The 1,050,775-nt window shown below is 38.1% G+C and overlaps 2 protein-coding genes, 2 non-coding genes and 2 pseudogenes across 17 annotated transcripts; 5 read left to right on the forward strand and 1 right to left on the reverse strand.

Moving 5' to 3' along the window:
- Positions 1–25,460: 25,460 nt before the first annotated feature.
- Trpm3 (transient receptor potential cation channel subfamily M member 3) lies at positions 25,461–853,240 on the forward strand. Of its 13 annotated transcripts, none has more exons than XM_027940095.3 (27): positions 332,790–332,966; positions 566,248–566,327; positions 567,651–567,855; positions 582,048–582,261; positions 585,727–585,851; positions 600,015–600,186; positions 634,347–634,521; positions 655,565–655,688; positions 715,044–715,116; positions 755,811–755,911; positions 757,405–757,539; positions 759,906–759,956; positions 768,788–768,823; positions 768,975–769,115; positions 771,483–771,512; positions 772,274–772,563; positions 773,631–773,859; positions 775,875–776,042; positions 781,340–781,480; positions 787,521–787,649; positions 792,642–792,893; positions 799,993–800,167; positions 842,929–843,079; positions 843,187–843,386; positions 846,561–846,693; positions 851,266–851,549; positions 853,218–853,240. In XM_027940095.3, the coding sequence occupies exons 1-27, from the start codon at positions 332,790–332,792 to the stop codon at positions 853,238–853,240; spliced, it is 4,014 nt and encodes a 1,337-aa protein (XP_027795896.2). The 13 variants fall into 13 exon arrangements, with proteins under 13 accessions (XP_027795881.2, XP_027795885.2, XP_027795886.2 ...); XM_027940074.3 differs by lacking the exon at positions 853,218–853,240 and adding an exon at positions 613,593–613,667 and having other exon boundaries at positions 851,266–852,718; XM_027940080.3 differs by lacking the exons at positions 332,790–332,966; positions 853,218–853,240 and adding an exon at positions 25,461–25,643 and having other exon boundaries at positions 851,266–852,718.
- Positions 798,456–798,527, forward strand: Trnav-cac (transfer RNA valine (anticodon CAC)). Its single transcript has one exon. It is a non-coding gene; the product is annotated as a tRNA-Val (tRNA).
- Positions 805,261–805,354, reverse strand: LOC114096613 (U6 spliceosomal RNA; annotated as a pseudogene).
- Positions 853,241–883,680: 30,440 nt separating the features above from the next.
- LOC114096557 (xaa-Pro aminopeptidase 1 pseudogene) lies at positions 883,681–886,140 on the forward strand (annotated as a pseudogene).
- A 106,924-nt stretch (positions 886,141–993,064) lies between these two features.
- Klf9 (KLF transcription factor 9) lies at positions 993,065–1,020,289 on the forward strand. 2 transcript variants are annotated; one of them, XM_071600581.1, is made up of 3 exons: positions 993,065–993,569; positions 1,013,410–1,013,524; positions 1,016,847–1,016,932. In XM_071600581.1, the coding sequence occupies exons 1-2, from the start codon at positions 993,065–993,067 to the stop codon at positions 1,013,505–1,013,507; spliced, it is 603 nt and encodes a 200-aa protein (XP_071456682.1). In that variant the 3' UTR covers positions 1,013,508–1,013,524; positions 1,016,847–1,016,932. The 2 variants fall into 2 exon arrangements, with proteins under 2 accessions (XP_071456682.1, XP_027795955.1); XM_027940154.2 differs by lacking the exon at positions 1,013,410–1,013,524 and having other exon boundaries at positions 1,016,847–1,020,289.
- A 16,941-nt stretch (positions 1,020,290–1,037,230) lies between these two features.
- On the forward strand, positions 1,037,231–1,037,303 carry Trnat-ugu (transfer RNA threonine (anticodon UGU)). Its single transcript has one exon. It is a non-coding gene; the product is annotated as a tRNA-Thr (tRNA).
- Positions 1,037,304–1,050,775: the final 13,472 nt, after the last annotated feature.

Consider the following 1,050,775-nt stretch of genomic DNA (forward strand, 5'->3'; position numbering starts at 1 on the left):
AAGTGTGCATGCTGCTTGATGCATTTTTGTGTATGTGTATGTACATGTATTTTATGTCTGTGCATGTGAGGATGTGTGTAGATATAATCAGCTGGGGAGCTATTGCAATGGCACAAGAGACATAACAACAGTAACAGTGTAAGTCAGGAAATCCATCTTTCATTAAGTTTGTGATTGTCATAATGTCATTAGTAAGAAGCCATATGAATTTAGAAATGTTGATGACATAATTTTTCTAATTAATTTGGAGTTTTCTGGATCCTTAATCAGTAGCCTGTCTATATCTTGAGTTGTTGAGTAGATGTTTCATTTATTTTGTCAGTGTTTCATAGGGAGAGCATTTCAAGACATTTTGTAAATAAAATGAATTATAAATTCTAAAATTTGTTATTTTGAAACCTTTTAAAATATTGGACAGGAGGATTTTTAAATTTAATCTCTTTGATGTAAACAATGAAATTCTACTTAAACAAAATGTGTATTTATTAGCCACAGTACAATAGAAGCTGCCCACACTGGAGAATTCTTTTTTTAGAAAAGCAGTCATCTGGGAAGTGTTTAACTGTGAAGGCTTAGAAAGTAAGTAGAGGCAAGGAAAAGCCATTTGTGGCTAATGCACAGGAAGGATGGATGAAACAATTTAGCTTGATACTTCCGGGAGTGATTGTCTTCAAACTCAGAGCTGAATTCACATACTGTATACAGAAAAGTCTAACTATGGACTTGCAAACATTGTTCTTTTTAAATTTTAAACTTAAATATTACTTTTGAAAGTAACAGTTTAGAAAATGAGCCTTCAAAATGTCCAATCAAGGAAGTATTTAATAACGTCTTATTGAGCTAAGAATGATTGGCAGGCAGTGCTCCTAGCCTCCTTCTGCACTCTGATGTGGATTAGGAGAGCTGGAAAAAAATTGGCTTATGAAAAAAATTCATTTTATCAAATAAATGGACTTGGTAAGATATTTCTCCCTTCCAATACTTGAATAAACAGATGAGTTATGTTGTTTCTATCCTTTTTTCAGAGGTATGGTCTGGTATTAATAAATACGTTCCAGTTTTCAGAAAATATATGAAGACTTCCAACTGTCTACCAGGCACTAAATTAAAAACTAGGGATACAAGATATAGGCTCTGGTCACAAGAAGCTGATATTTTGGCAACAGAGGTATTTTCTTCATGACATTCCTTGTAATTGAGCTATTTGCGTGTTGATCTATTTACAGAAAGTATTCAATAAATAAATGGATAAAATAGCAAATAATAAATAAATTACATATAATCTAGGTTGCCAGACTTTACTTCCCCTTTCCCTCTGCACTCAAATGGTCCATTTTCCATGCAAAGGGAATGTTGAGGAAGGGATTTTTTTTCACATAAAATAAATTTTATTTAATCCTCACAATAAATGTGACTATTTAAACATCACCAGGCTATAAAGTTCAGACAAGTTAAGTATTTTATCACTTGAATTATAGATTAAATCTATGGGTTTGAATTTTAACAACAGAGGGATTGGCAGAGTGCACATGGAAACATAGTCATTATCCCACTTTAGTATGTCTTTTCTCAGTTGTCTTCTCCCCAACTGCACCTTCTTCTTTGGGTAGCTAATTCATTTCACTTTTCAAACTATCTTTCCAGGAAAGCACCTTTAATTTTGTAGACATGGAAAACAATTAATTATTCTCCCAGTGGTTCTTACATTTTATTACTTAATTCTCATGATGAAAAAGTCAATTTATAACTTGTTGAAAGCATTTATCTTTCAGCAGTTAGATTGGAGATCCTTCTCTATATCCATCTGATGAGACTGTGTGAGCGCTGTCTTTGGTGTTCACAGATGGGGTTCCTGTGAATATACATTCATAATCGATACCTTCTTTCATTCCTTTGACAATTGAATGGTTAACATGATCTATAAAGTACTTGGAGCTGTGAGACAAGATGGAGCTATGAAGGGACAGAGATTGTGATTCAGAAGTAAAAGTGATCTAGTAAATGAAATGGAAATGATGAAGTTAGTCGATGAAAAACAAGAGTGGAGCAGGTAGAAACATAGCCACTATGGGGAGAGTCACTTGAATGCCTTGAAAGGACAGATGGACCATCCGTGCGAATGGAATAGTGTGCCAAATTTACAACTTGATGTTGGAAAATATTTTAAAGCTCTAAGTGGAGTGGAAGTGGGAATAAGAAGCAAGGGAATGCCAAGACCCTGTGCTCTTTTCTCATTGTGCCTTTGTACTTCACAACTCCAGGCTCGACTTCCTGTGGCCAATTCTCTTCTTCATGACATCCTCTCAGTTTGGGCTTATAGGCATTCTTCTTCTTCTCTTTCTCTTTCTCTTTCTTCTTCTCCTTCTCCTTCTCCTTCTTCTGTCCCCATTTGCAGAATACGGATTTCGTGAGAGTAAGAATGGCCCACCTCATCTGTTTGCAGCGGTTGGCTAAGTTTGTGAGGTGTCTGTATCTTGGTCTTATCTATCATCCATGGATGGCTGCCCAAAGCTGGGCTATAGAAAACCTGTTTCCTTTCTAAGGAAAGTGGGATGTTGTAGACACCAACACTGAAAATCTAGAACATCAAGGAGTTGTTAGAATATAAGAAGAGCTAACTTCTTTGAGTGTTTGCCATATGCACATATTTCTATGTGCACTTTAAATTTATCTTACACTTATAACAACTAGGGAACTGAAGTGTGGAGATGTTCAGTAATTTGCCCTGTTGACTCAGATAGCAAGTGGCAGGCAGAGTTGAGATTTGAACTCAAAAGCGGCTGGTTCTCAAACCTATGCACTCAACCATGATGTTCTAATGGTCAGATTTAAATTTTGTTTTCTTCTTTAATATAGGTGTATGTGCCTGGGCAAGTAATCAGTCACTTTAAATTTCAGGTTTTCCATATACCCAATGAAGATAATACCTGCCTTCATATTCTTCATATTATATAAGACCTTCTTAAGATTAAGTAAGAATATATTTGAATATTCATTTTGACCTATAGAGCAAGGTATATATATTTAAAACAACATTGTTCATAATAATAATAATAAAAGAACCAAGAAGTTTTGTTGAGTTGTAAACTTTTCGATAATTTCTTTAAAAATCATATATTTCTCCCCTCACGTTCCCATGATGAAGTAGTTTTAGTAATCTTTTACACTTGAACATGGCAATCTTTTTTTTTTTCTCTTGAGGCTGATCAAATAACTGCTGTATCATCCAAGAAATGATAATAATACTGAAAAAGGGCAAATGTCCAGGATCTACATCTATTTTCTCTTTTCCTTCTCCCACCCATGATTATTTGTGGGATAGATAAATTTGTAACACGCTTTAAAAGCTTTGGATGAAAGGTGTTATAAGCAATTTAATAACAGCATGTTCTGTTGCATTGTTTTTTTTCTTGAGACATTCAACAACATATTGTACAAAGTACTTTTAACTTACTTCTTATCTCCTTAGTTATATGTTCCTTTGATTTTTCCACACTCAGATTTGCACAACATACATTTAAACAAAGCCTCTAAAGAATAAATTATTTCTTAATTTTTTTCTCATCTATGAGTCTTTGAAAAACCCCCACAGTTTTGCAGAAGTAGGAACACCAATGTGTTAAAAGGAGATAATTGGGAATGGAGACACTTTTTCTCCTTCCAGGTTTCTCTATTAAAGTAGCAAGCACATTAAATGCCAATACAGTATTAGCCCCAAGAACCCATTAGCTTGCTATGGGATATCTGGAGCTCCATGGTAACAATTATTTGCAGAATTCACAAGACTTACTTTTGGAATTAAAAGATGCTTATCTCTTTTTAGGAAAAATAGCATGCATAGCTACAGAGAATAGGAGAAGATTTAAACCAGACTATGTTTTTCAAGAACAGACTTTATCCATAATTAATCCTTTCCTGTGGATGTATTTATGTCCCTTCTTATATCTCTCATCTTCTTTTATACTGGAAAATGATAGGCTTGTGTGCTGCAGTCTGCTGGAGGATTGTGTATGGTTATAAGTTTGGGAATACCTTACATTTCACCCCATAAAGTTAATTATGTCCTCAGAGTACACATAAAAATAAAATTTCCTTTATTTGTTTACTCTTGGAGTGAGATCATTGGGTCAACTACTTGTCTTCATTTTAATTAGATTGATGATCATATCCTCCCCCTATTCTCCGTAATGCTCTCCTTATGTCATTGTGCCCAGAGCAACCACCTGTTTTTATAAACACAAGCAAGAGTCAGGTGTAGTCACTTACAGAGGTAGTACACAGGTCAGAGGTTACATCATCTTCTGGCAGCCTTGGCAGAAATGGTTATTACAGACATATATAGAAGGAGTCTTGGGGAATACAGAGTATTTAGGTAGATGTGAAATGAATAGTATCATCATCACTTCTTCCTAGTCAAAAAATCAATAAAAGCAAAAAACGTTGTCAAACTTATTGACCAATAATAACTTTTCTTTCACGTCTAATTGTGGTCCTAGAGTTTTTCTCTGATGGTTCCCCACAGCTGATGCCAAAATCTACTTAAAATACAGTTCATGAGCCTGTATTTTAATTTTTATATGCCAAGGTTAAGGACTGAATTTAGAACTAGTTACAGCGATTGGTGTCTGTTTCATGTAAACATCATTTCCTCCTCTGACAGGAGAGATCACCTAAGATTGTACTTTCAGGGATCATTCACTTGGGTACTGCTTTATTTTCAGGGTTTGGGGATTCTTCATTAAAATGCAGATTCCCCAGATAGTAAATACTGGAAGCCATTATTTCTTAGCTAATAGAAATTCAAAACATTAAGTTACCTGGATGAAGATTATTTTACTTTATTATTAAAACAGCTAATTAAGTGTGAACTAAAAAACTGAAAATGGGCTTCTGGTTCTGGATCAAGATGAACTAGAACTACTTTGCCCTATTCTTTCTGTAAAGTAAGGATTTTAAATAAAAGACAAATACAGGGAGACTGTGAAATGTGGAAAGAGGGTAGACAAGCTTTGGAGCTCCAGACATGAAGGGTTTCTTTTTGCCTGGTATATCCGACACAGTGTGCTAGAGAGGCACGCTGCCCACATGCTAATGAGAAGACAAGATAGTCAAAACTTGCTGATTCTCGTCAAATGATCAGAAAAGGAGCAACACAGCAATATCAAGAACTGTTAGACAATGACCACTTTAATGCTTCTTCCACCCATGTCAGCATGGCAGACCAACTAAATCTAGTGGGTGTCCACAGAACACTCCATTCCAACACCAGTCGAAGACACATTCTCCTATAGTGTACCTGACATTCTTCAGGACAGACCAGGCACTAGACCATGGAAGAGTATTTAATCATCCTTTAAGAGGATTCAGATAATGCAAAGTATTTTCTTTGAATGAAAGTTAAATATCAGAAATAGAAAGAAATTTTGAAAATTTACAAATATTTGTAATGCAATAGTACATTAATAACCATGGAGTAAACCATGAGAGAAGTTAGAAATTACTTTGAGATGAATGGAAATAAATACAAAATAAGCACAAACTTATGGGATGCAGATAAAACAATGCTTCAGGGAAATTTTGTGGCTATAAACACCTACATTAAAAAAAATAAACCCTCAAATCAATAATCTGATTTTCACCTTAATACTCTAGAACAAGAAGAGCAAACACACACCTAAAACAAGCAGAAGGAAGAAAGCAATAAATTAATAAATATTGAAGTAGAGATTAATGAAACAGAAAAGCAATGAAAAAATACATGAAATCACAAGTTGATTAGTTGGTAGGGTGGCCAACAATGGCAAAATTTTAGCTATAATAACCAAGGAGAGAGAGGAGAGAGAAAGACACACACACACACACACACACACACACACACACACACAGACTGAAATTACTAAAGTCAGGAATGAAAGAATATCTTTTACAGAAATAAAAGTTATATAAGTGAATACTATGTACAAAAATTCTAAAAATTAGGTAACTCAAATAACATAGATAAATTCCCACAAAGACAAAGACTATTGAAACTGAGAAGACACTGAAAACCTGAACACATGTATAATGTATAACATGTAAAGAGAATAAATAAATTCACCAGTGAAACCATCTGAACCAAGAAAAGACCAAGTTCAGATGATTTCACTGGTGAATTCTACCGTGTTTTTAAATAATACTAATTTTAAAATTAAAATTATTATTGTTTAAATGTATTTTTTAAATTTCAAGTTAAATTTTATTATTTAAATATTAGTACTATTTAAATTTTATTTTTTAAATTTAAAATTTTAAATTGGAATTAATGCTAATTTTAAAAGAATCTATTCCAAAAAGAGAAGAGGAGGGAACGTTTCCAACTCATTCTTTGAGGCCTGTAAGATCTTGATACCAAAACCATACATAAATGCCATAAGAACAGAAAATCACAAATAGCTTCTATAAATATGAAGGATAAGAAAATTCTCAATAAAATACCAGCAAACTTAATCCAGAAGTCATAAAAAAGGGGTGTACATTGCACACAACTGGGAAATCCCTGGAATGCAAGACTTGTTCAATTAATGCAATACACTGAAATTCAATTAATATAATATACCAAATCAATGGGACAACGTTTTAAAAGCAAATGGCCATTTCAACAGATGCAGTAAAAACATTTGACAAAGTTCAATGCCATTTTTTAAAAATTAAAAGTATGTCACAAGCTAGTAACAGGTAAAGGCTGAACCTGATCAAGGATCTATGAAAAACCCAGTGCTAATATGATACCTGATGTTAAAACACTGGATTCTTTCCCCTAAAGATCAGGAAAAACAGAAGTTTGTCGCCTCTTCCAGTTCTAGTCAACAATGTACTTACTGGAGGTTCTAAGCAGAGCAATTAGGACTCATCAGCTATATGATTTGTTAATATTTTTCTTCCATTGTATTGATCATCTTTTTATTTTTGGTGGTATTTCTTAAAGCACAAAAAGCTTAATGATGATGAAACAATATATTTTCTTGACTTGTGTTTTTGTTATCATATATTTAAAAATTACCTAATATGAAGTCATAATATTTACCTTTATGGTTTCATCTTAAGAGTTTTATAGATTTAGCTTTTACATTTAGGTTGCTGATGCACTTTGAGTTATTTTTGTATAGGTCATGAGAAGGGTTCAAACTTCGTTATTTTGCACATGGATATAGTTTTTTCTAGTATAATTTGTTGAAAAGATAATTCTTTCCCCCATTGAATTTTCTTGATTACTCTTTGAAGAATCAGTTGATTGCAAATACAAAGGTTTATTTCTAGATTCACATTCTATTGTTCTGTCTTTTCTTATGTTGGTACCAGACTCTCTTGATTTCTGCCACTTTGTGATAGGTTTTCACTTCAGGGAGTGTAAGTCTTCCAACTTTGTTCTCTTTTTCAAGATTGATTTTGACTATGTAGGATCTCTTGCTTGAATTTTAGGGTTACATTTTCCATTTTATAAAATAAAAATGAAGCCATTAGGATTTTGATGTTAATCTGATCTTTGAGAGTTGTTGCTATCCTAACAATATTAGGGCTAACAATAAAAACTGTGAAATTTCTTTCTACTTATTTAGATCTTTAATTTCTTTCAAAATGTTTTATAGTTTTTAGTGTACAAGTTTTCAGTGTCCTTGGCTAAATTTATTCCTAAGTATTTTATTCTTTTTCATGCTATTTTTAAATCACAAGCTTCAGAAAACTGAAGACAAAGAAAAAACTTGAAAACAAAGAGAGAAAAACAAGACATTTGGAAAGACAATTCAAATAGCCTTAGATTTGTCATCAGAAACCATGGGAGGCATAAATGGGACAACACTTTCAAGGGCTGAAAGAAAAGAACCCTCAACCCCAAGTCCTGAATCCCGCAAAAGTGTCAGGAATGAGGTGAAAAATAAAGGCATAATGGGACATGGGAAAATGAAAAGGCTATTCACCAGCAGATTCATCCTGAAAAATGAATGGCTAAAGGGACGTTTTTGAACGAGAAAGATATCTTGGAACATGAGAAAGGAAGAAAGAATATTGGAGAGAGAGAAAATATGGATTAACACAATAAAGATTTTCTCAGAAGTTTTTCAAATGTGTTTGATGTTCCAAGCAAAAAAGTGTTAGTGTTGCCTAATATAGATCTCAGTGCATGGGAAGGAAATATTTAGGGCAATTATATTATAAATAGAAGATGGTAAAGAGTGTAAATGGATACCAGTTTTTACTCTGATAAAGTGCCAACATCAGTAGGCATTTTTGTGGTTCTGGAATAGTTCCGTATGTTGATTTTTATGCTGGTTATTGGGATTTACATTTTGCAAAATGGCATAGAATGTTACAATACAATTATTAATCTTCCTTTTTTGATATTTATATAGTACAGTTATTCAGATGTCACCATTGGGAGAAAATGGTGAAAGGGTACATGAGCCCATTCAATAGAATATTTGCAAATGTTATTAATCTACAATTATTTAAAAATAAATTTTAAAAAGTAATAATTCAATGACTAAGAGAAGCCCCCAGGATATGTGCATATGTGTGTGTGTGTAAAAGAGAGAAAGACAGAGGTATGTGTGTGTGTGTGTGTGTGTGTGTGTGTGTGTGTGTGTGTTGAATATAAGAGTGTGGAATGGAAAAGAGGCAGATAGAGAAGACAAATTTACTTTTCTTCTCAGCCTGGCTTGTGGCAGTCCTCATACATGCCATGTGGGGTTTTATCTTCCCATAATTAATTTCTCTCATTTTTATGTCATCCTCTTCCAAGAACTCCTGCATGCTAACCTGTAAAGCTGCTGTTGTTAGTAAGGTGAATCTAAACCTCTCCTTGGATCCATCTCAGCTCCAGGACTGCCCTCCATCCTCCATGTCAGAGAGCATGCTCCACTCTTGTCACTTTCTTTCCCACTCAAGTGAGTTTTAATGTTTACTTGCATTCTTCATGACTTAATCCATTATGGGACAGGCTGAGAATAAAAGCAGGCATTTGCTAAGTACAACCTAAGTGCAAGGTAGAGTAAATCTGGAGAAGAGAAGACTAAATAAGATATTTGAGAGTGTGAAATAATTAAAAATGTATTATCATGTATTTTAATACTTCCTTTGCAGCAGTATTAAACAGAAGAGAATAAACTCAAAATATATAATAAAATAATCTTACCAAACAGAAAAGCTAATTATAGTTGAAGCAGACAGAAGTTGGGGTCTCTTGCTGAGAAAAGGAAAAATAAAAGCAATGGTTAGGATAGTAAGAAAAACAATTCCACTTATAATGAAAAACAATTCCACTTATAAATAAGCAGCACAAAAAAAAACCATGGATAAAAAGTTCAGGTTAATTTTATTCCTTAGAAGACAGGCTATCTGAGAAAACCCAATAACTGGTAAAGCTCATCACATTCAATAAATATCCACCTGTTATGATGAATGACAAATGCTTCCTCGAGTTCCACACCTTTGAACAAAGTGGCAGATTGATACATCTGAGGGGGAGCAAGTGGGCGTGAAGATTAAAAAATAGCAAGTGTCAGGGATTTGCATTGCACTTCTCTTAATAAGTACATAGAGCTAGGATGCAGGGAGGGAATTGAACATCATATTAGATTAAATGGTTGTCTATCAAGAACTCCATGAATAAATCCAAGAGGTACTTCATACATGTTCCTGACTCCAAAAAGATGCTGATGAAAGGAGTTTCAAGTTTTCATCTTTTCATTTTCTATTTTTCATGGGCAAGGTAACAGTATTTATTAGATCTTGGAATTTCACCACGGCAACAAATAAGCAATATTTGTAGTATGCCCTCATTTAGAAGAATATAATAATCTGTTTTAGGATTATGACACCAGAAAGCAGTACAATTTAGGGGTCCTGGAATTTTTTAGGGAAATAAAGAGCCAGGGCCAATGTTCTTCTCTACTCTAGTATCAGAATGTTAAGAAAGTTCCACTAAAATAAATCTTAAAATGAAAAGAAGCAAAAAATGGACCATACACAAACCAATATGGACCTCACCATATTGGTTTGTGTATGGTGGAGGCAGGGCAATTATCAGCTGAAAGTATGACAAGAACCCTTGTTATTTTAAACAACGATCATTGGTGGGTAGAGCTGCCACCTCCCTACCAACTGCCTCCATGACTCACTGCCCATCTTCCATAGCCCTGGGGAGGAGGGCTGGGGGTGGTGGGGTGATAGACCTTATGTAATATTTTGTTGCTAGTTGAAAATTTGGTTAAGAATCTGGCTGGTGGGGAGTATCTCCTGCAGCACTGAAATGTTTGATGACATTATCCTTGATTACGACAAAACCAAATGGTGCATAAAAGGCGTTACCATATTTTGCAAGTAGTAGAGATTTATATAGATAAATGCATCATCATTATCATCATTCATAATCCCCAGAAACATCACTACATTGTATTAGAAGTCAGAAATGAAGAACTGGGTGACTTTTATCCATGAAATACCAAATATCTATATATCTATATGTTTATAGATATATAGATAGATAGTATTTGCCATAAAACTCTTTATATATGTATATTTGTATCATCCCAACCTCACAAGCTATTGGGAGGATCTAAAATTGATTAAGTAAAAAGGGAAACAATATACAAGTACCAAACATTATTATTGTAAATGTGTGTTGGTCATATCGTTTTTCAATTATTTGTTCTATGAATCATTCTCACTATCAGTGAAGGTTTTTTACATGTAATGAATAGCTCACATTTTGGGGTGCAATAAAGATTAACTATGATTTTTCTATGCTCCATCTAATAAGGTAATCTTAATTAAAACAAAACTAAAATATAAGTATTATATATTAGTAAGTTAAGAGTAGGCATTTAAAAAGTTATATTTAATAACAGAAACTTCCGTATTTTTCTAAAAGAAATAACAAACCCTCTTTTTGTTTTCAGGAATAGTAGCATCACTTATACTCGAAATATTTTTCAATAAATTCTTTTGCTATACTGAGAATATGAATGTTAAAAAGAACAAAACACTACATTTTTCACAAAGTATAGGCTAGATTGTTTTGAGAAAAGATAGTGGGGGTTTTAAAAAATTTTTTTGAAGTAAATGTAGATATTCAGGAATTGCAAAATAATGTCCCTTGCACCCCCGTTCCATAGCCTTCCCAATATTACCATTGTGTGAAACTATAGCATAATATCAAAGCCATGAAACTGCATTGGTATAACATGAAGCTTATTCAGATTTCATCAGGTATACATGAACTTTTGTTTGTGTGTGTCACACAAAATACATGGAATCCAATTTATGAAGATAAAAATGGAAGTCTATATTTGGGGCAGAAGTTTCTGTAGCTTTGCATGTTCTCTTTCCCACTAACCTCTCTTTGCACTTACAAAGAACCCTAAGACAATAAGGAGACCTAGAGACTTTCAAATTACTGTGTCTGAGTGAATTCATATTATTCTCTTTTAGAGATGTCCTCAAACAATGTTTCTTGTAACCCAATATCTCAGAGAATTTGCTGAAGAGCTCCTTTTGTTGTTGTTGGGGGTGGGGAAAATATTGTTGTCTTCTAAATGATATTAATTTGTTCTTTACTCTTATCTCTGTTTCAAGGAGAAGCTTGGCTAGGGATATTTCTTTTCTTTGGGGAACTTTATAGGCCCCTGAGAAGGAACTTCCTGTCATCAAGGGGTGTTCTCCTTTGTTAAAAGAGCCAAAGCTCACTGAGGAGAGGGTGTCCCAGTGGAAGGGAAGCTATGAATGCTTTGGCGGGGGATGGGGGGGAGAGAGAGAGAGAGAAAGGGGGAGAGAGAGAGGGGGGGGGTCTAGAACTCAAGGCCATGGCTTTCTGAAACAGTGGGGACCTGAGCATCCAATCATGGCAGAGCCTCAAGAAGGTGGCCAGCTTTCAAGGAAATGAATTCACCAACTCTGCAACCCAGGCTTCCAAACCTGGACAAAGAACATGAGCTTGGGATGAGCAACAAAGCAGAAGGTTTCAAGAGATGTCATCATGCTTAGATTTTAGTGCAATCCAGGGAGGTGAAGTCACAGTAGAATTTCCTGGTGGATGCTTGTTTGGCATGGAGTTCGTCATCTGTCAGTTCCAGAGCCATTTGCTACTTATTTTCTTGATTATCTCTATGACATATCCTTCGTAGGTGGAACATTAAATACCCCACTGAAACAGTGAAAAATCCTTATTCCTTAAATAGAAAGGAATCATGTGGTGGTGGTTTAAAGTCTCTGGAATCAGAGAAGTTGAGGACTGAGTCCTAGCTCTGACATTCACTTGAGGTGTGATAAAGGGTAAATCTTTTGATCTCTTGTGCCTCAGTTTCCTCTTCTGTAATATGAGGATAATTATTGCACCTATATCATAGGGTTACTGGACGCTTAAATCAGTTAATAGAGATAACACTTGAAATAGTGGTTCTTTAAGTATTAGCTATTATATTAAGTATCACTTTTATGTAGTCATTAAAGGGTTGAGAATAGTTCCTATTTCATAGCACATGTATATATATATATATATATATATATATATATATATATATATATATATATATATAAACATATATATAAAACATACATATGTTTTTTATTTACATTTTATTTACATATTTCACTAAGAGGAGATGTCTCCTCTGACTCAGGAATAGGTTTAAAGACAGTTTTCCCTTGGCAAAATTAGCTTTATTGGAAGAAGGCACTGAAAGGTTTTGATTCTACACTGTCCTTTAGTGTACAGAAGACTTACCCTGTGTTCAGTGTAGCATAACATGTTCCTTCTAGGCTGAGAAACTGAAGTAAAATCACTGCTAAACAAAATAAGTTCACTTAAGAAATCACTGCTGAACAAAATAAAAAAGTGTTAGGGAATACCATCCTTTTAACCCAGTGTTCTGCATAAAGTTAAGCAACAATACCCTTTCCCTAAAGTGTGACATTTTGCTATTAAAAAAAATAAGAACTACATGAATCAAGAACCCCAGGAGAAGTGAACATTTTTCTTTTAAGATGTCAATGTGATTCATTCCATTCTTTTTTGGGGGGCTGGGAGGCTAACGGGGATTGAACTCAGGGGAATTCAACCACTGAGCCACATACTCAGCCCTATTTTGTATTTTTTTTTTTAATTTAGAGACAGGGTCTCACTGAGTTGCTTAGCACCTTGCTTTTGCTGAGGCTGGCTTTGAACTTGTGATCCTCCTGTCTCAGCCTCCCAAACTGCTGGGATTATAGGTGTGCGCCATTGCACCAGGTTCCATTCTTTTCTTCACTGAAGCAGGAAACTGCAGGCCCTAATAGGTAGAGTTTAGGTCCTTCCAGGGAGGAATGTGGCTCCTCATTTTCCTGTCTTCACATCCTAAGCATTTGGGGCATGCACAGGGCCTGAATGTTCTCAGCTACAAGGCTTCAAAGGAGCCTGCCAAAGACGACAGACTGACTTTGTTAAATCATTACTTCAAATGTTGAACAAGTGCTTCAATGTTCTAATAGCTCTAATAGTTCTAATATGCTGAAGCCATTCTCTTTCAACATTCTATTCCTTTCAAAGTTAAATATATAGGAGTTTTAAATCTTTTGTTCTGATAAAACCTCAAAATATATAATATTAAAAAACTTCTATCTAACTGGACATAGTAGTGCACACCTGTAATTATAGTACTTGGGAGACTGAGGCTGGAGGATTGCAAGTTCAAGTCCAGCCTCAACAACTTAGCATGACTCTGATTCAAAATAAAAAATACAAAGAGCTGGAGATGTAACTCAGTGGTAGAGTGACCCTGGGTTCAATTCCCAATATCACCAAAGCAACAAAAGACCCAAACCCAAATCCAAACCCATACAACACCCCCACCTCATACCTAAATCCACCAACCTATACCTTTAAATGTTAGTATTTTTTTTTCTTATAACACTGTTGAAATTGTGTGTCAAACATTCAGTGATTTTTTTTTTTCATCTTTCAAACTTTGTGTTACAGCTCTTTTGTGTTTGGATTTCTGTGGTTACTTTTCTAATAATGTCAAACCACCTTTTCATTTGCTATTAATTGTGTGTGTGCATGTGTGTTTTTTGTGTGTCTCTGCTCTGTATTATTTCCTTCACTTTATTTTCAAAGCCACAGTATTATGATACTAACAGTATCATTGAAAAATCTCTTTTAAGAAGCAGGATGCAGGGAGCAAATTTGTGACCACTAAGCCATTGTGGTATCTATTGTATTGTGGCTTATTAGAAAAAGATGCTTTAGATCTTATGAATCCTGATTCAACAGATTTTTTCAGGCCACAAATAATAAGCAAATACATTTCTTGCTAAAATAAAAGAAATCTTTTTAAAGGGACAAGACTTGTTTCTTTTTGTAGAAAGCATAGGAAAATAACACAACAAAATGATTAAGAGTCAGTTCCAAACAAGTTATAACAAAACAACATAGAACTTTGGAAACAGTACACCTACAATAAGTAATTGCACCAAGCTCTACACAAATGGCACTGTAGGGCAGATAAGTAAAGTTATTTATTCCAAATCACACAGCTAGTAAGGAGTGGAGTCTCAACCTAGAATCTAGCTGACCCCCAAATCATGCTCTCTATACTAATTTTTCCCCACCAGAGACAGAAATTCCTTTTCAAGAGAGGGAAGATATGAAGGTCAAACTGTTTTTGGTCTCTCTGGAGCTCAACTTTAGCTACAAGTACAGCATGTCCTTCTTGAAAAAATAAATGTGGTAGTCAAGGGAAAGATCAGGAAGGGAACCTCTGTCAGTTTCAAAAGGTAATCTTATGAAAGAAAACCTCCTCAACTGCCGTGCTGGATCACTTAGGGCTATTGTAATGGCGGGAGTGTTTTCTTCAGAGACTTCTTGAATGTGCAGAAAATTGTAAATATACCTTTGTTAACACAGATTGGCACAATATATTTTTTTTATTAGAAATTATAAAACTATCCTCAATTATCTTTTACAGTGAGTAAAAAGCTTTAAGTGCCAGGTATTTTTTCTAGGGGAGAATTAAAGTGCCATATGATATGTCTGTGGTGGGAAGAAGTGGTAGACCACTTGACATCCAGAGAAGAGCGCTGAGTATTAGATCACAGTGATGCCACGGGATCCTGGAGACAGGCATACTAAGGAAGAGCTTACCAGCTTCCTCTCACCCATCAGCTTGTGTGCACCTCCAGTCACCACCTTCTCCAAAGGCAGGGCAAATCTAGAGTGTCCTTAACTGCAGGAGTCCTGACAGTGAGAGAATTAACACGGCAGAGCTGAAAGGTCTTTTAGGCTTCTGGCTGGTGCAGAGTAGGGGTCAAAGCGATGGATCTACTCTGGTAAGACCTAGAATACCTCTAGGTATTCAGGAATTCCTGGGGCTTCCTTGGCTCTTGCTTCCCCATGGGTTGTTCAATCTGGTCTCAACCTTATAATATCTTGAAACAGAATTAGCTTTTAAAGAGATAAAAGGTAAATTGAAAGTTGTTTGTGTCATTTATTGGCTAACATTGAGATTGGAACACATACACATTCTCAAACACACTGATTTGCACATATTTGAATATAATCCTTCCCAACAGCAAAGTATTTCTGTCTTATTAAGATCACTGTTTCTGCACATAAAAGTTACATAAAGGTTTAGAGGTGAACTCTAGAGCCAGGAGGCATTTTAGAGTAAAGGGAATTCAATATACATGGAAAACAATAGGGGAAATACTGAAGGAAATGATTGACTTTTAAAAAGGAGATTTTTTTTTATAATTCTTTAAGAAAGCCAAAGATTCTAGTTTTGAGGCTATTTGTTCATATTACAAATGGAAAAGATGGAAAAGGAAAGTTCTCTTCAATTTCTTGCCCGCCGCCCCCATAGAGGCTTAAGAAACTAAAATAGAGAGGAAGAGACTGGGAGGCTTAACTAATTTTCTTTTTCTCTTGAAGGTAATATAAATTGTGCTTGGGTAATATTTTCATTAAATCACTGAAAAATGCACCACTACACTTAGTACAAAGCCCTTTGTAAACAGAGGACGTCTCAGAGGTGACTCCACACTTAGAAATAATCACTTACTCTGTCACATTAATATGAAATTGAGAGAAGGCAGATGCTACTGAGAAAGAATAAGTAAATATTTGATAGCTAGTTTGATAAATAGAATTAAATAACACTCTTGTGCACCTATCCTTTTTTTAAAAAAAATAAGCAGATGCATAAAATAAAGATTCAGAATATTTTGGAATTTTGATTTCATTCCAAAGTAATAAATCAGACCAAATAATGTAAAGGAAGAAAAATGATGAAAGATCAAATGACGAAAAGAAACAGTGGAAACAGGAGTTTAAAATTAGGGTCAGATTCTATGATTCTTATATAAACATTCACTGAGCCAAACGTTCAGATGCTGGTCATTTGTAATCCTGCTGAAATTTAGGGAGAATTTATAATGATTTAAGCATAAAACTCATATTGAGACCCTTGTGCCTCAAATTAAAAAAAAAGGAAGAAAAAGAGAACTCTGTCATGCTTTCAGAGGATACTGATATGAAGATAAAGTATCCTGAGGAAATAAAGAATGCAACACCAACCGTTGGGCCCCTTGGCTCATTGTATACACACAGTGCAGAAAAGTCTTAAGGTCTCTTGGACCTCTTTCTAATTTCTATCTCAGCAACACTGTGGGCCTCTATGATTCTGCCAAGCTGGATGATTTCCATGAAGACAAGTGGTACAAGAATGAGCTCCCAAGGGCCGAAAGTTCTAATGGGGTCCCTGTTACAAACTACTTTGTGCAGAGCCAGGAGTTGTCTCTCAGCTGTAGACAGACACCTTTGTCATTCTCTAGGGATGATTCAGTAATGAATGATCTCTCCCACAAATCACTTAGGGCAAATTCTTTCACCTAGGGTCTTGGGCTTTCTACGTGCAAAAGTCTGGAAGCATGTATAGCTATGCTTTTCTTCCGGGTGAGAACTCACCGCCCCCACAGGTTTGTAAACTATTAATGGACAACCTCCCCGCCCCAAACATTTAAGTAAAAGAAACATTTATTTGTGTATCCTTTTGGAAAGGAAGAATTTAGGAAGACCATGGCTTTCCCATTTACCTTTCTCATTTTGGATATGTTCCTATTTTAACCAGCTTGGCATTCTTTTATCTTGTGTTCACCATCCTGATGAGTTTTGTTTCCCTGTTACTGATCTGAACATAAAACACTGCTGACCTCTTCATTGTCATTGTATACATCATACATTTCAGGAAGTCAGATGAGCTTTCTTTTTAACTCAACAACTGGCAGAACTCTGCATCATCTGGTACAATGTGTTCTGTGGCAGCCCAACTTAATATAAACCGTTATTTAACCCCAAGTGTCAGAGCAGGCATTGGAATCTCTATGAAATGTTCCAAGCCTCCACTCATCAGACAAAGATAATTTCAGTGAAATACAACACGTGGATGATAATAGCATCTCTCATTTTTTAGCATATTGTTGGTTTTGCTTCTTTGTGGAAGTCAGAGGAGACATGTGAAGCACTTGGGTATTTTAGTTAGCTTGTGAGCCTCAGCTTTCAGATCCTTTTAGGTTCCAATTATGATATTGTAAGAGTTGGGGAAATGAATTTTGAAAGTACATTGAAGATGAAAAGGTAACTAAGCTGCTACTTCTTGTTTAACTAATTGCTTTCACTTCATTCACCTTTATACTCTAGAGGGGAAAATGCACAAATTTGTTCTGTTTTGAGCAGAAAAAAATGCTTAATAGGATTCTAATTAAATGCTCAGATTCAGTTGCACTTAATTTTTTTTTCAGAGCAAATGGAAATTGTGACTCTAAGAAATATGTGAATTTTGCATGGTAACGTCTATGTTTCCTTTTCATATTGTTTTGTAATGGACCAAATGTCATTACTCTTTGTTTTTCCATGCAAAATAAGTGTAAAAAAGGAGAGTTATAAATTTTAGGTTCACAAGATCATTTAGTGCAGTTACATTTAGGAGAATTAGACATGTCTGAGCACTGTACCCGACTGCTTCAGATAGTGCTGCAAATTTTTCTTGACCGGTATGGTACTTTGAGAAATTCATACTTCCTTAAAAATGAAAAAAGAGGAAAACCTAATGACTTCTCTAATGCCTCTAAGACTGTGTGAGTTTTCAAGATAACCTTTGATGTTTTCATGCCCCTTATACAATAAAACTGAAGCAATTGGACTTTAGCAAAAATGATTGCCTCATGTTCTAGGGTCACAACTCAAGATCAGGAAAGAAACAGTAGTTTACCTTCAGAAACCTCCAGACTCTGAATTCTGCACCCCTTTTTGCCCCTTCTGTGTTGTGTATCCTTCTCTATCAATCTCCTGCAATTCTTACTACACATCCAAAAATTCCAGCCACAGACAATGATAAAATTCAGAAGACTGGTCATCGTAGAAGGAGTTGTGTTCTTTTTTATTGTTATTTTGTTTTGGTGTAGTTTTGTACCAGGGAGTGAACCCAGGGGTGCTTAGGCATTGAGCCGCATCCCCAGCCCTTTTTAATATTTTTTATTTAGAGACAGAGTCTCACTGAGTTGCTTAAGGCCTCATTAAATTGCTGAAGCTGACTTTGAACTAATGATTCTCCTGCCTCAGCCTTCTGAGCCGCTGGGATTATAGGTGTGCACCACCGTGCCTGGCTAGGAGTTGTGTTTTCTAAGAAGTGTAAGTGATGAAATGCAAAGGTGGAAGTTCATGCGTCTGTGATGTTGGATGTTTGAGAAAAAATGTAACTTTACTAGAAGGATAGTATCCCATACCTCTGACTGGAAATAAGGCCAGCTCTCCTGATATAGCTAAATTCTCTACAGGCTGAAAAGTTGGTTAAGCTGAAACACCTTATTGATGTAAGGATAGTCTTTTCTCTGAATAAGTTTCTAGTAATTATATCTGGCTTATCTTTTTTGTATAAACCGTAACTATCATGTAGGATCTATAATTTCCAGGGTTTTTTAAAATACGTATTTTAAAGATAACTGCAGAAGACTTTGAGAGAATCAACTTATATGTTTTCTCTACTTTCCTTTCCTTCCCTTCACAACTGTCTTGTCCACAACATGTTATACCTGCATATTTTTTAAAATTTGGAGAAGGATGACTTCTTTCTCTCCAAAACATTTAATTTGATTTTCATAGAAATGATAGCATTTATTCTTATCTTGCATTGATTTTAAACATATTTAGTTAAATTGAATAATTATAATAAATACTAATGTAAATAGGCTTGGAAAGAAACACAGCAGACACCTAGAAAATATATAATGCAACTTGGAGGCAGAAAAGTGTGGGTGCATCAGAGAACTGTTGATTAGTTATTAATGTTCCAGTATCAGGAAGAAGAGAAATCTGTTCCTCATGCCAGCTGGGTGGAGGTCGAGTAAGAGGCTTTCTTCATTCTATTAAAGCTTTGGCTCAGCGCGTGGGGTTCCAGGGAGGGAGTTCTTTATGGCACTTTTCCAAATGGGCTTTTTTCCTATAATCTCAGAGGAGTCTCTCTCCAGTATTTCTAAGTTTTTCCCAAATGTTTCTAAAGTGCAGGAAGCAGCAAAGGCAATACACACTGCATAGACTATCTATCTTTTAGTTTGAGTGACTTGTTTTTCTACAATACATACTTAAAATTTAATAATATAGTGTAATATAATAACATATTGCATTATTAATATATAAACACAAGTTACCTACAAAATGTTATGTTATAGTGATATAAAAGTATAGTATATAAAAGTGTATAAAGATGGATACACCATAGGCAAAAGAGAACTTGGAAGCTAAATATCTGGGGTTCAATGCTCAGACTTTTAAACATTAGCTGGGAGAACACAGAAAAGTCAGGTAACCACACTCAGCCCATTTCCTCTTGGAAAGAGGCAGGTAATAATATATATCTTAAGAGGTAACACATAAAATTATTTTGGCATTTTTAAATGTCATGGTTATATAAGAACACATGCATGGTGATATAATACATCCTTGGTTATGAAAAATATAATGAGCAATTTATATAAAATGACTCTAACATAAGGAATCATATTTAGGTACATCTTTCTTCCTTCTTTCCTGATAAACTTTTTATTGAGGTGAAACATGCATACAAAAAGTACATGTTTTATAGCTGTGTATCTCTATAAATTCTCCAAAAGGAATACACCCTTGCCACCAGGAACCAGGTCAAGAAGCAGCACACTATTGGCACTTGAACAGCCCTGAAGGCTATCTTACTGGGATAACAAGCCTCCTTACTTCTAATAGCTTGTTTTTGTCCAATTTCAACTTCACATTAATGAAATTATATGATATGCCTTCTTTTGTGTCTGTCTTTTGCTCAGTGTTGTTCTACCACCATGGCCTTGATGTACCAGTAGTTGAGTCTTTCTCATTACTGGGTAGTATTCCACTGTTTCAACATAATCATCAGTTGTTTATTTTGCTGATGATGAACAATTCTGTAGCTCCTTCTTTGAGACTTTTACAAATAGAGCTGCTGCAAACATTCCTAAAGTTTTTTTTATTAATCATGTGTATGCATTTCTGTTGGGTATATAGACTGGAATAGAATTGCTGGGTCACAGCTTTAGTAGATAGTCCCAAACAATTTTCCAAAGTGGTTGCTTCAGTATACATACACCTACCAGCAGTGTACAATAATTTCAGTTGCTCCACATTTCAGATGACAGTATTTCCTGTTTGCTTAAATTTTATGCCTGCATACATTTTCCATTCTGATAAACTTGTTTATCTACTTTGACATTATTTAACAATCTAGGGAAATTTTGGCAACTTATATCCTCCTTTCATCCCTTTTCTATTCCCTTTCCTTCCTACAATTTTAATGGTCATATTATTTTTAATTCTGTCATTATTAAATTTTAGAGTTCTTATACTGTTAACGTTAGCAATTATATTTTAATCTCGAAATAAAATTTTAGAAAACTATTTACCTACAGATTTATAAAGAGTAAAAACTTTATATACATATACATTTATGCAAATACATTAATGAAAAACAAAGGTTTGTTCTAAAAATTCTTACTATCATTCTGTGATTTAAAGAGTAGAAAGCCTGGATACCTGAAGGATTTGGTTTGTACCATGTTGATGCTTGGCCTATAGACAAGGAGGGAAGGAGGGAAGGAGGGTGCACAGTTGGGTAGCCAGGCTCTCTGGCTTGCAGTGCCTTCTGCTGTCAGGACTTTAGGATGAATGTAGCCATTGGCAGGCTTGACAGAAGGTATGGCAGGGGAGATAGGAGATTGTTTTTCCCATGAAAGAGGATATTTTTGGGAACTATTACTCAGAGAATTTCATCCACATAGATGACCAATTTACATAAACCAGGATAACCCTACTGTTCCTTTTCTTGATTAATAGTCATAGGCTTTGGGTGATTTTTTTGCCTGACTTACAGGGGTAATCGTTTCAACTCTCACACTTTTGGGGCTTGTATGAAACTCAGCCCTCAGGTCTGCTGAAGAGAATCTAATCATGACTAAATACAAATCCTACATCCTGTCTTCCGCTTCCTGGGTATTGACTAATCCCACTTCACAGAGAGTCTAGTCAGAGTGATTAAGCTTTCAGTGAACTCACAAAACAATTGCCCCAAGTTCATTGAACACCATTTTCAAGTTTCTCTTAGTATGGGAGAATGCTGACTCTGACTGGTCCTGATGTATGGAAGGACATGACAGAAGGAACCAAGCATTGTTTGTCTAGGAGAAGAAAAATTATAGGGGATGAATAAAGACCATCTTCAAATACTTGATGATTATTATGAAGAAGAGAACATATGTTAAAATGTCTCCAGGATTTAAAATAAGGATAGAAAGCAAGGATTTCAGCTTAATTTATAAGGATGGGCTTCCTAATACTTAAACCTATTTAATAAAGAAATGTTCTGCTTATGAGAAAGAAAATACTTAATGCTGAAGGCTGAATGTTTAGGCAGAGGATGAATGATAGCTTGTCAGATTTTTAAAGTTAGACCTCTTCACATCCATCTCACTCCAAGATGCTGTGAATCAATATACTATATTACAATCCATCTGAAATGTCATCTATTACAAAAAGCATCCTGATTTCAGAGGTTAAAATGTGAAAAAAATGAAAGTATTAAAATTGATGAACTATGGTTCACAGTCTCTTATTTTATCAGGAGTGTTTTGGGATCCAACACAGCTTGGTAGTTTTCATCATTTCTCAATGTTTTCCCTCTCCCTCACATCTTCCTGGTCTATTTAGTCCCTGGGTATGCCTATGGGATTACATGTCCTGGAAATAACCAAGGAAAAGATATTGCCTATTAGCTCTTGCAACAAAGTGCAAGACCATGTGACCTAGAGAAAATGGGGTTTGGAGGGTTTCCTCTGATTATAGACTCATCAACAGGCTAGTATAACCATGAAGGCCTCAGATTGGAGAGTGCCTGGGCTAATGGAGGACTGTTAGCATTTGATATTTGCTTGAGTTTCTTAAAAAAATACTTTTTAAAGTTTATTTTCCAGAATCCTTAAAAATGTTATATTTTATTGACACACATATAAAATGTCTACATTAACATTTCATTTTATATAAAAGATCAATCATTTAAGAGCCTTAATATTATGTAATTAATTTGCTATTTCTTTAACATCTAGGAATGAGGACATGTCATACTTCCCATTTGATTTTAAAATTTATTAACCTTCAGTTTTAATCTCAGTGATTCTTTTCTAGTAAAGCTAAACTGCTCTGGAGAATGGAAACAGTTTCTAGCCTTGATGCCAGTATTTCAATCCTGGGGATTTCATCATGTTCTTAGCTTTGACACTGCCATTCTCTGCTAACTTCATAAGAAATATCATAGACTTTCAACCTAGCTTTCCAGTTCCTGTCCATTAGGATCTCTGGAAAGACAAATGAACATCAGAAGGGGAAAAGGCCCATTTTTGCTTGTCTAGAATCATATATAATGTAGCTTCTTTGTACAGTTCCCAGGCACTTTTGCTACTTGTCAAGCGAAAAAAGAAATGCAGAGATCATCTTCAAACAAGCCTTTAAAAACAGTGTTCTATGATAAGGGCAATTGAAAGCTCATTTTTAGACCAAACAGCTAAAAAAAATGCCATATGCAATCACTACTCATCATTAAATTTTTCTAAGTACATTTAAAAAAACTCACCAGCTGCTCTGAGTGCTCATTGACATGCTGGTAAGGTCTTTTATGAAAGCTACCCTTGATGGCAGGGTCATTTTTCTCTTAACGGGCTGATATGGGGAAACCAGGGTCTTGTGGCTCCATGAGGTGAGTGTTCTTGGATGATGTGCCTTGATACATCTGAGAAGACTCCTTCTTAGCTCCTTTTCAGGGATGTTATCACTTACATCTAAAGGGTAAACTTTTGAGTTATCCAGGTTAGCACACAGGATTTTCATCTCTATGTCTCTTTGTAAGCAATTAAAGGAAAAACCAAATATTTACTTTGCCTTAATTTGTGGACTTTCATTCTACTCCCAATTGCAATTTAGTTCTCATAACTGTATAATTTATAAACTCAGCATAATTATTTTGTCTTATTTGAAATTTATACCGAATTATTGTATTTCTATGAAATGTCATTAATAATTTCAAATTGATGAATTTAGCTAGGGAGCAAGAAAATAGAAAATGGACCCTGTGGCTATCCCATTAAATGTCACCGATGCTTCAAACATTATGCAGTCTCATTGGTTTAATATGGATATGTGATTTATGGACACAAAGGGTTGTTGAAAAAGTTAAGATATATGCATCCTAAGTCTTTTTGCTTAAACTGACAGGATTATTACTAATGCAGCAGTTCACATAGGTGCACACCTGTGGGATTTTAGAACTCTGTATTCCATTCTCATAAACAGGCCAATTCCAAAACCTCTGCTTAATCAGACTGACCATCTGACAGTGATTTTCATAACTTGTACCACAACACCAACATTTTCTTCAGTATTTCTCACCCTCTTCCCTCCTCTTTCACCCCCCCTCCCCTTTCCCCCTGGGAGGACCAGGCAGCATTCAAATAGGAGGGAGAATGCTTGATTTAGGAAAGAAATGAAATTTTATCTGTTATTATTGCAACAGATAAGCAACAAGTCAGCCTTTTTCAACTAGGAGAGGTTTTAGGCCTCACCCCCTTTAATAATAAGTAAGGACATTGTTTCAGCTTTTGTAATGCAAAAGCATTACAAAATTTGTGATGCCCCCCAACTGCCCTCTCCATCTGATCAAGGCATTCCTTAACATGAGGACAGCTCAGCCTGATAAAATAATCGACACAAGCCTTTGGAGACTGCCTGACTTTCTCCTAATGAGCAGACGGCAAATACATGAAAGGATGACAAGGTGGAGTTGACAAAGAATATACAGCACACTGTAATACTACCACAAATCCATTTCCAATCATCCTCAACTGCTGTACCCAATCTCTTTCCAGGAGCGAAAGGGTAAACTGAATACCCACTCCTACCCCTGAAGAGAAAAATGAGTTGATGCCTCAGCACTAACCTCTTCCCTTCCAAGAACCCTCCTCTGCTCCTCCCCCACAGGCCCTTGGGGCTTAATTGTGGATGGAGGAGAGGAGGGGCTTTTTGTTTGTTTTACTTGATTTTTGCAGTTCTGGGGCCTGGAGTTTGCCAGGCAAAAGCTCCACCACGGAGTTAATCCTTAGCCCTTTGGGGAGCTTTTAAATATCCTGATTCCCAGGCCAGAGTCAGGCCAATTAAATTAGATTCTCTAAGGAATATCAGCATTTAAAAACATTTATAATGAAAAACTACTCAGGTAACTTCCTTGTGTAGCCAAGTCTGAGGCCCAGTGGGCTAATCTGAACAAGCGCGAGAAAGAATTAGCGTGGCATCTGACAAGGAGATGAGCTGGACTCTCCCCACGGATACTTAGAAGACAGTTGTTGAAAGGAAAAGAAAGGGAAGAGCAAAGGAAAGAGGACAAAGTTGCACGCTTGCTGTCTTTGTCTAAGACTACTGGAGTCTCCACCCACGCAGTGTGTGTGCCCGGGTTTCTGCCCGCAGCTCTGAAAAGGGCAAGGTTGGTCGCCAGCCCTGGGGGACTGGGCGGGGTGGGGCGACTGCGTGAAGCCACCCGGTGGTGCATCCATAGCCCCAGGCGTGGGCCGTGGGTCCCCCAGGGAAGGCTGCGGCTGCGGAGTGTGAGTGATTTGGGGGCGCAAAAGGAAGCTGGCTTGGGCGCAGGTGGCGCTCGCAGCCCCAGCCCACAGTTTAGCCAATCGCGGGCGCAAGCGCAGCCTGCTGGCGGCGGCGGTAACCCAGCGCTTGGCTCTGGCAGGAGCCAGCAGAGGCAAAGGCGGCGCCAACCGAGAGCTGAGCGCAGGCTGGAGACATAGGCGGCAAAGAGCGCAGGGCGCTGGGCCGTTTCCCCGAGGAGAGAGGCCAAGTTAGCATGGGGAAGAAGTGGAAGGATGCAGCCGAAATGGAGCGGGGATGCTCGGACCGCGAGGACAGCGCGGAGAACCGCAGGCGCAGCCGGAGCGCCAGCCGGGGCAGGTTTGCCGAGTCGTGGAAAAGGTTAAGTTCCAAGCAGGGGTCCACCAAGCGCTCGGGACTGCCTTCGCAGCAGACGCCGGTGAGTGGCGGGGGACAAGCCCACGTATTCTCTTTCCTTTCTCCCTCTGCGCGCGACTCGAGCCCTTTCCATGGTGCTGAACTTGCCTCCTTAGGCGGTCGAACCAGGAACTTGTGGAGCCGCTTCTGATGAAACAAGTGTTGGGGGCTGTGAGGAGGGGCAAGAAGGAGCGCCTTCCCTCCCTTTAGCCAGGGGAGTCCCCTGACGTCTCTGCAAAAATGGAAAACATGTTTGAGAGGAGAAGGGCTCGCTGTCAGATCATTAGAGTTTTGTAATTAACAGAGCGTGTGAGATGTTGTCGAGTGCATTGTTGTGACTCATGTGTACGTCCTCGAGGGTCTGTGCCCCATGTTTGAAGGTACTTGGCATCAGCTGAATGAGGGCGGAATAGGAAGGGCATGCCATATTTTTATTCAACACTTGCTCTTTCTATCTCATTCTCCCACTATTTTAATGGGTGCGTTTAATTGTTTGCAGAAGTCATTTGCATGCAGAGAATAGCAAGAATAACCCAGGTGCTTATAATCCTACTGTTCAACATATACCGCATTCACAAAACAGTTTTCCCATGTGTCAAATCCTCTTCAATGTCTAATTGGTGCAATAAAAGCACTCAAGTGAAATTAATATCGGCATCTTGTGTGTAGAGAAGTATTTGCATTTTTAGTATTTAAATATTATCTGTTTCCCTGTAGTAGAGGGAGAGAACTCTGTTCTAGAAGAGAGTTGCATAGCACTCCTGTTGCTCATGGCGAAGGAGGGTATACCACTTTCAACTTCTGAAACATCATTTTGAATATCAGCTTATGTATCTGTACTTAATTTTTTTTACATCTACAGGGACTGATGCAGATATTGCATAGTGAAGAGAATTTGAATTAATTTAAAGAATGGTTGATACATAGCATTGTATACTATAGTATGAGCAATGTAACCCTGTTATGTTTTTGAGGGGTGGTTATTGAAGGATTACAAATCTCTAAAATGTAGGTTGTTTAAACATTACTTCCAGAGAATAAATATAAACACAATTTTAGCATATTGCTTTTGTTTGCTTGCTTGTTTACAAAAACTAGTAGCAGAAAATGTAAAGTTTGGGGATTTTTTTCTCAAATATCTAATATCTCTTGCGGGCAGCTTTTTCATCTAAATATGGATTCAGTATACTTAAAATGTATTATTTTTATTTCAGGCATAGAAATATTGTTTATTTAGAAAGGCAGACTTGAGAATGTCTAGAGAGGAGACTATTGATATGAAGATAGGGTTTTCAAAAATAATTTCATAGAAAATATAAAATTTAAGATACTTTTAGAATCAATTATGTGAATTAAGAATTAATTTTATCCCCTTTTATATAAAAGTCCAAGTGTTATTCTAAGGAACTTCTCATGCTGCTTCTTTGATTCTGTTCAACAGGTGTGTGAATAGTCTATATGAGAAACATATTCAGTTTTCATATAACTATGTTATAAGTTAGACTAAATAGCTTGCAGATTTCTTACCTAAAATATTAAGTGTGAGAGGGCATAAGAGGATGCCATGACAACCAGATACATCTGGAAAGTAGCTGTCTTCCTGCTTTCTTAGGGTGACGACAGTGCTGTATTACTCTAGAGTGTTTGTTAAGTGAAACATTACTAATTCAGCTAAGAACCAGTTATGACAAAATCCTGTTCTTATTCTCATATTGCATGGCAAGTTTGGTTAGGATTTTGTTCTAAAAATAAAAAACACATCTCCTACCTGTGATTTTAATGACCCATGTCTAAACAAGAATAACAATAACAATGAAAACAACAAGAAAAACCTGAAGATAATTAGGTTTTATAAATCTTACACCTGGGATCATAGTTTTTAGCCAAGATTTGATTCCTTTAGTTGTTAACAAAACTTTTGACTTCATTAGTAAACATCCAGTCTATTTTTGCAAACAAGAGGGAGGGAATAATGATGGCAGCAGACAAGTTCATAAAAGTTATTAATTAATCTTCAAGGTAACAATTTTTCTCCCACTTAAGGTGAGCTGGTGTTTTTTCAACTTTATTTGTATTTTGTGTCAGGAAAATAGATTAAACTCTAGAGATTAAAGCTTTTTATGTAAATAATATTGCTTTTCATTTGTTATTATGGATGAATAAGATATTCTGTGATGTAGCTGGGCATCTTTTTCATTGTGTGTTATACTCAGAAATACTGTGACTTCCCTTCTGATAAAAATCACTTGAAGAAAAATCTTCTTCTTCCCTTTAAAAGCAAAATAGATAAATGTGGGGAAATTTGGTTAAAAATAAAACATGGGGGCTTTGTTACATCTTTCTCATTTCTTTCAAGAACATACAATGAGTATGTAGTAGTTTTATTAAAGCAGTCTTTGTTTCTATCTTCTGTGCTTTAAGTAGAGTCTAGAAATCACTTCCATTTAAAGTTATTCCCAGGGAATGGCAAAGCCCATGACACTTTACCCAAACTGAATAATTGCATTATTTTTCATTCTCACAAAGAACAAGCATACATGAGGGTAAATGGAAGATATTTACTTCAGCAATGAGAGTTCTGTCACAATCTTGGCTGCTCAGAGGACTGTTTTCTATGATTTGAGTCATTAGCGTTTTGAATGTGAAATATAGGAGAGGTTTGACTCAACTTTGGTTAGATTTCCTACTTACTTAGGTCTAGATAACTAGGGGTTTTCTTAGAGTTTGAGTGGCTCCCTGATTTTGATGGCCATATTAGAATCAGAAGTTCCATTCCTGGCAATCTCTTTGGTGTGTAGAGTGTGGTCTTCTGTTTTTTTCAGGGAGTATGGTAGGCCTGGCGTAGGACAATGTGTGCCATCCCTGGCCAGAGCTCTCTGGGATCTGCTTCTATTCTGGCAGAAGGAGCACTAGCTGGAGAAGGGGCAGTAGCTGTTTTGAGTCCTCACGGTGGCATTTAAAAGGTGTGTTTTCAAGTCGGGGCCACAATTGTGGGAATTCCCAACAAATCAATCCTTGTTGATTTGAAAATATTTTTGCAAGTCACTTTTCTTTCTTCTTTTTAGGGTTCATGGAATCCTAATGGAAGTTTTATGAATTTATATTGCTTTGGTAGGCAAATTATACCCCAATCAAAAAATTCTAATAGGTGAGGTAGAATTGAATAATATTCCTTCCTTGGAAACTGTTCATCTCTAAGATTGGTCAGAGATTGTTTTAAAATCTAGAAAGTATTTTAAAATAAACAAATGAATTTTATGTCAAATTTATTAGAACAGTATGAAAGCTAAATATCTGAATTTTGGATTACAAATTAAGTTTCTGGATATTAGTGTTTTAAATAATGTTTTGTCGAGTTTGTCAATAGGCATAAAAATAATTTAAAACTTCTTTCTGTAAGATCTCAATTTCATATTTTTCCTTTAAGTATTGTGTTTGTCATTCCTATTTTTGATTTTAGCTGCACAGAAATGCGTGGAGAACTATTGAAGGTAATTCAGCAAGTGCTGTCTAGTGTTACAAATACCAAATGCTCATTCAGAATTATGTGTTTTTAATTTTAAAAGGTGATTTCCTCTAGACTCACAACTATTTCAAGACTTGTTTTCAAATAGATGCAAATTTAATTTAATCTCTGAGGAAGTTTTGTATAAGAAGAAAAGAAGAAACAGTTCCAAAGGAGTGAAGTGATAGAGTATCTGTAATTAGACTTGTTTTTCGACCTTAGCTAGCATGCTTGCTTCCACTAATGCTATAATTACCCTGATCAGCAGGTGCCAACCGTAGACTGTCACACCTTGTGCAGGCAAGTGGGCAACTAAGAGCATATAGAAGCAGCAGTGAGTATATAAAATCAGCAGTGCTCCACAGTAGGCAGGTCCATCTCAGCTGGTTACCAGATCTACTCTTCCCTCACTGTTTGAGATGCTGTGTGTGCAGGGGAGAACCCATGAATAAGCCTCATTCCATTTGTGACATGGAATGGACCTAGTACATGACTTCCAGTTCTTCCTGCAAAAAGGTGGATACCTCAGGATCTGAAAATGAATAAGAAAAAGCTGATTTTAACTCAGGGCTAAAGTCAGAAAAACTCTTGTCAGCTCAGTGCCTGCTTGAGGTTTGTGTGGATGGAAGGTTCCATGGTGACTGTGGTAGAACCAAGTGCAACTTGGTGAGAATAATCCTTTTTTCCCCCTTTCGGTGTCTAACATGCTATTGCAGTGTCATTCAACCCTTAATAGTTTGTTCTTGATATACAAAGGGCTTCCCTGGTGAAAGCAGAACGAATCTCCTACAGTGCTAGTCCATTACTGAGTAAACCATTTCTTGACAGGTTGATTTTTGTCTCACTGTGCTGAAAAAAATTAAGAAAAGAACAATATTGTATTGCTCAGGAATACTGTTGTATTTTCTTGTTATCATGATTTTTTTTATGAAGAAGTAAACATTTTCTGATAATGGTCCATTGTGTTTAAGCATTTCTGAAATATCTTTCTAATAAATTAATTTAATAACTAATAGGGTTTTTTCCCTTAACATTACCATAGCAAAAAAAATTAGTTTAATTAATTTAATTTCATCTTCAATTTGAGGTTCACGACTCTATTAGGAAACATATATTTCAAGCATTTTATATTTGGGGAATAAAATATATTTGCATGGCAATAGTTTTAAATTGGTTTCAAATTATTCCAAAATATATTAGAACAGTTCCTCCTGCCGTTATTTATTGAGATCTTTAAAAACAATCAAATCATTAAAAATATAAATAGCAAAAAATAATAATAATATTCATTTGATTAGACCAGCTGTGATGGTCTCTGTGTTCATTTTACTTTTTGTTTCTTTCATTTGCAAAACCAAAGGAGATCTGGTAGAGCAAAAATGAAAGAATTAGAGAAAATGTTTATAGAAACTTATTCTAACATTTGTTGAGCACTTAAAAAATGTTAGGCACCATGGTAGGTATTAGACAGCTTCCCTAGTAGAACTGAGAAGTTAACTATGGAGGAAAGCTTAAGTAAAACAACAAGACAGAGATTTCTGATGCTAGGTTTTATAAGTCAGATACCTGGAGCAAACTTTAAAGTAGTCAATGCTTCTTTAAAGGTAGTGATGGGATATTTTGAGCAAAGCTTCCTAGACATGATGCCTGATTCTCAGAAGATGAGGAAGAAAAAGTTTCTTGGATCTGGCAATTTAGAGAGAAAGCATTGATAGGTTTTGGAGAGTCATTTGAAATGAGTCACCAAGGCAGATGCCTGAATACAGTGGAGGGGAGGCAAAATAGAGGGGAAAGAGAGGTAACAACAGTAAGAGCAGACACTTATGCAGTGCTTGCTGTGTGCCACACACCTACCTAAGTACATACCATGTGTAATTGTCTATTTCCTGCATTCCCATTAGGACTTCCATTATTTATTACATTAGAATGTAAGTTCCCCAGAGATTTTTTTGTTTTGTTCACTAATACAACCAAGAGCCTTGAACAGTACCTGTCACAAAGTAAGCACTCAAATAAATTAATCTATTAATAAGTACGTTAATAAAAGTAATACTATCCAATTCATATAAGGTGGATTTCAGACTCTAGTCTATTAAGGAAAAAAATAGAGGTGGACATATCTTGTTTTGTAAGCTAAGAGAGATTTGAACATTTTGATTGGCTAAGAGGACTTTTGTGTGTGTGTGTGTGTGTGTGTGTGTGTGTGTGTGTGTGGTACTTGGGATTGAACCTAGGGGCACTTACCACTGAGGCACATCCCCAGCCTGGGAAAGAAGAACTTATTGGAGAAGAAATTTTAGATAAGTAGAAGAGATAATTTCAGTGAAAAATTAGTCATTCAGCTTAGGGGAGGTGTCATTCGTTTTATGGGAGAGTTGAAGACCTACTTTTTCTTGTCTTATATTCAGTTTTGCCTTATCTCTTTGTCTTCATACACTTGCCTGGTGGAAGTTGGACCTGATTATTGATTCTTTTGCAGGTTTTACTTAGTAATATTTAGCTAATGTTAATGTTAGTGTATTAATTTTCAAGTTGTCATGCAAGAAAATATGTATTTTTATGGTTTTCCTTGTCAATAATTTAGAGATTGCTGAAATATCATTTTATGTCTTTCTATGACCTCTTCAAATATACCAAGGGATTTGGGAAATTACCTAAACTTCAGTAAGATCTCTTGATTTGTATCTATACTGTTCCACAAAGTCATATGTTAGCATTCTTTTATTTGTGCAGTGCTGAGGAATCAAGACGTAAAGCCTCATGCATGCCTGGCAAGTGATCTACCACTGACGAACAACTCAGAACTCCCCACCCTCAGGTGATAAAAATCTCAGTCTCCAAAGCAGCATGTCCACAATGGATTAATTAATTAATTAAATTGATTAATCCATTTGATGAATTAATAATTTGAATGGACTACTGAGAGGTGGTGGTTCAAACTGTAGGCAAGTGGGACATGACTGAAGGAGTCTGGTCAATAGGGGTCTGCACTTGGGGACTATATGTTGTCCCTGACCTCTTCCTTGCACACACATTCTGTTTCCTGGCTGCCTTGAGTTTAAAAACTTTCATCTTCAATAGCCTTCTACCATTATGTTCTGCCTTACCTCAGGCCCAAAACAATGGAACTAGCTGTCCATGCAATGAAACTTCTGAAATTGTGAAGCAAAATAAATCTTTTTCCCAGCTAAATTATTTGTGTTAGGCACTTTGGTCATAGGGATGAAAAACTAACCCAGAATAATTTGGATGTCTCACCATTTCTATTAGAACAGTCCTTCTTCCTTACCTACTGAATTTAATATTCACTCAGGATTCTTTTCTTGTAAAGGAAACATATTTATAGCAGTTTATTTTTTATTTAAAGCTTAAATAGTCTCCAATATACAAATATTATAGACAATATTATGAAGAGGGTTGTCATAATCTTGACATATATTAAATAAAGGTTTATAATTTGTTGTCTTTTCTTCATATCTTTTAAAAAGAAAGAAAACATTATAAATATAGCTAAGCAATCTCCCTTCCATTCTCTTGATATTTTTCCTTAAAGGTAAGAAATACTCTCAAATCAAAGTTCATTCTCAAACAATTAAAAATATACATATTTATGTATTATTACATAATGATGTACTCATAAAGATATGTAACTATTGTGACTATGTGTGGTTAAAATGAATTGTGTTGTATAGTATGCATTATTCATAATTTTTCAATTCAACATTATGCTTTTTGAGGTATATTGAGGGATTATATATATAGATGCAGCATATTTTCCAAAGTATGTTTATACTACATATAGTTTATTCCCTTAGGGACAAAATTTATTTTAATTAATTAATTAATTAATTTTGCCATTACAGACCATATATTCAGTGAACATAATTTTTTGCTTGTCTCTTTGTTCCTTAACTTGCAAATACTTTTGAAAGCGTTTAAACTCAGGAACTGATGTTGTTATTTTGAAGACACAAAGATGGGGAGGTTTCTCCTTCTTTAGACTTTTTTTTTTCCTTTAACAGTAAGCTTGTCTAGACCTAATCTCTAAATTGAGACAACATTTTTCAAGGGGATAAAAGGCAGCAGTGCTAGTCTGCCAATGTAAGACTCTATAAACATTCGAATTAGACAGCATCAATTTGCATTCTGACTCTGTTCATTCATTGGTTTTGCAACTTAATATTTCTGTGTCTTAGGTCTTTCATCATAAAATGAGGATGGAAATGCCTGCCCCCAAGATGAAGTATGAATGATACATATATCATATGCATAGCTAGTTCAGTCTGGTCTGAGCTACTCATTAAATGAAAGCAGTTACCTAAGTAACTCTTAGAGTTAACTGGAGATATTATGACAAGTATCTAAAGCAGCAGCTGCCCTGGTTTGACAGGGAAATACTGTTTACAATATTTATTTTTTCTGAAATTAGAAATTTGTTGGGTAAAGCCAAAAGGAAATACAAGGCTAATGATTGCATGGGACTTGTGGTTTTGAAAGTGCTTTAAAAAAATAAAATCAGCTTGTCTTTTCAAAGGTATTGCTTTCCATAGCAAATCTTGTTATTTGAAATCCCTATTCTTATATGTTTTTACTGAAGGTAAATTTATTGACATTTTTGGAACTAAAATGTGAAATTCATATATATTGAGATACAGCATACCTTTTGCTTTTGGCATTTTATTATTGGTTTCTTTATGCTTTGAGATAAATCATCGTTATAAAATTATTCTCTTTTGAAGCTGAAATCCTTTGAGAAAGAATGCCCTTTAAAATATGTATATTATGGAAAATTTCAAACATATGCAAAAGTAGAGGAAATAGAATAATAAGCCTATAACTAGCTTCAATTTATATTCCAATTTTTTATTTCTTCCCTCCAGATTTGCAAGATAATCTCAGGTATTATATCACTTTATCTAAAAACATTTGAAAGATGAGGGCTCTGTATTTTTTATTTATTTGGTTAATAGAGATTGAACACAGGGACTTGCACATGCTAAGAAGAAGATCTACCACTGAGCTACATCCCTATACCCCTAAGGGTCCCTTAATAAATAAAACAAAAGTGTAACACTATTTTGAAATTAAAATAAATTAATTTCTTAATGCCCATACAAATAGGAAGTTAGGATTACATTTTTGATTATTTCATAATTTGTTTTTTTGCCCTCAGTTTGTTTGAATAAAAATTCAGCTTTAAATGGCATATTGTAATGGTCCTTTTTAATCTATAGCTTTCCTATTTCAATCTTTTTTTCTTTGAAAATTATTTGTCAGAGAAAATATGTTTATCCTGTAGAGTTTCTCCCGTTATATAATTTGTTAATACACCCCAGAGGTGTCATCTTACATGTTCCTCTGTTCGTTGTATTTCCCATGAACTGGGAGTTTAACCAGGGACCTTGATCAGTTTTGATTTGTTTGGCAAGAATAGTTCACAGGCATCTGGTTGCCTCTTATTTTGTGGGTTAGCTACCATTGATTATTGCTTAGAGCAGGAGTTGGCAAGCTTTTTCTGTAAAGGGCTAAAGAGTAAATATTTAAAGTTTTATGTGCCATCAGGTCTCTTACAACTACTCAGTTCTGCTGTCATAGAGCAAAAGCAGCCATAGACATTCTGGAAATAAACGGGCACCATGGTGTTCTAATAAAGCATCATTTGTAAATACTGAAATTTGAATTTCATATAGGTTTTACATGCCACAAAATATTCTTCTTCTTTTGATTTTTCTCAACATTATTCACTAAGACATCACTCAGACCTCCTAGGCAAAGAAAAGCCAACAGTGAACAGAATGGCTCTTGGCTGAAGTTTGCTGATTCCTGACCAGTATGAATTATTTCACCAGGGGACTGCAAAATGATGATACAAAGAATTACATTACTATAGACCTTTCCTTTTTTCAATTATTAGCTTTAGAAAACAGGAACTCTCCTCATGAACTATTTGCTTATACCGAGTTACAATTCAGACAGTAAACTCAAGATAAATCCTTGGGAGATGGTTTTTATAAAGTAGAACTCAGCTGTGTGGTAGCGTTGGCATGTTAGTGTACTGTCAGACCTTAGATTTTAATTAGGTCATTGTGTTCATTCCACTGGCAGAAAATATTTGGCCATTTAATTGTGGAGGTCAGTTAAAAATCTCATTAAGAAATGGAATATGTAAAAACACATTGTCAAATTATTTCTGTATTAAAGTGTTGGCTTTCAGAATTAAAAAAAAATGCTGGGCACTGTGTGAATTTTCTGCTGCTGCCATGAAATTAGTATAAACTTAGTGGCAAAAAGCAACATGAATTTATTATCTTACAGCTTTGTAGTTTACAAATCTGATATGGTTTTCCCTGGACTAGAAGTGAAGGAGCCAGCAGGGCTGCTTTCCTTTCTGTAGTGTCTGGGTGAAAATCCATCAACTTGCCTTATCCAGCTTCTAGAATCCACCTATATCCCTTGGTCCCTTCTAGCCTTCATCACATTGCTTTTTTCTGACTCTTTCTTCTGCCTCTCTCAAACACATTTAAGGACCATCCTGATTGCATTGAGTCCACCCGAATAAGCCAGAATAATTTATTTTAAAGTCAGATTGTTAGGAACCTTAACTCCACATACATCCCTAATTCCCCTTTGCTACGCAGAATAACATATCTACAGGTTTTGGAGATGGGAAGGTGACCCTCTTGGGAGGCCTCTATTCTGCCTGCACAGGAATTAGAATATTACTGTTTGGTTTGTTAACTCTACCAGACGAGGTTATGAAGTTGGCAGTGAAAGATCCTTTATTTATTATAATTCTGGGGCCTGGGAAGTCCATGATCAAGGCACCTCTGGGTTCAAAGACTGGTGGGACCCTCCTCTTAGGCAGCCATGTTTGTGCTGTAAACTCTCATGGTTTCGTGTGAGGGGTGAGGGATCTCTCTGGGTTCTCTTATAATAGCACCAAACATCCTCTCTGAGGTGCCTTAAACTCCATGATGAATACTCATCTCTTTGTGATGAGGTTTTGAGGGCAGACAACACAACAAAATAATGAGAACTCATTGCACCCTCTTGTTTTCTGAGTATTGGATTCATAGCTGCAGAAGTGGAAACTTTCCTTGCTAGTGGACACTTAGTAAACGTGGATATACAAATGTTTTGTTTTGACTTGCATTTTCACAACCAACCACTATGTACAAGGTAAAGCCTCAAACATTACAGGAGAAAAAAATGTGAAAAAGATTTCTGAAATATTTCTTTGTTATATAGAGAGGGAAAATTTTGTATAGAACATGAGATAATATATTAGATAGCAATATATATATATTTACTATATTATTCATATTATAAATATACTAAACTTATATTAATTATATTATTAGCCTGCTTAAATGTTGGTAAAACTGGCCCACCAATTGATTAGACTCATGAATAAAGGATGTATTTTTCAATTTTTGATTAATTGAATCAAAACTATACAGATGAAATAACATTTTTGATGTTTTCATTTAATATTTTATACATAGATGTTGCAAAATACAATTTTTACCATTTTGTAAAGCTTTTAAAATTAGTTCTAATCACTTAAACATGACAGCAGAAAGCTTTTCAATTCATTGTACACAAATGGAGCACAACTTTTCATTTCTCTGGTTGTACATGATGTAGAGTCACACCGCATGTGTAGTCATACATGTACCTAGGGTAATGATGTTTGTCTCATTCCACCATCTTTCCTACCCAGTGCCCCCTCCCCTTTACTCCCTCCCCTTGGCCTAATCAGAGTTCCTACATTCTCTCCAACCCCCACCATTATGGATCAGCATCCACTTACCAGAGAGAACATTTGGCCTTTGGTTTTTGGGGATTGGCTTACTTCACTTAGCATGTTATTCTCCAACTCCATCCATTTACTTGCAAATGCCATAGTTTTATTCTATTTTAGTGCTGAGTAATATTCCATTGTGTACATATACCACAGTTGCTTTACCCATTCATCTGTGGAAGGGCATCTAGGTTGCTTCCACAGTTGAGCTACTATTGTGAATTTAGCTGCTATAAACATTGATGAGGCTGCATTACTATAGTATGCTGTTTTTAAGTCCTTTGGGTTTAGACTGAGGAGTGGAGTAACTGGTTCAAATGGTATTTCCATTCCAAGTTTTCTAAGGAATCTCCATACCGTTCTTCAGAGTGGTTGTACCAATTTGCAGTCCCACCAGCAATGTATGAGTGTGTTTTTTCCTCCACAGCCTTGCCAACACTTATTGTTATTTGTAATCTTGCTAACTGCCATTCTGACCGGTGTGAGATGAAATCTTAGAATAGTTTTGATTTGCATTTCTATAATTACTAAAAATGTTGAACTTTTTTTATATATTTGTTGGTTGATTGTATATCATCTTCTGAGAAGTGTCTGTTCAGCTCTTAGCCCATTTATTGTTTGAGTTGTTTTTTTTGGTTGTTGTTAAGTTTTTTGAGTTCTTTACATATCCTGGAGATTAGTGCTCTATCTGACATGCCTGTGGCAAGAATTTGCTCCCAAGATGTCTGCTCTCTCTTCACTTCATTGATCATTTCTTTGGCTGAGAACAAGCTTTTTAGTTGGAGTCCATCCCATTTACTGATTATTGATTTTATTTCTTGCACTTTAGGAGTCTTGTTAAGGAAGTTGGAGCCTGATCTGACGTGATGAAGATTTGGGCCTACTTTTTCCTCTATCAGGTGCAGGGTTTCTGGTCTAATTCCTAGGACTTCAATCCACTTTGAGTTGAGTTTTGTGCATGGTGAGATACAGGGGTTTAGTTTCATTTTGCTACATGTGAATTTCCAGTTTCCCCAGCACCATTTGTTGAAGAGGCTATCTTTTCTCCAATGTATGTTTTTGGTGCCTCTGTCTAATATGAGACAACTGTATCTATGTGGGTTTGTCTCTGTGTCTTCTATTCTGTACCATTGGTCTATGTGTCTATTTTGGTGCGGATACCAAGCCATTTTTGTTACTATAGCTTTGTAGTACAGGTTAAGGTCTGATATTGTGATGCATTCTGCTTTACTCTTCTTGCCAAGGAATGCTTTGTCTATTTTGGGTCTCTTATTTTTCCAGATGAATTTCACAATTGCTTTTTCTATTTCTATAGGGAATGATGTTGGGATTTTAATTGAAATTGCATTGAATCTGTATAGTGCTTTGGGAAATATAGCCATTTTGACAATATTAATTCTGCCTATTCAAGAGCTTGAGGGATCTTTTCATCCTCTAAGGACTTCTGCTATTTCTTTCTTTAGTTTCTGTAGTTTTCATTGTAGAGGTCTTTCACCTCTTTTATTAAGTTGATTCCCAAGTTTTTTTTTTTTTTTGAGGCTATTGTGCATGGAGTAGTTTTCCTAATTTCTCTTGCACAGGATTCATCACTGATGTATAGAAATGCATTTGATTTATGGATATTGATTTTATATCCTGCTACATTGCTGAATTAATTTATTAATTCTAGAAGTTTTCTGGATCCTCTAAGTATAGAATCATGTCATCAGGATACTATATCTTTGAAACAATAGTTGATAATAATCTTCTAGGCTAATAATAGTTTGAGTTCTTCTTTTCCTATTTGTATCCCTTTAATTTTTTTCATCTTTCTAATTGCTCTGGCTAGAGTTTTGAAGACTATATTCCATAGAATTGGTTTAAAAAAGGGGCATTCCTGTCATGTTCCAGTTTTTAGAGGGAATGCTTCCAATTTTTCTCCATTTAGAATGATGTTTGTCTTGGGTTTAGAATAGTTTTTACAATGTTGAGGTATGTTTCTACCATCCCTAGTTTTTCTAGTGTTTTGAACATGAAATGGTGCTGTATTTTGTCAAATGCTTTCTCTGCATCAATTGATATAATCATATGGTTCTTATCTTTAACTCTATTGATGTGTTGAACTATGTTTATTAATTTCTGTATGTTGAACCAACCCGGCATCCCTGGAATGAACACCACTTGATCATGGTGTACTATTTTTTAATATGTTTTTATATGCAATTTGCATACAAAAGTAGGCCCAAATCTTCATCACGTCAGATTAGGCTCCAGCTTCCTTAAAGACTCTTAAAGTACAAGAAATAATTGTATAAATTTCATTGAGAATTTTTGAATCAATGTTCATCAGGGATAATGGTCTGAAATTTTCTTCCCTTGATGTGTCTCTGCCTGGTTTTTGTATCAGGTTGATGCTAGCTTCACAGAAGGAGTTTGCAAGGGTTCCCTCCTTTTCTATTTCATGGAATAACTTAAGGAGTATTGGTATTAATTCTTCTTTGTAGGTCTTGTAGAACTCAGCTGTGAACCCATCTGGTCCTGGGCTTTTCTTAGTTGGTAGGCTTTTGGTGGCATCTTCTATTTCCTTGCTTGAAATTGATCTGTTTAAATTGTGTATGTCCTCCTGACTCAGTTTGGGTTGGTCATATGCCTTTAGAAATTTGTTGGTGTCTTCTAGGTTTTCTATTTTACTGGAGTATACATTTTCAAAGTAGTTTCTAATTGTCTCTTGTATTTCAATAGTGACTATTATATTATTTCCCTTTTCATCATGAATTTTAGTAATTTGAGTTTTCTTTCTCTTTTTCATTAGGGTGGCTAAGGGTTTGTCAATTTTATTTATTTTTTCATAAAACCAGCCTTTTGTTTTTTTTCCTTCTTAGTAAATGAAAATAACCCTAAACTGGGAATCTTGAATCAGAAGTACTTTTTAAAAAGAGCTCTTACCATTTTTGCCTAGTATATACTGACAAATAAAAATCACAACAATAGATACTTATTATAAATCACTGTTAATAGGAAAGAAAGAAGGGTGAAAAGTTAGCACTCAACAAGGACCTGGCAATGGATTGTTTTCAATGCTCATGTCAAATAAGGTGAGAAGTTGAGACTCTCCTTCTTTTAAAAATTGTGCCATTTTAAGGAAGTGTGGTTTTGTGAAGAAGTTTAGAAAACTGAGGCCCTGTACACAGAAACTACCCTAAATAAAACTGAAGAAATATTTACCCCAAAGGAAGTATATCTTTGAAACAGTAGTTGATAATAATTTTCTAGGGTAGCAGACTGTGATTGCCTCAACCACACAGGCAGTGAAAACCACTGAGCTATAAACTTCAGAAAGTAGGTTGTTCTCCCCAGAGTGTCTGTCATGGTGTTTTAGTCTGGGATTTTATTATAAAACACCATAGGCTGGGCAGTTTATGAACTGTAAGAAATAAATGTCCTTCTGGCTGGAAAGTCCCAGATCAGGGTACTTGTAGATTTGGTGGCAGGTGAGGGAAACGTTATAGGCAGAAGTGTTTTCACTGTAACCACCCTCACAGGGTTTCATGAGGGTGGGGATTCCTTTGAATTCTCCTCCGTAAGGGCATCAGTCCTATTTATAAGGGCTTCCCAATCATGACCTCATCACCTTCCAGAGGCCACACTTCTAAAGACTCTTACATTGGGGGTTAGCTTTCAACATACAGATTTTTAGGAAACACCCCATAGCACATGGATATTCTGATGAATTTTAGGAAAGTTCCAAAGTTCCTGTAGTCTCCTGATTGGGAAAGCAAAGAATTAGGTGGTGGTAGGAACCCTGATCTGGAGCTGCTGTTGTCCTGTTGAAAGTCAGGAAGAGAGAGAATACCCCCTGTCTATAGCATTTGTAGCACACATGCTTGTATGTGTATCTACAACAGTCATTTGTGCATTTGGGGAACAATTTGAAATGGAAATTTTGGTACTTGTTCAGAATTAGGGAAAAATAAACTAAAGTATTTGTAAATACAAAGCTGATAAATGTTCTATGCAGGTGGTTATTCATGAAGGCTCAGAAATTCTGCAGTTGGTAATTACAAAGAAGGACCAGAAAAGGGTGGAGAAGGAACTAGAGAAAGCTAAAAACTGGATTCAGAGCAAGGTCACAGAACCAAGTTGAAGACAGGATTTGGACCTGGGCTCAAGACAGAAACATGTCCCTTTATCATTCCTGGGTAGGGGTTTTGCTGTAGCTATAGGGATCGATGATGATGATGATGATGATGATGATGATGATGATGATATCTTCTATATGATTGAATTTAAGGAAATTAGTGAGTAGACTATATTCATTGATTCATCATATTTTTCTCTGTCTCTTTTTTCTTGTTCTTCATTTTTATTTTTTCTCAGTGCTAGAGATGGAATCCAGGGTCTAATAGAAGATGCTGGGCAAGGGCTCTACCACTGAGATATTATACAGCCCAGCACTGTATTTCTTATATTGTGTTGTGGTATGTACAAAGCCTTTTGTGAAGCTCTTCAAGATTTACTGAGAGCAAGTAGTAGAATTGTTCCAAACATTTGTTGTCTTCAACCCATTACCCAGTTTCAGAGTAAGATCTATTCCCTTTGCTCTGGCCTCATATGGCAGTCATCTCTCCATGTAAAGACACATTTCAAACAAAAAGATAAGCTTTACAATCACTTTCCTTTATTTTAAATTACTGGCAGTCATTTTGTGAGAAAAATATGAGCTTTTAAGCATATAAAAGTGTTTGACACCCCAGCTCTAAATGAAATTAGTTTTTCTTAAAAGATAAGCAATGATGATTCAAATTACTAGGACCTGGGACAATGTGGGAATGATTTGGATTACAGGTACTAAAAGAACCCATTATTTAAAAGAATCATCAAGTTATTGGATGTAACTATAGAATGCAGTGGTAACAGTAACTAAAACAAGAGCTTAATTCATGTTATTTAGAGCAAACACTCCAAATGAATAGACTATGAAAAATAAATGCAGAAGGAACCAAAGAGAAGCAATGGTTCAGTCCTACTTTTGTTCCATTATCCATTAAATGCAGTTTGGGGAAGTAGAACATTCTGCAATCATCCTGCATCTTGTGTAACTGGTGCCTTTTGGTGCCCTGATGGAGACAGACAACTGAGCTAGTAGGATTATATCACAGTCCTTCACTGATCTGAGCAGTGAGGTAATTCACTGGGTATTATATTACAACATAGTTTGTGAATCATACATATTGTAGAAACCTGAGCATTATTTCTTTTTGGGGGAAATATTTGATTATCAAACAAAATCATATGTAGTCAGAATATCATCTAGTCCTTTGATTTAGGAGCTCCTTCAGAAAAGAGTGTATTTTCATTGTCAGAGTATCCCCAAATCTTGCTTAATGCCTGACATGTTGTGGAAACTCAGTGACTGTGTGTGAAGTGACAGAGGACAGTGAAAGTGCTCTGAACTTAGGTGTTTCATGTCCTGGACAGAGGGGATTGGGGTGGGGATGAACATAATTCTGGCATTTCTAAATACATGGCACTTTCAATAATCTCTTGTGTTATCTTGACATCATTCTGTTAAGGTTTTATTTGGATGTCCAAAACAGATGAAGAAACTAAATTTCAGAGAAGTGAAGTCAGTTCTTACCAAAGTCAACTCAGAAATGATAGCCGAGATATTCAAATGTAATCACCGTTTAATTTTTTGTTTGTTTGTTTGTTTCAGTACTCTGTTGACTTGTGAGTTAGGGCCAAGATGTTTAGAAAAACACCAAGTTTATGTGCATCTTTTCTCTCAGAAAGATGATTTGCACTTGAAGGTGCTTAAGGGTTACTATAGATAGTGAGACCAAGTCAAGGCATTATTTAATAATGAAAGCAATGAAAATATATTGTTAGCAATCTTGTGAATTACTGATGATACTTCGTTATTATTATTAGGTGAGAATAGGGCAATTTAATTTGAGTTGTGTGAATTATTTTAAAAATCACTTTTAGTATGGAATCACTTTTCAAATTTTAAATTGTATTGCTTATTTAACACTGGTTATTTCTTTGTGATGTTAATAACAAACTAAAAAACTTTAAATTTATCAAGTGAAACTTAATACAAAACTCTTGTTAAATAGATTGTTTTTGTGTGAAATATCTACTATTAAAAATGTGACAAACAAGAGACAATTATGAACCTTCACTACTTTAATTGGAGAAAGTAATCACTTTGGTTTGTCTCCAGGTTAAAATAGAGTCAGGCCAATAATCTGTATCTTCAGTATCTTCAATTATATCAAATGAAATTTGGTGTCCATAACAATGACCCTCAACCAATAAACTATGCTCAGTCATAAGATGAAGCTGGATTTATGTTTCATGTTTTTTACTAAGGAGAGAAACTGCATTAAGATCAGAGAGAAAGATGTTCAACAGCAGTGGGTTAAAGAAAATAAGTTGATAAACTAGAAAAATCATTTACTCAAAAGAATTCCATTTCACAAGCATTCTTATTTAATCTCACTCAGTGTTCTTATAAAAAGTATATTTTTACATCTTCATAACAAAGTATTTAAAAAATCTAACTAAAATGTGATGATTTTTACTGTTAACCTAAATAGTGACCATAAAATGGAAGAGTTACTATTCATTCTTCTCCAGTCTCTGGGACCCTGATTGTGGGGTGTCATTGGTGGTAGGGATATAGGAAAAGCAAAACATACCCACCCTCTTCTTTTCTGATGAGAAGAGGGAGAAAATGAACATTTGCTGTGTGTTCGGAATTTTCTTTTTCACGTTTTCCTTTTATATTTACAAAGATTTCACTATTTTATATAATGTCTTGTTCTGTGTGCACAACAAACTGGCTAACAATTACCATTTCAATTTTATTGAATTCCAACCCTGTGGAGTTTATATTCCAGTATGGACTGGCTAAATATACACAGGCTAGTAAATAAGTCCATAATGAACCGTCTAGTGATTATGTGTGTCATGAGGAAGCATAAAGCAAGGCACATAACTAGGGAATGAGGGGGGTCACCATCTTAGCTGGAGGGAAAGGCTCTTTGGTTCTGTTGAGCTGATGCCAGAATGAAGCATAGGAACAAACCACGGAGACACCAACCCGGAGGAAGTGCAGTCAAGGCAGAGACCACAGTAGGCACAAGTGCCCTGTGGTATAGGAGCATTTGGTAAGTTTGAGGAATGGAAGAAAGCCCAAAAGGGGCTGGGGATGTGGCCGTGTGGTAGAGTGCTTGCCTAGCATGCATGAGGCACTGGGTTCCATCCTAAGAACCACATAAATGTAAAATAAAGATATTGTGTCCACTGAAAACCAATAAGATAAAAAAAAAAAAAGACTGGAGCAGAGTGAGCAGAGGGAAGGGAGATATAGGTTTATCTGAAACCAAAACTATGTGCTCAATGCTCCTCTATAACTGGAGGAGCAGTGTAGCAACTAGAGAATAATACAGGGCATCAAAAACAACCCTAGGTTTTGCAATATAGACTGTAAGTATTGTAGAAATCAAGAACAGAATCACAGAATGTTTTGTTGGAGGCAGGATAACATGGTTCAGGATTCTATAATCTGTGTCTTTGCAGAATCAAACTGCAAAGAGCAGATTGAAAAGAACATGTGACAGGATTTCTAATTATATTACACCTATTGAAGTCCATGTGTCAGAAACTCTACTGTGGTATTTATGTATATGGAATCATTTATTCTTTTTAGCAATCTCTTTGTATCCATTTTATACACAAGGAAACTCAGAGAGGTATTAAGTTGCTCAATGTCATATATATATATATATATATATTTTTTTTGGTTTGAAACCAGGCTGCCTGGTTTCACATTCTGTACTCTAGTATAGAGAGCCAGGTGCAGTGGTGCATGCCTATAATCCTAGTAGCTCAGGTTGCTAAGGCAGGAGGATCACCAGTTCAAAACCAGCCTCAGTAAAAGCCAGGTGCTAAGCAACTCAGTGAAACCCCATCTCTAAACAAGATACAAAAATAAGCCTGGGGACATGGCTCAGTGGTCAAGTGCCCCTGAGTTCAATTCCTAGTACCCACCCTCAAAAAACAAAAGTATAGAGAATTGAAGAAAAGGTAGAGCATTTTTAATTTTTACTCAGAAATTTTCTGAAATATGGAGCAAAGTTTGACAAATGAGCTCTCAGGAAAGATATTTACTCTTATTTCTCTGAAGAATATAAAAGGAAGACATGGAGGAATGAGTTGAGAAGGATAGTAGAAATACACCTTTTGAGGCTGAGGCAAAAAGATCACAAATTTGAGACCAGCCTCAGCAACTTTTTTTTTTTTCTCAAAATAAAAAAAAAAATAAATAGGACTGGAGATGTGGTTTAGTGATAAAGCACCCCTGGGTTCAATCCCCATACCAACCAACCAACAAACAAAACCCACAAAATCAACAAACAAACAAACAAAACCCCCCAAAGCACTTTTAGTCAAAGTCTTTTCTCATGTCAGTTTACTTCTGGCCAATACCCAGAAGGAAAAAAGGAACTGATAAATGAGGTACAGTGTAATGCAAACATTGGTTCCTTTATAAAGGGTTCTTTAAATCTGTTTTGAAAGGATCTTTCTATTTAAAGGAAGCCAAGCAGTCAATTCTTGCAACTTGGGACAACTTGATAAGTATAAGGTATTCAGTATGTGCTCAAAGATTAAAAGGAGTCAGGTGTGAGTATAAATTTGTCTGTTATTGTTATCAGTAGATTTTTCGTTTGTGTTTTTCATTAATAGAAGCTTTTAGGCTAGTATCACTTGCAAATTGGCTGACGAAACATGCCAAAAACATCATAACAAGTATGTGTGGATCAAATTTGTCAAGCTCTGTAGAGATTCATCAGAGATACATATGTGTGTACGCGCGCGCGCACACACACACACAACAGTAAAAAAAAAAACTACAACAAATACACTGGTCCAATAATTCTTGATGAAATTTTTGATGAAATGATTTCAAATAGTCATTTCATTGGAGAACGCGGCTCCCAAACCTTATGGGTTCTTTGAATCACCTGGGGACTGCTTAAAAATGCAGAATCCTTGGATGAACCATGCCATACCTGCGGACTTTCTATCTCTATGGCAGAGTTGGAAAACTGGAGTTCCGTAAGATCCCCAGGTGACTTAGCTGATAACCCGAATCTGAATATATTTTAATGAGTGTTATCTATCATGGTGGTTCTCAATATTAGCAATTTTCAGAATCATCTGGAGGGCTTGTTAAAACACAGGTTGCTGGGCTCCACCCTCTGGACTTTCTAAATAAATAAACTTGAGGACTGGTCTGAGAATTTGCATTTTTAACAAGTTCCTAGGGGATGCTGGGGCGTCACGCTTTGAAAACCACTGACTTATAAGAACTTCTGCATGAGAATTGGGGTAGGGGGGGCTACAGGACAGATGAATATCACCACTTTCACTAACAACCATCTGGAGGACTCCAGGGTATTGGATAGAATCACTGACTACCGAAGAAAAAATTACAATAAGACAATGTTATTTCTCTAAGGTATAATTAATCAATTTAGTTATTTGTGTTTTTAGTGGGTTTGTGAATAATGGGCTAACCAGGGGCAATACCACATTATATAAACCTTTTGTTGGGTATCTATGAACTTTTAAAATAATGTAGTTTCATGGGAAAGGAAAAAAATGGAGGTGGGGAGGTAATCTTTTATTCAAGGATGAGAACAGATTTAATGACAGGAATAAAAAGAAGATAGCAGGCATTTCTCAAGACAGAGAAAAAGAAACACTGAATTACCTCTGGGATTAGGTCTGGAAATGTTTTTTTTTTCCTTAACATTTTGGTGAATGCTTTGCAACTGTGAATATGGTGGTAAATCACTTAGAGTACTTAGATCCTAAATTCTTGCAAGAAAGAGAATGCCAGGCTGATAGTAATAAACTTTAAAGCTCTTCATAATAAAACCTGTGAAATAGCTACATAATTTGTGGGGCCCAGAGCAAAATGAAAATGCAAAGCCCCACATTGAGGCAGTAACAATTTAAAGATGGCAGCAACAAAACAAAGTATGAGGACTCTTTGCACCTAAAAGGTCTCAATGCCCATGATCCCTCCCTGAGTGTAATCAAAGCAGCTTTGAGCCGCATGCCTGTAACCTCAGCAGCTCAGGAGGCTGAGGCAGGAGGATTGCTAGTTCAAAGCCAATCTCAGCAATTTAGCAAGCCCCTAAGGAACTCAGTGAGACCTTGTCTCTAAATAAAATACAAAAAAAAAAAAAAAAAAAGAGTTGGGGATGTGGCTCAGTGGTTAAATACTCCTGGATTCACTCCCCAGTACCAAAACAAAACAAACAAACAAAAAAACAACTTGGAACGATCTGGAGTTTGAGCCAAGTGTTGTGGTGCCCACCTGTAATCCCAGCAGCCTGGGAAGCTGAGGCAGGAGGATCATGAATTCAAAGCTAGCCTCAGCAATTTAGCAAGATCCTTTATCAAAATAAAAAAGGGATGGGAATGCGGCTCAGTGATTAAGTGCCCCTGGGTTCAATCCCTGGTACCAAAAAGGAAAGATTTGGAGTTCGAGCTAGTTTTGAATTTCAAGCTAGTATTGAATTTCATCCCTGACATTCTGCATCATCCTGAGAAACCTACTTTACCTCATTTCTTCTCTTGGTATGTACAGTTTGAAGAATAATTCTTATTCTCATTGAGGAAAAGGAAGTTAGAAAATATGTGAACATCATAATAGTAGAGAATGACATGGCAGATAATAATTTTTAAAAAAGCAACTTTAAAAACCCTAAAAGAAGAAAGGGCTAATAGGACTGGAGAGATTGTCGATTTTCTCACTATGGGTAGCATTTCTTATATTCTTATACAGTCGACTAAACCATTAAACACATTATTGTTTCATGCCTATAATGTGCCAAGCAGTGTTCTAGACACTGTGGTCACGGCCAGCCTTGTGCAGATCAGTCCAGTAAATGAATAGATGAAAATATAATTGTGAAGAACCGGCAGAGGGGTATGATTTCAGTGGTAGGCTAGAGAAAACCTCTCTGAAGAGTTGACATTGAAGCTGTTACAATGGTAGAGGAAAAACTAGTTATAGGAAGCATATTTAGGGTGGAGAGAACTGCAAGTGCAGAAGAATCTTAAGCAGGAAAGGCATTCACCTGTTTGAGAAACTGAATGAAGACAGTAGGCTGGAGCCAGAGTATGAGGTGGACAGAGGTAGCAGATGAATTTAAGGAGAAACACAGGGCCAGATGATGTGGCCTTCTGTAAAATCTGTTTTCAGACCGAATCCCAGAAGTACTTTTGGAGGTGAAATAGGAAGTCTGGATTTTATTCTAAGCATGACTGGAATCAGTTGAAGAATTTTCAGTGGGAGAATTGATGTGAGCTGAGGAATACTGTGAACCTCTCTAGATACTTTGTGGAGAATAGTTGGAAGAGGAGAAAAGAAGAGATTGTTGTGGAGGGAGAAAAACTGGTGCACACAATGAAGGCCGGGACCAGATTGGTGACTGTAGAGATGGGAAGAAATTGAATGATTTTCCTAATGTGTTTCGGTAACAGGGACAATTGGGTTTGCAGTTAGGGTGCCTGCGAATGTTGAGAGACAGGTGAATTGAGAATGATCAGAAGTTTCTGGCATGGGCAGCTGAGTAGATTGGAATATTCGCAGAAATCATGAAGATCTGGGGACAAACTGACCTTGGAGGAAAGTCAAAAGCCCAATATGAAACAGGTTGATTTTAAAATAATAATATCAAGTTTGTTATTTGAATCTATGTGGTTGGAGCCCTAAGAGATGTCAGAGTTATCTATATTTTTCTATAAACTAGGAGTGAGTGAGACTAATTACGATGATGTTACACAAAGAGATACTGAAGGGGTCTAGGAAAGAACTCTGTTGACCTCTTCCATAGAGGGGCCATCCAAGGAAACAGAACAACTAGAAACATGTACAGGTAATTGTCACACAGGTCAAGAGAGGAGAGACTTTCTGGAAAGAAAAAGTTAGCAAGAGTTAAATGCTACTGAGATAAAAGGGATGAAGATATTAGGAAACCCATTCATTTGGCAATTTGGATTGTTTGTGAAATTTTCAAGAGCAATTACTTGATAGCAATGGGGACACAGGCCAGATTGGAGTAGGCTGAAAAATGAATGAGAGGTGCAGGAGTGAAGATGATGACCGCATTCAACCTATTGAGAATGTACCAGAGAACAGAACATGAGCTGGGTAGCTGGGAGGGCATATGCAGTCAAAGTACTGTTTTTCTTTGCAGCTAATACCAGGGTATGCTTGTGTGCTGAAAGAATATCATAGGGAGAGAATGATGGTGGAAGAGAGATGGAAACTTACAAAATGCAAACTCTTAGAAGGGCAGAGCAGATGGGTCCTGTATAAAACAAAATTACACAAAAAGCAAAATGACTCACTGAAAAGAGAGAACCAGGGTAAACTTATCATTGCCAATAATGCTTGAAACGAACTACATCCTACCTTATCATATTGCTTATCCTTAAATTTTACCTGCCCTGTTTCTTTGATTTTTAACTTGCCAGAGACAGAGAAATAATCTGATTATACACACATAACTGCTGATATCTAGCACAGTGTGTTGGCCATGTGTGTGGTCAATATGAGTATATCAAAATGTTGTCATGAGAAAAAGGAATTTGAATCCAGATCTATTTTTAAAAGTTGGTAGAAAAAATACCATATAATTGTTTGCCATAGGATACCAAAATATGAATATATATGAATATAAATGCAAATCGACACCTGAGATTGTTGGATTTTTGTATAAGGCAATAAAGAAATGGTATTCACAGAAGACCAACTGAGTTGAATTCTCTGTAGGGAACTTTGATTTTTTGCAATGCTGAAGGTAGTTTATAAGGCATCTTTAAAAATCTGAACAACATGAGCTTTGGGTAGAAACCAAAAGCAGACGCTGGAATGTTGGAAAGCTATGGAGCTGTGCTTGCTTCAGTTAGGAGCAGTCAAGGTCTAGAAGCTGGGGTAGCTTGATTTTATTGAGCCACTTTAATCAAGTCATCACTGACATGGTAGAGCTGTTGCCCGATTGGGAGGAAAGCAGATGAAGAAAGTAGGTTAGTTACACCAAGGCTTGGTTGGCATTTTAATGATTTTATCTTCATTAAGAAAATATTGCTTCTCTGTGGGTTATGAAATTAGGAGCTGTTATGAAATTAGGAAGAAATAAACTGTTAGAAATAGCAGAGATTTTCTTAAATAGATTAGACAACTATTACCTCACTATTGTGTTAGTATCCTCAATTGCCCTTCTAAATTTCTTGAAATGTATATACTTCTTAAATTTCATAGCCTTCAAAAAGCATACTGTTTTGTTTTTATTTCTAGAAGAGCATAGATAATGTTTTCTACCCACAAAGATTCAGTAATGAGTATAAAATATTGAGAAAACAAACTTAAACTGCTTTCATGGTACCAGGGTTTAGTTCTTTAGTTTTGCAGAAAATAGTGACAGTAAATTACTCTCAGAAAACAAAGGAATGGTTGCTCAGAAAGCCAGCTTTCTTCATTGCTTAAATGGAATGTTCGCATCTCTTGTTATGCAGGTCACATGATGACATGGTCTCAAAAAGAATGGACCTTGAAAACAAAAATGGTAAAATTTGACTTTTCTTAAAGAGCAGTTCATTAAAAAAAAAATAATCCTGTTTATGGATTTTCCGGCCTTCAGTGGTTCTTTCCTGTTTATTTCCTAAAATGTTTTCGGTTTAAATTTGTCTTTCAAAATCAAACTCTGCTACAAACCTGAGAAGTGATTTAATGTTAGTGAAAGCAACTTACTGCAGGAAATGGAGTTTCTCTCCAGGTTTTTTCTTTTCTTTTTTTGCTTTGGGAGATGAACAATGTTAGACTGAAATGAAAGTGCTGGGAACTGAACAAAACTCTTAATCATGAGCTCACAGACGATGGTCATAGAATACATTTTTCAGTTTACTGGGCTGATGTTTGGACCTAGCAGGTTTCGCTTTGTAGATTCTGCATCTCAATGTGGTAATGAGCGTCTGAGGCTCTTAAAGGTCACCTATCTTCCTGATAAAAAGTTTAGAAATTATTCTTACATTACCACTGAGCAAAATGGGATCTGATTAGAACATGTACTTATTTTAAAAGTTCAGAGATACTGGAAAATATAAAATCATGTGTTTTAATTATCAGCCAAATAATTTTTAAAGACTGTTTCTAAGAAACCAAGCCTAGCACTATGACTTGGGTCAGCTGATGTGTCTCATTTGGAGTCCTTTTTAATTTCACTGATCCTAGAAATGCTTTTAGCTCATTTGGAAGTCTTTTGATGTTACTACTAGAAACATCTGTCAAGTTCCCTTATCTGTGAAGGATAAGGGGGCAAGGATTTTCAAACTATTTAGTAAAACCTCAGGTTTTTATAAAATCTGTTTTGGGATTTAGGAAATTAGGCTTGTGGTCAAGGGGTCACAACCCTTTGCTACCTGGCCCTAACCCAGCAGCACATAAAGATTGAAAGGTCTCAAAGGGATGATCCCTTGAGTCAAAGGAGAAAACCATTGTCCTAAATAAAACATCCAGATAGTATTGCTTGCTGTATCTATTTATAACTAAGTAAATAATTCTCACATTTTCTTTGGCATGTTCAACACTAATTACTTTTATATATATTAGAATGTTAGCATAGTCATATTATTGTACCTTATTATTTGCTGTTGTAGGGAAGGAAAAGTAATTTTCTCTTTCCCCTTTTAAGTTCTTATCTGAGACTGCCGTAGCAAAAGACAGGTAAATAAGAGAACACATAGAAGTTTATTGACACATATTTCACACATACATGGGAGAAAACTCAATGAGTAACTGTGAAGAGCCTGCTTTAGAACTTTTATATTGCATGTTCAACAAAGAACAGTATATTTTTAGAAAAATGATAAGACTAGGGAAAAGCACCTTGACTCTCCAGGATGGCAAATTTCACATATGGGGGAACTAATGGTAGACAGAGGCTGGGTACGTAAGACAACTTCAGCAGAGTCAATGTCACATTCCCACACTCAGCATTTTCCTTGTCACCCCCCTCCACACCAGCCTTTCCATCCACAACACCACCTCTTGTGCTGTCTCTGATCCTTTATTCTCTCCTGTGCTGTGTTACTCTTGATAAGGAGAGTGGCTAATGCTAATGAGAGCTGAAATATGAAAACCATGACTCATTTCTTAGAATGAGGCATAGCAGAAAATTCTTAATGTAAATGTAAAGTCAAATGGACAGTGACTGGTTGCCTATTAATAACATATTCATAGTTTGATTTAAAAGAATCAGATTTTTTTAAGATTTCACTGAATAAGTGTCAGAAGCTTTAATGTTCAGAACATCAGAATTATATCTGAAATATGTATCTCAATCAAGGTAAGAGCATAGTTATTATCCTGACATTAATATAGAATATAAATCATTAGTTTCCAATATTATGGGAAGGAAATAAGATGAATTGGGATGCTTTATATCAGAACATTTGGTAAAAGTGTATTTCAAATTTTTAACTGAAAAATGTGCTGAAATATGAACACCAAGAAAGTCATATTTTTGAATGATGCATACATTGTGATATGTACCTGTTTACAATTTTTATTGCAAATGTTTTGGGTTTTCTGTGTTGCCATTAACACCTTATGAAGGTTACATTAAAAGAATCCAAGATTTGTGGCCCATAGAAATTAACTGAGTTGATACCTAATTTTTCATCTTGCTTAGGAATACATTACCTCAGAACTCCATTCCTCAGGCAAAGAGGTAACTATTGATTTGCAAATAAAGCGACTAGAAAATGATATCTTCTAAATATTTGAATAAATTTCTCATTCCTCAAACATTTGAGCAGCCATTTGTTTTCTTGGTTCTTTTGTGGGGGGAACATGTCTCTTATGTGAAGAAAATGATCTTTGGAAAAAAACACATTATTCACACATTACTACTACGATAATTGTGCTGCATTAAATCCTAACTCTGAAGCTTTTTCTGTTTACTGGTCCTGTAAGTTATTTCAGGAGAGAAATTGTTCTAGAAATTAGATGCTATATTAGAGTGAACAAAACCCATAAAGGCTCCAAATTTTCACATCTTATGATGGCTTTTCAGTTTTATGTCCTCATATTTGCATACTGTTTTTCTACTTCCCCTTGAAAGTCATAGCATTGTTAAGTTCATGTGTTGAGGGCCTTATGGCTTTCAAAGCACTGTTTGTGTGTGTGTAACTCAGTGGAGTTTGATAGATCCTGATATTTAGTTTCCCCGAGGTCATGTGGAGACTGATTATTTTCTGACTGCTCAGGACCTTTCCCCTCTCTGACAATACACTAATACTCTTCCCCTGATAGTCTCTCAGGGCTGTCATGTGGTACCCCAGATATCTAGTCATGGAGGCAGTGATCAGACCCTAAGCATGGGCATTAGAGGCCCGCTCCCAGGAGACTGCGAGAGGTCAGTTCCACTCCATAGAGATCTGCTGAACTTCCAGCTTCTTATGTTCAGAGTTCCTTCTTGTCTTTCCCAGGTTCTTGAACCTCTTGGAGATGATGTGATATCCTCTTAGAAGATCCCCTTTTGTTGTAGTTTGCCAGGATTTTTCTGTTCCTTGCCGTCCCAAAACAAGACATTGCTATTGTCAGTGTGGTAGAAATTGGTGCCTGGACCCAGAATTCCCAGGGCTCATTACGGTCCATCAGACAGCTAACAAATATTGATTGGTTCTTTAAAAATGCACAATTAAAGCTGAATTATAAGCAACAGTTGCTCATCTTGTTTCAGAAAATGGTTTCCCTATTTTTTCCTTTAAAAAGTCTTTCCCATGTCCTTCTTTTAATCTTCTTAAAACTTAAAGAACCAAGTTGAATTTTTTTTCCATTGGGTGTTTTCTACTGACAGATGACAAAGAGGAATGGTTCATCAAGGACATAATCATTTGTTTTAGGAGAATAAACAGCTTTTGTGGAAGGCAGAAGTGGTTAGATAAAAATGCACTGAAATTGTTTGACATTTGGCTTACAGAATGATCATGTCTCATGTTATAAAGTCATTTTCTTAGAAAATAGTATTTCCAGTTTAGAAGTTTATGTGAAATAATAAAGCCCAGGATAATATACTCTCATATTTCCATCTTGCTGGTACTTTACTTTTTTTTTACATCCTCCTCAGGTATCTGTTTTTAATAATTCTTTTTTGCTATATCCTAGTCCATTAAATTAGATTAGGGCACTGATTTCACAGGATTATGACATAAGATTTTGAAATACCAACAGAAATTCATTCAGCTACTATTGGGGTAGGCACTGGGCTGGGATATGGGTAGTTATTTTTTATTTAATATTTATTTATTTATTTTTAGTTTTCAGTGGACACATCATCTTTATTTTATTTGTATGTAGTGCTGAGGATCGAACCCAGCGCCTCGCGCATGCCAGGCGAGCGTGCTACCGCTTGAGCCACATTCCCAGCCCGGTAGTTATTTTTTAACACAATGGATGGTCATTGTTCCCCCAAAAGATTTGAGTTGGAACTTCATAAAAAATATATGGTTAATAAGCACATGAAAACTGATCAGTATCATTAGTACCAGAAAGAAATGCAAATTAAAACAATAATTATATAATTATACTAGGCTCCCAATAGCTTGACTAAAATTAAAAAGATGAAACATGTCAATATTGGCAAGTTATGGAGAGACTGAAATTTAGATATGTTGGTTGTGAGACTAAACATGTACAATACTTCAGAACATGTAAGAAAACAGCCTGAAAGTTTTCCATAAAATTATTCATACACTTACCTTATGGCCTTGTGATGTCAAATAAAATTTTATGACACAAAGGCTATCATGTGAAAGTTCATAACTGCTTTATTTGTAAGAGCCCCAAACTAGAAATAACCCAAATGTCCATTAATATATAAATAATAAATTGTGGTATCAATATATAATGAAATAATCAGCAGTTAAAAGTAATTAAATACTGATATGCAACTACATGTTTAAATCTTTTTTTTTAAAGTTTGGCATTAAACCCAGGAACTTGCATATGCTAGGCAAGTGCTCTATCACTGAGCTACAACCCCAGACTCTACATGGTTAAATCTTAAAAATATGCTGAGAGGGAAAATATAAAAGTACTTAATTAATGATTTTATTTATATGAAACTCCAGAAAAGAGCAGTTTAATCTAGAGTGACAGTAGGTAAATGATTACATATGGCTGGGGGTGGGGGTTAAATGTTCTGGTAGGGAGCAAAAACAACCTTTTGGGTGCAATAGCAGTACTCTATGTCTTGTAGTCCTTTCAAAAATGTATAATTTAGTTAAAGCTCTTTGATTTGTACATTAAAAATCACATCTTATTCTATATAAGTTATACCTCAATAAAATTACAAAAATCATAGGTGGACACTGTCCTTTCCACACTTTGAACCTTATCTTAAATGTGATTGCAATTAAAATGGCAACATCATGGTGCACTGACCAGTTATATTTTTAATGAGTAAGGTTCTGTTTAAAATACATCTATAAACATTAATTTGTATTTATCAACAATGATGTAGGATGAAGAAATTATTCAGGAAGCCAGTTATATTTTTCTACTTATAATAAGAAGTATTTAAATTGTGGAACAAGAGTTAGACAACCCTCGTGTTTTTAAATAACTTGTGCTGTGAGTTTTGGGGGGAATGTTAAAACAGCAAAAATCCTCTTACATGATAAAGTTGTTTGTATTGGTTGACAATTTATCAAATATAAAAAGCCGTTTTAAATATTTTTAAATATTTTGTTTAATACTTGATTGCCGCAGTCCGGCTGCAGCAAAATAACGGGGTGGGGGGGTGTGACGAACAACTTGTGTAGATTGATACAGCAGGAGTGGAAGCCGTTTATTGCAGGACAGGAGCGGTATTTATACATTCCACACAGCTTATCTAATTAGCATAAACTAGATACATCAGTCAACCAATAAGGAATCTCCCCACTTAATGGCTCGCTTTTGTTACTTCTCAAACCACTCCCTCTGGCATTTTACCAGGCACCATCCAGACTTGTTTATGAACTCTAACATTCCCCTGGCAAAATGCCAGGTGTTATTTTGACTTGTTTACAGACTCTAACACTTGATTATGAGTCTAGTAAAATTTGTAGGAAAAAAAAAATCACACTAATGTATTAACTTTTCTCCTGCTTTCTTAAATACCTGCTCTAAATTGGTAAATCTTTTTCATTGATCTACAACTTTTAACAGTTGCCAGATAGATCCTGAAAAATCCCTTGATTCTGTAGGTAGGTAAAATGGACATGTCTATTTTCTCCCCTTTAATGAAATAAAGGACTTTCAGGAGCTGGGAGTATAACTAAGTGGTAGAGCAATTGCCTAGCATGCACGAGGCCCTTAGTTTGATCCTCTGTATCCCACACTTCCATATTAAGCATTCATTTATTGAGAGGGAAAATTCTCAGCCTTATTGTCCACTAATGGAAAGTAAAAAATTCTTTGAAATATTACAAGATTATTTTAAGGTTATTTTATTTATTTATATATGACAGCATAATGCATCACAATTCTTATTACACATAGGGAGAACAATTTTTCATATCTCTGATTGTATACAAAGTATAAGACCTCAAACAATAATAGGAATTCACTGTTTTCTACCACCCATTTTTTTTTTTTTCAGAGTAGGTTTATGGGAAATAGTATGCTCGGATTTTCTTCCCCAGTTCTTTTGTAATGCTATTTTATTCTTAGTGTTTACATTTTATAAAAATCTTTACATGTTGAATCTAGAGAGGCCATTAGTGATGGAGACCTCCTTGCTAAGATTTTCTTGAATTCCCTCTAAGAGGCTGCAGAGAGAACTCTCACTGAAGCAGCAACAGAAGGGAGGTGAAGTATTTTGTAAGCTGGAATTAATCTGTTTTCGAAATTAAGAATTTAATGGCTGATACAGCAGCCAAGGGTTAGAGATTCTTGAAAAGTCTGTAATTATTTTTAGCTCTGAAACTTGAGGTTTTATTTCCTTAATAGCATATTTAGTATCACCCTAATTGATTTATTTATGATATATGAAAAAGTTTTTTAAAGGTTATTTTTACTAGGACTAGATAAATAGAAAAATATATTTGAAGATATATGTGAAGCTAATCATGCCTATATTGTGGTCCTGTTGGCTAATGTAACAAAGGACCACAAACTGGGTGGTTTAACAAAAGAAATCTATTTTCTAACAGTTCTGGAGGCCAGAAGTCTGAAATTACCACCACAGGCTGAAATACTGTTATCAGGAGGGCAACATTCTCCCCAGAGGCTGTTGGACATTTCTGCATCTTCTCATTTCTGGTTGAGCACTGGTGTTCTTGGCTTGTAGCCACATCAGTGGCTACGAGGACATCATATTGCATTTGAGGCCCACCCAAATAATCTGAGATAATCTTCCTATCCCAAGATCTTTAATTTAGTTATATCTGCAAAGATCTTTTTTCTCCAAATAAGATATTATTTCTAGGTTCCATGGATTAGGACCTCATATCTTTGGAGGCTCTTAGTCAAGTTACAGTAATGACCAAAAGATGAGCCTTGCTGTTTTAATGGCATTGCTCTTTTTCTCATCAAAAGAAATGGTCTTGGGGGCTGGGGATGTGGCTCAAGCGGTAGCGCACTCACCTGGCATGCATGTGGCCTGGGTTTGATCCTCAGCACCACATACAAATAAAGATGTTGTGTCCACTGAAAACTAAAAAATAAATATTAAAAATTTCTCTCTCTCTCAAAAAAAAAAAAAAGAAAGAAATGGTCTTTCATACACATTTTGTACTTGAAATATATTTATTCAGAAAAGGCTGGGTAAGGATATTGAATAAGTCAGTGTCTGTTGTCATTCATAATAATTATAAGAGTTGTGTTTTTTCTACTTTGTGTTAGTATCTTGTCTGTCTCATAAGATAGTAAAGATTTTAAACACAAGACCTATATGCCTTGTTATGCCATATGCAACCTGAGAATTTACCTGATGGTACCAACTTAAAATATTGTTAAACTGTTGTTAACCAATGTATCAATTCTATGTTATATTTATGACTCAATGCAATGATCATATACAGATCATAGGACAGAATAGGCCTTTTAACAGTACTTAGTCAAGAAAATAATATTTCTTTTTATTTCAAGCTGGTTCATTACATCTTCCACTTCTGTTTTTCCCTTTGTGAAAAGAAGTAGAGGTAATCAATGAATAAGCTATTAAGAGTGGCAACATCAAGTCTATTTTATAACATCAAATTATAACAACCTATTGCTATGATGAACTGATTCTTGTAATAAGGCATTGATGTAGCCGAAATAAGATCCATCATATTAAAATTTCATTTCCATGGTCTCACTTAGATGCTGGCTTATGCCCTGTAATGGTATCATTTTTTCCCATCTTTATAGTCTCTTTCAGCTTTGTAGACCACAGAACATGCAGCTGGCATGTGACCGGTTAGAGCTTCCATATACATTACAAAGGATGACAATACAATGGTGCAAATTAAATTTTATTTTTACACAACACAGTTAAAAGGTTATGGTTTGTTCTAGCTTTGTGAATATTACAAAGTAAAAGGTCGCACTTGGAAAGCCATTTTAGATTAATGTCAGTGGATATGGTTTGAGCCCATCAGAAAGATGCTCAGTGTCTGTTTTATACTGCTATAATGGCATATCTGAGACTAGGTAATATGTAGGCAAAAGAAAATTATTTCTCAGTGTTGAAGGCTAGGAAGCCTATGATCAAGTCATTGACGGGCTAGGGCTCTATTTGCTTCTAACAAGGTACTCTGAGCACTGAGGAGAAGAATGTCCTCACTTGGAAATAGAACATGGTAGGTGAGCACACTACTGCAAGCCCTGTTATAAGGGCATTATCCATTCGTAGGGGTAAAGCCCTCACAACCTAGATATCCCAAACCATAACTGCTAAGACTGTGCAGTGCTTATTAAGTTTCCAACATGAATTTTAGAGGAGCCATCAGACCATAGCCCTCAGCAAGTTCATTTCTCCATTGAACACATACCAAGATTCTCTATGAAAGATTTGTTAAAGGTGTAGTTTGGGGGACCTGAATGCCTATGTATAAATCCCATTATCACCGTATACTAATTTTATGATCTTGGAAAAATTGGTTAATTTCAGCTTGCAAAGTACTTTTTAACTTATTGAAAAGAGACAATTATAAAAATTGTCTCCTAACTTTGAAGTTATATTATGTGAAGTATATAAGCACTTAGGACTGCATATATTCACTGCTCAATAAATGTGGGTTGTTAATGACTTTTGAACTCTGAGCTGAATATAGAACATGAAAACCAAATAGGAGAAAATAGCCAGTTTGACATATTTAAGCCATGTCTTCCATACAAATTAATAAGTAGATCATATTCAGTGCCCCTACTCAACAAAAACTTTTCCTTCAATGTGGATCAGAGCTTCTTTGGAATCCCCAAACTGATCCTTGAATCCCCTATCTTGGCCCTAACCATTGCTCTAAACCTTTACCCCTTAACTCCACATTCTGTTTCTAGAGTTCATTCCTTGATTCCTGAAGCAATACCACTTTTTGTACTTTCTAAGGGTACTCAGCGTCCCCAAAGAAAGTTCCCCAATCCACTTGAAATTACAGATGTGGTCCATGAAGGTGGTGACACAGATGACATTACTACAACAAAGCAAAGTGGTGATGCTATGTTGATTTCAAGTCACTCTAAAGCTCTGGAGAAGTTTTAGTCAGATTTTTCCATGGATAGAATTTTCATTTCTTTATTAAAAGGACTGATTTGCTTTTACTGTGTGGTGTATTTTTCACTGGGTGAGCTGGAAGGTGTGACCCAGTTGACTACTGAGGCTGGCCAAGGTTATTCAAGTAAGCCCTCACATGTGGCCTTCCCTTGAAGGGTTCTCCTTCCCAACATTTTTCATGTTCCCTTTACTCCTTAAGGATGATCTTTGTTAGTTATCGTTTCTCTTTTCTGTAGATTGTATTTCTAAAGAGAGAGACTGTATTGTGTTTCTTTTTTGCATTGTTCTTCATTCATGTCTTTATTCTTTCATTCAATAAATATGTATTAAGCACTCCCTATAGCTAGGTACTATTCTAGGCAAGAGATGGAACGCTAAAAATGTAGGGTTGGATCTTTTCATTTGTCAACTTTTTATAGTTTAAAAAGACCGCTATATTCAATGAAGAAAGGCTTTGTCTTTCTTGTTTTTGTTCTATTGCCTTTGACTCTTTCTGTACTTAGATGTGAAACAATGAAGAATAGGTACATAGATGCTTTCTTAGCCTTTGGCATCCGTAAAATAGTTCTGTTTTGAATATGTATTAGTTGTCATCTGCCAAATATTAATTACTATTCTTTGAAGCAGCCTGGGTGCAGAGGATAAAGACAAATAGAACTGATAATTTTTACACAGCACCGTGAAAAAAGAGAACCACCAGGAGGAGATGAAATTCATAAAATGACATTTTGTTATAAAGCAATGATAATAGAACTCAATATGTAAAACAAACAAAAATTGTTCCAACAGGGCTCTGAATTTACAGTGATGAAAGCTTTGTCTTTTCATGTTACTAAACGAAAAGGCATAGATCTATTTGCACAACATTTAATGAAAGGAAAATCATCCACATGTATGGTTGGAGTTTCAGGGTAAGATCTCATTTCCATGCAAGGAATACTTGGCAATTGCCAATTAGTGTCTAAATACCTTTGGGAATTAGAAGATATGGGCAGTTGTTTTTATCTCTACCCGATCTAACACAATGTTTAATGATCACTTGTGCTCTTTCTTAAATTCCTCATTTTTTGGATGTTGTATATTCCATTATATATGCACAGTAACTAAGAAGGTACAGAAGTTTAACGGTCTTAGGATAAAGTTGTTTTATATGATGGTAGAATCTATGAAGACAGACAAGTAGTAATTATCACTTAACAGTTGACAAATATCTGCTGATAATTAGTATGAGACAAATAGACAAGATGTTGTGAAGTCAAATCAGACAGAATCCATGACTTAAAGGTATCCCACAGAGTTTAGATGTGACACATGTGAGTTACAGTAAAATACAGGAATACTAAATGTGGACAGTAGCCAAGTACTGCAAGAGCTGGAGAGATCATGGACCAAATGCTTTCTGAATAAGTTAAAGAGGACAGAACAAAGGACAGTGGGATATTTGTTTTATCCAGAGCATTCCCTTCTCCCGCACCCCCAGGTATTGAACAGCCAAGCATATCCCAGGCAGAGAGGATAGCTTGTGCAAAACCCAAGCTGTACAAAAGAAGCTGATTTGTGGAAAAGCAGAGGTGATGGTTAGAGGAGGGCTAGGTAGTGATAATTCTTGTGTGAAGCTGACTTCATTCTCTGTGCAACAGGGACCAGTGGAGGTTGGAAATAGACTAGTGACATCACATTAATGTACCATCAGCCAATTTGGAGAATGGGGCGGAGGAGTGGAAAGGAAAGGAGGCAGGAAAAATAATCAGCAATTGATAGACCCTGGCCATCTCTTAGTTGGACTAATGTTATCTGACCTGAGGCAGAAGGACAAGATCGGGGAGGAGAGACTTAAGATACGTAAGGTAGGTTTGAACAAATTTGAGTAACGGAGTTGTAGGAGAGAGAAGATGAGTAAGACAAAGACATATTAGATGATTTCAAGTCTAAAAAGTTATGGTATGTTGTTCAAGTGGAGATGCATCTCATCAAAATTTCTTTTTTGTTTTTTTAAGCTGAAGTTATTTCCTGATGAAAATGTTTATGGAATAATTACTGAACACCTGCTTATTTCTTTTGTGTTGGACAGTTCTCCCCGAAGTCAATTAAGGCACCTATCATTGAGCTACTACTTTGTGTTAGGCATCATGCTAAGGACTTAGATGTTTTTACCATTTTCACAATTATGGATGTGTGTCACAGCCCTGTGTAGTGTATAGATGAGGAGGCCCCCGCTCTGAGTCACTGTTTCCTGTATAACATGCTGAACTTGTAATAGGTTTCATTAGTAGGACAAAATTGGACATTTCTGATTCTAAAACTCATCTTTTTTTTTAATCCTACTAGCTTGTTCTTCATCTGTTTTTCAGAATTTTATATATACTGTGTTTTCAGGATTTTGAAAGGAGAAATATTCCTAATTGGCTATTAGAAAGTGCCAGCTTGTTGATGTCCTCTGAATTACTTAAATTTGATTCCTGTGGATCCTTAATTCCCCTTAGGGAGATGCACGTGTTTTTATCTTGCAGTAATCTGTGGGGTTCCAAGGTCCTAGTTCTTTTGATGGCATCTCCGGAGGACTGTTGATAATAACATGTTTGCCTTGAAAATGGGAGACAGCCTGGGAATCACACTGCCTGGGTTCAGCCCCCTCCTTTGTCATCATTGGCTATGTAACCTCTTCTTAATTCTCTGTGCATTTGTTTGCTCATTCATTAAATAAAGGTTATTGTTTTCAGAACTGTGGGGAAGTGTAAATAAGATAATGTGAGATAATAGTTAGCATAACAATACCTGGAATAAACAGTCAACATTCAAAATGGTAATCACTGAGATTTTTTTCAACCACCTAAGTGTGGAGTACTTTGAAATCTGGTCTTTCGTTATCTTCCCAGCTGAATTCATACCCACTTTGGACCACAAGTAACTCCCAGAAAAAACAAACAACAACAACAACAACAACAAAAAAAACAACTTTTATTTTTTTCTATCTTTGCTTGTATTTCTGCAGCTGAGATGGGCAAACCCTATGTTTAAATCCTCTGTGGCCCCTTTCCCTTTAAAAAAAGGGCCTTTCTTCAAAGGGCCAGACAGTAACTGCATTCTGTGATGAGGTCCACATGGCGTAGACTGTACTTAAAGAAATAATCGTGCTGGGTTCCAATACAAACTTAATTACAAAGACAAATGTCTGGCTGGATTGACCTGTAGGCATAGTTTGCCAACCTTTTTTTTCTAAAATGTTTTCTTGAAGTTCTGGGTCAAACTTCTAGGTGAGTCTACCTACAAGGTGAGTCTTTACAGTCTTTACCTGTAACGGAGCACTCTACACTCATGAAATGATTTATGTCCTTCTTTCACAAGACAGAACTTTGAGAACAGGGACTGCATCTTTTTTTTTTAATCTCTTTCTAATTTTTTTTTTAATGGTGGAGAAGGTTTGTTAATATTTTTTGAGTGGATGGATGAATTTCATTAACAGAATTCTGCACCCTGGCTCTGTGATTCATTTTTTTTTTTAAACAATCTGGTTTAAGCTGATAAGATTAGTGGAAGGTTCAAATTGAGGCCAAATCAGCATGGATTGTGGTTGAGAAAGGTGTGGCCTCCCTGCCATACAGATAACACAAATTAGGCCTATACACTCTTTTAAGTTTGCTTAAAATAATTACTGTCCCTACCAAAGAGAGCAACTTTCAGTGGTCATTAAATTGAAATAATTCAATATGAACTATTATTTTATTTCTTAAGATAGGATAAGTTGGTTAAGTGTGATTTTTTTTTTTTAAATCTAGTGTTCTGGGGGTAATAGTTTGGAAAAGGATGTTGATAAATATAGGTTTGGAAACACCTGCCAGTATATCATTGAGACAACAGGAGAAATATAGATTTTTGGTACTTCTATGACAAGACCTTTGTGCAACCTCTGGATAGTTGAGTAGAAAGGAAGTTGAGAGACAAGCTCTAGCAGAACTTGAAGAATAGGTCTGGAAGACACAGAAAATCATCTGACAGAAATGGATCAAATTTGACTCCTTTTCTCCAATTTCAGATTATTATACTTACTGTACTTCTTAATATCCACTATTAAAACATACCATCTTTTTATATTTTGCACAATTCACAATAGCTAAACTATGGAACCAACCTAGGTACCCATCAATAGATGAATGGATAAAGAAAATGTTTTGTATACACAATAGAAAATTACTCAGTCATAAAGATGAATGCCTGTATGACATTAACTGGTAAATGGATGGATCTGGAGACTGTCATGCTAAGTGAAATGAGCCAATTCCCAAACAAAACCAAAGGTGGAATGTTTTCTCTGATAACTGGATACTAATGCATAACAAGAGGTAGGGGAGGGGATAATAGAAGTTCAATGGGTTAGACAAAAGGTAATGGAGGGGTGCTAGAAATAGGAAAGACAGTGAAAATAATCTGACATATTTTCCTATGTACATATATGAATATACCACAGTGAATCTCTACATGTACATCCACAAGACTGGGATCCTAATTAGAATAAGATATACTCCTTGTTTGTATAAATGTCAAAATAGACTCTACTATCACGTACTAGGAAGAACAAATAATTTAAAAAATTGTCTTGATAAATAAAAATGAATTAGATATGTAAAATAGTTTGCTTTTCAATTTATTTTTGACATAAGAAAGCAGTAAAGTGCTAGGCTAGTGAACTTGCATGCTGATCCTAATTTGTGATAAATAATTGACAATTTGCCTGTATACTCATTTCCTTCTTCCTTTCAACCTTGCTGGCTGAAAGTTGTCAGAAACAGAGTTGCTATGAAGACCAACTATCACCTTAGCACCTACACCCTGGGCATGTGTGGTGTGCTTTTTAGAACTCTCCTCAATAACTTGTGAGTGATTTGTTAACTTTTTGGAATTTCAATCTTTGCCTGAATTTGAAGGCTGTTCAGCTGGATAAATCATTTATGTTGAAAGAATTCCTAAATTTTTCAATAGTCCATCATTAGGTTTGAGGACTGACTTTACTTTGACATAGCCTTGGAAATCTTCGAGTCTAGTATCTTTTGGAAGGAGAGGTACTTTGTCTTTCTCTCTGTCACTGCTCAAGTTCAGCTCTTCTGTGCCTGAGCCTCATGATTTGCCTCACATCTCCAGTTACTTCTCCAACCACCTTGCATATGAAGTTTCTTAAAATGCCACTTTCAGAATATCACTTTTTTTTTCCTGAACATGCAGTGAATCCTCATATTTCTCATCAACAGAAAACTTCCAAATTGACTTTAGACTTATAAAACCTAACCCTGTTCTGTCTATATGGAGATTACTGGCCATATCCTTCATTCTTAATCAGCATTTGATTGATTTTATTAATGATGTTTAGAATGTCTTTCTTTGTTGTACTTTGAGTATCTATACTCAAAGTTACTTATTTCATTTTATAAAAGCCTCTGGATTCTGAAATTTGCTTAAAATAAGAATTAGTAAAATGTATTGCCTAATGCTTAAAAGTAGGACCAAACCATTTTCTTTTTGCATAATATTAATATTTTAAAGGAAATTGTAATTCTTTACCAGACATGGTAAACTGTGACAGCTCCTTGGTTTTAAGAATTAGCAATGATTTAAAAAAAAATTAGTTCTGAAAAATTAAAGTGTAAAAAATTAAAGATTAAAAATATTTTCTGTTCATCTCAAAGTATTTTAACTATGATTTCTCTTTTATCTCCTATGCGACCCTTTTTTCACCCAGTTAAGGAGAGAACAGGGTTTCAACACTGAAGAAAAGTAAGTAGGGAATAAGTAGCAAAAATCTCCAGATCATCCTAGTGAATATCAAAGTAAATTTTGTGTATAATATAAAAATATCTCAATTTGTGTTTTTTTTTTATTAGATTCAAATACTTGTTGTTAGCCCCAGAAAGAAAACTTCTAGTATCCATAAAATAAACATCAGCATATGTCCCAAACCAGAGTTAGATTTATACGATTCTGTCATCTAACTTGATCTTCCTCATGATAACTACATAGCACTGTAGTCAGTTTTAAAAAGGACATTAGTGGTTATCCAACACAAATTGAGGCTCTGTGTGTGTGTGTGTGTGTGTGTGTAATTATATCCTGTCCAGGAAAAACAATAAATCGTGTTCAATAAAAAAAAAATTACTGGAAAATAGAAGAAAGTATAGGGATTTAAATTAACATCTATTTCCTACTTATTCTAAGATAACCTGTTCTCATTTCAAAGATGTCTTTGTAGTTTTTTATTTGTCTATGATAGTACATTATGTAATTTAACTGTACTTACTGTAACCATATAAAACCTAGTTTTTTATGTAGATCTTTCCACTTGGACTCTAAGCTCCCTGAAGTAAGGATTTGTTATGTTACTCTACATTTTGCTTCTTAGTGTCTTGGATATTTTCTGTTTTGTGCTGGGCATCAACAAGAACAATCAACTGTGCTTATTTGGCTTTATTATATTACATCTTACAATTTACTATTAGTTCAAACAAAACATCCCCCTAATTTTTCACCATTTGGTTCTGCCATGTTTTTCCCAACAATTCTATTCTTGAACAAAAATCTTTTATTATATATTTTATTGGTTTTAAGAAAAATAACTATTATGAGTTTAGGATTAATGGGGCAAAAGTGATAGCTAAAACTATTACAGTGATTCATAAACTCAACAGCTAAAACAAAGTGATTTATAGACTCAGTGTTATTAATCATTGTAATAACATTGTGGGAGAAACAGTAGTGTGTGAACCCTATTCTATATTTGAAGGGAAATGTAAAAAGTTGTTATTTGCTCATGGTAATGGGCTGACAAAGATGGAACCGGTACCGGAACTGGACTTTTCACTATTTACCTAACATTTTTCCTTGACACTGTTCTAGCTTAAAACAAAGAAAAAACCCTTTCAAGGAGCAATTTTTGAATTTTTAGGATAAAGGAGAAACTAAAACTACATAGGAATGGCGGGTTTAATTAAACTGATGTCATGTGCAGCTTATCATGGAACAACCAATGATGATCAGATTATTAGTGCTTGTACTACTATTTTTTCTGTTATGAAAAATACCTGATGCTGGCTACTGTATTAAGAAAAGAGATTTAGCTCAGTTTTGGAGGTTGAATGTCAAGATTGGGCAGCCCCATTTTTCACTCTTGAGGTCCTCATTGGCAATGGCCTATCACAATGGTAGGAGGTGGTATGAAAGATGATATGAAGAGAAAAGGAATTAAGAGACATTCAGGAACCAGCATCACTCTTTTTATAATATGTAGCTCTTTCCAGAACTAAATAGTGTCCCTGGAAAACTGTTAATACCTTGAGGGCTGTACCCTCAATGACCTAATTACTTTGTAGTAGGTCCCAATTTTTAAAAGTCCCTACACCTCCATACAAGCTTCCAGCACATGAATCACTAAGGGACACAACTGAAACCATAGGAGTGCTATGCTAGTGCCTGATACAGGCTAGGGATCAAGGCACAGTTGCTCAGTAAATGCATGACACAACTTAAATAGAGTAACCTGGTTAAAGTTGCTAGGACAACACATGCTGTGGTGGAAAACTCAAAACATTTGGATGAGAGTTTGACTTGGAAAGGAGTCTATTAGACAAGGCTCAGATCTGCATTTCAAAGCAATTTCTGTCAACTAAGATTTTCTCTATGAATCCAATGAGGTTTGAACTTGCTCAGTAATTCTGGAATATATAATATAGATTCTCCATCTTTCCCTTTCTCAGTCATTCTCTTTATGGTAGAAGAATGAGACTTCTGCATAAATGTGTTGTAACGTTAGACTCATGAGAGTTTAGGTCACCACATTTCAAATTTCATTTTCTCATCTGTAATTGGATTTCAAGCTCCTCTGACTTAGGTGATTAGAGTATTAGTGCCAGAGTTTAAATTCTTTGTCATTATTTCTGCTTTGAAAAGAATGTATATAAAGAAAGCCATGCAAGGGGAAAATGCCCAAATGTTCCCTTGGTGAGGTTTGCATTATTTAAGGTTTAATCCCATGAACACTCTGTCACTGTGGTGTTGTATTTAATATTTGCAGACCTTAGGGTGTCAAGAATCAGATATTTGGATATGGTTTCAGACTCTTGGATTTCAGACATTATATTCTTGAGGGTGAAAATGAAAAGACAAGTGTGATTCTACTTTAAGGCATTGGGAAACAGGTATTAGAATAGTATTAAAAGCTGGAGGGTCATGGTTTTATCCTGATTGCCAGCTGTGCCATTTTAATTTAATTTAATTTAGGTATTTTTTTAGTTGTAGATCGACACAATACCTTTATTTTATTTGCTTTCATGTGGTGCTGAGGATCGAACCCAGTGCCTCACATGTGCAAGGCAAGCACTCTAACACTGAGCCACAACCCCAGCCCTGTATCATTTTTTATTTAGAATTATCTACACTAATGTTCCTAAATTAATTCTTTGTGTAGAAATATGTTATCTTTATTTGTGACATGAGACTTTTTTTCCCAATTTCACAAATTATCATATTTAGGTATAATGATAAACATTGCCCCCTCTCCAAAGAAATGTTTGCGTATAGTTTCCTTCAACTATATATAAGGTTCAGGTATGTTATTAAAAAGGTTGACTTTAATTATCCAGTCTTGGTTCTTGGAAGCTTCATTCTCCTGAAAAGGTACTCCCATGTTCGAAATTTCTCCATTGAGAGTGTAATAATATGACTTGTATCTAAAGCTGTGGTCTTCTGATTTTAAAATATTCTTTTCCATTGTCACTATCACTTAAAATAAGAACTAAAAGTTTCTGAAAGCTGTAATTCCTTTGTAGTCTTTAAAACCAAACTGTGTCACTCTCTGTATCCTTAAAAGTGGTTTGTTAAATAAAGATGTGCTTTGATAATTATTACTAATGTATAACCCTTTGTACATCAAGAATGTTTTTGAACAATATTTCTTAAAAGCAAAGTTTGTAAACTTGAATATAGAAAACACATATCTCTGAATAAACTGTGATTACTTCTAAATGTTGCAAGCCAGGGTGTAGGACACAATTTAAAAAATGGCTTGTCACCTGCATGTTTAAATCCTTTTAGTAGTCCCAGTAGTTTTTTCCATTGGTTATGGAATTAAAACTGAATTGCCAAATCCTTCAAAGTCGATCTCTCATTTTCCTGGTCTCAGTTTTCTCTGCCTTTTTTAGATGGCTTTCTTCAACAGTGGCTTTCCTTGACTTTTGTCCCCACTCTTCCCTAATGCATTTCCCAAATTCACATCCTGTGGAAACTCTCCTGATTCCAGAACATCAACTTCTAAAATTTTAGATTTTGTAACTCCATGTCTTACCTTTCTGATGAGAGGGGGGTATTTTCCACTTTAACCATGCTTTTTCTATAGCATGCAATTTCTTCCTTGTTCCTTGTTTGGCTTCAAACCTCTATCTCCCTGACCCTGTCATTGTAGCCTCATAAAATTAACTTCAGTGCTTTATTTTCATGCGTGGTAAAATTTTACTTTCTTATTAACTTGATGGAAAACTACTAAATGATAGACCTTAGGTCAGTTTTAATTGATACGAAGCTTGCCCAGCACAGTTACTTGTACCAGTCAGTGCTTTTGATTATGATGATAAAGAATTAACTAGGCTGGAATTTAAGACCTTAGTCAACATTTGGGTGTCTAATCAAAATATTGATGTAAATGTCTATTAATTTGTTAATAGCTACAAAAAATATAAAGGAAAATGTTTTATTGATGTTTGGTCCTTCACTTTTGCACCAATTCTTCTTGAGTACAATGCTGCTGGTATCTGTTACACCACTGAAATGATCCCAGGGCATCTTGGCATGTGATTATTTCTTTCAAAACGCATTCTCTCCAGAAAGTGAGGTGGTTTTGTGATATCTGACCTTTCCCAATATAATCTATTGATTGATTCAGGTAGTCTTTAGAATTTCCTAGGGGAAATTTCCTAGTATTGATTGTTGTAGATGCTTCAGGAGCCCACAGTTGAAGAAGGCAAAGGATGTACATATAAAGCTGCTAATTTTTTTTTTTTTTTAGAAAAAAATCACATAATTAAGTACTGAATTGTGCACAATGGATTTCTATACAGATAAAGGATGTGCCAAAGTGTTTTGGGGGGAGATTCATGGAGGAGATGGATTTGGACTTGAGCCCTCTAGTAAAGGAGGACACAATGGGAAGAGCACTGGTAAGGCTCAGTGATTCTCAGTAGAGGTGCTCTTGGCAATGTGGTAGTAAAGGACTTCATTATGAGGGTTTGCTCTGGGCATTACAGAATGTTTAGTATCCCTGGTCTCATAGACAGCAGTATCTCCTGATTGAAGTAGGGATCAAATCCCACACAGTTCTAAAATATTTGCACTGCCCTTGGTTAAGAGCCATATTTGGACATGCTACCCACCTGTGAGTAGTCCTGGTTTAGTAAGAATGATTGAGTCAATTGTGATATTTTTCGTTTATCAGTTCTATGAATTTTTTTTTTCAGTGCTGGAAATCAAACCCAGGCCTTGCACATTGTGGGAAAGTGCTCCACTACTGAGCTTCCCAGGAAGAGTGAATTATGCTACATAGTAGGAAGTGAAGCATTTATTGATAATGTAACATGTTGTAGAAGAATACATTGACATGAGTGCTTTAAAAGGATAGGTTGGATTTTTCACTGAAAATTATTTCTCAATCTGAGTTTTTCAGTTAAGCAGGAGAAACTTTATTGTGGATTAATGGGGAAAAAAAATCTTGGAAAAAGCCAGATCATATGTCATTAGAAAGACTGGGCTGTGTGAGGACAGCATTAGGCACCAATAAAATACAACATTCAAATTGGTGAGTTTCCAGAAAAATATGAGAATGGCCCATTTTTGGCTGACCAGTATACCCAGATGGAAAAAATATTGCACAACTAGTCTTGGAAACCTGTAGTCTCCATGTATATTTATAAATTATATACAATTATACTATTAATCCAATATATGCTCATTTATGACAATTTGGAGAACACCAAATATTTTGAAAAAGTAACAAAAATTACCTCAACAATGTGGGGCTCTTTTATTGTAATATATTTTCTATGATTGAAATCATGCTGAGCCAATTGAGCTTCCTACTTTTTTCATTTAAAATTATAAAAATATTTTACAATTATATTGAAAATTCTTTATTTATAATGCATCAATTAAATATTAAGTAAGGATGATTGAGACAATTGTGATATTTTTCATTTATCAGTTCTATGATTTTTTTTCCCATTCTGGGCAAGTGCTCCACTACTGAGCTCTACCTACAGCTTTCTGTGAAACATCTTATGTTAAATCAACCCAAATGCATTGGCATTACTAATTTTCTCTTTCAGTAGTGGTTCCTAATCTCTTGTATTCCGGCATCTCTTTCTGCTTCTCAGAAAAAGGCAGATATGCATATATACATAATTTTTTTTCAGTCTCCAGACCTCCTGAAGACTATCTATAGATCTCTTAAAGAAATATAGATCCTGGAGTATGAATTCCAATTATTCAGCTAGAATTTTCTTTTAGATATGGGGAAAGTTAGGGGAGGAATTAATGGTAGAATTGAGATGTCTGTCATTTGTTGGTCTCTACGCAACTTGATGATTGGCATGCTGGGTGGTGTACTGCTGCCAACTATTTGACACCCTGAGGCCATCTTTAGAGTTTGTTTATTCCGGGCCATTGTACCAGAACCTTTTTATTGATGGAATTGCTGTGTGGCTTTGGAAGGGTATGAATTGTCATGATCTGGTGATAATTCTCTCTGTGGACTCTGCTGGCTTGGTGCTCAATTAAAAAGTATCCAAAGATTTCCTCTAATGTTCTCTTATCTTTTAGTTATTTTCATCCTTGTAATTGATATTCTACCCCCAAAGTGAAGCTTTACCAGACACTCTTAAATAGCACTTACCAGCATTTCCCTTTTCTTTTCATGCCTGTCATTATCTCATCTATTTTATACTTTTGAGCCTAGGTTAGGAAATCTCCTGGGACATGAGAAAAAAAAAACAAATGTTGTGTTCACAATATATGGTGCTTCTCATATCATACTATGCCATTCAAAGTCCGTTGAAACACTATAATCATTCTCAAACTTCAATTCTGTGCATTTTCTTGACTGTTTAATTGCAATGGAAACTGGAGGCTATTATGCTAAGTGAAATAAGCCGGTCCCCCAAAAACCAAAGGTCAAATGTTCTCTCTGATATGTGGATGCTAACGAGTGTGTGTGTGTGTGTGTGTGTGTGTGTGTGTGTGTGTGTGTAGGATAGTAAATTGGATTAGATGAAGGGGAATGAAGAACAGGGAGGAGGATGGGATTAGGAAAGACAGTAGAATGAATTGGATGTAAATTTTCTTTGTTCATATATGAATAAACTACAGGTGAAACTCCACATATAATAGATCTAAAATTCAATTCACGTTTTTTCACTTTTTTTTTTAACTTTCTTGGTGTGAATTAGTCTCTCTTTTTATTCTACATTACTCCAGTCTCCCCAGATTTAAAGCCACCCAGTCATATCTTCTTCTCAGTAGTCAGTTAGAACCCTGGTATCTAATTCTTCTTAGAAAACAAATAAGCTATGATTCATTTATTCTCTTAATTTATATTGCTGTAGGGCAGTAACTTATGACTTAGATTTGTTTTCTTTCTGTATTTTTCCATATTCCCACCAAATAACCTTCTAAAACATTATTTGGATCACATTACACATATACTCTAAAACGTTTAATGATTCTTCATTTGCTGGAGAGTAAAGTGCTCTCAGTTGAATAAGATTCAACTAACCTATTTCAAATGCCATTCTCCATGCTCTAGAGGGTACAAGCATGATTTAGATGTGGGCTATTAAACTCACGGCTTAGTAGGAAAATCAGGGTGCACATAGTTAACTACAGTGTGAAATAGTAGGTCCTGTAAGTTTTGAGAGAGACACAGAAAGTTCTTTTGAATATGAGAGGACAGAGTGACAATAATTCCTTCTGAATAAAAAATATTAGGAAGGCTTGGTGGAAGATACAACTTTAAAAAACCCCATCTCAAAACAAACAAACAAAAAATAACAACAGCAACAACAACAACAAAAAACCCCCCAGAATTTAGATGATGGAAGAAATGGGGCAATTGATTTTGAAAGTAGAGAGGTTAATATGGAAAAGACCCATACAGAGTTGAGACTCATTTGGGCAACATTAAATTGTCCAGTTCAAACTTGGTAGTGTTATGTTCAGGGACATTCATACATGCCTAGCTTGCTTTCTGGGACTTGTATCTCTCCTAGCCATTTTGGCCTATGCATCCCATCTGATGGGGCCTTGGTCTCTTTCTCCATGCCTTTTCTTTGCTTTTCTACTAGTAGCCTCTCAATTTTCACTCTAACCAAAGTTCATAGATGTAAATCTGATGTTCCAATTCAGAAGATTTTTTTTATAGTACAGTGTTTGTTTTTGAAATTAAATTTCAGTACCTGAATGTGGGGCATACACCCTCTAGTTGACCACTTTCCTTCTAACTTCTGTTATTAGACTATTTTAATTAGCTTTTCTTTGTAGTTCCTACCCAAGCCTTGTCAACATTTGAATTTGCAATCCCTGTGAGTTGATTCTAATTCAGTTGCATCTTTATTTTTTAAGTTTTCATTGGTATATCATAATTATACAGAAGAGTAGGTTTCATAGTGACATATTTGTACATGAACACAACATAATTTGATCAATTTCAATCTAGTTCCTCCCTTTTTTCTTTTTTTTTTATTGTTGGTTGTTCAAAACATTACATAGTTCTTGATATATCATCTTTCACACTTTGCTTCAAGTGGGTTATGAACTCCCATTTTTAGCCCATATACAGATTGCAGAATCACATCAATTACACATCCATTGATTTACATATTGCCATACTAGTGACTGTCATGTTCTGCTACCTTTCCTATCCTCTACTATCCCCCCTCCCCTCCCCTCCCCACCCCTCTTCTCTCTCTACCCCCTCTACTGACCTTCATTTCTCCCCCTTGTATTATTTTTCCCTTTCCCCTCATTTCCTCTTGTATGTTCTTTTGTATAACCCTGAGGGTCTCCTTCCATTTCCATGCAATTTCCCTTTTCTCTCCCTTTCCCTCCCACCTCTCATCTCTGTTTAATGTTAATCTTCTTCTCATGCTCTTCGACCCTACTCTGTTCTTAGTTACTCTCCTTATATCAAAGAAGACATTTGGCATTTGTTTTTTAGGGATTGGCTAGCTTCACTTAGCATAATCTGCTCTGGTGCCATCCATTTCCCTGTAAATTCTATGATTTTGTCATTTTTTAATGCAGAGTAATACTCCATTGTGTATAAATGCCACATTTTTTTAAACCATTCGTCTATTGAAGGGCATCTGGGTTGGTTCCACAGTCTTGCTATTGTGAATTGAGCTGCTATGAACATGGATGTAGCAGTGTCCCTGTAGCATGCTCTTTTTAGGTCTTTAGGGAATAGACCAAGAAGGGGAATAGCTGGGTCAAATGGTGGCTCCATTCCTAGCTTTCCAAGAAATCTCCATACTGCTTTCCAAATTGGCTGCACCAATTTGCAGTCCCACCAGCAATGTACAAGTGTACCCTTTTCCCCACATCCTCGCCAGCACTTGTTGTTGTTTGACTTCATAATGGCTGCCAATCTTACTGGAGTGAGATGGTATCTTAGGGTGGTTTTGATTTGCATTTCTCTGACTGCTAGAGATGGTGAGCATTTTTTCAAGTACTTGTTGATTGATTGTATGTCCTCCTCTGAGAAGTGTCTGTTCAGGTCCTTGGCCCATTTGTTGATTGGGTTGTTTGTTATCTTATTGTCTAATTTTTGGAGTTCTTTGTATACTCTGGATATTAGGGCTCTATCTGAAGTGTGAGGAGTAAAGATTTGTTCCCAGGATGTAGGCTCTCTATTTACCTCTCTTATTGTTTCTTTAGCTGAGAAAAAACTTTTTAGTTTAAGTAAGTCCCATTTGTTGATTCTAGTTATTAACTTTTGTGCTATGGGTGTCCTATTGAGGAATTTGGAGCCCGACCCCACAGTATGCAGATCGTAGCCAACTTTTTCTTCTATCAGACGGCGTGTCTCTGATTTGATATCAAGCTCCTTGATCCATTTTGAATTAACTTTTGTGCGTGGCGAGAGAAAGGGATTCAGTTTCATTTTGTTGCATATGGATTTCCAGTTTTCCCAGCACCATTTGTTGAAGATGCTATCTTTCCTCCATTGCATGCTTTTAGCCCCTTTATCAAATATAAGATAGTTGTAGTTTTGTGGATTGGTTTCTGTGTCCTCTATTCTGTACCATTGGTCCACCCGCCTGTTTTGGTACCAGTACCATGCTGTTTTTGTTACTATTGCTCTGTAGTATAGTTTGAAGTCTGGTATCGCTATACCGCCTGATTCACACTTCCTGCTTAGCATTGTTTTTGCTATTCTGGGTCTTTTATTTTTCCATATGAATTTCATGATTGCTTTCTCTATTTCTACAAGAAATGCCGTTGGGATTTTGATTGGCATTGCATTAAACCTATAGAGAACTTTTGGTAATATCGCCATTTTGATGATGTTAGTTCTGCCTATCCATGAATAGGGTATATTTTTCCATCCTCTAAGATCTTCTTCTATTTCTCTCTTTAGGGTTCTGTAGTTTTCATTGTATAAGTCTTTCACCTCTTTTGTTAGGTTGATTCCCAAGTATTTTATTTTTTTTTAAGATATTGTGAATGGAGTGGTTGTCCTCATTTCCATTTCAGAGGATTTGTCGCTGATATACAGAAATGCCTTTGATTTATGCGTGTTGATTTTATATCCTGCCACTTTGCTGAATTCATTTATTAGCTCTAATAGTTTCTTTGTAGAGCCTTTTGGGTCTGCTAGGTATAGAATCATATCATCTGCAAATAGTGATAATTTAAGTTCTTCTTTTCCTATTTTTATGCCTTTAATTTCTTTCGTCTGTCTAATTGCTCTGGCCAGTGTTTCGAGAACTATGTTGAATAGAAGTGGTGAGAGAGGGCATCCCTGTCTTGTTCCAGATTTTAGAGGGAATGCCTTCAGTTTTTCTCCATTCAGAATGATGCTAGCCTGAGGCTTAGCATAGATTGCTTTTACAATATTGAGGTATGTTCCTGTTATCCCTAGTTTTTCTAGAGTTTTGAACATAAAGGGATGCTGTACTTTGTCGAATGCTTTTTCCGCATCTATTGAGATGATCATATGGTTCTTATTTTTAAGTCTATTGATGTGGTGAATAACATTTATCGATTTCCGTATATTGAACCAGCCTTGCATCCCAGGGATGAATCCTACTTGATCATGGTGCACAATTTTTTTGATATGTTTTTGTATCCGATTCGCCAGAATTTTATTGAGGATTTTTGCATCTAGGTTCATTAGAGATATTGGTCTGAAGTTTTCTTTCTTTGAAGTGTCTTTGTCTGGTTTAGGTATCAGGGTGATGTTGGCCTCGTAGAATGAATTTGGAAGTTCTCCCTCTTTTTCTATTTCCTGAAGTAGCTTGAAAAGTATTGGTGTTAGTTCCTCTTTAAAGGTTTTGTAAAACTCTGCTGTATACCCATCCAGTCCTGGGCTTTTCTTAGTTGGTAGTCTTTTGATGGTTTCTTCTATTTCCTCGATTGATATTGGTCTGTTTAGGTTGTCTATATCCTCCTGACTCAATCTGGGCAGATCATATGACTTCAGAAATTTATCGATGCCTTCACTATCTTCTAATTTATTGGAGTATAAGGATTCAAAATAATTTTTTATTATCTTCTGTATTTCTGAAGTGTCTGTTGTGATATTGCCTTTTTCATCCCGTATGCTAGTAATTTGAGTTCTCTCTCTTCTTCTCTTCGCTAGCATGGCTAAGGGTCTGTCAATTTTGTTTATTTTTTCAAAGAACCAACTTTTAGTTTTGTCAATTTTTTCAATTGTTTCTTTTGTTTCAATTTCATTAATTTCAGCTCTGATTTTAATTATTTCTTGCCTTCTACTTCGTTTGCTGTTGTTTTGCTCTTCTTTTTCTAGGATTTTGAGATGAAGTATGAGATCATTTATTTGTTGGTTTTTTCTTTTTTTAAGGAATGAACTCCAAGCAATGAATTTTCCTCTTAGAACTGCTTTCAATGTGTCCCATAGATTCCGATATGTTGTGTCTGTGTTTTCATTAATCTCTAAGAATTTTTTAATTTCCTCCTTGATGTCTTCTATAACCCACTGATCATTCAGTAACCTATTGTTCATTCTCCAAGTGATGTATGCTTTTTCCTTCCTTCTTTTATCGTTGATTTTCAGTTTCATTCCATTATGATCAGATAGGATGCATGGTATTGTCTCTACTCCTTTATATTGTCTAAGAGTTGCCCTGTGACATAATATATGATCTATTTTTGAGAAGGATCCATGTGCTGCTGAGAAAAAAGTGTAACTGCTTGATGTTGGGTGGTATATTCTATATATGTCAATTAAGTCTAGGTTATTAATAGTGTTATTGAGTTCTATAGTTTCCTTATTCAACTTTTGTTTGGAAGATCTGTCCAGTGGCGAGAGAGGTGTGTTGAAGTCTCCCATGATTATTGTATGGTGGTCTATTAGACTCTTGAACTTGAGAAGAGTTTATTTGATGAACGTAGCTGCACCATTGTTTGGGGCATATATATTTATGATTGTTATGTCTTGTTGGTGTATGGTTCCTTTAAGCAGTATGTAGTGTCCCTCTTTATCCCTTTTGATTAACTTTGGCTTGAAATCTATTTTATTTGATATGAGTATGGACACTCCTGCTTGTTTCCGAAGTCCATATGAGTGATATGATTTTTCCCAACCTTTCACCTTCAGCCTATGTATGTCTTTTCCTATCAAATGCGTCTCCTGTAGGCAGCATATTGTTGGGTCTTGTTTTGAGATCCATTCTACTAGCCTGTGTCTCTTAATTGGTGAGTTTAAGCCATTAACATTTAGGGTTATTATTGAGATATGGGTTGTTGTTCCAGCCATATTTGTTTATTTATGTTACTAAACATGGTTTGTTTTCCTCTTTGATTATTCCACCCCCCTTTACTGTCCTACCTCCCACTGTTGGTTTTCATTGTTATTTTCCATTTCCTCTTCCTGTAATGTTTTGCCGAGGATGTTTTGAAGAGATGGTTTTCTAGCTGCATATTCTTTTAACTTTTGTTTGTCTTGGAAGGTTTTAATTTCATCTTCCATCCTGAAGCTTAATTTCGCTGGATACACAATTCTTGGTTGGAACCCATTTTCTTTCAGTGTTTGAAATATGTTATTCCAGGATCTTCTAGCTTTCAGAGTCTGTGTTGAAAGATCAGCTGTTATCCTGATTGGCTTGCCCCTAAATGTAATCTGCTTCCTTTCTCTTGTAGCTTTTAAAATTCTCTCCTTATTCTGTATGTTGGGCATCTTCATTATAATGTGTCTAGGTGTGGATCTCTTATGATTTTGCACATTCGGCGTCCTGTAGGCTTCTAGAATTTGGGATTCTGTCTCATTCTTCAAGTCTGGGAAGTTTTCTCGTATTATTTCATTGAATAAATTGCTCATTTCTTTGGTATGGAGTTCTATACCTTCCTGTATCCCAATGACTCTTAAGTTTGGTCTCTTAATGTTATCCCATATTTCTTGGATGTTCTGCTCATGGTTTCTTAACAGTCTTGCTGAGCTGTCTATGTTCTTTTCAAGTTGAAATACTTTGTCTTCATTGTCTGATGTTCTATCTTCTAAGTGTTCTACTCTGCTGGTAGTACTCTCAATTGAGTTTTTAAGTTGGTTTATTGCTTCCTGCATTTCTAGGATTTCTGTTTGTTTGTTTTTTATAACCTCTATCTCCCTGTATAGTTGATCCTTTGCTTCCTGGATTTGTTTGTGTAATTCCTTGTCGAAGTGATCTTTCATTGTTTGATTTTGCTGTCTAATTTCTTCCTTGATACTCCAGATCATCTGAAGCATATATATCCTGAATTCTTTATCTGACATTCCATCTGCTGCAGCTGTTACCTCTTCTAAAGTTGAGCTGACCTGCATTGCTTGTAGTCCTTTCTTTCCTTGTCTTTTCATACTGCTTGCGTTTCTTTCTTCTTGGTGAAACTGTTGTGTTTTTGAAATTTTTTCCCCCCCTATATATTTATATTGCTCTTGTATAGTTGAAAAGTCTCCCTTGCAGGTGCGGGCGGGGGCTCTGCTCTGCCCCTCCTCCAATTGGTGTGAGGTGTCTACCACGCCCGCGGACCCCTGGGCCTGATCCGCCGTTCTGTTGCATGTCTGCCTACCTTGCAGGTGGGGGCGAAGGCTCTGCCCTGCCCCTCCTACCACACCCGGGGACCGCTAGGCCTGATCTGCAGGTTGGTCGCAGGTCTGCCCCCCTTGCGGGCACGGGTGTCAGTTCCGCTCCGCCCCCACTCCAATTGGGGTCACTTGACCACCACACAGGCGGGCCGCTGGGCCTGATCTGGGCGCGGGCGAAGGCTCTGCTCTGCCCCTACTCCAGTTGGGGTGAAGTGTGTACCACGCTGGCTGGCCGCTGGGCCTGATCCGCCGGTCTGTTGCAGGTCTGCTTACCTTGCCGGTGCGGGCGGTGGCTCTGCCCTGCCCCTCCTACCACGCCTGCAGACCGCTGGGCCTGATCTGCAGGTTGGTCGCAGGTCTGCCTACCTTGCGGGCGCGGGCGGCAGCCCCGCTCCTCCCCTCTGGCTCGACGACAAAGCGAGAGAGACTCGGGTATCTGTGACTCACCCTCCCTACCAGGGGACCAACTGTTTCCGTCGCCGCTGGCACCGATGAAGTTTTCTCCTCGGCCGCTCTCCAATGACATCAGATCTCTGCCATGCTGGCATCCCCTCTTCAATGGCTGAGTCCCATTTTCTTCTCTTCCAATAGGCGGAGCTGTGCCCTCTGAGCCAAGCTTCTGCCCTCTATGTGCTGACAGAAATCCCTGTAAGGTGGCTCCTGGGAGTCTCTCAATCCTGTTAGTCCAGAGCCCTTTCACTTATCCGGCCCCTCCCCCTGTTCCTCCTCCCAGCCAGCCAGCCAGGTCCTGTTCACCAGAGGCAGTTCCCCAAGGATCTGATTACACTTGCAGCCCCACCGCGTGTCCTATATCCCGAATGATGAACACCCTCTCTGTCATTCATCTAAGCCCCAGTGCTGTGGTGGGGTGATCTGGGAACCAACAGTTTAATTTTTCCGGACCCCTTTGGTGGGCACGCCCCCAGAAACTGGCGGCTAAGATCTTGGGTGTCGCCGCTGGTGTTAAGGGGAGGTGGGGATCTGGAATCCCCTCTGCTTCCCTACAGACACGCCCCCGGTGGTTTCCTGGCTGCTTGTATCTGGAGGGGGTGGGAGTCACACACCTGCTAATGTGGATTCCGCTGGGAAGGAATTCTGTCGGCAGAACTCTGGTGATGTCACCACTCTGCTATGGCGGGCCCCAGGCTCCTTGCCGGAGTGTCCGAAGGGAGGGGTGGGACTGGTCTGTCTCTGGTTGGTTTCAGCTCCCGGTTTGCTATTTCATGAAGGCTTGGCTAGAGACCTCTTCCTAGAGTCCCTGCACCGCTCCTGCTGCGCTGCGCCTCGGAGGCTATCCGCCCTGACGCGGGGGCCGCGTGCAGGCAGCCGACAGTCGCCGAGTCGCGCGGGCAGCGGCTGGCGGGTCTGGACCTCTGCGCAGACTGTCACCTCCAAAAATCCTACCGATTCCCGGCCGATCTCTCTTTAGTGGAATTTTGCTAGGAGTTTCTCAGCAGGTCGAATCTAAGCGTATCCATGCGTCTCTCTGACCCCGTTGTTGAGGAGGTACTGAAAGTGCTGCCTCCCCTCTCGCGCCATGTTGGATCTCCCCCTTTTTTCTTTTCCTAATTCTTTTCCTCTACCCCAATACACTTTTTTTCTTTCTAGCCTTAACATCTGAGAGGAAGCATACAACCTTTTACTTTGAGTCAGGCTTATTTATTTAACAGTATGCTCTCTATTTCCATGCATTGTCTTGAAAATTACATATATTTTTGTTTTTTATGCCTGAACAAAACTATTTTTTTTTGTGTGTGTGTGCATGCACGTGTGCACCTGTATGTGTGTATCCCACATCTTTTTTAAAATTCATCCACTGATGGACACTTAGGCTGGTTCTGTGACTTGGCTATTATGAAATGTGCTATTGTAGCTCTACAGTATGCTGACCTTAATTCTTTAAAGAATGAAGCTATACCACTGAATGATATAACTGAATTATATGTAGGTTTCATTCCTAGTCTTTTGAGGAACCTTTGTATTTATTTCCAGTGTCTGTAGTAATTTACTTTCCTACCAACAGTGTGTCAGAATTTCTTTTACTCTACATCCTCCCTAGCAATTATTGCTGTTGTATTCTTGATGATTACCAACCTAACTGGAATAAGATGAAATCTCAGTGTTTTGATTTCCATTTTCCTGATGGCTAGAGATGTTGAACATTTTTTCATATAATTGTTGACCAATGGTGTTACTTCATCTTAGAAATGTCTGCTTAGTTCATTTGCTCATTTATTGGGTGAATTATTTATTTTGTTTTGTGGGGTGTTTTTTTAGTGTTGATTTTTTTTAGTTCTTTATATATTCTAGATATTAATCCTCTGTTGGAAGGGTAGCTGGCAAAATTTTTCTCCCATTCTGTAGGTTCTCTCCTCATCCTCTTTCCTTTACTATACAGAAGCTTTTCATTTGATGCCATCCCATTTATTGGATCTGGGTATTATTTCCTAAGCTATAGGAATTCTACTGAGGAAGCTTTTGCCTATGCCTATATGTTGCAGTGTTTATCCTATGCTTTTTTCCTAGCAGTTGCAAAGTTTCTGGTCTTATTCTTAGGCCTTTCATTAATTTTGAGTTGACTTTTGTGCAGAGTGAGATAGGATCTAGTTTCAGCCTTTACAGATAGATATCCAGTTTCCCCAGCACCATTTGTTGAAAAGACTGTCTTTCTCCAGTGTAAGTTTTTTTGGGTCACTTTTGTCAAGAATCAGATAACTGTAGCTGTATGGGTTTGTCTCTATTTTCTCTTCCATTTCATTGATCTACAAGTCTATTTTTATAATTGAAGTTCTGATTGTGATGCCTCCAGATTTACTCTCCTTGCTTAGAATTATTCTGGTTTTTATGGGTCTTCTGTCATAAAGTTTTAGGATTTTTTAATGTAATTTTGAGAAGAATATCATTAGTATTTTTATGGGGGAATGCATTGAATCTATATCTCAATTTGGTATTATGGCTATTTTAACAATATTCTGCCTATCAAAAAATGAACATGGATATCTTTCCATCTTGTATCTTTTTTGATTTTTTTTCAGTGTTTTGTAATTTTCCTTGTATAGATCTATTGTATTTTGGTTAGGTTTATACTTAAGTATTTTATTTTTTGAAGCTATTTTGAATGGAATTGTTTTTTATTTCTTAGCGTATTTAGTATTTGCAAAGAAACGCTACAGATTTTTTCTATGTTGATTTTTTTTTTTTACCCTGCTACTTTGCTGAATTTGTTTATCAGCTCTAAAAGTTTTAGGATCCTCTTATTACAGGATGATATCGTCTGCAAACAAGGACAATTTGACTTTTACTTTTGTATCCCTTTTTCTTCTCTTTCCTAATTTCTCTGGCTAATATTTCAAAGATTGAATAGGAATGACAAGAGTGGACATCCTTGTCTTGATCCTGATTTTAGAGAAAATGCTTTGTTTTTCTCAATTCAGTATGATGTTGGTTTTCTGTTTGTCACAAATGGCCTTTATAATGTTAAGGAAAGTTCCTTCTGTCTCTTGTTTTTTCAAGGGTTTTTATCATGAGTAGGTGTTGAATTTTGTCAAAGGCTTTTTCATGCATCTATTGTGATGATCATGTGATTTTTGTCCTCAATCCTTTTTATATGTCATATTAGGTTTATTGATTTTCATTTGTTGAATCATCCTTACCTCTATGAAATGAATTCAATTTGATCAAGATGTAAAATCTTAATGGTTGTTGAATTTCATTTGCTAATATTAAGTGTTTTTACATTTATGCTCATCAAGGATATTCATCTGTAGTTTTCTTTCCTTGAATTGTCCTTATCTGGTTTTGGTATGAAGTTGATACTGGCTTCATAGAATGAATTTGGAAGTGTTCTCTCCCTTTCTATTTTATGGAATAACTTGAGGAGCAGTGGCATTGGTTCTTTAAAGTTCTGATAGAATTCAGCTCAGAATTCATCTGATCCTGGGGTTTTCTTTGTTGGCAGGCTGTTTATCACTGCTTTAGTCTCATTACTTGTTATTGATCTGTTTAGGTTTTCTACATCCTCTTGGTTCAATGTTAGTACCTAATATGTGTCCAGAAATTAAATCTTATCTTGAGTCCCCCTGCCACCCATTGCCACTTTAGTAGATGGAAGTGACTTCTGTCTTGTCTTGAAGTTCTTCTCCAATCATTCTGGTTTTCTGCCTTCAGTTGGAAATCCTTTATGGCTTGAAATGTCTCTATATTGAGCAATTAAATTCCTTAAATGTTTTAACTACTATACCTGTCTCTTCAGCAAGATAAAGGAGCTACACACAATTAATAACCTTTGATGCTCTAAGAAATTTCTTATGCTCTGCATAAGTGCAGCAGATATTAAATTGAGCTGTATTAAGAAAAAAAATCCCTACCATTTTGGTTTGTCCATTGATTTAATGTCAGCAGTTTTAAATGGTTTGACATAATAGTTAAAGAATTCTTTTTCCAATTTGGAAAACTATGCAACCTCCCCAAATGATTTTTTTAAAAAATTCTGTGGCTTAGTGTTAACTTATTTAGCATCCTTCACATGAAAAATTCAAATAATAATTAATATAGATTGATTATTATCTGTAAAATAGAATTTGAAAGTCATTTTAATCTGAGTGTATGAATAATAAACATTATATAACTATAATTAGAGAGAATATTTTTTTGAGAAAAGATAGGATCTTAGAAAAATCTATTTTACCAATAAACTTTTTTCCCAAGACAGAGAGAAATAGAAAATTATAGATGCTCGAGTGTCATTGTATAGTCAGCTATCTGAACTTGAGTTCTAAGTCTAGATAAGTCACTTCATCTTTTTAGTTTGCTTCTTGTATAAAATAGAAATAATGGCAATATTCTTCTTGCAGGTCTGTTGAGTGGATCAAATGATAAAACTCATATGAAGACCCCAAAGATGGCGCTTAGTACATAAAAGACACTCATGTTCATTTCCTTCCTCTTCATTATTCAGGCAAAAGTGCTCTTATGGGGAATTTAGTGACAAATGAGGGTAATTTGCAATCAAGGCTATATAGAGAGAAGTTCATGTTCTTTATACATGTTCTATTCCTTTGGATCTGCCTAATAACTATCTCTGGCCTTGTGTCTCAACACCCTTTGCCTCTTCATTCTGTTGCTGCTCCTTTTATTCTAGCTAACTTCAAGTGTTCTCTTAATCTTTGCTTGAGCTTTAATTTCCCCTGCACTCACTAGGACAAATATCTTGAAAGTATTGGGTAATACTTTCTCCCTTAGAGCATTTGTAACAATTGCAATGTAAAAGTCATTATGTAGTTTAATGCTTCATATCTCCTCCTTTGCTGGATTTAAAACTCCAATATGCAGATCATGATGATTTTATTCACAACTGCATCTGCAGAACCAAGCCTAGAACCTGGACCATAGAAATGAAGTGTTTAATAAGCATTTTCACAATCAGTAACTGACTAACAGATTTAATTAGTGAATTTCTAGATAGAGATCTAGAGTGGTGGATCTATTAAATCATCACAAGGTAATTTCCCTCTGCCCTATCTAGAGTTTGTCTATTTCTCACATGCTCCCCATCCCTACCCAACTATGAATCAGGCTCCTTATCAGAGAAAACATTAGGCATTTGGTTTTTTGGGACTGGCTAACTTCACTTAGCGTGATCTTCTCTAATGTCATTCATTTACCTGCAAATGCCATGATTTTATTCTCTTTTATTGCTGAGTAATATTCTATTGTGTATATATGCCACATTTTTTTTAAATTTAAATTTTTATTTTTTATTTTTCAGCGGACACAACATCTTTGTTTGTACATGGTGCTGAGGATCGAACCCGTGCCACACGCATGCCAGGCGAGCGCGCTACCGCTTGAGCCACATCCCCAGCCCAATATGCCACATTTTTAATCCATTCATCTACTGAAGGGCATCTAGTTCACAGTTTAGCTATTGTGAATTCTGCTGCTTCAAACATTGATGTGGCTGTGTCCCTGTAGTATGTTGTTTTTAAGTCCTTTGGGTATAGAACCGAGGAGAGGGATAGCTGGGTCAAATGGTGGTTCCATTTCCAGTTTTCCAAGGAATCTCCATACTGCTTTCCATATTGGTTGTACCAATTTGCAGTCCCACCAGCAATGTATGAGTGTACCTTTTTCCCCACACCCTCGCCAACACTTATTGTGATTTGTCTTCATAATAGCTGCCATTCTGACTGGAGTGAGATGATATCTTAGTTTTGATTTGCATTTCTCTAATTGCTAGAGAGGATGAAAATTTTTTTCATATATTTATTTATTGATTGTATATCCTCATCTGACAAGTATCTTTTCAGGTCCTTGGCCCATTTATTGATTGGGTTATTTGTGTTTTTAGTGTTTAGCTTTTTGAGTTCTTTATATACCCTAGAGATTAGTGCTCTGATGTGTGAGGGGTAAAAATTTGCTCTTAAGATGTAGGCTCTCTGTTCACCTCACAGATTATTTCTTTTGCTGAGGAGAAACTTTTTAGTTTGAATCCATCCCATTTATTGATTCTTGATTTTAATTCTTGCACTAAAGAGTCTTATTAAGGAAGTTGGGGCCTAATCTGACATAATGAACATTAGGGCTTACTTTTTCTTCTATTAGACACAGGGTCTCTGGTTTAATTACTAGATCCTTGATCCACTTTGAGTTGAGTTTTGTGCATGGTGAGAGATAACCTTTATGATGTTGAGATATGTTAAACTGCTATCTAAGCTAAGCCCCATGCCAACATCATTCTAAATGGAGAAAAATTGAAAGCATTTCCTCTAATCTGGAACAAGACAGGGATGCCCTCTTTCACCACTTCTACTTGACATAGTTCTTGAAACACTGGCCAGAGCAATTCGACAGATGAAAGAAATTAAAGGGATACACACAGGAAAAGAACTTAAATTAGCACTATTTGCTGATGATATGATTCTATACCTAGAAGACCCCCCAAAAAAAATTCCACCAGAAAACTTTTAGAATTAGTAAATGAATTCAGCAAAGTAGCAGGATATAAAATCAACACCCATAAATCAAAGGCATTTCTGTATATTAGTGACAAATCCTCTGAAAGGGAAATGAGGAAAACTACCTTATTCACAATAGCCTTAAAAAAATACTTGGGAGTCCATGAAAGAGGTGAAAGATCTATACACTGAAAACTACAGATGCTAAAGAAAGAAATAAAAGAAGAACTTAGAAGATGGAAAGATCTACCTTGCTCTTGGATAGGCAGAATTAATGTTATCAAAATGACCATTCTACCAAAAGCACTATACAGATTTAATGCAATTATGATCAAAACCCCAATGGCATTCCTCATAGAAATAGAAAAAGCAGTCATGAAGTTCATCTGGAAAAATAGCAGGAAGAGTGAACAGGTGGCATCACTATACCAGACCTTAAACTATACTACAGACCAATAGTAACAAAACAGCATGGTATTGGCACCAAAACAGACTGGTAGACCAATGGTACAGAAGAGAGGACACAGAGACTAACCCACAAAATTACAATTATCTTATATTAGACAAAGGTGCCAAAAACATACATTGGAGAAAAGATAGCCATTTCAAAAATGGTGCTAGGAAAACTGGAAATCTATATGCAACAAAATGAAAGTAACTTTCAGAGCCAAGTTCCACTGTTGACTCACATGAACAAAGTCATAACTTCAGTTGTTATGTTGATTTTATTTTTTCCCTTGTAGATGTGCATAACAAACTCGACACAATTAAGTTATTCTTCCTCTCCCCTGGACTTCCTCTTTTCTTTCTTTAAATGAATGAATTCCTAGTAGCTTTTGCCTTAAGCTTTGTTTTGTGAGATGGATCTATTGGCATTCCTCATAGAAATAGAATCTATTGATATCTGTATCTCTCTATATATATCAATATCTATGCTTGTATCTACATTTGAAGATGCATATAGATATGTATGGGTGTATGTATTTGAATATACATTTATATATTTATGTGTTTTTTCAATTTCATTTTGTCCAAAATGTTTTGTGATTTCTATATGGGTTAATTTTAGATGGAGATGAGACCTTCTCCTATTATCATATATCACTTTGTGCTTTTTTCTTTTCTATAAGAAGTTATTGCTTTGCTATAATTGTTACAGCAGGATCTGATACTTTTCTGATGGTCAGACCTATTCACATTAGTTTACATCCCCAGATTTCTCATTTGGGTTTCTGAAAAACAGTGGACTCTGGTGATCCCTGGGCTCTAGACTGCAAATGTGCGTTTCCTCACATCATTAGGGTAATCTCTCCTGGGATGTGAAAGCCACATTAGGGAAATTGAAGACAAAATTTTTTGTTGTTAGGATTTAAATAACTTCTCTCTGAAGCTAAAGTCTCCCTTGGCTGATATATGTAGAGCTGTTTAAAAATTTAGAAGCCAGTAAATTGTTCTTGTAGGCCCTAACATAGTATATCAACTATTCTCCAGGCTGAAGTAGGTAGACATATAGGAACATGAATTAATTCTGCTTCACCATTAATGACTTGCATTTTTCTTAGGGGATTTTTCCATGCTGTTATTGACTTGACTTTGTGCCTTCCATATTATGAGTCTGAGTTAATACTGCAAATTCCATGCACGTACTCAAAGGCTCTGTCTCAGAAATTTTATGAAGGATCGTCGTAAAATTTTCACTTTTCAATTTTAAGTGCTTCTCATAGTCTGAGTTTAATTCAGCTCCCTCAGACAAAAGTGATTAGATAGTCAGATTTTGTAGTTAAAAAAAAAAGAAATGATGCTTTTTGACTTTTTATTCTCTTAAACTTTTGTGCCTATATGTGTTTACATGTGACATGGTGAAAAGAAGCCTGAAAGGTGAGCCCAAAGATTTCCCTGGTTCATCAAGTAACCAGTGGCTCCTCTTTTTCTTTAACTATATACAGTGGGAGCTGCCAAGATCTTCCTGACAGTAGAACACAAACCCCAGACTAACAAGCCTTTGATTATTGTGGTTTCTTTGAAGACAGGAAAAGAACCCTTTAACTTCTTAGAAACAGAGCTGCCCAAAGAATATTATTTGGCAATGGAAAAGTTATTGGAGAATGTAGATGAATATACATTTTGATGTGGAAATATATTTTCAACATATCTTTGAGTGAAGAAACATGTTATAACATAATCTGTCCAGTATGATCTTTTATCCAAAGAGAGGAATTAATACCTGTACATCTGTGTGCCAGTCTTTTTTTTAAAAGACTTTTTAAGTTGGAGATGAGCACAATACCTTTAATTTTATTTATTTATGTAGTTCTGAGGATCAAACCCAGTGCCTAACACATGTGAGACAACTCTACCACTGAGCCACAACCTCAAACCTGTGTGTGCCAGTCTTAGTGTGTGTATATATGTGTGTGTGTGTGTGTGTGTGTGTGTGTTAATGAATATGTATTTTGATGCTAACAGTGGTCACCTCTGGAAATGGTACTTTGGTTTCTGATGTTTGTGGAAAAAAATTGTTAAGGCCTAATCTGAATCATTTCACTTCTCACATTAATGTTATACACATTTAAATAAGAAGTAATATTTAATCAAAACAATGAAGAACATTATTTTAAAAGAATGGTACTTTTTTCTTTCTCTCACTTGCCAACTACACTGAAAGTAAAGTATATAGATATCAGGTATTTGAGATATTGTGGCATTAACTTTCCTTTTTCCATGATGTTGTGTGTGTGTGTGTGTGTGTCTCTCTCTCTCTCTCTCTCGTATTGCATTTCAAGAAATCTCTTCATAGACTCAATTTATAGATGCAAAATGCCATTTTAATTTATATTAAAATGTGATATTTAGGGTCCTGTCACTTTTGACCATCTGTGCATCTGCCCACATGAGCTCCTTCCCTGAGAGATAGCCTACAGATAATTCCCTGCTATCAAAGTATAAATCAGCTTCTGATATCTGGTTTTATTAGACCACAAGGATTTAGAATTCAGAAATCATGATGTTTGACAGCCTGTAGCTCTGGTGTTCTGAGTCTGCTGAGGAAACTTCTTGCTTGCTTACATTCCATCCATAATGGAAAAAGCATTGCCCTCCTATGCAATCCGAATTTCAAGTCAGGTCTGATTTGTCTCCTTATAAACTCATAGATCATTGAGCTATTTTTTTTTTGGTAGGAAAAAATATGAGAACTTTATTTTTACCAATTTCATCTGAAATTTAGCATTTCTTATAATGACACAATAACCACATAGTATTAGCGTTACATAAAAAGGAATTGAAGATGTTTTCATATGACAGACTTTTGCATACCTCTTGAGATATTCATGTTCATCATTATCGTAAAAGACTGTCTAATACTATACCTACTGCCAGGTCTAATATTTTTAAATATTTAAAATTAATTTTAATAGATTTTGTTTTCCTTTATAACTATGTATTTCATTTTATTCATATTTTTTTAAAATTTTTTATTAGTTGCTCAAAACATTACAATGATCTTGACATATCGTACATTTGATTCAAATGGGGTACATAATCTTATTTTTCCACGTGTACAGATTGCAGGATCACATTGGTTATACAGCCACGTTTATACATAGGGCCATACTAGTGTCTATTGTATTGTGCTGCCCTTCTTATCCCCCTGCCCCTCCCCTCCCCTCCCCTCCCATCACCTGTTGAATTGCAGTTTCTTTCCTGAAAAAATTCGACCCAACTTCCACTGCTGTGTTGAAGAACTTCACCGTGTGCTGAGTGGGTGCTGTCTATAGGAGAAGCAGCACATCAGCACGTCTCCCAGCATCCTGACTGTCACTCAGCGTTTGCTCTCTGTGCCAATGGAAGGTCACATACTAGGAAAGGATAAATGTTTGTATTTGTGTATATGTCTGTCAGCCAGCTACATGATAAACTCAGACTTAAACTAATTTTTATATAACATTGTCATTTTCTTCAATAATTTTATAGTATTTTCCCTGGCTTAATATTAAAATTACTTGCTATGAATTTACATTTTGAGGTCTGATCCTTGGATTAACATACAGGCCAAATATATAATGGCTGATCTAGTAGTACTAATACACTAAATAATATTATATGGTCTTATTTTTCTTGGCATTACCAGTATGGAAATTAACGAATGTTAGTTATATACATACCCCCAACGTTCAGCTGACAATCAGACGTATCAATACCTTAGTATTGCACAGATACTACAAGGCCAACTTTTCTATATTTATTATCATCAATTCTCTTACCTTAGAATGTGTTCCCTTCCTGTATTCTTAGAGAATAGCATGCCACTTTTCACCTATTTTCTCAACTAACTCAGAAATCTTGGACTCATTCTTAATTCCATTTTTTTTCATTGGTTGGTATGGTATGGAATTTGGAATCACTATTTCTTGATGATTTTATGCCTAAATATATTAAGTATATCTGGGTGCAGTGGTGCATGCCTGTCATCATAGCATCTTGGAAGGCTGAGGCCGGATGATGGGAAGTTTGAGGACAGCCTCAGCAACTTAGTGAGACCCTCAGTAATTTAGTGAGACCCAGTCTCAAAATTTTAAAAAATTAAAAAAAATTAAAAATTGCCTGGAGGTAGCTCAGTGGTACCAATACCAAAAAATAAATAAAAAAATTAAGAATCATTTAAAAATAACAGATAATTTGAGTGTCAATGTAGTTAGTGACAGATACATTTTTATTTTAGATGAGGGCTAATTTTTAAAATGAATGAATGTTATGGTCTGCTTGTAATATAATTGGGAATGGTAGGGGCTCTGCTCATCTCAATGCGTGTATATATCCTGCAGGTGGGTTTGAGAATAGTTCTAGCCCTTCATTTTTATAATTTCTCTCCTATGGTCTGCTTGTAATATGATTAGAAGCTGACGAGTAGGTGTATGGAAGTTTCATCTGATTGTTTTTAGGTCCTCCAATATTTTATGAGAGGTTAGACATGTGGATCTTTGTGTCAATTTAAGATTTTTAAAAGTAAACTTCTATTTCAGATTAAGAAATGCCAGGCCAATCAAGTTCTGTACATCAGATTTACCCTGTGGAGTATTAGTTTTTGATTGGGGCATGTACAAGTTTCATGTACATTTAAACTTTCCTTTTTATAAGTACTTGTTAAAGAAATAACTTAATTACCACTCAGAAATTCATTTTCTAGATTAATGTTTTGAGAATACTGAAGAGACAAATGTAATATTCTACCTCATATTCTGGGAGTATTTTCTGGAACCTCAAGAACAAACCTCTGTAATCCAGATTTAGGGCTCCCCATGTGCTGCTCCAAGCTTTAGAACTTTATCTTTCCCTTTATCAAGTATAACTTTTCTTTTCATTCCTCAAATGATATTTAGTGTAACTGTCTCCATTGAGTTATCTCAAAAGTTATCTCAACATTTTTCTTTGAATAATATACTTTTATTTATTTATTTTAGTTTTATTGATTTTTTTTCAAATACACAACAGCAGAATACATTACCAAAGACAACATTTTATAATATTCAACAAACTTAAATTCCATTACATTAAGTAAATTTTTTTCTTTTATTTGAAAGATTTTGCTTAATTGAAAAATGACTTAAACCCTAACTTATGACTTGATTCTTTTAAAATGACATTAGAAATCTTTGATTTTTAAACTCTTGAGTACCTAAACAATTTTAAGGATCACCTGGGATTCTATTAAAATAAATCATTCCTAATATTGTGTTCGTTGCATAGAATTTGATGGAACAAAATAAACTGCTACATTTAGGTACAAGGCACAAAGAATTTTGTTTTGTTTTCTGACAGTACCTAAAAGCCCTAAGATTGTGAAGGGCTAGGAAAATCATAGCTGAAATTTCAGTGGTATCTATGGGAGCATCAAGGAATAGAAAGGCTACTGACTGGCAGTTTCCATGGCAACAACGGAATTTTCAGGCTAGAAAGATGTGTAGGTTACACCATCAAATGTGCCAGAGATTGGTCTCCATGACGACAGCAGTGTGAATGGGGAAATGTATGCTCATGAGATTTTGTTTTATAAGCCTATTGGGTTATTTTAGAAGAAAATCCTTGCCAAATCAATATCTTTTCAATTACGTTTTACTTTCTATTTTTTCTAAACACATAGTCAAAATAAGAGATTCCATTTGTTCTGCTCTTTTAGAGAAAGTAAGATTCCTTAATATTTGTTTTACAAAAGAGGTCATTGATTTGCAAATAACTCCTTTGACAGAATTTTTGAAATAAAAAAAACCTCAAAGAATGCAGATTTTTTCAAATATATTGACTTTGAAATTTAAACATTTATTTCAGGGAGCAGCACCTCCAAATATAAAAACAACTATGGTGTTATTTAAACTTCCTAATATTTCTGAAGATAAAGCAACTATTGGAATGCATAAAATATCGAAGCCTACTTCTGTTGCATCAGGAAGACAGGGTTATTATAGCATTCATAGAATAGAATACTTTAAACTAATACGCAAGTTCTTCTTATGTTTCAGTTTGTTATAGCTTTGTTGTTGTCTTTTGAAAACCCTAACTTAAATGTAAGGAAATGGATTTGACTTATAGTTTGTTGCCTCCATATTTAATGATGTATAGATGATATTAGTGAAAGATCTACTCAACCCCATAAATAAATAAACACTGGCCTTTTGCCTAGGGGTTAAAACACTTAGCGAACACATTGGTTTTGTTTCATGGGCAGATGCTTGTGTAATCTTCTTCTTCTTTTTTTTTTTTTTTTTGATCTGCTTTGTAAGTTTGATTTGATTTTGCTAGTGAGGGAATGTTAAATTTAGAAAACTGAGTAGAGTTAGGAAAAGCAAAGAAGGCTGGTCAGAGCTAGTACTGGCTAGGAGCAGTTAGACCTCCTTGGTCAGAAGGGGCATTGGGAAAGAGGCCATCCAAGAACTTAGAGTAGCTATGGGAAAAGGCCCCCTGACAGGAGCTGCCACCTTTCATTGAGGAGCCCAGAAACTAACTTGGAGCCGTCATAGAAGAGCTGAGAGCAAACCATTCTCTGCCCTCTTGGTCTCCTGAGCCATAGGACAAAGACACAAATAGGGGGAATCCATAGAGATCAGTCCTGAAGGGCACAGAGAAGGAAAAGAAGGGTGGGAAAAGAATCTGGAAAAGCAAACACAACATATGCAGCACACCAGAAATGACATTTATTTCAAAGTATCAAGAATGAAAAGTCACACATATACACATCTGCATAAATGTGTGTGTTTGTAAATCAGTATGAGTTAAGAGTAACATAAATATTGACAAACATTAGAGAAAATAATTTCTTTTATATGCTACCAAAAATAAAAGCAAAATTGAATGTTACACATGTGGGATATTAATTAAAATATTTTTAAAGTAATGAGTTCCATTTCTAATTATATAACATTTATCCAGTGTCCACTTAACACTAATACTGTTTGGGGCTTATATCAAGTAAAGTAAATAATAATGCCCCTTTTCACAATCCTAGAAAAGATTACCAAAATAGTAGTGGATATTATTTTAATGTCTATTCTTTGTCTTCAGAAAAGATATTATGGATTATGTCTTGGTGAATGGTCCGTGAGTATAATACCCTGTCTCCTTACCCAAGTAAGGGTAAGAAGTACAAAAGATGAAGAACGTGCAGAGAATATTTAGTAATCCCCTGGTCCAGAACTAAAGGCATCCCAACATTAGAGAAAGCAATGTAGTATAGTGAATTCATGGGCTCTGAGATAGACGTACATTCAAATATTAATTTTCTTGTTTGTTGAGCAAATTTAACTTTTGAGCCTTGGTTTGCATACCTGTGAGCATAATTAATAGTGGCTTTGTCATTATGTTTCTAGTACACGTACACTGCTAGCAATACACAGCTACATTTAATACATTTAATACATGGTAGCTAGCAATAAGAATGATTTCATGCTGATTTTCAATCCAACCAGATACCTTTTTACCTTTGAACTCGACAGTTGTCTGGAGTTCCACTTCATCCTTTCTGGAAAGCATTAAGTGACCCAAAGGCCTTACCCAGTCATTGAAATGACCACATCCTGACTTGACCTTTTATGGGGAGCCTTATTTCCCTCTTCACTTTGGTCCACAGGCTGTACCACCCGCTATCTTCTACCTCTGTGATTTCTATTATATTCATTCTTCATCTGGGATAAATATTCTTTTGTTTGTTCTCCCAATCTGAATGTCTCTAGTTTTTAATATTTAATTCTAATATTGCTTCTTGCGCCCCCCCCCCCCCCCCCCGCAAAAAAAAATCTTTCCTCTCCTGTAGCACTTCATCTGGCTCTTGTAGGTTCTGTCATATATAATGTAACTGCTTATGCTGCATGGGGGCATTTGGTGTCATTCTTTTTGGGTGAAGCTTAAGGGCAGTGATGATGACCTATATTAAGTCCATAGTTGGCCTTTACCTCACTCACTCTGCTCATCTCAATGTGTGTATAATATCCTTCTGCTGGGTTTGAGAGTAGTTCTAGCCCTTCATTTTTATACCTTCTCTCCTTTATTACCTGGCTAAGCTGCAAACTTCTTCCATGTTAAATTGTGAACACTTCTGGGTCAGGATGCTGAGCGCTTCTGAGGTCTTGGTCAAAGGTCATGAGACCACTCTTTCCCTGCCTAGATCCTAAGTTGCCAAATAGGTTTTATTTATGATGTAGTGCGTGAATGATTTAGAAACTAAAGAGAAGGCTCAAAGGAAATGAACCTTTTAAGTAAAGTCACTTTTATTTAATAAGATCATATTAAATAATAACCAGATGTTAGCCATACCTCTGGACTCTGCTGATAGTTTCTGTCCCGGGAAGACCTGTGTACCTCAGGAAGAGTGGACCTGAGTTAGTTACTGCTTCTCCAGGACCAGGATAACCTATCACCCTCATTAGTCAGTGACATGATTAGCCAAAATGAGAACAAATTTACATTTTCCCATCCTCAATCATGGTACTTGAGACTTGGGTTAACTCATGCTCTAATTGGCAATATTACAAATTCACAAGCATGAGTGATTTCTTAGAACACAGGGAGAGATTTAAAGCATTTGTGAATCATTTTTGTTTCCTCTTTGTTGTGTACATTGTACACATTCTATTTTGGTCCATGACTTGCTATATCAAGCTCCAAAGAATATCAGTGATATTTTAGCAGCCTATCATTTCCTTGGAGGAATTTCCTAAGGCAAATAGCTCAGAAGACTGCTGCACATCAAAGAAAAACTAGGGTTCTTTCTAATATGGGGGATGCTCAACCCTAATAATTTGAAATTATTTCTTGATTGGCAAGTACATATATACTGTCAGAAAGAGATTGATAGAATCTGCCTTGCATTGCCTTAGCTTAAAATTAGACAAAAATAGAACCAGGGATCAAGGAATGAACACATGGCAAGGCAAAGAGGTTAACAAGAGAACTTTAGACATATCTGGGATTACTGGAATCTACTGTAGAAGTGAATGACGTGCTGACCCTGTGGCTTCTCTTGATACATTTTATAAGAACAGTACCAGAAGATAGACTGTTTGAGTTCCTTCCCTGTTAGATTTTAAAGTCATTAGGGTCAGGGCATGTTCGATTTCTACTAAAAACATAATCTCATGGCCTTTCAATAAAGTCTGACCAAATATTTCCTTGGATTTAAAAAGTGAACTCTGGAAAAGAAAAAACATTCTGTAGGTAGTGATTTACAACCACGAGTATCTGAGAATCATCTGCAAAGCTGTTGCATCACCCAGCATTCACACCAAGTCAATTAGCTTATTTTAGACATTTTTTTACAAATATCCCCAAGTGATTCAAATTTGGTGTCAAAATGAAGTCGTTGTTCTGATAGTGGCATCAACATTTATCTCTTAACATAATGAAAACCCAAAGGATGTCAGAAAGATGTCTGTTTTGTCTCAACAATCAAAAAATATTGAGAAACAGAGTTTTGGTATTCCCAAAATCATATAAATTGCTTATTATATATTTAATATTCAGTGCATCCAAGTTTAATAGAACACATATCAATCAATAATAATGTAAGCTGAAGGATAGTACAAATACTATTTTTAAAACTTTTTTTTTTAATGAGGTGATATTGACTGGTGGAAAAAGATTCCATGATATGTAATTGTTGAATAAGCTTCTTAAAAAGGAGGTTGAAAAAGATGAAGAAGAAACAAACTATCTTGCAAAGTGTGATAGAAATATAGAAATGGAAGAATATTGTAGCATGAGAGATTGAGAGAGAGAATGTGCTATTTGGGGAATTTCTTCAGAATAAATTTCAAATGATAGACTCTTTGGATTTACTATATGATTTGAATTATGTAGAATCAAATATCCATTTAGTAGATTTGTAAAATTAACAAAGTCATAGGCACTAAATAGCTTTCCCGTAAATGCTGATTTAATTATAATTGGACATTGGATTAATAACTGAAAAGGAGTTGCCATTTATGTGCACTGAGTGTGAGTATGGGTAAGGGACAACATGCCCAAATAACAAAACAGACCACTTGTATATTCTACATATACTAAATTTCCAGGGAACAGTTGTGGTATTACTATATTATGTGTAGTTTGGAGGAGAGTTGGTTTGGAGGAAGGAAAGGGAGGAATGAAAGCTTACAGAAACCTTTTGTATCAATTAATTTTTAAAATTGTATTTTAATTAACCTAATAATTTAGTATCTTTTAAAAATGCAACAGTACATTGTTTAACATAAGTAGAGACACTAGGTTAAATTTAACTGGTTCTCAAAGATTAAGGATTTTATTAAATGTTAAAGGCTGAGCAACAATTCAATTCATACTTCTTATTTTTGCTTGTTTATTTTTTGGGGAAGGGTAAAATGGGGGATCAAACACAAGTCCTTCTACCTGATAGGCATGTGTTCTATCTGGGATACTCTGCAAACCCTCAATCCATCATATTTTTAATACTGAAGTCCTGATGCCCACATTGGGAGGATGATAGAGCTTGGGATCTGATCTCCTTGTGTGGATAGAACTTAGGGTTTTGTTTTTTAAAATTTAATGTAGAATAGAATTTGCATTTATTGGTCCTTAGAAAACCTTATTGGTGAAAAAAAAAGATACAATATTCAACCTACTGCTTCATGTGTTATTAAATTACACTATTTCATTCATTTTGAACATCCATCCATATTGAACAACTTACTGATCATTGTCTTATATGGTTACTTTCCAAAGACCTTGCAGGGAAATAACGTGGAACAATTTCTAGAAAGAAGAATATGTTCTATGGGGAGTGGCAAAGAACACTCTGTAGCCAGCCAGTCATAAAATCAAGCAGCTTTTGTCTTTGGGCTGACTTTCTTTGACTGTAATTATCTTTGCTAGTTGGCTATTGTGGGCGGGGATGATAGTCAGTGGTAACCCTCTTCACTGTACAATTACTGTTGGACACTGAGCAGATGGTAAATACAATTTCTAAAAGCATAATTTAAAATAGATGTTCCCATTACAGGTGTTTTTGGTGAGAGAATTGAGCAGATAAATGCCAGTTAGTTGATTGACTATATTGAAGGTTTGTGAAAGCAGTGAGAATTAATGTATGCTTTCATAAGGCTGAGCAGCCATTATTTTGTTCTAGAAAAATTGATATCATCTAAAGTATTATTCCAAGTAACGATCTTCAGTATTTTGTATCTACATAAGACCTACTCAAACAATGCACATCTATCCTGTCATGTGTTCTAGAGAGATAATTAAGCTTTGATATTTTTCTAATATCACAAATTTGCCTCTTAATATTTTGTGCTTACCTAAATTTCAAATGAGATTAAGTATCATACAACAAGGAAACAGAAACATCCTACTTCCGGTCAAGATAACAATAGTTATAATATATTGCGTCGTAGATATTTATATCTAAAATACAGACAATACTGACTTTTTGGCTGCTTAATTTGTGAATTTTTAGTATTTACATCTTCAAATTCATAGCACTTAGCAATTCTAATTTTAAAGATAATTTAAAGTGCAGTGACAGAGATAAAAATAAATTTCATGATTATTGCTAGACCTTTAAAGGAGAAGATAGAAATCTAATTATATCACTGTGTTTCAGAGATAATTGTACACATTGTGTATTGAATGGAATCATATAGATGTGTGTGTGTGTGTGTGTATATGTAATATGGAATAGGCATTGTATATTCATAATATGGTTAATATAATTTATAATTATTCAATAATATATGTTTTAATGGTATGTAATGTAAAGGCTGGGCTTACTTGGGTTCTAGACAAACAAATCTATTTTTTACTTAGCAAATATAATTAACTAAGAAGTTTCACTTAAGTGATTGAAGACATTAACTCAGAAGATATTCTTAAAATTATATTCTAATATCTTGATAATTTAGGTGATAATATAGAAACATGCCAAAAGACTTCAAAGGGCATCAAAGTGAAGTATCTGAAAATGCGAAGAAAAACTAAGTGGGATTCTTTGTCTCATCAAACCTGGGTCTTCTGTGACTATCAATTTAATAGCACTTTTCTTTTGTCAGAACCAGGAAAATTATGCCAAACTCTCCATTCCCTTGGAATGGCTCTAACAATAGCATTATCAGATGAAGAGTATTAATATGTGTGTTACACTTGAATAAAATCTTGGACTAATCATACTTAGAAGAAAATAAGGTATCAAAGACAAACACTTTAAGATTAAAAAGCTCTGGGCATGGTGATTTATTAAATGACTTGCTCAGAGTGAATTGGTTCTGAGTAAGGGTTGTATTATTTGGCTATCAAATACAAGCAATTTAATGAGACCAATTATGATATTTCATATTAAGCCTACACTTGAGATTTGGTTTAAAGAAACATAAATGTGAACCTCCATATGGCTGATCCTTTCTTAAAATGATTCAAATGATTGCTCTTGAAAAAGGTTGAAGGATAATTTCTTAAGGGATTTTAAATGCCCATATATTCCAGATTTGGTATAGTGATCTGTTATCAAAGAATCTTTGGCTAATGTACATTGTTAATGGTCATTTATGTTGAAACTTTTTATCCATATAATGCAATTTAGTGTAGTGGCAGGAACTAACAATTTGGCTTCTCCAAAAACGTTATTTGTATAGTTTTGCCATTTATCAAATTTTGGTTTTTGTAAATTCTTTAAGAACGTTTCTCATTTGGAAAGTACTATAGTAACACTTGCATATCTAGCTATATAAAAATTGATATCTATGATTAGCATCTTAGTACATTTTTCATAGCCTTTTGACTTCTATGTTTTCTTCTTTGAGATAATTTAAAGTGAAGTGACAGAGATAAAAATAAATTTCATGATTAATACAAAAAACTTCACCAACAAATACACGAAAAAATGCACCATCGCTAGCAATCAGAGAAATGCAAATTAAAACTACTCTAAGATACCATCTCACTCCAGTAAGAATGGAAGCCATTATGAAGTCAAACAACAACAAGTGCTGGCGAGGATGTGGGGAAAAAGGTACACTCATACATTGCTGGTGGGACTGCAAATTGGAAAGCAGTGTGAAGATTCCTTGGAAAACTGGGAATGTAACCACCATTTGACGCAGCTATTCATCTTCTTGGTTTATACTCAAAAGACCTAAAATCAGCATACTACAGGGACACAGCCACATCAATGTTTATAGCAGCACAATTCACAATAGCTAGACTGTGGAGCCAACCTAGATGCCCTTCAATGGATGAATGGATAAAAAAAATGTGGCATTTATACACAATGGAATATTACTCAGCACTAAAAAATAACAAGATCATGGCATTTTCAGGGAAATGGATGGCATTAGAGCAGATTATGCTAAGTGAAGTTAGCCAATCCCCAAAAAACAAATGCTGAATGTCTTCTCTGATATAAGGGAGGTGACTCAAAAAGGGGGAGGGAGGAAGAGTATGAGAAGAAAATTACCTCTAGATAGGGAAGAGAGGTGGAAGGGAAAGGGAGGGAGAATGGGAATTTCATGGAAGAAGGAAGAAGACCCCCTTCGTTATACAGAATACAGGTATGACTATGTGAGGGAAAAAAAAAAGAAGAAGTGGGTCACATTAGATTGGGTAGAGAGAAGTGATGGGAGGGGAGAGGAGGGAAGAGGGGAATGGAAGGACAGCTGAATAAAATACACATTATTATTGCTGTGGGTATATACGTGACTGCATGACCAATGTGATTCTGCAACCTGTACACTCAGAAAAAAAAGAGAAATTATATCCCATCTGATTCAAATGTATGATATGTCAAGATCAAAATAAATAAATAAACAAATAAAATTTTTAAAAATTCAAAATTTAAATATTAGGAAGAAATACAAGCATTTTACTTTTATGTAAATTTTTAAAATTTGTGATGGCAGAATACATTACAATTCTTATTACATATATACAGCACAAATTTTCATATCTCTGGTTGTATACATAGTGTATTCACACCAATTCGTGTCTTCTTACATGTACAAGCATTTTACTTTTAATTCATGCTTTCAAGAAGAGAAACACAATCTCCAAATTTTCTGTTCCCTTAATGTGCTATTGTAGAATTCAGTATAAATTGTATTATGTAATCTGATGTAAAGAACCTAGATGTATACATTTTATTTGGAGAAAAGGAATTATGATTCTAATGAGCAAGATGATGATGATGATACAATATCCAGTAATTAGAAACTCTTACTGTGTCTAGACACTGCTGTTAGTTCGGTATACTTTTTCTATCCAATCCTAACAACTGCACAAAATAAAATACTTACATTTTCATTGTAGTAACTAGAAAAGAAAGAGGGTAAGACATCATTTTAAACATGCTATGAATATAGAACTTTTAGAAAATTATCTGAATTATTTATATATTTACTGGGAATGATGAAACACAATGAAATAGATTTAAAATAAAATCCTATTAAGAAATATGTAAATTACTTGCAAGGGGAAAAGTGTTATTAGAGTTGTAAAGAGTTGGCCTTAAAAATTGTAAAGCTGCATCATGATTCAATCTCCCTTACTCTTAAATGAAAATGATGAAATATACATGTCCTTTTCTCAAATCCTTCTAGCTTAACTCAGAAGAATTTGGACTATCACTCCTAACCCCTCACCACTGATATTAAAAATTATAGTCTATGTGCTTGGAGAAGATATTGAAAATGAGTCTGCTTGGAGAATGAGATTCTAGTTCTGTCAGGGAATTTCTATTTGCATGGTTTGATTTTTTTCCCCTAAAGAAATATTTTATTGCAGTATGGTATATATACAAAAAAGTATACACATTATAAATGTAGAAGATAATTACTCAAACCCCTTTATAACCATGGGATTTATGACCATTGCCTGCAACTCAGAAACCCACTCTAGCCTCCTCCCAGCCGCTGCCTACCTAGAAATGAAGCTATAGCTTTTTCATTTTCTCAAGTTTTGATTTATTAAATATGTAGTCTATTTCATTTATGTTGAGTGTACCGATATAGTTTTTCAAAAGCTTGTATTTATACAATATCCTTTTTTGATTTCCTGGTATTAGATTAGTATTTCCTTCTTTTCCCCTTTTAACCAGCATTGTTAGGAAGTAATTTTATTCTCAGGTAAACAATTTCATTGATAATTTCTCTGATTATATACTTCTGTTGCATTCATCTCTGTTCTGTTCTAGTTTTCATTGCCTTTTTCTTCCTAGTTTTTTGAGGGCTTAATTTGTGGGTCTTTAAATTCTTAAGATAGTTTATTGATTTTTATTTTTAAAATTTTTAAAAGATAGTCTTAAATACATATGTTGCAAAAAAGAATATCTCTTCTAAGCGGGGATTTTTAAGTATCCTACATATTTTGGTATGTCTTATGTTTTACATTCAATTCACTTTTTTTTCCAATTTCCTTTTTTGATCTGTATTATCTTGAGGATTTTTTTCTATTTGTTACAAATGAAACATTAAATAAAAGGAATTATTTAACAAATAGAAAATCTCAAATAAACAACACATAAATGAAAAACGAAATCACAAAGGAAAATTTTATTAGTTCAATAGCTCTTTGCTGGTGGTTTTGCTAGTTTGCCAGTTAGTTGGTTAGCCAGATAATGAATGCTTGCTACAGCTATTTAATACAATCTAATTGTAGCCAGAGAATGTTCGTCTATACAACCATACTTATAATCAATCATATGCTTACCCATCTTGTTTTTTTTTTAATTTCTAAAGTCCATTATTATAGGTTATGTATTTTTCTGTTAAGGATCATAAGGATTAGTTTTTTTCATAAACCTAACCAAAACATTTCTTTGTTCTCACGCCTAAGTTTACTAAAACTCTTGCATACAATTGTTTTAAGGCCAGAGATACATATAAAACAAAAGTATTATTTATAAGTAATACTACATGTTAAATCTTATTCTATCTTGATTTATTAGTTATTCTAAAATCTTCATAATCCATACATACATAATAAAAGATAAAGTGTGTTTTAGCCTGACCTTAAAATGGGTGATTATTTGGAGCTCTTGTAGGGGTGTTAAATATAATTTATAGGTGATGAGAAGGGAATTTTTCCCATGTTTTGAGGTTTAGAAAGACACAGGTAAAATTAATAGATATGCAGTCTAAAAACTGCTATTTAAGTTTTACTAATAAAGTGAAACTTTGACCCCAAAAGGCAAAAATAATGTTACATTGAATTCTCTTGAAGAGCAATATGATAGTAATTCATGATTCATAATTCCATATTTCTACACATTAAAAGATGGTTTAATATTTTTTTAATATTTACTTTTTTTAGGTGTAGATGGACACAACACAATACCTTTATTTTTATGTGGTGCTGAGGATTGAACCCGGGTCCTGCCCGTGCTAGGCGAGTGCTCTACCCCTGAGCCACAATCCCAGCCCGGTTTAATAATTTTTAAATGCAGTAAAATTAACCTTCCATTTTAAATAAGAAAAATTTCATTAATTAAAGGCAATCCAAATTTTTGACTCAATCTGATGTCATTGTATATTTTCACATAAAACAGATAATGTCTATAATGAAGATCAACTACATTGTTAGGCAGAAAAATTGTTTACTTTGTGATGAAAAAAGAAATCACAAAGGAAAATTTTATTAATTCAATAGCTCTTTGCTGGTGTTTTTGCTAGTTTACCAGTGTGTCCTGGAGTTTTCTGAAGAACATTCTCAAATCACATATTGTTTGTACCCTATTACAAACATTGCTACACTACAATGTAGAATATGGTTACATCTTTAGCACATATACTTATTCAGAGGTATCATGAAATAATGTAAAATAATGTAAACATACAGCCTGTGTACTTTAAACTACATTCTTAATCCAACTAGCTCACTTTTCTGCACTTTCCTAGGGTAAAGCGATCAGAATTTAAAAATTGCTACATGTTGGTAGCAATTTATATACTCATAAAACTATGTGATATATTTTATACTTTCTTTTGAGGAATTTGTGAATATTCTTTTTTTTAAAGAGAGAGAGAGAAGAGAGAGAGAGAGAGAACTTTTTAACATTTATTTTTCAGTTTTCAGTGGACACAACATCTTTATTTTATTTTATGTGGTACTGAGGATCGAACCCAGTGCCCCATGCATGCCAGGTGAGCGTGTTACCGCTTGAGCCACATCCCCAGCCCCATTGTGAATATTCTTAAAGCAATGCTCTAGGTATTTGGGATAATAAAATATTTGACTTTTAAAGTTACCACTCAAATAAATGAAATCCCTTAATTTAAAAAAATGGGATTAATGTTTATTTGTGCTTCAATACCACACTGAATCTGTTTTTAGAATTTCTGAAATTATGTCTTTATTGTTTTTCCTCAGCTTGAAATTATAAATGCAACTTTTGGATACAGTTTGTTGAAGGCACTTACCAATATGGCAGTACGGTGGTGCTGGTGAAGGGAGGCGGGAAGGGAATAATCTGAAAGAATGAGATTTCATGAAAAAAATGAAGTCTTCAGTGAAGTAGAACTCTTTGGCCTGGAATAGGTATTTATGACATCTAGGCTACTTGACTACTCTGTTACTGCTGTCTTTTCCAAAGCACTTCTCAGGTATGAACAGCAACTATGACCATATCCTATTGTCCCATGATGGGTTGTTTGTTACTGTTGAAATGGCTTCAGTCAGTGAGCAAATTGAACTTGTGATTGTTAAGCCTCTTTGAGTTTTACATTTTCTTTCCTTCTAAGATCCTAGAATTTAAAAGACTAAAAAAGTATTCTGTCTTGACAATCTTATTCCCCCACTTTAAATGGACCATGGATTGTTGGTAAACATTACCTAAGTTTAAAATATGAAAATTAAACTATATATAGTTTAGATTATTATTGTCTGGCTACTACTAGATTGTATTAAGTGGGTGCTGCAAATAGGCATTATCTGTCAAGCTAGCAAATCAACCAGTAAACTTAGCTATTGAATTGAGCGTTTTTTTTTTTCTTTTCAAGCAAGAAAGGAAAGGAAAGAGAAGAAAAGTGAGATAGTTGGATCAAGCATATAATTTAAAGTACACAGGCTGTATATTTACATTATTTCATGATACCTCTGAATGAGTATATGTGCTAAAGATGTGACCATATTCTACATTGCAGTGTAGCAATGTTTGTAGTAGGGTCAAAACAATATGTGATTTGATGAAAGTTATTCAGAAAACTCCAGGACATAGAACAACTTATGGCTTCATTGAGAGTGTTAGAAAATCCTGATTTCTATTTCTAAATTTAATAGAACAAGTCATAGCATAAATAATGGTAAACACAATCATATATTATTTTTTAATGTGGGACCCTTGCCAAAAAAAAAAAAATTCTGCCTTCTTTCCTACTTTTTGTTAGCTCAGAGTCAGCTTATGAATATTCAGGAGCTTTGCATAGAGTAGAACCTCTTATTTCATTGCAGGTGCATTTGTTCATTCAACATTTTAAAGCACATCATTATGTGCTAGCCCTTCTGCTTCCTGCTGGGCAAAGAGGATTGAACAAGGTAGACTTGATCCTTGTTCTTGGGGTACTTTCCATTTACTAGGTAGGGCCCTGCCCTCCTCCCTCAGTTCAAACAAAGAAGAAATCCATTGGCAGAACTTTTTCCCCTTTAGTTCTTGGGAGAAATTTCTTTGCTGTCACTAGGATTCATATGGAGGTTCAGGCCTGGAGTTTGGCAGGTTGCCAGGGAATTTTCCAATCACTCAGGTTTGTTAGCAAAAGGGTCTGTGTGGCAGTAGTTCCCTTAAGCTAATGGATCAACTCTGCAGCTGTCAAACAAGTAATCAGATGGTCCAAATCAGTTTCTGCAATTTTGCTCACAATCAGAGGAAATAGCACCATTGGTAACCTCATCACAATTTACTGGAGAAAGAATTTATTTTAAGGTCACTGTAGTACCTCTAAAATCATGGTTCTTTCCCAAAGATTTAGGTGCAACCCTTGTTACTGACACTTCTTCAGTCAATAAACCTAAATACATATTTTGTGTGTATGTGTGTGTATAGATACATGAATGTATATTATCTTACAAAGAGGCTAAGATAGCAAGTTGAGAGACCAACTATAGAAACATTTGTAGTAAGAGTAAGTATCTACCAGGAAGATAGATGTTGCTTTTTTGGTAACTATCTTAAGAGTAATTGAACATTTCCCCATGGGCAGTGCACACACTAGCTGCATTTGTTCCCCAGGGGAGGCCATCACTTCCCTATGGAATTTCTGGCAATACTTTAACATCATGGGAAAATTGCCGATTTTCATGCCTTATCCTCTTGGATTTACAGAGCACTTTTGCTTCTTATTAGATGGTGTTGGTAAGTTTGGAACTGAACTAGATATTTTTGAATGAGAAAATAGGTTTTTAAAAATGGGTTTGAAGAAGTGAACCCATAACTAGAACTTAGGGGCTTTTTCCCCCTTCCTGTAACTATTTAAAATATTATATGCTGCACAGCTTTATTCCTAATCAAAAGAAAAATTTTAAAAAGCTGCACAAAATGTTATTTACAAACTTGCCATTTAGTGGTGAATTTCAGCACACTGAACTTTAGCAAATGTGCATTTCCAGATTTATAAATTGGATATAGTAATAAAATATTCCTCCTCAAGTTCTTCTGAGGATTAGTGGCTTTGTCCCACTCATCTGGGATAGAGGTATACTGCAGGGTGATCAGCTGTTCTTATGCAAGCCTTCCCCAAACACTGTGTATGCGTGGACTCTTTGATTATTCATATATAGTCTTCTCAAAATGTGCTCGTAGCCTGGGGGAAGGCATTGCCAATTTCTTCAGATTTTTCCAAGTATTATTTTAAGGAATAAAATTGGATTTTAAGATTGCATTGAATGTTTTTTCTCAGAGTGATTTTGTTTTGTTGATTTTCTTGCTGAAATAAGACAGTTCTAAAAGAACTAAGATTCCTTATTAATTCTATCCATCATATAAAAGTTAGGGCCTCTGTCTGACACTTTTAAAGCAGTCAATTAAACAGAATCATTTGCCCTATGAAGATTTTCAATTTCTTTCTGTTGGTAGAAACTCATCTATAATACATCCATTTGAATTAATAATGATCTTTTAAAAGTTATGAATGTATGAATTCACCACTACCAAATTATTTCTATTAGAGATTAATCTGCATTGAAATTAATGAATTCATTTAGGGTAGACCTCTCATGTAATAACAAAAATTTAAACATAAAAAAAAAAATCTTCTCATGACCCATTGCCCTATGAAACAAATAATTAGGAGAATGCTCTCTTGGAGAGATGTGGTAAGACAGTAATTCTTAAGATACAAAGACAGTTTTATAAAACTGTACAAGGTAAGTCCTAAGCAAACTGGTTATGCAGATAGCTTAGGTATGGAGATGATGGTTCTCTCTCTGCACCACCTGAACGCTCTGTACTTGTGCAGTAAGACCCCAGCTTAGGCGGAGGGGCTGAGAGCCCAACATGCTCCCCAGCAAGTCAGCCAACATGTGTCTCAAGCCTCGTGTACCTCTGAGCTCGGCTCCCCAGGGCCATCACAAAGTTCCATTCCCTCATGCTCTCTAATTCCATTTTTGCCCTGTTCCAAGGAAACCATACAGGATAAAGCCAGCCTATGACAAGGTGTTAGGGTGTTCTACAGGTAACAACAGGCTTGTATTATAATATTCATCCTTAATGATAAAGAAATGAACTCAAGATTTATATGACAACTTATATTTTGGAGCGCTTATTATGGGCTAAGTGACTGTCCTATTAGACCCTTAAGATCAATCTTTGCAAAGTTCCTTTAAGAGACTTCTCCTCATTTTAGTCACATTTCATGTCATGTGTAACCTCAGACGTTCCTGTTTAACGTGGTGCCCATCCATTATCTCCATTTCTGTCCATTTTATTTCATATCACTTATCACACTAACGTCATATAAAAGATGTGCATATTTTCTGCTATATCATTTAATTGGTAGCCTTATAGAAAAATAAGCTTCATTTTATGTGCCAGTGTGCCCCCAGTCTTAGAAAATAGGTGCAACATACTTATGTGTTGAATGAAGTGGGGTATTTCCACAGTTAAGGAAGCTGAGATCAGAAATGAAGTGATGAGTTCAGACCACCTGGGTAGAAAATATGGAAGTGGATGAGAAATGAGAATCCATGGTTACTTAGCTTCAACTCTATTTCTTAGGGAACTTTTCCCAGCCCCACTATAACAAAGAGACCCTAATCAAAGAGATGGCTTGTAACATAGCTCTTTAAGCGACAGTTTTTGTGAAGTCACTCATACCCTTTAGGACTCCTAAAATCATACTCTACAGGTTGCTATCTGTATAGTTACTCCAATTAGGTTGCTCTTTGGGAAATTTTCAGGCTCTAAGAGAAAGCAATATCTTGAATGAAATCACCTTACAGGGAGAATTATTATACAGTGAGAGAAACACTATGAAGATCAGTCCAATATGTGACCTGACTACTGAAAAAGAGAATTCTTTTTTTTTGGTGGGGGAAGGGTACCAGGGATTGAACTCAGGGCCACTCAACCACTAAGCCACATCCCCAACCCTATTTTTTTTTAATTTTTTATTTATTTTAATTAGTTATACATGACAGTAGAATGCACTTATATACTTTGATATACGTAGATGGGATATAATTTCTCATTCTTTTTTTTTTTTTAAAGAGAGAGAGAGAGAGAGAGAGAGAATTTAATATTTATTTTTTTTTAGTTTTCGGCGGACACAACATCTTTGTTTGTATGTGGTGCTGAGGATTGAACCCGGGCAGCACGCATGCCAGGCGAGCGCACTACCGCTTGAGCCACATTCCCAGCCCAATTTCTCATTCTTTGAGTATACATATTGTAGAATCACATTGGTCATACAGTCACATACATACATAAAGTAAAAATGTCTGTTTCATTCTACTATATTTCTTATCCCCACATCCCCTGCCTTCCCCTCCTTTCATTTCCCTCTACCTAATCTAAGGTAACGCTATTCTTTTTTTTTTTTTTTGCATTACAATTCTTATTATACATATATACCACAATTTTTGTATCTATTTGTATATAAAGTATGTTAACACCCAATTCAAGTCTTCATACATGTACTTTGTATAATGATGTCCATCACATTCCACCATCCTTGCTAATCCCCTGCCCCTTCCCTTGCCCTCCCATCCCTCTTTCCTATCTAGAATTCATCTATTCCTCCCATGCTCTGCCTCCCAATCCCACTATGAGTCAACCTCCTTATATCAGAGAAAATATTCGGTATTTGTATTTTACTTAGAGACAGGGTCTCACTGAGTTGCTTAGTGCCTCATTTTGCTGAGGCTGGCTTTGAACTCGTGATCATCTTGCCTTCCCAGTAGCTGGGATTACAGGCATGCACCACCATTGCTGGCTGAAAAATAATTCTTAATTGTAATCTTCATACAGAGCCTGAGTCATCTTAGTAGGAAAACAACTCACCAAAAGCACACGGTTACATAATTTAATATAAAAAAGCCATTCGTTATAAACCAGTGGCAGTGGGTAGGTAAATTCCATTTGCTCATTTATTCTCTAGGGTCGCAGAATGGTGAAGGAAGTGGGGACTTTGCCTGTCATCTCCCTTGAGCTAAAGGAGAAATGAGTTCTGCTCTTAAGTCCCTTGTTAGCTTATTTCCTTCTGTACCTTTCTTTTTCCTCTTTCTCCTTTCTGACTTGGTGTCAATAATACCGGGTCTTTTGTCCATGGTTCTACATTGTTAAAATGAGCAGATTCTAGTGAGAAACAAGATTGTATCTTATTATTTTATTTTACTTTCTTCAAAAAATAGATTTTCCCCCCCTAGGCAAATGCTTATGAACATTCCTGTGATTATTCAGTTTAAAGGGATGTATTCTTGTGTCTGAGTAAATCTTTAGTGATTCCCATTTACTGCTTTGCTTAATTGTGGACTTCTCTGTCATCATGGGTCAGTAATTTCCCAGGATGATAAAAGATATTTTATTTAATGAGACATACTACTTTCAAGCGGTTAGATACAAATATTCTTTTATTGTTTTGTCTCATGGGATTCCTACCACCTCTACCTCCTAGGGTTGAAGATTTTAAAATAACTTTCTGTCTTAGCTTAGCTCTGAACTTCATGTTAAACTCTTAAGAGGATTTATAATCCTTTAAGTTATTTGGAATGACCGTTTGGGTTCTGAGATAAGCAAACAAATTAGCCAACCTTCTTCTAATGACTCTTCCTGACACTGCTAAAGGCAGATGTGTTAAGGTAATCTGCTCAGCACACACACATTTTACCCTGACCAATTAGTGGTTGAAAATGTCCAGGATCCCATTTAATTAGGCATACACAAACAGTGACTGCATATGTCTTGTGTTATCTTTGAAAGTGTCCCTAAATGGTTCAAGAATTAGTTTCCAATATATTTTTTTTAACTGATACATCCTAAGAGCAATGAATAAATGTGTTAAGACTGCCCCGAGAATGACATGTTTTTGGTTTGGTTTTGGTTCTGTAAATGTGAGCCCGACTCATTTTTTATTGTTGTCATAGCCCATATATTTTGCTTTCCTTTTTTCCTTTTTAAGCATAATTTCTCATTATGAGACAGCTCTAAATCAAATTTCTAGTCTTACTATTCCTTCTGGTTGTTATTAAGAAAATAGCTTTCAAAAACCAAATGACCTTAAATGCCTTAAGTTTAAACCTTAAGTTTAGTATTTTCCATCTATCTTATAAATATTTTTGTACGGTTATTATGTGCTAGGCCTGGGGACACAGTAGGGTCTAAGCTAGGATCAGGTCTATCTTTACAGAATTTGTAAGCCAGTGGGGTAGCAGACATCAGCAGAAAACAGAAATCTAAAGGGATGTGCTCTGGCCTATGGAAATATGTACCTGAGCCTTCTTGGCCAGAAGGGAGAGAAATTCTCAGAGGGAGTGCAATGTTAAACTGAGATTAGATGGGTGAGAACAAGTTAGCCTAATTTTCTTTTTTTTTTTTTTTTTACAAACCATATATGTATGGGACTGTGAGCTTCTAGTTCTGGCAGATGCATTTGTTGTGGATGACTAGGGACAGAAAGCTTTTTGAAAAAAAAAAAACAACTTGTTGAGTTGAAAATAAAACTTAATATATAGTTCAAACATGTGGAGCAGTATGGTGGCATGTCATTGGAATGCAGCTGGAATGATCGGGGATTGGGTTTAAATGTCATCCCTGCTGTTTAAGACCTGTGTGCCCTTGGACGTAGGATTTAACTATGATGTCTTCAGTCTCCTCTATCAAGATTTCCTTGTAGATTGAAAGACATATAAACTAACCTGTCTAAATGGTATCATTATGTTACTGATTCAGGACTCTTAAAACAGTATCTGAAAGCCATCCATCACATTATTATGTGACACATTAACAGTCCCCTGAGCAAGTTAGCCTACTGAATGACATTTGAAGTGAGTGATAGATTTTACTCCCTTATTGATGACATAGCATGGGGATACCTTTTCAAAACCAGACTACCCCAAGCCAGGAAAGGTGGTGGTGATCATTGAAATTTAATGAAACTAGCAGTGAATCCAAATGAAGTTAATTTTACAATGTGAATTTTATATATTCTTTATGAACTCAAGAGCCTACCTTTTTCTTTTTCTTTTTGAATGCTCCTCTATCGCTATGATTTTTCCATAGTATACCTTTATAGTTCTATGTTTTATTTATTTTATAAAAACAAAGTTGGTGGAACTGAGCATTTTTAACAACTTCATATTCTATGGAAAACACTTCTATGGAAAATCATATTTAAGCAACATGTGTATGGAAAGCAATCACTGTGAAGGTTGGAAATGCAGATCTCAGTTACTCTATGTTCTGGTTCTACCACATACTAACCTGGTAATACCTCCTAGCCTCTATTTTCCCATCTCTACAATGGGAATAATAATAGCTTCACCACAGAAATTTCATGTCAATTACAATAATATAAAACTCTAATACATGATAAGAATAGGGCAATGGCTCAGTTAAAGGCAAATATCTCAATTTGGCTTGGGGGAAAAAGGTACAACTCTATGTCTGTTGGCAGATGGACTACTTATTTGACTATATAGATAGGACTTGAGAGTAACAATTGTATTTCCACACCAGGAAATGATGGCAGACTAGTTGTTATTAATCTGAAAATAAGAGTTTCTTGGAAATAATAGCAAGTGTCTTCTTTTTTTGCTGGCCATCAATATTAATATGCTTTTAACTATTCAATAGTAATTTTGGGGGTTCCACTGGAGCAAATATGAAGAAATTTTGCCTTATGAAAATTGTATCCAAAGGCTCTTTCAGTACTAGTAGAGGTAGAAAAATGAGAACAGTGTTTCTGATTTTTCAACCTTAGCAAGGTTTCTTATTTTCCAAGACTTGATCTGGAAATGATTTTGCTTTTTATTTGCTTGTTTTAAATGAAAGATTCATTCTTTGGTCTTAAGTAATCCCAATGAAATGCCACTGGGATTTTCCAAGCCCATGCCCACTAAGCTTAATTCCATAGTAATTATTTTAATTTTTTTATCCTTAAAAGTTTTAAACTAAATTACATGTAGTAATTAGAGCTGTATCTGTGTTCTTAAGTATCTTATTAGTGGCTACAGATACTGTTTAATTTGAAACTTTAGATCTAATTCATTACGATAGAAGAAAATGTATTTAATTAAAAGTTAATAAGTCTAGTTATCTATTTTGTTCAAAAGCTTTACCTGTAGTCATAGAGACAGGAATAATGTTAAATACAGGAGATCTTTCTGATGATAGGTAGTTTGAAACTTTAATTCCAATTCTCGTATATTTTAGAGAGCAAAGTACACTGGCTTCCTTGTTGAAATTTGCTCAACCAGGCAACAATATGAGCATGTGGGGATGGTTACCTAGGAAATAGTTAAGGAGTTAGAGCTTTTCTTGTGTTCACTAACAGCTTCTGGTATCACAACCCTCCTTGCTATTCTGAAGGTCAGCATCCTTACTGTTCATAGGCTTTGCTCTCCCAGAAATCAGTATCCTTGGGTCTATGTTACTAATTGCTATAAGCGCACCCCATCTTGGTGCATTGGTTTTATAACTAACTATTCCTGAATAAGAAAAATTTAAACTTCTGCAATGAGAGATGTTCAAGCCATGTGTACAGACTTTGATGGGGGAGTGAGGAACCTTGTCTAAAATTAATTCAGTACCCCATATAGTTGAGTGTGGCCTTCTAAGGCCTCATCTGTGGGCATGATGAAAGCAGCAGAGAGGGAGTTACCTAAAAATCAGTGATTCAGGCTCCATCCCATTGTGGCATTAAGTGATGGGTGATCTTAAAGTAAATCACCTCCTTGTTGAACCATGTTTCTGTAACCTGCAGAATGAAGAGGCTCTGACTTGAGCATTCTATGATTCTATAATCTGTTTCATTTCTTTTTACACTCTTTCTTCCACTGGACTGCAAGTTTTTTTTTTAAGGACAAGATTTTATTTTTCAAATATATTTAATACTGGTTACGGAAAAATGACTAAAACCTCTAACTCTATAATAAATACAGTTTAATTAGCATCAGCTTTTAGTGCAAGTGTCTAGGCTCTAAAAGAGTAATTTCATATGGAATAATACATAGACACTAGAAACAATGAAAGACATTTTTTATGTGCCAGAAGTTTCTCCATTGCTGTGACAATGCTACAGGGAGATCACCAGTAAACAGTCAAGTCACAAAAGGGAGCTTGTATATGAACACAGATGCAAGAGAACACACCCTGCCTCTTCCAGCCAGCTGGCCATACCTGAAGCCCTCCTATGTAAAATTCCTTTAGCTACTATGACCTATTCAAGAGCATTGGCTGTAGTCAGTCAGGAGGACAAAGCATGAACCAAATATGTGTCATCAAACAATTCCATCTTGGGAACCAATTATTCCAGTTCCTTTCTCTTTATTTTTTATTTTGCCCACACATGTTCATTTAATTTTCCTAAAGCTCTCTGATTGAGAGTTAAATTTTATTCTTATGCTATGATCTTTCAATAATTAGAATGCACTTACTAAAATAATATAGATGGGTTAGTGGAGTAGACCAAACAGATGGAGGAGGGAAAGCAGGAGAGGGAGAAGGAAAGTACAGGGGAATGAGATTAATTATGTGGATGTACAGATATGGCATAATGATTCCCACTATGTATATTTATAATGCTTCAATAAAACAATCATAGAGACATTTAATGTACCGATACATTAATTTTTGGAATTGAATATCATTTCAGAAAAAGACAGTTAAGATTTGTTAATGTCTTATTTTTAAGAGTATGAAAAATTTCTAATATACAAAAAGAGAATAATACAAACCACTCTATGTATATTATTTAGCTTCCATAATTCAATACTCTGGCAACCTTTCTTGACTATTTTTCTGGAGAATTTTAATGCAAACTACACCATATAATTTATAAAAAAATATTACCTTGATGGTATAGTGCTGTGCTCTGGCTAATAAACTTCATAAAAATTCAGGTTACTCTACAGAGAACTACTAATAGGTTGTTTTATCTGAATCCAAAGAGATGATGCTATGCAACCAGTCAGAGAACTACTAATAGGTTGTTTTATCTGAATCCAAAGAGATGATGCTATGCAACCAGTCTGTAAGAGTTAGTGTGTGATATCATTTTATGTGTGAATCATCTACTTGATTGTAAACCCATGAGAGCAGCACTTTTTAGATTAATTCACTTCATATCTGTGCTATTTTTAATTTAGAGATTAAAATAATTTGGAAATTGAATCTTTGTTACCATTTTAATCTCAACTGTAGGATGTCACCCAGTGCCTTATAATCAAGTATGATTTATTTTAAGCCAATTTCAGTGAAATTAATATATCCTTCTGAAATTATTAATACTTTATTGTTTAGTTCTCATGATCTTTGTGCTTAGAATGACATTATGAATGTTGTAATTTTGTCATTAGTGATTCTATCAGCTCATTAACTGAGTTAATTAGTGAAATAGTAAAATGATTTGTCTAAGTTTGAATAATTGCACTTGGTTGAGTTAGAATGGAACTCCAGACTCCTAGGACAGGTCATTTCCCATCATCTCACACTGCTTTCTAATATCCAAGAGAAACTTAGAAATTAAATGGATACCTTGAGGTCCCACAACTGGGAAGTAAAGATTAGGATGCTAATGAATGAAAAAGCTAAAAATAATAATCAGTAACACTTATTGTAGCTGGATGTCAGCCACTTTCCCATCAACACTCTTCATTCTTTTGCCTTCATGTAATTTTTTTTAATTCTTACCAAGTGCCAGGTATTCTCTTTGCTGCTGGGATAATAAACAATAAGCAATTATTTGCTAGCAATAAGGAAAAACCCAAATTCCCACTATCATGCACCAATCTTAGAGTATGTTTTCTATAAATCATCCCGTTCTTTGAATCTACTCTGCCACTTCATGAATAGCTACTCTTGCTATTGTCATTTTGTGATTGGGGAAATTGATTCACAGAACATTTAAGTTTCTTAAACCCAAGGACACATAGGTAGGAGGTGACACCCAAAATTTGAACCCAAATGGTCTGGTTTAATAAACCATATCAGACACAATGCTATTCTGTTTCAATATCAAACTCCAAAGTTTTATATTAACCACACTGCTATGCTGTGTTTCTTGTTGAAGTTCTTGATTTCATTATTAAAGTGAAACCACAAATCTCAAAACACATTATGTAGCCATATGGTTTAGCCCATTTCCAGGGAACTTCTGACAGAGCAGCTTTGTTCCTTTCCATTGTTCTTTGAGCTGCTCAGTTGATGGGTCCTAAGACATCCAATACAAAAAAAAAAAAAAAAATTAGAGGGAAATAAATGGATTTTTGGATTTTTAAATCGTATCACAAGCAAATGTAGGCACTTTGACTTTCATTTTTTAAAAAATAGCTTTCATATGGGAGGAAAAGGTAGGCTATAGGACACAGTTGAACATATCCCTTGTGCCAAATGAGCAAGATTACATTAGGATGTAACATATATAGGCAGCAGCCATCGAAATTGATTAGAGCAGGCAGAAATTGACAACATGGAAATTTGCAAGTTGCATTTAACAACAAACATGTTCTCTTCAAACATTCCATAGAAAACATGCTGACTGACCAGATGTTTGAGTTTAAATGCAAAACAAAGGTATGCAGAAATCTAAAGTTAGATTCATTTTTCCTTTTAAAGGCTTCATGTACAGTGAGCATCATTTCTCTCCTTAGTTGTTAGCTATGACATCTGAGTGTTATGGATATTATAAAATTGGGTCTCAAAGACCCTAAATTGCAAAGTCTTCTATGAAAAAATTCATCTGCAGAACAGCCATGAAAAGCTCCAAAATGAATTGAAGACAGTAAGACATTGTAGGCATTTGTGTTATGACTGAAATCTACCATGATGCTTAATTGTTAGCCCTACCTCAGACCATTCTGGCACTCTTGCTTGATATTCAGGAAGTATCACCTGTGTGACCACTCATTATTCTGAGTCCTGAAAATAGTGACGTTTTTAACTTAAAGTGAAGCTCCAAGAACATTTAAAAATTTTTGGAAACAAGAACCCAAGAAATATGGGAATAATATGAGCTATGAGTGGTTAACCATAATATTTGTCGTGAACAATTAAACTAAAAACTCATGTAGTAGATTAAAATTATTGGTGTTTTAGAATAATAAAGGGCAGCATGAGTCCTAAGGTATCCATTTAAATTATGTTTAAGATTAATTTGGGATTAAGTCAACTTGAAGCATTTGTATAGGCATATTTAAAATTTTTCTGTCAGTGTTTCAGTAACTTCCATTCAAAATTTCCTTTTGTTCAAATGGCTTTCTCCTAAGTAAGTTTTAAGATTTAGCTTATTTTTAATTGACACATAATCATACATATTTAAAGAGTACAAAGGGATTTTTTTTCAACACATGTAAACATTGTATCATTATGTAATGATCAAATCAGGGTAATAAGCATGTCCACTACCTTAATCATTAACTTGTGAGGAGAACATTCAAAACATTTTCTTGCAGGTATTTTGAAACATATGTGACATTGTGAGCTAGTGACCCTATGCAATAGAACAGAGTTTTTCCTGCCTCATCTAACTATAACTTTGCACCTGTTGACCAGATTCTCACTCCTTCCTCCCGACTCCACTTGTACTAGCCACCATTCAACTCTGTGCTTCTGTGAGGTCTACTTATAAATTCCACATCTGAAAGAGATCATGCAGTATTTATTCCCCCATCTCACTCCAAATAGCAAAATTCTATCATTTGCAATAACATGAATGAATCTGGAAAACATTACATTAAGAAAAATTTCCTTTCTTCATGGATGCAACCATACTTGATCATCTCAAATATGGTATTAAAAAAACCCTAAATTCCTCCTTTAATTTAAAAATACTTTACTCTTCACTAAATGGGTTGGGCTAATTCTAACAGATTCACTGTCTCACATTCAAGCCCCAAGCCTCTTCTTTTATATATTGATTACTATCCCCTAATTATCTTTGGATGCAATAGTTACTCAATCCCAAATCCTAGTTCTTAATCCTTACATACATGATAACTAGCTTTTGTTTCAAGAAATCCAGTGGGGTCCCATAGAATCAAAAGATGTATGATTGAATTATTGACTCTATTTGAATTTATTTTGATGTTTTAAAAGCCATATATTATTTTTAGGAAAATTTAGGCCATGAGGAATTGTGGTAGCTCACAGAAAGTTTGGCAATTATATGTTTGGTGATAGCATCTATGTATTGCAATGTATGATATCCAGATATTATGGTAGCTTGCAGAAAGTTTGGCAATTATATGTTTGGCGATAGCATCTATGTATTGCAATGTATGATATCCAGATATTATGGTAGCTCGCAGAAAGTTTGGCAATTATATGTTTGGTGATAGCATCTATGTATTGCAATGTATGATATCAATATATGATATAAAGCTATATCGTTGGAACTACAAGTTTTATTTCTCTGTGTTAAGGTACTTTGTGGTAGAATATAGATGCACATCTCAGCTTTAAAACTTCTGCACACTCCTCTTACCTTGTCATGTTTGTTATTCTTTCTTGGTATTTTGGTTTACACCCTATTTCATATTCCTTCTTTTCTTTTCAGCACCTTTCATATCCAGGGCTTAAAATGTGGCAAATCTTATTAGAGGACTTGTCAATATATAATAAAGCACTTAGACTTAGGCCCATTTAATTTGAAGAAAATGGGAAGCTTGAGCAAATAGATATCCTTGATTTTGGAGATTATATCCTAACTAACCAGTAGGGTAGACTGTTAGTTGTTTTTCCTGTATTGGGGATTGTATTCATCCAGTTGTATATCTTACTTAGCACTGGCTGAAAAATAACACTAATTTTTCAATAGCTTTTCTAAAGATTATAAGTCTGTGATTTTGAAATTGATGTAGAATCAACAGATCCATGTGGCAATTGAGCCTATAACCTTGCTTCATTAAAAGCTACCAATGAGTGGATTGTTTACAGAGAAAGCCAATAAAGAAAAGGGAAAACAACAAGCCACTACTGAGAATGATAATGTTTAATAACAAAGGAAGTTGTTATTCTGGTAGTTTTTAATCTTTCAGACTATTTTATCAAAAACGAGATTTGAACCCCAACTTCCAAATTTATTGACAGGTTTGTTATATTTTCTAGTTAGTAAGTAGGTTCCTTTGAGGAAATGTTGTGTTCTTTTACAGAGAAAAAAAATTTATATAGTAAAAAATTTACTCCCATTATATTCTCATTTCTTCACTTTCTGTATTCCCCAAGGTCATGGTTGCATTAAAAACTGGGATGAAAATATGGAGTGAGTATAATCTAGACCATTTTGACAAGCTGTAATTTGTATGAAACATAAAATATCATCTTTCAAATTGCTTTGTAAGTGCTTTTGGAACCACTAGCCTTTATAACAGATGCATGGGAAAAATTGTACAACTGACCAGTTTTTTGGCTCTGAATTGTCTCTGTATGACTAAGGGGAAAAAAGTGGGAATAAAAAAAGGGTGCATTTCTTTTGAAGATATCCTATCACTTGGTTATGAGGCAGAGTAGGTATGCCCACTTAGGGCATAGCTGCAGTGAACAGAAGGAATGAGTTGTATTGCAGAGAAGGCCTGTAAATTTTGGTGTGTGACATGACTGCAGACAGTGTTCTCAATTCCTGCAAAACATCTGGCTAATGCATACTGTTGTTAATTAGATGCTGGACCAGAAATTGTTGATGGAGATGAATTGATGCCAATGTGAGAGGACAGTAGTGTTATCTTTGTGCTCAGGAGGATGGTTGTGAATTTAGTACAGTACAACATCTCTGCTTATCCTTGAGCTTTGGTTCCTTGTCAAATTACACAACTCTCACCGTTTGAAACAGTGTCACTTGAAGAATGTTGAATGTGATTTTTAGGAATCATTATCATTTTGGTTGGATGAAAAATGACATGAAATTGTGTCTTCACACAGTTCCTTTTGCATCTTTAGAAATAACACACTACACAAGAAATATTGATTCTGCAAGAGGTAAAACTTGAAATGTTTAAAGATAGGTCAAGGAGATAAACTGTAACTGAGTTGTATGTTCATTTTTTAGAATTTTTTTCCCAGAGTGAACATACATGGTACTGGGAGAGACCCTCAGTGCCAGGTTTGCAGTAGAGTGGGGTCTCTCAGTTATATGCTGCTGTCCTTTTTCACTGTTTTGTTTTTCATGGATCTCATCAAACTAATATCATGGCTTGGCAAGAGCTGCCTTGGGAAAGTTTTCCTTTTCCCACTTACTCTAATTATGTTGTGGTTTCTGATTTCTTTACTGATCTCTTTGTTTGAGGTTCAGAGATGAGATACAAAAGAAGCTAAAAAGATTCATAACTAAATATGGATAATACAAAGAAAATGGTAGAACTCTCCAAATTTTGTGCTATTACATCAGAAGTTATAGTGTTCATAATAAATAATAATTGCTAGCATTGATTGAAATTTACTGGGTGCCAGACACCAACCTAAGTGGTTTCCATAAATTCTCATTTAATTTCTACAGCAACCTAATGGAATTATTACCCTTATTTTATAGTCATGAGAAGTTCATGACAACTAAGTCATGAAGACTTAGCCAAGTGAAATAACATGTCCATATATGTGGGAAAAAGCTGAGATTTGAATTCGAGCTCATCCTCCTAACCACTTCTCTATTTTGCCATCCCATAATACAGAGACACTAACTTAAAAAGTTTTCAAAGACTTCACACAGAAATGGTTCAGTTCAAAACACAGGCCACAGTCAATGTATCCGTTTCCATTGGCTAAATGTCATCACTGTGTAGGCTTGATTGTACCCACTGGTTATTCCCTGAAATTTCACGATTTGGATTTTTCTTCAGGAATGAGAATATAATTAAGTCTAATAAGCCACTAGGTAGAAGATTTTTTTCTTGAACTGTGGTTTTTCTAAGTGCAGTAGTTCAGATCATTTGGACCTTAATATAAATTTTAGTTGTCTATTAAAAAATCTTAAATTTTATCACTATATTGTATACTTTTAGAGAATATCACAGCAACATAGCCTTAGGGGAGAGGGAATAATATCTTTGCTTTACCAAGGTAAAAAAATCTAAATATCAGTGTTTTTGTAATACCAGAGGTTTCAATCTAGATCATACAGTATATCCACATCCATTGCAGTTTATTAGAGATCCAAGCCAGAGGTAGGTCTCCCATTGGAAGTCAAATGCTCTTGCCTACAATGATTCCATGTGTTTCTTACAGTTTTCTTATATTGGAGAGAGATAGTCACATGGTCCCAAAATACTACAAGGGGATCATTTTGGTTTCAATGGGTTACCTTAACAAATGATCCCAAACTAGGTAACTTCAAACATCAAAAACTTAATCTCTCAGATTGAGTTATCAATCTGACATCCAGCTGTTGCTAAGTTTGGGTCCTTCTAGAAGTCTGAGTGAGAATCTACTCTTACTTTCCGGTGGTGGCTGCCAATCCATGGCATTTCTTGGCTATAGAAACATCCCTCCAATCTCTGCCTCTGTCCTACATGGTCTCCTTTGTGTGAGTCTAGTTCCAAATTTCTCTCTTTTAAGGAAATTAGGCATTGGGTTAAACTCTTCATTTTAATTTAATTTTAATTAAACTCTTCATTTTAATTTACACACTTGCAAAGACCCCTTTGCCAAACCTGTTCACATTAGCAGGAATTAGGGGTTAGGAATTAGTCACATCTCTTTAGACAACACAATTAAACCAATACTGGGGACCACAGAGTACAATTGTACCATGAGATTGGAAGGTAGAAACATAGAAATAGATGACAAAGGCTTCAATGACTGCTACATTCTATTGAAATTTGAAACTGAGACACATCTGAAAAGAAGTAGTTAGGAGTTTAAGAAAGATTAGCAGCTCAAAGAATTAAGACAGACATGACAATGAATAAAAAACAAATAGTTTAGCCTGAATAGCAGAGATACCATTTGGGAAAACAGCCACAAAGGATATTTGTGGTTTCAGTGAATCTTATTTCTACTTGTTTCTTATTAACTTATTTCTACTACATCATGGCAAAATGAAACAGGATTTTGGAGAACTTAGGGACAGAAATAGAAACTAAGGCCCTTTATTCAATGGGAGAATTTTATATGGGATACAATTATCCTCTTGGTGGGAATTGCAACAGATGATAAGTTAGAAATAAGTAGGATAAGATATTTTAGTTACAGGGACTTATTAAGATTGATGATATAGTGTTATAAAGAATATATGTACTATAAGTTGATGGTTAAAAAAAAGGATGAATTGAAAAGTTAATATGCCTTTTTTGGTTAACTATTACTCAGGTATCTTTTGAAATAAAATTTCTTTGTTTTAAAAGGCTGTTTAAGGACAAATAATTATATTTGGATAAAATGAGCTGTGGAAAATGCCTGGTTATAAATGTCTCATAGGTTAAGAAGCAAGCCTCATCAGAACCTTGTTTAAAGTATCCACAGTGAGCTTAGAATTATGAATTTAATATCAAGGATGGCTCTGGATCCATAAATCAAAGCAAAGAACATCACAAGAACGTGGCATACCTAATGCATATGTAGGTCATTGAAATGCGGGGAGTATGGATATTGTCTGCCAACTGGCAAGATACAGGAATTGACAGGGTACGTCTGCAAACAACATTTATCAAGGGCCCTCTCTGGTTGCAGGACAAGTTGTTGTCTCATAGCAAGACTTCTGCATGGCCTATTACAACTTGGCTATGTTCTTCTCCATTGCCTGTACCCCGGAGTGAGGGATAGCAGGTACTGTTGGTGAGAACTTACATGCATCACAATCACAAATGTCAGCAAAAAGTGAAAAAACATTTTAGAATTGGAGATAGTAAAAGAAGAACTGTAGCTACTGCAGGTGATAAGTGGCCCTTGAGGAAGTCATAAGTTATTGCAGATGAAAGGTCAGGAGTTATAGAAAGACAGAACAGCTGGGTTTGGGGCCAGTTTTGTCATCAACCCTCTGTTGTTTAGGTAGATCATTCTTTTTATTTTTTTATTTTTAACATTGAACCTGGTATTTTCTAAGTTTCTTTCTAGCTGGAAACTACCATTTTGAGAGCATTTGCAACTTTGTATTCATCAATACCATGTGGTTGATGATTCATATGGATGGGCAGTCCTCAACATCGAAGAGAGCTTTATTTCATAAAACTGTTAAATGTTTATAAAGAAGTCGCTTGATTTTGAGTTTAGAATTACATATGGTGGATCATTATAAAAATAATATAAGTATTTATCAAGTATAATAATAAAGACATATTTCAGCAGATACATTATGCAAATTGCTCTGTTTACTCTTCAAACAATCCTGGGGGAGAAAGAGAACCACATGTGGTTGAAATAACTTGCCAAAGGCAACATGACCAGTGGTGAGATAGCCTCGTGGGCCTTTGCCCTTAATCCTGGCTTTCTTAATGCTTGCCATGGAGAAATGTGGACAGTAGGTGGGAAGGAAAAGCTAGGGCACAGCAATGACTTTGCACCTCTCTCAAATTTAGGTACTTACTCATTTACTCATAGTTATTGTGCGCTTGCTGAATGTCACATACAGTTCCAGACTCTAAGACATAGCTTATCACAAGAAGCCCAGGTCCTGCCTTCACAGGGTTTTCAGTATGTCAGAACACAGGAAGTTAAACAGCATCTAAAATACAGTGTGAAACATGCTGAGATAAGCAGGAGTAGTAAGAACACCTGTGGGTGATGGAGAGGAGTGGGGCATCTTAGAGGTAGCATTTGAGCTGTAAATTGAAGGATGAACGTGAAAGGAGTGGGAGAAGAAAGGAAAGTATTTCTAGTAGACGGAACAAGTGCTAAGAACCTAGAGCCAGGTTTATGCTTAGGACTCGTGTCTATCTGGATGCTTAAGCATCAGTGGAGATTCTGCTTTGGGTGGTAACCGATGAGCATGATATTCACACTATGAACAAAGTGGTTTGGATGCCAGGCTGATTTGATTCCAGGAGACCTGTAAGGAGTCAGGTAGTCCTGAGGCCCAGCTTGGAAGTTCCATTGGAAGGGGTCAGGAAAGGGACCTTTGTAGGTAGGAAAGATTATGACCTCCACGGGGGCTCTCTGCTCTGGGGGAGATTTGGATGTTGTCTGAGGCAAAGTCTAGATATTCTGTAAACAGTCTAGAAGCACATGGGTCATATGAGAGCCCACAAGTTGGAGGAGACATGACAGGACATATTTCCTTGTTTTTTGAAGAAAAAAAATATTTTAGAAAGTGTTTAACTCTCAAGGACTAGTGACCAGCTTGCATCTCAGGATGAGTAATGCTCAATTAAATGCCTTCGTCCACATGTGAACATGAGATCAACTGCCTGTTAATGTTGTGACACCATTTGTAAGTATTTTTCATGAATTTCATAGGTCAAATACTATGATAGCATACCCTATTTTTACCAGTAAATCACCTCAAAAGAATATAATCAGGAAATATAAATTTTACTTGTCTCAGTGATAGCTCTATGCTATTTTCAGGTTTTTCTAAAGATAAAAAAATCCATTGTTCATTACAGTGAATATCTGAAGTCATTGTGTATGTAGAGTTGCTTTGGATGTACTTATATGAGATATTTTAAAGGAGGTTTCCTTTTCAAAAACCTTACAACTGTTTACTGTGTTTTGGAATTTTCTAATATATAAAATGGTAAAATGAATAATGTGCATCTGTATGTACACTATTCACCGTAAATACTTCTAATTCAATTTCTCCTTCCTTTTCATTGCTCCCTTTCTATAATCTTTATTATTGAACTTGATATTTTTCTGTGTAAGTGTATAACACTAAAAATATATTGTAATTTTGTATTGTTAAAATATCAAATTACAGCTTCCTGTATGTATCTTTCACAAGCTTTTTCTTGTTCAACATTTTATTTTAAATATCTATCTATCTATCTGTACACACACATATAAATCACTTCACTTTCACTGAATTCTAGTATTTTCCTGTCTAAAATTGCATGATTTATTCTTTCTCCTAAGATAGATTTTTATATTAGAAACAACCTAAATGTCAAGTTTTTACTTAAATATATATTAGTCTTTGTCATTTATAGTTACCTTCTTCATCTTCACTGATTATCTTATAGAACCATCGTTTCAGAAAGGAAAAGGAAAACAAAGACAACTTAGCAACATGTTGGTCCAATTACAGCTCAAACACTGTGTATCTAATCTAATTATCGGCACTAAGAGTGACTTTTTCTAAGTGGAGACAACTGGTTAGTCATAATAAATCCAAATCAAATTCTGATTGTATTCCATTATCCGGAATTTCCTAGTTCCAGTGATCTTATATAAAGTTGCCAAGTAAATTGGCTACAGGAAAAATAGTTTCATATTAACTTTAGGCCTGCTCAGCACAATCATCTTTCAAAGCATTACTTATTGAACTAAACGATCACCCAATCAGATCCTGTCACACGCTTGGCCTTTTCAACCTTGAATTCTGAATCAAAACAAACAAAAATCCCTTTAGTCATTCTTAATTTCTAGGAAATTTTAGAGATGTTTGCTTTATGTTTATGGGGTTAGTTAGCATTATGACCTGATCATGAGTATGTACATAAAATCATTCCATCCCAATGTATCTTCCTCATCAGTTATCATTGAAGTTTCAGATGTTCTCACCAGAAGACACATCCTTTGTGCTGATTAAAGACAATGCTTATTAAATTTAGGGGATGACATAAATCTTGACAAATGATTTGAAGTTAGATGACGAGAGTGGGTGCCTTCATACGACAAAAGATGGAAGAAAAAAACCCCCACAAATCAGCAAAATAAATTGAACTAGAATGAATGGAAAAATTCAAAATTTAATGGAAAAGCATTGAACTGGGTCAACTATATTTGACAAGTTTTCATGTGAAAAATGTGTGAGGAAAAATGTGATGACAATCTTAATGTGAGCCAGCAGTTTAATAATTGTCAAATTAAGAATGCAAACTTAAGGCCCCATAAATATTTTTATATGTAAGTAAAATCTCAGTCAAAGGAAGTGGTATTCACCCTACTATATTCAGGGACTCATCAGACAATACCTGGAAATTTGTTTGTAGTTCTAGAATTTATACTGTTCTTTTTTAATACTGGAACTTTCCTAAAGAGATCCAGTGGCCACAGTATTGAAAAGTTTGGAAATGGAGCCATTGAAGTTTTGCAAAACTAATTTTCTTGCAATCACCCACAATCCTCATGTTATGATTGATCAGCAATTGACATAGAATAATTTCACAAGTTGAATGGAAGCAGTGCTTAAACTCTCACTTTCCTTTTCTTAGACTACATAAGCTATTTGTTCATTTGTATTCATATCTCATGATAATTTCTCCAGATAGGGCAAGTCATAAACAGGAAGATGAAAAACAAACTCAATTTGATATGTTCTACAGTCTATTGATAGACAGTAGATAATTATGAGTACCAGAGAGTAAATTTTGTAGCTTCCATGCAGGATATTTTCAAGGTTCATATATGTATGTGCTATACAGTATGAATGTTGTATATATATATGGTGATGGTTCCGCACTTCCCAGTCTATCACTTTCCTTCTTTCAGAGGCAAATAGAGGAATGGAGTAGTGGGTAATTTGTGTGAGGGGAGTTGAACGGGTCCTAATTCTGTAGCAATATAGGAATCATGTAGGAGAGACATTCCACAACATTGATAGATAGCTACCCTCCAAACACATTCTCCCATTAGTCAAAAGAAGACATTTAAATGAATTTTTATTGGAATCATGCTTAAATGAACCTATGAAAGAACATTAACTTTAAATATAGGTTTTGATTTATATTGTTTTGTTTCTGGAAAATTCACAAAGTTAATATACTATAGTCAAGTAGAATATCTTAGGATTTAAAAAGCCAGGTTCCATTAAAGAAGATCATTTTCCAAACACCATGCTGAAATCTCCTTGGTGGAATTTCTCTTCCTTGGCATTCTTGGCTGTGAGTTGCTCCATGAGCCGGACTCTGCTCAGTTCTGGGGAAGCCTTAGAAATCTGTATTTCCATGGTGTTTTAAGGTAGATTTCTCCTTTCTCTCTACCAGTCAACCCTTACTCTATTGAGACTTCAACACAGTATAAAGTCCTAGTATTGAAGACATGCTTTTTAAATTTTTCTCAGTCAGAAATATTGGTAGGAGTTTTATCTGTATTCTCAGAGAGGTAATTTCAGAGCCATATAATACTGATCTAAGATAACTTTCTGGATTTACATAATTTCTATCTCTAATTTTCTAATCTGCAGCACTGTTAGAGAAGCCAATCTTCTAAGAAAATAAGTACTTTTCTGAAGTATCTAATATATCTGATGTTCTCAAATATATTATGCACATGAAGTCTGGGAAGCTGGGATTGAAAGCATAGGATATTTTAGCTGTTTCAATTGTCCATGTTGGTTAACCTAACTATTCTTCAATAGCTTTATTTAGCAAAAATCACAAAAACAGATTTAGTAGCCATTCTAGGAATGGCTACCTTTCTTATCTGTCAAAAATAATTGTTTTCGGAAAAGTCAACAATCAAACTATCAAAGTGAATAACTGAAGAATTTTTGAAATAGTCTCTCTGTAAAAATGGAAAAGGTAACATTTTTCTTTCTGAATTATTTGGAGAATTAAATGAATTATGTTCCTGAAGTGCTTAGCACAGTTACAACTACCTGAGAATATATAGACAAGTAATATAGATAAGGGGTTGGTCTCAATAATAATAGAATAATAGAAGACGTGAAAGTTAAGATGAGGGACAAAGGGCATCTCTATCTTGGCATCTGGATTGAAAAAGAATCAAAGGGAGATGATCACAAAAAGAAAAAAAAAGTCAAATAGACATGACATATGGCAATAATTTCCTAATAAGCCATACAACTTTTTTCTGTGTAACCTCTGAATAATCATTAAAATTGGAGTCAGTTATTAGCCACCATTGCTCACTAAAGTGTGTTTGTGTAATTCTTAAATTCTTAACCATAAAGGCAATTAAAAAGTAAAAATTAAAAAGTAATTCTTCCTTTAAAACCTATAACTGGAAACTCTGTAAATAATTATAGCCAGTGACAAATTTTATTTTTCTAAATAATTGTTTTAATATAATTGTTCTAAATAATTTTATTTTTCTAAATAATTGTTCTAATAATAATTCTAAATAATTTCTATGAAATAAAATACCCATTAAACTCATTACACTCATTTATTTTAACATTTTCCTCAACCGAAGGAGAGCCTACTACTGTGTATGTGTATGTGTCCTTTTGAACTTTTCAAGAAATGAGAAATCAAGTCACATATCTTTAAATTTAACCTATTAAAATATAACATTTATTTTTAATTTTTAGCCTAATTAATTTCTTTTAAAAGTCATGTTAAGCTGTAGTTTAGTTTATTGTCTAGTGTATAAAAATTAAGCTATTTAATCCAAAATATATTTTATGGATTTAAGACTATATAGCCATTGTATCCATAAAAAAATTTAAAACCTTTTAAATTCCACCATTCTCTCCTATTCCTGATAATAGTGCACTTCAGTAGTGCTAAGTAAATTAACTTTAAAAAAAATGAAGAGACCTAAGTAAAAGCCATGGACAAAGACCTTCTAATGCCCAGGCAGAAAACAAAAGATGAAAGTGCCAACTCTCTGGAAGAAAAAAATGCAGATGCTTACAGGGCTTTCATGAGAAAAAAGAATTCCAAGGAGCGTTACAAGAGCAACTGACACTAACTGAATGCCTATTTTATATCAGACATTTGTACATCCATCATGGTAAACCTTAATAGCAATGTTCTATGCTTGCATGGCCATACAACTTATTGTCCAAGTGGGGATATCATTTAATCACCAACATGGTAAACCAGGTGTGATATTGAACAATGGGAATTCATTGGAGCTGTCTTGTGAAAAGCAGAATATAAAGTTATCACACATTACTTCCTTTTTCTTTATAGGGACTTCCCATTCTCCCACACATTTTTAGGGATTTGCTTAATAACCAGGCTTCCCAATATGTCAGAAATGTCAATTTCCCACATTGGTGTTTGCTCATGGTTTGTGCCACAGTTCTTTGCCAAGTGATGGGAGCAAAGTTATATCCTAATCATCCATGCACAGATAATTAGAAAACAGATTCTGTATCTTGACAGCACCCTCCCCACAGTTGCAGTTCTCCTAAAGCAGACAGGTACCCTACCCCAACTCTGATCCCTTGTGCATACAGCTGGTAGTTCTCCCTTTGGTTCTTTTTCAATCCAGATGCCAAGATGGAGATGCCCTTTGTCCCTCATCTTAACTTTCGTGTCTTGTAATATTCTATTATTATTGAGACCAACCCCTTTTTCCTGTGATCTCTTCTCTGCTTCCTTTGGCTTATTTTTTTTTTTAAGAGAGAGAGAGAAAAAATTTTTTAATATTTATTTTTAGTTTTCGGTGGACACAACATCTTTATTTTATTTTTATGGGGTGCTGAGGATCGAACCCAGTGCCCCGTAGTGCCAGGTGAGCGCGCTACCGCTTGAGCCACATCCCCAGCCCTCCTTTGGCTTATATCCAGTGACTCCTCTCCTTCCCAGAATGTTCTTCTTCTTAGATTTTTTTTTTCTTATGTTCTTCTAATTCACAATGGCTGATAGTGACACTGGTTCCTTCACAGAGTTTGAGCTCCCTGTGGGTAATCAGATGTGGGTTTAGTATGCAGCTGATGGAAGCTAATTAGGCCCTATGCTAGATTTTGTGCTTATTTTGTTGTATTTCTTAAAGTTATCTCATAAAAAGGTAGAAGCAGCAGGCACTTCTGTTCTTAGTAAAAATTTCTAGATCCATAGAGCTGGAGATGCAAGAAGTATAGTACAAAAAAGGCATAACAAGAAGAGTTGACATTTGTTTTTTAAATTAAAAAAAAATGGTCTTTAATTTGCATGTAATAAAATGTACTGATTTTATGTCTGGAGATCAATTTTTGCTTTATGTATGAATAATTGATTCCCTTTTATTGATGAATAATAGTCCATTGTATGAGCATCATAATTTGTGTATCTATTGGTAGACTTTATTTTTTCCAATTTGAGGATATTATGAACAAAACTGCTATGAATGTTCTTGTGCAACTCTTTTTAAGGAAATATACTTTAATTTCTTTTGGGAATATAGTCAAATTATTCAGTTAAGTTTTAATAAGCAAATGTTTTAAGAAAAATGCACTGAACAATTCTCCAAAGTCTATTGATCAAGTTGAGTTCCAATTGCTTTTGTCAACTTTTTAGTGTGAACCATTCTTGTGAGTGTGTGATGCACTGCATGGTTTTAATTTGCATTTCCCTAATATCTAGTAATTTTCAGCATCTTTTATATAGTTTTAATATATTCATATATCTTCTTTTGGAATGTTTATCCCAATATTGCCATTTTTAAAACTTGTGTGTTCATTTTCTTGTTCTTGAATCACAGGAGTCCTTTATATATTCTGGTTATAAATCATTTGTCAGTTTATTGATGGCGAATATTCTCTCTCAGTCTATGGCATGCATTTACACTTTCTTTAGTAGTTTTTGTCATGAACAACAGTTCTTAATTTTGATTAAGCCTTTAGGCAGTGTATTTTGCATCCTGTGAAATCTTTCAATCACATGGTGATGGTATTCTTCTAAAAGCTTTATATTTTTAGCTTTTTTATTTCTCTACTAATATAGCTACTGTTTTCCCTTGCAATTAATAAGCAACTTGTGAAAGATGTGTAAAGGTCATGTACCTATTCTATATTTCATCCATTTTTATGGTCTGTTTATTTCTTGCCCCAATTAATTTTTTCTTTAGTAGTTTAAGAATGGAAGATTTCCAAATCTATTTATCAGTTATTATGTGTAAGAAGAATCCATTCACTCTATTTAATCAACATGTAACAATAGATTTCTGTTTTATTCAATAGATCATAATAACTGTCCCAGGTATGATCAGTGAGTGAAAAATTCATGCTGAGTCTTCATTCCTTTTGAAATACCTCCATCAATTTTTGCAACATCTTTTTTCCTCTCTGGAATAAAAAATGGCACAAACAGGGTGCCATGGCTCAGACCTATGGTAGAAGTACCTTGGGAGGTTGAGGCAGGAGGATTACAAGTTCAAGGCCAGACTCAGCAATTTAGCAAGGCTGTGTCTCAAAATACAACAATAAAAAGGGCTGGGGATATGGCTCAGTGGTTAAGTACCCCTGAGTTCAATCTCTATCAAAAAGAAAAACATGGCACAAGCTCTTCTATTTCCCCTACCTCATCATTGGAATATTTCATTTCTTCAAAGATTCCTGGGTCCTTGGTCCCCTCTAAAGGGAAATGCCGTGTTAGGAAACTAATTTCTGGATGTCAAGTGAGCTCATTGCCACTGGGATAGTATTAATTGGACGCCTATTCTAGTGAACAGAGCAGGAATACGAATCTCATCAGGTTCTTCTGTACTTTCCTCCATTCCATATCTGTATCTTCCTTCTTACATGTGAACATCATACAAATATTTATTCTTAAATTGCCAATTGAATTTTGACTTTGTTTATGGTATGTTTTAATATAGAAGAGATGCAGAATTAGTAGAATGTTCATATATCCTTTTCTCAGTTTCCATTTAAATTAACATGTTATGGAAACATATAAAAACTACCAAGACTAAGAAATGTTCATTGGTGTATACTAGTAATTAAACTGTAGGTTTAATTCAGATTTTACTGTTTTTTTTTTCAATAGTTTCACTTTTATCTTCTAAGATCCAACCTAGGATTTCACATTGTATTTGATCATAAGGTCTCCCTCATCTTCTCCAATCTGATAGTTCAATGCTTTTCCTAACCTTGGCAAGTTTGAAGGGTACTAGCCTCTTCTTTTGTGGAATGTTTCTCAATTTGAGATCATCTGATACTTTCTAGTGAGTAGTTTGAGGTTGTGCATTATTTTATAAAACACAACAGAGGTGATGTGCTCTTCTCAATGAAATATCATGGAGTACATGATGATTCTGGTTACTAGCAGTGTTAACTTTGATTTGGTTAAGTTGGTATCTGCCAAGTTTCTCCACATTGAAGTTATCATTTTTCCTGTTGTAATTAGTAAGGAGCCCTAGTTCATTTTGTTAGAAAGTGGTCATTAGAAATAAATATCTGGTTGCTAAGTGTGTTTGATTGCTCCTGAGTTACCACTGCCTTTAGTTCCTTCCAACTTGGGTGTAACCAACTCACGCTCTCACAGACTACTCATCTCTGTATATATGTGTGTATAACAAAACCATGAGTCCATGGTGTTACCTCCCACTCTAGCCCAAAGCTTCTGGGTTTATTCTACTCTTCCCCATTTCTTTAGGTGTTATTTCTTTTTCTGCAATGATAAATCTGGCTCTCATTATCTATAATGTGTTTATATATTTCTTCAACCCTAGCATATGTGTGTGTATATGTATACAATATATGTGTGTACACATAATTAGTTTCAGAAACACTAAACTGTAACATTGGTTTACCAACCAAGAATGGTGTTGTCTTTAGCTTTATAATGTTCATTAAACAGTTTCAAAGATGCTTTAGTCACTTTTATTCCCTACTTTCTTCTGTGTGATTATGTGATTCATTTATAATTCAGTTAAATTAGTTTGACAGTCTGAATTCCATCTTTCTCTACAGCCTGTTTTTGTTTTAATTTATATATACAAAAAATCTTTGTGGTGTATAGTTGTGTAAGGCTGTGTAGGATGCCCTCTATCTGATATCAGTTCGTGTAGGACAGACCCATTACACAGAATGCATCCTGACATCGTTTTAAAGTCAGTGTCCTGACCTATCACTCCACCTCTGGCAACCAAAGCTCTCTTGTCTAACCCTATAACTTTGCTTTTTCAAGGTATCAGATAAATGAAATTATATAATATTTATACTTTTGAATCTAGTATCTTTCACTTAACACAACTGGTTAAAATTCATTTTTGTTACTATGAATCAATATTTTTTTATTGGTTGCTCAAAACATTACAATGATCTTGACATATATCATACATTTGATTCAAATGGGGTATGAATTCTTATTTTTCCCATATGTACAGACTGCAATCAATATTTTGTTACTTCTTATTGTTGAGTAATATTTCACGTTATGGATGTACCAGCTTGTCCTTGGCTAAAGGATTTCTGGGTAGTTTCCAATTTTTGATTTTTGAGTAAGTTTGCTATTAAAAATTTAGGTGGAGGGGAGGGGGTATGGGGGCATGAAGGATAGCAGAGTGAATCAGATATTATTTCCCTATGCACATATTTGACTGCATGACTGGTGGGATTCTACATCATATATAACCAGAAGAATGAGAAATTATACTCCATTTATGTAGGATTGTTAAAGTGCATTCAACTGTCATGTATAAGTATTTAGAATAAATAAAAAATTTAAAAAATGTATGTACAGATTTATGATGATAAATTTTCATTTTTCTTAGGTCAAAACCTAGAGCTGACATTGCTGTTTTGTATGATAGGTTTCTCTTTCAAAAAGAAACTGCCAAACCATTTCCAAGACTAGCCTTGCCATTTTGCATTCACATCATCAGTTTTGCATTTACTTCATTTTCTTGTCAGCATCTCCTCCTCCTCCTCCTCTTCTTTCTCCTCTTCCTCTTTTCCCCCCTCTTCCTCTTTTTCCTCCTCCTCCTCCTCTTCCCCTCTCCTTCCTCCTCCTCCCCTTCCTCCTCCTCACCTTCCTCCTCCTCCCCTTCCTCTTCCTCCTCCCCTTCCTCCTCCTCCCCTTCCTTTTCCTCCCCTTCCTCTTCCTCCTCTCCTTCCTCCTCCTCCCCTTCCTCCTCCTCCCCTTCCTTCTCCTCCCCTTTCTCCTCCTCCCTTTCCTCCTCCTCCCCTTCTTCCTCCTCCTCCTTCCTCTTTCTCCTCTTCCTCCTCCTCCTCTTCCTCCTACTCTTCCAACTCCATCTTTTCCTTTGACCATAATAATAGAGATAGACTGTTAACTCCTTTGCCAATTTTTAAATTCATGTATTTTTGTACTGACTTTGAGTATTCTGTATATATTTTGGACATATGTTCTTTTTCAGAAATATGATTAGCAATTATTTACTTTCAGTGTATGGACAGTCTTTTCATTCTGTTAATGTGGTATTTTGTTCACACTAAATATTTTATCTGCACATAATCAGTTACTATAGATAATTTTATTGAATATAGATTTGGTATCATATTTGAAAGGCATATCCTGCATTGAAATTACAAAAGAATTCACTTTTTTTCTTTCTAGTGTTTGCATAATTTCATTTTAAAAATTTGTATCTCATGCATTTTGAGTTTATTCTAGTATATTGCATGATGAGTTGATCTAATATTATCTTTTCCCCAGATGGCTGTACAATTATCCCCACACTATTTGAGTGTATCTTTTCCCGAGCAATTTGAGGTATCACCTTTATCATATGTTAAATTTCCATAAGTTGTTGGATCTATTTTGGGGCTTCTTTCCATTTCTATTGGTTTGTCTACTCATATCAGTATAATTTTGTATTATATTTAAGGGGGCTTTGTAGTTAGGTATCGAGTAGGGGTATATTTCCTACATAGTTTTTGTTTCTTCATTATTTTTCTAGCTATTCTTGCCTATTTTTCATTTGAATATAGTATCAACTTGTCTAGATCTGTAAAAACTATTTTGTGATCACACTAAGTTAGTAAGATAACTTCAAAGAGGTCCTACATTTTGATATTTGAGACTTTAAAAACAATAAGGGATAGTTTTAATTTATGCAAGTCTATTCATATATTTTAAAGGTATTATAATTTCATAAGTATTTTGAAGTTGTCTAAGTTTATTTTTATTTAGTTGTTATTGTGTATTGTTTTTTCATTTTAGTCTTTTAACATTCTTTAAAGAATTTTGATCTTGCATAACAACCTTAAATTTACTATCTTGGCTAGTTCTTTTATATGCGAGTTAGTTTTATTAATTCTCTAAGCATTTCTAGATCTGCACTGTCATGCTATCTACAAGTAGGAATAGCTTTCTTCCTTTCTCATGTATAAGTGTATTATTGGCTAATCCCTGCAGTTCAATGTTAAGTAGTATTGTAATACCTGCGTTTTTCTTGGCCTTGGAAGGAATGTCAGTAATTTCTCCTCTGAAGGTAAGATTTTAATGGAGACTGAGGGTGTGTGTGTGTGTGTGTGTGTGTGTGTGTGTGTGTGTATGTCTGTATGTATTCATCTATTTCTATCAAGAATTTTTGTTAAAAATGTTTATGGCAGCCGAGTTATGGAACCAGTGTAGGTGTCCATCAGCTGATAAGTGGTTAAAGAAAATGTGGTATATATACTCAATGGGGTTTTACTCACCCTTAAAAAAGAATGAAATTATGTCATTTGTAGGAAAATGGATGAAACGTTAGAATATTATGTTAAGTGAATGTTATGTTATGTGAATGTTATGTTAAGTGAAATAAATCAAACTCAGAAAGTCATTGGTAATGTTTTCTCTCATATGTAGAAATAGAGAGGAAAATGGAAAATAAAGGTGGGGGAGGCCTTTCATGCAAAGCAAAGGGAGATCAATAGAGTAGAGGACAAAGACCAGAGGGGAGGAAAGAGGGGAGAAAAAGGGGAAATTTGGGGGAATTATATTAGCCAAATGATATTGTTATATTGTGTACATGTATGAATATGTAACAACAAATCACACTATTATGTACAATATAATGCACAAATTTAAAAAATGAAAGAAAAATAAAGGGGATTCATGAAAATTAAAAGGAGAATAGTGGAGTAGAGGAAGGTGATTAAGGGATTAGGAATGAAGGATGGGTGAGGGAAGTAAGAGTGGAATGGAATTGACCAACTTATGCTATATGCATGTGTGAATACATCACAATGAGTTCTAATTTTATGTATAACTATGACCTACCAATTTAAAAAGTAATAAATAAATGGAAGGAAGACCAGTAGAGTAGAGGAAAGGGATTAGGGAGAGGAAGCAGGGGAGGGAAATGGGAAAGTACTGGGATTGAGAATGAGCAAACTTCATGTTATACCAAAATAAATCCCATTATTATGTGTAACTATAAGGCACTAATAAAAACATAAATAAAAGGTATTGAATTTTTGTCAAGAGCTAATAAAACCCACTAAGTGTTTTATTTCAGATATTTTTATCCATCTTAGATTTTCCATTAGTTTATTTTATAGTTTTAATCTCTTATGAAACCATGAAATCCCCATCTCTCTCACCACCCCCACTTTTTAAAAATTTTTTTTGAAACTAGGGATCAAGCCAGGGGATGTTGCTTAGGTCCTCAATTATTTGTAGAGGCTGGACTTGAATTTGCAGTCCTCCTGAGTTAGCCTCCCAAGCCACGGGAAAAATGTCCATCTCTTTATTCACACATTCACATTTACTAATAGTTTAACATTGATCATCTAATCATCTGTTTTTTTAATATTTTATAAATTCTTAAATATGTCTTATAACTGGGTCTATTCATACTGATCTTTTGGGGGGCCATCAGTTGTATTTTCATGTTTCTTTATTAATATTCTAGATATTATGGTTGACACACTAAGGAGACTGTGTTCTATCATTTCCCTCTCAAGGGTGTTGAGTGTTGATTTAACCAACAGTTGACTTGCTGGCAGATCACTTTGACCTGGAGGCTTGGATTCAGATTTTTGTTGGAGTGTTCCTAAATCAGGTTTGCCCTTAGTCTGATGGCATGGGCTATGATTAAATAGAAACTGAATGGAATGACTGAGGTATTTACCAAGCTTCTTTGAATTTGTAGGCAGCTGCTGAAGTTTCTGGTTAGCCCTTTTAGCATTCCATCTTTTTTTTCCCCCCAAAAGCTACTTGGAGTCTTAAGTACAATTAAAGTGTACAATAAGGAGTCATTTAAACATTTTGAGAGAAGATTGTGCAGATTTGGGGGGCTCCCCAGTTTCCTATCTTTCAGCCTAGATTTATGTAGTTTCTGGAGACCTCAGACCTCAGACTTTTGAGCTCTCAGTCCATTGCCATTTTCTGTATGAGTTCTAGGCCTTCATTTGCGAAGAATGGGTGGTGCTTTCAGAGGAATGGCTGTAGGCATAGGAAAAAATTTTTTATTGTGCATTATAATTATACACAATAGTGGATTTATCATTAAATATTCATATATGTTTACAACCTAACAGTAAAATTGGGTCAATTCATTCCCTAGTACATTGGTTTTCTCTTCAGTCCTCCCTCACCCACTCTTCTTCCTCTGCTCTACTGGAACATGGAGATCTTCCACAGTGTCATATTCTTCTTCCAAGGGATGGATCTTTTCACTTCCTGTTTACTGTGGGGCAGTCTCCAATTTCTCCAAACACATGAAAAATATATATATTTTAAAATTTTATGTTATTATGTTATTGTCAAGAAGTTGAGTCTGGTACAAATACTCTTCTGTTACTTGAATCCAGAAAGCCAGAATTAGTACTAATTTCAGGGGGATTATTTCTGTAGTGCCTGTTCTTTCCTTTTTACCACTGTCCTAACGACTCTGATTGGCACTTTCTAGGTATGAGAAATGATTTTTATTATTGTCAGGTTATCTTTCAAAGCTAGGTTGCCATGAAATATCTGGTCTTCTTGGAGTGTGTTAATAAACCAGTGGTTTTTCTGTTTTAAATGAATTGATTGGTAGTTGGTGAAATAATAAGTTTGGATATTTCCTTCTGGACTGATTAGTGACCCCATGGTCACTTTTTTGACTTTAATGAACTTGTCTGATGCTCCTGCACACTTTCTATGCAGAGTTGCATGCAAAAGAGCATAAATCTCTTCTGAATTCTAAAAATGCCTAAAGATTAACATTTTTAGTATTGCAGCTCAAAATCAGTTTCTACATGCTAGATTCTGATAGATTTTACCTGATATTAGATCCTACCAGTCAATCCTTACATTAACAAAATTTATTCAAAAAATTAGAAAAAATATGATGATCATACAGAAAAGAACTCATTTACAACATGCTAATTTGCTTATTCTTTCAAATAATACACAGTTTGCTCAGAGGCAAAACAGCAGACATTTATTTCTTATATTATTTTGAATGGAAAAATGGTGAGCCTAATTTTGGCAAGTGTCTTCAGAATTATATCATGAAGAGATCCTTTCATCTGTAGCATCATGAGTCACACAATAGGAAGATTACAAAGGCATGTTTTATTTTTAGAGTACTCCATATATAAAAATTTAACTACTAGCTGTTAAGTTTAAGCATTATGAAGCATTATCTCCTTAATGTTGGTTTTGTAGAAGTGTCTGATATTTTGAAATATAATCATAAAAAATTGATTGTCAAACTTCTGCCCAGGGTTTCAGAGGAGGGTCCTAGTTTACTGCAATCTGTTATAATTAGCAAACCTTGTCCAGGAGAGCTGACCCCAGGTCCCCACAGTGATGACCACATCTCAGGTTTACAAACTTACTAATCAACTTTCCTATCATTGAAGTTGGTTATATTTGCTTTTATCCATAATTTTTTGGTTATCCATTATGTCCTTCCTATTAACTCTTAGCTCTCCATTCCATTATGCCAGTTAAAATTTGAATGATGAGTTTATTTTTTGGTAATGTGCATAAAATTTTATCATTATCAATAATTGATATCTTATTTTAAATAATGTTCTAAAGAACTCAGTATTATTTTGTGAGCATATAATAAGCTAATAATAGAGTAAACTGTTGGAAAGAAAATGGGATAGTGGGTAGGGTGTTAGCTGGTAAAGTCTTGAAACACTCTCATTTCTTGTAAAGATATAAAGGAAGTAATATTTAAGATAATTAAAGAAATAAAATTAAAGAATATCTAATCAGATTTGGTAACTGGAAGAAATGGCTGTGGTGGAATGGTGCAGGAGGAGGTAATTTGGGGAGAAAGATGGCTGTTGAATAAGAAATAGGATAGTGAAGAGAAAATACAATTTGGGATAAAGGATTATAGTTCAGGGACGTAGTCAAGGATAGAAAGGCCTATTTGGGATTCATTCTCATAGAAGTGATGGATGAAATGTTGAGAGTGGGTTAGACAGGATTAGCCATCATCTGTAATACAGCAGATGATGTTATGGTAATTCTGTGGCACAAATTTATAGAAACATTTTGTCTTAAAATGTTTTAGTATGACTTATATCCCTGAGTGCATTTCTGTATTAGCAATTGGCCTTTTTCTCCTAGCAGTTTGCAACTCATGTATATTAACCATAGTATAGTCTTTCAAATTTAAAAAGAGAAAAAAAATAATCCCTTGAGTTTTCTCCAGTGCTTGCTTATTACCATTCTTTGGAAACACACGAGCAGAAGGTTAAGCAGGTTTAATGTGAGCACTTTGATTGATTCAAGGTGTCTGGTGCATTGCTCAGTTATTTATTTTTTTGGCTCTAATTTTATTAATGATTGTCATACTTGCAACAGGAATTTCTGACCTTTCAATATACTATCTCTGTTGACATTTATGCTTCATCAGTAGCAGGAAAAGTAGTTTTCTTTTTTGTTTTAGAGGATTTTCCTCACTCCATGTGTTTATTAATGAATGCTCACTTTTGATCATCATCTCTGGCATGGCCCTTGGTAGTGTATCTCTCGAAAAATGGGATTTTTCTATTCTTTTAGCTTTCAGATTTGTTATATGCTGCTGTGCTACATATTTATCTATTAATAAATTGGTTTCTACTTTAAAGATATAGGCGATTTCATACACTTAAATCTAGATTTGAGCCTGCTCTTAAAAAATTGGAAAATCGGTTGACACTCTATTACGTAGCTACTATTAAAAACAACTGTCATTTTTATCTCAGTTTTTATGGATCAGAAATCCAAGTTGAGAGTAGTTAGGCCCTCTAGCTCCAAGTAGCTTTTCAGAAAGCTTCACTCATGGCCTGTGCTGTAGTTGAGGTCATCTAAGACTCTGCTGGGAGAGGGATCATTTCAGCCCACTCCCTTGGTTATTGGAAGGTTCACTTTCTAAGGGAATATGGGCCAGAGTCCACCCTTGGGTCCTTCTCAGGTGGACCTCTCCATAGGGCAGTTCCTTACAAGAAAGTTTGATTCATCAGAGCAAAAATGAGAAGAGCTAGGGAAAATTCTTCCAGGACAGAAGTCATAGTCTTGACATTGTGTTAATTTTGCTGTGTATTTTCACCGGAAGCAAGTTACTAGGTCCAGCCCATGCGGAAGGGGAGAGGGTTATCTAAGTCAGCTTCATCCAGTCCCCTTAAAAGACTTGTGTTCCCTGCTGCTAAATGCAATTGAGTTTGCAATCTCTGTTTAATATCATCATAATTATCTTTATCTTATTTTTTGTAGAAATATTTGATCCATAATTCCAAATGCTTCCACACTCCTCCCGAAGGATACATAACTACCACATGGAATCAGCATATTAGACCTGAAAGGCACCAGATTTAATACAGATCAGTTGTTAAACATATACCTCTTGGTTTTTTGGAAGTTCTCTAGGAATTCTCCAAAGTTTGATACAAGTTTTATTACAATAAAATTAAACTTTAAAAAAAATTTTTAAGAATATCTACTAGAATATGTTACGTAAAAGTCATTGAACTTAAATTCCAACAAAGCTTAATTTGTGCTTTTCTAAGTGAAGTTTCTACTTTTCACATAATTTTTAAGTTCTTCTAAATGTGCTATTAGAAGGTTGTAGCCCTGCATTAGCCTTTTTAGAAGGAAAAATTTAACATTGTACATGAGTTCTCAGTGGTGTGAAGCAAGATCTTCATGGACTTAATGCAAGTAAAATGATATATATGAGTATATTGGTAAAGAAGCAGATGTAACTCTACTTTTCTCTGTCCCCTGATTTCATGTTTTGTAGTTGATCAGAATAAAATATATTCTCATTGACTTATTCTATGAGTAATTCCTAGAAAATGTGAATATATTTACTAATAAAATACCAGTTTTAGTTTGATTGCCATATCGGGTAAGCTTTTTATGAAAGCAAGGATTTTGCTGCTAATATAAACATTAAAAATCACTTATCTGGATGAGAATTCCTTTGGATTAAAAAATGTTAGCAAAATATCTCTCTAAATAAACTTTATTATTCTTAACTTTTATTTTAATTGACTATTTTATGGCTTTTAGTTTTCTCTTCCTTATAATAATTATAAATATCTAAAACAAAAACTGAGATACAACAAGATTCTTTTTTTATTATTAGTTGTTCAAAACATTACATAGCTCTTGGCATATCATATTTCATACATTTGATTCAAATGGGTTATGAACTCCCATTTTTACCCCGTATACAGATTGCAGAATCACATCGGTTACACATCCACGTTTTTACATACTGCTATACTAGTGTCTGTTGTATTCTGCTGCCCTTCCTATCCTCTACTATCCCCCCTCCCCTCCCATCCCCTCCCATCTTCTCTCTCTACCCCGTCTACTGTAGTTCATTTCTCTCCCTTGTATTTTTACCTTTCCCCTCACTTCCTCTTATATGTAATTTTGTATAACGATGGGAGTCTCCTTCCATTTCCATGCAATTTCCCTTCTCTCTCCCTTTCCCTCCCACCTCTAGTCCCTGTTTAATGTTAATCTCCTTCTCATGCTCTTCCTCCCTGCTCTGTTCTTAGTTGCTCTCCTTATATCAAAGAAGACATTTGGCATTTGTTTTTAGGGATTGGCTAGCTTCACTTAGCATAATCTGATCTAGTGCCATCCATTTCCCTGCAAATGCCATGATTTTGTCATTTTTTAGTGCTGAGTAATACTCCATTGTGTTTAAATGCCACATTTTTTTTTATCCATTCATCTATTGAAGGGCATCTAGGTTGGTTCCACAGTCTAGCTATTGTGAATTGTGCTGCTATGAACATCGATGTAGCAGTATCCCTATAGTACGCTCTTTTAAGGTCTTTAGGGAATAGTCCGAGAAGGGGAATAGCTGGGTCAAATGGTGGTTCCATTCCCAGCTTTCCAAGGAATCTCCATACTGCTTTCCAAATTGGCCACACAAATTTGCAGTCCCACCAGCAATGTACAAGTGTGCCCTTTTCCTCACATCCTCGCCAGCACTTGTTGTTGTTTGACTTCATAATGGCTGCCAATCTTACTGGAGTGAGATGGTATCTTAGGGTGGTTTTGATTTGCATTTCTCTGACTGCTAGAGATGGTGAGCATTTTTTCATGTATTTGTTGATTGTTTGTATGTCCTCCTCTGAGAAGTGTCTGTTCAGGTCCTTGGCCCATTTATTGATTGGGTTATTTGTTTTCTTATTGTTTAATTTTTTTAATTCTTTGTATACTCTGGATATTAGGGCTCTATCTGAAGTGTGAGGAGTAAAAATTTGTTCCCAGGATGTAGGCTCCCTCTTTACCTCTCTTATTGTTTCTCTTGCTGACAAAAACTTTTTAGTTTGAGTAAGTCCCATTTGTTGATTCTTGTTTTTAACTCTTGTGCTATGGGTGTCCTATTAAGGAATTTGGAGCCTGACCCCACAGTATGTAGGAACCAACTTTTTCTTCTATCAGATGCAGAGTCTCTGTTTTGATATCAAGCTCCTTGATCCATTTTGAGTTAACTTTTGTGCATGGTGAGAGATACGGGATGAAAAAGGCAATATCACAACAGACACTACAGAAATACAGAAGATAATTAGAAATTATTTTGAAATCCTATATTCCAATAAAATAGAAGATAGTGAAGATATCGATAAATTTCTTAAGTCATATGATTTGCCCAGATTGAGTCAGAAAGATACACACAATTTAAACAGACCAATAACAAAGGAGGAAATAGAAGAAGCCATCAAAAGACTACCTACCAAGAAAAGCCCTGGACCGGATGGGTATACAGTGGAGTTTTACAAAACCTTTAAAAAAGAATTAATACCAATAATTTTCAAGTTATTTCAGGAAATAGAAAAAGAGGGAGCTCTTCCAAATTCATTTTATGAGGCCAACATCACCCTGATCCCGAAACCAGACAAAGACACTTCAAAGAAAGAAAACTACAGACCAATATCTCTAATGAACCTAGATGCAAAAATCCTCAATAAAATTCTGGCAAATTGGATACAAAAACATATCAAAAAAATTGTGTACCATGATCAAGTAGGATTCATCCCTGGGATGCAAGGCTGGTTCAATATACGGAAATCAATAAATGTTATTCACAACATCAATAGACTTAAAGATAAGAACCATATGATCATCTCGATAGACGCAGAAAAAGCATTCGACAAATCACAGCATCACTTTATGTTCAAAACACTAGAAAAACTAGGGATAACAAGAACTTAACCTCAACATTGTGAAAGCTATCTATGCTAAGCCTCAGGCTAGCATCATTCTAAATGGAGAAAAACTGGAGGAATTCCCTCTAAAATCTGGAAAAAGACAGGGATGCCCTCTCTCACCACTTCTATTCAATATAGTTCTCGAAATACTGGCCAGAGCAATTAGATAGACGAAAGAAATTAAAGGCATAAAAATAGGAAAAGAAGAACTTAAATTGTCACTATTTGCGGATGACATGATTCTATACCTAACAGACCCAAAAGGGTCTACAAAGAAACTACTAGAGCTAATAAATGAATTCAGCAAAGTGGCAGGATATAAAATCAACACGCATTAATCAAAGGAATTCCTGTATATCGGTAACAAATCTTCTGAAATGGAAATGAGGACAACCACCCCATTCACAATATCCTCAAAAAAAAAATACTTGGGAATCAACCTAACAAAAGAGGTGAAAGATTTATACAATGAAAACTACAGAACCCTAAAGAGAGAAATAGAAGAAGATCTTAGAAGATGGAAAAATATACCCTGTTCATGGATAGGCAGAACTAACATCATCAAAATGGTGATATTACCAAAAGTTCTCTATAGGTTTAATGCAATGCCAATCAAAATCCCAACGGCATTTCTTGTAGAAATAGAGAAAGCAATCATGAAATTCATATGGAAAAATAAAAGACCCAGAATAGCAAAAGCAATTCTAAGCAGGAAGAGTTTATCAGGCGGTATAGCGATACCAGACTTCAAACTATACTACAGAGCAATAGTAACAAAAACAGCATGGTACTGGTACCAAAACAGGTGGGTAGACCAATGGTACAGAATAGAGGACACAGAGACAAATCCACAAAATTACTACTATCTTATATTTGATAAAGGGGCTAAAAGCATGCAATGGAGGAAGGATAGCATCTTCAACAAATGGTGCTGGGAAAACTGGAAATCCATATGCAACAACAAGATTCTGAAGTGTCTTTTTAAATAACTCAAGATTGTAATATGCCTGTGATTTTTGTAGTAAAGGGGTTATCAGTTTTCCAGATATATTGATTAAGCTCTTTGGTCAGTATATTCAATTAACCATAATTTTCTATTCTCTGATTTCACTATGTTATAGAGAATTTAATTTATAAACACTATTTATGCACAATAACATGTAAATGTTAATTTATACACTACAAATAGTAAAAAAATATGTTAAATAAAGTGATGTATGAAAACCTTACTTAGTAAGAACTGGTAATTCTCTTCTTATGTCTATGTAGAATGTAGAATATAGTAGAAAATTGTGGCAGCTATATGTAGTAACTGTTAGGAAATAAAATACTACTTAGCATTGAGACTATTGGGAAAAATTTGTATGTAGCTATTTTATCTGAATAATAATGAAAATTTTCTTATGCTTTTTAATATTATTAAGAGTTTATTTCAAACTAACTTTCTTTGTTTCTGTCATATAATATTTTTCACAAGAAGCTTTTTAAACCAATCTAGGATTATTTTTATTGGGTTGTAATTAATACATATTGAGGATTATGAAGTATTATTTTAAGTGTTATTGATATTCTATAAAATCAAATGATATAAAATTATATAGTTGTTTTGAAGTTCTAACTTGTCCTGCTAAAGATAATCAGTTTTTTTTTCCTGAGTCCCAGGCTAATCCCTTTAGAAAAATGGAGAGTTACCTGGGCCAGGTCAGTGCTTCCATGAGCTCTGGCCACACCTGTAGCTAAGGAAAACCCTACCTGGAAAGACCGCAGACCCTTCTGACTCTGAAATTTTTGCAGCCTCTGCCTCCCATTGTCTGAATCTTCCTCAGTCCTCTGGTGTCCTTGATCCCACTCTGTTGCTGCCTCCTACTCAAGATTCCTGGGTCTCACAGGCTAGGTACTGCGCCCTTCCAGGGAGCCTTACTCACAACACTTCAGTGTGAAGTGTGTCCCCAACAGTGCATTGTGGGAAGTCTGCACAGCTGCACGGTGACATCCTTTAGCCTCTTAGGCTGTACCAGTTGTTGGGATGGATGGCTTGCATGACTCTCCCCCTTCCCTTCCCCACATCTTTGTCTCCTGTACAACCTTTAAAACATACCTTATTCTTAACCTTCAAAATACCCTCCAGCTGTTTCTCTGAGAAGGAGAAATCAAAGTTATTGTTTCTTTCTATGTTATTATAATGAAAATTGAATCCTTGCTGTTAGCAAAATAATAAATTCTAACATTTTAGAGATTCTGTATTAGTAGCATAATAACTAGTAGGTGACTGGCATTCAATAAATGATACTCATTATCCTTCATTTAGGTGAATAGTATAAGATTCTGAATATTAGTAATACCATTAATGTATGAATCTATATAAGGATTCTAAGAATGTTTTTCTCTTATTAAAGTAAGGCCCCATATGAACAAAATGTTTTTGTTAGCCTAATTGGGTTACTGTGTGTTCTTGAAAGTAATTAAACTGTGTAACCTTAAAAAAATGGCACTTGGTTTTGCATGAATTCATACTGCAGCTTCGGCTCTGGGTAGTCAAGCCAAGTTGAACCTTTCGTACGTGTCATCTCATTGACACAAGAGCTGCCTGCAAGAAGGCTGCAGCAGGCCTGTGCCTAAGGAGGATGATTTTTAGGTGCTATGCTGGGAACATGCTGCAGCTGCTACCAGACTGTGATGTCTAGTGGGTTGGCTTCCTCTATTGTCTTGCTAAATTTGGTCCCTTTTTCCTTCTTGCTCATTTTTCCTTGTCTGCCAACTTACATCCCACAATTCTTTCAAATTAAAACTCAGAAGATGATGCTTCCAAGAAATTTTCTACAGTTATTTGAACACTGGTTCATGAGTACTTAAATTGGAGTAATTTAATGCTCTCTGCACAGGAATAATCTTTTATTTTTATTTATTTATTTTTTTATTTATATACAACAGTGGAATGCATTATAATTCTTTCTTTTAATAGAATTTAGGAACTTCTTATGTTATAAGAAGATGGTATCCCCAAGTTCTGGGGCCATGCACATATTTTTTACTCAGGAGAAAAATACAGGAAGAATATAGAACACAACTCAGGAATCTAGAAATTCTTGGTTTGATGTAAGAAATTAAAGGCACATATTGATTTATGTTTATGGCTGCAGGTTATTTTGATCATCCATGGCACTTGTTTTCAACTCTTCTTTTAAACACATCTCCATTTACCTAATTTTATTCAGATCTCTTATAAATCAAAGTTCCTTTAATTCCTTTAGTTGGCTCCTTTGAGACACTTTCTGAATCCCTGATGCTCAGCTACATGACTTTGAAGTAATCTGTTTTAGTCACTTTTTTTGACTGCTGTGACTAAAAGATCTGACCAGAACAAATATAGAGGAGGAAAAGTTTGAGGGCTCATGGTTTCAGAGGTCTTAGTCCATAGAAGGCTGGCTCCATTCCTTGAGGCTTGACATGAGGCTGAACATTATGATGGAAGAGGGTGGCAGAAGAAAGCAGCTCACATCACAGTGACCAGGAGGCAGAGAGAGACAGTCCACCCTCCAGATACAAATATATATACCAAGGTCATGCCCCAATTCCCACCTCCTCCAACCACACCCTACCACTTTATTTAATCTTATCTGGGATTAACTCACTGATTAGGCTAAGGCTATAACCCAATCATGTTTCCTTCAAATCTTCTTGCATTGTCTCACATTTCAGCTTTCACCACATCTAAACCATAAGGTAATCCATATGCAATACTTCTTGATCAATTATAATATTTAAGAATTATTGGATAATTAAAACTATTTTATTCTGACCATACTGAATGTTTGGAGTCGTATTAGACGGCGTACGAAACACAGAAAATTATAAGATCACTTCTCTCCCGGTGCTAGTTTCAGAGATAAACAAAATGAGAGTAAACTATCAAGGCAGCTGGTAATTAAGTAGTGCTGCATTGCTGTTCTGGGGGTTGTTGCTGTTAGTGTTTGTGTGTGCTGCAAAGTTAACAAATATTAGCTAACATTGATTCAATACAGTAGTGTCCCCCTTGCCACAAGGATACATTGTAAATCCTTAATGGATGCCTGAAACCACAGATATGACCCCTATATATACTATGCTTTCTTTTTTCCCATTCAAGCAAACCTAAGATTAAGTTTGTATGTTGGGCACAATAAGAAATTAACAGCAATAACTAGTGACAAAATAGAACAATTATAAAATATACTGTAATAAGTTATATGAAAGTGGTCTCACTCTCTATCCAACTATATTATTGCACTATACTACCCAGTTTACTGCAGGCAACTGAAACCACAAATAAGGGGGACTATGTTAGCGAGCATTTTTCCAGCCTCATCCCACTTTATCCTCACAACAGCTCCGTTGTATTTTATACAAAAAAGAAACTAAAACTGAGAGGTCAGAGTCCTCACCCATAAATACCAGGGCTGAGTTTTGAATTGCATTAAGTTCATATTCTTGATTATTACATTGCATTGGGATTCAGAGTTGTCCAGATGTGCTTATGGAAGCTCTTAGCCTCTGGGACATGGTTATAGAGATGTACTTCCTTCTGTGATAGCATCAACGGTAGCTGTTAAAATACAAATGAAGCCTGTAATGCTACACAAGATATAATAATAACAAATTGTCTCATCTTTTGTATTTTGAAAGCTGCTTCATATGCATTACTGTTGATATGAATTGATTATAAGCTATAGTGTTACATGTATTGCTATTCCCATCAGAAAGGATGAGGAAACTCATGAAAAGGTAGTAGTCCTGTAGCTTAGGAATAATGACTTGTTCTAGACTACAGGGCTAGAGATATACATCTGGGAATAGAACTCAGTATTCCAATCACCTTTCCATCAACTTTATTTCCTCAGAATTGGAAGACATTGTAAAAAAAATGGATATTCTTCTGTGCTGAATATATTTAAATAGCAATTTTTAAATCTGTAATAATTACCCAGGCTTGTCAGAGGAGTATTGAATGAGAATTTAATTACTTATATGTGGAAAGTTAATTCATATTTGTTTTACTTTTTTTGTGATTTTTTAAATATTCTTAGAATTAAGTTTTATCCCCTTAATTGTTTAATCATATTCTGCTCCAATAGCTATTTGTGGACTTATTCAAACCTGTTTGCAGGACACCTGGTGTCAGTCCCTTAGAAATAGTGACAGGCAACCTCTAGATTGTTGTGGTCAATTAGTTCTAGGGTGTTAGCTAAGTAATTAAAAACATTCTTCTCCTTGACTTTAGATTTCAGAGAGACCATACGTCAGTCATTATACCCCCAGCCAGAAGAGAAGGGAGAGGGAGAGGAAATAATCAGAAAGAAACATGAGGTGGTGTAGCAGAACATCTTGGGGACTAACCTGGCCAGGTTGGGCTCCCAGGGAAGTGGCAGAGATGAAAGAGAAATCAGAATGTAGACAGGGATTTGGGGACCCTTTGACTTCTTCACTCTAGTCATTTTAGCATTTTTTCCCTTTGAAAAGTGATCTACCACTTCTTTGGCTAATGCCGTCTGTAATCATTTCCTCTCTTTGATACCAGAGGGCAGTTCATCTCCCAAATGAATCCAACCTACGCACTTCCAGGGCAGTCAAACTGGCTATTTGAAGGGCTGCCGTTGCTGTTGTACTATTTCAGGTTAAGTGCCACACCTGGCTGGCACACATGAAACCATCCCTCTTACATCCTTTTGGGAAGCAGTGGAAGTATGATGATTAATACATCACAGCATTTTTAAACATTGATAGACCCTCTCAGGGAGATGTTAGCAGGCACAGATTGCTTCTGAAGCAAAGTGACTTCTGAAGGCAATTCAGAGGATGTTGCATGGATGAAAGGGGGTTGAGGAACCTGAGAACAGTGTGTGTTTTGTTCTTGGTACACAGAATTAAAAACCACACTATATTACTTAAACCTTTTGAAACACTGGTTCATTCACTGTACGTTTGGGGGGGTTGACAACTAATGAATAATTTGTATTGCATTGTTGCATCTCTTCAGAGTGCTAATCTCATGTAGCACATTTACCCAGTGAAGTTCATCTCAGTGCCTTCATGTGACATACAGCACATATAATCCTTTCATGCATACCTAGAAAGTCGCTGCCTCTTGTCTCAAGGGATGATGACCTGTGGAGACAAAGGGTATATGGTGTGGCCAATCAGTCAATCTGCTCCAGTTTAATGGTTCTTAGACATTCTCAGAAAGACAAGCATATTAAATCACAAGAACAAAGGCATTGGACAGTTGCCCATTGCTCTCCATTGCTAGCCTCATTTTAATGATTTCTTGGTCCTTATAAGATGAAAACAGAATTCTAATTTGATATCAAATCTGTAGAACCCCATAACGAAAGCTAAGATATTATGCCTCAATACAATAAGAAGGCAGATACTATGGTCCAAGGAAAATGGAGAATAACTCCAAACAGCAGATCCTATCACCTAGTCCAGGTTGGATCGTATAGTCTATAACTAAGGCATTTTCGGTAAGACTGGAGGTTGTGAAAACAGTGCACATGGTTGGCCAGTATGTCCAGAGACACAGTCCTGATGTGATCTTGACAGTTGAAGTCATTACTGGGAACAATCAGTAGGAATAGAGCTTGGGAGCTGCACAGGAACACTGCCTTGTTTCTCATCTGCTGGGTTCTAGAAGGTCATGAGAAGGGACTCTCATTTATTGCTAGAACCTCAGAGTTACTAAGGGTGGGAAAGGTGTTTCTGGACTTGGGGAAGCTCCAGCTGGTTTCTCTCTTTCTGTTCATCTACCTTTCACAAAAGGATGTACCTGGGCTTCTTTGCAAACCCACTAGGAACACTAAATGGCAACATCCACGAAGGCAAAGTTTGCATTATAAAAATAGCAATCACCTACTTCCTCACCTTTATTATAACTCATGCTGAAGCAGTCTCTTGCTTTTTATGAATGTGACTCATTCAACCAACATAAACAGCACACTAGTGCTGAGTCAGGCAAGTTATTGGGTGTTACAGATTCAAAGGTAAATAAAATACACATTCTCTGCCCCTCAAGAGGTTCTAATCTGCAAATTAACCTTGTAATACCAAAGCATCTGATAAATATTGTTAATTTTCTGGTCACCTGAGAAAAACCTTCATTTCCTTATCTAAAAGTGGAAATAATACATACAGTAGTTTCCTGGCTCTTCTAGAGGTCTTCTGTCTCCTGATTCCTTCTGAGCTACTATCAATAAATGTCATGATTCTTAGGATTGTAAACTATTTTGTTGGATATAAAATAGCAGCATATTGTCAATTGAAACTGTATATGTTCTTCCCCACAGTTAGCAAACACCTGACCCACAATCTGAGGTCATTAGACTCAATGCCTGTATTTTAAATCTTTCAAACCTAGGAAGTCAAGCTGTTTTCTAACATGGACAAATGTTGAACTGGAGGAAATAAATAACATCAGATATGTTGTAATGTCTATGACATTTATAGAATTGATTTTTTAGATGGAATTCATGCTGTGGTGAAAATATCTTCTAAAAGATAGTCTAGATTCCTCTCAAATGTGCAACAAATGTGTGAAATCTCTAGGTGGATCCAGTTATGTTAGTTATTAAAATGTTACAAGAATAGAGAAATCAAACCTCAACAGAAAAATCATTATCAAATTACTGTTTTCATTTAATAAAGTATAACAAATCCAGCATCATTGTGTGTGCGTGTGTGTGTGTGTGTGTGTGTGTGTATTTTGCCAGGGAATAGGGTTAGCATCTTTGAGAAGAAAGGAGGGAATCTGCATGTTTGAAGATCTGGATACTTAGTTATTGCCCTTACTCTTTCTAAGAAATTCTTTCATTGTATAACAAATTATTTACCTATTAGGTTAGAGGATGTCTTTAAAATGTAATCTGCTTGTCTTCTCTCTGGACAAAAGGGGATTTTATAACTTACAGTCTCTGTCCCTTGACTTGATATTTGGTCTCCCTGAGCCTCACTTTTCTCACAAGAATATGGGGTAACACTTTCTTCACAAGGTTTTTGTGAGAATTTAATAAGCATGTGTGAAACTCACAAATAAACCAGCAGCCTTCATAGATGTCACATGATAATTACAAGCTGGTGCTTGAAAAACATGAGCACATTTTATCACTTACCACATTGCCTCAAAATGTAGAACATGGCTACTGTTGACATGAGACTTGTTCCACAGTCATGTGGAGACCTGTTTTGTTTTTATACTAGAGAAAGTCTGTTTTTCTGGTTTTGTTTGGGAGGGGGACCCACAACCTGAATTTTGTATCACTTAAAAGACCTATGTTTTCTAAGATTCTTCATTTTTACCCTAAGTATTGCCTCCTTAATTCTTCCTAATTATGATTCCTTTCCTAATTATAATTTTCTTAAATATATACATATATATATGTATGTATGTATGTATGTGTGTATATATATATATATATATATATATATATATATATATATATATATATATATAGTATGTAGATCTATCCTTGCATATAAATATAAGGAGGTAGATGTGTATATACAAATATATAAACAGTAATTGTATTGCATGCATAGGTAAATTATACAGCTTATGGTTTTCTATCTATAGATTGATTAGAAACTCACACCAAATGAGCACATTCTGACACTCCCTTTATTTAAGGTATCCAATAAATGTAATCCATGAGAAAGAGAAAGTTTGGTTTTGTGCATGACAACGAGCATTGGGAATAAAGTGTAGAGCCTTTATAGGTCAGGTCAGGGCTCTATTGGTCTGCAGTCAGGGCAGCTTTGGTGTGATGGAGACAACCGAGGCCAGGTTAAGCCAAGGGATTTGGTGTGAGCCCCCAGTATTCAATTTCACTGTCATCCAAGATCAGGAAGCAAAGTACAACAGGGTCTTCTAGAGTTCTGGGTAGAAAACCAAGAATGAGGTCCCTTTGTTCCTCTCTTGTAGTATGCATGCTTTCCTTCATGTTATCTTCTCTCTGATTTTGACATGTCAGCTTCGTTTTATTAATTGGCTTCTTTTGCTTGGTCATACGTTGGATATGACTTAGCCAAATCATTTCTTGGTCCCTCAGATTATATGGTGGCCTTTCATTTCAATGACAATGTCCAACTGACTGGGGTCTCTTTGTTTTGGTTCAAATTCTCAAGATATTTACACTCAATGTTTGTTGTTTTGGGATCAATTATGCATTCCTGATTAACTGCTTTGGATGGGAAAGGTGCAGACATTAACCATGTCTAATATGTTATCCTTACTGACTTGGTTAATATTCAAATCAATTTCCTCTGCCTGGGAAATATATATATATGTGTGAGTATTTTTGTATATATACATATATATGTATACACACATACATAATTATTCATTCATCACAACCTTCAAAGGATAATGTGAAGAAGAAGTAAAATTATTTGTGTGAGATTATTGAGTTATAGAGTTCAACTAGAAGAAAGTGCTACTCTAGGGGACAGTGGTTCCTAAGTTGAAGCATTTACCAACTTATGTAATTGACACTAAAGCCTTTTCCCTTTAAATTTAATCTAACTCATTTTAAAGACTTTAATCCAAATCCTGCTGCAAGGCATAAAGGATAAAGGTGTTTTTGAAGAACCGAGACTGTACTGTTTAAATGGTAGACTATGAGAACAGCACAAATTAGTGTGAGAGACTAAAGGGAAAGAATAGAGCTATTTTGTGTTCCCAAATGTTGATATATTTGCTATATTGCCCAATCATGACATTTACATTTAGTGTGGAGGACAAAAAAGACTTGGAAATATTGCAAAAAGGTGAACAAAAGTAGCTAATTTTTATCAGCAAACATACTTTCTAGCTGAAGTATTAACTTTGAATTAACTGTTACTTGAACTAACTACTTTCTATCAAGTCAGTGCACTAAATTTAATGCTTTGCCTTGAAAAAAAATAAATCAGTGTTATCTAGGGAGAATTGCTTAAATGTGCAGCACATCATTCTGAAAATAAATCTAAATTTAGAGATAAGGTACATAAAATAAACTAGTCAATGTGATACTTATTCATGAAATTCTAGGCTAAATCTTTAATACAGTTTATATTTTGATGGTCTCCATTGACACTCTGAAATATAAATTGGAAAAGGCCAACCAACTCAGCCTTGTTCCCGAAGTGGTGTTCATGACACAGGATTTGACATTTTCCTTGCAACCATCTTACTTACACAGAAATGCTGGTAGAATCTATCTTGGCTGTTACCTAAGGCAATGAGACTTTGCTGAAGAGTCCTTTCTAGACTAATATATCAGGTTAGATTGTTAGGTGCATATGAAGATGCTAAATAACTTAGGGTAATTTACTGAAATCCTACAAGAAATATTTTGAATAATAATTATTTCTTTTGAACAACAATATTTAATGATATTTTACCAATATGATTAGATTAACTACTTGGGTGGTTTGTCTGTTAATAAATTTTCTGGGAAAAATTTACAGGCTAATGTTTACTTAATACATCAGTGAGGTCTCTCTTGACATCTAAGATGGCTATGATCAAATAGAAAGCTTACTTTAGTGATCTAAAATCTTTTGGGATGTAAGACCACTACTAAACATGTGATGGAATTTCAAATATTAAAATGTATTGCAGACTTCTGTTGCTTATTATAACAAAAAATATCCAAGTCATTCATACAACCAAAAATCTTGATGAAAGCTTCCATGAGTCCAAGCTTCTGCTTCAAGCAGTAGGCTATTTTATCTAGAACTTTTTCTTGACATTTAGATTTTCTACTTCTGTTTGTCTTCTACAAAGCTTTGATTTACATATTAATCTATTAATCTCTTTTCTGCCACCTCATTTTTTTTCCTTCTGTGATATCTTCTAGTTGAATTCTTTTGAACTTTTTCTTATTATTCATGTCTTCGTAAGAGCAGTGTGAGTACCTTGAACATAGGGACAATTTCCCATACGTTGTATATGCTAAAAATTGCTCATAAAATTAATGTACACGTAGAAGCTGTTCCATAAATGTTTACTGAATGGTGACTTTTCTCTTTATAGATAATAGTACCAGTTTATACCCCTTAGCAGCTCAGAAACACTTTTCATCTCCTGCATCTAGTCACTCATGTCTATTAGGAGGCTCTTTCCACAGAAGCTATTGTTATTTCTTCAGTGAAAAAAAAATAATAAATTTTACATATTCTTAGCAAGTATATACAATTGTAAATGTTATTTTGTTTCTTCCCTCTTATGGTATAGTGAGTGAGAATTATGAGTCTCGTGTGAGGTGAAAATGATATTTAAGTATACTCCAAATTTCATGTTGCTATTATATTCTATTTGATTTGTACTAAGTGGTTTAAGCCAGGGAGATACATAATCTTTTGTTTGTTTTTGTTTTGCCTATACAATAGTCTCTTATTTATTGATTGGTACATAACTTTTTTGGGGGATTGAACTCAGGGGCACTTGACCACTGAGCCACATCCTCAGCCTTATTTTGTATTTTATTTAGAGACAAGGTCTCGGTGAGTTGCTTAGCACCTCGATTTTGCTGAGGCTGGCTTTGAACTCATGGTCCTCCTGCCTCAGCCTCCTGAGCTGCTGGGATCATAGGTATGTGCCACTGTGCTGAAGATATATAACCTTCTCACATGTAAAAACAGAGAGGCAAAGACTGGAGGTGAGATCGGTTTTGAAGCAATTGGTATCATCTAGGCAAGAGATGACAATGTCTGGGTCCAGTTTAGTGTCATTGGGATTGGAGGAAAGTGCATCGACTCAGGAGAGGTAGAAATCTTAAAAGTGATGATTGGATTTCAGGTATGTTGAGCAAGAGGGAGTGGTTTGGTTTTGAAAGATCTGTGCTATTGCATTTCAGAGAATAAATAAAGGAACCCAGAAGAGATGTGGATTTACTTGTTCTGGAATTGTTGTTGTCCCTGATGGGAACTTGGGAAATGGGTAGAAGTGGACCAGTTCAAGAGATGCTGTGTTCAGGGAATAAAGACTAGAAATAGTGATGTCAGGCTTGGGTATACAAGGGGGACAAGGGAGAGGAAAATGTCAAAAATGACCCCTGTGTGGGATTAGGTAATAAATCATTGGGAGAGAAAAGTGTGGAACAGGATTTTGTGTAGGAGGAAGAGAAAAGTATCTTTTTGGCATGTCGGTTTTGAGATGGCTTTCAAATACTCAAAAAGATTTTTTGAGTAGGTGAGTTATGAGGGACTATCTGGGTTGAAGACACACAATTGTGAGTCATCATGTGTAGGTGGGAATTAAAGGTATGAAACTGGATAAGATTTCCAGAAAGAGCACTAGCCATGGAACTGAGAGAAACTTGAGCACTGACACACTGAGTGGAGCTAGTTAAATCTGCAAAGGACATGGGGGAAGAGTGGCCAGGGCTGCATCCGAGCAGGAGCAATAAAGGAAAAGTGATAAAGACCAAATGATAGAGAACACGGACACAGGTGTGTGCTTTCCTCTCTTGTGAGCAACACTGATATTTTCTTGCTTTTACACTGTTCCGTGTTGCTCTTGTCCCTTCTTGGAGATTCTTCTCATAAACAGAGAATTCTTATTCAATGAATAGTTGCTCAGGGTTTGGACCATAGAATATGTATTCACTTTTTAATTAACATTGAAAATATGTTTGCAGCAGTAGAATTATAGAAAGGATAATTCTAGAGCTTCACTTTGCCTTGCGTTTGTTTGTTGTTGTTGTTGTGGTTAGCAGACCTTTTATAATTTAAGGTAGACAATAGTTTCTGGATAACTATGCTCTAGAAGATACCCCACCCCCTTACTCAAATCCCTATTCTTCTAGAAACTTCATCGGGAATTATTTTTAACTTCTCGTTTACCACAAGTTCTAGTTACAGTAGCACATTTTTTTTTAAATAACAAAGTTAAATGATGTAAAGTCTTCTCATATTAAAATTTTATAATTATGTTCTTTTTCAGGTATCTTAGAAATCAAACTAGAGCACAGAGGAGTTTTTGTTTTCTCTTAAAAAGCCCTTCCCATTTCATGCAGTAATAGCCATGGCCTAATTGACCTCTGTGGGCCATTTGCTTTTTGCCAAAGCTTTGGGATTTCTGAGGCTGAAGTCAACGTTTTTATATAATATTCATTTAATAATATCTTTTGAGCATACTGCCATGGTTAATTTCATGTGTCAACTTGACTGAGCTAAGAGATAGCCAGAAAGCTTGTTAAAGCATTATTTCTGTGTGTGTGTGTGTGTGTGTGTGTGTACGCGCGCGCACGTGAGCATGCGTGTGCACACGTGGATTTCCAGAAGAGATTAGCATTCATGTGTGGACGTTAAGGAAGGATCACCCTCACCATGGTGCACAGGCATCATTAAAACCCTGAACAGAACACAACAGCAGAGGAAGTTTGCATTCAGCCTTCCTGACCTTCAACATTGGTGCTCCTGGTTCTTAGGCCTTTGGATTCAGATCAGGACTTAAACCATTTACTCCACTGGTTCTCAAGCCTTCAGGTTTCATATGAAATGACACTACCTTTCTGGGTTTTGGCTGGCAGACAGGAGACTGTGAGACCTCTCATTCTCTGCAATCATGTTGGCAATTCCTCACGATAAATATCTATGTATCTATATGTACCCTCTTGGTTCTGTTTCTCTGGAGAAACCTGAATAATGCAGGCACAAAGTACTTGGCTGCAGAGATAACTTAGAATCTCAGTTCATTAATCTACCCGTTGGGCTTGCGTGCATTTTAAGAATTTACAGGGATACTAAGAAAAAAAAAAACTACTGCTATAAAGAATAAAATACGTTAATGTCAAAATCATTGTCCTAAGTGAAAGAAGCCAATTTATCTATAGTAACAGAAAGCCATTACATGGTTGCTTGGAGCTGAGATTTGGGGGTTAGGGATAGGCCTGGGCTAGATTACCAAGGGGCACAAGGAAACTTGTAGGGGATAATGCAGATGCTCATTATCCTGATTCCAGTTTTGTTTTCAAACAAAAAATTAATCCAATTGAATTTTAAATATTTAAAAGTTTATTTTATTTTAATAATACTTCAATGAAATTTTTTTAAAAATAGTATAACCCAGGAAGGAAACAATATCAAAGTTCCTTCCAACTCTCATATTCAGTGACTCTCTTTTAGAGATGAGGGGACTGAAGGTAAAGTACACTTTAAGTTATTTTCAATGCAGAATAAATTGGACAAAATTATGGTCTGTGCATGTATAAAAATACCACAGTGAATTCCACCTTTATATAAATCTATTAAAGCACTAATCAAAAATAAATGATCTCTAATTTTATTCCATTGTGATCTGATAGAATGCAGGGTATTATTTCTGTTTTTTTTTTTTTATTTACTAAGAGTTGCTTTTTGGCATAAGATATGGTCTATTTTAGAGAAGGAGCCATGTGCTGCTAAGAAGAAAGTATATTTGCTCATTGATGGATGAAATATTCTATATATGTGTGTTAAGTCCAAATTATTGATTGTATTATTTAATTCTAGAGTTTCCTTATTTAGTTTTTGTTTGGAAGATATGTCCAGTAGTGACAGAGGTGTGTTAAAGTCACCCAGTATTATGGTATTGTGGTCTATTTGACTTTTGAAATTGAAAAGGGTTTGTTTGATGTACATAGATGTTCCATTATTTGGGGCATAAATATTTATAATTGTTATATCCTGCTTACATATACTTCCCTTCCCTTAAGAAGTATGAAATGTCCTCCTTTGTCTCTTCTGCTTATCTTTGGTTTGAAGTCTACTTTATCTGAAATGAGAATGGAAACCCCTGCTTGTTTACACAATCCATATGAGTGATAAGTTTTTTCCCATCCTTTCACCTTCAGCCTGTGGATGTGTTTGCCTATGAGGTGAGTCTCAATGTTATTATTGAGATATGATTTATATTACCTGTTATTTTTATCTATTTCTGTGTTTTGATTTGTCTTAGTTTCTCATTTGATTGAATGTCACTTTAGTGTAGATCCTCCTTTTGATGGTGTTCACTTTTTTTTTCACTTCATCTTCATGGAATATTTTGTTAAGAATGCTCTGTAGTGTAAGCTTTCTAGTTGTGAATTCTTCTAATTTTTGTGTATCATGAAATGTTTTAATTTAATCTTCAAATCTGAAACTTAATTTTTCTGGATATAAAATTGTTGGTTGGCATTCGTTTTCTTTCAGAGCTTGAAATATATCATTCCAGGACCTCCTAGCTTTGAGGGTCTGAACTGAGAAATCAGTTGAGATCCCAATTGGTTTCCCCTTATACGTAATTTGATTTTTTTTCTCTCATGGCCTTTAGGATTTTATCTTTATTCTCTGTGTTGGTTATTCTCATTATAATGTGCCTTGGTGTGGGTTTTCTGTAATTTTGTACATTTGGGGGTCCTCTTGATTTGATTTTTCATTCCATCCTTTAGGTTTGGGAAATTTTCTACTATTACATCATTGAAAAGATTGTGCATTCCTTTGGTTTGTATCTCTGCTCTTTCATATATCCCTATAAATCTTAAATTTGGTCTTTTCATGTTATCCCATAATTCTTGGATGTTCTGTTTATGGTTTCTTACCATCTTATCCACATGTTCAACTCTACTTTCAAGGTTATATATTTTGTCTTCATTGTCTTCCAAGTTGGAGAATATCATGCTAAGTGAAATAAGCCAATCCCACAAAACCAAAGGCTGAATATTTTCTCTGATATGCAGATGCTAATTCACAATAAGATGGGGGGCACTAGGGAAGAATAGCGTTACCTCAGATTAGGTAGAGGGAAGTGAGGGGAGGAGAGGAGGGCATGTGGGAATAGGAAAGATAGTAGAATGAAACAGACATTATTACTATATGTATATATGTGGCTGCATGACCAGTATGATTCTGCAACATGTACACTCAGAAAAATGAGAAATTATATCCCATCTATGTATGATATATCAAAGTGCATAAATGCATTCTACTGTCATGTATAACTAATTAAAACAAATAAAATAATTTTGAAAAACATGAAAAGTAAGACTAGTAGAGGAAGAAGAAGAAAGGGAGGAAGAAGGAGAGGAAAATGGGATCACCAGCGACCAGAATGGAGTAAATTAAATTCCATGCATGTATGATTTTTGTCAAAATGCAGCCAAGTAATATGTATAACTACAGTGCACTGAAAAAAAAAAGAAAAAAAAGAGAAAACATGAAAGTTATTCTCATATCTGCTTTTAGCATTAAAAGCAGTTGGTAATGGTAACTGGTTGCAAATTCCAAACAACTTATTTTATAATGGAGGGTCTCTTCCTCCTAAGAGCCTTATCTGGTGAGAAAGGAATCTCTGAAATAGTAATATGCATGCTGATTGAAGAAGTGTATATGATGTGAACACAATTATTGAAAAATCAAACACTTGACATTCAATTGTTCTGTAAACAAACCTCATCATCATACAGTTGTGTAAATCCTGTCCACATGTATAAAATGTAAAATTTTAAAGAAAATACCATTTCAGTAGTCAGAAAGTATTCATCGAGCATGATTTTATTTGAAGGTAATATTAGCATTATTTATTTGAAGGTAATTATTAGCATCTTGTATTTTTAAATCCCTGGTTTGGGCTGCTTTTTAATGACTTTTTAATTCAATAGTGATCAAGTGTATGTAAATTATCATGAACTTTGTATTAATAAACATGACTTACAAAGCTTCATTCTTGTCCTGCTCTATTTGAAATATTGAAGTCCTATATTCTGACTTCACGTTTTCTAGAATGCATTTATAAGTTTTATATTTCAAGTATGTGGTCACAGATGGGTCAAAATTTTAATAAACATGGTTAATGCTATTTTTGATAAATGCTATTGCTTTCTTAAGTAAAATATTTTTTTAGTAGAAAGAGTGAGAATAATAGTTTAAAAATAGAATAAAATGATACTTTTTGTTCCATAATTTGAACAATATTTTTTCTTGACTATATAGAATACACAAAGACATTGTTTTTATTTTTCATTCAGAATTCTTTTACTTAGCAAAACATTATCATTCTGGTAAAAAAAATGTCTATATGACTGAGTTCCTTTTTCACTAGAAGCAATTGATTAATCTTGTTCACATGTTTGTCTTTGGGACCTTTAATCTTGGTATCACATGGCCTTAAAGTGAATATAATAAGATGGGTCAGAATTACATCCTGAAGTACATCTTGGAGTCTTCTGAAGGAGAGAGCGAAGTAAAGTGACAGAAACCAAAACAGCATAAAAGTTGAGGACTCAATATATATAAATTTCCTCAATAGAAAAGAATTAAGCTCCATTATAGAGTTGTGAATGACATTAACCATTTGAAAAGCTTGTAGTCAGTTGGCCTAAAGGGTTTTGTTTTCCATTTTCTATTATTCTTGTAACTAAATTCCACATCCTTAGTGTCTTAAGTCATAAAAATGTATCATCTTGGACTTGTGGAGGTCAAGTCTGACGTGGGTATCACTGGGCTAACCCTGAGGAGGCAGCAGGCTGTGCTCCTTTTGGAGGCTCCAGGACAGGACCAGTTTACTAACCTTTGTTTGCTTCCAGGGGATGCCCACCCTTCCTTGGTTCCTGGCTTCCTTCATTTTCAAAGACAACACCCTGTGTGTCTGATTTCTGACTCGTAAACAGAAAGTTTCTTGTAAGAACTTGTGTGATTAGTTTGGGCCCACCTACACAGTCCAGGATAATGTTCCTGTCTCAAGGTCCTTAACTTTGATCACATTGCAAAGGGAACTTTGTAATATAGGGTGAAAGATTCACAGGTTCCAAGGATTAGGAGGACATGGACATCTTTGGGAGGTCATTATTTTGCCTTCCATATGAATAAAATACTAGAACAGTTGAGGAATGAGAGGAGGAGAGAGATTGAATTACTGGGAATACTTTTGAGTGTGTCTGTTAGTATGATTTTCAATAAGAACATCAAGAAATGGAAAAGAATTATCAATAGCAAGGAATGTAGGTATTAGGATTACACTTCTTATTTCCAGTTGCCCCACTTTGCACACAGAGAAACTCTTTGTTCATTCAGTATTTAAATAAACTAATTACACTAATGGGCCTATTCTGTCATCTGTTTCTCAATCTGGGTAGCAGATGTAACTCCATCATTTAGGGACTTGAAGTTCTGCAGTAAACATGTACATAAATTGGCTGAAATTTATTAAGATAAAAAGGACCGTTTTTAAACCTAAAATTTCTTGTCTAGAGGATCCATGGGAGAATAACAATAACTAACTACCAAATAAACTACAAATCAAATTTTGTCTTCAGAAAACTGTTTCACTTACATAGATGAAACTGATACACACACATCAAAAGAAAGGCAAATTTTTGTTCTAGTTTTTAAATTAGCACAATAATATATTCCACTTATTAGAAAAAAAAATGGTAAGAAAAAAGGCAGCTTACACTTTAAAAATCTTTTTGAAACATTGTAGGGTCATGCCCTCTTTGTTTTAGTAAATTAAATGCCTTTCACTTATTGCAGAATCCTTTTAAACTGCATTTTTTCCTTACTAAAATTGATCTTAATAAATGAGCTAGATGAAATTAATATTTATGTTCACCTAATAGAAAACTACAAGTGTCGCTGGATTTGATGGTGTTGAAGTTACATGTAGTTTGGAATTCAGAACACAGCTCTAAAATCAGTCATAGTTGAGTAAAGTAGAAATCCAAGAAGGTCGGGAAGACAATTTAACATGTCACGGTAAATTCTTCATCTTCAAAGGCATAGAAAGTTTCCAAAATGCCTCTTCCCACTACTATTCTCTGTAAAAACAATCTCTGGCTTTATACAAAATGAATATCTGCATTATGCAGTAGAATTATTTACTCCTAAAAGTTAATTCATACAGGAACATAAATTACTGCCATATTGACTTATACAGTTCTTTGACCCCCTTGATCTCACACTTTCTTGACTCTAGGCTGAAAAGAAGGATTGAAGGAATTTGGGGGCAGGGAAGGGAATTAATGCTTATTAAAACAAAAAAAGATACACAGCTTTCTCTTTACAAGCATCCCCACAACTTCTTTGAGGTAGTTATTATCTAAGGGAGAGAACTGAGGTTTAATGATGGCCAGTAATTTTGTACAAGGTCAAACACACCCTTAGCAGGCTTGAACTCTCCTAGGCTGGACTCCTAAGCTTTATTTTTTCTCATCACCTCTATACTGACTACCTGAACTTTGAGACACATTTTTTTTCTTTGCTTCCTTTTCTCAAACAGATCTTAGTGCCAGCCACAAAGAAAAGGCAAGCCAATTTCCTCAAAATCTCTCACATTGACAGATTTATAGGATCCCCTAACAGCCCAGGGCCCACAAATCAAATGCCTTCAAGTTGCTGGGCCTTTCTTGATGTCCTACCTATGTGATTCATTGAGTCCTCTAACTTGTGGCCTCCCTCCTGAGTTATGAACCTCCTCTGGGAACACATGGAATGTGGCACGTGCCATGCTCTCTGCCTGGAAGTGGAACATGGTTGCACTTCAGCTCAAATTGTCCCTCTCCTGCCCAGGGTGTGAGTTGTCCCTGCAGATCATGACATTCCTTTCCATTACTCCGGTCCTCACATTCCTTAGGGGTTAATGTGGTTGGGGTGGAGAGCAAAAATATTTTCCTGATTTTTTAAAAGAACTTTGAAACTGAATCTAGAGAGCAGAAGAAATTATCACACAGGCCACTGAAAGAGAACCGCTGTCTTAAGGCATGAGGAAGATAGTAATATGTGGAGAATGCTTCAGAAAAATGATAAGTACAGATATATTATTCTTTATCAAATAATAGTTTTATATATGTCATTCTTTGGATATGAAGTGTCCCCCAGAACTCATATGTGAGATAACGCAAGGATTTTCAGAGTGAAGCAATTGGGTTATCCGAGCCTTAACTCAATAAGTGAATTAATCCCCTGATGTGGATTAACTTGGTGGTAACTGTAGGCAGTTAGTGTATGGCTGAAGGAGGTAGGTTACTGGGAGCATGTCTTTGGGATTTATATTTTGTCCTTGATGAGAGCTCTCTCTGCTTCCTGGTGGCCACATCCTGAGCTGCTTGTCTCTATACCTTTCTTCCCTGATGTGCTGCTTTTCCTCAGGCACAGAGCAATAGAGTCTGTTGTCTATGGATGGAGACTCTAACCCTGTAAGCCAAACAAACTTTTCCTCCCATAATTGTTCTTGTCACATCTTTTAGTCACAGCAATGAACAAGCTGACTTAATGATTTAATTGTGTACATGGTTTATTTACCACAGTTTTGTGAACTATCTTTCAGGCCAATCTAATACTATTTCAAAAAACTCCCATCAAGGGATATTTTAAATGTAGGCTGGCATTAACATGAAAATATATTCACATTGTAATGGCCAGCACAGGAAATTGGTTTAAAAAAAAATCTACTGAATCCTGGTGTGACACATTCAGCCTACAACAAGTGGTGTTTCTAAAGAATTTAACAGGCAAAAAGTTACAATAATTTAAAAATAAGATCAAAAGTTAGGTATATGATATTTTGTAATTATGAAAATTAATAAAAATTCTGAACAAAAGTACTAAAACATTGTTTGCCTGGGGAGTTCTGGCTTCTTGCTGACTTCTCCCCCTGTGTTATTATATTCTCCTAGTATTTACAACCAGAAAAAAACCAAAGGGGTGGGAAGGAATAGAAGAGTTTGAGTATTTTCAAGTTACCAATGAGAAATAAATACCCTTCTGGCCAAATGGGATTTATTGCTGCAAGTTAATTCTGTGATCTTCTTGTTTATATTAAAGCCAGTGAGATCCAGGTAATGAATATAAACCTGCACAATGTTATCTCAGCAAAAGGAAAAAGCAATTAGAAGAGTTATGTAACAAAAGTTCAATTAATAAGTCAAGATGAGGGATATCAGGAGTCCTATGAGGCACACATTTTAAACATTAAAATATGATTTATTTGTGGACACACACACACATATACACACACATCAACTAATCTTGAAATGAATTGTAAATATTATCTTAATGTATTATTGTGTTCTTCCTTGTAATTATTTTCTTTAGTATAAAATTACTTCTAAGAAAAACCAAATAAGTCATTCCTTTAAAATAAAATTACCTCTCTCCTAAAAAAATACAGAAATTTAGGAACCAATTATAAAATATTTTCAAGTCTATTAAATATTTGATTGACATATCAACATCATTAAGCATTATGTAAATTTATAGGTATTACTTTTAAAATGTTTAGCATTGTGTTTCTTTTTAATGGATCTTTCATGGGCAATTTTAGATTCAGAGCAAAATTGAGAAGGAGGTACAGAGTTCCTATTGCCCCTTATGCTCTGCCCCAACCACATACAGCCTCCCCAGCTATCAATATACCACACCAAGTGGTACATTGATTACAATTTAATGAACTTTCATTGATAAATTATCATACAAAGTCCATGGTTTACAATAGGATTCAGTTTCTGGAGTTACACATTCTGTGGGTTTTGCCAAATGTATAATAACATGTACCTACTATCACAGTACCATGCAGAATAATTTCATTTCCCTAAAAGTCCTCTGTGCTGTGTCTTTTCATCTCTCCCTCCCTCCAACCCTTAGCAACCACTGTTCTTTTTACTGTCTCCATAGTTTTTCAGAATGTCTGTATTCGGAGTTATATAGTATTTAGTATTTTCAAATGAACTACTTTTACTACTGGGTTTAAGATTCCTCCCTGCCTGTCCATGGCTTGAGAGCTCACTTCTTTTTAGTAGTGAATAACTTGCCATTGTCAGAATGTACGGCAGTTTATTTATTCATTCACCGACTACAGGACATCTTGGTTGCTTTTATTTTGGTTAATTGTGTATACCAAAAATCTGTTATAAATATATGCCTTTAAATTTTTGTATGGACATAAGTTTTCAATTCGTTTAAATAAATAGCAAAGAGTATGATTGTTAGATTGGATGGTAAGACTGTTTAGTTTTGTAAGAAACTGCCAAACTCTCTTCCAAGGTGGCCATGCTATTTTGTATTCCCACAGTCAATGAAGAAGAGTACTCATGGCTCCATATCCTTGTCAGTATTTGACATCAGTGTTCTGAATTTTGGCTATTTTAATAAATGTGAAATAATATCTCATTCTTGTTTTGATTTACATATCCCTTGTGGCATGTGATGTAGAATATCTTTTTGTTGCTCCTCTGTACATCTTCTCTAGAGAGTTGCCTGTTCAGATATTTTGCACAGTTTTGTTATTTGTTTTCTTACTGTTACATTTTAAGAGTATATTTTGTACAAAAGCCCTTTATTAAATATATCATTAACATGTTTTCTTCTAGTTTGCAGCTTATCTTCTCATTCTCTTGTCTTTGTCTTTGAGAAGTTTTTAATTTCAATGAATTCAAACCAACCAATTATTTTTCATGGAGAGTGAGTGCCTTTGGAGTTGAATCTAATGAGTCATCTTAATACCCAAGAACATATAGATTTTCTCCTACCTTCTAGAAGATTTTTAGTTTTACATATACAATCATGACTTAAGTTAATTTTTGTGAAAGATTGGGAGTCAGTATCTAGATTCATTTCTTTGTTTGCACATCTGTCCTCTTAGCACCATTTGTTGAAAAGACTGTTTTCCCTGTTGTATTTCCTTTGCACCTTTGTCAAAGATCAGTTGACTATTTATATGGGTCTATTTCTGATCTCTCTATTCTGTTCCATTGATAAAATTATCTATTCTTTTGCCAATACTGCACTTACTTGAAGATATCTTACTTTTCTACTTGAGTTTGACACATTTTCTTAAAAACAATGACACCCTTGTAGAATGTATTTCTCCAGTGTAGAAATTGGTTCTAGTGTCTTTAAGAACTTGTGGTATTGAACAGGAAGGCGAATTTACAAAAATAGAAACAAAACAAAAACCTTCTTATAAACCATTTTTCTTAACTGTATCTATTTGTGGATGAGTGTTTAAACCATTTGTTTCTTAGAAGAATTAATATAAAATAAATTATTAAAATGAGATCAGATTACATTTCTGTGATTTTTTTTTAAAAATCACTCTCCAAAAAATTATGGAAGAAGAGATGAAGAAATAAAAGGAAAATGTTCATTCACTACAATTTCAAAATAATCTTTCTGTTTTTAGTAGGAGTTCTATAAGAGTAAAACCCAGTGAAGGAACAGATTGAAAAGTTAACAAATCAGCATAAGATTATAAACAGATTACTTCTTTCATCTCATTTAATTGATGTCTTCCATTCTGGTAAAGAGAAGACCATCAAGCTATTTCAGGTTAAGCCTTATTTGATGACTAGATTTTGAAAAGGGCTATTCAGAACATTGTCCTCTGCTTGAAACATGGGACCATGTCAGCTGGAGGAGAAATGACCTGAGTGATTGATTCATAGTGACCAATGACACATGAGACTGATTTATAAATGTTAATTCCCACTCATTAATTAACAATGGGAGTACATTTAATAAAATAACTGGATCAGTTAACTGAGCAAGACACTCCCCTTTGGATGAGTGGATGCACTCCAGTGGCCACGTTATAGATAGGAAACTTGTTTGGAGGCCATGAAATTAAAGAAGTGAGAATTGAATATTAATATATATTTATTTACAATTAAGAGAGGCTGATAATTTACCCTCTCACCCTCTAGAGATTTTCTGTTATAATTACTAAAGAGGTGGCCTAGATTTCTCCTTAAAAATTTCAGCTTACTATTCTTTTCTTTAGATGGGTTACAGTGACTATAATATACTGTTATTAAATCATCCTTTATGAAATGTTAGTTTCAGCTTCCAAGATCATAGTATATTTCAAATTAGTTTCTGAACTTGTCATAGGTTCTTTTTGCTGACCGAGATATGTCCTCCTAAAAAGAAAATCTAAAAATATGAATATCATAAGTTACAATGAATTTTACCTATTGTGTATTGATACATACCTTGTTTAATTTCAGAGATTGCTACACTTTTATTTAATACTACATTCTATTCTTTTAGCTTATTTTATTTCCTGTAACATATTGAATGATAGGCTAAGATCAACATTTTAATTTTATATTTTATCTTGAGGGTTTGCAAATATTAATAGCTCAGCATTTTTGCTATCTACCTTAATTTATGTTACATCTATTTTCTTTTATGAAAGATAAGTTCTTTCTAACGAAAGGTTTGTTTTCTACTATGAAGTTCTTTTATAATTCAGTTTATGGGCTGAATGATGATAGAAATCTTTCATTCAATTTTGAATCCCACAAAACCACCATTAGAAAATAAAAGGGAAACAGCATGCAGAGAGAAGCTTTTCTTCTTGCTGTCACTTTTGTCAACTCTGCCATGATATTTTCGTGGCATTTTGATGAAAATGAATATGTGTGCATTTCAGTTGTAAATTAACATGTCAGCATATTGGTTTCAGGAAGTATATAATTCTAAGATGACAGAAACAATGAATTCAGTATTCAAGTTGTGTTTTTCTCTGAAATGTTGATTTAGTACAGCATGTTATTCATATGCCCATTATTTCAGAATTATACCAAAATTATAAATGCAAGAAAATAACTAAAGATTAAGGATTGGGAAATGAAATTTATGGTGAATGTTGCCAAGCATATTACTTGCTTTGTGGGTGATATGTGGTTATAATGATAGCCTGGATCCTTTGCATCTGTCCACTAAGTAAAAAGATTTCACCTTTAAGAAATCTATATTGAACAATCTCAGGGAAGTTGGCTCCGATCTACATATTGTGGGGTCGGGCTCCAAATTCCTTAATAGGACGCCCATAGCACACGAGTTAATAACTAGAATCAACAAATGGGACTTACTTAAACTAAAAAGTTTTTTTCTCAGCAAGAGAAACAATAAGAGAGGTAAATAGGGAGCCTACATCCTGGGAACAAATTTTTACTCCTCATACTTCAGATAGAGCCCTAATATCCAGAGTATACAAAGAACTCAAAAAATTAGCCAATAAGATAACAAATAACCCAATCAACAAATGGGCCAAAGACCTGAACAGACACTTCTCAGAGGAGGACATACAAACAATCAACAAGTACATGAAAAAATGCTCACCATCTCTAGCAGTCAGAGAAATGCAAATCAAAACCACCCTAAGATACCATCTCACTCCAGTAAGATTAGCAGCCATTATGAAGTCAAACAACAACAAGTGCTGGCGAGGATGTGAGGAAAGGGGTACTCTTGTACATTGCTGGTGGGACTGCAAATTGGTGCGGCCAATTTGGAAAGCAGTATGGAGATTCCTGGGAAAGCTGGGAATGGAACCACCATTTGACCCAGCTATTGACCTTCTCGGACTATTCCCTGAAGACCTTAAAAGAGCGTAGTACAGGGATACTGCCACATCGATGTTCATAGCAGCACAATTCACAATAGCTAGACTGTGGAACCAACCCAGATGCCCTTCAATAGATGAATGGATTAAAAAAATGTGGCATTTATACACTATGGAGTATTACTCTGCACTAAAAAAATGACAAAAATCATGGAATTTGCAGGGAAATGGATGGCATTAAAGCAGATTATGCTAAGTGAAGCTAGCCAATCCCTAAAGAACAAATGCCAAATGTCTTCTTTGATATAAGGAGAGCAACTAAGAACAGAGCAGGGAGGAAGAGCAGGAGGAAAAGATTAACATTGAACAGAGACATGAGGTGGGAGGGAAAGGGAGAGAAAAGGGAAATTGCATGGAAATGGAAGGAGACCCTCATTGTTATACAAAATTACATATAAGAGGTTGTGAGGGGAAAGGGAAAAAAAACAAGGGAAAGAATTAAACTACAGCAGATGGGATAGAGAGAGAATATGGGAAGGGAGGGGAGGGGGGATAGTAGAGGATAGGAAAGGTAGCAGAATACAACAGTTACTAATATGGCATTATGTAAAAAAGTGGATGTGTAACCGATGTGATTCTGCAATCTGTATACGGGGTAAAAATGGGAGTTCATAACCCACTTGAATCTAAAGTATGAAATATGATATGTGAAGAGCTATGTAATGTTTTGAACAACCAATTAAAAAAAAAGGAAAAAAAAAGAAATCTGTATTGAGACATGTCCATTTTACTTGCAATACGTATGAAATTTGGAATGGAGTCTTTGTAGAAAAAATAAGGCATACTTATAGTATGTAGTATAAATACATGCTATATCATAGATATAATTATTTATAATACTACATTGAATATATTTGTATTAAGAATATATGTGAAACCAATGTAAATCTTTCTTTGGATACAATACACAAAACATGGCTATAAGGAAGTGGCTAATAGATGAGTTGTTGTGATTCTTTTCAAAAAGAAATAATCTGATAAAGGCACACTATTTTATGAACATTAAAATATTAAAAATGAATTTCAGATGCTGATATGTACGTATCTCACACTGTATCTGGTTTCATTAGGTGGGTCCTAGGATGCTATGGAACACATAGACACCTTTAGAGAGTAACCAGACAAAGACAGGATTCTACTCAGTGGAAAACTCTGATAGCCCGTTGAAGCCCCAGTCATCTAATGACATGATGTTCTTTCATGTGTGAATGATATATTCTGGAGGTGTCCGTGGAGAGTAACGCTAAGGAAGGAATGATCAGTGCAAGATCCCTGTGTATTAGAATTGCCTTTGTAGTCACATGTTCCTGAAGATTTGGATTCAATCTTAACCCATTATGTCTCAATCATCCTTCATCTTTAGGGTACCTACAGAATTTCTTAATTTGTTTTTTATAGGTGTTCAACACAGAGGATGATGGGACATAATGGGTTAAACAGAAGCAATTTTGGCACCTATTTCTTTCCATTGAAAATTTACTTTTTTCTGCTTCTGTGGTTTTATGGTCCATCTTTGAGCTTTAATTACAGAGCACAGCAGTGCTACTTAAGTCAAAACCACCCATTACTTTGTTTGCTGAGGTGTAAAATAGCTTTCATTCCAGTCAGCCAAAGTCCTACCTAACCTCCAGCTGGTCCTGCAAAAAAGAAAATCATTAGTTTCTTTAATTTAAGGGTGTTAAATACTACCTTGAGGATACGCATCTTAATGAAGTGATAACTGATCATTAAAGAGTTATGACAACTAGATTCTGCCTGAATTGCTAATAAGACTAGATAAATTTAGTAGTCACAAATTGATGTTTAAATTAGATTATAAACATCCTTGGTAACATCCTCCTCAATTCCTGCTGAGGATCTATACTTAGGTTAGTCAGTGACAAACTACAAAAACAAATAGTCATAGCTTTATTTTTTAAGATGCGAATTTTTGTTGATGTCATACTTTCATATAGACTATAATTATGTTCTTGATGTTTGGGAGGCCAGGGATGTCAAACTATATTAAAACGTTTACACGATTAAACACTATTAAAATATGAATGAGATATAACTGGAAGAAACTAATGGGTTTATGCTTGTGTTTATAGAAGGGAAAAAGGTGCTCAATAAAAATTAACCCAAATTTATTTAACCACCCAAAATATAAATATATGAATACTTCCTTGGACTAGTTAACAAGTACTCCAAAGTAATATGTAATTATGCTAAGTATAAAAATTTCTATTTATATAAAATGCAGAACATATTTGTTATGATTTTAATATAATATTTTAAATATTGGGGGTAATTTGATAAATGAAATGTTGATGCCAAATCAGTGTTACACTAACCAGGAAAATTAATGCAAACAGTTAAAAAAAACATTTAATATAAGATTCTAGGGGCTGAGGATATAGCTCTGTGGTAAAGTGCATGCTTAGCACTCATGAGGTCCTGGGTTTAATCCCTCAGCACCAAAAGCAAAAGTATAAAACAAAAAGCTCCAAGAGAAAAAAATTTTTAAACAAACTAAATGTTTTACTAGTAAGAATCAACTAGAAACTATATCAATATCAATCATTGTAGCAAATATGTATGAAATATCTAAAAGATAATCAGCAAAGAGAATGTGCATTTTCTGTAAAACTCAACTGAGAGTATAAAAAGCAAGTGTTAAGTAAATAGATATACTTCTAGTGGGAAAACTAAAATTTATAAATGTCAGTCATCCAGAATATATCTTTAAAATAATGATTTTACCTAAGGAAAGACATGAATTATTGGAACACACTAGATAACTACTGAATAAATTCAGTTATAATACACATAATCCTCCCCTCCTAAAATGGAGGGGAGAGAAAAAAATGGGAAGAGAGACTATAGGAAATAGTTTAACATAAAATGTTTAGCAGTTTAAGGGAAAAATTAGATGCATATTTTATGAAATTTACTACAATAATCTTTAATTATTCCAAAAATAAATATGCAAATATGTAAAAAGAAATGAAAAGAAAATATTTGTCAGCTTTTACAAGAAAAAAAAAACTAAATGTGTAGGAAAAATTAAAAAACCAAATTTAATTATATAATTGCAAATAGAGATGCAAACAAGGAAAGATCCAAGCACACATTGTAGTAGGAAAGAAATGTAGAAGTGAGCAGAGGAAAAATAAATAAAAATTTAAATGAAAAGGAGGAAAATGTTCCCATCCCAAAAGTTTGACAGGAAGCTATTGTTCTCATGGACGCTGCTTTGTTCCACAAAAAACAAACTTTGAAGGTTATGGGTACTAACAGAAGTGCTCACAGCCATGAACCTTGTAATCCCACTCTGCTATTCCCAATTAAGAAATAGTCAAAACAAGGCAGGAACAAAACACACTCAAAATATTCAGCATAGCAGAATTTGTTGTAGTGAAAAAAAATTGGAAGCAAACTAAGCAGTGAATGACATATATGAAAAGTGTTACATTGTTTCATAGTGATGTCAAGGGAATATTTAATAGACAGTAACAATGATACCTAAGAAGCAATATGGAAATAATCCTGAAACACATACTTCAAAAATTTGTAAACCTATATTTGAAAAGAAATGTATGGAAGGCTTATAGATGTCATATTACAATAATAAATTTGTAGGTAATTTATTTTCTAAATTTGATATTTTAATACAGAAAAGAATAAACAAACTGAGAAGTAGAGGAAACTTTTCTATATTGACCACATATGTCCATTATAAAAATATCAGACTGAGAGAAGAAAAAAATAATCATATAGAAGCTCTTCATTTAATGTAGGCAGAATTTCTCTGCAGAGAGACCATAGTTACAAATGGAAGCTTTGTAAGACAATACAAATCACTTGCTCCAGGGCTCCAAGAACTTGTGTGAGAGAAAAGATGGGTTAGTCATATTACAGAGAAGTTATCAAATCTTCAGGGATTTCTTGTTCAGTCCAGAATTTAGGCTACAGGCTTATAATTTGATTTCAGCAACCTAAATGTTTCTTTTCCCATTTGCTAAACTGTAATCAAGCAAATAAGCTTGTGGTGATAGTTACCAAGTAGCAACACCATGTCCTCTCTGCATTCTGCTTGAGAGACCATGCATGTATGTGAATGACCATCCATTGTACTTATTTATGGCAGTTGAACTCTGCAGGAGGATTTAACTGTCAACTTGAAATGCAGAATGAGAATGTTAATGTATAAAACAAGACACTTTTTTTCCTTTTAGATGTTATTCTTGTGTTTAGAATTGCAAACAAAAGCCCTGAAAAATTGGATGATAAAAAATTCCTGATCCAATAAGGAATTTGAGAGAGAGAGATAAAGGCACGGTAAGATCTCCCCAAACTTCTAAACTTGACTCCCATTTCACATACCCCTCAGGTAGAGAACAAATCTCAACCCTGGCTGCACATTAGTATCAACTTAGAGTGCAGAAAAAATCCTGACATCTGGACCATGATACAGACCCATTAAAATAGAATCTCTGGGGGTGGAACCCAAGCATCAGTATTTTTAAATCTCTCCAAGTGACATTGATACGCAGCCAATGCTGAGAATCAGGACCCTGTGGTTAGACAGTTATTTCATCTACTAGGGGCTGCACATGCAAATATCTGTGATTCTGACCATGCCGGTGGGTGAATCTGGCCATACTGTTCCCATAATGGTGTCTTCAGTAGTTTTCTTTCAATACAAATGTTTTGCTTACGTAGTAAACATATGTGAATAGTTTGTACTTTAAAAAAAAAGTTTTCTTTCTTAAAATACATGGCTGCTGGAACTCATCTTATCTACCTGATTTTGATAGAAGCTTGGACATAAGAAATATTTCACTTTCCAATTGACTACGTGAAAATGTCAGCACTAATGTAATCATAAGAACTAAAATCCATAAGTCACACTAATGGTCCTGCTCCTCAACCTCAGTCTGTGGGTATCCAGATGAAAACAGATTCAGATTTGCATGTGAAGTCCATCACATTAAGTATTGAGAATTCATTGTTAAAGAAGAAAATTCACTGTGGATCCACAATGTAAGTCAAACAACGTATCTGGGTATTTTTTGCTCATAGGTAAAATGTGGTTGGCAGAAAGACAGTTTATATTTATTGAGGTCCCACGATCAGTTGATCTTATTGCATAATTGAGAAAGAATCAGTCGTTGGATATAAAATAAATAGGATACGAGTTTAGTTACACAACTTACCTGTTCTCAGAAATAAGGCCTAAGTAGAGTTAAGGCACATGGTCAGAGTTAAACTACTGGTGAAAGAGGTTTGATAATGAAGGACCCTAAATAATGACATTAAATCATCTCTTATGAGAGTCAAGGTAAGTTCCAAAGACTGACAGGGAGGGGTTAGAAGGAAGAAGGGGAGAGTAAGAATCAATCAAACATCTTTCTGTGGACTTTGAAAAGTCTTTACATTGATGTATTTCCATGGCTCAGTTCATATGGAAACCATACCTGGAGCCAGTTGGTTCCATTAATCAAAAAGCTGACTTGGTCTATTATGTGTCCTTTTCATCCAATTGGTCCTTGGGGAGAATTTGGAGGAAAAAAAATTCCTCCCCTGGCCAGAGAGACCATAATAGAATGGTTCATTTATAGGACATTAGTTCCCAAACTCCAGCACACACTGAAAGTCTCTGGAGGGACCATTAAAGCAGATGGATCAGAAGAGTGGACTGGGACCTGAGGATCTGCATTTCTAACATGCTTCCAGGATGTGCTGCACCACATCTTCAGATCCTCAGTTCTTAGATCTTTAATTCTAATTTTCCCACTGACTGGTTTTGTATCCTTTATCTCTGAGTCAGTGGGAAATGATAATCTTTAAATGTACTTGTCAGTGTTCTTCTTAGAGGAAAATTAAATACAAATGCTGAAAAAAAACCCCACTAAGTGAAGAGGCAAAAGTCCTTGGCTCAATAACAACAACAACAAAAAAATGTATGTTAAGGTTGTTAAGAGCAATGGTAAGAATGAATCTTTTCCCCATGATATTATGAAGGAAAATGAAATTCATGCTAGTTTTGTTATCATACCTCACACTGATTGGTAAATGCTTAGTTAAATTGGGCTAGGCATTAAATTGTATGATTTGATCCTATCTACTGTTTGAGCTATCCACTGGGGGTCTTGGAAAGTATCTCGTGGATAAGGGAGAACTAATAATATATGTCTTGATAAGGTTGATGATCTTTGAATTTCACTAATTGGCAATTTCAAGAACCACTTGATTTTCTTACTCATATAATTGTTTTCCTGTGTTTTATAACAATCAATGGATGCTGATTTTATAATTCCAAACTGTGTGATAGGGATGGTGGGGACCTGTGATCCACAAAGCCCATACTTTGTATAGTTCAAATACATGTGCTTGTACAATTGAAAGTTGAGTGTCTTTTTCTTATGTCTTTATATATCTGGTGATATTTTCTAAGACAGTTGAATCAGTGGGGCACATCCTGGAAGCTGTGTATGATTTCCTTGTTATTATGATATTAGTTAGTGGAACTCCATTTGTCAGGGTGGAATGGACCCAGTAATTGAACTCTCTGGAGGTCAGAATTACTGAGAGGGAGAGCATTAGTATATTCAATTCAGCCAGATTGTATTTTGTTTCTGTATTGTTTTCCAGAGGGGATACTATGTGTATTAGTATCACTTGGAACAAATCCTATAAGAAACAGGCTCATGCTTCTCAGCTCTGGCAGAAAAATTACAATCTCCTAGCAACTTCTGGGGGGAAAATGCCTGGGGCTCACTCCCAATTAATTAAATTGGATGCTACAGGAAGCATGGCATTGTATATTTTAAAATCTACATAGATCAGTGGCTCCAAAATTTGGCTTGCATGAGAATCACCTGGAGGACTTATTAGACCATAGGATGTTGGACCTCACCCCTAGAGTTTATGATTGTGTTTAAAGCCTGAAAATTGGCATTTTAATAAAGCTCCCAGGTGATGCTGATACTGCTGGACCACATGTCAAGGACCTCTGCTCTCAGTGATGATGATGTGTACTACAGACAGCACTGCCAAGTGGGCAGAGGTCGCCTTTTTTCTAAACTCTGCTTAGTGACTTCATTAGCTCCAGCTTTTCTACCAGGTTAAAGAATAATCCTAAAATTCACCATGAACATTTCCTTATGGACTAAAATCATTTTGAGAAGTGTGCTCCTAGTTATGTTGGAACCCATTTCATTGTCTGGAAAATTAATTTTATATAAAAATTATAAATCATATCTCAAAATTTGTCAGTTTAGCCATTTTTACCTGCATCTATTACCTTCAAATAGCTCTATCTTTGCTGATATTTTTCAACTTGATTTTCTTTCTTTTTTTTTTTTTTTTGGTAAGTCACTAGACCCTTAGGTTAAAGAAAAATAACAGCAGCATCAGGGAGTTTAAAATAAATTAGATCAACACAGGGAAATTTTTGGGTTACCTCCACCCCACCCTTAGTATAATAAATTTAGTTATTGTTACAAGGCTATTCTCAGAAAGGTTATTTTTACTAATATGTCTAAGGATCAGTCTCCATTCTAATGAATCTTAGCAGATGTCAAATTTTGGTTCTTTGTCTTCCTTTGATTCTGCAGCATTCCAAATGCCTTTTGATTGCAATTAAACTTTTAAAAACATACGTATGTTGGTTTTCTTACTGCACCAAATGTCCATATCTCTCTTGCTAGTGTAATAAAAAGAACATATTCTTCATAGAAATACTTGTCCCTGTATTCTTATTACTAGATAAAAACATTTAGGCAAATGATTTGATATCATCCTGCCCCAGATAGCTTATCTGTAATATGGGAAAGTAATGCCCATCTCACAGGGACCTTGCAAAGAGTAAGTGCACAAAGGAAGACCAAGTCCTCAGTTTTGGTGACAGCTAAAATTTAAGACCTATTTTGGGGGATGGTGGTGGGATTTAAGAAGCTATTGGAATCCTGTGTAGAGAGAGGAGATTGTGATCAAAATTAGAGATTTACTCAAGTTACAGAAACAAACTAGTTAGCACTATTATGTAACTGTGTGTCTGCACATGGCTTTACTGCCTCCCCTTCATTAATCTTGTCCTTGCTCTGAAGTATTTAAGTTGCCTTGAGAAAGCATCGTTGGCCAGATCTCTGCTCTGAACAACCTTTGTAAATTGCTGACCTAACTTTTAGAACTCTTTATATTGTCATAAGAGTACGAATGTCTGTTAGGCGCTATTTGAAATTTGGAGTCCTGAAGAGTTCATTTAGGCTTAATTGAGAATGGAACTTAAGGATTATCTTCACAATGTAAGCTAGCTGGAACTTGTTTGAGGTTTGTAAATCTTCATCTATCATGTGGCTAATGCTTGGGGTAGACTATTCTCATTCACAGCTTAAGCCAGCAGTTACAGTACAGACTTGATCTGGTGTTTTGGAGCTCCACCTCCATCAGATGAGGCAGATGCACACAGCAGTCTCCAACAGCAGCCTCCTGCAGCTTCTTGAAGCAGCAGTGAGTATGGCAGATGTAACATTTATGTGAAAAACAAAACCAAAATCAAAACCAGACCTGGAGAACTCTAATTACTCTTATTTCAGTGTGTTAATTTAACATGGATGCAATATAACTTTAACTCTGTAACATATTATATGACTATGCATGGCAGCATAGCCAATTTCAGTACATTAAGCTGTTGCATTAATTATGTGTACAGTTTCTTCAAGCTAGGACTTTTCTACATTGGTCCCAAGGATACATGTTCCAATAGTCAAAGTATGTTTACACATGTTTTTATATAGGTTCGAAAATGTTTTTCATTTTTTATAATTCACAGAATAAACCTTAAATAAAATCAATGCAATGTAATAAACATAAACATAATTTTTCCTTAAGTATTTCTGTTAAAAACCTATTTAAAATAACATGAAAACTGTTATATTTTACCTTTTCTCTTGAGGTTTTGATAATAGAATTTTGTTTTCTGTTTCCTTTATATTTTAATAAGCCAGTGGAACAAGCTAGGTAATTAGATTTAATTTTGCCTCACTCAGGGCATGACTTGAGCTTTCTCCTATGGGGTTTACAAACACCCTCCTCTCCCACTCAGGGAGCATAACTCTTCTTCTCACTAATGAGCTGAATATTTAAAAACAGTGAATTGCTAAGAAATTCTTGGGATGACGGCTTCTGGTGTGAGAGGCTCTTGCCTCTTTTTACCTTCATCGGCTCTGATTTCCCACCTGGTGTCTGGATCTCTTGAGATACCTACTGGATACTGCTGCTTCTCCATTCCACCACTGTTCAAAAGTCAACATCTAGAATTACACTGTGACCTATTAAAATTTACACTGTAGGACGCAGATACACAGAAATGTAACCTCATTTTCTATAATTAAGTTCAACGTGGTCATGAGCTCCTGTTTCTGTTGGTGGTGGTAGAAAACAAGCTCTGTCTTACTTTTTCAAAGGAACTTATTTGATCTTCCTTTGCATGGTTTAGGCTTTTGATAAGGTAGTAAGTCCAGGAAGAAGCTTAGATAACACCATGGTGGTGGGATGGGCGGGGTGGGCTCCCTTGGGACACATTGGGGGAGGGAACTATATTGACACAGTCCCTAAGCTTTGAATCCCCACTAGTGTGCCATGTCCTGAGATGTCCAAAGTCAGGAACATCTGCCTCGACTTTCCTGTAGCCACCAGGTGTTCTCTGAACCCCAATTGTAAGCTAGGCAACAAGCTCCTCTACTTTTAGGATCAGTCCACTTGGAGTTTATGCAGTTTGCTCCTGGGCCTTGGCCTTGTCCCTGGCCTTTCTCAGTGGTGCAGGCACTGTGGCCTATTAGGCTTCTCCCTTTGTAAACTCTTCATAATGTACATTGCTTACTAAGGGCTTACTCGCCCCTCCTCCTCCTCCTCTTCCTCCTTTCCTGTCCTTTTTGGTTAATAAATAAATAGAGATTCCACTTTTCTCCTGAACCAGAAAATACCTTAATTTCAAGGAGTATGGACTAGGTGATTGGGAATTGGAGAAATGAAATTGTCTCAAAAAATATTTCAGAATTCAAATAGCTTAAGTGTTACAGTTCCTGCATATTGGTTTTGTTCAATATTCTGTGGAGCGTTCGGGTGGTTTTGGACTTTTAAGGCAATGTTTTATCCTCCAATACTCTGAGGATACAATTTTAAACGTACAAACGTGACAGTAAGTTCACACAAAATAGTGCTAATATTTGTTGATAAATTTTTATGATCCCATACATATTAGAGTCTCTGCAATGACCTTTATTCTAACCGTGATTAAAATAACTGCGTTGATTTCTCAACTGTGCAGATTTTTAAAACCACAGTTATATGGAAAGTAATTTAAAACCCCACAGTGTAGGAGTTGATTTGTGACACCAAATTGTGCTTATTTTTTTGTTTTATATAGACATTTGGAGTTTGTTCTATTATTCCCAAAGCTATGGCAGTTATCTCTAATGATTCAGAATAAAGAGGAGCATAAAAACAAAAGCTATTTCAATCAATGCAGAGTTGGTAGGGGGAATAATTGATCAGATTTTCTAAGAATCAAGAAAACCTCCTGGGAGAAAATCCATGTTTCCACAGAAATGTAAAGGAAATTAATTGTTACGGAGCCTCCATTGTATGTCAAGTACTACTTAAAGGTTCATATATATGTGATGTTTTATTTAGTCCCTACTAGGTAAGTAGATCTTACAGTAAGTACTTTATAATGAAGCAACTGGTACATAACCAAACTAGAATTTCAAAAACTAGGCCTCTCCCCTATAATCCACTAACAAACACAAAAAATCATCTTTCCCTCTATCAGATGGGCGGCAGACAATATTTGAATAAGCTGGTTTTATTAAAAGATAGTCACTTATAGGAAAACGTTAACCATATAATCAAGAAATGATTGGGTAGAAATATAATTTTATAACATTTTACCATAAAATGTGAAAAGTTAATTTTTAAATATATTGATTCACTATATATCTTTGAAACTGGGTATCAGTAAGCAATTTTGATAATAATTGAGTACAACACTTTGGCACAAATTAAATGACTATTGGGAGTTGAAGATAATAATATACAAAGCATCAGTTTCTCTTCTGGGAATTATTTTAGAAATAGATTTCCCTTTGAATGCTTTCCCTATCCATAAAGTGAAAAATTGCTCATAGCCTGTGAACACTTAGGTGCTTTTGGGCAGGGTCCTGTGTCACTTGCTCAGGAGACAGTTTAGTAAGGCATGGTCCCTTGCATCAAATCAGATGTCAGCACTAAATTAAAACTTTGTCACATGCCACCATGATACCAATCTCTTGAGGGCAGGTTTTCTGTTTTTCCTGTGTTTCTTTTTATATTTGTTTATGGTATATACATAGGAAGTGCCTTACGTGTATGTATTCATATGACGGTGATGGAGTATGTATTGATATATATTCATATTGATATCACACTGATTAATATGTTGATATTAATTAATTGAATTAAATTTCAATGTGCTTCTAGAGACTTGTTTGAGGGTCCATTGTGAATCTGTGAACCTGAGTCATAGCAGATAAAAGCTAAATCCCATATATCTTGTCAAATGACATCTCTGGCTTTAGGTTCTTTTATTTCCATTTCATGATTACAGTGATTTTAGAAACATGATCTAGGAATTAATTATGAAATTTGGAGAAAAAACTGGCAACTTATATATGAAGTTCAGTAGATTAGACAATGGGGAAGGGAGAGAAGGGAGGGGAGATAGGAAAAGGAAAGACAATAGGATGAATCTAATTGTCCTATGTACATATAAAAATATCATAATAAATTCCACCATCTTGTACATCCAGAAGAATGGAATTCTAACTAGAACAAGATATATTTCTTGCTTTTCTAATTATATCAAGATTGATTCTATTGTCATGTATTAAATAAAAAGAACCATAAGTAAAAAAATATTTTTTAATGCACTTCTAAATTATAAAGACTGACCTTGGGTTAAAGATCCTAAATTGGGAAATATTTAGGATTTTGGGTGTGGTGATATACACCTGTAATCTCAGCTCAGGAGTCTAAGGCAGGAGGATCACAATATCAAGATCAGCCTGGGGTCCTTAGCAGGGCCCTGTCTCAAAATGAAATAATTGTGAGACACATGCATACCTGCCCAAACCCAAAGAATGGACTCTGTGACACAAGGTAGAGCAGACAGCAGTCTCTTAAGATGGAATGTCTCATGAGAAGTCACACCTGGATCAGTTACAGCAAGCACTTCATTCCTTAGCATGCAGGGCCCTCCCTGGTTCCTCATAGGCTGAGTACTATGGGGTTACAATCTTCCCCGACAGTGCCTAAGTTTTGTTATGAGGTTATTCCCTTTTTGATTGGCCCCTGAACCAATCAAATCTAGGGGCATATCTTTGAAAAAGAGCAGATGTGGATGGGATCCAAGATGGCGGGCCAGAGGGACTCAAGTAGTGAGAATACTGTTTCTCTGCGAGTGATATTCCTGCTCCTGTGCAGGAATCACAGCCATCGTGCCAGTCCAGGGCTCCAGGCCTCAGTTTCAGAGTAGGTCTCCCAACTACTCGACCAAAGAAGACTTCTGGGTGCTCTAGCAGTGCCATCAGCATCAGCATCCACACAGACCTTTCGGGCACCCACCTGAGCAGAAATCCCAGAAGCCACTCCTATGCAGGACACCCAGCAGGTACCCACATGTGGGAACTCCGGCCACCACTCCTGTTGAACCCCCATGTACCAACGTGGGACTCCCTGTCAACTCCATCTTGGGACTCTGCAGCAACAGAGACGGTCCTGTATGCTTGGTAGCCTGCCTGCACCCGGGAACTTCACACAGGCTCTGAAGACAGCTGAAACCACACACTGCATGCCACAGAGCTCTTTCTGAACACATCTTCCACATCCAACACCATCACCTGGCTCCCCCAACCCGACCTGACTGCCTATCACTGAAAGCAGCCGCCTCCATCTTGGGTCACCTTCATCACCATCTTTAGTGGGTGCAACTCCCAATTTGGAACTCTGACTGGCTAGGAGAGGTATTGAAACCCTACAGGGACACTATAAGCCTATAGGGTAAAAATAGTAATACCTTGGATCCACAGTGCCAGAAGGGAAGACACACAAGCAACATGAAAAGGGAGGAAAGTACCCCAAGCAAATCAAGATGCCATATTATTAGAATCCATGGCCAGCACAACAGAAAAAATGACAGAGAAGGAGTTCAGGATGTACATAACTAAAATGTTCTGTGAATTAAAGGATGATATAAAAGAGAAAATTCAGGCAGCAAAAGATCATTTAGATAAAGAGCTATATAAACAAATACAGGAAGCAAAAATTACTTCAATAGGGAGATAGAGGTTCTAGAAACAAACAAAAATTCAAACACAAATCCTTGAAATGAAAGAAACAATAAACCAAATTAAAAGTTCACTTTAAGGCATCACCAACAGATTATACCACTTGGAAGACAGGACATAAGACAATGAAGACAAAATATATAATCTTGAAAATGGTAAGAAACCATGAGTAGAACATTCAAGAAATATGGGATTGCATAAAAAGACCAAATTTAAGAGTTATTGGGATAGGGGAAGGAATAGAATTCCAAACCAAAGGAATGAATAACCTAATAACAAATACTTCTCAAGTTTAAGAGTCAAATTGACCATAATACAATAATTTTGAGTGACTTTAACACACCTCTTTCAGCACTGGTTAGATCTTCCAAACAAAAGCTGGACAAAGAAACTGTAGAACTCAATAATACAATCAACTTAGACTTACTTCCTTCAACCAGCAAATACACTTTCTTCTCAGCAGCACATGAATCCTTCTCTAAAATAGACCATATATTATACCACAAAGTAACTCTTACCAAATACAAAAAAGTAGAGGTAGTACCCTGCATTTTATCAGGAAATTTTATGGAATGGAATTAGAAATCAATGACAAAATAAAAAATAAAAACTACTCCTACACCTGGAGACTAAATAACATGCTACTGAATGAATAAGGGATTGCAAAAGACATCAAGGAGGAGATTAAAAAATTCTTAGAGATAAATGAGAACACTGATAAATCATATTGAAATCTGTGGGACACTATGAAGGCAGTACTCAGAGGAAAGTTCATTGCATGGAGTTCATTCCTTAAAAGAAGAAAAAGTCAACAAATAAATGGCCTAACATTACACCTTCTAGTAAAAGAATAACAAATCAATACCAAAAGCAGTAGAAAACAGGAAATAATTAAAATCAGAGCTGAAATCAATGAAATTGAATTAGATGAAAAAAAAATAAAGGGACACAGATAGGAATAAGAAGAACTCAAGTTAGCACTATTTGTGGACAATGGGATTCTATACCTAGAAGACTGAAAAAAATTCCACCAGAAAACTTTTACAACTAGTAAATGAATTCAGCAAAGTAGCAGGATATAAAATCAACACCCATAAATCAAAAGCATTTCTGTATATCAGTGATAAAAACCTCTGAAAGGGAAATGAGGAAAACCACCCCATTCACAGTAGCCTCAAAAAAATAAAATACTTGGGAATCAACCAAACAAAAGAGGTAAAAGTCCTTTACTATGAAAACTACAGAACACTAAAGAAAGAAATCAAAGAAGAACTTAGAAGATGGAAAGATCTACCTTACTCTTGGATAGGCAAGAGTCAAAATGACCATACTGTCAAAAGCACTATACAGATTTAATGCAATTCCTTCCGATCAAAATCCCAATGACATTCCTCATAGAAATAGAAAATGCAATCATGAAATTCATCTGGAAAAATAAGAGACCCAGAATAGCTAAAGCAGTCCTTAGCAGGAAGAGTGAAGCAGGTGGCATCATTCTACCAGACCTTAAACTATACTACAGAGCAATAGTAACAAAAACAGAGGGTATTGGCACCAAAACAGACTGGTAGACCAATGGTACAGAATAGAGGACACAGAGACTAACCCACATAATTACAGTTATCTTATGTTAGACAAAGATGTCCAAAAATACATTGGAGAAAAGATAGCCTCTTCAACAAATGGTGCTGGAAAAATTTGAAATCCATATGCAACAAAATGAAATTAACCCCTAACTCTTGCCATACACAAAACTCAAAGTGGATCAAGGACCTTGGAATTAAACCAGAGATCCTGCATCTAATAGAAGAAAAAGTAGGCCCAAATTTCCATCATGTTGGATTAGGCCCCGACTTCCTTAATAAGACTCCTATAGTGCAAGAATTAAAATCAAGAATCAATAAATGGGATGGATTCAAACTAAAAAAGTTTCTTCTCACCAAAAGAAACAATCAGTGAGGTGAATAGAGAGCCTACAGTTTGGGAGCAAATTTTTACCACTTGCACTCTAGGGTATATAAAGAACTCAAAAAACTAAACACCAAAAAAAAAAAAAAAAAAAAACAAAAAACAAAAAAAAACAACCCAATCAATAAATGGGCCAAGAACCTGAACAGACACTTCTCAGAGGAGGATATACAATCAATCAAAAAAATTCATGAAAAAATGTTCAACATCTCTAGAAATTAGAGAAATGCAAATCAAAACTAAGATTTCATCTCACTCCAGTCAGAATGACAGCTATTAAGAATACAAACAACAGTAAGTTGATGAGGCTATGGGGGAAAATGTACACTCATACATTGCTGGTGGGACTGCAAATTGGTGCAGCCAATATGGAAAGCAGTATGGTGATTCCTTGGAAAACTGGGAATGGAACCACCTTTTGACCCAACTAACCTTCTCCTTGGTCTATACCAAAAGGACTTTAAAACAGCATACCACAGAGACACAGCCACATCAATGTTTATAGCAGCACAATTCACAGTAGCTAAACTGTGGAACCAACATAGATGTCCTTTAGTAGATGAATGGGTAAAGAAAATGTAGCATATATGCACAATGGAATATTACTCAGCAATAAAAGAGAATAAATCATGGCATTTACAGGTAAATGGATAGAGTGGGAGAAGATAATGCTAAGTGAAGTAAGCCAATCCCCAAAAAACAAATGCCAAATGTTTTCTCTGATATTAGGAGGCTGATTCATTGTGGGGTTGGGAGTGGGAGCATGGGAGGATTAGATGAAATCTAGATAGTGCAAAGGGGTGGGAGAGGAAGGGAGGGAGCATTGGGGTAGAAAAGATAGGGTAATGATGTCCATCTCATTCCACCACGTACATGTATGAAGATCTGAATGGTGTGACTATACTTTATATACAACCAGAGATTTGAAAAATTGTGCTGTATATGTGTAATATGAATTGTAATGCATTCTGCTGCCATATATAACAAATTAGAATAAAAAATTTAAAAAATATGGCCAATGTGATCCTTCAATCTGTACAGGTGGTAAAATTAAGAATTCATAACCCACTTGAACTAAATGTATGAAATATGATATGTCAAGATCATTGTAATGTTTTGAGCAACCAATAAAAAAATATGGACATTATTTTAAAAAGCAGATATGGGCTAACTTTGGACCAATCTAGTTTGTTTATGCCCAAGGCTGCAGTAAGAGGGGCGGTGCTGGGTCCGGTGGGGGAGTTTATTCTTAATATCTGCCAGTGTAAGCTAAGTATATGCTGACAATTTGCGGGTGGTTTTGTTCACATCAGCAAGCTGTTGTGCAAATTAGTTACGAGCAATCCTCCATTCCAAGCTGAGTCATTTGCATCTTTTAAATATCTTGCTTTGAAAGTAGACTTCTATTATTACTACTATTATTATTATTTTATTTATCATAAAGATAATAACAGCCTGTTTTGGTGCCAGTACCATGCTGTTTTTGTTACTATTGCTCTGTAGTATAGTTTAAGATCTGGTATAGTGATACCACCTGTTTCACTCTTCCTGCTTAGAATTGCTTTAGCTAGTCTGGGTCTCTTATTTTTCCAGATGAATTTCATAATTGCTTTTTCTATTTCTGTGAGGAATGCCATTGGGATTTTGATCAGAATTGCATTGAATCTGTAGAATGCTTTTGGTAATATGGCCATATTAATAATATTAATTCTGTCTATCTATGAGCAAGGTATATCTTTCCATCTTCTAAGGTCTTCTTCTATTTCTGTCTTTAGGGTTCTATAGTTTTCATTGTATAGATCTTTCCCTCTTTTTTTAAGTTGATTCCCAAGTATTCTATTTTATTTTTTGAGGATATTGTGAATGGGATAGTTTTCCTCATTTCCATTTCAGAGGATTTGTCACTGATATACAAGAATGCCTTTGATTTATGGGTATTGATTTTGTATCCTGCCACTTTGCTGAATTCATTTACTAGTTCTAGAAGTTTCTTGATAGAACTTTTTGGGTCTGCTAGGTATAGGATCATATCATCAGCAAATAGTGCTAGTTTAATTTCTTCTTTTCCTATATTTCAATGGTACAGAATAGAGAACACAGAGACCAACCCACAACATTACAACTACCTTATATTAAACAAAGGTGCTCAAAGCATACAATGGAGAAAGGATAGCATCTTTAACAAATGGTGCTGGGAGAACTGGAAATCCACATGCAACAAAATGAAATTGAATCCCTATCTCTCACCACGCACAAAAGTTAACTCAAAATGGATCAAGGAGCTAGGAATCAAACCAGAGACTCTGCATCTAATAGAATAAAAAGTAGGCCCTAATCTCCATCACATGGGGTTAGGCCCCAAGTTCCTTAATAAGACGCCTGTAACACAAGAATTAAAACCAAGAATCAACAAATGGGATGAATTCAAACTAAAAAGTTTTTTCTCAGCAAGAGAAATAATATGTGAGGTGAATAGGGAGCCTACATCCTGGAAACAAATTTTACCCCTCACACATCAGATAGATCTCTAATATCTAGGGTATACAAAGAACTCAAAAAGTTAAACAACAAAAAACAAATAACCCAATCAACAAATGGGCCAAGGATCTGAACAGACACTTCTCAGAAGAGGATATACAATCAATCAACAAATACACAAAAAAATGCTCACCATTGCTAGTGATCAGAAAAATGCAAATTAAAACTACTCTAAGATACCATCTCACTCCAGTAAGCATGGCAGACATTATGAAGTCAAACAACAACAAGTGCTGGTGAGGATGCGGGGAAAAAGGTACACTCATACATTGCTGGTGGGACTGCAAATTGGTGCAGCCAATTTGGAAAGCAGTATGGAGATTCCTTGGCAAATTGGGAATGGAACCACCATTTGACTCAGCAATTCCTCTTCTAGGACTATAAAACGGCATACTACATGGACACAGCCATATCAATGTTTATAGCAGCACAATTCACAATAGCTAGACTGTGGAGCCAACTAGATGCCCTTCAATGGATGAATAGATAAAAAAAAATGTGGCATTTATACACAATGGAATATTACTCAGCACTAAAAAATAACAAGATCATGGCATTTGCAGGGAAATGGTTGGTATTAGAGCAGATTATGCTAAGTGAAGTTAGCCAATCCCCAAAAAAAACAAATGCCGAATGTCTTCTCTGATATAAGTGAGGTGACTCAAAATGGAGTAGGGAGAAAGAGCATGAGAAGAAAATTACCTCTAGATAGGGAAGAGAGGTGGTAGTGAAAGGGAGGGAGAAGGGGAATTGCATGGAAGAAGGAAGGAGACCCCTTTCTTTATACAGAATACATATATGATGATGTGAGGGAAAAATAAAATAAAATTAATAACAAAGGCTGGGGATATAGTTCAGAGATAATTCTACCTCTGAATGTTCCCAGGTTCTATTTGAAGTACCATTAAAAATATATTGATATCTTTAGAAATAACCATATAAACAAAAACCTATATTCACCATTCAGGCTGAACTGAGTTGAAAGGAGCAGATGTCAACAGTTGAGGTTAGATGTGTAATTCTCTTTTTGATAAAAGAGATTTTAGGAAGTTGATAAGATACCTTATGCAATCTAAGAAATGAGTTTATTTTACAATTGAATGGAGAGATGAATCCAGTTAAATAATTTACTAACCAATTAATAGGCAGGCATCCCAGGTCCCTAATAGAGCCATTAAAAGTAGCTCATATCTTCATGAATTTAAAAAATGCGTTTTGACCACCAGTAAGAATATACTGAAATATTTATAACTTTCAAGTTACTATTTATTTGGTTGCCTCATGATTAATAATATGTCACTATTATAGGGTTCTTTAAGAACCACGAAATGAGGAGCCGTATTTGTGATGTCTGATTCTTCATAGCTCCAAGTACAGAGAGAGATTTTTCAATGAGAAATTCAACTTTTTCTTTGTTTGTAAAGCTTTTATTTTTGCATTTTAAACTTCTGTTTTGATATAATTTTACAGAGGAGTGGAATTTAAAGATAATACAAAGTATTTTCATGTATTCATCTGATTTTCCCCAAAGTTAACATCTCACATAATGATGGTTCATTTATCAAAATACTTTTGTATCTTTCATCTACCCCAACCTTCTATTCCAACACCAGTTAAGATGTACTATCTAGCAAAATTGCTGTACTGACAATGGCAATGCATATTTCACAAGGATATAATGAAATGACTTTAAGTAATATCTTCCTTTTTCCCCCTCTACCCCTTACCTTTATTCATACTCTGATAGTATATAAGTGGCTTTTTAAATAAAAATCTTCTCTAATAATCCAATTAAAGAAGCTGTTTTCAGAGCTTTACTGTGGCTTAGTATTGCCCAGATTTACTCTTGAAGTGCTGAAACCATTGCTAGAACATTCTCTTTATCTCCAGTCTTGACATCTCCATCCTTTCTCCAGCCAGTGGCCAGGATGCTCTTTGCAGAATGTACATCTGATCATGCCATTCTGCTTCAAATCTTTGTGTAAATCCTCATTGCCTGGGGCCGTGGTCCTCAAATTATGTAGGAAAGTGCCCAGGCACTGCAGCAAACATGCGTATGTACATGAGATACTTCAATTATTTGGGGAAAACAAAACAATACTTGACATCTGTTGAGCACCTTGTACTAGCTTGAGGTAATGCAGTTTCAACAATGGATCCGCTATATTCCTTTCAATGATGTCATCTACAAAGCTAGGTTTTCAGTGGTTGCTATGATATGTCGCTAGTATCACATAAATGTAAAGCAAAAAAAAAAAAAAATGACAGGAAGGTGGCAGTATCTAATCTCATTCCAAAATCTATGAAATTGGGAAGTACCTACCTATACACATCTCAACGGTAAGTAATGTGACTACTTCAGAGTGAAATAAGTTTTTTTCTTTCAATTTATGTGTTATTTTTTTAATGACTAAGTTTTTAGGATATAAGTACTGAATTCTTTGGCTCTAAGTACTTACAAAGAGCCCTGTTTATCTGATTTTCATTTGGTTTAGAGTCTTGGTGAAAAAATTATCTAGCCTAAGAGTATCTCATACAAAGAAAACGTGTATCTAGATCATAGAATAAAATCCAAGCTCCATGGTAAGGACTTACATGCACATCCTGTGAAATTAGTTTTCTCATCTTAAAATGAGGGAATTGTAGCAATTCTGGGCTTTAATTTCCTCATCTCTAAGATAACAAAGAATATTGGACTTGTCGATACTGGACAGTTGTTGAAAATGAAGAGATGGGCATGCACCAGCTCCTAGCTCAGCAGCAGGAATATAGCGAAGTTGGGTGATTATGTATTGTGTTTTTTTTTTCAAATATATTTATTTTTTAGTTTTTAGGTGAACACAATATCTTTATTTTGTTTCTATGTGGTGCTGAGAATCGAATCCAGTGCCTCACGCATGCTAGGCGAGCATGCTACCACTTGAGCCACATCCCCAGCCCCCGTATTGTTTGTTCTTAAAATTAACATCTCACTGAAGATGCACAGACTTAGAATCTCAGCGCCCTACTAGTCTCCAGAGTGCTGGTGTTCTTGGACTGACTTAAAGTACTTCAGCTAGTTAGTACACACAGAGAGCTCATAGTAACACCCCTTGCTTGCTGTCCTGTCGGTTGCTCCCCAAGACCGTGAGCAAGATCAGTGCTTTTCATCATGCAGTGTACACTAGAAAGTTCTGGTCATGAGTAGAAATGAGTATTGTGAGTTCAAGAAGGACATTAGGAAACAAAGTTCAGCAGTGTGCTTTTTATTCTTTTTTTTTTTCAGAGCAATAATTTTAATATCGGTGAGAATAAGAGGCATCAAAGACCGAGTTGTTTGCTCTAGCAAGCAAAGCCGGGCAGTGTGGGCTATAAGTCGAATGGGTTCTTATTCCCATGTTCTTTTTTCCTTAAAATGGAAGGTTCTACAAAAATACTCACACCTATTCTGCAGGTGAATGCACATTTGCCTGGTGACGCAAGTGCTCTGAAGGAGGCCTGTTTTGAGCTTGATAGAGAGTATGGAGGTGACATTAGAAGGCCTTTCCTCTCTTGCTACCTGCCGTTTGCTACTGGGCCCTGGCCAGACCATAATGGGGCATCTGTTTGGGTTCTGAATTCCTATATTGAGAGAAACATAATTGAAAAAATGACAGTATAGTAAGTGGGATTAGTAAAGGACTATGTTGGTCATATACTGTTGCTGAACAAATGAAAATCCAGCAATCCTTATATCCTCATCTATGTAAGAAAAAGATTGGACCAGACTATTTTGGGGGCTCAAAATTTACCATGAGCAGAACCATAAACTCATGTTTTACCCCTTGAGTTTGGGCAAAGTTCTCAATGCATGGGTTTCCCGATCTGCCCAGGAGGAAGTGGTGGACTGATTCAGGTGGGTCTATGAGTTATGCTCCCTGATGGCATGCCAAACAAGAAAAAAAATGCATATTTTAAGGATTTATAGATCAAATATGGTTAGGATACACTGCATCCTGTACTTCTCTTAGATATTCTGGACTCATGACATCCTCTAGTAAAAAATCATGTTTAGATTTATTCAACTCAGTTTACTGAACTTCTTGTTTTTGATGATATAGTTTACAGATCTACCAAGGACTGTCCTGCAGAATGCAGGCTAATACGTTCTAAATCCAACTGAACATTTTGCTACTGTGACTCCAAAAATGCATTCATGACAACAGAAGAGTTGGTTATCAGCTCTTAGTTTGCTGAACTAGTCCATTCACCTTTTATTATGGATGAGGGTCAGTCCCATCACAGGTGTGCTATGGAAACGGTGACACTGTGTACTGAAGTGGCCAGGAGTGAAGAACATGGGACCAGACTGCCTGGATGCAAACTACCTCTGCCATGGACTAGCCACGAGATCTAGTGAAGATCAAGTGAAGAAGCTTGATGCTTCATTATTTTACCATTGATTAAACGAGTCTAATAACACAGATAGCTTAGTGCTGACCCCTATTCCTTACCCGAACCCTTAGTATATTCTCTATTAATGTTACCCAGCTAGGATTATCATTAAAGATGGTCGTTGATTCCTTCCTGGGAGATACCAAGAAGAAAGGAAAAGACTTGCATCCTGTGTTTGTTCATGCATGTTTCAATTTTCATCTCCTTAAATTTCACTTCCCCAGTCTCTCATCTCTGTAAATGGCATGACCCTGCAGTCCATAATTCATGTTCCACACTTAGGAGCCACATCAGTAAGTTCGTTCCTTCCACCTTTAAAATATACCTCCAAACAAGCTCTCTCAAGGTATTATTGCTACCGCTCTCTCTTTCCTCTTGTCCTGAAATAATCTTCTAATGGTTTCCATAATTCTTTTAAACAAACACTCAAGTTGCTGCTGATAAAACATGTATCAGATAATTTGCCTGGGATTTCGCAGTGCTTTAGAAAAATATCCAAACATCTAACCATGACCTTCACCATCTCCATCTTCTTCCCTAATCTCAGCCCATGGCTCAGCCTGAGCTGGTCAGCCTGGTCAAACACACACAATTTGTTTTCTCCTTGGTTTTTCCATATTTGGTGTTCCTCAGCCTTCAGCATCCCTGCCCAGACTTTTGTAAACCTGCTTCCTTGTTGTCGCTTTGCCTGGGTCCAAATGTTACCTTCTAGGAGAGATCATCTGAGGTAAAAGCAGCCCCAACATACTCTGATTTTTTGTTTACTCAATAATCTTTCTTCTACCTGAGTATAAAGCTACAAGGGAGTAGGGACCTTCTTAGTCTAGTTCACAGACATCTGTGATTCTAGAATCATCACTATTATTATTTCCATTTCAATATATTCAGTACTTGTTTAATGGCTGAATGCATTTTTGTGTAAAGGCCAAACATTACTCATGTTGCCAATTTGTTTTGAAGGTTAAAAGCAAAATTACAAGTGAAGCAGTCAGGATTTGCACTTAGCACGTGGAAGCTGGTGAGCATCTGTACTTATATCTCTTGCTATTTTTGTGCCACTTCTATAACCATTTGCCTATTCTAGTCACTCAAGTGCCCAAAGAAGGAGACTTACCAGACCCCTAAAATCTAAGATTCAACTGACATGAGCTTTCATTCTATACTATTACATGTATAATTTCTCCACTTCAGCTCCCTGGTGTAATTTAAAATTTTTATTTCCATACTTTGAAAGGTATTTACCACCATCATTTTCTCAGAAAGAATAACTTCTTGTTCTAGCCTGCTAAACTTTGTGTTATCTGCATAATGAATTAATAAAGATTTGTATTCAGGTACCTATATTGCTGAGATAACCCTTTTTCATTATGCATAATTATGAGTTCTATTAAATGTACAAAGATATGTATATCGATGAGCATATGTATGGTTTAAAGAACAATTAAGTGAACATCTCTATTTTTACCATCCAGTTTATAAAAATAGCACCTGTTAGGTGTGTATTCTTCTCCATGTCTATTCTTTCCCCTTATCAAAGTGGTTGCATCCAAATTTGGCAATAATCATTTCCTTACTTTTCTTTATATCCCCAATAACATAGGTTTAGCTTTGTCTGTTTCTGTCAATTTCCCATACAAATAGGATCATGTTGTTTGTATTATTCTGAAATCTGTTTCTCATTTCACATTGTGGATTTGAGATTCCTCCATGTTGAATATAATTGATTCAGTCATGCTCACTTTGGTACAGAATTGCATTGTGTGAGTAAATCACAATTTATTTCTCCATCTCCTTGTTGATGGATATTTGGGCTGTTTGGGGACTGTTGCTGTTCTGGATGATGATGTTGTGAACATTTTCTTAGGTCTCTTGGTATACATGTGTAAGAGTTTTCTGAAGGCTTATACTGAGAGTTCTTTTTTGTAAAATATCCTGTATTCAACTCTGCTAAGCAATACCAACTTGTTTTCCAAAGTGATATCAAATGATAACCCCCTCCAGTGGAACATGAAAATTCATGGGGTTTTTATATCCTCCTGCACATGTCAAGAAAGTTGTCATCCTTTTCATGTCTTGCCAGTCAGGCAGGTGTAAAATGGATCTCCTTGAGATTTTCATCTGCATTTCCTTGCTCACTAAAGAGACTGAGCATCTTTTCATATGTTTATTTGGCATTCCCATTTCCTCTTCTGGGAAATGGTTGTTCACATTTTATCTATTGGGTTATTTGTCTTTATCTTACTGATTAATGATTTTATGTTTTTGTTTTTTACATATTCTAGATACTTTTGGGGTTTTGTTTGTCATATGTACAGCAAATGTATTATGCTTGGGGATTGTTATGTTTTTTCTGGATAAACAGATGTTTTTAAATTTCAATGTAGTTGAATGTGTATCATTGTTTTTCCTTTCAAATTGGTACATAAAACATTTTTCATGTCAAAGATATTTGTGCACATTTCTGAAAAGTCTTTAACTCTTCATGTTAAAATTTTGGAATAAATTTTCATGTAAATTCCAAGTAAAGAATTTTATTTTGCTTTCTCTGTGGATTTGTAATATTTCACATAATTTATTTAAAACTCCATCCATTCCCTAAAGATGTGCAGTACTAGCTCTGGTATATATTAAATCTCCATATGTGCTTGAGTCTATTTCTAGGCTCTTATTTCATTGACCTATGTCAAACCCAGGAAAAACACCATAGTTCTAAAACTGCTATAGTTTTATAATAAATCTCAATAATGTGTAGGGCAAGTCTTTTCATCATCTTCTTAATCCTTTCCATTAGAAAGTTTAGACCCCTTCTGTCCAGTTCTGCGAAATATTCTGTTGGGATTTTCACTGGAATTGCGTTGGAAATATATTTGTACTTACTACATAAAGCTAAGATGTGCAAATCCTTCATTCCTAGATATTCCCTTTTTGGATTTATAAAGGATAGATTTTAAAATTTCATTCAAAATTTGTTATATTAAAAAGCAGTGAGTTCAAACCCAGCCTTAGCAACTTAGCAAGGCCCTAAGCAACTCAGCAAGGCCCTGTCTCTAATAAAATATATAAAAAGGGCTGGTAATATGGCTAAGTGGTTAAGTGCCTCTGGGTTCAATTCCTAGTACAAAAAAAAAAAAACCCAAAATGTACATTTATTAGTTTCAATAATTTGAAATTTTATTAAGTACATAATAACCTTATCATGGAAGTTTTATTTTTTTCATTTACAAACCATTTGTGTGTTCTATTTTTTCTTATTGTGCAGACTTAAACATCAAAGATAATGTATAGACATGATAGTGGACATTTTGGGTAGGATTTTAAAATTCCACCATTAAATACAATGGTTGTTATTTAATTTCTTTTTTTTTCTTTCTTACTTTTTTTTTTTTTGGTGGATGACCTTTATAGAGATTTAAAAGAGGTCTTAGATTGTCTTTGATTCCTAGTTTTCAAAAAGTTTTTCTTGAATTTTGTAGAATGCTTTCACTAGACAAATATATATGTTTTTTTTCTCCCTTTTGACAGAAAATGTCACAGTATGAATTACATTTTTTGTTTCTAATGTTCAACCAACATTACCTTCCTTGAGATAAACATAATGTGGTCATAATGTGTTTACTTTCTTGGGTATTCTTTACTGTGTTTGATTAGTTATATTAGTTAAATATAAATATATTTATATATGGTTAGGAGTAGCCTGTTATTTTTCTTTTCCTGGTACCTATTTGTCTGAGGTTACTGTCAAAGGTTAGACTTACAAAATGATTTGGAGAACATTACTTCCCTTCCCCTCCTTAGCAGTGTAGTGAGGCTATTGATTCCCTGACAGTTTGTAAGAACTTACTTGTAAAATGCTGCTGTGGGTATGTTTTCTTTGAAAGGAGACAGTAAACAACCGACTTAAAAAAGTGTTATTAGGAATACTCAGATTTTCTTTCTTCTTAAGTCAGTTTAATAATTCATATAATTCTGAGACTTTTCCTTTCCACTGTGTTTTATATTTAATTGTATTTTGTTTATAATATTTTCTTACCTTTGAATTTATTACTTTTCATTCCTTAATTTCTGCCTATTTTTTAAAAAACAATATTTTTAGAGATACTCAATTTATTAAAAATGGATTTTTACTTTATTAATCCTTTCTGTTGTATTTTTGTTTTCTGTTGCCATTTTTTTTAATCATCTACTTCTGGTTTCCATGATATTGTTTTCTTCTGCCAACTTTTAAATAAACCATTTTTCCTAAGTTAATTCCTTAACCTATTTTTGTCATGTGCAGGTATATGTATGTACTTTTCCTTTTAAGTTTCAATTTACTTTTTATCATCATTCTTCTCGTTTCAGATTTTAGAGGGAATGCTTTCAATTTTGCTCCATTTAAAATGATGTTGACTTTGATATAGCTTTTACAATGTTGGGGAATGAACATGAAGGGGTGCTGTATTTTGTCAAATATTTCTTTTGCATCTATTGAGTTGATCAGATATTTATATATTAGGAAACAGCAATATTTTATTTCTTTACTGAAAGATTGAGGATTCCTTTCGTTAACTAATTCTGTTTTTGGTTAAGATACTTAAAGAATTTGAAGTCAATAGAAAAAGTGATAAACCATAATACTTATGGAATTACTTTTTATCACCATATTTGGTTCTTGAATCCTTGCATTGACATATACAAACCATAAGTATTGCACATAATGCTGCTAATCCTGCCAAATGAGGCATTGCTTTCAGGAGATGATCAGAATTTTATGTTTATTTCATTATTCTCCATAACTTAGAGATTATACTATGCTATGAGTATTCTTTTAGGTTATATGCATTTAAATAAACATATTTAACTTAGCAAAGTCTAATCCATATTTTATATCCTCCCAACACTATAAGGATTTTAGAAAAATTTAATCTGATTACTTTAATTTTATTGCTTTCTGACTTAGTTGTCCTGAATTTTAGCTTTGTCTTGTTTATTTAACTCTAAAAGTAAAACACGTGTTATTGTTTTTCTACACAGGTTTACTCATATGTTTGCAAAGTTCATTTGTTTATCATTTCTTGAATCTTATATTCCCTTGAGGTTATTTTTTTTCCTGACATATATCCTTTAGAAAAGTCTTAGAGTCTTGTGATTTTTAAACTGTTCTGTTTGATCTGAAAAATCATCGCTTCACCCTATTCAACCAGACAAGAAATTCTTGGTTGACTTTTCTCTCACAGTAATTTGAAAGATTTATTCAAAATATTGGTTTCAACTTTTGCAAGTAAAACATCATTCAATATAATTATTTCACATATCCATCTTTCCTTTTATTTACCACTTAAAAAATTATTTCTTGGTGAAACTTCACAGTTCCAAATACCAAGATTCATTTCTTTTTACTCACGGGATGTCCTGGACATCTTAAATGTATGACTCAGTGTCTTATTAGTTCTGAGAAATACAAAGTCATTTCTTCCTCAAAAAATGTTTCTCTCCATTTTGTCTTCTCTTTTGTGAATTTTGAATGTATAAATCTGTTTTAATGGCCAGGATTCTCTAGAGAAACAGAACCAGCATGATTTTATAAATATATAAAATATCCTGAGATTATATGTGTATCATTATAAAATGGAGATTTATTAGATTGGCTTATAAACCAAAAGCTATGTAGTCCCATAATAGCCATCTGCAGACTGGAGAACCAGAGCAACCAGTACCTGCTCACTCCAAGTGGCTGGAGTCTCCACGCAAGAGGGATCAATGATGCAGCACCAGTCCAGGACTGAAGGCCTGGAGACTCCCTGGAGAATCACTTGTCAAGAGACTATTTTGCAAGAGTGAAGGAGCTGGAGTCTGATGTGCTCAGGTGACCACAACAGCAATCAAGAATTGGCTCAGAAAGAATGGAGCTTGCCTGCACACCTGTCCTGCTTCCTTATTCTTTCAAATTTTGTTCCATCTAGGTTCCCAATATATTGGACTATGCTGTCCACACTTAGGGTGGGTATTCACCTCAGTTTGCTGGCTCACATGCCAGTCATTCCTAGAAACACCCTCATTGACACACCCAGAAGCCTCTTAATCTTAAACATCTCTTAATCCAATGAAGTTGGCAATTCAGATTAACTGTCACATCTGTGTTGGACTTTTTCATCCTGTCCTCCAACCTCTTAGCTTCTTTTCCATTTGCCCTTATCTGATTCTCAGTGTTGTATTTAGGGTCATTTCTTCCATCTTCTTTTTAAGTGCACATTTTTTTTTTTTTGACCAGATGTGCCTACTCTGTCATGTGCCTACTCATTCATGGAGATTCTAATTTCTATTATGAGCAATGCTGTAGAAGTGTTATACCTTGCTTTTTCAAAACTTTGTGGTCATTCTTTAACAATTTCTTTTTTTTTCCTTTGACATGCTCAGTATTATCTTGTATTAAACACATTTAGAGAAACTAAATATTTGTGGAATTTGCAGGACAGACCCTATAGTTTGCATTTTGTGCTGTTTTCTTCCATATGTTTGATTTACCCCCCCTCCATTCCCAGAGTTAAATTGTTCCTCCAAAGAGGATTTGTACTTTGTGTCTGGTGCTACCTCTTTATAATACAGAGCATATTAGTGACTGTTGAGCCTCTCAGGTTGTATGATTTGTGCTCTCCCAATACATGATTGGGTTTCAGTATAGAAAGTGTTTAGGAAAAGTCCCTCCAACCCCATTCTCATCTAGAATAAAGACCAAGAAAACCTGGATATCCCACTGTTTCCCCTTATAGGAAATTCTGTTTTTCTAGCTCAGCTATCTGAGGCTTTCCAAGTTCCTCTCTGCAGGTCTTCTGTGTGACCTCCCATCTGCTGGACCCTGAGCTTTTCTTCTCTGTTTTCTGCTCACACAGTCTTCAGCAAACTAGGCCCTGGGTTACTGTGGAAGTACTGAAACTCCAGAGTGATTTCTGGCTTTAGTGCTGCTCACCTCTTTGTATTCATTCTTTCTTGTCATTTCTGCCCTCCAAAGAAATGTCTTCATTTTCCTGTTAGCTCAGCCCTGCATTAAAGTAATTTAAAAAATAATTTTTAGTTCTTCTATGCTGCTGAACCGTGTCTGTGAGTGTAAAACTAGTTTACTATGCCCCTGAAAGCCAAATGCATACATTTCACTGGAGAAATTTCTGTGATAAGCAATTTTTTTTTGTTTCTCTGTATCTATGCACATTTAATTTATTGCTATGTATGAATAAACATTTAATGGTATAATAATTTAATGCTGTGCATGGATATTATTAGTGGACTTTAACAATCAAAATTTTTAGCTTTACATAGAAAAAATACACTACAGATCACATTATTTGGGCATTATCACTCCTGAACACTTCCTTCCTCTCCCCCCTCCTTCCACACCCTGGTTCCTTTCCTCTATTCTACTTATCTTTTGATTTTGATATTCTATTCATCTTTTGATATTGGAATTTGTTGTTACACACAACTAACATCCTTATGTACAACTATAATGCACCAATAAATGTGGAAAAAAGAAGGAGCAGTTAGCATAGGCTTACTGCTGTTTAGGACATTCACATTCAGGGTAATTTGGCAGTGCCCATGATTGTCTAGGAAACTTGACTTAGGATTTCTCAGAATTACAACTTTGCTTGCAGAGTGGCTATTTCCAGAGTTTGAACACAGCTCTTACTACATCTTTGATATAGGATTAAGCATTGCTTAACCTCCCTATCATTTCATTTATTAAATGGGCTAATGGAAATAATAAATGCATAAATACACCATTCTCATGTTATTGCTATGAGAAATAGGGGTGCTTTACCACTACATTCCCAGGCCCTTTGCACTCTTTATATTCATTTTGAGATAGAGTCTCAATAAGTTGTTGAGGCTGGCCTTGAATTTGAAATCCTCCTAACTCAGCATCCCTAGTTGCTTATATTACATGTGTGCACCACCACGCCTGGCTCCAGCAGTTGACTTTTGAAGGTCTTTCTCTCTGCCTCAAATGGGAATATACACTTGAAATAAAGTTCTCCAAAGTTGTTTAGCATTTATATAGCATACTGTCTATTACCATAAGCACTTATAGATTTCTGAACCTAGCTTAATGCTTTTTCTGTTCTCTAAATAAGATGGATTTTGTGGCCCAACCTCACAGTGATTGCCACTATAAAAATCTGACATGCAACCACAAAAGCTCACGAGGTTTATTCTGAGATACCTGAGACTCAGGAAGGAAAGGCAAGACATTGCTTTTTCTCAGGACTCCTGTAATTCTTCCTCTTTTTGACATTTGTACAATACATCCGGGTATTGTTTCTCTTATGCACTGTATTTCTCAATTTAGATGGTAAGTCTCCAGATAATGTAAATGTAGATACAGTTTTTCTTATGTTAATTTCTCAAAATATATTAAGTTTTTGAGAATAATCTTATTAATCCATTCAACAAGTATCTATTGAGCACCTAATAAACGATACCTACAATTTCTGGGCTCTGGGGTCTATATTCATGAACAAGAACTGTGAGGCTCTGCTGTCATGGAATTTACATTGGATTAGAGGGAGACAGGAAAATGAGTAAATGAACAAGGATTGTAAATAGTGAGTGGATAGGGAAAGCTGAGAGAGATGGCATTTGAGCTTTGAATTAAACAAGATGAAGCATCTGAGGATATGAGAGGAATAATCCAGGCAGGGGGAAAAGAATTGGCATTTTGAAAACATGAAGAAGGCCAGTGTATCTGGAACACAATAAACAAGGGATAGAGTGGTACTACATAAAATGTGAGAAGACTATAATGACTACAAAACTTGATATATGATTTCTATTAACCCAATTCCAGGTGGAGATGAACAGAACTTGCCATATTGACTTCTATTTCATTTTGTCTCTTCTCCCTGTGTCTAAGATATTGATGTCAGTGAACACCTCTTATTATCCCAGTCTTCCCCTCTCTTCAAAACTCCTTTGAGTACTAGTGACCAACAGAATGAATAATTAGTTATATATCAAAGAGTAAATGTATAAGGGTATAGGTGCTCTGGGTAGAGTTTTCCCTCTTTTATGGAGGATGGATTCTGCAAAGTGAGCTTTGCACATCGAAGGGCAGATCACAGCAAGATTCTGGCTTCTTGCAATAAACAGATTGCAAATCCAAATAAATTACATGACCTCCCTTGGCTTAGCTTAATTTGAATTACTATTGTGTAATATGAGTTTCCTGAACTGTTAATCATGATTTATCAACAAGCTGATTGGGAAGCTATAAAACTACTATACTTGATTCGATGACACCTTAAACAATTGCAGTGATTACCACATCTCTCTACCCATGCATCATCAGGGGTTAAGAAAGAGACTTCTCATAATTGTTTGGAATATTCTCAAACCTTCTCATAAATAGATGTGAGGCCCTTGATTTTTTGGATCATAGGTCTCATGACATGAATCACTATTTTATGAAAATCACATTTTTTTGCATGGAGGAAATAATTATTGAAGGAAATCAAGATCTGGAGGAAAATTATAGGCAAATATGAATTATTTTGTAGCATTGTCAGTCTTCTACTTTTATAAAATGGATGTGCCACTGTCTGAAAATTAGGAAGAAAAAAAGGGTTAATTTGCACTTGCAGAGTGATTGTCCAGGGGAGTCAAGGTGACACTCCTCAGGTTTGATTCTGAAATTTGGTACAAACTCTAGCTGGGAAGTTAGGCTACAAAGATCATCAGGGAAAGCAAATGTGACTAGAAACTGGTGGGGTTGATGCTTATCCTCAGCAAAGAAAACCTTGTGTAATGTCTGAGCACTTGAGATGGCTTGGACCAGACAGCTTAGACATTATTTGATTTGGACCAAACAGGCCTGAGATGAAATGGCTTTTCATTCAACTTTGTTAAACAAGGGCATGCTGGGCCTTGCTTTCCTCTGAGTTTGCCAAGTAAAAGGATTGGCAACCGCAAAACACTGCAAGACATTTTTGCCACATCAGTCTCTCGATGGCAGCAGTTTGAGCTAATAGGCAGCTTTTCAACTCTGTGAGCTATACTGTTTGTTCAGAGTTTCCTTGCTTGTTGGGCACACAAAAAGGAATAGAAAAGGAGGCAAAGAGCCATCTCTTTACACAATGCAGCTAGGGACCTCTAGTGGATGATAGTAAGAATGCAGGTAATTTGAACAGGGAGTTGGGCAGATAATTTCTAACCTTCAGATACAAGAAGCCAGCTCCTGGGGATTGGGTATGAGTTTAGAGGGGCCTAAAGCTTACACAATTGAGAAGCACCTTTTAAAAAGAATTTAAATTATATTGTTTATATTAATCTTACAAAAGCATGGATAGATTTTCAGTTTATAAATCTAATTTGGACAAAACTTTAGTACTTTGAAGTGCAATACAAAATTCAGACTTAATTTTCAATTATTTCCTCCTTATTAGAAACTCATATATTTTAAAATCATTCTTAAAAATGAATATTCTTTTATTTGCTATCTGTATGTACTAAGTAGTGTATGACACATTAGTCTTTAACCTATAAAATCTTTTTTTAATTGGTTCTTTTTATTTACACGACAGTACAATTTATTTTGACATAATTATAAAAGCATGGAATATAATTTGTTCTTATTCAGTCCCCGGCACCCCCTTTTGCCCATCCTTGATCCTTCCTTCTATTCCCTTCTGTCTACCAATTGTTCTGCTACTTAAGTTATTTTTTTAAATTAGTATCTTGTGGATGTATTAGATGGTGAGATTCACTGTGGTATATTTATATACATACATAGGAATATTAGATAAGATTAATCTCACTTTCTTCCTGTATTCCATTCTTCTTCCCTTCCTTTGATTCCCCTACAATCTTAAAATTTAGTAAACAATTTGAACAGATTATTTTAGGGATATGCATGCTAAGTTATATTTATCACTTAACTATAGAAATATAATTTTTATAGTTAGAAATGTTCGAATTTGCAAATAGGCCTGAAAATCTGCAAAGTGGCAGACATAACCTGCCGAATAGAGGGGGGAAATGTGGATTCAGTCTTGAATACAAAAGCTTTCTCCTAAAACTGAGGTTTCAGAGGTTTCAGTTCATGACTAGCAGGCTTCAAGGCAGAAGCATCACTGTGAAAGGGTGTCACAGAAGAAAGCTGCTCACCTCAGGAAGCAGGGAGAGGCATAGGGTAGGGGGAAGGACTGGGGACAAAATAAACCCCATAAGGTACACACACTCCCTGTCATCTTCCTCCAAGAGGCCCCATCTCCTACAATTTCTACTACCTCCCAATAATGCCATCAACTTATTTATCCATTGATGGGCTAATCCACTAATGAGGTCAGAGTACTGGTGGTCCAATAATCATTTCCCAAGACCCCTACCTCTGAGCACTAGCCTTCAGCATGTGAGATTTGGAAGAGATTCCAGATATAAACTATAATGTGCAGTCTACCAAAGCTGGGGTAGAGCTCAGTGGTAGAGCGCTCGCCTAGCACATGTGAGGCCCTGGGTTCGATCCTCAGCACCCACATATAAATAAAGGTATTGCGTGCAACTACACCTAAAAAGTAAATAAATATTTTTTTTTAAAAAAAGAAGAATCACAAGCTAATGTATCCATGAAGAGCTTGTTACATTCTGAGACACAAGTCAAAAGAACTTACCAGGCATCTGGACTAATCCCTTCTGCCAAAGACATGTCAAGAGTTGTGTTCTACATGTTTTCTTCATATGTGAGGATGGCCAATTTTTTAAAAAAAATTTTTTAATTGAAATTCTTGATTTCCACTAACACTGAGGCAGATTATCTGGAGTGTTAGAACTATCAGACTATAAATGTGGATCAGTGTCTTTTATCAAAAAATGCAAATTTTATTTTTGCAAGTATTTCTGCTTACAGCCTAAGATAATAATAGCATTTTGGTTTGACAACATATCAGGTGCCAGCCTGTGCATTGTTGGGTACTTAAATTTCCCACGTATTATTTCCTTTTGTTCTTATAATAATCCTTTGAGAACGGTAATACAGATGAGTAAACTAAAGACCATGAAGACGAAGTAAATTGCCCAGGGCCATTTGACTAGCAAGTGCCAGATCAGGGCTCAAATCCAGGCAATCTGTCTTCCTGATATATTGCTGCCCTATCAAATGGTCCTGAGTAAACCCACTGGTGATTGAGCATGTGACAAAGTTGTGCATTATAATAAAAAAAGGAACATAGACACAATTATAAAACCCAGATATAAGAGGACAACATCAGAACTCATAGAGATATTGATATATTAGAACTCATAGAGAGATTGACATATTAGTGTACTTGACTCAGAGTCTTACAGTCTTCAAGAGTGGTATAATGAAAATTAAAAGAATAGAGCTGGATATACATTAAAAAAATTGAAAGCAAGTTGTCCATGAGATATTTGTATATCCATATTTATAGCAGTATTATTCATAATAACTAAGAGGGAAGCAACCCAAGTGTCCATTAGCACACAACTGGATAAAGAAAATGGATGTGTGTGTGTAAATGTGATACACACATACACATGCACACAGAATATTATGTAGCCTTAAAAAGGAAGAAAAATTTGACACATGCTGAGTGAAGCAAAGCAGTCACAGAAAGACAAAGACTACAAACTCCACTTACATGAAGTATCTACAGTAGTCAGACTCTTAGAGTTTTGATTTTGCATTCTGGAGATTAGTTGTACCATGATGTGAATGTGGTTAACACTACTGAGTTCTACACTTAAAACAGCTATGATGGTAAATGTTACATTATGAATATTTGGCATAATTTTTAAAAGCATAGGAATATGTGAGTCTAAGAAAGGAATTGTAGGTAAGAGAGAAGGGGTCAGAAGATGGAGCCTGAGAAAGAGTAAAAAGGTGGCCTGAAAGTGAGACTTAGTAGACTGGTCAATAATATGGGAAGCCACCATGTGGCCGTGCCCGAGTAGGAGGACAGACATCCTTACCAGGGGCAGCTGCTGATGTTGGTAGAACCTACACACACCCATCCCTTGGACAAGTACACCTCACACTGACCTTAAAGTATCTGCTCACATCAACCACATGGGGAGTTTGATTATATTTCAGAAAGCTAGTAGATGAGTTATTTCACTTTGGGAGGGGATGAGAGCAGGTGTGATAATATTCCTCAAGGAAGAAAAGTGACACAACCGATTTGAGTTCTCATGCTGATGAGCCTCAAATAAGAAAGAGCATGCTGTTAATTTTAACTTTGAATTTATATGCAGATGGTGGTAACAGATGTTTCCAAACAACAGGCTTCTAAAAAATCACAATTTGACTTGAAATTTCAAACATAAATATGTGCAGATTCTGTAGTGCTTGGGCATTTCCTCTTGTTTTGAAAAATAGCAGCACAGTCTCAACCACTTATGATGAGTGAACCTCTGCTTAGTTACAATTTTCCATGTGGATGTTCCTTACCATTGCTCAGGATGTGCATGGACCCTCAGATGTGCCTTTCTTCTGTTTTTATTCTTATGATTTTAGTAAGAAACTTGATAAGATTGCCAGGAATCCAGCAAATTGTAAAACAATAAGAAGAGCATACCTCTCCAGATTAGGAAGAATACAATTAAAGAGATGTATATAGCAATAAAAGTGACAATAAAGATAGATTTGACTCTAATTCCCCACCAGCAGAGTTCATTCTACTGTAAAGTATTTACTAAATGCACATATGCACCAGAGCAATGGGGACAGAGCAATGGACAACATACTTTTCAGTGGGACTTTATTCCAGAAAATAAACAAAATAGATAAACAAATGGTTTGGATGAAAGGTATTCCAAGCTTGATCCAGTACGTGTCTCAGTTCTGGAATCTTTTTCATGGTCCCTTAAGATCTGTCACTGTTCCTGCTTATATTTGCCTCTGTCCCTTGTATCCTGAATTGCTGCCTCCTCCTTGGCTTCTTCCATGATATAGGCTAGCCTTGACAAGTCACACAGGTCTTCATCATATTGACACACCTCCCAACCTCACTTTTGGAGTCCTGATTGTGTCTGTCAGGGCATCTTCCTCCAGTGTGTTCACTGGGAAATATTGATTGAGAACATCATGTCAGGCACATTACCAAGTGCTGACAAGATCCTTGACTGCACAGAGCTTATCCTCTAGATAGGGAAAAACAACGACAATAAAACAAATTAAAAACCCCAAACAAGTCTATCCGAGAAGTGCTTTAAAGAAATGGAAAAAAAGAACACTTTATATATGGTGGTCAGAGAATTCTTCCTTATGATGTGAAATTTAAGTTAGATATGAAAAAAGAAAGGAAGCAATATTCCTATTTTTGCATTCATGAAGATATGTGTTTACTTGAGCCAAGACCCTTAGCTTGGGGGAGCAAAAAAGGCATGATGAAGAATCACACTGAAGCTTTTGTGGCATTGAGTTAGGGATGGACTATAGAATGAGCTGGATCTATTTCTTAAAGCAAAATAAATATTGAGGACTTAATAGATTATTATTATTTTTCCTCCACAAATTCCCTCAAGAGCCTTGGGATCATCTCCACCCATGCTAGATGCTAATACTTTTGACAAAGCATGAACCCAGGTTGTTCCCTGAATGATCTCCATCTACCCTGAGTCCTGCCACCCAGACTCTTTCCTGCCTCAGAAATGGTTCTCTGAGCATGCTTCAGGGGGTCAAGAACTTTCAAGGGTTCCTACCTCTGTTCTTCTTATGATGTTTTTCAGTCCCCAATAGTCCTCCATGTCATATAGCACCCTCCATTAATTGCTTAGCACCCTTTTCAAAACTTTTCTATTAACACAGTGCTTAGTAAAGAAAAACAATTTGACTTTTTTTTTCATTTTGATGAAGATTTTTTTCATTTTAATTGAAGATTCAGTTTCTTTCTTGCAAATATTTTTCAAAAGTGCCAGATGGAAAAATATTTAACTACACCCTCTATTGCCTTAGAGAAACTCAGTAAGCCAACACACCTTTGAGCTTTGTTGTATAACTATCCATATTTGGAGATTTTTATTTTTCATAGTATATTTTTTACCCAGTGGATATCATCCCAAACTGTTGATACTTTCACAGGAAGGGGTTGCCCTCTTTGCCTGTGTGCACATTTTGGACTTAGTAGCTGGGCCAAAGGAAATATTTGTAGCAAAAGCCACTCTGTTGAAGAAGCCAAGTTACTTCCTTTTATTTCCACTATGCGGTATTCTTCAACAATTTGGCTACAAGAAAATAATGAGCATAAATGATCCCTGGGTATTTTTATTGTATCTAAACAGGATAAGTTTTCTGGGAAGAGAACTTGAAAAATAAACAGGATCTTTACCAATCTGAAGACCAGAAAGTACTATTTTATTATTGTTTTAACTTGTATTTCTTTGATTACCATTATAATGGATTATTTATGTTTCTAAATCACTGGTCATTGATATTTCCTTTGTGCATTACCTCTTGTTTCTTACCTGTTTTTTCTTTTGTGTTTTGACTTTTTTCAATGACAGGTAAGATTGCTATTTATTACCTATGGATATGTTAGGATACAAGCATATGTTTCCAGGTTATTTTTGGTCAAATCTGTCCATCTATTTCATTTTTATCAAGTTGAGCCATATATAGTTGTTGCTTCTGTCCATCAAACATGGCAAAATCATCACTGTATTCCTCCTTAGAGTATTAAAAAAATTCTTCTAGCATGGTCTAGTTTCATCTAATTTGGCATATATTCATTTTGTTCTGATTTGGGTCTTCAGCATTCCCTAATACCTTTTAGTTTCCACTCTGACATCATCCCCTCTGTGACGCCTCCTGGACCACATTAGTTTGGCTATGTAGAAGCTCTGTGCTTCTGTGGGATACCCTACACATTTTCTGCTGTGGAATTTACCACGTCAATAGAAATCGTTGATTTCTCTACTTCCAGTCTGGGACCACGCTTTACTTCCAAGTCCTAGGATCTAGGTCAGTGGTTATTTTTCCTTTTACCCAAATTTAATTAATTGAGCAGGGGGCCCACAGAATACAGCAATTACTTATGTTTAATGTTATGTGATCAACATCCAAGCAGCATCCACAGTACCAGCACTAATAGAAATAATAAGAATACCAGAAGGAATTGTATGGGACTGTATTGCATTGTTATCCTACACTCTGTAGAGTTAGGTCTCTTTACCTTTGTCTTCCTTCTCATTCATTTTTCTTTTTATGTTTTTTGTTTTGTTTTTGGTAAATATTCTTCTGACTTAAAATTCTAGTCTCTATGGGCTGGGATTTTGGCTCAGTGGTACAGTGCTTGCATAGCACGGGCAAGGCCCTGGGTTCTATCCCCAACATCACATAAAAATAAATAAAGATATTGTGTCAAACTATAACTAAATATATATATATATATATATATATATATATATATATATATATATATATATATATTTTTTTTTTTTTTTTTTTTTTTTTTTTTTTTTTAAATCAAGTCTCTGACCTTGTCTTGACATCATCTTTTCCTGAAATCCATCTGTGGAGTGTGATGCTTAACTCTTTCAGGGGTAAGAGGATATTATAGATAGATCAAGTGTTTAACTTTTCATGTTATTTAATTAAAGGATAGATATTTGCTGAAAAAAATATCATTGGAAGTGTCATATCATTTTGTTCAGACTGAACTCCAGGCGTTTTCTATTTGGCAAAATACTCTGCATTTTAACCTGATTGTGTTAGTCAGCTTTTCATCACTGTAACCAAAATACCCAACAAGAACAACATAGAGGAGGTAAAATTTATTTTGGCTCCTGATTTCAGAGGTCTCAGTCCATGGCTGGCTCATTCCATTCCTCCAGGCCTAAATTGAGACAGAACACCCTGGCATCAGGGCATGGTGGAGGAAAGCTGCTCAGCTCATGCCAGCCAGGAAGCATAGGGAGAGAGGTAGAGGATCCAGAGACAAGATAGAGTCCCCAAGGACATGCTCCAGGCACTGCTAATTACCTACATTGACCATCCAGTAGGCTACTCAAAGTTTTAATCTGTCAAATGGATTAATCCACTGATGGCTATGACTCTCATAATCTGATCACTTCACTTCTGAACATTTTGCATTGAATAACGCATGAGCTTTTGGAGGGACATTAAAGATCCAAACCAAAATATTGATCATGTGAACATATCATAGGTAATTACATTACATTTGCAGACTTCAGCATTTCCCACATTGCAACATTTTTAAACTGTCGACATCTCTTAGCAAATATGTGTTTAAAATTACCAAATGCAATCCTTCTTTGATTTGTCCCACTAATTTTTCCCAAGCTTAAAATTGATTCCTGTTGAATATAATATCAAGAGGAAATGACTCATGGTAAACTGTTTTTAAAAAACAAATGAAAATAACAAAACAACTCTATAATTAGAGTTATGTAGGCCACAGATAAGAAAATTTAGTAAACCATATGCAGTTAAAAAAAAAAGAGAAATGTTCATCTGTGTATAATTTGCCCCTAGGAAAAAATATCATTTAAATCTCATCTTTTTGTTTTTCCTATGCAGGTTTTCATAAGTGTTCAGTATCCTGAATATCATGTTAATAAATCCCTTGCCTTTTTTCAAGTTTTAAAAAACACTTTTATGGAATTCCTAAGTATTATGTTATTTTATCTGTTTTTACAATTTGTGTAATGATATTATCACACTGCATGAGTTCTTGGGTAACTTGATACCATTCAGCATTACATTCTTGAGACTTATTTATTTTGTTTATAATTCATCCTTTTTCATAATATAATATAATATGCCTTTATGGATATGTCACAACTTATTTCTTAATTTAGTTATGAGATACATATATGGGTTTTCCAATTTTATTGCTATTGTAAGTAGGATAGTTGTAAATAGTCATATATATATATATATATATATATATATATATATATATATATATATATATATATACCAGTACACATGGGAAAACTTTTTTTTTTTTTAAAGGATAAATACCTAGTAGTAAATCTCCCAATCCACAGGCTAACACATGTTTAACTTTCCTACATGATTTTCCAATCTTCCTTCATATACTCAAATTCAAGGCATGAAACTATTTTTTGCCCTGTATTCTTTGCAACACTTTTATTCTACATTTACATTTTTGCCTACTGAAATAAATTGTATCTCATCATGATTTTAATTTATATTTCCCTGATTACTAAAAAAGCTAATATCTTTTTTATTGGTTCTTTTTAGTCATACATGATAGTAGAATTCATTTTGATATAATTGTACAAGCATGGAATATTTTATGCTAGTTAGGACCCCATTCTTATGGATGTACATGATGGTGGGGTTCACTATGGTGCATTCATATAAATACATAGGAACATTACTTTGGATTCATCCCACTCTTTCCTTTTTCTGTTCCCCATCCCTTCTCTTCATTTTCCTTTGTCTAATTTACTGAATGTCTCTTTCCCTCTTCCCCCTAATATGCCTGCCAGTCATTTGTTTATTCACTTTTGAAAAATTCATGTTCATTTCTTTTTGCCATTTTTCAACAGTGTTTGACTTTGTCTTGATAGAATTCTTTGTGTAGTATATAGTAATCTTTATATGTTGCTTTATCCAAACTTATAGCTTCTATCTTTATTCTATGGTGGTTTTTGAAGATAGAAGTTCTTATTTTGTGTGTGTATGTGTAATTGCATTTACCATTTTTCCCTATTTAATTTGCTTATTTTGTGCCTTGTTTAAGAAATAATATTCTACTCACCCCAAATGTTTAAAAATTCTTTTTTCCTAAATTGATTTTAAAATTTTTGCTTTCATATTTGTATGTGTGATTAATCAGGGATTGATTTACATGCATAATAGAGAAGGGATTTTTTTTCCATATGCATACCAAATTGCTCCAATACCACTTACTTTAAACAGTTTATCCTTTCTCCAGTGTTCTGAATTATAAACTGCTGCATGTATTATCCATCATTCTGTTTCTAGGCTCATTCTGTATTAATATGGCTTTATAGTAAATTTTGAAATCTGGTAGTCAAGTCCCATGACATTATTTCTTTTCTTATTTTATGTAATTATTGGAACTTGGAAATTTCTTATACATTTTAGAATCAGTTTGCCAGGTTTCATGTATTATGCATATGCACATGCACATATACACACACACACACAGAGAAAGAGAGACACAGAGAGAGAGAAAGCACGCGAGTGAGCGAGTGCTGGGAATTGTGCTCAGAATTAATCTACAGATTAATTTGTGACCAAATAACATTATTGAACTACTGAATATTCCATTCTAGTTCTACAACTACTCTTGTGTTTTTCAATAAATGTTATAATTTTCACTGTAGAGCTCATGAACCCAATTTTTTGGTATTTTTTATGGTGGTATTTTTATACGTTTTCATTTTTAAAATTTCATTGATGGTGAATATAAATTCACATGAATTTTTTGTCCTTCATTTATTCCTAATTTTGCTTACAAATAGTCATAATAATTTATTGAAATATTCTTATTGTCTGTAAGCATAATCATATCATGTTAAATAGAAATTATTTTGATTTAGTCCCCCAAGTCTTATACGTTTTTCTCTCACATTAGTTTATTTATGAAACTGAGGCAAAGATGAGCAGACGTGTTAATAGCAGGTATCTTTGCCTTTCTTTCAAACTCAATGGAAATGTTTTCAGCATTTCCACACTAAGAACCCGAAGGGCTTCCCTGTCTGGACTGGGCCCTAACATGGACACACCTAAGAAGTTAGGTAAAATCACTGAAGGTGAAAGGGGAGATGCCAACCTAACATTATGCTTCTGCCATAAAGTATACTAGGAGCTCAAAGCAAAAAATAATTTCCACTATGGAAAAATATAGTGATATGTCTTGTATACCTAGGTTTGTGTCTTGAAGTCTATGCCCTCTATGTGAGGAAATGACACCCTAGTACAGAAAGTACTGTCAGACTTTCGTGTTAGTGTTTTCTGGTGCTCTCAGCAGACTGACTCTTTAAGAGTTTCTTGGTGAAATTCTCCCTATTTGAGTGCCAGGCAGTGGCTGACAGATTATCTAGCCTTTGCAGCATTTCCTGGAGGAAGGGAAGGTCGCCAGATGCTTGTGGGACCCCTTACCTGACCTGTAAGTATATGAAGGGCCTGGTGTGTTCTTCCATGACCACCTTACTAGCTGTGTCTGGTGGAAAGCAGGAGAATAGTCCTCTCAGCTGTGTCAATCTAAAGGGAATCAGATGTTCTGTGGTCTCATTCAGTAAAGCCATTCAGTTCCATCACACATAAAAACAGAATTTTCATTGCTAGGCCTGCATAGGGCAGGCTTTCTGTAGAGTAGATATACCTCTTTTTGAAATGTACTTGGAGACTTTAGAAGTCAAACCTAAGAAGTAATAAATTGAGGGACACCTCTGCCCAGGACACTAGTGCAGCCAAAGTGAGCTGAAATCCTGGAGCAGCCTGAAGCTTGGGTGACCCGAGGAGGGAGACAGTTAACACACTCACAGCCTGAGGAAGGAGTGAATGCACACTGTTCAGAACCACTGGCAATGAGAGAACTTGTGAACGATGGATGCTACCCCAAGGCGTGTTATCTATATAACAAGACACAACAGGTGGCATTTCCCATATCATAGACAGGAACTGGAATTGAGAGATACAGGGTGAGTCAAGGAAGACGGTCATGGCCAACTCTGTAGAATATAACTCAGAGGTTATGAAGCTACCAGTGAAGAGATCAAGGTTAACTTACAGGAAACATGGCATGATGCTTGGGAGACATGTGAGAAAGACAGGATGACTTTGGCTAAGGCACGGACATTTGACATTGTCTTAGAGATTCCTTATCTCTCCTAGCAGTTCCAAATCATCACAGGCATAATATTGCTAAATCAGCTCTTTGGGAAAGTAGATTAATAGTAAATATTCTAATAGGCAATAATAAATGTTGACAAGGATGTGGGGAAAAAGGTACACTCACTCATATGTTGCTGATGAGGCTGAAAATTGGAGCAACCATTATGGAAAGCAGTATGGAGATTCCCCAGAAAACTTGGAATGGGACCACCATTTGACCTAACTATCCCACTTCTCAGTTTATATCCAAAGGACATAAAATGAGTGTACTACAGTGATGTAGACTCATCAATGTTTATAGCAGCTCAACTCACAATAGCTAAACTATGGGACCAACCTAGGTGCCCTTCAACAGATGAAAGGATAAAGAAAATGTGATATATATATACACAATGGAATATTACTCAGCCTTAAAGAAGAATGAAATTGTGGTACTTGCCAGTATATAAATAGAGCTAGAGAATATCATGCTAAGCAAAATAAGCCAATATCAAAAAACCAAAGGCCGAATAGTTTCTCTGATATATCATAACAGAGAAATGCTAATTCACAATAAGAGGGTGGGGACTAGGGAAGAATAGATGTACTTGGGGTTAGATGGAGGGGAGGAGATATGGAGGAAGGAATAGTAAAATAAATCAGACATTATTATCCTGTGTACATATATGATTACACAACAGGTGTGATTATGTACAACCAGAGAGTAAGAAGTTGTACTCTGTTTACATATGATATATCAAAATGCATTCTACGGTCATGTATAAGTAATTAGAACAAATACAATTTTTAAAAAAGTAAACATTCTAGAGTTCTCAGGACCAAAGAACACCTTCCTTTTGATGTTATAAACCCGAGGTGTGGCCTTACTGACATTTTTAATGATAACCATAATGGAAAAATACAGACTGAAATTATACCTTATTGATGGCAACTCAGCCTGCTAATGCTATCTCCATCTTTCTGGGCCAAACAATAAAAAAGAACAGAAGATAGGAAAACAGAATTCATAGTGACTGATCAGATGACAGGGCTATCTTTTTCTTTCCTCTAACATTGGCCTGTTTCTTGTCAATACCATGGTGTAGAAATCCGGGCTTTTCTGTGGTAGTTGAACTGTAACTGGAGGTAATTGTGTACCCACTGAAAAAGGGGAACACTGAAGTCAAATTTTGATTTGTCCTTTCAGTGTCAGACATCTGGTTATGTGAAATTGTTGTTATAGGATTAACATTCTATATTGTACATCCCTGCACATATTTATTTATTTTTTATTTTATTCTATTTTTTATACATTTATTTAATTTTTTAAAAAATTTTTATGTGGTATTGAGGATCGAACCCAGGGCCTCACATGTGCTAAGCAAGCGCTCCACCACTGAACCACAACTCCAGCCCCCCTGCACATATTTAAATCCCAGTTCCTGTTTCTCTTAACTATGATGATATATCTGAGTTCTCTTTATACAGGGCATAATTTTGAATAAATAATACAGTAGTGCAGTAAGTATATGATCACATAAAATAAGAAGCATAGTATTAGGATATGTAAATAATGTTTCCTATTTGTTTTTTCTGTCATGAATTACCTAATTTCATGGCATCTTAGTCTAAACTACAAGTAGGCATATGAGCCTTTACTAGTAGATATGGCTGAATTTAATCTTTTCATTATATATCATGGACTTCTGAGTCTGTTTCATTTTTGTGTCTTCGAGGGTCCCTAAATATATATTGAGTGAATAAATAGTGAATGAATTTATAAATGAGAAAATTCATAAGTATATGAATATTATCATATCTGATATTTTTCTAGGAAAAGTGATTAGTTTATTTTGGCCTATTTGGAATTTGTTCAGTATATCAACAAATAGACTGCCACTTATTTATACCCTTGTGTTAATATATATATACTTGAATCTTCTTAAGCATTTTTACCATTGCTTAGAATTAAGGTAAGTAAGCTGGGCATGATGGCACATGACGATAATACCAGTGGCTTGGGAAGCTGAGGCAGGAGGATCACAAGTTCAAAGCCAGCCTCAGCAAAAGTACAGTGCTAAGTAACTCAGTGAGACCCTGTCTCTAAATAAAATACAAAAAATAGGGCTGGGTATGTGGCTCAGTGGTTGAGTGCCCCTAAGTTCAATTCCCAGGACCCCCCTGCAAAAAAAAAAAAGAGTTAAGCTAAGTGAAATTATAATCACCTTTAAAACAGTGTCATTTTCTCTGCAAGGCCTTTCTTTCTTGATGTCTTGGTCATTGAAGAGAAAAAAAGATAGATGAGAAAAAAATATAATTCTTCTATACCCAGACAACTATTTGAATGTGATGCATTCACATTTCAATTTAAATTTACTACCTGCCAGGCTCAATTACCAAGGAAATGTTCAAGCACAACTTTCATTTTTCTCAGAATTTTGAATCATAACATATTCCTTCTGTTACCCTAGATTATGTCTCAGCCTATCCAGCTGGCACAAGAAGGGCAGAATAAGTGGTACTGAATTGGCTCTTCCTAAGAGGTAGGAGGGATGGAGAATGAATAGAACGTTATCCTTTTTCTCTTCTCATCACACCCCTGTTCACCCCTTTCTTTCATGTCTTTTGATTCAAAGAGGCAGCTTCTGTTAACTGTTCATCAAGTGGAAAAGTGACTATTCTCTTTGTGTCCGGGGCTGCTGGGGATGATGCTGTCACCTCCCGTGGAGAATTCCACAGAGGTGTGTTTGCCAGTCTAGTCATTACCCAATCAAACCAGGCCCCACTGGGAGCCCCTTTGTGGTTCTTTCATATTTTGGCATACTTACTCCAGCACCCCCGCCCTCACAATCTTTGCTCCTTGAGGGAGTTTTGTGTTCCTCACTTCAAACCGCTTCTCAGAAACAGACTCCTCTCTTCTGATTGCTGCAGAACTGTTCTCTGTTTCCTCTTCTCACAGAGCTGATGAGCTAGTGCTAAGTTTGTATTCACAGTGGGGAAATTCAGATAATGTATAAAGTCAAAAAATTTGAGACCCTTTCCAGTATGACTCGCTGACTGCAGTAGCAAAATCTTACAACAAAAGCAGCCTTAATAATTTTAAATATAGGGAAATTATTTGTGTGTGTGAACTTTGGGTATGAGGGTAAGAAAAATACTCTTTCTTGTATCTATCAATCAAGACTCATTTTCTTACTAGCATTTGTTGAAAACTATGGGCTAGTTCCTCAAGCTTCTTCTAACTCAACTCCCCACAGAATTTATCTGCATGGAAAATATGTCTGATATTATATTTAAGAGATCTTTTTTTATTTTACTTAAACATTTTGTTTGGGATTTGACATATCAAATGTTTTGTATTTTTTTACAGGCATATGAATACTTACATATTTCCTAGAACAACATAATTGAAACATCATACTACACAGGAATGCATGGGGGTGGTATGTGAGGGTGTGTGGGGGTATAATGTTGCTTCATTGTTGAGAAGAGTGATTAAAAGGCACTCTCTGCAGCTGTGACTTTTTACAGATGGCAGGATCCAAGTCAGAGAGGCTGAAAGGGCTTTCTGGAATGAAGCCAAGAAAGAGCTCCGTTTTCCCCACTGAACTGTTGGAAGAAAACAGGTGAAAGTACATGCTGCGCAAATAGGAGACATGCGTGTTGTATGTGTGTAGATCTTTTAACTTCCTATTTTGGTCATGGAATTGAATATACAATACCTACTATAAGCTTATAAAGTCTGAAACCATGTACCTATGTTGAATCTTTAAAAAGATGTGTATTTTACACAAAGAGAGAAAGTATTTGGATACAGGACAAGTTTCTCTTGCCTCACACTCTTCAAACAGCTTTGGATAACAGATCAGATGTAAATCTTTGAGACAGTTTGAAGATAACTAGAAAATTACCTGTTTTACATTTGAGTTATTTCTCTGTCTCATTAAAATAAATACTTCTTCATTGTTTGATTTTCTGATGATATCTCATCTACCTTCACTCTGATCTAATATTATGTCCAATTTTGATCTCATATTTCGTCCAATTTGTTCTTGTTTTGAACAATGGTCTTTTATATTTCTTGTACATTTCTACTAGATCTCCTGTACTCTAAAGTCTTCTCTAAACACAGGTTTTTATTAAAAAACATTCATCTTTTCTTCGGTTCAGAACATGAAGTTTTGATCAAAGGATAGTTGAGAGTCCTGGCTCCCAATCTCTGCTAGGTACAAAACTCTTCTTAATCTTGCATCAAGTGTGAAGCCACCATATTGATTGGGACAGAGAGCTAACTAACCAAACTCCTATGTTCTTTGGAAAAAATATGTAAAATAGAATTTTCAGAGCGTAGATTATTCTTGCAATGGGCCTTTATTGAGCATCTGCTCTAGATGATACAATCTGGGCATAAACCTTATTGAAACATACAAACTTGCTGCCTTCAAGAAGCTTATAATCCAGTGGAAGGAGATGGACAATAACTAATTACATAGTAAAATGAGGCTAACAGGCTATGCATAGTATGGGAAAGAAAATAAAATTATAATTTCATAATACATTACAGGTTCAGGTCTCGTTAGATTGGGCATCAGGGGACACCTACGTGAAATGGCATAATAGTTGTTATTGCCATGTAACAAATTATTTCCCTAACTTGAAGCTTGAAAAATGCCATTCTTTTTTCTGTTACATGTTTTTTTTTTCCAGAAGCTTGAAAAATGCCATTCTTTTTTCTGTTACATGTTTTTTTTTTCCCAGATGAGAATTCAGAAACGACTTACCTGGGTAGTTATATCTCAGGTTCTCTTAGGAGTTTGCCAGTATCCAAAGGCTTGTCTGGGCTGGAGAATCTGCTTCCATGATGATGTAGTGTAGTCTCACCACTGTTGGCACAGTCAACACATGGGTCTTTCCATTAGGGCTGCATGAGTGTCTTTTTGACATGTTGAATGGTTTCTCCCTAAACAAAATACCCAAGAGAGTAAGGCATAGCAGTATATCTTAAATCTTAGCCTTGGAGATTACATGATATCACTCTATCATATTCTATTGGTCACATAGATTGATGCTGATGCTGGGGAGAAGACGATTACAGGATGTGAATGCCAGGAGGTGAGGATCCTTAGGAGACACCTTGGATGCTGGCTACCATCAGAAGGGAGAGTGTTATGGTTTGGATGTGAGGTGTCCCCCAAGAGCTCACATGCGAGACAATGCAGGAGGATTCAGGGGGGAAATGATTGGGTTGTGAGCACCATAACCAAATCAGTGCATTAATCACCTGATGGGATCAATTGAGTGGTCACTGAAGGCAAGTGGGTGTGGCTGGAGGAAGTGGGGCATTGGGGCCATGGCTATGGGGTATGTATTTGTATCTGGCAAGTGGATCTTCTCTCTCTCTCTCTCTCTCTCTCTCTCTCTCTCTCTCTCTCTCTGCTTTCTGATCATCATGTGAGCCACTTTTCTCCACCGTACTCTTCCACCATGCTGTTCTGCCTCACCTTGAGCACCAAGGAATGGAGCCTGCTGTCTATGGATTGAGACCTCTGAACCCATGAGCTCCCAAATAAACTTTTCCTCCTCTAAAGTTGTTCTGGTTGGGTCCTTTTGTCACAGTGGTGATAAAGCTGACTAAACCAGAGTTAAACTGAGGCTAGAGTGATTGCAAGGAACCTGCTAATGGAATACCTAGGGAGAAGGGCATTCCAGTAAAAAAAATAGCAGTTCCCAGTTCAGTGAGAAAAGGGATTACCCAGATCTAAAGGTAATATGTTTTGAATGTGAAATGAAACTGTTGGAAGAGTTGAAGCTGTTCCAAGCAGTGTCATAAACTTCATGACCATGCATTGAGAACAAAAGTGCAATTCTAAGGAGAGGACTGAATTGGACCTGTAGAATAACAACACTCAAGAGAGTGCAATAGACTAGGATTGTTACCCTTCATGGTCATACTGTGGAAACTCAGATAAAATGAGACATTTGCATATTTATTCTACTTGATGGATAGAATTAAAGTGGTTCAAGGAAGTAAGTGTGAAGCAATTTTCATCAGCCCTGATCTCCCATTCTGCCACTATAAAAGTGGTGGATCTGTTGAGCATCCTCAGGAACCAAAATCCAAAGGGAATCTCAGGTAAGAATATTCCTATGAGATCTTGTTTCAAGGGCCACTGTCTTTCCCATTGAAGCAGTGGGATGCTTCCCTGTTGTTTCTTAGAGCATCATTCACTCCAGTTTCTCCAGTTCTTTTTCATGCTCTTGGAAGGCAGGCTTTAATCCATTTTTTAAAAAATTCACACAAAAGAAGAGCTCTTTCTTCTTTCCATTCCATATCCGGCTCTCCCAGCTCACTGGCCAATGGAGAGTCTTGCTCTTTAAAAGGTGGTTTTAACCTCCAAAGTAAATGAAAAGTAAATTTTACTTCAAATGAGATTATTCTGCTCTGTTGCTCTGTGCAGGTGCTAAGATGCTGGCCACGGTTCACTGACTTACAGAAGGAATGTGTTCAGTTTTTCTCTTAAGCCGAACATACTCAACATGTTTTTGCCATGCCTTTAAAAATATTTCCGTGGTAATAGGCTGTAGCACACACACACAAAGGTTCCCAATCTCTGATCCTGACCACGTATGCAAAATAAGCCTTTTCTCCAGGTATAATAGTTTGATGCAACATCTCAATCTCCTCTGATTATTTATAGTTTTCTTTCTTAATTAAGGAGTACCTGTGCTTTTTAGGTCTTTAAATGCAATGTACCAACTCTTCAAATGTGAATCTACTAAATGTTGTTTATCTTTTATTCAAAATAGTTTTAGGCAAAGAATATGCCTCTATTATTGTAGAGTCCCATATTTTGGCTCACTCTCCACCCTTGCCTGCCCCCTCAATCTTATTTTCCTCTAAGTATACCACATCTTTTCCTGATTACACTGCTTTGTAAGTGTGGTTTGCTCTGCTTGAAATGTCCTCTAACCTTTCTTGTGAATTCATATTTCTCCTTCAAAGCTCAGCGACAATACTGCTTTCCCCAAGATTTTTTTCTGATCCCTATTCACAGATCTAGCACCTGTTCTCAAGAACTCACGCCAGGGTATTCAGGGATCCTTTAGAGCATTTAGTTCTAGAACCACAGTTGCTTAAATCTATCACTCAGTTCACCATCCCTGACATATTCTAGGTTCAATAAAGCTTATTTTCTGAACTAATAGCCTGAAAACATTTTAAATAATCAACTTGAAGGATTCAAAGTTTCCTAGCAAAATTTCTCCTATGTCATTTGCTCATCAGAATCCCATAACAGCTTTAAAGAATATGAACACTTCAGGGTGACTTACCTCAAGAGATCTTAAATGCACTGAGATGGAAAACAATCCCTGTCTTTTCTTAGGTACCCTAGAAGTTCCAGTAACTGTTGGGGATATGAGACTCGTTTTATATGATGATTGTTCACATCATTTGTCACCCCCTGGGAATATTAGCAAAAAATCATGTAAGTCCATCTTCTGTCATGTCCATTTAGAGTATGTGACAGTGAACAGATATTTGCTTGTATCTATGGGCATTTTAAAAAAGAGTGAGTCTTGGCACTTGAAGTGAGAGGTATGGAATTTTTGATTCTCTGGGGGAGCAGCAGAGATTCTGGGTAGAGTCTGAGCAAAAGGCCTCCCTGACCTTCTGAATCTGTGTGGCCCTGGGGAGTGCCAGGAGAGAGATGGAATTGGAGCACTCAGGGAACTGACATCCATGAATTTATCCATGTGTTTATTCATTCCTTTGGCAGCCATCTACCAAGAACTCCCAGGGGCAGCCATTTGCTGGGTGTTGGAGCCACACTGACATATGAAACAGAAAGAGGTCTTGCCCCCATGGTGTTTCTAAGCAAAATGAGTAATTTAATTGCTACAGTTTTGATAAATGCTGTGTTTAATATTCCAGGGTGTTACAAAACAGTGGAGGTGGGCGTTAACTTCACTGAAGTCTTAGAAGTCTTTTCGAAGATGGTGACACTTAAGCTGAGCCCTGAAGGAGAGGGCAGTGGGGCAAAGGAGATGGGACATGGGGAGGAGAAGGCCAAGGGATTCCTGGCTTCCTTGCCACTCTCCATGAGTTTTCCATAGATGACCAATAGGGTTGGCTGTCTTGGTTTCTGTTTCCTTATTTTTGAGTTTGATTCCTAGAACATTAAAATTTACTTTTGTTATTTGGCATGACTTTTTTTTTCCTTTTTCTTATGTGTGTGTGTATGTGTATTTGTGAGAGGAGACATGACATTGAAAGGATTAAAATTATGTTCATTAATAAAACAGTATCATACTCAATGAAATTGGCCAGTCACAGACAAATACTGCATGATTCCATGAATGTGAGGTGTCTGAAGTCGTCAAATTCATAATCAGAGAGTGGAATGGTGATTACCAGGGTTTGGGGAGAGTGAGACCTGGGAAGTTACTAACAATTGACATAAAGTTTCATTTAAAATAAATTAAATAACTTCTAAAGATCTACTGTCCACTGTGCCTCTCATCTGCAATACTGTATTGTACACTTAACACGAGACCTCAACTCTCTTAAATTTTTAAGTGTTCTTACCACAAAAAATAGAATAAAATATAAAAATATGATAAAAACAAAGAACACCCTAAAAGTTTTCTTTATGCTTTTGGGCTTGTTTGGCCACTTACAGGAAGAGAAACAAGGACTCTTGGAAATAATTATGGGAGGAACAAAATCACAGAGAGAAAACAGATAGAACAAAATGCAAGTATAGTGATGGACGGTGTGTTCCAATTACTAAAAAAAAAAATGGATTGGTCCTTTCTTCCTGGAGCCTCAAGGTTCAGGGCACTGTCTTTTATCATTCCCTCCAAACATAAAAATTACTAGGTTAGTTCGTGTTCACCGCCTTCAATTCTTCTTTATTTTGACATCTTCAAATAAATTATTCTCTGGGTTTCAGTGCCCAGAATCAGATAACTGTGAGGGCTGGATAAAATGAAGGCAAGAGCCCCGGAAAGCCTTAGTTTGCTAATACTGTCTGTGTCTGTCGTGGTGTGTAAGGTGATGGGCTACGTATAAAAGTAGCCAGGAAATAGCCAAAACCCAAGATTCCAGTTTTGGTTGCAGTAGACTCTAACTTTGAGAGGTCTGTAGGCCTCAGCTGCTCATGACTGGAAGTTGTGATGGATACCAATTCCCTCTCTAGTCAGGGGACAGCATAACAAATTGGTTGACACTTACTCATAAGATGGGTTATCCATACTGAAAGGGAGGCTGGAATGGGACACACTTGTGACAGTGTTAGATTTCAATTGAGTGGGTCACTTGAATTTAAAATATGAGAGGAAAAAGAGGAACATAGAGAGATTAAGGTGAGGTGACAGTGTGAGGAGGAACTACGACAATAATAAGTAGTCAAATAACTCATCCAATTGTACATTAGAAAGGAAAATGTGAGCATGTGAGAGAGATGGCTGTCATCCACCTCAAGGGCCTTTACCCATGGTGCTCAGCACTCGCAGTGGACTCACCAGTAGCTCTAAACTGTAGCATATCATGGAATTGGTATCCATCACAACTCACCAGTAGCATATCATGGAGGACACAAAACAAGTAAAAGAAGCTTGAACAACTTTTGTAAAGTGATGTTTAAAAACCATCAATGGGATGCCAGGTATAGTGGCACATGCCTATATTCCCAGCGACACAGGAGGCTGAGGCAAGAGGATTGCAAGTTCAAGGCCAGCCTCAGCAACTTAGTGAGACCCTGTCTCAAAAAGGACTGGAGTTGCTCTGTGGTGGGGCGTCCATAGGTTCAATCCCCAGTACCCAAAACAGAATCATCAACAACAAAAAGCCAATGGGCTAAAGGAAATAAAGTTAGAGAGACTGGAATCACGTGCCTTGAACTTTGGTGGTGTATAGAATGTAATGGGACAATAAAACAATAGCTATTTAGCACACATGTTCATTTTATGCATCCTAAAAAGTCACCATTTAAAGCAAAATTTTTATTACTTTATCATTCTACCTCTTGTCCAAATGATTTCCTCTTTTAAAGGATGTGAGAGAAAACAATCTTAACACACAATATAACGAATTTAAGTAACTATCAGAAAGACAGTGTATTCTAATAGTTGATCTGGCCACTATAGGAATCCAGTATTATGCTCAAAGAAAATTTAAAAATCATGAAATGATTCTGCTCTTTAACAAATGTATAACATATTTTGTGGATAATATATGAGAGGGAGTTTATTAACCTTTGCCATGAAAGTTCTAATTCATCTTTTCCCTTAATTCCTACTAAAATATTAAAGCAATTTAAGAGAATCAAGTGGGTGTTTCATACTTATAAATATATCTTCCCTTGCTATCATCCAAATTAAATGTATTTCTTTGTTAAAACACCTTGTGGTAGGATTTTAAACATGTTCTCTGTAGTATTAATGAGAAATGATACACCCACATGCAATCAGCACACCTCTAAAAATATGTTTTCTTAAATTTGGCATTACACAGATTTTCAAACTACTCAGGATAGAGATAATCTGCTTTAGGATGTAGAGTATTGAAAATGAAATGCTTTTCATAAGGTGGGGAGAAAACAAGGCAAGTGGTATGATGAATCGTTATGTAGCTTCGCAGGACGCCCAAGTTCATTTTTACTTAAACTCTGCTCAAGGGCCACATTGAGCGAGTTTCCCTAACCTTTCTACCCTTGGCTTCCTCACCCAAAGAGTGGGTGGGAGCAATGCCCACCTCATAGGGCTTTTGTAAGGGTCCAGTGAGAGTGTGTGTGTGTGTGTGTGTGTGTGTGTGTGTGCATGTAAAGTTCACAAAATAGTGAGCATACCTGGTAGAGTCTCATCGATTACACAGAATCTATTATTTTCTTTTAAAAGGAAAATATTCCTATGCTGATGAAACTGAAATATTCACCACCTCCAACTTTATTGAGGTACAATTGACAAATAAATATTTTATCTATTTGAGTTTTCTCATCATTCCCTTTTTTAAAATACCTTTTTATTTTATTTATTTTTATACGGTGCTGAGGATTGAACCCAGCGCCTCACATGTGCTAGGTACACTCTCTACCACTGAGCTACAACCCCAGCCCTTGTCATTCCCTTTTGTTACCTGGTCATATCATATGGTAGAGAAGGTGGGGCAAGGTGCCATCTGCATGTGCAGGTATAAATTCTTTCCAGCTTCTGAGAGGGGACCCCCATTCCTTGTTTTTTTTTTCTTAAAAATATACCTTTTTATTGATTTTTTAAAAAAATAAATGACAGGGGAATGCATTACAATTCATATTACACATATAGAGCACAATTTTTCATACCTCTGGTTGTACATAAAGTATGTTCACATCAATTTGTGTCTATATAAATGTACTTCATACATGTACTTTGGTTCCATTCCCAGTTTTCCAAGGAATCTGCATACTGCTTTTCATATGTCCATCATGTTCCACCATCATTGCTAACTCCCTGCCCTTCCCCTTATCCCCCTCTGCCCTATCTAGAGTTTGTCTATTCCTCCCGTGCTCCCCCTCTGTACCCCACTATGAGTCAGTCACCTTACACCAGAGAAAACATTCAGCATTTGTTTTTTTGAGACTGGCTAACTTCACTTAGCATTATATTATCCAACTCCATCCATTTACCTGCAAATGCTATGATTTTATTCTCTTTTATTGCTGAGTAATATTCCATTGTGTATATATGCCACATTTTAAAAAATTCACCTATTGAAGGCCATTTAGGTTGGTTCCACAGTTTAGCTATTGTGAATTGTGCTCCTATAAACATTGATGTGGCTGTGTCCCTGTAGTATGCTGTTTTTAAGTCCTTTTGGTATAGATTGAGGAGTGGGATAGCTGGGTCAAATGGTGGTTTCATTCCTAGTTTTCCAAGGAATCTCTATACTGCTTTCCATATTGGCTGCACCAATTTGCAGTCCCACCAGCAGTGTATGTGTGAGTGTGCCTTTTTCCCCACATCCTCGCAACAATTATTGTTGTTTGTCTTCATAATAGCTGCCATTCTGACTGGAGCTAGATGAAATCTTAGAGTAGGTTTGATTTGCCTTTCTCTAATTGCTAGAGATGATGCACACTCTTTCATTATTTGTTGATTGATTGTATATTGTCATCCAAGAAGTGTCTTCTTCCTCAGTTCTTTGCCCTTTGTCACTTTGTTTCCCCCTCTTCTTAAGAATCTTCACAAGTGAATAAAAGGTAAATCACACTAGTTTTGGAGTAGAATTGGGTGTAAGAATTGCCTGAAATGAGAACAGGTAAGAGATGTTGCATATTTGAGATCTGGGGTGAATGCACCATTGGTTGATCCTGTGGCCCTTGGGCTACACTTTTCCCACCTATGGGGAACAATCTAAGAGCTGCAGAGGCTGAAATGAGAGAGCGTTCCTTATACCTAAGGAATGTATCCTTGCAAACATATAAAGTTAACTTCCACCTCCATGGAGATCTGTGATAAAGGCCATGAGAATTGCTGCTCAAAGAATGATCTTCTGATAAATTATGCTATTAGAGACTCTGAAGTCTTTGTAAGACTTCTATTTGGGGAAATTTCTTTCTCTTGGGTTTGGAAGCAAATTTCAAATAAAATAAACAGTCTCTGTATTATCTACTCCCTTTTGAAATTTAATCTTGAGATTATCTCAATACAAGGGAAAATATTCATATAAACTGGGTCACTAATATTTTTAAAATATTTTCTGAATGCAAGGAAACTTGGAGAAAAGTTAATTGTAGTTTATTTTATAAGTAAAATAAGATGAAGCTGTTAAAAATAATCATTACAAAAACACTTGTGCTATAATGTCTAGTGAAAAATCGGGATAATACTTTTTAATAGAAGAGAAAAAATACTTTAAAATAGTGGTAATCAGTGGGAATTGTGTAATTATTGATTTTAGTTTTTCTAAGATTCCTTAAACTATTTCAGTGTTTTCAAATGTAGTGTTAAAAGTAAAATCACAGATTTTAGATATTCAACTACAGTTATTACTGTCACTAGGAAATTAAGGTTAAAATCTGTCATGAGTCCCCAAATAGTAAATAGTCTGATTTTTAAGAGGAAAACTTTCAGAATGCTGAGATCAGAGAAATTTTCTTGCTGCTTTTTTGGGGGGGAGGGTACTGGGGTTTGAACCCAGGGTCTTTGCACACACTAGGACAGCCTTCTACCACTGAGATAAATCCCCGGCCTTTTTAAAATTTTATTTTTGAAATGAAGTCTCACTAATTTGTGGAGGCTGACCTTGAACTCACAATCCTATTGCCCCAGCCTCCCGAGTTGTTGGGATTACAGGCATGCACCAGGATCCCTGGCTCTGAAAATTTATCTCTTTTTGTCTCAGATTCCTTGTATTATGGAGAATATCTGAAAAATATTCCATGGATGTTGGGAAGATTAAGTAAGATAATGCATGTTAAATAAGTGACAATACCTAATGGTCAGCAATCACAGTTTTATAATTTTAAAAAATATCATAAAATTATTAATTTTATATATTAATATATTTTAAAGATTTAACATATTAACTAAAAGTAACATTATTTGGAGGGTGGAAATTCAAAATGAAAGATCCTCAAGGTAAATGCCAAATCATCATTATCCTATAAGTCGTTAATTTATTTTTGAACATGAAAATATAAAAGATGGTGGTGCAAACCTGTAATCCCAGCATCTTGGGAGGTTGAGGCAAGAGGATCAAAGCCAGCCTTAGCAACTTAGCAAGACCCTAAGCAACTAGGGGACACCCTGTCTCAAAAAATCAAAAGGCCTAGAATTATGTCAAAATAGATTCTACTGTCATGTGTAACTTAAAAGAACCAATAAAAAAATGTTTTTAAAAAGGGACCTTGAGATGTAGCTCAGTGGTAAAGTGTCCCTGGGTTCAATCCTTAGTACCAAAAAAAAAAAAAAAAAAAAAAAAAAACCAAGAGAGGGTAACTTTTAATACTCTACAAAATTAGGTGCTCAAGAGCTCAGGCACTGCGCCAGGCTACCTGGTTCCAGTACCAGGTTTGCTACCTGCTGCAATAACTTGGATACCCTACTTAACCTCAGTGTCTCTATCTATAAAGTGGGGTTAACAGCAGCACTGTCTTTATGGTGTTATTGTAAGAATTAAATGAGTCCATATGTGCAGGGAGCTGAGAGCATTGCCTTCTACATAAATGATTGCCATGTAATTTTCTAGAAAATTTGCCCGTGAAGTTTTATGCCTGTGAATTTTTGTCATTTCCATAATTTTAGCCTTTTATCTAATTTTGATTTGCTGAGCAACACCACTCAGAGGTAATAAAGTAAAATATAGTTCTTAGAAAATGTATGTTTTGATGCTTTTAGATGGTGAGAAATCTTTAAATTCTTGAGGTATAAATACTTACTGAGTGAGCACAGCAAATTGTCTTGCAGAGCAATTTAACACAAAATCCTCCCTCCCCCTGCTTTGTGTATCCTATAAAGAAAAGATTCGTTCATGGGATGTTAAGCAATCAGGACTCTAGGTGAGAATTAAAAAGAAAAAAAAATTATCCCAATTATCAATTGTTGTATTAGTTAGCTTTTTGTCACTGTGACCAAAATACACAACTAGGACAAGAAGAGGGAAAGTTTATCTTGGCTCATGGTTTCGGAGATTCATTCTGTGCTTGGCTGACTCCATTGCTTTGGACCAAGGTGAGGCAGCACATCATGGTGAAAGGGTCTGGCAGAGCAAAGCTACTCAGGACATGGCCGCTGGAAAGCAGAGAGAGAACAGGCCACAGGTCAGGGAATATGAGCCCTCCCAGGGCACACACACCTGCCTACAGTTACCACCCAGTCAGTCCATTCAAACTAGGATGAAATGATTCGATTACAGCTCTCACAAACTCATCATTTCATCCCCAAACATCCCTGTATTATCATGAGAACTTTGGGGGAACATCTTGTATTCAAATCATAATAGCTGTATTGGAGGGAACTGTCCTGTCACGTGATACTATCAAAAAGCCCAGTGGCACCATTCTTGTCTCAACTTCAAAAATCACGTATATGTGTTAAGTGAGACTTAATACAAAGATAAGTTCATCTGAGTTTCATGAAGGTATTTCCTACATAAATACACAATTTCTTATGACATAAATCGATACATTTTGTATGTCATAATTGTAAACATTTAAAGAAAATGTCTTAAATAGCTCAATTAGACCCATACTATTGCTATCATATTGAAAAACTATTTTACACATAATTTTTTTTTGATCATCACTATCACAGAGTTCTATTGCCAACCATCAAGTACTTGGTATAAAGATTTTTATGGTACCAGCACTCAAGTCTTTATCCCAATCTGCTGTTCCTTGTTTTCTTCTTCTGACAGATGACACCACCATCCACTGACCCAGAGTTGGTCTTGCACCCTCTCTCCCTTACCCTGTCTCCACCTCCCACCCCACCATTTACCATGTTCTCTCAGGTCTCTCCTCCAAATAGCTCCCATCAAAGGGCCCATCTCTTTTGGTTTCCTGTCAATCTTAGACTTTCATCATCTTCACCTGTACTATTTCAGCACTTTCTAAGGGATTTCCCCTCTAGGCCATCTGTGACATTAATTTAAAAGGATGACCTGAAAGCAATTCTAACATGCTAACCTAATTACATTACTTGGCATTTCCCAGAGTTCTCTGCAACACTCATCCTGTACAGTGTCAAAGTTGGTACATTTGGTCAAGGCTAGGCTCACAGGATTCTTCACTATAAGAATTTTCAGCATTTTTAGGACTTATACATTATGAATGTCTGAGAGGATATTATAATACCTAAATTTTCCTAATTGTATTATTTTTGAAACAGCACAGAGAGGACCATTGTTCCGTGGAATATACTTTGTCCTATACTGTTTTTTTTTTTTTTTTTGTCTCTCCAAACCCTTAAAATTCACATCAAGCTACAAGACAAGGCACAAATTCCTTAATGTGCCTGACCAGAGCCTGCATGGTCAGCCTCTGCTATCACCCTGGCCAGGTACGCTAGAGCTGCTTTGAAACACATTTTTAGTTTTGGCCCATCAAACTCTTTCTAGATCCCATTTTGTGCCTATTGTGATGGCTTCCATGCTCTCCCCTCTCTACTTAAAGTACATTCCTTGTCCACTTGATGAAGTCCGCTTCATCCCTCAAATCGGGTATAAATAGTACCTGACCACTCAAGCTGACGATTTCTTCTTCCTCTACACCCCTGGAATTTTTCTCTCTTATACACTTCATCACACTTTATGAAAACCATCTGTGTATACTGGAGGGATTGATGGCCAGGGTTCTTCAATGCTGTGTGCCCTGCATTTGTGGCATAGTCATTGCTGAGTAAGAAAATTTAGGACTATAATGAATTCAGAGTCAAGTCTGTGTTTACTAACACAGGATGACTTCAGCCATGGAAGTAGTATCAGTAGGAACACATCTGAATCAGGCAACTGCACTGCCTACTAAAAAAGATGTCCTCAAATCAAATTTAGGGCCTTTGAAGCTTTGAAAGTTACTTTTTACTATATCTCTTTTTCACTCTTGTGGTCTCCATATCTCTAAATAACAGAAAAAAAGAGAAATGGCCTTCAGAGGGACTGAAATTCCTATTGAATATGTCACATCTCAGATCTTGGAAAGCAATCAAAGAAGCAGCAATAAATAGGGGTTTTTTCCCCCCTTTTGATTTCACCACTCACTCTTGGTTGGCTTCAGATCATTCATTTTTGAAAACAAGATAATGTGGCAACAGCTGTCTGTAAGAAGCAAGCCATGGAGTTGGCTTTTCTCCAAAAGAAAGGAAATTAAGATAATGAATTTATTCAGAATAATAACCTTTTAGAGTTTTGACAATTAAAATGGGCATATAGAACCTGTAATTTTACGCATAAGAAAATGGATGGGTCACGGGATTTAGAAGACTTATCCAAAGTTAAAATAATCAGAACTTCACATTTTGTAGGTTGCAAAGATGTGTTTTTATACCTGTTTAAAATCATGGTTCAAGAAAGACTCAAGTAGTAAGAGTAGACCTCAAGAGCAGGCAATATATTATTGGCAAGGTTTTGACTCTCTTTACCTTCCATTTGTGTATAGCATTAATTTTACACCAATTGGCATGTAATGTACTAGGTCATTTGAGCAGAGGTATGTGGAGAAGATGGATCTGTGAGTGAAGAAGGAAGGGTCGATGTGGGCAGAATGGGTGAGTGCTTGGCTAGACAACAGGTGTTAAGATGAACTAGTACTGGGAGGTCTTCAAAGATGGATGTAAAGCATTCTCTTCGTTTACTCTGGTGTCTTAGTGAAGGAGACCCCAGGTATTGACTCATCACTCAGCATATTTTTAAAGTGAAAGACAATTCGCCAGAATAAAAACACAAGAAAAATGCTTTACCATTTATGGAAGCACCCAGTGGTTTAGATGGCTCCGACCTAAGGCAGTGGGAATGTGGAAATGAACATAGGTTGTTGCCGTGGTAGGTTCTGGATACCTTTGCTTACAGCAGGTGGAGCCATGGATGGTGGCAGCTATAGGAAAAGACACAGTCCTCTTGTGGTTAAATGGGACTGGCCAAGGCTCTGTGGCTACAGAAATCATAGAATCTAAAGTTGGATGTGGTTTTGATAAAATGAGGGCTCTCTGTGAAAGAAATGGGGCCTTCCATTTGGTAATTGAGGAACTCCAGTAGTGCTTCTCAGGGTGGAAAGTGAGAATAGAGGAGTCTATCTGGTCTCAGTTTTTGTTCCTGGCTCTCTTCTCTCCTTTCTCTTATTGCCTCTTCCCCTTAGAGGGGTGTGTGTGTGTGTGTGTGTGTGTGTGTGTGTGTGTGTGTGTCATTTGATCTCATCATGAACATATAAAGTTTTTACAGTCTATCTAAATATGTGAATTGCTAACATGTTTAGCAGATTGTATTCAACCTTTAAAAAATAACTTTGGAGCAGGCTGGGGCTGTAGCTCAGGTGGTAGAGAGCTTGCCTTGCATGCACAAGGCCCTGGGTTCAATCCCCAGTATACCAAAAAAATAATAATAATTTTGGAGATCTTACTACTTTTGATAAAAACCATAGGAGTTCCTTTTTTAAATTAAATTTTGAAATGTCAAAAATTGCATTCATTTATCATGTACACTATGATGTTTTGAAATATGTGTACAATATGGAACAGCTAAGTCTAGCTAATTAATGTACACATTCCACTACCTATTTCCTTTTTGCTGTGAGAACACTTAAAATCTCTCTTAGCAATTTTCAGTTTTATAATGCATTGTTATTAAATATAGTTACTATGAATCTCCTGAATTTCTTCTTCATTACTGAAATTTTGTATTCTTTGATCAACATCTCTGCAACACACCTGACTCCCAGGACCCTTAGTAACCACCATTAGACTATGTTTACAAGTTTAATATTTTTAGATTCCATATATAAAAATAAGATCATGCAGTATATGTCATTCTGTACTTGACTTATTTCACTTAACATGATATATTCCTATCTAATCCATGTTTTCACAAGTCACTAACTTTTCTTCTTTTTAATGGCTGAGTAGTATTCCATTTGGCATATATTTCACATTTTCTTTATCCAGTCATGCTAATGAACATATAGGTTGTTTCCATATCTTGGAAATTATGATTAATGCTACAATGAACTTGGAAGTTCAGGGGTCTTTAACAAACTGTTTTCACTTCCTTTGATATATACCCAGTACTGGGATTGCTGAATCATATTATAGTTCTATTTTAAATTTTAAGGCCTCTCCATACTGTTTTTCATAATGGTTGTGCAAAAGCCATTTTAGTAGGATAAATCTGGGTGTCACTGTTCCATTTTAACACATGTGAAGAGTAATTGAAACTTTAACGTCAAATATCCAACCTTAGCACTTTGACATTTTGGCTATCTAATGCTTTGTTAACCAAGTTAATTCATTAGAGGCTGAGATCAGCATGCAACGGCAGTGCAGATGCAGAAATGAAGGATTGTAACTGAAAGAGGCAACATGAGCATCAACTCTTGATCTTTCTGATTTTCTGAGTGCATGAAGATATCTCAGGAACACTTGCAGGTCAAAAAGCATCAACCCCATATTAATGAAGTCTATAGGAAACTATAGGGCAACATAAATGATGGTAAAACTTTTTTTTTCTCTGAGAGAAACAATAAAAGGTAGATAAATCTTATCCATCTATCTTTCCATCCATCCACCCATTCATCTACCCATCCATCCATCCAACTTCCAAACAAGAGTGTGCTGATCTTTTTGAAACAATACAAACCATGTTACTCCCATGATCAGGTTCCTTCTGTGGTTTCCCATTGCTTTTAAACTGAGCCAAACTCCTTTCCACGAGCGTTGGATGCTGCCATGAGCTGCCCCTCCTGTCTCTCTGACCCATCTTAAATCACTGTTCCCTTCCTCCAGCTAATCTGCCTTTTACTCCCAGCTTAGTACCTCTGCATATGCCCCTAAAATTTTGTTCCCTCTGCTCTGGCTCTTGCCCTTCCATCTGCTGGTGGTTTTTCATGTTTCAAATCAAAGTTTGAGTGTCACTTCCCTAGAGAAGCTCCCTATTACAACATTCATTTCACTTCAAAGCCCTCCTCGAGAGTAGGAATCCTTGTCTGTTTTCCTCACTAATGTACTCCTGAACAAGGTACAAGAATGGTGTATCCTCAGTACATAGATTTTAATAAATAAAAATACATTGCTTCAAGCATTTATCACCTACAGTAGATCATAGGCTTCTTAAGGGCAAGGGGTATATATCTATTTTGGTCATCATTGAATAACCAATGCCTAGGTCAGTTCCCAGTTCAACAAATAACAAGAAATATTTTTTTTAGACATTTATAATAGTAATCCATTTAATAGAAAATGAAGGTTTTTTTTTTATTAGAATGAAATAAACTTCAGGGATAGAAATTCATTATATATAATTTTATACCACAAAATTTCACTATGTTTATATTCATAAAAGAATTAAATAGGAAAAGCTGTGTGAAAAAAATTAAATAATATATTTCTTCCCCCCAACCACCGCCCCATGTGAAGGGTTGGACTCAGGGCCTCATAATACTAAGCAAGCACTCTGAGCTACATCCCCAGCCCAAACAGTAAATTTCTTTAACTGTTAATTATATCATGTATAAATATGTTGTAGCCCAAATACAGAAACCTATTAAAATAATAGATGAAATTTAAGTGAGGAGAGCCACTTAGCATCATGCAAAATCAATTGATATTTATTTACTTATTTATGTATTTATTTACTTTCAGTAAAATATTTTTTAAGAAATTATATTATTTATAAGGTTTAATTCAGTTTTAAAAAATAGAAACCTGTGATCCTACTATTAGTCTGCCGTGAATACAGGCAGGAAAAGTTACAATTTGGTAAACTAATTAAAATGATCTAGCTTCAAGGTTAAATACGAGTGCGAATATCTATTCAAGTTGGATTTATTGTGGGAAAAAATTCCCTAAAATTATTGAACTAGGTTTAAAAATACTTCCCATTTCTCATAAAATTGCAAGGATGTTCCATTATTAACATTTCATATGATTCTGTCACTAGTTTAAGTGATCTTATAAAATTTTTAAATGAGGTTTATTCTGTTAATGGTTATGGGGTACTATCAAGACTTAAATTATGGACCATTTGAAAGACCAATATTTCGACCCTACTCTGTTCTTAGTTACTCTCCTTATATCAAAGAAGACATTTGGCATTTGTTTTTTAGGGATTGACTAGCTTCACTTAGCATAATCTGCTCTAATGCCATCCATTTCCCTGTAAATTCTATGATTTTGTCATTTTTTAATGCAGAGTAATACTCCATTGTGTATAAATGCCACATTTTTTTTATCCATTCATCCATTGAAGGGCATCTAGGTTGGTTCCACAGTCTAGCTATTGTGAATTGTGCTGCTATGAACATCGATGTAGCAGTGTCCCTGTAGCATGCTCTTTTTAGGTCTTTAGGGAATAGACCGAGAAGGGGAATAGCTGGGTCAAATGGTGGCTCCATTCCCAGCTTTCCAAGAAATCTCCATACTGCTTTCCAAATTGGCTGCACCAATTTGCAGTCCCACCAGCAATGTGACTGCATCCTTAAATTAACTGAGTATGATGTAAATTCGTATTTAATCATTTTCAATGATGCTAGGACCTTAGAATATTTTATCTTTCCTTTCTTTCCATAATTATTTTAAACATTTGTTGGGTTATATTCTAAAGATAGTATTCCTTTTGTTATTCTTCAGTTTAAAATGATTTATATTAAGATTGAATAGTTAAAACTTTCATACAAAGGAAAGTAAATACGATGTGATTCTGCAATCTGTATTTGGGGTAAAAATGGGAGTTCATAACCTACTTGAATCTAAAGTATGAGATATGATATGTCAAGAGCTTTGTAATGTTTTGAACAACCAATAAAAAAATAAAATAAAAAAAAAAAAAAAGAAAGACCAATATTTACATTACAGTGTTAAGAGTATAAAATGTTTTCCAAAATTAGCCACCAGATGGCGATGTTTTAGGAAAAACTTTCCTGACTTGTGGAAGAATTCCTTCTTCAGCCACTTGGTGGCATCTCTCCATTGTTTTCAGGAATTCTTGACCAACTCCAGATTCCTTTTGTGTTCTCTGCCTGCATGGCTTTCTGTTCTGCACTTCCTCCCTTTCACAGAAGCTCCCACATGCAATTCCAATCCTGTATCGTGTTTCCTAAGAACAACATCTTCCGAACATTTCTTTGAAGGATATTCATTGTGAAAATTTTTCATTTTAATTGTAGAAACTACAAGTGGTAGCAGAATGATTTTTTTCTTCTGTATTTAAAGGAAACTGAAAATTTTATAGCATTCTTTAAAATTTATGAGAAAATTAAATGTATATATCTCAGTGAAAAAAAGAGTGTGGGGGGGTGATGTTTTAAAGCTTTCTAATCAGTTCATACAATAATATCAGGTTGCTACATTATATTATGATTCCACCCAGGGACCTTCAAACTGTATTCTTTGATCATTCTTTGTTTATGACAAGTTCTGATTTATATATATATATATATATATATATATATATATATATATATATATACATATATATATACACACACACACACACACACACACACACACTTAGGGTGAAATACAAAAACATGTCAAGCTCCATGTAATTTAGATTTTGGATTTCTAATACTTGCAGGTAAATGAATATTTTAGAATATATATGTTTTTCTTAAAAGGCTGGTAGTTTTTCTTTTGAGCTTAGTTAGTCTCATTAACTTATTTGATTTGATCTAATAGAATTTTTAACTGAGACTTTATAAAACAAAGAGACGATCATGTTTTCAATGACAACTCTTTCATAGCATTTTAAAGATGCTTCCAACAAGTTTGGCTATTAACAGTCTGCAAATGAAATGAGCAAATTTTGCAAGGGCTATTTTTAAATCAGAGTGGATATCCCACATGAAACATTGTTTTCATTGCCTACTGTTTAAAAGCAAATCATGGATTTCTTAAAGCTCATTAGAGATAATCTGCTTTGAATTAAATCTCTCTCCTCTTTTTCCTACATGAAAATGTTTATCTGTGTATCTTCAAGTGGTTTTTCCTTTTGCTTTGTGCAATAAGGCTCCCTTCTTTCAAAGCGCCTGCTTCCAAATTACACAGAGCTTATATTTACGATCTTGAGAGCTCTTCCAAAATGTGATTGTTCAGAGAGGTTGACAACCATAGGTGGCCATGTAAGTGTGTAGCAATAATTGGACACTCACTAACAACACTTACAGCAGGGATCCATTGAAAGTGTCTTGGTTTGATGGGAAGATCAAGTAGACAATAAGAGAAAGTTGTGATTAGCTGGGCTGGGGAAAGGGACTTTCTCTCTCCTGTGGACCCCTTAAATCAATTCAGATAGGATTTTCAGTGAGTGACCAAATGTAAAAACCAAGTAAGTTAAAATACAAGAAAAATATGTCCTCTTACCTAGAAAGAGGGCCTGGGGAATAATAGTCCAGGTTGGTTAATACAGAGTCTGAATGGTATCCTTTCTGACTTTGACTTCTACCACCCATCTGACTGTGTTGTCTTCTGGCTTGTGCCCTCATGGTGACTAGATGATTGTGTTTCCTGGGGTCATACTCAAATACTAGAAGGTCCAGAAGAAGGAGACACCACCTAGCTATGCTCCCTCAGATCTCAGTAGCCAGAGTTGGCTGCATATTCCTGTCTAACCCTAATCCATGGAAAAGCAATTTGATTTCCACCATTGCTTAGACTCTTCAATTTGCCACTGAGTCACATTGGTTGTGGGGAGAATTTCCCAATTGAAAGCATTCAAGAAGGGTAAATGGGATTTGGGTCAACAACCAAAATTTCTGACCCTTACCTTTCAATTATTGAAGGTTTTGGAGAGCTTGAATGAATTCAGTAATTAGACAAGAGTGAGAATATGCAAAATCTGTAATTTTAATGTTCTTGGATCATGGACCCTTTGAAATCCATCAGCCTGTGAGATTTTACTATCAGCCTAGGGAAAGCTGATTTCTTTTTTATCCCCCTCAAATATATCACTGTTACACCTATGTTAAAGTTTTAATTCTAGCTAGTAGACTATGTATTATAAAATAAAGAGTTAAGCTTCTAGGATTTCTTGTTCTAGAGTTCATAGTTGTTTGGTCTCACATTTCTACAATAAAAGATGACCCTAGGCCATCGTCAGTGGCCAGGCATCAGAAAGGAATCTTTTCTTGCATTCCACTCTTTCCATCCTCACATGTATTTGTCAGCTTTCCATCACTGTGACAAAATACCTGAGATGATCACCTTAAAAAGCAAAAAGGTTTATTTTGGCTCACAATTTGAAGGTCCAGTTCATGATCATTTGGCCCTCTTGATTTAGGTCTGTGGTGAGGAAGCACATTATGGCAAAGAACATGTGACAAAGGTGACTGCTCATGTTATAAAGGCTGGAAAGCAAAGAGAGGGTGGGGGGCAAAGGGCTGGGATCCCAATATCCCTTTCAAGGACATGCCCCCCAATGACCTAATTTACTTACACAAGACTCTACCTACTAAGGATTCCACCACCTCCCTATATCTCCAGAGACTGGGGACTAAACCTTCAGCACATGGGCCTTTGAAGGGCATTTAAGATTCAAACTATAGCACCATAGCAGCTGTTCCCTTACTCCGAGTTGATTACCTAGGATCACCGAGAATACAAAATTCAACTTCTAGGTGTTCCATCAAACGATCTTCCCATTATTCATCTCTGAGTCTCTCCATCTTCACTCCCATCTTTGGGGATGGGATTCTTCTTCTTCCCAATGCTAATTCCTCATTTAGTGTTTTGGATTCCTGGCTTTTTCTCCTGACTCCTTGAGACTTGTCATTCCAGTTCATCTCCAAGACAAGTAGGTTAGACAATTTGGGCTTGTCTCTGACCCTTTCCTTGACCCCACATATAATGAGCTGGCAACTCCTATTGATTCTTCTTGGAGTTCAGTAGACTGTTCCCCAAACATAGCTTTTCTATAGTCTGGCATTTGCAATAGAGTTTCTATTTTTCTATTTTTAAGCTTTATTAACTATTCCAAGAGGTAACCTTTTGGTATTCTATATTTGCTTTGCCATGCACTAGAATTACGTGGTGCACATAAAACCTGAATAGATTGAAATGGTAGTAACTAACTACCAAGTACAGAGAGAGCACTAATTAAAGTGTCTTACAACCAAATCTTCATGATATTAGGGTAGATAAATTAGAACTGTTTGAATTTACAGAGGCCAATTTTGAGATGGCAAAATAAATCCTGTTATTATTCAGGCCCTGAAAGTAGGTTGATGTAATTGTAAGCAAATGTCAGTTAATTTTGTGAAACCAGTTATTTGTATAAATGGCTATTAAATAAGGGCAATTCAATTCTGGGTGCTGTTGTGTAAAGCTGTTTGCTTTTCTTTTCCTTTTTCTCTGTTTAGTGAAAATCTCATTTTTTTTTATTATGGCCAAGACTGAGGGGCTTTGTTTCCAGAAACAATGTTCTGAAATGTGTGAAGGGTCATCACCTTAAGTAATTTTATTTAGTTTTTATACAGTGGTCCATTGACTTCTCTCCTTTTCATTGATTGATTTCTTTCTTTTGTCCATTCACAAATCCAAAATGTGACCAGTCTTGTTTGAAGACTTGGCAAGTGTGTCTGATCTTTTCTAACTGTTTTCTAAAATATAAACACTCGGGGAAATTTTTGAAAATCATTTTTAAAAAAAAATCCAGCAATCCCTGGGGTAGAACATTAAACATTCTTGGAAAACCTCGACAGTGTTAGGACTGTTGCATTGAACTACTTTTCCTCCAATTGTTAGTTCACATAAAAGGAATATTTGGTACACAAATAATCCAAATTACCCAGCAATGTATTTTCCAGACCTCCACCTAAGTTCCACTGTGTAATTTTTAAAGTTTTAAAGCATTATTTAAAACCCTAATCATACTTTAATCTCCTCTTTATCCATTGATTTTGGGTTCCAATTTACTAAGAAAATAAAAGCCAGTCTTCATTAGCTTGATCAAACATCCCTAACCTCTTCTCTCTTGCAAATCTCTCTCCTGTTCCTCCCCTATCTGGGGCAGCTGGGACGAATTCTTCCCATTATTAACTCCAAACCCCATGTATTCAATGTCTGTTCCCGTCTCCTGAGTCTTTTGGCCACCATCCTTCTAGTTACCCAGAATAGACACTTTTAAATGATAGTCAGCCTTTCCTGGAGCCCCTTTTCACGTGATTGGTCACTTCTATTCATTCAGCTGCTTTTACCTGTACTTTCTATTTCCACCGCTGTTGCCCTGGTTGAAGCCTACCTCATGTGCATGCCCTGCTTCCTGATAATTTATTCTTATAATTTCTCTCAGCTGTGTTCTTAAAAAAATGGAATTATCTTAGTCGTTATCTCAATACTCCTTGCCTGTGATCTGGAGGATAAAAGTCAGGTGTCTTCACATTTCATTCATAGCTCTCCCTGGTCTAGAACAAAACTACTTTTCCAAACTCGTCTCCCAGAATGTTCCCTTTATTTTACCCACGTTGTCCTTAGTGATGCTCTGTACAGTATTGGCATTGTCATGACAGCTAGGCCTCTTTTCATATTGTTCTAGGAACCTAGTACGTCCTCCTCACCAAGATTAAAGTCCTGCTCATTTCTTAAGATCCATTTTGAATGCCATCTTGATTCTCATAAACCCCTTCGCCTAATCCACAAGTCAGAATTTAGAACACAGCACAAACATATGCTATACTACTAAGCTAAATTCCATGTGATACTATAAAATCACTTCACTCATCCTGCCTGTTATTGGATCCAGTGGTTCTCATTTGCATTTTCTCCATTAGTTGATACATCTTCCCACTTCCCTGCCCTAAGCACTTAGCGGAGTGCTATGCTCATGCCAGGAACTCAGTAACATTTGTTGAATAAAATTACCTGTTATTAAAATAGTATGGCTTGTAACTTTGATGTGATCTTTATAATTTTATAAAATTTATTATGAAAAGTAGAGTGCACAACTTTCTGGGTTTTAATGCACTGGTTCAACCCCAAATGGGACTTTTGCCATGTCTAGATATCGATTCCTTTACCCCTCAGAGCAGCATGACTGGAGTTGGAATGATATGGAATATTGCCAACAGACATGACAGATGTACAGAAAATACAAATAGACATTATCAAGTCCTGTGTTTACTGTGTTGCAAAAGTAGAAGCAGAGAGATTAGTAAAGAGGCTTTCACATAAAGCCCAGGCAAGAAGTAATGCAGCAATGATGATAGCAATGGCTATAGTAGCTGAAGTGGTAGTAATTATAAAATAATTATAAAACATATAGCTATCTCTAAGGTGAAAATAAATACAGCATCAACTGTGAACTGTGACTGGTATGTTTCAGTCATTGGTGGCCAATCATTTTAGTCTATAGTTTTATAGATTCTTGTTTTTTTTTTTTCTTTTTTTAATTGTTATTCAAGTGAAAGCAATTTTAAAATACATTAAGCCACAAGTCTAATTGGGTGATGAATTTGCTAATCCCATGTTCTACTCTCTATTCCTATCTTCCTGTTATAATGACCTTCTGATTATTTCTGTGTTACATATGTATTTAACAAGGAAAATGAATTAAATTATGCTTTAATTTGAATAATTTCTTAAAGTGAACTGTTGTTTTGTCTCACTGAAAATTTTCAACTGGAAATATTGCACAAAGTGCATATGTTCATCTTGTAAATAACTAGGAAATAATCCACCTGCGCCATGACATTCTTAAATATATAGGCAAATATTAAAATTCTTTTGATGCCTAACATTAAAAGGAGTTAAAAAGACAAAAAAGTAATTATAAAAATAAGATCAATATCAGAAATAATAGCAATAATAGCAATAGCAACAAAGAGGCTTATCTTTCTATGCCCAATTCTGAACAGAGTACTAGAAAAACCAACATTCAGAGAGTCAACTTAGATTGCATTCTTGCATCAAAACCTAAATTCCTTCATTGCATTTCATTCTGTAAACAAAAGTCAAGTAAATAGGTCATACTCTGCATTTAACCTGGTAGTGATGGAGACTTTTCAGAGTGGTACTACAAGATTATACAGGCTGTTCAGGTGTGGGGAACTGGGCATTTCCTCAATTAACTGACCGTTTCATAGACCAGCCACGGAGAGCTGTAAGTCCTCCTGTGGGTCCAGTGAATCTTTTGCCGTTGGAAAAAAAACTTTGTGAAGTTAGCGACCTCAGCTGGAGGTGTCTCGGTGGTTTCTTGCTGCTGACACAGTAACGCTTTGTGTGGAGTCCTGTACCTTATGCTACTGAGGGACAACAGAATCTTTTGCCTAAAACACTGCTTTCTACATCTGTCTGCTTAAAATTTTTTTTTTTTTTTTTAAGTTTTAAAGAGGAAGTGATTTCCCAAGTTGACACATATACAAATGTGAGTGATGTTTTTGTCTTAAAACCTCCTTGCAAAAGCAATAATACACCTTAGTTATTCTGATTCTCTGTGCTCACTGGCACGATGAACATCACCACTGGATATCTGATGAAGTGAATGTCCTAAATAAAATCATGTGAGCTAGATGTTTCCTTGAATATTTAATATCAATATTAATTTGCATAAAGTCAAAATTGATCCATTTCTTAAAGCTTTGATTTTAAAGTAAGTTTGTTTATATCACTCAGTATATTTCTATCTCTCTCTCTCTCTCTCTCTCTCTCTCTCTTTTTTTTTTTTTTTTGGCAAATGAGTTTAACTATTATGGCAAGTCCAATCAGTAAGCTTATGAAGCATAAATGCAGTAGATGATACAACTGCAATATAGTGCATTGCAATTATTATATGGATAAAGATTTCAATCCAGAGTTATTTTTTATTTGTTAAATCAAATGGGAGTTTTGTCTGGACATGATTAAGAAAAAGTCACTAGGACTATTAAGAAAGGAGCTACCAAGAGAAAGAGGAGAAAAAAGCTCTGGCAACTTTGCTCTTCTTACCCCTGGAGAAGATTTAAAATCTAAAGGTGTAAAACAAGAATCAGTGAGAATGTGGTTACCTGAGATACAAGTTCTGTTTGAAGGCTGCTGCATTTGGATGAAGTAGCGTAACGTGCTATTAACTTAAAACCCTACAAAAGAGTGATAATTCTGAGGTATTTTCTTCTATTTGCATTTCTTTTGGAAGGCAAGTAATCCAAATCATTAATAAAGCTTTATTTATATGTTTAGAAAGAAAGATAGTTTAAAAAGGACACATTGTTTATAAAAGGGCTAATGATCAACTAATAATATAAAGCATGATCTACATACACCATAGGAAATTCTCAACATAGGAAATGTGGTATCCTGGTAGGAGCCAAAAGAGTTTGATTAAAATTTTAGCCCTGGCATGACCTAGATACCACTCTATGAATTCTTTTTAGCAGACTAATCCTAAAATGGGAAGACTACAGACTCTTCTGTTTTGTTTGAGTTTGTCTTTCACCCCAAAATGTTGACAGTTCTCTCTTCCTTTTCCCTGCCCCGATGATTTCCCTCATCGCTAAGACGTCTTTTGTAAAGTTTTCAACAAAAGACATTGTATTTTTCAAATTCCTATCTTTGTTTCCAAAAAAAAAAAAGAGAAAGAAGGTATATTTGTTGTTTAAAAATATTCTAAGTGAAAATGATGTAGTTCCTACCCTCCAGGAACTAGTAATCTAGCCAATCTCTTCTCCTGATGTTCATTTCAGATTATAGCAATAATGAAAAATTTCCCCTGAAGAAAAAAATGATTCAGTGATGAGGTAGAAAAATTTTAAATTCATCAAATTCATTAAATATTATTTTAATAAGGAATCTGGCATAGGTGTAAAATGTGGTACATATAAGTCTGATCCAGTTCCATAGAGAAAAAGAATCTGCACATTTATGTAATGATTTTTAAGATGCATGAAATTATCCCTCTGAGCTACATTTAGATGCTATAAACTTCTCTTCAGTTAATCCTTGACAAAAGAATGAAACCTTTCAAGCAAATAAATTCACATGTAGCAAATGTTGTGAATAAATTCCACAGGCTGCCCTAACTAATTCCATTTTCTAAATACAACGAAACCCCTCTTTTTAAAAAAGACCTAAACAGGCAAAGCAATCTTTGAAAATTTCAGTCTATGAAACTCTATTATGGTGAGATAAATTAGTTTCAATGCACAATTTTTTTGTATTTAGTATTCTTAAGGTTTTGGAGTTGATCAAATGTGTGAAAGTATGATTTTCCCATCCCTTTTTAATTCAAAAAAAGGCCATCAAAAACTCATTTGAGGAATTCATAGTGTATTGCTATTCTAAACAATGAATTGTATATTGCATTTATTATTGTTGAATTATATTATTAGTTTGATTCAAAGGAAACAGGTAAATATTTCCTGTAACTTGTAACCCCTATTTTAACTCATGACCTTTGATGTAGAAAGGTGATTTTTAAAAAAATTTGCTGATAATTTTTGCATACCAAAAATTGTGGTGGGAAGGCTCTTCTTTTATGGGAAATGGGATCAATATCAATTAATTTAAGTTGTGGAATTTCACCACAAAATAAATATTAAATATTCCATATTTGGATTATTAAGATGCTGTTATTCTTCTATTTTTCTTCCTGTCTCCTTTCCTTGAAGAAGAAAAATAGAAGATCCCCTTTACTCTAAAAGGCATTCTGATTTCTTGGTAACCTTCATGTGGTCTCACTGCTTAAAGTTCTACCAATTAGAGATGCATTGAGTTTATAAGGTCCCTTTAAAGTTAATGGACCCTGAAGAATAAAGATATCTAATGTGATATTGATAATATTTAATCACAGAAATTCTAGGAAAAGGGCGTCTTTACTCAGTAATTATGAATGAAGGAAAGAAAGTTTATTTTAGAGCACTGGGAATTTGAGACCAGAGACCAGGGAGATGAAGGAAAGAGATGATTAAATTTAACTGAGGACTTCACAAAATAAAGTAGGGGGACACCATAGCCTGGTTTAACTTTGAAATTCTTTCCTGAGGTTGAGTTGATAACTTATCTTGTACATTGTGAAATGCTTGGATGAGGGAGAGAAAGTTAAAATTTCACCTGAGTAAGAGAATGATATGTAGAATGGGAAACCAGACTTCATCCCTGAGAAATCAGGCATCATTTTTAGCAGGTGTTACTCATTGTCTATGTGAGATGGAATCAAATTACATTTACTGAGGAGAAAATCAGTGTCCCTAATAATTTAATGCTACTACTTTATTCTTTTATAGAAATGCATTACAGTGTATTACGGAAATGCAGAAAAGGTGTTATTTTTACAAAACCTGTAAATTTCAGAAAACCCTTCTTTTCAATGACCATTTAGAGTTTAATAGGTGTAACCTACTCCATTCACATGAAAAATGAAGGAGAAAAACCTGCCAATCATTTTTTGGGAGTCTTCTATCTTTTGCTTGGAGAATTTATGTTTACATTGAAATTGGTGTCCAAACAACAAAAACACTAAAATCCCATTAGAAATGCCCACAATAGAAATCATCTTCTACACCACCTAATAAATGCATAAACTTTAGACTTCCTATTGCTATCCACATCCCTTATCTCATCTACCTTATAAGTAAATGAAGCAGGTTTCTATAGCAGTGCACCTGGATAAGGAAATACTACTTAAAAGATGGGGGGGGGGATATTTCTAAATGTTATAATTGATGAAAATGTTGAAGTCATATTAACATGCTCTGAAACTATGTTTAGACTTATCTCCTCATTCACACAAAAGCAAAGAGCATTTGATTCAAGAGCATACTTAAAAGACTCTGAATAGATCAATGCTATGAATTGGGGAGACTTGAAATCACAGTCTAATTGTACCCATTTCTTGTGTGGCTCAGCACAAAATTATTTCAGCATATGCTCACCTTCATTTTAGCAGGTAACTCTGTTTACACAGAGGGTTGCATTTTTTTTCCAGGTGGGCCAATAAATAGATGTATATCTTATTACCTCTTAGGACATGAAGTATTATAACTTAATTTATCCTCAGAGGATTCTCTGGAGGTTTAGGGAGCATAAATTAAGCAGGTATAAATAGTTAATAAAACTCAAAGTTTTTTAAAGTGAAATAGGATTGTTTAATTATATACAACCACTTTTTAAAAACAACTCCAGTTACTTCTTTTTATCTTCTACTGCAAGTCTGGAGGAGTGGCCCAGAAAGGTGGAGTGAGGAAGAGAAGAAAATGATTAGATTTTGGAATTGAAAGAAATGGTACAGACTGAACCATTATACCTCAGTTTATAGAAAAGGAAACTGATGTCCAGAGAATTTGAATAACTAACCACAATCCACACATGGGAACCTGATACTGGAAATCAGGTGCTCTAAATCTCAGCCAAGAGGCATTTCCACAATACACAGAACATTTGAGGATGGGGACAGATAATTTGTCTCTGAAGGTGTTTTTGTAAGTTATGTTTATTAACTTATCTTATGGCATCTGTAGACCATAGAAAGTGGCTGATCCATCTAATAATTTTGTCACCACCATGTCAAATTATTTTCATGTAAAAATTCATGTACAACACAAAAGGAAGCATAATCCTAAGCCATATCATTTTTATTAGAGTAAATAATCATTTTCTGCCTTCATTGATTAGTTTTGGGGAAATGTACAAAAGTTTTATGACTTAAGAGGAAGTCCTTTGCAAGTCTATGAACTTGAATCTTTCAATATTGAGAATTTCTGGGAAACATATCCAGATTGGCACCCATTTGTGTGTTTGACTGTTAACATTGCAGATGTAATATCTGAGTCTGAGTCCCATATCTGAGGAAAACAAACACTTACTGGCAATTTCCAATGTAATTAAAGCAATTTACTGATAACAAACATATTCTATTACTGATCAGAAACCCAGAAGATGTAAATCACAAAACAGGCACCACCTTAATTTCTCCTCCTCTGTTCTGTCAGTCAGACTGCCCAAATTAACCTAATTGATACAGACATGGGTTCATTTATTCAACAAATAAATACTTAGTTTATGTACAATACACTATAACACTGGGTCAACATAATAAAAAGAATAAATGAAGCCTCCACGATGGTAAATCTCATAGTCTAATATGGGAGACCAATAATAAACCATTAAAAATATAATATGACAAGACATATTTGGGTGAAGGTTTGGGGAGTGGCTGGGATGGAGGAAGAATGTTTATATAAAATGGGGGTCTGGAAAGTTCTCTTTGAAGAGAGCCATTTCAGCAGAGTTTCAAATAAGCCAGTGAAGTTGACATGTAGTGTTGCAGCAGCGTAACTCCAGAGGCCAACACAGGTGGAGATCCTCCAGGGCCACCAGCAGGCTGAAGCGGAGGGAGAATAGGTGGAGTGACATGGAATTAGGTTGGAGTTATTAGCAGGGGCCAGGGCACATAAGGAGAGCCATAGGCCATGACAAGGAATTTGAAGGTAATCCTTACCTGCTCAGAACTTTCTCTCTGAAACCTGTGACACATATGTAGACAAACACAAAATAGTTATTTGTTCACTATTTGTGAAGGGCACATGTATTTCTGAGTAGGTAGTTTGAATATTTGATAACTCCAAGGACAATGGATGCCGGTTATGAAGAAGGTAGATAACAGGATGCTTTGGGCTGAACTGTGTCCCTTCCAAATTCATAGGCTGAGTTTCCGAAACTTCAGCACCTCAGAATTTGACTATATTGGAGATGAGGTCTTTAAAAAGATAAGTTAAAATGAGGACTTCGAGGTAGGCCCTAATTCGTTGTGACTGGTGTTCTTATAAGAAGGGATACAGATACACACAAAAGAAAGACCTCAGGGAGTCACAGGGAGAAGACAACCACCTGCCAGCCAAGAAGAGATGCCTCAGAAGAAATGACCACTGTCAACTCTTGGATCTCAAGCTTCTGGCCTTTAGAATTGTGAGGGGGGAATTGTGTTGTTTAAGCCAGCCAGTCTGTGGTACTTTGTTAGGGCAGCCTGAGCAGACCCACACATAAGAGTCATCAGACTCTCAGCCACTGAGACTGAATGACCACAATGCCTGCCTCCAGGTATTCCCACCCCAGTGTGGTTCCCCACATACCAATGGAAAATAATGGTGACTTCCAAGGCTGGGTCAAAGTGATGCCGGGCTTCTCCCTTGCTTTCTCTTGGATCAGTCATTCTGGAAAAGGCCAACTGCTCTGTACAGAACACTTAAGCAGCCCCATAAAGAGGTTCAGATGGCAGGGAACCCAGACCCCCGATAACAGGCATGTGGGAGAGTAGCAGGCAGGAAGTCAGCTTGGCCAACACTGTCACTGCAGCCTCATTCCTAGGCTTAGACCCACCCAGCTGAGCTGCATCCCTATTCCCGATCTCTAGGTCTGGCTAAACATATATTGTTGCTGTAAATCACTCAGTCTGAGAGATATCTGTTCCCTACAGACTGATTAGTAATATAATAATTTAAAAAAATGGCCTCATTAATATACTACATTTTTTCTTTGAGAATCTGAAAGTAGGTCAACAGGAGCTCATTCAGTCTGAATTAAAGGAAATGATTTTTAAACTTTGCTGCAGAGAAATCCTGAGCCTGGAATGATATTTCAAAGGTCTACCTGACTTTTTGGTTAGAGGGTCTTTGAAAAGTTGTTTTGTTTACAAATTCTAAAAGACTTTTTAATGCTAATAACAACCCATATGATTCATTTAGCTCTGATTTAAAACACATTTTTCTTGTGAACTTCCTCGCTTAATTTGGAAGATGGCAATTCTTTCTGCAGTTTTCTAGAATTTGCAGTTACTTTTCTAAAATTATCAAAGCTGTTCCCCATGGAATAATGCATACGATAATGGCTTTTATTTTTATGGCATAGATGATGCCTTTGCAAAGTAGAACAAGATTTCTTCCCATCTTAAAATGTCTTTTAATTTTGCAAATAATACTTATATCAAGAATTGAGCAATTGAAGATATCTGCATATAATTAAAACTGCTATTGACTGGAAGATGAATATTTGGTACTGAAACTTTAATTATCAAATTGTTATGTGGAGACAAATGAATGTCTGTTGGCTTTAAGTGATTACAGCTTTTGCAAAATGAAAATGGGGCATAGAGGCTTTGACAGAATATGACTCTGTCATCCTTGTGAATTTTAAAGGGAGGATAAAAAGGGGGATGGGGAAAGGTTGATGGGAAAAATTACAGTTAGATAGGAGTAAGTCACATTGCACAGCCAAGTGACTACTGGTAATAATAATGTCCTGTATGTTTCAAAAAGCTGGATGAAAGGATTTTGAAAGTTTTCACTATAATGAAATGATGAATGCTTAAGGCTGATTTAAACATTACACAGTGTGTATCAAAATCTTACATGGTTCCCTATTAATATGTTCAATTTTCTTGTTTTTATGTATCAGTTAAAAAATTTAGAAATAGAATATAAGATGTATTTGATTTGTAAAGGACATTATCTCTTCTAGGTTTGTTGGTTCAATTGCCCTATGCCAGTTTAAGTGAGGATGATGCAAATTGTTGAAGAGTTAGGTGGCACAATAAAATGAAGAGCCTGGATTGCCTTTTCCTGGCTACATGTGGATTTTCAGTTTGATCCTAGAAGGTGCTTGAGGTTTACAGCCTTTCCTGCGTGGAAATATAAGGTAGCAAATATAAGCCTAGTTACAGAAGGAACATGATGTATGCATTGTCCCAGGGCAATAGTGTGATAATGGGGAGGAGAGTGTTCGTTCATCATAGCAAAGGCATGGAAGGCAACACAAAGTTAAATGTAGAAAGGAGGAGGGTGCAGGTTTAGGATGGGTGCTTCCACATTGAATCTGCTTATAAATGCATTAGATCATGCATCAGAGAGGGGGCAGGGTAAGGGAAAGAAACATACAATGTTCTTGTAGTGAATGTTTCAGAGGCTGATGGTAAAGCTTTGATATAACCTGTACATTGGAATTGTATTAGCTTCAGTTTAGCTTCTAGTTCAACCATTTACTAATTAATAGTGTGTATGACTTTGGCAGGTTGTTAGGATGGTGCCACAGATACCTAGCTCAGACTGGACTAAAGTGCAATGGGTATAAATGGTGCTGGTGCCAGTCCATTGCTAGGTTGAAAGCTCAGATTCCCTCCAGTTGCTCTATCCTCTTTCTTTTTAGACTATGCCCCGTTGATATCAGCATTTATTGAATCTTGTTCTCTGAAGCTAGCCTCCATTTTTAACATACAGCTAGCAGGAATCTTTTGAGCCTCCAAAGAAACATAATGTGTTAGGAGTTCTTTAAGTTCAGTTTCTTGAAATAACTAATACAAATGTAAAATTTGACTTTTAATTTTATTAAAAATTCATCATTTCATTTTTAATTTCATTATAATAAATATATGTATAAATATGTCTGTGTATAGACATACACACATATATATATGTATACACACATACACACACATATTACCTTTTGATGTTGTAACAAATGACTACTAATTTAGAAGCTTAAGAAAAGCACAAACTCATTTTTTAAAATTCTGGAAGTTAAGAGTCCTAAAATGGAACAGGAAAGCTGCATTCCTTAGAAGGTTCTAAGGGAGAATCAGTGCTTTAATTTTGTAGCTATAAGAGGCCAGCTGTGTTTCTTGGTTCCAGCAATGTAACATCTTTCATCTCTCTCTTACCCTCTGCTTCTTCTATCACATCTCTTCCTCTGAATCTGACCCTTCTGTTGCCATCTTATAAAACTCAGGGATTACACTGGGTCACATAGATAATGCAGGATAATCTCCCCATCTCAGAACCTTAACTTAATCACATCTGTAAAGTATCTTTTGCCAGATAGGATGATATAAAGGCTGTGGGGAGACAATATGGACATTTTTGGAAGGGATATTTAGCCTGCCACAATATGTGCCTATGTAAATAGCTTGTTCTATTCCTTAATAGGACACAATTGTATTTCCTATGTTACTTCTGGAAATTATAACTGGGTGATACTGGTTAAATTGCAGCTCTGAAACCTAGTAAAAATTAAGAGTAGTAGCTATTTTTTTCTATGTTGTCTCAAATACTTTCCTGTGATATGAGCTATATAAAGTTTCCCATTTTTATTTTTATTTTTTCCCAATATTTGCAATTGACTTTATGGGTGTTCTACCACTGACCCATACCCCAAGCCCTTTTCATTTTTAATTTTGATTCAGAGTCTCTCCCAGGCTGGACTTGAACCTACAATCCTCCTACCTCAGCCTCCCAAGTTGCTGAGAGTACAGGTGTGCACCACTGTGCCCAGCTGAATTTACCTTTTAAATATGGAGGAAAGATAATCCAGAAGCCAAGAGAGGAATGTATACTTAGAGGCTTGAGGCTTGGAAAGCTGCTGAATAGCATTTGTAATCCAGAAGCTTGACTTTAACCTCAGGTGGTCTTCATTTTATGTTCAAATTAGAATCTTCCTGCCTTGGAATCTATGCAGAACAGGATTCTAATTTAATGAAAAAAACATGAGCAATCTGTATCAAGTCCATTTTGCAAATGCAAAACTTGGGAGAGAAAGGGTTCTGCTGCAGAGTTGGCCTACAAGCAATTGTGTATTTGTATTGTTAAAATTGCTTGTCTCAGTTATTAGAAAGCATATGTGTGGGTGACTGGTCAGGAGCACTGAGAATATCTGTTTGCTCAATCTACCTCCCCATGAAAGAAACCACCAAATAAACAAAGGATTACTTCTTCAATTAACAGAATGATGTTTGCTATTTGTCACTGGGACTTTCTTTCACCTTCAGACTCTTGTCCTTATTGCACTCCAAGCATCCTAGAAAGATTGAGCTGTTAAGATCACCGAAAGCCAGGTTTATTATATGTTTAGTCATTCACTCAGTCATTTATCCATTTTTGACTTATTGACAGTGTGCTGCTCAATTTCTTTTGTGAAAGAGCTAGGCCATTTACATAGACCAGACACATTGTGTCTTTTCAATGTCAGAATTTATTGAATAATAATAAACTCACAAGACACATCACTTTCATTGGTGTTAATTCACCAAGTACTCCTGGTTCACTTGGCAGCCATGACCAGGGAAATCACACATTTTTAATCCATTTCAGTCTTGACTACTGATATGTATACTACTCAATCACACATCACAGTTTATAAATTGATATATGGGTTATAAGATGTCTATAAAAGGGTCCACAGTGGCCACAGGGTTTAAAGAGAGCAAAGGCAGTTGATACAGATGCAAAGGAATCACTGTAGCTGGTCGGATAAGATTTGCAAACCTGTGGAAGAACTTGTTGGAGGCATGCAGCTGTTCAAGGTAAGGGTCCCGACAGTAGTTTTGATGTGGGCGTTGTCAACAGGGAGATCTAACTAAACTGAAGCCCTGGGGATAGAGTTGGGAGTTCTTACCTGTTGACCTACTGAAGCAATCTCCAAATGATCTGATGAGATGATGGGTCAGTGGGTCAGGTGCCCCTTTATCTCAGGTACCACTATCTCAGGTGCCCCTCCTTTTAAGTGTTTCAGGTAAAGGGATTTCATCATCAGATGGTCTGCTATGCTTTGTAAGCTCACAGGCCTGGTTTTTATGATATGGGTTTGATCCACCCGTGCATCCATATGCTTCTGATTTAATTTGATAAGTCCATAAGTGATCATTTTTTATTAGCACAATTAATTTATTAGTTTGTGCCTTATGATTGCACTATGCAGCTTCGGTTATTCTTTTAAATTCTATACGTCCAACATCTGTTGGTTATCTATTTTCTCAGACAAATTTCCAAATCATTCTGTCTTAGCAATTGTACTCAAAATGAAGTAGCTCAGGGAAAACTGTTGCTTTATAAAATGGAGCAACTCGGGGCAGGGCACAGCACTCCCCACAGTTTCAGCTTCAACTAATATACTGTAAGCACATTCAGAGAGCCACGCAGCCTGATAGGTATATTGATCACATATGAAGATGAAGTAACATAATTCTTTTCTTTCAAATATAGGAATTATTCCAAATATAAGTGGTAGGGAAACTGACATTTAATGTTATTAAACTTCAAGCAGTTTGGTGTACATACTTGCTCAATGAATGTCTGAGCAGTTTCATCTTCTGGGACTATTATTCCCCTTCATCTGTCTCCCTCAAGCATGTTCTAACTTACCTGGGTTTTACTTCCTGGTTTGTCTCACATCGGCTCTAACTTTACTTCCTGCCTGATGGGCTCCCACAGGTAATCTGCCTGAATTTAATGTGTTGACATGGCCAAGGTCTGATCTCCTGGCCACTGCTGTCCTCATGTTATGGCCACAGGTGGACATCTGGACAGACCCTGTGTCACGCCACCCACAGGCCAAATGTGAATATTGAGCACTGCAGTTGACATGGAAATACAAGGCAGAGAACGGTAGGTAGTTTTGAGTACACATCCAGTTTTATACCCAAGACCAAAGTTCACATTTTTCTGCCCAAACTGCATTGTTTCCCATGAAGGTCCTAAATGTCTGAAGGCATAAGTTGAAATCTCAGAACAGGGTAGGAAATAAGAAAATTTCAGATGGCCCTTGAGTTAGTTAATAAATTAAAGGATATTGAGTGCAAATGGAGTGGGATTAGCTTTTCTTCCCTAACACCTATTTAGGTCAATTGGTAAAATGAGCCCCCTTTGCATCAGGCTTTTCAAAATTAAAAAGCATTATTTATTCATATTGAATATAGTGGACAAAGAAGGAAGTAATGATATCTACAAAGTAATCTAATATCCCAAAGGCAGAGTTTTCATAGTATCTCATAGTCTAGATATTGTCTTTGCAGAGAGTGGCTGGTGTCACATATGAGATTAATGGTTCTTCCTAAACTGTGGTTAACTCTTTTGAGTCTAGCTATTAAAAAAACCAATACTGGGAAAGCTTTTAAACAGGGCACTTTATATATACATTTATCACACAGTTGACCAGGCAGAAACACGATGAGTAATAAATAAATAAATAAAATGAAAATGAATTCTAAAACAATGGGGGATATTAATTTCTTTCTCACTAGTGAAAACAGTCTGTTTTTAAACTATTTATTTTTGGTGAGAGGATCCAGGAAAGAATACAAACCAGTTTAAGCTTCATAAAAGTCAATCCCAGGGATTTTAGCTTTGAATACATACAAAGTTTTATACCCATTATCAGATAGTCTCTAGATCCTTGGAGCCCACTCTTAGTTATATTTTATGACCCCTGAGTTGTATCATTCTTCTACATCTTCTGTTGACCTTTTTCTGTAATATCTACTCAGCAATCTGATTTTCCCAAATTCACCCATATTTCCCTAGTTCCCAGTTCCAAGATGAATGTTATGCTCAGTATATTAGTATCTATGTTATGCTCAGTATATTAGTATTTAAGTCTCAGTTCCTTAAACTCTAGAAAGATATCTGATATACTATATTTGTGCCAAGAACCACAGTGACACAGAAAGTGGAAAAGGTGTACATTTTTTAGTTCTCCTGTGTTAGCAGGAAATGAAAATGGTGTTTTTTCCTGAATTCAGGAAAATTTTATTGGTTTCTTGCATACCAGTCACTTTTTTAAAAAATCAATGGTCTAGATATTTTATGACTGACTAGGCTAGCTGATGCTATCTCTTAAGAATTCAACACATATGCTTAAATAGCAAACCGTATCACTGAGACCTCCTACAGCTGACTATTAAGAATATCAGGAATATGTACATTTGAGAGATTAGTGAATACATTGATGCATGCTATTTTGTGTCAAATCTGATATTATTTGTAAGTCCTAAAATTTTGGGAAAGTACATGATAGCAAAAAAGAACCATGAGAAAGCCTTCCAACTTGCCTTAAATCTTTTAATAAAGCTTGGTTACTCCAGATAGATTCCCTGCACAGAAATAAAAATGCAAACTTTTCTCAGTGGGAAACTGAGCACAATCATAATATAGTCATAATATCACCAGTCAATATATTTCTTACCCTTTCAGGCTTGGTTAAATGATCATTCACAGTGAAAAGTTTTCTTGACTGACAGGTAATTAACCAGCCATCTTTTTGTGCTTCTGTATAATTCTGAATAGATAGAGAATTCATTGGAATATGAGTCAGCCTTTCTCAGTAGATTGTAAACTTGGTCTTATCATCTGTGTATCCTTAGCTCTAAGCACAGTCATTTGTGCATATTAGGGATTCAATAAATGTGTTTAGGTTGAATGAGTGAATGGATAAATGCCCATGTCCATAGAAGGACCAAAGGACTGGAGATGTAGCTCAGTGATAGGATGGTTGCCTAGCATGCTCAAGGCCCTGGGTTTGATCCCCAGAACTACAAAAAAAAAAAGTCTCTATATTAGTTAGCTTTTCATTGCTGGGATGAAAATACCTGACAAGAATGACTTGGAGGTAGAAAATTTTATTTTGGATTTATGGTTTCAGAGGTTCAGTTCATGGTAGTCTGTTTCCATTGTTCTGGGCCCAAGATAAGGCACACATCATGGTGGAAATGCATAGGAGAGGAAAGATGCTTAGTTCATGACTGCTGAGAAGTAAGAGAAAAGCCAGGAGCAAGAAACAAAATACAATCTGTAAGGCCACACCACCGGTGACCCAACTATTCCTGCCATGCCTTGCCTACAGTTACCACCCAGTAAGCCAATCAAATTACTAATTCTTCAAATGGATTAATCTGCTATTTAGGTTACAGCTCTCATTTGTGAACATTCCTGCATTTTCTAACATGAACTTTTGGGAGGATACCTCATATCTAAACCATAATTATGGTCATATCAGATAACCAAATGAAGGGCTGAAATTTTTGTGATAAAAAAGTTAGGTTCATTCCAGGCATTGGCAAATTTTGTAGATCACAAGAGAATAAGCAGTAAATTTGGACTTAGGGACCTGGGAGCTAGATTTCCTAAGTTCAAATCCTGTCACTATTGTTTACTACTTGTATGAAATTTGGCTTGTTATTTAATTATACTGTGCTTCAACTTAGTCTGTTTGATCCATTTGGTTTCAAAAATGGACAAACCTAAAGCATTATGTAGATTCAGTTATCATTATTATTAAATAAGTCAATGTAGGTACAGCACCTGACATATTATGTGCCAGTGTGTTACTGTTGTTTTTGAATCTCTGTGTATTTGGAATAGAGAAGATTTAATGGGTAGAGCTGAATTTCAGTCCAGACTTGAAACTGTTTCATTAGACCTTTATGTGTCAACATTTTTCTATTTTTCCTTAACCTGATATTTTATTAAATGATTTTAATCAATCAATATATTTTTATTGTGCACATTATAAGGATGATGCTGCACAAAATAACATGTACATAAATTCTGGCTTTATAAAGTAGTGATTAAGGTGGCTGAGTGAAAGCTGGTCATGCTTAGTCCTTTAATCAGTCATAGAAGATAAACACCAAATGTTCCTCAATTCCTTGCCTACCTCTTCTCCCTCCTGCCACCCCCACCTACACTTTTAGTACCTGCAAAATTGGAACAAGGTGACTGTTCCATGGTGTGTCTTTGCTAAACGTTGAGCATGAACTCCATGACACTATCCATAGTCCACAGAAGAGAGGGAGAATATTTTAAGTAACGTCCACTGAACATGTCTGCACAAAGCCAATTTACAAGTCACTGCTGTGGCATCTTAATTGGGTGTTTTCATGAAGATTTTCTTGGGGGGGGGACAGAATGAAAGTATTTGTTCTTCCCATGAAAGTATTTGGTGATATGAGTAAATTAGTGCATAATTTGATGCTACAAACATGAAGTGAGCACCTAGTATATGCCCTATGCTATTAAGTTACAGTAAGGTAGACACCTTTACCTTTTTTTCCCCCCAAGGAAATTTACCAGAAAGAGGATCTAACTAAATACAAGGATGCTAGGTAGTGAACTGAGTTAATGCATGAGTACCCCCTCTTTAGCTCTTTACTTTATGTTCATCTTGAATGAATAATTAATATAGTAACTGCCTTTTTTTTTCCAGTATGGACACATGTACTGATATATGAACATAGAGGCCCATAGTAAATTGAGAACATTCTAACAAAGACAATAGCTATACATTACTACTTTATGTAGATTAAAGTATAATAATTGTATTAGCTCTTTAGGCAAGTGCAGTATGAAAATGATTTACAATCTTTGGTTCTTTTTCCTCTCACAAACAACTAGGCAAATAATTTGAGAAAGAAATAGAAATATCCCTGAATCCATTTTATCTGTTGATAGGTATCTATGAGATCAACTCACACTAATCAATGCACAAGTTAGTAGAAGAATAATTATCATTCCTGTTAGTTAGAAACCAATTTACAATTTAATCATTTGGACTTATTCTCCCACTTTTAATATATTCACATCTTTTCATAAACAGCAAAGAATATTTATAGGTCCCCTTAGTTGGGAGCAAAATTCTGTCAATAAATTCAAACTTGGTTGCAATCAGGGTGTGGATTTTTACTTAAGCCATTAGGCACTTAGCTTTCACAACACACATGTACTAGACCTTTGGTTCCACGCTATTAGTTACTGATCTATCTTTAGCTGTGACATGTCCTTTTACCCTCCTGTACTATGAGGCTACTAGGGGAAGACATTCCCCTGTGTTGTGTAATGGTTCTGACTGTGGAAATGTATTCAAGACAGTGAGTTTTCTCTGGTTGTGGAGAGTGGTGACAGTGAATGGGAGGGCAGTGTCTGAGATTGGGGGGTGACTTCATGGCTGTGACACCCTTGGTGCCTGGGAAAGTTTCTGTGCAAAGGTTCAGGATCCCTAGCTGTGGTAATGCCCTCCCTGAGGAGACTTTGTGCTAGAATGGTATCAGCCTCCATCTTGATCTCAGACACTCAGCTCCTGGGAATAAAGGAACTCTCTTGCTAAACAATGTTTCACCAAGCTGTGCTGCTCCTGAACCTGTCCACGTAACAGTAACTTTAGAAAATGGACTTTTTGAGAGCTACATAAAGCTTCTAACATTGCACATTGCAACTATAGTATGTAACTGAGGAATAAGCTACATAATGTTGCTAACTTTGTAACCTGCCTAATGACACAATGAACAATAATGTACTAATAATGCCAATGACTTTGATGTAACCTATTGGTATAAATAAAGCCAGCAGCTAGGAGGAGCAGCCATTTTTGCCTCTGCACCTTGCTTCTGTCTCCTTTTGATTTCTTTATAATGTTGTGTATAACTTTGAAGGTCTCCCTTCAACTTTGTAGTAGGAACTTATCTGTTCTGCACTGATATGCTGGTTCATGCTGACATTAAAAACAAAAAAACAAAATCTATAGAATACTCTTGAAAACAGTAAATGAGCAAGCACTTTATCTAATTAAAATCACAAAGAAAGAAAATCACTTCCTCCCCAAAATGGAACTGAGTTCTTTATTTCATTCTCTTTCATTTCATCCTTAAGTGAACCTACCTTCTAAATTTGCTGGTTTCTTAATACTTGTCTTACTTGAATTCCCAAGGATGTCAAAAAATGAATTCTTTGGTAGTGATCCAAGAATGCATTTAGTTAAGACAAGTTCAAAGCAAATTGAATTAAATTCTAGTTGCTTCTGGAAGAAATCTCTTAAGCTACAAAATAAGAGGACTTTAGGAAGTTGTGAAATCCCATGGATTCTAAAATTAGACTTGGGATGTTGAGCAACTGTGGATTGCAAAGCAGAGCTCCCAAGTCTAACTAATTTTTCAGTCTACAAAATAGGCTCCTGGAATGCCTCTTAAAATCTGACACATGGCCATGATATATTGTTCTTTGTCTTTACTCTTGCCTTATTTGTATACTTTAAAATGAGTCTCCTCTAACATCTCTTCCATATGCAAGCCAAATCCAATGCCTTATTAAGGTACATTGAGGAGTAAATTTTAGAAAACAAGGCTGGCAGTAGTGTTCTGAGATATTAATTAACAAATTTATAAACCATAACTTTTTGTCAAGCATTTGTGCTAAGCACAAGTAAGGCATTGTCCCCTGTCCTAACAGCCTTTACAGTTTTGAGCTGTATTTTTTTTTCTTGCAGAGGATGGACAAGTATCTGCTGCAAAATTAAAAAATAAAAAGCTATCAGCAACAAAAAGAATTATGATTATAATGAAGAGGCCTCTAGGTATAAAATAATAGGAGAATTCACCTGGGAAAGTGGAAATACTTAAGGAAAGCACAAGAAAACACAGGCAATTTCATTGGATCTGGAAAGATCAGTTTCCAGGTGAACAAGATGGGGAAGTAAGTTTCAGGCAGAGGAATCAATAGAAGGAGGGAGATGGAATTATGAAGTATGGGAATATTCAGGGATTATTAGCCCCTGTGGCCAGAACACAAGGTGTATGGGAGCAAAGGATGATATCCATGAAGAAGATTTAGTAGTGTACCATGGTCAATAGTTTAGTCTGTGTCCTGGCAATGGTAGGGAGCCATCAGAGATTGAAAAGGAAAGTGACATAATACGATAAAAATCTGAGAATGGTGAATGGAGTCACCATAAAAAAATGACTGGATAATTTGATATCTATAGTGAGAGGGTTTAGTGCAGCTGGTGGACATTTGAGATGGTTGTCTTCTCTGGTTCTTGCTGCCGTCAACATTTGCAACTTTTTGTGTGAAAGTGCTTTTTTGTTACTCTGATACCCAAGAGTGGAAATGCTAGGTTGTAAAATAAACATTAACTTTTAAAGAAATATCTAAATTATTTTCTTATTCTTAACATTGCAGGTGAAGCGGGGTGCATGGACATTGTGATGTAGCAAATACGTTGTTAAGATCTGGATTCCATTCCTCCTATTCAAACAAAGAATAATTAATAATTAAAGAATAAAATATTTCTATTCTCTTAGACTCTTCTTTCTGGGAATGCTGGATGATTGCCTTAGACATTGTTTATAAAAGTCAAATGAGTGGGAGGCAATTTTTTCCAACAAGGATTAGTACATAATTACTCATTTCCACATGTTTTAGAAAATTATGAGTTTTGAGAGAATGGTTAAGAGAAAGCATCTAATAACCTCAAGTAAAATGACTTTACTTTGAACTGTGGAGGCAGAAAATGAAGCATTTGAAGAAAAGATAAAATAAATCACAACCCAAGAAGCTTTGGGCTTATACTTTCAAAGTAAATATAAATCTTCACCAAGCTTTTCTCTGCCAAACAGGTTCTATTATGTGTTTGTTGTGCCAGAAAGAAATAGGTAGACTATGCTTGACTTTCAAAAAGTGAATGGATTGATCATTCCTTTATACAAGAAGTATTTTGGACCAAAAGAATATATGTGGGCCATGCCTTAGTCTTTTGGTGGAAATTTGAAGTTGGAAATCTTTGTGGTATCTGTTGAAAGCCCTGCTATATCCTTGTATCCCATAGAATGGATGCTTCCATCTCAGTTATTTTTCTTGAAAGAATAAAGTTTTTAAAAAAGACAAGGGCTGGGGATGTGGCTCAAGCCGTAACACGCTGGCCTGGCATGCGCGGGGCGCTGGGTTCGACCCTCAGCACCACATAAAAATAAAATAAAGATGATGTATCCACCGAAAACTAAAAAATAAATATTAAAAAATTCTCTCTCTCTCTCTCTTTAAACAGATTTTTTTTAAATATTTATTTTTTAGTTGTAGTTGGAAACAATACCTTTATTTCACTTATTTTTTCTTATGTGGTGCTGAGAATCTAACCCAGGGTCTCGCACGTGTGAGGCGAGCGCTCTACCACTGAGCCACAACCACAGCCTATCTCTCTCTAAGAAAAAAAAAAAAGACAAAACAGAGTAGTAGGACAATTAGTAATATCATTCTGAGTCTATAACATATTTTTGAAACTTATTTATTCTGAGCCTGAACATGAGAAACCAAAGATGGAATTAAAACCAAATATCTAGTTCAATGATTGACAAGGCTCAAGGGCAAAATCGAGCCTGATGACTATTTTTGTACATCTCACAAGCAAACACTGGTGTTTTGCATTTTTAATGATTGAGAAAGATCAAAAGGAGAATAACTTGAGACACATGAAAATTATTTGAAATTTAAATGTCAGTATTCTCCCAGAAACTTTCATGGGAACGTGGTCACTTATTTCTGTACATATTGTCTAAGGCTGCATTTGCGCTACGATACCATTGTGAAGCAGCCACAACAGAGATTGTATGGCCTGCAAGACCTAAAATATGTTCTAGCTGGTCCTTCAGACAAAACATTTGCAGGTGCCTGTTCATAAAACTCATTGTGGTCTTACTTATCTGATTAAAAAATGCATTATTATTTGTTTTTGGTTATGAAATCTTGACTTATTTTTGTCTTTACTATTAACTTTGTTCTCCACCTCCTGGAATGTATGCCTGTAAACTTCACATTTTATTCTAGTTATGAATTGTCACAATACATGCATACATGCTAAAGCTGAATGTGATCATTCATAGCACATTATAAAGTCTCAATAAGGAAAAAACTTTAAAATAGTTTTGCCCCCAGCCATTTTCCTCTCAGAAAATGCTTCTGTTAATAATTATCACTAACCTCATGTACATTCACATTTTTGTATTTATACTGAAAGCGTCTTTCTTCTAAATGGAGCATTTATTGGGGAATGCTGGTCTCAAGTCACGGACCGACCTCCTAATTGGACTCAGCAATCAAGTACATTTGGGAAGCAATGCAGCCTGCTCTCCATCCATAACACACATCTATATCTTAAAGGTTCTGAGAATCATTATGGTAAAGACTTTGCTTGAAATTATTGGATTCAGTGTTTTCCCTTGGAGACATTTTTTCATCATATAATACGTATCAATAATAAACTCGGGGAAACACAAAAGCACACTGATTCTTCGTATCTTTTTTATCAAGAGAACGAAATTAGAAACTCAATGTTACAGAGACCCTCAATGAAAAAACAAATGACATAATGTCTGTCCAGGCCTAAGCTTGTGGGAAGGGAGCCTGAGGCCCATTTCTCTGGCATACCAGCTAAGCTCTCCTAGCCCAACCTCTTGGTAGAATCCATTGTAATTAAGGTCCTATATTTATATAAGTGAGATTATAAAATGAACTTTCAAGGTACACTCTGTATAAAAGGTGCTAAGTGTTGATTTGTGTCTCCCCCAATTACAATCAGGTTGCTTAAAGTCCTAACCCCCAGCACTTAAGAATGTGACCTTATTTAGAAATAGTATCATTGTGGTTGTGATTAAAGATGATGTCACACCAGAGTAAGATGGGCCTTTATTCCAAGATAACTGGTATTCTTAGGAAAAGGGTAAACTTGGACACAGAGATACTCACAGGAAGAATACCAAGAAGATGAAAGCAGAAATTATGGTGAGTCTTTTACAAGTTAGGGAGTGCCAAAGACGGCCAGTCACCCTCCAGATACCAGGAGAGGCCTTGGACAGATTCTCCCTTACAGCCTTCAGATGGAACCAACTCCGTCAACACCTTGATCACAAACTTCCAGTCTCCAGAACTGTGAGAAACTAACCATCTGATTTGAAGCCACCCAGTTTGTGGCATTATGCTATAGCAGCCCTAGCAAAGTAAAACTTAGGGGATGTGAAACTTTGTATTGGCATTATGGTTTTCAATGCAGATCCCATGGAGAAAGATACTGCCATATCTGTAAGAAAGGACCATGATTATATAGAGAAGAGTAGCAAACTGAAGGAAAATGGGGTTTGAAACAGTTGTACCTGATAGAAATAGAAAAAAAGTAAAGGACCAGTGAAACTTCTTGATACCATTTAGAAAGAGCTAAAACTTAGGGATAAGGGATAATGACAGTGAGATTCCTTCAGAGCTTTGGGAAACTGGGATCAGATTGAGTTTACTGCATTTTTTTTTTACCTATGTGGTTCTCGATCATGAACAGAAGCAGCACTTAAAAGATCTGCCACAGAATTGTTTCATGCCCCAAATTCATACACTCAGGCGCTAACCACCATCTGTCTCCACTTGGAGGTAAGGCCTGTGGGGAAATGATAATGGGCAAATGGGGCCAAAAGGATGAAGTTCTAACCTTGGATGATGCGCTAGTAAGAAGAGGAAGGGACGAGTGTGTGTACTCTACCATGCAAGGATACAGCAAATGGATGGTCATCTACAAGCTAGGAAGAGAGTTTGCACAAGAAATGGAATTGACTGGTACTTTGAGCTTAGGCTTTCTAGCTTCTAGAGCTGTAAGAAGTAGATTTCTGTTGCATAAGCCATCCAGTCTGTGATGTTTTGTTATAGCAACCAGAACTGACTGAGACAAGATCTATGTGCTAACTATATGTAAAAAAGCAATAATATCCGAATCTTGGGCAATTATATTCTACTCTTGAATCAGCTTGATAGAGATGAGATTACCCCCTTACAGAAGAAAACAGTAGACCAAAACCTTAGGGTCTTTCAGAAGTAAGGAAAGGTACCAGGGGAAGTCAGCCGAGGAATGCACTGAGGGATTTATTGTTGGGATTCCTAAAAATCTAGGGTTGGCAGACAGTTTTTGTAACACAACCAGGAAATATTTTAGGCTTTTTATCACAATTTCTGAATTCTGCTGTTATAACTCAAAAGCAGCCATAGACAAATGTAAATAAGTGAGCATGGCTATATTCTAGTAAAATTTTATTGATGAATATTAATGTTTAAATTTCATATAATTTCTATGTGCCATAAAATATTCTTCCTTAGAAGTTTTTTTTTTCAACTATTAAATAATGTAAAACCATTCTTAGGTCATGGGTCAGACATAAGAGGCAGCAGGCTGGATGTGGCCTGTGGGCAGTAGTTTGCTGGCTCTGCTATAGGTAGTTCCCTCACCTCTCGTAGGAGGCACCCTTTACCTTTGCCTCAAAATTTGCCAAGCCCACTGGTCTTATTTGTGCAATAATAACACTTAGCAGATATCATGGAGAAAACAAGATGGGCTCTAATACCTGCTATTGTTTTGTTTGAGATTATATTTGAAAAAAAATTCACTTCCTGTTTTGGCCTAATTGATCTAATATTTGTGTTAAAGAAGGAAATAAAAAGCCCCTCCCTTGCTTTCTCAAATCTCCTTTTCTCAGTTATAGGTTAAAACTCACAAAATTCATTTTTTGGCATCAGTTTCCTCATCAGAGAGTTAAGTTTAAATATCATTTTGCTTATGGAAATGCACATTTGTGTCCTAATATTTGCATAGAAATTGCAAGTTTATTTCTTACAAAGCAAACAGTTGGTTTTAACAGTTACAAAGCAGAATGGAAATGTGCATTATTTGCTAATTGTCCTTCCCCATTCTGATATCAGCCAGAACTCAACTTCTAGCTGTGGCTATGAATAATTAAAAGGACTGAGGTTTCATGATTTACATTGGGTCTGGATGGGCTAAAACTTCTGTCTTCACTCACATTCTTCACTAGCCAATAGCTTCATGGGCTTCTCTTCAAGTCTTGAAATTTGAACAACTGGAGATATATCCAGTTTACAAGGATTTCCAAGATCTGTAATAAAACTTTAAAATAATGTGAAAATTACAGAGGGTTGCACTTATGTTTACAGTCCTTGATCACCTGAATTATTACTTTGGAAAATGAAACAAAAAAAGGAGGTGTTATAGTGTATAAATTAGCAGGTATTATAAAAAGAAGATTATTTTGGCCACTCTTATGTTAGTACATACTTTTAATGAGATAACTTAGGAAAACTTCATATTATTTTCTTTTTCTGAGTACTGATAACATTAACACAAATATAATAATTTATTTTGATTGACTGCAAAGACCGAAGTAAGTTCCTTTCTTTCTTAGAAACTGCTCTCAGTTTGTCATATTTCATTAATGCAAACCAAAGTAGGCATCTGTAAAGCAATATGAACAATAGTTTTTCCTTGATATCTGAGGGAGATGGGTTCCAGGACCCATGGGTGCTGAAGTCCTTTATATAAAATTAAGGAGTATTTGTATCTAAATTTTGCAATTCTCCTGTGTACTTTAAATAGTTTCTAGATTATTTATAATACCTGATATAATGAAATGCTATGTAAATAATTATTATGCTATATTGTTATAAATTAAACCTAGTATGATAAAATGGTTTGTAAAAAATTGTTATACTGTGTTTAGGGAATAATTATAGAAAAAGATAACTATATACACACGTTCAATTCAATGCAATTATTTTCAAATATTTGCAATCTGTGGCTAAATTTGTGGATATGCAGACATAGGAGGTCCCCTGTGTTTATTCCTAACACCTATTCTCCCCCACAAATATTGATCTTCCACTACAGAAATAATTTCCAAGATTTGTGGTAAAGGATTCAAGTCAAGTTCTGATGTTTTCTCAATGTTTCAAAAGCTCCAGTCCCAAAATTAAAAAAAAAAAATTTTTTTTTGCTTTTTTTTCTTTTTCTTTTTTAAAAAATTTATTTATTTTTATTAGTTACACATGACAGTACAATGATCTTGACATATCATACATTTGAATCAAATGGGGTATAACTTCTCATTTTTCTGAGTGTACAGGTTGCAGAATCACATTGGTCATAAAATCAGTATATACCCACAGCAATAATAATGTCTATTTTATTCTGCTGTCCTTCCATTCCCCTCTTCCCCTCCCCTCTCCTCCCATCACTTCTCTCTACCCAATCTAATGTGACACACTTCTTTTTTTTTTTCGTCTCACATCGTCATATATGTATTCTGTATAACGATGAGGGTCTCCTTCCATCTTCCGTGCAATTCCCCTTCTCCCTCCCCTTTCCTCCCACCTCTCTTCCCTATTTAGTGGTAATCCTCTTCTCATGCTCTTCCTCCCTATTCCATTTTGAGTCACCCCCTTATATCAGAGAAGACATTCTGCATTTGTCCTGCTCTTCCCAACTTGTGTGTGCCCCCTTCCTGTAATGTGAGACACCTTATCCCATGGGTCAAGTGTGGGACCAAGAAAGGAGGGTTTTGGGGATGTGGAAAAACTTAAAGAATGTATTGATGTAATTTTTGAGCAGTTTAAGAAAAAATAAATAAAATGACATTAACATGTATTTGGGAACTGGTGAAAATAGAAAAGCTTGAAATATCTCCACTCTTTACTCTTTCATATTGATTTTTAGAAGGGGCAATGAAGATCTGTTAAAAATTATTAAATAGACCAACTGTTTAATATATTCAAAAATACTTTAAAGTTCATTTTCATTTTGAATAATATCTGATTCACAGAATTTCTGTTAATACCCTATCCATTACTGTATAGAAAATTTATAGTACTAGAATTAACCAGATAATGTATAATATCTATCAGAAGATCTATTCAGGATATCTCAATTATTTCTTTAGCTCTTGTGCCAAAAGTCATTTTAGGAAAAAATGGCCAATTTGACTTAATGGATTATCTATCAAAGAATCTCAATATATTCTTTAATTTTGGCTTGTGTTCTTAGCTATCATCTTGTTATAATGTGATAACATTTAAATGGTCACATCTTTGATAGTGTTGGAGTGAAAAATTTAAATACGGCTAAGGATTGTGGTACAAAATCCATTTAATGAAAAAATTATTTTTAACCCTAAATACACTTTCTCATTAAAAAAATAATAAAGTGAGATTCATCCTAGGAATTAGGCCTATAATTGTTAGAAGCATGTTAGATATTTTTATAGGGTCATAATCCTTTTATTAAAGAAAAAAAGGGGGAGCCAGGCATGGTGACACAGGCCTATAATCCCAACAGCTTGGGAGACTGAGGCAGGAGGATCACAAGTTCAAAGCCAGCCTTAGTAATTCAGCAAGGCCCTTCTCAACTCAGCAAGACTCTGTCTCTAAACAAAATATAAAAAAGGGCTGGGATGTGGCTCAGTGGTTAAGTGCCCCTGAGTTCATTCCCTGGTACAAAAAAAAAAAAAAAGAAAGAAAGAAAAAGAAAAAAAGGAATTTTTGTAGAAAATTTCAAGTTTCTCATTCCTAGTCACTTTTTAGATGCACAGCTGTGTGGTAAAGACCTGAATCTGAAATACCAGCTCTTGTCTACAGCCATACACTGAACACGCCCAATCTCGTCTGAAATATCAGCTCCTTATTTCCTACTCTAAGCTGTTCTTCAGTGTCCTTGCTTTGCTTCTGCATGCAACTCAACTGCTGTCAAAGGGGCCTTCCCAGTGTGCTGTATGAGCCAGCCTTTGCATGGTAATGCAGTCCTTGGGGTGAGATGGAAAAAACTTTGGGTGCATTAGGAATCAATTTTCTTCTGCAAAGCATTTTGTAAATCTGTGTATTTTCTTCACTCTGTATGCTGTCTCTCTACCCCTGTTCTCTAATATCCCTCATCTTTAAACTCTATTTTCCCTTCAGATTCTGAGGAGTGTTCTTAGAATAGGAGCCAAGGCTTCCTGTGCTTATTTTCTTCCCCTGAGGTGACTCTTTCACACTTTGATTTGTATTGAGATTGAGGTGTACAAACATAGGGATTTTTGTCATTTCTCATGGAAACTACCGGTAGACAGTTTAATTTGTCTATTCTGATGACAGTCTAAGGTGAAAGACATTTATTATTTCGTGTGAATGAATCACATTTACCACTACAGGAAATGTAAATTTGGGAAGGGTGAGTAATTACTTTTTGAGCTGATATTGTTCCGACTGCATAGTGTATAGTTCAAGATGTATCAACATATGTTACTTGGAAAGAACATAATTAGTATAGCTTTTATTTTTCTGTCCTCAAACAACTCAATGTGTTTTAACGCTTTGCACAGTATTGCATATCATTTTATTTGAATGGTGTTTGGCTAACAAGCTTGCACAGATGCCTTTCCATCTCCTTTACTCTCCCTGCCAGCTTCATTACTCCCCAGTCAGTCTCTACCCTATTAGGTGAGAAGCAAACCTAGGCATGGACCCTCATGAAACCCAAGCAAGTTCAGAGGAGAACATGCAAAATTCAATTTGAGTTGAATAAGTAGCTATTTTAAAGCACAGAGTAAAAATAGAAATCAGTACTTAATTTTGTATAATTTTCCTCGTTTTACATTCAAATCTTTTAAATGGTATTATTAGCAATTATATTGATATCTATGGCACTGAATTTGAAGATAAGAGAAGGAGGAGGAGGAAGAAGAAGGTAGGAAGGATCATAATAAGTATTTGTATGAAATTCCTAATAGTGTGCCAGGCATTAGCCAAAGTGCTAGACACATTAACTGATCTAATCCACATAGTAGCCCTTAGAGGTAGATAGAACTCCGATCACTACTCTACAGATAAGGAAACAGACACAGAGAGGTCAAGTAACATGGCCAAAGTCACACAGACATTTGGTAGCAGAGCTGGGATATTAACCATACCTCTCCAGGTTGATTCTTCCTTTCTAGTATTATTCGGGGATACCCATTGGGCGTTCAAGACATATTTTTTGACTGAATAAACAAATAATCCAATTAAAGTTTAAAGTAGACAGGAATGTATGTCTGCCATGTTTTAGTATAACTAAATACAATGGATTTGACCATAATTTACTTGTTGAGAAAGGGGAACAAGAGTGTTATTGAATGTTCATTATTAACAAGATACAGTACTCCTGTGAAGGGGGAAATTTGAAGAGTTTTAGATAAGGGAGAACTAAGCACAGAGAGGTTAGAAAGTGTAACCAAGGCGACATTAAAAGTGGTGAAGACAGCCTTCTAAACAGATCTGTCCTTCTCCAGGGCTTCTCTGTTTTTCTGGAACAAGATCTTCCTCAGTGTGTGTTAGTTGATACAAACCAGAGAAGCAGATCCAGTTACCTGTGTACACTGGCCAAACCAGATGCTTCTGGGACCAACCTGCAGGCCACCAATTAGCAACCAGGCTTTAAATAATTAATGCTGTTTTCATAAAGTCAGTGCAGTGGGCATACAGTGGTATTGTTGGCCAACTTAGGGGCTTCCTTTTTACAAAAATAAATGAATTATTCAATATGTATAATGTTCTTTTTCAGAGAACTTTTAAAAAATATTTGCTATGCACCAGTTACCATCTTAAGCAATTTATACCATTTTTTCTCCTTTAGTCTTCCCCAAACTTATATGAAGTAAGCTGTACCAGTAGATTTATCTTACTGAGAAAGATACAAAGGGTAAAGGGCATTGCAAATGACAAAATTGGCATTCAAACCTAGGAAGTTTGGCTCCATCATCTGGGCTCTTAAAAAAAAATCAGACTTCACTAAAATTTTACAACCAACAATACTGAAGTGTATTTGCTTCATAGCAAACAGTGTTGTACAGTAGCACATCCATGTGTAGATGGTCAGACTCCTTTTCATACCTTAACTTTCTTTGGAAATAAATAAAAGCTCCACAAGCATTGCTAAATAGCTAAATACAGCAGGAATTTTACTGTCTGGTGTCAATTAGGTAACTAAATATTGGAAGCTGATTGGGGTGGAAATAGGAGAGAGGGGACAGTAGCAGGACAGGGAAGAAGGAGGGAATGCGGCAAAATACACATGCTATGTTAGCAGAAAACGTGCAGTATAAAACTCCATCTAGATTATTAAGGCTGAAATGCAAATATTGAATATGCACATGAACAAGGACCAGAGGTGGCAAAAAGAAAAAGAAAAATGCATTTGGGGATGAGGGTATCGATGATGTTTCTGGCTTTGTTATTTTAATACTCTACAAAATAAAGTATTAAAACAGTAAAATGAAGAATTAATATCTAGAAGTCAGGAAATCATAAGTATGCTAAAAATAAAGCAAATAAGTTCAATACATTAATTTGTGTGTGTATGTTTATTACAATATTCTTTCAGATAATAGTGCCTGTTCTACATTTCTTCTTCTTTTTTTTGAAATATTTCAAATTGTTTACTCATCAAATATACTCATAAAATAACATAGTTGATATAACAAAGGAATTTAGAGCTGACAATGTGAGATCTTTCTAAAGAACACCATGCACAAAAGTTAAAATGTGTTAAAAAATTAATAGAAGCCCACTGGACATTTTCCCTCTGCCTTTTCCAGGTGCCTTCATAATTTTGTATTGCTTCTTTACAGTTAACACAATGAAACCAGAGACATGATGTCCATGTTTCTTTGTGTGATGTATATGCCATGATCCTTAATTAGCCACCTACTTAAAAGTTTGTTGAGCACAAATATTTGTGGTGATTTTTGTTGCCTAAATTTTGTTACATCTGATCCCTTCCTCAAGTCTAGCTGAGTTCTTAGAGCTACAGATCAATCATTCCGAATTTAAAAATCTGAAACTTGGAATTGGAAATGCTCCAAAATCCAAAATTTTTTGATCATCAATATAACATTACAGTAATAGATACCACATATGGTCCCTTGCGGTTGCAGTCAAAACTCGGGTGCACTGAAAATGTTGTATAAAACGATGTTCAGGCTCTGAGACTAACATGTTTCTGAAATATAAATAATTTTATGTTTAGATTGGGTCTCATCCCCAAGATATCTCATTATGTATATGCAAATACTCCAACCCAAAAGAAATCTAAAATACTTCTGGTCTTAAGCAATTTAGATAAGGGATTTTCAACCTGCAATTGGAATTTTTTCCCAAATTATTTCCACATACTGCCAACTGTAGGGTATGCGTTTAATACTGTACTCAAAGCAGTTGTACATGGATAAAAATACTTTCTAATGCATGTGTTAAGGAGAAGCTTGCTGCTGTGGCAGATAAACCTAGTGATTTCACACAGTAAGAGTTTTTCTCTTATGCAAGAGTTCTGTGAGAATGTCCCAGTTGGATGGTTCTCCCCCATGCAGAAATTCAGAGACCCGGGCCTTATCTACCTTGTGGGTTCACTACCACTAGTTTATGATGCCCAGGCTAACCTTGGGGACCATGTTCACTCCAGTTGATCAGATCATCTGTGGGAGTTTTCATGGACCAACTAGATTGTAAAATGGAATGCATCCTTTTGTCAAATTCTATTGGCTGGGATTCAGCAGCAAGACCTAACTTAGAGGCTGGGAAACACATACCAGCCATGTACTAAGGAAGAAGAGGAAGTAGGATTCATGGAGCCTACAGCCTCTGTGACAGTTGACTCTTTTAGAGTCTATAGATGATCTATTTCACTATTTCTCCCACACATGAATAATTTCACCTTTTCATAAATCATAAACTGTTAAAAATAGTCAACAAAGGAATACATATTTCAGTGGTCTGTAATTGTGAATAGTACTTCCTAATTTAGTAGGAATGAAGGAAAATAGGTTAGAAGGGAAGCCTGATTCAAGCTACCCACAATGGTAACAAATTACAAAACTCCAGACAATGTCATCCCTCTCCACAATATGAAATACTTCAATGTCACCCACACCTGTAAAATTATTTTTATTAAAAAATTTGTATGTATGTGGGTATATTTATTTATATTAACTTTATATCCAAATTTGATGGCTTGGCTATACACTGAACACTCATTAGTGGATATTTTAATGAATGCTGAAATTGTGAGAATTGCATGACTTCTAATGATAAGGCAACTGAGCTCCAATAAGAGCAAGAGACTTTTCAATATCAAACCACTCATTAGTAGCACTTTTTCCATAATCCAAACTGACCTTCTACATTTTAGATCTCTTGCAAAAATGACTACAATGTCATTCACCAACTGAGGGAACACAAGAGAATAAAAAGTTTTGGAAATAAAATGGATTTTGTGTTTTGTGATGTGAGATATTGTGTGGACAGATTTAATAGATGATTTAAATTTCAGTTTTGGAAATGAATATAAAGGTGAGAATTGGAGATATAAACAAGATATGTAGCCTAATAGCATCTCCTGAATTCAACTGGAGGGAAATAGATATTTCAAGAAGCACTGAGAAAGAGGAAGGTGAGAGATGAGAGGGAGTTTTGGAAAATTTGGATCCATTAAAGAGCTGGGTTTGAGAGTGTGGGTGGGTAGGAGGGAGTGCAGTCATGAGAACTGAGAAAGAGGACAGGGAGCTACATCCGATTTTAAGTGGAGCCCAAGAAGGGCCCTAGTGACCTATTGCAGGTATTTTCAGGAGAATGCAGGAAGTGGAAAACTTTAAGATGGATTCATAGAGCAGGGAGGGAACAAAAGTGATGGCTGCATGGAAAATGAAAGATGATTGCACATCACCAGAATGACAAAGGCTTGAAGGAAGCACTTCTGGAGTAGATTCATGAGGAAGTCCAAAATAATTTTCTCTCACCTTTGGCAAGGTGTCTCTAGTACCATAAATAGTTTTAAAATAGTGCTCATTATCTCCTTAAAGATACTTTACAGCTCAAGTTAAATACACAGAATTCATTTTTTCTCAACTGTATTAAGGTATAATTAAAAAATAAAAATTGTACAAAGTGTCAAAAAAAGTGTCTTGAAATAGATGGTAAAATCAATTGAGCTAATTAAACTCCGAGAAGAATATCTATGGGGAAAAAAAAAACTTCATGACAGGTTTTGGCAATAAATTTTTGTTTTTAGGTATGACCAAAAAAGCACAGCCAATAAAAGTGAAAATAAGCACGGGGAACTATATCAACCTAAAATGTTTCTACAAAGGAACCAACCACAACATGAAAAGGCAGCTGTGGAATAGGAGAAGATATTTACCAACAATATACCCACTAAAGTGTTAATATCAAATATAGGGAAATAGCAAAATAAGGTAAATATCAAATATAAGGAAATAGCAAAATTAAATACCCAATTTAAGATAGGAGGGGAAAATGACTGTTTTAATGTACACTCATGTTTATTAATGGTAATTATTCACAATAGCCAAGATATGGAATCAATATGTAAATAAAATATGGATGATTTAAATTTCAGTTTTGGAAATGAATATAAAGGTGAGAGTTGGAGATATAAACAAGATGTATAGCCTAATAGCATCTCCTGAATGCTGCTGGTGACTGGTGACTGGAATTCACCCTTCAGTGTTTTGATCCTTGGTGATGTGGTAGGTTAAAAAAAAAATCACTGTTCTATATATGTATATGTATATGATATGGAAACAGACAAGGATATATGAAGATACATAGATCCATCTGTGTGTATGTGTATATGTATATATAATGGAATACTAGATAGCCTTAAAAAGATCTCAATAGGCTAAGTGAAATAATCTAGCCACAGAAAGACAAATACTATATGATCTTGTCTCTGGACTCTAAAACAGTTGAATTCATAGAGGTGAAGACTAGCATGAGGATTATCAGAGTTTGAGGGAGGGAAGTGAATGAGAAAAGGGGAAATGTTGATCAGAGTATACAAAATTTCACTTAGTAGAGAAAGCTTTAGTACTCTATGCACAGAATAGTGACTATCATAAATCATAGTGTGTGATATATTTTAAAAATTGCTAAAATAAATTTTAAATATGAAGTGATTGAGTATGTGAGATGATGGAATTATTAGTCTGATTTAATTATCCTACACTATAAACATGTATGAGAACACCATGTTGTACTTCCCCATATAGGAAATACAATTATTATTTGTTGATTAACAACAAAAGTAAATAAAAAGTTATGGCACAATTTTGTGACATTGTTTGAAAGAATTTCCACTCTTTCATAAGCATTCTTAGGCACGGCCCTTAAATTGCTTTCAGAGAGCAAAGCTTCATGCCTTCTCCCCGCTCACCCTCGGCCATCTAGAATTGGAGGAGAATATCAGCTATGCTGTGTGAAGGCCAGCACCCTTGATACCCTCTGGACTTCTGGGTCCATAATCCGTGCTTTGCTATTTTTACATCAAGATTTAAGACTCTGCTTTTCTTAAGCTCAGAAATAAAGGTTATTGTTGTACATGAGATACTTTTGACTTTTCTTTCTGTATTCTAAGACTAAAAAGGCAGAGTAAGAAAGTACCACATCTGTTAGAAGGGTACATTCATTTCTGTGGGGGTCGTGAAGTGCCAGAGTCACCTCCTCAGCAGTTCTGTAGGAAGGGAAAGGTAATTTAACTCACAAACATGACATTATCCAGAAGCAGAGGCTGCTGGTGACTGGTGACTGGAATTCACACTTCAAGTGTTTTGATCCTTGGTGATGTGGTAGGTTAAAAAAAAAAATCACTGTTCTATTGTTTCTTAAGGAAATATAAACAAATTAAAGTCAAAATTATTTCCTCCACAGCAAAAGAGACAGTGTTTACATTTGGGAAAGTGCTGCTCTAAATGGGCAAATTGCAACATTCAAAAATAGTTTTCATCTCGTAGCCTTTCAGGTGAGTATAGTACAGCCTGGCACAGAAAATGCCAAATCAGCTATCCCTGAGCTCCAGGCATGAAAAATAGCAAAGGCTCAGAAAATGGATATTGCTTTTCTGGATTAGAGCTTACATCTAGTGGAAGAAAAGGAACTTTGATCAGGTGCTTGGTTAGAAGCAACCTATGAATGGTTGGAGGAAGATGGAGACAGTCTACAGGTTTCAGGGAGTCCTGAACAGGTTTCAGGGGTTTCTGTCCAGGCGAATGTCATGATCACAGTGTTTATTTAACAGGTGGATTGTATGAGAGGACAAGTAAGTCACCTTGGTGGCTACTAAAGCTTGGCATTCTGGGATAATTCATTTTGTGTATCTGTATCTACATAGATATGGAGAAGCCATTTCAAAAAGAAATGTGTGTTGTGAACCTGAGCAATTTCTGACATGATTCCCAGAAATTTATCAAGTAACTGTACAAAATTGAATACTGCCTCCCCCCCCCCCCCCCCCCCCCGCTGCTCATTATCTTGCTTCTCCATCTTATAGAAAGACCTCAGATACCTGGAAGACTTCTGTTTTCAGATACTTCATAAATTAAGTAAAATTCTTACATGTGAACAAAAGATTATTGTGTTGGAGCTAATTGCTACCAAGTCTTTGTGGCAAAAGTTTTAATATTGGACATTCATGGGGAAACTTTTGATTGTTGATAATATAAAAAGGTTTAGTATCCACTCAGCAATTATTAATTGAAATCTTACTATTTAGATAGGTATATGTATAAGTTCTTTTGGGCAGGATGGACTGACCTGCTCTGTTTAGCATGTTGGATAACTTGTAGATCCCAGTGCAAATAGGAATTCCATTACCATTTCTACCATGGCTCCAGTGAGCTACTGTGAACAATGACATGGCCCTGTTGCTGCTCATTCCTTGTGTACTATAAACTGTAGACACAATGGATCCTATAGACTTTTAATTCAAAAGTCAAGACAAACAAAGCATTTGGTTTCCTCTTTCACATCTGCTCATCTTTGATGACCACTGGGGAAATCAGTTTGTAAGTTGAAATGTATAAAAATGACACCAAAATCAATCTAGAGAATAAAATAAATCTGCTGATTTTTCAAAGTCTTTCTAGTTACTGTGGGCTACAGATGAATTTTTATGGGACAGGTAAAGGGACTATGTGACTATTGATATGTAAAATCCTATAGATAAAAGATTTTAAAACACATGATACATAAATGTTCTCAAGAGATATATAATCTCAAATGAGGAGGAGAGATACTCAAGATACATTTTGCAAAAGCTGACTTGAGACAGTGTTGTAGAAGAAAGGGAGGGATAAGGGCAAAGGGTTTGAAAAGACAGTTGATTTGGACTTATGAGGATAAGCAGGAGTTTAATAAATGAGTGGTGGTTGGGAGAAGAAAAAGTTGTTCTAGGCAGGAAGGACAGCTTGGCCACTGACACAAAGATGTGAAAAAGTAGTAGCCATTAGGAAACCCTGAAGACACCGGAGGGTGGAGTTTGGGAGTGGAAGAATTAGGATTAAAACATAAAAGCTAAAATTGTTCTAGAATGCAAATAATCTTTTTATTTTATTATTTTTTAGAGCTAAGGAATGTGTACATCTAATAAGTGAGCAATACAGATAGCAACTTTGAGGACACATGGATATTCATGTGGATATCCATCCACTAAATATTAGTGCCCAGTGCTTTAGCATGTAGATAATTTTTTTTTTAATTCTACAAATTCATGTAGACCAAAATCAAATTCCTGTTCTTGGCTGATTAATGTGGCAAAGAAAACTGATTTTCATAAAAACTGATCTACCTTGTTTCTCCACTGAAAAATCAGCTTTTCTTCTCTTTCCAGGGAATAAGATAAAATTTGAGAAAACAGTGAGCTTTTATTTCCCACTTTCCAAGATGTTTTCCTTTCATTACACCTAGCTTATTCTGGAAATAGGGCAGGGGAAGGAGGTGGATTTCACTATGCATCACATGAGAGGCATATGTTAGCCTTGCTTTTCTCCAAATGCACCATGCATATTGCTGAAGGAACAGCCCACCACCCAGTGTCCAAAACAAAAAGCTGATCATATTGCTGATTAAGCAAAGGCAAACTGTACTTCTGAAGTCGAGTGAGCAAAGTCAATGGATGATCCTGTTTGAATTTTGAGACATCTGAAGGTAGAAGGACATTTAGAATTGAGAACATTTAGGGACTGGCTGACCTTTGTCTCCCAATTCTGAACACCAGAGAGAGATTTTTGCTGTTGGCCATCTTTCAGAAACATCTTTATTGAAGTGATGTTGACACGATTGATTTAAAACGAGTTTTGGGGATTGTATATATTCAAGGCTCAGGGATGATAGTAGGTTCTTTCCTTCTTGAATTTGTGGAATTCAAAATTGTTCTCCGGAACATATGAGCCCCCCAAAAAATAAAAAAGTATAGTAATATAAAAATATCAATGTTCTACATTTCTTCATACCAGAAAATATGAAAATTTCATGTACATTATTTTACTTGATCCTTATTTGTAACTCAGAGATCAAGAGATAGGGATTATTTATCTCCATTGTACAGAAGAGTGGTACAAAACTTAGAGTTGTAGAATAACTTGCTCATGGTCACAAACCTGATTCATACACTAGTGGGGAGGCAGGAAGATTCCAAGGTGATTTGTGATTTTGGATATAGCCTGGGGTTTGGGAGACACATGGACTTTCTCACCAATACCTGGATGCTCTTAGACCCTGTCCCCCAGGATTCTTCAAACTCTATAATTTGATATTTATATGATGCAACACTGTAATCATACAAACAGAACTAAACTGTGAAACAAGAAGAGAGAAATATAAAATTGCTAGCATACCGTGATCAGCTTGTGGATAGCAACTCTCTAAATGGGCACTGTTGTTGTTGTCTCTATAATGTTTTCAGTTTTTTTTAAAGCCCCCTTTCCCTGCTCTGATTGGAAAAGATCTGGATATTTGATGATACCTGGTATTGGCATGTAAATGAGGGAACATACACTCTAGATCCATCCATCCATAAATCTTTCCTCTGTCTCAAAATGAAGAGAGATGATCTGTTCAGAGACAAGGGTGTTGTAGAATAATATGGATGGTATGTTTTCTTTCATGCTGTGAAAAGTGTGTGCCTGCATATGATCATATATTCTCAGACCGTGTCAGAAGATATGACACTCCAGCTTTAGATAATAGAAGGATGCCTTTTAAACTTTGGCTAATGCTCTTCTATATTGTTTGTATTTTTTCTTTTACAAAGAATGTTTTTCACTGATAAAAATCAATTTGGGGTTTTAAATATAATCACCTGATTGAGATACAATTTTATCCTGAAGACGATTCTGTGTTTTCTAGTTCATTCAGTCTTCCTTCTTCCGTTTCCCCAGAACCTTCTCTCTTTGTTCGGTACTAGGGATTGAGCACAGGAGCACTTAACCACTGAGACACACCCCCAGCCCTTTTTTTTAATATTTTATTTAGAGACAGAGTCTCATTGAGTTGCTTAGGGACTCACTAAATTGTTGAGACTGGCTTTGAAACTGTGATCCTCCTGCCTCAGCCTCCCAAGCTGCTGTGGGAGTACAGGATGGCATCACAGTGCCTAGCTTCCTCAGAATCTTCTTGATGGACTGAATGTGCAGATGCTAGGCACATTCTTCCTCCATCCCCTTCATGCCCTCTTCCAGTCTGTGGGCTTTTGCTTAGAATGCTGAGTATCTAGAAGGATGCCTCGGAATAACAGAGGGCAGACTTCTGTTGGTACTGTGAGTAGGCACTGCCTAGATGGAAGAGAAAACAAACCTATGTGTTGAGAGAGAACTCAGTGGGAACCAACTGCTTAGAAACAAAGATTGTGATGCCAACATGTAACCTCTTAACTATAGGTTGATCAACTAGAAATAAAGGGAGCTCATTCCTAATTAGAAATGAGGACTTATGTTGGAAATGAGGAACTAAATTTGTTAGGATTTTACAAAAATGTATGATATTTTAATAAGAAATATATTAAAGCAGAATTTATAAAAGTTATTAGAAATACAGTGGGAGCTAATTTTATTTTGTCCCTTAAGAATAATGACTTAGAAATAATGGGATATATGTTGAACTCATGTTTATCTGATCTACAGAAAATATTTACCAGGCATATAGTACTGTTATAAAGATATTCAAAAGTTTACTTAATCTGCTCTATAGAGCTCCTATTAAAAATTTACTGACCTAATTGTTGGTATGCAAACATTCAATTATAAATCAGACCCATCTGCTAATTAAAGTTGTCTCAAAGTTATTTATTCCCACATAATAAAATTATCTTTCAGAAGTTTTTAACTAATAGGGGAAAATATGAGATACTGTTTAAAATCCAATGGCATTCTCAGATTTACTCACAGATGAGTTGGCAGTAATGAGAGAGACTTTTTCTAGCTCATGTTCATTGACAAAGCATCAGTATAGGTAAGAAGAACGGAAAGGTTTGTAGACATTCAAATCATTATTTTTAAAGGACAAAATATGAAAATTAGCAGCTCCCACTATATTTCTAACAATTTTTGTAAATTCTGCATTTCTTATTTTTCTAATTAAGAACATCACACACTTTTGTAGAATCCTAACAGATTTCATTCCTCATCTTGGTCTGGGCTTCACTGCATATTGCCAAGATTCATTTATGTTTTTCCTCAGAGGCAGCTCATCTCTGGACATTAATCAGTTTCCTTCATGGAGGCTAATTTACAAACTAAATGTCCTTAGAGACAGGACATTAAGGTAGATATAGCACTTGCAATTAAAAAGCACATGTCATAAGAGAGAGCAGGCATAAAATTAGAAGGAAATGGAGGGTTGGCTATCCTTTATAAAATGATTACTTAGATTTTTCTAATTTTTTAGTTTGCAAATAGTTTGAACACAATGAATAGTTAATCTCTAAAACTTCTTAAATATTTTACGTCCTAGATTATGTATTATATTAAAGAATGATTTTCTTATTTGTTGACTTATACTCCCACCCCAAAAGATATGTTGAAGGCATAACACCTTATAGTGTGACATTATTTGGAAATAGGGTAATTGCAAATATATTTAGCTAATATAAGGTTACCCTGGAGTTAGCAAGCTCCTCATCTAATATGATTGGCATCTTTGTAAGAGGACAGCTCTGTGAAAAGAGACACACAGGTGGAACACCATGCAATGTTGAAGGCCAAAATTACAGTCACACAGCTGCAAGCCCAGAGGCACCAAAGATTGCCAGCAAGCCACTAGAAGTTTTGGAGAAGAAAGAAAGGACTTCCCCACAGGTTTCAAAGGGAGCAGGGCCTTGCAGATAACACCTTCATTTTGGAATTTTAGCCTCAAGGCTACTATGAAGACAATAAATTTCTGAAGTTTTAAGGCACCCAGTTTGTGGTACTTTGTTAAAGTAGACCCAGGAAATGAATATTCAATAAATATGAGATTATGATGCTTTCTGTATGAACAATACCCATTCTCTGCAAGCTATTCCATTTAGAGTAATCACTGAGTTCAAGCATGAGTTGCCTTGTCTCTTTGAGCCTCAGTTTTCTGATCCACAAAATATTTAGACTTCAATTTGATAGCAGTGTTGTATGGTGAGACCACACATTACGTACACAGCGCAGGACTTGACACACAATACATACATAATAAATAAATGTGAGGTCTCTCGCATTACCTCTCAGTGAATTGAGCAGGACAACAGATTGCTCAAGGAGAAGCTTTGTCCAAAGTCTATTCTAATTAGTCTCTGAGTACGTGAAGCCAGGTCCAGGTCAGTAACTGGGCTTATTTTCCACCTCACTCAAACAGCCCAACAGGAAACAAAGAAACTCACCCTACTGCCAAAGTAAGCTTTGGGGGTTTCTGGGTTGTTTTTTCTTTTTTTTGTCATTTCTGTTTTATTTCGGTTTTTGTCCATTCTGCATGAAAATACTGCATAGATATTTGTGGAATTTCTACAAGTTACTATCTTGAATTTAGGTTCAGGGCTGGGATTGTGCCTTTCAATAGTAGGAATCAGGAATGAAAGAGGTGGATATGAGGTGCCTGTGGTTATATCTTAGTATTATATTAAGGATTTCTCTGAATTGATTTTTTCCCTTAACATCTCTTCTTTCCTTTCATGCATCAGTTGAACACTGGATTTTATTGCTTTAGAGTTTGTAGTTTCCCCCACAGCACCTTTTGTACCTCAAAAGTTCCCTCTAGGCCACATGAGAGCCCGATCTTTGAAAAAATACTTGTTTCTCTGAGAATGCTCCTAATTTGCCCATGAATGTACTTTCATGTCTGCTTGTTGTAGAAGGCAGACAAATCATAGGCAGCCTGCATCTTGCCACTGCTATTTTGAATGTTTGTACACATAACACAATGTGTGGTGTGTTGTGTTTTGACAACTTGTTTCTCTTTCCCACCCTCCTTTTTTTATAAGAGTGAAACAAACCTCCTCATCAATTACAAATACGACCTGGGTACAAATTCTTCTATAGTAAACAGTACTGGAGTTACGTTGGGTGAGGTCTTGTCAAGCCCTTGCCTAAGAGCAGGTTTTAATGGGTCAGAGACTGAAGTAAATATAGGGAGAAGGCTTGGGCAACAAGACAAAAGAAAAGCAAAGACTGAGACTGCTCAGAACAAGGTTTTGCCTCCTTCACAATGTTGCCCAAGGCTGCTTCTAGACAAAATCTACTCAGCAAGAATGTTGTCCAGCTGCTCTGTGCAGACATGGAATCTGTCCAAATAGTATTATTGCAGAGAGCAGTGATGAGAGTAATCAAGGACTAGCAGATATTGAGAGAGACCTGGGTTACTTCCATCTGTAAGGCTTTAACAATACTGAAGATGGTTGGTACAGAGGGAGGGAAGTAGACAAAACCATGCCTGTAATCCCAGTGGCTAGGGAGGCTGAGGCAGGAGGCTTAGGAGTTCAAAGCCAGCCTCAGTAACAATGAGGGATGAGAAACTCAGTGAGACCCATACTCTAAATAAAATACAAAATGGGGCTGGGGATGTGGCTTAGTGGTTGAGTACCCTTGAGTTCAATTCTCAGTATCCAACCCCTGTCCAAAAAAAAAAAAAAAAAATTGTAGTAAGATTTACATGTTTACATTCTACTTCTTTTTCGTAGAGAAACAATTTAACACTTTCTTCTTCTAGCTAGAGTTCTGTCTATTACGGAGCTAGGATGGAACCCAAGGCCTCCTGCATGCCAGGCAATTGCTCTATTGCTGAACTATACCCCAAGCCCTAAGCCTGAAGTCTACATTTGCAGCCATTTCTAAGAATGAGCATTGGGCAAATGGGCACTCTTGGAGCACCTAATCCCTGGCATTGACCAATATCTTAGTTATGCTTTGATCCACTTCCATGTGGCGTGTCACTAACAGTGAGACCTCTTCATGGGATATATTCCTTACTTCTTCTCTGATAATAATACATTGGTGACAAGTGGAAGAGAACCCCCAAAAGCTATGTCTTGAGGACTATACTGAAAGCTGGCTTCCTGTCCAGACTTACAGCTGGGCTGATGGTGGGACTTGACATTTCCTAGCAAGGATGTGGCAAAGCTGAAATACCCTTGGTCACTGTTTGTCCAGTGGGTGCTTAAGGAACCACTGTTGAGTTCCTTGGCATATGAGTGAGGCCTAAAAATGCTAACTATGCTTTCTTTTCTACTCTTTTGTCTTTATTCCTACTGAGGAGATTTCCTGGTGCTTTTTATTTAAAATGACCCTGTAGGTTAAACTGGGATATACATACCTGTTCAATAACTAAGGGCAATGAGAAAGTTATATCACCCCTGTCATTCATGTTATTAGTGTGTTCAGATAGCAGTGTTATTAACTGCAATGTTCGAAACTCAAGAAGGGAAGGTTTTTCTAAGCTGTGTGTATTTGAATGTGAAAGTGATCCAAATAAATTATCTTTAATATTTATTACAAATTAGCATGACATTAATAAGCAAAGCTTAGAAAAGAATAGGCGGCTATATAACATCAAAAATCATGAAATGCAACTGTGCTCATGGTGGTTCTCAGGAGAAGGAGCCAATAATTGCAGTAAGACAGGAAATTAAAGAGCGGAAGAGAAAAGCATTTTCAAAGGGAATGGTTGGCTAGAGGGAGAAATGCCTCCAGCATTGCTTCCAAGAGAAAGATCTGATTCAAGTGAGAGCTTTTCTTTCCTGTTCTTTGACTTTCTGTATGCTTAGAGAACCTAGCAGGGGTTGAACAGGTGGTAGTGGAAGCCAGTCCCACAGTGTGTGCATGGTCCTGACCTTGTACCGTTCATGACCTTTGCTATTGTAATACTGCACACATCAGCTCTGCATCCCAAACATTTATTTGATTTTAAGTCCTTCCTAAGTGGTAGATAATGGATAAACTCACAAAGTACATTTTTCAGTGTACCAGAATTCCTCACTCTTTACTACCTTGTCCAGTATGTTCTATCTACCCCCACGTTACTTAATGTCTCTTTTTTATACGGTTTGAGAAATGAGTTAAATCATTCTATTGCATTTTTTTCTCCACCAGTGAACATTTTTTTCTAGCATAAATAAACCATTTTACTATTTTATGTTTTATTATGTTAAATTTGATCAAATAAAAAAATCAAAATTGCAGAAAATGTATTTTAGGACAAATTGGTTTTTATCTTTTTTTTTTGTAAATACTTATGAAATTAACACCATTTTCTTCAGTAGTGCCTGCCTGTAAGTTAAATGGAATAAAATAAAAATTCTTCTGCTTATCCATGTAGACTAACATAAGAACTTAAAGAAACTTAAGTTCCTCTTGTAGACATAGAACCCTGGAGGGTTGCTCTTCCTTCTGAAGTTATCATTTGAGTAGGGAGTTTCAATGGGATGGAACATAGAAATGTGGCTAATGAATCAACAGTATTTGTGTCTTGCGTGTGCACACACATATATACATACATACTCACTCATTCATACCCCAAACATTGTTCTATATCTTATGCTGTGCTATGACTTGAACTTAAGAAACTTCTCTGAAATGTTAGTGGCAAATATATATTCAGCAAAAGATAATGGAACAATTATTAAACACACACTTCAAGAATTTTTATATTCTGTTTGCATCAGACTAAGTGTCCTTCTAAAAAATAAGTAAGACATTTGAGTAATACATGCAATCAGAGTTTGGGACATGAATCCTGTAGAAACCTTGATTTCCTTCATTTGATGTGTCTGAGGAGACTTGCTAGGCATGCAGAATCCTTGACCCTCCTGGTGATTCTGATCCAGCATTTTTGGAGTGGTCTAGAAAGTTGTATTACCAGACACATCAAGTGGTTAAGACGCAGTCTATCCAGGGAACACCGAGGGATCATCTAATGCTGAGTGGGGAGAGGATCACCTGGTCCAGACATTGGAACAAAAATTTGACCTCAGCATTATTCCCAAGTAATTCCATTAGAGTCCCATGTGGGGCGTGTTTGTAGGAACAGCAGTGGATGACCCTCTGTGGCTAAAGAACAGTGGTGAATTTGACATCATTTTAATGTTTCCAAAAGAAAAACTCAACTGTAGAAATGCAATACTGTACAATAATGATACCTCAAAGGGAATAAAAACAAGGTAGTTGTCGTGTAAAATACTTCATATAGTCTTCCACATAGTGTCTGATGATAAAATGTTTGCTAAATGCCATGCATTTTCCTCATTTATAATCATCAGCTATTGTTTACCATAAATTTCTTATTTGCTGCTTTATGTTGAGTAGAGTAAGTTGACCTAACAGCTTAAGCTGTCATCTTACCATTTTGTGGTTCGAAGAAGTGTTCTTCTAATCAAAAGAAAAACAGCAGTTTCCTACTCCATTATTCTTTTTAAAAACCAAACAATCATTTCGATGAAAACAGAAATTGGAGTTTAGAAAAAAGACACATACTTTTCCATATAGGGTTCAAAGTTCTAGGGTGCTGTGGTAGTACAAGATCAGTTTTCATTCAACTTAAAAGAGAACTGGGATGATCTGAAGGGTGAGTGATGGGATAATACCTTTGTTCTCAGGAAGAGCACAGAATTCCCTTACTTTATAAAGTGGGGGTGTTAAAAAGACACAGTTATGTTAATTTTAATGGGAATGACTCTGACTTCTGAAGTATCTGGGTCCTCCAATAAGGGCGGTCTTGTCATCCCCCTGTGACTAAATTAACAAGAAGAAAATAAACACTCTAGAGCTTTCATGAACTGTTTGCTTTTATTCTGGCAACTTAATTCTCACAGAACTGAAAAGCTGAACCTTTAAATGGAATTTTATTCTGTAATTAGAAGATCAAATATGCCAGACTTTGGGAAAAGGTCAGGACCCTGTTTTCAAAAACTGTCAACCTTTTATTTACTCTGCCTACATAATTTTATCATTCAGAAGTTTCAACTAAGGTCAGAAAATCTCACATCTTATTTATACAAAAGAGAAACCCTTTGTGTTGCATCCAGTCTTTATTTAACTTGATAAAAATAATATTAAAGAAAATTTCTCTGGCAACACAGAAAGATACCTTGCTTATCCTCACAGCTACTCACTACAGATTCTATGGGAACTGTATCCACCATGCCTCCTTCCCTGATGTCCAGAAGGACACATTTTCAGAAATTAATTTGACCTTGGAGTGTCTATTATGGATTCCTGTCAAGGACTGAAGTATTGGAACTCATGTTTCTTTCAAGTACAGAACTTACAATGTGTAGTCTTCTTTCTAAAAATGGGATCAGGCATGACCCATGCTTTAGGACATCATGACAAGGTTAAATTCCTTTTTAGATGAACTGATTTTGAAATACATTGGGAAGGATATTCTTTTCTAAGAAAGATAGATGATCAGACTCTTACTGTACTGTGTAGTGTTGAACCTTTTATGTTCTGTTGAGATCGAGATGATTTCCAACATGGTGGTTCAACTAAGGAATTTCCTCCTGTGGTGAACTCAAGCATCCCAGGCCCATGAATGCCATATGGTGATGGTAGGTCCTGCTGCTATTATTAGGTAAGCCACTAAAATTTATCTCCTATTTTGGGAGGCAGATTTGATTAGAGAAGTCTCATTATGATTTTTAAATTTTGTTTAGAAGACTATTTATAGAAAAATATTCCCCAAATGGAAATTTCCCTGAGAGAGAAGAAGGGAAGAAGAGTAGGTTATGTTTCATTGGTATGATAAGTGAAGGCTTCTAGACTAGAACAAGTCAAGGAAGTCTCCAGCTAGGTCTACATCCTGCCTCTTCAGATAAAGCATGGAGTCTGTAGTTTCCTGATTGCCTGGCCTCATTCCACACCAGTTTTGTTTTACAGTTTCAGTTATTACTAGTTTTTTTTTTTTTTTTTTAAATAGATATTTGCTCAGATGGTCCAAATTTCCCAGAAGATAACAAACCTTCCATTTTATTATACATAGTATGCATTTGGGTTTGGTTCCTAATAAAGCAATGTCAGGCATGGATTCTAAGAGCAGGAGGGAGGATACTGAAACCTTGGAGGTGGGGGAGGTGTTGCTCTTTGCAGACAACAGCAAGGCTGCTAGGGACTCTTACTCACTTTCAAGATCATGATTGGATTACTGCAGAGGGGTTTTGCCTCTCCTTGGCTTTTAACCATAGGTTAGTTCTCCAAATTCTCTCAGACCCAGTCTGACCCTGGGGGCCAGTCCCTCACATGGGAAGCTGCAATGCACGTTTAGTTGGTCCAGTGCATTTTGCACCAAACTCCTCTATTTCAATTAACTTCCCTTTTTTCTCCCCAAAGGCTTGTCAATTCCTTGAAGGCAGGGAGACACCTGGAGTGTAAGGACCAAGGAAATTCGTGGTTTAGTATCTTGTGAAAATTCCTTTTTAATGGACTTTATTCGAACGCATGAAACTTTGACTTATTAAAGATTTAAACCATCCTCTAAAGTGTTAAAAATGTTTTAAAATAAAAGTTAATTCTGAGAATCTTGATTCTATGGTGCTGGAGTGTCACTAGGGAATGACGCACGTTAATTACCTTGACTTCACAGTATAAACTCCTCCAATGTAAGTAGAGCATGCCTATCTGTCAGTGGAGGAGGCAGGATTTTCCACAGCAGATTGGAATAACAAGAATACAGAGTTTATGATTATGAAATAGATGTGGCTGCTATAACATCGTGCCTTTGTTTACTTAAAAAATATTCTTAGGAAATGAATCTTACAAAATTGCAATTATCCCCTTGAGTGTATTCTTCTTCTTCTCTGAAATTGCCTGAACTTTCATGATTATATGTTTTTTTTTTAAATAACAGCTGCTAACTACCAATGTCATACATATCATATCCTAAAAGAAATAGTCCTAGATATTTCCATCATCTTTTCAAATTAATTATTTGCAAACATCATATGACATCATAGATTTGTTTAAATTTAAAAGTCTTTGATATGGACAAGTCTAAAATCTCATCTGATACGGATTTCACTGGGTAATGATGAGTGATGAGTAATTCGAACCCAAAACTAAATTCCCGGAGATCCTATAGAAGGGAGAGAAACTACATTTTGTTTTCATTTCCCCATTCATTTTACATGTCTTAAGTGTATGATTTACTGATTTCAGAAGTTTTTATATGAAACTCCTATAAAAACTATATTCTCGTTATGTTTATACTGTCTAAAACAAAACAATTGATGTACTCACTCTCTATAACATGTTTCATTCTGATGTGTTTTAAGTTGGGAAATATACATAATATATGAGTAGGAACTTCTTCCTGAAGTGTGCTCTTATCAACTTGAATACAGGGGTACGCTTTAGGCCATACCTTACACATTGCTATACTTGCCATTGTGAGGGTTTATGCATTTATTATATACCTTTTCTGCTAGTACAATTGTGTGATAAAAATCTTATCTGGAAGAAAAAAAGTTCCAAGGCCTAACACTCTGAATAATGTTTATACTTGTACTTGGTTTAAGATTATATCTCATCTTAATATCAAACATCTTCTGTTAGCAAAAGAAAGTTCACTGGACACATTTGTTTCTTTTTTTTTTTTTCCTTTACTCTTCCCATTGTGATACAAAAATACAGTTTCCTTATAGCTTAGGGAAGGTAAGTTAAGAAAAACAGCCAGTGAAAACTTCATAAAAAAGTCCATGGAAGAGAGTCCCATGTGGCATTCCCACAGAACAAGGAGCTAAGCCATGATGCATTAGTGCCAAAGCCAAGGGAAACCAGCTAAAAATCTGAGAACCAAACGAAATCTTGGGCTTGGTTGGGTATGTTTTATAATATTCAGAATATTAGTTGGGTCTTCCTAAAGTTGAAGATTTGTGAAACAGACCAGGTTGACTTAATGAATAAAAGACATTCTCTTTATATGTGTGAAAATTTCAATATTGAATGTATCAGACAAATATTTTCCATTTATGGCATATAATCATTGATTGCACACCTGCTGACATTTCTGCTCTGGGTTCTGTTTTCAATGCCTAGTCTACTCATACACCTTACCCTTTGGTGATTTCCATTTCCATGTTGGAAACTGATTCAACTCCTCTTGTCACTTGTTGATCCTTCCTTGATGGCACAGCCAGACAGATACCAGTCCTGATCATTGGGTAGGACTTGGCTTTGGAGCTCTCTCCCCAGGCCTCTTTCTTCCCCTCTAATGCTGTCCTGGCTGCCTGCCATCCCTGAAGCCGTCATCCCTTCTGCACATCTTCACATCGGAGTGCTGGCAGCCTTCTAGCATATCTTGTGTTTCTCTGCCTTTGGCTTTCAGTCTTCATGATATTAGAGATTTATTTTTCACACCCACAGTTCCCTGACCCTTGACCTGTCTTTCAGTCTCCCTTATGCACTGATAACCCTTGGGACTGTCTCATCTCGGGCTCTCTCCTCTTCTGTTCATCGTCTTCTAGACTTGATGGGAGGGAAGCATAGATTAGACAGCCTGAGCCTATGACAGATTCACACAAATTTAGTCTGGCTGTTGATGAAGCTTCACAAGCCATCTACTTCCCTTTGGTGTAACCCTAAGCTCACTTTCACAGAGGTCACTTGAGACCTGCTTTTTCATCTCTAACTCTCAGTCCTTTCTTCCCCCACTTCCAAATTTATTGCAAAGATTGCTGCAGTCTGATGGGTCAATTTCACCTCCATCTATTCCTCTCAATGCTTCTGTCCCTACACCTCATGCCTCCAAGGGATTCTGTCTGCCTACCATTTTCTTATTGGTGCTTGAAGACCCTTCATCTCTCATTTCTTTCCAATGGCCTTGAACCCCTTCTTCTTCTTTTAACAGGATTGACTCTCACTAGCTGAAAACAAAACCACGAAACAGCTTTTGTTTTCAGCTAGTGAGAGTTAATTGCTGGCCTTGGTTGGTGCTCTCCTACAGAGCTCCACCTTGTGTGTTGAGCTACAGGTGTGTGTGACTCCCATCTTCACATCAGCATCTTCTTCTGTCTTTGGACTCTGGCTTCCAATGATGATGAGCCCATGCTTCTGTTCCGTCTCTCCTCCACCTACCTCCCAGCTCACTTTTACCCCCAGAGTCTAAATACAAATGTTTTAAAAGTGTGTACTTGATTGGTTTCACTCCTGGTTCTTTGCTTCGAATTCCTGAGGCCCCAACCATTAACTATATTTGCAGGATGCCCCAAAATAAGCCTCCCTGCAGATCTCTCTTCAAAATTACATCGCCATTTTCAAAGGCCTGCTGGGCATTTCAACATAATTTTCCTATTATTTCTTTCATTTTAGCTTGCCTACAATATAATCAAGTATCTTTCTCAGGACCTTTCCCCTTTAATATTCTTTCCCTGAGTGATTTTTCATTTCCAAATTTATTTTAATTTTTCAGAGAAAAATAGAAGTACTAGAAAAGACAAATTCCTTTGGCTTGCTACTAAGATAGTCACATGCAGTGTCAGCTATCACTTCAGATTTTCGAATACTTTCCTTAGAAACTACACTGTACTGCAGGCTTGTCTTTGAGTGGTGTGAATTTGGGATGACTGCTTGTTCAGCAATTTACAAGGCAAAGCAATGCCCAGATCTTGTCAATTATCTGCTCATCAAATCCATTGTTTTTATTACACGTAAAAGCTCACAAGTAAGAAGAGCTATTTCCAGAACTAAATTGGTTTTTCTAGGTAATAAATCTAGAAATAAATTAAAAGTTGACTCAAAAGAGTCCTGTGGCTATTTCAATATCCTTCTTACCTTAGATGAATGTAGAAAAAAACCCACAATATTTGGACTGTTCTTCATGTGCTCACCTCAAAAAAATCTCCTTTACTGACATGTAGTGATCTGCTTCCCTCTGTGCCCTGCCCCCATGAAATATTCCATAAGGACCGTTTGCATCTCCATTAATATACAGCCATAGATCTTTCTTCTGCCAAATGCAAGGGTAGCACTTACAAACTATGTTTTCAGGTACTACAATCTTGTGAAGTGTAAGTCATTTCTTCACCAACACTAAATCTGTTTGCCATTTACAATCTTTGTTTCTCTCATCGTTCTTCCTATTTATTAAGAAAAATTAATGATAATACCCTATTAAGGAGATGGGTGTTTGGAATGGGAGAGTCCTTTGTTAATTGAGCGAGGAAGTTTGGAGACTCTGGGGCAAATTTTGTTATGCACAGAAAATGGGACAGACTGGAGACATGGAAAATTTAGATTAAGTTAACAATAACTGAGAATGGGGAAGGCAGGGTGAAGGGTCTAGAGAAAAAGTAATATATATTAACTGGGTACTATGGAGTGTGCTGTGCAGATAAAGATACACTTTTCTTCCAATTAGGCTGCAGAATGTTCAGGAAAATCTCCTTTGCTCACCAGTGGTGCTCAAGGTCAAGTAGATTCTGGGATATGGAAAGAATTCTCCTCATTAGTGGCATTTGTAAAGGCTGAATGCATGGTGGCAGATGCACATGGTGGTGTTACAATGCTCCAGTCATAAAATAGCGTTGTAATTGTTTTCCATTTTCTACTCCTAGTCATCATTGATGTCTTTTCATGACACAGGATAGACAGTCAAGGCACAAGAAAAATGCAATTACATACCCGGCACTTAGTGACTTGATTGCTGACCCATAGTCAGTCCATGGCAAAGATCTGTTTTATTATTGGCAAAAACAAAATATGATGTTGAATGGAACCTCTTTGTAAAATCCATACCCGAGTGATGATGTCTCTAAAGACTTAGCCTTATCCACACTATCACTCACCCTGACTCTCAGGACCAACAGTCTAGACTCCCCAGTCAATTCCATCTCCTGATCCAAGATATCTTGGATATTTGGGTTTTCAGATCCTCTGAGTCTTATCTACTTCTGACATCCTCTGTTCTCTGTCCTTTTATATTTTCATTCTCTGCTGAACCCTTGTCCACTGGCCAGTATCATCTCATCCTCCTGATTCATTAACTTCATTAAACAATATCAGAATCTTTTCAAAACCCTGCCATTTCCAGCTTCTCCTCTTCAGCTTCTTTCTCCTTATTTCCCATGTTGTGTATCTCACCCTTCTCCTTCCCACTTGCCACTAGAATTAGAAATTAGAAAGTAACTAGTAGAGGTTGAATTTGGATTTTTATATCTCTGTGTATTTTCCACTCCTGCCTTCCTTCCTGAATGGAGGTGGAACTATAGATTTATAACATCAGTAAAGAATTAAATGGTTGTCTAATTGAAACAAACAAAGGTTTAGAGCACTTGCATCATGTGCAAAAGTAGATTTTGGTGGTGGTGGGGGAATTCTTTCCAGATACAGTTTTCAATTGGCTTTTCTGGTCTCTATCCTTGATCTGTATGCACAGCCCATTTGGCACCTCATTTGTCTGTTGCAGATAAATAGCATTCACTTAGAAAAATCTCCCCTTCAAAATCTGCATTGTCTTATCTAAGATAGAATCAGTTTTGTGGCCCTGTTTCCAACCACTGTTGAACCTAAAAAACACACTTTGCAAATTGGAAGCCTGAAGGTCACATCTGACTTACAGATATGTTTTGTTTGGAACAACACTGCTTGGAAAAAAAAAATTTTTTTAGTCAAAATGTGGAAAATTATAAGATTACATACTCACACATAAGTCAATATCAGATGATCCACTTCACAAGGTGCAAAAATCATTTGGGGTTTAGAAGCAAAAACTTTATTTATGTAGGTGTCCAGTCCTTAGTGGGCCATAGTCCTCACTACTCCCTGTGTGGATACCTGATGCAACTGCCATTCATCTCTTCTCTTCAAAAAATTCTCATATCATAGGAAATATTTTCTCGTGTCCATGACTGTGTTAATTGTGGGAAAATGAATGATAGCTGAAGAGAGCAGCTTTTTTCCAGCACAGACTGGAAACTAGTTTATTTGTGTCAGTAAAGTATATTCTTACACATGAAATGCAAAAAAAAAAAAAAAAAAAAAGTGTCTGGATCTTTACCCAGACATCTTCACTCATTTAAATTGCTTCCTTGTTCTTGTAAGCATTTAAGTTTGTGGGCCTTGAAAAAAATTCAAAGAATAATGTTACTATTAAAATTACACTAACACCCCCAGGAAGGAACCATTGCCAGTATACAGTGTAACCCATGTAGGAAGATTGTGGAGGCCTGAAGAAGCTGTCAGTGCTGCTGTGGGGCCAATCATGACCACTCTAAACCTCCACTCAGTACCCACTGCTGTCTCGTCCTTTCCACCCAAGGGGACATGGGGACTGGATCCACAGGGGACAGATGGTACAGGATCTGTCCTGATTTACTCTCTGGTGCTAGGAAGTACAAAAGAGTGAAAACTAGTCCTCAAAGGAAGGCAGCAGAGAAGTTATCTATTAAAAAAGTCATTGCAATGTGTGTGCCACTTTGAAATAGAAGTGACTGGTGGCTTCAAAGCAGTGTAAACAATGCCACTAAATATGATAAGATGATGGCTGATAGTTTTAATTTGATTTGCTTTTCCCATTGCAGGGAAAAACATTTTTGGCAGGCCATTTTTATATTCTCTGTGAGGTGATAATAATAGTTCTTCCTCTAAATGAGGTGTGTCATAATATACTTATTTTCAGCTTGAGCAAAAACAATTCTTTAGCAGTTTATTTGTCATAGAATATTATACAGATATTGGGAAGAAAATTATGTGCCTCATAAAAATTATAGTTTAACTTCCTCAGTCCATCCATATCCTGCCTTCTGCTCATCCCTTCTACTTCTTCTTTTGTACATTACAGCAACTAGGATGCTGTTAGATTTTGAACAGTATATTCTGTCATAATTCCATCCATAACTGGTTTATTAAGATAGACTGGGTAAACCTCATAAAGCTTAGCAGGAAAAAAAAACAACCATAAAATAAATAAATAAATAAAGCTATAAGCCACTTGTGCCATTAGGGGGTTTTAATTGGAACCTTAGCCCTGAGCCTTTGGTTCTCAGAACTCTGGAGGCTGCTAATTAGGTTCTAAATTAACATCTGTGTGGAGGAGACTGTTAACTTTAGGAGCATGTTATCACTATGGGGCAGAGTGATGTTTATAAAGAATTCAAAATGAAACTTGTTATGGGAGAAAGAAATGGAGTTTATTTGTTGGGAAGGGCATGACATTTGATAGTTTTGCTGGTTTTATGGATGAAGCAAGTATTGTTCTGACAAATTCACTCTTGCATTCTTAATGTCTTGTAGTGCACACTTTTGGAATATCAGGAGAAAATAGCAGTGAATTTTATGTGAAAGACAATAATGTCTATTTCATCGTATCATATTCACTTGTCTTAAAAATATGACAGGAGGGAAATGAATGAGCAAATCATCTAGGGAGCACTGGAAAAAATGTTTTGGAATAATGTGGATGTAATTTTACTGGTTTTTAAACCAACTGGAGCAAGTGGTCATTTAAAAGATAACATCTAAACGTTTCATTTGATTCAAATTTTGAATTCTGTCATTAATTAAATATAACAGCTTATTTTCTGTGGACCAACTACATTTTAAGTACTAACTCCACTGATGTTTTCTCTCTCTGTGATCCACTGGGTATCTAAAGCAAATGGAACCTTGGGAAACTGCTGTTATGGAGGAAAAAAATGAAAGAAAGAAAACTGGGCACTAAACACACACCATAAATTTTTACAAACTGTTAAATCCTGTCTCTTCAATACACATTTCTGTAAACCATTGCGAATAGTTAAAAGGAGCAATTCTCTTTGGAGAAATGGCCGGTGAATTAACTTTTAGAAAACTGGTTTTAAATGAAGTGGTTATCCAGCCAGCTGGGAACACAAGATATATCAACATTGGTTGTCCTGATTCCTGCCTCTCCTCTTGTACAGCTCCTCCTGACGATGCCAGCGACTATCTTACCATCTCTGTTCTTGAGCTGATTCTAAACACAACCTTCACACAGGCTACTTAGCATCTGTCATTTGACAGCAAGAGTCTCAACTGAAGCTGCTGGATGTTGGATTCTCCACTGAAATTTTCTCTGACCATAGGGACCACTGACCTCCAAATGGTCAAATCTAGTGGCTATACTTTTATCTTTATATTTCCTGATAATTATCTTCTTTTCCCCCTTGTGACTATTCTCTGCAGCTTACACTTTATTTCTGTGTTTTCTAGAATCTCTGGGCTCTCTAGCTGTTCATTCTGTCACCTTTATGTATCTTCCTTCACCTGCTCATTCCCTTTAATGGGATGTTTCTCCAGGACCCAGTCTTTGTTCTCCTGGCTATCTTACTTTACATTTTTTAACGTGTTCACATATGACCATGGCTTCAACTAATGTTCCCGCACTGAAAATCCCAAATTTATCTCTTGTATCTACTGAACCCTAGCACATGTCCAAATGTCTACTTGTTATCTTAGTTTGAGTATCTCACAAGTATTTAACCCCATCATCCTTTTCTGAATTTTCTTTTCTGATGCTGCCTATCTTGGTCCACGGCACCATCATTCACCACCGGGTACACCATGCTGTGCCTCTTCCATCTGTCATCCTTTGGTATCCATTTAGCCATCAAATCCTGCCATTTCCATCTCTTGAATCAATAATCAGCTTCCACATCTTCCCCTCTCCCTCTCTCCTCCTTCCTTTCCTCTTCTCCCTCCCTTTCCCTTCCTCTTCCCCCTGTACCTCCTCCTCCATCCCATCTCCCTCCCCTCTCTCTTACAATATATTTTTCCTGCCCTAGCACAGTTCTGCATTTGCTTTCACACAAAACACCACAACTGCTGCTGAGTGCTATGTTCTGTTTCATCTGTACTCCTTCCAATCTGTCCTTCACATTGTGGCTTCTGAGGGAGTTTCTATGGTGCAATTCTAATTATGTCACCTTTGGGGGTAAAAGTTGTCCCTAGATGTTTATTCTCTTCAGAACAGAGTGATCTCTTTAATATAAATATGAGGCCCTTGTAAACTGGCCCCTGCTTGGCACTCTTAATATTTATTCTTTCACTCTGTGACCTGTATCCATCACTATGGGCCATTTGCAGATTAATGCTCCCAAGCCTCTGCACCTGTTCTGTGAGATCCACATAAAGCCTTACCTCCGGTAGGAAATCTCTGCCTCCCCAGGCTGACGAGGCCCTTCCCTTTTGTACTCCTACAGCGTCTTGTGCACACACATCTTATCATACCCTTCTGAAATAATTTGTTTGCTTTTTTTGTCTCATATATTGAAGTCCAAATTCTATCCAGTTTATCTCCCTAGAACTTAGCCCAGCACATGATAGGTTATCAATGAAACTTTGTGGAATGAATGACTAATGGGTCAGTGAATGAATGAATAGCATAATAAATGAGAAAATTAAGATACTAGCAGAATGTTTCATTTCTGAAATTTCATTCCATTTCTGTAATTTATAGTTTTAAGTCTGCATATTTTGAGAAGAGTTGAATTCATATTAAATACATATTTGAATTAATACTCTATGAATGAAGCATAGCCATTGTTTTAAAAAAGAATATAAAAAAACACCTAGTACAAAAAACTGTGGTCTTAGTGGACTCTAAGCAACTTAGTGAGATCCTGTCTCAAAAAAGTAAAATAAATAGGGCTGAGTATGTGGCTCAGTGGTTAAATGTCCCTGGGTTCCATCCCTGGTACCAAACCAAACCAAACAAAATAAAACAAAACACACACAAAAATAACAACAAAAACCTGTGGTCTACATGAGCAAATCTATAGTGTTGTTTTCATCTTTGTTTATTGTCATATCCCGTTGGTTGTTGTGACTGTCAATTGTTGTCATATGGTAGATAAGGAACCTGCAGTTTACCAGAAATCAGAAGACTTGTATTTTTTATTCTAATTCCTATGCTGTACTTCTGTTTAATGAGATTGTTTTTTTTAAAGGTCTTCTGGAATCTGCAGAAGCTCAATAATACAAATATACTAAACTTTTAGGTATTTCAGTCGTCTCTCTACAAAGTTTTAAATGATCAAGAATCCATTTTTAAATAATTTTCCAGTGTTTTCGTCAGCTTTTTTTGCTGCTGTGACTTAAAGACCCAACTAGCACAATTGTAAAGGAGGAAAAGTTTCAGAGGTCTCAATACATAGACTCAGCAGCCTCTGTTCCTCAGGGTTCGAGATAATGTAGAACATCATGGTGGAAGACTGTGACGGAGGGAAGCAGTTCGCACAATTATCAGGAAGCAGAGAGAGAGAGAGAGAGAGAGAGAGAGAGACTCCATTCACCAGATACAAATATATATCTCAAAGCCGCCTCCAATGCCCCATCTCCTCCAGCCACACCCTACCTGCCTCCAGTTCCCACTCAGATAATCCCATCAGGTGATTGATTCACTGATTGGATTAAGGTTCTCATTCCTCCTCCAAACCTTTCTGCATTGTCTCACACATGAGCTTTTGGGGAACACCTCACATACACTCCACAACATCCTGTAATGTAGCATCATTCTTAAAGTCTAAGCTTTTTCTAAAATAACCTCTGTATAGTTTGAGTCATCCGAGATTCCTCTATTTGCCTCTTCCTTAGCATGGTACCAGGTGCTCAGCAGGTTCTCAGTAACTATTTTGAATCTGTTCTTGAAGCTATTTGTCTTTTTAGTTATGTCACATGTAGAAAAGTTTAAATCCACCAAAGTCCCTAATATAGTCTTTGCAAAGGTATATTAAAGGACATAACATAGAACAAGAGATTAAGTGTGTGTTATTAATCTTCTTGTGATTATGGACACAATCTCAGACTTGAGAGTCTGACATAGGTCCTCTTTGAAGGGAAATGCACATACTCATACACTCACAAATATTGAATGCAAGTTCAAGAGGTCATGGATCCTTGAAAACTTTCATTGACCTTTTATGGTCCATTCAGCTCAGGTGAGTCCTGGAGTCAGGTTTGATTATCACTGCAGTGAAAGGTGTTCTGTTGGGATGTTGAGGCCAAATTAGAAGTAAATGTGAGATAGAGAAGGGTGTGGATTCTGTAAAAACAGTTGAGATTTCCTCCTAAAGAAGCATTTTACCCTGTGGTGACTAAGTTGAAGGATAGTTACAAAAACCAAGACTAACAAATCAGAAAGTGAATTTTTTATTTGTTTCGTAGAAAGGCTTGATATAATTCTGTAAAAGTTTCAAGAAAAATATTGAGATTTCTGTGAAATGGCATTAAGTGGGAAATCAATCAGCAAATTGATGTACACTGAATTGGGAGAAGTGAAGTACCATTGGCTACAAAGCATAAGGTTTACTTATGTCTAATATTTTATCTACTAACAGCACAAAACCACAAAGAGATGGCCAGTTCAATCTCTTAAGTATAATTGGATACCTAAAAAGTGCCTGACGCCGTTTAAGCTCTAGGAGGAAAATAAGCATTTAAAGACTATATCTTCTTGAGAAAGAGACACAAAAGCAATTTTGGTAATGCTATTACTAAGGTCCAATTATACTGGGAAAAAAGAAAGATTTGATCCTGAATACTGGAATCTGAGGCCTCTAGAGGGCAGAGAACTTTGAAGACAGGTTGGGTTTTAACAAGTAGAAATAAGGTACAGAGAGTTTTAGATAAAACTATCCTGTGATCAAAAAATATGGAGTTTGGCTGGGGGTGTAGCTCATTAGGAGGGAACTTGCCTAGTATGTGCAAGGTCCTGAGTGCAATCCCTAGCACTGCAAACAACAACAACAACAACAAATGGGAATTAGAGAAAGCAAGGAGTGTTCTTGAGTTGGGGCAGAGATGTATGATGTGAGGTAAGGAAAAGTATTAATTTGTTCTGCAGCCAACATTCAACAAAAGAAAATAAAGCAGGTAAGGGGGATTGTGAAAGCCTTGCAGGATGCAAACTTTTAAACTGGATGGGCCAAGTATAATTCATTGGGAAGGTGATATTAAAGGGAAGAGGGAAGAAACCTTTCAGGGATCTTAAGGGAGAATGTTTCAGGAAAGGAGTCACAAGGCTAGATTGTGCCTGGTGTGCCCGAGGAGTGATATGGAGGCCAGTATCACTTGAGTCAAGGGCACAGGAGAGGAGCGAAACATACAAAGAGGTAAAGTGGTATGAGGCATCAAGCGTGCTGGTTAGTCTAACATCTGGTGGAAGTTTAAGAATTTTCCCTCTTCCAGTACTCAGAATTGGCTCGCAGAATATTCAGTGGGTACACAGTTTTGTTATCTCATAGAAAATGTGGAGTAAATGTTCTGCCATAGCTTTCCCCTGGAAGGGATGTGGTGATTCATCTATTTGTATGCCAGCAGATGGAATCAACATAGTCTCTCTTATTATTTCAAATTTTATTCAGCCTCATAAATCTCTGAAATGGAGATGATTTTAATAGACTTCAAAAATAAAGGAAGCAATATTTCAGGTCGTTAAAAGTTTCTCTCTATTGAAACTTAGCTATATTGCCATAAAATCAACAGGTATGAGTTATTTCTAACTGTAGTGAGTTTTTACCCCAGGAAATTCAAAGGAAATTTGTTAGAAAGAAGGCAGTTATATAGTAACTTTTTTGAAAAGATGGGAAGATAAAAGGCTATGTTTATAGGTTCTATGCTTATTAGAGTTTTTTAAACATATGTGTATTTTATGGGTCAAACATTGAAATATGTGTGCTTGATACAACATGCTGATATTATAGATTCCTCTTCTAATTCACACAGATAGTATATCCAGGCCTTAGTTTATCACATGATTCTATCTATATCAGGGATATATAAAAACATGTTTGTGTGTGTCTGAGAATATTGATGTCTTTCTATGGTCTGTTCTGTCCAATACTGTTTTCACTACACTCTCTCCCTTATCCTTATAACAAATAGTCCCATGATCTGCTATCTGCATGTTGGAGACATAGGAAACCCAAAGACAGCTTAACAACCAAGGAAAGTCTTGGTAGTGTATATTCTAGTCTTGGTCTAAGGCCTGAGAATGAGGGTTAAGAGTACTAGAAGATCACTGTTGCAACTTAAGGCAGGGAGAAAATTCAACTTTCCTCCTCCTCTTTGTTCTATTCAGACCCTCAGCAGATCAAATGAGGGTCCTCTGCTTTACTAAACCCACAAATCTAGCACCTCATAGACATGCCCCAGGCTTCCCATGGACCAATCAAGTAGACATAAAATTACCCATCATAGCCTCCATAAAAGGGAAATATCCATTCTAGTTTTAGAGAAGAGTTATCTCAACCCAACAATGGTTAATTAATTTTGCCCAAGTTACACTGCTTATAGACCATGAAACTATAATATTCAAGTCATGTTTCTCAGACTCCAAATCCTTTGTAATTTCCACTTAATTGAGTGCTTGTCTTCCTTTTAACTGTCTTTGAACAATATAAAACTAGAGTCCAGTAGAAGAAATAAATTATGCATGGGTTAATAGGTACTGGTATCATCTTTCCTGGATGTGACACCCTAGAATAATTTAGATAATATGGGTTTAAAAGTCCTGGATTCACATCCAAGCTTTGCCCCTCATTATGATGTAACTTTGTTCAAGTTATTTTATAATCTTGAGTTTTTATTTCCTGATCTATGCAATGAGGATAATCATATCTACAGTGCAGAATTGTTGAGAGAATTAAATAAGGGCATATTTTGGACCACATAAGACTTCAGTTTTTGTCAGTAGAATATTTCTACAGTCAAAGAATGTTTCTATATCAAGAATTAATAATCTAAGTTATGTCACAACTTTAAGATTGCATGTACCATGTCTCACTGCATTATGTTCTAATTAGGCTTTCAATAAGAAAAGTTCATTACCGGTCTTGCATGGTAAGTTGTGCTAACCTCATTTAACCCAGTCAAGTGTTCTGTGGTGCCAAATGCAGACATTTTTTTGACAATCTGTCCTCTTAGTTTTTGCATAATTTAATTATTTCAGTTTCAACAATCTGTCTGTGTGCTCTTCAGCTTGTATCTCCTCTTACTAAACTACTTGATTCCTCCTACCTACCACAGAAAAACTAAAAATAGCATATCTTTAACCTAATTTCTTTTATTGCTTAGCATCCATCTGTAGTCAAATGGTGTCAGTTAAAAAGCTAGGCCATCAAAACTCCTCAGTTTTGTTTCCTCTTAATACTTAAAAGCACTAATCATGTACCAATGCATTTGTGGCTCATAGTATGGCTAATAACTGAACTTTGATCAGAGTTTTGGTACATATATGTATACACACAAACATATGAATAATCACATACGTATGAATAGGCAGAATGGCTTTGCTTTGATTTATTTAATTTATATCACCTGTATAGCGTAATAAAAATTTTTAGATTTCCATTGGCTTAATCTCATCCTTCTCTTTCTGTAAAAGAGATTAAGAGTTGAACAAACAATACTAACTGTACGTTTAGGTGGCTATAGTATAAGAAATTAGAAACTAACATCTTCAAATTAATGGTTTTGGTCTTTAGGACTTTTCAAAATGAAAAGTAATACTATGAAGATTGAATTTAAGCAGTATGGACACATAGCAACTTGCTTCTGATTCTTTTTAAGTTGCAAGACGTTGACATTTATTTAGCAGAAATATTCTTTGCTTTCAGAACTGTAACATTTGTTAGTTCAGAACACCAAAGTGTTCCATCAGCACTGTGTAGGTGCTATGCTTTTTTGTTGATAAAGTACTGGTATTCATTTCCTACCAATGTTTAGAAAATAAATGTAGAGTCTAAGAAAGCTAGTACATTCAGTGTGGATTATTACAGTCAGGGAAGCCCTCACTCATCCATGTGAGTGGGAAGGAGGCAGAAGTGGGTCTTTTAAATATTTAATAAAATATGCTTTGTGGAAATTACACTGGGACTTTAATACTCTCCTACCAACTCCTATGGAAACATCACTGTAACAAGTGTTGTGACTTAAGTGTGTTCAATTGGTTTGATCTTAGAGGATAGTTGTCATGAAGGCATCTACTATTCCATCAAACTGTCATAACCAGCTTAGATTGCATTTGTAGTGTCATTGAACTCTCTTTCATAAGGGTTTATAAGTTTTTGAGAAGACAAAATTTTTCCTATTGTATATTAGAGATAAATCTTAAATTTGCAAATCTGTTAAGAATCCTGAAGAATGTTTATAGCAAGTTCCTAAATATGGTAATGACTGACTTAGAAACACTGATACATTTTGTTTTGTAATATGAAAACCATTTAATAAAGTAATTACATGGGATTTTATTGGTGGCAACCTAATCACAATAAGTTTTTTTTTCATTTAAAGTATTAAAAGTTAGTTCTGAAAACAAGAAATTGGATTTTTACATTTATTTTTTATTATTATCTTATGGTACTGGGAATTAAACCCAGGTCCTGCTACATGTTAGACAAATACTATAGTACTGAACTACACCTCCAATCCTTTTTTATTTTATTTTGAGACAGGATCTTGTTAAATTGCCCAGGCTATCCTCCAACTTACAGTCCTCCTGCCTCAACCTCCAGAGTAGCTAGGATTATATTGCATGCCACTACTCCTGGCTTGTTTTTATTTTAAATAGATAAAAGACTAGGCTGTTCACATGATTATTAATAACCATCATTGGCATTTACTGATCAGTTACTAATGTGCCTGGTTCAGTCATCATCCCTGTATATACCTTAGCTAATGAACAATGAGATAAATACTGATGGTATCCCCATTTTTTTTTAATATAAAGAAGCAGCAGTTTAAAGAATTCAGTGATGTTTCAAGTCTATAGAGCTGATGAGTTAGTATTCAATCCAGAAGAGACCTGATTCCAGAACTCACAGCCTCAAACATCACACTCGATGTCCTTTCTTAAACTATCACTGCACCTGGACTAATAAAAGTCCACCTATTAGAGCAAAGGATCCCAATACACAAACTTGTCACCAGAACAGGACAATTTGTAGATTAATTTGAAGTGATAGTTTGCAAATCTCATTGTACGTAAGAATTATCTGATGAATAATAATGATAATTCAGAAGTATCTGAATTAATTATACGTCAGAATTATCTAGAGAATTTTGAAACATACTGGAATTTTGGTTTGATTGGTCTTAGATGGGATCTCAGTACCAGCATTTTTTAAATGTTCTCAAATTTATGCTAATGTACAACCAAGATTTAGATGAATCTATAAAACAAACCGTGTCATGTAGGATACTAGCATTTTGGAGAAATGCTCTAGGTTTTTTTTTTTCAAATTTAATTTTTAATACATTTGAACATTAAATAATTATAATATAAGTATATTTAGATATGTTAAGCTAAAAAGGTTTAGCCCCAGATGGGCCAAACTCACTTCAGTCTCAGAGTCTTTTCAATTGGACTAAAATCCTGTGAAGCTTTGTCCAGATGGTTTCTTGTCATCATTCAGGTCTCCATTCCAATATTCCTTCAGAGACTCTCTGGATGTCTCCCAGAGGAACTGCCTGAAAATTCTTCATTCTGTTCCTTTAAAATTTTTCTTTAAACCACTTTGATTTTGTGAGATTATCTTATTTTGAATACTTGAATACTGTTGGAGCTATTACAATATATGAAAGCAACACATGAACAGGGATCTTATCTGTCTTGTTTTAATCTGGGAGTATCCCTGCAGACTTCAGCACATGGTTAAGTCCTCAATAAACATCTGAATGAATGAATGATCAGGACACAGCCACATCAATGTTTTTTTTTAATGTCTTCATACATATACTTTTTCTTTTTGCATTACAATTCTTATTACACATATATACCACAATTTTTCATATCTCTGTATATAAAGTATGTTGACACCCAATTCGTATCTTCAAACATGTACTTTGGATAATGATGTCCATCACATTCCACCATCCTTGCTAACCCCCTGCTCCCTCCCTTACCCTCCCACCCCTCTGCCCTATCTAGAGTTGGTCTATTCTTCCCATGCTCCCCTTCCCTAACCCATTTTGAGTCAGCCTCCTTATATCAGAGAAAACATTCGGCATTTGTTTCTTTGGGACTGGTTAACTTCACTTGGCATTATCTTCTCCAACGCCATCCATTTACCTGCAAATGCTATGAATTTATTATCTTTTATTGCTGAGTAATATTTCATTGTGTATATATACCACATTTTTTTATCCATTCATCCACTGAAAGGCATCTAGGTTAGCTCCACAGTTTAGCTATTGTGAATTGTGCTGCATCATTATCCAAAATACATGTATGAAGACATGAATTGGTGTCAACATACTTTATATACAACTAGAGATATTAAAAATTGTGTGGTATATGTGTAATAAGATTGTAATGCTTTCTGCTGTCATTTATTTTTTAAAAAATCAATAAAAAATTTTAAAAATCAATAAAAAAAGAAAATTTAGGATACATTTTATCCTAAATATTGGATTATAAACTAAGCTCTCTCTTCCAATTTTAGACACAAAGTCTGCAGGAGATGAACACAGGGTATAGATAGAGGGTTTCTGGATTTAATTTAAACTAATGTTAGTTGACAGAACTTTCATTCATAACTGGGATGGTTATGCTTATTTGAGAAGAAATAATGTTTCTGGAAAATAATGGTTGCATTTTCCCATTAGCTGGCAATATTAATAAATGTAGGAAGGTTAAATTTTTAAGCTATCCTTCAACAAAAGTCCAAGGTGATTTTTTTTAATAGATGTGTATCACTGGTAACACTACATGTAATTCTGTTGTTGTTAATATTTTAAAGGGAATCTCGGCCTTTGAATTTTATCTGTATCATTCTTTGTGCCAATGCTTTTTGACCTTGGCACTCAACTCTTTGGATAAAATAAAATTGGTCAGTAAAGATTACTTTTGTAGAAATGGGAAGGTGGAAAGTCAGAGGTGATCACAATCTCTCATAAGCGAGGCTCTTGACTTTTGTCTGCTTATTCAGAATGGCAGTTTCTAGAAACCATCAAAGACAAAACAAATTCCTGGAATAATATAAAAGAAAGCTCAGTTCTGAAGTAAAATCAGCTTAGTTTTTATTGAGGGATGAGAAAGATTTTTCCAGTTAGATTATATAGGAGGGATAGGTCAGTATAGTTTTATTCCATCTAAAAATATTTCTGTCTGCTGCTAGTTGAAGTTTACTAGCTGACAAAATAACAGTAGAATCCATCTAAAGGTAAAAGAAATGTTACAGATTCCTTAATTGAATCATTCATTTTACATCTGAGGAAACTGATCTCAGGAAGGAGGAATGAGTTGAGATCTTTGACTTTACTTGGCATTTGCAGTATGGCCACATGCTCTGACTTTGTAGCTAATGTAGCAAATGGTTCACTACTATATTTTGGTGATTATTTTTTTAAAAGATTTTGCTTTGTATTTATACAACCTGCAAATACTGTGTTTTAAGTATAATAAGTAAATATGGATGAGCGAAAAATGTCACTAGGTAAAGGATCTAAAGCATAAGTGATTATTTGCAATGACAATTTGAAACTAAAGTCTTTTTGTGTATATACCTAAAATAGAATTACTTTTATTTGAATAACTCTAGGATCATAAACTATGTTTTTTGTTTGTTTGTTTGCTCTATGAAGCTTGAACTTTGCCATTACATCTCTCACAGTACCAAAATGAATTTACTCCTGGTATTTTAACATTGACCTTACTTAAAGATGGCTATGGACATGCCAAATTGTAAAACACAAAATAAGTTTGAAAGGGACTAAATTAAGCTATATACTAAATTAGGCTATATAAAAGTCAGTTTGCTAAGTTACAGGGAAAAAATGAAGGTGCTAACTGTGGGTCACAATTTTAGGGGTATTAAATTCCATTTCCCCACTGGGAGATGTTGTTTTTAAAAAGCACAGATATCCAGCTCAGGTCAATAAGAGTGTAAGTCTCTGAAGCTTATGGGCCAGGAAACCTGACCCTCCTTTAGGTCAGCTGTACCCTGAGATAAAAATAGAGTGGAATGAACAGGCAGGGGGACACCAACATTAAGGAATATAAGCATTTATAAAAAAGAAAATTTTAATGATGCCTTTAAAATAATGGCATTTACATATTGGCAGAATATGAATTTAGCACCTAATTAGCAAGAAAGAATAATTACGGTAGGAATCTGCCATTTGACAAGCACTGTTACTAATCTCCCCATGAGGTACATAGCCAAGATGGTCTGATGATATTGCTTTCCATGGGCCCAGTATTTCCAAAGATCACTCTTGACAGTGCTGGTCTCACAGGGATGTTATGGAGATTAAGTGAGATAACCTTTGAAATGCTTCCCTGGTCGTGTAAATAGATACAATTGAATCAATTTATACTTGGCCATCATGATGGTCAGAGCTCCTTTTCAGTTCTCCAGTTTTGACATTGTGTTAACTTTATGCATCTATCCACCATCTTTCCTACTAGACTTTGAGCAGGGCAAGACTACTGTTGTTTTATCCTTTCTACCAAGTGCAGTGCCTGTTGTGGAATAGATTTTCTGTAAAGAGATGAAATGGATGTACACAGTAATTCAGATGTTACTTAATTGGGGCTATGTTTATCATTTTTTGAGACCTCAACCTCTGCCCTGATAGGAAAGATGAGCCAATAAAGGAGGATGAGAACCTTTTTCCACTCCCGTGAAGGACTCTGGAGCAGTGATAAGGCCAGGAAGAGCCTGTAGTGATTATTAACATATGTATTACCTCCTAATCTCTACCCTCTCTCTATTTAACTTCACTTGAAATATAATAGGTTGGAATTCAGAAATAAAAATCAAAATCTTCTATATTTATGTCATTTTTACTGAACGTTAATATGATCCAGTTAAAAGGAAAATATAATCTTTTTTTTTCTTATCCAAGTTATATTTGCACTCTAAATAAGATTTCTTTGGGTTTAAAGCCTTTTAATAATGAAGATTTGCTCACAGAAGAACAATAATAATTAGAAGAAGGATGTTCAAGTCATTAGTTGCTCAGGAGCAAGTCAATCAACCTTCAGCACCTTTCTCGAGAATATGTAACGTGTATCCTCTCAAGTGACTTGGTTTTTAGCAGTGGCCTTGACTTGAAAAATAAATCTCCAACTTACTATGCAGTAAATCTTAGAATCATTCTCCTCACAGTTTATAGCACAGTAAGTTGAAGGTGATAAATTTCTTAACAACAAGGAGTCTACAGTTTTATATGTGATTAAGGACATGTACTTCTGGTTATTTATAACATGTGTCCAGACTTTAAAAACTCCTCATTATCATAAACTCAGCAGTAACAAAAATTGATTGAAAAAGAAGCCATAGTTTCTCTATATATTCTGAAAAGGAAAGCTGCATTTATCAGAGTATGGCTTTAGTAATGTACATTTTTTTACTTTTTGATGGCAGATATTTGAAGTAAAAAACTCAGAACCTTCATGTGAGAACCCAGCAAATGTGTTTGCCAAAATGGAAACATAAAATATTCATGCTTACCACCTTCATTTATTCCCTTGGGGCTCATGCCCTGTTAGAACTATCTTATTTTTTTTAAATAATTGCTTAGTATTACTATATTTGTATTTATCAAAAGTTGTTAATGAGTCTCCTATAGATGCAATTATATGTTATTTCTAAATTCTGCTGATATGAATAGGAGTGCACAGAATGTCATGTGAATGTGTCATTGAGCACAGGGTGACTACCCTGTAGAATAAATTCCTAGCAGTAAAGTTGCTAAGTCTGTGGTTCTATACATTTTTATTCTTGATAAATATGACCAAATTGTCTTTCACAGAAGTTGAATCAATTTATACATACACCAGGAGTATAAGAAGACACATAATTTTTCACATATGACTTTTTGATTTTTACCACTCTAACAGATGAAAAGTAGTCTCTGTACCCTTTTAATTTACACAGCTCTTGTTATGAATGGGAGAAATTTAAGTTGTTTATATATTTCATGTATTCTTGAACTCTCTCTGTATTGTCCATTTTTCTCTTAGCTTGTTGGTCTTATTTTTATGTGATTAAGGACATGAACTTCTGGTTATTTATAACATGTGTCCAGATTTTAAAACTCTTTGTACAAACTCTTGCCACATTGGAAAATCTCTTTGTAATAAGATTTGTGAATGTTATTTTCTCATTTACTATTTGTATTGGAACATTCTATGATATGGTTTTCCATAAAGGAAATTTATATTTTTACCTATATAATCTTTTATTTAATGGTTTCTCAGTGCAAATTCATTCCCTGGCCTGTCTCTCCTCTCCTGCCTCCCTTCCTCCCTCCCACCTATTCTCTTCTAGTGTTTTTACCTGGAGTTTATTTTAACATGAGGCAGAGATTAAACTTTGACTTTTCCCAATTGGCTTCCCTTTTGCCTTAACATCATTTAATCTAATCATCTTCTGTGAATCTGGCATGCGATCTATACCATAAACTAAATTTTCTTATGTATTTGGATTTGTATCTATGCTGTTCCATTGATCTTCTTGTGTAACAGAACCACACTATTTTAATTTCAGTAGACTTATAATAAAACCAGTTTTCAGCGTACCCCTAACACTTCATCAGATTTCTTCTCTAAACATTTCCTATTTGTGCAGTTATTTTTCCATATGCAATTTTCCAAAACATATTGCAATTGTATTTAAGGTTTGTGCATTAGTTTTCTCAAGTGCTAGTGATTTGTGGTGTTAGGAGGGGCTCATTGTATTGAATTTGGGCATTCTTGTTATATTGGCTTTCTATAAATAATTTGAAAGATTTTCTTCTAAAACGAAGAAATACTTTGAATCTGTTTCAATAGTATTTGAAGGGTTTACATTTTTAAATTGAATATAGTTTTGGAGCTATTTACTCTTTATTGTTTTATTTCACCTGGAATTACTTGAGACTGATACTTTCACAAAAGTACAAAAAAGGGTGGGAAGAATCACTACTCTACTGGTTTCTCAAATTTATTTCACCAATTAGGATATTTATGTACTTCACTTATCTGGGTCACTTTGTAAATTATATTTTCCTAGTAAACCATGCATCTTATGCAGCTTATCATATTTGTTTGCAAACTGATGTGAATAATAGCTGTCTCTTATTTCTTTTCATTTCCTCTTTACTAGAGCTTATTTCCCTCTTTGTGTATGTGTGTTTGCATGCTCACAATGCCTTGCACTTTTTACTGGTTGTATTTGTAATTCATTTTAATGTATGTTTTAAAAAAATAATTTCTTGTATTTAAAAAACAAATCTACACTTGCACACTTAATTATTTGTTCTTTATCTCTCCTTAACTGTGTCTTTCTTTTGCTTTTGCTTAATATCATTTTACTTTTCTAATCTCTTAGGTAAACCTAGATAGTTATCATTCATCAGTTTTCTTTCTTTTTTGTTAATATGGATATTTATATACTTCCTCTCATATCTAGTATTAGCTGTTTCTTACAATTTCTAAGGCAAAAAAAAAACAGATCTGTATTCATTATTTGTATTTTCTAAGTATTCTTAACTGTATTTCTATTTGCTCTTTAAATCACATGCATGTGTAGCAATGATCCTTTGGAGAAATTTACTGAAGTGTTTTGTATGACCTAATACTTGTTTTTTTTTTTTTTTTTTTGATGGATATTCCATCATTACTCCAGAGGAAATTGTCTTGTTTTACAGGCTATAAAAATTTATATCAATCACTCTATGAGTTTTGGCTTCAGGTACATGATGACATTGATTTTGTGTGTTCTACTTGTTTTCTCTGGGAAGATGGAACTTAAATCCTGAATGACTGGTGTATTTCTATGTCTGTTTTTCCTGTAGTTTTTGCTTTGTGGATTTTAATGCTACACTTTATTTGCAAATATACTGATAAATCTTCAGTGTGTTGAACTTTTAATCATAATCCTAAGTGTACAATGGAAAGTTAGGTTTCACTCCCCCAAAATCTTTTTCTTTCAACTGGCAAAGACTTCCCTTTATAAGGGTCTGGAAGACCAATTTGAACAGTTCTCTGTTTTGTGGTATGTGAGTCTCTTCTATTTACTTGGACAAAATCTCTTGACTTTCTTCTCTGTGGTATTTTAATTAGAATTTTTCACTTCTTCTCATCCGTGTTTCTGTTCACAATTTCAGTTGATTACATATTTGTTTTGGTCTTTTTATTTATGTCTTTGAATACCTCTTTTTCTGTTCATCGACTGGTCAGCTATACACAAGGCCTTTTGAATCCTTTAGTTTTAAAAGTGAGGATATAGGCTGGGGTTATAGGTCAATGGTAGAGCACTTGCCTAGCACGTATGATGCACTGCGTTCTATCCTTAGCACCACATAAAATAAATAAATAAAATAAAGATATTGTGTCCATTTACAAGTTAAAAAAAAGTAAGGATACCAGTATTTGGTCACTACTATCAACTTTTTTCCTCATTTAAGTTTTGGTACTTATATTATTTTTTTATCATATATATGTGTATGATATAATACACACACACACACACACACATATACACACACACATACACACACACTCCATAATGGTCATAGGTTTGATTCCAAATTTAGGTGGCTTCAGTAGCTACTGTCATTTTGTTGTTCTTATTCTGTTTTTCTCTCTCTCAGCTGAAATTCATCCTCTGACTTTCAAGAAATTTCAAACTCCTTAAGAAAGCTTTCTGGGAACAATATTATCTGAGTTCTTCTATGCTCAAAAATGCTTTTCAATGACCTTTATACTCAGATGATTGCTTGGCTGGATATAAAAGTTTTGGTTCATGCTCTTCCTAAAGTCTTTCAAGATAGCAATTTATATATGCTGCTCTGGAGAATTCTGTGAATAAGAGAGATTTAAACACACACACACACACACACACACACACCCTTAAACTAATGCATCAAAAAGCAAAGCATTTTAAAACAACATCCAATGTACCTCAGCTGTATCTGAAAGCATTGTTGTAACATACTACATAATATTATCCATGACTTATTCTAGGGTGCCAAGAGAAGTGTGAATTATTTTAATGTTACTTTTAACAGTTCAGGCAAATGTATACTTTGTTTTAGAATCCTCTTCTAATAATTAAAGAACTATTTACATGTTCTAATATTTTAGGTATTATTAAACTTTAATGTATTTAAAATTTTTGTTCTGTGCAATTTCTCATTTTCTAAGTACTCAAGAAAATGGAAATATCTTTGCTTGCTCAAATGAAGCATGTAAGCATGCCAAAATAACTAAAAGGATTTTTTGAATGCGTATATTTCTGTTGCACCACTCCCTGTGATCCTCATTTGAGAATCAGTAATTAAGAATCAAATGAGTTTTATTATTATGAGGGGAAATGGGGGCTCCTTGGGTAGGTCCCTCACTGTAGGCTTCTTGGTGAGGAGACACTTGAGTTGGATAGATTTTTGTCAAAGTAGAGAACAGAAGCAGTGTCACAGAATCAGTACCCCTGGTGAGGCCTTTGTTGATGGCATTGATGCTTCTCTCAGCAGGTCTGAGATAGGAACTATTCACCGACCTTTGACCAGAGGCAGCATGTTCTATTTGTGTGGTTGTGAATCACCAGGACTGTCAGCAAATGAAGTTACTCCTTTGGTGTGTTCTGTGATTAGAGCTCTTGAAATGGGCTGAGTTCCAAAGTGTAGTCTTAACCTGATTTCCATTCTGACTGGGGATCAGTTTAAAAAAATCACTCAGTACCCAACACAGATCTCTTGAGGGTTCTGTCAAGTGTGTGCATAGGATTTCAGGAAGCTCAGGGTAGGGCAGCAGAATTTTATTTCCATTAACCCTTTCTCAACCAGTACAATATCCATTGGCAGGGGATGTGATGGGGTTGTATTTAGTGACAGGTATATATATTTTGCTTAAATATTAAAAAAGAAGTAGCTGGACAATGGTACAGATATATTTTAGATAGTTCCTATATGGAATTCCTGTTCTAAAGGTTCCAGGGTCTGTTTTTAACACACAGTTACCCCAAAACAGGAACAAATCAATCTGTATATTTCTTTCACAATTATTGTTTTTAATTAATTATGAACCCCTTAAAGGCAAGTAAGTTCATTAGATTTTTCTATCTGGGGATTAGGGTTAGTGCTTTGCATGAAACAATATTTTAACAAACATTTGTTCAATGAGTGTGTCAGCTTTTCATCACTGTTACGAAGTTACCTGACAAGAACAACTTAGAGGAGGAAAAGTTTACTTTGGCTCACGGTTTCAGAGGTTCAGTCCTTGGTTGGGCAACTCCATTGCTCTGGGTCCAAAGCGAGTTAGGAGTCCGTGGGAGAAGAGCATGGCAGAGGAAAGCTGCTCAGCTCATCGTAGCCAGGAAGCAGAAAGGAAAGGGAAGGGCCACAGAGAAAATGATCCCTTCTAGAACAAGCCCTCAGTGACCCACTTCCTCCAGCTATGCCCCACATGCCTACAGTTGCCTCCTAGTTACTCCATTCCAACTAGGAAGGACTGATTAGGTTATAGCTTTCATAATCTTATCATTTCACCTCTGAATATTCCTGCATTAACAGAGGAGATTCTTATGAGATACCTATTATTCAAACCACCACAAGGAGGGAATGACCATGAAAAGCTACCAGCTGCTAAATTTTCAGGAAAGAGCATGTGTTTTTCAAGATGTCAAGAACATGGCATTTCCTCATTTCCTACAACCAGCAGTGCCCTCTAGGGCATGTATTAGTCAATGGCTGAGTGGAATTAACAGGATAAGAAACACATACAATTGATTATCCTCAGAGTAGAATAATTGTTTCCAGAAGAATCAGGAAGAAGGATGCAGGTTAGGGCAGGACGAGCAATCCCCATAACTTTTACTGACGGAGTACTCAAGAGCACAATTGAACTCTGAGAGGAACCTGCTACATCTCCACAGATGCTTGTGATGGAAAAGAAATCCATTCTTTGAGGATTATTGTGACAGGAAAATACTAGTGTTAAGAGAACCGACTCTCAAGTTAGTGACTGACAGACTAGTGTTTCTCGAGGATTTGAAATGTTGTCTTTGGCATCTGGTTGATTTTTCACCATGCTGGGTACAGAATCACCAGTGTGATTCCGAAGCTCCCTCATTCTCTCCACTTGCAGACTCCTGAAAGCTGACTTTATTCCACCACAGCATTGTGTAGGTGCATTTGCAAAGGAAGACACTTCCATGGTGGTATCTACAAGAGAAATCAGAGCTTGGTAACATTTTCTACCCACTGCCCCCAATACACAAAGATATGAAGTATTTATTTCTTCATTTTGCCTTTGAAAGGAGATATTGATCTAAATACAGCAAATGTCTGCCTAAAAATGTAGATACCCACCTAACCTGGAATCACAGCATACATCACTTTGCCTTCACATGACTTCATAAAGAATCACGTTAGTGAGCAGGGTTTTCATTTACCCTAATTCTTTACAATATTTTGATTTAATAATGGTGGGTAATTATGATGTTTACCATTGGATTTGGGGATTTTGCCCCTTGATGATCATCTTGTATTCAAATTAGTTTAGGAATGTTTCCTTGGTTACATGGTAATTCTAGATACTATTTTAATCTGGAATTTATTTTGTTTTAATTTAGGTGTCATATGTATATTTAATTTTTAGTTATTCATGACTGTGGAATGTATTTTGACATATTATACATCCATGGAGTATAATTTTCCATTCTGTGTTTGCACATGATATGGAGTACCACTAGTCATGTTCTAATCTGGAATTTAAACTCCATGTTTTCAGAAATGATTTTTGTGTATTAGAATTCAAATAGTATACAAACAGTAGCTACTTTGCCTTTCTGGTTGTGCAGAAGAAAAATTAGGATTTGATATGAGAAGAGACATTGGCAATGACTATTTTTGTCTGTTGTTATTATTATTATCTATATTTTATTTTCCCAGAAGTTCAAATTATTCCTAAAAGGCACACCCAGGTTTCAAAACAGTTTATTAGGACTTTCAGAACACTCTGAGGAAAAGCAATCAGGGGCATGGTAGTTGCTGTTTTCTCATAAAAATTCCAGAATCCATTCTCAAAACCTCATATTTAAAGAAAGTTGTATTTCTTACTGTAAAAAGAAAAAAGTAACATAAGCTCTTGGCAGGATGCCCACATTTACTCTTTCTTCTATTGCCACTTGACCTCTGGTATGATCAACTCCAGGGAAGTTACCCAGTTAGACTTCCAAATGGAGTTCCATCTGATATTTAGGCTAGTATATGCATTTCCACTTATTTTCATATCCTCTTTTACTTCATAATACACTGACAGGCATGTGACCCTTGATTCTTAGCTCTTTCTTCACTATTATTATGTAGATAAACATCCAGCTTTTCTAGTTTCCCTAAGAATAATATTGAAAACATTTCATAACTTATGATTTGCTAAATTTTTGTTGGATTATTAACAGGTATTTATGGAAACAAATATTTTTTTCTTATAATAAGAAACTTTTAAGATCACTAACATAGTTCTGGTCTAACAACTATTTGGAGCTCAAAATATAAACCTGGTTACCATGGATACATGCATGCAAGAGCCCACTTCACCAATTTATTACAAAACTTCTATTTATTTTTAGTATGTAATAAAGTTTAACCAAAAACACTGATACTGTTCATTTTTACTTCCACTAGGGTTATTTTATTAAGCATATTGCTGCTAATTGTTTCTTTCTTTTCTTTTTTTTTTTCCTCAAAGATGTTTTATTGCCAAAGGGCACAGTTTAAACTATGTGTCAAAATGACTGATCAGCAGGCTGGGTTGACTTTTGCAAGTCTTCCTTTCTCCTGCTGATAATTCAAGTAAGGTTTATATATAACCCTCAGATTATTGTTCATTATAATGTGCTAGACCAATCCCTAGGGAGCTCATAGAAATCTGATTGACCCAGAGGGGGAATAAATTGAACTCTTCCCTTCCCCTAAGAAAAGTCCCCAAATCTCTTGGTGCTCTGCCTATTTTAAGAACACTATAACAATTATTCAGAACAGACTAGAAGCAAAGAAACAATTACTGATTTTAGGAAGGAAAGAAAAAGAGAATGAGGTGGTGCAGACATGGAACCACGCCCAGGTCAGGTTGTACAGGAGCAGAGTTGGATGAAAGGAATTGGGAAAGATTGTTATTTATTTATTTATTTATTGAATGGGCCGATAGTGGGTAAGGGTAGATTAAAGTGATGAGGCAGGCCTTTTTAAAAATAACTTGTTTGAATAAAATATGCTGTTAGGTGCACAGCATCAAACCTGAATGATAAAAAGTTTAATAGTCGTGATTCTTATGAGATTCGGAGCTCTATTACTCACTTTTTCTTACCATAGAGTTAAGCACAAAGTAAGGGAGATATCATATAGGGAGATCATTTGGTTAAAATGTAACAGGAAAAACTTGAATTTGACAGCTAACCAATGTGAAAAGAAACTTCTTTTGAAGTATATATAGATATACATATATACATGCAGCTCCATTACTAAAAGAATAGTGAATGGGACAAGTTCTACTACTGGAAAAATGTGAAACTACTTTGGAGACTGTGTACTATTTGTATAGAGTAACAGAATGTGACAAGCATATGAAAAATGCATCTTTACATGAGCAGAAAAGACAACTTCAGTATAAATTGCCAGAGAAGCTTCTTTTTTATAAGTTATCAGTATAAACTAAATCTGAGAATGCTACTTTCATTAATGTGTTCGAATTCAGTTGGCTGATTTTTTTTCTAAATAAATACTTTTATTAACTTTAATTTTAAATGTGGAAATAGAAATATAGATAGGCTAAGTACTCTGCGTGAGGTCATATTGCTAGAAAACAGAAGAATCCACATTTGAACCCAGAAAGTCTCAAGCTAGAGCATCTGCTTTAAGCCTTTTTGTGTTATTTAATTCATTCTCTTTGCAATTTTATAAACTTCTATCATGTCCAGATCTCTCAGACTCCAGATGACCAAAATAGTTAAACTCTTTGTAAGAATTTTCTATTCTTTGTTTTCTTATGGGTTTCTCTGTTTTTCATTTTGTTTTCTATGTTTTCATTCTCCCAAATGCATTCTTCATGTTGAAGACAGGGTCAAAATTTTCACTTTATTCCCAGAAGCATACCCAATGTTGCTCTGAATTTTGTAAAGAGTTTGGTTGTTGTTCAGTTGGCTGATTTTTTTCATAATCTGAACTCATTATTAAAATTTAAATATTAATTTTGATCTCAGGCTAAACTCTGTGTGTCTATGTGTGTTATGCAAATAAAAATATAAAGAATAATGGAAGAAAATCTTAAGAAGCACCTAGAAGAACTTAGGCATCCACTATACACTTATTGGAGCCACTAGTGATGAATATGAATGAATTTTCAAACATCATGGCTTAGTGTTATGAATTTGAGAGCAACATTAAAATGTCAGCATAAGCTACTTCAATGTTTTAGATATCTAAATAGTTTAAGAGTCAGAGAGGGATATTTGATATAAACACTATGGTAATTTATGCCTGCTCTGTTTTCTTAGAGAAATAACAGCCAGCTTGGTGAATTTTTGCAAAAGAACCACAGGCTTATCCAACAGTATTGATCAAATAGATGGACTGCTAGCCTAGAGATAGAGAAAACTTATTAATGGGGAGATAGGCATGCAATGGGATTAACACTGTAATGGAAGAGTGTGGAATGACAGAGCTTGGAAATCAAGGGAAGTTTTACAGAGGATGTGTCACTTACTGGCACTAATTTGCGGAATGATCAGGTGTCTGTGACATAGATTGGAAGGGGAGATGGGAAGGGTGTAGCACAACAGGCAGTTGCCCACCCATATCCCTCAACCCTCATCAGTGCTTCAAAAACCAACTTCTAACTCTTCACATATGCATCTATTGGAGAACTTCCTCTGGTTCCCAAGGCCCTATTGTGCAGGCTTCAAGTGCAGGGGAGTTGAAGCCCTCTTTTTGTAGTAGCCCTCAACCAATGACTGACAGCCATTGACATACAAATTCCCCAGCCCTCAAACTCCACCCCCACCGGCCCCTGACTCTAGATGGAATAACTCTGAGGAGTAGATTTTATATCATGCCCCAAAGCATCAAGGTTTTAGAAGCTCCAGGGGCCTTTGGTAATAACTTCCTGATAATACCTCCCTCCTCCCCTCTTTTCCCTTTCCAGTCTTAAGACCCACATTTCTTCTGTGTTTCCTTAAATAACTACCAAATGAGCTACTTTTATGCAAACCCTTGCTTTTGGGAAGAACACAACCCAAGTGAGGAGGAAGTCATCTCAAAGAGTGTGCAAAAGGAATTTGGAGCTGCTCTGCCAAGAGATGACCCAGCACAAGCCATTCTTTTTACAAAGAACAGGGATACAGAGAGATTGACACCTAGTCCAAGGTCACAAAGAGAAGAGATGGAATAAAAATTCTACCCTCTTCACTATATTCTTGACTGTATTTAACTTCAAAAATTTTAAATAACAGCACTAAAGATTAAAAATGAAATACTGCAAAAAAATAAACTAAGAGAGGGTTTGAAAAAAAAAAGAAATACTGCAGTTTTGACAAAACCCTTTCAACTTCATTGTAAAGACATTTAGATATTATATACTGTTGTTTTGGGTGATGTCCCTCCTAGACAAGGAAATTGAATATATTATAGACTCAGTGAATGTAATTTCAGAAACAATCAAAAAATATCAAGTACAGTAACAAAATATTGAAGATGTTCTTACAGAAGAAGAAACTTCATTTCATGGGAAATCAAAAGGAAATGGCAAAGAAATTGAGATTTTGCAGCATGGCATCTAACAGATTCAGACATGAGTGAAAGTAGTATTTTTAAAATGTTGTCAACCATGGAAATACAATACAAATTTATAATGGTAGCAGTATTATTAATACCATTGTTCAAGACTTCAGAGATCTTTTTTTAAAAGTGTGATATTTTATTTCAGATGCAGACAACCCAGTATTGGATATGTAATCACAATAACTCAAAATATTCTAGATATGTGTTTGATAAGCCTCTTTAACTTAACAAGTTTATACACACACACACAAACATACATGTGTGTGTGTATATATATCATGCTTAGAGACTAAGAGTCTGCTAAGAAAGTTCTACTTTAAAGTCATCAGTAAAAGAATAAAAGAAGAATCAGTGGTAAAAAGTAGAGTTATATTCATCCCCAAATTAAAAACTAAATGTTCAGGGCTTGCCATTTTGAACTCTAGAGGTTGTATGTGAACATCAAAATTCAGCTTGAACATAAATTACAGAATTTTTTACATTTATTTTAAATGCTTATGATGTTGTCCCAGGATATAATTAGCCCACCCAATAAGATGCTATTTATAAAGATCTCTGAAGCTGACTATGTTGATTATTGTATGAATTAAGTTTTAATATCTTAATACAACTAATTAAATTACTAAAGTTATCAGAGTAAGAATCAAAGCATAAAAACATGCTAACAGGCTGGCTTCTTCTTTTTTATGGTGATTTTTAAATTTTGAATATCAAAGTTAGATGCATCCTGTTCTATGTACTTGATTTGGGTTCTTGTAAGTATACAAAGGTAAAAAACGTGATCTAATTTTCTGTTTCAACACAGATGAATACATAACAAGTGATCCATACATCAAGGTTCATATCTGGCTACTGGTTATTTTTGAGCATAGAAACTAATTAAATTGATTAAGATAATGCCCAGTCCAAGCACGTCCCTTTGGAACCCCCAAATACCCTTAGACAGAGCCAGTTGCTTTATTCTTCTGCTAATCATAGCTTGCTTACACTTATATTGTTGTGTATTTATATCATATGTTAATATGCAGTTATTTTCCTGTATAAGCACATATATGTTCGGCTGTTAGGTTCTAGACTTGCTCATCTTTACCCTTGCAACTTATCTTAGTGCCTGGCACACAAAAGACAAATTAATAAATAAATGAACTAATGAGTGATTAAAGAAATATGTCAGTTTAGTGCAATCATTGAGGAAGGTTATGTCTCTTAGCTTTAAAGATAGTATGGCATTAAAATATGTTTAATCACTTTTCTAGGATGGGATAAATGACCAAACTTGGAGAGGTGTCAGGATTATCATAAGAAAGGGTAGAATTGGAACAGATTAGGGGAATGAAGAGGGAAGAGAAGCAGAGTAACTCTATTTTGAAACCCAGTGCTATGTTGTGTAAGGATTTTAAACACTGGAGATATGGTGCCTGGGTCCAAATGACATGTCTGCCAGTTTGTAGCTGTTGGCCTTTGGTCTCTTCATCCATGATTTGCTTCATAGAGTCATTTGTGTTGAGACATTCAAGTCTATTGATTGCTTAAGTAAAGGCATTTGACTATCTTATCTTGGAGGCAGGGGATTTGAGAATAGTTTAACATGGTAGATGCCAGGTTTCCAGGCTATGACTCCTCCTTTCTCTGGACTTCTCACTCATGGTATCAAGAAGATTGGTATAGCATCAGTTATCACTTTCTCAAATAACAGCACCCCAAAAGCAGGACATGAGTGGAAGGACAGTAAGTGGCATAGCAAGGCTGCAGGAAAGCCTGGGGTTTCTTCATCTTTCAAGGAGGGAAGATCTTTCCCCCAATCTCCACATCATTTCTTTCCTTTATTGATCAGAACCAATTTTAAGGGAGACTCAGAAACAAACATTTTATTTTTTAACCTCCCTGAAAGCAAAAGGACATCAAGGCTGAGATGGCATTTGGGTAGCCAGCCAAAAGCATATGTCAGGTTGTTGTAAGAATTATTACTGATTAGCACCATGTCTGGCACAGTGGAAGTGCTTAACAAGCATTAACTCTTTTTATTTTTATTAGCTAGTCTGCAGTGCAGTAAGCACAATAATTCCAAGATAAATTCAAGTTTTCCTTGGAAAAGTAGACCAGTTCTTACCACATAACATTCGTTCATAGATTATTTATAAATTCATACATTACTATAATCACCAATCCTTTTCACACTATCTTTATTGCCATCTTCTCTTTATTCCTATCTCCACTGCTTTTTTTGTGTGCAAATAACCAAATATAAGAAGCAGTTTGTTCCTATTTTTAGAACTGAAATGTAAACAGTGGTTTTCCTAAAATATTAATTAAGATGTATGGAAATTTTCGTTTTAATTATTTTGAATGTAGCTTTAAGAGTTAATGTTGAATTTTGCCTCAAAGCTTCTTAAGTTATAAAATTTTCATAGTAGGAAACCTCCTGAGATAATACCTTGCCACTCAGCCATTTCTGTGTGGACTCTTTAGCTAACAGGAAAATTCATCTAATACACTCTTTCCATCAATTTAATCTTTGAGGACACTGCTTATTTCAGTTACATTATGAATTATGGTGAGAGAGGCAGCAATTTGGGAAGATAAAATAGCATGTATTCATGGAATCAAGTAAGAATACGACAGTGGTAAACCAAACAAACAAAATGAACAGGAACCTCTAGAGAGGAGAAGGATCAAAACAGTAAAATCCACAACCAAGTTGTTATGCTGGCAATTAAGTGACCTCTTTAAATGCACTAATCACGAACCTTTATGCTCTTCATGTCATTTACCAGCAGTCAGTAGCCCTGAGCGATGGTATTTTTGATGTTTGTAAATAGAAAACAAATAATCACCTTTAAAAATCAATTTTTATATTAGAGTAAGCAGAAATGTACATGATTACTTGGTATGTTATTAATATACTGGGGGATCAAAGGGCGAAACAGAGACAGAGACTCCCTAGGAAAACTGATGTAATTTCTGCCTTAAATACTAGTGAAATATTGGGAAAATCCCATTATAATCCAGACTTATATGTGTTATCATCTGCTTTGTTTTTAAAATACCCGCATTGAAATACATCTAATTTGACCATAAAGTTCAACTGTTTATAGTGTACAGTTCAATTATTAGAATCACTATTTTTAAATAAATAACTTGAATTTTTTAAAGGGAAGGAATGCATATAAATTACTAATTTCCAACTGGAAACTCATGCCAATACTAAGATAATCAACTGAAGGACAAGTTTTTCATGTAAAACTCAAAAATAAATTAGAAATATTTTTCACATATTTCATGTTCTCTGTGTCCTATGCTCAGGCTCCTGTATGTGAGCACAGGATCATTTCCAGGTGGAAATGGAAAAGCTCCAGCTGAAATATCTGGGAGCTAGTATAAACAAGGGCAAGAGAGACAGAGTAGAGGGGAGGAAGATACCAGGGAGACCTCTGATGTGGACTCAGGTGTGCATGTTTGAGAAAACAGAATTTATTGATAGGCTTCCTATTCATGTTTCCATGATTTCTATTATTTCCCTTCCCCAAAGTATCACTTTTTGCTTTTAATTGCAAAATTCCTTCAACATATATTTTAAATTGTTTAAAAAGGGCAAAAATACTTGAAATGTGTCATCCAAGCCTGAAGCTTCCTTTTGGACATTTTGCAGAACTTCTGAACCTTTTGCATATGAGTCTTGCAGTGGTATCAAAACAAGGAACTCATGAGAATCAAAGGTCAAAGTCATGGGCTTTTCCATTTGGAAAATTAAAGAGAAATCATAGAAGGGCTACCTTTTTTCAAGGAAACAGATTAAGATAATTGGAATTGCTCAGACAATTTACCAGAGTTGATATTGGCACAATTGCCAGATATATTGTCTATAATCCTGCTAATGGATCTTCAAAATTCTATATCTTCAGAACTAATTTATTCATGTTATTCTTATGCTCAGACAAGCTTGTCTTAAGTATTTACGGAAGTACTTAAGTTAATCTGTTCACTTGATATTTATTAGACAATTTGATTTTTATTTGATGTTCTTTCTACAAGAGGAAAAGCTACATCAAAAGTAATAGATTTTTGCCTTAGTATAAGGTCATGAAAATGCTGGCATTTATTCTTTATTTCCTTGAAGAAGTATCTTTTTCTTCTTTGCCTCTTCTATGTGAATTTCAATTTCAATACTTTTAAAAAATAGTTTTAATGAAAAGCCACAACATAAAAACAATTTTTACATTACCAAGCACACACTTGAAGTATTAGGTTGACCTCCACTCTAAAAGAAGATTATATCCCTGGGTCTATATAGGTTAAGGAAAAATTTGGTTTTGATGAGTGAAAAATGAAGAATTGGTATTTATTTTAACAATCAACAGGTTTTATTTCCTTCCTCTAGTATTGCCCATTCAAGCCCATTTCTACACAGACACTAAAGTCATTTTCTTTGAAAGCTTTCTACTTTTTCTTTCTTTTCCTTGTGATTCTGGGTGTCAAACCCCAGGTCTCCCACATTGTTAGGTAAGAGTGCTATCACTGACCTACTCTCCCAGTCTTAAGGTCATTTTCAAACGCAGTTCTGATCACATTCAAGTGCCACAATTAGAAACCTCTATGAATCCCCACCCCACTATGAATCAGCCTCCTTATGTCAGAGAAAACATTCTGCATTTGGTTTTTGGGGATTGGCTAACTAGTATTATCTTCTCCAACACCATCCATTTACCTGCAAATGCCATGATTTTATTCTTTTTTATTGCTGAGTAAAATTCCATTGTGAGACAGGTAGGGAGGGGGAGCATGGGAGGAATAGATGAACTCTAGATAGGGCAGAGGGGTGGGAGGGATAGGAAGGAGGCAGGAGGTTAGCAAAGATGGTGGAATGTGATAGACATCATTATCCAAAGTACATGTATGAAGACACGAATTGGTGTCAACATACTTTATATACAGAGATGAAAAATTGTGCTGTATATGTGTAATAAGAATTGTAATGCATTCTGCTGCTATTTATTTTTTTTAAAAAATCAATAAAAAATAAAAATAAAAACCTCTATGACTCCCTCACCTTTCACTCTATTCACTATTACGATACAGTCCAAACATCTTAGCAACCATTATTACCCATTTCATCCTATACTTTTGGTATAAAAAACAAAACAAACAAATAATAACAATAACAAAAGAAACACTTCTTGTGTTCAGGATGTATATGGGTCCTGTTTCTTTCTTGCTTTTTTCCAGTATTATTCTACTGTCTCCCATTTCTATGGATGAATTTGCTAATTCCTTGTGTTTCCAGAAGCAACACAGAAATTCCATCTCCCCAGCATTCCTATTTCTATGCTTTCCTCATCTCTGTATATCTTTCCATCTGTACCTGGATTCAGGAGCACAAGTAAAAGCAGCAACCTGGTTCCTGTTCTTTAATGGAGAGTTGAACTTCCTTAGAATGCTCTTCAGAAACATTACATTTGTTGAAACTCCTTAGTGGGAAGCTAAGATATGCAGATGGAAAGAACTGATTGGAAAATAATTTGGGTTGGCAAATAAAAATCCTCAGAAGTAGGTTTCCATCTCCCAATGGCCTTAACCCTTACTTGAGTAGAATAGCTGGTTACCTGTGGAGTTTTGCTTCACCTGATGGAGTGTCCATGTTTGATGGCAGAGATGAATGACTTGGGGCAATAAGAACAGGCAGAGCCTCACAATCTTCCATTGTTGCCCACAAATCTGTCACTCATTCTGTCCTCCAGATTTCTTTAAAGGAATTGACCTTCTTGAGCTACTAGCTAAAGACTTTGTTTTCAGCTTCTCTAGAGGGCTTATTGTCCTGCCAAGTCTTGTCTATGTACAGTTCTTGTCTCCTCAGTTAGTTTTCCATCTTTGCATGCACTATGGATTAATCTCATGTGTATCCCCAGCACGCAGCACAGTGCTCCACATGCAGCAGACATTCAAACGAAGCTGACAAGACTAAAAATTTGGCTGGCTTGTCCAATCAATGCAAATTTAATCACGTTAAATTGTTAAATCTTTATAAATTTTCTACAATCTTAAATTTATGGTCACCCTGCAAGGGTAGCATCAGATAAATTCTATTCCTAGAGAAATGTATTTATCTAATTCCTCAGCAATTAATAATGTTTGTATTATATGCTCATAACACTGAAAATGTAATTCTTTTTCATTCTGCTGAGAAAAATAAAGCAGATTATAATTTGCTGGTGTTTTCCTTTTGCCCAAATATAAGCATATGCTCATGGGTATCTGACGCAGATGTTTCACAGTATAAATTTCCATAACATTGCCAAACCCTCCCCTCTTAAATCTGTAGGATTCTGCGATGCTTTAGGATGCTTTAGGTGAGTTTAGCCTGTTAGGCTGTCCTATTCCATGGAGTCTGTATTATGTTATTAGGCAATATTCACTTTCTACTCTAAATTGCTAATGCTGAAAATAAATGCTTTATTTGTGGAACACTAGAAATGGTTAAAAAGAATCTATACCTCAGTGGATTGGTTTTAAGATATAAAATGTTACTCTGCTAAGAACTCAACAGAGCATGAACATCACTCTTATTTAGTACTATTATCCCAAGATGCAGATGAGCAAGGTAGCCTGACAGAATGTTCATACTGTTGTTCATTGGTACAAACTAGAGAGTTGTGCTGTCCTCTGTTCTATTCCACTCTGTCATTGTGTCTTCATGGCTTCTGCTTTTCACTTTCCTCTCCATTCCACCAAAATAATTGGAAAAATCAGATGACAGGGTTTACTTAAAGAGAAGTCAAAATAAAGGGGACTAGGGAGCTAAAGGGTGACTGAGAATGAGTGATTCAGTGTGTGGGCAACATGCCAACAAAAAATGACATTACATCAGTTCCTGCCTAAGATCCAAATAAACACTTGGTTCCAAGTGAATTCTTGAGAAGTAATAACATAATTCAAGCATACTGAAAATTATCATAATTGATGACCCACGATTTTTAGATTTAGGTAGGGATGTCCTTGTAAGGTTTTGTATTAAGAATTCCTCTTATTGGCGTTCTTATTCATCTGACAGCCTTTTACACATCTTTCCTGTTGGAAGAAGTTAGTGAATTTTCAAATTGGATTTGTCTCCAACTGCTTGGCAACCAGTTTGATAGCTCTAGAAACATAAGTTCTCTATTTTCTGGCTACTAGTCCAAGAGCTTAGTTCAAGATATTGGCTCTGATCTTGAAATCTCCAGTAGCTTAGATTCTGGCAAACTCAAAAATTAATGTTTCATTTATTCAGTAGCAGGCCAGTAGGCTAACACTCAATTCACTCATTGCTTTTGCCAGCCAGTTTTGTGGCAGAGATCACTGCAGTATTGAATGATGCAAAACTGAATCTGAGACTGAGAAAAAAGGAATTTGAAGGCATATGAATTCTTTGATTAATGAAGATTGTGTTTACAAGAAAGACAAATCTCATGATAATATTTAAAAATATGAAGCAATTGGTATAGATAATATCATAGATCTGAAGATCCTTGCTTTCACAATAGTTATCTAGAAAATTTTATCACATCTTTTGATGGCCCTATAATAAAGAAGATCCTAGTTTGGTCAAGTATCAGCCAGGAAATTTTAGTTAATATTTAAAATACAATTGGAGATGAAGAGATATATGCATACACACATATATACATGTAGACTTTTACAGATAGTAGGGAAAATAATGAGGTCGGTGAGGAGGAGAATGGAGCAGAGATGGTGTTCAGAGTAGCTGACAGACCATAGAACAACTCTTAAGAACGTATATAGGTGAGTGGCTCTCCGAGCTTGAGTGGAGGATGGCATTTCTTTAATACAACATCTGTGTTTCATGGAACAAAGAAGATGGCCACAGAGTCGAATGTAAAAAAATGTTAAAACTTTCTTAAAATATGAAGAAAAATAAAAAGTTAAAAGATAAGTGCAAGACACAAAAACTCTGGCCACTCACTTGACAATGGATTAATGTCCTTAGTTTAAGAAAAGATCTTATGAATTGATAAGAAAAATAAAATTCTAATAGAAAAAAGGCAATTTCCTATAAGAATTATAAATGGCTGTAGGAAAAATGGATCTTTACCAAGTAATCAAATAAGTGGACATACATTTCTTCTTCCGTGATCAGCTTGGCCAAAAACTCAGTGCTATGACTAATCTTATCAATGATTCATTAGTAACATTTTTATACAATGCCAAAAAGCATGTGAAATTCTCCATTCTGAACAGCAACATGAAAATGTCAAGATCCTAGAAAGATATTCATGATTTATGAACTAACCATTCTCCGTCCTAAATTGTATCTTAAGGAAATAATCAGAAATGTGCACAAAATATATGATCAAAAATATTCATGATAGCAATATTTGTAACATTAAAAGTGGAAATAAGCTGATTATATTCCACTCCATAGGTAACGATAGAATCCTCTAAACCATTATATTTTTTAACATGATACATATAATACTTGATAAAATTTCCAAAAATCATCTTCATAGTTATGGATGAGTAATAGAATTATAGGTTGTATTCATCTGCTTTCTGTTACTGTATCAGATACCTGAGATAATAATCTCATAAATTGAAAAGGTTTATTTTGGCACACTCCTGGAGGTTTCAGTCCATGACCTTTTTTGGTCCTGTATGCTTTGGACCTGTGTTGGCAAAACATAGTGAGAGCTCATGGCAGAGCAAAGCTTCTTACCTCATGGCCAGGACAAAAGAGAAAGGATGGATATCTGGTTCTGCTCTCTCTTTCCAGGGCAATCCCTCCCTCCATAATGACCTAAAGAACTCCCACTGGGCACCATCTCTTTAAGGTCTCACTACTTCCCAATAGAGCAACTCTAAGGAACAATCCATTTAAACATGGGCCTTTAGAAAACATTCCAGTTCCAAACTATAGCATAGGTAACTTTTTTTCATAATGAAACATTTTTCATAATGAAAAAATTGTTTCATTATAATAATCAGAAAGGACTAAATATATTTTCTCTATCATATATAAAAATTCACCCATTTTGAGTGTCTAGTTGGAATTCCAGTGACGATCCATAGTTGAGAGCCCCTGACTTCAAGATGTAGAGTATTTCCATGATCCTGAAAAGGTTTCTCATGTTGCTTTGTGGTTAGTTCAATCCCCTAAGCAATCTCTGGCAGCCAGCATTCTGCTTCTTATCGTTCTTGGCTTGTCTTTTCTAGAATTTCATGATTTTGAGATATATCCATATATGTATGTATGGGCCAATATTTTCTTCTAAAGATTATATTTTGAAAAACTACTCAGGACATGGCTCACTGTAATTATCAACCTTAGAGTGAAGAGGCCATGAAGCCTAATGGAAAGAACAGCAATATTGCACTGGAATTGGAGAAGTCACCTATATTCTCTCCTTCTCAGTTTGCTCATCTGTAGAATGACGACAATCACCATTGACATACCTTTCTCATCTCTCAGCATCGTTATGGGCAATGAATCAGAACATGCTTCTTAACCCACTCTGTGAGGCAGGCATCCACCTCAATTCTGTTTTTGTTTTGTGAGTCTGATTGCTGAAGTAGGTCACTGTTCCTCTAAACTTCAAAATAATATTTATGCAAAATAGAGAGTCATCTTCATAAGGACTTAGTCTAATGTCAAGTCCTTCATGAGTTGTCATTAGGGGACATGTTTAAGAATGTGCCAGATGGTTATGAGTAGAAAATGGCTGATTTCCTTAGCATGAGTTATTTTCCATTTCAAATTCTGATATCTATTTCTCTCTTTTCTTATTTTGATTTTATTTTTTAAATTCCTCTGTGTTTAGAGCTTAGTCTCTACTTACAGGTTAGAGGCTGAGAACCATCTCTTCTTGTTATTTTTTTGATTTCTAAATAAGGGGTTCTTAGATGTCTTAAAACTGTGGAGTTAAGACTTGAGGAAGAAAAAGGGCTCTGAAGAATTGATACGGTTTTGAAAGCAGCCTTTAGATGAGCACCAGGCTTACCTCTAAATGATCTAAGAGAGATGCTTTTAACAAACTTGTCTGTTCATTCATTCTTCTCTTATTCTTTCTATGGTCAAAAAATTCTGGCTATCATCAAAACAACCAGAAATAACAAAGCCTGGCAAGGATGTGAAGAAAAGGAACCCTTATACACTGTTTGTGGAAATGTGAATTTGTATAGCTATTATGGAAAATAGTATGAAAATTTCTCAAAAAACTAAAAATAGGACTACCATAAGATTCAGCAATTCCATTAACCCCAAAGAGATGAGATCATTACATCAATGTTTGCACCCCCATCTTTTTTGAAGCACTATTCACAATAGCCAAAACATGGAGTCAACTGAGATGTCCTTCAGTGAATGAATGGATAAAGAAAATGTGGTCAATTTATACACAAATGCCACATATTTTCACTCATTTGAGGAAAACACTAAGTCAACCTTGTAGAAGACCAAAAGGGAATATGGATCACTAGAGACTGGGAAGGGTAAGCAGGAAGGAAGAACAGAAAGGAATTCAATAGAGACACAAAAGATACAAAGTAGAAGAATCAGTCCTGGTTCTTCTTTAGCATAGCAGGGTAATTATTGGCAAAACAACCTATGATATATCACAAAATGAATAGAAAAGAATAGTAAGAAATTCTCAATACATAAAATAACAGTTAACCAGGTACAAATTCATATTATTCTGATTTGATCACTATGATATGTACATATTACTACATGTACTGAATTATAATGTACTCCAAGAACATGTATACATTTTAATAATAATAATAATAATAATAATAATAAATTTTGTTAGCTCCTACCATGTTCAGATATTCGCTGGGGGATCTGAGATGCAGTTGACAACTGCCCTATAGAAATTATATTCAAGTTGGAGATGGAGAGCAAAAAATAAGTTAACCAACCAATTACATACTTGCAAATACTGAGAGTGTAAAAAGAACTCAAAGAAAGGGCTGCAATGAGTGAGAAAGAATTCTCAAGGGAGATTATACTCAGGTTGAGTTCTAACTCTTAAATAGCAATGGATCTTCCAAAAAGCTGGAAGAAGGAACATGAGGAGCAGAGGGAACAGCGAGTGTGAAGGTCCTGTGAGAGGAAACACAGAGACTAAAATAAATGGCTGAAGCATGATGAGTAGAGGGGAAGGTGCAGAGTAGAGGCAGGAAAGATGGACAGGATCATGGAAGTCACAACACTGAAAACCAAGAGGAAGAGTCTGGATTTTCTAACTTTATGGAGAACACTTGATCTGCTTTAATCCTGGGTATTTTCATAAAATTGAATTGATCATTTTTTTCATCTGATCTGTAGCCAGCAGTCTACTTGAAAAGAATTTAATTAAGGTTCAAGAAAAACTCATACATTATAGTTTTACCTATTCTTCACTAAAACAATCATTAGTCAAGGTGTTTTCCTTGGGATAATGTTCTGTCACAGAACATTACAGTGGAAGAGCCTTTGGTCCTGTGTTCTCTAACAGAACATTATTATTCTTTCTCTATAATCATGTCTCTACTTTCTTATTGAGGAGACCTCCAGGGCAGGTTGGGGGAAACTTCCAGGCCAATGCATATTCTATTTAGACTCAGCAGTCTGAACCTGATTTATTAACTAATTTAGAAGCTATTATAATCAAATTCTTCTTTGGTATCTTCATTTTCTAACTTGATAGCTTCAAGTTGGAAGTAGAGGTTTCAAAATGTTTTGTTGTTTTTTTTTCCTCCCCAAATACTTCGTTCATTTCATATGAAGGTCAAGTAAACTTGAATAGTTGTCATACTTTTAATTATATGATTGTAAAACCTGTGGTTTTTACTTACTAAAGCAGGTATCAAGTTTTTCAGCTGAGTACATCTTTTGTGCGATTGAAGCTACTCGTTGCCATAAAAATGATCAAGAATGTTATACCTCGTTAGACTACCTGGAACTAATTCAGTTGACTTAAAAATCAGTCTTATTTATTTTTTATTTATACATTATGAAACCTTATATACTATGTGAAGTATTTATATTGGAATTCACCCCATTGCTCTGAAACTTACTGTGTAAACTTAAGAAGCTAACCTTTATATGCGTCAGTTTCCTCATCTAAAAAATGTACATGAGGATCAAAGTTGGACACTAGTAAGAATTGGATGAGCTCAAATATATGTATATGAATATACAGACATATGTAAACCTGTATGTATAGAAGTATATCTGTAATATGAATTTCCCCTACCACATAAGTTTAGAGACATTTTCCATTTAGTAGATACTGTGTTACAGGTGAGGTGTTATTTATCGGGCATAACAAATGAGTGTGGACAATCATCGCCCCAGCAGAGTGATCAGCCAGATGGAACTAGGAGGTAGGGAAGGGATATGGAAGTCAGCAGTAAAAAACAAAAGAAAGCCAGAGCCATCGGAAGAGCCTTTGGTCCTGTGTTTTGCAGAATTCTGGCATTAAGGTTAGGTGCACAGAGTTTCTTTTTCTCTTTTCAGGTTTGTCAGATCAAATACTGGCTTCTTTTGGGGAGGCCACAGGAAATTTGCATAAATCTTTGCTTTTTAAATTAGTAGCAATGTGCTACAGTCAGTAAGAGGAGAGGTTATAGAATCAGAGCTGGATTCAAGTTGCCTTACCAGCCATGTGAACTTCTGCAAGATTTCTTAACCTCTCTGAGACTATTTTCTTGTTTTTAATATAACATGTAATAATGCAACAAACTACATTGGTTTGTTAGGAGAGGTAAATGAGCTGTACACTTAGAAGAAATAGCACAGTGTGTAGCACATACTAGTGCTCCAAAAGATTAGCTATCATCTCTTTAATATTTTCATAATCAGCCACTATCAATTTTAAGGATGAGGACTCCTAAAAGTTATATTAATTGCCCAGTGACATAATATGGATTCAAACCCAGTTTTTCCTAACTTCAAAATCCATGTGGTTTTTTAATTGACTTGATGGCTCTTCATGAGAAAAATGAAACAAAAACTGGACAACTGTAATCTCTGCCACTGTTATTAATAAAATCGAAGGCTTATGGTTGTTAAAAATATGATAACAGAATAAACATTAACAAATACATTTTTTTTCTGGAAGCATGACAAAAGTAGATAGCAAGTCAAATTTTCATTAGCTTTCTCATTAAAATGCTCTACCAAGCAGAGTTACTGCTTTGAGGTTTTTCCAGATCACAGTATGTCTCTGTTTCCCAGGTGAGCAGACCTTATGGTCCAAATCAGTTCCGGCCATTAACATCAGAAACCCGGATGCATGAGGCAAGGGGTGGCTGAGCCAGACTCTCAGTTCATTGGTGGGAGTCAGAGGCCATTCCTGAAGATATACATGAGGTTCAAGCTTGAATTTGTGTCTTATTTCCACATCCATTGGCCAAAAGAATCTATCTTAAACTTCAGTGTTAACAAGAAAAATGCTGAATGCCCCTCCAATTCGCACAGTTTATTCAAAGCAATAATTGGACATTCACTGATTCAATCTTCCCTCCCAAAACATCAATTCATGAGTTCTTTACCAAGTTCGTCAGACTATGACTTTCATAATGAAAATTTTACTTAAATTCTGCTTGTAGGGGTGTGTATGTTTGTGTACACATGTGTCTGTGCTGCAGATGTCTGTATTTAGATTAGAGAGATAACATTTATAATAATAGCATTGCAAATAGAAAGAGACTGTGAATATTTAGTGGTTAAAAACAAGCACCTCAAATTCTTATATTTTTAACAAGCCTCCATGGACTCAGTAAAATGTCAGAATCATACAAAAGGGGAAAAAATCCCCTTTGTGGATGGAAGTAATAGGATTTCAAACCTGAATAAGGTTGCATTTTAGCTTTAGACTTTTGAATATCTGTTATACTTTGTGTGTGTGTGCATGCATATGTGCATAGGATTTTTATTTTTGCTGAGACAGAAGCTGCTTCTATAACTTTGTTTTCCAAAGTGAAGCATTTTATATATTAACGTTTGTATTTTATTAGTAGATGTATGATCCACTCTTAGATGCAGAGAGAAAGGCTGTAAGGAAACTCAGGTGTGACTTCCTCCTGTGTCCTCTGCAGCTGCTCCTTTTATTGGAAGAAACAAAGGGAGCAATGAAGGTGTTTTGTTTTATTTATTTTTAAATGGTCTTACTTTCCAAAGAGAAGTCTCTTTGACATATATTAAGCTTATCATCTTCTTGAATGCTATTACTTTTCTTTTCTTAAAGCAATAGCTGTGTGATTTCAGCTTAAAAAAATCAAATTACTAATATTTTTTGAGTTTTTGCCACATGTAGACCTCTTTTAAAGCCTCTGGGAATATTGGCTGATTAATTTCACAATATTTCTTTGAGAGAGATAGAATTACTATTCCCAATTTGCAGGCGAAGAAACCAAAACACAATAAGAATAAATAATTTTCCCAAGCTTCATGTAAATGTTAAATCCAGGGTCCGAGTTCAGGCCATTGGGTATAGAGCTGATGCTCTTAAGCACTGTGTCAAATAAACTGCTAGCAGTCAGTGAAAGAGATAACAATAATTACATTTCTATGTATTTTTCACTTCATCAATTCTGTGCTAATTGCTTTTAATCTCAAAAATCTTGTGGTGGAAACTGTTTGGGGCACTTTTTTTTTTTTTTTTTTTTTTTTTTTTTACAGTGGGAAAACTAATTTTCTGAGTGTTTATGTATCTGGCCCAGAGCTACAAAGCATGCACAAGGTAGGGCTTAGGTTTGAACTGAGCCTGTCTGACCTTCAGCTATCAGATAAACATAAGGAGGATGAAACACAGATAGTCCAATCCTGCTGTTTCCTGTTTCAAGCATGGGCTTCACTTAGCCCATCACCACCCACCACCATTTCCCATAAAAGTCTATGTTGAGTAAACAAATTTATTCATAAATTTTTTTAAAAGATGCTAAATTATTAGTGAGTCTCCTCTCAAAACTCTCCAAGAGAACTTTGAGAAATAATAAGAAGGATTTAAGAGGGTTGAGTAATGAACTATATTTAAAGTATCCCTATAACTAATATTGAATATGATCCTAAAGAAAGATTAATGGTCCAAGATGTCCACTGTGGAGAATAGGAGGTTGAGCAGAGATTGTTAACAGCATTTTATAATACTTGAGGAACTTGTTCTCTGGAAGAAAACTTGACGTGGAAGTTTCAGGGAGGCCCATTTCATCTAAGCCTTGGAAAGAACTTTCTGTTAACTATAGCTGTTCAACTGTGGAATGAATTGCCCCCCAAACTCACTTGGTCCTTGTCACTACAGGCATTCACCAGAGGGTGGACAGCACTCAGTGAATCCGGGTGAGGTATCCCAATATTGAGAAGAAAACTAGAATAGAAGACCATTCTAATTCTGAGGTGTTTTCACATTTTACATGAAATAAATGCTTCTAGGCGAGTGTGGTGGTTCACGCTTATAATCCCAACAACTTGCAAGACGGAGGCAGGAAGATTGAAAGTTTGAGGCCAGCCTCAGCAGCTTAGCTGGGGCTCTGTCTCAAAATAAAAAAAATAAAAAGGACTGGAGATGGAGCTCCAGTGGTAAAGCACCCCTGTGTTCAATCCTTAGTGCATAAAAGAAAGAGTGTGAGTCATTTATTTTAATATAATTCAGAATCTATTATCATAAAAATTACCAAAAGGAGAAATATATGTTAAGTGGAGGGAAAAAAATATTTAATCTCTTTAAAGAACATATACTTGGAAATAACTAAGAGCTATTCTAAGTACCAAGGACTCTATAAAGAAATTCATATTTTTGAGAATATTGAAGTATTAAAAAATTCCTAAAAATGTTATAGATCTACTTGAATGCAGTTCACTAGAAGAAATGAGAAAAACATGCTGTTTAGAGAAAAATTATGAGTTGCCAGGTAGTTTTTTGACAAAAATAGCGAACTATCAGAACATGGTAAAGTTGACACTGAGGTCAACCATAAAGCAAACAGGAAGTTAATATTAAGACTGAAAAATGTGGAGGCAGATGAAGTTCTCTACAAAAGCTTGACTGGTTCCCAGTCTTTTTGTTGGATGCTTGAACATCTGCACCATATAAACCACATTCATATAGTAGAGCCTTGGAAATGCATGCTCAGTTAAAGTGCAGATACCGAAGCAGATACCGAAGCATTTCAGTGTTATAAATTATACTGGAGTGTGTGTGTGTGTGTGTGTGTGTGTGTGTGATTTGCAGAAAACACATATGCATGAGGCTTTTTGAATATGCTGTACTATCTGGTCAGTGTGCCATTTCCATTTTGTTTTCTTAGGTTTTTATCAGCCAAACCCCTTTATATCTAAGGGATAGTAAGATCGAGCAAAGTAGTGCAAGGCATATTAAGGTGTCATGATTTTCCTAAAAAGAGGGAAGGTGGCCTTCAAAAGGCCTAAAGGTGGTATGTCTGTAACCATAGCTCATTGTCAGCACTGAGTCTGAGCTCAAATGTTATTAGGATTCTTGAATTTATCATCATTTATAAAGGACATAAAAAGTGCTCAGTGTGAAGAGGGCTTAAGGAACATGGGAAGGAATTAGAGTTTGATGAAAGGCAGAATTTGGAGTGCAGAAATTTGATACACCAAATTTGCTGTATTTTTAGGATAATGAAAAGTAATATGATCATGTCAGTTTCAAGCCTGCTGAAATGTTCTATGCATATTTGTAAACACCACATTCATAAAATGTATGAACCAGTTTTTTGGGTTTGTAAAATGCTAACTTCTGAGGATGGACTTGTACCCCTTTGTTGTTCCTCATCAGACTCCCCTCCAAAATCAGGGACAGCATCATCATTCCCTGTGAAAATACCATTAGTCAAAAGTGGAGGAAAAAAGTTTCTGAAAAACTATTGTAGAGATTTTGCTAACAATTCCTGCATAAATTACCCCAAAGATGGAAGAACAACTTTCTGTCATGGAATTCATCTTTCTTTGATCTTCACCTCTTTTGCAGTGTAGTCTCCAAATCAATTCCCTGGAGGTTTTGTGCTTCTCTCCTTTAATCGCCATTAGAGAGGGCTGTGAATCCTCCTACTTCCTCACTTCATGTAATCCTAACTATATTCTTGGACCAAAGTGATTCCATAAAAATTAAAGGGGCTAGGAGGATCAAAGGCTATGTGATTTCAGAATGATGCTGTCCTTTGTGTGGGATTCTTCACATATTGGAACATTGAGGGCAGGAGTAGGCAACTGGAGTGCTTCAGCCTTTCCTTGGAGCAGACTTCTGGCAACTGCAAAGAAACCACATAAAGGCATTTAATAGCTTAGAAAGACTGCAGCCTCATAGCCTCACTGAAGACAGTAGCTTGGGGGCTGACGATTACCACTCTGCAATAAAGCTTAGGAAGTCCCTATGCCTTTATACTCTTTTACTTTCCTCTTTACCCCATTTATAAAACTCATAATAACTGATAGGAAGCATTCAGTTTAATTTCCCTTGCTTGGTTGGCTTCATTACCTAATTCTGTAAGTATCCATACTTGCACATACTTAATGGGAAATGTCCATGGGTTCCCAACCTCAAATCAGCTCATGCTACTTGGAAGATGGTACATGGTACAAGGGACCCTAGAATATGCCAGGCGTTGTTCTAAGTGCTTCATTGATAGGCTTATTCAGTCTTCACAACACTCCTGGGGTGTGGTTTTATGTTTATCTCCATTTTATAAATGAGGACTCCAAAGCTCAGAGGAGGCAAGAAAAAGTGCTCCAGGCCAGGGTCAGAATCAGAATTTGAACCACGGAGCCTGACTTCAGAATTCATGCTGTTAACTGTTACATCAATGTCATAGCACAGAGACAATCTGAAGGAAGTGCTGAGCATTATTTCTTCTGTCTTTTAGCTTGATTCTTATATACAGTTGAATTACCAGAAAACTGAGGCAGTGATTTTATTGCTGTGGTACCATTAATTATAAAAGAAACAGGAGAGAAGAAAAAGCTTGTATTAACTAGCTTAGTAGACTAGTTTCAATCCAGACTCCTGATGTACCAGTTATGTTAGATTTATTACTAATTTCTCTGGACCCCACTTGTTTAACCAGAAATAGGGTCATGACAGCAGCATCTGCTTCATAGCATTGTCATTGATATGAACTTACATAATAATACATTTAAAGTGCCCAGCACCATGCCTGACACATACATGTTAGCTGTTACTATTTTAAAACTACCTCCAACCCTTTGTGTAAATAGAATGGTGACAGAAAATGAACCAACTGGGTGGATTTCTATTAGAGCAGTACTGCTTAATAGAAGGTAATAAGGCACATGAATTTTATTTACAAGTCAGTGGTCTGTATTCCACCAATGGACCCACTTTTTTGCAATATTCTTCTTTGATCCGTGACTCAGGAGCACTGTATGGAAGTGGTGTTGTAATGCAGTGCATCAGGTATTTATTACACTCTAGGGTGGGTCTATGTTGTCCCCAACCCTGAAATACAGCAGTGATCATATTCCTCGAACCCCTCCCAGTTCTGCCTCGGAATATGAAGTAGTCCTGGAGTGGGGCTTTACCTTTCTCTGCCAGCTAATTGGCAGTGGAAAATCAGTATAGACATAGGGAGGGCTAAGAAGTAGAAAGCAAAAGTAAGTTAGCAATCCTCTAAGGATATGGAATTCTCCTGGGTGGAGTCTTTTAGTCTACCTTACTGACTGAGGTCTAATGCCTTTGGAAGATGGGTACTCCAAATAGGAGGTGTGACACAAACTCTCCCTGCCCCCAATCCTCCTCTAACTTTCTTTTTCTAATGAAATTATATGATTTCTGCCTTAAAATTGAAAATTTCTCCTTTATTCTCTCACCAAAAGAGCCCTAAAGACTATGCATTCCAATGAAGCTACTCTTTCTCTTAAAGTCTCCTTAGAAAATGATGGGAGTAGGAATCCCCACTTGAGGAAATTCGGTCTTTTATAAATAGCATCCCACATAACACCTGAAGGGTTAAACTTTTGTTGGTGAGGAAGGGTATCAAGTGGCTTCCCAGGAGGAGATAACCCCTAGTTTAGAAACTGACACTTTTAAAATGTAAGCCAAGTATGCATTAGTTTACACAGCTTTCCATGAAAGGAATAACTCATTGGCACCAGTGTGTGTGTGTGTGTGTGTGTGTGTGTGTGAGTTTGATCAGTCTTTGCCATTCTACCTGTCATCTGTATAATGTATGTATCAGAGTGAGGACTGTCAATCACAGTTAATAAAAACCCCAGAACAAAACAGGGGTCCCTTCTACTTTAGATCCATTTTATGATAGCTCTCGATTTAGTATGCCAAATAAATCAAAAGGGAAGCATTTTATCTTATCATTCAGAGGCATCCCTTCTCCTTTCGTGTCCTAGCCCCTCCCCCATGCTTGTTCCCAGCCCCTCAAAGATGCTTTGTGCAAGAAAGTGCAAGTTCCCATTCTGGCTTTATTTTTGTTCCCTTTTGCTCTCTTCCTGGCTCCCCCCCAAACCGAGCGAGCAAAGCAAATGGCCCGGGTTCCCCCCCAATGCCTGACCTGCGTTTGCTGGGAGGAGAGCGGGAGAGGGAGCGTGCATTCCGGAGCAGGCTGCTCAGACTCCGACCACAGGCTGTTTTGTGCAGGCTGTCCCTCTCCTTCAAAACCCTGCATCCCCTCCCCGAAGCAGCAGGCAGTGTGCCTTCATTCAGCCACATTTGGTATGCATGAGCACGGCTGCAGAGAGAGGGGAGGTGGCTTTCTTAAGAAGGTTCAGGGGCTCAGGAAACGCCACTTGACTAGTCTCCCAAGTTCCAGGAAGCCTCTGCCCTAATGGAATTTGCAGGTGTGGAGATGACCATGGGATGCCAGGGCCGTCGGGAACCATTTATTTTCTAGGCATTGCTCAGGTTTGCAGTTTCTTGTTTTCCCGGTGGAATTTGGAAGGGGTCATGAATCAAACTGATGCTTCTCGACCCCTAAATTGGACCATCCGGAAGCTGTGCCACGCAGCCTTTCTCCCATCTGTAAGACTCCTTAAGGTACTGTAACTTGCTGCTTTGAATGGCTCTTATTGTGCTTTTCAGGTCTAAATATCCAACTTCGCACTTGGGCTGGGATGCACGTTTTGGGGAGTGCAAATGCATGCAGTACTGGCTCTGTTGCCCATGGCTGGAGAGACATTCTCTGCACCCTTCACTGCCCCCACCCCTGCCTGGGAGGATGGTGTGAGCCACACTTAAGAATGAGATTATGGTCTCAGAGAATGGGCTACCTGAGTGCTCCCCCCACCTCTGTTAACCATCCCTAAAACAGAATTAATTAACTTCTTTGGGAGGGTGGGAACAGGAGTGGGAGTGAAATCTCTTACTCCCCTTGTGTTTGGCTCCTGGGCTTTTTTTTTTCCCTCCCTGGGGAAGCCCTTCGACCTACTTTTCCTTAAATGGAACCAGGGAGAACAAAGGATTCTCCTCATTATTTTAAAAGCCCTGTTGTTAGGTGGTCAGTCAGGTAAAGACAAAGAAAGAATGTACATTATCAGATGGTGACTTTTTTGGTGCCCCTGTTTTTTAAAAAAAGCATGATAATTTGTTTCCTGGAGTGAAGTCAGTAGTGGGAAAGTATTGTTCAACACATATTGAACGCAGCTCTCTCTAGCTCTGAGTCACACAAAAGATCCCCGCTACACCTGAGCTAGAATTGCCACCTTGTGTCCGTATTCTTCTCTTTCTAGAAGCACATGTATTAAAGATATGAAAAAGTCCATAGAACTCCATAATAATCCACCTTCATCATCTGCTTTATAGGGAAAGAAATACAATTAAAATATAAAGACACAGAAAAGAAATAGTCTTGCCTAGAAAAGAGAATGTGGTAACACTTATTTGGGAAAAGTAGTATTTCTGAAGGCTCTGCCTAGGTCAAGTTTAAAAGTTCTTAATTCTCTTTTCCATATCATAGATGATCTTTTGATTTAATTTCCACTGGGCATTGAGCAAATCAGCTAAAATGGAGAATTAATGAATTAACCCTGAATAAATCATACTTATAGATTGTTTTTCTGAGACTGTGTTCTGAATAGGTTAAGTTTAACAATCAATTTCTTACAGCTAAGTGGCTCGTCTCCATAGTGTTAGCCATTGTCTGAGTTTCCCTGACCCCATTAAACACAAACTGGTATTAACTTCCACAAGGGCTGTCCCCAAGTGCTCTTCAACCCCCCCATCTTAAGGTTGTCATAGAGATGGTTCGCTTTCCAAAGGGAATATTTGGGGAGACAAGCAGGTTTGGGCTCAGAGAGAGAGGAAGAGAAGCTTCCTAGGATATGTGTGCTTTTGCTATATTGGAATGACACGTGTGATAGGGCGTGAAAGAGAATGAGGCCAGAGAGTTCACAAATGAATGTAAATTCTCCTCCAGAATTACTAGTGAATCAAGAATCTGGGGCAAAGAATGTTTTGGCAAATCTAAGTATGACTGAGAAAGTCAACTCCGGTATTTCCATGTACAATGAGAAAAAATTTTTTTTTTCTGTTAAAGTCATCTGTTGGCTTTACCCCCAAAGAATGCTTTACTCTTCTTAAAGATTATGTATGTACATTATTAATGAATATTCAATGTTATTAATTAATACTGTAGTTTTTAAAATGGAAAATATTATTGATTTACTGGTCACAAAATCAGCAAAGAAGTGCCTCCTTGAGGTGGGGTTGTGTATTTTTAAGAGTTATCATCTTTTTAAATCTGAAGACTGTACTATATCCCAGGGGCTGTTGTGGGTGCTTTTGTTGTCATGCAGCTCCATCCTGTCACCATTTACTAACGTGGTGCTTGACAACAGTTCATCTAACAAAGTGCATTAGTGAGTATTCCTCCAATCCTTTCAATATCTTGAAAGACAGGATGCGTTTTCCTGGGAACTTTCCAAATGACATCTGCATTTTTGAAAGATCATAGCTACCCTATGAGATTTTAGATTGCACATTTCAAACTCTTAAAGAAAATAAAGTGCTACCAGGTTTTCTCAGCAATGCTTAGAAAGCAATGAAATCTACTCATGTATATGAGCAATTGTATTATCCCCATAAATATGAATGCTATGTGTTTTCCGCCTTTGAATTGGTGCTACTCTGTCTTTGCTTAGGCAGTGCCAGTGTATTCTTGCACTGTTTTTTTTTTGTTCAAGTGAAATGGAAGTTCATGAGTAATAATTTGCATCTTTGTGTAAATGTTCTTCCTGGCTTAGTCTTTAGATTAAATATTTAATAGCAGTTACTCTTACTATTCCTTCCTTAATTTTTGCTCCCTAAGTTCCTCCTCTCTCAGACTCTTACCGCCCCCCACCCCGTCTCTCATACCACCGCCATGTTATTTTCATGGATGGATTCTCTGGCATCAAGAATTTTATCAAATTACTTGACTAAGAAAGCTAGTTTTCTTATTCAACAGGTAATTTTTGTTCCTCGTCCAAGCACTGTTCTGATGTGATATGCCCTCTCCAGTGCCCTGACTTGTCAGTAAATGCAGTGTAGGGCATGATGGCCTGATTAGATTTAGCTAAACGCAGACCATTCACCATTTCTGACAGACTGGGTTCAAGCCAATTTCCCTTCTCATCCTTTCCTTGAAAGTGCATGGTTCTTTGCTAACTTACTTTGGTACCATATTAATATTTAGAAATGGCTTCATAATGCTATTTCCTGTATTTCCCATTTCCTAATGGAAATAAGATACTAAAGAATCAGGAAGGGAAGGCCAGCCTCTGAAATATGAATTAGACACAATAAGTGTTAGAATATACTTATTATTTCTTCTGAAAACAATAAATTTGTTGTTTTGTCCATCTCAGAGCAAATTTTAAATGAGCCAACCAACTTGCATTTTGAATTTGGGACTTTATTTGGAAATAACACTTGAAAATGAATTTCTGGACAGATAAATGGTAATGATGGCCAAAAGACAGAGCCAGTTTTCAAATGGATAAATTTCCAATGGGACCCTTTCCAAGCTGATTCTCCTCTGTTATCATTTGCTTCATTCTTTTGTGTTTCAAGATTTTATCTTACCATTAATCACACAAAAAAAGTCAAGTTTGTTTCAGTGACAGAATGTTCTTAGCATATTTCATATTCATTATCAGGTCTGTCTCTGCCATTGTTTTATTTGGGAGATTTTATTTTGGTAACTCATGTTGAATTTGGAGATTATTTTTAGGGCAGAGAGCTTTCTTAGTATTGAAGTCTTGGCAGACTTTCTGAAGGAAAGGCTCCTAGAAAAAGGGTTGCATTGGGAGAAAGGGAAGTTCCATATTTGTAAGATTTTGGATGGGCACATTTAAGTCACTTTGTTAATAAACACCAGATGATCAGTAGTGTGTTAAGTTTCTCAGTGTTTTAAAATGTGCAGTGTTTTAAAATTGTCTGATTTGAGCAATGTCATCAATAAACAAATTAGACTTTAGAAAGTAGGCCTAAATACTGGGTCCTAATTCATGGTGTTCCTAACCAGCTGTACCTTGGGCGAATTAAATAGTCTCTCTGTAACTTGGGATTCTCTATAAAGTAAAGGGTTTGGATCTTGACTTAGATCCAGAAGTGTGATTCCCTTTGGTGGAGCCTGCCTTGCCCCAGGGGCTTGGAAGAGGACAGTCTCTTTGGGCTAAAAAGATTGAATATTAAAATGAGAAAAAGAAATGGGTGGACTGAATGAATGGCAGGGTTTGAATCTTAAGAGGGCCTTGTCTACTAAGCTTAAGGCTGAAACTAATGAGTATAACTAAAGGAAATTTTGCAGTGAGGTGACCACTAGATTCTTGTATTATATAATTGTTCTGAAAACTGAGACCACAGGCCTGGAGAATTTACTAGAACCTAGGCTAAGGCAAAGTGATCAATGTAAAATAGAGGGGCTTGTTACATTGATTTGTGTAATAGAAGAATCTAGGACAGTTTCTGAGTTCCTGTCTTTCTTCTCTGGTAGGATGTTGGTCCTACTGTCGGAATAAAGGTCCTGACGCAGAAGGGCAGAACCACATTGTGGTTCCCTAATGAGACTAAGACGAAAGTCAAGAATGTGGTTCCTTTTCTCCCTCATCCCATTGATTAATGTGGGCCCCAGTGACTGCCCAGCAGCAGAATTCTTTGAAGTATATAATCTGTATTCGGAAGTATCATTTCTAATTTTTTTACACTGTATTTCCGTAATACAGTCTATCATAGTTTTGAAGGTAAACTCCCCCTACCCTTGCCTGGGAAATCCAGTCATAAAGGTCAGACATTGGTTTTAGTTTTCTCTTCTCTTTTATACAGAAGCACTAATGAAAGTAAACTGGGTGACTCACTTGAAAAATCGTGCTCTATATGTGTAATATGAAATGAATTGTTTTCTGCCATCATGTAAAACAAATTATAATAAATAAATAATTTAATTTTTACAAAAAAGTAAACTGGGTAACTCAAGGGAATTGCTTGAGAGAACATTGATGGAATGAAGGGATTAGGTCAGCTCCAATTTTGCCCTAGTGCTGATACTTTATACTTCTATTAAAGCCAATGTCCATAATGTCCCCCTTGAAGCACAGCGAGACCTTAATAACCAGGTGAACTTGGTCTGACTTCTGCAGTGGAGAATTTACTAGAACCTAGGCTAAGGCAAAGTGAGCAATATAAAATAGAGGGGCTTGTTACATTGATTTGTATAATAGAAGAATCTAGGATAGTTTCTGAGTTCCTGTCTTTCTTTCTGCAAAGCCTTCCAGAAACTGGATTCTCTTTGTTCTCCAAGAAACAGTTGACATTTGTTCAGAGTGTGTTTTACGTTTATGACCTCTAAGGCCACCAATTCACATCTGAAATTCAGAATCTTATAATGGAGTTAGAATAATACTAAGAAACCAGAATTTCTGTTTAGGCAGGACAGGACACTCCTGAACCTTACGGTGAACAGCAGTTAACATCTACAGCCAGAGAGGACCCCCACACCTGTTATATCTATACACACTGACAAATCAGTAAACAAGGGCACAAAACTTGTTAAGGACCAGTGCCATGAAGTGCCTGAAGGTGGGAAACTTGAAGAATAAATTTCTCTTAGGAAAACAAAGTGTATTGTTAGGTAGAGTTATAAGGGCTACACATAAAGAAATATCTGCCTTTCCATCTCTCAGCGTGCATTCCCATTTCCTTCCATTCCCTTAAGAAAAAAAGTGAGAAAGATAGAAAAGGAAAGAAAATGTGAGCAAACGCAACCCTGGGGGAGAAGGAAAACAGTCTGCTGTGTTGTTCCTTCCACTCAGTGAGCCATGTGACTGGCTTTTGTGTGAAATGTTCTCAGGCAGCCTGAGCAGAATTCTTGAGGCTACAAGAAACCTTCCTGTCTCTCTGGAACGTTCTGTCTCCTCTATTGTGGATGCAAGAATGAATATGTGTGGTCAGTGGAGAAGAAGGAAAGAAATGGCTGGGATGTCTAAGTCCAGTGGCAACATCACTGAGGGACGCCTGGAGTTGCCATCATGCCTCGGCCAATGTCTTTCTTTTCTTTATGATTTCCTGCCTCTCCAGCAGTGGCTTTACATCCTTCTCTCCTCCTGTCTGTTGGTGTAACCTCAACTGGTACCAAATCTTCAGAGAGCTAGATCATTTCCTTTCTCCTTTTCCATGATCTAATAGGAAGTAGAATTTAAGATTGTGCTTGACAAAAGGTATTTGATAGATACTTAGTGAATGAGCAAGTGAATGAACAGATGAAAGATATGTGAAATCCTGATGATGCTTAAACATCACTAGGGAAGCTCACATAAAAAGCAAATATTCAATCCTGTCTCCAGAGGTGTTGATTCAGTAGGTAGGCTGTGCACCCAGGAATTGGCATTGTAACCCGCTCGCCCAGTTGAGTCTGCTGCCTGTAGCTCTTATGAAGACCCCACAATGAGAAAAGATGCCATGGATGCAGTAGAGCTGGAAGGAAATTTGATTCAGTGGCCTCTCTTACACTGGGGTCTGGGCAGAACAGATTTTGTGCTAGTCAATGGTGGAAGCAAAAGGTTTTAAGTAAACAGTTCACAGGTTTTCAAAATTTAATCATGAAAGATCATGCACAGACAGAAAAATAAATTGAGTTCAGCTGCCCTGTTTTGGGTTGTAAATAATATAACATTATAATCTGAAATTTTTTTGTCCTGCTTCCTTTGTTTTCTGCTTGCTTATATGATCATTACTTTGTGTATTTTCTTTTATGAATTTTTAAAATTTGTTCTAATTAGTTATACATTGATACATCATACATAAATGGAGTATAATTTCTCATTTTTCTGTTTGCACATGATGTAGAATCCCACCAGTTGTATAGTCATATATGTACATAGGGTAATAATGTTTGATTCATTCTCTTTTCCTTTCTACCTCCAAACCCTCTCTCCCGTCCTTTCACTCCCCTCTACCTAACTAAAGTAACTCTGTTTTTTCCTACCCCCACCCATTGTGAATTAGCATCTGCATATCAGAGAAAACATTCAGCCTTTGTTTTGGGGGGGATTGCTTTTTTCACTTAGCATGATATTCTCCAGCTCCATCCATTTACTGACAAATGCCATAAATTCATTCTTCTTTAAGGCTGAGTAATATTTCATTTTATATACACACACACAGACATACACACACATATTTTCTTTATCAATTCATCTGTTGGAAGGCACCCAAGATAGGTTCATAGTTTAGCTATTTTGAATTGAGCTGCTATAGACATTGATGTGACTGTGTCACGGTAATATGTTGATTTTAAGTTCTTCCATGAATTTTTATGTGATATAAAATTTCACATTTTCCTGTTCTCTTAAATTTTCTTGGAGATATGGTTCTGAACCAGAACTCCCAAAGATAGTATCCCATGATCTTCTAGAGCATTGTACATATGTTCCAATTATTCTCCTATGATATTGAATTACGGTGGCACTCAGTGCATAATCCTTGGGTTCCAATGGTATGTGATAGTACCAAGTGAGAAGTGAACAGTTTGTGTGTGGACCGAGGACAAAGAATCCATAACTGTTGCCCACTGCGCTGGAACCCCTACCTCCTACCAGATCCACACTACAGTCTTCAAAGACCAACCAGAGATTCTAGAGAGGAAAGCGGAAGAAGAGAACATCTAGGGATTTTGTTTAGAAAAGTCTATTCATATTTAAAATTAATTTTATACTTATAAATTTTAAAAAATGATGCTTGGTATTAAATATTACATAGGAGAAAAATAGAGCTGAACAAAATTGTCTCTTGTGTGCATAGTAAAGATAGTTATATGACTGGGGATTGAAGAGGGCTTTGTAAAACAATTTCTGGGATGGAAATTTAACTATGATGTGTATCACACATAATACTGTGTTTAATAGCATTCAGGACTTCTGATTCAACCATTATCTCATCTCTGCTTCATTTTGAAGAAACATGCACCTAGGGAATATAGTTTAGAGATGACATTGATCAGTTTGTTTGTTCTCCTCCAAATAAAGATTCCTCAAGATTTAATAGGTAGGTAAGTAAGTAGTATGTGGTAGATAAGTAGATAAATGGAAAGAAGGATCTTGTTGTTTATCCATTATAAGTGACATTCCACATATTAAATTGCTTTACATGAAAATAAATTTATCCAACACAAACAGATCATGAAGAAAGGCTTCTCAAAGTGTGATCCAAGATTGTCTGTCATAGAATCAAATTCTGTGTATTCTACCCGGAATTATTCTCCTGAATTACACTGCTGTGAAACCATGAGAATCTGTATTTAGCAAGCAATCCAGATGAACCTTACACATTGTAATATTTGAGAACATTCTCTAACGTGTGAAATTTTAGTAGAGAAACACTGGCTCATTAAAATTAGGCCTCTGTCATGACCATACCTCAGTATCTTATTTTTATTGTTCAAAACTGAGCACCATATATCTCTCTACAAATTTATATAGGTTCATATTGTAACCACATCTTGAAAATCCTCGTGCTCACAGGGAATTGAGTGACTTTTATAATTGTTTTGTATGGGATTTTGCAGGAAACCTAATTTAAATGACAGAATTGTATATTCCATAGGTAACTCCCTGAATTAAAAGATGAGATGGCATATCAACCTCATTTTTGTTCACTTAGAACACTATACACTTTCATGGTTGGCAGCAAACAAATTTTACAGCAGAGAGAGTACAGCTTTTGCTCTATTCATATGGCCATTGTTGAATCAAATTAGCCCCCACCCCCCAAAATCTGCTCCTTTTCCTCTATGCATCAATTGCTAGAATTCTCCATTCACCAAATCACCCAAATTGGAAAACCTGGGTTTATGCCTTTTGCTTTCTTTTCTTATCATTCCTTATATAATCAACCAATAATTTCTGCCAGATTTTCTCATAAATACGAGTCTGATCCACCCCCTTCTGTCTGTTCCTAGTTCCCAAAATTGGTCTCCTCTCTCTTGGGCCAAAAATACTACAACTGCCTCCAGTCTTGTCTACCTCAAATCAGCCTTCCCACAGCCACCAGAATGGTCCATTTAAAATGCAAGGAAGATGAGGATGATGCTGTATTTGACATTCTTCAGTGATTCTCCCTCTCCTACAGAATAAAGTCGAAGCTCCTTGCATGATAGACAAGATCCTCAGTGATCAGCCCTCTGCCTACTTCTCACCTTCCTATCTCATTTGTCCCTTGCTCAAGTTATGGAATTCCATATAGCTGGCTTTTCTGCACAAGTTATTTCCTCACATGGAAAATCTGAACCACACCTTCTCCTTGCCAACGCTTGCCTATCCTTTAATGCTCAACTAAGGTAAGTAAGAGAAGTTCAGGAACAATTTCCTGAATCCCCAAAGCAAGGTTCAACTCTCCTTTTCTGCATGCCCATAATAATCAGTGGGTATTTCTAGCTTTGCTTTTTAGCATGTTTTGGTATTAGTAGTTTTTCCTCTTTTCTGAAGATCATCTCAAAGTTGGAAATCATATCTTATTCAATTTAGCAGAAAGCCTAGGATATTTTGGGTTCTAGATGAATTATGCTTGAATGGGTGAATGTTGGAGGAAATACGCTCTTGATCCAGAGCAGTGAGATGGTTACTTAGAAGAATCAGTGGTATTACAGGATCTTCCTACTTTTATATGAGTAAAGAATATCTTGAGCTTGAGGTTATTTACTTCATATATTCCCCAAATTGGATTAAATAATTTAATCAATATTTAGTATAGTACTTAAGTCAGATCAGATGCCTCCTTTGAAAGTGAGAGGTTGAAATTGTCTCATCTTTTAATTATGTCATAGAAAAACATTCCTTAATTTAGTGATCTAGTAGACTTTAATATATTTCTTGAAATAATGCTGTTGAATGGGTTAGACTACAAAATAGAGAAAATACTATTAGAAGAAAACTATGCTGGTACTGCTGGGCCCATTCCTGCTTTATCCTTTAAACATATCTTTGGCAAATGTGTAGCAATAACTATGTAGACACTATCTTATTGAAATATCTTGGTGTTTCTATTTAAAGGTAAATGGCATTAAGCTATTTTATTATAGAAGATGTCATGCATGGATCACAGTGAAGTAGAAATCTTGGTTTATCAGTTTCCTTTGGAAAAAATAAATTTAAGTCAAAATAACTTTCTTGTGGAATTGATCAGAATTGTTAGAAAACTATCTTACTGTTTATTGGTTAAGATCAAGAGTATATGTGGCTGGAAAGAAGTTAAATAATCATCTGTGGCATATCCTTCTGATTTTCCTTCTCCTTGCTAGAAGAAAATGTTATCAAGAATGAGCTGATAAGCTTCCATAAGAAATCTTTGCTCTATAGTGCTTGTGCAGGAATCAATGATGGCGTGATCATTTAGAATCAGGTGGTTTAATTTGCAGAAATGTTTAATGCTTTGAGCAAGCCTAATGATGTTCCTTGGAAACAGGATTCCTCAACTTCACACTGCTATTTTGGAATGGAAAAATCTTTGTCATGAAGTTACCTGACCTGTGCATTGTAAGACATTTAGCATGATCTTTGGTTTCTATCCACTAGCTATAAGAAGCTCCCCATTGTGACAACCCAAAATGTCTTCAGATATTACCACAAATTCTTTGAAGGGCAAAATCACCTCAAGTTCACAATATCTGCTTTAAACATTTCCCCTTGAAGACAGGTGTTTTATGGTAAGAGGGGAGTAGGTAATTGATACTTAAAAGTATCAAAGTATCACATGAAGTGAATACTTTAACTTTAGATACCCTTTATTTTCCATCTTAAAAAAGTTCTGAAATTTAGCTTCCATGTGGAAAATTAACTGGTTGAGAGAGAGAAAGATTAAGGAATTATTTTCTTGCCTTCTTGTCAATCATCTCTTATAAGAAAATTGAATGCAGCCAATTTGTCTTAAAGTAAACCTTTCATACATATTGTTTTGTGAATTGCAAACAGAGCATATTTGTCAGTTTGATTGATGGTAGAAGGTGAAATATTTAATTTTTACCATTATTTTCTTCTATAATATCTAACTTAGAACTGTTTAAGAAAAACACAATGTAAAGGTCATTTCAATAGCTAAATGAGGATGATATTTTACTTCATCAATATGAATTTTTGTCATGGCATTAGCTCATGTGAGCTATCAAAGATTTACGATTGATCCAGTAACTTATATAAGGAGTCTGTCTAATTTAAATATGAGTATAACCAAAGTTAATTTTCCATCATTAATTTCAGCATGATCAAATGGACGTGAAAACTGGATTTTAGTCCTCAATATGCATTAATTAACATGCCAACTGAGTTACCTAGAATAAATAATTTTATCTTTTAGTGCCTCAGTTTTCTCATCTGTTAAGTGATTGGGTTATATAGGGTCAGCAAATGTTTTCTAAAAAAGAGTGGATCATAAATATTTTAGATTTTGTGGATCAGACCATCTCTGTAACAAAGAACTTTGTGGGAAATCCAGTTTCTCTTATAATATTCAACTCTATTGTATTGTAGCATGAAAACATGCTACAGGAGATGGATACATTACAAATGAGCACAGCTGTGTTCTAATAAAACTTATTTATGAAGACTGAGATTGGAATTTCATATAATTGTCATACATGATAAAACATTCTTATTTTCATTGTTTTCAACCACATTTTTAATTTAAAAAAAAACCAGTTTTTGCTAACCAACTACACATAAACAGAGGATGGATGGTACTTGGCCTCTGGACATAATTTGTCCACCATGCGATGATTGTGAAGGTCCCTTCCAGCTCTAACATTCTTGAATTTATATAAAAATTCCTGAAAAGTCATTGTATGCCCCTTGTTATCTTAAAATTACTTTGATATCTAAAGGAGGCTGAAAGTAAACCATTTGTTCATTATAATGATGTCAAATGCTCTTTGAGAGGCTTGCTGTCTGGTGATGGATAGAATACTTGTTCTCTCTTAAGAAAGGTATACAGTCTCGGTTCTTCAATGGTTTCCATTATTCCAGACTATACTGAAATGTATAAGGATTGAAAGTGAAATAATTTAAAAAGCTTAACACTTGAAAAGTCCTTTGTAATTTTCAGGGTACTTTGTTTTACAAATGAAATGAAATGAACTTCACAACACCCTTGTGAACAACTGTAATAAGTATAGTTACTACTATTTTTAGGTCAAAAATTATTATGGTCTAGATAAGGGTCAGCCACATGTTAGTGAACTTTTCTGATTCAGAACTTCCCTGCGTTCATCTGCATCATACACCTGTCTTCTTTTACACCCTTTTCATCTGGGAAACCTAACTAGATTACAGAGTTACCTCTCACACTGATGATAGGTACAAATTGTTTTGGTACTTAACAAAAATAATTAAAAGCATATTTCTAAAATGATCACTGTCAAGACACAAAACTTCTCTGATTCTTAATTTCCTGAGTTGTAAATTAAAATAATAAAAATAATGCATTATATAATTCCCAAATTAACATATGTTTGGTGTTGGCATAGATTGTAGTCGGTATTCAATAAATACAAAATGTTTTCCCTTTCAACCTAAAAAACCAGAAATGGTATAATACGAATTAGTGGAATTCAAGATGTTTTTTGTAATACTTTGGACTCAGGGAATTCATATTATTTTTGCACAACTATTTTCATTTTGGAGTTACTGTAAGTTGTATTAGTCAAGGCTCTCCAGAGAAGCAAGCTAATAGGATGAGAGTATATATAGAAAAAAATTTAAGCAATTAGCTTGTGTGATTGTGGTGGCTTGCAAGTCCAAAACCTGATGTTGAGGCTGGGGACTGGGACAAGCTAGAGAATGTGTTTTAGACAGGAAGTTGCAGATCAAGTCCATTGTAGGGTCTGGGGATATAGCTCAGTTGGTAGAGTGCTTGCCTTTTGTGCAAGGCCTGGGTTCAATCCCCAGCACACCCCCGCCCCCGACACACACCCAAATCTGTTGTAGTACCAGGAGGAACTGATGTTGGGACCCAAGTCTGATGGCAGTGTGCTGGAAAATTTCCTTCTGCTTGAAGGTCAGCTTTTTGTTGTAGTCTGGCTTTTAGCTGATAACATGAGGCCCACCCACATTATGGAGAACAATATGCTTTACCCAAAGTCCACTAATTTAAATGTTCCATCACCCAGAATCACCCTTATAGAAATAAACATTCAAGTAATGTTTGGCTGAATCTCTGGGCATCATGGTACAGACAAGTTGACATGCAAAATTAGCTATAATATAGGTCTTTGTTACTTAACTCACGCTAATGTAAATAAAATTATCTTCCTAAATTAATCTCTAGGGTACACAATACTAAAATGGAAACAGAAAACACAGAATGTAGTATTCTCTGTTGTGGGGGCCTAGAACCTCTTATTTCTGCTCTTCCTGGCTCTGTCTACACTATACTTCTTTTTGTAGACCACCTTCCTCTGTTGCTGTATATTCTGCTAACACATGCTAGGGTGCCCTGTCCTATGTGACCTTAGAGTTCTATTGTATTTCTTGCATCTCATCAGTGTCTCTCCCCTTCTCCGAAGGAATCTCATTAATGTAGGTTTGGTCAGATGTCCACCTTATCTACTTACCTCTAATCAGGGAATCCAATGACCAGAGCTAGGTAGATAGTATGGCCTGCTAGACCTATTCTTCTAGCAAATGATACGGATGGGAGCAGATTCTCTTAGCAAGGAGATAGGCATAGTGCTTCACTAATTCAATTAGTGGTTAATTCCCTATATACATAATCACTCAGTAGTTTTGCACTTCACCCAGACCTAAAAGGGACTACAAGTAATCCCAAATTAGAATTTCACTCTTCAAGTGAACATATACTGTTTGCTGGTGTGTAGCAACAGAAAATGTACTCTACTATAAGGTCCCATGGAACTTTATTTTTTTAAATTTATTTATTTATTCTAATTTGTTATATTTGACAGCAGAATGCATTTCAATTCATAGTACACATATAGAGCACAATTTTTCATGTCTCTGATTGTACACAAAGTAGAGTCACACCATTTGTGTCTTTATACATGTACTTGGGGTAATGATGTCCATCTCATTCTACTGTCTGTTGTACCCTCCTGCCCCCTCCCTCCCCTTTGCCCTATCTAAAGTTCCTCCATTCCTCCCATGCTTCCCCCCACCTCATCCCATTATGTATTAGCATCCTCATACCAGAGAAAACATTCAGTATTTGTTTTTTTTGGGGGGATTGGCTTACTTAGCATTATATTTTCTAATTCCATCCATTTACCTGCAAATGCAATGATTATATTCTCTTTTAATGATGAGTAATATTCCACTGTATATATACCAGTTTATTTATCCATTTATCTACTGAAGGGCATCTAGGTTGGATCCATAATTTACCTATTGTGAATTGTGCTGCTATAAACATTGATGTGGCTGTGTCCCTGTAGTATGCTATTTTTAAGTCCTTTGGGTATAAACCAAGGAATGGGATAGCTGGATCAAAGGGTGGGTCCATTCCAAGTTTTCCAAGGAATCTCCATATTGCTTTCCATATTGGTTGCATGAATTTGCAGTCCCACCAGCAATGTATGAGTGTGCCTTTTTCCCCATATTCTCACCAACACTTACTGTTGTTTGTCTTCATAATAGCTGCCATATTGACATGAGTAAAATGAAATCTTAGTTTTGATTTGCATTTCTCTAATTACTAGAGATGTTGAAGACTTTTCATATATTTGTTGATTGATTGTATATCATCTTCTGAGAAGTATCTGTTCAGGTCCTTGGCCCATTTATTGATTGGGTTATTATTATTATTTTTTTGGTGTTAAGATTCTTGAGTCCTTTACATATCATAGAGATTAGTGCTCTATCTGTGCACGTGGTAAAAATTTGCTCCCATTCTGGAGGCTCTCTATTCACCTCACTGATTGTTTCTTTTGTTGAGAAGCTTTTTTGAGTTTAAATCCATCTCATTTATTGATTCTTGACTTTATTTCTTGTGCTATAGGAGTCTTATTAAGGAAGTTGGGGCCTAATACAACATAATGAAGATTTGGGCCTACTTTTTCTTCTGTTAGGTGCAGGGTCTCTGGTTTAATTTCTAGGTCCTTGATCCACTTTGAGTTGAGTTTTGTGCACGGTGAGGGATAGTGGCTTAATTTCATTTTCATTTTCATGTATTTCAAGTTTTCCTAGCACCTTTTGTTGAAGAGGCTATCTTTTTTCCAATATATGTTTTCAGTACCTTTGTCTAATGTGAGATAGCTGTATTTCCCATGGAACTTTAAATGAGCTTTGTCAACTTTTCTGGATGACAAAAATTGTACAATTTCAAATTTATATCTCTGAAAAAAAGAGAACAAAATAGCACATGGTTCAGAAGTAATATGATAGTAAACTGAAAATGAGTGAGAATGGTTTTATGTATTTTTAATTAATTATGCTTGAAATAGTTCAGCATAAAAGAGATTATTAATGGATTATTAATGTTTTAATCTGGATATTCCTGTTTTCATTGTTCTTTTTTATAATTTTCTCACGGTCTTTACTCATTATTGTTGTACATAATGATGGATTATATATTTATACTTAGTGATGTTCTTTGGAAGGACAAAAAGTTCACACAAATTTGATGCAGTTGAAATGAGTATTGTTTTGCATTAAATGTATAGCAATTCATATGTCTTCCCCATTCATTTATTTATTCTTCACTCAGTTATTCATTCTACAGGCATCTATTGCTGTGTGTCAGAAACTGAGTATTAGAAATTTAAATATGAAAAGTACTAAATCCTTGATCAAAAGGAGCTAATAACAGACTTAGGGAGACAGAAAATCGAAAATGACAATATGGCTTGATATGTTTTCCTATCAGGGAACTTAGATAAGGGGCACTGAATGCAGCCAGGAAGGCTGGCAGAGTTTTCTAGAAAACGTAATTCCTAAACTGAGAATTGGAGGAGATACCTGTGGGGAGATGGAGTGGAAAGAACATTCTGGATGATTAGAATAATGTGGCATGCACACCAGCAGGGAGGCATCCTAGAGAGGACAGCCCTTTTGGGAAGCCCCCATGAGGGGACCTGAAGTGTGATGTGTAAGGGGAGTGTCGTGGGAACCACAGGAAGCTAAGGGCCAGCCTCTGTGCTGGGTACAGGGTACATTTATAATACTCTGGTGTACAGCTCGTACTCACTTACCAGGCTGCCTAGTTTAGGCTGCTCAAGTTGAAGTGCAGTGTTGCCACCTCCTCACCCTCTGCCTGGAAGCTTTGTAGACAGCACCACTGCCCCCAGCTGTGCAAATGCAGAGGGGAACCCAAATTCATTAGTCATTAAGTGTGGGAACTGTTCAGCAGCAGCAGGATGCTCTATTAAGAGGGTTACACTGTAGGAGGGATTCTTCACACTCCTTTCTTTCCTTCCTTTTTTTTTTTTTTGTGTGTGTGTGTGTGTGCCCCTGGCAAACTCATTTTCCATATCCAAACAACTTTGCATACTGCTTCATCTAGAAAAACATTTTATTCTGCTGTATACATTTTAAAGTGTCTTTGTCCAGAGGGATAATGACCTTAAGAGAATTATAGTAAATGTTATGGTAAGAATGTCTTTTACTCTGGACAGCTGTGAGATGTTAGGCAAAGAACATACGAGTTTTGACAGTTATCAACAATGGCCTCTCACTGAGCGGAAATCTATAGGTGTGCAGTGTCTCCAGTCAACAGGTGAACTCCAGATTTGGACACTAAACACTGTTGAACATCCTGATTCTCTAGGATGGCCATCTTCCATCAGCCTCTGAAAACCTCCAACAGGTGACCTACTCAAGTCAACAGTAGAATAGTGTCAGGAAAACCTTCTTTAATTGAGGAGTAACTTACATCAAGACAATTCATGAATTTAACTATAAGCTCATAACTTTTACAATGTTATCACCTATCTGACCACCACCCATATCAGGGCACGCTAATTTGTGTTAGCACAAATCCCTGATGTCCTTTCCAGTAAATACCACCACCACCACCCTTCCCAAGGTAACCACTGTCAGACTTCAGTCTCTCCAAATTTTGTGGTTTTATATGTATATATTTGAAATGTTTCATGTATTATGATCTTTGGCATTAAAAACAAAAACCCTTTTGGATGGAAAGAAGTAGAGAATTCTAAGAGGTAGCAAGAGCTCAGCCAGGACCATGCCTTTGATATACAAACTCACAGTCCAGAGCCAGACCTCCTCCATCTGGTCTGGACACCTCAGGAGACAAAATGCTTTTGCCTGAATCACCACAGATCCAGATAGAGGCACCCAAGGACCACCCCTGTAGCTTACAGTTCACTGATGTTGCTGAAAGTCACCAGTCCTAGCTGATTTCCCTGCCTTGCCTTTTCTGAAATTTAGGACTGTGATCTAAAATTTCCCTTCACTCCTGTCTTCTGCCTCCTGACCCCCAATGTTTTTCTGTGTGGCCCCACAAGGAATGTGTGCTTCCTGTTTTCAGGACCTGGAAGCATGATTATCTGTTTTCCTGAGTCTCTCTTGTGTCTCTTCTTGTGGACACACCTTACTGTCTGTCACCTAAAATTACTATTCAAAACACACTGTCTTTAGTTTTGCCTGATCTGAGATTTTGTTTAAATTGAATCATACAATGTACATTCTTGTACATGGTGTCTTTCACTTACTGTATTATTTCTGGATTTCATCTACTTAATTTTGTTTATCATTCAGTGTGTGCCTTACATGAATATATCACATGCTGCCTGTCCTTTTTAATATTAATGGACATTTGTGTTATCTCCCACTGGGAGTCCTATGAATAAAGTTGTTATGAACATTCTTAGAGACATATGTGCTCATTTGTGATGTTATTTACCTAGGAATGGACTTGCTGGGTTATAAGGTACTATATGCTTGACATTAGTAGAAATTACCAAAGTATTTTGCAAAATGGTAATAGCATTTTATACTCCCTTTAGCATGGTATTATGAGTGTTTCAGTTGCTGCACACTGTAACCAATATTGGCATTATCTTTCTTTCCTTTTAGCCATTCTGTATCTCACTGATAATAATATGCATCTTCCTAATGAATAATGTGATGTGAACTTTCACATGCAAAAATAAATAAATAAAAATGGTAGAAAAAAAAGATTTCAGGGTAAATTTGAAGAAAGACAGGGAAAATGAATATTTATTGAATTATTGTTGCTAGAAAGCAAAAATACATTCTTCATAGCTTATTTAATCTTCAATAATGAAGTCTTCTTATCTCCAGTTTTCAGATGAGGAATTTGAGATTGAGAGAGATTAAATGACATAGGAAGAGCAATATTAATTGCTTTGCATTGTGGTTAGGAGAAATAAATTAGTTAATACAGAGTTCTGAGAATAGTGTCTGGCACATGAGAGGCATTCAATATATTTTTGCTGTTACAAACCAATGCTATAAAGAAAGAAAGTTAGCTTGTGAAAAGCAAGATATAGTAGACTGTAGACCTATTCCTTTGAAGTTAACATCCAGAAATTTTATAAAATGTTGCCTGTACCACTGGGGATGTATTTGTATTAGTAGTAATGGTTACCCATGAGGAATTGTCAAATGGGTCTTATTTTTCTCTGCTGAAGTTATTTCATGGAGCTTGGTTCTCATGGAAAGTGTTCACATTTCAGAAAGAAGTCAGAGTCTGTCATTAATTGATGGATAGATTCACACCTCCCATCAAACTTGTCGGATTCATCCTATGCATAAGATCCAATATTGCGAGGTGGAAATAAACACTTGTATAATATCTTTGGTTAGCTTTCATGGAGCTAAAGGAAAGAAGAACTGTCTTTGGGAGGGTTTGGGAAGGTATTCTATTTCCCCATCCCTATCACATCTCCTTCCTTTGTTGGTTACACTTGGAATGCTTCTGAGGACTTAGTGGGTCATTTCCCTCCATCTTTATTCCAGGTCTCTGTAATCAGGAAGATCTTTGTGTTTGGGGCAGGTTTTTATTTTTTAATCTCCTATAAATAAATTTCAAACACTACCAATTACCATGCCAGTATTTGATTTTTTCTCAACTCCAGCTTCTAACGTCTCAGATTTTATTTGTCAGGCTTCTCTCAATTATGTAGTCATATTTCTACCTTACAGGTTGAAAGACTGATTTTTCACAGGATCCTTAGGTGATAAGAGAGAAGACACATCACTTTGTTCTAAGATTCCTTATTTAAAAAATTTTTTCTTTTTCTTTTTAATAACTCATTTTATCAAAGAAACTGTAATAGGATGTTTACTTTGGTTATAACAGGAGTCAATGAAGGAAAAATAATACAAGTGTTTGAGAAAAATTTCAAACACTGAAGTTCAGTATGTGATTTATTGGGTGAATTTTTAAATGACTAAAGTTATCATCCACTTTATTTATTTATATTTATCTTATGCCTAAGAGGATTTGAGGTAATGTTTCATTTAAAACCAAACAGCAACTTCTTTGGTTAACTTAAACTTCTAAAACTTGACCTCTATATTCTCTTTAAACACAAATACTGGAAGGGGGTCAATTTGTGTGGTCATTGCTCAATGTCTGTGGAGTGGTGTTTGCTGCTGATAGCAGGCCCGCCCTGGCCCCTGGGGACTCAACCCCCAGTTCTTTGTTATGCATGTCAATGTGGCCAGCTCACAAGGCCATGACTCAGGCTTGCGGTTCCCTGTTTATCTGCCTCGCACATATGTGTCTCGGGAACATCTTGACCTGTTCGAGCCTCCTGATAGGGGATGGTGACGTGACGGTAACCCAAGGACGCAATTATTACTCTTCCCTCCTCACTTTTGAGTAATTTCCCGCAGCTGTTAAAAAGATATATGAGGGGAACAAATCTGGCAATAAAGCGCGCGCGCACATGCCCCCTCCTGGATGAAGAACCATGGTGTCCTGTGTATTTTTAACCCCGACGTCCCTCGCCAGACTCGGCTCCGTTAGCTGGATGGGCATCTGGAGGTTCCACCGAGATCCGGAAAGTAGGGGTAAGCGGACGGGGCTCACCTTCTAAAAGGTAGAAGGGGGAGGATTGGTTTAAAGGTAATTTAAAGAGACAGGGTACGTACCATGGGTAATAAAAACTAAGACTGCAACCAAATTCTTTGAAGTTATAGCCCAGGCTTGTCCTTGGTTTCTGACAGGAGGCTTTCTCAATAACAATGATTGGGATTTAATTTGGCAACAGCTTCGCAGGGCTGTTGTGTCCGCCAAAAACTAAAAAATAAATATTAAAAATTCTCTGATGCCCATCCAGCTAACGGAGCCGAGTCTGGTGAGGGACGTCGGGGTTAAAAATACACAGGACACCAAGGTTCTTCATCCAGGAGGGGGCATGGCATGTGCGCGCGCGCTTTATTGCCAGATTTGTTCCCCTCATATATCTTTTTAACAGCTGTGGGAAATTACTCAAAAGTGAGGAGGGAAGAGTAATAATTGCGTCCTTGGGTTACCGTCACGTCACCATCCCCTATCAGGAGGCTCGAACAGGTCAAGATGTTCCCGAGACACATATGTGCGAGGCAGATAAACAGGGAACCGCAAGCCTGAGTCATGGCCTTGTGAGCTGGCCACATTGACATGCATAACAAAGAACTGGGGGTTGAGTCCCCAGGGGCCAGGGCGGGCCTGCTATCAGCAAGTCCCCCATTTTTGTTTTTTGCATGTCAATGGGAATCAAGTAGCCCCTGTCTTAGGTCGTCCACCGCCCTTGCATTGTTTACCCGTCTCTGGGGAGGCCCCATTCCCCTGGCTTAGGTTGCAGGGCAAGCGTGGAAGTTGCCCGTCACTGGGTACTACAAGATCAGCTCTTGTCCTACGTAAACGGACACTTTTCAGTAAGGATGTCATGGCCAGCAGGACACAACTGCAGATCCCAGTCATCATCTTTGCCAGTGGGATAGCTATGACCAGGGAGCTTTCTGAACGTAAGGGTCTGGGATGACGGCACCAAGTCGGCAGGGTAATTAGGGACCTGGGCAAAAGCAGGCATGCATAGGAGGGCTCGGGTATTGGCTCCTGTCCAGTTACATTTCATCTCCGGATGGGTCGTAAGTACACCTCGTGGGCGGAGTCGTCCATCTCCAGGCGTTGGTAGTGAACCTGTATTGGCTTGGAGGTTAAAATGTTAATCTGGTCCTTAATGAATTGAGTTATCCTATTTGCAACACAAGGTCCCTAATAGTGCCAGATAGGGTCTGCACATCTATAAGCTGCTGAGATAGACGGCGATAAGAATGTATAGCCGTACCCAGTCCAGTTGTAGAACACAAATGATATAAATAAATCTCCAACATGTTTTTTCTTTTGAGCCTAAAATTACCATACAACTTTAGAACACCAGCTTGATACAATGTTCTTTTGAAGCTTCTACCTTACAGACTTGTATACCTGGAAGATATGAACACATTAACAGCACCATAATTACATTGATGATTTTTATTAACCAAGGTTGTTGTTTAACCATAGTTGTATAATTTTTAATTCCTTCAAGATTACTTGCTCAAAAAACTTACATATATAACCAACATACACAGACCTTCTTTATCACTTGCTTAAACCCTCTTATTTACTTAATCACATAGACTCTCTTATCCAGAAACACATTTTCCCTCTATTAAATCCATACCTAGAACCTTCTAATTTCTCTTTCCCATCTGTTAATTCCTTCTTTATTCACATTTTGAACCAATCCGTGTAAATTTCTGAATTTAGGCAAATTATTCCATTTCAATAAGAGATATTTTGTTATTTGCACAATTAATCACATCTGTTTACTATTTCATGAAAACATGAACAATGTTTAAGTGTATAGAATTATATTGTTGTAGGGACAGACAAGGCAAGGCACCTAAGATAGCACCAAAGATAGGGAAACAGTCTTATTTGGTTGCAGATTCAGAGGACACAGCCTCTGCCATAATCAATTAACCCCCTGAACCCCAAGTTTAGGTAGTTTCAGAATTTTGCACCCAGCATGTAAGGGGAGGGACTCAGAAGTTCACAGTCTGCAGAAGTTCACAAAAAGCAGGTTTTTTTTCTTTTTTTTTCTCTGTTCTGGGCAAGTTAACCCTTCAAGGACACCTGGGAAGGGGAGAGCTTTTTCTTCCCTTTCTTTCCTCCCCCTGCCAGCTGTTACCATGGAGACCAGTTGGTAACTTCCTTATCTTAGAAATGTAGTCAGCACTATGAAGCCCAGCTCAAGGCCAGAGGCCTTGTTTACATATTTTTGTGAAAAACTAGTAAGGAGGTGTCTAGCTTTTGGAGTGCTGATTTTTTCCAGACAGTAGCCAAGTAAAACAGGGCAACACGAAAATAGGAAGTTTATCTACATTAAACTTTTTTGTAGGGATTTTTTTTTTTTTTTTTTTTTTTTTTTCTGATAGTCCTAACACCAGCCATGGTGAATATTTCTGGAGAAGGCCAGTTAAGACTTTTCTGTGGGCCTGGGTAGGGAGGGGGAAGACGGGAATGAATATCCTAAAAAGCCTATAAGGGACTTTAATCCTTAGTAACCTGTTTTCAGTGATGACAAAGCAACTATAAAGGCCTTTTTTTTTTTTTTTTTTTAAGAGAGAGAGAGAGAATTTTTAATATTTATTTTTTAGTTTTTGGCGGACACAACAGCCCTGCGAAGCTGTTGCCAAATTAAATCCCAATCATTGTTATTGAGAAAGCCTCCTGTCAGAAACCAAGGACAAGCCTGGGCTATAACTTCAAAGAATTTGGTTGCATTCTTAGTTTTTATTACCCATGGTACGTACCCTGTCTCTTTAAATTACCTTTAAACCAATCCTCCCCCTTCTACCTTTTAGAAGGTGAGCCCCGTCCGCTTACCCCTACTTTCCGGATCTCGGTGGAACCTCCAGATGCCCATCCAGCTAACGGAGCCGAGTCTGGCGAGGGACGTCGGGGTTAAAAATACACAGGACACCAAGGTTCTTCATCCAGGAGGGGGCATGTGCGCGCGTGCTTTATTGCCAGATTTGTTCCCCTCATATATCTTTTTAACAGCTGCAGGAAATTACTCAAAAGTGAGGAGGGAAGAGTAATAATTGCGTCCTTGGGTTACCGTCACGTCACCATCCCCTATCAGGAGGCTCGAACAGGTCAAGATGTTCCCGAGACACATATGTGCGAGGCAGATAAACAGGGAACCGCAAGCCTGAGTCATGGCCTTGTGAGCTGGCCACATTGACATGCATAACAAAGAACTGGGGGTTGAGTCCCCAGGGGCCAGGGCGGGCCTGCTATCAGCAGTTTGCAATATCCTTGTGGAAACCATAATGTGTGGTTGCTCGAGTCCCTCAGGTAAAATGGAACAGTATTTGCATATAACCTACACATATTCTCCTCTGTACTTTAAATCATCTGTAGATGACTTATAATACCTAATGTGATATAAATTTTATATAAATAGTGATTATACTGTATTTTCTTGAGTATGACAAGAAAAAAAGTCTTTACATTTTTAGTAACAAAACAATTTTTCCTGACTGTTTTCAAAAGTGAATGGTTGAATCTGTGAATACAAAAGCGGCATGTATGGAGGGCCAATTGCACTGGTTTATCAGAAAGGGCAAAGCCTATGAGCTAGTCTGAAAAGTAGAAATCAATTTAATTCCATAAACATTTTTGTACAGCTCTTTTGTTCCAAGCTCCCTGCTAACTCTGAGCCATACAAAGATGAAAATGACATAATCTTGAAGTGCTGGGTTCTGACCAACTAATGGGAGATGGTTATATGAACAATTAATCAATGTTTGTTTTGTAAAAAAAAATGTAATAGAAGAATATATCAGATATAAAGAGCAGAGTGTGAAACAACTAATTTTGCATGAGGAAAATGACACTCTTAAAAGGACTATATTTGGTTTGGACCAGTCTTAAAACATGATTAAGATTTCAACAGAAGGAGGAGGGGAAAGCCATTCTGGCTATGTGTGAAAGCACTGTGATGTGAACGAGGAGTGTGTCTGCTGGGTGACTTGTAGTTGATCAGTGTAGTCCAGGAAAGCAGGCTTGAGGGACAAGTAGGTGGTGTGGCAGGGGCTGGGACAGGGAAAAGGGAGGGCCTCGGGTGCGGAGATCAGTAGTTTGGACTTAACATCGAAAAAAACATTCTGCAGCGCTCTCAGTGTTCCACAAATATTTACAGAAATCAGCCATGTGTCAGAATTTGGGCTAGGCACTAAGAACACAATGATAAATAAAAACGCACCCCCACTCCCAGAAATCCTAAGTGGAGCTGAATCAACATAGACACTGTGGAGATTCAAGGACAGGTGGTTCCCTTTGCTTAACTCCAAGGGAGTTTGGAACGTAAATGATAGCTTTGTTGACTTTGTGACAGAACACCTTCCATTTACTACCAAGGTAAAAATGATTATGTGGCTTACCAAAAACTAATGCATCTGTAATGTCATTTCTGGTTTTGCTTTGCTATGGAGAGAATGCTCAAAATATATTTAAAAAGAAAAAATCTTGATGGCACTCCACTTTCACAGATTTGGTGTTCAACGCACAGACAAATTCCCCTAAAAGGAAAAAAAATGGAATAGAGTTTTGATTTAATTACTCTCTTCTGAAAGATCCAGAAAGAAAGCTGTTGGACTTTGTAGGGCTTCATCAGTTTTGTTATCAATAATACAAGAGATGGATGCTTAAATGTAGTTTTTTCACAGGGGAAATGCTGTCACAAGAGCCAATGACCTAAATTGTCTTTAAACGTCAAACTTTCTAAAGTGAAGAGGACACATCTGCCCTTTGAATATTAAACTAGTGACTAAACTGGGTCAGAAGGCCTACAAAGAGTGCTTTGACAGTGTTCTGGTCTCTTGCAGAAAGAGATGTCTTGGGTATTTATTACCTTGAAGAAATTAATTATATTTTGCAGTGCAAATTGCATTCAATGGAAGATCTGTTTTTTGCTGATCACCTTTGACAATAGAGCTAAATGCCAATTTTTAGAGTTCCTTAAATTGATTTGAGTCTAACTACTTGGGAATTACTCATTCTATCTTACCTATATTCCCTGCTTTCCTCTTCTGTCTTCACTTACACATACAAATAAAAATCCACTTTCTCTTTAGTTTTTAGAAATGGTCTGAATAATTACTTTTTATCTGACTTTCCTACATCAGTCTCCATAGAAGGAGGAAATCAGGGAGTGCTTAGGAGTAGTTTGAATGGTCAAGGGTAACTGACTAAGGAAGTAGAGGGGGTACTCAAGGAAAAAACTTTAAAAAGCAGTAGCACCCACAGTCATCTCAAGAGTAGGGAATTTATATCTTACTGACAGTTCTTTCCATGAAACCTGTATTGAAACCACAGATGCTCATATGTTTCCTTCATGGATGAGTGAATAGAAAGAAGAGGCAGAGGTAATCTATTTTAAGAGGATTAGCAGTAGTGGAGAGGAAACCTAGCAGGTAAGCTTCAAGTCGTTGTACAGCCCAGAGGAAAAGTGCATTTGGAGTTTAGACACATAAGAAAAATATACGGGCAAATGGAGATGTACACTTTAAGCATGATTAGGGAAGAAGGAAGAATGAGTCATGCCAATGCTAAGAACGAAAATGTAACTTAGGCTCAACCTAAGATGTTTCTGTTATGAGTCTAAGCTCCCTTTCATTCATTTCATAACAAATAACAATAGCCAGTATTTATTGAGCATTTATTGTGTCCAAGGCAAGGAACTTTCCCTGAAGAGTTGAAGTCTAATTGGCAGGCACACAGTTAACATCTCTTGAATAACTTAGTGGGTGAGGAATGATGCTTTCTCTTCTTAAACAATGAAAGATGAACTAAAGCTACAAAGATTTTGATGGGTAGGATGCTTTAGTCATCCAAGAAAACTGGAGTTAAGATTTAGGAAATGGGCTGATGATGTGGCTCAAGTGGTAGCGCGCTCGCCTGGCATGCGTGCAGCCCGGGTTTGATCCTCAGCACCACATACAAACAAAGATGTTGTGTCTGCTGAAAACTAGGTAATAAATATTACAATTTTCTCTCTCTCAAAAAAAAAAAAAAAAGATTTAGGAAATGATGACTGTATTCCAGGTAGTGTAGCATGCACTTAATATTATCTCATTTAACCCTAACTACAAACCTACAAGTTGAGTCAGGAGTAACATTGTTATCATTTATACTTAAAAAAGAGTGAGACTTATTCTAGTTAATTAGACCCAGGGAACTATTAGCAGAGCTAGGACTTGAGTTTAGATTCTGCCTTCAGAGAGGCAGAATCTGCTACCTGATAGTGAAGAAATGAGACTAGAGGTTTGAGCATCTTTTACTTCTGATTGGTCTGATGGTTCCTTATTGCCTCATGATTTTTCATCTATTGCTATATGGATTATGTACTCATTAAGGGTAATGACCTTGACTTGGTAGCTTTGATTTTTCTTCAGTGAAAATAACAAAATTTGTCTTTGTCATCATAGTCAGTTGCATATTTGTTTATTAACAGAGTTAAAATTTGGGACATGAAAAGAGTGGAAAATTAGAAATGAGAATTAAGTTTAACAAAACAATGAAACATAAATACATCTGTTCCTTGAAGTGTGGCAAATTAAGATCTGAGGCCCTAACAGCATAGATAACATTTCTCAAAGGCATATTCAACTTCTTCCAGTGTAAAAATAATGGGAGATACTACAACACACTGTAAGATACATAAAACATTTAGTTTACATTAATATCCATCCAAAGGGATGCAGAATATCATAGCCTTTGGGGTCAGATTATATATATGTTCACATCTCATCTCTTTCACTGTTAATTTTAGGTCAATTACTTAATCTTTTTAAACCCCAGTTTTCTCATCTGTAAAGGGAATAATAATGACAACTTCTTTCTAGAATTGATATTAAGATGAAATGAAATAATGCATAAAAAAACTTTCAATGAATGAAACTTTCCATAGACATATAACACAGATGTAGCACGGATCTCAGGTTGAGTCCAAGTTGCATTGCATTTTCTCTCACAGCGTGTGAGTAACTGATACATTTGGCTCTCCCCAGTCTTCTTGGAGGGAAAAACAAAACAAAACAAAACAAAAAAACACCTCCTGTAAAGATAAAAGGCACAAGCCATTGGATCATTGAAAAGGTCCCTCCCTCCCAAAGAGAGAGGAGGGGTGGTATGGCATATAGCATTCTATTTACCCTGTGCTCTTCAAGGAGACAGGGAAGATCTATTTTCCTAAAAAGTGCCTGAAATATTGAAAGTACTAACTGCTCTGGTCTGAAACCTTTGGGGAGGTAGCAAATCCCTCATGAATGAGATCAGTGCCCTTATCATAGAGGCCCCAGAGAAACGCTCTGTCCTTTCCACCAAGTGAAGATATAGTAAGAAGGCACCGTTTATAAACCAGAAAGCAGTCCTCACCAGATATCAAATATGCCAGTACCTTGAGCTTAGACATCCCAGCCTCCAGAACTGTATGCTGCTCCTAAGCTACCCCATTTACAGTAATTTGTTGTGGGATCCCAAATGGACTAAGGCATCAACTCACATGGCTTTGGCTTCAGTTTCAGGTTGTGGAGCCTAAGGAATGAGAACAAGCCCTTCTCTCCTCACCTGAGCAGCCAGCCTGACACTGACATTAGCACTAGCACCGGTGTTTGCTATAGTGACATTCTAACAGGCATGAGCTCTAGGGGAGAAGGAAGTATAGATCCTTAGGGGCAATAGTATCAGTTCCCAAATGGTGGCTCTGGAGGTGGTGGCACTTGTGAAATGCTATTTCAGTCTCCACCAAAATCTCCAGGGACTTCAAGAGATCTTTGGACAGCACTGAGAAGGATTGGTAATAGTCTGGTTGATATTAGAGAGAATCATGCTATAATTATATCCATCCATGTACCACTTCCAGAGGAACAGGAATTATGTAGAACGTTAGACTTGAAAATAGTGTAACTGGTCATCTGGTTCAATTTTATCACTTAACTGAGGCACAGAGAGGCTAAGTGATTTTGCAGGATCACCTGTAGCAAGAGGGTGTTTAACGAAGTTTGGGTTAATAGGGGAGAATTCACAACTGTGTGTGCCTGTTACTGACCAGCGCTGTATCGAGTGTGACTGAGATGAAGAGTGTATACCAATCATTACATTTACACCAGAATACACTCATAGGTGCATTCGGGGAGTCTGACTTGGTTTGCTTTCCCACACATATCTACTCATTATCCCTCTTTAAAGGTTTCTGGCTGACTGAAACTATAAAAGCAGGCTCATCAATGCCTACACACTAAATTAATGTTGAGGTGCCATTAGGTTTGCACTGTGAATTATTGATTTCTACTATTTATTTTTAGTTGTTGTTTTATTGTCTTTCATTGTGTCTTGATTTAGGTTTGTGTTAGTAGAGGGAGGACACCAGGTGTAATGCATGATACTAATAAAGGGAGTAACAGGAAATAAGTAAATATATTACATGTACCATCATTGAAAAGTGACATTCTAACAGTCGTGAGTATGTACCAAGAAAGCCATGCTGGTATTGGGTGAATTTGTATGTCCTCTTCTTTTCTTCTTATGGCCTGATGCACTTGGGGATCCTGGTGGCTTTAACGACTTATCTGTCTCATTCCATTACTGGACTCATTTAATCATGGATCTTGTCCTTTCCACATGTCTCCAACTTTGGGCCATCTGTGATATTTGGCATCTAGTTATATCCAAAGTCCCCCTTGGCTGCAGCATCTATTGGTTTGGATGAAGCTGGAAATATTTCATCTGTTGGAGATGTTTTTCAAAACCATTAATTGGTTATAGTGTCACCTATAATATTGAGATAATCGTGTCACTTCTATATTGCACTGTTGGGCACTTGGAATTCCTTCTCAGCTATTTTTAGGACTTGTCATGCAGAGTCACATAAGATTGAACACCAGGATGTGTTTTGCCCCCTATGGGGAATATATTTGGTTTTAGGAGAAATTCAAATCATGCCAATGAGAAGGAGAGGGAAGGAAAATACAGAGTGGGAAGTGTCAGAAAGTCCTCAGTGGTAAGTTTTAAGCACAGAGAAATTTGGAAGAACCCAGAAAATTTTTTAAAAATGCATATGCGTTTTAAATATGCATAGTATTAAGTGTAAGTAAATACTACAAAAACATGTAAACTGTACTAACTTGTACATATATATGAGTGTATTTATATACATTAAATATTGGCCAGTTTTATATGTGTGGGTATGCATATACACAAACATCCCAAAGTTTTAACAAAATCATTCCATGACACAACTACAGAGAATATTTTCTTACATATTTTCTGAGTTTTTCCATTTTTTTTTTCCCATGGGCATGGAGTAATTTTATAGAAAGGAACAAATGTTGTAAAGCAAATCCATCCTTGAGTCTTTTTGACAACAAATCATGAAAGCTGCCAGAGTCAGGCAGGACATAGGAAATTACTGTGCTCCCTGGGATCTCGCCAAATAGGTCACAGGAACTGGTTTCTCTCCCTTTCTCCTTTGCTTTAGCATCAGCCATTCTGAGCCAGAATGATGTATGTGATCAATGAAGTGACTGCTATGGCATCACCAAAAAAGAGTCCTTCAGCACCTGTTCTAGTGAATTTTGAATTTGTGCATTTTCTCAAATAGTTCCAGATAGTCACTTCCCACTCGTCATAGAAACTGCAGAAATGTACATTCATTCCTTTGATCACTAGCTTATCTGAAAGTTAATGCTTTGTTATAAGGGACTTTTTACAGATAAACAATTGCAGTATTCCAGGTAAATAAAATCTACTACTGCCATGCTAGGTTCTCCTATCTCCTTCATTTTATTTAATTGAGTGTATATATGTATATGGAGTGTGTGTGTGTGTGTGTCTGTGTGTGCGTGCGCATACACATGCCCAGAAGATGGGGTTCCCACTGTCAATTGGTGATCCTATAGCTTCTCACCTACTGGGTCCCACTTTCTTCCTGGAAGAATTTCCCAGTATCCAGAGACAGCATAGCCCACGATCTTCAGTTTCTCAGGATTCCTAATCTACATCACATTATTCTTTTTTTTTTTTAACTAAAATCGTGACTATAGACATGATTATCTTCTTCCTTCAGATCCTAGTAATGTAGTTCCTCCAAGTTTTAGCAGTTGACAAGAATTGCAACTAGCTGTGAAAATCAGTTGAAATAAGAGGGAATCACAGACTACACTGTTTTAATTCTGGATAGTAACATAGCATTTGTAATTTTCTTCTGAATTTACATTTTTGATCACTAGCTTATTTTTAAGATAGAAGTGATTGAACTTATTTTTGGAACACCAACTCCACTCACATTCAAATTCAGTCCTCAAGAAGTAAGAGAGCTAATCTTGGGAAGCTATCTTGCTTCAATAATACCTTAGTTTAATACTCAACTGGGCACAGTCATAATTGTGTCCAGAAAAGAAAACCACAGACCCACTTTGATTTTGACAGCTGACCTATCTGATCATGGAAGAGGAGAATTGTAATTTCATAAGAAGTTGTTCTGATGAAAATCTCAAGTATCCACTTCCTATCTCTGGCAGCTCTTTGGGTGAGTAATGGAAAAATTCTCATAGCTATTGGAAGATAACACACTTTAGCAGGAAATTCTCTAATTCTTCTGGACTAGAAGAGGTAATTGTGTCTTCTCCCTGTTTATGTTTGTGGTGAAAGGCTCATAAGAAACTACCCAAGAACTTAACTAGAAGGATCTCCCTCTCACTCCCTCTCCTCCAGCCCCAAGTTCTTGACAGAAAAAGAAAGAAAGAAAGAAAGAAATCTGGAAAATGGTTTCATTTCTAATACATAAGCACGGAGTCAGTAAGACTCCTGTATTCATTCAATAAGATATTCTTCTGTTAATGAAAACAATAGAGTTTTTGTTCATATAAATTTTAATAGCCAAATGTAATCAGAAACTCAAAAGTCCAAGAAGCAAAAAGGGAACCAGTTAAATGTCCTTTGAGCTGTGCTCTAGATAAAAGCCCAGGCATTTCCCAGGGTTTGGATTACAGTCCATTTTGTAGATAGTCATCTGTGGGGATGATATGTTTCCTCTTTTGAATACCAAGTAGTTGTTCAGAATGGAATGTGCTAAGAGGTCTCAAGATCTTCCTAGAGCTGTGTGTGCTTCCAAACTGGAGAGCTTGTGGTTATCCTGTTCCTTCCCAGCTATGAACCCTGCCTGCATCCCATGAGATCAATGCAGTCTCACTGACTTGAGTATTGCTATTGTATTACATGGATGGATTTGTTCCTTAATGATATAAGTGATTAAACTGGCAGTGAAGGTTTTAGTATACACCTTTGTAAGAATGTAGAAGGCACCAGAGAGCCTCCACTGTGTGCCAGGCTCTGTGCTCAGTGCCTTACATGCATTTAGTGTGTTCAATCCCTACATCCCTGTGACATATGATTACCTTTCTACCTGTGAGAGAACTAAGCTCTGAAAGCTAGATGTTCCACTGCTAGCAGAAGAGTTGAGGTTTGAATCTGGTCTGTGCCCTTGGTCCCTAGCTGGATTCCCCCCTCTATTCCTTTTGCTAAGCTCTTCTGTCTCTTATGAGATAATAGGAGTTCTCTGGAAATGGAAGCAACATGGAACAGTCAAACTTATAAAGTGGGAATATGTAGGACTAGAAAGAGATTCAATTTTTTTTCTTAAATATTTGTCAAAAACAATTTGCACAAGGGAGAAAAATCTCGTCTCTTCTGTATAGCCATGGATGCCCAAGCCTCTAGTGAAAAGACTGGAAAAGGGAGGAACCAAATATTTTTAAACAAATGGATGTCTATATTTTACCATCTATAAGTTAATCACATTTAATGTAATAGCTATGTTAAAATAACAACCAAAGAATAGTGGACATTACTTTTGTCAATTCAAATGAATGCTGTATTGGTCTTAAAGATTCGGGAAATTTAGAATCACAGCAGAAAGAAATGAAACACCTAATTGATTTTTTTTTAAGAGAGAGAGAATTTTAATATTTTATTTTTTTTAGTTTTTTCGGCTGACACAACATCTTTGTTTTTGTATGTGGTGCTGAGGATCGAACCTGGGCCACACGCATGCCAGGCGAGCGTGCTACCGCTTGAGCCACATCCCCAGCCCAACAACTAATTGATTTTGTCTTTGCTATTAAGTCAGTAGTGCAATCCTAAGAAATATGATTGATATCACTTGCAAATACCGTTTAGACAATTCCTAAAATTTTGAATTAGGTATATTTTATAATTTATAAAATATTATGAGAAAGCAGAAGAGTCTATACTTGGTAAGTTGAAAAAGTGAATCTTACTGCTATTAGGAAAACACATTTATAAGAAATTACATTTAAATTCCAATAAACCTGTATTCTTGCATACATATCATGAAAATAGATAATTACTATTGTTTTATTTTCTATAGTTTAAAAATGTTATTCAGATTTCTTACTGCACAACTCTAGAGGGCACCATTCATACTACAGTGAATCTATGTGAATGGAGTCCTGAGCCTAAGGGTGTTGTTTTCCCATTCATACCATTTGCAGATATCCACAGCCCATGTCCTATCCTTCATATAGACTACTTAGGCCAAAGCAACAGATATCTCTTTGCAAAAAAAAAAAAAAAAAAAGGAAATAAATTAATTTTCCCGGATTTTTTTTTGCATATTAACATGATAGTTTGTTTAAATTTAGCACTTATGGGGTACCTGTGTCAGATTCTGAACCAGAAACTTGTGAATGAGTGAGGTATGACCCTGAGAATAGACTCCCTATTCATCAGAATGAAGACAAAGCTGATGTGACTGTATCTGTATTTGCAGACAGATGTGATATATCACCTAATGCTACAAGTACATAAGTGAAATAAAGATAAAAAAATAAGCACAAGTATCCAAGCATACTTGTGCTTGGATAGTTAGAAACCAAAGCTATTTTTATGTTTTTAATTTGGGACCTCCAAACAAAAATTTTTATTGCTCTTATACACATTGCCTTTCATAGTAGCCAAAAATCCCTTTCCATGGGTTTTGGAACACTTAGGCTATGATTGGAAACTTGTCTTTTGTAGAATGTATGTCCTTAATTTTCTTTAGCAATTCATATAACTGGTGATTTGTATTGGCTATGGCTCTTTGCAAGCTGAAATTGACAGCAGAATTCAATCCCAACCGATTTAAAGCACAGAGAAATTTATTCGGTCTTGTAACTGGAAACCCTGGGAGCTATGTGGCTGCAGGTCGACAAAGTCTCTCTGACTTCAACTTTTTAGTTTTCTTCATCTGAGTTTACCCATTCCCAGGCAAGGTCTGTTGTGGTTCAAGATGACTCCAACAACTCTGGATTTATACCCTGTGTTTCAGGTGCATATCTGAACCACTCACTGTTCGAGGAGGGGGACTTGTCATGTTTCAGCCAGATTAAGCTTGCATAACCTGCTCCAATTGTGAACTGGGATAGATTTCCCAGCCAAAGAACAGGGGCTGAGGCTGTGAGATGGGTGGTTTCTCAGAAGCTTGGAGTTCAATTAACAAAAGTGGAGTGAAGGGAATTTGGGGCAGCACAAACACACACACACACACACACACACACACACACACAAATAGATATTAACTATAGCAGCTGTAAAGAGATATTTGACCTTTCTCAGCTGTCCTTTAATGAAATCAATGCAAGTTTTGTAATAGAAGCTGTCAACATACCAAAGAATCAAATGCTCTAGGTGCAAGGGAATGACAAACATTGTATTTTCAGGTTTTGATATTTCAAGGGTTCATTTTTCAGTCAGTCAAAAGGTAGGATCGGCAGCCATTAAGTAAGAAAGAATTACTCTATAATGGATAAAATGAGTAAATTTTTTATGAAGCTTAATAAAAAGAAAGAAAGCTTATTAAAAAGAAAGAAATGGGGGAAGTTAGAGAGTGCCCTAATATAGCTGTGAATCAAGACTCTGAACATTTAATTGGAGCTCCTAAAATTACTACATGTGAGTGTATTACTAATAGTACTTAACATTTATTCACCATTTATTGTATGTTCACTAGTGTACTAAATACTTTTAATACTAATTTAATCTTCCAGGTAATCCCATTAAGTAGGTAGTCATTACCTTCATTTCATGCTGAAGCATGAAGATGTTAAATTGTCTAAGATCACAGAATGAATGAGTACTAGAGCCAGCCTTGAACTTCAGTCCAAGATCAAGGTCAGTTTGGGAGAAAATGATTTAACCTTTGCCATCAAACATTTCTATTAATGGAAGTAATTCAAAGCAAGTAAAGCAGTTATCCCACTGTTTCTATGCTTGTCAGAGCAAATAGGAAGAACAATGTAACAGTCTGGGAAGTGCATTTTAGGGAAGACCTTGATAAACATGAGGTATGTGGGGGATGTCCAAGATAGGGAGTGGTCTGGAAGTTGCTGGATGAGAAGATCTTATCAAGGAAACAGGATGCAATGACTTGACCTACTTGTGAGAAGTTGCTTATAGGAATGGAATTATATTTGTGCTATACAGAATGGCTGCTGGATGTTTCAGGGAGACAGTTTACAGCTGAAAGCTTTCCAAACAACTAACTATCCTTGGATATATACCATTCCTGTCCAGAATGCTTTTCCATTCTTTCTGACCTGCCCTTGAATATTTAAAGTGCCAGTTATTCCGAGGCCTCACCTTGATGCTGGCATCTCCTTCCAGGAACTCCCACATCATTGACTCCTACTGTGCCAATGTCCGTTACCACCCCTGAACTGTGCTGTCCTTTATTCATGTGACTCTTATCTTTGACACAACCCCATAAGCTGTTTGTGAACAACTAGAGATGTGAGTCTCAGGATGCTCAGGACACCTACTGAAGTGGCCTGCCTCACGAGACACAGCACTCCCGTCTCTGGGTATCTTTGATAGAGACTGAAGACTGTGGTTATTGTGGCTAACTCTTGCATTAAGGTTTATTATATGACTTCTAAGACCTCATTTCACTCTATGATTCTATGATCTTACACACTTTTATTACTATTTTATAGTTTTGAAGTTATTTTCAGATACTATTTTATGTATCTGACAAAAGAAATCCTAAATGAATTTCTAGCTCTGAAGTATCTAGGTACCTCCAGCTGGAGATGAATACTTCCAGGTAATATCAAGGAAGGTACAGATGGTATAATCATAGAGTCTGTCATTGTCTTTTATCTGTCCCTAACTAGACCATCTTACAAGTTATATGGAGAAAGAAATGCTATTTGAAGAAAAATATATATCATGTGCATGTATTCTTTTGTGTTAAGCTGCATGCTTAGAGGTTATAAAGCACTTTTGCAAAAATCATTTTACAGTTATATAGGGACGATATTTACATGAACAAAAGAAATAAATATGTAAAATAATGCATTTAATAATGCCTACATATATGTGTGTGTGTAATGTACATATATAATTTACAAGCTTAGCTTGATATTAAGTATCCTTTCAGCCTGGAAGTTAGCTAATACGGGGTCACAATCATTGTTTTTAAACAGTGAAAACTGGGAAAGAGAAAAATCAGAAACTGCCTCCTCCCCACACCCAACCCCAGTCTTCATTTCATCTCTTCCCACTCATCTCTTCCCACTCTCATTCCACCTCTCTGCTTATGTGCATTTTCATCTGGTCTCAATGTACAAACTCAAATAAAAAGTTAGAGTCAAATAACTTCAAAATTCAAACAAGCATGAAGAACATTTCAAAGATAAGAAATTTGGGTAAAATAGTATTAAAAAACCTTAGAACTGGAAACAACCTCACCTACATCCACATTATTCCTTCTGTTACCCAGGGTCATTAAGAATGGGTGAACTTCTTCTGCCTTTAAACTCTTCTGCTTATACCTCGAAATGTCAGCTGGCTTCTTGGTTAACACAGACAATTTTAGACTTTCTAAAATTGAGTAATGTTTCTTGGGTCTAGAGCCAGACAGAAGTAGTGTTGATATATTTGGAAACATTTTGGTAGCCAAGTAGCTGCAGTTTAGTTTGTATAATAAAATCTCATTAGATTGTTATCTAAGTTGTGTTGGTTCCCAAAGGTATGTTATATCAATCTTTGAAAACACGATCTAGATTTGAAGATACACTGAGCAGATTTAGGCTTCTGTTTATGTCCCCACTTCATAGAATGCAGTTCCTCCCTGGCTGTCTGGAGAAATCTCACTCAACTTTCAAAATCTGTTTGAATTCCCTCCTCCAGAAATCCACTTTCTCTTTTCTGGTGTATTTAAGCATCTGTCCACTGTGTGATCTGGATTCTTGAATACTGTGTTGACCAGTGCTGTCTGAAGTCCCTTTTCTTCCACGATTGGCTATGGAGTCACTGTAACCTGACATGTGTTACTGTAGCTCCTTGATAAGAGCTCATGAAAGAACAGTTTTCTTGTCTTCATTGTATTTCTAGTGCTTGCCTCAGTATCAAGCACAATGGAGACACAATAAACACTTGTCTAAAGAGGGACAATGGAAGGGTTGAGGCAGATGGACTGCCATAGATGCAATTTCTTCATCAACATTCAAATCCAAAGAACATCATGTCCAGGTTTTTTTAGCCCTTCAAATATTTGGGCTTCCAGGACTTATTTGCTTTGTATTGATGCAGATTGTAATTTTAAAAAATATAATTATACAATGTGCTGATGTTTAGGTCATTTATTATGTTTTCTTAGTCTTTATACCCAATGAAATAGGCCTAAGTGTGAAACAGTCTATGTTTAAAATCTACTTTGCTGACTGGAAGAAGGAAACGAGCTGTTCTCTCCCAGACTTGCTCATACTCTCCTTCCTGCATGTCCTCCCTGCCTAAAACTTATTAATCCAAGTACACTTTACAGTACTAAATAATGTACCCCATCATGCAAATGTATTGAGGGCCCACCAAGTGCAATTTCATTGCTGGATTTTACAAGGGTACAAGAAAAATAAGAGGTATCTTCCCTCAGGAGTTCAAAGGGCAGTTATAGAACAAGTTATAGAACAGATATAAATGGCAATTTCTTTCTTTCTTTTTTTTAAATAAAAAAGCACACTAAGATTTGTGCTCTCTCAGTGTTGTAAACAAAGAGCAATGATAGAATGGGAAGGAAGAGATTAATTTCTGGTGGAATGTGAAAAGTCCTTTCCCAGGAAATGGGATTTGAATTGAGCTTTCAAGTACACAGCATAAGCAGCATACAATGTAAGAAATAAAAAGAAGCAAACTTTCAAGAAGTAGTTCCAACTTGTGATCAGGGCTGGCAGCAGCAAGGTTTAAAGCTGTCCTTTGATACATATGGGATGTTAGCATGGTAAGAGGGTAGAAGGTATGGCTGCTGTGTTAGCATTCTGTAACAAAATACCTGAGGTACTCAACTTAAAAAGAGGAGAAATTTATTTTGACACGTGTTTTAAAGGTTTTTGTCCTTTTGTCCAAGTGATTGGCTTGTTGCTTTTGGATCTGTCATGAGACAGCCAATCATGGTGGGAGCATGTGGTAGAGCAAAGCTACTCATATCATGGCACCTGGGAAGGAAAGAGACTGGCAACCCACAATCCCCTTTGAGGACCCCCTCCATGACCTAAGAGATCCCACCAGGCCTCACCTCTTAAAAGGCTCTACCACCTTCCAATAGCACCAAATTGAGGACCAAGCCTTTGGAAAACATTCAAGATCCAAATTACCGCAACTAGAAAGCAAGATTCATATCAGAACTTCACGGTGAAGGGTGAGGATCTGCCTTTAATTTCCCAGGTACCAAGGAGATATAAATGTTTAAGAGTAAGGAGAAGACAAATGCTGGTATTCAAATGTTTTCAAGAATCGGTGATTCAAAGTCAATGGAGAGTGAAATTATAAGTAGCAGAATTTAGTAATTTCATAACATTTTGAAATACTCCGAATTCTTATCTTCTCGTAACAGGGCCAATGTGAAATGTATCAGGTATAAATTTCTGGAGGTATTTATTCTTGGAGCCTGGCAAGTGCATAAAATAGTGCTCCCCCTCACCTTACCTTAGTCCTAGCCCTACCTAGAAGACTAAGTTAGCATCACCTGGAGAGAGACTCTGCACACTTTCCATCTCTTCTAATGATCAGTGAGGTGGCTGGCTGATTTCTTTCCTTGGTCAGAGCTGACACTTTTGGTTTCTGAAAGGTGTAGGGAAATAATACTTTAGTAGAATCATCTCAGTATTAAAATCTTGATGTATCCTATGCCAGGAAATACAGTGATTTTATTATATTTCACTACCACCTGGAAGAGAGAGTTGGTTAATAATTACACACACACGTATATGTATAGGTGTATATATGTACATATATATTTCACATATATCCATACATACATACACATAAATAAATAGAGAGTAGTAATGCATTTATGCTTTTTTTTGCAATACTGGTTACAAAACAATACCCATCAATGTATAATGTATAGACCTACTAATTACAGCAACAATAATTAATGCATAAAGTATGTTATTAAAAATACATACTATATTTACCATTTTCTTCATATTTTTCCATCTATCCCAAACATCTCAGTGTGTTATCACAGCATTGTGAAGCTTTTATTTTGAGAATAAGTATCTCTTAAAGTTGGTTCATCCAATAAGACACTGGAAGAGGCAGGATGGAGGAGGGAAAGGAGCATTGGCTTTGAGTCTGTCAGCCGAACCTGGTTTTGGGCTTCCCATTTACCAGCCCCTAACCTTGGCCCAGTTGCTTACCTTTCTAAATGTTGATTCAGAAAGTAAATTGTCCCACTGTGCTGTTACAAGCATTCCATGAGATGATGGGCATAAATCATCCAGTGCAGTACTTGATCCATGGTAGACACTCAATAAATGATAATTATCAGACTAACATTAACTATATTTTATGAAATTCTTCTCATCTTACACCATCAGTTCACCTTTCCATGAAATTCACCCAGAATTCAGACCCATACTCTGACAGCCCCCCTCCCCTGTCACAAGTTGAATGGATTCTGTAGAATGCATTACCTGTGATATTGTGTTATCTAACTGAAGGTCATTCCTTAGAACATACACATAGAGGTATTTGAGATTTTGCTATTGGGTCAAGCTAGAAATCTCCATATTTCCATGTAAATATTTTTTTTTAAATTGTCTTCTAAGGTATTACCTGTGCTGTCCTTGCCTGTTGAATTCCTTCTTGTTATCCCAAAGTCTGGTTTGAAGTAAAACTCAATAGCTTACTGATTGTTTGTATATGACCTTCCTTGCCTCTACCACCAGAGACACTGTTCCTGCTAAAGCCATGATCATTGGCTACCTTATTAACATTTTGATTTGTTTTCTCTGACATAGATCACTTAAACTATAGTAACAACCTGTTCTGTTTCTTGATTTGATAGGCAATCAGGCCATGTTGGGTCATTGAATCCTCTCACAACAGAATCCCAGATTTAGATCTGGAAGGCTTTTCATGGGGCCCTACTTCCCTTGCGGGAATACACTTTCTCCTTTTGACAGAGCAGGAAATGGAAGTTCTAAGTTAAGGCATCTCGTGAACTTATGTCTTAACACCATACATAGATTCCCTTTGTTTACCTAAAATGGAATTCAAACACATCTCTGACTTTGCTTTGGGGCATCCCCTCTTTATTCCTTAGGTTAGTAGATATTGCCTGACAAGGCTCTGCAGAACAGTAGACCACAGAGCCCTATTGAGAAGGCAATGTTCCATGAGCATCAGGAAGGTCAGCGTCATTAGAATGGTTTCTCAACTTTTATTTTCAACATGAGCTATTTGGCTATCTATGCATACAGTCTCAGGATTTATTACCACGTAATTAAACCAAAGCACACAAATGAGCCTCAGTAAACACCAAAGGAAATACCCCTTATTCATCTGATGTGTTTTTACCATCTTTAAGATTGGCAATAGGATAAGTTGAGAGGATGTAACTAGTAACTGAACACAGAAATTTTCAAATAATTGGTATTTTAGTAACTCATTCAGCTACAGATAAAGACTCATAACCAAATATGCACTTTTTCTTTCCAATATGGATTCCTTTAAAAAATATCAATTGAGGTTGTTTCATCTGTGCAGGGACATAGGGCTCTGCTGGCAGAAAAATTAGAAGATTGGTGAGTAGGCAGATGTGGCTTTTATCTTATTCGGAGTCATCCTAAATTGTGACTCTAGTGAGTCAGTGTAGTAAAGGAAGGAGCCAGAATGTAAGACAGATGTTTGCATACTTTCATTAGAACTGCTTACTACCGGAATAAGACTGTGAGATTGGAAAAACCAGTGGCAGTCATTTCAGAAAATAGCACACAAAGCATGTAGTTAAACTAAGTCTCTTATTTCTAAATGCTCCTGTGTGTGTGTGTGTGTGTTTTCAAACAACAACATAAAGCATTTTCTTCTAGATATTATACCAAGATTAAATTCAAAGTTACTTTGTTAGCAATGCCACAAAGACTTTCAGTACAACACCTGTCTTGGCACTTTGCAAATCTTTCCTTGATTGTCCTACCTCTGTCAAAAACTTCTCTCCCTTACACTCTTCTATCTAACACTGATTGAGCACATTTGCTAGTTGCTATATCCTAAGCATTTATTCCTTTCAACAGTTACTAAGGTGACTACTCTTACTATCTATCTTTAAAGATGAGCACACTGAAAGGCAGAGGTCTGCTGGCACAGTGAGCAGCTAGCTTGTGATGAGCAAGGAACAGAATCCAGGCCAACTTCTTTGACTGCTCATCTTCCTAACTGCTTTCAAAAATCACCTTGCATTCCATTCACCATTTGGTGTGACTTTCTCCCTTCTTTCCAGCTAGTGTGCTAATACATTATGCCTGTATATATCCTTAAAGGCAGAGTAAACTCTGACTTGCTAAAGATCAGTTCAGTTATGTCCACAAAGCTGAGGTGGAAGGTGACTCACTGAGGTCAGTGCAAAGGAGCAGTCACTCCAACAAGCCTGCTGTTTCCCTGTTCCTCACTTTATCCTGATCTTTGCTTCTGTCCTTATCAGGTACATGACTGACACCAGAATGTAGGTAGGAAAGAGGGTGATTGTCACCATCACAGTGGAAGGAGGGACTGTAGGGACTTCCATGCTTACTGTGTACACACAAGACCAACTACATAATTTACCAGGTTTGCTGCAAAGTGAAATTGCAGAAACTCTTATTCAAAAAGCAGGGAAAAAATATTATTTTCTTTTGTAGTCTGTCAACCTGTCATGGCTTTTGTTGTTGGCTCTTTCATGTTGTACTCCTGAAGGCATGGGATACTTACTATGTGAATACATCTAGGTCCCTGGGATAGAAAGTGAGGGAGAAGGCAAGTACTAGTTGGTGTTGGAGTTGAGGATTACCATGATTCCATCCCAAGGAGGCAGTGGAAGGTGGGATTGCCACTGGATCTAGGCTCCATAGACCTGTATGACTTCACTAAGAGAATACACATCCAATAATAAAATTACTAAGTATTTCAAGATGGCAGCTACAGAGTATTGAACTCCCAGGGCAGACTCTCCGTTTTGGGTGTGGGGATCTGTACAACTCCACTGGTTTCAGACTCATGAGGCTGAACCTTTGACCATGTTTATTTGGTTTGTCTTTGGGGTTGGGGAGTTAATAGAAAGTATAGCTAAAGCCTGTTTTGTCTACCTCTTGTTCTTGCCACCACAGGGTGACAGCAGCAGCCTTTGATATTGTTGCTGTCTCATTCTTATGACTAGATTGGGAATCCTAGAAGGCAAAGAGTCTCCATTATGTCCTTATAAACTTTCCCAATGTAACCAGAAGACCATTCATGTTCATGTGGGCAGTGTGGAAAGGCCATTTCAGGATGTGCCAGCCTTTTAATCCAACCCCAAACCCAGAAGGAGGATTTGCACCATGTTAGAGTGAACACACTGACAGACGCTGTGGAGGCCCGAGCGAGCTGGTAAGGGAGCAGATGGATGCGACTTGCATAACCCAGTGCTGCATTCCATTGGGAGGATTCACATACATTTTTAATAAAGAACTATTTACTCTCCAGCTTCTGTCTGAATGGTATGCTTCTGAACATGCAAAGTGAAAGGGACTTTGGAAATCACCTCTTCCCACGCAGGTGCTTTACCAAACAAAAAAAAAAATGAGTCCCTCGGAGCTGATTGACTTATCCAAATTCACACGCCTCCAGGAATAGGCTGGCCTGGATTTTTTGCACAGCACACACTCCTCAGGAGACCAGCACAAGTTCCTTGGAACAGAAGCCAACCCTAGGAAACAACATAGAAAGCTACCCCCAGAGTCACACCTTCACTCCAAACCACAACTGGCCAGTGCTCATGGACCAGACAGATCTGCTTTTTCTTTTCCCAGAGAGTGTTATCTGTTTTCATCTTATGCTTTACTCTGGTGGTTTATCCAAGTTCCAGCTGCCAACGCTGATGGGCACAATCAAACATGTCCTCTCCTTTGAGATGTTGGGCTTGTGCAAACCAAACCCCAGCCCCAATACAGTGCCTTCTTATCCCTGCCTCTCCAGGAATGCCAGGGAGATATAAAACTACACAGTCTAGGTCAGATACAGAAAAAGTGGTTCTCCTTCTACTCAATTGGCAGTGAGTTCCTTGAGGAGGATCCCGACCTTTGGCAGGGGGTTCTAGGTTGTATCCCTTGACCTTTGGCGCAGGGTTCTAAGTTTTACCACCTATTTGCTTTGTACCCAGCATAGGCACTTGCTCCAGATTTTTTTCCTGTATTTTTTATGCTCTAAGTTAAAATAATAATGGAAAAAAGTTTTATGGAAATTCTGTGCTCATACACTAAATTTTATAATACACTTTTCTATTAGCCCCAGCAGAAATACAGCCATCATATTATTTAAAGGAGCAAGACAATTAGGGGAAAGTACACTTGGTGATCTCTTTAACATTGCATATGTTTATTTAACAAAATGTTATGTTGTACCTATATCTGTCTATACATGTGAGACTAAATATTTTAAAACTCTTTGCTTTTAATTACACTGATACCTAAATTATTTTAGCATTAATTGAAAAAAGTAACAGGCCTCAGTGAAATTTTAAAGAGTAATAAGAAAGCACTCCATAAAAATATTATTATGACATCTCATCACCAGTAATTAATTCCAAATTCTCTATTCTCCCTCCCAGGAGGCAAGTCCTATTAAAATTTTTCTTCATAAGTTTCTAGAAATTGGCTCCGTAGATTCCAGTGCAGGCAGAGTTGTGGGTAAACACAGTTTTCACAAGAGCTCTGGGAGATGGGAGGGGGATTTGAAGCTAGGTGTGGTGTTGCTGGAGAGGAACTCTGGTTTATAGTTCCTTTCTGTACTTTGCCCTTGCTGCTTGGGCCTGTAGCATTTACGTGTGAGTCAGGATAAAATGACACACAGCTTGTTCCCTGGTTAGCCATGGGGTGAATTCCAAAAATCAGTTAAGTACACTGGAGGCCAGTGTACCTCTCCCCCCAGACACATAGCCATACATTCTTTGAATTCCTAAAACAGCACATAAAAGTGTATTTTACCCATAAGGAAAATTGTGCATCTGTGCTTAAAGAAGGTAACGGTGCTGTGGCAAAAACGGGCAAAAAGCAGTACATTTAAATAAGTAGCTTACCATCCATCCCTGTACCTAATGGAAGAAGGAAAGGTCTGTTGGGATTTTTCAGGGCTGTTTCTCTGAAGAGGCCTGAAGAGTCAACTCACCTCTCCTGATTTCTGCCCTTTTTGTTATCTGAATTGTCTTTCTTTTATGATTCATGGAAATGTACCAGAGGGAGAGGTGTTCCTGAGTAGAAATGAAGGAGTAGAAAAAGATGTGATTTCAAATAAGGGGTATATATCTCTGTGAGAAAGAGGTGACCTGGAAAAGGCCTGAGGGAATGCAAAGAATAGTCAAGTGATGGCACTTAGAGTCAGATAGTTGGGCAGATGGCCAACAGGTCATGATGCTTGTCCCAACCCCTGGGCTGGCTGTTGAAATGAGGCCTCTGTAGTGCTTGCTTTGAACCTGCAGTTCCCAAACCGGGGAGTATTTCCAAGTCATTTGGAAACTTTGTAAATGTAGATCCCTGGGCACTAATGTAGGAGATTTTATTTGGGAACATGGGGGGCAGAGCCCATGAATCTTTATTTGTCTATGTTTGTAATCACAGCCATAATAATAATTGAGAACTTATTTGTACTATTCTACTGTGACTGTGTACTGTTCTGACTACTTTGAGGATGTCATTTCTTTCTGTTTTTGCAATAACCCTGTGAATTAGAAATGTTTATAATCATCATTAGAGATGTGAAGCAACCAAAGTAGAAGGATGTTAAGTAACTTGCTAAAGAACAAGAGTCAGGATGTCTGATGTTAGAGCCCAAGCCCACCATGAAATACCAAAACCCACAATTCCTCAGAGTCTTACGGTGAAGTAACAGAAAGTCACATTCTTTTCTCTGTTGAAACATAAGGGAAGTATTATACAAACAGAAATAAACAAATATCTATAGCAGGCAATTCTCTCCATAGTAACTGGTCTGTTCTCATACTAATCAGAGCAAAAACACTGCAAGAAATAGCTGTACAGGTTGCTTCTGTGCAGAAAAATATTGTACAATATTTAGAAAATGATTTAAATAAGTGCTAACAGTATACACTTTACCTGTTCTGCTGGTTACTAAAATAGAATTAATTGCAGACTGTTGAGTTATATTGTTAATAATTACAGTGCCGTCAGCCTCTGTTAACCAGGTGGAGGAAGAAGTATTTTGTTACCTCTAAAAGTTATTTATTATCCCAAAACCTAAATGTAATAGAACCAAAAGATATACTCTTCATAAAGATGAAAATAGTGAAAAATAAAAGTTTCAATTAGAACAATTTTATATGATGAAAGTCTATTCTTCTTTATTAATGTTTTTCCGGCTTTATTATAGCTACATAGGGAAATAGGGTCAAGATAATCATAAATACCTTTGTACTAAAAATAAAATTCAGCATTCTTTTTTTTAGCATTATGTCTTGCAAACATTTTTGTATTTTTTATTCAATAATATGTAATTTGCACATTATAGAGTTCCTGCCATATTTTAGCTGCCAGTTTGAATAGCAGGGCTCTCTACTCTAATATTATGCAACACAAGAAATAAAATTTTCTAACCAAATTGGTTTATTGTTCACTGATAATCTGCAGTTAAATGGGGAAAAACATTACAGCTTACACTAAAATCTTATTCAAGAAAATATCGATGGGCTCTTTGGAACATGAACCATAGTTGAAGCTCCATTTCTGGCCTACAAAATTAAAGCAATTAGGTAGTGTCAGGAGCTGATCATGGTTAGGACCTCTCTCTCCTTTGTCAAGCTCAGAACTGGGAAATTAAATGACAGGTTGAGAAGAATACCGTATATTTCTCTTTGAGGAATAATCACATATCTTCTACTATGTAGTGAAAACCACATCACATATCCAATTTTCCTTTTTTTGGCCTTACTGCCAAGAAGTTCTGAAGTTAAAATTTTGACTCAATTTCAGGATCTTGCATCAGGCCTATATTTTCCACTGTCAAGTTCCCCCTCTCTTCATCTCTTCATCCTTGTCTTTATTACTTCCCTCTTTCAGTTTTCTGCTCACAGTTGTGGTTTCTTCAAGTTTCTGTGCAGTGTACTATGTATGGTTTCAGTTTTTAAAAATCATTTTGAGTCCTTGAAGAGACAGTATAACTTGTCAGGCTCTGGACTGCCTGGGTCCAGCTCTTGATTCTGTACCCTACTGCCATATGACCTTGGATCAACCACTGAATCCATTTGTTTTTTGTCCTTATCTGTAGAATAGGGTGAAAATGGTACCTGCCTCTAGGGGTTATTGTGAGGATCAGTTAATGTAGGTTAAGAAGGGTGTCTGGCACATGGTAAGCACTCAGTAAATATTAACTATGAAGAGATGGATGGACAGATATGCTCAGAGGGAAATACAAATAGGAAAAACTAAGATAAAATGCTTTATAGAAATAATGGTAGATTTCCTTAATTCATTTTTATTAATTAACTGGTGACGACACTGAAAAAAAAAATTTGTTCCTGATGTTGACCAGCTGTAACAGAAAATAGAGAAATCTCAAAAATGTTGATGTTGCCATTAATGTGGGTGTTCCATAAACTTCTGGAAACTAGATCTGAAATATTTTGGTATCCCTGTGTAAAGAAATGTGTTTGTGATATCAGTCTCAATTAGCTCCTCTCTGAAAATATTTCTTAAAGATCTGGGCTCCTGCTGGGGCTGTAGCTCAGTGACAGAGCACTTGCCTAGCAGGTGTGAGGCAATGGGCTCAATCCTCAACACCACATAAAAATAGACAAAATAAAGGCATTCTGTCCATCTACAACTACAAAAAAGTTAAAAAAAAAAAAAGATCTGGGCCCACTAATTCTGCCACTTCAGACCTAATCAACAGAATCAGTACAAAATTAACCAAATTCCATTGTCTATACTGTCCTCTTACCCATTCTTTTTTATTCTCCTGGCATTAAGATGTCTGTGATGCCTTCTCAAAAGAGTGGCAGAGTGATAGATATGCCTGACATTGATTGATTGACTCCCTCTGTATAAACCAAGTTACTTTATAGAAGTTCTACCTGCACCTTGATGCCTCAGAGAGATGTGTTACTATTCCCACTTACACTGCAGGTTCAGGGGACTTAAATTAATCTCCCAATACTGTGTGTTTAGTAGTGGCAGAGAATATATGATGCCGAAATTCTATATGATGCCAAAGTCTGTCTGCTTCCTATTCTGTATCTCTAATGACTCTACATAAGATCTGTGGACAAAGATATAGCTATAATGCATTAATTTTGCCTTGCTTTGTTTAAGAACCTTTAGCAATGGATATAGAGTCTGGGTTACAATTTCCGTTACAAGTTTTAGAGTTTCTGTTCTTCAAGATTTTTCTGGCTAGTTTAGTATTATTCACTTCATTGTCAACATTTTAGTCCTACTAACTGTATTTTATCCTTTATCCCTTGTGACCCTATCCATTCTTGATTATTCACAGCTAAACTGTTCTCCTAGAATATTCTCTTACATCCAGCCATTTTCATTAGTAAAGGTACAAGCCATCCTTTTATAATTAAAAGCCCCAAAATACAGTGGCTCAAACAAGAGTTTTCTTTATTCTTTAACAGTCCACAACTCCAGACCATTCTGTCATCCTCAAAACATGACTCCTCACATTGCCTCTCTCCAAGAAAAAGAGAAAAAGAGGAAGTATGAGGCAAGGAAATGACCCAGAAATGGTCCCTTACTGTCACTCACATCTTATTGGCCCAAACTAACTCATTTGTGCTGGGGGACAATCATGTGTCTCTGACACATTAAGACTAAAAACTAAAGAGGCTCTGAGCTCCTTATTGTCCCTTGTATTGAAGCTGACTAGATTCCAGTGTGTTTCATGATGAGGTCCAATCTTATCAATTTTTCTCTGGAGACTTGCCAACATAGGATCATATCAATTATAGAACTGAAAATAATATTTCACAGCAACATTTATGGTCTTGGCATATACAACAATCTGTATATTATAAAACCATTAATTGAGTTGGAAAAATCTCCAGCCACTGTCTTTGATGGAGTGTTACTGATTTGATGAAGAAAATGAGATTTCTATTCATACTAGCTACAGAGATAGTGATTGATACTCACATTATAAAAAGGTAATCATTATACTGAAAAGATAATTTCAGAAATTGAATATCTCTTCCTCTCCCCCTCTTCAGCCATCATTGTTAAAAAAAAAAAAAGCGGGGCTGCAGGGGTGGGGAGGAGTTGTTTTTTGCAAGGGTATCAGTTGAAAGTGAATATTCTGCAACTCTGAGTTTTGCAAGGTTGTTCTTCCAAACCCCCTTGCTATGGCTTTGTGTTGTTTTGATTTTTGAAAAAAGAAAATATATCTGATAAGAAATCTGACCCAAGAGAATTTCAGGAACAAAGCTTACAGAAATTGCAGTGGATTTGTTCCACAAGCTGGTGCAAAGCTAAAAGCAAAGTGAAGACCCGTCTCTCTGCTCCCAAACAGTCCTCTCTGTTTCAATCAGCAGCAAAGAGCCATGCAGCTGAACATCTTGTAGTGCCATGCATCATTCATGACCTGATGGAGTAGACAAAGTGCCTAACAATCGATGCAGAAACCCTGCCGCACAGATAAGTTCACCACCAGGTTATGGACGGCTCCAATTTTGTTTTCTGCTGATCTAGGACATTTCCTCCTCCTGTTTCAGAAACAAATTACTGATACATTTTGATAATAACGCTTCATCCAGATATCTCCCCCTGGATTTGCAAACTGATTTGGGTGATAAGAGTTTTGGCAACTATTAAATATAATGATTTCATGAGTAGCACTTATTAAAATCTAAACTAAGCAGAAGAGTGATAACTTGACATGTTAAATTATTGGACTAGTGGCTTTAAAGTCTCTTTTCCTTGCTCAGAATAGATTAGTGTTAGGGGAAGAAACTAAAGACATGCGTGTTTTTAATTTAATTTTGGCATAAAGGCTCCTGTTCCTATCCACCCTGTTTATTTTCCCAGATAATAACCATTTTTTTTAGTTTCTTTATACATACACACATACAATGCAAATACCTATTCTTATTACCTGTGTTTCATATATATATATTGTGTGTATATTGCTAAGCACTTTGTTCTTTCCATACCTTAGAGAGTTTTCAATAAGTACATAACCAGCCTCCTTGTTCTTTTCTAGAATTACATATTTTTCTGTTGTGTGGATATGTCAGAGTTCATTTATCTTGTCTAATGGGCACTATTTAATTAAATCCTCGACTACACTGGAAGACAGGCATTACTATTCTGAAGTTAGACAAACCAAAGCTCTGGGAATCTATGTAGTATTTTTTGGTGATCTCTATTTTCCAGTGTCTAATAGATATATATTACATCACCAGGATGGAAGCCCCTAGTATAAATTCTTAAAATTTGAATATTCTTAGTAAAAATCCCCTTCTTCATATGCCCACAAGTAAGTTTTTCTATGACAGAAGTTCTAGACTTTAAAATTCATGAGAAATGAGATTTTTGAAGATGTACATTCCTAGGTTCTATGCTTATGAGTTCTCATCAGGGTGTCTGGGGTGAGTCTGTGGGGTCAACTGTACCATGGCCGTTCACACAGAATGTAACATACAGAGGTCCTGCTTGGTGATCTTCATTTAGAATTTACACCCAGATGAGTGGGGGCTGTGATCCCTGGGCGACACTCTAAGATACACAACTGTAGATCCTCTGTGAGGCTCATATCACTTGTGTCTGTCATCAGCAATATCCACAGCCCATCGCTACTGGTTTGGTTTGGTACTGTGGGTCAGGCTTTGTTTTCTAGGGTGCTTTTCACCCTGGCTATGGACTGGCTGCCTTGGACGCCAGTGGAAGCAGCAAAGCATGAGGCTAAATATCTCTTGTTCCTTTGGGATTGAGAAAGCTTACAATTATCTGCAGCAAATTAGCATATAAATAAGTACTGTTAGATTCCCAGATCCTGAGTGAATCAGGAATTGAAAGTATGTAAGAGATTTAATTAGGAAACTCAATAAGATGGAAAACAGGGAAATCTTCCATGAAGAAGAGTTGCTTCCTGAACTTCCTTCTCACCCCTTTCTTTTTTTCTACCATAGTCAGGTCAGGAATCTTAAGGATGAGGCCAATTCCATGAAACTGAACACCTTACAAAGGCAGATTGAGGATCTGAGATAACAAGGGGTTCTTAACCTAGGGCCTGTAGAAGGGCTTCCAGTACTAACAAGTGCCCTGAATTTATGAATAAAATGCTATATCAAAGGATTTCTGATATACCCAAAATGATTAGGAACAACCTGCAGAGAATAGCACTGTCATTTGACAATGAAACCATGATCCATTGACTTACCAAGGTTACAAAAATTAATGGCTAGGATAGGAACAGAACATGGAGATCTTAATATCTGACGATTGAGAGGACTTTGAAAATAATATGTGAAGGTAGCCAAGAAGAGCCCTTAGCAATGAACACTCTGTTGCCAGAACCCTGCAATCTTCCTAATAGGAAATGTTAGCTGAGCATGTCACATGCCTTAGCCTCTTTCAAAGTACTTATTAATTCTGTTGATTCTCATAATCACCCCACAGCATATTACTGTTGTTATTTCATCATCATCCTTATTTTATATATGAGAAAAATAAAATACAAAGAGATTAATCTATTTGCCAGGATTCAAATTCCAGCAGTTTGGCTCTACAACCCATATTCTTCCCCCAAAGCTATGACATTTCTTTCTCTGTATTCATAATTGATTTCAAATAGGAGAATGACAAAGTCTTTTTACAGTCACATTTTCACAAAACATGGGAGGAAGTGACATTGACTCTTTTCCTGGCTAACTTCTATACTTAGTCCCCAAATGAAGAAACACCCTTAGTATGTTTTATGGTTATATACCAAAATGATAACAGCAGTTATCTTTGGGTATGTAATAGAGGAATTTAATTTTTGGTTGGTGTTTTTCTACTTATCAGATTTTCTGCAGAGTATGTCTACTACCTTGGTAGGCAAAAAGAAAATATTTCAAAATACTGTATGCAGTGCAAGAAATCTAGAAATGCACCATCTCACATTGTTTAAAAAGATCCTTGACCTCTGTAGACATTTGCTGTCAGGTTACAGATACGCTCTTGTCTATATTTGGAGTGATTTTACATGAGTGTGAGGTGTTGAAGGTGATAGAACCGCTTTAATGCTGCACTATTGCACCAGTCCCTCAAGAGCCAACAGAAGGAAACAGGTTTCTCCAGACCTTTATCTGCAAACCTGAAAATTATGAACTGATGCGAGGTATGAACAGGTGGATTATAGTAGTTAACTTTCAGGTATATCAAGGTGCACAGAGTGGACATTGGGAGGGCAAAATTGAGAACAGGAGAGACTGGCAGGGGGAAAGACTCTGGGACAACACATACAAAAAGGTTTTCTGGAGAATAAATTCTGCTCATCTATGATTTCCATGTCTTATTTTGGAAAAAAGTAATTTAATATCCAAAAGCTTTCACTGATGGTCGACATTGATTTTTCAGGTCAAATCTTGCTATGCCAAAATTCGCAGTTGGTAATGAGGCAGCAGCATAAATGTGACCTCACTCTGCATGTGAGGCCATCAGAGGCCCTCTATGTTCTATGCTGTCACATAATAGTATTAGCACATCTTAAAAACTGCCATCATCTGCCAAGACCCCATTTCCAAACATTTAGATCCTAATGTCTAGGAAGGCCTGTGCCATGGAGTTCATTAGAATTTTGAATCTGAAATTAATGGGCAATTTCCTGGAAAGTCTGAACAGAATCCTTGGGATTTTATCTCTTGGTATGAAAGTAAGACATACCTCAGTTTCTCAGTAGTGTTAACTTCTCAAATTATGACTGGGTAGTTTTTCTAACATTTTAGTAATTTAGTCTTGTTTAGATATCAGCATCGTCAGGATATAAAGTATGTCACTTTAGCAAAATTTAGACTGAATTTTGTAAGTTACTGAAGCTTATTTTCTATAATTTTAAATAGAGGGGTAGAAACATTTCCCAGATATGTGATGATGTTTTGTCCATTCAGAAACAAGCATTCTGGGTGGCCAGGTGTTTATATACACAGCTGATTGTTCTTGAGAAATGAGGTGTACCCAGCAGTGTCCCATCATACATGAGTCCCAGGCTGTGGTGCCACTTCACTTTGCATGTCCTTATTTATTGAACATTTTATCTCTTCTCTTAGTTTCCCATTATGAGATGTTATTACTTGCTCTTTCCAGTGTGCCAGTCTAGAAATGCCCAACCTCATACATACCGTGTTCCTTTGCTCCTACCATGGACGTAGAAAACTGATAAGCAAACATGTTTGACTCAGGCTCTGTGTGAAGACTGGACTGTGCTCTGGGAATAAAATGCATCCATGCACAGACATGTGATGGTTACTGTCCTGAATGTCCTGGATTCCAGGATTTCTTTAGATAAAGAGGTAATGAGACAATTTTTTTTAGTTAAGTAACATTTTACTATGAGTATGGATAGATCTTGTAATGATTTTAGTGAATTCACTTAACTTAGTAATATGTCCTTAATGTTCTCAGAACACATATTGGTGGCTCCGTTGTTTAGAAATGTAGGATGAGTGACTGAGGTACAGAATTCTGTGTTTGTGATTTGATCATATTATTTGGATACTCAGTAGTAGCCGATCAGTAGCAACCCAGATGATCTCTTCATTCTCCCAATGTTCACAGCTCTGCATTCATTCAGTTATTAAAGTACCATTTAAGAAGAATAATTTTGTTCTTGTATGTATGATTTCAATATTAAGGGAGAAGAGGGGTTCATAATATTTCACAATGCTCAAAGATCGTCCACCCAGATAAAGGCATTTTTGATATTCAGTATGAAAAGTCATTTTTACTTGACATTCCTACTTGAACAAGTTGTCTTCATCCATTAGCTTTGAGACAATTTAGTGACTATTATTTGTACAATAAAACTCAGTTTTTATAATGGCACAACCCATTATATAGGAATTTGGAAAAAATGCCACTTATAAAATACCATAAAAGCCCTATCACCTAGCACCTAACACCCATTACAAGTAAGCAACTTTGGCTATAAATTCATCTCTGATTTGTCTTGCTTAAATTACTCCTAGTAGGTCTACATATTAATTTTATTTATGAACAATTGTAGTATACCACATTTTACACCAGTCACTGAGACACAATCCCAACCTAAAAGAGTTTTTTTGTTTGTACCAGGGATTATACCCAAGGGCACTTAACCACTGTGCCACATCCCCATCCCTTTTTTCTATTTCATTTAAAGATAGGATCTTACTAAGTTGCTTGCAGCCTCACTAAGTTGCTGAGGGTGGCTTTGAACTCACAATCCTCCTGCCTCAGCCTCCCAAACTGCTGGGATTACAAGTGTGCACTACCATGCACAGCCTGACCTGAAAGAATTTATGAGCTAAGAAGAGAATCACAATCAAGCAACAATGGCATTAATAATTACTTTATTATAATTATGATGAGGGCTATAAATTAGAAGTATAGTGTTATATATTATGACAGTACAGGATCAAAAACATTTTTCAGAACTTTCCCTTTGGGATCTTAATGTCCTAAGTTTCCAATGCTTCTTGGCTATTTCCTCATTTTTGCCTATCGTGGATGGGTCTTTTACTCCCTCTCTGTTTCTAATCTAATTTGATCTCATTACAACAGACACATTGTGATGCCCTTTAGTTTGGAGTCCTCCCAGAGCTCTCTTTCAATGACTTACGGCTTCTTCCATACTACTCTTCCTGAACCACATCTGCAGAAATGTCGCCTTAAAAACAACCATCAATCCTTCATCATTAGCAAGAAGAATGACAATTGTAGATTGCATTTGAGGCTGTTGTCAGCCTGCCTCTCCAGATCTGCCTTGCTTCCTAGCCATGCCTTCCCTCAGCCATCTTAGTCTATTCACAGTCTCCTAAGTGTACATGTGTGCTCATTCTCAACTCCATCAGAAATGCCTCCTGCCTGTGACCAGTGAATTTCTCCAAACCTCAGATTTCAATATAGATCTCTCCTGTAAAGACTTTCACAGTCCATGGCAGGTTTTGCCTTTTCTCACCTTATAATATCAACTTATCTGTTACTTACCAACCTGGTTCTATTGTCTCATTGTATTACAACCACTTCTAAATACCAAAAACTATGTCACCTTCAATAGTACTAGGAAGTAGATGCCTTCTAAATATTTATTGACTTCATAAAAATTCCGACTGTACTCAACAAAGGTGAAGACATTTCATTGATCCATATCAATGAGAACCTCCATAGGAGAATGTGCCGGGTTGCTCAGAGACATCAGGTCCAAGAGCTTTGTGACTTCCTCAAGTGGCATTTCATGGGAGGAAGGTATGTTGTGATAGGAATTAAGATCTGCTTTGATAATATGGCCATTATGGCTGGGCTCCAGAGATAGAAGAAACTGTAATGTTGCTTATTGATACTTCAGAAAGCAAGAATTTGTCTTCCATGCCAGTTCTTATCTCATCAATATTTTATTGTCTTTTTCCCTCTCCTGGGAACATAAGGGTAAATATCTTGAATTTGCATTTATTCCAAGAAGCAAAAGTATTTAGCAAGCAAAATCAGCAGTTTTAAGCATTGCTCCACTGACTAGTGAAGTTGGATACATTTTGTAAAATGTGTTTTTGTATGGTTTTCTGTTATATTAATACTGAAAGGTATTGAAATTGACAAAATCTAAAATGCAGAGACATGAGTGATTTATCTTGATCTTTAATAATGAATTAACGCAATAAAAGAGGTCCGTTAGATCATAATATTTTAGCTTCAATATAAAGAGACAAAATTGAAATGCCCTAAAGAATACTCTATTAGACTCATTGGCAAATCCAGCATTTTAACAAAAGACAGACAGTCCATTTTGCAATACTCCATAGTTTTAATCTTTCTAAATTCCTGAAGGTAATGTGGAATATTCCTGGAAAATCTAGGGCAGTGGCACTGGGAATTGCAGGTGGTTGTTTAATATGTATTATGGATCTTCATTGGAAGTTGGTGTATGCCTTTAAATTTTCATTACCCAGCTGTGGATCACAGCAGACATTTCTATGCCTTAGAGTAGAAATGTAACTACAGAGGCTAGAGTTCCCTGGGAGCATTGCGGCCATTCCACTTCATCCTTCTAAGCCCTACCATGGTCAAAAAAGGTAGAATTCATTCCATAATCACTATGGGTTTTTAGGTCAGCAGGCTCACACCCTATGCCAACATCCCCAAGGCATAACAATTCATGAAGACTCACAGGATTCATTATTATATTCATGGCTAAGATTTATTACAGAGTAAGCATGCAAAGCAAAAATCAGCAAAGGAAAAAGACATATAAGGTCAAGTCTGAAGGAAACCAAGCACAAGCTTTCAAGAAGCTTCCTAGTGGAGTCACCCAGGATGTCCAGCAATGAGTTGTGACAGTTCTTATGAAATGTTCTTTACCAGGGAAGCTCACTAGAGACTGAGTGCCTGGCATTTTTACTGGGGATGGGCCAGGCAGACATTCTTTACCTAGCATGTCCTAAAATTCCAGATTCCCAGAAAGCAAGCAGGTATTTAGCATAAACTATATTGTTGTGCAAACAGTTTAAGCAACTTGAAACATTCTTTTCCCTTCTGGAAATGGTGGGAACCTTTCCAGGATTTAGGTTCCCTGATGCCTGCAAAGGGACAACCTTGCAGACAGGACTTTATAACAATAGCAGTCTTGGGCCAGTTAAGTTGACTCTTTCTACACACCACACAGCTCTAGCTGTGACTACATCTGAGGACTAGATGACTGGAATGTCCAAACCACCATGTTATCTTTGCCCTTCATTCATTTAAAAATTTTATATTTTCTCCATGGCTCTGTATGAAGTAGCCTATTTCTACCTCTTCAGCCACACTGTATTCAACTACTGTCTTTTTCCTCAGTCAGTCACACTGGCCTATGGTCAGTTCTTCCAGAGTACCAATTAATTGCTTTCCAATTTCAAGGTCATGTTGCACACTACATATGAGTATCATGAGTCCTTCAGCTTTTACCCTAGTGATCACTTACTGAGCTGGTCCCTAGCAACTCATTGCTTTAAGAGGAAGTGATTCAACACTAATCATTAACAAGCTCTTGCTTGCATTAATCGCTCACTGCCCGCTATAACTTCTTCTCTTAGAACATGATTATTTTCTGGGGCAACACAAAACAAGTCTGATTCCTCTTCCACATTTCCTAATCCTCCAGATGAAATAAATACCCTCTTATCACCCTCAGAATACTCTTTTCTTCTCAACATTGGTGACAATTGTAATGAAATACTTAAGACATTTTAATTTAGTATTTGTCCTCAAAACTCGGAGTAAGTGTCTTGATTATAGATATCAACAACAACTGCAAAATACCTTCACAGCAACAGTAACATTAGTGTGATTAAATAACTGGGTACTATCGCCTAGCCAAGTAGGTTAAGAGCCATATCCTTAAACTACAGTGCTCAGAACTAAGCACAAAGACATTTGCTCTGACCAGGGTCCAAGACAGAGAGATTAATAAATCCCTTGATCTGCAGACTACTTCAGCGTGAATGAAGTCTGAGGTGTTATTCACTTTTTTAAAGTAGACAGACCCCACTGACTGGATTGTTTTTGCAAGAAGGAGGTCTGGAACCTGTTGTCAGATGGGATGGTGACTCACAACAAGGGAATGCCCCAAATTGGAGGGAAAGATGTGGTCAAGATTCTGGGAGGAAGAGAAGGAGACTGATAACACATTATTTTGTTTATTATACCCCTTAACACAGCCTTCCCTATCCCCTGAAACTTTTCTCTTCACAGGTCTCTAACTACCACTTGAAGACCACTAGCATAGAATAAATCAAAATAACTATTAAAAGAAAAACTTGAGACCAATTAAACTCAGGGAGTTGTTTGAGGAAAGAATGATTCATGAGTTACACAGTCCTTGAACCAGTAGATATTCAGAGAGCTCTGCTAGAGTGTGAGTGGTAGGCATTTATAGGCTAAATATAGAATCAGAGTAGAGAAATCACCTGATTGGCTACAGCCAGACATATGCTTTATTGGGATCTGGTGTAATGAGTTGGCTACCTATGATTGGCTGAAACCCACTGCTTGTGATTGGTGGAAACTGGGCTGTCCTCTGCTCTCAAATTAGGTTTCTGCTTGTTTATCTGTTAAGTTAGGCTGAAGGTATACTCAAGGTATAATGGCAGCCTCAGGCCAAATTGAATTTAACGTGATTTATGGTGTTATGTCTCCTACAGTCTAATTATTTACAGACTAATCGATGACTCTCAATTTGAAAATCATATCATACAAATGCATTTATTGCAGCAGAACTTCCAATTCCAAAGACAGGCAGGAAGGGAGATATTTTTGGAAACTGGCACAGGATTCAGCAGGTGGACCAGCTGTGTCCTACTCTCCATTTCTGAAATCTGTCCACGGTCCCTGTCAAGAGGCTGACCTCTTCAAGAATGGCTTCCACTTGATTATCCTGCAGGACCAGCCCTCCTGCATCTATGCAGCTGTGCCACCTCTGTCAGTGGTGTGGTTTCCTAATTCCCATATAAATATCAAGAGGGCCTGAGCAGATGAAGAATCAGCAGGAGAAAACAAGAGAATGGAGTGTGTCACTTCAAAAATAGTCTAAGCCTGCAATACACATCAATCAGAGCTATAGATCTGAAGCTACTGCCAGGTGGCTGCCCCACTGGCTTTAAACATGTATCTAGTACTATCTGGAACAACATCAAGGCTTGTTTGGGGCTATGCCTTCAAGTTCATTCTATTGCTAAAGTAGTAGCAACTCCTAGTGAAATGTTTCAGGCTGTGATATCTGTACCAGTGGTGAGTCACAAGATAATGTTAGGTGCCTCATGGATGATTATTTCTACTCTGAACTTATATGTTTATTTATTTTAATGCATATTCTTGTAAAATGGGATGTAAGTTTGTATTTATTTTGATTTCTATTTTAAAAGTATAACTATTAAATCAAACATGCAATTGCTTATAGCTTAAGACAGTGCAAAGATAAAAATTTGAGTCTATTTAAAAAGAAATATTAAATCAATAAAAACATAGATACTATGTAGATATGGTAAAAGTTGGCACAGTTGCATGAGAATGACTGAAATTGAAAATACATGATCAATGGGAAAATGTTGGACTTTACCATCAGATCAGATGTGTTCAAATTTCAGCTCCATTATTGCATTTAAGATATTGCCTTTCTTACCTATGAAAATGGTAAGAAATATAGCCCGTGTACCCTAATCTTTAGGACAGTTTTGATGATTAGAGCTGATGATATAAAGTGCCAGGCACATTTTAGGCACTCCCCAAAGAGAAGTTATTGTTTTTGGTAGTTTAGATCTGTCAGAAGAAAACGGCATACCTATGAAAACACTGAGAACAAAGAGTAGAGATCTAGTAGGAAGACATTAAGAGAGCAAACCCTTTATTTAAATCCACAAGACTACATCAATATTGCTAAGCAGTAGTCTAGCTAACCCCACTTAGAGCACTTAATTATTTGACACTAATTTCATATACAAAAGTGGTGTGAGAATCAGGGCAAGTCCAAACTAGACCTTATGCAAAAAAGAGAATCATTGGCACAGAAAAATGTCATGAGGTTTTTATTTAAAGGTACAGAGAAGAGGGACTGTCTACCCCATAGCCCATCAGAGGACAGGGAGAAAATGAGCACCAGATCCCTTTGTCAAGTAGAGAAGCATTGAGAAGGGCATGGAAGCCTAACTCTGTGTCAAGGGTGTCCTGAGCAGATCGATTTGGCATCTGGAGATACCCAAATGCAAATAACACTACCAACTACATCTTTCATCCCCTTATCTGTTTTTTGAAATCTAAAAAAGATCTCCTGTGCCTTAGCAATGAAGTCATGAGCCTCCAGAAGATTTCTTTTCACTCCTTTTTCCACTTAGTCAATATGCTGATAGGCTTTCCTTCACAGGGCAAATCAGGTCCTAGGGTGTGGATGAATCCAAGCATGCTATGTTAATTAATTTGCTGGGACTGCCATAATAAAGTCCCCCAACCTGGGCAGCGTAAACAATAGGAATTTATTTTCTCACCATTCTGGAGTATAGAATTTTGAAAGCAAGGTGTCAGCAGGGGTGATTTCTTCTGAGGCTTCTCTCCTTGGCTATACTTTGGATGGTGGGTATTTCCCACAGGTCATGTGTTAACAGGCCCGGTCCTCAGGGCGGCACTATTGGAAGGTGCTGTGGACACTTAGGTGTTAGGACCTAATGGGAGGTTCCTAGGTCACTGGGGGTTATCCCTCAAAAAGAATTGTGGGACCCCAGGTCCTTCCTCCTCTTCTGTTTCCAGATGAGATGAGCAGTTTCCTCTGCCATGGACTCCCCATCATTGTCCCCTGGTACCCCAATCAGAAGCCCAAAGCGCGGGTCCACCCAATCTTGTACTAGAAGCTCCAAAACTGTGAGCAAAAAGGCCTTTCTCCTATAAGTTAATTAGCTCAGGTACTTAGTTATTAATTAGAAACTCACTAACACACAATCATATTCTATGGTATTGGGGTGAGGGCATCGTCATATAAATTTTGGAGGACACAGCTCAGCCCATAAATGTATAAATCGCTCCTGGGAAGAAAGCATTCACAGTGACTGGACCACAGCCTCAGTTTGATCTCATGAAGAGTAATTAGCCGTATCTTTACAGTGTATTCTAAGGATCAGAGTCCAACAATCACCCTTTTCTGAAGTTTTAAAATTAATAGAATTAGATTTCCTTTCAATATATTATAAAAAGGTTAAAATAGGAGGGAACACACCGTGATTGGTATATAAATTTCTGTTCACAGCTAATGAGTGCTTTGTAGAATACATTATTCTTCAGTTTTGCTAGTCCAAATTCTACCCTCAATCATGATATTTTAATACTCCTTTAAACTTGTTTTAAATCGTGCTTTGCCACCAGATACTTGAATAACCTTGAACAAGTTTTCAGGTCAAGGTTTCAGTTTGTTCATGTATAAAATTCAGATGATAATTACATGATTAAGGGGATAAGAGAAAAGTGCTCTGTACAATGCATGGCATGCAACAGGTGCTCAATACATGACAGGTAAAACTGTAAGCATAATTTGTATTCTGAGTATTTGAGGAGGGTGGAGTTTTGGGTGTTGGGTTGGTGAATCAAAGAAAAGGGTGGATCCCTCTCAACCTACATTCTCTGTCAAAAGCAGAAATTTTTCTGATTTACTCCCAAATCATTCATTCAAATCAACATTCAATTTAGAACCAAGAAAGACACACTAACGTTGAATTGTCGCAGCCCCAGAACATCTAATATTATCTTTGAGAAAGTGGTATAAAGATTTGAATCCGAGTGACTTTTTGCTACATCATCACTTCCTTCAACAGAATAGGAGGTGGGGCTGGAGAGTCTGTAGGAGGTACTAGGGCAAGTGTCCTGAGGCAGTAAGTGAGAATGCCCAGGTGTGTGTGTGTGTGTGTGTGTGTGTGTGTGTGTGTGTTTGAATTTTGAGAGCCAGAGCTGCCTTTCCTGGAAAAATATTCCAGTTGAATATAAGAAAGGATATATATTGATTACTTTCCAGCCACTCACAAGCCCTGATTTTAAAAATACATGCTGAAATCTAGAAAACTTTATACCTTTTCTTTCTCCTCTTGACTCTATTTCACTCATCATGAATTTCCTACTTTTCCAGGCATTATGCGTGACACCTTGCAAGTATTTAGAATTTCCTCCATGTTAGTCTCTGTGTCCTCTGAGGTTGCAGCTCAGGGGTAGAGCACTTGCCTACCATGCACTGAGGCCCTGGTCCAGTCCCTAGCACTGTAAACAAAAATAAAGATTAAAACCAAAACCAAAATAAAAACAAAAAAAATTCTCTAGCTCCAAAGGTGTCAAATTATATTCAGACTCCTCCTTCTATTGTCAATAGCACTGACTAAACTTAAGTTTCCACTAACTTTTGTCTATATTATTATTTTTATAACCAGTTTCCCTGACTTTATTCTCTTTCCTCTCCAATGCATCCCATTTGGGTGATTAAATGTTCAAGCTACCATGTGAAATCACAAATATTCCATCATCAGGCAAGCTGCCTTTCAAATGCTTTAAATACAATCCATACATAACTACCTACTGCCTTCCTTCCTCATTTATTTCAAACCTCAGATCTACTCTGATCTTGCTGTTTGAACTATAAGCATAGCAACATTCATAGAGAGCTTCCCAGCAGCTAGGCATTGTATGGAATTCTTTATCTGTATCATCTTTTTTTAATCATCAAAATTATTCTATACATTATTGGAAGGTACTCTTATCCTCTTCATTTTGCAGAATAAATTGGGGATTGAGGAGATGAAAGGGCTTTCCCTAGGTCATAAAACTAGCAGTGATCAAGTTTGGTTTACCTGACTCCAAAATCACCCTCCTGTCCCTCAACCTGATTCAAATCTACCAGCTAGTCCTTTATGGTACCACAGATGCATCTCCCCTGGTAAAATTGTAAGCTCCTTTGTATTGATATTAAGGAGATGCTAGTTGTGTATGTTTTATTACACATAAGCTCTAGCATAGTGTTAGCTTCACAGCTGGTATTCCATAAATGTTTGATGGATGAATAGATAGAATGGATGGCTTTCAGATAAACCAGGATACAAAACTAGAAATCAAAGTGGCACCAAGTGCTACTGTATAGACTTAGATAAACAAAAACTGGTATGAATTAAATTGCATTTCACTTTACAAACTACCTGAGTGGCCTGCCTCAAGGGCAGAATAAACAGATTCTATTAACAGAGTCTGAGTTCATACAAATGAAAGGACATTGCTGCTGTATGGTCTGGCCTCCTACAAAGGGAAGTGTTTCATAGCAGATATCCTGAATGATACCAAAGATGCAGAATCCTGTATGTGGAAAACCTCTTGAACCAGTCAACAACATCAGGCTTCCTGGGACCGTTGTTTGCTTAGCATTGACACAACTTACCATTCTTCCCGGGTTAGCCACTCCTCTCTCTAGACCGTGTTCCTCATCTGAAATGAGAAGAGGCTGAAAAGTTATCCTTCCCCAATCCCACCTACCATTTTTTTAATGTATATACCATGATAAAAGTATACATCTGTCACTAGTAAATGACACAGCTGTTATGTGGCAAAGCCAGCATTGAATCCTTCTAAGCCTACCTAAATTTTAAGTCTTGACTCTACTATTTTAAAGGTTTTTCCAGCTCTATGATCCAGTGATTCTCCTGAAAGTACTTTTATACCAAAGTTCTTGAGTTGCCTAGAGGCTCCTGCACACTAGTGTCTTACGGTCCCCTACCATGTTTTGTTATTGTTTTGGTCATCTTTTCATCATTGTGATCAAAATACCTGGCAAGAAGAACTTAGAGGAGGAAAAGTATATTTGGGGCTTATAGGTTTAGAGGTTCAGCTCATTGTCATCTCACTCCATTGCTCTGGAACTGAGGCAATGCAGAACTTCATGGCAGAAGGTGTGGCAGAGAAAACATCTTTTGTTGATGGCAGCTGGAAAGCATAACAGAGGGGGAGGAGCCAATATATAATCTCCAAGGACATACCCCCACTGACCCTCCTCCAGCCATGCCTCACTTGCCTGTAGGTCCTACCTGATGTAGAAGTCATTTCAAATTATTAGCTCATCAAACAGAATGACCCACTGATTAGGTTATAGTTCTCATTATCTAATCATTTCACCTCTAAACATTCTGCATTCATACAGGAGCTTTTGAAGATCTCTCATATTCAAGCCATAACTTTCCCTGGCCCCCAAAAGCTCTTGTCCATCTCACAATATAAAACGTATTTAGTCCATCGCCAAGAGTCCTTCTCATAGTCTTAACAGTTTTAGCATTTCTCAAACATTGAAGTTCAAAGTCTCCTCTGAGACACAAGGCAGACTCAGACCTGAACACCTATAAAAAATAAAAAAAAACTAAGTTATTTATATGTAATATATAAAACCAAGAGTAAACATTTTTATTATAAAAGGGAGAAACAGGGGCATAGAACGAATGATGGGATCAAAGCAAAGCTGAAATGCAGCTGGGCAAACAAGTCCCGTAGCTCCATGTACAGCATCTGGGGCACACAGTGACAAGATGTGTTCTTCAAAGGGCTTGGGAGCCCCGTACCCCTTTGGCCTTGCTGGTTGCAGCCCATGCAGCCTCTCTTTTAGCCTGGCTGTGTCCACAGCCAGCCACTTTTCTTGGCAGACTTTCCATGTCAATAGTATCTCTTAATCTTGGAGATCTCCACCGCAGTTTCAGTTTTCTTCTCATAACTTCATCCAGCACCCACAGAGGCTGCCTGAAGACATGTTGACACTCCTACACTTTGCCTGGCCTTTTTAAAAAAATCTTAGTGGAAGTCGCCATAACCCCTTAACTCTAACACTCTGCCTTCCTGCAGAACCAGCCCCATGTATGCAACACCAAAGTCCGCTCACAGCTCAAGCAGTAGCAGGACTTCCTTGGGTCATGACTGTAGTGACCTCTGAATGCCTGGGTGGCTAAGCATGGTAAACCAAATCCTGGGGAAAAGTTTTTCTAGGCCCCCCTGTGAGAACACTTTGCCCCATAGTTTCTTCTCAAAGGATTTTTTACTTTTACATCTTTAAGCCTACGTCTTGCTCTTTCCTGAGATGCCCTCAAGTCATCTTTTTTAATTGTCTCTATGTACAGTACTTAACTTCTATTAAATGGTGGTAATCTCTCTAACATCTTCCTTGTCTCCAATTTTATATGCACTTTTTTGGCCAAATTGCAAGTTCTAAAAATCCTTCCACTCTGCTCCCTGCTCCCAATTCTCTTAACCCTGGTCAAAAGATGCCAACAATATCCATGCCACTGCCTAAATGCTGTGCTGCCTTAACATTTTCTTTGCCAGATTGATTAGTCTATTTTATTTAAATTTAGTCTCATAGAAAATCTCAAGACATGAGCATAATGTAGACAACTTTTTTACAACAATGTAACATAAATGGTTTTTAGTTGAAATTTCAATAGAGTTCCTGTTCTATGCTCTGAAACCTTATGAACACAGTCTATATTCTCCACAGCACTCTGGTCTTCTGAGCTCCCACCAAAATCATCCATTAAGCTCTGTTTATAATATGTTAAAGTTTATTCAGCCTGCATTTCAAAACTTGTTAAAACTCCTCCCTCAAACCATTTTTAAAGGCTTCTAAGTCACATAATCATGTTAGTCACAGCAATGGCCTCACTCCTAGTACTCATTTTTGTGTCAATCAACTTTTTTATTGCTGTGACCAAATTATCCAACAAGAACAATTTACAGGAGGAGAAGTTGATTTGGGGCTCAGGGTTTTATTTCTTCAGTTCATGGTTAGCCAAATCCATTGCTCTGGGCCCAAAGGTTGTCAGAGCATCATGGCAGAAGGGTGTGGCAGAGGAAAGCTATTCTGTTTATGGTAGGAAGCAGACCAGAGAGGCAGAGAAGCCAGGGGACAAGATATGATATCCCCAATGATTAACTTCCTCTAGCCACACCTCATGTGCACACAGTTATTACCCAGTTCAGTAGTCATTTTTAATATTGATTCATTTAGTGAATTAATCTAGTGATTAGCTTATAGTCCTTATAATTTAGTCATTCTACTTCTGAACATTCTGCATTAACACAGGAAATTTGGGGGGAGGACCATTTATATCCAAACCTTAATAGTCATAGTTGGTCAGTAATATGTATTAGTGATGTTTATAGTTTTGTAGCCCTTGGAGTTCCTGCTTGAGAACTATCAACCATTATGTTAGCTGGTCTGACTCACAAATGCTAAGAAAAATGTTGGTCAGGTAATATGAGGAGTGTGATGAGGGACAATCAAGAAGCTACTATAGCCAAGTCCATGTCATCAAAAGGCAATTCAATCCTTAAATAGAAATTTTGCAATTCGGATAGTCTCTATGTAAGACAGTTTGACTTAACGATTTTTCAACTATATGATGGTGTGAAAGCATCCCATACAATCATTCTGTTTTTTTTTTTTACTTTGAGTATAATACTGAATTAATTGTATGAGATAGTCAATACTTTATATAAAATAGGCTTTGTTAAATAGTTTTATTCAACAGTATGCAAATGTAAGTTTTCCAATCACGATTAAGGTAAACTGGATTAAGCTATGATATTTGATAGGGTAGGGTAATTATATGCATTTTAAACCTATGCTATTTTTATCTTATAGTGGATTCGTTGGCATATAACCTCATCTAAAATCAAGGAGCGTCTATGTTTTAAAATTGTCAGAAAGCTTCTATACCTCCAACAGAGCTGCAGAATTGCACATGATTGTCAAAATTGGGTAGTAGAATTTGGGGTGGCATCTTTAAAATCTTGCATTTCATATGCTCATCCTTTGCCACAGTTTTTCTGGGTAACCTAGAGAGAAGATCTTAACTTCTCAGAGCCATAAACTCTGTGTGTGCTTAACATGAATTCTCTCATTTCTGAGGAACTTCTCTCCAAATCTACATGAAGCTGAAATGACAAAGTAGTACTTAAAAGAGGGCTTAGGAAACGAGGAGAACAGCACTGTGTAGGTGAAAGTGACCAGGTGGGGTGAGTCCACTTGGAAGCTGTAGTGTGGCCCTGTCCTCCACAGGGTCGGTCTGGTTCAGGCTTCAACCATACTCTTCTTCAGCAGGGAGCTGAAATGCATGACCAAAAGACCCTTCCAGAGAGTTGAACAATAGATTATAAACATCTCCTGCAAGCTTGGTAAACAGCTTTCTCTTTTCCTTCCTTTTCATTTTTTTTCCACAGAATTGTTTTAAGGAAAAGATATATTCATTTGCTGATTGTGAAGCCCGATATGAAACATTGGTACCAAAAGAGTTACTGCAATCTGTGGGTGGTTGTAAAAGTATTTTTGTTTTTGTTTTTCCTGTGATGTAATATAATTAATTGGCCTCCAAAAAATATCTTCTGGTGGCTATTTCAGTCAATATGAAAAATAATTATTTCACATGGACTCCCATTTTGTGGCTTAGAAGAAGTTCACTTATCTGAGTGAGGTGTATTTTGCTTATGTGCTAAAGAGGATGAATGATGGTACCTTGGCCATTTGCAGCAAACTCTTAGCTACCTAGAGGGGTTTTCAAATGATTATTTGATTTTAGGTCCAGCTAGTGAATGGAGGTAGATGCAAACACGTACGATTGACTTTCATTGTTTAAATTACGTGAAAATGACCTTTAGCCCTCATACCCCACTTCTGTGTCCCTATCCCTATAGAAACAGTCAACCAAACATCATGCTCCTTCCTAACACCTTGGGTCATGGCCCCAGAATACTTTCTCTGAGTAATTCAGGAAGCCACTACTAGGGAGAATTGGTAGCCAACACCTAATCCTGTGATTCATCTTAAGGGTATTCATGGCTTAAGGACATAGCCATCTCCCAGGCTTTGTTCGCCAAAGTCTGGAGTTCAGTCAGGGCCCAATGATTTATAATAGGCTTTGGCACACAGTTGCTCTGGGACGGATATGGTTCTAAGTGTGACAAATTTAATTTTGCCATATTTAGATTAATGAGCTCATCTCTCCTCATTGTCCCTTCATTTTAACCACAACTGAAAAAATACTTTGAAGAAACTATGGGAAAAATTTTTGACCTGCCATTTTACTAACTGTATGAACTTATCCAAGCTCCTTAACTTGCTTGAACTTCAGAATACTCTGGTATGAAATTGGGATAATGATTTACACAATGCCATCTTAACATGAGGTGAAATTGTGCCCTCAGATTTCTCTCTTCAGTGACACAGAAACAATCATCAGTCATAACAGAGCTACTTATTTTTCTTTTTATGGTTTTATTTCTTTTTAATTTTTTTCCACATTTTATGATAGTTGTACACAATGGTAGGGTAGAGTTATATTTTTAATTTTTTTTTTTTTGGTACCAGGGATTGAATCCAGGGGTGCTTTACCACTAAGTCCTTTTTGTATTTTATTTAGAGACAGGGTCTTGCTGACTTTCTAAGTGCCTCCCAATGTTGCTGAGGCTGGCTTTGAACTCATAATCCTTCTGGTTCAGCCTCCTGAGTTGCTGGGATTACAGGCATGGCCACTGTGCCCATCCTAGATAGAGCTACTTTTATATCTTCTTCTCCACCCTGCCTAGTTTCCTTCCCTCTCTGACTTGACATTCAGATATCAGGAATATATTTGATGAAGAGATGTGGATGTTGTACTGAAGTAGATTCAAGTTTATGCCAGACTTGAGCACTAATTGGAATAAAAGGAAATGATAATTATTTTTTCTCTCATATCCCCTAGATGAGACTAAAATGAACAATGCAGTTGTGTTCCATAGTAATCCATGGTGACAGAAAAGAGAAACAGCCAAAGAACATATTGTCCTGAATATTCAGAGCACATTTAGAATGAGAGTAAGACAATACAAATCCCCTGATTTCTCTTTCATAAGACAATACAATCTCCTGTTTTCTCTTTCTCTCCGTCTTTTATATAGCATAGCCTGGAGCAGGAGAGTCCCTTATATGGGTGAGGGAATGTGGTATAGGGGAGACCACTGACCTTGAATCAGAACCCATGTGTTCATGTGTCCATAACCTTATGGGTATCTCAATGCGTGGCTACCATGAGCCTTAGCTTCCTTATCTTCAAAATGGAGGATAATTGTTTTTACCTCATGAAATGTTGAAATGAGATCATAGAGTGGTATTTGGTGTATTTAGTAATGGATTTAGCAAACTGCCAAGAACTTAAACCATTTTTAGTTCTAGGAGAGATGCTCAAAAACAGGTTGAATGAATACAAATCAGTTAAGGCATAGAGGCCAAAATAATCAACCTAATCAATTCTTTACATTGTAATACTTTGTTCAAAGCAAACCTTACTGTAAAAAGCCAGTCATTAAAACAGATAAAAAGAAGCTACCCAGATTGAAGAGAAGGAAACCTGATCCCCTCCTCAGGGATCAGGAGACATAGTTTTTAAAACACTGATGATGTCTGCATGTCTTGTTTTACAGATATGGAAACCTAGCCTGGGCATGAGGGGGTTGTATTTCTTGTGAGCTGATTGGCCATGGCAGTCAGTCAGCGTGCCAGGCTTTCTCCCATGCCACTTTAGCAGGCTCCCTCACTACCTTGTGAAAGTATATGGAGAAAAGGAATCCTCTTCTACAAAGCATCATCTGAAGTCATTAGAAGAGGGGTCAAGTAAGATGTAGGCTGTGAGGTAATGCTATATAGTTTATTCAGTGAGGTAGAAAACCCACATTCTGTTGACATGGGCCCACTGCCATTGTAGATGGGTAAAAATTATCTGAAAAAAATGAGTATCCACCAGAGGTGTGGCTACACTTTGATAAGTTATACGGAAAGAAGTGTGTTTTAAGAAATCAATACTTCAAGTCACCAAGTGATATGTTAAGATATGATTTTTATTTTGGCAAGATCTATACAACATGAATAAGATACAATTTTTCTCATTTCAAACTTATTCAATATTAAGTATATTTCAATAACCTAAGAGATTTCCTTTGTTCTCTATTCTCCACTCTCACACACACTCCCCACCTCATTACTATGGCTTTCTTGGCTGATATGGCTAGGGCTTTAGAATTAGTTTGAGAAATACTTCCATTTTTATACACAACACTGTACCTTGTCCAATTCAATAGTCCAAATTGTACTTCTTTATATTTATTTCTGTATTATCTGTTTCCAAAGTGTATCTGTATCTATTTTTCTCACAAAAATAATTCACAAATTTTATTCATACACATAAATATCATTTGAGAGCTTCCAATTCCACAAGCACCATTCTCCATACTAGTACAACAATGGTAAAAAAAAACAGTTATGGTTCCTATTCAACAGTCTCCTGTGAGTCTGGATTTCTACTATGTGCATGAACTGAGAAGGTACTTCATAGAATACAGTTAATAAGGTTTTTGAGCACCTTCTGTGTTCAAGGTCTAGTTGTTATTTCATTTTGTATGATTCCACAAGAACCTGCAGTAAGGGTAGTGTGTGTGTGTGTGTGTGTGTGTGTGTGTAGAACTCTGAACATAAGATCTAACTTTTAACAAAATTTGGATGTAGGGCTGGGATTATAGCTCAGTGGAAGAGTGCTTGCTTAGCATGTGTCAGGCACTGGGTTCAATTCTCACCACCACATATAAATGAATAAAATAAAGGTCCATGGACAATGAAAAAATAAAAAAATAAAAAAATGGGTGTATAATACATTCTTGTTGGCTACAAGTGCAGTGCTGTGTAGCAGATCTGGAGGGAGGTTGCTATTAACCCTAAGTGACAGACAAGGTAACTGAACCTCATATAGGCAGTTTTCCCAGACTCACACAACTAGAAATAGAAGAAATGAGATTTAAATACAGGCTCCTGAAACCCTAGAGCCTATAGTCTCTTCCACTATAGCACAACACCTCGTCTGCTATCGAAGAGTTGCATTCCACCAGACAACACAACCTATTTATGATGACCAAGCAAACTAAAAATGAACAAGTGTCAATCATCTTCTTGGACCTCCCTATTTAGCCGATTCTTCACCTCAACTCAGGTAACACACATGCCTTCTTACTGGCGTGGCCCCTTGGGGCTACCCTTTCCCTTTCCTCTCATGTACTTGGTCAATTTGGTTTATGTACCGCTATAAAATAGTATTCAGAACTTAAAACTTCACTATCAGAGAAGTGTTAATATGAACATTTTGGAGAATATATATACTATATACTCTGTGTTGGCTATACCACATACTATATCTTAGTACATAAAGTATCTGTTTTGTAGGATCCACAGATGCCACCTATTCTGAAGTCTTTCCCATGCCCTGAAAGATAAGTACTTACCTCTGAATCTGACTGAATGGAGGGAAATCAAATTGTGCAGATATGTCAGAACAGCATTGTGTGACAGAGTCAGGGTGGGCCTCATGATAATAAAGTCACATGAGATGGAGTCTCTTATGATGCCTGTCAACTCTTGTGCAAGAATATGCTGAAGGTGAGGGTTCTTGGCCTGCTCTTTGGAAGGACTCATTTGTCACATTTCCCTGAAAGTGAAAGATCATGGTAAAGCTATTTTACAAGATGGCATTTAAGAATGTGAGTTAGAAAGGAATGAATAATTTCCATCTGCTTTCCTCTCATAATGGCTAAGGCAGGCCAGAATTGGAGCCATAGCTCAAGCCTCTTATGAAAAATCATATGTCCCCTTTACATTAGAAATGAGTGATTTCTAGTACCTTCAAGTAATTTAATATCTCATAGAAATCCATTCTGACATTCCTCTCATGTCAGCATCAAAGTCAGGTTTTAGTTTTCTGAGTCAGTCTCAAAACTTAGACTTACCTGCAGTTTCTGGGCTTGAGTGTAATTATCTGCAATTTTTCCTCTCCTTCCCAGGGCAAATCTGAGATTCTAAGTCACACAGCAAACAACAGTTTCAAATCACAGAATCAAATGGCATGAGCAGGACACAATTCTGCCCCCTGGCCAGAGCAATAAACAAAGTGCTTAGAGAGGAAACAGAATGCCTTGAGAATTCTCCTGATTTAGATGTCAAAGGAAAACTGTAGTCTTATTGTCGAAAGCATGTACCACCCCAAAATGCCTGCTTATGAGACAGATTGCCAGTTCATGAATGGCCAGAGACTGAAGAGTTCCCAAAGACATAAGGGTTTAAGGCCAGTCAACCTGCAACTAAGCAAGGGCCTAATGTCTGGATAGTTATTATGAGAAGAATTACTTAATTCTTTGACATAAAATGTGGTAGGTAATTGAATACCCAACTACTTCAAAAACTTAAAAGATAATGTTAGCCATCCTTCATTGAATAAATATATTGAGCACCTGCTTTGAGCAAGATACCAGTCCAGTGTGTGGAGGGAGGATGGGATGATGAAAAGGTACATTCTCTAATTTTAACAAAAGTGTCAATCACATATTGGATTCAATTTCTACACTGAAGTTCAACCATGATATGACAAGAGCAGAAAGGATGAAAGCTTTCATTCATTCAGCTAATGGTTACTGAGCACTTACCAGGCACTCAATGAAGCATTAGTGAATTATTGGTAAAGGAGAGAATAAAAGATTCTTACAATTTATTTTTAACCTTGTGGAGTGAAACCAGTGGCTTGCATCTTGAAAGCATGGTTTTCCATGGCAATTATATATGGATCACCTTAATTTTGTAGTTATTATATTAGGGAATGTTTGGCCTGACTAACTTTCAGTGATCATAAAGGATTGTGTTCTTGCGTAAAGAGTAGACTAGGTCATGTCTTGTAGAGATACCATTCAAGGGAAATAATAAAATATTTATTTTATCTAGATGACAGCCTAAATTATAGGGAATGTCAACAGCCTTGCTTCAACCAGATTTCACTTTCTGTACAAAATCAATTTGTAATTCTTTCCAGTAGTATTTCTGACATGCCTAGATTCTTAATGATGGATCCTAATTCTGGGACATTCATGTAAAATACATCATAAGAATTTTATTTGAAAATTATTAAAATTTTGGTAACTGGTGATCAGTTCATACTGATGATTTGGGTGTTAAGAATAAAACTAACACAAACTGGGATTATATATATATATATATATATATATATATATATACACACACACACACACACACACACACACATACACACATTTATACATAAATACATATATTTTATATATATACATATACATAAAACACAAAAACTAGGATTATACATATATGTGTGTGTGTTTATGTGTGTGTATGTATGTATATATGTGTGTGTATGTGTGTGTGTGTGTGTGTGTGTGTGTGTGTGTATATATATATATATATATATATATATATATATATATATATATATAAAATTTTTTTTTTTTAATTCCAGGGGTTGAACCCTAGAGCACTTTACTACCAAGCCACATCCCCAGCCACATTTTAATTTATTTTTATTTTGATACAGGGTCTTGCTAAGTTGCCAAGGGCTTTGTTAAGTTTTTGAGTCTGGTTTTGAACTTGCAATCCTCCTGCCTCAGCCTCCCAAGCCACTGGTCATGGAATAATATTTTTAAAATAGAAGATCCATAAAATATTAAAGAGTATAGTATATCTGTATTCGGACATTCAGAATATAGCAATTCTTACTAATATACACTGGTTTCTTTCCAATTTGACCAAAACATAGTGTTATAGGCACACATACCCTTTTCTTTTACTAATTGTCCTAAGGAATTTATCTTCATAAAATAATGGAAAAACAGATTTTATTTTGCTTTCAAGATAGCTCAAGGGGCAGTTTCTTTGGATTATAAGGTTAAAACTCTTTTGGCATATCTGTGAAACTCTTGGGCTGGTCTGTTTGATATTTGGTGTTTAATACTTTAAAGTATTATTTTGAACATTTCTTAAGTAAACGTTATGGCATTTGGTGTGTGTCTTGGGGGGGGGGGGGTGGAGAGGACCATAACCATGAAATCAAAGATTAGGGAGAATATTAACTCCTTTCCTTCCTGATCAGTCTTTCCTTCTGATGAAACCACAGATTGCCTTTAGCAACACTTTCAAGTTATGGTGAATCTATTCAAAATTCTAATGGCCTAAGGACTGTATGTCTAATTTATTTTTTCTTACCTCCTTAAATTGCTAGGAAGATTCCTCCAGAAAAAGGAGTGTCTCACTAAGCAACAATAGGGAAGGAGGGTGGTTGGTATTGGAAGAGAAATCTGGAAACAGAAAATGAAAAACTAATAATCTGTGAAATCCACTTGGGAGAAGGAGCTGTGAAACAGATAATGATATTTAGATGCTTGAAATAGAAGCGCCCTTTTCCTTGATGGACCTGCTAATTCATTCATTACATATCTTAGGCATTCAATGTTAAAATTGCCTTTAGGGTCTTGTTTAAAAACTCACAAAATATCACACTGAAAAGAGTAATTCATGAAGTGCTTCCCAGCATGAGTTCCTCAGGCGTGCTGTCCCTACAGGCTGCTCTGTGATAAAAGACTTGAGTGGTCATACACGTGTAGTAAGTACCACTGGTGGTAGCCCCACCTAGAATGTCACACAGTAACCAAAAGAAAGATCCAGGGCATGGTACAATAAAGAACCCTGTTTATTTTTGTCAGATTTTTCCACATAATTTGGCCATAGAATCCCCAATTTTATGGGGTGGCATCTATTAATTTTCCTAACTAATGTCACATAATATATAAACTCTAAGGACTATAGCCTGTTGAATGTCCTTCCTTAAGTGTTCCTTATCCTATAGATAGAGCTTCACAATTGAAAACAAATCCACATTCCTTTCTTAAGTTTCTGCTCCAAGAAAACTCGAGTATTTCTTCTTTCAAGTTAAAAATTTGTTGTCTGCATCCTCTATGTCCTCTGTCCCTTCCCATACCTGTTTCTCTTATGAGACCCATCAATCATCTCATAAGTAACCTACAGCTGGAATTTATTCACTCAACATACAAGTATTTATTAATCATCTGTCAGATAAAAAATTGTGTTTTAGATACTCAGGTGAGAACAATAAATAAATAAAGGCCAGTTCAGTATCTGTCTTCAATGACTTAATAAACTATTTAAGAAGAGAAGCCATTGTTCATATTGTTATACTAACTCAGATGTCTCATCCAACATCTGTATAAAGGAGGTGAAAATAGGAGAAAGATAATATTCAAATGCTGAAAATCTAAGGTGACATAGAGAAGAATTAAGATGATATCCCAGGTTGGGTAAAAGCATGAAAAACTAAAATTATAGGAATATAAGAGGCTTTTATGGAGTCATTGTCTTGGTATGGCTAGAGAGCGGTGCTAGCTAATCCCAGAGAAGAAGTTTGGAATCATAAAAGATAACCTTAAATATCCAGCTATCCAGCTAGTAAATGGAGACTTTATATGGAAGATAGTGGCAGGTATTAGAGGCTCAAAAATGTCTGTTTATAATATAATAAAACATTGTAATAATACATTGTGATTAACTGAGAAGCTATTACTAGAAAAAGCAATAGTGAAAGAGGACTAGAAGTTGAGTGTTTTGGAAAGTTGGTGGAAGTGAAAAGAATATAAACAGACTCAATAAGGCTTGGCAAGTAAACAGTCATAGAGTGAATAAAAACAGATGAACCTGAATCTTTGAGTTTTCTTGTCTGAGAGTCTGGTGAGAGAAATAGGAACAGCTTCTTTGGGGGTGGTGAGGACCGGGTGTTTGGGTTTTGGTGGATTCCTCTTAAGAGGCCACAGAATGTAGAGATGGCATTTCCGTGCAAACAATTGGAAAGACAGATTTGGAGATTAATAGAGATTCTTGAATAAAGAGCAAAAATTTAAAAGCTCTATGCTAAATTAATAATTGTAATCATAGAGATGTATTAGACATTCGGGGGGGAAAAGCACAAAGACCAAGGAGATGAGAAGTAATGGTGGGAAATTTCAGATAGTGGGTGGGGGCTCTATGAGAAAGATTAAGACGTGCTGTGCTGTGAAATAAAACAGAATCAGTTGGATATTATAAATCCACTATGTAACAGATGAGAAGTTCTCAAGGAGTGGGGTGACATGATACAGAAATAAAGAAGGATCAGGTTTGAAGAAAAATTGTGCTAGATTTGGTGAATCAATGGAAATTTTTCAATCTTTGAGATGGTTCCAACAGGGTAGTGGTGCTCAGACCATAGTTTGCATTGGATTCCTTGGAGGGCTTGTTAAAACATGGATCACTGGTCAGTCCTTTCATCCCACCCCAATTTTCAATTTGTAGACTTATAGTGAATCCAGAAACTATCCACTTCCAACAGATTCCCAGCTGATCCTCATTACTGATAGTCTAAGGATCACATTCTGAAAACCACTTCAGTAAGGTGATGGGAGATTGCAATAGATGCAAGAGAATTCAGAAATAAGTGAACAGGATGTTCAGGCAGCAATGGCAAGTTCAAAATACTTGCCTTGGAAAAGAACATGGGAGAAGGCCATAGTTCTGGGGACCTGCTTCCCATCCCTTCAGTAACCCACAGCACTGTAGCTTATATCTTGTACTCAGGGACCACCCACACATACACACACACACAAAATTCCTTCCATTTGCCCTGATAGCCAAGATTTCTTAAATGCAGCTAATGAGGTCAACTTTTCCATGCTTCCCTATCTCTTCTTCCCAGAAACTGCCCCCAAATTCTACTTCATATCCAAAATACATCAATTGAGTGATGATCCCCCCTTACCATCAAAGTTGGGATGGAGCAACATTTGGAGTTCTCCTGAGGGAGTTTGGCTATTCAAGAGTCGAAAAGACTGTGTCAGACTTCACGTTAGCCTTGAAATGCAGCTGTGTGTATATTCTTACATTTACATGCTTAAAAGCTCAAGTTCTGTTTTGCAAAGATATCGAAATTTCAGTGCTACTCATAAACCTGCAAGAGCTTGGCAGAATGTGTGTGCTTGCTTCCTTCCAAATGTAGTCATGCTCCTGTGTAATCCCTGGAAATAGGAATTAACACAAATTTTGCAGTTTAGAAAAGTCATTTCAAAGTCTGTGTAGTAGTTTTCTTCATGACACTATGATTTTATTACCTATAATTTAACACACCATGGTGCTTCCTGATGAACTGTTTATAGCTCTTTCATTTTCCCCAACAGCCAGGTAAGTAGGTAATGCTTATTTAAATTAAAAGTTTTCTTTCTTATTTAAGGACTCTGCTCTTTGAAAAATTGACTCTTACCTGTGTAAGATGAGAATGAAAACTTACACAAATATAATCAAAGGCTATGGGAAGGCTGAAGCTTCTATTAATTAAAAGTCAGTTTCAAGACATCCAAAGGTCAATTATTTTACATATAAATATTAGCTTAGATATAAGAAATTGTAGTGGTAAAAAACTCAAGAACTACTAAGGAATACTGTAAGAGAGAAAGAGGTTTAGACGCTGAGCATATCCCTGCCTGCTATCATGGGATATTATTAAATACCTACAATTTGCTTAACATGTGAAGGAAACTGAAATATAAGGCATAGTCAGTTCTTCACATGAAGACTATCTATTGGCATGACAAGACAACAATTTTTTTCAGAGTGACTTTTGGATGGCATGGTGTGCACTAAGCAGAAAAGGCTGCACAATGCCTAACACAGAATAGCAACACAAGTCAGCACAGTGGAGGCTGAGCTCATTGATTATTTATGCAGAAGGGAAAATATAAGAGAAGGTATTAGGATAGGGATATGATTTGGGGTCACTGAAGAGGTAGGCTGAGCCAGGCAGAAGTGTTCTGTTTCAGATAAGGAGGGGATTATGTTGGCTAAATCGTGCTGAATAGAGACTAAACACAGTAGGGATGAAGAAGAGAGTAGATAAAGAAAGAGTGCCTGGGCATTTAGCTATGAAAGCCAGCAGCAGTTGGCTGCCATTCATCCTAAGGCCTCCAACTCAGCTTTTATAAATGGTATGACATACATACCTATAAGTAATCAAAGTTTATACCAGTTGTTTTAGCATCCACTGGTGTTTCTTTCTGTATAACCATGATGATTCCAAATGGTGATTTTTTCTAATTCCAAGTCAAAGACATTAAAAAAAAAAATGTGTGTATTCAGAGAGCTACTGCTCTATGTGAGTTACTCCAATTTTAAAAATGCCACCCTGGAAGAAAAATGTTTTATTTACAGCATGGGAAAATATCTCTAACACCCTGCTGTGATAGTGTCATGGGGAAGTGCTGCTGGGAAGGCCAAGATCAGGTTGATGAGCAGCTATGCATCTCAATGCTTCTGTTATAGAGAAAGCTTTGTTCAGTTTTTACCATTAGCACATTGAGGAATGTCTCTGCACTTCAGGATAAACTATTTTTATGAAGAAAACTGGCTCAGGCCACCAAGATTTCCTTCTGCTTAAAGACATAAGGAGTTTGGGTTTTCTGCTTTTGCTCAAGCAATAAACATATTTGTACACGATTGAAAGCACACTTGATGCCTTCAAAGTCTATTTGGAAAGAGCTACAGATTTTTTTCCTCCCTACATAGAGACTCTTTCTTTCCCATTATTTGAAATTTATTACAAAACATGGATTTCTATAACACCTGTGAAAGGTATTGGATACAGGGGGAAAAATTGTTTTTTATTATTACCCTTAAAAATCAAATCATCAAGCATCATCATTTCAAACCTATATTATAAAATAGGACTTTTATAGTTCATAAATTTAAAAAAGTATAGCATCTACTGAGTACCTATTATGCCCCAAATACAGGATTTATTATTATTATTATTATTATTATTATCATCATCATCATCATCATCATCATCTTATTTATCTATAGCTTCATCAAATCCAAAACTATCGTAGAAGGTATTACCTCATTTGTAAAAGACAAAACTGAGACATGGAAAAGTTAAATGCACTTCATTTCATTTCATTTCATTTCATTTTCAGGGATTACAAGTTCTCCACCAATGAAAGCTGAGTTGGAAACTATTTTGTTTATGAGCCTTGGTGAGAATAGTCAGAGACGAGTTAACTGTGTCCATGACCCAACAGGATTATTAACATATTTTACTTTTGTGACTAAGTGTGGCATTTCCAGACCCAATATGTTCTTTTGAAAATGCACATTTTTTCATCTTTAGCAGTGCCAATGTAAATAGTATAGATTTTTATATTTCTATAAATCCATTACTGTTATTAAAGCATATCTACTGATACTGAATTTTTTTTTTTTTAGTTGTAGTTGGACACAATTACCTTTATTTATTTTTGTGTGGTGCTGAGGATCGAACCCAGGGCATGCACATCCTAGGCGAGTGCTCCACCACTGAGCCAAACCCCAGACCCCTAATACTGTTTTTAAACCTTTTATTGTTAAAATGTATTATGCCTCTGTACCCACTTATGAATGTCTGTTAAGTACATAATGTGCCTGTCACATTCTATTGGGTTCTTTACCTGTTTCCTACACAACCTTCTGAAGAGCAGTTTTGAATTCTGATTCTCCACATGAGAAACTAAAACTGAAGTTTAGAGACAGATTTGCTCCAGATCAAAGCACCAGGAAGTTCAGAGTCAGGATCAAATTCCATGAGTTGTATGATTTCAGAATCCATGACCCACTCACAAGGACTTTCACAAGGTTGCAAGGATCTCTGGGTATGAAGCACACCAGCACATGTTATGATGACAGTGTCTTAGCACGGGTAAATGATATATTTTCCTCTATTTCTTAGTTTTTAAGTTTACTTCAAAATATTCTTCTGAGTTTATTAACTCGATATTTAAAAAGTATGCATAGATGAAATATTTTAGCAGGAATTCAGGCCTGAAGGTTGCACCTGGGCATTGAGGACAGGTTCAAACAATATTATTGTTTCACTGTTGTCTGGTGCATTATTTCCTCCAAGACCTCCCTAATGGTTTCTTCTAGTCTGGGAACCAACTGAGCAGCTTTCTGCTGTGGGACATCAGCATGTGCTATTTCCTTGGCTTGGAATGTTATCCCCAGTCCCCAAAGTTAAGATTCAGGTATTAGGTGTCCCCAAAAAGCTCATGTGTGAGGTAATTCAAGATTATTCAGAGGTGAAATTATTGGGTTATGAGAGTCTTAACCCAATCAGTGAATTAATCCCCTGAGGGGATTAACTGAATGGTTACTAAAGGCAGGTAGGGTGTGGCTAGAAGAAGTGAGCATGGGGGAATGCACCTCTGGGGTATATATTTTGTGTCTGGCAAGTGGAATCTCTCTCTCTCTCTGCATCCTAGCCATGTCCTGATCCACTTTCTTCCGCCATACTTTTTCACCATGATGTCCTGTCTGACCTCGATCTCCAAGAAATTGAGCCAGTTGTCTATGGACTGAGACCTCTGCAACTGTGAGCCCCAAATAAACTTTTGCTCCTTTAAAATTGCTCTTTTCAGATCTTTTAATGACAGTGGAGAAAAAACTGACTCAAACCCCCATTTCTGTGACAAGCTATCTCCTGCTAGTCTCAGTATAAATATAACTTCCTCAGAAAGCTTTCCCTGACCTGCTGTGGCCATGTACCCTCTTAGACTATGAGCTCCCTGAGGCCAGAGCCCCAACTGAATCCCCAATCCCCAATACCTTGCCTAGTTCATAATAGATACTCAATAAATAATATTTCAAGTAGATGGATGAGTAGAGTGGATGAAAGAGAAAGAGAAAATGAAAGAAGAAAGAGAAGAAAAGGACAGAGACAAGGAGAAAAAAAAAGTAGGGAGGGATAGTGTGAGGGAGAAAGAGAGGCGAGGGGGGAACAGGAAGGAAAAAATGCTCAACCAGTTCATACAATAAATACATTATAATGAAAACAATTACTGGACCTAAAATCAGTAGAAAAGAATTCAAGTGTTAACTCCTGCATTCACCTGTTCTGTGGCCTTGAATAAATTGTTTTCCCTCTCTGGACCTCTATTTCTTTAATCAGTAAAATTAAAGTTTGATTTTTGAAGGCAAGAGGCAACTGGGTCTCTTCAAATTCTTTCATTCTCCAGATCTACAATTGCTAGTGGATAAGTGTTCTCAAATGACTAATATACACCTCTCCAATTTATCTTCCAGCTCCCCAAAGTACAAAACAATTCATGGCCTTGAATGATGCAAATCTGTTTGAAAACACTTTATACTCTGTCACTCCAGCTTGTATCTCACTGTCTAAGACTGTTGAAAACTCCATAGGGTCATTAAAATCCATTCTTTGGCCTATGTTCTTTCGTAATCAGTCAGTACTCTGTGTTTTGACTGAAGAGAATAAAAGCACAGAAAAGTGTTGGCAGCAAGAATGATGGGCTGAGCCATTTATTTGCATACATAAAATGCCATTTTTCTAGAGGACTGATGATATTATCTAAGTTTTTCTTGATTAGGATTCTCTTGTGGCACCCATGCTTGTTAGAACTGTGAGTGGACAGGAAGGAAGAATGGCAGACTTGGTTTATGTTTTATAGCTCACAAGCTCTTGTATGTTACTGATTATATCTTGTGTGATACATTTCACTGAAAGGCTTCTGCATATTCCTGCCACATTATACCATTGTTCTGCAGGTTGTTAGTCAAGAAGTAAAATGAACCACACAGTCAGCTACAAGGCCTAAAGACTAGAGTAAGCAAAAAGTACTCCATTTTAGAAGACTTCTGCTGAATGAATAGGCAAGGGATTGGGCTGAGGCCTCTTTTATGTGTATACACACATACATACATACACACACACACACACAGGCATACGCTCTGTGTGTATACACATATATTACATGTACATGTAATATATGTATGTCCCATCTGAAGTCATATATTACATGTACATTTTCACATATTTACACAAATATTCAAGGGCAACATGTAACCTCGATTTGAGAAACTCTTGGATTCTGCCTGGTAAAATTAAATCCAGTTAAAACATTGAATGCGTGTTATATATTCAAACTTTACATGTGATAATTCCTTAGATGTCCTCTGAGGTTTAGGGTAGAGATACTAATTTGTTAAAGCAAACTAGCCTTACATACTTAAGTGTCCAAATGTCGACACTCTCCCAATTGTTACAACTTGGAAATAATCATAGTAAGAACTGATCAAAAATGCATGATCAGGATACAATTAATTCCCAATAGCTAAAAGGAAAGGAAATAAATAGAGTTCATATATAATATAGTATGTATTTCACACGTGGGCTCTTTTCTGGTTGTTTTTTATGGCTCAGGGCTTTATCTTTTTACCTCAATTGCAGCTTCCTGACACCACAGATGCTTACCAAACGCTTATGATCATGTCATAGTAGGCCATCTTAAATGTTGGATAATTTTTAAACTGCCAGTTTGTGTTTTTCTTTGCAATGTGCTTTTATACTCCTCTTCAAATGAGTGTTGATCGGAAATCCCCATTGAGCCACCTGGTGACACCCCAAGGTTCAGGGGCCTTGTTGAGCTCCCCATTCTGTCATTTTGAGCAACTCTCTTACAAATTGCATCATGAGTCTAGGCAGACTACTTTTCTTCAGACTAATGCAATTTAGCCTTCTTTCAAGACTTCCCTTAATCTGGGCAAGGGGCCAAAATCTTGTTTCACAGTTCTCCTTGTGCAAAATAAATTGAGGGAACAACTGCATGCATTTGCCTATTTCTTCAAAAATATTGTGCCAACAAATGGGTAATGAAGCGTCTTTGCTTTTAACTTTTCAGTCAATACCTAGCAAGTTCAAGTAAATAATTAATTAAATGAATTGTGGTTTGTGGAAAAAAAAACCAGAAGGCTGAGTCAATAATATATACACAAATATACAAAATCTGATTGCATGAAGTTTATATGGCTTCATACTAAAAACCAAGCCAAGATGCCTGAGACATGCGAGTTTTCTCAAGAAGATTGAAGAGGCAAATATACAAAGGTATGTGACCCGGAGGTCCGTGCTTCATGCATCCTAATTAAGTAAAACAGTCACTGAAATTGCTTTCTGTCATCTGAGTAAGAAGCAATTACAATTACACTTCAGCTTGTCTGTTTAGTTAGGGAATAAGGTTTTGTATTTAGCTGACTCTTTTAATCAGCTGAGGGTTAATAAATTCATGCCGGTACTTGTAAAAATGTAATGTCACAAAGGGGGAACTTCTTAACTACTTAGAAAATGGACACTTGAAAAATCCAATCTGCAATCTTCCATTTCTAGATCATAAAGTTACATTGGTAATTTTTACTTCTCATTAAACCTGAAAAAAATTCCCAAATTGTAAAGCCAAAACAAAAAAACACACAAAACCCCCCAAACCTGTGTTTGTATCACCAAGTTGGGTTTTAACCTGATATATAATAAGTTTGGTTAGAATAGAATTCTTAATATACCATCCTCTACTTATTTTTATTTAATTAAAATTATCATATATTTTATAACTCTCAATAGACAATAAGCTCATCAAGGGGAGTGACTATAAGCTTTTTCTTTAAGAAATACTAATTATAGAAAGTATTCAGTGAAAATCTGATGAAGAAGTAAGTTTTTATATTCTTATAAAATAGATCAATTGCCAAACTTGTATCTCCTGGTACCTGTTGTTAAGATATGTTAAGTTTCTAAGAATAGCTTCTGGATTTGGGGAGTTGTTGTTATTGGAAGATTTTCTGGGAAGTATTCAGTGTTTGCATCCACTGGACTTTGTTTTAGTCTGTTTTTGGTTGACATAACAGAATATCTGAGACTGAGTAATTTTTTATTATTATTTGTTATAATTAGTTATACATGACAACAGAATGCATTTTGATTCATTGTATACAAATATTGAGACTGGATCATTTTTAAAGGAAGAAACTTTATTTTGCTCTTGGTTGTGGAGACTGGAAATCTAAGAGCAAAGCAGTGGTAAATGGTAAGGGAGACATAACATGGTAGAATGTAAAAGGGCAATTGATTGCATGAAAAGAGGCAAAACAGAAGAATGGCTTCTCCTTACAACATCTCACTCTGCCAGTGGGAAACTGCTTTAATACCTCTTAAGGGTGTGTTTACCTCTTGGAGACCCCAGGTCCCAACACTGCCACAATGGCTGACTGTACCAGTCTTTTTGGTAATTCGTTCTTTTTCCTCCAGAAAAAAAATCTGAACTCTATGAATTTTTGATGAATGTAGTTAGCTGAATGGTTGTCAATCAAGTTTTTACCAATCAACAAAAGCCAATTACTTAAAGGGAAAGTTTTGGGGATAATTCTGATTCCAAATAAAGGGGTTGGCCTACTAAAAGAGAAAATTGGGCTGGGATTACTAACAGAAAAGTCCACTATTAACAAGTGCCACATTAAAAAAAAAAAAAAAAAAGAATAAACTTGGGGAAACAGCATTAAGAAATTTTGTAGAAGGTAAGTTATTTATCTAGACCACATTTTTTTATTGCATAAGAGCAAGATTTAAAGTTATTTCCAATTAATTTTCCACATGTTAAATTTTCAAACTTTATGTACCATGTGCTGTGTCGGTAAAAATTTAGCAACCCAATAGCTCTCCAGGAAAAAAAAAAAAAAAAAAAAAAGCAAAGCGACAAAACAAGGAAAAAAACAACAACAAAAAAAAAAACAGTAAAATTCCTGATCTGTGGCATTTTTGATTCCCATGATGTAAATTCTCAACCATGGCTGATTTTAAACTTACCAAAGAATTGTTACTGAGTGCATATGAGTGCATAGTTGGGAAGGAATATATAGTCATCTGTCACGTTGAAGTGAGCTACTTTATTTAAACTCAAATATTCTGATATATTGAATTCTATGATTTATACATACATAGAGGTGAGCCAGATTCCAGTACAAAATTACCTACACTTGCATGAGTGAAATATTCACTTCTTTTCCCCATGTTTCAGTAAACTCAATAGAAGAATGAGACTTTGGACATAAGCTCAATTTAATGAAGCACATTCAGTTGACAAATGTTGTGTATAAATATGAACCACCACTCTCTCTATCATTTTGCCAGTGACCCACATTTACTGACCTGAGTGCTGCCTGGATCGCTACTGTTCCAGGCAGAGATGAGGTATGTCCATCAAGACAACCAGAAAGGGTATCCCTGAAGTCCTAGCTTGTATATGTTAAAGGCAGCTCTCTTCCCAGGGACCTTGCCCCTAGCATCAACGGCATCCAAGAAAACTGTCTGGCCCTTGATTTGTCAGTAGTTTAGAATCCCTTCTTTTTATTCTCTATGCTCCCTCTTGCTTCAGGGACTATAAGCCTCAAACTGCTAAAGATGGGGAGATGATTTGTCAAGGTAATATCAGATGGATGCCAAGAGAGTCAGATGGAAATAGAATTTGATTGTTTCACTGTGCTTATAATCAATAATTGGCACTAAGTTAAAGAAGAGCATTTTAATCAAGGTAAATGGAACTATGATGAATAGGTAGCTAGCTAACTAGAGTCTGGAAAATAATAGAGTATAATTCAAAAAGAAAGGTAAGATTTTATTCAGATACGTAATAAGCATCTGACAGGAAAGAAACTTATTCCTTTGCAAATTCTGGAAATTCAGTTAATGAATATTTATTAAGAACCCATACAGGTTTGCATAGCCATGTAGTACACAAAACAACAAAACGAAAGGCTATATATTGACAGTTTAGAAATTGTGTACCTCTAATCAACAAATATTTTCCAACATCTACCCAGTTAAGTCTATATTGAAACCAGTTAAAAACTTAGATGTACTTTTATTCCTCATGAGACTTTATAATGCAAAATCAACAACAAAGTAATCCTTCAGAGTTTTTTTCTGGTGAAGAAATGAAATATCTTTCTATCTCAAAATCTATTGGCAGAATGCTAAAACTAATAGTAAGGATCATCCATGAATAACTGTACAACAGATTTAAAAACACATACATGCATCCCTCAGTATTGTGGTAAAAAATAAATACATGACTACATTTTCAGGCTCGAGGTCAACTGGATATAAGAAATCACTTTTTATGTCTATTGCTCCAGATCTTTTTATCATGCTTATGTTTATATTATCTTTGGTTAATAGAATATTGTTACATTTTTATAGACTTTGAATTACTATCTCCTTGTTCTGCCTTTTTGCAATCTTTCCTCTTCTTTCTCTTATGCAGTTAGCTTGCTTCATTTCTGCAATATTCACAGTGTACTTTGATAGTACTTTGATAACCTGATATTTATACATATAAACCTAAACCATTAAATACATGGAGGATTGATCCCAGTGTGTTCCTTCTAGGTCAGTAATAAGTACAAAGTGTTATATTTCAATGGTTTTAAAATAATAGTCTATGAAATATATTTTATAAAAGAATTAATGAGCAAGCACATTTTTGGTGGGATTAACCCATAGGGTTCAGCCTTGACTCTTTAAGTTGTTGTTTTTACATAAGAAAAGGGAGTATGTAAATACAAAGTGATCTCAGAAATGGGAAATGCTGTAGTCCTAGTGGACTATAAGTTGGAATGATTTATTAAATATTACTAAAAATGTTACCAATGGCAGGCAGAAAATTATTAACGATGGGTATGCTTTCTTCAGTATCTACTTAGGCCAGGAACCAGGACTTACTAAACATTTGCTATGTGCTGACTACTATGTTAGGTATTTAACCTACATTGCTTCATTCTTTATAGCAACATGACAAAAGAGTTATCACTACCTTGTTTTTATAAATGAAAAAGCTGAAGATTAGAAAAGCTCAGAAACAAATATGAGGTAGAGCCAATATTGAAACTCTATTCAGTTTAACCACAGTTCTGCACTTCTATTACTATGGCAATCTCATTTTAAGCTTTGAAAGGACACAGATCACATTGGTCTAGCTTATGTTTCTATTTCTAGCACCTAATGATTTATTTGGTATTTTATGTATAGGTGTGAGTTCAAGAAATACATGAAAATTTTTTCCTAAACTCTTGTTAGCTCTTTTGGGTTTTTTTTAATCTGCAGAGTGAGAATTATAATGTCAAATATTTTTGGTGAATTTTCAGACATTTAATGAGACCATAAGACTTAATGTGGTACCAGCATTTTAATTCCTCAGCATGAAGTAATAAAGACCAGTAGGAGCCCAAGATTAATCTAGGAAAAGCTCAAATATGCAGAGAAGGTGAAGTAAATCCCTAAATCTCATGAATTCAGTAATCTACCTTTGATTCAAATAATTTCACCGCTGACAATAAACACCCTGTAATGGTGCAATTTCTTTTCAAGTGCCTTCTGTCAATATCAGCATAATAAGTGCAAAAATTAAATGGAAAAGCTCTAGGAAAAATAGCTTTAAGTTCACTCAGTCTTTGTAGTCCAGTAACACTGTCAAACAGTATTGACTACATCATGGGTGTTGAATTCATAAACATTTTATTATGTATTAATACATTATACACATGCCAGCATTGCTAAACCACATTCCAAAATGAATAATCTTGACTATATAAAATAATGTCTTGCATTCTTAAAATGTCATTCAGCCTGATTAGTTCAGGAAAAACTGGTTGTCATTTTAGCAATCTTTGAGCTTCATTAAAATTTAGAATTCTATCATAATAGAAAAATAGAACTCATCCTTACCAAGGATCATGATGTCCTTGTTATATCTGGAAACAAAACAGTGGCAAATCATTTTCAAATAATTTAAGCAACTTTCCCTAACTATATAGGTAGCATATGTTCATTGAATATATTTTTAAAAATATAATCAAAAGTAAGAAGTTAAATATATCTTTTGAACCTAAGATAACTACAATAAACAGTAACATTTGTTTGTGTGTGCTCAGAAATCTTACGCCTTATTTATAGATAATGTGAGTCAGTAGAAAGAGAATGTAGATCCACCCTTCTTGTCTTTATAGAAATCCTCAGCATGTCATTGCAGATATTTGGGGCCCTAGAATAGCTCCTTTCAGCTATAGGGTCAGTAAATATCCTGGTACATGAGTCAAATAAGAGCAGCCCACCAAAGCAATGTCATTGCCCTAATTCAACTGCAATTTCCCTGCTAAACAAATTTTCCTGAATTCCAGTTATCTGTCTGAATATTGTTTGCTATCAATATGTGTAATGTTGGCATTTGAACCCATATCTATATTATGATCTGGAGTGACTTTATAGGGTCTTTTGCTGAAAATCTCTCATACTACGTCATTATATACCTTGATTCATGAAGATTTTATAATGCCTGGAGGGCTGTTCTCAATATACACATATTGATATATATTGAATTCTTCTCAATATTAGACCATCTGAACTTTATTATGGTATTTCTCTTTCTTTGCCTTATCTTCAGAGTATTTGAATTTGGAATGGATAAATCTTGAACATTTTATTGACAAAATATTTCCCAACTTGGTTTCCTGTCATATTTTTGTCATCTTTCAAATCAAAGCCTTTACTCCACACTGAATTGTGCACATTTTTAGTACTAGAAATCTGTGCACACACAAAACATACAAATAGTTCCTGTTACAATGTTTATACCATTTCCTCTCTCTTTGATAGGGTATTTTGATCTTATTGCAGGCCAGGAGTGCTTTATCTGCAATCTTCAAACATCCAAAGGGACCAAGGACTGAATTCAAAAGGGGAATGAACTTGAATAGGAAAAAATATAATTTTTTATATTCAAGACCTATAGCTGAAGTTTAGCAGTGTCTTTGACTACTAATGCAGACAACAAACCACAAGTGTTAGCAATATCTATGACTTTGTCACAGGTACAATTCACAGTTATTTTCACAAAATAACTATCACCTTACAGTTATAGATATTTAAATATTATTTATATTCATCTCTACTGTGAAATTATGAAAGTTATTAAACGTACTGCTAAATCTTGGTATTTGATATATCAATAAAAGCTTGAATATTTTATTCTGTCACCAGTTTCTGGTTTAAAATTTCAACAGCTGTATTTCACTATTGGTTTTATTTGTAAACAGAGATAGTTTATTTTATGCATAAAAGCTGTTTTGAGAATAAGAGTATCATCCATGAATTTATTTTAGTTCCCCAAAGATTAGGATAACATAGTAAGACATAATAATAATGTCACATTTATGAACATTAACAACTTTCTAAGAGGAAGACTAGATAAACTTTAAGATCTAATTTAACAATCAGATATTTTTATTTAGAGGACATCATTTTTAAATGAATCCTTCAAGCCATTCTGACTTCAACCTATTTTTCTTTGATTTATAGATATTGGCCCTATTTCTCTCTCTCTCAGTAGCTACTTATTATTTGATATATGTTCTTCTAATATTTTTCTTAGGCATTTAATTGTATTTTTTAAAAAAATGGATGATAACCTGCAGAGTTTTACAGATTGCTTTTTTTGTTTATTTATTTTACAATCTACTAAAAAGATCTTGCATTATCATGGTGTTTTAAACATTATCTTAATGGTGACATAATACTCCTTTGATAGATGGGCCACACAGAGCCAGACTTTCTTAGACTACAAAAGCATCTTTTCACTGGTTTCTACACTTTGTTTTGTTTTGTTTTAATTTAATTTTATTATTTTTTAAATACATGACAACAGTGGAAAGCATTACAATTTTTATTATACATATAGGGCACAACATTTCATATTTATGTATATAAAGTATGTTCATGCCAATTTATGCCTTTATACATGTACTTTGTTGTTGTTTTTTGCATTACAATTCTTATTATACATATAGAGCACATTTTTCATATCTCTGGTTGTATACATAGTATATTCGCACCAATTCCATGTCTTCATACATATACTTTGGATAATAATGATCATCACATTCCACCATCATTAATAACCCCATGGCCCCTCTCTTCCCCTCCAACCCCTCTTCCCTATCTAGAATTCATCTAGTCCTCCCATGCTCCCACTCCCTATCCCACTATGAATCAGCCTCCTTATATCAGAGAAAACATTCCGCATTTGTTTTTTGGGATTGGCTAACTTCACTTAGCATTACCTTCTCTTGCTCCATCCATTTACCTGCAAATGCCATGATTTTATTCTCTTTTATTGCTGAGTAATATTCCATTGTGTATATAATGCCATTTTTTTTATCCATTCATCTATTGAAGGGCATCAAGGTGCTTCTACAGTTTAGCTATTGTGAATTGTGCTGCTGTAAACATTGATGTGGCTGTGCCCCTATAGCATGCTGTTTTTAAGTCCTTTGGGTATAGACTGAGGAGAGGGACGGCTGGGTCAAATGGTGGTTCCATTCCCAATTTTCCAAGAAATCTCCATACTGCTTTCCATGTTGGCTGCACCAATTTGCAGTCCCACCAGCAATGTATGAGTGTACCTTTTCCCCCCCATCTTCGCCAACACTTATTGTTGTTTGTATGCATAATAGCTGCCATTCTGACTTGAGTGAGATGAAATCTTAGAGTAGTTTTGATTTGCAGTTCTCTAATTGCCAGAGATGATGAATATTTTTCATATATTTGTTGAATGATTGTATATCCTCTTCTGAGAAGTGTCTCTTCAGGTCCTTGGCCCATTTGTTAATTGGGTTATTTGAGTTTTTTTGGTGCTTAGATTTTTTAGTTCTTTATATGCCCTAGAGATTAGTGCTCTATCTGATGTGTGAGGGGTAAAAATTTGCTCCCAGGATGTAGGCTCCCTATTCACCTCACAGATTGTTTCTTTTGCTGAGAAGAAACTTTTTAGTTTGATTACATACCATTTATTGATTCTTGGTTTTAATTCTTGTGCTATAGGAATCTTATTAAGGAAGTTGGGGCCTAATCTCACATGATGAAAAATCCTACTTTTTTCTTCTATTAGATGCAGAGTCTCTGGCTTAATTCCTAGGTCTTTGATCCATTTTGAGTTGAGTTTTGTGCATGGTGAGAGATAGGTGTTTAATCTCATTTTGTTGCATATGGATTTCCAGTTTTCCAAACACCATTTGTTGAAGTTGCTATCTTTTCTTCTGTGCATGTTTTGGCACCTTTGTCTAAGACAAGGTAATTGTAATTTTGTGGGTTAGTCTCTGTGTCCTCTATTCTGTACCATTGGTCTACTGGCCTGTTTTGGTGCCAATACTATGCTGTTTTTGTTACTATTGCTCTGTAGTATAGTTTAAGGTCTGGTAGAGTGATGCCACGTGCTTCACTCTTCCTGCTTAGGATTGCTTTAACTATTCTCGGTATAAGAGTATTTTTCCAGATGAATTTCATAATCGCTTTTTCTATTTCTATGAGGAATGCCATTGGGATTTTGTGTTTTTAAAGTGATGACTTAGAACTTGGAAAAAATAGATAGAAAATTAAAATTAAAACAAAAAGAGAAGGATAAAAAATGGATAGACTTGGGTGAAGAAGGGAGATTCAAAGGGTTTTGAAGAGGATGTGTCCAAACTCTGCTTCTAGATGATGCTAATCTCATCCAGGAAAGGAATTTCCAGATTAATATGAGTTATTTCTAACAGATCTATAAGACATGGCAGATGTACTTTTATAAGTACAACCTATATACTTTTATTTATGTACTTGTTTACTTTTCATACTTTTTGTTATTCAAAAAAAAAACAATTCTGGAAGAGGGACTTTTGAATGCGGAAGTCATTTTTAGGCATTTCCCAAAGTACAAGACTCTGCAGCCAGAAATGTTTTCTCTGTTCCACATGCTCCCATCCCTAAAGACCTGACCATCTTTAGCAAGAATCTCAGAGAGGAAAAAAAAAGCCCCAACAATCTCATTCTGATTACATGCCCACTTATTATACAACCATGTCATGAGGATGTTTCTAGTTCCTGTACATCCACAAAAAAAGAATGAATTATGGAGGAAGTTCAGTGAAGGGTAACTGAAATGATTACAGGACAGATTCAGACTTGATTTGAGAAGGCAAAGGCCAAACAAACCAAAACCAAAGCACCACACAATTCTGAAAGTATAAATAAGATGGAGATGGATCTGTTAAATTCTGGAACACAGAACTTCTCTTAAAAATAATTGATTTTTTAGAAATTAAGAAAAAGTAAGTGGTAGAGTCACTATGCACAGCAAGTAGTAACCCTGTCGACTACTTATCTCCAAAGATGACATTTGTCACTATAAACAGAAAAGGGGCTTAGGACAGTTAAGTGTATGTATGATGGCCATCTTGGGGGTTCATTAAGGGAAAGCAAAAGTGGCAAGCCTACATGTCTAAATTCCTAAAGGTACAGACAAAACTTTTTAGAAAATCAAGAAAAAGGAGCCACTCAATGAATGGGATTCTGATGCTCTGACCATGTAGCTTTTGTTTTCATGAGTTGCATATTGTATCTGCTTTGCCAACATCAGTGGCTGCCATGTCAATGCCTCTCATTTTTAAAGAAGAAATGTGCTGGGACAACCAAGTTGTTATTTTTCCAAGGAAAGATCATATTATTTATGGTTCACTGGAAAATATGAGTCTTATATGACTCACACCCATGTATTTAAAATTTTTTTATTTATTTTTAGTCATAAATGACAGTAGAATCCATTTTGATACAATCTTACAAGCATTGAATATATATTATTCTAGTTGGGATCCCATTTTTGTGAATGTACATGATGGTATAATTCACTGTGATGTTTTCATGTATGTACAAAGGAAAATTACATCAGATCCATTCCACTGTCTTTCCTTTTCTTATCTCCCTCCCTTCCCTTTATTCCCCATTGTCTAATCTTCTCAACTTCTGTTCTTTTCTTTACCTCCACCCTTTATTGTAGGGTAGCTTCCGCATATCAGAGAAAACATTCAACCTTTGGTTTGGGGGCCTAACTTATTTCACATAGCATGGTAGTCTCCAAATCCATCCATTTACTGGCAAATGTCAGAAGTCATTCTTCTTTATGGCTGAGTAATACCCCATTGTATTTTCTTTATCCATTCATCTGATGCAGGGGCTCCTAGTTTGGTTCCATAGCTTATCTATTGTGAATTGAGCTGCTATAAATATTGATGTGGCTGTTTCACTGTAGTATGTTGATTTTAAATCCTTTGGATATTTAAAATGGGTCTAATGGTGGTTCCATTCCAAGTTTTTGAGGAATCTTCACACTGTTTTCCAAAGTGATTACACTAATTTGCAGTCCTACCAGCAATGTATGAATGTACTTTTCTCCCCACATCCACATTAACATTTATTATTACTTGTATTCTTGTTTCAGAAAATAGTTATTTCTTTTTTATGAAGCATGTATTTCTAGGTTCTCATACAAGGACTTCTCACAATTGTTCTGTGGACCTTAGGACTACTCCCACTCCACTCTAACAGGCAGAATAAGTCTTGTCTGTAGGGATTCAGAGCCAACAACATCAGTCTAGATCATTCCTCTCTGTCAATCTTCATCAGTAAAGAAAGTTGCAAAATAAGAAAAAAAAATGATAGATTTGTCTGGAAAATGGTTACTATATCTTCTATTTGGAAAATGAGAGTTAGTTACATAAGGTCCACCTGTGCTTTGGCAAGGAAGAAGTTAAATTCCTCGATGCTGGAAGAGTGAAGAAACAGCAGAATATTTTTTGCTGAAGTCAAATAAGGAAGATATGCTGGATGTCAAAGCTAGGGAAAGGGGGAGAGATGTCAATGAGATGTATTGATGAATCTGTTTCCCTTTCCAAGTAACATCACATGAACCTGGGGGAGGGGCGGGTAAGCAGTCACCTGCATGACACTTGTCTTTGGCCTATTTACAATGGGTCTTAGAAATCAGAGATGCAGAGTTCAGTTCCCCCGGACATAATGGAATGAAAGCAGGCAAACAGAGCATCAAAATGCAATAAAGGATAACAGTAAAGTAGGGAAACCATCACTTATGGTTTCATGCATGACAAACATTCTGCTATTCATTAATATAGTTAGCTAAGATTGACTAAATGCCAGGCATTTTTCTAAGCTCTCTACATGCACAATTTCGCACTCATATTAATCCTGTGTGATTCATGTATTCTGAGGAAGTTGAGGCATAAAGAAGTTTCAATAACTTGCCCAGGGTCATACTGCTGATGATTTACAGAGTTGACATTAAATCTCAAAAAATTAATTTTATTGGGCCAGGGTTGTGGCTCAGTGGTAGAATGCTTATCTAGCATGCACGAGGCATTGGGTTTGATCCCCAGCACCACATTAAAAAAAAGAAGAAACTAAGTAAAAAAATCAATTTTAGAACTCTCACTTGTAACAGTTTACCATGTATTTGGAAGATATGTTCTATTCTGTTCAATAAGGCATGGAGGAAATAAGGGAAAACCCCAGCTAATAAGCTCTGCACATAATTTGGCAAATATTTTAAAGGAATCTTAATATACAGTATTGCTGAATATGCATAGAGGTGAGCATCTATATAGTTTATTGGTGTATTTGTAAATAAATGCAACTTTTTGTAGATCAGTTTTATGATAGATAGTAAAGCCTAAAGATAAGAATGTTTATACCCAAGATTAATTTTTAGTTTAGAAAATTGTTTTAGTAACATGAGAAATCATTTCATTAAAAATGGTAGGTTAAAAAAAAGTTATATATAATGAGGTTAAACTTTTATTTTTTGTTGTTGTTGTTTTTGTTTTTCAGTGGTAGGGATTGAAACTAGGGCCTCATACATGCTAGGCAAGTGTTCGACCACTGAGCTAGAAACCAGTCCAAAAGCTAGGTTTTCAAAGACCTTAGAAAAGAAATTCAGATTGAAGTACATCACAATGTTAACAGAGTTATCTTCAGGTGGCTGTCTTATGGGTTTCTTTTTTTTTTCTTTTTAAAAATGTCTGATGCTGTCCAAAGAGTCTTTGTAACAACAACAACAACTCATTATGTTTTTTCTTCTTTTTTTAAAAAATTTTTTATTGTTGGTTGTTCAAAACATTACATAGTTCTTGATATATCATATTTCACACTTTGATTCAAATGGGTTATGAACTCCCATTTTTACCCCATATACAGATTGCAGAATCACATCAGTTACACATCCATTGATTTACATATTGCCATACTAGTGTCTGTTGTATTCTGCTGCCTTTCCTATCCTCTACTATCCCCCCTCCCCTCCCCTCCCCTCCCCTCTTCTCTCTCTACCCTCATTATGTTTTAATAAATGCCACTTAATGCCTAACCCTGTGCCTGGCTCATGGGGAAATTAAATAAATGTTTATCAAATTGAAAAAAAAATAAGGCACAGAGGTATACCTTCTCCGGACTTCCATCCTGGGTAAGCAGAGCTTACCACCACCTCTTCAATTTTCTTTTTCTGATCTAGTATGTCAATCTCTGTGTTATAACTTTTTCCACGTATATTTTACAAATTATTTGTGTATTGGGGGATAAATATATCATTGTACCATTTTTTTCTTCTGGTAACATATCTTTAATTTCTATTTTCTCTCTTTGCTTGCCTTCTTTTATTTGGAAGGCTAATCAGTTTACCTAAGGAGATCAAAAACCCCAGCAAAAAAGAAATATGTCATGGCTGCCACATGTATGTCTCCTTGGGCACACTGTGGAAAGGCTCTCTAATGGATTTATGTAAGATGTAGAGAAGCTGGGTTTGGTATTCCAATTGCAGAGCAAATGTGAAAATACTCATAAGGATATATAACACAGTATCTGGCGCATAGCAGCACAATGTCTATTCAATTGTTTGAGTCTAAATCTTGTGCTCACAATTTAATATTGTAACAGAAATGCAAGCACAAAAAGGCTTCCACAGTGAGATGCCACTTTATACTTATCACCATGGCTATTATTGTTTTAAAACCAGAAAATAAGAAGCCTTTGTGAATTTGTAACAAATTAGAATCCTGATGCATTGCTGGTGGGAAGGCAAAAATCATGCAGCCACTGTGGAAAATTGAATGTTAACCCCTCAGAAATTTAAAAGAGATTTACCATATGATTCACTACTTCCACCTGTGGGTATACACTCAAAAGAAGTGAAAATGGAGTGAGAATTTTGTTCATTCTTGTTTGTAGCAACATTATTCACAATAGTCGTAAGATGGAAGAAACACAAATGTCCCTGGATATTTGGTGATATATATGCACAAGAAAATATTGGATTTTGAAAAGAAAGGAAATTCTGACTCATGCTACATCATGGATGGACCTTGAAGACAAGTAAAATAAGACAGACCCAGTGCGAAATGCTGTATGGTTTCATATATAGGATATACTTGGAGTAGTCAAATTTATAGAGACAGAAAGAAAAAAAAAATGGTGGTTGCCAGGGGTTGGCAGTGAGGACGGGGAAATGGGGATTTATTGTTGCATATGTGTTTTTATTTTGGGAAGATAAAAGTTCTGGAGGTGGATGTTGGTTATAGTTATACCACAGTGTCAGTGTGCTTAGTCACACTTAACGATGTTTAAAAATGGATAAAAAGTTAAGTTTTATGATATGTGTGTGTCATGATTATTAAAATGTTAATGAGATCTAAAGTCCACTTATTGTTGGTGAAATCTTCAGAATTTATTACTTCTCTATGTAAGGAACTATCAAACACCTACTCCTCTGGGACACATGGTTATTCCATTGAACAAAGATCTTTTCGAAGTCTTTCATGGATTAAATTGAATAACTCTCATTGAGTTTCTTGGTGCTTAGTCTATTTTTATAAGGAAACCATTGTTTCATCAATTGGAAATGCAGAACAGATATGAGAAACTCCATATGATAAAATTCATAGTATTAGGATAAAGGAGAGATTCTTGAAATGTTATCAAATCACTGTTCTCGGAGGTTCTATAGCAGTATATAACCATTTTAAATGAAAGTGCTTATGCCATTCCTTTTTTTATAGCACATGTCCAGGGCAATGATAGACTGATACCAGATCTGAACCCTTTCTTGCCCCAGAGTTCTGTGACTAGGTAAATCTGTTCTCTGTAATGTGGGAAATTATTTCAGTCCCTGGCAAGAGTGATAATTATGCTAACTGTTTACTATCCCAGGTCCCAGAGTAGCATAATCCACAGCCAGTAGGAAAATAGGAAAGTCTCTCAGTTTGTAAAGGTTTATAAGAAGTTGTCAAAATGTATAAACTAAAAACATGAAACTTTTTTTTTTTTTTCAGTACCAGAGACTGAACTCAGGGGCACTCAACCACTGAGTCACATCCCCAGCCCTATTTTTAGAGAGTTGCTTAGCGCTTGGCGGTTGCTAAGTCTGGGGCTTTGAACCCAAGATCCCCATCTCAGCCTCCCTATCTGCTGGGATTATAGGCGTTAACCACCAGGACTAGCTTATTAGAAGGCTTTTAATTGTTGCTTCAATCTCTGCTTGATATTGGTCTGTTTGAGTTTTCTATTTCCTCATGGTTCAATTTGGGTAATTCATAGGTGTCTAGAAATTTGTCAGTACGTTCTAGTTTTTCCAGTTTATTGGAGTATAAATTTTCAAAATGGTTTCTCATGATCCTCTGAATTTCAGAAGTGTCTGTAGTGATATCTCCTTTTTCATCTCTAATTTTGTTAATTTGGGTCTTCTCTGTCTTTTGGTTAGTTTGGTTAAAGGTTTATCAGTCTTGTTCATCTTTTCAAAGAAACAACTCTGTTGCATTGATCCTATATGTTTTTAATTATTCTCAATTTCATAAATTTTTGTTCTGTTTTTAATTATTCTCTGTCTTCTACTGATTTTGGAATTTATTTTCTTTTTCTAGCACCTTGAGGTGTAACATTAGATTATATTTGTGATCTTTCTGTTTTTTATGTGGGCACTCAATGCAGCTTTCCTCTTAGAACTGTGTTCATATTGTTCCAGAGATTTGACATGTTGTATCTCTGTTCTCATTTGTTTCTAAGAATTTTTTTTAATGTCTCCCCTGATTTTTTATACAACCCATTCCTAATTCACATATGTATTATTTAATCTCCAGGTGTTAAAATATTTTTTGTTATTTTCTTGTTATTAATTTCTAATCTCATTCTATTATGATCTGGCAGAATGGAATGAATTGCCTATATTTTTTTCTTTATTTGCTAAGACTTGCTGTGTGTCCTAACACGTGGTCTATTTTAGAGAAGGTCCCATGTACACCTGAGAATAAAGTAAATTCAGTTGCTGATGAATGTAATGTCCTGTATATGTCTGTTAGGTCCACTTGATGAATATTATGTTTTATGGAAAGTAAAGAACTGAGGATTATAATGGAGCAAATTATAATCCATGCATGTATGACTGTATCAACACAAACTCCACTATTATGTATAACTGTAATACACTAATCAGTATATTAAAATATTATTAATAAACAGAAAAATGAATTCCAAAAAGGAACATAAAGCATATAAAAAGAGCTAGTTTGCATGCAATTTGAGTCTTAAAAGAATAATATCTTTTAAATGGAGTGGTCAGAATTTAAAGGAGTAGCCCATTCATAGTTCAAGTACCAAACACAAAAGGAGAATGAGCAACCTATTTGATTCTTTTTAATCTATGGATATGTTACAGCAAAGAATGTTTGAATTTATTTTTTAAAGGTTTTTCACAGAGTAATGAGGACATTTTAAGAGTTATTAGTGCAAAGAAAATATTTTTAAAAAATTAAAAACTTTCTTCTATAACAACAAAAAAAGTAAGGGAAAAAACTGAGAAAGTATAGAATATTCATTTGGGGCCTCTCATAGTCATTCTGTATTTTCAATTTGTATACCAAAGCTTTCCTTTAGGAATAAGACAAGGAAAAAGAAACTCAATGAATGAGAGTTGTTAATTCACTGCAGATTTTCAACAAATATTTGTTATGAATATAGTGTTGAATATAATATAGAAAGTGTGACAAATAATGCCAATATGTATAGCATACACTAATAAGACACAGTTGATACAAAACATTTTAGCCACACGAGTACATGTAAATGGGCTCACAATTATAACAAAACATTTTCAGATTAGCTGATCAAAACTCAACTCAATACTGTGTGAAAATACACCTAAAAGTGGTTTGAAAAGGCTAACAATTAAGAAATGGTTAAAAACGTGTCAGGCAATTCCAAGCCATAGGAGATCAGGGATTGCCATCCTGATACTTAATATAAAATTCAGGCACTAAATAAAACAAAAAAGCATTCTTCATAATGCTAATGGCATTAGGTAGCCAATCTACACCAAAAGCCCTTTGTAATTAATACCTACCAACTAGTAACCTATTTCATAATGCAGAAATTAACAGAGATTCAAGAAGTTGGAACACTAATAACAGGAGATGTTCGTATTGCCACTCCCAGACTTGGGTCAAGTGGACAAAAAATAAATAAGAATATAAACTTTCTATATAAATAACAAAGTAGTCTTTTGGCTATATATATCAGTTTATAACACATAATAGAGAATGTATATGGGACAGTCACAAAAAGTACACTTTAATTAATGTCATTCTAAAAAAAAGTGGAAAAATAAATAATAATTTTTTTCACCTACCAATAAAATAGGAAATTAATAACAATAAAGATTCTTTTCCACATGGAAATTTAAATATAACACTCTCCATTAAGTCACTCATGAGATAAAATGATAATTATAAACCAAAATTTCAGAATTTCTACAAAATAACAATATTGAAAACACTGCAGATCAGAATCTGTGGATACAGCGAAAGTACTGGTCAATGAAAAGTAAAGAGCCTTAAATACTTTTACCAGTAAAGTTAGAGAATAAAATAAATGAGTTAAATTCGCACCCCAAAACATTTCAGGGGGGGGGGATAAGCTAAAAAAGAAAAGAAAAAGAAAAAAGAAGGGAGAAAATAAAATAATTACTATTAAAATCGATATTAATGCAATGGAAAACAGAACAGTAGGAACAAGAAAAGAAGTGAAAATGCTATTAAATCATTACCAAACATAATCGGGGCAAAAAGTGTGAATTTATGGAAAAATTACAAATGCATATAATAAGAAATGGATAAATACCATGAAACAAAATAAATTTTTAAAATCATTAAATCTATTTAACACTGCTGTATGCAAATGAATTTTGAATATCTAATTGAAAGGTGATAATTTTCTAGGATAATACTGTTTATTAAAATTGACCTTATGTGATAAAAAGTTTAAACAAATGAATTTCCACAGAATAGGGTAAGTTATCACAGCACTATGTTGGTGGTTGCGGTGGTGCACACCTGTAATCCCAGAAACTTGGGATCACAAGTACAAGGCCAACCTCAGTAACTTAGTGAAGCACTATCTCAAAAAAAAAAATCTCAAAATAAAAATAAAAAGGACTGGAGATGGAGCTCAGGGGTAGAGTACCTCTGGGTTCAGACCCCAGTAAAACACATACACACACACACACACACACACACGCGCGCGCACACACACACGCGCGCGCACACACACAGCACTACCTTTACAACAGGGAATGTTTTCACAAGCAAATTCTAGGAAAATTTCAAAGGCTTGTTCATCCAAATGTACTTAAATTGTTTCATAGCCACATAAACATAAAAAACATAAGCTTCAAGAGTATTCTCATGAAACAAGTACGGCCTTGAGTTTTAAATGTTGTATAAAGATAGCACAAAAAGGTCAAGAGTAGCCTGGTCTCACATGTGAAATATAAATGTAAAAATCATAAATGAAATTTAGTTGCACATTAAAAAAATCATTGTATGAATAAGAAAGAGCTATTTCAGGAATTCAAGGATGGTATAATATAATTTACCATCATAAAATATATAAGATAAAAAATCATATCATTATCTCCATAGGAAATGATACTCAATTGATCATACATTCCTGATTTAAAACAAAAGTCAACAAAATAGGAACTTATGGATTCTTCTTTAACATGACTGACTTTCTTTTTTCCCTCCTCCTCCTCCTCCTCCTCCTCCTCCTCCTCCTCCTCCTCCTCCTCCTCCTCCTCCTCCTTCTCTCTCTCTCTCTCTCTCTCTCTCTCTCTCTCTCTCTCTCTCTCTCTCATCCCTTGTATATGTGTGTGTGTGTACATTTATGTGTGTATATGCCCATTGTACATGTATATCCAAAATTCAGCATCAATGAGGAAACATGGGTATTTACATCAACACCAGGCAAAGATGGGCAGTATCCCACTGTTTGTGTTGAATGTATTAGCCAATGAGATTAAACAGGAGCAATCATACAGAGCAAATTTGGAGCTAATATTGTCCGTATATACCAATAAAATCATATCTAAAAATTCTTAGAGATTTAGTAATAAAACTAACACAAAACAAAAGAATTTGGTAAAATATCACAATAGAAAATAAACATAAATATCATTAGCTGTCAGGTATATAAACAAAAGCAGTTATAAGAAATAATGGGAAAGAAACTCATTTCAAGAAGTATGCCAAACATTCATGAAGAAAACTTCAAAGAAAATTTTATGAAAAGACACAAAAATAGAGGTGAGCAAGTTAATAGATAAATGTAACATTTTCCTAGTAAATAAGTTGTATTCTTCCTGCAGATAAACATTAAAAGCATAAGCTTTTTTTAAAATTTTTACATTTTTTTACATTTTTGTTGACTCCAAAATTTATCTAGGAAAATAAACATGTAATAATAATAGCTGAGAATCTGCAGAAAGGGAAAGTAGTAGGGGAAGGCTAGCCTCACTATATAGGAAAGCAAATTACAAAGTTTCTATATTTGAAACAGTATGGGACTGGAACATGAATAGACAAACTAAAAAATGGAATAGGAAATCAAGAAGCCAACTCATACACATATGGAAATGTAGTATCTGGAACTGGGGCATCTGTGATCACTGATGTAAAAATAATCTTTTTAAATAAATCACAAACCTAGTTTCAAAACAATAATATTGAATATATTGCATAAGAGCTGAGTGTAAAAAAAATGAAGGCATGCAAGTAATAAAAGAAACAGAAAATTTCCTGTGTGGCTCCTATGTAGGAAAGCCTTTTTGCTGTGATTTGTAATCAAGATGCAATTAAATGATGTTACATAAAAATATGCAATTTAAAACAAAAATAAAAGTTTGAAAAATTGCTTTCAAATATGGCACTGATGAAGGGTTTCTTTTCCTGATAAAGAACTTAAACATGATAGGAAAACAAATACCAAAAATCTGTTAAAAATGGGCCAAAGACACAGCTGACCAAAAACACTATGCATACAGTCTTTAAAATTTTTATTTTAAAATTCATTTTTTAATACCCAACTTTATTGACAAAAGTAATGAAAATCAAATTTCACTAAGACATTTATCTCATGTATCAGATTGGTAAAAATTCAGAACACTGACAGAACACTGTTGGTGATAATATAAAACAAAAAAAAATGTGCCCTAAAATGGAACGTTTATTAAAACCTAATTTTAAAGAATGCATGTTTGTGTGTGTGTGTTTGTGTATTCATTTACTCTTGTATTTATTTACTCTTAAGTAGTCTGAATTCTAGAAGTTTACCCTGAAACTGAACCTTAACAAATACAAAATAACTATATTTCAAATTATTTATTGCATCATTATTTGAAATAAAAAATTAAAAACAACCCAGATTCCCATCCAGAGAAGAATGTTTGCATATACTTTACATAGTAAAGTACAATGAACACAAAGATACACAGAGGATTTGGAGAGTATCCTTGCATTGCTGTACAGGGATCTCTATGATATCCTGTTAAATGAAAAAAAAATTGTTCAAAGGATTCAAAATGTCTAAGCTGAATCTAGTCTTGGAAACAACAACTAGACAAATCAGATACTGAAACACTGTAGAAGACACATGATTCGAGGATTCTCTGAAAGTATAAGTGCAACGAATAGTAAGAAAAAGAGAACTATAAAAAGCAGTGGACTTGTGCTGGATTAAATCATCTGAAGAGATTTGACAACCAAATGCAGTAAGGGATCCTAGACCGAATCCAACAAAACAAGAAGTATTAAAGACATTTTTTGGAAAATATGAATGTAGACTGAATATTAGATCATATTTATCAATGTTATATTTCTTCATTGTGATGTTAGTACTGTGGTTATATAGCAGAATGTTCTTATTCTTAAGCAGTGTGTGCTTTAGGATCCAGGGATAAAATGTCATGATATCTACTACCAACACTCAAATAGTTCAGAAAAATGAGGAAAGTATGTAGCTGGAGGATCTATCTGTCTAGCTAAAGCCCCACAGGTGCCTATTGTACTCTTAGTTCAACTCTTTGGCAGATTGGAAATTATTCAAATAAAAAGTTGGGAGACAAATTTACTTTGTAAATTGATCAAAATTTGCGCTTACATTTTAATAATTATAAAAGTAACACATTGGTCATCCTTACCAAATAAATCTATATTGGACATTTATTATACTGGATTATTGCAGAACAGAAAAAAAATCTAGTAGAGTTAGTGGAGAATGTACACATATATAGTGGAAGGAGAAGAGTCAAAGGAGAAAAATGAACAATATGCTCGATAAAGTTTGAGTGACAACATCACTGTAGAATAATTGTGTTATGTGTCAAAAAATGGCTGTTTTTTTCTTCTGGGAGTTTTCATTACAAAGAAACGTGATTACTTATACTAGATAGTTTCCTGGAGACTCAAATTCCATTTCAAGTTCAAAAGCTGTAACTACTGGCTCCAGTTTCAATCAAGAGAAGTATTTTTAGCAACTGATGAAGCTTATAGCATTTAGCACATAACAATTGGTGTCAGGAGTGCTTCCATAAAGGAATGGTTTCACAGGAGAACTGTGAAGAATGAAAAAGGTGGGTGAGAGAGCACTCTAAACACATGGAAGAACATAAGCAAGAATAAAAACCAGGAGGGAGGGCCAGGCATAGTTGTGCGCACCTGTAATCCCAGCAGCTCAGGACCCTGAGGCATGAGGATCACAAGTTCAAAGTCAGCTTCAGTAACTAAGTGAGGCCCTAAGCAACTTAGTGAGACCCTGTCTCAAAAGAAAAAAAAAAATAAAAAGGGATGGGGATGTGGCTCAGTGGTTAAGCGCTCCAGGCTCAATCCCTGGTACCAAAAAAAAAAAAAAAAAAGAAAGAAAGAAAAGAACAGAACAACAACAAGGGACATGGAACATTTGAGAACTAAGAGAAAGTGGTATCATTGGAGCACAGAAGAGGAAAAGATGAGTAGCAAGGAATAAGGCTAAAGAGATGAGTAGCAAAATTTTCATGCACCTGGTTGCTCAGTATACTTCTTCCATCTGTATTAGTATGTCAACCACCAGGGGGCACCCAAGACCCAATACCTGAGCCCTTGGCATGCTTGACATCCCAACCATTTCCTTTGTTCCTTAGGGTGGTACAAAACCATGTTGGATAGTCCCCATCATTTTTACATATGCCTCTGCCAACTAAGCAACAAAGGAAAAAAACTGACCCAATTAAATTCCAAGTTGCTACCACCACACAAGTGATGCTACATATGTCTCATGCTTTCACTTGGGATAGAATACAGAATAGTTGCCTAGACACAGGTTTTCAACAGTACCATCCTTGAATTTTTTCTTTGGATACAATGTCAGAAAGGCTCATTTTTCAAGGATAGAGAATTGTTTATATGGGAGGAGAAATAAGGAAAACATTTGGTTTTACTTTTTACAATGCTCATATTGTCACTGGATTTTCCCCTTAGTGGGAATTGAGTGGTACCAAGACATTTAGAAGTAAAGTCAGTGTGCATGGACAGAATGCGTTTGAATTGGTAGAAACTTTGTAACTTCTGGTTGAAGTCTCGGTTTGCTAAAATACATTAAAGTGTTTTAAATGACTTTAAACAGAATGAACCTGAGGGGGAAAGATGTGTCTTTTTCTGTACCTCCGTATTTGTTAGTTACTCCAGGGTTAACCCTGAACTGAATCAGAAGGCACCGTGACTATGGAATGGTTATAGACAGAACCACCAAATTGGGCTCACTTCTGAGCAGAGCCAAGGGTGTCCTGACCACATCATTTAATTCAGTCTGGACTCCTTGTTCCCAGGACTAGAGCAGACTGGAACTGGCTTTGGGCTCCAAAAGCATAAATAATCAGAATTCACTCAATCACCCATCCACAAACCACTACTTAATCATTTTCTATACCAATCTTTCACCTAACAGAATGAATGACAATTAAGTAGTGCTGAGAACACAAAGCAAACTATCCTTCTGTATTCTGCAAATAACTTGTTGAAATCCCTCTAATAAGGAAATGTGTTTGGGTTGTAATCTAGCTGGCATTGTTTATAGAAATAAAAAATTATGAGAATAATATAAATTTCTTCTATAGACAAGGCAGGACTGATAAATTGGAAGATAGTAATTGTGAGCTACCTTGATTATGTGAATGTTTTTATTCTATACATACTAATGAAAAAATTAGAAAAATACATCACCCCCCTTTTCAGAAAGTGACAGCCTTGTGCACTAAGTAGCTGATGTACATTTCATCATTAGCATCTTGTTAACTATGTAAAGTGTCTTGGTTAATGAAGTAAAGGGCAAGAGCCTGCCCTCTTTTTGTTGACAGGTGATTGTTATTTCAACAGAAAATTGTGTTTAATTAGCTCTAAAAGTAATAACACTAGATAAGTTTGACTACTGATTGCCAGAGGAAAGGCACATAAATTATATAGGAAAATCTAAAGTCTTTTAGTTTGCAGTGAGGTTAAATTTTTTTCTATTGTATGTATACACTTTACAATTTATTTATATTAAACACCATACCTTGTGGGATTATTTTTGCACCAGAAAACATAGCAATGGATCTGAAAACCATTTTAGTACTTTTTTTATTTCCAAAACTTAGCAGCACTTTGGAAATGGCTTAAAAAATAACTGAAATGAGGTAGAATTTAGCATTTGAACCTAAATATTCAGCCAAATAGAGTCTTCAGGCTCTGAATTGTAAGCTCATTCATCTGTCTTGATTTTAGGGTCACATTGAGCTCAAACCAACTTCAGTGTGTTAAATTCATTGCTTTGAATTGAAAAGTAAACTGTTCACTTTCTTTCCAATGAAAGGAGGAGTCGCTTCCTGTTTGTCCTGGAGGGGCTTCCCCCTGAAAGAAGTCATCATTTGGGTCAGCTGTCTCTGCAGGGGCCATTCCTGACAGCCTTCTCAGGATAAGTGAGATCCAAAACATCAGGCTGTCCCAGTATATGAAATTAAAGGCGTGGCACATACCCTTCCTTTGCTGAGAGCTCTGACTTTGAAAAATGAGCTGAATGCTGAAGTCATTTTCCCCCAGGAACTTCTGCTAAAACTCTCTGTGGTATGTTTCAGATGCTCCTGGAAGTCATGGGAATGCTCCCCACATGGATATTTTAGAAGGTCTGTAGGAGGATTGCCCAAAAAGAGTTGCACCTTCTAGGGTGATAGTGGAAGGTGTCGGAGAATAAAAATAGACCTTGATCAATAGATGAGTCAATTGCTGTATTTATCCATTCTGTAGTTAGGGAACAAAAACATAAAATGCCACCTTGCTGAAAATAATGGACAATTAAAGTATGCAAAATCTGTGATACTACACATGGTAGCCAAGTGTACTCAAGAAGCATCATTATGCAGGAATAATGATACTGGGGTTGCTAGTATTTCACTCTCTGGGTGCTATCTACTGAAGGCTTTACCCTTTTGCATTTGAAAAGAGTGGTTTCATCCAGAGTAATACCAGTACTGCCTATCATTTCTGGTCACTTTGAGAAGAAGAAACAACTATGTCCATCCTACTAAATTATAAAGTATGATGCCAAATTCTGGCACAAGCTCTTGCCTGTAGGAGTAGCAATGAGAAAGTACAGACATTCAAAGACTACCCCTTTCACCTGCCTAGAAAATTCAATCCAACTGAAAGTACACCTGCACTGTACTTCAGGCATGATGGACAGCATTTTTTACTAGGTCAATGCCTATGTAATTCTTTCTTTCTAGTAAGACCCTGCAGAGGCAGGCAGATACTGTTACTCATCTTTGCTGAGTGCTTTCATGCCAGGGTGCTCCCTTCTCTGAAAGACACCAAGAGCTTAAGGAGGTAGTGATTGCCAGGCAGAAATAAGAAGCTTTGCTAGAACATGGCTGGTAAATGTGACTACCCTCCGCCACAGTTCCTGATCGAGAGCAGACATGCTGCCAAAAATTATAGAAAGTATGAAAACGATGAGTGCACTGTGTAGACTTGCAGGAAACAAGAAGGGAGAAAATAAAAGTTTAAATAGAGAGCTTAAAGATTATTATAAAAGTAAATGCAGTTCTAGGACTTCTAGACTACAATAGTGAAACGGTGCATTTCTCACTGCTGTAATCTGAGTTCCAAGAGTACATAATGTTTCCTTCTCATGGAATAATGTGAATAGAAGGAGGGAGGGGAAGGGGGAGGAGAACCTACTAGAAAACAACTAAACATCATATGGGGGGGAAAGTGAACAGGAGCACACAGAGGATTTTTAGGATTACTCTGCATGACACTATCATGGTTGATCCAGGTCCTTGGACATTTGTCAATACCCCTAAGATGTATGACACCAAGAGTGAACCCTAATGTACACTGTGGACTTTGGGTGATAATGACCTATTCATGTATTATCTTCAGTTCTAACACATGCCTCACCATAGTGAGGGATGTTGCTAATGGGTGAGACTATGCCTGTGTAGGGATAGGGTGCATGTGAGAAATCTCTGTATTTTTATCTCGGTTTTGCTTGAATTTAAAGTTGCTCTAAAAATAAAATATTTAGTCTTAAAATAGTGATAGTGATACAAGTAAAATTTAGTTAAAAAGGGTAAGAAAAAACTGAGAAATACCATTGGAGCATAATGTAAGGAAAATAAAATTAAAAACAGAAATTTTAGCAACCACCATAACTTGAGAGCTATAAGAACAGGCTTGAAGGCATATAGGCTAGGTGCTTCTTGTTAATTGTGGGCATGTGCTATAGTCTGTGGGATTTTCTATAGTGAGGCTTTGGGTGATCTTGGTAGGTGCTGTGTAAGTGGGTTTCAGAGAAGTGCTGAAACTTGTGTACTGTCAACAATTAAGAGAAGGTAGGAAAAATAGTGGATAAGGAAGGGTCCAACAGTTTGCCCAAGAAATTTGTTAAAAATTGTGAGATTTCTAAGAGATCCATAGTGAATTATAATGAACATTGATACCCAGGAATTTGACACACTGAGGAATCTGACAAATTAGTGATAGAGTGTGGTCTTATGAAAATCATCTGGCACTAGACATCAATTAAATGCTCTACAAAAACCAGTATCCATTCTTAGGGGGAAAGAGAAAGCTTTTGGGATTCCTCTTTTGTGGTTTATTAGATTCCAGCTCACCAAAGTGGAAATTTAGTCCTAGTAAAGAATGGGAAAAAGTCAAATTTAGAAATTGTGGAAGGAAATCAAATAAAGTAGTAAGATGAGTGAGTATAAAAAAATGTGTTACAGGATATGTAAAAGAGAAAAAATAAGGAGAGTAGTGTTGAAGTCATAAATCAGTTTTGAGCTCTGTCATTGGAAAGTTATATTGTCCATGTATTCCTTCCAAAGATGCAAACAGCTGAACATGCTCCATTAAATAGACTATTCTAACCTTGGCCAGCAAAACAGACCCTTATACTACCCCCAGGAAAAATAAGGGTCATAAACCCCCATGAATGGGATATTCTTGTTTGATTAAAAATTTGTTCTCATTTGTGAAAAAGAATAGCAACCTTACCCAAACTTCCCTCATCTATCTAGAGCATCAGAAAAAAATTTTAATCCACGTTTCTAGTTATTTTGAAATTCTGGATAGTAAATGTTAAAGCACTGGGAACAAGTAGAAATGGTCCAGTGAGCTGACCCCATAGTGAGAAATCAGTGTGACCTAACACTGTGACTCAGTCAGCTAATTCACTCTTAGCCTTGAATATAATCTAGGTGCCGTGGCCATGGAATGTAAAAGTAGGTGGATCTGTATGTTTAGCCTGCTAGTTTGCTTAATTAAACCTGCGTAAACCAACAAATGCTCCTGTCTCATTCAATTGATTTGACTATCAGGCTTTGCTAGCAGTGGACCAAGTCCTTTGGCATCATTATAGATCAGAGTAACAAATGGAGAGCCTCTATGATGCCCTGCAACTGACTGTTACAGTATTGGATCTGTGCACTGCACCATGTAAGCCTTCACCCTCTAGACAGACTGCATGAGGTGAGTGCATGTGTGTAGATCAGAATTCTTTTTTTTTTAAAGAGAGAGAGAGAATTTTTTAATTTTTTTTTTTAGTTTTCGGTGAATACAACATCTTTATTTTATTTTTATGTGGTGCTGAGGATCGAACCCAACGCCCTGCGCATGCCAGGAGAGCGTGCTAGGGCTTGAGCATATCCCCAGCCCTGTAGATCAGAATTCTTAACCCCTTAAAATAATATACAGAATGCTGGTTCTAAGAACATGTACTCAGTTGTTCTGAGGAAAGGATATCATTGGCTTTTCGCATGGGCCTGAAAAGGTTAAAACAGAGCTTTCATTGATTTCAACAACGTAGAGCCTTCAGTGTATGAAATACTAGACTCTGTGATTAAAGAAGTGAATAAGAAACACTAATTGCCCTTAAGCAGTTCTCAATCCACTGGGAAAAACAAGCCCAAACCAATTTAAAAAATGCATCCTGCATTACAGGAAAGAGACACATAGGCCTAATGGATCCAGGGAATTATAGAGGGAAAAGTGATAAGATTCAAATTTCTTTCTGAAATTATCAGAAATGGTGGCAGTTAGGGACCAAATTAGGGACAATCACAACAAAATAGTCAAGTAAATTTAAGTCAACAGTGAAGTAAATATGCACGTGTGTGAATCTGTATGTTTAGAGCAGTCAGCAAGTGGGTTTTTCAGGAATTTATTTTGAGCAATTGTTTTTCAAGAGCCTGGCATGCTGATTTATTCATCATCTTGCCCACACATCTGGAAAGATGCTAGGAACCTCTGACATAGCTAATTAAAACAAATGGCTCTTGCAGAACTATGAGGAATATGGCAAGCAACATCTCACTCTTTGTTAATAGTTTCTGCCACAGTCTAATGGGGAAAAAAAAGGTCAAAACATGCCACCAGATATTTTTCCTAATTGTTACAAGCATACTGCATGTTCAGGGATGAAAAAATGCCAAAATAAAAGGAGGTTTAAAAAAACAGATCCTGTATGTTGGGTTTAGAGATTAAACTGATGAAAATTATAAAACAAAAAGTAATCATCTAATATGAACGCTCAGGAAAGATAAGAGTTAAAAACAGGAAGTGATCCATTTCTTCCACTTTCCATCTGCTCTGATTCAGAGAAAATTTGCTTGAACTGCTAATTTGAATGCATTCTTGGAAAAGACCTAAGTGATGTGGACAGTTCAAAGAGGTAATTAGATTCTCTAACCTTAGGAAATGCTGACTATTTTAAAAATAGCACCCTTGTGTTGTACTAAAGAGACTCCAAGTCTAATTTTCAACCAAGTGTAAGGCAGGAAAATGCTGATGAGATTACACAAACGCATGCACACACACCCCATGAGAGAGAGGGCACGAGGGAACAAGCGTGCAAACCCAAGTGCGAGTTAGAATCATGGACACCTACACGCTCTGATTTCTGCAAAGTTCCCTGGGTGCCTTGGTGGCTGTTGTTCATTAGGAATGTCTGCATGACTCCAATGAATCACCTGTGCAAATACTAAATAAAGATGGAGAACATGCTCTGCAGAAAAGGAGGAGAGGAGTTTCAAAGATACCTACCCCAGGCTGGCTGCCAGTTTCCAAATTGATCAGCTGGGTTAAATAAACTGCCATTTCTTTGTTTCTTGCATGCAAAGTGGTTGGAGGTTTATTAAATAGCACGCACCATGAAAGCGAACTCAGCAGGAATTTACCTAATGCACATGTTTAATGGCAGGTTGTGAAAAGGGCAGTGCTTTGTGCCTTCCTAGAGATCCCTGGATGCTGAGTAAACTGGTGATGTTTCCCTGAGGAGTGAGGTGGGCTATGAAGAAAAGGAGATGAAGTAGAAGAGGGGATTTTTTTTTCCCTGGGTGTTTACTTGAAAAGGAACACACAGACCATGGACTTGCCCACCAGAGAGCAGAAGGCAGAGCCAACCTCAGGAAGCCACATAGATCTACCAGCAATTTTAAGAATGAGTTAAATTCAAAATGATTTTGGAGGACCTTTGGAGAAATACAGAAGAGAAATAAGGAATACAGCCCGAATCAGGTACTTCTGAACTAGGTACTTCTGAAACCAAGAAAAGACCACGGACTCTATTGTTGCACACACCTGGATAAATTCCCCCAGCCCTCTCATGTAATAACTGGGATTACTAACACTGCTAGAGATATTTCATATCAGTAGGAAACAAATTTTGAGCATTTCCTATGTATTAGGGACTGGGATATTGTGCTTTCTACAGTTTCATTCCATCATAAAGTTTGAGAGAGAAGTTTGTATCTATTCCAAGGTAACACAGCCAAGAAAGTGAAGTCAAGATTTTAACTCCGGTCTGCTGACCAGTTTTTGTATTCCAATTATGTCCTCTGTGAAACAGATATGCTGTGATTTATCTCCCAGGGCTTATGGATGAACTACTGGTTTTCTTGTTGACTGAACCCATCCTCTTAGTGCAGTAATCCAAGTAACCTCTGCCATGTGTATGCATGTTAAGTCACTGATGGGAACAGCCAGCCTGCCTGGGTGCCGGGCAGCATCTGCAACCCCATGTCCCCAGAGCCCTTTCTCTCTCCTGCTTGTGCTCATTCCACAGGTGACCTTCACCCACCCCTCAGCTTCAAAGACCATCTCTATACATCCCTAATGCATATCTGCATTCCCCACCCTGACCTTTCCTCAGAACTTCAGACTCAACATCTCCATTTGGATCTCTAATAGGATTTCACATGTGGCATATCTAAAACTGATCTCTTGACTTTTCACCTTAAATCTTTTCCTGCTTCAATTATTACCTCAGTCAATGGCATTTATCCAAGCTGAATCCCCAGATCTAAGAATTGCTCTTAATCCTTCTCTGACTTTCTTGCCACTCTCCAAAATCAGTCTAGTAGCAGATTTTGCTGACTTTGCTTCTACAATATATATTGATTCCATCCATTATTACCACACCATGATCATAGTACAAAGTCACCGTCACCAGATACCTGGGCTCCTGTGGTCATTCTAACTGGGCTCCCAGTTCCCATTCTATAATTCATTTTTTATAGTCATCAGAAAAAATATAGATAAAATTGTGCCATACCCTACTTAAAACCTTCCAATCACATCCCATTGCACTTGGAAAAAAGATACACAAATCCCTTACCTTGGCTTGTAGAGCCCTGCAGTATGGCACTAGTCCTCCTCTTATTCCACGTCCTATTGCAACCCCATACCTGCTGTACGTCAGGTAGATGGGGCTTTATACCCGTCACACAAGCCAGGCAGATAATGCTCTTGGAGATTTGTACTTGCTTCTGTTACCTCTGCCTAGAATTTTCTTTCCTTCATTTCTTCCCATGGCAGAATCTTTCTTAGGTCTCAGCTCAAATGTTATCTCCTTAAAGAGTATTCCCTGACACCACAGTGAATCTGTTTCCAACTGCATAAGTCTTTGCATTGCATTGGTAGTTTTTAATAACTGAGGCCTTACTCAGCTACATGGCTCTTTTCTTTGTTATTCACACATTTATTCACGTACTCATTTCTAACACACACCCTCTACAACTGCATTATCAATACAGTATCCTCGGCCAACATATGGTTATTTAAATTAAATAAAATTTAAAATTCAGTTCTTCTGTCATACTAGTCACATTTCAAATGCTCCATATCCACATATGGCTGGCAGCTACTGAATGGGACAGTACGGATATAGACCACTTCCATCACTGCGGAAAGTTCTAGCGGATAGTTCTGTTCTATATTGCAAGCTTCGTGAGGATAGGGACACTGTTCATTTACTGCTTAGTCCCCAGTGTCTGGGACATATGACTCTCAGAAGTATCTGATCATTGGATAAAGTGATCTCATTTTTTCATGAGGAGATGGTACTTACTTAAAAATATCAAAGGTAAACATTTGAATTACAAAGGCTCATTAGTCACAATAGAAATCTCCCAGGATCATTCCAAAGATGTAAATTAATCCACCCAGAGGAACCAGGAGAATTCAGCACTAATATTTGGAACAGAAAACCTGCTTTATGAAAAAGTTATCAGGGAAACAAATCAGTCAATCCCACTACAGTACAGGGTCCCACACTAACTGCAAAGCCAGTTTGGGGGCAACTCAGATATTGCTCTTTTATTTAACACTTGTGGACAATAGTCAAACCCATCTACACAAAAAGCTCACCGTGTGCTCTGTGACATTGTAGCACAAATGGTACCGGAAATTTTCAGACTTATAACCCTTTACAAACAATGGACATATAAATATATAACTGTCGTGCCCTGTGCCCAGACAGAGTGGAAAGCAGGGAACAAAGAAACTACTGATTGTCCCTAGTTTGGAGGGGATGAAGAGTTGATATGTCAGATGGAGTGTCACAGGGAGGTAGGTGACCTGGATTTTGGTCTCACATGATGAGCAGGATTTACTAGCAGTAAATCAGGGAAAGACATTGTAATCAAAGGGGACAACATGCCCAGGATGTAAGGGGCTGAAGGAGCTCAGTGCATCTGGGAACTTGAACCAGTTTGGATCAGATGGAGGACAGAGTACAAGGATGGACAGGGAGCCCACAGAGATGAGTAGGTCATGAAAGGTCTTCCATGAGCCACAAAGGATAAATCCACTAGATGGAGCATGTCTTGGAACCTCCAAGGGAGTTTAATTAGTGGAGAAACAGAATTTAAAAAAAATTTTTTTAGAAATATTCTTCCAAATCAGGGTTCTAGTTCTAAAGCATGTACCACAGGACTCAGCAGTGATCTGGGAAAGCCAATGGATCCTTTCTCAGGATTAAAAATGAATAAATAAATACATAGGATTCCAAAGGAGACCAATTACATTGAAACATGGTTTTCAAAATGAGAAGACAAATTTGTTAGACATCAATATATGTGCTGCTTTAATCTGATAGTGGGTCTGATAAGTATCATAATGTTGAATGGCAGTGAGCATAAATGACTTGAGGATATTTGCCACAACTGTAATGAGATATGAACACATCTGTGATTTTATTGGTGACAAGGTCACAGATACTGCATAGAACACTGAAGCTTGTCTCCATTCATGATGGAAGGAAATGATAAATCCCAGTAAGAGATCAGTAAAAAATAAAGACAATTTCTTTCATCCTAGTTTATGGGCCACTGAATTCTCTCATGGCACGAGCTGCATTGAGAGTCCCTGCTCTAGGTAATTTGAAAGTGGACTTGGGGAGGGAAAGTATGGAAGTGGAGGCTGTTAGGCTGAAGATGGGGAAAGCAGTTTGAAAGATTTCACCGTAGTTCAGGTGAGCGATGAAGAAGCCTAAACTGAGAGTTTCTTCAAACCAATGACATTATATATCAACTTTCAAAATCAGTCAATTAAAGGATAATGATATGTATTCCAAAGGATCCATTGGGTGTCTCCTGTGAATGGGTGCCCCCTCTCCTTTATTTAAGATGTAACTCAATTGGTTGAACTTTGAGATATTCAAGTTTCCAAAACACATTATTTCTGGAGAAAAAAGTTGTACTGCTTTTGTTTTTAAAGCTCATGTGGAACATAATGAGAAGAAAACTGAGTAATTCTAAAATCTGTTCTGACAGGAGGGGGAAACCCTATTGTGCATTATTTTCTGCATTGGTGTTTTTTAAACCACGTGCATATGTGTGCACACACACAGTGTTTAAAATCATGACATCAATGATAATAACACATAACCTGGGACTGAGAGAAATGGAATTTTGCCTGCCTTCATTTCAACACAAACATTTCAAGCACAAGATGTTTCGGATCCAAGAACATGTTATAAAGAAACAGGGATCCAGGGAATCACCTTTCAAGACCTATTTATCTCATAACTTGAACTGAAAGCTTCTATCTTGTTATAAACTCTTAAACTGTGCTGTCTCTTTTATGGTGCCTTATTGAATTTTCTAGGCTCTAGGCAGAAGTTTTAAGGCAGGCATTCTCATTTCTCATTTTTATTGCCAATAGCAGTGGTGAGGGAGTAGGAATATTTGGAGAGGGAAATATTTGGACTCAGTGACTGGTTTTAGGTGTTTCTCTGTTTCCTGCTTGTTCATTTGCCTCTCTAAGCACAGCTAACATGCCCTGACTCCAAGGTCCTGCATCTTTTGCTGAATGTTGCATTTTCCATACAGTAGATTTTTGGACTGCGATAATATATCTTACCTCAGAAAATAATGAGCATTAAATAAATATACAATCAAAAAGAAAGAATTCTGGATTCTGAGCTCCTCCACTTATTTACTATCTGATTTGAGGCAAGTTTCCTCTTTGTAAAAAAAAATGCATAAGGTTAGAATTTATAGTCCCTTTCTCAAAGAGATGTTCTGACAATCAACAACACCACGTAGCATGCCCACACAGCGTACGACATATAGTGCTTAATAAATATTTGGTGTGATTATTTTTGACAAAATGGAAAATGCCCACATTTCCTACACAAATAGAGATTCCTATACATTGTTGTTTCAGATTGTAAAGGGAGAAAGCAGATCATCATGTTTGTATTAGATCTGATTTCAATAAGACTGGAAACATGATTTACTTTTATATGAATCACATTAGGAAATATAATTTGGATGTATATCCAAGTTCCTAGTCAAAATAAGCAAAGCCATTTGGGATTTTCCTTGAACAATATATAAAGATTACTGGTCTTACTGAAGTTCCAAGATTTTTCAAGGAAAATTTTAATCTTTGTCCAGAACAGAAGGGTAGAAAGTCCCAATGTCTATCCCCAGAACTATTCAGAAGAACAAAGAAAAATGAAAACAGTAATAAGGAGGAAGCTCTTCACAGTTGCAAACCTTTGGGGATTGCTGTTTGACCAAGTTAAAAGTTCAAGTTGCTGTTTCTAGATTCTTAGCCACGCCCTGTGGGCAGCAAGGGAAAGTTGTTTCACTGTAGGGCATTTAAAACAAACTGAAGGAGATGGAGTGAAAGAGATGTGCATTTATGTAGTCCTTGGTGATGTGTCAAAGCAGTGGATATGCTGTTCTTCCTTCCATTTGTCCCTTGGAAGAGAAGAGCTGTCACTTCTTATTTATGTTATAGATATAAACTGAAGTGTGTTGTAAATAAGGAAAGAAGTTTATTTTTCAAATAATATTACCTCTTAAAAACATAGGATGCCATTCCATTTATATGTGTCCTATCACTACGTAACAAAGTATCACTAACTTGGAAACTTAAAACAGCACCCACTTACTGCATCTTGGTTCTTCAGGTTGGAAGTCTGGCATGAATGGGTTCTGCCCAGGGTCTTACAAAGTTGAAATCAACTTATCATCCAACTGTGTCATCATTCCGAGGATCAACTAGAGAAAGATCTCTCTTTTTCTCTGAGCCCTTTTAGGATGTTGTTCACTTTCTGTTGGTGGAAGGACTGAGGTCCCTTTGCCTTGCTGGCTGTCAGCTAGGGACTGATGTCAGTGAATAGAGGCCATTCTGAGGTCCTTGCCACATGGCCCCCAGAGACAATTCACAAGCAAGTATGTTGGCTTTTTTCCAGGTCAGCCCTAGTGCATCTCTCTAACTTCCTCTTGTGCAACTGACAAGAGAAAATGCTGTTTTTAAAGAATTCAGGTGTTTAAATAAGGTCCATGAGAATAATCTTCCTATATTAAGATGCACTTCTTTGGGACTTTAATTACATGAGCAAAATGCCTTCCCAGAGGTACCCAGATTCATGTTTAATTGAATAAGCAGTGGCAGAAATTATAGGAGATCGTCTTAAAATTCTGTCTACCAAGCCGGGCGAAGTGGCACACGCCTGAATACTAGTGGCTCTCGAGCTGGAAGCAGAAGGATCACAAGTTCAAAGCCAGCCTCAGCAACTTAGTGGGGCCATAAGCAACTCAGTGAGACCTTTTCTCAAAATAAAATACAAAAAAAGAAATGAGGATGTGGCTCAGTGATTGGGTGCCCCTGGGTTTAATCCCTGGTACAAAAAAAAAAATCATATGAAAAGCCTATGATGGATGCTTATCTAGCATATGCAGGGAAAGGAGAATGGTAAAGAACTAGTTGTCTTGAGTTACTGTTCTAAACTATTTGGAATTAGAAATGTCACATTGATTAGTTATATTATGCTCCTAATAGCCCTTGCATTTTACAAAAGACAGTGAAGGCTGAGAGACATCTTAGGTCACACAGCTAGGAAGGACAAGGCAAGATTTCACACTTAAAGGTGTCTGAATTCAAGGCCTACATGCTTTACTCCATAGTGGAGGCTCCCAAACACTAGGATGCACGTAAATCTGTGGCAAGTATCTTAAACTTGCTTATTTCTAGGCTTTCCTTAAAGATACCCCAATTTAATAGACTGTGGCTCGGGAATGATTGCTTTATAATAATGTTCCCCAGAAATCCCAAAGAATCTCTGTGGCTGACATAAACTTGATTATTCTCAGAACATATATTGAGCTGGGTGTGGTGCATGCCTATCCTCAAGGGTACTCAGGAGGCTAAAAGCAAGAGGTTCGAAAGTTTGAAGCCAGCCTTAGCAACTTAGCAAGACCCTGTTTCAAAATTCAAATAATAATAATAATAATAATAATAATAAGGGCTAGGAATGTAGTTCAGTGGTGGAAAACCAATCTCCAGTATGGCAAAAATAGAAAAAAAATGGAACAGATGTTTTTTTTGTTTTTTGTTTTTGTTTTGTTTTGTTTTGTTTTTGAGAGAGAGAGAGAGAGAGAGAATTTTTTAATATTTATTTTTTAGTTTTCGGCGGACACAACATCTTTGTATGTGGTGCTGAGGATTGAACCCGGGCCGTACGCATGCCAGGCGAGCGCGCTACTGCTTGAGCCACATCCCCAGCCCTGGAACAGATGTTTTTATACCAAAAAATTTAGAAGAATGTGAATACAGAATAAATAAAAGACAATCTTTTAGGTCTTGATTTTTCTCATTTTTCCAGGAAATGATAACAAATATTTATGAAGTCCACTCAGTCTGACATTTGAGAACCACTCTTCTATGCGATAGTTGAAATGTTTTTAAATTATTTACATGACATGCCTGAGTTATTAATAAAAATTTAATAGGATTTTAAATTATGAACATTTTAATATACTATTAAAATTTGAAAAAAACTGAAGTTATTCCATGATTTAACAGATGATTAATTTCTATTCCATTGATGCACAGAAGTACTACTTAATAGAAAGTTCCAGTTGATAGGTTACCACATTAACAATACCTTATACTGTGTATATGTTTTTCAGAAGAATCACAGCAGTAAGAACAAACCTCTTTGATCTTCTTTTCCCAGATTGTATTCTCAAAGAGCTTCCTTCATTTTTAAATCATAACTACTGATGTGTATATGTGTGTGTGTGTGTGTGTGTGCATGGTGCGCGTGCACGTGTGTGTGTGTATTTGTTTGCTTTACTTTTTGTTTTCGTTTTTGTTGTTTGCAGGGATTGAACCCAGTGGCATTTAACCACTGGCAGGGTCTCACTAAGTTACTTAGAGCCTCATAAAATTGCTGAGGTGGGCCTCAAACTTGTGGTCCTCCTGTCTCAGCCTCCCAAGCCACTGGAATTACAGGTGTGTGCCTGATGTGTGTGTTTTTAGCCACGTATCAGCATATATGTGTGAATGTGTTGTATATATGTTGTATGTACATATGTATGTTGTATCTGGTCTTAAAATTTCAAGAAATTACCAGAAGCAGTCATTTGAACATAATTTTTATGGTAATAAAATGATCACTTCACTTGAAAAATATTTTGATTTATGAAATACTGAGTAATATAATAGATTTTAGAGATCTTAGAAATAAAAGGGTATAATGAGAAAATGAGGCAGAATATTCCAAATGTTCAGTATGTTTCCATTACCATCAACATCAGAGTACATAGAATTTGCATCTTATTCAGAACCTGTGTTCAAAATTTGGTAGAAAATGCCAAATTTACATGAAGCCAGAATTATCTTTGAAAACCATATAAAAGGATTGGACAGATTTTAGATTCTTCAGTTAATTACTAGGTCCAGTGTTTGGCTAAAGGTTAAGGCCATTTTGTATTTTTAAAATACATATCAGTTTTTGTTTTTACTGGTGTTGTTGTTGCTATAGTTATGCCAGCATTGTTTTTGTGTTGATTTAGCAGAGTCCATGAATTTTAATTAAATTTAATGGATATGATACTGTTCAACTATTGGGACAAGTAGGAAGGTATTTTTATTATACTTATCATATATTCCTGTAATGTTAAGTGTACTTAATGTAAATGAAAATTAATTAAACTTAAATAAAATAAAAAGTCAATTTCTCAGTCACTCTGGATATATGTCAAGTGCTCACTCTGGGAAAATCTATCATAATGGACAGAGACAGCACAGACATGGAACATCTCCATCATCCAGGAAGTTCCCTTGAAAGGAACTGACCTCTCATCTGTTAAATGATGCTGCTTGAAAGGTAACCATGATAATAAAAGAAAATAGGATGTTTCTATGTTTTTTGCTTTTCTATGAAGTTTCTCTTCATGTGTCTTAGAATTGTTTTAAAATCTAATGAGGGAAATAACAGTACCATTCTTGCATGATAGCAACAATATCAGTTCATTTTCTGATACTATCATGAAATGCCTGATGCTGAGAGTACTTTATAAATAAAAGACGTTTGGTTAACTTACAGTTTTGTAGGCAAAAACAGCATAAGCTCTCGAAAGGGCCCTCTTGGCTATGTCACATCCTGGCTGATAGCATCATGGTAGGAGTGCTTTGAGAGCAAGATCACATGGTGAGAATGGAAACAAGAGTGAGGGGACGAGCTGATCTTGCTCTTTTTTATGGCAGTCTTCTTGAAAAAAACTCAGGGTTCTGTGATAACTACCTTAATTCCTTCCCTATGTGTCACCTGCAGTGACTCAGTGCCCTTTCCATAGCTCCATCTCTTAAAGGTCTCCATACTTGGGACCAAGCTTCCAACTCATGAACCCTTGGAGGACACAATCAAACCTATCTAAACCACTGCACCTATACCACTTCATCTCATCCTCTGAATATGCCCATACTATTTAGATATAATCACTATCCCCATAACATTCTCAGGTACCCAAGATGTCAAGAGGTTTGATCACTTGCTAAAGCAGCCCCTGCTAGGAAATGATGCAGTCAGAACCAGATCCAAGACCTACTCAGGCAATGTTGTGATATCAGCAAAAGTGACTTTCAGGGACCTCCCAGTTCTTGCAGCTGTCTCTCTTTTAAGCTGTACTTACCCAGACGTTGCCTGACTCCCTCCTTCCCAACATGACACATCTTCTATCTCCTTTTCAACTGAGGCAGTAAAAAAATCTTTGCTAATGGGCTAATCGTGTATTCCCAAGCATAATATTAATAATTTATTAAGGAAATTTCTGGAGACAGTGGCCTAAATCAAAGGGAGAGTCCTAATTGTGCTCTTACTCTCCCATTCCCAAGCTATTCTGTGCCATAAAACTGCAGAAGAAATAAACAGTGATGTTTTCCTATACTGTAGCTCTAAAGGCAAGACTTGCACAGCTCTGGGTTGAATCGCATTGTCATCTTTCTCAGTGAAGTGAATGAGTCGGGGGTGGGGGGATGGGGCAACAGAGGATTGGCATACAGTTTATTGGGTTCAAAGCTCAGGATAATGAGAATCAACTTCTTTGATGACACATTCTCATGTGAAGCTGTGCATGTGTATACATACATGTGTGCACTGACATTACTTTAGATTTATTAGGCACTTCCTAGGTCCTAACACATAGGAGAGGATACAAAAGGGAGAAATGTATGTCTATCTCTAGGCTGAAACAACATCCACTTTAGAGGTTCAGGCAAAGTGGTACAATGTACCCAAAGATTGGGTTCCTACATTTAAAAAGTTGAGCCAATGTTTAATTATCTCTCATCCCACCTCTAGAAAGACATTCAAGGTAAAGTAGTTGAAAACTGGGGTGGTGTTGGCAGGGGCCAGGATGCTACTGATCAAACTGAGGGTGGAAAATCAAGAAGAGGGAAATAAGAAGCATGAGCATGGAAGGATGAGACATTCAGATATGGATGGAGACTGGAACAAAATAAGAATGTGCAGCAGATGCCTTAGAACCCCAGGGTGCAGCCGACAGAAGTGAGCAGAGGGAGTTGGAGAAATGAACACCTACGCACACAGCCGGCATTGATTAGCTCCCTGCATCAGGAACACAAAGGAAAACCATGATGGAAAATTTTTTTTTTTTAGAAAAGCAAAGGGAACAAATGAAAACTCTCCCCCCACCGCCCACTTCCTTCCTCTCTCTTGCTTGCCACTCTGATCTCTCTTAGGCTGCCTCTCCCTCTGCTCTTACCATTCTCTATATTATCACTCAAATCTGTCTTCCTGCTCTCCAGAAATCTCCGGAAATCCTGGTACCCCCAGAAAGACTTTCCTGGCTCAATGAAAAGAGGGAGGCTGACCTCTCCTCCTTCTAGCTGGCTACAGGCATGTCTCCCAGTGTCACCACACAGCCTGACCCAGACATGTTGTCCACAGTATCAGTATCCCATGAGTGGTGCACTTACCAAGTGTCAGCTCTTGATTAGTGTGCTGTGCTCCGTGTGTGTATGCATACATGTGAGCACATGCATGTTACAGACTGGTTTGTATCCCTTCAGAATTCACATGTTGAAGCCCCTAACCCCCATAGTGACTTATCTGGAGATGTCTTTGAGAGATAATTAAGACTAATGAGGTCGGAGGGCCTTCTTCTGATAGGGCTGTGGCCTTTTAAGAAGAGGGAGACAGATGGTCTCCTTCCCTGTCCTCCTCTCTTCCACCCTCTCTGCCATGGGAGAACACAGCATCAAGGTGGCCATCTACAAGCCAGGAAAAAAGCCCTCCCCAGAAACCAAATCCTTCCAGAACCTTGATATTGGACTTAGCCTCCAGAACTGTAAAAAAAAAAAAATTTGTTATTTAAGCTTCACAGTCTATATTTCATCATACCAGCCTGAGTAGACTGTGACAGTTTGTGGGGGTAGGTGGTGGCAGTTAGGAAGAGTGCTTGTGGAATCGAGGTCCCCCATGTTAGAATAAAACTCCCACAAGGCAAAGGTTGTCAATTTAACTTTATTTACTCCAAGGAGCACAATATTTATGTAAAGCAACTACCTACTAAATACAAGTGAAATCGATTTCTTTCAATTTAGCAATGACAAATGTCTTCTGCCTTTTTTTTTCACTTTTATGCATATCTCCTTTTCCTTTTCCCTTTTGTCTCTCCTAAACTTCCATTTAACGGAAACCAGGGACCCAGATAAAGCAAGACTGCAAGATCAGGGTTATTTTGGATAAGATTGGAGTAAATTTAATCCAATAACTCAGAGTAGAGAGAATATGATGATTAGGCATGGGTGCTTCACATTCTGTAGCGTTTCTACAGACTACAGCTGTAGTGAGTGGTCATCAGTTGTTTCAAGTGAGGGCACCTGCAGTTATCAAGAATCAGGTAGTGCTGGGCATGGTGGTACATACCTGTAATCAACCCAGCTACTGGGCAGGCTGAAGTGGAAGGATCTGAAATTCAAGGCCAGCCTGAGTGAATTAGCAAGACCCTGTCTCAGAATAAAAAGTAAAAAATATTGAAAATGTAGCTCAATGGTAGAGCACCCTGGGTTTAATCTCCAGTACTGGGAAGGAAAAACAACAACAACAAAACACAATCCTGGGGAGTAGATGATGCCTTTCCTACTACCTTAATCAGCACATTGAAAAACTCTGGGAGAAATCTGGAAGTAATTAGATGCTGTTAAAAGGGGATGGAAGGACCATGCCTCTTGCGGCACCTTGGCCCAGCACATACACGCTCCGTGCTTTATGCCAGAAGACCCATTCCCTCTGCCCCCAAAAGATGGTGGCCTCTGTGGGGCTTCATCATGTGGGCTGCAACTGTGCCCCTACAGACTTGCCCTCTTTCATCTTTAGATATCCCAGTCTCGCAACATGGACCTCCAAAAAGGCTATTAGGAAGGCTGGGAAAAGCACATAATTGTTTCTGTAAGGCTTCAGGGCCAGTCAGGAGAATAAAATGTCAGTGGTCCCATTAACAGGAAAACCAGTTCTTCTTCTGTTCCCACTGTTGCAGATGGTGCCTGGATTAAGACTTTTTTTTTTTAAATAATCAGTGTTTTTAGCATTAGACATTGGCACCCAGGAGCCTTTCTGGTACCACATTTTGTGTTGCATAAATCAACTGAGTACCTCTTACAGGATGCTTGCCAGGTAGGAGGAGGGGAGGGGAGCCCAGGCTTACCTCCCCTCCTCCCATTTCCATCCCTGCTCCTACCTACCACTCACTGGTCCCGTGGAAACCTAAAGGGATCCAGAGATCAGAACCTAGAGTCACTGATCCTCAAGCTTCCTTCTCCCCAGAACTTCAAGTTGCCTGAGATTAAGACCTTTAAGGCTCTAAACCTTAATGCCATTATATAACCATTTCTTACATGTAAATCAAACTGTAACATGTAAAAAAACTGTAAGTGGAGAGGCCATATAATTCATCATCCAAACCTTGATACTGGTGAGGATGAAAGAAGTGATTCACATTGGTCAGGACAACAGAATAAACCAGAAATTTCCTGGACAAATGGGAAAGTGTGATTGCTCTAGTCTAAAACCTGAAAGAGGGATAAGAATGTTATTTTCCTATGGTGACTTATGTTTTTTTTTTTTAAATAAACATCAGGTTCTTAATTTTTTTCTCTGTTCTCTATAGGGGGAGTTGATACTTGGTCTGCTTATTGTTAAATCTAATTCTGAAATTCTCAAAATGAGTTGCTATACTAGGAGATTGGAATCATCTGGGAACATACAGGAAATACAAATTCTCAGGCCAAGTGACCTGGTAGCTTGTGTTTTAATAAGTCCTTCAGGTGATTCCAGTATATACTGAAGTTTGAGAATGATAGAACTTATCAACCCAGCCCTGAAGGTGGCTTGTTGGAGAGATTAACCAAAACTCAATTTAATGCAGTTTCTTACAAAGTGGAAAAGCATAATGTGGGGACGGTCCTCATCAGCCTCTCAGTGAATAGTCATGTCTACTGAGCCTAGTTGACTGTCAGTTTCCACCTCTTGGCTGGTTGCCTGTGTCTGAAGCAGAAGCATCTGCACAGGCCACATGTCAGATTTCATAAAATGCTTCTGTTCCTTGGGAATGGACCTCAGTTTAAAGTATGCAAGTATATTATTTGACTTTCAGACTATTGGTTTTCCAACACATTGTCAAAAATATGTATGAGAATAGAGGAATCTTTGAATCTCCCAGACATATGACACTGGGCAAGTAATGTCACCATTTTCCATATGTCATTCAGAGTAGGTTCATTATATTATAGTATGGAATAGTCTCCAGATCTCAGTGACTTAGGACAGCAAAAGTTTATTTCTTGCTCATGCTTCGTCTATCACAATTTGATGGAGTAGGAGTGTGGGGGCGTTCTACTTACCAGAGTCGCTCAAGGACCAAAATTGCCATCCACATACTGCTGATCTTCATATAGAAAGTAGAAGAGAGTCTTAGGGTGTCTCACTTCAGTACTTAAATGCTCTAACCTGGAAGTGACACATTCCACTTCTGCTTAAAACTCAGTGGCAAGACCAATGTCATGACACAGGGTTACCAGATATTAAGCAAAATGCATAAAAAGTAAATTATATAATAGGCAAGAAAGTGTTCAGTGCCATGGAGGAAAAATCAAGCAGGTCAGTAGAAGTGGGTATGCTGGCACAGGTGGAGAGGGGGCAAGGCTACAATTTGAAACAGACAAACCTCAGGAAGGTGACTTTTGAGCAAAGACTTGAAGGAATTCATATGACAATCCCAAGGGAAGGATATTCTAGGCAAATGAACAGAAATGACTAATGCAAGTGTCTTGGATTAGAAAATGAACCTGAGATGGTCACTGCCAGCAAAGAGGCAGCTGGCATGAGAATGGAGTGAGTAAGCAGGAAGTGGTTGGAGGTGAAGCTAGAGAGGTAAGGCGGACCTTGGCTTGGACAGTGACTGAAATGATGGTGATCTGTTGCATGTGTAAAGGAAGAGAAATGGCAAGACCTAACTTATATTTTGCACTGATTGCTCTGCCTGTACTATTGAGAATAATCTCTAAGAGGCCAAAGATGGGAGGAGAAGGACCTTGTAGGAAGCTACTGTCATTACCTGGACATAAGATGGTAGTTAGGTGAGGTAGGGAGTAGAGATCAAATCCCAGACATATTTGGAAAGATTTCTAACCAATTAAATGTGAGCCATAAGGACCATAAGTCAAGGACCACTTAACAGGATTTTTGTTTTTAGCCCAAGGAAGGGAAAAGAAATGGAGCATTCATTCATCAGTGGAGAAGAAGGCTACACAGGAAGCAGGTTTCTCGAGAGAAGACCAATAATTCATGAGATATGAGAGAAAGCCTCTTACAAAAGCAGTTGACACCCACTGAAGTGTAGACAACTCTTAGTCAACAAAATTCTGCAATCTGTATTTGGGGTAAAATTGGGAGTTCATAACCAACTTGAATCTAATGTATGAAATATGATATGTCAAGAGCTTTATAATGTTTTTAACAACCAATAAAAAAAAAATTAAAAAAAAAAAAAAAAAAAAAAAAAAAAAAAAAAGAAGTACAGAATCTCACATTTTGCATATAGTGGCTTCCTGAATTTTACCAATCTAGTTAGGTATAAAAAAAGACCTGAGATGATTCTTTAGATGATTTTATGAGACATTATAGATTTCATAGAAATGCCTCAGAATGGAGTGGGAGAAGTGAAGTTGAATTAGAAATCCAGCAGGACATCGTCATTCAACTTTGTATTCAAAATCCTGTGGCACATGTAAGCAAGCAGTTAATATTTGGTAAGTAGATGAATCCACTGCCCTCTGGCTCTCTAGGTTTGATGATGTTCCTGGGCAAGTGGGGAGGTGTAAGAGGAGATAAGGTTGAGCCATTGAAACCATGTACTATTTTAGCTCAAAGGGACCCTTCTATATTGACTTATCACTGGTATCAGGAAGCAGTACCCAACTCAACCTCAGAAGCCATTGTATTAGTTAGAAATTGTTTCTGTGGTAGAAAAAGGTTTCCCTCATGATAACTCATCTCTAGGTACCTGTGAGCATAATAACCCTCAATCTTCTGATTTTCCCTCTTCCCTGATTGGAGAAGGGGGGTGGGGGATCTCATTTTAGTGTTTGTTTCTCTGTCATTTTCAGAACAGGTATCAGGGTGACATTTTTCTGGATTATATGGGTGGTGTCAACTTCTGTATTTTTGTATTTTGTGTTGAAAAGACTTTCAGGACACCAGTGAACCTATAGCCATGAGAAAAACTTCCTCACAGAAAAACAAGCTGTAATATGTTACATAAGTAATATGTTTTCATTTCATGCTACTTATGTTTTATGAAACAATTCAAATTGTCTTGATGGCAAATTAACACAAACTGAAATGTCTTGCCCCATGGTGGGAGTTATGCTACTTTTTTTTTTTTTTTTTTTTTTTGTGGAGACAGTGTTTCAGGAATTTAAGTTACAAACAAAGCACTCGATATAACTCCATGATCCATATATCTGAAATACTAAAAGCAACTCTGTTGCAGATGCACTAAATAATTAGGATTTCTGCTGGAAAAGAAAGAACACAAGTTTTGAGAAGCGGAAAACCCTTAAGAAATTTTGTGAGTAATGTTAACTGACTCTAGTAAATCGTACTAGATCAAAGGAGAGTGAAGTCACCATGGGTTAGTTTTTCTTAAACTCCACCTGCTGTATTGAATTTGCTTTAGACTTGAACACATAAAGCAGACAGTAGCCCTGAGCTGCATCTGGGACATTTTCATTTCACATGTGCAGGTTAAGCTGAGCTGCACTGTAGCCAGCTTTGGTGACTGTGATTTTTGGAAATTTATATTTGGTCTTTGTCTCTGACTCCTGACACAGAGCTTCTGAAAGTGTTTGAGTTTCCTGGGGAACAGGAGTGTTTTATTCTAAGGAGGCCACTGTTGGTGGGCTCCCAGATAGCTTCAGGATGGGGGTTGTCACCAGAAAGACCAAAGCACTACTACAGCACTGAACCTCCAGCCCCACCCCTGACCTCCAGGGAGGAGAGAGGGACTGACTCGATTGTATGTTGCCAATGATTTAAGCAATCATGCCCCCATTGTAGAGCCTCCATACACCCTTAACCATAGGTCTTAGAGAGCTTCTAGGTTGCTGAACACAGGAAGATGCTGGCACTCCCAGGAAGGGCCTGGGAGCTCTGTGTTCCTTCTCAAACACCTTGTCCTCTGCATCTCTTCCATTTTGTGGGTGAATAGTCTTAAATGAAAAGATTTGATTGTGAGAGCTGTAACCTAATCAGTCCATCCAAGTTTGAATGGACTAGCTGGTGGTAACTGTAGGCAGGTGAGGCGTGGAGAGAGGAGGTGGGTCCCTGGGGGTTGCCCTAGAAGGCTTCATCTTCCTGCAACCTCTTCCCCTCTGCTTCCCCACTGCCATGTCCTGAGCAGCTTCTCTCCACCACACCCTTCTGCCACATGTGCTGCCTCACCTTGGGCTCAGAGGAATGGAGTTAGCCCACCATGGATTAAATCTCTGAAACTGTGAGCCAAGATAAACTTTCCCTCCTCTATGTTGTTCTTGTCAGGTATTTTGGTCACAGTGATGCAAAGCTAACACAGCCTCTGACTTCGTAGCCAGCTGATCACTCAGAAATACAGCTGACTTGGAGTTGTTGTCTGAAGTGGGGGCAGTCTTATGGGACTGAGCCTTTCCCTAAGGGGTATGTGCTGACTCCAGGTAGTTCATGTCAGATCTGAACTGAACTATTGGACACCCAGTTGGTGTGCAGAGGGAGAACTGGTTTGTGGGGCAGGGGGTGTTGGAGTGAAAAATGGTTTCTACAGAGGCACCCATTTGCCTCCCAACACACAGTAAGAAAATGTCTTAGAGTCTTTTTATTCATGTGTATTTCTTACATTTTTTGTGTGTTTTATAAATTTCTGTCCTGAAAAAAAAATGGTCTCCAGAATTTGAGGGAAATTACATAGTACTGATTCACAAATGAAGAAAATGAAACTCTAAGAGATTGTCCCATTGTCCATCAATAGCAGCATGGAGGGTCCTTCCTTCTCAAGCAAGAACTCTTCAAGAGGTCATTATTACTCATGAAACCCTCCCCAGATACCAGTTTAGTGGCACATTATCTCATTTATTGCTCATAATAATCCAGTGAGTTGGGGACTATAATTTTGCACATTTTTACAGACAAAGAAATGGAGGCATAAAGAGATTAAGCAGCTTGCCCAAGGCTGCACAGCTAGTAAAGCAAGGTTCCAGGCATTTCACAAAAGCAGTGTGGTTCCAGAACCCATCCCCCTAACCACCATACTATACTGGCATTCCATTGACATATGCACTTTCAAAGAAATGAGCTTCTTTGGAAGATATCCTCAAATCACACATTATGTGAGACTCTCTGAGAACTGTCTGATTCAGTAATCTGGAGTAGGACTCAAAAATCTTCACTGGGGGAGCATCAGTAGCCGACTCCACACTACGCACACCTCTGCTGCCTAGATAGGCTGTGTCTGAGATGGGCTAGGATTCTTTTGACCCTCTTGACTTCAGCACAAACTTTGAACATTTTCCTGGTGACTTGGTGTCATGTGAGTGTCTTTCTTTCATGGTTCTTGATGCATCTGGCCCAGAAATCACTAGCTGCAGACCTACTGGGACAAGTTGAGCTTCCTTGCTCTGTGTTGTCTTTCACAGGGAACAAAACTTTCACTTCCTAAGGTTTGGGCTCAGGAGAGGATGCTAAATTTACCTTACTCCTCCTTGACCTATGTCTTATGCTGAGAGAGACCTTGCTGATCTTAACCACCCACATCCTGTCATTGATGTGATAAGAAAGGCAATCATTTGAATTAAGTAGCTGTAGGTAATAAGAGATGACTAGATGCTGAAAACCCAAATTCCAGGGTTGCCTCTATGCTACTTAAAAAGGTAGTTGGCCCTAATTATTTCATCTTTATATTGGTAATAATGATGATTGAAAGCATAAATATTAAAATGCTTAAAAGGGCATCATGTACATATCATATCTGAAAAACAGAGTATTAAGAGTATGATTGTGTGTTAAGACCAGGGTTAGGTTCCAAAGTCAGAACAATAGAAGGCAGAAACCACATTTCTCTCTACTGATGCTTCCAATGCTTTAGATATCCCAGCTTCCCCAGAAAATAATAATGTTGGTAGACTGAATGGGCACCCAGCTGAATAATGTTTACTGGATGAAACCTTAGAAGCAATATAAGCCAGATACCATCTTAGGTCTCTGTGTCCCTTGAGATGTAGAGGGGAAAAAAAAAAAAAACCCTTCAGTGTTTCAAGTATGAAGCTGCCTTTTAGATCTTCACCAAACTCCTATAGCATGGATGCTCTTATTCTTATATAATCAGCTTTGTTGAAACACAATTCACCTTCTGTAAAGTTCTTTTTTTTAGAGTGTACAATTTAGTAAATATTAGTATATTCCCAGAGTTGGGCTTAATCACTGCTATCTAATTCCAGAATATTTTCATTCTCCCCAAAAGAAAAACCATACCAATTAGCCCCTGGAAAACACTAATCTACTTTCTTTCTCTATAGATTTGCCTATTCTGAGCATTGCACATAAAAATGGAATTATATATGGTGTGGCTTTTTGTGTATGGCTTCTTTCTCTTAGCATGATGTTTTGAAGATTCATTTATGTTGTCATACATATCACAACTTCATTCCTTTTGAGGGCTAAAGAGTATTCCATTGTATAAAATGATATACTACACCCACTGATTTACATTGAAATTGCTTTCATTATAATAATGTTGCTATAAATATCCATGTTCACAAGTTTTTACATGAACATGTGCTTTTAATCTGTTGGGTATATAAGTGCCAAGTCACATAGTTACTCCATTTTACATTTTGAGGAAATGTCAGACTATTCCCTGAAGCAGCTGCACCATTCTACCTCCTCACCAACCATGGATTAGGATCCAAATTTCTTCACATCTGTACCATCCATTGTTATTGTCTGCTTGCTTGCTTCTTTCTTTCCTTTCTTACTTCTTTCTTCATTTCTCTCCCTCCCTCCCACTCACTCTTTTTTCTTTTCTCTCTCCTTCCTTCCTTCCTTCCTTCCTAGAATTGAACCTAGAAGCACTTAACCACTGAGCCACATCCCCAGGCCTTTTTCATTCTTTATTTTGAGACTGAGCCTCACAAAGTTGCTTAGGGCCTCACTAAATTGCTGAGGCTGGCTTTGAACTTGTGATCCTCCTGCCTCAGCCTCCTGAGTCACTGGGATTATATGAGTACATCACTATTCCTGCAGTCTGCCTTTTTTCATTGTAACCATTCTAGTGGGTAATTAAATGACATCTCTTTATGGTTTTGATTTGCATTTTCTTAATGACTAATGATAAGCATCTTTTCATGTGCTTATGGAAAATTTGTTTATCTTCTTTAAGGAAATATTATTTAAGTTCTTTATCCTTTTTTAGATTGTGCTGTCTTTTTATCATTGAGTTGCAAGAGTTGTTTGTATGTTATGTACACAAGTTCCTTGTCAAGTCAAGGGTAGAGAATGTTGCTCAGTGGTAGAGCACTTGCCTAGTGTGCACAAGACCCTGGGTTCAATCCCTAGCACTCTGAAAACAAAAACAAAAACAAAACTCCACTTTGTGTCCTGACCATTGTAAAGGATGGAACACAAAAGGTTGACTGAGAGACCCAGTGAGGGTAATACAAGCAACACAAGTTCCTTATCAAATGATTGCTTTGTAAATATTTTCTCTCATTCTATGGATATCTTTCTACTGTTTTACAATATGTTTTTTTTTTTGGAGGGGGTACCAGGGATTGAACTCAGGGGCACTCAACCACTGAGCCACATCCCCAGTCCTCTTTTGTATTTTATTTAGAGACAGGGTCTCACTGAGTTGCTTAGTGCCTCACTTTTGCTGAGGCTGACTTTGAACTTGTGATCCTCCTGCCTCAGACTCCTGAGCTGCTGGGATTATAGGTGTGTACCACCTTGCCTGGCCCAATACATTTTATTTTTAATTGACACATAGTCATCATACATATTTATAAGGTACCATGTGCTGTTTTAATACATGTATATGATGTATGATGATTAGACCAAGGTGATTGGCATATGGAGCACATTAGACATATCATTTCTTTGTGGTGAGAGCATTGAAAATTCTCTGTACTGGCTATTTTGAAGTACTCCATTGTGGTTTTCTGGGCTGTAGAACTCTGGCAGTGACTCTTCTGTCCAGCTACATCCTTGTACCCATTAACCACCAAGTCTCCATCCCCTCAAGTCCTACATCCTACCCAGAGTTTTTTCTTTTAACTGTTTTGATGGCATTCTTTGCACAAAAGTTTTTAATTTAAATGAAGTCCAGTTGTTTTTTTCGCTTTTAATGTTACCTAATCCAAGGTTATGAAAACTTACTTTTTAAAAATAGTAGTTTGCTCTTATGTGCAGGTCCTTGATCCCTTTTGCAGTGTCTTTTGTAAAGGCTGTGCACTGATACCACGATAGTCACCTCTATCTTTGGGGCTTGCATCTCTATTTGCTGTTTCTGCTCTCACATGGACACACATGGAAACCAGGCACTTCCTTGATTTCTGTATACATCGCCCATACACGCCCAAACTCCTCTTCCATAAATCATCCACAAGGTAACAGAACTCAGTAAAATTTTACTAGTCAGTCATCTCATGATCCATTCCTTTGGTCTAATATCAAATTCTAGACATTTTTGACCTTCAGTGTTCTTTTGACCACAAGGCATTTTACTGTAATTATCCCCAGTACAATTCACTTCCTAAATTGTTCTTTACCTCTACTCATTTACTCCACTCCCTGATTCTTCTCATAAAATCCAGAACACAAATTGGTCTCATTTTCTCATGCCCTACCGTTTAACTTTCTCTTTTTCTTTCATAAGTTCCTGCTTACACTTATACCCTCAGGGAATCTCACTTTCTTCTTCTAAGGAATATATTTTCGCCCAAAAAGAAAGTTACCTCCCTAATAGAAATGCTGGTGCCATTTTTCACACCATGATTCTAGGCAGGTTTGAACAGAATAGTGAGCAGAGAGAGGTCTTAGCAGGGAATGAAGAGCCTAGGAGGGTGAGTAATATAATAATAACAATCAGAAGAAGAATCACCAAAGGAATAAAAAAGACACAAAAAGCATTTATAATTATGAGCTTCAACTATATTAACATGCTGCCTAGAGTTGTGGTAGCAGGAAACGCCTTGTGGTCAGCTCAATATGGTGGCAGGAGGGGGCAGGTGGAAGAAGGAAGAGACCAACCTTTAATATACAAACAAATTTCTTATCATACAGACCCACAATCTTTTGGATCTAGTCTCTCGTAAGTCAGTATTTTTCACATTTTATAAAATTGAAATAGTAGACATGCCATCATCCCCTGGTAGTGTCTGAGGCAGCCTCCCATAACCAAACATAGCATCAAATGTATAGTACACTATGTGGGATTAAAGAAGACAAACTCTGAATAGTTTTATACCAGTGTGGTTCTCGTTTGATTACCAAATCAGTCTAAGGAAAAAAAAAACATTCTATTTTCAGTTTGGATTTTTCTTTTTATAAAATTCTGAATGTCATATTGTGGAACTTTCTCTTTCAAATACAACACTGTAGGCGACAAGCCCTTCTTCAAATGTTCTCTTTGCTGAAATCTCTCGGCAAGTTGGATGAGGATGAGGATGAGGACAGGGATGTGTCCCAAGGGCTATAGTATTAAGATGCTATTTATGGGTGAGGAAACTGAGACACAAAGAGGGGAAGTGACACAGTTTGCAAGAGTCGGAGATGTCACCCCAGTGGTCTTTCCAGCTGGTGCATCTTATTAGGTCAGTGGTTTACCATGCAGATGAGCTTCACTGCCTGAAAGAATTCACTTTGCCCCATTTCCTCCTGGCTGCTATTATTATTATTATTATTATTATTATTATTATTATTATTATTCCTTCTTTTATTTTTTGTACTAGGTATTGAACTCTGGGGCACTCGACCACTGAGCCACATCCCCAGCCCTATTTTGTATCTTTATTTAGAGACAGGATCTCACTGAGTTCCTTAGTGCCTCGCCATTGCTGAGGCTGGCTTTGAGCTCGAGATCCTCCTGACTCAGCCTCCCCAGCCGCTGGGATTACAGGCATGCGCTGTTGCACCCGGCTTCCTCCTGGCTTTCCTTGTAGCTTCAGTCCCTTACAGTTTACTGTGGTTAGTATACATGGAACACAAGATGATGGACAAAATGGTGTTCATAACAATAATGTGAAGCTCAAAACAGTCAAAGAAATTGCTGCACAGAGGAGAGTAGCAGCAAAGAATAGAGGAGACAAAAACAAAGCTAGAAAAGTAGCCACCCCCACCACAAAAAGGCCCATCAGTCATACCAGTTCTCTCCTTGGAAAATTTCAAATGATAATAAATGAGCATGGAGATCTAGAAGGAGTGACTGACAGCATTTTAAACACACTTAATTGAGGAATTAGTCATAATTTGCCTTTTGTTTTTCAATCACTCTAAAGGGATTCTGACACAGCCTTAGGGAAGTGGAAAATGTTCAGGATTTGAATTAGGATACTGGGTCTCACAAACCTCCTTCTCCATATGACCCTAGTAGGCACCATTTATTTTTATTATGCAGGTAACCATTTTGTAAGACCCACTCTGATAGGAATGTTTTCCATACCTTAGCTCTAAGTTTTCAACAGCTTTGCAATCTAGAGTCTAACCTTCCCACATCATCAGGAAGGAAATTGAGGTTTAGAGAGGTTAGCTAAATGACCCAGGCTGTACAGTAAGTAATCTCTTCTACGGGGATTCAGATTCAGCTGTCTGATGCTAAAGTTCTTGCTCTTTCTGCTGCTCTTTCCCTGGCGTCCTGGTTTTATCATTGTCCTCATAGATACTGATCTTGCTGTACAGCATAAAGACCCAGACTTCATTTCAAACCTAAGCTTTACCATATACTAACACTATGATCTTAGAATATAATAAGTAGTGACGATAGTTACAATTCACTGTGTCAAACACTAGTCTAAGAGATTTTATTGATGTAATTTCTTACAATGTAATTTTCTTCACAGATACGCATAGGATTGTTGATGCTAAATAAAGACTAGAAAACTGAGGCACAAAGAAGTAAAATGACAGTTTATAAGAGGCAGATCTCCATCTGGAGATCTCAATTCAGAGGTTCTATCTGCAGAATCCATGTTTTCCACTATGTCATTATAAAGTCAAAAAAATTTATTTAGACTCGGAGGCTCCATTTCCTTATCTATGAAATAGAATAATACTGTCCACTTATGTGATTATCAAGGTCAAATGAGAAAATATATGCAAATGATTCATCACAGTCCATGACAAATAACAGGCATGCAATGATTATGAGTTTCTTCCCCTCTGCCCTGAAGCCACACAACAGTTTCACAAAAGGTATTTCATATTTGCTGTAATAATGATCAGCACCACTTTTAACAGAGTGATATGGAGCAATTCAATATTGAATATGTCCTCTTGAAGGAGACCTGAATCCCAGCATAAGGGAGCCTACCAGATTCATCAAGAGATGCCAGGTGTGCTAACTCGCCAAGACCCCTTGAGTGCAGGGAAAGGACAGGATCCTCGGGGTAAGAGGATTAGCAATGCTGTATCCTATGGGAAAAGGCAAAAGTAAATGGTATCTTTATTCATATGAAAGCAAGGAACCAGAATTTGTATAACCTAGAGAGCTTCCATAAGAGATTTGAGCAATTCTCTGGAGGACTTGATTTTATGAGTCTCACAGTTCTTGTTTATAGCACCATTTAGTCTTCAATATAGTTCACATACTGTGAATCTGTATTATCCATTGTGCACTACAGATAGGGACCGATAGGCCCTTGAGACTTTGAAGGCAAAACTTCTGTGATAAAATTAATTGGCAAAGTGCTCCATATTTCCCCTTGTTAGAGGTTCTCAATGCATATTCACGGATGACAAGAAGTATTTAAAGCTTAAAAGAAATTTTTGAACTTTGTTTAACTCTTGGGGGGAGTTCCCAAATATTTTATCACAGAACCTCTTTATTCAGAGTGTATCCATTAATATCTTACAGGTCCCATGGAACACACTTTGAAAAATGCCAATATATATGAAGTCCTTTGTATGCTTGCATAAAGTTGCATGATTATTCACATTATTTTGTACAACTAAATTCACAAAGGAAACAATTTCTTGGATCAAAAAAAAATTGTATTTGACTTTAGCTCCCACTCTACCCAAGGGTTTTTTCTCCTTGGATTTTTAAAAAACAACAAACATATTTCAAGTTGATGTCTTACTATTCAAACTCAACCTTCTCAAATGTAGGCCAAGATTTCCGGTCTCTCAAAATCTTTCTGACCCTCCCTCCCTTCCTACCCACAGGGATGCCTCTGTTCTCTGATCTGCCTCAGAACTGACTGTCCCTGAGGAACTGGGACTCTGAAGGAGTCTCTAAGGAGCTAGAATTATGCAGAATTAAAATGTCCCACATTTCACTGAGTTGAATAGGATTAGAATGAAATTTGTGAGAAAACCACAGTTTTAAAAGAAAAGCAGCATTTCCTCAAGTTGCAGAAGAACTGCAAGAAGAAAAGGTTTCATTTCTTTTGTGTTCTGCTTGTAATTCAATTCTGAACTCACAATTCAATTTACCCAAAACATTAAGTTTAGGTCTTCTAAACTTAATGGTCATGGATTCACATTTAAATTTCTCATATCTTTTTAAAACTACAACTGCAAAACTAATGAATTTTCTCTGTGTGACTTCTTGATTGTTCTAAACTTTTCATACTTTGCAGCTCTATTGAAGTCTGTGAATTCATATTCAAAGTCACTTTTTAAAAAAGTGTTGAAATGCAATATTTCTAATAGGAATTTAGCATATATTTAATTATTGGGGAGGGCCTTTTGCAAAATTTTAAAATCAAAACAGTTATTTACTAGTTTAAAATATCAGCACTGCTTTCACAAGGGAGTTATTGGATAAACAGGACAATGAAAATGTTACATTATGAGAGGAGAAGGCTTATGAGCTACATGAACTGTGGTTTGAAGGGGTTATGCTGTAGCAATAGCTATACTGAGAAGTTAGGAATTAGATGGAGGAGAATGAATTAGTTAGAGAAGCAGGTAACCAAAACATCAGCAACAGTTGAGCAAAGATGCAAAGACACTACCTGGTACTTGTTTATAGCATTAGATTAAAAAAATAAATGTGATGTGGTGTTCATTACATTGTGGGAAGAGACTTAAAATGATGCAGAGAAATAGATTGATGCAAATTTTTATTGATTCATATAATAGAAAACAGCCAGAAAAGGTAGATTTTTAAAATTCTTACGATTTGCTAAAATAAAACTTGACACCTAAGCAGAACCTTTGGTAAGCAAAAGGTGATTTATTTCTAAAACTTGTAGTTAGTTACAGTATCCATTACTCAAACACAAATTATGATTTCTGAAAATTAGTCAAGGACAGGAATTACCTGACACTATAATTCAAACTTGTTATTTATAATCATCCACATCAGCTCGGAATACAACTGGAAATTTGTCAGTGAGTTCTCCAACCAGAACGGCTTGTAGATTACTCTCAGCCCCATGCACTGGGCTTGGGATTAGTTACTGCTCAGTGAACACTTGCTATCCTGCCCAGTCACCTGGAGAAGTACAACAGAATGAGAAACCATGAGGAAAAAACAGCAATCAATACTGTTGCCTTAACTTGAGCAATGTGCTGATTGCACCTACCAAAATATTCATAGTTTATGAAGCCTTCTTATTCTGCTTCCTTTCTGTTAATTCACTCATTAATTTATGATTTCATTCACTCAAAACCTCTTCCTTAGGCTAATTCTGTGTGTTAGACACTGAGAAATAAAAAATATATTCTCTGCCCACCTAGAGTTTATGATGTAGGAGAAAAGGCATACAAAAGCAAGTCAAAATATATCTAATTGTAACTAAGAGAAATAATAAGTATAAAAATGAAGATATCAAAGTAGAGAATCCAGACAGGACAAATGACGTTGAAATGGCTTTTCTAGGTGAACAAAAATTTCACTTTCCATTGAGAAATCACTCTTTAAATTTATTTTTATTGATGATTTTCCAAGAAAGCACTATAAAATTTAAAACTGAGGATAAAAACCTCTCTAGCCAAAAATAAATAAATAGATAGATAGATAGATAGATAGATAAAAAACTCCACCAAACACATTTTGTAAGAAAACATATAAAAATAACAGGATCTTTAGGGTCATAATTGACTTTTATTAGTTTTAATTTTTTAACAAATTTTGCTTTAAAACAGTTTTTCCTGACCTCACACAGAAGTTTTCTAGCTGAATCCTTGGGCTAATTGTGATGCAGAAGAATCCCTCTTTATTCACCCACTCTACAGTGCAGATTTTGATGATGAATACAGATTTGGGCACTCGGAGAAACATGGGTAAGAATGTATGCTTTGCTGGAGGTTTTCAGTATGAATTTAGACATATGATTTAAACCTTCCAAGCCTCATTTTTGTAAAGATTGTGGTACAAATATAGTATTTAAACAAAAATGCACAAAATAATCAATTTATAACTTGGTGAATTATTACCCAAACAAATACATGTACCCACCACAAGGCAGTTGGTCACCACCCCACACTCTCCTCCTGGGCCCTCTGCTAACATTGGCCTTCACTCCTCTCCAGAGCAGCCACTTTCCTTACTTCTAACATTACAGTTTAGTGCTGAGCCTTCTTCTTTAGAAGTCTGTACATGTGGACTCAAATTTTACATATCATTTGGCATCTAACCACTTTCACTGAGACGCCTTTCTGTACCTTGAGGGAAATGATCTTATTTTGTGTTTGTAATAATGATGTTGGACTATGCAGCATATAAGGGCTTGGCTTCCACCCACTTGCCAGAAAAGATGAGTGTTTTTTTTTTCCCCTCTCCCTAGTTGCATTTTCACGAGCAGTGGAATACCAGTGTTGAGGATGAAATGGGTTTGGAAACATTTGAGAGACCTGACACAGCCTTGAGTTCTACTGGTCAAAGTTTGGCCTTATTGCTACAGATTAGTACAGATTAGCTCGCTCTCCTCTGTGCCATTTCTTCCACATGGAGTAACTGTTCCTTCTCCATTCATTTCCAAGCAGGTTTAGTTGGTTTGTGCTCTGGAAGATTATGTAAGTGACCCAAAAAGGTTTTCTGAGATGACAATAATTACAATTTGGCTTTCATGAGGATTCATTGTGTGCCAGGCATTCTGCTGATAATTTTACATATATTATCTCATTTCATCTTCCCGGCCAGATTGGAGATGTATTCATTTCCTCCCCATATAGAAATGAGTTACTGAAGCTACAGAGACTTGGAATTTCATCCAACCACTGAAAGAGGGAGTTAGGATTTCAACACAGGCAGTTTATTAAGCACTCTTAATTTCTGATGTACAATCCCCTGATCCAGTCAGATCCTAAAAATTTTTACTGCAATCTTTTTTAAAGAAAATTTTTAGTTGTAAATGAACACAGTAACTTTTTCTTTTGAATTTTTATGTGGTGCTAAGGATCAAAACCAGTGTCTCATATGTGTAAGGCAAGCACTCTACCACTGAGCCACAACCCCAACCCCTTTACTGCAATCCTTTAGAAAAGGTTATTATCGGTGACTTTCAATTCATCATTGTAGAAGTTCTTGGCTGAACAAAGCAGGGGAAACTTTATTATAACCCACTATTTACTGGAATATTTCCTCAGTATCTGGCATAGAATGGAGCTTGAAGGCCACAGGTCACATAAATGCTGCATTGGAAATCATGAAATTTGAAGCTTATATCCATTATTATAGGGCTACACCTGCACTAAAACACATCATGGTTTATCTGGGAAAGTGTCTTTTGGGATTTTGGTGGTTTCTACGGTTTCTTTCCTATTATCTCACCAATATTTTGATCTATTTTTAATTTTTCATTATTTCCCATTAATCACAGCTCTGTAGATTCATTCTAAGCTATTTCAAAAATTAGGGAGTCTCTGACAATCCACTGCCAGGTTTCATCCTATAAAGTTGCTCAGAAAAGGGTCTACTTGAACATTTTATTTTAAAAAACCCTCTTACAGCACTATTTACTATAATAAATAATACAAAAACCAAGCTGATAAATACATTTTTTGTCCTTGATATCATGCTACAGAATCTGAGTAAAACAAGAAAATAATATGATATAACATCCAGAGAAGTTAAAAATTTTTTTGATGAAGAAGATAAAAATATAGTCACAGAAAGATACCTGTTAGTCCAAAATAATAGTAGCAGTGTTAACATAACAATGTTAATTACTAACATACTAGGAGTGAGGACCTTTGGTGGTCTCAGAATTATTCCTGGGTATGTTCAGTGAGGTCAGGAGTCACTTCAGGATATAGAAAGGATGAATAAGAGCCCCAGCACCAGGCTCTATAAAGCTCGGTAAATGAAAACATGTAACTTTACCCAAGACTTCTAGAGGAGGAGGAGAAACAGGGTAGAAGGTGAGTGTATCGGTTTCCTATTGCTGCTATAACAAACGACCACAAACTTGGTGGCATAAGACAAATTTATCCTATAGCACTCTATAGAGCAGAAGTCCCAAGAAGGTTTTCATGGTTAAAATCAAGGTGTGACCAGAGCTGTGTTCCTTCTGGAGGTTCCAGGGGAGGATCTGTGTCTGCCTTCCCCAGCTTCTAGAGACCACCTGCATTTCTTGAATCATGGCTCTTTCTTCCATCTTCAAAACACATCACTCTGCCCTCTGCTTGTGTCTTTGCATCTACTCTCTGACACCTATTCACTCCTTCCTCTGAAAGGAATTCCTAAGTTACACCAAGCCCACAGGGATCACCTCCTTATCTGAATGCAAACTTCATCACATCTGCAAAGTCCCTTTTGCCATAGAAAATCACACATTCCTCCTCCGTTCCAGGGCTGAAGGTGGGTGTGGGCATGTGTGAGCATCATTAGTCTGTCTGCTACACTCCATTAGTACCGTATAAAGGGGGCATTTAAACAGTAGGCTTTGAGTTTATTCTGCACAGCAAGAAACCATTGACTCATTTGATCTGGGGAGAGATGTGAGCAAAGCACAGAGTAAAAGGGAGGGCAGACAAGCTTGGAGATGAGACCAACATGGAGTGTGTTGAATCTATCATTGGGTTGTGAGCACACAGCATGTGTTTCACGTGTGCGTGAGAAAGCACCCGCATGTCCACTCACACTTCCTGTCCCTCAACTGGCTCCAAGTGGGTGTTTGCCTAACCATGGGAAAGCAGCAGCCTGAGTAGCCTAGGAAACTTCTGCTTCCCAATATTCCTCTTAAAACATAGGTGATTTATAAACATTCTGCTTGCAGAGCAATCATCATCATCCATTAAAATATGCGCTATTCGGAGAGTTGGGAACTCCCTCTATAAAGAAGTTTCCAGGTGTTCCCAAGGGTTTTCCAATCATAAGATGTTTTAGATTTTTAAAAGTAGTCTGTAATAAGTGATTATGCAAGGTGCAATATCTCCCAGAGAGATCATATGTGTGGATGGTAGTGTCCCTCACAGGAGATAACCCAGAAGCAATTTGATTAATGGTGTTCATAGCAGAGCTGAGAGGCTGTGCATTAACTCTGCCTGTTGTTTTCCATTTTCCATCATGTTGTTCAGAATGTGAAATGAGTTGTCACACACTGCGAGTTTTGAATCAGAAACTTACTTTATTGGAATTAGCTATAGCTGTGGAGCCACACAGGTGTGAAACAAAAAGAAGAGGAAGAAAAAAAGAAAAACCCACAAGAATCCAATGAATTAACACACAGTAGACTGAGATTGTTAGGGGAGTGCTCACAGGCAAGAGCCAAAGTCACCTCTCTGGCAAAACAAATGCAGAGAATTCAGAAAAGAACAAGCCCAAATGGTTATTACCTCATGGGGAGGGGGAGTCCTATCATCAGCTCAGTTGCTTATTTACGGTAAGCAATTAAGATGGGATCAAATAGCTTCACCTTAACCCTGGTAAGAATTGATAGCATGGAATTTTTAGAACACAAAACTGTGTCTTCAGACATGGGAGAGGAAATTATTAGTATTCATACTTTGATTTCATCTCAATCTAAAAAGAATGGACATCATAAAATTAAAACTTTCCCCTCTGTCCAAAGCAGAATAGTGCAGCAGAGTTATTTTGGTGATGTTTGTTACGATGTTCAGTAACAGAAAAAGCTCAGAAATAAGCCCAGAAGTCTCAGAAGGAAAACATAAACGTTCAGTTGTGCTTTTAGAGACTTGCTATTTTCTTTCTTAATTGTGTTTACCTCTAAAACAACAATAAACAGAAGCCAAAAACTTGGCAGAGGGCTGCTTTTTAAAGGGAACGGGTTCCTTGACTGCCAAAAAGCATGCTCCTCTGTATTCCTTGGTTCTCTTTCTTAAAAACAAAGCAAAAGTGAGATTTTCTGTTTTCCCCATTCAAGAACATGTTGCCAGTAAGTCATCATGCGGAACTCAGACTTCAAAATGTGGGAGGCCCAAAGAGGACAGGTTGAGGGCTGTGTTTATTATTATTATTATTAGTAGTAGTAGTATTAGTATTATTACTATTATCATCATCATCAACTTTATTGTTATTTGATTGTATTAAAATGTAAGTATTCATTAAGGCTCTGTGTATTGGGCAACAGGGATATACTGGATTGAGACACACACATAAAAAAATAATTACAATAGAGTATTTGAAGTTAAAAATTATTGAGTGTTTTAATCAAGAGTGAAGATCTCTAATGAATTTGTGTACATATTTGCTGTCTTTAAAGAGTTTCTTGCCCACACAGAGCAAAACCAAACAAATTATACCAGCAATAACAGCCTACACTTTTTGAAACTGTATCTCATTCTTGGAATGTAAAATAGAAGGGAGGTTCCCTGCCATCACATAGTAGCCACAATGCTCATCAGGAATATACCCCAAGGGCATAGTGACTGTCAGCTTTCTGTTCCTATAACAAAATACCTGGGATAACCAACTTAAAAAGAGGAAAGGTTTATTTTGGATCACAGTGTTGCAGATTTCAGTCCATTGTTGTTTAGACCTTTTACTTTTAGACCTCTGGGAAGAGGGATAGCAGCTTATCATGGCAGGCATATGTTGCAGAGCAAACCTGTTCACCTCATGGTGGTGATGTGAGAAAAGGGGATGAGACCAGGGTCCCATGCCCTCTTTCAAAGGCATTTTCCTTAATGACCAAAACTCTCCCACAAGGTTCCATCATCTAAAGGATATACCACCTTCCAATACCACCACGCTGGGGACTAAGTGTTTAAGACATAAGCCTCTGTGTCACATTTCAGATCCAAAATATAGTAGTGACCCAGGGCTATCAACTTTTGTCACCCTGTGCTCCTTTCTGTGCTTAATCTGGAAGTTGCAAGTCTCCATGTATAGTTATTATATACACTATTCTTAGTTTTCAGGGTGTTAAACTGTCTTCCCTCTGTACTCAGACTCTGTCTCCAGAGAATTGGGCTACCAGATGAAGTTTGAGGGAGGGGGCAGGAATTTAAGGAAGGGAAATCTGATGAGTTTGAGCAAAATACTCAAATTATGGAGAGAACTGAGGGGAGCTGAGAGGAATGGCTATTTATTAATCAACTGAACCAAGCACTCTGTTGCATAATTTAAATATACTTTCCATTTTATGTCATGTTTGAAGGTATGAAGTTTATAGATGTGAAAACTAAGAATTAGCAAGATATTACCCACAATATATTGTGTTCTACAACTAGTGAGTGGCATATCTGGCATTTGAATGCAGTTCTTTTGACCCACCTCTGTAGTACATAACACTTGGATCAGTGGGTAACACATAGCTAATGATTTGAAAGTTCTTAGTCTAAATTTCAAGTCACAGGTTTTGGTTTTAACTTGACTTTGTCATTGCAATTGTGCACAAGTCTAATTAAAAAGCATTTTCTTTAAAAATATAAAAATTGAGGGGCTGGGGATATGGCTCAAGTGATAACACGCTCGCCTGGCATGCACGGGGCACTGGATTTGATCCTCAGCACCACATAAAATAAAGATGTTGTGTCCACTGAAAACTGAAAAATAAATATTAAAAAATTCTCTCTCTCTCTCTCTCTCTCTCTCTCTCTCTCTCTCTCCTCTATCTCTCTCTAAAAAATTGAATTTCTTTGAAGTGCAAAAAGTAAACCATTAAGATCTTCATTCATTTGGATATTAGTTGGCAATAATTTGGTTTTTAACATCTTTATCTTTAAGAGTTACTTACAACTATCCTACTTGCCTTGTGGACTTATTACAGATTACGTATGCTCCCTTAATTTTTTTTCTGTTTAAATCTACTGTCCTTGGGTGAAAATGTTGAATTAATTAATAGAAGCTATTCCTTTTGAAATGGAAAATGTATATTTTTCCTGGTAGCAATTTGGCTGTATTTATTTATATGATTGATTTTTTAAAGCATTAATCTTTAGAACTGTCTACGTTCTACATTTACCCATATAATAGGTACAGCCTGTAGTCTGTTACAATCAACCTTGCCAATTTCCTTTATCTTTATGCAGAAGAGCTTATTTTGGAATAAGCAAGCATTTGAGTCCCTGTGATTCTCAGTTGGGTGTCCTTCAAGTGACATTGCCAAATAGTCCAATTAGAATCTTGGAAGGTCCTCTGATGTGATAAGTCATTCACTAGGCATTTGCTACTGACTAATTGGTATTGGCCACTGGAAGATTGTCAGAGATAATAATATCTTTCCATTCATGTTATTATAATGCCATGTTTAATATGTGCCAATTAACAATCATAGAGCTGCCCCCAATGATTCTGCAGTTACCATTAAACCTGTTATATTAATTTGAAGCATGGGGATCAAAACATTGACAAAGGTTAGGATTCTATTTACCAGGAAAACAGAGATGATAACATATAACACATGGAGCTTGTACTATAGAATACTTTCCTGGATGAGCAAAGTTATGTCTTGTGAGTTTACCTACCATTTTACTTGGTGAGTTGGTGGGCTATTCCAGACACCCAGAAAGCGTGGTCAAACGTTTTGAATTCCAGTCGCAGTACCTTCCCTGATTTTCAGTGTCACTTTGAATAAATTATATAAGGTCTCACATTTCCCACCTACAACATAAGAAAAAATAATGCCACTGTACTTGGGTTATAATTCTAGTGAAGATCAAATAAATAGTATATAAAAACATGATTCAAAAATAGTATTAAGAACTATATAAAGTTATAATTCACTGATATTATTGAAAGAGGAGACTATAGAAAGATGGGAGCATGAGGAATAAAGCAAATGAAGGTAACTGGATGAGATAGGGAACTAGATCAGGTCAGAGAACAAGTCCTCTGTCTTCCTATAATCTGTTCTTTAACACAGAAACACCCCCAAAGTGAGTACCCCTAAGTGGTTAAAGGAATTTTGTCAGCTAGAGGCTGGAGTGTTACACAGAAGAAAGAGGAATGTGATCACTACATGTTTTTTAATCACTCCCAAAACTTCAAGCAATAAAGTCTCTAATACAGGGAATTAGGTTGATGTAACTGTTGAACGGGCTGTAGAAACAAAGGTCAGGAAGAGAAATCACTACCAGTTTTCAGGTACTCTGAAAATGCTGGAAGCCTACAGAGCTATTGCTGATGATTCTAATTTCCTGCAGTACCCCAGTAAGCATCGAGCTCCCCTAGAAAGCCCCGGGCAAAATTTTATGGAGGCATCTGTCACTATTTCACAGGGTGCTGTGGGAGGATGAAGCGGCTCCTCTTCTGCTTTCCAGATCTCCTGCAAGTGACTCCAGTTGGCACAATTTGTATTGGAACCTAGCTGTCAAAGTATCCCGAAAAGTGTAGGGCCCCAGCTTCTCCCCCAGGATGAAAAGTTATTTGTAGTTGACAGCAGACAGCTGGCACAGAATTACTCTTCAAAACCATTTCCTCAATAGCACTTGCATGAAAAGACTAAAGTTATAAACCATAGATCTCAAATGATAAATCAGAGGTGATTGAAAGTTGTACAACTAGTATTTCTCCTATGCCCTTGTGTTACCCTATTTTAATTAAAATTCCAATGATTTGGGGTTGTACCATTAATTTAATGTTATCCCAGGGGAAAAAGCAAAATAAAAGATGTGTATCAAATATATGAAATGTATCCCCAAATCACTGCTGTGAACAGTGTGAAAATGAGGAAAGAGAACATTGCTGTGATTTGTAGAGCTCTAGTAGGAGGAATTTGGAAATCCCTCATTGCTTCTTACTGAACCCTACACACTCAATCCACCTATCACAAAGTTGAGTCAGTATCAAGGCATTTCACCCGGTGGACAAGCTGAAGATATGTTACGGGACTCTGGGCTAGAGGAATTATGGAAAGAACCTGTCACTCTTCTGAATTAAGAAGGAGGAAGCAAAAGAGACTCAATCTTTCTCTACACATTTTTCCTGTGGTGCACTAGAGAGCAATAGTTAGTTCTCTCCCCTCTTTGGTTTCCTTCTGCTCCCGTCTGGAGGGTGGGCTCTTCATCCTGCTTTTGTTCTTGATCTTTTTATTCTGTCTTTTTTAGGCAACAGGAGTTCCACCTAAGTCTTCTCCTAGCTCACTCCATAGTTCTACCTTTGGAGTTTGGGGGTTATATGTACCTGAATTTCCTTTGGAAACTGGTACAGAGGGTTGGTCATGCTATGGCCCAGACTCTTGGGTTCTTAGCTAAATTCTGTTAATAATCTCACCTTGTATTGAATAATGCCATTTTTATAGCCTAACAAATAATTTCTAAACATTGTAACATATAAGCAAGATTCTTAAAAAAAAAAAAAAGCTTGTGTGCTCATAATGAAACATTTAAAAATGTTTCACAAAGTCACGTTTTTTTTTTCTGAAAATGCTGTTATGTTCTTACTTTATCTGGTTTGTTTGAGACTAAAAGAAAAATATCACAATAACCTTCCTCGGGGCAGGTTTTCATTCTGGGCTAGGTTTCGCTTTGAAGGAATGTTTGTGGATACTATTTCCCTATCACGAACAATAACACTTGAAAGCCTAATCCTCAGAGGTTAAAATGGTTAGGTGACTGCAAAACAAAAGCACTGTGAAACTGGATGGTTCTTATGAAAATTCACAGGAAAAACTCGCCACTATGAAAGAAGAAAAAAAAAAAGATTGGGAGTATGTTGCAGATCTTGTCTGTTTCTGGTGCCAATGGAAGTTCTACTGATTAGCAATAAGAATTGTAGAGCCCACTGCTATAGATCATCACCAAATTTAGCCAATCCACTCTTTTAACCAAAAATGGAGCACCAATTTTAAAGTCAGTGCTATGTTATTTGGGTCAGTAGAAAAGCTATTTTTTCAGCATTTGGCATAGTTGCAGGAAAAATCGTTTAAATGCCAAACCATTTATTTGATGAGTTAAATTCAATTTTGCCACTTCCCTGCTTAAAAACTCCTTCAGTGGCTCTCCCTCATTTTCTGGTTTGAGTCCAAAATCATTCACTAGACTTTATTAGACTTTTTAGCAGCTGGTTCCTACTCACCTGCCCAGACTCCCTTTCCAAAGATATCCACCAGGCTTTCTTATACAGCTCAGGGAACCTGTCCATTTCCCGAGCACTCAGGCTCAACTGACAATTCCTGCCGGCCTCCCATCTTCCCTCTCTTCCTTATTGAATCTTTCAGGTGAACTTCTGCTTCTCTTTCAGAAGACTTTAAGCTCCTCCAAAAATTGACCATATTCCTTGGACATCCAAATTTGACTAATGTATCAGAGGTGCCCCAAACAAATCGGTGTACCTGAAATGAACTACATCATTGTGCATTTTCTATATTATGTTCATCTCAATGGCAAGAGTCTTCTCCTTATGTAATATAAACAATTATTAGAAATGTCTGTAACATCTCATAAGCAGGGGCCTTTGTGGTCATTACCAAAGTCCCTAGTAGGAGCCGTATTATTAATGCCAGCTGTCCTAACACACGATTTAAGAATTTAACTTAATTGCAGTCATAATAGTAAGACCATTTTGAAGCTATGGATTTGGGCTATAAAATAAGGAATAAAAATGTTGCCAAAGAAAGATGTGTTTCCATTAGTGCCACCAGTTCATCAAATAATGAAGTGTTAGCTAAAAGATGAAAGATATTTGAGGGCAGAATGTTTGGACTCATCAATGACTGAGAGGATGGCACTTATTAATTCATTTACTATTGCATTTGTTTTCCAGAGGTAGAATCAATGCTTCTCAGATTATGGATGCTAGGGAGCATCCTTACCTTGGTCTTTCCAAGGCCAATTGGTCAGTACCAGAATGCCATTTCTGACCCAGTTGCTCTTTAAGTTCAGGGAGAAGCTCTGTCCAACTTTTTATTTCAACTTTTGATCAGTAATTCTGGGAAACTGAAATGTAAAAACATAGTTACATCCCCTTTGTTAGAATGTCTGTTAGTTAAGGCTTTCTTATCAGCTTGGTGAAATCTATTTCCTGGAAGTTTGTAGGGACTTGAATCATAGAATCTAAGAGAAATATTATCAATGCACTTCACTCCTCATGATTATGTAAGCAACAATGATGTTCTGTCGTTTCTCAAATTCTTACTCATAATTGTACCATACACCCTATTTATGCTGTGCATTCGGGTAGGAAAGACTAGCAATGTAATAGAATAAAGTTGAATAGAATGTTATTTTTAAAATTCTATTTGTTCCTTAATTTTTACTTATTTTTCCTTGCTTCTTTTCTATGCATAATGCATATTTTGGAATTCATACCAAACCCTTTAACTCAACTTGATTACTTACAGGATAGTGGAATGCTGTCATTATATCTATTCTTTAAAGAAATTACCTTGGCCACATGATTTGCAGATTTAGAATTATTAGCTGAGCTGAAAAAGTTTTAAGAAATTTATTATATCATTTCTTGACATTTCTACCCATATACCTACTGAAATGTAATTATTTATTAAGGCATCTACTAAGGTTGAGTCCTGAAATGAAAAATCTAGGAATTGTTTCTCACAGGCTAAGTTGATTGAATCAAATGTTTTTTACATAAAAGATCAGGAAAACTTAAATAATTGAAAAACAAATTTAATTTAAAAAAACCCAATAAGATAGATGTGATATAAGAAAAGAGAGCTTTATGCAAACTAGAGAAATTGAATAAGATCTAACAGCCTTTGGGTATTCTTCTTAAAAATGTCAGTGAATTCTTAAGTCATGATATTGGCTTTCTCTTCTCTTTATTTTGGTTGATTCCATATCTCAGAAATTGTCTGCTCATTAAATATGAAGTGGACTCCATTCTCCAATCCAGTGTCTCAATTCAGAGAAACTTGTTAAAAAATGGTTATATTTTCCAAAGATTCATGATGATTCCCATGCAATCCATGTAATATTAAATAATCTTAATTTCATTTCAACCACCTTATTTTTCCTTCAGTGATACTATCAGGAACACAATTAATATGTGACCCAAGTCCAGGAAAATATTATGGAGGCTGGTTTCTCTACTTTTGATGCATCAAGAATAAATGTATTATAGCCATTTGAAAAATAACACTGTGAGCTTGTGACAGCTCTTTATTAAGAGCAAATAGAGATTTCCGTAAAAGGTTTTCTGAGGCTACAAGTTGTATTCGGCTCTGAGTTGAAATGCATCTGTACTGTGACATTACTTAAAAGTAGAGTCATATTGCTACTTAAAGGGCTTTTTAAATTGTTTAAATAAGACAGCTTTAGAAGATTTTGTGGAAATTGCAACAGCGTTATAAACTTTGCCATTTCAGTTTGAAAAAAAGATCATAACTGCGCAGGGAGCCTTCAAATCATTTTCCCCTCAATCTTAGTAAACAAAGTCTGAACATCTCATCAATCATGCCAAAGCAAATTACATTAGTTTTCTTCCAAATGGTAGTGCCAAATAAGCATTCGGGGAGCTTCCAGATTTCACCAGGACTCTATCAAGAGGATTAGTTTGCTGGAAGCTTCGGCACAGGGGTGAGGAAAACAAAAAAGCAGATCAAGCTTGTCCAGGCAGTGACACCCATATATCTCAGGTGAAAGAGGTGAATTCTACCACTAAAATGAAAGAATGTTGAATTTCTTCCAGAACCCTGCATTATTCTTGCTAATAACTCACATGAATATATATCTGCTCCTTCTCATACTATTTTTCCTTAAAATCCTCCCTGGGCTCCCAGTTGTTGCTTTGAAGGTTATGATCAAACTCCCAGACATCAGGGGAGGCTCTCTCAGGACCTTGCCCCTGCCAACCTCTCTAGTCTTAATTCCTGTCTATCTGAAGCTGTAGCTATGTGGACATTTATCTGGTCCTCCGAACAAAGCTGTGTCTGCTTTAGGATACTGTGCCAGCCAAGCTACTCCTTTCCATCTGTCTTTACCTGTGTTTCAAGACCTACCTGATGAGTCTCCTCCTCCCCAAAGCTTTTCAAACATATTAAATCACTCTTGATACCCATTATATTTGTTACTTAGGTGTTTATCTCAAGTAAATTATAACACTTCAAAGGGAATGATCTCATCAGATTGACTACTGTATTAACAGAACCAATAGAGTGTTCAGAATATTAGAAGTATTTTTATTTATATATGACAGCGGAATGCATTATAATTCTAATTACACATATAGAGCACAATTTTTCATATCTCTCATTGTCTACATAGTATATTCACAACAATTCATGTCTTCATACCTGTACTTTGGATAATAATGATTAACCATCATTAATAACCCCATGGCCCCTCTCTTCCCCTCCAACCCCTCTTCCCTATCTAGAGTTTGTCTATTCCTCCCATGCTCCCACTCAGTATCATAGTATGAATCAGCCTCCTTGTATCAGAGAAAACATTTGGTTTTGGGATTGGCTAACTTCACTTAGCATTAACTTCTCTAACTCCATCCATTTACCTGAAAATGCCATGATTTTATTCTCTTTTATTCCATTGTGTATATATGCCACATTTTTTTATCCATTCATCTACTGAAGGACACCTAGGTTGGTGTCCTTGTGAATTGTGCTGCTATAAACATTGATGTGGCTGTGTCCCTGTAGTATGCTGTTTTAAGTCCTTTGGATATAGACCAAGGAGAGGGACAGCTGGGTCAAATGATAGTTCCATTCACAATTTTCCAAGAAATCTCCATACTGGTTTCATTATTGGCTGCACCAATTTGCAGTCCCACCAGCAGTGTATGAGTGTACCTTTTTCCCAACATCCTCGCCAACACTTATTGTTGTTTGTATGCATGATAACTGCCATTCTGACTTGAGTGAGATGAAATCTTAGAGTAGTTTTGATTTGCATTTCTCTAATTGCTAGTGATGATTAGAATTTTTTCATATATTTTTTGATTGATTGTATATCATCTTCTGAGAAGTATCTCTTCAGGTCCTTGGCCCATTTGTTGATTGGGTTATTTGGGTTTTTTTGGTGTTTCACTTTTTGAGTTCTTTATATACCCTAGATATTAGTGTTCTATCTGATGTGTGAGGGCTAAAAATTTGCTCCTGAGATGTAGGCTCTCTATTCACCTCACAGATTGTTTCTTTTGCTGAGAAGAAACCTTTTAGTTTGATTCCATCCCATTTATTGATTCTTGGTTTTAATTCTTGTGCCACAGGAATCTTATTAAGGAAATTGGGGCCTAATCCCACATGATAGAAATTAGGTCCTACTTTTTTCTTCTATTAGACGCAGGGTCTCTGGTTGTATTCCTAAGTCCTTGATCCATTTTGAATTGAGTTTTGTGCATGGTAAGAGATAGGAGTTTAATCTCATTTTGTTGCACACGGATTTTCAGTTTTCCCAGCACCATTTGTTGAAGAGGTTATCTTTTCTCCAATGCATGTTCTTGACAGCTTTGTCTAATATAAGATAATTGTAATTATGTGGGTTAGTCTCTGTGTCCTCTATTCTGTACCACGACTCATCAGTGTTTTAATACACAATATTGCATTTGTTTTCCAAGCATTTCTAGAATCAATGCTTCTCAGATTATGGATGCTAGAGAGCATCTTTACCTTGGTCTTCCCAAGGCCAATGTATGTTCTTGACACCTTTGTCTAATATAATTGTAGTTTTGTAGGTTAGTCTCTGTGTCCTCTATTCTGTACCATTGGTCTACCAGTCTGTTTTGGTGCCAGTACCATGCTGTTTTTGTTATTATTGCTCCATAGTATAGTTTAAGGTCTTATTGGTGTATGGTTCCCTTGAGCAGAATGTAGTGTCCTTCTTTATCCTTTTGATTGACTTTACTTTGAAGTCTACTTTATTTGATATGAGGATGGAAACCTCTGTTTGCTTCTGCAGTCCATATGAGTGGTATAATTTTTCCCAACCCTTCACCTTCAGTCTGTGGATGTCTTTTTCTATAAGATGAGTCTCTTGGAGGCAGCATATTCTTGTTTTTTGTTTGTTTGTTTGTTTTTGATCCAATCTGCTAGTCTGTCTTTTGATTGGTGAGTTTAGGGCATTAACATTCAGGGTTATTATTGAGACGTATTCTCAGCCATTTTTGTTTATTTCTGATATTTAACTTGACTTAGTTTCTCCTCTGATAGGTTTTTCCTTTAGTGTAATACCTCTCTCTGCTGATTTTCATCATTGTTTTCCATTTTCTCTTTGTGGAACATTTTGCAGAGGATGTTCTGTAGTACAGGTTTTCTAGATGTAAAATTCTTTTAACTTTTGTTTATTATGGAAGGTTTTTACTTCATCATCAAATCTAAAGCTTAATTTTGATGGATATAGGATTCTTGGTTGGCATCCATTTTCTTTCAGAGCTTGGTATATGTTTTTCCATGATCTTCTGGCTTTGAGGGTCTGGGTTGAAAAATCTGCTGAAATACAAATTGGTCTCCCCCTATATGTGATCTGATTCCTCTCTCTTGTGGCTTTTAAGATTCTACCCTTATTCTGTATGCTAGGCATTTTCATTATAATGTGCCTTGGTGTAGATCTGTTGTAATTTTGTACATTTGGTATCCTGTAAACCTCTTGTATTTGGTTTTCCAATTCATTCTTCATGCTTGGGAAATTTTCTGATATTATCTCATTGAAGAGATTATGCATTCCTTTGGTTTGAAATTCTGTGCCTTCCTCTATCCCAATAACTCTTATATTTGGTCTTTTGATGCTGTTTCATAATTCTTGGATGTTCTGTTCATGGTTTCTTACTATCTTCACTGTGTGATCAACTTTATTTTCCAGATTGTATACTTTGTCTTCATTATCTGATGTTCTTTCTTCCAAGTGATCTAGTCTGTTGGTGATGCTTTCTATTGAGTTTTTTTATTTGATTTATTGTATCCTTCATTTCAAGGATTTCTGACTGTTTCTTTTTTTTTTTCAGAGTCTCTATCTCTCTCTTGAAGTAATCTTTTACTACCTGTATTTGCTCTCATATCTCATATCTCTCATATCTTTTGGAGTGATCAATTTTTGCCTGCATTTGCTCATTTAGGTCATTCTTTAATTCACAGATCATTTTAATTATGAACCTTCTGAACTCCTTCTCTGACATGCATCAACTTCGCTGTCCATGGGTTCTGTTATTGTAGTGTCCTGGTTTGTTTTGGGCACTTTCCTCCTTGTTTTTTCATGTTGTCTATGTGTCTTCTTTTCTTTCACTGTGGATCTGAGATACAATAGTTTCTTCCCTATATTCTTATAATAGCCATTGCAGATTGTCTGTACTTCACCTTGATATTGATCTTCCAGACCCTGCCGGTGTCCCTCAATGAACGCTACTGCATTCTGGATCTGGGTCCTGTATAAGTTGGAGTGGGTGGATTTGTGCTGCTGGGCTTGACCTCCTGTGGTAGTCTGCTGGTTGGAAGGGGCAGTCCTGCGCCAAAGGGTAGATTCTGTCGGGTGTCTGGGGAGGGATAGACTGGGCCTGCTGTGTGCTTGGGTCCAGCAAAGGCAGGTATGGGTAGATCTGGGCCACTGGGCTTGACCTCCCCTGGTAGTCTGCTGGTCAGAAGTGGCGGTACTGCACCAAAGGCCAGGCTCTGTTGGTGTCTGCCCATCCTGGGGAGGGGTGGACCAGGCCTGCTGTGTGCCTGGTCCTTGCAGAGGCTAGTATGGGTGGATCTGTAGAAGCATTTTTAAATAGTAAATTAATAGCCATAAAGAGATGAGATTACACCATTACCACTTTATTCATAGTTTTTATTTTTCCTTTCTTTCTTTTGTTTTTGGTTTGTTGTTTTACAGATTGAACCCACTGAGCTACAACCCAAGTCTAATTTTATTTTATCTATTTTTATTTTGAGACAGAATCTCACCAAGTGGCTAGCATAGCCTCAAACTTGTGATCTTCCTGCCTCAGCCTTCCAAGCCACTTGGATTACAGGCATGCATCACCACACCCAGCTCATGCATTATTTTCTGAAATTACTTGACTGAATACTTTGGAGAGGAGGGTTGTGTGCCATAAAAATGTATTTTTACAGAAGGTAATTAGTTCTATTATTGATCTGATCATATAAGTTATGGAGGCTAATTCCAAGCATGCAATACAAATAGTACACAAAATGAAGAAAATTAAAATCATCGTCTAGAGATAGCCACCATTAATATTCTCACTTCTATCATTTTTATGCAAAGGTATTCTTAATGACTAGACATCCTGTTTCATGATTGTATATTCTACACTTTATATTTCACAGTGGCCAGCTTTCCCTCTCAATAAATATAGATGATGATGACAATAATGACAAAGACACTTCCTAAGTCCATTGTATGTATTAATTCATGCAAATTTCACAACCGGCCCACCTTAGACGATTATCATCTTCATCTGATAAACAAGAAAACTAAAGCACACAGAAGTTATATAACTTGTCCAGTATCACATAGCTACTAAATGGCTGAACCTCAATGTGAACCATGGGAGTGTTGTTCCAGAATCGATGTTCGGAACCACAAACAACACTGTTATCCATTTTCAGTCTCATTTTTAATGACTGCATATTTTAAAATCATGAGCACAAACCTTAATTTATTTAATAAGTTCCTTACTGTTAGACATTTAGGCTGTTTTCAGTATGATCAACAATGCTGTGATGGGTAGCTCTATGCTTTTGTTGTACAGTCATGACCTTATGATAAATCCTCATTTTCAGTTTGTACTCTTTCCTTCAGACACTTTGCTTCCTCTATATGCTCCTCTACTACAAACCCCCAGATCTATTACTGCCTCTGCTTGGAACATCCTTCCTCCATCTCTACCTATGGCTGATTCTCATCCTTCAAGTGTGAGGTTCAATGCCACCTCAAAAAACTCTTCCTGACCACCCAGTCTGCCCTTACTACCTCTGTCTTTCAGCACCTTTGCATGAAATTTATTTTCTTCCAAGCAACGAAGTTTCATAAAATAGGTATTTGATGGGCTTATTTATTGCTACCTCCTTCACCCCCAGCATCATTTGATCTTCATGTGCACACAGGTCATGTCTGTTTTACAGAACAGTTTGCCTAGGACTTATTTTCATGCCCAGTTTATGATAATATATATTTAGATACTAATTGAATGAACAAATACATTTAGGTATAATTGCTGAGTCAAGGAGATGCCCTGTGTGGATGACAGCTTAAGGTACTGACTTTTTCTGGCTAACAACAAATATCAAAAAAAATGCCAGAATCAGCAATACAACAGGGTCCGTCTATAGGAAGGATATAATTTGATCAAACTTTAGAAGCAAAAAATTTAGCATCTTCCTGAATCGATTACTAGGTCTGAGCAACAAGGCAAATGGTGTAAGTAGTTCAGGAAAATCCATGTCAGAAGTGACTCTGGATTCAGTGTCATAATGTGAGTTCATAGGAAGCAAAGGACTCCCTTTTGGGAGGTTCCCCCAGCAGAAATAGTGACTGAATGCCAACTGCTGGGACACTGAAAATTGTGTTTGCTCCTTCTAAATTCCTAATTAGGGTGATTTTTGTTTAATAGTCTTCCAATGACCCAAGCCTTGCTTTTGAAGGCATTGTCTTCAATTATTAGTAGAAGCATTAATCTTTAACCCAGAGCCCAGTCTGCAAGTCAGCCTCAATGCTTTATTGATAGACCCCACGCAGGAGGGCATGTCAGGCTACAAAACCACAAATCCATAGTTCTTTGGTCATTGAAGCGCTATTTCTTTTTCAAGATTAGAGTGAAAGACAAAGGAAGGTCAGAATAGAGCTGAATGCAGTCATTCAGAAACATTAAATTCTATTTTGTTTTCAGCAATGGTCAGATTGACACAGGTGACTCAATAGGTACCTCCCCAATTAAATGCTAGATACACCTTGGTACATTAAAAAATATATATTGTAAGTAATTTCTTTTAAAGGATCTCTTGAACAAGTTTCTTTCAAGTCCATGAAAGGAAAAACGGTGATTTGAACATAAGCCAAGACAATATATTCATTAGGTAGAACTGTTTTATGAAAACAGAGAGCAGTTTGATGATCTATCCGAAAGGCAAAAAATGACTTATGTGGGTGAGAATAAAAATGTAAGAGCCATATCCTTGATAATACTTAGGCTGGTGTTCATAAAATCACATATGTTAAGATTCAGATGTACTGATTTATATACACTCTTATGAGCATATAAAAAAGCAGGCATAGCCTCAGGGTTTTATAATATTTATAATTTAAGAGAGTAACTTTTCCCTCTGAGTTTCACTGCAAAAGGATTTGGATGAAGGCAGGAAAATTGAATATACTTGTGCATATGCTAATTGCAAAAGTAAAACTTAAAACCCAAAGCTATAATCATGCATTCCCTGAAGAGTACCACAGGCTGGCCCCGGTGTCACTATTCTTACAGATACACCCAACCTTCTCCCCTACACACACCTGGCTTTTGAAAGCTCCTTGTATTCACCAAAAATGGTGTCATGAAGCCTCCAGAAGTAGGTCAGCTTCCATTATTGTCTTCCCCTTCCCTCCGCCCAGTTCTGAGCTGGCTTGCAGAGCAAAGATAATTTTTCTTCTTTAAATTTCACTTTGAATAACAACAAAAAGAAGAGCAAAAATGTGTTTTATAGAAGACCCCATCTCTTCCCTCTATTACCAGAAGATAATCCTCTAAATTCCAAAAGGAAAAAAAAGTGAGCACAAAATAAAAATAATAATACCCTTTTATTTTTCTTCTAAATTAGGACTCAAATTTCTCTGTAAAGGTTTGACAGAAGATAGTTATTAAAAACTAAGAGTGAGGATATAGAAAGAATAGGCTTTTGGTTTAGAAAAATTCAAATGTTGGTATTACTTCATGGTATTGGACATCCTGATGCCCACTACTCTGGTATTTAATTTCATTAGTCATCAAGGAAATAAAAGTAAAGCCACAAGGAAAAAACACTCCCCACCACAGGAACAGCAGCAGTGAGAAAGGCAAAGCAGAAATGTGTTGTACAACCACTTTTTTAACAGTATATTCTAAAGCTGATTATATTCATATATTACAAGCCAGAAATTGCACTTTAAGTATGTACCAAATAAAACACATACACAATGTTCACCAAGAAGTGTTAGCAACATGTTTATATCAGTGCTATTTGTAATATCTTAAATCTAGGAACTATTCAGATGTCTGTCAACAGTAGAATGGATACACGAATTTTGGTAAATTTACAAATGAAATACCATATGGCAGCGACAGTCAATGATTTTTATCTATACGCAGCAGCATAAATCAATCTGATGAATAACATGTTGAAGAGGTAGCACACAAAAGGCTACACATTGTATGATCAGTTTTATACAAGTATAAAAATCAGCAAGACCAATCCTATGTGTTGAAAGTCAAGATGTTGGTTGCCTTTCGGGGAGAGACTGGAAGAAAAACTAAAGGGTGATTTCAAACCTAGTAATATTCCAAGACCTGGATGCTGGTTACTTGAATATGTCCAGTGTGTGCCCCCAATAGCTAGCTGGATATGTACTTATATGTGATTATACATATAATCGATACCTATTCTGTACCAGCATTTTGAATGCTTTGTGAATATTGATGCATTAATCATCATAACAATTGTAGAATACAATTACGATGATGATATTTCCAGAGAAGAAAACATACCCAGAGACACAAGTCACTTGCCCAATGTCCCACTGGTACATGTTGGATCTGGGCAATTCAGCTGCCTCTCTAAAAATTCAAGGTCCTTCACTACCATACTGTGTCATCTCCTTAGAAACCTAACCTGACTAGCTTTTCTCATTTTTTAAGTTAGGACATTAATACATCAAGAGTTTCCCTAAGTGATTAAATGAAATAATACAGGGCAGATTTCTGGTCCACAAGGTATTTACTTCATGTTGACAAAAAGCATGTCTCCCTGGCTCAGATGTAGTCAAGTTTGTCATTCAAATGCTACGTTCCTCCCTTCTCAAGTCCCGTTGAGACAGTGCCCTTATCCTGCTGCATGCTCCCCCAACACACACACACACACACACACACACACACACACACTCTCTCTCTCTCTCCCAGCCCCCGCCAATTCTTCCTGATAACTGGAGCTGCCCTGTCTATAAATAACTCAGCACTTCCCCAAATTTCAAATTTAATTCAAAATCAATTTGTTCTATGTTTTAAAGTTGCCAGTGGTTGCTAAGTGACAAGAACTCATCCAATTAATATTCTTACAGCAAGGTAAGCAATTTACATTTTAACAATAGTCAGCTGAAAACCAAATAAGTCATCTAAGGTGGGAACTCCTGAACTATGAAACATTTGGACAAATATTTTGGGTACAATAATGTCTTGTAATATCTAGAAAAATATTCTTTAAGGATTTCACATGATCCATGTTCTTTTATATGGATGTAATCTTCATGAGTCATCACACCAATCAGGCAACATAGGAAGCGGTATGATTTTTCTCATCACACACATGAGAACACTCATGTTTAACAGGTTTAATCTCATCTATTTGATGAATACACATTAGAGCTGCTGTGTACCAAATACTGTTCTGGGTTCCCTGGGATTTTCATTCCCAAGAGAAGATTGGCCAAAAACAAATCACACAAAGTATACCAAGATAATTTCATATGGTACTTAACATTATAAAATAAGGAATGAGACAAGGTAACAGAATAGAAGGTGACCGGTAGACACACACAGGAGGTCCATTTTCTCCTGAGAACTTCACTGTAAAATTTCCCAGGTCTGCCTTCTTCACACTGGCTACATGGTACTCACCTGAAGTGCTTAAAAAAAAAAAACAAACAAAAAAACAAAAACTTTGCCCAGGCTCCACCCCTTGGAAGCTTTTCAACTAGACATGATACTTTTAAAGGCCAAACCTCAGTTGAATGTGGCCCAATGAATGATAGTACTTGCTTCTATTAATGCCTGTGTTTAAGATAAAATTTGAACAAACTTTTGTTGAACTCTGGTCCTTGGGTTCTATGTGGGTATTTCCCTATGGGCAAAGCAATCTGTGTCTATGAAATAGGAGGAGTTAAAACCCCCAAACCATAAATGACCAAAACCATTTCCTTGTAAACTGAAAAAAAATCACTTAAAAATTTCAAATTTGTGGTAGTAATGTTGTTCGTCTGATCATTGTAATAAAAAACATCCTGGAAAGACTGAAGAGAAATATAAAGTTCGAGTACATGATTTTCCTACTGAGTATCCTTAAATCCAGTATCTCTTTGCTCATATAAATAGTTAGCATTGCTGTCAAATGACACTGTGGTCCATCCCTGGCCCATTAAGGCAAAAGGGGCATTTGTCAAGTAAGAAAGTCTTTATAAGGAAAAAACAGAATACCTCTTCATTTTTGACGCATTTATTGGAGGTAAAAAAAAGATCAGAGAAAAGGAAAGGGACAGGAAGGCAAAAGAATGAGAAAATTGTGAGTGTGGAAGTGGAGAGGGATGTGGGCTCTGATCTAAAGCAGTTGAGCCCACTCAGAAGTCAGAACAAATAAGGGAACACAGGGACACTAAGCCTTGCTCCAAGGCTGGCTTTCACTTAAGCAGTGGCTCCCCTTTTGCTTGTTTGAGGTGGGATTATTGCAGCAATGTGGTCCTTAAAGATGCTACAGTTCTTCTTCCTGGCTTCCCTTCATCCACCTCCACTGGCCACCATTCCTCTAACTGCTTTTTTCCTTGGACCACCAGAGAGGGCAGAGGCCAGACTGAATTGTCTTCTGTTACTTTTATAACCTGATGGAGCTATCTTGTTAGAAGAAATTGTTTTTAAATCAGCATCATGACTAATACATTATAAAGTTGTATTCAGGAGTAGATATTCAGAAGACTTCAGGATCTATACAAAATATTTTATCAAGATGGTAAGTTTTTTTTTAGTTTAATAAAGTAAGAAAGTAGCTAAACTTGGAAGCTTAGTTTAGCAACTCTAACCTATGTCTGGGATTAGTTTGGATATTGTCATAAGAGCATTTGCACATAAAAACTAACCCACTAAAGCAAAAGACAAACAAACAAAAACAATCTTTCCTCAGTATTTTAGGAAAAGATGACTCAAGTTATTGAATGGATGTGAGAAATAGGATGGAGGCTTTAAAACTGAGGGCCCTCAGGAACAATGTTATATAACATTTTTATATCAAAACTATGCTACAATGGGTAACCATGCTTTCAATTCCTGTGTCTAAGAGATATTAGATATTAATCTATTGGAAATTTTTTGAGTTTTTAATAGTCAAATTAACTAAGCTTTATGTATAGAAGGTTCTAGATCAGAACACAAATCCAAATGTTGGAAGCTATTCTACTTCAGCTAATATTCATCAGTCACCTCCTGTGAGACACCTTACCAAGTAAAGTCATGACCCCTAAATGTGGGCTTTATTATCCCTATTTAATAAATGAGGACAGTATGGGTTTCCCACATTAGGTGACTTAGCCGAATTCCCACAGTGAGTGATGGAATCCATATAGAAATTCAAAGCTTGGATGCGAAAGACAAAAACCCCTTTCCATTTTATAACAGGATTCCTGTTAGGAAACATTTATCAATGGTCAGGTGCTTGTTACCTAGGTCCATTTTTAATCTCAAAAAGCAGTGGTTCTGAAACTTCGGTTGGTATGAGAAATACCTGCAGGACTTGGTAAGACTATAAAGGCTCATGACCTGTCCTCCTTTGATGAATTTGTTCTCTGTGTTTCCCACTAGCTTTCCATCAGAATTTGAGAACCATCAGTCAAAAACATTTGTATTACAGATGTTCTACAGAGGTTTGTAGTTTTCTCCAAAACATGATAAATGGAGCCAGGAATCAACCCAATCTCTCTCAATGTCTTTGTTTCTCACCTTGGACTACCATGCTAGTGGAGATAAAAGACCTGAAGGTCGTATACTGGTCTATGGGAAGGCCAGTCTTCATTACTGAAGAAGATGGAAGAGACAGGATGACTGTTGATTGACATTACCAAAGAAGGTCTTGATTCTCCATTAGCCAGAGTTGATTTGTAAATAACTCACTCAATGTATCAATGTGCCTATGGATGCTTTAAATGCTCATCTCTTTCTGCATCTTTTCATCTTTTCCTTTTGCCTCTACTCTTGGACTCATTTGCATTTTGGCCTAAATATACTCATTGATCTTTGAATGAGATTCCTTATTGCACAACTCTGTGTGTCCATATATAAGAGTTTGTTTGAGAGTCTTCAAATCATCTCCAAAAAAGAGGAAGTGGTCCTGGGGTGAACTTTTAAGGAGGAAGATTGTCTCTACCTCTTTTTAAAACTTGTTTCTGGAAAGCATTTCAGTTAAAGAGTAGCCAATTATTCCTGCTAGTTCCTGATAATCTGAACAGAATGATCCATTTGTCTCAGAGATAAAAACCAAACAGTATCCAAAAGGAAGCTGAAAGAGTATGTAGTAAAATTTTAGGGGAAAAAAAACCTACAGGTTGAAAGCAAAATGTATCAAAAGATTCCCCAGGGCTTCTGACTGATTCTCTTTGGAACAGATAAAGACAAGTTAGTTTTTTTCAAGTATCAGATTTGGGGGTAGAAACTACTGGAGTAGTTGAGGAGCTGGGCTAAACAGTAATCATATCAGTTATCCAAAGAGTACGGCGAGTTCTCAGGTACCTGTAATTCAGGAGAATAAAATTGGATCCAGATGTTCACTTGGTACAATCCGGCACCCCTAGTCCTCTCCACTGTAAATGGAAAGCTGAGAGTCTGCCACCTTTCATAAAACATTCCATGCCTTTCAACATCAGCCTGTGCATCAATAAAATCTTTGGGCCCTGGGATTACCCCCAGCCCAGGGCAGGTACCACACTGATACCCACTCACATTTCCCCCTCACTACATAGTAATTCTAAAATCCTATTTTTTTCTGCATTTGTTGTATGGAAACTGTAGACATCATAAAATGTTCATCATTTTAAAGAGGAATCTTAAGTAATAATTTCAGCTGCAATGGTGTGCAGACAGAGGTAGTTCTGTCCTCCATGAAGATAACCACTCTGCACTTGCCTCAGTTATTAAATATGCACAGGTACCCTTGGCACAGATGCTTCCAGAGCACATAATAAGTCTTTTTCCTTCCTGTCTCTATTTCTTTCCCCAAACTCCTCATTGATGACTCTTCACCCTTCGGTCTTAGCACCCACACCACCTCCTCTGAGAAGCCTTCGCTGACCACTTATGAAAACAAGTCTGTGCCTTGGTATTCAATTTGCTTCATGTTTATTTTTTCACACCACTTATTTTTCACATCATTATATATTTGTTGTTTGGATTATTTCCTTGTTGTCTCTTTGCCCACCATACTGTGACTCCTTAAAGGCAAGGAATACCTCATCCCTTTGTAGAACACTTAGCTCCATTTAGCACCATGGTATATACTCAAGATATATTTGCATTGGTGGACCAGCAAGAGCAAGGGATTGAGATGGACTCACTTTCTTGTCTCCCTGCCCATTGCTCTCCAACCATGCTGTGTTGATAGTCCATTGAATTCTAACATGCTTCCAAAGAAACTTAATAGAAGTAATATGGTCTAATGATGAAGAACAAACTCAATCCCAGTTTTCCACTTTGTTGCTTAGTTAATCGTGACAATATATTTTACCTTCATGCACCTGAGTTTCCTCATCGATCTACTGGAGATGATAATTACATCTACTTCAAATGATTGTAACTAGCCTTAAATGATTTAATACATGTTACGTACTCATACCAGAATTTGAATATTATTCCTCAGGGTGAAAAGCTCAGTCAACCCAGAAGAATCCATTTTTCTGTTTATTGAGGGCCAGATTTTCAGTCAGTTACATTTTAAAACTGCTTTGCTGATGAGGTTCCCTCACAAAAGGGTCAGTGAAATAGTTGATACTTATCACTATGTTTGTTGTTTTTTTTAACTAGAAAATGACAGTATTTATTTTTTATATAGTTTTATTTGTTCTTTTTAGTTATACATGACGGAAGAATGTATTTGGGCAAATTATACATACATAGAGTATAACTTATTCTATTTAGAATCCCACTCTTGTGGTTGTACATGATGCAGAATTACAATAATGACAGCATTAAAAAACTATCCAGATCTCAGAAATGCCAAAACCTGCAGGAACCCTAACACTTTGAGTGGTTAAAGTCACCCAACTGGGAGCCAGCATTGTTTGTTTTAAATATGGAAATATGAATTCCTCACTTTATCATCTTAGCTTTAGCTAGAAAATAGCTTACTATAATTATAGAGAATCTGTCTCACCAAGTATAATTCCAAAGGAATATATATTTCCTTGCCCCCTTCACATTTCAAGAGTTACATTTTATGTTATTAGCAGGATTAATTAATTTCACCATTAGACGAGTATGTGAGTAAAAGGAACTTCCCCAGGGCAGGAGAATGAGTGAATAAAGGTGCTTGGGAAAGGTTGTAACAAACCTATTGCATAATTCAGTACTTAATTTAAGAGATCAAGCTGTCTCTCCTTTAGATATTTTATTCTATTGTTCCATATAAATTTTAATTGGATTTATCTTAGGAAATTTCTCTTTTAAATCTTTCACTTGCAAAATCAACCCTTATGGGTATATCTGAGCACTCTAACCCAGTTAGGGGTTTGTTGATTTATCTCAGGAAGTTGTCCCTTGCAGCATTAAGGTAAATCTCATTGCTATTGTGAAGTCCTATGTTGCTGGAAGCAGGTAGGTTGACAAATATATGTGCTACTGTTGAAATCAGATGAAAATCATTAATCCTATCAAATAATTAACATGTGAGGAAAGGGGAGGAAGAACTCTTGACATCTGGGAGAAGTTTCAGGGGATGTCAGGTAATCAGCAGCAATAGTGGGTGGAACTTCTTACTGTGATTGAAAAGTTGTCATAAAGACAATAACAATTGGTAAAAATTCTGAGGAACAGTAAAGAACTAAAGCAATTCAGTAAAGGAGACAAATCTCATTCTTGGTGTTTCTTAGTACCCTTCCAGTCCTGTCTTCCCATCCTTTCCTAGTTACTTTGAAATGGAGAGCCATCTATTATGTCCCACATTTCAACAGAGGAGAGTGGCTCTGAGAGGCAGATGTATTTCAACACATTACTGGTTTAGTAAGGTATCCTTTGCACAGGTTATCACATTTTACAGTGTGAATCACAAAGAATGTTTAAAGGACAAGAATATGCAAAAAACAAAAACAAATAAAAACCACTGGGAACCAGCGGAGATATAGAAGGTAAAAACAGGATTAAATAGAGACAGCATCAAAGAGGAAGATGCATGTGGCATTGGCAGGTGACACAGGGCTCAAAGAAGATAACAAACAGAAAGTATACCGTGAAATTGGTGACAGTGAGTCATGACCACCTTAAAGAGACAGGCTGAGGACTGAGCCAAGTGAGAAGAGGTATGACCTCAGGAAGTGGAGAGAACACAGACCACATGCCTTCAATTTGTTCTTTGGAACCTATCCAGATCTCTAGTGCTGGAAGCAGCCTCACCCAACAGCTGAAACTTGAGACAAGAATCCCTGAGTGCTCTACTCCGTCTGCTCTAGCCCCAGGTTTCCAGCTCTTGGTCATCATGATAGGCGTTCAGCCCCCCAGGTCCTGTTCTCCATCCCAGCAGATTGAGAAGTCCTAAAAATGGTCCTCTAACATCTGCTTGTTTATTAGACAAAATATGCTGAGCCACTGCAATGGGAGACAGGGGTTCTCATGGAAAGTGGCAAATTAGAGCACAAATCCTCAGAAATTAACAGAGGGGGTCAATGTTCAGAATTTTATTCAATTGTATGTGTTGTTTACAAGTTAAGCTCCCTCTCTGCCTGTCACACCAAATGCCACTTTTTAGTCTTAGAATTTCATCCATGTCAGCTGATTTCTGTAGGACCTACAGGAATCACAAAGGATCACGAATTTAGTTGCTGGAGTTCTCCTTTCCCTGGAACTTGGAAAGAGGATTTCACAGTCAACCCAGAAGAGTCCATTTCTCTGTTTAGTAAGGGCCACATTTTCAGCCAATCACATTTCAAAGCTGCTTTGCTGATGAGGTTCCCTCACCAAAGGGTCAATGAAAAAGCTGCTACTTATCAGTATGTTTATTTATTATTTTTTACTAAAGAATGACAATATTTATTTTTTATATAGTTTTATTTGGGTTTTTTTTTTAGTTATACATGACAGGAGAATGTATTTGGGCAAATTATACATACATAGAGTATAACTTATTCTACTTAGAATCCCACTCTGATTGCATATGATGCAGAATTACAATAATAACAGCATTAAAAAATAATAAGGAAAAATTTAAAAAGAGGCAGTCAATTAAATAACTTTTTTTTTAACTGCCCACAGGAAAATTTAAATTACCTCGGCAACTTTGAACACTCTGGTCTATAATACCTTTCAATGATGTTTTAGCAAGAATAAAATTAAATATGCTAAATCATTGTCACCTTTGCTATTTCTAGTGAAACATTGTATGACCTAGACCCTGAAAGGACAGTGTTCAGAGTCATAAATAAATCTAATTTAAGGATGAGTACACTGTTGGGAGGGAAATTAAAAAAAAAGTGCCCAAAGATTCTGGCTTGTACCCAGTTGTGAAAGGAAAGGAAACTATGGACTACAACCTAAATCTAATTCCAAGCTCAGTTCCTGTTTCTCTGCTACATGCCTCTCACCATGTTTACTACTTTTAAAAACTCCTTTCATTTGGAGTTACATAGTTATGAAAAGATGTTATCTCATCACCTCCTACCACATGGTGAAGTTCCAGTGAAATATACCATGAAATAAGTTCATTAATTTCTGTAAAACTATTTTTAGCTCATGGCACATTCTTCATTGTGTTCATATTAAACAGAAGTTTAAGGTATTTGTGTAGTAGGCTGAGTTTGCCTCAGAACGTTTTTCTGATTGCAGTGATTGACAATCAGTGATCAGCCATGAGTCTTATATGGTCTGGGGATCTGAGTCTGGAAGGTCTTGACAGATGAGTGATAGCAGAGAAGTGTTACCAAATTGCCTTTTCAGTGCCAAAGCCTGCAGCCAGCTGAGCTGTGTCCAAATGAGTCTGATCCAAGTTCACTTTACCTACAGGGACAGCTCTCCTGAGCAAAGAGCATGTATCCCATTGAGTCATAATAAAAATCTATTTACTGAGTCAAAACTGCTGTGGGCATGGAGGCCCTTGAGGGATAAAAACTGTAGCTTTTAAATCATGTGACCCCTTATCCAAAACACCCAGCAGCCTGGTAGGAATCAAAGCACTATCAGTGCTGATTTCTACTCATAAATAAAACTCATTTATGAACGGGTATGCTGATGAAAGGGAGATTTTTTTTAATTGCCCAAAGATTCTAGCTTGTGCTCAGCTGTGAAGGAAGCTAGAGGTTAAACTAGAACCTAAATCCAATTCCAAGCTCAGTCTGTGTTTCTTTGCTACACACTTCTCTAACCACTGTTAACTTTAGCTCTGCTAACCTATTGGTGGTTTCTGAAAAAAATCAGTTGCCTTCCAGATAAAGTTTCCCATTTCTGCCAATACAGCCTGAATTTTCTTATGTAGCTCCAAAGGTTTTATAGAATGACACATTGTGTCCATAGCTGTAGGATACAGAACTCCATCCTTAGCCAGTGTTTTGCAGAAGGTAGAAATAAGTCTACCCCTTCAAGGAATGTTCCATGGCTTCATACAAAATTTAATGAATGGAATTGAGTGAAGGTTTTTGTTTTGTTTTAGAATCCCTAAAAATTAAATAAATTTGAAGCAAGACTCTTACTCATATCCAAAGATGGGTACACTTAGTCAATTACTTACTTGCTCATTTACTGCATTTATTGAACTTACAGTACATTTTTACCATATAATCATTTTAAAACTTTGGAGGGTAAAAACCTGGAAAGTTATTTCCATGAAGTAATCACACCCAAGAAAGTGTTCTCACCTGTATTTTGGGGGCAAAGCTGATCCAATTGCTCAGGCAAGGCCAGGGGTCTTTGGCATTATCAGACAGCATTTGATGGAAAGAAGGTATATAAATTCACGAATACTCCTTGCAGCTTTCACATACATTGGAGTAAATATGGGAATGGGTAACTAATTTGAGTGAATGGCATACCAAAAGATAATATTTGGTGAAATATTTATCATGCCTGAGGGAGAGAAAATAAATCTGTCATCACTTTCTAAAAGGTTCACAAATATAAACAAGGTCATATTTAAGCCTAATCCACATATTTAAATGCTACCTATTCTTGGAATCATACTAATTGTTAAATATAGCTATTTTGTCAGGATTCTTAGTACGCAGTAGCCCAGACAAATATATAGGACACACATCAGTGAGTGAAGGAAAGGCTACTGCCTTTTTTTTTTTTTTTTAAATCTACAGGCCAAGGTTTGATGTGTTTGCAGGCAGCCTGGAATCTGTGTCCAGCTTCTTCGTATGGTGTTATTTTCAAAGCAATAAACATCCCAGCTGATTATGCAGGTCACCCTTTTTTATTTAAAATATCCCCACTGCCGCAGTCTGGCTGGGCACAATCAGGAGCCACTTGTCAAAAGAAACTAACTTTATTTTTAGAACCACACACGCCAAACAAAACAGCCTCTCAGGAAAAACCCTCAGAGCCTCAACTGCCACCACCGGCTTTCCACAAGCCTCTCTCTCCCACACAAGCTTCTCTCCACCTCCCACAATCCTCTTGCTCTTGAGGCCCATTGGCTGGGTCACGTGGGTGGAGCCAAAAAAGTCCCCCAATGAGCAGCTCCGTGGTCTGAAAGGGCAGGGAAACAGCCCAATGAGCATCACCGCAGAGGAGCCAATCAGCTAGATGTTGCTGGGGCGCTGTGAGCCAATCATCAGCCAGCAACTGGAAGTTTGCTGGCAGCTGGAAGTTTGCTGGGGCCCCTTCGGCTGTGGCTCTCAACACCCCACAATTCATTCTTTCCCTCCTCCAACACCATGATATTAAACACCAATTGTAACTCTAGCAACAGAGCAGGCCCTGACATCGTGCCAAAAGAGAATTGGGTCCTTTGCTTCTTAAGTGCTTAAAATCCAAGGCGGGAGGCAAACTGATGAACAACTTATTAAATCCAACCTAGTAAATATTGCAATGAAGGAAGTTCAAAGTTTCAGAGGTTGTAAGCCTAGATAAGAGAGAATTAACAAGTGCCTAGAAAATTGGGGAAGTTGTCCCAGAAAAGGTGGTTGCCACTGGGTGCAGGGTAGTTTATGAGTTGGGGAGGAGAAACAGATAGCAGAGAGGCAGGGCTGGAAGGAGGTGAGACAGAGGCAGTGGTTCAGGTGCATACAATGGGGAAGTGACAGAAGACACGCCTGAGAAGTAGTTTGGGATGTGCCTGTGAAGAGCTTCTAAGAATTTACATTTTATTTTCTGCTGTGATTTCAACGTGTCCCCAGATTTTATGTGTTGGGCACTTAAACCCCAGTTAACCATGTTAAGAGGTGGAAACAATGTGTAAGAGGCAATGATGTCATGAGGGCTCTGCCCTAGGAATGGATTTATCATTATTCCAAGAGTGGGTTAGTTACTGTGGGTGTGGGTTCCTGGTGAACGTGGGATTGCTGTCCTTTCCTGCTGTCTTATACATGTTCTGTGCTCCTCATGCCTTCTCCATGGATGACATAGCACAAAGGTCACCCCTAGATCTTGGACTGCCCAGTCTCCAGAATTGTAAGGAATCTCTGTTCACTATAAATTTCCCAGTCTCAGGTACTGTGTTATAGCATCACAAAACAGACCAAGACATTCTTTAATAACTTTCTGCCATGGAAAAGCCCCTTTATACAGCAAACCTCTCATCTATGGAATCTCTAGAGGCAACTGAATTATTTTTCCTGGTTATTCCATGGCACTATTCATCAAATCAAAGGTCCTGAGGACAAAGTCCAGCACATTCTGCTGTTACATTTTCCATAGCTATGGCTCAGCTATACACCTCCTCATTGAAAACAGGTGGTAAAAAAAGAGAGACTGCTGTATGTGTAATATGAATTATAATGCCCTATGCTGTCATATATATTTTTAGAAATGAATAAAAAAGACAACCTTTTACTCTGAGGGAAAAGGAGGTGCAATTATAGTAGGCATTTTATGTTACACAATCCTGTTTAATTCTTTCTACAGATCTATGATGGTAGGAATTATTAAATCCCCATTTATAGCATGAGATTGAGAAAACTAATGCTCAGATTAGTTGGCCCTGATTCACTGTCACACTAGTTTTGCAAGTTACACTGAAAGTATTTCAGGCAGGCATTATGCATGTGCACTACTTATTTCACATATTGTGTTTCTATCTTCACAACTCTTAGAGCTCATATTTTATTCTCATTTTAAGATGCAGAAGTTGAAGCTAAGTAATTCTAAATAACTTGCTCAGGGCAGAACTGTGATTTGAAAACTAGTTCATTTCTAAGTCTTTTGTTTTTTTCTACAAAACTGTTATTTGTGCTCAAATTCTCTCCAGAGTCTAATGACCATGCAGCTATAGTCTTTTTTTTTTCCTTTCCATTCAAGGAGAATAGAGTTCCCATAGTTAGGTCTTGCAACCTGGGAGTTGAGTGAAAATCTCCCCTGGGACATCCTCACACTTGGTGTAGTTTTCACAGAATGGAAGTTGGTGTGGTTGTCTTTGGTGAATTTTCCTTCTTCCAAATTTTGTATGAATGTTACTTCTTTGCACTGTAACTCTAAAAGTTATTAAAATGTGACCTGAGTAGGATGGCCACTTAAAATTATTATAAGCCATTCATTTCTAATTTGTGTGTCATTTTTTAAAACAAAGCATTGAGATAAGACAGGAAACTACTAAATGCTGATGGATTAAAAAATTCAGAGAAGGTCTCACATGGAGTACATGAAGAGATTAGGTCTGGAGAGTCACAGTGATGAATGCTACGACTTTCTCTAATTCCAGAAGAAAAAAAAAAAGACCATAAGATGGTAATTCTTGCCAGGCATGGTGGCATACACCTGTAATCCCAGCGACTTGGGAGGCTGAGGCAGGAGGATCTTGAGTTCAAAGCCAGCCTCAGAAACTTAGCAAGACCCTAAGCAACTCAGGAGACCCTGTTTCTATAAAATATTAAAAAGGCTTGGGGATGTAGCTCAATGGTTAAGTACCTTTGGGTTCAATTCCTTGTACCAAAAAAATAAAAATAAAAAATAAATAATAAATAATTCGCTCAGCTTTCTGCTACCAGGCTAAACCTTGATTTCATCTACTCCTGCCCTCCCTTTTTTTTTGTCAATCATGGGAAATTACCTTCTTCCTCTCCAAGTCCAATCCTGTACCTGTGTTTTAAATTCACCTTTTCATCCTTCTCAGGAACATAAGATTATGAATTATGCCTTTTTTTTGTTTTTCATATTCACTTGTCTTTCCCAACTAACATTCTTCCCTTCAATATTTGTACTCCAGCTTTACAATTATTTTTAATCCCATTTGATGTCTTATATCCTTCTTCTGCTATCATCATCTCTTAGTCCATTTTCTGCTGCTATAAATAAATGTGTGAGACCTTATAATTCATGAAGAAAAGAGATTTGTTGTTGTTGGTTCTACAGGATGGGAAGTTCAAGATCAGACACTGGTATCTGCTCGGGCTTTGTAATGATGAAATGTTGCTTTAGCTCATGGCAGAAAGCAGAAGGGAAAGTAAGTGTGTGCACAAGAAAAAAGTCACACTCCTATGATAACTAACCCATACTTTTGTGAAAAACATCTATCCATTCATGAGGAATCTACCCCTGCATCAAAACACACCCCCCATATGAGTCTTTGTGGGGATATGTCACATTCAAACCAACTCTGTCTTTTCCTTCATAGCAAAACTGCTGAAATCCTCATCTGTTCTTGCCCATCCTTTTTCTCACTGCTTCTCATACTTCAGCCCATCTGGCTTCCACCCCACTCCACAGACAACTTTTAACCTACCTCCATGTCACTGATTTCAGCCCTAGCCTACCTTCTTGGAGTGCTGTCTGATCTCAAATTCTATTTTCTACACTATCCTGGTTTTCTCCCTACTGCTCTGGACACTGAGTCACTTTTGAAGGCTCATCCTTAAACATAAGGGTCCCTAAAGTCTCAATTCAGACCCCCTTCTTAGCCTTCACTCTCTCCCTAGGCAATCTCATCTGGATCCACCAATATAGGTCCTATCAATAAACTATAGATTTCCAGATTGACCATCTGCACACTGAACATCTGTTCTGGGTTCATGTCACATACTTGACTGTCTATTGGACATATCCAACCTAACATCTCAAACTTAGCAAGTCAAGGATGAATGCATTATATTCTCAACTAAATCTTTACCCCTTCTAATCTTAACTATCTTATTTTCTTGTTTCACTTTCACCTTAATATATAAACCAAGAACAAAGTGCTCTTTTTGAAGCTATCCTCTCCTTAGTACCTCCTATCAACACATCACCAAATCTTATTGATTTTACCTCTGAAATATATCTCAAACCCACCTATTATTTATCATCTCATCTTCCAACCTAAACCAAATATCCCTACCTAAAGCCTAATAATACCTCTTAAATGCCTTACATTCACCACAGATTTTTTCCAACATGGTCCACTCTCTGCAGCCATGATTTTGACACCTGCACTTTTCTCTACTCAAAAATTCTTCAGAGGTATCCTGTACTTCCGTTAGAATAAAGATGAGAGACCTAACAGACTCCTCTTACCACTATCAAGTCAACTTGGCTTCTTTCAAGATATCATTCCTACCTGCGACAGGATCTTTGCACACTCTTTTACATTTGATTTGTTAATCTGATTTCTTCTCTTGATTTAACTCTAGATAAAAATGCATTGTTTGAAATCTCTGTGACCTTATTTCCTTTATTCAGAGCTTTTTATCCCTGACTTTTATGACACATACAAACATTTGAATATTTATGTTCCTGTCTCTGTCATAAGTCTGTAATCTGCGTGCAAGCAGGGAAGGTAGCTGTGGTTTCTCATCATTCTATTTCCAGTGACTAGTCTAATGCCTAGAACATAGAAATGCTTAGTAAAACCTTGAGGTAGGCAGGCTAGAAGGAAGGAATGAGGGAATATGTGTGTGACCCCTTTCCTCACTCCCTCACCTTATTCCTGTTATGACCAGTCCAAAGAAACAACAGTGGATCCCCAGGAAGGTTGGCGATCATGTGATGATATAAAACAGGTAGAGAGTCTAGGTCCCCCAAGCAACCTTGAAGTCTTCTTTGTTTTTCCCAGGCCTAATTCTGGATTCATTAAATGTGATAATGGCATTCTTCTTCCATATCATCTTAGATGATGGATGGTAGACGTCATCTTGGCCCTTCTTTGTTACTCCTGGGTAACAAAGGCACGTCACTCCTTTGTTACTCCTCTGACTCGGCACATCCTGATGCTATCCTCTGCATTCTGAGAATGTCAGTATACTCATGAAAAGGTTTTGATAAACACGTGTTGAAGACAGATGAGAGAAAATCCCTTTAGCATTGAACATGTTGATAAAGCAAAAGAGGTCAGAGAATGCAGTGTGTGGCTTCCTTCCCCTCACCGCTGAGTTTAGAAAAAGAGTGTGTATACCAGGTGTACATCATTCAATCAGACACTGATTATTCTAGAAACACACACACATCAGTGACAGGCACACTCCAAGTGTGATTGCAAAACTTTGAGCTTTAAGGTCTGCATTAATTCAAAAAGCATGGTTGACAAAATTTTGTCATTTGGAGAAAATACCATCATTCTCCTTTTTCCATTGCTTTATTCCATTCTTCCAAGCTGTAAAACAAATAAAATCACAGAAAACAAAAACAGTGAAATGGCGAACAGTCCTGCCTTTTACTTCTTTGAATGATGTTTTTTCTTCAAACTTCATTTTGTTGTTCTTATTTGGAAGCTGATAGGATCTATCTTTGGATACAGCTCTATTTTCTGGGTTCTGTCTCTAATCAATTCCAGCCAAGCTTTCTAACCAAGAGCTCACATTTGTGAAGCCATTTCTTATTTCTTAATTTTGAAGATCTTTTCCTTGAAGTGCATTCTGAGCACACTGCTTTTAACATTACATAACCTTTGCATATTTTGTCATTGTTTCTAAAATGCACTCAGAGCACAGAAGTTTTTAAAATTTACTCTTGTTCTTTCCAACTACAAACTCTACTAATTTAAATTATTTTTAACACTTATGGCTTGTATATGCATGTCAATACAGTTACTTTGGATAATTACTATTATGTCAGAATCTACACCAAAAGTAAGTTTCTATAGTCTGGATACTGTTACCCATATATAATTCATCAATGGTAGTAATTTTTTTTTACTTTTTTTTTTAAAAAATCACCTTTTGGTAGAAAGTAAATATTATGCTTCTTGAACCAATCTGCATCTTGGAGGCTACTTTATTGGAACTCTTCTGTTCTAACTTATGTACATTTGTTCAGCCTTGATTATTGCATTTGCTAAATGAGTGAGTGTGGGCATTACGTATTTCCTTCAGCTGTTCTCTTTTGCTTTTCCTGTTCTCTCAAGCTCCACATCTCAACAAAACACTCTGGTAAGGTTTCTCTTTATTTATATAAAATATTTAAAATAGTATTCTTGCCTTTGCCAAAAGTATTTAAGAATATCACTCTTTCTACTGGATGTAATGAAGCTTAAATCACATTTCATTTCAAGAAAACAGTCAGCAGTTATGTCCCAGGACATTGCTACACCTTGATAAGCCCACATTTCACATAGTAACACCCCCTAACATGACACTAACAAGACTGTGTGGTGCTTGGCCTCATCCTAATGGTTAAGTTGTGGGCTCAAATATTAAAATATTGTAGCTTAAATGTTAGGATTTAAATTTGTAAAGTAAAAGAGGTCAATAAGATGCACTTTTACATTCTTTAATGATCAAAAGCCAGTTATAAGAAAAAGGTAATGAAAAATGAAGTACAGAAATTCACCCAGAGAAACAATTTTCATAGCACTGCTGATTCCTGCCAACAGTTGCTCACATAGAATCTTACATAATTTGCCTTAGTGATAACATAGACCATTTCCTGAAATTTTGAGAAAGATGATAATGAATAAATTGTCACTGGGTACTGTATGCTGTCAGTGTAAGGCATTATGGTAGGCAATTTATACATGTGACTCTATTTCTAGCTATTGCATTTTTCCACTCACCCCTGCCATCCACTTTCTCCTGTGGATTTCTTCATTCCTCCCATCACCCTAAACAGAGGGGTGTAGAAAGTCAAAGAGTGGTATGCCCAAAGACATTGCTTCCTAGTCTTCCCAGTACATGTGTGTGTACAAATCCTATACACACATGTAGGATTTGTACTTTCTCTGTTGTTGTTCTCTGAGCCTCAGTTGGTATATAGAGAAAATGGGAATACAAATATTTGCCTTATAAAAATTTGCCTTATAAGAATTGTTGGGATGAACCAACCATATTTTATGCATCTTAGTGATTGATAAGTAAAATTACCCAAATTCTTTATCTTCTAGCAGATAGGCTGAAGAGCTAGAATTTTGAGTTCTAATCCTAATTCTACAGAGAATGGAGGTGGGGTGACAAGGAAGGCAAAAGTATCTTTTAAAATGAGAAAAATATCTGTTTAATTATGTTCATGTTCATAGAAAAGCTCTTGGTTAAGATCAGAGACCTGTGCCAAAAAGGGTGGAGAAGACATTTTTCATGTTAAGGATAGAATTTCCCATTGCCAATGCCACTCATCAAGAGACTCTTCCAGGACACTGCAGAACCTATGGTTTCATATAGGAAAATTAAGAACACAAGACTTTGCAAAATGCAATTTATCATGTGGCTTAGGCTCTAAAGACATAAAAATATGAAGACAATTAAACAGTGGTCCCCCTTACCTGCAGCTTTGCTTTCTGTAGCTTCAGATACATCTGGTCAACTGTGGTCTGAAAATATTAAGTGGAAATTCCAAAAACATTTATAAGTTTTATTATAGTATGATATTATAATTACTCCACTTTATTGTTGTTAATCTCTTGCTATGTCTAATTTATGTATTATACCTTATCATAGGGTGGGTATACATGTAGAGTTAAAAAAAAACATGATGTATATAGAGAGAGTTTGGTACCCTCTATGACTTCAGTCATCTACCAGGAGTCTTGCAATGTAGCTCTTGGATAAGGGAGCACTACTGTTTTTAAAGAATGAGGGGGAAAGCAATATTTAAAGTCTATTAAATGAAATGTAGTCACCAATAAAATTGATTGGGGCTACTTTTCACAAATTAGGATGATGACTAGAAAAACCATGAGAATGCAGAATCCTTTGTGTCTCAAATATGTACTCAGTCTTTCCTGGACAGTGGAGGAAATGATGGTTGGCTGGTATAATGGAAATCATAATCAATTTCATCACTAATGAACCATCATGCTATATCAGAATAGGAACCAAGGGGTTTTTGCAGTGATAGTTTGGTCATAAGCAACAGAAGCCCATCCCAAGTAGATCCTGAAGGAGGTGGCTAATTGTCAAGGCGATCTCTCAAACAACAAGAGCAAAGAACAGAGGTCAGCTAGGTCTTTTATGTGGCTGCAGAATCCATGCTCTATCTTCTGTCCACGCACCTGCTTTATTCTCCCATGTCTTCCACTGGTTTAAGTTTCTCAGAGCCTCCTGATGTCTAGTCCTCCTGCCACCCATGGCTCAGGTTTGCCATGATGACTCTTAAAGATCAATTAAAATGCTCAGTTTCCAGTTACAATGAAGCAAGCAGAGAGGTGATCCTCAACAGAGTGGCACTGGGAGTTAGTGTCATAAAGAATGTCACTGCTCTATAGATATTGGCAGTTAATATCACAGGAGTTCTAGTGCTCCATAGACATTGATGGTCAATGTCATGAAATCCCCATCATTCAAAAAACATTGATAGTATCATGAGATGCCCATTTTTCCATAGACATTTATAGGCATGTCACCAGAGTCCCAGTGTTCCATATCAATTATATTCTCTGTGCCCTTTAGATTAAATTATCAAGAAAGACACCATAATTGGCTGGACTTAATCTCTAGACAGGTTCTCTTAGAAAATTGGGTTTCCACACATTCTCTCACTGTGGCCTGAGGGTCAAGACCATCTGTATAAAATCTGATTGTCTCTAGGATCCCTTTATCAAGAATAGGAGAGAGGAGACAATTTTTAACAAGAAGTGAGGGGATTGGTCTGTTCAGACAAGGCCAGGTGTCACTAGTAGAGCTTTATGGCCTGTGGTTCTACAGTTTATAAACCACATGGGTATTATCTGTACTTCACAGACAAAAAAAAAAAAAAAAAAAAACAGACTCCATGAGATTAAAGCTCACATCCAATGTCACATTTCTAATAAGTTCCAGAGATAGCATTTGATTCCATATCTGTCTCTCTGCTCCCAAGCCTATATGCTCTTTGTTTTGTCTACCACCCAAATAAACAGATGGTCTGCAAAGGAGTCATAGGAACTCAAAGAATGAAAGTCTCCAAAATAGCCTCCATACTTGCAAGCAGTGTATACATGTGTAACATGGAGTTAGGCAGTTGGGTTCTTTGTCTTACAAATTTGAGGAATTGAAATTCACAGACACAAGGTGATAGCAAAATAACAGAATTTCTATTAGAGTAATAGAAAGGAAGCAAAGCTCCCAGAGAGGAAGGACTCCAAGGGAGAGATGCCAACTGAGGTCCATTTTGTAGGGGTTTTTAAAGGCATATCTGATGGTCCAGCACAGGTGATTTGTAGGGTAAGGGATGCCAGCATGGAACAATCAAGTTCTTCAAGCTCTGAGCTTCATAAGCTAATCAGAAGTGCATAATTCCGATTCCTTATTTACATAATTAAGAGGATAGCTCTTGCCTGGTGTTTTTTGAAAGATATTTTAGAAAGAGGAAGCATTTGGGGTTGAGGGTCTGCCTGTGGTTGACTGTTGCTAAGGGTAAGGACAAGGGTAACTAAGGAAGGGGCTTCTGTGGTTGCAGATGTGAGGAACACAAGCATTCTAGATCAGAAGAAGGCATTGTGGTTAATGCTGACAGGGAGCAGCAAGTCACAGGATGTCTTTCAGAACCACTGTCTCCTTCCAGTTTGGTGTGATATCTCCCTCCCCTCCTGTCCTTCTCCAAGGCCCTTATCTGGGCTGCCAATGGGAGATCTATCTTCCTGCCCTCACAAGGACTTGGAAATGGGATGTCTCAAGAAAGCTCTTCATAAAGATAATAGATGAAATTAGAAATAATAGGTGAAATTAGAAATACTTAACTGGTAACAAGTGAGAAAACTTAACTAGAGTTGAACAGGAAGAAGCCTGAATTAGAGAATGGGCAATACCTAAAGAGAAAAAGGCCCAAGTCAATTGTATCCACTTCTTAGTTTTGCCATAAATGACCCAGCTGGTGGGGCCTATTAGATACTGTGACATGGCCAACCTTTTTTTTTTTTTTTTTTGTATAAAATGGGCCACTCCAGACTTTGCCCAGGCCCAAGGAAAATACTGAAAGAATACAGAAGCAAAGTACTCAGAAAGTCCTTGCAAATAGGAAAGATCATTTTCACCAACCACTGAAAACTGGCAATCCAAAAAGTATATATAACATATTTTTTCTCTTTCCCCCAACCTCTCCATCACCATGAAATAACCTCGATGTACTTTTCTAATTTACAAAATGCAATTGGAGTCTTTGTAATGGCATTAAAATTCTTTTACCTTTTCTTATGCCATGAATTCCCTGAAATTTCACTCATTGATTTACACAGCTAACAGTTGCTTTGAAATGGCATTTGCTAACATCATTCAGGTAATGTTCCATTGTGTCTTATCCATGGCTTGATGTATTTTCATCATGCAGACCTGATACTATGAAAGTAAATTTAAATTTCTATAAAAATGTGAAGATATTTAGATTCTATATAAGATTATTTTACCCTAGTCCCTTTAGCTTCCCATGAAAAGAGAACTCGAGTACAGTGAATTCAGATGCAAATTGATGATAAATGGGAAACAGTTTGATATGTTGGTAAAAAAGTATAGTATAAAACCGTGATAATAAGACTGAGTCCTTCAACTCTGATAGGCATGGAGACATCTAGAATAAATTTTCATGTTACTTGAAATGGAATTTCCTTATATATGTAGCATTTTTAGGTTAGCATTCAACCTCTTTTTGGAAAGTTGCCAGTACAATCCAATGCCTATCACAGGGAAGGCAGTCAACATAGATCTGCTCTGGAAGATTTAATTGATATGTTCTATAATTTCAAACCTGCAAGTTTGCTGATGTTTTTGAAATTTTTTGAAATTGCCATCCCTACGCATACCCAGGGCTGAGATTGCTCACCAGTTATGGTTTGTTCAAGGAGCAAAACAGCAAAGTCCATTAGGTGGAGCCTAGGTAGAGAAGGCTAGGTATTGTAGGAATAGCAATTGTACAATTGTATTGTAGCAGTACCTTCTTTAAAGAGTAGCTTACAGAGAAGTGGTTCTGTTTGTTAACTTCTATTATCCAAGGCCAAGATTGGGATGTGAGTTGAGTTAGAAACTAGTTCCTTGAAGCATTACTATATGAGAATTAAGTTATGGCTTTTTTTTTTTAATGAGATGTTTCAAGACTGAAAAGAGTAGTCCAACCCCTGTTCTCTAATTGCCTCTGTAACAAATGTCTAGCACTTCCTTTTTTTTTTTTTTTTTTTTGAGTCACTACAAAATCACACAAATTCATTCATATACGAGTACCTCTGAATTATATAACTTCAGATCTTTACAAATAAATATGGATAACTTCACAGATGGGGGTACCTCACTCTAAAGATGGTACAACCATCTTCTCCAACCAGATTCTTAATTTATTTACCTTCCTTGTCAAATTACAAAATGGAGAAGGAAACTTTTACGGTTCATTACCTGACAACCTCACTGACCATCTGTCTATTTGCCAGCAGCCAATGTATCATCTTGGTCTTCTTAAAACATGGCTGACTTTTCTATGTGGATCAGTGACAGTTGTTTGAAATATACAAATTGTGGGGTGGTTTTAAAGGTGGTTTGATTTTCTGTTTGTTTTTGGTCTTTGGTTTTTCCAGCAGAACGTTTTCTTCCATCGTCCTGAATGGGTGACAATGTACCTTATTGAAACTGAGCCCTCACCAGGACTGACACTCTTTTCAGAAAACTTGGACTGACCTAGTTTCCTCATTGTAAATACTTTCTTAACCCAGGAAAGAGGCTGTTCTCCTCCAAGTCCTAATTGTGCTAAAGGGGACTTCTAACCTGTATTGACAGTGAGAAATTTACCTCCCCTTGTACTGGCTGAAAGGAGATATTGTGCTGCTGCTTTCATCTTAACATAAAATTATTTTAGAAAATGACTCACTGCTGATACCCCAGACATCTAATCCATATTTCACTAATATTTGTTCCATGATGTCTATCATAGAAGCAATATAAAATCTGTATAATGACTCATAATCCTTTATAACTACCCTATTTAGGGTTCACTTCTGAATTCCACAGCTTCCCCAAAACATTTACTTCTATGTCTCAAGGAAAAAGAAAAGCCTGGTTTAATACACCATTGCTGTAGGGTGGTGATTCATCATTTACTTGCCCTTGGTACTTTTAAAAACATGTTGTTTTCATCGATACTGAGCAGACTGGTTTTATATTTGAGGTATGCTGTCTCATTTTCAGATTTGATTTTGGGCCTGCGAGCAATTGCAATAAAACCAATGTGCAAAGTAGACTTCATTGAATATCTTTGAGTGGGCTGGCTCAAATCAATCAAGTTATAATTTGATGGGTAGCATATTTAAATATTGGAAAAACAGCACCATCTGCTGGAATGGGGCAGGTAGGGAAATTCATGTGAGCCAGGTACGAAATAGAAAATCTGGAGGCCAAAACCCTTGATTGGTTCAGGTGTGTTCGTGTACATCTGTGTTCACGTCATTGTCATTCATATCCTGAAATGGCAGTGGTGTGACTTCACTGATGTTGAGGTGGTGTGGTTCACTGCAAAGAACACAGAATGAAAGTTGCTAGTTGTGGTTCTGTCTTCGTCTTCCATTTCTGCCCCCTCTCTTTTGCCTCCTCCTCCACTTTACTCCACTTCTTTAAGGAAATTATTAAAAAAAAAAGAAAGAAAGAAAGAAAGAAAAGAAAAGAGGTTCAAAAAAAGAAAAGAGGTTCTTATGTAGATGTTGGGGTGGGGTGAGTAACTCAACTTCCTACCTCACATTAGCCAGCTTTAAAAAAAAAAAAAAAAGATTAATTATATCCCATCTGATTCAAATGTATGATATGTCAAGGTCATTGTACTGTCATGTGTAACTAATTAAAACAAATAAAAATGAATAAATTCCTAAAAAATTAAAAAAATAAATTAAAAAAAAAGATTATTAAAGTACTTCGTACCCTGTAAGTCACATTCAGGTTATGAGGAGCAAGTATCGATATTAGTACATCAGACTTCAAATCAGCAAGATATGGTAGAAAGAGAGCAGACCTGGCAAATACTGGAATACACTACCAGAGAGCCTGCTAACTGGGAGAGTAATTTGGCACCAAGAGGAAGAGCTTTAAAAACATTCATCTAGTTTGACTCAGTAATTGTACTTCTAGGAATTCATCCAAAGAAAATCATTAGAGAAATGGAAATAGATTCATGGTCAAGAATGTTCATACCAACATTATTTATGATGTTGAAATACTGGAAATAGAATTGGTGATCATCAGTAACGAATAGTTAAATCAAATGATAGATTGTTGTGTAGCATTAATGTCATGTTTTGAAGAATAATGATATGGGGAAATATTCACAAAAAAGTATAAGAATAAAAGATAATTAGGATGATTATAATTTTGAAAGAAAGAGGAATTGAAGAAGGAAAAAGAGATAGTGGTGATTATAAAACAAAATGTTAAACAGCAGTTAACTGTTAACATTAACAGACTGGTAACATTTGGGGCTAATTCTTTGCTGTCCTGTGCATCAGAAGAGCAGCCCTGGCCTCTAACCATTAGGTACCTGTAGCTCAGTTTCACTCAGATGTGTCAACCAAAAATGTCTTCAGAAATTGCCAAATGTCCTGGAGGAGAGGAGAAAAATCACCCTGAGTAACCACTGACTTAAATAAAGTAGTAAAAAAAATCAATAAAACAATTTGTGCTTGTACATTACTGAGCCATGCTGGATCAATAAGTTGGTTATATGAATCAAATGGAGAATTCTGGGAGAAACTCACTCACTCTCCAGGGTCTTTCCTGAAGGAAATCCTTGGGAAGTGCGATTGACATCAGGTAGAAAGAATTCATAAGTGATATTTCTCTGTGAACACATAGAACAAAGGTTTTTTGACATGTGACCCTTAGGAACCTAAGAATATTTCTTTTGTACTAAGGACATTACTCTATCCATTTCTTGGCAAAAGACTCAATCTCATGGCTTCTAGGTGATGAAAATCCATCTTTTCTGTGTCTCTTTCATCATTTTAAAATGAGACAAACTTGCATTATTGCAAAAAATATATGTAAACATTTGTTGAAAAGCATTAAATACCATGAGAATAAAAAATACATAGATATTTTAAGTGACCTTTGCCTTCAGATTTTCTAGTCTTTTCCACTGACTAGTAATTCCTCCAATTACTAAAGAATTAATAAACCAGACAATTTATGATTTCACTTCATTGTCTCTGAATAGGCACCATATTTTATCATCAGTCCAATTGGTGGCTCCTCTTGGGAAAGCCAGAGCCAGAAAGACCCTTGGCTTTTATTCTTAGTGGCCATTGTTTTGATAAGTGGATCAGTTACACCATTTCGGATGAGTTCATGGCTGATGAGCTTGGGTGAGCATGTTTTGAGAGCCTTCTTTTTCCTCAGGCCTCAAATATTACACTCTATATAACATGCTGGTTACCTGCAAAATCTCCTTTTGAAAAATAACCTCTTTGGAGATCCAAGTTCAATATGGGGAAAGAAAACGAGCCTGAGACCACTTAGCTGCACTACAATAACCAAAATCAAATAAAAATGAGCAAGTTGTTTCCCTTTCCAATTTTTTGAAATGAGATTTTCTCACCAGTGGCATATCAGTGTGTGAGGTTTAGCCACAAGCTAAGTTAAAGGAACTGTAATAAATTTTGAAAGAGCTGATTTAGTAGGAAAATGATAATCAAGGGAAAGTATTATGCTTTCAAATAGTAAGGAAAAATAAACGCAGAGACGCAAAGAAGTACAAAAAAATGCCAAAGCTACCTTTCTGCTATTTAAAATTCTTTTATAACAGTTTTATTAAGACATAATTTATATAAAAATTAGTTCATTTAAGTGTGCCATTCAAAATACATAGGAAATTCACAGAACTGTGCAGTTAGCACCAAAATTGAACTTTATTTTTTGAGGCCTAATGTATTTAAATATCCAAGTAAAATTTTAATGGCAAAATTCATGGAGACAATGTCTATGGTTGAAGACAGAATTGAGAGAGATGGTATTTATTCAGAAATGAATCTGTCATACCAGGAAATGACCACAAAGGAATCTAGAGTTGGTTCCCAGGTGTATCTGTTTTCTGTGGCTGTGTAACAAATTTCCTAAAACAACATTTGTTGTCTAACAGTTTTCATGGTTCAGGAACCTAGGTAGGCCTACCTGGATCCTCTGACTTAATGTCCCTCGGAAGACTGCAGTCAAGGTGTTACCTGGAACTGCCAATTCACTTTAAAGCTCTAGTGGGAAATGATGTTCTTCTAAGATCATATGGTTATTGACAAGATTCTGATAGTTAGAAAGAAGTCTCTCTCAATTCCTTGCCCTGTGGTTCTTTCCATATGGCAACACACTATGTATGTGGTAGCTTGCTTCATCAGCGGAAGAGAAAAAGAACCTAAGGGAGAGATGGAAGGAAGGAGAGACAGACAGAAAGACAGACATGGACCTTTGCCCTGCCATGTTGTAAGTGCAGTCACTCCCTGTGCTACCTTCCCTTCAAGAGTCACATATCAATCCCTCCAAATGGGCCACTTAGAGACCATTTGAGTGTGTCATTTTGTTTGGGAAGTAGCAGCCTCCTCTCCCACATGGAGAAGTGTCAGAGCACCTTGACACTGTCCCAGCATATCCTGTCTCTTAGACTGTTCAGACTAGTGGGAGTGGGAGGCCTGGCTAATGCTGACAGTGACAATTTGAGCTTTTCTCTTGGTGATTGCCACATAGATGAGCTAGCATTTCACTTTACAATGTGAAGGGAGTCAGCAGTTCTTTACAGCTCAGCCTTTGGGCCTCAGCAAAACTGAGGCAGAAAGCACTCTGTTTTATTCTCCTGTTAGCCTTTAATCTAAAGGGAGTGCAGCCCAGAGAAGAAGATTATGGAATTTTATTTAAATGCACAGTGAAAAGCAGAATTTAAACTGGAAGGGAGAGAATAGAACAAACTGTGTACAGAAGTATAATTAATTGTTTGATGAAGAATAACATAGGCAAATAATGAAAAAAAACACAAGACTGAGACAAATGGACTTGTCGACAAAATCAGTGTGAGAGGCAACCAAACACATTTTTAGGACTAACAAAAGTCAAATTATTGCTAGAAGATTTTAAAGTAAGAAAGAGACACTAAAGGAAAATTTGCTTGGCAACCCTTGTCTGGACATAGTGAGTAGGGACATTTAGAGTATGCAAACTGTATTTGAAGAGTCTGATAAATATGAATGCCTAATATTGATCTACAACAAAAGCTTTGTCAGTTTAGAGTAAAATAAGGATAAAACAATAAATATATTAATTCATTAAATATTTTAATAAATATAAAAATGTATTTTAAAGTGCTTTTTCTGCCATAACTTTCCTATTTGTGAGTCTTAATATTTCCTTTTATTTATGAAATAGTATGGAGAGCAGATGCATGATTATTTGTATTGAGAGTTTCGTGTTTTTTCCTTCTAAATCTTCAGGGAATTTTTCCAATGCATTCTATTACTTTTGGGCAATAATGAATATGAAGCTTTCAGAAACTATAGAGCAGCCAGAATCAATTGTTTTAGTTACATGTTAAGGAGTTCTAGTTATAATTTTGGTGGAGGAGACTTTAAAATGCCAAAATTATTGATATTTTAAGGTCCATCATTTTCTGTTCTTGCTTCTGTTTTCATTAGCACATCTCATTGTTTCATTTTATTTTATTATCACAGCATAAACCTAATAGCCTTATTAAAGCACTGACCCCACCCACTAAGTAATGAAGAAAAATTTATCAAGCACCTACTGTATACAAGGCACAAAGGCATTATGAGGGGTACAAATATGAACTGGGCACATTTGTTGCCTTCAAGACGCTTGCTGTCAAATGCAGAAAAGAACACATTTATTCCAAAAATGGTATCCTATTACACGTAAAGCACAAGGGGGAAGTAATTTTTTTAAATGATAGGTGGTCATTATGCTTTCTGTGCAATCACAAAATCTGAGCATGGGATAATTAATTATCTATAATAAAAATCTTGGGTATGATGGACTACATAAGAGAAAGCTAAGTACATTCTTGAAGGTGAATTAAGTGAATCCGGGGAAGGACCATTCTGTATTCCCAACCCCATTTATACAAGGATAGCTATATTGGTTGATAGACTATTGAATACCAAGTTAGACTTTCACAAATAAATACCCATCATGGACATACATAAATAAAAGATAAGGTAGAATATTATAAAGTAATGGACAAAATATTATATGAGTACAGAGGAATGCAAGATTAATTCTGCATGATGTTAAAATTCATCAAATTATACATTTTAAATATTTGTAATTTATTGAATGTCAGCTGTACATCAGTATAATTGTAAACAAAATGAGAGAAGGCATTGCCAATCTAAAATACCATACACTGTGCCTGCCATAGAGTTGGTTGATAATATATTTTATTTTGCTTCTCCTTCCCATCGTTTATCATTTTCTCTGGGCTTTCTCTCCAAGTCTATACTCTCAAACACTTGATAGGGGCAACATCCACTTTGGGTTTTACTTTTGTGGACTGCTACTTTCACTGAGCACTGAGCCCTGTTTTCTGAATACCTGTATTGATTTTATGATAAGCTACCTAAACACGTTTTTACATCCCTACCTGCTATCTACAATTCTAAGCTAAACTAAGAAATTCCAATTTATTTTAACCAATTAAAGTTGCCTCACTTCATCAAGCCTCTGAGGCTGCCACTCACAATATCTCAGGAGAGGTATTTTCAATTTTTTAATCAAGTGGCAAAACGATTTTCCCCTGAATTCATTAATAATATTTGATCCATGAAAACAATGTTTTATTTTATTTTACAATTTTAACTTTGGGAAACCGTTTAACCTCTAGCAAATATTCTTGACTTCATACCTTTGGAAAGGAAAAACACTAAGTGAGAATTGCAAACTGCCCAAAACACTGAAAACCAATGGAATGGTTCTAAGAGAAGATTACAGTAATACTTTTAAATATTTATTGGCCACTTCTTTTTTGCTTTTTGATTTTCCCTGTCTGCACTGGCCACAAAGACTGACTTCAGATCAACCACTAACTGAGATGAGGATGAGGGAATCCACTTTAATTATTATGAAGTTACAATGAGGGGGGTGTTGTAATGCCACAAAAAGAGCTGAAGGGATGAATTAAACCAGTCATATAAGCGATGAAGACAAAGAGAAGACAGAGTCAAGACATATTTTTGAGATTGGAATCAATAGGACTAGGCACTTTTAGATGGTGAGAGAGAATGTGAATAACAGAGAGGACCCTATCGACATCCAGGTTTCTAATTTAGTCACTTACAGACTCCCAATGATGTTCACTAATAGAAAATATAGATAAGATAGGTTTTGGTAGAATCTCATGGGTGCATAGAATCTCATGAGTTCATGTTTGAACATATCAAATTAAAGACGTCTTTGAAGCATCAGATTAGAATCACCTTGTAGACCGTTGAATATACAGATACAGAATTTAGAAAAGATCTAGGTAATTTTGGTGTCATCAAATTTTAAATAATAATAAAGGCATGGTTTTGTATAAAAATGCCCAGAAAGGGAGTATAGCATGGCATAAATGAGGGAAGCACCTTAAATGGAGCCCTGGGGGCAAACTAGTGTTTTAAAAGTGGTTTAAGAATATCCAGACCTTGGAAAGGAGACCAAGAAAGAATAGTTGGAAGGGTGCAGAAAAATCTAGAGTAGTAACTTAAAAAATCCTTCCCAAAGTTTGTCCTGTATGGCATGACCTTTATAATCTTATCCCCTCAGTTGGATTCACTGGTAAAACAAATTTGAGCAATGCTGAATGTTATATTTCTTTATTACATACTTCCCATCTGAAGGTCTTCTGTAAGTAAGATTGCATATGTCATCTAGGGATTTCCCAACATGTTGGACTTCAGAGCCTGAGGTTTTCTGACACAGTAAACCTCATTAAGACTATTGTTCCTGAACCACATCTTAGGAAAGAGCCAAGGAACTGTCAAGGTATGGGGTTTTCAAGGAGAAAGACATTGCTTTCAATTGCTGCAGGAAAGTCAAGGACAAATTAGGGTTGAAACCCATATATTGAATTTGGCAGAGTTAAGCAACAGCTAAGAATTCAGGCAATGATAGTAATTACCTCATAGCTCTTCTAGAAGGATAAAAAAGTAACTATATATAAACTGCTTACAAAAGTGCCCAGTCCACAGTGAGTGTTCTGAACTAGCCTCTGGTAACTTGTTCATAGCTTGGCAATTCAGTGGTATGTTGTAGTAGAACTTTTAGAGGCTGAAAAATGAATACAAAGTGATAACACAATAATAAAGGATTTGGCTTTTCAGGAATATCTTTTTATGTACATTTTTACCAAGTGTAATTCATTTTTAATAAACTCATTAATTAAAATATAGCAAATAGAAAAGCACACAAATCTTAAGTATATTGTTCAACAAATTGATAGAAAGTAAACACACTCATGTAAATACCAACCAGGTCCAGACAGTTCCCTAACCACCATGCTCGAGCCCCCTCCCAGTCACTGTGCCCTTCTCCCCAGAGATTTTTATTTTTAACAACATGATTAATTTTACTTATTTACCAAGGTTATGAAAAGTAAAATTACATGTTTTTTTGCATCTCATTTATTTTGCTTAATATTATGATGGTGACAGTCACCTGTGTTTTCACATGTACCAGTAGTTTGTTCTTTTTCACTGCTGGATGATATTTCATTATGTAAGCATGCCATAATCCATTCATTAATTGATAGAAATTTGTGTCCAATTTGGGCCACTATAAATAATGGTACCATTAGTATTCATATTCATGTTTCTTGGTGAAGACCTGTATGCATTTATATATTTGCCTAGAAGTAGAGTTGCTAGATCATAGGATATGCATATGTTCAACATAAGTGAACAAGTCTAAGTAGTTTCATCAGTTCACATGAAATTGTAGCAATTTACATTCCACACAGCATTCAGGAGTTTCAGTTTCCCTACCCTCGCCAACACTTTATACTGTGAATCTTTTTACTCTTAGCCATTAGGGTAGGAATGAACAGGCACTCATTGTGGTTTTAAATTTAATATTTCTGATTAATATTGAGATTTCATATCTCCTATGTGTTTATTGGCCATTTGAACATCTTCAAAGGTCTTCATCCAGTCCTTTGCCAACATTGCCAGTAGGTCGTGTATTGGATTCATTATATATGTCTCCCCCGTTAACCCATGGACCTCCCAAACTTGTGGACCTTGGCCACCTATTTAGTGGACAGCCCTAGCTAACAAGGCTGTTATCTCCTTTCCCAACACTGCAGGCTACCTAGGCCTCCCCAGAAGTAGAGGCTGGGCTTCAGCATGGTGTCCTTCATGCTTGTTATACCTGGAGCCACAGCAATTCTGGTTCCCAAGCCCCAAACTACTACATTCTACAGGGTCTGGCCACTCCCTCCACCTCCCTAGAGGTTCCCTAGAGGCTGCCTGGAAAGGCTAGGTAACCAATTCTAAAAATGTAACTTAATGTTTGACAATGAGAGATAGGAGCTATAAAGAAACCACCATACACATTCTTTTCTTTTCCTCCCTCCTCTTTTTCTTTTTCTTTTCTTTTTTTTTTTTTTGAGTTAGGTGACAGTCCTGTCAGGAAACTGAGCAATCAGCCACGTGGTTTCCATTTTGATTCTTGTATTAAAATTTTCAGTAAATACAAGTTCATGTCTTTGATATACTGCAGTCAACTTTTTTTTTTGCTTGTGAGTCATGCTAAACAATCTTTGCCTACCCCAAAGATGTGAAGATACTTTATAAGCTTCTAGAAGCCTTATTTTACATTTTTCAATTATATCAACAGTCTACCTGGGGTTATTATTTGACAATGTGAGATAGGGATAGCTTTTTTTTTTTTCTGTGTGGATATTCAATTAACACAGCATCACTTTTCCTTTACCTACTGCTCTGAAGTGTCACTTTGGCAAAATATTAAGTGTTAGGGGTAGGGTGTACCCTAATTTATATAGGTCTTTAGTTTATTTCAATACTGTTTGCTTGTCCCCTGGGTTTCCCCTTCTCTCCAGAATCTTGGCTCCATAAGTTCTTGCTACCTTGATATGATAGCTTCCAAAGTCTTTAGAACTTTACATATATATATTTTTAATCTTTTTTACTCTGAAGTAATATTTCTCCCTCTCTATTTAAATAATTCAGTATTATTTAATTAAATAGTTGATTCTTGTATTTCACAGTTATTATGTTCTATAAAGTCACTGAATACTGAATCACTAAATACAAAACCATTGTTCTTAGAAGAATTATAAGCTTTGGTTCCTGGGGGCTCCTACAAACAACATTGTCCTCAGTGTCCACTATACATAAAATAAGTTCACAACATGTTCATATTTAAAGACAACTTATTCAACATACATTGTTGATTCACTAACATTGAGCATAGAACAGCACTGGAGTTCATTCTCGGAAAAAGAAACTTAGCTAACACATCTTCCCTGAGGCACATCATAGCTGCCTTGCATTAAGGGATGCTAGACAGCACTTCAGCGCTATTCCTGGTGGGCATTTTAACAACAAAATTACCACCAACAAGCACACTTAGGTGAAAAACTTGGCACTGAATAGACCATGAGACATTTACAGCATGTAGCTGAAACAAGAAGGTAGAGCACACCACATCATCCCACCTCAGCCAGGAACATGCACCCAGTACAACTTTTCTACCACTCTGCACATGTCTGAGAATGACCATAAAAGTGCCGTAAGAATTAACTTGGAGAATACAAATACATTTTAGCAAGTAGGCAAAAATCAAACATAAATTATTTGTGAGAAACAAGGATCAACTATATTATTTAAATAAAATTATACAATCTTCAACAAACTGTGCTATAAATTAAGGGATTACAAATCTCAAATAAATAATAAATATATACAACTCTCAAATTACTAGGTTTGTCCCACTACAATTTAACTTTTTATTTACCTTAGTTTACTTAACTTTCCTATTCATATCTCAACTTCTTTTTAAAAAATCATTATTTTCCTCTTGGATAAGATTTAAAATCCCCAGGTAAATGCTCTCTCTAGGCTTGGAGGATTTCTCCCCCAAACTTTGAGGAACTTCCCAAACCTTCCTGGTACTTACTTCCTGGAACTTGACAAAGAGATGGCACTAACTGAATGTGCCAGTGGTCACCAGACCTCTCCACCTTTGATCTCATTCTCTCTGAGTCCAGGCCCACTGAAGGAACATTTAAGGTAACTCACTTGACCCCTCTCATAGACTTATCATAGAAATTGAAATTCATTGTCATCAGTGTTCACTATACATAAAATCAACCCATTTTAAGATTTTCTTGTCTTTATTTTTTAATACCACCTCATCTCTTTTCTGTGATTAGTATAAACTTGAAAATCCCCGACTTCTACCTGGGATCCTTTATTTATAATAGGAAATAGCTGATGATTCATAAAACTTCTTCCCCCAAATATTAATACAGAAATAAATACTCAGTAAAAATCCAGCATCATTCAAGATATTGAGAAAGAACAAAGTCATAATTTTACTTTGTCTTTCTCTGGGCTATTATTGTTTGTTTTCAAGACCAGAAAAGTCAGAGAATTCTCAAACAACAAATGAATTCCTTTTCAGAATCCAGATCCTAAACATGAAAGATCATCATATCTTTGTATTGATAATCGTTTGGGCATGCTTATTTGCTATAAAACTATGGCAATTTATTCATTACATTTCTAGTTTTCTGGATAATAAAGTGTTGCTTCTATTTATGGCTAGAACTCTTTCTGCCTGTTTATGCAGTGCTAGTTTATTCTTCAGAGTAACTACATTTACATTATTTTTTTTCTTTTTTTATTGTTGGTTGTTCAAAACATTACATAGTTCTTGACATATCTTATTTCACACTTTGATTCAAGTGGGTTATGAACTCCCATTTTTACCCCGTATACAAATTGCAGAATCACATCAGTTACACATCCATTGATTTACATATTGCCATACTAGTGTCTGTTGTATTCTGCTGCCTTTCCTATCCTCTACTATCCCCCCTCCCCTCCCCTCTCTCTCTCTACCCCCTCTACTGTCATTCATTTCTCCCCCTTGTATTATTTTCCCCTTTCCCCTCACTTCCTCTTGTATGAAATTTTGTATAACCCTGAGGGTCTCCTTCCATTTCCATGCAATTTCCCTTCTCTCTCCCTTTCCCTCCCATCTCTCATCCCAGATTAATGTTAATCTTCTTCTCATGCTCTTCGTCCCTACTCTGTTCTTAGTTACTCTCCTTATATCAAAGAAGACATTTGGCATTTGTTTTTTAGGGATTGGCTAGCTTCACTTAGCATAATCTGCTCTAATGCCATCCATTTCCCTGCAAATTCTATGATTTTGTCACTTTTTAATTCAGAGTAATACTCCATTGTGTATAAATGCCACATTTTTTTTATCCATTCATCTATTGAAGGGCATCTAGGTTGGTACCACAGTCTTGCTATTGTGAATTGTGCTGCTATGAACATCGATGTAGCAGTGTCCCTGTAGCATACTCTTTTTAGGTCTTTAGGAAATAGACCTAGAAGGGGAATAGCTGGGTCAAATGGTGGTTCCATTCCCAGCTTTCCAAGAAATCTCCATACTGCTTTCCAAATTGGCTGCACCAATTTGCAGTCCCACCAGCAATGTACAAGTGTACCCTTTTCCCCACATCCTCGCCAGCACTTGTTGTTTGACTTCATAATGGCTGCCAATCTTACTGGAGTGAGATGGTATCTTAGGGTGGTTTTGATTTGCATTTCTCTGACTGCTAGAGATGGTGAGCATTTTTTCATGTACTTGTTGATTGATTGTATGTCCCGCTCTGAGAAGTGTCTGTTCAGGTCCTTGGCCCATTTGTTGATTGGGTTATTTGTTATCTTATTGTCTAATTTTTTTAGTTCTTTGTATACTCTAGATATTAGGGCTCTATCTGAAGTGTGAGGAGTAAAGATTTGTTCCCAGGATGTAGGCTCCCTATTTACCTCTCTTATTGTTTCTTTTGCTGAGAAAAAACTTTTTAGTTTGAGTAAGTCCCATTTGTTGATTCTAGTTATTAACTTTTGTGCTATGGGTGTCCTATTGAGGAATTTGGAGCCCGACCCCACAGTATGTAGATCGTAGCCAACTTTTTCTTCTATCAGACGCCGTGTCTCTGATTTGATATCAAGCTCCTTGGTCCATTTTGAATTAACTTTTGTGCATGGCGAGAGAAAGGGATTCAGTTTCGTTCTGTTGCATATGGATTTCCAGTTTTCCCAGCACCATTTTTTGAAGATGCTATCCTTCCTCCATTGCATGCTTTTACCCCTTTATCAAATATAAGATAGTTGTAGTTTTGTGGATTGGTTTCTGTGTCCTCTATTCTGTACCATTGGTCCACCCGCCTGTTTTGGTACCAGTACCATGCTGTTTTTGTTACTATTGCTCTGTAGTATAGTTTGAAGTCTGGTATCGCTATACCGCCTGATTCACACTTCCTGCTTAGCATTGTTTTTGCTATTCTGGGTCTTTTATTTTTCCATATGAATTTCATGATTGCTTTCTCTATTTCTACAAGAAATGTCGTTGGGATTTTGATTGGGATTGCATTAAACCTATAGAGAACTTTTGGTAATATCGCCATTTTGATGATGTTAGTTCTGCCTATCCATGAACAGGGTATATTTTTCCATCTTCTAAGATCTTCTTCTATTTCTCTCTTTAGGGTTCTGTAGTTTTCATTGTATAAGTCTTTCACCTCTTTTGTTATGTTGATTCCCAAGTATTTTATTTTTTTTGAGGATATTGTGAATGGAGTGGTTGTCCTCATTTCCATTTCAGAGGATTTGTCACTGATATACAGGAATGCCTTTGATTTATGCGTGTTTCTTTTATAACCTGCCACTTTGCTGAATTCATTTATTAGCTCTAATAGTTTCTTTGTAGACCCTTTTGGGTCTGCTAGGTATAGAATCATGTCACCTGCAAATAGTGATAATTTAAGTTCTTCTTTTCCTATTTTTGTGCCTTTAATTTCTTTCGTCTGTCTAATTGCTCTGGCCAGTGTTTCGAGAACTATGTTGAACAGAAGTGGTGAGAGAGGGCATCCCTGTCTTGTTCCAGATTTTAGAGGGAATGCCTTCAGTTTTTCTCCATTCAGAATGATGCTAGACTGAGGATTAGCATAGATTGCTTTTACAGTATTGAGGTATGTTCCTGTTATCCCTAGTTTTTCTAGAGTTTTGAACATAAAGGGATGCTGTACTTTGTCGAATGCTTTTTCCGCATCTATCGAGATGATCATATGGTTCTTATTTTTAAGTCTATTGATGTGGTGAATAACATTTATTGATTTCCGTATATTGAACCAGCCTCGCATCCCAGGGATGAATCCTACTTGGTCATGGTGCACAATTTTTTTGATGTTTTTGTATCCGATTTGCCAGAATTTTATTGAGGATTTTTGCATCTAGGTTCATTAGAGATATTGGTTTGTAGTTTTCTTTCTTTGAAGTGTCTTTGTCTGGTTTAGGAATCAGGGTGATGTTGGCCTCGTAGAATGAATTTGAAAGTTCTCCCTCTTTTTCTATTTCCTGAAGTAGCTTGAAAAGTATTGGTATTAGTTCCTCTTTAAAGGTTTTGTAAAATTCTGCTGTATACCCATCCTGTCCTGGGCTTTTCTTAGTTGGTAGTCTTTTGATGGTTTCTTCTATTTCCTCAATTGATATTGGTCTGTTTAGGTTGTCTATATCCTCCTGACTCAATCTGGGCAGATCATATGACTTAAGAAATTTATCTATGCCTTCACTATCTTCTAATTTATTGGAGTATAAGGATTCAAAATAATTTCTAATTATCTTCTGTATTTCTGAAGTGTCTGTTGTGATATTGCCTTTTTCATCCCGTATGCTAGTAATTTGAGTCCTCTCTCTTCTTCTCTTCGTTAGCATGGCTAAGGGTCTGTCGATTTTATTTATTTTTTCAAAGAACCAACTTTTAGTTTTGTCAATTTTTTCAATTGTTTCTTTTGTTTCAATTTCATTAATTTCAGCTCTGATTTTAATTATTTCTTGCCTTCTACTTCTTTTGCTGTTGTTTTGCTCTTCTTTTTCTAGGATTTTGAGATGAAGTATGAGATCATTTATTTGTTGGTTTTTTCTTTTTTTAAGGAATGAACTCCAAGCAATGAATTTTCCTCTTAGAACTGCTTTCAGTGTGTCCCATAGATTCCGATATGTTGTGTCTGTGTTTTCATTTATCTCTAAGAATTTTTAAATTTCCTCCTTGATGTCTTCTATAACCCATTGATCATTCAGTAACCTATTGTTCATTCTCCAAGTGATGCATGATTTTTCCTTCCTTCTTTTATCATTGATTTTCAGTTTCATTCCATTATGATCAGATAAGATGCATGGTATTATCTCTACTCCTTTATATTGTCTAAGAGTTGCCCTGTGACATAATATATGATCTATTTTTGAGAAGGATCCATGTGCTGCTGAGAAAAAAGTGTAACTGCTTGATGTTGGGTAGTATATTCTATATATGTCAATTAAGTCTAGGTTATTAATTGTGTTATTGAGTTCTATAGTTTCCTTATTCAACTTTTGTTTGGAAGATCTGTCCATTGGTGAGAGAGGTGTGTTGAAGTCTCCCATGATTATTGTATGGTGGTCTATTAGACTCTTGAACTTGAGAAGACTTTGTTTGATGAACATAGCTGCACCATTGTTTGGGGCATATATATTTATGATTGTTATGTCTTGTTGGTGTATGGTTCCATTAAGCAGTATGCAGTGTCCCTCTTTATCCCTTTTGATTAACTTGGGCTTGAAATCTATTTTATTTGATATGGGTATGGACACTCCTGCTTGTTTCCGAAGTCCATATGAGTGATATGATTATTCCCAACCTTTCACCTTCAGCCTATGTATGTCTTTTCCTATCAAATGCGTCTCCAGTAGGCAGCATATTGTTGGGTCTTGTTTTGTGATCCATTCTACTAGCCTGTGTCTCTTGATTGGTGAGTTTAAGCCATTAACATTTAGGGTTATTATTGAGATATGGGTTGTACTTCCAGCCATATTTGTTTATTTCTGTTACTAAACATGGTTTGTTTTCCTCTTTGATTATTTTCCCCCCTTTACTGTCCTACCTCCCACTGTTGGTTTTCATTGTTATTTTCCATTTCCTCTTCTTGTAATGTTTTGCCGAGGATGTTTTGAAGATATGGTTTTCTAGCTGCAAATTCGTTTAACTTTTGTTTATCGTGGAAGGTTTTAATTTCATCTTCCATCCTGAAGCTTAATTTCGCTGGATACACAATTCTTGGTTGGAACCCATTTTCTTTCAGTGTTTGAAATATGTTATTCCAGGATCTTCTAGCTTTCAGAGTCTGTGTTGAAAGATCAGCTGTTATCCTGATTGGCTTACCCCTAAATGTAATCTGCTTCCTTTCTCTTGTAGCTTTTAAAATTCTCTCCTTATTCTGTATGTTGGGCATCTTCATTATAATGTGTCTAGGTGTGGATCTCTTATGATTTTGCACATTCGGCGTCCTGTAGGCTTCTAGGATTTGGGATTCTGTCTCATTCTTCAAGTCTGGGAAGTTTTCTCGTATGATTTCATTGAATAGATTGCTCATTCCTTTGGTTTGAAACTCTATCCCTTCCTGTATCCCAATGACTCTTAAGTTTGGTCTCTTGATGTTATCCCATATTTCTTGGATGTTCTGCTCATGGTTTCTTAACAGTCTTGCTGAGCTGTCTATGTTCTTTTCAAGTTGAAATACTTTGTCTTCATTGTCTGATGTTCTATCTTCTAAGTGTTCTACTCTGCTGGTAGTATTCTCAATTGAGTTTTTAAGTTGGTTTGTTGCTTCCTGCATTTCTAGGATTTCTGTTTGTTTGTTTTTTATAACCTCTATCTCCCTGTATAGTTGATCTTTTGCTTCTTGGATTTGTTTGTGTAATTCATTGTTGAAGTGATCTTTCATTGTCTGATTTTGCTGTCTGATGTCTTCCTTGAGACTCCAGATCATCTGAAGCATGTATATCCTGAATTCTTTATCTGACATTCCATCTGCTGCAGATATTACCTCTTCTAAAGTTGAGTTGACCTGCATTGCTTGTGGTCCTTTCTTTCCTTGTCTCTTCATACTGTTCGCGTTTCTTTCTGCTTGGTGAAACTGTTGTGCTATTGAATTTTCCCCCTATATATTTATATTGCTCTTGTATAGTTGCAAAGTCTCCCTCGCAGGCGCGGGCAGCGGCTCTGCCCCTCTGCGGGCCGCTAGGCTTGTTCTGTCGGTGGTCGCAGTTCTGCCTACTTTGCAGGCATGGGCAGCAGCACTGCCCCTCTGCAGGCCGCTGGGGCTGTTCTGCCAGTGGGTCGCAGGTCCACCTACCTTGCAGGCGCGGGGGGGGGGGGGGGCGGCTCTACCCTTCCGCAGGCCACTGGGCCTGTTCTGTCTCTCGGTTGCAGGTCTGGCCTGTTCTGTTGGTGGTCGCAGGTCCGCCTACCTTGCAGGCACGTGGGGCAGCTCTGCCCCTCCACGGAAATCTGGGCCTGTTCTGCCGGTGGGTCACAGGTCCGCCTACCTTGCAGGGGGGGAGGGGGCGGCTCTGCCCCTCAGCAGGCTGCTGGGCCTGTTCTGCCGGTGGTCACAGTTCCGCCTACCTTGCAGGCGTTGGGGGAGGGGGCGGTTCTGCCCCTCAGCAGGCTGCTGCGCCTGTTCTGCTGGTGGGTCGCAGGCCCGCCTACCTTGCAGGCGTGGTTGGCAGCTCTGCCCCTCCGCGGGCCACTGGGCCTTTTCCGTCTGTGGTCACAGTTCCGCCTACCTTGCAGGCGCGGGGGGAGGGTGCGGCTCTGCCCTTCAGCAGGCCGCTGCGCCTGTTCTGCCGGTGGGTCGCTACATTTACATTATTGTAATAAACTAGTATAACTGTATAGTTAGAACTAAATAGAAGCCATTTTCTTCAGTTAGTTTCAGTGATATCTGTTGAAGATTCTAATGTAGTTGCTTTGGTATCTCCTACACGATGTTAACTGTTGTTGCTCCATCCCTAAACAAAGGTTGAGAAACTTTCAATCAAGTTAATTTGGGAAGTGTTGGCTTAAATGAAGTTCAACAGATTTCTTTACTGTAGCATGTAGGGTATCTCCAGAAGATTGGAATCTGATGCAATCTCAAAATACTTAACTTCAGAACATTTTTAAGCAACATCTTACAGGAATATTGTGTTGAAAGACACAGAGAGTGAAAATATATCCTAGAATATGATCCATATTACATCTGTAGACTTAGAAATTTAGGTGAAGAAAAACATATGATTCATGATTGACAGAAGCCAAGACTAATTGTTTTTGGTGCTCTGAAGGTGGTTCTGTAGGATCACTGATATCTCCATGGGATACCTTGGAACCTGCTAAAAACAATTGAGTTTTTGCTTACTTCATTAAACTGCTGTTTATCCACTTCATTAAGCAATACTGTGAATGAAGCAGATGTTATGAGATTTAGGGATCATTATAAAGAAAATTTCCCCAGCCAGAAGAAAAATTTACATTTTGAATTATAAACAAAAATTTTTAAAAGATCCTTTCAGATTTTGTTAATATCCAAAGAAACTACTATTTAATGAAAAAACTGTCCATTAAGAACTCTTTTAAAATTTTTGTAAGTGAACAAAAGTTCATTTTACCATGTTTGAAAATACTCTAAATAATCACCTTATTTTTTAAACTAATTACACTAAACCAAATTCAGCATCTCCTTGAGGTCTGTCATTTTGTGATTATCAGGGAATTTATGATGCTTAAAGTCAGGCTGGCCCATTAATTTTTGTTGTCCATTCAACCACCCCTAGACTGCCCAGCATGCTCTGCTTTCTGATGTCATTCCTATTTCCTGTTTGCCTTTGAGGTCATTCTTTTTTTATCCTGCTTGTCTTTAGGCCCTCCCTCAAACTGTTTCTATGTATTGAAGTCTTGGAAGCCTCATTAATATACTTGTTAGAGGAGGTAGTGAATTAGAAGACTGGCCCAGAAGGAGCCCCTGAGTTGGGCTTTTTTACTTAGAAATAAGAAACTTAAATTCTTTTTTGGTTTTCTTTGATTTTTTTTAACTGGTAAAGTATTAGTTAACAAATATTATTATGAGTTAAGCCTTTTTTAAATAGATTTGCCCCAAAAGTGAGGCATCTTCATATTTCTATTAGTTGATTTCAAAAAACTCTATAAACTTCAAATTTTATAAATCTGTACATTTCAGAGAAAACATTTCTTGTATTCTTCATTATACACAATGAACTCTTAAAAATATTTAAATAAATTTATGCACTATGTACATTTTATCTACAAAGGATGCTGCTATATGTAGGTACCACTACCAAAACCAAGGCAAACTAAACTCCTGCACTCCTGCCTGTTGGTTCTAACAAAATTATATTCTACAGGTGGCATTTAACTCAAATGACTCCTTTTAGGGTTTTATGTTTAGCATTTTGCTGTAACTTTTCCTTTATGACAACTAAACTTAACACAAAGGCAAATTTCTTAAAGTTTCCTAAAAAAACAAAAAAGCCTTCTAAATTGTAATTCCTTGGTGTTACTGGATTTCCTTTCCTTTTCTCCTATAGTATCCTCAAAAGTTTTTCTAATGGAACACTTAAAGAAAAAATTTCCTTTTAAGGGAGACAGAAGCCTCTATGCACACTTTAAAAGGTACAGAATGTGAGCGTGGGGTGCCAACGTGGCTTTTCCATACAATGGAGCTAATCCCTACAACCAAACATGTCAGTCATCCGTCTGTGTATTCATGTTCCAACTCTTATTTAAACAGCCAGGAAAATCCAGATCTTTGTTTTAAGTGCAAAGCCCTGCTGATGGGCCAACTTTGTCCAGACCCCCAGCACATTGTCTGTGTTTAGTGACCTGGAAAAAAAAGGCCTATTATATCTGAAAATGTTAATGTTTCAACACAGGAAAGGACAGTAAGGTACAAACCAACACGGGGTCATCTTTCCTTTGTACTGGATTTGATTTCTGAATTCCTTCCTGGGAAAGAGTTCCGGCTGTAATTTTTCTCTTGCCAACTAAGTGGATAACATCTTTACATCCTCTATCCGCTTTTGCCTTCTCTTTTACATTTATAGCAAAACACACGATGCCTTGTATTAGAGTATCTTATGTACTGGTGCCAATCCCTGTAGTAGGCTGTGAACCAGAGGTAGGAGCAGGGCTAGGATGACTTGGCTATCTATGACAAAAATGCTCTGAGCTCCTTCAGCAGGTGCTATGATTTGTTATGCAATTCAAGCCAACAACTTTTATTTTTCCTGAAACATCAAGTTCAAGTCACAAATCAGTCATTCATTCATTCACACAGGATACATTAGACATTAGGAACACTGACTAACCCATCAAAGATCCTAGGCATCTACTAAAGGAACTGGGACCACTATGTTCTCAAGAATCATGTGAATGCATGAATACCCTATGTTTTGCTCATCATATCTTCACTTGAAGAAAAAACAACAAGAGTTGATATGATTCTTATTCAAATATTAGCTGAAAGATAGGAAGGAAAATCAACTGACTAAATTGCCTTATATAGATACAATGTATTTGTCTCTTGTGCAAGATCCAAACTACATTCCACCCTTATTCTCCCCAAGTGAAAATAAATCACCATCAGAGTAATAAAACAAACCTTAACATGTACACAGACAGTCAGCATTTTTTGAATATGTACAGTGTCAGACACAAAAGAAATGAGACATTCCAGGTCTCAAGTACAAGAGGTCAGGCAAAACTCCAACTTTGCTGAGTATGATGTGTGAATAAATGAAGGGGCATGGCTGGAGCCATTACCAACCCTGCAAGGTGATGCTCATTTGTATTTGGGATAGCTCTGATCCTGCCCTTGCTCTGGGTCATTGCTTATAGGCTCGGTGAATTTAGTACCTTATCAGTTAGACATGTTGAAGAGAAGCAGATTTGGTAAAGGAAAATTACATAAAAATTTCCATGTTGCTGAGTAGATAATCAATGTTGATCCTCAAATTCTACACAACCTCACTCCCAAACATCAAGGAACAAGAATGTTAGTGCACAAAGCCTGCCTTGTGTGCCCATGTCATCTTATCCTCATTGCAGCAACAAGCAAAGTAGGTGACATTTAATAAAAGCATAACGATGAAGAACATCATCAGCTGGTTACACTTCCCAAGGCACTTTTCAATATGTGCTCACTTGTACTTTCATATCTCAAGTTATCCACTGGGGATCAAACCCAGGGCCTCACTCATGCTAAGCAAGTACTTTCCCACTAAGCTACAACCCAGGCCTTTTGTTGCTTAAGTTTTATCCACAGTTTAATTTCAAATGTATTCATTACATTTATTTTCTGAATATAAAGTAAAATTCTTGAGTATGTTCTTTTCACAGTACATTTCAAATTCCATAAAATGTTTTACCACCATGGACACAAAATTGCTAACCAAAGTCACATTTAACTTTCCTTGTTTAAAAAAAATATAGAATGTTACATATTAATCTGACTCATATAAAATAAACAATTGGAGGAGAAAGGAGCCTCCTAAAAGAATTTTCTTAGTATTAACAGATGTGTCAGTCTCCATGGGGAATTGATCCAGCACCCACTATGGAGCTGGTGGTCCCTTTTATAAAATGCCATAGTAGTTGCATATAACTTGTGCATATGATCCTGTATACTTTAGATCCTGTCTAGATTACTTATAATATCTAATATACTGTAAATTCTATACAGATAGTTGGATTATTTAAGGAAGTATGACAAAAAAAATCTGTACATTTAGGGTACAGATGAAATATTTTTTCATAGTTTTGACCATCAATTGCTTGAATCCACAGTTGTAAAACCTGCAGATATGGAGGGACAACTTTAGTTGGCAGTTTTTGGAGTCACCATAAGGAAGATTTTGCTGAGGACAATAATTCTTTAGGAATTTTCATATAATAATATACTGTGTCTTAGGACCTCAAAGATTGGGTTGTTTTTGTTTTTGTTCTTTCTTTCTTCTTTTTTTTTCTTTTTCTTTTTCCCCCTTCTTCTCTGTATTATTACAAACACACCCAATAACTGTCCCATAGGTCTGGTGACATTTAAGTTCCCTACCCTGATTTTTATTTATTTTTCATGCTGTTCTCATTTTAGTTTCTTCCAGATCAGGCACATATAAATAGTAATAAAACAAGAAATAGTGTTGAGATAAGCCAGTCTGTGATTTCCACTAAAAGCAATTGGGAAAAAGTTACCCTTTACATCCTACTGGGCATATGATAGAAAATAGTTTAGAAAGCTCTTTATGATCCTCAGAGGCATGTCTTTTATAGTATCTGATGTCCATATGGAAAATCCTGCTCTTACAAGAGTGTTCGGACTGCCTGCCCAGGTTGCACTGGACAGAGTCTTCCTCTTGACTGGGCTTCTCATCTCAGCATCAGTCTGGTGAGCCCACAGGTCATTCACCAAAGGTTGATCTGGGCTGGGCCATTGCCATGATTTAGTGCAGAATCAGAAGTCCTGCCTATAGTCATGTTGTGTAGTGACTTTGGCCAGGAGAAAAGTGAGAAGAACATACGCATAAAGGTTGATCCAAGTTAACCTACTACTTACAGTTGGAAAGAACTAGAAATTCTTATTAAAAAACATCTATTGCTACTTTGTTTGTTTTTTTTTTTTTTGCTATAACTTACAGAATATGCCTTTTGAAGTAAAGTAATTATTTGGTTGTCTTTTAATTTTAGTAATCTATTTCTACAATGTTCTGTTCCTGTTTTTGCCTTAAATTCCAAATTTTATTATTTTTCTTTTTTTCATCAGTTCCTTGATCTGCAGTATGTCTTTAAAACTATGACCCATTCTTCTACTTTATCCACTTGATTTTCTAGAAATTTATTTCTTGACCTTTAATATGTTCAATTGTATCTCTATCATCAAATTTATGATCACCGTACTTGGAACTTGATGCTTCTTTTTTGATGAGTTTATGTTTTAAGGGATCTTCCAACCCTGAGTTTCTCTTAAATGGTTTTTCTATCCAAGCAAGAAAAAGGTAAAGTGTATTCAGTGATTGGTCTTATATTCTCGACAGAAGTTTTAAAGTAACTGTAATTCTGCAGGAGTATAATTAAGTCCAGTCTCAAGTATACATTCATCCAGTGATTTGTTGATCAATATTTATTCTTCAAACATTTAATGACCTCTCTTTGCAAACATGATGGTAAAAACTATACCTACAGTGATAAAGCAGAAATGGTTGCTAACACAGATGAGTTCAGAGTCTACAAAAGACAGACACACAAACAAGCAGATGCCATCAGATGGAATTGTTCCTGTGATCTAAGCAACTGTGGGGTGCACAAGGTATACAGCAGTGACTGGTCAGTTCTCCCTGAGGTGCAAGTTAGGAAAACCTTCATAGATAACAATAATTCAGCTGAGTCTTGCAATACAGCAGATTCATATGAAGCCAGGGGAAGGGATAAAAGGAGCAGATGAGGCAAATATAAGAAAAAACAGTGAAGATGTACCTACCCCATACAACAGTTCTGAGACTGCCCAGTCATTCTGTGCTCAAATGTGGGGTGCAAAGGAGTGACAGGGACATATTAGGGGATTAGTATGCCAAGAGTGGAAAACTTTCAAGCTGCCATAAGAAGTGTGGATACAAATTCTTAGGCAATGGGACACAACTAAAGAATATGGTGAGATTTGCCAGAAAGACCCTGTGTTAACATATAGTAAAGTAAAGTGACCTCAGAAATGACAAATCATTTTTCATGGATAAAACAAAGTTTGGTGACAGCTTTATAATAAATTATGGTAGTTCATGTTCCTCTACAAAACAGACTCTCTCTCTCTCTCTACATATTTGGGTTTGGCCTGTTTTCCTGTTCCACTGACACCAACAAGTCCTGCTTCTTTCAAAGAAGTATAAATTTCTGTTTCTCTGAACACATTATATAGGCACTGGCCTTGGCTTCAATTCCTTTCACGGATGGAACTTTATTTCTGTAGTTCAAGCTGCCTATTGGGAAGAAACTTGCCGGTAAGGGTGAGCTTTCCTTCAAAGGTTGCCATCTGAACCACCTTCGTTCCCCATAAGCTTTCAAATTCCAGAGAATAGTTCAGTCCAAATTTTATCAGAAGTCTTTGGTATGCTCAGGAGGCTTTCGAACAGGTAGAAGTAGCGGGAAACCGGGACAGTTTTTTTATAACTCTATTGTGAGCTATTTGTTCTCTTGAGTCCCTCACTAGGTAGCCTTTCTCAGGGATCTTAGTCAAGCAAGGGGATCCCCAGAGCAAGGCAAGCTCCAGAAATTGAAGTTAATGCTTTATTTTGTCTTGAACTGTTAATTTTCTGGTTTAATGACAACTTCCTAGACAGCGTGGGCCTTGCTCTAATTTACCAGTCTGACCCTCCTTGAACTTCACTGGAAATACTATTAACAAGCAATGAGCTGATACTCTGCAATAAAGAGAATTTTCTTCAAGTTTATCAGCATAATTTAGAAGCCACTGTTTCTTTAATCTTTCAAGCCATTAGTATGCTATGCTTCTTCCCTATACCAAATGAAATTATTTCCTTCTCCCAGTTGGGGACATCTAACTACAGATTTTATCAGTTTCCTAGGAATTTGCCTCTAGAAAAACAATTTTTTCTTCAAAGTTCAGCCTAGATTTTGGAGAATTTTTACAACTGTCCAATATACTCAAAATCTCCAAATGAAATTGCTGGGAAATAAGGGCCTAAGTCTAAAACCCAACTCCCGTCTTTTATACATCTCAGTTTTCTTATCTATCAAAATGATTATTTATAAACTGCTCAGCTTTCAAATGTTCTGTGATTTTAGGCTGTTTTTACACCACTCTGACAATTATAAAACTGCTGTAAACTAGAGAAATTCATTTTAATAAGGCATAAATCTCCTGGTACTAACGTTAGTCCCTACAAATCTCATCATTGTTATTTGTTAGCAGTAATCTTTTAATTAAAATCTGACTAATTCAATCCAAGAGTGATATGCAATGAATGTGATAGGTTTTATTAATAAATGTTAAAATAACTGCACAGTGAACATCAGTTGTGATTAGACTGCTCTATTTTCTGTTTCTTTTGTTACTGAAAGCACTCATTGTCTCTGTTCACAAATGGATTTGCACTCTTTTTGTATTATTATTCACGTATACTTTTGAATTCCTTCATCTTCCAGCCTCTGGTTCTTTATTTTCTGTGACTGTATCTCATAAAAGAAATTGAAGATATAGCAGTTATCTGCTTAGCTTGATCACTATAGTCCATCCAGATCCGGGTCTATTCTCAAGGGCTTTTGCTTTTCAATGATCAGTTTAAGTAACTTTGTAAGACTAATTCCCTACTTCCTTTGAGGCTGCAGAGCTACACCGTGACTTCTATCCAGAAGGGACTCACAGGCAGGTAGGTGTGAACACCTCTAGAACTATAACTCTTCTGCCTCTATGTACACCTTTCTGGAGTAGAAGACTTTTCTAGGGAGAGGGATTCATCTCATATTTCTGTCTAAAGTGTGCCCCTTTTTTTTTTTTCTTTTTTCACCCTGAATACACATTTAGGTTACTTTAATATTTTTTCCTACTTTTCATTAATCTTGTTTTCTTACTGTCCTAGAGCAATGGTATATATTTATGGGGCATAGTGTGATAATTTATTACATGTATTCAATGTGTAATGATCAAACTAGAGTAATTTATATTTCCTTCTTAAACTTTTATCATGTATGTAATAAACTTCTCTTTCTGGGTTCTTTATAAAATATGTAATAAATTATTGTGAACTGTAGTCATCCCACTCTGTTGTAGAATATTAGGATTTATTCTTCCTATTTTAGTGTATTTTGGCAGCTGTAGTCTTAATCTCTAATGATCTTTCTTGTGACCCACCAGTTATATTTTTTGGTGTCTTTTTGATACTTTTAGAATGAGATTTCACTGGAGTTGTCTCTGTTCAATCACTCTCCCTTGTTCCTAATATTGTGTTTTTGAATTCTTTGGCCATCTCTAGTCAAATTTTCTGTGTTTCTCAGGTGTATTATTCCTTATAAGATATACTCTGTAGTTTCTGGTTGTTTGCAGGCTAGTCCATGGTCTCTTTTTTTCATAAGTTATAAAGATCGTTTAAACTTTTCAAGTCCTTCTCTACCAATAAAATACATCCTCAGTGCAGGTTAATCTTAAATATTGTGTAGGATGGTAAATTCATTGAAAATGATGGTTTCGCATAGTATAAAGGAGGTGATTATATAAAAATTCTCTTTGCTGATGAATAGTTAGAATTTTCTACATTCTAGTTATCATAGGATATGGAAGTTACCACAGATCATTTGTAATTGATCAGTTTATTGTATTAGATTATTCTAATAAATTATCAGATATGAAAAAATAAAAAAAAAATTAGATTATTCTAATAAATTATCAGATATGAAAAAATAAAAAAAAATAAGGGATTCCATCCAGATATTAATTATCTAGTTTCATTTCAAATAGATGGCATATTATGGTGACTAATTTCTGTGCACAATGGAGTGTAAGCCACTTTACAGACAGATGAGTTTCCTTAGATTGGTCCAGGTGATCCTATCCAGTTAGAGAAAATATTAAGGATTTTAAGAACCTTATGCAAAGTTAATAGTCACTAAACATAAAAGCAAAATACAAAGCTGTATGCACTTGAGAATTCTTTTAAAAAAGAGAATGTATCATTGGTTGTCTTCAGAGCCCAGTTCATAATGGCATGCACAATTGTTGTACTACCGCTAATTTACAGAGCGCTTAGCACTTCTCAAAGTGCTTTCATGTGTAATCTCTCACTTGATGCTCAGTGCACGTGGAAGTCAGTTACCTATATAATCTTTCAGGGCTGATGAGGAAAGTAAGGTTCGGAAAAGATAGAAGATCTTCCCTAGTCACAGCACTAGCCTGCAGTATAGATTTTCTGACTGTAAAACGTGTACCCTTTTTTTTTCATTTTATATTCACAATCTTGAGAGCAGGGCCCCAGCACCACAGTGGGTCCTGTTATAATCAGTATAGCACTAAAAACTAAGTTTCCTGAAGATTAAGGTCCTCAAGAAGATCAATTGTAAGAAGAAGCACTGTCCTGACTAGCATTTATGCAGCCAATAGGCAAGTTTGTGATATTATGAAAATTGTGAATGTCAACCAAATAGATATAGACATGAACCCCAGAGAGGCTCAATGTTGAGTTTTCTGTTCTTTACAGAATTCTCAAGTGTACATACCTTTGTACCTCACCCTTATGCCTAATGCTCTCTTAGTACTGCACTTCCAAGTGCCTAAAGTCATCTGGTCCTTGGTCCATGCTCAAGGATCATTTGATGAATAAATAAATGTTTAAAGATGATGACAGTACACTTGATCTTTGTACTACAGGAAAGGATCTTGTTATAAAAAGAGTTGTCTCAGGAGATACAAATGTGGAATGTAGCAAACCAGGGTGGTAGTTTTAGAAAGCCCATGTGATGCTCTTTCATTTCTCTGGCTCAGGTATCAATTGATTCCATATCACAAAGCAAACCTCTGCTCCTACCTGGTAGTCATCGGGCAATCCCAAAGAAAGTGTTTCTTTTTGTTTGTTCAGGTAATAATGTGGATATAATATTTCATATACGCATCTGAATTTGTACATAATACTACGCAATGAAACTTATATCCTTACAGATTAACAAGGAGCACATGTTGATATTTGGTGGAATAGTTTATGGCCACCTTTTCTCTCTATTGAATGTGACCTCCTCCCACAATTCTCCAAATAATATTCCCAAGTTTCAAACAGTATTCCCAGGTTCCTGAATATCCATGACCCAATTTGTCCTCTAATACAGCATTGTTTCCTTTATGTGGAATAAGATCTTAAGTATATTATAACTTGGCATTTTCCAGTGGAATCAATTTGTGCTTACCTCTTCATATTTTTCAGCTTCTTTCAAAGTAACTGAGAAGCTTAGAATGTTTTGCATAATTCTTTCGTGTCCTAGGCCTTCTATGGAAGAAAAGAGAAAGAATCCTTTGATGTAAATCTTTTTTGATGTAATCCTTTTCTAATATTAATCTTATTCACTTTGTGTCAATCTTTAATTACTATTAGCCCTTTAATCTGGCCACGTGTGGAATTTGGGGCGGAGGTATTTTGCTTCCACAGTAATGTGTGACTCTGGTTGCAAATTGCAGTCTTTCCTTTGCAGTAAATAAGGATATAGGAGCCTAACATTTCCATATTGCAGAAATGTAGTTTGAATCCCAAAGTCATCAAGATGCTACTAAAATGACATGAAATATACCAATACATTTGGTGGTCACGATTGGGACATTTTGATATTTATGTTATACTCTTACATTAAGAGAATATCAAAAAAAATAAAAATAAAAAAAATTTAAAAAAATTAAAAAAAGAGTATATCATAATTTATATATCTGTAGTGCTTTTTCATCCATAAAAGAGCTTATTCTACCTAGCTGATCATATTCTTTTTTTTTTTGATCATATTCTTTATTCCCTTTAACAAAAGCCTTATGAAGCAAACAGGGCCTCATTTTGTGGATAAGTTGGGCTAAATTTTTAAATGAATTGCTTAAGGTTCCTTTTGACAAAGTCAGTTCTTTAACCCAGGTCTTGGCATGACCCATGTGGTTTCACCAAGCAAACCTCCCTATTGTGGTTATGTAGTCCTTCCAAATTGGGGAACCTGTGGAGAAGAATTTCATTAGCTGATGCGTTATTGCTATCTTAGGCAGTATGTTCACTATATTATAATGGCAATCCGGTTCAGAGGACTCTCCATGGGGGAAATAGATCATCAATGTCACCTCCTTTTCAAAATATATGGTAGATACATAGTGCTTTGTGCTTGTTTAATATGTCATCTCATGTTGCAGCATATCAGTGACCTTAAGCAGTGCTAGAATGTGTGGCATTTTCTCAACTTTTTTTGTTGGTGGTGCTAGGGATGGAATGTAGGGTCTTGCACATGCTAGGCAAGGCTCTACCACTGAGCTAAGCTCTCAACCCCTTTTCTCTCATTTTTTTATGGACATATTTAACCATATAGAAACTAAACAACTTCCCTAGACACATGAAGGGAAACAAGAACCAGAATTATAAACTTATGTTGTTTATAATATGTTCAAGTGATGTTCTATCCTACCATGCACCCTGGTGGGAATAACTATTACCAGTTTTTTTTTTTTTTAACTATTTAGATATCAGTATAACGACTTTAATTGAAACCTCTTTAACTTTCTGCAGAAATAGATTTTTTTAGAACTGGTCTTAACACTACATCCATGAACATGAGAGATTCTCATAAATGGTTGCAAATTGGCTAATTTGTTGATCCTTTGTATGGGGGTGGGCAAAGGGTTGTCAAATAGGTAAGTATAAAGCTTGAATCCAAAGAAGGTACAATGTACTTACTCATTTGGGAATTCTTTCATCTTAAAATTTAAATGAAATGTTGCCTAACTCATTGGCTCGTGGTAGATTGCACATGCTCATTTTATTTAACAATCCAGAAGGAGCTGGAAAAATAGCTAATGGGCTAACATCATACTAAAAATTTGTATTGTTGTTAATTTAATTATTGTTATATACTTTTATTATATGCTTTAAAAGTCAAACAAAAATACAAGACCTTAACACAATAGTCTCAAACCTACTCCACATCACCCATATTCCTACATACCATCCACTTTCAACTCATTTAGCATGTTTTTCTAGAATTAAAAACTCTGTAAACAGCATACTTATAATTCTACTTTTTTCATAGTAGATATTTTAAGTGTGAAACATGGGATTTAGCTATTTTATTCTCCTTCCCCGAAACAGACTGTCTCTTCCCCTTACTTCCGGTATAGATTTAGCAATTTATTTTTCAAATCATATTCAGTGTTTTCATTTTTTTAACTATGCAAAATTGTTTATTTCTAATAACTATTAAATCTTTTATCCCAAACAATATTTTGGGTTATTTGTGTGTGTTTGATTTTGTTGTTTTCATGTGCACATTTTTCTTTTCAGTTCTAGCCATATTTTCCCACACCCCCTGCATCTCTGGAAAATGTGTCTGGATCCTGTTTTCACATTGGTCCTACACTCTTGTCTAAAATGGCTGCTCCCAGGTCTTATATAGACTTGCCATTTCATCTGGCACTTTGCTTTCTCATATTCCTATGAATTCTCTCCACCTCTATCCAATGCTTGGCTCCTGCTTCCTCGGATACCATATTGTATCATGATTATGGAATATATTTTCCAGTTGCTTCCAAAGAAAGGTTGCATACGAGATTAAATTTCGAGGTATGTTAGGTCCTAAAATTTATCCTATTCTCACACTTGATTAAAACCACTCTCATAATTTCAAGCTGTCCAAATTGCTTTCTAGATTTCCCTAACTCTTGATCTTTTTTTTTTTATTGGTTGTTCAAAACATTACAAAGCTCATGACATATCATCTTCCATACATTTGATTCAAGTGGGTTATGAACTCCCATTTTTTACCCCAAATACAAGTTGCAGAATCACATTGGTTACTCATCCACATTTTTACATAATACCATATTAATGACTGTTGTATTCTGCTACCTTTCCTATCCCCTACTATCCCCCCTCCCCTTCCCTCTCATCTTCCCTCTCTACCCCATCTGCTGTTGTTTAATTCTCTCCCTTTTTTTTTTTTCACCTTTCCCCTCACAAACTCTTATATGCAATTTTGTGTAACAATGAGGGTCTCCTTCCATTTCCATAGTTTCCCTTCTCTCTCCCTTTCTCTCCCCCCACTCGTCTCTGTTTAATGTTAATCTTTTCCTCATGCTCTTCTTCCCTGTTCTGATCTTAGTTGCTCTCTTTATATCAAAGAAGACATTTGGCATTTGTTTTTTAAGGATTGGCTAGCTTCACTTAGTATAATCTGCTCTAATGCCATCCATTTCCCTGCAAAATCCATGATTTTGTCATTTTTTTAGTGCCTCGTAATACTCCATTGTGTATAGATGCCACAGTTTTTTAATCCATTCATCTATTGAAGGGCATCTAGGTTGATTCCAAAGTCTAGCTATTGTGAATTGTGCTGCTATGATCATTGATGTGGCAGTATCCCTATAGTATGCTCTTTTAAGGTCCTCAGGGAATAGACCGAGAAGGGCGATAGCTGGGTCAAATGGTGGTTCCATTCCCAGCTTTCCTAGGAATCTCCATACTGCTTTCCATATTGGCCGCACCAATTTGCAGTTCCACCAGCAATGTACAAGTGTACCCTTTTCCCCACATCCTCGCCAGCACTTATTGTTGCTTGACTTCATAATGGCTGCCAATCTTACTGGAGTGAGATGGTGTCTTAGCTTATTTAAGAAACCCGAAACCTGTTCTCTTCTGTCTGGAAGCTACAGAGTCTTCTCATTGTCTCCATCTTTAGAAATTCTACCAAGTTATATTTTGGTGTAGGCTTTCACCCATTGCATTCAGCAACAGGAGTTTCTTCTGTTTGGAAATGTATGTTCTATAATTCTGGAAAATCTTCTCATGTCACTTTTTGTTTTATATTTTGCAGTTCTGGGGATGGAACCCAGGGCTTCACTTATACTAGGCAAGTACTGTACCACCAAACCACATCACCAGCCTATGTATCTATTATTTTTAATCTTTCCTCTTAGTGTTCTATGCTCTTTTCCTGCAAACTGTTATTACCAATTCTCTAAAATCTTTATATTTTTTCTTTCTTATATTTTTCTTTGTTATATTTTTCAATGTTCTCAATACTTTTATTTTCCAAAAATTCTATTTAGTTTTTCTTTTTCCTGTCTTATCCCTTACCTTTCTAGTACTAATTTCCAGCATTTTAACTGCCCTTTGTCATCTAATCTCACTTTTCTTTGCTAGGTCATCTTTACCTCTCAGAGGCTACTGGTTAAATTCTTCCCATGGTTCTCTGCACCACTTCTTTACTGTTGATTTTGATGATTTCTGTCTCTAATAAAAGATGCTATCCTCAATCCTATTCTAGGCTGTTACTATACTAAAAATTATGACACTAAAATGCAAGTTGGAAAATTTTAATCCCCATGGAAATTATTGGCTGATAGTCTTTTCCTTGGGTACATAACATTTTGTTAGGAGAGTCCAAAAGATTATTAGATCTCTGTTTTGTGCTCTTTGGTATTTCCAAAGAGAAGCCCTCCAATGTCTACATGAAGGTGTGCAAGAGCAGAGGTAGTCAGGAAGTTGTGAGGAAGATATTTAGCCAAACTGACCATGCACTAGTAGATGAGAGAGGTAAAGATCCTGGGGGATCTCACTTGTCAATTTATAGTTTCACATATTCCTTTGTTTTCATTCTGAGCCCCACACCTTTTCCAGGTATGTCTCAGGACCCAATCTAAGTTTCTGCTTCTCAAAAGAATAAATTTCTGCCTTCCCCTGGGTTGAGAAAAGGCCATTTACTGGGTTGTGGAAAAGAGGAGGAAATTCAGCTGCTGCTTATAAAGACTTTCAATCCAAGTACCCCATCTGAGTCTAGTCCGACAACCCCATTGATTCTCCAATCTGCAAACCTGCCTGTCGCCTCTGTCCCTCAGCCTGTTGGAAGTTCAGTGGTGTGAAACAGCTTGTTTCATGCTGGTTTTTGTCTACCCTTCCAGTCCCTGGCCTCAGATTAGCCTGAGGAGAATCATGTCCCCTCCTTTTCTCATTGTAGGCTGGAGAGTCATCAGTTTCTCTGCTGAGCCAAAGTAGGCAGATGAAAACAGTAAATTATCACTGGCTAAGGAAGAGGGTATGCACAGAGGGTATAACACTGAGATTTTTTAAAGTAGAATGCAACATACAGTAGCAGTGGAGATAAGACTATAAGTAAACATGAAAAGAAAAATATAGAACTGTCAATAGAAAAATTAATTCCAAAGTTAAATTCCCCAATGAGTGAGACATCAACTTTACTAAGGAAAGTCTTAGAAAAACATAATGTCTAATTATATCTTAATTATCTAGAAAAAAGGAAATCTGAATAAAACACATAAAAAATTAAAATAAGAGCAAAATATCTCCCTTTAACCAGATAAGAAATAAAAAGCATTGCCATAAAATTAAGGGTTTTAACACCTACTATGTGCTGAGTGGTAGTAATGGCACATAGTTAAGACAGAAGGTAAGCCTTCTTTAGTCATAGAAAGCTTCATCATTACAGTGACTTGGAGAAACCCAAATCCAGTTAATGCACCTTCTTGGTTCTATGGAGCACACTACAATCTGTGCCAGATGCAATTAAAGAATGGTTCAAATGGCAATCTGTAGTGCTTTGAAGATATCCGTGGGAAATAGGCTGCTTGGCTGTTCATTACTGTTGTAATAGATTAGAAGTGACACTGGTTTTTAAAAAAATAAAAACACCTCATCATTCTGGTCCAATTGCCCAATTAGGGCATTCACACTTGTCAAACTGCAGTTGCACAATGGTTGACATTATTTTGCATTGTATGATGATAATGAGAGAGATATGCAGCATTTAATAGAGTCTTATAATATCTCCGTGTCTGCCCAAATTAAAGCCTTAATGCATACGAGAGTGTGTGTTTATGTACATAATTGAAAAGGAGCAAACCACTGTCTGCTGGTAAAGAAGAAATGGGTTGAGGTTTGAAAAACAGATGTTGAAATGCACAGATACCCAGGTACTCAGAAAACAGGAGAGGTGGTGGCCTGCCTCATGCCCCCAACTGTAACATACACAGCAAGAACCATAACTATAAGAGAAAGAATCTTGCAGTTGCCTCTTAGAGTTCTCTTCTTGCCTTTCCAGATAGCCAGGAAATCCTTCTGTAATGATTCATAAAAGGAGGGAATTATGTTGTCATCAGCATCATAGCATCAATTTTTATAAGATTTTCTTCAGTAAGCCCTGAAAACTGAAGGAAAATCATTTTTATATTTACATTTTTAATATTTACCACTAGGTTTCATTAGCACTAGTTAGGAATTGTTTTTTCGGTGAACAATTAGCTCCTTGATGTTATTTCCAGAATTTGAATAACCTTCAGTTTTTTCTTCTATAAATTCAACAATGAGTTGGAAAGAGACTTATGTAGACCTGACATGATGTGGACTGAGACCTGGAATGACCTGAAGTAAGCCACCTGAACTCAAATTGTCTGCCCCCTTTCTTTTTAAGCAGGAACTGGATCAGCCAGGCACAAGGCATGCTGTTGAGAAAAACAAACAACAACAACAACCAAAAAAAAAAAAGACATAGGAGTCCGGTAGTTAGCATGGGCAACTAGGCAGAACACTAGTACACATTTCAGTGTGGAGGAACCACCATCCTTCCGACTCTTTGTCATGGCTTCATCCCCTCCCAACTATGTTCTAAATGCTGACACCTTATTAGTAAAAAGAAATACTCTCCTATGAATCCTATCATCACCAATATTTCTTCCTCAAAAGTCCTCTCTCTTCCCCCAAGCCCTTGTCCCCAACTCTTTCTTCTCAGCTAAGAATCACTAAGATAGCGGAAATAAGTGCTTTAGACCTGGAGCTAAGTTGGGACATTGAGATCACTGGCTATATTTGTTATACAACATAAGGTAAGGACACAAAGCAATGGGGAAAATTGGAGACAAGTTAATTGCTTTAGATCACTGTAATTGTTAAGGCAATAATGGAGTGGGTCCTAAAGACTAGAACTTCTTGCAAGTTCCCTTTGTAACAATTCACTGGCACCTAAGGAATTTGTACTTTTCAAAGATGACGTGAATTTACATTTATTAAAGGAAAAATACCAAATTGGACATGGCTCATGGGTTTGCTTGGAAGTGGTTTTGTTCAATCAGGGTTGCTTATGAATAGTTTAGTTATTTATTCCTACCAATTTTAACTGAACTCAACCTAAAGATTTAATGCACAAGGCAAATGAAATTTTCTGAAATGTTGATGAGTAATATATCCTGGCTAAAGTGTAATGCTTACAAGTCTATAACAATAACATTTGATTTTATTTTCATTATCTTGATGAGTCACTTATAAAACACAGATTAAAAAAAAATTCCTGCTGGTGTTATGCTTTAAATGACAAACTTTTAGGTCTGAGAATATAGCTCAGATGTAGAGCTCTTGTCCAGCATGTGCAAGGCCCTGGGTTCAAACCACACTACAGCCAAAAGAAAAAGTAGAATAAATCAAAATTTTATTCATTTGTGCTGTCTCCATGCCAGATATGTCTCCAGGTGCCAGACTTGCACAGAATGGGGTCTAGACTTTGCCATTATGGGAGAAAAAGTTGGCAGGAGAAACTGGTTGTAAAACAAGTTTGAAGGAGTAATCTCTGGTAAGGGCCTATAATATACAAAGAAATAGTGGAGATAAATGGAAAAATCAAGAAAAAACTGGAGAAAAAGGATTTTGAGATAAGCTTTGAAGGAGATAATTTTTCCTGGGAAAGCAAGTAGGAGAGGAAGAATACTCAGATATGAGAAAGAGCAAAAGCAGATGCACAGAACTGTGAATGCCAGTATATTGTTGGAGGCTTGATTTGGTGAATATTGAAAATCTGTTAATGGTAGATAAGCCTAGAAATGTAGCTTACAGGCACATCCATAGGTACTTGAATGTCTTGGTAATGTTTGGATAATGGAGGAAGAGATTAACCCACTCATCCCTAAGGACTAAGAACAGGAAATATTTTACCCCCAAAGGACATTTGACAATGACCCAAGACAAATTTGGTTGTCCTAACAGGGATATCCTTGCTACTGTATGTAGAAGGTAGAGACCAGAGATGTTGCTAAACATCCTACAAGACCCAGGACATCTGCCCACAAAGAACAATTCAATAGTCAATATTACACAAATGTAATACTACCAGGTTTGAAAAATCCTGGTTTAAGAAGAGCATTCTCAAGGCACCACGTAGGATGGGATGGGGAGGAGCAGCAGGGGCACAGAGGCCTATTATAAAACTACAGTTCAAGTATCAGAGTGAGATGAGAAGGACCTACAATGATGCATTAGCAGTGGGCTTAGCACAATGCTAGTAAACCCAATTGCAGATCAGCCAACTTTGAGAAACTAATGAAGAAGAAAAAATGTTAGCAGTGTTGCTCAGGGAGTAGTTCATGTAATTATTTGGAAGTTGAGATTCTGGAGACTAATCCTCGCCTACAGATGCAGAATCTGTGAGCGAGGTACCATAATATACTCTTCACAAACTGAGAGGATTTTTAGCAGAAGTTCTGCCTCAAGTCATTGATTCCTAAACCTGTCTTCTCATATACTAGTATTCATATAATTATCTCTAGGATGGTCAAGATTTATTTTTAATCACTTAAATTAAAAAGATATCCATCCTCCAGTTCTGTGAACCAAGGACATAAACCAAACGTGCTTAGGATATTGCAAGAACCAAAGACTAGATGCTTTTTATATATGGGAACTGTCTGGGGAATTTACATAAAATGCCATGTCTTTGCTGTAATGAGGAGACACTTTGCCACATGCTGCATGCACACTTTGCCCTGTGCTGGGGCCACTGCCAGATCTGCTCCCACTTGCCGGGTCAGCACATTCTCAGATGAATGGTTAATTCAGTTCTGCGTGCTTTCACCAGATCACTGCATCCCAGGGAGAAATCAGACATTTGCTTTGCAGGCTGGTGAAGTATTCTACACTTTTCTACCAGGAACAAATGCCAACAAGTTACCAGAGTTCTTTCTGAATGGGAATTGGGGTTAGGGAGGAATATTCTTTTTTTATTTTCTTGTTTATAAAGATTTTCCAAAAGTCCCTCAGTGAATTAGCGTGAACTTTGTGAGACAGAAAGAATTCACAAAATAATTTGTAAACAGGCAACTGAAGAGTTTTTGAGTTTGGGCACTTTCCTTGCATGAGATCATTGTTAGCAATGCCCTAATACAGGGACTCCCTAGAAAGCCTTTTGTTAGGGATGGCAAAAATGAAGACCTACAGGGGCTGAATGTCACTATAAATATATGTCCTTATATGTCTTGAGGTTCCTAAAATATAGCATTAAAAACAAGCTAGAAGACAACTACCCAAATACTAAAAACCAAATTCCCTTAGATGAATCACATTAAGTCAAGCACAGAAATAGCTGAGACTCAAGGATGTTCAGAGTTAAAGCTGCAACCATTTCCAAGTGTAAGGTAATTCCTAAGATCCTGTCCTTGATACACATGAAATGTTTTAGCCTGTCTAAACTTGTCCTACAAATCCAGACTCTTTCCAGAAATGAAAATACTCTTATTTTAGAAGCCAGCCGATTCTGTCTTCCACATGGAGGAGTGAGTGTGATATGATTGGAGTACATAGGGTTTCAAGTAAGAAGAGCTGGCTTTAAGTACTGGTGTTGCTAGGTGCCAGTTTCTTTCATCCATAGGGGTCAGGTAGATCAAGATGCTGAATTGTGAGCTGAATCTATACCCTGTAAAAATATTTTTTGTTATATTTGGATCATAAAACTTGCCATTACCTTTTCTAGATGTACTGATAAGAAGCACTCCAATCATTCAAGGAGAGGGCAAATTATTGTGAGGCTAGAAATCGAGTAGAATTGGAATGGGGAAAGCATCCGAAGCAGGACTTACTATCTCCATCTCTCTGTCCCTCACAGTTACCTGAGTTTTCTCTCATTCCTGGCATTTCTGCTTCTAACTGCACAGGTGCTGTGGAGCACTCTGATAATGCCTGTGTTCTCCTCTCTCCATTTCCACTCATGCATAAGTGCCATTTTCAATTTGGGGCTTTGTCTGCCTCCAGACTTCTCTGCATTAGTTCCCCTAGGCTTGTGTTCTCTAAGTTCAGACTTCCAACAAATGGAGTTTGATCAGCTTCTCTCCAAAGGCAGTTCATAAGTCCTAGGGAATGGCCAGGCTGCAAATTTTCTACTCATCCATCGGGCACTACAACTGGTCAGTCCAGTGGTCTGTTCAATCTTGACCATTGTGGTGGGTGGGAATGTGGGTATCACAATAAAAATGGCCACAAGTGGACAGATAGGCATTGGCTGGGATCTCTGGGACATATACTGGTTTGAGTACTTCTCTATTATTCCTGGAGTTAGTAGTCTTACATAGGCATCATTTTGACATTTATTACATTTTTATTAACTATTATTTATTATTATGTTATAGTGAACACATAGGCCCAGGATGTTTTCTTAGAAAATGGGCCCACAGTTGAAATGGCACCCAATCAACAATTAATTCATGCTCACTAAAATGAAGAAGTCAGCTTTTATTACCTTTTGTTATCTACAATATTGTAAAATCATTCAGAATAGTTGCCATGGCCTGTAGTCAAGCATTCATGCAAAGTCACTTGGTAGAATCCTTAAGGGAAAACTATATCAATTATCCAGGTTGACCTTTTGAGATCAAAGTATGAGGTGGGAGATACAAGTGTGAGGTTAAGTCTAAAACTAATTTTCAGGGAGATGTTACACACTAGAAAACTCAAATTTTCTTACTAACTTTGAAGTTCAGTTATCATTCTGAAAAAAGTACATTCTGAATAGCCAGTGGAGAAAACAGAAATCAGTCATCATTTCTGGGACTTAAGTGTCACACAGACAGTTTCAGTGGTATTCAAATATCCAGGAATAGAACCAAGATCATCTTCAGTAATTCATCTCCAGCCATTACAAACAGCTTTGGTATTTAAGAGATGATATTTATGTCAGTTCTCAGTTTAGCATTTTTTACTCTGATTTGTGATTTTTGCAAGGTGAGGAGTTCCAGAGGAATGAGGACTCATTCTCTTTATTTTGCAAAGACAGTTTAGACATGTAACCAAATCAGTGAAGATGAGTCCCAGGCATGCCAAGAGAGCAAGTCAGTGTGCCCAGTCTAATTGACCTAGGATGAGTGCTTGTGTGGCCAAGTATCTGCAAAATCACCATCTGAGTCATTGATATAGCCTCTTTCATTTGTTGACTCCGTCCTTCAGCTAACAGTTACCTTTATTCTCTGACAATAACTTCCTACAACTTGAAAACTTGTTGATAGTATTATTGTTGGAGGATACTGTAGGGTCATTTATAGTAATCCATTCATCAATTAAGCAAATACTGAAATGTCAGGTGAATTAATACAGAAATACCTGTATACCAGGTTCTATACTAATTGCTTAGGATTCAGAAGAGATGCAGTCCCCACCCTCGGTATAGACAAGGAAATAGAAAATTAAGGAAAAAATACAAGAGTTGTGACCATACTTGGCACAGCTTAATCTAAAATGAAGATCTCCACTCGTGGCACACATGAAATGTGACTATATCTTTAATTCCTTCCTAAGTCAGGTAATTTACAGGTGATGACTCTGTCATCACTGAAGGGGGCTGGGGAGCACTCTAAACACAGTACCCTAAAGGAAACTGCAGAGATGCAGAAATGGTCAGAAACACCACTGCAATGTTGCCTTTTATTAGCCCACAGAGGAAATACAATTATTCTAGTAAGTCTTCGTTTGCTCTTTCAGAGCAACAAATTAAACCCCACTAATCTACCTCACTGGATGGTACTTATTGAACCTAAGAGGCTTCAATTATCAACAGCTTAATAAATGTACTAATCTGCATTAAATGAAATCCTTTGCAAAAATCACATTGAAACAATGCCTAAGTTGTAATCAGTCTGCCTGGTACCTAAGAGCCTACTGTGGCTCAGCCTCAGAATGCACTGTGTAATCAAATTCCACGTTACTTAAGCCTCAGAAAATTCCTAATAGGTTTTTTTTAATTATTATTTGTAAGGGGTGAGTGGATCAATTCTTATAGTAATTTTTAATAAAAAAATTGACATTTAGGTGTAAGTCAAGCAAGAATGTAATTGAAAACTGCTTAAATTCAGTCATCTATTTTTATAAAATGAAAGCTTAAAAGAACATTTTTGTCTGTTGGGCAAACTAGTAGTCTAGGCTAGCAAGTTTTTGTGAGGCATCCAGGGTATTATCTCATTTATCAATGCTGACCACAGACCCATGTGAGGGAACAGGATGAACAGTATTCTTTGTGATTGCAAAGGAGAAGCTGAGGCAATGGAACAATTTTCCCTGGTTGTAGATGGAAGCATAAGCAGACTACCCCTTCCTCTCTCTGTTCTATTCTAAATAGACCAAGTAATAGAGGAGTGTTAAGACAAACTCACTAACCAAGCAACTTAGGATTCTCATACATGTTCTGCAAGTTACTTGCACTGACATCTGACATAAAAGCTCAAGCTGACAGTAACATTGTCATGAGGAATTCATTAATTAGTTTTAAATATTAAGGAATGAGCAGAGCAGTACAGATGAGGTGGGATATGTGCAGCTGAAAACACAAAGGGAGCCATAAAATTCAGCTGAAGAAAGCACATCTGGATTTTGTCCTCAAACTTATGGACTAACTAATCATGTAAAACTGTCTAGGGTACACACATCTACATTTGCATATGGAAATACCAACTGAAATCCACCCATTTATGATTCTGTTGGCAGTTTTATTTTTTAACATAGAAATTGCAGAATTTTCTGTTTGGGTAAAGTAAAAAAAAGCTAGGAAAGGACAATGCCTATGAAATAAAAATGTGCTCTTTTTCATTATTTTGAATTATACTGACTGAAATTGTTTTTCAAGTAGTCTGTTTCATCCTGTATTTTTTTCTTTTTCTTTAATTTTTTTTGTAGTTGTAGATGGATTGCATGCCTTTATTTTATTTTTATGTGGTGCTAAGGATCGAACCCAGTGCCTCACACATGCCAGGCAAGCGCTCCACCACTAAGCTACAGCCCCCGCCCACAGCCTGTATTTGTTAAGGCTTGAAAAATTGGGAACAAAGACAAAACATGTGACTCAAGTTTATGGGAAAACATAATTAATGGGAAATTATGTTATTTAACAAATGACTGAATTTAAATAATGATATCTACTGACATTTAGAAAATAATTTATGTATCTTCAAAATACCATTTTATAATCCAGAGCCTTCCTAAATTCTTTGCTTTAGACCATGAAATACTAATTTTAAGTCCCAGGAATTCAAGAATGATGGTGGGGGCCCATTATCCTTCAAACGTGCTAATAAGCCAAGAAAAGTGGAATATTTGATATAAAAATATGTATTTTATGTATATGTGTAATTTTCTCTTTTTTTCAGTGTTTACTAGCACTGTTATCTGTATCGTAGAATTGGCAAACACAAAATTTGTATGTCTACCAACAGAAAAAAAGTATGAGCATGTGTGTGCTCACAACACACAATCGTGTGATCATTGTAATCAGTCAATTCAGAACAATAATTTAATATTGACAGTTACATTTGCTAAATATTTTAAGGCTTGATGGTTCTATTTGTGCAGAACATGTTAGGAAAATAGAGGAAGAGCAAGATGTTCTATGAATGAATATCTTATAGAATGTTCCACCCACAGTTGTGGGATCTGTGACTGATGACTAATACTACTCATCATTCTTCTTTATGACGAATATTATTGATTATTTTAACAAATGTTTATTGAGCTTCTTCCAGGCGCCAGGCACTTGGAGTTAGGAGAGAGGGTAAAAAGTTTAAAAGATATGGTCCCAGCCCTATATGAGTTTAGATAGGAACATAAGGATAGAGGATAAATAGATATTACTAATCAAGATAGAAAGTGTAAATAGGCAGGAAAAAGAAGAAAGTACTTGGAAGCTCAGAAGAACACTTTCTATTATAAAGATGAGGAGTAACAGGAGGAGAAGGAAACAAATTAAACTAAATCTTAGATAGCAGGGAGTATGAGAACCGTAATTAAATTCAAACCATCTCCCTAAAGTTATGGAAATAGGGAAAGACGTGTTATTTAATTCAATAAAATGCAAGAAAAATTCTTTCACTGCATACCTTCTGCTACCAGCACAAACAGTGTATCAGGCCCAAACACCTCTCCTGGCCTAAATTATCTCTTCCTTGTTCTGAAGCCCCTGGCATATGTCTCCACTTCTGTCACTTAAGCTATTCTGCATGCCTGTGTTCTGCTTTCTAGGTGAATGACATTGAACCAGTAGTTTATCCTCTACTGCCTCAGTGTCCTTTCCTGTAAAATGTGCAGAATAAAACCACTTACTTTACAGGATTTTGATGAGGTTCAGATTAGTTGTGAAAATATTAGACAACTGTATGGTCTACTGTAAGAGCTATAAAACTGTTTATTATTGTTGCTAATATTGTTACTATAGCCTTTACTGTACTTGATTTCCCTCCAGAACAGTATTGTTCCAATTTTAATGTCAAAGAATTACCTAGGGATTGTATCAACATGCAGATGCAATTCTTGTAGATATAGGGAGGCCTGAGTTCTGCATTTTTAACAATGTCCTAGCTGTTGCTGATGCTGCTGGGCCACGGACTATAGACTCATAAGTGCTTCTAGGCCAAGAACTGGTGCTTGTGAATGATGAAAGTACGAACGCTGGAGAGTAAACATGTAGAAACTTCCAGAGCCATTTACCATCTTCACAAAATCTAAGTGCATGATCCAAGTGACATTTCAAAAAAATTATTTTATAGTGGATTGAAAGTTTTTTAAATGTTCTTTCACTAAAAATCATTGGAGAAGGATTCTTCTAATACACAGTCAACTTAAAGCAGACACAAGGACTTTTGTAGAGTTTTGTATGTTTTTAGAAACTAAGAGAGCTTTGTATAGGTTGATGTTCAGTGGGTATTTTTGAATATGTGAGTACAGCTCTAATCATTCCATTTTCAAGTTCTCCTTGTAATAACTAACATCAGAGCTTCATGTAGCATCAACTTTAGTGAAGTATGTCTCATTAACAAGTCCACAGCTAACTTTCTGTTTACATTTTCTTCTCAATGATTGCCTAAAGACTTTTGCATTGGAACTGTAAGAGCAGCAAGGTGTTTTCTGTGTCTGGTTCTCTCTTGTGAGATATTAGATTTACATATTTGTAGAAATACAAGTTCACTTTCATAATAATTCACTTTCAGATAACTAACATTGGGACCATAAGCAGGAAAAGATCTATATAAATATGTGCATTAATAAAAAATACCATGTTTGATCCTAGTATGTTCTCAAAATCAAGTCATTACTTAATAATGTACATATTATTGTATCCTGTGGTATTCAAAGAAAAAATAAATGGGAAAAATAACTGTTTAGACAAAATAAATATTATAAGAGGGTCACCAAGCCCTAGAGTATATTTTGAGCCTTTCACAGTGGTGACAGTTTTAAAGAATGGTCATAAATAGTGTTTTAATGTAGAAAGCATGCCAGAGTCAGGAGTGTCACGGGGTGGGGAAGAAGCAGTTTTCCCTGTGCAGTTATGTTACCAGCTAGAAACTAGGTATAATTTACCAGGAAGAAGTTAGTGTTCTACTAAATATTGAAGAAGGGACCTAAGATCTCTTGCAAACTTAAGGTCTTAGGTCTTCATGATTTTTCTAACACATCTGAAAAGACCTAAGACCTAAGAGATCTTACATCTTCATGATTTTCCAGTGATGAATGACTTTACCTTACTTTCAAAATACTTTCACACTTACCCCTCTTATGCCAAGTGACACTCTTTTTTTTTAAACTAACTTTTTTTACTTGTTCTAAATAGTTATACATGATAGTAGAATGCATTTGACACATCATACATAAATGGAATATAACTTCTCATTCTTCTGATTATACATGATGTAGAATTACACTGGTCGTATATTCATATATGTATTTAGGGCCATAATGTCTGATTCATTCTACTATCCTTCCTACTTCCATCCCCCATCCCCTCCCTTCACTCTTCTCTAATACAAAGTTCCTCTATTCTTCCCTACCTTCCTCCTTGCTCCTATTCTTCCCTTTTTCCTCCTTATTGTGAATTAGCATCCACATATCGGAGTAAACACTTGGCCTTTGGTTCTTGGGGATTGGCTTATTTTGCTTAGCGTGATATTCTCCAGCTCCATTCATTTACCAGCAAATGCCATAATCTCATTCTTCTTTAAGGCTGAGTAATATTCTGTTGTGTATATATACCACATTTTCTTTATCCATTCATCTGTTGAAGGGTACCTAGGTTGGTTCCATAGTTTAACTATTGGAAATTGAGCTGCTGTAAACATTGATGTGCCTACATACTGTAGTATGCTGATTTTAAGTCCTTTGGGTATAATCCAAGGAGTGGGATAGCTGGGTCAAATGGTGGTTCCATTCCAGTTTTTCTGAGGAATCTCCATACTGCTTTCCATGGTGGTTGCACCAATTTACAGTCTCACCAGCAATGTATGAGTGTGCCTTTTCCCCCACATCCTCAATAACATTTATTATTGCTTATATTCTAGATAATTGCCATTATTAAAATAAATCACATTCTCAAATGAAACAATTCTATAGGGAATTTTTAGTTCCCTGAAAGGAGGTGATTCTGCAGTTGTTACTTCAAAAATGTGGATTTGAAATATCAAATTGCCCATGGATCCTCCCTACCTCTGCCCCCTTCCCCAGGTCATGAAAATTATTTGTATTCCTTTAGAAAGCAGAATTCAAATTAAAGACTAACTAGATTTACATATTTGTAGAAATACAAATATATAGCATGATAAGTTTTACTCTTATATGTTTTTATTCAGAAAAGTTGGGAATTTGAAGAAAGTCAGTGTGACTGGATGTAGCGAGCAGGGTCAGCCGGGCATAGAACAGTTTGGACAAGTGAGCTGGGCTGTGACTGTAGAAGGCCTGTGAGACCCACTGGCTAAGGAATGTGGGTTTGTCCTAAAGGAAAAAAAGAAATCATTGAGTGACTTAGGATGGAGGAGATGAAATACCTTGAAAGAAATCATCCTTTTAAAGGATCACCAGGAAAACTATTTCATATGATACTGTAATGATGGACCCCTGACCTGCATTTAACAAAGTCCATAGAACTGTACAGCATAGTGAACCTTAATTTATCCAGGAAATTTAGTGAATAATATTGAAACAACATAACACTAATATAGCAATTTCTCTGGTGCAACAAATGTACTGTACCAATGTGAGGTGGTTAATAAGGGAAAGTGTAGGGGAGGGAGTGAGGGGGTATATTAGAACTCTCCATACTTGCTGTTCAATTTTTCTATAAAACTGAAGCTGCTCTAAAAATCTATTAGTTAAGTAGTGGGAGAAAGATGACTCATTGCTGGGTGAAGAATGGATTGGGGACTCAATTAAGAAACCAACACACTATTCTTTTTAAAATTAGCATAGCTTCTCTCAGAAGAATCTTGCTATCAGAAATTCATTTTGGCATCCAAGTTTCAGAGATCGGAACTCTGGAGTACAGGGGAGAGGTTGTCAGAAAACAGGACAGAAGAAATTGCAATGTCATCAGTGGAACACAAATTGGAGACTGTCTATATTTTTGTACCACCTATTAAAATTCTTTGCAACTGCTTTTGAATTCATGTTCATTCTATGTGCATCAAATTCAAACTAATATATTTAGAAAAACGCTAATAATATATGGTCTAGTCTCTTCTAGGACCTTAAGTCTTCCAAAGAGATTTTTATGTTAATGTATAAGGTAAGAGAAAATCAATAAGACACAACACTGGTAATGAGTGTCAAGAAAAGATACTGATGGTTATTTTTGAGCTAGACCTATAACCTTGAACAACCTTAAAAGTGTCACATTAGAACAACATCACCAATGGTTGAATGGCTTTATTTTCTACCTAACAATCTAGTAACTTGACAGAGAAAGATGACTATCAGACAAAAACACATTTATGCTGCATTAACTTAATACCTAGTAGTTTTTCATTTCCAAAGATAATAGGAATAGCTTTGCCTTTATACTGCTGGATCTGTCTGCTTGCAAGTTGCTTCCGATGATACAAATGAGATTGATTTGTTTTCAGTTCCTCCAATTAAATAATTCTCAGTTGTTAGATTAAAAAAAAAACCTACAAATCCTGGGCAGTCTGCATATTTTGATCTGATTGATGACATTGAGATTTGATTTATTTGGTAAGGGGTAAGGGCATTTTATTTATTTGGTAGGGATAAGAGCAAGAGAACACCAGGTTCTGGTCTTGAAATTCTCTCAATGACAGAACAATAAATGCTATATTATTGCTTGATCATAATAATGTCTTAACATTTGAAATCTTACTGAAACAGAATTAGAATTTAACACATATGCTGAATTGCTCAGCCAGGGGCATTCTTAAGAATGGTTGGAGCCTGGTGAGAATTCTTTGGGGGATTATTTGTCAGTTCAAATCTCCTTATGTACTTTGTGCCCCATAGACATAAAACCTTGTGCTCTGCAACATTTTTATTTGCTTCGTTATGAAAAGAACAATAGCTCCATGAATTTGTAAAGATTTCTTAAATCCCTTATTTTCAAAAACCTCTACACATATTTTGTGCACATTAATAAGAGACTAACAATAAAGCTGTGAGCTTCTGATTCCAAGGATCATCATTTCCAGGAGCTACAGCTGACCTTGAGGATCACCAAGGTTAAGTCACTGGCTTCCAAGGTCATGGGCCTAGTTGTCAACTTGTCATGGCTAGGTTATATATCCTGAGACTCTTAATCTGTCATGCTTTTACCACACGGCCTTACTATTGCTTTGAATGGATAAAGAAAAGGGGAATTTCAGAAATGAAACCTTTCAACCAAATTTAAGTCAGCACATTGCAAGGATAAAGACCTGATATTAGATTTGAAATCACTCATTGATTAAAATAAAGCAGCACCCAAAATACCTTTAGATAGTTATGACTGATGATAAAATAAAAATCTGTGCACGCATAGGAAAGCGGGGGCGGCGGGGGGGGGGGGGGGGGGCGGCAGTGTATCCTTAGTAGTCAATACTATTGCGGCTACTTATCCATTCTCACCCACTACTTTTCTCAGCATCTTCATCTTTTCAGGGCAAAGGAGTTAAACAATATTAAAAGCAGCCTCTGAATCTGACATAACTTGTCATATAAATTCCATGTTTCTACCTAACACAAACCATTCCAATTTAATGAGTCAGCACATTTGGGGGTCTCCTAACAAAATCAGAACGGTGCAGGGATGAGTGGTGAAAGCTAAACAGAATTAAGGACTGAAAGGGGGACATTGTGTTGCTCCAGCTCTGCATTTACTTGATGGAGAACACAGTTATAGTTCCCACTGGCTCTGACTCCATGAATATAAAAAACCCTCCCAGTCACTAGGTACGGGCTGATGTTGTCATAGTGGTACTGCTTTCTAACAAACGAGCTGTCATCTTAAAGCTCTTGGCCCTTGAGGGCGATGTCTAACCTCAATCTCTTGCACTTTTTGATCATAATCTTGTCTTTCATTTTCTCCTTCTGAGGGTAAAGTTTATCCTATTACTATATTTCTATGATGTACTCTAGTCTCACAGGACTGGCACTCCTGTTATTTCTAGTTTTATTTTATTTATTTATTTATTTTTGCTCACCAAAGGCAACAAATTCCCTAAGTGGATGTGCGTGGTATATAAGTTTGAAGACACTGTCAGAAATAGCCGTTATGTTGAAACTGACTTAATCCTTGACCATATATAGGATACATTTGAAGTAGAGGACTCCATCCTCTGATTGGAGCACTATTAGTTTCCAACCATAAATAGTTCATCCCCCAAAGGTGAATTCTAAGAATGAAGAATTGAAAATCCCTTAGAAATGATGATTAAAAATAGGAGAGGGAAGAAGGGAAGTCTTCCAGGTGAGGCTGCCAAGCTCTAGGTATTCCATAACAGACATAGAATCCAGTGTCTGTGCATTGGGAATCAAAAGTGAAGGAATATATATATATATATATATATATATATATATATATATATATATATATATATAATTATAATACACATGACTTTTCCCCATGAGAGTGTGAGCAAGGTTTTGAAGTGGAACGTAAGTTACACTGTTTACCCTGGCAGTGGCCAGCCAGCCCTCTCAAGAAACATAATGTTTTATGCAGAGTTTTGAGGAACAGAGTCATTTACCAAGTACAGAAGGAAGAAGCTAGCATTTGAGATGAAGGTACAGCATTTTCAAAGATTAAGAAGCATGGAACATCATGGTGCATCAGGGGCACAAGCAGTAATTTGGTTTGCTGCGGCATAATGTATGTGAAGGTCTGTAGGGAAACTGAGAGATTTGAATAAGATCCTTTCAGAGTCAGATCCTGAAGGACTTCAGTGCTGAGTTGCTGCTCATGCTAGAGCTGGAGAGCTATCAAAGGATATTGATATGAGGATGGCATAATCAATTGTTTTAGAAAGAACATGCTGGTGTGTGGCTCAGGAGGTGGCTGACTTTGTCCTAGCCCTCAGCATTGTTTACTCTGGGACAATGGCAACTCAAACATTAGAGTACAGCGTGCATTTATTTTCATGTATTAAAATAAGAAATAAGAAAAGGACACGTAAAAATGGTCTGGCTCTCTGCTGCTTTAATTTCCTCTTTTTTGACATCATAATGATCTTTCTCTTTTCTACAAATCATTTTTACTCGAACTTATTAAATGTTTTTGCTGAGTTCATCTCTTCACAACACCAAGGAGGAGAAATTATAGCTTTTAGCAACAGTGTTTGTTGAATCATAGGTATAACCATCCCTTGTACACCATATACGACTATAAACCCAAATATTAAAAGAAAAAAATCCATTTATGTACCATTTTAAAATTCCCCATTAGGAAACAATGGTCCATTACATACCTTCATCTTCCAGGGGAATAACTGCTTCTCCAAGAAATCAAATGGTTTGCTTCAGTGTGTGCTGACCGCATGCCACACTGGTAGGTGCGGGGCAACATCAGCAACTAAACAAACCACTGCCCTCAGGAACTTATCTTTTAGTAGAGGACATAGAGACACAGGTACATAAAGGTGTTGCACAACACCAGGTAAGGTGAAGGGCTACAAGAAAAACAGAAAGGACTGGCGAAGGACAAGATATACCGGTGATTAGGATGGTCACCAAAGACCTTTAAGCTGCCTAGATGTGTAGAGGGAGGGAATAGTGGGATATCTAAAGGTGGAGCTGTCCAGGTAGGAGGGACAACAGGAGCAAAGGAGACTGCCTGTGCACTTGAAGAAAAGCAGTAAAATTAATCAAGTTGCCAGGAAAGTCTGGATTTTAGGAATCACTACCACCCTACCTGGACCTCTTTATTCTACACCAGGGGTATACCAGCACACACCAGTTACAGCCCATTTCCTGGTTTTGTTTTTGTGATTCTAGAGATTGAACCCAGGAGTGCTCTACTACTGAATTACACCTGCAGTTATCTTATTTTATTTTACTTTATGACAGAGTTTTCCTAAGTTGCAGAGGCTGGCCTCAAACTTGTGATCCTCCCTTAGCCTCCTGAGTAGCGGAAATTATAGGCCTGTGCTGCTGGGCCTGGGCATAGCCCTGCCTCCTGTTTTATTGAAACAAAGCCATACTCACTGTGAGTATGTTGTCTGCAACTACTTTTACACCACAGAGACAGCCAAGTACTGAAGCAGAGACCTGATGGTCTCCAAACAGCCTTGCATACATACCATCTGGCTCTTTGCAGATGCCATTTACTGACCTCTTCTATCATGCTATTTTGCTGCTATTATCAAATGTAGGCATCACAGAAAAAAATGCTTTGGATATTATTATTATAATGAAATATGTTTTTTCCATGTCAAAATCTACTTTCTGCTGGTAGAAAATCTGATTTAGCTTTTACAAAATTTTGTGTTGTGTACCAATAGAATAATCTTAGTACATTCTCTTCAAGTGTAATGTTTCAATGATGAATGGGGAGAATAAGTTATTCTGCCTTGCACAGAGAAAGGAGTGAAGAATAACCACAGTTAGCATCATGCTTTGTGGTTTTCTCCTGTTAATATTCAAATTATATTCTCTCTAAATTACATCTGTAGCAGGCTGGTAATACCCCCTTTTGGGAGCAGCATTGTTGGGTGATACACAAGACTTTTAAAAGATCCATATGCACAGTGTGGCCCAGAGCTTCGAGTCTCTTCGGAGCTAATTACTTGCTTAAATCAAAGGGTCCTGGGGATGAGCTGCTACTCATATGAATTGTTTCTGTGCTGACTCACCTGGGGCTTCCTTTGGTACTAACACCAGTCGTCCAGGATACTCCTAGCAATACTTTTGTCTTTGGTGTAAACTTTGTGGAAGGCACCTCATATTTTATTTCCTGTTGAATATGCATTTCTCTTTAGGAAGGAAAAAGAAAGAAAACCAAACAAACAGCAAAACAAGTAAGACTAGAAAGAATGGGGTAAAAAAAAAATATATATATATATATATATATTTAAAAGACTCAGTATCATGGGATTGATCTCCAGAGTTGAATAAAAGGAAGGCTGGAGCAGTCTCTAGTGAAGAAGAAAACTGAAGGGCTGAGTTGTTGGGCCGTTTCTTACATTAGGAAGATTATCTGCGACCAACTTATTAAGTCTCACAGGCTCAGAGCAGCCACACTGCAGCCTGCCAGCTCAGTGGGCCTTCCAGGCCTCCACCTGCCACCATGCCTCTGCCTTCCCTTTTCTTCCCCTTCATTTTCCCTTCCTTCTTCCCTCCGCCCCCTCCTTCTTTCTCTCTTGCTCCAGAACATTCACCCTGCACATTATAAAATTTTCCTTCCCAAATCTTCCCCCCCAAGCCTTCAGTCTCTACAGGCTTCTTCCTCCTCAGTCACTTCCAGAGCAACTCTTCCCCAATAACCTCCTTTCTACTAACTTAATATAGAACTTGACAGATGGAAAAAAAAATAGATTTTCTGAATACACAAACTATAGCATTCTGAGTACCCAGACACAATGACAGTGGTAAACTGGAAAATATGGGAAAGCAAAAGAATAAAGTAACGACTTACAATGTTTTCTACCTATCATCTCTATTTAAAGTGTATAGCTTTTTGCACTATTTTATGGCCTAGTTTTCTTATATAAAGCAAAAACATTTCTCTTTGTAACTAAGGAGTCTTCTAAACCCTGATTGTGATCACAAATGGCACAATTCATATTAATTAGTCTCCTGCTGATGGACTTGTCTCTGGTTCTTCTTCATTGTAAGCAATGCTGCAGGGAACATCTTCATGTGCTCCCACCTCTAGTGACTGCCTGGGAACAGATGCTTAGAAGTATTACAAGTGCACAGAAGAGAGGGTGTATATGCTGGCTATAGCCAGTTCCTGAGGACAGGCAAAGGAATTTGTTCTCTCCATGTATTTAATGCTGAAGCTCGGTCCAAATTTTCATTTGAGTCTCGCTTAACATAATGTTTCTTTAGTTGAAAATCACTAGGCAGTTTATTGTCCCTTGTCCTTGGGGAAACCTTGGTGAGAGACCAGAAAATGTGAGAGTTTGATGATCAATCCTGGAAAGAGCAGAGAGGTAAGAAGATGATCCAGGACCTAATTCTTGTGTGAAGTAAATCACTCACTTACCATTATTGCTCTTATTCAGTGTGGACATGACACATAATAGTCACTTTGATACAAGATTGTAGAAAAATGAAAATCAGACCTTTACTGCCTGTACAGATTTACAGGTGAAGAGTGCCACCTCTCAACTCTAGCCTCTGTTCATGCAAGAGTCAGTCTTTAGAGAGGCAGTGCTCATATCTTCCCTTTTTAAAAAGCATTTTTGCCTTGTTGAAATGTGAACTCTTTTCTCCTCTGATGTATTCACTTATCTGGTTAAGAAGAACGCCTATTGTCTAAAAAATTCACTCCTGGATGGTATTTGAAAGAGCCCTTTCTGTGTGAGTGAATACCAGCTGGAATCTCACAGTGGAGCCACCCCAGATAAACACATCACAGGGTCACCACTTTCCATCTGCATCCACGAGCTGTAGAGGCCACAGGTCATCATTTTTAATAAGGAAATAGAGTGTAGGTTTCTAATCATACACTTGCAGCTGTCGGGGAGGGAGTGGAATGAGAAGTAGGATCAGGCAAGTTTTACCATTGACATTTGAAAAGTTTTGTGGAAGGTCCCCGGCAAACTCCAACTTTATTCTACTTGGGCTCATGTTTAGGGACCAAAATATCCTTTTGAAATTCTCTTGAGGTTTTTTTGCAGTTTCTCTTTAAAGAAATGCTATCATTCCATTCTTTGCAGCCAGGGGAACAATGCCGCTTGTGTGTTCAAACCACATGGTGCATTAACACACTCTTTCTTCAGAAGGATTTGCTTTCCAAAGTTGAACTTTCCGAACTCAGAACACCTTATCACACTTTCACAAGCTTTCTCTCTGAAAATGGAAAAAAGAAAAGGGGTGGGGGGGGGGAGCCTGTTAGGACTTGTGCCAGTTAAATCCGATCTCTCCGGGGATTTGTTTTTCTTCTGGCGTCAGATTAGATGTTCACATCAAGCAGTGTTTGGAGGACTGCAAGGGAATGTCCATGGGATTCTTAGTGAGGATAATCCTGAAGCAGCGGCACATTCCAAGGGGGCTAATCTGCCCAAGTTCATTGCTTACTTGAAACGTCTCTTGGGGGAAGAGCCAGGCAAGTGACTTTTTTTTCAGTGGGCGGTCATAAGAGCATTATTAACGGGATGACCAGCCCCGGCCACAGCAAAATGAAAGCAACAGGAGCCGCTCCAGGGACTGCCGTTGCCACCAGCCAGAGTCAGTGCACAGGTAAAATGATTTCAGCTTAACTTTTCTCTTCTTTAACTTCTCAGCATTGGAGCTGGGGACCTAGAGAAAGACCAAATAGACAACCAGAGAGTTGTTGAGGGAAAGCAAAAGGTGCAAATGGACATATGTGTTCAGTCCCTTTGGGTCTTGGTATTTTGCTGTAATCAAGACAGAGAGTCTATCTGAAATAGAAAAATGTGAACATGAGGAGGGTGGTAAAGTCTTCCTTGTAATTTGTTTCTATAAAGTTAATGTACTTTAAAAAAAAAAAAAAAAAAAACCTTGTGATTACTGGTCTGGGTTATTGTCCCTCTATATTGCTCTGCTAAAAAAACGATTGCAATTGCTTTCTGATGGATTTCATACATTCTCTGTGTGTGTACTCATAAACTACTCCCTCGCAGAGAAGGTCTGGTTTGTAGCTAGCCAGGACTGCACAGAAAGAAGATTCAAAGTAGTCTAAAGTTGGGGTCTAAAGTTGTTGGCTGAGCCTTTGTGAAAGAATTGAAACTTGCTTAAATGAAATTATTCAAGTTTTCTTCTTCTTCTTTTTAAGGCAATATTTACAACCTTCTTGTTTGGGTTTTGATCATTTTGATGCTTTATTGATTGCACACTTTGTTTTCAAAATTTGAACTTGTTTTATTCTCTGAGGGTAATTATTATACTGTGTTAAAAAATGTGAGTGTTCTCATTTTTGTTCTGAATAAGATGTCCTTTAATTATTAGCCTTTGAAAAACACTTCCCTATAACACATCACACATGACTGATAATGCAGAAAGAAAAGAAGAAAATAGCCCTTCACAGACTCAGCCATGGTTATGTGACCATTCTACCTCTGGAAAAGAATGTACAAAAGTGGTTTTTCTGAGAGTTGATAGAAGCCATCTTTTCTAAGAGAACCTGAGCCCTCCAAAGCATATTAAAGAAAAAGATGTTCAGACAAACTGGCCATTGATGTCTTGCATTAGAAGAGAATTACAAGGTCAGTTAGAAACACAGTGTGTCAAAATTATTTCATACCTTCTAACAACTAGGATAATCATTGTGGCTAACTTTAGTTGAATGTTGAAGGAAAGTATAAAACTTCACACAGAATAGTTTAAAGCCTTTGAACAAAAGAAAAGGGAATTAGTTTAGGGAACAAGTTTAACTATGATCATACATCAAATACATTCTCTCCAAGAAAATAATTTTAAAAATCTAGTATCTGTCCACATTAAAGACCTGAATAAAAGCACAATAAAGCAAAGCCCATAACAGAGCATGCTAAATTATGCATGATGTTTTGTAGAATTCCTAATTCATGTGTTACACATGCATTCTTTCTATTGTGCATTATACTGTTCTCAAAAACAGAGAATTCAATCTAATTATGAATGATGAGAAGAGATTTACCTTCTGTTTCTCTTTTTCCCCCACCCCTACCCCTCAGTTGTCTGTGCCTTGGCAAGAGAAATTATTAATCTACTAGTAACAAGAAATAGAAACTAATCTTTAGTCCTTTTGCTAACATGGAGGTAGCTTTTCACCTTTGAAAGGTAATTAATTTGCTAAACTGAACACAAGGGAAGTTATTGTATGCTGAAAGACAAGTGGGAGTCCATACTAGTAAATTTGACCCGATACCATCTTACTTAAATTTCCAGTACTTTTCAATGAAACTGGGATCTGTAAGTGAAAAGAGTAATGAAGGTGTCCTTGAAAAGACTAATCTATTTGCTGTGGTCCCCCAGATTCTCAATTGGAGAGTCCCGTTATGATTTCATATCTTTTCCATAGCCGTGATAACGGCCTCGCCGCTTCTACTTCTTTCTCATATTCTGAGCTCTTCCTAATGTCCCACCCCCTCCTTTATCCCCAGGGAGAGAGGAAGAACAGATAACATTGAGGTTGGGAAGTGGGGAGTGAGAATGTAAAAGGAGCATGCCTGAGCTGGTCCTAGACAGGCCTCCAGCGTCCAGCCTTCTCCAAATACCAAGGGACTCCCAGGCATGCCCAGATGGCACTGCCACATCAAGGATGTTTAATATCAACAATATCGCACTTGGAGAGGCAGTTTAGCAGAATTGGTGATAGTGAACTCTGGAATCAGGCTGCTCAAGTTCAAACACTGACTTTCAAACTCTGCTTTATCTCACCACCTGAGATTCTTCATTGGTATAATTGTAGCATTTCCCTCAAAGAGTGGTTCTGAGGATCTGTGTACATAGTGCATATGTGGCACAATGCCAAGCACATAATGAGTCCTTCATAAATATTGGCTATTGTTATTACCTATTGAGCTCCTACTATGTGCCAAGGGTTTTATCTGATTATCCCAAAACTTCCAGAGTAATTATGATGAACTACATGTTATGAAAGAGACTCAGAGAAGTAACTTTTTTACATGCCTCATTAATGACCAGTCAGGGACTGTATGACCCCCAACACAAGAGAAGCTCAATCTAGATCATTGCTATAGGATTTCAAACTATCCTCATTTGCGTTTTCAGTACTAGAATCAACTGAGGACCGTTCCCTCTTCTTGAAGTGAAAGCATGGTATTCCTAAAATAATGACAGCAACTTTGAACATCAGTATTACCATTGTGCCCATTTTACAGTTGAGGAAAACTGAGAAACAAAGAACTCATCTGTCTTTCTCCATGACGCAGAGTCCCACTCATGCCAGTTTTTCTAACTGCAAACTCCACATTCTACCCATGATACTGCTTTTCCGACTTCTTCTCAAGGGGGATTGATCGGCACTCTCTGAAATTCCCAGATGCTCCCCAAAAAGATTTTTCTAAAGGCTGGCCAAAGTGGACCATAAAAAGAAAAAAGAAGTACATTCTCCATTTTCTGTTCCCTGAGGTGTAGGGAAAGTGGGTTTCAAATATCCAGTGAGGAGCATTTCACCATCTTTCTGCCAAGAGATATTATCAACAAAAGTATTCAATGTCTAGGGAAAATCATGGCCTTTACAAAAGAAGCTTGCAAGCTTCTTTTGTAAAGATTAAGACTAGCTATCTTTGCTGCTAAGCTCATTCCTGTTGCAAAGATGTCACCATTAACTTTTCCTACATGTTTGGGAAGAAAAATCTTTGAGAATATTTTCTTTTTTGTCTAGCTGACTGAAAAAACAAACAAACAAACAAACAAACCCTGCAAATGTTACCCTTTGCAGCATGAGGGTTCAAGGGTCCATCTGGACCTGTGGCTATCTGAGGCATTGTGGGACTCTTTTCCATGCAGACAATGCATGAATACCCAGGTATTATGTGACCCCCATTGTCAACATCACTGAAACAGGATGCAGTTGCTTGGTGGCCCCCAGAGATCCTGTATGTTGCCACTTGTAAAATGTGCATTGTCACAAGTGTTAAAAAACCACCACTGTCAGTGTTAAGTGCTTGCATAAGCCTCCATTGTATGAGATCAAGGGGTTAAGGGCAAACCAGAACCCAGCACAGCTTCTATACAGATGTTTGAGTTGCCATTGGCTTCAAGACTGATTACATCCAACAAACAGGGGCCCATAACAGTTAACACCAGTGATTGAGACAGTTCAAGTAAACAGCTCAATTTTGCCTTAACCCTGTATATTTTAAGAGTATGAATTTAGATCTGATACCGGGTTAGAGAAAAGATAATAGCATATAGAAAGAACATTACGGGTTGTTCTAGCAACTTCCATCTTTAGTGCTTAAGGAAGGAATCTTCCGAATAGCTTCTTGGACTTCATAGGAGATTTCTCTACCATTTCAAATGCTGGTAAAGAAAGAGGTTGAGGATGCAGGATGAACACTCTTCTTTGGAACAAAGATCCTACAGTTCGCCAGAACATCTTTTGTTCATCCAGGAACCCAATCGCAGGGGCAGGACATCTGGGTGCATAGTCTCAACAAAAGCTGTTTTTAGAAACTGTGTTTGCTGTGTATGTGTAGGGCATGTGGAATGGGGGTGAGGGAAGTCTGTCTTATTTTCTCCCCAAGATATTACCTGTGAAATCTGGGACTATAGTGAAGAACTTTATCTCCCTCCTCTTTCCATTTCCTTTTTTGTTTGTTTGTTTATACCTCAGCATTGCTAATTTGGATTTTAGAACAGCATGGTGATAGGTTGTGGCTGTTGAGGTATACAATTCCCTTGACCATTTTCTTCTTTCCTTCTATAAGGAAAATTTAATGGAAGTATCATCCATGAAAACTTTATTTAGATATATGTCTTCCTACCCTGAATACTCTCTTTCTGTAAGATTACAAACATAATGTCTATCCCTCCAGGTTCATTTTCTCAGCAAATAGCTTTGTTTCTTTCCTTCAAAAACCATTAGTATTTTATACATGGTTCCATCACTACTATTTTTTAACACAGCTGTTCCCTTTAACTCTCAATATTATAATGTTAACCAAATTAGTAGGCACTGGGAGGCACAGATTTTATTATATTCAGTGTTTATGTGTGAAACAACCACAATTTCCATTTAGTTTATAATATACTAGTTTATTATGTGATTATGAAGTTTTGCTTTCTAGTCAAAAATACTTAAAGGTTATATTCATCCTCTCTCTCTCTTTTTCTTTCTCAGGCACAGAAATCCTGGATAGAAAGAGCATTTTATAAAAGAGAATGTGTTCACATCATACCCAGCACCAAAGACCCCCATAGGTAAATATATAATCTTATTGTGTCTAATGTATCAAGAATACCCATTGCAGGGGACGATGTCAAAGTAAATATCTTTTGTTGTAGTTGTTATTATTGCTGGACATTTTCAAAGCAATCGTGTGTGTGTGTGTGTGTGTATGCCCTATATAACATGCCATATTTACAGTTAATTCTGAATTTAAGAGACTTCACAGAATAGCAGATATACTGTTGCAGAAGGAACTAATCACTGTATATAACACTGAGCTATATATATTTTTGCTATGGTTACTGGTTCTTCCTTCTAAGCATTTTGTTAAAATGCTTAGTTCATATCAACATGCTCCACTCTAGTAAAAAAGATGCTTTAAAATTTAAAAAAAAAAAATCCTAGCAAATTACTGATGTGTGACTGCAGAACTTTAGAATTCTTGGCACATTTTTTTTGGTACTTCCTTACCTTCCTGAAGATCAACAGTATGTAAGGCAGAAAGCATTTGGAATAAAGTAGCACATCCATGTCTAAGATGCTTTTATAAGCTGGCAATATAATAAAACAGTTTAAAGTATAGATCATGCCATCATAAAGACTCCTTTATAACCTTGAACAAATCACCTGACTTTCAAATATTTCATCATAGAATGGATGATGAATTGTTAGTGTTTAATAAATGGTAGTTTCATGTTATATCTATTAATACTAATAATTGTCACAGAGGTAGTAGTAGTGCATGAAGGACATTTTCATTGTCAAAGGAACAAATTTGAACTTTTCAAATATCTCATGAGTATTTTCTTCCTTGTTTCTCCAAGAACACTTAACTCTGCAGATTTTTCTTCTTGGAATTGGATATTTGACAGCAAATGTCAATTGGAGAGAGACTAGTTAGGTTGTGACTCACGTGTAAGTGAGATTCCTCATTTAAATGAGCATGTTAAAATTCTTCCCTCGAAGCTCTTCAGTATTCTTCGTGTAATACTTGATAGCTGGGAGGAGCAAGAATTAGAAAAATTCTAGGGAACTTTTTTGTTCATAGGTGTCTTATCCTAAACAATATGCCAGGTGGGAAAGGTGTGGCTGGAGAAGGCAGGATGCATGTTGTAGCTTTTATCACTAAAGCAAAGTGGGGAAAGAAGAGGAGAAAAGGAGATATGTTTGTCATATGGAGCCAGAGTTTGCATTTGCCTAATATAAGAATATAACATAATATAATAATAATTCGAGGATTTTACCTAAGAATTGACTGAAATGGGTCAATATGAACTGCAGGTTTCTGCAGCAGTTGCTTATGTATTCCAATAGTGGCTCACACAAGGGGTTCACTTTAACCTCTTATGTTATAGGTGTTGCTGTGGGCGTCTAATAGGCCAGCATGTCGGACTCACTCCCAGTATCTCTGTGCTTCAGAATGAGAAAAATGAAAGTCGCCTCTCCCGAAATGACATCCAGTCTGAGAAGTGGTCCATCAGCAAACACACTCAGCTCAGCCCAACGGATGCTTTTGGGACCATTGAGTTCCAAGGAGGTGGCCATTCCAACAAAGCCATGGTAATCAAAAAGCAGCACTCCCCAGGGCAACCTCCTGCCGTGCAGAGGAATGGTGAAGCGCCTGAGATTTAGTCTTGTGGCTTCATCTCAGCCCTGCCACTCTCTGGTGGGGCAACCTGCTCTAATTATCTTCCCCTGTAGGGGGGGAATTTTTCCTCCCAGAATTTAAAAAATAATTAATATAAGATCAAGCACAGTGATTAGTATTAATAATAAGACAGATATCCTTTTTTTTTTTTTTTGGTTGATCAACAGATATAGATTGTACATTTTAATGGAGTTTGGTGTGATATTTCCACAGCTGCATACAATATACACTGATCAAATTCAACCTTCTTTTAACCAACCCCCACATATACACCTTTCCCAACCTCTAATCACTATTAATCAACCTCTTAACCACCTTTCTACAATTAGGTCCACATTTTTTAGTTTCCATGTATGAGACAGAGAACATGCTACACTTCTCTTTTTGTTTGGCTTATTTTCTATAGCTATCCACTATTTGATATATTATTTTCTGTATCTTATCTATTCCAAACTTTTTCTAAATCTCCCCCCGCCTCACCCTTTGGTGGAAAATGTTACCTTTGGTTTCTGTTTATTCTGCTACTAAAGTAGCAATTCTCCTTATTCAAAGTAGACACAATCATATCAGCCTATTTCCTTCTGTGTCCTAATAGAGATCTTGTCATCTGTACTGAAGGATCTTGTCATCTATACTGAATGCTTTTTGTCCAAGCAGCTGTGTTCAGTAAAGTTCTTAATAGAAAAGTTGCATATGAGAAGAACTTTTTAAAAGAAGTTTCAGAAAATATACAAATTTTACTTTTAACAGTTGTCACTTCTAAATTTCAGCTCTCATCAAAGACCACTCCCTAACATGGCTGACAGATTCTGCAAGGCATAGAATATAGCATATGTTTTGAAAATTCTAGAAATAGTATAGTACAAGCTTGCCTCTGTTAAGAGTTGGCTTAGGGTGGAGTAGCTGGAAGTGGTTTCTCTTAGGCAAGCCATAGAGCTTTTCAAGTTTGAAGAGAAAATTCTGCTGAGAGAAGCACACTACTAAATTCACTAAGAGTCAACTCACGACTTTCAGGCTAAAAATGCAATGAGGCCACTTCCCACTTTTTCTCCCTCTCCTCCTTTCATTTTTCCTCATCCTCCTCTCCTCACTGCAATAATTTATTTACCAAGAGTGGGTAACTGAGCTATTCTCACAGTTTTTCCTTAAGAAATTTAGTTTTGAGCTATAGAGTAAACCAAAGCCAATTTTTGAACTATATATTGGAAAGAAAAGGGTGCTATTGGTAACATCCAGCTGGGTTTGAGGGAAAAAAGGAATAGGTTAGTCTTATCCTATGTAGAAATAAATAAAGGAAATAGAGGCCGCCAACTTTCCCACCCAAATATGGGATGTATTTGCCTACACAAAATTACAAAGGATCCCCAACTTAGAACACTCCTTGTTCACGTTATGGAATTGAGCTTAAGGAATCATGCCTAAAAAGTCATGTAAGTTCTTTCTGTATGAAAAGTGTTGCTTATGGAGAAAGGGCTCATTGAGCAATAATCATTACAGAGAGGGACACCCAGCAACTTCACAGGTGCTCCAGTGGTGCCTGAAAGCAATACCATAAGCCCAGAAGGCACATGGTAAGCGTCTGGTCATCATCTCCATTGTTAATATCCAAGGTCAAATATGGACACAAATATGTTTGGAGGTAAGAGTGTTCCTCCAAGGTCAACAGCTTGGAAGACCCATGGTGATGCCATTGTCCAAAAATGTGTTGCTCTTTTGGGGACTGACTTCAGATAATTTATAGATCATAAAAGAATGGCAGTCTATATTTTCTCCAAATGATAATTTTGACAGAAAACTCAAGTACCTAAGAATTACAAGACATAGAGCTTAGTTATGAATAGCTTCTGCCAGTTTTTACAAGTCCAGTTTATTCTCTGAAAGTAAAGCTTGCCACCATAAAACTGTCTAAAAGAGTAGAATATTAGTTTAGTAGTGAAGAGTGTAGATCTTGGATTTACATGGTTTAAATTTACCTCATAACCATCCCATAAATGCTGTGTAACAGAGAGAAAGTTACTTAAGTTTTCTTGACCTCAATTATTTATTCTGTCATATAGACTGTTGATATTATCATAAACATTGAGATGACATATGTAAAACATTGACACAGTTTCAGACACATAAATAGATGTAAAACTAATTTAGCTACTATTATTATTATCACTATCATTATTTGTCCCAGGCATTGAAAGAAATTGCAAAATCCCTCTAATACTTTAAAGGATACTCATTTGGATGTATGTGTCTCAGTATATTATTTTTAGAAGGTCAAATTATAATTTTTCTGTTAATATTTTTGCATAGGCACATGCCAGTAATTCCAGCAGCTGAGGAAGCTAAGGCAGGAGGATGGCAAGTTCAAAGTCAGCCTCAGTAAAAAGTGAGATGCTAAGCAACTCAGTGAGACCCTGTCTCTAAATAAAACACAAAATACGGCTGAGGATGTGGCTCAGTGGTCAAGTGCCCCTGAGTTCAATCCCCATTAAGCCCCCCCCCACCAAAAAAAATGAAGTTCTGACTCATAGTCTACTTCTATGATGGATCATAAAATCGGAAGCAACGTTGCTTTTCAGCAATAGCCTGGCTCTATCATTCACTGGTCATGTGACTTTGTCCAGTTTATTTAGCTTCCCAGTGCAGTAGTTTCCTTATCTGTAAAATGGGGATTGTCATTTCTACTTCTCAGGGCTGTCTCCAGGATTAAATGAGTGAATACATGTTCAGTGTGTAGAACATTACCTGATGTTTAAAGATAACTAAGCATTTGCAACTGTTAAAGTTTACTGACTCTATTTAAAAGAGAAGCTTCATAATCAGTTAGAAGAAAATACACAGGCTAAGTTACTCTGGGGTAGACTACTTACCTGAGATGCAGAAGGCTATGAGTTTAATCCCCAGCACCACACACACACACACACACACACACACACACACACACAAAGATGCATGATCTTGAAGTCAGGCAGAACTGGATATAAACTCTTATTCTTTCACTGTCTCATTGGAAAGTCGTGGTTAAACCATTTAATTCAGTAGAGACTCAAGTTTTGTTGTTGTTGTTGTTTTGTTTTGTTTTTAAATCTCTAAAACAGTCTTGGTTGCCTTATTTGGTGCTTATGAGAAGTAAAGAGAACATAAAAACCAGATGGTATATAGGGCTAGTGCTCAAGATATTTGTGAAAATACTAACTGCTTATGAAAAACTAGTGATAGAGCAGTGAAACACCCTCATTTACTTCCTGGGATTTCAAAAATGTGTTAGAGTATTTCCACAGGAGCAGCTGGTTGCATAAGTCAGCATTCTGATCTCTGTCCTCTGAACACCAGCACTGATTGACTGTCACTGGCAGGAAGCTAGCACTGTGAACACCATCCACCACTGACTGGAGATGAGGGGGTCTTTGGTCCCACATATATACTTTGACTGCCATATTCATCAATCTCCTGCATCCACTAATTCCAGCACAATAGAGCATGAATATGTCACCTGTATCCCCTCTGCTTTATTCCCTGAGTCCCCCAACAATTAAACAGCTGCTGTGGGTGTGCTGTTATGATGGACACAGCCCATCCCTCCTCATCATATAATATTCTTCTGTGTAAGCTTCTTTACTGGTCCTGAAAATGTCTAATGAACATGAGAGACTCTGAAAAAACTGAAGACTGAAAATCAAATGAGTTTATTAGAATACCCTTCAAAGTATTAATCAAAATACTTCAGCAATTCATTTTAGATTCTGTAGTATATCATAATCATGAAAATAGCAACTAAAATATATTGAATATCTACTATATTTCTGGCACTGTGCTTGGTACTTAGCTGTGTTTTTTATGTTTATGACAGGAATATTAGTCTACATGACATAATAACATACTGGGGTCTTAAAGTATTTGTCTGGCTGTGCATGATGGCACATATATGTAATCTCAGCAGATCAGAAGGCTGAGGCAGGAGTGTCGTGAGTTTGGAGCCGGCCTTAGCAACTTAGAGAGGTCCTAAGCATCTCAGTAAGACCCTATCCCTATATAAAATATTAAAAAAGGGCTAGGAATATGTCTCAGTGGTTAAGTGCCTCTGCCTGGGTTCAATCTAGAGTACAAAAAAAAGTATTTGTCCCATGTCATATAGCAAATATAGACTGTATGCATATTCTTACATTTAGCATTGGAAGAAGAGTCTAAAGAGGATGACTGATCTTTCACCAGAAGAGTGAAGATATGCAGATATCTGGTTTTGACAGCCCTCCTCAGGCTCCACCTAGTGCTCTAGAACCCAGAGCACATGGTGGTCACATTAGGCAAGGTCAATTAATTAGTGGACACCAATGCAATGTGAAAATGTATGCTTGTGACAGGGAAAGGGGAATCAATCCCCTCTTCCCATGACTGGCAGCCCCAACTCTCAGTGACTGGTGATCTCCACTCCCAAGGTCTTTGCACCCCTACCTGAGATAGGCTCAGTGTATGAAGTGGGTAAACTTCCCAGCAAGTTATCCAAGAAACTCACCATGGCCCTGCCCACCCAGGGCAGATGTTTCAGCACACAGGTCCAAACAGAGGCATCAAGGAAGCAAGAGCAGGACCACATAGTCCTAGCCCTTGTGGGCTCCTCGGTCCCATCAGACTTCACTTGCCAAACACAAATCCAAAGATAAAATTATGAAGAATTTCAAGATAGGAAGCCTAGAACCATGAACCCCAAGCACTGCCCTTCTGAGCAGTGTGACTATCCTGATTGCACACCTCTGATGCTAATGGAGTTGAGGGTGGCCAAAGGAGGTCTCAGAGTAAGCACTACAAAGGCAGGCCTTTCTCTCTCAGTCTTGATCAACCAAATGAAGACCTGTTTTCTTTTGGGGTTACTCAGAGGCACTCAAACACTGAGCCCTTTTTTGCATTTTATTTAGAGACAAAATCTCACTAAGTTGCTTAGCACCTCACTGTTGCTGAGGCTGGCTTTGAACTCCCTATCCTCCTGTCTCAGGCTCCTGAGCCACTGGGATTACAGGCACGCCACACCGCACTAAGACAGTTTTCCTTTTTATTACCGCTGAAAACATAATGTGTGAAAGCCCCAACTAATCGTCTAGGCACAGATGAGCATTTTGTTCACTTTGACAACTTACCCTTAAATTATTCTTTTCTCCTGTCTCAACAAAGTGGAGTAGTCCATAGGTCAGAGGTCCCATTTGAGGAGGAAGGCTACTGGTTTGGTGCAGATCTGGACTTTCACCATCTCTCATTGTCTTAAGCAGTCCAACTTGTGGTTTGGACAGAGGAGAATCAGTAAAAGCAGAACAGTCTTTACATGAGCAGGACGTTGTCAATTATTCACCAGGACTTCAATGAGACAGGCCAACTAACTTAATGAGCCTTTGGTCCCCGGCTTCTGACAAGCATGCTTGAAAGTTGAAATGATTTTTAACAAAGTGGCTGAAAAACTCTAGAGGCAGATTAACTTTTATTTAATTTTTAAAAATTAAGATGTAATATTAACTTTTTCCTTTAAAACATCCCAAGATGGAGCCTTGGGTCTTCAGTATTCCAAGGTGGTCTGGGGACAAACTGAGGCAGTTCAGATGGAGGAAGTAGTTGGAGGGGAGGGGCTGGTTACTAAACTGTCACAGGTCATGTGAGAGCCATCTCTCTACTCAGGAATGGGTCGTATCTGTCCTATCACAGACAGGACTGCAATATGTCACAGAACTTCAGCTACCAGATTTTAGAGGGCATAGATGCAGTGGTTCTCACTTGGAGGCTCAGAATAACCCATGAGGTCATCAAAAACGGCCAAGTTCAAGACTCAGTTCCAGAGTTTTGTTCATTAATCTAGGATGGAACCTGGTCCATAGGTTTTTGAATGTTACCAAGGTTATTTTGTTTAGCCAATCTTGAAAAATACTAATTAATCCTAGTCCCTGCATATCATCAATAAGGCAAATGAATCCTGGAGAGCCTAAATTATTTTCCCCAGTGTCACACAATCATTTAGCAACCAAATTCTGAAACTCAGCCTCCCAAGGACTTCCTTTCAATTCTCTTTCTCTGACATATAAGCCTGTAACCGATTATGATGGATATTTTGTTTGGGAAGCTATGTGTAGGTAATTGAAAGGAAGCTATTTACTATTATAGTTCTTGTTCTTTTATAAGGATTTTTTAAACTTTGTAGTAAAATTACAAAATCACTATTTAATGAGGTTATTTAAACTCAAAAGCTGTGAGCAGGAAGAGGTCTTTGTGAAATTACGTCCTGGGTTAATAGAACATTTCTGAGCCCTTGCAAGTGCTTCATGGCATTCAGGCCTCAATTTCTAGGTTTGACAAGCTCCCCCGACCCCCACCCTCCACCAAACAGCAAGGAAACCATCACTTTACAGAGAGAAATTGCAACACAGGAGACATTTTGAAGCTGACAGTGAGTGAAGGATTCTGACTTCCTCCTCAATACCAAATTGTCTACTACCAAATTGCAAGCCCCAGAACAGCCAGTCCTGGACTATGAGATGATCTGGCAGCTCATTAGGTACCTTATAATTTTTTAAACCTTCCTGAGAGAACAACTGGCCCTATCAACAACAAGATGGCGCCATAGGCAGACACTGTGTGGTTTCTCAAAGGCTCTTGTTTATCCAGGGCTCTGTTGCTTAGACAAGGAAACAGTGCTGAGCTTGGTTATAGACAGCCCTTTATTTGCTTACTAATCATCTCTTCTAATTAATGCTGAGCTGACTTGTGGGCCAGGTAAGTATAACCTAATTAAGGACTCGTGTTTAAACCCCTCAAGTCATCCACATGATTCTCTTCAGCTTTTCCCTTGCCGTTTGTTCTGCTTATTAGATCTGGTTGAAACCCTTATTATAGTTTTCATATAATTCAGATAATTATTCCTGGCCCTCATTTTCACACTCAAAGCTGTAACTATGGGTTGGATGAAAGCCTTGTTCTCTGAGCAGCATGGGGGTGGGGGAGTAAAGGAGTTAGGGGGAGACAGGAGGCAAGGGAGGTGTCAGCAGCTTGGCATCTATAACCTGACGCCCTTACAATGCTTTGGGGATTGAATTTGAGATTTTGAAAATTGTCCGTCTTTGCATTATGCAAATCTGATCTGGGAATCATTGACTGACACACACCAAATAGGAAATTAAATGTATCCCTCTTCACACAGACACAAAATAGTTGATCACTAGACTGTGCTAACCAAGTCCTTTACGTAAGCATGATGAAGTTTCTGAGAGGTTTTATAGTTGCTCCATTGATTTTCCATTGTAATAATCTCAAGTCCACTAAACTGGCAGTAATTTTGGATGGTCTTTCCGAAACTGAAAATAAAACTAGAATATATCACTTACCTTTCAATCCTAAGTATACATCTATAAAGAAGGAAAACCAATCCTCCTCCAAGGAACTATCTCATCTCCTTCCCTCTAGAAAAATGTATGCTAAATAATTCCGGCAGAAATTTCATAGACTATCCCCTATAATCTATTCATATGCTTCAAGACATATTATTTCTGAAACTTTAGATTTGAGTTATCATCATCCACCACTATAAGTACCTGATCTAATAGGGGAATTGTAAAAACAATATGATACTTTGACTTCCAAGGTTTTGTGGGTCATCAAACTAGAGATTTAATAACAGTGAACTCGATTGCAGATGTTTTCTTTCCAGGGAGATTTTATATCTATTAAATCATCATAAGCATTAAACCCTCACTGTAAAACAAAAGCCTCTATAGACTAGAAAAGTTAGTATCAGCTGAATTCTCTCAGTAGTCTGATGTGACATATTCTGCTTGGCCACAGCTTTAATTACAAGTGCCCACTTGAAATGCGGCTGCAAAAAATTAGGAAATGAGATGATGTTTGTCACATTTATCAACAGAAAGGAGAATGGGGCAGTTTTCCAACTACAGACTTGAAAGAAAGGCATTATAGACACAGTTAAAATAAACTGATCAATGGTAAGCCCATTACTCAGAAAAAAATACTTCTTCACAAATACCAAGTGATTATTTCCAAGAATTGATGATGGCTTTATACTGTAATCAGAGAATGTAAACATTTAACATTTCCAAGAGTGTTAGCCACTGTATTATTCTGCAGCTTTTTTACATTTTCATTAAAACAGCTGGGCAAAGTTACATGGGTAAAAATTTAGGGCTGAAGATGGGACTGATGAATTATAAGAGCCAAATATCTGTAGAGAAGCCCAAGTTCAGAATGCGAGGGAAGACTCTTTTTTTCTCAATCATTTATATAAATTTATTTTAAAATGAGATTGTTCTTCTATTATGTTTCATAATAGAGAAGGTAAAGTTTTAAAAAGTAGTAACAAAACTTAGGAGCAATTTTAAAAAGTAGTAACAAAACTTAGGAGCAATTAATAAATTTTTAGTTTGTAGTCAACCTGTAGCATACAGTGTGAGATTCAATGAATCTTAACATAATTTATCACAAAGCACAAATCAAAAAATTTTAAAATACAGGAGAACTATTCTAAACCTTTTTTCTTGTTTGTGTATGAAATTATACCAGGTGATTGATTTACAATGTATATTCATATCCACATATGAACTGAATTTTTTATAGAACTCTGAATTAGAGAGTGACTTCATCAAATCCTTCAGGATTTGGAACAAAAGCTTTGGAAGAGATTTTTTTTTCCAGTCACTTTTATAGAACCTATAAAATAGGAGGAAAACAATTCTTCACCTACTTGAATAGGTAAAGAAAGATATTTTTTAAGGTCAAAATCGTGTTGTTGCTTTTCTAAGTCTATATATTATTTCCTGATACTTTTTTTAAAAATTATTTTCCTGTTCTAAGCAGCAATGACTGCTTTCCCACCCGACTCCCTATCCCCAGACTTTGCCCACTGGGTGTGATGAAAAATATCCTGTGTGGAGTTTCTGATACCTCTGTGAATCCCAGCAAGATTAATAAGAGAATAGTAACATATCTAATATTGTAGCAGTGAGAATGGCTACAGGTTTTTTTAAAAAATGCTGAAAAAAATCACCTGTTAAGCAAAAAGAACTTCAGTTTCAGACAGAGAAAACCCTCTAGAGTTTTAGTTACCAAAACCCTCTGCTATTCAAGTGAAAGAAAATCTGTAGGTTTTATACTTAAAAAAAAAAAAAAACTACCCTCACATATATAATTTTATTTCAAAGTTTGTCATGTGGATATCAAAATGCATTTTCTTGTGAAAATAATGCTAGGTGCATTGACCTCCACAACACCTAAGAATAGTCAAATAATTCAATTTCAACTAAACATGATTTTTATTTTCTACAGAACATTCAATCATTTACACATCTTGTGTGAGCATCCTGCTACCAAGCATGCATACTATTGATAGGAAGGGGAAAGGGTGGATAATTCCAAATATGAGTAAGTTATTTGAACTCAGTGTCTCTCTTGAAATGATAAACTGGTGAACTAAAGGTCTGTAAATAAAGGAAGCATTAGGTGGCCCAGGGCAGGTACTTCTATAAACACCTGTAATAATAATGACTTCCAGCCATTCTCTACGGATCTAGAATTGAAAGCAGGAGGGTATTTTGAAGGGCACACTACTAATCAAAGAGCTAAAACCAAGTTGCTTAGACCTGTTGTACACAGGAGTCATATATTTATACACATATACATACGCACATACATATATATTTGTGTGTAGATGTAGTGCATATAACCTTTGTCTAGTATTTACTGATGGACTTTTTTCAGCCATACATGTTCCACAATTTAATCAATGCAGCATCCTAAAAGGTGGTTGGGAGCACCCCCATTTAGCAAGAGAGGATGCTCAAATTGGCCAAATCACTGATAGAGCCAGTGTCTAATGCTAGAGTGTGTTGCTGTCATCATCCAGGGAATCCCTAAATGAGAGTACCCCATCAGAGTAAGGCTCAGGTGACAAAATTTAATAAGAACATTAGGAAGATTCCTTGTTATCAGTATGATAAACCCTCAGCAATTAATAAACAAGTGAACAGTCAAAATTGCTTACCTTGACGACCAAAATAGCTCTCTAATTTTAAATTACATTGACCTTTTAACAGTAATTGATTCATTGCTCTGGGCACAACCATTTATAAATGAGAAGCTGCTGATTTAGCAGAGTTAACTATAATATTACCAAAGCACTTACCAAAGACACGATTTGGGGGGATATAAGAATATAATTCAAAATTAAAATCTTTAGGTAATTTCAAAATATTGTTTTATGCCTTAGTTTTATTTAGATCATTTCAAAATATTGTTTTACGCCTTAGGTTTATTCCCAAACCATTTACTTGAGTTGCTAGACAATAACCAAAACAACAACAACTTGATTCATTTGAATACTTTGTTTTAGAGGGTAGGGATGTAGCTCAGAAGTAAAGTGTTTTCTTTCCAAATTATGGAATAACCTAATCACCGCATGTAGAATTTACACAGGATATCTTGATTTTAATTGATGAATGATATGATCAAAAAGGACAGGAAGAAATAGTCTACCTGTTGGTGGTCTCATGGAGAGCTCAGAGCCAAAGAATTCTCTGGGAGAATTCAAACTGACATCCTTTAAGGAGGATGCATTCTGAAGACAGCAGGAGAAGGAAAAGAGAGAAACACCTAGTTATGAGCACCATTTTGAGAAATGGTTCATTAGGACTCACAGATTGGTTGCTTGTTGTAGGTGGAAAAGTATGGGAAAAGAGACATTTATAGCTTAGTCTGGGGTATGAATCCTGTCATTTCTGTTTTACTAGCAATGTGCACTTGAGAACATGATGGATCTTTTCTGTTCCCATCTGAAAATGTGGCTGATGCCAACCTCTTTATTACTGAGAAGAGTACATGAAATGGAACATGTAGAGCACATTGCATGTAATGTGATTTTTGATATCATCACAATATTTTGATCAATAATGAGCCACATGTGTAATGGTGATCCCATAAAATTATCATGGACCTGAAACATCTTCATCACCTAATGACATCGTTAAAGTCTTAATGTTGAAGCACAATATATTATGTTTGTGGCAACATGGTGTAAATAAACCCATTGTGCTGCAAGTCCTATAAAAGCATAGCATATACAATTATGCACAGTACATAATATATAAAAATAAATGACTTCCTGGTCTATGAAATCATTACATTATGCTTTTATCATGAGAGTGTATTCCTCCTTATTATAAAAGAAAAATGTTTAGGGTAAGACAATACATGAATTAATGTATATGCATCTGATCCCACGTACAAACTTCAAAAAGTTACATGAAATTGGTCAAAACTCAATTAATACCTTTCTCTTTTCTTCCATGCACATACAGACTTCTGAATGCTATGATTTTAGTTACTTCATCCAATTTGTATACCAGATTTTCCAGTGCTTTACTTCTATCCCTTTTTACCAAAAATTAGACATTTTCATCATGAGTGTTTTTTTAGACTTACCATAAAGTTGTTAAAATCCCATCTCACATCCCAATTCATCCATATTAGATCTTACAAATTCTGCCTGTTATATATACTTTAAAATTTTCTTTAGCAAAATCTGCTAGAGGTAAACTCAGTTTGAGCAGTCAGAAAGTATCTATAATTTGCTGTCACTTGTTAAGGAATTTTTGCTGACCAGACTTCTAGACTGACAGATAATTTCTCACGGCACATTACAGATCCTGGCTTTGGGTATCCATTGTTGCTATTGGGGCACAGCCTAGGTTTATTGACTGTTTCTTTGTGGATGATCTTTTACTTGAGGATATTCCCCCACCGTTTGATGTTATCTCTGTGTGTCCTTGAATTCATTTTTTTGTAATCCATCCTGCGTAGCATTCACTGAACTTTCTGCACCTGAGAATTACTATCTTTCAATAATTCTGAGAAATGCCCAGGCAATAGCTCTTCAAGGATTACCTCTTTCCCATTTTTTATTTCTATCCACAATTCTAATTATCTCCTGCAAGGGTCTTCATTTTTCTTTTATATTTTTAATTCCTTTGTCTTTGTAGGTTGTATCTGTTTTATTTTCCAGACCTATTACCAGTGTCTCTCTTCTGTAGTTTTTCAATTATAATTTTCCTTTAAATTACTCCATATTAATTTCTAGAAGGTCTGTTTCATTCTTTTTTCAATTGTGCATGGTTATTCCTTCCTCATACATTCAGTCATTTCATTTGCTTTTAGCATATCAAACATAGCTATTACGTATTCTGTCTAATCATTTCAATATCTTTGAGAATGTTACTCTGCTGCCTGTTTCTGATTCATGCTGCTTTGTTTCCATATATAATTGTGATTAGATTTTACTTTAGGACCAGGGAATGCTTACATTCCCATGGGAATTATTTCCCACCGGGATCAATGACGCCTCCCTCCACAAAGAAACTGTATTTGCTTCTCCAGTTATCTGGAGGGATTACTCAACCAGATCCATCTTACCTTCAACACTATGCTTGGTGTGTCTTAAACTGAATTGATAGCATGAATGTGGGCCAAAACCTGTGTGAAGGCCTACTTGTGTTTAGAAATAATCAGAGGAAGATTTTTTCATTCCCTTCTACCCAGAGCCAAGGTTGAGGTAGGCAAACTTCTTTGCTGCCTTTTTCTGTACATCAGAGTTACTTATTTTTTTCTTCCTGATGCTTCAGGGTGGAGTCCTTTGAAGTAAGCCAGCTTTACTCAAGCTTCCTATTAAACTCCCCCATACTTCATAAGGCCATCAAATCAAATGTTCAGGATGACCAGGATTTAGACCCTCAGGGTCCGCCTTGCCTTGACATTTTGCAACCTCCCAAGTTTACAGCTTCTATTAAGGGTTGAATATCCCTTCTTTTCAGACCAATTCGGCAATGTATTTCTAAAGCTTTTTTCTATTTACCTAGTATTTTAGTTGTTTCTAGCTAGAATCAAATCTTTTTAAATTATTTATTTATTCTAATTTGTTATGCATGATTAGAATAAAATCTTTATAAGTACATGAAGACCTAAATGAACCTGTTTTTATTAATGTTTATTTACATATGTATTTAAAGCATTTTCTTTTTACATCTCATAATTTTATTTCTAATTGCATCTGGTAAAACCTTGATATCTGCTATAAAACTTAATTTTCAATTATCCTGTGGGAATAATTAATTCTCTTTAAAAATAAAACATTTTCATATGCAATTATTATAGACTTCAATATAATCTGTTACCTTATTTCAAATTTTTCATTGCCTTATGTAGGACTGTAGGATCTTCAAAAACCTCTCAAAATAGTAGGATCACAAAAATACATAGGCCTATCTGCATTCAATTTATTTGAAGCCATTACTCATTGAAACATTGGAGCTATTTGGGCCCTTCCACAAAATATAATCAATGGTAAAATATTAGCATGCTTTATTTTGGACAAAACTCATTTTGGGAAAAGTTGTGCTTAGACAACATTTTAGAAAATCAAATAATTTAAGTTTGTAGTTACAGAATTTCAAGAAAACCTCTAAACTCTTCATCTCTTGAAGGCTCTTTTGGTAAAGGAAGTGATCACCCTTTTAAAAAAATAAAAATCTGATTTCACATAAAAATTTTCTTCAAGTAACAACACATATGACAAGTTGCCACATGATGCAGTGAGGCACACCTGTAATCCCTGCTACCCAGGAAGTTGAGGCAGGAAGATCACAAGCTCAAGACCAGCCAGAGTAACTCAGGGAGAAATATCTCAAAATAAAAAGGGCTGAGAATGTCATTCAGTGATACAGCATGTTTGTGGCCCTCAGTTCAATCTACATTGGGGGGGGGGGGGGGGAAGCCTCAAAAGTCCAGCCCATCTCCCTAATCAATTATTTAAAATATTTAAATAATAATATTTTTGTTGCCATTTCCTTTATTTTTTTTTTTTGCTAATTTGTTATATGACAGCAGAATGCATTACAATTCATATTACACATATAGAGCACAATTTTTCATATCTCTGTATATAAAGTATATTCACACCATTCGTATCTTTATACATGTAATGATATCTATCTCATAAAAATATTAAATAGTATCTTATTGAAATATTTAAATAATATCTTACTTAAAATATTTCATTAAATGGCCTTTCTTCTTCTAGTACGTGCGAGTATCCTTTGATACGAAACCTGATCTCCTTCTACACCTGATGACCAAGGAATGGCAACTGGAGCTTCCCAAGCTTCTCATCTCTGTCCACGGGGGCCTGCAGAACTTTGAACTCCAGCCCAAACTCAAGCAAGTCTTTGGGAAAGGTCTCATCAAAGCAGCCATGACCACCGGAGCGTGGATCTTCACTGGAGGGGTTAACACAGGTAACTGGAGTGTGACGGGGGAAAGGCATCATAAGGCCATGAGAATGTTGTGCCTCAGATCATTTTCTAAGAGTGTATTTATATTTACCCACCTCTCTCCTGCTCCTCATTATAAGGCTCAAGACACAGCTGCACAAGCACATTTCAGCAATGAACTGAATGCTGCCCATGCTTTAATATGTTTATGTGAAATCCTCTGCCTGGTTCTCTCTCAGCCTCCTTTTCCAAAATGATCACCGTATCATTATTTTTAAGAATTAAGTAACAGGTTGAAATGATTAATGGTTGACTCTGCAGAATTTGTAAATATGACCAATGGGGTTTTGTAGGATGTTTTCAATAGCTCAAGTTGTCACTATAAATATCTAGTAACTTTTTTTTTTTTTTTTTGGCTGAGGTACTGGGGATGGAACTCAGGGCCTGATGCACCCTAGGGTCTGGTGTGTTTATTATTTAAAATATTCCATTAAATCATCTCTGCACCAATAGAAGACAAACCTCATCCCAGATACTAGTTTTCCTACTACCTAATGAGTTTCTATATTGTGATACAGGCATGCTCTCAAATCAATTCTTACTTACATATATAAAGTTCTGAAGATAAGCACTTATCAATGTACAACAGATAATAAATTGGAAGCACGTAAACTTTGTTGCCCTATTTCCCCAGCCTGAGTTGGATGTGCCAATTAGCAGTTTACAAGTAAGTTGTAGTAAATTAATGCAAACTCATTACAAGGCTCAAAGTCTGTACACAGACACATTTGTTGTTAGTGGGACATTCTGAACATAACTTTGGGCCAACTATTGCTGCTTTTAAATACCATGTTTTCTCAATTTTTTGTTTGTTTGTAGTTTGGACAATGTTTGAGATCTGCTCTGCAAATTCTAAATACCTAGAATTTGGGAATCAGACACAGCTGCACAAGCACATTTCAGCAATGAACTGAATGCTGCCCATGCTTCATATTGTTATGTGAAATCCTGACTCTGTCTCGAAGCTGACATGATCTTAGATTGACCTGCTCAGTCAGCTCTTTAATGTTTACACTCTAGTAATCAAATATCCAAAGAGCAAAATTCTTTCAGTGACTGTTCAGGTTTTAAGCCCCATGTTTTTGCTCCCTACTAAGTGGCCATCGCCTATCCGTGATTCTCCAGCTGTAGACTTTCCTGACATGCAGTCACCAAACCAAAAGCTTCTAAATTTTGAAAGAAACTCCTGCCAATCTATTTCTAAGAAGTTGGAACATTATTTTTCTTCTTTTACACAATGCATTCAATGTCAAAAAAAATGTACATCTTAAATACTATAAACTGACACAGGCCTCTAGAATTCCAGCAACTCAGGAGACTGAAACAAATTACAAGTTTGAGATCAGACTAGCAAGATCCTGCCCCAAAAAGGAATGTAGATGTAGCTTAGTAATAGAGTACCTCTGGGTTCAATCTCTACTACTAAAAAGTAAAACAAAAACAAACAAAAAAAAAAACCACTACAAACCAAAGAGTTCATCTCTGCTTCCCTCTGGACTTATCATTCAGTCCAAGACCAAAGTGACAATCTAATGACAGATGCTGAAGTTAGGTAAGAGGTAATAAGAAAATTGTGGCAGACAGTGAGGCATACCATGAAGCTAAACTTCTTGTTCAGGGTTGGACCTATGTTTTGCATATTATCATTAATATACAGATTTTCATGTTTTAGTGTTTTCAGAAGCTATCTTAGAAAATTCTCTTTTTCTGGGGGGCGGGGGGAGTACCACAGTTGAACGCAAGGACACTCTACCACTGAGCCATATCCCCAGTCCTGTGTTGTATTTTATTTACAGACAGGGTCTCATGTATTATTTAGCAACTCATCGTCCTCCTGAGCCACTGAGATCACAGGTGTGCACCACTGCACCCAGCGCTTAGAAAAATCTTACACAAACTACCAAGTGAGAATAATGTGCTCCTCCATACTCCCAGCATAGAGCAACATGGATTAGTGGTCATTTACACTACATTGGTACCTGATTTTTAAAAGCAGGTTCTTTAAGCATGTAGATTCTCTCCCCTGATTAAATTGCCTGGTATGTTCTGCGTGTTTGGGACACAATTTCTGAGCCCTTGCCCTTAAGGAGCTTTATTATTGGCAGAGTCATTCTTATACATAATTATGAATCATTGTAGAACAGATCAGGTGACATATGGAGCTGCTCAAGCTGTGCAAACTGCATTATGTGTAAATGGAATCCAACTTGAGAAATCAAATCCAACTCCACATTTATATAGGAGATGGCACTCGGTGTGATGTTTTTCTTGAGGAAGAGGTAGAATTTTGATAAATGGAATCTAAAAATAATTGTTCAAGAGGGAAGTTAAAAGATTAGAAATTATTTTTTTAATTTATTTATTTTAATTAGTAATACTTGACAGGTGAATGCATGTATGCTCTTTGGTATATCATACATAGACAGGATATAATTTCCCATTTTTTCTGACTGTACATGTTGCAGAATCATATTGGTCATGTAGTCATATACATATATAAAGTAATAATGTCTGTTTTATTCTACTATTTTTCCTATCCCCATATCCACTCTCTTCCCATCACTTTCCTCTAATTAATCTAAGATAACATTATTCTTCCCTAGTGCCCCCGCCTTATTGTGAATTAGCATCTGCATATTAGAGAAAACATTTGGCCTTTGGTTTTGGGGGGATTGGCTTATTTTGCTTGGCATGATATTCTCCAATTCCATCCATTTACTAGCAAATGCCATAATTTCACTCTTCTTTTAAGCTGAGAAATTTTCCATTGAGTATATATACCACATTTTCTTTACATCTTCTTTAAATGGTTTATGAAAAGGTGAGAGATAGGTTCACAACCATTTTAAACTAAATTTCCTTTAACTATGTTGAGGACAGAAGAAGAAAATTTGAATGATGAAGATTAAAGGTGTATTTTTAACAAATTTTCTACAGAATAAGCCAACATGAAGTAGATTTGCTACATATTTTGTAAATAGGAAGATGAAATTAGGACTAAAAATGTGAGCTAAATAATTATTCAAATGATTCTGACTCAAACATAATCTGGAGTGTATGTTTAATATAACATTATATATGGTACTTTCTATAGAATCAACACGTTAAGCGTGTCCTAAGTCCTATGAACAAATCATTAGGTTTATACAAAAAAAGTAAAAGTGACTAAAATAGTTGTATTTATTCTTCTTATAGGCATGTTTTCATACAGATTCTAGTAATGCTTTTACTGACATTTATATCAAGTCTGGGAATTATATCTGGCACAATCACAATCTTATGTTCTTGCCTAAATATGTGGTTTATACACAAATGTATCAAAATTGTGCTTTTGATGCATTTCACCTTGGGAGAAAGTTATCACCCTTCAAAATAATATAAAGGTCATTGCTTTAAAAAGTAAAATAGTACTTCTCTCTCTGCCCCCAGGTGTCATTCGGCATGTTGGAGACGCCTTGAAGGACCACGCATCTAAATCTCGAGGGAAGATATGTACCATAGGTATTGCCCCATGGGGAATTGTGGAAAACCAAGAGGACCTGATTGGAAGAGATGTAAGTACTGGGGGCTGCCCCTTTACATGACTTCTCCTAGAGAGGCTAGCACAAGAGTATAGTTAGTATTCATAATATGCATAATATTCTTTAAAATAGTTTATTGGATGACTACTTGTTTTCTAAAAATCTATGTAGACCCCATGTCCTTTATTCTAATCAAGAAAAGTAAAACTCACCAATCACCCCCTTTCTGCTTCAGTGAAGCAGTGGTCTTTCTTTTCCATCAAACTCTGCAAGTGCTCTTGGTATGGTTATCTTAAAAATACCCTATACCCACGTAACACTTGGCAACATGAACTCACACATGAAATATGGCCTCTTGTCACCCCAGGACTCCAACATTGATTATTTGAGTGCCTCTTACCCAGCTCAAGATTGCTACAGAGAGTCTTTCCATTGGAGCCTGTGTCTTCTGTGGACAGTTTTGTGTGTATGTGGGGGGGGGGGGGGGGGCGGGGGGCTAAATGCTTAGTTAACATGTAGGCACAGTTGAATTCTTTATTTTGCATGAATTTCAAAACCCCTTGCCAAGCTCAACACTTTCCTAGCCTCTATTTCCCATTCTGATATCCAGGGCCACATACTGACCAGCTGTTCAACAATTTTACCCAGAAACCCAGAGCATTTGGTCTTATTTTTTATGAGTCATCATCTCATTTCTGATCCTTCTAGGGATCTCATTTAAAAAAAAAAAAAGTCATTTCCACTCTCCCTTACAGAATGCTTCTCTTCCAACAACCATAAAATTCTATTTTAAAAGAATTGGAGTTATATTACATAAACAGATTACCATACTGTATTTGTTTCCTCCAATAATTGTAGCAATTGTTTTTCATTGTTCTCTATATCAGTTCAATAGTCATTCCTTTCCAATCAAGACCTGCCCGAGTATTAAAAATATGCTAAGTAGTTTTATCCACATATCTTGAGGTCTGTGCCCAAAAAGAGGAAAAAAAAACAGATTATGAATCAACTAGTCTTAAATTGTTTCTTTTAATGATGGAGCCGTACAATTCAACCATCTCATTTCAATCCAACACAATGTATAGAATTCTTTAAAAATTTGTTTACTCCTTGTGTTTTGACATTTGATTTTTAACTCCTTCAGAACCTTTAAATGATAATAAACATGCACATCACTGTTATCAAATTAAGTGCAGAAATCCTAATTTATCCAGAAGACAGAGTACTATTTTATTTTATACATACTTTATTCCCTAAATGTTATGTAGACAAAACTGATAGAAAAAATTTAGTAACACTTTTCTAGAATATCTGAGACTAGTCATTCACGGAATATAATTGGACTAATACTTACCTTAGATTTCAAATTGGCTTTTAAATGGATGTCAGTTAACTTAGGAACCAGAACAAATATATTTCCTAAAGAATTAAAACATGCTAAAATGACCTCAACTCCAAACACATTTAATATTGCATTTTAATAGTATGTAAATTGTTCCAAAAATAACTTCTGAGTCATATTTTTAATGTTCGTAGCTTCAGGATCACTATCAGAAATTTAAATAATTATTCAACGAGTGGGGCTGGTTTAGAACTCTTATTTCTGTACTTGAGATAGGCAACTAAGGTTATAATTTTGTTACTCTAAGCATTTTTGTGTTTGCTCATCTTAGATGATTGGAGATTTCTTTCTATTACATGCCAAAGGGGTTAGAGATGTTTAAGTGATCCAAAGAAAAATGGTCACAGAGGGCAAAAATTTGTATAGTCATCATCCCTGCTGCCAGGGGGCTACAAAAAGCAAACCATTATACCTAAAGAACCAGGTAAGCTGACAGAGAGAGGGAAGTGAAAAGGAAATGAGAAGGCTGAATGGGGGTATCCAACATTCACCTGCTATTCCACAAAGAACCAAAGTAACAAGCTGCATTGTGAGGTGACTTACAATTGGAGAGCCCTGGAAATTAGACTGGAACCTTGGGATATTCAGAAACCTGGAACATTATAATAAGAAAAACAAAATGCCCTAGCATCTGTGACTTTAGCTCCGCAGCCGAGCAAGGAGGAGTCTCCACTTTGCAGAAATAAGGGCAAGAGACCCAAAAAACTATCAGTGAAAATAGGATTGAAATCTGGTCAATAGCATTGCTTTTGATAAAGATCTTACATCATCTCCCACTGAATACCCACGGTGCTGGAGCCAGGTACTGTGTTAAGAAGTAAGCTATTGCCCAAGTTTGGGATATTCTAGAGGTCAGAAACTGCTTCCAGAAACTCACCAGTTTGAAAGTAGCCATCTTGAAAATTCAAGTTATCCCAGTGGAGTGACTGACCTAAGCCCACTAGATGGTGTATAAGGATGGATGTTGTGACACAGAAGGGAATGGGCTGTGATAACATTGAGAACCAGAAGCTTGGATCACTTTCCCTGAGACCAAGGGCATAAATGACCATATGTAACTCAATGCCTGCATAGTTCCTGCTGTCCCTGCACCACACTCAGATGCCTGTTCTTGGCAGGGTTGGGGAAAACATCATGGTTCCACAGCTAATCATGGGTGCCAAGAAGGGTCAAGAGGAACTTTGGCACCATTTCTACATATGCACTACCATCAGTTGAGAAGTACACCACAGTTCCACTGCACCTTGTCTGACCACATACTGCTGTCTGGACTGGGTATTTGCAGTTCACACCACTGTCTCTCCTCATGTGTCTCATGGGACTATATCAGAACAAGTGATTCAGGGCCCTCACTACTGCTGGTGCTACCAGTGCCAGAGGCCTTTGTCAGTAGCAGAGCTATCATCAGCAGTATGTGAGGAATTCCCCATCACCTGAATTGTAGGAGTAGCCCTAGCACAGCACGCAAGTTGCACCATGCTTGCTAGTGTGTCTCATTCTTGCATGAACCACAGAAACAAGGGTTCTCTCTTACTTCATCACAGTAGGCAATACCAAAGTCATTAATCACAGCAAAAGAGACTGCACTACTGGAAATAAGGTGAACATTGCATAACTGACAGAAAGCAGCTTTCTCCTGAAGGTATGCCCAAGATGGCCACCTCATCAAAGTGGTAGAGATACATGATCCAAAAGATTCCAGATAAATTGATACAGTTAAAAAGTCTGATAAATTATTTAAAAGCTCAGTGATATCTAAAAGACTACAGGTAAACAGTTCAATGAAATTAAGAAGAAAAATACATGATAAAAATGAGAAATTGAGTGGAGATTTAGAAGAAACCAAACAAATCTTTGAAATGAAAAATTCAGTAAGTATGTGTGTATGCACACAGCTGAAAGCCTGAACAATAGAGTAGATGAAGCAGAAGAAAGAATATTTGAACTTGAAGTCATGTCTTTTTACTTTTGGACATCAAAAGGTCACTATAGAAAAAGGAAGATTTAAAAATTTATTGAAACAATTGAAAATGGAAGCACAGAATACCAAAAATTATGTCATGTAGCAAATATAGTGCCAAGAGAAGGAAGTTTATAGCAATAAGTACCACTTTATAAGAACAATGATTTCAAACAACTTAACAGTGTATCTCAAGTACTTAGAAAAGCAAAACCACACCAAACCCAAAAATAGAAGGGAAAAAATGACAGAGCAGGGATAAGTAAAATTTAAAAAGAAATAAAATATCAATGAAGCAAATATTGTTAGCTTTTTGAAAAGAAAGTTTACAAACCTTTAGCTAGACTACCCAAGAAAGAAAAGACCCAAATAAAACTAAATTGATACCTTGAAAATACAAAGGATCATTAGAAATTATTATTGAAAATCTGTACTCTAACAAGCCTATAAGAAATGGACAAATTTCTGGACACATGTGACTCATCAAAATTAAACCATGAAGACAAAAAACTGGAATAAACTAATAAAAATCAATGAGATTCAAGCAGGAATATAAAGTCTCCCCAAGTAAAGTCCAGACCAAATGGCGTCACTGTTGGATTTTACAAACCTTTTTTCCTTTTTCCCCCCTCAAGAAATAAAAAGAGGATTTATTGCTTTGCTAGAAAAGAGAAACACAGGGGACTCCTCTCCTAGAGGCTGTGGTTCTGCCCCTTAGCACAAACAGGGGGCTTTTAAAAATATATGTTTAGTTGTAGATGGATATAATAATTTTATTTTTGTATGTAGTGCTGAGGATCAAATCCTATCCCCCAGAGTGCTAGGCAACCCGCTCTACCTCTGAGCCACAATCCCAGGCCAACAGGGGCCTTTTAAAGAGGTGATTCAAAGTTGGAGTTGTAATCCACTTGTTAATTTGGGAGATAGTCATTTTTGAGATCTTCTGGTACCATCCCCAAAACCTGAATTAGTTGTTCCTGCAGTGGGTGTGTACTCAAAGACACAAATCTGCCTAGGATGGGAAGAATGGTAATCCTGTTTTCCTAATCTTAGGGAGGAAAAGAGATTAAAAAAGAATAGGGAAAGAAAGAAACATGTCCATTTTAAAAATACATGACAATGGCAGAGCAGCAAGGGCTATATTCAAAGCATAAAGTGGACCACTGTGACATTTCCACATTCCATTTCTACAGAAAAATAGGTGACGACAACTCCCTGCTGAAAAAGAGCAAAGTTGGGGGATGTAACTCAAAGTCAGGTGGGGCATGGACAGTTCAGGATATTCTGCATCAGGGCAGTCCAGAGGTCCACAGTGGTAGATGGCAGATGACTGGACAAGGCATACATAGATCAGGGATCATGCAGATGGCCAAGGGTATTGTGACTTTACTGAGTTCAGTTTCCTTTTTCTACAGTACCATAGTAGCAGCATGGTATTTGGCATAAAAACAGACCAATGGACAAGAAAAGAAATCCCAGGAATAAACTCACACATATATAGTCAACTGGTTGACAAAGTTGCCAAAAGCATATATTGAAGGAAGGACAGCTTCTTCAATAGTGCTGGGGAAAACGGATATCCACAAGATGGATCAAACGTAAATGTAAAACCTGATTTCTGAAACTACTAGAAGAAAACAGACACACTTCAAGACATTGGTACAGTGGTACAGGATTTTCTACATAGGAAACAAAAGCAAAAATTGACTTCTTTCCTAACATCATATCCCTGACTTTAATTTCCCACAACTGACTTCTTCCCAAGCTTTCTTAGCCTGCTTGGGCAGGCATACAAAATATCATAGACTAGGTGCCTTATAAATAATAGAAATTTATTTCTCACAGTTCTGGAGGCTCTGTGATGAGTTCTGTGTCCTTACATGGTGGAAGAGTTTCAGGACCTCTTGGGTCCCTTTTATAAGGACACCAATTTCATATTTGAGGTCTGCACCCTCCTGATCTATTTACCTCTCAGAGGCTCCAGATCCTAACACCATCACTTTGGGGGTTAGGATTTTAACATATGAGTTTGGGAGACAAACACTTAATCATTTGCACCAGTGTAATTTAAAATGTCCCAAAGATTTTTGTTTCCTACTAAACCCTAATCTAATACTTTAAGTGTTTACTGTATTCAGGCAAACACTACAAGATTTCATCTCTAAGTGAACTATAAAAACATTTGCTATATTGTCACATGGCTTCTATAATTATGATAGTAATTATAATTTGCTGATCTCCTAATTGAACATGCATTGTAATGGCCTGTACTAGTCATTATAAGGCAATATTATACCTTTTTATGATTGAGTAATCTAAACATGGATTGGAACTAAGATCCCACTCTCCAAAGTCCATTCCTGTAACAAAATATATTAAGTGAGATTTTAAAATTTTAACATCATATTCTTATTGTTACTTGAGACACTGGAAAATATGCTTATAAATAGATTTCAACAAACAAACTCTGTGAATGATCAGAGTCCTTTTCTTTCTCCCTAGAGAAATTTGCCTAGATAGATGATTATGAAAGTATCACCAGTATAAAGTCAAAGACCTTCCAATCAATTATAATTTTAGTATAACATTTATATTCCTTACTTTACAAAGCTACCTGACTAGAATTGTGTCAGGTGACGGAACAATTCTGAAGCCATTATTGTTTGTATTTCCCCAAAACTAGATTAACCAGACACATGCCAAATTAGAAATCCAGATATAATCAAAAAACAAAGTACTTTTCATTGGAACCTGGGAATGGACATTATGTTTGGCTATATTTTCCAACACAGAATCATGTGGTTATTGTCTTTCCTTTAATTTCTCTTCTCTTCCTATAGAATTGATTCTAAGTTTTATAAACACTCACAGTTCTTATGTCTACATGAAAAGAGCTCTGGTGATACCATCTTTGTGTTTCAAGCCAAGAAATATCAAGGCCAATAACACCATTGATGGCTAATTGGATGTAGTTATCAATTTATACATTTGTCACTTATTTGAGGCAAGCCAAATAGGACTTCATATAGCAATCTCAAAAAAACTACACGATAATGACCCCAGCATGAGGTTTATTGGTCTTTCATGACTAGGTTAGATAAGATGTAGCCAGAGGATGAGAGGAAAAGGTCAGAACTGAGAAAGCACACCCAAATCTGTTAGTTATAGAGGACAGAGCCAGAGCTTGCAGAGCCTGGACCACACTCGGGTCTGGGCTCACTGCCAAGGCAGCAGTTATATTCACTCACATTGGCAACACAGTCTTGGTGAAGACAATGATTTGAACTCAATTTTGGGCATGTTGATTTTGAAGCTCCTGTGAGATATGTACATGAAAATGTCTGACAGGCTAGTAAATATATGAGGCAGAAGCTTAGGAGCAAGATATAGCTGCACACTTAGATTTGGAAGGCATCACATACAGATGGCAACTGAAACAATCTCAGTGGAGAGGTTCGCTACAGAGAAGTAAAAAAAAAAAAAAAAAAAAAAAAAGAGCCTATGCCTGGATCCTGATGATCTCCAAAATTCAGTAGCTGAGCATAGGACATACAGCCTAAGAAATTTCTGAGACACAGAACCAACACAGGCGAGAGTCATGGAAGCCGAGAGGAAAATGGGCTTCAGAAAGATGGCGTGAAGGGCAATGCCAAGGGCCACCGAGAAGCCGAGGAGGGCAAGAACTTCAAAATCATTCCAGAACAGTGATGAAGCGACAAGAAAATTTCAATAGGTCGAGGAGGGAGAAGAAAGGAAGCAGCATAGACAGCAGAGCTACTTTAGAGGTTTGGCTGTAATCAGAGGAGATGGGGTAGCCAAAGAGTCATAATTTGAGGGAAATTTTCTTTAAAAAAAAAATGGAGTGGAGCTTGTGTATTGGTGATAGAAAGGGACATAAGGACAGAAGACGTAATCAAGGAAATAAGTTCTAATGGGTCAGTGAAGTGACGGGAGTCCTGAGCTGAGGAAGAGAGAAAAACATCCTGAGTGTACCCTTGTAACCTAAGGAGAAGAGGCAAGACTACACACACAGCAGGCTGGTGTCAGGACGGTCAAGTGTTAGCCTGGAGATTTGTCATTTATCACTGAAATAACAAAAACTTACTAAATATAGCACCTGCCATCATAAGGTTGAAAATGCTAAACTGAACTATTGTAATTTGGGGATTATCTGTACCTCTATGATTTTTAAGTGTTTTTATTCATATTATAATTTATTTATTTATACATGTGGTGCTGAGAATCGAACCCAGTGCCTCACAGATGCTAGGCAAGTGCTTTACCCCTGAGCCACAATCCAAGCCTCACTTCTATAATTATTAATCAGAATTTACACATGAGATTGAGATAGAGTAGTAATAACCCACTGGCAAGAGTGTAGAAACAGGGGTCAAATCTTCTCCAGAATAGAGAGGGATGGTGTTCAGGTTATAAATAGGAAGAGACTGGAAGATGTTACCACCCTAGTGAAATAGTAACTAGAACTGAGCAGAGCCCACAGAAAGAATGCCAGGGAGCATGAGGACTCAGGGAGAGGTAGAGGGGACTATAAGCCACGAAATTATATGCAACTAGTATTCCACAATAGGAGAGGATACATTCTGAATTCTCAAAGAAAGTTAATAATACACAATTGTATTAGTAATCAATTGATGTGTAAAATATCATCCCAAAACATAATGGCTTAAACAACTTACAGTGTCTCACAGTTTTAGTAGGTGAGGAATTTGTGAATGAATTACCTGGTTGATTCTGGCTATGGGTCTCTCTTTGGTCACAGTCAAAATCGCGGTTGGACTGCATCAACTGAAGGATTGAATGGGGTATGGTAAACCCTATTCAAAGTGACTCACCCACAAGGTGTTTGTTATAAGAGTCTCTGGCCATGCAAATCACTTCATAGGGCTGCTTTTTTTTTTTTTTAAGAGATAGAGAGAGAGAGAATTTTATTATTTATTTTTTAGTTTTTTTTTTTTTGGCGGACACAACATCTTTGTTTGTATGTGGTGCTGAGGATCGAACCTGGGCCACACGCATGCCAGGCGAGCGCGCTACCGCTTGAGCCACATCCCCAACCCCCATAGGGCTGCTTTATTCTCTTTACAATATGGTACTGGCTTCCTCCAGAGAAAGTGATCTGGCAGAGAGCTAACAGAAAACCTTGTGTGGCCTACTTTGGGAAGTCATACATCACCACTGTTCGGTTTTATCCCTTAGAGGCCAATCACCGATTCTCACCTAGACTAAAGGAAGAGTTTCAAAGAATTTCTGAACACAGTTTAAAAATCACCCCCACTGGAAACTTGGGATTCGTATAGAAAGCTTTTCAGAATTCAAGAGCCTCTTGCCACTGCCTATAGCTAAATGGCACATGGCTTCCCTCAGGACAGGCCAAAGGGAGGTGAATCTATTCAAGTGGAAAGGATAAAACGAGGGCTATAAAACTCTCTGCAGGACACGCATTGAAGGGCACATTTTCCAAGTGTTACTGAAAGATGCAATTGATGTTCCTGTGAATTTTAGTGGGCATCACACAGCTAAAGTATCTGGGTGCTCTTTGGAAATGGGTCCCTTGGTTTGCTGATCCCTGTGTGGACTGCTGAGCTGAGAGATGGACTCTCAGTTTCAGTGTGACCTGCTTTATGCCCGTACTCACAGTTCCTCTGTCTGAATAGGAAATAACCATCCATGTCCCACTGGCTTAGGCTTCTGTGCTGATGGGGACATACAGAGGCTTTCACTTTTTTCATTTCATTCTCTTAGTCCCCATGTTTCTTTATCTCTAACACACAGATGGCTGCTTACTTCTCAGCAGTGTCCCCTCTTCCCTAGCAGAAATGGATGCCTAATGCTAAGAGAATCTCAAAACTTTTTGTTTCTCTCTTACCAAAGCATGACCCCATCTTGCTGCCTACTGGTGCCTTTTCTGACCTCTGTATACATGTAGTTCTAGATGACTCAACTGGAAATAATCTGGTCAGCTGTCAGAGGATTCCACGGCGCAGCTGAGCCACTAATAAAAAATATCCAGCAGCAAAACTAACCGTAATATTCTCTAGAAATTTAAAATGAGATTGGGTTTTCTATCTTCCCCTTTAATGCATCCTGGCTTATAAAGGAACTTAGGACCTATATGGGGTTAGTGAGGCAAATTTGGCCAGGATACCTCACTTCTGAGTCCCCAATTCCATCTACAAAATAAATACGAAATAGATTGTTCCACAACGCCTAATATGCAAAAAATGGTCAATGAATGTTCATTTTCTTCTGGTTTAAGTTAAAAACCATGGTGCTATTAGGAGGGAAGAGATGACTCCTTGAGCTGTATATTTCCTATCCTGCTGCTTGGCCTGTGGCATGTTGATATACAACTCACCAGGTAATGGGTGTGGGATTGTAGAAGTCTTATGATTGATGGCACAAAAACCTAATTAAGCCCAATTCAATTGTATTTGGAATAAAGAATCTCAGGTGATCAAATTGCCATTTTATCAAGGAAAGCACCTCAAAATGGAAGAGACCTCAGGACATGAGAGACTTTGCCAACCCACTTTGTTTTGCACTAACTAGAAAAGAGCATGTACATTTTTTTTTTTAACATAGGCTGTTCAGATTCAATTGTAGAGGTACGAAGCCATCAGAAATTACCATCAAGTCTTCTGCTTCACAGATGAAAAAAAAATGCCCCTAAAGTTTCTTTTAATAAAAACATTTTGAATACTTATTAGAAGATATTACTTAGACACATGATTATGTTTCTCAAGAAATCATGAGTAAATGAATGAATTCAGAGACCTGCCCAAGGTCACAAGTTAGTACTCAGAGGAACAAGAACCCTGATATTCTGACTTCCTGATAAATACTCCTGGGTAAGACCAAAATATTCCTGAAAACAGGTAGGAAAACTCTAGCAGGTACTTTAGACTGGCTCCTGAATGACTGACTGATGTCCATCCAGGGAACACAACTGCAGCACTCTAGTGTCAGTACATGAAGGATGTTCCGTTTTTCTACAGCATCTCATTCACTCTCTTCTTAGCAGTGAGGGTGTCCTTACCAATGCCTTATATGAAAGGGTTTTTACCTCCATTTAATCCCTTGGACAGCCCCCACTTCACAAGTCCTCTTTGTTTCAGAGGCAAGATAATCACAGATGCCTTAAAGCCAGAATTGTTATCATATCATTATCATACTAAATGCTATACAAGGAATTGGTTGAGTAAAGAATTTTTTTGCTTACTCTTGAGGAACAAGAATGAATAGAAAAATGTCATTACATAGAGGAACTCTAGCCCATGATGATCAGAGACTATTAGGGTCTAAAATCCTAGATTTCTAGGTACAGATACTACTATGTTTCTAAGTATATATACTACAATATTCATCATTTATGCCACTCACCTGGTTTGAAGCCCTTTCAGATACAATTTGACCTTGCCTAACTCCGGTTTCTTATCTGAACTATGAAATACAGAAAATTATGTGAATGGCTATCTTCTCAGTTCTTTCAAGGATGGAATATAAACTGGACCATCCTATATTCTTAGGAAAAAAGATGATCCATTACATGCCATAGATGTTATAGAGCATTAGGACAAAGTCATGGCTGAGAAACATACTACAGTAATCCAGTATACCTACAAGTTATGAACACATCACAATCGTTCTCAATAGCACATACTTCCAAAAAACCCTTCTCTGTTTATGAGTTTTTAACAATGAAAGTGTTTGCATGACCTCCAATATTTTGTCAGAGGGAAAAGTTAATTTGTATTCATATTATTAAAAAGGCATTATTTTTCTATTTGCAAAACACAACAGAAAGATCAGCAAATCTTTTGTACATATGCAAATTGCAACTCAAAAATAAACTACTGCCATATTTGTAACAAAGAATAGTAAGTGGATTTTGCAGGCAAGTTAGACGAAAATGCATTTCTCTGAAGTAATTGAGCAGTTATTTTAAACTTTCAGTTAGTCAACAAATTCTTGGAGGATATGACAAAGAAAAAAATACTGCATATTTTGCCAACAGATGGTTGGGGTTTTTTTTTTCCTTACATTAAGTTAAATGTCTTGGATAAAACAAAAGTCGATGATTTGTCTCATATTTCAATTTGATCACTGGTTTACAACTGGAAACTCAGCTTATAGTTGGCAAGATAGAGCAGAACTGGAAAAGGAAGTGCCATTTATAGAATGCCTGCTAGGAGCCAGGCACTTTGCACATATAATCTCAGCTAATCCTCATGAGGTAAGTGGTTTTATCATTTCCTTTTTACAGATTAAAAAAGTGAGACTCCAGTTCTCACAGTCACTGGCAGTAATTTCCATGATCCATGTGTTCAGGATTGTTCCAGGACTCAGTACACCTTCCTCCAGTAAGGTCTGAAAGTAGATTAGGGCATTTTAATTAGTTTTCAGATTTATATCCCCTTTCATTCAGCAAGCTCTGACCTTAAATTTGCCTTCACACCAAATCAAAAGAAAAAGAGGTCAGTACAATGAAAAAAATTAGACCCTGGAAATTTGACCTTCTTACCATGACTGATTCAGATGTTCAATATTCCCAGAGAGACGTTGAGCTATGTTTCACAATAAAACAGGGTCAAAAGGCAGAAGACCAAACCACCAATATCTTTAGAATCCAGGATTGGAGGAAAGAGATATTTAGAACACAGATGGTTTGATTACCTTCTTTTATTATCAGATTGTGATGAATACATCAGCTTGGCACAGAATCATTTCTATACTTTTAGTAGTTGAAAATTTTATTTTCTCCAATGGTCTTCAAGTGGGATTTCCAGGAATTAGAAACTGTGTATCTCGGCCAGCACAAACTTCTGGGGTTCACAAACACACACAGTTTAACGTCTAGAACATCCGTCAGCTCCACCTCTCACAGAACTGCTTTGGAACTTCCCTCTCCTTCACATGGAGTCTTCAGAAACTGCTGTTAGAAAAGAAAGGACAGTAACAAAAGTATTTTCTTTTGTCCAAAAGCACAATGCAGAGGCACTTTAAGAATAGGAAAAAGAATTTCTAAGCCTCTTTCAACAAAGCATTAATATTTATTAACTTGCACTTTACTGTAGAATGAATGTTTTATAATCAAAACTTGAGTAGCAACAAAATGGAAATTTCAACCACAAGTGACCTACTCTTCCAGTGATAAAGAGCTTGGGATGGGTGTAGCTGTCCACTGCCTCTGCATTTTCAAGGGTTCTTATTCACTCATGTAGACAAAGCAGTAACTGATTACTGCTCCATGTGATCACTAAAAGCAATAACTAAAAAGTTATGATCTTTATCAATAAGATGTAACTATAATGAAGCTATGAATTAACATATCAATGCTATGTTGAGAAATGGGGCATGTATTAGAAGCTTTTAAAAGCTTAGAATTATATATCCATTTTAAATTTAAATCAATTCCCAAATAATTCAGAAAAGAGGATTTTTTTTTTTCAGATTTGAACAAAACATTTGTTTCAAGTTTGTTTATCCATTCATTCACTATTTATTAAGCACATTTTATTTTCCAGGAACATAGAAATGTGGGATTTTGAATCAAAATCAAAGGTCTAAAAAATAACTTACATGAGATCTTTACTATCAAAGACTGCCCTTACTAAATCATTTTGTAATTTAACAAACTACTCAATCTTACTACAGCTTTTCATGGTGAGTTATTGCACGCTGAAAAAGAACAAGAACATCTCAACTCAATAATTAATGTACACACTGCACAAAGGCAGAGAAATAAAAACCCAGTAGCGTTTATTTGTCTTGTCAATTTCCATGATTCAGTACACTGATTGCTGTCCTGAGACCATGTAGCAGTGAGCCTGTTAAAATGTTCCCTTTCCTAGATTTGAGTGAAGTTTCTATCCAAATATGTTAGTACTGGATTTCCAACACATCACCTTATGTTTCCATTGGATCTAAACAGTGTGGAAAAAGTACAGATTTTGGAATCAGGCAGATCCGAGTGTGAATTTCCAATTTATCTGTCAATTTTTCAGTTTCTTCATCTATAAAATGAACATAGCATGAAACTTATAGGATTGTTGCAAAGAATAAAGAGAATGTACATAAAGCAACTAGGTCACAATATATGTTGATTATCTTTTTATACCCCAAATCTGAGAGACCACACTGAAATTCTTCTATTTTAGGTACTGTAATTCACCATGAAAGTAAAAATCAAGAAAAGGTAGAATAAGCGAGAGGTGAGCATTTGGAGGCCGATCTATATTTGTCTCAAGAGGCAGTTATTTTATATTCAAGTTGTTTCATACTTAAATAAGGTATCTAATAAGAACAGTGTTTATTTTAAATAACAGGCCTTCAGATTGCTGAATGGGATTGATAGAGAAGATCATATTCTCTCCATCCTTAGCCCCTCTGCTTGCTCCAGAATTGTGACTTTGCTGAATGTGTATGTAGAAATATGTTGCAATGAACCCATTATATAGGGCACGATTATAAAGTACCAATGAATTAATTAAATTATGGACAAGAAGAAAAACAAGATAACTAAAGATTATTTTGGGTTCATTGACAAATAAAAGATCAAAATAAAACAATCATCTGCTAGACAGCTTTTTTTAGTGCAATAAAGCACAAACTCATTTCTTTAAAGCTTTTAAGCACAGTCTTGCTTTGAATGGAACTTTTACCTTAAATCTTGCTTCTACCCAAAGCAATTCTGAGAATGCAGACTACACTTCCACTGTACCAAAGAATGGATGTTTTCTCTCTCTTTCCAGTTCTTCTTTTCATATCCTGTTTGCTTTTCTAACTTCTGCCTTTTCCTTTTGATTCCCTGCAGGTAGTCCGGCCATACCAAACCATGTCCAATCCCATGAGCAAGCTCACTGTTCTCAACAGCATGCATTCCCATTTCATCCTGGCTGACAATGGAACAACTGGAAAATACGGAGCCGAAGTGAAACTTCGGAGGCAACTGGAAAAGCATATTTCACTTCAGAAGATAAACACAAGTAAGTTGGTCACTGTCCCACTGTCATGCCTTGTAGAAAGTACACAAAAAGTAAAAAAAAAAAAAAATAAATAAATAAATCATGCAGCAGTAATACATATACTTGAGCAAAAACATGGATCATGTTTTCTCCTTGGCCAGTGGTTCAAATGAGAGACAGTGGTCCAGAGGAGGGCAATGGAGGCAAAAGAACTGTGGTCCAGAGGAGGGCAATGGAGGCAAAAGAACTGATGATGCAATGACTGGCCCAAGCCCATTTATTATGCAGAACATTTCAACCCCATGAGGGGTATGTCAATGCAGTTATGCTTTCCCTCCAAACTTTTTTTTTTTACATCCTTTTCATAGAACTCCAAGAAGAAACAGTTACCCTGGAGATTTTTTTTTTTTACTCTATTAAGCTTTTCTAGTGGCTAAAAACAAGAAAAAGGAAAGAAGACAGTATTTTGATCATTGCACAGATCTAGCTACGCAAAGGCATTTCAAGGGCACTGAACATCCCCTAAGCTAAAGCATCATGCAAAACCATCTCGATGAAATTTTAACTCATCTCATAATTCTATGTTCATATTGTCTCTAGATATATGTTTAGGTACATGTGTTTATTTATGTGCATCACATAATACATATCTACTGGTTACATTAATAACATTTCTTAAATGGCTGATGGGCTCTATGTTGTATTTTTTGTGTAAACATTTAAGTGTAAAAGAGTACCAACAACAATGCTCCTCAGATCACTAAGCAGCTTACGTTTAAATGTGATCAATCTACTGTCCATCCTCACAAAATAAAATTCAGTTTCTTTTCAAAGTACCACACCAGGCTTCATGACAAGTTCAAACTTGATGGTATGATGTGTCCCCCTCAAGGAAGCTTGGCTCTAATTGATTGAAATCCCAAAGCCTGCAATTCCAAATACTAAAAGATTCTCTTTGCATGCATTAGTTTTCAAAACTCCAGTGTAATGTGGCTCAATGTGCCCAAATCAGTTTTCTTTTCTCTGATATTTTTCCTGCATCTATTTCAAATGGGTCTCCCCCTTGGTACAGTGGCCTTCCTGCCACAGTTGGGATGGTAGACCCACCAGACCACAACTTCTCCTTCCTATACTCTCGTCTTTGGGTGTTTGGGGAATTACTGCTGCTTAGTAGCCAAGTTTTATACTTTCATTCTTTTCACAGTGAATTCTGAAGTACTGACTTTGGGCCTAGATCTGAAGTAAAAGTTGTATTAGAAAACTCCCTTCCTGAAATGTCTTTGGAAAGAAGAAACACAGTAATAGGTCAAGGTGAATGTTTTATGGATAAAAAGAATAGAAAAGACTAGAAAACTGATTCGGAGGCCAGCAGAGATCAAATGCAATGACACAATCTTATCAATGGGTGGCAGGTTTTGCTATCAATACTAAAACTGAATTTTGTTACAATATTTGATAAAATGGGCAATTAGTTGCAAACGTTATGCAATTAGTGTTATCTACTTAGGTTTTTACAGACTGAATCTTTTCTTTTACCATCAGTTAGGAATGAGAACTAAAAGGCACAGAAGCAGGAAAAAAAAAAAAAGAATAAAGGGTCTAGTTAGGAACTCAGTGATGAGAAAAATCTGTCTATAGACAGGCAAACCACTTTTATTATGCTAGGGCTTGCAGGTGCCTGGGCCAGCTAGTCAGTAGTGTGGGAGCAGAGCTGGGTATGTGGTTATATAACTTAAGCTTCCATCAAAGAGATGTAAGCTGGAGTTAAAACCCAGTCAGGGCTCTGTTTATCAAGCCTTGTACCTTACAGAGTTCCCAGAGGAAAGGTGCCCTTTTCTAATTGGTCATCCCAGGAAGGATACCTTTGTGATGTACTTAATGTACCTCAAGGTATGCCTTTCTCCAAAGCTTGCAGAAGTGCTGAATGTGTGAGTAGTCTGCAGAGGAGATCCAGGGAGGCTCATGGACAGTGACCTGGCCTTAGTGAAGAGCAGAGCTCAGCAGCCTGGAATGTGAAGAGCAGGTCAGAGCAGATGGTTGGGACATCAAGAATGTTGGAAGACATGGCACCAGATGCTAGTCTGTGGGTAGGCAGATCATCATAGACACATCACATCCTATTTGTGTAGACACTAGGCCCTTGCTAACCCATGGAGACAGGTAGCAGCATATGGGCACATGACAAGTGAGGACCAATCCGGGGTCTAAGGTGTAAAGTAGGGGCAAGGCTCAAACCAGGGCACTTTGGTGACTGTTTTTGAGGCATCAGTGAAACCCATAGGCTACCATTCAGTATTGAAATTAAATAGAGGAAGGTTCCAGAAATCAACAGAGATTGAAGTCATAGGAAGTTAAGCAGTACAGGGTAAGGAATTTGCCCATGAGCTGTAGTAAATGATGTGTGATTCAGCTCCTACCCCAGTTCTATCCCTGAACTTAAGGGTGGCAAGCAAACTACTCATCCCAGTTTGCCTGGAACTGTGGCAGGTTTAGCACAGAAAGTCCCATGTCCCTGAGCACCCTTGGTCTTGGAAAAACTGAGAGATGGATTCAAAAGATACTCATTGTATCTGTTTCCCTTATTACTGTACTTAGTCCGCAAGGCAGGGAGGGGCACCAAGCTCCTCACAGTGTAAAGGTGATCCAGACTCACTGACATAGAGGTCTCCAGCTATCAGCAAAGAGCCCACAGAGAACATAGAAACCTCCAGAACAGAACTGATGGGCAAAAAGTGAACCTGGTCATAACACAAAGCAGCCTAAGAATACAAACCCTTGATGCAATCCTCCTCAGCCAATATTTAGAACAGTACTTTTACTTTCTAAATCTAGACTTTTTTTTCTTTATATCATAATTAGCAATAATGTGGTTCTTTCAAAAATTAAATTTTATTCTGTGAGTTTATTCTAAAAATTCCATTTACATAGTGACACGTAGAGAAATTATTAAATTTTAGAGAAACAGCAGTCCTATGCAGAATCTTGTTAAGATATATTTCCTTCCATTTTTTTTTCCTTTTAAAATAAATTCTGAAAAATAAACAAAAAAATGAATATCCCATTTACATTTTCATTTCTTGCTTTCAAAGTTTAGGAAATCTAAAGTACAACTGTGAAACTCAATTTCCTGCAAATTAGAGACATGATTATATACTCTACCTCCTCACCCTTAGGACAGCCCCAGGACATCTGCACACATGTGACACTTTCTTCAATAAAGTGCCAGACCTGATCACTAGTGGTGAGCTGCATGTGGCAGTAACCTACCCATAATCCTCTTTTCTTACATAGATGACATAATCCTCTGGAGGGTATTTCCCTTAAATATAAAGTGAATCCCTCTCAGGACACCCATAAGCTCTTTCTCACCAACACTCCAATTATTAATAATAACATATTACAAGTGCCAAATGTTTGCCATTTTTCTCAGCACTCTGGCCTTCATTACCTCATTCTCTCCCCTTCTCCCCACCCATTCCTACTGTTGACAGTCAATAGTGAGCATTGTAAGGGATTGCTGATGGGCTTTGTTTATAAAAGAGAAACCTTTTAGACATGAACAGCTACCTGCTTTAGAACACTATCTGCAATTTTTAATCTTCAAATTTAATATGCAAGGAACAAGGCCAATCTTCTCTTCAATAAATAAATATTTACTGAGCTCATGTACCAGTAATAGTTAAGGTCTGGAAAGCAACAGCAACAATTGTTTAATTCATTGATCTTAAGTCAAAGATAAACAGAAATAAATAAGAAAATATGTGATGTCTGATAGTAAAAAGTGCTATTAAGAAAAAATCAAGATCTTGAGATATATGTCTGCATGCATGCTTATGTGTTTCAGAGAATCATTTACATCAGGTGATAGGAAGGGCCTCTATGAGGAGGTCACATTGAAGCAGAGGCCTGACAGACATGTTGGTGGGGGGTGGCAGAGACTGGAAAGAGCATTCCATGGAGAATTAAAGCAGGGACAGAATTTCAAGAGTTCAATGAAAAGCAGGAAATGCTTGGTAAAAACTTGGATTTTGTTATAATGAGTTTGGATCTGGCAATTTATAGTATCTCCCTTAAAAAAAGTCACTGAAATTCTAATCTAGAGGTTAAAATGTGGTCAGGGATAAGATTAAAAGCAAGGAGATGCTCTTAGCAGGCTACTGAAGTGTTGCAGGGGAAAGAGGACAGTGGTTTGAATAAGGATGGCAGCAGAAGAGGTAATAAAACATGGTAGAATTCAAGATAGAAAATATATATAGGCTACTCCAGAAAGCAGCATCCAAGTACCTGATGAAGCTTTAAGACCCCATCATACATTTTGTAAACATTATTAAATTCCAAACATGCCAAAACTAGAGCACATTATCATGGCCAGGGTATTACTATGACTATTAGTAATATATATTACATGGCAGGCACAGTACTGCTAGTTGACATATAACCTAAAACTATCACCTAGCCTCTGTATTCATCAACCTATGCCCAGGTTTCTTTCTTGGATATGTAAACCCACCACTTCTCTCCTCTATGGAAATTAATGAAACCCAGACAGCATATCATTTCATCCATACACATTTCAGTACCAAAGTATTTTTTTCAACTTGTGTTGGCCACACATAGGCTCAATTTTACAAGTATCTCCTTAACTCAGTAGCAATGTAACAGCAAATGTTGATCCAAGCATTCTTTAATAGATCTTTTTAAAAATAAGACACATTTCAGGAGCATCAAAACACAGGAGGGGGATTTAATTCTGGTTTTCTATGACACAGTAGGGTAACTATTTGTTCAAACAATCGGATGTATTTTAAGATGACTAGAAGAATCTAAGCTTCCCAACACACACACACACACACACACACACACACACACACACACACACACAAACGGTTAGTGTTTGAAGAAGTGAGATGACTCCTCTGAATTGATTACTACACATTGTATACATGCATTGAATTAACAATAATGTGCTCAAAAAAATGTATGAATATTGACTCAAAAATATGTTAAAGTTTATCTTTAAAGTTTGGTGATCATCTTTTCTAGTAGACAATTCTACTCTCAGCTGACCGGAAACCATCTAAAACAAATGCTAACATTACAATTCTTAAAATGAAGGTTAGAAAAAGCCCCAGCAATTTTGATTTGCCCTCTAAGAGTTTGAAAGGAAGAATATATCTTTAGGGAATAAAAGGGGAGGATGTCTATTCCAAGTCCTATAAACTGACAGAGGCAAGTAGATCCAAGAATTTAGATCATCATGTCTCTGTGACCTCAGGCAAGTTATTGTATTTCTCTTAGGTTTTTGTTTCTGCATCTGTGAACAGGATTGGTAATTCCTCTCAGTCTTGTGAGAAAGTCAACCTAGGAAAGGATTCTGCCATATGGAAGTTCAGGACATTGGTTCTCTTTATGCCTTCTCCGGGGTATGTGTACCCCAGAGGTCACCATCAGCCTGTCACAGGTTCCTCCCTAAGACTCACTTGAAGTCTAGGGCATTCGTTAGAATATCTTCACTAGATTACTTTAGACCCTCATTCTGGTATTGAAGAAGTCACAACCCCTGTAGTTATGGAGAAGTCCCCAAGGGGAAACAGAGGCTTTAAATTATACCCTGGCCCATGTCATCAAGTCTCTATTGACATTGCTTATCAAAGAGTAATTGAACAATTTTGTGGTCACTGCAGTGATAATCAGAAAACTGTCTTTTTCTATAATACTGTTGAAAATATATTCTAAGCTGTAGTTGTCACTCCAGCTGGAGTAAACAGTATAATGAGAAATATAAGCTTTCCTTGCAGATTCAGATTCTTAGTGTTTAAGAGTAACAGGATACATCGGTGGGATTGTTGGTATTCTACTTGTTGCAGGTGCCAGAATTGGGGCTGAATGTGCATTAGCCCAGAGTTGATCTTAAAAATTAAGTTTCAGTCTACTATTAGATTTTCTTATAATTTACCACTTTATTCCAAAAGGATACTAGAAATATTTTGGACTGTTTAAGATATTGTTTGTATTTGCCCATCATTTTGACTTGGCCAGATGGAAATTTTATTTGGATTGCATATCTAATTATATTGTAAATATCAACTGCACATGTAGAAAATTCCTTTAAGAAGCTAGAGTCTTCTGACTGTCTCCCTGCTTGAAAAGGAACTCTATGTCAAACTAAATCCAGTCTAAGGTTATTTCTTCATGCAGACCTTACAGATACATATATTTTTGTGTGTGTGTGATGTTAGTTGATGGGGGTGTCTGGATAGGCTTGGATTTCCAGAGCCAGTGCTTTTGCCACCTTCAAAGTTCACTTGGAAGAGACTTTGATGCTGTTCTTTCTTTGCCCAAGAGTAACATCTGACATTTAAGTGTGGTCTCACCTAATGAGGCTGTCTAGAGTACTCTCCTCTAAAGAAGATTAAAATGAGCTTGGCATTTATTTCCAAGTAAATAAGGAGCAGAAATGATTACAGAATTCATAAAATACAATCAAACTTGGTATTTGAGCACATTGGAATTTAGAAGTCTATGGAAAAACATTTTATCATGAAGTTCCCAAGCCAGCACCTAATCATACGATTATGTGCTTATTCACACAAACTAACAAAAATGATAAGAGTGGTTTCCAGTAGGATAGAATAAGTTATGGGGATTTTGTTGCTAGGGGTCGGTGGGTGGGACAGGGAAATGGGGAATAAGTATTTCCCCTTTGCTTGGAGATGTATGATATGTGAATACTGTGAACATGTGGTACACAAGGTAAGTCAGTAAAGTCCGGTTGGTTACTGGAGGTTGGTAAATCCACTTGGCTAAACTAAACTGGACTTCAAATTGGTATGTGTTTGAGATCTCTCTCTCTCTCTCTCTCTCTCTCTCTCTCTCTCTCTCTCTCTCACACACACACACACACACACACACACACACTCCTCAATGTAAAGCATTTTGTTGCAAGGTTTTGTTGCACTTAGTCACAAGTGAGTACTTATATATGTATCATTTACGCTCTGGTTCCTTCACCACATTTCTTGGTGATAATTCTAAAACATGACTGTAGTATCGTTCTTAACTAGGGAGACTTGGTTTCCTATAGGATGCCTTTAAAAATATGAGAGAAGATTTAGGGTCATGATTTCTGGTGTTTATTCATGGCATAGGAGAGGGAGCAGGAATGTCTGCCTTCTACTATATGCAAAACATTTTCACCTGAAGAACTGCCTCACCCAAACACCAACAGCATCCCTTAGGAAATACTACTTGGAGTATATCCACAGCTAAAGATTTATGTAAAAGAAACATCACTTCTTTCACAGTGGCAATACGATACAAAATATTTGACAACCTCCAAAAACTCTGATACCCTAAATTTAAAGCACAAGCTGGATGTCAGATCTGATACTTCTTTAAATCCTAATATCATTTGCTATCAGGAAGTTCTTCCAGAATTCATTGGTGCTGAATTTTGAACCAGTTATCTCCTGGGTGAAAACCAAAGTCATCCGCCTTAGAGCTCCCAGCATACTTGAAAACTGTGAAAGAACTTGAATTGATTCTCTGCCATAATGGCTGTCGGGAAGTCCTTTTTCATTTGAAGAGACACACTGACCTGCTTACCAGGTAGAATTAACTTATGAAGTAAATCAGATCAGAATTTCGAATTCAGTAGCAGCTGTTTTTAGCACCACTGCTTTGTATATTTTGGGCTCAGTGAATCCAGGAATATGCTCAAGGCTGGGAGTTTTCCTGTCAGATTGATGGGTTCTCAGAAATATCCTGCAGTGCACAGTTATTAGCTAATGTGGGAGAAGATACAAGGGCCCAGAGATACAGCTGCTTTACCCATGGGCCAGGGAGGGAGATGGAGAATCTTATCCGTGACAATGTTGTCCAGGGACTATTTTAATAAATCAAGATTCTAACAGAATGGAGTTTGAAATTGAATAACAAGAAAATGCTAATTTTTGATCTACAAATTACTGAGATTTATTTTGGACATAAGAGACAGGGTAGAAATATAAATCTTGAGTGAATGAATAAATTCATGAAGTAAAACACCATGAGGCATTGTTTTTCAAAAATTTACATTCCATTTCTAGTACATGTCATTTATTTCCCTGGCTGTAGTACACCCCTGGTATGTATTAGCATTTTCCTATTGTTAAATTATGACACCCACTTACCCTAAAAATTTGACATAGATTAAAGAGCACCATTGACATCTTTAACACATGTATCATTGATCCAACCCTATTTTTATTTTAGTTTGTATGATCAATAAAACCCAAATGGTAGATTTAGATGATTTATAGACAATTGGGGTTTCCCTTTTACCTTGGAGAGTTTTTTTAAAAAAAACTAGGAGAATGAATTGCCTTACGGATTTAATGAAACCATAAGCAAGAACTTTGCAAATAAATTTTGCTTTTGCTCTCTGGATACTCTATTGTACAATAATTTCTTTGCTCTATTTTGGTCTAGTTTTTTTTTTCATCACTATCATGTTGAGTATTATTGTCTTAAATACTAGTAAGTGAAATGATTCAGATTTGAAAATTTTTTTGGATGTAAAATTTTCAGATTAGGGATGTTTAACCTAAATCAAAATTGGGACTTGTTCATTCACACAAGCCAAGTTCCTATAATAATATTCATAAATCCCATTGGAAAATAAATAATTTTAAAATACATATAACTAAGTCAAGAAAATATTATAACCATGACAATGGGATAATTTCCATTATATGCAAAGAGTATCTGCAAATCAAAAAGAAAAGTGTGAGAAGCCCTTTGGGAAAATAGATAAAATATACCAACAAGATCTTCACAAGAAACAAAATACAAATGCTCAGCTTCATTTGACAATGAAATTTTTAACCTATCAAATTGACAAAAACCAAAGGTTGAAAATATCTAGTGTCGGTATACATGGAAATATGTGCCCATTTTTGGTAAATATAGACAATGACATGTGAAAGATAGTTTTGCCACCTCTGTCAAATTTTAAATGTGTATGCCGTTGAGTCCTGTAATTTTACCTCTAGTAATTTATTCTGTGTATATATGCAATATTATATTTTTAGTAACAAATGGAAATAACCCAATGATTCATCAATAGCAAATAGTTCAAGTTATATATAGATGTATAGTGAAATATTCTAAAAGTATTATGAATAATGCAAAAGCTTTGAACTCATAGAAATTTAAGAGCATAAGTTTTTCTTTTCTTAAAAGTCTACTGTACAGGGCTGGGGTTGTGGCTCAGTGGTAGAGTGCTTGCCTAGCATGTGTGAGGCCCTGGGTTTGATCCTCAGCACCACGTACAAATAAATGAAATAAAGGAATTGTGTCCATTTACAACTAAAATTATACATATATATATATATATATATATATATATATATATATATATATATACACACACATATATATATATACATATATATATATATATATATATACACATATATATATATATATATACACATATATATATATGTATAAAGTCTATTGTATAACAACTATATTAAACAAATGTATAATCACATTTATATGCTTGAACAAGTCATATTTATAGTGAGATTTAGGTTGTGGAGGGGAAGGCGAGAAGTGATACTCCTTATATCTTCAAAAACTTCTTGATGTTGACTTTTACAGTGAAAAGGTATTACTTTTGTAAAAGAACAAACCTTTGGAAGTAGTCAGGCTGTCTTGTGTGGGAGTTTGGGGTCTTCCTCTCACAAGTATATGTGTATCTTTTTTAAAAAAAATTAATTTTAATGTACATATTTATACAAAATGATTCTATAAGCCACATATGTAGTAAAGTAGTACTATAGTGGGACAAATTAACATCCCATAATGTTATGCAGTTACCCATTTTCCCTCTATGACAAGAATAGCCATAATCTACTCATTTAGCAAAAATCCTGAATTCAGTACACCATTATTAGCTATGGTCCTCAAATTGTATGTTGTACATTAGATCTTGCAACTTGTTCATCTTCCGAAGACGTCCCAGTTTTCTTTCCCCACCCATTCCCAGGGGTGGCCCCTATCATTCTTGACCTGTAGGTAAGGAACCTGTCCAGCTGTGTTCAACAAAGTTTCACCAAACTTCTGGCAATTCTTTACTCCTAATAAAAATTCAAGTCAGGAAATCTAAGAGTAGAGAGGTTGGGTAAGGACATAGAACAATTTTCTCAAATAATTGTAAAGAATAGGTGTACAAATTATTGAGACCATGGTAACAGATTTTGTGTTAGATTTGATAATGGCCGATACTGAGACCTTTTTGAAGCTGGTGAATGACAAGACAGCCTAAATTTATTCACCATCCTTATCTACTACAAGTGGACCTAAAATTCCCTGTTTATGTCCCTACCATGAGAACAATCTAGTGCAGCTCAAACTGTTCATTTTCCCTTGGTCAAGTTCCTGGGCACCCCCAAGACCAGCTCCTTCTCCCCAATATGGTGCAGCCCACTCAACAGCTATTTCACGCTGAATATTGTCCATATGCTCACTGTGAAAAAGTAGCTTCAGGACACTCTTTACTTCACTATATTTTTAAGGCCTTATCTTTGCTGGCAAAATACATGTCAATTTCTTAACTTTTTCAAAATGTGGTCAAAACAAGAACTTGAAATCTCAAATAGTGATTGCTCTCTGTTATATTTCCCCATGACAATACTTTAGGGCTCTTTATTTAGAAGTATTTTCTTGTGGGCCTATAATATACAAAGCACTGTAGGGGTTACAAGATAAATAAGACATAGCTGTGTACTTGAAGAACTTAGTTTTACAAATAAGTTACTAACAACTGGCAATTTATGAGTGCTACCCTAAATAATTTACAAACAATGCCTGATTTAATCCTAACACTGAACCTGAAGCAGGTACTACTATTTTTCCCATTTACCAATTTGAGAGAGAGAGAGACAGACAGACAGACAGACACCAAGTAATAGGTCCAAGGTCAGAGTTTAGTAAGTGGCAAACCCAAGGAGTCTATGTCTAAGCCAATGCTAGGACTGCTCTGCTCTACAGCCTCTCTTATGAAAAGATATGCATTATAGACCAGCAAGTGTTTAAAGTCTTTTAGTCATATAAAGTACAATGGTAATTCAAACATTTCTGGGTTGAAAATTCATGGGAGTGCCTTGTCAGAGGAATCTCAAGTAAGATTTGACAGGCAGAATGGGGGCGATGGATTGCCAGCCACACGGGTGGAAGCTTCCAACTACCAGAAATTTAGTCTACTGCATATAATCTAAACTTATTTTACTTTTGTTAATTTTTTTAATCTTCTGTCAGCATAAACAAAATTTCAGCTACAGGCATGAATAAAGAGGATACATGAACTAGAGTTCTCTTTCAGGAAATAGAATCATCAAAATCATAAGGGAAAGATATACATATTTCATTTTTTTCCTTTTGCTTATGCTGACAGATTTCTTTAAGGGAGATGTTAAAGCAGAATACAGAATCAAAACAACAGAAAGTGTGTATTTATAATTTTCTTTTCATCTAGTTTGTTGCTTTTATTTTGTAAGTAGGAAAGTCACTTGGAAAAGGTCAAGTCTCCTGCCTCAACTCATTCAATGAATTAACTTGAACCTGAACTGTAAACTCCTAGTCTGCTAGTGCCACCTTAGTTTGGGGTGGCACTTTCTTACTCTTTGGTATAACTCCTTAAGAATTCAGATTCTCCAGCAACCAACAGAAGTAGGATATGTGGGGCATCAACCTTATTTCAATGAAAAATTCTTAGCACATTTCTCATTTTCTCTACTGTGTCTTGGAGGGCAATTAATGAAATATCAAGACAACCGTGGACATAATCAGTACATACTTCTGATCTAGGCATTTCCATTTTTAACTTTACCACTAATATTATCCTAGATGATCTTCACTAAAATGTCATTTAAACTTCTGTTCATTAGGATTTGATAACTGGGGGTAAAATAAACTGAAAATACCAGTGTGCTGTTCACTCTGCAGGAAGGATGTTGCTAAACCATTTTTTTGTTTGTTTGCCCAGTTCCATTAACAAATGCTTGTGCTATATTTCCAGGAAGGTTTGTGTGATTGCTGTCTATCTGAAGCTTTGCTTATAGTATTTAGCAAGTGGTCTAATTGCCATACACAGTTGTAGAGCAGCCTGGGGGATGAGTTTGCAAGCTGAATATGTTCTTAGAAACAGGCTGAATATGTTCTTAGAAACAGGAACTTTCTGGACAATGTACAATAGTTACTCTTGATTTGTTATTTTATGAAGTCTGGGGAATCCAAAGGAACCAACCTTTACATCCTGTACTTTGAGGGATATTGCTTTGTGCTTTTCCCAATAAGGACATTAATACTAGAGGTCAACTCTGCCAGGTTGTGGGCACTGAGGAATGGCCAAGAATTGGATACTATGCCTCTCACCAACCAGCTACCTACCACCCAACTCCTACCTCTCAACAACTGCTACTGGTTGAGGCTGCTCTTGAAGTCTACCATGATCCTAGGAAGCTAGGGGTCAAGAGAACTAACTTGAGGATCTGGAGTCCTCCCTAGATGCTATTTCTAGGGAGGGAACAAAAAGGCAGCATAAAAAGCATTGCTTTTGCCCATGGGATTCTCCTCCAAGGCCTAGATTTGAAATGAGATGCTGTCTAAGCCATCTCATCTGAAGCATGCTTGTTTAGAAAGCTGGCAACTCCAGAAACATGATGTTGTCATTGCCTTTCTCTCTCAGTGTGGTGTAGAGGAACCAACTTGGTAGGAAACCTATGTACCTGAAATGGCTTTGATGAATTTATATATAGTAATGTAGATATGACTATATCTTGGCTAATGAAAGAAGAGAGTGGCATGTAGAGAACCAGTCAAGTAAAGACATTATTCATGTTGAATGACACATTGACATTTGTTTCAATTCATCTTTAAAAAGAAAAACATTAGATTAGCCTCTGAAAGGGTAGTTTTTTTTAGGTCATATGTAGCTAATAGCTTGAGAATGGAACACTTATTTCTCCAGAAATCAGAAAAATTATTTTTAAAGGAGGTAAGGGATGAATCTAGATCTTGTGTCTGGGAAGGCACAGAACTGGAAGATGCATAATTATCATTATAATTAAATAAACAGCAACCAACATTTCTTAAGGATTTACTAAGTGCCAGACATTGCATTTTAACCCTCTCACTACCCTTAAGCTGAAACAGAATTATAAAGGATATTTCCTCCAGGAAAGGGAAGGTTAATTTAAAAAATCTGTTTAATCATGACTTTAAGAAATGCTGCATGATTCTTTGCATAGGTCTGAATGCGCATTGTGAGTTGCAGTCACACTTATAAAATGTATACAAATTGGGTAAGCCATCTGCTTTAAAAAAAAATGTGTATCCAACCAGTGGATTGTAGAAATTTCAAAGATTTTATTTTTTGACAGGATGCCTGCCGTTTTTCTCTCTTGACTCCCGCTTGTTTTATTCATTTTGGGGTAGTTGCCAATTAGACCCCATTGGTAAGTATAATTAATAGACAACTTGAATTTCCCCTTAAACCCCAGCCAAGAAAGTTAACCATAGAAGACTTCATTTCCTTTAAAAATTCCTAACATTATCACTTCCTATGACTGCCATTTATCTCTATCTCCTAAAGTCATCCAACCATATCAGAGACTAGTGACTCCTCATGATTTGTCATTCCAAAGCTGCCACATAGGAGAGCTTGGCAGCACTGCTAGGATATTACCAGAGGAAGGAAGCATTTACTTATGATCCAGGAGTTCTGCAAGGCACTTTTATATATGCTGTCTCTTTTAAAACATTCAAAAACCTTTCAAGTAGGAACTGTCTTCCTTTCTTAGAGTTGACAAGATGGCAGCTCAAAGAGATTATGTCCTTGTCTTAAATCCATTTAGTGAGGCAAATAGATGTAAACCAACACTGGTGTGAATCCAAAACCCTCGTTTCTTCCATCCACATAGGAAAACATTATCTCATTCAAAAAGATCCCCTTAAATTTTGTTAGCTTAGAGTACCTAATGGTCATCATTTCATTCAGTAATCAGTTGAGCAGCTCTGTGCCAGACATGGGTCAAGCATTGGTTTGGTCGCAAGGAGCCATCAAGCAGGACTTTGGGAAGAAGATGGAGTAGAACAATAGGAGGACAAAGTGGGTGAGGTGATGGGTTGGGGTGCAGGCAGTTGGAGCTCCTGATCGTGTCCTCATGGCTACAGTCTTTCTTCATGTGACTCGTGGACTTCCCTTTGTCATCCTATGCCTGAGAATATATGAAGGAGGCTGGGAAGGCAAAGGGACGTTCAATTGTCATCACTGGCATCTTTTTTGATCATTGCACCATCATCTAATGCATTGGGATAACCATGACATGATATTTTCCATCACTGAGCCCATAACTGTCCCATGAGAGGGATAACAACTCTATGTTAAATTCATGATAGAATTTTATCCAGGGATCTTGGGAAGTGGGAACAAGTGACAGACTAACTGCAAAACTTTAAACCATGTGACCTGAACAGAAAATTAATATTTCTCTGAGCAGGCTATGTGTCTATCGACATCTTACTGTCTTCTGTGGATGCTCTCATCTGTTCAGCCCAATCATGCAGACTTTCTTCTGCCTCGACCAATCAAGACCAAATATCAAATTGCAGATACCAATTCATGATCATTTTGCACAAGACTGTGAAGACTTGCCATTTTTCAGATGCTCTCAACTGACAATGTTGTTCAATATTTTCTCTGCCGTTTAGAAGGTTGACCCTCTAGACAATAATTTGATGAAGAAAACAATCTAAACCTTGCCTTGTCTTCATTTAATGGAATGACTTGACTCAAGTCAGCTGTGTATCTTGCAATGCTCATTAATGAGAAGCCACTTTATGAAGATAATGAAGTCAAAATCACTCTGAGGAACAGAACAATTTTTAATAAAAACAGTTTCATGGAGTCTGCCTATCTTGTTCATCTGACTCTCTTCCTATGCAATCTGGGCATTCTCTCTTTTTCAGCAAAAATTTTTCCACATCGGAATTATTCAGGGACTGAGACAATTCTTATAAACAAATAAGTCTGAACAGGGGAAATTCTCTACCATTCTCATCCGATGTTGTAGACACTTTTACCTGCAGGGAAGAACTTTGAGATCTCTTTGCAGACAGAATGATTTAGGTTGCAAATGTTTAATTGGCATTTTTAATCTCAAGGTCAGAAAAATTACTGTTGTTCATCAGATTTGGAGACCTTCCTGAAGGGATCCAATCTCATCCTTGTTTCATTGCTAACTGAAAATCCTTCCATATTTTTCATTTTTTTCTAGCTTTTTATTCACCATAATATCATGTGGACCTTCTGTCCCACCCATTCCAAAATACTTGCAATTTTTCTTAAATAACTCAACCCATTATATGTCTTTCTATTCCTTTTTGATATTTGCTAAAATTTGATCCTCTCCCATTCCTACCTATCTACACTCCTGAGTCTCAGATAAAAAATCTCTTCTTTGCCCATCCCAATCCCTCACTTCCTCTGATTTTAACAGACCCACATTCACCCCTTCTGCTGTGCTCCTATGTCACTCTGTCATGGCATTGCTTCTTTCGGTAATAAGAGTGTCTTCCCATCTTCTTGCTCTGTCCCCCATCACATGTAGATTGTGGATTCCTAGAGAGCAGGGCATGTCTCTTGTCTATTTTTATCATCCCCAAAACTTAGTACAGTGTCTGGCACATCCCGGCAGGTGCTCAATAAATGACTGATGTAAATATTAACACCTGGTTTACCTAGCCCAATTTTTAGTTCTGGTTTCTAATTTGATACCAAAAAAATGTAATAGAGGTGTTTAATATTAAAATCTAGAAAAGAAGGACAAAATGACAGCAACATAGACCCACGGAGGAAAAATAAATAGGAATATGTACAGGCAAAGACCATTGTGCCTACTTCTGTTTATTAGGCATGAAAGCATTTAGTCTGGGAAATTTTAACTGTATTCCTATGAAATCATGATTGTTGATAAATCATTTCCATCTTATGAGAGTCTAAGAATATTTTTTTTGTAGTATCCAATGCCATCATGGCTTCAGGTATTTCCACCTAAATGGAATAAGATAACTATTGACTTTTCCCCACTTATTCAAAGTGATCATTGCCGGTGGCTGCTTTTCAATCTAGATTTTGATCAATCTATTGGGTAGAAATGCATACTCACTTTAGAAAGTTAGAAAAACATAAAATAAATGGGAAAACTTGTACTGAGTACTTTTCTGCCATAATGAACAATTTTACAGTGAGATATATTTAGAAAAGATATGGTATCTCATTCCCTGGGGATCTAGAAGAAAAGTGGGCTGAGATTTTTAATTTGCTTAAGAATGGCTAAGGCCAAGGAATTTATATAGGACCTTCAAAATCCCTTCCCAAGGATTTTATAATAATTTGTTGATCCCTTCAAAGTGTTTGGAGCATTTCAAGCCCTTGAAACTCATGGATGTAAAAGTGAATGTAATTCAAATAGACTTGAGGAATGATGAGAAATAATGTTCCTGCTTGTCACTAATCAAGCTGCCATTATTTTATTCTTTTAACCTTGAACCTCAGCTCAATATCTTTGAGCCCTGAGGGGGAAAACTGACAAAAAGAAAATAGGAAGTTTATGCCCTAATAATGGCCAAATTTTTAGTTTAGTTTAGAAACCAGAACATTATGAATCTTATGCCACCCATAGCTACAACAAATAAGGAGCCCTTCCCCTCACTGAACAGGCTGTCCCTGTTCTGCACTCGAGGCCAGATTTCAAAAGCTATGCCGAGTTCTGCATGCCACAACCCAGCAGGCAAGGCAAACACTCAAGTCCTAAAGCACAGGCTGAGGAATCAGGGACTCTAATAAGCCTTGGCACCTCTGGATCCGCATGGGGTTCTGTGGGTAATCTCTGCTGGAAGGAGGGAGTGGGAAGGAAATGGGTGTGTGCCTCTGCCAACGCAGGGAGGCGAGGACTGGAGTCAGCTCCTCCTGTCATCAACCAAATTGGAGCTGAACCCACCCTCATTAGCAGCATTTCTCCTACCCAGAACAACACAGGGGGCACATATTGATTCCACTGCACATTAGGATTTATTATGATTCATTATGAATCCTGGTGGAGACTGGGAAGCAAGCAGCAAATTGAACATGGCAAACCCACATGAAGAGTTTAGGGAGGAGGAGAAAGTTCACCCTTGTGTTTCTAATCTCAGGTTCTGTTTACTTGGCATACATGCATGGAGCAAGATTTGTTTTGTTCTATTCATGTATTTGTTCTCATTAATCAAGAACTGTTGTATCAAGTATAAATTATTCCTCCTAAACTTAGGTATGTAGGAAATGTCACACAATAAAAATTTTCCTTAATTCAAATACATCTAACTCCAGGACCCTTTCCATCCAGGTTTCGGTAAATTCAATCTAATCTTTATTAGGATTCTCCCCCTACTCCCTCCATGTTAATCCATTTTCCATCACTACAACAAATACCTGGGATGATCAATTTATAAGAAGAAAAATTTTATTTAGCTCATAGCTTTAGAGGTTCTATGATTGGGGTCTATGATTGGGGTCCTGTGGTGAGGCAGTCTATCATAGTGTGACCATGTGGCAGAGCAAAACTACTCATCTCATTACCAGGAAGTGAAAGAGAGGACGAGAAAGAGATTGGGAGTCTCACAGTCCCCTTCAAGGACTAAAGTGACCGAAAGACCTCACTATCCCCCAACACACAGATGTTTGGGGATATTAAAGATCCAAACTACGGCCCCCCCACCCCCATACACCCACACCTTTTTGCTCTCACTCCTTCATTCCTACAGAGCACTTAGGAAATTGGGAAGGATATCTTCCCTCAGCCAAGGTTACACTGATTGTTAGAGTCCAAGTCCTCTTGATCTCTCCAAGCTGTGTGCCTTTGGTGCTCTTACCAAGTAAAGCCATTAGGACTTTTGTTGCTGCCACTGACCCCCAAGGCTCAGCAGCCTCAGTTCAGCATCTCACCATGTACTTTGCAGCAGTCACCCTCAAATGGGATCCTGGGGTCATTTCCACCCTCATGGAGCTTACACATTGGAGAAAAGGACATAGAAAATAAGGATGTAAGATGAAAGCGAAATATATAGTGTATTGGATAATGACAAGTGCCGAGGAGAGAAATGAAGCAGGGAATGCAGAAAAGGGGGTGCAAGGAAGGGGCTGCAATTTTAAGCAGACTGGTAGGGAAGACAAGAAGGGCCAGGAGGGCCAAGAACTGAGTCTTGGGACAGTCTCAGTATCACAGGTTGGATAGATGAGTAGGAATCAGGAAAAAGAGATGAAAGAGCAGCTATTCAGGTAAGAGGAAAAACTAAGAGGGCAAACTGTCTGTATGTCCAGGAACAAGCATATTTGCAAGAGGAAAGAATGGCCAACTGAAACCATCAGGGATGTTGTTAAGTCTCTTTTTGGATTTCTCCCCTATCTCACCTACTCCCACCTTTCTCCATCAAAGAAACTGCCAGATTTGGTGGTGGTACACACCTGTCATCCCAGTGACTCAGACGGCTAAGGCAGGAGATTATAAGTTTGAGGCTAGTCTCAGCAACTTGGCTAGACCCCACCTCTTATTAAAAAATAAAAAGGGCTAGGGGTGTCACTCAGTGTTAGAGTACCCCTGAATTCAATCCCAGTACCAAAGACCCTTGCTTTTCTCTTCTTCCCCTTCGGGACATTAGTGAGCTTTGGGGTTGTGGTAGTGGTGGTGGTAATAGTGTGTGTATATAACAAAAGCCACCCAAAGAGCTCATCTTCAGGAAAGTTCTGCTTTGTAGTAGCTCTAGACAGCACCACAACCCTTGCCTAAGACAAGACACCCTCGGTGGCCTTTTTTGAAATGAAGGGAGGGAAAACCAACGGCAAACAAGATCCATTTAGTAGCTCAATAAATTTTCCTAGAAAATAAAAATTAAGTATATTCTCTACTTGTAGGTAAAGCATTAGGTAGAGAATATACTAAATACATTTGCAGGCAATTTTCCCCAGTACTGTGAAGCCCCTACTGAAATAGAGTGAAGTGTTAGCATATTTAATTTAAATATTCCCAGAGAGCTGCGTTTAGGGGCTGAATTGCAAGAATGATTATCTTCCAATAGGGGCAATATCTCAATAACATACAAGTAAGTTGTCTATCAATTCTTGGTTTACAGGATCAAATTTTCAACTTGGAGAGTATCTAATGGATCACAAACACATGCAGGGTTAACAAACAAACAGATGTGGCCTTCTATGAATCATTTATTTACCACATTAGTTAAGCTCAGGCATGGGGTGGACATACGATAGCCCATGAGCCAAATCCAGGGCACCACCTTTTTTTAAAAATATAAAGCTTTATTTCAGTGTAGCCATGTTAATTCCTAATGTAGGGTCTGTCTCTGGACGCTTTTGTGCTCTAACTACAGAACTGAATGGTTGCAAGAGGCCATCTGGCCTGCAAAGCTGAAAATATTTACTCATCTGGCCCTTTACAAAAAAAGTTTGCTGATGCCTCCCTTAGACTTTAAATAGACTGCTGAAAACTGTTGTTCATGAATGTTTCAATCCCACTCCATGGACTTTATTTGTTCTCAGGCCACATCAATTAAAAAAAAAACAGGCAAAAACTCTCTCCCTACAGTTTTATGTCAGGGCACTCATTCTCAAAGTGTGGTCCAGTGAAATCCACCTGAAAATTCCTTTGAAATATAAACGTTCAGATCTCCCTCTACACCTACCGATCAGAAGCTGTGGGAATGGAGCCCAGCAGTGTGCAATTTAATAGCTCTTTTAGGTGATTCATCGGCAAGCTAAAACTGAGAACCATTGTTCTAGAGCAAACATTGAGAAGAAGAGCCCATGATTTGAAATGGTGATTTCTACACACCCCTTGCTACAATAATTTTCAATGGGCAAACTCCTTTTTGCATTCTAGAATTGGCATTTTAAGAACATCCTTTATAGTGCTACTTTCTTATTGGTAACCTTAGGATAGCCCACTTTGTAGACAATGGTATTGGCAGTTATTATTGGAGTTAAATGGTTATTTGGTGCCAGCAGTGGGGAAGAGCCAAGTAGCTGTTTAATACAGACATGACAGAGTGAGATAATGAGGTTAAATACTCCAGTGATTAAAGACCCAAAATACCCATTGCATGCTTCTGGGTCATAACTGTCTCCCAATTCCTCATCATCATGCACTGGATGCATTTAAGTGCTATAATGTAATGAGGCATTTATTTCCAAGAAAAAAGTAGTAGGGTTTAGTTCCAGCACCATCAAGGATATGCTAGAACATGAGAAAAAAGTTTCCCTAGGTATTTGTCCTCATATGGGATATGCCAGGTGCTGCTGTATTGTTGCTCTTTTCCTTTGCTTAATGATCTACTCCTTCCCTGGAGCTCCATCCCTCCCTGTGTCTGGAGAAAGGAATCGCTCTGATAATGAACAGCTGTGGTTTAGATGCAGCTAGAAACCCCGAAGCGGGGAGTGTTGACCTTTTTAAGCCAGGAAGTGATGCAACAACGGGGTACAGTGAACAAACACAGGCCTCTTTTTAAAAATATCTGAATTTGCCATCAAATTTTAAAAGCTACCAGAAATGAGTTTGAGACCCTATGATATGAGTGAAATACAGTGACCATACATACTCTGTCTGGTTTGAATTAAGTAGCTCAATTCATACCTGTCATATCAGAGTAATTACCAATGATGACCTCTCCACGAAAGTGTCCTGGTGGTATGATAAGTGTGATATTGTCCCCTTAGTGCATAAAACCAAATGAATAGAGCACAGACTCTAGAATTCCTAGCAGATCTCTGCTTGAAACTCAATTCAGACAATTACGGTTGTGTGAATTTTGCAGTTTATTCCTTACCCCTCATTTTCCTTAACTGTAAAATAGGAATAATAGTATCTCTATTATAAGATTGTTGAGCAGACTGAGAAAGCATAGACTACCCGCCTGGCTGAATGTCTGACACTTGGTAGGTGCTCATTGACTGCCCCTTCCCTTAGGGAAAGAGAAACTGCCTTTAATCAGTTGTCTCAAGGCAAGTCACTACACTTTTAATTCTTCACTGCAACCCAGAAATTCATAAGCAACCTTGTTTTTATTCCATTTGTAATTTGTTTTTTTAACATGTTGCCAGTTTCTTTATAAAAACTATAATGACATTTTAATTTTTTCCTTTCAGAGAAAGTCATATTTTCACTTAAAAAATAAGTCCAGATTCCCAAAGTAGAACCAGAAGCTCAAGTTTGTTAGATGCTATTGCAAAGTAAATGGCAGAAACAGAAAGGGCAGAATTGCACTCCACAGTGTTGGAACTTGAGGAGGCCCAACACACTATACCCCATTCTTGACAAGAATCAAATTGACTAAGAGCCACTGCAGTCAGGTGGATGGAAATTAAAGTATCATTTTTATTAATGATGACATTTTTATGTGACTTAGTGTGAGGGGCAAATGTATTTGCCTACCCACCTCAGCTCCCAAAGACCTTCACGCAGATCACTGGTCCCTGGAGGCAAAGGAAGAAAGCCAAATCCCCTTCAATGAAGAACTTATAGTAGTTCTAGCAATCCTTGGTTTATACCCAAAGGACTTAAAATCAGCATACTATAGAGATGCAGCCACATCAATGTTTATAGCAGCTCAATTCACAATAGCTAGACCGAGGATGGAACCAACCTAGGTGTCCTTCAGTAGATGAGTGGATAAAGAAAATGTGGTATATATACACAATGGTGTATTACTGAGCTTTAAAGAAGAGTGAAATTATGGCATTTGCCAGTAAATTATTAGAGTTGGAGAATATCATACTAAGCGAAATAAGCCAATCCCACAAAACCAAAGGCCAAATGTTTTCTCTAATATGCAGATGCTAATTTACAATAAGGTGGGGGACACTAGGGAAGAATAGTGTTACCTTAGATTAGGTAGAGGAAAGTAATGAGAGGGGAAGGGAGGGGATGTGGGGATAGGAAAGATAGTAGAATGAAACAGACATCATTACTGTATGTATATATGTGACTGAATGACCAATATGATTCTGCAACATGTACACTCAGAAAAATGAAATTATATCCCATTTATGTATGGTATATCAAAGTGCTTAAATGCATTCTACTGTCATATATAACTAATTAAAACAAATAAAAATAAGAAATAGACAATAGATGTGGAGGATGTAGCTCAGTGGTAGACAACTTCCCTAGCATGCGCGTGCACAAAAGACAGAGAGAGAGAGAGAGAAAGAGAATAGCCATATAATCAGTTATTGAATGAATTCCCCATACAGATGAGTACAACAGAAAAGGACATGGGCTAGATATGTCACACTAATGGAACCCCACACACACACACACAGAAATATGAAACATTGTCATCACCTTATCACCCTTATTTCTGAGGATTTAATCACAGTAAAGATTTGATCAGACCTGACATTACAACTTATATTTTGGAAAAGATGCCCAGATAATAAAATACAACAATTCATCACTTTTTTTTTAAACTTGGATCAGAGATTAAACCCACAATATGGCATCCACAGCCAGCCAAATAATTGATCTAAAATAATCAATGCCCCTTTCCTTAGTCTCATGTATAATAACAGCAGTTGTTATTTTAATAACCTTGGAAGTGAACGAAGGTCATCCCCAGCCTAGTGCACTTTAGCTACTAAAACAGATCAATCGCCTCAGTGGGATCAGAATTTGGTTTTTATTTCAGTCTCATAGATCCTATTCATTTCAACCAGAGGAAATAATAGCTTCATGGGCGTCCTTCCAGCAAGGGGAAAGAATGTAAACCTTTGTTTATGTCTGTCTCCCCAGTGGCTGAGACACTTTGTTCTTCTAACCAGGTTCATTTCTGAGAAATTGCACAGCTTCAATTTAAAAGAGTAGGACAGCTGAACTGAAATTGGCTATTCCAGTCCCTAAGAATTGGGTTTTTTGGATATAATCCAAATGGACAAGTGAAATAGAAACACCCCTTCCCCACCAAGTCTTTCAACATGTTCTTCTCTAGGTCCCAGACTACTGCTTAGGTCCAGTAGTTAAGGTAAGTAAAAGGATGCCACAGAGCAACCTAAATGGTTGTCACCTCCATTTTCAACAGGACATATCAGCAATTACTGAGGTATGCCAGTCAGTCCTTTTGTAACTATCAATTTATTCCTTTCACTTTGGCTATACTGTTCCCAAAGTACGTACTCCTAAACATTGTACAGTTCTTATTTTATCTCCAAGCATTTGTTTGAACTACCTTCTCAGGGTAAGGCACTATGGGAACCAGCATGTTACCCAAGAGACGTGGGGAATGTCGGTCAGAAGGAGCTCATAAGTTAGCAGGGAGGAAAAAAAAAAAAAGGCATTCATTAAAAGCAAGGCACAATAAAATAACTGCCAAAAGACAGTTTTTTAAGTGAACATTGGATCACAAAGGAATGAAAATTTAATATTACCCGAGGGAGTTGGGATGGATCCTGGGAACTGGTAACATTTGAACCAGACTTTGAAGATTGAGTTGGAGTCTCTGAGGGGCTAAAATGAATTGCATCCCTCTCCCTCATCCAGCTTCCAAACAATTTGAGAAATAAAAGTAGTACTGGTTTGAACCTAAAATATCATTTTGATTACTTACCAGGAATAGTGGGCTGATGTGGCTTTAGGTCTATGTATCAAATGGGCTTAATGACACCTCACAATTAGGCAGAACCCCAAGTGCGCCTTCACATCCTCACCTGGCTGCACATCTTCAGGTCAGAGCCCCTGGAGGGCCGGGGAGATCTCAGGCTCCCTGCAGGCAGCATATGCCAAGAGGAAAACGGACCTGACTGAGGTGACCAAACCCAGTGATTCTTTTCAAATATACTAAAGGGCTGAATGAGTGAAGGGGCAGAGAAAACCCAAGGATGGGCTTAGAAAAATACCCTCCTGAACACAGGTAAGGGGAAAGATACTCCTTTCTGAAAATGAGGATGACTAAGAGGAAGTTTAAAAATAATCCCTCATGGCAGATCATTAACATAGTCTGTTAAGAGGACAGTCAGGGTGAAAGAGCTCTGGAGGTACTTGAGGATGCAAAGGAAGGCTGGGTTTAGTACAGGCGGAGCCTCGTAACAACACTGAAAGATGTGGGCTTTTCTCTATAAGCAATGGGAGTCCACTAGATTTTTACAGAAAGATAGTATTCATGAGTGATAACTAGCAGATCTGTGAACATTGTATGGAAGCAATTTCAGTAGTTCACTGAAAAACCAAGTAACATAGATACTAGGTACTTAGCATTCTTGATTTTATGAAATTTTAAATCATATCTGAGTATTGTGGATCCTCAGGTCAGTTAACTGACAGAAAATCATTCATGACATAAAACATTGAAAATGTTCTATAGAAATAATTACATCATCATTAGAGATCTGCATATAGTGGAGTGATAATTCAGTAGCCTACTTTCCTGCCTGCCTTTTGTATCCCAAATTTTAGTGAGCAACTACTACAGGTAGAACATCATATGACATGCTGGAATCACAAAGATAAATCTGCATAATAGAGAAGAGATGCCTAGATATCTAACTAATGAGATACAACTTCAAAAGAGATCTGTAAAGTTCTATGAGAATTTTTCTTTATACAATCATAGTTGACTGACAAATTTATAAAGCATAGTCATTGGCAAGGGCTTTTAAAAAATTAATGCCGTAAGATCACACAAATGAGAATGGTTAATTCTGCCTAATGGAGGTGAAAGGGAGGAGACTGCAGAAGACTTGTCTTTGAGAACAGAATAAGTTTCTTACAGAAAGGAGGTCAAAAAAGCATTTGTTAAAGGGAAAAGAACTATTTGCATTTGGGGCTGGGAGAAGTAATTGCAGTTCCCTGAACACAAAGAAAAAAATATTTTTATAATTTGGGAAGGATGAATTGATACATGTTGCCAACAGCAACATCTCTCTCACCCCTATCACTTCCCTCCCTACCAGCTCATCCCTGAATCCTGGGTCTTCCCATGTTTTTGCTATCCATAAGCCCCCCTGGCTGCTCTGTAACTTGCTAATTTTGCCAAGAACCTTGCATGGTATGTGGACATAGAGCCTGGCATTTATAAGGGAGTGTGGGCAAGATATTATAAAGTAAAATGAGTTCAAATCACTCCGGTTTACCTTACATTTGAGAAGGCAAGGTCAGCCTTTTGATGTGTGTTTTGAAAAGAGTAAAGACTAAGACCATAGCTTTGTTTGGGAGAGGTTTTTTTTTAGACTTAGATCAATTACATTAAAACATTCAGCTTTCAAACAATGACCCCCAAAGAAAATAATGCTGGCTTTTTTCTTTTATGAAAGTAATATTTGCCTTACTACTCTTGGGATTTAACATTCCCTTTCTATTGAAATGATTCACAGGGATGCTGCTTAGATGGCCTGATAGTACACTGACATTAATAGCAGAATATTTCAATCAGAGCTGTCTGACCATAAGGGAATAACTGTTCCCATTGATTAAGTCAAAAACCAAGTTAGTTTGTAAGCAATTGAAGTTGGTTTATGGGTTTTGTTATTTGGCATTTACATCTCTTTCCAACCCACAGAACTCAAAAGACTTAACAAGCTGATTGAAGCAGTAAGGAGAAGGCATTTGGGGAGTGATGCAAAAGGTCACTTACCCCAAAGCAGAAATTTTTAGACTTTTGGATCCAAGATAAAGGCAAGTGGCTTTCTCAGAATATTACAGGTCTGAATGAGAAAGTGGTCAAACTTTAGGAAAGCATGTTTCAAAACATTTGTCAGGACATCCTTTTCATTTAATCACATAAATCGCATTCAGTTTTCTTCCTTCTTTATGAATCATTTAAAGAGAAACATAAGTTTAATAAGTGTAAATAAACATCTTTTTACCTGTGTTTAACCATAAAGTCCTTTTTAAGTGCCAAGTTCTAAGTGCTATATAGTAACAACTCACATATGACCCAATGACCCATGAATTATATAGCTAGTCTGTGTGTTAGATACTACATAGAATATGAAAATACATTTTTGTATATGAATCTTTATCAAGCTACTTTTCTGCCCTTCTAGGACATGCCTGGTTCCAGCTCCTAAGTTATTAGTTTGGTGAAGTCTAGCCATGATCTCGGATTTCTAGTAGCAGGGTGTAAAATAGAATATAGACACAATAGGTGGAACTGGGAGTCAACAGGAAGCCCAAGATAGATGGAGATATAGGCCCTTATGGAACAAAGAACAAGGAGATGATCCTATCCAGAGCTAGAAAGGACCTCAGGAAAAGCTTCATCTGAGGGGCAAGATGGGTCAAGCTTCTAAAGTGTAGAGATGGTAATGATGGAAGTCCTTCTAGAAAAGTCCACTGAGATCAAGGCAAGGCCCAAGCACAGGGCCCACATTGCCAGGAAGGGAACAGGCAAATGTTCCAATCCAGGTGGGATGTAAGAAGTGGTTCTGTTCTCCAGGAATCTGGGCTATTCAGAGGAAGGATTGCCCTCTGCCCTTGGGCATAGACTTCTGGGGAGATGAGATCTAATCACCCTCCTTTCTTTTGCCAAGGGGAAGTTTCTGATATGCCACACAGGCAGCTCTTCTTTAAGTGAAAGAAGCAGAGCAGCTTATCATGGCAGGTAAACAGGCTTCCAATGAAGTTATCAACCTTGCTCCAGACGAAGCCCCACCTGATACTGATAGATACTAGGCACACACCAGCACTGACCTGAATATTACCTTCTACAGGCACGCGCACAAGCATGCATACACACACACACACACACACACACACACACAGGGACGGAGGGGGGGGTGGTTATGCTATCCCAAATTCCTCCTATGCAAAAACCCCTCAAGTATAAGTACTCTTTCCTTGCAGGTTTCATACCTAGAAAAGTGTCCCTGGGGATCTTCAGAAAAGCAAATCAAAAAGACAAGGCCTAAGTGGAAACCAGTTGATGGTGGCTAGCACAGATCCCTATGAAAGTATCTAGGGCACTGGTAATAAAGACTGTTTTCTTGAACCAAGAAGAGGTGAAGCTGGGGTTGGAGAATATTTGGTAGCAAATAAACACAAATTCACTCAAAAGTATATAAAGGGATATATGTCTATAGGAAGAGTTGGCCATCCATGGTCCTCTTCCATTGTCTGCATCTCTCTCCCCACCCTTCTTCTCTGGATCTGTGTATCTCCTTCATGCCTCTCTTCTCTCACACATACCCTGCTTTCCTCACTCACTTGGATCATGTGATCTCTCTCCTCCATGATTCCCTTTGCTCCTGTTTTCTTCCTTCATGTGGGGCTTTCTGTGCCTTGATTCACCCTCACCTGGTGTCTTCAGAGCCATTACTAATGGAGGCTTCACTCCCCAAAATGGAGGACCCTTGCAGTCCACCTCCCACCTGTTCACTTTGGGCTCAGATCTTCACACCACTTGTGGGAAGGCAAATGCCTATCTGATGACTATCTCTAATCCAATAAAGGTTTGGAAAAAGACAAGTAAGGCTGCCCTTCAGGGCTAGGTGCAGGTCAGTTCTCAGAGAGGAGTGTGGGTAAAGGGGCAGTATGAGTATTTCCAGCACATCCTCCACAAAGACGTCTTCAAGAGCTTTCAAGATTTCTCAGTCAACCCACTCATCCAATTCCCTGGTTCTGTCCTTTGGCCTCTGGTTGCTGGACAGAAAAGCAAAGCAAAAAGACAAGGCCTAAATGGAAACCAGCTGATAGTGGCTAGCACAGGATTCCTATGAAAATATCTAGGGCACTGGTAATATACAAATTGCATTGTACATTCTGTACAATTCTTGGGTTGGAATATTAAGTTCCAGATTCTAAGTGTTGTGTAATACTGTTCAGCAGTATTGAAGACAGAGAATTTTCCATATTAATTCAATAGATTTCACATTTAAGCCTGAAGGATGAGGAATGCCATGAACCATTAGTTTTCTTTTTTTTTTTCCCCAGTCTGAGGGAGGTATTTCAATTAATCCAAACCCTGTATCTTCAGTATTTTGATAACCTCGTATCTCTTGCCACATTTTCTGAGAAGTCACATACCAAAATAAAATATACAGGCATGTTTGTTGTGGTAGATTGATATTAGCTTCAAATATGGGATGACTGCATATTCAGGAACTCTTTTAAGTTAAATACCAATAAGAGTTGCCATAGACAGGTAATGACAGGAAAAGATACAGAAAAAATTCACATTATTTTACCTCTGCTTAGTCCTAAAGTGAAGCATCTTGTTACATGTGGTTTTATTTTGACTGGTTAATTGTTCATGAAGTTCTTTATATTTCTAAATGCCTTCTTCAGCATTAATTTAGGCACAGAATGATAACTTTATTATGTACATATATGAATACACCACCAATGAATCTCCATATCATGTACAACCACAAGACTGGGGTCCTAATTAGAATAATTTATATTCCATGTATGTATAATATGTCAAAATACACTCTATTGTCATATATATCTAAAAAGAACAAATAAAAGAATAAGATATATTCTATGCTTGTATAATTATATCAAAATGGACTCTACTGTCATGTATAACTAAAAAGAACTAATGAAAAATTGTTATAGCAGCACAAAGGATTGGTGCATTGGGTCTGGCAGTCAACAATTGGGCACATCACCAAAATTCCCTAAAAAATATTTTGCTTTATTACCCATTTCTAAGTAAGGTCAGACACATTTCATTATTCTTTCTTGAATAAATAATGTATCCTACCTCCAAAAAATAAAGGCACTATGCAAAATATCTGCTTCTGTAGAAGACCTAGAAAATATTCTGCTTAAAATAAGATGTATTTTTTCTTATGTGACTCATTTATTTTCTAGGGCTTACTTGCTAAGTAGTTCAGAGATTTCTAATGTTTCCTTCTACAAACATAGCACAATAAAATATTCTCTCTGTATAATATTTCCACAATTGTACCTGAATATTCATGTATTTACAAACTGGAGTCTTCCTAATTATAAGAAACGCTTTAAAGAGAAAGAAAAAAATTTTTATGTTGTCATTCTTAAATACAACCAATTACCAGCTTCATATCATTTTCTCTTCCCATTCATCTGTACAGTAATTGCTGACGTCCACTAAGTCTGCCTAAAAATTAGTATCTTAGGGGTTTACTTAGTTGTTTTGGCCCCATTATATAAACTAAATATAGAAGTTGGTGACCATGTTTCTGTTGGTAGACTCAACCATTGAATCAAAGACAGTGCTTTTTGAGGAAGAGGTTAGATGAAGAGCACTTGTTCAATGATTTTTAATGTTATGAAAATTATAATCACGTAAGCAAAGCTGTATAAAGTAAAACATTGACTAAGTTTCACAATACCTATTGTTTTGAAACATGAATTTTTCACACAAACTTTTTAAAAACTAAGAATCACATAATCCCAGAGATGGCAGCACCAATAATTAACTGAGTTCCTATTATTGCTACAAGACTTTAGCTGGTAAATAGAAATAGCTTTCTACCATCGACACAGTCCTGAATTAGGCAAGGTCTTCAGGAGGTCATCTCACACAAAGTGGGAACCACCCTTTCTGAATGACCTGTACTATAATAATCATGATCTGTGGCCTGTGGGCATTAAGACTTAAAAATAATTTCCTATGCTGCATCTCCTGTAAAATAGGAACCATTTTCCAACCACAGATAAATGATCCCTATAAGCACTTTAGATCATATATGGTGATCTTCACATAAAACCAAAGCACTGGTTTGAATAAAATTCTCAGCTATTGAGGCATTTTACTGCAACATACCCAATGTTTTCACAAATGCCTGAACTGATCATAGATATGATTTCATGTCAGAAGAGAGAGAAATGCTTTAAAAAACAAAGCTGTTTGGAATGGTAAGACATTCTTCTGCTCCTGCCACCTATCTCCCTCACAATGCCCAGCCCAGTCTTTGTTTAATCCAACACAGAAACTTTTCACTTTATTGGGAATGCTGGATGAATTGCATAGCAGTCAGAATGAAGTGTGACCAAAGTCTAAGAGGTTATCTTACACAAAGAACTAGGGCTCCATGTGTAATTAGAAAGCCTTTGGTCAACCCGGAATCCTGTAGAATGCAGCTGCTGAATCCATTATCCAAACTCACGTTTTTGTGTGCTATGATGTTTCTAGTTCCAAAATTGTAAAAGCTGAAGAGCATGGCAAGCCTCTTGCCTCTTTTTGCTTAAAGCAACTTAAAGATTGTTCTAAAATTAAATTCTAATAGAATTTCTAAGAACTTCTGCAAGACTTTGGTTATAGAAGAAGATGAAAAATGACTGCAATCAAGTAAGGAACTAATCTACTTTTCCCCCAAATCAACTCCCCCCAAAAAATAAACAAGAATTTACACACACACACACACACACACACACTCCCTTAGGGATCAACTTTTTTCCTGAATAATACATATTTCTTAAAATGTCAATCTAAATCACATTTTTTCAGATGTGGGAGTTGAATTCGTCTATAAGTTTAGCTGAGCAAGACAGAATTTGTGAGGATCTTGTCAAAAGGAAATTATATTAATTTTTTTAACAGCATAAAGAAAATGGCAGTGAGCTATATTAGTCCTGCTACATATGCAGGGGATTCTCAAAATGTTTTCTTTGTGCTAATAAAAATATATTGTTCTTGGTATTTTACAAAGCTCTTTGCTTACTAAAAATTCACATCCCACAGATTCTAACTTATAAATTTGTGAATTTTTCCTAGAGATTTTTAGAATATCCTATGTCCAAAATATAATTTAGCAAAGACAGTTTGAACAGAAAAATCAAAGAAAAACAAGGAAAAGAGGGAGGGAGGAGATACATCCTGACTGGCTAAACCTTCCAGGTAAAGCACTATCAATATAACTGGTAGCAGTGACCTGACATAGTTCCCCCGGACATAGAATTTTCTTTAAAAACCCATCCTAGAACTTGACTCCATGAGCTGTACAAAAAACAAATTGATAGTTTTTACAGATGCATCAAAATATTATAATTTAGAGTGGGGATTTTGAGGTCCATTTATCAAGATATTCATATAGGCTTCAAGGATCCGTGAACCCCCTGAAATTGCATGGAGGCATTTTTGTATCCATCCATATGTTCCCTTTTCTAAAGAAAGTGTTGCTAGCTCTCCTAGATTCACAGAAGAGTGCCAAGATCCTTGCCTCCACAAATTAGGTTAAGAACCATTGCTTTAGGTCATTGCTAAACACTAGGTATCACTTTATTTTCCCTGGAAACAAAGGCTGAGTAAGAGAGATGTGACAGAAAAGTGTTACCATGCATTAGCAAGTTTAATTTATAACAAGCGTGCTATTTTTAGACCTAATCTGATTCTCTACCTCTCCTAACTAAGAAATTTAAAAATGCTTTTATTTTAGGCTATCATAGCTTTTATTGTCTATCGAATAAATTTTTCAATGTTTTATCACTGAAGGAAATAGGAAAGAATTTGGAGTTATAGATATATAATTTATGAGAAAAGGGATACTATGCTCCAATTTTTACTATTTAATTTTGAGCTTTGTATTAATATACTTGCTTTAATTGTTCTATTTTATAATCAGTCTCATTCCAATACAGAAAATCCTAACCTGAAAATGCTTCTATGTTTCTAGAGGTTATAACATTTTCCAACATTGACAAATATATTGGCAGGAGATAAATTGGCAGTTTATTACTGTCATACAAATTAGCCTTAAAAAAAAAAAAAAAAAAAGTCGATATTTTGCATGGATGAACCCTCTCAAAGAGAGGACTTTTCCAGCCATCTTGCTTGCTGTCCTGTAGACCCTAACTGGAACATTTTAGAAAGTTCATTCTAGGACTTCTTTCTCCTTGAGAATACAGAGTGGATAATACTTGGTCTGAGAGTTAAAGTCCCACTAAATTCATGCTCAAGAGTCAGAATTGGGCAAATTTTTTGGAGGAGATCCTAAAATGAATGTAGATATATCGGTTTTATATCAAACAGGAAAATGGCATATTGTTCCTTGATAAAAGGCATAGGAGCCTGTGTTAAAGCAAAGCAAAGGGAGAAATAAAGTAGTATATATAGTATTTTGAGAAATACCTCATATCAGAATTTCATATTGGAAAAGATGTATTGTTTTCCAAAGTATATGAAAAGAAATACAAATCCCTATATGGGTGGATATTTTTTAGGACACCAAGTTCTCTCCTAGAAGAGGTGTGCTCTACTAACATTTCAACTTAGCTTTTCATCTTCAGAGCAACTTCCATTTACTTAGTGGTCATGGTCAGCAGCAATGCAAAAGTATCCCCTTCATACATACCCAGATCTTGAGAGAAACCTAGTGTCCAAGACATTAAGGGATCCTGGGTCAAGACAGAGCAGCAAGACCTTTCACTCCCTGACTTGGATTGGAAGGAATAATTCTCAAAACCTCACCATCCAAGAAGACTAACAGGACCCTAGGTCACTTCTCTCCCCAGGTTCCTTCTGGAGAACAAAAAGAAATCTTGGCTTAATCAACAGTCATCCTTTTATTTATATTTTTAAAATGTAGATTTGAACAGCACCCATTTTGGTGTATCTGGCATTTGGAAAATTCCCTTAAAATGAAACTCAAATAAAAAAAAATATTTTCTAACTTAGAGTAGATAAAGCCCTGCAAGACTGAAGTACTCAGATGTTAAAAGTAAAACAGGTCACATAAGTCAAATAAGATCTCTAGAGCAGGAAACAGAATCCCAAACTATTATTTGCCACTGGGAAGCAGTTTTTTTGATATAAGATAAAACCACAGCAAAAGGGACTAAGGGAGAACCAGGTGACCAAAGGTTTGATGTTTTTTTAAGTTCATATTTACAGAAGTGGCAAGATTTCAATTTTATCTTTTTAAGAGAACTTTTAAGATGACCTTCTAATTTTTCTGTTACTTCTCAACTTCCTAATTATTCTGAGGACATAGGGAGAGAAAACACAGTATAAATCCAAACTGAACAAAAGGGAATTATCAGTGAACGCTGATGATACTTGAAATGTCACTTGAAAATGAATTTAATGTCTCATTGTGCCTCATTTTTAAAATTTCTTCTTTTTAGATATACATGGCAGTAGAGTGTAGTCTGACATATCATACATGTATGTCAGACATTCATTTTTTAATTTTTTTAGACCTTGTTGGGCCTTTATTTTATTCATATACTTATATGTGGTGCTGAGAACCGAACCCAGTGCCTTACACATGCTAGGCAAGTGCTCAACCACTGAGCCACAACCCTAGTCCCATCAGACATTCATTTTTAATGCTTCCATTTAATACGTTAGCTTGAACTACACATGCAGCACTGATACAAGAATATTTTTACCTAAAAATAGCAATGTGCCATGGCTTGGAATAAATAGCTTAGAGATTTTCAGAAAGATCTGTGAAACCCCTTAATTCAACTCAATTCACCAAATGTGTACTGATCACGTGCCTGGCGCCTTGCTCAGTAGAGAAGAATTTGACGGTGGCAGGTGCTGTGTCTCCTGGGGAATCAGTTAGGACCACCGTGCTGCTGAGCACCAGTAATCAAGCTGATCGCCTGTGGTCAGGATGCTAGACCTGCAATTTAGCCAGCAGTTGATTCAACAACCATTCTGCAGATATTCAAAGTCTTTAATAAAGAGAACTATTTAACATTTTCTTATCGCTCTCATAACTTCAGGAGGGTGGCAATTTTTAACTTGCCATTTTTTTATATAGGAAATGGAACTACTGGATAGATAAGAGACTTGCTTAGGATTACATTTAGCTTCGAATCTTTTGGCTGCTGGCCCAGTGCTTTTTCTGTTAACCTGTTCCTTTCTCTCCCCTCACCGTAGGCTCCCCGATGCAAAGTAGGGTAATTGGTGCCTTAGCTGACTTGTGCATCCGGACAGCTGTGGGGAGAGGGCAAAGTCAGATGGATGCCCTGGGGGTGGGATTCTGCTAATGAGTTTTCTGTAAATTTTCATTCAATATTTTATCCCTTCATATGTTGTCACCTCCCCTGTGCTCAGTAATTTTAGTTTTTGCTTTTTGTTTCTCTTTTTGTTTCTTTGGTTTGCTGGCTTTGTGTTCTTTTCTCTTTTTTCCCTTTTCTTTTCCTTTTTTAATGCAGGAATCGGACAAGGGGTTCCGGTGGTGGCACTCATCGTGGAAGGAGGCCCCAATGTGATCTCCATCGTTTTGGAGTACCTCCGAGACACGCCTCCTGTGCCTGTGGTGGTCTGTGATGGCAGTGGACGGGCATCTGACATCCTGGCATTTGGGCATAAATATTCAGAAGAAGGCGGGTAGGTAACCCCTGCAGCCCATGTAGACCCAAGGGCAAAGCTTGTGTTTGATGCTTGGAAAAGAGGGTGTGAGATGAGTGTTCCAGTAGCTCAACCAACACCTCACATCAGAATCAGCTATGCACAAATTGTCTAAGTGATGCATATGGAGGGAGAGTGGGGGGGAAAATCAGAGGAACAGACCCTAAATGTCCCATGAAATGACAAATTCCACGGATTCTGTACCAGACTACACTGATAAGAGAGTGAGGGGAAGAAAGGAGATTGTAGATGTGGTCATCTTTTCTCTTTCTTTCATTTCTCCTCCAAATAAGGAAAAGCAAGAATGGGGTTACAATAAATGAAGCACAGCTAATCTGGACCAAACAGTGCAGGTTAGTAACAAAGTACACCTGAGATGTGCAGCTTCCAGGCTTGCCTTCAAAACTCCAGCATTACCAAGCTGCTGTACAAAACATTTGGTGAAGCCCAGTATGGTAGCACACACCTGTAATTACAGCTACTCCGGAGACTGAGACAGGAGGATCATAAGTTCAAGGCCAGCCTGGGCAATTTAGCAAGATCCTGTCTCATAATAAAGGATAGCTCAGTGGTAGAGAGCACCTGGATTCAATCCCCAATACTACAATAAATACAGTTAAAAAACATTTGATGGATAGTGCTCTTAGGTCCCTCTAGCCTGGCTTGGAAAGTTAGGGGGAAAAAAAAAAGTCTCTGTAATGGTAGCTTCTCTGGTCTTTTTGTGAAATCCTCTTGAGTCACCTCCCCATGTACTTACCTTGGTTCATCTGCTGTCTAATGCTGCTTTCACCAGTCCAAAGCCCTCAACCCTGAAGGACTCCTTCACAGGCCTCCTCCAATCTGAGTTCCTACTCAATGACTATTGGGGTTCAAGCATTCTTGCAGATATACAGATCAAAGTAACGCATGTCAAAGTATTCAGGAGTTTAACGAAGAAAACACAAGAAAGTCATTCGTTTTTAAAGAACTTAATCCAATCAGTTTTCATGACCACACAAAATTAGGAGCTGGGGATCTTTTATTCATGCTTTTTATAAATGTCCAGCAAGTGCCCTGCACTATGTCATGCGCTGAGATAAAAAATGAAAATAACAAAATTGCCACCCTTAAGAAGTTATTGTCAATCTAATAAATGGGTGAGCATATAGTTACCAAAAAATGACAGATGAGCTGACCTACTGCACAGGACACTCCCTCCTCTACCTCTCCTATCGAGCCTTCCTTAAAGTAAAGAGACTTCACCTTCTAGCTCAACACCACCCCTCCTCTTTCCATCCTAACTCTGTCTTTGCCAGCTGATCAGCCCTCCAGGTGAGCCATAGAGCAGATTTACCTCATTAGTTCAGGAACCTAAATATCTGAATTAAGGAATAATGAAAGGCATGGGGCTTCTAGCGGGACAACGGTTTTAGGCCTAAAGAGTTGATACCAAGAAAACCTCTGCCTTTTTTTAATTAAAAAATTATCCATATTCCTCACATTTTAAAATTAACAATATGTCTTTTTCCAGAAATAAACAAGAATTTTATAGTTTTTAGCTTTGGCTTATTTTGTGCTTCCTAATGTTTGCAGATTATTTTATTGTATTCCTACAAAGTAGACACATATTTGCATTCAGAATGCAAGTTTCCTTTTAAAATGTTAAAGAAAAAATAAGCCGTTTACCTCCACATTTCAGGCTTCCTAGGTCTATACATAATGAAAGCTGGAACTTAGCGTCTATTATTTATTGTTATCTTGGGTTGTATGTCTTGAAAATGTTCAAGTCTCCCATAAATTTGCCCTTCCTGTTCCTGTTTTAATATGGGAGAAATTTGATACATCTTAATGGTTGGGAGGTATACTAGATAGTTTAACATAGTAGACAGATATTCAGAGAAGTTAAATGGTTTTCTAAGACCACAACATACCTTAATCCTAGACTAGGATTCTTTCTAGGATATTATAGAAAGTCACTGAAATGTGTTTTGACATATGTGCTTCAGTATTTCTCATAAAGTATTTCAATGAAGTTGTGTTTTAAATATTTAAAAGCACTAAAGGTATGCCCAGCTTCCTCTTTGAATTATAATTTTTTATTTTTCTCTCTATCCCAATAAAGAGAAAACCAATGTATTCCTGGTTGCAACCAGTGTCCAAATTGAAGATCCCTATGTCATGGGGATCCCTTCCCCATAGAGGCCATCTTCCCCATTCCCAAAATCAATACTCATAACACCATGCCCTTTTAACTTGGCAGTCCTACCTCTAATTATTTTATGGTTGAAATATGTGAAACCACAATCCCACAATATGGAATCTGCATAAACATATGAACATGGCTATGGCTAATTATCAAAGAATATGAAGTATGTACATAAACTAGTACAGAGATAAGAAATATAATTTTATATTTTTATATTTTGAAACTTTAAATCCAAACCTTAATATTTACAATGCTTAAGAAAGTAGAAGCCTGAAGCTGTGTGTGTGCACATGTCTGTCTAGTCACATATTCTATATACAGATTCTCTATATATAGATATGAGAGAGAGAGAGAAAAAGAGAGAAAGAGAGAGAGAGAAAGTGTGTTATGATAAAAATGTATTCCTTCTCCAGGAAAGCAGTGATAAATTTATCATGATAAATTAAGTCAGAATGTTCCTTTGCCATCTGAATAACTGCCAGAATTAATCATGTTTATTTAGCTTGAAAGGAAATTGTCTAGCCACATATGTGCAGCCAATTTTAAAAATCATTTCCAAAGAACATTATTTTGCAGTAGTGTGCTTTCTTTTTTGCTGAAAAGAAGACCTGGTTCACCTAGACTATATACACCAGGAAGGATTTCTTTGATTTCTGACAAAGTCCAACATATTTGGACATATTTCACTATAAATATAAAAATATAACTGTTCATATAAACAAATGTGTCATTGTACATATAAAATTAGATATAGGAAACATACACATCCTATTTATGAAAACTATTTCAGGATTGAATCAGTATCTTTTCAGTTACTTTGGTGATATAATTAAGATTTTAAAATTGTTAATTTATAGGTTTTTAAACAAGACAGGTCAAAGGAGTGTAAATGTGTATATTCAGCTATATACTTTTTCATTTAAAATCTTGGAGTAAAATTTTCACACCTTATGTTTTAACTTTTGTGATCCTTCTGTTTTCTTTAAATTCCTTTCCAAGAACATGAATTTGAAAAGAGAATCAATTTGGAAGCAAAATATAATTGGCAAATCTGATTAGCTTTTGTAGAGATTACCTGAGGTAGAAAAAGACAGATCTTATCTATCACAATGCAAATGAGTTTGGATAAACCAAGAGACAACTGCAATTAAATTCTTATTTTTGTATTTTTCTCCATTTCTCTGCAACATATACTACCTGAAAGAAAACCTGTTTCTCATCTGTCATGGTTTAGAATGAATCAGTAATCTCTTTCCCTAACTGATTTAATTGCTTCAGAAATATTATCAAATTGTATTTCTTAATCACAAATGACTAAATGCTATAAATGCAAAAAGATCTATGCTACCCAATTAGTGTTAGAATTGCATAAGATGTTAAACACCAAGATCCCACTTTGGGTTGTGTTTGATTGGGTAAGACAAATAGCATTCATTACCCAAAGTTGAGAACACTTTTCAGGCTGCTGTCTCCTGATGTTGAAATCAGAGACTCCTTTGCCTGATCATTGTCAGCCTCCAGTCTCAGACTGCTAAGTGTGGGTCAGTCCTTCATGTATCATTCAGGGAGAAAGTATTTTTGAAATGAAAAAAATATTAGTTTGAAAAAGACACCTGAATGCATATATGTTCTGAGATGATGCTCCTTGTTCATCAAAATTTTATCACCAATGTATGTTTATTTTAGCATCTTTGTCCCCAAAACAGACATCTGGATTTACCATTTTTAGACATCCTAGGATAAGAAGGAGAACCAGCTGGTAGCAGAAAGCCTTCAAGAATTTTAGTAGTCGGTTTATAATTTTGGGGAAATTATCAGCAAGGCAAACAAGAGACTGTTCACATTCTTATGTTCCAGTGGAATTTGTTTTAGATTCTATGAAGAATAAATGAGCAATGGCTTCCTCATGGCAAAAGAATATATAATATATTCAAATACAAATTAGGCTTTCCTATTTAAAGGGAGCTTGATAAGAGCCCTTACATTTTTTGATGAGCTGAGGCAAAAGCATAAATGGAACATCACTAGAGATGAAAAAGGAAAACTATGTTGCATGACTTCCAATTATATAACCACAAATTATTTGCAGAGATTTGGGGAAAGTTTCTCTTAGACTACACATCAAAATGACCAAAGATGGGAGAAAATCACCAGAAAACTAGGGATTTTAGTAACCCTGATGAAGTCTCTAATCCCTGGGGTCTATCATTCTATGCAATGATCATAAATGTTTTCTCCTGCTGCTCCAGAAATTTCCAGCTTAAGCTGAAGGATGGCAAAGCCCTGTCATTTGTCCCTGTACTACCTGCAGAAAGTAATTGATCTTGGTGGTCTGTGTTCCAGCATGATTTAAACATAATTGAAATGTCAAGTGAAAAAGAAGGAAATGGATATCAAGCATCTTGATTTCAAATGTCCATTTGCCTCTTTTCTAGCATTTCCTATAAAAAATGTCAAAACTTGATTTTTTTTGAAACTTTCTTAGAATGAAAGTAAGGAATCTTGGTAATATCTTGTACAGACAAAACAAAAACATTAGCAGCTTTATTCATTAAAAAGCATTATTTTTGTAAATTTGTTTTCCAACCTAACATTCATGGGGTGCCTACTATGTACATGGAACTACAGGAAGATAAACAAGAACTGGACCTAGCTGTAAGGGATGTTACAATGGATACTAAAACACACAGACATGAATGCATGAGAGGGTCATGCATTCTCTGATAATGGCACACAATATAAGAAGAGCACCAGGAAAAATGCCCATGTAGGGCCCCCCTACACACACAAGAACCCTTTCAAATGTGCTAATTGTCCTCAAAGATGGCAATATAATTGATTTCTCCTCTTCTCCTTTCCATTAAAATCTGGATCTAATCTGAGGGTCAGACTAGATGACAGAAAAGAAAAACTAATATTTGGTCCTCTCTTGCATAACTTTAAAAGTGATTCACTCTGAATAGGATTGCAAAAAGTTGGTAAAGAAAAATTATTTGAGCTGGTGTGGTGGTATTTTATGTGTTTGTGTGTCTGTCTATCTATATATATCATTACATTGAATTTACATATTTAAGTTCAATGTAATGAGTTTAATCCAAGAAATTCATTTAATAATGTATAATTAACATAGTCATATAATAATCCTGTTGAATCATAATTATTATATATAAATGCCTATACTATAGTTTTATACATACCTATATGTTTAAAATTGAACTGAAAACACATAGGAAGATTGATTTTGAAAAGCCAGTTCTATCAATCACTAGGTATTTTTGAATGTTTATTTTAAGTAACATGGGTACTAGGAAATGAAGCAGAACTTTCCTCAAGGGATGTGTGTACAATTCCATTTAAATTAATATAATAATAATTTTTAATTAAATGTTATAATTTCTGAGAAGTCAGGAAGTTCCACAGAGGATTACTGCAACTTTTGCCTCATAAAGATATGGAAATATAGCCATGTAAAGATACAGACATAAAGCTACCTATGTCATTGTATCCAAACTCTACATTTATTTCATTACAGTTTGCTATTCAATCCCTCTATGAATTAAGTCTATGAATGAAGCATGGACTTTAAAAAACAATTATCTAGTTTAGGGAATAAAATGTCATGGAGGAGAAAAGTGTTATTGATCTGAATGAACAAAACAGATCCCTATATTGATTTAATTTGCATTAGAATTGCTCCACTCTCAACTCACTGGGAAACTATGTCTTTGAACATGAAGAGTAAACATCAAAATAATCATATCTGGGCAATCCGTTATTATAGAGAAATTCCTTTTAAAGAACCATTGTCTACAATTTTCAGAAAACCCATCAATGCCAGGTGAAGATTTCAAAGGTATCTATTACATTCCCCAAAGATTTGCTTAGCTAACACTCGACCACTTGTTTTACAGAAAACATTCACAACAAGCATGTGATTATGGAACTTCAGCATACCTAACAGTCACCTGGAAAGCTTTAGAGCATATAGATTCCCCTGATTCCCCTGTATGATTCTGATGGACCGGGGGTGGGGTCCGAGAAACTATTTGAAACTAAACCCCAGGCGATTCCGATGAGAGTAATCCGTGGACCACATTTTCAGAAGTTACATTACAATTTATAAAAATTAGTTTTTTTTTTTTTTTTTTTACATTTCTCTGATGTTTTCAAAAATAGCTTCTTCCATTTCTACGCCTTAATTGCATTCTCCTCACAAGTCACTGTACTGGTGCCCCAGGCACATTGTACCCTCTGCTGCATTTGGTCTCTGGAACCCAATTGACTTGAAAAGTGTATTTACCATGAATCGCCTCATTTAGTTCTTTACCACAGCTGTGCCTGGTTCCAAACATCTGTCAGACTTGGAAATTCTTCCCTGAAGAGCAAGCTATACCATAAAAACACTCATTTGGATAGGAATGACAGACTTAATTTATTTTTATTTACATGTATTTCTTAAGACCATTTCGTTCACTCCCATTTTTCTAAATTATTTCCTGACTAGTTCAAAATATCCATCCAACCAATTAGAAAGGAAAAAAAATGATAAGAAAAGCCAAAGTATTTCAAAGTGAAATGGTGCTAGTTGATTGTGAACAATGATTCTCTTCGCTGTAGAAGAGGCACAATCACTACAACCCGCTTTAGAAGTTCAGCCCTGGAACCATCCCAACCCACTTTCCTTTGACTCAACAGTTGTCAGGAACAACCATTAGAGTCCCAACCTCCTATGGGCCTGATTTTTCTATTTAAAGGCTCTGAACTTTTTCTTAATTGAAACCTCAGGTAGTCAAAATTTACCTGATCACACTGGGGATTTACTCTGTTGAAACTAAGGTTGAAGGCCTAGATCTATGGCTCTCCTAATCATCCAAATCAGATAGCTTCCTAAAACAAATTGCCCAACAGGAGGCATGAGTTCAGGGAGCTATCATATATCATTGCAACTATAGTTAAGAACAACATGTTATATGCTTTAAAATTGCTAAGATTATATTTTAACTGTTCTTACCAGAAAAAGTATAGGAATGAATGCAAACATTAATTGGCTTGATGGAGCCATTCTACAATATGTCTACTATCAAATGTTGTATACCACAATAGATCATTTTGTCAATAAAAAATAAATTTTAAAAATAAGAGGAAAGACAACAGCACAAATTGCTGGGCTCCAACCAGACATTTTCTAATTCAATAAATCTGGTTGAGGTCAGATAATCTGCATGTCAAAGGAGTCCCAGAAGAGGATGATACTGTTGGTCCTGGGACTGGACTGCCAGAGCCATTTTCCTAAGGCTTCCTGGCTCCCAGCTCTAAGACAGCACTAATATCCAGGTCAACTTCCCCTGCCTTTGGGTGGACTCAAGACTCTGTACATTCTAGCCCCAACCTCTCTCTAAAGTCATTGGACACTCAATGAGCCTTCTGTTCACCCTGCAACCCAACCTCATGCTCCTCTACACTGCTCTCAAGTACACCCTGCTTTTACAGATCTGTCTTGTCATGCATGAGATGGACAAATACATTTATTTACCCACTTAATTTCTAGTAAATTTTTCTCTGCAGTTCTACAAAAACATATCCTCTCCCTCATGAAATAATTTTGGAAAGGTATTAAAATCCATAGGTATGTTTAAAACATATGAATAAGGCTCAAAAAAAATCCCTATAATTTATTCCCTCTCCTCTAGAGGACATGAATTCTGAATCAAGGTGGCTGACATTAGAACCTGCTGCTGCTAGAAATGTAGTAGATTAACATCACCCCCAGTAGTACCATTAATTATAATGTTTGGGATGTTCTTTATGGAGTTTCCTCTAATTCCCCATGCAAGTCTCAGATGCTGATCATGGACCATGGGATTTATGAAAAGTATATACATCATTGGCCACCTGCTTTCTTCAGCCAGAGAAAGACTAAAAATACATTAAAGTAGAATTCCAGAGATAACTCAAATCCATATTGCTGTTGTTTACAAAAGTCTCCTTTTGGTTTCAATAAGATCTTTATTATCCTGGTTACTGTACAGCTATTCCAGAGTCAATACATTATTATTTATTCTGGGGATATTCATAGCAAAGCATATGTCCATCCAGAATAGAAACTCCCAAAGGTTGGGAGTAAACAGTTTCATATATGCTTGAAATCTGATGATTACTATTATTAATCAAGAATATGTTTTATAGAATCCATGTTTCATCCTCATGGAGACAGACTCAAATCTGGAGTTCCTTAGGTCTAGGATATCCTTAGTTTTTGCTGTTTGATGATAATGTATTTGAAATTTTATCATCATCTCTGGTGCAGAAATGACAAATAGTGGAAGCTCACCTCTGTTGGTGGTGGCTTCCTAGAATGTGTTGAGAATGATCCTGAGACCATGGTTGGGCTGATAGAAAAGAGTACTGTGATTAACAAAGCCAACTGAGGCAAAGAAAGGAATGTACAATCAACATACCACAAATGTCTAACCTTACACTGGAAGAAAGCCAAAATCTTAGAGATACCCTCCCTGTATATAAGACTGCCAGGCAATCAAGTAGTTCATTGAATTTTGAAACCAACAGGAAAAATAAGAACCCTAGCTAACTTAAAGATACTCAGAAAATAAAGAAAAGTTGTTTTTTAAAATCAATACTGTGAAGCACATCAATGTCTAAATTATTTGATATGACACTTTCCACACACACATGACATAAACGAGATGAAGGACAAGACACTCTGTACTACAAAATACTGTTTGGCTCTTGAGCAAAGGACAAAAGTTCAATTCACCAATTTCTTATGGATAATGTATAGGAAATAATAATTTTTTAAAAAATAACTAGAAATAAATCACATAACATGGAACAAAAAGAGAAAACTGGGGCTGGGGTTGTGGTTCAGTGAAAGAGTGCTTGCCTCACACATGTGAGGCACTGGGTTCAATCTTCAGCATCACATAAAAACAAATAAAAAAATTTTTAAAAAGAGAGAGAAAACTATTTGCCCTAACATCTTAAAGTAGCATATGGGATTAGAAGAAATAATTTGACAAATTACTTTGTGAAAGATAAAGTTTTCTCTCCCCACACCTGACCCTCTCTCCAACAGGATGCTTAAGGCATTGGAATTAATGTTTTTAAAGCTTCTACATGCAAGAGCCCTATCTAAACATGTTACCTGTTAAATTCTACAAAACAGTTATGATTATTATCCCCATTTTATAAATGAAGAAATTGAGAACAGAAAAGTTCTGTCATTGGCCAATCATTTCGCAGCTAGTGAGTGGCCTGCCCAGGCAAATTGGGGCCGGAACTGTGCTCTCAGCACCTACAGCATATTGCTTCCTGAGAAGATGAGACAAGGAGGTTTATTTTGCTTGCCCTGGAGTTGAGCTATTTCAGACAACAAAGGAGGCTGCATCCAGCTTCCATCTTCTCCCATATACTAGTTATCGTCTCTGAATAAATCTTGAGCCAATACTTAAAACCCATCCATTGAAGGAGCACCCATATTTCGCCTGCCTGAGGGTTCCACACATCTCAAGCCAGCTCTGATTCTGTCTTTCATGCAGAGCCCAAAACAATAAATATTTTGACTGTCCCTCTTGCCTGGCTATGGGCAGTATTCCTAATGGGATTTTACTTGGAATGAGCACAGAGGATGTGCTCCACTTACCATTTTGGCAGAAAACCTACCTGACTATGTTACAGTCCCTGTGTTCTTTGGCAACATTTCATTTTCTACTCTTGGGCACATTCATAACCAAAAAGCAAAGTAAAGAAGAGAAATTGCATAGACAGAGCCAGCACTCTTCAGGATCTGATACCTAAACATCCAGCTAGACCTAGCCCAGGTGGAGAGTCTGGCAGCCCGGTCAGCCTTAAGAGCATTGCTGTCCAATAGATTCCATCATCATGGAAACTTAGATATCTGTGGTGACCTCCCAGGCAGGTCCTGAGCACTTGAATTGGGGCTAGTGCAACTAAGCAATCAAATTTTAATTCTATTTAATCATAATTAAATTTAAATAGCCACAGATGGCTAGCAACCTCTACATGGGGTGGCATAGCTCTTACATTCCACCAAACGAGGAATGCCGGAACATCTAATAGATTGCCAATGTATTTGATATTGCTGCCTTCATATTTTCATTACATTATTTCATCCAGCATTACATATTCTGCCACTCATATTTTTAAACAACTATTATGGTCTAAGCTCCAGTATAAGCACTGGCAATAGCACACCAGTAAACAAAAAGACAAAACTTCCTGCCCTTCTGAAGCTTATATTTTAGTGAGGTTATATAGATGATGAATAACCATACTGTATAATATTTTAGAGGTGATATACTATGGGGAAAAGAGTAGATTAAGCGGGGGTCAGTATAAAAGTAGCAGAAAAGCCTTTGGCCTTTGAAACTTGTTTGGTCCTAAGTGAAGGGGAGAAGAGGATAGCCAAGTAATAAGGTGAAGCCTTTGTATCCAGGGGTTTACAGTCTAGTCGGGATTTGTTTAGGTCAATCTGTGTTATTAAATGCCCTGTGCAAATACAGAACCCAAAGTTTTTCCTACAGTAGATACTGAGCATCTCTCCTACCATCCTCCACCCCACCCCATCCAGCATCTACCTCCTGTTTCCTTTGTTATATATAGCTTTGCCTTCTATTTTACCATAGCTATCTCAGTATTTTAGAGTGGAGAAAAAAATCAAAAAGAACAAAGATTAAAAAAAAAAAATCCGCAATGATCACTTTGTGGGTAGCAGTAATGAAATTTGCAAAAAAAAAAAAAAAAAAACCAGATTGTACCATCATATTTTTTTAGTTGTAGTTGGACATAATACCTCCACTTTATCTTTTTTTTTATATGGTGCTGAGGATCAAACCCAGCACCTTCCACGTGCTAGGCGAGCCACAACCCCAGCCCCAATTGTATCATCATTATATAGACATTCTGCCCTCAACAGGTCAGTTTCACTAAGTTCTTTCTAACTAGCTCAAATGACCAGATGAAATCCTCAAAACAAAAGCATAGGTGAATAGTTTTTCTAGGCTAGACACTAAAGCAATATCAGAGCTGCTATTTCTCTTTCACAGGTCTTAGCTGTTAGAGCCATTTATATCCGCCCATCAGTAAAAAGTTGAGCAAAATAACCCCTAAGCCCATTTATTTGTTCCATTTAATCTTTTCTATCCATCTTTCTAACTAGTATTTTCTCAAAAAAATCAACATCAGTCAGTTAAGTGTGATTTTAACATGAATCATCACTTATCCTAAGAGTTATTCTTAGGGCTTCTAATTGTTGAACAAAGTACTTATATATCTTTTAATCAACTAAAAGACACCCTAGCCATCTGATATAGTGAGGAAATAATTCTGGGAAAATAGTGGATTCTGGAAATCACATTACTGAGTCTTCTCACACATGATATGAAACATTCTATCTCAGATACAAAATCATTTGTACCCAAACAAGTCACTAACTATATTAATACACTGAGTTGTACCTGTACATTTACATTCCCATAATTCATTTTTAGAAATTCTTCCCTACTGTCTTGTCCTCTAAGCCCAGCTGACTCTTATCAGCTATAATCTGCAGGCTTCAGATTCTTCATCCATAAAATGGTTTCTCTAAAGTTATATCCTTCCTTTACCTTGAAGTTCAAATGCCTTGGTAGAATTTTCTGATTAGTGCCTTCACTAAAGAAATACAGACTTCAAGCCAGGCACATGCCTATAATCCCATCAGCTCAGGAGGCTGAGGCAGGAAGATCGCCAGTTCAAAGCTAGCCTCAGCAAGGGCAAGGTGCTTAGCAGCTCAGTGAGACCCTGTCTCTAAATAAAATACAAAATAGGGCTGGATAGGGCTGGGGATGTGGCTCAGTGGTCAAACTGCTCCGAGTTCAATCCCTGGTATCAAAAAAAAAAAGATATACAGACTTCAGAAATCTCAAATTCTGATTAGAAGGAGCTCAAATTCTGATTAGCAGGAGGAGGTGACAGTCGAGTGAGATGGCATGGAATTTTATAAGGGTAATGACTTCAGGGAATCCTGGCATCACACTTTGTTTTTTTGCATGACCTTTACAAATATGATCTGACATATCTGGGCTCTCCTCAGGGACATCCTGGCTACATGGCTTTGAATTGGGGTCTTTTCCATCCCATTCACAGAAATGTTTCATCCAACATTTATAGAAATACTAAAATCTGATTTTTCATAGTGATGGTCCCCTCCAGCTAATTTGCATTCCAGTTACCTTGGTTCAGCTTTGAGCTAGCTAAACATCAATGGGACTCCCTGCTGGTGCAGAAGACTCTACTTAACAAAAAACTGCCAGTTTTTCAACATCTATGTGCTAGGACAATGGTGCTTTCCATACAGTATTTTCCCGTCTCTACCATCACTAAATATATCAACCTTAAAAGACATGCTGCTTCCATTTAACAGACAAGAAGACAAGATTGAATAATCTGTCTTGGGTCTCTCATTAGTAAATAAAGGAAAGGTATTGCAACCAAAGGCACCATATCATTGCACCTTCATTATTCACTCCATCTTCTACAGCAGATTACAAAACCCACCATGTATATTATGAAATTAGTTGAAAAATGTGTATCATGCTGTGTTGACTTGTAAGAGAGAACTACTTCCAGGTGTCAAAACTGAGATTTGTGTGAGGGAAATCACCTTGATAGCACAAAAATCCTTAAGGTCTTCACACAGTTGTTGAGCATTTTTATGAGCAAAAACATTACCCTAAACATTATGGGGGAGATGCAAGTACATAAGACTAACTGTTCCAGACAAAAACTACAAAGCAGTTCAAAGGGAGAGCCAAAGTAGTATCCAGAAATAAAATCACTCAAAGCCTTTTGAGATGGATGATCAATTTCTAAACTCCCCATGAATTAAAATTAAAAAAAAAAAATGATAGAGTCAGGCGCAGTGGCATACACCTGTAATCCTAGCAGCTCAGGAGGCTGAGACAGGAGGATATCAAGTTCAAAGCCAGCCTCAGCAGCTTATGAGGCCCTAAGTAACTAAGCAAGACCCTGTCCAAAATAAAAAATAAAAAACAGGCTGAGGATGTGACTCAGTGATTGAATGCTCCTGGGTTCAATCCCTGGTACTGAAAAAAAAAAAAAAAAAAGAGAAAGAGACCAAGTATATTCTTAGAAATTAATCTGATTAAGAAAAAGGATAAAAGAAAATCAAGTGGTTGGAAGGTAAAACTATGTCACTTCTCCTGTTTTCCTAAAAAGGTTTGAAGTCGGTCCTACCATGAGAACAAAGACAACATGTTCTCCCAACAGAGCAGGCAGCTTTTCATTCAGTCAATTCACAAGCATCCCTCCAGAGCCAACATTGAACCATACACTCTTCTAGAACTTAAGGTACCAGCAAAACAAGCAATCTCTGCTTTAAGCAGTTCATAACTGGAGGAGATGTGAAATATTTTCCCATACAATGTAATAATTATAGTAGTAGATGTCAAGTACTTTGAGAACATCATGAAAATGGTAGTCAGAGACTTTTACACAGGATGTAGAGTTTGAACTGAGTTTTAAATGATGAGTTTTGAATGATGAGCTCAGGAGTAAAGAATATTCTAAGCAGTTGACACACAAGTTCAAGGGCATAGTGGTATGCAAAAGTCTGGTGGACTTGGGAGATTCAGTGTTTGGAACACGTGTGTTCAGCACTGATGGAATGATTCTTCTCTAAAGCAAACATGATTCTATCCTACCCTTTCTAAAAGAGTATTCCATCACTAACAAGATAACAACATCTCAACTTACACATATGTACCACAATTAGATGTTGAAGAGAGAATTCACCAAGAGGTTGATGAGGCTGATTACCACTGAACCATGGAGCAGACTGCTACTTCACAATGTCTCATCTGAACAGGAGAACTTAATGGGGTTGTCGTCAACATCATCACATCCATATATCTCATCTTGACATAGTGTGCCTTTTTCCCCATCAAGAGATGGAAGGTATTCCTTCCCTCCTCTTGAATCTGGGCTGCTCTAGATACTGCCCTGATTAATCAAATGCAAGGAAATGACATTCTGGGACTTCTGAGGCCAAGTCATAAGAAACCTTGAAAGTTATGCCTGTCTTCTTTTAATACTCTCACTTGGAACCCTCACTGTAGGAAAGACCAATTTCCATGCAAGTTTACCTTACATTCATCAGGGAGAGAGCAATGCATCTCAAGCTACAGCTCTCTCAGCTATTCCAGGCCAGGTGCCAGACTTGGAACCAAGAAAATGACTTGGACATTACAGCCCCAGAAGATGACACATGCAGAATTAAGGCCCCAGTCACACAGGTCCATCTGACCCATGAAGGCTTCTTCAGCCATTCCAGATGAGGCCCCAGATATCACTGGGCCAAAAGAAAAAGAAAAGGTTATCTGCTCTATGCTCTGTCTGGTCCATAAAATAACAATAAATAAACGCTGTTTCATACCCTTAAGTTTTGAGGTATGTTACCTATTAATAGACTACCAGGATATATGGTATATAACCATGTAGAGCTGAATAGTATTCCCATTAAACCCCTAAAACAGTGCCTGCCACATAATAGGTATCGGTATGGTTTGTTGAATAAATGACTAAGTAAATAAGTGTGTAAATATCTTCATGGGGTGTTTGCAAAACTCCATATAATGAAGCTTTCTAAATATAAGTATCTTCATTTCTCAAGTGTAAGAAAGAATTTGTGGTCTCTAAACCCCCTTAAGTAGAACAGTGTCTTGTCCAGCCTAAACCAAAGGACTTTCCAAGTCTGCAGAGCACTATTAATTTCAGGAGAGAATTCTGCATTGTACACAAAGGGCAGGCCACAGATCACCCTACTCAATAGAAAGGAATATATCAGGGACTCTTTCCTAAGAAGCATGATAGCATTTGAAAAAATAGCAAATGTTTATATAGGACTTGTTATATGCCGGGCACTTTTCTAAGCCTTTTATGAAGATGAATTCATTTAACATTCATAAGTCTATGAGATAAGCACTATTATAATTTCCATCTTACATATGTGAAAGAACAAAGTATAAATAACTTGCACAAGGTCACACAGCCAGCTGGTGACAGCCTAAATCCAGAAAGCCTGGCCCTGCTGGTCATGATGCCTCTATTAACAATGCTCTACTGCCTCTCTGGAGAGAATCATGCTGTTACTTTTGGCCCCAGAGCTATGGCATTTAGGAGGAAGTAGCAACTGTCACCCAGGGGATGGGAAGGAGGGGCAGAAGGAGAGTAGGGAAATGCCATTCTCGAGGACCATAGTCAAGACACATTACTTTCTGTGTCCTTTCTGTAATTCTTGGTAATTTGCTTTGGCTTCAAACAAATGATAAAATTCCATTTTTCTTGAGAGAATTCGAGATTCTGTGGGAAATGATGTCTTTTAAGTGCCAAATTGTGGTATTAACAGATTTTTATTTTTATAAGAAAAATTTTCTCATTTTGTGTCTGAAGAAACTAATAGAATCTATGGGGGTCACAGGAAGGGCTCCTCTCCTCCAAAGCCATTAATTAACTTGAGATTAGCTCTTATAGTCTTGCTGAATTCTAAATGTATTTTCTGATTTTCATATCTAGGAACAAAAATCTGATATTACAGATAATTAAATTTATTCTAAGAAAAGTATGTCTGTATGTGGGCTGCATTACCAGTGGTTTAATAGAATACTAATTGCAAATGGTGGGGAGTTTTGTTGGTTATCCTGAGCCCTGGATAAATATTGACCTATTTTAAATTACTCTGTGACTCATCTAAAAGGCTCCAGATCACAAGTGCAGCATTTAAATGGAGACACAAATGCTATAGTAAAGACATTTTCTTCACTTAAATGATTATACTTCTTATCACAAAGCACTCTAATTTTAGATGTACCAAAAATAACATTGGTACATATGGAGTCACAAATTAACAGTTTCCATAAATAATACCACTTTTGTCAAAGAGCCAATCCTAAAAGTGAAGTTTCATATAATACTACAACCATGTTTGGATGTGAAGAAATTTTCAATCACTATTCCAGTGCCATAAAAAGAAATCTAAAATGGGCTTATCTCTAATTTTGCTGCTGATTAAATATCACAGTCAACATTCTTAAATTACTCCAATGTCATACAGAAGAAAAGTTGGAAGAGCTAGAAAAACAATCATTTAAAGCAGGCTCTCAGCCACAGTGGCGCGCACACACCTGTAATCCCAGAAGATTTAAGAGACTGAGGCAGGGCAATCACAGGTTCAAGACCAGCCTTGGCAATTTAGCAAGACCCTAGCTCAAAGAAAGAAAAAGACCTGGGGGTATAGCTCAGTGACAAAGTGCTCCTCAGTTTAATCCCCAGCAACACACACATACCTTCCAAAATCCTAAGGAATATGACCACAAAAGAGAGGATCTATGAGGAAGATAGAATATAAATCTTTGTACCAAGCAGAAAATATCCAACTTAGCAAAGACTTATTTAAAAAAAAAATAAAAGGTGAGAAGCAATCTTCAAACTATCAAATGCTCTTTGCTGTGGTCATAGTTTACCAATTTCCCCTTATCTTCCCTAGACTTGTCTGATCACCTTCAAATGTTCTCTGAACGCAACATACATGTTATACAGAAAGGAAAAGCATTTTCCTACAGACAAATAAGCTTAAATTTTTACCTGTAATGCAGATCGTTAATAAGCTAAGGACACACTGAGAGAATACATAGGAAAGGCAGCATCATGGAGACAACATTAAATAGATTCAACTCAACATGGAGGTCATCAAGCTCTGAGATGTAACACAAATCATTTAACCTCCTTTAGGGAGGTCTCCTATTCCACCAAGTGGAACTCACAACTTCTTGCCTCACAACATTGTTATGAGCGTTATCTAGCATTGCACCCTGCAAACCATGACATACTATGGTTTCAGGAAATGTTGTATGTAATCTTATTTAAATCAAGTTTATTAAATGTTTGTCAAAGGCATGAGGTGTAATATCTATCATTTCTTTGTTAAGGGGGAAATTTGAAATATTAGGGAGCTGTTAAAGCAAAATGACACCAAAATGATGTTTTCTTCCTGATGCAATTAGAAGGATGGAGAAAGGATTGAACCAGGAATACTGGTTATTTGCCATTTAATGAATACTACATAATGCTTTGGATAGACCAAAACACTTTTGTTCTTTGTCATATCATTTTTGTTCTATCAGAAATAGGTGTTTCCTCTTTGGGAAAGACCAGCATACTTCTTGCATTCTGTGGTCCTTGTTGCTAAGTGATTTATCCAAAGATGTAACCTCAGCCAGTTGTGAAACTGGGCTCATCAGTATAAGATTTTTCATGTCTTCAAGCTCTCCTAATCAGTAAAAACCTAAACTAGCTTAACTGCACATAATTCCTCAATTTTTTACAAAGTGGCAGACAATGCAAATGACAGGCAGAACTCTCAAACAGTTAATGACCTCAGGGAATTTGAATTTTATCACAGATGGTTAGCAATGGAAAACAAATTTTGAATTGTAATAAAAATTAAAGACCTGCAGATGAATGATCAGACCTATCAAGTGTCTAATCAGGGGAGTCCCTTCTGTCGCTAATCATGTACAACACTTACACACACTTAACACTGCAGAACTCTCTAAACACATTCACTTGGATTTCCTGTCAAGTAGATATATGCCCAGGTATGAGTGCTCTTCAAGAAAATTAATTGGCAACACAAATGTGATTGTGTCACTTTCCTTAAATGCTTCAATGGCTTCTCAATTGCCTTGGGGATAAAACCCTAAAGCTTTAACATGATTTCCCCCTTGATCTTCTCCATGAAATGGGGCTGCTCACCCTCTTTGGAGCCCCATCCTGTTTTTCTAATTTTCTCTCTTTAATCAGATTTTCCTTGCTGTAATAAAAACCTGGGATAATCACCTTATATAAATAAAAGGTAGAAATAAAAGATTTATTTTGGCTCACATTCAGAGGTTTCAGTTTGGTGTTTCAGTCAGCTTTTTCACTGCTGTGACTGAAAGACCCGACCTACACAATTGTAGAAGAGGAAAAGTTCATTCATGAGCTCACGCTTTGAGAGGTCTCAATCCATAGACAGCAGGCTCCATTCTTCCTGGCTTGGGGTGAGGCAGGATATTATGGTAGAAGGGTGTGGCAGAGGGAACCAGCTTACAGTGTGATCAGAAGCAGAGAAAGAGAGACTCCACTCTCCAGATACAAAATATATACCCCATAGTCATGCCCCCAATGAACCACTTCTTCTAGTTGCACCCCACCTGTCTCCAGTTACCACCTAGTTAATCCCATCAAGGATTAGTTTGCTGATTGGGTTAAGGTTATAACCCAATCATTTCTCCTCCAAACATTCTTGCATCGTCTCACATGTGAGCTTTTGGGGGACACCTCACATCCAAACCATAACAGTCAGTGACCCATTGGCTCCATTATTTGTTCATGTGGCAGCACATTATATACTGAGAACATGAGGCAGGGCAAACTGTTTGGCATTTCAGGATGTAAAATAAAGAGCAGAAGAGGCCTGAATATCACTTTCAAGGGTACACCCCCAGTGACTCAAAACCTCCAATAGACCCCAGTTCTTGAAGCTTCCACCCTCTCCCAATGGCACCAATGTAGAGGCCAAGCCATTACCACATGAGCCTTTGGAGGACATTCAGGATCCAAAGTATGATACTCTCCATACTCCAGTCATACTAACTTCCTTTTATCTTCTCCAAAAAGAGGCCTGTTCATACCACATTCATCTACTCTTTCGCAGCTGCATCACCTCTAATCCTGTGAATGCTCATCCTTCAAGTCTCAGGTGAAATAGCACTTTCTCAGAGAAGTCTTCCTTGAACCCCTCAGATTATCTGTCATAATCTTCTCTACTTCTTGAACACTGAGACTGCAGTTGAATTGCTGGTGAATGTCATTATATTCTACTGGCACATAACTCCCTGAAGTGGGAAGTGTATATATCTTTTCTATCCCTGTGTCTCTGGCATATACTACAGTGTCTGGCACTAAGTAGACATTCGCCATTCATCTGCTAATGAAGAGATAACAGTAGAGCCAACTAGAATAACCTAGAAAATCTTGAGAGAAGATTTGGTATCATTTTCCCCCCAACACCATCTGGACCATTCTCTTTTTCTAAATATTGATTTGGATCTTTATGGAGAAGGAAGGGTAAAGGGGGAACTCAATCTTCCATCCATTTGAGTGACTTTGAAGGTCCTGGGTGTGGTTCCATCCTGGGGGATGCTATCCTTTTCAAAATAAGACCACTGTAATGTCCAACATAGTGGGCTCAGATAAACCCCACACAAGCCAGAGCACAGCAGGGCACTCAAAAGACAACATTCTAAAGTATCTTGCTTTCTCTTAAGCAATAAAAATAAGTCTTACTTTCATGTTGAAGGAAATCCCACAACTATCTACTCCAGTAGCCACAGTAGTGAATAGAGGAAGACATGTGATACACTTGGGGCAAAAAGAGGCAGCATGGTAGGATGGCCGGAGCACTGGCCAAAGAGTCAGAAAAGCAGTTCTTGTTCTGAAAACTAGGTCCTGGTTCTGACTCTGCCACTTATTTGCTGTGTGACCCTAAACATTTGGATCCTACTAGCTAAATGCCCTGGCTTTAGAATTGAACAAATCTGTTGTCTATTCGGGTCTTATCATTTACTATTTTATCTAAGAGTTGCTGATACTTCAATAATATAGGCAATGTGCAGGCTGTAAAATACTGGACAAATTATGGAAAATGTTCCACTGGTCCTTGAGAGAACTTTGATCCTTTTGCTTTTGAACAGTGTCTGTTAATAACAAAATGAGCTTTCATTCCCTGGTATTTGATGGCTCCATTTCTCATCAAGCTAGTGAGAGAGGAGTTAAAAATTAGTTGTGACTGATACATATTCAAACGTAACTGTGTGTTGATTGATGTGATTCATCTCCCCTACTTTCATTCATTCCTCTATAGAAAAACCATCTTTTAATAAAATAGCCAATATGATACCTTCTTATGGATCAGACTTTTGTTCACTGCAACATAGCAAAAACTTGATGTAAAGAGTGATGACCTGAATCATAAGCTGGATAGGCTACCACCTGTATGCTTTGTTTTTTAAGGAAACATAAATGCTCTTTCTGCTTATTGATGCTCAAAAATTCATGATTGATATAACTTTTCTTTGCACAATTAGAGACAACTTTGCAATTTACAGGGAAGTGATATAGTCAATTTTTACCAAGATACAGATTATTAATTTGAAAGTATTTTCTGATGACAATTTGAGGAAGAGGACATTAAACACATGCCATATGGGGGGATAAAAGGAAAAGAGCAACAACAACAAAACGAAATCAATCTTCCTGCTTTACTCTGTTAGGTTCTGAAACATTAAAAGGGATTTATTTTTAAATGTACTCTTTTTAAATTATCTCAATTGAAGTAACTATTTTGAGAATAATACAGGAAGACAATCTTATTATCTAAATTCCTCATAGTGCTTTCTTGTGTTCTATAACATTTCCATTACATTCTAGGGTCACTATGGTTAACAATAATTGTACTGGATATTTCAAAATAGCTAAAGAGAAGATTTTAAGTATTACCACAAAGAAATGCTAATTGTATGAAATGCTGGATATGCTAAATATTATGGTTTAATTATTATACAATGTATCAGGTTTTGAAATATCACACCATGCCCCATAACTATGTATGATTATGTGTCAATTAAAAATAAATTTTCAAAAGAAATGTATATCAAAGAGGAGCTGGATTGACCTATTCGACATTGGTTTCTATTGCAGACTTATAAATGAATCTTTGAGGGACCAGCTACTGGTGACTATACAGAAGACTTTCACATACACCCGAACCCAAGCTCAGCATCTGTTCATCATCCTCATGGAGTGCATGAAAAAGAAGGAATTGGTATGTAATTCCCCATGGGTGGCAGAGGCCTTCTCCATGTGACCCAAATATTTTCTTGAATCATGCACCATTTTTTTCCCCCTGGTCGAGCTTACAACCCTCCTCAGGCTCACTGGTCCCACAAGTTTCCTCACCTAAATAGCAAAGACACAAGTCTTTCAGCCTTGGATTTAATGAAGCATGTGCAGCAGGGTTTTAGCATAATTTCCTTTTAGAGCTCATCTGAATGCTTCCAACTGCCTTAACCAAATGAATTGAGCAAAAATAGGTTTCCTCCTGGGAAATGCTCAAGTTGATCCTTTCTTGGGTTTGGGGTTTCACTTGCTGGTAAGTAGCAAGTCATTCATAGTACTTTGGGGCAAATATCTTTAGTGACAGCATCCAAACTAATCTGCTAATCCATCATGGTGGAAAATGAAGAGACATACCCAAGAAATGCTAGTAATATCTGTATGCAGTTTCTGAAATGTCATCTAGTAGCTATTGAAACATTTTTTACGTCAGAAAAATGTCTAACAAATGTGGTATAAGGAGAGACCCTCTGGTTAGGGTAAACAGAAATAACATGAGCAAACATTTTTTCAAACACTTGCTATATGCCAGGCAGGTGCCAGACATCTACTAACTCGTCCATCTTTGTCCTGATCAGAGAGGTATGATTATTGCCTTTACCTTACAGATGAGGAAACACGGACTCATTTGAAATAGTAAATGAGAAGCTAGGACTCAAAAACAGCAGTATTTTTTTTTTTTTTTTGAAATTGTCTCATTGAGGCCAATGTAGTGAATTGCCTCTTGAGTATATTCCCATCAGTTCCCATCAGGCCTCAGTTTGCAAAGACTATTTTCAAAGGTCATTTGAGTCCACCTGGTGACAGTGGTAGCAAAACATTTTAAAGAAGAATTGATTATATTAAGCAAGAGGCATCTCTGGAAAGCATCCACACAGCCTTTGTGAGAAGTCTTCTGTCAGCTTCCGGGTTTGGGAGGAAACAAAATGGGGAGAAAATGGGGCATGTCTGATCCAAATGGGGAGAGAATGGGGCTTGTCTGATCTTGATTATCCATAGCCTGGCCACCACAGATACACACACACACACACACACACAGAGACAGACAGACTGACTGACTGACCAAACCAGCAGTTAGGGTACATGGTCATGACTGCTCTTTTCCCATAGAGCCTCTACCATCCCCGACAGTGCCACCCATGTGCAGCATCCTCCCATCTCAAATTCAGTTCTCTCCACATCTCAGCTCACTTGCTTCCTCCCAAGAAGGAGGTGCCGAAAACTTGAGCTTCCACAAGCCACAGTATGGATTTTCTTGAGTACTGATGATTTTCCAATATTGAGGCCAAAGCTCACTGTAAAAACTTACCAGAGCTATATATTGCAGTCCTGCAAATTTCCCAGAAAGGCAATTCTAGTAAAATTCTAGGAACCTACTGGAGATCATAAAACCAAATGAAGCTAAATGGACTTCTCTGGGTAGCTCATGGGACTGTTCTGCAAGATGCTGCCTGATAACTGTTGTGTTGCTTAATCGTGATCTCTGCTACAAAGGTCAGCTGCATTGTAATCCAAGTTGTTCATTATAAGAAATGTGAAATAGTCCTCACTCCAGGCTAAGTAAATGCATCCTGATCAGGCAGTAAGTCATCTTCTATTCACATCTAGGCAGAAACGTTAGGGTTTTTAAGATTATAACTGTAATTAAAATAACTTCCATTTCTGAGGGGCTATTTATGTGCCTGGACAGGACTAGATGTTTTACAAATAAAGTGGATATGAGGTAGCCATTTTTTTCCTTATCTTGAAGAGACATTTAGAGGTGAGGAAATGCATACACAGCCAGGAAAAGGAGAGATAGAACTGCCTTATTACAGTGTTATCCACTCACCAGGCTGCATAGCACATAACACAAAACAAAGCATTACATAGTGAAATTCCTCTTTCATATATTTGTCAAGTTTCCATTGATTCCCTTTACAAACTGCTTGGGCTATAATATTCTGAGCCCAATCTAATATTTGCCAAGTTCAGTTAAGGGGTTTGATTTTAAGGCTTATGTGGTTTCTTTCTCCTGCCAGACTCCAATGAACTTGCGTAGAAAAGACCCACATTAAGAATTTAGCTTATGTCACATGGGTCTCAAGCCAGTATGGTCTCATGGAAAAATATGCCTTGAGGGTCCTTTGAGGTGTCCAGGCAGGTGAGGCCACCCCTCACGACATCACCACATGGAGATGTTGCTATACTTTCTCCTCACTTCACAGTTTTGAAGAAATTAATTTCTCCTGTTTACTCAAAAGCTGTCAACAGATGTATCCTCCCAGAAGCCACCCTGTGGGATAATTCCATCAACTTCTTTGCATACAAAAAGAAAAACTGTCCACAACAGCATATTAATCTGAGAACATATTTAAGAGTTCAGACTTTAATAATCATCCCCCACCGCCCTTCTTCCTCAAGAGTCATCTGGCCATAAAGAAGAGCAAAAACAGGAAAAGAGTACCCAAGTGGCCATCCCCTCCTTGAGGCTGATTCTATATATAGAAACCTCCTCCTTCCAGAGGCTGGTGCCAGCTTCTCCTCCTGTTGCTGCCTCCCAGGGCTCCTGCCTACCCTCTGAGCTGCTGCAGAACTCTTCCCCCATCACTATCGCCAACCTACCAGCCCCATATGGAGGTAAAAAATTTCCTTTTGATACCCTACAGTGGAGAAGGACCCAATAGACTCAGCATTGCAAGCCCCATAATATGTATAGCCCTCAAAAAGTCACAGTGACAGACAGCAGTGGCCCAGCTGCTACTTCACCACCTCCATTTCCAAGGCAATAATTTATAATGACTCTCCTCCCCTAGACCTCCCAGGATATGGTGCTATTCACCTTTCCATCACCTCCCAGTCAAATCTAGAACTTACTCAAAGCTGATGCTGTTCCAAAACCCAATGCTTTGAAACCTACTTCTTCCTCCAAACACAACTGCCCTACTTGTCCCTGCCCCCACACTGCTGCTTCCTTGATATTGAACCTGACCTTGAATGCCAAGCCTCCCTATAATTCATTAGCCTAAGACCAAATGCCCAAGTAATCCATGTGGAAGTATGCCTAGACTGCATCTTTCATTTATTTCCCTGTGCCTTGAGAGTACATGCTATGTATTTCTACCCTAGGTTCTCACACCTGTGTGGCCCTCTGCTCTGTCCCAGTGCTTCTCTATACCACCCACAAAGCCAAACCATTTGGTTCTAATTCTCCCAGGCCTTCAATAACGTAGAGCAATCCTTGTGTTTGTCTTTAATTCATAGCCACTCTCTTTCCCAACAGTTGTTCCAAATCTTTTATGTTGCAGTTTTAAACCACACCCACATTTTTAATATATTTTAAATGCTCACCCTGTGCTGGTTAGCTTTTCCTGTTTAAGACTTTTCTATTCACTATATTTGTAGTTTGATAAATTTCCATTTAAGTTGAGAAATCGTTTATCAGCCTTTTGTGTTTTGAACTTTTTGCCTCTTAATAAACTCTTATCTCAATGACAAAAAGATGCCCTATAGTTTCTTCTAAATCATGTATCTAGTTTCATCTTTCACATGAAATGTACAACCAATCTAGAATTGGCTTTCTGTATATAATACGAAGTAAGGATGACTAATTCACCCTGCATTTCCCACTCATTGGTCCAACCTTACGTCACATAATGCCCACTCTGTCATAATCCAGTTTCCATACCTACCTGAGTCTTTTGGACTTTCCTAATCAGCATAGCTCTATAATAAGCCCTGACGTATGGTAGGAAAAGTCACCCTGCCAGTTGTTTTTCTCTAGGATTGCCAGCTATTTTAGCCCCCACTCATAAATTTTAAAGTCCGTTTGTCAGATTGCTTGTGTCCTGCCCCCAGTACAGAAACCAAAAAATTATTAATTTATGCCCTTAATATTCAACAGAAGGCTTATCCTTCAAAGAAAGCAAGGGCTGTACATTTAAGCTTCCCCCCACGCCCTTCCCCTCCATATGCATATGATGGGATCTTGACTGATGCTTTATTTATTCAGTCTGGTATCAAAAGAACTAGTATCCTTTTTCTAAGATCATTCTTAAAACTTGGGCTACATATCCCATCACTTAACACTTCCTCTGTGATCTTTCCCTAAAAATCTGTGGTTTTGAGCAGTAGCCCTCTTAACTCTTCCCTCTGCATTGAGTTCTACCTTCATCTTCCGCCTCCCTACAGATCCAGGGACACTGGGCCCTTCAGCTTCCTTTTCCCCCCTTTTCCTTGCCCTTTTTCGCTGCTTTCACCCATAAATGTTGACACTACCTGAAGCTTTGTTCTCAATCTCTTTTTTTTTTTGTCATTTTTAAGAGATTTTAAAGTTTTCCACAGTAGGAGACTTCTCCTTGAAATTCTGTCCAGTTTTTTCCTTTATGTATTTTGAGATTGCTATAAAGTTCATAAACTTTTAAAACTAGCCTTATTCCAGTGAGTTATATTTCTATCATTATTCAACAACCTTATTTATTCCCGACAATTGCTTTTCAGTTCATCTGATGTTAATACATTTATATCAGCTTCTTTTTCAGACTTTTCTGAAAAAGTAGATTTCCATTATCTTTTTTATTTCCAACTTTGTTATGTGGGTTTCTTGAAAATGATATATAGCCTTTTCTAAAAATATATTAGAAGCTCTAATATTGAATGGTAAATTTAGATTATTTTCATGTATTCTGCACTATTTACTCTGAATAACTTTTATGTTTTATTCATTAAGATACACTCCCCTACTGAGTCTCATTTAAGGATTTCACTCTAGTATCCTTTTTTTTTTTTCTTGGCTTTGACAATGTTCTCTTTGGAAATTACTCACAAACCTATCTCTGGCTCTAACCTTTTCCTCACTGTCTCCACAATGATAATTGCAACTTACAGGTGGACATTTCTTTGTCACTTCAAGTTTAACAGGTCCAGGAACAAAAATCAATCTCTCTAATACCATCAAATACCTCCCAACCCTATGCCTGCACAACACTCCCTCTTCCAAGTCTTGTTTCGTTCCCTTAGTCTTGGCTTTTTGCTTCTCCTTACCACATTGTCACCCAGACAATAATTGCCAAGTCATCCTGATTTTATGTTGGCTGTGTGTATCACATTTGCCTCTTCTCCCTTGATTTCAGTAACCACCATTATTTTCTTCAACAGGACCACTTAAGGTAGGAGGGTTTCCTACCTGATCTCTTCATCTCCAGCCTTTTTCACATACTTCTCCAGGCTTTATCTTTTGGGTCCCAGTTCTGATTTTTGCCCCTGCATTGCTGAGATAGCTTCAAGGACTTCCTATTGATATTGACTAGTGTCCAAACCTTTTAATGTAACTTTGGGGCCCCTCAGTCTGAATGAAGCCTGGAATTTCATTCCTACATGGTTCATTACTTCCCTTTCCCACCGTGTTCCCCAAATAATTCAGGCTTTCCAAATTCCCACTAGTATCTTTAACCCAAAAAGTAATTCTGTTCTGTTGCCAGTTCCACTTGCTCAAATGACATGGAGCTGCAAGCATCCAATAGTAATATCTCATCCTTGTCTACTGTGATTTTCAATAGACTAGTTCATGGTGTCATTCTATCTGGTTGCCTGATAGTCTGGGTCTAAGCTGCCATGCATCACTGATCACACAGGCTCCCTACACGATTTATTGTATGTGTAACTCTACTAGGATTAGTGGTTATAACAACCTATATTAAATTGTAATTGTCTTAAATGAGATACCTGGCAGTGGCTGGCAAAAAAAAAAAAATCTCAATAATTATCCGCTGAATCTACAAATACAGCAAATGAACTTTATCCATTATATGTCTCTTATACACAAAATAATTAATATCCATATTTTCCCCCATATAGGTAAAATATGAGACCACATTTAATTGTGTTGAAAAATAATATATTGGATACAACCAACAGTTTTTGCTCATTTCTTGACTTCTCCAAGATGACATTAGAAAATGGTGGGGTGGGGGCAGGAGGCAGGGATCTGAATTGTATTATTCTTACCTTAGAATCCAGACACTTTGCAGTTTTTTCTATTTTGTTACTTGTTTTTTGGCAAATTTCTTCAAGAATCATAACTTTTTTATTATTTCTTAACCCTATCTTGTCATTTCTAAAATAAGGTACTTATCCAAATGACTTGGTTTAGTTTTATGTTATGTATTGAGAATTTATTGCAGCCCTCATAGCCTGAATGTAAAAAGGGGGTGGGGAGAATAGCTTTCTAATCATAATTTGTAATAAAATTAAAATCTTATTCTCCTGATCACTTCTTGGGGACTTTTGAAATGTATTTCATAGTCTTCATGGTATGGTAAAAGGGCTTTCTACTTTTTCACTCCATGTAATGGCACATGCCCATAATCCCAGCAGCTTGGGAGGCTGAGGCAGGAAGATTCTGAGTTCAACACCAGCCTCAGTAACTTAATGAGACCCTAAGCAACTTACTGAGACCCTGTCTCAAAATAAAAAATAAAAAGGATTGGAGATGTGGCTCAGTGGTTGAGCACCCCTGGGTTCAATCCCTGGTTCAAAACAAAACTTACTTAATTATAGTTGTTCTCATTTGCAATGTTTAATCTAAATGAAGAAGCCAACATTTGAAGAAGAGTATTAAGTGCACTTAGTTCAACAGCTCAGGATGCACAGGAAAGAAAAAGTGATTTTTCCTTAAATCCCATAAGTACAGAGGCTTCCAACAACACTGTTTTAGTCCGGGCTGCAAAATATCATGAGCTAAGTAGCTGAGAAATAAATATATATATATATATATATATATATATATATATATATATATATATATATATATATATAGCTCAAAGTTCTGGAGGCTAGAAGTCCCAGACCAAGTTGCCAGCAGATCTGGCATCTAGTGACGACTTCCTCAGAGGAGGTGACTTCTTGCTGCATCTTCACATGGCAGAAGGGATGAGTAAACTCCTTCGGGTCTCTTTTATAAGGACACTAGTCCTGTTCAGGAAGATGAAGCCTCTATGACCTAATCACTCCCCAGATGCCTCTAATTACCATTATCCCGGAGATCAAGATTCAGCATATAAATGAATAATGGAGACACCAATGTTCAGATCATGGCAATCACATGGACATCTACTAGTAGACATGAGAGGGAGGTAGTTTGAGAGGAGAGTTAAGGGGACTTGGTGTCTACCTTTACTTAGAACATAATGCAGACCCAATGTGAGAAGCTCAACTTAATGGGCTAGGTCACTGCTCTGCCTTAGCAGCTGATGATATCATTATCATCATATTCTCTTGGGTAGAGCATCTTAAGGCAGTAAAGCCAAGGATGTACAAAATGTGCTAATGGAATAAGTGGAAGCAAAGACATTAGATTATCACTTTTGCATCCTTTTTAGTAACTTCTGTAGCATTTGACAGTGGCAACCTCCTCTTCCCTCTAAACTTACTTTCCTATGGGTTCCATTTAGACTCTCAATTTTCTGTTTCCTTGTAATTTCTTACAATTCACTTTCCCTTTCCACTGTTAGTTCCTCTTATTTCTCCCCCATTCTATAAACAGATGTTTAAATATTCATTCTTGGCTCTTTTCCCTTCATTCACTGTTATGACTTCTGCTACCATTTTCATTTAAACAATTCCCAAAAGCACAAATAGCTAGCCTCGTCTTCCTCTAAGCCTCTGCATTTCCAACTTCCACGCTCACTCATATACCCGCATCCTTCTTTGCCCAGACTATTGCTATTTTAAACTAGCCTGATTTCCCTTAGTCAAATATCTACCTGACAACCCTTTTACACAACAGGGGTTGGCAAAATAGTAAAATTTTGCATGCCAGATAAGCTCTCCATAACATATTCTTCTTTGCTCATTTGTTTTTAAACACTCTTTAAAAATGTAAAAGCTATTTTGAACTTGTTGGTGATATAAAAGCAGACCGTGAACAGAACTTGATCTGCAAGTACAGATTTGCTTGCATCTTAACATTATAACACTAGATACTTCTCACTGAAGCACAGAGTCAATCACATAATTCATCTAAATATAAAGTGTAAAGTTTTGCCTACAAGTCCATTTTTTAATTCCATTTCTTTTTTATTTGTAACGTATTTATTAAATCTTAAATTTATAGATAAACCTATTGTTTCTCCTTCAGTGTATATAAAGTACATATTTAAGTGTTTCATAAAAGAACTGGTAATCTCTCTGTTTCCCTTATATAAGTCTTCCTTATTCAGTATGTACTGAATAAAGAAGCTTTATTTCTGAAGATCTGGGAATTACTTTCCAGAGTATTCAGTACATACTATCTATTCCTTCTTTAAGGACCCTTCATAATTAAAAAAAAAAATGCTTGGAGATCACTTTGATTAATTTCCTACTTTCCTGAATGTGTTCAAGCTTAGAGCATTTTCTTTAGCCATATTCAATTATCAAACTACCATGTCCTACTAATATCCAATATACATATGTATATGTGTATGTGTGTATATTTATGTGTGCGTGTATATATATGTATTATATATACACACACGCATGTGTACACACACAAACCTGGGATAACCTTAACTCCTATTTGTAATGCTTATGCCTTATTATTTATGTTTTATATACATCTAAAATTTCCCACGTAAGCTTGAGAGCCAAATCTGTGTCTGGTTCATTTTTGGTTTTCCTTGTACTCACTCATGCCTAATTGTGCTTAGCACCATAGCATATACAACGCAGACACTCAATAAATCTTCATTTAATGGATGAGTGGGTGTATGAATAGATTCAGATGAATATACATTAGTGAGGATGATACATATTCAATATCCATAAATTTCATTAAAATCTCTACTAACGGTAGCATATCTCCTTAGGGAGTTATAGATTCGGTTTATGAACCTAGATTTGATTCAGGCCCATCTGCTTAAGTTGTTGGACCTCTGAGAAGGAACTTAATCTGATAGTTGCGAGGAACAACTCTAAAAGCAGACAAACCTAGATTCCAAATCTGGCTTCACTTGAGTGACTCAACCAGCAGTAGTCCCAGAATCCTCAGCTTTAAAAGAGTGATAGTAATAGCCCTGTTTTCTAGGATCTGCCATACTTAGGGATTTCTTCTTTTTGGTCCAGACTATGCTTGGATTTTTTTTTTAACCAACAAGACATACACCAATACACAAAATGTTAAAACTGGTCTGAGACTTCCCATATACCCTACTGAATGCAAGGCTAAGAAGTAACTAGATATTATAACTTCCCATTCTCTACATAAGGGTCCTAAGCTTCAAGCTGATGAACCTCCTTTAGACCTGGACAAGACAGAGGCCTGTTGTCTGTGTCTTGACAAAGGAGCCTCTGGCAGCCCAACTCCACTACTTTCCAAGGCAGGTAGATTTATTATTTTCATAAGGACAGATCAGAAGCCTCTCCTGGCATTGAAGCACAACTCACATTTAGGAACAATGTATCTGTCCTTTCATAATAAAAGTCAAGCATGCATTACTTCTAGATAAAGAAGTTTTCTCTCCTTTTGCAGATCGGCATCCTGGGTCTGAGAAAGAACCACAAAGTCCAAGATGTGACTCAGGAGGCCGAGGCGGGAGGATTGTAAATTCAAACCCAGCCTCAGTAACTTAGTGAGTCCCTAAGCAACTCAGTGAGACCCTGTCTCTTATAAAATATTAAAAAGGGCTGGGGATGTGGCTCAGTAATTAAGCACTTCTGGGTTTAATTCCTTGGTGGGGGGGGAGAGAGAGAAAAGATAGATTGATATAGGCTTGTCAGTCTCTTCATATCACGAGCAGAGGGTAGTTAGTGTTACCTGGCAGGCTCAGGTCTCAGCAACACTTGGGACATATTCCTGAGAATTGTCAATACTCCTTCACTCATGATTGTTTCAAGAGTTAAGAGTTTTAACTTGTGTGAAGAATGTTAACCATGTGTGTAGAAGCACTCAGTAGTTGTTATCATTACAGTTATTCTACCAGTAACTACAGGCACCAATCAGAATATAAGCACAGATGTCTTTTTCCCGGCATTCTCTGCAGTCCTAGTTAAAATTGCCAATGGGTCATTCGTCGATACCCATGACGTGTCATTCTATCTTCAGGTTCCATCTTCCCTCCCTCCTCAACTTAATGGGCAAGTGTACAGTCAAGATGAGACATGTAACCTCTTGGATGATAAAAGAGGAACAAGACCACTTTCTTTAGAAAATAACTAAATGTTAAAAGCTAAATATTAGAGATCTGACCATGGTTCACTATGATATTGATGCAACTGACAAGAAAATTCAAATACCTCTATTGTACACAGCATTTTAAGATAACCAGAATTTTTACTTACAGCTTTCCACCACATCATATTTCTGTGAATTCGTGTAGTTTCTAAAACACATTTCAAAAATGTATCCATACAAATATAGCTTGAAGACGTAGCATTGTTGTTTGGCAGTGTTTCCTCAATAACAATATATTGATAAGTCTAATTCATTTAGCAGATCTCTTCAGACTCTCCAGGGGCCTTCTGGAACATCCTCAAATTAGTCAAAAGACTATCTAGAACTCAATTTGGGGAAGTTTGTCAAAACAAAGGTATAAAGCTCTTGATCAAGATAGAATCAAAAGTCACTGTAAAATAATCACCATTCATTTAACCAAAGTGAAAAACCCAAAGGCAAATATGAAACAAACCACAAAGCCATGGGAAAAGTCCCGATCTTTGACAGAGAGGACTCAGTGGTCAAAAGACCTACTAAAGCTCCATTTCCTACTAATTCCCTAACACACACACACACACACACACACACACACACACGATTCTAATTTTACACATAATTTTGCTCTATTCTTAGAAAAACTTACAATTCCATTCTAATTTTAGCCAGCTTGGTCACATATAAAATTCCTTTTACCAGAGTCATCTTTTGTACCTTCTATAACCTTTTTAACCCTTCAGTTTCAACATTACTTCATTCTGAAATGACCTCTGAACAACCAAACTAGGAAAAAAATTACTCTTCCTCAACTACAAAATACCTTCTGTACCTTACAGCTTCACTTACCAAGAGACACCTTCCCTTCTTCACAAAAGAAGTTATTTCTAGTTTTAATTGCCATGTACTAGAAGGTTTAAAAAAAAAAAACTCCTAGCAAATTTCTAGTGAAAACCTAAGAAGCAAACCATCTTGAACAGATCTATACCAGCATTTTGCAGAAGAACACCATTTAATCTATTCATTATCAAACATTCATCTGAGACCAGCTGCTTGTCCGGTACTAGATAAATGGCAACAAAAATGGCTGACAACCATTCACCTATTTACAGATACTAACAGGGATAGAATGAATGGAAAGTCCCATTTCTTCTTAGCACTTACAAAGATCACAAATTTTCTGTGTTTCCTTACTCTGTGGTACGCATGTCTTCTTTCTCTTATGACACTCCATGAAGGAAGAAACAACATCTACCTTGGTTATCATTATATTCATGGCCCTTGTAGAATGTTATGCATATAGGAGATAATCAGATCTCTCTAAATGAATGTATTTTTTAACGTTTTAAAATTATTCAAGACACATTCCACATTCTCAATGAAAGCAGTGAACAGCGGTCTTCTCTTCAGAATAATTCCTAGTAGCCTTCCCCAAATAAAGGTAACTGGGAAGCTCCCCCTGGTCAGAGTCATACTTAATCCTATCTTCAGACTCTCTTCCTCCAACACAGAACATAAACCAAATGGCTGAGTAGCAAATTCCAGTATTTTAACTTAAAAACTCAGATATTTCGTAAGTCTCTACCACTCGGTTTGCCACAACGTGACTCCAACACTTTAAGCCACTGACAAAGATTCTTGACACTACAAGTTCATCCAAACTTCCATCTCGTTTATATTCAACCACTTTATTCATTCTTAACTATGCTTGAGTTTTTCATTAAACAAAGCCAGCCATTGAAGATATTCAGGAAATGCCACCCCAAAGCACATTGCTCTGGTATACTAATTTGAAAAACAGAAAAATGTGAGGTTTTACAAGTTCCCCTCCATTTACTCAGAGTCCTCAAAGGAACTCAGCTATGATCAATCTGGGAAAATTAACTCCTATCAAGAAGTTAGGAAGGATACTTTCACCACATCCAGAGAGACCCATACTGCAACTAATTTTCTGTTTTCTAAGGGCTCACGCATCTTCTCCCAAAACCGTATACCGAAAGAGTTTTTCCTCATCCCATGACCATTTCTCTCATTTCAGCAAGGGGGTTGATCAAAGGACTATTGTCCTTTTCTTGATGGACCTAATTACTGTCCTGAAAAAGTTGTTTTCTAGGTTTCTGATTTTATGAGCAAATTTGGAGCCTAAATACCATTACCTGTCAAGACAAAGAAAAGCAAAAAGGAGGAAACCTAGTAAGAGTCAAAGGTGAGGCATGGTGGATAAACCCAAGTCTTTTTACTTCTCTGTGAGCACTTCTAGTGATTGCATTCTTCCTCTTTTACAGAGCAGAGAAGACAGCCCCTAAGTGGAGACTTCCTCCACTGGACCCAAATTTCCCTCACTAAAGATAGATCTCAAAAGAACAAAAATAGGCAGTTTCCCAGCCCAGTCTATTTTCTCTTAACTGCTGAGGTCAGGGCAAACAAATCATCTTCCAGACTGAGATACTTTCATTATAGTTCTAGGTAAAAGATTTTAACCAAGGCATAAAGATGGTTAAAGAAGCAGACCCCATTAATCTAAAAGCTGAACTGAAAAAAACAATTTTTCCTGGATACAATTTTTTAAAATACATCCCATTATTTCTTTGCAGTTTTTGATCCCCATTCTCCAAACCATTCAAAATTTCAACTTCCTCATTTTGGTCACTGAATTCCAACTCTTTCTGGTAAAGTTCATCCGTTTCTCTAAAAAGAAAGTACAAGTTCTTGCAATTCTTATTCATGAAATTATCTGGAGTTCCAAACGCTGGGCCCAGTCCAGTTTGCCTGACCTAAGCAGCCACTAAAAAACCCTAAAAGGTCATCATCGTCCTCTCTTAGAACAAACTGACCCTAGGTACCCATACCGAATGTACTTATTCAAAGCGTAAAGTAACCTGAATGGAGTTCCAAAAGCTGGAGTTCTAGATTCTCCGAATCCAGAACCATCCATACCTTCCTATCTTTCAATAAATAGCCTTACCTGCTTCTATTGAACAGTTGATTTTTGTCTAACCCAGACATCTGTGGCCTCTTATACAGGAGCCAGTCCTGCTTCTATTTCTACTTTCAAACTCTCTCCTGATTTCAATTTCTATGCATGTATGAGTTTGTCAGGATGAACCCAACTACTATGGATAACCATAAAGCTCTAATAAAAAATAAAAATAAAAGTCTGCTCAAGAAAGCTCAGAGATCTCAGAGCACAAATCCATGAAGCTTCAAAATTTGAGAGAACTTACAAGCCCCAGATACTGCAAGAAAACAGCTCAAAACAGGCTCAAGGCATTCCCATACCTGGATACTGTGGGTCAGGTGGTAGGCGCACAAGCTCTGCTTAGGGTCTTGCTAAAAACACCAAGTGTGTTAAAAGGAAAAATTTCTTAGGTCACTTAAGTTTAGTAGTGTTTGGATAAAGAAAAATAAAATTGACAACAACCTCACAAATAGAAGAACTCACACAACAACAGACAATGTGATCAGTCAGCATCACTAATAGGATAACAGAAGGGAGAGAAAACAACTTAATTGGCTACAGCTTGGCCAATCAACCAGTCAATTGGGTACAGCTTAACTAGTTAATTGGTTCTAACTTATTTAGTTGACCAGTTACGGGGCTCCTACAACCAGACAAAGCTCAGTTACTGTGATTAAACTCCATATTGGTTTGGTTTGTTGGGCTTAGTACAGGTTTTCAGTTCAAATACATGGCCTCCTACAAATTTTATTTAACACTTATTACCAAACAAGCTCAATAGGCCTCTTGTGGTCATGAGAGAAAGAAACTTCTTATAGCCGAGAAAGAGTTTTTTTATAGAGTCATGGATCAAGTTTAGAAACTAGTGCTCTCCAACACAATGTTTGAGAAGAAATAGAAATGTACCTAAGCTACTTTTAAATTTTATCTCTATGTCATCTTAATTATGTAATTTAAGTCCAAGCATTTTAAATGAGATAGACATGTTTTGAGGCCACTAACTAAGTTAGGGTTTCAGTATCAGAGCGGCTGGCAAGCCTGTCCTGAAAGGGCAATGAAGGGGAGCACACGTTGGGATTCACAGAGAGCCTTTCCTGGGACATTTCTTTCACCTGGCCTAGTTGCCAAACCCTTGACCAGGGATCCTTCACACAAGAAATCTGTATATACTGGTCGACACTCTTGTGGCTCTTGTCCGACCACATCCAGGCTATGCATGCCAGCCCATCACTCTGGTGCTAGGACCCTCATCTTGTGTCTCTCCCACACCCCAGAATCCCAGGGAAAAACCTAGCCTGGAGTAAGCCCTAGTTCTTCTAAAAGAAGGCACAAATTCAAAACACCATCACAATAGGAAATAAGCACAAAGAATTTTACTTACAGATCTCTGCAAGGAAGGCATAATGAGGCTGGAGCTTGGTCCTCCATCTGGAGATCTCACCAGGCATGAAGAGTCAAGCAGAGAAAGAGCGAGCTGGTGTAACGCAATAAGCAGTGTATATATAAGGAAAAAGGGTGTGGGTCACTTTAAATTCACGGGTAAATGCCTGAATGCCTTTAACTGATAATGTCCCGGTGTCCTACAGATAGGACACCTACAAAGACATAAACTGAGCAATAAAATTACAGTAGGGGTATATTTATGCTCAACTTAGCTTTATACTTTGTTGCTCGATTTACCTCTTTATGTGTCCTGTATGTGAGAGGCAGGGACTTGGTGGGTTCTAAAGGAAGCAGGGAGGGCAGCCTCTACATTCCCATCTCTGGCCACTGGCTTGAGCCATATGGCTGAGGTGTCCACCTGGAGACTGTGTCAAGGGTGGCTGAGCCCTGCTTCCAGTATGAGAAAGTTAAAGTCGTATTCAAAAAGATGCCAAGGCAACAAACCCTATGAACATTCCTTGCAGAGGGTAGCAGGAGAAGCATATTCTATAATACCCAATGTCTTCCAACATATGGTGAGTTACTAATAAAGTTTTGAAGGTTCTGAAGCTCTTTCAGATGATTAAAATATCACTATTCTAGAAATGACAATACAGCCTAAGAGCCCTTTCTCAGCTTCGCATCCCAAATCTACCATTTAATATGACACTGGGCACGTTATTTAAAATTCAGATGCCTACCTTTTGTCCTTCAGAAAAGTGAGATGATAATATCTTGATCGTGGAATTAATTATAAGGACTAAGTGAATTAATATACAAAGATAACATAATAAGCACTCAATAAATATTTTATTGTTACTGATGATGATGGTAATGATGTTATAGCACTTTACGTTTAACAAAGATGGTTTCCACGTTATCTCAGTTAACACTAAATCAACCTTGGGGCATCAATTCCACTTCACCAAGGGAAACCAAAGACATTAAGTAACAGGTCTAAGTTTATTTAGTTAGTGATAAACTTGGTCTTGAATCAAGAGCACCTTTTTGCAAATTCTGGGCTCTTTCCATCATATTCCAGTTGACTCTATATTCTAAATGAATATGAACTAGCTTAAGTCACTTTAATAAATAAGTTCTCTCCATTTGACCAGTATTCTTGGACACTCTCTGCCCACATCTAAGTGGCATTGTATTCCTATGAGCAAAATGTAAGCACACTCTATGTTCTCAAAACATTCACTGAAGTAAAAAGGGATTTGAAGAAAATGTCACTCACACAATTCTTCGCCAAGACAGCAACAATAACACCTCTCATCTTATGTTGGTATAAAATGTATGACACTGCCTTGTACAAAGTTCTGTTGCACTCCCTTTGTCATTTGAGCTGCACAACAATAGGACAAGAGTTTATGTCAATTCGTCAGCTACCCAGAACAGTGAGATAGATTGGGGAAGGCTAAGAAGTAAACGCCCATCTGATTTCCCACCTTGCTATCCAGCCCTCAGATTTTCATTTATAATCAATGAACATGCCTCTGACCTTTTTCAGTCTTATTTATCAACAAAATTAGCATGCCAGGCATGGTGATTCACGCCTATAATCCCAGCGGCTCAGAGGGCTGAAGCAGAAGGATCACAAGTTCAAAGCCAACCTCAGCAACTTAGCGAGACCCTAAGCAACTTAGTGAGACCCTGTCTCAAAAAAAAAAAAAAACTGAAAAGGGGGGCTGGGGATGTAGCTCAGTGGTTAAGCACCCTGGGTTTAATTTTTGGTATTAAAAAAAAATAGCAGATTATAGACATTGGCAAACATAATAAGTACTCTCTTTTACTAGGTGGGAAAAATAAATAGAAATGGTACAATAAATAAGATGTAAATAATACATATTTAAAAATAAGCACATTATTATTTTATTCCTGTTAAAAGCTGACTTCTTAAATATATACAAGACAACTGATAGTTTGAATTTCAACTGTAGGAAGATCCTCCTAGAGACTAGAGTGCATCTCACCTCCACCCTGCCATTTCCCTCTGCCTCCCCAGGCCAGGAGCTTACCATTACGCCTAGATAATCTGTCTCTGCCTGGTCTCACCACCACCAGCTTCACATCCCAATTCATACATGACTGCTGAATGGCTCCCTTCAAAGAGCATCCCAGAAAGTAACTTCCCACCCAGTTGAGAAACTCCATTGCCCTCACTATGTTTCCCAAATTAAGAATGCCTACCACCGATTTCATAGATCACTTTAGGTGAATTGTAAATTCATGTTTCTATTTTCTGAGTCATCTTTCTACTTTCATATGTATAGAAAGCAAGTGTAGTAAAACAAAACTATAGGTATTAAGCCTAAATACTTAAAAAGTTGTAAAAGGGGATCAATTTGAAGAATATCTAATTGTAGTTTTGGTGTACAGATATGGAAAGGAGATGAAGACTGTAAAAGGTTAGCATTTCTAATCTAAAAATCCACAATGCTCCAGAATCCAAAACTTTTTAAGCATTGTATGATGCCACAAGTAGAAATTCCACACCTGAGTTGATTTGCCAGATACAGTCAAAAGGCAAGGGTTATATGCATAAAGTGCATATGAAACGTAATTAAATTTCATACTAAGACTTGAGTTCCATCCCCAAGCATCTCATTATGTAATGCAATTATTCCAAAATTTAAAAAGAAAAATTCAACATGTGAAACACTTCAGATTCCTAGCATTTCTGACAAGGGCTACTCAACCTGTACAAAAATAATGGTAGGTTGGAACATACTGGCCTTCAGAATTAAGCTTCAATTTCTTACATAACATTCAAGACCCTCCATGATCCTCCAACCACAACTACAAAGACAGAGCAACAGAGCAATGCCACTACCAGAAATGGGACTTGATTGAGGAAGATCGTGATACTAGCACAAATTGAATTCAGCTGACAAAGCCCTATCATGCCGTTACTTCACAGATTCAAATGCCAAAACAACCTCTCATGGTAGGTAGAACAGATATTTTATTCATTGTTTTTCATGCCAACCCCAGTCTGAAAGATGCTAAGAGATTGGTCCAAGTCTATATAGTTCCAGGCAGCAAAGCTAGGACATAAGCCTAGAGCTTCAATAATAATTATTGTGAACCTAATAATATTAACAATGATACTTACAAAAAAAATTTAATTGTAGAAATCTAGAAAATAATAGAATACATGATAAATAAAAGAAGCATAAATATAATTTTTGGACATTTTTCATTTTTTCTACACAAAGCTTTTACATAATTGAAGTAATTTTTTACATATATTTCTATATCCTATTTTTTTTACTTAATAATATGCATAGTGATTTTTACATGTTATTAAAAATATGATTCAATTAACAAGTAGTAGGTCATAATTTTTCAGAAATTTATCTTTAAAAATCAGGAAAGCATGAAAACTTTAAAGAGCAAAAAGAGTCTGGTTCAGGCTTGAGGTCTACATGTCAAATTGGAGCCCACCATGAGGAACCCATGTAAACTTTTGGTTGGCAGTTAAAGATATGGGACCAGACTAGAGACACAGGACAGCTGGGAGCATGCTCACAAAAGACTGTCTTGTAGGAGTTTGAATTTAATTGTTTTCTTTCACTAGTTTGAACAGAGAATCCATAACGAATACATAATAAATGCCAGATTTTTAGATATAATCATCCCTCTGTCTTCTGAATTCAAATACCACTTTTTCTCCTGTGAGTGTCCATAATGCTGGTCACAGCAGGTAACATTTACCCAGCCTCAGATATGAAGCAATAATGTCCCATGTGCCACCCCATGTAATCCCCAGAATAATGCTAGAGTGATCATGTGTCTTGTTTGCTTGAGACAGTCTAGTTCATGCTTGTGGCCCAGCATGATTATTAATAGCACCACTTTATAGCACAAGATCTTTGATAGATTCCCCAGGTATACTGAGGCAGAACACAGACTCTCCAACATTTTTATTTGAATCATAGAGGAGGGATGTAAGCCCTTGATTCTTCCTTCAGATATTAAATGTATTGAACCCATTAAGCACCAGGATGGATTCTCCAGCCCTACCCCACAGCCAACTGCAAATAGAAATTTGTCTTTAATGCATGGGCCAGTGTAGAACAGTAGAATAAAATTCTTAGCATGTAGTCCATGAACAACTCAAAGTCCTTAGGGATTTCTGTGAAAATATATGCAAGATTTTGTGTGCATACATTTCATGGGAAGAATGCACACGATTATCAGATTGCCAAAGATATCAAAAACTCCCATTACAGCATTAGAGACCTCTCCATGGTGGCCAATAAGAGTCACAGAAGTTTTAAATGTTCCTTAAACTCCTCCTAGTCCTCAGGGGTGCCACAGCTGGATTAACAGTCTCCAAGCAATTTTCTAGGGTATGAAGCTCCACATTATTCATTAACAGTTTTTGTAGAGTTCTCTTTCCTACACTCGTCCATCATTTCAGGAAATCATCAGTTTACACATGAGCTAGAATTCAATGATCCATTTACAAATCAGAATCTGTGTACTCATAAAACAGAATAAGTAATTTAGCAAAATTCTCATTTGGTATAAAGAGACTAAGCTCAAGAAAGCATGAAATGTAGAAAGAAGAAAATGATTGCTACCCCCTTCATTGGGACAAGATTGACAGGAGACAAAAAATTATAATGTGCCAAGTTCATTTCCAGTACCCCACCATTCCTTCGTAGCATTAGTCCCAGGAGCTCCCCAACCCCCAACCCTCTTTGATTTTGATGTCTTAAGGGGATTTCCCCATCTTCCTCCTTTGCCCTTACCCATCTCCCACCTCCCAAAATTCCATGTTCTCACTAAAAGAAACTTCACCTGAGATCTAGAGGCCAGTTGTACTATTGAGTTTACACTCATGTGTGCAAGACTGATAGCTCTTTGACCTCTGATACATGTGAACTTTCAACAGAGGACACATAAGATGCAAAGGAACTTTTGATTAGGTTTTGGAGGCAGTGTGACAAGGTCAAAGGGAAAACGCAGGCAGGAGAAGTTAGGAAAGCTGGGATGCCGCAAAGATTAAGTTTCTTAGACATTTCCTGATTTCAATGCTCATATTCAGATCATTTCTGCTTAAAATTTATTTTAGTACTCTAACCCTTTCCCGGTAACATCACTTGACAAAAAGTCTGCAGGACTAAAGTTTGAAAACCACTGCGCCAAAATAGGTATTTCCCAGTTTATTGCCTCTTCCACTGCCAATTTGCAAAATGTGTTCAAATCTACAGATTTTGTTGTGTTTTTGACTCATAGTGTTACAAGGGGGTGAAGTCGAGGGGACACACAGGAAGGAGCGAGAGAGGCCATTCATATGCAGAGGTTATTTATAAATGAGATGTCTTGGAAAACAGATGCCTCACACTTTCTTTCCCAAGTTAATCAATGCATCTAAAATACTATCATTCAAACTCAATCATCCACGGTTCCTTCTACATCAATATTTATGCTTCTTATTGTTAAAGGTGATGCTCAGTAAATAAAAGCATTCATCAAATTTTGAGGTTTCAGCCAGGGCCATTAGCCTGATGTTGATCATATGTTGCCCAATATATCAGTCTCCTAATTTATTATCTGCCTTCACCAATCTCAAACCTGCATCTGAGAAAAGTATCCTAATCAGGGGGAAAACAAACATACACTATCCGAAGACTCGTGCCGCTGCCATGATCATTTATCTTTGGGTTTTAACTGCATGCCTTAACCATCTTCTCTCTAGAATGAAATTTAAAGCTTTGCCGCCTTTCTGTTAAATAATATTTCCTTTCTTTACACCTTGTCATCTGACCTTCCTCTCTGTATTTTCTTGATCCCATTGCCCGGTTCCACTGTTTATTACTGGCACATGGCTGTCGGCCTGGTGGCGATGCTCAGGTCTCACTCTGGAGTTGGCCTCTCCCAATGAAGTGCTCACCTTTGATCAACATCTCAGTCACCTGGTTCCCTGTGGTCCATAGCTCTGACCTGTAGTAGCCACGTGGTTATAGTCATCTTTTTGTTTTGCTTTGTTTTTAATTCATACAAACATAGACACATCCAGATGTGTGGAGTGTTAAGAAACCATACAGCTGTGGTTCTCAACCCTGGCTGCTCATTACAATCACCTGAAGAGTTTTAAAATCTCTCCCAGCCTGTAGCCCACTCTTTTGAGATTCTGAAGTTATTGGTCACAGGAGTGTCCTGAGTAGCAAAAGGTGTTAAAAGTTCCCCATGTGGGACTTTTGATGTAAAGAAATTCTTGCATGGCACCATTACCACTAACGTACTCTATTTCCTACTATGCCTTTGGGCCTAGAGAAAACCTGACATCCTTTGCCACAAGGATATGTGTTTAATATTTCTGGGGAAAAAATTAAGAGTTCACTTACACGAAACCTTTTTTTCCCAAGGACACCATCAAATGAAGCATCATTATGCCCTGAGAGCAAGCCTCGTTGCCCGGTTCCAACTGACTTGATGGTCAATGTTGTGATCGCATTCTTCTCCAAGCACTTGACCATGACTTATAATAAGTGGTGAGAATAACCATTGTGTTCCACTGCCATGCTTCCAGCTCTCTGTACACACAGAGAGGAGCCATTCAGTAATAAAAGACAGGAAAGAGGGAGGAGTCACTAACTAGTGGAGAGAAGTAGCAGAGTAAATTGATGCCTAGCATGTGGATTGCTTTTTGTACCTTTATCTTCCACAATGCCAAGAGATAGGTAATGTTACTCCCATCTGTATAGACCAAAAACTAAAAAAAGTGCTTGGAGAAGGTAAATATGTGCTCAAGGACACTTAGGCAGTAAGATGCATGACTTGGGCTCTGCTCACCACTCCCATATATCTATTACCTCTTCAAAGATACCCAGTTTTGAGGTGAAACCAGGAACAGAGAACATACTCTACAGAAGAGGGAAATGAAATTTCCTTGTTATTCCCACCAACCATTTTTTTTTAAGAGAGAGAGAGGATTTTTTAGTATTTATTTTTCAGTTTTCGGTGGACACAACATCTTTATTTTTATGTGGTGCTGAGGATTGAACCCAGTGCCCCGCACATGCCAGGTGAGCGCGTTACCACTTGAGCCACATCCCCAGCCCATTCCCACCAACCTTGTTCCAGAAGGGAGGAAAGTCAGGTCAGTCCTCCAGGTAAGACCAGGCTGACTTGAGAGCCAAGAATTGGAGCCTGAGCTTTCCTGGCAGTACCTCAGCCTCCAAGAGAACCCAGGTCAGTTTTATTTGGTGAAGAGGGAAACAGAAATCCTACCAGGAAGGTCCAGAAGGTGCACCATCAATGCCAAACTGGGGTCCTTTCTCATAGCTGGCTCTTTCTCACTCTTCATTCTTAACTTGAACATCACCTTCTCCAGGAAGCCTTTCCTGATCACCCCAATGTAAAACAGTTCCCCCTTTCACTCTCCTAATTTTTTCTTGGTGACACTTACTATGCTCTGCATTTCTCTCACTTTTTTGTTTGCATACGATTTTGTCTATCCACACCATTAGCCTTGCCCATCACATTATTAAATACTTGCTGAATAAATTAATAAATGAAGCCCATGTATACACAGGCTGTACTTTCTATCCTCTTCTTTTTAATAACTACTTAAAGAAGGCTCTATTTCAGACGATCAGTAGACACTTGGAATATATATCATTTAAGACTGAAAACAACCCTATGTGAACAGTTATATTTTTCCAATTTTACAGATTAAGAAACTAAGTTTTGAGAAATTAGATTTCTTACCTAAACCAACACCATAACTGAGAGATCTAAAGTCAAGCACAGATGTGAGTAATTCCAATGTTTTTGCTCTTTTTACTTTCCAACACTCTCTAAGGAAGAATAAAAGAATATTAGGGAAGATGGACAATCTTTCTGAACAACTGAACAGCAAAGCTACTTTAAAAAAATATTTTAGTTGTAGATGGACATAATAACTTTATTTGATTTATTTTTTTCAATGTGGTGCTGAGGATTGAACCCAGGGCCTCCCTCATGCTAGGCAAGCGCTCTCCCACTGAGCCCCAACCCCAGCCCTCTCCTCCTCTGGTTTTATTTGTTGGTTTTCTTCCCCGTTCTCCCATTTCACATTGTCCAAAAACATGCACCTTCGTTGGCAGAAAACACAGGGAAATAACCTGCTGTTATTGGCACTGCTTTCTGGAATCGCCATGGCCCACAGTCGTGTTGAATGGCAAGCTTTCTTCCTGGCCCCCATGGAAATCTCCTCACGATATCTGCATCTCCAGTGCCTTGGCACACCACACCCAGTCCTGCATCACCACAGAGATGCCCCTAGATGGCTGAGTGCTCTGAGGAAAAGGTACCAGGCCTGGGTAATGCCTTCCAGCCTCCCAAACACTCAGACCTCACAAGGACCAATTTACACGTTCCATCATGGACACAGTATGAGGGCAGAGTGATGGAGGAGAGGACCCCAATCCTGAGACAAGAGAGAGCTGAGATTGCCAGAACTTGTCATTGGCTTAAAATGCCCATGTTCCAGCTCTGGCGAAGACAAAATGTTTCTTGACAACCGGATTTCTAACCAGACCTCCACCATCTGCCATTCGTGAGCGTAATCTCTTTGTCTTCCTCTATCATTGGTCCTCAGAAGCTCTCCACCCCTACTACAGCTGTTATCTCCTTGCTTGGGTTGATTCTGTCTCTCTGCCAGCTTAGCAATACCTGGTAGCTTTCTCGGCCCCAATAGGATAAGTCAGAGGGCTCAGAAAGGAGGATTTTCCAAACCACCTTATAATAGGCACAAATTCCCAGATGCCCCACAGGCACAGGCACATAGAAGGACGGGAAGCAGAGCAGATGCCAAGCACAGCACACATCGTACACAAATAAACATGGGCATATGCAACCAGAGCTCATGGCAGAAAAGTCCAAGTAGGAAATGTGTCTCTTTTGAGAGCCAAGCCATCACTCATGACAGATTATAGAACACTGAACAGAAGTCCAGGATGTACTTGGGAATTGATAGTGGCATCTATGGGGTAGGCTTCAGCTTGGAACAGTCGCTCACATTCCACTTAAAGCCCCCTTCTAAGTCACATATGGAAAGGTAGAGTCAATGCCTGTTGCCTCAATAGTCTTCTGTTCATCAAAACACTTTTCAATCATTCATTCAGAAATACAGAGAGAGGGCCAGATACTATCCTGAGGGCTGGGTTCACAACAGTACCTGTCCTCCTCATTATACCTACATTCCACTGGGGGAAAGATAGTAAAAACATAAGAAAATAAACCTATGGAAAATTATCAGGTAGTGCCGAGTGCAGTGGCACATTACTGTAATACCAGTATCTCAGGAGGCCGAAACAGTAGGATCACGAGTTCAAAGCCAGTCTCAGCAAAACTGAGGCACTATGCAACTCAGTGAGGCCCTGTCTCTAAATAAAATACAAAATAGGGCTAGGGCTGTGGCTCGGTGGTTGAGTGTCCATGAGTTCAAACTTGAGTACCCGACCCAAAATTATCAGTTAGTGACATGTACAATGAAAAATTTAAAAGCAGGATTAGTAGACAGAGAGAAATGAAATAAGATAGAATCAGATGAGTTAAATTCCTGGGTGGAGTGGGCGGGGGGGGGGGGGGGGGGGGGGTTGTTCACTGTTGTCCCTGGCACCTAAAACACAATCAGTGAGTCTATACAAAGGGAGATTGAAGAAGTCCTCCCTGATAATGTGCTACTTAAGATGAGAAGTAGGGGAGCCAGCTGCCAAGTAAAGATCTGGAGGCAGAAATTTCCTGGAAGAGTAGGTGCAAAGACCCTGAGGCAGGAGTTGTGCCTATTGTGTCTGAGATATGGCAAGAAAGTTGGTGTGCCTGAAGAAAACTGAGCAAGTGATGCAGTGATAGGAGATGTAGTTGGAGAAGCAGACTGGGGAGGAGAGGATAGGGCCTAACAGAACATGGCAAAGAGTTTGGGCTTTACTCTGAGTATGCTGGTAATCCATTAGATGTCTCTGAGAAGGGTTGTAGCATGGTGCAATTTAGGTTTTCAAAGGATGATTGTGGCACATGCCAAACATGGAAACCAGGCAATCATTCATAAGCCTATGAAGTAATCCAGACAAAAGGTGATGGTGGTGTGGGGTGAGAGATGGTGAAAGGAGGTGGATTGGGATAGACATGGAGCCCACAGGACTCACCTGATGGACTGGAAAACAAGTATGAGGGGAAAAGAAGAGTCAAGCACTGCTTCTTAAACCTCTGGCCTGAAAATTAGAATAAAGTGAACATCTATTAAGATGGGGGAAGAAGGGGAAAGGTTTGCCTTTGGGAGAAAGTGAAACAAGAGTTTTATTTGGGACATGAGAATTTTTAAAAGCCTATTAGGCCCCGCAGGCCTATAATCCCAGCAACTCAGGAGACAGAGGCAGGAGGATCACAAGTTCAAAGTCAGCCCCAGCAACTTAGTGAGGCCCTAAAGCAAATTAGCAAGACCCTGTTCTCAAAATAAAAAGGGCTGGGGATGTGGCTCAGCGGTAAAGCACCCCTGGGTTAAATCCCTGGTACCAAAAAAGAAAAAGAAAGAAAGAAAGAAAACAAGCCTGTTGGACACCTAAGGGGGCACAAGGGAGCAGATGGATTTATGGACCTGAACTTCAGGGAGCAGTTAGAGTGGGAGATATGAATTTGAGGTCAATTAGCCTATCATCTGTATTTGTGCCACAGAACAGCATGAGCTGACTGAGGAGAGACACAGATGGAGAGGGGAACCACGGCCCTGGGCACTGTGAAATATAAGGTTAGAAAGAGAAGGAAGGTTCCACCAACGAGACCTGAGAAGCAGCATTCAGTGAAATGGAAAGAGAATAAGAAAGGGTGATGTCTGAGCCAAGGGAAGAAAGAACTTCAGGAGGAAGCGAGCGCGTGCTGATCCGCCCAATGCCACATGCATTAAAAACTGCCACCAGACTTAGCAAGATGGAGCTCCCTCCGTTGGTGGCCTGGATAGTGCAGTTTCAGAGGCGCTGCAGGAGAAAACCCTGAAAGATCACATTGCTGAAAGAATGGGATTAAAGGCAGTGGAGACAGCAAGAAGACAAAATGCTTCTGAGGAAAACTGCCCCAAAGAGGAAGCCGTGGGCGTGGGGTGAGTAGAGAGCAGGAGATGACATCACCACTCTTGTCTTAGAAAATATGCCAGGATCCTAATTATCCTCTTCAGTACTGGAAGACGCAGGACTTCAAGGAATCTAAAATAGTCAAACTCACAGAAGCAGAAATTAGAGCAGTGTTTGCCAGGGGTCAGGGAGAAGACGAGATGGGGGTTGCTAATCAACACGTATAGGTATTGGCCTCTCTTGATTAAATCTGAATCTATCTTAAGTAGAACTGGTCATCTTTCCTCTCTAAAGCACAATGAGGTTAAGTAATTTGCCCAGAGGTCACAGAGTTAAGAAGCATCATCAAAATTTGAATCTTGGGCCAGGCACAGTGGCCCACACCGGTAATCCCAGCGGCACAGGAGGCTGAGACAGGAGGATCTCGAGTTCAAAGCCAGCCTCAGCAATTTAGCAAGGTGCTAAGCAACTCAGTGAGACCCAGTCTCTAAATAAAATACAAAATGGGGCTGGGGATGTGGCTTAGTGGTCGAGTGCCTCTGAGGTCAATCCCCGGTACCAAAAAAAAAAAAAAAATTGAATCTTGGCTTATTTGAATAATAATAAAAAAAACTGTATTATTTCTACTTCTCTCTTCTACTCTGAGGATAGACTTAACTCTCCAGACAAGAAACTTCACCTTGAAATGACCCCATAAGACAGAATGTATTTAGATGATGTCCAGGTTCCATTTGTCACTGCTGTACTTGGATTCTGTGGTTCATTTCCATAGTAAGAGTTTTCTTTCATATTTCAAATTAATTCCACATTTCTCAGTGAGCAACCATCTTAAATTTGAATATGGCTTTAATGGAGTCCATTTTTTTTTCATTTCAAAAGTAATGTATGCTAATGAAAACATGGTGATTATAAAAGCCATCATCGTATAAAAGGAGGGAAAAATATCATCCACACCCCACAAACACCACTGATAGGAATTTCTTTCTACGGTAGGTTGGTTTTTTTTTTTTTTAATTTCCTATATATAAGCATTTAGTCTTATTTGTTTTAAACATAGCTGTAATAATGTAGTAGATATTTATACAGTGAGAGTTTTCATTTAGCAATAAAATATTTACATTTTTTCATACTATTATACCCATTTTTTTAAGTTTCCAACATCCATTATTTCATGAAATGAGACCCACACAAGTGAAAATGTGAGCCTGAATTTTAGATTAAGGAAAAGATACCAATGGAACCGGCCTCCAGCCATGGTTTTAGATGTAATGAAAATCCTGATTCTAAGGATACCCAGGTCAAATCTACTAACATCTACTTCTCCCATTTCCACCTTAGTTCTCAAAACTTTCTGCCAAAGATCTGCCTTGGCAGGTGTGAACTCTGGGATCATCAGTGCTATGACCCTATTGAGAATACTTAAAAAAAACTAAAGATTTATTAGCATGCCCACCCCACTTCTGCCTAAGAAAGCTCTCCTTAACCATTAAAAATGCATGCAAATGCTGTTTATGAACATCTACTGAAGTCTGTAATCATGCAGCACTTGAATAGAGGTAATTGTTAAATACGACAATGCAGAAAGGACCCTTACGACTTGCTGTTCCCACTCATGAATTTTATATAATATAATTAATTAAACTTCATTTAATGCCCAAACACTTTGTTGGGCAATTTCCTGAGTTAGTAAGTAGAATAGACTCTTAGCACCATGAAGTTTGACCTTATTTGGAGCGTACTGGGGGATCTTTGTTCCCTGAACACACAGTCCCAGTGAAGGAAACACAGGATAAGAACTAATTTCATGACAAAAAGAAATATGAAGACCCAGGCTGGTCTTAACATCTGTGATGAATGAAGCGTTTCTCTGATGGACTCATGCCAGTCCCACCTCCGTTTGAATCTGCATTCTACATTAATGAGGTTATAATTCTGGCCCTGGTAAAAGTCCCATTGTTAAGTCTCCTGTTTCTGGATATAATACAACCAGCAAGGTTGCTTACACACCAGCCACTGACTAACAAAACAGTGACCTATTACTGAAAAGGTCATGGGTCCCTGTACAGCATATTCTTTTACATACCACAAAAGCTATGTTGGGTACAATGTTAGAAATTAACTAGAATCACCAAAGAGAATCCCCTTCATTCTCCCTCAGGCTTGCTCTATTTCTCTTTTTTTTTTCCTGTCTTTTCCTTTAGAATTCTTGCAAGCAGTGTTACCAATACACATGTCTGATCAGAAGAAGTTTGCTTTCTAACTGGACTGTTGGTACCAAGAAAATCTGTATCTTCCTGACTGCTTTGCTTCTTATGACTGTTCAATTTTTTTTAATTTGTAAATACTTGCTTGTTGTGTGCATTTGAGAGCAAAGAATATAGCCCTTGTGTTTGGGTAGAATCAAAACACTGAGAAAAATAAAGACAAAATTTCTTTTCTGGGAGACGATGCACTCACTCGCTCAAAGCCTAATTTTAAGCAGTTTATAGTCCCCATGACTGACATTTAGTTTGCATAGGAAGGTATTTGAAAAAGAGAGCAACTATTTGGGGAATGAAGGATTTACAGTAGCAGTTGTTAGACCAACTGGCCCTCAGCCTATCCAAACATTCACCTAGATTTATAACATAAAATTACCGTATCAGAATGAGCCTCCAGGGAACTAAAACAACCAATTGACAAGCTGTTCTACTCCCTATTAAGGCTGAGCTGAGTCTCTTTCTTTCCGGATCCCAAAGTATTCAAAGCTGAGCCAAGTTTTTACACCCCCAGGGGAAATTACCTGCTTATTATTATTTCACCGTTCTGGCAATTAAAAAAAAAAAAGCAAACACGCAGAAGTTATTTGCATGGAGCAAGACAAAACAGTTATGCTTTTATTTGCTACTATGATCTCTTAACACCTAAGAGTAAATTTTCATTTGTATTAAATGTCAACCCAATCCACTCATCTATGATATTGGTCACTGCAATAAAAGTTAAAGCACAGGGCAACAGAGCATCACGAAGGAAAGACACTGTAGGAATCATCCAGATTAACTCTTCAGATTATAGATGAGGAAACCAAGACTTTGATAACAATAACAGGAATTGCAACAGCATTTACTGAACATTTTCCAGGTTGCTTTTTTTATTTTTTTTAATCTGTCAAGCTAGTCCAATTTCTCCAAAAACTATACCAGGATATTTTCTGACCATTTTACACATACATTAATTCTCTTTTCTCATAACAACTTATGGAGGAGATGTTGTTAGTATCCTCATCTGTAGAACAAGCAGTTAGATGACTTGCTCAAGGTCACAAAGCCAGTTAAGTATCCTGATATATTAAATGGGCATATATTATTATATTATCTCTAATATTCTATTACATTATAACAGATGATATAACAAAAAAACAGATTATGTTATAAAGTAATAACTAATAAAGAGTAATAGTAATAAGAAATAAATATATAACATACTTTGATATATAATATAGTTCTTATTTGTACAAAATCCATTTTTCTATAAGGTTCTATACATTGACTACTTGATTAAGGAGTGTTGCAATATGAGTGGGTGTGTAGCTCAGAACTCACTGACCATATATGGAACCCTGAGGCCCTGGTTATGATCCCAGCACTGAAGAGAGAGAGAGAGAGAGAGAGAGAGAGAGAGAGAGTTGTAATAAGTCCATTATATGTTAGGGGAAAAAAGAAAGAAGTCAGTAAAAAAAAAAAAAAGTAATACCTACATAATAAAGGTTCCCTGATTTTATATGATATTGAACTGAAACACCAACCTGGCATCAAAAGGAGGTATTAACAAATATTTATTGGGCCAGGGACATGGCTCAAGAAGTAACGCACTCACCTGGCATGCGCGGGGTGCTGGGTTTGATCCTCAGCACCACATAAAAATAAAATAAAAATGTTGTGTCCACTGAAAATCTGAAAAATAAATATTAAAAATTTCTCTCTCTCTCTCTTTAAAAAAATTATTGAATTATAGTCTGAATTTTACTCTCAGAGTAAATATAGCAGGTTATTTAGATCTAGTAGCATATTTTGGAAACTAAAATCTAGAATAGACGCTCTTGAATATGCACTAACAATTGGATCAAATATCATAAATAGGTACTATTCTGAAATTTTTCATTTGTATGGTCAGTGTATGCATGTTTAGTGTGTACATGTGATTATGAATTTGCTGTGTACATGTATAAAACATAGAATGACACTTTTAACTTCTGTTGTTTAATATCTTGTCAAACATTTGTAAAAATTTTAAGATCTGATCATTTTAGAAACTGTAGGTAAAGTCCAATAAAAATTTTAGAGTAGTAGTGAGAGCAGCAACTCCCCTATTCTTTTACAAATCAGCAAATACATTACCATTGATGAGAAGAGAGGCTCCTCACTGGTTTTGCCTCTGTTCCAGAAATGGGTTCTTTCCAACTCCATAAGTAGTTTTAAGTTCCAGAAAGTACAAGATTGGTCACTATAAGAAGGTATGTTTAGCCAGGAACAGTGGTGCACACCTGTAATTCCAGCAGCTCAGGAGGCTAAAGCAGGAGGATTGCAAATTCAAAGCCAACCCCACCAATTTAGCGAGGCCCTAAGTAACATAATAAGACCCTGAATCAAATTAAAAAATAAAAACAAGAGGGGATATGGTTCAGTGGTTAAGCCAGAAAAAAAAAGAAAAAGGTATGGTTAGTTGGTTGCAACACTACTTACCATAGACAAGATAGGAAATCAACTTAAATCTCCATCAGTAGATGAATGTGGTATAATTATACAATGGAATATTATTCAGCCACAACAAAGAATGCAATTCTCTCATATGTAGCAAGATGGCTAGAACTAGAGGACATTGTATTAAGTGAAATAGGTCAGTCACAGAAAGGCAAATACACGTTTTCACTTTCATCTAGAAGATAAGATTTGATAGTCTTATCACATCCTGGGAAGAGTATGGGGAAGAAGAATGGAGAGAAAATGGTTGACAGGCACATGGGTGCCTTTGGATAGGAAGAATGGCTTCAATGTCACACAACACTATAGAATACAAAAGAGCTATTAGGATTTTGAGTGTCCCCAACACACACACCAAAAAATGATAAATGCTTCAGGTGATAGATATGCCAATTACTCTCTTCTAATTATTGCACATTGACTGTGGATCAAAATATCACATCATAACTCCTAAATATGTACCATTACTATGTGCCAATTGAGAATTTTTTAAATTCTTTTTGGAAAAAAATACAAGGAAATGAAAAAAAAAGTATTTTTAGGATGACTTTTTCAGAAAACTGTTAAAATGTGCTCTGCCTTTAAGTGACTTGAGGGTTCTTTCTGTCTTTGCCACGCTGGCCCCAGTAGTTCCATGACTGCTGAGTGTGCTCAATGAAGCACTGCTTGAAAAGCAATCGAAGCCTCAAGTCGATTGGGCCTAGACCAGCAGCCAGTCGGTTTGAGATTACAAGCTGAACTCCTTGAAATGAAACTTGTCATGCCCAGCAAAGCTGTTGACTGCCTGTCACATCTGGGAATTCTTGGAGGAATTAAACTAGCCCGACAGACAGGCTCAAAAAACCAAGCACGCTGGAAAATGTCCCTGAGCCTTCCCACTCTTGGCACATCAGGGATGCCTGTGGCTGTAGGTTGTTCTTATGTGTTAGCTCCTGGTGGCACGGTGGTTCTGGCCTTTTTAAGAAAGAGGATGATATACTTGATAATATAATATCTTAAATAATTGCAGGACCTATCATTCTTGTATTTCTCCTGTTGGTTAAAAAAAAAATCTTCCAGTTTCGCATTTATTTATGGACATCTCACTGTTATCAAGCTTTATGTTATGATATCCATATATGATACGATATCCGTGTATGCCTTGAACTTGGCCTCAACTGCTCTTTGAAACTGACATCTTAATTGTGAAGAGCCACTAATGGAGTCAAACAGACTCCATTACCTCATAAAAACTAGGACTTTCGTTTCTAAAGAGTGAATAAAAATAAAACCTGGTTCCTTTTCAAGGAATTAGAATTGTCCATTGTACCTGATATAGACCTGCTAATTTTCCTTTCATTCAGAATTTCAGGGACTCACTGAGTAGTACATAATTTTGTCATTTTTCCCTACTGCTAAATTTAGCTTCATTTAGTTACTCATGTAAGGTATTGTTTCTTATTTTAAATAGCTATGTCCAAAAAAAGTCTCTGTTAGGCACATTTTACTCATCATCTAAAAAATTATATTTGTTCTTTAACCAAATAAAATTTCTCTAATGATGAAGTTTTTGAAGTTATAAACTCTGGGCCTTACCTAGCTGTATTTCCTATCATGTAGAAACAAAGAATCACTATGTCCTTAAAGTTAAGTAAAATAGAGTTGATTGAATTGCATCCACCCATTTCTACCCAATTATACAAGTGATCCTAAAGGCAGATCCAGGTGTGTACACATATATGTGCATATAATAATTCATGTATATCATAGTACATATCATAGTATATGTATGCAACATACAGTATATATTCACTGTGCCTGCCTTAAAAGCACTTGGAAATTGTGCGATAGATAGATAGATCTGGTCCTTCAAAGGCTCCTAATTAATATTTTTGGAAACAAGGGCAGAAATAAATGAAGGAGGAAAGAAAAGGAGAGACTGAAAACACAACCAAAAGAAATGTAGGGTTTGTGTGAGACAGGACTCAGCATATGAATGCTTCTTAAATGTTCCCCCGAGTGTGTGTGTGTGTGTGTGTGTACAAATTTTAAATGGTGTTTTGAGGTGTTTTCTGCAATGGAAAGATAAGGAAAAGATTCAAAACATCTCTCACTGAAGTCCAAAAATGAATAGTAAAGTAATAAGCTCAAAAACAGGTGTTGGACAATAATTACATTCTACTTTATGCAACTGTTACCTCAATTAAATGCAGTAGATTTTTAATTACTAGCTTAAAAATATACATCCTTTCATACATTTTACCATGTCAATGTTTTGTAATTAGACTTTTATTAGCAGTTTGCTCTATTCCATGCTAGAATTTCTTGTGGGAATCTAGGGAATTTTCTTTTTAAGAAAAACAAAGTTTTAAAGAAGTTGATGATCAAAGCTAAATACATTTGGATAATTTGGCCATTCAATAGGTGTTCTTGCCAAAGCAATGGAGGAGAGATTCATGGTTACATTAATTCTGTCGGTTTCTTTATAACTGAGATTTTTTTTTAACTTGTCCTATAAATTGATGGTTTTCCATGAAATAAGAAGAGATTGAATTCTGTGTGTTAGAAAGGAAAGGGAATAAGGGTCAACAGTCAGGATTCTTCTCTTCCCACCTCTAATGGGCCTTTCTCTCAAGGGTCCGTTGAGTCGAGGAGCGGAGTGTACAAAAATAGGGGATGCTGGCTTTAATGACAGAGAGGCTGCTCCACTACTCAGCATGGTAGAGAGCCAGTTGGGAGTTCATGCCACCAGCCAGGCTCTGCTGCTTTCTGACCCATTCCCTGAGGAGGTCCTTGGTCTACCTGAAAGCAGTAGCCATTGACATTGAATAACTTTTTTTTTTTTAATTTTAATACCAGGAATGGAACCCAGGGGTGATTTACCACTGAGCCACATCCCCAGCCCTTTTATTTTATTTTATCTTATTTTTATTTATTTATTTGTTTGTTTGTTTGTTTTTGAGACAGGGTCTCAGTAAGTTGCTTAGGGCCTCACTAAGTTGCAGTCAGAGAAATGCAAATCAAAACCACCCTAAGATACCATCTCACTCCAGTAAGATTGGCAGCCATTATGAAGTCAAACAACAACAAGTGCTGGCGAGGATGTGGGGAAAAGGGTACACTTGTACATTGCTGGTGGGACTGCAAATTGGTGCAGCCAATTTGGAAAGCAGTGTGGAGATTTCTTGGAAAGCTGGGAATGGAGCCACCATTTGACCCAGCTATTCCCCTTCTCGGTCTATTCCCTAAAGACCTGAAAAGAGCATGCTACAGGGACACTGCTACATCGATGTTCATAGCAGCACAATTCACAATAGCAAGACTGTGGAACCAACCTAGATGCCCTTCAATAGATGAATGGATAAAAAAAATGTGGCATTTATACACAATGGAGTATTACTCTGAATTAAAAAATGACAAAATCATGGAATTTGCAGGGAAATGGATGGCATTAGAGCAGATTATGCTAAGTGAAGCTAGCCAATCCCTAAAAAACAAATGCCAAATGTCTTCTTTGATATAAGGAGAGTAACTAAGAACAGAGTAGGGACGAAGAGCAGGAGATGAAGATTAACATTAAACAGGGATGAGAGGTGGGAGGGAAAGGGAGAGAGAAGGGAAATTGCATGGAAATGGAAGGAGACCCTCAGGGTTATACAAAAGTACATACAAGAGGAAGTGAGGGGAAAGGGAAAAATAATACAAGGGGGAGAAATGAATGACAGTAGAGGGGGTTGAGAAAGAAGAGGGGGGGGAGGGGAGGGGAGGGGGGATAGTAGAGGATAGGAAAGGCAGCAAAACACAACAGACACTAGTATGGCAATATGTAAATCAATGGATGTGTAACTGATGTGATTCTGCAATCTGTATATGGGGTAAAAATGGGAGTTCATAACCCACTTGAATCAAAGTATGAAATATGATATATCAAGAAACATGTAATGTTTTGAACAACCAACAATAAAAAATTAAAAAAAAAAAAAAAAATGAAACTGAATCCCTTTCTCTCGCCATGCACAAAAGTTAACTCAAAATGAATCAAGGACCTAGATATCAAATCAGAGACACTGCGTCTGATAGAAGAAAAAGTTGGCTACGATCTACATACTGTGGGGTCGGGCTCCAAATTCCTTAATAGGATGCCCATAGCCCAAGAGTTAATAACAAGAATAAACAAATGGGACTTACTTAAACTAAAAAGTTTTTTCTCAGCAAGAGAAACAATAAGAGAGGTAAATAGGGAGCCTACATCATGGGAACAAATTTTTACCCCTCACACTTCAGATAGAGCCCTAATATCCAGAATATACAAAGAACTCAAAAAATTAAACAATAAGATAACAAATAACCCAATCAACAAATGGGCCAAGGACCTGAACAGACACTTCTCAGAGGAGGACATACAATCAATCAACAAGTACATGAAAAAATGCTCACCATCTCTAGCAGTCAGAGAAATGCAAATCAAAACCACCCTAGATACCACCTCACTCCAGTAAGATTGGCAGCCATTATGAAGTCAAACAACAATAAGTGTTGGCGAGGATGTGGGGAAAAGGGTACACTTGTGCACTGCTGGTGGGACTGCAAAGTGGTGCAGCCAATTTGGAAAGCAGTATGGAGATTCCTGGGAAAGCTGGGAATGGATCCACCATTTGACCCAGCTATCGCCCTTCTTGGACTATTCCCTGAGGATCTTAAAAGAGCGTACTATAGGGATACTGCCACATCAATGATCATAGCGGCACAATTCACAATAGCTAGACTGTGGAACCAACCTAGATGCCCTTCAATAGATGAATGGGTTTAAAAAATGTGGTATCTATACACAATGGAGTATTATGCAGCACCAAAAAATGACAAAATCATAGAATTTGCAGGGAAATGGATGGCATTAGAACAGATTATGCTAAGCGAAGCTAGCCAATCCTTAAAAAACAAATGCCAAATGTCTTCTTTGATATAAAGAGAGCAACTAAGAACAGAACAGGGAGAAAGAGCATGAGGAAAAGATTAACATTAAACAGAGACGAGTGGGGGGAGAGAAAGGGAGAGAGAAGGGGAAGCACATGGAAATGGTAGGAGACCCTCAATGTTACACAAAATTACATATAAGAGGTTGTGAGGGGAAAGGGGGGGGGAACAATGGAGAGAATTAAACAACAGCAGATGAGGTAGAGAGGGAAGATGAGAGGGGAGGGGAGGGGGGATAGTAGGGGATAGGAAAGGCAGCAGAATACAACAGTCACTAATATGGCATTATGTAATAATTGTGAATGTGTAACTGATGTGATTCTGCAATTTGTAACTGGGGTAAAAATAGGAGTTCATAACTCACTTGAATCAAATGTATGAAAGATGATATGTCATGAGCTTTGTAATGTTTTGAACAACCAATAAAAAAAAAGAAGAAGAAAAAAAATATGAAAGAAAAACTAATGAATCTCTTGGATGTATCTAAGAAAGATATATCCTATTAAAATGTATTTATTTGTTTTTAGCTTATACACTTTACCAACTTTAGAAGTTTCTATTCCTACTTTATTATATCTTTTCATGCAATTGAATATAAATGTAATAAGTCTTGCTACTAAAATAAATTTTGACAATTTCCATGCAAAAAAAAAATTAATAATCTGAACTCAACCTGCAGTTTTTATGCAAAGAGTTTTGACCCTGGATGGAGCCTTTAGCAATTATGGCTTATGCGGTGGGCCATGAGGAAAAACTGGACTCTTCAGTGGGAGGACCCCACTGCTGTGTTGTGTGTGCATATTGGCACAAAGAAGAGAGAGGAATTACTTGGGTTTAGAGAGAAACAATAGATCTGATAAACTGAATTGTTCTTTTTTTGAATCAATGCCATCGGAGCTTTCAGGAACAGAAAACTTTCCAAACTAAGGTTCATTGTCGGGGGTTGGGATAAAATGGCCTTTGGGGTAATAGTCTCTTTTACCATTTAACCACAGTCATGCTCTACCACTGTCAGCTCAGAAAATGCAGCTTCATGTGAAGACTTCATTCTCCCATCAGCTTTCTTTTTAATTTGCCAAGCTGGTTTAAGGGGACTACTCTTTGTTTCCTTTTGTATTTCCATTCTTGTCATAGGACAAAGGGCCCTGCTGGCTGCTTATTCTTCTCCAGTGGCCCTAGGAAAAGGCCTTGAAGGAAGCCAAACTGAAAAAAAAAAAAAAAAAAAAAAAAAAAACTGCAAAAGGGAAGGAAAAAAACGACAGTGTTTCCAGGCTCAGCATTGTGTAAATAAACAAGAGAGTTCTCTGCCCATGGGACTGAGGCCAGGCACACAGGAAAGGACAGGAGAGCAACCCCTGGCTGTCATGCAAACTAAAAGGCAAGAGGAGGGTCTGGGCAGATTTTATTTCCAGTAAATGGCCTTTGTGATTTTTCTCCCTCTTTTTACTCTTTGTTTAAGACAATAACACCATACTAAAATATAATCTGATGGCTTCATTTACAAAGCTTTCAAATATATTAATTCAAACAAACAACTCAGGATTATCTTGAGCCAGACACAAACTTCCTAATGTCCTGGAAATTGCCCAGCATGTCCTTCAAATGTGGAGTTTTTCACACATTCCCAGGGCAGCCTGGAAGGTTTCCTTTCTTTTCTGCCTCTCAGGCTAGGAGTTTATTTCAATATTGTTTCTTGTGACCACATGGGACAGTCTGGACTGAACAGCCATAACTTTTTGGCTTATGATTAACTTTTAAGGCTGCAATCAGAGTGAGTCCTAACCCTTTGGGTTTGAGTGCCCCTGGAATGTGTTATTGAGCCCTGTATTTATTTACTGGTGAGATTAGGGATAGCAGGAAGAAACCTGATTGGTCTCTGCATGGGAAAAAATACAGAGACACACATGCACCATAACCCAGATACTGAACTTCAAGACTGTGGTCAGTCCTACCTGAACTCAATCAGGACTGTTAATTTTTATACAGTCTCCATCTGAAAATTACAGGCCCAATTTAGATTGGGAATAGAGGATTCATTCCACAGATATTCATTGAGCACCCACATTATGCCAAAACACCACTGAGCCATGGAAATGTTGAGATAGAAGAATTTTCTTTGCCTTCCATGGAATCCAAGGCTAAAGGAAGACAGACAAACAGGTGAATGTGCCATCAAATCAGGCTGTCTAAGTTCTAATGCACCTTAGCTTTTCTAACTGCATGGCTTTCCATATGATATCTAAAGTCTCTGACCTCAAGGTCATCAGCTGTGAAATGGAATTAATAACAGTAACAAGTTATAGATACTTGTGAGATTGCCTGAAGTCATGATTGTGAAGTTCATGCATTGTGTTTGGCACATTGTAAATACACAACAAACAACCATTAGCAACATCCATGTTAATATCATTTGTGGTGGGATAGATGTATATTTGCATAATTCTGAGGAAACACAGAGCTAGGCACCAAGGTGGGCTTACTGCAGATGACACTCATCCTGTGCCTCAGGGAATAAGGAACTGAAGCCAGGCACAGCTTCAAGGATGAAACAGACCAGTAGAGAGAGCAACAGGACAAATCTGCCATGATGAGAGAGAGAACACATCCAGAGAGCATGCTAGGTCAGCACATGGGAAGGAAGTTAACAATGACTAAACCCAAATGCCTGTCACTCAAAACTGATTTTAAAAGGTGATCCCATACAAAATATTGTGAAAATTCAGAGACACAGAGTTATCTCTATTTCATGTAGGAAGAAACCAAAGTTCGGAGAGGTTCAGTGGGTAGCCTAGGGTTACATATGTAGTAACTGGCATGATTCCCTTCTAATTCCAAAGTGCATATTCTGTACTTAGTCTGTTCTGTCCAAACCAGAGCATAAAATATGTCCAGATGTCAGACAGGGTATGTAGACCGTCCAGGAACTTGGTCATTTGCATGCTATGTTTGTAATAGGGAATCCTGGGCTATGGCCACTAATGGGGTAGTATGAGAGTGACAGGTTTTCCTGAATAGGGGAAGAATTGTCATGTGCCACTTAACTAACTTTGTAGGCATAATAGCAGGGTATATAGTAGACTAATCGTTAGCAATGTGTTTTTTATGACAGAGAACAGAGATTATGGTGTCACCATCCAGGACTATAAAAGGGAAATATTTTAAAATGGTAATTTTCCCTAAGCTAATGAACTGACTACATAACACAGAAAATGGAAATAAGTTTTCCACTCAGGCTGCCTATCAAAGTCAAAAATCCCTTCTCATACTGTTGTTGAGGGATTAATGTATCAGGTAGGAGGCTGCACCTATTTCATGCACTAAGGCTGATTTTCTGCCATTCTGAGTGCAAAGAATGAAAAACTGTGGCTTCTAGAGCTGCTAAAAAAAAAAAAAAAAAAAAAAAAAGCCCCAGTGACCACCTAGCCAAACTTATGCAGATGTAAAAACCAAGATTCTGAGACCTGAGAGCATTAGGCCAAGAGTTTTTCAACTCATGTCATCTGCCATAATAAATTAGCTTTCTCCTGTCTGCCCTTTAAAGAAAAACCAGGAAGTTGAAAGCAGGGACACAGGCAGAAATGGCCTTTTCTTTCCCAGACATTTTGCCCCACCCTCCATAGCAGAATCTCTCCCAGGCTCTGAAGTAAGTTTTGCTTAAGCAGCTCTCCTCCACTGCGATGCCAGGGAGGTGCAGAAAACCAAGCTGGAGGAAAGTGTGCCCCTACATGACCTATCTTCAAGATGTTTGTCTTGGGTGTTCCTCTTTGTTGGGCAGCAAGGGAAGGAGAAATAAAATGTGTCTTTTCCTAAGCTGATAAGAATATCCAAATTATTATTCTCCTTATGTCCTCAAAGATCTCTCTCACTGGTTCAGTCTCGGGGTTGCCCTGCTCAAATTGTGGAAGAATGAGGTTGCCCAGTAACAGGTGAAGTGACCTCTTGGCAATCAGGTTCCCAGAGAGATAACTCCAAGGGCATCAAGTCTATCAACCTTGGAAACTGTCAATAACATTGTCACAGGGTGAAGCCGACTGGCTTGAGTAAGGAAGTGAGAAAGCTTCTGTCTATAGCACTTCCTGATGCCTTCCTGACAATCTCTCCCCTGGTAATTTTGCAAAGAACTGCTTGGGCTACAGAAATATGTGATGTCCTGATAAATATGACAGGGAAGTGAAAAAATAAAAGATGCATAGTTCTATCCTGTGATGATGAGAAAAACTGCCCAAAAAAAGCAAAGAAAAATTTTACAACCCAATAAGAAGCACATATGGTGTTGGCCTAGAAGTACCATCTGTGGTCCTGGGTATTACTCCACAGAGAGATGTCTATTCATTTTTTAAAATATGTGGAAGAATGCACATGAGCCTAGTAATATTCTTCCTGAGATGGGAGATATTACCTTGATCAAATTGAATTTTCACCCATCTGGTTGGCTGAAAAGATGGTAAATAACAAATATTCTTCTTCTGCTAGCCAAGACCCTAAGATCTATAAAGGCGCTTCTGGGAGTGTTACTGCTGGACCTGTGGCATCTGTCACATTGGCATCAAGTGAGGTACATTACACACAGTTATATAATAAATGAAAGAGGTAACTCAATTGTCAGGAAAATAACTGAAAGAAGGAGATAGTAGATGACAGGTTGTCATCTCGTTTCAATCCCCAGGAGAACCCCAGTGAAATTCCCCATTGAATTACTACATGAAGAGTTTAGCCTCTTCCCGGTTTTTTGCCCTCATCACAAAATTAGCTGGGCAGCTTTTTCCTGTCCTCCCTACATATCACCCTAGGGTCACAAAATGCTCTTTCAATATGTCAGTCATGCATCCAGGAAGACTTGGTTCAGTTACTGACCCATATTTTAAAATTTCTTCACTGTGATATGACATAAGTGATTAAAAAATAGTTCCCAAACCTCATGTTACTGCATAATTTCATTTGCATATGTCCAGTTATATAAGGCAGCATTTCCCTTGGACCAATGATAAAGGAAAAAATCAGGAATGTAAAACTGGAAGAGAACGATGAAGGCAATCTGTTTTCCAAGAACCCTTTTCCAAGAAACAAGAGCTTAAGCTCATCCTGGGAGTCAGTAGCAGTGAAGATAGGGAGAGACCAGAACCAATCCTGCACCTAGCTCCTCTGCCTTTAGGTGAATGGGTTGCCTGCTCTACATCGGTCTATGTCTATGTTTCCAGTATCATTATAGGGTTGTCAGCTCTCCCCAGGGCTGTCATTAATGGTGTCAGGGTGCTATCACAGCAAATCTGGTTCAAGGACAGCACAGACTTTCTTTCACTTCAACTCACTCTTATGTGCTAAAATACTCATTTCCAGCTATGGAGCAATTTGTAACAAAAGCTTTAAATTTCTAGGAATTCATCCCAAGGACCAAATACTAAATACAGAACAGGATTTATACACAAAAATATCCATCACATTGGTTATTTGCATCAAACATTTAGAAATAATGTGAGTGTTCAACAATGACATTATTGATCAAACAAACTAATACATCTATAGGATAAAATATTCTGCAAATATTAAAATGATGCTTTTTGAAACGTTCTCAGTAATTATAAAAACATAAAGTGAACAGAAAAGAAAATAAGAATGAAAAATAGTGTTTAAAGTATGCTCCACCTTCTGCTCCATATATACTCTGTGTCCAGGAAGAAAGAAGGGAAGGAAAGAAGGGAGGGAGGGGAAAAGGGTAGGAGGGAGAGTAGGCAAGCCTTAAGAAAAGTATATTAAAATATCATCAGTTATCATCTTGGAGTAGGACTTGGGATGTTGCAAATTAATTTTCATTTCTTTTTCTAAACTTTCTATAATTTTAATGGAAAGCATGAGATTCATTTATATAAGAAAGCAATTTTTTGTTTGTGTTGGAACCAGTAGACTTCTAGGCTCTGAAATTCATTATTTTGAGGGAGAAATAAATTCTGGTGTTTCAAAATTATAGGGGGAAGCCAGGTGCAGTGGCGTACACCTGTAATCCCAGAGGCTCAGGGGGCTAAGGCGCGAGGATCACTAGTTCAGCCAGCCTCGGCAACTTAGTGAGACCCTGTCTCTAGATAAAACACACACAAAAAGGGCTGGGGAGGTGGCTCATTGGTTAAGTGCCCCTGGGTTCAATCCCTGGTACCAAAAAAAAAAAAAAAAAGAAAAGAAAAAGAAACCTAAAATTATAGTGGGAAAGAAAGAGCGGGAAAAGGAATAAAGGATCAGAGCCTAAAGCAAACCCCTACCATTCTCTGACCCTCTTCATCAATGTCCAAGTTGCAAGTTGTTCATCCATGAGCATCCCCTGAGAGCACAGAGTTGAATTTGTTAATGTGAGTGTACTTAATTCTATAAGACAGTTTATTACTAAAAGTATTCTAAATCGAGTCATGTACGTAAGGTAGAAGGAAAGAAAATTTAAAATAAACAAGCAAGCCTTTTATATAATAAAATAACCTTTTTAAAGTCAAATTATCACTTATTTTATCTAATGTATTCACAAATGAAGGTCTTATAGGACATACTGGAATTATATTGATTTCATCCAGTTTCAATCTCCATAGCATCACTTTTTATTCACCCAGTTCAGCATGAACTTAGTTTTAGACTTCTTCAAAAATATTACAAAAATCTGACATGGAAAGTCAGTACAGTCATCCCTTCAAATCTAAAGATGCCACCCACAAATTCAACCAATCAGAGATGGAAAATATTTGAAAAAAAAAAATTGCACCTGCATTGAACATGTACAGACATTTTTTTTCTTGTCATAATTTCTTGAACAATACAGTACAACAATTATTTACATCATATAAGATCTGACAAGTAATTTGGAGATGCTGTAATGTATACAGAAGGATGGAGAACTATATGCAATTACTACATCATTTATGTAAGATATTTGAGCTTCCTCTGGTATCTACAGGGAATGCTCAAACCAATCCCCCATAGAGACTAAGGGATAACTACAATTGATATGGAACTTAGTGACAAATAATTGAAGTCAATGATATTAATTTTGTAATAAAAATCTTGCACATCTTTCTCCAATGCTCTTGTGATTGCTCAGTTGCAGGTATGCTTGCATTTCCTCTGATTTCCTTCCTTCTTCTATATAAATCAGCATGTCCATTTCTAAAAGTTAGTACCATTGGTAAAATGATAACTTTAGAATTTTGCTAGGGCTGGGGATATAGTGCTTGCCTTGCATGCATGAGACCCTGGGTTCAATCCCTAGGATCACCAAAAAAAAAAAAAAAAAAAAAAAAATTGCTAGCCAGGCCGCAGATGTGGCTCAGTGGTATAGCACTTGTCTAGGATGGGTGGGGCCCTGGATTCAATCCCCAGTATTGCAGAAAGGAAGGAAGGAAAGGAAAATTGACAACTAGAGAAAGTTTTTTTTTTTTTCAAAGGCTGGGAGTCAAATAAGAGTATGTTTAGAGTGCAACATGTTCTACTTAACGAATTGCATTGTTTTGTTTTGTTGCCTGTACCAAGTCACCTTTGCTTATGCGAAAGAGAAAACTGAAGTAAGTATCTGCCAAAAGCCCTTTTATTGTCAACCAGGGTCCCTATTTGGATCCCTGTCAGCAGTCATATATCACTCCATATCTTGTTAAATGTAGATTTTTATGTTTTCTATTAATCATTCAATCGTTTCATGTTATTTCAAATATTAATGATCCATCAGAGAAATGTTAGGATAACCTGGTTGTTTTTAAAATCATCCCATGGTTGTGATCAAATTACTTACCAAGTCTGATTCTCTCCCTCTTTTCCTGCTCCTGTCCTAGGGAAACACATCTCCAGATTTTATTAAGAAATTGAACCGGAAACTAGAAAACATTTCATAAATTTTTTTGTAATAGAAGATCTAGATGTATCATTTAAAAAAAAAATTTAGTTTTAGATGACACAATACCTTTATTTTATTTATTTATTTTTATGTGGTGCTGAGGATCGAACCCAGTGTCGCACGTGCTAGGCAAGCGCTATACTACTGAGCCACAATCCAAGCCCTAGATGTAGCATTTTTATTGTTCTTAGGTATAATGGAAAACATGATTATAGTGGACTTTTCTAAATTCATAGACAATTAATAAGAACTCACTGTGCTGATTATCTATGGCATAGTTATAGTATTTCTCTAAAATACTCAGACATATTACAAACCATTTGTCAAACTCAGATATCATCTCTAAAAATCTAACACAGCATGAAATGATTGTGGAATGTCCCTTTCTATTCCTAATAGATTGAGCCAAAGTGTCCTTGCAGCTTATGGATGTTTTTCAGTCTAATATTATGGTTATTTTCATTTTCAAAAGCTCTACTCAACCTCTATGCCTTATTTTCACAGATTCATTGCTTACTGTGACATAAATAAAAATCACAAATTAAACTAATTAATAGATGCTTTGAAAGTGAGTCAGTTTAATTTCCCAATATGTTTTTCCATATTCTGATCTTGTTCAACCATACGACCTGCTGGTTAAATGGAAAGTTCATGATTAATTCAGATACAAACTGTATTTTGCTATTTATGTAGTGAGCATGCTTATTTGTTTCCCAGGAAATGAACCAAAATGTATCCAAACCTAAAATTCCTACCTCAAACCCATTTCCATGCTTCTGTTTCATTTTTCTATAATATATTCTTCCTTTGAGTCTTTTTCTCTACTATTGCTTAATCTACGTGGAACCAAAGTTTCAAATATCTTACTGAAACATACTTTGGGATTATTTGATTCTGCCAATATCTCGAAAACATCAGATTCACACTAAATCTCAGTAAATAATGTGTATAACTCAGGCAGCCCAGTTTCTTTTACATCATGCTTGACTAAGAGTTTAAACTCTCAGCAATAACACAAGCTCCAGTAGACTTGTGCTAAAATCGATTCTTACCACTTTTAACAAAATCTTGGTCTATTACCTAACATATCCATTCATTTACTTTTGTTATAATTTTTGAATGGAACATCCTACTTTTAAGTGTTCGTTTTCTTTAAACCAATCTCTTAAGCACAAGCATTTGCTGATAAATTCATCCTCTCAACAAATACTCCAGCAAAGACTGGGGATCTTGCCTGCAAATGAACCTGTCTTTAATACAAAGAGACATGTGCAAATAGGAGCTGGACCTGATGTCCTACCAAGCCTTCAAGCATAGTAGGGACACAAAGAAAAAGTGAGTGTTCCATGCTAGTTGTATATTGTCTAGAAGGGCTTCTTAAAATGGCCTGTGTCAAGTGAAAGGCTTGCAGTTAGCTCACAAAGCAATGGGAAGGGTATTCCAGGAAGAAGGAACAAATGGACGAAGGCAGAGAGGCTAAAACAACATCCCGGATGCTGAAAGGAGCAAGTTAATCTGTGCCAGGGGACATCAGGTGTGTGAGACAATTGTGGCTGTGTTAGTAGCAGTGACAACAACAGGCGTGGCAATGAGGTCTAACTAACAAGAGAGACTGAAAAATAACTGGAAGAGAAATGCTCACAGCCCTTGAATGCCTTGCTAAGAATTTCTAGCTTTAAGTCACAGGGAATGGAGGCCATTAAAGAAATTTTAATAAGGAAGATTGCATGAACAGCGCAGCATGGGGAATAAACGGAAGAGGGAGAGACAGGACTGGAATCAAGAAGACTACTGCAGTAAAGAAACGCACTTCAGAAATGAAGTTGCGACAGGCTGAACAAAGCCTGTGCTAGTGAGAGCAGAAGGGAGTCCACAGGGGAAAGCAATGCTGTAGGGGGCTTTTCACAGTGTGAAAGCAGAATGCATTGGTCAGCATGCTTCACAGCTCCTTGCTCAGCACTGAGACAGTGCCAGGCACAGCAGAGATAATCAATACATGAGTTCAAACAGTCAATTTTGTACAGATTCCTTTTTTTTTAAAGCTTGTTCATCCTCATTTTTTGTTTCTTTTATTCTTATTTGTTCTAACTAGTTATACATGACAGCAGAATGCATTTCAATTCGTTATACACAAGTGGACTCTACATTGTACACGATGTAGTCGCACCGTATGTGCAGTCATACATGTACGTAGGGTAATGATGTCCATCTCATCCCACCATCTTTCCTGTTGCCCATTCTCCCTTCTCTCCCCCCTCCCCTTTGCCCAATCAAAGTTCCTCCATTTTCCCCATTATGAATCAGCATCCACTTATCAGAGAAAACACTCGGCCATTGGTTTTTTGGGATTGGCTTACTTTGCTTAGCATTACATTCTCCAACTCCATTCATCTACCTACAAATGCCATAATTTTAATCTCTTTTAATGCTGAGTAATATTTCATTATATATATATATATATATATATATATATATATATATGTGTGTGTGTGTGTGTGTGTGTGTATACATATATATGTATATGTGTATATATGTGTGTGTATATGTATGTATATATGTATATTACATTTTCGTCATCCATTCATCTATTGAAGGGCATCTAGGTTGGTTCCACAGTTTAGCTATTGTAAATAGAGCTGCTATGAACATTGATGTAGCTGTATCACTATAGTATGCTGATTTTAAGTCCTTTGGGTATAGACTAAGGAGTGTGATAGCTGGGTCAAATGGTAGTTTTATTCCAAGTTTTATAAGGAATCTCCATACTACTTTCCATATTGGCTGCACCAATTTGCAGTGCTACCAGCAATGTATGAGTGTACCATTTTCCCCACATCCTCACCAACATTTATTATTGCTTGTATTCTTGATAATTGCCCTTCTGACTGGAGTGAGATGAAATGAGTTAAGGAACTAAACAGGCACTCCTCAGAAGAAGATAGACAGTGGATCAACAAATATATTAAAAAATGCTCAACTTCTCTAATAATTAAAGAAATGCAGCTTCTTCACCAGATTCTTCAGAGAATCTGGTGGACAGAAAAGTTGAAGGGATAGAAAGGGAATGTTGTCATTGAAAAATTCCACTTGCTTTCAATATGAGAATCAGAATTTCATCCATGCTAAGGTAATTTTTCTTAACAAAACGTTTTGACATTTCTTCTTTTGGTTCTGGATGAACACGTTAATCTCCCTGTATCCCATGGTGCTTAGATAAGATAACCATGTCAAACAAGTCTGAGAGTTATTTCTAGCGTGCATGTTGAAAATACCAATTGTATAGTGATTAAAAATCAAACCATACTAAAACACCTATGAAATAATTAAATTAATACCTCTACATAATTTGATGTTTTTCTATCACACATAATATATATGTATGTATATATATATATTTTTTTTTTAAAAAAATGAATTTCTATTAGTTCTCAGCATAAAGAGATAGGTAAAAATATATCACCCACCATAACAGAAAACAAGAAGTTTTATAGTAATTTCTGGAATGTTAAAAACTATAGGAGGAAAGTACATACCAGGAAAAGTTATTTCCATATAGAATCAAAATATTCAAAAAAAAAGGAAAAGGTGAGGACTCTGGAGGAAAAATCAAAGAAATGAATTAAAGAACTTTCCTCAGAGTAACTGGGTCAAGAAATTCCATGTCTACCAGTTTCATTCCACAGATATACTCACCCACATGCATATGAGGATATTCACTGGAACAGTGTTTATAATGCCAAAAGATTGATAATAGTCCAACCAGAAAACTGGTTAAGTAAATTTCGGTGTATGCATATTATGAAACTTTAGCCAGTCAAAAAATAATGATGCCCATCTCTAGGGGGCTGAATGGAATGCTCTCCAGGATACACTGTAAGAAAAGCACATATAGAATAGACAGTAAAGCTTTTTACCACTTGTGTAAAAGAAAGAAACATACTCTATGTAAATCATCTCTGAACTAGTAGCACGGTTGCCTTTGATGAGGGTGCTGGAAAGCGGTTCAGGAAGGGTGTACTCAATGCTAACCACAATCTCTTTATACTATCAGGATACTTTATTGCCATGTGCATATATTACCAATTCAAATAAAAAAATTTAAAGGCAAGAAAAGGTGTAGAAGAGAAATGATAAGAAGGTATAGAAAACAAAATAAGTTGGGAGAAATAAAACAAAAAAATCAGCCGTGTTAAACATAGCTAGATTCTTGTCTTCAGTTAAGACAGAGAGCACTTCTGATTTGGTTTTTTTTTTTTTTAATTGTCTATTCCTGCTATTTATAAGATACAGAGATGGGTAAGGGGAGCCGGGCATGGTAGTGCACACCTGTAATCCCAGCAACTCAGGAGGCTGAGGCAGGAGGATGGCAAGTTCATAGCCAGCCTCAGCAATTTAATGAGGCCCTAAGCAACTTAGCAAGATCCTGTCTCAAAATATGTCTCCTGTCACCATTTGAAACCTAAGGAGTTCATTGAGTGAGTTTTTTTTTCAAACCCTGACAGAAATATGTTGGAGTCTTTTCCCCTAAAAGGGTTGAGGAAGAGTTGACTGTTTGCTGTCATCATTCAGATTAAATCACTGCACATGTACCTCACATACTCCCCTTCCCTGCAAAAAAAGCCATGGAAAAGTTGGAAGCCCAAGAAGTCTACTGATGTCATCCAAACTTACTTTAATGGAATTATTAATAATAGTATCTTGTTTAAAAATGAAGAATCTAAAACAAAATGCCAAAGCAAATTGGATGCTGAAGTAATAAGCACAAATCAACTCGTTTCCAGGCAAACCAAAATACACATGCCTCTTTAATTCTTCCCTGATGCTAGTTTTGTTCATTTTATATTATTGTTACATGGGTCAGATATGATGAGAGAAATTTGGAAGATTTGTTTTTATTTTGTTTTGTTTGCTACAGAAAGTATTTATTTCCTATCAAACTTGAATGATTTCCACTTCAGAGAGTTAATTTCAGTGTAAGGGGAGGGGATGGTGAATGAAGTCCAAGAAAAAAAGGAGACATCAACATCCAAATAATGGGAAAAATTTTTAGAACTGTTCATTATTATGTGGGCCTTTAGAACAAAAATAAAAGGGGAAAGTAACCAATTCCCAGAAAATCAATCCCCAATACAAAAAAAAAAAAAATGGTGGGAGATGAGTAAGCGGAGGCAGTGCAGAATGAATTCTTCAAAAATCATGTTATGTTCACATATAAATATACCACAGATAATTTCACCTTTATGCATAGGTAAAAAGAACCAGTCAAATATAAATAAATAGAGGAGTGCAAGAAAGTCTAGTAGAGGAAGGGAAAAGGGGGGTATCATGAACTGAAATCAAATTCCATACATGTATGAGTTTGAACCCAACCTATGTATAGATACAAAGATCTATAAAAATAAAAAGATACACATGTAAAATGAAATGACATGGAAGGAATAAAAATACATTGACTAAAAAGTCAACTTAAGACCACAGGATAAAAGTAGCTAAGGAGGCAAAAGTAGAAGAAATGATACAAGTAAAAACAGAGTAACAATAATATTGATGAATAAATTTAAGAGCCTATTCTTTGAAATGACCATGATTTTGATCTAGTGATAAATAAAGAGGAATTTTTTAATGCCATATAATTCTAGACATAGAGCATTTTAAAAATAGTAAGTGAATTTTATGTACAACATTAAGGCCAGTGAACATGAAAATCTGGATGAAATTTTTGCTTATCTAGGAAAGTATATGAAATTGAATCAATGAGAGGCAGAGATCTAAACTGATCAATTATTTTAATAACTCTTTCAATCCTTAAAAATACCCCCATTTCAGGAACATCTTCCTAAATCTTCCTTCATCACATAAACTGCTCTAGGGCATAGGGAAAAAGTAAAAGCTTCCCAACTCATGGTTAGTGTGTCTCTAAGACCAATCCAGACAAGACTGGAGACATGAACAAACCTCACAAATGCCATTGCAAAGGTCCTCAATAAAATGTTAGCAAGCAAAGTCTAGTGTTATTAAAAAATGCTACATGAAAACCAAGGAACTTTATATCAACTCATCCTACTCCAAAACTACTATTTGGATCACATTACCACCAAAATGATTAAAGAATACCTTATTTTTTGGCATCTCTACCAATACTGGGGATGTTAGGAGAAGATGACTTTGGTTTTCTCATTGACATTTTTTCCCCTGAAACAGAGATATAAATTGTGCAATTAGTTTTTTAATGTCTTAATTTCAAATGAAAACTTTTGGAGCAGTGATGAAGATGTAATAGTCCAGGTCAATCAAGGCAAAATTATATGAATTCTATCATTTGGGTCTCCAGCCACCCCTTGTGCTCCCTTTTCCTCTTCTTAAGGCATGCTCGCTCCCTCCCAGTGTCAGTCCAAGGTCTTTGGGGTCTTTGCCAGGATGGGGCACAATAGGTGGGCAACCATTGCCATCACATCAGCTTTCCAGAAAATCTCTGAAACCTTGGCATTTGAACACCCATTTCAAGCTCTTACAATCCTTTAGAAACTCTACATTTACATGTCTTCCTTTCCCTAACCTCAAATCTACATGTGCTCCTAGGAGAAAGACTGATGATCTCATATGTCAAGGTAAATATGAAAGAACGATCAAGGGTTGACGTAGGAGAAAATGCCCGTTTATTGAGGAACAGCTCTGTATATTTATAGAGCCGGGGGCGGTTTGACAGTTATGACAGTTTAATGGTTGAACGGTTTGACATTTGGCTGGGGTGCTTAAAGATTGGTGGGTAAGGATCATGTGAGCCAGCAGGGCTAGTCTTATTGGTGGGTAAGGATCATGTGAGCCAGCAGGGCTCACCATTGGATGGCTCTTCTTGGGGGATGGGGAAGTTAGTCTTTGGAGCCGGGGGACTCCCAACATTCCCCCCTCTTTGTTATTAAATGAGAGTGGGCGTCGACTCATTCTGGCTGCTTCCTGCTGAGATCGGTGGGTCAGTGTGGGAGAAAGAGAGGAAGGAAGTCAGGAGCCCCCACAGGAGGGCAGAGAATACCGGTATCAACGGTATCAACGAAGGTTCCTTTCCACCACAGATCCATGATGATGTCAGTCCATTCGGCATAAGTCTCAACTGGAGGTATCATCAGTAGCCAGGAGTTGGTAATTTCTGAGGAGAAGCTGGTTAAAAGCTTGATTAGAAAATTTACCCACCTAAGTCTGAATGAACTTTATGATAAAGGGAAGGAACAGGCACAGGGAGTTTTTATAGCCCAAATCGAATGGGGTCTCTGGGTCTGCAAGCTGCCTTGTTGGCACAAGGGAGGTTAAGTGTTTAGCCTTGAACAGGGGCTTGGGCATTTGGGCTTGAAGCAAACAGATGATAAAGAACCAGACAGAGGGGCTGGGGTTGTGGCTCAGTGGTAGAGCACTTGCCTGGCATGCGTGAGGCCCTGGGTTTGATCATTAGCACCACATATAAATAAATAGAAGATCCGTTGATGATTAAAAAATATTAAAAAAAAAAAAAAAAAGAACCAGACAGAGGGTTTGAGAAGCCAGGTCATCCTGCAGCTACCTTTGTTTGGCATGACCTGCAGACCAGCCTGTCATGCACCTAACACCCTCAATTCCACTCTTCATTCCTAGTCCAATCTAGCTCCCTCCCCTCTCTATTAAGGCTGCTCTTTAAATTCTCTCCTACCTGGGTGTACCAGCTTGCTTCTCTCTTTGCTTTTCTCAAAGGTGGCCAAGGGAGGATGTTGGCCCATTGTTACCATATTTTCCTTTGAGAGCAGTCAGATCTCTCCAGGTTTTATGTGAAACACCTCAACTTTAAATACTGAAACTTGAAATTCTTACAAAACTGGGAGGGTAAACAAAACACACATGTTCTTCCTTAGGCCCAAAAGGCAACTGGTAAAGTGCTCTATTATGATCACACTTATTCAGGGGTCACCATGCTCTGGACACCTAAGTGGTTTGTCAGAAGAACAACACACAACAGTCCCACTACCAGCCAGATCCAAGCAAGTAGGGGGTCTGTAAGGAAGAGAAGGGGGTCTGGCTGGAGGGGACCCTTAGGGTCACTTGCCTTGAATATAGGGCAAAGAGAGGACCCAAGAGGGGCCAGAAATGAGGGGGGGGGAACATTAGCAGAACCCATTTATGGAACATTGAGCTAAGAACAGAGACACGGGAGAGGCAGAGCTTGAGGAGATCTTGTGGGGAGGGATGACAAGAGTTCTTAATGACAGGTGATGATCATTGGCTCTTCTGATGAAGGTGTAGGAGCACGGGGCTTAAGCCTGGAAATGTGAATCTATGGGGTAAGTTGGTTATTAGACAGCTTGAGTTTGGTGGCCAAGGGAGTGCATATAGTCACCTGAGCAGGACCCTCCCATTTTGGTTTTAGAGGGGGCTTTTCCCCCCGTAGGCAACAGTAAACAAGTTGGCCAGGTGTTAAGGAGGTAGGGTTTTGAAAGAGACTGGGGTCAGGAAGGAGCCAGTCTTGATAGCACCAGAGTTCAGAGCGTAGATGGAAGAGGAGGGGCAGGGCATAGGTTTCGGAGATGGGTAGGGGTTCTGTAGGCAATCGGGAGGAAGAAGGGAACGGCCATACATGACTTCGTAAGGTGAGAGATTAGAAGGCTTCTTTGGCAAGGCTCTAATACGCAGTAAAGCCAAGGGGAGCACCTTTACCCAGTCCAGGCTTAATTCCATGGTGAGCTTGGTGAGGGTCTGTTTAAGGGACCAATTGGTCCTTTCAAACTTTCCAGAAGCCTGGGGGCAGTAAGGGCAATTGAAATGCCGAGGGAGTGATAGCATGTGAGTCAGGAAGGAAGTCAGAAATAAGTGTGGAATTAATGACTGCCGTCCCTCTGGTGGTAGCCCCCTTTCTTTCCCTGAGTTACCTGCGCGGTGAATTCTGGGCCATTGTCTGATTGGATAGAAATGGGCATCCAAAAACGGGGGATTATGTGAGTCAACTACTGTGGAGGCCTGCTTGTTAGAAGTGGGAAAGGCTTGTTTTTTACTCGGGGAATGTTGGTGAAATCAGTTTGCAGCCGGGGTGTGACCGCAGGCCTGATGAGAAGGGAAAGGTTTAGGTTTTAATGGAGTATTGGTATTGGTTCTCTGGCAGATCTGACAAGCGGAAGTGGTCTGTGGTAGGAGGGTCTTATCATGTGGGGAAAGGGTGAAAAAGAAGTGAAGGAAAGTAATGAGACTCTGTGGACTAGAATGGAATAGAGAGTGAAGAAACTGGAAGGGTTGTTGGGGATCTTTGGGCCGATCCCTGGTGGTAACGAGTAGCGGAGAGGAGGTAAAGCTCTGTAGGGCGGCTGATTGAGCCGCTTGATCGGCCTTGGAATTCCCCATAGTAGTAAGAGAGGAGTCAGTTTGGTGGGGCCTTGCAATGGATTATTCCCAGTTGGAAAGGCAGCCTGGAAGCTCGTAGTAGGCCAGAAATAAGTGTGGAATTAATGACTGCCGTCCCTCTGGTGGTAGCCCCCTTTCTTTCCAAATGGCTGCGTGGGAGATCAGGATATGGAAGATGTATTTGGAATCTGTATATAGGGAGAGGGTTTTTCCCTCCACTAGCTCACATGCCCTTGTGGCAGCTATGAGTTCAGCTTGTTGGTTGGTGGTATTGGAGAGGTTTTGCCTCTATGATGGATGAGAGGGAAACGACAGCATACCCCGCCATTTTAACCCCTTCATGTATAAGAGGGCAGGGGTCCCTCAGAAATGGTGGTAGGGCAGGGTAAAATCGTCTCTAATACCTCCAGGCATTTGTGGATGGGATCTTGTGAGGGAGAAGATGGGAGGAGGGAGGCAGGGTTTAATGGAGAGCAGGACTGAAAAGAGATGGAGGGATTTTCAAGGAATGAGACAAGGAGGGATAGAACTCTGGAAGGAGGAAGTGACTGTAGCCCCTTATAAGTGAGGAAATCCTTTAGATGGTGAAGAGATGAGATGGTTAGCAGGGAGCCAAAGGTAAGCTTGTGTGCTTCTTTCTGGAGGTCATGGGCTGCTGCTAGGGCTCTGAGGCATGGGGGCCAGCCCCTGACGGTGGGGTCGAACTGTTTGGATAGGTAGGCCACTGGTGCAAATGTGGGGCCATATTCTTGACCCAGAATGCCCAGACTTTGTCCCTGTTTTTTATGTACATAGAAGGTGAAGGGTCAGGAGAGGTCAGGGAGATGCAGGGAGGATGCCCAGAGGAGGGTCTTTTTGTAAAGGGCTTCCCTACCGCTGAGGGTAGGGGTTCATCTTGGGGGCCCTTGGCTAGATTATATAACGACCTGGTGAGGAGGGAGAAATTCAAAAGTAATCCAGGCCCTGAAGTACCCAGCCAAACCCAAGAAGGAGAGTCATCTCTGGTCTTTGGTAGGTATAGACACAATAAGCTGTTTTCTGTCTACTGTAATGGCCTTTTTCCCTTAAGAGATAGAGAACCCTAGATACATGCTATTTGGGCCTTTTGTGGAGAGGCCCGATATCCCTTTAAGGCCAAGAAATTAAGTAGGAGAACTGTGTCATCTGTTGAGCGCCTTTTGGACGGGCTAGAAGAATTTGTAGAGGTTTGCAAGAGGTGCAGAGAGCAGGATTGGATCAGAGCAAGAAGAAAGCCTGGAAGAGATCCCTTAGAATGGAGGGATCCAGGGACCCAAAAAGGGGCCATCTGCTTTGGTCGTCTAAGGGATAAGTGGGCCATGCCTGGGTGCTATATTTGATCCAAGAGGCATTGTAAGGGAGAGTTGACCAGCAGAGAGGACACATTACCCATGTAAGGAGGAGAGAAGAGGATGCAGAGAAGGAGGAAACTGATTTATTACCAAAAGGGGCATCCCCGCTAGAGCCAAAAAATCAGGAGTGCCTAAGTAGCAGGTTCGAGCTGCAGAGATTGGTCGTCACCGAATCCTGACAGTCGAAGCTCTCGTCCTGGATGGAGCCGGAGCCGTGGGAGACCTTGGCCAAGGCTTTTCGGGACTCCTTCTGGAGAGGCCGATACTCCCGGGGCCAGAAAGAGGGGAGAGGAAGGGGAGGGTAAGTGTCTCTCTAGTGGCCGAGTCTTAAGGTGAGAGGACTAGGACTTTCAAATCTGCCCAAGGAAGGAGTCCTTGAGGGCCACCGTAGCCTTAAAGGCTGTGGTGGGGTGCTTTCCTTCCCGCAGGTGGGCAAAGAGATTTGCTGGACAATAATCAACATATTGCAAGAGGGTGGATTTGGGGCTCTGGGGGTGAAAAGATTGGAGGTTGGAGGCCAAGGTTTGTCCAAAGAGGTGTGGACTATCTCAAAATCCCTGAAGAAGGACAGTCCAGGTTAAAAGCAAAAAGATGTCCTTTAAATCTATGACCAAGAAGTGGGTGGCAGTGTGGGGGATCTGAGACAGCAGAGTGTATGGGTTGGGAACCAAAGGATGTATGGGCCTAACGAAGGTGTTGATAAGTCATAGGTAGGACCAGTTGGGCTTTTTTACCACTAGTATGGGAGTATTGTAAGGGGAATGAGCAGGATGGAAGTACCCCTTGCTAAGAAGGTCCTGAATAATAGTTTGTAGGCCCAGAAGAGCTTTTGTGGACAGGGGGTATTGAGCCTGATTGGGAAAGGTGTTAGGATCTTTGAGATGAATGTTAACTGATGGGCAGGAAATGATGGAGGGGGTGTGGGTATCCCATACAATCGAGTCAACCAGGTTAGTATGGTGTTTCATGTCAGCCTCACAAGTGGAGCAGAATGGCCAGTCTTCTGCCAAAAGGACAAGAAAAGATGAACAGGCTGATTCTGGGGCCTGACTGATGCCAGGAGCCTGGATGTTGATTGTTGTATTGAATTTAGAGAGAATATCTCGGCCGAGCAAAGGAACTTAACATTGGGGCATAACTAGGAACATCTGAGAGAATGGGAAGTTGTCTATGGAACAGAGTAATAGGGGAGTCTTTCTTAGATAGATGGTCTTTCCTCCTACCCTGACAATAGGAGAGGTGGACGGCACTGTTTGCCCCCAGAATTCTGTCAGGACTGAGAAGGTAGCCCCGGTGTCAAGGAGAAAGTCAATCTTGCACCTATCCACCTGAATCCGCACCCTGGGTTCCTGTCTATTGATTGTTACAGCCAGGGACAAGGACCCAAGGAACTGTCAATTGATTGCCATGCCCAGAAGGTCGGGGGGGTTCCCTGGCCATAGGTCTTCTATGGGATCTAGGACAGTCAGAGCCCCAATGATCTTGTTGTTGACATTTAGGGCATGGAGTATGCGGAGTGTGTGGTGCGGGGCATGCCCTGGCCCAGTGTCCCTCCTTGCCACACTTGAAGCAGGCACCCAGGGGGGTTTTCGGTGATGGGCGGCGACCAGAGGAAGCACCCTGCAGGGCCTGGGCGAGCATCTGAAATTTCTCAGTCTGGGGGTGTCAGGGCCATGTTCGAGCTTTTTTAGTTTGGCCCAGATGTCGAGGTAGCTCTGCAAGAGGAAATATGTCATAAGGACATGACGGCCATCTGGGGTTTCGGGATCTAGGTTAGTGCTGAAGGGCTTTCGTAAGCCGATCCAGAAATTCCAATGAGGTCTCTTGTAATTTTTGGAAATTGACGGCCTTACGTGCTGCTTTTTTGAGCCCAGCAATAATACATGCAGAGAATCGGTCCCTACTCTGTATGCCAGTTTGTGTATAATCCCAGTCGGGAGTTTGATCTGGGGCAGCAAGTGGCCCTGGAGGGTGATTGGGATTAACTTGGTGAGTTTCATCTGCATGGACTCTGGCAAGTTCCCAGACTCTGGTATGTTCCTCAAGAAGGAGAGTATTAGCCAATAACATATAAATGAGGCTATAAGCCTGGAGGACCCATTGAAACTCTCTTCTGTGGTGAATGAACCCAACCTTTGCTCGAGTTGCGTGAGGTCATTCATAGAGAATGGGACATGTACCCAGATAATGCCCTCAGGTCCAGCAACCTCTCTTAAAGGGGCCATGGTTTGTGGGACTAGGGGCGGGACCTAGTTTGGGGGAACTAAAGGTGTCGGCCAAGTCAGGGGGAGCACCTGAGGGGCTGCACGGAGCCGACGGGGCAGGTCGGTAGGGAGGGGGTTCATCTGCAGGATAGGCCGGGGTGAGAACGAAGAAGAGAAAAAGCCTCAACATAGGGGATCTCCTTCCACTTTTTCGAGCGCTCACAGAAGTTAAACAGATCTCTGAGAATTGCTGGATCTAGGGATCCTCCTGGGGGCCATTGACTTTGATTGTCCAATTGATAGTAAGGCCAATCTTGTGTGTAGAATTTAATAAGGGGGAGTCTGCAGGGAGGGAAGAAGAAGCCCCCATAGGTCAGGAGAGGGACAAGGGTGGTTAAGAGAGAAAGAGAGAGGAGTGCCTGTTCTTCCACCCCTCGGGACCTCCTGCTCATGAACCGGGTTCCAGAGAGTCCACCGTGACCATGAAGGTCGTGGTGGGGTGCGTTCTCTCCTCCAGATTGGGCATCAGAGGTTTGCCAGACGATCATGATCATGGTCAAAGCCCCTGCATAGCCCGTCTGAAGTTGGATACCTGATAGGGGAACTCACCTACTGAAGAGCCAGTGTTGTGTGAGTAGCAGCGCTCGAAAGAGTGGACAAGGACGACCAGCCTTGAGAGAGGGGGCCCTCTAGCAGCGAGGCATTCCCCCTCCCGGGTTTCGGCACCAATGAAAGAACAATCAAGGCTTGCCATTGGAGAAAATGCCTGTTTATTGAGGAACAGCTCTGCATATTTATAGAGCTGGGGGTGGTTTGACAGTTATGACAGTTTAATGGTTGAACGTTGACAGTTGGCTGGGGTGCTTTCTGATTGGTGGGTAAGGATCATGTGAGCCAGCAGGGCAAGTCTGATTGGTGGGTAAGGATCATGTGAGCCCTCACCATTGGACAGCAGGATCATGTGAGCCAACAGGGCTGACCATTGGACGGCTCTTCTTGGGGGATGGGGAAGTTAGTCTTTGGAGCCAGGGCGACTCCCAACAAAATATATCTATTTGCTGCCCCAGAAAAATTTCTATCTGAAAAGTGATTGCTAATTATGCAGCAAAGTGCGGGCATCAGAAGAACGAGGTCAAATTGGCACCTTGGCCAATCCTGTGATTATGCAGAGCAGATTTCCGGACAAATATAATAGAGTTGGGGAACCCTTCCAACTGATAGTCTTTATCTGAGATTGTAACTATGGCCATAATCCAAACATAGCACACTGATAGATTTTGTTTGGTTCTTTCTAATTTTTAAAATGTTTTAGTCCAGATGCCTATGAAGACATTTCACCTCACAATCTCTGCTTTATATTCATCCTAGGCTCTGACCTCTGGACATAAACAGGTACAAAAGAAACAAGTACTAGTGTAATCTTTTTCCCTCCCTTCATTCCTCTTTTAAATTCTATGGTTTTAGAAAGCATTATAACCAGTAAGATGAATTCTACATTCTTGCTCTTTAATTCTAAGAAATTTACCTTTCTGGGTGAATTCTAGAATCAATCCGTCAAAGACCATGAAAATATTTTTGGAATATTTATTGAAATTATAATTAATTCTATATTCATTTAATGAGAAATAGCATATTAATTATATTGCATTTTCCCATCAGTCAACTTAGTATATACCTCCACTTATCCTTTCCTGTTCTTCAGCAAAGTTTTGCGCTTTTTCATAATGAGCATCTTAATTAAGTTTTTATGAAGATGACCAAAAATTCCTTGAGAAAGATTAACCTAACTTTGTAATGCAAATTCTCCATATGCAGTTTGTTATGCCAAGTTTTGCTCTAAAATTATCTGATAGTCTGGTTTGGGCTAGGAATTAGTGATATTTAACCACATTGTTTTTGTGCCCTACAGTTAGTGCTAGGATGAGATACCCCTTTCGTGTGTCAGGGACTCATTTAATGAGCCTTATTCTTTCCTGGGGCACTTGTTCTCCAACCTTCCTTCATACTGAGCCTTTTGCTATCGAACTCTTCCTTCAAAATGCCGTCCATGCCTTACGATGCTGCTTCTCTTTGTCTCCCAAACCTGAATACTCTTTCTCTCTATAATCTTCATCCTGTAAAGTGGCAAAGAAAGGGGCCTACTTGACCCCTTTTGGTTAGAGGATTCACTTCTTACTTCAAACACAAGATAAAAATTTATCTTGTTCTGCCCAACATGGATACCTGGCATTTTGTGTGTGTGCGTATAAGTTCCCTCCCAGAAACATAAACTCAGGCCTTTAGTGATCCATAGTAGGTGCCTACAAATAACATTTCTCATGACTTTCTTTAAATGTCAGAAAATGTTATGGTTATGAGAGGAATTCTTTAACATCATAAAAGTAAAGATTATCCCAACATTAGTTTATGATAAGGGCATCAATTCTTAGTAACAGTTTCTCTAGAACGCATCTCCTAGCGCACTCTCCCCCAACACACACACACACACACACACACACACACACACACACAAATACATCAGCAGTCAAGTCTTCTACAAGTATCAATTCTTCATTGTCATCTCTTCATTCTCCTCCCTATTATTCTTCCCCAGAAAATACTTTTCATCCCTGGATTACCAAAAAAGAAAAATGTTATTGTTTTGCCCACTTTCTACTCCTTACAACCTGGATTTCAAGATACTCTAAAGGAGGTTTAAGGTCATTGAGAGGATTGAAGGGTCAGAGGCATCACAATGTTGAAACTCTTGGGTAGGTAGCCACTGCAGAGGAGAGAGTGCAGTGACGGTGGTTGCACACAGTGGGGCCAGTTACTAAAAGGCATACTAACTAGTTCTTTTTTAAACACAATTTCTGCACTCATATTTACATTAAAGGTTACACATTTTTGTAAATCCTACAAGTTTTATTTTTAAAACTGAAATGATAAGAGAACATTTTACTTGGTTTCTGGTTTCTCTTATATCTATAATCAATGTAATTATTTAAGGTGGCTTTGTTTGGAGGCTGCTAATGCATCTCCCTCTTAATGAATTACAAAATGTTCTCATTGCATCTTTATGTGCTTGCCCTCTGGTTAAGAATCTCCTTTATAGATATTAAAATGGCCTCTGTTTAGATGTGTTCTCATTGACTTAATTTCTCTTGTGGGGAAAAATACATTGCTAATGATCACCTTGTCTTAAATTGCAGATTACAGTTTTTCGGATGGGATCAGAAGGACACCAGGACATTGATTTAGCTATCCTGACAGCTTTACTCAAAGGTAAAAGAGTTTCTGCATCCAGAGAGTATAAAAATGATTTAAATAGATTAACACAACAACCTCATGTCTCCTATTAGTGGGCATAATCCCAAATGATTCCCTGACACATCTAGTTATTGATAACATGAGGAACTCTCCCATAAGACACTGCTACTACTGCTACTACTATCAAATTCTTCTGTAATAGACCTGTTACAATGTGACTCAATTTTAATACACTATGGCCCTAGTCATATCCATTGAATCATAAAAATATATAAGGAAAAGTTTGAAATAAAATGTAAGACAAGGTCATTTAATAATTATTATTATTTTATCTATTTTCAAAAAATACTCACTATGGCATCTATGTGTGTATGAGGGTGTATTTGAATATATGCACTAAAATTGAAAAACTAAAAATCATTAAAGGGAAAAAAGAAAGAAACAAACAAAAAAATTTAGGCTACTATACTTGTTTCAAATAAGCATTAAGTTCAACTCTACTCCCTGCAAAAGTAGAAATACCCTGGGTTGTGGGATTTTAATTCATATGGTGAGTTTGTCCTATTCTCTAGTCCCAGTGTTATAGACACCTCACTACCTGTCCTCGTCTCTGGTAACATATCCGAGAGATGAGCTGTGTCCTCCAGATTTTACAGATCAAATTTCATCCTTGATGTGCCTTAATAATTGTATGAATTTGACTAATAATTTTCAGTGTTAAAATAATAAAACAAGGTTATGCCTGTTCTGTTCTAAAATTCAAACTGGAATCACAGGCCAAAACTAAACTACAAGCCATGTTGGCGGTGGTTCTCAGAAATGTCTACTACATCCTCCCTTAGCTCCATAGTTTGCCTGCTGTGGTGCTTATCATGTGGCTGGTTTATTACATGGCTGGAGGCTATGTTTGCAGCCTCCCTAGATTAAGAACTCTTTGGAGCAGAGAATGTGTCTTGTGCATTACTGCACTCTCAGGACCTTGCACAATCCCCAACACATGACAGCATTCAATCAATTCTTTTTTATTTTTTGGTGGGGGGAGGCACAAATACCGAGGATTGAACTCAGGGGCACTCAACCACTGAGCCACACCCCAGCCCTATTTTGTATTTTATTTAGAGAGAGGGTCTCACTGAGTTGCTTAGTGCCTCATTATTGCTGAGGCTGGCTTTCAACTAGTGATTCTCCTGTCTCAGCCTCCCGAGCCACTGGGATTACAGGCATGCACCACCTGTACGCCTGTAATTACAGCAGCATCCAATCAATTTTTGTTGAATAAAGAAATTTATAGATTACTCAGTGATTCTGCAATTGATTCAGTATTCCAAAGTTAGACCTCAGAATAACATTTCATTCCATTTTTCCAATATACCTACTCTTTTTCCACTATTAATATTTTCTTGAAAACCTATCATGTTGCAACCTCTGTGCTAAATTCTTTACAACTCCTATAAACATTAATTCTTGGAACTATCTGCTGTTGGAGATATTTTTAGTTCCCATTTTATAGATTAAGTAAAACTATAAGAGGTTAAGTAACTGGCTAAAGTTACAATGCTAATTAGTGAACCTACTCTTGGGCCCAAGTATATCTTAGTCTTCACTATGCCACATATGAATCCTTAGACAATAGAGGCTATGTGTCCTGTGGACACTCCTCAAAAGCACATGCACATTCATTCAAAATTGTGATTACATTTCAGGAGATTCATAATCCTATAAAGTATATTATGTATCCCAGGTTGAGAATTATGGTCTAAAACATTTCATTTCAATGAGCTAAAAACATATCCACACTGGACAGAAGAATTAAAGGACTAGGAACTGTGCATGGGCTGAATCACAAAACATACCCTGGGCCCCATTCTTCTTTTGTCACAGACAAAAATAAAAGTTTAAAGTAAGTAACTCTTATCATATTTGCTCTTCTTATATAAAGGTAGGAAAACATAATGATATTAGTAAATAACATTGAGTATTTGCTTTATGTCAAACACTGTGTTAAGTGTATCCTATGTGTAAATTCATTTATTCTTTCTTTTTAAATATTTTTAGTTGTCTATGGACCTTCATTTTATTTATATACATGTGGTGCTGAGAATCAAACTCAGGGCCTCACACATGCTAGGCAAATGCTCTACCACTGAGCCACAACCCCAGCACTCATTTATTCTTTATAAAAATTCAGTTACCAATTTATCAAAAGTTTATTGACAAGGAAATTGAAGTACAGAACAATTCAGAAACATGCCCAAGTTGGTAAATGGTAAAGACAGTCCAACTAGATAGCCTCACTAAGGTATGCCACCAAGATATCCCTAGCATGTTGATAATAGGAAATGAAACATATTATGATCCTGAAAATTTTTCCTAACAAATAGGGAAGTGATCCAATTATCAGTAAAAATAAAATGACTATCATCTTCTAATGAAATATTTTCTTGCCCTTTCACCCATTTATGAGATTCCAAATTGTGCAACACCTTTAGATTAGTGTTAGAATTCACTTGTTATATTAGAGAATCATGTTTTCCAACTATTTTGAGCATAACACACTGTATGAAATCCACTTTATGCCATAACCAGGCAGTTACACATATGCACTGAGAAAATTGAAATTGAAGTACTTAAAATAATATTTACATGGACAATATGCAGTGAAATTTAATATTTTCTATTTTAATCTATTCTACTCTCCTGAATGCTGATTGTATCCCACTAAATTGATTTCATGATCTACTAATGGGTTGTATCCTGCAGTTTAAAAAACACCACCATAAAAGATGAAAGGAAATTATTATCGCTCTAAGAAATTAACATTTCTAATCACTATAATGAACATTACTTATGCAGCAGTTGAGCTAATGGGAATTTATGCCATTAAAAGATTATGGTGTGTCAACTTTATTTTGCAAAAGCTTTTCAATGCTCTCAGACATTGACCCAGTTGATTTGTGAAGGATATCAAGCATAATATTTTTGCTGACTTCTTCAGAGGCCAAGAGCATTCATTCTTATATCAGTTTCAAATTCTTAAGTTTGTTATGTTATTCTTCCTATGTTTTTCCTGGGCATTTAACAATGTTTAATTGGACTTTTGATTATCTGATGCACTGGAAATCTTTGCACAGTCTAATTTTTATTCTGAGAAATCATAAATTTCTGAGAAAACCAGAAGTTAGAAGAAAGAGGAAGTTTTGAAACTAACCACTTGGCCCACAAATCCAGAGGCAAAAGGAAGAGGAAAGAAAGTGAGAGAAGAGAAGGAAAGGGAGGGAAGAAATCTGGGAAACCATTTGGTTGTAGGAAAAATACACCTTTGCTGCTCATTATCTCTGCTCCCATTGAGTTTGATTTTCTTGGATCTGTATTAGAGAATATTCTTTATATAATGTAGACTTTTACAGTTATCTATTCAAAAACCAAGAGATAAAGAAGACAAAAAGAAGGCTGCTTCAGAGATGTAAGAGGCCCAGAGTTCCTCCAAATGGTGACCTGGGGTACTTTTGACAATAAGCAATGTCACATTGTCCTTCACTACAGGTAACTGAGAGAGGTATTCTGAATCAGAAACTGTGCCTCTCCCTTCCACTAGCGCTCCATCTCCCCTGTCACAGAAACATTGGAGGACAGAGTAAAATGCAGGATGTCCAGTTAACTCTGAATTTTCAGATAAACAAAAGCTAATTTTGTTAGCATGAATATGTCAAGTGGAACATACTTACTCCCCTCCCCCCCCCAAAAAAAAACATTGTTTGCCTGAAATTCAACCCTCACTGTGAGTCCTGTATTTTTATCTGCTAAATCAGGCTACCTGACTCAGAAAAGACACCATGAATGCCTCTGGCTTTCAGACACCTTGAAAAGTTTTATGGGAAGAATGACCTAAAAAATCTAGGGAGGTCCCCTCATCCCTCTCTCTGCCTCTTTCTCTCAGCCAGCCCTAACTAAGTTATATCACCCAAAGAAGACTTCCACTGGAGAGGACCCCACACTTGCTTCAGTTAACTATTGGTGCATATCAACCGGCTCCCTCAGCTTCCTGTCCTGTGTGCATCCCTCACACAGCAGTACAAACCTCTTGCTGAGGCTCAATAAAGCCATAAAATATCTGGTCACAGCAGATGGGTCCTTGTACCCTTCCTGTGAATACAATTGTCCCCAATTCTTTTCATCTTTTCTTGTGGACCTTGATTTAAATAAATAAAGTCAAATCACAGGAGCCAACTCTCATTCACCTCCACCCTGGACAGTGTCACATGATGAGCACTGTCCTCCATAACTGAAAAGTTCTTTTTCTTTGGATTTCATCTTCAATGGTAATGAAGATCACCTGAGGCCTGGGGAGAAAGTTACCTTGACTTCTTACTTTTTTTCTGTAAAGTTTTTTTTTAAAAGCTAAAAGAGTGTAAAACAATATGTTCCTTCTGACAACTGTTAAGGTCGTTTTAAAAAAAGAGAGAGAGAGAAGTCTGAGAGATTGCCTAGAGGAGCCTACAGAAACGGGATGACTAAATGTACTGTTCTTTCCTGGATGGTATTCTGTAGCAGAAAAAAAGGGTAATATGAGGGTAAGAATGAAGGAACTATGAATAAATATGGACTAAACTTTTTTAAAAAATGCTAAGAGAAAAATAAGAAATATATGTTATCATATATTATGGGATCTGATCAAGAGACATATTGTAATCAAAAAACCCTAAAACTCTTTCATATCAAAAAGACAACAAAGGAGATAGTTATTTATGGAATTAATTGTAAAGGTCAGACATACATAAATTCAAAGGACTAAGACAGGTGCAGGCAGTATCTATATAAAGTATCTATATAAATCACACAGTTATGAATAATAGCTAATCACTATCAGTCTAGGAAAAGATTAGAAATACCATTAGGGAATCTGAGCAAAAGGTATACAAATGCTCAGTTAAAAGAAAGCAAATGTATGAAATCAAATTTGTCTATGTACTTACATAATCATTTCAGAGATAATTATCTAGTTCTTATTTTATTGTATGCATTTCTGTTCCTTAGACATAATCAGTGGTATAAATAATTAATCAATTAGTTACTTATGGATGTGTGGAAGACAACTTCTTTCAAAGACATACATTTATTAATTTGTTTAAAATGTAAAGAGAAAGTTTGAAATAAATACTTAAATGTGAAAAGATTAACCAACATAATCTGACTTTAGTCAAACTTCATAAAAACTTACTGTCAATTTGTTTAGATAATACAAAACAATGAAAACCACTATAGTCTGACCCATTTTCCTTTAAAATTGCATCTTTGAGGGAAAAAACCTAAACCTAGAATATGGGTAGATTTAAAAAAGAAGGAAAAAATGTGGGGGCTACAGATATAATTTAGTGGTATAGCATTTGCCTTGTACACATAACACCTTTGTTTTGACCCCCAGCACATAAAAAAACATAGTGTATTAATGTTTTGAAGCTATGTCTAAATGCATGTTTCTCCCCAACTCTATTAACAAGAAAATTCAGAATTATTATCACAAAGTTGCACTGACTTCATAGGCAGCTAATCTTGCTACCTAGCTCATCTTATTTTAAAAATGGTTTAGTGAAACCCTAGCAAAACAACACTTTGGGCATATGTTCTGAAGTAGTCCATGTCCAATAATTCTATGCATCAATTAGATTTCATAAGCAACTAACTTATCCTGGAGTGTTACTGAGAACACCTGCTTAAGTTTACCTTGTTTAAACAATTCGTGAGTGCATTTTACAAGAGTTTATTATTGTTTGCTTGAAAATAAAAATTCTTTCTAATTATTTGGACAGTCTTTGCCACCCTTCTTTCCATATGGGTAGGCATTTTAATATAATACATGCATGATTGCTCTCTTTCTAATATTATTATGTTCTTAACCCAGTACTAGATATCCTTAATAAGGCTAGAAAAAGAGACACCCCAGTTGACACTTTTATCACTTATTTGAGATGCAAAAGATACTACAGTTCTTAAATATTGTACAAATGGAAGGAGTTAGAATTTTGTCCAAAAAAAGATCTACAAAGTCAAAATGTATTTTCCATCTATTTGTAGACATAAAGGAAACTTGTGCCATTCCCTTATGGAATAAACTGGGCCCAAATGTGAAAATTTTCAGCTAGAGACTAGATCCACCCAGTGAGGATTATAATGTAGTTTTTCTAATAGTGGTTTTTAAACCTTCTCTATGTCAGGTTACTTTTAGCCTTCCTTGGGTCCTTTAATTTATAAATCAGTCTTCCTCAAATGCACTTGTTTCTTGATTGTCCATTGGTCATCAAGAGTTTCAATCCAGGCACTACCCACCCCCCAAAACCAATGTTTGCCCCTACACTTTATGTCTTCATCCCAAAGCTACCCTGAAGTCATACCCATTTGGAGCCAAAGAAATCTAAGATCATTCTACAAATCAGTGGTAGAATCAGAGCTTAAATTCCAAAGCTTTCACTTCTAATCAGTTTTCTGTATGCTATTTATGAGGCTTTGGGTGAGTGGGTCCAAGATTCCCCAGCTTTCCAATGCCACAGAGATGTCAGGCACTTGCAACTATGGTTCCAAGGGGATTCCAAGTAATTAACAGATCTGAACATTTAGATGCATAAAATTTTCAGGACATATACTAGAGCTTTAGATGCCAATGACCTTAATTGCACACAAAATGTTTCAGTGAGATAACTAGAATGCCTGTAGTTTCACCTAATGTAATAGAAAGCACTAATGTGATCTAATGGTTGTTTTATTCTCTAAATTATTATCAGTCAACTATTGCACCACTTGGGAACTTTTTTAGTAACAAGTAACAGAGACACAATTTAAACTATCTCAAGCAAACATAAATAAATGGATTTGTAGGTTTGCATGACCAGAAAAATCTAAGGATAAGCTGAGCTCAGGCCAGGTGGGATATAGGACTTGATTGCTATCATCGAGGTCTGTCGTCCATCTCTTAGACATTAGCCCATACACATGCAGGACAAAGCAGCCACCAGCAGTGCGAGGGCTCACACCCAACCAGTTGGGAAAAACCCCAATTTAAAAGACGTATTTTTCCTCATAATTACAACATAAAGGTCACAGGGAAAACTTGGATTTGCTTGCCATAAATCAGTGTCCACCCCTGAATTTACCACTGTGGCTAGGCAGTTGGGAGAATCCCTATAACCATTAAATGGGAGATGAAGTCAACTCATCCATGATCAAAGTCACGTGTTCCCAATAGAGATTCTATAGCCATAAAAGAAGGAAAGAAGAAATGTTGGTAAAACTAAAAGCAATTAGAAGAAACACACGTCTATGGTTATATTAAAAGAAGTACTGAAGAGTATCAGATTTGCTCAAATGTAAGCACCCCAAAATCAAGTTCCAGAATAAAAAATTCATGACCAAATTCCCCATTCAGCTCCAATGAATACTATGTTCCAAGAACAAATTCTTCATTCGGGAGACAAAATCAGGAACTAGTTCACACGAATACTAATGAGGGATGATCACACAGTCACTCAAGTCATATTCAAAAAGTTTATGTCAGGTAGACCTATATATGTCACTAATTACCACTATTTACTATATAATGCTTATTTATTATAATGATAACTATTACCTTTTGTAGTTTTAATGGTCTGCATTTTGTTATTTCTGCCAAAATTTTTAAAGGAAATCACATGTTTACCACCTTTCCCCCCCAAGACCAAAGTCTTCCCCACTCCCACCCCAAGCCCCAATACCATCCCTGGGCCCTCGGTGTGGTACTTACCATGGTGAGACACAAAGCCAAAGGTGTGTGACACCTTATAACAAAATGATGGTCGTAGTCAAAACATTACTTCCCTTTGCCTGGAAAACTTGTTTGACAAGTTTTGAGGCTCACTGAGCCTCCATCTCCTAATCCATACATTTGAGATAATCATAATCACTCTCACACAGTCAACATGACAATTCTAACCCAAATCACTTGGATATTCCTGGAAAAATATGTTTAATAAATGTGGCCTGCCAAGATGATGATAATGTCAAGCCAGAGATGAGGGACCACATCGGTTTCACTCACAGCAATGTACTAAATGCCCAGCACATAGTGGGAATTCAATATATATGTGCTGAACTTATGAATGAATAACCCACACACTTTGGAATCAGATTAAATAAATTTTCAAATCCCAATCCTTTACTGGCTGTGGCCAGTTACCTGCATTATTTAACTCTTACGAATAAATAGAGAAATCAATGGTACCATCTTCCCCTGGGTTCATATGAGGGACAACTGAGATGGTTATGTTGGAATCTCTTTGAGGACAGATACTCTGCCTTCTTTATAGTAAACACTGAATACTAGCATCCTCATACCCTTTCCCTTCTAAAATTGGCTTTAAAACTCCCTAGGGCACTGGGACTTCCCGCATGTCCAAAATCTGTCAAAATTATTTAATCTTTTGACTACAGTTAAAAGTACCCATAAATTTGAAAATAATAATTTTTTAAAAATCTGGGAAGACTCTAACATACATGTAAGGATGCAAAATAGAGTACAGATGAGCACATACTAAACCACCATCAGATAAAATTAATTTTCATGCAAATCCAAACAGGTCTCAGAACACTAACAGGGGCCAAGGTAGATAACAATTTCAGACATTTCGGTCACCTCCAAAGGAGAAAGCAATAAAGGAACTTAAATCTCTTAATCCCTTTCATCTGTATTTGTATAAAGCTTTACAATTCACAAAGCTTTTTGTTTTCCACAGAATTTTTATCAGTTAACCTTCACAATAAATCTGTAAATGGTTACCAGATAATTTATCTCCAAAATGGCACTTTCCTGGGCATGAAAGTGGGCAGTGTTAATAATTACACCAGAACAGCTGGAATAAGCCAAAAATGTCCAGGGAAACTGGGACGACGTCTGACCACCCTGCTACAAATCTACCTTCCAATTGGGATGTTTCTGGAGGAAAGAAATGATGTCATTTTTTTGCCTTTCTATCTCGGCAACCAGCAAAACTCCTGACAAATGGTTGAAATTGAGTAAATACCATTGATGAAGACAAGTGACACTGGGTCCCAGCCATGTCAATCACTAGCCTGTTACCTTAACAACCCAGACTTGAGCTGCAGCCTCCCTACGCCTATCACTTGAAATGTCTGTAAGCTGGGCTTCACCCTCTCAAGCCAAGGATCCACATACGGGGCAAGTCCTGCACCCTCCTCAGGATTTTTGCAAACTCCTGAAGGACTTCTGTTTTCTTGGTCACTCCTGTCCTCAGGTTCCTGATTCCATAGGTGTTATTTCCTTTACTCATCACAAAAGTCAAAATGTAAAACTCAGCTCTTCCACAGTTTCAAAACAAAACCAAAATTGACGTATACAAAGCATTTAATGAAGAGTAGACTCTTCTAGAAACATAAGGATAGAAAAGAGGTCTACTTCTCAACAAGGCAAACAACTTCCATCTAAAGAGCAAGCATCCCCAACGTTGACATCCTTTGGGTACTTCACAGAGGGGTTTCTCATGGATCTCCTTCACCCACAACTTCCCCAGGATCATACCACCTCACAGGCTCCCACCACACCTACCACTCCTCCATTATTTCCTTCTTTTTTATGCTTTCCTTTGAGAATGAAACAAACCTTCTTCCCCTTTCAAATAGAACAGTTTCTCAGATGCTTAACTCCTGCCCTCAAGACTCAATAACCATGGGGAACTTTGCAAGGTGTTTTTGCAAACAAAGACAGTCGCTTTCTGCATAGAATCTGGGTGGTAATTCTTAGGCAAGAGTGTTTCATCTGTGTGGTAAGAAAGGGAGTGGGGTTTGGACTTCTGTCCCTCCTCAGAGGATGAGACCATGAGGCCCTTTGCTCCAGAGCCATAATCATAGCCATAACCACGCAGTGTGTACACCTATGTGCTTGCCAGGACCATGGACACCAGGGCCCCCAAGTCTATAGTCTTAGGCCATTCCTAGTAGATTTCCAAGGTTCTGATTATGTCCACTAGATTGCCTTCCAGTAGAATTTTAATGCTGGGTAGAGCCATAGAAATCCAGGAAATTGAGAGTCCCTTACTGCTCTATAAAGAAAGAACTGGAATCCAAGTCAGCAGATACCCATGCCCATTATTCTTTCCCTACACCAGGCAGCCAGTTCCGATGACAGGCATGGTCATCCCTGGTCTCTAGTTACACAGAAACGAAGCATCCTTTCACTTGGTGACTTGCGCATACCTCTGATTTGGCAGGAGGACAGAGCTTGGAGCACTCAGAGGTCTGCCAACTAAGTTAATTGGAAACCCCAAGCTTTGGAGCAACTCTCAGCTTGTAAAGAGCTCACCACCGCAGGCTTCTCAGCAGGGCTATGGAATCACACTTTCTCCTTCTTGACTTGCTTGAGAACAACGAATCAGCATTATTTGTTAAATGAACCATTGCCTGGTCTTAATTACATAATCATGCAGATTGGCAGCAGCACAATTTCTGAAAGGAATAGTTTACGTTAATAATAAAGATAATAGTGAGAACCGTAGTTCCTAGCATGTAACAAAAACAATTAATATAGAACTGATTATGTCTAGTATTAACCACATTATTCCTCACACTACCATAATGGGGCAGGTACAATTATAGTACGAGAAACTGAGTCACAGAGAAGCTAAGTTCTTGGCCAAAATCACACAGCTAGAAGTTGACAGAGTCTGGCATGAACCCAGGTTGTCTGAGGCTAGAACCCTCACTCTCATTCTGAACATCTGTGGCCAGGACCACATATTAATTGACATGTGTTGGACAATAACTGATGCCTAAGCTTTTCCTGGGACATGACAAAGTACAGACATACTACCAGATGAATATGACCTATTGAACAAAGAATTACTAGTACTCTCCTCTCAACCCCTCTAAAACAAATGTGTGAGTTCTTCATTAAAAGCATTAGGACAGAAGCAATATTTCATGTACACCCCCCCTTATTTCTCTTCTTGCATACTAGAAGGTTAAATATCCCAGACTCCTTTGCAGAGAAGTTGGGACCATGTGATAGGACTATGACCCATTAGCTGTGATCGGAAGTGACATATATCATTTCTAGACCTGAAAGATGAGAAGCAGATAGAAGAATAGAAAATAGCAGACCAGAAAAAAAGAAAAAAGAAAGAAAACTGAATATGAAGCTGGTATCAAGCTTACACTTCAAAAGGCCCAGAAATTGAGACATCCAGAAACTCAAAAGGGGAAACAGAAGTATTTGTTGTCTTTTTAAGAAGAAGCCATGTCTTCTTCCCTACTCTTCACAGCCCTCTCCACTCAAAAAGATAAGAGTTATTCTCTGAAGAAAGTAAAACAGATTTTCTGGTCTAGGAGAAAACAGGTGCTACATGAGGGCTGGGTCACAGTTCTGAAAGAGATTGTGGGGAGGAAACTAAATAAATTATTGCATATTGGATGCTAAGACCCTTGTCATTTCCCTCCCACTTGATTCCCAGTATTCTGGCAGTTGATTCTTGATCTTCCAAGCAGGAGGTTGGAAAAACTTTTAAATACACACACACACACACACACACACACACACACACACACACGGGGCTGGGGGCGGGTGTCCAATGAGAGAAAACACGTCACATGCAAAGGACCAGGAGCTAGAATGCTTTAGACTTCTAACAATGCAGGAAGTTATCATGTGGTTTGCAATTCCTTGTAAATTCTGGAAAACACTTATTTTCAATGTGGACCTCTATACTTAATCTACCAGCCACTTGTGAATGCAGAGTAAAGTTATCAGAGGTACCAAAAAAATCACTCTCAGCAGAAACAGTTTTCTTCATAAACAACTATAGGATGCGCTTCATCAGAATGACAGAAGAAACAAAACAAACAGAAAATATGAAACACAAGAAACAGGAGCTCCCACACAGGAGGGAAGTGAAGAAGTTTTGAAAACCCCCTGGAAGAGGAGGAAAGATCATCTAAGGTGACAGGCTTAGGAGGCAAAAGCAGGAGCTGGCACCTTGTTAAGGCTCCAGCCTGGAATTGGCATCACATCACTTCAGCTGCATTCTATTGGCTACTGTAAAGCAGCAAAACCAGCCAGATTCAGGAGGGGAGGAGCTATCACAGGAGCCTGAGTCCTGGGAGCTATATTCCTGGGAAAACATCTTGAAAGACCAGCTACCACAGAGGGCCAAAAAATCAGCTAGAAGAAGTACAGTGGTTGCCTCAGCAGAGAGAAGGATGGGGTGATGAGACTTATTATTTTAGTAGCAAATCTGAGAGGAATTGGTGAGTCTACTCTGCATTTAACATTAGTAAAAATAGAGTATATGGTCCCTCTATTGGCTGGTAGTCAAAAAAAGAGACAGAATGAGTACAAGAAGGAAAAAAAGAGAACACAAAATAGAAAATCATCAATGAGATAATTCCAGGAAATGTCTCAGAACTCCAGGGCATAGGTGTCTATGGAATGCTGCTAAAGAATAACAGTACAGGGGCTGGGGTTGTGGCTCAGTGGTAGAGAACTTGCCTCACATGTGTGAGGCACTGGGTTCAATTCTCAACACCACATAAAAATAAATAAAGATATTGTGTTCATTTACAACTAAATTTTTTTTAAAATCACAATACAAAAAGTAGAGTCACACCATTCGTGTCTTCATATATGTACTAGGTAATGATGTCCATCTCATTCCACAATCATTCCTACCCCCGTGCCCCCTCCCTTCCTCTCCTTCCCCTTTTCCCCTTTCCCTATCTAGAGTCCATCTAATCTTCCCAACCACATTGTGAATCATCATCCTTAATTCAGAGAAAACAGTCAGCATTTGTTTTTGGGGGGATTGGCTTACTTCATTTAGCATGATATTCTCCAACTCCATCCATTTACCTGCAAATGCCATGATTTTATTCTCTTTTAATGCTGAATAATATTCCAGTGTGTGTGTGTGTGTGTGTGTGTGTGTGTGTGTGTGTGTCACATTTTCTTTATCCATTCATCTACTGAAGGGCATCTAGGTTGGTTCCACAGTTAAGCTATTGTGAATTGTGCTTCTATAAACACTGATGTGGCTGTGTCCCTGTGGTATGCTATTTTTAAGTCCTTTGGGTATATCATTATCCTAAGTACATACATGAAGACACAAATGGTGTGACTCTACTTTGTGTACAACCAGAGTTTTGAAAAATTGTGCTCTATATGTGTAATATGAATGATAATGTATTCTGCTGTCATGTATAACAAATTAAAATAAAAAAAAGATAGCTAAGTAAATAATTAGTGGAAGGTTTTCATTAGGAAAAGTCATTAAGTATCCGAATAGTAAATTGCACTTTAGTTTAAGAAATCATTGGATTATTGACTATTAATGTGTTTCACTAGAATAGCATTTTCAAAGTACTTAAATTATATATTTAAAAACCAAAGGTAAATACTATGATATAATCAAAATAAAGCCATAATAATATTTTTTTAAAAAAATGATAATACAGAAGGGTTATATTTCATTAACCTACCTATGTGAATGAATTCCTCTTTGTCGTATCACACATAAGCAGAATAACCTGACAAATTTTTAGATTTTTTTTTCTTTTGCTCCCTCATTCTTACATTAATAGCAGGATTCTCAGATTTGTATATTGTGCATGAAACAGAAACAAGAGACTTGGGAAGTATTGCCTTGTTTTACTGCACAAAGGGCACAGTAAAGAAGACACATCCATTTAGGTATGTTGGCAAAAAGAAGGAAATAACACAGTGCTCTGCAATGTGATTAATCATGAACCATATAATTTCACTTGTCCTTTCTCTGTGCATATGTTGTTAGAACACAAGGAAATCGTGGAATTATTTACTGTAGAAACTCTTCTTAAATATTACCAGGGGACAAGGTTCATATTTAAATACTTAACTGCGAGGTTTTTATGTAGTTTTGGTCCATAAAAGTCTAATACCACAGCTCCAAACAGGAAACTAAGAACACTTCTTTGCCGCAGTCTGGCTGGGCACAATCAGGAGCCACTTGTCAAAAGAAACTAACTTTATTTTTAGAACCACACACGCCAAACAAAATAGCTCCGCAGGAAAAACCCTCAGAGCCCCAACTGCCACCACCAGCTTCCCACAAGCCTCTCCCTCAACCACAAGCCTCTCCACCTCCCCCATTCTCCTGCTCTTGAGGCCGATTGGCTGGGTCACATGGGCGGAGCCAAAAAAGTCCCCCAATGAGCAGCTCCGTGGTCTGAAAGGGCAGGGAAACAGCCCAATGAGCATCACCGCAGAGGAGCCAATCAGCTAGATGTTGCTGGGGCCTGTGAGCCAATCATCAGCTGGCAGTCTGAAAGGGCGGGGGAAACAGCTCAATGAGCATCTCCAATGAGCATCACCGCAGAGGAGCCAATCAGCTAGATGTTGCTGGGGCCACTGTGAGCCAATCATCAGCCGGCAGCTGGAAGTTTGCTGGCAGCTGGAAGTTTGCTGGGGATCCTTCGGCTGTGGCTCTCAGCACTTCTTCAAAGTGAGTAGAACTTGCACACAAAGAGCAGGCCTGATAAACAGAGAAAAATCAAAACAAAGTTTAATTACTACTTCCTGTCATCCCTAGACCCAGTAGCTAAGAAGCAAAGGGACCCAGGGGAGGGAGGTAGCCCAGCTCTCTCTCCAGGTGCACACGATCCAGAGAGGTACGGGAGCCTCCATTCTCTGAGGAGCCATGGGCCAACGTAACTGATCAGGTCAGAGGCCAGCATTCCGCCAGCTCCTTGCATCAGATTCCACTAGAGAACCTCGGAGTGATTTCCTGTTGCACTGTGGGGCCTTCAGGAAAGTGCCATTCCTAATTGGGGTGGAAGGCGCCTAAGGATGCCCAGAAAGGGAAGGTATTGGGGAATTAGATTGATTAAAATATGTTAACATTCAGGTACAAATACAGCCTAGTGAATACCACTAATAAGTATAATTTTATTTTTTTATTTTTCATTTGTTCTTTTTAGTTATACATGACAGTAGAATGTATTTTGACATATCATGTATACATGGAGTATAACTTCCCATTTTTGTAATTGTACAGGACGTGGAGTTTCATGGGTGAACATAGGAAAATTATGTCCGATTCGTTTTACTGTCTTTCCCATCCCCATCTCCCCTCCTTGCCCCCGACTCTTCTCTGCCAATCCAGTGAACCTCCCCTTCTCCATCTTCTCCCACTCTGCCCCCACTACCACCTATTGTGAGTCAGCATTCACATATCAGAGAGAACATTCAGCCTTTGGTTTGGGGGGATTGGCATATTTCATTTAGCATGATAGTCTTCAGTTACATCCATTTACTGGCAAATACCATAATTTCATATGGCTAAGTAATATTCCATTATATATACCACATTTTCTTCATCCATTCATCTGTTGAAGGGCACCTAGGTTGGTTCCATAGCTGAGCTATTGTGAATTGAGCTGCTGTGGCAACTCCACTATAGTAGGCTGAGTTTAAATCTTTTGGGTCTATGCCAAGGAGTAGGATAATTGAATTAAATGATGGTTCCATTCCAGGTTTTCTGAGGAATCTCCATGCTGCTTTCTAGAGTGTTTGCCCCAATTTTCAGTCCCACCATCAATGTATGAGTGTATCTTTTTGTAAGTATAATTTTAATGCACCGATAAAAAGAAGAATCCCCTGTGCCTGTGATCTGGGACATCAGAGCACAAATATGAACCTAGCCCTCTTAAATTACATTGCTACAAAATAATCACATTCTTAAAATCCAAATATAGCATCTGCATCTAAATTCAGACCTATGCATTAGATCTACCTTATCGTGTGTATATCTTAGCCCCTGCAAGCTTCAACTCACTTACTCAAGGGAAAGTCTGAAGAGAAATCCTCATGAGAAGATAGCATTTGATTGACTCCACAAGCTCTGTCAGAGAGCTCACCTGATAGCCATGCACATAAGCCCTGGGTAATTTAAGAAGTGCCAGTACTTAATTCTAAGACTGACTGTTTCACTATATAGGAAGTCTCATGAAAATTCATTGACAACTAGTCATTCACACGGAGCACAGTAGAAACCATAATAATAGTATAATTGGTAACTACCCTGTCCAGGAGTGTGGGCATGGTAATGGAATCATTAACTTGGTACATTTATTACATTATCATTATTAACCTGATAAATTTTATTGTCAAAAATATGTAAGAACTAAGCCAGGCAGGGTGGTGGTATATGCCCTGTAATCCTACTTTGGAGGCTGAGGCAGGAGGATCTCAAGTTTGAGGCCAAACTGGGCAACTTAATGAGACTCTGTCTCAAAATTAAATTTTTTTTAAAGGGCTGGGGATGTTTATTAGAAGTAGAGGGCCTATGGATTCAATCCCCAGTAACACACACACACACACACACAAACACACACACACACACTAAGGCACTGTGTTTTAGCAAAGTATCTTCTTCCATTTATTATCCCATTTAATCTTCAAAGCCATCTTTTGAGGCAGATATTATCAACTTTGTATTATACATGAAGAAACTAAGTCTTGGAGAGAATTATAATTTCCCAAGCTATCACATTTGATAACTCAGTTCAATGCTCTGTGTCTTTGACCCAAAGGAGTTGTTATATATTCATACGTATAATTTCTACTCATCTGCTATCCAGTAAAGGGTCACCTGACACAAATTAAGATTGAGCCAGGCATCTGCCATGGCTGGAATATCCTTCCATTCTCAAGAAGCCAATATAGGTCAGTTCTAACATCAGGGAGAAATGACCAAATCCCAGGAGCACCTGTTGTGCTGCAAAATCTTCATGGATGCCAAAAACAGTTTTAAAATATGGTAGGAGTACAGACCTTAAAATGGAAACAAAAATACTACAAAGGTTCAAATGGAAGACTCCTGGGCTTAAGGGAGATTTTATTATGGAAACAACATTTGAAATGCTCGGCTAGAGTTCAGAATGCTACCTATAAATCTAGGCCTATTATATCTAATAAACAGCCTGGAGAATTACAAAATATATGATATGCCCATTACTTTCTCAGAGCAATTTAAACCTGAGAAGAATATACATTTTTTTAAAAAATCTCATTGATACTGAAGGTGAGAACCTCCAAATAAATAGTACACACAGTGCCCAAACAGGGTTCATCTTGTCCACAAATCATTTTACCCCCTCAATAACCTTTACGATGTGTTTATAAACTATCATTCAAACTGCATATTTTACATGCATATGCAAATTCCTAATTAAGAGAGGAGTGATAAGTACTTTCATAAAGGAGAAACCTCCAAAATATTAAAAAAAGAAAAACATATATTTATATATAATAAATATTACCTAAATTGCTGTTTTGTTAAGTATTAGTTTTGCAGCATGCTGATTTAAAGTGGAGAACTGTAGTTATCGTTATCAGGGAAAGAGAGCCATTGAGATGGAAAGTTGGAAATAAATGGGGCTGATAGGGATGGGCGGAAATCATTTTAGAACCAGTGTTCACTATTCCAAGGAAAATGAGTGTCAAGTTCATTTTGAATCATTTCGGTAACTATCATAGTATATTAAGTAAGCCTTCAAAGGATTCTATCCAAAACAAAATCCCACTAATAGAACCCAAAGGAGAAAAAAATGTATATATACGTATGTGTGTGTGTGTTTATTTATTCATACATATATATGTGCACACATTTTTTTTAATTTTTAATTTTCCTTCAAGAGTAGAAACCCTGTTCCCCCAGTGCCCACAATAAAGGCTGGCAGAGAATTGGAGTTTCATAAAATTGGTTGAGTAAGTGAAAAAATTAGGAATCCAGGTCCCTTCCCAAAAGGCTGTCTCTATTCTTTGTCTCAAGCCCAGAATCAGTAAAAGAAAGACACCAAGAATTTCAGCTCTGAAACCAGATGCCTGGGTTCAAATCTGATCTCTGACATTTCCTAGCTACTTCAACTTTGACCAGTTTCTGTGCCTTGGTTTGCTCATCTGTAAAAGGGGGATAATGACAACTTCTAAACTGTTGTGAGAATCCAGTATATTAACACTGAGACACAGTACCTGACACACAAGCATGAAAGCAATGTTAGTTATCATTATCTTCCTATTTACCAAAGGTAAACCAAAAATAAAACCCTCACCTTCCTTCAAACAGTTTCTTTCAGTCAGCTGCCTGTTTTGTTTGTCTCTTAGAAGCCAAAAGGGACTTTCTTCCGCTAGAATTAATTCACTTTTTCCTGATTCCTTTTAACTTTCTCCTGGGATTCACCTAAAGTTATTTTTACCAAGAAGAAATAGTTATCATTCAGGAAAGAAAATAGAGCAAAGAATAAATTACACACAGACTTCATCTACTGAAATGTGTGTGTGCATTTCCTGCCTTTAATTTGGTTTTTCTCTATGTAGCAGCCACATTCCTAAGGGAGGCGCATGGGGTAGACAGTGTCTCCTCTCTGGCAGATGAGTGAAGGTGTATCCTAGCAACCTGGGCCATGGGAGGGGGCCTGTCATCCAGTTTCCTTCCACCTTAATGATCTTCATGTAGGTAGGGCATCTGGTGTCTTTTAATGAAAGGATGGATGGATTTTCATTGACTGAAGATCCTATTGCACATAGCTGTCACATTTATTACAAATAAAGTAAATGGATAGATATAAATCTGATCCCTAGGAAGAATATTTAATCCAGACAAGATTCTTTAGCTAAGACAAAGATATCAACAAGAAGAAATGCTCCTCAACATTATTACAGACATAGCAGCATCAACCCCGGTACATTAAAGAACTGTGGCGCTGCTGTGAACATCGCAAGGTCAACACATCTAGCCCCCATCCCTGCCTCAGTCCCTCAAGCAAGTCCACACTTAAACTATCCATGTCAAAAGAGACCCCTGACTTTTGTATTCACATCTCTCACAACAAAGGGGGTTCCCATTACAACTTCAATTTACAATATGTTGAAGTCTTTATCAACCCTCAGGGTATTAAAAAAAAAAAAAAAAAAAAAACTCCCCGGACACACTGATGCTCAAGTCCCCAAGGAAGTGCTCTCTGTACCATGTGCCCAGGAGTGCCATGACATATTTGTGATGTCTTACCTCAAATGGGCCCAAATTCTGTTCTGCAACCTCTTTCTTCTTTAAGTCCTGTTCTCTGACATTCTGCACCTTCCTCCACTCTTCCCAGGTCCCCGGGACTCCCTCCCACCCTCAGCTGGCGGTCCCTTCTGGTACTCCTTATAATATCCAGCTCCATCAGCTCTCTTCCTACCATGTTTTTCACTCATGAATCCTACTTTCCTTCACCCCCTCTGCTCTTGCACGCTGAAGACTTCTCTTCCTGGCTAATACCAATGCCTTCTTCTCCACGACCTGGTCCATCATATACTTGCCCCCTCCTTTTACATTTTCAGTGTCCCCCTCTTCAATGGCTCTTTGTCACCTACTAAGATCCTGGCTCTTCTCTTCAAGGTAGCACCTTCCTTTCCACCTCTTAACCATTAAACTCTGAAAGGCACTATGCTTTTCCACAGTGTTTCTCCCACACACTGTAAATTCCTGACTTGCTCACCTGCCACACTGCACATTCTTACTTTCTCGATTCTACCCCACCTGCTTTACTCCTACACTTTGTGTGGTCCCAAACACCTTGCATGCTCGTCTACCCCAGTGGTCATCTTCCTGAACCTCTTGGCAACTTGTGCATGTTGACTTTGTCCACTTCTTACTGCAACTCATTGCTACTTTGAGGGAAGATCAATTCTGAAGCCAAATTCTGAAGTTACTCAACTTCTGACTCTGTTTTTTGATTAGCAAAGGAGAAAAGGTCTTCCTGTACAGATTCTCAGTATTCGATAATAGAAGTAAAATGCCTAGCATGTAGTTGGCTCTCTCAATATGATGGTAATTGCCTAGCATGTAGTTGGCTCTCTCAATATGATGGTAATTTCTTTCTACTTCTCCTTGTTGTCAAAGACACCGAGTATTCTGCCTTTTGACCAATTCTCTGTCTCATTGAGCAGAACTTCCTATGGCTCGACTTTGCCTTCTGCAAAGTACAAAGAAGAACCATGGCTTCCACCATCACATCCACATGAATGACTTCCAGATTTACCTTCAACTCATTTCCCTCCTTGGTCCCCTTTCCTAACATCCTACTGGATAATTCCTTTGGAATCACTAGGCTCTTCAAATTCAGATTAGCTGTCTTTAAAAAGAAAGAAAGAAAAACAAACATGCTTTTCTCCAAGAGCTGGTTTCCTCATTTCTGTTTCTGAAAACACCCTCCTTCCAGGTTTCCAGGCTCAAAACCTCCGTCGAATATTTCCTCCCTTTGTGTAAGAGAACGCTTGCTAATTCTGGGCATTTTTTGCCTCCACAATGTCTGTCATTGCTATCCTCACCCGCACCCCTTTGCTGGCACCATTAGTCTTTTAGGACTTTTTATTTGATTGATTTTAGTGGCCTCTTGCAGGAAGATCCTGCTTCTTACTGCCCATATTCCTATGCATCCTCCCTACTTCAGGCAGAGCAATAGTCCTAACATTGTCCAATCAGGACACTTTCTACCTGCAGAGTACCTCAGTCATTACGCCAGGTGTAGTCACAGCTACAGAAACTCCTCATTCTCTTCTTCTCCTAGAAAACTTCAAAAACTAACGAATAAAAGCCACGGGGGTGGAGAACAAAAAAACTGCATTTCTAGTGAAACTAGGAAATATATTCCAAAATATTTGTGTATGCAGGAGCTGTGTGGGAGGAAGGGGCAAAAACCCAGGAGAGAAAAACCAGCCATGGCAGTCCTCCAGAGCACCAACAAAATACCATTCCCGGTTATGAGGAACACCCTAAAAAGCAACATTCCTGCCTTTGTCTGCAACAGCATGTTCCAGAACAAGAGTGAATTGCCTGGTGGCAGGAGTCTCTAAGGACCCTGACTCAGTACATAGAAACAGAGGAGGTGGGCTACACAAGAATTATGCAGATAAGCCATGCTTGCAGGAAGGAGTTGACTTTGCAGGAGTTCAGAAGAAAGCTTTCCAGTTGTGAATAATAACTAGCTTGGAATAGTACCCTGGGCCCATTATAACCCAACTCATTAAATGATAAATAATAAAAAAGGGATTAGCATGGGCTACATACAGAGAGATTCTAAGGAAAAAAATACAAAAAAGCGAAGCATATTAACAGGAGAATAATATTCTTTACAAAAATGTTTCTGGGGAACAGATGAACATTGAATACAGTAGTCCCCTCTTGTCTGTGGGGGACGTGTTCCAAGACCCCTGTGGATGCCTGGAACCATAGACAGCGCAGAACCCTGTTTGCACTGTTTCTTTCTATACCTACATACCTATGATAAAGTTTAATTTATGAATTAGGCACAGTAAGAGATTGACAACAATAACTTGCAATAACATGGAATAATCATAACAATACACTGTAATAAAAGTTATATGAATGTGATCTCCCTTTCTCTAAATATCACATTGTAATACATGCATTTTTATTTTTTAATTTTATTTTTTAGTACCAGGGATTGAACCTAGGGGCACTTAACCACTGAGCCACATTCCCAGCCCTTTTAAATTTGTTTATGTTGAAACAGGATCTCACTAAGTTGCTTAGGGTCTCACTAAGCTGCTGAGGCTAGCTTTGAATTTGCCATCCTCCAGCCTCAGCCTCCTGAGCCACTGAGATTACAGGCATGTGCCACCACACCCAGCACATGCACCCTTCTTAGGTTGATAATGTGATAAAAATGCCTTTGTAATTCTGATACTGCCCGTGATGAAAATCAATCAAGGCTGAGTTCCATTTCCCCGACATGAAGATTGAACACCCGAAGAATGCTGAGGCAAGCTAGAAAGCAAGTTTTATTTAAAGGATAGAACAGAGATAGACTTTCTCTGCAGAGAAGGGACCTCAGAACTGGATATCCAAGGAAGTGAGGGTGTCCTCTCCTTTTTATACATTTTAGAATTCTTTTGTTCTCATGCCCTCCTCTCCCCCATTTTGCCTCTCTCCTCTCCCCTTTTGGTCATGTACCCCTCTTGGCACATCCCCCAAAAGGGTGGGCCAAAAGATAGCAGAGCCAAAAGGTTCAGGGAAAGTAGCCTTTCAGGGGTGTGTCTCATTAACAACCTTTGGGAAGGAACAGTTCCCTGTAGGCAAGTAACCTTGGCAACAGTTTGAGGGGACCAGGGGAAGAGCCCTGGAAGTATTTGCATTTCAATCCCCCAGAGACAGCCTCCATCCTCCCAGACCCAAATCAGCTTCCACCTTCCCAATCCCACCCAATTATTTATTATTTACACTGTCTTTTTGTGTCTCGGCCTCAACTCCATGAAATCAGTCAAAGAACTGAACACTCATCACACGTTGTGGTCATAACTTTAGTAGTTGAGTGCAATAGCAAAACTAGCACGTCTTCCCCTTCACAATTTCATAGATGGAAGATTTATTCTTACCACAGATCATAGAAACTTCAGCAAGTTGTTTTCTTTTCTACCTTTTCACTTAAAAGAAGCACTTTATAGCTTCTCTTTGGCACATCTCATTTGCCAGCATCACTAACTCCTATGTTTTGAGGATGTTATTAAGGAAAATAAGAGTTATTGAACACAAGCACTGTGATACTGATGACAGTTGATCCAGTAACTCAGATTTCTATTAAATAACTAACAGGCAGGTAGCATATACTGTGTGGATATACAGAACAAAGGGACAATTCCTGTCCTGGTCAGGTCAGAGCAGTGTGGCATGAGATTTTATCATCCTAGTCAGAATGGTGTGTAATTTAAAACTTATAAATTATTTCAAGAATTTTCCACTTAATATTTTTGATCCAAAATTGAGTTCAAATAACTGAAATTTCAGAAAGCAAAATCATGAATAAGGAGGGACAACTGTGAATATTTTATCACAAAATTTAAAAATTTTTAAATCTCAATAAAGCACATATCTATGAAGAAATAGTTCAAACCCACAATACCAAGATTCAGGTAAGAGTAGGTGAGGCAGCAAGGAGATAAAATGTGAATAGCGTAGAGGAATGAAGTAGAGGGGAAAAATTAAATCATCACAGAATTGCAGACGAAATGAGAAATGATGCAAGATCAAATAAAATTTTTAAAAAAAAACCCAGTGCAGGACACAGAGCACAAACTGAGAAATATGAACAAAAGTGAAATAAAATGGAAATTAAAAGTTAATTGGGATTAAAAAGAAAGTTCTCGAAACACTGGCCAGAGCAATTAGACAGATGAAAGAAATTAAAGGCATAAAAATAGGAAAAGAAGAACTTAAATTATCACTATTTGCGGATGATATGATTCTATACCTAGAAGACCCAAAAGGGTCTACAAAGAAACTACTAGGTGCCGGCAAGGTAGAGGGAACTGTGACCACCCACAGAGCAGGCCCAGCGGCCCGCGAAGGGACAGAGCTTCCAATCACTCCTGCAAGGTAGGCGGGCCTGTGACCCACCGGCAGAAGAGGAGCAGGGGCCTGCTGAGAGGCAGAGCCGCACCCTCCCCCCCGCGCCTGCAAGGTAGACGGAACTGTGACCACCATCAGAACAGGCCAGACCTGCAACCGACAGACAGAACAGGCCCAGTGGCCTGAGGAAGGGTAGAGCCGCCTCCCCCCCGCGCCTGAAATGTAGGCGGACCTGCGACCCACTGGCAGAACAACCCCAGAGGCCTGCAGAGGGGCAGTGCCGCTGCCTGCGCCTGCAAAGTAGGCAGAACTGCGACCACCGACAGAATAAGCCTAGCCTCCCGCAGAGGGACAGAGCCGCCGCCCGCGCCTGCAAGGTAGGCGGACCTGCTACCGACCGACAAAGCAGGCCCAGCGGCCTGCCGGCGTGGTAGGCACATTGCCCCAATTGGAGGAGGGGCAGAGCCGCCGCCCGCGCCTGCGAGGGAGACTTTGCAACTATACAAGACCAATATAAATATATAGGGGGAAAATTCAATAGCACAACAGTTTCACCAAGTAGAAAGGAACGCGAACAGTATGAAGAGACAAGGAAAGAAAGGACCACAAGCAATGCAGGTCAACTCAACGTTAGAAGAGGTAATAGCTGCAGCAGATGGAATGTCAGATAAAGAATTCAGGATATACATGCTTCAGATGATCTGGAGTCTCAAGGAAGACATCAGACAGCAAAATCAGACAATGAAAGATCACTTCGACAAGGAATTACATAAACAAATCCAAGAAGCAAAAGTTCAACTATACAGGGAGATAGAGGTTATAAAAAACAAACAAACAGAAATCCTAGAAACGCAGGAAGCAATAAACGAACTTAAAAACTCAATTGAGAATACTACCAGCAGAGTAGAACACTTAGAAGATAGAACATCAGACAATGAAGATAAAGTATTTCAACTTGAAAAGAACATAGACAGCTCAGCAAGACTGTTAAGAAACCATGAGCAGAACATCCAAGAAATATGGGATAACATCAAGAGACCAAATTTAAGAGTCATTGGGATACAGGAAGGGACAGAGTTTCAAACCAAAGGAATGAGCAATCTATTCAATGAAATAATACGAGAAAACTTCCCAGACTTGAAGAATGAGACAGAATCCCAAATCCTAGAAGCCTACAGGACGCCGAATGTGCAAAATCATAAGAGACCCACACCTAGACACATTATAATGAAGATGCCCAACATACAGAATAAGGAGAGAATTTTAAAAGCTACAAGAGAAAGGAAGCAGATCACATTTAGGGGTAAGCCAATCAGGATAACAGCTGATCTTTCAACACAGACTCTGAAAGCTAGAAGATCCTGGAATAACATATTTCAAACACTGAAAGAAAATGGGTTCCAACCAAGAATTGTGTTTCCAGTGAAATTAAGCTTCAGGATGGAAGATGAAATTAAAACCTTCCACGATAAACAAAAGTTAAAAGAATTTGCAGCTAGAAAACAGTCTCTTCAAAACATCCTTGGCAAAACATTACAGGAAGAGGAAATGGAAAATAACAATGAAAACCAACAGTGGGAGGTAGGACAGTAAAGGGGGGAAAAATAATCAAAGAGGAAAACAAACCATGTTTAGTAACATAAATAAACAAATATGGCTGGAAGAACAACCCATATCTCAATAATAACCCTAAATGTTAATGGCTTAAACTCACCAATCAAGAGACACAGGCTAGTAGAATGGATCACAAAACAAGACCCAACAATATGCTGCCTACAGGAGACGCATTTGATAGGAAAAGACATACATAGGCTGAAGGTGAAAGGTTGGGAAAAATCATATCACTCATATGGACTTCGGAAACAAGCAGGAGTGTCCATACTCATATCAAATAAAATAGATTTCAAGCCAAAGTTAATCAAAAGGGATAAAGAGGGACACTACATACTGCTTAAGGGAAACATACACCAACAAGACATAACAATCATAAATATATATGCCCCAAACAATGGTGCAGCTATGTTCATCAAACAAACTCTTCTCAAGTTCAAGAGTCTAATAGACCACCATACAATAATCATGGGAGACTTCAACACACCTCTCTCGCCACTGGACAGATCTTCCAAACAAAAGTTGAATAAGGAAACTATAGAACTCAATAACACAATTAATAACCTAGACTTAATTGACATATATAGAATATACCACCCAACATCAAGCAGTTACACCTTTTTCTCAGCAGCACATGGATCCTTCTCAAAAATAGATCATATATTATGTCACAGGGAAACTCTTAGACAATATAAAGGAGTAGAGATAATACCATGCATCCTATCTGATCATAATGGAATGGAACTGAAAATCAACGATAAAAGAAGGAAAGAAAAAGAATACATCACTTGGAGAATGAACAATAGGTTACTGAATGATCAATGGGTTATAGAAGACATCAAGGAGGAAATTAAAAAATTCTTAGAGATTAATGAAAACACAGACACAACATATCGGAATCTATGGGACACATTGAAAGCAGTTCTAAGAGGAAAATTCATTGCTTGGAGTTCATTCCTTAAAAAAAGAAAAAACCAACAAATAAATGATCTCATACTTCATCTCAAAATCCTAGAAAAAGAAGAGCAAAACAACAGCAAAAGAAGTAGAAGGCAAGAAATAATTAAAATCAGAGCTGAAATTAATGAAATCGAAACAAAAGAAACAATTGAAAAAATTGACAAAACTAAAAGTTGGTTCTTTGAAAAAATAAACAAAATCGACAGACCCTTAGCCATGCTAGCGAAGAGAAGAAGAGAGAGAACTCAAATTACTAGCATACGGGATGAAAAAGGCAATATCACAACAGACACTTCAGATATACAGAAGATAATCAAAAACTATTTTGAATCCTTATACTCCAATAAATTAGAAGATAGTGAAGGCATCGATAAATTTCTTAAGTCATATGATCTGCCCAGATTGAGTCAGGAGGATATAGACAACCTAAACAGACCAATATCAATTGAGGAAATAGAAGAAACCATCAAAAGACTACCAACTAAGAAAAGCCCAGGACCGGATGGGTATACAGCAGAGTTTTACAAAACCTTTAAAGAGGAACTAATTCCAATACTTTTCAAGCTACTTCAGGAGATAGAAAAAGAGGGAGAACTTCCAAATTCATTCTACGAGGCCAACATCACCCTGATACCTAAACCAGACAAAGACACTTCAAAGAAAGAAAACTACAGACCAATATCTCTAATGAACCTAGATGCAAAAATCCTCAATAAAATTCTGGCGAATTGGATACAAAAACATATCAAAAAAATTGTGCACCATGATCAAGTAGGATTCATCCCTGGGATGCAAGGCTGGTTCAATATACGGAAATCGATAAATGTTATTCACCACATCAATAGACTTAAAAATAAGAACCATATGATCATCTCGATAGATGCGGAAAAAGCATTCGACAAAGTACAGCATCCCTTTATGTTCAAAACTCTAGAAAAACTAGGGATAACAGGAACATACCTCAATATTGTAAAAGCAATCTATGCTAAGCCTCAGGCTAGCATCATTCTGAATGGAGAAAAATTGAAGGCATTCCCTCTAAAATCTGGAACAAGACAGGGATGCCCTCTCTCACCACTTCTGTTCAACATAGTTCTCAAAACACTGGCCAGAGCAATTAGACAGACGAAAGAAATTAAAGGCATCAAAATAGGAAAAGAAGAACTTAAATTATCACTATTTGCAGATGACATGATTCTATACCTAGCAGACCCAAAAGGGTCTACAAAGAAACTATTAGAGCTAATAAATGAATTCAGCAAAGTGGCAGGATATAAAATCAACACGCATAAATCAAAGGCATTCCTGTATATCAGCGACAAATCCTCTGAAATGGAAATGAGGACAACCACTCCATTCACAATATCTTCAAAAAAAATAAAATACTTGGGAATCAACCTAACAAAAGAGGTGAAAGATCTATACAATGAAAACTACAGAACCCTAAAGAGAGAAATAGAAGAAGATCTTAGAAGATGGAAAAATATACCCTGTTCATGGATAGGCAGAACTAACATCATCAAAATGGCGATATTACCAAAAGTTCTCTATAGGTTTAATGCAATGCCAATCAAAATCCCAATGGCATTTCTTGTAGAAATAGAGAAAGCAATCATGAAATTCATATGGAAAAATAAAAGACCCAGAATAGCAAAAACAATGCTAAGCAGGAAGTGTGAATCAGGCGGTATAGCGATACCAGACTTCAAACTATACTACAGAGCAATAGTAACAAAAACAGCATGGTACTGGTACCAAAACAGGCGGGTGGACCAATGGTACAGAATAGAGGACACAGAAACCAATCCACAAAACTACAACTACCTTATATTTGATAAAGGGGCTAAAAGCATGCAATGGAGAAAGGATAGCATCTTCAACAAATGGTGCTGGGAAAACTGGAAATCCATATGCAACAAAATGAAACTGAATCCCTTTCTCTCGCCATGCACAAAAGTTAATTCAAAATGGATCAAGGAGCTTGATATCAAATCAGAGACACGCCGTCTGATAGAAGAAAAAGTTGGCTACGATCTACATACTGTGGGGTCGGGCTCCAAATTCCTCAATAGGACACCCATAGCACAAAAGTTAATAACTAGAATCAACAAATGGGACTTACTCAAACTAAAAAGTTTTTTCTCAGCAAAAGAAACAATAAGAGAGGTAAATAGAGAGCCTACATCCTGGGAACAAATCTTTACTCCTCACACTTCAGATAGAGCCCTAATATCCAGAGTATACAAAGAGCTCAAAAAATTAGACAATAAGAGAACAAACAACCCAATCAACAAATGGGCCAAGGACCTGAACAGACACTTCTCAGAGGAGGACATACAATCAATCAACAAGTACATGAAAAAATGCTCACCATCTCTAGCAGTCAGAGAAATGCAAATCAAAACCACCCTAAGATACCATCTCACTCCAGTTAGATTGGCAGCCATTATGAAGTCAAACAACAACAAGTGCTGGCGAGGATGTGGGGAAAAGGGTACACTTGTACATTGCTGGTGGGACTGCAAATTGGTGCAGCCAATTTGGAAAGCAGTATGGAGATTTCTTGGAAAGCTGGGAATGGAGCCACCATTTGACCCAGCTATTCCCCTTCTCGGTCTATTCCCTAAAGACCTAAAAAGAGCATGCTACAGGGACACTGCTACATCGATGTTCATAGCAGCACAATTCACAATAGCAAGACTGTGGAACCAACCTAGATGCCCTTCAATAGATGAATGGATTAAAAAAAATGTGGCATTTATACACAATGGAGTATTACTCTGCATTAAAAAATGACAAAATCATAGAATTTACAGGGAAATGGATGGCATTAGAGCAGATTATGCTAAGTGAAGCTAGCCAATCCCTAAAAAACAAATGCCAAATGTCTTCTTTGATATAAGGAGAGTAACTAAGAACAGAGTAGGGTCGAAAAGCATGAGAAGAAGATTAACATTAAACAGGGATGAGAGGTGGGAGGGAAAGGGAGAGAGAAGGGAAATTGCATGGAAATGGAAGGAGACCCTCAGAGTTATACAAAAGTACATACAAGAGGAAGTGAGGGGAAAGGGAAAAATAATACAAGGGGGACAAATGAATGTCAGTAGAGGGGGCAGAGAGAGAAGAGGGGAGGGGAGGGGGGATAGTAGAGGATAGGAAAGGTAGCAGAACACGACAGTCACTACTATGGCAATATGTAAATCAATGGATGTGTAACTGATGTGATTCTGCAATCTGTATATGGGGTAAAAATGGGAGCTCATAACCCACTTGAATCAAAGTGTGAAATATGATATATCAAGAACTATGTAATGTTTTGAACAGCCAACAATAAAAAATTAAAAAAAAAAAAAGAAAGAAACTACTAGAACTAATAAATGAATTCAGCAAAGTGGCAGGATATAAAATCAACACGCATAAATCAAAGTCATTTCTGTATATCAGCGACAAAACTTCTGAAACGGAAATGAGGAAAAACATTCCATTCACAATATCCTCAAAAAAAATAAAATACTTGGGAATCAACCTAACAAAAGAGGTGAAAGATCTATACAATGAAAACTACAGAACCCTAAAAAGAGAAGTAGAAGAAGATCTTAGAAGATGGAAAAATATACCCTGTTCATGGATAGGCAGAACTAACATCATCGAAATGGCGATATTACCAAAAGTTCTCTATAGGTTTAATGCAATGCCAATCAAAATCCCAACGGCATTTCTTGTAGAAATAGAGAAAGCAATCATGAAATTCATATGGAAAAATAAAAGACCCAGAATAGCAAAAGCAATTCTAAGCAGGAAGTGTGAATCAGGCGGTATAGCGATACCAGATTTCAAACTATATTACAGAGCAATAGTAACAAAAACAGCATGGTACTGGTACCAAAACAGGCGGGTGGACCAATGGTACAGAATAGAGGACACAGAGACTAATCCACAAAGCTACAACTATCTTATATTTGATAAAGGAGCTAAAAGCATGCAATGGAGGAAGGATAGCATCTTCAACAAATGGTGCTGGGAAAACTGGAAATTCATATGCAACAAAATGAAACTGAATCCCCTCCTCTCGCCATGCACAAAAGTTAACTCAAAGTGGATCAAGGAGCTAGATATCAAATCAGAGACTCTGCGTCTGATAGAAGAAAAAGTTGGCTCCGATCTACATATTGTGGGGTTGGGCTCCAAATTCCTTAATAGGACACCCATAGCACAAGAGTAAATAACAAGAATCAACAAATGGGACTTACTTAAACTGAAAAGTTTTTTCTCAGCAAGAGAAACAATAAGAGAGGTAAATAGGGAGCCTACATCATGGGAACAAATTTTTACTCCTCACACTTCAGATAGAGCCCTAATATCCAGAGTATACAAAGAACTCAAAAAATTAGACAATAAGATAACAAATAACCCAGTCAACAAATGGGCCAAGGACTTGAACAGACACTTCTCAGAGGAGGACATACAATCAATCAACAAGTACATGAAAAAATGCTCACCATCTCTAGCAGTCAGAGAAATGCAAATCAAAACCACCCTAAGATACCATCTCACTCCAGTAAGATTGGCAGCCATTATGAAGTCAAACAACAACAAGTGCTGGCGAGGATGTGGGGAAAAGGGTACTCTTGTACATTGCTGGTGGGACTGCAAACTGGTGCGGCCAATTTGGAAAGCAGTATGGAGATTTCTTGGAAAGCTGGGAATGGAACCACCATTTGACCCAGCTATTGCCCTTCTCGGACTATTCCCTGAAGACCTTAAAAGAGCGTACTACAGGGATACTGCCACATCGATGTTCATAGCAGCACAATTCACAATTGCTAGACTGTGGAACCAACCCGGATGCCCTTCAATAGATGAATGGATTAAAAAAAAATGTGGCATTTATACACCATGGAGCATTACGCAGCACTAAAAAATGACAAAATCATGGAATTTGCAGGGAAATGGATGGCACTAGAGCAGATTATGCTTAGTGAAGCTAGCCAATCCCTAAAAAACAAATACCAAATGTCTTCTTTGATATAATGAGAGCAACTAAGAACAGAGCAGGGAGGAAGAGCAGGAAGAAAAGATTAACATTAAACAGAGACATGAGGTGGGAGGCAAAGGGAGAGAAAAGGGAAATTGCATGGTAATGGAGGGAGACCCTCATTGTTATACAAAATTACATATAAGAGGTTGTGAGGGGAATGGGAAAATAAACAAGGAGAGAAATGAATTACAGTAGATGGGGTAGAGAGAGAAGATGGGAGGGGAGGGGAGGGGGGATAGTTGAGGATAGGAAACGTAGCAGAATACAACAGTTACTAATAGGGCATTATGTAAAAATGTGGATGTGTAACTGATGTGATTCTGCAATCTGTATTTGGGGTAAAATTGGGAGTTCATAACCAACTTGAATCTAATGCATGAAATATGATATGTCAAGAGCTTTGTAATGTTTTGAACAACCAATAAAAAAAAGAAAATATATAATAGAAAAGAGAGATTCAACATAAGCATACTTAGTGTCTCCAAAGAAAAAAATCAAAATAATAGATCAGAGCAAAAATTTTAATGAAAACATTTCTAAATTACATTTAAATTTGAGTGCATAATTTTAAAATGTAATTTAGGATAATTTTAAAATGTAATTTAGGATAATTTTCATTTAAAACTTTTTAACCTATCATTATCTTATAGGGGTCAGATATTGAAAGAACCACCTTATGCCAAGAAAAACTGACCTAGAATCATTAATGTCCACACATATCCTAATAAAATTACTGAACTTCAAATAAATAAATAAAGGATAATTGGGCCACCAATCAAAAGGATCAGGTCTCTTATGAGGCAGGAAATCAAGCTGGACTTAGATCTAGAAAGATCTGTAAAAACAGCAACATTCAGTACCGGGAGAAAATAGAACAACAGATTCAATATTAAACTAGGCATTCACATATAAAAACTCGTTAAAAAAAAAAGTTTAAAACATGCTGGAATTCTGGCAATATTGTTCCCATACATTCTTCTTGAAAAAACCTACTCCAGAATCATGCAACCTACCAACCAAGAGATGCATGCATACAATCCAGCAAAAGGACTCATTGTGATCATTGATACTAGAATATAATAGAACTATGATAAAAACAAAAATAGTAATGTGATTGACAGAAATTTAAATGTTTCTTGTCATAAAAATATAGACTTAATTAAACAGTAAGGGAATTTACAAGCTAAAGAAAGAAGGGTGGAGGTAGAATTGGTAGGCTTTGTGCCTCACAATTATATCTGCACCCTTTGCCTGCTATAATCAGGAACATTACTTAAGACCAGAGGCTAAAATACTGGTAGTAGAAATATGAACATATTTAACAGCACAAAGTAAAACACTAAAAATATAATCTTACATTCTATTCTTGAGCGGTGGAGGAGCAGAAAGGAGAAAGGGCCCTTATCCTGAGTTTACTGCTCACAGTAGAAAACTAATGAATACTTTCTACAGAAATAGAATCAGGGGCCTCTCCAGAGCAACTGAATCAGAACCACCATTTAAAAAAACAGACAGTGAATCATTTAATTTGGAATCCTTCTCTATGCCACAGCTAAATTGTAAAGGAGATGTTTGCTTCCTATTTCCCTTCTCATGTTTTTCTTGATAGTTTGTCTGCCTAAAATATTTTAATAGCTCTATATTAGTTTTCTAGCACTACTGTAACAAATTGCTATAAGTTTAATAGCTTAAGACAATGAAAATTATTATATTATAGGGGTCAGAAATTGAAAATGAAGATGTTGGCCGGGCTGTGTTCCCTCTCAGGCTGGGGGAGAATCATTTTCTTACTGTTCAGCTTCTAGAGGCTGACTGCTGTCCTCGGCTCATAGTCCTTTCCTGTTATCAACCCAATTTCTTGCTTTACCTGTCAAATCTACTGTTACTTTGATCCTCTGCCTCCAATTAATAAGGACCCTTATGGTTGCACTGGACTGGGCCAACAAGCTGATCAAAACTAATCTCTCCATCTCAATATCTTTAACCTAATCACCTTGCAAAGTCCCTTTTGTCATATAAGGTGACGTATTTACTGGTTCCCAGGAATAGAACATGGCATGTTTGGGGGAACTCTCTTTCCATCTGCCACAAAATCCATTTTGTTTCAAATATCCACCACCAATCTCTCTCCCCACTCTGGTCAAATTCTACTTTCTTCTTAAAATTTTTCTGATCTAACTGACCAGGAAGTACTCTGGACTACTTATTTGTACAACTTTTTTTAATCACTTGACTTTGTTCTTTGTGATATATGACTATATATATATATATACTTGCCATATTGTTCCCATCATCCTCTCCCCACTCCTCTTGACCTCAGGGAAGAGATTACAGACACATATTCTACCAAAGATACACACACTAACATCATCAAAGATGCTCAATTGCTAAATCCAAATCACACTTCAGGGTACTTATTCATCCAACAAACATTTGAACGCTATGGTCAGAGTTTTTGCCCCACCCCCAATCCATAGGCTGAGATCTTGGTCTCCAATGTGATGGTATTAGAAGGTGAGGCCTTTGGAAGGTGGTTAGGTCCTAAGGTGGGGTCCTCATGAATGGGATTAGTGCCCTTGTACAAGAGGCCCAATGTATACCCCTGTTACCAATATTGAAAAAACAGTGAGAAGCATTGTTTAAGAACCAGAAAACAGACTTTGAGTCTTCTAGTGCCTTGATCTTAGACTTCCCAGCGTCTAGAACTGTGAAAAATAAATTTCTCTTGTTTAAAAGCTACCACTTTAGGGGTTGGGGTTAAGGCTCAGTGGTAGAGTGCTCACCTCGCACATGCAAGGCCCTGAGTTCGATCCTCAGCACCATACAAAAATAAATAAAGTTATTAAAAAACTAAAAAAAAAAAATAGCTACCACTTTATGTATTTTCTTGTAGTAGCCCAAATAGACTAAGACATATATTATGTATCAAGCACTGTTCTACTGAAGTTATGGTCTAGTATGTGGGAAAAATGTACTAATAGATACATGATCTTATATGGTAGACAATGCATAGAAGGAATAGCGACCTTTTTACTTGCTGTGTTGGTCAGCTTTCCACTACTGTAACAAAATACCTAAAATAAATTATGAAGGAAAAAGGGTTTTTCTGGCCCACCATTTTGGAGGTTCCAGGCCACGAATCTGGCAGACTCTGCTTTTAGTCCTCTGGAAGGGGTGCCAGATGGCAATGACAGAGGACATGGCAGAATAAACTTCTCACCCCAAGTCCAGGGAACAAAAAAGAAAGAGACCAAGATCCCACGGCCCTCTTCAAAGGCACACCCCCAATGACCTAAGGACCTCCCCTAATGACCCACCTCCTAAAGTGCCCCCCAATACCACCACCCTGTGGACCAAGCCTTTAACACATGGAACTTGCAGGACACTCCACATCCAAAGTTCAGCACTTTGCCCTATTGACCACTCCCTCCTGCTTGAAAAACTCTGATCCCGTAATTTAGGGCACCATGATCCTGGGTTCTCCTCCTATCTCTGTTTTCTGTGGTCCCTTTGTAATGACAATTTTAGTTTCACATTTTTTAAATGTTGGTGTTTCTCAGTTACCCATCCTTTGTCTTCTTCCTGTCACCTTCAATATTTTCCAAATTCCCATCTCCAGACCTGACTGCACCACCACTCCAGACCCTAATTCCCAACCATGTATCATGCACATGCATACCATGAGCATCTCAAGCTCAATGTCATCAAGAATGAAATTTTTCTGCTCCAAAAAGCTTGGCTTCATCTTGCATTGCCAATCTCAGCTGGTCATTGTGTACTGAGGGATCATTTTTTCTTCTCTTCTCCCTTGCTCTCTTACTCACCCAAGGCTGTCCATTTTGCTCTGTAAATATCTCTCCATCCCAGTTGTTCCTTCAGGACTCCATTACCCTCTTCCTAGAATATTCCTAATGACTTTTCAACCTACCCCTCTAACCCATCCTCCACACTGTGCTACCAAAGTGAATTTTCTAGAAAAATCTGACTGCATTCTTCCTAAGACAGTGTCTTAGTGCTCTCCCCATGTCTTCAGGTTAAAGGGAAACTCTTCTACATAGTCCACAAATCCTCAAGTGTTAGCTTCACACACACACACACACACACACACCCTCCCCCTCTCTTTCACCACCCCCCAAGCATAGAGATCCAGTGTCTTACCAATATGCTTTACTATTTCACTCCCTTAATCTTTGCAAAACCCATTCCCTTGGCTAGAGTGACTTTATTCATCTCATTCACCAAGCGTATTAATCCCTTCAAACCCTGTCAGGTAATTATTTATGTACTTAGATCATCTCTGGCCTCCTAAGAAAGAGAAAATAATGAAATTTTCGTCTTTTGCCTACCTTATTTATTCCTACACTAGGGCCATTTCACTTGATGCTCCTTCTTCCTCTAATGTTCTTCCCAAACTTTTTCATTTAATAGCTTTTCTAGTCAATTGGGTCTCCAATCAAATATTGCTCTCATCACCCTGAGAACTAGTGACATATGGCGAGGGAAGAGGGGTGTCCTGAGCCCAAATCAGGAACTATGTGTAGTCCAGATCCTTTTCAATACCTCAGGGCATTTTCCAACCAGATACCCGTGCCTTTGGGTCTGTCTAGTGACTCCATTTCCAGCTGTCATTTCAGGGAGGCAGACTGGCCAATGTATTGCCCCAGCTCGCTGGCACAGTATCTATCATGGGAACATGCAAGATCTGGTGGCCAGAACAGTGCTGCTGCACCGATTTGATTATGTGGACACGGGTCACACATGCCCTGGGGCGGCCCTGTTCACAGCACTGACACAGTCTAAAGGTACATTGTCTATTCATTTATTTTCTGGGTGCCAACACTTCATGAGTAGAACATCAACACTGTAAAGAGGGTGACCAGTTAGAACAAATGCAGTCGGCAGAATGCATTTCAGTTCATAGTACACAAACGGAGCACAATTTTTCATGTCTCTGGTTATAGACAAGTAGAGTCACATCATTTGTTTTTTCATAATGTACTTAGGGTAATGATGTCCATCTCATTCCACCATCTTTCCTGTCCCCCTGCTCCCTCCCCCTTTCCCCTTCTCCCCTTCGCCCTATCCAAAATTACTCCATGCTCCTGCACAACCCCCATTATAGATCAGCATCCACTTATCAGAGAAAACATTCAGCCTTTGGTTTTAGGGTATTGGCTTACTACACTTAGCATGATATTCTCCAACTCCATCCATTAATCTGCAAATGCCATGACTGTAAGTAACCAGAGGTTGTAGGTAAAAGATGAAAATTTTATTATTTACTCTTCACAATGGTCAAGATACAGAATCAACAATGAATGAACATGTCTCCTCTACACTAGAGATTCATAATCCTGTCTTCCAATTGTAATCACCTGGGGAACTCCTAAACCTGAAATGTCCCAGACCAATTAAATCAGAATGTCTGGAGGTGCATCTCAGGAATTAGTATGTTTAAAGTTTTATTGTAGTTTCAGTATTAAGTCATAGTTAAAGATAAGCTGACTAACTAAATGTTCAGGTTTCCTCAGGAGTAAAACTTCTCCAACAGCACAGTGCTAAAATTGCAACTGTCCTAGGTAAACCAGGAGGTTATTCACCCTGCACTGATCCACACTTTCATGCAGAACCATTCTTGAGTGATGTGTTTTCCATTTTTGAAAAGTCAAGACTCTTTGGCTTCATGCTTTCATTCAACACTTTTCTGATTACACTTAATCACTGCTTCCTGCTGTGTTCTTGCTCAGGTTTATGTTATTATCGACGTGGGTAGCACGCACATTTGTAACATGTGAATGAAAAGGGGGATGAATAAACCGTTAAAGCAAGTCAGCAATGACCAAGAGAACAGCTGAAGAAGCAAAGGGTCCTCACATGTGCAAGGCCCTAGGTTCAATCCACAGCACCACAAAAAAACAAGCAAAGGGTCTCTCATACACTATTGTGGGAATGCAGAGCACAGCAACTATGGAAAATGAGATGGAGTCTCCAGAAAATCTTGGAAATAGAACCACCATACGATCCTGTAATGCTGGATCCAAAGGAAATGAAATCACTAAGTATAAAAAGGAAATAAAGCCAGTATGTCAAAGAAACTTCTGCTCTCACATTTACTGCAGTACTCTTCACAATGGTCAAGATACAGAATCAACAGATGAACAGATAAACAAAATGTGGTCCATATGTGTGAGTAGTATTCAGCCATAAAAATAATGAAATCCTGTCATTTGCAGTAACATGGATGGAACTAAAGACATTACGCTAAGTGAGATAAGCCAGAAATTGGAAGACAGACAATACGTGTTTCCACTTCTGTGTGGAAGTTAAAAAGTTGATCTCATAGAAGTAGAGAGTACAAGAATGGTTGCCAGAACCTAGAAAGGACATGGCAGGGAGGTTGAGATGAGGGAATGGATACAGTGGGGCAGCTGCAGTACCATAGCTTATGTACAGTTGACAGTTAACAGCATATTTCAAAATAGCTCGTTGAGTCACCCAGCACACAGGCCTACAATTCCAGTGGCTTAGGAGGCTGGGGCAGGAAGACCACGAGTTCAAAGCCAGCCTCAGTAAAAGCAAGGCGCTAAGCAACTCATTGAGATCCTGTCTCTAAATAAAATATAAAAAAGGGCTGGGGATGTGGTTCAGTGGTAGGGTGTCCCTGAGTTCAATCCCTGGTACCCCACCCCCCAAAAAAGTCAATGTCAAAATAGCTAGTCAAGAGGAATTTTTTTTTTTGGTACTGGAGATTGAATTCAGGGGTACTCAACCACTGAGGCACATCCCCAGTCATATTTTGTATTTTATTTAGAGACAGGGTCTCTCTGAGTTGCTTAGTACCTTGTCATTGCTAAGGCTGGCTTTGAACTCACAATTCTCCTATATCAGCCTCCCAAGCTGCTGGGATTATAGGCATGTGCCACTGTGCCCATCCAACAGGATTTTGAATGGTCTCAATTAAAAAAAAAAAAATATATATATATATATCAAAGACAATGAATACACCAGTTACCCTGATCTAATCATTATACCTACATGTATCTAAATGTCTCACTATATCCCCATTAATATGTACCATTACTATGTGTCAATTCAAATATATTTTTTAAAAGGAAAACAATAAGCAAAAGAAGATGTAAAGTGCCATCCTTCCAAATGCAATCCAGTGAGCCTTCACTTTTACTTTCCCTCTAAATTGATGACACTACATTTTGACACATTTCTATTTATCACTATTTATACCTGTTACCCTGGTATGAAGTTTTAGTCACTGTTGTTATCAAGAAGAAAGCTAATTTTCTTAATGGAAAATTCCCTGTGCAAACAAAATTATTATTCATCAATCCAAACACTCATCAATCTACTCCAAGATTGTGGTTTATATGAAACCCTTCGACGTGTGGACACCAGGATCAGAAATATTCTTCCACCTATGAAGGGAACATGACCCTACAGCTCTCCAGGACCATCTCATTCAAAGTGTGGTTCCAGATCAGCAGCAGCAGCAGCATCTGAGACCCTGATAGAAACGCAAAGACTCAGGCTTCAACCCAAAGCTACTGAGTCAGAATATCAGCAGGTGGAACACAAGAATTTGTGTCCTAAAACAGCCTCAGGTTATTCTGATGCACACTACAATTTGAGAAGAGCTATCTAGCAAACACCCTGTTTTCTAATTGTCCCCAGAGGGAAGAGGTGAGGATAATCAGGGAAAGTGGTCTAGGTTCCCAACCTCTGCTACACATAGGAAACACTTGGAGAGCTTTAGCAATAATCCCAAGCAATACTATTTAATTGGTCTGAGGTGCAACCTGAGCACAGGGATGGTTAAGAGCTCCCCAGGTGAGTCCATGGGTGGCAAAGTTTGGGAATTACTGGTACATATGGCTTCATCAGCAAAAGCCCTGCCCCTGCCTTTCTGCTTCTCGTCTCCGCTGCTGATCACCCATAAGAATGGGCACTATATGCAATGACTGTCCCTCCCTCCTTCAGCAACATCAGAAGTAGCAGTGGTGGGAGCCCACTGGGTGTGAGGCTCACCTCTGCACCTGAGCACTTGCTGTGTTCACCCACTGTTAGTAGCTGTCTGATCTTTGACATTTTACTCCAACCCCTCTGGACCTTAGTATCTTCCTCTATCCAAAACAGACAGTAAGACCCAATTCTCAGGACTATTTAGGATACTACATTTGATGCATGGAAATGCCCCATACTTTTGCTTTTGAAGACATAAGAGTCTTCAAAATACCTGAGCCAGGAAAGAATTGTTTTCTCTTTACCCTCCTTCCACACTTTGAGATATTCAATAGCATGAATTTGAGCAAATATCAAGGGATATCTTTTCCTGAGCGCACCAAGGGTGTCGAATTGTGAAAAATCTGTTCTCATGTGAATTCACATATATGATATTCAGTCTCACAGAGCCTCAGCCAGGTAAAACAGGATATTTATATGGTCCCCATTTCACAGATGACCAATAGTGGTATAGAGAAGTCCATGGTCATGCACACAGTCACACAATGGCAGACTCAAGAAACCCCATGTTCCCTCTGCCTACCACACTGCCTCCACTCTCAGCCTCACATCGCCAACTTGTAGTCTGCATTCATGGGCAGCTTGCACTGACCAGCTCTGTCCCAATGGGATCTTCTGTAAAGATAACAATGTCCTCTCCGTCATCTCCGATCCACCAGCCACTAGCCACATGTGGCTCTCGAGCACCGAAATATAGCTAAAATAGATGAAGAACAGAAATTTTAATTTTTATTCAATCATAATTAATTTATGTTTAAATGACTGCATGTGAACAGCACGTATCCACACACTGAGTCTGGGGTATAATGAGAAACTGGAAAATCTTTCCAATGGTTTTTCCCCACAACCTAAAGTACACCTAAGCTGCTATGTGTGTTTCTCTTAAGCTGCTGTGTGTGTTTCTCTTAAGAGAGCTCAGCTCTTTCTCACCAGAGTACCAACACTGGCCCACTAGCTGACGAGGACCCACCCCATGCTAAAGACAATTCCAACCATTCTTGAAATCAGATTAACCACAGAAGCAAAATGTGTTCTAGAAAAGCGCTTCTCAAACAACAGCATGAGCAGGAATCATCTTAAAATGGTTAAAATGCAGATTCTGCCAGGCATAGAGGCTGGGGCAGGAGGATTGTGAGTTGGAGACCAGCTTGTCTAATATAGCTAGACCCCGTCTCAAAAAACAACAACAACAAAAATTCAGCCTCTGATTCAGTGGGTCTGGAGAGGGCCTGAGGTTTGCATTTCTAGCAGTGATGCTGCTGTCCCAGGGACCCCCTGAGCAGCCAGGCTGTAGAGCAGGGGTTCTCAGTAGGCTGCTTTTGTTTGCCTCCATACTTTGGGGCCACTTGGCAATCTTGTTTGTCATAACCGGGAAAATGAGGGGATGGGTGAAAAGTGCTAACTAGAACCTAGGAGATTGAGTTCAGGGGTGCTAATAAATAATTTGCAATATATAGGACAGCTCCATGACAAAGAATTATCCTCCCCCCAATTCAATGGTGCCAAGTTCGAGAAACCCTGCTGCATATCTGAGCCTGCTCTTCAGGAGGAGTGGGTCGGTGGCAGAGTGAAAGAGTGGGTCTTCTCTTTACAATAACTGATCCTTGTTTTCTCTCTCCCATTCTTTTCCCCCATTTGTCTACACACAGGTGCCAATGCCTCGGCCCCAGACCAACTGAGTTTAGCTTTAGCCTGGAACAGAGTGGACATCGCTCGAAGCCAGATCTTTATTTATGGGCAACAGTGGCCGGTAGAGTATACATCGTCACCCCCGAAAAGCCCACTTGCCTGGGCAAGGGTATTTGTTTAAGGAGCTTTTTAGAGTGGCTCAGTAAACTACTGCCTTTTTTTTTAGGATGAGATCTTGCTTTGCGCAGGAGTACCTGGCCTGGGCGCCTCTTCTCATATTTGAGGAAATGCTGCCACCTGGTGGAAGTTATAACTAAGCACATCTCCTAATAGCCATACATTTCCATCCCTGAATGGCCTTTGAGAGCTGTAGATAATATCTTTTAGCGTGTGTTTAAAGAGACATATAACACAAAGTTGTATAAAGTTGGAATTAGTTTGTTTCTGATTGTCTGTGAGGCGGGCAAAAGGAAGAGGATGCTGCTTCCAAGTGGAGGCGCCCCCTGCTGGTCTGCGGCTGGGTCATGCCTCAGGATGCAGAATTAGAAGCCTCCCGCTTGCAGGTGCCATCTGGTCCTGGTGACTGAGCACAGGTCCTCCCTGCTCCCAAAGAACAACACAAAGAACCGAAGCTTTATATAACTGTTCTTGGTTTGTTTCCCTCAATTGACTCTACCAAAAATAAAAATTTGCGAAATTGCCCATTGGGTGGTATACACATGCATCCACAGGAGGTAACCCAACAGCCCAAAATTTCATTTCTGTGCCTGGAATCCTACCACTCATGGGCAGGTTTCTCTTAACCCTTCCTTTTCCTCAACACCCTTTGGCTGAGCTTAGCAGTTGTCTTCATGTAGAGCTAGTGAATTGCTAGCATGGAAATACTTGTCAAGGAATCTGGACACTGGGACATTTTTATGAAAGGAATTAAATAAAAATCTTGGCTAGGAGTTGAAGCTAAGTGGTAAAGTGCTTGCTTAGCATGCATAAGGCCCTAGGTTTGATTCCCAGCACCAAAAAAAAAAAAAAAAAAACAGAAAAGAAATCCTAGAATCCTAGAATCCTAGCCAGTGGCAAACCAGATATTAGGTTACTCTTTTTTTTTTAGTTGGGTGACACCAGCTTGCCTCTGTCTTACCCATTTCCACACCTCCTGTATCTATTTAGGCCCTTTGGTCTGTATCCTTGGGCTCATCTTCTCAAGTCAGCCAGGAGTCTAATTCAGAGCCCAGGTAAGGTTAAAAAAAAAAAAAAAAAGACAGTAAAATACTTACTTTGGCTCTTCTCAGGCATTGCAGAAATTTGGTCAGAAAATGGCAAGGGGAAAAAGCCCCCATAAACTCTTGCACCTTCTCGGGATTCAGGGGAAAAAAATGGTTCAGGGAAGAAATAGCTTTTGGACCTTGAAATCCTTGACTTCTATTTCCAAAGGCAGGCCCCCGAACACAATGGTTGTCCCAAAGTTGGAGATGGGAACAGTCTCTCTAGCATGTTCTTGGATGTCCTGAAGATTTACCAGATGTCAAGCCATCCATTTTTAAGCTTTTCAGGCAAATGCCAAGGAACCACATCCATAGACCCCGGGGCAGACTAACTCAGTGACTTGATTTGCAGGTGGGGTCTCTGGAACAAGCCATGTTGGATGCCTTAGTTTTGGACAGAGTGGATTTTGTGAAATTACTCATAGAGAATGGAGTAAGCATGCACCGTTTTCTCACCATCTCCAGACTAGAGGAATTGTACAATACGGTAGGGCCAAGCTAAGGCACTTGTTATTTTCTTTGTTTTTTTGCTTACCTTCTCCTGCCCCCAACATGCCTGTGATTCTCTTCCTCCCCTAAATGCATGCATCATTCTTCACAATACTCCCTTAGACCTTTGTAGACAACAAATACCAAGTCACCAAGACTCCACTTGTTTTAACTGCTCAGTTGTCAGCATCCAAGGCAGAAGGTTAGGTCATCACCTGAAGGGACTGTTCTCATGCTTTTAGACAAAACAAGGCTGTGGAAATTGGAACACAGTTTATTCTGAAATCCAGAGGGCATTTGTGACAATTGGCAGAAGAGGAATGATTTAGTTCTAAGCATCAAAGGAGGCCACTTAAGTACCTGTGTCATTTTGTAAACTTCAGAGCTATGAAGTTCTTTCTTTTCCCACAACAGTGGAATTAGATGTAAAATACCTCTTGTTAGGAGTTACCTCAAAAGAAGTTTTTGTTTGCTTTTTTTGTTGTTGTTTTGTTTTGGTTTGGTTTTAGAGTCAATTTCACTGTTTTATAGATAAGGAAACTGAGACTGTCTTAGTCTATTTGTGCTGCTATAACAGAATACCCAAGATTGGGCAATTTATAAAAAATAGACATTTATTTCTCACCATTCTGGAGGCTGAAATTCTAAAATCAAGGTTCTAGCAGGTTCTGTGTCCACATGAATGGACAAGGATTGAAGCAGTACACAGGAATTGCTTCAGTACTTAAATGTGTTACAACACATTTGCTTAAGGATTTGACATTACAATTTTAGATCCTACAAGAAAGTTGCCACATTTAGCACATCAAAATACAGAACACCTTGTTAAATTTAAATTTCAGATAAACAATAAAGAGTGTTTTTAGTATAAGTAGAGTTGTCCCTCTGTATCTGCCTGGAATTGGTTCCAGAGTCCCCACACATCCTCCAATAGACTTTAAATTATTTCTAGATCACTTGTAGTACCTAATACAATACTAATTCTGTGTAAATAGTTATTATACTGTATTGGTTAGTGAATAATGGCAAGAAAAAAGTATTTTTATATTCAACACAAACAGTTTTTTTCCAAATATTTTTGTTCTATAATTGGTGGAATCCATGAATGTAAAACTCACAGATATGAAGGACCATCTATATATCCCAAATATTTCATGGGACATACTTATGTTAAAAACTATTCAGCATTTATCTGAAATTCAAACTTAATTAGGCATCCTATATTTTATCTAGCATTCCTGTTTCTGAGACAAGAAAATAGAAACTCACTTCACTTTATTCTTACCTCAAATATAAATACATCTTTTCACCAACTCTCTCTTTTCCCCAGCCTGTGGCTTTTCCTTTAAATCAGATTTCAGCAAACTATAACCAAAGTTCAGATCCAGCCCACAGCCTTTTTCTGTACACCCTGTAAGCTAATAATGAATATATACAATATATACATATATATATATATATATATATATATATATATATATATATTGTAGTCGGACACAAAACCTTTGTTTTATATGTGGTGCTGAGGATCGAACCCAGGGTCTCTCTCTACTGCTGAGTCACAACCCCAGCCCCTAATAATGACTTTTTATACATTTTTTAAAATGTTGACGCAGTCAGAAGAAGAATATTCTATAACATATTTAAAGTATAGGGAATTTTATTTCTGTGTCCATGAATAAAGTTTTATTGAAACACAGCTAAACTTGCTTGTTTATATAAAAACAACAGAAGGGCTAAGGATGTAGCTTAGTGGTAGAGCCCTTGCCTAGCATGTACAAGGCCTTGGGTTCCATCCCCAGTACTACCAAAAAAAAAAAAAGAAGAAGAAGAAGAAAACAACAACAACAAAGTCTATAGCTGCTTTCACAGTATAATAATAGTTAAACTGATTTGATAAAGACTGTCCAGTCCAAAAAGCGTCAAATATGTTCTACCTGGCATTTCACAGAAAATATTTGCCAACCCCTTTTTGAGATAATTTTCTAATTCATTATAGAAAATAAAGAAGTCTCAATGACAATGTGCCCAGGTATTTTTCCAATTGGTAAATTGGCCCTTATGTTTTTCCCTGCTGCAAAACTAACTCCTTCGATAATGTCTGGGCCCAGCCATCTACAGAATTGACAATGTGCCTTAGAAACTTTGAACCTAGGACCTCCAACACCTTTTCTTGCAACAATCCAATCCAAAATTCTGCCTGTGTTTCCTTAGAAAAGACAGACAAAACTGAGCAACTAAAACAAGGTCCATCGTAACAAACTGCCCTCCACCAGTCAGAACCCTTCCTTCCAGAACCTTCTTGCCTTGCCAGTTAGAGCCCCTGACTAGCAAAACTGTTTGATTCTTCTTTATTGCTTTCAGAGACATGGGCCCTCAAACACATTGTACCACTTGGTCAGGGATGTCAAAAAGGTAAGAATCCTCTCGACCCCAGGTCGGAGGCCCTGTCTTGACTGCTTCCTGTGATTAGAAAGCGACCCGTTTTGCATGAGCTGCCAGAGTGTTCCTGTGCCTGCCCGACCCCCATCCAGAACGGTGTGCGCGTGCGTCTGTCTAACTGACACCTCTGCTGATGATGCAGCTGTGGTTTAACCTCCAGTCGCCATGGTTTTAGATGCTTTACCTTGGACATAACGCTTCTGAATAGTGGAACTCTAGGCTTTCCCTGTGCCAGGTGGATTTATGCCGTTCCCTGTACTTTTCCATACACCCCTCACTACCTGGGGAGAAACTGACCACAGGAGTGTCTCCATTTACTAGCTCCTGATACAGTGCCACGTCCAGCATACCAACAAGAACAGCTCCAAAGAACAGGCACCAAAACAAATATATATGTGGCATTCTTCTATCATTTCATGGTTTTCATAATCTATTGTCACACTAATCATCTCATTTGATGGGGGATGAGGGGGTGAAGCTAGTATAAGCCAGGCCAGGTGGCACACACCTGTAATTCCAGTAACTTGGGAGCCTGATGCAGGAGGGCTCACTAGTTCAAGGCCAGCCTCAGCAACTTAGAAAGATTTTTGTCAAGTCTCAAAATAAATAAATAGGGTTGGGAATGTAAGCTGAGTGGGTAGAGCACCCCTGGATCCAATCCCCAGTATCACAAGAAAAAAGCTGGCAGATATAGGTCATGTAGAATTATTCACATATTACAGATGAGGAAACAAGGAGATGATAACTGCATTGGGTGGTCATGTCAGCATCAGGATCAGAGCCCCGATCTTTAATTAATAATGAAATAATAAGAGCTACGATGGAGTGATGATTAGGTCCAGTGTTGATGTAAGCTTTTCATGCATCTTAACACATTTAATCTGCACAACAAGTTTTATGAAGTAGAATTATTATTATTTTCTTATTATCAGGTAGTATCTCCATTTAAAGATGAAAATAAGTCATAGGAAGGGTATGCTGAATCCTAGCAAAGGTCTCATTCCTTTGCCCTACAGGGTCAGCTTGGGTTCTGAACCCTTAACTCCAAAGGAAAATAAAGATGATGGCACCTTACCCATCTCACATGTACACATGCACACATATGCCCACTATCACTCCTTTGTAGCAATTCTTCACCAAAGTCCACGGAACATACTTAGAGAAAGCCTCAAAATGAAGTTTGAAAATAGAGTACAGTTTTTTTTTCATATTATAGGAAGTCATTGGCAAGAACTGACCTGTAGGTGCTCTGAAGCAACTTTTAAATTGTTTTTTCAAAAGGTCAAGCAAAGTCCCTGGGGCTGTTTAAAATCCATCTATTTGAACCCACTAGATCTTTTATAGTAATAAGTGAAGGATATAAAAACAAAAACCTCCTTTATCTATATATTTTGGGGGGCCCTTGCAAACTTTTCTCCCATCTCCGGGGTACCTTAATGAAGGATTTGCATATGTGTCAGTGAGCAAACCGTAGCTCTTTCAAAGCAAGCGAAGCAGATGCAAACCCATCTCTCTTTTCCTTCAACACTTACAGTTTCATTTAATGGATCCAGGCTGAAAACTGCCTGGAAGCTAAATTCAGAAGTGTCCTCATTCAATTTATTCTCCCCAAGCTCTTTGATGCTCACGTTCAATAAAATGTTTTGAGGTTTTCTAAAATAATAAACAAAGCATAATCCCTTCACCTCAGACCAGTCGGTGGGGTTTTCTGAAGAGGCGGCCATGCCTCTGTCCCTGGTTCCCAGCTATTGGCCAACCCAGCCTTCAAACAAGTTGCTAATCCACTTCCACAGCCACCCTCCCAGCAGCAACGTCTTGCTGATTTTTCAATGGGATTTGTGCAGTTAGATCTCACTGACTACAGATGATCAAAATCCCTGTTATTAGCTTCTCTTCCCCATAGGACTCTGCTCTGCAAGATCATTTTCTCTTTTCTGAAATCCCTCGAGCTGCCTCTTGTATTTGCTCACATCGCCTATATTATTAGAAGCCTATAAAATATCTTGGGGGTTGTTCTTTTCTTTTTATTTCTTTTTGATTGTTTTGTTTAGCTTCTTGGCTAAAAATATGCATCAAAAATAATATAAATATATATAAATATATATATATATATATATATATATATATATATATATATATATATATATAAACAAGAAAGAACAGAATGGAGCCCGGCGTGGTGGCTCCCACTCGTTATCCCAAGAGCTAGGTAAGCTAGGGCAGGAGGATTGTGAGTTCACAGCCAGCCTCAGCAACTTAGCCAGACCCTGTCTGTAAATAAAATATTAATAGAGCTGTTGATGTGGCTCAATGGTTAAGCGCTCCTGGGTTCAACCCCTGGTACTGAAAAAGAAAAGAAAGAACTGAATGATAAGAATTTAGAAGGAAAGAGTTTTAGCTAAGAGATTTTTTTTTTAAGTGTGAGCCAAGTATTGGCACAAGAAGATAGTTACATAAGCATGTCCTTTGCTTACTAATTTAGTAACTGGAAAGAAATGGCTTTAAAAAAGAAAAATCACCCAGAAAGGGGCTGAACAACTAAGAACAATGTATCCTTCCACCAGGGAAAAGGACTGCTGATGGGGGGTTGAGGGGAACAGGGCAGAGTAAGTCCTTGTTTAGTTTCTTCCCTTGGAAGAAGAGGGGGCAGGAAGCGCAGCCTCAAGTGATTTCTGTGGTCAAGGTGAGTGTCGGACTCCGGAGGGGCCAGAAGAAATAGCCATAGTAAGTAGTGGAAGGAGCCAGAAGCACCTGCGGTTGATGTTGTATGGATGAAGGGAGCTGCACTGCGGCTTTCTGTTTTGTGTTTTCAAAAAAAGTGAACAAGAGAAAATTAACATTGGTGCATAACTTTCTCACAGGGTTCCAGACTATTTCCAGCAATGTAGGCCGAAAAGATACTGAGAGCTACAAAAACTAGGCTTAAAATGCTAAGGAAGTCTTGGGAAGTTTACTCAATTTTCAAAATTGAAGAATATGATAATAAGCAGCTTGTGCACTCTTTACAATAGCAGGGGAAATATATATATATATATATAGACATGTTTTCATCTATGACAAAATGAACCAGGAATTTATAAACTCCAGTACAAAATGCTGCTCATGAGTTAGAAAACACAGCTCTGGACCTTAAACATAGCATTTGATAATGCGTCTTTAAATTTAATGTAAATAATAACTATAAACCCAGGAAGTGCATTTAGGAATGATGAGACCATCGAAAGTCACCCAGTGTGACATCTCCAAATCCAACTTGTCTTTGTATTCTTTGAAACCAAAAAAAAAAAAAAACTAGATGTGCAGAATTGCTCCCAAACTGTTTTCAAGATCTCAAATTATTTATATCAAGGGAGCAATCTAGAACAATGAAAAAAGGAGTTGCTGTTCTGCATCAGAAATTTTAATTGATATAAGTCAATCCAGTTTACTCAACTGTATTCATGCATAAATCCATTAATGTACCAGCGCTCTCCTTTGAAACCAGAGTGGCCTAAGTCTGTCTGCTTTTCTGTGAAATATAACCTGCTGTTTTAGTAAATGTCTGCTTAAAATTGTGCCTCTGTATGTTTTTAAATAGTAGTTTTTCTTTCTTAAACTAAGTGTGCTAATATTTCAGGTTACCTATACTGTCCCTCCCCACCAAAGGAGGGTGACATTTGACTACTATACAGAAGTAGTGGTGAAATTGTGATAAGTTCATTTACATGGGAAGTAAGACCCAGAACTTAGCAGAATGCAAAAGTGTTTCTGACACTTGGGGTGAGGAAAGGACATTTTCATAAGCCAGCCTTACATTCAGGCATATTTGCTAAAGTATTCCTATTTTTTAAAAGATTGACTATTCAGTCTATTATCTTGCTAATCTACCAAGCAGTGGAATAATGTCCTCTCTTTCCCAGAGCTCAAATCAAATTACCTGGTAATTACTCAAAGGAACTCAATGTATTTTTCCTTATTATAAAAACTATCCCAGAACAGTCTTCCTCACTCACCATTGGCAAAGCGAAAAACTAGCAATCATTTTATACTTTTCACACAACAGAAGGAAACAATCTCGTTTGGAAGGCTTGTTGTGAGTTTCAAAGAAAAATGAATGTCCCTAAATAGCTGAAATCTGATAACAATATCAAGAGGTGACCTCTGAAAAAACAGTTCATTTTGAAAAGCAGGTCTAATAAGTGAACTCGAACTATTCTTTAACTAAGATATCGTTAAACATGGCATGGATTAAAATTTGCCTTCAGATTAGTCCTCCACAGTCTGAAAAAAGAAGGCAACATCTTTAAGTTACCAGACTGTATCTTCCCACATGCCCAGACGTTCCAGCAAGCCACATGACCTACAATGTGATGTTAAGGCAGGAAATGGAAAATCATTGTCCAGACTCTGCCAATGACCAGTCATGATCAAAAGGGTAGGGAGATCTGGGGACAGGCTCTATTGTGGAGCACTTACCTAGCATGTGCAAATACCTGGATTCAATCCTCAGCTCCATGAAAAAAAAATTTTAAATAAGATATAATCAAAAGGGTGGGGGAGGGTAACAGAAACAGCAGGCAGAATTTGTATTATTGCAGTATGAAGGAAGCTAAGAAAATTTCAATTTGAAAATTTGGAATTTGCCCTGAGCAAAGGAAGACTCCTCCACAAGGTTTTGGGACATTATCTGTTGACATGTGAGGGGTTGTTCACCTCCTCTGCTTTTTCCAAAGGAGATGGATACGATGAATACAGCCCATCCCTGTCTAAGCCTTTACCATTCCTGATTCTGAGCCCCCCGGTTCCACTAACTGAATTCCAAGGGACAACTGGAAGCTACATGAACCCTGAAAGCTCTGAACAGGTGTCTTTGCCCAATGGCCTGGCAGTATAGAAATAAGAGCAGCTGCCAGATACTGATCCTAAAACTGGACTTTCAGACATAGGCATGGCCTTAGAAATAACTCTGTCCAAATCACCTATTTTCAGAGCATAAACTGAAGTACAGAAAAAGAAAGCGATCTGTCCAGAAGCACAAGAGGACAGAGCCAAGACCACAGCCCAGCCAAGTACTGTTTGCGCTCGGTAGCTATGTCTCTGGCCTCTGGCTGTCCTCTGCTAGAGGACCAGAAAGTCCCCCACTTCCCAGCAGGGCTGTCCTAGGAGAAGCAATGCAAATGCATCATGTGAAACATCTACAGGTCACAGGTGATCCAGGCCACCAGCCCAGCACCTCATCATGCCATCCCCTTTAGAGTCCACCCAGGACACAGTAATTCCCACGACATCTAAATTGTACCCAATTTTATTCATTTTGTCAAATTTGTTTCTTCTTCCCAAAAGGGTTTCCACTCTTCTAATAAGAAATAGAAAGCTGATTTCCCTCAACTTCTCTGTTTCCACCAGTCATCAGCCTTGCAGGCAGAGTTCAAACCCAAGCCTCGCTAAACTAACCTTTCCCTCCTCCGGATATCACTTCAACAAGAACATCTGACCCTGTCCTTCTCCTCTAATCCTGTGCACACTCTGGACTCCTTCATGTCACCTTACCACACAGAATACAGCAGGCAGGTAATTTAATTATTGGTGAGCCTGGAGTCCTTGTAGGCTTCTGGTAGGTGAACATCGCCCCCTTGTGACCAAACAAAATGCAAGCCAGTTCCTGTCACCTTCACTCAGAGCCACACCCAAATAATCAGAGTCCTTTCTCCTGCTTCAGATCTGACTACACAGAAATCATGCTACAACAATCAACTTTTCGTGAGAATATCTTAGCACTTTCCTTGGCAGTATATGCCACTAAGAGCTCTATTAATAAAAATCATTCCATAAAAGTATTGTATTTTCCCTTAATTTTTTAATTTACTTTGGATTTTACTACTATTAAGACTTTACTAACAATTTCTAGTAGTAAAGACACTTAAAATGCATAAATATTACCATGCAGTTTTTGGTCTTCAGGCAATATTGGAGTCTCAGACTTAGAATTCAAGTTCATGCTCACACGTAGGTTTCCCAAAACAAAACACCTAGGTGTCAGGCTCACTATTACCCAGCTTTTTAATTTAGAAATTCTTATAACATGAAAAGTAGGAGAGCTGGGGATGTAGCTCAATGGTAGAGCATATGACTTATATGTGCAAGGCCCTGGGTTTAATCTCCAGCACCACAAATATAGAAAGAAAGAAAAGTAGGCACAAGTTCATAGACTTGTCCTGATTGCTTTTCAATAGCATCACAATAAATTCTTTGGGGGACTTTCCCAAAATCTGGAACATAAGCAAAGCAACATGGTGTTCAGCCCCTGTTACTGGGAAGAGACCCTGAGGGAAAGTTGCTGGTTCATGACAGCTGACTGAAAGCCAGTGTGCTTTATCCCACTGCCTCCCAATGCCAAGGAAAATAACAGATGGTGGGCATCCTTGGAAGGTCATCTTATCAGAGCCAAATGTGCATGCGAATAGACTGACCCAGGCATGGCCTGGCTCCTGGACTCTTCTACTCTTTAAATAACAGCTTTGCCTCATGTCCAGTAGAGCTGGAGGCTACAGAAACTGTGGCCTCATTATATTTTAAAACTCAAATTTTTATGGCAAGGGCAATACATAAAGAGTTACTATCTTAAAACTTTCTGTGTTCCCTTTTGAATATTTTTTTTGCTATACTTTGCATAACAAAATCAGACAATTGGGTTTTGTTAGTAGCCTGAGGACAGCCTAACTAGTTAGATTGATTAAATCATCTTCAAAGGGGAACGAATTTCTGAGGAGTGTGGGGAGGACAACAGAGATCATTTTTGTGAAGGAACCATTCAAATAATACAATGGGTCTCACACTGGACCTCACTGGGCCAAGGTCAAGGGTAGGAGACATCTCCTGCCTCAGGGTGCTTCCACTTTATACACAGTGCCCTTAACAATCCTGCCTGTGTGCCTTGCATTAAATCCTCAAGCCCAGGAAGAGGCAGAACCCAGTGGATGGAGGTGGGAGCTAAATCTGGGGACACCAAGGAAGTCTAAAGAGCCCCAGTGGGATCACACACCTGAGGCTGGTGCTCCCAGGGCTTTCCCTTCATTCCTACCACACTGAGAATTGCTATTGAATTTATGTATAGTGATGTACATGTATTTCAAGTCAAATTTGCCTACAAAAGAGGGCTATCCCAACCAGCAGAGACTAACAGACTGCGACCAGATAGTGTATGACACTATAATACCAAAAGCCCAAACCCAACCTTGATCCCAACCACATCAATTAATTTCACTATTTTATTAATTTATAAAAAAAACTTCTAAGTGCCTACCATATCACAAAGACTAAAAAAAGCACTGGAAATATGTAGATTAAAAGAAATTCAGAGGGAAGAAGGGGGCACTGCAATATAAAGATTTTAACATTTAAGAAATATCTAAAGCTCAAGCTTTTAAGAGTAGGTCCAGTGGGTCACCTCTAATTCTGAATCCCAAAACCTTGGAAGGGATGTGGATGGCCAAAGGAAAGCTGAGCAAGGGTAACTGAAACCTGTATTCAGCTCAGCAAAAAAATTAGGTGAATTTCCCACTGACAGTGTTCCCCATGTTGTACTTGAATGTCCCTGTTCTGCCATGCAGGCTTCTATTGCCTCCCTGAAACTCAGTTAGTAGAGAAGTGGCTTCACAAACTTTGGTGTGCATCAGAATCACCCAGAGGAGCTAATGAGGTACACAGGGACCCAGTACTTGGATGAAGTAATAGGAGAAGACCCCAAGCCTTTGTACTGTCACCACTCCCCAGGTGATTCTGATACCACTAAAGTTGGAAAATCCAGTGTAGATTAGGAGGTTCTTCTCAAAGTGACAGAAAACTCATGTGACATCCTGGGTGGGTCATCCATTAAAGAAAAAGTGCACCCAAAGATTCCTGCCTCTGAAATCTAAGGACTTGCACACCAGCCTTCCCCCAATGGTACTGTCCCCACCACTCCTGGTACCCAATGCCCTCCTGCATGAAGGACACAGCTGTTCAGGCTAATTAGTGGTGCCCCTGGAATTCACAGTGCACAGAACTACCTCTTCTTTCACTTAACAGAACAAGGATTTTCCTTAGACCCTAGAAACCCCCTTTGGAAGTAGAAAGCAACAATGAGTAGAAAACAAAAGCTTTTCTGTTTTGCATCTATTTTTGGCTCACATCTAAGAGACATACCAGGTGTGAAGGCCTGGGTTCAATCTCTAGCATCTCAAAAATAAATAAATAAATAAAAGAAAAGAAAAGATACACCATAACTCCAGGTCCTTGAGAAATGCTATTCTCTTTGAAGGAAAATCTCCTTGATTCTGGGAAAATATTCCATTGATAAAATTTCTTCTTCTATTCCTCCCCACTTCTCTTTAAATACAAGGGTTCCTCATATACAATTCGATCCTGACATTCCAATTCCCCTCCCTACACATTGTTCTTTTATGAAAAATTGCCCATTAAAAAAAAATGGTTAATAGAGGTTTTAAAAGATACCTGGGCTCTAAGCAGGCCCTACCCAATGCAGGCCCTGGTAATGATCCTCACCCTCTGGGCGGAGTCTTCCTTTAGTGAGTGGGAAGAAGATAAATCATCTGCTAGAGGGTGGTGACAGGCCTGGGTCAGAAACAGAGAGGGGGCTGGGGAACGTGGGGGACCCTACTCCTGGTGGCTGGGAATGACAGCATTTGCCATGTCTAGCCTTGTGTTTCTTTCTGCTACACTGGTGTTTTTTTCTCCCCAGCTGAAGACTTGAATAAATATTTTGATTTTCTGTTATTGCCGACGATTACTGCATCTTCTTATTTAACTTATGTCTTCTTTCCAAGCGAGAATATCCAGGTTTCGGTTGGATCTATTTTAAGGTGAATTAATTAACCAGCATAATAATACATTCATATGTTTCTTTTTTCATTATATTTTACTCTAAAATAGTTACCGAACACGTGCAATAGAATCCCTAGTAAACCACGCTGTCTTTTGGATTTGTTTGTTTCTTTCTTTCTTGTCTGACAGGGGAACCTGCCCCCAGACTACAGGATCAGCCTGATTGACATCGGCCTGGTGATCGAGTACCTGATGGGCGGAGCTTACCGCTGCAACTACACGCGCAAGCGCTTCAGGACCCTCTACCACAACCTCTTCGGCCCCAAGAGGGTGAGTTCCAGCCAAACCTAGGTGGTGCAGTAGTAGGTTGGGAGAGATTCGGGGTGTGGCTTCTTGATCTCCGTAGGGGAGGCCTGTTGAGAAGGTGCTAACTGCTCCTCCTCTTCTTCTCTCTTCCATCCAAACTGTTAAAAAAAAAATTAATTTGGCAATAAATACTATCAGTTGTTTTTCTTGAAGTGACAACCTCACTTGGGTCATTCCAAAAATGCCTGCCCAATGTCCAGTCTGTCTGCCCCAGTCTTGTCTGCCAGTCTTCCCTTCAAGTAAAAGCGATATTCTATATAAACAAAGGGGCTGTGACTTAATCCAAAGAATGCCAAAGTGTTTTTCCTCAGAACAGCCTTCTAGATCATAGGTAGCACAAATGTTTCTGGGTCAGGCTTCCCGATTTATCCCAGGGGATGGTAATAACACACACAATCAGAGATTAAACAAACATGGTAATTATTGAAGGCTTCAAGAGCATGTTTAAGGGAAATTGTTTGGGATTTTGTTTACTTGTTTTTGTTTTCTCCAAGTGCCTATCAGCGTAATCCAATGACCACAGTGAAGTTTGGTATCACTACCTTTATTTTTATTTATTTATTTTTATTTTGGATTGGGGTTTGGACCTGGGTTGCTCTACCTCTAGCTACATCTTCAGAGGGGTTTATGTATTGAGACAGTCACTAAATTGATAAGGCTGGCCTCAAACTTGCAATCTTCCTGCTTTAGCCTCTGGGATTACAGGCCTTTGCTCCTACCGGCTTCACAGTTTTTACTCTTGCTAAGGCACCAAGCAGTTTTACTCCCGACAGCTTTGTGCCATCTAAGCTAGTGTAAACACAATATCCAAACTCAGTATTATTATGAACATAGATTGGAATTCTCGCACCCTCTGAAAGGGTCTTGGGGCCCCTCGTGACCCATGGATGACATTTTGAAAGCTGCTGCCCTCGCTGGTAATGGACATCATTTTTCTCTTTCTTTTGTTTTCCTCTATTTTTAATTTTTTAATTTTTTTTTCATTTTATTTTTGTATTTTTTTAAATTTTATTGTTTCTTACTTTTAACAAAGCTTTATTCTGACTACAAAAGTATTTTGCAGGACTACTGGGGAACTTTGAAGACACCAAAAAGCATAAACAAGAAAAAATAATAGCACAGATTGTAAACTGGTGGTCATCTCAGAAGCTGAGAGAGAGAGAGAGAGAAAGAGAGAGAAGGTTCCAGCTATTCCCACTTGAATAGTCACATAAAATTTGAAGGACCTGTGAGGGCTGGGACCTTCCAATTTACTCAGATAACTTCCAAGATGGCACCCAACCATTCTGTACTACTTAGAACCACAGAATTTGTGATTCTGCCCCCGAAGGTATTTTGGTATCTCCCTTTGTTAAATATAAATCAGAGATTTGCCAAGTGGCCTTCTCTGCTGGCTGCAGTCTGTGCCTATTGTGCACATTTCCAGATGCTGACACTATCTGTGCCTTGAGGGCCTCCTGCCACCCTCCATACATGCCCTCTCACCCTCTCTACAGTGCAGCAGCACAGGGAGATGGCCAGCAGGAAGCACCAAAACATGTATTTATGAATGATATCTGATTCCTCTCCAACTAATAGAGGTATTTCAGAGGTTGGAGATGTGTGGGATTTTATCTGTTTGGTTGTTTCATTGCTCATCTTAGTTCAAGCTACTGTAACAAAATACCACAAACTAATTGGCTTATGAACGTAAATCTACCACTCACAGTTCTGGAAGCCAGACAAATTCAAGATCAAGGCACCAACAAATTCAGTGTCTAGTGAGGGCTTGCTTTCTGGTTCACAGATGGCACCTTATTGTGTGTCCTCACATGATGGAAGGGCGAATGAGTTCCCCTGGGCCTCTTTTATAAAGACACCAACCTTATTCAGGAGGGCCCTTCTCTCTTGACCTTCCCAAAATCTCTACTCCAATGCCATCACCCTGGGGTTAGAATTTCAACATATAAATTTGGGGAGGAAAAAAAAACATTCAGACTCTAACACTCATACAAGTACTGGAAATCATGACATTCTGCCCAAGAAGGATGGTTATAGGAAAGTGAAAGAAATCTTGGTTCACAAAAGATATTATAAACCTTTAGACTTTATCTGTGGATGATCACATCTCTTCAGTTTCCTAATTTTCTGTGAGTCACCAAAATCATTAAATCTCTAATTCTTTTATAAATTCTATAAATTTAGTTCCCTTTGTGTTCTTTTATTCAGAGAAATAAAATAAATGCTATATGGTGCACTAGAGTTATTGATTACTTGTTTATGATATAATAGGATTCTTTTCTTACTTCTGTAAAAGAAAGACCTAATTTTGTTGACATTTCTTTTTAACAGCCCAAAGCCTTGAAACTTCTGGGAATGGAGGTAAATATTTTTCAAATTATTAGTGTCAATTATTCTCTTTATTACATATTTTTTTAAAAATACAGTGCTAGCGCTTAACATATCTTTCTAAAATAAGGAAATGAAGTTTCTAAGTGTCATGGGTGCAGTTCCCAGTGGCTTTGAAAATTCAGCCATGAGGTTATGTTAGCATTGCAAACAAAAATAAAGAAATAAGTCCTATTTGAAATACTAACTTGAAAACCAAGGAAGCATACAAATTCCCATAAGCAAAATCCGTTCATGGGTGTTTGCAAATGACAACAGATCCAACAGCCTGAACTACTTCACAGATACATCCGTAGAGAGGCAGAAATGAGAGACATGCTATGTTTCCCATCTTTTGTTAAAATGGTTATTTTCATTTCTGCAAAACACAAGTATAGGATATCCTTGTCCTTTCGACAAAAAAGGGGAGTGCTGTCTATCATGAGATACAAAACTTACTAATAGTAGAAAAAGTGGACAAAAGTAAATAGAATAAGAAAAATGCCTATTAAAATTAATTCTTTAAAGTATAAAATTGACATATTCCCATGGGACTATGCTTATTATACAATAAGTAGAACTTATTTTAAAATTAATCATAAATGAGATTGTGAGTTCTTTTAGGATGAAACCTGGCCTACTGCATTTCAGTATTGATCTCAGAGCTGAGCTAGTGGAAGATATACAATAACTATTCAGTGAATTGAACTGATTCATTTTTAACTCAGCCTCTCTGTTTTTATCTAAAATTACAGGATGATATTCCCCTGAGGCGAGGAAGAAAGACCACCAAGAAACGTGAGGAAGAGGTGGACATCGACTTGGATGACCCTGAGATCAACCACTTCCCTTTCCCTTTCCATGAGCTGATGGTGTGGGCTGTCCTCATGAAGAGGCAGAAGATGGCCCTGTTCTTCTGGCAGCATGGAGAGGAGGCCATGGCCAAGGCCCTGGTGGCCTGTAAACTCTGCAAAGCCATGGCTCACGAGGCCTCCGAAAATGACATGGTTGATGACATTTCCCAGGAGCTGAACCACAACTCCAGGTTGGCCAACCCAGCAAACAGGGAGGTCAGGGGAAACATGGGAAGGTTGTCTCCAAAGACTCCAAGGTCTGAGCAACACATAACATTAAAGGGAGGCAGTATCACCCCAGTGGTGCACACAGAGAGTGCACACAGAGGGTACACAGTAGTACACATACCAATGCACAGATTTCATGTCATCCTCTCAGCTTTCCCAAGAGGTAGGTCCTATTGTTATGCACTTTGTTGAGCTGAGGACAGTGAGATTCAGAATTTAGGTAACTTATCCAAGATCACTTGGATAAGTTATGGTTGGCAAGGCTGGGATTTGAACTTGAGATCGGCCACATTGAAGAAGACACATTGCACTCTAATTGTTTGGACAGCCTCCCCCATAAATATGCCTTGGATTTGGGGCTCGAGTGTGGGGATCATGTCTTGTTGGACTTACATCCTCAGCTCTAGACATGGTGCTGGATGCTTAATGGATGTTGTCTGGATGAATTTATGAACAGACGAGACCTCACATGGAGCCATTGCTCCACACAGCAGCCACATTTTGTGGCTGGCCAGTGGATCTGTTTTAGTTAGCTTTTTCATTGCTGTGACCAAAAGACCTGGCAAGAACAATGTAGAGGAAGAGAAGTTGATTTTGGCTCAGGGTTTCAGAAGGTCAGTCCATGGTCAGCCAACTCCATCACTGCGCGCCTGAGGACAAGCAGAACATCATGGTAGAAGGAGTGATAGAGGAAAGCAACTCAGGATATGGCAATCAGGAACCAGAGAGAGATCTTTACTCACCAAGGAACAAAATGTAAACCTCAACGGCATGTCTTATGTACTACTTCCTCCAGCCACCCATTACTTGTTTATAGTTACCACCCGGTTAATCCATATCAGTGGATTAATTCACCAATCAGGTTACAGCTCTCATAAGCTAATCATTTCACCTCTGAAAATTCTTGCACTGTCTCACACATAAGCTTTGGGCAGACACCTCACACCTAAACCATAACAGGTCCAGCCCCACTTTTGTCATGTGAGTCTCCAAGCTGGCCTGAGGCTCCTTTGTACCTTCTCTCTTTCAGGGACTTTGGCCAGCTGGCTGTGGAGCTCTTGGACCAATCCTACAAGCAGGATGAGCAACTGGCCATGAAACTGTTGACGTACGAATTGAAGAACTGGAGCAATGCCACATGCCTGCAGCTGGCTGTGGCTGCCAAGCACCGTGACTTCATTGCGCACACGTGCAGCCAGATGCTGCTCACTGACATGTGGATGGGTCGGCTCCGCATGCGCAAGAACTCAGGCCTCAAGGTCAGTGTGCCCAAGGAGGCCCTGTGGGCTATGAGGGCCCGAGGGTTGGTTGTGGTTTTCCAAGCCAAATCTGTGGTGGGATTAGGCGTTCCTTTATCTCAAGAGGCTGCTACTAAAACCCAGCTGTTCACCAGAATCTCCTATGGAGTGTTTTGAATTTCATATAGAGGCAAGGGCCTCCCCTAGTCCTTCTGAATCAGCATCTCTTGAGATAGCGCCTAGACATTGATGTTTTTCAGAAGATCCAAAGGCAGTGGTTCCACAGGTTCCACGGGGGACACATTTTCTCTGACACAAGCCGGGCTATACCAGGAGTCCTCACCTAGGTAACCCTTCTCCACGGTTGGAGCCTGACCTCTCCCTTTCCCCCATATGTCCTTTACATCATGTAGTAGAGACATTGAATCTTACCAAATGTGCTTGAGGACTTTTGTGTATGTGTGTGTATGTGGTATTATTGGGGATTGAATTCGGGGGAGTTTTACCACTGAACTACATCCCCAGCCTTTTTTTAAATTTTGAAACAAGGTCTCACTAGGTTGCCTATGCTGATCTCAAACTTAAGATCCTCCTGCCTCAGCCTCCTAACTGGCTGGAATTACAGGTGTGCACCACCATCTCCTAAGAGAAATTTTTTAAACTGAAATAAGTATGTGGCAGATTTATATATCAAGGCATTGCTACATGATTCTGAGCTGTTGTTTTCTTTTTTTGGTGTTGGGGATTGAAGTCAGAGCCTTACACACATACTGTGCCACTCTGCTACATTCTCAACCCCCTAATCTATTATTAAATGAAGAAAAACAATTTACAGACCATTCTGCATAACCTGAGTCCCTTTTACAAAATGTATATGTGCAGAGTTATAGCAATATAAATTCATTTAAAAAAAAAAAAAAACCAAGAACACAGAATAAACTATATGCAGTGGTTACTTCTGAGGTTGAATGGACCTTATTAGAATTTTTTTTGTTGTTGTTTTAATGAGAAGTAGGATGGTAAGAAGGACTTGCTTTTTTAATTTTCAATGTTTTTCAAAGAAAACATTAAACTGAAAAAGAAAAAAAAACGGGAGGTGGAAGATCAAAAGAAAATGTAGTTTTGTTGTTTGCTTTTGGTTTTTGTTTTAATTCATTATAATGACAGTTTCTTTTTATTTATTTATTCAAAGTATATAACATGATGTTTTGATATACATAGTGAAATAGTTCTTGTAGTTAAGCAAATTAACAAATCCATCATCTAGTATAGTTAGCCTCTTTTTTTAATGTGATCAGAACTCCTAAATCTTCTTTCTTAGTAAATTTTCGGTATACAATGTGATATTAAAACTGTGGTCCTCATTAGATCCTGGGATTTACTCATCCTGCACACCTGTGACTTTGTGTCCTTTGCCCACCATTTACTAAGCCAGCAGTCCCTGTCCCATTCCTCCCTTCCCGTGGGCTCTTGACCCAGAGTCACAGAAGGTTCCATGAAGCAGAACATGAACATTTCCCTAGCTGCATTATTAGTGACTGCTGAGCCTGACCTCAGGGGGCAGCTGAGTCAGTTCTTAGCTCCAAGGACAATGTGTCATGTCCCCTGAAGGCTAAGAACAGCAGCATGCCACCTGAGACCAGACCTGCCATGCACCCAGAATCCAGGGTCCTCACCTTTCCTTCCTTCTCCCTGACTGCTCTCCAGTCCCCATGGCCATTCAGTCCTGGTCTGTCCCTGTCTTGTGCCTTGAGCTTCATTTTTCCTGACCCTTTGTTTCTTCAAAAATTAGACTGAGATACTATGCAGAATATTTCTCCAATGGGACAAAGTGACCTTCTTCACATCAATGTGCTTCAGATATTCAGGTGTTCAGGTCCACACACAGGGCATACAACACCTGTGCAAAGTGCACATGCACATGTACCCAAACACAGACACTTAAACGCCACACCCCAGGCCCTCTGATTCTAAGCAACCACCTAATCTTAATCCTTTAAATGTGATTATTATTATTATCATTATTATTACTTTAGGTAATTCTGGGAATTCTACTTCCTCCTTCAATTCTCAGCTTGGAGTTCAAGAACAAAGATGACATGCCCTATATGACTCAGGCACAAGAAATCCATCTCCAAGAGAAGGAGCCAGAAGAACCAGAGAAACCCACAAAGGAAAAAGATGAAGAGGACATGGAACTGACTGTAAGGAAAAATAAATAAATAAAATATATTTTATTTTATAACAACATATATTTATAACAGTTATTTATATGTGTGTTATTTTCCCTGAGGAGAATCCCAAATGCACTGATAAGGTTCAATAGTTCTTAAGGTCAGATAGATGTCCCCATCCTCAAGTTAGTCATGGGTGCTGCCATTTAAGAATTGAGACCAGGGTATTATAAAAATGCCTCTTTATGCACAAATAACATGACTGTTATTTGTGCATAAAGAATTCAGAGCAAGGCACCCTCAATTTCCCAGGCCAGCAAAGGTTTATAAACAAGGAGATGATGTAGCAGTCTTAGCACGCAAAACAAGAAAGGAGAACCATGATTTGGGAGCAGCCAGCTTCACAGAGCTGGAACCATTCTGCTGATCAGAAGCTGAGCCCTTATCTATCTTCAGGGTCAGGCTCACAAATACAGCACTAATTGAATTTTGAGGTTTGTATGGAAAGCTTTTATTAGCTCTCCCCAGTGTAATTATAGAACATGGGTGCTTTGTTCTGCAGAGGGAACCAACGGGCAGCTGCGCATGAGATGGCTTCCCACAGCCCCCGCCTGAGCAGCGTGACTGTTACTGGCTCCTTGCCAAAGACTAAAAATATCCCATGCTATTAAAGGGACACATAAGGCTTCATAGTTCAGGAAACATCAAGCAACCACTCCCTAAGGACTTTCTTGATATGCCTCACCCCCCTCACCACTCCAGCCAGCCATGGCTGCCATAATCACCCAGAAGGAACTGTGAGAGGAGAAAAACGAAAATTGGTTTTGCTCAGGTGACAAAAGGCCTATGCATTATCATCCTGGTGGGGCCACTGAGGATTGTTCTTCCTCCAGACAAAGAACATTTCCTTCAGTGGGCCCCTTCTCAACCTCTGTTTGCAGACATGATCTCTAACTCAAACACCAACTTTTGTTTCAGTTTCAGGATTTTTACAAAAATCCACGTAGGTCTCTGCTCACCTCTATAGGAATACAGATGGTCTTCCCTGAAATTATCTTACCATAATTTTGGCTTCTAAACCCCGTGATGGATAGGAAATAATATTTTAATCATTAGCAGTGACATGGGTAGGGATAATGCTGAATCCTTCTTGGGCAGCTCAGCAGGGGAGTAAAGAGTGTATTCTCTAGAGTCAGAATCCTCCCCATCACCTCTTGCTGTATGATTTTGAGCACTTTCATCATTTTTTATTGTGGGCATAATAACTATATGTGTCTCACAGGAAGCTGTGTAGTTTAAAACATATTCATGTAAAATGCTTAGACTGGCAGCTGACACACCACAAAGGTTGGTAAATGCTCACAAATGCACACTAAGCATTCTTTGTACACTTCTTCATGGAATCCTCACACTGGATCCACAAATAAGCACTGTTTTTATTAACCCCATTTTACAGATGAGGAAGATGGGACTCAGGGAGATCAAACTGCCCAAGTTTACCCAGTTGCAAATCTGGGATTAGAACCCAGGCAAACAGACTCCACTGGTCCCTTTTTTGATTCAGGGAAGGAGAGAATTTCTTCCTCCTTTCAGCTACTTTGGGTGAACACATAGTAGAGAGAATTCAAAAGCAACACGCAGGCCTCCTAAGTCAAGTGTGAGGTGACCTTGATGTAGACACACATCCTAGGAAGTCAGCCAGGAGCTGACTCAGCCTTCTGCCTGATTGGATCTCCAGGAAGAAAGCAAAGGGAGGAGCTTCCCCTGCTCAGGCTAGAGCTTTGAGGATCTGATCCTGCAGGAAGCCACAATAAAGGATGTATCTCTAGACTGAGAACACAGTCATCTGGCCAGAGGACAGCCTCCCGTACTGTGTACTGAGAACCTGCATAGGAGACACAGGGTGGCCTTGCTGCCTGGGCTTGTTCTCCCCAGGGAGAAGGAAAGGAAGTAGGGATGGACTTGAGGGCAGCAAGCTCAGACCCTGATGGCAAACTCTGTCCCTGCTGGGGCTCCCATCAGCAGGCTCACCCCAGGCAGGATTGAGGGTGCAGCTTGATGATATCTTCCCTTCTTTCATAGGATTGACATTTGAGCTTCTGTGTTAAACTAACATATCTCCTCTTATAATGGGACATCCTTTGTCCTGCCAAAACTATAACCCAAAATATTCGCCTTGGTTCATTCCATTTCAGAATGTTTAGTAGTTCAGGATCATTAGTTCACGTCAAAGGATCTTTTTCTACATTAACACCTGTGCTTAGGCAGCAGAGATTTAAAATCCACAATGTACAGTGTATTTGAATTTGACCCTTAAATTCTGCTTTAGGAGATGTCAAAGGAAACATTTTGACAATAGGAAAAAGAAAAATAAACCAAATCCGGCAAGTGAAGCTGCTGAGGCCGGAATTGATGGAAGGGCAAAAATGCTCTAAAAAGAGCAGGCTTTTTAAAATTGGCATTTGAATCATAAAGGCAAAACTGGTTACTTTGTTTTCTCTCCTTCCCTGAATCAATGGCCTTGTAAGTGTCTCCACCTTGCACTTTGCCTGATAAAGTACCTACATGTCCACAGCCCCAGAGATGGCTACGTTGGGAAATCCAGTGTCCCTGGAGATAAGCCCCAGCTGCCTCTCTCCAAGATGCCTAAAGATCTCCAATCTACCTTTACTTCTATCTCATTATGTCTCCAGAAGGCATTGCATTGTCTAACATAGACATAAGCAGAACTGAAGCAGGATAATTATGTTACATAAATTATAAATTATAGAAGGACAAATACCACGTACCTTCAGAGTTTCTTGAGATCAGTGATCAATACTTAGAGAATTCTATGGGGGGTCTAGTGTTATCCATCATGAAGACTGACTCAGCTCACTGACATTAAACACCTAGACAGACCATGGAGGAAAATTTGATCTTTTAATTAACTCAAGGTCCTTTTCTAGCCAGTGTCTACAAAGAGATGGAAGTTACCTTCCCAGAAATTCAATTGATTAGAGAGAAATCATTTGTGATCATCACATATTTGAGCAAAGTGGTTATTTGAGACAGTGACTGAAGTAGTTGAAACTAATATTTGCATATTTTAGGTTCGTTTGTTATTTGAAAACAGAATTATGTAGTAGTTACTTCTAGTCTCAAGTTCGAGACAAACTTAAATTATTGCTGTAATTAGATTGCTCAACTTGAAATTCTTATGCCCAGTACTCTGTCTTGTCCCAAATCCTTGTTAGTTCCTCATCAGTCATAATATCTTACCCCATTTTTACATTTAATAAAAAAAAATCTCATTTCCCAACAGCATGAAACTAACCTTATCTTAGAACAATATTGAAGAAGTAAAGTCAGAAAACTGTACTGCTATACATTCTAATAACATACTTTTTTGTGTGCAAAATCCCAACTAGATAATTTCAGTGAAGAGTAGCCAAGGTCTCATGTTACTTAACTAGCTAAGTTACTGAGCATCTATTATGTGCCAGGTGCTAACTTATTGGTAGACCAACCCTATATCAGGGGCTCTTATTACCCCTCTTTCACATTTAAAAAAAAAAATTAAGTCTTGGGGCTGGGAATGTAGCTTAGTGGTAGAGCACTTGCCTGGCATGCTTGAGGCCTTGGGTTCAAATCCCAGCACTGCAAAAAAATAAAATAATAACAATAAATAAAAAAATAAATGAGAAACTGAATCTCAGATTAAAAATACAATATTCTTTTTTTTACATAATGAAAGTTTTTAATTGTTAAAGGCATATCTCACAGAGCAATTAAAACAACTTTGGTTCATAAATTAAATATATTACACTTGAAATAAGCTTCAAAATCTACCTATAATCCTCACAAGTGAAGCTTCATGAGCCAAAAATAGTGATTTTGGTTCTGTAAGAAAAGTGTATTGACTTTAATATAATACACAGCTTTGTCTATCATGTTAAAGAATTTCAGTGTCTTAGTTGTGGAAAGATTTGTCCAACTCATACTTGTTTTATACATAGTGAGAAACAGTGGTATTCTGATAAAATTAACAGTATTATTCTGAAAGACTGGAAACTGATTTATCACTTACAATTTGGAATGAGAAACTGTCTACATCAATCTTTCTTTTTTTATAATTTTTATTGTTGGTTGTTCAAAACATTACATAGTTCTTGATATATCATATTTCCCATTTTGAGTCAAGTGGGTTATGAACTCCCATTTTACCCCGTATACAGATTGCAGAATCACATTGGTTACACACCCACTGATTTACATATTGCCATACTAGTGTCTGTTGTATTCTGCTGCCTTTCCTATCCTCTACTATCCCCCCCTCCCCTCTTCTCTCTCTACCCCATCTACTGTAATTCATTTCTCCCCCTTGTTTTTTTTTCCCTTTCTCCTAACTTCCTCTTGTATGTAATTTTGTATAACCCTGAGGGTCTCCTTCCATTTCCATGCAATTTCCCTTCTCTCTCCCTTTCCCTCCCACCTCTCATCCCTGTTTAATGTTAATCTTCTTCTCATGCTCTTCCTCCCTACTCTGTTCTTAGTTACTCTCCTTATATCAAAGAAGACATTAAAAAATACAATATTCTTGATGCTGTTGCTGTTGTCATGAATGAGAAGGGAATCATGGATTCTTTGGGAAGATCTCCAACAGCTTAGAGATGAAGACTTCTGCAAGCCGAGGCTGACTAGGGTCCTCCTATTGTTACCTGGCTGCAAAGAAAGTCAGCATGCCCAGGACTTGTCATACCACTAATGCCAACTGTAGCTCAGATTTTACCAGGACTGAATCAGAGAACCAAGGCACATGCCTACCGTTTGAGGAGATGGCCCTAACAACTTCAGGTGCTTCAGATAACTCACCTCTTGAGGGCTCATGATCTTTGGGTCAAGTAGGGACTCTGGTTCAATTTACCTTTGACTTAAAAGTCATCAGTGTAGGTGGAGAGAGAATCTGAACCCAGAGGTAGCCTGTCTCACAATACATAAGGACAGGGTGGGGGCACAGATTCCTCCAATGTGGCTTCCCCGCTATACTCTTCTTCCCTCTCGGAACGCTGTGTGTTTTCCATTGTCTGCCTCTTCCAGAGGGTTCAGGATAGAATAAAATGGTCAAGAGTTTTCCCCAAGACCTTCCATCCCAAACAAAGGAAATGTATAGATTGTACAAGAGTGCAATCACATACCTAGGGAAGGCATGAACTTTAAATTGCTGGGGGGGGGGGGCAGGAGCTCAGGTTCTTCTGTTTAATGAGCTCTGAAGTATAAAATAAGCGAGTCAGAGTATATGCTCTGCAGAGCCCTGCCATGATGGGTTCCATTCTCTCCCTCTGTAGGCAATGTTGGGACGAAACAATGGGGAGTCATCCAGGAAGAAGGATGAAGAGGAAGTTCAGAGCAGGCACCGGTTAATCCCTCTGGGCAGAAAAATCTATGAATTCTACAATGCACCCATTGTGAAGTTCTGGTTCTACACTGTAAGTATCTTTCCTTTCCTAGTGGATGGCCACAGGAGCCAACATTCACGTCTCAGGCACCGGGGTGGTTTTCTCTGTGAGTCATACGTAGCACACATTGCAGGAAAGGAAGCTGTATGACCTTGTTTTTCCAATAGTTTTGCAAGATCTGTGGAGTTTGTTGGGCAGGTTCCACAGGCTAAATGTCTTCTCTTCAAAAAACTTAAGGAAATGATAAAAGTGAGAACCAATAGAAATAGATGTGAGGTGAGTATGAATTCAATCTAGTAGGAAGTAGATGTCCACTTTCAAAACACTTTCCTGTTCTGGATGGATGAAGACTAAGTCAGAGTTGCCTACTTTAGGTGCCAATCCTGGGTTTTTGTGGTTTGTTTGTTTGTTTCTTTGAGGGTGGGGGTTTACATTTAGTAAATAAGACTCAAGCACAGTGTGGAAGTGGTGTGACTAGGCATGGGTAGCATATGCACATAGCTACTCCCAATCTGGTATTGCCAGCAAACAAATTTTCTTGGTTAGACCCAATAAACAACAAACAAGCAAAAGAGGCAGAAACTACCAGAACAACCAATAGTCATGGCAAAGATTATTCAGTATGTACACCCCACAAACCATGCCTACAAAACCTTGGGTTCCTGAAGAGGCCTCCTGATAGGGTAGAAAGGACTGAACTGCTGGTTTTCCACTTCTACTTCTCAATGATATTTTAAGGTGAGCTTGTGGCCCATGTCATCTCTGATTCTCCCCAGAGAATCAGAACTGTGCAAAGACAAAGGAGAGTGCATCTGTATTTTTAGCCTTTTTGATAACCAGCTACAGAGCAATCCTTTGAGTCAGCAACAAGATAATCTAAATCTGAGGCTGAGATGACTCAAATGTCTAAATGAGGTGCTTTTTGTGTGGACCTGTGTGCTAACTAGCACTGGCTGTATAGCAGAGACTCTCAACCTCAGCAATATCAGCACTTTGGGGAGGGTAAGTCTTTATCGTAAGGTGCTGTCTCCGACATGTTGCATATTTAGCAGCATCCCTGGCCTCTACCTACCAGATGCCTATAGCACTCTTCCTCCAAGTATGACAATCAAAATATTTCTAGACGTTGCCAAACATCCCCTATGGGATTAAAAAAAAAAAAGCCATCAGCTGAAAACCACTACTTTAAAGTATGGTCTCAAAAGAGGATCCGAGATTATGAAAATATAAATATTATATTTATATTTAGTAAAGTAAAACTTCTAATGTATTAATGTTAAGAAAAGAGAATATGGAAGAATATAGCCTACTAAAAAGAAAAAAAAATGTCCACCCCTCTCAACGGAAGCATGCAAAAAATATTTCTATTTCTACATTTTATACAGATCTACATTATTTTTACCTTTCAGAAAACAGCATAGTGGTGACAAGCATGGACCTTGGAGTGAGACAGCCTGGGTGGGAATCCCATCTGTGCCTCTTTGTATTGTGTAATGTCAAACAAGTTACTTTCCTATTCTGTCCACACTTTCCTTAAGATGGGGATTTTATATATATATATATATATATATATATATATATATATATATATATATACACACACACACACACACACACACACACAGAGAGACACATATGTATGTGTATATATATATATATATATATATATATATATATATATATATTATACCTTGTAAAGTTTAATGGAGATTCAACGTGTTGAAGTAGGTGTCGTACTTAGAACAATGCCTGGACCTGAAAGAACCGTATGTACACCCCAATGTACACATGTCAATCAGCGTTGTATTCATCTATCCATCAGCACTAATAACAGTATCACTTGTTGAGCACTTACTATGTACGAGGCAATGTTTCCGGTGCTTTCTAAATACTCTCCCTAACCCATACAATTTTATCAAGATATTATCTGTACTATCATCTCATACACATATCTGCCCTTGCTCTTACATTATACTTCACCAATTTTCACAACGTAGAACAGGGCTTGGCAAGCTACAGCCCTTGGTCCAAATGCAGCCCACTGCCTGTTATTGGAGCCTGCAAGCTAACAATTGCTTCTACATCTTTATTTATTATATGGTGCTGGGAATGGAACCCAGCCTGGCACACGCTAGGCAACTGAGCTACACTCATGGCCCTGTTTTGTTTTGTTTTTGTTGTTGTTTTTTTAACATTTTTTAAAGGGCTGAAATAAAATTTTTGAACACATGAAAGTTATATGAAATTCAAATGTCAGTGTCCACAAAGATTTATTGTAACACAAGCAAAGTCACTTATTTACCTTTATAGCCTATCTGCTCTTGTGCTATAACAATAAAGTTGATTACTGGTGATAGAAGCCTCTTGACTTGTAAAGCCATAACAATTAACTATTGGACTCTATAGAAACAGCTTGCAAACTCCTGATCTAGAACACAAAAGAAATCGGTAGAAGTAATTGTGTCAAGAATTTTCTATCACTTATATGAATGTTCACCACTCTTACCTTCCAAGGCATCTTTTTCTCTTTCTTGATCTGCATTCAGTTTTATAGTAACTTTAGTTTGTGCTCCCCCTAGTCCCCACTGACTCATGTCAGGCAATTGTTAGCCAAGATTGCTTTTAAATTACAACCACCCTGGCGGGTAGTTCTACCTCGGCCTCACATTCGAATCACCTGGAGAGCTTTTAAAACACACTGGCCCCTGGGCTCTACTCCCAGAGCTTTGACATCATTGGTGTGAGGTACAGCCTGGGCACTGGGATATTGCAGAGCTCCCAAGTGATTGTCATGGTCAGTAGGGACTGAGAACCACTGGCCCAGACAAAGAACGGTTAGTTTTTAGCCCATATTTCTAAAAGATCCATGATGAGAACAGATCTTGTTAAAAACGCCAACTCCTCACTCCATCATAGACTCACTAAATCAACCTCCAGGCAGGAACCTGAGAGGCTGTGTTTAGTGAATGTCACAGGTGCATTAATGCTTAGGGAAGCTCAGGACCCACTGCTTGGCCTAAATCCTTTAAAGCATGTGGGATGATAACTCTTTGAAGGGTGGGACCTGAACATCCAGCTCTTCTTACATGGCTGATGGGGTTAGCCTCAGCAAACCCATCACATTGGATCCCCCAGTTGTTTCCAGTTGTGTTTATACAATTGCCAGGAATCTATGTCCACATGTTGACAAAGCCCAGTCCTCAAGGAAGTGGACAGAGAGAGGTGTATCAGTGTTTTAATTCCCCAGGGATGCTTAACAATAAAATTCAGCTTTAGATTAAAGGTCTCTTTGGCTTTGGGTTGGGTTCTCTGTAAAAGTATTTGTCACTATGATTTCAAAATCTTCCCTTCCTACTCTCCCAAGGTGCTGGAAGGGAGGACACATCTCACTTCCCCACAACCCTACTTGATCGCAATTTCCCGAGAGCAGCTTGGGTCCTCTTCTAGTCCAAGATGAAGGGAGGCAGGGACCCATCTGGCTCCCAGACCCTATCTGAGTTGAGAGCCCATTTGAAGTATCCAGCTAGAGAGGATTCAAATCCAAGGAGTGTAGTGGCCACAGATCAGGGGACATGATAGGCACCCAGGGCTATCATGAAGGGCTCTTTCCTGGAGAGTAGGCAGGTTAGATTTTTAGACAAGATGAAGAACATGAGCTGGGATTTTAATCCAACTCTCGGTGACTTTGCTGCCCACCTTCCTTATACCAGACACACTAACGCTATTTTTCAGAGGACATACGGGACTAGTGAAGTCATTTAAGTATTAAGCTGCAGAAGTTCTGGTAGAAGTGGGTACATTGCGTAAGTGGACCTACAAGTGTCAAGAGAAGATAAAAATGCCTTAGAATGTTTTATACGAAATTGGGTAAAATGATGAAACCAGGACAGTTAACAAAATTCATTTCACTGAGAATCAATAAAACTTGATTCAATAAAGAGAAGGAAGCAACCAGGAAGAGAGAGTGATTTCAAGTCAGAAGGCACCAAGAGTGTATTTTAGAATTTTAACCACTGAATTCCTTTCTTTGCATTGTGTAAAATACATACTCACAGAAACTGTAGAGTGAGTGCCAATGTGTTATGATGGTAAATCAAAATCATGCAAACCAAGTCAGACTGTGAACTTTTTTTTTTTTTTTCAGTGCTGGGGATTGAGCCCAGGGCCTCTCATATGCTAGACAAGCACTCTATCACTAAGTCATACCTCATCCCTTGAACTAATACAGCATCCTACATGATTTAAAAAAAAAAAAAAAAAAAACTCTTTCCTGAGAAATTTTTATAATTTGTTAATGTTCCTGAAGGTGTCAAGGTGTAGGTACCTAGGCACAAATAAAGATGACAGTCCCAGGGTGGGAGAGGACAAGCAAATCACTTGGATGGAAAGAAAACTCAGAGGACACTTGGCATCTGTGTATGACTGTCTGTGGTGATGACATTGCTTTTATTCATGATATTGTTTAACTCTGACGAATTTTCTCCTTTAAGGTATGGAAGGGAGGGGTAGGGTGGGGTGGGGGCTGGCATGTATCTCAATGGTAGATCACTTGCCTAGTATGCTCAAGGGCCTGGGTTCAATTCCCAGCAACACACACACACACACACACACACACACACACAAAGAGGTGAGGAAATTATATGCCAGTTTTGTCTGCAAATATATTAGGATATCAGAAACCCTTGATTCATATTAAGAATCTGTTTATTCACTTACCAAAATGAGAGAGAGAGAGAGAGAAGGAAGGAAGGAAGAGGCCCTTTCAGTAGATAAGGCAGCATCTCTCCAGTTCCCCAGTATATCTCCCAACCAGGCTGCAGCTTCCTCTACCTTCCAAGCTCCCACCATGTCCCAGAACTCTGGAGGCCGCAATCCTCTTGCCCACACAGTGTGGTATTCTTTGCTATACGGTGGCCTTGGAAGAGTGCAGGTGATGTGAATTAACTAGCTTTGAGTTTCTACTCACAGCCCCTGAGGCCAGTAGTGCCTTGTCTGAATAAGATTTTGCTTCTGTGCCATTTCCCTTAGGGTGAATTTTCTCTTGCAAGGCCCCCACCAGCTCTCTGTCACTCCATGCACCTTGACATTGCTGAATCCTCTAGTGACAGGCACCAACTTGAACCCTGAGGAGTTTTTCCTGATATCCATCAATTGAGCCAGTCACATCAGAATTCCCCCTCAAAGTGTGAGAGCCTCAGGATGAAATCTCTCTCTAGTCGCTGTGGGCTGCACAGACCCATGCCTTTCTGTGAGTTGTCTTCTCTCACTTTGTTTCAAAGAAGTAGATACCAAAAGTGAATATTCCAGCTGGGCACAGTGGCACATGCCTTCAGTTCCACCTTGGAGCCTAAAGCAGGAGGATCACTTGAACCCAGGAGTTCAAGACTAACCTAAGCAACATAGCAAGACCCTGTCTCAAAAACAAACAAACAAACCAAAATATTCCAACTGGGCTAGGGCAGGAAGGTAGTACAATGAAAAACAGGAAAAACCTTCCCAGTTCACTGACAAGCCAAACACTTTAAAGTATGAGAAAAAAGGAAAACACTCACTTAGAAGAAAATTGAAATGGAGTCTTAAGGTAAAGTCCGGGCTAGTTTCATGTTGGTTTGACCAATTTGCAGGAATTACATGTGTCTTCTTTTCCTTGTCATGGGCATTATTTAATTGTCTAGTGTTAGGCAAAAATCCACTGTGCAGCAATAGTCCAGGAATCTCAAATCTGAGCCTGAGCAAGAGCCATCCTCACAAAGTTTCCCTGTTTTGCTAGGAAGACATAAGAAATCAGGTCATTGCAAAACAAAATGATACGTGGTGACATATACATACCAATACTGTGTGCCCAGAGACATACAGAGGGTCAGAAGGAAGACTACATATTAAGTTATTTCAAACACTACAGGCTTTTTTTAAAAAGTTCTTTTGCTAGTTTAAAGCCTATAATTTCATTTTGTCATGAATTCTCTGTCCTGTTTGCTGACCTTGTTCTGTCCTGCCTTGCAGTGGCCTTGCCTGAGTCCAGGGCTCCTGGGCCTCAGCAGCCAGAGCACTGTATTGTATTTCCTTACAGCTGGCATATATCGGATACCTGATGCTCTTCAACTATATCGTGTTAGTGAAGATGGAGCGCTGGCCTTCAACCCAGGAATGGATCGTCATTTCCTATATTTTTACCCTGGGAATAGAAAAGATGAGAGAGGTAACTGCTTTCATAAAAGAAAACATAAGAGCAGGAGAGTGTTTACATTTGTGGATGGAGGGGAGAAGGGGATACTTGGGATCCAAATTAAGCCAGAATCTATCTTTTCTAATGCCTTGAAGGCTGTTTCCTGCCACCTTTGACGAATCTGGGGAGGCTTCCCTGGCTGATGTTCACAGGGTTGTCACTCCATGACCGCTTTGGATATGGTCTATTTTCTGCTCACAAACCTTTTGTCCCAAGGAATCCTCCAGTTGTCTTCCACATCATTTACACCTCTCTTTACTTATCCCTATAAACATAACTTTTCATATTTGGCTATTTTTAATTCCCATTTCAATCTCTTACTTTGGGTCTCTTTGGACACAGTCCACCAATACCAATGTCATTTCTGCAAACGTCCTTCAGCAGCTCTAGCAGGGGGTCTGCTCTCGTTCATTTATTTAATTTATTCTCTAGTTGACTCCTTGTCAACATTTGTCATGAGCCTGCTGGGCACTAGCCTTTCCACCAGCCCTAGGGATCAATCACTAAGGCCAACTGAACACGGTTTTGGTCCTTCAGGTTGAGGCTATGGGGTTCCTCTTTTATCCCCTCATCCTTATGACCTAAAAGAGCTATTGAAATGCCACCCTTATATGATTTGTTTGGACTCAAGACAACCTCCCAGACAATGGATGCTACAAAAAAAAAAAAAAAAAATGAGATGAGAAAACATGGAGGAAACTCAGATGCATGTTACTAAGTGGGGGGAAAAAAAGGCTACCTGCTTCCAAATACATGATATTCTGGAAAAGACAAAACAGTGGAGCCAGTAAAAACATCAGTGGTTTCCAGGGGTTGCAAGGAGGGGGATAAATAAGTGAAGCACACAGGCTGTTAAGAACAGTGAAAATACTCTATATGATACTGTTGTGGTGGATGTATGTCAGTACACATTGGTCCAAACCCATAGAATGTACAACACCAAGAGCGAGCCCTAGTGGAAAGGCTAGACCCTGAGCGATGTGATGTGTTGCTCTCCGTTCATCTGTGATAGCTCATGCTCTACTCTGGCGGCGGGTGTTGATAGTAGAGGAAGCTATGTGTGTGGGGGGGGGCAGGAAGTCCATGAGAAATCTCTGTACCATGCTGCAGATTTTGCTGCTCTAAAAAATATATACTTCATTAATTAATAAATAAATAAAGCTCTAGATTCCAAATGCTTCTTCCAGAATGAATGTGGTCAAGCAAAAGTCCACAAGAGGGCTCTGCAGCCCTGTTCAACAAACTCCTGTTTCACCAGAGGAAGCCACAGAAAAGGCAGGCTTGTGAGGGGATATAGGCTCATCTGCACTTTCCTTGGAACTGCAGGGCCCGGAGGGGTGTGTTCTGGAGGCAATGCTCTTGTCACATCCACCACACCTCCAAGAGCTCAGGAACAATCCTGGTTGCTGTACTTCAGGGGATGGAAAAAAGGATTCCTACAATCCACATATCCACCCTGATTTTTCTCACCAAAAGAGGTTCAGAAGGATTTGCCTTCTTGAATTCCAGCTCAAGAATGTTCTCCTCCAGAGAAAACATGCGGTGTCTATTAGATGCATTTGTATTGGAATCATAAAAAAAAATTTTCTTGGTATTCAGAGGCTTTCTCTTGGGTTTTTAAACTGGGAGATATTTTAATTCTAACTAAAATGTCTCCATCTCAAGAACTTAGGACAAGGTATATTAGCCCCATTAAATATGACTGGATTAAGTTAAAAACAAACAAAAGCAATGGAGTACCCTGTCTTGTTCTAGCTGGTTGTCTACACTGAGGTCCCCCAGTTCACAGAGCCTTCTGCTTCTGGAAGGAGGTTGTGGATTTGCCTTTTCAACTAAGAGCAGCATAAGTTTGCTCTGGTTTCTGTGTGGCTCTGAGAACTGGGCTGCCACTTCGGGGGACCCAGTGGCTGTGCAGTGCCAGCTGGCGTTCTTGCAATTTAACGCATATTCCTTCCCCACAACAAGCAGAAGAGGGAGAGACTGGAGCCTGGAGATTGGAGTCTCTCCAGGGACTAGGCTGGAAGAAGACAGGGAGCAGTCTGTACTCCATGGACTGTTCTGGTGGAGACTGCCAAGCCGGCCAGCTGCCAGGACCTTCCGGGCCTAGCTCTCCATTTCTCCCCAGGCAGCATGTCATGGCAGGAGGGCAGGGCTTCCCAGCTGGGTCAGGAGGGGGTCAGAGGAAGAGTCTTGGCTCCTGAGGAAGCTGTGGGGAGCCAGGCAGTGACTGTCTTAGTGTCTGACCTTTCTCTCTGTGGCCTGGTGAGGTTACCCCTCACCCTGTGTCCCTGCCCTGAACTCCATCAAGAGATTCTCCACTACCAAGGGGAAGAAGACCCCCCCCGCTAGACACCCGCCTGAGGAGCTCAGACGCAAGATCCTGGAAACATGGAAAAGTTTGCACTTCCGTGCCTCCCAAGGGATAAACAAGGACAGCTCTGTGGTTTCACATGCTGCCCTCCCGTTCCCAGCACCACATACTTCTGCCAGTAGTCACCAGGCAAGCCATGGTAATCCCTTAACAGAGTGGCACTGTTTACAGCATGGCTTTGTAGACGTTATCTCATTCTGGTCCTCCTCCCCCCAACTCTGTGAGGTCAATGGCACAGTTATGATGACATCCCCACTTTACACGTCTGGGAACCAAGGCTCAGGGTCGTAAGCAATTTTTTTTTTTTTAATCCACAGCTGGAAAAGAGGGCTAGGACTGAAAACTGTCACACCATCTCAAGACTCTTTCCTCTGCAGGGTCCCAGGATGCTAAGGAAGATCCTTGGGGTTGGGGGGAGATTCCTGAATCTTGACCCTTGATCTTTTACTTCTGCTTCACCCCAAGCTATTTTGCTTTTATCTCTTTTCTTAATGTTGTGGGACACCACAAAAAAAATGTTTTCACTATTTAAAAATTTTACTATATAACTCTGTATTTAGCAGTTTGAACAAAAGGTTAGAAAAGCTCCAGGGTTTTGCCCATCCTCCCTCCCTCTTCCTCTTCTTCTCACACACAGAGAGAGAGAGAGAGAGAGAGATGGGTTGAGATGGGGCCAAGAGTGAGAAACAACCAGGACAATGGCAACACTCCTGATGGGTACAACAGTGGCTCTCAGAGACATGTTAGAAAGGAAGATCCTCTGGCCCACCCCAGGTCTGCTTCAGCAGGAACTTGAAGGTGGAGCCAGCCATCTGTGTTTTAACCAGCCTTGAATATGATTTTGATGCACACTGAAATTCAAGAAACCCTGGGCTAGAGGTCAGAGGAGAAACACTGTAGAGGATGAAGAACAAGGCTACCAGGTGATTCTTGATATCTTGCTCAGCCTTCCAAACCCAAGCCTTGATTTACTAAACTTCCCCTTCTTAGTATTTCAGACCAGGGTAAACCATTATAGTGGATATGAAGATTCAATCAAATAACAGCTGATTATTTGAAATAATCAATAATAACCAGAGAAATGACTGTCCCCAGTCTTTTTTCTCCTCTTCTTTGAGACATCCTGAGTGAGAGAAAGGGTCGGTCATGGTGAAGAGTTGGAAACCTCAGTAGTAAACATAAGAGAATCATGAGATTGACATTTCCTAGAGCCCACGTGTGGTAGTCTCTCTTGGCTTAAAGTAAATCGAGAGTTCCACCCCGCAACTCAAATGTGTAAAAGACAGGAGAATTGCTGCCAGGTACCAATGCAACGTCTATTGACAAATATTTATTGAGTGTCTATTATGTAACAGGCCTGGAATACAAAGGCTCTGCTCCCAGAGTTCACAATCTAGTGAAGAGGGAAGGAAGGAAGGAAGGAAGGATGGATGGATGGATGGATGGATGGGTGGATGGGCATACACATATTCATATAAACATACATATACATGTACAGAGAAGATAATTTTATAGTGAGAAAGACTTCAAAAATTCAATAGGGCAATATATTAGAGAGTGACTTGGAGACATGGAAGCTACTGCAGCTAAAATGGTCAAAAAAAAAAAAAAAAAAAAAAAGCCTTCCTAAGTAGAGGACACCAAGGAGAGACATTGAGGATGAAGAAGAGACAAATATGTAACATTCTGGGTGAAGAAATGCCCAACAGAAGGGATAAGCACAATGTCCTGAACATGGGATGGAATTTCTATGCTTAAGAGCAGGCCAATGTGGATGCAGGGTACAAAGGAAGGGAGCATGTGACAGGACATGAAATGAGGCCACAATAAGGAGTTTGGGATTTTCTCTAATGTAATGGAAGCCATCAAAAATTTTAAGTATGCATCTATCATAATTTGCTTTAGTTTTTGTTGTTGTTCATTTGTTTCTCAAGTCTCTCCTTTTTAAAAAATGAGGACTAATTAACCCGTAACAAATACTAAAGATGCAGCTTGATGAGTTTTTTGCCTACACAAACAATCCATCCTGTAATCACCATTCAGATCACAGCTTAGGTTTTTGAAGATCAGAGAACGGATTCCAGTCTGGTAGGCAATAATGACAACAGGGATGCCAGTTAGAAGCTTGCCACAATCATGTGTGAGAGGTAATGGGACTTAGATATAATGGGAAATGGAGGTAGTGAGAAGTGGATGGTCAGGTTGTGCTTAGAAGTGATAGGACTGGTTGATTCGAGGGAGGAGTTAAGGAGTGTTCCTGAGGGAGTGGCCTGAGTAATTCAATATGGCGGAGCTGTTTACTAAAGTGGAGGAAGAGTTTGCAAAAGATTTGTAGTATACTAAGAAAAACAATGTTATAGCAAAACCCCCAAAGGATCAAACTTATTGCTTATATCTGCTTCTAGACCATTTGCATTTGGATCACCTAAGCTTAGCTCAGTTGTATATTGCTAGCATGCAAGCATTCAAGTAGACACAGATGGTGGGGGGGGCTACTGATGTTAGCTAACAAACCAAGCACATTCCAACTGGGCTTGAAATATAGACACAAACCACACTTTAACTCCACTCTCTCTCTCTCTCTTGCCTTGTAGATTCTGATGTCAGAGCCAGGCAAGTTGCTGCAGAAAGTGAAGGTGTGGCTGCAGGAGTACTGGAATGTCACAGACCTCATAGCCATCCTTCTGTTCTCTGTTGGAATGATCCTTCGTCTTCAAGACCAGCCCTTCAGGAGTGATGGGAGAGTTATCTATTGCGTGAACATCATTTATTGGTACATCCGTTTACTAGACATCTTCGGAGTGAACAAGTATCTGGGCCCATATGTAATGATGATTGGAAAAATGGTAAGCAGTGTCACATTCCACAACTAAACACTCAGGGTCACCCCAGGTGAACTGGGCTGGCACGCAGTAATCACACAGAGACAGAGAAATACCTTTTTCTTTGGGTCCTATGATGGCTCCTCTGACCTTAAGGGTCCGTGGAAAGAGAGAGAAGAGAGGAGCTGAACATTTTATTGGGAAGAAGCCATTCAAATGAGGCAAGGAGAAGGATTACAAAGGAATAGGTGAGTGTAGCTCAATCCCCTTGGGTGACGCCTGCACCTGAAGACGCGCCTTGCTATCTGAGCTGGGACAACACCCAAGTCACCACGAAATGTAGTGATTGTTCAAAGCCTCGTGCTTCAGGACTGGAAGACGTGGTCATTCAGAGCAGCTCACCACAAAGGAGGGCTCTCTAATTCCATGTTTTAAGTTCTCAGAGGAAGAGTTATAATAATAGGAGGAGGACTATAATTTATTTGGACCTGCTATCAAAGTCTGCAAGAGATAGCTCCAGGGGTGTTTTACTTTATCCCCCCCCACGCCCCACTCGTACTGGGGAATGAACCCAGAAGTGGTCTACCACGAAGTTACATTCCCAACTCTTTTTATTTTTTATTTTGAGACAGGGTCTTATTAACTTGCCTAGGCTGGCCTCAAACTTGTGATTTTCTTGCCTCAGCCTCCTGAGTCACTGGGATTACAGTCATGTACCACCAAGTTTGGCTGGGTGTTTTATTTTTTAAATTCCCGTTAAGTGTTTGGGAGTTTGACTATATCTGTATACAAAAACTGGGGAATTTAATTATTAGCCATTTGCAAACTACAGAATATACAAAGATGATCTATTTTGTGCCAGGTACCAGCCTAGGATTTGAATGTACAAAGAGATTCTTTCTATGAAATAAACATTGAGAGAAAGAAAGAAAGTAATTAATACACAGTGTGAGGATGTTGTGATAGATGTGTATAAAGTACAAAAAGAATATAGGTCAGAAAAGCATTCACATGAAAGTTATGTTGTAGCTGAGTCACAAATTTTTAACAGATTTTTAAAGATTTTTTTTAAAGATGCTTTAAAAAAAAGTTATAGAAAGATTCATTTCGCTACATAAATGGAAGAAAAACAGTGTGTGTTTGAGTTGACTTCAGTTGAGTTTGAATTTTGAATTGAAGATCATACGTTGTGTGTATTCTTACACTGCTAGGAAATAATGTCTGTTTAAAAAAAAAAAAAAAACTGGGCACTCTGGCACACATCTATCGTCCCAGTGGTTCAGGAGGCTGAGGCAGCAGGATCGAGAGTTCAAAGCCAGCCTCAGCAAGGCTAAGTAACTCAGTGAGACTCTGTCTCTAAATAAAATGCAAAATAGGGCTGGGGATGTGGCACAGTGGTTGAGTGCCCCTGAATCAATTACCAGTACTGGGGGGGGGGGGGGGGGCGGGGAAGCTCCAAAATGCTGCACCTAAATCTTTAACATAGAATCCCTAGCAGAACAAACTAATATGCTTCCTCATAAATGGCCAAGGACTTTGTCCCATATTTCTTAACCACACACCAGCTTTTAGTCTTTTTCCATAAAAACTGAGCCCTAGAGGACAGCATTGACAAAAATCAGGGAGTGCATGAGTAAATTGACTCCTTCCCCACACTCCCTAGACAAAGAGTCAGATCCTGAATCCCAAACACTAGGCATTTTATCAGATCTCCCACTTCTTCTGTATATCCCCTTTGTAGGACCTATTTGGGAAAGCTAAGTACATCCATCCTACCTATGTGAACACCTCTTAATGAGAAACCTCTTTATTAATAATCTGCATTTTTATTGTATGAGATATTGAAACCAACAAGTGGTCAATAGAGGTCTGTTTCTTTTTCATTCTTTCTCTGTGTGTGAGAGAGGGGGTACGGGGTTTCAACCCAGAAGGGGGTGCTTTATTACTGAGCTACATCCCCAGAACTTTTTACTTTTTATTTTGGGTCAAAGTCTCGCTAAATTGCCCAGTCTGGCCTCAAAATTGCCATCCTCCTGCCTCAGCTTCCTGAATTGCTAGGATTACAGGTGAGTGCTACCATGCCCGGCTAATAGATATACTTTTTCAATAGATATCCTTCTTCAAAAACTCAAGTTTTACTATATATATATATAAACTATATATAGTTTTACTATATACATCATTGCCAACTCAATATTTATCAAACATCTGGGTGTGTGACTACTAAAATGAATCTTACATACAAAATCTTCCTACAAAAATCACTTACAAACTCTTGCAAGAATTTGAATTCACAATGAATTGAGTAGAAGACCTTAAGCAATGTACTTAACCTCTTTGAGATTCAGTTTACTCATTTTTCAAGTAGTAATGAATAATGAAAGTGCATCTTGTAGGTTTGTTGTGGATCATTAGAAGTATGTTAAGTGGCCATCCATGTCTGGCTCATGGTTTAGTGGTTGATAAATTGTATCTGCTATCATTATGTTTATATTGCGTTTTTAAAGTACAATGTAAAAAGGAAATATCAGTAAGCATGATTATTCTGCTATAAATTTAACCTTTTGATACAGAAGGTTGGTATTCATAATATCAGCCATATTTAAAGCATGTTTTAGTCAGCTTTTTGCTGCTGTGACTAAAGAATCCAACCAGAACAATTGTAGAGGAGGAAAGAATTATTTGAGGACTCATGATTTCAGAGGTCTCAGTCATAGAAGTGTGGTTCCATTTCTTGGGGCTCAAGATGAGGCTGACCATCATAGCAGAGTGTGTTACAGAGGGAAGCAGATCACATCATAGTGATTAAGAAGCAGAAAGAAAGAGAACCCACTCTCTAGATACAAAATACATACCCCATAGCCACACCCTAATTAACCACTTCCTCCAGCCACACCACATCTGCCTCCAGTTACCGCTCAGTTAATACCATCAGGGATTAATTCAAAGATTCTCCTCCAAACCTTCTTGCATAGTCTCACACATGAGCTTTGGAGGGACACCACATCCAAACCATAACAGGGCACATATCACCAAACCATTCTAGAGAGGAAAAATTTGAATTCTCAAACTGAAGTTACTCACTCAAAACTGAACCCCAACTCAATTGAGTATTTTTTGGCTAGGAAAAAATATGTATATTACTCTGTTATTCTACCTGGTATGTTGTCTTTTTTTGTACTTTAATGATGAATTTGAGATTTTGGTGAGAATATCTGTCTAAGGACAGATTCTATAGTTGGGGCTTAGTAGAGCAGTCTATGGATCCTTCCCCCAATTTATGTATGAGTAGTAGGTGAATTTTCTTGACAAACTTTTATGAAATTCTCAAATGAATTGTTCCTTGGCCCAATGAGAGTGAAGAACTCTAATTAGCTATAAAAGATTAAGCTTTCTCCACCTTGACACTCTTGATATTCTGGGCTAGGTAATTCTTTGTTTGAGGCACCGTCCTATATATTACAGGTTGTTCAATGCTGTGGCCTCTGCTCATTAGATGCCAACACACAGAGTTCTGACAAAACTGTCTCCAAACATTGCTGAGTGTCTCCTGAGGGACAAAAATTACCCTCTGCTGAGAACTACAGCACTAGGGGTGGGGGTATTTAGTCTGATTGGTTGGTTTTCTGATGGTCACCTTATATTAACAATTAAAAATTGCAAAAACCCAAACTGACCAAATATAATTCTTTTAAGAATCTAGGTGGCGTTTAAACACTTGAAATAACTGAAGTTACACTAATGCAGCAAGCTTATGTTAAAATCCACATCTGTCATTTTAGTAATGGCATAATTATCCCCAGTTTTGACTAGAATGAAATCTTACTAAGGATTGAGCAAGAGGAATGTACTGCGTTTTCTCTACCTCCTAACTTATGAATGACTTCATTTGTCAGTCAAGAATAGGTAGAAAATGAGAATATTTGAGGACTTTGCTTCTCTTCTATGGAAATTTTAAGATAATTAGTTCAATAATTGAGTCATTGATCCAGAAGGTAGATAAAATACGTCTGTAGAATTTATGAGGGAGCCAGATGGGCTGCCAGGCTGGAAGTGGAACAAAATATTCCCAGATGTGTTTACACAGAAAGCCCCTCAACATTAGAGAGACTTGTTTCAGTATTGAACAGTCAGGTACTCACTGTGCCCTGAAGTCTAGAGACAGACATCACTGAGATTCCTGGACACAGGAGGACTATTTTGAAATTGGTTCTGTGTCCCTTTGCATTGCAGAAGAATCCAGTGTTCCAAGTGCTAACATGGAAACCCACTTCTCCAGTAAAATCCCATTTGATCTGCAGGTCAGGATTGCTTGAAATCCTAACCCCTTGCCTTCATAATCCATTTATCAAGACAATTCTCTAAGCCAAGTCTCAGCTCACTTATATAATGCAGAACAAAAACAGCATTAGCAGCTACCCTTTACTATGTGCCAGATACTTGAGACATGTCTTCATCATTACACCCCAAGAAATAGGTCTTAGTATCTTCATTTAGCAATACAATAAACTGAGATGTAGCAAAGACAGCGGCAGGATTTTAGCTCCTGATTCCAACACCTGACCTCCTTCCACCTCTAATAATAATCCATTAATAGCAACTGAGAACTCACCATATTAAGTGTTCACATGTTATCACATTTAATTCTTATAACAATAAGATGCATTTTTGATGTTATTACTGTCCCCATTTTAAAAATAAAAAAATAATAATAAGATTAAGCAACTTGCCCCAGGCCACTTAGCAATCCTTTTTGTTTTTCTTCTTCTTTTCCATTTTTTTTTTAATGGTCAGGGAAATGTTCAGAAATCTTTTATTTTCTTTTCCTGGAGTCATCTTTAACTTTTTTCTTGTATTTTTTTCCACTTAGCTTTTTTTTGCTAGTAAAGCCCAGGTGAAAACCCAGGTTGTCTGTCACCTGAGAAAATGTGCAGAATCACTAGAGTACGTACTCTCCTGTGTTGAGCACGCTGAAAGGTATTTCTAAAAATAGTGCAAAATCTTAACATTGAAGTGAGTGAATGATTTAGCTTTACAAACACAAGGAGTCATCCCCTGTTCTCATTAATAGTGCTCAGATTTTGATATTTGTATGGAAGTAAAGACTTTCAACTATACAAAGCTAAGCAGTTGAGAAGAATATGTCTTCTTTTTGGTTATTTTGACCCTCTGGAGAGATATCAGATCCAATCTGAGTGAAAACAATGGTGAGAAATTAAATTAGTATGGTTTCTGTATTTACTGGCTGAATTTTCTTGGGTCAAACAAGTTCCTAAATCTCATGAGTGCATACCGGCCTCTCCCACCCATTTTTTAATTAATGTAAATAAACATAATACAAAGGACTCATGTGTGCTTTTTTATTGATAGAACTTCTCGTAAATAAGTGATGAAAGAATTTTACAAAATAGAGAGAGTAGATGAAAAACAGATCCAGATTTCCTATAAAATGATTTCAACACAGCCAGCTTGCTCACACAAAGAGTCCTGAGACCATTAAATTGTGGAAGGAATAACTAGCTAGCATGTATCTATGAGGATAATGAAAAATAAAAATGGATGTCAAATTTGGAGGGATTTGGGGGCTGGGGTGTGGCTCAGTGGTAGAGCACTCGCCTCACACGTGCGAGACCCTGGGTTCGATCCTCAGCACCATATAAAAAATAAATAAGTGAAATAAAGGTATTGTGTCTAACTACAACTGAAAAGTAAATATTTTTAAAAAATTGGAGGGATTTGTATTTTGTTTCAAAGTGAGAAATGGCTTTTGAAGTTGCCTTGGAAGTTGATTAATTGATCTAAAATATATTGAGACCCCAATGTCCTAAGGCATACAGGAATGTTTGAATTTCAGCGACATGTATCAAGGAATATACTCTTTCAAAACAAAAGTTTTCAAATTCATCTAGGGAGCAGAGAGTATAGCTCAATGGTAGAGCATTTGCCTAGCATGCATTAGGCCCTGGGTTCAATCCTCAGAACCAAAAGGGGGGGGGGGGGAGGATTGGTTGGCTTCTCTGTGTAGGACCCACTTCCCATCTCCCATCACCATTGCCAGGGGGTGAAGTGTTTTGATTAACCTCTCCTGGGAAACAAAAGGGTGGAAACTTTTCTAAAAGAAGGAGGTAATGAGTTCTGGCCTGGCAAAATCAATAGTCATTGCATCCTCATCTATTTTGGGTAATAAAAGGAAAGCAATTTGGCATTTGAGAAGCAAATCCCAAATAACATATATCACAGTAATAAATAAGGAAGGAAGAGGAATAAGAGACAACGTTGTACTAAAATTCAGTAGAAGGATTTTATAAACATATCAAAGAGAAAATGCATCAGTTCAGCAGTAGGTACAGGTGCAGGTCATTAGGCCACCTGGTTCTAATGCTAGGAAAACAACATCCATAACTAGTAAGATACCTGCAGGAGGAGTATAGGAAGACTAGTTCTCTGAGAGACTGGTTTGTGCTAGACAAACAATGGAATGTGGTCACAAGAAGATGATAGAACTGGCTTTATTTACAAGAAATTATTTTATTGAGCTTTCCAATTCTTTGTCAGCTTTTCAAAACTGAGAAAGGGAATTTACTACATTGTACAAGTTCTTGAAATAGTTCAACTATCTCAATTCCAGTTCTACCAAGAAGAGCCCCAAAGAGACCATCCCCACTACCAACACCAACCCCTAAAAGCAGAGAAAAAGTTCGTGTGGATGTCACATCCTTTGTAATGCGACTATGACTCCCTTGCCTAGACTTGACTATGTCCCAGAGAAAGCAATGAAAAGCAAAGGGACTTCATTTGGTGTGTACTTTTTAAAAAAAAAAAATGTTTTTTGAGTTACTGATAAGATTCTGTAAGTGCTCAGTTGGTAGAGTCCTTGCTTTGCATGCATAAGGCCCTGGGTTCCATCCCCAGCACCACCAAAAAAAAAAAAAAGATTCTGTGGACATGGGACTCAATAGGCCAGCTGTCCTCCTATATGGATAGAATTCCCTATCAAAACATCCCTTATCAGCAGTTAGAAAGTGACTTTCCTTCACAGATGTTCCTCAACATCAGCATTCACTAAAGCATTCAATCACATGGGTTTTCTTGTGTTTTTCCCTCTGCTTCTTCACTCTTCCAGATGATAGACATGATGTACTTTGTCATCATTATGCTGGTGGTACTGATGAGCTTTGGAGTCGCCAGGCAAGCCATCCTCTTTCCCAATGAGGAGCCATCATGGAAACTGGCCAAGAACATCTTCTACATGCCCTACTGGATGATTTATGGGGAAGTGTTTGCGGACCAGATAGACCGTAAGCAAGTTTATGATTCTCATACACCAAAGTCAGGTATTTAACTTCAATTGGGTTGTGTCTCTTCCAAGTTCATCTATTTGTTCTCAATAAATGGCTCAAGATAGAGGACCGATTCCTAGCTTGTTATCCTGGTGGAAAAAAAAAATTACAGAAGGTGAATATACAATTTTAGCAAAGTAGTCCTTAGGTGTATTTTCAGGTATGTCTTTCTGTCTCACAAATTGACATCTGGTATACCAAATTGGATCCAAAAATGAATCATTTAAAAAGATCTAAATTTTTGTTTTTGTGATTCAAAATCCAAGGGCCATGTGTTGGATGTTTTGATATCATGGATATATTATGTCACAACTCCCCACTCCTAACCCAACACTTAACCCTCAGTCTTTTAAAAAAATAAAGTCCTTGAGTTTGACTTCAGACCAAATAAACAATTCTCAATTTTGTCATCAGAATTCAAGGGTAAGGGCAAACATCTGTATGGTGTTTCCCTTGCACTGGAAAATATTCTCCAATTCCCTTTCCCACTGTCTTAAATTATGTGCTTTTGAGACTCATAGGAAGTTAGTATTCATTGCCTGGAAGTATGGAAAATGCCTTAGGTCATAAGCTGAGTTGCTTGCTATAAATGCCAGAAAAAAAAAAATAGTATCAGTATCATGAAGTGATTCAGTGTGAGGACCCAGCACAAGCAGGCTCCCAATGTTTCAAGCGTTAAAAATACTGATTCTCCATAGTAAACACTCCTTTTGTATGGAGTTTGAAGATAGTTGTAGCCTAAGAGTCTGTTCCAAGATTTTATTTGGACCAAATGTCAGGGCGCACCAGGCACTGGGAAATTACTGGGGAAGAAAGCATCAGGAAAGAGAAAATCTTTTAGTTCAGTGGAGTTGAATCCCAGAAGCAGCTATCTCTCATTTTCCCTGAGGAGTTTAGCTCTGGAAATAGCATCCCTCCAACACTGTCGAATTAACGTTTTTTAGACAGTTTTTGCTGACAGGCCAACCATCTGAGCCCAGACTGTGGACATGGATTAGGGTTACATAACCAGGTAGGATAGCTTATTAGAAGCAGGAGCAGAGATTAGTCAGCATCCCAATCCCCTTGCCCATCTCAGATCGGGCCAAACCAGCAACACACAGACAAAGCACTCAGGAGTGATTCCTCCAGTCCTGGGAAGAGCAAGTATACACTGGCAACAGAACACACCAGCACATCATTTTCCCCCTCATGATGGATTTTGAACAAATACTGCTTCCCTCTCCAAATGCGTTATCAGAGGCAGACGAGGCTTTTTGGAACACCTAATTGGAACAAATATTTGTGTATGAGACTTAGCCAACTCACTGAGAAAGAATCTTAACTCCATCCCCCAGTTATAATTGGTTGACAATGTCCAGGCTTCTGCCAGGGCACCTTCCCAGCGAGTGGAGACAATCCTTGAGAGCCTCCTTTCCAATGGTCCCTAGAGGAAAACTCTTAAAAAGCCCACCTGTAATCATCATCCTTGGAGATTAAGTATGTTTTCCCCCCCTAGAAATCGCTGTTCCACTTAGTTATGCTATTTTAGCCTTTTCTAGTTGTCATTTCTTCCCCAAAATGAGATGAAGCTCCCATGGGTTTGTTTGACAATGAAGGATGGGAGAAGCAGGGAGGTGTAGATATATTTTATAAATGGGATTCTGTCTGTCCCTCTACAAGTGGCCATTTATTGATGTTGTACTATGAACCCAGCCTAGTGCAACAAACACCACCATCTGGCTGAATAAGAGGATTTTTTATTGCTATTTTAAAAGAAGGGCTGATTGTAGTTTAGAACTTGAAAACCCCAGTCCCCGGAGATGGAAGAGAGGTGTTTTGTGTGAATGAAGTATGAAAATAGATTCCCCATACTGTGAATTAGATCTGTGGTGCTCTACGTGTGTGAGAATAAATTTCTACCCCAAATCCCCATCTGTAACTGACCCAGCCTTGGATGGATGCAACCTTGGTAATGCCCTTCCCCCTACCACTTACCTCCCTTTGTGACGTTCTGAAATTGGCTACAGCAGTAGCCACTGTTCTAAGCTAAATCAGCCAGTTTTCTGTCTAGAGTGCTAATGTATATTCGTCCTTTCTCAAATGGATACAGAAGGCTGCCCCCAAATCTGTCACTCTGTTTGGCGAAAGTCACTGAACATCCGTGTCCTCTAAAATGATTTGCTATTCATGCTATGGCACCAGGTGGGCTCAATGAGGATTGCATGACTACCCCACTTGGTTGTTCAGAATCGCCCAAGAGACCCAAGTACTAAGCTGTTTGAGAAAGGTACAGATCATTTCTGCTGCCCCACAGTGTCTGCCTCTTCTCTGTGCCGTGTCCAGGTTGGTGTGTGAAGCATGTATTCAGGCTGATCGGATCTCATGTCCACCTGGACCCACAGCCCTATGCAGGGTCTGCCAATCCCATCCTGTGGATGTACCCTGTGTGGGCCTCTCCAAGTGCTGCTCATTCAAACACACCTCAGGCAACTCATTCCAAACGTGATGCACGTGCTCTATATCTAAATCTTGTTGATTTTTGACTTCAAAATTGCTGAACCCATTTCATGTTTGGGAAATGATCTTTCTTTATTGGGTAGATATATGGGGATGTTCAATGGGATCCTTGGGATGGGTCATTAACATCAATTATATACCTCAGAATAGAGGACAGCTTAAATATTCCTCACTTCTGGGAGGCAATATTACCTAAGTGAGAATTTTTTTATATGCATTTAATCTTTTTTCTTGTCATTTGCTCTAAACACAGAACTACCAATAATGCCAAAGATACTAGAATTAGATTTGAAAGGTTACTTTCCAAATGTGCTTAAAAATTAAAATCAAAAGAAAAAAATGGAGTCACATAAAATCACCAAATAACTTAAGGTGTTTTTCACCTCCCACAAATGATAGTCCAGGCTTAATCTAAGTTATCCGTGGAAGTTAAAACATTTTCTTTGGTGTTGAAAGCAGAGAGGAGTGGAAGAACATGGCTGGAAGAAGATAATGAATCTGGGGAAGGGACTGTGATGGTTTACTTTACCCTGGAAACTATGCCTAACACTCTGATTTAACTCACGGGGTTTGCCAGGCATGGTAGTGCACACCTGTAATCCCAGCAACTCATGAGGCTGAGACAGGAGGATTGCAAGTTCAAGACCATCCTGAGAAACTTAGTGACACCCTGTCTTAAAATAAAATTAAAAGGACTGGGGATATAGCTCAATGGTAACGTGCTCCAGAAACACAATGATCATAATAATAATCACAATAACTCATGGGAATTGAACTTGCTACTGTTTGGTTGGTTAGTATTTGTTTTTTTTTTTTTTTTTATTGTTTTTTATTTTTTTAAATAGCCCCAAATTGTCTTCAGGTACTTGTGTTATACATAATACTAGCTCTCTAAGACACAGTTAAGGGCTACTGTGAGGTCATTTGGGCTTCAGGTTGTTAAATACATTGAAACCAAATGATGACATTCTTTTTGGCTGTCTCATTAGGGTAACCCATGTTGCATGGCCTCTGAGAGCTGGTCAGGATCCCACTGGAGCTTGATGGGTAAAAGTCACTTAGAGTAAAGAGGCGGCAGAATAAATTTCCAGCAGCAACCCTGCCAAGGCCAGAGCAAAGTTAAAATTAGATTCTCACCAGCTTAGAAATCTGGTTCTACAGTTTGGTGTGTGGGGTGCCTGGAAGTGCAACTTTGTTGGAAGAGAAAATGGGGCATCTCTCGCTTTCTCTCACTTCCAAATGAATGAGACTTCAATTTATTTACAGGGTATCCACGTGCTGCCTGGTGTCTATTCAGATTCCCCAGGCTGTACCTAGGCGAGGGAAAAATGAATCATACTCTTGAATGCATTAAATGAGGGTCTAAATTTAGTCCTTCTTTCTGCCTCTCTGAGTATTTTTACAAGTTTAGATAGTACTGTGAAAGCAAAATGTCCAAAACTTACTTTCTACCATGACAACTTAATATTATCTAGCCATTTCCATTCACTCCAAATTAACTACCCAATCTTCTTCATGCATGGGCCAATTTTTGTGTCTTACTGCTTAGGGCTTTTCATCTGAAATTAATAGGCAGTATGGAGTAGTAGGGTGTTTTTTGTTTTGCCTTGTTTCATTTTTATTTGATTGATTGATTGAGTAGAAACCTTTGCTAGATCTTTCAAAAGTCCTTACTCTTTGGGATGCATGTTATCCCCGTGACGCTGACTGGAAACAAAGATCGTGCATGTGCATATGGAGCTACAACACTCTCCTGAATTACTTTTATGCCACAGATTAATTGTTCCTCACTTCAGGTGTGGAAATTAGGACAGCTCACGGAGCCGGTCTTTAAAATATGCCTGCCGATGGGGAAACCAACAACAGTGTGAACGGAGATGATGGCAATTGTTATGCATCTCCATCGTTAGACTCTAGTTCTCAAAACTCAGCTCTGTGCATCTGTTTAGTATTCCAGGCTGACCTTCTCTAATGGATTCAGAGCACACAAATGCCTATCAGCTATAGTGCAGGGAGTGTTGCCTGACCAAAGAAAGTATTCTGGAAAAGAAAAACTTGAGCCACTGCCAACTTTGGAGGAAGTGGGGAATTGTTTGGTTGCGTTTTAATTTTGCAAATTGCTAAGGAAGCAAGCCAACATCAGCCATTACCGCCCCTATTTTCTGTTCCTGAAAGTCAACTCACATTATAGGCAATACTCCACCTGACTTGTTTACTAGTGCAAACTAAGGCTTAATAGATTTCCAAACAACAGAGCTATTTGCAACAGGCCTCTGAGATGATTCAGTATATTGTTGTGGTCCACATTTGTTCCACTGTCATGATAGTCACTGAGCATTTGCTCATAGGTCGGGCTCTGTATTAGATTAATTCATTCTTCATTTGATGGATGTTTATTTTGTTCTTTCTATGAACTGGAAAGTGAGGTACAGAGATACACATGACAGAGATACTTTCTTCAAGGTGTCTACATCTCAGGAAAGACAAACTGGCATTGATGATATGTGTGTAGAAATGGAGCCTAAAGAAGAAGGCAGTCACATTTACCTAGGATAAGAGTATGGGTTCAGTAGAGGTGGGACCTTGCACAGGGGCGACGCTAATGTTCTCTGTATGGTTCCAATTTTAGTATATGTGCTGCAACACAGTCACATCAGTGTTTATAGTAGCTCAATTCACAATAGCTAAACTATAGAACCAACCTAGGTGCCCATCAACAGATGAATGGATAAAGAAAATGTGATATATTTACACAATAGAATATTTACTCAGCCTTAAAGAAGAATGAAATATGGCATTTGTCCGTAAATGGATGGAACTGGAGGATATAATGCTAAGTGAAATAAGCCAATCCCCAAAAAACCAAAGGCTGAATGTTTTCTCCAATATGCAGATGCTAATAATTCACAATAAGGCGGTGGGGAGACGGGGGTTATTAGGGAAGAATAGAAGTACTTTGGATTAGACAAAGGGGAATGAAGGGAAGAGAGATGGAATGGGAATAGGAAAGATAGTAGAATGAATTGGACATTACTATCTATGCCCATATATGACATGAGCAATTTTTTACATCACGTACAACCAGAAGAAAGAGAAGTTATACTCCATATATGTATAATATATATACAAGTTTACATATTATACATTTATAATATATATAATTCATCCTACTGTCATGTATTAGAACAAATACATAAACGTGCCTTAAGAGAGAAAGAGAAGAGAGAGATGGGACCTTGCAAAGAGAAGGAAGGCTGAGAGAGCTTTAAAATACGAGCAGATGTTCGCTAGGCAGATGGGAGCAGGGGGTGTGAAGAAAGAAGAATGGCACTCCAAACTGAGACTTAGTATGGAAAGTTCCAGGAACAGCAAGCAATTCAGCATGGCTGACTGCAGGGTGAGAGGCAAGAGGCAGGAGCAGGACAAATGGGTGTGAGGAGAGAGGCAGGAGAACAGATCATGGAGGACTCCATGCCCAGGGTAGTGCCACGATCAGACACACATTTTCATCAGAGCTCTCAGGCTAATGGGAAGTGAGCAATGAGGGGACAGTGTCATGCAGTAGTGGATGGACTGAAGAACACAGGCACCATGGGACTCGAGGAAGGTGAAATCATCGGGATCTGGGAAGAAATCAGATGGGGTTGAAGGTGGTTGTGGGGAGGCAGAAGAGGATTTAAAATGGAGGAGCTGGGGATTGCTCCAAGATTTCTGGCTCAGTCTAAAATCAATGTCATTGACTGAAAGGAAGGACCTGGGAGGACTCATGAGAGGCAGGGGCAACATTCCACTGGGGTTGGATTGGTTCCTGTGGAATTCCAGGACACCATGAAGAAGGCTATTTTGTATATAGAACTCTAGAGCTCAGTAGAAACAGCTGGACTGGTGAAACAGAATTGGGGATCAAGAATGTAACTATCGTGAAAGCCACGACAGGTGAGCTTGCCAGGGAGGATAAGTAGAGAGAGACAGGAAGCATGAGTGGAATGCTGAAAACAGAGTAGTGAACAACGTCAAATGCAAGAGAAAAAAGTTCAATGAGTTGAATATTTAGAAGAATTCACTCAATTAGAGGTTTAGGAAGTCACTGGTGGCTTTTTGCCAAGAATATGCATTTCAGTGTTGAGTACAAGAACCAATCACAGTAATTTAAGAGAAAATGAGTAGGAAGGCAAATGCATTTATTAGGGAAGAGGGAGGAAAGGTGGTGTATTTATTGGGCAGGGAGGAGGGGCAGAGAAAGTATCAATGAAGGGGAGTTTCCCAAAGAACTGTGATGTCTTGTAAACACTACTAGGGGAAATGAGAGACGTCACTGACTTGGCACATATCTCACCTATTTGCATGGTTAGGCTGTATAGTAGATAGAAGGAAAAAAAAGTAAAGATATAATGTTGGTAAAAGCCGAGAAGGAAAAACAATGATCAGACGACCAGATTTCTAGCCTGAGCCACAAGCACATTGGGAACTAGGGATCCTAAGAGTTGTGATGCTAAGAAGTGGCCAAAGAATGATAAATTGGCATTTACCATTAAGAAGTATAGTAATTTCAGCTGGGCACTGGGGTGCATACCTGTAATCCCAGTGGCTCAGGAGGCTGAGGCAGGAGGATTAGGAGTTCAAGCCAGCCTCGCAACTCTGCAAGGCCCTAAACTACTCAGGGAGATCCTGTCTCTAAATAAAATATAAAAGGGGATGGGATGTGGCTCAGTGGTTAAGCACCTCTGGGTTTAATTCCTGGTACCAAAAGAAGAAGAGGAAGAAGAAGTAGGGTAATTGCAGAATTAAGAAGTGGAGTAATCTAGAATAATTACAAAGTGAAGGGATATCTATAAAGTGGTTTCTATGATAAGTTGGAATTGAGGTCAAGCATCTTGAAGCTAGGTTCTTCTGTATATGCCAATACAGATATTGAAGTTGTCCGTAGTAAGTCAGGAGAGGATAACAGGAAGACTGTGATCAGGATGACCAGAAACTCTAAGGGTTTTTTGCACAAGAATGAAAAGCAATCAGTGGTTGGAAAGGGGTGAAGAGTGTTGAAGAGAACACAGCTAGTTATCTCTGAAACCCAAATGCATTCACAAATGTATGAAAAGCAAAGGGATTTTTGTCCAGTGATGAGGGGTTCCAAAAGGCTTATAGAAAGGGGAGGGGAAGGGAACCATACTGGGAAAATTTGTTAGGCACAAATCCCAGCTTCACATGAGGAAAATATCAAAGAAGAGGGTGGTGCCTGCAGGAGCCCCAACTGCAGGAAGAGAGGATGACAGGGAGGGGAAGCGTGGTGGGACTAATTAGGATAAGAATTTTGTTGTTTTGTTTTGTTTTTGTTTTTGTTTGAAGCACTGAGGATTGAAGCCAGAGCCTTGCACAGATGAAGTACCACTGAGCTACATCCTCAGACCTTTTTATTTGTTTGTTTATTTAATTTTGAGATAGGATCTTGCTAAATTGCTAAGGCTGGCCTCAAACTGGCAATCTTCCTGCCTCAGCCTCCCGAGTTGCCTGGGACACTATGGACAATTCTAGTCATTGCCCCTTCAGGAAAACATACATACACTAAGCAAGAGCAGCCCGACTAATCAAGGAAGGAAAGAAAATCTGCAATCCAAATATGAGAACTCTGAAATCTGGAAAGACAAAAACGAATGTACTTGAAGAGTATGAAAGCCCAAAGTTAATCTCTGTGGATATAGTGTATACGACTCAGGTCCCCAAACCTGAGTATATTTCAGCCAAGAATCCCTTGAAATATGAATATGTTAGACTTAGAACAACCAGTCCCATGATACCATTCTACAGAGAACTTGTGGGATTTATTTCCCCCAGAGATTTCCCCTCAGAATTTTGAGGCAGGAAAGGACTGGAAGAGTAGTAATATAAAAGGTTAATGAGGGGGTGGGGTTGTGGCTCAGCGGTAGAACGCTTGCCTAGCACATGTGAGGCACTGGGTTCAATTCTCAGCACCACATAAAAAAATAAATAAAGATATCTTGTCCATCTACAACAAAATTTTTTTTTTAAAAAAAGGTTTTAATGATACTTAGCTTTGTATAATGGTGAAGTGTAACCAGACCCTGAAGGTGACTCTCCCCAAAGGTCTTGGAAGTCTCCATCTCAAAGGAGGCTCTCCTTTTGAAACCAGCAGTGGCCTGTGACGCTAGAGAATCATCATTTGTCACCTTGCCCAAAAATGAATTCAATATCAGCATGGAATATTCCATTTTTCTTTAGTCCTTTCTATACTTGCTATTACCTTCCCTATAATTAAATTTAGTGCTGGCCCATCGTGACATTTTCAGTCTCTACTGTAACTCTACCTTTAACAGAGCCCTTTTGATCCATCCTGTTTGCCTGACCCTTTGCAAAACCTGTTCTTTTTCTACTCTGCCACGAATACTCCAACGCAGTCCTAGGTAATCTTGTAGAAAATAAAGCATCAGCAGATGTGACATATTCTAAATCTTGAAACTTTCTCAAAAAAGCTCTAAACCACTTCCCCAAAAATTGTGCTCAGGGAGAAAAGTTGAGCTCCCATCTGGATGTTGGGATGTCTTTGTCATCTATGAGGAGCTAACTTAGCACTATGTGGGAAAAAGACATAAAAAATATCTGTCCCTCTGAATAAACAAGTCAGTACGTTTCATTAGAAACTATGTTGGAGGGCTGGGGTTGTGGCTTGGCAGTAGAGTGCTTGTCTAGCATGTGTGAGGCCCTGGGTTCCATCCTCAGCACCACATAAAAATGGGTAAATAAAATAAAGGCATTGTGTCCAACTACACCTAAAAAATAAATATTTTTTAAAAAAAACTCTACTGGAACTTATCCTCTTTGACATGTGCAAAAATGGTCTAAAATGGGAAGCCAGGCCCAGGAGATTAACAGAAGAATTATCTAAAGTCCATGGCAGTGCTCAATACTAAACCACAGTGAGGGAACTTCAGAAAGACTTTATGTGTGTGTCAGCAGAAAAGTAGCAGATAGTGTTCACTAAGAATATATTCTGGATAAAATTAATCATTAAAAGACACTAGTATTTCCATACTCTGGCTGTATTTCCTTGGCTATAGGTAAGGAAAGGTAATCACTATAGGTTAAATTCTAAAGACACTTTCATGGAATGTAACTCAACCCAAAATGATGTCAAACATGTTATCATCTATGATAGTATTAAAAACAAAACACAGGGGCCATCTCTACCTAGCCCAAGCTGTGGCATAACTGTGCCTGGGACTCTATGGACAATTCTAGTCATTGCCCCTTCGGGAGAACATACATACACTGAGCAAGAGCAGCCCGACTAATCAAGGAAGGAAAGAAAATCTGCAATCCAAATATGAGAACTCTGAACTCTGGAAAGACAAAAACGAATGTGCTTGAAGTGTATGAAAGCCCAAAGTTAATCTCTGTGGATATAGTGAACACGACTCAGGTCCCCAAACCTGAGTATAGTTCAGCCAAGAATCCCTTGAAGTATGAATATGTTAGACTTAGAACAACCAGTCCCATGATACCATTCTACAGATAACTTGTGGGATTTATTTCCCCCAGAGATGTTACAGGAGAAATAATATATTCTCAAAGAGAATTTCAAAATTTCATCTTTATAATCATAAAAAAAGAAAATTCCCCCAACAAAAAAAGAGCTGATTTTTTTTGTTTCCCCCAGAGGAATAATTTACTTTTTGAGAGAAAAGAAGATGTGGGGGCGGGGACCCAAAGAGGAAAAAGATTTTGTCTCATATAACCAAGGACCCATACTCTAGAAGTGGCATGGATAATTAAAACATGGAATGTAATCTCAGATCACATGGAGTAAGCATAGATCCCATGTGGTGTTGTGGCAGGTACCCTTTGTGCTCTGCCCAGACACCCTCTCATCCCCCTTTACCAAAGTTTTGCACCTACCCTCTAGTTTCTATGTGCTTTATTGCTAGACTCACCTGTGACCTTGATAATTTTCCTGGGCCCCTTAGAGCCTCTTCACCATCCAGAGAACCTAAGAAGGCCTGAGAATTTTTGTGACCCTGGGGCATTTCACTCTGTGTTCCTGCCTGTTAGGGAGGGATTCTGAGTAAAAACCTGGTTTCCTTAGCCCTCAGAACTACAGAATACCTTCCTGAATGCAAAGTGCAATTCCTACTCTGGAGATCCCCATGGGAACAGGCTAAGGCTCAGACTTCATCTGAAATTGCATCTTGTTTGGGATTCTTTTATCCTTCCTTTTTCTGCTTCATCCAGTTTCTACTCAGTTTCTCTTTGGAGCATTTCCTTAACAAATCTCTTTCACTTGAATTTGTTGCTTAGGGTTGCCTCTTGAAAAAAACCAACCTGAGACAGGCACTCAGGCTCTAGGTCCCTACAGATTCAACCTGACATCACTGGCATTGGAGGCTTCTTATAGTACAGGGTAGGAAGCCCCAGATTATATATAAAGCAGATGATTGATCTGGTCATCCGCATTAACAAGATGACAAGATAAAATTATCTCTCTCTTTACATGTCTAAGTCTTGATTCTGTGTTACTGTATCAAGATACCTGAGACTAGATAGTTTATAAAGAAAAGAGGTTTATTTAGCTTACAGTTCCAGAGATTCATGAGCATGGTGTTGGTATCTGCTGGCTCTGATGAGGGCCTCATGGCGAATGGCATCACAGTAGCAGGAGCACATGCAGAAAATACTGTGTAGAAAGATAAGAAACAAGAGACTGAGGAGGGGCCGGGCTCATTCATTTTATAAAAGCCAATTCCACAAGACCCAGTATTCATCCTTTCTGATGGTGGTGCGTCAATGACTTAATTACCTTCACCTGGGCTGCTGTTAAAAGTTCTACACCTCAGCACCACCACCACCCAAGGGACTAAGCTTCTAACACATGAACCTCTTGGGGACAAACTACTTCCAAGCTATAGCATTACATCTGGTGGAGACTTAATTGCACCTTCTTTAGGAACTAAAGTTAGTAGCTACAACTCAAGGCATTATGTTCTCAGCAGTCACTAAAACAAATCATCCTTGACACTGGAAAATTCATTGTAGCCTTAGCATCTTTTATTCCACTACATTTCTCAGATTGGGCCTGTGGAGAAACAGGAAGATCTTTAGACATGGTCCTTCTCTTGAAGGAGTTTCTGATCTAGGCCAGGTGTCATCAAACTTGTTCCACAAAGGACCAGATGCTATGTTACTGTAGGGCCATATGGCCTCTGTCGTAGCTAGGCAGTGTTGCCATTGTACCACAAAAGCAGTCATAGACAGTAAGTAAACCAATGGGTGTGGCTGTGTGCCAATAAAACTTTATTTACAAAACAGGAGGCAGGCCAGATTTGTCCCACAGACTGCAGTTTGCTGGCCCCTGATCTAAGCCACCCAGTCATGTTACTGCACTGGCTTCATTCTCATGTAGTTCAGTTGAGGAAAGTGTGAAACCAGGATGGAGACAATTTCCTAACTATTTCAAGTTTTCTCCAAACACATAAGATGACACTGCTTTGTGCTTTTTTCTTCCCAAGAAAAGTGTTATTCTACCAACTTAAATAAAATAGGCCAAAGGAGAAGATGATGCCTATTCCTGTTCAGTCAGTGTGTATAGAAGGAAACCACGCTGCTGGTGGAGTGGGTATGACTCCCAGAACACAAATGAAGAGGCTGCCAGGAAGTCAGCTTTTTAAGTCATAATTTCACTTATTTTCATTTTGTATGTCCATTTCCCTAAGCTGGGGGAAGATCCCCAACTCAGACTCCCCTCTCAACCTTCCCTGGGGGTGGATCACATCTGGGAGTGGGGCTGGATGCAGTTGTTGAGCATCTGTCCACGCAACAGCTGCTGAAATGTCCATCATCCCAGTCGCCATGATGCTTCAGTTCCAGTGGAGTTATGAGGCCCCATCTCAGGCCCAGAGCTCAGACTCTGTCTTTCAGGGATGCTGCTAATGAACAGAACAGAAGAGAACTGCCAGGACTGCCCTGCCTGAGCCCACAAACACGTGCAAGCTGACTTCACTCTCGCACACCCTCACGTGTGTGTGCAGGGCTCAGTTTCTCTCTCCTCCTTTCTAGCCCTGCTCCTCTGATCTGCTCTCTGAATCTTCCTTTCTGTTGTCCCTTCTACACACACTCTCAGGTCCCTGAGAACATGTACAAAAGCAGGCAGAGAGACTCGCAGGCTATTCTGGATTCTGCCCTGTTACCTTCCTTTCCCTGGAATGGTGGGTACAGAGCCCATTCTTGCTTGAAACATGGGAAGGGAAAATGAATAACTTCAGTCCTCCTTGGTAGCCACAGAGATTGGTTTCAGGGCCCTCATTCCCACCCCAATGGATACTAAAATCCACAAATGCTCAAGTTCCTTACATAAAATGGAGTAGTACCTCAAATAACTTATGTGCATCCTCCTGTATACTTTAAACCATCTCTAGGTTACTTAAGCAATAGGTAAAACAATGTAAATGCTATATTAACAGTTATACTGTATGGTTTAGGGAATAATAAGAAACAATGACAAGAAAAAGGCCTATGCATTTTTAGTACAGACACAGTTTTTTTCAATGATTTTCCTTCTATAGTTGATTTAATCCACTTACACAAGGTCAAAAGAAATGGAGGGCCAACTATATTTCAAAAACTTTTATCACCCACTTATTTAACCATCTTACAAATAAAAATAGATGCTCAAGATAAAAATAAACCTATAGGTCCCAGGAATACTGAACACAATCTACGTGTTTCAAAGGGAGAATTGTATGTGAAGTAATTATCATCTGGTGTCACCATTAATCATCTCACAGTATTGCTCCATGGGACTTAGACTCACAGCTTGAAGGTAGTTCTCACAAATTCCTCCATCACAGTCCTGTCCAGAATCTCCTGTGATGGAGCTGGTCCAGATCTCTGATGTCCAGTACCATAGCTGCTGGTCACCCATGGCTATTCAGTGCTTGAAATATGGATGTCGTGAATGAAAACTGAATTTTTAATTAATTGAGATTTAAATTTAAATAGCTGTATGTCTCTAATGGGCATCATATTGGACAGTTCTGTGCTAGAATATAAAACTCCCTTCTACTACCAGCTCCATGAGAGAAGGATTGCACTTATTTTGTTTACTGCTACACCCTCAACCTCTCAAACTGTATTTGGTACAAAGCAGGTGCTCAGGAAATAGATTGTGCATGAATGAACTCCTTGAAGCAAAACATAGAAGAAGAAGAATGATGTTATCTGCTTTTTAACTATCAATCAAATTAAAAAAAAAAAAAAAACTTCAGTGACATGTAAAAGAAGTAGAAAAACCAAAGTGCCTGAAATGTTATTGAAGACAATGAAAAGAAGTTAGATTTGTTATAAAGGAATTTAAAATTGGGGTTAAATTAAAGAACATGAACATGGATTCAAGGTTCACACATGCATAGGGTGAAGGGGTGAGAGAAAGTAAAACCAAAGGGAATCCTAGAGTCAATAATATCCTAAAATTTAGTCAAACTTGTATTTAAGAAAATTAAAGTCAGATTCAAGAATTTTCCATTGAATAAACCATCATGCTAGTACATGCATAGAGATGAATTGTTGAACAGCTAAGGAAGAAAGGGGGAGAAGCAGTAAGGGCGGAAGAGAGGGAGGGAGGGAGGATGGCCCTCGTCTGTTGAGGGCAGCAGAGGAGGGAAGAAGGGCTGTGTGAGCCCAGCAGAGGGACCGGATGAGACCCATGCAGAGTGCTGCCAGCTCCACACTGTGCCACACCGGAGCTGGTTGCCATGCCTCCTGTAACCATGGCCTTTCCAAAGGCACAATGTTCTGACCCAGCGCAGCGAGGCAGATGGTTGATTTCCACTGAAAGCAGAGCTGAGTACACTCCTTCTGAATAACCTGGCAAGAGTTTAACTATCTGTACTAACATCAATCCACAAACAGACTGATCTGCACACAAGTTAACTATCAGCAGATAATCCCAGCAAGGCTCCCACATTAATTGTTTTTCCTCAAATGTGACAGAGTCCACAAAAGCCTGCAAACTCAATATATAAGGGGAAGGAAGATGAAAGAGATCTTTTGCAAGATACTGTCCAGTGGAGCGAATAGCTTCCTGCAGCTAGATTTCAGACCACGTTGGCCGAATGATGTTCGACTGAACTGCTTGGCTTTTGGCCAAATATTTAGTATCAAGAATATCAGACCTGGGGCTGGGGTTGTGGCTCAGCAATAGAGCACTTGCCTAGCACATGCAAAGGTCTGGATTCGATCCTCAGCACCACGTAAAAATAAATAAAATAAAGGTATTGTGTCCAACTACAATTAAAAACTAAATTAAATATATATATATATATATATATATATATATATATATATATATATATATATATATATATATATATATCAGACCTGGAGCTGAGGTTGTGGCTCAGTGGTAGAGAGCTCACCTAGCATGCATGAGGCCCTGGGCTCATTTCTCAGCACCACATAAAAATAGAATAAAGATATTGTTTCCACCTAAAACTAAAAAAAGAATACCAGACCTAAGGTTCAAGATGAGTATTTGCTTAGAAGAAGACTCCAATAACTTCAGGTCAAATACAAAGTTTTTCATCTTTATCTGAGTGACATCCTCAATTCAGGTCAATGACATCCCTGATAAATTAAGAATAGAGGGGTTATTTTGTAACCTGGGCTGTGTTTATGTGGCTTTTCATTTTACACTGGAGGTGTGTGTGTGTGTGTGTGTGTGTGTGTGTGTGTGTGTGATGGACTCTTCTGTATATACAGTGTATCTCAGAATAGAAGACAAGGAAGCCTACAGGAGGCCTCTTGCTATCACTAGTCTGAATGTGTTCATCAGGTTCATCGGTTGGTCATTCAGTGATATTTACTAAGTAATTCTGTGTGTCAGGCCCTGTGCTGGGAGTTGGGGGTTAAAAAATACTTCATTACTTCATCTTTGAGGAAAGTTTAATGGGAAAGATTGACACATAAGTGAATCATTACAAATTGATGTGATGTACATTTCCATCGAGGTGATACATAAAGACTTACAGGAAAGAGTACATTTGGTTTATAAGACGGGGGGGACATGGCAAAAAGAAAAACTGTGGAAAGCAAAGAATGGTCAGAGAAATTCTTTTGGAAGTAACAGTTATGCTGGATCCTAAGGGATATAAATTTGTCAGATAATGAAAAGGTATTCCAAAGAGAGAGACTATCCTGTCCAAAGACAAAGAAGGGTGACAAAGCATGCCAGGTATAGACAGGTGGGGCTGGGGAGAGCTGAGATGTCCTCTCTGGACCACTCAGGAACTAACCTCCAGGTTAGCTGCATGCACAAGGTGCTCACCAGCCACCTATACCTATCCTGGGCTAACACACTGCCCCCTCTTGTTTTGCCTGGTTTCTTGAGTGTATCTCATTGGGTAACATGGGGAGAGGGGAGTTTTGTTCAGGGTCTGTGTCCATCTTTTCCACTATTATTTTGGTGAATGAATGGAGATGAGTTTAGAAAGGCAGATTATCATAAAGGATTTATAAGCCAGACTAAGGAGTTTGGATTGTTTCACAACTCACCTCGTGTGGTCTCTTTCTTGGTGATATCTCCTGTTTATTGAATCCATATGTGTGATTGAGGGGTGGGGAGATAGCAGCACACCAGGATGCTCCTTCAGAGAAACTAGATATGCCATGCAAAAGCTCTTTGTTCCATCCAAAGCATCTTCTAAAAGGGGAGTAACAAGCTTCTCTCTTAAGAATCCAAACATCTCCTAAACAGGTCAAACCTGCCGAGTCTTCTGCCCTCAGTGTGAAGGTTTTGCCTCTTTACCCTGAACCCTTGAGAAACAGCTGAAATTAGCATTCAGGGAAGGAGAGTGGAAATGGAGGCAAGTCACACTGCACAGATGGCTCAGCCTGGCTGAGGTGGACTTTGAGCAACCAGAGGGCAGTAGGAGGCAATGTGTCTGCAGAGCAGGGAAAGAGGAGGTGGGTGGGGAGGCTCAGAAACAGAGGTGGTGGCAAAAATGACTTTTCACACATTGTGGTTTTTACCAAGAGCCCAGGCAAATGTCTGACTTGCCTCCAAAAACCCTCTTCAGTGCTGTTTGCAGCAAACTGCTGACACCTCAATTTAAATATCAGGGTTACTTGAAGTTCCCCAACCCCCTGCCCCCACCCCAGTTCCATCTTCAGGTCCTGGGCTTCCCAGTTGCAGCTTCTCCAGTTCATCCAGATTCCTCTTCCTGGATAACCCATCTCTGCCCTTCTGGAAGACTAACAGAGGTGCAAAGCAAGAGAGAAGAATGAATGCATCCATGCACCTCTCCCTCTTACCATTTCCTTTTTTATTATTAGTTCTTGTTTCACCTGCTTACAAGTACATCACAATCTATTCCCCAGGAAACTCAGAGGTCAAAAAGTCCCCAGGGTAGCCAAGAGAAGCCAGAGTACACTCAGAGGCTTTCTTGTGACCACAAAATAATCTCCCAGGGGCTGGGGGTGTGGCTCAGTGGTAGAGCACTTGCCTAGCATGCACGAAATTCTACCATTGCTACTATTAATGATGGTGATAATCTCCCACAGTGAAGCTCCACCTCAGTGGTCCTCAACAAGGGGCAACTGTGCCCATCCCCACCCTCACCTAGCAAGGGGATATTTGGCCCTGCCTGGAGCTATTTTGGTTGTTACAACTTGGAGTGTGGTCCCAACATCTACAAGGAGAGGCCCAAGATGCCTGTTCAACATGCCTCAGTGCACAGGACAGCTCTCCAAACAAAGAATTAGCCAACCCAGAATATCAGTAGTGCTGAGACCGAGAAAGCCTGACCTATGAGAATCCAAAATTTAGCAGAGTATAGTGGTGCATGTCTATGATCCCAGCCACAGGGGAGGCTGAGGCAGGAGGATCAGAATTTCAAAAACAGCCTGGGAATTTTGGTGAGACCCTGTCTCAAAATAAAATAAAGGGGCCAGGGATGGAGCTCAGTGTAGAGCACCCAGTACTGCAAAAAGAAACAAAGAGAGAGAAAAAGAAAGAAACAGAATCCAAAATGCAACTTCTTATTGTTGCTTTCAAAGAAAAATGGTATACTCTAGTTGTCTCAACATCTGAAAAGTCCTACAGGACTAATCTAAAAAGTCGCCGCATCAAGATGGGCAGGGAGGGGGAAAGTACTAGACCAAATTCAAAACAGGGTTTAAACATGCACTGGAGCCTCCCAAGCAGACAACAGGGTCCAGCTTTGCAAAATCACAGTCCTTGAAGCAAAGGAATGAAATCTGTCTCGTGCCCTTTTTAATATTCTGAACAACAGCTTCAGAAGTAAAATGCCACTGTGAACTGAATGGTCACTGCACCATACAGGAAAGCCAGTTGCTGACAAGTACTTCAAAGTCATTTATGCCACCCGAGGAACATAATGTTCAACTATCGAAGGAAGTATGTAAGGTGCATGTGGTTCTATTATAGAGAAAATAATTGAATGCACAGAGGCAGGGACACCCCTATCAAACAGGTCTTGCACTAAAATACTCAATTCTTTCAATGGATTTAAGATTACAAACCCTATCAGGAGTCTACATGAAATAACCAAATGTCAAAAATGTCACTGCTTTTTGCAAAGTGTGCAGCAGTTATGCTTAAGCAGATCGTACTAAATATATGGATGTCTGAGTTCTGTATTCGCTATCAAGTATGTTACGAAGACAGCGTCATGGGTTTTGTGAGTTTCTTTGACATTTGTAGGGAAAGGAGAGTCAATGAATGCTTACTGAGATCCTACTACAGTGACTGGCACTGAACCAGGCACATGATATACTGCCACTCAGTCCTGATACACACAAAGAACAGAGGTGAAGCTGGCCATGGTAGTGCATACCTGTGGTCCCAGCAACTAGGGAGGCTGAGGCAGGAGGAGCACTAGTTCCATGCGAGGAGCCTCAGCAACTTAGCAAGACCCTATCTCACAAAAGATAAAAAAAAAAAAAAAAAAAGCCTGGAGATGTAGCTTAGTGGTAAAGCGTTCCTGCTCTCAATCCCCATTGCCAAAAACAAAAACAAAACAACAAAAAGAGCAGAGATTGAGTAACTTGCCAAAAGCACATAGCCACAGAGGAGAAAAGGTTGAAATGGATCCCAGGCCTGTCTAGCTCCTAAGTCTGTGATCTTAATTTCTTCCACAGTCCTGCTCCTTCCCCCGCACCTCGATGCAGTGACTGGATCATATCATGCATTTATCTACCTGGCAATCGCTTGTCAGATGCCTTGCTCAACCCTAGGAAGTGGTAAACTGAGGCCACAGTGATCCGTTGGTGGAGTTGCATTCTATTAAGGGGCAGGAGGAAGACAGACCATAAGTTAACACACAAGCAAGATATTTTGTGGTAGTAAGTTCCACGGAGAAAATAGATCCACTGGGATGAGGAGTTGGGGGTACTATTTTATGTAGGATAGACAACAGAAGGCCTTAAAGAGAGAACACTAAGTTGAAATGTGAATGACAGAGATAGTTGTGGCAAGCGATGGGAAAAGAACATTCCAGAATGAGGGAATGGAAAGGGCAAAAGCCTCATGGTAGGAGTGACCTAGAAATGTTCCACTAGGACCAGAAAGAATGCCAGTGTGACTGCAGGCTAGGAGCTAAGGCAGCTCACAGTGGGATGGCCTGTCAGGGTGGAGTCCCTGTGTTCAAGTATGTGGCCTCATTCTAAACAAGAACAGGATGTAAGGACTGGAGCCATGACTCTGCAACCGTGAGGGAAACAGCACGCTGCCATCGAGCCGACTGTCGGGAGAAAGCAGAATCTCCCAGAAGTCAGCGGCTTCCATAATCAGCAAGGCAGATGCCTCCCGTGTTGGAGCCAGACTGTGGCCTCGCAGAAGGGTTGCCATGGCACTGGGAGAGTGACACCTTGGATACTCTGAGAAGCACTCCTCGTGGATGAATTCGACACTAGCATGAAACAAACATTGTACCTCCCCAGAGAAGGCAGACTTGCCTGTCTCTACAAGTGTGTGTAACGGCATCCATCATCAAAACTGAACATTCTGGTATTGCCAACAAGAATGCAGCCTTTGTAGATGATACACGGCTCACAGATGAGTCAGAAAATTATAATGGGGATGAGGCAACTAAAAAGTATAGCTCAGGGAACAAAACCTTGGAGATAAATTTCCCTTTAGAAGACATCAATAGTCCCATAACAATTCATATTTCTGGAAGGTCTGGTGTGGGGGGAGAACCCAGTTATGAATGGTTTGTGTGAGTATGACAGGGACAACCCAGGACAGCATCTGAAACCACACACTTTGAATCCTAGTCCCATCACCTCCACCAACTCTGTGACATTGGGGGCAAATTGCCGAAACCATTCTTCAATATTCTTAACAGATTGGGGTCAGGAAGAAGGCCTGCCTCAGTGTGCCTCCCTCACAGGGACACTGCTAAGAAAAAGAGCATCCTTCCCACGTGAATATGAGAAACCCAGTAACTTTGGAGTTCATGCATATTACTGTTTTGTTTTTTTTTTTTTTAAGGTGAGAGCTGCATTGATGTCAGGATGTGATGTACTCAAAGAAAAAACATCAATAAATAATAGTCCTGGTGATGTACAGAGGTGCCAAATGAATGAAAGTGATATCCAAAGACCAAAGTCGGAGGGGAAAAATATGAAGCAAAATGCATAATATTAAGAGAGAAGATGTTATTGCTAGTAACAGTGGAAGGATACTTATAAGGTTGCATTGTGTAAATCTGAAGCTTGCAAAGATGCTATTAAGTCCAGGCCCTTCCAGCAGGAAAGCCAGCTCCAGACGGATGCAAGAGCCTCCACTCACCCTGGACACATCAATGGAGTAGGTGTGTCTACTCCATTGTGTTCTTTTAAAACCAAACTATGAAAACAAGTCAGAACAAGCAATCTCAAATAGCAGGTCTCTCTCTCTCTTTGAGGCAAAATCAAAGCAAAATATTATGCTGCTGCTCGTCGTAAAAAAAACATGATTATGTCTCCCCCATGGTGTCCACCTTCCAGCCAGCCTGAAAGTCACTCTGGGCAGGAAACCCAATTATTCATCCATTCATGGATCCAGCAAATATTTGGAAGCTACTCTGTTCCAGGCACTATGCTGTGTGCTGGGAATGAGTGAAAACTGACAAAACTGCTGTGTCCTCAGGAGCTCACAGCCCAGTGGAGATGTCAGATAGCAAATCCAGAATCACACAAATAAATACTTAATCATAAGCTCTGGTAAGCATGTGATTAAGAAACAAGAGCGCTATGAAAACATCCAACAAGATGTTTTAGGGACTCAGAGAAAGGTTCTCTTAGGAAGTGACTTTTAAGCCAAGCTACACAGAATAAGCAGTTTGCCAAGCAAAGTGTGGAGGAGCCTAGGGAGAATAACTGTCTGTGCCAAGGTCCTGAGGCAGGCAGGAGGATAACTCCTGCCAGTGACAGAGCAAAATCACTCTGGAAGCAGAAAGTTCAAGGGAGAAAATGGTACAAAATAAAGCTGGAGAAGCAGACAAAGGCCGAGTCCTGCAGGGCCTTTCAGACCAGCCTAAGAACTTGAAGTTTCTCCTCCATTCTCTGAGAAACCTATGAAGGCCTGTGTGCAGGAATTGAGTTGGTGGTGGAGATAATGATGATGGTGGATTGTGTGTGTGTGTGTGTGTGTGTGTGTGTGTGTGTGATGAATTGCATGATTTGCTCTCCATTGCAGCAGCAATCCAGGGTTGTTTCATTGTGTTTTGCAGTGATTGGCCTCAAACCTAGGGTCTTGCACATACAAGGCAAGTACTCAAACACTTAGCCACATCCCAGCTCCCCATAGATATTTACAATTTTATCAAAAATTACCAGAGCTTGCAGATTAGAAGCTGGCAAATTTAACTTCTAAATTCAGTTTTGGGGTTTTTGTTGTTGTTGTTGTTGCTTTTGTGAAGTGTGTATGAGTGTAACTGGGTATTGAACCCAATAGAACTCTACCACTGAGCTACACACCCAGTCCTTTTTATGCTTTTATTTTGAATCAGGGTCTCACTAAATTGCTCAGGCTGGCCTCAAATTTGCAATCCTCCTGTCTCAGCCTCCCTATTCACAAATCACTGACTGAGATCATAGGCATAAGCCACTGAGCCCAGAGGGTTTTTCAAGTATCTTTTTGTGGTACTACAGATTGAAACCAGAGCTTCACACACACCACTCAAGTGCTTTACCACTGAGCTACCTCCTCAGCACCTCTTTTTTTTTTTTTTTTCATTTCGAGACAGGTCTTGCTAAGTTGCCCATACTGGCCTTGAACTTGTGATTTGCTTGCCTCAGCCTCCAGGGTAGCTGGGATTACAGGTGTGCACCACCACACATGGCTGTCCAGGTTCAGTTATGCTCTTCTGTGCTGACTACATGGACTACAGCCCCACTCCTAGCTGTGAAATGAAGTGATTGGACTTGACTTTACCAGTGGTGTTCTCAACTGGGGCACCATGACCTCCATATTTTGGAAATTTTATCTTAGAAAGTCGCGGGGTGTTTTGTTTGCCCTTCCTGATTAGCGGGTGCCATTGGCATTTAGTGGGTAGGCTTTCACAATAAAGCATTGTTCTCCATCCACACAGCTTTCCAGATATTCATGTAGTTTAAAAAAGAAAATCCTGTTTATAATTATCTGAGCTTAACTCCATTTATATTTAAATATATGATATTTCTGCATGTTCTTAATAAGTCATGGATTTTTCCATTAATGAAACCAGCATAAAAATCAAGGGAGTTGGTATTTTGTTTGCTTTGAAACTTTTTCAAGTGTTGTTCATAGTTTTGGAAAATCAGCTCACCTCTGACAAACCTGCTCATTGTTTTTGAGTCTTAAATCTGTCTACATTTATGTATGTCCCATTTATGGAAATATATATATATATATCCACTTAGTGATGGCTTCTAGAATAGTCATGTCTGAACTTTTATAGCTTGAGATATATATTACTATATAGTAAATCATTGTCCTTTCATTTCTCCTTTATATTAAAATTAGAATAATATGTTGGTTTCTGTGGTTATATGTACAGATAAATTATATCATCAGTAAATTTCATTTTAGAAGATTCAAGGAGGCAGTAAAAAAATATGTATTATAAAAACAGGGTGTTAATGGCTGTTATAGCAAAATAGTATATTTCATACTATTTTGCTATAACAGAAAAGAGCTTCTTTTGTATTTTACCCAAAGAAAATAAGCCAGTACCAAAAAACAAACAACAACAAAAACCAATTACTTTCATCCTAAAAGGAAAGAATCTTAGGACTTCAGTATTTTCTTCTCTCCATTTTTCCCCCTGTGGAATTTGTATAGCTGCAGTTTAGATTGGCAACATTTTAGGCACTTGTGTTGATGGTGACCATTTCCCCCCCTCCAGAAAAAAAATGCTAACTTATTTAACCATTAAATATTACTATAGCAGTTTTTTAAAATAATATATGAAACCATTTGCCTTAATCTTAGTAACTGTTAGGCTGTTGAAATTAAATAACCTGGCTCATGAACACTTGAGAACCTTATTTAGGTTAAATGGATCTATTCATGACATGAAGTGAAACATCTCAAAAGCATTACAAATCTTAAGGAGTTTCTCTCTAGAAGATATTGGTTTTTTAATAAAAACCAATAGAAACAGCTGAAACATCAAGAATATTCCAGAAAGCTTATATGAAAGATTAGAAGGAGCTGACTTATCTTTTCATGTCTAATTTCTTGAGCAAAGTTAATAAATGACTTCGAAAAGTGCCCTGAATGTTTTAAGCAGTGGGCCAAACAAACCTAAGTAAAGATATTGGCCAAACATGTTGAAATCTAGGAATAAAAGCCAGAAGATTGACCTGAAAAAAAAACAGGGTGTTAGATCTGATGAAAGTTGACAACAATTGAACAAATCTGTTCAGTGATTTCAAAAAGCTGCAGTTTTAGAAATCTGGCTACTTCTTACCTTTCAGCAGTCTCTTGGTAACTTTAGCCTGTGAGAATCCTATGTACAAATTCTATTTTGTTAAATGATATAGAGTTAGTAAAGTTCACAATACCAGTAGGGGGCTGAGATGCAGCTCAGTGGTAGAGCACTTGCCTAGCATGTACAAGGCCCTGGGTTCCATCCCCAGCACTGCAAAAACCAAAACCAAAACAAACCAAAAACCAATAGTGAGATGTCATCCTAGTATCTTTTGCCCCCAATATGACATAATAAAAAAGCCACTTTTACTTTGTGATATTCTTCTCCAAAATTTATAATCCTAGTTTAATCATGAGAAGAAAAAAATTAAACACACTCAAGTTTATTAAATTTTATTAAATACTCAATTGGAACTTCTCAAGAGTAGCTGGGTCATGAAAAAGGAAGAAAAAATAAGCAACTTTCCCCAACCAGTGTGCACTAAAGAGATATGATGATTAAATATGCTGTAGCATCCTGGATAGGATGCTCTTGGAAGAGAGAAAGGATACCAGTAGAAAATTGATGAAATTTGAGTTAAGTTAAGAATAATGTACCGGGGATGTAGCTCAGTGGTAGAATGCTTGCCTAGCATATGCAAGGCATTCTGGGTTGGATCCTCAGGACAAAAAAAATAGAAAAGGAATAATGTAAAATGGTAACATAAATGTACATTTCCTAGTTTGGGCAAATATATAATCGGTATGCAAGGCTTCCATATTAATGAAGACTGGGCAAAGCATACACAGTAATCCTCTGTGCTATCTTTGCAAACTTTTCTATAAACCTAAAATTGCTCTATTTTTTTAAGATTGTTTAAAAATATAAAGAAGACAGTAGAGATCCTTTGAATATAACTGAAGGAAATTTTCTAAAGATACAAAATAACCATTACATCATAAAAAGGCATAATTAAAGCTGAAGAAATGTTGTTTTCTCTAGGACCTCCATAGTCTATGGGAGCCACTGACAACTAAAGTGCAACCTCAGGTCTTCCTTAGTACACAAATGCCAAGAGACAATAGGAACTGAGTGAGTGGGTCAGTCAAATGGATTGAGACCAAGCTTTGAAGGAGCCAGGGGGGATTGAAAGCAGCACAGAAAGGCTGATTGACAGAAGCGAAAAGAAGGATTAATAAGCAAGCTGTTCTTGAGAAAAGCTTGTGTCAGGCAGTAATGATATATGAGGGTAATAAAAATAATAATAGTAAATACTTAAAGAGCACTTTCTATATATCAAACACTGCCCTGCATGTTTTATGAATGCTGACTCATTTAAACCCCATAAGAAACCTATGAAATGATTACTTCACCTATTTTTAGTGGGTAAAAACACTGAGGCACCTATGGATTCGGTCAGACCCTGGCAAATGGCCATTTTTTTGCAGGTCAAAAATGGTCTACTCTCAGAAAGTTCCTATGGCTCATATTTGCCTAATCAGTAACTTGCCTAAAATCCAAGGCTTTTCAAGAGGCAGAGTTTGGCTTTAAACTTTGGCACTTGCCTCAGATGCCTGGGCTGTGAGACTCCAGCTCTGGCACCTCTCCCAGAAATAGCATTCCCTGAGCATGTGCTATGTGCCAGGCCCTGTGCTAAAGCTTTACCTGTGCCACCAACCACCCATTCATCTTCTCAACAGCTCTCTTGAGGTAGGTGTCATTATCACCCAATTGAGAGATGAAGAACCAGTAGCCCACGCAGTTGAAGCACCAGCCACAGCTCACACAGCTAATATGTGGAAGAGCTGGGATTTGAACCCACACCACCTGACCCCCGAGCCTTGTCTGTCTCTTGTGTGTTTGTAGGTACGGCAGGATTTGGATTGAGACAAGCTTTGACTGTAGATGGAGAGTCTGGAGAAATGAGGTTTTTCCTGTCTAACCTCCAGGCAGTTGCTCAGGGTTTTCCAATTTGTGGGATTCACAGGAGGAAGACATATTTTTCTGGCCAACTCAAAATGACTGATAATGTTATTCAGGTGAAATCAAAATTTTAATCTCTTCCAAAATAAACAAGGAAATGAGAAAATGAAAGAAAATGGGGTAAAAACAATGTGAACAATTGCAAGATAGACTACAAAGGTATTTCAAGTGTTCCCATCCTAGAGATATTTGAAATTGAGCAATTTCTTTGAAATTAACTAGCTTCTCCCTATTCTCCAATGATTCATTGATCCATTCATGGACATTTGATGCTTAGATCTGTTTTATCTAGTAGTTAAGGGGCATCTCATAATGGCCCAATATTTCAGTCTACTTAATTTACACCAAGATTTTCTTGGAGAAAGAGGGAAAAAAATAGCTGGATGAAGATTGTATACAGAGAATTCCAGAATTTAAAGTAACCCTAATTTTGAGCACTAAGCAGTTCAGACTACCAAGTGCACACAAAGATGGAAGCATACTTAAATTTATCTCTTTAAATCTCAGAATTGAGTGAATTCAGTCCTATGAACCATTGTTCACAGATCAACAGTTCGGGTCAGTTCCACCGAAACATAACTTAGATTTGGAGACAAAGCATAATAAGAAAAAAAAAAGTTAATTTAAAAAGTGTGTGTGTGTGTGTGAGTGTGTTTGAGTGTGTGTGTGTGTGTGTGTGTGTGTGTGTGTGTCTGCAGTAGTATTCTACCTCTTGGACCTTGGAGCCTATAAACATGATTGTGAGCATCCTAATTGGTCTCAGATGTTGACACACAGGCTTCTACCAGTTCACAAAGCCAAAGCCTTTTGCCTGAGATTACTAAACTTCACATTACAGGATCCTATTATAATCTAGGACCAGTTGGAGCAGTGCATATCCATGACAACCATCTATATAATCAGTTCCTTCAATCACCTAGTAACGTGAAATAATAGAATATTCTTCATGACATGCAGCAAAACAAGATTTTGCTTTGCTCATTGCTTATATAAGCCTCATTAGTTGGTCTTTAACCACTTCTTGACAGAGATCCTAGTGCAAACCCAGTCCTACTATGCCAAATGAAGCTCTCCGTAAACAAGGTGCAAAGAGCTATGTCTAAGCAGAATGCTTATTGTTGGGTCCATCTGCACTGTAGTGAAATGGAGAGGTCTCTGTTTCCATGAATTTAAAACAGATCTAGGATAAACAAGACCCGAAGGGGTGTTCTACTGAGTCTTTGAATCTGTGGAGGGAACCACTTTGTCTAATACCCTATAAATAACATTTCTGAAGCCGAAATTGTTTATGTCCTTGCCAGAGTATCAATTTACTTATTTTCAAAGGAGTTATTGTATAACAAGTAAAATGAACACTGGGCTTTTGGGTTTCATTCATTATATTTGTGCTAATAAGCTTTTTCCACTTGCATTTAATGTATTATCTACCAAAATGTGTTTTGAAAGAGGGCATGTTGGCCAAAATCCCTTGTAGTCAAACTCACTCTCTAAAATCACTATAATATGGCAAGAGTGTTACTTATGGACATCATTATTTTATAGCCACTATCTCAGACACAAGGATAGCAAGGGAAATCTAAATGCAGATATCTGGGCATTAAATCAGCCAGCCTTTAAACTGACTCTCAAACTCCTCACCAGGAGAAATAATACAGCGCAGTAGTTAAGATGGTGGAATCTTAGATTTGAATCCAGCAGCTGTGTACCATTAAGAAGTTACTCACCTATTTGTGGCTCAGTTTACTCATCTATGAAATGCACATTTTTTCCTCCTAATTTTATGAGCTAAAATTTAGAAAGCATGAAGAATGGTGCCTAGAATATAGCATATAAGTATTATTAAACAAAACATTTTTTAAAGTAAATGAGTGAGTCAGAAATTCTAAAATGTTTCCTGCAGAATTTATGCCATTTTTTTTTTAATGATCAGCCTCTCGGACCTTAATACTTTTGTAAAAATGTATTGGTTATTGTGGAGATAAAATGAGGTGCTATGTGTAAAAACACTTGACCTAGAACCTGATATGTCTTAGAGAAGTGGATGGTTGAAACTAGAATTTCTTGCTAGATAATTATGAGTGCTTGCTGCACTAGAATTTCAAACTTGTTTTATCAGATCCATATCAACCCTGCTCTCTGAAAAGTGGTAGAGAAAAACTTTGCCATCTGCTTTGTGTCTTTACAAGATAGCACATCCTACTGTGGCCCCAATGAACAATCACCATGCTCATTCCACTCGAGATTGGTTTTATGTAGCCTTAAATTGCCTCTTACGCAAGCATCTGACTGCAGTCATGCATGCATGAGGCCACTCCTATGCATCTTGTTAGCAAACTTAGAAGTCAAGTTGAACTTGACCTCTTAACTTTCTTTCAGCTCTCTTCTCTTTCTCTCTCTCACTTTCTTCTTTCTCTTCAATGTGAGTCTGTGTATTGTCTGCATTTATATGATCATTAAGAATGTGGCCCAAAGCCTGAACATTAACCATACTCCTTCTACTAAATAGTCACACAAGATACAGAGGAAGAGAGAATATTCTTTTATAAACTTCCCAAGTTTGCACCCTGTGAGAACCAATCCATCACAGCCCAGTGAACGGCTTTTGTTTTACAATTAGGCAAGGGATATAAGTAGAAAAAGACCAACTTGTTTCCTTTCTGCATAGGACCTAGAAACTGGCCAGTTTTTATCCCGCTTGTGGTTTAGTTTTAGGATTTTCCCACAGGTCTATTCAGACTAGCTTGGCCAAAGAAAACGCCTTTCATACACCGTGTTCAGAGCAGAGCTGTATGAAGCATGTGCTTATTTAAAATGTGATGGCTACATTTTAAAAAAACAAACATAGGCAGCTTTCATGTGTCACCAGCTCATACTCTGGAGTGTTTGTACACCAGGAAAGTGAAACCACCTTATTTTCAAATATTCTAATGAATGTGATGAATGGAGTTGATATTTTGGAGAGAGGGGTTTCTGGCCTAAGAGAAGAATACAGATTTTCTGCAAACCATCTCTTACACTTAACAACAACAAAAGTAAAACCTCTCTGTCTTCATGAAGAAGGGAAGTAAGAATTTAAATCTATCCTTCTCATATATTTTATGATGAATATGCTCACCATTTAGTAGAATTGTCTAGAAAATTTTCAGATGCCCATGGTTACAGCTTTGGGTTAAATTTCCTGCCTTTGGAAAGAGTAAGGTACTTAAAGGATGGAGAGGTTTTGCCTGTACCTAAGCTTATTGTTCTTGATCCCAGTCGGTGTACTGAACAGTGTGTGCTGAACAGGAATCACAATGGAGTTTAGCTGCAGTGAGAAAAGCTGGGTTTGTGCCCTGATGCCATCAATAAGAACCTATCCCTCTCCCAAGCCTCATGCTGTGAGGTTTTCGTCTATCCATAAAAGTTTCTTTTGCTCAAACAGATTAGAAATCAGCTTTCCTTGGGCAGACTGCTGTTTGGCCAATAAAGGCAGAATCGCTGTGTGTGGGTGGAATTGAGAGAAACCCGCAAGAGCCCTGGCACCCATCTTCGTTAGCGCTCCACTTCCTCTTTGTAGGTGGATGTGAAAAGGAGTCTGAGAGTCACTGTTGAGGATGGCAGGGCAACAAAACGGAGCTGCTTCCGGTGATCCACTGGGGTGCAAGGGTGCTCCTTGGTTGATTTAAGTGCTCCTCAAACTATTGGGGAAAACAGAAGCCATGGAGAGAGGGCTTGCTTCACAGATAAGAAACCATCAGGAGAAATCTGGAGGAAGGGGAATGACTCACTTTCTAAATCAATCCAGTAAAGGATTACAATCAATAATAATCTAAGGTTCTTCCAAAGGCTCTGTGTAACGCCCTCTTCCTTCTACCCCTTAGCACTCTTCTCTCCCCTCCACTGCATCTTCAACATGACTTCAGATAACAGGGACCTTCTTGGGTCCACAGAACACAGCAGGCAAGCTTCCCTCGAGGCCTTTGCCTAGCAGGGCCTGCTGCTTGGAGCACCCTGTCCCCAAGCCTCTTGGCCAACTCTATCCACTACGTCATGCTAACTCTTAGCCACTCATGCATCCTCTGAGTCCTCTGCCCTGTTCTACTTTGTCTTTCCTCCCATCTTTCTTATCACCTAACACCCCTCTCAGTTTTTTCATTTTTAGCTGTTGTTGTTGTTGTTTTTTTTTTCTTGTCCACTACCATCACCCCTATCACCATCATCGCTTCCCATCATCTGCCTGTGGCAGGTGGGGATATTGGTGTCTTATTCTCTGGTGTATTATTAGCACTTACAACAGTGCCTGGCTCCTAATAGGAACTCCACAAATACTTTCTGGATGAACAATGAGGGAAGCTGGGCATGTATCATCATCATTTTAAATATTAATTTTATTATCATTATTTTATGAGGCTTAGAGATGAGGAAACTGAGGCCCAGGCACATCAAAGGATTTACCTAGTGGTACACAGATGACACAATGTTAGATCTAGGTCTCAAACTAAACCTGAGTTGGTGCCTCCTGTCTGTATTGACTTCAAGGAATGATTTTAATAATTAGTTGTGGGTAGCTACCAAAACAGGAAACATGGAATAATGCAGTTGTTTTAAATATCCAAACCATCAAAGATAGCTGAGTGCCTTTCCGTCTTCCTATGTCCCCTTACCCCATTTCTCCACTTGATTGGTGTTAGAGTTTATTGTTTTTAACAGATAAATCCATCAAGATAAAAATGTTCACTTTTTTTATTTTAACCAACATGTCAATGTTAGAACACTCTACATGAGTGTACTGTCACCTACTTATTTTATCATAACAATAGTGTGTTTATATCCAGCATACGTTGCACTTGGATTCACAACACAATAGCAAGTGCTGGGCACTGGCATCTAAACCTAACAACAGTTGTTTAGGTTCTAAGCAGAACATGGACTGCATGCTACCTAGATTCTTTGATGTTTGAGGATAATCACTTGCAGGGTCGAAAAGCTCTAGTTTAAGAATAAACAAATAATAGGCAGAAAGAACAGAGCTCAGGAGCTGGATGGCAATAAATAAATGAGAGCATTAAGAGGGCATTATGCCAGCAGATCAGAACTAAGAGCATGAGCCATGAATACAGATGGGTTTCTTGCTTTGTCACAATTTCTTACATTGTCATTATTGTAAATAATGTCAGCAGGAACTTGTGTTTGCTTACAGAGGCATTCCTGAATATTAGGGGCCATATTGATTGCTTCTGTAGATGTCATATAACCCCTCTGGCACAATCCAATGAAAGTCGTTGGGAGCCATGGATCATTTCTGTGGAGCTGGTATAGCCTCGTGTGCCCTGAGGTACATCTGCACAGAGATGCACCGTCTGGCTCACTGCACTGATCTTTCTAGGCACAGACTGCCCTGATGCCACATTGCTGGTTTCTTCTTTATAAGACAACCCCTATTGAAAAGAGCCCTGGTTCTTACTTCTTCAAATATCCTAAAGATGTATGGGTTTCTGAAAAAAGTATGTGATCCAATTTTAAACAAAAAAAAGTGCATTTTCATCTGTTTCATGGAGACTAAGGTAGTGTGGACACTCAGGGGAAGCTCTCCATGGTCAGCACAATGCAAGTATAGTCATGCTTTGCTGCCCCTGTGATGGAAAGGAGCCTTCCTTCTGCCCTCAGAGCTCTGGAGGATGTATTGTTGCAACTTGAGTCTCCGTGAGAACATTACAATCAAGAATTATGATGGAAGTGGACAAAATGATAAAAGTGGACAGTATGATAAATCTAGAAAAGTAGATTGTTTTATTTCACTTTTTTCTGAATTTTTTGTTGCTATTTTGGCGCAAAGAAAAAAGCTAATTTAATCTTATTTGTTTAGGCAAGTTTTTTAAAGGAGTGTGAGGAGGAGGAGGAGTCAAGCCCTTGGTAAAATAAAAGTGTGAGTTAAATGGTTTTATTTCCAATCCTCTGTGAGCCCTCTCCTGCCATCTCAGTGGCCTACTCCCTAATCCCAGAGTTCCGGGCACTCTGGATCTTCGCCTCCTCTGCTGAATTCCTGGTCTGAAGCTGCGTCTCTGGAAGGTGCTAATGACACACTAGAGGGAAATGTTGATTGCAAGAAAACAAAACCACTCAAACTAGATTAAACAAAGATTGACTGTAAGCATGTAAGAGGAAACCGCAGAGGCATCCAAAGACAGGAAACAAGGCATGACGTGAACTGACTGGAAATGAACCTGGAAGTGGCTTTGGAAAGTCAGCATCTGAAGCCATGGCCAATATTTGCTTTCTTCTCTACTTCTCTTCAGCCTCTGTCTGTCAATCATCTCTCTCATTCTCTCACCCTCTCTCTCCCTCCCTCCCTTCTTTCCTCTTCCTGTCTCAGTAAAGATGGCTTACTTTACTTTTATAAAACCAGTGTGGTCTGGCTGTATATGACCTTTCAATTAAGTAGCTGCTGTCATCTAACTAAAGTCTCTGCACTGATTAATTTCTAAACACAAGGACTCTGATTAGTCACCAGTCATTCAGTGAACTCACCCCTCCTTGAGCAGCGATGGGATCTGCTCCAATCGACCATGACCTGAATGAAGTGTGGGTGGGGAAAGAAATGAGGAAAGGGCTTTGTCAACCTAGAGGACCTAGGGCTGCCTTTTCCAGTTGTGTGCAAGGCAAGAAAAGATGAATGCATGTATCAGGTATCTATTAACACAATAATGCTGTAGAGCAAATCAAACTCAATGGCTTAAAGCCAAAAACATTTGTTGCACTCACAAGACTGTGGGTTGGGTAGATGTTTTTTCTGATCTTGGCTAGGCTTCTCATATGCCAAGGAGTTCAGTCGGCTATCAGCTGATCCAGAACAGCCTCAACTCAAGACAACAGAAGCCACTAGGAGCTGAGGTTCTGTGTGTCTCATCCTCCAGCTGGCTAGCTCAGCTGTGTCTGTCATGGGAATGGCTGAAGTAGAACAGCGGAAACAGAAACCCTCAAGGGTCTTTTCAAGTTTCTGCATGGGTCACATTTACTAACATCCTATTGGCCAAACCAACCAATGTAACCAAATTCAGAATCAATGGGCAAAAAGATACATTCTACCCATTCAGTGAGAGAAACGGAAATCACTTGGCAAAGGAACTTGAATACAGGGAGGGAAGAGAAACTTGATCTGTTAATACAGTCAGTCTGCTATATCATGGAAGCAAACTCACCAACATGTACAGCAGACTAGCATACACATATATGCTTCTCCAGCAAGATTTGTACAATGTCTTTCTGATAGGAATTCCCAATACAAAATAATGAACTACCAATGTTAGAAAGTTGAAGGCTCAAATAACAGCAAGTAAATGGCAATTTTTGTATCTAGATAAAGCTAGATATATAGATAGCAAGAACACAGAACTAAGAATACAAAGAGAATGGAATTTCCTCTCCCTTCCCTCCAGAAGACTCTCCAACATGTGCACAACATACATAGGCTTGTGACATCCTGATTTCTAATTCACTAGATTTGAAAAAGCAAAATTTCAACTTAATAATGCTTTCTGAATAGCTCAAAGCCGAAACTGTGTAAATAGCAGATGGACTACAAGCCAAGATGGGCCTAAAGAGTTAGAGACTGTGTCGTTGGACCCTAGTTTGGGGATTAGTAGAGATATTTTCTCCTTTTCATGAAATCGTGGAGTAATAGAATTTGTTAGGCATCTATAGGGTTTGGGGGCAATCTTTCAATCCAGCATTTCTCAACATTTAATTGGTCACAAATTCTGTTCACTATTTTGTAACTTCTGTTCTATTCTTTGAAATTTTTAAACTGACTCATTTTTTTAAAACTCTTTAAAAAATTATAACATGGCCATAAATTGAAAATCAGTATGTTATGAGTTAAATAGAAGATACTATAAAATAAACAGAATGAAAGCACTAGGTTGGTATGAATTTCTTGCCAGAGGTTTGAACCTTCAGCCCACCTAGACTTCACCAAGAAGGAAGTTTAACAATGGTGAGAAAAATGTTAAAAGAAATATCATTCTCTTACTGATAGTTTCTCTCTGATGGGGACAGGACAACAGAAGAGTCTTGAGAAGGTCATCACCCTATTACTATCTGATTCAGTGTTATTTAACACCCTGTCCCTGTGTCTCAAACTACTCGTGGACTTCCTGAGCTATGTATCTACCATGCTATAGGGAGTGTCATCCAGAGATGGAGGATCTGAGGCCTCCTGCTAGTTTCCAATGGTTGCCTGTGTGCCACATCATGACCAGTTGGCATCTTACCTAGCAGTTGGATTAGGAGAAGGGAAAAGACGTAAACCACCAAAGAAACAAATGCAGGGAGCTGGTTGATGGTGCTTCCAACTCTATGGACTTGAAAATTACCTTGTTTTTGATGACCTCTGCTCTTCCAGACCTCCATGACTAGGGCACGTTGGCAATCATAAACTAAAGAAATAGGAAGTGTCCCCCATGTGTCCACAGAGATGGCTTCTGCCAGAATCTACCACAATCCAAGGCCCTCAGATGAGGAAACTTCTGGAAGGATGTGGCCACACAGAGTGAAGCATCTCTGTTATCCCATCAAGGAGAGTATTGTATCAGGAAAAGGCCAAGGAACAGCGTTATCTAAATCAAATTCACTCTTGGAATAAGCCAGCAGAGCTGTGCTAATGGCATGCTAAATCCTCCACAGTGAAATATGGATTTTTCAAAAGGAGATGGAGGAATCCTCTTTGTCCCATTATCTTTTCAAGATGGATTTTTAGTTGAAAATACTTTCTTTAAAAAATAAAATAGGATAAATGTAGTCAGATATTCAACTAAGCTCTTTATTCCATTGCCTGTAATTTGAAATAAGCTGTTGGTGCATATCATCAGATAGGAGAGAAGGAATAATCTTCAAGAAATATCCTTTCATCTTATTTTTAAGGATAATGTTGATTATATCAAACACTAGCCAGTGTTTCGTTTTTAGTTTCTCTTACTTTAGGGGCAACAATGTAAAATAAGCACATGAAATAAGTAAGCATTTCCTTTCCCTGCACATTATCAGCTAAAATGAAAATGGCAAGTGTCTCCTTGTGGGAGGTATGAGTACCTATACCTGACACCTGTTACATGAACCTGAATTCTTTCTCTGCACTCTGGACTTTAAAGTGTTCCGTATACCTGATACTTCATCTGCATAGCTCAGGCCACAGTTGTTTGTGTCAACAGGAATAAGCCAAAAGCCAGTGCCTCTAAACTGTCTCTACATTTCTGTTTTATTTGTAATAGAATCTCCAGTGCCAATTGCTGCTGGCACTTAGCAAGAACTAGGTATTTTTTGGACAAATGCAATGATTCTGGCATTATCTCTGATTAGCTGTGTGGTCTTGGGTAAGGCGTGCACTCCTCGGCATGTGTTTCCTCAGCTGTAAAAACAAGGACAATGTATTCCTTATGGAGCTGCTAGGAAGTGTAAGTACAATGGCTGACATGAAGTGCGGAGCATAGAAATTAGCACCTACTATGCTTTCCACAGATGTTTATTCCAAATCTTCACCAATCTGAGGATCTCAGATCAAGAAAAACTAGAATTAGCATTTTCTGGAGTCATACCCTTTTTAAAAATTATATTAACATTTTTAAATTTTTTTCTAATTAGTTATACATGACAGCAGAATGCATTTCATTTCATAGTACACAAATGGAGCACAATTTTTCATTTCTCTGGTTGTACACAATGTAGAGTCACACCATATGTGCAATCATATATGTACCTGGGGTTATGAAGTCCATCTCATTCTACCATCTTTTCTTCCCCCATGACCGCTCCCCTACCCCCTCTCCTTTGCCCAATCCAAAGGTTCTCCATTCTTCCCATTCCCCCCGCCCCTTCCCCACCATTATAGATATTCAGCCTTTGGTTTTCTGGAGTAGCACCCTTTTTTAAACTTTTCTTTTAAAACAGGCAGTGGGTAGGGTCCTGGGGCCCAGGATGGATGTTGATAAAATCCACAGTACTATCAGAGTGGTACCTTGTCAGAAATGTCAACATCAGAGATAAGCAGGATGTCTGATACTGTTCCTTTTTGGTTCCTGGGCAACTGAGAGGGGCCATTGGTCTGGTGTCCACTAGTACGTGTGGACATAGGGATCCTGACAGGGAACAGAAGTGACTTTTCACCTCAGACCCCTCACCCATGCTGGGGATTGAACTCAGAGCACTCTACTACTAAGATATATTCTGAGTCCTTTTTATTTTTTATTTTTTTATTTTGAGGCCAGGTCTCACTAAGTTGATAAAGGTCTTGCTAAATTGCTGAGACTGACCTAGAACTTGTGATTCTTCTGCCTCAGCCTCCCAAGATGCTGTGATTGCAGGGGTGGACCACTGCCCCCAGCACATCACGCATAATTCTTTTAAGAACTAGTACTGCAAGCCAGATGTACAGTCTATGCCCTTCCTGCTACATCTGTTCAATAAATATTTATTGAGCCTCTACCATATATCAGGTAGTGTTCTAAAGGCTGTGCTCAAGTGTTTAGTGAACAAAAGAGACAAAAGCCTTGCCCTCCTGGAGCTTATAGTCTAGTAAGGATGCTGTTGATCCTCATGTTAGTTTTCATTTGGGGGAGTATTTGTTCTTGTTGTGGTAGTGCTGGGAATCAAACCCAGAGCCTCACACTTGCTAGGCAAATATTCTTCCTTTACGTTTTTTTTTTTTCTTTTTTTTTTAATTAGAGCTTTATGGTTAAACATTGCAGTTGGGTTCATTCCAACAAACTCATACATGCATAGAATTCAATTTTAGTTCATAAGCCCCCCCAAATCTTCCCTCCACCTTTTCTTTCCTGTCTTCCCTCCCCTTTCCCATTCTCCTTCCTCTACTCTACTAGACTTCCTTTTTTCGTATCTATTAATTTGTATTTGATTGGTTCTTTCTACATAGCATAAAGGTAAGGTTCCCTGTCATATATTTATATATACACATAACATGATTATCTAATAATTCATTCCACATTGTTCCCCTTACCCATCCCTCCACTCTACGTCTTGATCTCCTTATACACTACTGATCTTCCCTTTATCTTTATGTTATCCTACCTATCCTTCCTTCCCCCTTTCCTTTATTTTACTCTAGCTTCTGCATATGAGAGGAAACACTTGACCTTCTGAATTTGGATTATTTCACTTAGCATGATGTTCTTCACTTCTATCCATGTACATCCATGAGCCATAATTTCTTTTACTTTTTTTTTTTTGGCTGAGTAGAACTCCATTGTATATATACCACACAATTTCCAACCCATTCATCTATTGACGAGCATCTGGATTAATTCCATAATTTAGCTATTGTGAATTGTGCTGCTATAAACATTGAGGTGGTTGTATTGCTGTAGAATTGCTAGGCAAGTGTTCTACTACTGAGTTATACTCCCAGTCCCTTTAGTTATTATAAAAGCTTTTTTATGGGGGAAAAAATGTTGCAAGCTGGGTGTGGTGACAAGCAACTATAATCCCAAGTACTTGGGAGGCTGAGGCAGGAGGATCTAAGTTCAAAACCAGCCTAGGCAATTTAGTGAGACCTTGCTTCAAAATAAAGAAAGGGATATAACTCAGTGGTAAAGAGCTTCCCTAGTATGTGCAATCCCCTTCAAAATAAAAGGAATGTAATTCAGTGGTAGAGAGCTTCCCTAGCATGGGCAATTCCCAGTACTAAGAGGAAAAAAATCCAACCACTGCAAGGCTATGCTCCAAAACCTCCATAGCATGTACCGATGGGAGGACTTTCTTCTTATTTTCCACCCTGACTGGATTGTGACTACACAGGCTATCAGTGTGTTCTGAAACCCAATTATCCATTTCTACTTATTAATACATAGCTAGCAGAAATTGTGCTGCCAGATTTCTGCCCTGCAGTATGTCAGTGTGACCCACATAAATCAGCCACAGAGAATCTAAATCTCCAAATGCTAGATCCTTTCTAATTTGGCTACAACTGCATAGATGCTTCCTCCTCTGTGCCTTCACTCACCCTGAGGCTCCTGTGGCTTAATATATCTAGGATCAGTTTCAAGAATAAGTTTTCTTCACTTTAGGGGTAGCTGGTAGGTGCTTGGCCAAAGTTTCCCAACTGCATTTACCCTCTTAATTCTATAAAAGATCACAACTGTGTTGCCAGTTTCTGAGTCCAAGACCCCAACCAGACCAAAAAAAAAAAAAAAAAAAAAAGCTAGTTGAACATCGTCAGTGTCAACTTTTTAATTTATTTTAAGCTTTGGGAAAGAAGGGAACAGTGGTCTCTGGCTCCTGAAACTCCAACACTGGTACAACCAAGTTATCAGGTCAGATTCTGTGTCCCTGGTTGCTCCTTCAAGTCTTTCTATGCTATTCCAAGACTTCAAATGCAGCCTTTCAGAAATAAGGTACCCAAAATATAAGCATCTTTTATTGGCCTGTGGACAGGGGTGGAAGTGGAGATGACTGTATTAGGCAGGACTCTTAATAGAAAGTGATAGAAACCCAATTCAAATTGACCTGAGAAAGGAGAAATTGTATGGCTCATGTAACTGTAGAGGGCTAGTTTCAGGCATGACTGGGTCAAGAATCAGTTTCTTTTCTTTGTGAGGAAATAACTCTTGGTGGCCTTACATTACATTATAAAAAGATATTTTTCAATACTTTCTAATTTCAACAAGAGTCCCAAAGCTGATGCTCATTGGCTGTGATTGGTCAGGTCAGGTTATATGTCCATCCTGGTACCAATCACGAAAATCAGGGATAAAGCAGGATGGTTAATCTTCTTTTAGATATGGAATTGGAGTTCATTTTACCCAAACTTAATGAACTGAGAGTGGGTATTGGGAGAATCTGCAAAGGGAAACCAGGGTACATTTACTAGAGGAATGGGCAATTTATACTAGGCAAGTGGAATTTGCAGACATCCACTACAAGGAGACTCTGCACTGACAGCAATAAAGAAGACAACGATAACATGCCACATGATAGGAAGGCAGTGGTGACAATACATTTGCTTTTGCAAGAGAACTGGGAGAAACACCACCCAAGTGTCAGGTTCTGAAAGCAGAGAAGGAGACACAGTGGTAGCCACCAACCTACAAGTCCCTAACTGTTCACCCATGGGCTGTCTTAAATATGTGTCTGGGGTATTTCCCTGGTAGCATGAGCCCCAGGTACTGGTTGGTGCCAGATGACAATCCAGATAACTATCCTCCATCCTGAAATATACTGCTCATCAGGGCTTAAGACACCTAGTTCATCTTCATGAGTGGTAGACATCTGTAAATTTGAATCATATCTTGAGTAGATAAATACCCAGAATAAGGCTATCATTAGAATCCATTATAGAGCAATGTTTTACACTAGGTCCTGCATATATATAATGTCACTGCCTTTTTGCTGCTATTACCAAATGAAGGCTATCTCTTAATGATTCACTTTTAATATCATGATCATTGTCACAAGGATCATCTAATTCATTTACACTGCACTTGTTGCTGCAGAATATAAATGATGTTTCTTAGGCTAGTCTCAACTCCCAGTCCACTCATGTGACCCAGGCCAGTGGAACTGCAGCAGTCAAGCAGGAGGGTCCCCTCAGAACCTATATTAGCTCATGCCACACAATAATGTGGTGTTTCATTCCTTGTCTGTGCCCCCTACTAAATTGTGGGTTCCTTAACAATGAGAATTCTCTTTGATTCCTGATATGCCCTGTACCCAGCATATCAAAACCATGTAATAAGTGCCATACCTAATGATTATAAAACTAATAAAAATAAGACATAGTCCCTAAATCCAAGAAGCCTGTAGCCCATTAATTACAAAAATAATTATAGTAATGATGACATTAACTGATGTTCATCAAGTGCTGTGTATTAGGTACTGAGCCATGTGGTTTGCATGCACTATCCCACATAATAATCTTGATATGGTATTGCTACCAGCTTTCATAGTTGAAGAAGGTGACATTTGCAGAGTAAGCCAAAGTCAGGTCACTTGAAAATGGTGGAGTCAATGCATTTTAAGATGCATGTATGTTTCTAGCCACTAAACTAGTGTTGTCTCTATCAAGGCAAGATGTATGAAAGGTGGGGGAAGCTGGATCAATCAATAACCAAGAGATTGGCAGGTAATTCCCAGGGCCAACCACATTGACATCAAGTCAAATCTTATATAAAGATATTAGGCTGGTCCAAGTTTTAACTAATGAGAATCTTTGAGGAATCAGACAGAGGAATACAAGAAACCTATAGATGGGTCTGTGGCACTGTCCAAAGGCCAGTGGAAATGCAAGCACCTACTTTTCTCTCTGGTTTCCCCTCTCAGCTTGGAGAAAAGAAGTGTCTGCATGGCCTTCTCTAAATATGGGATCGAAAAGAATAAGATGGCCAAGACAAAATGGTGCACACTTATAATCCCAGCTACTCAGGAGGCTAAGGCAGGAGGATCACAAGTTCAAAGCCAGCCTGTGCAACTTAAGGAGACCCTGTCTCAAAATAAAAAATTCAAAAGACTAAGAATGCAGCTCAGTGTTAGAGTGCTTGTATAGCATGCACAAGGCCCTAGGATCAATCCAAGTACAAAACACACACACGGGCTAAGGTTGTAGCTCAGTGGTAGAGTGCTCGCCTTGCATGTGGAGGGCACTAGGTTTGATCCTTAGCACCACATAAAAATAAAATAAAGGTATTGTGTCCATCTACAAGTAAAATATATATATATATATATATATATATATTTAAAACACACATAGATGCATAGGTGCTTCACAAGATGGGTAAGCTCTGCCTCTTACAAGTTTTTTCACATTTCTCAGAATGAAGATAGAAATGGAGACCAAGATGCATTTGTACATATTATATAAGCTTTGTGACTTTCCCCAGGCAATTATTTCTGCTCTTCTCTGTTGCCTTCCCAGAGGGATCTGAGCAGGAACCAGAGGAAAGGGCAGAACAAGGAAGCAACCATCCCATCAGACTGTCAGGCCAGGAGGAAGCATGAGGAATAGGTGGGGAATAGCAATTTTAATTCCAGGATCTGTGGTCAAGTGGGTAACAAAGATCCCAAAGTTTGGTTGAATATGAGAAGCCAAAGCACATTCTTCTTGTCAAGCTGGATAGGACTTCTGAAGGGACCTGTGTAAGGAGCTAATAACCTCCCAGAACTAGGACTATGCATCATGAGTAGGTTTGTGCAGGTGTGGGAAATGTGTGTTACTGCTCAACAACCAAATTGTGTCATTGTGTTATTCTTTCTACAAGCATTGATCATGTATGGGTGCATATGGGTATGCTGTGTGTGCACTGAGCCAGATGATGGGAAACCTGGAAGAACTATTTTCCCACTGGAATCTTGGGGGGCATGTAGATGAGTAAATTATTAATGGCAGTACAGAGTTAGAGCCCCCCAAGAGACAAACAGAGGATGCTCTGAGGTTGCAAGGAAGCTACCTACCACCATCATGGCTGGAAGAGGGTAGAAGGTGAGCTGCAATGGGCTTCAACACACTGGATGAGCACTAAGGAATGAATGGAACCCACCCAGCATGACTGTAGGGATCAAGGAGCCTTTTGAAGTAGATGAAACAGCATGGCTTAAAATCAGGAAACAAGATAGAGCATGGCATTTCTATCTGCAAGAAAGTCCAGTTGGTGCCCAGGAGGGAGAGGTAGGAAGTGGCAGGAGATGGCACTGGGCCAGCCACACACAGAGTTTGGGCTTCATCCTGAAACCAGTGTGGTCTCTGACACTGGGTTTTCCTTCCAAGGGAGGAAATGATGAGGACCACTTACAGGGCTGTCTTGGGTGGCCGGTGCCTCAACTGCCAATAACAAAAAGATTCCTGCTTCTCAAAAGCATCCAGTTCCAACATCCAATCATCTTGCAGGAAGAACCTGAGGAAGCACTTTGTCCATCTTGTCCTGACCATAAAGACAGAGTGTAGGTGGCTTGATGTCATTAAACCCTCCTACCCTGAGAGCATGCGTTTTGGTAATCAGAGCCTATCAGAAATTCTCATGGCATTTTTACCAGCCTAATTCAAGTTCAGTGGGTTCAACCTTTGCAGCAACTGAGAATCACCTGGAAAGTATGAAAAACAATGCCAATGCCCAGGGCACCCCTGGGGATTCTAATCCAATGGGATGGCACAGCTCAGTGTTGGTGTTTTTTTCAGGCTCCCCAGGTGATCCCTGGAAGCCAGGATTGAGAATCACTGTCAAAACACAGCCTAGCAACGGGAACTCTAAAAAATGGAATGGACTGCCTTTGCCAGGTCCTCCAGCCAAATAGATTCTGGGTGGGCTTTGCAAACCTTCTAGGCACATCACCAAAAGCACCCTGTGGCCACTACTCTTGGTGCTTCTTCCTATTTCCCTCCACCCCAACTCCCTTTCACGGTAGATGCAGAAGGACCATGTCCTAAGGCCAACATCAGGGAGCTGGCTCCTGTGGGCATCTCTCACTCCACGAGCCACGTTGTCAGTGGCTTCATCAAGGATTTTTTCCCCCCTGCATTTACCTGGAAGCTCCAAGCAGTTCTCATTAGCACATTACTCACGCTCACCCAGTCCCACACATCACCTTCCTCCTCACCCCACCTCCAGATCTTTTTTTATTTTCCTTTGTCCTATTTGCCCATTTATTTAACTGCAGTCAGGTTTTATTCTCCATGTCCTGAAAAGCACATTTTCAGAATGGAAATGCTACTGGAGAAAAGCAGGTGGCTGTGGGTTCTGTGGTTCCAACACACTCACACACCTACCCATTGCCCTCTGGTGAAACCCCACCCATCAATAGCACCGAGTGACAAGCCCTCTAAATACTTCCCAAGGCACTGCCCTGTGTTGTTCCTCCTGCACTGAGACAGTAAATCGTTAGCTCTGAGCCCTTGGGTTGTTTCTTGCAGCAATTAACAGCTGCCCCAGTGTTAATTCCCAATCAATAGCCCCTCAATACTGCTGCTCTTAAGCTGACAGCTGATGGCCTCCACAGCACATTTTGAAAGTAACTTGCTGGGGAGGTGGGACTCTCTGCGCTCCCCAGGCATCCTCCAACACCAAGTATCCCTCACTGAATGTCAGGGGTCAAGGGACAGAGTGAGCAAGCAGGAACCTCCTTCCAATAGGATGACAGCCCAGGGAAGCAGGGAGAACTGACTCCCCTCTGGAGAAGCAGCTCTTTATGATATTCATGCAGCTTTCATTTTTTCTATTTTGGCTTTTTTAGAACCTTTTTTTTTTTCCTGTTCGAGATGGCTGTATTTTTCTTCCATCTAAAGCTCTCATTCAAAGCAGTTTTGTTTTGTTTTTAAATCAAGTAGCCAGAGTCTCTCATTTCTTGTCTGTGTTGCTTCCCCAGCTCCCTGTGGACAGAATGAGACCCGAGAGGATGGTAAAATCATCCAGCTGCCCCCATGCAAGACAGGAGCATGGATTGTGCCGGCCATCATGGCCTGCTACCTCTTGGTGGCAAACATCCTGCTGGTCAACCTCCTCATTGCTGTCTTTAAGTGAGTGGACCCTTCTGCAGCACATGGGGGGTGGTCATGGGGTGGAGGGAATTGATGCTCTAGAAAGCAGCAGGTTTTCTTATTTGATTCTCTCTGGTCTGTTTCAGCAATACATTTTTTGAGGTAAAGTCGATATCCAACCAAGTGTGGAAGTTTCAGAGATATCAGCTCATCATGACCTTCCATGAAAGGCCAGTGCTGCCCCCACCTCTGATCATCTTCAGCCACATGACCATGATATTCCAGCACCTCTGCTGTCGATGGAGGAAGCACGAGAGCGACCCAGATGAAAGGGACTATGGCCTGAGTAAGACTCAAGCGATAGCCTGACAGCCAGACCACCACAGTCAGAAACCCCATCCATTTCTTACAGGCAGCCATTCAGGGTCCTGGCTTGACTGGCTCCTCCCCCTCTGAAGACTAGGGGAGGGGGCACAAGGGAAGATCTGCTTGCAGCAGAAACGGTACTAGAAAGAAGACAGTAGAAGCTGATATTAAGTGTTCCTAGTCTCACATCTTTCTTAGTAAGATAAAATTGGTCTCCAGCAGGGTTGTTTTAGCACCTTCATAGGTCCTAAGCGTCTTACTTCCCAGGGGTCCCACCTCCAGATATATCAACCATATTAATATGCATCAAACGCTGCATAATATATCATTTTTACACACTGTGACATAGGTTGAGTTTCAGTGACTCAGTTTGATCCTCCATTGTCATTTCTGGATCTATAATTTTTTCAGGTCTTAAGCATTTTCCTGAGCCTTAGGAGTTGAGCCCACATGACCTCATGAAGAAACAAGCCTTACTTTCTATTATGCAAAGAACAAAACGGGAAACTCCACCATCCATCTTCTAGCCCAGGGTTTCTAAAGGAAGTTCTGTTGACACTGGGGTAGAACAATTCCTCTTTGTGTAAGACTGTGCCACACATCACAGAAAATTAGCATATCCACCCACCCACATTAAGTACCAGTAACTCCTGCAGATTCCTAAATGCCCTTTGGGTACCAACTCCACTCAGTTAAGAACATTGGGAATCCAGCCGCATACAGATCAGCTACAGTGGTTTCTCCAAGTACATGGAATCAAGCACTCACATTAAATCTATGAACAAGACCTCTGGAATCGTGGTCTACTTCTCTCCGTGTGATACCTGTATATAGATTACGTTTAAAACCAAAGCTACTTAAGCAGGTCCTTCTCCAAGTCTGAAGCTTTTAACTATGTCCCTGACAGCAATTCCCTACTTCTTTCTAGACACTAAAACTGGGGAGTTGGAAAGAGCTGGGACATCCAAAATCACTGGTTCCATCTGAAACACAAATTTAGACAAATAGAAAGTTGGGGTTGGGGTGAAGAATAATCTGCAAGTTGAACCCTGAACTTTTCTATTCAGGACTTTGGCCAGTATGGAGGATGATGGGTTGCAAAATCAGGAGCAGAGGAATGTTATAATGAATTATACCCTGCAATGGACACTCAGTTGATGGTGAACTGGAGGTCCCAACATCATTTACAGTAAAGCATGGGTCATTTTTAGTAAAAGGAGAACGTCACTTATCCAGAGTACTCAGGAAGGAGTGTGAAATTAAACATAGAAAGTGGAGCAGTCCATAGACCTGTTTCTGCTCCAGGACCCACCCCTCACAGACCAGAAGACCAGAGCCAGCCAGACACTGGAGCAGGTAGGAGGCAGCTCCATAAGGCTCTAGCTCATAGTTTTCTCACTGCTGTTACCCATAGTGGCAATGAAACCCTCATCAGGTCTCTGGGCACATGGAAGGGAGATTTCTCAGAGAATGAAGATTTTGGAGCTGTGGCTGGGTCAGAAAGGATGACTAGGAGACAGGAGAGCATTGTGTTATATATATATATATATATATCAATCAAGGGAAAGTGAACTTTTCACTGTCAATCTGTAGCCTTAATTAAAAGATCCCGGGGCACTGCCAGGTTCTTGCAGAGCCTCAGATAAAAGCACTCTGAAGTGTAAAATGTAAGCTATATTGCAAAATTTGACATGTTGATGGATTTTTTTTTAAATAATATTTTATTTTTTTAAGAAAGAACATTACATTTAGCCAAAGAAGTCAAAGGAAGTGCTATTAAGGTGCCAACAGAGTAAGAATTTGGAACACTCCTTCTGGGCTCAAATATAGCAATAGTAAGAAGGAGTCTGTACTTTGCAGGCCGCGATGCCTGGCCTCTTTTCATGGGTCTCTCTCCCACCCAAGGCTCTATGTAATTTCATGACTGAACCTCAAATGTCCACTTCTGAGAAAGCCCTCCCTCGCTGAAAGGGAAGTGAGAAAGTGAGAGACAGGTGAGCAAGAAATGAAAGACAGAGACCAGACAGAGACCCACACAAAGGTTTATTTGTCAAAGCTGACAAATATAAGGCCATCTCTCTATAGAGAGGAGAGAGGCCCCAGATGTTCAGGTGCTCAGCTTTTGTGGGGTAGGGGTCTGGAGTTGTCGTTGTGGCTCTGTGGGAGAGACTGGGGGATGCTTGTGTCAGAGCTAGGCAGGTGGGGAATAGCATGGGATTGGCTTAGGTCCATGGCACCATGGGGCTTTTCAGATCAAAGGGGTCGCATCCTTCTGGGATTGACTTAGGGTTATGGTACCATGGGGTAGGTTACTAATGGGGGTGGGAGGAGTTCAGGTAAGAGGAAGTACAGGAAAGCTAAACTTATAAGACGGCAGTTAACATTTAAGATGGCTGCTCAAATGTTAAATCAAGACCCTATACTCACCTCAAGAAGTCTGCCATATTTAAGAAAAGCAGTCTGATTTCTGGTATTTTCTTTACTCTCATCTGCTTTTAAATTCATATTTTCCATGCCCCCAGCAACTTCAAACAAAAGCCTCAAAGCAAGGAAGACAGAAAATTCCTAAAGAGCTAAGATTCAGAATTCCAAACACTTAAGATGATGATCCCTGTGGCACCTCTAGGGCACAGGATTAGAAGAAGGACTTGCTCATTTATGGTTCTTCCAAACTAGCTCTCTCAGCCCAACCCTAATTCATGAACCCATTTAAAGGCTCACATTTCTACTGGGCTCTTTTCATGCTCTATTAGTGATGAATAAGTTTACCTGCTATAAGGAGAAAACCAGAGTAACAATAGCACGAATAAATATGGCTTTGTTTTTCTCACATAACAAAAAGTAAGGAGATGGATAATCCAGACTCAAGGATGGTTCCCTGAAGTCAAGGGCCCAGAGGCCTTCAGTTGTTAGGCTAAGCTCTTCCTTTTGTGCTCTCTTGTTTCATAGCCACAGAATAGCTGCCTCTGATCGAATCTAGCGTTCAGAAGGCAGTGATGCAAGTCACCTAATTGGATTTGGATTTCATTTGAGACTAGACGCTAGGCCCCTTTTTCCCGCCTTAATTCACATTAGGAACTTCATTAGGCCCACAGATTCCTGCCATCAATGTTGTTTCCCTGCCTCATGGCTCTCATTTTTTTTTTTTCCACAGAACTCTTCATAACTGATGACGAGCTCAAAAAAGTACACGATTTTGAAGAGCAGTGCATAGAGGAATATTTCAGAGAAAAGGATGATCGATTCAACTCATCCAATGATGAGAGGATACGGGTGACTTCAGAAAGGTGTGTTCCCTGGGCACATGCCTCCTGCAGATGCTTTATGGCGTGGTCCTCTTTACCCATTGAATTCATTCTTACGATCCCCAATCAGAGACCCCTTGTGTTTATTTTTTATTTTCCAAGAAAGCATAGAGCTTCTGAGAGGACAGAACATTGCATGAGGTGCTATGGATCAAATCCAGTCTTGGAGATCTAGGCTTCTTCAGCAGGCAGTAGCAGCGGCCCTCCTGGACAGCAGAGATTGGCAAGTCCAGGGCTGGCGCTGCTGTCTCAGACCAGTAACTAGAAAATTCTGACCCAGACACAAACCAAGAGAGACTCATTCTGAATTTACACTTTTCTGACAGTTTCACTGAGCACTGAGCATCTTCTCTGGCAGAGTAGAATGGTACTAGGGCCTAGCTTATATGTGTACTCAGTACTTTCCAGATAAACAACAGCAAGAGACTTGTGTATTAGTGAGAATCATTATTGGGTTTTTCCCCAGAATTGTTTTGTTTTGGTTTTTGCTCTTTATAGAACAAGATAAAAACTAAAATAAAATAAAAGCAGGTTTTTCAACCCTGTGGTTATATACTTTTAGATCTCATTGACCAAGTAGTTTTGAGAGCCAGTAGGGAAAAAAATCTCCAAATAAAAAGAAGAGAATCCTTTAAATCTACTACAATAGATTTATGCAAATGCTCATATATTTTCTTGTTGTTCTTGTTTTATTGTAGACTTACAAAAACTCAATCCTAGTGCACTTGGGAACTATTGTTCTAAAGAACACTCAGAGTATAACAAAGAATGAGTGTAGATTTACATTTTAGCCATTTGCAATATGAAAATGGCAAAAGCTACTTATAAATAGTGTAGAAAAATATATATTGATGACTTTATCTAATATGAATCAGGATTCTAAGATTCAAGACAGTCACTTTTAGCTTTCATAAAATGACATTTTTGGAAAAACATGACATTTTTTGCCTGCTTATCCACTTCATACATTCTCTACTGAATGTAGAAATTAAATGAATAACCCTGGCCCTTTATTTCTTTGGAGAATGCAGTCTAAATGAATATGTGTGTGTGTGCGTGTGTGTGGTGTGTGTGTGTGTGTGTAAGTGTGTGTGTGTGTGTGTGTATGCATTTGAGTGATTGTATCCATAGGTACCAAGTCAGTAGTAAAAAAATTTAAAGCCATGCAGATTTTATACACATCTGTCACTAAAAAGAGAGCATTTTGTGATGATATCATGTGAAGCAATGGAAAGCAGAGGAAATAGCTACAAATCTGAAGGTCTTTCCCATTCTGAGGCCTTGGAAAAAATTATTTATTAATGGACAGATAGCTATGTGGGTCCCAGAAAATTATTCCATGTAAGCACATAACCATTGCTCGGGCATCTTTCCAAAGCTTATATCTACAGGCCTTTGAAATGCCTTTGAATTTGGGAAAGCCCTAGACCTTGAAGGAAAAAAAAGGTCGGGAGGAAGGAGTGTTAAGATGCCAGAAAAGCCAGATGCTATGGTGCACACCTGTAATCCTGGAGACTCCGGAGGCTGAGGCAGGAAGGGGATTGCAAATTCAAGACCAGCCTGGGAAATTTAGCAAGACTCTGTCTCAAAATAAAAAGCAAAGAGGACTGGGAATGTAGCTGAGTGATATAGTGCCCCTAGGTGTAATCCTAAGTAAAAAAAAAAAAAAAAAAAAGAAGAAGAAGGTGAAGGAGAAGAAGAAGGCAGGAAGTCTTTGTCTCTTCGGGGAACTAGAGTGAGGAGCTGCAGACAGTAGCACATGTGAACGCACTGTGACCATGTCACCAACTCCTTCTATAGAGAAACAGTAGGGAACTATAGCACTGGGTGGGAGCCTGTGTCTGCAAACCCTTCCCCAAGACCCAGTTCTGTCTGGGTGGTTACAGAGCCCCATCCTCAGAGAGGGTGAGAAAGGTGAGCAATTTGCAGAAACCCAGAACAGAGTGTAGAGCCTACCCTCCCTGCATTCTGGAGTAATAGGCCTGGAGAATCAACATGCCCTCATGACCAAGCCCAGGTACCCTGCGCCAATCCTCATTCTGTTTTGTGGCTTCTTCTGCACTTGTCTGGAGATTTTATTTTGATTGTTTCCTGTTGCTGTCCTTTTTTGTTTTGTTTTATTTTGTTTTGTTTGCCTTTGGAAGCATATTAAAAAGAAATATCTTTCAACACCAAAACTGCACTCAGCACAACAGAAACATTGGGGTGCCCGAGGGAAGAGAGTGTGACCAAAGGATGAGTCGATCCATATTGCCCATCTCACACATCTCCAGGACATGCCCTCTCTGAGTCGGAGCAGCAGCAGATGTCACATGTCCTGATTGCATTCTGTTGGTAGAGAAGAGACAGATACACATATGTGTATTATGTAGATACACATTGGGACAGATACATGTGGTTGAATCATTCTAAGTTACCTGTGCACATTCTACATAGTACAGAGAACATTACATAATTCAACCTTTATGTTAGGCAACCCCAATACAGAGATTTGAAATTAGAAACACTGAAAGCTTGCTCCCTTTCCTGGGCACCTGCCACATCGTGTGTTCCTGGACCCTGTTGTGATTATGCCATAATGAGCCACTCAAGATTTGGAGATTTCAGAGAGGGAAAGATAAATAAGAGTTCCTTGCATGGAACCTCTTGTTTTCCATAGGGCTTTTTCTTTTTTTTTTTATACTTGGTCACTGTATGTCACCTTGGGGATCCCTGTTGATCCATAAGTTCTCATCACCTCCATTTTAAATTCTGAGTTATTTGATCAAAATCAGCAACTAGTGGCTATAATCATGACCCAAAACCCCTGGTTGGCTCCTCAGGCCTATTTATATGGGATACATACCTGTTTAACTTAACTTTTCAAGAAGAATTTTTAAAAGAGTAAGGGAAATACTCTGGTTACATATTAAACATGTAAATTGGACTCTAGGATATTTCATTTTTAAAAAAATCACTACCCCTTTTATTTTTTAAAAAACCCTATTAGGTCCATGACTTAAATGTCTCAGACAATTGGATGTTTACATAGTCAAGAACACCCAGAGTTCTGCAGGAAAATGCATGAGACAATTCATTATTATTATTATTTTAGGCAAGACTAACTTTCCAGCCAGGCATGGTGGCACATGCCAGCTACTTAGAGGCTAAGGCAGGAGGAGCCCAAGTATGAGGCCAGCCTTAGCAACTTACTGAGACCCTATCTCAAAATAAAAGATAGTGGTATAGTGCCTGTAAATTCAATCCCCAGTACCAAAAGAAAAGGCTTACATTTCAACCCACCTGAGAGCCCAGAGGAGACTGAAGTTGGTGAAGAATGATTCTTCAGCCCTGTTGTGTAGGCCTTCCTCCCCTGGTTCCATTCCCTGGGACCGTGTTGTTTTCACTCTTAGGGCTCCTGCCAGCTTCTCCTGACTTTCCCTGAAGAACCTCTTCTTCCTGACTTCCTTATGTCCTCCTTGGGCTCCTCAGTCTGTGTCCAGCTTCCTGCCTACAACAGGTCTTCTGCTGCCAGCTGTTGGCACCTCAGCTCCATCTCTCACCTGCTAGTTTTCTCTGACATTGGATCCTGGGGCCAAAGGGAGGTGGGTCATGGGAGAGAGGCCCCACGGTACAGGCAGTGAGGAGAGATTGCACAGCTCTTGGACCAGTGATCATTCGTGTGCAATTATGCCAAAAGAGCATCTTTATCTTTTTCAAATATCAACCGTATATAAATGGCCCTGAAAATAATAGAAAAGGGATAAAACTGCTCTACCCTTTCTTGTTCTTCTAGCTCCAGCAAGTTAATAGAACCCAGCACCTAGGATATGTTAAACAAAAAAGCTAAAACAACAAAACCTACTACACCAGGCCTGGCGGTGCATATCCATAGTCCCAGCTACTCTGGGGGCTGAAGCAGGAGGCTCACTTGAGTCCAGGAGTTCAAGACCAGCCTGGGAAAAAACAGTATGGTCCCATATTGAAACAAATTTTTTAAAAAAGACAATGGAGGGGCTGGGGATATAGCTCAATTGATAGAGTGCTTGCCTCACTTGCATAAGGCCCTCCCTGGGTTCAATCCCCAGCATCACCAAAACACACACACACACACACACACACACGAGCCAGGCACAATGGTGCATGTCTGTGATCCCAAAGGCTTGGGAGGCTGAGACAGGAGGATTGCAAGTTCAAAGCCAGCCTCAGCAACTTCGAGGCACTAAGCAGCTCAGTGAGATGCTGTCTCTAATTAAAATACAAAATGGAGCTAGGGATGTGGCTCAGTGGGTGAATGTCTCTAAGTTCAATCCTCAGTACCAAAAACAAACAAACAAACAGATTGGATGATCCTCCAGCACAAAAAGATTTTAATTCTATTTCTCAGCAAACACATCAATGCCACTCTTTTCTCCTCAGCCCCTCTAACTACCTGTCATCCCTCAGATTCCCTCTGGGAAAAGAGTCTTGGTGGCCTCTAGGTGAGCTGAGCTTTGATGCCCTCTATCCTTGCTCTCTAAACCCCCAGGAGAGGAACCTGACCCAAGGGACTGTCATTCTCTCCTTTTCATACAGGGTAGAGAACATGTCCATGCGGCTGGAGGAGGTCAATGAGAGAGAGCACTCCATGAAGGCTTCACTCCAGACCGTGGACATCCGGCTGGCACAGCTTGAGGACCTCATTGGGCGCATGGCCACAGCCCTGGAGCGCCTGACAGGTCTGGAGCGAGCTGAGTCGAACAAGATACGCTCGAGGACCTCCTCAGACTGCACAGACGCAGCCTACATCGTCCGCCAGAGCAGCTTCAACAGCCAGGAGGGAAACACCTTCAAGCTCCAAGAGAGTATAGATCCTGCAGGTGAGGAGACCATGTCCCCAACCTCTCCAACCTTAATGCCCCGTATGCGAAGCCATTCTTTCTATTCAGTCAATATGAAAGACAAAGGTGGTATAGAAAAGTTGGAAAGTATTTTTAAAGAAAGGTCCCTGAGCCTACACCGAGCTACTAGTTCCCACTCAGTAGCAAAAGAATCCAAAGCTCCTGCAGCCCCTGCAAACACCTTGGCCATTGTTCCTGATTCTAGAAGACCATCGTCATGCATAGACATCTATGTCTCTGCCATGGATGAGCTTCACTGTGACATAGACCCTCTGGACAATTCCATGAACATCCTTGGGTTGGGAGAGACAAGCTTTTCGGTTCCAGCACCTTCCACAGCCCCTTCAAGCAGTGCCTATGTAACCCTTGCACCCACAGACAGACCTCCAAGCCGGAGCATCGATTTCGAAGACATCACCTCCATGGACACTAGATCTTTTTCTTCAGACTATACCCACATTCCAGAATGCCAAAACCCCTGGGACTCGGACCCCCCTATGTATCACACCATTGAGCGTTCCAAGAGTAGCCGCTACCTAGCCGCCACACCCTTTCTTCTAGAAGAGGCCCCCATAGTGAAATCTCATAGCTTTATGTTTTCTCCTTCGAGGAGTTATTACGCCAACTTTGGGGTGCCTGTGAAAACAGCAGAATATACAAGTATTACGGACTGTATTGACACGAGGTGTGTCAATACCCCTCAGGCGATTGCAGACAGAGCCACGTTCCCCGGAGGTCTTGGCGATAAAGTAGAGGACTTATCTTGCTGTCATCCTGAGCGAGAAGCAGAACTGAGCCACCCTAGCTCTGACAGTGAGGAGAATGAGGCCAGAGGCCGGAGAGCAGCCATCGCGATGTCCTCCCAGGAGGGTGACAACTCAGACAGAAACCTATCCAACAACATCACGGTTCCCAAGATAGAGCGTGCCAACAGCTACTCAGCAGAGGAGCCAAGCGTGCCATATGCACACACCAGGAAGAGCTTCTCTATCAGTGACAAGCTCGACAGGCAGCGGAACACGGCAAGCCTGCGAAATCCCTTCCAGAGGAGTAAATCCTCCAAGCCGGATGGCCGAGGGGACAGCCTGTCCATGAGGAGACTGTCCAGAACGTCGGCTTTCCACAGCTTTGAAAGCAAGCACAACTAACTCTTCTTACCATGCCTTGCAGGAGGCTCGAGAATCCAGCCCTAAATTCTCCCCAAACTCCACCTTTTTCCCCCTTCCTTGAATCACACCCGCTTTATTCTTAGCTGAGCAAAACAAGCAATGTGTTGGGAGATGTTAAATCAAAGGTGACTTCTGGGCCACAGATCAAGAAAACATTTGATCTGACCCAGTGCCAAACACAGGGTAGTTGGAGCATGTTCACACTTGCTGGGTAGGGAGGGGATGGGGGGAGAAGAAGGGTTAGAGATGAATGTGTATCACCAGTCACTGCAGAAAGCCATGAGCTCTGGGGAACCAAGGGGCTTCAAGCACTCTCAACGCCAGGAGGCATCTTGTGATTTCTACCCATTATCAAGAGCTTTAGGATGCAGGGCTAAATTGCAAAATAAAATAAAATACCCAGCATACAAAATGAGATATTCTAAACTTCAATTCTGTTTTCTTTTCACATTGGCTCCATCACTGGTGACTGATGAAGAGCATCCTTTTTATTCAGTATAAGCCGGCAGCAAGCAGTTCTACCTAACGTCCCACATCCTTCTCATGCCAACACTTCTGTAATTGGTCATTATAAAGAAAAAAACAAGGTAACAGTCATAGTTCACCTGTCTCTTATATATTCACTTCTGGTGCCACAACTGTTTTATCTTTTTTGAAGAAAATAAGGGAACAGAAATGCCTTTTGGTCTTGCAATGGAAATGATAGAAGAGTTGATGTTAGAAGCAACAGTCACATGATGTATATCATATATGGTGGGCATTCCAGTATAGTCAAGCAAGCTCAGGATGAATGTAATTAAATAACTTTATATTTCTTAATTTATTTTGTATCTCTCCTGTCATCAGTGAATTCACTCATTGAATATGTAATGTTGAACTTAAAAAAAAAAAAACAGTGAGCAGAACTAACCTAAAATTGCCATATGGAATATTGTTGTATTCTCTCCATTCATGTCATGTGTTGTGCTGCTGTGTGACCTTCTTCATATGCATGACTCCACCTACTGCGTCCTTTGATCACCTCAAGGTGTAACTGCCAATTTTTCACACCACTCATCGTATGGCCATTTTGTATACAAAAACATGGTTATATGTGGCTATTTTCATACCTAGAGTTTTGCCATCTAATCTGAGCTCAGCATAAATTTAATTGGAATTTTTCAAGGGCTGGTATCTTTTTTTATGGAAATGTTCCAAAGTACTTTTTAAGGAAGTTTCAAAACCATAAATAACTTTAGAATTGACTAGGAGTTTGGTATCAATCCAAAGCCATCAGTTGCAGGCATGCCATGAATATTTTTCTTATATACAGAGCTATAAAAAAAAGATATAGTAGGCCAAAATAGAAAGCAAATAAACCATATAAAGAGTTCTCTAGTATATGCTGCTTATATACATATATATGCATTTACATAGCAACACATGTTTATATATATAGTATATAAACAGACATACAGAGCTTTCTTAAGAGGCTTGGACTTTTCTATCTCCTGGAGGTATAACCAAGATTTTTTAATATCCAAAAAGTTCCATTGAAAGAGTTCATTTTACCATTAGACCAAATGTTGAAACTATGACTTTTTAAATCTCTGATCACCTTAACTTTTCCATGTACCAAATAACAGTTGTCAAAATGACTCACCCTGCCTTCTGCCCCTTTTTGTCCAAAAACACTCACTCTCATGATATTGCCTTTATTCTGGTTTCTCCCACACAAAGCTATTACACCAAGTACAATCTGAATAGATGTGCAATTCTAAACCAGCTAGTGTGATGAACTCTAGAATAGACGCATAAGCATAAGCTTCTCTTCTAAAGTCACAGTCATGGTTTGAAGTGACATAAAGAAATCTTGACCCCAAATCTTCAGATTCCTATTTGGATCATTGAAATTTTAAAAAGAATGAAACCTTTAAGAAAAATAACTTCATGTTCCTGGCCCAAGATCCTACCTGGTTATTTTTTTCAATTGTAGTTGTAAACATTAGGTTATATCCCATTTTGAGAAATCAAGTAAGTTTATTGACAAAAACCTCTAGCCTTTAAATATTAAAAAAGAAAAAAACTGAACAAGCTTTTTGGTACAAAGTGACAAGGTCACGTGTGTAAAGAATTCCTTCTGCATTCCTTATACTCCTTAGTAGGTAGGGCACTCAATAACAAATACCCAAGCCCTTCATTTATAATTGTTCTGGAGACAGTTTCGCTTTACTGGGCCCTATGTTGGAGTTTTCCCTCTCAGTAGACACGCTTTCAGTCTGAGAATAAATCAGCCGTCTTTCAACCTCCTAGAGTGATGAGTCCCTTGGAGGATCTGATGAACACACTGTCTTCTCCCCCAACTCCCTAAAAATGTACATACATGTGAAGTTGCAATATAACTTTAAAAAGTCCATAACCTCCTGGTCTATACTGATTGATAATGAGAAAAAGGAATGACATTTGCTCATAATCAGTATAGTTGCAATAGGCACTTTACATCTTAAGACCATTTCCCTGTGATTCTCAGGAAGGCCAAGTCTCAGCACCAGATTTGAACCACCGTTTCATTATTTTCATTGCTTAGATTAGATGTGACTAGTTGGATACCCTTACGTGCTAATGTTTTGATGGTTTTAAGCGGTGAGCACACTCACAAAGTTGAAGGCTCTCTGTGGGAGTCTCTGGAGGAATCCAAGGAGGTGAAGCCATTCTTTGACCATAGAGCAGGACAAGCACCTCCAGAGCCTCGTTCTGGACCAGATTGGAAGTGAGGGAAAGAAATGATGAGCGCATGTGTTTCCATTCGTCATGATTTCCAGAGAGAAAAGGAACAGGACCTGGGAAACTAAATACTTAACAGTCCTGATCTTGTAAACACCTGGTTCTTTGGTTGTGCATGAAACTAAACGTTAACATCTTTGGTGAAGTGTGTGACATGTATAAACCAAATTCAAATGACTTTAGACACAAACTGTGTAATCCTCACAAGCCATCTCTTTCCTGTGCACATGTGTGTGTGTGTGTGTGAGTTGTTGATCTCCGTCTCTTTCCATTTCCGGGTCCTCTGTGCACCAGCGTGGCATCGATTCTGTGGCCTTGTACAGTCAGGTTGTGCTCAGCTCATTTATTCCACCATGTCCCTGATTGAGGGAGCATTAATTACTTGTCTATGTGAATTAAGCAACTCATGAGCAGCAAGTTATTGAGGACCGTAAATAAAGTCATAGCTCCAGGAAGTAAATAGCTTCTGTTTAATCATCTGCTTCAGAGGTGCCAATTTTTATATACTACTATAGGTAATGATTTGTTCTAAATTGCTTGTTCTTTTCGGAAAAAAAATTAAGGATGTTTTATGAAAATGACTGTGAAGGTTTCCTGATTAACCAACATACTTTATATTTATCGTTAGAAAAATATAACGGCTTTGAACGAGGAGCTGGAAAGCTGAGTGCACTTGGCATGGCTAGTTTGTGTATTTCTGCAAGCCAAAAGGTGTATTAGCAGTCAGAACACAGCACTTTACAGAACTGGATTTTTTTTAAGTCTAAGCTTCTGAGGCCAGGACAATATTTAGCACTTTGAAAGTTCCCCTTTTAAAAAATATATATAAGTATAATTAAATGGGAAAAAATGTACTTGTAAAAACACAAAGTGTGTTTCTTCTGAATGTTTCAAAATGTATTCTAAAATATGGTTTCTATAGATACTATGGTAGATAACTGGATAGTACTTTTTTTTCTTCTTTCTGAGGCTGTACAGTCTAATCTTCCTAAATGTTTGGGCTGTTTAATTTCTTTAAAGATAATAAAATATTATCCAGTCATCCATCATGCTATATCTGTAGGCTATACCATAAGATATGTTGGGCAATGCTGTATTATAAAACATATGTAAACATATATGTAACCCGTGTTTAACCCAGCATAGTTGTAGCATGTGGTTGTATTAATGAACGTTACAGGACAGCTTTATAATCATTTATAAATCTGTAACATTCAATAAAGAAGCACATGTTGCAAGGATTAATTATGTTCCCTATTCCATGTTATTTAGCTTCCTCGTGAAATGGGCATTTTTGTTCCCGATCCACTTTGTTTTTCATATTCCTTCAGACCACTGTAAAATATTTGTATAAGCTGATGTACTTCCTCTACCAAGTCCTGCAAGCTGTGGTAGGCAAGTTGTGATTTTGTGAAAGATGAACTGGCATGTTATGCAAAAGAGTATATGACAAATGAACTTCAAATAATATTTTAAACTCCAGTTGAATTAGCTGTTTGTTTACATCTGCTGACCCAATGCAGAGGCATTGTATAGTATTTTATAAATATGTTCATTTAGTGACATTATGTCATTTCTAGTTAAAGTGATGCTAGTATGTAGGTGGTTTATATACTTGGCCTAGATATTGCATTTATAACTCACTGTCCTTAAACAATGTGACTTAAATGAAGTAATTCCTCTCCAAACCCAGTCTTAATTTTGTGTCAACAAAATGCATGCACTGCTTTATGCATTTCTTTTGACTTTTTCTAAGGCACTTAACATTTTACTATTGCCTGCTGCGATGCTTAAACCAGTTAGGAACTCACTCAAATTGTCGGGCTTCTTACACTAGGGATTATGTTTCATTTTTTAAATTAAAAACAAGGAATCAAGGGGTTTTTCAATTTTTCTTTCTTTTTTTTTTGTAAACCTCCAAACAAGTAATATGAAATAAAGTATTAACCACAGGTTGCATGATAGGGAACCCAGAGATGGCAAACCAGCACCACTTGGGGTTACCAAGGTCTCGGTGTTGGTAAGCCATGGTATGAGAGGCATGCTTCAGATTTTTTTAGGACTGAAAATTGCTTCACCAGAGATGAACATGAAAGGTCAATTTGTGACAGGGCAAAAGTGCATGGGTCACGTGACTGAGTGGTTCTGCACTAGGGTATGTGACTCCCTCCTTATCTTGTGGCTTTCTGCGCTCTGTGGATGAGCCTGACCTCTGGGTCGGAGGCAGGTGACAGAGCACTGGGTGACTCTGAAGAGCTGACTTTTTTAAAGAAATCACCATTTTATTAGGAGAAGCTCTTTAACACCTGGAAAAGAGAAGAGCCCAGGTGCACAGCAACTGCTCCTAAATTGAGTGGGGAGAACTCTTAGCCTTCCTTGACCTTAGCTTTCTCTTCTTTTCACCAAATATTTGGCTGACTCTCAGACTGGAGTCAGCAGAAAAGGAGTTGGTTCTGATTTAAGAAAAACAAGATTTTGTTTTTCCTTGTCTTTTCTGGGTTTTAATTCATTTCAGAGGGCCTTCGTGTTATCTTTTCTCTGATAATTTCCTTGCTCCTATCACTGCAAATAAAAGGAAGATGTTACAAGTTCTGTGTGTCGTCTAAGAGAGGATTTAGGTGACCAGGTTATCCAGATGCAATAAAAGTGAGGTAAATGTGTGCCTTTCCCTAACTCGCCCAGTCTAACCAGCTACCTTAGGACTGCACATTTGCCCATTTGCACTGTGTATGCTGAAAAGTGAACAAGATATGGTATCTAGAAGTTCATTGGCTTTCTGAAGAGCGTCAGTGCCAGCCATGACCCAGCCTTCCTCAGAGAGAGGCAGGCTACTAAGAGCTGTGGGACACGCTGGGGGAAATCAGCCTTGGGCCTGGGGGTACAGCCTTCTTTATCCCCTCTACTTCCTCCTTTCCTCTTAGTCCAACACAGCTCCTTTTTTAATGTGAGACCAACAGGTCATTGATTCTATCACCTCAGTACCTTGTGGACCCCAACAGAGTGAGCCAAAACAGCAAGTATTTGGAAAAAGCCAAACATTCAGGCTTTGGCCCAGCCTCTCCTAACTGGCTGGCACTTGCATCTGCCTCATCCAGTTCTTTGCCTTTCTGAATCCCAAGTGTCCCTCACATCTCCACCAACTTCTGACACATCATCAGGACCCACCATCTGCAGCTAGAGTGAGGGCCTGCAAACCCAATCTGGGGGCCAGATACAGTATGCAAAGGTGGGAATGGGCCTGAAGACAGCAGAAAGACTAGACATTTATGGGCCAAGTTACTGGAGAGGCTGAGGCAGGAGGATCACTTCAGCCCATGAGTTGGAGACCAACCTGGGCAACATGGTGAGACCCATCTCAAGGAAGAGAGAGAAAGAGAGAGAGAGAGAGAGAGAGAGAGAGAGAGAGAGAGAGAGAGAGAGAGAGAGAGAGAGAGAGGAGAATGAATGACAACAGAAATAGCATTTGTAAAACATGAGAAAATGCATATCCCACCTCAAAAACATTCAAAGTTAGGCGTCCTTTCTTACACCCCCCTTTCATTGAGACCGGGTTGCCAGTCTGGTCTCCAACTCCTGGGCTCAGGTGATCCTCCTGCCTCAGCCTCTCTAGCAGCTGGAACTACAGGCATGTGCCTCTGCACTCGGCTCATCTTCAGGTTTTCAATCCCTGTGCTAGCCACCCAAATATGTCTGCCAGCAGCAGCATTCCCAAAGGTTTGGGACCTCTGATTTAGAGCCAGTCAGGATCAGTTTCTTGATTCCAATTTAGAAAGCTGCACATGAAATACACTGAGAACTAAATACACAGGGAAAAGGGACTCTATTTGGAGTTACTTTGGTTCCCCTGGGTGATAATGTGTATTTGACAGCCACATCATTCTGGACCCAAACACAGAATCCTTGTGAGGGAGATTCAGAAGAGGGTAACATAACATTGTGTGAAGACTTACCTGCTTCCTGTCACTACAGGATCTGACCTGAGTTTATATTGCTGCTACCGCTGTGTGTAACAGTCCGTGCAGTATACTGTACTCATAGCCATTTCATAATATAGCACTTAGAGTCTCATTTGTAAATGTTCTAACCATAGTTTATAATGGGGGAAATTATTCAGATATCATTTTTAAATGAATTCCTATAAATAAAATGATTTTGAAATTGGGTTTACTAAATATATATATATATATATATACATCTTTTCCTTCTTTGCATATGGATAGACAGAGGTTTGCATATCTATTGACACTATGAATATATATAAATCCTTAGAGGAATTGTTCTTTTTTAAAGGTCTATTATTGGATTCACATTGCACTTTGAGCTTGTTTGTGTAGATATATAATTCAAAGCAGAAGTTGGCAGATACCACAGGAAAATCTTTCTGAAATTTCTGTAACAAATGTTTTGCAATAAAAAAAAAAAAACTCAGTAGTTCAAAACATGACTTGGACTTTCTCGTGCATTTATTTGTCTCCATCTGATCTCCACCATACTCAGGATGAGAACTTTGGGGGTTCATAGAGATAACTTCCTAGTACTTCATGCATCGCAGAGGTTACAAACTGGTGGCCTACGGGTCATATCTAACCAGCAGAGAATTGGTGTTACAGGTTAGCATAGTGCTTAAAAAAAACATTGAACATTTTAATATTGATAAGTTTCACATCTATTCTAGATTTCTGGCCCCTCATGAAAAATGTGAAGATCTGGTAAAACAAAACCTAAGCCATGGCTTCTTGCATATCCCTTTGGAAGAAGCATACATTTCAGTCCCCAGCACTCCCTACTTTCTCACTATGGTTTCTGTCACTCATTAACATTACCTGAACTGCCTTCATTTGCACTGGAGACTTGGAACCCTGTGTTAAAGGATTTTTGTAATGGCAGCTCTAGAATTTCTAAGTAGGAAAAGCTTAGGGTAGCAATTTGATTAATAAGAGACATAGCAAACTGGTCTCTACTTTAAAGTTATACAGCAAGCATGATTTCATTATCTATTTTAAAAATATATATTGATTGTCTTCCATTGGATTTGCTTTGGAAAAGCTGAGAGATAGGGGTAGGATCTAAATATCATTTCTATTAAGTGATCCTGGCTGCAGTACCTGATAAGAAAAATAAGCAATGACCCCGCCCTTATAAATCAAATATTTTAATTTCAAATAGTATGGGAAGAGAAATTGTATAGAGAGAGATGTTTCTTAATTCAAAATGTATTCTAAATAACTATTATGTGTCCAGTGGAGTGTCAAGATGAATAAAGTAAGCAAAGTCCTTACTCTCGTGGATTTTTAAAGTTATAATGAAAATGTAATCTTATACAGTCTTATCATTGCCATTTAGTTGCCTAAGAAATAGAGCATGAAAAATATGAGTTTAGGAGTTCAGAGGAGTGACAATGTTCTGCGACAATGAGGGCTTTATGGAAGAGGCTGTGCTGGAATGTACCCTGAAGTACAGGGAAAGGTTAACTAATCAGCAAGGGAAGACACTTCAGGTAAAGAGAATATTATTTTAATAAACACCCAAATGTTACAGTGCTTCATCCGGGAGTCTCGTATTCATGGGCTGCATCCCCAGCATGGATCCCATTATTCAGAATGGGGCATGGCTCCAACTAATTCCTTTTATCTTTACTTCTCCCATTAGCTTTGTCTAGTCAATTTTTTAATGGAATGGCTGATACAGTTTTTGGGAAGCAATTTGCCCATATTCGTGAATATACATATTCATGTATGACACACAACATTCAATGATGTGCCCTAAAAAATCAAGTCAACCATCATTTGCTGCCAAAATCTCAGATTTAAGCCAACCCAGGCCTCCCCCCTTGATGGAGGTAGGGGTAAGTGTAAATTCTCTAGAGCTAATTTATCATTACTTACTTGTTTTATATTATCCCACTCAGTTAAAAACCATACTATGGTTTTCCAGGCTATGAGACCTGCATTACCACATTCTTATCACTAGAATTCTCAGTTATTACTTCTTTTTTAACCATTTCTGATCCTTGGTTGTTAATTTGGCCTTTACCCATTCGGCATACTGCTTTCTTATAGTTTAAGGCCTTTCCTCAAAACTTTGGGCTTTATCACATTTGTTATCTTTTAACCTATTGTTGGAATAGACAATATGACACCACACAATCACCCTAGAAAGACTATCACTCAAAACCATAACCTATTGCTCTGGTATTCTTTGTCTCACATACTTAATAGTCGCTTTTTTAAAAATTAGGTGTATTAATTTGCAAATTATGGTACTTAACAAAGTATCATAACCTGGATGGCTTAAACAACCGAAATGTGTCATCTCATGGTTTGGGAGGCTAGAAGTGGATTAAGGTATTGAAGGGTTGCCTCCTTCTTAGGGTTATGAGAGAAAATTTGCCCCACTGTGGTGTTTTCTAACCATATTGGCATTGCATAATTTGTAGAAGCATCACCCTGATCTCTGCCTTCATTTTCACATTATGTTCTTCCTGTGCACATTCTGTCTCCAGATTTCCCTTTCTTATAAGGACATCTCATCATAGATTAGGGGTCTACCCTACTCTAGTCTGAGCTTATCTTAATTAGTTACATTTTTGATGACCCTATTTCCAAATAAGATCTCATTCTTAGATCACATTCTAGCTTGAGGCTAGAATTTCAACATACAAATTTTGTGGAGACAAAAATCAACCCATAATACTCAGTGAATTTATGAACAGAAGTACAGTGGTCATTTATCTTTTTAATATCTTTTAAAGTAAAGGAATTCTAATCCAAGAATCAATCAGAAACAACATGTGTTAATCAATAGGACAAAAGTCAATTATGCCATGACACAGAGCCATTAAAAATATTAAATCATTGTGCCAGGTGCAGTGGTGCATACCTGTAATCCCAGCAACTCAGGAGGCTAATACAGGAGGATTGCAAGTTCCAGGACAGCCTCAGCAACTTAGCAAGGCCCTGTCTCAAAATAAAAAATAAAAAGAACTGGGGATGTTACTCAGTGGTAAAGCACCTCTAGATTCAGCTTTCATTAAAAAAAACTATGATCTTATCCCAATTTTTGTAAAAACCAAACCAGATAAACCAGATATATAAATAGGGATGCATTTGTATGTGAACGGTCAAAAAAAAAAAAAAAAAAAAAACAGAAGAAATTCCCAAAAAGGAGTAAAAGTTTTGCAACAGAGGCTTGTTTCAAAAATTCAAGTGCTGCATAAGAGCAACCTAAAGTGACCTAAGTAGAGTTCAATCAACTGTCAAGAGACACCAATCAGGAGGTTTTTCTTGGCATTTGTGTTCAGAAACTCAGCGTTAGTCCAGGTGGACAAGACGACAGAATGGAGACACCCACACTTGCCTGCTTCTTCACAAGATAGAACCAAAACAACAGGTGTTGTTGCAGTGTGGTAAGACCTGTAATCCAACAGCTGAGTGATGGACACCGAGTGACACCCACAGAGTTTAGATAACAGAATTGCCAGAGAAACAGAGTGCCCCAGCACCAATCCATCATAGAGCAGTGTGGCCAAGGGAGGGGTGTAGTTGAAAGGGACTCCCCAGGAGCTTCATTAACACAGAATCTGGCACCTTGCAGACACACACAGTCTAAACAGGTAAGAGACGTGGGATCTACACAGAGAGCTGGCTTTGAAGAATTCCTTGCATTTCCCAGAGAACTCTTAGGGTGCTATTATTAGAAGCCATCTTGAGAACAGTTCTATATTCTGAGCTTATACTGCTCAGGGGGGTCAGATCCCCTCAATTTTCCTATCTCTGGGATCTCAAGTTCACTCCACTTCACTGCCTGGGTGGGTAGCCACCTCATGAGACACCTGGCTTAGGGAAGCAACTCTGACACAAAACCACTGAGAGTCCTGAGCTGTGGGAAACCAGACTGCAACAGAGAGAGCAGAACGTGCTTCCCTCTAAAATCAGTGAGTGGCTCAGGGGCTCCCTCTGAGAACCGGGGAGTGAACAGCCAGACCCACTGAGGGACCCCAGATCAGAGAGCACCAGAATGCAGCAGTCTTCAGATCTATACATCACTTCATCCTGCACAGATCTTTGCTGTTCCGTTGTTCCTCTGCACTCTCAGAGGCTTCTGGAGACACACAAAAATGGTAGCTTTTGCCCCATCCCTAGAGGGCATAGCATAAAAAGCTCTGGAAAGAGTCTTTGCCTGGTACCCTCTGCAGTCTTTGCTAGCTCGTTCCAATATGCAGTGAAGCAGAGAGAAAATAGAGCTAAGCCTCAGCCACAAAGTCTTCTTGCTCATCACCTGGCTGGCACTGTAACTGAAAGGATGGGAGAGGGGGGAGGGGGATGAAATAGCCTAGCCACTCTTCCATCACGGGTTGTGCAGTCTAAGACTTGGAGAGAAGATTTGATTGGCATATCTCACAATCATTTGCCCTCACCCCCTCATCTGAGCATCTTGAGAGAGAAGAAAAAAAATTTCTCTTTTTTGTTCCCCTTTAAAAAAAATAAAATGTTGCCAGGCACAATGGTGCATACCTGTAATTCCAGAGGCTTGAGAGGCTGAGGCAGAAGGATCTCAAGTACAAAGCCACCTTTAGCAACTTAGCAAGACCCTGTCTCAAAATAAAAAATAAAAAGCACTGGGGATGTGGCTCAATGCTCAATGGTTAAATACCCCCAGGTTAAATCCCTGGTACCAAAAAAAAAAAAAAAAAGTTATTTTATGCTTTTTGTTGTTGTTGTTGTTGTTGTTAACCTTACTTTTATCTTTTGTTTAATTTTATTTCCCCCTTTTACTTTCTATTGTTTTTTTTTTTTTTTTTTTTTAATGTTGTTTGTGTGTGTGTGTGTGGTACTGGGGACTATGTCCAGAGCCTCACAGGTGCTCTGCCATTGAACTATGCTCCCAGTCCAGATGAGAAGAATTGTACCCAGATCCAGCCACAACCCAGTCCTGCTTCAACTTTAACAGGTACTTCAAAAATACAGCAGAGGAAGGGGAACAGGAAGAGGAAGAAGAACAGAGAAATAGGAAATACTTAAGACTGAGGTGGAGCAAATTATATTCCATGCATTTATGATTATGTCAAAATGAACCCCAATATTATGTATAACTTTAGTGCACTAATAAAAAAACATTTTTATAAAGAATAGGGGAGGGGCTGGGGTTGTGGCTCAGTGGTACAGCACTTGCCTAGCACGTGTGAGGCACTGGGTTTGATCCTCAGTACCACATAAAACAAAAAAATAAAATAAAACAAAGGTATTGTGTCCATCTATAACTTTAAAAAAATTTAAAAAGAAGAATAGGGGGAATGAAAGCTCTTAATAACTAACACTTCCTCAAGTAGACACAGCAAGGGGGAATCTGAAGTTCTTCTCCTACACAAATATCATCTCAACAGGGAGGAATAGCATAACCGTTGGGGACACTGTACTTACAGGGGTCCTCTGAATCTGTCACGCCACCTCTGTCAGATCACACACTGCTGAACAGACTGGATGTGACTGTCTCAAAGAATAAATTATGATACTGGCCCCTGACTCTCTCAAAAGCACCTGTGGAAACCCCATCACCTGATAAGGGCCTCCACTCCACAGAGGGTGCACCCTACATAGTCTGTTGTCTATACCACACCTGCCTGAATGACCAGAGGGTCCCCATGGTTGCAAGACCTACAGAAACAGTGGGTCCCTCAGATTCCAACATATTATGCACTGTCCAAACCATCAATCACAGCCAAAGGAGCCACAGAGAGATTACATTATGGACTCTAAATGGAAATAATCTCAACATTGTAGAACAGATCAAATCGCAAGGTACATCATAAAGAGAAAGCCACTTACTAAGAAGGCCATTACTTAAAAGTGGAAGAGATTTCTACCCCAAAAGACACACAAATCTCAACCTAGAATCAAAAAGAAAAAATAATGTAACAAGGAAAAAATAAGGTAATATGCCATCTCCTGATGGTCATAACTCTCTGGTAACAGATTCCAAAGATAGGAAAGTGAATGATATGCCAGATAAAGAATTCACCTCTAAAAATTTTTAGTCTCCTCCTTGATGTCTTCTGCAACCCAATGTTCATTCAGTAGCATATTATTTAGTCTCCAGGTTTTGGAGTAGCTTTTATTTCTTATTTTATCATTAATTTCTAATTTCATTCCATTATGATCTGATAGAAGGCAGGGTAGAATCTGTACTATTTTATATTTGCTAAGAGTTGCTTTATGGCATAATATATGGTCTATTTTAAAGAAGGATCCATGTGCTTCTGAGAAGAAAGTATATTCTCTGACGGATGAAATATTCTATATGTGTCAATTAAGTCTAAGTTATTGATTGTATTATTTAGTTCTATAGTTTCTTTGTTCAGCTTTTTTTTTTTTTTTGAAGATCTATCTAGTGATGAAAGAGATGTGTTAAAGTCAGCTGAAATTATTGTGTTGTGGTCTATTTGACTCTTGAACTTGAGAAGAGTTTGTTTAATGAACATAGATGCTCCACTGTTTGGGGCATATATATTTATAATTGTTAAGTCTTGTTGGTATATGGTTCCCTGGAGCAGTGTGTAGTGTCCTTCTTTATCCTTTTTGAAAAATTCAAAAGAATGGTTTTAAGAAGGCTCAATGAAGCCAGGTTTAGTGGCACACGCTTAAAATCCTAGCTCCTCAAGAGGCTGAGACAGAGAAGTTCAAGGCCACAAGTTCAAGGCCAGACGGAACAACTTAACCAGACCTTGTCTCAAAATGAAATGAAAAGGGTTGGGTATGTAGCTCAGTGGTAGAGTGCTTCCTAGTATATGCAAAGCCCCAGAATCAATTCCAAGTACTTCAAAAGGAATAAAAATGGATGAAAAAAGAAAGCTCAATGTAATCCAAGAGAATACAGATAAACAATTGAATTAATTAAGGAAGACAATGCAATGCAGGACATGAATGAGAATTTCAGTAAAGAAAGAGGAAATTTGAAAAAGAACCAAACAAAAAATATTAGAAATGAAAGTTTAATAAGTCAGATCTTAAAAACTCAGTTGAAAGCCTCAGCAACAAACTGGATCAAATAGAAGAAAGAATATTATAACTTGAAGACAAGTCTTTCAAAATATTATTCAGACAGAATGAAAAAATAAGAAAGAATGAAAAGAACATACAAGATCTTTGAGATACCATTAAAATATCAAACATCCAGCTTATCAGTATACCCAAGGCAGAAGAGCTACAGTTGGAAAGCACTAAAAAAATTAAAACAAAAACCAAAAAACTATTCATTGAAATAATAGTAAAAAAATTTCCCAACCTTTGAAAAGACACTGAAATCCAGGAACAGACGGCATTTAGAATCCCAAATTGTCATGAACAGAAAAGAACCTCTGCACAACATATTGTAGTTTAAATTGGGATAAGTACAGGACAAATAATAAATATTAAAATCAGCAAAAGATAAGTGCCAAGTCAAAGGTATGTATGTTGTTTGTTTGTTTTGTAGTACTGGGGATTGGACACAGAGGTACTCAGTCATTGAGCTACATCCCCAGCCCTTTTTAAATTTTAGGACAGACTCATTTAGTCACTGAGGCTGGCCTCAAACTTGTGCTTTTCCTAACTTAGCCTCCCAAGTCACTGAAATTTCAGGAGTGTACCACTGTGCTTAGCACCAAATCACATTTAAATGCAGCCTCAATTGACTAACAGCAGGCCAGGAGGGCAGAGAATATTGTATCTCAAGTCCTGAAAGAAAATAGCTGCCAACCAAGAGTGCTATATCCAGCAAGGTTATCCTTCAGATTTGAGAAAAGAAATAAAGACCATCTAAGATAAGCATAAACTAAGAGAACTTAAGACAACTAGATCAGCATTACAAAAGATATTTAAAGGGGAGTAATTTTTTTTTCTTTTGGGTTATTCTGTTTGTTTGTTTTTCCAGTATTGAGAATTCAACTGAAGTCCTTGCACATAAAGGCAAGCACTCTGCCACCGAGCTACATTCCCACCCCTCAAAATACATTTAAGAGAATTTTATATTCATAAAGAAAGAAAGATAAACACCATCATGAAAGAACAAATTACAGTAATAGAGTAGATACACAAATAAGTAAAAGAAAAGAATCAAACATTATGGTACAGTAAACCATCAAACTATAAAAATGAATAAAAGAGGAAGAAATGAACCAAGAATATTCTAAACAACCTGAAGATAATCAATCAGTTATAGGAACATATACATATCTGTCAATATACTAACTTTAAGTGTAAATGGTCTTAATTTTTCAATTAAAAGACACAAACTGAATGAATGGATTGAAAACTAGGCCCATCAATATGCTTCTACCAGAAACTCACTTCACCTCCAAAGGTGGAAAATGATATTCCAAGCAAATGGAATCCGAAAAGAAGCTGTAATAGCTACACCTATTTCTAACACTAGACGTAAATATAAAATCAGACAAATAGGTCTGATTTGTTTATTAGAACAGACAAATAAGGTCAATATATATTGATCAAGGGGAAAATTCATCAAAAATAAATAATGAGCCAGGCACAATGGTGCAAAAAATAACAAACATCAGAGAAGAAGTAACTGAAACAGAAACTAAAAGAACAAAGGATCAATGAAACAAAGAATTGGTTCTTTGACAAGAGAAACAGAAACTGATAAACCTTTAGTTAAATTGACCAAAAGAAAAAAATAATTTTTTAATAAATTTTAAAAATGCTTTTAAAGAAAGGGGCACAACTAAAAAGGAAAAACATAGACCCTAATAAATAAATTTAGAGATGAGAAAGGAGATATTATAACTGACACTACAGAAATTCAAGGTATCTTTAGGAAATATTTTGAAAAACTATATGCCAATCAATTGAAAAATCTAAAAGAAATAAACAGTTTTCTGGGTCTACCAAAATTAAGTCAAGGGGATTTTTAAACCTAAGTAGATCAATAACAAGTATTGATATTGAATCAATAATAAAGTCTCCCAACCAAAAATGTAACCCAGAAATGAAAACATTTACCTCTGAGTTTTACCAAACTTTTAAAGAACTTAAACCAATACTCCTCAAACTGTTCCAAAAAATAGAAAGGGAAGAATTCTTCCAAACTCATTCTACAAAGCCAGCATCATCCCACTACCAAAACCTAACAAAGACACTACTAAGATGGTACATGCCTGTAATCCCAGAAACTTGGGAGGCTGAGGCAGGAGGATCACAAATTCAAGGCCAATATAGCAAAGTTCTAAGCAACTCAAAATAAGAAATGAAAGGGCTGGGATGTGGTTCAGTTGTAAAGCCTTTCTGGGTTTTACAAAAATAAATAAATAAATAAATAATCACTAGAGATGTAGCTCAGTGATAGAGCAATCCATAGGTTCAATCTCCAGTACCACACACCAAAAAAGGGCACAACTAATGGGGTTGTGGCTCAGCGGTAGGGCACTCATCCAGCATGTGCAAGGCCCTGGGTCGATCCTAAGCATCACATATGAATAAAGAAATAAAATAAAGGTATTGTGTTCAAGTACAATTAAAAAAATAAATTTTAAAAATGCTTTTAAAGAAAGGGGCACAACTAAAAAGGAAAAACATAAATAAATTTCCCTGATAAATATAGATGTAAAAATCCTCAACAGAATACTTGCAAATCAAATTCAACAGCACATTAAAAAGATCATATACTATGATCAAGTTGGTTTCATTCCACAATTGTAAGGATGGATCAACATATGCAAATCAATAAATGTAAATAGGGCACATAAATAGAATCAAGGATAAAAATCATACAATCACCTCAATAGATTCAGAAAAAGCTTTTGATAAAATTCAACATCTTTCATGATAAAAGCCCTGAATAAATTAGATATAGAAAGATCAAACTTCAAAATAATAAAGACTACATATGACAAACTCATAGTCAATACAATATTGAATAGGGAAAAACAGAAAACATTTCCTCTAAAATCAGGAACAAGACAAGGGTGTCCACTTTCACCACCCTCATTCAATATAGTAATACAAGTTTCAGCCAGATCAATTATACAAGAGAAATAAATAAAAAGCATACAAAGAGAAAAAGAAGAAGTCAAATAATTCCTGTTTGCAATGATATGATTCTTTACATAGAAAAACCTAAAATTTCCAACAAAAGACTATTAGAACTGACAGACAAATCCATTAAAATTAGCAGGATACAAAATCAACAGTTTTGGGCTGGAGATGTAGCTCAGTTAGTAGAGTGCTTGCCTCACATGCACAAGGCCCTGGGTTCAATCCCCAGCACCAACACCAAAAAAAAAAAAAAAAAAAAAAACAGTTTTACTACATAGCAATAATAAAATAACAAAGAAATCAGGAAAGTAATACCATTTGCAATAGCCACACACAAAATAAATTAAAAACCTAGAAATAAAAACTAAGTATGTGAAAGACTTCTACAATAAAAATCACAAGTCACTGAAAAAAAATTAGGAAGACACTGAAAGGTGAAAAGATTCCCACCATGATCATGAACTAGAATTAATATTGTTAAAATAAATGGTCACACTACCCAAAGTGATCTGTAGATTCAGTGTTATCCTCCAGAAAATACCAATGACAGTCCTTACAGGGCCAGGAAAAAATCCTAAAATTCATATAGAAGAATAAAAGACCCAGAATAGCCAAAGCAATCCTGAGCAAAAAGAACAAGACTGGAGGTATCACAATATTTAATATCAATGCATACTAACCAAAGCAGCATGGTATTGGCATTAAAACAGACACATGGACCAATGGAACAGAATACAGGACTCAAATGAATCCACACATCTTCAGCCAACTGATTCTCAACAATGATGCCAAAAATATACACTGGAGAGAGGACAGCCTCTTCAACAAATTGTGCTGAGAAAAAATGGATATCCACATGTAGAAGATTAAAACTAAATCCCTGTTACCTTAAAATCAAAGACCTTAATGTAAGACATGCGGCTCTAAAACAATTGGAGAAAAAACAGGCAAACATTTCAAAATATTGGCACAGGCAAGGTTTCCTGGATAGGACTCCAAAAGCTCAAGAAAAAAAAGGGGGGTTGGGGGAAGAATTGACAAATGGGATTACATCAAATTAAAAACCTTCTGCACAGCAAAGGAAACAAGAAAGTGAAGAGACAACCTGCAGAATGGAAGAAAATCTTTGCCAGTCATTCAGCTGACAGAGGTCTAACAACCAGAATATATATAAAGAACTCTGAAAACTTGACAAAAAATAAGCAATCCATCAATCAATGGGCAAAAAAATCTAAAAAGTGGATTCTCAAAAGAAATACAAGCAGCCAAAAATTTCTCAATATCTGTGTGTGTGTGTGTGTGTGTGTGTGTGTATTACTGAGGATTGAGCTCAGGGGGCTCTACTACTGAGCTACGTCTCCAGGTTTTTTAAATTTTGTTTTGAGACAGGGTCTTGCTAAGTTGCCCAAGCTGGCCTTAACTTGCCATCCTCCTGTCTCAGCCTCCAGAGCAGAGCCTTTGGGATCAGAGACATGTGCCATCACATCAGGAAAAAAAAAAAAACATTGCACCGTATCTTTAGCTATCAGGGAAATAGAAATCAAAACCACAGTGGGATTTCATCTCACTCCAGTTAGTATGTCTATTTTCAAAACAACAACAAAAAAAAATGCTGGCAAGCATGAAGAAAAAAAAAGAACCCTTATACACTCTTGGTAAGAATGTAAATCACTACAGTCACTATAGAAAATAGTGTGGAGGTTCCTCAAAAAACTAAAAGTAGAACCACCACATGATTCAGCTATGCCGTTCCCTGGTATCTATCCAAAGAAATGATGTCAGCATACAAATAGACCTGCATGTCCATGTTTATTAGAGCACTGTTCATAATAGCCAAGATATGGAGTCAGCCTATTGCCTATCAATGGATAAATGGATAAAGAAAATTTGGTACATGTACACAATGGCATATTATTCATCCATAAGAGAGAATAAAAATCCTGTCATTTATAGGAAAGTGGATAGAACTGGAGGACCTCATGTTAAGTCAAATAAGCCAGACACAAAGACTCTCATGTTTTCTCTCACATGCGAAAACTTAAAAAGTGGAAAGCAGAAGAGGGACTATTAAGGACTGGGAATGGAGCTGAGGGGAAAAGAACGAGAAGGGAGAATATTAAGGAAAGGTGATTGGAGGGCACTAGGGATATAGCTCAGTTGGTAGAGTGCTTGCCTAGCATGCACAAGGCCTGGGTTCAATCCTCAGCAACACACACACACACACACACACACACACACGGTAAATGGACATGATAAATGCACAATATGTGCATGTATAGAAATATAATGGTGAATCCCATTAGTTTGTACAATTGATACATTAACTACAATAAAAAAGAAAACGAAAGGAACCTGTTGTAAGCATCATCTCAATAAACTTAAGCAAGTTGTCTCCTCTGAGGAATGGTAAAGTTAAAATAAAAGAAAAGGAAAATGGTAGAAATGGTTTAACTACTAATGTCATGAAATTATAATTTTAGGCATAAATATAATCAGTGCCTTTCGAACACTGCTTTGTTCCTCTGGAAGAACTGAAATTTGTATTAAAAAGGCAAGACAGTCATGACTAAAAAGATAATTGCATGTTTTCGTTATTTAATTAGAGCTGTTGAAAAAATGGGAATGAACAGCCTAAGTTTAGCTCATCAACATTGAAACTGTTCAAGTAGAAGCAAAAACGGTCACTAGGAAGGCAGTATGTGGATGGTTTCCCACATTCGGGTAGGAAATTGGACTAAATAATCTACTCAGAGACTCCTTGTTGAACAGACTAGAAATTCTCCTGGAATTAAGAGAAAAGGATGAATTTCATGGTAGGCTGGCAGGGCCTAAAGGAATGGGCGGGACTAAAGAAGAGGGGAGCGTAGAATCAGGTGTGGCCAAGGCAGGCCTCCAAGGAGAAACAAAGCTTCAGCTGTGTTGTGGTTTAGATGTGAGGTATCCCCAAAAGCCCTTGTGTGAGACAATGCGAGAAAGTTTAAAGGTGAAATGGTTGGGTTATGGGAGTCTTAAGCTAATCAGTTCATTAATCCCCTGGTTAACTAGGTGGTGACTATAGGCAGGTAGGGTGTGGCTGGAAGAGGTGGGTCACTGGGGGGTATACCTTTGGGGTATATGTTTCTTTCTTGGTGAGTGGAGTGTTTCTCTCTCTCTCTCTCTCTCTCTCTCTCTCTCTCTCTCTCTCTCTCTCTCTCTCTCTCTCTTTCCTAGTTCCATGTTCTGAGCACTTCTTCTACCACACCCTTCTGCCATGATGTTATGCCTCACCTTAAGCCCAGAGCAAAGGAGTCAGCTCTCTATGGACTTAGACCTCTGAAACTATGAGCCCCAAAATAATTTTTTCTTCCTCTAATTGTTATTGTCAGGTCTTTGGGTCACAGCTGACTACAATAAGCCATGAGAATCATTGAGACAAACATTTGAAGAGCAGAAGTAGCCCAACCTGATCAGAGCAGAGGACTCACCAGGAGATGTCTTAGCAAGTCTAACAATCCCTCATATTCACTTATTCTTCTCAACACATTTGTGAGGTTATTTTTATTATTATTCTCCTACCCTAGATGGAGAAATGGGGCTCATCATTTTGTACATCAGTGCCGAGTCAGATTTAGAACCTGATTCTGTGATAAGAAAGCAATGACTAAATTCTAGGCAAAAAGAACATGGTGTGTAATAATATGGCATAGAAGCAGGATGCAGTAGGGCATGCCTGCAATCCCAACTCCTTGGGAGGTTGAGGAAGGATAATTGCAGGTTCCAGGCCAGCCTGGCCAACTTAGTGAAACCCTGTCTCAAAATTTTAAAAAAGCATGGGGCGGTGGGCAGCAAGGCATATTTCATTTGTAAAACATTTGCAAACATAAGCCTGGGGTTTAATCCCCAGCAACATACACACAAACACACACACACACACACACACATAAATATACAAATGTGGGGGGGAGGGGTTAAAGAAATACATCAGTTCAAAAAATACACCTTGGATACTCAATATCTGAAAACTACTAAGTACTAGCACATTTTCTCTGAAATGTCACCCTCTTACTCAATTTCCTGGTAAGCCATCATCCTTCATAGAGGACTATTTTTTAGTGTATGCTCAGCTGAACTTCCCTTGAAATGCCCCCGCCCCGCTAGCATTAATACAATGTGGAAGGGCACTACCCTTTGGTTACAAATATAACTTTGGCTATATCCCTGACAAAGGTGGCATTGACCTGAGAGTGCCAGAGTCCTTCCCTTGGGAATCTGGACCAGACATGAGAGGGGCAATCTTTGGATAACAAAAGCAGAACTTAAGGCCTATGTGTTTATGTTCCTATGTGTTGGCTGAGTTGCAGAGAAAGTCAGTTTGCCAAGGAAATGAAAAAGAAATATAGACATGAGACAGGAGCAACGGAGGAATCAGAAAGATTCCAGACTCTTGCCCAGGCATAGTGGCTCATGCCTAGAATCCCAGCAACTCAGAAGGCTGAGGCAAGATGATCACAAGGTCAAGGCCAGCCTCGACAACTTTTTGTTTGCACTGAGGATTGAACCCAGGAGTGCTTTACCACTGAGCTACATCCACAGCCCCTTTTATTTTTTATTTTGAGATAGGGTCTCACTAAGTTGGGATGGGAGAGAAACATTGCCACATTAAATGCATGCATTGATCAAAAAAATATATCCTGGCTTCAGAATATGAAAAAAAAGACAAGTGCTCAGAATTATTAAAATAATGTATCCAAGTCACAACTCAACCAACTCTGCCTCTGTGATGTATTCTCCCACCACAATGAACCCTCTTTTCCTGACTATGCTTCAAGGCTCAAATGTATCTTCCAACATAGAAATCACCAACTACACGATACTGGGAAGTTTACCCAGCCAGACCCTGAGAGCCTTGACACATTCCTAATACCTAGCTCAATGCCTGCACACAGAAAGAAATGCACAGTACCACCTTCAGCAAATTCCCCACCAGCAGAAGCACAAATGTCAAATGTCACTATACAAATCAGACTTTTCAAAGCTCCATAAATAAATCACGTAAACAAAGTTGTCCAGAGTACAGGGTGTGCTTTAATGTACATTCAAATTTTCAATAACTAGAGAGAGAGAGAGAGAGGTCAAAGGAAAGTTTAGGAGGGATTCTCAGAAGAGGTGACATTTGAACATCTCAGTCTTGAAGAATGAGTGGAATTTCAAGAGGCAAAAGAGAGGCAGAGGGGGAAGGATTCAAGGAAAAGAACATAACATGAACAAGAGAAGTCACAATGGCATGAAGATATAACAGAGCACAGGAAAACAGGTGTAGGACCACGGCGACTGCAGCACATGCAACACGTCTTAAGTGGAAAGAGATGAGTTCAGGAAATTTGATCAAGGTGAGAACTAAAGATGACCTGAAAGGGGAAATGATGTTGAAACCAAAATGGGAAACAAACAGACCAGGCTTGCAAATGAAATAAAAAGGGGCACAGAATAGTTTAAATGTACAAGAATGAGTTAGATAGACACAATAAGGATTTGGGAAAAGCTGGAGATGACTCCAAGGTTGTGAGTCTCAAATGTAATCCCAGAAATATCATGATAAGAGTGCCATTGTACCACGGTGCTGTGGTGCATGCCTGTAATGTCAGAGACTCAGGAGGCTGAGGCCCAAGGATCATATGGCACTTTAATGAGACCTTGTCTCAAAATTTAAAAATAAAAAATGGCTGGGGCTATAACTCAGTGATAGAGCACCCCTGGGTTCAATCCCTAGTGGCACACACACAAAAAAATAAAAATAAAAATAAAAAATACCTGGGATCTTTTACCCAAAAATGGATCTAGCCTCAAAATCATTCTAGGAATCATGGCCATTATGTGCTTTGCCCACCACAGCACTTTCCCCCAGTAAGTTATGTCTGAATATTTCCCTCATGCATTCCCAATCTAGAAGGAACAGATATCTTTGTATATAAAATCCAACAGATGTCCCTGAGGGGATATTTAAAATTTTTCATGAAAGCTAACTTGACCATGGGAAAATGTTTGGAGTAGAATGGTCTCTGGAAGACCCCGAGTCACTGGATGCTCCTGAGGAACTGAGAGCAAGAAAAGCCGGGAGAGAGATTGCAGGTAGAGGGCAGCATGCCTCCCAAACCATGACCTCTCACCACCGGGAGCAGAAGAGGTCTCAGGACTCCCAGACACTTAAAACCTTTTCAACTTTACTTAAATGGCATTGTTCTTGGTTATAATTACTCCCCCACGCCCACACTCATCATTCTCAAGTCAAATTTAGAGAATCTGTCCTTTCTTACTTTTTTGTAACATGGAAGAGGCGGGTACTGGGGATTGAACCCCGGGGCATTTTACCACTGAGCCACATCCAAGCCCCCTTTTTTTGTTTTGTTTTGTGTTGAGACAGAATCTCACAAAGCTGCTTCGGGCCTCACTAAATTGCTGAGGCTGGCCTGGTACTTAAAATCCTCCTGCCTCAGCCTATGCCCACCTGTCCTGTCTTACCTTATTTGGTAAACACAATAAAGCTTCATTTTCTCTGTTTCAAAAAGAAAATTGAGCTCCCTCTTTTGTGTAGGTTCTTCTAAAGGGCTCTCCATCTCTGTCTTTTTTAAAACATGGGGTAGAGAGGGTAGGTAAGGAAGAGAAGAGAGCAGGTAAGGGAATAGAATATGTTGGCAAGGATATTTTGCAATGATTTTTTTTTTCCTCAGAGCTCAGATATAATCCGAGCAAAAGAACCTAGCTGATCTCCCCCATGTAACTGGCTTCTGGAGACTGAGGGACTGCTCCTAAATTTGTCTCTCTTCTTAGGGATTTCATCCAGACTCATCTCTGTTATTTGGGATTTCTGTGCTGGCAACAAAAGCTCCCTAGTGGCTCTATTTCATTCAACCAATTTTACTGGGCCATTAGCTCAGTCTGCGGTGGTAGAAAACAAGGTCAGTTCTATAATGCTATGCAGATATTCCAAAAACTAATATTTTTCCTAATATGCTCTCTTTGTTTCTCTCTTAAGTGGAGCTTAAAGGTTGGACTAGATCAGTGGCTCCTAAATTTCTGGAGTTATAACACTTCCCAGGATCTACTAAGACCCCTTCCTGGACTGGGTGGGGGTGTTGCAGCTGCTATCTGGAAGACCATTTAAAGGCGTTCGTGGAATTCCTGAAACTCATCCACAGTCACCAAGGGAAGAATCTGCAAAGAAGGAGTTAAGAACCAATTGTCCTTGCAGCTGTAAAGCCCTGAGACACCCTGCAGGCTGTCAAAATGGGAGTCACACACAGTCGTTTTGAAACATCTGTCTGTGGAAGAAATGAGGCTGGCAGCTGTAAGAACCACGGTGTCTCAGGCAGCAGGCACTCGCTCCTCCTCCACAGCTGCTGAACTCATGCTCTGAAGTCAGACAGATCCTGAATTTGAGCAAGGATAATGTGAACAGTCTGTGCACCCTCCCAGTCCCCTGCAAACCAAAGATTCTCCAGCCCTCCAAAGGTGAGCTCTGCCTGCAAACGAAGATGAAGAATCCCGCCAGTCATCTCGGTGTGTCTGGAGATCTGTGTCCCTACCTCCACTTCCCTAAGGGCTGGCCACCGATGAGAAAGCCACACACATTCAAGCAAGTAGACCTTCTCATCAGGACCCCATGGGACAACACAAAAACTCTCTGTCACACTGGACAGGATTCATCTATTTATTGAACTAGGAACACTGTTCCACAAGCATAGGGAACAGCTGCTGTCACATCTCTTCGTTTTGCCAGCAAATTCTTTGAATCCTCACATCTTGTAGCTAGAAGTCAACTCACCCCTCAAAACTCTCCATTCCCTCTTTTTTCCTTTCTACCACTTAATGAGGAAATTTTCAAACATACAGAAACATTGAAAGAACAAGAAAACAAACACCTGACACCCTCCGTCTACATCCAACAGTTATTGACATTTTGGTCTATTTGCTTCCTCACTTTTTCTGTAATATTTCCTTCTGAACCCAGATGAAAGCAAGCTGCAGTCATCAAAGCGTTCCACTTCTATGGACTTTAACATCTATTTCCTGCAAATAAGGATATCCTCTTCTATGACCACAGTATTAATATCATGCATAGGAAAATTAACAATAATCCTAATGCCATATAATATCTAGCCCAACTTCTAATTACAAAATTGTTTCTAAATTTACATGTGTTTTGTTTTGTTTTGTTTTGTTTTGTTTTTGTAGTGGAGATTGAACCCAGGGGCCCCTTTCTACTGAACTATATCCCCATATATCCCCAGACCTTTTAAATTTTTGTTATTTTTAGATTGCCCAGGCTGGCCTAAAACTTGAGGTCCTCCTTCCTCAGCCTCCCTAGTTGCTGGGATGACATATCTGTACCACTGCACCTGTCCCATATTTATTTTTATGGCTACTTTTATTTTCCAAATTATCATATTTGGTTGATATAACTCTTCAGTTGTTTAGACTAGAGCAACCCACACAACACACATTTTTCACTATGCTGATTTTGGGGGAAGTTACTAGGAACTGAATTGGGGTGCTCTAACAATAAGCTACATCCCAAGGCCTTTTTTTAAATTTTATTTATTTATTTAATTTTGAGACAGGGTCTTTCACTGAGTCACACAGGCAGGCCTGAAACTTGAGATCCTCCTGCCTCCGAGTCTCCAGTATTACAGGTGAGCCCCCAGCATGACACTGACTTTTTAAAGAGTGTTGGCCAACTGTGATGTTAACTGTCCCACATTCTGAATTTGTGTGGTTATTTCCTCTTATTCTGTTCAGGCTTCTCTGTCCCCTCTGTAACCTGTAATCTGGAAGTTTGGCCTAAGGCCTTTATCAGACTTGGGTTAACAATATTTGTCAAGAATACCTTACAATATTCTGCATACTCTTGTGTCCCACCAAGAGGTACATAGCGCTGGTTGTTTACAATAGTGGTGCTACATTTGACCACATGGTTAAGGTGGAGACCACCAGAGCTCTACAATGTAAAAATACATTTTACTTTTACAATTCAAAAGTAATCTGAGAGGTGATGCTTAGGTCACATGAATGAACTGTTTACCTAAGAACTTTGCACCTACTGGTTTTAGAATCCATTGATACAGCCCTGACTGAAACAGTCACACAAAATGCACCCCTGCCCCCTTCTGGAACTACTCATCCAAAAGGATCAGTCCTGCTCTCACATTCAATGAAGTGAGAATTCGGTCATGATCCATTTGCCACTGCAACTGCTTCTTGTTGTCACACAGCGTCACTGCTGAAGTCTTTCCCTGCGCAGTCCTAATGGGTCTGGTCCATCTTGGGATGATACCACTTCAATCCAGGTCCCTGAACAAGGCACTGTGGTCCAGGAAGGAGTCAGGCCCAGCCCATCAGTGCTCAGGGAGCTATGGATATCCCTCTGCTGTCTTCCCCCTTCAGCTCTCTGGTTCACATACACAGACTCATCTCAGCATCTCAGCCTCATCTCAGAGATGCTGATCCACAGTTGGTTCTGGCATCTTCTACCTCATATACCCCAGGACAGGACTGACTCCATTCTTTTCCCAAAGATCCATACCGCAAGGCAGGCGAACAGGGTGGCTCTGATGGTTCTCCCTTTCCCCAGGAATTATCTATTTATTTCTCCTGCCTTATTGAATTCACATTAAATCTTTGAAGAGAAGAAAAAGACTACTGGGCTATACAACAGATACAGGAAAGACCCAAATATGCTTGTCCCAATACCTAGCCTCCCCTGCCCACTAAAGGTCATATTGTCGTGACTTTCATGCAAAGGTGTGCTGGTTAATATTTGACAGCTCTTTCTTCAAGGGGAAAAGGAGATCAGGACAGCTGAGATTTGCAGAACTTGCTCATTTCCATGACGTAAATATTCTGGTCATGGCTGATTCCAAACCACCAACAGAGATTCAGATTGAGATGCCACTCAGCTCGACCGATGCGGTACTGTCCAGCTCCAGCAGAAAACTGCTTGTGGTAATCACTGCCTTTCTCTTCTTCATGCTTTTTCTACTTAAACATACATCCTTAAAGTTTGCCAGATGTGATGGAACACTCCTGTAATTCCAGCTCCCTGGGAAGCTGAGGCAGGAGAATCGCGAGGCCAAGGCCAGCCTTAGAAACATAGTGACCTCAGAAATTCTGTTTCAATTTTTTTTTTAAGCACCAGGATTGAACCCAGGGGGTTAGCCACTGAGCCACATCCCCAGCCCACGTTTTTTTGTTTTGAGACAGGGCCTCACTAAGTTGCTGAAGCTGGCTTTGAACCTGCAATCCTCCTCCCTCAGCCTCCTGAGCCACTGGGTATAGGCATATACCACCAAGCCCATCAAAAAATAAATAAATAAATAAACATCTAGGAGTATAGAGACCTCAGAAGACTAGGACAGGGATCACAAAATGATAATCTCTACCACTCCTCAGAATGTATCCAAAAGAACTAAAGTCAGCATTCCATAACAAACATACATGCCCATATTTACAGCAATACAATTCACAATTGCCAAGTTATAAAAAGAGCCTAGGTGTCCATCAATAGATGAATGGATAAAGAAAATGTGGTATATATACACAATGGAGTTTTATTAAGCCATAGAGAAAATTTAAATTATGTCATTAGCAGGAAAATGGACAGAACTTGGGAGAGTTATGTTAAGTAAACTCAAGGATGTACATTTTCTCTCATATGTGGATGCTTGAGAGAAAAAAGTGAGGGAAAGGGAGATTCTCATGAAAATAGAAGGAGGACCAGTAAAGGAAGGGGACCAGGGGGTGGGGGAGGTACTGGGGAATGAATTATACTATGTGCATGTACAAATATGTCACAATGAATCACACTATTATGTATAATTGTGAAACACCAATAAAAAAATCAATTAAAAAAAGCATACATCCTAAACTAAGTATGCTCAAGACTGTACCTGCACTTAAAATGCATATGTATAGACTCCCAGAATAAAACCTTCATGCTTCCATGCTTCCTTTATTCTGGGAAAGCATCACTTTGTAGATACCTCTGGTGATCTCCTTACTCACTGTGGATAATAAATCTTTCTCCTTTCTTTTTTTTTTTTTTTTGTAATTTATATATGACAGCAGAATGCATTACAATTCTTATTACACATATAGAGCACAATTTTTCATATCTCTGATTGTATACATAGTATATTCACACCAATTTGTGTCTTCATACCTGTACTTAGGATAATAATGATCATCACATTCCACCATCATTAATAACCCCACGCGCCCTCCTTCCCATGCTCCCGCTCACTATCCCACTATGAATCAGCCTCCTTATGTCAAAGAAAATATTCAGCATTTGGTTTTTTGGGATTAACTAACTTCACTTAGCATTATCTTCTCTAACTCCATCCATTTACCTGAAAATGTCATTATTTTATTCTCTTTTATTGCTGAGTAATATTCCATTGTGTATATATGCCACTTTTTTCCATTCATCCATATCTCCTTATTTATTATGGATAATAAATCTTTTTTCTTTCTTAAAAAAAAAGAAGGAGAAGGAAGAGGAGGAGGAGGAGGAGGAGAAAGAAAAGTAGAAGAAGAAGAACTAAAGAAAGAAAAGAAAGAAGGGAGGGAGGGGGGGAGGGAGGACAGAAGGAAGAAAGAATAGCACTTGCTTAGCAAGTACTACAGTACCAAGAAAGAAAGAGCCAGGCACAGTGGCACACACCTGTAATCCCAGCAGGTCAGGAGGTTGAGGCAGAGGGAAATCCCAACACCAACATCAAAACCAGCCTCAGCAACTTAGCCAGGCCCTAAGCAATTTAGTAAGACCCTTTCTCAAAATTTAAAAAAAAAAATGAAAACAAATGAGGATATGGCTCAGCACCCCTGGATTCAATCCCTGATATAAAGAAGAAGAAGAGGAGGAGGAGGAGGAGGAGGAGGAGGAGGAGGAGGAGGAGGAGGAGGAGGAAGGAAGGAAGGAAGGAAGAAGAAACAAAAGAAATAGCCAAACCCCTTACCTGTAATCCCAGTGACTCAGGAGGCTGAGGCAGGAGGATCACAAATTTAAAGTCAATCTAGGCAATTTAGCAAGATGCTATCTCAAAATAAAAAGAAATGGGGATGTAGCTCAGTGGTAAAATGCACCTGGATTCAATTTCCAGCACACACACAAAAAAAGAAATAGAAAACCTAAAGTTTAATTGAATCCCCTTTTCTTTAGGTAATTAGAGTAAGATTGAGAATAAGATTGCTCAATATTATTGTTTTTTTATGAACATACATTCTTAACTTTCCTTTTACAATTGGTGTTCTTCATGTTCTTTTTTAAATTTTTTTTTTAGTTGCCAATGGATTTTCCACTTTATTTATTTATTCATATGTGGTACTGAGGATCGAACCTAGGGCCTCACATATGCTAGGCAAGTGCTCTACCACTGAGCCACAGCCCCAGTCCTCTTCATGTTCTTTAAAAAAAAAAAAAAAAAAATTGCTCCCACCAGCCACAAGGCTAATGCCCATAATCCCAGCGATTTGGGAGGCTGAGGCAGAAGGATCACAAGTTTGAGGCCAACCTTAGCAATTCAGCAAGACCTTCAGCAAAATTTAGCAAGACCCTGTCTCAAAATTAAAACTAAAAAAGATCTGGGGATGTGGCTTAATGATAAATATCCTCTGGGTTCCATCCCCCATATGAAAGAAAGGAAGGAAGGAATGGGTGGGGGATAAAGAGGGAGGGAGGAATGAAGAGAAGAAAGAGAGAGAGAGAGAGAGAGAGAGAGAGAGAGAGAGAGAGAGAGAGGAGAGAGAGAACCAGTTCTATTATCTCCAACTTGATAAGAAAATTAGGCTCAGTATGGTTTATCCAAGGTCACATGTGTAGCAAAAAGTGGAATGCAAATTCAAACCCAGATCTCCTGAATCACAGAGCCTATGCTTTTTCCAGTCCTCTTCTGTAACACACGCAAAGCCCAGGTTTGAGGTTTTATACATCTTGAGCTCTGAACTGCCCAAGAGTTGCTCTTCGATTGGAGATCATCTAACAGAACTAACCAAGGAACCCCAACAACAGATCTCAGTCTGCCATATTTGTTTATGCAAAGCAACGTTGAATTTTATAGAGTGTTTTTTTTTTCCTCCAGATACTTTTGTGCCAAGGAAATACTAAAACGTGAATAAGGCACTTTGTGGTGGTAATTTTAAAACTAGTAAGACAGGTAGAGGAGGGAGAGTCAAGAACCATAAATATCCATTTCCTGAGCTCGTAAGTTGAAATGCTTAAACGTTTCTCACTTCTACATCACAGAAGAATGACCACAACATCCTATTACTTACCGTGTTGACAACATGTAATCCATCTCCTCCAGCTTACCTGTTGGCAAGCAAATGGCTCCACTAAGCGAGACAGGAGATGATGGATGGAGAAGGATGCCTCTCCTGGCTGTGCTGCATTCATCATGTCTCCCAGGAGCTGGGACCTAGGGTCACAGGCTCGAGTCAGGAGATATTCCATGGGACCGCTGGGAAGGAACAGACCACCAAAATGACTTCTCCAGAACTCTTTGGCTTCGAGCTACAGAATCACAAATTACTTTCCCCTTCTGAGCATGTAAGTGCTAAACCTCACCCTATTCGAGGAAGGCCTCCCTGTCATCAAGAGACACCCAAGAGGGGCTGAGGTTGTAGCTCAGTAGCAGAGCACTTGCCTCATACATATGAAGCACAGGGTTCAATCCTCAGCAGCACATAAAAATGCATAAATAAAATAGAGGTATTTTAAAAAGAGAGAGAGAGAGACCCAAAAAGGAAAAACTTTCATATGTCTTTTGTTCTCTCTCTACTTGCCCACCTTAAGAAAAGAACAAAAAAGGGGCAAGTAGAGCTCTGGCCCAGCATGTGTGATGCACAGGGTTCAATCCTCAACACTACATATAAATAAATAAATGGATGAATAAATAAGAAAGAAAAGAAAAAACCAACATTTACTGAGCGGCAGGTGTGAGCCAGAGAGTCTGAAATATGGCTCTCATTAAACTGCTACAACAGCCCTGTGAAGTGGGCATTATTATGCCCTTTTTATACAGGGATTATATCTCTTGCTCAAGGGCACAAAAAAAAAATCAGGTGACAGGATGAAAAATAATCCCACTCTTCCTGCCTTTCCGGAGGTGATCAACTGGTCTGCGCTCCCCTGACGTGGGCCGGGGCACGCCACCACCGAATGGCAGCCTCCAGAAAGCCACCGCCAGTAAGGGCGAATCACCAGGATTTTCAGCTGAGAAATCTAAGAATAATTGAACCTAACGAGGTGATACACTTAGGAGACACAGGTGGGAAAACAGGTTGCAGAATGGCTCCAAAGGTGACTTCAGAGCTGCTTCGGCAGCTGAGACAAGCCATGAGGAATTTGGAGTACGTGACGGAACCAATCCAGGCCTATATTATCCCGTCGGGGGATGCCCACCAGAGCGAGTATATTGCTCCATGTGACTGTCGGCAGGCCTTTGTCTCTGGATTTGATGGCTCTGCGGGCACAGCCATCATCACTGAGGAGCATGCAGCCATGTGGACCGATGGGCGCTACTTTCTGCAGGCTGCCAAGCAGATGGACAGCAACTGGACACTCATGAAGATGGATCTGAAGGACACTCCAACTCAGGAAGACTGGCTGGTGAGTGTGCTTCCTGAAGGATCCAGGGTGGGTGTAGACCCACTCATCATTCCTACAGATTACTGGAAGAAGATTTTCAAGGTCCTGCAAAGTGCTGGCCACCACCTCATTCCTGTGAAGGAGAACCTTGTCGATAAAATCTGGACAGACCGTCCTGAGCGCCCCTGTAAACCCCTCCTCACGCTGGGCTTGGATTATACAGGCATTTCCTGGAAGGACAAGATTGCAGACCTTCGGTTGAAAATGGCGGAGAGGAACATTGTGTGGTTTGTGGTCACTGCCCTGGATGAGATTGCCTGGCTGTTCAATCTCCAAGGATCAGATGTGGAGCACAATCCAGTATTTTTCTCCTATGCAATCATAGGACTAGAGACGATCATGCTCTTCATCGATGGGGACCGCATAGATGCCCCTAGTGTGAAGGAGCACCTGCTTCTTGACTTGGGCCTGGAGGCTGAATACAGAATCCAGGTGCTTCCTTACAAGTCCATCCTGAGCCAGCTCAAGTCCCTGTGTGCCGACCTCTCCCCAAGGGAGAAGGTGTGGATCAGCGACAAGGCCAGCTATGCCGTGAGCGAGGCCATCCCTAAGGATCACCGCTGCTGTATGCCTTACACCCCCATCTGCATTGCCAAAGCTGTGAAGAATGCAGCCGAGTCAGAAGGCATGAGGCAGACTCACATTAAAGATGCTGTTGCCCTCTGTGAACTCTTTAACTGGTTAGAGAAAGAGGTTCCTAAGGGTGGCGTGACAGAGATTTCAGCTGCTGACAAAGCTGAGGAATTCCGCAGGCAACAGGCTGACTTTGTGGACCTGAGCTTCCCCACAATTTCCAGTACGGGACCCAACGGCGCCATCATTCACTACGCCCCGGTCCCTGAGACGAATAGGACCTTGTCACTGGATGAGGTGTACCTCATTGACTCAGGCGCTCAATCAAGGATGGAACCACAGATGTGTCCCGGACCATGCATTTTGGGACCCCTACAGCCTATGAGAAGGAATGCTTCACATATGTCCTCAATGGCCATATATCTGTGAGTGCAGCCATTTTCCCGACTGGAACCAAAGGCCACCTTCTGGACTCTTTTGCCCGTTCAGCTTTATGGGATTCTGGCCTGGATTACCTGCATGGAACAGGACATGGTGTTGGATCTTTTCTGAATGTTCATGAGGGTCCGTGCGGCATTAGTTATAAAACTTTCTCTGACGAGCCCTTGGAGGCAGGCATGATTGTCACTGATGAGCCAGGATATTATGAAGATGGGGCTTTTGGGATCCGCATTGAGAATGTAGTCCTGGTGGTTCCCGTGAAGACCAAGTATAATTTCAATAACCGGGGAAGCCTGACCTTTGAGCCTCTAACTTTGGTTCCGATCCAGACCAAAATGATAGATGTGGAATCTCTTACAGACAAAGAGTGTGACTGGCTCAACAATTACCACCTGACCTGCAGAGATGTGATAGGGAAGGAACTGCAGAAACAGGGCAGACAGGAAGCTCTGGAGTGGCTCATCAGAGAGACGCAACCCATCTCTAAACAGCATTAATACCTCCCTGGTTTTATTTTTTGTAAAATTCTCTGGGGAAAGAAGAAACTTGGCAGACCCCTGACATATTTCCCCTTTCCTCTTCTCCTTGCCTAACTCCCCTTTTTACTTTTAGACTCTAAGAAGAACTGAAAATCTTCTTACCTTCTTTGATATTTTCTTGAAAACAGTCTTTTATGACTTTTTAATTGTTGAGAATGAGCCAGGAATAAAATTGCTACCCCAGAAAGAGGGTCCCCACTAAGCTGAAGACTCAGTGAAGGGGAGACACCCTGAGCTCTCTGGCAGTGATGGTGAATCAGCGAGGGCTCCATGATGGTCATGTTCCAGGTGCTAGTCCATCATTCATGATCACTTTGATGTTCATGGGACTATATTTATGATCAGTGAATAAAAATGTCAGATCTCTAAAAAAAAAAGAAAAATAATCCCAGGTCTATGTGGCTGGAAAGTCTGAAAACTCTTGACCTTCCACGTTCTCTCCTAGGAACCAAGCACCATTTTAGCTCTGTTGAGATTTTAAGCTGGGAAAAAAAACCTTACCAAGTCATCCACTCCCAATGGTTATGAGTTACCTCTCTTACCAGCCACAATGACTTATTCTCCCTAGACCAAGCCACTCTCAGTGCTGGCAATAGTCCCACTGGAGAAAATAAAGCACATCAGCAAGATGCACCAGTGCACACCTGTAATCCCAGCAACTTGAGAGGCTGTGGCAAGAGAAGCGCAATTTTGAGGGCAGTCTCAACAATTTAGTGAGACTCTGTCTCAAAATAAAAAGACTGGACTGGGAGTGTCGTTCAGTGATAGAGCATCCCTGGGCAACATGGGCAGGGGGAAATAAAATTTAAAAAAAAAAAAAAAAAAGAAAGATGGGGGAGGGAGGTGAGCAAAGGAAAGAAAAGAAGAAAGAAAATCAAAACTCAAGTATGAGCTGGGTGCAGTGGCACATGCCTGTAATCCAGTGGCTTGGGACACTGACGCAGGAAGATCACGAGTTCAAAGCCAGCCTCAGCAATTTAGCGAGGCACTAAGCAACTCAGTGAGACCCTGTCTCTAAATAAAATACAAAATGGGGCTGAGGATGCAGCTCAGCGGTCAAGTGTCCCTGAATTCAATCCCCACTACAAAAAAAAAAAAAAACTCAAGTTTGTAGAGAGGCATTATAACAGGAGACAATGCAAAACCTGCCTTGTGATTTTTATTAATTAAATATTTTCAAATACCATTTTTTCTGTTTTCTTTAATTCCTGATATATGTGTGTGTGTTTGTGTGTGTGTGTGTATATATATATATATATACATATTTATATATAAATATATATATGTATATATATATAATTGATCACAATATTGGATTGAAAAATCATGAAATGTTGGTAGTACAATCTTCTCATTTCACAATCAAGGAAAGTCAAGTCCAACAGGTGTGAGCAATTTGCACAGTTCACACCACTTCTAAGTGGTTTGGTTAAAGTGAGTCATTAAAATCATGCCATGATTTCTTCTTCTATACCATAATATCCAATTACCTGTCCTGGGTAGGAGAAAGACTTGCTCTGAGTTTCTCCCTCCTGAACTTCCCCCTTGGTGGCCTTTCCTTTACCTGAATATATTCATCCTATCTTCCATTTCTTTCTTCTTCTCCTTCTCCTTTTTTTCTGGTACTGAGGATGGGATTGAACCCGGGATGCTGTACCACTGAGCTCACTGAGCTACATCCCCAGCCCTTTTTCTTTTTATTTTGAAATCGGATCTTACTAAATTCCCAGGCTGTCCTTAAACTTGCGATCCTCCTGCCTCAGCCTCCTAAGTCACTGTGATTACAGGCATGTGCCACCACACCCAGCCTACCTTTTATTTCTAAAGTGTATGTTCACCATGGACAGAGACCACATTTCTTCCCACTCCATGGAGAGCCTCTCTTCACCACCTGTCTTAGAGAAACACTGTAGTCTATACTCCAATGAAACTGGACAGGCAGAACAGCTAGCTATGCTGCGCAGTCGTGGTTCTAAAATATTTTGGTCTCAAGATGCTTTACACTCTTCAAACCGAACAAACAAAAATTAGTGAGAAGAATAGCATGGTGTTACCTGTTTGCAAACCTCTTCAGCACCTGGCTTAATAGAAGACAGCTGAACCCTTGTGTCCGCTTCTGCATCCTATCCATTGAAACATCACTCGTCTCGTAGCCTCTGCACTTTGAGGTAAAATGGCAAATATTGTCTTGATATTACTCGGAGAACAATTCTCACTTCATTGACCCACTGAAAGTTTTCCCATGATCCTGCATTGAAAATAAGTGCTACAGGATCAATGAACTTGGAGTCAAGAGGATCACAAATCCTGGAGACCACTTACTAGCTACTTGACCCTGGGTATGAAGGAATGCATAAGAAGCTTCTTTATAGTTTACCCTAAAGACATCTATATGTAAATAGATAGTATTTAGGGATAGTGCCTGGATACAAAGCAACGACTTTACTGACAGGATCCCAGACAGTTTTGGAAGCAGACTTTGGGCTGGGTGCAGTGGTGTGTGCCTGTAATCCCAGTGGCTCAGGAGGCTGAGACAGGAGGATAGCAAGTTCAAAGCCAGCCTCAGCAAAAGTGAAGCACTAAGCAACTCAGTGAGACCCTGTCTCTAAATAAAATCCAAAATAGGGCTGGGGATGTGGCTCAGTGGTTGAGTTCAATCCCTGGTACCAAAATAAATAAATAAATAGATAAAGTATAATTCTCAGAGCTGGGGATGGGGCTCAGTGGTCGAGTGCCCCCGAGTTCAATCCCTGGTACCCGGCCCACAAAAAAGGAAGCAGACTTTGGAAGCGAATTGTGAGAACAATTGGTGGTGGTGGGTATTGCAGGGGTCTTCCCTTCCCAGCATTCCATGGTTCACACCATGCATATGGCTGCTTTATGGAAAAACTCCAGCTATGGCTGCATGTGTTCTACTTGCACAATATCTACTTCCAGCAATATCCGTTGTATCTGAGCCTTTCAGTCCTCACTGGTTCATCTGAGCCCACCTCTGCCCAAAGGCATTGAACAGGAAGCCCTCTGAGAGATGGCCCTACAGAAATGAGTCTTTTGGGTTGAACTTCCTATTTGAACCAGCTGTTGGCCTTCTTCCTCCTTCTCCTCCTGGCAGAGACTGTCTACGGAGTCCTCGCCCTCCCAGCCCCACCCCATGCTACAGTCATGGATAGCGTCCAGGACTCATCCCAATTCATTTCTGAGCTAGATAACAATCAGGATTTCTTAATTAGACTTAGTTCTTGGGGAGTTGCTGCTGAGAGGGTTATAAAAAATAGAATGTGGTCTGCATTTGAAATTGCAAAAAATTAATTTGGGCTGCCTAGTACACAGTGGTTTTCCAACTTGGCCATCTTTTATGGCCACATAGGACCAAGAACAAGCACTAAAGTCACAGGCAGCAGGTCTTCGAGGAACTTCCCATTGTGATTTTAATTGAATCATACTGCCCAATCCCCAAAGAAAACACAGCTCATTTCAGTACAGTTGGAAACACATGACTGAGGTGTCTGGGAAAAAGAAAGCTGTTAGTGGCAAGAAAAACAAATGCCACCATCTGCTCCCCCAAACTAGGCAGGTAGCACGAATAAGTGGCACTATCTGATAGGGACGGTGATAAGCAGAACACACACTGCACCAGAGGGCAGCACCTTCACTGGCTGGTTCCAGGCTGCCCGGTGCCCAGGAGGGCCACAGCTTCTGATCTCAGATAATAAAAAAAATATGGATTTCTTAAATATGAAATCTCCCAATATTTAAATGTTTACACATTAAAATACACACACGCGCGCGCGCACACACACACACACACACACAATAATGTGAATGAAAAATTGACAAAGCCAGGCATGGTGGCATATGCCTGTAATCTCAGCCACTCAGGAGGCTGAGGCAGGATGCTCACAAGTTTAAGGCCAGTCACAGCAACCAAATGAGGCCCTAAACAACTTAGTGAGACCCTATCTTAAAATAAAAAGTAAAGACTCTGCCCCATGGACAGCCAGAGGAATGAGAAGCTGTGTTCCATTTGTGTACTATATGATAAAATGCATTATACTGTAAAATTAATTAATTTTTAAAATATAAATAAAAAATAAACAGGGCTGGCAATGTGGCTTTATGGTTAAGCACCCCTGGGTTCAATCTCTTGTACCAAAAATAAATAAATAAGTAAAATTTTTCAAAGTGTAGCTCAATGGTAGTATACCCCTGGTTAAATCTCCAATAACGCCAAAAAAATTTTTTGACAAAAAATTTGTTTCAAAAAATTTCATAAAAAACGTCTTTAGGGGATGGGTTGTGACTCAGAGGCAGAGCACTTACCTCACATGCAGGGGCACTGGATTTGATCCTCAACACCACATAAATAAATAAAATAAAGGTATTGTGTCCATCTATAACTAAAAAAAATTTTTTTTCAATGTCTTTAGGGTCCCAGTTTGTCTCTTATAGCCCCCAAACTCATTTCTCTTGGCTCCTGCTTGATATTGCCCAGGGCTCAGGTTTTTCAATGTTTTTATCTTCTATTGTAATGAAAATATACACTTTACACTGTCACAGGACACACAGAGTATAACTGATATTTTAGGCACTGATTTGGGGTCTATTATGGCAGATCAGATACGTTTACACAAGAATATCCTTCCTTCTGGAGAGCTGCAGAGATCAAATGATCACAGCCTGGGGTTCTCTCTTACTTGCTCTAACACCACTGCCTCCCCTCTGGGTCCCCAGGCTGAACTGCTGCCCAGCAACCTCAAAACTGACTTCTTCGTATCCCTTGGAAAGGATAACTCAGAATGGAAATAAATAAATAAATCCTAGAGGAAAACCAAAAGACAAGGCAGAACAAGGAGCAGAGGAACAGGAAAAAAAGAATGCTATAAAACACTTCATTTACAAAGTACAGCTGTCTGTGTCCACCTCAGCGAGCTCATAGAAGACCTTTGATGAGTATCCAAATTTTTCATGTTTTCACATGGTCACTATCAATTTATGTAGTCAGAAACAATACATAATAGTGTTCTATAGGTTTTAATTTTACATAAATATGTTGCTATATTTAATCTGCAACCTGTTTTTCATTTTTGAAATTTGTGTTTCTATATATTGACCTCATTCACTCATCTCAATTGCTATATAGTTTTTCATCCTTCAAATGCACCACAATTTAATTTAGCCATTCTTTTTTTGATGAACATTTAAAATTTCTTAAAATTCCCACTATTATGATGTATTCCTTTAACATTACAAGTTTCTCCAGTAAGAGAAGTGCTGCGTTGTAGTAAATACACAAGTTTGCCAGGCACTGTGGCTCACGCCTGTAATCCCAGCAACCAGGGAGGCTAAGGCAGGAGGATCACAAGTTCAAGACCAGCCTCAGCAACTTAGCAAGGCCCTAAGCAACTTAGTGAGACCCTGTAACAAAATAAAAAGGGGTTGGGGATATGGGTCAGTGGTTAAGCACCCCTAGGTTCAATCACCAGCACTGAAAAAACAAAAACAAAAACACACAAGTTTATCTTTTCTACATTTTGCCATATTGTTCTTCAAAGTGGTTGCTCATTTGAAGACCAATAGTTGAGTAGTCCTTCTAAAAGTATCTGGTTTTCTCTATATGTCCCTAAAAACTGTTTAATATCTGGACAGTGCATGAACACAGCTGAAAATGAGCACCTTTCAAAATAATAGCATGTTATGCATGTATGTTACTGCGGAGTAATCTTCAAGGTAGAGATTTGTCACAAGTCATCTGTGGGCTGTGTGTGGACTCTGTTGCACATGGTAGCCTCCTGAGGGGATAAGTCTGGCACTGGGAACTCCCTGGGGCACTCCCCACAGGGATTGACCTTCTGATGCAGGTGAACTTCCCCCTCAAGCTCTGCCTGAGATCCCACAGGACACCAGAGATGGGTGTGACCTGCCAAGTTGTCAACCAACTGGATGACTGCAAGACATCACAAAGCAAGACTCCACCCTTGAAACCTTACCCCTGCCTTTGATGTACCCCCTTAAAATACCACAGGAGCCATTTTATCTTTGTTTAGTTCAAGAACCCACGTAGACTAGATCTCTCAGGGGCTTCACTTTTGTAAATATATTTCTGAGTGTTTGTGTTTTATTATTTGTTAATTTTTGAGATATTAAGATTTAGGGTGGCTTAATTATTTGACATATTAAGATTGAGAATGACCATTTAGGGTGGCTTGTATTCCTCTGGCAGAAGAACCCTCCAATGAGACACTGGCCATCTTCCCCCCAAAAGAGATTAAATACAGAAAGCAAGGAGGAATAAAAGTGTATCAGATATACATACTATCATTTATCTAAGAAAGAAAGATATAAGTAGATAAGATACCTATGTTTATATATTTTATTCTTATTTACTTATTTATTGCAGTATTGTGGGGATCAAACACAGAACCTCACACATGGTAAGCAAGCCCTCTACCACTGAGCCACATCCCTAAACCCTAAGTTTTTTGTTTGTTTGTTTTTAATAGAACAGTAAACCAGTTTTTTAATTGCCTATAGATAAAGTAAGCATTAGGTACAGAGACTGGGGAAAGAACTAAACTTCTTTATATATGTGTTTTTAAAAAATATTTAATTTTTAGTTGTAGTTGGACACAATACCTTTATTTTATTGATTTATATGTGGTGCTGAGGATGGAACCCAGGACCTTACACGTGCCAGGCAAGCGCTCTACCACTGAGCCACAACCCCAGCCCCTCAATAAGTGTTTTTGTTGTTGTTGTTGTTGTTGTTGATTTAATTATGGAAATTGTTTTAGTTAGCTTTCTCATCAATGTGACCAAAAGACCTGATGAGAACAGTGTGGAGGAGGAAATGTTTACTTTGACTCGTGGTTTCAGAAGTTCAGTCTAAGGTTGGCTGACTCCATATCTCAGGGCCCAAGGTGAGGCAGCACCTTGGCAGAAGGGATGGCAGGGAGAGCAGCACAGGACATGGCCACTAGAAAGCAGAGTATTCTTCACCAAGGACAAAATATAAATCCCCAAAGGCACACCCCCAGTGACCTAGTTCCTCCAGGCACATCCCACCTGCCTACAGTTACTGCCCAGTTAATCCACATCAGTGGATTAAGCCACTAATCAGGTTACAATTCTTGCCACTTCTTTTAAAATTTATGCATTATCTCCCACATGAACTTTGGGGACACACTCCAGGGGTTGAGGTAGGAGGATCACAAGTTCAAGGCCAGCTTGGGTAATTTAGTGAGACCCTGACTCAAAATTTAAAAATTAAAAGAACTGAGGATGTAGCTCAGTGGTACAGCACTTACCTATGTGCTAATATTTTTAAAATATTTAAAATAAATATTCAAAATTTAAATATTTTTAAAATATTCAAAATACTTAAATATTAAAAACTGAAATAGTTCATATTTTCATAATTACAGCTAAATGTATTTAGTACAAAAACAACCCTAAAAGTCAGAACCAAAATAAAGCAAATAAACCTAAATAATAGTTGAGCACAATAGAGCATGACAGTAATACCACTGATTCAGGAGGCTGAGGTAGGAGAATTGAAATTTGGAGACCAGCTTCTGTAACTTAATGGGACCCTATCTCAAAAATAAAAAGGTTTGGTGATGTAGCTCAGTGCTAGAGTACCCCTAGTTTCAATCGACAGTACCAAAAGGAAAAACCAAAAACCTAACTATGTGTACAGTTGGTAGTATAATCACACAAAGATGAACTATTCCATGTCTTCTTAAATAAAGAACTGCAAAAAATATATATCTGGTAATTACATTATTGGTTGTGGTATTGACACTGTTATTCTGAGACTGTCATGTGTGTGTTGTGGAATAAGGCAACTTAGAATAAGAAATTTAGCCTAGTGCAGTGGTGCACACCTATAACCCCAGGCACTCCAGGGGGTTGAGGCAGGAGGATTACAAGTTCAAGGCCAGCTTGGGTAATTTAGTGAGACTCTGACCCAAAATTTAAAAATTAAAAGGGCTGAGGATGTAGCTCAATGGTGCAGCACTTGCCTAGCATGTGCAAGGACCTAGGATCAATCCTCACTAACACACACACACACACACACACACACACAATTATAAGTTTTATTCCAAATGCATAATATATCTTAACTTTTGGGGTGGAAGGACATAAAAATATTTAAAATACTTAAATATTACAGTGGTGAATTCTTGTAATCCCAGAGATACAGGAGACTGGGCAGGAGGATCACAAGTTTGAAGTCAGCCTCAGCAACTTAGCAAGATGCTGTCTCACAATAAAAAGTAAATGTATTTAGGTAAAGCATCTCTGAGTTCAATTCCAAGTACCAAAAAAATTTTTTTAATTAAAAATAAAAGTTCAATAAAATTATGGGACAGAAGATATAGCTCAGTGGTATGAGCCCTGGTTCAATCCCTAGGACTAGCGGGGAGGGGGAAGTAAATACAAATATTCTAGCTGTGTCTCCTAAAAGAACCTAGAAACAATGACCAACTCAGTATCAATGAACTCCTCTGGCACCCTGACTGTGCTGTCTAAATATCATTTTCCACTGTAAGGAAGCAGATCTACTTGGAGAAATGACTGATTCTAGGTCTAAAGCCAAAATTGAACATCTGATCACCAAATAACAAAGAAAGCAAAGATCACCAGGATTACACCAAATGACTTAAGAATGAACCTATTTGGCCATCAACTGCAGTAGATTGAAAACACAAGTATAGTATGTTCTATCTAAATGTTCACAGTAACTAGTTTTTCCCCAGGTTTTTTATTGGTGCATTATAGTTGTACATAATGATGGGGTTTGTTGTTACAAATCCCTACATGCATACAATATAACAATATAATTTGGGCAATATCATTCCCAGCATTTCCCCCCTCCCTCACTACCTCCCATCCTTTCATCCCTTTTCTTTACTGATCTCCCTTTAATTTTTAGGAAATCCACCACCACCTTTCTTTTCCTTTTTCCTCTCTAGCTTCTGCATGAGAGAAAACATATGACCCTTGACTTTCTAAGTTAGACTTATTTCATTTAACATGATGGTCTCTAGTTCCATCCATTTTCTTGCAAATGATATAATTTCGTTTTTATTTATGGCTGAATAAAATTCCATGAGTATATTTACCACATTTTCTTTATCCATTCATTCATTGATAGACACCTAGGCCGGTTCCATAGTTTTGACTATTGTGAATTGTGCTGATATAAACATGGGTATGCATTTATCACTATAGTAAGATGACTTTAATTCTGCATCATAGTGATTGTTTTTTAAAACACTATCATTGGTTTCTTTGGGGGGATTTTCCAAAGCCACTCTATCTCAAGGCAACCAAGTAGTTTATATGAGAAAGTTTCTTTTCTAGATGTATGCCAGTAAATAAAGCATGGTAAAATTAGAATGCTATTATTTTGCAAGTCTAATAAGTTAGTGTATCTAGGTAATAAATACCAATGGCAGGTCACAACCCCATAGGAGAGACAACTGAATGAAAAACACAATGTCAAGGCTAAAGGCTCAGGAAAAAAAAAACTGATTAAACTCCTAGGTGTAGTTACTAGTTTGTGTGTGCCATATGGGACAGAGAAACATATCACATGGTTCCAAGTGAAGATGGGGAACAGTTGGGAGTACTGCAGGTTCCCAGGTTGCTCATGGATCAATACTACTACTGTTGATAGTCAGGGTGGTACAGGCTTATAATCCCAATGATTTTGGAGGCTGAGGCAGGAGGATCACAAGTTTGAAGCCAGCCTCAGCAACCTAGGGATGCCTTAAGCAACTTAGCGAGACCCTGTCTCAAAATAAAAAATAAAAAGATCTTGGGGTATGGCTCAGTGGTTAGGTGCCTCTGGGTTCAATCCCTGATAACCAAAATAATAAAATAGAATAAAATGAAAAGGAAAGATGTTAAGTGTCCATTTCTACAATTTCCAAACATTCATTTAGTAGTCTCATTGAAAATAAAGTATTGCTGGATGTGGTGGTGCATGCCTGTAATCCCAGTGGCTCAGGAGGCTGAGACAGGAGGATAGCAAGTTCAAAGCCAGCCTCAGCAAAAGTGAAGCACTAAGCAACTCAGTGAGACCCTGTCTCTAAATAAAATACAAAATAGGGCTGGGGATGTGGCTCAGTGGTTGAGTGCCTCTGAGTTCAATCCCTGGTACCAAAATAAATAAATAAATAGATAAAGTATAATTCTCAGAGCCTTATTCATTATATTAAAAAGGAGGTATAAAAAAATATCTTTAAAAACCTACCATTTAGAGAGCTATGACTTTCAATAGGGAGAGGACTTCAAATATATTGTTATATAGCATAAAAGGGATGAAGCTACTTCTTAAAAGAAGGTCTAAAAAAGGCAGCACAGCTCCCCTGCTTCTCATAGTGTCTCAATCTTTTCCATATTTAGTGAGTAGGAGTCAAAAATATCAAAACTCCTGGGAAATTCTCAGTAAAAGAATTTATTTTTGCTTAGCATAATTTAGTTCCATTTGTGGTTTCATCGTGCAAGATTCAGGATTCCTTTTACTTAAAAGAAGAGATTCAAAACACGACTGCCAAATAATGGTCCAAATATTCCTTTATCATTTGACCATCTTTCTAGCACATTCATATAAAATTAAGAAATGGGATCAAAAACTGGGTGTAGTGGTGCATGCCTATAATCCCAGCGGCTCAGGAGGCTGAGGCAGAAGGATTGAAAGTTCAAAGCCAGCCTCAGTAAGTTAGTAAGGCCCTAAGCAACTTAGTGAGACCCTGTCCCAATAAAAAATAAAAAGGGCTAGGGATGTGGTCCAGTGGTTAAGTGCCCCTGCGTTCAATTCTCACTACCCAAAAAAAAAAAAAAAAAAAAAGGAAAAGAAAGAGAAATAAAATAAATGGGATCAAAAAGAAGGGAGTGTGACCTTAAATAACAAACAATCCTTAGATGAAGAATCCTAAACAGTGATTTTACCATCTTCATACACTGATATGATACACTTCATATTATCTATGACCAGACATCAAAGGAAGCAAATTTATAGTAAACAATCCCATGCAAAGGAAGAACATTGATTTTGATCTTAATTGCTCTTAATTTTTACTGTAAACCAGAGAAAAGCAAGACTTTGGAAAAAGTAATGATAAAAACTTTAAAAAAAAAAATCTGAAACAAATAAATGGATTCTGCTTGAGACATTCTCTAAAGCTAAAAAGAGACATTTTCCCCTTCTCCCCAACAGTTGTCTGGATCTTCTATCCCATCATGTTGACCCATGCTAAAATCTTGAACCTAGAACAATATCTACAGCTACTAACTATAAGACTCAAAATATCAGCTAAGAAGTAAATGTAGTGCAGTACAGCTGAAGCCACCAGGAGATTTTTTTTTAAGGTATAATATTTGCTCTAGGTGTTTTATGTACTCTATTTTTAGTATCCATTACTAATGGCTGATTTAAAATTAGTACCATCCAAACTGGAATGAATCTTGAGAATGAAGATTATCCCCAAATGACCTACCTGCTACTTTTAAAGTTGCCAGGCAGATGCCACAGATAAGATCCATCATGCTCAGTAATCTCAGATTTCTCATCTAGTATAAAATTTTTAGTTTAATGGAATCCTTAAAAAAAAAAATCTAGTCCTGATGTGTCCTTTTTTTAGCAGAGAGGAGGGGGAATTGAACCCAGGGGCTTTTTACCACTGAACTACAACTCAAGCCCTTCTTTTTTATTATGAGACAAGATTTTTCCCAGTTGCTTAGAGCCTTCCTGAGTTGTTGAGGCTGGCCTAGAGCTTGTGATCCTTCTCCCTCGGCCTCCCAATTTGTTGAGAATACAGGCGGTGTGTGCCACCATACCTAGCCTCCCACTGTGTCTTGTGATACTGGATGTATCTCTGGGGCACTGTGTTGAAGACTTTGGCTATGGTTGGACTCCATTGGAAAGAGAACTTAGATCAATTCAGGTTGTTACTGCCACCTCTCAGTGTATGTTGGAGAGAGGAAGCAGGGACAGAACATCTCAACCTTTGTGTCACAGATCTGCCTCCCTGCTCAGGTCCAACCTCCCATCCAAAGGCAAAAGATTCCAGTCAGTTTCGAAGTTCTTCCACTAGCTAATCTGTGACAGTCATTAGTAAGCAAAAACAAGTCACCTAAAATGTTGAAACCTGGGTTTACCCATCAGTAGTCAAATGAAAATAGTAATTAGTAATACCTATTCCAGCACTCAGAGGAGGTAATTGTCAAGGCCAAGATAATGCCTAGGGCCAGGTATGATGGTGCATGTCTATAATCCCAGCTACTTGGGAGGCTGAGGCAGGAGGATTAAAAGTACAAAGCCAGCCTCAGCATCTTAGTGAGGCCCTAAACAACTTAATGGGACCTTGTCTCAGAAAAAGGGCTGAGAGTGTGGTTCAGTGGTTAAGTGCCAGAACCAAATAAATAAATAAATTTTTAAAAAGACTCTCAGAAACTTAGCAAGACCCTATCTCAAAATAAAAAATAAAAAGAACTGCAGATTTAGGTAAGTAGTAAAGTGCCCTGGGTTCTACCTCCAGTACAAAAAAAAAAAGAACATAAAACTAAAAATCCAAAACTGATTTGCGTATCATTCTCCCCAGCTACACAGGAGGCTGAGGCAGGAGAATCCCAAGTTCAAGTTCAAGGCCAGCCTGGGCAATTTAGTGAGATCACAAAATAAGAAATAAAAAAATATGTAAAAGAAGATGTAGCTTAATGTTATAGTGCTAGCCTAGCATGCACAAGGCTCTATATTCATTCCAATCACTGAGAAAAAAGTAATAATTACATCTACTTTGGGGACTTCTAAGAGGGAAAAGCAAATATATTTGGCAAACACTGTAAAACACTAAAAACATGTTCATTATTATTAACCCTAATGTTTTACAATAACAAATGTATCTAATGTAGCAATGTCCAGAGTACATGTTGCCTCTGAAATTTAAAGTGTACATCAGGACCTGGGAATTGTAGCAAAGTACATGTTCAGCATGTGCAAGGCCCTTGGTTCAATCCCTGGCACACACACACCAATAAAGGTAGGCATCGATTGTGTTAAATACAAATAAAATGAGGTATTGTTTTGGACTAAACTCCTGCAGTAGGCTCCCAACAGACCTGGCTAAAAGCCAAAATGGAGTCACTTTTGCTAACATTTCATGTCATCAAACTGCAACTAAGCTGTTTATCGGACCTTCTGAGAAATCAGGATTAGAGAGAAAACAGCCAAATTTCCCAAACTGGACAGTTTTAATCTACATGATGAAGTTCCCTCTGCTTTAATCCTTACACAAAAGAAGTAACCTGAAATAGCCTGATGTTAAGTAATCAGTTATTTTCCGATTGTTTCTGTCTCCCTGTGCCCTCTGTAGAAGGAGAGTAATTTGCCCAGCCGGGTGGTGCATACCTATAATCTTAGCCACTCTGGAAGCTGAGGCAGGAAGATAGCAAGTTTGAGGTCAACTTGGCCAACTTAGTGAGACCCTGTCTCAAAATTTAAAAAAAGTAAAAAGATCAGCGTATAACTCACAGGTAGAGTGCTACCAAATTCAATCCCAAATGCCGAAGGAAGGAAGGAAGGAAGGAAGGAAGGAAGGAAGGAAGGAAGGAAGGGAATTACCAATCCACTTTTTAGCTTTTGTTTCTGCTCTCTTTAGCCTTTTTTATGTCAACGTCCTCTGCTCTATTTATGAAAATATTCATTCTATCTTTGGAATAAATAGTCACTCAATCCTAGAATTTTAAAAAGCCAATTGAGATGTATAACTTACTGTAATTTCATCCTTTGACAGCTGCTTAGCCAGTTCAGGCTAATATAAAAAAAAAAAAATACCAGAGACTACCAGGCTTATAAACAATAGAAATTAATTTCTCACAGTTTTGTTATGGAAAACTGAATTCTTGTCCCCAATGCCAATCCAATAACGAGGACACAGTTTTGAGAAAAAGGAAAAACAAGGTTTATTGCTTTGCCAGCAAAGGAGAAACACAGGGGACTCCTGTCCCAGACTCCCCTGCCCATCAGCTGGAATAGGTTCAGAAAGAGGTGATTCAAAGACTCCATTCCACGTGTTCTCTGTTGGAGTTGGCATTCACTGTTAACTTGGAAGATAGTCATTTCTTGGCTCTTCTGGTACCATCCTCAAAGTCTGGATGACTTTGTTCCTATAGTGGATGTGTACTCAGGGACAGATAATTCTGCCTAGGATGAGGAAGAAAGGTCATCCTGTTTCCCCTGAGATTAGAGATGGAGAGAGATTAGGGAGGAACAGGGAGAGAGGAAGAGAGAGAAACCTGTCCATTTTAAAAGTAAGTTGCAGTGGCATAGCAACAAGGGTTATATTCAAAGCATAAAGTAGACCACCCTGCAGTTCCATACTGAAGACTGAACCCAGGGCCTTTACATGCTAGGCAAGTGGTCTGCCACTGAGCTACATCCCCAAACCTCCATGGGTTCTCTTATGAGGGCACTAATCCAAGTCATCATTAGGCCTCGTCCCTCATAACTTAACCATCTCCAAAAAGCCATACCTCCCAATACCATCACCTTGGGGTTTAGCACTTTGCCATATGAATTTGGGGTGGGGGGGGAGGACACAAGTATTCAGTTGATAGTGTAACAGTGTCCACTTTATGCTAAGGATGAAATGTTATTGTCACCTAATGAATAGAACTCAGGAATGCTGCTAACCCCCATACATTATACATGACAGCCCATGCAACAAAGACTTATGTGAATGTGACCTAGAAGCCAACCATACCAGGGTTAAGAAACCCCATACTAACCCCTTCTTAAACATATTGATGTTTCCAACCTACACATGTAAAAGGGCTTTGACTCTTTATTTTTGCCTACAAATGTCCAACGGGTGGCTGAAAGCGGGATTAAAGATGGGCATCTTGGGGCTGGGATTGTGGCTCAGCGGTAAAATGCTCACCTAGCACGGGAGGGACCTGGGTTCAATTCTCAGCACCACATAAAAAAATAAATAGATAAAAGCATTGTGTTGTGTCCATGTACAAAAAAAAAAAAAAAAAGTTGGGCATCTCTGCCTACATTTTGCATCTGTCTCCTTTGCTCTGAGTCACCTTGGATTCCAGGAACAACAGGCTTAATCAGTAAACATCTTATAATGAATCGAAATTACCCTCCAGGTGACAGCAACCAACAAGACCCCACCTGACCCATCCTGTGATGGGTCTGTGATGGGCAGACCACGCCTCATCAAAATCACCTGCATTGACAGCTGTGCAAAGCCTCCAACTAGGCAAACCCCTGCCCTCATTCCCTTTCTTTTATTTTATTTTATTTTTTTTAATTTTTATTATTGGTTGTTCAAAACATTACATAGTTCTTGACATATCATATTTCACACATTTGATTCAAGTGGGTTATGAACTCCCATTTTTACCCCGTATACAGACTGCAGAATCACATCGGTTACACATCCACTGTTTTACATATTGCCATACTAGTGTCTGTTGTATTCTGCTGCCTTTCCTATCCTCTACTATCCCCCCTCCTCTCCCCTCCCCTCCCATCTTCTCTCTCTACCCCATCTACTGTAATTCATTTCTCCCCCTTGTTTTTTTTTTTCTCCCCTTTCCCCTCAATTCCTCTTGTATGTAATTTTGTATAACCCTGAGGGTCTCCTTCCATTTCCATGCAATTACCCTTCTCTCTCCCTTTCCCTCCCCCCTCTCGTCCCTGTTTAATGTTAATCTTCTTCTCATGCTCTTCCTCCCTACTCTGTTCTTAGTTGCTCTCCTTATATCAAAGAAGACATTTGGCATTTGTTTTTTAGGGATTGGCTAGCTTCACTTAGCATAGTCTGCTCTAATGCCATCCATTTCCCTGCAAATTCCACGATTTTGTCATCCTTTAGTGCAGAGTAATACTCCATTGTGTATAAATGCCACATTTTTTTATCCATTCATCTATTGAAGGGCATCTAGGTTGGTTCCACAGTCTAGCTATTGTGAATTGTGCTGCTATGAACATCGATGTAGCAGTGTCCCTATAGTATGCTCTTTTTAGGTCTTTAGGGAATAGACCGAGGAGGGGGATAGCTGGGTCAAACCTCAAAATCATCGAAAGCCCCTCAAAGACAGGGAAAAGGACATGGATTCCCTTGTCCTCCTGGTGTGGATACATCAATCCTTTCCTGCTTTTCAACATTATTTTTCTGATTGGTTTTTTAATCAAGTCACTGGATCTGATTTCTTAGATTGCCCAGAGATGGGCTTCTGGCCTAGGATTCCAGTAACACATAATTTGTAGGTTAACCATCCATAGATATATCACCTTCTGTGTGCCGTAATATCTTTTCTTCCCTCCCACGCTATTCTGCTTGGACCTGGCTTATGTATGTCTCTGGTGCTTGAGGTCAATATGAACAATCCACAGAGCCCAACCCTCATCTTTGCCAAGGCAGGGACAAAAAAGAAACTTCCCCTTGGTCCTCTGAAACTTGGCAGAAATGAACAGATTAAATAGGAAAAAAAAAGATACACATATTATCGTACACAGGGGAAAACGCAATCAGCACAGGGATCCCACACAAAGTATAAGCCTCCGAGAAGGACAGATGATTGAGCCTAAATAACATCCCAAGGTACAGCAGAGAAGGAGGGGAAGCATGGACACCAACAAGGTTGTCTGATTATGCAGATAAAATCTATCATGCAATCTCTTAGGAGCTGCCTTCAGAACCAATGAGAAGTCCACAGGTGCCGGTGTCCTGCGGGTACATCACTCTTGCCTCTTTCTTTCTGGGTGGTTCATCTTTCCTGGTTAATGAGATTGCCTAATAATTGTATACTATCTGGGAAGAGAGCTTCAGAGGAATCTCCTCCTTATGCTTTGGGAGTCAAAGTGGGTAAGAGACAGGGTCATGTGGTGGGGAAATCAGGTACCTTGAAGTTGCTCCTTTAATTCAAAGCCTCAGTCACCATACGAAGCCCCCAAATTAATGATAGCCCATTGCCAGGTTGCTATGTCACTTCCTTGCAAAAGTTAAAGTCTGGATGCTGATAACCACATGTTCTCAGCTGCCGATCACAAAGTCATCACGTATTTCCAGTTACAGGAGGATGAGGAGGAGCATGCAGGAAGGCTCCACAGTGTCCAGACTGGGCTCTTTCTGGTCAAGATGTCATATTAGATATCCAGAGGACTTTGGGTTCCTTATAATCTCATTATAATGATAAAAAAAAAAAAAACATATCCACCAATGCCATGACAGATCTGGCCATGCCCACATTAGGGAAGAAAAGAGGTGGCACCCTGACCCTAGGAAATGTCCTGCCCTTCCCATGGAAAGCTCTGATGACAGCATGCACATGGCTCGCCTCACTGCCCAGTCCTGGTAAACACAGACCTGATAGGGTGCCCTTAGAGCTGAAGCACCCTTCTCTATTTCCTGGCCATTAAGATTTCCTGCCTGCTCCTACAACTGTTTGGCTATTTGTAAATGGTAATGAGTCGGGAAACATACTGCTGAGTTGCTAACATCACCAGATTTGGGGGTTGGGACACTGTTTTCTGAGCCCCGACACCACCTCTGATGACAGATCTTCCCAGCTTTGCACATTCTAGTCGGTCAGCCACACTGAATGTCAGCGCTGTGCTGCCAACTTACCTCTTAGCACTGCCATCTCTGAACCTTCTCCTTTTTCCTGAAGGACAGTGACCAGGTCCATACCCACCATTCCTGAGGACCCTAACAGTGAGCTGGGAGCTTGCCAGTCTGGAACTCCAGCGCTCAAGCATCCTCCTGCCTTGGGGTGCTTTCTAAGAAAAGCCACCAACTTTTTTCCTGAGTCACAGTGAAAATCCAGAAAATGTCACCTCATGATCGTAGTTTGGATAATGTCTGAAAGGACACTTGCAAAGTCCATGCAAAGTCCAAAGACCACACCACACACCAGAACGTTTCACAAGAGATTTATTGTCAGTAACAAGAGGCATACGGACAAGGGTGTCCCTCCCAGGAGAGCAGCCGGCTGACTGCACTCACAGAGCAGCATTATAGCCGGCAAGAGGGACCTCCTAAACTGTTTAGGAGTTTAAGCTGGGGTGGGGTTGATAGCACGCACGTGTTCTTACTGGAAGTTAAGCAGCTTTGCCTCAGAATCCAAACTTTGGAACCTCTAGATAAAATGGCTCCCAACCTAAAATGATAAATCTGATGCCAATATTGATCTGAGGCCAATAATGTCTATAGGTAGTGTATACAAATATCGGCTAAAATGTGTTCCATGTGTACTTTTTTTTCCATACTGGGAATTAAGCTCAGGTTGCTTTACAATTTAGCTTCCTTCCCAGTCCTTTTTAATTTTTGTCTTAAGAAAAGGTCTCACTAGTTGCTGAGGCTGACTTCAAACTTGCAATGCTCCTGCCTCAGCCTCCCAAGTCCCTGGAATTACAGGCATTTACCACTGTGCGGCGCTGTTTCTGTTCTTTGTTCCACTCATCACATATTCTGTAGGCCCAGACTCACCTTAGGGGCCATGCTTTTGGAAATCCAAATTTCAGCTTTGAACCTTGAAAACTTTTTCCCCTCAAATTACCATCTCTGCCAGCAATTTCTTTTTTTCCTTATTTCTTTTAAACGGGCAGAGCACAGACTTACTGAAAATGCGAGGGAAAGTAACACTCTGTAAAGCAGAGCAGAGTGGGCAAGAATGACTCAAAGCCCCTGCCAGAGATTTCAATAGTCTGTTTCAACTCTGAGCGTTCTCTCTGCATTTTTGCTGAGTCATTCATTTGCCATGAGAATGTCCTATGTGTTAATAATAATATTAATAATATTTTTTTAAAGAATGTCCTTAGCCTCAGGGAAGTGCTATAAAGGAAATGCAAAGGGAGATTTGATTAAATCCCAAAATAGGATTATCTCACATGAGTCAGCTCCCCTGCCTCTTTAGGTCCACCTTAATGGCTAGTTCACATCTTCTGGTGTCCTGTATCAACAAGGTTTAACATTTCACTCCTGAAAGAGTCAGGTGTAGGGATAACAAATAGATTTCATCTCACTGGCTAAATGCAATTGATTGGTGCTGGCTGCCTGGAGTAGTGTTGAAAAGCTTTTTTGAGGCCTCCGTTAGGCTCAGTGGGCAAAAATGGATTAGTCACATCCACCATGGATATGGGAGGAGGAGTGACGGCATCACGCTAAGAAGTGCCATCGCTGCCTACTGTTCTCTGCAGACTTGGAGATTCATCTAGAACCTCCTTTTTCCAGGTCAAATAAGTACACACTGTTAGAGGGCCTGATGGCAAGTCTACAAAGGAGGGAACCCCAAGTATAAGGAATGCTGAGGCCAGCTCACCCCAGGACCCCTTCTCTAAGCAACACCTCTAGAACTGGCAATAGGATGAGGGCAAATTATAGGATTCCCAGAATACTGCAGCTTACTGTCCATCCATTCTCCCCAGCTCCCAGGTCTTCCTCAGGGAAGGACAGAAGAGTTTGTACCTTCTGGAGTAAGCACAATAACTTCTTAAGTACACACTGTTAGAGGGCCTGTGTGTGTGGTACTAGGAATTGAACCCAAGAGCATTCTGTCTCTGAGATACATCCCAGCCTTTTTTTTTTTTTTTTTTTTTTTTTTATCCTAGGGGTTGAACCCAGGGGTGCTCGAGCATGGAACTACATTTCCAATCCTTTTTATTTATTTTATTTATTTTTTATTTTGAGACAGAGTCTCACTAAATTGCTGAGGCTGGCCTTGAACTTTGAATCCTGACTCAGCCTCCTGAGTTGCTGGGATTGTAGCCCTGCACCATTGTGTAAGGCTAAGCACAAAAATGAAACAAAACAACTCTGACTTCACTAGCTAAACCAACTAGCTATTTATTCCATGAGCAGTGGACTCACTGATTTTTTTTTTTTTTAATTGTTGCTGGGGATATAACCTAGGGCTTCAAGCATTGCTAGACAATAAGTCTACCACTAAGCCACATTCCCCCTCTACCCCACTCATGATTTAGGGGATTTTTGTTGTTGTTGTTGTTTATTTGTTTGTTTGTTGTGTGTGTGTGTGTGTGTGTGTATGTGGTATTGGGGATTTAACCCAGGGTGCTCTTCTGAACTAAACCCCCCAACCCTTTTTTAAAAATCTCTATCTTGTGGCTGGGGTTGTGGTTCAGTGGTAGAGCACTTGCCTAGCATGTGTGAGGCACTGGGTTCGATTCTCAGAACCACATATAAATAAATTAAATAAAGATCCATGAACAACTAAAAAATATTTTTAAAAAAATCTCTATCTTGACGGGGAGCACTAGAGAAGAATAGAGTTACCTTCGATTAGGTAAAGGCAAGTGAAGGGAGGGGTGGGGAGGGGATGTGGGGATAGGAAGGATAGTAGAACAAAACAGACAAAACAGACTTTATTATTTTATGTACATATGTGACTGCATGACCAATGTGATTCTACAACATGTACACTCAGAAACATGAAAGATTATATCCCATCTATGTATAATATATCAAAGTGTATACGTGCATTATACTGTCATGTATAACTAATGAAAACAAATTTAAAAATTAAATTTAAAAAATCTCCATCTTCAGACAGGGTCTTGCTAAGTTGCTGAGGCTGGCCTCCTGACACTAGAATTACAGGCATGTGCCACTGGTTTACTGGGCACTAGTGGTTTCTAAGTGGAGGAATAACAAGATAAGAGAGGGCTTTTAACAAATTTAATGTAGCAGCTACAGATAGAATGGATGGGAGGGGAGAATTTGGAGGCCAGGACCCGTCTTGGAAAGTCCTGGTGAGAAGGGTTCACAAATGGATAGAGCAGGCCACCCTCAGGTGAGCAGCCAGATCACAGGCCTTACAGAAGCACATGTGCCATGACTTTCTCCTGCCTCGTGCCTGTAGTATCTGCCTCTCAGGAGAGCAAAGTCCGAATGCCTCAAAACAAGGCTGCCAGCCTGGCCTGGTTTAGGGAGGCCGAGGAGGAGACATGCCCTCTTCCTGTACAGCCAAGGGGAACTTCTAGCGCAAGGGTGACTCTAGGCCACTGTGAGAAAGGTCAGCCTGCACTGGGACTGGGGCGGTAGCTCTTTCCCTCTGGGCACTCCTCCAGCGCCTGGAATAGTCTCCCCAAGGCACAAGTAGGCCCTTCCGCTGAGACAAACTAAACCAGAAACACAAAAACAAGGCAAGTGCAGGATCTCAAGGCAGAGGTGAGATTACCAAGGAAGACACATTCTGCCCAGTTTTTTAATTTGTTCAAAGCTGTGTATCCTGGCATGGGGGTAGAAAAACAGAAACAGTGAAGCCACTCAACAGTGTTCCGCCTTTCAAAACAGTGGGGTCCTGCCTCTTCTCATTCAAAGTTTGGGGTCCCTGCTTCTCTTGCCCACATTGACTTTATCTCTCTCTCTCTCTCTCTCTCTCTCTCTCTCTCTCTCATAGGATCTCTCTATTTTGCCCCAGGCCTTGAACTCCTGAGCTCCAGAGACTCTCCTGCCTCAGCTTGCCTTTTTCTCTATATCTAGCTCCCCTTCCCATTCCCAGTGTTCCTTGCTCTTGCTCCTTCCCTCCTCTCCCTTTTTCTCATCCTCACACAAACAAGGTAACAACAGAATGTCCTTGAGTCAACCCTAGCAGACAATTCACAACCATATCTTCCAGATCCCCAGCTCAAGGAGAAGTTGGACAGGCATCCTGGGAGATGGCAGAGCTACCCAGAGTTGATTCCTAACTCTCCCCTACTCACCAATAAGAAAAAGATTGGATTCCTAGACTTGGCTAAGGTCCCTGCTGCCTGGCTCAGCTTGTTCCCTTTACTGAGGACATCAGATGGGGGAGTGGGCGGGGCTCCAACCAAGCTGTCTCCAATCAATCAATCGGCCAGTCATTTGGCAACTGACCCTGCTCCCAGCATAGGAGACAAAAACATGTGAGGAGGCCCCCAACCACTGGAGGCAGAAGGATACATGTCCAATGGGCTTGAACTAGACAGCAGGATGCTGCCAGGAAGGAAGGCTGGGAACCAGGGCGGAAAGATGAGGAGGCAATAATGGGAAAGAACCGCATGGGCCAGAAGAGAGAAAGGGCCTTCCAAATGGTGATGGATGAGTGAAGCCCCCCAACAAAAACTGAGCGAGGCCATTTGTGGGGCAGTGAGCATGCAGGCCAGTCTGGAAGGAAAGAAAATCTGTGCTAAGAGTGGTAAGAGAGAAAGCTGGAAGGCTAAGTTGGAGCTACTTTGTGGAGGGCCTTGAATGCCAGGACAGGAGTTTGGAATTTATCTCATTCAAAATAGAGACATGGAAAGTCATTGAGCAGGATCTTTCCATTATCAAAAATGAGGTAGAGTAAAGAAAACATCAAAGAGGGCCTTTCTTTTCAGTACCTGGGACTGAACCCAGGGCACTCTATAATCAAACTTCATCCCAGCCCTTTCTTTTTTTAATTTATTTTTTTTAGTTGTAGTTGGACACAATACCTTTATTTTTTAATTTATTTCTATGTGGTGCTGAGGATCCAACCCAGGGCCTCACACGTGCTAGGCAAGCGCTCTACCGCTGAGCCACAACCCAGCCCATCTCCAGCCCTTTTTATTTTTTGTTTTGAGACAGATCCTCCACTAACCAAGTTGCCCAAGCTGTCCCTAAACTTGAGATCCTCATGTCTCAGTTGCCCTAGTTGCCGGGTGTGGGCCACTACACCCTGTCAAATAGGACTTTTCGACCGAAGCACACTTGGCAGGCCCACAGCTGAAAACAAGGCAGATGAAGAACTTCTAAAGAGCACCAGCCAGCCAAGCATGGTGGCCCATGCCTGTAATTCCAGCTGCTTGAGAGGCTGAGGTTCTCAAGTTCAAAGAAGCCTCAGCAACTTAGCCAGACCCTGTCTCAAAATAGTAAAATAATTTTTAAAAATAAATTAAGAGGACTGGAATGTAGCTCAGTGATAGAGTAGTCCTGAGTTTAAACCCTACTGGGGTTCAACACACACAGAGACAAAAAAAAAAAAAAAAACAGATGGGACCAGATGCCACACTCTCCTGGTCCTGCAAACCTTGGTTCCACTATAAGGACCACTACTTCAAGCTGTGGAAGCATGTTTGGAGAGGAAGCGGGGAGTCAGGAGAGACTGGCTCAGGGAAGTGCAGTGGCTTTCCCTTCTCTGGACAGCTGACATGCACCCAATTTTTTCCCCATCTGACTTCCCCCTGGTGAGGCTCAAACTTCTCCAGGCCAATCTCATCAGCATTAGGGCCTTCAAGAGACTCACTCATCAAGACTGAGGATCTGAAGGAAAGGGAGGCAGGCAATGCATTCCTTGCTTTGACAGCAGGGTGCTGAGATCCTTCAAAGCCTGTAAAAAAGAAATCGGAGCAACAGCAGGTGGAGAGAAGGCTCCTAGAGAGTACCATCACTGCCACCATTTGGCAGTACACTGTGTGGGCTTCCTGTGGGTCACAAGGACTGCAGACAGCAGCTGGATTTAAAGACACAAAAGATCACATGTTCTATGATTCCACTTATATGAAATATCCTGAATAGGCAAATCCATAGAGATAAAAAGCAGAATGATGATTGCCAGAGGGCAGAGGGAGGGAGAGGGGAGGGAAAAACTAATTAATGGGTGCAGTTTTCTTTTAGGGTGATGAAAATGCCCCAAACTAGTAGTGATGGTAGCTATGAAACATTGGGATTATACAGAACACACTGAATTGTATACTTTAAAATGACTGAATTGGTAAATTTCATGTTAAATGTATTTTACCACAATAATTTTCTTTAAAAAGAAAAAATAGTTGCTGGGTTTCAGCCATCTTGTAAGTCATCACCCAAAACCTGCCTATGAGGAGTGGAGTTTCAGCAGCAAGATGTCCTGGAGGGGACTTCCAGGAATGTGAGGGGGTGGGACAGGGTCTTCAGACCAGCATCAGAGTTCCCTCGCCTGAGAACTAGACCAGGCTGAACCCTCTGAAGAAGTCATTCTGTTTCTGAATTTCTCTCTCTCTCTCTCTCTCTCTCTCTCTCTCTCTCTCTCTCTCACACACACACACACACACACACACACACACACACTTCCTGCAATAGTTATTACCACTGTTTCCAAATATTTCCAAAATATTTCTAGAGCACCCCCCTTCTAGAAACATGGTATACTTCCTGGCTCCCTTGGTGTGGGTGAGGCCACATTGTTAGTTCTGGCCAATTGAAATGCAAGTATTAGGTCACTGCCTACCCAAAGTTAAGTCCTGCTGCAAGGCCTTCTGGGAACTCTTGTTCTCTGGTGTCTGTCCCATGAGCCTGAGTCCCTGAGTGGCACAGTGGGCAGAGCTTCTACTGACCTGCAACAGACATGTAACATGAAAGAGAAGTAAACCTGTGTTGCTGTAAGTTATTAAAATTTGGAGGTGATCTGTTTCCCCAGTACTGTTTCTTATCAGTTCTGGAAGAATTGGCATTTGGGCTCTGACCCCATGGCAGCTTTGATGGGGCCTGAGTGTTAGACGTTAGCAAACATGCAAGACCAAACTATTTCAGGCACCGGTTATAAAAAGACAGGGTGTCCTTTCCCCTTTTCCTCCTGTTCCCTCAGCACCCAGGACATGCCGGGCAGGGGAGGAGACATAGAAGAGTACAGTACTGTTCTAGTGTGGACCCTCTTCTTGAGCAGAGAAAGGGAGAGAAGCATTAAATCAGACATGAAGGTAAGTTTTTAACCCATCCAGGCTAAGTTGCAATAAATTGGAATGAGTAGAAAGAAAAGGGAGGCCCCCTAGCTATAGACAGTGACTGGGGCCCCAGGACCAGTCAGGTTCTAGCAAGAAGCAGAGGGCAACTCAAATGCAGGTAAATTTGAAGAGTGTGAAAGAACAGGACTGTTGATGAAGTGGTGGGCAGATGAAGGAGAACCCACAGGGCCAGCAGTACTAGAGAGCCCCTGGCATCCATAAACCTGAAAGGGGAAAGTTGTAGCCAGAGAACAGGGTTCAGAGTCTAGGACAGGAACACAGCCATGTCCCACCACCAGCCCATCAGGTTGGGCAATACTGTAACCTACCTTCCCCAGCCCTCTGGTCTCCAGCCAGAGCTTTCTTTTAAGTACTGCGTGCTAACCAATTGAGCCACGAATCCCTCCCCCCTTCCCCAGATTAAAACCAGAGTGCTGTACCACAGAGCTACGTCCCTTATTTATTTATTTATTTATTTACTTACTTACTTTTTTTAGTTGTACGCGATACCTTATTTTATTTATTTATTTTTATGTGATGCTGAGGACTGAACCCAGCACCTTGCACGTACTAAGCGGGCGCTCTACCACTGAGCCACAGCCACAGCCCCAGCCCTGCTCATCCCCTTTTTATTTTTTATTTTGAGTCAAGTTCTCATTAAGTTGCTGAGGCTTGCCTCCAACTTGTGACTCTCCTGCCTCAGCTTCCCAAGTAGCTGGGATTACAGGTGTGTGCCCCCATGCCAGGCCTAGCAGTACTTTCTAACTGGCTGGATCTAACAGGAAGCTAGAGTTCTCGTGAGTCCTTTGATTACCTATCACAATCTGTCTTTCAGGGCTCAGAGCCTGGTTGAGAGGGGCAACTGAGATGGTCCAGAATCTACCTCTCCTCAATTGAGACTGCAACATAAATTGGTTCCAGGTGTTTGGGGAAGATTGCGTTTTTATGGGTGATATGTTAAATGGGGCAAGATGAAGTGGAAAGAAAAGGACCGGTGTTATGTATAATAGTTCTTGTCAGAGAATGAGTGAAAAGGGAGTTAGAACGGCACCTAGGAGACTAAAGGAGAAGAGAGGAAGAAGTAATTTGAGCATGAATGGCTAAAGAGAAGAAGGGCTGAGTTTCCTGGGTGTCCGTTTTGGATCTCCCTGATGAACCTCCAGGGAACCATTTCAGGACAGGTGAGGATGAGCGCTACATCAATTGCCATCCAGGCAGGAAGCAAATGAATGCTCCAAAGGCTTGAACTGTAAAGAACTGGATGAAGGGACTATATAGGGTGAAGGAAGGAATAAGAGAAACAGCAAGAGATAATGAGGCACCCAGAGACTCGTGATGGCAGGAAGCTGTTTCCATTTCTGTGCCTGAAGGGACAAGAGAAAGAGTGTGATTCCAGAGCCACGGGGCACCACCCCCTACCAGGAATGGCTGCAGGGGAGTATAGTCTCCCTATGACAGAGCACGCTGCCCTATCACCTTCCAGTCTCCTGCTGTGCCTTCCCTTGGAAGAGAGCCCAGGGGAGGAGAGAAGTTGCAGGAAGAGGATCTGGGTGGGCGATGGGGGTGGGGAGGATAGAAAAACCAACCCAATGGAGGAAGTTAAAGCAAGTAAAGAGTAAGGAAATGAAAGCCAGTCAAGGCAGCAGACCACTTTCTGTGGGGGAAGAAAAGAGATTAGGTAATAATAGCTGCGCTGAGAAAAGGTGTTTTCTAGGCAGAAGTGACCTGAGCGTGCTTTAAACTGAGACCTAATTCTCTTAAGCCGCCACTGGTGTCATGGTGACCGGTTAATCCTGGCTATAATCATTTTGAAAAGTTTCTGACATAGCTAAGCATTTCAGATGACCCAAAAGATTCCAAGGATGAAGTGAAAGGGGTGACTTGGTCCCCACACAAGTTTGCAAGTGGCTTTTGGCTCTACCTATCCATCAGTCACAAAAGAGAAGGAAAATCATTTAAGAATAGAAAGCTTTCAGTTGTAGTAACATAAAGGCTACTGTGTCACATCCCTAGCTCCCTGGAGGCTGGCTGGATCTAGTTCAAATAATTTATTTCCCGAGCTGCTGTTGCCAGGAGGATTTAGAATAGCAAACAGTGATGGTCAATCTAGGTGAAGCAGCCTTTGCTTTTCATGGCCTTTTCCTGGGCATGTTAGTAAAATCAGCATCTGACTTTCCAACAACAGCCAACTGTGGCAATCCAGTGCACTGTGTTCATTTTAAAGGCTTTATTGTCCTCTGCAAAATCACTCATCAACACAGTTTAAAAGGAAGAATTCTCTTCTTTGCAGTTGGAACGATCCACAGGCAAGCACCTGAGAAGGCCCGCAGGTTCTGGATCACTCACTGGTGGGCAGTTAAGTAAGAGAGCTAGCACAGACTGCTGCATTAAGCATAAGTGAAAAGACTCAGAGAGGGGTCAGTGGTAAAATGGTCCTAGCGTGTTAGATGGACTTTGCCAGGAAAACAAGGAGTAATCTTTCAAGAGTTCAACCTTCTTAGTGGTTCATCACCAGAAATCAGGGCAGATTCTACACTGCAAAGAGCCTTGCAGCCACCCCACTCTCCTGCTGAGGGAACAACAAGAGTCAAAACCCAGCATGGGCTCCATTCAACATACCAGGTGCCCTAGCATGCCAGTGTCTGCCTAGAGAAAGAGGCTTTTTCTTTGCACAAAGATGCTATCCACTTGCTAAGCCATGTTCTGAGGGACTGTCCAGAGGTAGAAGGAAAGGTCTATTTCTGATTCTAACATGCTGTATGTGCCTACAACAACCTGCCCAAATTCTTTCCAGGTGCTAATGGTGCACTCATTCTTCATGTCTTGCCTAACTTTACACCATAGTCAGAGCATGAGTAGAAGACATTTAGAACAGACAATAACAGTAATTATAACAATGATTTTTTTTTTTCTTGCTGTACTGGGGAGAGAGCCCAGACGCATTCTACCTCTGAGCTATATCCCCAGCCCACTCTTTTTGTTTGTTTTGTTAATTTTTATTTTGACACAGGTTTTCACTAAGTTGTTCAGGCAAGCCTCAAATTTGTGATCCTCCTGTCTCAGCCTCCCAAACAATCCCTTATTCTTGTTTAGCCTTTCACATTTTATAAAGTACTTTCCTATAAAGAATCCCACTCAGAATAACACCAGGGTCCAGTTCGATAAAAGTATTCCTCCCACTGAATTGTGGAGCTGAGTTTTGAAGAGCTGAGACTGTGATCTTGGTTTTCTGATTTTAAATTCTCTATTCTTTGCATAATAAAAACCAAAAACTTAAATTAAAAATCTACACATTAAGCTGGGCAAGTGATGGACTGAAATAATCCCAGGGACTCAGAAAGCTGAGACAGGAAGATTGCAAGTTCGAGGCCACCCTCCGCCAATTAGAGAGACACTGTCTCAAAAAAATATAAATAAATATAAAGTACTAGGGATGTATCTTAGTGATAAAGTGCCCCTGGGTTAAATTCCCAGTACCAAAAAATTAAAAATTAAGAATCTACACACAAAGAAGAGCTTCTAGATATTGAACTGGCAGACCAGCACCCATTTGCTTGTCTCCTGTGACTTTCCTCTGGGGACGTGGTGCCAATCTCAGCCTACACTTTAGTGCAGGAAGAGACAAGCAGCTCAGGGCTGGCCAGAATACTGCCATGTCAGGAGTAAGCACATGACCCAATCAGAAAAACCAGGGGCAAGGAGATATGAGCATCGCTGGAGACAGGAGGAAGCCCACCTCCTCTCCTTGGGTTATGAAACTGAAAGGTGTGTCTGGGGTTAGGGCTACTTTTTTTTTTTGGTACTGGGGATTGAACCCAGGGGCACTTTACCACTGAGTCATATCCCCAGCTCTTTTTATTTTTATTTTATTTTAATTTATTTATTTATTTATTTATTTATTTTATTTTTTTGAGACAGGATCTTACTACATTGCTTAGGGCCTCATTAAGTTGCTGAGGTTGGCCTTGTACTTGTGATCCTCCTCCTCGGCCTCCCAAGTCTTGGGATAACAGGCATGTGTCACTGTGCCTGGCTTATGGCTACTATCTTGACCCCATGTGGAGGTGAGAATGAGACCAATGTGGGTGGCAGAAAAATCAAGATGTGAATAATGTCAGGATCCTAGTGTCATTCTTTTAATCTCCATACTGAGTCTCATGCATGCATACTTTTTATTTACTTAGTCTATACGTCCTGCCCTGTGCTGGGGATTGCATGGAGGGCCTCACACATGCTAAATGTGTACTTTACCACTCAGCTACACTCCCAGTCAGAGCCTGTAATAATAATAATAATAATAATAATAATAATAATAATTTAATCATCAATCTCTTGCAACTAAAATATTTTGACTGGTTCAGGTCATTTCTTCCTCTTCTGTCTCATCAGTCATATGCTGATATAGGCAATGACACTTTTTTTTTTTTTTTTTTTAGTTTGTTACTAAGGATTGAACCTAGAGTTGCTCTACCACCGAGCTACAGCCCCAGTCCTCTTTATTTGGTATTTCGAGTGAGGATCTTACTAAGTTGTCCAGGCTGGCCTTGAACTAAACCCTCCTCCTGTCTCAGCCTCCCAAGTTGTTATGGTTCCACACATGCACCACCATGCTGAACCAGGCAATGCTATTTACAGCACTGAGGGCCTGCATACAGTCCAACAGCCGAAGATGGAGTCACAGAAATTCAGTAAGTGCCATTCTGAGGCTAATCACTAACTTAGCAGTCCATAAAACTCTCCTTAGCCCAGTTGTGCAGTGGAGTAGCGTGGCCTGCTGGGCACTATGAGGCAACTGTGCAGCAGAAGGAGAAGTGTGCTTCACTTGGGAGGAATGGAGCTGTGTCCTGATTGTGTTTGGACACCTGCATCAGACAGACCCCTGAAGGTGAAACACTGGCTCCCAATAGTGGTGACAATCACAAGCAAGAGAGAGAGAGAATCTTCTCCCCAAAGCATGGGACCTGAGGCCTCCCCTTCCATCTTGAGCTGATGGTCTGGGCCATCCTGATCCATGTACTCACCTCTGGATCAACAGCAGGGAAATGCCACGAAGTGGCTTAGAGTGGCCAAGATCCACTGTGGGCTGCAAATGAGGTCAGCTTCTGAGTCACAGTCAGGAGGGATGGAATCCAAACTGGAATTCTATGGAAAAGAAAAAAACTGGGCAAGATAGTCAGTGTCATTATAGCCACTCCTTGATCATGTGGCTCTGGACATACCCCTTTCAGCCTTTCAGACTTGGTTCTTTGCAGATTAAAGAGATCAGAATAAAGATATCAACATTCCCTTCCTCCTCCAATGTGCTATGACTCTGTCATCTCCTTGCACAAAACAGGAAAAACAAGTAGATAGTGTGAGGAAGAAGGGAAAATTGATGATGGTGGTAATCACTCATGGTCATTCAGCCCTGCACTTTGGGGGAAGGGCCTTGATAAGATACAGATATGTCCTACTTTAGGAACTCCCCCAAAAATCCTATCCACAAAGCACATGAACTTAAGTGGACTACACATACTATATTCGCTTTGCAAAAGGATGTACCATAATTCTCTTTTCTGTTTTCTATTTATTTCTAGATACTAAGATGCTTATGCTGTTGTTAAGTCTAAAAAAATGCATTTTCAATCTTTTGATTTTTCTTTTCTTTTTTTTTTTTTTGTTTGGAGAATTCTGTTATCCGCATTTGAGAGGGCATTACAAGCTGTCTTGTGGAACAAGTAGGGGAAGGAACTAAGGATTCTCTCCAAGGAAGTGTGAGAAAACAAACTTCACATAGCTCAGCCACTTTCAACATAAATCCATTTAGCGTCCTGTGTGTTCTCATAGCTTCTGGACTTTATTAAGGATATTTGGTGTCCAAACAATGGCCTCTCTCTCCCTTTCTTATAATATTTGTTCGTCTTCTTTGGCATTTTCTAAAGTCAGAAGAATGAGGAAGCAGCAGAGCAAATGTATCCATTGGTTCCACAGCCAAAATTTCATCCCTGAATCTAGCAACTTCTAGGAGCCCCTATAAAAAGCAGCTAGATTCTGTCCTGATCCTCAACACATCCATCTCCCACCCTTCTCCTCTTGCCTTAAACACTCTCCTTTGTGCCATCTTTGATACCACACATAAACAAGGCCATTGTGTGCCAGAACCTCTGTCAGCATCCAGATTCCTCCATGACCCTGCCTTCCCTGTTCTGGCTCCAGACAGACCCCACAGACTCTAACCCTGGCCTGCCAGCTTAGTTCAGAGACTTAAGCAGATAAGGCTCCTTCAGGCTTAGAAGGCTTTCCCAGACTGTTTTCCAACCTGGCATTTTTAACTCCTTGAAGTTTAGGAAACTCCAAAAAAATAAACTGAAATGGTCTCTTGTAACTTTGAGGATAGAGACCTCTTCTCCCCCTACCAAAACAGCCAAGGTGAATCAATTCATAAAACAGTGAGAATGAAAGTTAGTTGTGGAAGTATAGTGATTTACTAAAGAAAAAAAAAAAATCTTGGCATTCAACATTCTTTATTCAGGGATGAGAGGTACCGGGGATTAAACTCAGGGGTATTCGGCCACTGAACCACATCCCCAGCCCTATTTTTTGTGTTTTATTTAGAGAAAGAGTCTCACTGAATTGCTTAGTGCCTTGTTTTTGCTGAGGCTGGTTTTGAACTCATGATTCTCCTGCCTTAGCCTCCTGAGCTGCTGGGATGACAGGTGTGTGCCACTGTGCTCAGCAAATATTCTTAAAATCTAGAGATTCTGTAGACAAACCCTAATGTGTGTCTCCCCCCCCCACACACACACACATACTCCCACCTGCTCCCCAAAACAAGAAAAAAATCAAGGAAAGTTCTACCAACAATAGGAGAGATTCATTTGGCAACAACAGCCAGAGCTGAGACAGTGTTCCCTGTTGAGCTAGGACTCCTGCCTGGCCCCAGCCTATTGGCTTGTTGTCCTGTATCCTGCCTATCTCCTCCAGCAGTTACCTGCCTGGCCCATGGCAGGTGAGTGAGGTTGCAAACCCTGGTTTAGAAGGTCCTCCCCCTCCCCCACCACCTCCACTGCCCCAGAATCTTATGCTGGTTCACAACAATCCCACAGAGCAGACCAGATGTGGACTTTGACTCTCCCCGAGTACATTCAAAAACACAAGCAAAAGATTTCCCCAGATTTCTTTATTACAAACTCATATTCAGTGGTATATAGAAAGTCAATTCAGAGCAATGACAACCAATGGAAACAAAGGCTGAATTTAGCTTTTTTTTTTTTTCTGGACCTGATCTGATCATATAATCACAGCACATTATAAATATTCAGGAGGATTTCCAAATCCTGATGTCAGGATGGACCCCACACCCCAAAATACAGAATCTCTTCAGGCAGGTCCCAGGTGTCCAGAGTTTTTCCAGGTGATTCTAAAGTGCCTCCAAAGCTGAAAACACTGCCTTCAAATCTGCCTTAAAATTAACCGCTGTCCAAGCCCAGTGGCGGAAGGGAGGTGAGCGCCACATTTCCCAACCCCTGATGAGAAGAAAATAAAATTGTTATGGGATCTTTGAAGTCTTATGAATTCCGGGATATGCGGGGGAAGGCAGGTGTTCTTCTGTCTCAGACAGGACCTTGAGCTTCATTTATAGGAACTGATCAGAATGGGAAGTCTTGTTCCTTTTCTTTTTTTAAGTACTGAGGATGGAACCCAGGGCATCACATGTGCTAGGCAAGTTCTCTACCATTGAGCTACATCCTTCACCCTTGTTCCTAACAGGCTCAAATTAAATCATACTATCTTGTGCTACGGTCCATTACCCACACATTTCATATGCTGACCAGCAGCTAGTCTTACTTTGGAAAGTGCCTCTACCCAGCACAGTTTATAGGTCTTCAGAACAGGAGGACACTGGAATTATTTTATTATCATTTTACTACAGAAAGACTTAACTAAAATGGGAACGGAAAGGACACCTAAAATGTTCCAAATATTCTCCAGGCAGAAGCACCTAAGCAAGAGGTACACCTTCAGCCAGAGAAGCCTCAACCTGGGAAAGAGCCAAAGCTGTGTCCACTGTGGCCTTAGCCAGAGACTAAATGCAGGCACAGGAAGTCATCTCAGGCAGCTGAGGGACATTTAAGGTGAAGCGGTGATTCAGTTTAAGGCATAACCTGTTCTGTTAAAAGCATTTTAAAATGTTCTCTAACCTCTGACTTATGGGAGTGACACTATTTCAAGAATTCAAAGTTAAATGTTGGAAACAGGAAAAATGTTCCTACCACTAGCTTAGAAATATTTGGTCATTCCTTGAACCAGAGATAAAGATGAATACTGTATTGGGATCCAAGATTCCTACCTGGAGCTTAAGAATGTTTGGTCATTCCTTGGGAACTAAGAATTTATTCTCTGATTATATCTTGAAATAACTTCAAGGCTTTAAGTATTATTAATCACCAGAGGTGTTTATTACACAGAGACTGGCTGAGGGCTGTGCGAGATGAAGGCAAATGAGAGGAAAATAAAATTGTTGTGGGATCTTTGAAGTCTTATGAATTCCAGGATATGCTGGTCTTTGGTTTCTAGTTGATGCTTATTAAATATGAGCCAATTTTTGATGGACTGATTCTTAAGAAGAATTTATCAGGGCTGAGGTTGTGGCTCAGCGGTAGAGCACTCGCCTAGCATGTGCAAGGCCCTGTGTTCCATCCTCAGCACCACATAAAAATAAATAAAATAAAGGTATTGTGTCCAATTACAACTAAAAAAAAAAACAAGAAGAATTTATCAGAGAACAGATGAAAAACACACCCAGAAGCCACACATGAGTCCTGAAATGTAGGTCACCTTCAGTTTTCCTTCCTCAGTTGTCACCTGCTCACCACCAATCTCTTATAGTTTATAAGTCCACTGCAGGCTTATGACCACAATCCCATCATTCTTCTCAATTCTCAATATGAGGGTCCTATCTCCTTCCAAGCAGAGAGGTGAAGCAGAACACTTGGACCAAGAGGCTTATGTGTGCCACCAGGGAAGTGTCAGGCTATAAACTGAACACTTGGACCAAGCAGGTCATTATGGACACACACGCAAATAAAAAAGGAAGTGCTCACAGGTGACCAGAACCATAGGAAACCATTGGACTCATTATAATCTTTTTTTTTTTTTTTTTGGAGGTACTAGGAATTGAACCCAGAAGCATTCAATCACCAAGCTACATCACCAGCCCTACTTATATACTTACTTAGTTTGTTATTTTGAAATGGTATCTAAGTTGCTGAGGCTGGCCTCAAACTTGCCTCAGCCTCCCTGGTCATTGGGATTTCAGGCTTGAGCCACCAGGCCCTGCACAACTCCCTTTAACCTTGACCCTCAACTCAACCTAAATTGGATTAGGAATCAGTCCAGGCCAATTTAGTTGGGATCAAAGTAACCGTATCAGCCCAGATGCCAGAGAGAATAAAGCTTCTCTCTGGGCTGTTCTTCACTTGGAAGTAAGCATGGAGCATGGAGCAAGGAGCATGAAGGATGCACCCATCAGTTTGAACTCTTTGAGTTGTGGGTTACAGAAGTCAATCCAAACCAGAAGGAAAGTGATTGGCTTCAAGGTACAGTGTTGGCTGGATCTCAGTGCTCAAAAGACATAATACAAAATCAGTTGCTTTCTATCCCTCTGCTCTGATTTCTTTCATGTTGGCTTCATCTTCAGCAGGCCCTCCCCCAAGTGATGGCAATAATAATTGCCAGAAGCTCCAGGCTCACAGTCTACCAGCTTGGCAGCCCCAGAGAGTTCTAGCAAGAACCTGGGGCTGGCTCCCCCTGGCCTAGCTGTGGTCCCATCCCCTTCTCTAAACCAATAACTGTGGCCCAGGCAGTGCAGTCCTCTCACTGGTCATGCCTCTGTCACACACCCACTTTCACTCAAAAAAGGAGACCAGCCCTGCTCCTGCCACAGGACTAAGACTTAAGGGGAGAGATGCTCAAAAGGAACCAGGGGTATTTTCCTAGAAGGTAAATGGAAACCATGTCAAAAACAGCAGCTGCTGTTGTTAGCTCTTGGGGTAATGACACCTGTTCTTACCCTCATTGTCATGCATTTCCTGTGTCTGAACCTTAGCAATTTGAGAAATAGTTCTTGAATGAATGAATCTAGTTGAGGATTTAAATTTGAATCATTTAAATGACTTCACTGGTTACAATACTAAATGGATGATATAAAATAAAAGGTGCAAAGATAAAGAGATAAAGGGAAGTCATAGTAAGGAGACCAGAACTGACCAGTCCTGAAGGATGGGCAGGTGTGAAGAGCAGGGAGGGGCAGGGGAAGGACGCTTTCCAGGCAGGGACACAACACAGGCACATCACTGAAGTAAACAGGAACCACCCACCTGTGGGGAAAACTTGCCAAGCTGAGCTTCCCGTGGGGAAATAGTGGAGAGGTGGGGTAGAGGCACTGTGATCTGGGATGGCCTTCTGAGGAGCTGTGCTTCATCCTGAAGACGCTGTGGTGGGATGGGAAGGGGAAGCCGGTGTCCAAGGGAGAGGGAGGAGTTCATTGGGACAGGATGAGCCTTTAGTGTCAGCAAGAAGCATGACGTAGGAGAGTGTGCATAAGGGTGCTGCTTTGGAGAGAAGCCTGGTGGAGACGGAGACGTGGAGGGCTGCTGTGCTGTTGGGGTGAAGATGGAAGCAGGGAGCTAGCTGGGAAGCTGTTGCCAGGTGATGAGTTGCCTGGTGACCAGGCCTGGACTTCAGTACTTCAGATATTCTTTTCCAGCCCAGCCTCAGAAGCCCATTCATCAACACCCTCCCCACTATTTTTCGGCCTCTTTTTTTTTTTTTTCCTGGTACTGGGAATTGAACTCAGAGGCAGTTAACCACTGAGCCACATCCCCAGCCCTTTTTATTTTATTTATTTATTTTTTTTATTTTCAGATAGAGTCGCACTAAATTGCTTAGGGCCTTACTAAATTGCTGAGGCTGGGTTTGAACTCACGATCCTTCCTCCTTGGCCTCCAGAGCTGCTGGGATTACAGGACTGTGCCACCACACCCATTTCTTTCTTTTTCTTGTTTCTTTTCCAGTTTCTTTTCCTGTTTCCAGTTTTTGAAAGCATGTGAGGTATTTGATTGATTGATTTTTTGCATATTGGAGATTGCAGGAATCCTCTACCACTGAGCTATACCCTCAGCCTTTTTATTTTATTTTGGGATAGAGTCTCACTAAATTATCCAGGCTGGCCTCAAATCTGCAATGCTCCTACCTCAGTCTCCTGAGTAGCTGGGATGACAGACATGTGCTGCCATGCCCCACTTAGATACTTGATTATATCCATAAATTACAAATTGAAGGAGGCTCCACTAAGAAAAGATAAAAGAGTACTGAGAGATAAGACCAAGCCCTGCTAAGAGACACACAAATGAAACCAAGGAAGACACCATTTGCTTGTCCAACTCTTCAAAATGTTTTCCAAGTTATGTTAAGCGCCTGCATTCTGCAAACAGACTGAATGAGTCTGAGTTCACCATTTACTGTCTGTATAATAATGGGCAAGTTTTCTCTCCTAGCTTTGGTAGTTCTCAAATGTAAAATGCAGGCAATAATTCATTTTCCCTCAGAGCTTTATTTTGAAAATAAATTGTTACTAGTGTATGTAATGTGCTTGACTTAATAAATGTCCATGATAAGTTGAATGTGCCTTCTCCAAAATGCTTGGGACTGCATACGTTTCAGATTTAGGAGTTTTCTGGATTTGGGAATATTTGCATAGACTTTACTGATTAGAATCCCTAATCTGAAATCCATAATTCTCCAATGTCTGAAGCTTCTTAAGCACCCTCACGTTAGAGCTGCTCAGCCTATATTATCGTTGTTATTTGCATCTGGAAACATCAAAAGCAAACCTGCTAATAGGACTCACCTAGAACTTCCTCCCAAAGTAAAAGTGCCTACATGCAAGAAAGTCCTTCGACTTGGGATCAGCTCTTTCCCACTGGTCCTCAGGCAGAGCTGAGCCTACAAACCGGGATCACTCTGAAAGATTACAACCACTAGAGGGAGAGTGGACTTCCAGAAATCACCATTTCTAAACAGTGTCTTTCAAACTGCAGCTTTGAATCACATTGGTGATTCTGATATCAACTTGGAGGACTCAATCAACATTTTCACTTTTTGATTAAATAAAACAAAACAGAAAATATCAGTACTAACTGCAAAAGATACAAGTTGATATTGTTTCATGAAGCCTTTTGATTGAGTTACATAATTACCTACACGCATGTGTGTCCTGGGTCATGTCACTGTGGTTCATGGTCAGAAGAGTTTGAGAAACATTGCCTTAAAGGATGTGCAGGAGAAAACCATCTATTTTCTTTAATTTCCAGACAAACACCAATAGGTCCCATTCAAGTGAGTCATGGTTCTGTAGCAAAGAAAAACCAGACAGGAGAGGACTAGATTTAACTAATGATACCCCAGGTTGGTTTTTGTTTGTTTGGGTGCTGGGGGTTGAACCCAGGGGCATTTTACCACTGAGCTACATCCTCAGTCCTTTTTATTTTCTTATTTTAAGACAGGATCTTGGTAAGTTGCTGAAGATGGCCTCAACCCTGAGATCCCCCTGCCTCAGCCTCCCAAATTGCTGGGATTACAGGTGTGCGCCTCCACGCCCAGCTCCTGGATTGTTAAGAATTTGTGTTATCTCTCAGCTTCTCCTCCTTAGGTGTTCATTAAACACAGGCACCTCTCAAGATCAAACCTAGCCCTTCTTTCCTGTCTGTCTTCTAAGAGATGACATGAACTCCCCAGCTTTCCACTGGTTCTTCTGCGTGAATCCTGAACTACTCTGGGTCTTAATGCCAGATGTGTATTTCTAGATAAGAGCTGGGATCCTCTCCATGGATGGCCCAGTGACTCCTCAAGTTCACACCCTGTCTGAAACTCAGCTCATCTTCTGTTTGTAAAAGGGAAGGTTGAAGCTCTAATCCTGCTGAAACAGGGGTTCACTTGATGCTTTGATCATATTCCTTGTGGCTTTGAAACTTACATATGTGGGTTTTTTTCCCCTTTTTCCCCAACCTTCTTTTCCCTAACCTTCTCCTTTCTTATCTTCTCCTCCCTGATCTTCTTTTCCTTAACCTTTTCCCTGATTTTCTCCTCTCTGATCTTTTCCTTAACCTCCTCCCTAATCTTATTTTTGTTTGGGGGCTTTTTTTTTTTTTTTTTTTTTGGTAATGGGGCTTGAACTCAGGGGCACTCAACCACTGAGCCACATCTCCAGCCCCTATTTTGTATTTTATTTAGAGACAGGGTCTCACTGAGTTGCTTAGAGCCTTAATAAGTTGCCGAGGCTGGATTTGAACTCGTGATCCTTCTGTCTCAGCCTCCCGAATCACTGGGATTACAGGTGTGAGTCACCATGCCCAGCTCCTGATCGTCTTTTCCCTAATCGTCTCCTTCCTGATCTCTCCTTCTTAATCTCATTTTCTCCAAATCACCTCTTTAAAAGCCCCCTGTTCCTGCTGATGGGCAGAATCGCAGCCTTTGGGAAAGGAGCCTCCTGTATTTCTCCTTTGCTAGCAAAGCAATAAACTTTTTCCTTTTTCTCAAAACCATGTCCTCCTTATTGGATTGGTATGGGGACAAGGACCAAGGTTTCTGCAACACTGCATTCCTGTCCAAGCCCCCCCCCCCCCCCCCGCCATCCCCAGCGCCTGGGCCTCTCAGTACCCAAAGTGAGAAAGCTTAGTGATGATCAAGTTTTCTCGCTCTCTCTTTGCCAAGTCCTATAATTTCTACCTCCCTACAGCCTCTCCTGTCTACCCACATCTACTTTTCCCTCCCACTCACGTTGTTCTAGATGGTTCTCACAGTCTTCCTAACAATCTTGTTTCCAGCTTTTCACCTTTTCTGTGGATCCTACCCTCCTGAACTTCCTCACAAGATACTTATGACTTTGAGTCACAATTCTGATTCTCAGAAATGGCAAAAACTCCTCAAAGAAATGCAAATATGTAAGTATTGAATTTAAAGCCCAAGCCAGAAATGACAATGATTCTATCTCAAGTGCCAATCTCAACCACTACCTAGCGATTCCTGGAGAACTGTGTTAAGAAAGATTCAAGAGATTTAAAAAAAAAAAAGCAAAGGGCAAAAGAAGGGGAAGAAGACAATCCTTGTCTATGTTCAATCTATTTCTTTACCTCTTCCTACATACTCTAGCTTCAACCCAAATATGCCATGACATTCTATTAACCACAAAGATTGTCTATCTGATTCCTTTCCTTTACTGTCTAGACTGCGCTTGCTTCCACTTCTTCTATGAGAATCCTCATCTTGTTTCTGTAGCACTCTACCTCCAGCTTGTTATTTGTAACTCTAGTGGGTATGTAGCAACCTCCTTCACTTTATATATATTATATATTATATGCCTCTCCCATGGGCAATAAACTCTTACAAGGTAGTGAGTGTGTCTTGCTCATCCCCCATCACCTAGATCTCAGCCTCTAACTTAAACCTACCAACTATTCAGTTGAAGTTTATGAAATGAATGAACTATTGAACCAATATTCTAATATCATTTGTCATTTTTTTTTTTTTTTGAGATTGAACTCAGGGGCGCTTTATTCACCACTGAACCACGTCCCCAACCCTTTTTAATTTTCATTTTGAGAGACAGGGTCTCACTTGGTTGCTTGACATTGGCCTTGAACTTGTGATCCTCCTGCCTCAGCCTCCCACATTGCTGAGATTACAGGCCTGAGCCACCCTCCCCCAATGATGTGACTTTTCAAAAAAAAATATGATCAGAGGGGATCCCTTAGAACTGGAAACCTCTCACAAGTAAAGATCTTCTTATAGAAATTTCGCTATTGCCAACAGCAATAAAAAACCCCACAGGACAGCAGCTCCCAAAACAAGAGTTTCCTAGAACTGCAAATTCAAGAGAAGAATCTTGAGCCAGGTGCAGTGGTGCACACCTGTTCATTCAGTCGCTCAGGAGGCCGAGTCAGGAGGCCGAGACAGGAGGACAGCAGGTTCAAAGCCAGCCTCAGAAACTTAGTGAGGCCCTAAGCAACTTAGTAAGACCCTGGATCAAAATAAATAATAAAAAGGGCAAGGGATGTGGCTCAGTGATTAAGCACCCCTGGGTTCAAACCCCAGTACAATTACAAGTGACTCTGCCAGTACATGTGACAAGATTTACACCCCTTTCACAAATGAGTCTCAGTAAATGACCTGTCTAATATTATATGAGCATCCATGAGAAGAAGATTCAAATCCACTACTCACACAAATTTGTGCTATTCCTGCTTCACCAGTGAGTTTTTAGTAAATTTTAATACAATAAAAGGAATCAACTACTTTCAAAAATAGTAGTTATTAGCCAGGTGCAGTGGTACATACCAATAGTCCCAGCTACTTAGACACTGAGACAGGAGGATCTTTTGAGCCCATAAGTTCAGAGCCAACCTGGACAACGGCAAGACCCTGTGTTTTAAAATAATAATGTTAGAAAACGTCTACACTGCACCATACTGTCTATCCCACAGAAATCTCACCCTCCAATTCTCTTTTTTTTTTTTTAGAGAGAGAGAGAGAGAGAGTGAGAGAGAGACAGAATTTTAATATTTATTTTTCAGTGGACACAACATCTTTGTCTGTATGTGTGCTGAGGATCGAACCAGGCTGCACGCATGCCAGGTGAGCGCACTACCGCTTGAGCCACATCCCCATCACCCTCCAATTCTCTAAGCAGCCCTCTAAACCATTTGTGCCCTGGAAATTCAAACATGACTATGTGAAGGTAGTTTTTAAATTTTTATTTATTTATTTACTTATGTAATGCTGGGGATTGAGCCTGAGGGTGCTCTTTCACCTGAGGGTGAGCATCACCCCCCCAACCCTTTTATTTTCTTGAGACAGGGTCTTGCCAAGTTGCTGCGGCTGGCCTCTACTTGCAGTCCTCCTGCCTCAGCCTCCTGAGTCACTGGGATTAACGGGTGTGCACCACATACTTGACTTGGAGAGAAATTTCAAACCATTTAACCAAACATTAGCAGCTTCTCTCGTTGGTCATTTATATGGAGGCCAATGACCCTCACAGTCATCTCTCTGCAGTCATAACAGCAAAGTGGTAAACACTATAATATTGTGACAGCTCCAACAAGTGAGAGAGAAGTCACTAGCGCCAGGGGCTTATCTTTCCTTTATAGGAAAATAGCTTTTATTTGTTGTTGTTCCTTGAATGCCTAAGGGGAAAAAAAAAAAGAAAGAAATTGAAGAAAGACAGTGACAGACTTGTTAATTTCCAAAGTGGATGCCAAGTCCTGTCTTAGAAGAAGGACATCACAAGCATTTTGTTCTTCCAAGAAGTGTAATGCTTGGGATTTTTTTCATTCTGAGTCGTGCAAAGCGAATGGCCCAAACCCAAAGTGCAGCGAACACCAGGATTTCAAGGATTTGGGGGGTTATCTTCCCTGTCGTTTTCTTCTGTGTCTGTGTGGTTCCTCAAACAAAGTGGGTTGGAAGAGTTCAAGCTCAGTTCACAGAAGAGAACGTTCTGTACTCGGCACAACAGGCTGGGCTGCTCTCGGTAAAACAAGACCAACAGCATGATCTCAGCCGTGGCAGCAGCAGGCACCGCAGCCGCCAACCCCCGGCCCCGACGTTTGAATACTGGGACTGTCAGAGGCCATCTATGGACAGTGCGCTGCGAAGGTGGGACCCGGCGCGGGCACACACGCCCCCGCGGCTGGCAGAAATGGCTTCCCTTGCAGTTCCATTGTTCCTTCTTCTCCCCAGAGGGTCAAGGAACTTGTTTGGATAGCTCTCTTTGGAGGTTAATTATAACTGAAGCATTTCCAAGGAAACCACCCCCCGCGCGTGCACTTCTGCTCTGGCATTGATTTGGGGCTTCAATCTGTTTGGATGTTACCGTAATCAGATGACAGCACTAAGGCTAAACACGCGGTGGCGGCCTGGCCCGGCCCAGGGTGGGAGGGAGGCATCCAAAGAGGACCCCGAGAGCAGGAGGAAGAGTCAAATTCATGGTTGCCCCGCCCCCACCCGAAGCCTTTCTGTCGTCTTCGCGATCCAAAGATTTTCCTTTCTTTGTCTAGAGTTTAGCACACAATTCAACACATATTTATTGACTGCTTTTTTTTTTTCCTCTAGAGCCTGTCCATAAAATAACACCTGAAGCAAGGTTTATATAGCGAAATGAAAACCTGGCCTTGAAGCCAGAGGACTGAATAGGTTAGGAAGAAAGAAAGCTGGGTGTGGCCACCCGAGGAAGGCTGAGAGGGGAGGGTGGCCAGACTGAGCAGGGAAGGTCTTGAAGCCAGGTGAGCAATTGAAAGAATGACAAAGCGGGCATCTGGCATGGTCCTTGCAGGTGGGATTCAAGCCTATTTATTTGCAAGAGGAAAAAAAATGAAAAAAAAAAAAAAGTAGTAGAACTACCACAGCAGGAGAGTGGGGTGGGCCTGAACCCCTTTTATAGGTAACCCTGCCCTGGCCTGTTGCAGGACATGGAGACCAGCAGGGGTGAGGGGCAGCAAGGGAGCCACAGAAAGTGCTCTATGTTGGTGGCTTTGGATCCTGGTTTTCTGTCTCTGTGACTTCAGGCGAGTTCCTCAAACTGTGCCCATGAGCATGCGTGCTCTCAGCTATTAATTAGGGAGCTGGTTACCTATTTGTAGAACTGTTCCTACTGTGGAATTAAAGGAAATAAAATATGCCTCTTCTTGGCACAGACTGGGTATCTAATAAATAGCAACCATTGTTATTAATAATGTAGGTACCCATCAGAGGAAGCTGTTAACCAGGTGTCAGTTAAGAACTTCCACCTGCGAGTCCTCTGAAATGTTCCATCGCCCACAGATTTTCACAATTCATTTTCTCAGCGAATGTCTATTGAGCATCTGCCTCTGACACCTTGCTCTGTGCCAGGCACAAGGCACCATGGCAGCAAAGGCCTTGACCTAGAGAATTTCACTTGCCTTTGCAGCAAAGGCCGTTTCTACAGGGCAGCAAACTTGGGACAGTTGGCCAATGCTTCCCCGCAGCCTGTTTTCTTTTCATGCTCAGTTTGTTTCTTCCAGGTCCAAGATGATGGCTATGGCTGTGATAAACCATCCCAGAGAAAAATAAGGTGCTAGGCATTCTGGGGGACGGGGTTGATCAGGAACAGCCCCCATGCAAGACATTTCTCAGGACTTCTCTTCCAGAATGTAAACATCCTTTCCCACTTCAGGACTAGAACTCCTGCCAAGGCTTTGAAAAACAAGTTACACAAGCACCTTTGGGGTGGTTGGACATGCCACATCACAGCTGCTGCTACGCAGGGAGGTGGGAGGGAGATGGCCTCAAGGACTCAGGGACAATACACCCACCCATAAACACAACACACCCTGGGCCAAAAAGCACAGCCTTTGGGACAACATACCAAGCCCCAACTTGTGACCCAAAGGAGTCAGTCATTGAAAACAACTGCAAAGACTTCCATGCTGCCATCACTAGTGAGACCCACGTTCAAGAGGGTGATCAATTTTCTGCTGTTACAGCTAAGGCCTGGGCAAAGTAAGGACTCTCCTGTCCCTGGACACCATGACATTCTAAATTCTTTCCTCCCTATGGAGACCACCTCCCTTCACTTTCCTGGCTCTGCCTCTCACACTGAGGACCCTGTTTAAAATTGACAGAAGAGCCAGGCACAGTGGTGCATGCCTGTAATCTCAGCAGTTCAGGAGACAGAGGCAGGAGGATCACGAGTTCAAAGCCAACCTCAGCAAATTAGCAAGGCACTAAGCAACTCAGTGAGACCCTGTCTCTTAATAATAATACAAAAAAAATTGGGCTGGGGATGTGGCTCAGTGTTCAAGTGCCCCTGAGTTCAATCCATAGTACAAAAAAAAAAAAAAAATTGGCCGCAGAGAGCCTGTCTTAAAATTACTGTCCTCCCAACTGGAGACCTTTGCCAATGGCTCCTGCCAACTCCAGCCAGTTACGGATGAACAGAATATGCATAAGGCAGCAAAAGCAAAACTTTAAGGAACAGGAAGACTGAGTTAAATAAATCCAGGGACTAGGCAAGTAATGGAGATCTCAGAGGGAATAAATGAAGGGAAGGAGTTCCCAGAGAGTTAAGCAAGAGTTCACACCAACCCACACACATCTGGTGAAAAGAGACCTAAGAGAGTAACTGTTGACCATTCATGACATGCCAAGGACTTTAAATACATTCTCTCATTAATCTCACAATAATTCTGTGTGGTAGTTGGTGATATTATCCCTGTTACAGATGAGGAAACTAGTACCCAAAGATCTTCAATAACTTGCCCATGGCTATGCAGCCACATACATAGAAGAAGAGATTGTACCTGAACCCAGATATATTTCGCTCAAAAGCCCAAGTTTCCTTCATTGCACTATTCTGCCTCCTCATATATATAAGAATGTTATTGGAATCATCTTGCACATATATTTGGGTTTTTCAGACACTGAAGTCTTAAGTTGAATTACTGATAACAAGTTTCACTCTCCAGTCTAATATATTTTGCCTTATCTCAGTTCATATCACCAATTGGCAATAATTATTGAACATCCATGAAGTATTGTTCTGTGTTCTACAGGAGATGGAAAGGTGAGTTAAGCATAAGTGCTTAAGGAATTTCTAGTCTGTCTGCACAGGACAGCTTGTGCTGCAGTAACAAACAACTTCTGAATTTTGTGTGTGTGTGTGTGTGTGTGTGTTGTTTTTTTGTTTGTTTGGTACTGGGTATTGAACCTGGGAGCGCTTAACCACTGAGCCATGTCCCCCAGCCCCTTTTTGTAATATTTTATTTAGAGACAAGGTCTCGCTGAATTGCTTAGCCTCACTAAATTGCTGAGGCTGGCTTTGAACTTCTGATCCTCCTGCCTCAGCCTCCAGAGCCTCTGGGATGACAGGCATGAGTCACCATAGACAGCTAACTTCTGGATCTAGCTAAATACAACAAAGATTAGTTTCCTACTCACCCCACTAGCCCATTGTGAATCAGCTGGATCTTCACTCAAAGACCCAGGCTAATGAACAACTGCCAGATAACTTGAACTTTTCCAGTCACCACATCAAAGGGAAAGAGTGTGGTCAGTCACTTACCAGCCTTTAACACTTCTTCCTGTGAAGGGACTCATGGCAATTCTGCTCACATTTTGAAGCAAGAACAAAGGTCAGGCAGTTAGTGTAGATAGGTGAATGGGGGGGGGGGGGCGGTCCAGAAGACAGAAGTTGAATAGGGTTGGTAAGATGGAAGCTGGTTCAAAGGGGAACAATGTTAATACCTTCAGGACACTTCCCCCTCCCCTAAGCAATAATCAAAAAGTCACCTACCTCCAGTAGATGTTCATCCCAGCAGGGAATTATTAATGAGTATTTCCTGGGCCACTCCCTCTGAATTGCCCCTCTTCTGCCTTTTTACTGTTTGACGGGATAAAGGAAGGGGACATGAGAAGTGAGAACACTGGAAATTATAAAAAGGACAAGCTGCACCCCCTCCCATGACACCCAGCTCTGGGCCCCTTCTCTGTTGAGAAGTGTGTGTTTGTTTTCTATGCTTGCCTCACACCGATTCCCAGGTGTTCAATCTTCACATCTGGAGAAGCGGACTCGCCCTCACCAGTAACAGGCGGAAACCATTTCATTGACCACAGCAAGACAGTTGCATATAACTTCAAGGAGTTAGAGAAGTACAGACCTACCACAAGTCTAGTAATGGAGAAAAACCAAAAAAAAAAAAAAAAAAAAAGGATGAATAGCCCTGATAACAACCACGATCTAGGAAGAGAAATGACCTCAAAGCCTCACACTCAACATTGCATAGCAACACAAGGCCAAACAATTAAGCACCCTCAGTGTGGACACATTCAGGGTTTATGTCCTAACAAGTCAACAGAGAAGGGATTATACCTGGGCTAGAGGACTCAGAGAAATGTCCTGAGGAAGTAAAGACCTATGTTGAGCCTTCAAGAGTGGGAAGAACTCGAACTCACATGGACCTACAAGACCAGACCAGTTGCATCCACCTTGGCCTTCCTTGGGGTGATGGTAACCCAATACTGATCACCCTCATGAATGACATAGAGGATTCCAGGCCTAGAGAAACAACCCTAATGAACACCTGAAAGCAAGAATATGCACCATAGTCTTGAGGGGAAGAGAGCCCATCCTAGTTGAGCAGAGTGCTGGATTCAGAGAGAAATGACAGCTGGCCAAGGCATTAGTTGAGAAGATAGGGAACATCTTCAAACAGAAGAAAACCATGATAAGAGTAAGATGTTAGAGATTGTAATCAGTCAGTGGCTACATTCTTTCAATTATCCTTCCTTCATCTCACAAGTATTTTAACTATTTTGCAAAGGAGATGCAAAAATGTGTGAAACTTGATTCCTGTCCTTAAAGGACTAAGCAGGCTAAATTGCTAAATGAAGTTGGGGTGGTGGTGAGGAATCCAGTGGGGAGGGAGACTAAAGCCAGCATAGCTGGAGGAAAGTGGAGAGTGGACACTTTGAGGAGATAGAGGAGGTTAGGTGACTGGCAATGGCAGAAAAGACTATTGGAATGGATATTTTCAAGGGGATTTTATGAAGTTTGGCTCCTACATTACTGAAATCTACATTACTGAAATGCTTTGGGAGGTGACATGATAGGTCACAATTGGACAAGTGGGTTGCAATGAAGTGTTGACTATGGCCTCAGAGTGGGTACAGGGTGTGAGCAGGGACTTCCCAAGAGGGCCCAGTCATGTTTAGTTAAATAGATCTGTGCAATCAAGTTTATAAAGGACAAAATGGCTCATACTAGGAGTGAGTTAGTCAAGAAAGGAGATGAAAGATGATCCTGATAACAGTCATTGAAAGATCTGCAGGGAGCACATTCCAGTCCAGGCACTAAGAGCCACAAAAGCAAATGCACCCAAGTGTGGAGCAGCCTGGTTTGATTGAGCAACTCCAAGCAGACACTGATGAACATGAGTATGAGAGATAAAGTTAGGAGAGGCACATTCGTTAATCTAATGCAACCATCAGGATTTGTGAAAATATGTTTAAACCAGGTGAGCCAGCCCACACCTGTAATCCCAAGACTCTGGAGGCTGAGCAATTTAACAAGACCCTGTCTCTTAAAAAAAAAAAAAAATTAAAAAGCTGGGGATGTGGCTCAGTGATTATCTGCCTCTGGATTCAATCCCTGGTTCCAAAGTTCACGTTCAAAATTATTCACTCAGCATTTATTGGCCCTGAATACTTTGCAGCTTTTCTGCAAAAGCTTTTGCTGTGATTTCGGCAAAAACATGATAAACTCATGATTTCCTATTTGCCAGTTGGTAATAAAATGGCAGATGCAGAATGAACTTTTCTAAGGATACTCTGACTTATTTATATTCACCCCTCATGTGCAGCCTGCCAATATTTACCTTGCTGCTAAGCACCACCTCTCTGTATGCCAAGATCCTTCAGGTCCTTCGTCCCAGCAGGTGAAGGATTGCCTGAGACAGCAGCAAACAGAAGCAGAAATCTGTGACTATTAAGACACACTTTCTTATACAGTCAATTGTCAGGTAGGAAAATTTATCTCTGCTGATCAGAGCCAAAACTATCTTGAGGATGGGGTGTGGGTGTCTGAGTGTGCCTGGGTAGTTTTACTTAACCACCTGGGAAATCTCTCAATCTGCATTTGTTTCATTAATCTTGTACAATTCCATTCTCCTTTTCTCCACACACTCATAAAAGGCAGTTTGATAATGTTACATATCTGAAAAGTCACTATGGCAAGAATATAAGGAAATAGATACTTAGCCTCCCAATGAGAATAAGGGGCAGAGTATACTTTTGTTGAAAAGTAAGTGGCAGGGGGGATCTAAGACAGTGTATTTCACTCAGAATGGGAGCATATTTAAACAACATTGTATTTCATTAAAATGTCATTCAGATTTCTTCCTCATAATTCATTCAGATTCTACCCAGTTATCTCCTGTTTCTAAATTCAACTCCACAGTTGACACTAAATTTTGGTCCCCTGGAATAAAACATTTTATTTTCATTTTACCTGAATATTGCTTTTCCTAACCATCATAAGAATGGTGGTGGGGGAAAGACCTTATGTCACTCTCAGGGATAATACATTATGTATTTCAGCCCAGTTCCAAATAGAGGCCAGTGAGCACTGTGAGGAAAGTGAAGGAACTTAAAGCCATTCATTCAGTCAGTAAATATTTAATGAACAGTCACTATGTTCTAGAAACTATGTGCTGAGAGCAAACAAGACATGGCCCCTGACATCCTGGAGCCAGCCAATTCATAGGGGACATGATCATTAATCCAATAATCACACAAATCATTATAAACCTAGTACCAAGGCAATGGTAACAAAGGATGACTCTGAGAACATAAGCATGGAGCCTGACCTAGACTGGGGGAAGGATTAGGGAAGGTCGTCTGAGAAAGTGAAGGTCAAGTGCTCATCTGAAGGATGAGCAAAAATCAGCTTGGGGGTGGGGTGGGGTGGGTGTGTGCATGCATGCTTGTCTAACTTCTCCTATTTGTTTATGTTTTTGTTATTTTTTGTTTTGCTTTTTGTACCAGGGATTGAACTCAGAGGCACTTAACCACTGATCCACATTCCCAGCCCTTTTTTATATTTTATTTAGAGACAGGGTCTTGCTGAGTTGTTTAGGGCCTTGCTAAATAGCTGAGGCTGGCTTTGAACTTGCAGTCTTTTTGCTTCATCCTCCAGAGAGGCTGGGATTATAGGCCTGAGCCACAGGGCCCAGCTATTTCTCTGATTTATAACACAACTGTAACTAATAGTATCTTGTCTGAGTTTAGGGTCCCCAGAAGCAGACCTTGAGATGAAGACTCAGAAGAAGGTGATTTATAAAGAAGTGTCTCTGAAGAAAATTGCTGGAGAAGGCAGGAAGTGGGAGTGGAGAGGGATAGAGGCCAAGCATAGTGGAGAATCAAGCAAAGTCCCATGGAGAGGTGAAGGGAAGACAGGACAGGTCACACAGGGAGCTGGTAGCATTTGTTTCCCTATTAAGTACACAGCCAGGATGGTGTGCAGAAATACTACTTGAAATATGCAGAGGATGCAGGCAGAGCACCCACATCAGCTACGTAGGGCACAGGTGCATGTTCAATGAAACAGTGCCCCTTCAGAACTGAGCACAGTGCAGGATACAGCAAGGGTCCCATAAATATTAGCTTTCATTGTAACTTTTCTGTACTGGGGACAGAACCCTGGGACTCAAGCATGCTAGGTAAGCACTCTACCACTGAGCTACACCCCAAGTCGTCTTATTTTATTTTGAGATAAGATCTCACTAAATTGCTGAGACTGGCATGGAACTAGTGATCCTTCTGCCTCAGCCTCCCTGAGTAGCTGGGATTCCAGGGCATACGCCACACCAGCTGGGCACCTTTGTTAATTTTTATTTGTCACTATACATTAGAGTAACCTCGAACAGGCTCTACTTTATCCAGTTATCTCTGCCTACTCAAATCCTCCAGGATACCCGTCTCCCCACCACTCCCTGCCAGGTCTCCTTGGACAAACACACATATAAATATAGCAATATATATTTATATTTCCCAGGATTGTCACATTTTGCTGAGCTCATAACAGAACTGAGCAAATAACCCTGTCATTCTCTGTAATATATTCTATCATTCACTGGAGCTTCATCTCTCCCTGTCCTCCCAGGCTCCCGGAGCTCAGAAATTCATGTGCTTGGCTGCTTCTTAAATGTGATTCGTACTAACCTGATATAATTCTCAGGCCTTCATTTCCTAGGCAAGTGGATAGAATTTTTAGGCCAAAGGGACTTTCTTCATCTGCTCATCTTGCTAAGCAATTAAACAATTGTTTGCTACTTTCAAAATCAGCATTTTGGTGGCGGGGGTGGGGGGGGGGGGTGAGGGCCCACTGGGGATTGAACTCAGGGGTACTTGACCACTGAGCCACACCCCAGCCCTATTTTGTATTTATTTAGAGACAAGGTTTCACTGAGTTGCTTAGTACCTCACTAAATCGCTGAGGCTGGCTTTGAATTCACGATCCTCTTGTCTCAGCCTCCAGAGCCCCTGGTATTACAGGTGTGCACCACCACATCTGGCTCAAAATTGGCATTTTTAAATAAAAAGAAATGAACTATAGATACTCTTAAGGATGAATTGCAAAAACTTTATCCTAAGCAAAAAAAAAAAGCCACACTCAAAAGAATGTACATGGTACGATTCCATGTATTGGAAATTCTAGAACAGGCAAAATTGATCTAGGGTGAGAGGAAGCAGGTCAGTGGTTGCCTGAGGTTAGGGTTGGGGGCAACAAATTTTGGGAACTGAGTCTTCATTTCTTTCCTCCTCCTCCTCCTCCTCCTCCTCCTCCTCCTCCTCCTTCTTCTTTTTGTACTTGGTATTGAACCCAGGGGCACTTAACCACTGAGTCACATCCCCAGTCCTTTTTTTACTTTTTGAGACAAGGTCTCCGTAAATTTTTTAGGGTTTCATAAGTTACTGAGGCTACCCTTGAACTTGCAATCCTCCTGCCTCAGCCTCCAGAGTTGCTGGGATTACAGGTGTGCGCCACCACGCCCACCTGCAAGTGTCCATGTCTAGGTTGTGGAGGTTTAGACCAGTGTATATATTTGTCAACATTCATAGAACTGTATGCCTAACATGGGTACATTCTTTTGTATATAAATTACACCTCAATAAAATGATTTCAAAAACAAAGGAGCCAGGTGCGGTGGCACATACCTATAATCCCAGGAGCTCAGGAGATTGAGACAGGAGGATCACGAGTTCAAAGCCAGCCTCAGCAACAGCAAGGTGCTAAGCAACTCAGTGAGACCCTGTCTCTAAATAAAATACAAAATAGGGCTGAGGATGTGACTTAGTGGTTGAATGCCTATGAGTTCAATTCCCAGTACCAAAAAAAGAAAAAGAAAAACAAATGAGTTGGTAGGTATTCCATTGTTTGACCTAGAGATCCAGAGAACATGCAAAAGTAATCGCAGGAAACTCCAACTAGCCAGACACAGGGAAGTATCCGAATTGTTTTCCATCCACGCCCCCTAGTTTTTCTTTTGGCAGGAAGCCAGTCTTTATCATTCGCACTAATGAAGGGAAACAGCGAGAAGGAGAATCTAAAAAGAAAATAATCCACAGTCATTTACATATTGTGGCATTAGAATGCGTTTTGTGTTGATTCCACGGAATTTGACTAGAGTTGTGTTCACTTGACATTCCCAAAATACACTTCACAGAAAATAATGAAGTCCCCGAGGAAGACCTGAATTGGGAGCAGGGAAGCAGTTTGCTTTTCTGGCCTGACTCTACTTCTCCCTTCCTCGCTTTCCAAACAGGAAAAGCAAAGATTCACCTAATTCTCCTGCAAGCAGGCTATCTGGTTTGGTGCCTCAGCCTTCAGGAGATTCATACCTCTGCATTAATGTCTTTAATGTGCAGTAAAAATGAGAGAAGTGGAGACATCTAAGCCATGGCAAAAAAAAAAGGCTTGGAAAAAAAGAAAAAAAAAGTTTTCTTACAAACTAATTCATATTGTATTTGCAGGTCATTGAAAACAGATTCTACAAAATCAAGTTCTCATATTTAACATGCAGTGTAACTGGCTCAGGCTCTGGGAGGTCTTTCCTGGTACACTGCACCCCCTTCTCCAAGCCCTGCCACTCTCAAGGCTGGATTCACCCCCACCTCCTGTCCCCCACACTCTGTACTTTGCCCTTCATGGCACTTACCACGTGGAAGGCAAATGCCTGTTTACTAATCTGTGTCCTGGTTCAGACTGAGAGTTCTTTGAGAGCAGGGTTGGCTGAGGTCACATTGTATTCCCAGCTGCTAGAACAGTAGCAGGTTCATAGTAGGTGCTTAATAAAGAGTTGTTGATGTGGGGTGCTGTGGCACACGCCAGTAATCCCAGCAACTCGAGAGGCTGAGGCAGGAGGATTACAGGTTCAAGACCAGCCTGGGCAACTTAGACTCTGCCTCAAAATAAAAAACAAAAGGGGCTGGGGAATCTATTCAGTGACAGAGCACCCCTGGATTCAATCCCCAGTGTCTAGAAGAAGAAGAAGAAAAAAAGAGTTGTTAAGTTGTTATTGTTCTAGACACCTAACAACAGAGTTTATTTAAGGTTTAGAAAATCAACTGCACAAACAGGAAAATTCTGGTGCTTCCAAAGGGAACTCCACCCAAGCAGAGCTCCAACAGGAAATACCAAAAAGTCAGTATCTAGCACAGAAATCACTGTGCATGTGTTTCAAGGCAAACTCTCCAGAGCTGATCTCCAAGAGCCTGTGGAATAGTTTGTAAAATCCAAGGCTTTAAGAGCTGTCCATAAGAATTCTCCTCCAAGGCAAGTGACAGTCTCTAAGTGACAGTAGAGAGAAGCAAGAAGGCTCCTTGTTACCTTAACCTCCTTGGGCAGCTAAAGCAGCACAGAATTTGGACTCAGTGGACCAAGTTTGGCCACCTAGACTTCGAGATTCTGTAAACGACAATGCTAATCCCTCCTAGGAGTGGTTGCAATGTGCCGTCTGTACATTCTTAAGGGCAATGCCCGTTTTAGCTGTCTTTATTGGCAAAAACAGCAATGGCAAAATACACCTGAGACTCAAATAGAAGAATAAGAGGAGGAAGAACGAGGAATGCTGAACTATAATCATAAGTTTCTGCTCATTTTTTAAAAGCTGGCTTCCAAGGTATGAGTCACCCCAATGCCTCCTTTCCTCCTATGGCCTCCTGGGTGTCCAATTTTGGGTCACTTGCTCCCCTGGTGAATGAGGAGAGAGTCAGAGAGCCTAAGTCTACTCAGCATGGCCACATTATTAACACTAGAATTGGGAAATGAACAACTGGCTCAGATGAACATTTGCAAGCAGTTCCTTCCTCCTCAATCCCAGCCAGTACTAGGGATTGAACCTAGAGGCACTCTACCACTGAGCTTCATCCCCAGTCCTTTTTATTTTTTATTTTGACACAGAGTCTTGCTAAGCTACCCATGCTGGTCTCAAACTTGCTATCCTCCTGCCTGAGCCTTCTGAGTCATTGGGAATACAGGCATGAGCCACAGCAACCAGTGAGTAATTGCACTTCAACTTTCCATAAATTTACCTTGTTGGGGATCTAGGTATTAATGTGCAAAGGTCAGACATTTGTTAATTGACTAATAATACTCATTTCTTTCACTAAAGTGCTTAGCTAAGAAGTGATTTGAGGGAGCTGGGGTTGTGGCTCAGCGGTAGAGTATGTGCCTAGCACGTGTGAGGCCGTGGGTTCAATCCTCAGCATCACATAAAAATATATAAATATAATAAAGGTATTGTATCCAACTACAACTAAAAAAAATCATTAAAAAAAAGGAGAAGTGATTTGAGGACTAAGAGTATAACCAGAAGTAGAGTATGTGTCCAACAGGCACAAGGCCCTGGGTTTGATCCCTGGCATCACAACATAATAATAATAAAAAGCCCATTAAAGCTGGCACAGTGGTGCATGCCTGTAATCCCAGCAACTCAGGAGGCTGAGGCGAAGGATCTCAAAGCCAGCCTGAACAAAAGTGAGGCACTAATCAACTCAGTGAGACCCTGTCTCTAATAAAAAATACAAAATAGGGCTGGAAATGTGGTTCAGTGGGCATCCCTAAATTCAATCCCCGGTAACCCCCACCCCCCAAAAAAAAGCCCATTTCAAAAAACAAGAAGTGACTGGTGAATTTAATGTATTCTCTTGATCCGTACATGTCATAGAACTCACCCTGAGTTTAGGTAATAAGTCCTGCCAATACTTGGGGGGAAAGCACAGAAATTCAAGAACAACAATCAGATCATCTCCTCGTGAAAGATCAGCATATGCCCACCATTGTGATTTTCACCAGCCATTCATTCATTAAATCATTCATTCAACAAATGCGAAAGAACTCTGGTTCCACATTTTATTGGGGATGTAACCTTAGTCAAATTGCAACTCCTTTCCTTTGTAAGTTACAGGTCACAATAATTTCCACCTTAGAGATTAGTCATGAACACCGAGTAGCTTAATTATTCATAACAATAGTAGTACTATTGTGTATGATTATAATGCGCCCATAAATTTTTTTTAAAAACAATAATAGTAGTAACAACTGTTGCTCAGTGTGTAATATATGCATCATATATGGACTACAGCCATTGTGCCTTGTCCTTTGAGAGTGCCATCCACAATGTGGGAACAGCTGGAGCAGAGCACAGCTGTTCACTCCACACTTCCCACTTTTAGAAGCTTCTTTTCAGCCTGCAGGCCTGTGAGGGTGTGACTGCCCTCACGTACACGTGCCACATGTAGAGAGTGAAGGGAAGCTCTCGCAAGGCAAGCTTTGCAAACTGCTGTGTTCCTATTAGAGAAAGATAGTCTATTAGGCCAAGCCACCTGACTGATAGTGGAGGAGGAGAAATGGTTTGCATGAGTAGGAATGAACAAATGACAGAGAGAGAGAGAGAGAGAGAGAGAGAGAGAGAGAGAGAGAGAGAGAAAGTCAGACACAAAAGGTCAAGGCAAATACTTAGGAAACACAATTTTAAAACCTCAAGTCAGATCTTTCTAGTACAGAGATGTGGTGAACACAATAGTTTCTCCAAATATGTCCCTCCCTAACTACAGCTGAAGCACAGTGTTTTGTAAATACGGTAAGGGGTGCCAGAGTAGTCAATAAATAGTTATCATGCCTTCCCTGGGACAGGCAAAGGAAGTAAATCATTAGAGGCCTCGCCTAAAGGAATTTGGTAAATGTTTGGTGACTTAAAGAGAAAGTTTAAGAGATCAGTTCTAAGTTGATCAAAATTCCACAGCCTGTCCCACTCTTTGGGACCATTTTCTCCAGAGCCTGCAGGTGACCCTTCTTACCAGAGATGTCAAAGGACAGGGAAGGATCTGTGGCTGGTCCAACACCGTGTCCCTCACAGCACCCAATAGTGTGCCAAGCATGTGGCACATATATACTCCACATCTATGCTGTGCACTTGGATCAGAGCACTCATCTGCCCAGAGGAAACAGTGGGACACATCCCACACCCTGCATGATACACAGGGACACATGGGCAGAGGAACAAGGGTGGTGCTCTAGGCCATGGAGCCAGAAACAGGGGCAGGAAGAGGACCCAGGGCCTTGACATCGTGCTTTCCATATACACTTTCCCAAGGAAAATAAAGCTCCGGATGGAAGAGAGGGTTTGATTCAAAGAAATAAACTTGAGCATGGAAAAATATGAAAACATTCCCCCAACCTTTGTTTCTTTTCAAGTTGAATTTTAAAGATCTCAGAAATGACTATCTCCCAACTGTTATATATAACAAATGTATGGGTATTTGTTAGGTAGGAGTTCAAGGACACCAAGATGGCAGAGATGGGGATTAGAAAGAAGCCATTGGAGGACAAGACAAGGAGCCCTGTCCCTCTTTAAGATAAGTCCCATTACCATGACCACACCCACCACTGAGGACTTATCACCCTGGCAACTCCTGTCACAGGTTGGGTCTTTTTAAATGACCAATGGGGATAAAGTGGGCAGGATTCTAATTACTTTTTCTAAAGTAACCAAGGAGGGGAAATTGGATGATATTCTAGTCGGGTATCATAAGGTAACCAATGAAGGCAAATGGGGTAAGGTCTTCAATCAGGTCTGTATAGGGAAGAGACAGCCTCACAGTTTAGCATATAAGACACTGATTTCCAGCCATCAGGGTCTGAGCCTCCCTGTCTTGCTCAGACCAGTCTGCTCTACCTTACAAGTGCTACTTTCACCTTCATCTTCAATAAATCTGTACTTTGCCTCTTAATAGTGTGTGTCTTGCACAATTCTTTGTTCAGGACACCAAGGACCTGGACCCCAGCCAGACACCCTGTTGATAACATACACACACACTTCTCTATGCATGTGTATCTGTCTACAGCATTAGTCCTATAATTGATATATGTGTGTATGTATGTATGTGTGTGTGTGTATATATATATATATATATATATATAGCATTTTTGTATATTTATATAAAATATATATAATTATTGTGTATATATCTGTCCTTGAGTACATACCACCACAGGAATGAAGTCATCCAGACTTTGGGGATGGCAACAGAAGATCTCAGAAATGACTATTTCCCAAATTAATAAGTGAATTACAACTCCAGACAGACAACACGTGGAATGTAGCCTTTGAGACACCTCTTTAAAAGCCTCCTGTTCCTGCTGATGGGCAGAATCACAGCCTTTGGGACAGGAGGCTTTTGGTACATATATACATGTGTTTCTCCTTTGCTAGCAAACCAATAAACCTTCTTTTTCCTTTTTCTCAAAACCATGTCCTTGTTATTGGATTGGTATCAGGGATAAGGACCAAGGTTTCGACAACAGTTATAGAAAAACCAGGAATGTTACAAAAATAGAAGGGACATGATGAGTGGAGAGTAGAACCCCTCCCCTGACAGGAGACAAGACACAAAGCAAGTCCCACGTGACCGTGACAGTGAGCCTTCTCCAAATGGCTCCTATGATGATGCACTTCTTCATAGTCTTAGCTTTGGCATGGACTGTGCCCCTGACTTTCCAATCCTCACTCTGTTTGCAGCCACCTTCTGTCTTTTGGATCCTGGCACTCTTCTGTGAAGGCAAGGAGTGACTCCTAGACCCAAGCCTTTTACTTCAGCGACTTGGTTGAAGTGGCGCTTTACACATGAGAGGGAATAGAGATAGAGGAGCAGGTTAGATTCCCATGTCTGCTTGCCAACTTTTTTCCCCATCACAACCAAAAAGGCACAAAACACAAGCAGAGGTATGTATTTCATATTGCTGATCAGAGCTAGGAGAGAATTGTGGTATAATAGGAAATCTATGTGGTGTTTACTCCCAGTTCCTGTCTCAGAGCTTCTAAAACCCTTGGGATTCCCTGAGTGATAGGAATGTCTTTTGCTATAAATGACAGTTCCTTCCTGATCACACCTGCCTTTATGCTAATAGAGCTAGAGGGAAAATCCCTTAGATAGTCTCCATAAGGGCTGAACCTGGAGAATATGAGCCTCACCCATCAGCCTCTGGGGAGGAGGGGGAGAGGAAGAGGAGATTAAATTCTATATAAATCCTAAAACAATAGATTTTGACAAGATTCCAGATTGCTGAGCATATGGAGGTTTCTGAAAGACTGGTGCCCTAGAGAAGGCACTGAAGCTTTACATCCTTCCCACATCTCTTGCGCCATGTATCTCCCAACTGGTGTTCATCTATATCCTTTGTAATATCCAATATTATAAATAAGCCAATGTATGTAAGTGTTGCCAAAAGCTCAGTCCAATCCAATAACGAACACACGGTTTTGAGAAAAAGGAAAAGAAAGGTTTATTGCTTTGCTAGCAAAGGAGAAATACAGGGAATTCCTATACCAAAGGCTGTGATTCTGCCCATCAGCAGGAACAGGGAGCTTTTAAAGAGGTGTCTCAAAGGCTACATTCCACGGGTTGTCTGTCTGGAGTTGTAATTCACTTATTAATTTGAGAGATAGATAGTCATTTCTGAGATGTTTTGGTGTCATCAACCCCAAAGTCTGGATGACTTAGTTCCTATGGTGGGTGTGTACACAGGGACAGATAACTCTGCCTAGGATGGGGAAGAAAGGTAATACTATTTCCCCCAGATTAAGGAGGGGGAAAGATCAGGGAGGAGCAGGGAGAGAGGAAGAGAAAGAAACATGTCCATCTTAAAAATAAGTTGCAGTGGCAGAGCAGCAAGGGCTACATTCAAAGCATAAAGTAGACCACTGTGACATAAGTGTTTCCCTGAGTTCTGGGAACCATCCTAACACATTAATCAAACCCAAGAAAGGGGTTGGGGTTATAGTTCAGTAGTAAAGTGCTTTCTAGCATGTGTGAGGCAGTGGATTTGATCCTCAACACCATGTAAATAAATAAAGGTATTGTGGCCACCTACGACTTAAAAAAAAAAAAAAAAAAAAGGAAGGAGCTGGATAAGGTGCCTGTAATCTTAGCTACTTGGAAGGCAGAAGCAAGAGGATTAAAAGTTCAAGGCCTAGTCTAGGCAACTTAGTGGAACCCTGTCTCAAAATTAAAAAAAAAAAAACTGTTTTTAAAAAGGACTTGCACAATGCCTACCTAATATGTGCAAGGTCTCGGTTCGATCACCAATACTTCCAAAAAAAAAAAAAATGCAAAACAACACAAAAACCCAAGGAAGAATAGTAAGGATCCTGATTTAAAGTCAGATGGTCAGAGGCATAGTTGACAACCTACTACTTGCAGTTGGCATCTGCCGTGGGGGCGTCTCGTGGAACTGAGCCCTGAACCCATGGGATCCACCATTGTCTCCAGGTAGACAGTGGCAGCAGTGAGCTGACCCAGAGGACACCCAGCTGGACTCTGCTGGAGAATTGTTTGGTGGGTGGGGAAACCCACACACCTCTCACCCTGGAGGGATGATGGGTTGAATGTGAGTTCCAAGGGGGAAATCGTTTATTCTTTTTTGAGAAGTCAGAGTCAACTCTAAGACACTCTTTTGAGTTTAAAGGCTCAGCCTTTCCTAGTAATCGCTGCACGTGCGCTCAGACAGTAAACGTCTACATTGAGTACCTCTGAGGTAGGAGGCTATGTACTAGGTGCTGAGGACACAAGGCACAATCCCAGCACTAAAGAGATTTGTAAGAATCTATGAGCCAAACAAGAATTTGCTGAGCACCTCTTCTGCACCCCATGTGCCAGTGCTCAGCAATCACCTCTGAGATTTGGCCCCTCCCAACCTGCTGAATGCCACAGTGACAAGGACTAATGATGGAACCCCTAGAAGCCTGGTTCCCTTTGCTTTTATTTTGTTTATTTATTTATTCATTTATTTTTGAAGTACTGGGGAATGAACACAGGGTCTCGTACATGGTAGACAAGTGCTCTACCACTGAGCTACATTCCAGCCCTTTTTATTTTATTTTATTTTAAGACAGGGTCTCACTAAGTTGCTGAGACTAGCCTGGAACTTGTGATCCTTCTGCCCCAGCCTCCTGAGTATCTGGGATTATGGATTGTGGGCCATTGTGTCAGGCTTAGTTCTTTCTCTCTCTCCTTTTTTTTTCCCCCTGGAAGAGAAAGTGGTTGACAGTTTAGAAAAACAAAATAAATGGCTGATTCAATTTACTGAAATGATATGTCTCTCATGGAAGATTGCACAAATTCTGAAGAAGCATCAGTGGGTGTTACCCTTAGGTAGGTAAAACCAACCTAAAAAATAATAATAAAAACCTTCAATGGCTTTAAAAATGTGAGAGGGGTGAGAATCTGCACTGCGCCCTTTATGGGGCATGACTGGTGACCCCATCACGGCTCCTAGAGAGATGGGTCTGTACATTTTTAGACACCATAGAAAGTTTCCTCTCTGACTGGGCTCCTTCAGAGCATTGTACATTTTGATAAAATTTTAAAACAACACAGCAGGCAAAAGAATAAAGGTTTTTCCCTCCTTTCGTCTCAATATAACTGTGTATGAAGGGCAGAGAGCCAAAAAGTTCATGTCCAGAAACTCACGTACTATTTGTAGCTCCCTAATGAGCAAAACTTTTTTGGCCATTCATTTTGTTATCTCAAAACCTCAAGAACCTGAGGATAGACACGTAGTAGGTTCACAGCATGGGCTAATCAAATAAATTGCGTAAATGAATGAAGCAATGGATGAATGAAATATCCCCAAATCAGTCCAGAGTCCATATCCATTCCCACAAGCACAAGTGAATTCAGGACTTGTCAAGAGCAACTATCTTTTTTAAACACCACCAGAGATAGGAAGCATAGAGATCTTTCTTTCTTTCTTTCTTTCTTGCTTTCTTTCTTTCTTTCTTTCTTTCTCTCTTTCTTGATTGATTTATTTTATGGTACTGGGGATTTAACTGAGGGCCACTGATAAGTTGCAGTGGCAAAGCAACAAGGGTTATATTCAAAGCATAAAGTAGACCACTGTGACATAAGTGTTTCCCTGAGTTCTGGGAACCATCCTAACACATTAATCAAACCCAAGAAAGGGGTTGGGGTTGTAGTTCAGTAGTAATTTACAGTCTAGATCATTTTATTTATTTTGCTATAATCATTTAAGCTACAAACCCAGATCATTTTATTTATTTTGAGGCAGGATCTTGATAAGTTGCCAAGGCTGATCTTGAATTTGTGATCCTCCTGCCTCAACTTCCCAGAGTAGCTGGGACTCCAGGCCTGCACCATGGCACCCAGCTAGAGGAGAAGTTCTTATGTGCTGGTCCCTACAAGGAAAAAACCGAATGTAGATATAATAGACTAACTCAAAATGAGTGCTGAACCCAAGAAATAAAGAACTGGAGATATACGAAACTCAGCCACTCTAAGGCCCACCCAACGGGTCAGAAATTGCCTCACTTTAAGTACAAATATTCACCTAGCTTTTACTACGTGCCACAGATACCAAGGTGAATCAGACTACACATGCCTATTCTTCCAGCTTACTTTTTCTGGTAACTCCCCTGTTGCATCACTGTCCCTAGATCTTGGTTGACATACTTTCCACTCCCTTCCATGCTTTCAACTCCCCTGCCCGCTGTCCCCGGTTAAACACACCTGCCAAACCTTCACCTATGAATGAAACCTAAGAGCCACCTTCTCAGTTCCAGCTCAGTGCTGCAAGAAAAAGTTACACAAGGATGCCAGCTGATTTCATTTATAATACATGACCCAAACCCAACCTTCTCCCAGTTTTCCCACTTTGCTAAATTGTATCATCACTTGCTCAGATATTCAAGCTAGAAAGGATTCTTGAATTTCCCTTCTTCCTCATGCCCTACATCTAAACCAGCATCAAGATATTAATGCCGTACCCACATGAACCCCAAATCCACTTCTTCTCTCCATCTCCATCAGCCACCATTTTGTCCAGGTCTCTGTCTTCCCCATCATCACCTGGACCACAGCACACTCTCTGAAAGGCAGCTATGCTAAGCTCTATACCACCAACACCTCTATGAAACAGTTTCTGAATTAGTCTCCCACTTTCTTGTCCTTCTGGTTTATTCACTGAAAAAAATAAAGTGAACTATCTGCCTGCCCATCGGTCCTCACCCAGGGCTTCAGGGTTCACCAACCTGACTTCCAACGCCCATTCCACATTTTTTTTTTTTTTTTTTGCTAGAAAGTTTTCTCTGGTCACGTAGCTGCTTTGCCTACTCATCACCCCACAGATACTTCCTCTTCCTCCAACAGACCCCAAGCAATGGCTGGCATGATAAGGTGAATAAATACCCCAGTTCTTGGATACCTCAAGTGGGATAATCTGGGGGCATAGTCTAGAATGGCCCCCTGCGATCCCCAGAGGACATAAGTTCCAGTTGTCCACAGTGAAATTTGAATTATCCTTTATTAGACTTCTTCCCTTACTTGCCTCAATCCTTCACTTCTCTGTTGATGCTTTTTTATACTACCTCCCAAATCAACTTGGTCTTCTTCTGAGGGAAACCAGACTAAAGCAATGTCTCATCTCTACCTATAGTCCTTACCATGGCACACCATGGCCTTTAGGGTAAATTTCAAAATCCTTGACTTTTCCTAAGAAGTCCTGCAGGATGCTCTTACCTACCTCTGTGGTTTTCACTGCCCATCATGCTGCTCCTCCCCCCATCACTGGTGCCTGCCTCCTTTTAGTTCCTGGAACGTGCTAAGCCCTTTTCCACCTCAGGGCCTTTGCATGCTCTATTTCTTGACTTGGAACACCCTCACCCAGCTCCTCCATGCCCCTCTTCCTTCCTTCCTTCTGATCAAATACCCTTTCTCAGCCAGGCCTTTCTTTATCAACCCATTCAAACTAGGTTTTCCTGCTATTCTCTCTATAAAACACCTTCATTTCCCAATGGCACTTACCACCATTGTACAACCCCCATTTGTATGTTTGCTTGTCTTAAATCTGTCTCCCCACCAGACTGGAAGCTCGGCTTTCTTAACCAGGATGTAGCAGAGGCCCTAGCATGTTGGAATTCATCAATTCTTTTTTTCTAGTTTGCTTTTTTAAAGATTGAACAAAGATATGTTCCTTGCCCTTGAGGAGCCCAGTGTAGAGGAAGAAACTTGTGTACAAATGGATAATTTCCATGAGGTGTCAGAGGTCAGATAGCCACAGGCAGAAGGCACTAGTGGAACACAGGGGAGGGGAACCAAGCCCACAGTGGTAGATAATAGAAATGACACCCATTTTGCTAGCTCAATAGCCTCCAAGTTCCATGATGTATAAAAAGTAAACAAATCCTTTTCTCATTTCTATATTATTGTCAGTGCCAGGCGTAATGTATACCCCAGGTTATTGCTTGAAGGAATAAATGAGTGATAAACTCCAAATCTAGGTTTAAAATATTTTTGCTGGGCATGATGGTACATGCTGTAATTCCAGCGACTTGGGAGGCTGAGGCAGGAGGATCACAAGTTCAAAGCCAGCCTCTGCAATTTAGTGAGACACTAAGCAACTTAGCAAGACCTGTCTCATAATGAAAAAAAATTAAAAGGGCTGGGGATGTGTCTCAGTGGTAAAGTGCCCCTAAGTTCAATCCTGAACACCATAAATAAATAAATAAATAAGGTTTAAAATTCAAAATAATTAAAATTCCACAAGTCATCAAGTCAAAAGGCAAACATACATGAAATCAGTATATCTTCTACCACAGAGCAATATCCCTTTCCCTTTTTATTTTGAGACAGGGTCTTGCTGCATTACTTAGGACCTCACTGAATTGCTGAGGCTGGCCTCCAACTTAAGATCCTCCTGCCTCAGCTTCCCCAAACTGCTGGAATTACAGGCATGCACCACTGTGTTCAGCTTAGTATATCCTCTTAATTGAAAAACAAAAATGTAATCTTCAAATGTCAGCGGCTGGAAAGAATTATGGGCCATCTCAAGGCAGGGGCGTTACTATTCTGAGAACTCTTGGTGAAATCCCACCAGTTCAAGACTGCTGACCCCCACCTGTTGGTTCAGACAGCCCTAGGTTCAAATGCAGCAGCCTGGAAGGAGAGGAGGTGTAGGGCATAACCTGCTAAGCCCCAATCAAGTTGTCTTTGCCATCTTCTTTCTGTTTTCCTCAGGAAGTTCTTCACTCTGAATCCCACTGGTGTTCCTACCCATTTAAATAAAATGGGTGGGCTCCATTTGGTTGTTAGATCCAGTCTCCATCAGAGCTGGACCATCCCACCATGCCCTCCGCTTTTTACTTATGTCCGTGTCTTGTCTGTATTTCTTAAACTTCTCATATCTTTAATATTTCTAATCCGACTCACTGCCCTAGTTCCAGGAAACTGAGTAAACGTCACGTGGGTGGTAATAATCAAAAAATACAAAAGTGAAGAATTTTTAACAAGATAGAAAACGCTGATAATATATTAATGGGGAAAGCAGGATCTGATATTAATTTATAGTACAGTACTGTAGTGTAAACACAAAGCACCAGTACATTAAAAAGGGCCTCGAAATAAGCAAAGGGGTTCAGATGCTTTCCTTTTTTTACCTAATTTTACTCTTTGTAGATCCCAAGTCATCTATAATAAAGCATAATACCTTTCTAATTAAAACAACACCAATTAACTTCTTTTTTCAAAAGAGAAATAGGTTATAAATCTGGCTAGGAATTCTAGAAATCAAAGCAAAAGACAACTAGTATAAAACATCAGTACTTATTTTGAAATAATGACCAACTAAGAAAAAAAGAAATTGTGTCTGTGTATGTGAGTGTGTGTGTGTGTGTGTGTGTGTAAATAAATATCATTAGTTAAACATCAGTATATAAAACATCAGTATAAAACATCAGTACTTATTTTGAAATAATGACCAACTAAGAAAAAAAGAAATTGTGTCTGTGTATGTGAGTGTGTGTGTGTGTGTGTGTAAATAAATATCATTAGTTCTCTCCCTTGAAAAAGGTTCTTGTGTTTTTTGTTTTGTTTCCACTGTTAGGAATTGAACGCAGGGCCCCACAAACACTGAGCCACATTCTCCACCCAGCACATGCTGTTTTTAAAGTTGGTTTACATGTTGATTCAGTTCACTTCAACATGATCCATCATATCATTAAAAAACAAAGGCTTTTATTCTGATATATGAACCACAAAGGCTCCCAGGCCTTGATTTTTTAAGAATGAAAAGAACTAAATCATAAAAAGATGGTCATGGTAGACAGCCTCCAAGGTGGCCCCAAATGGTTCCCACCTTTTGTTATTCACATCCTTGTATAATTCCCTCTCTTTGAATATAGACTGAGTTAAAGTTTGCCCAAGAGTTAGGGGTTCTCAAGATTTGGGGCTTCTAGAACTAACAGCAGGAAAGTCTTGGAAAAACAGGAATGAGTTGTTCACTCTAGCTGGATTTAGTGACTTCCTTTCAAACAATGCGATCCAGCAGAAGAGATGAATCATCATTTCCAATGTTCTCATGAAAGGACTGGTGCTTCTGTGTGACATATTTTCTCTTGCCCTGGGTAAGGACAGGCATCATGGCACAAGGCAGCTCTGTGGAGAGGCCCATGTGAGTGAACACAGAAGCAGATATGAGACTTGCCAATGGTCACAGCAATGATTTTGGGAGTGGATGCTTCCCATTTGAGTCCTCAGATGGCCACAACCCCATACAACATATCTTCGACTATGCTGCTAAGCCACACCCAGATTCCCAAGCTCAGAGACTGTAAGAAATGTTTGTGGTTTTCATTTACTGAATTTTGGGGTTATTTGTTACACAGCATGAATAACTAATACAGTAGTGATAGATCAGAAATACAGCCTAAGAAATGAACTACTTTTGAGCCTATGATAAGGTTTCTTTAAAAGGAGATTTACCACACAAACTGCAACTACTCTCCCCACCCACATTTATATTTATATAAATTAATGTAATTTATTTATATAAATTAATGTAATTTATATAAATATAATTTATATTTATATAATGTTACAAGAAGTATAATATTCTTTTGTCCCACATCCCCCGATCCCATTGCAAATATTCAGATCATGTTCTTTCCTTTGACTAACTAAAAAATCAACAAGTGGTTCCTTCCTCTTCTGCCTCTCTCAAACCCCAGTGTGGTATAAATATTGATGATTGCTGTGACCAGTATATCAGTTAATCACAATTTCACAGAATGATATAATCAAAGAGTTGTAGGAGTCAAAAATTTCTGATTATATATTTAATAAAGGTAAAAATTGTATGCTTGACTTGAGAGAAACTCTTCAGTGCCTTTTCCTCCTCTACCGAAGAAAGCTAACAGAGAAAGAGCCTGCAGAGAGGTCTTTCATTTTTAACTTTGCATAATGGAAATCTTCAGCATAGAGGAAATAGATAAATATAATGAACCCGTCACTCTATCTATGACCCATCTTCAACAGTCATCAAACTTGGACAATCTCATTTCATCTCTCACCTCCATTCCCGGCCTACCCCACCCTCCACAAAATCCCCATCCTGATTCTTTGGCTTATCTTTTTGGGGGAGGGGGTTGCATTTTTTTTTAATTTTGAAATGCTGGGAATTAACTCAGGCACAGTCTATCACTGCAATTACATCCTCAGTTGTTTTTATCTTATTTTGAGATGGGGCTGTCTAAGTTGCCCATGCTGGCCTTTAACTTGTGATCTTCCTCCCTCAGCCTTCCAAGTAGCTGAGATTACAAGTGTGCACAGCAGCATCCAGCTACATTGGGTTTTGTTTTGGTTTTTGTTTTTGCAATAATGGGGTTTGAACTCACGAGTGATCTACCACTAAGCTACACCACCAGCCCTTTTTAATTTTTATTATTATTATTTTTTTATTTTGAGACAGAGTCTCACTAAGTTGCTGAGGCTGGCCTCAAACTTGCAATCCTACTGCCTCAGGCTCCCAAGTTGCTGGAATTCAAAGCGTGTGCTACAATCTAGCTCCTTTGGGTTATTTTGAAAGAAATTTCAGATACTATATCATTCCATCTGCAAAAACTTTGCCTATAATGCATTTATACAGAAAATAACTTTTTTAAAGCAATATGATTCTTATACCTAATTTTAAAAAATTCCTTAATATCATCAAATATCCAAACAGTGTTCTTATTTCCCCAATTTTCTTGTATTTCATTTGTTGGCTTATTTTACAAATCAGGATTCAAATAAGGTCTACATTTACATGTGCCTGACACATCTTTTAAATCTGTTTTAATTTATGGTTTCTCCCTCCTTCTGCCACTGCTCCCCACCCACCACGCCCTGCTCCAGGGTTACATTTTGAGACACTCTTTCCAAGCCTTGTGAACACACTGTTTTCTGATTTCTATCATTGACTCACCTCCCCTGAAAAACAAACAACATACTAAACCCTTGCCTTTAAATAATTTTAAAAGATATGCTTAGGTCTAGATTCATTTTAAAGGATAAACATTTATCAAGGAAAGAGAGCCTTATACACGTTGTATTAGAAGAGACAGGAGTCAATTTCACATGACATAGGGATATGAAAGCACATGCACATAATCCTAGCTGTTCAAGAGGGTGAAGCCAGAGGATGCTAAGTTCTAGGCCAACCTCAGCAACTTAGTGAAACCTTGTCTCAAAATAAAAACCAAAAAGGGCTGAGGATGTAGCTCAGTGGTAAAGCACCCCGGGTTCAATCCCCAGTGTTACAATAAATACATAAATAAATAGATAGATTCACATGACAGTTGATAGAACTTTTTAAAAATTCTATTGCAGATGGTTTCGGGAAGGTCAATAAATATTTAGCTCTGTTGATGCTACCTTTGCCATAGCTTTTTAAATAATAAATAAGAAACAAAAAAGTGTTTCAGTAGCCATACACATCAGTTACATCCTCATGATGGTGGCCCTTCTCCCTAGACCTCCGTAAGATTACTTTCACAATCTTCTCTCCATGAAGTGGGGTAAAACTAATAGCTTCGCAGGGAAAATTTCACTGAGACTTCTTGTCAAGTTTCTCCCAAGCTGAGCTGCATCTGCCTCCGTGGAGAGCTGGTGTGAAGTGAAAACACAGGGAGTAACAGATATCTGTGAATTCATTTGGGTCATCTGGATGCTATTAACTGCAGGGCTTTGACAGGATTGCTGAGAGAGCTGCCCCTGGACCCAACTTCCTCACTTAGGACCCAGGAGGAAGCACATTCTCAGAGTCTGTTTACTCTTCAGATCTGGTTCCCCTGGGCTTGCGCTTCACCACTGCACTTAACACCTGAACAGGCAAAATCTGCACCATAAACTTGGAGGTGTGAGCCTCATTACTGCTTTTCCTATGGTGAATGCTTGGGATTTGTCCAGCACTGGAACAGGCAAGAGTTCAAAGCAGGCTTGCTGTCGCCTTTTCATGACTTGAGTCAATTAACAAGGGATTCCAAGCTGGCCTGGAAGGCCTGGCTGCCAGAGAGTCTCTGGAGCAACAGCTGGAATAAAACTAATAAAAACAACTACGGAGCAATTTGTGAAAATGTCAAGTGCAGCACAAACACACTGACCCTCGTAAACCTCAACATGAACTTGGAGAGGTTGGGCCCAGTCAGCCTTCAGGATGGCAGAGACTAGTGCCTAGCTGCTGCCCTTCTGCCGCTGGTTCCAGTCTTTTCAAGTCTTCCTAAGACCTTGCTCTATTGTCCAACCGATGTCTCTTATGTGGCCTGCTGAACTTGGTTAAACATCTGGGTCACTTACTCTTTTTAACTAAGCAGACCCTTCCTCTACCAACTCCCTCCTTCCACGAGTGAAAGCAAATCAGGTCAGAGGATGCTGGAGCTGGCCAATTTAACCTGTTGTTAAAAAAAAAAAAAAAAAGAGGAAGAAGAAGAAGAAGCCTTAGGAAGATGGATCGCCAAATAACTTTGAAGCTTCTAAAGGCACCCAGAACCTAAATAAGTCAGTGTGAAGACTCCAGGCTCCACAACGCATCCCTTTCCCTTCTTTGCCCTCCCTTTAAATGTTCCAGGGGAGAAATTCTCACCACTGTTTATACAAAGCAAAAGCTCTTTCAAGACTCATGGACTTTCTGTAAGCTCAGAGCTGCGTAAGCTACAGAAAGTTACAGGGCTGATTAGTTGATAAATGGCCACAACTTTATGGACAGTTAAAGCAAAGGACAGCCCAGATCACAATTTTGTTACTATTGTATATGTTGAACCAAATGACAGTTTCAGGACCCATAAACTTGACTAGAGAGGAAGATGAGGGGAAAAAAAAATCTAAATAGGAAAGGAAAAATCAAAGGAAGATTTATTTTTATTGCATATTTACTTGCAAATGTTTTCTTTCCCTCCTTTCCTCCCTCCCTTCCCTCCCTCCCCCGCTCTTTCTCTTTTACGTACTTTCATCAAGATAGTGGTTCTCCTGGGGAGTTGGGCAAGAAGGTAGTGGACAAGAGGGGGGCCTAGAAGGGTCTTCTATGGGTTCCAGCAATGTTACTCATCTCTTTTTTTCTTTTCTATCTGTGTGCTGGGATTGAAGTCAGCCCCCATACTTGCTAGCACTTTACAACTATACCACTGAGCTACACCCCCAGCTAAAGTTTCTCATTTCTGAACCAGCCTAATGGTTATAGAGATGATTGCTTTATGACCAGTTACCAAGCTGCACATTTCTAATGTGTACGTCTTTTACTATATGGGATATATATATTCCCTCCCACCCCTACTAGGTTAACAGCCCATCCTTAAATAATATACGATACTGAAATAAGTTTTGCAAAAGTTTAGTTAGTACTTCTAATGGGAACCTTTGAGAACTCACTGTTTCTTTTTTTAATTTTTTATTTTTGTCATTTTAGTTATATATGACAGTAGAGTATAATTTGACTTATTCATACAAACATGGTAAGACTCACTATTTCTTAAAGTGTGTCCCTAGTCCATCTGCTTCTGAGAAATGTCGCATGATCTGTAAGAGCACATAGCTGGATCTCATCTCAGCCCAACTGCGGCAGACTTGGGAGAGAGGAGGGAAAAGCTGGAGGGAGTGTATCACGGGGGAGCAGTATCCCTGGAGCTTATCTGAATCAGAAGAAAAAAAGAATGAACTGAGCACAGTGGTGCACACCTGTAATCCCAGTAGCTCAGGAGGCTGAGGCAGGAGGATTGTGGATTCAAAGCCAGCCTCAACAAATAAGCAAGGTCCTAAACAACTCAGCAAGACCCTGTCTCAAAATAAAATATAAAAAAAAAAAAGGCGGGGGATGTGGCTCAGTGGTTCAATCCTGATACCAAAAAAAAAAAAAAAGAATGAGCCTTTCTTCCTTTCCCAAACTCCTTGTCTCCAGCCATCAGATCCATTCTACAACAGTCAATACAAACTCTTCAGGCACCCTGGGGCACACTGTGATCCCAGCCACCCAGGAAACAAGGCAGGAGGATCACAAGGTCAGGGGCAGCCTTGGCAACTTAGAAACACTCTATCTCAAAATAAAAGTTGTAAAATGAGGCTGAAGAAGGCTGGGGATGTAGCTCAGTGGCAGAATGCTTGCCTAGCATGCTTCAAGCTCTGGGTTCAAGCCCCAATAGCGTACACACACACACACACACACACACACACACACACACACCAGACATTCAGCTCTCTGCCATGACCTTTCTTCCTTGATCTCCTAAGATGTGTCACAATTCTATTCTTGCCCTCTGCCCACTTGTCCTTCTCACTGTTTCCAGGACAGAATTTCTAAAGCACAGATGTGAGTATTTAATGAGAACCCCCTCATACTGTTAAGCCCAGCTCCTTCTCAAGGTCTAGATCTCCCCTGAGGTCACCTATTTATCATCCACACAGCCCCACCCTGCTTTCCAATCACACTAGGCTCTTCCATACCTTCTTGACTTTGCCGATTTTGTCTTCTCTGCCTGAAAGACCCATCTGCTCCTTTATTTTCCTGGCAAAGTCTTGTTCAAATGGCAGGCTAAGCCCACAGAAGCCTCTCTTTCCTGCTGCAAACTCCTTCGCTTGCTACAGTATCCCCCCTAGAATGAACACATCAACCTGTTTTTTATGAAGAACTTCTTTACTAGAGTATCAATCCTCAAGAAAAGAACCATGCCTTTTTTTCTTGAATTCCTAAAGCTTTGCATGACTTCTGACGCAGAATAGGTGCTCAATAAATATTCCCTCCTTTGAATTTGACTCTTAACAAAAACTCCTCAATAAAATCCATTGCCTGGCTCCTACTCGTAGTCTCTCCTACCTAAACTGCTCCCTTTGGGTTCCTTCCCAATGATGGCGAGCCCTTGGTCATGTCTGGCCAGAGAGATACTGCTGCAGATCATCTTTCTTTGCTAATTCTCCTCTCATTGGCCAGACTTGAGCCTGAACAGCCTGAACTGGTGCCAGTAACTATAACCACTATGTGCTTCTCCTGCCAACAGTGGACATGACCCAGGAGCAAGGTGAGCACAGTAACTGGAAAACATTCAGTCTTTGCCAGTTGCTGGAACCTTCTTTGGTCACCTTCTGAAATGGCAGTCAGCAGATAGAATTACCCTCACTCAGAGTGGAGATGTCTGGTAGGATACTTGATTCCCTCTAAGCCACCTTGTCTTCTAAAGCCTTTTGCAATCCATATTTCTACCCTCTTTCCCTGGAGTTTGCCTTCTTGGAGATTTTCAGCCTGAGATGGCAGAAAATAATCTTGGAAGGATTTAAATTCTCAGGGCAATTGCACTGACTCCACACTGCTCATAAAGGCTGGTAACTAAAAACAGGCTCAGTGGGACAAACATGAGGTCCCATAGAATGCATTATAAAAAATTAAAATAATGAACAGCCTTTTGAATTATACCATGCTCAATTGAAAAGGAATTGGGTAAATGTCAAAGAAAGTGGCACAGAAGCAACCTAGAGATCAACAAGTCCATGACTTCATCTTACAGATGAGGAAACTGAGGCCTAGATAGAAGGAAGAGCTGGTCTAAAATATAACACAGCTTGTTGACACTGAACCTCACTCCATTCAGGGTCCTTTCCAGCTTCCATACTTTTTTTTTTTTTTTTTTTTTGGTACCAGGGATTGAACTCACGGGACACTCGACCACTGAGCCACATCCCCAGACCTATTTTGTATTTTATTTAGAGGCAGGGTCTCACTGAATTGCTTAGCACCTCGCTTTTGCTAAGGCTGCCTCAGGCTCCTAATCCAGCTTCCATACTAGCTCTAGGAGTTAGTGAACAAAACAAAGTCCTGAAATTCCCATCACCTTTACCCAGCCCATCTGCCATCTTCTCAATTCCACTGAAAGGGGTTATTTTTCTGAATCCATCACGTATCAATTTAAACTGCACATTTGACACTTAGCCATTGCAAAGGACATCCCCTATTCCATGAATTTAGAATGGTTATAAATATTATGGTTTCTAAATCAGGCATGGTGGTACACGCCCGTAATCCCAGTGCTTGGGAGGCTGAGACAGGAGGATTGTAAATTCAAAGCCAGCCTCAGCAATAGTGTGGTGCTAAGCAACTCAGTGAAACCCTGTCTCTAAATAAAATACAAAATAAGATTGGGGATAGGGTTCAGTGGCCGAGTGCCCCTGGGTTCAATCCCTGGTACCCCCCCACAAAAAAAAAATACTGTGGTTTCTAAACCTGCACTGGACCACCCAAAGTGACTCTTGAAAATACAGACTCCTAGTCTTCATTTTTGTATTTTCCATTTAGTAGGTCAAGGATGGGGCTTCTAGATTCTGACTAAAAAAAAAAAAAAAAATCCCTCACTAATTCTCCTGTAATTCAGGTTCATTTATGCAAGCTGCCCTTTTCAGATCCTTTTCAACTTAGAGATTCTATGTTTTTACAGAGTAAGGAATCCCCACCTCTGATTTACTGATGAGTTATCATTCACAATTTTAAAAATATTTAAAAATATATTTTTAGTTGTCAACGAACCTTTATTTTATTTATTTACATGTGGTGTTGAGAATTGAACCCAATGCCTCACACATGCTAGGCAAGCACTCTACCACTGAGCTACAGCCCCAATGCAAAAAAAGATTTTTTTAAAAGATACCAGGCTACCATGAGAAATATAGGTTTGTTTTCCAGAGTTATAGCAAGAAAACAGGACTCCAGAGAGAATGTGAAAGTCACTCAAGGTCAACAACAGACAGCCTCCATCAGCAGTACAGCCCATGACTTTTAACTCAAAGGCCATGAGATGATCTATCCTGAAGAATAAGCAGCAAAAAAGGAAACCTGTGACCCTGAATGACTCAGCCATTTCCTTGCAAGGTGAAAGTTGATTAATGTCTGTGCACCCTCTCTCCATCCATGACATGGCAGTGAGAATGCTGGCCTCCATCTCAGGCGACCCAGATACTGACAAAACACGGAAAGGATAAAATTGTGGTGGGAAGACAGAATCACCTTTCTAAAATAACTCTGACATGATATTCCCCCTTACCGTGTAAAATTTCCATTTAGATCCAGCATGGTCACATGAAATATGAGAGCACTGACATCTTAAACCCCTGTTCATATAACTTGGGCTGGATGGGTGGCCTCCCTCGGTATGGCTACTTCAATTTATAATTTATTGAAATCAGCCTAACATCAAAATGCAACTTTCTCAGGTCACTAGATTCTGCAAATCCAAAGCCCCATGACAGACTTTGCAATAAAGAAGGTGCCTCCTTGGAAAAAGGCAAAAACGTTTTCAGCTATAAAACTGGACTCAGGGGGTTGGAAACTGCAGAGCTGGTTGAAGAACACTGTTCAGTGACCCAAAGAATGTTCCTAGAATCATCAGAGACCCCTGGGAGAACCTTGATTTTAGCTCTTTTCACATCATCTTGTCCCAACTTCCACTAATCTATGAGCTAATGGGAAACAGTCCTGTCTGGTAGAATGCCTTAGATAGGATTGAAAGCTTAAGAATGCCTTGAGTAAATCTCACTGAGATGTGTGGGACTTTGATGGCTACCGTTTCCTGGGGTTTCAGATCCTACAATGCAAAGGCTATTCTATAACTTACTGTGTTCTTCAACGTCCATCCATGAAATTCTCATCCTCAGAATTCCCTATCATTTCCACACTGGTCTGTGGGAAGGAAAGTTCTCGCTGATCTTCACACACATACAGTGAAAGCCCCAGAGCACAAGTAGGCAGAAATACAGGGAAAAGATAGAGACAGCAGGGGGAAAAAAAATGGAGTGTTGGAACAGACCAGAGAGAAAGACGTAGATACACCGGTTAGACAATAATTTTATGTGCAACAACCAGAGAAGCAAATGCAAAAACAGAAAACAAAAGAGGAAGAAAGGGGAAAACAAGATACCTCCCTTTCTAATAGATGATAAATGGAAGAAACAGTTCTCAGTTACAGAGTGTTTTTGAGTTAAGGCAGTAGGAATAAAGGTATGGGGTGATGGGTTTGCTGATTGCAAGGGAACAAAAAGTTACATCATCCCAAGCGCTAATCGTACCTGGGACAAGGAAGCTGCCAGTGCAGGATCAGGTGAGGTCAGGCCGCCCAGCAGACTGAAATCACATGTCCGTGTGGCTGCACCTGTCATTCTGGTTTCCAAGTCCACAGGAAATGCCAGGACTTGGCCTGTCCCAGGCAAGTCTAACAGGAGGAAAGAGAATTCCCTGTGGGCAAAACACATGAGGGCTCTCCCACACAGTGGACTAGAAATTCAAGGGGATATTAATTCTGCCCAACTTTCCATATGCTCTCCTACCAAAGGCCTTCTGGGTGGGCAGGCAGAGTAAGTTCCTCAAGGTAAACCCACTCCAGGTGCCTTGCTTTATTCAGGGCCCCAGAATCTCTGGAAGGAAGTGGAGCCTAGGGGGATGTCACACAAGTGCTCAGGCTGCTATAACAAATGATATAGCCTGAGTGGCTTAAACAATGGAAATTTGTTGCTCATAGTTCTGGAGGCTGGACTTCCAAGATCAAGGTGCTGGCTGAATCTATTGCTGCTGAGGTCCCTCTTTCCTGATTTTCAGACAATCATACCTTATGTGACTGATGGAGAACCTCTCTCTCATGTCTCTTCTTATAAGGGCACTAAAATCCTGTTCTAGTCAATTCTTTTCACTGCTGTGACCAAAAGACCTGACAAGAACAATTAGAGGAAGAAAAGTTTATTTGGGGGCTCATGGTTTCAGAGGTTTCAATCCACAGGTGGACAACTCCATTTCTCAAGGCTCAAGGTAAGACAGAACATCATAGTAGAAGGGGTGGCAGAGGAAAGCAGCTGGGAATGTGGCATCCAGAAAGCAGAGAGAGAGAGAGTGCTTGCCTCACCACAACAAAACAGAAACCCCAAAGACATGCCCCCCAGTGATCCACCTCCTCCAGCCATACCCTACCTGCTTTCAGTTACTATCCAGTTAATCCTTATCAGGGGATTAATTCACTGATTGGGTTAAAACCCAATCATTTCTCCTCTGAACCTTCTTGCATTGTCTTACACATGAGCTTTTGGGGGACATCTCACATCCAAACCATAGCAAATCTCATTCTTAAGGGCTCCAACCTCATAACCTAATCATCTCTCAAAGTCCTCACCTGCATATACGCTCACATTAGGGATCAGGGCTTCGACCTATGAACTTTGGGGGACACAAACATTCAGTCACCGTTAGTATTTGTTGTGCTGATTTTTTTATGAAAAAAAAAATGTCAAACTAAGAAAAGTACAATATAAACCAGAATTGTCACCATGCAGGTGTGTTTTTGGTTATTGGTGATTGAACTCAGGGGCACTCAACCACTGAGCCACATGCCCAGCCCTATGTTGTATTTTATTTTGTATTTTATTTAGAGACAGGGTCTCACTGAATTGCTTAGTGCCTAGATTAATATTTTCCTATATTAGCTTTGCTTCTTAACTCCAAATGTTGTTTCTACTCTTGAACCTTATGTGGGCACTTCCCTGACCTATATCCTGAGAAATGACCAAAATCATGAAATTTGTGTTTATCCTTTCAATCCATATTTTTCTATTTTTACCATATATATGTATTCTAAATAATATTTGCCATTATTTAGAGATGTTTTAAAAATTTGATTAAAAAGTAGTAGATGTAATCCCTAAACTTGTTTTTTTTTAATTCAAATATTCTGGTCTTTGAAATTTATTCATACTGCTCCATGTAGGTGTAATTCACTCATCTAACTGGTGTGTGCTTTACCCTTATGTGAATAATCTTTGATTTATTTATCCTTCTACTTTTGGCAGACTTCTGTTTTTCATTTTTTTGCTATTATAACACTGCAGTGAAATCCATGCACAATTTTCTAGAGTGTTTGCCTGGATGGGGCACATATATCTTCAACTTCCACAGATATTACCTAATTGTTTCTATACTCTCCTAATTTGTGTGTGAGGTTTCCTTTATTCACCACTCTCTAACATTATTGACTTTTAATTTTCACTAATCTGATTAGTTTAAGATAACATCTCATTTTTATTTTAATTCACATTCCTGTGATTACCATAGGAATCTTTATCTCTTTTTTGTCTTCAGGTCAACCTTTTCTGTGGATTGCCTGTTTGAAATCTTTTCTTGCTTTTCCTCTTTTTGTTTAGTAGGTTGTTTCTCAATTCTTTGCAGAAGTTCTGTGTATATGCTAGATGCCAACCCTTTACTGATTGTGTACAATGCCAAGTATTCTCCCAAAATGTAATTTGTATTTTAATTCTGTTTTTGTTGTCTTTTATCATTCAAGAGTTTCCTTCTTTCTCTTACTATCGTCAAATGAATCAACTTTTCATTTATGGTTGCAATTTTTGTGCTTTGTAAAAATTCTTCCCTACCCTGAGTGATAGTCTCCCATAATTCTTTTCAGAGTTTTGCTTTTCGTATTTAGAGCTTTAATTATTCTAGAATGTATTTTGTGTATGACAGGGTATAGGCATATAAATTAATTTTTTCTCATATGGATACCCAGTTGTCGCAGTCACATTTATTGAATAGTCCATCATTTCCTCTATTGATTTGAAATGCCTCTTCTATCACATATCAAGTTTTCATATTTGCTTGGGTTTATGAACTCTCTATTCTTTTCTATTAATGTCTTTCTGCTTTATCATTTCTCCAGGATCATACTGTCTGATTAAACACCTGTATTCTAGGTCTTGATATCTGCCAAGGCTAAGACCCACCCCACACCCTCCCTTTTTCTTCTATTTTTTTCAGACTTCTCTCAGCTTAATCTTGGCCTCCTAATCTTCTATATCAATTGTCTAATGAGACTGTGAAGTTTCTATGAAAGCCTATTTAGGACTCTGCATGCTAGGAACTGATCAGACACATAGGACCACTGAGTGATATAAAATAAGGGGTTTATTTAATATAGGGCTTAGGACTAGAGTCAAATCTGAAGTCGGCAGGGCCAACAGGGAAAGAAGATGAATGGGTAGAGCAGAAACAATGAGAAATTCACAAGGACAATCCCGTGTCTGTGCCTCACTGCCCCCAACCTTACTAATGTTATGTATGACCTTCAGAATAAGTAACACCCTTCATCACCAAGCTGCCACTCAGAGCTGATCTAGATGCTATTGCATGAGCTGCAGGAGCACCTGACCCTATACCATACTGATACCTGAAAGCTTAAAAAATAGCTACTGCTTCACCTCCAACTATCAATCCTCACGCAGAACTTTCGTATGGCTCACCTGAACAACTACTGTTCAATGCAGGGGAGTCTGGTAACAAAGTTCCTGCCTAGCTAAGTTAACACTGTTGAAAGCTACCTCAGAGATATTACTTATAATAGCTTAAATATATGGATTAAGTCAGGTACATTGACACACCTGGTTGCTAAAATCCTAGCAACTTAGGAGGCCAAGCCAGAAGGATTGCAAGTTTGAGGCCAACCTAGGCAACTTAGTGGGATCTTTTCTTAAAATATAAAAAGAGCTGAGGACATAGCACAGGGGTAAAGAACCCCTGAGTTTGATCCCATGAGGGGAAAAAAAAAGATATGGATTTAGATTGACATCTTAAAAATATTAACTCAATCTATGAAATTTAGTTTATATCTTCTTTTATTCAGATTTCCTTCATATCCCTTGAAATGTTTGATAAATCTCTCCATGATATTTTTTTTCACTTTCTTAATGGCTCACCTTTTTTTTTTTTTTTTTGTTCTTTTTGGTTATACATAACAATAAAATGTATTTTGACATAACAAACATACATGGGGTATACCTTCCCATTCCTGTGGTTGTACATGATGTGGAGTTACACTGGTCACGTCCATGACTTTCTTTCTTTCTTTCTTTCTTTCTTTCTTCCTTCCTTCCTTTCTTTCTTTCTTTCTTTCTTTTCTTTTCTTTTCTTTTCTTTTCTTTTCTTACTGGGAATTGAACCCAGGGAGGTTTGACTGAACCACATCCCCACCCCTTTTTATATTTTATTTAGAGACAGGGTCTCGCTGAGTTGCTTAGGGGCTTGTTAAATTGCTGAGGCTGGCTTTGAACTCTCAATCCTCCTGCCTCAGCTTCCCAAGTTGCCAGGATTATAGGCATGCACCACCATGACTGGTTCCAGAACTTTTCTGCACCTATTTTGAAACTTAAGCACTTAACAAATTTTTTATTTGATATTTTCAATGGAATCTTTTAAAATTCTGTTTTCTCAAACTGGTTGTTGTGGCTCAGAGGTAGAGCACTCACCTAGCATGCATGAGGCTCTGGGTTTGAGACTCAGCATCACATAAAAATAAAAATAGAGATATAGTGCCCACCTATAATTAAAAAAATAAATATTTTTTTAAAATTCTGTTTTCTCATTGACTCTTGGTGGTTAATAACAAAAGTTTGATTTCCATAGGTCTTCTATCAATTATGATAACTCCTGGCTACCAAGAGGTGAGGAGCTTTCCTCCACCACAATCTTTGGCTCTGGTGATCTGCTTTGCCTCGGGACCAAAGCAATGAAGCTAACCAACGATGGACTGAAACCTCTGAAACTGTGAGCCAAAATCTTTTCCCTTTTAAGTTGACTTTTCTCAGGTAGTTTGTCACAACAACAGAAAACTACTACATTCACTTTTAGTGTGTTAAAGTCAAAGTTCTTAAATTTAGTGCCATAAATGTCTTCATATGCATCAATTATGAAAATTTTAAATCTTTAAGTATCTGTAGTAAGATCCCAATATTGCTTAAATGTTTTCTTTTGTCCCTGGATTAATCCTTCTAGAAATTTGACTATTTTTTTAAACTTTTCAAGAAATTAGTTTTTGTTTGTTGAGACTCTAGTGTTTCTTACTTTTCTGTTTTATTTCATTTTAGTTTTATCATTATTATCTTTACTCAACTTTTTAAAATTCACCATTATTCTTTTCTTACCCACTCAAGTATAATACTTAACTACTCTATTTCCATTCTATCTTTATACCTAATGTATGAATTGAATGCTATAAATTTCATCTTAATTTTACATTAGCTATATTCCCCAAGTTTTAATGTGCAAATACTTTTATTGATATTCAATCCTAAATAGTGTATCATTTCTGTTGTGATTTCCTCTTTAGCATAAAAATTACTGAGTATGGGGTTTTGTTTGTTCTTTAGTTCCAAACATTTGGAATTTAAAATATTTTCCCTAAAATTGTTAATGTCTAATGTAAATACATCACAATTATAAAACATGTTCTGGATAATATTAACTACTTAAAAATTGGAAGTTCTTTTGTGAACTATAACAAACATTGAATTTCAATGTGTTCTTAAAAAATAATATACATTTGCATTTGCATAGTGCAGAGTACACTTTTATCCTTGTTTTATCTGTATGCTCTATCAGATTCCAAGGATGTGTGTTAAAATATCCCACTGTAATTATGGATATATTAGTGTTCAATATTATTTCTTTTTTAAAATTTTTTAATTTGTTTCTTTTAGTCGTACATGACAGTAGAATGTATTTTGACATATTATACACACATGGAGTATAACTTCCCTTTTTTTTGGTGGGGGAGTACTGGGTTGAATGAGGGCCTTGTGCGTGCAAGGCAAGTACTCTACCTACTGAGCTATATGCCCAGCCATTATAGCTTCCCTTTCTTGTGATTGTACATGATGTGGAGTTACACTAGTTGTGTATTCATATATATATATATGAAATATATGAAAGTTATGTCCAATTCATTCAACTATCTTTCCTATTTCTGTCTCCCCCCTTCCCTTCATTCCCCTTTGTTTAATTCAAAGTATTTCTCTTCTTCCTTCCTCCCTGAATATTATTTCTTATATCTTTTTCATTCCACCTTGCTTTGCCTTAAACCTTATTTTCTTTTTGTGAAGTTCATCTTTTAGCCAATGCCTATAAGTGGTAAGCTTTCCTTTCCTCTAGTGAAAGCATCCTTATTTTATCCTTACTTTATTTTCATATATATATTCAAACTGTAAATCTACATTATTAGTCATTATTTCTTCAACTCTTACTTCTCCAGCTGTTCTTCTATTACCCTTTCCTAGAAATCCTATTGTATGTGTGTTGGCTCTTCTCAATCTTGTTCCATGGCTCATAACTTGAATTTCATGTTTCAATACATGCATGTATTGAATGCTGTGTGTCTTTTATCTCACTGTGCTACACTACGGAAAAATTGCACAAAACTATCTTTCAGTTCACAAATTGTCTCTTCAACTGTATCTGGACATGAGTCTATTCAATCTATTGAGTTTATTTTCAAAGGCTATATTTGTTTATGTCTAGGTTTTCAAAATTGACAATAATCTGAGCAACACCAGAAGCTGAAGCAGGAGGATAGCAAATTCAAAGCCAGCCCCAGCAACTTGGCAAAAGAAAAAGGACTGAGGATGTAGCTTAGTGGTACAGCACCTGGATTTCACTCCCAATGACAAAAAAAAAAAAAAATTAATTTAATTGATTACTATAACCAGCTGTTATAGTTTCATATCTAAGTTTTCCCGTTGCATATTTGCCTGCTTCCTTTTCATAACTTCTTTTATGGACTCAATGATTCCTTTGTCTTTTTCTTTTTCCGTTTATTTATTTACTCATTTATTTCTGGCACCAGAGATTGAACCTAGGGGCATTTAACCACTGAACTGCAACCCCAATCTATGTTTCTTTTAATTTTTAATCTTTTTTTTTTTTTTTTTTTTTTTTGGTGGGGGGTTACCGCAGATTAAATTTGGAGGCTCTCGACCACTGAGCCACATCCCCAGCCCTATTTTGTATTTGATTTAGAGACAGGGTCTCACTGAGTTGCTTAGCACCTTGCCATTGCTGAGGCTGGCTTTGAACTCACTATCCTCCTGCCTCATCCTCCCAAGCTGCTGGGATTACAGGCCTGAGCCACCATACTCAGCCTTTTATCCCTTTAAAAAACTTTAACGTACCTATTCTAAGAATATTTTCAGATTGCTATACTACATTGATTTTTATCCAGGATAAATTTATCTCACTACTGACTTTGTTGACTCTCTTTTTGTTTTCTTTAAATAGCTAGTTTGCAAATTCATGGGTTTTATTTTTGTTGTTTGTTTGTTTTGTAGCACCAAAGATTGAACACAGGAGTGTTCTACCTCTGAGTTACATTCTTATCCCTTTTTTATTTTATTTTCAGACAGGGTCTTTCTAAGTTGCTGAGGCTGGCCTAGAATTTGTGATCCTCCTACCTCAGGCTCCCAAGTAGCTGGGATAACAGGTGTGTGCTGCTGCACCCAGATTGCAGGCTCATCTTGTATGAAAGTTGATGCTCTCTATCTCTCTGCTCACTATTCCTAGTCTAACAATCTTGCAATCACCAGTCCTCAACCTCAACCTGCAGAATTACGAAACTACAACTAGATTTTATCATTTACAGCTCAGCACAGATGTCCTAGGATTACATCTGTGATACTGGTAGCTTGCTTTAGGTCCTAGGCAAGAAAGTCTGTCTGCTTTCCCCCTCCTCAGCTACTCTGTTTTATGTGACCAGGATGGTGGTCAGTTTCATTTATTTTTTAGCCTCCTTTCAAAGGTGGGAAGGAATAAAGGGTGCCTCTCTCCAGAACCTGATCTTAAGCGGTGAACCTGGTTTTGATCTCCTGTCTTGGGTGGGAGTTTATGAACCCTGTGTCAAGCAAAAGCAGATTTCTTCACTGCTCCTGTCTGATTTTTTTTGGACTCAGAGCCCAGAGACCTGCTATTTCAGCCCCACTATTTGTCTTTCTGCTACATGTCTGACAAACGTTTATTTTTAAGCTTGTCTGTGTCTATTTTGTTTTCTCATTTTATATTTTGTCTATCATTGTTACCATTGAAGCAAAGATAGTATTGGACCATGAACTTATAGTACAGTCTTATAGAAGTCTTATGTTAATTCTTGTTCCAGTCCTCAAAGGCGCAAAAATCTTTGTCTGCGTGGGGAAGATTTAACATTCATGGAAGAGTCAGGGATGTGCCAGAAGTTGATTCAAAGCCTGTGTTTTGTAGGCTGCAATGTTCAGTGTTGTTCCGCATGTTCTCCCTAAGTGGGAGGCATTTCTTTTAGTCTTGCCACTAATTATGTGCCTGACTGAAGGAAGTGGTGGTGGCCAGTTACCATCACAGGGCTGACCCCAAGTGACCCACTGCTTAATGACCGCTTTGTCTGGTGGAATCACCCTCCCCTGCGGTTTCCAGTTAAAGAAAGAGGGACAGAACTGTTGGCAAGTAAATCCATGTTAAAATGTTAAAACAAAGCTTCAGAGATTAATTTACCCTTGAACTCATCAGGAGCTACATCCCAAATTATGTGATAACGTATCAGTGATGGGGGGTAGGAGCTACATATAAAACCATCCCATAAATACTATATACCCTGGCTTTCTGGAGTAACAACTTTATCATTAATTTTGAGCAACAAAAAATTTTACATTAATAAAATATAAATTAATAAAGTGTAAATTAATAATAAAAATATTAATTAATAAACAGATGAAAGCATTAATACTAAAGTCTTTTGAGTTCTAATAACAAAACACAGGTCTTCAAAGGCATAAACAGAAATAGCCGTTTTCCTTTGAGTCATTTCCTTAGACTGTCAGAAGCTAACTCTTCTGGATATTTTAGTGAAAAGTTCAAGAGAAGCCTGATGTGATAGCATACACTTGTAATCCCAGTGACTCTGGAGGCTGAGGTAGGAGGACCTCAAGTTCAAGGCCAGCCTGGGCAACTTAGCAAGAGGCTCTCTCAAAATTTTAAAGATGAAATAAAAAGGGCTGGCAACATAGCTCAGTGTTGGAGCACTTATCTAGCATATTCAAGGTCCTAGATTTAATTCCCAGCACACACACACACAAAAAAAGCTTGTGCAGAATCGTCATGAGTGAAGGAAGAGAAGACAGAGATGTTGAGAAGTGGGAAGACAATGTCCATTCCCTACTCCTTCACTCTCTTTGGTTTTGTTTTCCTACTTCATAACCAAGGAGATGAGGGTTCGAGATAAGAGTCCCTGGTTATGATATTTTTTGAATGCTTGAACATTTTGCCTTCTTTACCTCAACCATGTTAGTTTATCTAAAAAACTGCAAAGCAGTAAGGACCCCCACCCACCCCAGTCCTTGAAGACGCTGCCCAAAACTATAGCAGTTGACAATTACTTCTTTCTTTCCTTTCATTCACACTGAAAATTATTTTCCTGGCAGAATGGCAGCCTCCGATACAGGAATCCCCTATGTTTCTCCTTTGGTAGCTGAGGAATAAGACATTTTTTTTTTCCTTTTTCTCCAAAATTTTTTTTTTCTTTTTATTTGCTGGGTCCCAAGTCTCTGAGTTCCATGATCCCCATATTCTCTAAACTGAGAAGATGAAACATACCTGGCCTGACAATGGAACAGAATCTTTGAAATTAAGCCTGTCCCAGAAAATTTTGGCTGTGTGTTCCTTGGAACAATGCCAACCAAAAAAGCCAATGAGAACAGAACTATATCTGCCTTCTGCAAAACGACAGAGCAGGAGAGCGAGGTCTCAAAAGAGCTGATCTCACCACTGCGCCTGACATATACTGAATGGTGGATAAACAGTAACTGGACCATTCCCTCTCCCCGTGTCTGCAGGGGACCTCTCAAATGGAATCCTGTCCTGTCCCCCACCATTGTCATATGCTTCCCAGAGCTCCCAGTTTTCCCTCAAAGAACTCAGGCACCTAATGACAGGGTCCTACCCATTATTCACTCACTCACCCACCCCTCCATTCATCCATTCTTCATCTTTCTTTTCTATTTTCTCTAACACAATAGCAAATTTTCTCCACAACAGCCCTTGGAAAATGACACTTTATTTGTAATTTCTTTTCCTTCTTTCACCCTGTTGTTTGTTTTGATGTAACAATCTCTTCCCTCAAACATAAGTAATGAACAAATAGTCTTTCTTTCTTTCTTTCTTTCTTTCTTTCTTTCTTTCTCTCTCTCTCTCTCTCTCTCTCTCTCTCTCTCTCTCTCTCTCTCTCTTCTCTCTCTCCCTCCCTCCCTCCCTCCCTCCCCTCCCTCCCTCCTTCCCTCTCTCTCTCTTTCTTTCTTTCTTTCTTTCATACTGAGGATTGAACCCAGGGAACTTAACCACTGAGCCACATCCCCAGCCCTTTTTTATTTATTTATTTATTTTATTTATTTATTTTTTATTTTGAGAGTGTCTTGTTAAGTTGCTTAGGGACTCACTAAATTGCTGAGACTGGGTTTGAATTTGTAATTCCCCTGCCTCAGCTTCCCGAGTTTCTGGGATTGTAGGTATGCACCACCATACCTGGCAAGAATGAGTATTTTTTCCATTGGGGTGTCACACAAAGACCCAGTCACCAGTTTCCATGACAAATAGTTTATTATAGGAAATATTTTTTGGAACAAAAATAAATTTGTTTTTCTATTGGGGACTGAACTCACCAGCACTCTACCAATGAGCTGTACCCCCAGACCTTTGTTTATTCTTTGAGGAAGGGTCTCACTAAGTTGCTAAAGCTGGCCTCAAACTTTGAGATCCTCCTGCCTCAGCTTCCCAAGTTGCTGGAATTACAGATATGTGCCAATGAGCCTGACTATTTGAACAAATCTAAATTATGAGCATGTTTGGTTAAACTCAAAACATTTTATTCTGTGTATATATGACTAATGAAAGAACTCACAGGATGCTTCTATCATCTATGGCTTTTTTGTTGTTGTTGAGACAGAATCTTGCAATGTTGCCCAGGCTGGCCACAAACTCCTGGGCTCAAGTGATCCTCCAGCCTTAGACCCTAGTAGCTGGCACTACAGACACATGCCACCGCACCCAGCTATCCACAGCTCTTTGATTTGCCCTGTGCCACCAGTGTCTCCATGTATTTCAAAGCACTCAAATGTTTGGCTTTTATGTTGACCTAGAGGTATTTTTCAGTGCTATAGTTTTATTTTTAGTCCACTGTGAATGTAGAAGTCACCAGAGGTTGAAAAAGAAGAAAAAATATATACAATAAAGCTTTTTACTATGCAATGGTTTATGCATAAACTCTATTTGCTTCCAAATTGCTGTTTCTTACTTAAACACATTTGGGGTTTTGGGGTTTGTTTTTTTTGTTGTTGTTGTTGTTGTTGTTGTTTGTTTGTTTGTTTTTGTACCAGGGCTTGAACTCAGGGGCAATCAAGAACTAAGCCACATCCCCAGCCCTATTTTGTATTTTATTTAGAGACAGAGTCTCACTGAGTTGCTTAGCACCTCACGGTTGCTGAGGCTGGCTTTGAACTCACCATCCTCCTGTCAGCCTCCCAAGCTGCTGGGATTACAGGTATGCACCACTGCATTCTCCTTTCTCAGCCTCCTGAACTGCTGGGATTACAGGATACAACACTGCGCCCTGCAACACATTTTTTTTTATTGTTCAATTGATACATTTTTCTGTCTTTAAGAATTGCTTGCTATCTTGGGGTGGGATACATGGTAATTTTTCCCACTTGTGAATAGAGTAGTTTTTATTTCCATGTAACAGCTTTGACTTAGTAGCAGAATTTTAAGGTACAAATTCAAGTCCTTTAAGGGAAATGGGAATAGTCTGTTCAGGGCACCCTATGAAGCACAGGAAATCCAAAGACAAAATGAGCAGAGATCCTGCCTTGAGCTCACAATCTAATCTAATCTAATTTATTAATTGATTGAATAGACATCTTAGAAAGCAATGAGATAAATGTCACACCAAAGACAAAAGAAGAGAAGTTTCATGCAGCCAGAAGGAGAATGAACTTCATAGGTGAGCATGTGAATTTGATGTAGTAGGAGATAGTTTAAGCTTTTGCCTAGACTTCTTTCCAGCAAAATAAAAGTATTTGTATCTAATTCCTTTAGGACTTGGCAAGTTTAACTATATTGCTAATCTGTAATAAAGTAATTTAAGGTGAGGAGTTCTTGGTTAAGAATTATCCAACTGTGTACTGGACAGTTCCACTGGATTGTCCCACAAAGACCTCAGACACAACTCTACAAAATGCAATTCTTCATCTTCTCTATAAATTTGTGTTTCATACAATTGTCCAAGCCACAAGCCTAGGGAACATCCTTATCCTCCTTCTTGCCCTTCTCCACCAAATCAGATTCCCAAGCCTTGACAGTTTTTCCTCCTAAATTTGTCTGGAATCTTCCTACTTATCTCATTATCCTGTTCCAAGTTCCCTCCAACTCTGTCATAGACTCAACTCCCTTTCTTGATTCCCATCAATTCATTTTTGACCTGAAAAACAGGGATATTTATTTCCTTTTTCCCTTTTTTTCCCGGTTCAGGAATTGAACATAGAGGTATTTTACCACTAAACTAGCCCTTTTTATTTTTCATTTTGAGACAAGGTCTCCCCCTAAATTGCAGACTTGAACTTGTGATTCTCCTGCCTCAGCCCCTGTGGTCTCTGGAATTACAAGTGTGCACAGCCAGTCCAGAGCTTATTTCTAAAATATAAACCTTATGCCCCTTTTAAATTATTATTATTATTTTGGTTATAGATGGACATAATGCCTTAATTTTAATGTGATGCTGAGGATCAAACCCAGTGCCTCACACATGCCAGGCCAGTACTCTACCACTGAGCAATAACCACAGCCCCTTATATCTCTTTCTTGACTGAATACCTAAATGGCTTGCCATTGCCTGTAGATAAAGATCACATAGTATGCAGAGCCCTTTCATATCTGCCCTGTGCTGGCCTTCCCAGCCCCTCTTCTATCCCACAGCTAATTTTCCATGACAAACTTTTTCTTATTATTATTTGGTATTGGAAATTGAACCCTGGGGGAGCTTAACGACTAAGCCACATCCACAGCCCATTTTTATTTTTTATTTTGAGACAGGGTCTCACTAAGTTGTTGAGGGCCTCGCTAATTTGCTGATGCTGGCCTCAAACTTGAAATCCTCCTGTCTCAGCCTTTCCAACTGCTGGGATTACAAATGTGTGGCCTGTGCCATACCTTGTATGCAACATAATCTCTCACCTCAGGAGTATTTTCTGTCCCTCTTCCTGGAATGCCTCTCTCCCACCCATTTTACCTCCAAGCTTAACTAACCCCTACACTGCTTAGCTCATAGCCCCTCTCTGATGTTCTGACAAGGCATTACATTTTCTTCCCAGTAGCCTTAATTCTCCTATCACAATATTAATCACACTGTATCACCATTGGTTATTTTCTTCCTTTTTCAAACTATAGAGTCTCAGAAGGCAGGAACCATGTGTTCGGTTCACCTTTCTATCCCTAGTTGCAAGCTCAATGCTAGCATATGGTAGGGCCCATTCTGAGGAAGAATAAATGAATGAATTGCTTCCTTTACAATTAGTTATAGAAAACTACTTACAAGTTCAATTCTTTGACTCAAAGAAATGGGTTGTACATTTAGCCCACCATGGCAGGTACAAGAGGTATACCTGCAATTCCCTATCCAAAGTGGGCTTTTTGTTTTGAGGGGGGAGATTCTCAAAGAGCTAAAGCATTGGTTCTGGGTTCTCTGTAGACTTCCTCTTCCTCTCACATTACTTCGCCACTCCCGTTAGTGAGGTAAACATGCTGGCTCTTGTCATAATTTAACCCCTCTCCCCAAATTGCCAAACCTTGCTCTGAGTACTTCTTTTCTTCCCTTGCTGTGGCTGGGTTACTTCAGGAGCCCAGCAACTGCTGAACCTCACAAGCCCCCAAAGGCTGTTGAGTGTCTGACCCTCTATTTTCTCTGTGCCAACAAGATAAACAAAGAGGGACGGTAAAGGACAAGTGTACTAATAGACATGTAAATACTACCAGATATGCAAGGGCAAAGCAATAATATATAAATTTTATAACGACAGCATGCTCCCAGCCAAATCTGTTTTCTCCTTAAAGGGATGATGTAGGGAAATCTAAGAGATCAGCGAAGGCTTATAGCCTGATTTTTTGAATTGGGAGACCAGAGAATCAGTTTGTTGACTTCCACATTCCTGCTTTTGGAACTGTTAGGGTTGCTTAGGGAACATCATAGGTACTTGTCTATCAGCACCATAACTCATTTATGGTTTCCCAGGCAACTCCGTACATTGCTAAGACGTTCCGATTGGCATAAGCTTTGTGGAGAGCAATTTGGCAACACATAGCATTCCTGGCATTTTCCTCTTGGCTCTCAGCTCCAACCTTGCCCTTCCATGCTCTGGTCTACAGGACTGGCTACGTAATTTGCAGTACAAAATGAAAGTGCACAATCTCTTGTTCTAAAAATATTAATTAAGAATTTCAAGTAAAACAACAGAACATTAAATCAAGCACTGGGCTCTGCTGAGGATGGGTCCTTGGTGACTACACACATGGAATGCCCCTGAGGCCAGTCCTGCTATTCTGTCACTGGGAATTGGCCCTTCAGATACCTTCTCCAAACTCCCTCCTTACCTTGTCCCTGGTTAGGTTCAGACAATGGGGGCACTGATGGAGAAAAGAGAGGCCCACTAGAAGGGAGCGGGGAGGAAGGCATCTTTTCCCCTTCCACTTCCAGTGAACTTTCCCACCAGAGCTGACCATCCTTTGGTGATTCCAGCAGCTTCAGTGATGGATGGCTATGGTTCCAGCATCCTTCAGCGATTCTAAGTCATCTGCCACTTAATAAAACATGTTCTAGAAACTGTCTTTAGCTAATTTAGTCACTGTGCAAACACGCACCTAGACGGTACAACCTATTGCATGCATAGGCCATATGGAATGTGTATGTGACATAGCCTGCCACTCCAGGAAGGGCCATGGTGAACAAAACAGCATGAAATTACAAATGCATGTACCTCTTAACCTAACGATTAGACTTCAAGAACTTTTTCCTTAAGGCATATCGTCTGAATGTGAAAGGTTATTTGCTATAGATTTTTTTTTTTAATTCCAAAAGACTTAGAGTAACCTAAATGCTGAGCAGGAGGGAACTTGTTAAATAAATCAAGGTACATTTATGGGAGTTTTATGGCAGCCCCTTAAACATGAGAAAACAATATATTGAAGGTCAATATATAGTCGACCTTCACTGTGTCCTTTAAGATTTATTCATAATAAGGTAAAGTGCAAAACAAAGTTATAACAGTAACCACTTTTGTATAAATGTGGGGGAAATACACACACATACACCCACATATTTACTTAGATATACATAAAGTATCTTGGGAAGGATTTGCAACAACAACAACAAAAAATACAGTATTTGATTGCTTTTGGAAAAGGTAACTAGATAGCTAAGAGTCAAGCTTGCAAAGAGATTTTCCATTACGTATCCTTTTATACTCTTTGTATATTGAACCACGTAGATGTTTACTAACCCAAAAGATAAATTGTGTTTTAAATATTAACATATAAGAATATAAGATAATGGAGAAAACATTCATAGAAAATTGTAAGCTAAAAGAGGTTGTTAAAAATACATGCACTTTTATTTTTCAAAAATGTCTATATGTGCATAAAAAGGAAAAAAACTAAATATATGCTAAATACTAACTGTGGTTACCTTTCTGGCTTGAGGGACATGATTGATTTTTATTTATTTTATTTTGTTTCTCTGTTTTTCAAAACTCTTATATAATGAAAATGTATTTATTTTGTAATAAGAAATATATAGCTGGGCTGGGTAGCTGGGTTCAGTGGCCCATATCTATAATCCCAGTGACTCAGGAGGTTGAGGTAGGAGGATCAGAAGTTCAATGCCAGCCTCAGCAAGTTAGCAAGACCCTCTCTCAAAATAAAATTAAAAAGGGCTGAGGATGTCACTCAGGGTAGATCACTTGCCTAGCATGTGTGAGGCACTGGTACTGGAAAAAAAAAAATCATGTCTATACTGAATTGAATATTTTTTTTTTTCTTATCACTATTTCCTAAACAATACAGTCAATACTGTTCAATGCCTTTTTTTTTTTTTTTTTTTTTTTTTTTTTTTTGGTACCGGGGCTTGAACTCAGATACACTTGACCACTGAGCCACATTCCCAGCCCTTTTTTGTATTTTATTTAGAGATGGGGTCTCACTGAGTTGCTTAGCGCCTTGCTTTTTTGCTGAGGCTGGCTTTGAACTCAGCCTCCCAAGCTTCTGGGATTACAAGCATGCGCCACCATGCCCAGCACTCAATAACTATTTTTTAAAAAATATTTTTAGTTGTAGATGGACATAATAACTTTATTTTATTTATTTATGTGGTGCTGAGGATTAAACCCAGTGCCTCACACATGCTAGGCAAGCACTCTAGCGCTAAGCCACAACCCCAGCCCTCATCAACTATTTACATAGTATTTACATTTTATTGAGTGTACTTGAGCATCCTGGGATTTGGGTATTGACAGAGGATCCTAGAACCAATCCCCCAGGAATATCAAAGGATGCTTGAATTCACAAGCAACAGATTCATTCTTTGAATTGAGAAAAACTTCTGTTAGAGACACAATGCACAGAGACATAAATAAGGCAGTTCATCAGAAGACAGCATTACAAACCCTTACTCCTCTCCTCATTCCTCCTTCCATGTTCCCTATCATCTTGCTTTCACCAACCACATGGTCCTACTTCATGAAGAAAACAGAAGGGGTGAATTCCCAGGACTTTTCCCTTTTCCACCCCCAAACTGTTCCAAATTTTCAGCCAGGCTTTCCCCCTCCTTTCCGCTCAAAGGAAAACATGGCTTTCCTTTATCTTCCTGGGTTTATGAGATTCTGTTCCCTTCTGTATTTTATCAGTGATTTTCTCCTACATATATTTTTAATTCACCCCAGTGCTCTTTTTCTATCTAAGTTAATGACACCAGGCCCCACATCCAGGACCCTGAGACTTTCTCTGGATTCCTCCCATTACTCAGCCCCTTCCTACACCGCTAATGCTGCTTGCCAAGGAAGTCTCTGTAATCCCCTCACCCTCAGTGCCACTGCCATGGCTTTTGCTCAGGCTCTCATCATCCTCCAAGAGGATTTTTATAATTACTTACCAATTAGTTTTTGGTCTCAGGTTGTGTCTGCATCAGCTTACCCTCTACTCTAATCCACAATGACTCTTCTGTAGGAGAAGAATTTGAATGTACCCTCCAAAACACAATGCTGAAACTTAATGGCCAATGCCATTAAAAATGATTAAATCATGACATTGAGCCCTCATGGATGGGACTAGGGCACTTATAAAAGGGCTTGAGAGAGTGGGTTCGTCATTCTTTGCCCTTATGTCCCTTCAGTCATATGAGGGTATAGCATTCCAGGCGCCATCTTGGAAGCAGAGATGGGAGGGAGACTTCACCAGATACTGATACTGCCAGAACCTCAATCATCAACTTCCTAACCTCAAGAATTTGAGAAATAGATGTCTATTGTTTACAAATTATCCAGGTTGTGCTATTTGGCTATGGTAGCACAAATGGACTAGGACAAGGCCCTTCCTGACAGGTTCATAGTTCCTGCCACCCCCAGAGATAAAATTAGATGACTGCTAGTGGCCAAAACACATTCTGCACAATCTGGCTCTTCCATTTTTCTCATGCTGATTCCCATGTGTGGAGATCTTTCTTCTCCTCCTCATATTTTAATCATTATTCACAACCCACTCAAATATAATTTCTACTAGGGAGCCTTTACCTATCTACCCTCAAAGAGAGCTGACCTTGATTCCCTGGACTCCCAAGCTCTTTGTCCAAACTTATTTGTGGAACACTCCATACTGTTATAGTTAATCTGGACACACGCCTTCCTCTATCATGCTATGAGCTCTTTGGGAAGATATTCCATGGTAGGCATTTATTTGCTGTATATCAAATACATCCACTTAGTGTTAACATTATGCCACTCATAAAATTCAGAAAACTTGTAACAGTATGGGTCTATCTACCCTCCCCCCATCCTTTATGCTATACTTACCATATGTAATACATTGCCATTATTCTAAACCCCACAAGACAATGTTACAATTTTGGCTTAAAATACCTAACAGATATTTTAAAGAAATTATTTTAAAATTATTTTATATTCACCACATATTTACCATTCCTGATATTCTTTATCGTTTCCTAAGACTCCTATCTTCCATTTTCTATCATCCTGAAAACCTTCACCCCCACCCCTAGTGCTAAGGATTGAACTAAGGGTCACTCCACCACTGAGCTACATTCATTTCCCACCCTTTTTAAATTTTTATTTTGAGACAGAATCTCCCTAATTGTTTAGATTGGCCTCAAATTTACAATCCTCCTGCCTCAGCCTCCCAAGCCACTAGGATTACAGACATGTGCCACCCCCCACAGCTAAAAAACTTCTTGTAGTATACATATGCTAGCAACAAATTCTCTTTTCTTTTATCTGAAGCTATCTTTATTTTGTCTTCATTTTGAAGGACATTTTAACTAGTTATAAAAAATCAGGGTTTACAGTTTTCTTTTAGTACTTTAAGATGCCATCCATTGCTTCTGATAAGTTAGTGGTGTTCAAACTATTTTCTCTGGATGTAATATGACAGTTTTTAAATTTTTCTTTATCTTTGCATTTCCAGAGCTTGATTGTGATATGTATGTATTTCATTGTATTACTTCTGCTTAGGGTTCACTGAGCTTTTTGAATCTGTCAATTTATGTCTTTACATAGTCTCCCCTTATCTCCAGAAGATATGTTCCAAGACCCCCCAGAGGATGCCTGGAACCACAGAGAGCACCAAAACATAGATATATATCACAGTTTTTTGCCTACCAATACATAACCATGATATGGTTTAATTTGTAACTTAGACACAATAAGAGAATAGCAGCAATAATAAAATAGATCAATTATAACAATATATATCATAAGAGTTATAGAAATGTTTGTGTAGTCTGTCTCTTTTTTTCAAAATATCTTATTGTGCTGGGCGGGTGGTATACGCCTATAATCCCAGGCAACTGGGGAGGCTGAGGCAAGAGAATGGTGGGTTCAAAGCCAGCCTCAGCAACTTAGCAAGGTCCTAAGCAACTTAGCAAGACCCTGTTTCAGAATAAAAACTAGAAAGGGCTTGGATATGGCTAAGTAGTTAAGCACCCCTGGGTTCAATCCCTGGTACAAAAAAGTAAGGGAGGACTACTGTATTTCTTCAAATATGTAGCCTATCCCATTCTTGACCTCCCAATCTCTTCTCCTTCTTAGGCTCTAATTATCTGTGTGTTAGATTTTCTGATATGATCTCCCAGGTCCTGAGGCTATTTTTTTTTCTTTCTTTCTTTCCTTCTTTCCTTCCTTCCTTCCTTCCTTCCTTCCTTCCTTCCTTCCTTCCTCCTTCTCCTTCTCCTTCTCTTCTTTTTTGGAGCTAGGGATCAAACTCAGGGCTTCAGGCTGGCTAGGCAATTGTCCCATACCCCTCAAATCTTTTAATTTTATATATTTATTTACTTATGAGGGGCTGAACTGAGGGGTGCTATACTACTGAGCTACATCCCCAGCCCTATTTTTATTTTGAGAGAGGGTCCCACTAATTTGCCCAGCCTGGTTTAGAGCATGCGCTCTTCATGCCCGGGCCTCCTGAGTCCCTGGGATTACAGGTGTGTGTCATCATGCCCAACAAGGCTCTCTTTTTCTTTTTTTCCTCCAATATTTTTTTTTCTCTGCTTCTATAGTTGAATAATTTCTATCGGTCTATCATCAACTTCACTGACATTTGTTTGTAAACTCCATCTGCTGCTAAGCTTATGCAATGAATATATATTTTTAAATTCTAGAATTTCCATTTGGCTTTGTTTAAAGTCCTCTGTACTACAAAAAAAAAAATAAACTAAATTAAAATCCATATGTGTAATCCTACATAGGGTCACCTAAGACCTAAGGGTTGATCTGCATGGATTATCTTTACTTATGAGAATGCGTCATTATTTTGTTTTTTCATATGTTAAATAACTTTGAAACATATTCAGGCATTGTGAATAACATATCCACCACCACTTAGTTTCTTCTTTCTAACTCTCATTTTTTCTGGAATTTCTTCCTTTAGTTTTTCACCATTAAGGGTGCCCCAAACTGTGTCCTCTGGCTCTTTAAGCCAATAAGATTTTGTGAGCACACACACACACACACACACAACTCATCAGCATTTTAACCATTTTAAATGGCACAGATTGGGACCATTAATATTCTCAGTCTTAAAGCCGTAATAAACATAAAATTCTGTCTTTTCAAACACCTTTTGATGCTGTTGTTTTGGTACTGGGGATTGAAACCAGAGGCACCCCAGTTACTTCACATCCCTATCCCCTTTTAATGTTTTGTTTTGTGAATTTTGAGACAAGGTTTCAGTAACTCGCTTAGGGCTTTGCTAAATTGCTGAGGCTAGCCTCTAATTTATAATCTTCCTGCCTCAGCCTTCCAAATTGCTGGAATTACAGGCACATAACATATCCAGAATTTTTATCCACCTGCTTTTTTAAAAAATATTTTATCCAGAGTTCATAGTTGTTATACTTAAGAGGGTTCCTATATATATATAGAAGCTTACTCAGCCATACTAGATGTAGACCCAGAAAATATTTCTAGCTCTCTGCCTGCTGGGCATGTGGAAGAACTATGCTTTCTGTTCCCTTAAAGGATAGGATGGCAACATGTAAGTGGAAGTTATGACTGGAATGTTCCAGATAGTTGCTGTTCCATCAAACTGGGTCCTGAATGGACAGAGACCTCAGTGAATCCTACATTAAAATGTATTGTAAGCAATAAATAAATCATATTTTTGTTTAAGTACCTGTGATTTGGGGATCATTTGCTGCCAAAATTTAACCTATCCTGACTGCTGTAGACCTCATTTTGTTCACATTTGTTTCAGATAATATGGCACACCCACAAATGTTGTGGATTAAAATTTCACCAATCTATTCCTTTAAGGTTCTGAAAGTCAGATGCTAAAATATATCTGCAGGGCTACATTCCTAAGGAGGCTGTTGGGGAAAAATTCCCTGGCTGCCTACATTCCTTGTCTCCTGGCCCCGCCTCCATCTTCAAAGCTAGCATGTGGCCTGCCTCCTTCTTTTAAGATCCTTATGTCAGTCCTACTCTGATAATCCAAGATAATTGCCTATCTCAAGATCCTTAACTTAGCCACATCTGAAACATTCCTTTTACTATGTAAGGTAACCCATTCAAAGTCTGAGCATTGGAATGGGGACATCTTTGGGAGGCTATTATTCAGACTACCACAAAGTTTTGTTTTGTTTTGTTTTTATCAGTATCTAACATAATAACTATGATAATAGGAGGTGCTTGATAAATGTGCATCAATTAAATAAATCTTTGCTATTAGTATTAGCATCACCTGGGAGCTTGTTAAAATGTAGAACTCTGACCCATCCCGAACCTACTGAATCAAAATCTGCATTTTAATAAGATCCCCAGGTGATTCTACAACAGAATATCAGAGGTACTGAGTTAAATAATCTAATCTAATAGTTAAATTAACAGTTGCTAAAATAGATTGAACATGTGTAACAGACTCTTTGCATGCCTACACCTCACATGCTCTGCACATTTCTGTCGATTGCAGATTGCAGGCAGATTTCTTTCTGTGTGTGCTTCCCACCTCCTAGCCTTCTCCAAAACTAAGGGAACCAGGGAGTACAGGGGTTAATATTCCTAGGCTGATCCTTCATGATAAGAATCTAATAATGGTAGATAAAAATCTCTGCCTCTCATTTCTGGGATGGACTTTTTTTTTTTTCCCCTGGATGCTGGTGCTTAACCACTGAGCCCCATCCCCAGGACTTTTTATTTTTATTTTGAGACAGGCTCTCACTAAATTGCATAGGGACTCACTGAGTTGTTGAGGCTGGCCTTGAACTTTCGATACTCTTGCCTCAACCTCCCTAGTCACTGACGTCACAGGCCTGCACCACCACACACCAGCTTGAAATGGACAATTCTAAGAGGCATTCCTCCAGCAGGGATCTTAATACTATTCCCAAATACTGGCTTTTCTTCCTTCACCGGGTTATTCTTCCTGCTCCCTGAGATCACCTCCCAAATAAACTACTTGCTCCCCCAAGTCCTTATCTCCAGCTTGGTTTCTAGGACAAGCAAAACCAAAGCAGCACTTGTTCAATGCCAGGCTTTCTGCTATGAGTTTTATATCATTTAAATCACAACAACCCTATAGAGTAAGGTACTATTTTTAATTCCCTTTCAGAATAAACTTTTCAAAGAGGTTATATAATTTGCCCAACTTCAACAACTAATGAGTTGCACCATCAGAATGCTAGGGTCCAGCCAGGTACCAGTGCTATTCGCCCATAATCCCAGCAACTCTGGAGGCTGAGGCAGGAGAACCGTGACTTCCAAACCAGGCTCAGCTACTTAGTGAGGTCCTGAGCACCTTAGCAAGAACCTGTCTCAAAATAAAAAGGGCTGGGCACCCTGGATTCAATCCCTGGTACAAAAAAAAAAAAAAATGCTATGGTCCAGTTTATTTGACACCAGAAAGCTAGAAACCATGCACTCAGTGAACTACACTGCCTCCCTGGTAAGAATACATCATCTTTCACTGGTAAAGAGTTCAATTTTAATATGGTAAATTTGAGAGTCCTATTATATATTCAAGTGGAAATGGTGAAGAGATGGTTGTCAAGTGTGGAGTTCATGAAAGAAAGAAGTCCAGACTAAAGATAAAAATTGGGAAGTCATTGGCATATAGAAGACATAAAAGCCTGAAAGCTACGCAAATTATCAAGGGGGTGAGTACAGATACAGAGGGACCTGAAGATAGGGCTCTGGGCAACTCAACTTTAAGAGAGCTAGGAGTAGAACTGGGCCGTGAAGGGGACAAAAATGGAATTTATCTCTCGTCCTTCACTTAGCTTCTGAGACACTGTATTCTGCTCTTCTCCTGTTACTTCACTGTCCATTCCTTGGTCTTCTTTGATGTGAAGTGGTTGAAGTGAAATAACTGTTCAATAGATCTGGGAAGAGGGAGGATCATTGGTGACCTTGATAAGAGCAATTTTGATCCAGTAATGGAGGTGAAAGTCTGACTGGTGGGAGGCCAAGACAGAATAAGGAGGTACATACATACAGTAAGTACAAGTTATCTGGAGACATTTTCAGCCATGAAAAAAAATGACAATTGGAGTGGAGAATTATGGGTCAAGGGAACACACACATGCATACATACATGTATACATATAAAAACATGAGGGATTATACATTTTGTGCTGAAGGGAATTATTTAGAAGAGGACAATCAATAAGCAAGCGATAGGGAGGTAGTTCGGTGTGGTCATCAATATGTATTAGTATGTATTTCACTACTGTAATGAAATACATGAGGCAAGGTATTTTATAAAGAAAAGTGCATAACCAGTATAACTTGACATCATGTACAACCACAAAAATGAGACCTAGTTGTGAATAAGTTATAGTCATGTATGTAAACTATGTCAAAATATACTCTATAGTCATACATATCTACAAAGAACAAAATTTTAAAATAAAATAAAAAGAAAAGAGGCATATGTTGGCTTATAGTTCTGGATGTGCAAGGTCTAGGAGTCTCATATGATGATGGTCTTCTTGGTGGCAGAGTCCTAAAGTGGCACAGAACATCACCTGGCAATAGATAGGGAGTGTCTTTATGTCTGTGTGTGTTTCTCTTCTTCTACTTATAAAGTCACTAGGATTCAATCATGGAGGCTCTGTCCTAAGGACCCGAGCTAATCCTTGTTACTTCCCAAAGGCCTTACCTTCAAACACCATAGTCAAAATTTCTGCCCTTTTAATACCCTACAACGGGATTAAATTTCAACACCTGAGGACCTCAAACTATATCCCAATCATGGCAATAGTTAAAAGAGGAAGAGACCCTGATGCCAAGGAGGAGGGTTTACCTTATATAGAGCAGAGATGGTAGATCCATGTGACAGGAGGATAGGCAGAGTGAGCGAGAGGCAGGTAGGATGGAAGATATGCTGGAGGGAAGAGGAAGCAGTTTCTATCAAATTGCTTTTATTTTCTCAGTGAAATAAGCAGCAAGGTTCTCAACTCAGAGTGAGGAAGGGGAGAGGTGTTGGATGTTTCAGCATAGAAGGTGCAACATAGTTATTTCAGAGTGTGGGAAAGTAAACCAACTAGGGAAGCTCAGAAGGGCAAGTGTTAAGAGCCCACTTGAGATTTATGGTCATAAATTTAGAGTGACAACAGTTAGCCCTATTGTTTTTGTCCAGCATGCTAAGCTGGACAGAATCAGAGTTTTGCCAGGTGTTCCTAGGAACCAGAAAGTGAGGGCTGTATGCAAAGGAATGATATAATGACAGATGACGAAATCTAAGCTGGGTAGGAGGGATGTGAGAAAGACAAGGAGATTGGAGGTCAGAATAGGGTCAAAGAATTGTTCAAATGTGGTTATTAGAGAAAATAAGCTCAATAGAAAGAGGTGTTGGTCAGGGATTAGGATGTTAGAAATGAAGAGGTCAGAGTTGGTGCTATTATTTTATGATGAAGGTCCAGGGTAGCCACATGATAAGAGGATGGAGGAAAAAATGCTTGTATTTCAGGTACCAGAGTGCTAAATTGGCCCCAAATGTTAACAGGAGTGGGGTGGGGGTGAGGGACTGTGAGTCAGGTGTTGGAATCAGGGTGAGTGAGTGGGAGGGCACAAGAGCCTGCAGATGACAGCCAGGAGAAGGGGGTGGTACAGTCTGATGGCAGGTCCTTCAAAGCAGCTGGGGGATTAAATGCAGGGGGGTTGAGGGGGGGTGTCTAACTTGGATAAGATTCTCAATTGCTTGTTCTCAGTTCTGCGCTCTCTGGTATCTCAATAAGCTTCCTTCCCTCTTCTGGCTAAGAAGTCATTCAGGGTAGGGGATTTATTTGGGGGTCTTGGGATTAGAAGGAAACAAGGAAGAGTCAGAATTTTTACTCCTTCTTCACTGTTACCCTAGTACCAAGGCGGCATTTCGGATTTTTAAAAGAACATTTAAAATGTCCTTGTTTGTTTCTGCCTCTGTGCAACATGAACACTGTGAAAGGACAGGGAACTGGTAACCATGGCAGTGGAGCGGAGGGTGGTGGTGAAGAGGTGGTTTTTTAAATGGGGTGAACTTCAGGCAGGCAGCGCCCCAGCTTGTGGCTTCCCTGACATCCTTTGTTCATTAGCTTACTTGGGAAGGGAGGCTGAATTCGTCCCTGTTGAGGAGCAACCTTTGAAAGGGAAGATTTTGCCAGACTCCATAAGGAGAGGGTGTGTCCCTGGGAGCAGGTTTTGGGGCCTGCCTGCAAACCTTGGTCAGCAGGGAACTTTGGGCCCCCTATCATGAGCAGGAGTCTGTAATGGCAAAGCTGCCAACACTGCCGCATCCTGGATGCAGAGTTCTTACACACTGTCAGCTGTCTCACCGCCTCCCTGGACAGGTGGCCACTCATGGGGGTGGCCCAGAATCCTGGCCAAAAAAGCAACCAGGCAGGGCCCCCACAGGAAGATATCTGGTAGGAGGAGGAGGTGGAGGAAAAGAAGAGGGAAAGATGGAGGGAAGCTGTCACATTGCTGGATGGGGAGCCCCAAGAACGTTCCTTTCCAGGACAAAGTGCCCAAAGTGGCCACAGGGCAAAGCAGGACAGGACAGGGCAAACCCGGGGCACAGCTTGGGACCAGGGAAGTCCCATGACTGCAGTGTTTTGCTGTAGGAAACCCAGCTGATCCAAGCGGGAGGCAGCACCGGGTGATGGGGTGGAGAGGAGGAGGGAAGTAAACAGGAGACCACAGAGAGAGCCAGTTCCCGGTGTTCAGAGAACACCAGCCGCCTCCGGTCCCCAGTGGGTGGCTGTGTGTGTGGAAATGAAACTGGGAGTGGGAGGGAGAAAGGGAAGAGCAAGGACGCACTTCTCGGTTGCCATCTACTCATCTCGCCTTTCCCGATCCTCCAGCCCACGACCCCTACGAGGGTAGGGGAGTGGGAGGTGGGAGAGAGACGGTTCACCAGGGGCCCACCCCCTAGTATGAGAAGCTGGCTCAGCTGTCGGTGAATCAGAACAGCAGCTGGTCACCTGCGCCCGGGCGGGGAACAAAGGGCAACCTTGGGACTTGGGAGGGGGAAGGGGGGGAGTGGAAGGTCCAGCACTAGCTCGGGCTTGGGGTGACTCCTGGGGCTGGGGAAAGGGGTGTCTAACTTCCAACACCTCCACACATCTCGACCCCGTTTCTAGAGTAGATGGGGTGCGATGGGGTCATGGGCACGCAACTGAAGAGATGCTTGGAAGCCAAAGGGGTAACAGTGAGGTGGGAGTGTACTGCAGTGGGAAGCACCGGGGTGCAGTGCTGGCGGGGGCGTGGGGCAGACTGCTGCCCGCCGCCTGCCCGCTCGGGGTTATGCAAGGTAACGGCGAGCAGCGAGGAGGAGGGAGGTGGCGGGGGCCGCGGGCCGGGGTGTCTGGCGCTCGTTGGACAAAGAGATGATGAAACGTGAGCGCTATATTTACCAAGGGGGTGGAGACCGGGTGAGGAGGGGCGTCAAAAGGACAAACTGTTCCACAACAACCACAGGAAACAGCCCTTCTGACTCACCCGGAGGGCCGCGCCGACCCCCTTGTAGGTTTAGCCTGAAGACCCGCGCAGGGCTGAAGGGTACGGGCGTCGGACCCAACCTGAGCGCCACAGCAGGGTTTGGATTGATATATAAATAAAGGCACACAGGATCCGAGGGCTGGGTGCATATGCGCGTGTGTGGCTTTTGGGGGGCAGGGGAGAGCGCGGAATGGCAGAAATGTTTCCTAACCCCGTGGCCGGGCCATCGCGGGAGAGATTTGCCTGCAAACGCTGAGCATGATTCCTGCAAAGTCATCTCCACCCGCACAGCTGAGCCGGGCCGGCCCGCCCCGCCCGGGGACAGCAGCACCCGCCTCTCCCTCCCCACCCCCGCGCCCTGCTCGCGGCGCTCAGAGTTGGGGTGCGGTGCCAGCTATGTTTAGAAGCTGATGTCATCTCGACACCCTACTCCGCAGTGTTCCCGGGGGGACACGGAAAGGTTTTCCTCTTCCTCGCGGCGTGGGGTATGGAAGGTGGCCGGCCTTCTCCCAACACACCCCACACCCTTCTTACTCTGGAGATTTGGGGCGGGGGAGAGCAATCACGCTAGAGTTATGAAACAGGGTGGAGGAGCAGTACACGCACAGAGAGGGTGCGAACCCAAGAGCTAGGGCCGCAAGGGGCCACCAACCCGCTCGCGCCCCTTCCCGCCCTCTCCTGCTCCCGCCCAGGTGCGGGGGCTAATTTCAAGGTTAGCTCACGTGGGCGCAGGCGCCCCGAGCTCCTTGCACGAGTTTGGGGCGGGTTCCTCATCCCCCAATCTAGGGCAGTTTGTTCAACTGCAGTAAAGGGAGCTTGATGTTCCAGCAGGGAAGGGATTTCTGAGAACTGGGACTGTCCTCAGATGAACTCGCCTCCTCTGGCTGCTGCGGCGGCGGCCGCCTGCAGAAGACTTTTTAAAAGGGCGATGCCAGGCCCCAGCGCGCGGCCCGCAAGTGGCTGAGTCGCCCGCCAGTCTGCGGCCACAGCAGAGCGCCCGCCCCCGAGGGCGGGTGATTCACCCAGCGCCACGCGGGGCTGCTCGGAGCGCAGGGGGCTGCGAGCTAAACTTATCCTCCTGCATATGCATGAACCGGTGGCCTTTCTGCTCTGTAAAGGAGAGGGCTGGAGTTTTGCGGAAGGCTGCTAAGTGGAGCGAAAGTAAAGTAGGGCGTTGTGCAAGTTTTCGCGGGGACCGGAGCTCCCATCCCCCTCCAGCTACTGGGTGTTAACTCCTTCTGGTCAGGGGCATTTCACCAGATTGGTCTTTACAGGATTATATCTCAAATCCAGTATCATTGTCATTGTTAGAAGCCCGATCTCTTCAGCCTCTCCCCTCCCTAATTTCCCTGCTTTCTCTAAAATGATAACTGCTTTCCCCCAGTATGTTCCGTGTGCCTAGGTGGGATCGCTGAAGCTGGAGAGCCTGGACCCTGAAAGGGAGAGGCCTGGATCTATCCCAGAGTGAGGTCTGACACGTGATCCCCTACCCCCAGCGGGCCATCTGTTCTCCTTCCTTCCCGCCTGGAGGCTGGCAGCTCTGCCCAGCATGGTCCACGTCTCCCAGCAGGAAAGAGTGAGAAAAGCCAAAATCGGCAGAACCCAATACCTACAAAATAGGATTTAAGCCTGAATTCTGGGCCCTAAGCAGGGAAGAGACCCCACAACACGCAGGTCAAACTGAACGCCAGGTAATTAGCTCCACCCAGCAAGGTGGGGAAACCCTGCCCTCGTCTGGGTTGGAAAAAAAAATCTCCAGGGGCGTGGCCCAGGAATCTCTTAAACCTTCAGCCAGGAAAGAACCTTTGTGCCGGTTAGGGTGGAAAGCTTACCTTGGTGAAAGAATAGATTTTTTTCAGTCTCCAGGCCACTTTCTACAAACCAGTTTGAGAGAAGAAAAAAGAAGCCATGAAGTTAAAGATTCTGAACAAATTTATATTTGTGTCTGCCATCTCATTAAATATTGATTTAAGATACTCTGACCTTCACTGCTATAAAGAACAGCGTTTGTAAGTGCACAGCAGATGAGATGGTATTTAATAACTCAGGTCTTGCTCCAGTTTTTTCCCTAGGATTTTTCAAAGATCCCTGGGAGTATTTGGAGTTTAAGGGGCTATGGAGATGTATTAATCTAATCCTATCAATTCACAGTTAAGGAAATAGCTCAAGGGAGGTTGACTGAGGTCACAGTGTTCATCCAAGGCCCAGGAGGTCAGTACCCCTAACTGGCGACACATGTGGGAAGGTGTACATACACTGTAGGCACTATCTCTTATTAGCAGATGAAAATGACAATTATTTTAGAATGCACACACAAAAAAAGGCTCATAGTTCTGGCTACAGAACTACATAAGGCTTCATTTTCAGAATTTGGATAATAAAGCAAGACTTAAGCAGAATGTAGAAAGAAAAACGCATAAACTAGAAGCACAGTCTGAATTTTCTTGCTTCTTCCAGTTGGTGTATGTGGATTTGAAATGTATATTTGTAAAGATTAATTTGGAAGGAAAAACATCTCATATTTATGATGTATACATTACTGGAAAATTATTTGTTTTAATTAAGAATGATTCATATTAATTAAGGATATTTCCCCAAAACAACTGAGATAGCCACATGCTAGTAAAACAACATAAACTGTTTTTAATCATAAAACTAGGCTGGGTATGTGGCTCGTGCCTGTAATCCCAGTGGCTCTGGAAGCTGAGGCAGAAGGATCATAAGTTCAAAGCCAGGCTCAGCAACTAGGTGAGGCCCTAAGCAACTTAGCAAGACTATCTCAAAATAAAAAATAAAAAGGACTCAATGTTTAAGTGCCCCTGGGTTCAATTCTTAGTACAAAAAAATTATAAAACTATTATAATACATTCCAACACAGCAAGGAAACTTCATTGTTGAAAATGTAAGAAAAAAATTCTGATGTAGAAATTATTTGTGATGTTATTTTAAATATAACTGTTTTTTAATGTGTAAGTCCCATGGAAAATACTCTTTTTTGCATTCCTCATGTCTAGCTCACTGTTCTCTTAATCAAGTCAAGCAACAATTATGTTTGTAAATGTGTAAAAGGAATTCATATAGATGAAATTTTTATTAGCTTATTTTATAACTCTGAAATGAGTAAATCAGGGACTTCAGGGTTTATGTTCAGTGCAAACAAAGTGAAATTAGTGAGAATTAAGGAGAAAAGTGTAAACAAGGAAAAGTTTATATATATTTAATACCTAAGGTGATTGCCAGGCATAGTGATGCACACCTATAATCCCAGCAATTTAGGAGACTGAGGCAGGAGAATCACAAGTTTGAGGTGGGTTTTAGCAATTTACTGAGACCCTGTCTGGATTATAAAATTTAAAGGGGCTGGAGAGTAGGGGCTGGGATGTAGCTCAGTGGTAAAGTGCCTCTGGGTTAAATCCCTAGTACTAAAAAACAAACAAACAAAAACCCTAAGGTGATTGTTATATTCAAATTCCTGGATCACAATCTTTAAGGAAAAATACAGACTTTACTTTTCTGGAATATGCTGATGTTAATCCTATAGCTATCTATAGTCGACCAGGCCCAAGCCTGAGGTGGCATCTACTTCACTAGTGAGATGTCAGGTAAATACTCGTCTGGGGGGCGGTGTGGACCATGATCATAAGGATCCTGAAGAGATCCCATTGGTATTTTTGTTGGGCCTCAAAGAAGCAAGATGCAATTTCTGTCTTTCTTGTTTGTGTGTGTTACTGGAGATTGAACCCAGGAGCACTCACTCTGTCTCTGAGCTATATCCCCAGGTCTTTTTGTTTTGTTTGGTTTGGTTTGGTTTGGTTTTTGAGACAGAGTCTCCCTAAATTGCCCAGACTGGTTTTGAACTTGCATCCTCCTGCCTCAGCCTACCTAGTTGCTGGGATTTTAGGCTTGGGCCAATGTACCTAGCAAAAATATAATTTCTAAGTAATCATGTATCCTAGGGGACAAAGTTTGTCCCAGAAAAATCATGAAGTAGGCAAACTCCCTTGGGCTTCAGTGAATTTATGTCTAAAATTAAGGGGATTAGACTGTAAAAACTCCATGATGGCTTCACTTTAGCAAACCATGATATCCTTACCTCTTGGGGTTGTTGGAAGGATACACATCAGGTGTTTGGTACTGGGCCTGGCACAGAACAAGCCCTCCATGAAAGGGGTTGGAATAATTCTGGTGATGGTGATAATGCTCTTGGTTGACCAGCATCATATTTCTACATGTTGCTTCACCATGTGATCACCTACTGCAATGTCCTCCCTATGTCACTTTTTTTAAAAAAATATTTATTTTTTTAGTTTTCAGTGGACACAACATCTTTGTTTGTATGTGGTGCTGAGGATCGAACCTGGGCCGCACGCATGCCAGGCAAGTGCGTTACCGCTTGAGCCACATCCCCAGCCCTTTTTTTTTTTTTAATATTTCTTAGGTGTAGATGGACACAACACAATGCCTTTATTTTTATGTGGTGCTGAGAATCGAACCCGGGTCCCGCCCATGCTAGGCAAACGCTCTACCGCTGAGCCACAATCCCAGCCCCACTTTTTTTAATTTTTAAATTTTTGGTACTAAAGATTGAACCCAGGGTGTTTACCACTGTACAACATACCCAGTGTTTTTTGACTTGTGGGAATTTTTTTTTTTTGTACTGGAAATTGAACCCAGGGGTGCTTAACCACTGGGCCACGTACCAGCCCTTTTTTTTTTTTTGTATTTTATTTTGAGACAGGGTCTCACTGAATTGCTAAGTGCATTCCTAAATTGTTGGGGCTGGCTTTGAACTCATGATCCTTCTGCCTCAGCCTCCCATGCCACTGGGATTACAGGCATGCACCACCACACCTGGGTCGCGAGTGCTTTTTATTTTTTATTTTGAGACAGGGTCTCCTTAAGCTGCTCAGTCCTCACTAAATTCCTGAGGCTGGCCTGGAACTTGCAATCTTCCTGACTCAGACTCCTAAATTGCTGGGATTACAGGTTTGCACCACCATGCCCAGCTCCTGTACCACTTTAAAAGCAAAAATAAACTCTCCTTGCCAGGCCTGATGGCCCATGCTTTTAATCACAGCTACTCTGGATACTGAGGCAAGAGGATTGCAAGTTGAAGGCCAGCCCGGACAATTTAGTGTGACCCTCTCTGAAAATAAAAATTAAAGAAAAGAAAAGGACTAGTGGTATAGTCTAGCTCAATGGTAGAAAGCTCCTGGGTTAAATCCTCAGGATTTCAAAATGTAAAATAAAGTTTAAAAAATGAAAAGAATACTATGCCATGAAAAAAATTAAAAATAAACAATAAACTACCCTAGTCTGCAAATTGGAAGGGTTAATTTGAGACCTTTCATTTGGAGACCAAGAACCTGGCGTAACTTTCTCAAACTTTGTTAACAAAGTTTAACAGCCAGTGAGATTCAGAGTTGGATCTCACTGAATCTGCATCACATAGAAACAGGTACCTCTCACAGGAAGGAAAGTAAATGTATTTTTAATCAATTGTGTTGACAGGATGCCTCCTGCAAGAGACACTAGCCTTAGATTCTTTTCACTGCTATCAAGATGGAAAACAACCCCACATTCATGAGGGGGAGAAGCAAACTGAGTTAATCAGACTCTAAGACCCACACTAATTGTTGATCAAGTAATGCCACAGTATTCAATGCTAAGGATTTCTGGCTGGTTCCAGTTCCTAAGACTCTGTTTAGCACAGTTAATGTTTCACAAACCAAAGGATTCAGTTGGTGAAGCAGAAAGAACCATAATCAGGAGATTGATATTTTAGTTCTGTTAAAATCTGTCATTGTCTACCTTCTCTGAGTCAGTCTTCACATTTCTAAAGTAAGGGAAAGGAAACAGGCCCTAACAATCATGCCAGGATCTCTGGAGAGAAAATGGTGTTGTTTTTTAAGTACAAATTAGGGATTTTTTTTTTTTGTCTCCATTTATGTGAAGGTGGGTTAAAATAGTTGCAAAACAATACTAAAGGGATAAGGAAATGGCTCAATGGGTACAGCACTTCTCTATCATGCACAAGGCCAGGGACTCAAAAAACAAAAAAAGCTTTACTTAGACTAACTTGCACCAGAAAAATAGAAGTAGTGAGACAGGGCAAAAAACAAAAATGGAGTGTTTCAATCTGGACAAAGTCCATGCTTTAAAACAAGAACTTTTGTTAGCTGTTTTTTTTTTGTTTTGTTTTGTTTTGTTTTTTTAAGTATGAATTGCTTATAATTAATGTATTGGATGGGAGACTTTTTAAACAATTGCTCCAAAGTAGGCTGCATCCAAAAAACAAAAATGAAAAAAAAAATGAATTGATGCTTTCTCATTTGTGTTTATTCTTGGACAATTTGTCCTGACATATTGAGGGCTTTAAAAGAATTATAGACTCACACTGCACTTACTCATCACTGTCCTCCCATCTATAGCTCAACTTCACTACCAGCAACACAAAATACAAAGATGTGTCCAGTTTCACTACAGCTCTGCGCGTTTACAAGTGTCGAGCGCTTGCTTTCGGAGCGTCCTTCTGATTGGCTGAGCGAATGCCAGTGACATCAACCAACTTACTTTTGATTGGAAGGCTGGTTGCTGGGACTGTAGCGTTTGCAGGAAGTCACTTAACTGTTTGCAGGCTGGAAAACCAAAACTGAAGTTGTCTTTTGTCACAGGACGAGTGCAACTGACTAGGGAGGAAGTGTCCCGAAGCTCTGCAAACTGGCCGGTGAGCCAGGAGGCCTGGACCGGCGGTCGGACCCCGCAGCACCCCCAAGGATGAGCGGCCGCTTCTTCCCTGCCTCCCGGCCGTTACCCTTTTAAATGTCAGCGTTCGAGACTGTAGGGGTAGCACGAGGCAGTGGAACGGAACAGTCGGATTGGCCGCACGCCTCAGTTCTAGACGCACCTTTCCACCGAAAGGCCGTTCTGACTGGCAGGGGGAGAAAGTAAACAGAGTTGAATCACCCTCCCCACTGGCCAATTGGAGGGGGTTTGGATTGTGACGTGATGGGATTCTGCGAAATTGTTACTGAGCGAGAGAATGCCGGAACGGTGCGGACCGGCCAGAGCAGGGGCTCAGAAGCCGTCAGTGGACTGGGGGAAAAGTGTGTCTTAAACCTTTCGCTCGGTCCGGTCCTTGCCACCCGCGTCGGGGTGGTGGGGTGAATGTCTAGGGGCTTTGGCTCGACGGTGAGGCGGCTGAGGGCGTGTGCTTCTCTTGCAGTTTCCTCTCCCAGCGCCTCGGGGGCGTTTTCAGTCGTTTAAACTTGCGACCGCCACGTGTGGCATCTTTCCAAGCGAGCCGGCTTAGAGGGGCCGGCGCGCCTGTCGTGGAGATCGCGCCCGGAGAAGGGCAGGGACAGTGGCGAGAGGCAGCGGCGCGGCGGAGCCCCGGGCCGTGGATGCTGCGTGCGGAGGCGCTGACGGTTACGTAAAGATGAGGGGCTGAGGTCGCCTCGGCGCTCTAGCGAGTCGGAAGCGCCCCGCGCCCCCGCCCCCTTGGCCGCCGCGCCGCGCCGCGCCGCGCTAGTCGTCCGAGGCCAGGGCAGCCAGAGCCGAACCTCCGCAGCCACAGCCAACTTTGACCGCGCCTCCGAGGCTGCTGTCTCCCGCACCATGTCCGCGGCCGCCTACATGGACTTTGTGGCTGCCCAGTGTCTGGTTTCCATTTCGAACCGCGCTGCGGTGTCGGAGCATGGGGGCGCTCCAGAAACCGAGCGGCTGCGACTACCTGAGCGCGAGGTGACCAAGGAACACGGTGACCCGGGGGACACCTGGAAGGATTACTGCACGCTGGTCACCATTGCCAAGAGCTTGTTGGATCTGAACAAGTACCGACCCATCCAGACCCCATCGGTGTGCAGCGACAGTCTGGAGAGTCCTGATGAGGATATGGGATCCGACAGCGACGTGACCACCGAATCTGGGTCGAGTCCTTCCCACAGCCCGGAGGAGAGACAGGATCCTGGCAGCGCGCCCAGCCCGCTCTCCCTCCTCCACCCTGGAGTGGCTGCGAAAGGGAAACACGCCTCCGAAAAGAGGCACAAGTGCCCCTACAGTGGCTGTGGGAAAGTCTATGGAAAATCCTCCCATCTCAAAGCCCATTACAGAGTGCATACAGGTTAGCAGCTTCGTCCTTTCCCCCGCGCTCTGGGGTTAACCTTTGGCCAGGCAGTGTACCTTGGCGTTCAGGACACCGCACTCGGCTTCGAGGGTGCGAACATTTTGGATAAGATGCTGTTTAACTCTTTAATAATTTAATCGTGCAGACGTGGAAAGCTCACTCTCTCCTTAATTGTCTCTGGCGTCTAGAAGCCACGGAGAGCCTTACACTGGCGGGCAGAGCGAGTGCTTTGCGTGGCTTGGCGGGGATCGGGGCCCGCCCCGCCCCTGGCCCGCCCCGCCCCCGGGACTCCGCATCCAGCCTTGGTGGGGCCACCCCAGCTGTGTAGACGCTGGCGGTAGGAAAGTCAGATGGCGTATCTTTAATTTCATTCCGTTGTGGGGTCGCAGCGAAGTGGACGAAACGTGGGGGGAAGCTGCACATTTAGGGATGACTAAGGACTCACTTAGCTGGATGCCTGCTACTTTTCAGGGTTCGCCAAGGTGGTTTTAAATTTGGCCTAGAGTTCCCCTGAGAGGTTTAAAATGACACTGCTTCAGGCAGCAGAGGAGTTTGATCAAGTAGTGGTTGGTGGGTTAATTTCATCACTAGTTAACCTTCTCAGTGAGCGAAATTACAGAGCTGATTCTTTCCCCCCTGTGACTGGGGACGTGCCCTCCACCCCTGAATACCGTGGTTAGTGAGGTGTGGTCCTTGCCCGAGGTCAAGGCTCTGTAGTGAATGTTGGGCGGCTCTGGAGGCTGCCAGGTCGACTCGCTCTCCGGAGAACAAGCAGCAAAGCTGGACAAATGAATGTGTCTGCAAAGACATCTGCTGTATAAGCTGGGCTTTTGGAGACTTGTAGGGACCTTGGTTAGCCAGTTCTGTTGGTTCTATTTAACATGCACTGAAAAAGGTGGAAAGCATTTCGACATCCTGACAATCTTTAGAAAGGTTCTTCTCTAACTGCTGTTCTGATAAGGTGGTGGTGGGGGGTTGGTCCTCAACAGCTTTTCCCTCTTGTCCTAAAGACGCCATGTTTAAGAGGTTGTTGAAGTTGCTTGGAAAGGTCGCTTTTTGGTGTAAAGGGTTGATACTTTGAAGAATTGACCCTGGGCCTTTGGGTTTCAAAATGATACTTTGTTGGGATTTTCCGTTTTGCTTTACTTTTGCTTTTGGTTTTTAAAAGAAAGGCTATGTAACTGCCTCTCAATTTGTTTCCTTAGGAAAGTGATTCTTGTGGAGGTGGCTGCTGGCACAGGAATAAGTCTGAATTTCTTCTATGGTTAATGCAAAGTTAGGTCCTGTTTAGGGTCAGCATCTAGGTTGCCATAAAACAGCACCTTTTAAAGTTTCTATCTGTAAAGTTGATAAAAGGCATGTGCCTGCATTGGGGGTTGTGACCTTTAGCGTGGCTCTGGGGGTGAAGTAGGGGTGTATCCACCAGGGTGTTACTCACTGGCAGCTGTTGGGCGGGCCTGGCCATGTCAGCCATGTTCCCGGAGTTCAGTTGTTCACATAGACACCCACTGCCACCTTGAGCAAAGACATTTTCTCCTTCAGGGAGCTGTCCAGTTGTGCAGCTGCGAAGGTCCGCAATGCCTCTGTGAGCTAGAGTCTGTCAGACTCAGGAATAGGATTTCCAGGGTTCTGGGCCATTCGGCTCAGTGCTTTTCTTAAGCATTTATAGAAATGGCTGCTTATGTGTGCGTGCATGCGTGCTGCTCTTTAATTCTCCATAAGGCAAGTCGGCTCAGCTGTTTTCAGGAGAACCTTTTACACAGTCCAGAGAGGAAAATGAAGGCAAATGTTCATCCCATTTTAAGTGCTACAGTCTTTTAAACTAGTGATATGGTGAATGCTAGTGTGTCTTATTTATGTGGGTTTTTTTTTTTGGGGGGGGGGAGGGTGGAATCTGATATCCTAGCACATGGTTGGATAAAATCCTCAGCCTCTGTAAATGTTACCAGAAGCAGGACTATTAAGAGACTTGTAGAGGAGGTTTCCTTCATTTGGAAGTTTCAGATAACAGCTTCAAGTTAAATCCACTTCTGGGTGGGGAAAAAAGAGCTTCCTGATTTTCTTTTCTTCTGGTAGTTAAATCCAGAAGGTGGACAGAGATAGCATTTAAAATGTCTGCATTCTGTGAAGGTTTAAGAGCTAGAATCCCAGCCACACCCCCTTGCTCAGTACTGCTCGACACTCCCTTGAGAATCCCTGTGCTTGCTCACTTCCTTATAGAGCCTCCTACAGCTGCTGCTTCCATAGTAGACCAGCAACTTTAGAAGCTGAAGTTTTTCAACAAATTTTCAATCTTTTCGGTGTAGCTCCCTGCACAGTGTCCTGAGAGGAAGGAGAGTTGAGGTTAGCTGAATTGGGTTGTGACTTGTCCTTCTATTTCGTAGTTGTAAGACCCTAAGCAAATTACTTTAACTCGGAGTTTGCAAACTAGAGGTTTGTTGCTGAATTTGCTTGTGGATTTGTTTGGCCTGGCCAATACAGAGTGTATAAAAATTTAATTAGTTACCAATGTCTAAAAATCAGGATTTCAGCACAAATCTAGAAATCTGGCTTCGGTGGAAAATTTTAAAAATCTGGCAAGATGGGACCTGAATTTCTGTCTAGCAACAATCAGTTTGAACTAATCATTTATTTGTGGGCCAGTGCCTCTTATTTTAATTGTTAACATGATCTCTGCTGGCATTTTTTTTTTTTTTTTACAACCTCTATTTTGAGCCTCCATTTCTTAATCCACAAGATAGGGATACTATTCTAAACTCACAGGTTCTTGTGCAAAGTTAACATATATAAAGTGCCCAGATGTAGCTAGGGTGTAGCTCAATGGTAGAGCACTTGCCTAGTATGCAGAAGGCCGTGGATTTGATCCCCCAACACTGCAAAATTAAACACATAAAGCACTTAAGAGTCCACATCCTTGAATAGTGGTAAATCCTACAGTTTGTGTGTAATATAAAAGGTGTCCTCAAAGTCAGGGAACACAGGATAAACTTTTTTTCCCTCTCAGTACTGGGAATTGAACCCAGGGATGCTTTTTACCACTGAGCTACATCCCAAGCCATTTTTATTTTTTTAATTTTGAGACAGGATTTCAATAAATTGCCAAAGCTGGCCTTAATTCTGTGTTCCTCTGCCTCAGCCTCCAGAGTTGCTGGGTTTACGGGTGTGCTCCATCACTCCTGGCATGTGTTAGTTTACATTTTCAAGTAATATGTTCAATTTGATTTCCCTTACCTTCTGGACCAGATATATCTGTTCAGTTGATAAACCTAAAGTTTAAACAATGGATCAGCAAATACACTCTGTCCTGTTCTCAGACTTTTTAGACATGGGTAGCAGACCAAAATGAATCAGACCATACTGCTGTTATTTGAAAATGTAACATTAAGTGTATCTTAAGTCTCCTGACTTTGTGGATCCAGATCCGCTGCACAGGGCATATATGTATATTTTGGGGTGGGGTGGGGGTGTATCCTTTGGAGAAGGAAACAACTACATCTTATTCCAGATCTGAAGTCATCAGAACAGGCTGATATAGAGTCACACTGGGTTGATATACAATCAACAGAAACCTTAGACCTTGTTTTCATGCCTAAGAGTATTTTATGTTATTCTTTTTGGAGGTTAAGTCAGCTGTCCTCAATAGGTGACAGTAGGTTGAGCTGATGATACTGGTAACTGGAGTCTGAAAAATCCATCCCAAATACCAACCATCGCGGCCCAATTTAGAGGGGAAAAAAAAAACGACAGCTTTTATTAATAAAACAAAAGGAAACTTCTGTAAAATAAGGAGTGGTGAGAGCTGCAGCAAACCCAAGGGGCTGCCTGAGCTGCTCCTTATCCTGTTGGACTGTTTTCTTGGGGTATTTAGACTTTCTGGTAGAAGGGATCTGCATAGCCCCCACAGCAGAAGTCGTTCTCCAATAGAAGAAATAGGTTTTTCAGCTCCTCTAGGAATGTCCATTACTGGTCCTCTCTAACTCAGGTAAAAAGTTTGCTTACACAGGTGCCAGATTTTTCTGTGCCTCTTGAACTCTTCTTCCAAGCTTTGGAGTCACCTATTTGGTCAAGGGGAGTCTAGGACCATCGGAGGTGTGAGTGGGATCCATTTCCTTTCCCCAAGGGGCAAGGCTTCAGGGACAGGCTCTTGCTCTGACCCCAGGCCCTGACTAAGGGACCTTGGCTGCCCATGAAGCCACACCTGCCTGGTCCTTACCACTTTCTCTTTTCTTCCTGAGTGGAACAGAGACCCTGTACCCTGATCCTTAAAGAGGATTTCTCTCTGCCCTATTCTTTCCAGAGGACTACCCAGACTGATTGGTAGAGTGGCATTTCATAACAACTAAGCCTAAGGGGGGCTTGCACAGGTAAATGTTTCTCTACCCTTTTCCCATTCTCTCTCCCCTAATGAGACTAGACTTTTTAATAAACGATTGCCCACACCTCTGCCATGATATTTTAATACCACAGTCACATTATAGAGCTGTTTATGGACTGTGACCTTTTAGAAAGCCACAAACTATTGTGAAAACTTAAGTTGTTTTTTTTTTTTTTAAACCCTCCAAAGCACTAATTTTTGCCCCCTTGGGGACAATGTCACATACCCCCCCCCCCCCAACACTCCCCAATAGAATGAAAACACACTTGTAAGTATCCTGTTAGGGAGAAATAACGATCTGCATTGGAGAATGGAGCTAAGGGGTGTATGTAGATGGCCTCAGCAGACAGAAGGTTTCTAAGCATGCAGGGTTCCTATGGGTTTGCTTCTGTGTTGGACCAAAGGTGAAGACTCCCATGAATCCAGAGAAGGATGGCCCCACAGCTCTCCAGCCCACAGCCAAAGTCACCCCATAAGGATGGGGAGGGTAGGCATTGCTCTTATTCCTAGTAGTGAAAGGGGTAAAGGACCAGTTGCAATCCTTCCCTCATTCCTCACTTGTCCCCCATCATCCTCCATCTATCTGCCCTCGCAATGACAAGGTGGAGATGGCTCAGAGGAAGTCACTCTAAGGTTGGCAGGATTACTGTTTCACAACAGAAAACACAAGTGGAGTAAAATTACAGAGTACACACATCATTTCTGTGATTTTCCTCTCAAATCTTCTGTGGGTGGTGAGAAGAGATGGGAGGAGTGTAAGTGGGGCCCTGGGAGGGAGAGGGAGGTGTTACAGTAAACAGTGCTGTTTTGATGGTCAACACCCCATTCCCTTCAGACATAAAGATGTGACCTGGGGGAAATGAATTCTGGATTCTGAACATAAGGATCAGATTTATATTCCTGTCTCAACTGTTGACTTTTATCCCAAGAACTAGTCATTCTGCAAATGTCTGTGGGAAATTCCCAGATTGAATTTCCCAGGGAGAAACATCATGTGACATATTGGGAAAGTGGCTGACAATGGTCTTCCCTAATAAGTTCATTGAGAAGAGAAGTGGGCGGATGATTCCCAGTACTCACTTTCAGGAGCCCCTAAAAAAGCACGCTATGATCTAATTGGAAGCCTATCAGTTTGATTATTCAGTGCCTTATGATCCTTAGCATTCTTGATTTTTGTTTTTAAAAAATGGCTTTGTTGAGTTCCTTAGTCTTGACTTCCAAATCTGATACTCACTCCCCCCCTTCTCTCCCTCTGGCTGTTCTAAGCCTTGGGGAATCGCTTGCAGTCTGCAAAGCCTTCCCTGTTAACAACCTCCCCCACATCCGACCCACCCACCTTTTCCTAATGTTTCTCCAGCAAGCCCAGCGCCCACTGAACTGCGTAAATTAGTGCCTAGTAATTGGTACAAAGGCACTTTCTGTTTCTATGCAACACACACAAAAAGGAGGGGCAAAAGGAAGAAGGAGGAGAAGAAGAAAAAGGAGAAAAAAAACCCCAGATGGTTAAAAAGGGAAAGAAGTAAAATCCTCTGTCAGTGGTCTTGGAGGAATCCTGGCTTTCCCTCCATCCCACTTTTTGTTGGAAGTTAGTCATAGGCCTAGGCCCGGCCCAGAGCACTGGGTGGCAACAGTTGTTAGTATTGAAAGAATAGAACTCAAAAGTGACCTTGAGAGGTCATCTCATCCATCATTTTGTCTGTTAAAAAAAAAGCATGTGCCCCCATCTCAGAGACATGGGGATTGTTCTGTTTAAATATTTTGGAGGACTTGGAAGGCTTTGGAAGTACTCTGTGAGGGCTCAAAAGCATCTCTCTGCCTTAACTAGCATGTGACTCTGGACCTATTGGTAATTTTCCAGAGCCACCTTTTTTGGGCACCATAAGGTTACCAGGTACCCAGAAGGGTTTTTCAGCAGAAAATGCTAAAACCTCTACTTCAAGCTTAGTTCTGTGGATGTTTAGAGCTTTCTTCATTTTGAATTCCTTCTTGGGTTCTCCTGAGGATTTCAATCTGTGGTTAACATTTTCTTTTTTTTTTTTAAACCTGGGTTTAAAGAGCTGATTCAAGGAATTAACCAAGTAAAAGGGCAGAGGTGGAGTCAGCCAGTGGCCTCTGCCCTTCTATTGTAGAGCTGCTGTCCCGGAACAGCCCAAGGCATAGCAGTGGGAAGGGTCTACTCCCTTCCTGGAATCCTGAAACTTTAATACCTTTGTGGTGCTTTAAGGCCAAAAGTAAACATTTGTCTTGTTGGGGCATCAAGCAGTCCCCTTAGCAAATACAGGACTACTGTTAATATTCGTTAGAACGAGATCCCCCATGAAGGGAGTGAGAGAATCTTTTTTTTTTTTTTGTAGGGTCTCCATTTCCATTTGTCCTTAATGCCTGTGTTTATGGGCTTCCCTTTTATCTCAGTTTATCATGAGCTACACTAGGTTGTGGAATCCTGAGATAAGAACTGAGAATCCAGACCTGAAATGTGATGGTTCCAGAGCTGCAAGAACCAGTTAGTTGACCATCTAATGCCAGGGCTGATAGATCTTCGAATTTTCATTTATGTATGTATTTGTACCCTGGATTGAACCCAGGGACATTTAATCACTGAGCCACATCCCCAGCACTTTTATTTTTTTATTTTGAGATAAATTCGTGCTAAGTTGCTTAGGGCCTTGCTAAATTGCTGAGACTGGCTTTGAACTTGGAATCCTCCTGCCTCGGCCTCCAGAGCCACTGGGATTATGGGCATGGGCCACCATACCCAGCCTATTTATTTATTTTTTGCAGTACAAGGGATCAAACCCAAGTCCTAGCACATGGTAGGCCAGTGCTGCACCACTGAGCTATACTCTAGCCCCTGAATTTAATTTTTTAGTAAAATGAGGATGTTCACAAATTTGAAAAGAAGAATTAGAATTCATCCCTGACTGACCAGATTGAGTCTTTTGAAAAAGTAAGGACATTTTTCAATAATTTAAAATTAAAAGACCGGATCTTAAACCATACAAAATATAATGACAAGGGGCTGGGATTGTGGCTCAGTGGTAGAGCGCCCGCCTAGCACACACAGGCCCTGGGTTCGATCCTCAGTACCACATTAAAATAAATGAATGGAATAAAGGTATTGTGTCCAACTACAACTAAAAAAATAATAAATATTAGAAAAAAAAATAATGACAAGGTTTTGAAATTCAGGTAGTGGTGTTTTGTTAAGGTTGAACTTCTTTCTGGAGCTAAGCCTTCATCCTGGTAGAAGTGCAAGCTTGTGGGAGGGCCTGACTTGAACCAAAATGGAGTCTTTTTTTTTTTTTGGTGGTACTAGGGAGTGAACCCAGGGGTACTGGACCACTGAACTACATCCCCAGCCCTTTTTATTTTGAGACAGAGTCTTGCTAAATTGCCCAGGCTAGCCTGGAATTTGATCCTCCTTGCCTCTCAGCCTCCCCGAGTATCTGGGATTATAGGCATGTGCCACCCACCAAGCCCAGCTAAAGATTCTTAGAATTTTTGTTTAGAATTCTAGAAGAATCTATCAGGATTTCATTCCTTTAAATAATATTGAGTGATTGTTATGCAAAACACTATGCTAAATGCTGATAGCAGGCACTGTAAATTTTGTCAATAATAGCAATAAAAACAACATCAAATATGTATCATATGCTAGGTTCCAAGCTGAATGATTTCACAGCAATCCTGAGATTAAAAAGGTGCTGTTATTTATTAGGTACTTATTTAATAGGAGGAATCAGACTAGTTAACCTGACCTAAGGTTACAGTGGAGTTTTCCTAGTATGTTTCTAGGTGCTTGGAGTTGTAAATGAATAGCTATTGACTTGGATCCCTTGGTTTCTTTTTTCTTTTGGGGGGGTGGGATACTGGAGATTGAACCTCCTATCTCAGCCTCCCAAGCTGCTGGGATTACAGGCCAGTACCATTTGCCCGGTTTGGGTTTCTGGTGGTGGGAAGAGACTGTTTCACTCTTGGATTTGGTTCCCCCAAAGCCATCCATCCTCAGCTGTCTACTCCTGCTCTAACTCTGGTTTTTATCTCATATTCATGAACCTTGGTTAGGAGTTTTGGCAGACATCTTGGACTTTGATCACACCTACCTTGTATTTGCCATAGTTATCCACAGGCTGTTTCCCTTCGATTGAAAAAGAACTCAGTTTTACATCCAATAGTATATTAGTCAGGATTCTTTGGTTGCATGCAATAGAATCCAAACTTGGACCGGCTTAGTAAAAAATAGAACTTTATTGGTTCGAGTTGCAGACACAACTGGGGTCACTCCGTTTCAGGTTTTCTGGATACAGATGCTCGGTGTCTACTCTCTGTGACTCAACCTTGCTGTCTTTTGCTCTGGCTTCATTCATGGGCAGGCTGTCTCTAAATGGTGTTAAGATGGCTGCCCACAATGCCAGACTCACATCCTGCCAGTTCAGCAAGCCCGATGGAAAGGACATTTCCCATTCCCAGTGATTCCAGCAAAAGTCCCTGGCCTTTAAGCTGCATAGCTAAACTCAAATTGTATGCCCATCCCTGAGATCAATTCCTGTGGTATGACTGGGGCTCATCCAACCTCTTGGGTCTGGAAAAGTGTTATGGTCACCCTTAGGAATTACATGAACTCTTGAGTAGGAAGGGAGTAGGAACTTCAGAGTGCACTATTTATTACCCAAAAAGGAATAAATGCAAGACAGGCAAAACTAACACCTAGGCCCTCTACTAGTTCAGTTAGACCCACAAGCAGATGTTCAAAAGAACAGTTTGACTAAATGAGAGACAAAACAGTATGACAACATCTTTTTCTCTCGTCTCTGGAGTTCAACTTAAAAGGCCAGTAATGAATGGACAACAGGGTTTTTACAGAAAACAGATTATTTTGACATGTTTGTACAGGTACATACTTACAGGCCTTTCTGAGTGGATGATGTAGAAGCTGGATCTAATATAACAGCATGCTCTTAGAGAAAAAAAAGAAAAAGAAAAAAAGAGTAAGCAAAAAAGAATTAACAGCATTATCTTTAGATAATAGTGTGATCTTCAGAGCCAGTTACTTGATCCTAACTCAAGACTGTCCATTTAGCTCAGAGAAATGAATCATGTTTACAGGAACATTTATTACCCTATGTGCTAATAAAGCACTAGTCTGTGCAAAGATGAACTGTTTATATAGCGGTTTCCATTCAGATCCAGAAGTCTATTCAGTATGCACAATGCTACGCAAAAACATCCTAAGAAACCCTAAGAGAGAAAAAGAGCTCAAAAATAACAAAAACCAAAACAAAACCAAACAAAAAAAGCACACATAAAATGCCAGGACTTCCATAATTCTGTAGCTTTATATCATTATCAATTTTTTTGGCACTGGCAATTGAACTCAGGGATACTGAGCTACTGAGCCACATCCCCAGCCCTATTTTGTATTTAGAGACAGGGTCTCCTTTCATTGCTTAGTGCCTCGCTTTTTTGCTGCCTTTGAACTTAGAGATCCTCCTGACTCAGCTGAGCAGCTGGGATTACACTGTGTTGCCCCATTATCATTTTAATGGACATAAGACAAATGACAACCAAACATCTGGCTTTCCCTATTTCATGTTGCAAACCCTACTCATGACTAGCCACAAAATGCTTCTGGAGGGAGCAGGACCCTACTCATCAGGGCTTCCCAGCAGGATAGAGAATGGGCTGTCTCCCTCACCCAGGCATTTATTCTCAACTCCCAAATTTCAAAACACAACTCAGGAACTCCTGCCCATGGAGGATTCCACTGAGATCTCAGGACAGTTGGACACCTCATTCTCTTTGGGTGAAAGTTTACAAAATCAGGATTCTTGCTCTGATTTGGGGTCCTTTGCCTTTCTTTCTCCTGAGGGTGCTCTATTATTCTTCTGGCAACAGGCCATCCATGTGGCATGCCGTCCTTTGCTCTTGGTGGTCTTCACTGGGTACCGTGAGGCAGTGGTGTTCTTCCCAATGAGTTTCTGGGCTTAGGAACACATTCCTCCCCACTCTAATTTGGGGAAGGGTAGAAATCTTCAAGGCATGCCCTCAGACACATCCCTTTGAGCCGCGCCACGTGTATATGGGGACTTCCTTAAGGGGGGCTTATGCAAGCTCCAGATACGCTGTGGGGAAGCTAGGCAATAGTGGTACTTTTGGGGACTTCCGATGCCTGTTAAGAGGAGAGTTAAGGGTTCTGGGTACTGTTTAGAAACATCTGTATTTATACAGATGCCCTCTGTTTGCTGGAATGACAACCTAATAAACATAAACTGGGAATATAGTTAAGTCAGAATGCTTTTAATATACATAGCTATCAAACATCCTAGTTTAGCAACAAATAGTGCGCTGTGGAATATGGGTTGTGTCCTCTAATGGCATGGCTATCTGGGAGCTATGAGATGAGAGTCACAGAACAGACATCAAGATATAGGTCTTGCTGGGTTGAGTCAAGAATCTCCTGTCTGCCATCTTTCATTTGAGACCCACCAGAACTGCACGAACTTTCTCATAAATCCGTTGAGGTTCAGGTCATGTCAGAAATATGCAGATAGGCTTGCTTCCTAGACACCAAAGAGCTGGAACAGGAAGTACAGTACAGGGACAGACACACACCCACTTCCCATTTCAGAACCTACAGCGGAGCATCACCTGCTTTCCATAGAGGAACACTGGAACCAGGAAGTAAAATCTCACTTCCAAGCTCTATAGTAATTTGACTGAATCAACAAATGAAACAAAAGGAATGCAAACCACAAGGATTCAGTGAAGGGTCAGGAGCAAATGGTAGTAGGATGGGATGGCAATGGGGTGGGATTATTCTTTCAAAGTCTATCCAGTATTTGTATTCGTCTAGAACATCTACAGTTACAGCAATATTTCTGACAAAAGAAGCTTTTTTGGGGCAAGGAGGGTAATCAGGGATTAAACCCAGGGGTACTTAATTAACCACTGAGCCACATCCCCAGCGCCCCACCTCCCTTTTTGTATTTATTTATAGAGTCAGGGTCTCGCTAAATTGCAAGGCTGGCTTTGAACTCAAGCTCCTCCTGCCCCAGCCTCCTGAGCTGCTGGGCTTATTGATTTTTGAGTTCAGTGTTAACAATTGAAATTATTTCTGCAATAAAGGTGTGGCCTGTACACCTCTTCTATCATGTGTTAGAGGTTCTACCCACTAAGGTATTGGAGCATGCAGTAAAAGCAATCATTCTCCTTTTGTACCTGCCATTCTTTCTTGCCTCCCAGGGGGGAGGGAGGCCAGGTGGTACATCAGTGGGGTGGTTGAGTGCTGGGTCCAAGTCTGGGTGGGATGTGTGCACCAGCCTGGTTCTTGAGGAATGCTTTCCTGGACTCTGATCTTTACAGTCTTTCTCTTCACAGTCTTTCTCCTCACACATCTTCCTAGCCAGGGTGGTTCTTTGTTGGGCAATTCCTGCCATGACTGTTGGTGTGATTCCACCTCTGAAGCTTCCTGTCTGTTCTTGTGAGGGCCATTTCCTTCACACACATGGAAAGAGGAGGAGAAGAGGGGAGTGTGGGAGGAGTGAGAAAGCAGATATATGTACAGAAAGTTTTTAACTTTCTAACAATTTGTTTGAGAAGGAAACAGATTGACTCTTCCTTTCTTGGGTTTTGGACACCTGGAGTGTCCCAATAATTTCTCAATGTAAAGTAAATCATACCCTCACCCCTACCCCCACCCCCACAGAATATATTCTTTTATTTATTATTATTATTATTATATTATTTTTTTTTCAGTACTAGGGATTGCACCCAAGGGCACTCAACCCCTGAACTTCATCCGCAGCCCTTTTTCATTTTGTCCTGAGAGAGGGTATGTCTAAATTATCTGGGCTTGCTTCTCAAACTTGGGATCCTCCTGCCTCAGCCTTCTGAGTTGCTGGAATTACAGACATATACCACCACTCCCAATGATACTTTTTAAAAACATTAAAATAAATTTTTTATAAAAGAAAACTTTTCCTTATAATCAAAAAAATCTGTACTCACTGTTTTAAAAATCAGGAATATAGGGGAAGATAACAGAAAGTAGAAGTTGTTCTTTATTTCCTTCACACATAAATAACCACCATTCGTGTTTTGTGTCTCTTCTCCCAGGATTTTTTTCTTTCTATAGATACTCATACATGCATGCAGTAGATGACACACTTTTTTTTTTTTTGGTACTGGGGATTGAACCCAGAGGTGCTTTACCATTGAGCTACATTGCCCTCCCTTTTTTATTTTTTATTTTGAGACAGGGTCTTGCTAAGTTGCTTAGGGCCTTGTTAAATTGCTGAGGCTGGCTTTGAACTTGCAATCCTCTTGCCTTCAGCCTCCCGAGTCACTGGAATTACACATGTGCTCCACCACACTCAGCTGACCTTCTCGCTTAGCAGTGAATAGCTAACATATTTCCATTTCATTATATATCAGTCTGGTATTTAATTTCTATTTTTTTTTAACAAGGCCATACTATTCTACTGTATATTCTCCAATGATGTATTAAAATAGCTCTTTTCTGTTGGACAATTGTTCCCAACTTATAGTTTTTTTAAAAATTAATTAATTTATTTTAATTAGGTGTATATGACAGCAGAATGCATTTTGATTCATTGTACATAATTGCAGCACAACTTTACATTTCTATGGTTGTACATGATGTAGCGTCACACCATATATGTAGTCTCATATTTACCTAAGGTAATGATGTCCGTCTCATTCCACCATCTTTCCTTTTCCCATGTACCCAACTTATATTTGTATCCTACTGGTATCCCTCTATATTTTCATGTCCCTCTCTAATTATTACCAAAAATAATTCCCCCAAAATATTGCCAGATGGCTCTGGATCAATCATGAGTCTTGCCAGTGTGGTATTGGGCCTATTTCCTCAAGCCTCCCCCAATGGTAGGTAAGAACAGACTTTTTGACATTTTCATCAGCCTCACATATATTTCGTTGGTGTCTTAATTGGCATGTTTTGATTATGTATGAGATTTAATATAGCTTTATATATTTATTTCTTGGTCATTAGTATTTCTTATCTTATAAATTGCTTATTTGCATTCTTACCCACTTTTATAAAATTGGACTACTCATTTTGATTTGTAAGTGTTCTTTTTTTTGCATAGATATATGCAAATATACATATATTGTGCCACATAGAAGTTTAGCATTTTTATGTATTCAAAACTGTCCTTCTAATAGAATTTTAGTTTTATGTTTAGAAAGTCTCTCTTCATTCCAGGATTCTTTAAATGTTTACCTATATTTTTTTTTACCTTTATGGTTTTATTTTATTTTATTTTTATTATTATTTTTTGCATTTGCATGAATATAAACCACTTGGAATTCATTTAAGTGAGAAGCATAAGGTAGGGATCCTGATTTAGTTTCTGTTTAACCTTATGTCTCCATCATTTACGGAATTAAACATTTTTTTGCTTCACTGATTTGAAATACTCCATTTACCATATGCTAAATCCCTATAGATTCTTAGGTTTATTTTCAGGCTCTGCTCTGTTCTACCAATTTGTCTTTTCCTATGCTGGTTTCTCACTATCTTAATTATTACAACTTTAATAATACATTTTAATAACTACTATTGCAAGTGCTCACTTATTATTTATTCTTTTAAGAATTTTCTTGGCAAGTTAGGTATGTTTATTCTTCCAAATAAGCTTCAGAAATAATTTTGTCAAATTCAAGAAAAAGAAATTCTTATGGTGTGTGGTTAATTTCATAGATGAATTTGTACAGAATTGCTGTATTCACACCATTGAGTCTAACATGGGAAACATTCCATTTATTCATTTTCTTTCACATCAAGATTTTATGGCTTTCTTCTTGATGGTCCTGAACTTTTATTGTTAGGCTTATTCAGAGTACTAATGCTTAGCAGGTTTTTTTTTAAACTGGGGGATTGAACCCAGAGGCACTTTAACTGCTGAGCTACATCCCCAGCCCTTTTTATTTTTTATTTTGAGACAAGGTCTCTTAAGTGGCCCAGGAACTTGGAATCCTCCTGCCTCATCTTCCTGAGTGGTAGGGTTTACAAGGCACTTACCACCACGCCCAGCTGTGCTTAATTTGTATGCAATTCTTCAGGAATTTGTCTTGTATTTTCCAAATAAGGAAGTTATAACAACTGCAAATAATTCTTACTTAATAAACTTCCTTCTTCCCACCATTTACTTCTTATCTTGCTATCTAATTTCACTCACTAGCATTTCCTAACAACATTTGATTATAATGACAGGAGTATGTGCACCTTCATTCTTTGGGCTTGATTTCGTAAGAATGCTAACTTTATTTCACTATTGACCTTGCTACAGGAAGGGTTCAGATCTGCATTTTTTTAATCCTGTTAAGGAATTATTCTTCAGTTTTCTAAGATTTTTTATTAGGGACAAACATTGAATGTTTGGGAATTATATCAACATGATTTTCTAATGTCAAATTATCCTTTTACCATGGAATCCTAGTTGCTTTTTTGCTGTCAAAAAAACAAAAACAAAAACAAAAAACCCCTATTTAGGGCTGGGGTTGTAGCTCAGTGGTAGAGTGCTTGTCTTGCATGCATGGGGCACTGGGTTCCATCCTCAGTACCACATAGATAATAAAATAAAGGTATTGTGCCTATCTACAACTTAACAAAAAGTCTTAAAACAACAACAACAACATCAACACTATTTAGGGCCAGGGGTGGTGTGTAGCTCAGTAATAGAGGGCAAGAAGCCCTGTGTTCAGTCCCCAGCACCACACACACACACACACACACACAAACAACAACAAACACCACAACTTTTTCCTCAAGATTTTGCCCATCTGTAGGAAGTTATGGTTCTTTATTGATATTCTGAGAGTTGTATTCTGAACAGGAGACCTAATTCCCTTAGTTTTTTTTTTTTTTTTTTAACCAGATTGGTTTACTTTTGCTAGGAACAATGAGAGATTTTTTATTTTTATTTTTTTAAGGTTCTGCCTTGATTACAGTTTTTATCCCCTTCCTGGGACTCTGATAAGGGAAAGTGAGAAGAACCAGGTAGCAAGGAGACACAGTATTGAATGCACAGGCCTCCCTGACCCCAGGCTAGGACCTTAGTGGCAGCTTGGCTGAACTGTGGGGACCCTGCAAAGACTTGGGTGTATCCAGTGAACAAGTCATGCATTTACCAAGCACCCTGTCCTCTTTCTTCTACATGGAGGACTCAACCCCATTTATTTCAGGACTTTCTAAAGAAGAATGAGCTGCACTGGACATTACCAGCTAATTACTGGTAGAGAGGAAACTTTCTCTCAAAGAAATGAACTCTCCTTGTGCTAACTAGGCTTCTCTCCTAACCCTTGGTAGGCCCAGGAGAATTCTGGGGCCCCATCTGTGTCTGCAAAGTCTTTTACACATTTCGTGCAGTGCTCAGTAGCTTTTTTGATTAAGTTTATTTTATACTCTGAGTCTGTCAAGGAGAGGTGCTTAGCTTGTTGCTGAAAGGGGCAGGGACTGGTGTATAAATAATGAGAACTCAGAGAGACTCGTGTTATTAACAGTTCTGTTCCAGTAAGGCAGAGTTTATTGTGTCATTGCCTCTGGGTGTGTTTTCCTGTGAAGGCCAGAAATAAAACACTGGTACAAGTCTTTTTTTTTCTCCTAGGAGGATGATAACTTTCATTAATACTAAAGAGAGGTTTAAAGAATCTCTCTTTGATAATTGTTTGTTATATGATGTGTTTGGTGTGAAGAAGGTTGACCATTTTCCTTTGGACCTTACCATTGAGCCAAAAGAAAGTGAGGGCCTGACTTGGTTTCCCCCCCAGGTTGTGTGATGAAGGGCAAGTTACAATCCTGAAGACCTCTCTTTTCCTCCTCTTGGGTCCCATTCAGCTTTCAGTCCTCTCTACATATGATTTCCTCATGCCTATATGTTCTTTGGTGCAGACCACGTATCTTTTTTTGTGTGTGCAATGATGGGGATTGAACCCAAGGCCTCACGCATGCTCTGCCTTGAGCCACATCCCCATCCCCAAACCACATATCATTCTTGGTGATACTTTACTGTGTGTCTGACATTTACTAATGTGCTAGAATGTATCCCATAGTGAGTTATATGAAACCCTCCACTGGGATAAAGGATTGGAAATTGTAGGTCTTCAAACAGAGTCCAGTCTGCATACACACTGCTGGCTGGTGCCATGTTTTATAAAGAGTTGAATTTGCACACCTCTTAGTGGGGAAAGCACTCTTCAGGAGACCATGGATTTCATTGCAACCTGTGATTGAACGCAATTGGTGCTGGACTCATTTTATTATGTGCCTTGATCCTGAAGATATTTGAATTTACAAACTCTACTACTATATAAGTGTCATGGTTCAGATCTGGATTGTCCCTTAAAAACTCATGTGCGGAAGACTTGGTCACCAACATGGCAATATTCAAAGTTGGGGATTTTCATAAGTGACTGGAGCATGAGGGCTCTGACCTCATCAGTGGATTAATCCATTGATAGCTAAATGGACTACTGAGAGGTGGTAGATACTGTAGGCTGGGAGGGCATGAAGGAGGAAGTAGGTCATTGGGGCATGCCCTGAGGGACTATATCCTGTCCCTGGCATGGTATATGTTTCTCTCTCTCTCTCTCTCTCTCTCTCTCTCTCAGCTGCCATGAGTTGATCAACTTTCCTATGCCATGATGTTTCCTGCCTCAGAACCAGCCAACCATGGTCTGAAAACATGAGCCAAAATAAACCTTCCCTCCATTAAATTGTTTATGTCAGATATTTTGGTCACAGTGATGAAAAGCTGACTAACACATCAGGTAGAGTTCCAAATCTTCTGATCGAGATCAGTGACCAGCCAGCTTTCTGAGAAGGGTCAGATAGTAAATATTTTCAGCTCTTCAGGCCATACAGTTTCTGTCACAACTGCTCAACACTGCTGTGGTTGAGAGAACAGCCACAGATAATAGTTGAACTAGTTGTGTGTGAGCTTTTTTTCAGTAAAACTTTATGTAAGGGCATGAAATTTTAATTTCATATAACTTTCTCCTGCCATAAAATATTCTTCTTTTGGGCTGGGATTGTGGCTCAGTGGTAGAGCACTCACCTAGCATGGGTGAGGCGCTGGGTTTGATCCTCAGCGCCACATAAAGTTAAATAAATAAAGATATCGTGTTCATCTACAACCAAAAAATATTTTTTTTAAAAATTGATTCTTTTTTTTTTTGGGTACTAGGGATTGAACTCAAAGGCACTTCACCACTGGGCCACATCTCCAGCCCTATTTTGTATTTTATTTAGAGAAGGGGTCTCACTGAGTTGCTTAGTGCCTCACCATTGCTGAGGCTGGCTTTGAACTCATGATCCTCCGCCTCAGCCTCCTGAGCTGCTGGGATTATAGGTGTGTGCCACCGCTTCGGCTCTTCTTTTGATTTTTTCCAACCATTTGGTCTCAGCTCATGGCAGGCCACATTTGGCCAGTGAGTTGAATTTGCTAACCCCCAGTTTTGATCACTGACCAAAGACTCCTAGTACTTTTCCAAAGGGTTCCAAAAGAACTAAAGTGATCTGAGGATTTTTGCACTAGCAACTCACTTCCAAGCAGATCTTTGTTACATGCTTAGAAACTGTTTAAGTTATACAAGTTCTGTAATGCTAACACAGGCTGCTGTGGGATCTTGATTTCCACGAGACTCTTTGGGTGTCCCTCTCTTCCCTCTGGAACACTTCAGAGATGGGGATGCTAGGTCAATGACAGCATCTACATTAGAAGATACAAATGTGGCTCAGTGGTTGAGCACTTGCGGAGCATGCGTGAGGCCACTCGGTTCAATCCCGCACCACATAATAAATAAATAAATGGCATTGTGTCTATCTACAGCTATAAAAAAGTGAATCCGTTGGAATGGGCCTGATTACACTTAAATACTATGTCAGTTGTCAGCGTAAGAACTTACGTATGGGTACAGGTCCCCTTTACCCACAGTGGATTCATGACAATTTCCACCTCGTGTCATTTCTATGAAACTTTCTTCCTAACACAAGAGCACCTTGTTTCTTTTCAATTCCAGCCCACAACCTAGTAGCTTCTTGGTCCATTCTCCTCAAGGTGGATAGATTCCCTCAAGTAAATAACCCCTTCCTCTCATGACTCAGTGGAAAGACACAAGAACATGTGCCAATGAGTAAGCCAAGCCACATGACCACGCCTCCAAGAAACCCACCCCTATCCGGCTTTATCTAGAGAGCAGTGAGAATATACTGAGTTTTGCTTCCTGTCCTTTCTCTCAGGCTTTGTTTTGTTTTGTTGTCTCTTTTCTTTTGCAACTTATTACTCTATGAATTCTGCCTCCTTTTTAAATTTTTTTAACTTTAGATGTTGATGGACCTTTATTTTTATTCATTTATTTATATGTGGTGCTGAGTATGGAACCCAGTGCCTCACACATGCTAGGCAAGCGCCCTGCCACTGAGCCCCAGCCCCAGCCCCTCTGTCTACTTTTTATATATTTAATGTAGCATGTATTAGAAGAACATTTCCCCATAGACACTTCTTTGGGGTCAAAAAGGACTTTGCTGCAATCTAACTCTAGAATAGCCCAGAGGTCTTCTCAAGTAACCTAGTAACTTTCTGAGCAGGTTTTTTGTTTTGTTTTGTTGTGTTGTGTTGTGGTGCTGGGGATTGAACCCTGGGCCTTGTACATGGGAGGTAAGCACTCTACCAACTGTGCTATATCCCCAGCCCGCTGAGCAGATTTTGATCAATGAGTGACCTAGAGGATGTACAGATTAAATCACAAACAAACAGCCCTCTGCATTCATGGATTCTGCATGAGCAAATTCAATCAAATACAAATAAAAAAATATCCAGAAAAGAAACTGAGGATATGGCTCTGTGGTATTATGCAAGAGGCCCTGGGTTTGATCTCTAGTACTGCAAAATAAAACACACTCAGGAAAATAAAGACCTTTTTTTTTCATGTCATTATTCCCCTAAGCAATGCAGTGTACCAATTATTTTAAACAGAAATTTACATTGTATTAGGCATATTAAGTAATGTGGAGATCTTTTAAAATATATAAGATATGCAAGTATATTATGCCAATTAATATAAGGGAATTGAGCATCCTTGGATTTTGGTATCCATGTGGTAGGGAGTTCTGGAACCAATCACTCGTGGATACCAAAAGATGATTACATGTAAGTTTGAGCATTTAGTAAGTGTTGGGCAGAATGAGTAGGACAAAAATCATACATGAGATTGTCTTTGCCTCAAGGTCAACCTTATTGTGTATAACAATCTGCATTTTACTTTTTGCTTAAATGATGGCCAAAGTGGGAAAAAAATTCTTTGAATCAACACAAAAGTAATATTTCCAAAAGTTGCAAAAGTATAGTCTTCCACTCTGTGTCTTTGTTGAATTTTTTGGTGAGGACCTTTTTGTGATTTATTTTCCGCCCCCTACAGGAGTGTTTTCATGCATCATTACCCGCAGGCTCATCCACTGGGCAGCACCTAGCATCCACTGGTTTGCTGCCGCAGCTCTTCAGCCCAGAGCTCAGTGAGGATTCATACCAGACCCGTATGTAGAGAATCAGCTGTGACCGATGTGTTTTCCCACACTGCTTTTCCCACAAGAACTGGGTTTCTCACACAGAGGTTGTACAGGGTGTCAGATCATTGCTGTGCTCAGAGATTATCACAAAGTTGACAAGTTGGTTGCTGTTGATTTTGTTGTTATCATTATTTGTACATCTCATCAGCATGGGTTAGGAGAAGCTGCTGTGGGGAGATAATTTTTAGGTGACTCAGATGCACCGTGCTGGACAGCTCCCAGCCTCTGCAATTTCTCTCTGGCTTCCAGGAAGGCTGGCATAGGAGTGAGAAAACATTCACTCCTCACACCTACCAAAGGCGTGTCTGGAGGGTTCTGTGGAAACCAGGAGCCTGTGTGTCCTGTGTCTATGAAGCAGTTGCTTTGGCTGTGCTTGGAAAGGTGTGAAGAGTAGGCAGACAGCTCCAAAGCAGGGCGATGACAACCATTTACATGATGAGCAAGTTAGGCTGTCATCTAAAAGAGCTTATTCTGGACGTTTGCCTCTATGTGTCCTTCCTGGATGTGGTCACAGGCATCCGCCCCCCTTGCCTTGATAGGGGCTGGGGTATTCGCTGGTCTGAGCATTTCTTGCAGGCAGGGTTTAGCTCCATTCTAAGTGGGACGTGGAGACACTAATATGACTCCAAGGAAAGCAATCAGAATGAGGAAAGATCTGGAAACAGTGCCCAAGTCTTCATGACCCACAAAGAGACAGGACAGTTGAGTGGCTAGGCTCATGCAGGTGGCTCGATATTGGGGAGAGAGTCAGTTCATGTTTTCCAGTTATGTGCCTGAGCAAGTACTAACTCTAACTCTGTTCTCATCTGGAAAATGGGGCAGCCTTTTGTAATGTCCTGTGAAAATACAGTGTGAAAAATGCACTGGGATCCCTCCTTATCTCTGTCTTCATGCCTGTGATTATTATTATTTTCTAAAAAAATTTTTGGCAGTACTAGGGATTAAACCAGGGGTGCTTTAACACTGAACTATGTGCTTCCAGCCCTCTTTATCTTTTGAGAAAGGGTCTCACTTAGTTGCCTAAGCTGGCGTCGAACTTGCAATCCTCCTGCCTCAGCCTCCTGAGCAGCTGGGATTATAGGTGTGCACCACAGCCCTAGCTCATATGATTATTTTTATAATGCTAGTTATATGGAAGTAATTGGAATTGTTTAGTCCACAGGAGAGAAGATTGGAAAAAGGACATGGAAAAGGTTCTGAAGGGCTATTATGTAGCAGAGGGAGCAAAGTTATTTTTAGTTTGACTAAAATATGGCCTTTGCAGGAAGGCACATTTCACATCAATAAAAGACACTTTGTGAAAGAAATGCTCAAGAACAACCAGGCTATCCTGCCAGGTATTGGGGCTCCTTGTCACAGGAATGACTGATGCTGGGTGTCCATAGCACTAGAGAGTTTGAGGGGAAAGGGCTGCTCCAGGTGGGAGGTTGTTTGGATCAGATGCCTGAGTTCTCTTCCATCTCTATGATGTCAGGAAAATTAGCAAAGGGCTCAGGCTTTGGAGTCCTGAAAAAATGGATGAAACCAGCAACTGCATAGAATAACATCAGAAAAAAATTTTATGAAGGATCCAATGGGTACAAAATACCAAGCTTATTTGCCTAGAGAAGATAATCCTCAGCATTTTACTCATTATATTAGTTTCCTAGGGCAGAATCACAGACTGGTGACTTAAACAAGAGAAATGAAGTATGTCCCACAGTTCTGGAGGCTGGGAGTTCAAGGTGTCAGCTGTGTTGGTTCCTTCTGAGGCCTCTCTTCCTGTAGATGGCATTTTCTCACAGTACATTTCCATGTTTTTTCCTACTCTTAATACGTCTGTGTCCTTATTTATTTTATCTTTTTGGTACTGGGGATTGAACCTATGGGTTCTTAACCACTGAGCCACATCCCCAGCCCTTTTTATTTTTTATTTGGAGACAGGGTCTCACAAGGTTGCTTAGGGCCTTACTAGGTTGCTAAAACTGGCTTTGAACTTGCAATCCTCCTGCCTAAGCCTCCCAAGTCGCCAGGCTTATGGGCATGTGCCACTGTGCTCCATCTAATCTCTTCTTTTTAATTTTTTAAAGGGTGGATGTTACTGGGGATTTAACCCAGCAGCAATTTACCACTGAGCTACATCACGAGCCCTTTTTATTTTTTAAGTTGAAGCAGGGTCCTTGCTAAGTTGCTTAGGGCCTCAATAAATTACTGAAGCTGTCTTTGAACTTGCAATGTCTTGCCTCAGTCACCTGACCACTAGGATCACAGGCGGGAGCCACCATGCTGGCATAATCTTTTCTTATAAGGACATCAGTCATGGATGAAGGACCACCCCAATGATTTCATTTAACCCCAGTTACCTCTTTAAAGACTGTTTTAAGTATCTTCAGGGGATTAGTTCCAGGATCCCCTTTCAGATGCCAAAATCCACAGATGCATGAGTTCATCATAGAAAATGCAAATATTGAATTTGCATATAATCAATGCACTTTATTTGTTTATTTATTTATTTTTGTGCCAGAGATTTAACTGAGGGGCTTTAACCACTGAGCCATGTCCCTAGCCCTTTTAAAATATCTTATTTAGAGCCAGGACCTCGCTGAGTTGCTTAGGACCTTGCTAAGTTGCTGGCTTTGAACTTGAGATCCTCCTGCCTCAGCCTTCCAAGTCACTGGGATTATAGGCCTGTGCCACCACACCTGGCTCAGTGCATGTTAAGTCATCTCTAGATTGCTTATACTACCTAATACAATGTGGATGCTATGTAAATAGTTATTATACTGTGTTGCATAGATAATAATGACAAGAACAAAAAAGAGTATGTGTTCAATACAGAGACAGTTTTTCCTTTCTGAATATTTTCCATCTGTCATTGGTTAATCTGTAGATGTGGAACCCACAGATAAGGAGGTCAATATTTTGAGATATTAGGGTTTTTGTTTTGTTTTTGTACCAGGAGTTGAACCCAGGGACACTTTACTGCTGAGCTACATCTCCAGTCCTTTTATTTTTTATTTTGGGACAGGATCTCACTGAGTTGCTTAGGGCCTGGCTAAGTTGCTGAGGCTGGCCTCAAACTTGGAATCATCCTGCCTAAACTTCCCCAGTTGCTGAGATTGCAGGCATAGGCCACCAAAATCAGCATTCTGAAGTATGGAGTTTGGACTTCCACTTAAGCCTTTGGGGGAGGGGAGATACAGCCCAGCCCATAACACTGAGCGTGGACAAGGGACTTAATCTTTGAGTAGTGGGAATTGTCACCCACATGATTTCTAAACAGTGTCCTGTCTCAATTCCCTTCTCCTAGGTGAGCGTCCCTTTCCCTGCACGTGGCCAGACTGCCTTAAAAAGTTCTCCCGCTCAGACGAGCTGACCCGCCACTACCGGACCCACACTGGGGAAAAGCAGTTCCGCTGTCCACTGTGTGAGAAGCGCTTCATGAGGAGTGACCATCTCACAAAGCACGCCCGGCGTCACACTGAGTTCCACCCCAGCATGATCAAGCGATCGAAAAAGGCGCTGGCCAACCCCTTGTGAGGTGCTACCCACCGGCAGCCAGGGAGGGATGGACCCCAGAGGACAAGACAACTCCCAGGACACAGACGGACACATGGAAACCAAGCCCCAGAAGAGGCTTGCTGACAGCAGGAGGTCACTGCTCTTTGGTCAATATTCTGATTTTTTCTCTCCCTATATTGTTTTTTAAAAGCACATGGTAGCCTCAGATCAAAGTGAACACTTGTCCCCTTGCAGAGACAACTCGGGGAACCGTCTCTGACTGCTGGAGGGAGGCATATGCTTTTGTTTTTTTTTTCTCCTTTAGGTTTTTTTTTTGGGGGGGGGGAGGGAGGGGGCAAGGCCAAGACTGGGGTAGAATTTTAAAGATTCACACTGGTGTACATATGTCTGACTGGGTGAGTTGACCTGTGGCACTACACAGCGATTCTCTGGGCCCTTGATGCTTGCTGTCTCTCCGAATTGTTTTCTTACCTTTTAATGTAATGACAAGTGTGCTTCAGTTTGTTTAGCAAAACCACTCTCTTGAATCACGTTAACTTTTGAGATTAAAAAAGAAACTCCATAGCACAGCTGTCTTTATGCAAGCAAGAACACATCTACTCCAGCATGATCCACCATCTAAAGACTCGAAAACAAAAAAGTTCCTTATAGTCAATGGGTAAGCAAAGTCCGAATTTAATAAAACCAACCTTGGGCAGGTCGCACCAAGTACGGAACTTTTCAGCCTTGCTTTGTATGAATTGTACTTTTTGAACATAAGCTGCACTTTTATTTTCTAATGCAGAGGATGAATAAGTTAAACACATGCTTTGAGGATAGAAGCAGACATTCTGTTTGGCACCATGTTATAATCTGCTTATTTTACAGTATACACGTTTCCCTAAGAAATCATGGCAGCGATGTGAGGGCAGAATATACACAACACATGCTGAAGGAGGAGGGTAGCATTTAAAAAGAAGAAAAAAAACACAAAGAACCAACAGAATTTTAACTCTATTAACTTGTCCAAATTTTCCTATCCTTTTAGTTAACATCATCTAGCTGTACCATGATGCCACTGAGAGAAAGAACTTTGGACCCTGTTCAGTGTCATTTGAGTGGGTGCTTAACAGTCACTAGGTCTAGAGGGGGGAAAGGTTTGGTGGTCTCCTTCCCATGTTCCTACAAATCTCCCACTATCAGGTGCAAGAGTTATGTAAAAGGAAAGAGAGCTGAAGTATTAAAAAAAAAATTACCCTATAAGTAGTGAGTGTCAAGGGAAAATACCACGCTGGTTTCAGAGGAGTCTCTGCTAAATAGTCCCTTTTGGAGAACGCAGGCAAATGAAATGTGTGTGAATGAAATCACATCACTGTACCTTTACATCAGTAGCCTCACCACTATATATCTTGTATCTAGGTGTCTACAACTGGCCTAAACCACTACATCCATACTATGCCATTTACTGAAAACTTAAGTTTGGCTTTTAATGGCCAGAGAAATAAACTTGAGTTTTCATAGTTAAAAACAAAACAAACAAAAAAAAACAACAAAAAACAAAAAAAAAAATAAAAATAAAAAAAAATTAAAAAAAAATAAACCTCAAATGAGGGGAGTCAGCAGTGATCATGGTGGAAATGTTTACATTTTTTTTTTCTTCAGAAATAACACTCTGGCGATTTTATCTGATATTTAAAACGGGGCGCTATGGTGCACTCTAGTTTATCCATGTGCTATCAAATGTGCTGCGTAGACGAGTGCTGCGTAGTGAGTGAGCTCGGTATTTCACCCAGCACATGCTCGTTCCCGGTTCAGATTCAGGGGTGCTCCTGCGGCGGGCACGGGTCACGGCTGACTCCCACTTCCAATACAACAGCCATCACTAGCACGGTGTTTTTCTGTTTAACCAACGTAGCTGTATTAGTGGTTCTATCAAGAGAACTGCTTTTAACATTAGGGACTGGGAGCAGTCCATGGGCTAAAAAGGAAAGTGTTTTCTCACGAGAAAACATGTCAGGAAAAATAAAGAACACTTTCTACCTCTGTTTCAGATTTTTGAAACGCTTATTTTAAACCAAATTTTAATTTCTGTGTCCAAAATAAGTTTTAAGGACATCTGTTCTTCCATACGAAATAGGTCAGGCTGCCTATTTCTTACTGAGCTCATGGGAAGGCTCTGCTTAGGATACCCAGCACGCGCCTTTGAGTGAGTGAGGAGTTTGGGGGTTGCCTAGCAACTTGCTAACTTGTAAAAACTCAGCTTTCCCTCGCAGAAAGAAATGAAGGAAAACAAAGTCAAGCCAGTGAAAGACAATCTTTCTAGTTTCAGGAGTAAATCTATATATGGCTTTCGTCAAGCATTTCGACGGATATAAATGCAGCAACTTGTTTAAAAAAGATGCACAATTTACTTCCCAAAAAAAAGTTGCTACTTGCCTTTTGAAGTTGTTGACAGACACACATTTGATATTCTCTTATATGTCATAGTAACGTAACGTATAAACTCAAGGCTTTTTATTCTTTGTGATAAATCCTGTTTTACGATGTCACAAAACAGGAACCAGCATTCTAATTAGATTTACTATATCAAGATGTGGTTCAAATAGGACTACTAGAGTTCGTTGAACACTAAAACTATGAAACAATTACTTTTTATATTAAAAAGACCATGGATTTAACTTATGAAAATCCAAATGCAGGATAGTAATTTTTGTTTACTTTTTTAACCAAACTGAATTTTTGAAAGAGTATCGCAGGTGTTAAAAAGAAAGAAAAAGCTGTTTTATCTAACACTGTAAGTAGTTGTCATATTCTGGAAAATTTAATAGTTTTAGAGTTAAGATATCTCCTCTCCTTGGTTAGGGAAGAAGAAAGCCCTTCACCATTGTGGAATGATGCCCTGGCTTTAAGCTCCATATCATGCTTCTTTTGAGAATTATATTTGGTAGTTATAATTACAGAAACAAATTAGCTTCGTCAGTTTGCAGATAGATTTAGCACAGTACTCATCACTTTGAGTAGATAGAGATGTTCTTTCACAACGGATGAATGGTCTGTAACACTGTAAAATACTGATCTCTACAACTGTTTAATCAGTTTTATTTTTGTACAGTATTAGTGACCTAAGTTATTTTGCTGTCCCGTTTTTGTAAATCAAATGAAATTATAAAAGAGGATTCTGACAGTAGGTATTTTGTACATATGTATATATGTTGTCCAAATAAAAGTAATAAATGAAAACGATTGAACTGTCCCTGCCGTTATGTGTTATAAAACAGACGCATTTCACCATAATGGAAGTCACTTCGTTAACCACACAGGATTTTTTCATGAATACAAGGTGATGCTACTCTGTCACTTTTGACACATGCTGTATTTGTGTAGACTTGTGTGTATTTACTTTTTAAAAAAAATTTAGAGTATTGTAGTTATACATAATAGTAGGGTTCATTTTGACTTTTTTTTGGTACTGGGGATTGAACTCAGGGGTACTCGATCACTGAGCTACATCCACAGCCCTATTTTGCATTTTATTTAGAGAGATGGTCTCACCGAGTTGCTTAGCGCCTCACCACTGCTGAGGCCAGCTTTGAACTTGCGATCCTCCCGAGCTGGCCATTTTAACATTCATAAATTCATATAAGGTGATTTTCTCAATTTCAATCCCTAATACCATAGCCCTTCCCTCCCCTGTATATGTATTCTTTACAGACATTTCAAGGAGGCAGAGAGAATGGAGGCCACTATTTATATTTTGTGATTAATCACTTAAAGAGGCTTTTCAAGCTTGTAACTCTGTGAAGGTATATCAGGAACTGGTCAAAGGTTTTTGTTTTTGTTTTGTTTGCAATACTGGGGACCGAACCCTGGGGCATATAACCACTTAGCTATTTTTTATTTTGAGACAGGGCCTTGTTAAAGTTGCTGAGGGTCTTGCTAAGTTGCCCAGGCTAGCCTCAAACTTTTGTTCCTCCTGCCTCAGCTTCTCAAGTTGCTGGGATTAATTTAATGCAAAAATAACTGGGTCAAACAGCAGGAGATTATTTTATTATATTGGCTATGTTGTATGAAGACATAAAAATGACTACTAAGGTTCCATCAAAATACATAAAGCAAATATATATGTATGTATATATGTATGTGTACTTACATATATATCTATAGATATACATATACTAGATATTTTTATATCTATATAGACATATAGATATAAATATACACAAAGGATTTTATAAAAATCAGCTTTAACTTCCCTGAAAGAGGGGATTTTTATAAAAATATGTATTTTAAAAATATGCATCAAGGTTGTACAAAAACAATATAAGACTTAAAACAACATATTAAAGCTACACATTCTCTGATCACCAGGCAATAAAGTGAACAATTAACAAAAAAGAATAATTTTTAAAACTAAAAATGCTTTCTTAAAATAATTCTTAGATCAAAGAGAAAAATACAAACTATTGTCAGAGTTTAAAACAGAAAAAAACTATATTCAAAATATGCCCTAAAGCCAGAATAGAGAAAAACTCAGAGCCTCATGTTTTTCTACATTCTTATGAATATGAAAAAATAAAAGTAAGCCAAGCAATGACTTCAAGAAGCCACAAAATGAACAAATCCAGAAAGAGCATGAAGAAATTTTTAGAAAATGGGATTGACATACAAACCTAAGAAGTAGAACTTTGAAAAGACCTATAAAATAGACACTGTCTTGTTAAAGCCAAACAAGAAAATGAGAAAAATTTAAATAAGTGCTATTATGAATGAAGAGAGTTATAACCATAGGTACAATAAGCTAATAATTTTGGACACCTTAATAAAATGACTCCTGGGAGAACAATTTTGATAACTAAAACAGTTGTATAGACTAAAAATCTTTTTAAAAAGTTGACAAATAGCCAGGCCTGGTGGCTCACACCTGTAATTTCAGCAACTCAGGAGGCTGAGGCAGGAGGATCACAAGTTCAAAGCTAGCTCAGCAACTCAGCAAGACCCTGTCTCTAGATAAAATATTTTAAAAGGGCTGGGGATGTGCCAGTATTTTCTTCATTTTAAACTGAAATGTTAGAATGTGGTAGGAGGTTAGTTTAACTCTGATTTACAAGAGAATAACTAGAAAAATATATAAATTAAAAAGCTATCCCCCCTCTTGCTATGTATCCAAAAATCTAAGATTAGCATAGTATAGAGACACAACCTCATCAACGTTTAGCAGCACAATTCACAATAGACAAACTATGGAACCAGCCTAGGTACTCATCAATAATCAAATGGATAAAGAAAGGTGGTATATATGCACAATGGAGTTTTACTCAGCCATAAAGAAGAATGATATTATGGCATTTGCTGGCAAATGGATGGAAATGGAGAGCATCATGCTAAGTGAAATAAGCCAGACTCAGAAAGTCAAGGGTTGAATGTTTTCTTTCTCTCATATGTGGAAGCTAGGCCAAAATAATGGGGGGGAAAAGGAGCAGGGGATATCCTATGAAAACAGAAGAGAGATCAGTGGAGTAGAGGAAGGGAATTGAGGGAGAGGGAGGAGAGACAGGAAAAGGGAGGAGTGGTGGAATGAATCCAATCAAATTTTCCTATGTACATATATTAAGATACCACAGTGAATTTTTGCCTTTATGTGTATCCATAATGCACTGATTTTAAAAAACTATAAATAAACAGAAGAATAATCACTAGAGAAAAGGGAACAGGATGAGGTACGAGGGGAGGGAAAGAAGAAACACTGGGGACTGAACTGAAGCAAATTATATTTCATGTTTGTATAATTATGAGAAAATGAACCCCAATATTCTGTATATCTATAATGAACTCATAAAATTGGGAGAGAAAACAAAAAAGCAATGTGGGGAAATTTGCTTTCCAGAAATTATTAGTCCATTTTGAAGACATAAAAATGTGTGAGAATTTTTATGTTCTAGAAGAGTAACATCACAAATCAATCGGGAAAGCATCTGTGATCTAATAAAAGATTATCTAGAAAAAAAATCAATACTATATACCAAAACAAATCCTACACGCATATAAGATATAAGTAAGCAGAATTCAGTGGTGCACTCCTGTAATACCAGTGGCTCTGGAGGCTGAAGCAGGAGGATGGCAAGTTCAAAGCCATCTTCAGCAAAAGCGAGGTGCTAAGCAACTCAGTGAGACTCTGTATTTAATATTATAAAATACTAAACGGGGCTGGGGATGTGGCTCTGGTCGAGTGCCTCTGAGTTCAATCCCCACTATCCACCCCACAATAAAATCATTTAAAGAAAATATGGGTGAAGATACATAATTCATAATTTGGGGAAGAACTCAAATATACACACCAAATTTTGTCTATGGTTGTTTTGTTTTCTTTTGTTTGCTTTTAGGGACATTTTGCACAACAGACATTTTCCAAAATGACAAAGAAACATGTTATATTTAGTGTAAAAAAATATATAGTCTTGATCCATTTTAAAACATACAGGGCTGGGGATGTGGCTCAAGCGGTAGCGCGCTCGCCTGGCATGCGTGCAGCCCGGGTTTGATCCTCAGCACCACATACAAACGATGTTGTGTTTGCCAAAAACTAAAAATAAATATTAAAAAAATTCTCTTTCTCTCTCTCTTTAAAAAAAAATATATGTGCTTTTTTTTTTTTTAAAGGCTAGAAGGATTTCAAGGATCTTTCACAAGAATGTTAGCCATTATTGTCTTGATGTATAAGTGGAGGGATAATTTTTAATTTGTTCATTATCTGTATTGTGCTAAAGTTTCTGCAAAATGAATGTAGACTGTATTTGTAAAAAATGGTAAAGAGAAAGGAAATTCCGAGCCCACCTGAATGCTATCTATTAATAGTGGAATAAAACATCTAGCTTTTGTGTGAGGGCTAACTTGTTACATGGTCTGAAGGCTTAATTAAACCAGGTTTGCTAATCATCTACCTCTGGACTGGTGTCCCACTACAGGTAGACTGGCCAGCAGGACACACCCATAAGTCAGTCTGGGTTGATTTGAGGTGTCTGCTATGGCTGCTCCCTAGCAGAGCCACAGATTCTTAAGTTCTCTCATCAGTTCTCTGGTGCAGGTAGCCTCTGTTGACCTTGGCATTGAAATACTTGCTTCTCCTGTTACAACTCCACCCCAAAAGTTGAGCGCAGCCTTTTCTCCTGTCCGTCATAGTGAACTCAGTTCATCCTAGGTCAAGTCACTACATTTAGGGTTTTGTTGAAAATACTGACCTATGTTCCAATGTAGCTGAGTACCAGTTCTAGGCATCCAGCTAAGTCTACCTAATATCTCTGAGGCTGTTTCCTCTTCTTTGAAAAGAAAAGTGTGTATGTAATATCTCATAGCATCCTTAAGACTAGTAAACCAACAAGCTATATAAACCTGGTGAAGCACTGGGTTTTCAACAAATTCTGCTCTTTTCATCTCTTATTCTTAGAGTAAACGTGGCCCTCAATTAATAATGAGTTACAACCCCTTTTCTCCCTTTTGAGTGAGTCCAGTGTTCTTACATTTTTTTGACCCAGGATTGAATCCAGGGTCACTTAACCACCAAGCCACATCCCCAGCCTTATCTATCTATCTATCTATCTATCTATCTATCTATCTATCTATCTATCTATCTATCTATCTATCTGAGACAGGGTAAAGTGCTGGCTTTGAATTTGCAATTCTCCTGCCTTGGCCTTCCAAATCACTGGGATTACAGGCCTGTGCCACCGTGCCCAGCTTTGTGTATGGAAATGAGCTGGAGGCGGAGAGAGGTTGGTGTCTGCAAACTATGGTCCTGGGTCAAATCTGATCAAGTCTGTTTCTGTAGGGCCAGGGAGCTGAGATTGATCTTTACAATATTAGATGGTTGAAGAAATGAAATAGTAGAGTTATATGTCAAATACATGAAGAAAATATAAAATTCAGATGTCAGTATTCATAAAGTTTTACTTACTCATACATTTACATATCATCTATGGGTACAGTCACACTACAAGGACAGGTGACCAATTGTGACAGGGACTATAGTGCCCTTTATAGAAAGTTTGCAACCTCGGCTATCTATTTCTTAGGTATTTCTTGAAGGTCAACCTAAAAATAAGGTGTTGTTCGTTCAACTGCATTTTTAAATTAAACAAAATAATGTCACTTGAAGGCTTTTTTTGGTGGTGGTGGGGTACTGGGGATTGAATCCAGTTTCACTGAGTTATATTCTCAGCTATTCTTATTGTTTGTTTGTTTGTTTATTTATTTATTTATTTATTTATTTTTTAATTGTGGACTGGAGATTAAACCCAGGGACACACTATCACTATTCTACATCTTGGTGCCCTGCCCCCACCCCCCATTTCTTTTTATTTTTTTTATTTTTTATTTTTTTTATTTATGTACACCAAGTTTACTATCAACTATCAATTATCAAGAGGACTTTGATATTTACAAAAAAATACATAAATATGATCAACCTGGATATCATTTCTTTTTAAAGACAGGGACTTGCTAATTTGCCAAGGCCGGCTTCAAACCAGAGATCTTCCTGCATCAACCTCCCAAATCACTGAGATTACAGGCATGCACCATTCTGCCCCATGGAAGGTTTTTTTAAAAAATATTTTTTAGTTGTAGTTGGACACAATATCTTTATTTATTTATTTATATGTGGTGCTGAGGATCAAACCCGGGGCCTCACATGTGCTAGGTGCTAGGTGAGTGCTCTACCGCTGAGCCAGAGCCACAGCCCCAGCCCAATCTTTTTTTTTTTTTTTTTGGTGCTGGGGATTGAACCCAGGCAGGTACTTGAGCATGCTGGGCAAGCACTCTACCAACTGAGCCATATCCCTAGCCCATGGAAGGCTTTATTGTCTTAACTTTTGAGATGTCCATTCCCATCACTTCCTCCAACCTCGGTGGAGTCTCTAATGGGTTTGAATCCACAGGCAGGGCACATCTCAGCTGCACATTTCCAGATTCTTGCCCACCTGTCAGCTGTGGGACAGACTAGCATTTAGGGTTAAGCTTTTAGGTTAAATATCTCTCTTTTAAAGTAATTATCACTTCAGATTTGTTTTTATTTTAAATTTGAATGACATTAGTCAGCAATCTCTTTGTCATTCACCACACTTATTATTTAATGATAGATAAACATCTGAAAAGATGCTGTGTTAAAGGGACCTTGTGCTCCTTTGTCATGTATGAATTTCTGAGAAGTGTACCCACCTTCACTTTCTCATTTATTGTAGGTACATAAGGTGTTTGGAGACTAACAGCAAGCATTCAGCGCACAGCTTCGAAAACAATGTGGGGAACAGGGACAGCAGAGTCTCTTGGGTGGATCCACTGCACAAAGTTCTTTGGGTTTTTTTTTTTTTCTTTCTTCCTTTCCCCTCTGATAATGAGAATTTGGGTGGAGACTCTCAGCAACTCAGTCAGCCTTGCCTGCATAGATCAGGTTTACTCAAAGCTTAAATAATTGGAGGGCAAATCCATTACATGATTTTTTTTCTATAAAAGTAAAGATCTTTATTAAATGCAGCTAGCACTAAACAAGCAGTGTACAAGAGAACAGGGCCAGAGCCACAGAAGTAGAAGGGCACCTCCCCACCTGTTTGAAAGATGATCACCACCAAACCAAACTTGAGTTTGCTTATTCTGAGAGAGACCTTATGTTCTCTGGCTGTCTCAGAGAAGGCAGAGCTTGCAGGTTTCCTTCTGAGGTCAGCTCTGTATAACCACATCTACCCAGCCTTAGAGCATGCTTGCTTTCTGTCAATTCTAGGAAAACTCATAAGCTCATACATCTTTGCATTTTTCTAGCTGCAAATGATCCCAACGCCTCAGCTTTTTCCTATTTTCCTAAAGCAGCAGGATTCCAGCCCTTTCTACTCCACCTCAATTCCTTTGGTTTTGGAGCCTTATATGCGCTCACAGATTTTATCCCCTTGCCTAGGCCAGACTCTTTACCCGTTTGCATAATTAAATATACATTTGACAAACCAGAGCTGTTCTAAAATAGACAGGGGTCTCCCTAGAGAGGAAGTGCTAAATTGTTTATAGTGTCTTTCAAGCTTTTTTCATTTCCTAGGATGCATTTAGTAATTTCATTACAACGTATTTATGCTGTCCAAGAATTCAACTACTCTCCTCCATTTTTAAGGGAGACAAGGATAAGTGCATTTTAAATGACTCATTTCTTCATGTTTCTGAGTGGAGATCAGCATCAATGTGCAACCTACTATTCTTAAGTGCCTCTGATAATAGCTAAAAATATGTTTTCTTTTCCACATATTTTATTTATTTATGTTTTTGCAGTGCTACGGATTAAACTTTGAGCTTCACACATGCTAGGTAATTGCTCAACCTAGGTACATACATCCTTAGCCCTCCTCCTCCTTCCCTTCTTTTTTGAGACAGGGTCTTAAATGATCCTCCTGCCTCAGCCTCCCTAGCCACTGGGATTATAGGTGTGTGCCACTGTGGCCATCTTAAAGTGACTTAAAAAAAATTTGATTGTAGATGGACACAATATTTTTATAATACACAATACTTTATTTTTATGTGACTTTAAAGGATTGTAAATTGTCTTCTTTGTTTCTAAGTTGTCTTAGGTAATTAGTTAAGGCATCCTAAACACTCATTTTGCTATCACAATACATTGAAACACCAATTAGCCTCCGAGGAATTTACCTGACAATTTTTACACATTGCTTCAGTTATGTTTATTTTTACTCTCAAAATTTACCTTTGGTATTTGTATCTCTTCGGAATCCTAAGAAGGAGTGCCTTGATACTTAAAATATTTACCTTTTAAGTGCCCTCCCATTTAAATACCCCAGATTGTATAAGTACTCCAGAAGCACTTCATAACGAAACTGCCTGAAGTTTACTTTTGATACTGGCATTTCATTTTTCCAGATCTTTGTTTCTGCAGTACTGGCAACTGAACTCAGGGGCCCACACATGCTGGGCAAGTGCTTCATCATTAAGCTATATCTCCAGCCCTTTCTGGAGCTCATTCCAATATGATCTGAAACCTCAGTGATAAGACTGTATAAAGGAAAATGAAAACTCAACACGTTTTTAGGAACTATAGTAACTATAAAACACTGCTCATTTTAAAAAGTTAGTCTCACTAAGCTCCTGAGGCTGGTCTCAAACATGATCCTTCTGCCTCAGCCTCCAAGTTGCTGGGATTAGAGGCCCACGCCACCATGCCCAGCTACTATTTCTTTTTTGACAAAAAATGTGTATATTAATAGTGTGCCACATGATTTTTTTCCTATATTTATTTTTTAGTTGTAGGTGGACACAATACCTTTATTTTATTTTTATGTGGTGCTGAGGATCAAACCCAGTGCCCCATGCATGCCAGGTGAGCACTCTACCTCTCAGCCACAACCCCAGTGCCCACATGATGTTTTAAAATGGCTAAATCAATCTGGGTTAGTTTTTTTTTTGGGGGGGGGGGTGTACCAGGGATTGAACTCACGGGCGCTCAACCACTGAGCCACATACCCGGCCTTATTTTGTATTTTATTTAGAGACGGGGTCTCACCGAGTTGCTTAGTGCCTCGATTTTGCTGAGGCTGGCTTTGAACTCGAAATCCTCCTGTCTCAGCCTCCTGAGCCGAGAGGATTACAGGTGTATACCATCAAGCCCAGTTTCAATCTGTTTTTTGTTTTGTTTTGTTTTTTTAATACCTTTATTTATTTGTTTATTTTTTTTAAGTGGTGCTGGGGATCAAATCCAGTGCCCCATGCATGCTAGGCAAGAGCTCTACCACTGAGCCACAATCCTGGTCTCTTAATCCGTTTTTAATACATAGATTTGGCCACTCATTCTTCTGAGGTTCAGAGCATGCAGCAACTTGTTTATTATTGTCTTCCATGAGGCTGTTACTTGACTACGTTTTACTTATCTTAGTGTATTGTAGTCTGCTCACATATCTTCTTTGGAGGTTCCAAATTCCTGTCTCCTCCTGCATACTCAGATTGGTCTAGTCAATGTCGGCTGGAAAAAATAAAAAGAATCTTTTTTTTTTCTCCTGCATTTGCTAAGTTGAACTAACTCAAATTGTGAAAGGTTATCCTTTCTGGCTGCATTTTAAAAAGCTGTGTATGCAGGAGATAAAGGGTAGCATACAGAAGGGAGAAGAATTCAGCTGTGGAACACTGAAGATGCTATTTTGAAATCTTGGATACAGCTGGGCTCGAATCCAGCTCCACCCCTAGACTTGCAGTTACCTTGTAAATTGATTTCTGTTTTCACTTGTTAGTTTAGGTTAGGCTTCTGTACTTTCAACCAACAATTCTACCATAGATCCTGCATAAGTCTCTACTACAAAGTCAATTAAACAAATGTTTGTAAAAGCAATAAAAGAATAAAATGATTATTTCAAGTCTCAGATTTTTTATTTTTAAAGCTATGGTATATAATTTTTTTAATTACAAGTTAAGCAATATTAAAATATTTTACTGATCAATGGTCATTTTTCCAGAATGAGATGTGGGGTGGAAGACTTAGGTGTGATTTTAATGAATGTTGAGTTTCTCCCCTTGATTTTGTTTTTTTTGTTCCTCAATATATTTGAGTTATTTTTACTTATTCTGTTGCTTAAGCAATATTTCTATTGCTTAGAAATTTATCTCTGTTTTCAAGAAAATTGCCTAAGGACAAACTGGTTTTAAAAATCAATGTTTCCTACAATTAATTCATGTATTGATAACATCTGTTCACAGCAGAGAGATTCACAAATTTTTTAAAAAAATATTTCCTATGTGATCTATCATCACTGAGCATCACTGTACTTTCTCTCTTTTTATCTTTACTTATTTTTATGTGGTGCTGAGGATAGAACTCAGTACCTCACACATGCAAGGCAAGTGCTCTACCACTGAGCCACAACCCAGCCCTGATTCACGAATTTTTTAAAATTTTTTTTAGTTATACACGGACACAATATCTTTATTTTGCTTATTTATTTTTATGTGGTGCTGGGATCGAACCCAGGGTCTCACACGTGCGAGGTGAGTGCTTTATCGCAGAGCCACAACCCCAGCCCATCACAAATTAAAAAAAAATTTTTTTTTAAAGCAGCCACTTTGTTCTCTAAGTTACTTGAAATTCTTTTCCAGACAGATATGGTTGTCTATTTAACACACCTTGTTTTCTATTGAAAAAAAATTTTTTTTTTATGTTTAAGCAGCTTTAGTAGGTTTTCTTCAAAAAGAAAACCTCTCAATCCCTAATAAGATGATCAGTTTTTATGGCATATTTCTAAAATAACCAAAACCTTTTTGCAAAAAAAAAAAAAAAAAAAAAATCAGAATGTTAAAGCAGAGTCCAGATTTCTTAAAAGACTAGAAGCAACCTAAATGCCCTTCTTAGATGCTCAGGTAGATCATGATTAACCTAGAAAATAAAGATTGGCTGTCAAAAAGAATGAGATTATGTATGTGATAGGGAATGATTCCAAGATACATTTTGTGATACATTATTTAATCACAACTATTTGTTGAGCGTCTTCTGAACCCTGGGTACTGTTACAAACATGGGGACACAGAAGTTAGGGCGGACAAGGCCTCCAATTCTCGGGCCTACTTGATTTAGTACAGCACATTTCTGTATGTGAGGCTTTGAAAAAGGTGCACTTTTTTAAAAAGGAAAATGGATATATAAGTATACATAATAAGTCTAATAGGAAATATGCCTGTGGGTTTTAAGTTGTCCTATTTATCTAACCTGTTTGCTTCACAAAGTTCTGGAAGCACACCTAGAAAAGTTGGAAGGTGACAACTACCCCTTGGAAGGGCTTCTAGAAGGGCCGGCATCTAAGGTGAGAGGGAAGCTCCCTCCTCTTTCCTCCACTGTTTTTTTTTTTTGTACTGGGGATGGAACCTAGGAGAGCTCTAGCCCTGAGCTACATCCCCAGCCCTGTTTGTGGAGACAGGGTCTGTTGCTGACTGGCCTGGAACTTGTCATCCTCCTGCCTTGGCCTCCTGGGTCTCTGAGATGACGGGCCTGTGCCACCACATCTGGTTTAATACTATTAACTTTAATACTATTAAAGAAGTACCGTTTGATCCCCAGCACTCCAGAACAAGAAAAATGACAAAACTTCCAGCATTTGGGAGGCTGAGACAGGAGGATCACTTCAACTAACTTAGGGATCAGCCTGGGTGGCATAGGGAGACCTGGTGGCAAAAAAAAAAAAAAAAGATGTGCTGGTAAGAATTTTTTGATATATACTAAGAAAAAGAAAATTAAAATTTGGGCAGTGTACCAAATTCTTGAGAAATCTAGAGTATTGGAATAGCTGGTAGGCCTAGCAATACCTGGGAACCATCTGCTAAAGGCAGCAGATCAGGTGTCAGTCTACTGAGGAAGGAGAACAGGACCTAGTAAAGTTGTGTGGCAAACAACACAAGAAGAGGTGAACTCCCACCCAAAACACAGTTCAGAAGCAGAGAGACAGGGCTGGGGATGTAGTTCAGTTGGTAGAGTGCTTGCCTTGCATGCACAAGGGCCTGGGTTCACTCCCCGGCGCCACAAACACCCACAAATGTGGAGAGACACCTTGCACTCCAAGAAGATATATTAAAGGTTTGTTACTTACATAACAAGTGAGAGCAGGGAAAAGCAGGATAGTCCCAAGATTGTTCAAAATGGCTTGAGAGAGTAAAGAAAGGATATTGGTATTTTTATTTTGGTGGGGGTGGGAGGAGTGAGGCTTCCAGTAGGTGGAGAAGGACTTAAAAGGTTTGAGCCTCTTGCCAGAGTCAAAGGGGGAAGGCATAGGGGATGAGGATAATAAGCAATCAGGAGTCAAAAAATGGAGTGGGGTGCCATGGTGTGTACCTACAATCCCAGTGACTAGGGAGGCTGAGACAGGAGGATTACAAGTTTGAGGGGAAAAAAAAAAATGAAGTTGGGCTGGGGAGTAGCTCAGTGATCTATCATCACTGAGCATGCACAAGGCCTTAGGTTTGATCCTGACCACCAAAATAATAACAGTAAAATAAAGACAAAAAATAGATGTATGACATGAGGTCTGATTAATGCAAAATTACTTTTCATTATTCCATTTCTACACAAAGAAGACAGAAGTTGGAGGAAAAATGAGAAAAAAATTTGAAATTCTACTATCCTATACTTTAAAACTGGTAAGGAGGGATTACAGCACTGATGAGAAAGAGATAGTCAACCAAACAAGGTAAAAAGTTGTCCTAGGCCATTTTGTGTTGCTATAACAAAAGACCTGAGACTGGGTACTTTATAAAGAAAAGAGATTGTTTAGCTCACAATTCTTGAGGTCTTAAGAGCACTGGCTTCTGGTAATGGCTTCATGATAGTATCATATGGTAGGAAAGCATGAAAGAAAGAAGAGGGAAGAGACAGGCAGACAGAGAAGGAGAGATCACATGGCTGGAGAGGATAAAAGACAGCATCTAGAGAGGTACCAGGTTTGTTTATAACAAGCTACACCAATTATTAATCTAGTCCCATAAGAACTAGATCTCCCAAGAGATGAGCATTAAAGCCTTCAGAAGGCCACATCCCTAGTGATCTCATGACCTTCCCCCAGGCCCAGTGTCTTAAAGGTCCCACCCTCTTTCAATACCATTCATTACATGGGGACAGAGCCTCCTGTGGGAGGCCAACCTTGCGGGTGACTGAGTTACACTCCCCAGCTGGGTGCTGAGGCACTCAGTCACAGAAATGGGTGTGTCTTGCTACAGCCCCATGGGTGAAGCTATGCTCACCTGTTATTTTGTAATATAACCCCTTGCCCTGTTTAGGATAGAGTCTTCCATGGAATTGCCTTGTGTGTGTCCCCTCCTTTTACTGTGCCCTTGAGTGTGGCCTACCCAGGTGTCAGTCAACCCCTTGCCTTATTTGAATAGCTTCTCCTCAGTAAAAGGGGTCAGTGTGTGCTCTCGCTCTCTCTCTCTTTCTGTGGACCCTTAAGGTCAGAGGAGCCGTCACAGCAACCCCAAAGAAAAAGGTATTTGTGTCTCTTGTGACACAAATATTTCGTGCAGCCCAATTAGCCCAGTTTAACTAGAGTGACCCCTGAGCCTTTTAATCGCGAGAACAGAAACCCGGCAGCCTCCAGCACATGAACCAACTTGGGGGGACAAACTATAGCCAAACCATAGGCAATGTGACAAAGGCATGAGAAAGATGGCAGAATGGGTTTAAAATGCCAGGAAATGTCCAAGATGACTTAAGGAGACACTGGATTTATGGGCAAGGTTGCTAAAATGCCAGAAAGTGGCTATAGAATTAAGTTATAAGGCAAAGATGAGAACTCATGGGAAGTTGTACAAAAGAGACTTTTTGAATTTGTATTAAATGTTTTATTCATATCCATTTTGCTAGGCAAAATATTTGAAGTGATAAGATCAACATGAAGTAGAAAATACAACTTACAAAGAACAAAAAGAAAAAATAAAATCCATTTGAGAAAAGGATATGGAGATCAGATTCAGAAATTCAACAAATAGTAGCCTAGGCTCCGGCTCTGAAACAGAGGAGTTGGGTTCAGATGTCAGTTCTGCCTCTTACTCACTGAGCAATTCTGAGTAAATGAGACTTTGCATCGTTAAGCCTTATCTACCTCTCTGCAAATGGGGATCATACCAAGACTAATAGAGCTGTTGTAATGACTAAGTGAGATATTATAGATGACCTGCTGAGGATTGGGCCTAGAAGTTCAAACAAAATTGGTATTAATGTATTTATATAAAAAGATTTTGAGATTACTTGGCAAAAAAGGGAGAACTGGGGGCATTCATTTTGGAGCATACATTCCTAAAACAACTCTGCAGGGCAGATACCATTAAACACAGAGATGGCATGTTACTGGCCCAAGGTAGGTATTGGAGTCAGCACCCAAGCATGGGTCCTGTGGCTCTATAACTTCAGTCTATGCCAAGCTATTATTTTTAAAGTGGGAGAAGAGGGGAAGAACCATGAATCTTAGAATAAATAGAGATGTGGAAGTCAGCAAATGTGTAGGAGTCAGAAGAATGAAAGCAATGGAGCACGTTTGAGAATAAAAAGGAAAACGAAAACCAGAGGACAGGAAAATCACAGCCATAGGTATATTGTGTTAAAAAATGATGAGGCTGGGGTTGTGGCTCAGCGGTAGAGCGCTCACCTCGCACGGTCCTGGGTGAGATCCTCAATACCACATAAAAATAAAAAAATAAAATAAAGGTATTATGTCCAAGTACCACTAAAAACATAAATAAATATATTTTAAAAAATTATATGTTTGTGGAAATTTTCTTGGCTAGGTGATGGGGAAAATTGTATGTAAATATGTAAAACGTGAAGATTGCTTTTATAGCTAAAACCTGTGGGAAAGAGATATGAATATTAATTTGGCAATATAAAAAGTACTTTATCAATGATAGTATTAGAAATGAATTATCCTTCAAATGCTTATTGATGACGTTTTCACTAAGATAGCTTTCATGCCCATAATATTTAACTGTTTTGTTTTTACTGGGGATTGAGCCTAGGGGCGCTTAACCACTGAATCACATCCCCAGCCCTTTTTAAAAATCTTTTTATTTTCAGACAGGGTCTCAATCAGTTGCTTGGGGCCTTGCAAAGTTGCTGAGGTTGGCCTTGAACTTTCGATCCTCCTGACTCAGCCTCCCCAGCTACTGGGATCACAAGCATGCACTGCTATGCAGGGCCCAATCCCAGATTTTCAATACCTATGATATTCCATGCATCTCACAGCTTGCTATAGTATCCTCACTTTCTCCATGACATTTAGTTACTGAAAAGCCACACATCAGGCACTGAGGGTCAAGGGAAAGAATGTGAAAAGAGTGATAAAATGAAAAAGGTAATGTGTACCACAGTTCCAGACGAATACAAAGTCCAGTCAAATAGGAAAGTGCAAGGGGACAAGCCCCTGTCCTCTCGTTGGTTCATCTGACTTTTGTGATTGTCACTGAATAATAACTCAGTCCTCTCTACACTCCTCTGTGGTGTTTCCCTCATACCAACATAGTACAGAGCATGGTCAAACAGCCTCTTTTCTATAGATATTTTACCCAGTTAGAGTTCAAGGACAAAGCTGGAGGTAGGAGGGTAGATAACGAACAGAATCTTTCCACCTGGGCTCTCTGGGTTCCAAAGCTTCTGGCTTATTTTTGTAAATTGAATCCAGTGTTATACAGAGTAGATTTGTATTTCCACATTACAATTAAAAAAAGACAAAAAGAAACAAGCTGACCCCCCTCAGGAGACACAATGGTAATCAATTCATTAAGCCAAACATTACACTTGCCTGATTTATATAGTCAGAGTAATGATTTGTAAGACTGGACTTTATCTATAACTTCACAGCAAATATGGGTTATTATCAGCTGAGAAACTCTTTTCCTCCCTCTGCAAAATGAAAAATGAGGTCATTTTGAATTTTACAAAAGAGGGTATTTTCTAGAGGATTTTTTATTTATTTTGCTTACTCTATATCAAAACAACCAATGATTCTCAGAAACTAGTATCAACAAAAGATATGCCATATAACAGAATACTTGTGGGTTACTCTAAACTTTGCTCTTTAGTTTCAAAGCAATAATGCTGACTGGTCACTGTCCTCAAGGGCATGCAACCATGCATTCACACAGGGTCCGTGCTCAGAAGAGCCTGTTCTGGCTGGGTTTATTGTTCTGCTACTGTCTTGAAATCATTAATGGTTTTGAACAGGCTCTGCAATTTCATTTCGCACTAGGCCCTACAAATTATGTAGCTTGTCCTGAGGGTCATATTTGAGGTCAGATACTACCTTTCTTATAGATCAGTGATATTGACCAGCTCTTTCATAACTTCATGGCAGTGAAAACCATTGGATTTCAAGTTAGGAGGGAAATCAACAATTTTAAAAAATCCCATGTGGTCACTGTTATTTAGATACTTTAGAGGTGTAATCTTTATTTAGTTGTGAACAACTATTCAAGGTAGGTATTATTTTTTCTATTTCCATTTCACCATACAAGATAATTCTCTCTTTCTCTCTCTACACACACACACACACACACACACACACACACACACGTGTATATTTTTTTTAGAGCTTTATAGTTATACATAGTGGTTGAGTTCATCCTGATAAACTCACACACGCGTGGAAATTGATTTCAGTTCATGATCCCCCTTTTCCCGCCCATGTTCCCACCCCTCTTTCATTCTCCTTCCTCTGCTAGACTTCCTTTCACTTGTCAGCCAATTTATATTTGATTGGTTCTTTATATAATCTTATCCTTCCTTCCCTATTTCCTTTATTTCACTCTAGTTTCCACATATGAGAGAGAACATTCAACCTTTGAGTTTGGCTAATTTCACTTAGTATGATATTCTCCATTTCCATCCATTTACCAGCAAATGCCATAATTTCATTCTTTTTTTTTTGGCTGATTGAATTCCATGTATGTATATACCCCAATTTCTTAATCCATTCATCTGTTGATGGGCATCTGGGTTGATTACATAATTTAGCTCTTGTGAATTGAGCTGCTATAAACATTGAGATGCCTGTATTGCTGCGTTTTAGATCTTTTGGGAAAATACGAAGGAACAGGATAGCTGGGTCATGTGGTGGTTTCAACCCTTGATTTTTGAGGAATTTCCATACTGCTACATAGTCTACAGCCCCAACAACAATGTACAACTGTACCTTTTCCCCACAATCTTGCCAGCATTTATTGTTGACTGTATTCTTGATCATTACCATTCTGACTAGAGTGAGATGAAATCTTAATGTAGTTTTGTTTGCATTTCTCTGACTGCTAGAGATGTTGAACATTTTTTTTTTCATATATTTGTTGGCTATTTCTCCTTCTCCTCCTCCTCCTCCTTTTTTGGCCATTCCTTCTTTTCCTCCTCCTCTACCTTCTCCACCTCCCTCTCTCCTCCGCTTCTTCTTCTGTTTTTGGGCATTAACCCAGGAGTGCTTAACCACTGAGCCACATCCCCAGTAATTTGAATATAAAACTGATTCCAAATGCTCAAAATATAAATATAAATAATAATATGAAATGGCTTTCTGAAAGACAAAAGCACTTTCTATACAATTTTCTCTGACACTCACTAAAAGAAACAATAACCAAAAAGAGTTGGTTATGACACTAGAAATAGCTATAGCCTCATACAAGCATATGAAGAATATTTTTGGGGCTGGGGTTGTAGCTCAGTTGGTAGAGTGCTTGCCTTGTATGCACAAGGCCCTGGGTTCAATCCCCAGCACCACCAAAAAAATAAAATTAAAAAAAAATATTTGTTAGATACGATAATCTTTGGACCAAACAGTAACACTAATTTCCTCTATCCAGTACAGGTTGCAGAACTTAAACCATTTCAGAAGCATGTTACTAAAACCCCTTAATTTGAAGTCACAAAGACTAAGAGTATGACTGTGTGGAAAATGGAGCTATTTCCACATTAAAAATGGCTTGTGAATTCAAGGGAATATATTCAGAAACGTGAAAATTACCAGTTGCCCTTACCTACTGACAACCCTGACTCCCTAAATACCTCTAGCTGAACAACCAAACAGAGCCTCTGCATTACCAAAATTCCAGCCCAAGTTCCATGTATTATTTACAGCATGACTAGGCAAACAGTGTCAAGAGGAACTCACAGTATTCGAGAGAAAATAATAGAAATAGAGTCCACTGACTATTTGAATTGTGTGCAGAAAATAAATCCCTATCCAGGGCAATGCAATGAGTGAAAAAATACAAAAAGAGAAAGAAAGTAAAAAGGAAAGATACCATTAAGTATCAGAAGGAAACAGTATTTTTAAAAGAAAAATCACTGTTGAACATTCCAGACAAAAAATACTTAGCTATATTTTAAGAAAAAAATGGAATATGAGACAAAAGTAGTTGATATAAATTAAAGAAAAATGGACAAAGTTTAAGCAAAAAAGAAGGGAGATTATAGAAGTGAAAACCATATTAGAAATAATACAATATAGACCTGTCAAAGCAGAAAGAATCTGCAACATGGTTTAGAAAGACCAAGTGTAATAAAGAGGGGAAAGATTACATGCAGTGGGAAAGGAAAAATAAAATTTATTCAAAGAAAAATATTAGTCATAGAAGACAGGAATCAATGCATACATTATCTGATGTTCCTGAATAAAAGCAGAATCGATGAAAGAGAAAAAAAATCAAAGATATGATACAAGAAATAATCCTTGAAATCAAGAAAAGTGTCTCTAAAAGGCTCACTGGTTGGGTGCAGTTGGCACACATCTGTAATCCCCATTGGCTCAAGAGGCTGAAGCAAGAGGATCACTGTGTTCAAAGCCAGCCTCAGCAAAACCAAGGTGCTAAGCAACTCAGTGAGACTCTGTCTCTAAATAAAATGCAAAATAGGGCTAAGGATGTGGCTCAGTGATCGAGTGCCCCTGAGTTCAATCCCTGGCACCCCCCCCCCCCAAAAAAAAAAAAAAAGCTCACTGTTTAACAGCCAAAAAAAATCAAGAAAAAAATATTTGGAGAAGTTATTAATAAAGAATCCAATCATAATCTAGGTTAAGAAATAAGACACCAAGGCTGGTGTGGTGGCCTGTAATCCCAGTGACTCAGAAGGCCAAGGCAAGAGGCTCACAAGTTCAAGTCCAGCCCAGGTGATCAGAGAGACCCTGTTTCAAAATAAAAAATAAAAAAGGCCCAGTGAGATGGTGCACACCTATAATCCCAGCAGCTGGGGAGGCTGAGGCAGGAAGATTGAGAGTTCAAGGCCAGCCTCAGCAATAGTGAGGCACTAAGCAACTCAGTGAGACCCTGTCTCTAAATAAAATTCTAAAATAGGGCTGGGGATGTGGCTCAGTGGGCAAGTGCCCCGGAGTTCAATCCCCAGTACCAAAAGGGGAAAAAAAAAAGGGTGGTGGTGGTGGGTAGGAATGTAGCCTAGATGTAGAACGCCACTTAGTTCAATCCCCAGTATCAAAACAACAACAAAAATAATATATGTGGACAGGAAAAAATGCAAAACCAAGAAATCTATATCGAGCTATCATACCATTTACCTATAAAAACAAAAGAAAGAACAATTGCATAATGTAAAGATAATAATATGCTAAGAAAATAAGAGGTGAAGGAAGGGCGAGCTAATGGAAATTTCACCTTTCAAACGGAAAGCCAGGTGCTGTGGTGCATGCCTGTAATCCCTGTGACATGGGGGGCTCAGGCAGGAGGACTGCCTTTTTTTGCAAGTTTGAGGCTAGCCTCAGCAACTTAGGAAGACCCTGTCTCAAAATAAAAAATAAAAAGGGCTGAGAACGTAGCTCAGTGATTGAGTGCTCCAGAGTCAAAACAACAACAAAAATAAAATGGAGAGGATTCTCCAGAGTTGCTCAAGTTCCGAAATCATCTCTGGAAAGGTAAATTTGTTCCTGGGTTATTTAAAGTTATAAATGTGACCACCAGTAGAACTAAATACTGACCATATATCTTCCAGATTAGAAGAATAGGGTCAGAGTGAATTAGAAAATGTGAGTACTGAAAAGAATCCAGACAATAACCGAAGCCTTGAGTCTTTATTATATGATGTGTACCATGCTAAGAGTTTTATACAAATAATCTCGATATTCACTAGCATCCCTAGGAATTAATTATCACTGTTATCCAGAGAACTGGATGCAAGAGGGATGTATATGGAGGGCCTAGTGAGTGGTAGAACTGGGATTCAACCACAAGTCTGTGTGACTCCAGAAGATGTGCCATAATAACTTTTACACAGTAAGTCATACTCCCTCCTTGAGACTTTACCATACTTCTTTTTGTCTTTGTTCTTTGCCAGATTAAGTACTATTCTTAGTACTTTTTCACATTAGACTCACATGGGTTAGTTTTTTTTTTTTTTTTTAATACCAGGGACTGAATTCAGGGGCACTCGACCACTGACCATTGAGCCACACCCCCAGCCCTATTTTATATTTTATTTAGAGACAGGGTCTCACTGAGTTGCTTAGCACCTTGCAGTTGTTGAGGATGGCTTTGAATTCAAGTTTCTCCTGTCTCAGCCTCCCAAACCGCTGGGATTCCAGGCGTGCACCACTGTGCCGGGCATAAGTTAGTTTTTACACCCTGTATCTGAACCCCATATGAAGTTAAGTAAATCACAATTACTGAGTGTGGGGTCAGGGCATAATCTGTTATTAAGTTTTGCAGGTGATTCTAATGTTTGGTCAGTGTGACAACCACAAAATTAGACAACAGAGCCAATCGCGCCACAAAGAAACCTCAACACAATACTAAAACTAGATGTTCTAGAAACCATTTTTTTTAATCACAATGAAACAAAATGAGAAATAACAACAAAAATAAAAACAAGCCTAAAAAAATGAGAGTAAACCTGAAACTAAGTAAAACAAAACAAGAAAAAAAGAAAAACAAAATGAGACAACCATTTTGGGGGAAATAATCACAAAAGCTTTAGAAATCTACAACTGCAGTTACATAACATCTAGGAAATAGTAACAGAAAATAATACACAACAAAACTGAAAGAACAGAGCAAAAGTTGCCAATGAAATTCAACCCATCTCTCTATTAGAGCAATGTTTTGTCAAGCTTTCATGCATTAAAAAAACACTTGTGTGGCTTGTTACAAATTTAGACTCCAGACTATGGTCCTAGATATTCTGACTCTCCTGGCTTGACTGAGAGACTAAAATATGGATTTTATTTATTTTTATTTGTTCCTTTTAGATATGCGTGACATATTTTACATACACGACGTATAACATTGTAATTAGGATCCCATTCTTCAATAAAATAACCAACAAGCAAAAACTTTGCAGGAAATAACCTTCATGTTAAGATTTGCCCTGGAATTAGAGTTTATTATTTTCCCAATAGATTGATTTTTAATCTGCAAATAATAGTTACTGATTTTTTAAAACAGATCAACATACCATGAATTGCATATATTTAAAATGTACAATTTGATGTTTTGACATAAAACCATTACTATCAAGATCATGAACATATCCATGAGCCCCCAAAGTTCCCATGTGTCTTTAAAGTTGCTCCTGCCTATTCTCTTTCCTTCTGCTGCATACCCAATAATACATTTTCTGTCTCTATAAATTACTTTGAATCATCTAGAATTTTCTATCAATGGAATGTATAGCATGTTCCATTTTGGAAGAAAGGATTCAGCTTCTCTTGCTTAGTGCAGTTATTTTGAGATTATCCATGTCATCACATATCTTGCTTACATGTGCATCTATTGACAGGTATTTAGGTTTTTTCCAGTTTGGAGTTATTACAAAAAAAAGTTTCTATTAACATTCATGTAAAAATATTTGCACAGAAATATACTTTTAATTCTCTTGGATAAATAGGAGATTAGCTATTTTGTGGTGGGTATATATTTTATTTTTTAAGAAACTAGCAAACTGTTTTCCAATATGACTATGCCATTTTATATTCCCACCAGCCTTAAAAGAGTTCCAGTTCCTGCACATCATGGTATTGGGTACCATCCATCTCTGTGTGTGTGTGTGTGTGCACATCCATGCACGCACACACACACAATAGTATGGATTGAACCCAGGGGTTCTCTGCCTCTGAGCTACATCCCCAGCCCTTTTTTAAACTTTTGAGATAGGATCTCACTAAATTGACTAGATGGCCTCAAATTTGCAATCCTGCCCCAGTCTCCTGAGCAGCTGGGATTGTAGGTGTGCACTGGGGAATGAACCCAGGCACTGAGTTACATCCCTAGTCCATTTTATTTTCAGACAGGGTCTGCCTAATTGCTGAGGATCTCAACAAGTTGCTGAGGCTGGCCTTGAACTTGCAATCATCATGCTTCAGGCCCTTGAGTTGCTGGGATTACAGGTATGTGCCACTGTGCCTGGCTGATGTTGAGTAATTTTAATGTACTTATTTGTCACCTGCATATCTTTTTTAAAAAAGTCATTATTATTTATTATTTATATAGTTTTTTCACTTTTATTATGATTACACTTATACATGATGGGATTTGCTGTTACACATTCATACATGCACACAGTATAAAATATAATTTGACCAATATCACTCCCTAGCACTTCCCCCTGCCTCTCCTCCTCCTACCTCTTGGAATCTTTCGTCTACTGATCTCACTTTGATTTTCATAAGCTCTCCATCCCCCACACTTTTCTTTTCCTTTTTCCTCTGTAGCTTCCACATATCAGAGAACACATAAAATGCATGACCTGATTTTCAAGTTTCATCCATTTTCCTGCAAATGACATAATTTCATTTTAATTTATGGTTGACTAAAAGTCCATTGTGTTTTGTACCCATTCATCCACTGATGGACACTTAGGCTGGTTCCATAGTTTGGTAATTGTGAATTGTGGTGCTATAACGTGGGTATGTATGTATCACTGTAGTACAATGACTATAATTCTTTAGGATAAATCCCAAGGAGTGGTATAGCTAGGTTATATGGTAGCTCCATGTCTGGTCTTTTGAGGAACCTCCATACTGATTTCCACAGTGGCTGTACTAATTTACAATTTTACCAACAGTGTAAAAGTGCTCCATTTTCTCTACATCCTCTCTAGCATTTATTATTGTTTGTATTCTTTTTGGCTGTCATTCTGACCGGGTGTGATATGAAATCTAATGTATATTATTTGTAATTCTCTAATTGCTAATGATGTTGAATATTTTTTTCATATATTTGTTGGCCATTTGTTTTTCTTCTTTTGGGGGAAGTGTCTAATTAATCAATTTGCTTATTTATTAACTGGATTATTTAATTTTTTGGTGTTTTTTGAGATCTTTATGTATTCTAGATATTAATCCTCTGTCAGAAGAGCAGCTAGCAAACATTTCCCCCCATTCTGTATTTTTTCTTCACATTCCTAATTTTTTCCTTTGCTGTGCAGAAGCTTTTTAGTTTGATGCCATCCCATTTATGAACTCTTGGCATTAATTCCTGAGCTACAGGGTTCCATTAAGAAAGTCATTGCTTATGCCTACATGCTGGAGTGTTGACTGTACATTTTCTTCTAGGAATTGCATCGTTTAGTTTTTGGTCTAATTTCTAGGTCTTGGATTTTTTTTTTTTTTATTGAGGATTAAATCTAGGAGCACCCTATCACCAAACTATATCCCCAGCCACTTTTTTTTTTTCCTTTTAGTATTGGCGAGTAAGCCAAGGGGGGCTTAATCACTGAGCCACATCACCAGTTTTTTTTTTTTTGAGATAGGGCCTCGCTAAATTGGAGAGGCTGGCTTTGAACTTGTGATCCTCCTGCCTCAGCCTCCCAAATTGCTGGGATTATAGGCCTGCATTACCATGCCAAGCCTTTGATCCATTTTGAGATGATTTTTGTGTGGGGTGAATGATGAGGGTTTAGTTTCATTCTTTGACATATAACCATTTTCCCAGCATCATTTGTTAAAAAGGCTGTCAAGGCTGGGGATGTGGCTCAAGCGGTAGCATGCTTGCCTGGCATGCGTGGGGCGCTGGGTTCCATCATCAACACCACATAAAAATAAAATATATTGTGTCCACATAAAACTAAAAAATAAATATTAAAAAAAGGCTGTCAATTCTCCAGTGTGTTTTTGGCAACTTTGTCAAGACTCAGGTGACTGTAAATGTGTGGGGTTGTCTTGGTGTCTTCTATTCTGAACCATTTGTTTACATGTCTGTTTTTATGACAGTACCATGCAATGTTTATTTCTATAGCTCTGTAGTATAATTTGAAGTCAGGTATTGTGATGCCTCCAGCATTGCTTTTTTCATCTGCTTATCTTGTGTGGTGAATTTTCTGTTGAAAAAGTAGGCTACTTTTTAATTATTGAGTTTTTAGAGTACTTCATATATTCTGAATACAAGTCCTTCTTTAGATATATGTTCTGAAATTATTTTCTCCCAGTCTGTGGCTTGTTTTTTCATTCTCTTACATAGTATCTTTCAATGAACAGAAGTTTTTTGTTTGTCTTTATTTAATGGGGTCCAACTGAACAATTTAAGAATAAGATATGCTTTTGATGTCAGATCTAACAAGTCTGCTTAACCCAAGGTCACAAATTAAATGCTTTCCCCTATATCTTCCCAGAAATTTTATAATTTTGGTTTCTAGATTTTGGTCCATGATCCATTTTGAATTAGTTTTTATATGTTGCAAAATATGGATCAAAGCTAATTTTTCTTTTTTTGCAAATGAATATTCAGTTGTTCAAGGTGAGAAGACTTTCATTTAGCTATGCAATTATCTTGACAATTTTGTTGAAAATTAGTTATTCAGAGGTGTATGTCCATTTCTGAACTCTTGATTCTGTTCCACAGATCTCTTTACACTGACTACTTAATTTTACAATTATTCGTGAAATCTGATATTTTAAGTTATTTTGAGAATTCTAGATCTTTAGAATTTTCTTATGAGTTCTAAAACCAGCCCTTTAACCTCTATAAAAATGCCTGCTAGGATTTTGACGGGGATTGTATTGAATATAGAGGTTAATTTGAGAGAATTGATAATGTTAAGCTTTTGACATATGAGCAAGGTAGATCTACCCACTTACTTAGATCTTTAATTTCTCCCAGTGTTTTGTAGTATTAAGTTTTTCATACTGTTCATTAGGTTTATTCCTAATAATTTTATGTTTTAGATATCACAAATAGCTAACAATATATTTTATTTTCTAGTATGTAGAAATACAACAAATTCCTATTTTTTGTTATGAATTAATTCATGTATATTGTAACCAACTCAATTTTCGGTTCTAGTGGGGTTTTAAGAGATTTAGCCAGATTTTCTACATAAGGGATCACGATTTACAAAAAAAAAAAAAAAAATAGATTTTCGTTTTATTTTTTCCTTTTCCAATATGGATGCTTTTTTCTTCTCTATAACACTGCCTGGAATCTTCAATATTAAGAGTGGGCATCTTTGGGTCTTGTTCCAGGTCCTGAGGAAAAACTGTCTAGCTTTTACCATTGAGTATGATGCTAGTTGTAGGATTTTATGCATGGAAATGAGTGCCTGTGAGTTAGTTTGGTGATTTTTTTTAATAGTATGCTCCAGTGTTCATATTATGAATTCAATAAAATAAGTCAGTTAATTACTAATAATTTGGGAGGGAGAAGCAAGTGCTTTCTTATTGATGTAAAAATTTAGAAAAAAATAATGATCTTTTACATGAGAAGCAATAACACCAAAACAGATGCAAATGCCTAGATACATACTTTATTAGAAATACACAGTACAGGTGCAATGGCATATGCCTATAATGGCAGTAGCTCTGGAGGACAAGGCAGGAGGACTGCAAATTCAAAGCCAGCCTCAGCAACTTAGCAAGGCCATAGCAACTTATCAAGACCCTGTCTCAAAAAAAAAAAAAAAAAAAGGGCTAGAGATATAGCTTAGTAGTTGGGTTCAATACCTGGTACAAAATAAATAAATAAATAAATAAAAAGGAAAAAAAAAAAAAAAACACAGTACTTTCATGAAGAATACCATACATTCTGTACAGTATAAGAAATGTGACTAAAAGGAGGCTGAGGCAAGAGGATCACGAGTTCAAAGCCAGCCTCACAACAGTGAGGCACTAAGCAACTCAGTGAGACCCTTTCTCTAAATAAAATACAAAATAGGGCTGGGGATATGCCTCAGTGGTCAAGTGCCCCTGAGTTAAATCCCTGGTATCCTAAATAAATAATAAAATGTTAATAGGCCAATGTTACCCATTCCAAATTAAAATTTAGTACATGATAAAGAAGAAATTTCAAGCCAGTGGAGAAAAGATTACTTGTTAAATGGGCTGGAGTGGAGGTGTTGGTGGTGATAGAGTGGGTGAGAGGAATTTGATCCCTGCCTCATTCTTACATCAAAATCCGTTATAGATGAAACAAAGATTTAAATGTAAGAACAAAACTACAGAAATACCTAAGAAAACATGAATAAATTATTCATATCACAAAGAAAATGGGAAAAGCTTTACTGAAAGCGACATAAACACAAGATTGAAAAAATCTGTCTAGAACACAATGAAAAGCAAAATGAAATAAACACAAAACCCTATAAACCAACTCAAAAGATAAAATGGGGATGATACTTACAATTTTTATCACGAGTAAATGACACGTGTGCAAACACACACCTACACATATACACATCTCCTTTGTTGCCTACTACACAGTGTTGTATTTTAGGTGATATCATGTAGATCACCTAAAAATCAACATTAAAAAGTAGAAAATAATGCACATAGAATATGAAAAGGAAATTTTTTAAAAATACAAATGACGGAGAAACACAAATACAGGCTCAACTTCATCATAAAAAGTTTGAATTAAAGCAAAAATAAAATACTGTTGTCCTTGGTATCTACAGAGGTCCCCACAGAAACCAAAATCCATGGACATTCAAGTCCCTTATAAAATGGTATAATGTTTGCTTCTAACCTACACACTTCCTCCTGTATAATTTAAATCATCTCTAGATTACTTACACTGTATCTGCTATGTAAATAGTTGTTACATTGTATTGTTTAGGGAACAATGACAGGAAAAAAGCTTGTGCCTGTTCAGAACAGGCATAGTTTTTTTTTTTTTCCCCCGCAAAATGTTTTTGATCATTGATTGCTTGAATCCTCAGATACATAACCCATAGATATGCAGGGACAAGTTTTAAAATCAACGTTTTTACTTGTGTATTACAGTTTTACATAATTGTGGGGCTGATTTTGACATATTCACCAATTGTTTTGCCTATCAGTTATGAAAATTAAACATTTGTAATATCCAATATATGAAGCATATTTTTTTTTTCGCAATAAGACTGCAGTACTATAACAGGAAACTAATAATAAAGTCACTAAACAAAAATATTCATTTCTCTTCTACTTAATACTGCTGGTATAAATATATGGTCCAGGTCAATTTGGAAAGTTTTCTATGTAAGAATGTTGCCCTGGACCTTGTGACTCAGCTCCCCAGTCCTTCACAGGTTCTGTGATCTGCATCATGCAGTCCCCTGAGGGTGGCCTGGCATACTCTCTGAGAGCTTCTGAGATTTTTGTTTCACTGTGTCTATAGGCCCTTTTAGTTGACATTTAGTCTTGCCTCCAATTGATGTAGTCACATTGTTCCGTCCCAGGCTAGTCTTAAGTCATGCCAGCAAAAGACAAGATATTTCTTGAATGAACAAGGCTGCTTCACCCATGGGTTTGCTTATCCTCTCTCCTGGCAGTATATGGAAGGCAGTGGTGTTAGCTTAAGAGAAGACACTGTTGGAAAATATGTTGTTCTTCATTTATGCTATAAAATTCCAAATGGCAAATTTAATGCGACTAGAAAATGAATTATGATTCATATTTTCCTGCATCCTCCAGGTAAGATTTGCATTTATTCTCATCATCAATGAAGCACAGTAACAATCTTTGACAGAGCCATTGGAAGTCAGTGGATGATGCACTGTTAGGAGTAATATAACCAGCACTAAATAAATGGTACTAGGGGACTGCATAGGTAAGATAACTTACAATGTTTCAATACAAACAAATTCCCAAGAGCTATGGCATTTAAATTAGTAACAGTGTTGCCTCTTTTTTTTCTCAAGATGGGATATATTAGCCAGGAAGGATGCATTTGCAATAAAGAAGAGATGATTTCTGGACCAGAACAGGAAAATACGGTGTACTTATGAACAATAAGCAAATATATAAGTACTTCTCTACTTGTTATTCTACATTTTCACCAATAAATCACTATACAGAGGCCAACAAATTTTGTAATACATTTAAAAATTAAACTGCTTACTTTGTAATCAGAAAGGGGTTTTTGGTTTGCCTTTTTAAGACAAGGAGGAATTACACCTAAGTTTTACAGTAACTGTGTCTACTGTAATACATTTAAAAATTAAATTGCTTACTTGTAATCAGAAAGGGGTTTTTGGTTTGCATTTTAAAGACTTCTTGGAAGATGTTTCAATTCAAACTATACCAGGGGTGTGGCTCAGTGGTGGAGCATGTGCTCAGCACGCACATAGCCCTGGCTCGCGATCACAAAGCTAAAATAGTAGAATCAAATTCTCTCAAGTGTAAAGTCTATGCTTTTTTCTCTTAAATTTTTGGGGTGGCTCAATGGTAGCGTGCTTGCCTATGCTGCACAACGTATTGGGCCCTGGATTCCATTCTTAAATGCTATGTGGTGGTGGGGATTTTAAACCAGGAATGGTGATGGCACGTAAAAGGCTGAAACAGGCAGATCTCAGTCCAGGAGCTGGACATCATCCTGGACAACATGAAATCCCATTTCAAGATGATGATGATAATTTAAAAGATACTACGGTGAATATCTTGGAAAATAACTCTCCCTGTTCTTCAGTTACTTAGTCCCTTTTCCTAGAGGCTGCCACTGTTAGTTTCTTCACATTCCTAAAGAGATAGAAAACCCAGCTCTATATGTGTATTTAATCATGAAAGGGAGCTGGGTGTGATGGCACATGCCTGTAATCTGAGTGGTAGAGTGCCTGTGGGTTCAATCCCCAGTGCCACAAACAAAATAAAACACATACACAGACAGACAGACACACACACACACATACACACACATACGAGTTCTATACTTTGCTGTTCTAATAACAGTGGGATCTGGTTATCTTTGGTAGTGGGGCTTGAACCCAGGGGTGCTTTACCACTGAGTTACATTCATAGTCCTTTTTATTTTTTGAGACTGGGTCTCACCAAATTGCTGAGGCTGGCCTTGAACTTCCAATCTTCATACCTCAGCTTACCAAGTTGCTAGCATGCACCACACCATTCCCAGCTAGACATCTGAGATTTTCTCAACAATTGCCCAGTACTCTATCAAATAAATGCATGCATCATAATTTATAAACAAGCTCTCAATCTACTGCTATTTCAAACAATATTGAACTTAGTATTGTTACACATATGCCTAGAAATACATATGAGAGAACTCATGTAGGAAATATAAATTCCTATAGGTGGATTTGCTAGATCAAAGGAGATGCTCACTTAAATATATTGCTCAACTGCTCACAACAGACATCGTTATCAATTTTAGAATCATTACCACTGTGCATGTATCTTTCACTATAAGCTGGCCAATTTCTTGAGCTTTTGTCATTCCCTGTGTTCCTTTCAATATAGGACACTACCTGCCTCAGTCCCAATTCCTGCATTTACCAGGTTTTGTTTTATGGAACTGAGGATTAAACCCAGGACACTTTACCACTGAGCTACATCCCCAGCCCTTTTTGAGACAGGATCTTGCTAAATTGCTGAGGCTGTCCTCAAACTTGCAATCCTTCTGCCTAGGCCTTCTGAGTCACTAGGATTACAGGTATGCACAACCATGCCTAGCCCATTCGCCAGGTTTTTGACTTTAGACAAGCCAATCTGCTCTTCATGAACCTTCTCCTCACTAAACAGAATGACCTTTTTATAAAGTTTCTTTGAAAATTAAAGAACATTATGTCAAAACTCAACCATTACACAAATGATAGTCCTAAATTAGTATTTTTATATATTCTACATAAATAACTTGTGTACTTTTCCTCCACTTCTGTTCTTAGTATACCAACAGTCCAAGCTTTATTATTCATTTTCTTTCTTTCAGTGTTTTTCTCACATACCCTTCCCCCTCCCCTAAGTCTGATCGTCAAATGAATCTTCCTGAATTGGAATTCTAGTTGTGCTACCATCTTGCTTATATGGCGGGGGAGAGAAAATTCTATACTTTATCCTCCATTATCTAGCCCCACCATGATTTTTTTTTTTTTTTTTTTAATTTTTTAAGGCTCTGGGATCAAACCCTGGACCTTCTGAATGCTAGGCAAGTCCTCTACCACTGTGCTACATACCCAGCCCTCTAAGCGATTTTTTATTATTTCCTTTTGCCACTGTTAAAATACCTTTGAATACTCCAGCATGACTAGCATAATATGTACTATATTATGTGCATATTATGTACTAGGTTAAAGTACTAGTGTATTCAGTCTCTCTGATTGGCAGTTTGCACTTCAATGTTCTAAAAAGAAATCCCATACTAAAGAGGCAGCCATTGCAACTGTAGCTGCTAATATGCTGAAACTTCATTAATTAGCACAAGGCATATCAGGAGTAGGTTTTTATTAAATTGATGGCTATAATTATAATAAGCATGATTAATGAATGCGAGAAATGGGTTCTGAGAAATTACATGTACTCGATGAAATGTTCAGATAAGACCCCTAAACTTCATGAACTTGGCCTAAGAACTGTAAGACTTGAACCTATAAGAATCCTCCAATGACACATATGGGTCTAAAGATTTCTGGTTGTTTTATGTCCACTTAAATAACAAATCCTGCCTCTGGAATATTATTGCATCTGGATATGAAAGTGTGGGCAAGTCACTCAAAATGAAGAACTAGAACTTCACGATGCTTACAAGTTATATGTAGTTTTGTGCCTGCATGTGATAGATGTTTAAAAAATGTCCAAGTGGAAGAATTTGATCTAAGACCTATTTTTTTTAAAATAACCTGTCAACAAGGTTATAGGGGGAGAGCTAAGACTCATTCACTTAGGTTTAACCTCTATTAGTCTTTTACTAACAAAACCCCAAGAGGTATGCATGACCAAATTGTCTTACATCAGCTGGATATATATTTTTAATCATGAATGCCTTTCCACTTTGTTTTCTTTGATACCTGGTAAATCTCAACCCCTCACCTCTCAGGTAAAATACTGT

This window comes from Marmota flaviventris, chromosome 13 (genome assembly GCF_047511675.1).
Source record: "Marmota flaviventris isolate mMarFla1 chromosome 13, mMarFla1.hap1, whole genome shotgun sequence".
NCBI classification, from domain to species: Eukaryota; Metazoa; Chordata; class Mammalia; order Rodentia; family Sciuridae; genus Marmota; species Marmota flaviventris.

Bases quoted from the DNA above. Each gene is read 5' to 3' on its own strand.
- Klf9 (XM_027940154.2), top strand. From the start codon at position 993,065: ATGTCCGCGGCCGCCTACATGGACTTTGTGGCTGCCCAGTGTCTGGTT. The intron at 993,570-1,016,846 runs GTTAGCAGCTTC...CCCTTCTCCTAG, and splicing joins CCATTACAGAGTGCATACAG to GTGAGCGTCCCTTTCCCTGC.
- Trpm3 (XM_027940074.3), top strand. From the start codon at position 332,790: ATGCCAGGGCCGTCGGGAACCATTTATTTTCTAGGCATTGCTCAGGTT. The intron at 771,513-772,273 runs GTAAATATTTTT...CTAAAATTACAG, and splicing joins TGAAACTTCTGGGAATGGAG to GATGATATTCCCCTGAGGCG. The intron at 776,043-781,339 runs GTAAGGAAAAAT...CTCCCTCTGTAG, and splicing joins AAGAGGACATGGAACTGACT to GCAATGTTGGGACGAAACAA.